Source organism: Malaclemys terrapin, chromosome 3 (genome assembly GCF_027887155.1).
Source record: "Malaclemys terrapin pileata isolate rMalTer1 chromosome 3, rMalTer1.hap1, whole genome shotgun sequence".
Classification (NCBI taxonomy): domain Eukaryota; kingdom Metazoa; phylum Chordata; order Testudines; family Emydidae; genus Malaclemys; species Malaclemys terrapin.
Window position 1 is genome coordinate 60,302,877 of NC_071507.1, and position 974,403 is coordinate 61,277,279.

The 974,403-nt window shown below is 43.4% G+C and overlaps 3 protein-coding genes and 2 long non-coding RNA genes across 7 annotated transcripts; 2 read left to right on the top strand and 3 right to left on the bottom strand.

The window, feature by feature from the left end:
* Positions 1–4,452: 4,452 nt before the first annotated feature.
* DNAH8 (dynein axonemal heavy chain 8) lies at positions 4,453–585,645 on the bottom strand. Its single transcript, XM_054024546.1, has 94 exons — positions 585,345–585,645; positions 572,343–572,596; positions 572,082–572,270; positions 568,442–568,576; positions 564,379–564,463; positions 563,703–563,851; positions 548,678–548,867; positions 548,137–548,300; positions 528,498–528,674; positions 519,025–519,138; positions 501,929–502,036; positions 500,485–500,586; positions 489,153–489,299; positions 484,917–485,114; positions 474,429–474,505; positions 473,781–473,880; positions 460,940–461,059; positions 459,090–459,225; positions 458,164–458,351; positions 448,725–448,805; positions 440,545–440,661; positions 424,457–424,576; positions 413,124–413,265; positions 407,589–407,704; positions 396,931–397,037; positions 391,185–391,287; positions 380,564–380,759; positions 376,689–376,882; positions 357,358–357,484; positions 343,268–343,503; positions 339,534–339,638; positions 338,846–338,959; positions 329,988–330,050; positions 325,584–325,684; positions 316,249–316,386; positions 301,664–301,904; positions 295,536–295,735; positions 295,013–295,166; positions 294,750–294,913; positions 291,638–291,740; positions 291,155–291,259; positions 290,667–290,828; positions 284,572–284,796; positions 274,739–274,911; positions 259,678–259,856; positions 242,702–242,889; positions 235,517–235,603; positions 235,239–235,346; positions 221,207–221,341; positions 210,093–210,254; positions 199,880–200,126; positions 191,826–192,067; positions 191,587–191,727; positions 187,016–187,253; positions 183,118–183,260; positions 177,687–177,821; positions 164,751–164,873; positions 162,975–163,188; positions 159,851–159,960; positions 148,303–148,466; positions 139,642–139,834; positions 135,516–135,638; positions 132,739–132,869; positions 132,172–132,325; positions 131,445–131,609; positions 130,725–130,951; positions 130,109–130,227; positions 126,768–126,871; positions 120,763–120,939; positions 117,994–118,161; positions 112,784–112,996; positions 110,013–110,150; positions 109,318–109,445; positions 101,651–101,822; positions 97,517–97,672; positions 91,270–91,425; positions 89,111–89,293; positions 88,511–88,616; positions 82,612–82,864; positions 82,316–82,506; positions 65,603–65,724; positions 62,019–62,137; positions 58,032–58,234; positions 50,613–50,686; positions 47,493–47,645; positions 46,286–46,441; positions 30,933–31,049; positions 29,325–29,426; positions 28,595–28,755; positions 20,331–20,487; positions 16,435–16,587; positions 16,145–16,334; positions 5,388–5,509; positions 4,453–4,740 (listed from the first exon to the last, which is right to left on the bottom strand). The coding sequence occupies exons 2-94, from the start codon at positions 572,586–572,588 to the stop codon at positions 4,453–4,455; spliced, it is 14,202 nt and encodes a 4,733-aa protein (XP_053880521.1). The 5' UTR covers positions 572,589–572,596; positions 585,345–585,645.
* Positions 585,646–605,373: 19,728 nt separating this feature from the next.
* GLO1 (glyoxalase I) lies at positions 605,374–625,447 on the top strand. The gene is made up of 6 exons (XM_054021850.1): positions 605,374–605,606; positions 608,016–608,098; positions 615,949–616,089; positions 619,273–619,340; positions 620,617–620,706; positions 625,084–625,447. Exons 1-6 carry the CDS (start codon positions 605,460–605,462, stop codon positions 625,170–625,172), a joined length of 618 nt encoding a protein of 205 aa, XP_053877825.1. The 5' UTR covers positions 605,374–605,459; the 3' UTR covers positions 625,173–625,447.
* On the bottom strand, positions 609,038–614,212 carry LOC128833745 (uncharacterized). The gene is made up of 2 exons (XR_008444326.1): positions 613,789–614,212; positions 609,038–611,820 (listed from the first exon to the last, which is right to left on the bottom strand). It is a non-coding gene; the product is annotated as an uncharacterized LOC128833745 (long non-coding RNA).
* A 3,168-nt stretch (positions 625,448–628,615) lies between the features above and the next one.
* LOC128833941 (uncharacterized) lies at positions 628,616–634,690 on the bottom strand. The gene is made up of 2 exons (XR_008444362.1): positions 634,518–634,690; positions 628,616–630,680 (listed from the first exon to the last, which is right to left on the bottom strand). It is a non-coding gene; the product is annotated as an uncharacterized LOC128833941 (long non-coding RNA).
* A 114-nt stretch (positions 634,691–634,804) lies between these two features.
* Positions 634,805–925,075, top strand: BTBD9 (BTB domain containing 9). 3 transcript variants are annotated; one of them, XM_054022241.1, is made up of 11 exons: positions 634,806–634,848; positions 659,861–660,071; positions 664,326–664,689; positions 666,996–667,260; positions 670,295–670,514; positions 672,642–672,761; positions 795,258–795,367; positions 821,713–821,902; positions 834,291–834,398; positions 891,308–891,386; positions 914,933–925,075. In XM_054022241.1, exons 2-11 carry the CDS (start codon positions 659,887–659,889, stop codon positions 915,125–915,127), a joined length of 1,836 nt encoding a protein of 611 aa, XP_053878216.1. In that variant the 5' UTR covers positions 634,806–634,848; positions 659,861–659,886; the 3' UTR covers positions 915,128–925,075. The 3 variants fall into 3 exon arrangements, with proteins under 3 accessions (XP_053878217.1, XP_053878218.1, XP_053878216.1); XM_054022242.1 differs by lacking the exons at positions 891,308–891,386; positions 914,933–925,075 and adding an exon at positions 872,968–873,080 and having other exon boundaries at positions 634,805–634,848; XM_054022243.1 differs by lacking the exons at positions 891,308–891,386; positions 914,933–925,075 and adding an exon at positions 839,587–839,806 and having other exon boundaries at positions 634,805–634,848.
* Positions 925,076–974,403: the final 49,328 nt, after the last annotated feature.

Sequence of the window (974,403 nt, forward strand, 5' to 3'; positions counted from 1 at the left end):
TGCTTCCTACAGCGGGGAAAGTTCTTGCACGAGTTCTGTTGAACCGATTGATCACTCACCTGGAGAAGGGCTTACTGCCAGAATCACAGTGTGGCTTCCGCAAGGGATGTGGGACTATTGACATGATCTTCGCTGTGCATCAGCTACAGGAGAAATGTCAAGAGCAGAATCGTGAACTCTACACAACTTTTGTGGACCTCACGAAAACATTTGACTCTGTTAGTCGTCAGGGCCTGTGGAGGATCATGTCGAAATTTGGCTGTCCAGACAGATTTATATGAATGGTACGTCAATTTCATCACGGTATGATGGCTCGTGTCCTGGATGACGGTGAAACATCTGAGGCCTTCCCAGTCACCAACAGCATCAAGCAAGGGTGTGTTTTAGCACCCACTTTGTTCAGCATGATATTCTCTGCCACTTTGACTGATGCCTTTCAACACTGCACTGAAGGAGTAGGCCTGAAGTATACAACTGACGGGAAACTATTCAATCTGAGGCGACTGCATGCCATCACCAAGGTGAAGGAAACTGTACTTTGAGACTTTCTCTTTGCCAATGATTGTGCTCTGAATGCTAGTACAGAGCCAGAAATCCAAGCCAGTATGGACACGTTTTCAACTGCATGCAAAAACTTTGGTCTCACCATTAACATCAAGAAGACTGAGGTCTTGCACCAGCCAGCTCCCCACGCTCCATACTCAGAACCGTCCATCACTGTAAATGGACAGAGACTTCAGACAGTGGACCACTTCACGTACCTGGGCAGTACCCTTTCCCGAGCAGTGTCAATCGATGATGAAGTAAACTGCAGAATTGCTAAAGCCAGCTCTGCATTTGGCCGATTGCGCTCCAATGTTTGGGAACGTCGAGGGATCAGCCTACCAACGAAACTAAAGGTCTACCGAGCAGTGGTGTTTCCAACTCTGCTGTACACCTGCGAGACGTGGACTGTCTATCGGAGTAATGCATGAAGGCTCAATCACTTCCACATTTCCTGTCTGCGAAAGCTTCTAAAAATCAGATGGCAAGACAAAGTGCCCGATACTGATGTCCTTACTAGAGCCAGTCTGCCGTCACTTCACACATTGCTGATGAGAGCCCAGACCAGGTGGGCCGGACATGTTGTGAGAATGTCAGATGAACACATTCCTAAACAGCTCTTCTACGGAGAACTCACTCAGGGAAAGTGCTCCTTTGGAGGACAAAAGAAGCGGTTCAAGGACACACTAAAGACTCTTTGAAGTCCTTCGAGATCAACACCGCCACCTGGGAAACCTTCGCACTGAACCGTTCAGCATGGCACAGCCTCGTTCACACAGGCAGTAATACCTCTGAGGCGAGGCGTATTGCTGAGGCTGAAGAAAAGCGTGAGCTGCGCAAGTCCAGAGCTGCTCGTACATCATCGACAGTGCCATTACATGTCTGCCCGACATGTGACAGGACCTTCCACACCTGAATCGGACTGATCAGTCATCTTCGGACGCACAGAACCCGGTCATCGAAAGAATGAGTTGTTGAGGTCTTCATCGATAATGATGGACGAACATCACACCCACTTTATAGTAGGTTCATCTAGGCTATAGACATGGGTGCAGACAAACAGACTGCTTTGAATCAGCCTTGTCTTCACAGATAGCAGCCATTAAATTGGAGTGCTTCTTTGATGCCCATAAGTAAGACATGGACTTCAAGCAGGAAGTGATGATGCAAAAATATCTTTGTGCTGTGACAATGTTCAGGATCATTCAAACTTGTGTACTACCTGTATTGCTACATGGATCAGAAACCTGGACCCTTTCTTACAGGGAGACTTGGAGCGGCTAGAGGCATTCCACCGGTGCTGTCAATACCAAATTCTAAGCAGAAAGTGGTTTCACTTTGTGCAAAATTTCAGTCTTGCAGAGATCTGACCTTTCTTCAGTTGCTCATTATACTCAAAAGTGGTGTTACATGCTCTTTGGCCATGTCGCTAAAATAGAGAAGAACACCCTAGTATACTGTGTCCTCAAACTCTACATTGACGTGCAAAGGTTTGCACGCCCTGAACTTACCTGGCACCACTCTCCCAGGTTACCCAGAGATTCATGGATTTGCAGGATTGAGCCAGATCTGGGAACTTCACAGCTTGATGTGTGGTGCAATTGCATCACCTGTGGGTACTGTGGCTAGCACAACAGTCCTCAGTAGACTGTATGTGTTTGATGACAGTTTGATGTTCCAGACATGCTGCCGGTTGTGAAGAGGCAGAGAACCTGATAGTACCGAGAGAAAGTCCCTGTACAGAGAAAACACCCAGCAAACAGCCCTCCTGGGTGGGAAGGCAAAGAAGAAATTATTTAAAATATGATTTTTACATTACTAGCTGAATAAAATCACATAACAGCCCCTTAAGAAGGGGATCCTTGCTTTTGCCTTTTTAGACCTGGAATTTATGGAGTTTTGCAAACTTTATCCCCCAACAGGCTGTGTAGGGTCCTCTCCTTGGGAATCCTGGTTCCTCTGATTCAGCTTTCCCAGCAGAATCATGGCTTTTTTGAGGGACAAGGCTCCAACGTGCCAGTTGGATTCAAAGCCTTATGTCGTGACAAAGCAAAGGTGGCTGACTAGCAGCAGACAGGTCATAGCTCATCCTCAGAAGCTCCTGAAAATCTGCCTTAAAGTAGATAAAGTAGATAGCAGGAAGCAGAAATAATGAGAAAACAACTGCATGTCTTGGATTTGGTTCAGTGCTTGTAGGACTACATTGCCACTGCAGGGATGGGGCATAGGGAGCCTACAAAAGAGGTGCTATACTAGAGAGCACAGAAGATTAGAGTCTCAGTTCTCTGGTGATTCCTCAGCTGAGTGGAGGGAGAGAGAAACCAGAAGCTGAAATGAGATTGCCATTGTCAACCCCCAAAAATTAATATGATAAAACAAACTGGTCCAGAGAAATTGAACTGCTGGAAGATTCCACTACTGCAGGCAGAACTTTTGGTGGCTTGCTATGAGAGGTGGGACTTAGTCCTAGAGCCCCCAGCAATAACAGCGGATTGCCTCTGAATTCTATAGGGAAGAGATATAGCACATTTGTCAAAGATGAATGAAGCTGTGTAAGACAAAATAAAGTCTTACAGGCAAGCACAAATCTGCTTGGGTTATTAAATGGGTTGGTTAGATTGGACATCTTGATTGTCTTTTTGCTCAGTGCTAACTGCACTCATGTATGTACACCAGGCAGTGTAGGGAACACTATGATCTGCACTCCAAGAATTCTGGTCTATGCACCTGCAAAGTGTTAAACTGGGATGGAGGAAGGGCAGTAATAGTAGCTCTACATAATTTGGCCCAGTATTTCAGTTACAGTAGCACTGACACTAAACCAGTCAGCACTCTACTCTGATTCTTCCAGGTTTCTTTCTACACATATCAGGACTCCTTTTTTCTCAACACATATATCAGCTAAACTGAATACAGGACATATTGCTCACCGGGGCGACTCCAGGCACCAGCGCACCAAGTGCATGCCTTGGGCGGCAAGCCGCGGGGGGAGGCCTGCCGGTCGCTGGGAGGGCGGCAGTCAGGCAGCCTTCGGCAGCATGCCTGCGGGAGGTCCGCCGGTCCCGCGGCTTTAGCGGCAATTTGGCGGCGGGTTACGCCGAAGCCGTGGGACCAGCGGACCTCCCGCAGGCATGCCGCCGAATCTGCATTACCAGCAGACCTCCCGCAGGTGTGCCGCCAAAAACCGCCTGACTGCCGTGCTTGGGGTGGCAAAATACATAGAGCCGCCCCTGTTGCTCACCATCCAATGGCTCAAAGGGAAATGCATGGGGATCGCTTACTAACATTCAGAGTGCAGTTTTGCTACATCTACATTGTCTAGCACTGTGCAATGAACCATGAAAGTATGGATCAAGTTCTCTCATGGTTAGACAGAAAAGTGTTATGTTTAATATTCAAATTTACGATTCACTGTCCAGTGTTGCTTTTAAAACTTGTATCTGGAGTAAAATAAAGCTTCATTTTGTAATGTTTTGTATTGCAATCTGTTTTCTTCTAATCTCCCTGAAACCAGATATGAATAGCAGGAAGCAGAAATAATGAGAAAACAACTGCATGTTTTTCTTTTTAATAACATCTTCCACTAATTTTATTATTTAAAACAATCTTTACTTTGCTTTTAAGTATCGTTATGCAAACTCTCAAATGTTACAGTTACTGAGATACTTGACCTTAAAAACATCACCAGTGAAATAAAAATTTCCATTACCAGTACAATAACTTCTTTAGACTGAGGGAGAAAGGAATCATTCTTAGAACTGGCATTTAAATTATTCATATTGAAAAATTTAATATAATGGACAAAGGGCAAAATATTAAACCATTAGAAAAAAGGCAGCTTAGGATATTGATAACTGGTTACATGTGCCATAGTCTATAAAGTTTCTGTCATAGTCTGAAGGACAGGGTTTACTTGATGTCACACAGGAGCGCCACTCCTCTCAGTATCCAGTGATCTGGAGATACGACTGTCCTTAAATAGATCACAGTGATGTAGGTCAGATCCGTCCGCCTGGGTTTCTTGTAAATAGGACAAACATAGAGTTTGGGATCCTTGGGACCAATTGTGTTAACAGCAAATATGTGCACCACAGGGAGTATTGTGAAGAGAATCTTTGGTGTAGGTTCAGTGAGTTTACTATTACGTCTGTCCCAGCCTGCGCCATCCAAGTACAGTCCGTAAATATAAACCCCTTCCTGTGTGAAGAGGGAGCAGATATGTTATGCATATATGGTATCTGGTTTAACTTATAATATGAATAATTAATTTAAGCCTCTCAAAATAAGCCTGTGTATTATAGTTAGAAGGATCTGCAATAAGAAAAAAATTGAATTTATAATTTAACATTAAATAATTTGAAAAATCTTCAGAGAATAATGTGATTGAAATGAGTGGAGATTAGTTAGTTGAGTAAGTGAGTTCACCAAATAGAAGATACTACCTAATATTCATTCTGAAGTACTTTACATAAATGGTAAAAATATATGCCATAATTAGTCCATGGCTGAAGAATGGCTACATTTTGATAGGTGCATCTTTATCCCACTTTTTAGCAAATAGCACAGATATTTTCTATTTCAGTTCAACACAGAACCCAAAAGATAGTATAGCTTAGTGTGAATATCTGAATAGTTCTTTAATACCTTATTTTCATAAGTTGCAAAGGAGAAAGTAAGAATCCTCACATTTTCTGTAATTTGTATTTAACTTCTAAAATGGGTAAAAACTGTGAGGCGAATACAGTGTCAACTTTTCTTCTAGCAATTTGAAATGCCTTAATTATGAAAAAATATATATTAAATACAGAATTTAATATAAAAATATCTTCATATGTCATACATACAGCAGGGGGTGTTGTGATTTCTTCTTTAGATTGCTTTAAAACTTCATTATGTATTGTAACTGTATCTAACGCCCAGCCTTTATGTGCTCGAGTTGCTTCTTGTCTCATTGCTGTCAGGAATCCTGAAAAGTCAAGCCACAGGATTTAGTGTAACTCACTTGAGCAAAAGAACTAACAAAAAGGTAGTGGACACTCCCGAGGCTACTGGACTGGACCCAAATGTGGGGTCTCATCTGCTCTTGGTTTGCTGGGGGTAGGCAGAATTTAGGAACTGGCTCTGGGCCTTTAGGCACACACTTCAGGTACAGGCACTATGTTTGACACCCCTCTTGACAGTGACGCTCTACCTAGGTCCTGAAACTAGTGCCAACTCTCTCAAGCCTCCGCAGTAGCTGTTGCATGTTCGCAGAGTTCCACCAAAGCTATGGACCCTTTGGTTTACTATTTCCCTCTTTGGGGGCTATTGGACAGCATATGCAAATAACATACAGATTCTACAAAGGAATTTCTAAACATGCACAATTTACTCTTAGACAGCACAAGAGCTATACAGATCTATTGAAAAACAACCCGGATTCCTAGAGGTGTTGATAAATGACAAACAGTTAAGAGCAATCATGGGTCATTAACTTGATGGATCTCCTATTCAAATGACAGCATCTTTGGACAGCTTGGATTCTTTAAATCCTTGGCACCTCAGGATGAAAGGAAATGAACAACGAGCCCGATTTCCTTGTGGATTTTGTTACGCTTGATGTAAGTCTTTAGTGCTTTTTTGATATTTAGGGTGCACCACTGCTTTTTGGCTGGGTACTGTTTCCATGGGCAGAATAAAGGAAGTCATAGGGTCAAACGGATGGGTGGTTACAACTTTCAACACCAGTGGTAGGTCCCACTTAGGGAATATCAGTCTGACTAATGGTCTGGCCAGTCTGATTGCTCTGAGAAATCTGGATACCTGAGGATTCTACCAAGAAGCAAAGACCTACACTACTTAGGGCTAATACCTGGTGTGCTACCGTTCTGGACTGAAGGCCTTTATCTGCACCTTCCCGAAGAAAGTCCAGAGTGGCCAGAATTCCAGGATCCCTTGGATCAGTGTTGTTCTCTTGGCATAGGTTTTTAGCATGGAAATTCCCCTGGATGAGAGGAAAATCCTGATCACTTTGGAAGATAGGCCAAGTGCAACTAACACTTTTCTTTCAATAGCCAGACAATCTGAGATTGAATGGAGGAATGGGCCTTGGAAAAAACGTGTCTGGTATCATCATCTAACTGTGGTTCCAGCTTGAATTTTATTGGATAAGAGAACCAGGGTCTCCTTGGCCAGTACAAAGCTAGCACTATCACCCTTGCTTTTTCTCACCTTATATTGGATCATCTTCCCTAGGAGAGGGAAGGGCAGGAAGGCATATAGCAAGCCTTGCAGCCATCTGTGTAACGGAGCATTTGTCCCCATGGGGTTTGTTTCCCAGGTGAAGACTTCTAGCCATTTTGCATTCTTTCAATTGTCAAAGAAGGTTGACAGGGGAGACTGAACATCTGTGAGATCAAAGTAAACACTTCCTGGTTTAGGCATTATGCCAAGTAGTTGACTTTGCATCTGCTGAGCCAGTCTGCCTTTTGTTTCTGCTCTCTCTTTATGTGTCTTGCCTTTAGGGAAGGGAGAGTCTTGTTTACCCATTCCATTGTCTCCATGGTTTCTGCATGTAGAGCTATGCTCTTTGTTCCCCCTTGATTGTTTATATATCCAACCATGGACATGTCTGGTTGGACCAAGATGGGATTGCCCTGTAGGTAGTCAGGAATCTTAGCAGAGCTAGTTTGACAGCTGTGAGCTCCAAGAACTTGATGCTGCAGTTCCCTTCCTGGAGCTCCAGATATTCAACGTTGTTCTTGGTCCCTGAAGTTCTCCCCATTCTTTCAGACTTGTGTACATTGTGACAACCTGCAGACCTGGAACGCATATGGGACATTCTGTGGAACTGTCCGTCATCTTAGGAGATCCAACATCTGGTTGGGAACCAGCACCAGGTGTTGCATGCATTCCAGGGAATGGTCCCTGTGATGGGCTATATAAACCCTACACTGGAATAGAAAGAGTAAAGGAGCAGTTTTGGGCCCATGTGGCTCCACCCCGCCACACTTGCCGAGTTGCTCCAGTTGGAGGAGGAGCTTAAAAGACAGCCAGATAGCTCAGAAGGGGGCAGACAGGATAGGAACTACCTTGGGAGTTCCTGAGAAAGGGCCCAGCTGAAGCCCTGGCTGCAGGAGAGAAGTCTACAGGCAACAGCTACCCCAGCCCCTAGGGGAGAACCAGCCTTTCCCTAAGCCCTAGGGAACCCTTCACTCTGTTGTCTGGTGGATCATTTGCGAGGCTTTCTGACCACAACCTGGACCGGGTGGGTAAGTGGTAGGAAGTGACCAAAGGAGGCAGTTCTGAAGCACTCCTGAGTGTTTGATATTGCTGCCTCTCATAGGGCTCCTGGGTTGGAGCCCAGTTGGAAGGGATGGCCTGGGCTCCCCTACCAATTCACCTCCTGCAAAGGGGGCACAAATCTCTACCCCCTGAACTAAGGGGAATAGAGACATTGTAAGCTCTGAGACAAGGGTGTGCCGCCCCTAGAGCCCTGTATGTAGGCTGAAGGCTGTTTTGTGGGGGATGTTGGACTTACATATTTTGTTGGACTGTTATCCCCCCGCTACCAGAAGAGGGCAGACTCAACTGGTGACCTGGCCAGAGGGCTGAGTTACTGTCTACTGGAAAGGAGACCACCACTGTGTCAGGGCCACCATCCACAGAGGACTCTAGAGATGGAGGAGAATCATGATCCAGCCACCTAATCATGATTTGGTACCACCAGCAAGTGCAGCTCCTCACAGTCCCACACCCTCCAAAGAAAGGCCGGGAGACACATGACATGTGACAAGTAACAGAGGGTCCTGTGGCACCTTTAAGACTAACAGAAGTATTGGGAGTATAAGCTTTCATGGGTAAGAACCTCACTTCTTCAGATGCAAGACATGTCTTAAAGGTGCCACAGGACCCTCTGTTACTTTTTACAGATTCAGACTAACACCTGAGGCTACCCCTCTGATACATGATATGTGACCTTACCCATGGGGAGACTCATATGCACGAGACCGGAAGGACTAATGTCTAAAGATATTGAGCTATGGTTGGCTTCATTCACTTGTCCAGCATTGATATTAGATCCTGGATCTTCTGGAATCTGTCTAGTGATGGGTAGATCTTTGTCACCAAAGTGTCCGTCTCCAGTCCCAGGTGAATTATGTTTGTCAAGCGAATCAGGGAGCTTTTCCTTGTGTTACTGCAAAGCCATGCACATGGAGAGATCCAAAATATGGGTTGTGGCAGTGTGTGCCTTACTGTGACTACTACCAGCCACCTAAGACTCTGGGTGGAGAGGGGAGATCAGAAGATTTATCTAGGTTTCCTTGAAAGCTTCTGCTTCAGATTCCCCCCTCTCCCGCCCAGCCAGGGTACTTAGTCCCTTCTTGGATACCCTGGGTGTTGATAGCAACCAATGGACTGCTGTGATGGCTTTGACAGTGAGAGAGTTGAAGCTTCTCTGTAGTCTCAGCTATTAATTTATCTAATGTATCCATCAATAGCTCTCAGCTCTAAGTCTGGATGCACTATCACGGGTGTAACATGACATCCTTGTAGCTACCAAGTTAGAATCCATTGCTCATCACAAATCATATCAAGGCTCTGACCAAGAAAGGACCTGCAACATCTCACTCCAAGCAAGGATCATACCCTTAGAAGATGAGCTGCTTGTTTACCATTAAGAAGGCTTTCCTATTAAATATATGAAAATACTCTCCGTCTAAACAGGTACGGCTGTGGCTTTGAAATTGCTGTGCAGTGTATCATCATTGTTATGGTCTATGGGCTCTTTTGGAAGGAAGTCCCCTTCTGAAGGTGTGAATATGTCTTTCACTGGTGGAACTACTGCTGCACGAACCTTAGGCTCACAACATTTATGGAATTTCTTTTTTTTATATAAACATTTTACTCAGGTTAATCAGTTTAATCAGGTGTCCTCATCTGGATCTTAAGATGCCCCCAAAGGAAGTATCAACAGGAAAACATGTATCTAATAAAGCTTCAAGAGGAAGATATTTTCTAATATTAATGAGTTTTTTGAAAGCCACCGACTGACATCCTGTTCTGGAAAAGTCCTGTAGTTGGTTGGGTTTTTTTAAATTCATGTGTGGTACTTCTTCTCCTAGCCCTTCATCCTGGCATGGGGTACACACACCTCAACTGTGAAAATAGCTGGTTAGCTGTACCCAGGAGCCTGAAAGGCTTCCTGCCTGCTCTCCCAGGCAGGCCAGCACCCAAGTAAGTGGTATAGGAGCAACCTGGTACCACTTGGAGCTTTACTCAGTAAATCAGGATTATATTGAACACAGGAAGGGATTTTTCTCTTACCCCTCTGTAATCCCAAAATGGTGCAGCTTTTTGGAGAGTGAATCCTCATGTGCCTCTGTTCTTGTCACAGCTACTTGAAGTGCTAAAGGTTTTAATGTGGAGCGGGAAGGGACAGACCCTTTCCTGCCTTTCCCTGGCAGAGCAAGAGTTTGTGGCTGATGTTTTGAAGTCACAATTCCCATTCTGCTGCTGCCTCAAATCTGAGCCCCTTTCCTTGGGCTGAAAGCCAGATAGGCACAAATTCCATTAGGCTGCAGCCTGAGGCATGACTGCCCAAGAGATAGACTTCTCTGCATGCCCATACATGCTGCAGGGTGAGGGATGGGTAGTGAGTTTGGTACAGAGCACTAAGAGATTCTGTGGAGGAGAAAAGCCCCAGCAAACAGTCCCCCGGGGGAGAAGGCAAAAGAGAAGGGTGTCTAATCCCAATTTCCACCCCCACTTGTTTATTAACAATAGTAATCCCTACCTTGCGAAGGGCATATTGGCTTTTACCTTTTGGGACCTGGGGAATCTCTGGGTTTTACAGAATGTATGCCAGAGTATCATGAAAATCCCCCGATACACAGTGCGAGGAAGGGGAGCTTTGTAGGAGCCTTGCTTCTCTCCCCAGGGATTGTAGGACTCACTTTAGGACTTGTGGTGGGGACTGGTAGCACAGAAAAGGACTTATCTTTATGGTCATTTGTTGCTCAAGGACTTACCCCATGAATGGACTTATGAAGTCCTACTCATCCGCAGAGCCGCTCCCTGTTGTGCTCTATGTCTCCTGGTCAGGTTTTTCTGTTGTTGAGTTGCGTCTTTTTGGGTGGAAAGGGACCCAACATGCCTACCTGACTCAGAGCCCTATGCCCTAGCAGAGATAGGGTCAGCAGGCTAGATGTAGGATGGGCATTTTTTACTTTCTACCAAGCCTCAAAAAGCTACCTCATATACAGAAAAAAGAAGAACAGGAGTACTTGTGGCACCTTAGAGACTAACAAATTTATTAGAGCATAAGCTTTCGTGGACTACAGCCCACTTCTTCGGATGCTGTAGTCCACGAAAGCTTATGCTCTAATAAATTTGTTAGTCTCTAAGGTGCCACAAGTACTCCTGTTCTTCTTTTTGCGGATACAGACTAACACGGCTGTTACTCTGAAACTTCTCATATACAGAGCACCTTTTGGATTTTGCCCAGTGCTTGCATGGCTGCTCTGCCTGTTTGAAAGGGGGCAGATAATCTCAGCTAGGAGGTGCTGCAGTGGAGGCTCTGGATAGCTGTGACCAGCATGCTGCTCAGAATCCAGTATTTGCTCTACCATCCCTGAAAGGGGGCAGAGAAGGCCGGAGGCTTCGGACTCTTCAGATCCCAGCCCAGGAGGAGGCTGGGAGGCTTGAAAATAAATACAAACACTTTAACTGCCTGAAAAATGGTTAAAACTAAAAAATCTAAAACAAAAGGATAGGAGTGAAGCAAATCACCACTTGACTGCTGCCCTGGATGCAGAAGATCTGTCAGCAAGCAGGAGGAGAGAGTATGGCTAGCACAAGCTGTGCAGTAGCTTTGAACTACCTCCAGAAACGGCAGACAGGAGGAGAATAGTTCATATGTATCAGAATTGTGGGAGATGTTGGGCAGCAGAAAAGGCTACAAGAGTTGGATATGTCCTGGAGAAAGGGGAGTAAAAAACTATATCAAAATTATTGCCCTGAGTTCCTGAGAGGATGGCAGTGTTGTCAAAGGTTACTAAAAATGGAAGAACAGGGGAAGGTTTGGGAGGAAAGATGAAGAGCTGAGTTTTAGCCATGTTTGGTTTATACTGCCAGCGAGACAACTACATGGAGATGTCATACAGGCAGGCTGAAATGCAGCCAGAATAAAGGAAGAAAAGGTCAACAGTATAGAAAAACAGATTTGTGAATCACTGGCTTAGAGACAGCAGTCAAACCTGTGAGAATGGATAAGATTACCTAGACAGAAGAAAAGGTTACTCACCTTGTGCAATAACTGTGGTTCTTTGAGATGTGTGTCCCTATAGGTGCTCCACTCCAGATGTATTCGCACCCCCTGTGCCTCAGATTGGAGATTTTAGGGAGCAGTATCCATTTGGCCTGCACATGTGCTCTCCCAGTCTCATGCCCTTCATCAAGGCTAGATAGCGCTGTGCAGGCAATCCACCCTGAGTTCCTTCTCTATCACAGATCTCATTGGTAATAACTCTGAAGCAGACGGGAGGAGGGCAGGTAGTGGAGCATGCCTAGGAACACACAATCTGCAAAACCACAGTTACTGCACAAGGTGAGTAACCTTTTCTTCTTCGAGTAGTGTCCCTATGGGTGCTCTCCACTCTAGGGGACTGCAGCAGGGCCCCTAATAGAGAGGTGGGGCTTCAGAATCAAGTCTAGGATTGAGGATAAAACAGTGGAGCCAAATATAGCATCGGAAGCTGAGTTGTGAGTGACTGCATAATGTTCAGCAAATGTATGAGCAGAAGTCCAAGTCACTGTTCTGCATATTTCTGTGACTGGAACGTCCTTGAAAAAGGCTATGAAAGTGGAGAGAGATCTCGTGGAGTGAGTTCAAACTCTAGAGGGAGGTTGAAGGTTGTGAGTGTGATAGCAATGGGTAATGCAGTTTTTGTTTAGAGATTGAGGATCCCTTCGATCTGTCCGCAATGGAGAGAAATAGTCTGGGAGATTTCCTGAAGGGTTTACTCATATCCAAATAGAAGGCTAATGCTCTCCTGACATAGAGTGTGTGTAAAATCACCTCCCTTTTTTCCTGGTGTGGTTTCAGAAAAAAAAAGTCTGAAAGGTGGATAAGCTGATTTATATGGAAGTCTGAAGATATTTTTGGTAGGAACTTGGGGTGCAGTCATAATGTAACCTCGTTTTTGCCATTAGAGCGCCTATCTCTCCCACTCTCTGAGCAGATGTAATGGCCACTAGGAATGCAGTTTTTGTTGAGAGGTGTAGAAGAGAGCAGGTGGCCAGGAGTTCAGAGGGAGGCCTCATAAAACACCTCAGGACAAGGTTGAGGTCCCATGCCAGAGTAGGGCACCAGATCTGTGGGAAGAGGTTACTCATATCCTTGAGAAACCTTCTTGTTGTAGGAGGACCAAAACAGAATAACCATCTATCTTATGATGGAAGGTGGTGATAGCTGTGAGAGGCACTTTTATGGAGTTTAGCAATAATCCTGACCCTTTTAGTTCTAGGATGTAATCTAACACAAGCGGTAATGGAGAGGATGTAGGAGTAATGTGTCTTGAGTCACACCAGAGTTGGGATCTCTTCCACTTTTGAATATACATGTGATAAGTAGTTAGTTTCCTGCTATGTAGCAGCACCATCTTTACATCCTCAGAGCAGATCATTTCCTAGCTTTGGAACTATCGAGGAGCCACACCTTGAGTCGGAGAACCTGCAGCTGGGGTGCTGGATCCAGCCAGCATCCTGAGAGAGGAGATGAGGAACAGGCTGGAGAGTGATTGGTAGGTAAGACACCAGTTGAGCCAAGGTATGGAAACCATGTTTGTCTTGAACATGTGGGAGCTATAGGTATAACCCTGGCTCTTTCTTTTCTTGTCTTGAGCAGGACTTTGGATATTAGAGGAATTGGTGGAAAGACATAGAAGAGACCTGTGTTCCAATGTAGGAAAAAGGCATCTCAAAGAGAGTGATGTCCCAGGCTGGCCCTGAAGCAGAACTGGGAGCACTTCTTGTTTCTGGCTGCAGCAAATAAGTCTACTTTTGAGACTCCCCAACATAGAAATATGCTGTGAAGAATGGAAGGGTCTATTTTCCATTCATGATCCTGGGAAAGTTCCTGCTGAAAGTGTCTACTGTAGTGTTCTCTATGTCCAGGAGGTAAGCTGCTGAGATGTTGCTGTGGTAGCAGATGCACCAATTCCAGAGTTTCACTGCCTCAGCACAAAGGGAAGATGATCTTACTCCTCCCTAGTGGTTTATGTAAAACATACGAAATGTTGTTTGCCATAATCTTTATATGTTGCCCCTGATCAGTGGTAGGAAATGTGTACAGGCATTCCTGACTGCTCTGAGTTCCAGTAAATTGATATGTAGTGTGGATTCAAGTGGGGACCCTTTGCCTTAGATAGCCTGGGTGTCCAGGTGAGCTCCCCATCCCAATAGGGATGTATCTGTTGTCAATATTAACATTGGGGTTGGCTGAGTTAAGGGAACACCTGCAAAGACATTGTGAGGGTCTTTCTGCCAGTCGAGGGAGGTTTTGACTGACAAGAGCATCACTAAAAGTTTAAGCTGTGTGTGCTTGTTCGTACACTGTTCTGAGCCATCCCTGAAGGTAGCGCATGTGGAGTCTTATGTGATTTATTACAAAGGTGCTCATTGCCACGTGTCCCACGTGTCCCCAAGATCTGAGGGCTGGTCTGACCTGTTGAGATTAAGTTGGCTAAGGTACTGAACCTGTGTGATGGAAGGAAAGCTTTGGCCTCTACTGTATCTGGGTAGGCCTCTATGAATGAATGGAGTTAATGTGGACTTTTGGATGTTTAATTGTAGTCCCAGTTGGAGGAAAAGGTCCATAGATTTTTGTGTGGCCCTCAAATCATCATCAAAGGAGCATGCTTTGAGCAGGCAATCGCCTAGATATAGGAATATTGTAATTACTTGTTTGTGAACGTGTTCCATTACTACAGAACACTCTGAGAACACTCTGGGTGCAGATGATGGACAGAATGGGAGCACCTTGTATTGAAAGTGGTCTTGTCTCAGAGTGCTTCTTAGAAACCTTCTGTGGGATGGGTGGATTGTGATATCAAAGTAAGCATCTTGTAAGTCGAGGGCCAAGAACTAGTTCCCCTGGCCTAGAGATGGGATTATTGCTGCCAAAGTAACCATTGTAAAGTAAAGCATTGTATCTTTACAAATCTGTTGAGTGATCTTAGACCCAGAATGGTCCTCCAACCGCTGATCTTTTTCGGTATCAAGAAGTAATTGAAATAGAAGCCCTTCCCTCTCTGTTGAGTGGATATTGGTTCTATAGCACCTAGGTTCAGAAGACAGTTTGTTTCCTGATGTAAAAGGGTCCCTGAAGAGGGACGGGAAGAGGGGTGGGCAGGAGGGAAAGAGATAGGTAAAGTGGATCGAATATCCTGTGGAGATGATGATCTCCAGTACCCACTTGTCTGTGGTTATTTGTTACTCTTTTTCGTCAAAACTGGGAAGGCAGTTAACAAAGGGGTGGAGATGTTTGTGTTGTTGCAGCAAATAAAAGTGCGTGTGGGAACTCAGGGCTCACCCAACACACCAAAATTGGTGTTTAGATGCAGATGGCTGTGATGTGGGGCAGCTGGTATACGCTTTTGTAATCACTGTCTTTTCTGTTGGGGTTCATAATGCCGTGTAAATTCCCAGTGAATGCAAAATGGCTCTGGAATTTTTTTAGTGTAGGGAGGGATTCATCTGTCTTTTCTGCAAAGAATTTGGATGCTTCAAAAGGAAGGTCCTTCACAGTGAACTGGACCTCCCTTGGAAAGCCAGAAAGGTAAAGCCAGGAAGCCCCTGCATCACCGCTGCTGTTGAGATGGAGCGGGCAGCTGTATCAGTGACATCTAGTGAGGCTTGCAACAATGTCCTCGCAAGAAGCTGACCAATAGAGGACAGGATATCAAGATGTATGAAGTGGTTGAAGGTGCCAATAGCCACTGAGAAGTCAAGAAAAAATGTGTCCCTGGTGGAATATTTACATAGTAGGTTTTCATTACTACGGTTTACGTAATATTGCAAATGTATGTGACACTTTACAAATCAGAGAGTATATTAATAAAATATATTACCTGACACAAAGAGTTTACATTGTAAGACTGGTAGCATAGAATGAAAGAGAGAGGGTTCCACCTCCTACCTATAATGAACCAATCTGATCTTGGTTAAAACAAGCCAACAAATAACATCTCTCTACAATGTACAAAACTGGTTCCCACAATGTGCTCATATCTGTTTTTGCTACTGTGCAGTTTCTAAATCACCTGTTGCAGCAGAATGCAACTCTCCAGTACTTGCAACTTGCAGTTTAAAATTAGATGAAAGGTTACAATTCATAAGGAAACCAGGAAATAAAAATATATTTCCTTTAGAAACTATGTTATTAATTTTTGCTACATTAGGTCCATGACCCAGACTCCTGAATTGACGAAAACAACTACTTCTCATTATTTCATCATTTTCATCTACTACATTCAATGACATATATAGTGAAATGCATCAAATTGTGATTAAACATAATACACTGTACTATAAATATTAGCAAAATCCTGCCAGTTCCTACCTTGTGGATTAAAGAATCCAGTCATCCAAAACACATTTGGTCTCCCTTCAAATATCCAGGTATGGAACTGAGTATTTCTTTCCAGGAGTTCAGTAAACCAGAATCCAAGCGTTGAAGAATCCCAAGATACCCTTTTCCACAGTTGAGGAATTCGAGCATCATACATATTATCAAGTGCATCTCTCAAATTCTGAAAAAGTGAAAATAATAATATATGAATTAACTGAAACAGCTGAAATGTGTTAGTTATAAAGTGAGTACTTTTTTATGATAAAGATGCATATACTCACCTCACTCATAATAATGGTTCCTTCTATGGCTAACTTAAGATCATTCAGACTGTTTCGGAGTATTGTAATAACCTTTTGCATTCGGTCAATTTCTTGACGAAGAAAAATATTCATAGAATTAAGGTGTCCCATCTTTATCAAACGGGCTTTCACCTAAAATACAGGAAATGTAGAGAAAACAAGTCAATTAAATTTTGAAGTTTTGCAAGTATTGTCTATATGGTAGTTTAATGCTTTTTTAGTACTGAGAAAAATAAATGATAGGCCTGTGATTTGGGATTGTGGAAACACAACCCAGTGGGATTTTTAGAGGGATGAAGGGGGATTCAAGGGAAGTCAGTAAATATTCTTATTGAATCCATCTTTTTCTAAGAGATTCTGACAAGAAATAATCAAGGATCTTGTAACAGCTCCTTAGATGGCTGAGTTTGCATCAGGATATGGTTTCTTAGATCTGCAAAGCAGGAAGTTAGGCAAAAAGGCTCTGGTGAAGTTTGAGGAAGGGGAATATTTGTGACAGTGAAAGTAAGCAGTGATAGTGAAGCACATGGGTTCATACAATCCAACCACTGAAACCATGACTGAAGAGAAGGTTACTCACCTTGTGCAGTAACTGAGGTTCTTTGAGGTGGTTACCTCTGTGGGTGCTCCACTTTAGCTGGCTTGATGCCTTGCGCTTGTAATTGGAGATTTGTGGTAACAGTGCCACGCTGGATATAACCTGGGGTTTGGACTGAGTCATGACTAGCCAGTCATCCACATAAGGGTAGATCTGCACTCCTAGTCTCCTGAGGAATGCCAATACCACGACCATACGTTTTGTGAACACCCGAATAGCTGCAGACAAGCCGAACGGAAGCACCATGAACTGGTAATGTCAGTGTTTCACTATGAATATGCCCTTGGTATATTGATACTTGAAAGTATGCATCTTTTAAATCATGGGTGGCATATCAGTCTCCAGGATCCGGAGAGGGAATAATGGATGCCAGGGTGACCATGCGAAACTTTATCTTTTTGAGATAGTTGTTGTGCCAACGCAGGTCTAAAATAGATCTGAGACATCCCTTGGCTTTCGGGATTAGGAAATAATGGGAGTAGAAACCTTTCCCTCTTAATGCTGTGGAAACTCCTCTGTGGCTCCTACCTGAAGGAGAGACTGAACCTCCTGGACCTGAAATTCTTCGTGTGAGGTGTCCCTGAAGAGGGACTGGGAAGAAGAGTGGGAAGGAGGGGTAAAAATAAACTGGAGGGTGTATCCTACTTCTACAATGCTTAACATCCAACAGTCTGTGATGATATGGGACCAAGCACTGAGGAAATGGGAAAGGTGGTTTCCAAACAAAAGAAGAATGGGGTTTGGCATCCTTGAGTGTCCCATCAAAATGCCTGCTTGGAACAAACTGGATGTCTAGGAGGGGCAGGCATTGATGCAGAAGTAGAAGCAGGAGGTGGTCTGTGCCTATAACCTCTATTCTTTTTCTGCAGGTCCTTTTGTACAGCTGGAGCAGAATACTGAAGGGGTTGCTGAGCCCTGAATTGCTTCCTGGAAGGGGACGGGGTGTGCAACCCAAGGGACTTTAATATTGCCCTCATGGCCTTTATCCCATGGAGCTTAGCATCAGTCTGCTCTGAAAGGAGCTAGGATCCCTCCAAATGATGGTCCTGACCAGTCTGTTGGACCTTCGCCAGGAGCCTGGAGGACTGTAACTAGGAGCTCCTACACATGGCCACTGTGAAAGCCATAAACCTGGCTGCTGAGCCAACCACACACACAGAAGCTTGTAGTGAGGCCCTTACCACTGATTTTCCCTAATCCACTAGTGAGGAGAACTCCTGCCTAGCATCCTCTTGGGGCATGTTTTTAAATTTTAGCATGGAGTTCAATACGTTAAAGTCATACCTGCCCAAAAGTGCATGCTGGTTTGCACTCCTGAGCTGCAACCCCACAACAGAACAAACTTTCCTATCAAACACATCTAACTTTTTTTAATCTTTTGATTTTAGGGTTGTGCCCAGATGCCCCAGGCTTTTTCTCTCTCATTGGCAGCAGACACTACCAGGGAGAAAGGAGTAAAGGGATGAGAGTAAAGGAACTCATAACTTTGGGCAGGTGCATAATACTTGTGCTCAGCCCTTTTTGAAGTGGGGGAAAGGGTTGCAGGGGTCTGCCATAGACCCTTAACTGGGACCATAATGGCCTCATTGAAAGGCAGGGCCACTTTTGAAGGACCTGCAGTAGCTAAAATATCAACCAGGCAATGAGAGGATTCTTTTACTTCCTCCACCTGTAAGTATAGACTTAAGGAAACTCTCTAACAATTCCTGGTGCACCTTATAGTCAACTGGGGGAGGCGACATGTCCCTCCCTCCCCCGAGACTGCTTCTTTAAGGGAAGAGGAAGAGGAGGCCAGCATTGCCTGTGGATGCTCTTCTTTCATTTCTTGATCTGCAGGGTCCTGTTGAGCTGGCTCTTGATGTCCAGTACTTGGCCTGGTACCAGAGTCAGGAACAGATGCTACCCGGTGGGTAGGTGCACACACCATTCCGATGCCACTGAATAGGAGTGCCTGGAATAGGATCTGGAAATGGGCTCAAAGCCCCCTGAATTCCAAAAGGCCACTGGCTAGGTATAGGCCCCCAGTGACCTCCTGGCCAACCGCTTGATGGTACTCCTGTGACCAGATCCATGAAAGGGTGGAAACTTCTGGAGGAGGGGTAGTGAGCGTGGCTCTGAGGACAGGGAATGTAGGACCTGACCTCTGACTTGGAAGACAATGATTCTCTTTCCACTGGCCCTGGAGGCATTATTCCAGACAGTGCCGGTGACTGAGGGAAATCTGCAGGGAAAGCAGGCATCACAGGTTTTCCCTTTGGTGGTACCAAAGGACGAGCTGTCAGGAGTATGTGAGGCTGACATGGTACTGAGTGCTGTAGTGATTCTGGTGGTTCTTCTGTGTGCACTGGAACCAATAGCATCAACTCTTGTACAGGCACCAACAGGGTCAGGAGGTTCCTGGCAGCCTCAAACGTCTCTAGCATGGTTGGTACTGAGACAGTGTCAGTATGGTGTGATGCCACAGAGGTGGAAGGAGCTCCCTCTGGTTACAGACTCAACAGAACGTCCCTAGGCACTGAAGTCAATGATGCCATCTTCGGTGGTACCAAAGCAGAGGAGTGCTTTACCACCGCAGTCTACTTCTATCCCTGTGCCAGGGATCTCCTCTTTTTGTCAGTCTGCTTTTTATGCCTCTTATTAGGCACTGGGGATGGTGAGCAGTGTTGGGACTCAGGCACTTGGTGCTGAATCTGACCAACCTGGCTCAAATGGAGGGGTCAAGGCCACCTCCATGAGTAGAAACTTTAACCTGGCTTCACGGTTTTCTTTGTGTGAGGTTTAAAGTCCCTGCAAGGTTTGGCAACACTCCCACAGTATGAGTTTCCTTGAGGCACTTCAAGCAACTTGAGTGCAGGTCACTCATGGACATAGCACTAATGCGGGGCTTAAGGCCTGATAACTGAGGCATCCCTTGGCACCAGGAACCAGCTGAAATCCTCAGATGGGGTAAAAACCTAACTAATTAACTAAACAAATACTAAACTATTTACAATAAAATACAGGAGAACACAGTCCACTGAAAGTACTTGCAAAAGCAAGAACAGCAGTTCCAGTGACCGTCACGGGTAGTATGAAGGAACTGAGATGCTTCGGGATTGGTTGGGCCCTTTACACTAGCATCAGCAGCACACAGCAGAAGAGGCACTCAAACCACTCAGACAGGTACCACTGAGAGAAAAATTTCCAGCAACTATGTGCAGGGCATGCACACGCCCAAGAGTGGAATGCACGTGTGCAATCACTTGAAGAAGAAATTAAAAAACCCAGACTAGTTTACCTCATGGGGTACATAATCAGGAGGCAGTTTGTCCAGCATATCTTCAGCTAATCGGTATACAATGGCTTCACGAGTTTCTCCTGCTCCACCTCCACTTTCCTTAGGTTGAATATTGGTAATGGTGTCAAGAACATTGGCTGCGGTGTTACTCTGATATCTGAGAGGAATATTAAATCATTAGGAATATTTCATAAATTACATAGTTTCTTTACAGCTAAACTGTATGCTTTGTAGAATCATGGAAGTCAGAAAATGGAAAACACCTATTTGGTTATCAACTAGATTGTGAACTCCTCAGGGTAGAGATTGTTTCCCAGTGCTGAGCATGCAGTAGGATAAAGGACCTTTGTGTGACCTCCTTAGAGTTCTACTCCAGGAATAGGAGGAAGAGCAGGTTCCACAGGGATATTATTCCATTCTGTTAACAAGAGGGTAAGGAGAGAGCAAAGCCTTGAATCTTCTCCCCCAATGTGCTGGCTTTTGGGGGAGGAGAAAGGAGAGAAATCTGTATTTGTCAAGGAGCTGTAACAAGTTATTTTCCATGAAGAAGAAGAGAAGGATTTGTGGCCAAGAATTACTGTCCTTGGGCTGCTTCTTGGGAGTGAGGGTGGGCAGAGCTATGCATACTGTCCCGATTACACAAGGATAGATGTAAAGGCCCTTATTAAATAGTAAATTCATTCTTTCATAAGGCAGTACAGGATTGATGGTAAAAATTTCTGGATTTACAGCACTGGAGATTTAAATCCCCTATCTACAGAATAAATACAGCCTGGGCAGTGCTAGGGTAAGATTATGCTCTAAGTCAATATAAAGAAGTGAATAAATATATGCTATACTTGACCCCAAAAGAAGGTAGTCAGTGCCAGCCCTACAACACCAGTACAGTCACACAAGTACTTTTGTTATACTGCTACATAGTCATAAGGATGTACAAGAGAGAGTCTGAATAAAACCAGTTTATTACCAAGAGATGTCGATCCTGGTGTTGCAGGGCTGGCGTTGCCTATCCTCCAAGTCAAGTACAGCAAGAACTTGTATACTGACTCAGAGCATAACTTTACATGTCAGTTTTGCCTATCCACCTTCAGATTACACCCATCTCCATCCACTACTTTGTTTCATATATAGTTATATAAGAAATGAAACTAAAGATTGTGCTGGAAGATGGATGCATGTGAGCTCTCAAACAGGGACAGCTCCAGGTTTTTTGCCCCCCCCCCAGCAAAAAAAAAAAGCCAGAGTGCTGCCACTGAAGACAAAAAAAAAAGCCAGAGTGCCGCCCCAAAAAACTGGAATGCCACCCCTTGAAAAGTGCCACCCCAAGCACATGCTTGGAACACTGGTGCCTAGAGCCAGTCCTGCTCTCAAAGCAGTTAAGCTTTAAAAATGATAACATTGGAGCAAACAGCTATAGCAGTTCAGCATAAACAGTTTGTGAATGAAATTAAAAAGACTATAAATCAGAAAAATGAGGAGAAATTACTTGTTATTCTGCTTTTCTGAAGATATCTTCTGACAGAAATATTTACTTTTGTGTCTTAGATTCTTAGTGCAAGGTTTTAAAGAATTCTGACTCCTAAGAGTGGTGGTACAAGGTTAGCGTATGAGTCGGGATGTCATATGTAATTCCTAACAGGTTATAAATACCACTATCCCAAAATTGCAGTCAGTTCCTTTATGTGCAGTTCCTTTATATGATGTCAATTCAAAAAATATTTTAAAAATAATACATTGCAAATATAAAAATATGTCCCCTCCCCAAATCAAAACAAAAGGAGAGGTTACTCACATTGTGCAGTAACTGGAATTCTTAGAGACGTGTTCCCCACGGGTTCTGCACTTCAGGTGTGTATGTGTTCCCATGCGCCATTGATCGACAGCTCCATGTGCCTTTAATCAGAGATTTTTTGTAATAGTGCCTGTTTGGCCTGTGCATGTGCCTTAAACATCCTCATGCACTGTACTGAGGCTAGATAGGGCTGCACAGGTGAACCAACCTCAGTTCCTTCTCTACTGCAAAGTCCTGCAGAGGAAACTTTGAAGCAGAGGGGAAGGAAGTCCAGTAGTAGAGCATCCACAGGGAAACACATCTCATAGAACTCCAGTTACTGTACAATCTTTCTTTCATTAAATAAGGTATGCATGCTCCACTTTAGATGACTCCCAAGTAGTATCCCCACAGGGGGGAGGAAGCTGAAAGGCAGAGTCTAATACTGATGACAGAACTCCATTGCCAACTGCCGCATCTGATCTAAAGACATGAACCAAAGCATAATGCTTGGAAAAAATATGTACTGGAATCCAGGTTGCAGCTCTGCAAATTTCAGCAACTGGGGCATCTTGAGTAATGCCATAAAAGTAGATTGAGACCAACAAGATAACACTCTAGAAGGAGGTTGAATGTTGACAGAGTCATAACATGAAATAATATACCCGGAGGTCCACCTCAAGAGTCTTTGGGTGGAGACTGTGGATACTTTGGATCTGTTCACAACTGAAACAGTCTGAGATACTTTTGGAACAGTTTGGTTCTATACAGATAATGCCTTTCTAATATCCAAGGTATGGAGGGCATTTTCCTGCCTAGTCTCATGTGGTTTCAGGAAAAAACTGAGAGATGACAGTCTAGTTAACATGAAATTCAGAAGACACTTTAGGTAGAAACTTAGGATGTGGTTGTAATGTGACCTTTTCTTTGAAGAACTTTGTAAAACGGGGGATCTGTCATTAAAGCCCCAGTTCTCTGATCTGCCAGGCAGAAGTGATGGCTACCAAGAAAGCTGTTTTCCTGGATAGGTGCAGCAACAAACACGTAGCTAATGGTTCGACAGGATGTTTCTTCAGGCAATTAAGGACAAGTTTTAAGTCCCATATTGGAGTAGTCTTTCTAATCTGTGGAAAAAGATTCATCAGCCCTCAGCCCCCATCCCAAGAGGGATGAATCTGATGTTATAATGATGATAGGAGGAGCCTGAACAAAAGGGACTCCCACACAAACCTTGGAGAGGTCCTTCCACCAACTGAGTGACTCCAGAACCCAACAAGTATACCTGCTTGTCCAGATGGTGTTTGTTCTGTACAAAACCTGTCCTTTGCCATCCCTGGAAGCACTGACAGTATAACTCGCATGTTGGGTTATGAAGGTACAAGCTGTCATATGACCTAATAGTTGAAGACAAATTCTTGCCAAGGTTTGAAAACTTATCTGATTCTTTTCAATGAGATTTTTTTTTAAGGACATGAACCTGTCCGTAGGTAGGTAAACCCTGGTTGTCACGGCATCCAGAGAAGCTCCTGTGAAATTTATCTGCTATACTGGTGTCAAAGTGGACTTTATGACATCGAGTTGGAGGCCTAAACTGTGGAACAGAGACCATGTCATTTGTACTGCCAACAGGACCTCTTGGTAAGACTCATCCCTGAAAAACCAATCATAGAGATAAAGGAAGACAATCATTAGTTGACACAGGTAGGCAGCAATAACCACCATGATCTTTAAGAATATCTTTGGTGCAGAGCAGAGACCAAAGCAAAGCACACGGTACTTGAAGTGATCATGGTCAATTGTAAAATGAAGATGCCTCTTGTGAAAGGGATGAATTGTGACATGAAAATACACGACCTGAAGGTCAAGAGTCATAAACCAATCCCTGGAATCTAGGGAGGGAATTATAGCTGCAAGGGTCATCATCCTGAATTTCTGCTGTTTCATGCAGTTGTTTAGATGTCTGAGTTCTAATATTGGTCTCCATCCCCATTATTTTTGAGGACTAGAAAGTACTTGGAATAGAAACCCTGACCCCTCTGCTGAACTGGAACTGATTCTATGACCCCTAAGAGTGGAAGAAAGCAACTGATTGTGTGAAGGGTCCCTGAAAAAGGGACGTAGGGGGGAGGGGGAAGAATGGCAATGACAAGGATGGAATAACCAGATGTTATGACCTCCAAAAACTATTTGTCAGATGTTATTCTCTCTCCTGGGGGTTGGAAATGGGAAAGATAGTATCCACAGGAAGGAAGGAGGGTGGATAGTGCAGCAGTAGATTCCTGTGGAGTGGATAGTTCAGGCTCTCCACCAAGCCATCAAAACTAGTGGTCCTAACAGGCTCTAGTAAAACCTAATTCACCGGGAGCACCACACGTGCTGAGCTGAAGTACTGTATCTAAAATGTCCAGGAGCTTATGATGAGAGCCCTAGATCTCTTCTAGAGGGATTTGAAATGTATCCATGATACATTTCATCAGCTCCTGAAATTGTCTAAAGTCATCTGCTATGGAAGGTGTTGGTGGAACTACAGCCTCACCTGGAAATACTTGTGTGAGGTGTTACCTCCTTGTCAGCCCTTGCCTCCTGCTTCTCAAAGATCTCCTCCACTGGCTCTTGTTGGCAAATTGGGAGTGAGGGCTCAGAGGAATGGGTCTGCCTATGCACCCTGTGAGAGTGACTTGGCCCTCTTAGGAATTTTTGGTGGTGCATAGCCCAGGGGACCCAATAAGGCCCCTGGGGTGGCCCATAAGGCAAAGGAGGAGGCATCCACTGTTGGTCACCCCAGGTAGGTGGGAGACAAGGTCATCTGTCCTCTATTCCCTCAGAATAAGTAGGAGAATGCTGTCTTGCCTAACAGACAGGAGAACCCTGAACTGAGATCTATAAATCAGAAGATTCATTGTCAACAAATTCTGGGTGTAGGTGGGTGATAACTGTTCACCCTGAATGGTTGACATCAGGGTAGAAGGTTGTTTCAATGAAAAATGCAGTCAGTGACCGAGAAGATCTTGATGCGGAAAGATAGAAGCAGTATATAACGGAAATTATGGCTGATCTGACACAACAAGATCCTTTGAATATCTAAACTCCTGCAGTACCAATTCATGTCCCGTGGAAGTTGGTGAGGAATAGATCTTATACTTGGCCAGTAGATGGGTGTCTCCCAAACCCTGGCAACACCGAGAGTGTCTGTCACTAACCAGGATAGCCTCCTGGTAGGAAAGGACTATATTGTTGTTGTACAGTTGCAGCAATGGAGATATCCCTAGGACATGCAGTATTAGTGACAGCCTTGCCTCTGATTGAGTGAGCCTTAAACTGGCCATTCCTATTTCATGCTGACCAGATCATAACAATGGGAGATACAGTATGACATCTATTTTGACATCTCCCATTGTTTCTTATACACCGATTTGCTGGGCACTGCTGGGATTGCCCAGCAAATCGGTATCATAAGAAACAAAAAATTGGGTGGACTTTCTAAAGACTTTAAACTGCCCCAAAGAGAGCCCCAAGGACCTTTTTATTATGGAAAAGGGTATGCTGGCATAGAACGAAAGCAGGCCAAGTGATAAACTCATTAAGACGGAACTTGAACTTCACCTTGAAGAAAAATCTCAGATTGGTCCACAGCATGACCTTATCCATCTTTATATATTAAATTTTACAAAGTAAGTCACTAGAGCCTGATGCTCACTCACTCTGCTAGTTGGAGTCTCTTTAAGAAATAGATGCACCAAGAGGAGGATAAAAATCAATGCTGGAGAGAAGTGAAAGGTTCCAGAACAGAACTATATGCAACTTAGGTCTCTCTAGGAATCCCTCTAGCAGCGTCAGAGTCAATGCTCATTTTCTGAGTGAGTTCTCTTTAACTCCCCCATTACAACTCCAAAGTAGTTCTCCCCAGGACTTATTTCAGCTCTGGATTGGAGTAAATCAAAACTCATCTTGGTGGACCATTCATCCAGTTGTAGGGGGTCTGAATGCATTGGAGCAGGAATGGAAGAGGAAGATAGCTGCTTTTCTTCCAGCTCCTTTCCTTCTGTAGATGTACCTGGATCAGTGGACTCTAAGGTGGTGTGCCATTCTCCCAGGATTCCTGTGATATTGGTACTATGATATACTATGGTGATAGGTCCATATAAAAATCGCAATAGGGCATATTTGTGCCTTCAGTGACTGCACAAAATGGCTAAGAATCTGCACCTTAAATTTGAGGATAAAGAAATGTGCAAAAACAATGCCCTGAACAAAAATTCTAGACAATAGTGGGTTCATACAACTATATCACATTTGAATACCAGGTGTTTAACACTTCTTAAAAATGCAAATGAAACATTTGATCAGTTTATAACAGTCCTATAAACAATGAGTAAAAAAATCTTGCAAATGACATAATTCATGACAGAATTATAGGAACTGCAGGGAAAAAATGATGATTCATTATATCTTGTTAGAGATCATACAATATTAGTTGAAGAAAATAAAAACCAAGCTATTGCATATATTGTTTGTGAATCAAAAACTGAGTGGGTACTAAGTGATGCCAAAAAGCCACTTTTAAATAATGGAATTGCGGAGATATATAAGAGAGATGGCAACAAAGGTTACTGTTACATCAAAAAGCATATTGTAAAGAAAGTAAAAACAATGAGGAGTACTTGTTGCACCTTAGAGATTAACAAATTTATTTAGGCATAAGCTTTCGTGGGCTAAAACCCACTTGATCAGAAGCATGGAATGGAAAATACAGTAGACAGGTATAAATACACAGTACATGAAAAGATGGGAGTTGCCTTACCAAGTGGGGGGTCAGTGCTAACGAGACAATTCAATTAAGGTGGAAGAGGGTATTCTCAACAGTAGAATACCAAAGGAGGAACAATCACTTTTGTAGTGGTAATGAGGCCAATGTAATCAGGGTGGCCCATTTCAAACAGTTGACAAGAAGGTGTGAGTAACAGTGGGGGAAATTAGAACGCCGCTAGCCGTCACCTTCAGCCCCCAACTAAAACCTCTCCAGCACATCATCAAGAATCTACAACCTATCATGAAGGAAGATCCCTCACTCTCACAGACTTTGGGAGACAGGCCAGTCCCCGCTTACAGGCAGCCCCCCAACCTAAAGCAAATACTCACCGGCAACTACACACTGCACACCAAAAACTAACCCAGGAACCTATCCCTGCAACAAACCCCGTTGCCAACTCCGTCCTCATATCCATTCAAGGAACATCTTCATAGGACCTAACCACATCAGCCACACCATCAAGGGCTCATTCACCTGCACATCTACCAATGTGATATATACCATCATGTGCCAGCAATGCCCCTCTGCCATGTACATTGGCCAAACTGGACAGTCTCTATGCAAAAGAATAAATGGACACAAATCAGATATCAAGAATTATAACATTCAAAAACCAGTCGGAGAACACTTCAATCTCCCTGAACACTCAATAACAGACTTAAAAGTGGTAATTCTTCAACAAAATGAATTCAAAAACAGACTCCAATGAGAAACTGCAGAACTGGAATTAATTTGCAAACTGGACACCATCAAATTAGGCCTGAATAAAGACTGGGAGTGGATGGGTCACTTCAAAAACTAATTTCCCCCTACTGTTACTCACACCTTCTTGTCAACTGTTACAAAAGTGATTTTTTCCTCCCTTGGTATTCTACTGTTGAGAATAGCCCACTTCCACCTTAATTGAATTGTCTCGTTAGCATTGGCCCCCCCACTTGGTAAGGTAACTCCCATCTTTTCATGTATTATGTATTTATACCTGCCTACTGTATTTTCCATTCCATGCATCTGATGAAGTGGGTTTTAGCCCAAGAAAGCTTATGCCCAAATAAATTTGTTAGTCTCTAAGATGCCACAAGTACTCCTCGTTGTTTTTGCTAATACAGACTAACACGGCTACCACTGTAAAACCTGTAAAGAAAGTGTCACCCAAAGAATTATTTGATAAAAATGTGTATAGGAGCAAAAAAAGGTGTATGAATTGGAAGCATGGAGCAGAATGCAAACATTACCAACTTTTTATTGTTGAATTGCATGGTATCTGTCACTGTAAGTGAATGCACATATTAATATAAACATGAATAATTTTACAATACACAAGTTGGCTAATGTTAGCAGAATTCTAAAAAGACTTCTATGGCTTTCCTTCCATTGTTTTTGAAAGTAAGTGATTGCTTTAAAAAAATAAGTAAAATTGTTATCAGAGATACACCGTAAAGCTGCTAGACTACTCTCAGTCTACATGTACATTACCACAGGTTAATATTTTGAAAAAGATGTTTTTAAATTGAAAACTGTGGCTTTCAAAGAGTCCATAAAAGCTTCCTCAAGCAGTGGACTCCACACAGATCCAAGATTTTCCCTGCAAAATGTATGCTTTTACTCAAATATATTTGATAGGGCTCTGTTTTCAAAAATTGAAAGAAAAAATCCTCAGCGTCATAATGTTTGAGAACCACTTACGTGATGTCAGCATTTGGGTGAAGACCAAAGACTTCTGGGCTATCCATGGCAGGGAGGGTCTGAATGTACTCCTGATACTGATCCAGAGTTTTGCATACTGGGATTTTATATCCAGTGTAGAAACAAAATGTGCTCTCAAACATCTTTTCACTGAACCACACCTGTGCAAAATAAAGAAAAGACACACTTAGAAAAATCAAAACTTTGGATAACTTTGCCATTTCACCCAGGGATTTCACCCTTTCATTTATTTTTTTCAGTCTTCTTGGGAAGTTAGAATTCTAGTTGGGCTAAAAACAGTCATTTTACTCTAAAACAAAAATAAGGCTGTGTCATTACAATGATTCCTTCAAAACTTGAGTTCAAGTTGTGAAAACTAATTTTCTTTATTAAAAAGTGTGCATACTCCTATTTTAAGAGGGCTATTCCAGGAGGAGAACCTCATGGGCTAAGAAGGATAATTTGTATACTTTACCCACAAGGCAAGGTTTTTACAAGTAGAGTGTTGAGGAGATAAAAACCCACCAGAAATAAGAGTTCTGACACTCTAGATGATTGTCTTCATATAATATAATTGCAATATTGACTTAAATATTCACTTCATGAAATCTAACTGCAAAATCACAATATTTTTAACAATCACATTATATATCTTAGTAAAAATGAATATTGATACAGTTGTCAGATTTTCTTTATAATGACAAAGAACTGTATTTTCAAGCTCTCTTACCCTTGCAAAACAATTAAGAAGACGCTTATCATAATCATCAGTGACCCGCCCTCCATATTGTACTTCTCCAATCATGTATCGTACTGTGCTCCATGATATACCCTAGATACAAATAAAATAAAATAGTGTAGTTACAATCAATATCCACCTATGGCAGTGGTGTCCAACCAGTAGGTTGGGGGACCCCTGTAGTCTCTGAGGCTCTAAATTGTGACCCTCAAGGATGTCTGTGTTTAGAAGACAAAGTTTGGTCACAGATTTCAAATATATTCCCTGAATCATGTCCTATAATTTTTAAACTCAAGTATTAGAATTGGTCCTGTCATGACATGGAGGCTTTGCCTCCCCAAAAATCTCCCACCACCTCCTTTGCAGTCCCAAAAACAGATTTGATGTGGTTTGGAAGGCCTTTGAACAGCTGCAGTCTCTTCCTCGTTTCTCAGCCACTCTCTCACTGGCCACCTGATGCATTGCAGAATATGGCTATTCCATTACCTACTTCTGTGCACTAGGCCTTGGGAGCCTAAGGAGAACAAGATAGAAGTTTGACTTTGTCAGAACCTAAGGGAATGTTCAGCAAAGGACGTCTTCCCTCCCTGACACAGACACCCACGGCACCCCAAGAGAGGGCAAAATAGGAGAAGTTGAGAAACAATAACCAGTTATGGCTCCTGCATACTCTGCCCCAATCTCATCACAGATTTGAACATCATGAGGATTGCTCTTATTTGTACTGGTTATCTATAGTCCCCAAGAGACTATACACCAATTGGGGATAATCAGAGTTCAGTGTGCTCTAACTATTCCCCCTCCCTATCCAAGAGACTGTGGAGAGGGAGGTGTAGGAAACAAATATACTGGTTCTATGCATGCGAGAGACTCCTCTGTGCTGGGGAAAATCCCTGCAGGGGGCTTGTGGGTGGTTTCACTGACTGAGCATCACAAAAGGAGCAGAGCATAGTAGAGATTCTACCCTGAACTGTTGCCCTTGATCTCTTTGAAACAATAAATTAGGCATTAAGGATGAAAAAGTTGGACACTATGAATCAAAGGAAATATTAGAAATACTCAGCTGATGAAGTCTTAAATGGCCATTTTTAATTTTATTTTTACAAACTGAACCAATTTGACTGAAATGCAAATAATGATAGACATGTAGTTTATCTGTATAGTTTATTTTAGATAGATAGATAGATAGATAGATAGATAGATATACACACATACACTTAAAAACTGAATCAACATTAACCAGTAATTGTTCAAAGGCAGTCATATTTTAGATAGAGTGCTGAAATTGTAAGATCAAATTCTGAAGTCTTTAGCCAGGACTCCTATTGTAGTCCATGGGAATATGGGCTGAGTAAGAACCGCAGAATTTGACCTATAGTGACTGATGAGAAAACACTTAATGCTTTTTCAATTAATTTGTAATTTTTTTTCTTACAGTTTTCATGTGGATAATAGTGTCCATACTAGACTGACTGTCCTTCAGAATTGACATTTTGGCACTATTCGTATGGCTGAAAGAATAAATATTCTTCACAATATAAACAGAACTATGTGAAGTAAGAAGCAATTATAGATAATGTTTACATAAATATTACTCACTTTCTTGATGTCACATTCATCTAAGTGATTCTGTATAAACTGAACACTGGCTGTAAAGTCAGCAGAGTTGAATTCATAGGGAATATTCCAACCCAAAGGGCCAAACTTGCGCCGTTCCTTAAGAATACCATTGAAAATAAATAGTCAGTCTGTTTTCTTTAAATTTACTCACTATGTTGTTTCATTATTATTTCTGGTGAAGTTAAACTGGAATTAAAGATTACAGTGAATAAATGACAGTCCAAATACCCCTTTATGCATTCCTCTGTGGCATTATTAATTAAAAATGGGTTTCAGGTGCGGCATATTGGAACAACATGTGAAAGAAAAACAACAGAAACATTTATCACTACCCATCCTAATCATCTTAATAGCCCTGGGTTTTAAAATCTCCCATGTCTCTATTGCTGGATCAGAATGATAGTTTGTTATGTTAAGGACTATACTTGGCCTAATTTTCAAACGTGATGAGCACTTGCAGTTCCCATTGACTTCAATAGATTCAGCACGTCTGCCACTCAGGATATAATCTTTCTTTTTTTCTACGTATGGTCTATTTGTTAAAAGTAGTTTTAATTTTTCAGTTTCATATTATGACACTGAGTTACTCAAGTGCACTTAGGTTGTCCTTTTTGCCTTAATTCCTTCTCTGATGCCTTTTGATTTATATGCCTTTCAAAATTCTTACCACTTTTACACATGGTAAGGCTGCCCATCTACCTCCCTTATGTTATCTCAGCTCCTTCATTATTAATGTTTCAGGTTAGCATTGTATGCTTCTCTGTAAATGTAAGTGTAAAAAGAAAAATAGTTATATCTAAAATATGGAGAAATAATCCTTAGAATGAAGGCATTATAAAACACTGAACACCCTTATATCCCTCACAACCACATTTTAAACTCCTCATGTGTTGTAAGCCTATGATTTGCTGACAATGTTCTTGATATGACTCCTGGGAATCTCAGATATGTACTAGTCTGTTATTTTTATTCCTCTGTATGAACATGTACATTTGTGTCCTCCTTGTAAATGGCTGTTGCATGCTATTTTGCTCCTTCTAAGAATTGTCAAAATGAAGAAGAAAAGAAATACAAGATAAAGATGGAGTTGTGGAATACTGTACTTACATTTTTTAAAATCAGTTTCAGAGATAGCACATTTATTAGGCATCTCAAACAACAAAACTTGCCAGTTAGCAACAGTAAATGGCTAAAACCCTGGCCACCTTGAAGTCGGTGGACAAAACTCCTATTGACTTCAACATGCCAGTCACCTAATCTGTTGAAGTGTGGTCATGGTCAGAAAAATAACTATGTAAAAATTGGTACCTGACTCAACAGATCTGCTGCCTATGTGTACTGAGCATTATATATACTGACCTAACTCGAATTTTCTCTACCTGTGAAATGGATTTCTGAGAGACCACTAATCCATACTAACGGCTTCTCTTCTCTCTATAGGTGATTGACAGACAAATGACATCAATAAAATGAATTAGAAGAAAATGTTGTTAGTGCACACTGGAACCAAAAGCAATTTTCCTAGAATTAACACACTAATGGAATTGGTTAAAATAATAATCAGGTAGGTGTATGGATTACTAGTGGTAGTGAAAAATTAACTTTTTGGCAGCAAGTAGCCGTAGAGTTCATGGGCTTTGCTTAGATCAGTAGGGTCAAGACCACAAGAAAGCTTCTCTGCAACCATGCAGCTTTGCCTTTTCTCTTGATACTTTTCACAGCATTCTGAGAATGAGGGGGAAAAGAAGGGAAGGCACAGAGAACTCTGCAATTCCAAGGAACAGACTGTGTCTATTCCTAGTTGATCCCTGTTACTGTAGAAGAGAAGTAATTTGCAGTTGTGGCTTGTGTTAAATAAGCCTATTACTATAACTCCATGTATCATGCAAATCAGATGAAATACTTCTGGGATAATGCACACTGGAGTGGCTGAGCCAACCTGCTATGATTTTGAATTTCCCAAAATTCAAATATGGATTGTGCTGGGAACTGAGCATTTCTTTTCCTGTCCATTTAAAGATGGGTATCAGTTTTCTGAGTATGGCTACATTCTCAGTCCCTCATCAGTTATTGAGATAAGACCTCACCTCAAAAGTGTCCAAACAGACTAGAACTGGATTCTGAAAAGTCTGTCTTGAAATGTAAACACGCCAAGTAAACAGCTTCCATTTCCAATATGCTAATATAAAGTCTTTTTTATTCTCTGACCACCTGCCTTGCATAGACCCCCGTCTTAACAATCCTCTGAAACCTTTTCTGATACAAATTCACATAACTCTCCTGTGTACTGAGGTGAGATCCCAAATAGACTAGAATCTTAGATGGTTCTAAAATATTCTTTTGAAGATTCATGATAAACCTCAATGACCAGGACTGGCTCTGGCTTTTTTGCCGCCCCAGGCAAAAAAGCCTCCCACCGCCCCCCGGAGTGCGGCAGGGGAGCCCGGCCGCGGGCCCGCTCTCTCCGACCGGCCGGAGCGCCAGGGGGAGGGTGGCGAGCCCGCCGCGGCTCCGCTCTCCCCGGTGGCCAAAGCACCGGGAGGAGGGCGGAGAGCCTGGCCAGGGCCCCGCTCTCGCCGGCGGCCAGAGCGCCGGGGGGAGGGCGGCGAGCCCGCCGCGGCTCCGCTCTCCCCAGCGGCCAGAGCGCCGGGGGAAGGTGGCGAACCCGCTGCGGCTCCACTCATCCCGGCGACCAGAGCGCCGGGGGAGGGCGGCGAGCCCGGTGCGGCTCCACTCTCCCCGGCGGCCGGAGCGCCGCAGGGAGGGCGGCGAGCCCAGTCGCGGCCCCGTTCTCAGGCTGGAGCGCCGCGCTGCGCCACCCCCCTCCAGGTGCCGCCCCAAGCACATGTTTGGTGGGCTGGTGCCTGGAGCCGGCCCTGTCAATAACTCATTTGTAACCACAATCTGAACCTTTGGAAGAGATTTATCATTCACCAGCCAATCATCTAAATCTAGGAAATTTTTGAGGCTGAAAGGGAGGACAGTGTACTGAAAATTTTGGTTGTTGATCTTAACCATTGGATACTTCTGACAAATGTAGCTGTAATTATATGGAGATACGAGTATTGCACATCTGTAGATACTAAAACTTTTCTTTCCTGTACACCTTCTTTATATACTAAAGAAATTCTGAAAAGACTTCTGTCCCTCTGATATTTATATTTAGTTCCCTTAGCTGCAAATGTTAGATGTCTAATGTTGGTATGACTGTTGGAAAACATACCAGATCTAAGAAAGAAAAAAAAAAGAAAAAGAAAAAGAAGCAAGCAGGGACACTGTCAGATGGCTGAGTAGCAGCATGCGGAAGCAACAGCTGAATCTAGAGGACACACCCAGTGGCTGTGGAAGAGGAAGCAACTGACACAGCAGGTTATACCGTCAGAAATTTGCAGGGAGACAGCATATTTGTGATAAAAAGAAAGTTTATCTGCCTTATTAGATCTTGCTGCTGGCTATGTCTTTGGCTGGAAGTCTGACCCTACACATTTCAGACACATATGAATAAATGGTCACTAACCCTGTTCTGTAATTGTTGTTGTTCAAGGAGTGTCGCACATGTCCATTCCAGTTCATGTATGTGCGTGCCCAGTGCACCAGAGTCAGAGAGTTTTTCCTTAGCAGTACCTCACCCTCTGCTGCCTCATGCTGCTGCACAGTGGTATAAAGGGCAGAGCCACCCGGACCTCCATAGTTCCTACTTACTGGACAGACTGCAATATAGTGGGGAAGGAGGGTGAGTCATGGAATGGATATGGGCAACACACCTGGAAGAACAAAAGGTACAGAACAGATTAGTAACCACTTTTTCTTCTTTTGAGAGATTGCGCATGCACTTCAGGTGCATCACAAGCAGTCCAATCCAGAGGTGGGATCAGATTTTAACTGAACAATGATTGAAGGACTACACATCCAAACCAGGCATCATCTCTAGACTGAGACATGGCATAATGAGATGCAAAGGTATGTACTGATGACCAACTGCAGCTCTACAAATGTCCTACCACTCTGTCAGAGTGGCGTTGGCAACATCGTAGCACAAATATATGCAGGAGGAAATCCATGATGAAATTCTCTGAGTTGAGACGGGAATATCCTTCATCCTGTCCGCGGCTGCCATGAACAATTGTGAGGATGACCTAAACGGGTTAGTCCTGTCCAAGTAAAAAGCTAAGGCTCTCCTGACATCCCAGGTATGGAGCGTCTCCTCATCTTTATGAGCATGGGGCTTAGAAAAGAAAGTTGGTAAGTATATTGCCTGATTGATGTGGAAGTGAGAGACTACTTAAGTCAGAAATTTTGGATGTAGGAATAAATATAAAAAGCAACAGAGGGTCCTGTGGCACCTTTAAGACTAACAGAAGTATTGGGAGCATAAGCTTTCGTTGGTAAGTCCCTTACTTGCATCTGAAGAAGTGAGTTTCTTACCCACGAAAGCTTATGCTCCCAATACTTCTGTTAGTCTTAAAGGTGCCACAGGACCCTCTGTTGCTTTTTACAGATTCAGATTAACACGGCTACCCCTCTGATACGGGAGTAAATATACTTTGTCCTTGTAAAAGATTGTATAATGGGGTCAGCTATCAGGGCTCACAATTCTACTCCTCCTCACAGAGGTGATCACTACCAAAAAGGCTACTTTCATTGAAAGATGAAGCAACTATCAGTTAGCCTGTGGTTCAAAGGGTGGAGCCATCAGCCTTGTTAATACCAGATTTAAGTCCCAAGGGGAGATAGGATCCAATACTTGGGGAAATAACCCCAGACTCCCCAAGAACCTGAGTGATATTGGATTGGAGAGGATTGAGTGATTAGCAATTAGAGGGTGGAAAGTGGAGATAGCTTCTAAATGAATGAAAACTGATGGAACTAAGGGAAGGATGTTGCTATTTCAGGTGGAATAAATAGTTCAGAACATGCTGTATAGAAGACCAGACTGGTGAAACACCTTTTTGATGAGCCCACAAGTTCCAGTTCAATAGTAAGTGTACCTAGTAGAAGGTTTTCTTCTATTCATAAGGACATTTTGTGCATCCCTTGAACAGGCCTCTTTCATGTCCCTCAACCAATTCGGAAACTCTGCTGGATACCAAGGGTGAAAACTCCTCAACAATGGAAAGTGATGCCTCCTATCTCAGGACCGAGACACATATCAGCAATCTCTGATTCTGAAGATGAGCCTGAGTCACTTGACCTGGGATGTGTAGTAATGTTTGGTGCTGAGGACTGCTGTTGAGACTCTAGAGATGACAGTATCAAGGGGAGCACACTGGGTTCACCCCTGGATGGCACTGGGCAAGGAGGTGCAGGAGTATCCAAAGCTGGCTATGGTACCAGAAGATGGCCTCTACCTGTATGTAGATATGATGCAGACTGAGTGTTTGTTGGTACCAGGTGAGATGTCTCTTTTACCGCTGGAGATGCTGATACTCAGAGGCACCCATGCTGCAGCATATGCCTCTGGGGTTGTTGGTACTGAGAGGTCCCCCGTATGCTGCTGTTGTTGCATTAAAAGTGTTGATACTACAGAATGGGTTGGTCTGCTAGCAGTAGTCAGTCTCAATCGAAGAGGCACAGATGCTGGAATTGATGATCCTGCCTGAAATCCAGTGGCACCCAGGAATGGCTCTTCTCTGAAGATACTCTACCCTGCTTCCCAGACTGTTTACTGGTTGACAGTACTAGGGACCTTGATAGCTTAGAGGATGAGTTCTTCAAAGTACCCTGCTATTTCTTTTTGGTACCAGGGAAAGAGAGTGGCAATGCCTGGAGGGGCACTTCTATCTGAAGCAGAAGTGGTCGGTGCCTGCCTCGAGCAGGAAAGATATGATGGTGGACACAAGGCAGCCTCTTGGAGAAGGTGACATAGCCTCAGCTCCCTAGCCTTTTTAGGCCAGGGCTTACAGATTTGGCATCGGTCTTGGACATGATCCTCGCCAAGGCACTTTAGACACTGAGAATGAGGTCACTCACTGGCATGGATTTCCTGCAGCCAGTGCAAGGCTTAAAGCTAGGAAACCAAGGCATTCCCTGGTACCAGGCATTGGCACCCAGAACAAGTGGGAACTGATAGTCCACTAAATTATGAAAAACAACCAAAATTGAAAATTACACTAAGCTATGAACAAGTCCCAAACTATATACAAGAGAAGAACAATGTTACCAAAAGGGAGAACAGTAGCAAAAGCAAGCTACCATGTTCTGACCTCCGACTACAGGTGGTAAGAAGGAACTGAGTGGGTTGGGGTGGTTCTGCCATTTATACATTGCACAGCATCATGAGGCACCACCTTGACAGGTACTGCTAAGGGAAAAATCTCCAACTCTGGTGCACTGGGCATGCAAACACTTGAAGTAGAATGGACATGTGCAATCACTCAAAAAAGAACTTCTGTTTCTTGTAGCTGATCAGTGAAGATAGAGCTGTCAGTAAATGTCTTCATATTTTTCCTCTGATTTTTCAGGGATGGTTTCCTGGCATTTAGGGGAACAGGGAGAAGTAGGTGCGCCTAAAAAGAACTATACATCAATATCTGCTTCTCACTGAAGCATAGTAGAAACTGGTTCTAGTGTGCATTAAATAACACAGACCCCCTGTAGCAGGAGACTTTTCTTTCTTCTGGTTCATGTGTCTGCCTGTAAATTCAAGTGTGGAGTAAAAAGGAGGCCTTAGTATTGATTGCTAGCTACACACGACAAATAAATGTTTATCTCACTTTAATCACATTTACACAGCAAAGCCAAAGTAACTATGGGAGAATTCTTAGGGGAGGGAGGGAACTTCCTCTTCCGCTGCACGGGCTGCACCCAGGGCTGGGTAAGACCCACCTCTTTGAACCTCCCCTGGCTGCGGGAAGCTCTGCAACCTCCCCTCCCCCCGCTTCCTGTTCCCATTGCAGCCGCAGGGGGAGGAATCACTGCCAGAGGAGCTGCGCCCCTATCCGCTCAACCTCTGTGCACCTGGACTGAAAGAAAGGGCACCAAAATACAAGTTCGCCCAGGGCACCATTTTCCCTAAGGCCGGCCCAGCTGCCCAGTGTAGTCAGTATAAAAGAACTAGTCCTAGGGGATTAGATTACAAAGGCAATTTGTTAAGATACATCAAGCTTTCACCTTCATGTCACTAATATGAATTTGACCTTAGAGCACTTGTGACAAAAAGAAGTTAGCCTATGTAACAAACTGGTAGTCTCAGATTAGCTTATAGTGGACAGGTATTCACCCTGCAAAAAACTATGGTCTACATTGTCAACAAGAATGCTGATTTTTGTCAATCTCAGATAGGAAATTATGGATTTTGTCACACTCCTAGAGATGGTCCCTCTGAGGTCAGGGCTGAGATACGCTGCAAAGTGATTTGCATTGCCACTGCTCAAACTGATGTAATGTACATGGTGAGAGGCCTTGATGAAGGTATAAATTACACCAATTTAAACTAATTCTTGTCTCCCTTGGATTTAGATTCACCTCTAAATGTGACTACAGTGATGTTTAGAATAGAAAATTATGTCATAACCTCTGAGGCAAAGTTCCAGGTTCCAAAACAATCAACTCCTCAAACGTGTAAATGAATGAGGATGGGACAGAGAAGAAAATTACAGCAAAGAGAAAGGACAATTCCAGGGTTACAAATCACAAGATTTCAGATTAAGTAGAGTATTGATTTTGAGCAGAACCTAAACAGAGCTCAGTAAGCACTTTCTCTTTCTAACAGTTGAGTCTTTTAGAGTTTAAAGGGAAATAAGACATTTCTTTTCTGCTAGCAATTTCTCTCTGAATTCAATACTCATGGACTAATGCACCCCACCTGTGGAATTCAGAGGTGGCCCAATATTGTGCTGGAGACTCCAGGACTAAGCTCTGCTCTTCAGTTCAGGCCACCAGAAGAGTTCTTCCACAGCTATAGAAACACTCCAGCACCAATTATTAGCATTAAAACAACTTGATATAATGTATTAAATTACCCTTATGATAATTTCTCCCTTTAGAGAAGAACCCCTTTAGAGAAAATTTTCAATTTATAGTCATGTTATTTACAAGACTACCAGAGTGGATTGAATTTGAAGAGAGGCTGCTAACAGAAAGAAAATTATCAGCTAAGGAATTTCTAATTCTGTTACAGTTTCTCTCCTCATTCATTACTCAGGGGAAGTAGTGAGCAGTGAATCCCAGAAGTAGGGAGGAAATGTATAAGCAGAGTTTAATTATTATAGTAGAATAATATGCAGCAATGGAAGTTTCTCCCATATAAAACAAGAGCTTTATAAACTAAGACACTACGTGGGAACCAACCCAGTAGCATTTTCCTACCAAAGGATGCCATTGCAGAGGAATGGAAACTTACTTTGCAAGTATTCCTCAGATGAGGCTCATACACTTTCCCACTAGTGCCTCTGTGAATAGTTTCCCAGATGCCTGGCATACCAACTGGTGCTGGGTTTTTACATCTTGCCTGCAGCAATCTTGAGGCCCTAAGCCCATGCCATTTTGGAATGAGATGAACATATGTACTCCACAAAAAGCACAGGGGTACTTGTGGCACCTTAGAGACTAACAAATTTATTAGAGCATAAGCTTTCATGGGCTACAGCCCACTTCTTCGGATGCATATAGAGTGGAACATATATTGAGGAGATATATATACACACATACAGAGAGCATGAACGGGTGGGAGTTGTCTTACCAACTTTGAGAGGTCAATTAAGTAAGAGATAAAAACTTCTGAAGTGATAATCAAGATAGCCCAGTACAGACAGTTTGATAAGAAGTGTGAGAATACTTACAAGGGGAGATAGATTCAATATTTGTAATGGCTCAGCCATTCCCAGTCCTTATTCAATCCTGAGTTGATTGTATCTAGTTTGCATATCAATTCCAGCTCAGCAGTCTCTCGTTGGAGTCTGTTTTTGAAGTTTTTCTGTTCATATGCTTGAGATATATCTTTAGAGCTCTAGGAATGCCCATTTATGCACAACCTTCCAAGAGTTAGAAAGCAATGATGGGAGAACTATTTCCCAGGAATTGCAGAAAGAGGAACTTATCTTGAACTGAAAGGTTTCTGGAACTACAAGAATAACCTTTTCCACATGACAAAGGCAGTGTTGATGGTTGTATGGACATAAGAACTAATTCCAAAACTTGCCTTTCGGAAGTCATGGTAACCAGAAAGGCCAGCCACAGGGTTGTCTAATTGGTCGATGTGATTAAACTTAACACATGACACTTATATAGAGGATCCAATTTGCCTGGCTACAAAATGCTGCTATGGCTGGTACCCACATTTCTACAGTGCTTGGTTACAGGATTCCAGCCAAACCTCCTGTAGAACTCTAGTGTAGCTGAGATTACCAGACCTTTGGGATTATTATAATATTTCTATCACAATAGTATCTAGAGGTCCCCATTGTGCTGGGCACAGCACAAAGAGGCAGTCTCTGCCCCAAAGACCTTTCTGTTTCCACTCACACTAGAAATGTAAATTTGAACTGATCAGTAAATGAAATTTCCTGGTTGAGTTCTGTCTGGATACCAAACTGTATCAGAGGTTAACGGAGAATCCATGCTGTTAACTGTAGGTGTTCCCGGTCTGATGAAGGAGTCCATGCTCCAAGAGGTCTGGTGTTTTCTGCAGATAATGTGGCATCCTTGGCTATCTAACAAGTACTAAAGGCCATCTGGGCCAGTGAAGGATTAGGAGGACCACCACAAACTCTCCCGTTTACTCTCTTCTGTGTCCTTTCGATGAGCTGTCTTGAAAGGCTGTAAATTCTTCTGTATCCAGGAAATTATTTCCACTGCCATGAGAAGCTTTGACCTCTGGTTACATCCTGGTTTCAGAAGGGATATAAACACTCATGCCTCTGCAAGTACCATAATTGCTCACTACATGGTTTCTTGCACTTTCCATTGATGCAGATGGTACTGGTTACTGTCACAGAGAGGATACTGGACTCAGTGGAACCATTGGTCCAGATCCATATGGCCATGTTTGTGGATTTTGCTTTCTCCCTCTGCTCCCTTAAGATACACCCTGACAGAGGTGTTGAAATGAACTGAAAGGATGTGTACAATGAGATTTTGGAAATTTGTCTTCCATGGATGCTTGCTTCCACAGTGAGTATGCAAGGATCTAGAGTCAAAGTTGGATTTTTTTTAACTTACCTACCTAAAAAGAGGCATTGGATGTTATCCAAGACTGACACATAATTTTGCATTGCATCAAGTTCATGGTTCTACGTCCTCAGAAGTAATTTCAGCAGGTGCATTTTGAGAAACCCACTTGGAGCAGACGAAACTGAAGCATGGCACCAGCAATCCTAGCCACTGGAAATAATTGGCTAGTGATGTCCTCTCAGGAAATGATTGATGTAATGAAGGTTTTGATCTTTGCAAATCTTTATCATAATGGTAAAATTACAGCCAGATCTATGCCTATTTTGATATCTGGGTGAATAATTCTTCATATTGGAATAAAAAACTCTTGATTTTGAAGAAGTGGTGGCTATGAATCCTTTCCAGCAGCTGTTCATTTATGAAGATGTCTTTTTCTCTGGACAGCGTACTGATTGGCATGTTATCTATGCATGGGTGTAGATGTGTAACATGAAACCAGTGCCTTGCTGTGACAACCACCAGCCACTTAAGTTTCTTGGTGCAAAGAGTGGACCAGAAGGCAGACTCTTACACAGCAGTAGGGTGCTCTTCTACACAAATGCTCTTTGTCTTTGTCATGCTGAGGATTTTTTTTGGTTTGGTGGAAAATATACTTATGTTTCTTTGGAAGCATCTGCTCCAGATTTTTCCCTCTGCCAGGGTAACAGTCCCTTCTTGAATTCCTTGAGTGTCGGTAGCAACCAATGGATTGCTGCAGTAGCTTCGACAGTGAGTACCGAGGCCTCTCTGCAATCTCAGCTAGTAATTTCTCTAATGTTTCTCCCAATAGCTCCTCACCTGCAAGTGTGAGTAGGACAATATATAAATTTAAGATGAGTGATGTCTATTCATGGATGTAACCGCTTTCTTGTAGCCACCAAGTTGGAATCCATTGCTCATCACATTTCACATTAAGGGTTTGACCAGGACAGAACATGAAACATGTCACTTCAAGCAAGGATCATACCTCTCTAGACAATGAGCCACTTGTTTGCCATAAAGTAGGTTTTCCTTACTAAATATATGAAAAAAACCCTTTCATCTGAAAGGCTAAAGTTGAGGCTTTGAAACTGCTGTGCAGTGTGTCATCAGTCCTATGGTCTATGGTGTCTTTTGGAATAAAGTCCTTTCTGAAAGTGTGACTATGTCTTTCACTGGTGGAGCTACTGTTGCATGAACCTTAGACTCCCAAAATTTATAAAATTTGTTTTAGTTTAACATTTGGATTAATCAGGTGCCCTTGTTTGGAGCTTATGATGCCCTCAGAGGAAGCATCAACAGGAAATCATGTAGCTGATAATGCTTGACAGGGAATTCCTTGCAAACCATTGACATTCTGTCCTGGAAAAGTCCTGTGGGTTTAATTTTTTTTATTCATATGTGTGGTATTTCTTCCTCTGGCTGTTTACAGGGGGTGAGGTAATGTACTATTCATCCTGGCATGGGGACTACACATTCAGAGGAGGGGTACTGGTACACATACCCGGATTGTGGAAGTATTGTGGTAGATATCCCCAGGAGCCTGAAAGGTTGCCTGCCTGCTCCCACAGGCTGGTTAGCACACATATAAGTACAGTAAGAACAATCTAGTACCACTCAGGGATTTACTCAGTAAATAAGGATCATTTTGAACATGGAAAGGGATTTCTCACTTACCTCCCTGTAATCCCACGATGGTGCTCCTTCATGGGGAGTGGAACCCTCATGTGCCTCTGTTTTGGTCACAGACTGCCTGAAGTGCTCCTAAGGCTTTAATGTGGAGCCAGCCTATGATGTTCAGGAGGGGTGGAGACAGTGATCCTTTCTCACCTTTCAGAGTTTGAGCTCCTTGGCAGAGGGTTTATGGCTGATGATCCAAAGGCAGAACACTCATTCTGCTGCTGCCTCAAATCTGAGCTTTCTCCCTAGCAGAGTGAGGGTCCTCAAACTGAAAGCCAGACAGGCCAAATTTCCAGTAACCTGCAGCCTGAAGCAGACCTCCACAGGAGGAACGGGCTTCTTTGCATGCCCAGACATGTTGTGGAGGCTTGGGGGTGGGGCAGGAACTATGACACACAGCACTGTGAGAGAGATTCTGGAGAATAGCCCCAGCTAATACTGCCTCAGAGGATGGAAGCAGCAAAGAAGAAGGGAACAACCCCCTGAATTTCACTGCCTTGTGATGGACACACTTGCTTTAGCCTTTTTGGGCATCTCTGGGATTTGCAGGCTTTACCCCTCAGTATCATGAAAATCCCCTGATTCATACTGGGAGGAAGGGGAGATGTGTACGATCCCTGCTTCTTTCCCCAGGGACCTGAGGACCCACGCCAGTATCTGTGATGGTGGGCATGGAGTCTCTGTATCCTTTTAGGATCCTCCCTCCCCTCCAGCCCCAAGTCTGTTTTGGGACTTAGCTTCCTCCTCATCCTTTAGACTCCATCCCAAAAGCTCAGAAGCTGATGATAGGGCTTTTCTGTATTGGAGTGATGGCTCTTCAGGGCAGGGTGAGCATTCAACACGCTGGTCGGAATGTGAGCCCCCGTGCCCTGGCAGTGCAAAGGTCAGCTCATTGGCAACAGGCAGGACATTATTCGCCCTCTGTAGAGCCTGTAAGTGCTGCCTCACTTAGGGAACACTGCTTTAAATCAGGTGTTTGCAGGACAGTTCTGCCATGCTAGAGTGGGGGCAGGGGAATCTGGCTGGGAGATGCTGCAGCAGCAGATCCAGGTGGTTGAAACCACCAAGCTGCTATTTACCCTATCCATGGGAGAAAGAGGAGGAAGATTATAAATCACAACTGCACAAAAATGAATACAAGTAAAGATTTAAAAACAAAATGATTGGGAGAAACTGAATCGCCCATTTGTTCCACCACTGGAGGTAGAAAATCTGGTGGCCTGAGCTGAAAGGTGGACAGGGCCAGCTCCAGGCACCAGCGGAGGAAGCACGTGCCTGGGGTGGCACATGCTAAGGGGCGGCATTCCATCCATTCTTGGGGTGGCACAGTCCGAGCGGCTTTTTTTTTTTTTTTTTGCTTGGGGCAGCAAAAATGATAAAGCCAGCCCTGAAGGTGGAGCTTCATCTTGGTGCTTCTAGCAACAGCACTGGACTGCTTCTGAATTCCACAGGTTGGGGGCATTAGCCTGAGAGTAATGAATGAGGAGAGAAACTATGCAACAGAAAAAGAGAGGCCTAAAATTGGAGGACTAAGATACTTGCTCTATGCTTCCATGTGAAAGAGCAAAATATTGAGGAGAAAGAGAACATTGGAAGGTTGATCCCTATTTGCAATGGCTGACAGTTCTTTTTGCCTACTTGCTTCCTAATAGGTGGAGCTATACTGACTGCCAGGATACCTTCTGTTTTAAGATGCAGAAGAGGAAACGTGCACCAGGAAAGCTAAAACACCAAACTGAACTTGTGGGGATGGGGGTTTGATAATCTATTTAAAAATACAGCTGCATTTTCAGCATAATTAGTTATGTAATTGAACAGTCAAGTTTAAGTTATGCTTTTGTTTACTGAGTTATGCTTTATTTAAAAGGACTACTGCTTTTTCTGAATGTCTCAGAAATCACATAATTTGGTGATAGACTTTCATTTGAAATAATCCTATTTATTGAAAAAAAGGACAAGCAAGAAGGCGGCATTTTCTTTTATCCTGATACTTTATATATGTGACTTTCAGAGGTTTCACTTTTAAAAACTTATTTTTAATATTAACAATTAAAGAAGTTTTGTGGAGAAAATGTTCACATTTTAATCTAATCAACATTTGTATTGCAGCCTCACAAAAAGGGTTTCCATAGTTGTTTACAATTCTACTTTCAGTAAATCTAGAATCACTCCATTGACTAGAGTCACTCCAGATTTATGCAGTGTAACTTGGAGCAGAATTTCCCCTGTGTTTTAGGTTGCAGGGACAGGTGTTTGAATTAAGGACTAAAAGAACAGTTAGATACCACTGAAACTGCGAAATAAGCAAATAATCTCAATGAATAATTGGGGATGCAAACAATTTTCTTTCTAGTCTTCTTAAGTCAGATATTATTTAGTATGAGGAAATAAGACAGTATTAACCCTTAATACTTTATGAATGAGTATAATGGTTCTTTGTAAACTTCCCTGAATTACTGAGTACAGTATACTTATCTATGAAACCTTTGTCACCGGGGGGCGGGGATCAGGAGATGGTGAGTTTAAATGCAGACCAGTGCCTATATAAGTATGGTGACTGATACTCTTTAAATACCTCATCTGGATGGATGAATAGCTACAGTATTACCAAAACGTTCCTGCTGGCCGAATAGGCCTGGGACACTCCAGCACTACAAGTACAGTCTCTCCATGAGACAGCATGCAGCATAGCTTTCTCATTCACTATTCATATGAGCTAGAAGAGGAGTGAGGAGCAAATATGTGCATAAACGTGCCTCCCTGTGGGGGACTTTTACAAACTGAGGCCATGTGCCACAGCAAGAATATCAGCAGCTTAGCTGTATTCTACACTACAAACTTATGTTGGTATAACTATGTCTTCCATGGGTGTGGAAAATCCACAACCCTGAAGGATGCAGTTATACCGACAGAACTCCCAGTGTAGACAGCACTATGTCCATGGGAGGGCTTCTCCCTTCAACACAGCTACCGCCTATCAGGGAGGTGGAGTACCTACGCCAATGGGAGGTAGGCAGAGTCTTAACTAAACGCAATAGAGGTGAAGCTGCACCAGAGCAGCTGCACCGCTGCAGCACTGTAAGTGTAGACAAGTCCTCAGAAGGGGCCTGAAGGTTTAATTAATGTTTGTAAAGTGCTTTGAGATCTGTGAATAAAAGAATCTATATTCAGAAAGTGAAAAACATTAGTATATAAATTTCATGACTACTATATCTTCAAATTACATAATGTGGGCCGAGTCCTACTCACACTGAAGTTAGCGGAGGAAAAATGTCCATTGACATTAATACAAGCAAAAAGGTTCTAAAGTCTCAGAATATAAAATTTGCCTGTAACTTAAAAGAGACTAAGTCGGTAAGGTACATCTGAAAAGGAGACCCCAATCCTGCAATATAATGCACATGGAACATGAAATAAGAGACTTTCATATTACAATAAAGATACAAATATCTACTTTTATCAGGAACCCCAGTGAAAAAGACTTCACTTAACATGAAGTTGGATGCAAAACCTATATGAAATACCTGGACCGTGGAATGTAGGAAAGCTACAGTGTAAAGCAGAGGTTTCCACATAGGCATATTGCTGACATCTAGCAGGTCTTGATTAATTCCTGAAAATGTTCTTTTCAAACCTGCACGTACACCCTGGGGAGGTTCATTTGTGAACTTTATAGAAATCTGTCATGTAAAAATGGTGAAACAATTAGATTTACTTTCTTAAAATAAAACAAGGGTCTATCTACAACAGGGGTGGGCAAACTTTTTAGCCCGAGGGCCACATCTGGGTATGGAAATTGTATGGCGGGCCATGAATGCTCACAAAATTGGGGGTTAGGGTGCAGGAGGGCATGAGGGCTCTGGCTGGGGGTGTGGGCTCTGGGGTGGGGCTGGGGATGAGAAGTTGGGGGTGCAGGAGGGTGCTCCAGACTGGGACTGAGGGGTTCGGAGGGCGGGAGGGGGATCAGGGCTGGGGCAGGGGGGTGGGGCACAGGAGAAAGTCGGGGGGCAGACTCCGGGTGGTGCTTACCTCAAGCAGATCCCAGAAACAGTGGCATGTCCCTCCTCCAGCTCCTACGAGGAGGTGTGGCCAGGCGGCTCTGAGTGCTGCCCTGTGCGCAGGCACCGTCCCTGCAGCTCCCATTGGCTGCAGTTCCTGGCCAATGGGAGCTGCGGGGGCGGCACTTGGGGTGGGGGCAGTGTGTGGAGCCCCCTGGCTTCCCCTATGCATAGGAGCCAGTGGGGGGACATGCCACTGCTTCTGGGAGCTGTGCGGAGTGGTGCAAGACCCCGATCCCACTCCCTGGCTGGAGCGCTGGAGCAGGGCAAGCCCCAGACCCCACTTCCCGGCGGGAACTCGAGGGCTGGATTAAAACATCTGGAGGGCCGGATGTGGCCCCGGGGCTGTAGTTTGCCCACCTCTGATCTAAAATATTGCAATTTGTAAATTTACGAGTCATACAATCAAGAGATGTGTAGCTGAAATACAGCTGATCAGAAACTACACAAAACTCATGTATATTGGCACCAGTAAATTAAAGTCCTAGGATATACAGTATTTTTAAAATGTTAACGTGACTTTTGGGAATGCTTCAGATTTTGCAATGTAACTTCCATTCCAGTGCTATATTTTTAGCTTCAAACTTTGTTTTACTAATTATTTCATTTTCATATACCTAATTTATCTAAATTCACTTAATGATATTAGGTCTGACTAAGTATTTGAACAAACCTGTAGCAGTGTAATTGGGAACTTGTCATGTGGCTCAGTGGTTATCCAAACTCGAAAGGTCTCATCAGGAATCTCTGCAGTAACAATTGTTTCCAGTAGTTCATCCATGAAATCCAGGCCTAGGTGACAATTTTGAAGTAACACCCAGCCCCCCTGTATAAAAATAATTTATGAAATAATTTTTATCAGTAAACCATCTTGTGATTTAAAAAAAAAGGAAAAACACCATGTTTATGTTAGAATCAGATTTGGTCACATGCATCTAATTACTCTGAATCTGTGGAGGTTTGGTATGTTTTTTGGCTACATAGTATCATTTCATTTTGATATTGACATAGATATAACAGCTAGCAAAAATAAATTTGAAGTTATTTTCATACACTATAGTTCAGACAGAAAACGAAATAACTGGACACAATATGAAAGTAAAGTAGCAGTGCCATCAAGTGGCAAAAGTAAATAACAGAAAGCCAAACCCGGCATTCCTTAACCCAGGAAAACTTCTATTGACTCAACTGCATTATCAGTTCAAAAAGTCTCCAAAGAGTGAAAATATTCCAGTTGAAACCCAACACACACATCTTTTCTTTTTAATTATTTGTAATTTAAAGAGTCTAATGTCACTGTAGAGAGGATGACGGAAGATTAAACCTTTTCATTGATAACCAACAGTTAATCTCCAATAAGCACATTTGGGTGAAATTCAGCCTTGTGCAGAAGGTTGCCCAAATCCTATGGATCCCTTAAGTACCACATATGCTGTATTTTGAGGGTTGGCCATCTACACTGGAGTGAATTTCTTCTATTTGTGAATTAAAATAATCAGCCTTTTCAGCCTCACCTGTGTTATTGTTAAGATGAAAAAGAAGCCCAATACAAATATTGGAGACGATTAAATTAATTCCAGTGACCTACATGGGTTTTATTGCAATTTATTATATTATAGTTGCTATTTTGTGTTAGTTCATTTACATACAAATGAACATTTGATAAATAAATTTAATTAAAATATTTCTATAACCATTTCATATATTTTGGTCAACTGAAATACAGTGAAAATAATTATATATATTTCTTTTCTTTTAAACAGTCTTTACTAGTTTGGGAGGAAGATGCTTAATTAAACTCTGTCACTGTTCTAAATTATTATTATGTATTTATTATTTGTATTACTGTAGCATCTAGGACCCCTAGTCATGGACCAGGACTTCACTGTGCTAAGCACTATACAAACACACACAAAAAAGATGTGGCACCTTAGAGACTAACAAATTTATTAGAGCATAAGCTTTCGTGGACTACAGCCCACTTCTTCGGATGCATATAGAATGGAACATATAATGAGGAGATATATATACACACATACAGAGAGCATAAACAGGTGGGAGTTGTCTTACCAACTCTGAGAGGCCAATTAATTAAGAGAAGAGAAAAAAAAAAAACTTTTGAAGTGATAATCAAGCTAGCCGACTACAGACAGTGTGATAAGAAGTGTGAGAGTACTTACAAGGGGAGATAGAGTCAACGTTTGTAATGGCTCAGCCATTCCCAGTCCTTATTCAAACCGGAGTTGATTGTGTCTAGTTTTGATCAATACCACCCTATACCGGAAACCTACTGACCGCTACACTTACCTACATGCCTCCAGCTTCCATCCAGGACACACCACACGATCCATTGTCTACAGCCAAGCTCTAAGATATAACCGCATTTGCTCCAATCCCTCGGATAGAGACAAGCACCTACAAGATCTCTATCAAGCATTCTTAAAACTACAATACCCACCTGCTGAAGTGAAAAAACAGATTGACAGAGCCAGACGAGTACCCAGAAGTCACCTCCTACAAGACAGGCCCAACAAAGAAAATAACAGAACACCACTAGCTGTCACCTTCAGCCCCCAACTAAAACCTCTCCAGCGCATCATCAGAGATCTACAACCTATCCTGAAAGATGATCCTTTACTCTCACAGATCTTGGGAGACAGACCTGTCCTCGCTTACAGACAACCCCCCAACCTAAAGCAAATACTCACCAGCAATCACACATCACTGAACAAAACCACTAACCCAGGAACCTATCCTTGTAACAAACCCCGATGCCAACTCTGTCCACATATCTATTCAAGTGACATCATCATAGGACCTAATCACATCAGCCATACCATCAGGGGCTCGTTCACCTGCACATCTACCAATGTGATATATGCCATCATGTGCCAGCAATGCCCCTCTGCCATGTACATTGGCCAAACCGGACAGTCTCTACGCAAAAGAATTAATGGACACAAATCTGACATCAGGAATCAAAATACTCAAAAACCAGTGGGAGAACACTTTAACCTGTCTGGTCATTCAGTGACAGACTTGCGGGTGGCTATATTACAACAGAAAAACTTCAAAAACAGACTCCAAAGAGAGACTGCAGAGCTAGAATTGATATGCAAACTAGACACAATCAACTCCGGTTTGAATAAGGACTGGGAATGGCTGAGCCATTACAAACGTTGACTCTATCTCCCCTTGTAAGTACTCTCACACTTCTTATCACACTGTCTGTAGTTGGCTAGCTTGATTATCACTTCAAAAGTTTTTTTTTTTTCTCTTCTCTTAATTAATTGGCCTCTCAGAGTTGGTAAGACAACTCCCACCTGTTTATGCTCTCTGTATGTGTGTATATATCTCCTCATTATATGTTCCATTCTATATGCATCCGAAGAAGTGGGCTGTAGTCCACGAAAGCTTATGCTCTAATAAATTTGTTAGTCTCTAAGGTGCCACAAGTACTCCTGTTCTTCTTTTTGCGGATACAGACTAACACGGCTGTTACTCTGAAACAAAAAAGATGGTTCCTTCCCTAGATAAAACCGGGTTGATTTTCAGAAGTTTTCTATTGCTATTGCTGATTTTCTGTATCTAGTGCTGCATTGCATTTTCAGCATTGGATATAAATACACTAAACTGATGTGGGACTTTTTATATTTCTGACCTTGAGATGAGCATATAAAACCCAGAGTCAATTTTACACAGAAACTCTAGCTCTAGGATACAAGGGTATGGGTATAACGGGCATAAAAAAACAACACAGAACCTTAACTGGCATTTCAGTGTTCTTTCATACCTGCTGCATTGATGTCTGAGTTAGCTTGCGTGCATGAACTTCTTGTCCCTGACCCATAGAGATAGTCCTACATTCTACAATAGATGGAACACCATGTTGTTAATGAATGTATATATGTTAGCTTCTTCAACTAAGAACAAGTGAAATTAAAATGATTAATTCAAAGTGATATTGAGAAAAAATCCTGAAAGATGTAATGAAGCACTATTTTAATATACAAATATACACATTGTATTCCTATTTATTCAGTTGGTATGCCTTCAATATTTAATTATTTCTCAATATGAGCGTAATTTTCTATAAATATTAAAAGTCTAATGAAGCACTTGAAACTATATATTCAACAGACATACTATGTATTTATAAGGGAATAAATATGGCTCATATTACTGTTGTCAATGGGAATTTGAACACTATAGTTTCTCCTAATTACATGCAAAGCAAGATTTTCAAGAAGTTTAGATGTGCAACTAGCAACCAAATTTGCAGGCAAAATTATAACTGTCCACACAAATCAAGTAACTGCACATTCTAATGTGACTAATTAGCATAAATGTATTTAACCACTTGTGCATGCAACTACTTAATTTGTATGTACAATATCACAAATATTGTAGACACAATATATGCACAAAGTCTAGAATTTTTTTTAAAGTTCCTTTTTGTTACAGAAATAATTTCATAAAAATAAACAAATGATGGCTTATCTTGCTATCTGCAGCAAGAAATATTTAGAATAGTACAATCAAGAGACAGCACTCTCAGCTGTTATGCAAAACTCAAGGGCTTGTCTACATGCAATGTTACTGTGCAGCAAGCCAGGGTGTTAATCTACAGAGCACTAGCTTGCCACACAGTAATGTCCTGTGTAGAAACAGCTATTGCGCACTAAAACTTCTGTACAGCGTGCTTTGATGTACTGCTGTTTGAAATGATAGTACATCAAAGTGCACTACAGAAAAGATGGTTACTCACCTTTGTAACTGTTGTTCTTCGAGATATGTTGCTCATATCCATTCCAATTAGGTGTGCGCGCACCCCATGCACGATCGTCGGAAGATTTTTACCCTAGCAACACTCGGTGGAGTGGCGCCCTTATGGCGCCGGATATATGCCCCTGACGACCCAGCGTCCCCTCAGTTCCTTCTTGCCGGCTACTCCGACAGAGGGGAAGGAGGGCGGGTTTGGAATGGATATGAGCAACACATCTTGAAGAACAACAGTTACAAAGGTGAGTAACCATCTTTTCTTCTTCAAGTGATTGCTCATATCAATTCCAATTAGGAGACTCCCAAGCCTTACCTAGGCAGTGGGGTCGGAGTGAGATGTCGCAGAACGAAGGACCGCTGAACCAAATGCCGCATCATCTCTGGACTGCTGCACTATGGCATAGTGGGAAGCAAAGGTATGTACCGATGACCAAGTCGCTGCCCTACAGGTCTCCTGTATGGGTACATGAGCCAGGAAGGCGGAGGATGAAGCTTGAGCCCGAGTGGAGTGGGCAGTAAGGTGTGTAGTTGGGACACCAGCCAAGTCAGCACGCACGGATGCATGATGTGATTCAGGATGAGATGCACTGGGTGAAGTCCGGAGGCCCTTCATCTGGTCTGCCACAGCTACGAACAGCTGGGTCGTCTTCCTAAAAGGTTTTGTTCGCTCGATGTAAAAGGCGAGGGCCCTGCGAAAATCTAGAGAGTGAAGCTGTTGTTCTTGTCAAGAAGCGTGCGGATTCAGATAGAAGACCGGAAGGAAGATGTCTTGGTTGACATGGAAGACAGACACCACCTTAGGAAGGAAGGTGGGGTGTGGTCGCAGCTGTACCTTGCCCTTATAAAACACCGTATACGGTGGTTCCGATGTGAGTGCCCTGAGCTCAGACACATGCCTCGCCGAGGTGATAGCAACGAGGAAGGCTGTCTTCCAGGAAAGGTACAGGAGCGAGCAGGTAGCCATCGGCTCGAATGGGGCACCCATGAGCCTGGAGAGGACCAGGTTAAGATCCCACATAGGGGCTGGTTGTCTAATTCGTGGGAACAGACACTCCAACCCCCTGAGAAATCTAGTGACCATGGGATTGGAGAAGATAGAACGCCCATTTTCACCCGGGTGGAAAGCTGAAATAGCTGCCAGGTGCACCCAGATGGATGATATTGCCAAGCCCTGCTGGTTTAAGGACAGGAGGTAGGCCAAGATGATAGGCACTGATGCCTGTAGAGGGGCCGTATGACTCTGAGCCCACCAGCAGGAAAAATGCTTCCACTTGGCTCGGTACGTGGACCTGGTAGAGGGCTTCCTGCTACCCAAAAGGACCTGTTGTACCAAGCGAGAGCAGCACAGCTCAGATCGAGTTAGTCATGCAGCATCCACGCTGTGAGGCAGAGAGATTGCAGGTCGGGGTGACAGCCGTCCATGGTCTTGAGTGATCAGGTCTGGCCACAGCGGGAGTGGAATTGGAGTCTCTACTGACAGCTCCAGGAGAGTGTTATACCAGTGCTGTCTGGGCCACGGTGGGGTGACCAGAATCAAACGGGCTCTGTCCCTGCGCAGTTTGAGCAGGACCCTGTGGACTAGCAGGAATGGAGGAAAGGCATAGCACAGGTGAGACTTCCACTGTATTAAAAAGGCATCTGACAGGGAACCAGGGGAGCGTCCTTGGAGAGAGCAGAACACCTGGCATTTCCAGTTCTCGCGAGATGCGAATAGGACTATCAGGGGAAAGCCCCACTTCCGGAAGACGGAGTGGATGACATCCGAACGAACCAACCACTCGTGAGCCAGAAATGATCTGCTAAGGTGGTCCCCTAAGGTGTTCTGGACTCCCGGGAGAAAGGACGCTACCAGATGGATCAAATGGCCTCCTGACAGAGGAGGGACGACCGGGCTCCCCCTTGCTTGTTGATGTAAAACATGGCCATTGTGTTGTCTATGAGGACTGCAACACAACAGCCTTGAATGTGCTCTCGGAATGCCTGACATGCCAGGTGCACTGCTCTGAGTTCCCGTACATTTATGTGCAGGGATAACTCTCCTGCCGACCATAGCCCCTGTGTACGGAGGTTCCCGAGGTGGGCTCCCCATCCCAAGGATTATGCATCCCTGACTAGGGAGGGCTGTTGGGCGTGAAATGGCACCCCTTCGCACACTGGTTTGGGGTCCAACCACCAGCCTAGAGAGGCTAATATCCCTGGCGGAATGGTAATCACCGTGTTCAAGCTGTCCTGACCTGGTCAGTAAACTGTTGATAGCCAGGCTTGGAGTGGACGTAGTCGTAGCCTGGCATGCCTGGTCACATATGTGCAAGAGGCCATGTGCCCCAAGAGGCATAGTCATGTTTTCACGGTGGAGGTCGGGAAGCTTTGCAGGCTGTGGACGATGTTCGCCAGGGATTGGAAGCGTGCCTCCAGCAGAAATGCCTGGGCTAGGCTTGAGTCTAAGACTGCTCCTATGAATTCTATCCTCTGGGTTGGTACCAGAGTGGATTTCGTGACATTGAGCAGGAGGCCTAATTGATTGAACATGTTCATGGTGATCTGAACATGAGACTGCACTTGATCCCTGGAGCGACCCCGAATGAGCCAGTCATCGAGATACGGGAACACTTGGATCCGTTGTCGACAAAGGGAAGCAGCCACAACAGCCAGGCACTTGGTAAAGACCCTGGGGGTTGTAGAGAGGCTGAAAGGGAAGATGGTGAATTGAAAGTCCGTTGATTGACCACAAAGTGAAGGAAGCATCTGTGCGCTGGATGGATCGCAATGTGGAAGTACATGTCCTTCATGTCGAGGGCGGCGTATCAGTTTCCAGGATCTAGGGAAGGAATAATGGTCCCTAGTGAGACCATGCAGAACTTCATCTTTCCCAGGAATTTGATGAGTCCGCGTAGGTCCAGGATGGGCCGGAGCCCGCCCTTGGCCTTGGGAGTAAAATCCCCTGCCCCTGGAGTCTCTTGGAACCTCCTCTATCGCCCCCAGATGTAGGAGTGATTGGACCTCCTGTAAAAGGAGGTGCTTGTGAGAGGAGTCCCTGAAGAGGAACGGGAAAGGGGGGTGGGGGGAGGAAAGCAAATTGGAGGGAGTATCCCCTTTCCACCGTGCGCAAGTCCCAACGGTCTGATGTTATGCGAGACCACGCACGGAGGAAGTGGGAGAGATGGCTTTCGAAAGGAGGGGAAGGATCCTGAGTGGAGACTGGTGCGCCGTCCTCGGGCGCACCTTCAAAAGTTCTGCTTAGGCCCTACTGATGGTTTGGGGGGGCTTTGGCCTTGACTGGCTTGGTGCCCAGTCTGCTTTCTTATACCACCTCGGCCCATCTTCTAAAGAAGTCCTGTCTTGGCCGAGGGGGCAGGTAGGGTCTCTGAGGCTGCGGTCTGAAGGGCCTTCTCTGTGTTACCGGCGTATGCATGCCCAGTGAACGCATGATGGCAAGGTTGTCCTTCAGACTCTGCAGTCTTGAGTCTGTCTTTTCAGAGAATAGGCCCTGGCCCTCGAAGGGTAGGTCCTGGAGGGTCTGTTGTAACTCTGGTGGTAAGCCATGAGATGCGGTGCATGGCTATGCCCGAGGCTAGGGTCCTAGCTGCCGAGTCCGCCACATCCAGAGAGGCCTGTAGGGAGGTTCTGGCCACCTTCTTGCCCTCCTCTACTAGAGCCCCAAACTCCTCTCTGTACTCCTGTGGGACCAACTCTTTGAATTTAGACATAGAGAGCCACGAATTATAGTCATATCGGCTCAGGAGTGCCTGCTGTTTAGCCACCCTGAGCTGCAAGCCTCTGGCCGAGTACACCTTACGCCCAAACAAGTCTAGGCGTCTAGCGTCCTTAGATTTAGGCGCAGGGGCCTGCTGACCGTGCCGTTCCTTCTCGTTGACCGAAGCCATGACAAGGGAGCACGGCTGGGGGTGAGTGTACAGGTACCCATATTCATTTGAGGGAACAAAGTATTTTCTTTCCACCCCTTTGGCCATAGGTGGAATAGAGGCTGGCAATTGCCAGATTGTCTTGGCATTGGCCTGTATTGTCCGTATGACAGGGAGGGCCACTCTGGACTGTGTCTCCGCCAACAGAATGTCTACCACCAGGTCCTTTACCTCCACCACCTCCTCAACCTGGTGGTTCATATTGAGTGCTACCCTGCGGAGCAGCTCCTGGTGGGCACAGAGGTCCATAGGAGGAGGGCCCGAAACCATGGTTCCCGCGACTGCCTCATCAGGCGAGGACGAAGAAGATACCCTAAGGGATCCAGCGTGAGGTCCTCTTGTGGGGGATCTTGTTGTTCCCGGTCCGTCACGCTAGTGGTGTGGGCCTGTAATGGAAGTGGAGCCGTTGCCTCAGAACCCCTGGGGTGGGGGTGGGAGGAAGATACCATGGCTCTGAAGGGGTGGAACGGGAGGCCCCCGAAGGAACCCCTTGGGCCTGATGGTATGCCCAGGGGATCCAAAAGGACCACTGTGGGAGTTCCTGCCCTGGGTCCTGGCCTTCTTTCGGCCACTGGCCTGCATCGCCCTCAGCCTGGTCCTGGGCGTGATAGCCACCTTGTGAGCGAGACGACGCAGAGGCTGAGCAAGACGGCCAAGGCAGTGCCGTACTTGATGGTGCCGAGTGTCCTGGTGCCGTATGGTGCCGTGGTGCCGGGGACCGGTGGCGTGATGCAGGGCGGTACCGAGACAGTGAACGGTGCCTGCGCTCGTATCGGTACCAGGAACCTGATCTGGATCTCGACGGCAACCTTCGGCGAGATCAGCCCTGGGATTGGCTCCGGGACAAGCGCCACTCTGACCGGTACAGGGAGTGGTGCCGAGAGTCCAATCGGTACCAGCTGTAATGCGAATTGGACCTCCGCAAGCTGGAGCGGCGCCGCGAGTACGACTGGTGCCGAGAGCGAGATGGGTGCCAGGACTGCGAGCAATGCCATGAAGGGTGCCAGGACCATGATTGGGACCAGGACCGGTGCTGTCCTGCTTCTCCTGACAACGGCAGTCGCATCAGGGACAGTTTCCCCTTTGACAGCACCGTCCGCACCATAGGTGCTGCTGGCTGCAGAGGAGTCGACTCTGTGAGCGTGATCAAGTCCCGTTGAAAAGGTCTCCGATGTGGAGGGCAGTCTCAGCTCGACCATGGTGTGCACCGGGGAGCTTACATGCACCAGACTTGATGGCCCTGGTGGCGCCGGAGTAGACGGTGCAGGAGCCGTTACTTGTCCTATGTGCTTCGGCAATGGATGCGGCTCCAACTGCAGTGCGGGCAGCGTTGGTGGCTGTCGAACCGACAAACAAGAAGTGGCCTGGACCTGCTTGGGCTGCTTCTTCTTCTGACTCGGCGATAGGGACCAGTGCCGTGGTGGTGGGGGCGCCAGGGAGGTCTGACGTGAGTCTTTAGTAGAGTCCGAACTAGGTGCCGGACCAGTCGGTGCTGCCGGGGCACTCCGCACCGAAGACGACAGGGCTAAGTGCTGCCTCCATAAGGAGCTGTTTCAGTCTAGAGTCCCACTCCTTTCTGGTCCTTGGCTTGAACACTTTGCAAATGCGGCACTTATCCACTTGGTGGGATTCCCCCAGACACCTTAGGCAGGAATCATGGGGGTCTCCTGTAGGCATCGGCTTCAGGCAAGCCGAGCAGGATTTGAAACCCGGGGACCCACCAGGACAGGGGAGAGGGGAGAAGGCCCCGCTCCCCCTCAGTGAGTAATCTAAATCTAACTACACTAAGTAACTACTAACAACTATTAACAACTATTAATCACTAATCAGAACTATTAACAGGTACTAATGCTAGGGAAGGTGGAGATCAGCTAAGCTGTGCTCCACAGTTCCAACGACCATCACGGGCGGTAAGAAGGAACTGAGGGGGCGTTGGGTCGGCAGGAGCATATATCCGGTGCCATAAGGATGCCACTCCAGGGGGCGCCATAGCCGACCCACTGAGTGTTGCTAGGGTAAAAATCTTCCGACGATCGTGCACGCAGCGCGCACACAGCTAATTGGAATCGATATGAGCAAGCACTCGAAAAAGAACTTCTAGTGCACTACAACAGTGTCCACACAGGTTTTTACTGCACTGCAAGCTAATGCAATGTACATTCACACCCTGGTTTGCTGTGCAGTAACATCCTGTGTAGACAAGCTATAAGACAGAGTAGGTATCTATCAGAAATACTTAAAATTATAGAATGAATAACATCATGGATTGGAAGGAAGATAACTAACAAGCAATGTAAATATTGAGAACATATTACTATTGCACTCCCTAAAAGAATGATATTCAGCACCGCAGTATTTATTTAAAGTATTAATTACTTTCTCCATCTCTATGAGAAAGTTTCAGGGACAACTAATGGTAAGGCAGGTTTAATAAAACAGTTTTATAGAATAAAATCCCCAAAGTTATATTTCCTTTTTATGATGAGAATGAATAATTATGTTCATACCCAGTTTAAGTTTCCTCGCCAAGGCATCAATCTGAATAGTTGGGTCAGACCCCATAGACAAGAAACAGATAAGGGGTGTTCGTGTATCGCTTTCTTCCCAAGTCTTCTCTAAATTTAAAATGACTGGTTCTGTATATTTCTCTTCCAGAGAATCAGCAATATACTTTCTGGCTTGGGAAAGGGTGCGATCTGGGCACCAAGACCTGGAAATACAGATATGTAGTGAGTTACAAATTCAGTATCTTTTTCTTTTCTTTTATTTCATTTCATTTCAAGGCTATGGAGGGAAATTTGAGACTGTGAGGTTATATACAAGACAAAACATGTTAAGGAAATATTGACAATAAAATAACTTAAAATATTCTATTCCAAAACATTTTTAACTATTTGTTTTTAATAGACCTTAAAAATGGGTTAAGTTTGCAAACCCAGCCACAGAGGAGTCATTAGTAAAAAAAAATTTTAAACCCCCCCACAATTAAACTTGCGTTTACAATTTCCTCAATGTCCAAGTGGAACAAGAAAATATGATACACTAGAGCACTGCTCTGTTCATAGTAAACAGACTAGATACACTGAAGCCATGTTACTACACGCTCTATCAGTTGGATTGGTTCAGTTATGAAATTAAAGCTGTGTCAAGAACTGGCTAATAATGAGAAATGTAACTTACTTGTGTAGAGACTCATACTACATAATATATAATACCACCCAATCAGGGCCAGCTCCAGGGTTTTGGCTGCCCCAAGCAGCCAAAAAAAAAAAAAAAGCCACGATTGTGATCTTTGGCGGCAATTCAGAGGAAGATCCTTCGCTCCGAGCCAGAGTGAGGGACCATCCGCCAAATTGCCGCCGAATAGCTGGACGTGCCGCCCCTCTCCGGAGTGGCCGCCCCAAGCACCTGCTTGCCAGGCTGGTGCCTGGAGCCGGCCCTGCACCCAATGTATAAATTTTTATACAGGGCACAGCTGGCAGTACTGCTTACACTTATAGTTGTCCAACACTTTCCATTGTAAGACCCTGTTTTCAGTTGCTCATAACTTTGCACATTTTAACTGTTTGGACTGAAATTTTCCATTCTGGGTACCGGCCTCAGGCTGTTTTTTTTTTGAAAGTTTCAGCAAAAACAGTTCAGCCATGTTCAAGAACACAATTAGGGGAAAATAAGTTGTTTTGCTCATATTAAAACAAATCTTAAAATTGTTTGAGAAACTGAAGTGCCTTCATGCTTTGACATTTAGTAGAGCAACTTCCATTTGTGCCAAAGGGGTGCTTTTTACTGTTCTCACAAAAAAAGCATCCTAATCTGGCCAAGTTACAGTAAATCTCAGAGTTATGAACACCAGAGTTACAAATTGACTGGTCAATCACACACCTCATTTGGAACCGGAAGTACGCAGTCAGGCAGCAGCAGAGACAAAAAACGAAAAAAGCACATACAGTACAGTACTGTGTTAAATGTAAACTACTAAAAAATAAAGGGAATGTTTAAAAAAAAGATTTGACAAGGTAAGGAAACTGTTTCTGTGCTTGTTTCATTTAAATTAAGGTGGTTAAAAGCAGCATTTTTCTTCTGCATAGTAATGTTTCAAAGCTGTATTAAGTCAATGTTCAGTTGTAAACTTTTGAAAGAACAACCATAATGTTTTGTTCAGAGTTACGAACATTTCAGAGTTACAAACAACTTCCATTCCCAATGTGTTCATAACTCTGAGGGTCTACTGTATAAGCCTTTGAAAAAAAGTTTGCTTATGCTCAATAGGGACTTGTTAGAGTTTGTTGCCTGTGCAACTTTAATTTGGCCTCTTGTGCACATGCATTATGATATAGTCTTCAATTAGATGATCACATACTATTTTTCCACAGCACCCCTGCCTCCTTCACCACACAGGATGGACTTTCTCTGGGGGTGAATAGAGGTCGTGTAATTAATGACGTTGTTTATAAGATCCCTGCCCCATCTGCTGCAAAAGTTGGAAGGCATGTATTGAATGAGGAAGTGGATTATATGTAGAGAAAGGATGAATTCATTGTTAAAGCACCTGAAATACTGCCCCGGATAAATGGATACTATCCCTCCCTTAGCCACGGAACTCTGATGTACTACAAGACAAGTCACTTAATCCAAACTTTTCACAGGTGGTCAGTAAATGTAAGTTCATTTTCTGGGTGCCCAACTTGAGCACAAGTGCTGAATACTCCCAGCTATAACTGATGCCAATGGGAGTGGTGCTTTGAATAAATAAAGTAGTATATAAAACTTAACAGAATTGGTCACTGAATCCTTCTTTTACTACCACTGTACCTTTCATTTTTTGAGTTGAGTTGCAGTCTTTCCTTTTTAATAGGACGCATACAAATTAATTATTTTAGAAAAACCAGATTTAAAAAAATTAAATCAGTTTTTTAATTTAAATTAAATATGGTTTTATTTTTAAAAACTAAACATACTTAAAATTAAATTTGAAATTGACAAACTATATTAAGGCCTAAACTTATTCTAATATATTAAAATAATTTAAATTAAAATAAAATACTATTAACCAGTACATATTTGCTGCCCAGTTTTAAAGGACCTGGAACCAGTTTGCTGAAGAGCTAAAACCAGCTTTTGTCAACAATAGCCTCTTCTGCAGGTGCAGAGAGTATTTTTTTTTTCATTCAATTTATTCAGCTAGTTCTGTTCAATAATTAGTTCATTCAAAGTTACAAAACCAATTTGGAGTTGAAAAAAAAAACTCAGGAAAGCTTATTTTCCTCTTTCAATCAATGAATCACACTAGGTGTGAGAGGTTGAGATCTACTGTTCTCCTAAAATCTTGAAGGACATGATGACCAGAAACAATTAATTAACAACAGATAATTCTTCCTTTGTTTAATAAATCAGTTAATTTTAAATGTAAAACATGTTTTGATAAATGTTTAGATAAAGTTTTTTCTTGTGAATCCAGCACTTTTAAAGTAGTTTTATAGACTAAAAACAATTAAAATGCTGTTTTTGTGCATTTTAATTTAATTTAATTTTCCATCCAAATAGCTCTTGAAACAGAATACAAATAAAATTTGGTAAATACGAAGTCCACCATTCACCATTCTCTACCATAATAAAAATGTAAAAATTAAGAATCTAAAATGTAAACATTAAGATCCTAATTGCTTAAATAGATGTGTACACATATATTGTATCCCCTTGGTTATCAAAAGAAGGACTAAAATTTAATGTAAATGCTGTGTTTATTTGCATATAACATGTTCTAATACCTACCAACTAATGAGATCAACCTTTCTTTAGAAAAATAACTAAGAAATACAAATATAAAACATGATTAAAATCGATTATTTATATCAAGATTTTCTGCTTGCTGATTTAAATCATGATTAAAATTGGTGATTTCCATTACTTTGATTTAAAGCAATCCACCCTATTTTTAGGGGAGGGGGGTGTTTTGTTTTGTTTTTACATTGGCAGTTTTGATTAATCAATGTAGTCACATAATGGGATATTTAATAACCCCATCTCTTTTTAAAAACAAAAAACCCTTCATTTTTGAAAATTAGTTATTTTGAAAACAAAAAATGAAAATAAAAATTATGATAATTTCCACACAAAAAATAAAAAAAAATCATTTTGAAAATATATAGAATGAAAATGATTTTAACATTTTCAATAATTTTTGGAGGGAGGTTTCTAGAGTTCTCTTCCTATTGCTGTTTAGCATGATGATCCTTCCTTAATATTTAAGGCAAAGTTGAAGAAAATAGTTTTCCAGAAAATACCTAACTACATACTAGATGATTCCAAACATAAAGGGTTTCCTTTTTCAGTGAGTGAATCTTAATAGTTAAATATTACTGCATATCATATATAGAAACTTTATACAGTGCAGATACTATTAATTACAGCACAATGATACACTTCGATATTTACTGCAATAAGTAACTTGTCTCAGTAATAAACAGTGCTCCAAAACCTATGATGATTCTCACCTGATAAGCAAAAGTTTGCGACAAGTATCTAGTGAGTCATTGTATCCATCAGGAATAACTTCTTCTTCAGGAGCATCTTTATCAAACCAACTTTTCCACCCCTTCTCATTGCGGGATATCTAAATTTATTACATGAATAAACACATAAATAAACTTTGCTCATAAGAAAATGTACACAGTCATTTTAGAAAGTTATGTTTTAATAATATCCTTCATACTATTATGCTAAGCAGAATATATGTCACATCATGGGGAGATTCTGTAGCATTTCTGGAGATATATGTTTTGTGATATTAAGATGTTGGTGACAGATCTGTTTGAGCATCCCCTGACTGACCATCCACCAAACTGCTGTGAGGGGAATACAAGCCTCTGGATCCCTGGATCACTAGATGTTTTAAACCTACAAGGCATGAATGGAATCCAGTCACTACCCCTTGCTTGGGGACCCTGGCCACATTCTTGGGGCACAGACCCTTTATCTATCACCCCAGGGTGAGAACTGAAATTTGCTGTCCAGCTGCCTAGCCCCTGGATGCAATGGTGATCCTTTGGAGTCTCCCATATTTAAACACACCCTCTCACAGAACTCCATCTCAAGGTGTGAATTTTCTTGTTTATTGTTTTACTGTCTCAGGAGACTTTTGTAGTAACTGTGAAGCAGATAACACATACACACTTTGCACAGGATTTTAACATAATTCTCTTTTACTTAATCATATAAAGCACAAAAGAATACAGAACATTTAGAAAACACTAAACATCTTAACTGCGGTGCCCTTCACTAGCTCATCCTTCCCTGGAGAGTCCTTGGGAGAGCATCTTGGCTCAGGAAGGAAGGCAGAGTCCCTGTGTTATGTAGGCCCCTATATGCTGCAATGCTTCTCTCTCCTCTTGAATTAGAGACAAAAGGGCCAAAACCTCCAATGCTCCCTGTTCGTGTGTATCTCCCTAGTTTATGTGCCTCCTTCCAACACCTTTTTTTTTTTTTTTTTTTTTTGTAATGGAGATATCCCATCTCCTAGAACTGGAAGGGACCTTGAAAGGTCATTGAGTCCAGCCCCCTGCCTTCACTAGCAGGACCAAGTACTGATTTTGCCCCAGATCCCCAAGTGGCCCCCTCAAGGATTGAACTCACAACTCTGGGTTTAGCAGGCCAATGCTCAAACCACTGAGCTATCCGTCCCCAGTTAAGAGTCATAACTGCTCATGATAATTTCATAATGTCAACCAGAATTCATAAATTGTATAGACAGATTCCCAAATCGTATACTGTAATATTCATGGATTGCAGGGCTAGAAAGAACCACTGTGATAATCTAATATTAAGATATTACAATAAAATTTTGTGATATTAAGGTATAGTCTCCAAATAATTTGCCTTAGAATAGATTACTACCCAAACAGAGAATTATAGTCTATGTAGGAAGCTAGTAAGTTCATCTGTTTGGCAGGATGATTCTACAGGCATGCAGGAAGAAGAGTTTTATAATTGATACGTCTCTCTTAATAATAAAGTACTAAGAGATAATAGCTAAAATGGTCACATGTGCCACTTTGGGCCAAATGGTCAAAGATGCCCAAGTCAAAAATAACAGCTGATGCTAACCTACAGCCATCATATTATGCAGCTTTTGAAATGCCAACTGAGAATAAGTCTGACCAATTGAGAATAAGTCTGACCAGCAGAGTGATCACACCTCTCCTAGAATATCTGTCAAGAGATATGAAAGCTATAGTGAGACCACAATGATGGTCTCTATATAAAAACCTAAAAAACAGAGGCAGAATTGGGACCTGAATGAAGTGATTGAAGGTATGTCTATACTGCATGCTTCTTTTGGCACTGTGTTGTGTACATTTGCGCATAGCCCCCCTCACATGGGTATAAATAGCAGTGTAGCCAGTGAGGCACGGCTTAGGCAAATAGAGTAAAGACACGCCTGAAGGGTGTGGGAATGTACACAAGTGCATACCCTACAGGGCTCTCTACTCAGCTAAGCCATGCCTCCCTGTCTACATTGCTATTTTTAGCAGTAAAGTGTCCTGCTCCTTCCTTGCTGCTGGAGTCTTTCCCAATGCAGGAAAAGACTCAGGCAGTGAGAGGCAGTGGGGAAAAGCTCCGTCAACTGCCCACTGCGAGAGCCCTGTCCCACCACAGGGAAAGACAGCAGTAGCGGGGAAAAGGTCTGGTAAGGGTGGGGGGAAATCCCCGCTGCATCCCAGCTCCCAGAGTCTTTTCTCAATGTAGTGAAAGGCTCCAGCAGCAGGGATCTGATGAAGTCTTTCCCCCTGCTGGAGTCTTTCATGGACATGTGCACACAGCTTGCTTTTCACTGCATCATGTAACTACATATATACTGATACTGGTGTGTAGTGTAGACGTAGCATGAGAAGTAAAGTCTTCTACAGCAAAGATTCTTAGATCAATGCAGGGGAAAGAAGAGGCATGCTAAGACTTGTATATATACTGTATATTAAGAAAGGTCTGGTTGGCTCACTAGGCCTTGGACAGTCTCAAACTTCAGAAGTACTATATCTCCATGAGGCTGGGGGAGCACAGCTTGCTCACTCACAACTCATACAGACAGGAGGAGTGAGGAGCAAATGTGCATAACTCTTCTCCTTATAGGGATCCCTCCCAATCCAGCATTGCCTGGAACTAGAAGTTTAACAACAGCTCACAAATAGCTGTATGTGGAATCTTAGCCTAACTACCAAGTAAACCAGAGAAATGCAGATCTTATAACCAAATAATTGAACTCTGAATTAATCTCTCTCTGTTTGTAATATTAAATATTTGTTTCTGAGCCACATCTAGAAGTAGCAGTAGTGGGGAAAGGATCCCTGCATCCCCTCATCTTGAACTATAGGGCTGGACATCCCCACTAATGGCACCAGACACTATCCTGCCTCAGCATGACATTCTGGGCATGAAGCAAGCCTTCTAGGCACAGCAGGTACTTTCCCAGAAACAAATGTTAGCAGTAGCACCAGGACAGGGAAAGGTCCCCATCTCCACCTCAGATCTTCACAGCCTGAAGACATCAGCGAAGATAGCAGACTGTTTTCTAAAATTTGAATTCTCTACAACATTTTCTGTTTGCCCTAACAACCTTCCACATCTCCCTATAGTCCCTTCACTGCTAGATTCATACTTCTTGCCTCCATGATCCCCTTCCTTCCTCCTCCTCTCTTCTTCTTTCCTCTGACATTCATCCCTTATGTCCCTCCTTCCATTACTTTCTTTACCCCTAATCCCTTGTTCCTATACCCTCTCACTCCATCTTTACACCGCATATACAAAAATATTAAAAATAAATAAAAATAAATGAATATTTTTTGAAAAAGGAAAGACATAGAATCAATGTGCCCATCACCATTCATATCACTTTGCTTCTATGTTGGGCCCCCTTTTCCCAGCCCTCTTCTATTTTTGTCTTTTTAGAAGATAAGTTCTTCAGGGTAGTGATCATGTCTTAGGGGGTCTATACAGCATCTACGACAATGGGACCCCAATCCTGATTGGGACCTTTGGATATTAATACAAGAAAGATAAATAAGTGTAACGACAACAACAACACCTGATTCATAATTTCTGCAAATTGTGGAAGTTTGCTCAGTTCCACCAGATTCAGCCATGTCATGTCAAGAATCCACCGGAATGGTTTGGGAGGGCAAGCTTTTAGATCCAGCGCTGCACCTCCTGGAACAAAATATTGTTGTGATGAAATACACATGAATCATGCTTGATATTTCTGTTCCATTGTGCTGAAATACTATAGGAATGCCAGTAAACAATACAAGCTATGCTTTAGAACTCAGAGAATTATTATGGCAGTGGAGGAGGAAAAAAGGGATAGAGAATTTTTCTGCTCACATCTTCATCTTCTCTGAGGCCTGGTCTACACTAGGAGGTTATGTCGAATTTAGCAGCGTTAACTCAAATTAACCCTGCACCCGTCCACACAACGAAGCTATTTATTTCGACATAGAGGTCTCTTTAAATCGATTTCTGTACTCCTCCCCGATGAGGGGAGTAGCGCTAAATTCGACATGGCCATGTCGAATTAGGGTAGGTGTGGATGTAATTTGACGCTAATAGCTCCAGGAACTATCCCACAGTGCACCACTCTGTTGACGCTCTGGACAGCAGTCCGAGCTCGGATGCTCTGACCAGCCACACAGGAAAAGCCTCGGGAAAAATTGAATTCCTTTTCCTGTCTGGCCAGTTTGAATCTCATTTCCTGTTTGGACATCGTGGCGAGCTCAGCAGCACTGGCAACGATGCAGAGCTCTCCAGCAGAGGTGACCATGCAATCGCAGAATAGAAAGAGGGCCCCAGCATGGACTAATTGGGAAGTCTTGGATCTGATCGCTGTGTGGGGCGATAAGTCCGTGCTTTCGGAGCTGCGATCGGAAAAACGGAATGCGAAGATCTACGAGAAGATCTCCAAAGCCATGATGGAGAGAGGATACAGCCAGGATGCAATGCACTGCCACGTGAAAATCAAGGAGCTGAGACAAGGGTACCAGAAGACCAAAGAGTCAAACGGACTCTCCGAATCCCAGCCCCAGACATGCTGTTTCTATGAAGCACTGCATTCCATTCTAGGTGTGGCCGCCACCACTACCCCACCACTGTCCGTGGACTCTGATGATGGGGTATTGTCCACGGCCGCTTCCTCTGAGATGTTCGCAGACGGGGAAGATGAGGAAGGAGATGAGGAGGACGAGGCAGTCACCAGCGCTTTCAACGCTGATTTCCCCAACAGCCAGGATCTCTTCATCACTCTCACGGAGATCCCCTACCAACCCTCCCAAGGCGGTAACCCAGACTGTGAGTCAGGGGAAACATCAGTAGGTAAGTGTTTTAAACATTTATTTTGAGCAGAATAGGAATGGTATCTTAACAATAGGTTTTTCATGATTAGTATGTCCTAGGCGCTTTAGTTTCTAGTCCTTGCCAGTGCAGCTACTGGAAAAGTTTGTCAACATGTCTGGTTTTTCATGATTAGTTTGCCCTAGGCGCTTTAGTTTTTAGTCCTTGCCAGTGCAGCTACAGTAAAATTCGGTCAATATGTCCGGGGATAGAGCAGAAATCCTCCTGGGACATCTCCACGAAGGTCTCCTGGAGGTATTGTGAAAGCCTTTGCATCAGGTTCCTGGGGACAGCGTCCTTATTGTGTCCTTCATGGTAGGAAACTTTACCGCGCCAGGCTAGCAGCAAGTACTCCGGGATCATTGCCTCGCAAAGCATGGTGGCATACGGCTCTGGTGCTTGCTAGCATTCACGCAGCATGCGGTCTTTCTCGGTCTCCGAAATCCTCATCAGAGTGATATCACTCATGGTTACCTGCTTTGAATTAGGGGAATGTTAGTATTGGGACTGATTGCCTGTTCCTTTATATAACTGTAACCGGCCATTTACAGCCACGTGGTGGAAGCATGACAGGCAGCATGCAGGGATATTTCCCAGGGACAGCCGCGAGGGGGGTGGGACAGGGGCAGAGTTCATGCTGTCCGGATTGCCGGCAGCAGGAACTGGCCAATGCTAGGAGCATTGCTTGGAACGTGAAAGAAGGGCACTGCTATAAATTAAGCTTTAAGCAGCCAAAAGTCTACGGCTTACCATGTCCGCCTGCTAGCCGAATTCCGTTGTCCGGCCCCGCTTGTGTGATCTGTACAGCAAGACCCCAGGCACTCAATGGGAAGGCTGAAAATTCGACCTTGTACTGAGTGCGCATGTGATAGGTGCTGTGCATGGTCTTGTTCACAGAGAAAGACTATATTCATTGTTCGCAAAACTGTATCTTTCTGAGGAATTCACTCCCTTTTTCCCATCCCACAGCTACGAGTGTCTCCCGAGCTACCCCGGCATCCCCCTCCCAGAGGCTGGCGCAGATCAGGTGACAAAAGAAAAGGACACTGGACGAGATGTTCTCAGAACTTATGGGCTGCTCCCAAGCCAAGGCAGCACAGCAGACCCAGTGGAGGGAGAACATGTCGCAATACCAGTGATCACACAGCGAACGGGAGGACAGGTGGCGGCAGGAAGACCAGCAGGCGACTCAAACGCTGCTTGGACTAATGAGGGAGCAAACGGACACGCGCCGGTGTCTTGTAGATGTTCTGCAGGACCGGAGGCAGGAGGACAGAGCCCCACTGCACTCTATCTCTAACCGCCCTCCCCCCCACAAAGTCCCATCCCCCCCTCACCCAAAGTCCCAAGAAGGAGGGGTGGCAGGGACCGTGAAAACAGTCATGCCACCCCTGCAGACTGCTCAAGTAACAGAAGGCTCTCATTCCCAAAGATTTGATAAGTCCTTTCCTTCACTCCAAAAGCACTTCACCCAAGCCCCCGTCCCAGTTTCATCCCCTGTGTTGTTGTTAATAAAAAATACGTTTCTGTTAATTACTGTTTCCGTCATGTTCTTTTAGAAGACAGTGTGTTTGAAGTGGGGGAAGGGGGTTGGTAATTGGAGAGGACGGTCACCTTTACCAGGGTACAGACACGGAGGCAGGTTCAGCAGAAGGTCACACACACATTGCAGTCACTAGGCACCCTGGTCAGTATGGGAGGTGGTTTTCATGTTCTGTGTGGGGGGGCTATTTGAGTTTGTGGCGGGGGAGGGTGGTTACAGATCTTATGCAGCGGTCCTTAGCCTGGATGACACAGCCACGCAGCAGGGGATCTGTAACCGCCCTCCCCCGCCACAAAGTCACATAGCCCCCACACACAGAGTCCTGAAAAAGAGGGGTGGCAGGCTCCGTTGAAACAACCAGTCCACCACTGTGGACCGCTCTAGGAGCAGGAGCCTGTCATTCCTCGAGTTTAGAAGTGTCCGTTCCATCCCATCACTACACCCGCTCCCCACCACAGTCTGCATCCCAGTTTCAACACTTTACCACGAAAGCCTTAATAAAGAAAACGGTGTTAATGAACAAAGTTTCATTTATTTTATTTTTAAAGGTGTGTTGGAAGGGGGGGAAGAGGGTTGGTAACTGGAGAGGATAGTCAACATTAACTGGGTAAAGAAACGGGGGCAACTTCAACTTCTTTAAACAAACTTAATAGTCACAGGTTACCCTGCTCACTCTGGAACCTAGCTTTCAAAGCTTCCCGGATGCACAGCGCGTCCCGCTGGGCTCTTCTAATCGCCCGGCTGTCTGGCTGGGCGTAATCAGCAGCCAGGCGATTTGCCTCAACCTCCCACCCCACCATAAACGTCTCCCCCTTGCTCTCACAGAGATTGTGGAGCACACAGCAAGCTGCAATAACAATGGGGATATTGGTTTCGCTGAGATCAGAGCGAGTCAGTAAGCTTCTCCATCTCCCCTTCAGATGTCCAAAAGCACACTCCACCACCATTCTGCACTTGCTCAGCTGGTAGTTGAAGAGTTCTTTTTCACTGTCCAGGGCGCCTGTATAGGGCTTCATGAGCCAGGGCATTAGCAGGTAGGCTGGGTCCCCAAGGATGACTATAGGCATCTCCACATCCCCAACAATTATTTTGTGGTCCGGGAAGTAAATATCTTCCTGCAGCCGTCTAAACAGACCAGAGTTCCTGAAAACGCGAGCATCATGAACCTTGCCCGGCCATCCGATGTTGATGTTGGTAAAACGTCCCCTATGGTCCACCAGTGCTTGCAGCACCATTGAAAAGTAGCCCTTTCGGTTAATGTACTGGCTGGCCTGGTGGGCTGGTCCCAGGATAGGGATGTGAGTTCCATCTATAGCCCCACCGCAGTTTGGGAATCCCATCGCAGCGAAGCCATCTATGATCACCTGCACATTTCCCAAGGTCACTAACTTTGAGAGCAGTAGCTCAACGATTGCGTTGGCTATTTGCATCACAGCAACACCCACGGTAGATTTGCCCAATCCAAAGTGATTCGCGACTGACCAGTAGCTGTCTGGCGTTGCAAGCTTCCAGAGGGCTATGGCCACTCGCTTCTGGACAGTCAGGGCTCCTCGCATCCGGGTGTCCTTGCGCTTCAGGGCAGGGGACAGCAACTCACAAAGTTCCAGGAACGTTCCCTTACACATCCAAAAGTTTCGCAGCCACTGGGATTCATCCCAGACCTGCAGCACTATGTGGTCCCACCAGTCCGTGCTTGTTTCCCGGGCCCAGAATCGCCGTTCCACAGCATCAACATGACCCATGGCCACCATGATGTCCACGGCGCAGGGTCCCGTGCTTTGTGACAGGTCTGTGCCCCTCTCAGACTTCATGTCCTCACCGCGCTGCCATATCCTCCTCGCCCGATTTCTCAGCATCTGCCTCTGAAAAAGGTGGCTGATAAGGTGCGAGGTGTTGACAACGGCCATAACTGCAGCGATGATCGCAGCAGGCTCCATGCTTGCAGTGCTGTGGCGTCCGTGCTGTCAATCACCAGAATAGTGTGCGAACTGATTGCCCGCTGGCGCTTTCACGGAGGGAGGGCGGGAGTGACGGTTGAATGACGACAGTTACCCAAAACCACCCTCAACACATTTTTTTCCCCAGCAGGCATTGGGGGCTCGACCCAGAATTCCAATGGGCAGCAGGGACTGCGGGAACTGTGGGATAGCTGCCCACAGTGAACTGCTTCCAATGTCGATGCTTGCCCCGTTAGTGTGGACTCACAAAGTCAAATTACTGTCCTTAGTGTGGATATACACGTTCGACTTTGTAATATCGGTTCCACAAATTCGCTTTAAGTAAAATCGAACTACTCTCGTAGTGTAGACATACCCTAAGGCCTTGTCTACACTACGAGAGTAGTTCGATTTTACTTAAATCGAATTTTTGGAATCGATATTGCAAAGTCGAACGTGTGTGTCCACACTAAGGACAGTAATTCGACTTTGTGAGTCCACACTAACGGGGAAAGCGTCGACATTGGAAGCTGTGCACTGTGGGCAGCTATCCCACAGTTCCCGGAGTCCCCGCTGCCCATTGGAATTCTGGGTGGAGCCGCAAATGCCTTCTGGGTAAAAAAAATGTGTCCAGGGTGCTTTTGGGTAACTGTCGTCATCCGTCCATCACTCCCGCCCTCCCTCCCTGAAAGCGCCGGCGGGAAATCAGTTCGCGCACTTTTCTAGTCAGTGACAGCGCGGACGCCACAGCACTGCGAGCATGGAGCACACTGCGACCATCGCTGCAGTTGTGGCCGCTCTCAACGCCTCGCAGCTTATCATACACCTTTCCCTGAGGCAGATGCAGATAAGTCAGGCGAGGAGGCTACGTCACCGCGGTGATGGCCTGAAGTCTGAGAGTAGCACAGACCTCTCAGAAAGCAGGGGACCCAGCGCCGAGGACATCACGGTCGCAATGGGTCATGTTGATGCCGTGGAAAGGAGATTCTGGGCACGGGAAACAAGCACTGAGTGGTGGGACCGCATAGTGCTGCAGGTCTGGGATGAATCCCAGTGGCTGCGAAACTTTCGCATGCGGAAGGGAACTTTCCTGGAACTTTGTGAGTTGCTGTCCCCTGCCCTGAAGCGCAATGACACCCGGATGCGAGTAGCCCTGACTGTCCAGAAGCGAGTGGCCATAGCCCTCTGGAAGCTTGCAACGCCAGACAGCTACCGGTCAGTCGCGAACCAGTTTGGGGTGGGCAAATCTACTGTGGGGGTTGTTGTGATGCAAGTAGCCAAGGCAATCGTTGATGTACTGCTGCCAAAGGTAGTGACCCTGGGAAACGTGGAGGCGATCATAGATGGCTTTGCAGCGATGGGATTCCCAAACTGCGGTGGGGCCATAGATGGAACTCACATCCCTATCCTGGCACCGGACCACCAGGCCAGCCAGTACATTAACAGAAAGGGCTACTTTTCCATGGTGCTGCAAGCACTGGTGGACCACAGGGGACGTTTTACAAACATCTACGTCGGATGGCCGGGCAAGGTTCATGACGCTCGTGTTTTCAGGAACTCTGGTCTGTTTAGACGGCTGCAGCAAGGTATTTACTTCCCGGACCACAAAATAACTGTTGGGGATGTGGAGATGCCTATAGTCAGGTAAGTGGGGAACATGGAGACCGGGGAAATGAGTCGGAAACAAGAGGGAGTGTGGGCTATATTGGCAGAGAGAAAGGAGAGTCAGGAAAAAACTGGGAGGAAAGATCAAACCAGTATTTTAGATGCCTATATACAAATGCGAGAAGTATGGGGAATAAGCAGGAAGAACTGGAAGTACTAATAAATAAATACAACTATGACATTGTTGGCATCACTGAAACTTGGTGGGATAATACACATGATTGGAATGTTGGTGTGGATGGGTACAGCTTGCTCAGGAAGGATAGACAGGGGAAAAAGGGAGGAGGTGTTGCCTTATATATTAAAAATGTACACACTTGGACAGAGGTAGAGATGGACATAGGAGACGGAAGTGTTGAGAGTCTCTGGGTTAGGCTTAAAGGGGCAAAAAACAAGGGAGATGTCATGCTAGGCGTCTACTACAGGCCACCTAACCAGGTGGAAGAGGTGGATGAGGCTTTTTTCAAGCAACTAACAAAATCATCCAAAGCCCAAGACTTGGTGGTGATGGGGGACTTCAACTATCCGGATATATGTTGGGAAAATAACACAGCGGGGAACAGACTATCCAACAAATTCTTGGACTGCATTGGAGACAACTTTTTATTTCAGAAGGTTGAAAAAGCTACTAGGGGGGAAGCTGTTCTAGACTTGATTTTAACAAATAGGGAGGAACTCGTTGAGAATGTGAAAGTAGAAGGCAGCCTGGGTGAAAGTGATCATGAAATCATAGACTTTGCAATTCTAAGGAAGGGTAGAAGGGAGAACAGCAAAATAGAGACAATGGATTTCAGGAAGGCAGATTTTGGGAAGCTCAGAGAGCTGATAGGTAAGGTCCCATGGGAATCAAGACTGAGGGGAAAAACAACTGAGGAGAGTTGGCAGTTTTTCAAAGGGACACTATTAAGGGCCCAAAAGCAAGCTATTCCGCTGGTTAGGAAAGATAGAAAATGTGGCAAAAGACCACCTTGGCTTAACCACGAGATCTTGCACGATCTAAAAAATAAAAAGGAGTCATATAAAAAATGGAAACTAGGACAGATTACAAAGGATGAATATAGGCAAACAACACAGGAATGCAGGGGCAAGATTAGAAAGGCAAAGGCACAAAATGAGCTCAAACTAGCTACGGGAATAAAAGGAAACAAGAAGACTTTTTATCAATACATTAGAAGCAAGAGGAAGACCAAAGACAGGGTAGGCCCACTGCTTAGTGAAGAGGGAGAAACAGTAACAGGAAACTTGGAAATGGCAGAGATGCTTAATGACTTCTTTGTTTCGGTCTTCACCGAGAAGTCTGAAGGAATGCCTAACATAGTGAATGCTAATGGGAAGGGGGTAGGTTTAGCGGATAAAATAAAAAAAGAACAAGTTAAAAATCACTTAGAAAAGTTAGATGCCTGCAAGTCACCCGGGCCTGATGAAATGCATCCTAGAATACTCAAGGAGCTAATAGAGGAGGTATCTGAGCCTCTAGCTATTATCTTTGGAAAGTCATGGGAGACGGGAGAGATTCCAGAAGACTGGAAAAGGGCAAATATAGTGCCCATCTATAAAAAGGGAACTAAAAACAACCCAGGTAACTACAGACCAGTTAGTTTAACTTCTGTGCCAGGGAAGATAATGGAGCAAGTAATTAAGGAAATCATCTGCCAACACTTGGAAGGTGGTAAGGTGATAGGGAATAGCCAGCATGGATTTGTGAAGAACAAATCATGTCAAACCAATCTGATAGCTTTCTTTGATAGGATAACGAGCCTTGTGGATAAGGGTGAAGCGGTGGATGTGGTATACCTAGACTTTAGTAAGGCATTTGATACGGTCTCGCATGATATTCTTATCGATAAACTAGGCAAATACAAATTAGATGGGGCTACTATAAGGTGGGTGCATAACTGGCTGGATAATCGTACTCAGAGAGTTGTTATTAATGGTTCCCAATCCTGCTGGAAAGGCGTAACGAGTGGGGTACCGCAGGGGTCTGTTTTGGGACCGGCTCTGTTCAATATCTTCATCAACGACTTAGATATTGGCATAGAAAGTACGCTTATTAAGTTTGCGGATGATACCAAACTGGGAGGGATTGCAACTACTTTGGAGGACAGGGTCATAATTCAAAATGATCTGGACAAATTGGAGAAATGGTCTGAGTTAAACAGGATGAAGTTTAACAAAGACAAATGCAAAGTGCTCCACTTAGGAAGGAAAAATCAATTTCACACATACAGAATGGGAAAAGACTGTCTAGGAAGGAGTACGGCAGAAAGGGATCTAGGGGTTATAGTGGACCACAAGCTAAATATGAGTCAACAGTGTGATGCTGTTGCAAACAAAGCAAACATGATTCTGGGATGCATTAACAGGTGTGTTGTGAGCAAGACACGAGAAGTCATTCTTCCGCTCTACTCTGCTCTGGTTAGGCCTCAGCTGGAGTATTGTGTCCAGTTCTGGGCGCCGCATTTTAAAAAAGATGTGGAGAAACTGGAAAGGGTCCAAAGAAGAGCAACAAGAATGATTAAAGGTCTTGAGAACATGACCTATGAAGGAAGGCTGAAAGAATTGGGTTTGTTTAGTTTGGAAAAGAGAAGACTGAGAGGGGACATGATAGCAGTTTTCAGGTATATAAAAGGGTGTCATAAGGAGGAGGGAGAGAACTTGTTCACCTTAGCCTCTAAGGATAGAACCAGAAACAATGGGTTTAAACTGCAGCAAGGGAGGTCTAGATTGGACATTAGGAAAAAGTTCCTAACTGTCAGGGTGGTTAAACACTGGAACAAATTGCCTAGGGAGGTTGTGGAATCTCCGTCTCTGGAGATATTTAAGGGTAGGTTAGATAAATGTCTACTAGGGATGGTCTAGGCAGTATTTGGTCCTGCCATGCGGGCAGGGGACTGGACTCGATGACCTCTCGAGGTCCCTTCCAGTCCTAGAATCTATGAATCTATGAATAGTCATCCTCGGGGACCCAGCCTACCCGCTAATGCCCTGGCTCATGAAGCCCTATACTGGCGCCCTGGACAGTGAAAAAGAACTCTTCAACTACCGGCTGAGCAAGTGCAGAATGGTGGTGGAGTGTGCTTTTGGCCGTCTCAAGGGGAGATGGAGAAGCTTGCTGACTCGCTGTGATCTCAGCGAAACCAATATCCCCATTGTTATAGCAGCTTGCTGTGTGCTCCACAATCTCTGTGAGAGCAAGGGGGAGACCTTTATGGCGGGGTGGGAGGTTGAGGAAAATAGCCTGGCTTCTGATTACGCACAGCCAGACAGCCGGGCGATTAGAAGAGACCAGTGGGACGCGCTGTGCATCCGGGAGGCTTTGAAAGCTAAGTTCCTGAGTGAGCAGGGTAACCTGTGACTGTAAAGTTTGTGTACAGAGAAGCCGAACCTGCCCCCGTTTCTTTACCCAGTTAATGTTGACTATCCTCTCCAGTTACATACCCCCTTCTCCCCCCCTTCCAACACACGTTTCGAAATAAAATCAGTTCTACTTTGTTAATGAACACCGTTTTCTTTACTACTGTTTTCGCGGGAATTTTTTAAAACTGGGACGTGGATTGTGGTGCGGAGCGGGTGTAGTGTAGTGACGCAAAGAAAGCTTCTAAACTCAAGGATTGACAGGCTCCGCTGTGGTGGGCTGGTTCTTTCAACGGAGCCTGTCACCCCTCCTGATCGGGACTGTGTGTATGGGGGGGCTATGTGACTTTGTGGCAGGGGGAGGACGGTTACAGATCTCCTGCTGTGTGGCTCTGTGATCCTGCATAAGGACCGCCGCTTAAGATCTGTAACTGCCCTCCCCCGCCACAAAGTCACAGAGCAACCCACCCCCCACTACAGAACATGAAAACCACCTCCCAGACTGACCAGGGCAACTAGTCACTGCACTGTGTATGTGCCCTGCTGCTGTACCTGCCCCCGCCTATGTACCCTGCCAAAGGTGACTGTCCTGTCCAATTACCATCCCCCTTTCCCCCCCTCCTCCAAAAGAACATGATGGAAACATTAGTTAACAGAAACATATTTTTTATTATCAACTACACATGGAACTGGGAGGTGAAACTTGGACGGGGGCTTGTGTCAGGCGGGAAGGAAAGAACTTGTCAAATTTTGGGGAATGAGAGCCTTCTGCTACTAGAGCTCTCTGCAGGGGTGGAGTGAGAGTTGGCGTGGACTCTGCCGCCTCTCCTTCTGTGCACTTTGGGTGAGGGGGGTATGGGACTTGGTGGCGGGGGAGGGCGGTTAGAGATGGACTGCAGTGGGGCTCTGTCCTCCTGCAGAACATCCACAAGGCGCCGGAGCGTGTCCGTTTGCTCCCTCAGTAGTCCAAGCAGGGTTTGAGTCGCCTGCTGGTCTTCCTGCCGCCACCTCTCCTCCCGATCCATGTTTGCTTGCTGCATTTGGGACAAGTTCTCCCGCCACTGGGTCTGCTGTGCTGCCTGGGCTCGGGAGCAGGCCATAAGCTCTGAGAACATGTCCTCCCGTGTCCTCTTCTTCCTATGCCTAATCCTCGCTAGCCTCTGGGAGTGTGATGCCAGGCTAGGTTGTGAGACAGTCACAGATGGGGCTGTGGGAATGGGAAAAAGGGAGTGAATTCCTCAGAAAGATAAATGTAGTTGTGAACAAAGAACATAGTCTTTCTCTGTGAACAAGACCATGCACAGCACCTATCACATGCGCACTCAGCACAAGGTCGAATTCTCGGCCTTCGCATTCAGTGCCTGGGGTCTTGCACAGCACATTTGAGAACCGTGTCAGGACAACGGAATTTCTGTTGCAGGCAGACATGGTAAGCCGTAGACTCGTGGCAGCTTAAAACTTTAATATTAGCAATGGCCTCATTTCACATTGAAATCAATGTCGGTCCCTGCTGCCAGCAATCCGGCAAGCAGGAACTCTGCTCCTGTCCCACACCCTCGCGGCTGTCCCCGGGAACGATCCCTTTCGGCTGCCCCTCTCCCGCCTCCACCGCGTGGCTGCAAACCAGCGGTTACAGTTCTGTAAAGGAACGGTAAAGCAGTCCCAACACTAACATTCCCCTACCTCATTCAAAGCAGGTCACCATGAGCGACATCACCCTCATGAGGATCTCTGACAGCGAGAAAGAGAGAATGCTCCGGGAAAGCCTCCAAAGACCAGGGCCGTATGCCGCCCTGCTGTGCAGAGCAATGATTCCCGAGTACTTGCTTGTCTCGTGGCGCGGCAACGTGTCGTACTACGGAGGACCCAATAAGGCCGCTCTCCCCAGGAACCTAATGCAACGGATTTCCAATTACCTCCAGGAGAGCTTCCTTGAGATGTCACAGGAGGATTTCTGCTCCATCCCCGGACATATAGACCGCATTTTACTCTAGCTGCTGTAGCAGTGACTAAACAGTAGAGCGGCTTGGGCAGGACAATCATGCAAAACTGGACATTGCTAGATTTTTTTTTCAATAGTTGCACTGCCCATGACTGAACCGTTAAGCGCCTAGGGCAAACTAATCATGAGAAACCCATTTTTTTAATTGTTAATATTCCTGTTCTGTTAAAAATAAATGTTTAGATGTTTACAACACTTACTGGCTGATCCTTCCCCAGATTCTGTGTCCGGGGTAACGGCTGGGGACGGTTGGTAGGGGATCTCTGTAAGGGTGATGAAGAGATCCTGGCTGTCGGGGAAACCAGCGTTGTGAGTGCTGTCGACTGCCTCGTCCACCTCTTCTCCTTCCTCATCTTCCCCGTCCGCTAACATGTCCGAGGATCCGGCCGTGGACAATATCCCATCCTCAGAGTCCACGGTCACTGGTGGGGTAGTGGTGGCGGCCGCACCTAGGATGGAATGCAGTGCCTCGTAGAAACGGGATGTCTGGGGATGGGATCCGGAGCGTCCGTTTGCCTCTTTGGTCTTCTGGTAGCCTTGTCTCAGCTCCTTGATTTTCACGCGGCACTGCGTTGCATCCCGGCTGTATCCTCTCTCTGACATGTCTTTAGAGATCTTCTCGTAGATCTTTGCATTCCGTTTCTTGGAGCGCAGCTCGGAAAGCACGGACTCATCACCCCACACAGCGATGAGATCCAAGACTTCCCGATCAGTCCATGCTGGGGCCCTCTTTCTATTCTGAGATTGCACGGCCATCACTGCTGGAGAGCTCTGCATCATTGCCAGTGCTGCTGAGCTCGCCACAATGTCCAGACAGGAAATGAGATTCAAACTGGCCAGACAGGAAAAGGAATTCAAATTCAAATTTTCCCGGGGCTTTTCCTGTGTGGCTGTTCAGAGCATCCGAGCTCGTACTGCTGTCCAGAGCGTCAACAGAGTGGTGCACTGTGGGATAGCTCCCGGAGCTATTAGCGTCGATTTCCATCCACACCTAGCCTAATTCGACATGGCCATGTCGAATTTAGCGCTACTCCCCTCGTCGGGGAGGAGTACAGAAGTCGAATTAAAGAGACCTCTATATCGAACTAAATACCTTCGCGGTGTGGACGGGTGCAGGGTTAATTCGATGTAACAGCGCTAACTTCGACATAAACGCCTAGTGTAGACCAGGCCTAAGATTTCTACATGTTTTAAATGTGAGCAGCTATGTTCACTCCTCCAAGATGCTCACTTGCAGATTAAATTTCTATATCTCATTTTCTGAATGCAGGGACCCCTTTAATACATTCACCAGTTCAGTTTAAAAGTATATGTTGGTAACACAGTATGAAATTATTAAATTTGGAAGCTCTCACCCTTAAATCTGAGAACCTCCTGCTAAGTCCTAAAGAAACATGTACTGTTACTGATGAGTAATCAAAAATGTTATCCTTGTTAAACCTCTTGAATGAGAATATATAGTGGTTGCACTTAAGAAGTTTTCTCTGTTTTGAGATATCACCTATGTTAAGAAAGGGAACTGTTCTTTGAAACAAATAGAATCTTTCAAAATGAAAGAAACTTTTCAAGTGTGACTATTATATACTCACTACAATATAATGTAGCTACTATCACAACCAAAGTGGAGCAGTATGTGTACACAGTCAGAGCTGACACCAGCTGTAAAGACAATTGACTTAGTTTTAAACATTAATTTTGTATAATTAACTTGAAATATTTGTTCATATATAGGACATATTCTTAGATCCATATCACAATCCTTCAGATCTAGAATTTACAATCAGTTTTCTTAATTTTTACAGGAGGGTACCTTGCTGTTTTGAAAATTTATTTTATTACAAAATGATTTATTGCCCTAACATTATTTCCTGATTCTGGATTATTTTAGTGCACAGGAAATTCTTATGAATAAATTAACTTCCCTTTCATCTATGATGATGCAGTGTAGATTATTTTGCATTGACTTGTAAGAAGAGAAAGATTCCTTTATGAAGAACTTCTCTCAAGGCAGTCCTTTTTGCGACTAGTATAGAAGTAACGGTAAAATGGAATCTTGTAATGTCAAAAACAATCCTTCACCAGCAGTGCTTACATGTTCAAAGAACAGTACAAACATTAACCAACTAATCCATCAGAGTTTACTGGAAAACCTGGGAAGGAGGAAGAAATTTGCAAAGGTAGAAGAAAGACCATCCTGAAGAGCCTAATCCTGCATTAAGATCAACATAAGGCCCAGATAGCCAGGAGATACTCGACCCTCCTTATCTGACATGTAACTGAAGGAAAAGTGGTACAACCAATTGTTACAGGTTGGGAGAGGGATCAGGATACAGTATACAATTTCTTACCGTGATTTCCTTTTTGTTAGCAGCTTCTTCCTTGATTTTCCACAAATGTGCAATGCTTTTTCTCTGTAAAATTTGAAGGTATTCCAGTGTTTGTTGCTCAGGGGCTCTAAAACTACTGCCATCCTCCACTTTAGGCCACCAGAAAGGGAAAATTTATGATTACTTACCTGCAAATTTTCCTTTATTTGAAGGGATACATCTGTGGCTTTAGGGGGCAGAATCAAAGCTGACTGAACAGCTGATGAGGGACTAGTCCCCACCTTCTGGAGACCCCCACCTCTTAGTTTTGAGATGCTTCCAAAGCTAGCCCCTCTGGATGTGAAACACAAAATGAATCTCTTGTCCTGCATCAGCACCTTGTAAAAATAAGTTTCACAGATCTCCCTTTTTCAGGGAAGTGCTGGATCTGTGGACTGATCTCTTTGAAGAAGAACTTTTCAGCTAAGAAACCACAAATTCTCCCATTCTCTCTCAGAGCTAGGTCCATGAAGTCTCAGTGTGAGATTTTGTCAGCAAGGAAATGACAAAAATGTCTGTCAGAGAAAGTGACACAGAGTCCTGTGGCACCTTATAGACTAACAGACATATTGGAGCATAAGCTTTCGTGGGTGAATATCCACTTCGTCAGATGCTGCGTCTGACGAAGTGGGTATTCACCCACGAAAGCTTATGCTTCAATACGTCTGTTAGTCTATAAGGTGCCATAGGACTCTTTGTCGCTTTTTACAGATCAAGACTAACACTGCTACCCCTCTGATACTTGTCAGAGAAAAGGATTCCCTTACTCTAAGGAATCATCTCAGTGTGCAAGACCTACTTGCCAAAGGCTGCAGTGGCTGACGACTATCTATCTTGTAAAACTTCATAAACTTATGATCAAGTTGCAGCTTTACAGATTTCTCTGTAAGGGGCCTGCCATTTCTCAGCCCACAATACAACCACTTTTTGTACTGAATGAGCTCTGTAGGATTGAGTTCTTTTGCTCTATACACCTCAGCAATGCATCAACATGTCCAGCGAGAGTCTGATGATTTAGATGCATTAGCACATCTTTTTCTTGGCTGAAATACAACCAGTAAAGCTGCTGTTTTTCTTATGTTCTCTTTTGTTTTCAGATAACACTTTAAAGCTTACCTTACATCCAGTAAATGCCATAGCTGCTTCTTTGGGTGAGAAGGATGTGAACAAAAAGAAGGTAATGAGAATTCTTGTGCTCGATGAAAAATTAAATTTACTTTTGGAATAAAGATGGGATCCATTCTCAAAACTACTTTATCTTTGTGAAAGATGCAGCAGGATGGAACAACTGACAAAGCTCTCAACTCTGACACTTTTCTTGGTGAAGCGATAGCAATCAAAAAGGTAATTTTGATAGTCTAGTAATACAATGAAACTGATTTTACAGGTTCAAAGGGCTCCTGAATTAAGGTGTCAAGCACAATGTTCAAATCCCAAGATGGAGCTCTATGCAATTTAGGAGTACGCAATAGTTTGTCCTTCTGGTTGGAAATGGAAGTTTTTCTGGATATACTCAAAATTGCAAACAGTGCAGAAATATGTACTTTTAAGGTATTAGTCTGCAAACTGATGTCAAAACCATCTTGTAAAAATTCCAGAACATGAGGTACTTTGGCTACAGGATGCTGAATGTCTCTCTCTACAACAAGCTTTGAATTTAGACCAGATCCTTGTGTAAGCCCCGTTTGTTGATTTTAATCCTACATGCTAACGGAGTTTCAATGAGACTAACAGAGTAACCCTTTGGTTCTAGAAACTTCCTCTCAAATCCCAAACTGATAGATTTAACTTGCTTGGATCCTGGTGAAGAATTGGACCCTGGGATAACAATCTGGCCTTGGATTCAGGAACAGTGGTGGCTCCACTGACATATTCACAAGGTCAAGAAATCAAGGAGTCCTGGGCCAGTGTGGGACCACCAAGATCACTTCTGCTTCCTCCTTTCTGATTTTCTATATAACCCTGGCAATGAAAGGCACAGGGGAAAAGCATAAAGGAAGCCCTTTGCTGACTAAGTCACAGGGCAGCTATGCCTAGGGCTCCTGGTCTCTTCAAAAATGGTCTTAAAAATACAGTACCTCGTAGACTTTGCTTGATGCTTGCAGGACTACTATGCTGCTGTAGAGGAAAGCCTCAATGCTTTGGTGATTTCCTATACGAGGGGAGGGACAGAGGAGTCAGAGGTAAAATGAGATTGCTAGTCCCTGAGGAACAAATAAAAACTATACAAGCTGGTTGGGAAGAGCTGAACTGCCATCTTGTTCCAGAGACAACTTCTGATAGCCTAAAATGGAAGATGAAGCTTAATCTTGGAGTTGCTCACAACAGCCGGGAAGCACCTCGAATTCCACAGGGAACAGGCAAATCCCAGTTGTGAAGAATCATGGTAGAAACTGTGCACCTAAAAGCACACTTTGAAATAATGTAAATCAGAAGATAAAAACAAAGTTTACTGTCTACTATTTCTAACTTTAAAAAGCCCAATAACTCACCAAAGGAAATTCAAATAATTATTATTTTAAATACAAACACCTTTTTAATGTTTTACCTTTAATAAGTGCTTGGAACTCTTTGGGTTTGACCTGTCCTCTCTGAAGATCAATTTTTAGTGTCAGAAGAAGGGTAAAAAGAAATTTGTGGTATTCATAAAAGCCTCTGACAGAATATGTAAAAGTTTCAAACGTAAGATACTCAATAATATTTGAGATTCTTTTCTGAGGCAAAGGAGACTTTTCAGATCTAAAGTATGAAAACAAAATAAAAAGCAATAACGTAATTAATATAAATATTAACTGGAATGGAAAGACAAAAATTTCAAAGATAGAGAAATCTATATATTCTTACCTGGCCATGGACTGATCAAATAACTTTAGGAACTGAGCCAGTGAAGTCTGGTACATGTTATTGACCATGCTCATTTCTGTGATAAGAAAATAAAGAATGCTTCCTCGTGTAGCAGCAGGTCGATATTCCTCTTGTGCAGTGTTAATCTTCACTTGAGTTTCTGCTGCCACATATAACTTTTCAGATACTTCAGCAGCTGTCTGCTTAGTTGTTCGCAGTACACCAATCAAAGATTCATCATCTACTAAAGAACCTAAAAGGGCAAATATGAAATATGTTTAGAATAGATTTTAGAATTTCCTGTATGTAGAACTCAAAAATGAAGATTACTGAAGTTATTTACCTCAAACTGAAAAGATTTATTGAGTTTCACAACTTTTAAAAAATGCAGGTCGAGCAAAACAAATACAAAAATCAAAATACCAAATTTTGTATTTAGTATGTAGTTCCACGCTGGTTTGTATAAAGTGGCTTAAGCTACATCCCTTGTGAGTCATAGCACACACAAAGTACTCCCTTTTTGAAATATCTACACAGCACTCTGGGTAGATATTCGAGGATACAGTATTCCATGACTAGGTTTGTTCATTGCTGTGGATTGTGGGATACTTACCAGAACCAACTGGCTTTCTGCAACTTGGGGTCAAACTTCCATGATTCTGTCAATGGTATTCCATAATTCACCTGGTTTTCACTAACCAGTGCTATTTTCAAACTGTTCCAGTTTCGAGCTGCTGTCAGACAGCACAGAGGAATCACTGCAATCCTAACCATCATTAGTACCAACAGGGAGCTCCAGATATATAGGCAGTCATGCAGGCGGGTGGCTGAGTAGAAGATGGAAGACTGATGCTATGTGGATACTGCTAGAGGAAGAGGAGGATGAAACCAGGAAATTATATCTGTATGACATTTTCCTGGACTGACTTCACTTGGTGGAGCGCTGCTTCTGGGCCTGGCCAATGAGAACCAACTGGTGGTACAGGATAGTACTGCAGACCTGGTGTAACTAGTAGTGGCTGCAGAATTTCAGAATGCAGAAGGTCACTTTCATGGAAAGCTGTGCAGAGCTTACCCAAGAGCTTCAGTGTTGAACCAACAACATGCAAGTTCCCCAAAACATGAAGAAACATGTGGCCATTATCCTATCGGGTCTTGCAGTTCATCAACAGAAAGGGGTATTTTTCCACATAAGCCACATTGATCACTCTGGCAAGTTCACTAACATTAACGTGCATAGTCTGGAAAGGTCAATAATCCTGGGATTTTTGGAAATTCACTTATGTTTTATGCAATGAAAAAAGGAACTTTTGCTCCCAAACCACTATGGACATTACTGGGGTGATTCCAGCTGTTGTTCTGGGAGGCCAAGCTTACCCTCTGCTTTCCTGACTTATGAAGCCTTTTATGGGACACTCGTATAAGAGAAAGGAGCTGTTCAACTATACCTGGAGTAGCAGTATAACTACTACAGAGCATGCATTTGGAAGAATGGAAGGAAGGTGGAATCTCATGACAAGGCTGAAGAGTCTTGAGAGATACCTGCCTTATGTTAAAGGTGCTTGTTGTAGTAATATCTATCAGACATGGTGATGTTCAGCCAGTGCCTTGAAGAAAGCTTCTACATCCACCTCAGTAGATACTAATGTGACAGATTATTTTAATGTAGCACTTAATACTTACTGGATGAGGTCCTCTCTGTAATATTGTTAACCTGGCTCTCCAGCTGAGTCTCTAATGGTGTCTGCAGTTGAGTCTCTGACTAGCTGTAGGGAGTGCTGAAGAGATTGTAAGTGTCCAGGGGAATTTTCTCCTGGCTGGGATCCATGGTTGCCTGTGTGGTTTCCAAAGGTGACTGCTTCATTGTGGACCAAACTGTCCAAACATTTACGAGCAGTTTGTTGTGGCCTCTTGGGCAAAAATCTATTCTATTCTATTCTATTCTATTCTAGTTCTTATATTGCACTTATCGTTGTAGTAGCTGAATGCCTTCCACTGGTGCAGTAAGCAATGTGGCGCGTGCGTGCACGCGCACGCACACACACACACACACACACACATACACACACACACAGAGCTATCTACTTATGCTAGAGAAGGCAGGGAAAAAGAAATGGCTCCTGAGAAAGTTCTTGTCTCCTGAACAGACAAGGTTTAACCTTACTGTAGAAAGTTCCATCGTGTCAGAGAAATGAAGTTGTCAACGATAATGTTCATCCCAGAGGTTAAGGCAATCTTTTATATATCCTGGGCCATGCAGCACCTTGAAGATAAGACCCAAGACCTTGAATTTGATTCAATATTCTGAGGAAGCATTTCACAGTATACAAGTGTACTAGGAGCATTGAAGAGGTATGATTTTTGTAATTCTGCCCTAGATCCTTGTCTTTGATGCAGCACCAGCATGCATCCTGGGAATACTCCTTTGCCTGTATTTGCTCTGCTAAACACCTGTAGCTCTTTGTATTCTAATGACTTCTGGAAAGACTGAACTTGGTCCTTATCTGTTTCCAGAGGTCACAGCAGGATCTCCTAACATAAGCACACACAAGCATGATGGCTGTAATGGACTTTGGGTTCTGTGAACTTGTCACAAGCTGGATTTGCAAAGAGATGCACTTAGGTGAGTGCTGGTATTTAAAGAGTGGGGACATCCAGTCAAGTGAACCCCAAGCAGTAGAGAGTGCATAGGTAACCTAATAAGCCAATCAAAATGAGAAGCAATCACAGAATCATAGAAATGTAGGGGTGGAATATACTTCAAGAGCTCCTGTGTTGAGACAGGATCAACCTGTTCTTAAAAACATTCAATGAGAGGACTCCACAATCTCCTTTGGTAACCTATTCAGTACTTACCTATCTTTATAGCTATAACATTTTTCTGAGTAACTAACCTAAATCTCCATTGCTGCAGACTAAGCCAACTACTTCTTGTCCTACCTTCATTGGATGTGGAGCACAATTGATGACTGTCCTCTATAACAGCCCTTAACATATCTGAAAACTGTTATCAGGTCCCTCCTTAGTCTTCTTTTCTCAAGACTAAACATGTCCATTTATTTAAATTTTTCCTCATAAGTCAGCTTTTCTAAGCCCTTTATCTTTTTGTTGCTCTCCTTTGCACTCTTTCTCCAATTTGTCCACATCTTTCTTAAAGTGTGATGCCTAGGCTTGAACACAGTATTCCTGCTGAGGTTTTACCAGTATTGAGTACAGCAGAACAATTATCTCCCACATCTTACAAACACTCCTGTTAATACATTCTAGAATGATATCAGCCTTTTTCACAATTGCATCACATTGTTGGCTCATATTCAATTTGTGATTCAATATAACTCCCAGCTCCTGTTCAGCAGTACTACTGCCTAGCCAGTTATTCCAGTTATATGTATTTATGCATTTTATTTTCCCTTCTTAGGTTTAGAACTTTGTACTAGTCTTTATTGAATTTCATCTTGTTGATTTCAGAACAATTCTCCAATTTATCAAAGTCCTTTTGAATTCTAATCCTGTCTTCTAAAGATCTTGCAACCCACTCACCTTGGTGTCATTTGCCAATTTTATAAGCATAGTCTCCACTGTTATCCAAGCCACCAATGAAAATATTGTAGGGATGGACCCTACATATGTTTTCACAGTTTGATAGTGAACCATTGATAACTATTATCTGAGTGGGTTCTTCAAGAAGTTATGCACCCACCTTATAGTAATTTCATTTAGACCATATTTCCCTATTTTGTTTATGACAATGTAATGTGAGATAGTGTCAAAATCCTTACCAAAAATCAAAATATATTATGTCTACTACTTTCCCCCTATTCATTAGGCAGTAACTCTGTCAAAGCAAATTATGTTGGCTTGGCCTGATTTGTTCTTGGCAAACCCATATTGGACATAAGTTACCACTCAATCTTCTTGGTGCTTACAAACTGATTGTTCAATAATTTGTTCCAGTATCTTTCCAAGTATTGAAGTTAGGCTGACTGGTCTGTAATTCCCCAGGTCCTCAAAGCAATGTGGAAGGGTGGTAGAAGGTGACAGTGGCATAGCTGTTAAGAAATGGTGATGTATCTATATGAAGTTTTCAGCACTATGTCTCATTTAGAACTAGAATCAAGTTGCTTCCATGAAGATTAATTATATTAGGATAAGACACAAGATAATGCAAAATATCATTTGTGTTTGGATGCAAGGCAGTTTATTATTTTTTGCATAATCTAAAGATATACTTAAAAAAAAATCCTTTCCCCTATAGACAAGGCCTCAATGTCCTTTTCTCTTTGTTCTCTTTTTCAGATATCAGGAGAGTGGGACATGCTGCTGGCAACTCCCAGGAGAGTCAGTCCACTAGGGGTAGGTCTTCACTACAGGGGGGGGTCAATTTAAGATACGCAAATTCAGCTACGCGAATAGCGTAGCTGAATTCGACCTATCGGAGCCGACTTACCCCGCTGTGAGGACGGCGGCAAAATCGACCTCTGCGGCTCCCAGCTGACGGCGCTTACTCCCAACTCCGCTGGTGGAGTAAGAGCGTCGATTTGGGGATCGATTGTCACGTCCCGACGAGACGCGATAATTCGATCCCCGAGAGATCGATTTCTACCCGCCGATTTCAGGCGTGTAGTGTAGACCTAGCCTAAGATACATGTGCATAGGGTGACCAGACAGCAAATGTGAAAAAACAGGACGGGGTGAGGGGTAATAGGAGCCTACGTAAGAAAAAGACTCAAAAATCGGGACTGTCCCTATAAAATCGGAACATCTGGTCACCCTACATGTGCATAGTGAGTCTAAAAATGATTTTGGCTTTTATATCCAATCAGGACAGGTATTTTTAAGAAAGCTGCTCCATAATCCTATTTTATTGCACAATGGACTGGTATAAATGTGCCTAGTTGCACTAACTTCTGAGCTACACCAGTTTACAGCAGCTGAGTATCTGGCTGAAGTAGCTATATCTCTCTTCCTACTATAGCTGCACTGTAGGTGTTAAACCCCCACTTCTCTGGCAATTTAAAGGAACCTTAAAAGGCATGTAAGTGATTATACCCCATTTAAGACACCTTTAGACTACCAGAGCAATATAAAGTGCCTGCCTTCAATAGAGGCATTGATATACTAACTAAACATTTTTTTCCTTTGTGGAAGAGATATCTCCCCTCAGAAGAGACATCTATAATAAGCACCACACACACTCCTGATGTTCCTACCAAGTCAGCACTGAGACTTAATTGTATTCTGCATCTACATACAATACTGATGCACAACAGATAAGGAGTCAGGGTTCTGATATGGTGATCCTCTTTTAGCTGTAACACTCCTCCAGATATAAAGAGAGCAGGTCCCACAATAGGACAAAAAGGGAAACTGGTCCCCATATATGGTACACGGAGCCAAAACAGTTTCCACGGACTCATTAATTCATTTGGGTCTTGAGGATCTCCATGGAATGGAGATACAGATATTCCAGGGCCTCTGGGGCAGGATTCAACACCGAAACTATTCCACAGCATCTGCACCAGCTTCAATGGCAGATCTTTGGATTTCTCCTTCTCTGACCTCCCTCATATTCCCTTTCACCAAATCACACCTCTATGAAACTTTAGTCTGTGCAAATGGTAAAGATCCCCTGTGTGACTTCACCAGATCCGGCCTCTCCCCAGTGGAACTATACCAGTTCATGACCATACATACATAGATGAGCATGTCTAGAGGGTTCATCTCAAATGCTAGTCACCTTCTTCCACTTTCTTTAGATGAGCTTCTGATAAAGGGTAAGTGTGGTTTAATATACTATTTCTTGCTTTGTTTATGGTTCACATAAAGGCCCTTCCATATTGACACTGATTAGTTTTATTTTCCCTATAAAAATCCCAGTTTTTACTCATTAATATATAACCTTTAGTTGCGCTTAGTTTATAGAGAAGATTGTCTTCCAATTCTTTCATCTTCCGCTTATTAAAAGTTACATCTTCCATGAGTTTAATTCGCTCTCCTTCCAGCTCCTAATATCAGAAATCAAGAAAACGATACAACTGTTTATTGACTATACCACTGCATCATATTTAAAAAGAACTTATCCATACTGCTGCTTACTAGAGCTTATATTTTATGTCAGTTATATTTTCCCTATTTAAATAAATGTTATTTCTATAACTTTTTTTATTTCTTTGTTTAAGTAGCATGTTTTTCCTGTGTTTATCCAGCTTCAACTATCTTAATAAATGTCAAATTGCAGTATATAATTTCTAATTCTGATACTAGACACTGATACATTGACAGGCCTCTTTTCCACAAGTTCTCACTCTTCAGAGAAAACCCACAACTGTGTATTTTTGTTTAGAAATTTCCTTTCTGAAACTTAATAAAATGTTAAAAGATTGTCAGTTTGCCCATCTCTATTTGCATTTTTCTTCCCACATATTGACGTTAGATAAACAAGTAAGTACCACTATTGCACAAATAGTATTGCAGTTCTTTGTTCATCTTGCTAGCTTACCTGTTTCTCAGTAAGAATTACTCTTTTCAGTAACTGATTCTCAAGTCCCTTCATTGTAACAGTGAAATCAATAACTGATGTTTTAGCATTGATCTCAGGTGTGAAAGCAGGATTGGGTAGTTTTGTAGTAATATACATTTTAAATGTAGTCATTACCTCTACCTCCTTATCACCAACTTTCACCTGAAGAAAAAGTTAACAAGTGTCAAGTGACAGCAAATGAATTTGGTTTTAACCAGTAATGCTAATTGACTGACTGTGTACAAACCACGGAAACATTTACATCTTTGAAAGATCATAAATGAAAATTAGTATATCTGTTTCACAGGTCAAGTTATGAAAAAAAAGCAAGCTCCATCAGTAAAGCTCAAGAAACAAAAAGTGATTAGCAGTTATGATGTGTTATAAAAGTAGTATTAATCTCAAGATACATGCAGGGACTACTTCCAGTGTGGGGCTTCAGTGACTCCAAGGGCATTATCATTATAATCTTGAACTCAAACATAACTAATCACAGCTCAAGACTCAAATCCTGAGAAAATGCTGACCTTTACGGAAATCATGTTTCTTTCACAAACAGAGCAGAGGAAGAAATTAATTAATCAAGCAAGGTAGAATAAATAGTTTTGTCTTATCTTTATTACAAGATGAATTTAAAGTATCTCTGCAAAAATGAGTATCTTATTCAATCACTTTTATAAAGTACTGCATACATCAGTTACATATTCTATCCACACAGCTGTTTTAAACCCACAAATCATTTCCCATATTCCCTAAAAACTGTATGTGTGTGCATTAGTGCAAGGAAGTTTAAGCAGTGGGTAGAGCTCCCTTATCATGCACACATAGGCTTACCTGGGCTACTTCAAACACGACCCCTGGGGAAAGTGGGTAGGGAGGAGGTATCTCCAACTCACCACTATTGCCTACCCTGCTCTAGCAACTCAATCAAAATAGCAAAGAAAAGAATGTTTAAACAGTTTTATAGGAGACAGTTCTCATTACCACCAATAATCTGGACTACAGCCTCTGTCAAGTAGTCTTTAGCTTCCAATATAATTATACATACTTACATTGAAAATTAATAAAGATAAAAATACCCCAAAGACAAATGATTTATGTTGGGTATTTAGGATTAAACAGGATACAGTTATTTTAGTTGGGGATTCTTCAGTTTTTAGTCATTTCATAGTTCATCTAGGTGATTTTCTTGATCTATAGAAAGTCACAGTGGTGGGGAGAATTGCAGAGGAAAAATGGTAGCCATAATGTGTGCTAGAACAAAGTAGATGGACACTTCCCTCATTTCCTCTAGGAAATCAAAATTGTATATGTGTGCTGTTATATCATTAAATTAAGGGGAAAGGAACTGTATGAGTCATTTGAGCACAAGAATAAAAAGACACAAGAGAAGGACAGATATTTCTTATTACCAGTAAAGCACACTCCAAAAAGTTAAAGGTCATGTATCATTATGATCAGCCCACTGAGTTAGATGTCATTTCTTCTGAAGCCTGTTAATTCTATTCTTAGGCTTGGTCTACACTACCCCCCCTAATTCGAACTAAGGTACGCAATTTCAGCTACGTGAATAACGTAGCTGAAGTCGAAGTACCTTAGTTCGAACTTACCTTGGTCCACACGCGGCAGGCAGGCTCCCCCGTCGACTCCGCGGTACTCCTCTCGCCGAGCTGGAGTACCGCAGTCGACGGCAAGCACTTCCGGGTTCGACTTATCGCGTCCAGACTAGACGCGATAAGTCGAACCCAGAACTTCGATTTCCAGCCATCGAACTAGCTGGTAAGTGTAGCCAAGGCCTTAGTGGGGGCTAGCTGGGCATCACTTAAAAAAAAATCAATAGAAAGCACCCCCACCATTCAATAGGATTAATGCAACTGACTGCTGGCTTGGAAGCCTCAGGAGTGACCTCTAATTAAACTCAGATTCCTTACACTCCATCATATTACTTTGCTATTAGATTAACATGTCATCACAAACATCACATTTTATTACTTCAGTTTGCTGTTTTCAATTCATTTGTATTACTCCATAGAAAATAAAATATGTTCCATTTAGTACAGCTTTAGAAAGCTAAATAAAGAATTATCATTCAACACAAAATAAACACTTTATTATAATTCTTCTGTTAGGTAACTAACCTTGAAAGAGGTTCCTGATTTAATGAAATTCTTTTCTAATATATTATCCAGTGCTGGATCCAGCTCTTCACTTATATCCTCAATCACAAGTGATCTTCCCAATGAAAGGCTGTCCTCTAAGTGTGTGCGGAAATACTTGTGGTTCAAAGTTGTCACCTTTGAAAGGAAATAATTCTGTCTTTATAATAATGAACTATGTGTTCAAAGTTCTTTATGAAAACCACAGGATTTACTAGCAAAATTGCTTTGCTTGTTTTTGCATTTAAAAGAAAGCAACGTGTTCATTTGGCTTAGTGTAGCAATCAGAGTTCTTCTGGTAAGAAATATTTTGTCATGTATAAGTGAAATGTATTAACAATACAACTTTGAATTAATGAAGATGATTCAAGAGATTCATTGTAGTGGGATTCGGTGCTTTTCACTAATAGGTCACCAAAGTCTGATGCAGATCATTAAAGAATTGAGTTGTTACCACCTTTCACCCAACCATTTGTTTGTTTTCTACTCTGCTACTGCATCACTAATCTGTGCCCCCTTAAACCCAGGTTCTCTGCTTTAGCCCCCAAGTGCAGCAACAATAAGGATACTCAATAAACTGTAAGAGTTGGATTAATCCTTTTAAAAACACAGGCTTCCCTATCCAAGCTACTTCAGCTAACTTTGCTTAGCTATTCTTTCATATTAAGCTTTGATATAATTGTGATCAACATTACTTTTCATGTTTTTTGATAAATTGACATCTAGCTTGAGGACATACATTTAAATAACTTTGGGCTACCCAGGCACTTCTTTCTTTTTTGTTTGCTCTCTGCTTGTTCCAGTGTCTTTGTTTTTCTTTCAGAGATATTCTGAAAAGAGTAAAGAGACCAAATCTATGTCCAGATAGGTATGTTTGAAAGAAGGAAGCTTACCTGTAAATATATCAGAGGGGTAGCCGTGTTAGTCTGAATCTGTAAAAAGCAACAGAGGGTCCTGTGGCACCTTTAAGACTAACAGAAGTATTGGAGCATAAGAACCTCACTTCTTCAGATGCATCTGAAGAAGTGAGGTTCTTACCCACGAAAGCTTATGCTCCCAATACTTCTGTTAGTCTTAAAGGTGCCACAGGACCCTCTGTTGCTTCTGTAAATATATGTAAATATATGTTCTGTAAAGATATGCATCCTTATAGACTACCACTCTCCATTCCTCCTACCCAGAGAGCTAAGACTTCTGTGATTTGCTCTTTTTACTTTCTCTTTAATTTCCGGATTTTCTGCAGTTATTTCAAACTCCTATTTTAAAATTAACCAGCTTAACTAAATAAGCAGCCTGGACACATCAGCAGGAGCAGCATGTACCAAAACTCTTGAGCACAGGGAGCATCCATTGGGGCTTTGTGAAGTAAAGGGTGGGAAAATCTGTCAGAATAGACATTTTTGTGGGCAACTAATCTTTTTCCTAGTAAACAGGGAGATATTCAGTCTGTATATTTAGAAGCTTAGTTATTTTATCCTGCATTAAATGTTTTAGTATTTATTTAATATTCTATATTGTAGTTCTCAGAAGCCGCATCAGAAATTGACTGTTCTATGTTATGTTCATACGAACACATGTGGAGATACACATCCTGAACATAAGAACAACATAAGAACATAAGAACGGCCATACCGGGTCAGACCAAAGGTCCATCTACCCAGTATCCTGTCTACCGACAGTGGCCAATGCCAGGTGCCCCAAAGGGAGTGGAACTAACAGGCAATGATCAAGTGATCTCTCTCCTGCCATCCAGCTCCATCCTCTGACAAACAGAGGCTAGGGACACCATTCCTTACCCATCCTGGCTAATAGCCATTAATGGACTTAACCACCATGAATTTATCCAGTTCTCTTTTAAACGCTGTTATAGTCCTAGCCTTCACAACCTCCTCAGCCCCAAAGAGCTTACAGTCTAAGGGTATGTTTACACTACGAAATTAGGTCGATTTTATAGAAGTTGATTTTTTAGAAATTGATTTTATATAGTCGATTGTGTGTGTCCCCACTAAGCACATTAAGTCGGCGGAGTGCGTCCACAGTACTAAGGCTAGTGTTGACTTTCGGAGCGTTGCACTGTGGGTAGCTATCCCACAGTTCCCACAGTCTCCGCCACCCATTGACATTCTGGGTTGAGCTCCCAATGTCTGATGGGGCAAAAACATTGTGATTTGGGGTACATGTGGTCAGGTCCCCCTCCCTCCGTGAAAGCAATGGCAAACAATCGTCATCGAATGACCGCTTCCGCTGCCACTCTGCTCTCCTGCAGACGCCATACCATGGCAAGCATGGAGCCCAGTCAGATCCCAGCAGCAGTTATGAGCATTGTAAACACCATGCACATTATCCTGCAGTACATGCAGCACCAGAAACTTCAAAATCAGGCGAGGAGGCGACGGCAGCACGGTGACGAGAGTGATGAGGATATGAACACAGACTCCTCTCAAAGCACAGGGACTTTCAATTTGGACATCATGGTGGTAATGGGGCAGGTTCATGCCATGGAACACCAATTCTGGGCCTGGGAAACAAGCACAGACTGGTGGGACCGCATAGTGTTGCAGGTCTGGGATGATTCCCAGTGGCTGCGAAACTTTCGCATGCATTAGGGCACTTTCATGGAACTTTGTGACTTGCTTTCCCCTGCCCTGAAGTGCAAGAATAACAAGATGAGAGCAGCCCTCACAGTTCACAAGCGAGTGGCAATAGCCCTCTGGAAGCTTGCAACACCAGACAGCTACTGGTCAGTCGGTAATCAATTTGGAGTGGGCAAATCTACTGTGGGGGCTGCTGTGATCCAAGTAGCCAACTTGATCACTGACTTGCTGTTATCAAGGATAGTGACTCTGGGAAATGTGCACGTCATAGTGGATGGCTTTGCTGCGATGGGATTCCCTAATTGTGGTGGGGCAATAGAGGGAACGCATATCCCTATCTTGGGACCGGAGCACCAAGGCAGCCAGTACATAAACCGCAAGGGATACTTTTCAATGGTGCTGCAAGCACTGGTGGATCACAAGGGACATTTCACCAACATCAACGTGGAAAGATACATGACGCTCGCATCTTTAGGAACTCTGGTCTGTGTGAATGGCTGCAGCAAGGGACTTACTTTCCAGACCAGAAAATAACCGCTGGGGATGTTGAAATGCCTATAGTTATCCTTGGGGACCCAACCTACCCCTTAATGCCATGGCTCATGAAGCCATACACAGGTACCCTGGACAGTAGTCAGGAGCTGTTCAAGTATAGGCTGAGCAAGTGCAGAATGGTGGTAGAATGTGCATTTGAATGTTTAAAAATGCGCTGGCACAGTTTACTTACTCAGTTAGACCTCAGTGAAACCAATATTCCCATTGTTATTACTGCTTGCTGTGTGCTACACAATATCTGTGAGAGCAAGGGGGAGGCGTGGTGGTAGGGTGAGTGGTTGAGGCAAATCGCCTGGCTGCTGATTACGCGCAGCCAGACACCAGGGCGGTTAGAAGAGCACAGCAGGGCGCGCTGCGCATCAGAGAAGCTTTGAAAACCAGTTTCATGACTGGCCAGGCTACGGTGTGAAAGTTCTGTTTGTTTCTCCTTGATGAAAACCTGCCCCTTGGTTCACTCTACTTCCCTGTAAGCCAATCGCCCTCCCCTTCTCCCTTTGATCACCACTTGCAGAGGCAATAGTCATTGTTGTTTCAAATTCATGCATTCTTTATTAATTCATCACACAAATGGGGGGATAATTGCCAAGGTAGTCCGGGAGGGGTCGGGGAGGAGGGAAGCACCGGGTGGGGTGGTGGAGGAGGGAAGGACAAGGCCACACTGCACTTCAAAACTTATTGAATGCCAGCTTTCTGTTGCTTGAGCAGTCCTCTGGGGTGGAGTGGTTGAGTGCCCGGAGGCCCTCCACTGCGTTCTTGGGCGTCTGGGTGAGGAGGCTATGGAACTTGGGGAAGAGGGTAGTTGGTTACACAGGGGGCTGCTGCAGTGGTCTGTGCTCCTGCTGCCTTTCCTGCACCTCAACCATACGCCAGAGCATATTGGTTTGATCCTCCAGTAGCCTCAGCATTGCTTCCTGCCTCCTCTCATCACGCTCCCGCCACCTCTCCTCTTGATCCCACCACATCTCCTCTTGCTCCCGTCCCTCCTGTCCTCGCGTTCATTTTGTGCTTTCCTGCACTTTGACATTGTCTGCCTCCACGCATTCTGCTGGGCTCTTTCAGTGTGGGAGGACTGCATGAGCTCAGAGAATATTTCATTGCGAGTGCTTTTTTTTCGTCTTCTAATCTTCGCTTGCCTCTGGGACGGAGATGATACGGGAAGCGTTGAAACATTTGCAGCTGCGGGAGGAAAGAAAGGGAGAGTAGTATTTAAAAAGACACATTGTAGAGAACAATGGGTAGACTCTTTCACGGTGAACCAAGCTGTTAACATTACATAGCATGTGTGCTTTCTTTACAAGGTCGCACTTTGTCTCTTATATTGAGGGCCTGCTGGTTTGGTGTGAGAGATCACACACGCAGGGCCAGCGGGCAACACAATTTGGCTTGCAGGCAGACATGGTAAGCCAGTCTTTTGGCTTCTTTAACCTTCATAACATGTGGGAATGGTTTCAAACAGCAGCACCCTCATGTCCCATACCAAGCACCCGTTGGGTTAGCCATTTAAAAGGAGGGGCTGCGGTTTTTGGGTTAACATGCAGCACAAACCCAACTAACTCCCCCACACACACCCAATTCTCTGAGGTGATCGCTTCACCCCTCCCCCCACCACGTGACTAACAGCGGGGATGATTTCTGTTCAGCCACAGGCAAACAGCCCAGCAGGAACGGCCACCTCTGAATGTCCCCTTAATAAAATTCCCCTATTTCAACCAGGTGATCATGAATGATATCACTCTCCTGAGGATAACACAGAGAGATAAAGAACGGATGTTGCTTGAATGCCAGCAAACACCGGGACCATACGCTGCCATGCTTTGTTATGCAATGATTCCAGACTACATGCTACTGGCCTGGCGTGGTAAAGTGTCCTACCATGGAGGACGGAATAAGGCTGCCCTACCCAGAAACCTTTTGCAAAGGCTTTGGGAGTACATCCAGGAGAGCGTCATTGAGATTTCCCTGGAGGATTTCTGCTCCAGCCCCATACATGTTAAAAGACTTTTCCAGTAACTGTACTGGCCGTGAATGCATCCCAAGTCTTCAGGGCAAATTAATCATTAAACACGCTTGCTTTTAAACCATGTATTATATTTACAAAGGTACACTCACCAGAGATCCCTTCCCTGCCTTCAAGGTCCAGGAGCCCACCTTGGGTGGGTTGGGAGGGTACTAGCTCCAGGGTGATAAACAGTTCCTGGCTGTCGGGGAAAATGGTTTCTCCGCTTGCTTGCTGTGCGCTCCTCCTCATCTTCCTCGTCCCCAAAATCCGCATCCCTGTTGTGTGAGAATCCATTGACGGAGTCCATGCACGGGGGTGGGGTAGTTGTAGAGGTACCCCCTAGAATGGCATACAGCTCATCACAGAAGCGGCATGTCTGGGGCTCTGACCCGGAGAGGCTGTTTGCCTCTCTTGTTCTTTGGTAAGCTTGCCTGAGCTCCTTAAGTTTCACGTGGCACCACTGCGGGTCCCTGTTATAGCCTCTGTCCTTCATGCCCTTGGAGATTTTTTCAAATATTTGGGCATTTTGTCTTTTGGAACAGAGTTCTGATAGCATGGATTCCTCTCCCCATACAGCGATCAGATCCAGTACCTCCCGTTCGGTCCATGCTGGAGCTCTTTTGCGATTCTTGGACTACATGGTCACCTCTGCTGATGAGATCTGCATGGTCACCTCTGAGCTCGCCACGCTGGCCAAACAGGAAATGAAATTCAAAAGTTTGCGGGGCTTTTCCTGGCCAGTGCATCTGAGTTGAGAGTGCTGTCCAGAGCGGTCACAATGGAGCACTCTGGGATAGCTCCCAGAGGCCAATACCGTTGAATTGCATCCACACTACCCCAAATTCGACCCAGCATGGTCGATTTCAGCGCTAATCCCCTCGTCGGGGAGGAGTACAAAAATCGATTTTAAGAGCCTTTTAAGTCGACAAAAATGGCTTCGTCATGTGGATGGGTGCAGGGTTAAATCGATCTAACGCTGCTAAATTCGACCTAAACTGATAGGGTAGACCAGGGCTAAGATGACAAGGATAGAGGGAGAATGATACAATCAATTATATTTATTTAAAACTTTGTTACTTACTTGTAATTCGTTACCCTTTTCTTTTTGTTTAATCCAGGTTTTTCCTTGAGTTTGTGGGTCTATCAAAAGTGGGTATCTGGTTGCCTTAGTAACAATTATACCATTCTGAATTGAGAGTTCATCTCCTGGCAGCCCTTGCAGATTCCATTCACTAATCTAGGTAAAAGAAAATCATCAACATAACGTAATAATTCTGAAACTTTGGGCCAAATGTACAAATATGGAGATAATGGGTTAGCCTGCAGAAATGCCTACAGAGCTGACAAAAATATACATTTCAATGTGCAAACCAGCATCAGCACATGCAAGTTGGGAAACTTTGCACATTAGCTACCATTTTTCACATTTAATTATGCTCTTTAAATGTAAAAAAATGGGGTTTCAAGGCACAGTGAGCATGAGGACATTTTCATAGGAAATCCTTTGCATCCGTCCTTTAAGGACTTCACATGATATCGCTTTACCTGTGGCCAAGAATAATGGACATGGGTCACTTTGAAGCCCAACAGTAATGGATTCCCAACATGGGCAGAGACAATCACACTACTATAAGCAATAATCTCTCCTCCACCTTAAAGTCTGGGCTCTTACACAGTTTTTCTCCCCAAATAACTTTTTAGCTAATTTTTAAACTGTATTTTTGTGCACCGAATTAAGTGAAAATCATTAATAATTATAAAAACATTATACAAATTTGACTTGCACAAACTGACAACAACTATGCAACCTCTTTCTTATGAAATTATGTTGCACCTGTAATGAAAATTCTAGTACAGTAGAACCTCAGAGTTACAAACACCAAAGTTACGAACTGACCAGTCAACCGCACACCTCATTTGGAACCAGAAGTACACCATCAAGCAGCAACAAAGACAAAAAAAAAAAAAAAAAGGCAGCAAATACAGTAAACTTCTGTGTTAAAAATATAAACTACTAAAAAATAAAGGGAAAACACAGGGCCAGATTTACACCTTATATGCCCCTAGGCACAGCATCTTCAGCGTTCCCGCTGCCTACAGCTGACCTTCATGTTTTCCATACAAAATTAAACTTTTAACCCACTTTTAACTTTTAAGCGCCCCTAGAATGCCGGCATCCCTAAGCATGTGCCTACTGTGCCTAATTGGAAATTTGGTCCTGGGAAAGCAGCAGTTTTCTTTGCATAGTAAAGTTTAAAAGCAGTATTACGTCAATGTTCAATTATAAACTTTTGAAAGAAAATCATAACGTTTTGTTCACGGTTATGAACATTTCAGAGTTATGAACAACCTCCATTCCCAAGGCGTTTGTAACTCTGAGATTCTACTGTAAATCAAAAATGACAGTGTGTTGACTTTCAGTACAACATACTTTTTTTTGTAATAAATTTGATCACAGACATGTTATCGCCAGTATTAAATATAGATTTGGGATCAGAAAGCCACACCCAGACAATGTGGTCATGACCAAAATTTACCAATAAAACATAATACTGTAAATACAATGATATTTCTGCTGTGAATTATTCACATCAGAATGATATGGGACTGTGGCAAAGTTGATGCTCCAACATATCCACTGCTGGTTAGCTGTGGCACTGCAACAACTTTTGCTTCAGTTTCCCCTCACTTAGGGTTACTATATTCAAACATTTAAAAAAGAGGACACTCCACGGGGCCCCAGTCCCGGTCACGGCCCCGCCCCAACTCCGCCCCTTCCCCACCCCCGACCCCGCCCCAACCCCACCCCTTCTCCGCCCCCATTCCAACCCCTTCCACAAAGTCCCTGCCCCAACTCTGCCCCCTCCTCTGAGCACCCTGCATTCCCCCTCTTCCCTCCCGCTTTGATCTTGGTTGGGGGTTACTAAGTGCTTCCCTGCTCCCCACTCGCCCTGCAGCCCCTATGCCCTTGCCTGCCCTGCTCCTCCTCACCCTGCAGCCTCTGCACCCCCCCACCCCTGCAGCCTCTGCGCCCCCTGCTCCTCACTCGCCCTGCAGCCTCTGCACCCCCCCACCCCTGCAGCCTCTGCGCCCCCTGCTCCCCACTCGCCCTGCAGCCTCTGCACCCCCCCACCCCTGCAGCCTCTGCACCCCCTGCTCCCCACTCGCCCTGCAGCCTCTGCACTCCCCCACCCCTGCAACCTCTGCGCCCCCTGCTCCCCACTCGCCCTGCAGCCTCTGCACCCCCCACCCCTGCAGCCTCTGCGCCCCCTGCTCCCCACTCGCCCTGCAGCCTCTGCACCCCCCCACCCCTGCAGCCTCTGTGCCCCCTGCTCCCCACTCGCCCTGCAGCCTCTGCACCCCCCTGCCCCTGCAGCCTCTGTGCCCCCTGCTCCCCACTCGCCCTGCAGCCTCTGCACCCCCCCGCCCCTGCAGCCTCTGTGCCCCCTGCTCCCCACTCGCCCTGCAGCCTCTGCACCCCCCCGCCCCTGCAGCCTCTGTGCCCCCTGCTCCCCACTCGCCCTGCAGCCTCTGCACCCCCCCGCCCCTGCAGCCTCTGTGCCCCCTGCTCCCCACTCGCCCTGCAGCCTCTGCACCCCCCCCACCCCTGCAGCCTCTGTGCCCCCTGCTCCCCACTCGCCCTGCAGCCTCTGCACCCCCCCGCCCCTGCAGCCTCTGCACCCCCCCGCCCCTGCAGCCTCAAACACACACCCCCTGCCGCCTGCCCTGCTCCCCCCGCTCACCCGGCAGAGGGAGAACTGCGAGCTCCACATGGAATTAAACACAGCCCCGCTGCTCTGTGGGGGAGGAGGGAGCGGGGGAGGGACTCTGGCTGCTAGAGGCCCTAGTGGCTGCGGGCAGCTTTCAATCAGGCCAGGCGTCCAATCAGCCATGCCGCACAAGGGGAAGGGGGAAATCCCGGACATTTCTACTTAATTAGAAATCCCCCCCGGACAGCCATTTAACACTGAAAAAGCCGGACATGTCCGGGGAAACCCGGACGGATGGTAACCCTACCCTCACTGTCCTTAGTCCTATTCCGGCCATAAAGGTGTTGTAGCCCTCTGGTTAGAACACTTTATAGAGTCCTGCCCCTTTTCGGGCCTCAGAGTCCTTTTCCAAAGTACTAAAAAAATGTGTACAAAAAACAAGCCTTCAGCCAAGCTGACAGCCACTTCATCTGGTGTAAATCTGCTATGGTAGACTGTCCTTCTGTGCTTTAATCCTACCCACAATTCAGGGGCTGGCCGACTCTTCTCCTTACTCATAGGTTCAGGAGACCCCAGTTAGGCTTCTCCAGCTCTGAGCTAGAGGCCTCTCTGGTCTTTTCCCCTTTCTCCTTCTCAACCTTCCTTCAGGCTGCTTCTCAGAGAGAGAAGGAACTGCGCACCCTCTCTCATCTGGGTTTCCTCCTCCCAACTGGGCTCACCCAGCTCTTGATGGAAACAAGCCCTGCTCCCCCCCACCTGGGCTTTATTTCTAATTAGTCCTGGCCCACCTTCCAAATGTGAAAAGGCAGGCTAATTGGTTTCTCAGGCTGTCATCATTCCAGGCTGCCCTGGCATGCCCATTTGCAGGCAGGCATATGTTGCAGATCAGCCCTTACTTGATTTTTATTTCACCCAGGGTACCAACAAGTCCAAACATAATGTTTGATTCTAAAGAGCACATTCTTGTGGAGCATCTCATTTATTAACAGAAAAGCCAATGCAGCCCATAAACAAAACTTTCACCCCAACATTTCACCGGGGTGACTGGGTCATTATTAGTGCATCTATCCCCCACATGAGTCAAGTATTTGTCTCTATCTATCCTCTAGGCTTCCTGCTCAGGCCTCTCCTAGGAGCTCCTCTTCACAGGAGTTTCCAGTCTCACCTTTGGGGTTCCCTCTAATTGAGCTTGGGTAACCTTTATTAGGTCCAGCCTAGATGCTCGTTTACTAATCAGCCACCTGGGGCAGTCAATCACTCTGAGAATAATCTTATTTTTATAGGAGTGTTGGTGTCTGAGCTCTAAGAATATTAAAAAAAAAAAGGTTTAGTGATACCTATATGCTCATTCAGTTCTTATATACTGATAACAATATTGTTCATAACATTTTCTAAAAAAAAAAAAAAATGAATCACGATAATGCTAACTAGCAATAACATACTGAACATTATGAATATGAAATTAAAATTAAACTCACAATAAATCAACAGTGTACAAAGCTTACCGTTGGTTGATCCACCAACATTGAAATCAGGTTCAAGTTTTCAGTAAAAGGGATTTTCCGAACTCTCAGCTCTACTTCCCATAAATCTTTAAGCAAAAGGTTCCTGAAGATCTGATTAAAAGGGCCACAGTATGAAAGGAACCCTGTGCAGAGTAAAACATCCCCCACAAGTCTAGAAAAGGGATAAAACCACAATTATGAGATAATGTACCATTTGTATACCATGCAGTTAAACCACCAAATTTTGAAATGCATATATCAAAAAAAGTTACTTACCAGGAATTTGTTCTTTGAGAACTACCTCTATGCATTCACACTTTTGGGACATGGTTCCCCTGGTACTGAGCTGAGGAACTGCTTTGAAAATACATATCCATTGGAGGGTGCACAAGCAGTCTTCCGTGAGAATGGCATCATCATTCTACACTATATGTGAGTTCACCCCTGACCATCTCAGTTCCTTCAAACTTGACCACAGAATTCTGATATATTAATAAATTCTGAGGCAGAAAAGAAGGCAGATGGGTAGTGTGAATGCACACAGGGAACTCTCAGAGATCAACAGTTACTAGTAGTCAAGTATCAGGGGGTAGCCATGTTAGTCTGTATCCACAAAAACAACAAGGAGTCCGGTGGCACCTTAAAAACTAACAGATTTATTTGGGCAGAAGCTTTCGTGGCTAAAACCCACTTTATCAGACAACCCCCCATCCTGAAGCAAATACTCACCTGCAACTACACACCACACCACAGAAACACCAACCCAGGAACCAATCCCTGTAGCAAACCTCATTGCCTACTCTGTCCCCATCTCTACTCTGGCAACCCCATCAGAGGACCCAACCACATCAGCCACACCATCAAGGGCTCATTCATCTGCACGTCTACTACTGTTATATATGCCATCATGTGCCAGCAATACTCCTCTGCCATGTACATATGGTCCCTACATAAAAGAATAAATGGACACAAATTGGACATCAGGAATGGTAACATACACAAGCCAGTAGGTGAACACTTCAACCTCCCTGGATATTCTATAACAGATTTAAAAGTCACTATTCTTGAACAAAAAAACCTTCAGAAACAGACTTCAAAGAGAAACAGCAGAACTAAAATTCATTTGCAAATTTAACACCATCAATTTGGGCTTGAATAGGGACTGGGAGTGGCTGACTCATTACAGAAGCAGCTTTGCCTCTCCTGGCATTGACACCTCCTCATCTATTATTGGGAGTGGACTACATCCACCCTGATTGAATTGGCCCTGTCAACAATGGCTCTCCACTTGTGAGGTACTCCTTTCTCTTCATGTGTCATTATATAATGCCTGCATCTGTAACTTTCACTCCATGCATCTGAAGAAGTGAGTTTTTTACCCACGAAATCTTATATCCAGATCATAGAATATCAGGGATGGAAGGGACCTCAGGAGGTCATCTAGTCCAACCCCCTGCTCAAAGCAGGACCAATCCCCAGATGGATTTTTGCCCCAGATCCCTAAATGGCCCCCTCAAGGATTGAACTCACAACCCTGGGTTTAGCAGGCCAATGTTCAAACCACTGAGTTATTTTGTTAGTCTTTAAGGCGTCACCAGACTCCTCATTACTAGTAGGTAACCTCTATTTCAGTCACATTTCTGGCTGAAGTTATGGCAATAATGACTGTCATCATAAGAGATAGATAATATAAAGAACTCTCAGCCAAAGGTTCAAAAGGTGGCTTCAAGAGTGCACCTAAACTACATTAAGATCTCAAGGAGGGACAGGATTTCTCAAAGGGGGATTGTGACGGGGATTGTGAGGCTCTGCTGGGCATGCTCCAACTGGAAGTCAGGTATAAAAGCCTGCAGAGCTGCTCAGTCAGGGCTGGCTGCTAAGGAGGAAGGACACTCAGCAGAGGCTTCAATCCGGGAGATGCTACAGCCCTTACCTATGAGAGCTGAAGAGCCAGAAACCTGGAGCAGAGGCCTGTCGCTAACAGAATTCTAGGGAGTGTTGGGTGCTGACGAGCCTGGAGCTGAAGAGCCAGAAACCTGGAGCAGAGGCCTGTCGCTAACAGAATTCTAGGGAGTGTTGGGTGCTGACGAGCCTGGAGCTGAAGAGCCAGAAACCTGGATCAGAGGCCTGCAGCTATTGGAACCCCAGGGAGTGTCTGGTGCTGGGGAACCTGGAGACCCCAACACCATATGGACTAGTGCTGCCAGAGAACCTGTAGAAAGTGACCCAGGGAAGGTAGGGGAGTGGTACCTCCCACTATGATGAGGTCAGCGTGTTTCAGGAGGATTCCCCGCTGACCCCGTGGCGGACCGCTCTGCCACTGGCAGGGCCCTGGGTCAGGGCCTGGTGGAGTCAGGTGGGCCCAGGCCCCCCTACCAGGGGCTGCCGCCCCTTTGCGATGGCCCCCAATTACCTGATACCCTGGTTTGCCTCCAAAGGGGGCAGTGTGGACTCCGGCCATTAGGCCGTGCTATCCCACTAAGGGAGGGAGAATTAGGCGGACTCTGGACATTGGGCCGCCCTGCCCTAGGGGCAAATTGCATGGACTCCGGCTGCTAGGCCGCATTATGCCACTCAGGGGGAGATAATATACAGACCCTGGCCATTGGGCCACACTGTGCTGACTACCGGGGGTGTCTGTAAATACAGGCATAGGCGTAAAGAAGCGGGGTTACCTCTCGCCCCCCCGACTCAAGGGGTCAACAAGATAAAAACCAGCCACAGGGATACATATTAGAGTGCCTTTTCATAAACTTCTTATCTGTATTATGCACAAACAGCATTTTGCCGTCAACTAAAAAATGGCAAGCAGAGATAGCTTCCAAATGAACTTTCAAAGAGGAGTTTAGATAATTCCTCAATTTTTAAGTGTATTAAATATTCTAAAATGCAAGGTATGGAACTGAAACAGGAGAATCAGATTTTCCCCTTTTGCAAGCCATAAATCTGGTCCATTTCAAATTGTACCATCTGGTAGACAGCTTTCTAGAATTAGGCAGTACATTCTGCACCAACGAGGTAGCTTCTCAAACTGAATGGCATAGCCATTTTGTATAATTTCTAGGACCCATTTGTCCAAGGTAAAAGCCTTCATTTGGCTGATAAATGGGCTAGCTTGTCTCCAAGCAGACAAAGGAAGGGCCTTGCTGATTGGTTCTTGACTCTCAATTCTCACATCAAATCTCAAGAGAGGAAGAAGAGAACCACCTTTCTACCTATGTAATCAATCTTCCCCTCTCTGTCTGCAGGGGAAGAATGTGCCTGTCCAGATCCTGATCTGCTGCTGGCAGCAGTCAGTACCAGTGAATCAGGTGTAGGGTGCATATGAACATATGAAAACCCCTCAGAGAGTATCTAAAATAATTTGTCTGCCTTCTTGGCTATAGGCTGATAAGAGGCAGGAGTGGATGAAACAGTCTTAGCACGCTGGAGCAAACTATCAAGGATTGGTAAGGACATCATATTTTTGGAAGTAGCCCCAAAGAATGTCAAACACCAAATGAGATGTCTCCTCCAGGCTCTGAATGCATATCCAAAGTGGACACCATATGATCCACTAAATCATGAAACTGCAGAGTGTTCCCAGAATGGGAGGCGGCAGAAGCCACTCTAACATGCTCATTTGGTGACAAATCGGGATTATAGTCTGCATCAGCATACTCCTATTCGAAAAAAGAGGCGCTATCTTCTCATCCTCTTCTTCAGACAGAGTATCAGGCACCACTATCTGAGATGCAGCTGTAGCTGGTGGAATCGGATGTAGGACTTCGCCACTACTGGATCCTTTACAGATGAAACATCACCTCTCCATCCATACAGAAGACATATGAAAAACTCCTGTGATGACCTCTAATAAGATCATGGAACCCAGTACTGCAAGTCTTCCCAGCAACTGGGATTTGGGAACAAACCTGCAGGACCAGGATCAAAAGAAGGGCTGAACCAGGAGGAAACAGATCTTTTATTCTATCTCTGTCCTCCTCTAGGTATAGATCTGGCCTCAGATCCACGATGGAATGCACCACAGACAACAAATCCAGAGGGAGGGCAGAAACAAAGTGAGAGAAAACTCTTCATGGAGAACCTATGGGAGTCTTAGGAGGAGGAGGTACCAGGAGAAAGGCTAACTATCTCTTCTGATCTTCTTTTCTCAGGCGAAGGAGATGCCAAACTCAGAACTGGCAAAACTTATCTGTTTATCAAGACTCTCTGATTCTCAATCAGCTCCAAGGAATGCCCAGAAGCTGAACAATGCACATCAGCTACAAAAATAAAAGTCTTCTTCAGAACCAGAAGATGGACCCAGAACCAAAGCAAGGATTATGGCCAGAGCCAAAGACTTTGGGTGGCACAGGATCCAATTAAATAACCAAATCCATCTTATTGGCTCCTGAAACTGAGACCAGAACCAACCTTGTTTTTGTGACTGTAAGGTTGTCAGAATTGGATGGAACTGATAAATCTGACATGTGGGATCTGGCACTGCTAACAGTGTTGTCTTTTCCCTAGACTTCTTTGGAACCGAGACAGCCAGAGTTGACAATGTGGCCCTTGGTTCCAACAAAGGCAGCTTCAAAGGCCTGACTGCTGGAGCAGTGGGAACTGCAGCTGGACTTGACAAAAGTTCCGATTTCCTGGAACCCTTAAACTGCTTTGACTTACAAGAAGTCACAGGAGCCGAAACTCCCACAAAAGAGTGGTCCTCTCCCAAGCACTTGAGTCACCTAATGTGGACATCAGATGCCAGGAAGACAGCAGGGTATGAAGCATACCTCTGGAATCCCAGCTTCACATTCTTTGGTTCTTCCATAACCTGGAACTGATCTAACAACCTATACTCATCACTAAAGTACAACCTTATGATGGAAGGAAAAAAAACACGGATCCAAATGGACCAGAGCGGTTCACTTCCGTTTAGACAAGCAGTTGGAAGGAACTGAAGTGGTAGAAGGTGCTGCATCCCCTTATATAGCCTCGCCCTCAGAATGTTCAGAGGTACTGAGTGGAGAGGGGAGAGCGGGGTATGAGAGCACTGTAATGGACACCACATGGAAAAGGTTCTACCATTAGGCACCACTAGACTGTACAATACCCATAAGTGGGAATATGAAGATGTGACTACATTTTTCATGGTTGGAGCTACTGCTGCACCAATCTGAGACTCCCAAAACTCATGAAATCTCTTTATGTTTATCATTTGCTTTTCATCAAAAGTCCTAATTTAATTCGTATGATGTCCTCAAAGGAGATGTGTATGGGAAACCATGTATCTAATAAATATTGAAGGTGAAGTCAGCACTGCATGAAACAAATAAACATTTAAAATATAAAACAAAATGGGAGAAAAAGAACTGTCAATTTGTTCTTCTGTGAGAGGCAGGAAATCTGGTGGTTTAATCCTGGGGCCACCAGCAACAATATTGGACCATCTCTGAATTCCACAGATGGGAGGCACTACACATTAGTGATGAATGAGGAAAGAAGCTGTGCAGCAGCATACTTCAAAACTTTTAGCCGAGAGCCTCTTCCCAATGCATAATAGGCACTTTTCATGCCCATCTACAGCAAGGAACACAGCTGCACAAAAGGAACACTTCTTATATCCTATTTTCAGAGATGAAACCACCACTTTAAGGTAAGGTCCAATGAGACCCCAAAACAGCAAAGTTCAACAAACAACCGAAAAACTCGAAAATTTACTCTAAGATAGAGTATATACTGTACATAAATATCTCAACTAGTTGTGAACTATCTGCAATTGTTTTTATGTAAAATAACATGACAGAGAAAGGAAGGATAATGTCATAAACAAGAATTACATTTTCATTACTCAGTCGAATGATCATATCAAATAAATGGGATAAACCTATTGCTACTCATTAACAGTTTTAATCCTGTGTAGTTATTTGACTACATTTTTACTTCCGTAAGAAATAATTTTCTCCATAGATTCATATCCTTTGGATACCTGTGCCCGACGAAGTATACTGACCAGAAAGACAGCGAGAATTTTAATTTTAATAAAGTTCTAGCATGCACTCTCTTGGCCTCTTCCCGTTATAAGCAAGTCTCCACCACATTTATTTTAAATCTATCTAAGCTTTTCTAATGTACCTATTGCTGTTGTATCTTGGTATCCTATACATAAATTACATCCAAAAAAACTACTTTAAAAGTACATTAAGGTTGCAAAGTCAGCACTCAAAAGTTAAGACATGCCAGAATTAAGGTTGCCTATGCAGACAACATTATGATACAATATTTAATTGCATGGTCATTTACTATTTCAGTCCACTAAACTTCCAGCCTCCCTGGGCTGTTTGGTTCACAGGCTGCCAACCTGCCTTGCTCCCAGGCTTCCCTACACTGAGGCTTTCTGGGCAGCCCCCTGTCTAGAGCAATGGTTCTCAACCAGGGGTACATGTACCCCGTGGGTACGCAGACGCTTTCCAGGGGGTACATCAACTCATCTAGATATTTGCCTAGTTTTACAACCGGCTACATATAAAGCACAGTTCAGCCAGTGCAAACTAAAATTTCATACGGACAATGACTTGTTTATACAGCTCTATATACTATACACTAAATGTAAGTACAATATTTACTGGTATATTCCAGAGGATTTATTTTATAACTATATGGTAAAAATGAAAAATTAAGCAATTTTTCAATAATAGTGTGCTGTGACACTTTTGTATTTTTATGTCTGATTTTGTAAACAAGTCGTTTTTAAGTGAGGTGTAACTTGGGGGTACGCAAGACAAATCAGATTCCTGAAAGGGTCCAGTAGTCTGGAAAGGTTGAGAGCCACTGGTCTATAGCCCAGGAGTTTACCTTGTCACCAGCCATGGGTTTTCCTCCTCCATTCCCCCCCGCCCCACATTCCTATCATCAATGTGGGGCAGGGGTAGGCAACCTATGGCACACGTGCTGAAGGTGGCACGCGAGCTGATTTTCAGTGGCACTCACACTGCCCGGGTCCTGGCCACCTGTCCAGGGGCTCTGCATTTTAATTTAATTTTAAATGAAGCTTCTTAAACATTTTAAAAACCTTATTTATTTTACATACAACAATAGTTTAGTTATATATTATAGACTTATAGAAAGAGACCTTCTAAAAACATTAAATGTATTACTGGCACGCAAAACCTTAAATTAGAGTGAATAAATGAAGACTTGGCACACACTTCTGAAAGGTTGCCGACCCCTGATGTGGGGGGTTTCCCTCCACCCCCATCCTCTTCCTTCATTAACCTAGGAGTTTCCCTCCCACCCCCTTGTCAGCCCAAGGGTTTTTCCTCCTTCTTCCTCCCATCTTATGACATAGGAGGAAAGAGCAGCACTGGGGGACAGGGAGACTGAGATGGGCAGCGGTATTAGTACATTCCTGAAACAGAATATTCCCTTTCATGGGACATTCCAAAGCTTGAGATTTTGCTCTAATTCAGAATGAAAACACCCAAACACCTGGAATTTTCTGTGGGAGAAAACTTCTATTTTCTAGATATGTTGGTATCATTTGTTATGATTTTTCTCAAATTCCATGCAAAATACAGACTATAACAAAGTTTGTGCACTGTAAATTACCTATGGAAGGGTATTTTATTAGCAAATAGTGTCTTTGTATTTTATAGACATCTTGCTCTTTTGTCTAACAGATACTATACCTGTTAATCTGAGTTTTGAACTCCTTACTTTGCTGAGTCCATCTAACTTTCTCACCACTCAATCCATCTATAAGTGCAGAGGCTGCTTGCATCTTTCTTCTGCACACATCTGCATCATTCAACAGGTCCTAAAATTGGACAAGTTTTCCTGTCTCATTAAACTTTCAAATTCTATTATTCAAAGACCTTTACTATATTTACAAAATTTATAAACTATTTTTTATCAAGAATACTTACCTGTTATTGAATACTAGCCCTATGCATGGAGAGACCCAAACAAATTTTTTAAAGGAAAACTGAGGAAGTCAAGAACTGAGACCCCTACTGGAGCTTCAAAAAGCACTAGGCCCTGAATGGATGTGCAGCTTGGTTCCTGGTCCCCATGTTTCACACAAGTGGCTTTTAAAATAAACAATTTTCCTAGCTAAGTTTTAAAACCTTCAGAATTAAACTAAGATAAGCAAAATGCTGTTGCATTAAAAATCACTTTTCTATAAGGGGCAAGTACTCCCTGAGCCATTGCATCATAAAGAAGAGGGGTTAAATGGAACTCATTTGTAGTAATTACACATTATTCTCCAATTTATCTTTCATTGTATTCTGAACAGATTGAACCAGTAAACACAAACTATATAACTCTTTAAAGTTTCAGTGTGCAAACCATTTTTTATATTCATAAAATATTTTTATCTCACCATTTTCTCCTTCATTGCTGCATCAAATTTTGCCTGCACTTTATCCAGTTCAGCTTGTTTCTCATCTAATAATGCCTGAGCTGTGGCTAACTCTGCATTAGCTACTTTCAAACGTCCTTCTTGTTTTGCTAAATTAGACTAAGAATAAAGCATAGTTAGACAATAATGGCATACAACAAAAAAATCTGTTATTTTAAATCTGCTCCATTGTTAGTCAACAGGGACAGAAATACAAATCTGTGCGCCACAATATAATTATTAAATAAACACCATGAAATATGTATTTTAAATTATTTCCTTTTCCAAACAATGTCACTTAAATCCATACTTCTAAATCTGTATTTATGATTTTTGTATTAGCATCATAATGTAAGAAATTGGCTTCCTGCTCCAGGGAGCCAATTTTAAAATAATATTCTGGTCTCGGAAGATGTCAGATGCCTTACTGAGCAAGACAGAGGCATGTTGAAAAGAGCATTACAATCAGGATCCTGGAAAAGAGAACATCCCTTGGGGCTTTGTTGTTCAGCTCTCTGTTTTATTTTATTTATATAATTCATGTGTTCTGCAATGGCAGCTAATCATGAGTTTAGGAGATTTGTCCAGGATCATAACCTGACACTTCTTGAGAATCATAGCCGTAGGCCAATAAGCCACTCAATTGCATCCAAGTAGATATTTTTACTAATGACAGGGAAACTTTTTGGTCATTTTTCTTTAGATTATCAGTCTGCAATATACTGTTGCTCCTGCCAGGTTTGATATTTCTATCAATGTCTACAAGATTACTGCTGAAGTTTTGAAATCACTGTGCAGATTTCCCTCTATATTACATTCTATGGAATTTTTGGGAAAGAAGACCTGTAAGCTGGTAGGCTATCTTACTGGCACAGAAAGGAACCAGTCTCACACCCAAGTCCATTTCAGGTCCTTGCCTCAGGATACAATTGATTTTTCAAACACAAAACTCAAGAGTAACATCAAAATAAAGTAACTCCTCTGACCAACGAGGGCTGCAGCACCAGAGGCTTTCCCCTTGCCTATCTCAACCCCTGGAAAAAAGAACACTCTTTCCTTAAATTCCCTGCTGAGATATATGACAGGCAGGTAGCCCTTAACTCTTTCTGGCTGTTTTACCTTGACCCAAGCAGCCTTCAGTGAAGGAGCTATACCTTTCACTCATAGGGCTACTGCTGTGTTGGCTGTAGGCACACACATTAGTTCCTATAATTTAACAGATTTCCATACATTTTTTTATATAACATGTTAGCTTTATACAGCAGTTTCCATTCAAAACCTATGATGCCTTCCATGCAGAAGACTAAAAGGAAAACCTGTATCTAATTTTGTTTGGAGGAGGACAACTTCCCTTCGTTTTTGAACCTTCTTTCCCCCATTTTGCCTGATTACAATTATTGTCTTGTGTCTCTATTTTTAAAGTATTCAGGTGGAAGATCCTCTTGTGGGTTTCTGGCTCTAGTATTATAGCTGGAACATAGTAAAAACAGGCAATTTTAATTTAATTTACTGAGGTGGTACTTCATATTAAAGCTTTTGGAGCAGAAGTGCTTGATACTGTGTGCCACTGGTTAGAGTGATGAAAGAGGCTTCTAGGGATCAGACTGACTGGAAACCTGGATTGGATCAAGGTTACTAATGATTTTGCTCTGTAAGCTAGACCAAACATTATGCCATTCAGGAAGTCAAATGAGAACCCTATTATGCAAAAGAGATAGAACTGATTCAGCAAACTGATGCTAAATATCAAGGCCATTGATCAAGGAAAGGATCATCCTGAAGTAGTATATTAGTTCAGGATTGCAACTGACACTGACAAGGGCTCTGTACTCTCTGCCAAAAATGTGATATGAATCAAATGACTTCTTTTCCTTTTTCAAATGTTTTTGAAGAAAATCTTGAATCCATGACTAAAACAAGAATAAGGGAAATCGCTCACACAAGTGTCATGCCTAAAGTAACTTTCATAAAGAAGATTTTGAAATTTTTCTCTCAATGCCCTCAAAGCCAAAGGAAATCAACCACTATGGAAGTGTCATGGCATCCCAAACACAAATTGTGTTCTTTGTTAGGGAAATTTTTGTATGCATAAAATGCACCTTTTAAATCCTGATTTCTTATCACGTTCAATTATAATGGTCTGAAGACAAATAAATTTGAAGAAATTAAGATTTCTAAAATAACAAAATTGGCTACTCACTACTAAATTATGTCAAATTAAATTAAGAAACAAACAAGAAAAAGCCTTCCTCCTATTTTGAAGGAAACATGGAGAAAAGAGACAATTTCTTTTGAAAATCCAGCAGTCCCAAGATTCACAGGGTATGTCTACCCAGCAAAGCAAAACCCGCAGCTGGCCCCTGCCAGCTGACTCAGGCTCATGGGTCTCAGGCTGTGGGGCTGTTCCATTGCTGTGTAGACTTCCCGGGCTCATGCTGGAGCCTGGGCTCTAGGACCTTGTGGGATCTTAGAGGTTTTTAACATTTCAGAGACCTCCCTGGCATGCAGCAGATACAATTTCACAAGGGAGGTTAAGATTACTCTGGGTCTTTGATGGAGGAAGAGTGAAAATCCATTTATTCATCACATGACTATTTTCAGCCAATTTTGAAGGTTTTTTTCATATTCATAACAACTCTTGATATGCCATTTTAATGGGCCAACCCTGATAGTATATTTCTGCTACAAAATAAAACAGTATATGTATTTTAATTCACTAATTACAAGTATAAAAAACAAAGATTATATTTTACCTTAAGAGGTAAAACTTCTCTGTTAATACCATAAAATGTTGCCATGGCTTGTGTCCAAGACAGGAGTCCTGCCACATTACCACAGACTTTTTTACCATTCTCAAAAGTATAGTCCTCCATGTTAAAATAAGGCTGTAGTAATTCTACTGTTTCTTCATTGATACTATCCTTAGCAAATTGTTGGAGACTCTGCAGGAATGGACCACTCATAAGCTGCAAAAACAAAACAAAAATCAGCTTTAGTAATTATTTGATATTTTATATTCCAAAGTTCAATCTTTCATGATTGAGTAATTGTTAGAAAATGACCCTAAAGTACAGAAGGAGCAATCTGTTACAGTTAATATGAAGGGGAGAAACTTTATTGTACTAACTCCTCCTACAATTTTATTTAACTAGTCTTTCAACTGTTTTAAAATTAAGAGAGGCTACTTTCCAATACCTGTTCCTCAAGAGTCACCTCTATGCAATCCAGCTTCTGGGATGGTGGCCCCTGGTGATGAGCTCACACGGCTCTCTTCAAAAAGATGGCTTTTGGGAGGTGCATGAGTGAGCCTTCATGGTAGTGAGCCATTGGTACCCACATATATTTAAGTGCAGTGCCTCAACCACCTCAACTCCTTCTCTTGAATCACTGAGACTTGTCTGTATGAAGAACTCCAAGGTTCAGGAGAAGGTTGGTGCAAAATGTGAATGCACAGAAGTAATTCTTGAAGAAATTAAGGTTATTCACCTATAACCAGAGTTCTTTAAGATGACCTCTGCACATTCACACTCTAGGAATGTACTGGTGGTGCAGCTTGGACAATAGAACCTTTTCATAGTAGTGCCTGTTGGACTGCTTGTGTGCTCCAGCTGTCCATCTCCTCATTCTTCCTGAACAAAATAACTAGTTTTAAGATGGAGCTTGATAAGTTTATGAACATGATTATATGATGTGATTGCTTATGAAAGCTTGGGGCTGGACTCAATCACCCAGAAGGTCCCTTCCAATCCTACGTTTCTATGAATGTTCTGAGGGAGAGGCAATAAAAGGAGCTGAAGTGCCCTGGCCATCTCCGTTCCTTCCACCTCCTCCTCAGGTCCACAGTTACAAACAGGACTCTAAGAAAGAAGGCAAGGAGGGCAGGGAGTGTCAATGTGCAGAATCCATCTTGAAGAACTCTGATTAATGGTGAGTAACAGTCATTTCTTCCTCAATGTCTCTGCACATTCCCACTCTTGGAATAGTGTGATAAGCAGTACTCCTGTCTCCAGATAGTGGGACCCTGAGTCTAGCTAAGCAACTACTGTAACAGTGCCTTACTAAACAGAGAGCCAATCTGGATGATAGATTCAGGGAGTAGTGTTTTGTAAAAGCGAGAACTGAGCTTTGTTTCTAACTTTCCTCTATACAAAGCCTAACCCACTTAGACTGACACTGTGATGTAACTGATTGTCCTTTATTATTATCCCCATAAGAGATAAAGCATCTTGATGATTTCCTAAATTCCAGGCATCAATTTAAACAGAAAGCTAAAGCTCTCTTGGCATCTAAGGGTGTAACTTTGTCTCACTTGAATGCGTCTGTAGAAAAATGCTGACAAATTAATGGACTGGTTGAGATGGAATTCTGCTTGGGAATAAATTTAGGGTGTGGGCATAGGACCACTTTATCCATGTGGAAGACTGTAGATGGTGGATCATTTGTAAGAGCTTGTAGCTCGTTCGCTCTTATGAAAGATATAATGGCCACAATTAAAGTGCTCTTCACTGAAAGGTGAAAGAAGAAACATTCTCTCAATGTTCTGAAAGGAATTTCATGATCTTAGTAACTACAAGGTTGAGATCCCATGTTGGTTGATTGGTTGGTTCTTCAACTGGAGGGTATACATTCATTAGCATCTTCACGAATCTCTTAAGTCTGTTATGGGTAAATATAGCCTTGTTATCAGTACAGAGAACACAGAAGTAGCTGCTAAGTGCACTTTTACAAATGATATAGACAGTCCTATGGATTTTAAATAAAGCGGGTACTCCAATATAGAATGGATGGAAACTGATGCTGGATCTATGGTATCTGGAACCAACACAGCTACAACAACACTGCATACATATTATTTGCCCAGACAGAATTTTTTTTCCGTTTACGGTCATAGCATCTGTGTGTTGACTGTTTCTGGCGTTTAGAAGGACATTTCCTGGTCTGTCAGATCCCTATGGCTCATATTGTCATGTGAAGATATTGTGGGTCTGGGTGGGAAATCTGACCATTCTTCGTGATCAGTAAATCTGTGGTTATGGGGCGAGACAGGCTCCTTGTAATAGTTGTAGAAGATCTGGAAATCACAGTCTTCCCATGATGGAGGCACTGCTTTTGAGCTGAGTCACTATATACCTGTCTAATTCAATGCCCCATGCTCTGACAGTGCAAGGGTCAGCATATTATGGTAACAGGACATAGCTCTTGCTATCAAGTCTCATGCCCTGGAAGAGCAAGGATTGGTGGCTTAAGGTAGCAGGGCAAACCTCACACTCTGAAGTTCTTTAAAAGCCACCTATCACACCTATTGGACTTGGCTTGATACTTGCAGGGCTTCCCTGCAAGCAATGGAGGGATAGGGCAGAAGGACCCTGCTTGAGAGGTGCTGTAACAGAGAAACCAAATGGTTAGAGCCTCAATACTCTGCAATTCCTCACCTTGGGAGAGGAACAGAAGAACTAGTTGCTAAAACGAAGTCACTTCTGCATGAAAACTAATACAATTTAAAGTATTAAAATGTATTATCAATTTAAAGTATTAAAATAATCATGAGAATCTGAATTTTGAATTTGGTCGACTGCCAGAGGCAGAAAATTCTGGTGAACTGAGATGAAGGATGGGGCTTAGTCCAGGAACCTCCAGCAACAACACTGTACCACCTTTGAATTCCACAGGTGGGTGGCATTACTCGTGAATAAGGAATGAGATTTGATGCTGTGCAGGAGAATGGGGACATTTAAACAAGGCTCAGGAGAAGTTGCCAGAAGTGGTACCTGCCCTGAGAGAAGAGAGAACAGAAACCTGGGCTCCTAATGATGGCCAAATCAAGAGCTGGGCAGAAGGGAATGAACTGAGTAGCTAAAGCCCAAGACAAAGGGGCGCCAGGGCTCCCAGTCTGGTGCCACTGTCATGGACTTTGCTGTAAGAGACCATTATGCCTACCTTAAAAGGGAAGGGAGCTTCTTGTCAGCCTTGAGAGAGACCAAGGATGAGTTGGACGCATCACAATTTTAGCATCATGAGTCTACCACTGAAAGAATCTGGGCACAGCCATTAGAATTCCAAATGATCTTGATAAATTAGGGAATTGGACTGAAATAAGTAGGATGAAATTCAATAAAAACAACTACAAAATACTACACTTAGGAAGGAAAAATCAAATAACTGGTTAGGCAGCAGAAGTGCAGAAAAGGATTTGGGAATTATAGTAGATCATAAAATGAATATGAGGATGCAGTGTGAGGCAAATATCATTCTAGTATTTATTAGCAGGTATGTCATATGTCATATGAGAGGTAACTGTTCTGTTCTACTCAGCACTGGTGAGGACTGAGCTGGAATATGTCCAGTTTTGTGCATAACACTTTAAGAGAGATTTGAAAAAATTGAAGAGAGTCCAAAGGAGATCAACAAAAGTGATAAGAAGTTTGGAAAACCGGAGGAAAGACATGTTTAGTCTAGAGAAGAAAAGGCTGAGCCAGGACATTACTACAGTCTTCGAATATGTAAAAGGTTGCTATAAGGAGATGGTGATCAATTGTTCTCCATGTACACTGAGGGTAAGTTTATAGCAAGGGAGGTTCAGGTTAGATATTCGGAAAAACTTTCTAACTATAAGGATAGTTAAGCACTGCAACAGGTTTCCTAAAAGAGGATGTGGAATTTCCATCTTTGGAAGTTTTTAAGAACAGGTTAGACAAACACCTTTCAGGGATGGTTTAAGTATATTTAATCCTGCCTCAACCTGGGGAGGATGGACTTGAGGTCCCTTCCAGCCCTACATTTCTATGATTCTATTATCTATGTTACTGTTTGCTTATTGAAATGGTTGACTTCTTCAGGAGGCACCAAGACAAAAGATAAACTGAAGAAAGCATAGAAGTCAGTCTGAGAAGGAGTGCAGCTGGACAAGGAGACAGTATCTTTGAAGCTCATGACTAGCATGTTCAAACAGCCATGAAAAAACCTGTTGGTCCAATGTATTCAATAAGTAGGAGCAGAGTTCAGATCTCTCAGCTCCCAGTTCCATGACTCAACCATAAGGTCAACTATACTGTCCAGTCCCTCCCGCATGCTTTGTGATGTGTAGTTCTTCTAGTAAACCTAATCTTCATCTGGTATAAATTGGCATAGCTCCATGGAAGTCAATAGAGCTACACTGGTTTACACCAGCTTAAACTCCTCCCTGTTCTGTTTTCATTCCTATTTTATACTGTAAGACTTTCAGGACAAGAGTACTGGCCAACATTTCAAATGTAGGTACCTTAGGCCTGGTCAATGCAAAGTTTTTGTACTGATCTGACTATGTTAGTTAGGTTTTTATTAATTTTTTTAACCAAAATAGTTGTACCAATAAAACTCATAATGTGAACACAGTTATACTAACATAAAGGTTTCTTATATTGCTATAGCTTCTTTTCATGTGGGAATAAACTATACCAGTATACACGTGTTTATTCCAGTATAACTGCATCTATAATTGTATTCACTTTAGGAGGGCTGAACCTGTTTAACTATACCTGTACATCTAAAGCAGTTCAACTTTTGTCTATAGACAAGCCCTAAATAAAAATACCCTGATTTTCAGAGGTGCTAAGCACCTACAGTTCCCAATAAAATTAACTAACTGGTTCAATGTCAGACAAAATTAGAGCTACAGAGATTCTTCATTTCCTCACTCATTCTTTCTTGCAGTTTAACTCTGAAGGATTGAACACAGCCCTTTATGTGTCTGTTCACCAAAAGTTTAAGCAACACACTTACCACTAAGGACATAGCATAATTTGTGTTATCAAGCAGATTTTCTTTGCATATTTATGCTGCTCTAAAAGCATATGTTTGCGTTCATGTTTTAAGGATGTATGTCCCTATTTTGAACAAGGATTTAGCACCATAATTCACTGATGTTCATTTTTTTTTTAATGTTTTAGAAAATGTTCAAGACTTGCTGCCTGGAAATTCTACTTACTTTTAGTGACTCTCCCCAGGATGGTTTGCAGCAAGGCTTTTCTGGATCCTGTGTAACTGAGTCTATTTTCTTTTGGAACAGTAACAAACAGCAATCCATAATCCTCATGATTAGATGAGGGGGTTTTGCAAGTTTCCGAACTGTAGCAATATCCACTGGTTTGATAGTCTATATTGGGAGGGGAGAAAAGTGGACTTATTGCTTAGTACCATTTTATAGATTTTTTCATTCAATACTATATTAATTAATTATTAATTATTATTATTATTCCAATTTTCATTTTTGTGCTTGAGGGAAGATTGATTTATGAACATACAGTATATATGAGTTATTGGGATTACTTTACTAAACTTTATAGTTCTATGTCCCTGAAGCTGATTTAAAGAAATATATACTGCACAGCTATATGTTTTCTCCATCCCCATGTGAAAATCAAAATTAAATGCAAGTAATACAGGCATTATGGAATTAAGCTGTTATATTTAATAGTGATGAAAAATTAATTGTAAATTGGTGTTACTTAAAGTGTAATGTTCCTGGCAGAAGAATATACAAGGGCAAGAAAATGGCTTATGTGGGCATTTGGTAAATGGAATCATTGAGAAGGTATTAAAGTACTGTATTGCTGCTCTTTGACTTTCTATTAGTGTCACTTTGAGACCACTGCTTAGATAAATATTTATTCAAATGAGAAACCTATCTGTAAATGAAGCGAAGTGATTAGACAAATATTGTGTCAGCATATCAAAACAGCAGTCTAATTTGTGCCAACAAAATATATGAATGCTGCTATTTGCATAACAAAGAGGTAATTATATCTACAAAATGGAATTTTCAGGATGCATGCAAGAGTTTTTAAAGTCTGGCCCTTCCTATCACCAATGTGGACTTCAATGTTTCTGAGTGGATGATCCTTGATTTTTCTTGCTTGTGATTAACTGAACCCTTCTCTTGGTATAACTATTAGTAATTGGAGCAGGAGATAGACTGAATCCATAAGACATACTGATAGTTTTATCTCTCTATGCCACTGCCCCCTTTCTCCATGGTTCTCTGCTTGACTACTGTTCAGAGTACAGCAGAACAAATCAATTAAGATCTGAAATGCAGTAATGCTTCATCATTTGTTAACTGCTCTCATGATCCCTCTGACCTACTTTGTTCCTTTCTCTTTAGTTCCAGAAAGATATACACAAAATCCATTAATGGGAGAGGAAGCATCCATCCTTCAGACTCCACTCTTGCTAAGGAACTATGGAAAGATGTGTGATCTAACAAGATAATGAAAAGCCATTATTCTCGCACTAAGAGAATACTTTCCAAGTCAGACTGGAAGGAATTCTAGATTCTATTGACACCTTTAAAAATGGTTACTAATCTTCCATAACTGCTGTTCTTTGAAATGTGTTGCACATGTCCATTGCACTCTTGGTGTGTGTGTGCCCCATGCAGAATTGTGGGAAATTTTTCCATCAACAGTAGCCATTGGAGCAGCTTGAGTGCCCTCTGTTGCCGTGCATTACAGCATGACAGTATAAAAGGCCCAGCCACTCACGAGTTCCCTCAGTTCCCTCTTGCTGGACAACTTTGATGCAGAGAAGGGCAGGTCATGGAATAGACATGTGCAACACATCTCAAAGAACAACAATTATGGAAGGTTACTAACAGTTTTTCTTATTCGAGTGATTGCACATGTGCATTCCACTCTCAGTGATTTACAAGTCATAAAGTAGAAGGAAAGATCAGAGAACATGTACACACAGACTGGAGTACAACTCATCCAAATTTAGCATTGTCTCTAGAGTAATGAGTGATGGCATAATGTGATGAAAAGGTGTGAATGGAAGACCAGGTTGCTGCTCTACAAATTTCCTGGATAGGGACATGAGCAACGAAAACCACGGAGGCTGCTTGCTATCTTGTGGAATGTACTGTCACTTTGCTGCCAGATCATAACATACACAAATACAGAAAGTCATCCAAGACTAAATTCTTTGTGTTGAGACCAGGTGACCCTTCAGCCTGTCCACAGTGGCCATGAATAATTTGATTGACAAACAGAACTGGTTAGTCCTGTCTATGTAGAACGCCAAAGGTCTCCTAATATCTTTGGTATGCAGGCATTGTTCCTCCCTATTGGTGTGTGGTTTTGGGTAAAAAGTAGGTAAGTAAATTAACTAGTTAATATGAAAATTTGATACAACGTTGGAGAAGAATCTTGGATGATGGGGAAAGTATACTTTATTCTTAAAGAAGATTGTATAAGATGGTTTGGATGTCAGAACACACAGCTCGGCTATCTTTCTGGCTGAAGTGACAGCTACTAGGAAAGCCACCTTCAGAGTTAGGTGCAGTAAGGATCATGTTGATAGAGGCTCAAAGGGTGAGCTGTCCCAATGGATACCACTGAGGGAAAAAATTCTGACTGTGCGTGGGGCATGCGCACATCAAATGTGCAATGCACATGTGCAATCACTCAAAGAACTTTTGGGAAGATTTACATCTAAGCCTTTGTAATTGTTAAGTGGCTAGATGAAAGCAGGACCTGGAGGGATATTCATTCCTCTCTCTTAAAGCAGAGATATGGATGCACTTGGAAGTAAAATATGGACTCCACAACTATTAACAAAAGGCTTGCGTACTAAAACTGACAAACTCAAATGATGGCTACGAACATGAGGTGAACCCTTGTCTGGCTGATATTAGCCATTCTTTCATCATAGGAGACAACACCTGGAAGACTGATGAAAACCTACAAACTTTACTCACATTCAGTGCAGCTTCTGCTTCTTCTAATGCTGGTCTAGCTGCCTCCAGTTTGGTCTCTGCTATCACTTTTTCTGAATCAATTTCATCTACAATCTTTTGTGCTTTGTCCTTCACACCTTGGACTTCATTTTTTACTTTAGCTGATGCCTCAGCACTTACTGTAACTTCTGCCAGCACCTAGCATTAACAATAAATAAACAAATAACGTAAAAATATGGAAATATGAGAACAAATGAATACATTTGCAAATATAATGAAATCAGAATACAAAAGGGTTGTTTCTTGGTTAATGTTAGCTACACATGGTATGGAATGGAAATTTACTATGGAATGTAAAGTAGCAAAATTTCATGACTAGAGGTGGCAAAAATGGTATTCCCCTGTAATACCTGACTGGGATCCTTCCACCAATTTAATGATAAGAGGACTTCTCAAGGGACCTGCCCTCTCATGTCAATGTGCTGTTCATTTGGAAGGTAAATGGATTTCAACCACCCTTGCATGCAGTGAAGTTGATGTCTGGCATGCTGTGTCACATATGTGCAAGAGACCATGTAATGTTTTAGACCAGAGGTGGCCAACCTGTGGCTCCGGAGTCACATGCAGCTCTTCAGAAGTTAATATGCAGCTCCTTGTATAGGCACCGACTCTGGGGCTGGAGCTACAGGGACCAACTTTCCAATGTGCCGAGGGGTGCTCACTGCTCAACTCCTGACTCTGCCACTGGCCCTGCCCCCACTCCACCCCTTCCCGCCCCCTCCCCTGAGACTGCCATGCCCTTGCTCCTCCCCCCTCCTCCCCAGAGCCTCCTGCACCCCAAGAAACAGCTAATCGGGAGGTGCAGGGAGGGAGGGAGAGGTGCTGATTGGTGGGGCTGCCAGTGGGTGGGATGTGCTGGGAGCAGGGGGGTGGGGGGAGCTGATGGGAGGCTGCTGACTTATTACTGTGGCTCTTTGGCAATGTACAGTGGTAAATTCTGGCTCCTTATCAGGCTCAGATTGGCCATCCCTATTTTAGACACATTCTTACCAGGGTTTGAGAACAGTTTTATAATTCATAACAAGATCTGTCACAACTTTGAAACTATCTTGAGGTAGTATGTTCTTGCTGTAGTAATGTTGTAGAGTCTAGAACTGCCTGTATGAATTCTATCCTCTGGGTTGGCACTAATGATGATTTTTGTTGTTGATGGTGGTGAAAAGCTGACAGATCTGATTAAATGAATCTTTCATCTGCTGAAGTGAACTCCCTCAAATGAGCCAATCATCAAGGTAAGGATAAACTTGTATTCGAATTTAGGTCGAATTTAGCAGCGTTAGATTGAGTTAACCCTGGATCCGTCCACACGACGAAGTCATTTTTGTCGACTTAAAGGGTTCTTAAAATTGATTTCTGTACTCCTCCCCGATGAGGAGATTAGTGCTGAAATCGACATTGCCGAGTCGAATTTGGGGTAGCGTGGACGCAATTCGATGGTATTGGCCTGCGGGAGCTATCCCAGAGTGCTCCATTATGCCTGCTCTCCCTTTTTTTCCTCCTGCAGCTGCAAATGTTTCAACGTTCCCCCTATCATCTCCGTCCCAGAGGCTAGAGAAGATAAGAAGGCGAAAAAAACGCACTCACGATGAAATATTCTCTGAGCTCATGCAGTCCTCCCACACTGAAAGAGCTGAGCAGAATGTGTGGAGGCAAACAGTGTCAGAGTCCAGGAAAGCAGAAAATGAACGCAAGGACAGGAGGGACAAGTGAGATGAGAGGTGATGGGAGCAAGAGGAGAGGTGGCGGGAGCGCGATGAGAGGAGACAGGATGCAATGCTGAGGCTACTGGGGGATCAAACCGATATGCTCTGGCGTCTGGTGGAGCTGCAGGAAATGCAGCAGGAGCACGGACTGCTGCTGCAGCCCCTGTGTAACTGCCCGCCCTCCTCCCCAAGTTCCATAGCCTCCTCACCCAGATGCCCAAGAACGCTACGGGCACCCAACCACTCCACCCCAGAGGACTGCCCAAGCAACAGAAGGCTGGCATTCAATAAGTTTTGAAGTGCAGTGTGGCCTTGTCCTTCCCTCCTACCCTCATCCACCACCCCACCCGGTGATCCCTCCTCACCCACCCCTCCCGGGCTACCTTGGCAGTTACCCCCCTATTTGTGTAATGAATTAATAAAGAATGCATGACTTTGAAACAACAATGACTTTATTGCCTCTGCAAGAGGTGATCAAGGGGGGAGGGCGGCTGGCTTACAGGGAAGTAGAGTGAACCAAGGGGGTGGGTTTTCATCAAGGAGAAACAAACAGAACTTTCACACCATAGCCTGGCCAGTCATGAAATTGGTTTTCAAAGCTTCTCTGATGCGCAGCGCACCCTGCTGGGTTCTTCTAATCGCCCTGGTGTCTGGCTGCGTGTAATCAGCCGCCAGCTGATTTGCCTCAACCTCCCACCCCACCATAAATGTCTCCCCCTTACTCTCAGAGATATTGTGGAGCACCAAGATAGGGATATGCGTTCCATCTATCGTCCCACCACAGTTAGGGAATCCCATTGCAGCAAAGCCATCCACTATGACCTGCACATTTCCCAGAGTCACTACCCTTGATAGCAGCAGCTCAGTGATTGCGCTGGCTACTTGGATCACAGCAGCCCCCACAATAGATTTACCCCGTCCAAATTGATTACCGACTGACCAGTAGCTGTCTGGCGTTGCAAGCTTCCAGAGGGCTATTGCCACTCACTTCTCAACTGTGAGGACTGCTCTCATCTTAGTATTCTCGTGCTTCAGGGCAGGGGAAAGCAAGTCACAAAGTTCCATGAAAGTGCCCTTACGCATGCAAAAGTTTCGCAGCCACTGGGATCATCCAAGACCTGCAACACTATTCAGTCCCACCAGTCTGTGCTTGTTTCCCGGGCTCAGAATCAGCGTTCCATGGCATGAACCTGCCCCATTACCACCATGATGTCCAAATTGCCAGGACCCGTGCTTTGAGCGAAGTCTGGGTCCATGTCCTCATCGCTATCGTGAAACTGCTGTCGTGGCCTCCTTGCCTGCTTTTGCAGGTTCTGGTTCTGCACATACTGCAGGATAATGCGTGAGGTGTTTACAATGCTCACAACAGCAGCAGTGAGCTGAGCATTCTTGCCGTGGTATGGCGTCTGAAGGAGAGCAGAAAAGCAGAGTTGCAGTGGAATCGGTGAATGACAATGGATGCCACGAGAATAGATATTTATACTGAATGACGAGAGGACCTGCGAGATGGATTCATGGCACCAGGAGAGCAGAGTTGCAGCGGAAGCGGCGGAGGACGACGGTTAGCACTGCGCACATTTCCCGAGTACCTAGGAGCCCATGACAGACAACATGGAGAAATTCGCTGTTGAGGCAATATCAGCAGAGCAGAGTTGCAGCAGAAGCATCGTATGACGATGATGGTTTGCAGTCCTACTGCACCGTCTGCTGACAGCAGCACCCAGGACACAACAGCGGCGGTGTCATTGAGCTGAGCTGAGCGGGCTGCATGCTTGCTGTGGTATGGTGTCTGCGCAGAAAAAAGGCGCAAAACGATTGTCTGCCATTGCTTTCACAGAGGGAGGGGTGACTGACGACATGTACCCAAAACCATCCGTGACAATGTTTTTGCCCCATCAGGCACTGGGAGCTTAACCCAGAATTCCAATGGGTGGCGGAGACTGCAGGAACTGTGGGATAGCTACCCACAGTGCACTGCTCCATAAGTCGATGTTAGCCACGGTAGTGAGGATGCACTCTGCCGACTTAATGCGCTTAGTGTGGACATACGCAATCGATTGTATAAAATCGATTTCTAAAAATCAACTTATAATAAGATATGGAGATATATCTATCTCATAGAACTGGAAGGGATCCTGAATCATAGAATATCAGGGTTGGAAGGGACCTCAGGAGGTCATCTAGTCCAACCCCCTGCTCAAAGCAAGACCAATCCCCAGACAGCTTTTTACCCCAGTTCCCTAAGCGGCCCCCTCAAGGATTGAATTTATAACCCTAGGTTTAGCAGGCCAATGCTCAAACCACTGAGCTATCCCTCCCCCTCATTGAGTCCAGCTCCCTGCCTGCACTAGGCAGGACCATGTACTGATTTTGCCCCAGATCCCTAAGTGGCACTCTCAGGGATTGAACTCACAACCCTGGGTTTAGCTAGCCAAAGCTCAAACCAGGAACAGAATCAGACTACACAATGAAATGCCATGTGTTGTAGTTGTGTTGGTCCCAGGATATTAGAGAGCCAAGGTGTGTAAGGTAATATCTTTTATTGGTTCAATAAAAGATTTTACCTCACCCACTGTGTCTCTCTAAGGAAACGAAAGGCATACTGAACTTGTGTTTTTCTTCAGGCAGCTGTTCCAGGGATCTAATCCCAAGTGTAGAAATTGTACTTGGACATTATTGTGTGCTATTATCTTAATTACTTCTATAATGCTTATATATGCAAATCACTTTATAGACAAATAAAAAATGAAGTCTTGGGCTCAAAGAGCTTTGTTTTGTTTTCTGTTTAGTGTTTTTTTGCTTATACACACATATGCCCCATCCCCAACCCCCAGACACGTGCATGGTTAGTTGTGTGGCTAGGAGACAGTGAAGAAAATAAAGCAAGGAGTAAAGAAAGATGACTGCAGAGAGGTAAAAATGGGGCTAATTTGATAAACAGAAGACCATACTGCAGAAGAGTAGTTCTTGTATCTTAGATAGTCAAATCTTCTGGATTTTCTGTCTCCAAATGCTGATCAGAAATATTTCCTTCTTCTGACTTATCTATGACTGCCAATTCCACCAAGGACCAGAGAGCAGGGTGATAAGAAAAGCACTGGAACCCCTGCTCTGTCACTTAATAAAGTCAATCTCTTTGCCATAGCAGGGATCAAAGCCAGACAGAACCAGAGGTCTTTGCTGGCTTAAGTATCCCTTGGTTTGCCAGAAATATTTTGCCATTATATTTGAATTCCAAAATGTCAAACAGTCTGTGCAATTTTTTTCCTGAACTGCCAACACCACAAATCTTATAATTATCTGGGTGTTAAATGGAAGCAATAGAAGCATACTATTGTCTTGTGAGGTGGAGGAAGAGGGCCTAGGCTGTGGAAACAGCCTTAGAATCATCAACATATTCCTCTTCTCCTTTCTCTTTCAGGTCAGTTTCCAAGAGACCATCACCAAGGCTGATGAGTAGTGTGGAGTGTCCTTGAGAAGAGAAGATGCTACATCTGCTATTATACCAGAATAATTTGATTCCCCACAGAAACTTTCATTAATGACAGATCAGGCTCCTCTGTGGTCTCTTTGCTGAGCATCATTTTTAAAATTATGCTTACATGCACAACCCACTGGACCAGCACTGTGCAAGATCACAGGGACACTTTACTTTGTTCCTGCAAAACAAGAGCCACTCAAACTTGATTTTTCTTTCTGGACCTACCATATTAAAGCTGAGAAGAATCACACAATGACACAGAATTGACTAACACTAAAAAGGTCCAGCTATTGAATATTAACAAATTGTCTTAATTTATAACTTAACCAAAATTAACTATTAATAACCCTCAAACCAAGCTGTATTACAAAAAAGAGCACTGAAACAAGCAATGAGACCTACTGCTTATAGAGGAAAGAAACTAGGAAATGCCGGGCCCCGCAATTCTTTATATAGTTTTTCCACCATCTCTCTCCCCAGTGGGTTCCACCATGGCAGCTTTAGTTTCTGTTGGGACTCCTCAGGCGCCTCACTGGCAGGGCTACTGTGGAGCCTGTGCTGAAGTAGCATACACAGTTGCCCTTGGCACATCCCCTCCTTGGACAGGGGCAGGCTGTTTTGGAGTTACACCCATTTCCTGCAAGTTCTTTGATAAAGAGGATGTTGTGGACCTTTTACACTACTACAGTTCCCCCATGCTATTTTTTTTATTTATTTTTTTGCCACCAGGGGACATTGAAGTGAATCTAGATCACAAATATGTTTAGCAACTAAGTACTTACTTTATCTGCCTTTACAGAAGCCAAAGCCAGTTCCTTTTCTTTCACTGCCAGTTCCAGAGAGAGTTTGGCAACAGATTCACTGGCTTCCATCAACTTAGAGAGACCTATCAAATATAAGATAATCATGGCAGTTCAGAAAGGTGAAGAACAATGCTATATTTTTGATAATTCCCAACTCTTTTCCAATCTGTCCCCTCACACCCACCCTCCAATTAGTCCCCTCTCTCATTCACCTGCCCACTAGCTCACAGTCTCCTACCCTGGGCTTCTCATCCAATCTTAGTCTCCTTCCCCTTCCCTCTTCTCAGGGCCTTTGTCCTAGTGCCCCTCTTCCCTGTCTCCTAGTCCATGTCTTCTTGCCCAGCCAATCTCAGCCTCTTTCAACCCCTGGCCCCATTTTTTTGCCCCCTGCCAGATTCCACTTCCAGTCTCTTCTCCCCACTAGGGCCCTTTTCTCAATCTGCTCCTCCCACCTTTCCCCAGTCTGGCTCTTGTCCCCTCTGCATTCAAGTCAGGCACCTTTCTCCTCCATGTTGTATAGATGCCAATGGGGTGACATTGAGAGAACAGAAGAGACACTCTCCCTGCTGTCAGTTCCAATGCCCAGCCTCAGCAGCCATGAGCTGCAATTGCAGGGAAAGTCATGCTCACCCCCAGTAGCCCAGGGATGGCAAATGCACACTTCAGTTACATGCAGGAGCTGAGATAGACTGGAGCATGTTAGTGCAACTGGAATCTTCAGAGATTTTAGCAGCAAAGCTCTAATAAATTCCTATTAAGCATATGCAAACTATGTTTTTTCAAAGTGTTATAACTTGACTGAATTTGGGCAACTTTTCATGGGAACAGCAAAGGGCACATCCCTGATACAAATGTAACTCCACATGTTGAATTTCAAATCCCTACTCCAAAGCACGGGGGACTAGATCTTCTCAATTAAATAGCTGTAAGAATTTTTTTAATATGGAAAAATAATTTATTTTTTCTAATCTCATTCTTGCAAACAGTGGTCCCATTTTGACTATAACTTTTCAAAAAGTTCAATCTGAGTGTCACAGGGCAAGTGCACTCTATCCCTTCTTTGGGGTGGAGGAAGGGGAATTATAGCCCTGCAAATGAGTCTATCAGACCATCCTTTGCCTCAGGACAGTATGGCCTAGTGGCTAGAGTCATTACGGCTGCCCTTCTTCGAAGTGCTGCATGGCCTAATGGCCAGAGTCCTTACAGCTGCCGTTCCTTGCAGGGCTGGATGGCCTAATGACCAGAATCAATATGGCTGCCCCCTCCTGCAGGGCTGGATGGCCAAATGGCCACAGTCAGTATGGCTGCCCTCTCTCACTGGGCTGGGTGGCCTAATGGTCGGGGCATGGTGATGGCTGGGGTAGGTTCCCAGCCTAGGACCCTGTCAGAGGTGAGTGTACTCAAAACTGGGTCAGCAGGGATCCAACCGAAACATGCTGACTTAGTTCCTGATCCTACAACTGGATCAATGACTCGTCCCCCTGGGTTACTTCCTACCCTGTCTTCCAGTGGCATGGTCCACATGTCTCCAGCCTGTGGTGCTTCCGACTGTTCCAACACCTCCTGGGTGTCTGTGGGTAGCTGAGTATCCTCCCAGGTCTCAGCAGGCTTGGGTCCCCTGATCTGGGGCTCCGACAGCTCCTTGGTGGGAGCCTGCATTGTGTGTCCTCTCTTCTTGGCAGTCCCTCCTGACTGAGCTGGGTTACTCCCTTGTATACTAGCTCTCCATTTGGAGCATATCCAGCTGGAGCAAGGGGACATGGCTTTCTCTGTCAGAGTACAGGGTTAACCCCTCTTGTCCAGTCCCATCACACTGATGCAGACACCCAGCATGGAAAATTTCCACCCAAACAGTTAAAGTATGGCAAAGTTATAAGAAACTAAAAACACAGTCTTATAATGGCAAATATCTGGCAACCTTAATAATAGGCAGCACTGCCAATTCTGCCTATAGTAATCGTAGAATCATAGGGTTGAAGGGACCTCAAGGGTCATTTAGTCTAACCTCCAATTGAATGAACTTAGGGCTTTAAAAAAAAATACTACAAGCACTAGCTTCAGACAGAAAAAGCATGTAACCTCCCTCACACTTCTGCCTGTCTCAGCCACTTCTCCAGCAACGTTCAACACTGTAGCTAGAGTAGGAGGCAAAGTGACAGTTTGTGCTGAATTCTCACTGCTAATGCAGAAACTTCAGAGAAAGGATTGGAGTGGTTTTAAGCTGCCTCTTCCACCCCCAAGCCAATCAGTCAGGTGTTCTTTCTAGCCATTTTTAACTTCCCCTTTCTGTTACAAAAGCTAATTTGGGAATATTAAGTATTTATGTTTAACAGGGGGAATGCTCAGATAGATGATTAAACTAGTTTTAATGCTGTATTTGTATCACTCTTATCATACCAAGGGACTTGGCCAATTGATGTTGCTACCTGTAACACAGCATGCACTCACCGACGCAGTGCTTCCTGCTGGTTACCTCGGGAATTAGTTCATCCCAGCTCAGAGCACCTCCTGCTGGCCAGTGCTTGTCTTTCCATTATCAATCTCCACCACCGTAATTCAGGCCCCACGTCCCTCCCGGCCCGCGGTGCCCTTTCTCCTGGGTACTGCCCCGCAGCAGTGCCCACACACTTGGGGTCCTCCTCTCCCCAGGGAACACCAATCCCCTAGGCCCACTTCACCTCAGTGACCCACAGCCAGTCTTCATCTAACCCCTTCCCTCAGGGGCAAACTGCAGTCTGAAATGGCCACTCATCATTGGCAAGGGGATTGGACCGGCTGCTCTTCCTTCCCTGACTGCTTCCCCACAGCCCTAGTACCTCCTCCGGCCCTGACAGCAAGGCTTCTGCCTGGGGGTTTGCCAGGCTGGAGCTCCCCCAGCTCCTCCTGCCCTTCCCCAGCACTGCACTGTCTAAGGTATTCTTTGCTCTTTCAGGCAGCCAGGTCCATCTCTCTCCAAGGCTGGAGAGAGACTCACTACCCCTTCTGGTCTGCCCTCTTTTATACCGGCTTGACCAGCTCTGATTGGAGGCCTTCTGCCTCTTCCTGATTGGCTTTCAGCCCTAACCCTCTCCAAGGGCTAGTTTTTAACCCTTTCGGAGCCGGAGCGGGGTGACTGCCCCGCTACACTACCATATATAGTACTCCGAAGTAACCATAATTTGAGTTACAAGGTTTAACATACACATTTCAGGTTTGGGCTATTTGACGGTGATACAAAAGGCGAATGATCCTAAATGATCTGTGAATTAGAAGCCCAACAATAAAACAGAGGTCATCTGGGACCATATCTAAGATTTATCTTTATTCCCTATTCATCTTACCTATTTGCATGCGTTCAGCTTGTTCATTAATGTTTCCTAGCTTTTCAGAATAAACATCTTTGTAACCATTTATGAAAGAAAGATAAGATTTGGGTGTAACATGAGCTCTTCGTCGATATCTGAAAGGCAGAAATTTAACAAAATTATAATTTAATATATAACTTTCATATAGTATTCATTGGAGATCTAAATAGCCACACTACTGTCCAGGTCTTCAGTTTTAACTGAATTATTTTTTAAAACACAGACAGCAAATATTATATGGAAAGAGAAGCATTTCATGCAGTCAAAATGCAGCATCCCTTCACAATGATAATACTTAATGTCACCTTTTATGTGCAATTACATCTGTCCTTATCCACACAAGCTATATTAAAGATTTTTGTACCATTTTTTATTCTTATCCTACAATGGGAATAAGGTTAATGAAGTTGCCACATACTTGTGATTATTATGGATGACTTTTGAATTTATCAAATACAAACTTCATTTCTGTATTAATAAACTGGAAAAGACAATTATGGTTTCATATATTATAGTGCCATAAACATTATTCCATACATAGTAGTAATATTTTTTGTAGTTGCTCAATTTTTAAATTTGTACAAAATGTTACCTTTGGAAATAATTCTCACAGCTCTCAGAAACCATATCATGAAAGAGGCCCATAGTTTCTACTACTTGTGCTTTAACTTCAGAAGAACAAACAATATTAAATTCTGAAAGGAAGTAACTGGCTACAGCAACAAGGGCTTCTTTAGGCCATCGATTGAACCAGTCCATAGTGCAGCCTGATATCAGACCAGGAAATTTCAAAGAACGTGCACGGAACTTCTCACCAACCTAACAAGAGTAACAGTTTTAAAACAATGCTTAATATAGTATGTGTGATAACATATCTGATTTTATCCAAAACATTAACATGTAGATAAAATCTAAGCAATTTTTTTCTAATTCTTATAACATCATGCATAGTTTTTACCCTATATCTGCATCCTATTCTTTTTTATTATCTTGATATCCTCAATAAAATTAACAAAACAGTAGGAAAAAAACTCATATTAAAGATGAATGCTACTTAGTGTTTTAAAACTTCAGTTAGTTGTACATTAATTTCAACTAAAAGCTTTACATCCACTAACACCTGCTTTGAGGGCCCTTGTTTTTCCGGCAAAGAATCAAGGACTTCAGTAAAACCTAAAATACTGAAAAATTGCATTCAATGCTTGACATATGTCCTGACTCTTCAAATTATAAACCTTGAATGATCACATCATGTTTTATATGGGAATCTACCCACAGAAATAAACAAGATAGTTATAAAAAGAAAACTCACTGGAGAAAAGCAGAGAACAACATGCAAATTCTTCTTTGACCGTGATATAAAATACTCATAAAGATTATCAAATGTAGGAGGAAATCGAGGCAGCTCTTTTTTCATCACAGATATTAATCCTTGTGTAATTTCATCCAACTCATCCCGAGCAAATAAATTGGAAATCTTTATACAAAACCAAAATTGACAGGAAAAGAAATTCCATTAATTTAACTGAATTATAATATATTTTATAATTGTAATCTATCTATCCATCTATCTGTCTCTACAAACACAGACACAATTTAGATGAACTAAGGGCCAAATTCTTCCTGATTTACACCCTATGCAACTTCATTAAAGACAATGAATGTTAGGGAAAAATAAAGCCCTAAACTAGCAAGTTCACCCTTCAGTAATGGTGGCCTTTGAAATGCCCTCCTCACTTATTTTCTCCCTAATGCTTACATAATCTCTCCGAATCAAGTTCACATTGGAGCATGGCTGCATGAGGAAATACTGTACTTTTATGAGCAGAAAAAGGTATTCTTGCAAGATTACTGACCTAAATCCAGAAATTTATATTGAGATTCAGTTTGGGCCCCGAATGTCCCAAATTTGAGATATCTGGGATTTAGATCCTTTCTAGTCCCATTAATTATTAAAAAAAATCAACGGCAATCAGGTATTAAGAGCAAATGTTGAAAATTTGTATTGCTAAAGTATACTGCCATTTTGAGGATCTAACCTCTCCTGAAGATAGCAGATTGTTAAGGTATTCCAGAAATGCTTCATCTTTTATTTCATTATCAGTGAAAATGAAAGTGATGCCTTTTCCTTCTGCACCAGCTACTCTATATAGAAGTTTTAGATCATCTGTTAGATTGGAAACATTATAGGATCTATGAGGAAAAAGAGAAATTACAAATGTGCTTAATACACAATACAGAATCATTGCAATTTTTCAAATTATATTTAATATATAATTTGTAGAACGAATCATGACTATAATATCCACACACTTCAGCAAGGGGAAGATCCATCTCCCCATGAAATCAATTGAAAGACTCAGGCGCAATTCAGGAAAGCACTTAAGAACGTGCTTCAGAGCTATGATGGGTAGCTATAATTTGCTGAATTAGGGTCCTAAGCGAGCAACCAATGATGCATAAATGAATCAGAGTGTAATATTTTTTTTGTTTATTGTTTCTAAAGATAGTGTTTAAAATAAAAATTAAAATATTTACGTTTCCTCAAAAACATCAGCTTCTAGTTTTGGAGAGACAAATAACACAATATTTTTTTCATTTCTTACCTGGTTAAAGTTATCTGAAATATTCTGTATCCAGCTATAAAAGAGGCTAATCTTGAAAGACTCTGTTTTCCAGAACCACCAACTCCTACAAGTAAAGCATTTCCACATGCAGTCCGAATTATTCGTGAAATCTATACAGAAAAAATACAAGTAATCTGTGCTGTGTTTAGCTAGTTATAGAAGATTAGCAGAGTTAAATATCTGTTTTACTCCAAATCTCATTTGGGAGAGTATTTTTTAAGTCTCAAAGATCAGCAGAAGGACATATGTTTTTGTAGAAGACCTTTCCCATAGAGAAAAATAAGGCCCCTTCTTCCAAATAAAGCAACAGTATCTGAAGAGATTCATGTGACCCAGATGAAAGGGCTGCATTTTAAGAACATAGCTTCTAATTTATGAGTTATATGGTGGATTTAAAATAAATATGTTTAGAATTTGCATTTAATTGTAAATTTAAGATTGAAATTTTCCAAGCTTAATCTCTTAATGAGTGGGACTTGTTAAAAAAATATGCACAAAAGCCATTTTTAATTAGCAGAAGAATGAAAAAAAAAAACACTTCTACCCTTATAGAAATGTTTGCAATTTTTTTCTAAAAACACCTCTTGATTAAAAGATAGAGAAATGAAAATAGAGCATGGAAATATCTCTCTCTGCAAAGAAGAGCATTTCAGTGCTTTGATGAAAACTGGTTTTCCTTTGACCAACTTACGAGCTTTCAAGAATTGCACTCTGTCCATACGGGTGTGCGGCAATTCTCCAAAAAGGGCCATATTTTAGAGTTTAATGTACCCACCCTACACACACCCTCATCATATATAATTTGAAATATTATATTATGTACACTTAGATGAGGTATAATATGGAACTGCTAAGAGATGCCTTAAGACAGTAGATGAGGTGAAACAAGGGTACCCAAAATGAGAAGGTGTCTTTTTTTTTGCACAGTTCCAGAAACACTGCAGCATGACCATGACTATAGTTTGTACTGTTTAAGTTAATTTCAATACCTTAATGTGGTGTTTATTGGTCAAAGATAACAAACAACAATGCATTAAAAGATGATTATTGGTTTTGCATAGGCAAGTTTTTTTTTCAGAAATAATGAAATTGTTTAGCATGTGGCAAAAATGGTGAATATCAAAAGTTTGCAATACACCAACATGAAATATTTTTACATCACATATTCTTAATTGTCAAAGTATCTCACAAGTGATTATAATAGTTTTCTATACTGTATTTTCAGTTGAAATTTGCCCAACAGATCAGACTCACACTTAAGATTGTGCACCAGTAGCAGTAGATTGCAGTACAAACTATGTGCAAACTATGTGGGTTGAAATAAATGTCCATGAATTCCTAATGTACTTCTTCTCCATTTGTAAGCTTTTGTACATATAATGTAGCATCTAGTCTGCCTGATAAAAGTTTTTGTGACTGCATCCTAAGGGCATATCTACATAGGGAAATAGCTCAGAATAGGTATTGTAGAATAATTATTTCGCAATAACTATTCCACACTAGCTCCCCATGTGGACACTCTTATTCCACACTAAAGGTACATCCACACTGAATACCACTTTTGGTGGTATGTAGAGTACATACACTATCCACACCCCTAGCATGGGAACAGTGTTGATGGAGAGGCACTGCTTAGAGTAAGGACATCCCTGAATCCTGTGGGTATGTACCAGGGTATGTATCCTACTCATCAAATCAGTGCCTCCCTCATCTGCACTGCTACTTTTAGCAATGTGGTGTCCTCCTGCTTCCCTGCTGCTGAAATCTTTCCCTAAAGCAGTGAAAGGCTCCAGCAGCAGGAAAAGTTCTGGCAGCTCCCTGCAGCATCAACCTTTCCCTTCTACAGGGAAAGACTCCTGCAGTGCGGAGCTGCCAGTAGCTTTCCAGTCATGGGGAAAGGCTTTGGAGGTGGGAGGCAGTGGGGAAAGACTCTGGTGTGCCCCACTGCCAAGCCTTTCCCTGCTGCCTCCCCCCGCCAGTCTTTCACTGACATGGGAAGCTACATACCCAATGTAGACACAGATTGCTTTTCATTGCAGCATATAGCTACACATACCCTACATGGCACTGCCAGTAATGTCCAGTGGAAACGTTGCCTAAGAGTGCCTTTTTGCAGCTTAGCTTTATCCAAAGTGGCACTCTTAGTACTATAGTGTACACATGGGTCATTAGTATGGAATAGCTATTGTGGTTTAAATTCACACTTTAGCTTATTTCACAATAGCTTCCCCATATAGACAAGCCCTAAGACTTGGCAATTTTTGCTGTTAGAAAACAATGAAACCATCCCTCACTGTCATTGTATAATACATCTGCCTTCAAAGCTTCCTTTAATACAGTTATTTTATATATATTGTCTTCTTAATGTATAGTTTTACATTCATTTAAAGGGCTTTCATATTCCATTCTTTACTGATATCTTTATACTGTTCAAATCCTCCTGTATATTCCGCAGATCTTTCTTTATATTAACACCTAACTTTGTATTGTCTTTGCATGGTAATTTTTGAGATTATGCAGCTTTCTCCATCCACCATATAACATGTGCAAATTGAAAAAGACTGTCCCCTTACCAAACCTTCTGAACATCACTCCCTGCTTCCTTCCAAGAACATTTAGCTTTACACACAACTACCCTCTATACCCTACCTGACAATTCCAAATTCAAATTGTCAGTTTAGTTCTACTATTCATGTTATTCATGAGGTCTAGTAACCTAAATTAAATGTATTATTAAATTCTGTAAAAAACAAAACCTTAACAAGATGTGTCATTGCATCTTTAAAAAACACCAAATCGAGAAATGATCCCCTAATAGTTTCATTGTATTGCCTCTGGTACATTTGTAATTTTTCACACAGAAATTCAAAGCTCGGGATCTGAAAGAGAGAGAAAAAAAGGCAAGAAAAATAACAATGTTAATAGATAAGTCCTAGCATATTAGTATAACTACAAAGATAAAAACACTTATCTGAATAAAATTATGTAGACAAACTTTTTGGCAAACTCCTTCACTGAATTACTTCCCAGTAATGCCACAAGTACTCTTGTATCAGAGGGGTAGCCGTGTTAGTCTGAATCTGTAAAAAGCAACAGAGGGTCCTGTGGCACCTTTGAGACTAACAGAAGTACTGGTGATGGTTTTGCACATTTAAAGAAATAATAAAATAAGATCTATTCTGGAAAAATGCAAACTTACTACATCTGGGGAAAATAATCCAATACACAGATCCATGGAGGGAGATCCTTGAAAAACAGTAATGATGAAAGAGATCTGGGTTGACAGTAGACTGCAAATTTACATGTGAGATGCCAAAGTAATTTTGTGCAGTGTATAAAGAAACACCACATCTCAAAGCAGAGGAGGCATTTGTACCTTTCCATGAAAGGCTATTGCAACTGCACCTAAAATATTGTGTTCTATTTTGGCAAACTAATTATCATAAAGTTGAAAAATTTGAATCAATTCAGAAAAGAGCAGTATAAATGTGGGGATTGATTTATGAGGAAAGATTTTTTAAAAATAACATTAGTATACTGTTACTTTAGCCAACAGACAGGGACAGTATAGTTGTGCATAAGTATTTGAAGGTTGTAAACCCCAAGGAAGGAGATTGATTCTTTTGAATCATACAAGGAGATATAATTAGGAATTATAGGTGAAATTAGCAAAGAAAATTTTAGACTGAATTTCTAGCAAATGTCTGATTCCTAACCCTTCTGTAGTGTGAAACATTTGGGTTGTACCTATCTTCCTGAAATTAGTGGACCACTTCTGTGCCAGTGATCTTTCAGCATTCTCCTTATCCTTTGCAATCCTAGCTTTTAATGCTAATGTTGGGACAGCAACAAGAAAATTATTTCCCCTACTCTCTATTCTTCTTTAGGGGCCAACATTTTTGCGCTTTGTTCTTCAAACAAGCAACAGAGGGTCCTGTGGCATCTGAAGAAGTGAGGTTCTTACCCACGAAAGCTTATGCTCCCAGTACTTCTGTTAGTCTCAAAGGTGCCACAGGACCCTCTGTTGCTTTTTACAAGTACTCTTGTTCTTTTCCCAGTAACTGGAGATCAATGAATTCGCTGCATCCATAGACTCTCTCTTTTAGAATTGTGTCTCATTACATAGTCAGGAACTGTTAACAGCATTTAGAACTAAAATGGGCTTGCATGCTCTGACATGGCACATAAACTGCATCTTTACAAGGAATCTGGCCCTCAGCTCCTGCTTTTTTCACTTGTTTTTATATCTAGGACACTGGTGTTCTTATTAGTTCCCTCAGAATTTATTTGCTTGTGGCTTATTTATATTGGGACAGATTCTCAGTTGTGCTGAATTTACACTTTGCACTACTGAGGAAAGTAAGATGAAAAGGTGTCTCAAAGCCACTTTTTCAGCTCCCTTGAATCTCAGACAGTTATGGATTGAAACAGTTCTGCAAGTAATTTAAAACATCTTAGGGGCTCAATTTGCTGAGTCACAGAGTTGAAGAAGACTAACCCATTGTTGTGGAGGAGTCTCCAGAGTGGTCTCAGCTGGTGTGGAGGAATGCAGAGACCAACAACTCATCTAAACTCTCAACCCCCTGTTCTGGCAGACTGATAGCTGGAAATAATGGCAAGCATGAGCTTGGAACAATCATGGCAGTGTTCCCCTTTTCTCGCTTCTGAGAGGGTCTCATTATAGATGGAATAACTCTGAACCTTTGGCTTGATCCATTTGACCTGCTCCACCATGATGGGGGAGGGAGAACACATGGAGAAATATAACTTGTTGGGGGATCTTGTTTGAAGAACGGAGGGGTAGCCGTGTTAGTCTGAATCTGTAAAAAGCAACAGAGGGTCCTGTGGCACCTTTAAGACTAACAGAAGTATTGGGAGCATAAGCTTTCGTGGGTAAGAACCTCACTTCTTCAGATGCCACAGGACCCTCTGTTGCTTGTTTGAAGAACAAAGCGCAAAAATGTTGGCCCCTAAAGAAGAATAGAGAGTAGGGGAAATAATTTTCTTGTTGCTGTCCCAACATTAGCATTAAAAGCTAGGATTGCAAAGGATAAGGAGAATGCTGAAAGATCACTGGCACAGAAGTGGTCCACTAATTTCAGGAAGATAGGTACAACCCAAATGTTTCACACTACAGAAGGGTTAGGAATCAGACATTTGCTAGAAATTCAGTCTAAAATTTTCTTTGCTAATTTCACCTATAATTCCTAATTATATCTCCTTGTATGATTCAAAAGAATCAATCTCCTTCCTTGGGGTTTACAACCTTCAAATACTTATGCACAACTATACTGTCCCTGTCTGTTGGCTAAAGTAACAGTATACTAATGTTATTTTTAAAAAATCTTTCCTCATAAATCAATCCCCACATTTATACTGCTCTTTTCTGAATTGATTCAAATTTTTCAACTTTATGATAATTAGTTTGCCAAAATAGAACACAATATTTTAGGTGCAGTTGCAATAGCCTTTCATGGAAAGGTACAAATGCCTCCTCTGCTTTGAGATGTGGTGTTTCTTTATACACTGCACAAAATTACTTTGGCATCTCACATGTAAATTTGCAGTCTACTGTCAACCCAGATCTCTTTCATCATTACTGTTTTTCAAGGATCTCCCTCCATGGATCTGTGTATTGGATTATTTTCCCCAGATGTAGTAAGTTTGCATTTTTCCAGAATAGATCTTATTTTATTATTTCTTTAAATGTGCAAAACCATCACCTAAGTGTAAGATCACAGTTTCAGCCCATAACTATGTTGAAAATGTATTCGTGCATATAATACATGGTCAATCTCCAGGCCTGCCTGTAATTTTTCTTTCATTTAGGTGTATGATTGGTTTTAAATCACTCTTAAATGCTACTTAATCAAAAAGTTTTAGGATCCAATTGGTATACAATTGCCTATTTTACATGTACATTCAGGCACACTATTTTGAAAACATAGCCTTGTGTGAAAATATTTCCCATTGAGGTTCAAACTGACTTAGATTTCCTAATGGAAGCTACCACAAAAAGTTCTAAGTCAATTTTTTCTAGCGGGGGGAAAATGTCAGCTAGAAAATTTGCTGCCAAACACACACATACTATATTAACAATTAAAATGTACTTAAAATCAACAAAGAAAAGTTACATTTGAACTATAACACATTAAAAAAGCATCAGACACAAGTCGCTCCAAATCATGGGCAAATGGGAAAAAAAATTAAAACTGAGGTAGAAAGGAGACTGAGCATCCTTTTATTTAGAAGGTCTTGCAGTGACTGCTTCAAGGCTTGAGAAGGTACCTATCTCCTCCTGCTTCAACACCAACCGCCTGTTTGGTCTTGACAATGACTTTCTTTACAAATGAAGTAAAACATGTGGCCACTGCTGCTCTTCCTGAATTAGCATTCTCTTGTGTATCATGAAGAAAGAATCTCGAATTGTCTGTACCAACCCCCACAACAAATAGTGATTTTAGATCCTCTATTTATCCTTCAGGATTTAAAATTTCACTGATATTCTCCAGTGCTGTCTTAAAGAGCATGCTGCGGGCCGCACAGGAGCACACAATCCTGTTAGTTCTTAAAACTGTTTCACTGGTTCTGTGTAGCCAGAAATATGTCTTTAAGACTGGAGAATAGTGGAGTGAAGTGGAAGAGAATGAACAGCCTATATTTATATCAGGTGGATTGTTTACCACATTTTAAATCGCTTTTGAAAGATGCAGATTTACATGTAACTGTAAACTAATTTGTGACCAATCTAAAAATGTATTCCCTAAACCAAAACTTGTGCATTTATTTGATAAAACTTTCAATATGATCCCAACAATATAGCACATTTAATAATTTAAAAAACTCTTGAATGCCTAATTTTTGAGGTGGAAAATAAAATACCATTTCATAAATTTTTGGTGCTTCAAATACAAAATCTTCAGGTTCATCACCAGTCGGTTCAGGCATATCCTGTAAAAAATCTACAAAATATGGTTCAGCCTGGAGAATTGATGCTAATTCCGGATCCACATGTTCCTCAATTGCTCTAGAAGTGGCTTTACCAAACCAAGCTACATCTTCATCATTAACAAATCTATAAGACATAGATTAATACAATTTAAAAGAATGGAAACACTTTTTAGCTAAAAAGGAATGAAAATAGTTAATTAAACACTGAAATGACTCAAGTAAAACTTTAGCAAAACACAAATTAGATAATGATAGCCACTGAAATTTAAGTGCCACTATGTTTTACAAGTACAATATTCATATCTCTATAATACAGAATAATTTAACTTTCTGACTTTCACCCAGTTAAGACAGAAAATTGTATTTATTAGTTAAATAAGGGGAAATGATTCACTGATAGCTGTGATTAATCAGAGCCCTATCTTTTCTCCCATTTTACTATGGGATTGAGTACATCTAAAGTCATGATGCCATCTCTCAGACAGCAAGGAAACAAAAAATAGTGAAAAGAAGAAGGGATATACCTGTATAGGCTGATTTCACACCTTGATCCTTCAGACTGCTCTTATTCCAAAATCCACCAAAATAGCAAAGGAAAGACAAACAGAGAAGAAAGAATACAGAGGAGAGGAAGGGAAGAATGCAGGATGGGAGAAAACTGAGAACACTGATATAATTACTGGTGAGGAATTTTCTCTAATTAAGCCTCCTCTTTTGCTTCTATCCTGCTTATGGATTCAAACAAGCTATCAGAATTATGAAGCAGTTCCTTTAGTAGTGGGAGTATGATTTCTTAAGAAACAGCTAGGAACACTCTGTTCATTAGTAGTAGGTAAGAGTGTGCGATGGGGACTACCTCAGGTTCTTGAAAAGGGAAAAGTGGGTAGCTAAGAAGAACTCTGAATCACAGATATTTAAATGTGCGGATATTCATCCTTCTTTTCTCCTCCTTCTCAGTGATGAAATATTGGGGGGTGGAAAGAATGGGACAACCCCAAATCAGACAGCTGTGAGCAAAGCTCTGTGCTTGTGGATGAGGAGGCAAAAATATTGAAGAATTGAGGGGTGGAGTTAGCCTGTATATAACCCCTAAATCTCATTATTAGTCTACTAGCATTCTGATAGATGGTACCATAACACTAGCTGTGCTGAACCCAAAGCAGGGCAGGAGAAGACAATGCATGAACATTATATAAATACAGTCATCTTTCATGTCCCTTTATGTACTTTGGTATTATCCAATCAATGCAGAATGTGAACATATTCAGGAAATTGATATCACATAAATTGCATGCTAAAAATAATATCTTTCGCTTTATAGCTGGCTCTCCCTAAAAGGGTTTTATTTTGAACCTTCATGGCATAATATTTTATGAGTGGATATTGTCCTGACTTCAAATTCAAACTGAGAGTCATCCTTCTTCTTCCATTAAACAGGGCACTAATGTCTGTACAAATATATACTTTTGTTTATGTATACTTTTGTTTCTCATAATGTGCAGCAGTAAGCATAATTTAAGGCACAAAAAATTTATGCACAGATAATGTACTCTACAATTGATTTATGTTGAGTAGTCTTTCTCATACTATTGGGCAATGAGACTGTCTGGCTGGAGCAGGAAACTCTTGTCTTACTTTAATTTATAATCTTGAGAATAAGAAAATGCAAATTGCTGCATAGAATTTTAAATTTTTAAATTTCCTCTATAAACTCCCTTCACTCTGCTGGAATTTCATGCATCCAGAGGAGCTGTAGGAACTAAACAGGGTTTTCCACTAAGTGATTCTTCCCACCCCCTAACAGCTGCTGTGGCACCAGCACTGAGCTCAGGGAAACTGTCTGCCTTCCTCCACTCATAGTTCTCCCTTGCTGACATTCAGCCAGTGTGGAGCTCCCTAGGGAGAAGGGAGAGGCTGCAGCCAATGGATTTAGGGCATTTCTGGCAGAGACAGAGACTGATGGTGAAGCATGCTTGGTAAATAAGGGGCTTTAGATAGAAACGATTAGAGCAGGCTTGCACAACTCATAAAGCGGCGAGGGCCATATTACTCCAAAGAAAACAACTGAGGGCCAAAAACCCCCAGGGGAGCAGGCGGAGGCGAGCTGGGGTGGCGGGGGCACTTTTTTCCCATGCCCCGGAGTCGGCACCTTTGATGGCCGGCGCCAGAATGCCGCCCCTAGAATTGTGCCGCCCCAAGCACCTGCTTGTTTTGCTGGTGCCTGGAGCCGGCCCTGGGAGAGGGGATGGGAGCAAGACCAGATCAGTAGAACAGGTCAGCCACCGACTCACCACTCGCCTCCTCAGCCCGCTTGCCCCGGCTCGCCTACTCACCCCCCGCCACTGCCCACCCACTCGCCTCCTCAGCCCTCCACCCTCCCGGCTCGCCTACTCATTCCCTGCCACTGCCCGCTCGCTCACCTACTCAGTCCCCCTCCCTCACCCGCCGCTTGTCTACTCACCGCCCCCTCCGCCCGCGGGCCGCACAGTGAGCCCATCTACTCAACCCCCGCGGGCCGCACAATGAGCCTACGCAGGCCGCATGTGGCCCCCGGGCCGCATGTTGTGCAGGCCTGGATTAGAGGGATCAGTTCAAGTGAGAACAGGTTCAGAAAATGGGATGGGAGGAGGGATGGGTGTCAGAAGTACAGCCTGGTGGGTGGACTCAAGAGGGACCAGGGGAGAGAAAGGGGACAGGCTCTACGAATAGGGACACAAGGAGAACAGGCTGAGGGAATGGGGGAAAGAGAGGCTCAAGGTGTAACTTTTAACTTTTTTTATGTGTGTTTTAGCTGTCATTATTTGCTGCAGTCTACATGCCGATGTATATCGAGCCTGTTTTTGCTTCATCCATATTATAGGAAGCCTGTGGTCAGTATTTTGGAAAGCTCCAGCTTTTATAACTTTACTGCCTTCTTTATACCAGAAGATTATTGGAATATAAAAATTAGAGCCTGCCTCCACTTGACTACCAGAGGCAAGCATTGTGAAGGAGAGGTTACTCACCTTGTGCAGTAACTGGCATTCTTCGAGATATGCATTCCTGTGGGTGCTCCACTTCAGATACGCATGCACCCTGCACCTTTGATCGGAGATTTTTGGTAGCAATGCCCATTTGACCCACACTTGTACCCTACATATCCTCGTGTCCCGTACCGAGACTATATAGGGATGTGTGGGCAAACCGCCCTCAGTTCCTTCTCTATTGCAAAGTCCCACAGTGGAAACCCTGAAGCAGAGGGGAAGAAAAGCGGGTAGTTGAGCACTCACAGTGACACAAATCTTGAAGAACTCCAGTTTCTGCACAAGATGAGTAATCTCTCCTTTTTCAAGTAGTGTCCCTGTGGATGTTCTACTTCAGGCGACTCCATGGCAGTAACCCCTTAAGAAGGTGAGAGTTTTGGAACAGAGGCTATCACAAAAGAAAGAACTGTGTTGCATACTGCAGCATGTGATCTTGCAGAGTGAACCAAAGCATAATGGGTGGAAAATGTAAGCACTGAGGATTATGTTGCAGACCTGAAGATTTCAGCAACTGAATGTCCTTAAGTAGGGAAATGCTGTAGACTATGCTCTAGTAGAAGGCACAAACACTTGTAGAGGAGGTGGAACCTCAGCCGAACTGTAACAGGCAATAAACGCATCCAGAGATCCAGTGAGAAAATACAGAGTCTAGGAGTCTTCCTGAATGCTGATGACTTCTTAACATGTAGTGCTTGAAAGGCAGATTCCTGTGTAGACTAATGCAGCTTAAGAAAGAAAACTGAAAGGTGAATAGTTTGGTTAATGGCCACTAAAATCCATCTTCAGAGACAGATGGAGCAGCAAGCACATAGTTAATATCCCTAAATTAACCTTGATGGAACTCATAGAACGGCCTGATGTTTTCAATTCCAGCAGCTAATCCAAGATAGTGGAAAAATGACTGGACAGGTGAAAGATGAAGCTGGTTACACCAGAGATTATATCTTCTCCATTTCTGAAAGTAAGTGTGTTTTGTAGATTACTTTCTGCTACTTAAAACTACATTTTGTACTCTTGATGAACAGGCTGCCTTTAATCCTAAGAACCACTGAGGAACCATGCTTGTACTTGCAGAATGTTCAGATTAGGGTGAAGTATCTGACCTGCATCATAAGACAACAGCGGAGGTTTGGTAGGGGAGCTGCCACAGGGTGAGAGGGTGAGGGGTGAGTATGATGAGGTAAGGAAACCAAACTTGTCTTGGTCAAGTTGGTGAAATCAAAATTACCTTGGCTTGGTCCAGTATGATCTTGATGAAGATCTTTAAGGGTATGCATAAAAAAGACTTTTTGTCCATGTAATGAGGAAAGCATCTGCTAGAAAATGGGGATCGAGTTCTTATTTGCAGGTGTTGCCCTAGAGTCCTTTAGGGTATGAAGCAAGTCGTCCAGGAAATCTGTGAAAAGCTTGTGACCCTCAGCAGGTAAATCTTCCACCGTGGATTGCACTTCCAAAGGAAAACCAGACAACTGAAGCCAGGAAACTTCTTTCATTACTCTGGTGGTGAAAATATACCTGGCTGCAGTGTCTGCCACATCAAGTGAAGCCTGCAAAGATATTTTTGCCGATCTTTCTTTATTATGGCACTAAACTGTTCTTGGTATTTCTGTGGCAAATGGTCAATAAAATCATTAAACTCATAGTTCAGGTAGTCATATTTTGACATCAGTGCCTGATGATTAGCTATCCTGAACTGTAATGGCACTGAAGAGTGGCTCTTATGGGGTGACTTTTGGGGTATGTTGCCTGCCTAATTCACATGACCAGAGAATTTGGTGCTGGGTGAGAAAACAAAAAATCAAAATGCCTGGCCAGGATGTAGTATTTTTTTAATCAGCTTGCTTGCATGTAGTGGGGACTGTTGCTGCTGTTTGCCTGATGGTCTTGGCTGTGTCAAGAAGGGCTTTATTAACTGGCAGTGCCACCCAAGCTGAAGCAGAAGCGTGCAATATGCCAGGCAGATTGTGATGGGAATCTTGGACTTCTTCGAAGGGAATTTGCAGGGTGTTAGCAACTTGCTTCATCAAGTACTGGAACTGGCAAAAGTCATCAGCTATTGATGGTGGTGGTGGCAGTACAGCCTCATCAGGTAATGGAGAAGGATATATTTGTAAGGGGGATAACCTCCGTATTCACTCCTGCCTCTTGCTCCTCAAACGTCTCCTCTGCTGACTCACAGTGCAGGGGAGGGATGGAAGATACCAGGTAATGAGGCCTTCTTTATTCCTTATAGGAGTTAATTGGGGCCCAGAGAAATTACTTGCAGTACATTCTCCATGGATTCCAGTAAGGCCAATGAGGAGACTGTAAGGCATGGGGGGAGGTATCCAGAGTTCGTTATCTTAAGTGTTAATAGGGAGGAATCTGATATTCTGCCTTTCTTGCATCTGCATCAGGGAATAATGTCTCCTGGAGTAAACTGGAGAGCCTTGAACAGCAAGTTTTGAGTCTGAACTGGACTATTCCTCCACATATTGTACAGGAGGTGACAATCCCTCTTCCTGGATACTAGATGCTGGGAAAGAGACAGGTCTCACAAAACAGGAGCGACTGGTGATGAAGCAGGCCTTAGTATCAAGAGGTGTCTGGAAGTTGCAGGGAGGGGTTATTCAGGCTCATTAGATACCATAAGGTCGTTCAGGTATGGGAACTCCTGTGGTATTGAGAGCACAACTGAACTTGGTATGGGCACCAATGATGTTCCCAATGCTGTTGTCTGGGGCATTGGTGTCGGTAGCAAGGGGACTGCAGATTCCATTGAAGCCGCTCTCTTGGTAGCAGTAGTCTTCAGTACCGAGCCCTTTACCATTGAGGTACAGGACTTAGTTGAAGTCTTAAAGTGTTTCATAGTACCCAAAGTGCATAGAGTCTCACTAGCACCTCTCTCCAGGCCTGAGGTCTCCAGTGACTGAGTTTTCTTTGAGGAGGAACTCTCTGTTCTGCTCCTCTTATCCCCGTCCTTAGACTTGGAGCGGGAAGCTCTCGGTACTGCTGGTGCAGTTATCAGCCTGACTCATGGAAAGTATCAGAGACCAGAACCTTGCTGCTCTCTTTACCTTGAAAAGTCTTGGTGACCATGATCTTGTCTTCAACAGGGCACTGACTGAAGTGGATGGTCCTTGTAGAGGGGGGGTTCTCTGCACCTGGATCCAAAGCTGGCCTTAGGGCTTGCTACATCATTAAGAGCCTGTATGTTATTTCCCTGTTCTTATGGGATCGCCCCTTAAAAGAAGTGCAAATCTTGAACTTGCTGAGTATATGAGAGTCTCCAAAACAACATATATATTGGGAATGCCCATCACAGCTTCTGGACAGCAAAGCCACCTTTTAAATCCCAGGGAGCTTGGCATTCCAGACAGAAGAAAATTTGTTTGTCACCCTCACAGCCCTATACAGCCTAGCTTCAGGCTACAAGGTTATGTAGGGAGCATGCACAGGTCAAATAGGCACTGGTACCAAAAATCTCTGATCAAAGGCTCAGAGCTCATGTGCACCTGAAATGGAGAACCCACAGGTACACTACTTGAAGAAGAATCTTGTTTTTTGTACATCAGAAACTCTTACACTGCCACAGGCTAAGTGTGTGTGAGAGAGAAATAAATATTTTTTATATACTTTTGGCTTTGCCAGGGTGGAAGTAGATAAGTAGCAGTGTGCGAAATCTATTGTGCTGAATAGTAATGTTTATATACCCAACATTTTAGCATAGATAAATTCATCTTATGAAGATATTATCTGCAAATATGGCTGACAAAAGTACAAAAGAAGATACAGGGCATGTACCACTTCAAGACCTCTGAGTTTAGGACTAATTAGAAAGAAAAATAAGACAGAGTTTATTCTTTATTACACACTGTTTCCTGTTGTATCTATAGCACAGCATTTTTACTACTTTCACTTTGTAATATATACATGAAGAAAAACAATATATATACAACTGTTTGTTTGTAAAAAGTTAACATTTATTCACAGTTACTAACCTATGGTATTTGAAATATGAAAGAATCTCCCTAGGAAATTAGAATACGAAACAGCTGCATTATCTGAGATCTCAGTAGTAATTGTGGGTAAAGGTTGATTTTTAATGGTGATCACTATACTCTAGCTAGAATTTTAGTATGATTCCTGAGTGTAGGCATGTAGGAGTGCATGGCTATCCCTCACTGTCAATCTCCAAGAGAGGCCACACCTCTTTGCTGTCACAAACCAGGAATGGCAGTCTGTACAAGGGGGAAATTAGCTGTCTCTAGGGCTCCAACCCACAGGCAGGGTAGAGCAGTGAACAGTTCAAGGGCCCAGGCCCTTAGGCAGGGGTGAGCACCAAACACAGTCTAGGGCTCAGTCAGTAGACCGACATAGCCTCCTGGTCTATGGGGTGGCAGAGGGTAGGGGGACACAGGCCCACCCGACTCCACCATGTCCCAGCCCAGGGCCCTAACAGTGGCAGAGTGGTCCACGATTGGGTCAGCGGGGATCCACCTGCAACATGCTGAGCTTGTATCTGGCTAGCACTCTTACCAGACGATTGTCTAGTTTCCCTGGGTTACTTCCTACTCTCCCCAGGTTTGGTACTTCAGTGTGGTGAGTGCCTGGTGTCTCCTCAGGGTACACTGCCAGTGGCGACCCCAGCAGTTCCTCAGCGTTGGTCGGGTCTGGCAGCTCTGGTAGCTTGTGTGAGTCCTCAGGGTAACTGAAGTCTTCTGTGGACTCCTGCGTCAGCAGTGGGGAGAACGCATCCATCTCCTTTTGCAGCTGCTGCCCAGCTGAGCTACAGGGCTCGCCTTTTATACTTCCTGTTCCTGTCCTGCCCCTCTGCTTCCGGTATGGTGAGTGTGGCCTTCCTGGTTCTGCCCACAAGGGGGCATCTGGCCATCCCTCACTGTCAATCGCCAAGGGCGGCCACGCATCTTTCCTACACTGAGCTAATGCACCTATTCTTAAAAATAGTGCCATGGTACCTTTAATAACTAGACCTCTGTTTTATGAATCATTTGAACATGCCCAGGGGAAATGGGGCCATTGGTTTATTACAGGGCAGTCAAATTAATTCTGTGGAGTGGACTAAATTATATTTTTAATTATGATCTGTGGGCTAGGGTATAAATTTAGTTCATCATACTACCTTCTTTTCACACCAGCCCTCTCTTTGATTTCAAGGAGAGGTCTGCACTGAGATACAAGTTAGAATATGTCCTTTGGTGTTTTTCCATCCAATTATTGACCTAGCCCATTTAGACCTAAGTTGATATTTGTTCGGATAAAAGCACAAGGCAGGATGGTTGCAGAAAAATAAAACATCTTTAAACTTGGCCCTATACTGCTGATTTTCATCCCTGAAGAAAGAGCAAGAGTATATGACCATAAATATAATGGTCTCCCAATACTACTAAATATTGTAAAACATATAAAATTATGGAATTATTGAATGAACACCAAAGGACATACTCTAACATGGATCTCTGTGCAGACCTCTCCTTGACATCAGATGGAGAGCTTCTGCGAAAAGAATTAATGATCTCCCAAAAGTACTAAATATCATAATACATACAAATATATAGAATTATTGTACCTGTCAGTAATGACTCTATTGCACTCATTTTTAAAAAGTGCCATAAGGGTAGTGATATCCTTACATTCTTCTGCTTTGATAGTTAACATTCCTTGCCAAATTCTGGAAAGGTCTCGAAGATTGAAGATATAATGAAACTTGGATGGTGTAGGCAGCATCTTTACCTAAAGCCGAAAATATGGTTATTGTTCAAACTCAAAGACATCTAAAAGGAAAGAAGAGTAATACACACCGAAAATAATAATGATATTTGCTTTCATATATTGCAACCTGGGCCTCCTCTTTCTCCCAGTGAAATCAGTAGCAAAAATCTCATTGATTTCAGTGGGAGCAGGATTAAGCCCTATATGTAAAATGTCAACACTTAGAACATATAACCAAAAGTTCATATATTTTTCTGATTTTCATTAAATAAAACTGATAACTTACAAAAGACATCTCAATCCCACTTCTAAAATATATTGATTAATATCTTGGTTGTGAATAGTCCTCGCAGATACAGAGCTTTCAGGATGATTTGATGGCAAATGCACCAGTTCCAAAGGCAAACAGATTCCTGGCAGAGAGGGGACAACTGAGTTTCTCCTTGTCTGTTCACATGGATCATCACTGTCATACTGTCTGCCATGATTTGTACTGTCAGTCCTTGTATGCCATGCAGACCAAACAAATCATTCTGAGTTCTGACACGATTATGCAAAGGCATTTTTCAGGTGTCCATAGATCCTAATATTTGATGATGGTCCAGGTAACCTCTCCACCCAAACGTAGACATTCCCTTTACCAAGAGGCTAAGGTTACCACCCTGAACTTGAAGCTGCTGATGAAGGCACTGAACCCCCTCAATTTTAGAATCAGGCACCATCTCCCTTTTTTACTTTGGGAAAATAGTGTGAGTAAAAACCCCTCTCATTGAACTGCAAATGAACATATTCCACTGCTCTGACATGTAGAAGTCTGTCCACCTTTTGGAGTAGGTCTCTTGTGAGAGAGGTATCTGAAGGACAGAGAAGTGGAGTGAAGGTAGGGAGTCTGAAATGTTAAAGAATACCCCACTCTGAAAATCTCTACGACCCAATCATCTGAGGTGACGAGGTCCCAGACTCCCTGAAAATAACAAAGGCATTTTCCAAAAGGGGGCAAAAAAGAATATAGATCTTCTAGATGTTCTACAGAATGGCTCTTGACTGCAGTATCAAAATTGCTGTTTCAAAGTGGATGCAGGCTTTGTAGCGGAAGACATAGAGGCAGAAGGTCTCTGTCTTTGAAATCTTTGTCTCTTCCTTGGTGGCTCTGAGGTTCTCTGCTGAGTGTACTAATATGTAGAGGGACTCTCTGTGGAATAACTCTGAGGCCTGGCTTGCTTTCTTTTAGGCACTGGTATGTAGACTCCCAATGATTGAGACTAGCCCATGGATGTTTCAGGATCTGTGAGCCTAAGGGTATGTCTACACTATGAAATTAGGTCGAATTTATAGAAGCTGGTTTTATAGAAATTGGTTTTATACAGTCGATTGTGTGTGTCCCCACATAAAATGCTCTAAGTGCATTAAGTCGGCCGCGTCCACAGTACCGAGGCTAGCGTCGACTTCCAGAGCGTTGCACTGTGGGTAGCTATCCCACAGTTCCCGCAGTCTCCACCGCTCCGCCGCCCATTGGAATTCTGGGTTGAGATCCCAATGCCTGATGATGCAAAAACAGTGTCGTGGGGGGTTCTGGGTACATGTCGTCAGGTCCCTCCCCCTCCATCAGAGCAACGGCAGACAATCGATTTGCGCCTTTTTACCTGGGTTACCTGTGCAGACAACATACCACGGCAAGCATGGAGCCCGCTTAGCTCAGATCAGCTCACCGTCACCATATGTCATCTGGGTGCCGGCAGACGTGGTACTTCATTGCTACACAGCAGCAGCTAATTGCCTTTTGGCAGTAGATGGTGCAGTATGACTGGTAGCCGTCATCGGCTATCTGGGTGCTGGCAGACATGGGGCTGCATTGCTATACAGCAGCAACTCCTTGCCTTTTGGCAGTAGATGGTGTATTACGACTGGTATCCATCGTTGTCGTATTCCTCAGTGAGTTCGGTCAGAGGCACCTGGGCAGAAATGTTTTGTCTCCTGGAGACTCAGTCCTTCCGGCAGTCCTACTGAACCGTCTTGACGATGATGGCTAGCAGTCGTAATACAGCATTTTCTGCCAAGCACCCAGAAGATGCCGATGGCTATCAGTCATGCTGCATCGTCTGCTGCTAGCCTAAGATGTAAAAGATAGATGGACCAGATTTGTTCTGTATTCATTTGCTTCCCCCTCCCTCCATGAAATCAATGGCCTGCTAAACCCAGGGTTTTGAGTTCAATCTTTGGGGTGGCCATTCTGTGGCCATTCAGTTGTTTGTGTTTCTCCCTGATGCACAGCCACCTTTGTTGATTTTAATTCCCTGTAAGCCATGTTGTCACTCGCCCCTCCCTCCCTCCGTCAGACAATAGTTTCGCGCCTTTTTTCAGCCCAGACGCCATAGCACTGGGATCATGGAGCCCACTCAGATCACTGCGGCAATTATGAGCACTATGAACACCACGCACATTGTCCTGGAGTATATGCAGAGCCAGAACATGCCAAAGCAAAACCAGGCGAGGAGGCGATTGCAGCGATTGCAGCGCGGCGGCGAGAGTGATGAGGAAATTGACATGAAGATAGACCTCTCACAAAGTACAGGCCCCAGCAATGTGCAAATCATGGTGTTACTGGGGGAGGTTCATGGCATGGAACACCGATTCTGGGCCTGGGAAACAAGCACAGACTGGTGGGACCGCATCGTGTTGCAGGTGTGGGATGATTCCCAGTGGCTGCAAAACTTTCGCATGAGTAAGGGCACTTTCATGGAACTTTGTGGCTTGCTTTCCCCTGCCCTGAAGCGCCAGAATACCAGGATGAGAGCAGCCCTCACAGTTGAGAAGCGAGTGGCGATAGCCCTGTGGAAGCTTGCAACACCAGACAGCTACCGGTCAGTCGGGAATCAATTTGGAGTGGGCAAATCTACTGTGGGGGCTGCTGTGATCCAAGTAGCCAACGCAATCAAAGACCTGCTGCTATCAAGGGTAGTGACTCTGGGAAACGTGCAGGTCATAGTGGATGGCTTTGCTGCAATGGGATTCCCAAACTGTGGTGGGGTGATAGACGGAACCCATATTCCTATCTTGTCACCGGAGCACCAAGCCACCGAGTACATAAACCGCAAGGGGTACTTTTCAATGTTACTGCAAGCCCTGGTGGATCACAAGGGACGTTTCACTAACATCAACATGGGATGGCCGGGAAAGGTACATGATGCTCGCATCTTCAGGAACTCTGGTCTGTTTCAAAAGCTGGAGGAAGGGACTTTCTTCCTGGACCAGAAAATAACCGTTGGGGATGTTGAAATGCCTATCGTTATCCTTGGGGACCCAGCCTACCCCTTAATGCCATGGCTCATGAAGCCGTACACAGGCAGCCTGGACAGTAGTCAGGACCTGTTCAACTATAGGCTGAGCAAGTGCCGAATGGTGGTAGAATGTGCATTTGGACGTTTAAAAGCACACTGGCGCAGTTTACTGACTCGGATAGACCTCAGCGAAGCCAATATTCCAATTGTTATTGCTGCTTGCTGTGCGCTCCACAATATCTGTGAGAATAAGGGGGAGACATTTATGGCGGGGTGGGAGGTTGAGGCAAATCGCCTGGCCGCTGATTACACACAGCCAGATACCAAGGCAGATAGAAGAGTACAGCAGGGCGCGGTGCGTATCAGAGAAGCTTTGAAAACCAGTTTTGTGACTGGCCAGGCTACGGTGCTAAACTTCTGTTTGTTTCTCCTTGATGAATCCTCCCCCCTACCCACCCCCGATTCACTCTACTTCCCTGTAAACTAACCATCCTCCCCTCCTCCCTTCGAGCATCGCTTGCAGAGGCAATAAAGTCATTGTTACTTCACATTCATGCATTCTTTATTAATTCATCACACAACTAGGGGAATAATTCCCAAGGTAGCCCAGGAGGGGTGGGAGAGGAGGGAAGGAAAAGGACACACTGCAGTTTAAAACGTTAAAACTTTAACACTTATTGAAGGCCAGCCTTCTGATGCTTGGGCAATCATCTGGGCTGAAGTGGCTGGGTGGCCAGAGGCCCCCCCACCGTGTTCTTGGGCGTTTGGGTGAGGAGGCTATGGAACTTGGGGAGGAGGGCTGTTGATTACACAGGGGCTGTAGCGGCGGTCTCTGCTCCTGCTGCCTTTCCTGCAGCTCAACCATACGCTGGAGCATATCAGTTTGATGCTCCAGCAGCCGGAGCATCGACTCTTGCCTTATGTCAGCAAGCTGATGCCACCTATCCTCTTCAGCCCGCTACTTGCTCTCTTCAGCCCGCAATTCAGCCCGCCACCTCTCCTCTTGTTCATACTGTGCTTTTTTGCACTGTGACATTGACTGCCTCCACGCATTCTGCTGTGGTCTGTCAGCATGGGAGGACATCTGGAGCTCTGAGAACATATCATCCCGAGTCCACTGTTCTAATTTTCACTGGCCTCTGCGACGGAGAAACATTTGCGGCTGGTGGAGGAGAAGGGAGAGGTGGTTAAAAAAGACACATTTTAGAGAACAAGGGGTACACTCTTTCGTGTTAAATTTTGCTGTTCACATTACATAGCACATGTGCTTTTGTTACAAGGTCGCATTTTTCCTATTATATTGAGGGCCTGCCAGTTTGGTGTGAGAGATCATTCACGCAGTGCCAGGCAACAGATTTCGGCTTGCAGGCAGCCATGGTAAGCCACAGTCTTTTGGCTTTTTTAACCTTCATAACATGTGGGAATGGTTTCAAACAGCAGTGCCCTCATTTCCCAAACCAAGCACCTGTTGGGTTGACCATTTAAAATGGGTTTGCAATGTAAAAGGAGGGGCTGTGGTTTCTGGGTTAACATGCAGCACAAACCCAACTACCCCCCCACACACCCAATTCTCTGGGATGATCACTTCACCCCTCCCCCTCACCGCGTGACTAACAGCGGGGAACATTTCTGTTCAGCCAAGCAGAATGTCCTGCACCTCTGTGTCCCCTTAATAAAATCACCCCATTTCAACCAGGTGACCGTGAATGATATCACTCTCCTGAGGATAACAAAGAGAGAGAAGGAATGGATGTTATCTGCATGCCAGCAAACACAGGGACGATACGCTGCCATGCTTTGTTATGCAATGATTCCAGACTACGTTCTACTGGCCTGGCGTGGTAAAGTGTCCTACCATGGTGGACGGGATAAGGCAGCCCTCCCCAGAAACCTTTTGCAAAGGCTTTGGGAGTACATGAAGGAGAGCTTTCTGGAGATGTCCCTGGAGGATTTCCGCTCCATCCCCATACACGTTAACAGACTTTTCCAGTAGCTGTACTGGCCACGATTGCCAGGGCAAATTAATCATTAATCATTAAACATGCTTGCTTTTAAACCATGTGTAATATTTACAAAGGTACACTCACCAGAAGTCCCTTGTGTGCCCTCAGGGTCTGGGAGCATGCCTTGGTGAGTTCGGGGGTTACTGGTTCCAGGTCCAGGGTGATAAACATATCCTGGCTGTTGGGGAAACCGGTTTCTCCGCTTCCTTGCTGTGAGCTATTTTCATTGTCTTCATCATCATCTTCCTTGTACCCTGAATCTGCTACCCTGTTGCGTGATTCTCCATTGATGGAGTCAGAGCATGGTTGGGGTAGTGGTGGTTGCATCCCCTAGCCTGGCATGCAGCTCCGCGTAGAAGCAGCATGTTTGCGGCTCTGCCCCGGATCTTCTGTTTGCCTCTCTGGCTTTGTGGTAGGCTTGCCTTAGTTCCTTAATTTTCACGTGGCACTGCTGTGTGTCCCTGTTATGGCCTCTGTCCTTCATGGCCTTTGAGACTTTTTCTAATATTTTGCCATTTCATTTACTGCTACGGAGTTCAGCTAGCACTGATTCATCTCCCCATATGGCGAGCAGATCCCGTACCTCCTGTTCGGTCCATGCTGGAGCTTTTTTGCGATCCTGGGACTCCATCATGGTTACCTGTGCTGATGAGCTCTGCGTGGTCACCTGTGCTCTCCACGCTGGGCAAACAGGAAATGAAATTCAAAAGTTCACAGGTCTTTTCCTGTCTACCTGGTCAGTGCATCTGAGTTGAGAGTGCTGTCCAGAGCAGTCACAATGAAGCACTGTGGGATAGCTCCCGGAGGCCAATAACGTCGAATTCCATCCACACTACCCCAAATCCGACCCACAAAGGCCAATTTCAGTGCTAATCCTCTTGTCGGAGGTGGACTAAAGAAACCGGTTTAAAGGGCCCTTTAAGTCGAAAAAAAGGGCTTCGCCGTGTGGACGTGTCCAGGCTTAATTCGATTTAACGCTGCTAAATTCGACCTAAACTCGTAGTGTAGACCAGGCCTAAGTCTGTGCATAAAATAACAAGCCCTAGACTCCCTCACAGACCAACAGTGGTAATATGAGTGAGAACTTGGTTAGTGGACAGGGGACACCTCCCTGCTGTGTTCAGAGACTGATGAAGAAAAGGAATATTCCTCCTCCAGGGATGGAGGAGGACTACAGAGTGATCTTGTCAGTGGTGAAGAAGTGCCGGGTACCATGGCAGTGGCTGGTACCATAGGAGGAACCTTTACTACAGAGGACAATATAGTTGGTTCTGTTAGGTCAGTTGGTACCACAAATGACTTCAGTGCCGAGAAGGTCAGAATTGAGAGGAGTGGAAAAGAGATCATCAGCACCAGTGTCATGGGTGAAAAGGTCATCAATACAGAGTGAATCGACATCAGCACCACAGAATTGGTACCAGGCACAGCCTGGAACTTCTCCTGAAATAGTACTGTCAGTCAGCTATCAGTCTTCATCAGGGTATCAGTGGGACACATTCCAGGCCATGAACTACCCTTAGAGAGAGTGAGGTGAAGTAAGCTATTTTTTCTCCACTAAGGCCCAGAAAAGGCAACCTGTACTTATGTTCCACAGAGGAACAGTGCTCCTTCCTACCACCATCAGAAGACTTTGCCAAGGAGGAATTGGCAGTCTTGCTAGACTCTGAAGCCAAGGTTTTCTTAGAAGAAAAGGCCTGGGAACTAGGGCTTGAGTCAGAGCTAACAGGAGCACTCCTAGACAAAGCCTGTTCAGGCCCAGGGAGTTATTTTCTCTGAGATAGGCCTAAAAGAAAAAGTCCAAAAGAAAAAGCCTAAGGTGTGCCTTTCTTGTTTTCTGCATTCTTTTTGAGAAAGAACAGCAGATAGAGCAATGTATGTCCTTCCCCAGAGCAAAAAAAGGCATCTTGAGTGACAGTTATTTAGTGGCATGAATGCCTCACAAGACAAGCGATTCTTGAACCCAGGAGGCCTTGGTTGAGTCACAAGGGCTAACTCCCAGTACCAGGAAAAATTTCCCTAAAACTATGAAGAAACATATAGTTTTTTTTCTTTTGTTAAACCCAATGTGCATACCTACACTATTTACACTAACTAACTAACACTACTCCAACTATATTAAGACCTAATTTACAGAACTATTACTGTATTACCCAACTATTTTGGGTTACGCAGTCTGCAAGAGAAACAGACATTGCTAAGGGTTCTATCTCACAGCTATGGGCCGTAAGAAGAAATAGAGTAATGGTTTGGCACAGAGTAATGGGGGTAGAGGGGGTTGTACTCAGGGTGCAAGCATGGCCCCAAGCATTTCTGGCCAAAAGGATCTGATCTTGCACACATGGAGCACATGCATCAGAAGTGGAATATATATGGACAATCACTCGAAGAACAACCTGAGTTCTGTTCTTGGCTGTCAGAAAGGAGTGTAGTCTAGTGGTTAGAACAGTAGCTATAGACTACATAGAGAAACACATAGGATTGCCAGCTTCTTTCTGAGAGCCAGTGTGGTGTCTGCCATATTAGCAAGCTGGTATCTATTCCCAGTTCTACTATAAATTACTTTGTGCATCCTCTTAGTTAACTTATGTGTCAAATGGAGTAGTTGATATTCGACCTCCTCTTAAGCTATAGGTATGCTCAATAATCAAGGCTGTGAAGTGCACAGAAATATAAACAGCAGTGAGCAGAACAGGTAAGATTTGAACTCATGGTCTCCTGGCTCTCAATACACGGCATGTTTAATTCAGCTGAAGTATATTTTCAGGAGGATTGTTCATTTCACTTTTTCCCCCAACAAGGAACCTGATTCAGTTGAAATACAGTACACTGAAGAGCTCCCCCTGTCCCAGGAATGCATCATTGTACTGGAGTCATGGAGGGCCAATATGGATTTGGTAAGCCCTCCTATACACTTAGCTCCCTTCCATTTCCTCCCCATTCTGCTGTGTCTCTTTTCCTACCTCAAACATCCCCACACTCTCCATATCCTCACACACCTTAGAGAAAGTAGATGGACATCTCTTTCTCAATTTCATGAGCCCCTAAACTTGCTGTATTAAAACTGCAGGAAATCCCATACACAAAAACTGTTTAAAAGGTTTGCGGTTGGAGTGACTTCCTGTGATGGGGCGCCTCGACTCCTATCCTCTTTGTGTCAGACTACTCAGAGACCTTCCATTTCATCAATACCCGCATGCAGTTTATTTATAGCGGTTCACTCTACCACCTTTACATACTAGGGCAGTTGTGATATTTATGTTATCCGGTTTCACTACCCCTTCTCCTGAAAGGGCAGAGGGAGGGGTTAAAAGTATCTCCGCCAAAAGAACGCTTTTTTCTCAGGCACTGGTAACTTTTCTTTCTTTCTTTCTTTCTTTCTGTCTTTCTTTTCTGTTTTCCACCCACCTTTTGCACTGCCTTCCTGTGCTCTTTTATCCAGTTTCCTTGTTAATGAACTAGTTAGCTCATTAACTTCCCAACCCCAATCTGATCAAATAATCATGAATTCATCTCCTTAACCAGGCCCTATCTGGGGCTCAATTGGTTAAACAGTGACCAGAGTGCTGGTTCAGTTGCTGATTCCCAGCACTCTATCACACACCTCCCCATCTTGCCTGATGGAAAGGTGTTTGATTCCCTTCATTCTCCTCACTTTACTGGAGGCATTATTTGGCTTCAATCTTTCTTTGCTCACAGGATAGTCACCTAGAGTCCCCTTGTAAGATGTGTCCATTCTCCACCCACAAAAATCACATTTGGTGGATGGAAATTGCCCTCATAATTCCACTTAAGCCCACAGGTCCTTGCACTGGGAGCAACCTGGGGGGCCAGGTTTTTCATTCTCACCCCTTTTATTTTGTGGAGGGGTCTGCTGGTGCCACTGTTCCTCCTGGCTACCTGTGGTCACTTGTTCCCCCAACAACTCCATACTGCTCTTGGGGTTCCTTCCTTTGTCATTCTAAAGCAGAAGATCTGATAACTGCTTGACCACTGTTAACAAACGGGTTATTTTCATTCCCTGAACCCATTTCCTTGTTTTTCTTTTTTCCTTCTCCCTTAATCTCTCAGGGTACTTCCTGCATTGCTGGCACATGATAGCATGTAAGGCACACCATCAGAGGCTCATTTACTTGCACATCTACTAATGTGATATATGCCATCGTGTGCCAGCAATGCTCCTCTGCCATGTACATTGGCCAAACTGGACAGTCTCTACATAAAAGGGGACACAAATCAGACATCAGGAATGGTAACATACAAAAGCCAGTAGGAGAACACTTCAATCTCCCTGGACACTTAATGACAGATTTAAAAGTAGCCATACTTCAAAAAAAAAACCCTTCAAAAACAGACTTCAAAGAGAAACTGCTGAGCTACAATTCATTTGCAAACTTAACACCATCAATTTGGGCTTGAATAGGGACTGGGAGTGGCTGGCTCACTACAAAAGCAATTTCCCTATCTTGATATTGACACCTCCTCATCAATTATTGGGAGACTACATCCACACTGACTAAATTGGCCTTCAGCGTTGGTTCTCCACATGTAAGGTAACTCCCTTCTCTTTATGTGCCAATATATATTTATGACTGTATCTGTAATTTTTACTCCATGCAGCTGAAGAAGTGGGTTTTTTACCTAAGAAAGCCTATGCCCAAATAAATCTGTTAGTCTTTAAGGTGCCACCGGACTCCTCGTTGTTTTTGTGGATACAGACTAACATGGCTACCCTTCTGATACTTTATATTGATATAACTGTGTCCATACTAGGGGTGTTGTACAGCTTTTACTATGTCAGTATAGTGAAAATGGTACAATTTTTGTGTGTAGAGAAGCCCCAAAAGAAAAAAGAGAAAGGATAAACTTATAAAGAGCTGCATGATCTATTGTGAGTAACAGCTCATTGGCACCATGAGTGAGTGGGCTTGGGGAGTAACACCACTTTCCCCCACCACTTTGCCCTAACCCAAAGAGCCTAGCAGAACCTAGTGGACCCAGCGAGCATTCTTGATCACATTTGGAACATCTGTGTAACCTACTCTGAGTGGCATCTCATGTTGGTTGATCTTTGAAGGGTCAGAATCCATTAGCTATGGATGTAAGATCTTAACTACAGTTTCTGCTAAGAACTTTTCAATATAGGCCCAGAGTCCAGAGCTTGGCTTGGGCTATGGGAGCTGGCTAATATAGAACAATACATAGCTCAGAGGAAGCTGGGGTAAACAGATAACCTTGTGTGTTTCAAGTCAGTGAGTGGAGTCAGCATAACTCCTAATGTAACTGGGCGTCCTTATCGTGAGTTATAGACACATGAAGCGCTGAGAAAGGCCTCACGGTTACTCCCTAATGCAGGGAGGAGATAGTAGTACAATAGCCCTCAGATCCTAGACAAAGTTCGGGGAGAGGCCTAATATGATTGACATGAGTTATGACACCCTCCCCTCACAGATATATGCCAGTCCTAGCCCACAGAAATGCAACGGTAAACTTGTGAAATTGTTAAGTACTAATTACTGCTTTTTCGCTTTAAATCTCTAGGAATGTACCTGTTGGTCAACCGAGAGAGCTGCTACCTCATTCCCCTGGATCCCAAAATTAGGATTCAACCTATACACTTTAATAGACATAGTTTAGGGGTAATTACCTGTGTGTCAGCAATATGTGAATTTGGGCCATGGGTGGAACCATTATGTAATCTTTTAGACCATTGGCTTGTGTGCTTATCTTGTCTTGCTGTTAAAACCTATCCAGGGGTTTGGGAAAACCTGTCCCTTCTCTCCGCCCAATGAGCACCATGTATAATCTATTGTAACTAATTGTTTTGCAGTGTCTCTGAGCCTAATAAGCAAAGTGACACTCTGCCAGCGCTGTGCATAATAAACTCCTGTGCTTGACTCTACCCGGTGTGGATTATTGTTCCTTCAATCTTATTTTTGAGCATAGTTTGGAAGAGAATCACCCATATTTTCCCCCCTCATTGACCCCTGATCACAGTGGGTAACCACTGTGGGTAGTTTTATGAAATATATGTTTTTAAAATTTTGAAATAAGCACCTAACTTATGGTAATAGGCACTCTGTTAATAAACAGTGAATACGGCTCCACTATTTCCTGTATTCTGTACCTTAGTCCATTGCCACAATATTCTGCCAGCTGGAACTAATTTCTTTATCATGTCACATATTTCAGGATTGAATTTTCTGCATGGATGAAAGTATCCACAGCCAATTATTCCTGAAAAATAAGATGCAATATACAACTTCAGAATGATTGCAAGATATAATTAATTATTTCCTAAGAAAGAAAGGTTATTTACCTTACAGTAGCCATGGTTCATTGAGATACATTGTCTACATAGATTACACTTGTGGTCTGGTGCACAGGCCCCCCATGCACGTGAGATTGGATTTTTTTGGCCAGCAGTGTCCATTGGGGATGTACCTGTGCCCTAGATGCCCTTGCAATTACACCCCAGAAGGACATAAAGAGTGGAATGGGCCTAACCATCTTTCAGTTCCTTTACCATTACAGAATTCAAGTGATATAGGACTCTGAACTAGCAGAGAAGGAAGGTGTGTCAGAGAATCAATGGGAACAATGCATCTCAAAGAACTGCAGTTACTGTAAGGTAAGTAACCATTTTTTCTTCTTTGAGTGATTGTCAACATGGATTCTACTTCTAGTGACTAGCAAGCAAGGACCTCATAATCAGGAGGTGGGTGCTTGGAGTCCTATTTTAATAATAGTTGCAAGACAGGTCTGCCTAAGAGGGCGTCAAATCTTGAGGTCTCAACTAAGGAATAGTGCTGGATAAAAGTGTGCACTGATCCTCATGTAACTGCCCCAAAAATTTCTGAAATTGATATGCTTCCCAAAGAAGCTGCAGAAGTTGCCTTAGCCTTGGTGGAGTGGCCCATGATCCACAAAGTAGGAGTGTAGTGTGCAAAGCTGGCTTTATGCTACCTTTGCAGCACCCTAGCTCTGGGGCCCATTCAGCCCTAACTTAATTAGAGCAACTTCAGGACTGTTCTAACCTATGCCCATTTATCTATGACCTCAATGGGCTGTTCAGGCTGCCAAAAACAGCTGAAGTATAAAAATGCTCCAGCTGCAAACCCTCTACCCCTAGCTATACTTGGGGAATAGCACAGTGTTAATATATATAGAGATATACCTATCTCAGAGAACTGGAAAGGACTCTGAAAGATCATTGAGTACAGTCCCCCACCTTCACTAACAAGACCAAGTATTGTCCCTGACAGGTTTCTTTTGTTTTGCCCAGACCTGTCTTGCCTCAGTAGCCCATTGAAGGATTGAACTTATAACCCTGGGTTTAGCAAGCCAATGCTCAAACCACTGACCTATCCCTGCCCCTGCATTCAGAGAGTCCCCCTAGGCTGGAGGATTTCCCAAGTAGCCTGTTAAGCTGGCCTATGTCCCCCTTTGCATCCTAAGAACAAGTTGGGTACACTGTTTTTTTTATACTATTCATGTGAATTATTAGAAATTTATGGGGGCAAAAGGGTAGTTGAAAATCATGACTGTTTGCAAGTCTATTTTCAATAAACAGATTTTGAAAAGTGTAATATAGAGTCCTTCTTGTTAACATGCAATTTTCATTTTTGTAATTCTAAATTCTATTCTGAGATCTGAAATTTATTCTATATCCTACCAAAACAAACTCCACAAATGACACAACCAGATCATACCTGCCAAAACCTAGACAGCTATGAAAAGGGACACTCGGTGAGAATAATAGGTACAGACCCTCTAACTCACCTGACCACATTTGACTGGGCGAAAAATTGGAAAGGAAAAGAGTGGAAAAACAACAGATATTTTGCTAAAAGACACAAAAGCATTGCTCAACTTAAAAATGATATGCTCAGATGTAAAATGAATTATGAGTTAGTGAATTAAAAACTTTAACAATTAAAATCCTGGGTTCAAATTTTATTATTTAGATTAACTTAAAGGGATGTTTACCCGCAAAGTCCTGAGTTCAGGGTTCTGTATTTTTAATTATTTATTTTTTCAATGAGACTTATTGCAAAGCAAGGTATGACTCAAAATAAGCATAAATGGCAGAATCTGGCCCATAATAAATAGTTTAGAACAGTGGCTCTGAACCTTTCAGGAGTCTGATTTGTCTTGCGTACCCCCAAGTTTCACCTCACTTAAAAACTATTTGTTTACAAAAATCAGACATAACAATACGAAAGTGTCACAGCACACTATGACTGAAAAATGGCTTACTTTATCATTTTTACCATATAATTATAAAATAAATTAATTGGAATATAAATATTGTACTTACATTTCAATGTATAGTATATAAAGAAGTATAAACAAGTTGTTTGTATGAAATTTTAGTTTCTTCGCTAGTGCTTTTTACATAGCCTATTGTAAAACTAGGCAAATATCAAGATGAGTTGATGTACCCACTGGAAGACCTGTGTGTATCCTCAGGGGTATGTGTGCCCCTGGTTGAGAACCACTGGTTTAAAACACCAAAGACTGAATTGCATCTCTAATCCTACACAGATCTGCATAGGTGGCTGCGTGGAACACCAGCAAGAACTTAATTCCTTGTGATACTCCTCGCACAGGGTGGAATCACAGACTGTTCCATCTAGTGCACTGGGAGCTAAGATGCCTGTTATGAACAGCACCAGTTCAGGGAGCTATGTTCCTTACATGGCTTTTGATGTTAGCAATATCATCAACTATTTTAGAGGAAATTATATTGGTCATGTATTGTGAAGTCAGAGAGGAAAGCATTAATTAACTGTTAATTTTTCTTAACATATGTTTGTTCATAATTCAGAAGCCTACACTTATATTTTGTTAGGGTGGAATTCACCTAATTTCAGAGGGCCTACACCAGGCCTTCACCAGGGACCTAAGAGGTGAACTGGACCTTGAATGGGCCCTTTGCAATATGACAAATTTCACCCTAAATGATTTGGTAACTGAAAACTTTTAAAAAGATTTATTGTGTATTTAAAATTAGAGGTATTTAATTCACCTTTAAGTCACAAATCAACTGAATCTGACTGTCTCATTCTAATGCAAGGCCCAATTCTCCTCCTACTTGCACAATTTTACCCTAGTACAACTCCAATTATTTCATTGGAGTTTCTCCTGATCTAAAATTGTGTAAGAGGACAATCAGGACTCATGTTTATAAATTTTACATGTATTAGCCTACAGTAAAATAAATCAAAATTACAAAAAAAAATGAATACCAAATATTTTGTCTATGGATGCATTGGATGGTAGTGTGCAATTAAACACAGTAAACTGCCTTTTTAAACGCTGTGGGATGTCATTACGGCCTCCTCCAGGGTGTATCATAGCTGCTACTAACTGTACATCAACAATTGTAGTGAAGTCTCCAGGTTTATCCAAACTGTACATTCCTTCCATTTCCATCATCTGACGAACTATTTCATTTGTTACCTATAAGATTATAAAACAAATATTAATTACTATTTTAAAGGAAGAAAATGGAAATATACTCATCTTCTAATTTTCTTTGTTCTTGCAATCTCTCCTCTAATCCTCAGAGAAATTTGTTTTTATCTTAGTCCAGACACAGACCACAACACCTCCAAGACTTTCAAGATCACTTATAAGGCACTACCTTACCTAAATGGCAAACCACCAGAAATTTTTTTTTAGAGCTTTAAGATATAACTAAATGGTAATAAAAATACTGTCTTACTCATTTTGACCAAATAAAGAAGTATTGCCTTGTGGTTAAGGCACTGAACTGGTACTCAGAGGAGCTGGGTTCAGTTCCTAACTGTGCTGCAGACTTCTGTGTGGCCATGGACAAATCACTTACATCTCTCCATGGCTCAATTTCCCATTTTGAAAAATGGGGAAAATACTGCTACTTGCTTTCTCCCAACCTTTCTCTATCTTGTCTATTTAGATAAGCTCTTCGGGAAAAGACAGCTTCTAAATATATGAATGTACTGTGCTTAATAAGTCTTGTCTGGAGACCTAGGCTCTACCATAATACAAAAAATAATGGTAAAATTGGCACATATACCGCCCATGAAATATCTTCATGCCAATATTTATATCAGTTGGTCCTACCATTTGTTGGGATGTTCTGGTGAAAAGATTAATAGAAGGAAATTATTAGGTGAGTATATTTAGTATTCCCCAGCGTAATTTCTCCATTAATCATTGATAAGGAAATGTATCCATCCAAAAGGTTACTGGTGACCTTGGGAAGTGAGTGTGTCCTAAATCTCCTCAGGAGCTGAGTTTCCTAACACCTATATGTTTCCACAAGGCACTATCTTATGTATCTGGTTATGGAAACTTCCATGACTTCTTTCCTTTGCTTTTTGGGTGGCAAGAGTCATACAAGGCTGTGGGTCTTTCTTATGTGCTGTGTTCAAGGAAAACAGATTCATTGTGCTCTTTGTACATCTATATCTTGCCATCTGTTTTCCGTGGTATGAACTGGCTTTGGATAAGCACAGTAGAATGAGAAGAGTGGAATGGAATATTCTTATTTTAAATAACTCTAGGAGCAATACTAAGAACTACTTTGTCTGTGTACAAGACATGATATGGCTTTTCCACAAATAATACAGAACTCTTTTGCAGAAATGTATGGTTTACTACAACTGACTGGTCCTGTCAATTTAATGTCAGGCTGAACATTTGAATAACATGCTGTTTTAGGGATTATACTGCTTTCATTAGAGCTTTTAAAAAAATGACAAAGTTAAGGATAATATATGAAATATGACTCCTAAGTACAAGATATAGCTTCAAAATATCTATTCTACTCCCTGATGTTTGTTTAATAATTACACCATAATCATATGGATTTTCTATGATTTACAGTTTAATAAAAACACTGCATTGTAAAAAGGAGTAAAATGTTTACTGTATATGAGAAAAAATCTGACTGATAAAATCTGAGATTCAAATATTCTTGTTAAATACTACAGAATATATTTTAGTCATATATTCTTATATGAAGTTTTCTTCTATACCTGATCTCCCCATTCATTAATTATTGGCATATTAATATCATCAATAAACACGGTCATTCTTCTCCCGCCTGGTGGTCCATAAGTACTTCCCATGCGTTTGTCCACATAACTCTCTATTGTCCTCTAAAGAAAAAGAAAAAGTTCTAATTTAGTATCTACAATACCAGCATATTTTTAAAATATTTTATATTTATATTTGGAAAGGATTTTATTAAAAATTTGCTGCTTGTTGCCTTGAGATAATGGAAAATTTCTTATCTGATCATTTTCTTTTTGTCAGCAGTTTCTCATCTCATTCTTCGCAAATAGGCTGTCTCTCTCCCCCATGGAACTCAAAGGTAGTCTGGAATTATTCCTGGAGGATTTGGGACTAAAACCCCTCACCTCATGCCACCAGGAGAATTTTTCCAAAGTTGTAAAAAGACTCCTAACAACTGATTATTAGCATTAAGACGATAACCTCAAATTATATTAATGAACCTTAAGGTGTACTGAAGTCTTCATTTAGAGAAAAAAATCAATTTGTTTTGAATTGTCTTTGGGCCTCAAAGTTGCTGCAAGCAAGATGCTAAAATCCTGTGTCATTTGGCTTACTAGACATCTGGGAAATGTTCCAAAGGGAATCCAAGCACCTTCTAGAAGATCTATAGTGCACTAGAAATAGAAAATGTGTGAGCCTCAGGGAAAATGTGTAGAGTGGCATCATTATCTTCAGAAAATGCATATATCAAACTCTGCAAAGTAAGTTTCCATTCCTCTACATAGACATCCTTTGGGAAGAAGATGCTACATGGGTTCCCAAATAATTCCCTAATTTAAAAAGCCTTTGCTTTATATAGGAGTAATTGTATTTCTTCTTCGAGAGATGTCCCTGTGGGTGCTCCACTGCAGGTCAAGGTGCATCCCTACGCCTTTGCTCAGAGAATTTCCTAGCCTCGGTGCATAGTGAATGGGATCGAACTCCCCCTTGTCTGTTTATGTAAAACATACATGCAATGTTGTTGGTCATCACCCTGATCCTTTGTTTCTTGATGAGTGGGAGAAAGTAGAGACAGGCATTTCGGACAGCTCAGAGCTCTAGAAGATTTATATATAGCGTGGCTTTGGAAGGGGACCATAGGCCCTTAGTCGTGTTATGTCCCAAGTGTGCCTCCCACCCGTTGAGGGAGGTGTCAGTCGTGATTATAAGCGAGGGAGGATCCTGCGAGAACAGGACCCTGGAGCACATGTTGTGTGGTAGAGTCCACCATATTAGTGAGTCCTTGACCTTTGGAGGCATAGTTAGTAGTCTGTTTAGTCTGTGCACATTTGGTTTGTAGACTGTGGCCAACCAACCTTGTAGGCATCACATGTACAGGTGTGTGTTCTTGACGACGAAAGTACGTGCAGCATGTGGCCTAGAAGTTGCAGGCAGTTGGGGGCTGACACCTGTGGGCTGATCCTCAACTGGGCAACAAGATTCTGTATGGTGTAGAATCTATCTGATGGTAGAGATGCGAACCCCATTGTCGAGTCTAGGTATGCACCTATGAATTCCAATTGTTGGGTTGGATGTTGTGTAGATTTGTTTATATTTATTTGCAGGTCAAGACTCTGGAAGCAGTCGATAGTCATCTGCGTGGATCAGATGGCTTCTTCATGGGTGTGCGACTTCAGCAGGCAATCATCCAGGTACAGAAAGATTATTACCCCTTTTTTTCTGAGATGTGTCATTACCACCACAAGAATCTTTGAGAAGACATGGGGTGCTTTGAGAGGCCAAAGGGTAAAACCTTGTACTCATAATGGTCTGAGCCCAGGGCAAATCTGAGAAAGTGTCCGGGGGCACGGTGTATAGTGATGTGAAAATAAGCGTCTTGCATGTCGAGGGCTGAAAACCAATCTTCCAGCTCCAGCACTGGAATTATTGTTGTTAGTGTAACCATCTTGAATTTTTGCTTCTTGATGAACTTGTTTAGTTGTCTGAGGCCGAGACTGGGTCGCCAGCTCCACTTTTCTTTTGTATCAAAAATAGTGGGAGTAAAACCCCTTCCCTCTGTGCTGAGTTGGCACCGTCTCCACAGCACCTAATTGCAGAAGATGTTGAACCTCTTGTCAGAGCAAGTGGTCGTGGGAGGGGTCCCTGAAGAGGGATGGGGGTGGGTAGGGGGTACAGACAGGAAGGGGATGGTATAGCCTGAGCGGATGACCTCTAAGGCCCATCTGTCTGTTGTGATAGCTATCCAGTTGGCATAGAATGGGAGCAGACAGTGCCCAAAGGGGTGGATGGTTGATATGAGCACTGGAGTGGGTTGGAGGTCTTCTATACCTTCAACCAAGGCTTCAAATCCGCTTGTTAGGAGGAGGTTGAGATGCTGCTGGTGTTTGGGGGCTGGCACCATTGGGGTCTATTTCTTTGGCATTGGTGCTGCTGATGGTCGTACAGCCTTTGATGTTTTTGGGTGTATGCTGGATATTGTGGGTGTTGGTAAGCCTGATATCTGTATTGTCTCCTTCTTGTGGCAGGTCTGTGGATGCCCAGAGACCTCAGTGTAGCATGTGAGTCTTTCATGGTGTGCAGCAGTTCATTAGTTTTGGCTGCAAACAGCTTCTCGCCATTGAAAGGGAGATCTTCTATAGTGTTCTATATCTCCTATGGGAATGAGGAGGAGCTCAACCATGAGGCTCGACGCATGACCACAGCCATAGTGGTGGACCTTGTGGCCGTATCAGCAGCATCAAGTGTGGCCTGGAGAGCCATGCGAGATATCATCTGCCCCTCAGAGACCACAGTTTGAATTGATGTTGTTTTTCTTCAGGAATGTCATTAAGAAATTCCATGAATTTTCCATAGTCCCTGTGATCATACTTGGCTAATAGAGTCGCATAATCTGCCACTCTAACTTGTAACGGAGGATGAGTAAACTTTGTGGCCAAATCAGTCCATCCTCTTACTGTCCATATCTGATGCAGTGGACCAAAAATGTTGCTGTTTGTTTCGTTGATTGGCCGCTTCAACTACCAGCGAGTTGGGTGCTGGGTGTGTAAAAAGGAATTCAGATCCCTTAGAAGGGACATAGTATTTACAGTCAGCTCTCTTGCACATTGGGCGTATCATGGCTGGGGTCTGCCATATGGTCTTGGTGGTTTCCAGGATAGCCCCATAGATTGCCAATGCAATCTTGGAAGAAGCAGAGGTTTGTAAAATGTCGGTTAGCTCGTGTTGAGTCTCCGAAACCTTCTCGAGAGCGATTTTTAGCTCGTTAGTGACTCTTTTAAATAAATCTTGGAAATGTGTAAAATCATCTCTCCGTTGTTGGTGGCAGCGGCATAATAGCCTCGTCTGGTGATGAAGATGAATTGTTATTGGGTAGAGTGCAACATCGTCTCCTTATGGAAACATAAGTTCCTCCTGTACAGTCGTAGCAGTGTGTGAAGGTGGAGGAGGAGATCGCGCGTCCTCCCTGCATGGGCTGGGACGACTACTGTAATGTCTTCTGTAAGAACCCCAAGGACTCAAATAGGGCCAGTGTCCCAGGGAGGGCAGAGGTGGCCCCATCCAAGGGTGGCCATACCAAGGTGTAAGTCTCTGGAATATGAGGACTGTGATCTAAGTGGTCCAGCACTAATAGACGTCCTGACTGGGGAAGAGTGGTGTGGGGAAAAAACCCCTTCCACGTCATTGTCTTCATCACTGGAGAAGTGTGAAGAGATTGGGGATAGCTGTCAGTACGGTGCCGACAGCCCCAATGAAACGTTGGTGCCCAGTAGACAAGATTCTGGGCTAGACAAAACAACCAGATCTCTCTGGTGTATAAATTAGGTCAGTGCGGAGATTGACTGGGCCAATTGTTGAGGCACTAAATGTGCCGAAGGCACCGCATGCTGGGTCAGTTCCGATGGGTGAGGCACAAAATGCACGGGCAGCGCTGTGTGCTGGGTTGGTGACAGAGTAACCTGAGTTGGCGCTGTGGGAGCAGTTGTGGTCATCTGTGGCACAGGCCTGGGAGCAGTTGTCGGCACCTCATCCTTTGCTGTGACTGATAGTGCCGCAGTGGAGGAAGGCAACTTAACGCCATCAGCTTCAGCACCTGAGTGGTGGGTACCGGCAGCCGCAGAAGCACAGATGGTGCCGGAGGTGCCAGGAGCATTGTATGTGCTGAGCCACAGTCCAGCCAGCACTGATGAGACCAACCTGGTCGGCAATAATTTCGAGACTATCTGCTCCCTATGAGGCAACGTGGCTGGCCGTTTTTTTGTCGGTTTCTTGTCTTTGGAAGATTTTGGCGGTGGACTCTGCCATGAGGACTGCTGGCCTGGGTCCGAGGTAGGTCTGAGGTAGGATTTCTCCATGAGGTTGAGCTTCAGCCTCAGGTCTTTATCCTTGCATGTCCTGGCCTTCAGTTTGTTACAGTGGGCACACTTTTGGGAAACATGGGATTCCCCCAAACACCGGATACATTGAAAATGGCCACCTGAAATGGGAATGGCCTCTCTGCACGTTGTGCATCTCTTGAAACCTGATGAACCAGGCATTTTATGGGGTCACTAACTCTGAGGTTAAAAAACAAAATCTCCTCTTTTTTAACGGGGAAGGTAAGTATAAGAACTAAAACTTCTCTAACTCAGATAACTAAGTTAATTACTACAAATTTGTCTAAGGTAACTCTCGAAGAAGTGAAGAATGAGCGGGACTGCTGAGCTCCGTCTCAGGCCGGGGATGGTAGAGAGGGAACTGAGGAGTCCGGGCTGCGCATGTGCTATTGAGGCACCGGCAGCGTATGAGGCAGGCACCACGCGTGTACGGCCCAGAGGCACTGCTGTAAAATTCTCTGAGCAAAGGTGTAGGGATGCACCTTGACCTGCAGTGGAGCACCCACAGGGACATCTCTCGAAGAAGAAATACAATTACTCCTATATAAAGCAAAGGCTTTTTAAATTAGGGAATTATTTGGGAACCCATGTAGCATCTTCTTCCCAAAGGATGTCTATGTAGAGGAATGGAAACTTACTTTGCAGAGTTTGATATATGCATTTTCTGAAGATAATGATGCCACTCTACACATTTTCCCTGAGGCTCACACATTTTCTATTTCTAGTGCACTATAGATCTTCTAGAAGGTGCTTGGATTCCCTTTGGAACATTTCCCAGATGTCTAGTAAGCCAAATGACACAGGATTTTAGCATCTTGCTTGCAGCAACTTTGAGGCCCAAAGACCCTGCCATTTTGGACTGAATGAGAAAAAAACGGTTACCCACCTTTTTGTAACTCTTGTTCTTCGAGATGTGTTGTTCATGTCCATTCCAAGCAGGTGTGTGCGCGCCGCGTGCACACCAGCCGGAAGATTTTTCCCCTAGCAGTGTCCATAGGGTCGGCCTCGGCGCCCCCTGGAGTGGCGCCTTCATGGTGCACTATATAGGGGCCTGCCGATCCTCCACCCCCTCAGTTCCTTCTTGCCGGCACTCCAACAGAGGGGTAGGAGGGTGGGTATTGGAATGGACATGAACAACACATCTCGAAGAACAACAATTACAAAAAGGTGGGTAACCGTTTTTTCTTCTTCGAGTGATTGTTCATGTCCATTCCAAGCAGGTGACTCACAACCCTAAACCTAGGCAGTGGGGTCGGAATTCACTGCGGACTGGAGTACCGCACAGTCGAAGGCTGCATCATCTCTGGCCTGGTGCGTGATGGCATAATGCGACGTAAAAGTGTGGACTGAGGACCACGTGGCCGCTCTGCAAATTTTCTGCATCGGGACCTGGGTCAGGAACGCAACGGAGGAGGCCTGTGCTCTTGTGGAGTGGGCCGTGATCAATGGGGCCAGTATGTTAGCCCGACGGTAGCATTCTCAGATGCAGGCCGTGATCCATGAGGAGATTCGCTGTGACGAGACAGGGAGCCCCCTCATCCTGTCAGCCACAGCAACAAAAAGTTGGGTTGATTTCCTGAACGGTTTCGTCCTCTCAATGTAGAATGCCAGGGCTCTGCGTACCTCCAGGGAATGCAGTCTACGCTCCTTAGCGGAGGAGTGTGGCTTCAGATAGAACACTGGGAGAAAGATGTCTTGGCCCATGTGAAATTGGGAGACCACCTTAGGAAGGAACGCTGGATGTGGCCTGAGTTGGACCTTGTCTTTGTGGAAGACAGTGTGTGGAGGCTCGGATGTCAGCGCTCTGAGCTCCGACACTCTCCTGGCTGATGTGATAGCCACTAGGAACACGACATTATATGAGAGATATAACGGAGAGCAGGAAGCCAGCGGCTCGAAGGGGGGCCCTGTGAGGGCGGATAGGACCAAATTGAGGTCCCAAGCCGGGACTTGTCTGTGGGAACAGTCTGTCCAGGCCCTTGAGGAAGCGACCAACCAATGGGTTTGCAAAAACTGTACCACCTTCCTCTCCTGGGTGGAACGCTGAGATGGCCACCAAGTGGACCCGAACCGAAGAGAGGGAAAGTCCTAGCTGTCTCAAATGGAGCAAGTAATCCAGTATGAGAGGGATTGGGGCGAACAATGGAGCCTGTCCCTGCTGTTCGGCCCAGATGGAGAAGCGTTTCCACTTGGCCATGTATGTGGTCCTAGTCGAGGGTTTTCTGCTACGGAGAAGGACCTGCCTGACCTGCTGAGAGCATTGCATCTCCACAGGGTTTAACCATGGAGCATCCAGGCTGTAAGGTGGAGCGACTCTAGGTTCGGGTGACGTAGGCGACCCCGATCCTGTGTAATGAAGTCCGGGAGCAGGGGTAGAGCGATGGGTGCCCGTGAGGACAGGTGCAGGAGCGATGTGTACCAGTGTTGGTGCGGCCACGCCAGCGCTATCAGGATCACACAAGCACGATCCCTGTGGATCTTGAGGATTACCCTGTGAACCATGGGAATCGGAGGGAAGGCATAAAGCAGACCGTCTTCCCAGGAGAGGAGGAAGGCATCCATCAGAGACCCCGGACTGCGTCCCATGAGGGAGCAGAATTGCTGACATTTCCTGTTTTCTCTCGAGGCAAACACGTCTATCGGGATAGCCCCAGAGGTGGAAAACTGAGCGCAGTACATCTCGGCGAATAGACCACTCGTGACCCTGGAATGAGCGGCTGAGGGCGTCTGCCAGACCATTCTGCTTCCCCGGGAGGTAAGATGCTGTCAGGTGAATTGCTTTCCCTACGCAAAAATCCCATAACACAAGGGCTTCCCGGCACAGGGGAGAGAAGCATGCACCACCCTCTTTGTTGATATAGAACATCGCTGGTGTATTGTTCGTAAGGACTGAAACGCACCTGCCTGCCAGCTGGGATTTGAAGGTCAGGCAGGCCAGATGCACTGCTCATAGTTCTCTGACGTTGATGTGTAAGGAAAAGTCCTCTGGTGACCAAAGGTCCTGGGTTCTGAGGTTCCCCAGATGCGCTCCCCACCCCAGATCCAATGGTTCTGTTACCAAGGATAGAGAGGGCTGGGGACTGAGGAAAGGTACTCCCGCGCAGACCTCCTGTGGGTCGAGCCACCACTGGAGGGAATCCAGCACCGGTTGGGGGGACGTCAATACAGAGTCTAGGGAGTCCCTGACCAGCCGGTACATGGTCGCTGACCAGGACTGGAGCGGGCACAGTCTGAGCCTGGCATGGCACACCACATAGGTGCACGCAACCATGTGACCCATTAACTTGAGGCAATTTCTTGCTGTGGTGGTCGGGTAACATTGGAGACCAAAAAGAATGTCAGACATGGTCCGGAATCTGGCCTCTGGTAGGTATGCTCTGGCATGTGTCGAGTCCAGGACTGCCCCTATAAATTCTATTCTTTGGGTTGGACTTGGCCTTGTTCAGCAGGAGGCCGAGTTCGAGGAAGGTCCTTCTGATGAAGACCACCTGAGCCTCCACCTGTTCCTTGGCACGGCCCTTAATGAGCCAATTGTCAAGGTAGGGAAACACCTGAATCCCCTGCTTGCGCAGGAAGGCTGCCATGACTGCCATGCACTTTGTGAAGACCCTTGCTGACAGTCCGAAGGGCAGAACTGTAAATTGAAGATGGGCATTGCCTACGACGAATCTGAGGTAACGCCTGTGCTGAGGGATTATAGTAATATGAAAATACGCGTCCTTTAAGTCGAGGGCGGCATACCAGTCCCCTGGATCCATGGAAGGGATGATAGAGGATAGGGAGATCATGCGGAACTTGAGCTTTTTTACAAACTTGTTTAGACGCCGCAAGTCCAGAATAGGTCTGAGGCCCCCTTTCACTTTCGGTATTAGGAAATAGCGGGAGTAGAAGCCCCTGCCCCTGAGCTCCTGAGGAACTTCCTCCACTGCCCCTGCTGCAAGGAGGGACTGCACTTCCTGAGTTAGAAGTTGCTCGTGAGAGGGGTCCCTGAAGAGGGACGGGGAGTGGGGCTGGTGGGGCGGGAGGGAGGAGAACTGGATAATATCCCCTCTCTACCGTGCGAAGCACCCAACTATCCAATGTGATTCGGGCCCATGCACAATAGAAGGGGGACAGACGTGACAAAAAGGTAGGGTTGGAAGGATCCAGAGTCCTGACCGGTAGGTCGTCCCCGACCGTGCCATCAAAACGAGGGTCTAGGCCCCGATGGTGGCCTTGTTTGGCCAGATGACTGGCCGAAGGGCTGTTGTTGTTGTTGCCTCCTTCTGCCGGTCCTGCCTCGCCTGCGCAAGGCATCGGTGCGGTTTTGAGGCTGGTAAGGCCGTGGGACCGGTGGCAGCCTGAACTGCCTACGTTGGGTGACTGGGGTGTGCAGGCCCAGCGATCGAAGGGTAGCCCTTGAGTCCTTTAGGCTATGGAGCCTCTTGTCCGTCTTTTCAGAGAAGAGCATGGGCCCTTCAAAGGGGAGGTCCTGGATGGTCTGTTGGACCTCATGAGGAAGGCCTGAGACCTGAAGCCAGGCTCCCCACCTCATAACCAGCCCAGTCACCAGTGTGTGTGAGGCTGCATCCGCCACATCCAGGGCTGCCTAGAGGGACGCTCGGGTGATTAACCTCCCTTCTTCAACCAGGACTGAGAACTCTGTTCGCGATTCCTGGGGAAGGAGTTCAGCGAACTTAGGCAATGCCAAGCATGTATTGTGTCCATACCAGCTCACTATAGCCTGTTGGTTGGCTATACACAACTGCAGCCCCCCCGTGGAATACACCTTTCTCCCAAACAGGTCCAACTTTTTGGCCTCCCGGTTTTTAGGTGTAGACCCTTGGATCCCCTGACGCTCCCTTTGGTTGGCCGTGTCCACCACTAGAGAGTCCGGGGGAGGGTGGACATATAGATGTTCATGGCCCTTGGAGGGGACAAAATATTGCCTCTCTGTCCTTTTGGCCATAGGGGCCAATGAGACTGGTGTTTGCCACAACATGCGGGATGTGTCCGCAATCGTTTTTATCAATGGTAGGACCATCCTGGATGGGCCCGAGGGGGCTAAGATGTCCACCACCGGATCGACATCCACTTCGATCTCCTCAGCTTGGATCGCGAGGCTCTGGGCTGCACGTGTAAGCAGCTGCTGGAGGATCCTGTTGTCCTCTAGGGCCGGTGCTGCTGAAGTACCAGTGACCGCCTCATCCAGGGAGGAAGAGGAAGAGATAACCTGGAGCGGGACTTCCTCCGCACCCTTGGTCTCCGCCGGGGCCATCGGCACACGGTACTGCGGTTGCGTGTCTGGTGCGGATGCAGGATGCTGCACCGCGGCCAGTACCGGGGTCGACACCGAACGACGAGGCATGCTGGGCGGTGCCTGAGGCGTCTGAACTATGGTCCCCGCTGGTGCCAGTGTGTGGTTAGGGGGTGCTGGGCTTTGATGCGGCACACCCCTGTCCGACGGCTGTGCCGGTGGAGGCATTTGTGCTGGAGCCGCCAACGTCAATGAGAACGATGCGGACCTGGAGCGAGGGCCGTACGCCTGTCCCACGATTGATGGTAAGCCCAAGGAGTCCAGAACGGCCACTAGCGGGCGGTTGCCTCTGCTGCTGCCACTGCGGCGGGTAAGGTTGTTGGCTTGCCTGCGAGGCCGACCGCCTGCTCCTTGATCTACTGGAGCGGTAGGACTCTGCCTCTGAATAGGAGGACCTAGTGGGAGCAGTATCCACTGTCGCCAGGGAGCGGTGCCGCTGAGCCAGAGAGTGCTCTCTGTGCTCTGGTGCCGCTGGTGTGGCGTGGTGCAGGGACCGAGGCGACAACATGGCTGGCTTGCCCCTTGATTGTAACGGAGGTTGGGCTGAGGCCGGAGGCTCTTTCCACCAGCGCGGCGACGCTGGCACCGGGAGGCTTAGTAAGTCCGAGGCTGCCTCGAACGCCTCCGGCATCGATGGGAGGTGCACTTCCTCAATGAGGTCCGGGGATCTCAACCTGTCCGGACTCAACCGCACCCTCTCCGGGGTGGGAGTCAATGGAGCAACAGGAGGAAGAGTTTGCGGCATGGCCTGTACTGCAGTACTCGTGGACGGCGCTGGCCCTTTAGGGACCTGGTGGGGTGAATGGCCCCTCACCGGCCTCTTCTTTTTAGCGGGGACCGGGGATGGTGAACGGTGCCTTTCAGAAGCCAATTTCCTGTGTACCGACTCTCTCCAGTGCTGGGGCTTGGAGGTTTTGGCCTCCTGTCTTATCACCGGTGCCGGGGCACTGCGCACCAAGGATGAAGTGCTGGGTGCTGCGTCGGCCAGCCCAGGGTCCGAATGTGGCCACAGGGCCGCCTCCATTAGGAGCACTTTGAGTCTTTGCTCTCTATCTTTAAGAGTCTTGGGGCGGAATGCCCTGCATATACTGCACCGGTCTCTTTGGTGGCTCTCTCCGAGGCACCTTAAGCAGGAAGAGTGCGGATCACTTTTCGGCATAAACTCCCGCAGTCCTTACAGAGTTTAAACCCCGGGGACCCGGGCATGCCCCAGCGGGGCGACGAGTATATTGGAGAAACCCCCCCAACAACTATCTATCTACAACTAACTCTATATCTAACTAAACTATATACAAAGAAGAAACGGGACACTGCAAAGGTTGCTTAAGAGCAAGCGAAGTTCCAGCTAGCTGTCACCGGCGGTAAGAAGGAACTGAGGTGGTGGAGGGTCGGTGGGCCCCTATATAGTGCGCCATGAAGACGCCACTCCAGGGGGCGCCGAGGCCGACCCTACGGACGCTGCTAGGGGAAAAATCTTCCGGCTGGCATGCACGTGGCGTGCACACACCTGCTTGGAATGGACATGAACAATCACTCGAAGAAGAACAGGTTATGATCAGCATGTGTACTCCGTATGCTTGAGATATATCTTTAGAGCTCTACAAACATTCAGTTATGCCCCAGTCTTTCCAAAAGATGCTTGGGAATTGGATAAAATGACAGGAGAACTATTTTCCAAGAAGCATAGCAAGAAGAATTTATTTTGGGCCAGAAGGATTTTTAGATCCATAAGGATAAACTTTTCCTCATTAGAAGTGCAACATGAGTTTTTATTTAGATAGAAGTATTAATTCTGAAACCTGTCTTTTGGAGGGGATGGCAGCTAGAAAAAGAGGCCACAGCCTTGTCTAATCTGGCCATTCTGATTAATCTTGATACCTGTGAATATTCAATTGAGGAATCCAACGTGCCTGGACACAGAATGCTGCTAATCTTGGTATATGTACCACTTAGGGCTTTTCCCAGAAAGGAGGAAGAGCAGGAAGGAGACCCTTCACTCCTTTGAGATTCTGAACCCCTGGCTGAGTGAGGGTCCATTATACTACTGCCTGAAATCTGAGCCATTTTCTATGGCAAAGCAAGGGCCATGAGCTGAGAACCTGAGGCAGGACTTCCCAGAAATAACAGCCTTCTCTATATACCCAGACAGACTGCAGGGACACAGAGCCTGATACAGAGTACTGTGAGAGTACCCTGTATGCATTCCTTCAGAATGGGAAAGTAAAGAAGAAAAGGTCTAAACCCTGACTTTTATACCATTTTCTCATTAAAGTTATGAGTTAGGTCTTTAAAAGAGGGTGCTTAATTTTGCCTTTTTGGGACCCAGAGCCCATGGAGTTTGCAAGACTAACCCCTTGAGCAGGCTGTTTGGCATCCCCTTTCGTTCAAGAACCCTTCAAAGGGAAATCCTTGCTCCCATTTGAGGCTTTCCACCATTGTTTCACTGCTTTGAGCAAGGAAACGGAAGCACCAGCTAACTAATTCAACTCTGGCAGTTGCCCTGGCAGTGCAGATGTCGTGGCTTGCCTAGCACTTGCCCTCTTGAGCACCTGAAATGTTCCCTATAGTACCTGTTGAACTTGATTTTATGCTTGCATAGTTTATCTGCAGCTATGGTTGGGAACAAAGGGAGTCTGCTCCCTTTGTTGTGCTGCACCAGAGGACCCAGAGGATTAGAGTCTCAATGCTCTAATGATTCCTCAACTGAGGAAAAGGAGAGAAGAGCTAGAGGCTGAAGTTAGATCATTACTGTAAAAAAAGAAATGAAAGATAAAGTTAGAAAACAAAGTGGTTGGGAGAAACTAAACCATCAAGCTTTTCTATAGGATTTTCTAGTGGTCTGAGGTGAAGTGTGGGTCTTAGTCCTGGAGCCCCTAGTGAAAACAGCAAATGGTTTCAGAGTTCCACAGGAAAGAAGCACAGCCCATTCATGAAGAATGAGGAAACCTGTGCAGCAGAATTAACAATTTACTGTAAAAGTGATTTGGTGTGGAATTGTCTAAAATGCCTAAGTGATTTAGGAGAACGAGACCCAATGACTTTCATAGATTCATAGATTCCCAGGACAGAAGGGACCATTGTGATCATGTAGTCTGACCTACTATATAATACAGGCCGATGAATTTCCCCAAAATAATTCCTACAGCATAAGTCAATGGGACTTGTGTGCCTAAATCATTTAGGAGCTTCTGAAAACCCCAGCCTTTATCATCAGAACTTTAAAGTACATTTTATATATTTATACAGGAAAAAAATACACTAGTACTGTGTAAGATCTATGATTTTACCTGAAACATAAATGGTTCTGTGGCAGAGGAAAAGTTTAAACTTTTTGACAAATGTTCTTCAGGATCATATTTTTTCAAATAACTTTTAATCATTACAGTCTTTGCAGTTCCCTGTTCTCCTGTGAGCAAAACTGCCTGTAATAAAAATTTTAGAAAGACATATTATAAAACTGATAATTAAATGACTTACTGTATAGAAAATTATTTTAAAACAAAGAATATATAAAAATAATAAACTACTGTATTGATTTATTAATGTAATTATGCTGGCGGCCTGTCTGTGCTACCGTAGGAATTGACAAACTATTAGGTTTCTGTCCCTTCCGGTTTCCCTGACACAAATTAACTACTGAAGTTCGAATGTTAGAGGGAAGGAATGAAGTGAAAAGGATACTGGAGAAAGTTTTACAAATTTTATCTAGTAGTGTCAGTTTATCCCGTTTTTCTGACACGATCACCGCCAAAGTCTCCTTAAAATGGGCAGTTCAACCTCCAAGAAATGGCTGTGGGGAGGAGATCACTGGATTAGTCAAAGCAGTCAGGGCCGGCCTTAGGGAAAATGGCACCCTGGGCAAACTTATATTTTGACACCTCTAGCCCCTGTGGGTGCCCCCCCCAGCTCCCCACCCTCCATCTCTTCTGTCCCCCAAAAGTTCCTCAGGTGCCCCACCCCCCCATCACCTCTGGCCCCCATGGCTTCCCACACACACCCATCGCCTCCAGACCCCTCTGCCTCTTCCCAGTGCTTAATTTATATTGAAAGAGTTGCCAGAGCTCAGCCCCAGCACAAATTAAGCACTTCCTGGGCAGACAGTGCTGTCCGGGCACCCAGCTCTGAAGGCAACGCCACCACCAGCAGCAGTGCATTAGTAACGGTAGCATGGTATATGATGTATTGCCACTCTTATTTCTTCACTGCTGCTGAGGCTTGTGATGCCTGGTGCTCAGTCTGCAGCTCAAGGTGGGCTCTGTGCAGTCACATGGGGGCTGCATCTTGCCGGAACCCATGGCCATCCTGCAGCCCTCTGGGTACTCTTGGCTCACCAGGAGCACCATTTCAGATTTTGGTGAGGGGTGCAACTTTAACCTGAAAACTAGACTTTTTTGCAGATAATAATTTAGAAATTAGCTGACAGGAGCACTGCATCTAAGTGCTCTATAAAGAAAGAAAAAATATATCCAAACACCAATTAAAGCCATATATTAAAGTTTAGAACAATCAGGAGATAATACAGCAAGATATTCCCAATCCCATGCCTTGAGGTATCAATTCTGGAGCTTTAACACAGATATCAGAAACTCAAGTTTGATACTTTGTACACTATCTTTAGGAGAAATAAATAAAAATAAATAAAATCTGCTTACTTTCTCTAACAGACACAATCTGTGTTACTGCCACTTTATTTTAGTCAATTGTTTTTCACTCCACTAAAAATGTATTTACTTAATTTTAACATATGCATTTAAGGTTTTATTTTCTCTTTTATTAAGAACAGGAATTTATTTGTCTAATTATGTTGGCATTTATGTTTATTGATCACAATCACGTGTGTGACTCACTAACATTTGACTCCATCATTACTATTACTATCAGACTTGGAACCACATTTATTTTTGTACGAATTTTAAGTTATTTTACAGATATAACTAAAAATACTATTTTAAAATAAGTGGCCTTCATCTGCACAGTGTCTAAAATTATGTGTTTAGCTATATTTTTTTAAACTGGCATTGCTAAGGTAAGTACAAGCAAAATTTACATTCTAAAAGGATACTGTTATTTGATTGTATCACTTTAAATAATGAAAGCACGATATGGCAATAGAAGTAATAATGATAATTACTACAGCAAGGACAGGTTAGGCATTTTAGAACTCACTACTCAAAGAACTAAATTTATGCAAAAGAGAGAAATATAATTATGAAATACACAGACCAGTCAAAAAACTAAAATATCAATACTGTAATCCTTAATGAACTTTGAATGAATAAAATTACAGAAATTATAAATCCCTTGTGCATTTCGACAGGAAGTATCAAGAAGTAACAACAACGTCTGTGTGTGTGTGTGTGAGAGAGTGTGTGTGTATGTGTGTGTGTGTGTGACAAAGTGAGAGATAGTGTTGGGGGGAGCGTGTGTGTGTGTTGAGGGAGTGTGTGTGTGAGAGAGAGAGAGCGTATGTTGGGGAAGTGTGTGTGTGTGTGTGTGTGTGTGTGTGTGTGTGTGTGTGTGAGAGAGAGAGAGAGAGAGAGAGAGCGCGTGTATGTATGTGTTAGGGGGAGTGTGTGTGTGAGAGAGTGTGTGTGTATGTTGGGGGCATGTGTGTGAGTGTGTGTGTGTGTATATGTGTTGGGGAAGTGTGTGTGTGTGTTGGGAGGAGTGTGAGTGTACCTGAGTATGTCAGTGCACTGTCTTTTTAAGCAGAACATTCAGGCGACTCAAAAGCAGCGCCAGCAGCACCCACTCCCAACCCAGAGGCAACAACACAGACACACTCCTCCTGACCCACATCCCAGCTCAGCGGAGACCAGGTACAAGGGTGGGGACAGGGGGACACCCCAACATCAGTGCCTCCATCCCCGGTTTTGCACAGCAAATAGGAGGCAAGCTCCAGGTCACGAGCAGCTTGGCCAGGGGCAGCTCCATTAGCTTCGGAGGAGTTATCTGGCTGGTCCAGCTGCCATCCCCCACCCCCTGCAGCTCGGTCCATCTGCCCTCTCCAGACACTGATAAGAAACAATAACCTTAGTGTCAGCTAGTGAACTATGTTCAATAGGGCTCATCAGGCCCATAAACGTGTAGACATATCCAGCTTCTCGTCCACTGTAATCCCCAGGTCCTTTTCTGCAGAACTGCTGCTTAGCCAGTTGGTCCCCAGCATGTAGCAGTGCATGGGATTCTGCCTTCCTAAGTGCAGGTCTCTGCACTTGTCCTTATCGAACCTCATCAGATTTCTTTTGGCCCAATCCTCCAATTTGTCTAGGTCACTCTGGACCCTATCCCTACCCTTCAGCATATCTACTTCTCCCCCCAGATTAGTGTCATCTGCGAACTTTCTGAGAGTGCAATTCATCCCATCATCCAGATCATTGATAAAGATGTTGAACAAAACCGGCCCCAGGACCGACCCCTGGGGCACTCCGCTTGATACCGGCTGCCAACTAGACATCGAGCCGTTGATCACTACCCATTGAGCCCAATAATCTAGCCAGCTTTCTATCCACCTTATAGTCCATTCATCCAATCCATACTTTTTTAACTTGCTGGCAGGAATACTGTGGAAGACTGTATCAAAAGCTTTGCTAAAGTCAAGATATATCACATCCACCGCTTTCCCCATATTCATAGAGTCAGTTATCTCATCATAAAAGGCAATCAGGTTGGTCAGGCATGACTTGCCCTTGGTGAATCCATGTTCACTGTTCCTGATCACCTTACTCTCCTCCAAGTGCTTCAAAATAGTCTCCTTGAGGACCTGCTCCATGATTTTGCCAGGGACTGAAGTGAGGCTGTAGTTCCGTGGGTTCTCTTTCTTCCCTTTTTAAAATATGGGCACTATATTTGCCTTTTTCCAATCGTCCGGGATCTCCCCCGATCGCCACGAGTTTTCAAAGATAATGGCCAATAGCTCTGCAATCAGATCAGCCAACTCCCTCAGCACCCTTGGATGCATTAGATCTGGACCCATGGACTTGTGCATGTCCAGCTTTTCTAAATAGTCCTTAATCTGTTCTTTCAGCACTGAGGGCTGCTCACCTCCTCCCCATACTGTGTTGCCCAGTGCAGCAGTCTGGGAGCTGACCTTGTCTGTGAAGACCGAGGCAAAAAAAGCATTGAGTACTTCAGCTTTTTCCACATCATCCGTCACTATGTTGCCTTCCCATTCACTAAGGGTCCCACACTTTCCCTGACCTTCTTGTAGCTAACATACCTGTAGAAACCCTTCTTGTTACCCTTCACATCCCTTGCTAGCTGCAACTCCAATTGTGCCTTGGCCTTCCTGATTACAGCCCCGTATACTCTAGCCATATTTTTATACTCCTCCCTAGTCATCTGTCCAAATTTCCACTTCTTGTAAGCTTCCTTTCTGAGTTAAAGCTCAAGATTTCACTGTTAAGCCAACCTGTTCGCCTGCCATATTTGCTATTCTTTCTGCACTTCAGGATGGTTTGTTCCTGCACCCTCAATAAGGCTTCTTTAAAATACAGCCAGCTCTCCTGGACTCCTTGCCCCCTCATATGAGCTTCCCAGGGGATCCTGCCCATCAGTTCCCTAAGGGAGTCAAAGTCTGCTTTTCTGAAGTCCAGGATCCGTATTTTGCTACTCTTCTTTCTTCTTTTTGTGAGGATCCTGAACTCAACCATCTCATGGTCACTGCTGCCTAGGTTGCCACCCACTTCTACTTCTCCTACCAATTCTTCCCTGTTTGTAAACAGCAGGTCAAAAGGAGCATGGCCCCTAGTTGGTTGCTCCAGCACTTGTACCAGGAAGTTGTCCCCAACACTCTCCAAAAACTTCCTGGATTGTCTGTGCATTGCTGTATTGTTCTGTCAGCAGATGTCAGGGTGATTGAAGTCCCCCATTAGTACTAGGGCCTGTGATCTGGAAACTTCAGTTAGTTGTCCAAAGAAAACCTCGTCTACCTCATCCTTCTGATCCGGTGGTCTATAGCACACGCCCACCACGACATCACCCTTGTTGCTCTCACCTGTAAACTTAACCCAAAGACTCTCAACAGTCTTTTGCATGTACTATTTTTTGCAAACCCTCTGGGTGTACGATAAGTGCATTTTACACATTGAAATTAAATAAACCATATTGCTACTCCAAAGATTTGTTATTTATTTCCAGTTGTAGTTCAAGGTATTAATTTTGCTCTTGAAAGTATTTTCTGCTTTAAATCGTTACTAAATGAGAAGCATTCTCTCCCTTTGTACTTTCATGACAGTTGGGATCAGCTATTGCTTTCCCATTGAAAGAACTTCATATAACCAAGGGTGGTGGCAGGCTGTTTTTAGTGGATGTCCCTTGACTCTGAAATCCACCTTCCCAATTCATCTAAGAGAGCATTAGTCTGTTGATACTCAGAAACTGATGGTAAGATCTCCACTAGCCTTTTTCCTGAGAGGAAAAAAGGCAGGGGTTATTTGGATTATATTTAACATGTTTTTTGTGTGTGTATAACTAATTCTATTGATCTTTTACACAATGAGCTTTATTTTAAGTGTTTTATGTGGACAAAGAGACATTTGTGAGGGCAAATTTGTAGATAACGAAAATAATGTAAATACAATTAAATAAATGACCAAATCTGAGTAGAGATAGAGAATATAAAGAGGGATTATCACATCCCTGTTTTATGACAGGAAGCCTCTTTATGTTACACCATATATATTAGCTTTACAATTAAATAAGAAATAGTGTACTTACTTTGTGTTGCTTAGCAATTGTTTCTACCAAAAACTGAGTTCTGACATTGTCTACATTTGGAACCAGAATAGATGAATAATCTGGGATACTTTCTGTTGGATAAACATATTCCTGAACTCTTTTATTCCAGTGTTCCCAGTCACCTAAAAAGAGCAACAAATGGAAAATATAGTACCTAATAATTCTCTGTCTGCATTTAGTAGCTCCACTAGTCAAAATATTGTGTTTTCTCCTCTCTGCAGTAGACCCAAAGACAGCTCATCAACAGGAGTTCAGTAGCAGAAGAAGCTGTCTGGGGAGTGAAGTTGTCAGACTCAAAGAGAAGCCTTTCTCTTCTGTGCCTCCTACCAAGAGGACAAGGAAATGCAGGGTGTGTAGGGAGGCTTCAAACTTATTCCACGTCTCTGCCACAAACCAAAAGAAGATGGTGAGCTAACCAATTCTTTCTTGGTGCAGCAACTTGAAGTTATGATTGGAGAAAGGAATAACTTTTAAAATGCTACATTTTTAAATGTGTACCCTACACTGTTGGAATGGCAGTTTGCATCTGAGGTTGCCTAGCTTCTTGGTTCTTTGATATTTCTATTTGTTGTCAATAGACAGAGCCTCACATAGCCCAACTGGTCTAAAATCTGATAAAATACTTTCTGGTTGAGGAATTATTCCAACAGATCTACTTTTTGTCTGCTTAACCAATTGGACCTCGTGTTCAGATTTCCTTTTGTATTTTTATGCTGGAAGGTGTTAATGGCTGCCATCAAGAGGATCTTTCCACTATAGACAGTCACAACCCCCCCTTAAAAGCCTATGGGTGTGATAACCACCCTCCTTCAGGCTCAATGGATGGAGCAATTAAATCTCCTTCACTATTGGCGGATTAAGATTTATTGGGGCCCTAGGCACAAAGAACATTTGGGCCTTCCAAATCCCCCCTGTCATGGGTCCCCATCCCCTGCACCTCCCCTTCCCCCCATGGCCCTGCCTCCTGGCCTAGCCAGAAGCCAGGTGGTGGTAAGAGCTGCTCAGGGAGCCCAGCCCACTGTCAGGAGCCCTGCACCATCCACCTGCCATGAGTGGTGCACCATGGGGGCAGGGACATGGGCCCCCTGACCCTCCACCCAGGGCAGATGGAAGGTCCCAGCTCCCCACAGCTGCCCGGGCTACCTAGGTGGTTCTTATTACAGCCTAGGGTGATCATACATCCTGCTTTGACCAGGACAGTCCCCTGTTTAAACCCTGTCCCAGACGTCTCGACTTTGTTAGCAAAACTGGGCATTTGTCCATTTGTACTTGCCAGCTGAGTTGGCAAGAGCTAATAGGACAAATGCCCAGTTTTCTGAGGGGGGCTGAGGGAGGTAAGCAGCAGGGTTGGGGGGGCACAGGCTTTGGCCAAGTCTTTGCAGGGGAGGGGTTTGGGACAGGTCCATGGGGGAGAGGGTAGAGGAGAGGGGCTTGGGTCACATCCGCATGTGGGGGGAGAGGGGCTCGGAACCGGCATGTGTGTTGGAGGGGAGCTCAGGCCACATCTACATGAGGAGTGCGTGGGAGAGGGGCTCAGGACCAGGGGCAGAGGCTCAGGCCAGGTCCATGCATGGGGGGAAAGGGGAGGCTGTGGAGATCCAGATCCATGAACGGGGGCGGGCATGGGGGAGAGGGGTTTGGGTGAGCAGCTCGGCCAGCTCCACGCGGGGGAATATGCTCACTCTACTATGGCTGGGCTCTGGGTTCTGGCCTGGCCAGGGCCTCAGAGGAAAGAGTAGGAGCAGGGCGGCGGGCCCCGGGGAAGAGGAGGAGCAGAGTTCTGCCACTCCTGCAGGGGCACCCTTATTGGCCAGGGCCCTGGGCATGGACCCCGGTGGCCCGTGCAGAAATCCACCCCTTCCCTTTAAGTAGTAATAGGAGTACTTTACGTAGTATTGGAAACAATAGGAAGCAACTGCCCAAGACACTGAGCCACATGAAAAAGATATCCAGAGCTGAAATGTGTGGGCTGAGGGTTTTTCCTAGGACTAACTGCAAATGCTGGGGCTGGGGTTTGACTGGTTTCAGCTGTGTGTGTAAGTAGCAGAAAGCAAGTGGAAAGCAAGAAAAGCAGTTGTGAGCTTGGCCCTGGGAGGCAGCTGAGTGACAGAGCTTCTTTTTGGCACAGTACTCAATGGAAAGACACACTTGGATTCTGAGCCTCCCATTGTTTGTTTCTACTGTGTTCAGGGAAATGGGACTTTGTGTACATTCTTTATAAACAGGATTTCACCAAAGAAATACTTGACTCTCCTGCCGGATTAATAAATGGCATCATAGTTCCATAGGACAGTAGGAAGTTACTTCTGTGATGAACAAAAAGTAATGACTAGTTGACCATTATCAACCCCAAATTATAAAGTAATCCACATGGATGGAAATTTAAAATGATACTAAACACCCCAAGAATTTCTAAATATTATAGATGATAATTTCCTAACTCAAAAAGTGTTGCATCCAACATGGAAGAAATCTATATTAGACCTTGTCTTGACAGTTAAATAGGAATTGATCATGGAAAGGAGGATCCAGTAGGGGAGACACAGAAGATGCTTTTCTGACAAGAAGGCCAACAAAGTAGAGGGGACCAACAAGTAAGTGTTCGTTCATCAGTGCTGAAGTAAATTGGACAAGCTGGAATGATGAAGAGGGACCCGGAAATGTGAAGACACCATTCTCAACAGGCCTGAAGAGGCCAGAGTCAACAGCGCTATATCAAATGCAGCCAATGAGTGTCTAGATTTGTGGTGACTCAAATTGATACTGGAGGACTTACTTTAAGTCTTCTTAGAAGATCAAGACTTGGAGCACTTGTCAGCATGGAATGCTTGGAGGAGGCTGATGGTGAAGGCAAAGAGTGACATTTCACACCAGACTTGTTCTTTGAATCACAAACAGTCAAAGGGGCACTATTTGTGGACTCTGAATCTGCCACCTCCAGGACTCAGTTCTGATGGGGAGCACATTACCTCTTTCATATGGTAAACTCTGAGATAGAAATCTCTGTTTTTTGTCTTGGTGGGAAGGAGGTACAAATAGAGCATTTGTCCCCCACATGGTCCTCACAAAAGCAAATCAAGCTGCTCTTATGCCTGTCTGTAACAGGGAAAACAGCCCAATGCATTTCACACAGCTGGAAACCTGGGGATTTTTTCCATAATACCTGGTGGATTTACGTAACTAAATACTATAACCAATTAACCTAACTATACTACACTAAATACTATCTATAACTATGTATGCTATAGGAATTTTGAAATGCTGGTTAATCAAAGCAAATGCTATGGGTGGGCTTCAACCCTTGCCATGGGGGTGAGAAGGAACTGAGAGGCAGTTGGTGAAAATGCACCTTTTATAATCTCATCTCAGTGCATGAGGAAGTGGCACATGCATTGCCTAGTAGTACTGCTGGCAAAAGTCGTTGACTCAAATGTGTTGGATGCACATACACCTGCAGTGGAATGTATATGTGCACAATAAGTCAAAGGAGAACCAATACTGTTTGAGAAAAAATGTGAAAGATAAAGTAAAATTAAGCTAATACAGAAATAACATGCTCAAAAATTACCTATACTGTAGACTAATTAAGGAACCTCAATAGAAAGAATCCATGAAAACTAAATTAAAAACAAGACATATAAAAATGATTACTAATCCAAACAGACCTCAACTCCTCCACTGCTTACCTCCAGATACATAACTTGCATTCAGATTCCATAAGATTAGTGTGCCAATAGGGTCTCAGCAAGAAAGGAAAGCTCTGACCATGTGACCAAATAATATGTAATTATAGAGTACTTTTATATTTCTAACCAACCTTATTTATTTAAAAAATTCCATTAATTATCAAAAAGAATGTCAATGTGTTTTCTCTTACCATAATCAGTAACATGAAACTCATACATTGTTTGATTGGTGTGTTTAGGGATTTCTGGCAAATCTAATTTGCTATCATTTGCTCGAATGAAGGCTTCCAGTTTATCCCTGCTATCCAACTCCAGGAGAGCACCTAAACTCCACATTAATCCAAAAGCAAACAATTTATGAAGATGTGCTGGAGATGAAATACCGCCTTCTTCCTTTGAGGGAATCAAACCCTCCAAAAGATTAATAGACTGGAAATATAAAAAAAAAACAGCATTAAGAAAATACTACAGTCAGTTTTTAGCTCCATATATATTCAGACATTAAAAACACATTTCGAAAACCAGTCAAGGTTGCTAAAGAACAATGTTGAACTCAAAATTATAACAAGGAAATACAGAGTAAAGCCATATATATATAACCATGGGTAAAATTTTCAAAGGAACCTATGTGACTTAGGAGCCTAAGTCTCATTTTCAAAAGTGACTTAAGTATTTAGGAGTCTGTCTCCCTGAAAATTAATGAGCTAGATTTTTAAAGGTATTTATGGGGACTAAATTCACAAAGAAACATTGTCACCTAACTTTTAGGTGACCAGAAAAACACTGGGATTCACAAAGCCTGAGTTTGGCACCTAGGCTCCCTATACAATGTATGAGGAGAGACAGGCATCTCTGAATAGGATTCACAAAAGCCAGCATGCTATGCAGCTCCTCGCCTAAGACAGCCCATGGGAGATTTCAAGCTAAAGGGTGTGTGCTAAGCCTTACCCTTCTCTTGGAGACAGGTACCTAAGGTCGGGCTGCCATGAGGCACCTCCTCTGCTTGGGATTCTCAGCAGCAAACCCTGTCCTGGCTTTAGGCACCTACCCCATTTCAGCAAGAAGCCCAGGAGGACAAGGAGGAGGAGGTAGTAGCTTATAACTTTTAACCCACTGATTAGACTACTCATCTGGGATGTGAGATATTCCTTGTTTAAGTCCCCCCTCTACCTGAGGGGCAGAAGAGAATTAAAGTAGGATCTGCTTCATCTGAGGTGAGTGCCCTAATTACTGTACTATAGGATATTCTGATATAGGGCTCCCTCATTCTTTCCTGTTGAAGCTGTTCCACTGTGGATAAATTATAAAAGAATCATTGGCCCATCATCACCATCATCTAGCCATTTTGTGTAAGCTCACCTATAAGGATTGATCTGGTAGGCAAGGTCTGAGCACACTTACTGTATCAGGTCTCACTGGCAAGTTAGGCAGACATGTGAGGCTGCAGCATGCATGCTCAGAGGCAGTAATATAGGCATCTATGGAACTTTTACAGCAAAAAAAAAAGCACAATGACTGAGTTTAGGTGCCCACATAGGGTTTGGCAGCAGCTGAGTGGAGGTTTTGTGAATCACAGTAGCAGTTAGGTGTCTAAGACCTTTTGTGAACCTAGCTCATAGTCTTTAAATCTACGGCAGAAGACGAAAAAATAATGCTCATCTGTAACAGACATTTTTCTGCCAAAAACAAATCAACACACTATTTGAAAACACTCGGACTCCTTCTATCTTGAAAAGGAAAAATACATGGAAACGTGCCAAAGTACAAGAGAAAAAGTGCCAAATCACCTCAGCGAGAACACAGGTATGCACAAGCGCTAACGCGCACACACAAAAGTTCCAGAAGACTGCATGGCTTATTGATGTCTCTGCGTTCCTCCACACCAACTGAGATGCCTTCAAACATCTTCACAAACTAGGCAGTACTCACCAATCAAGTAGTCTCCAGGTGTAAGTCCAAAACTCACACTGAACCCAGTGTTCCAATCCACCTCAAAAAGGGAAAAGCTCCTAGGTTCCATCCCTTTCTCAAGTATGAAATTTATTTACTTGATGTAGAGCGCATAACCCTCTCACCCTCTGCCCGATGGGCTAGAAACCACAAGGGAACACCAGAGAAGAAAAGAGACTGGTGACCTAACAGGAATGACCACCCTCTTTCCAAAAGGCTAAAAAAAAAAAACCCGGGGTGTTGTCTTGTCTGATTAAAATATAACCATGCAAATCATTATTGCTACCACTGTTATATAATTGCAACGAATCTTATACAAAGTATAACTCATGGCCATAAAGGGTTAAACAGCTTGCAGGCTGGATGACCCAAAGCCAACCTTTAAAATCACACAGAAAGGTATGGAAATGGTAATTAGGGCCATTCATGCTAAACAGGCTAGAACTTTGAAATGCAAACCTATATTGTTAGAAGTTAGAAGTGATATTAATTGTGTGTATCTTAGAGTGTAAACAGACAATTCCTGTCTGTCACTATAGCTACTAATTCAGAGATCAAAAGGGAATATTAACGTTTAGATGAATCTTGGGTAAAATAATGTCATTGTCTATGTGTCTCTTTGACGTTTGTAATAGACTGCCTAATGGATAAATTATCCTATGTTTAATTTGTGTAACTAATTACTGGTGATGTTTAGAAAACAGAAGGTTACATCAAAAGCCTATTGTTTACCCAGGACTATATGGTCAAATGGATGCTAGAAAACTGTATAAAAGACCATTGGGTCCTGATTCTGTCATCTCAGATCTGCTTGAGGCTTCATATAGGGGAAGCTTAAGCCATAAGGACTGAGATCCCAGTCCTAAACTGGAATGCCCTGAAATGATATTGGACATTGAACCATAACCTATGAACTAAATTCTAAAGGAACTCTTTGCAACTACAAAGCTCACCATCTCTGCTATGAATTTGAACCTCAAGAATTAAACTCATGTCTGTATGTATATTGATCTTTTAACCATACTTTCTCTCTTTTGTTTTTTAATAAATTTTAGTTTAGTTAATAAGAATTGGCTGTATGCATGTATTTGGGTAACATCTGAAACATTCATTAACCTGGGAGGTAATGCGTCCGATCCTTTGGGATTGGTAGAACCTTTTCTTTCCTATGATGAAATAAGATTTTCAGAAATCATCATATTTGACTTAGGTACCTGGATGGAGGCCTGAGGCTGGATCACTTTAAGGGAACTGACAGGTTTCAGAGTAACAGCCGTGTTAGTCTGTATCCGCAAAAAGAAGAACAGGAGTACACGGCTGTTACTCTGAAAGGAGTACTTGTGGCACCTTAGAGACTAACAAATTTATTAGAGCATAAGCTTTCGTGGACTACAGCCCACTTCTTCGGATGCATATAGAATGGAACATATATTGAGGAGATATATATACACACATACAGAGAGCATAAACAGGTGGGAGTTGTCTTACCAACTCTGAGAGGCCAATTAATTAAGAGAAAAAAAAACTTTTGAAGTGATAATCAAGCTGTACTGGGCTAGCTTGATTATCACTTCAAAAGTTTTTTTTTCTCTTAATTAATTGGCCTCTCAGAGTTGGTAAGACAACTCCCACCTGTTTATGCTCTCTGTATGTGTGTATATATATCTCCTCAATATATGTTCCATTCTATATGCATCCGAAGAAGTGGGCTGTAGTCCACGAAAGCTTATGCTCTAATAAATTTGTTAGTCTCTAAGGTGCCACAAGTACTCCTGTTCTTCTTTTTAAGGGAACTGTGTTGTTTGGACTTCTGAGTAACCAGTAAGGTATAAACAGAAGCTTTTTATGCTGGTTTGGTAAATCTAAGTACTGGAATATTCACCAGCTTTTTGGGGATTGTCTGCCCCATTTTTTGCAGTTCACCCTAACTGGGACCCCGGTCACACAGGGCAAAAACCCCAAAGCCTTTCCAGGTCTCCATTTTGTTCCAGAGTTCTAGCTTCTCCCCTGAACAAGGGGAACTCTCAGCTTTAGATCATCATAATGCTGAGCCAGAGAGCAGGAAAGGTTATTTCCTCCATGCATGTTTGAATCCATGGAGAAGAATGTAGTGACCACCACTGAAATCATTAGCCAGTATGTCAAACAAAGAGGATAAGCAGGCTAAAGCCAAGGTACCCCAAAAGGAAAGAAAGACTTAAGATAAAAGTATTTTGACTCAGAACATTTAAAAGTTTTAATTTGCTGTGTAGCATGGTGCAACAAATGTAAATAATACTGAAGCTGCCAGCAGGCTGAAGGAACAGGAACTTTTCCCAAAAGAGGGAGTGAAATTTACTTGGTGTGGTCAATAGGTCTGGTCATACATGGTGTAGATGCAGTGCAGAGGAAAACCCATTTCTGGAATGGCAAGCATGGTTATAATAGGGAAAACATTGTTCTAGAACAGTCTTGAGCATCTGAACTTATTGAAGATACAACTCCAATTGACAGAAGAAGCCAGTGTGGGGCTGCCAGGATATATTCCTTTGAAATGAACAGGAGTACTTATGGCACCTTAGAGACTAACACATTTATTTGAGCATAAGTTTTCGTGAGCTACAGCCCACTTCATTGGATGCTGTAGCCCACGAAAACTTATGCTCAAATAAATGTGTTAGTCTCTAAGGTGCCACAAGTACTCCTGTTCTTTTTGTGGATACAGACTAACATGGCTGCTACTCTGAAACCTGTCCTTCGAAATGGAATTTTATTGCCACTTTAATCAGTACTCAAGGAAGTGAATGTATTTAGATGGCAATATCTGTTCTACCTGCATAATGTAGTTACATTCTAAAAGCTCCATTTTTGGATTAAGGTTTAGTTTCATGTATGTATATGCTGCTTCAAAGTTTCTGTCATATAAATTCTGTAAAATTTCAGTTTCTTGAGGCGTACGTTTCTTTAGCCATGCCTGCAAAATAAAATAAAAAAGCATAAAATTTGTCTACATACAAAGTACAACAAAATAAAAATAATAAGTAATACCCTTCCCCTCAGTCTTAATCTTACTTGTAAAATTGGTCTCCAGCTGAGGGCAGAAGAACTGATGTAGACCATGCCCATTCTAGAAACTGTTGCAGGAGAGGCATTCTCAATGTTGTGAACCTCAAATAACAGTTTACACGTAGGAGACATAGGAATTCTGTCACCATTAGCTAGAGTCAGAGTCTTGTTATCATCCAAAACAGAATTTAAATTCTCAATCCAAATTGCATCCACAGGGCCATCTAAAATCAGAAAGATATTCTCACCTGGAAACAATCGAAACAGAAATAATTCACATTTTTACATCAAATGGGAGCAAAATATATTCAAAGGAGGATATTTTAAATAGCTAAGCTATACGTATAAAAGGTGTTACTTACCTACAGTAAAGGAAAGTTATTTACCTATACAGTAACTGGAATTCTTTGTGATATGCTGTCCATATGCATATTTCATTTATGATGTGCAGGCACTGTAGCTCAGTCTTTTGGCCAGCAGTACTTGTTATGGCCACATATATATGGCAAGTGTCCTCATGCCCCACACCAAGGGCATAGAAGAGCAGAATGGGTCAATCACCACACAGTTTCCTCTCTGCTGCAGAATCCTAGTGATATAGAACTCCAAGGTAAAGGGAACAGAAGGCAGGTCATGGAATATTGATATGGACAACACAACTTGAAAAACTCCAGTTACCCAGGTAAGTAACTTTCCTTTCTTTTTTGAGTGATTGTCCATATGCATATTCTACTTATGGTGAGGCTCAGAGTCTTAGGAGAATAGGGATTGTAACAGTCTTACCAAATACAGCATCCGATCTGGAGGTTTCCGTGATTGCATAATGCATTGTAAATGTGTGAATAGAACCTCAGGTGACTGCTTTACATATGTGCATAATCGAAATATTCCTCACAGATGCTGCTGAGACTGCCTGAGCACTGGTGGAGTGAGTTCTGAGAGAAGCAGGAGGGTCCACTTTGGCCACTTCAAAACAGGTTCTCACACAGTACTTTTATTTCTACTAGCAACGTCTGTCACAATTGTGATACACACGGGCTATTCTCCTCCTGTCTACATTTTCCAGAGGCAATTCAAAGCTGTAGCACAGCTTGTGACAGCCATGGCCCCTTCTCCAGCCTGCAGCCAGATGATTCATTCCAAAGCTGTGTAAAAACCCACAGAATATGATTAGTAACATTAATTTCAATGAGAACTATGTACAGTAGGCTATAGACTAAAGCAAAACTATCACAATTAAATACTGTCCTTTGGCTAGGAATCCAGCCAGGGAGGGTAGAATTGTGAGAAATGCTGTTAGCAGAAAGAAAATTAATGGGTAGGAAATTTGCCATTCTGCAGCCCAACATCTCCCACAATTTTGATATGTATGAGAAGTAGTGAGCAGTGAAAAGAAGTAGGAAGGGATAAGAAAAACGGAATGAGATAGGAAAGATCCCCAGAGTTAATTGCCTAAAATGGCAATGCTATTACTAGACCACTGCCTGCAGCACCCTCATGCCAAAGGAGTCCTCTGCAGAGGACAGAAAGTCCACTGTGTAATAAAGATATAAACTGACAACCATGTTGCTGCCCTGCAGGTCTCTGTGGTGGAAGCACAAGCTCTTTCTTCCCACAAAGTTTCCATGGATCTTGTGAAGTTTGCCTTGATGCTGTCTGGAACATGAGCACCTGACACATTTTATGACTCTATGATGCATGGCTTGATCCATTTAGCTACCAATATCTTAGATAACCTGAGCTCTTGGCACTTCAGATGAAAGAGGACAAACAAGGAGACCAATTTTCTGATCAATCAGGTGCACTTGATATAGATCTTTAATGCTCTTCAAACTTCTAAAGTGTGCCACAGCTTTTCTGCCAGGTGCTATGGCTTTGGACAGAATGAAGGGAGGACAATCTCCTGTGAGGAATGGAAAGGTGAATTAATCTTAGGCAAGGACAATTCTGGGATTCTTAGCACCACCCTGTCATCATGGAACACACAGTGGGATTCCTGCATGGATAAAACTGCCAATTCAGAAACTCATCTAGCAGGTGTGAGAGTGACTAGAAAACAATTTTTGATGGATAGGCAGAATGGAGATATTGATGTCAGAGGCTCAAAATGGTTAGGGCTTTTAACAGCAATGGTAGGTCCCACTTAGGAAAGATAGATCTAACCACAAGTTTAGCCAGTCTGACTGCTCTGAGACATCTGGATACCTCAAGGCTCTCTGTCAAGGAAACAGAAGAATCCTGAAAATAGGACACTACTTGTAGCTGACATCTGGTGCTATGAAGCTGGGCTGAAGACCCTGGTCTATGCCTTCCCTGAAGAAAGTTAAAAAAAAAAAAGGATAGCAGGATCCTTAGCAATTTTATTGTGTTCTTGACACTATTAGTTAACTTAGCCCAGATGGAGGAGTAGGCCTGATATTGACCTTTGGTATGACTGCGAATTTCAGGGAGAAGAGTACTAGTGGAGGTACAGAGAAAAACATATCCCCATGATGCTTGATGGTAACATACCATAACCAGCCCTGCATACACCAAAGATGGAGTCTGATATGTGTGCTCTTACAACTTGCATACCTGCTTATTCGTTTTCTCTTCCCAGAGGTTTCACATTCTTCTCTGTTCACATCCTGGAAGGATAAGTGCAGCAGGACAGCTATCTCAGTTGAGAATTTAGAATGCTGGTACTTGCCTTTAGGCTTGTCCTCTACCACCTACTCAGGGTGGATCTGGATTATGGATGCAATCTTTTTGCACCAGGGTTCAAACATTTCTGGAGGGAAAAACTTTTGCTTCATATTTTTTCTTGGCATGCTCAGAGTCTGAATCTGAGAGCTCCCATTCCTCAGTGGAGGAGGAGGCGTTTGAGTCAGAGGACTCAGATTATTTTATACCTTTTAGCACATAAGAAGCACAGGGTCAGACCAATGATCCATATTGCCCAGTATCCTGTCTTCTGACAGAGGCCATTGCCAGGTGCTTCAGAGGGAATGAACAGAACAGGCAATCATCAAATGATCCAAACCCTGTCCTCCAGTCCCAGTTTCTGGCAATCAGAGGCTAGGGATACCCAAAGCATGGGGTTGCATCCCTAATCAGCTTGACTAATAGCCATTGATGGACCTTTCCTCCAGGAACTTATCTAATTCTTTTATTAACCCTGTTATAGTTTTGGCCTTTACAACATCACTTGGCAATGAGTTCTACAGGTTGACTATGCATTGTGTGAAGAAGTACTTCCTTTTGTTTGTTTTAAACTGCTGCCTATTAATTTAATTGGTTGACCCCTAGTTCTTGTGTTATGTGAAAGAGTAAGTGACAGTTTCTTATCACTTTCTCCACACAATTCATGATTTTTTAGACCTCTATCATATTCCCTCTTAGTTGTCTCTTTTCCATGCTGAAAACTCCCAGTCTTTTTCATCTCTCTTCACATGGAATCTGTTCCATACCCTTAATCATTTTGTTGCCCTTCTCTGTATCTTTTTAAATTCTAATATATCTTTTTTGAGATGGGGTGACTAGAACTGCATGCAGTATTCAAGGTGTGGGCAAACCCTAGATTTATATAGTAGTATTATGATATTTTCTGTATATTATCTATCCCTTTCCTAATGATTGCTAACATTCTGTTAGCTTTTCTGACTGCCACTGCACACTCAGTGGATGTTTTCAGCGAACTATACACAGTGACTCCAAGATCTCCTTTTTTGAGTGGTAGCAGCTAATTTAGATCCATCATTTTGTATTTATAGTTGGGATTACATTTTCCAAAGTGCATTACATTGCATTTATCAACACTGAATTTCATCTGCCATTTTGTTGCCCAGTCATCCATTTTTGTGAGATCCTTTTGTAACTCTTTGCAGTCAGGTTTGCACTTAACTATCTTGAGTAATTTTGTATCGTCTGCAAATTTTGCTACCTCACTGTTTACCCCTTTTTCCGGATCATTTATGAGTATGTTGAACAGCACTAGTCCCAGTACAGATACCTGGGGGACACCACTATTTATCTCTCTCCATTCTGAAAACTATTTACTTCTGCCCTTAGTGTCCTGTCTTTTAACCAGTTACTGATCCATGAGAGGACCTTCCCTCTTATCCCATGACTGCTTACTTTGCTTAAGAGCCTCTGGTGAGGGACCTTGTCAAAGGCTTTCTGAAATTTCAAGTCCTCTATATCCACTGGATCATCCTTGTCCACATGCTTGTTGACCCCCTCAGAGAATTCTAATAGTTTGGTGAGGAATGATTTCCCTTTACAAAAGCCATGTTGACTCTTCCCCAACATATCATGTTGATGCATGGGTCTGATAATTCTGTTTTTTACTATAGTTTCAACTAATTTGCCTGGTACTGAAATTAGGCTCACTGGTCTGTAATTGCCAGGATCACCTCTGGAGATTTTTTCAAAAATTGGTGTCACATTAGCTATCTGCCAGTCATATAGTACAGAAACTGATAATTTGCAGTCCCAAACTGTAAACTGGCCGACTAATAAGATTTTTGACTAAAGAAATCTCATTGATTTGGCTCCCAGTCTTTTGGCATGGTTTTGAATTGTTGCCTGGGATTCTCATTTGCAGCTATGACCACAAGGGAACCATGCACCAGGTAGGAATAAAAGAGTTCATCTCTCTTAGAGGGAATGTGATATGTGTCTCATTTTCAGGACATTGAAGCTTCAGAAGTGGGAATCTGCCAAAGAATTTTTGCAGACTCTATAATGGTCTCATGAAACGGAGATGGTCCATCTCCTTTAAGGGTAGTAGAAATAGTAGTACTGGAGCAGGTGCTGAAGGCTTCAGTACTGGAGCAGCAGAAGCAGATAGCACCAGAGCCGGAGTTACAGTAATTGGTAACAAGCTCGGTGAGAAGGAAACATGAGATGACACTGTATTAGACACTGTTTTCGCCTGGTGTTTCAGTGCTGAGGCCACATGGGGCAGCAAAATCTCTCTTGAGGTGGAATGGTGCATTTGAAGCCATTTTCTTTTCTGAGGAGAGACTAATTGGAGAGCTGCCTCTCATATTTTCCTTACCATGCCCCTTCTTCACAGCAGGAACACTATCAGTCTCTCTCAGATTCTGGGCTAAAGAAGCAGTTGATGGGATTCCAGATGTTGTAAACCTTTTGTTCACTGGGGCACTCCTATAACTTATCAGGTCATAAATAGAGGGGTCAAAGGACCCCAGCTCTGAAGATGGTTTCATGGATCTGCCCATTAAAAATATTTGGAGGTGAACCTCCCTAGATTTTTAGTTCCTATGAGTAAAGGACCTATAAATTGTACAGTTGCCATGGATGTGCAATTCTCCCAAACAAAATAAGCACTTTAGATGCCCACTATTCATAAGCATTACTTAAAACTGAGAGACTTAAAAGAGGCCATCTCAGTATCAAGAGTAAAGATAATTTCCTGGTAAAATATAAACCTAGGCTAAATACAAATAACATACCAAATGGGCAACGAGCTAACTACTACTGACTATAAAATTTATATACAAAGATAGAGAAAAAGGTACTGGAGTTCACTGAAGCAACAGACTGAGCAGCTCTGTCTTGAAGCCAGGAGGCGGTGAGAGTAACTGAATAGTGGTTGGCCAGCTCTGATCTTTTATGGTCTCAGTGTGGAGCAACAGGAAACTCAGAGTGGATGCTCAGCCACAACGGGCACTCATGGCCATAAAGACTCCAATGTCAGATGTATGAGATGCATGCACACCCTAAGTGGAATATGCATATGGACAATCAGTAAAAGGAGAATTCTTGTCTTCCAGTAGCATTGACTTGACAAAACCCCACTGTAGGAGTTGAATACCTAGCCAGGGAACCAATTTTGAAGCAGTAGCTGGCAGCTGGGGGGTAGATGCCTGTCTCCTAACCCCACATCCCAAGGCAATTACAAATAACCCACACTTTTAACTGTTTCTCTCTGCCTCTTGAAGCCCAATAGAGTTGGGCTCTGAAGTTAAAGGGAAGGAAAAGCAAGGGTCAGTGTGGCTTCCCAAAGGAATACAATCAGCAAACAAGAGTTACTGTCAGGGCCGGCTCTAGGATTTTTGCCGCCCAAAGCAAAAACAATTTTGGCTGCCCCCCCTTATTTAATTACCCCACCCCTGACCCCGCCTCAACTCCGCCCCTTCCCCAAATCCCCAGCCCTGCCTCCTCCCCCAGGCTCTCAAGCCCAGGAGGGAGGGAGGGGGAGAAGCGGCGCCGCGGCCACTCAGAGTCTCCCCCTCCCTCCCAGGTTTGAGAACCTGGGAGGAAGGGGGAGACTCCGAGTGGCCGCGGCGCGGGCGCCGCTTCTCCCCCTCACTCCCAGGCTCTCAAGCGGGAAACAGCCGTTTCGCGCGCCGCGGCCACTCGGGATCTCCCCCTCCCTCCCTCCCAGGTTTGAGAGCCTGGGAGGGAGGGGGAGACTCCAAGTGGCCGTGGCGCGGGCGCCGCTTCTCCCCCTCCCTCCCAGGTTTGAGAGCCTGGGAGGGCGGGGGAGACCCCGAGCTGCTCCCCCTCCCTCCCAGGCTTGAGAGCCTGAGAGGGAGGGCGAGGAGCGGTGCGCGAATCAGCTGTTTTGGGTGCCATGGCAGCAGCAGCAGAGGTGAGCTAGGGCGGCCGGGGCACATTTTTAGGGGCGGCATTCTGGTGCCAGCCATGCCGCCCCTAAAAATGTGCCGCCCCAAGCACCAGCTTGTTTTGCTGGTGCCTAGAGCCGGCCCTGGTTACTGTAAATAAGAAATTACATTCTCTTCCGCCTGACATTGCCTCCACAGTTCCACTGTAGGAGACTGGATGGCACTGAACTCCCTGAACTTGGCTGAGAAGCACAGCTACTGTAAATCGACAGTGATTTAAACACTTTTCTCCCAAAACCAAGTATCTGCCTTCATACAATATCCTATATAGTTCTAAAGGCCAACATTTTCAAATGTGGGTGCCTAAAATGAGGAAACGATCTTCATTTAGGCAGCTAAATAAAAGTGGCCTGGTTTTTATAGGTATGGATTACTCACAGCTTCCACTGCAGTCAACAAGAGCTGTGGGTGCTCAGCAACTCTAAAAAATCGGACCACTTTTATTTAGGTGAATATATATGGATGTAGATGCTTACTTTTAAGCACCCAAACTTGAAAATGTTGGCCTGTATTTCTGTTTTTGATATTACCGTTATTTCCAAATTTTAAAACAAAAGTTGCAGAAACTAAGATTCCTGTCCGCCACCAAAAATATTTGATAATTTCAATTAGAGATCAAAAAACATATTATTAAGAATAGCAGTTTTGCAACCACAGATCCTATCAAAGCAATTAACATTAAAATAGAAAGTACATTATTTTAAAGCCACTAAAACTAATCCATACAAATCTTGATTATAATTTTACAAAAGCAAAGCATAATTCATATTAACAGTGCTGAACTGGAAAGTTGAAGTGACTAGGCCTCTGAAGCCCTCTGTAGCTCCACTGTCATGACTCTGCTCACTCATACCTATGGCAACAGGGCTGCAGAGGGCTCTTTGTGCTGCTGCAGGAGCCATTCAGCTCATCCTCTTGCAGCTGGTGGGCTCATCCTCTGCCTCCTCACACTGCCAGCTGGAGGCCTCTGCTCTTTTATCCCAACCTTCACATGCCCTCTGCAGCATGGATCTCATGTATCTCATGTTGGGAGACAAGGAAGGGATTTGGATAATGCAAGGCTCAGATAATAGGGTTTCGGATAAACAGAAGTATGCAGTATATAAAAAGCAGAGGTCCTGGGAGTGAGTTGGGAATGAACAGAGCTGCAGTCACTTTTCCAGTCTCCAGATAGGTTTGGTAACTATAGCCTTCCTTTCTGTGTTGTGCTTTATTAATATTTATTAAATCAAAGATTGCTAGTCAAAGACTCATTCAGCCGAATTATTTGACCTCTTATTAATAACAGCCCTGATCTCAAATCCCTCATCATAACTATATTTCTTCATTCAAGAGAGAGTATGTTACCACATTTTCAAATAGATACTTTTTTAGCACAACACATATGAGATATTCTGATTACAACAAATATAATAATTTGCATACCCTTTTTAGCTTTTAGTGTTTTCCTCCACAGTGTAGAAAAGATTCCATCTGTCCAGTCATTAGTTGCAGTATCGAGTTTGCCAAACATTTGAGGAGCAGTAATAGCTTTTGGGTTCATACGCATTTCTCTGTGAGGACGCCCACACTCTGTCATTGCCTTCATCAACATAGTTATAACTGTTGTTTTTCCAGATCCACTGGGTCCAAGTATCATCAAACCATGGCGTACCTTATAAGTTTCATATAACTAATAAGAAAAAAAGTGAACAATTTTGAAAAATATCATGCTTATTTTAAAAAGCTACTTTTGCTCAGGTTTAATCATATGAGCCATAGACAAAATTTATAGAATTACATTTAAAGAGAAGACACCTATTTGATAGCAATTAGAAAGCCTTACAGATGAATTACAAACTTCAAAATTATAACGCTTCAAATATATTTGTAATTGCTACTCTTTGTATAATGCTACTGATTAACCTGTAGCTCCTAAACTGATGAAAACCAAATGTGTTTATTGTGAAACTTAGGCCTGATCTACACTAGCAGGTTATGTCGAATTTAGCAGCGCTAAATCGAATTAACTCTGCACCCGTCCACACAACAAAGCTATTTAGTTCGACATAGAGGTCTCCTAAATTCGACTTCTGTTCTCCTCCCCAACAAGGGGAGTAGCGCTAAATTCGACATGGCCATGTCGAATTAGGGTAGGTGTGGATGGAAATCGACGCTAATAGCTCCTGGAGCTATCCCACAGTGCACCACTCTGTTGACGCTCTGGACAGCAGTCCAAGCTCGGATGCTTTGACCAGACACACAGGAAAAGCCCCGGGAAAATTTGAATTCCTTTTCCTGTCTGGGCAGTTTGAATCTCATTTCCTGTTTGGACATCGTGGCCAGCTCAGCAGCACTGGCAACGATGCAGAGCTCTCCAGCAGAGATGGCCATGCAATCTCAGAATAGAAAGAGGGCCCCGGCATGGACTGATTGGGAAGTCTTGGATCTGATCGCTGTGTGGGGCGATGAGTCCGTGCTCTCGGAACTATGATCGAAAAGACGGAATGCAAAGATCTACGAGAAGATCTCCAAAGCCATGACAGAGAGAGGATACTGCCGGGATGCAACGCAGTGCCGCGTGAAAATCAAGGAGCTGAGACAAGGCTACCAGAAGACCAAAGAGGCAAACGGACGCTCTGGATCCCAGCCGCAGACATGCCGTTTCTACGAGGCACTGCATTCCATCCTAGGTGCGGCCGCCACCACTACCCCACCACTGACCGTTGACTCTGAGGATGGGATATTGTCCACGCCCACTTCCTCTGAGATGGTAGTGGACAGGGAAGATGAGGAAGGAGATGAGGAGGATGAGGCAGTCGACAGCGCTTACAACGCTGATTTCCCAGACAGCCAGGATCTCTTCATCACCCTCACAGAGATCCCGTACCAACCGCCCCCAGGCGTTAACCTGGACCCAGAATCAGGAGAAGGATCAGCCAGTAAGTGGTTTAAACATGTAAACATTTATTTTGAAAAGAATATTAATATTAACTGTGGCTTTTTCATGATTAGATTGTCCTAGGCACTTAAAGTTCTAGTCTTTGGCAGTGCAACTGCTGCAAAAAAATCTAACAATGTCCGGTATATCTTGATTGGTTTGCCCTAGGCACTCTACTGTTTAGCCCTTGCCAGTGCAGCTACAGTAAAATTCGGTCAATATGTCCGGGGATAGAGCAGAAATCCTCAGGGGACATCTCCATGAAGCTCTCCTGGAGGTAATTGGAAAGCCTTTGCATGAGGTTCCTTGGGAGAGCGGCCTTGTTGTGTCCTCCGTAGTATGAAACGTTTCCGCGCCAGGCTACCATCAAGTACTCCGGTATCATTGCCTTGCACAACATGGTGGCATACGGCCCTGGTCTTTGCAGGCTTTCCCGAAGCATGCGTTCTTTGTCGCTGTCTGAAATACGCATCAGAGTGATGTCGCTCATGGTGACCTGCTTTGAATTAGGGGAATGTTAGTATTGGGACTGCTTCCCTGTTCCTTTACAGAACTGTAACCGCCGGTTTACAGCCATGCGGTGGAGGCGGGAGAGGGGCAGCATAGAGGGATCTTTCCCGGGGACAGCCGCAAGGGGGTGGGACAGGGGCAGAGTTCATGCTTGCCGGATTGCTGGCAGCAGGAACTGGCCAACGCTAGAAGCATTGCTTTGAACGTGAAAGTAGGGCAGTGCTATTATTAAAGTTTTAAGCTGCCACAAGTCTACGGCTTACCATGTCAGCCCGCTACCCAAATTCCGCTGTGCTGTTCCGATTCTGTGATCTGCACTGCAAGACCCCAGGGACTGAATGCGAAGGCCGAAAATTCGACCTTGTCCTGAGTGCGCATGTGATAGGTGCTGTGAATGGTCTTTTTCACAGAGAAAGACTATTTTCTTTGTTCACTCAAAAATTTATCTTTCTGAGGAATTCACTCCCTTTTTCCCATCCCACAGCTGTGGCTGTCTCCCGACCTACCCTGTCATCAGACTCCCAGAGGCTGTCGCAGATTAGGCGTAGAAAGAAAAGGACACGGGACGACATGTTCTCAGAACTTATGGGCTGCTCCCGAGCCGAGGGAACCCTGCAGAGTCAGTGGAGGGAGAACATGTCCCAATACCAGCGAGCACACAGTGAACGGGAGGAGAGGTGGCGGCAGGAAGACCAGCAGGCGACTCAAACACTGCTTGGACTAATGAGGGAGCAAACAGACACGCTCCGGCGCCTTGTGGATGTTCTGCAGGACCGGAGGCAGGAGGACAGAGCCTCGCTGCAGTCTATCTGTAACCACCATCCCCCGCCACAAAGTCCCATACCCCCCTCACTGAAAGTACCAAGAAGGAGGGGCTGCAGAGCCCATGAAAACTGTCACTCTACCCCTGCAGACTGCTCAAGTGGCAGAAGGCTGTCATTCCCCAAAATTTGATAAGTCCTTTCCTTCCCGCCTCACCCAAGCCCCCATCCCAGTTTCATCCCCTAACTGTCCATTTGCTAATAAAAAATATGTTTCTGTTAATTGCTGTTTCCATCATGTTTTTTTAGAGGACAGTCTGTTTTAAGGGGGGAAAGGTGGTTGGTACAGACACGGGGGCAGGTTCAGCAGCAGGTCACACACACAGTGCAGTCACTAGGCACCCTGGTCAGTCTGGGAGGTGGTTTTCATTGTCTGTGGGGCGGGGTGGGGGGGGCTATGTGACTTTGTGGCGGGGGAGGGCGGTTACAGATCTTATGCAGCGGTCCTTATCCTGGATCACAGAGCCATGCAGCAGAGAATCTGTAACCGTCCTCCCCCTGCCACAAAGTCACATATCCCCCACACACAGAGTCCCGAACAGGAGGGGTGGCAGGCTCCGTTCAAACAATCAGTCCGCCAGTGCGGACCACTGTAGAAGCAGGAGCCTGGCATTCCTCGAGTTTAGAAGCGTCCTTTGCATCAGTACACTACACCCGCTCCCCACCACAGTCTACGTCCCAGTTTCAACACTTTACCGCGAAAACAGTAATAAAGAAAACGTTGTTCATTAACAAATTTTCAGTGATTTTATTTTTAAACGTGGGTTGGAAGGGGGTGAACGGGGTAAACGGGGTATGAAACTGGAGAGGATAGTGAACAGTCACTGGGTAAAGAAATGGGGGCAGGTTCAGCTTCTCTGTAAACCAACAAAATTGTCACAGGTTACCCTGCTCACTCAGGAACCTAGCTTTCAAAGCCTCCCAGATGCACAGCGCGTCCCGCTGGGCTCTTCTAATCACATGGCTGTCTGGCTGGGCGTAATCAGCAGCCAGGCTATATGCCTCAACCTCCCACCCCGCCATAAAGGTCTCCCCCTTGCTCTCACAGAGATTGTGGAGCACACAGCAAGCTGCAATAACAATGGGGATATTGGTTTCGCTGAGATCGGAGCGAGTCAATAAGCTTCTCCATCTCCCCTTGAGATGTCCAAAAGCACACTCCACCACCATTCTACACTTGCTCAGACGGTAGTTGAAGAGTTCCTTTTCACTGTCCAGAGTGCCTGTATAGGGCTTCATGAGCCATGGCATTAGCGGGTAGGCTGGGTCCCCGAGGATCACTATAGGCATCTCCACATCCCCAACAGTTATTTTGTGGTCCGGGAAGTAAGTACCTTCCTGCAGCCGTCTAAACAGACCAGAGTTCCTGAAAACACGAGCGTCATGAACCTTGCCCGGCCATCCGACGTAGATGTTGGTAAAACATCCCCTGTGGTCCACCAGTGCTTGCAGCACCATGGAAAAGTAGCCCTTTCGATTAATGTACTGGCTGGCCTGGTGGTCCGGTCCCAGGATAGGGATGTGAGTTCCATCTATGGCCCCACCGCAGTTTGGGAATCCCATTGCTGCGAAGCCATCTATGATCACCTCCACGTTTCCCAGGGTCACTACCTTTGACAGCAGTACATCAACGATTGCCTTGGCTACTTGCATCACAACAACCCCCACGGTAGATTTGCCCACGCCAAAGTGGTTCGCGACTAACCGGGTAGCTGTCTGGCGTGGCAAGTTTCCAGAGGGCTATGGCCACTCGCTTCTGGACAGTCAGGGCTGCTCGCATCCGGGTGTCCTTGCGCTTCAGAGCAGGGGACAGCAACTCACAAAGTTCAAGGAAAGTTCCCTTCCGCATGCGAAAGTTTCTCAGCCACTGGGATTCATCCCAGACCTGCAGCACTATGCGGTCCCACCAGTCAGTGCTTGTTTCACGTGCCCAGAATCGCCGTTCCATGGCATCAACATGACCCAGTGCCACCATGATGTCCACGGCGTGGGGTCCCGTGCTTTGTGACAGGTCTGTGCCACTCTCAGACTTCATGTCCTCATCACGCTGCTGTAGCCTCCTCGCCCGATTTCTCACCATCTGCCTCTGGAAAAGGTGGCTGATAAGGTGCGAGGTGTTGACAACGGCCATAACTGCAGCGATGGTCGCAGCGGACTCCATGCTCGCAGTGCTGTGGCGTCCGCGCTGTCACTCAGCAGAAAAGTGCGCAAACTGATTGCCCGCCGGCGCTTTCAGGGAGGGAGGGTGGGAGTGACGGTTGAATGACGACAGTTACCCAAAACCACCCTCGACACATTTTTTTCCCTCAGCAGGCATTAGGGGCTCGACCCAGAATTCCAATGGGCAGTGGGGACTGCGGGAACTGTGGGATAGCTGCCCACAGTGCACGGCTTCCAATGTCGACGCTTGCCCCGTTAGTGTGGACTCACACAGTCGAATTACTGTCCTTAGTGTGGAAACACACGTTCGACTTTGTAATATCGATTCCACATATTCGATTTAAGTGACATCGAAGTACTCTCGTAGTGTAGACATGCCCTTAGTTTCTTGAGGGGATTCCTGTCTGACCTCTTCAGAGCAGCTCAAAAATAATTTTATTATAACATATTTTTAAAAGAAGTTTCATGCGATTCACAGAGAAAAATGAATGTTAATACAAACAAGGTATAGCAAGAGAATGGTTACCCATTGCAGTTCTAAATAATGTGAGTATGTAAAGTACACATAAGCAAAGAATACCTACAGTTTTGTATTGTGATGATCATGGGAATTTCTGTTATCACAGGGAGATTTCAATGTCAAAAACACTTGGATTTAACCAAAGGCTCACCCCCCCACCCTGATTTGGATATACCACATGATGGTAATACTAGCCTTTATATCAACAATATTAACTCAATACTTATTTACCTTTCAATATTCTGTGTGGGGTAGCATTCATTGCTTGAGACTTAATTTTAGCCCTAATCTCTTTAAAATAGGACAATGTGTCATCCATCTTGGAACTAAAATAAGACCCTTTTAAAGACCTAGCCAAAATACTGGCCTGAACTTGAGGGCCAAAGGTCAACTAAATAGCCAGCAAAGGTATTTTATCATAGCCATAGTCACATTGTAAATACTGAATCTGAGACACCATAAACTGCCTGGGACTCAAGTCCTTTTGTCCATTTTCCTTAAGAGGCTACCTAAAAATCTCAAGAAGGAGACTTTCTCTGTAAGGTAGTCTCAGTCATAGCTACCCATAGGAGCCTGAAAAGGGAAAATTACTTATGCTATAATTTACTTTCTAGTGGCAGCATCTCCCACAATTCATTATGAATAGGCTATCCCTTTTCCCTGTGGAATTTGGCAATGGTACAATTTTGCTTCCAAGGGTTCTTGGAGAGTTATTCCCAAGCTGTAGAGATAGTCATATAGCTGTCACTTAAGAAAATTATTCACTTTAAAATTGAACTAACTTTTACCTATATACATAACTCAAACTCAAAAAAAAAAAGAATCAATTACCAGGTTAGACTTAATCATGGGGGATGTTACCACTAGAGAGGAAATTATTGGGTAAGAAACTTTCCACTCTAGCACATAGTATCCCCCACAGTCTGTGACAAATGAAAAGAAGTGGGCAGTTAATTATATGAGTTGGGAAGGAAAGAGACAGTTTGGATATCCAGAGCACTTGGCATATTGGGTAAAAGAAGGCAAAGAAGGAGCCCAATCTTCTCTTCAAGATGGTGTGCTTGAGATAGATCTTTAGGGATCTAAGAACACCCAGATTATGCGATAGCTTTCAGTACAATGCTGTGGCATTTAGACAAAATAAAGGAAGGTCATCCTGACCTCCTGAGAGGCATGGAAAGATGCATTCACTTTCAGCAAGAAAGATCTTGGGGTCCTTATCCCCTTATTATAGAACACATAATGAGGTTCCTGCCTGGATAAAGCTGCCAACTCCTAAACTCATCTAGGAGGCATGATAGCAACCAAGAAATAGTTGTAGGTCCCATTTAGAAAAGCCTGGTCTGACTGGAATCCATCACTGAACAGACACAAGGGGTCAGAGCTCTTGCAAGCTGAGAGAGATGGATTCTTCAACAACAGGGGATGAAGTCTTTGGGAACTGAATATAGGTGAGAAACCGGATAAGGCAAAAATCTTTCACTTAGAAAGACAAGGAAAGCCAGCACATTATACTTCTGCGTAAGTACCTGACTGAGAGAAAGTCAGCCATGGCTAGAAAGAAAAAAAAGACTTTTAAGAAATATATCTAGAACCAAGCTGCAGCTTGGTTAGCCGCTAGAAAGTGTATTTAACTTTTGTTTGCTTGTGACGATTTTGTTTTTATCCCTTGTACTCCCTTAAAGTCCCATCTCTTTTTGTTAATAACCTTTTTTTTACTTTAATCTAAAACAACACAGTGCTGTATTTGAATTGAAGTAATTGTTAACTCCACTTAAAGTGAGCTTTTGTTTCTTTAAAGGATCAATAGTCCGCATTACTCTTCTGAATGTTCCAGGAAAGGGCTGGACATTTCAGGGCAGACAGTTGGGGGGAAATTTGGGACTGGGGGTGTGATGGGGTCACTTGACTAGCAGTAACAAATGCTGGTGGAGACCAGACTTTGGCTGTGGTGTAACAAGCAGGCTGCTGGAATCAGCATTGCTGAACCAGGCTTGCTTAACATACAGACAGTGTATGCTTGTATGCTGGCTGTGAGCATCCAGACAAGGAACTACAGCAGCAAAGCATTTTAAGGAACTCAGGGTTACAGGACAAGCAGTGACACAACATCTCACTTGTTTGAATTGCACCCCAAAACACGACACCTGTGAATTTGGATGAGCACAGGATGTGTGTGTCATGGATGTCTGGTGTAGCCAAATGAGGTAGCTGGCTTCTGAGCTGGATGCTGTGGCCCTGACTGAGAATCTCATTGCATCCTCTGAGGCATCTACTACAAAGGCTGTTGCTAGGGCTACTTTTTTCAGGGTAGGCTAGAAGTCAGGATGGCCCCTGTCTTTCACTGATTTAAGGTCATCCAGCCTGAATTCTGTGGTTCTCTTAAAGCAGGTAATGGCCAGGGATGCTCTAATGGTGGCTGAGGAAGCCTCAGAGTGGCTCTCACTTTTCTGGCAGCTATTTCTTTGAGAAAAAATCCCCCTTTGGATGGGATTGTCATATCTTTTGCTAAAGATATCACTGCAGCATTGACCTGTGGTTTATTCTGTGATGGCTTGTTTGAGCTCTAACATTTAATAGTATCTAAGTCAGGGGTCGGCAACCTTTCAGAAGTGGTGTGCTGAGTCTTCATTTATTCACTCTAATTTAAGGTTTCGCACGCCAGTAATACATTTTACGTTTTTAGAAGGTCTCTTTCTATAAGTCTTTAATATATAACTAAACTATTGTTGTATGTAAAGTAAATAAGGTTTTTAAAATGTTTAAGAAGCTTCATTTAAAATTAAATTAAAATTCAGAGCCCCCCAGACCTGTGGCCAGGACCCGGGCAGTGTGAGTGCCACTGAAAATCAGTTTGCACGTGTGCCATAGGTTGCCTACCCTTGATCTAAGTGTTCATCCCATTAGGTGTTTTTCATTCCTCACTGATTATGCCCACAAAGGCTGGGTGCAGCAAGATGGCTGTATCATGCAGAGATTTGGAAGGCAGGTATTTACCCTTAGGCCTGTCATCATGTGCCTAAATGGCAGATACAACATTTCTGTACATAGTCCCAAACTTATCAAGGAGAAAAAACCCATGCAACTTTTTTTCCATGGCCTGCTCAGAGCCAGAATCTTAGAGTACTCCTTCCTCAGTACAGGAGATAGCTCCAGAGTCAGAGGATAAATAGTGTCTAGATTTGTGTCAATCTCCCCTCCCCCCTTTTTTATTCTTTTTGGGTTTCTTTGGCCTTTTTCACCTACTTTTCAGGAGTTGCCACTGGGCTGTGCCTGCACAGGATCTCTCTTTATTTAGTGTCTTGATCTTTCTGGATATATCTCCAGCTGTGTCCTCCCCCTCAGAGTCCCACTTCCCTGCCTGGGAGTGGGAATCTCATTACTAGAGTCCCCAGATTTGTACTGGTAAGCAGAGGAGCTGTGTAGGAACCCTGCTTTTTTTCCCTAGGGAGCTGAGTACTCACTTTGGTATCTGACAGGGGTGGGAAAGTGGACATGGTGCTCCTTTTAAGCTTATTTTTCTTCCGACTCACCTCTACCCTGGGACATACCCCCTGAGCTGGCCAGATGGTGTCCTCCTCATCCTTGGATTGTCTCTGTGATATGCTCTGTATTTTCTGATTAGGTTTTTCTGCACTGGAGTTGTGGCTCCTGTGGGGAGGCATGGGGGACCTTACAAACCTGACTCTAAGACCCTGCTCTGGCATTGTGAGAGTTGGCTGGCTGTCATCAGGCAGAGTATAATTCACCCTCTGAAGAGCCCATAATTCCTGCCTCACACATGGAACATTGTTTTGATTTAGCCTGGTGTTTGCGGGAGAGCTCTGCCATGCAGGGGGGTAGGGGGCGGGGAGGAGAGAGGGCAAGGAGTTCAGCACGGCGGTCCTGAAGTAATGCATCTGAGTGGCTGATACCACCAGACTGCTATTTATCTAATCCAGGAGAGGAGGAGGAGAAAGGGAGATTAAAGGCTGCACACAACTACTCCAAAACACAATTAAAGTCAAAGCTGGGATAGAAATAGTTGGGAGCAAAGCAAACTATCACTCATGGGCAACGCGTAAGCTGCCATTAGGGGAGGCTATTCCCCGGCCCCACCGCTTCTGCCAGAGGCCCCGCCGACCCTCTGCCTCCTCCCTCGCCCCTTCAGCTCCCCTCCCCAGCTGGAGCTCATCCTCCCCCCCCCCCAGTGGCTGCTGGCCCCGCCGCCCCAGTCCTGGGCTGCCCTGCCCAAGCAACCCCAGCCCCCTGAGCACAGGAGACAGGAGGAGAATAGACCCATACGTCTCAGAACTGTTGGAGATGCTGGGCTGCAGAAAAGGATTTCTTACTTATCTCTGTTTAAACCAATTATGGTATAACTAGATTGAAATGGAGCCCTTCTGTGGTTCTGTTGTGAGTATATACTCCTTGTGCTCAGCTGTCCAGTTAATGAAAATGGGGCAAGACCCCTTCTCACCTCTGAGACACAGATCCCTATTCCCTGGCAGTCTGAGACCCACAGGCTGAGAATCAGAAAGGCACAATTTAGAGTCATCAGAAAGAACTATGGACTACTTCCAAATTCCACAAGGAAGAGGCATATCCTATTCATTATGAACTAAGGAGAATGTGATGCACAAAAATAGATTATTCACATACAGAATTCAAGAGCATCTATTACGATCTATAGTTTGTCTGAAGGCTTTAAGCGATAAGATGCTCTACCTGAATAAGCTTAAGATTCCAAGGTGGATGATTAATCAATCCTGCCTCTTCAACCTGGTTGGCTACTGCAGCCTGTAGTTCAACATATGTACTACTGTCCAACTGTAACCCAGGGAAGAGGTCATTGACGAGACTAAGAAATAAGGGCTCATCTTCATCTACCTGAAAAATGGAAAAAAAATGTTTAAAAGCACAACTATGCATAGTATAGTTTTCTTTTCTCATAAGTCAAAATGAATCATTATGTTACAATAATGAGCATTAAACAATTTAGGAGCTGATTTCAAAATAACATGCTGATTACACTGGTCTACAATTTTTGAGAAGTCATCTGCTTCAGAGATAAAATGTGCTATTTATTATGTATTTTGATGTGCTGAATTCAAATATGACAATTAAAACAACTGATTGGCTACAGTTTCTAAGATATTTAAGTTTTTACATTTTATGTCTATGTATATTGTGTAGATAGTAGAGTTTTAATCATAAATTGTAAACCTAGGTCTTTTCATGTGTTTATGGTTGCTTTACATGATAATATTTTACCTGTCCTGTTTATGTAACACTTTAAAAATCAGCAAAAGGGTTATATAAATCACATTTATTATGAAACAAAAGGCAAAAAACTATTATGTACATAGTTTAGTCCTATTCAGTGTCTACTCGGCGCTTCTTGGCTTGTCTCTTGTATTCATTAAATGGAGCATCTCTTGTCACTGTCCAGCAATAGTCTGCAAACATTGATGGGCTCCATTTGCCCTGATAGCGTTTCTCCATTATTGCAATGTCCTGGTGAAATTGCTCGCCGTGCTCGTTGCTCACTGCTCCGCAGTTTGGTGGAAAAAAATCTAGATGAGAGTGCAAAAACTGTATCTTTAGTGACATGTTGCAACCAAGGCTTTTGTATGCCTTGAGGAGGTTTTCCACCAACAAGAAACGGTTACTCACCTTCTTGTAATGGTTGTTCTTCGAGATGTGTTGTTCATGTCCATTCCAAGCAGGTGTGTGCGCGCCGCGTGCACACCAGCCGGAAGATTCTACTATAGCAGCGTCCATAGGGTTGGCTCCGGCGCCCCCTGGAGTGGCGCCCTCATGGCGCTGTATATAGGGGACAGCCGACCCCCCACCCTGTCAGTTCCTTCTTGCCGATACTCCGACAGAGGGGTAGGAGGGTGGGTATTGGAACGGACATGAACAACACATCTCGAAGAACAACCATTACAAGAAGGTGAGTAACCGTTTCTTCTTCTTCGAGTGATTGTTCATGTCCATTCCAAGCAGGTGACTCACAAGCCCGAGTCTAGGTGGTGGGGTCGGAGGTAACTGCAGACTGGAGGACTGTGCGGCCAAATGCAGCATCCTCCCTGGCTTGGTGCGTGATGGCGTAGTGTGCCGTAAAGGTGTGGATTGAGGACCAGGTGGCCTCTCTACAAATTTCCTGCGTCGGGACGTGGGCCAGGAAGGCAGCTGAAGAGGCCTGCACTCTCGTGGAGTAGGCTGTGATAAGCGGGGCTGGTATATTGGCCTGACTGTAGCACTCCTGGATGCAGGTTCTGATCCAAGCTGAGATCGGCTGTGACATGACCGGGAGCCCTTTCCTACTGTTGGCCACGGCGACGAAAAGTTGGGTCGACTTCCTGAAGGATCTCGTCCTTTCTATATAGAACGCGAGAGCCCTGCGAACATCCAGAGAATGCAGCCTGCGCTCCTTAGCCGAGGAGTGCCGTTTCGGATAAAACACAGGGAGAAAAATGTCTTGACCCATGTGAAATGGGGAAACCACCTTAGGCAGGAACACTGGGTGCGGCCTGAGTTGGACCTTGTCCTTGTGGAAGACGGTGTATGGAGGCTCAGATGTTAGAGCTCTGAGTTCCGATACTCTCCGGGCTGATGTGATAGCCACCAAGAACGCGACCTTATATGAGAGGTATAACAGCGAGCATGAAGCCAGCGGCTCGAATGGGGGCCCCGTGAGGACAGACAGGACCAAATTGAGGTCCCAAGCAGGGACAGGTTGACGGATGTGCAGGAACAATCTGTCAAGGCCCTTAAGGAATCATCCAACGAGTGGGTTCGCAAACACTGAGGTCCCCCCGTCTCCAGGGTGGAACGCGGAGATTGCAGCAAGGTGTACTCGAACCGACGAGAGAGTTAGTCCCAGATGTCTCAGATGTAGTAAATAGTCCAATATGAGAGGGACCGGGGCGAGCAAGGGGGCCTGACCCCGTTGTGTAGCCCAGAGGGAGAAGTGCTTCCACTTGGCCAAGTATGTGGTCCTTGTTGAGGGCTTCCTGCTGCCCAACAGGACCTGTCTGACCTGATGAGAGCATTGTAACTCCACTGGGTTTAGCCATGGAGCATCCAAGCTGTAAGGTGGAGCGACTCCAGGTTCGGGTGAAGGAGGCGACCGCGATCCTGCGTGATCAAGTAGTAGGGGCAACCTGAGTGGAACCCTCGTAGACATGTGTAGGAGAGACGTGTACCAGTGCTGGCGCGGCCACGCAGGAGCTATCAGGATGAGTCGAGCGTGATCCCTGAGGGCCTTGAGGATTACCCTGTGAATCAAGGGAATCGGGGGAAAGGCGTAAAAAAGCCCGTCTGCCCAAGAGAGGAGAAAAGCATCTGCTAGGGACCCCTGACTGCGTCCCATGAGGGAGCAGAATTAACGACACTTCCTGTTCTCATTGGAGGCAAACAAATCCACCTGGGGATGACCCCAGAGTCGGAAAATTGAAAGAACCATATAAATTATAAATTAATGGAGATATCCCATCTCCTAGAACTGGAAGGGACCTTGAAAGGTCATCTAGTCCAGCCCCCTGCCTTCACTAGCAAGACCAAGTACTGATTTTGCCCCAGATCCCCAAGTGGCCCCCTCAAGGATTGAACTCACAACCCTGGGTTTAGCAGGCCAATGCTCAAACCACTGACCACTCGTGGCCCTGGAACGAGTGGCTGAGGGCGTCCGCGAGTGCATTGTGCGTGCCCAGGAGGTAGGATGCTGTCAGGTGAATTACGTTCTGTATGCAAAAGTCCCATAATGCCAGGGCCTCCTGGCAAAGGGGAGAGGAGCGAGCACCACCCTGTTTGTTGATATAAAACATCGTTGGAGTATTGTCTGTGAGGGCAGAAACGCACCTGCCTGCCAGCTAGGACTTGAATGCTATGCATGCAAGGCATACCGCTCGCAATTCCCTGACATTGATGTGCAATGACAGATCCTCCCGCGACCAAAGACCTTGTGTTCTGAGGTGGCCCAGATGAGCACCCCATCCCCGATCCGATGCGTCCATTACCAGGGATAGGGAGGGTTCGGGGTCCTGGAAAGGAACTCCCGCGCAGACCAACCTGCGGGTCTAGCCACCATTGAAGGGAGTCCAACACTGGCGGAGGTAACATCACCACTGATTCTAGGGAGTCCCTGACTGGCCGATAAACCCGTGCCAACCAAGATTGGAGTGGGCGCAGTCTGAGTCTGGCGTGTCTCACCACGTAGGTACATGCTGCCATAGAATCATAGAATCATAGAATATCAGGGTTGGAAGGGACCTCAGGATGACCTCCCCCACTGCAACTTGAGACCATTGCTCCTTGTTCTGTCATCTGCCACCACTGAGAACAGCCGAGATCCATCCTCTTTGGAACCCCCCTTCAGGTAGTTGAAGGCTGCTGTCAAATCCCCCCTCATTCTTCTCTTCTGGAGACTAAACAATCCCAGTTCCCTCAGCCTCTCCTCATAAGTCATGTGCTCCAGACCCCTAATCATTTTTGTTGCCCTCCGCTGGACTCTTTCCAATTTTTCCACATCCTTCTTGTAGTGTGGGGCCCAAAACTGGATCACGTTCCTCGATCTACTGGCAATGCCCCTACTTATACAGCCCAAAATGCCGTTAGCCTTCTTGGCAACAAGGGCACACTGTTGACTCATATCCAGCTTCTTGTCCACTGTGACCCCTAAGTCCTTTTCTGCAGAACTGCTACCTAGCCATTCGGTCCCTAGTCTGTAGCAGTGCATGGGATTCTTCCATCCTAAGTGCAGGACTCTGCACTTGTCCTTGTTGAACCTCATCAGGTTTTTTTTGGCCCAATCCTCTAATTTGTCTAGGTCCCTCTGTATCTGATCCCTACCCTCTAGTGTATCTACCACGCCTCCTAGTTTAGTGTCATCTGCAAACTTGCTGAGAGTGCAGTCCACACCATCTTCCAGATCATTAATAAAGATATTAAACAAAAACGGCTCCAAGACCGACCCTTGGGGCACTCCGCTTGAAACCGGCTGCCAACTAGACATGGAGCCATTGATCACTACCCTTTGAGCCTGACGATCTAGCCAGCTTTCTATCCACTTTACAGTCCATTCATCCAGCCCATACTTCTTTAACTTGCTGGCAAGAATACTGTGGGAGACCGTATCAAAAGCTTTGCTAAAGTCAAGGAATAACACATCCACTGCTTTCCCCTCATCCACAGAGCCAGTTATCTCATCATAGAAGGCAATTAGGTTAGTCAGACATGACTTCCCCTTGGTGAATCCATGCTGACTGTTCCTGATCACTTTCCTCTCCTCTAAGTGCTTCAGAATTGATTCCTTGAGGACCTGCTCCATGATTTTTCCAGGGACTGAGGTGAGGCTGACTGGCCTGTAGTTCCCCGGATCCTCCTTCTTCCCTTTTTTAAAGATGGGCACTACATTAGCTTTTTTCCAGTCATCCGGGACCTCCCCCGATCACCATGAGTTTTCAAAAATAATGGCCAATGGCTCTGCAATCTCATCTGCCAACTCCTTTAGCACCCTTGGATGCAGTGCATCCGGCCCCATGGACTTGTGCACGTCCAGTTTTTCTAAATAGTCCCGAACCACTTCTTTGTCCACAGAGGGCTGGTCACCTTCTCCCCATATTGTGCTGCCCAGTGCAGCAGCCTGGGAGCTGACCTTGTTCGTGAAGACAGAGGCAAAAAAATCACTGAGTACATTAGCTTTTTCCACATCCTAGGTCACTAGGTTGCCTCCCTCATTCAGTAAGGGGCCCACACTATCCTTGACTTTCTTCTTGTTGCTAACATACCCGAAGAAACCCTTCTTGTTATTCTTAACATCTCTTGCTAGCTGCAACTCCAAGTGTGATTTGGCTTTCCTGATTTCACTCCTGCATGCCTGTGTCCTAGTAATTTGAGGCAGCTTCTTACTGTGGTGGTAGGATAACTTTGGAGGCCGAGAATGATGTTGGATATAGTTCGGAATCTGGCCTCTGGGAGATATGCCCTGGCTTGTGTCGAGTCCAGAACTGCTCCTATGAATTCGATTTTTTGAGTTGGAGACAGTGTGGACTTGGCCTCGTTGAGTAAGAAGCCGAGTGAGCGGAAGGTCTGCCTGATGAAGACCAGCTGAGCCTCCACTACTGCCTTGTTTCTGCCCTTGATGAGCCAATCGGCCAGGTAGGGAAATATCTGGATCCCGTGTCTGCGCAGGAAGGCTGCCACGACTGCCATGCACTTCGTGAAAACCCTTGGGGCTGCTGACAGACCAAAGGGCAGAACCGTAAACTGAAGATGAGCGTTGCCCACGAGAAACCTGAGGTAACGCCTGTGCTGAGGGATTATTGCAATATGAAAGTACGCGTCCTTTAAGTCGAGGGTGGCATACCAAGTCTCCTGGATCCATGGAAGGAATGATGGAGGACAGGGAGACCATGCGGAACTTGAGTTTCTTCACAAACTTGTTGAGACGTCGCAAGTCCAGAATAGGTCTGAGGCCCCCTTTCGCTTTCGGAATTAGGAAATATCGAGAGTAGAAGCCCTTGCCCCGTAGCTCCAGCGGAACCTCCTCCACTGCCCCTGAAGCGAGGAGGGGCTGAACTTCTTGAAGTAGAAGTTGCTCGTGAGAGGGGTCCCTGAAGAGGAACGGGGAGGGGGGCTGGTGGGGCGGAAGGGAGGAGAACTGGATAGAATATCCCTCCTCTACCGTGCGCAGCACCCAAGCATCCGATGTGATCTGGGCCCACGCCCGATAGAAGGGGGACAGGCGTGATGAAAAGGTAAGGTTGGATGGATCCATGGTTCTGACTGGGAGGTCGTCCTCAACCAAGCCATCAAAATGGTGGTCTAGGCCCCTGCGTAGGCCTTGGTTGGGCAGATGACTGTCCGAAAGGCTGCTGTTGTTGCCTCCTCCTTCTGTGCGAGGCATCCCCTCGATTTTGAGGCTGGTACGGTCGAGGGGCCTGCGGCAGCCTGAACTGCCTACACTGGATAACAGGGGTGTGTAGACCTAAGGAACGGAGGGTGGTCTGCGAATCCTTTAGGCTATGGAGTCTCTTATCATTCTTTTCTGAGAAGATCGTGGGGCCCTTCAAAGGGCAGGTCCTGGATCATTTGTTGGACCTCGTGAGGGAGGCCGGAAGCTTGAAGCCAGGCCCCACGCCTCATGACCACACCAGTCGCCAATGTGCGTGAGGCTGGATCAGCCGCATCCAAGGCCACTTGGAGTGAAGCACGGGTAATCACTCTTCCCTCATCAACTAGGGCCGAAAACTCGGTTCGTGAGTCATGTGGGAGGAGGTCCATGAACCTAGACAAAGCCGAGCACGTATTGTGTCCATACCGGCTCACTATGGCTTGCTGATTGGCAATGCGCAACTGCACACCCTCCACTGAATATACCTTGCGCCCGAACAGGTCCAGCTTCTTAGCCTCTCTATTTTTAGGAGTAGCCCCCTGGAAACCCTGGTGTTCCCTCTGGTTTGCCGCATCTACCACTAGGGAGTCCGGTGGGGTGGGGGGTGTATAAAGATGTTCATACCCCTTGGTAGGAACAAAATATCGCCTCTCAGTCCTTTTGGCTGTAGGAGCCAATGAGGCTGGAGTTTGCCATAAGGTGCGGGTTGTGTCCGTAATGGTCTTAATGAGAGGGAGGGCTACCCTAGACGGACCTGACGGGGCCAGGATGTCAATCTGTGTCCACCTCGATCTGCTCAGTCTGTATCGAGAGGCTCTGGGCCGCTCGAGTAAGGAACTGTTGGAGGATCCTATTGTCCTCTAGGGCCGGTGCCGCTGAAGTTCCCGCTACTGCCTCGTCCGGAGATGAAGAGGAAGATGTCCCATGCAGCGGCCCTTCATCTACCACATCTCCCTCTGTGAGGGCCTGCGGCACACGGTACTCAGGCTGCGTGGCCGGTGTCGGCTCAAGATGCGGCACCGCGGCCGGTACCGGGGTCGCCACCGAACGACGAGGAGTGCTGGACGGTGCCTGCGCTATTGGGAGCAAAGTCCCCATCAGTGCCATTGTTTGACCAGGGGGTGCCGTGTCCCCTTGTGGCACACTCCTGTCAGACGGCGGTGCCAGTGATGGTGGCATTAGCGGCGGTGCCGCAGATGTTGAGGAAACAGAAGCGGTTCGTGAGCAGGGCCCGTACGCCTGACCCACTGACTGATGGTAGGCTTCCAGAACGGCCACTGTGGGGGCGGTTGCCACTGCTGCTGTTGGTGCCACTGCGGTGGGTACGGTTGGGCACTCGTACGCGAGGACGATCGCCTGTTCCTCGATCTGTTAGAACAGTACGAGTCCGCCTCTGAGTCAGAAGTCACTGAATATGAGGACATCGGAGGCGCGGTACCCACTGTTGCCGGAGGGGGTGCTCGCACCGGTGCCTCTGCCGCAGTGCCACGTGGAGAGCGCGGTGAGCGCATCGCCGGTTTGCCCCTAGAGTGGTAATGGGGCCAAGCGGTAGCCGGAGGTTCTCTGCACTGGTGCAGCGACACCGGCACCGGGAGGCTCAAGCGGTCTGATGCGGCCTCGAACGCCTCCGGCGTCGATGGGAAGCGCACCTCGTCCATCATGTCCGGGGATCTATGCCGTTCCGGACTCGACCTTGCCTTCTCCGGGGCGGGAGTCAACGGGATGGGCCGGATGGGTCTGCGGCGCGAGTTGTCCTGTAACACTCGTGGACGGCGCCGGACCTTTAGAGTCCCGGTGGGGAGATTGTTCTCTCAGCGGCCTGTTCTTTTTAACCGGCACTGGCAATGGAGAGCAGCGTCTTGTAGAAGATGGTTTCTTATGCGCCGACTCTCTCCGGTGCTGGGGTTTCGGGGCCTTGGCCTCACGACTTATCTCCGGTGCCAGGGCACTGCGCACCGAGGATGAAGTGCTGGGTGCCAGCTCGGAAGGCCCGGGATCCAATTGCCGCCGCAGTGCCGCCTCCATTAGGAGGACTTTAAGTCTCTGCTCTCTATCTTTGAGAGTCCTGGGGCGAAAAGCCCTGCAGATAGTGCACCTATCCCTTTGATGGGTCTCTCCGAGGCACCGTAAGCACGAAGAGTGCGGGTCACTCTTCGGCATAAATTTCCCACAGTCCCAACAGAGTTTGAACCCTGGGGACCTGGGCATGCCCCAGCGGGGCAACAAAAAGTTGGGGAAACCCCCCCAACTAATATCTAACTAGCTAACACTAACAACCAACTAACTAATTAACTATTTACAAGAACTACAGAACACTGCTACGATTGCTGAAGAACAAGCGAAGTTCCAGCTAGCCGTCACCGGCGGTAAGAAGGAACTGAGGGGGTGGGGGGTCGGCTGTCCCCTATATACAGCGCCATGAGGGTGCCACTCCAGGAGGCCCCGGAGCCAACCCTACGTACGCTGCTATAGTAAAATCTTCCAGCTGGCGTGCATGCAGCGCACACACACCTGCTTGGAATGGACATGAACAATCACTCGAAGAAGAACCTGTAGTTGTCTACCTTGTTGTTTCTGAGAAAATTTATTGCCACTAACTGGAAGGCTTTCCATGCCGTCTTTTCCTTGCCACGCAGTGCATGGTCAAATGCATCATTTCGAAGAAGTTCACGAATCTGAGGACCGACAAAGACACCTTCCTTTATCTTAGCTTCACTTAACCTTGGAAATTTTCCATGGAGGTACTTGAAAGCTGCTTGTGTTTTGTCAATGGCCTTGACAGAGTTCTTCATCAGACCCAGCTTGATGTGTAAGGGTGGTAACAAAATCTTCCTTGATTCAACAAGTGGTGGATGCTGAACACTTTTCCTCCCAGGCTCCAATGACTGTCGGAGTGGCCAATCTTTCTTGATGTAGTGGGAATCTCTTGCACGACTATCCCATTCGCAGAGAAAACAGCAGTACTTAGTGTATCCAGTCTGCAGACCAAGCAAGAGAGCAACAACCTTCAAATCACCACAAAGCTGCCACTGATGTTGGTCATAGTTTATGCACCTCAAAAGTTGTTTCATGTTGTCATAGGTTTTCTTCATATGGACTGCATGACCAAGTGGAATTGATGGCAAAACATTGCCATTATGCAGTAAACAGCTTTAAGACTCGTCTTCGATGAATCAATGAACAGTCTCCACTCATCTGGATCGTGAACAATGTTGAGGGCTGCCATCACACCATCGATGTTGTTGCAGGCTACAAGATCACCTTCCATGAAGAAGAATGGGACAAGATCCTTTTGACGGTCACGGAACATGGAAACCCTAACATCACCTGCCAGGAGATTCCACCACTGTAGTCTGGAGCCCAACAGCTCTGCCTTACTCTTGGGTAGTTCCAAATTCCTGACAAGGTCATTCAGTTCACTTTGTGTTATGAGGTGTGGTTCAGAGGAGGAGGATGGGAGAAAATGAGGGTCCTGTGACATTGATGGTTCAGGACCAGAAGTTTCATCCTCTTCCTCTTCCTCGTCTGACTCAAGCGAGATTGATTCTGGTGCATCAGGAACCGGCAGTCCTTCTCCGTGGGGTACTGGGCGTATAGCTGATGGAATGTTTGGATAATGCACAGTCCACTTTTTCTTCTTCGACACACCTTTCCCAACTGGAGGCACCATACAGAAGTAACAATTGCTGGTATGATCTGTTGGTTCTCTCCAAATCATTGGCACTGCAAAAGGCATAGATTTCCTTTTCCTGTTCAACCACTGGTGAAGATTTGTTGCACAAGTGTTGCAGCATATGTGTGGGGCCCACCTCTTGTCCTGATCTCCAGTTTTGCAGCCAAAATAAAGGTGATAGGCTTTCTTAACCATAGTGGTTATACTGCGCTTTTGTGATGCAAAAGTCACTTCACCACAAACATAGCAGAAGTTATCTGCACTGTTCACACAAGTACGAGGCATCTCTGCTCACTTTGGCTAAACAGAAATGTGTCCCTTTGCAAAATCAAACACTGACAAACAAGAGAGCACGACCCTGTATGATTTCTAGAACTGATATAGGGCAATTTGTTCAGCAGAGTGATGTAAGCTTCCTTATGATTGCATCATCCATGATTTCTAGGAATAACATGATGCAATTCATATCATGTATGATGCAATACCAGCTTCAGATTGCATCATTCATTGTTTTGCTTAAAAAGCAAGTACTGTCCAAACCCAGTCATAGATTTATTCATAGAGCCAGTCAAAGATGTATTTTAGTCATTTCTGGTTTAAATTGAGATCCCTTCCCTTTATAACTCACTTATCCTCCGCCATTCCCAAGTCAAGGGTTGTATATACTGACCCAATAGCATATCTTGAAAACTAGAGCCAATCAACAATTTTAAGCATCATTTTCGTTCTCAGTGACCCAGAATTAGTAAAGTTTGACTACATTTATTTCAGAAGCATTTTGGCTGTACAGCAGTGTTATGCCCCTAAATTCAGGCCACCAAAAAAGGAGGAACATCATTTAAGAAGATGCACACCAACTTTTGAGTATGCCTAATTATATATATTTTAGATGTGTACCCATGTACACAAGTGTGCATCATTAAGCAGGCTGACTATAAAGAGCAATCTAGTTAAGTGAGCACTCAAGTTAATCTCTTCATTTATACAATGTTCATCACCCTGTGCACACTTAATTTAGTAAGGAAAATAACATACTGCCCATGCACAGCACACTAGTGTTTTGTTTATGACCTCAAACATTTTAAGCATTGTTTTCAAATTTGATAAGCACATTCTGCTCATTGAGCTACTTGCCAGTCTGAATTTTAAAAATGAAGTTTAGAAGTGTTTGAGATTTTTAAAAAAAGCATATAAAAAACTGTAAACTATAAAAAACAGGTAAGACATTCACCCATAGACTACTGAACTCTTAAACTGACAGAGTCTCACCAGTTTAGAGAGGTTCATATCCCTTAGTCCTCTCATAACAGTACTCAATTCACTGTCATCTGGTCTGGCCCTCTTTTGAGCTCCAAGGGTCCTCAATACGGAAAGGATATTCCTCAGACCAAAGTCATAATGAACCTAAAAAAGGAAAAAAAATTTGCTTACATACCAATAATTGGAAGTCTCCAGATTTATTTCCTCAATAGATCTATACTCAGAGTTGTGTGCTAAGCCACGCAGGCCTGGACCTATTAAAAAAGATCAGTCAAACCAGTGTTATCTGACTCAATGAATTCACAAAGACTATAGCATGAGTCTACTCTCACCAATATTAGTGTAAATGAAGAATGATTCCATTTAAATAATTTAAAAAAAAGAGAACTAGGCTTTGTCAGCAAAGTTCTCTTCTGGTGTAAATTTGTGCCGTTTCCATGATTTCACCAGTGTTTATATCCTCTAATGCTAGACTATGGTATTTACACTGTAGCCCTGCCTAGTGGGCAGGGCAGAAGCATGCCATTCAGGAGGAGCACCAGTGAGATTATACTTCAGATGATGCACTGATCTCTCCCCATGGTCTAGTATAGGGGAGTATTGTACTCAAAGAGGGGTTATCAATGGTTTGCTGTCAAATTGGGAGGGCATACCTAGTGGGGTCCTGCAGGGTCATTCCTGGGTCTGGTACTATTAAATGAGTCACTCAACCTTGTGCAGTAACTCAGGTTCTTCGAGATGTGTCCCCCTCTGGGTGCTCCACTTGTAGGTGTGTCAGTACCCCCTGCACCTGAGATTGGAGATCTTCATCAGCTGTGCATGTTGGACAACACATGCACACCTCCCTGCTCTTGCGCAGTGCATGTGACATTTATATAGCACTAAAGAGTCCTGTGGCACCTTATAGACTAACAGACGTATTGGAGCATGAGCTTTCGTGGGTGAATACCCAGTTTGTCGGATGCATGTAGTGGAAATTTCCAGAGGCAGGTATAAATATGCAAGCAAGAGTAAGTCAGGCTAGAGATAACAAGGTTAGTTCAATCAGGGAGGATGAGGCCCACTTCTAGCAGTTGAGGTGTGAACAACAATGGAGGAGAAACTGCTTTTGTAGTTGGCTAGCCATTCACAGTCTTTGTTTAATCCTGATCTGATGGTGTCAAATTTGCAGATGAACTGAAGCTCAGCAGTTTCTCTTTGGAGTCTGGTCCTGAAGTTTTTTTTGCTGCAGGATGGCTGCCTTTAAATCTGCTATTGTATGTCCAGGGAGATTGAAGTGTTCTCCTACAGGTTTTTGTATATTGCCATTCCTAATATCTGATTTGTGTCCATTTATCCTTTTACGTAGGGACTGTCCAGTTTGGCCGATGTACATAGCAGAGGGGCATATCATGGCGTATATTACATTGGTGGACATGCAGGTGAATGAACCGGTGATGGTGTGGCTGATCTGGTTAGGTCCTGTGATGGTGTCTCTGGTGTAGATATGTGGGCAGAATTGGCATTGAGGTTTGTTGCATGGATTGGTTCCTGAGTTAGAGTTACTATGGTGCATTGTGTAGTTACTGGTGAGAATATGCTTCAGTTGGCGGGTTGTCTGTGGGCAAGGACTGGCCTGCCACCCAAGGCCCTGACTCCACCCTTTCCCCACCCCCATTCCAACCCCTCCCCAAAACCCCGCCCCAACTCCGCCCCCTCCCTGCCCCTATTGGATCCCATCCCCAAATCCCCGCCCAGGCCCCGCCTCTTCCCCCAGCGCGCCGAGTTCCCCCTCCTCCCCCCTCCTTCCCTGCCCCGCGAAACAGCTGTTTCGCAGCGCAAGCGCTGGGAGGGAGGGGAGAGAAACAGGACGCGGCAGCGCGCTCGCGGAGGAGGCGAGCTAGAGCAGGGGAGCTTCTCCGTGGGTGCTCAAATTTGCCGCCCCTGCAAATTTGCTGCCCTAGGCCTAGGCCTTGTCGGCCTAGGCGATAATATGCCGCTGAGGAGTGGTGCATCCCACATTATGAGGAATGCGTCTCCCATAGATCAGTGTCCCAGTCCCACTCTGGAACAGAATTGAGGGCAGCAGGTGTTTTGTGCTGTGTGGCAAAGAGGTCTATGGTGGGGTATCCCTATCGGTTAAAGATGTGCTGAAGTGCTCGCATGTCCAGTTCCCACTTGTGATCATGGGAGAACCTCCTGCTCAATGTGTCCGCAGTGGTGTTCTGGTGTCCAGAGAGGTACACTGCTGAAATGGTGCTGATGTGTTGGATATACCTGTTTCACAGTTCCGCCCTGCCTGTTGATGTAATACATGCAGGCAAGATTGTCCATCATGACTCTGATGGTACAGTGTTTGAGCAGAGAGAGGAAATGTCAGCAGGCATTGAGGACTGCTCGTAATTCTAGGAGATTGTTGTGTAGGGCAGATTCGGTTAACAACCATCGGCCCAGCACTATGTGATCATGGAGATGCGCTCCCCAACCTATTAGGGACACATTGGTTGTTAGGATCATGGTCGGTGTTGGTTGGAGGAAAGGAACTCTGACACAGATGTTGTTGGGCTGTGTCCACCAAAGCAGTGAGTCCTTGACTCGCATTGGCCTGGATAACAGCTTGTGGAGGCTGTGTTTCTGGGGGAGATATACTGTACAGAGACATGCCTGAAGACATCACATGTGTAGTTTTGCATGTATGATCATGAAAGTGGCTGCTGCCATGTGGCTTAAAAGTTGAAGACATGTTCTGGCAGAGATCTGGGGGCAGACTTGTATGTTGGATACCAGATGTACTATAGCCGAGAATCTGTGAGGTGGTAGGAAGGCTCTGGCTTGTATGACATCCAACTGTGCACTGATGAATTCTAATTGTTGGCATTAAAAGTGGATTTTTCTAGGTTCACAAGGAGGCCTAGCTTTGTGAACAGATCTATTGTTATGCAGACAGCTCAGAGAGCATCGGTCTAGGATGGGGCCTTGAGGAGACAGTCGTCCAAGTATGGAAAGATGACAACTCCTTGTTTCCTTAGGTAGGCAGCGACTACCTCAAGGATCTTGGAGAACACCCGAGGTTCCATGGACAGTCCAAAAGGTAGTACCTTATACTGGTAGTGGTTGTCACCCATGATGAATCAGATAAATCGCCTGTGAGCAGAGTGTATTGAAACATGAACGTATGCATCTTGGTAGTCGAGGGCCGAGAACCAGTCCCCCTGTATCAGTGCTGGGATAATACTGGAGGGGGTAACCATTTTGAAGTGTTGCAGTTTGACAAACTTGTTTAGATTGCAAAGGTCCAGGTCACCAGCTGCCGGATTTCTTCTGGATCAGGAAACAGGGGTAGTAGAAACCCTGTCCCATGTGCTGGGAAGGAACCAGTGCTATGGCTTCCAGTTGCAGAAGATGATTTATTTCTCCCCATAGAATGGAATCATGAAAGGGGTCCTTGAAGAGGGACAGGAAGAGGGGGTGACAGGGCGGGATGGATAGGAAGGGGATGGAGTATCCTTCCTTGATTATCTCTAGAACCCACCTCTCCGAGGTGATTAGTCTCCAAGATGGGAAAAACAGAGTTAGTCAGTTGCTCAATGGTTGGAATGTCAAAGATGATGGGAATGACTGGAATAGGGGGAGGCTTCTTGGGTCCTTGATCACACCTTCAAAATTGTTACTTCAGTGAGGGGTAAGAGAGGTAGCCCCTTGAGGAGCGGGCTGTCTACGTTTGGTAGGTGGTCTTTGTCTTGGGCACTGAATTTCATAGTGCTAGTAAGGGGTGTACTGCTGTGGTCAGGATTGTGGGGGGAGATAATATTTCCCCAGGCATCTCTTCGGCACAGGTAGGTAAATGCCAAGAGATTGGAGTGTAGAGAATCGTCTGTGTGCTCCAAGAATAGTTTCTGGCCCTCAAAAGGTAAGTCCTCTACTGTGGTTTGTACCTCTTTATGAAAACCTAAGAGGTGGAGCCATGATGCTTGCCTCATGACCACAGCAGTTGTGATGGATTGGGCAGCAATGTCTGCAGAGTCTAACATGGCTTGTAGGGCTATTCGGGCTTGGAGATGTCCTTCCTAGGTTAAAGACTGGAATTGCTCTTTCTTAGCCTTAGGCAGGTCATGGCAGAATTCCTTCAATTTAGAGTAGTTTAGGTAATTATACTTAGCCATGAGAGCTTTGTAGTTGGAGATTCTAAATTGGAGCATTGGTGATGAATATACTGTGTGTTCAAATAAGTCTAGGTGTTTCCAGTCCCTGTTTGGATGACTAGCACAGGATTGGTATTGATGGCCTCTCTCTTCTACTGCATTGACCACCAAAGAATTTGGGCTTGGGTGCAAAAATAGAAATTTCACATCCTTCGCCAGAACATAATATTTTTTGTCACTGCTTTTGCAGGTCGGAGGAATGGATACTGGGGTCTGCCAGAGCAGCTTCACAGGGTCGAAAAGAGCCTCCTTGCTCAGTAGTATGATCTTGGAAGAAGAGGATGTGTGGAGGATATCAAGCAGTTTATGCTTCTGGTCCTTGACTTCCTCCAAAGGAATCTGCAGGGAGTCTGCAATCCTGTGGAGTAAGTCCTGAAAATGCCTGAAGTCGTCAGGAGATGTAGGAGGTGGAGACCTGATAGCCTCCTCAGGAGATGGGGAGGAAAAATGTAGTGTTGGTGGAGCCTGCTCTTGTTCCTCCTCTTCAGTTGGTCCCGATGGGGGACCAATGGAGAAGGGAGAGGTGTAGGTCTCCAGCTTTGCTCCCTGGGAGGGTTCCCAAACTGTGCCCTGTACATGGCCCAAGGGTCCCAATATTGCCATTGTGAGGGAGAGAAACGTGGCTGTATACATGGTAGTCCATGCTAAGATTGTGGACTAGATGTGGATTGTGGATAGTGAGAATGAGCAGGTGTGATTTGCCTGGTAGACAAGGGAGTGATGGGAGCCCTCCTCGTTGCTGGGGAAGGGAGGTACCATCCTTGGTGGAGAAAGGGAGGAGTGTTGTAAGTCTGAAGAGAAGGGCAGAAGTGGGGGGAGGGCACGTCAACTGAGCGGAGACTCAGGAGTGTCAGATATCAACAGGTCTTTAGGGTATCTAAAGTCTTGTGGCAGGGGGGAAAAGCATCATTGGTGCCAGTGTATGACTTGGTATCGAAGGGTGTATTCCCCTGAAGTGTCCATAGGTGGCACCAGAGACTTGGCGGATGCCAATGGCTTGGCTGATGCTGACGGTTTTGTCGGTGTCGGAAAGGGTGCCAATTCTGACATTTTTGTCTGTGCTGTAGCTCCTGAAATTGGCCTGTCTTGTTCCCCAGAGCTGGGAAATGGTGCTGAGGACTGTAGGTCTGCCCAGTTAGGGTCTTTAGACCATTTCTTCGCATCAGTACCAGAGATACTTGGACAGGCCCTGGAGCTGTGTTCCCTGTCAGACGATGCTGAGGCAACAGACCTTGCCGGGGACTGTATTCTGGTGGGCTATGCCTCAAAGTGTGAGGAGGGAGCCCATTTATTTTCATCTGAGCGAGAAAGAGAAGATTTTCTCTTCAAGCAACGTGGGGAGTGAAGATTGGCAGACTACCTGGCAGAATGTGAGGGCCTCTCCATGGAAGAGTCTGGGCCCAGGTCCAATGTCGATTGCAGTGATTTCTCCATGAGGAGAAGTTTTAATCTACTCTTTTCAGGCTCCGGGCATAAGGGTGAAGGGAAAAGCTTCCAGTTGGGAAGGGCGAGAAGCAGGGAAATGGAAACCTAAGCTGTGAAATAACAGTGAAGGTAAAATTAAAACAAAAGAAATATTTTTTTAAGAAAGAAAGAAAGAAAGAAAGAAAGAAAGAAAGAAAGAAAGAAAGAAAGAAAGAAAGAAAGAAAGAAAGAAAGAAAGAAAGAAAGAAAAAGAAACTGCACTAACAGGTAAGGCACTGTCTAGTGAGGGAATAGGAGAAGCAGTCTCTGCTGCAGATTCCATCGTGGACCAAAGGTGGTACAGAAGGAATTGTGGGTGATCGGACTACACAGCACTATATATACGTCCCGTGCACAGCGTGAGATGGGGAGGTGCGCATGTGCGGTCCGATGGGCACTGCTAATGAATATCTCTGATCCCAGGCAGACGGGGCACTGCCGCACCTACAAGGGGAGCACCCATAGGGACATCACTCAAAGAAGAAATTATGGTGAATGACTTGGATAATGGAGTAGAGAGTATGCTTATAAAATTTGAGGATGATACCAACCTGGGAGGGGTTGTGAACACTTTGGAAAACAGGTTTAAAATTCAAAATGACCTTGCCAAATTGGAGAATTGATCTGAATTCAACAAGATGAAATTCAATAGAGACAAGTGCAAAATACTTCACTTAGGAAGGAAAAGTCAAATGCAAAGCTACAAAATGGGGAATAACTGGCTAGGTGGTAGTCCTGCTGAAAAGGATCTGGGAGTTATAGTGGACCACAAACTAAATGTGAGCCTCAATGTGATGCAGCTGCAAAAAAGGCTAATATGATTTTGGGGTGTATTAACAGGAGTGTTGTATGTAAGACATAGGAGGTAATTGTGCTGCTGTACTTGGCACTGGTGAGGCCCCAGCTGGGCACCACAGTTTAGGAAAGATGTGAAAAAAACGGAAAAATGTCCAGAGGAGAGCAACAAAAATGATAAAAGGTTTAGACAACCTGACCTATGAGGAAAGGTTAAAAAACACTGGACATGTTTAGACTTGAGAAGAGAATACCGAGGGGGGCCTGATCAATCTTCCAGTATGTTAAGGGCGGTTATATAGAGGACTGTGATCAATCGTTCTCCATGTCCAGTAAAGGTAGGACAAGAAATAGTGGGCTTAATCTGCAGCAAGGGAGATTTAGATTAGATTTTATGAAAAACTTTCTAACTATAAGGGTAGTTAAGCTCTGGAATAGGCTTCCAAGGGAGGTTGTGAAGTCCCCATCATTGGAAGCTATTAAAAACAAGTTGGACAAAACCTGTCTGGGATGGTGTAGGTTTACTTGGTCCTGTCACAGCACAGGGGGGTTGGACTTGATGACTTCCTGAGGTCCCTTCCAACCTTATGTTTCTATGAGCTCATGTGTGATTCCGAGCTTCTGTAACACATATTTTCACTAGTTTTCAGCGAGCTATCATGAGTATAAATAGTACTGTAGCCATGATAGCATGGGCAGTGGCATTGGAGGCTGGTTAGCTGTCCCAGCTACAAACCCACCTGCAACCAGTGGGTACACATGTGGCATAGCTAAGCCATGCTGTTGCTGTCTGTGCTACTGTGGCTGCACTACTATTTATACTCATGCTAGCTCAATGACAGCTAACCCAAATATGTGTACGCGAGCAAGGAATCACACCCCAAGCTTGTAATGTGCACTAGTGTAGGCAAAGCCTTAGATAGCTCTTGATGGCAGAGACTGTCATTTACTATATATTCACTGACAAACAACTTTGTTAACATAGAATTAAGGTTGCCCAGAGATGTCTCATGCCGTTCCAGAACATCAAGTTCAGCAAAACTTATATCTCTGAAAACAAGGAAATAAAGAGTTAATATATTACAAACATAAACATATGAAAACCAAGAAACACAGAAACATGGCACATATCAGCCCAACCTGTTCATGCTTCACAAAGTTTGCAGGATGAAGTTGCTGACAGAGCCAGTGTGAGAAATCACATACATGGTTTATGTTCAAAATCTTGACAGTTTCATTACATAGTGATTACAGTAACTTGATGTGTGTGAGAAATGATCGGAATGTCTTTCTTCTTTTCCATCCTTTCCCCACCATCCCCTGCAACATACATCTCCCCCTTACACCTTTTCCAGCAAAGCTCCCTCGTCCTGTCACATTAATCCATTAGAACTTCAGAAGCCATTAGCATGTAAAAATGTTGCTCCTTGTCTGGTGCCCTATGCTGGTGCCCTATGCTGCTTCATACACATATCACAGACAGTAACTTACTGCTTACTGGAGGATCACACATTGCTTGGTTAGGTAGTCCAAGTTATGCACTAACCTGGACTTCACACTTCTACTATACCCCCAATAGGCCCCGGCAAAAACACTAGGAGAGGAAGAGGGGCTCAGATTCCTTCCCCTACCAGAGTATTAGGTCCCATGCATTAGCATACACATGGGAAAGTGAATGTGGAGCTCCACCCTAATTGGCACCGGCCCAGTGTCTCACTCCCCTAATCCTCACTCTCCCCTACACCTGAGCACCCTAACCAATCTCTCCATCCTTATCATCCATTCTCCATTTATCCCTCTCCCCATAATAGCTCCTCCCCTTTCCTCCCCTCACCACATCCCCAAACCCCTCTCCCTCTACTCCCTCCACTTTCCTGCCCACAAATCCCCTCTCTTCTCCCAGCAATCATTCATATGAAGCATTGAAGCACTTGGAGGAGAGGAAGGTGATCAGAAACAGTCAACATGGATTTACCAAGGGCATGTCATGCCTGAGCAACCTGATTGCCTTCTATGATGAGATAACCGACTCTGTGGATATGGGGAAAGTGGTGGATGTGATATATCTTGACTTTAGCAAAGGTTTTGATACAGTCTCCCACAGTATTCTTGCCAGCAAGTTAACAAAAGTATGGATTGGATGAATGGACTATAAGGTGGATAGAAAGCTGGCTAGATCATTGGGCTCAATGGGTAGTGATCAATGGCTCGATGTCTAGTTGGCAGCCGGTATCAAGCGGAGTGCCCCAGGGGTCGGTCCTTGGGCTGGTTTTGTTCAACATCTTTATTAATGATCTGGATGATGGGATGAATTGCACTCTCAGCAAGTTCGCAGATGACACTAAGCTGGGGGGAGAGGTAGGTAAGCTGGACGGTACGGATGGGGTCCAGAGTGACCTAGACAAATTGGAGGATTGGGCCAAAAGAAATCTGATGAGGTTCAACAAGGACAAGTGCAGAGTCCTGCACTTAGGAAGTAAGAATCCCATGAACCGCTACAGGCTGTGAACCAACTGGCTAAGCAGCAGTTCTGCAGAAAAGAACCTGAGAATTACAGTGGATGAGAAACTGGATATGAGTCAGCAGTGTGCCCTTGTTGCCAAGAAGGCCAAAGGCATATTGGGCTCTATTAGTAGGAGCATTGCCAGCAGATCGAGGGAAGTGATTATTCCCTTCTGTCAAGGCTGCTTCCCCACTCTGAACTTGAGGGTACAAATGTGGGGGCCTGCATGAAAACTTCTAAGCTTAACTACCAGTTTAGATCTGGTCCGCTGCCATCACTCCCAAATGTGCTAATTCCCTTCCCTGGGTAGCCTTGAGAGACTCTTCACCAATTCTGGTGAATACAGATCCAAACCCCTTGGATCTTAAAACAAGGAGAAATTAACCATCCCCCCTCCTACCTCCCACCAACTCCTGGTGGATCAAGATCCAACCCCCTTGGATCTAAAAACAAGGAAAAATCAATCAGGTTCTTAAAAAGAAGGCTTTTAATTAAAGAAAAAGGTAAAAATCATCTCTGTAAAATCAGGATGGAAACTAACTTTACAGGGTAATCAAACTTAAAGAGCCCAGAGGAATCCCCTCTAGTCTTAGGTTCAAAGTTACAGCAAACAGAGATAAACACTCTAGCAAAAAGGTATATTTACAAGTTGAGAAAACAAAGATAAAAACTAACATGCCTTGCCTGGCTGTTTACTTACAATTTGGAAATATGAGAGACTTGTTCAGAAAGATTTGGAGAACCTGGATTGATGTCTGGTCCCTTTCAGTCCCAAGAGCGAATAACCCCCAAAATAAAGAGCACAAACAAAAGCCTTCCCCCCATCAAGATTTGAAAGTATCTTGTCCCCTTATTGGTCCTTTGGGTCAGGTGTCAGCCAGGTTACCTGAGCTTCTTAACCCTTTACAGGTAAAAGGATTTTGGAGTCTCTGGCCAGGAGGGATTTTATAGTACTGTATACAGGAGGGCTGTTACCCTTTCCTTTATAGTTATGACACGCCCCCCAAATCACAGATAATGTTGGACAGCCGGTTCCACACTGGCTGTGATTTCTTCCCAGAGCTCTAAGAGAAAACAGAGTTAATAAGACACATGCACCTTTAGACATACTACTGATTATATAAAAAACTAACAATATGTTCCACATTCCAAGAACAATGTTTAACAAGTTGATTCTGGGAAACTTTCCCGGGAGAGTGCATCAGCCACTTTGTTAGAAGCTCCTGAAATGTGTTGTATTTCAAAATCGAAATCTTGGAGAGCTAAACTCCGCCGAAGAAGTTTTTTGTTATTCCCTTTGGCAGTATGAAGCCACTGTAGCGCAGCATGGTCTGTTTGTAGTTGGAAACGCCATCCCCAAACATATGGGCGTAGCTTTTCCAGCACGTACACAATGGCGTAGCATTCCTTTTCGCTGATGGACCAGTGGCTTTCCCTCTCAGACAGTTTCTTGCTGAGAAACACAACAGGATGGAATTCTTGATCCGGTCCTTCCTGCATTAAAACTGCTCCCACGCCCCGCATGGATGCATCTGTGGTTACTAGGAACGGTTTGTCAAAGTCTGGGGGCCTTAGCACAGGGTCAGACATGAGTGTCGCCTTAAGCTGGTTAAAGGCCTTTTGACACTCATCAGTTCAATGAACTGTATTTGGCTGTTTCTTTCTGGTTAGGTCTGTCAGCGGGGCGGTGATTTGGCTGTAGTGTGGTACAAATCGCCTATAATATCCAGCCAAGCCTAAGAAGGATTGGACCTGTTTCTTTGACTTTGGAATTGGCCACTTTTGGATAGCATCCACTTTGGCCTGTAGGGGATTTATAGTTCCTTGACCCATCTGGTGCCCCAGGTAAGTCACTCTGTTTTGGCCTATTTGACACTTTTTAGCCTTAACAGTTAGTCCTGCCTGCCTGATGTGCTCGAAGACTTTTCCCAGGTGCTCCAGGTGTTCTGCCCATGAATCAGAAAAAATGGTCACATCATTGAGGTAGGCAACTGCAGATTCTCCCAATCCTGCTAGGAGACCATCTACAAGTCTTTGGAAGGTGGCGGGTGCATTTCGCAGCCCGAAAGGGAGTACATTAAATTCATACACCCCTGCCTGGGTGACGAAGGCTGACCTTTCCTTGGTGGGTTCATCTAGTGGTACTTGCCAGTTCCCCTTGGTTAAGTCTAAGGTAGAGATGAATTGGGCATGTCCCAATTTCTCCAATAGCTCATCTGTGCGTGGCATTGGATAGTTGTCAGGAATAGTTACAGCATTTAGCTTATGGTAGTCCACGCAAAAGCATATTTCCCCATCTGGTTTTGGAACTAGAACCACTGGAGATGCCCATGCACTCTTAGAGGGGTGTATTATACCCATCTGTAGCATGTCCTGGATCTCCCTGTTTATAGCAGTTTGGGCATGAGGTGACTCCCGGTAGGGTGGGGTTCTAATTGGGTGAGCATTACCTATGTCAATGGAGTGGTATGCCCGTTCGGTCTGTCCTGGGGGGGCTGAGAACATTGGTGCAAAGCTAGTGCACAGCTCCTTGATCTGCTGCCGCTGCAGACGTCCAAGGGTCGCCGAGAGGTTCACCTCTTCCACGCCACCATTACTTTTTCCTTCGTAGTAGACACCTTCAGGCCACTCCGCGTTATCTGTTTCCTGGGCTGTAAACTGGGTATCGTAGTTCCACACAAGGAAATAAAGAAACAAATCAACAGAGCCAGACGTGTACCCAGAAGCCTCCTGCTACAAGACAGGCCCAGAAGAGAAACCAACAGAACTCCACTGGCCATCACCTACAGTCCTCAGCTTAAACCTCTCCAAAGCATCATCAGTGATCTACAACCCATCCTGGACAATGATCCCTCACTTTCACAGACCTTGGGAGGCAGGCCAGTCCTCGCCCACAGACAACCTGCCAACCTCAAGCATATTCTCACCAGCAACCATGCACTGCACCATAACAACTCTAACTCAGGAACCAACCCATGCAACAAACCTCGATGCCAACTCTGCCCACATATCTACGCCAGCAACACCATCACAGGACCTAACCACATCAGCTACAACATCACCGGCTCATTCACCTGCACGTCCACCAATGTTATATATGCCATCATATGCCAGCAATGCCCCTCTGCTATGTACATTGGCCAAACTGGACAGTCACTACGCAAGAGGATAAATGGACACAAGTCAGATATCGGGAATGGCAATATACAAAAACCTGTAGGAGAACACTTCAACCTCCCTGGCCACACAATAGCAGATGTAAAGGTAGCCATCTTACAGCAAAAAAACTTCAGGACCAGACTCCAAAGAGAAACTGCTGAGCTCCAGTTCATTTGCAAATTTGACACCATCAGATCAGGATTAAACAAAGACTGTGAATGGCTATCCAACTACAGAAGCAGTTTTTCCTCCCTTGGTGTTCACACCTCAACAGCTAGCAGAGCACCTCACCCTCCCTAATTGAACTAACCTCGTTATCTCCACACTGATTTAGACCTGCCTCTGGAGATTTCCATTACTTGCATCTGAAGAAGTGAGGTTCTTACCCACGAAAGCTTATGCTCCCAATACTGGACCTTCTGTTGCTTTTTACAGATTCAGACTAACACGGCTACCCCTCTGATAGCAAACAGAGATAAACACTCTAGCACATGACTTATGAGGAGAAGATGAGGGAACTGGAGTTATTTAGTCTGCAGAAGAGAAGAGTGAGGGGGGATTTGATAGCAGCCTTCAACTACCTGAAGGGGGGTTCCAAAGAGGATGGAGCTAGGCTGTTCTCAGTGGTGGCATGACAGAACAAGAAGTAATGGTCTCAAGTTGCAGTAGGAGAGGTCTATCAGGAAATACTATTTCACTAGGAGGGTGGTGAAGCACTGGAATGGGTTACCTAGGGACGTGGTGGAATCTCCATCCTTAGAGGTTTTTAAGGCCCAGCTTGACAAAGCCCTGGCTGGGATGATTTAGTTGGTGTTGGTTCTGCTTTGAGCAGGGGATTGGACTAGATGACCTCCTGAGGTCTCTTCCAACCCTAATATTCTATGATATGAGTACATTATTTTTTAAAAAGTTTGAATGAATTTTTGAATTAGCTGCTGTACATTTCCCCAAATAACAACCCTCCTTGACAGAGGCTAATTATAGCAATATGGCTACAGTTTATTATCAGATTTCTTCCGAGAGTAAGTTTCAAACGTAGAGCATCTAGATTTATGGTCAAAACGTGTTCTGGAGCCATCCAGGCCCTGTGAAAATTTAATGGCTGGAAACCCTCTTCACTATTTTCTCTGGACATGTGCATTGCAATCTGTTTGGTGCATGAGTGTTTAACATGGGCTAATCGAGACAGGCTAAGTGCAGGGGACTGGACTAGATGACCTATCGAGGTTCCTTCCTGTTCTATGAAGACAGTTATGGTTTGAGCCCCATGTTTGTGCAAAACAAATTGGTAGAATCTGTGAACTTTATGAAATGCTATTTTTTGGGAAGGCTTTATTTTGGGAACACATTGCTCAATTGATCCCAAATTTAGATCACTAACCCTATCCCATGCCACATAAGGCAGAAATAATTTCAACACAATCTGAGTAAACATGCAGATTTCAGGGCACTTAGAAGATTTGTCCTTTAAACGGGAAGTACTAGACAATTCTAAACATAGCAGAACCGGTGCACCACCATAATACTTGTTTAATGCCTAGCTCATGGGGTTCAACCTAACTGAGGCATTTAGGTGTTACTGCAATATATATGTTAACCTAAAATAGTAATAATTTCTTGTTTGTTCACGCACAGATCCAGCATCAAATCCATGTGTGTGTATCTGTGCAGGAGACTTAAGGAGGGTGAAGAACCAACATTATTACAAATAATTATTTATAAACAATTATTACAAAATATGTATAAATCTATTTAAAAGGGTGAAAAATAAGATTGTTGTTTGCTCAAAGGTAATATATACTTTATAAAGAGATTTTTTTGTTTGAAATATATTTCAACTTTAAAAGAAACATAACACTGATATTCCAATAGAAATGTGCACAGATCAAAACCTAAAGGAAAAATTGTATTGTAAATACCATAAGACTAGGAAACATACCTGTTTAGTGAGCTGCTCCTCGCAAAGTTTGTAGAGAACGAAGAATTTTTGAGCTAAGACCACATTATCAATAAACCCACAGCTTGCAAGCTTAACTCTCATAATTATCTGAAATACAACATAGCATTAAGAATTCCATTAATTTTTCTGAAAATTTTGGAAGGAAAGGAAAAAAAGGAAAATGGACTAATTTTTATTAAAATATGCACATATTTTTAAAAAATGTATCTCAATAAACAAAATATTTGGTTTCTCTTTAATTAAGTAATCATTTTTACCTGTCTATCTGGAACCATCATGGACACAGTTCTAAATTGAATTTTTAGGTTTTCTGGTAGCTCCTGACGGCCGGCATACCCAGGATTCTATAAATGAAAACATATATTGTACAATATTCTTACTTACAGTAGTCTAGAATAATTTTTTTTAGTGTTTAGACCCAGTTACTTAAGGAATGTTAATTATGACTTAAATATTTAAGACCTGATTCTGATCCAGATTACCATTATCTATAGATCAGAATCAGTCATTTGTTTACTGTTTAATTATTAAATATCATGAAAGAAATTTTGAAAAATAGCTACAAATGTAACATTTGTATAGTTATGGTTGAATATGCATTTTCATTATAAACCAGTTTTCAGATGCTTAAAATTTTATGGAATAAAATATCTATTGGGCCAAACTTTTTCTTCATTAGTCTTACTCCAAAAGAGAATATTTTAGTTAAGTTTAATAAAAACCTATCCAATATATGAGCTTTATACATTTTGCAAAGGTGCTTTTTTCCTAATGTAAGAAAATATTAATTTTTTTCATTTGGATAATTGAAAAATGGCTATTTAAGTTGCCAAAAACACAAATGCCTTTACTTGTTTGGAGAAATTCAATTTTCAAAAAGAGAAGTTGAAAGCATTAGAAATTTAAATGGTGTATTTATTTTTCTACTGTCCAGAAGGTACAGTACTAAATTGTGGAGCTCCAAATATATGCAATAAAGCAACATTTGAATTACTAGACATTCATCTAAATTCAGGCAGTCAAACGATTAAACAATAATCACAATTAATCACGAGATTAAAAAAATAGTGATTGTCATTTTAATTGCACTGTTAAACAATACTAGAATACCAATTAAAATGTATTATAAATATTTTGGATCTTTGTCTATATTTTCAAACACATTGTTTTCAACTGCAACACAGAATACCAAGTATACAGTGCTTACTTTATATTATTATTTTTATTACAAATATTTGCACTGTAAAAAAGATAAAAAGAAATAATATTTTTCAATTCACCTCATACAAGTACTGTAGTGCAATTTCTTTGTAGTGCAATTTGGAGCTGGTGACCATGGTCTTGTGAGCAGTGGTAAGCTGATCATTCTGTCCACTGAGAGGTCCAATAAGGTTATGAACAAATTTTGGGTGTAGACAAGCCAGTGCTATGATGATCAGCTGTGCTCAATCCCTCTTGACTTTGAGTAGGGCCTTGTGGATCAGGGATGTAGGAGGAAACGTGTACAGGAGCCTTCCCGTTCAGGGAGGAGAAAGGCATCAGTGAGAGACCCTGGCCTTTTGAGGAACGAAATACTTCCTCTCTGTTCTCTTAGATGTATCGATATAAGAGTTTGCCAAAGATCCTTTATCAGCTCCAGAGTAGCCCCATTCAGGAGTAAGGCAACTCGCACCGGCCCTGAGGGTTCCAATATGTACACGAGGGAGTGAGCAGCCTCAGTGATTTCTTCTGCCTGAATGCCCAAGTTTTGGGCCATCCTGTGCAGAAGCTCCCGATGTGCCCTACATCGGACAAGATGGCCAATGTAGAATGGTGGGTCCTGCACTTTTCTTGGTGGGGGTCTAAGATGCCACCCCTTGCCCCTGCTCTTGGGGCACCAAGGGCCCCACTAGTGGCCCATGAAGGTAGTAAAGGAGGGAAGCAGGAGATGGGTCTGGGTTTGTTCCTTACTCTGAGCCCCAGCCCCTCTCAACCCCTGTGGGTTCTTACCCTCTTCCCCCTTGGGTGGGGTACCTTCGGTCCTTAAACACTGGGGGAGGGAGTCTCCCTCCCCTGCTGAGGCAGGGTCTCCCTTACTCCAGTTTTCTGATCTTCAAAGTCTCACAGCACACCTCCAAGCTCCAGTCCACTCTCCTTCCTCCTTCTCTCTTGACTGCCTGAAGCAGGGAGGTTTAATAGGTTGCTAACAGGGCCTTAATAGACTACAGGTGCTCCAATTAACCTGTAGCAACCCTCCCTAGTCTACAGGGAACCATGCCTTAATTAACCTAGGGCTTATATACTTCCCCTCTACCACTCTCCCACTGCTCCCTGGCCCTCCTGTATCACAGTGGACAGAGTTGGCAATAGGCTTTGTTGCAAGGATAGGTTCCTGGGTTAGTGTTTTTGTTCTGTTGTGTGTGGTTGCTGGTGAGTATTTGCTTCAGGTTGGGGGGCTGTCTGTAAGCGAGGACTGGCATGTCTCCCAAGATCTGTGAGAGTGAGGGATCGTCCTTCAGGATAAGTTGTAGATCCTTGATGATGCACTGGAGAGGTTTTAGTTAGGGGCTGAAGGTGACGGCTAGTGGGGTTCTGTTACTTTATTTGTTGGGCCTGTCCTGTAGTAGGTGACTTGTGGGTACTCTTCTGATTCTGTCAATCTGTTTCTTCACTTCAGCAGGTGGGTATTGTAGTTGTAAGAATGCTTGATAGAGATCTTGTAGGTGTTTGTCTCTGTCTAAGGGGTTGGAGCAAATGCGGTTGTATCTTAGAGCTTGGCTGTAGACAATGGATCGTGTGGTGTGGTCTGGATGAAAGCTGGAGGCTAAGGTGCCACAAGTACTCCTCGTTCTTTTTGCTGATACAGACTAACACGGCTACCACTCTGAAACCTCTCTTGAATGTGTCTCTCCGAGGCACTTTAAGCAACTGTCATGTGGGTCACTCACCAGCATCCGTTTGTGGCATGCAGCACACGGCTTAAAGCCTTGGGATCGAGGCATGTCCCAGAGCCAGGGCAGTTGAGCCCCGCGTGCAGGGAACTAAACCTATACTAACTCAGTTAACTATTGTTCTAACTACGAACTAATGTAATAACTAAATACAATTTTCTATTTACAGAAGGAAGCACTTGCATGGCCAAGAGACCAGTAATGTTCCAGCGACCATCATGGGCGGTAAGAAGGAATTGAAGGGGAAGAGGGCAGGCAGGCCCCTATATACTTTGCCATGAGGGCGTCACTCCAGGGGGCGCAGGAGCTGACCTGATGGATACTACTGAGGGAAAAACTTCTGGCGATGGTGAACATGCATGCGCACACCTACATTGGAATGGACATGAGTAAGCACTCAAAGAACCGTTTTTTCTTCTTTGAATGATCACAAGTGTCCATTTCACTGTAGGTGACCCACAAGCAATTTGAACTAGTCTACCTGAACAAGGAGTGAAGGACAACTTGGCCAAATCTGGCATTGTCCCTTGATTGATGAGAGATGGCATAGTGAGAGGCAAACATATAGAGCAATGACCAGGTAGCTGCATTCCTAATATCCAGAATGGGAATCCTAGCCAGAATGGCAGAAGAAGTTGCTCTCAACCTGTTTGAGTGCACCATCACTCTATTCGGAGGTGTGACATTGGCCAATGAGTAACATAACTGAATGCAGCTGGAAATTCAGGTAGAGATCCTCTGGGTGGAGACCAGTTGGCCCTTTACTCTATCTGAAATGGTTACAAAGAGTTGAGACAAAGACCTGAATGGCTTAGACCAGTCCAGGTAAAAGCCCAACGCTCTTCTAATATCTAGAGCAGTGGTTTTCAAACCTTTTGAGCTGAGCCCCCCTTTAAGTTACAATTTTTGGTTGTGCCCCCCAAACCCAGACAAAAATAGACACACCTGCCCCTTCCCCCTTGGGTTTTCAGGGTGGGGGAAGGTATGTGCCACTGTCTCTGGGGGCAGAGCCAGCAGTGGGCATGAAGGCTGATGGGAGCAGAAATTGGCACAGCCGCAGCAGATGTTGACACTGACCCACAGTTTGTGTGGCCCGCTAAGATGAGTCAGGTGGTGGAGGTGGTGCTCCCTCCCTGAACCCTGCCACACAGTACTCCCAATCAAACCTCAGAGATCAAGAAACTTAATTCCTCTCTAGATTCCTGCTGTAACCATCAGTAAAGTCTGATAGCTTGTGCCCATTGAAGCAGTCATACTTGGAAAGGAGTGCCTGGTAGCTGGCAATTCTAAGCTAGAGACTGGCAGGTGAGTAGTTCTTCCTTCCAAAGAGATCCAGTCACTTGAGTTCCCTTTTCTTAGGTATTGCCTTGAAGCTCTGATGCCTTGTTTGCTTTTGGGCAGTGGTAACCACAAAAGCTCTAGGTGTGAATTAGTATAAAAATACCAAAATCCTGATGATGGTGTCTGGTACCTTTTCTCTTCCATTTTCAAAGGCAGTGAAACAGATGGGGGTTCTGCAACAAGAGCTGTACTGGCTCTAACAGTCCTTCATTGATTAGCATAGCCAGTCTTGCTGGCATTCAGGAGTGCATGGTATCTAACAATTGGAGAGATTTGTCATGCACCACATCAAATGGTTTTTCTGAAGTCCCAGCCCTTCATCAAAGGAGGTCTTGAAACGCCCTGTAGCCATCAGGAGGTGATTGAGTAGATGGGACCACAGCCTCATGAGGTGATGATGAAATGGCAACAAGAGTGAGTTCAGTAGGCAGATGGAATTCCTCATCAGAAATTTGTAATTGCTGAGTATTCACAATTGACACCTGGGATTGTTGTTGTTGAACCCTAAGGGGAGGCAGATCTAGCCCTGGAAAGGACAGAGGAGGTGGGTTTTCTGGCATGTTGAAGATCCTGTGGTGCCCAGTATGGCCAAGCATGGGAGCCAGAAGTGAAATGCACAAGGGACTGTGGTGTAGGATACCTGAGAGGATGTCCCTCTTATATCTCTTGTGTTTACTAGGGTAGCCTCGTGCTCTGGAATCTCTATGAGATGCATTGAGATCTTGGGGAATATGTGGGAGACCTCTCTCCCCCAACTGCAGTCTGAAGCAGATGTGGAAAAGTAATAATTCTCTACCAGTGGAGGATCTGATTTGGTAGGGGCCCCAGGGCCCAATGAAGAATGCTTGCCAGTACCAAGGATTGTATTTGGTACCAAAGACAATAGTGGTGACTCAGGAAGGGTGGATATCACTAGATTTACCCACTACTATGAATCTCAGTTAAGACAGCTGGTACTGTGAACAACATTTTGAGGATGACAGCACTGGGTGGAAGTTGCTGACAATGGTGATACCAATATACCTGGTACTTCTAGAGTGAGCTCTGATGTCAGTATTGAGAGCTGTGGAGCTTGTGCCAGAGACAATGGCTAATATTGATGTACAGCGACTAGAGTCTTTATGAGTGTCTGAATGATCTAATTTAGGCCTTGTACTACCCTTGGCTGAGAAGGAATGAGTCAAACTATGCCTCTTTATTAGAGACCTCTGCTTGTGCTTTAGAAGAAGTATTCTGTGTCCTACCACTAACAGTCAGTGATGAATACTTAACAACAGGAGTAACCAAGGAGCGTGTTTCATGGGAGCAGGAGCAGGGATGGAGAGTTATATGGGCCTATGGTGCCCATGCTCCAGCAATATTCAGGGCACAGGGGCCCAGCTCCACCAATGTTTGGGGCCTGGTCTCTCCCCCAGCCCCACCTGCCACCCCGGCGTGCCTTCCTCGAGCATCCCTGCCTGCGCCCTGGGCACCTGCCCCCTGCAGCTCCACGCTGCGCTCCTTCCTGCTAGCTCCTGGCATCAACGGCCGCAGGGTCCTAGCACCCCTCAATCACTAGTGCCAGGGCAGGCTGACCCAGGCTGACCCTGACCCTGCCTTTCCACCTCGGATGGACCCTTCTTTTTTCCGGTGGGACCCTCCACCAGCACAGGGTACCCCCCATCCGCTGTCACTGCTCCTGTCCCATGTTGGGCAAGGGACAGCCCTACCCCCAGTGAGGCTACAGTGAGGGGCAGCAGCAGGGGAGGAGGTGCCCACGTGATGGCAGCTCCCCCCACACCCACCACAGGGGAGGCAAGGGGGCTTCCTGGACCTAAGAGGGGCCCTAGGAGCTCGTGCAGTGACAGTGGTGTGAGGTGAGTGTGCTGCCAGGAGGTGGGGAGAGAGCTGGGGGGGGGGGGAGTCCTCCTTTCTGGCCCCAGCCAGGGGCAGCCTGCCTGCACCCCAAAGTCCTCATCCCCAGCCCCACCCCAGAGTCCACACCCCCAACCAAAGACCTCACAACCTAACGCTCTGCCCCAGCCCTGAGCCCCCTCCTGCACCATGAACCCTCCTCCCACACCCCAAACCCTTCATCTCCAGCCCCACCCCAGCTTACAAAGCAGGTATGGGGGAGGGCAGGACTTGGACCCGTTCTGGGCACTACCAAAAATTATACAAACCTGCCGCCCCTGAGCAGGAGTCCAAGAGCTGGCTGCAGGGCATTTCAGGAAGATTGCTCAGATATGGGTTTATTCTGTATATCTGGATCTGGATAAACTTTTTTCTCAACAAGTCTAAACGACAACTTATATGACCATCACTGAGGGATACAGCTGCCTCACATGAGGGACATTATTTGAGGTTTTGCTCATCCATAAAGGCTGAAGCCTGGTACCAGCTAACTAGAAAAAATTTACCTGTAACAGAAATTTAATGAACCTATACTAATCCTAACTACTAAAGCTATTCTAAAGTGTTAATTATATACAATGCATTTGTTTTAGATATGCATGTGCACAAGAGAAAGAAACACTGGCTTGCAGTTCCATCTTGCAACCATGGGAGGTAAGAGAGCGCTGAGGGTTGTTTGGCCCCACTCTGACCTTTGTGCCCTCAGTTGTGTGTGTGTGAGCAGAAGAAAGGGACATGAGGGCACTCAAAACACAGGCACAGCCCAACAGACTTTGCTGGCCCAAATATTCCAATCTTGAGTGCTTGGGGATGTATGCATGCCAAAAGCAGAATATATATGGAGAAGCACATCAAGAACATCAAGAATATTTTACTGCAGGGGTTCAGAATTTGCATACTATTAAAAATTAAGACCCCCACCCCCGAGATCTGTGGCAATCTTTTTAGAGGACTAGCCATCACTATCATGAAATAAGGAACAAAACTATTAATACATTCATAGGTAATTCACATTCATGATTCATTATACAGAAGGAAGCAGCATTCATTTAGGCAAAAATATCTGGGCTTTGGTTTTAAAAAAATTCAAAAAACATTTTCAGGAGATAGTGTGGTGGTAAGGTATTGCATACTTATTGTTTCAAAATCATTACTATGTAGATACTACAATGTAATTAACAATATGCATTGTTTTCAAGTTACTATATTATTAATTTATATAATTTGTCTTCTCTTATCAAAGATTACCAAATGACACTCTTCCATTCATATATTTACCATTGTAAGAAAAATTCCGAACTCTGGATTTAAATCTACACAATCTCCATCAGAAAATATGAATTGCTTTTTCCTTTCTTTCCTTGCTGTTAAAATAATATAAATTTGTTGTGCTGCAACTGATAAAACAGGTAATTCAATTCTGTTAAATTCATCGAAGCATCCCCAGGAACCTGACTGTGCAAGACCTGCAATGGGAAAAGGAAAATGTGGCTGATGACATGGAAATGATTCCCCCACAAGCTTAAGCTATTTGGTCTGCACCTCTCTTCCTGCACATATTGCAGGCAGTTCAGTACACAAACTTCTTAACAGTGGAACTCAACCAGAATAAAATTTTTAAATTCGTCAGGGAATTGCCAAGTCTTGGATACAGGTTTTCCTACAGTTGGACCCATAACTCAGTATAAAGATTAGTTTCTTAATTTACAAAAAAATAAATGAGATTTGGGTTCTTTTTATCTGCCTTCTATTTTTTAAGTCTTCGTGGTGCACTTGGGTCACACTTTCAAGCTTTCCTCTGCAACCATGAAGTCTAGAAACTTTTACTACTTTTTTTTTTTAAGTTAAAGCTAAGATTCTTATGTAATCACTTGTCTCCAGCACCTGGGACTTTAAACAGAACACAATCACAAGACTCATGCTAAAATTGTGAGAATAAAAAGGTGGACTATGTAATCAGGATTACTGGTATGTAATCTATCTTTCTAAAATCACTCAGTCACACTTTCTGCATCTTTTTTCAGATCAGAACTTCAGAAACTGAAAAGTACCTTTTTACAGCTACATGGCTTCTCTTTTCCTCAGTATCTACTAGTATTCCTGTCCTCTTACTTTCCCTTTCTGTAAACACAGCTCCCAGATTTCAGACTTTCACCATGAATAACTTCATATAGATTTGTAAATGTAATTTTTTAAAATTGTATGTTATCTATTTATGGATTTTGTATGGCTGCCTATCACTGCAATATCTAAGTACCTTCCACATTAAATTAATACCAATATTGAAATTCCTAGTGGACTTCCTAGAATCTGACTCTTTTCTTTTGGGGGTAAAATCTCTACTTTGGCTATAGCATTTTCATTTTATTGTTTGGTTTATCTGTTTGTTTCAGGGTGTTGGGTGTTTTTTTCCTGTGGGCAGAGTGTTTGGTTAGATGAGGGTGTCAATCTTGTGAATGTCATTCTTGCTAGAGTAGAAATGGCTTTTGGAAGAGGAAAATTTTGCAGTATTTCCTAAAGCTGGCAAGACTTTAGATTCACCTAATCTCCTGTGGAAGTTCATTCCACATCCAGATCCCCTCAGCCAAGAATGCTTTCTCTCCAGCTGTCACACACTTCCTCCTGGCCTTTGCTATTGTACTTAAAAAAACCTAATCTCTCTCTCTACAATATTCATGGAGTTCCAAAAAGGCAGTATCTTGACACTTTTCTATTAAATGACAAGAATCTGACTAGCATCCTAATTATGAAGCTTTTAAAACAAAATTAGTATAGGAAGGGCTGGTAGCACCACCTATTATTAATGTTGCGGACACTATAAAGACCCAGGTTTCAGAGTAGCAGCCGTGTTAGTCTGTATCCGCAAAAAGAACAGGAGTACTTGTGGCACCTTAGAGACTAACAAATTTATTTGAGCATAAGCTTTCGTGGGCTACAGCCTACTTCATCGGATGCATGTAGTGGAAAATACAGTAGTAAGATATATATATATATATACACACAGAGAACATGAAACAATGGGTGTTACTATACACACTATAAGGAGAGTGATCAGGTTTTATCTGGGGGGGGAGAACTGTTTGTAGTGGTAATGAAAATGGCCCATTTCCAGCAATTGACAGGGAGATATGAGGAACTGGGGGGAGGGGAAATAAGCATGGGGAAATAGTTTTACTTTGTGTAATGGCCCATCCACTCCCAGTCTTTGTTCAAACCTAATTTAATGGTGTCCGATTTGCAAATTAATTCCAATTCAGCAGTCTCTCGTTGGAGTCTGTTTTTGAAGTTTTTTTGCTGAAATATTGCAACTTTTAGGTCTGTAATCGAGTGGCCAGGGAGATTGAAGTGTTCTCCAACTGGTTTTTGAATGTTATAATTCTTGACGTCTGATTTGTGTCCATTTATTCTTTTACGTAGAGACTGTTTGGTTTGGCCAATGTACATGGCAGAGGGGCATTGCTGGCACATGATGGCATATATCACATTGGTAGATGTGCAGGTGAACGAGCTCCTGACAGTGTGGCTGATGTGATTAGGTCCTATGATGGTATCCCCTGAATAGATATGTGGACAGAGTTGGCAACGGGCTTTGTTGCAAGGATAGGTTCCTGGATTAGTGTTTTTGTTGTGTGGTGTGTGGTTGCTGGTGAGTATTTGCTTCAGGTTTGGAGGCTGTCTGTAAGCAAGGACTGGCCTGTCTCCCAAGATTTGTGAGAGTGATGGATCGTCCTTCAGGATAGGTTGTAGATCCTTGATGATGCGCTGGAGAGGTTTTAGTTGGGGGCTGAAGGTGATGGCTAGTGGTGTTCTGTTACTTTCTTTGTTGGGCCTGTCCTGTAGTAGGTGACTTCTGGGTACTCTTCTGACTCTGTCAATTTGTTTTTTCACTTCAGCAGGTGGGTATTATAGTTGTAAGAACGCTTGATAGAGATCTTGTAGGTGTTTGTCTCTGTCTGAGGGGTTGGAGCAAATGTGATTGTATCGTAGAGCTTGGCTGTAGACAATGGATCGAGTGGTGTGGTCTGGATGAAAGCTGGAGGCATGTAGGTAAGTATAGCGGTCAGTAGGTTTCTGGTATAGGGTGGTGTTTATGTGGCCATCGTTTATTAGTACTGTAGTGTCCAGGAAGTGGATCTCTTGTGTGGACCGGTCCAGGCTGAGGTTGATGATGGGGTGGAAATTGTTGAAATCATGATGGAATTCCTCAAGGGCTTCTTTTCCATGGGTCCAGATGATGAAGATGTCATCAATGTAGGGCAAGTAGAGTAGGGGCATTAGGGGACGAGAGCTGAGGAAGCGTTGTTCTAAGTCAGCCATAAAAATGTTGGCATACTGTGGGGCCATGCGGCTACCCATAGCAGTGCCGCTGATTTGAAGGTACACATTGTCCCCAAATGTGAAATAGTTATGGTTGAGGACAAAGTTACAAAGTTCAGTCACCAAGTTTGCCGTGACATTATTGGGGATACTGTTCCTGATGGCTTGTAGTCCATCTTTGTGTGGAATGTTGGTGTAGAGGGCTTCTATATCCATAGTGGCTAGGATGGTGTTTTCAGGAAGATCACTAATGGATTGTAGTTTCCTCAGGAAGTCAGTGGTGTCTCGAAGAAAGCTAGGAGTGCCGGTAACGTAGGGCCTGAGGAGGGAGTCTACATAGCCAGACAATCCTGATGTCAGGGTGCCAATGCCTGAGATGATGGGGTGTAAAGACCCAGTTGTTAGTTGCTTACAACTTTGCCACACCTTAGTTGTTTGGGCTGAAATTTTCCAGGCTGGGTGTCTGCCTCAAGTTGACTATTTAAGAAGATTTCAGCCATTTCCAAGAATAAGGTTAAAGGAAAAGAAATGGTTACTCACCTTTTCATAAGTGTTGTTCTTTGAGATGTATTACATATGTTCATTACACTGTACATATGTGCAGGGATGTGCAGGAGAGTTTTCCCTAGCAGTACCTGCAGAGCGGCCAACCCTGTGCCCTGGCATCCCACATCCTCCGAGTCGAAGGGATAAAGGGTGGAGCTGACTAGCCCATCCTTCAGTACCTTTATACCAGAATCTTAGAAATTAGATTCCAATGCATTGGGGAAGGAGGGTGGGTTGGGTAATGGAACACATCTCGAAGAACAGTAGTCACAAAAAGTAACTCTTCTCTTCAAGTGATTGTATATGTCTCTTACCCTGTAGGGGACAGCTAAACGGTTTTCATTGGAGTGGAGACTAGGAGTATCATTGGAAGAGGGACTGCAGGACCACTCAGCCCACATTCACATCTTCCCTTGATGCATCAATAGTTACACAGCATCTAGCTAATATGTGGTCTGAGGACCATGTCTCTGCTCTGCAGATGTCCACGATGGATCTTTCCCCACGAACACTGAGGAGGTGGAACGTGCTCTAGATGAATGCTCTAACACAGAGGTCCCCAAACTGGGGGGGCATGCCCCCCAAGGGGGTGCCGAGGAATGTTCAGGGAGCTCAGCTGGGGCCCAGGCTAGCACCCATGGAGGGTGGGAGCGCCACCCAGCTTCACTCCTGGGCCCGGCTGCTGACTCCACACCCAGGCTCCACTCCTGTCCCCCAGCTGTGGCCCAAGTCTTGGCCCCCTTACCCATGTCCACATCCCCCCCTCCCGGCCCCAGCTTGTGGGGAAAGGGTGCACAGACAGGGATGGGGGGCACGAGGTAAAAAGTTTGGGGACCACTGTTCTAACAGCTTCTTAAGAGCACAATACCCTTGGCAGCATAGCATATGACAACACAGCTAGTGATCCATTTGGCGACAAGATGGCTTCTCATTCATTCTGCACAAAGTAAAAAAAGTTTAGAAGAGAACTGGAAGATCTTTGGTTTATTCAAGTAATAAGCCAGGGCCCAGCAAACATCCAAAGTGTGGTGCTTCTGTTCATCTTTGTGAGCATGTGGCTTTGAAAAGATTACAGATAAGTACATTGACTGATTGAGATGGAAATCAGATGCTACTTTGGAAAGAAACTTAGGGTGTGGGCTAAGCCACACCTTGTCTTTGTAAAAAAAAATGGTAAATGGAGGATTCATTGCCAGGGTACACTGTTCCCCCACTCTCCTTGTAGTGGAGATGGCTATTAAAAAGGCCACCTTTGCTGAGAGGTGTAACAACAAGCAGTAGGCTAAAGGCTCAAAAAGAGGTCCCATAAGAGTTGACAGTACTAAATTCAAATCCCACAGTGGAGTAGGCTCTCTCATGGTGGGAGCAACCTCTCTAGAGCTTTTAGGAAGCTGGTAGTCATAGGGTTAGAGATACAGTCCTGCCCTCAATTTCAGCATTGCATGCCTGTATTGCGATCAGATGCACCTTGATGGAGCTGACTGCCAGACCTTTAAGGTGTAATAAATAATCCAAAATCTTTTGAATTGTAGATTGTGTAGGAGACACACCATGACTAATTGCCCAGTTAGAAGAAACTTCCAATTACTAAGGTAAGTAGATCTCTTGGATGGTTTCCTGCTATTGAGCAGGACATTCTGAACTGCTATCGAACAGTGCGCCCCCTCTGGGTTTAATTGCTGAGGAAGTAGGCCATGAGCTACACCGACTGAGGATTCAGGTGCAACACCTGCCCATGATTCTAGAATATCAGATTTTTTATTAGAAGTAGGTTCTTGAAGGAATGGCTTGTGTAGATCGGAGTACCACAATGTCCTTGGCCAATATGAAACAATTAGGATAATTTTGCCTTGTTCTTGTTTCAGCTTGACAATAACCCTGGGGATAAGACCCACTGGTGGCTACAAGTGGCCCGAGACTTGTCCAATGAAAAGAGGAATGCATCTGAGATGGACTCGGGGCTGTGACCTATACTTGAACAGAATCAGGAACACTTCCAGTTCTGGAGAGTTGCAAGCAAATCAACTGTAGAGACAACCCCTACTTGAAAAACTGATCTTAGAGTAGCCAGCTGGAGAGACCATTTGTGATCCAAACTGAATGACTTGTTCGGGCAGTCTGCTAGGGCATTCTGGACTCCCAGCAGGTGAGATGCTTTGAGGGTTAGTAAATTCCATATGCAGAAATCCACAGCTTGATTGCCTCCTGAAACAAGCTGCCTAATATGGCACCCTCCTGTTTGTACACATAAAAACACTACTGTGGTATTGTCAGTGAGCACCTGGATGATTGATTTGATTCTGTCCTGTATGTGTGGAAGAAACTGACACACTCTGGATATTGCATGTAACTCAAGAACATTTATGTGTAATTGGACCTCGTGAGAGACCACAAGCCATGACCCTTTAGATTGCCCAAATGCACTCCCCACATCGTGGCAGAAGCACCCATCATCTGATCATAGAGGGGAGAGTGGTGAGAATGGACTCTCCTACATGCCATGATTCATCCACCAACCTTTTGCCTGGAATAAACACTAGCTTGTCCAGATGGTGCATATGAGGGCAGTAATTGACCTGGGCTGTGCGTGCAAGCCTGAGATGCAGTCTGGAATAGGGGAGGGGGAGGTCACAAGTCCATGCTACCATAGGTCCTAGGAGCTGAGGAGTTCCTTACTGAGCTTTGGGGACTGCTTCTGAATGGCACACAGGGGTCTCAAAGAAGAAACAACCTGGGTTGGAGCTGAAACCCCCAGGACTGCCCCAATAAATTCTATTCTCTGGAGAGCTTTGAGGATCAATGTCTCTTGTTCACTTCCAGGCCTAGGGATTGGAACAGAGAGAGCATGCAATAGATACTTCCTTCCACTTGTTGACAGGAATGACCCCACACTAACCAATCATCCAGTTTGGACATCCCAATGGTGGAGGCAAGCTGCTACCACCACCATGAATCTAGTGAAAGTCCTCAATGCAGATGATAGGCCAAATGGTAGAACTGTGAACTGCAAGTGATCTCTTCCTATTATGCACCTTAGGAATATTCTGTGGCCTGGGTAGATTGCCATGTGGAAATATGCATCTCACAAATCAAGGTCAGCATACCAATCACTTGGCTCTGATGAAGCTACAAGGGAAACCACAAGGAAAAAAGACGGTTACTCACCGTTGTAACTGTTGTTCTTCGAGATGTGTTGCTCATATCCATTCCATTAGGTGTGCGCGCGCCGCGTGCACGATCGTCGGAGAATTTTCTACCCTAGCAACACCGGCGGGTCGGCTGTGGAGCCCCCTAGAGTGGCGCCTTCATGGCGCTGAATATATACCCCAGCCGACCCGGCGCCCCCTCAGTTCCTTCTTGCCGGCTACTCCGACAGTGGGGAAGGGGGGCGGGTTTGGAATGGATATGAGCAACACATCTCGAAGAACAACAGTTACAACGGTGAGTAACCGTCTTTTCTTCTTCGAGTGCTTGCTCATATCCATTCCATTAGGTGACTCCCAAGCCCAACTTAGGTGGTGGGGTCGGAGTGAGACATTGCTGTGTGCAAAACCGCTGATCCGAATGCAGCATCGTCCCTGGACTGCTGCACTAGTGCATAGTGAGCTGTAAACGTGTGGACTGATGACCAAACCGCCGCTCTACAAATATCCTGGATCGGAACTTGTGCCAGGAAAGCAGTCGAGGAAGCTTGGGCCCTCGTGGAGTGAGCGGTGAGGTGCGGTGCTGAGACACCTGCCAGGTCATAGCAAGTCCGGATGCAAGACGTAATCCAGGAGGATAGGCGTTGTGAGGAGACCGGTGAGCCTTTCATTCGGTCGGCCACTGCAATGAAGAGTTGCGTCGTCTTCCTAAAGTGCCTTGTGCGGTCAATATAGAAAGCCAGGGCCCTGCGTACGTCCAGAGAATGCAAACGTTGATCCTGGCGAGTAGCATGTGGTTTAGGATGAAAGACCGGGAGAAATATATCCTGGTTGATATGAAATGGAGAAACCACCTTAGGGAGAAAGGCAGGATGTGGACGAAGCTGCACTTTATCCTTATGGAAAACTGTATAAGGGGGCTCGGATGTAAGCGCCCTGAGTTCAGAAATGCGCCTTGCTGAGGTGATGGCTACGAGGAAGGCTGTCTTCCAGGATAGGTACAAAAGTGAACAGGTGGCCAGTGGCTCAAATGGAGGACCTGTGAGCTTGGAGAGAACCAGGTTAAGGTCCCACGTCGGGACGGGCTGACGTTGTTGTGGGTACATCCGGTCTAAGCCCTTGAGGAATCTAACGACCATCGGGTTAGAGAATACCGAGGACGCGAGTTCCCCTGGGTGAAAGGCTGATATAGCGGCCAGGTGAACTCTAATTGAAGATATCACCAACCCCTGCTGTTTTAGGGAGAGGAGATATTCCAATATGAGAGGAATAGGTGCCTGTAACGGGGACGTGGCTCGTTGTTCGCACCAACAGGAGAACCGCTTCCACTTGGCCAAATACGTGGCTCGTGTCGAGGGCTTCCTACTGCTCAACATAATCTGTTGGACCGATAGTGAGCATTGTTGTTCTGTCTGGGAGAACCATGGAGCAGCCACGCCGTGAGGTGAAGAGAATGCAGGTCGGGGTGACGCAGTCGGCCGTGGTCCTGAGAGATGAGATCCCGACATAATGGAAGCGGGATCGGTGTCTGAATCGAGAGTTCCAACAGTGTGGTGTACCAATGTTGTCTCGGCCACGCTGGAGCGATCAGAATTACCTGTGCCTGGTCTCTGCGCAATTTGAGCAGTACCTTGTGGACCAGAGGAAACGGAGGGAAGGCATAAAACAGGTGGTCTTTCCAGGGAAGGAGAAACACATCCGAGAGGGAGCCCGGAGCTCGACCTTGTAGGGAGCAGAACACGTGGCACTTCCTGTTGTCTCGAGATGCAAACAGGTCTATCTGGGGAAACCCCCACTTCTGGAAGATGGAATGTATGATGTCCGGACGGATGGACCACTCGTGCGTCTGAAAAGACCTGCTGAGTCGGTCCGCTAAAGTATTCTGGACTCCAGGGAGGAACGATGCCGTAAGATGGATTGAGTGGGCGATGCAGAAGTCCCACGGGTGAATGGCCTCTTGGCATAGAATTGACGAACGTGCTCCTCCTTGCTTGTTGATGTAAAACATGGCCGTGGTGTTGTCGATGAGAACTAACACACAACGGCCACGTAGGAGATTGAGAAATGCCTGGCACGCCAGGCGCACCGCCATCAGTTCCCGAACATTGATGTGCAGGGCTAACTGAGATGCAGTCCACAGGCCCTGAGTATGGTGTTCGTTGAGGTGGGCACCCCAACCCAGAGATGAAGCGTCTGTAACCAGTTGCAGAGAGGGTTGTGGTGCGTGAAATGGCATCCCCTCGCAAACCACATTGTGATCTAGCCACCAGGTGAGAGAGGTCAGGATCGAGTTCGGGATCGTGACCACCATGTTCAGGCTGTCCCGATGTGGGCGGTATATCGATGACACCCAGGTCTGGAGTGGGCGAAGCCGAAGTCTGGCATGCCTGGTTACGTACGTGCAGGAAGCCATGTGACCCAGTAGGGTGAGGCACGACCTCACCGTGGTAGTTGGGAAGGCCCTGAGCCCTTGAATGAGGCTCGTGATGGTACAAAAGCGGTTGTCTGGCAGGATGGCTTGTGCACGTCTGGAGTCTAGGACTGCGCCGATGAATTCTATTCTCTGGGTAGGTTCTAGAGTGGATTTGTCCTTGTTGAGAAGGATGCCCAACTTGTTGAATGTGTGCACTATTATGTGGACATGATCTCGAACTTGCTCTTTGGTACGACCGCGTACCAGCCAGTCGTCTAGATACGGGAACACCTGTATCCCTTGTCGACAAAGGTACGCTGCCACGACAGCCATACATTTCGTGAACACTCTTGGGGCCGAGGATAGGCCGAAGGGAAGGACCGCAAATTGATAGTGCACTCTGCTTACCACGAATCGCAGGAAGCGTCTGTGAGGCGGGTAAATTGCGATATGAAAGTAAGCGTCTTTCATGTCGAGGGCGGCGAACCAGTCTCCAGGATCGAGGGAAGGGATAATGGCCCCCAAAGAGACCATGCGGAACTTCAACTTTACTACGAATTTGTTGAGTCCGCGCAAGTCCAAGATGGGCCGCAGACCTCCTTTGGACTTGGGGATCAGGAAGTAACGGGAATAAAATCCCCTGCCCCTTAACTCTATCGGAACCTCCTCTATGGCCCCCATGCCAAGGAGCGTAGAAACCTCCTGTATAAGAAGTTGCTCGTGAGAAGGGTCCCTGAAGAGGGACGGGGAAGGGGGGTGGGAGGGGGGGATAGAAGAAAACTGGATAGCGTATCCCCTCTCCACCGTGCGGAGGACCCAACGGTCCGAAGTTATAAGGGACCAAGCACGGTGGAAGTGGGAGAGGCGATCCCGAAAAGAGGGGGCTGGATCCTGGGGGATGACTGGGGCGCCGTCCTCGACCGCACCTTCAAAAGTTCTGTCTAGGACCTGAAGGTGGTATTGGTGGCCCCTGGTTCTGGCCGGGTTGAGGGCCAGCCCATCTTCTCCTACCACCTCGCCCTCGCCTTCTGGCAGGGTCCTGTCTCTGACGAGGTGGAGGGGGGTAAAAACGTTGAGGCTAGGGCCTAAATGGTCTGCGCTGGGGACCCGCAACATGCATCCCCAGGGAGCGCATGATTGTCCTGGAGTCCTTGAGGCTCTGCAATCGAGAGTCCGTCTTCTCCGAGAACAACCCCTGTCCTTCAAAGGGCAAATCCTGTAGGATTTGCTGTAATTCAGGGGGCAAACCCGAAACTTGGAGCCAGGAGGTCCTTCGCATAGCGATACCTGCGGCCAGGGTTCTCGCGGCCGAGTCCGCTATGTCCAGGGAGGCCTGTAAGGAGGTCCGAGCCACCTTCTTACCCTCCTCAACCAAGGCCCCAAACTCTTCCCTGGACTCTTGGGGAACCAATTCCTTGAACTTCCCCATAGAGTTCCAGGAATTAAAGTTGTAGCGGCTCAGGAGCGCCTGCTGGTTAGCCGCTCTAAGTTGCAGCCCTCCAGCTGAATAAACTTTACGGCCAAACAAATCGAGTCGCTTAGCCTCCTTTGATTTGGGCGCTGCAGCTTGTTGACCGTGGCGCTCCCTTGCATTCACTGATGACACCACCAGTGAACACGGCTGGGGATGGGTATACAAGTACTCGTAGTCTTTGGAAGGGACAAAGTACTTTCTTTCCACCCCTCTCGCTGTAGGTGGGATAGAGGCAGGGGTTTGCCATATCGTAGTTGCGTTCGCCTGGATCGTGCGGATCAGGGGCAACGCCACTCTTGATGGGACATCCGCTGCGAGGATATTTACAATGGGGTCCTGCACCTCCACTATCTCCTCCGTCTGTAGGTCCATGTTACGGGCCATCCTACGTAACAGGTCCTGATGAGCCCGAAGATCTATTGGGGGTGGACCTGTGCACGACGTGCCCGCCACTGCCTCATCCGGAGAGGAAGAGGAAGATGCCTCTGGTGGTAAGGGATCCAGGGGAGGATCCTGGTCTCCCTGTTCCTGGGTCGGAGCATCACCTGCCCTTGGGTCCGGGACGTCAGGTGGTGCAGATACAGAGGCCTCCATGCCCCCTGGAGGAGGGCGAGAGATGGTGGACTCTGGGGCCCTTGTATCAGAGTGACCCGAGCGAGAGGTTGTTGGAGCCCCTTGCGCCTGGTGGTATGCCCACGGGGTCCAGAACGACCAGTGAGATGGGCCATGGTCAGGGTCCTCTGCTCCCTCTTGCCAATGGCCTAAATCTTGCTCCCCGGTTTGCCCCTGAGGGGGGTATGCCGATCTTGACAAGTCCTCAGAGGAGCGAGACACCGATCTCGATGGCCATGGCGGTGCCGACTGCGCCGAGACGAATCCCGTGGGATACGGTGCCGTACGGTGCCGGTCTAGAGATGTTCTATCTCTACGTGGTGCCGGCGATCGGTGCCGAGATCGCGATCGGTGCCGATGACCTCGCCGGTGCCGGGAGTCGGACCTGGATCGAGACGATGATCTGGAGTAGGCCCGGTGCCGGGAGCGGCCTCTCGACGTCGAACGTCGATCGTACCGGTGCCGAGAACTACGTCTCGACGTTGATCGGTGCCGACGATCATAACGGTGCCGAGATGTAGAGCGGTGCCGCGATGATCTTGGCCGCGAGTACGACCGGTGCCGAGGTGATATCCGGCGCCGGGACTGCGAGCGGCGTGGGGACCTGCTTCGGGACCTGGACTGGTGCCGTGGTTCCAGCCCTTGCGATGGAGGGCGCATCAAGGCAGGTTTTCCCCTAGATTGGACCGGGCGAGTCAACGGTGCCGACGGTGCCGGTGGTTGGGGCGGTGCCGGCTCCGTGAGGGCGATCAAGTCTCTCGCCGTCGCGAAGGTCTACGGTGTCGACGGGAGGCACTGTATCACCGCCAGTCTCGGTGGTGATTCTGTCTGCACCGGACTCAACGGCCTCGGAGCCGGAGTCGACGGTGCTGGAGGCACCTGTTTTCGGTGCTCCACAGGTGGACGCGGCTCTACCCCCGGCACCGGGGGAGCCGGCGTCTTCGGCACTGAGGTCCCCGCCTTATGGGATTTTTTATGTCCCGGGGATAATGAACGGCGCCGAGGCACTTGCTGTGAGTGCGGTGCCGATGAGGTCCGGTGCCGTGGAGGCTTGTCCGACGTGGTCGGCATGGTCGGTGCCGCCGGGGCACTGCGCACCGAGGTGCTAGGTGCCGGGGCCTGACGCGCCGATGGAGCGTCCGGGCTAAGTGCCGCCTCTATAAGGAGTTGCCGGAGTCGAAAGTCCCGCTCCTTCTTGGTCCTCGGTTTGAAGGCCTTACAGATCTTGCACTTATCTGTTTGATGGGACTCTCCCAGGCACTTCAGACACGAGTCGTGCGGATCGCTTGTTGGCATAGGCTTAGCGCAGGAGGCGCACTGTTTGAAGCCGGGAGCCTTGGGCATGAGCCCGGCCACGCGGCCGGGGAAAAAGGGGGAGACAACCCCCTGAATCCCCTTTAACTATATAACAACTATAAACAAGTGAATAACCAACTATATAACTATAAACAACTAGAACTATAACTATAACTGTGAATAACTGGATAAGCTAGGGAGAGTGGAGAACAGCTACGCCGCGCTCCACAGTTCCAACGACCGTCAGGGGCGGTAAGAAGGAACTGAGGGGGCGCCGGGTCGGCTGGGGTATATATTCAGCGCCATGAAGGCGCCACTCTAGGGGGCTCCACAGCCGACCCGCCGGTGTTGCTAGGGTAGAAAATTCTCCGACGATCGTGCACGCGGCGCGCGCACACCTAATGGAATGGATATGAGCAAGCACTCGAAGAAGAACCTCAGATTCTTGATGTATTTGTTCAAGTTCTGAAGGTCTAGAAGTGACCCGAGACTTGTTTTGTTTTGGATATAGGAAGTAGTGGGAGTAGAAACCCCTTTCCTGGTACTGAGGGGTCAATTCCCAAAGAATGAAGAGTTTGCACTTGTCTTAGTACAGACTTGGATATGGGTCCCTGAAAAGGGACAGGGAAGGGGGGCCAAGGAGGGGAAAGAAAGGAACTTCAGGGTATATCCACATTCCACTGTTCTTAGCAGCCACTTGTTTGAGGTGATGGACTGCTACACACATAGGAAGTAGGAGAAACAGAGATTGGATCTGACAAGTAGGCTATCCTTGACAGAGGAGTCAAACAGGCTCCTTTGAGGCCTGCAGCTGTCTGAATGAAAATGACCACAGAGGTAGATGGAATAGGCCTTCTTCTAAGTTGTCTGTGTTTGTACCTGAACTGGTCCAGGTGTCTGTGTAGGTAATACTGCTGTTTCAGCTGAAACTGATGCTGAAACATAGTGCTTTCCCAGGCTGGCATATAAAGACCAGTGACTTTTGCACAGCCCTGGAGACTTTCAGTGTGTGTACTTCCTCGTCAGGCTTAAAGAAAAATAAAGCACAGCCTTCAAAGAGGAGGTCTTCAAGAGTCTGCTGCAACTCTACAGGAATCTCCAGCAACTGAAGCCACTACAAATGGTGCATGTTATGGCTGTCACCATGACCCTTGCAGCTAAGTCTGAAGCATCAAGGAAAGTCTGAAGAGCAGCTTGGAAGATCAAACGACTCTCCATCAGAAGGAACTGAAACTTGTTCCTACAGTCCTCAGGTAGCTTGTTTAGGAATCTGAATATAATAGCCACATTTTAATAGTCGTATCAGGATAAGAAAGTCTGATAGGTAGCTATATGCAGATGTACCACTGCAATTGAATAATACCTTTTATCAAAAAAATATATATAATTTTTGTGTCCTTTTCTTTGAGGGCAGCTTTTGCTCTACCTTGGCAGTGGTCTTTTATTTACTACCTACCATTATCAGAGAGCCTGGCAAGGAAGTGTTGATAGAAGTGTCCATATGTCTGGGACAGAACTTGGCATTTATGTTCTATGCACTTTGCCACAAGCATGACTGATGAAGGGGTTTGCCATTGGGACGTAATGAGCTGCATTATAGCCTTACTTACAGGAAGGGCATCTTTCCCTGATATAGCTGGGGCATAAAATGTCCATGAGATTATGAGGACTCTGCTCCAAGAGCTCCATCTGGATACCAAGTGATGTAGCCATCCTTTCCAGGAGCTTTGGGTACAGCTTAATGTCATCTGGTACCAGACAAGACATAGGGGGAGACATAGGAACCCACTTCAGACTCCACGAGGATCAGAATGCTCCAAAGGCAAGGGTGGTGTGGTACTAGAAGGTGCCATCAGAGATCAGGACAGTGATATATGGCAGGACTGAGATACCAGGGGCAACATCAAGGGCTTCCTAGCTATTGGTACCATGCACTGAGGCAAAGCAGAACCTGTAGTCTGGGTGAAGTCATAAAGGAGACTGAGGACCTCTGGTCACAGTTACTATAACAGACCCCAATGTCAGTGCTGATGTCTGCACTGCATGTGACAGCCCCGACAAGGGTTAGTTTGGATGAGCAGTGAAGTGGTACCAAGAGGAAGAGCAGATCTTTTGCAGCTACATAGGGCTCTGGCAGGGTCAGTACCAATAATGTCCACTGCCCTACCAACAACACTGATGGTGGATCCACTGTTGCCACTGATGAAGTAGCCAGTTTTGATCATCCTGGAATGGGTACAGAAGTCAAAGGCCATGCTCTATGAGAGCCAGTATGGGGCAGTACCAGGGAGTGGCAAGCCAAAAGGTATGCTCTGCCTTTGATATTGGAGTGGCTAATCTCTGGGCAGAAAAATCCCACACTGAGGACTCTGAGAAAGATGAAGCAGTCATTTTTTTTTTGGCTTTGGAGGTCAAGAGTGGTCTGAGCATTTATGCTTTTTAGAGAACTGCCCTAGGAAAGAGTATAAAGTGGTTACTTGCCTGTATTACAACAGTTGTTCTTTGAAATGTGGTTCATTCATGTATTCCACACAGGAATGTGTGCACACCCAGCAAGCTGGAGCCAGAGAGCTTTCTGTTACAGTACCCATCAAGGTGGCACAGGCACTCTGCACCTTCCCATGGCCCTTTCTAAGGCTATATAAGTGCGGTGCCATCCCAACCTTCCCCTCTCCCCTTCCACTCTCAGTTCCTTTACATTGGAAATGTGTCTGAAAACGCCAGTGCAGAGGGGACATAGGGCAGGTGGTGGAATACACATGTGAACCATAATTCGAAGTACTGTTACAATAGAGCTAAGTAATCATATTTTCTTCTTAGAGTGGTTGAGGGGTGCAGCTACAGAAAATACACAAACAATGGGACCAAGGAGCTGAGCAGATGCATATGAAGGTACATATATCACAGAATATCAGGGTTGGAAGGGACCTCAGGAGGTCATCTAGTCCAACCCCCTACTCAAAGCAGGACCAACCCCCAACTAAATCATCCCAGCCAGGGCTTTGTCAAGCCGGGCTTTAAAAACCTCTAATGATGGAGATTCCACCACGTCCCTAGGTAACCCATTCCAGTGCTGCACCACCCTCCTAGTAAAAAAGTTTTTCCTAATATCCAACCTAAACTTCCCCCAACTTGAGACCATTACTCCTTGTTCTGTCATCTGCTACCACTGAGAACAGTCTAGATCCATCCTCTTTGGAACCCCCTTTCAGATAGTTGAAAGCAGCTATCAAATCCCCCCTCATTCTTCTCTTCTGCAGACTAAATAATCCCAGTTCCCTCAGCCTCTCCTCATTTGTCATGTGCTCCAGCCCCCTAATCATTTTTGTTGCCCTCCGCTGCCTTCCAGTCAATGATCAAAGTATGGGTAGATGGCACTCGGGATTAACTGCTCAGGGGGCTAGTGGGAAGGGATTGGAAGATTAACATGTACAGATACTTCGGCTTGGCTGGGACTGCATGTTTTCACTGCAGTTATCTCAGGTCACCAATAACTGGGACAAGCTAACTTTTGATCATGTCATTAAAGAGTACATTGTAATGCGTACTCAAGGAGCTGAACCCAGGCAATTCTGGAATTTCTTAACTTTGATTTCTTGACTTTGCAACTCTGATAATGTTCTTTTAACTTTGTGTGTAATACATCTATTATTGAAAAAGACTAAATGAGTGTACCTCAGGAAAGCATATTTGTATGGATAGGCATTAATATTTAAAATGACTAAGAAAGTGAAAATGAGAATACAAGCATAAGATTGATTCTATAGCCTGACAATTAGAGCAGTCACCCAGGATGTGGCACACCCAGGATCCAATCCCCCTGCTCCAATTATTCTTATCTTATTTACCCACAATGCAACAGCTCCAACAGGAGAGACTGAAGGACTCCCTACATTAGACTTATAGCCCAATGGTTAGAGCAGTCACCTGACAGGTGGTAGATCCTGGTTCAAATCCCTTCTCTCTCTTAGATGGAGAGGGGACTTTCGCACCTCCCAAGTGAGTACCCTAACTACAGGGCTAAAAGTTATGAGGGAGGTCCTGCCCCTCCAGCTATTTTGTGTAAGCTCATCTATTGGGGCCTGATCCAGTAGGCAGGCTCTGAACACATCTATCGGATCTGGCCCCTCAGAAGAGTTAGGTTGCTGAATGCCCATCTTCCCCTCGTTTGTGAATCACTCTGGAGCTTAGGCAGGAGATAGAATTTGGATGCCCACAGGTAGGCAGCAATGCCTATACTCAGAGGCAGTCGCAGGTTAGTAGTGAACTTCTACTCATTTTCAAAAGTGATTTAGGCTCTTAGGCACTTAGGAGTCCTCCTACTTGCTCCTAAGTCACTATTGAAAATGGGGGTTAAGTGCCTGTGAAAATTTTATTCTATGTGGCTATTATGATTTAATAAAAAAGTAATTTGTTCTTTGTTTCTCAGTACATGCAACATGGAAAATCTTACCTTTGAAAATCCTACCCAAGCCTCTGAAGTCCATTTGATCAGAACAGTTAAATACTACTACATATTTTCCCAGAGCCTTTCCCATGTCTTTTGTAGTTTCTGTTTTACCAGTTCCAGCTGGTCCTGCTGGAGCTCCTCCCATGTTCATTCCCAAAGCCTGAGCTAAGGTTATATAGCATCTGTAAATGTTAATTCAAATTTATAATTAACTACAGATGAAAATGAGAAATAAAACCTACATGCATATAATAAAGCAATATTAGCCCCCTCAACATGCCAGCCAGCATATCTGATCCAACACAATTCAGGAGGTATTGTAATTTGTGGCTAGTACAGGACAACAGTAAATTATTATCCTCCTACCCTTCCCCCACCTCCAGGAAAAGGGGGAGCAGGGAGGGAATTGAGCCTCAGAGATATTTCTCTGAGACACAATCCCTCCTGGGGCAACTGCAGTTAAAGACACAATCCAACCTTTCTTTAATAAAAGGCTAACTTGTGACCCTGCTTTGCTTGGTCAAGCTGGACCATCTGGGAGAGTAAGGAGGCCACCCAACCCCCACTGCTTGATTTACCCAGACTTGGGTCTGTTGTAGAGCACAGCCCCTGTTCTCTGGATATTCATCCCAGTGAGACAATGGATGGGAAAGGGTGGAGAGAGACAGAGTGAACAAAGCCTTAGGTCAGAATAGGTGTCCATACCAATGAAATAAATAAGATGCATCTTTTCAAGGGCTGCAGTAATTTACTCAGAGGTCAGGAATGACTGTGCCTCTGAGTCACAATTCCTTTGTAAAGCTACTCCTACGGAGGAGCAGTTAAATATAAGTCATCCTTGCTCAGGGCCAAGTCTAAAGATGTAATCTAACCCCAAGTGAGCAGGATTCCACGAAGTATAAATGAATTCTAGGGTTGTGATAAAGAAAATATAGGACATCTGAACAACTAAAGGACAAAAGTAGGTTACTGGACTGTTAGCCCATGAGCCAGACAACTTTTTAGTACCATCTGGGTGGGCAAATTCCCATTTTTTAATATATTATTTCATTCATATTACAAAAATATGTGGTGGACCATTCTGCATGGTAGCTTAAAAGGTGGAGGTAGGCCTATTTCCATGAATACATCTTCACCCAATTTTGGGTAATTACATTTTTTTACATTACAATAATGAATACTATGAAAAAATGTCTTATTTGCATAACCATTAACATGGCAACTACCAAATACATAATAATGGAGGTCATGCCTCACATGAAAAATGATTTGATTCCACACCGATTTCTAAACTTAAAATCAATTTTTGGTAGTTTTTGTATATAATAAGGTACTGTGACCTACGATTTACATATTTTTTCCTGTGTTTGCTTCAGATTTGACAGTGATGCTATTGTGATTACTGAATGAACAATCGAATCTGATTCAGAGGTTCCCAAAAAGCATTCACGAACTGAGTAAAAGATCTAAAAACATGTGTGTGATATGTGATGTGGAGGCTTCTTTCACAGAACTGACCAAACCAAGAGACATGGAATCATGGAAGAATCTTTTAAGAGACAAGATCCAAAAATGTGCCACCATTATTCACTATAAAGACACCAATGAAGCAACAAACATTTTACCACCTAAACTGCAGAAAGATATTTACACACAAGAAAACTCTGCAACAGCATGAAAAATAGGCAAAATGATCCACCTGTAGTGAAGAAGTTGGCCATAAATCATGCAAATCAATAAGGGGAATGGGAGCATCATCCACCACAATATAAGAAAAAGTCTGTATATTTTATGACAAAAGTAATCATTTATGTGAAAGAGACCAAGTCCTGAGAGCCACCATTGCAAGCAGTAGATCTCAGGTCAAACAGGAATGTATAGAAAAGAGCAGAAGAAAAGAGAAGATGGACAGAAAGATATTGGCTGTTACATAAAGGGAGATGGTAGCAGCAGACGCACACAAATCACAGATCTTGTTAGAGCCTACACAAGACCATCAGAAAAGCAGAAGTTTTGTCAAGGTGAAGATGATGACAGTATATACTTTATGAAAGAAAAAAATGTACAACAGTGCAAATAACTAAATAGCCTAATTTGTTCTCAAAGCCTCATCTTGTATCAGTGGTGAACATGCCAGAGAAATTGGTGGCCAATATGAGCTCTCTGGGTGTTAAAAAAAAAATTCAAGTCACAAACATTTGGAGAACACTGGAAGCAGAATTCAGTAGTAGCCTGGAAATATCAGATAATGGCAAACTTATGGCGATACCAGAAAACCTATCTAAGGCAACGTTAGTCAATGAGAATCCAAGAATGGCCTCTGAACTGGATGCACTTTTGTCAGAAGACTGATCAAGTTTCAAAGCAATGGGCCGATCATGCAGTTAAATGTGAAAGAATCCAAGATTGATCAACCATGGCATCTACAGCCAGAGGGGCTTGATAATTATTACACCCCAATGCCAAAAATCTCTCATGGACTTCCTGCATGTGTTAACAGGGGACACAAAAGAGAGTACACCAGCCTCATGAATTCAAAGATTCATACAGTCTTCCTCTCCCCCCTCCCCAAGATTATATATATGACATTAGTGGAGGTTTGCAGAAACCTCCAAAGCACTTCACTACCCATGTTAACAGGATATCCTCCACAAGCAATATGGAGTTGTTTCAGGCACTCAGCCAACTAGATCATGGATATCTTATAGGCAGCTGGAGGAAATGGACACTGACCTCTGTCTGCAGAAGCTGGCTAATGAGGAGGAATCAGGTGGGTCAATACCATCCAACATTCTGCCTTGCATCTCTACAACTTTGACATATGATAACAGCAACAGACTTGAGACACACTCAGTGATGCAGGGACATCAAAGATTAAATGGTATTGCAGTGCAGCCTCAGATATGAACTACTGGACAAGCCAAGAAGTCTCCACATGCAGAGAAAGTCAAAAACCACAGCATCACTCCTCCACCAGTACTGCTTACTCTTTATAATGCTGGTAACTGAGTTGGCCCTTCTGGATGGAATCAGTGGAGGTACACTATGAAGAGGCCATTCACAATGCTCAAGTTAAGAATGAAGTATGGTCTCTACTCAGGCAAACAGATGTAAATAACCAATCAGCTCCTGGATTGAGTTCAACATCCAAGCATGCGACAAGATCAGTATGACTCAGGACAAGGGTGGGTATTTGCCGATCATGAATGCACCACCAATGGAGATGTCCACAGCCTAAAAAAATCCTTAATCAGACTCTGAAAATATTTGGAAAAAACTCAATTTATGTCTTACAAAGTATGTGTCTTTGACCACGCATTATATGCAGAAATATTGTGGAAGAATGACAAAAAATGATAATATTCCAATCCATAATTATCAGAATGGGAGCATTTCATAAAATATGCAATATGATGTCAATCATTGGGAAAAGATTCCAATGATTTTGGAGTCCAGTATTAATGCTGAAAGTTCCATCGGAGTGTACTGCAGGGACACAATCACCACTGAGCTGTTAGACTACATAAATCAGTCTACGAGGCCCTGCTGATATTAGTCAGGAAGGGCTTTTATACCTGGATGGTGGACCACCATCTGATTGATTTACAAAGCCTCAACGACACAAACTAGATGGAGAAGCTATATGGCAACATAAACCAGTTGAATGATGTCCTCAACCATTCATCCTGTGTTTGGATTTCAGCTTTTTAACATGTACCTGAACCATTTGAGTAATGAAAACAGGGACTTATCAGCATTCTGGATTAATTAAACTGTTACGGTTGTTGTGGTTCCTGGCCTTTTTCTCAAGCACCCAGAAAAGGTGACTGGGCTTCTTCACCTAACCATGACCGGAGTCATGATATCTTAGTGTTCTGGCTTATGACAAGCAAAATTATACTATCTGCTAGTGTTCTTCATACAAATGCCATGGTTGGAGATAGAACATCCTGAGATGTGTGATCATTTCAAAAACAGAGGCTTCTCTGTACAGATGGGGTCACGAAACCCTTTGGAAAAATTCTTGTAGATCAGGCCATTCAGGAGACTGTCAATAAAGACACAGACAGCAGATGGGACCAAAGGATTCAGTCCTGAGGCTGGGGCAGTGAACAGGTATTACCTAACTGCAGAGTGCAGAAATACCTGTTTTTAGGAAACTAAGGCAAATGGTACAGGTCCAGATGCCTGGTATATCTCATGCAGATCTTGAGCCACCCAGATTACAGAGAGATGAAAAAGATGTCAGTCACTGACAGATACATTGGAGAAGACCTGGGTCAATCCATTTGTAGAACTAAATGTCTCTTCACTTGTTCTGTAGCTCCTGAAGATGTTAGCGAGGATCTGTGTGATGGAACTCACTCGCTCTGTACTGGATGGGGAAGTTAACCCTACATTGTGAGCTGAGGAAACCATGCCCCCTTCACTCTACTGGGCATTCTCCAGGTGCACTGGTATAAAAGGGAGCAGCTCACCTCAGTTGGGGCTGACTGCCAGGGAGAAAGGACATAGTCTGCTGGTGCCTGCCAAGGACCAGCTGATGCCCGAGGCCGTGGGGGCTGGAGACATGGTAACCCAGGCAGACACCAAGGTACCCATTGCATCCAGAATCACCAGGAACAACACAGACCAAAGAATCCATTAATAACAGAGATGCCCAGACCAGGACAGTGGGAACTATGGTAGGAAGCAGCCCAGGGGAATTTGATAGGGATGTGATTAGTGAACCAGAATTTTTGAGTCAGTGTGTTTTTGTTGGCCATCCCTCCCCCCAGTGGCACACACCCCTGCCACGACCGGGGCCTTGGGCTGGGGTCTGGTGGAGAGGGAAGGCCCGGACCCCCCCTACTTGGGCCACGACCCCCTTTCCTGTGCGTGGTGACCCCCATTCTGACTGATCCTGGCCTCTAGGCCTTACTGCCCTGCTGACAAGGGTGAATTTACTGACTGGCGACTAGGCCTTATTGCCCTGTCTCCCTGGGGCGAATCTACTGAGTGTACCTGCTAGGCCTTACTGCCCACTAGGAGGGGCAATGCTATAGACTGACCAATAGACCTTACTGCCCGTTAAGATGGGCGAACCTATTGACTTTGGCCATTGGGCCACACTGCCCAGCTATTAGGGGTGAGCACATTGACTGGGGCTTAGGAGGCTGTGTGGGGTGCACTCGTCCCACACTGGATGGGGTTTTCCCACCAACCTTGTCACAATCTGTTACATGCAAAGGAGAAAAACGAAGGTGTATATATAGAATTCAGACATAACAGGCTAGAAACTGTGCAGCCAACCCAGAACTCCTATGATAAGCTGCCAAAGCAAAAACAAAAGACATTCAATAATAAAGAAATCCAGAAAAACAAAAGCCTCAAACAAGGAGATTGTATTAAAGGTGGATCACATATCCCACATGCATCAAATAGGAATCTGGACATAAGGAAAGTACTGCAGCATCCCTTAGGACCACTACCCCAGCCTCTCACCATCTTTGATGGCACCACGAGGAAGACAAATAAAGCAGCCCTGACAAGGAATCTTGAGAAAAAGTTGGTACAATTCCTAGCCCATCTGCTTACACCAGAGGTGGGCAAACTACGGCCCACGGGACCGTCCTGCCTGGCCCCTGAGCTTCCAACTGGGGAGGCTTGCCCCTGGCCCCTCCTTTGCTGTCTCCCCTCCCCCGCAGCCTCAGCGTGCCACGCCACCAGCCCGGCAGCTTGGCTGGCTCCGGCCAGGCGTCGCAGCTCAGGGTGCCCTGGCACGGTCCTCCCAACAACAGGGGGTCCCAGGGCCGGGCACTCAGGCAGCTCAGCACCGGCACACACCCCGTGGGGGGGAGGGGCTGCACTGCAGGGGCAGGGGAGCAGGTGAGCGGTGTAGGTGGCGGGAGCGCAGCGAACGCAGGCGGAGGACTCAGGAGGAGCACCGGGCGGCCGCGCAGCCGGCTGGAGAGAAGCGGCACTTTGAACGGGAAACTGCTGCTTCTCTCCAGCTGCACGGCTGCCCTTGCTCCTCCTGAGTCCTCCGCCCATGTTCCCAGGGCCACATTCTGAAAGGGACTTGGGGGGGGCGGAGTTGGATAGGGGGTGGGGTCCCAGGGGTGGGGATCCCGGGAGGGGGCGGGGATCCCAGGAGGGGGCGGTCAGGGGACAAGGAGTAGGGGGATTGGATGGTTTGGGGGTTCTGAGGGGGGCAGTCAGGGGGCAAGAAGTGGGAGGGGACAGATAGGGGGCGGGGGCCAGACAGTTTGGGGAGGCACAGCCTTCCCTACCAGCCCTCCATACCGATTTGCAACTCTGATGTGGCCCTCAAGCCAAAAAGTTTGCCCACCCCTGGCTTACACCATAGATGGAATGGGTCTTGTACACAAAATAAATATTAAGAACAAAATATATGGTGATCTGTCAGAGAATGTCTAAACCTTGAAGACTGCAACTGACAGTGACAGGATAGATGTGATCTCCAACATGTTCAATGACAACTTTTAGTGGGGTGGTTTGGTCAGCCAGTAGATTTAGTGGTCTGGGCTGCCAACCTCAGTCTCTTTCTCAGTTCAATAAGACTTGGGCCCTGTGGCCTAGGTCCCTGCTGGATCAGCTTCTTTACCTGTAAGCCCTTGCCCTGCCCTTCTTGGGGTGAGGTATAAGGGGTTCTGGCCCAGGGCCCTAAAAGTGTAGCAGCTTGGGATGGCCTGAGATCAGCCCCATAAAATTTGGCCCATTGGCCACATCCTACACACCTTGTGTCTCAGTTTGGCATATGGCTGCAGTCCTTGCCTCGAACCCCCACCATCTAGGACTGATGACTGCAGCCCTCTGGTGCCCTTGCCCCACATTCTACCTCCCTCTTGGGTAGTGCCGGGGGCGGGGGGAGGGAAGACACACAGCCGAACCCCCACAGTAGCGGTTTCTTCTCCTGCTGCTACAGGGTAGTGCTCCTTCAGAAAATGGCTTCTGTATTTTCTCTCCCACACCCCCTGTTCCTGGCTGCCGAAGCTCTCTTTATACTGGTCTTTTCCTCAGAAGCGTGCTCAGCAGTGCCTGAGGGGCTGAGTTTTCCTGGCCCAGTCCTGCTCTGGTCCTTCCCCTGTCTCAGCCTTAGTGTGAAGTCTGTAAACTCTATCACACATCTCCATTAAAAATTCAGAGATGGAAAATAGAAGGGCAGAACCTGAAGTTCTATTGAAGAACATTGGATCTTCTGGCCTGATATAAACAATGGAGGTGTTTTCTTGCATGTTCTACCAGCAAGACTGCTTTCATCAAGTTCTTATGTGAAGAATGGAAAAAGCCTTTTTCCCTGGAGAAATGTATATGGTGAGATAATGTATATGACATTCAGGAGTACTGTATAACAAGCTTGCCAAACTTTCTGAACTTGCCCTCTTCACAAAAATCACACACATGGATAATGTTACATGCAAAGCATGCATCAAAGAACCATGAAATCAATGGTATCTGAGGACACTGATGTGCCAATTCTTACCCTTGATTTCTTCAGACACATTGGCAAAAATCTATGGAAGATCTAGTATCAAAAAATCAAAGAAGATGTAACCAAACTTGGCATCACTTCACTAAGAAAGGAAGTCTGCTCAGCCCTGTTAAGAATGCATGCATTCCCTAGGTGTGATTCTGTTAGCACATTTGCAAGATGTGGGGAAATTACTGGCCTAAAGATAATCACCAGAAAAGAGTACCTTTACTGAGCACTGGCAGAGCTAGGGCAACACAGGGTCTTATCTAAAGACTTTTCGTCACCATCTTCAGGAATTCACCTGTACAATGTATATAGCTAAGTTAAATATCACAGAGGTAAATGAGCTAAGATACCAGAGCTGTTCCAACCTAAGAAGGGAGATGTTGAATCTGGCCTGCTTCCTCTGTACAAAGACTGCCTCTACCTTAATGCTTTGTGCCAATTATGAGGCTGCTATCTGGTGTAGGAGCCTAGAGAAGTATCCCGTCATAACCAGCCATAGCATGGGGCGTGGCTGGGTCATATAGAAAGGTGATCTGACAACAGAATGGATGAAAGGCTGGCCTGCCCCTGAGGTAATCTTGCAGCTGAGAGCTTGTAAATGCATCAAAGAATGTAAATTACCTGATTTTTAGTGCCTTATAAATGGACTCAAATGCTCTCTAGCACATATTTTGCAAATGTGTGAGAACATGGATGAGGAGGATGTGACAGTATGGAGCACAGTTCAGATAATGAAGATGAGGATACAAATGGAGAGGACATTCTAGTCAGCTGCTGAATACTGGATTGTTAGTGGGTTAACAATTTCATATTATTGTGGACTTGATACATCACTCAATGTAGTTATGGCAGAACATACAATAACATTAGTAGCACTGAGAAAGCATTAACAACACGGAAAGAGACATTTCTATTAATTATGTAGTATTTAGATGGCGGAGTAGTATTAATTACATGTTTTGTATATAAAGAGTTGAAATTAATGTCTTTAACGTGATACCAAAATTCTCCTTTTTGCTTACTACTTAACAATGTGTTGAATAACATAATCAAAGTTTGTTTCCTTTCACTTAAGTCATAACCAATTAAAAAAAACGAACAGGCTCAATTCTACCACTAAGTTATTCTTCAGGAAGGTCCACCATAAATCTGTTGACACAAAGCTGTTTAAAATGCAGGAAGAGATTTTTTCCAACCCAAATTGGTACCAATGTGTAATTTTTTTTTTACGGTTTAGTTCATAACTATGTTCCTGGAGTTCCAGGAGAATACTGACTGCAAATTCACAGTCTTTGGAGTGGTACCCTCAGAACCACTTATCAGGAAGGGGCTGTGCAGATGACCTCTCACAGATCTGGATGCTCAAAGTAGGATTACACATAATGGACCTAAGCGCTAACAGGCTTCAGTTTTTTCAACAATTTGAAACATGTATTTCATACCTGATTTCAATACACAGGAGCAGAAAAATCAGCTAAATGAAGATATGGCAAGGGATAATGGAATACCAAGAATTAGAAAACTCTGTGACTAAGGGAAGTGACTTCAATGCTTGTACACGAATGCATGGAGTCTGGGCAATAAAATGGAGGAACTGGAAAAACTAGTGCAGGAGGTCAAAACGGATATTATAGAAACATGGTAGAATAGCAGTCATTAGATGGATGCACAACTGGTTGGAAAAGCATACTCCGAATAGTTATCGATGGGACAGAGTCAAGCTGGAAGGCCACATTGAGTGGGGTCCTACAGCAATCTGTCCTGGGTCTGGTTCTATTCAGTTTCTTCATATATGATTTTAATAATGACATAGAGAGTACACTTATAAAGTTTGCAGATGATACCAAGCTGGAAGAATTGAAAGCACATTGGAAGACAGGATTAGAATTCAGAATGATGGTTGACAAACCAGAGAAACCAGTTAAAATAAATAGGATTAAATTCAATGAGGACAAATGCAAAATACTACACTTAGGAAGGATCAGCTGCACGAACACAAAATGGGAAATGACTGCCTAAGACAGAGTACTGCAGCAAAGGATCTGGAGGTCATAGTGGATCACAAACTAAATGCGTCAACAATGTAATTCTGTTGCAAAAAAAAGCAAGCATTCTGGGATGCATTAGTAGGAGTGTTGTAAGCAAGACATAAGAAGTAATTCTTTCACTCTACTCAGCATTGATAAGGCCTCAACTGCAGTATTGTGCCCAGTTCCAGGCACCACACTTCAGAAAAGCTGTGGACAATTGGAGAAGTCCAAAGGAGAGTAACAAAAATGATTAAAGTCCTAGAAAACATGACCTACGAGGAAAGATTGAAAAAAACTGGGTTTGTTTAGTCTGCAAAATTGACAACTGAGGGAGAATATGACAGTCTCCAAGTACATAAAAGATTGTTATCAAGAAGAGGATGAAAAATTGTTCTCCTTATCCACTGAGGACAGGACAAGAAATAATGGGCTTAAATTGCAGTAAGATTTAGGTTAGACAACAGGAAAAACTTCCTCCTGTAACAGTAGTTAAGCACTGGAACAAAATCACCTAGGAAGATTGTGGAATCTGTCACTGGAGGTTTTCAAGACCAGACAGACAAGCACCAGTTGGGGATGGTCCAGATAATACTTAGTCCTGCCTCCGTGCAAGGGACTGGACTAAATGATCTAACTGTGGTCCTTTCCAGTCCTACATTTATGATTCTTAGGAAAAATCAGAAACTAGCTTTCAGCTGTAGTGAGGGGTTTATATCAATTCACATTGGTTTACATTTTCAAGGTAATCTTCACAAGCGAAAGAGCTGGAAACTTTAACTTAATGGAAGATGTATTTTTTCCTTTAGATTGTTAGGTCCCAGACCCTGTGAAGGAGTGATCAACTCCCGTCAGGCACATCCTTGGGTGGCAGCTAGAGGAACATCCCTGCATATGCCAGACAGTTGAAAAGATCCAAATAAGGAGTCTCAGAACAACTGGAGGCATCTCTCAGCAGGATGTGTTGGGTAGCTGGTGGCATGGCTCCTTCCATAAAATGCCCACATAGGTCCTATGACAAGGACATCAAGGTGATTAAAGACCACCTTAAAACAAGTCTTGCTGGTGCAGATGAGCTCCCTAACCTAGGGAGTGGCAGCTCAGCTAGGAGAAGGGGAAGGTGATCCATAAAGCTTATCCAATAGATATGTTCATATGAACTAATGTCCAGTCAAGTGTACCTCAGAGTGAGCTCTGCAAGTGATGTACAAAAGCCTTGCCCAACCTGTAACCTAGATTATGGCCACTAAGTTTAAAGAAGCGAGGAAGCTGACATACGCAAGTTGGAACATGGAATTGCTGTCTGGAAGAAGCTTGAAGCTATGTGAGGTCTTAGAGAAGAGTAAATCTGACATGTGAACAAGAGACTACATTGAGAGATTGTAAAGTTCAGATGCTGGAGGAGGGTTACAAAAATCTACTATTTAGTGAGTTCAACCTCCTGAAATGGTGTTGGAGTTATTTTGGATGAAACTATACAGAGACATGTGATAGAGGTTACCAGAATGACTGATGAGTGTTGAACTGTGGTGAGAAAAAGTGACTACTCACACAGTAAGTGGGTATGCACTACAGTTAGGAGATGATCAAAAGGTAAGAGGAGTTTTTCAATTAATTGTTGTGCCTTATTGGAAACATACCACCCAACGAGAAGCCACTTATCAGAACAGATCTAAATGCACATGCTGGAACTGAGAAGGCTGTATATGAAACAGTCCATGGAGGGCACATCAGACCCAGAAACTCCAAGAGAAAAATGCCCCTACAAATGTATCTGGCACTGAACTCGGTGATTGCAAACCCACATTTCAGAGGAGGAAAATCCACCTTATAACTTATCCCAGTGGTGGGCACACAAAAATTATAGAATCATGGAATATTAGGGTTGGAAGAGACCTCAGGTCATCTAGTCCCCTGCTCAAAGCAGGACCAACCCCAACTAAATCACCCCAGCCAGGGCTTTGTCAAGCCGGGCCTTAAAAACCTCTAAGGATGGAGATTCCACCACCTCCCCAGGTAACCCATTCCAGTGCTTCACCACCCTCCTAGTGAAATAGTGTTTCCTAATATCCAAACTAGACCTCCCTCACTGCAACTTGAGACCTTTGCTTCTTGTTCTGTCATCTGCCACCACTGAGAACAGCCTAGCACCATCCTCTTTGGAACCCCCCCTTCAGATAGTTAATGGCTGCTATCAAATCCTGCCTCACTCTTCTCTTCTGCAGACTAAATAACCCCAGTTCCCTCAGCTTCTCCTAGTAAGTCATGTGCCCCAGCCCCCTAATCATTTTTGTTGCCCTCTGCTGGACTCTCTCCAAAATGTTCACATCCCTTCTGTAGTGGGGGGACCAAAACTGGACGCAGTACTCCAGGTGTGGCCTCACCGGTCCCAAATTCATTTCTTTTTAAACAAGAGTAAATGATGGATCACAAATCAATTGTAAGGTAATACCCAGTTAGTGTGTTGTGAACCAGCACAGACTTCTACTTATGGACTTCAGAAACATTTGAACCCCTGAACATTGAAAAAGCCTAAGCAGTGAAAACTTAAAGATGGGAATGAAAAAAAATCTTTAAACAAGTAGTAATACCTAGACTTCCTGACTACACACAGGGATGTGTGGAGGATAACTGGTACAAACTAACGTTAACATTGTTGGTAATGGCACATGAAGTCCTAAGAGTGATGAAACCAGTATAAAAAGGTAAGAACGGAGACTTGATGGTGGAATTCTCAAGTTAAAGGATTGGTTGAGAAGAAAAAGGTAACTTTTATAAAATGGCAAAGCAGCTGGCTTTAGCAATGATAACATGGCTTATAGGGAGGCAAAAAGAAGGCCAAAAGAAGTGTTCAACAGCAAAAAAATTGACCTGTGATGAGCTTCCTAACCACCTAACTGGATCTGAAGGAGAAATAACCATCTAGAAATTCATTAAGGCAAGAGAAGAAATGATGAGGGACGTGAACAAGTTTGTTTATATACCATGTTCATTTTTAATATTGCAAATGAATGGTGAGTCAAAGTCTGGAATGATTTTTTTTTTTTAAAGAAAGATGAATGAGAACCCCAGAAAGGAACCAAGAACATGGAAGCAGAACCAGGGGAGGATAGATGGCATATAAGAGGAAGAGACTATAGAGTGACTTAAGAAAAATGAACAAGGAGAAAGCACCTGGGCCAGACTAAGTACCTGTGGCTGTGCTGAAGGGATGGTTTCAAGGATTTTACAAGTCTGTTCAATGATATTAAGAAAAAATGCTGGATGAATGGCATAAAAGCTTTGTGGTAATCATTTTCAAAGATAATGGAGATAGTACACTGTGTGCTAATTATCGTCCAAGTATGCTAACTTTACATGATATGCAACTTTGGGAGAAAATTACTGAAAAGCTTCTGCATCGAACAGTTTAAATTTTGAAGCATCAGTATGGATTTGTGCCAAGAAGAAGTACACTTGATGCCATATTTGCTCTACAAATCCTCATGGAGAAGCACAGAGAAGAGACAGCAACTGGGCATGGTCTTTATGGATTTGGAGAAGGAATACAATTGTGTACCAAAAGAATTAACTTGCTGTGTGTCCATCTGTAGTGGGGCAGCTGCCCCACTCCAGTAAAGAGGAGTTAAAAGCAGCCCTGGAGAGGGCTGCAGCTGGAAAAAGCTAGGTTGATTGAGGAAGCAGCCACAGCTATGGCCAGCTCAATCAGGGCCCAGCTGGCCTTATAAGAGGGCTGGGGCTCAGAAGCTGGGAGAGTCTCCCTCTAGCCCTGGAATGGGAAAGGCTAGCTGCCGTAAAGCAAGGTCCTTGAAGCAGAGCAGTGCTGGGGAAGGGCAAAGGGAGCTGGGGAGCTCCAGCCTGGTAAAACCCCAGGCGGCAGGCCTTGTTGAAGACCTATGAAGGTATAGGGGCTGCAGAGGGGCAGCCTGAGGATAGGCAAAGGCAGCAGGTCCTAACCCCTTGCCAATGATGAGTGGCATTACAGACTGCAGTCTGCTCCAGTGAATGGGGGTTAGATGGTGACTGGCAGTAGCCACTGAGGCAAGGTGGGTTTAGAGTGTTGGGGGATCCCCTGCGAGGGGAGACCCAGAGTGGGGATACTGCTGGGACAGAACCCCAGGATAAGGGGCACCGGGGTCCAGGAGGGACACAGGGCCAGTGGCAGGCGAGACACTGGCCAGCAGAGGGTGCTCTGAAGCTGGTGAAGAGCTAATTCCCTCGACGACCAGCAGGAGGCGCTGCGCCAGTGAGTCATCACATCGCTACACCATCTTATTGAGGATAGGTATAATGGTGACTACTGTAGTCAAAACCAAATGGGGCTACAGCAGAGAATTTCCAGTCAATATTTGCCTGCCCCAGGGGTTAGCATTGTGGTTTTTTGTTTGTAGTTGTCTTAGAAGGGAACCATGGACTATGTTGTTCGCTGATGACTTACTGATGTGCATAGAAGTTTGCTAGACCCTGCAAACCAAATTTGAACAGTGGAAACACAGTTTTCCGTGGACAGGATTTAGGTAAGACTGAGGCTCTGGTAGCTTAGGCAGGAGGACCCATAATAAAAAGGATATTACAGACAGAGAAGTTAGAAAAGTGAAAGAACTGAAATACCTGGGATTAATGGTTGGTGACAGTGGTGTCCTCCTAAGTGATGCCTAGCATTGTTTCAAAGCCACAGTATAAGTGGTGGGAGCTGACCCCAGTTCTCTGTGATAAAGAGATGTCCATGAAAGTACAATAAAACTAATTCAACCCACCCTAATGTATGGAACAGAGACTTGGCCAGCCACAAGAAAAGGAATCATCCACCACAGAAATGAAGATGTTGAGATGGTCAAATGGTTCAATGTTCTGTGATAAGAAATGAAATGAAGACAAGTGAATGAGACTAGGATACATTGGTATAGACATATCCAGTGAAGACCCAAGAGTTATATTGGTAGGATGATCCCTGCAATGATCATGGATGGAAGATGACCAAGGGGGAGGCGAAAGACTCAGTACATGAACCGGATATCAGTGGACCTTAGAGAGAGACCAATTTGCATGACAGCCAGGTGCACAATCATGAGTATTGGAAGAAAGCTACAAAAATTGCTCACTGTGAATAGGGAAGTAACAAAAAGGAAGACGAGGAGATTTCTCGGTCCCCCACATCAAATTCTTGAGCCAAGTCCAGGAGTCTCTTAGGCCTCAAATACCAATTCTACCATCAAGTTATCATTATATAATATAATATTTCCTAAATGATAAAATACTATACTAATATAAATACATTTCTGCTGTTAATTAAATCATTGTTGAGAAGAGGGAAGAGATCATATTTCTGTAGGAGTTATAAAGTATGTAGATTAGTGAGATTCTATTTTATTACATGAAAAAGAGGTGTGGGTGCCTATTCAAACATACAGTTAGACGTTCACTACATGTTCTGGAACATAATGTACAATTTTATATTTACGGCAGTCCAGAGTATTATATAAAAGAAGCCACTCTGCATGTTAAACAGTTTTTTGGCTTCTCCCCCACCCCCAAGAAAAACATTGTTTCTCACCTATCAGTCAGAGGAGTTATAACCAGACGATCAGTGCATCCCAGAAATTCATTCTGGTAAATAAAATCAACATTTGTAATGGATACCCAAACTTGATCCACATCTTCCTTAAAATAAAATCGACTCTGCTTTAACCATTCAAAATCAGTTACTGACTTGATATGCATTTTTACCTTAAACAAAAAGAAAAATAAGCCATATATTACAGATATATCCCAGTATTATGTCTTATATAACGAATAACTGCATTAGAATAATAAAGATAGAACATTTCACTATACTTGCATGATCACCTGTTTCAAGCTTTGGTAGGAGTAAAACTGAATACATTTCTGCACTGCATAAAGAACTTATTTTTAAAGTTTATAATTCAGAAAATATTCTGATAATTTGAATCCATATAAGAAACCTATTTCTCATGTACAGTAAAGCTCCCACTGCTTTAACAAGAACACACAAAACAAGATCATGAGGGACAAACAAAATGCAGATATCGTAAGTCAGCAGCTGATGTGTATAACTGGCTTAAATTCTCATTAGCTCTGTGCATGTCCATTCCCCTTGCACTATTTCAGAACAGTCTGAAGGCCAACCTGCAACTGCTATAAGGGCCAAAACACAGCAGGAGGTCAGTGTGGCATAGGGATGTTTTGAACTACACCTCTTTTTCCCAGAGACCCTTTTTTCCTTCCTTTTGTTATGTGTGCAGTAATAAGAGTAAGGACATGTCTACACTGCAATCCAAGATGTGGTTGCAGCATGCATAGGCATAATTACACAGCGGCTTTACCAAGTGGCATTGGAACAATTTTTATAGTGGGGATGCTGAAAGCCATTGAACAAAACTGTAAATCCTGTGTATGATGGAAATCATTTCAAACCATGGGGTGCTGCTGCATGCAGCACCCCTGACTTTACGTAGGCTAGCATGGATAAAAATAGTAGTGTAGAAGCAGCAGTATGAGCTTCAGTAGTTGCAATCACACCTTGCATTACAGTGCAGAAATACCCTAAATGGTATAAGAGCCCCTACGTCAGCTTCATGGCACTGCAGAATCCCCTCACTAAGTGGGCTGGTTAAAATGGGTTTACAAATCATTCATGCCAGAGGAACAGCATACTTCAGGCTAGCCCACACAGGCACAGAGGACTTGCAGCATATTGTTATGCTGGTGTTGAAGAGGGTTGGACAAAACCTCACTGAAGCTGATAGGTGTAACTGCTGCCTTTTATTCATTTTAAATTAAACAATGAAATTCCTTTATGTAATAGGAGCCATCCCCCAAAACAGACACATGACAAAGTTTGAGTAGAAGCTGAACCATGTGTCCCAAAGCTATTTGCTGGTGACTATATTGCAAACACAGGGGTTGGGGTTTTGATTGATGGAGCTCTGTGCATCAGTATGTGAGACGAGCAGCAGAAACAGAGAGAAGGACACAGAGCAAAGAAGCCCCAGACAGAGCCAGAGAAGTCCCGATAAATTGACACTGAGGAACAAAAGCTAAGAGACTTTTGGGTAAAGTGCTGGCTGAAAAAGGCATGGAAATATGAGCAAAGAAACTATCTCCTGTATGATACCTGCTGTGTTCATGGAAACAGGATTTTGTATATTCTTTATAAATTAACAGGATTGCATCAAAAATACCATCCACAATCAATTTCTCCTAGTGGAAACTGACTAGATCATGAAAATTAGCTAAATGCTTGGGTAAAAAGGGGGTAACAAATTAAAAAAATTTATTAAAGTTAATGTTTAAAATGAAATATACATGAGTTAAGAGGCAAGGTACTGTACATCTGGGGTCAAGCTGGGATTATGGGGGGTTACAGGTATCGTTTGCAAGGATGAAAATATACATACATATCACATAACCTGCATAGACCCAGATTGGGGTGCAAGGGTTTTTAAGGTGTCAGTGGATAAGTGGGCTCGGGTACGCCACCCATGGAATGAATAAGGAGTCCAAGTCAGTATCAGGTGTAGCGGATAAGTACATGCGTGGGGCGCGTCCCTTGGTCCTTCAGGGAAGGAAGTGGGTTATTTCCCTGGTTGGCGGTCTCGGTTACTCAATGCGGTATTGACGGTGTCCTGTGATGTGTTCGGTATAAATGTCTCTGGACCACCTGATGGTGTTGGACACCATGAGCTGTCTCATGAGCCGGGCGTAGCGTCGACCAATTACTATGCTATTCAAGTCTTAGAAGAGAGACTACTTATAAATGGAGTCCTCCAAAATTAACATTCTTAGCAGTGCTATATTATATATACAGGTAAACCACAATTATTGAAGCCTGATTATCTCAATTTTAGATTATCCAACATTTGTTTCTTCATCCCAAGTATTTATTTCATACACTGAAATGGTTATCTAAAGTTTTAAGATATCATATGAGACATTTGGTTAATCAAGATTTATTTTGTGTATACACAGGTGGACTGCAAACTGATACCTATGGTTAAGGTTGTGATTTTTAAACTTTTTTTGTAAATATTACAAGAATGTACAAGTTGCCTAAATATTCTAGTCCAAGTATCGTTTTGTGAAAAGTTTCAGAAAAATTAAACCTCAGTCAATGTTCCAATACTTTGAAAAAAAAAATTGTGCAGGCATTTATGGGTATAAAAATAGAATGTAAAACCCCACAAGATAAAAAACTCAACTTTTGTCATTATAACAAAATGGGTTGTATTCCTTTATTGGACAGTTCTAGGTTCTCAGAAGAAGGGATTAAAAACTTTACATTTGGCATGGCATAGAGATAGTTAAAATGTGTTGTTTTTTTATGGTCTCTGATATAAGCATTTAAAAAATCTCTATTGCAACATTAGCATAGATACAAGAATGATACTTTTTTTTAAATAATTGTATACCAATATTCTATTGACACTGACCTTTGTGTGTGTAAATATTTACACATACTCTGTTTCACACAGCAGACAGATGCATACTGAATGAGATAATGCTCTAATTTCAACTTTCTAACCCCACTCATTTGGTGCTAGCCCTGTTTAAAAATTTTCATTTTTTCCTTCAAATAAGAGACTTATTTCCACTATCCTCATTCTCAAAAAATGAGTATCTAGAATATGTGTGTATGTGTTTCTGTATACCATGTGTATGTGGGCTTACTTTCATATTTCTATGCTTTTGTGTATTTGCATTCAGGAACCATGCATCATTTTGGTAGCCTTATCTGTTCTGAACCAACATTTTGTGTGACTTTCCTCGTTTTTTAAACTGACACTGTCCCCCACAAGCCATGGGATCCTCTGCTTCCCATCTATGCTAACCCCCTAGTCCATGTGGCCCCTGGATTTCCAGTCCACTGTGTTCCCAGTACTCCCTCTCCTCTGAGCCTCCTGTTTTCCCTGCACAGCAATTGGTCCTCATTCAGTCTTGTCCCCATTCCCATGGGCCCCACTGCCCTATGGGTTGGGGGAGTGCTGGAGATCTGAAAAACAGTGGATGGGGAGCCAGAAAACATGTGGCGTAGGAACCCATGAGACTGGCAGTGCCAGAGAGGAGAGCACAAGTGATCAACGCTCTCTGCTGCCCCACCTGCCTGTCCCCCAGCCACACACCACGTCTCTCCCATCACAAAGGAAATTACTTACCTTAAGTAAACAGAGTTCTTTGAGATGTGTTGTTTACATGTGTTCCGCTACTGGTGGGCATACACCTCATGCACTGCAGATCAGAACACTTTAGCCAGCAGTGTCTCTTGGTTGCAGCTGCTCCCTGATGTCCTCGAGCCTCTCCCCCCACAACGGAACAGAGCAACAAACCAATCATCAGGTCCTGTGCAACTATCAAGTCCAGGATATTGGACTCAGCAGATGTGGGGAAAGGATGGCAGATCTTCGAACACATAAACAACACATCTCAAAGAACTCCATTTACCAATGGCATTTTTTTCTTCAAGTGCTTGTTTACACATGTTCTACTTCTGGTGACTCTCCAGCAGAATGTAATAGATAGACTCGCAGTACCCTCCTCTAAATAAACAAAGACTGCAACACAGCACTCCCAAATTGGGCATCTGAATGAGCTGCCTGAACTAGAGAGTAATGGCTAGTGAAGATATGTATTCTACTTCAAGTAGCAGCCCTACATATACTAGCTCTGGGCATTCCCCTAAAACAGGCTGCAGAAGTGGCCTATGCTCTAGTGGCGTGTGACCTAACATGATCTGGGAGTTCTAAACTGGCCACCTCATAACTTTAGAGAATGTGACATCCAATTCAAGATTTTCTGATTTGAAGCTGCCTAACCTTGGATCTCTTCATAGTTAATAGCCTATGGGACTGCCTGAATATATATATATATATATATTTTTTGTCTAGCACAAAACCAATCAGAGAAATGCAGGGCTGGAAGGGACCACCGGAAGTCATCAAGTCCAGCCCCCTGCGCTGTGGCAGGACCAAGTAAATCTAGACAGGTGTTTGTCCAATCTGCTTAAAAGCCTCCAACGTTGAGGATTCCACAACCTCCCTTGGAAGCCTATTCCAGAGCTTAACTGTCCTTATAACGAGGAACTATTTCCTAATATCTAACCTAAATCTCCCTTGCTACGGATTATGCCCATTACTTCTTGCCCTACCTGCGGTGGACATGGAGTACACGGTTGTTCACAATTGCCTTTATAACAGTCTTTAACTTATTTGACAATTGTTATCTGGTCCCCCCTGACTCCCTCAGTCTTCCTTTTACAAGGCTAAACAATGCCCAGTTTTTTTTAACCTTTCCTCATAGTTCTGGTTTTCTAAGCCTTTTCTCATTTTTGTTCTCCTCTGGACTCTCTCCAATTTGTCCACATCTTTCCTAAAGAGTGATGCCCAGAATTGGATACAGTATTCCAGCTGAGGCCTCACCAGTGCCAAGTAGAGTGGGACAATTACCTCCCATGTCTTACATAGGACACTCCTGTTAATACACCCCAGAATATTAGCCTTTTTCACAACTGCAGCATATTGTTCATTCATTCAGAGCTCAGAGAACATTCAGAGTTTGTAACACAGCCTCAGCCTTGGTTGTATGAGTCGTTGGGGAAAAATGCTATGTGAATGGACTGATTTAAATTAAAGTCATAAATTACTTTCAGAAGAAATTTAGGGTATGGCCACACTAACTTTATCCCTGTGAAAATTTGTATGTGAAAGGTTCACATGAGCTTCAAATCACAAACCCTGCATGTCAATGTAATTGCAATAAGGAATGCTGTCTTCATAGACAACTGGAGTAACGGGCATGAGGCTAATGGCTCCAATGGGGGTCCCAACAAATTGGTAAGTACCACATTAAGATTCCAATATGGAGAGGGTAGTCTTATCAGAGGGGGGAAAAAACTTTCAGAAGACCTTTCACAAACATTTTAACATTAAAAAACAAAAACAAAACATTGTGGTCTTTATAACATGGCCAGCTGCATCCTGAGCATCCCCTCAACACTAGAGATTGCTCTGCAGCACTCTGCCTCAATTTCCCCTTCTTCAGGGCCACGTAAGGACACAGTCTCTCACAGCCCTTCTTGGAGTCTATTTTTTATTAACAAAGTTCCAAAAAACAAACAAAAAATTTCACCCAGCCTTAAACTAGGCACCACCCCTCTTCCCAAACGTACTGTCTATTACTGTTCTCTGAGCAGCTAGAGAAGATGCAAAGACCTGGACTGCCTGCCTTCTCCCAGAGAAAGAACAAAACAAACTTTCAGCTGTTTTTGCTTACCCAATCACAACTCCCTTTCTTGGAACCACTGCAGGAGACTCTTTCTCTCTCTCCCTGAAGCTTCACTTCACAGTTCCCCTTCTAACTCTGCCCTCACTCAAACTCCCTTTGACCCTTTATAGCATAGGTGTAGACCCACCCCTTCAATTAGCTCAACTGGGAGAACCTGCTCTAGTACAAGGGAGCTGGATCTATTTTAAACATAGGGCCCAGCCACCCTGTGGCAATCGTGAATTGGTAGATAATGTGCAGAGATTGCACCCATATAAGTACATAATGAACTAAGTGACAAACCACAGGTTACGTATAATAGATATGCAAGCATATGAGGGATTGATGTCTCATGGGGAAAGATTATATTGGCAAATCGAGAAGGAAAAACACTTCCATTTTGCAGTATAAGTTGTCCTTGTAGATGGCTTTCTGCTCTGAATCAATGTCTCAATTGATGTCTGAATCAATTGAAGAACAGTTCTTCAAGTGTGCTAGCCAGACATTTTCCATGCTGTAAGGGTAGTGACAACTCTGGATGAAATGTTGTCCCATTCTTCTGAATATTTTAGTCTGGTAGAAGAGATGTCACTAGGAGATTTTGGAATTCTGCAAATCAATGTTGCATGGAGCAACCTGGGACTATTAGGATGACAGAGGCCCAGAGTCCATGGGATTAAGAAGGCATCTCCTTCAGAACCCAGACTTGATCCTCTCTTGGAACAAAATACTTTCTTGTTCTGTTCAATTGCAAACAGATCTATATGTGGAGCAGCCCACTGATTGAAAATGGACTTTATGACCAAATCCTTTAAGGACCATTCATGATTCTGAAAAAAATGTTGGCTTAGATGGTCTGGCAACGTGTTGTTTAGGCTTGGAAGTTGAACTGCAGTTAGTATTATGTTATGCCAGATACACTAATTCCACAGAAGGACTGTTTCCTTGCACAAGATTGTTGATCTGGTTCCTATCTGTTTACATAAGAACCAACAATACCATCTTTGTTTTATCTTTACACTCTGATCTTTGATATGTGGGTAGAAAGACCATGCAAGTAAGCCATATCAAGCTCCAGGACATTGATATGAAGGCAAGCTTCTCTTTTAAGCTACTGACTCTGTACTGTAAAGGTGCTGAAATGGGCTCCCCAACCCAACCATGCAGCATCAGTCACTACTGCCTTTGGGAGTAGCGCTGAGTAGAACAGAATTCCTTTGCAGACTTGATGTGGATTTCTCCATCAGCTGAGAGAATTCAAAACTTTGAGGTATGACACGCTAAACACTGCATATCACCTGCTCTGGACATGATCCTCTCACCTAACAATTATCAAGATATAGGTAAACCAACACATTTCTCTTTCTCAGGTGTGCTGCTACCAGTGTCAGATATTTAATAAAAGCTGGAATTGAACAGAGTAACCTTTCTGGATTATTGTCAGTACCATCTGTCACTGGTGATACCACTCCATGCTTCCTGAAAATAATGCAAATGGTCCCCAAAAGGGGTAGGGAATGGAGAAAGATCCACCAAGATTTGTTGGCAACTCTTGATATACACATCAAAGTGACTTCTTAGAGCCAGCCTTAGCAGCATTTGAAGTTGATGATGATGTCCATGAAGTCCTTCCAAGGATACATTGTGTCTTAGAGAAATCTGATGTTCTCTGATAAGGATGATAAAATGGAGTAGTGACACACTGTCTCAGCTCAGTATATCATGACTGCTTCTTTTTGTATTGGGAAGTGTAGATGCCTAATGACTGAAATATGGTATGAGAATCTTTCAATGAATGTAATGACTCAGTCTGAGACCTGAACAATTGACTCCCTTCAAAGGGGAGGTGTTCCAGCATAGTTTGAACCACCTTTGGCAACCCAGAAGACTGAAGCAGGACCCATACTGCACAGTAATCACTGCTGCCACTGACCTTGATGCCATATCAGCAGCTTCAATGAAGGTTTGTAGGAAGGTTTTAGCTATTAACTGACCCTCCATAGACAAATATTTCAATTCCTCTTTGAGGTATGGTGGAAATTAAGCAAAATTGGAAGCATAACTACTGAGGCAATCTCGTTTCTGGTTAATTTCTCACACTAATCCAGAGAGGGGCATCTTTTTTGATAAGCTATAGGAATTAAATCACGTGATTCTACCACCAGCCACACTGCAAATCCAGAGAATTTGGGGAGGAAAGGGAAGGATCATTGGGTATTGTGTTAGGTGGGGAGAAAGAAGTGGTGCTGGTGATGTGGGAAAGGCAGGCTGGACTGCACGGAGTCCTGTCTTCCATAGCTATATCTAAGCCACTGGCTCCATGGTTAAAGATTTTTCCTTCATCTGGTTCTTGCCCAGCCCTCAACCCTCTTCGGTTCCTATGCCGTCCAGCTATCTATTCCTCTCTGACCCACCAGCTCTTGTGACCCTTAGCTCTCTGGTCCCCAGTGTCCTTGGTTCTTCATATCACTCAGTCCACTGCCAACTCTCTTCCTTGCTTCTGAGGGCTACCTGTCAGTCTATCCAGACTTATGGGCCCTGTTATTTTGTAGGGCATGGAACACCAAGAGCAAGGGTCCAGCAGCCCAGCCTGCCTTTCTACCTCGCCCAATTTCTCTTCTTCCTCCCTTTCCCTACCACAATCTTGTTTTTATTCCCTATCCCCTCAAAACTTCCACTAGCCTTATAAAGACAAAGTAGCAATCCCACTCGAATAAGTTTCCCATAGTTCATCAAAGAAGAGCTCTCTTCTGGCAAACCAACATACATAAGACCGGGACTGCCACTGACTTCCCTCGTCAGGCCAATAAGAGCCTTATGGGAGTAGGAAGTACAGGAACTGTGATGGAAGGGGTAAAAGCAAAGTAGCCCTTTCTATCTCCCTCCTTCCATCCCCTGGCTCCTCTACTCCTCAGGTTTCTATTCCCTCTCAGCTCACCAGCTCCTTAGATCCTGGTTCACTTGCCCAATCTCTTCCCAGCACTCTCAGCCTATTGCTCCCCTAGCTGTTTCCATCTCCATAAGTCCAAGAACTCTGCTGTTTCATTGGCAGAACACTGCAGGAAGCTGAGAAGCCCTCAGAAGCCAGTGAGCAAGAGAGCCATTGAACTGGGGAGAGGGAGAAGTAACCCATGAGCGATGGAGTGTTGGGGAACCACTGTACCTACCGCCAAGTCTGTCTGAACCCCCTCCCAAACCAACATTTCTCTTTTTCCCTCTCTCCACCCACATCCACTTGAGGGCTCCCACCAGCCTCATAAGGAATGTAAAGCGGCAGTCCTAGTCTGACAAACTTCTTTGTTTGCAGTATTGTAGCCGTTTTGGCCCCAGGATATGAGAGAGACAAGGTAGGTGAGGTAAGACCTTTTATTGGACCAACTTCTGTTGGTGGAAGGCACAAGCCTTCAAGCTACATAGAGCTCTGCTTCAGTTCTGAGGAAGAAAACAAATTGTCTGACTAGTATTTAGCTCAGACACTCCACTTCCTTCTCCAGACTTGAAGAAGAGCTCTGTGTAGCTCGAAAGCTTGTACCTTCCACCAACAGAAGTTAGTCCAATAAAAGGTCTTACATCACCTACCTGGTCTCTCTCAAACTTCCTTTGGTTCACTAAATAAGAATTCTTCCTGTGGTGAATCAAGGGAAGCTGGTCAGAAATACAGACGGAACTATTCTTTTACTATCACCGCACACCCATCCAACCCCCCTTCCCAGATCAGATTTTCTGTCACAAACAAAAGGTGAGAGCATCAGAACCCAATTCCAAAAAGGAACATTTTAAACATGCTTTTGCCAAAATTTCTAAATCTTTTAGAGAAAAATAAGATTCAAATAGTTTAGAAAGAATAAAAATTTGGAGACTAAATTCAATCGTTAGAATGAGTGTAAAACAGATGGATTTTAGTCCTGTATTAAGCAAAAGTCTCACCACAAGTAAAAATCTAAATATAATCTTAACGCTAGAGAGAATAATGATGTTTCCATATTAACACACACACAAATGCAGTTTGGGATCCTGCAGATAAAAGCACTATATAGTCATTAAAAGCACTAGGTTACCATTATGACAAAAACTATATTTGGCTTTCAGAAATTAAAATATGTACTTTACCAAGTCATCAAAAATATCTCTCTGATGCACATGAATGGTAACCAGGGTTTCAAATTTCACCCTGTCGAAGGTGGAAAGATCATGTGTTGTCTGGCTGATAAGTGTATTTAGTATATCCAGAAATTTCTGATTGGTTACTTGCATGATTTTCCTGTCATCTTTTGCATTGTGTAGGGCTTCTTCTGAATCATGTGTCCACAACATCTGAATTCCCAGTAACCCTACCTATAAAATATAACAAGTAAACTGATATATTAATTAATATTTATTGTAAGCCAAGATTTATAAGACTTTGATACCCTACTTTCTAAGTATATTTTAGGTAACTTATTGGAGGGATTCAAAGTGATTTCTCATTAAGGATTTCCCTGTTAAAACAGAAAGAAAATCAGAGGGTTTTAAGGGTGCACTTCTCTATCAAATCATATTTCACAAACATTCAAGGAAACCCAGAAATAAACTTATACATTATTTTACCATAATCTCAGTCACACAGTGAGGTAAACAGGTATATTTGACATGATTCTCAGTTACATTTAAGGTCCTTTTATGCTGCTCTGGCTGTATAAGCATAAATTGGCTTTAAAATGGGTAGAAATGGTGGTGTGACATTATCCCATAGGCAGTGCAGATCTAGTGTAAGGATTTGACATCAAACCTGCTCCCAGCCCCTATTGGAGGGGATGGACTGGGGAGATGTTTGGGTGCATGGCTCAAGCGTACTGCGCTACAATTATTTTCACTTCCCAAGGACCATAAGAGTCCATAGGAAACAGAATATAAATTACAGCCTCAAGGCTGCTCTAATTTACAACAAAGGCTCTTACACAGCCTCAGAATACAAAGGAATTATAGGATTTAAAACCACCTTTAATCCATACCCCAAGTATAAGCAAAATGGAGGTTGGTTACCTGTAACCAGGATTCTTTGGGATGGACTCTGCATATTCACATGCTTGAGGTGTGCCAACCAATGCAGCTTCTGATTGCAGTGCCCATTAGAGCACCCAGGCATTCCTCCTCTCCTTAGCATTTGAGTATGTTTCAGGGCAAGGCTATTGAAGGGGGTGTGGTACTGTCACAGGGTGCATCACTCACTTTCTCCTGGTACTCTGGGGATTAGCTCAAGTCCAGTGCGCCTCCCCATCCATGGTTCACACACTGTCACTCAACTCTGCTGTCCACCTGCAGTTCCCCCTCACAGCCCCAGGAACCGCAGGAGCTAATTAGGGCTCCACAGAAGAGGGGAAGCTGGATGGGGAGTGGAATATGCAGAGTCCATTTCAAAGAACTCTGGTTACAGGTAAGTAACTACCATTTTTTCTTCCGAGTTTCTTCTGTGTATTTCCACTCTTGAGATAGTTTGGCAAGCAGTATTCTTTAGTGGATGGAGGGACTAAGGACCCTAATTAAAAAATGACTGAAGTACTGCTCTCCCAAAATGAGCATCAGATCCCAAATATCTATAGTGTAATGTTTAGTAAAAGTATGACAAACTCCAAGTGGCAGCCCTACAAATTTCAACAAGCAGGACATATCTAAGATATGCTAAAGTCGCAGCCATTGCTCTGATAGAGTGTGGTTTAATTCTAGCAGGAGGAGAACTTGAAGTTTTATAATTCTTCTCTATACGTTGTCAGACCTATGTAGACAATGACTGAGTAGAAATAGCCCAGTCCTTACAATTTTCAGCAGAAGAAATTAACACTTGAGGAGGGATTCTGAAGTCCTTTTTCCTATTCAAGTAGTAGGACAATGCCCTTTTAGCATGCAAACTATGTAATCTAGACTCCCCTTTATGAGCATGTGGTCTAGGAAATTAAAAACAGGTTGGTAGGTCATCTCCTTCTCTTCAACACTCCACCCAAGGGTTTCCAGTCATCCCCTTTAGCACAGGAATTGGAGGGACTGGGCCCTTGAACAGTCAAAATCTTTTCCATCTGGCCTCTCACCCTAAGTGAAGGCTCTTTTTAGAACATCCTTTTGGAGTGGGTAGGGTAACCCAGGTTCACTGTCTTCACTGGGCTCTGGTCCAGGGTCCAATGTTGGGCAGCTCCAATTGCCACATTGGGGTGCTAAGCAGCTGCCTCTGCCTCCAGGACCACTTCCTACCCCAACTTCCTTTAGCTTCCCAAGCAAATCATTTCAGTTTAGTCTCTAACCCGCATGCTCAGTTACCAGCCTCTCCTTTGTATGTTTGTACAGGTCTGTGGTGTTAGGTCTCAGGCAATGAGCTCCTGGGCAGTACTTCCCCTCAGAATGGCCATCTGCTCCCTTCTGCTGCCCCACTCTGAGCTGTCCTCCTCTCCTTTTTAAAGCCCTGCCTCCAGCTTGTGCAGGCTTTGCAAGTGTGGCTGGGCAGGGCTGTCTTAGTCTAGAGCTGTTCCTCAAGCCCTTGCTCCCCAGTGTGGGATTTGTATACCCCATCACGGTCTTTTATAAGATTGAGGTGGCTTTGAGAAAAGTCAACCATCCAAATAATGTGTCATGAGGTGCCAGACCCCATAGTGTCCCAGCTGCTAGATGAAGAGCTGTCTCCTTAGAATGACTGGTGGCCCTGCAACAGACAGTGAGATAAAAAGGCTGTAGGTCAGGAGGGATCCAGGTCTCCCAGGGAATCTGAGAAACCACTGAGAGCAGGATCCTTTCAGCAATAGACTGTCGAGAAGCTGCCGAGGTAGCTGGACCTCCAGATGAAAAGGATCATAGAGCATGAGTTGCAAAATAGCCTACAAGAGAGGCATAGTAGGAAGCAGGAAGGGATAGGGAGTAGTTCCAACTACTTCATACAGGGTTCATGGATTGGAACCCAGAGGAGTGGGTAGGCCTGGGTTCCCCTACTAATCCCAGCAGAGACTATCAACCCTTCACTATGGTTGTCAGCCTCCTGAATCATTGGACTCTTTCCTACCCTAGGAGGGGAGACTATTAATGAAATACCAAAGAAACCTACCACAGTAGCATTTAATTTCAAAAAGGGAAACTTCACAACAACAAGGGGGCTAGTTAAACAGACATTAAAAGGAACAATCACACAAGTGAAATGCCTGAAAATCACATGGAAACTTTTTTAAAACACTATAATAGAGGCTCAAACTAGGTGTATAACCGAATCAAACAAAATTAGTAAGCGAACCAAAAAAAATTTGCCATGGCTAAACAGCAGAGTAAAGGTGGCAGCTAGAGAAAAAAACATGTCCTGTAAAAATTAGAAGTCAAATGCTATGCTATGCTAGAACTCAGGCTAGTCAAATATAATTAGGCAGGCTAAAAAAATAATATGAAGAGGAACTAGCAAAAGGCACAAAAACAATAAGCATTCAAAGACGACAAGGCTACTGCAGAGAAGCTAAATTAATTATTTGCCTTAGTCTTCAATACTGATGATGCGAGGGAGATTCTCACACCTGAGACATTCTTTTATATGACAAATTTGAGGAACTATCCCAGATTGAGGTGTCAATAGAGAAGATTTTGGAACAAATTGATGAATAAAACAGTAATAAGAAGTCACCAGAACAGATGGCATTCACCTAAGCATTCTAAAGGAACTCAAATATGAAATTGCAGAACTGCTAACCAAGATATGTAACCTAGCACTCAAATCAGCCTCTCTACCAGATTATTGGAGGATCGCTAATATAATTCTAATTTTTTAAAAAGCACTCCAGAGGTGATCCTGGCAATTAAATACTGGTAATTCTAAATTCAGTGCCAGGCAAATTGTTTTACACTACAGTAAAGAACAGAATTATCAGACACATACATTAACACTGTATGTTGGAGAAGAATCAACACAGCTTTTGTAAAGAAAAACCATGCCTCACCAATCTATTAGAATTATTTGAGGGTGTCAACAAGCATGTGGACAAGGATGATCCAGTTGATGCAGTGTACTTGGACTTTCAAAATGCATTCAACAAGGTCCCCTCAACAAAGGGTTTTCAGCAAAGAGAAAAGAGGGAAAGTCCTCTCATGGATCAGTAACTGTTTAAAAGACAGGAAACAAAGAGCAGAAATAAATCATCCATTTTCACAATGGAAAGAGGTAAATAGAGGGCTCCCCGAAGGATCTGTACTTTTCAACATATTCATAAACAACGTGGAAAAGGGGGTGAACAGTGAGATCATAACATTTGCAGATGATACAAAATTACTCAAGATAGTTAAGTCCAAAGCTGACTGTGAAGAGTTATAAAAGGATCTTATAAAACTGGGTGATGGGGCAATAAAATAGCAGATGAAATTCTACGTTGATAAGTGAAAAGTAATGCACCTGGGAAGAATAATCCCAATTATACATACAAAATGATGGATCTAAATTAGCTGTTACCACTCATGAAAGACCTTGGAATCATCTTAGATCATTCACTGAAAACATCTGCTCAGTGTGCAGCAACAGTCAAAATAGCTAACAGAATGTTAGGAATCATTAGGAAAGGGATAGAAGATAAGACAGAAAATTTCATAATACCACTATATATATCCATGGTATGCCCACACCTTGAATATTGTGTGCAGTTCTGGTTTCCCAACTCGAAAAAGATATATTAGAATTGGAAAAGGTACAGAAAAGGGCAAATAAAATGTTCAGGGGGTATAAAATAGCTTCCTAGGAGGAGAGATGAAAAAGACTAGGACTGTTCAGCTTCATAAAAAGAGACAGCTTAGTGGAGGGATTGTGATAGAGGTCTATAAAATCATGGATACTGTGGAGAAAGTGAATAAGAAAGTGTTATTTACCCCTTTGCATAACACATGAACCAATGAAATCAATAGGCAGCTGTTTAAAAATATAAAGAAGTACTTCTTCACACAACGAACATTCAATCTGTGGAACTTGTTGCCAGGGGATGTTGTAAAGGGTAAAAGGATAACTGGGTTCAAAAAAGAATTATATAAATTCATGGCGGCTAGATCCATCAATGGGTATTAGCCAAGATGGTCAGGGATGTAACCCCCTGCTCAGGTGTCCTTAAACCTCTGACTGCCAGAACCAGGAATTGGATGACAGAGATCACTTGATAATTGCCCTGCTCTGTTCATTTCCTCTGAAGCATCTGGCACTGACCACTGTTGGAAGATAGGATACTGGGTTAGATGGACCTTTTGAGACTATAAACTTCTGAGGTCAGGGACTATGTTTGTATCACACCAAGAACATTTTCAGGACTATCTGAAACAAATAAATAAAATTGCCAACCACATAAATTGTACAACCTCTGCTTTTCTCAGAAGGCTGCTTGTAATCTATACATATATGCACAGTGGTGAGCTGGAGCTGGTTCGCAAGAACCGGTTGCTAAATTTAGAAACTGGTGTAGAACTGGTTGCTAAAAGGGCTGGCGGGTGGACAAACTCCGGTCCATGGGCCACATCTGGCCTGCCAGACCGTCCTGTCCAGCCCGCCTGAGTTCCCAGCGGGGAAGGCTCCCCTGGCCCCTCCCCCGCTTCCCCCATCGCAGAGCTGCAGCGTGCCGAGCTGCCGGTGCCAGCACAGCTCTGCAGCTCCTGCTGCTTTGAGCGGCATGGTAAGAGGGCCGGTCTGGGGCTGGGAGGAGGGGTCAGGGAGCAGGGGGAGAGGTTGGATGGGGGCAGAGGTTCTGGGGTGGTGGTCAGGGGACGGGAAACTGGGGGGTTGGGTAGGCGAGGGAGTTCTGGGGCTCTGTCGGGGTGGTGGTGGATGGGGTTGGGGCAGTCAGGGGACAGGGAGCGGGGCGAGTTGGGTAGGGGGTGGGGTCCTGGGGGGCTGCTACGGTGGGGGGGCTAGGGAGGGGGTGGTCAGGGGACAAGGAGCGGGGGGGTTGATGGGTTGTGGGTTCTGAGCGGGGGCAGTTTGGGGCAGGCCGTGGGTGGGGTCAGATGGGTGGGTGGGGGGGAGACAGGCACGTGGGGCTTGTACTCACCGCGCGGTTCCCTACCGGGTCTTTGGTGGCGGGTGCCTCTGAAAACCCGGAGCAAGTGAAGGCCCCGTTGCCGCTGCCAAAGTGCCACCGAGGACCTGGTAGGGAACCGGTTCTTAGGATTTTGGGAGCTCATCACTGTATATGCATACATAGACATATATACACCCCTCCCCCCTGCCCCGTTCTTACCTGTGCTGGGAAGTGATAAAGGAAGTTAAGCAGCTGGTATCCTGGGTCACTAATTTGATAATATGCTGCCCTGATTACACAGTGTAATGAAGACTGTTGCATGCGCAACAAATCTAGCAACCAAAGTTCTACAGGTCCTTTTGCATTCACTGGAGTGTCCAACTGAAAAATTAAATAAATTTAAATGTACACAATTATATGTAGCTACCAAATCCCAATTATTTATTACTGTGTTATAAATGTTATATAGTTATTGTTTTGATTTTAAATATCCATAAAAATGTTACCAAATATGTAGAATTTATTCTGATGATTTTTTTTCAAATAAATCATGTAATTAAACATTAATTCATAATTAACTTAATTTAACCATCTACTTGTGTGCATTCAGCAAAAGAATGGCTTCTCATATAATAAAGATACTGAAAAAAATAAACAGTGAAACATTTTAAATTAGTGATAAATAGATAAAAAATTAGCAGTATTACTGGAATTTTCTCTCCTTCTCTTGATATGACTGCCATTATGCGATCATAATCCTTTGGGTGAAACTGCACTTCATTTATATTATCAGATACGGCAGGAAGATGTGGCTAAAAGGATAATTCAGAAAGTAATTCAATGTAAACATTTACTATTAGCAGACATACAAGAAAAATAACTATTGACTTGATCCAGCAAGGAAGTTCACAAATGGAGTTTTATACTGCACAGATTATGTAGCAGGATATTGTCATAATGCACTAAATGTAGAATTTTTAAGTTACTTACTGTAAAAAAACAAACACACAGAAAAATCTAAAGTCTGAGGAGCAGCTGAAAATCTTGCTCTGAATGAGGTTTGCCAGAAGAATTTGTTACATTTACAGTTTATTTTGCCTTTGCTTTTTGCATATTTTATTTATTTAAATATGTCTTTCAAAGCTTTTTTTGTTAGCATACTAACTTTAAAATAGTCACTCAAAACTTACCTGAATGGTGTGTGAATCACTTGCTTGTCCAAGAATTTCAAGAAGGGCAGGATCAGAGATAAAGAAGAATCTGGGAAACAGTAGCCTTTTCTTCTCTAAATATCTTAAATATTGTGGAAGATTTTTATTACAAAATGTATTCTACATGAAATTGTGAATCAGACTGTGAAATATTACATAATTTTAAAAAACACCAGTTTCTTCATCCTTCCTACACCTATCACTTTAACGCTCAATTTACAAAAAGATTTAAGCACATGCTTGAGTACATCTCTATTCAGGAGAGCACTTTAAGCATATGCCTAATTTAAAGCACATAGTTAAGTGCTGTCCTGAATAGGGCAGCTTTCACAAATCAGGGCTTAAAATATCAAAAGCCATAGCTAACTGCCACAGTGCTATGTGCCATGGTGGACTGTTTTAAAGCAAAGTAATTTAAATCACCAATTGTAATCATGATTTAAATTGGCTATCAGGAAACATTGATTTAAATAATTTATTTGAATCCTGTTTCGCATTTGTACTTTTTAGGTATTTTTCTAAAGAAACGATTATTCTTATTGGTTGGTAACCATTAAAACTTATTGATATGCAACTAAATACAGCCTTTGCACTAAATTGGTGCTTCTTTTTTGCTAACCAGGAGGATATTATATTTTTTACACACTTATTTAGCAATTATAGAGTTTAACATAAATTTATTCAGATTCTTAATATTTACAGTTTTTATTATGTTAGAAAATGGCAAATGACACATTTGTTATTTACTAGATTAATTTTTTACTCATGATTTGTGTCAAGTTGCATTTGGATGCAAGCTGAAGTTCCATTAATTTTTTTAAAAACAGCATTTAAAAATGTTTTTATTAGTTGAATAAAACTACCTTAAATGTGCTATATAGATTAGAAAACAGTAAGTTTATCAAAACATGTTTTGTTTTTTAACTGATTTATTAAACAAAGGAAGTATTATCTGTAGTAAGTGAATTGAACTGATTGCTTCTGGTCACCCTGTCATTCAAGACTTTAGAACTAGTAGATCTCATACTCTCACACCTCACTTTCGTGCATAGTTCGGAAGAAAAAAAAAAAAACAGGTTTTCCTGCTTTTTTGACACCCAATCAGTTTCTCATCTTTGAACTGAACTAGTTGAAAAAACTGAAATAAAGAAAATATTCTCTCTGTGCCTACAGAAGAAGCTGCTTCTGTCAAAAGCTGGTTTGACACTTCATCCAACTCTGATTGCAGATGCTAAGTCAGTGATTTCCATTAGTTCAGTGGTCTGACTTTCTTTAAAATTTCAGCAGCTAACCCATACTCCTTGAATATTATTTTTATTTAATGTAAATGATTTAACTATAATCTATTAAGTTTAGGCCTTGATTTAGGTTGCCAATTTCAAATGTAATTTTAAATGATTTTTTTAGAAAGAAAAATCTGTTTCCATTAAAAATAAGATTTTAATTTTTTTCATAATGGAATTTTTTCCACCCTTCTATGTGCTAATGCATAGAAAGAAAGAACTGTAGTTCTCTGAGTAAATACTGTAGTATAGATTCTTGCTCTTGGGCATAACTGGACCATCAGGGTATGTCTACACTGCAGTTAAACACCTGCAGCTGGCCTGGGTCAGCTGATTTGGACTAGTGGGCTCAGGATGTAAAACTGTGCTGTAGATATTTGGACTCAGGCTGGAGCCCAAGCTCTGGGACTTTCACCTCTCAAGGGGTCCCAGAACTTGGGCTCCAGCCTGAGTCCAAATGTCTATACCACAACTTTACAGCCCCACCGCCCAAGCCCTGCGACCCTGGGTCACTGACATAGGTCAGCCAGGGGTGTTTAATTACTATATAGACATATCCTCAGTGTTGAGGTCAGAAACATATGGAAAGTTGTGGCTATGTCCACACTTGGAGCTAGGGGTGTGATTCGCAGCTTGTGTAGATATCCTCAAAGCATAGGCGCTGACTCCATGGATGCTCTGGGACTGGAGCACCCACGGGAGAAAAAATAGTGGGTGCTCTGCACCCACCAGCAGCCAAGCTCCCCTCACCCCCCAGCCCACACCGCCTCACCCACCCCACCCCACCTCCTCCTCCCCCACCTTGAGCGTGCCACGTCCCCGCTCCTCCGTCTACCTCCCAGCATTTCCCACCTGGCCGCTGCCAAATAGCTGTTTGCACGCTCCATGGGGGGAGGAGCGGGAACGTGGTGCACTCAGGGGAGGAGGGGGGAAGAGGCGGGGCCAGGGCAGGGATTTGGGGAAGGGGTTGGAATGTGGGTGGGAAGAGGTGGGACAGGGGTGGGGCCTAGCAAGCGGGGGAAAAAGAGGAAGTCGGTACTTATGCCTCGAAGTAGTTTTCATCAAGTCAGCAAGTTAAAAACAATAGTGCAGCTGTGGCAGAATGGGTGGCAGAGAACAGTGGCACAGGCTAGCCACAAGTATGTACCTACAGCGTCCAGGCAGATTTGCACTCAGAGTGGCTATCCCATGTCACTGCCTGTGATACAGCGGCTGGGCTATTTTTAGTGTGCTAGCTCGATGACAGCTAGCGCGAGGATGTCTATGCAGGTTGGAAATGTCACCTCCAGCTCCAAATATAGACATACCCCAAGACTGTGGAGGTCATACACATGCCTTTCTGGCAACAAAGAATACTTATAACAGGCTCACAGGCCCCAGTTCAGCAAATCATTTAAACTGAATTCAGGACTTCAAGAGCTAACATCCGGTGTTCATTCAGTTCCTTACATCAGAATCTACGTACGATACTTCAAAGTGGGAAGGCAGTTTGGATGTCTAAACCTATCTGAAGAACTATACATACTGTAGTAACACTTTCTCCTTTGAATGTTATTAGTACAGATTCCTATTCTTGAGAGATTATCTAGCCATACCAATTGCCTAAGGAGTTTTGAATAAAATAATAAAATGAAGATTGCAATACTGCTCTCCTAGAGACAAACTACAATATATTACTGTATGTGACAACCGTATAAAAATAACTTCTATTTTTAACATTTTTAGCTGTTTGATTTGTAATTAAAATAAAACATTACTGACTTTATATAAATTAATGACATAATCATGTATTTTAAAAAACTTCTTACCCTGTAAGTGATTTCTGACACACCTCCAACTGTTCATGTAAATGAGGCAGAAGCTGTCCCATAGTTTCATCTCCAACACAGCAGTTAACAACATTAGGATTCTCGTGAGCTCGTTGCATTATTTTTATCCATGATTTGTCAATGTTCTGAAAACGTTTTGCTTCCTAAGCATAATTTAAATCAACATGGTAACACATTCTCTTGTAAACTATTATTTAGTTAAGTTTTTAGAATATAAATATGAATAAGTATTATAGATTTACCTGAGGTAATTGCTTTGCAATATCTCCCCCTACAAAAACAGCTTCAAGATAAACCCATAGGTTTTGCACCACCAACCACTCTTCAATGATATCACTGGAGGTGCTCAGTTTGTATATCCAGTTCTGAATATCTTTTTTAAATGGTGTATTATATCTAAAACCAGGGATGAGAAATAAGAATAGCTTGAAATTAAAGTATAAAGTAAAATATTTATAGAGGGAGTGAAACAAAATATGGATAAATTAGAGAGCAAAAATGATCTCTTGAAAACTTGAATAAACAAATTTAATTTTATTCAAATGTATCAAGAGAATAGATGGCTATACATTTGTGAGCTGAGAGAAGTTATCTGCAGTAACATTATTAATATACCAACATCCACACAAAACAATAACATTTCATCCACATTTATTGCTGATTAAGTGTCAATCTAGTAATATGGTTGCTGATTTAATTATAGTGTGTATATTATCAGTATGTACAAAAATTAGCAAATTCACAAAAAAATCACTTATTAAGTACCTGTTACTAAGTAAAGAGCCCAAGATCATTAAACTGTCCTCCATAAGTGTAATAATTTCTGCTGATTCACTTCCCTTTAACAGTAGCTCTCCTCTTGCTTTAAATGATGAAAAACTCAAATTCTGGCCTCCCCAACTTTCAATTATCTGAGACAATTTAGCTTCAATATCCTTTTCCTTTATAGCAGATATACAGATATCCTGCAAAGTAAAAAAAAATGTTAATCTTCATTATCCAGATGTGAAACCTTTCCTAATACAATAAAAGCTGTGTTATCTGGCACTTTACCAACTGGAAAGCTCTAGAAACCAGCATTTCGGGGTGCCAGATCAGGACAGTTCCCCACAAGTGACAACATGTCCCTGCTGCTCCTAGGTGGAGGAATGGCCACAGGGGCTCCATGCGCTGCCCTGCCCTGAGCGCTGGCTCCGCAGCTCCCATTGGCTGGGATCACAGCCAATGGGAGCTGTGGGGGTGGTGCCTGCGGACAGAGGCAACGTGCAGAGACACCTGGCCATGCCTCCACCTAGGAGCAGCAGGGACATGTCGCTGCTTGCAGGGAGCAGCCCGAGGTGAGCACCGCCCAGATCCGGCACCCTGAAACCCCTCCCACACCCCAACCCTCTGCCCCGAGCCCCCTCACGCACCCAAACTCCCTCCCAGAGCCCATGCCATGCAGCCTCCCATGTCCCAACACCCAGCCATGAGCCCCCTCCCACACCCAAACTCCCTCCCGTCTATTGGTAAGTATAATTTTTAGTTAACCGGAATTTTTGACTTACAGGCACCCCCCCATTCCCCCAACATGCTGGATAACAAAGCTTTTACTGTACTATATATCTAGCTTTTAATTATGATATTTAAAATAATGTATGTATGTGCAATCCAGATTTGAAATTATGCAATGTTTTAAACACATACAGTACAGAGGTGGGACAAGGCATTCTGATAATTTTTAATGCAAACTCATTGATGTTAAATGGTTTTTTTAAATGTAGGGGTATGCAGACCTCAACAAATTTGGCCTGGAAAATATGTAGCTACAGCTGCATGTCTACGGTTGCACTTTTTGGTATTGACAAGACCACAGACTTTCTAAATCTAGATTTCTACATCCTTGACAGACAATAATGTCATGTTCTGATATTTACATGAGCACTCTATCGCTTCGAGTTTAGCTTATGTTTCTGTTCTAGGCTGGTGTAATTGAATTATCTTGTTCAAAGAAAGTATTGGTACAATGGCCCCACTACAAAGCATATTTAACATACGGCACTTCCAAGGCTCCAAGGTTTAAGAATCTGAACTGCCTTCCAAAATCTGAGAAGGATGAGGTGTGGAGCATGCTTCCAGAAGTCTTAAAAGAGCAACACTCTGATGCGGAAACTATAGAACCCGAACCATCAAAAAAGAAAATCAATCTTCTGCTGGTGGCATTTGACTCAGGTGATGAAAATGAACATGCATCAGTCCACACTGCTTTGGATTGTTATCGAGCAGAACCCATCATCAGCTTGGATGCATGTCCTCCCAACCTTCTCCTTTCATTTCCTACTTTAAAGCCCCTCTCATTAATCATGCCAGTCTTGATTCCAGAAGAGTAATACCACAGATACTCAAGTAGAGTCCATCAGTTGAGAAGTATCTTCTTTCTGTAAATACCTCCCAATGGTAGAGCATCCCAAAACCTACCTGATATCACCAATCTTTGAGCCATCAGTTGATCTTCATTCTTTTGTCATGCTTTCACCCACGTTCTCTAGGGACTGAAAGTATTCCACAGCAGATCACTAAGCTTCCACTTCTTTAAGTGTCTTTGTAGCAGGGTGGTTATCCCACTCCTGCCTGGAAGGGCTTAAAATAGCCCTGGCAGAGGGCTGCAGCTCTAAAAGCTGGGTTGATTGGGGAAGTAGCCACAGCTGGGCCATGCCCCAATCAGGCCACAGATGGCCTATATAAAAAGGCTGGGAGCCAGGAGCTCAATCTCTCTCTGCCTTCAGAGGGAGAAGGGCCTGGCTGCAGTGAGCAGACACAGGGTACCTGAGTGGAGCAGGGCTGGGGAGCTCCAGCCTGAATAGCCCCAGGCTGTGCCCTAGTAGGAGGCCAAGGGGTACTGGGGGATGCAGAGGGCAGCCTATGGGTAGGCCAAGGCAGCAGGTCCAAACCCAACCTTACCTGTGATGAGTGGCCTATACTGCAGTCTGCCCCAGGGAGCAGGGGCTAGTTGGTGACTGGCAGTGGCCTTATTCTGAGGTGAGGTAGGGATAGTGGGTGGGGGTTTCCTGGGGAGGGGAAACCCTAGTACTAAGGGGTGTACTGCCAGGGGGCAGCACCCAGATAAAAGGGCACCGGGGTCCGGGAGGGACACAGAGCCAGTAGAGGACAGGCGGACCACTGGCCTGCAGAGGGTGCTCCAGGATGCTGGAAGAGCTAATTCCCAGAAGTCACCAGCAGGAGGCACCACAGGGGTGAGTCCGTTCCTCTACAGTCTTACCCAGCCAAGTGTAGTCATCCTTAATCCATTTCAGTGGGAATCTAGCAGTATCATTCATTCCGATATGCAGCACAATCAATGGATTTCCCCCCACTCCTAGCAGAATTCCTTTCAGCATAATGTCCACATCTCAATCCTTGCTCCTGGCATACACCAGGTGCACAGCAGAAATATTTTCCCTCAGCGGTAGCCATTGGGGCAGCTCGAGTGCCCTCTCCTGCTGCACACTGCTGGCATTGGTATAAATGGTCCAGCCAATCCAAAGCCCCCTCAGTTCCTTCTTTCCAGGAACTCCAATGCAGAGGAATAAGAGGGTGAGTCATAGAATGGACACGTACAACACATCTCACAGATCAACAGTTATGAAAGGTTAGTAGCTGTTTTTTGTCCTTCGAGTGATTGCACATGTGCATTCTACTCTTGGTGACTCCCAAACAGGTAAATAGGCAGAGGGATTGGAGTTCATGTAGAGACAAGCTACAGTACAGCTCAACCAAATCTGGTATCATCTCATGAGTATTGAGTGATGGTGTAATGGGAGGAGAAAGTGTGCATGGATGACCAGGTTACTGCTTTGCAAATGTCCAGGATAGGAATCTGTGCTAGGAATGCCACTGAGGACACTGCCAATCTTATGGAGTTGGCAGTCAGTTTGTCTGGCAGCCTGTCAGATCATAACGTGGATACAAGAAGTTATCCAAGATTAAATTCTCTGTGTGGATTGGAAGACTTTTCATTCTGTCCGCTCAGGCCACAAACAGTTGGGTGGTCTGTTTGGCCCTGTCTATGTAGAACATCAGTGTTTGTCTAACATCCAATGTGTGTAGCTATTGCTCGTCTGTATTTGCAGGTGGTTTGGGGTAAAATACAAGTAAATTGATTGATATGAAAATTTGAAACTTAGAGAGAAACCTTGGATGAGGGTGTAAATACACCTTATCTTTAAAGAAGACTGTGTACAATGGTTCAGATGTGAGGGTGCACAGTTCAGAGACCCTTCTGGTAGAAGTAACAGCAATTAGGAAAACCACCTTCCACAAAAAGTGTAGTAAGGAGCACATTGCTAGAGGCTCAAATGGTGATCCCATAAGTTTAGACAAAATTAAGTTCAAGTCCCAAGGGAAAACGTGCTTCTTTAGTTGAGGGTACAATCTTTCCAGGCAGGGACTGATGAAGCCTACATGTTTAAATGGTTAATCTTACTGAAGGTGTGGAAACATGACCAGGTGGCCACTGCATCTTTCTCTCTCTCTCTCTCTCTGTACGTTATATATTAATCTTCAATTACTTTGAATAAATAAGCACGAATTTTCAAGGGGAAAAAGGGTTTCTACCTTTGAAAGCATCTGAAATGCAGCAATTTAGCCATCTAATAACAAACTGCAATGTTTCTTCTGTTTTTCTTTGCTTGTTTTTCATTTGTTTATGATGGGTATATAGACCAAGAGAAGTGGAGATTTTTCTGAATTGGGTACTACATTCAATGTTGATTTTTAGACCTTTGACATCAAGAGTATGCCAAAAGAGTGGAACTTTTTTGTTTTGTTTTTGTTTTTGTTTGGTTTTTAAAGGGTTGGGGGGGTTTTTGATAGTGGGCAAAAATTATGGGAAAATAATTTTTTGTAACTGGGTTTATTTTGGGAATAAAGAATTAACTCTCAGTACATCTTTGTCCTCATGAAGAGGTGCACAGCTGCTGTTCCCCAATAAGACCTTAACTTCTGAAAACTCTCTTTGCTGAAATGATTGAAAGGAGATAAGCCTTTTAAAAAATCTAAGGGCACTTCTGACAAGGAATCAAAGGGATGCTTCATCTGAGTTTTTAATATAAGATTTTGATCTCAAGTGGGAATTCTCCTCATTGGTGTAGAGATTAGAAGTGAGGCAGCTCCAAGAATTCTTATGTCCGGAAGAAAGGAAAATCCTGCGCCCACTTGCATTTCTAGTGAGCTGGAAATTATGAGGATTTTGGCTCATATTAAGACTTACGATAAGAATTTAAAACAAAATATAGAAAAAAGAAAAAGATTTGCCCTTGCCTTGACTGGATCCTTATATGTTAATGACTTAGCTCTCTCTATATATACAGCTTTACGTATAGACCAGGCCCTAGGAATACTTTCTCCAGGCTAAGGATATGATAAAAGCATCTGAATAACCTATTTTAATTATTACCTCTCAAATCTCATGTAGCTAGATTTAATTTCTTAGGACTCAGCAGAACGTTGGTGCAAGGGACCATCACTGACAGATGTGAGATCGAATGACATTGCACCCTGTGGCCACCAGCTTCTGAATCCTGTTCTCTGATAGAAATAAATGTATGTGGAGATTGATATCTGATTATTCCCAGAAGTAATATTGACCATATGGTGTCATTCTGCTCTTGGTAATGACAAATCCATGTTGCTTCAGAACAGAATCTGAGCTGTGGGATGCAGCTTTGTGAGCGTTTTCCAGGAATGGGGCTCTGAGCAGGGAGTCTCAACATGGGTATATATGACCCTTTTTGCCAGAGGAAAACAGTGTTAACTAGCATTTGGAAGACACTTTGGAAGATAGAGGGGCAGGCAGACCAAGGAAAAGCAGCACACTAACAACATTGTCTGTTGCATGTGAAGCCAAGACATCTCCTATGGGAGGTTCATGCAGTGCATTGGTAGGGGTTCTTCAAATCAAGGCTAGAGAAAAATTTAAAAAATCCTTTTGAGAATAGCTACTACAGTGAAATTTAGGGTCTCCAACTTGAACTGTAGCTTCTAGGAAAAAAAATCTACTTAAGAATTTCAAATTGAGTGCTCCTCAGTTTTTTGAGCCCTTGGGCATCAGGGTGGGAATGGAATACACTCCTAAGCCGCCTTGTTGCCTGCAAAATCAATTACCTCAGTTTGAAGCAGATTATATATTTTAGTCTTCATACTTTTATATTTTGATTGGCTGGAGGATGAAAGAGATGTTTTGGAGTTGCATTTAATTCAAAATAGGACAGGTTGTAGATCTCTGGCTAAGATTTTTTAATTTGTTTTGTGATGTAGTAGTGAACGAACACACTAAAATTTCACTTAGGAAGAAAAAATTAAATGCAGAAATACAAAATGGGAAATAATTGGCTTTGCAGAAAAAGATCTGAGGATTTTACTGGATCACAAACTGAACATGAGTCAACAAGGTGATGCGCTTGTGAAAAAAGCAAATGTCATTCTGGGGTGCATTATCAAGGGCATTATATGTAAGACATAAGAGGTAACTAACTATTCCACTCTACTCAGCACTGGTGAGGCCTCAGCTGGATTAGTATGTCAAATTTTAAGAGTCCAGAGGAGAACATCAAACATGATAAAAAGTTCAGGAAAGGTTTAAAAACCTGGGTATGTTTAGTCAGAGATGATCTAGGTATACCTGGACCTGCTTCAGCAAAGAGGGGATTTGACTAGATGACCTCTTGAGGTCACTTCCAGCCCTACATTTCTATGATTCTATAATGGACAACAACTATTTAACATACCATGCATTGTTTCAGAATAGTGTTTGATTTCATAGTCAAAAAGTCCTTAAATATAACTTTTATACAAGTAATATTTTGTTCTTTCCTGAAAATATAAATTGAAGGATCAAAAGTAATGTGTGTACTTACCTCAATATCATCCTTATGTATAAGAAGTGGTGCTTCCATGATGTTTCGAAGACAAAAAGAATCTGATTCCACATCAAATTGATGTCCTGTTGTTTCAGCAATGCGATTCCAATGTCTCTGCTTCATTGCTTTATTAGTCATCATTTCCAACAGAGGACATGACTCACTAAAATCATCTATTCTTTTCTTGAGGTCTAAAAACGCTTGCCAGTTTTTAAGTCCTTTGGGAAGTTTGCGGCACCTTTAATTCAGTAAATAATAATAATTGATACAGTAGTATACTTCTTATATTGTTGATTTAATATTTTATCAAAAAGGATCTTGAAATATTTTTATGTATATTTGAAAAAAATAGGTGGTTTAAAACCGACACCATTGTTTCACCAAAACTATTTTCTCAGTAACAATGGCTGAAAAATTAGTCTGCTGACATATCAATTTCATTTAAATAGTGTACCAGTGATATCCGTGCAGGGCAGGCTCTAGGGACCAGAGTTCCAAGCATGTGCTTGGGGCGGCACTTTTCAAGGGGCAGCTTTTTTTTCTGTGGCTTCGGCGGCGGCACTCTGGCTTTTTTTTTTTTTTTTTTTTGCTTGGGGTGGCAAAAAACCTGGAGCCGGCCCTCTATCAGTGTCTATCTTTCCTGCAAAAATCATTGTAATCACTGTTCTAAAGAGCATACTGTTATCCCTTCAATCCCACTCTCATACAGGTGGTGGATTAAACAGAACTCCAAGAAAGTAATCTTCTAATGCAAATGCAAGATTTATTATATGATAATTTTCTCTTAGCCATTTCTCCCCTCATTCATTACTAATGGATTAATTTGAAATTTGGAGAGAGATCAATATAATTGCGGAATGCTTCAGAGCGGATAGGGGGCTGCAGACAGGGGAGTTTGAGAGGGAGTTTGACAGAGGGAGGCTTACGATGGTTAGGAAGACCCGCAACACCTGTGCCAGCACTGCTTCTGTCTCCTCCACCTGCACCTGTAGCCAGACAGAGCGCCTGAGCATGGATGCTTCTACCCAGATCCAGGTGTGGTTTTGCAGGGACTGTAACTTGCAATTTCCACTTACTGATATCCAGGCTGGGGGGGCGGGGGCATCCAATGTGAAAGGTGCCTGCTGGTGGAATCTCTCAGGCAGCACGTGGGAAAGCTACAGGAGGAGGTGGCTAGGTTGAGGAGCATCCGAATCCACGAGCAATTCCTGGACAGTGTCCATGTGGAGACAGTGGAGGTAGCTGTCCCAGTACACAGGACTGCTGACACACCACTGGTGGAGGAGGAGATGGCTCAGGGTGGACACTGGCAGCTGGTTACTTCTGGCAGCAGGCAGAGCTCCACCCCTGCTCCGAACCCTCTCGCCGTGGTAATAGGTAACCATTATGCTCTTCTTGATACAGGAGAAAAGGAATCACCCCCTACAGTAAAGGAGGAGAAGCTCCGTACCCCTAAGGCTGGGAGGTCTGCTGCCACCACTGTGAATAGGAAACGTAGGGTAGTGGTGGTCGGAGACTCTCTGCTGAGGGGGACGGAGGCGCCCATCTGTCGCCCTGACATTTCATCTCGGGAGGTATGCTGCTTGCCGGGGGCCCGTATCCAAGATGTTACGGAGGCATTGTTGAGGATTATTCAGCCCTCTGACTACTACCCCATGCTACTCATCCATGTGGGCACAAATGATACTGCGAGGTGTGACACTGATTGGATCAAGAGTGACTACAGGACTCTGGGAGTACAGGTGAAGGAGTTTGGAGCACAGGTGGTATTCTCTTTGATTCTTCCTGTCAAAGGTAGGGGCCTGGGCCGAGACAGATGCATCATGGAGGTGAATGCCTGGCTGCGAAGATGTGTTGCCAGGAGGGCTTTGGCTTCCTCAACCACGGGATGCTATTTGAGGAAGGACTGCTAGGCAGAGATGGCGTTCACCTTTCAAGGAGGGGAAAGACCCTATTTGGCCACAGACTGGCTAACCTAGTGAGGAGGGCTTTCAACTAGGTTCGATGGGGACAGGTGAGCAAAGCCCACAGATAAGTGGGGAAGATGGAGACCTGGGAGGTGGGTCGGAAACAAGAGGGAGGGTGGGCTAGAAAGGAGGGTCAGGGCAAAACTGGGAGGCAAGATCAAACCAATATCTTAGATGCTTATATACAAATGCGAGAAGATGGGTAATAAGCAGGAAGAACTGGAAGTGCTAATAAATAAATACAACTATGACATTGTTGGCATCACTGAAACTTGGTGGGGTAATACACATGATTGGAATGTTGGTGTGGATGGGTACAGCTTGCTCAGGAAGGATAGATGGGAGAAAGGGAGGAGGTGTTGCCTTATATATTAAAAATGTACACACTTGGACTGAGGTGGAGATGGACATAGGAGATGGAAGTGTTGAGAGTCTCTGGGTTAGGCTAAAAGGCGGGGGGGGGGAAGGGAGATGTCATGCTAGGAGTCTACTACAGGCCACCTAACCAGGTAGAAGAGGTGGATGAGGCTTTCTTTAAACAACTAACAAAATCATCCAAAGCCCAAGATTTGGTGGTGATGGGGAACTTCAACTATCCAGATATATGTTGGGAAAATAACACAGCGGGGCACAGACTATCCAATAAGTTCTTGGACTGCATTGCAGACAACTTTTTATTTCAGACGGTTAAAAGAGCTACTGGGGGGAAGCTGTTATAGACTTGATTTTAACAAATAGGGAGGAACTTGTTGAGAATTTGAAAGTAGAAGGCAGCTTGGGTGAAAGTGATCATGAAATCATAGAGTTTGCAATTCTAAGGAAGGGTAGAAGGGAGTACAGCAAAATAGAGACAATGGATTTCAGGAAGGCGGATTTTGGTAAGCTCAGAGAGCTGATAGGTAAGGCCCCGTGGGAATAAAGATTCAGGGGAAAAACAACTGAGGAGAGTTGGCAGTTTTTCAAAGGGACACTATTAAGGGCCCAAAAGCAAGCTATTCCACTGGTTAGGAAAGAGAAAATGTGGCAAAAGACCACCTTGGCTTAACCACGAGATCTTGCATGATCTAAAAAATAAAAAGGAGTCCTATAAAAAAATGGAAACTAGGACAGATTACAAAGGATGAATATAGGCAAACAACACAGGAATGCAGGGGCAAGATTAGAAAGGCAAAGGCACAAAATGAGCTCAAACTAGCTACGGGAATAAAGGGAAACAAAGACTTTTTATCAATACATTAGAAGCAAGAGGAAGACCAAGGACAGGGTAGGTCCACTGCTCAGTGAGGAGGAAGAAACAGTAACAGGAAACTTGGAAATGGCAGAGATGATTAATGACTTCTTTGTTTCAGTCTTCACCGAGAAGTCTGAAGGAATGCCTAACATAGTGAATGCTAATGGGAAGGGGGTAGGTTTAACAGATAAAATAAAAAAAGAACAAGTTAAAAATCACTTAGAAAAGTTAGATGACTGCAAGTCACCAGGGCCTGATGAAATGCATCCTAGAATACTCAAGGAGCTAATAGAGGAGGTATCTGAGCCTCTGGCTATTATCTTTGGAAAAATCATGGGAGACGGGAGAGATTCCAGAAGACTGGAAAAGGGCAAATATAGTGCCCATCTATAAAAAGGGAAATAAAAACAACTCAGGAAACTACAGACCAGTTAGTTTAACTTCTGTGCCAGGGAAGATAATGGAGCAATTAATTAAGGAAATCATCTGCAAACACTTGGAAGGTGGTAAGGTGATAGGGAATAGCCAGCATGGATTTGTAAAGAACAAATCGTGTCAAACCATTCTGATAGCTTTCTTTGATAGGATAACGAGTCTTGTGGATAAGGGAGAAGCGGTGGTATACATAGATTTTAGTAAGGCATTTGATATGGTCTCGCATGATATTCTTATCGATAAACTAGGCAAATACAATTTAGATGGGGCTACTATAAGGTGGGTGCATAACTGGCTGGATAACCGTACTCAGAGAGTAGTTATTAATGATTCCCAATCCTGCTGGAAAGGTATAACAAGTGGGGTTCCGCAGGGGTCTGTTTTGGGACCGGCTCTGTTCAATATCTTCATCAACGACTTAGATATTGGCATAGAAAGTACGCTTATTAAGTTTGCGGATGATACCAAACTGGGAGGGATTGCAACTGCTTTGGAGGACAGGGTCATAATTCAAAATGATCTGGACAAATTGGAGAAATGGTCTGAGGTAAACAGGATGAAGTTTAACAAAGACAAATGCAAAGTGCTCCACTTAGGAAGGAAAAATCAGTTTCACACATACAGAATGGGAAGAGACTGTCTAGGAAGGAGTACGGCAGAAAGAGATCTAGGGGTTATAGTGGACCACAAGCTAAACATGAGTCAACAGTGTGATGCGGTTGCAAAAAAAGCAAATGTGATTCTGGGATGCATTAACAGGTGTGTTGTGAGCAAGGCATGAGAAGTCATTCTTCCGCTCTACTCTGCGCTGGTTAGGCCTCAACTGGAGTATTGTGCCCAGTTCTCGGCACCGCATTTCAAGAAAGATGTGGAGAAATTGGAGAGGGTCCAGAGAAGAGCAACAAGAATGATTAAAGGTCTTGAGAACATGACCTATGAAGGAAGGTTGAAAGAATTGGGTTTGTTTAGTTTGGAAAAGAGAAGACTGAGAGGGGACATGATAGCAGTTTTCAGGTATCTAAAAGGGTGTCATAAGGAGGAGGGAGAAAACTTGTTCACCTTAGCCTCTAAGGATAGAACAAGAAGCAATGGGCTTAAACTGCAGCAAGGGAGGTTTAGGTTGGACATTAGGAAAAAGTTCCTAACTGTCAGGGTGGTTAAATACTGGAATAAATTGCCTAGGGAGGTTGTGGAATCTCCATCTCTGAAGATATTTAAGAGTAGGTTAGATAAATGTCTATCAGGGATGGTCTAGACAGTATTTCCTCCTGCCATGAGGGCAGGGGATTGAACTCAATAACCTCTCGAGGTCCCTTCCAGTCCTAGCATCTATGAATCTATGAATATGAATCTATAATCCTTCAACTCAGTCAATCAGTAATATTCTTCCAAAGCTGTAGAAATATTTCAGCAACTTATTAGTAGCATTAAGACATATACTTGGTATGTTATAGCTAATTGTCAAGCTACTATATGTCTAATTCTCCCTTTAGGGAAAAAAAATCTGTTATGAATTTGTATTCCAGTTGTTTTACCAGATTAGACTGATGAGAAGAGAACAGGGCTGCCCGGGGGGGGAGGGAGGGGACAAGTGGGGCAATTTGCCCCAGGCCCCGGGCCCCGCAAGCCCTGGCCGAGAATCCCTTTCTTCACCCGGCGGTGGTCCGGGTCTTCGGCGGCATTTCGGCAGCAGGGCGGCCCTTCAGTCACTCCACATCTTCAGCAGCACTGAAGGGCCCCCCGCCGCCGAAATGCCGCCACCGCAGACTCGGCATGCCGTCTGGTGAGTACAAGCTCCCCTGCTTTGCCCCAGGCCCCCTGAATCCTCTGGGCAGCCCTGGAAGAGAACCTGCTAGCAGAAAGAAAATTAGGTAAGAGATTTCACATTCTGCAGCACATGTTCTCGCCTGACTAATAGGAAGTAGTGAGCAGTGAATCACATAAGTAGAAAAAAGTAGTTTTAAGTATTAGACTAGTATAATAGATAGAAGTGGAAGTGTCCCCCCATATAAAACCAGAGCTTTGGAATTTAAAGAATTATTTGGGAACCAACCCACTAATACCCTCCTACCAAAGGATGGCCTGTTGAAGAATGGAAACCTACTTTGCAAGTGTTCCTCAAACTATTTCCAACAATGTCAATAGAGACTTGTATATGGAGTCTCAATTTCTTCTCCAGAAATATTTCCCAGATATCTAGCATAGCAACTGGTGCAGGATTTTAACATCTTGCCTAAAGCAATTTGTGGCCCTAAGGCCCTGACATTTTGGATGGAATGATATGTGCAGAGAACAATTAGTGTCTGCACTCTATGTTTGAGATATACTTTTAGCTTTCTAGGGATGTCACTTGTGTCACATTATTGCTGTAGCTGTGTTGTCCCAGGATATGAGGGAGACAAGGTGGGTGAAATAATATCTTTTATTGAACCAACTTCTGTTAGTAGAGAGGACAAACTTTTGAAATTCACAGAGCTCTTCATACCTGGAAAAAGTAATCAGTGTCCAAGCTAAATACAAGGTGGGACAGACTGTTAAGCATCAGGGGTTCACACATGGTGTAGGAGCCCTTTTAAATTGAAGTGCGCAGTTAACACCTCTGCAGTCATAGGACAACGGAGGGTTAGTAGATAGCCAGGTGTGTTATACACATTTTTGTAATGGGTCATAAAACCAGTGTTAACACCTTCCAAGGTGCATGATGAATGTAAGAATTTTTAGTTATATTTTTATGATCCATATGTGCGCCTTAGTTTAGCTGATCACTATGTATTTGTCACAGGGTGGAGCTTCTTCCCACCTTCCAAGCACAAACTGCCACTCCCAATCTCCTTGAGGATGGTTTATTTTCTTAAAACAGGCAAGTAAACAAACAGAAAACAAAAAGAACAGGAGTACTTGTGGCACCTTAGAGACTAACAAATTTATTAGAGCATAAGCTTTCGTGGACTACAGCCCACTTCTTCGGATGCATATCAGAAAACAGAAAACAGTATTTTAACTCTCTCCTTTGTCTCAGACTTCAGGGCCACTCCTTAGAGGGATCTCTGGCGCTCCTCTCCTGACAGCTTCTCAGTTTTAATCAGCTGTTCTCCCTTCGTGGAGCAGCAGCCCCAGGGCTGCTTCCCCAGCCACCTGGCCCCTTCCTCCAGAGACACACCATTGGACTTAGCTCCACTCCACTATGGCTTCTCTTTCACAGGCACAGCCTGTCTCAATCACCCTCTCCTCCTTCATTCCCTGCCCTTTAAAACCTCAGGTATAGCCCAACCACCTTTAATTGTCTAGATTGGGCTCACCTCTTCTAACACAAGGGAGCTTAGTCCAGCTCTACTCACAGGGACCAGGTACTCTGTGACAGTATTTCTATAACACTGAGCATAAAAGGGAGGGAGGCATGACTGGTGTCATGTATGCAATCTGGCGCCACATCTACACTAGAAGTGCTACAGAGGTTCTTCTGATGAAGATGCTCTACACTGACGGGAAGAGCTCTCCCATCAGTTTAATTGCTCCACCTCCCAAAAGAGCTGGTAGCTATGCTGGCAGGAGACGCTTGTTGCAGGCGGATCCCCGCTAAGCGGGCGGCAAGTAGAGCTAGCCGCTATCAGGGCCCTGGGTCGGGGCTCGGTGGAGAGGGCAGGCCCGAGTCCCCCTACCCCCTCACCTTGAACTGTGAGGGATTATATGGACTCTGGCCGTTAGGCTGTGCTACCCCGCCTGTAAAGGGGGATTATATAGACTCTGGCCGCTAGGCTGCGCTACCCCACCTGTAAAGGGGGATTATATGGACTCTGGCCAAGAGGCCATGCTATCCCACCTGCAAAGGGGGACTATATAGACTCTGGACGCTAGGCCGCGCTACTGCGCCTACCGGGGGAGAGAAGAGCGTACGACCGACTGACAGTAACAGACAGCCCGTAGAGAGGCAAACTATGAGACTAGAAAGAGGCGAGGCCCTGATACCTTTCCGGCCCCTGCCACAAAGGGTCACTGCGGTGCCAGGCCCGCTACAATCACTGTCATTGTTTCTCCCGAGGCTGTTGTTAATCTTCCTGATCCCGTCCAACTGCTCTTGCTGACACCCAGGATGTGTAAGCTGTAGCGTCTCATCTCTGCTGTGATCTGAGCTAGCTTCCCTGTTTCATACATTGTCCGTATGTTCCAAAAACCAAGTTTGGTTTTTGTCTTGGTATTGAGTACTTCAGTCTTCATGCCAGTGGCTTCCTTTCGGCTTTCACCACTGGCAGTCGTATGGATCATTGACTCCTGAAGGCTATCACACACAGTAATGGTCGATTTCTCCATTGCTGTTTCCGTAACATATTTTGTGTTTTACGGGACAGGGTTGTTAGCCCTGTGCCTAAAGCCCAATCTGGAGGACCAGGGTGTCTGTTTTGTTGCCCCCCGCCACACACACACACATAGACAGACCAATCCAGCATGGTTGAACCTACCAGGAGCAAAAAGCCCCTGCCAACACAGACTCTGGGGATCGTTAGAGCATGCAAACTGTCCCACCATGACAAGGCACCGACACCAGAGGATGGCTTTATCGGATACCCATAGTAAAAATCTTTTCCATTTTAACTCATAACATTTCCTATTTGATTGTCTTCAAGCATTTAGTACAATATCTTGTGTATCCACCGAGAGGATTTCTGTAACTTGGTCCAAGTCCTATTGCCCGTGCTGTCAGACGCAATGACAATGGATCCGGATGGTACACTTCCCCTGTTGTTGTGTCAGAAAGTCCGTTGACTCTGAGAAGCATCTGAAGTTTGCTTTGGAAAGAAGGAGCAAGCCTGAAAGATGCTGTTACACAGGGCCTGAAAGGGTTACACAAATAGAAGCTAATTGACCCAGATTCAACCTTTAGAAACATATTAAAAGATAATGTTTGTAGTTTTGTGTGTTTACATATATATTGTTAGAGGTTAACAATGTAACCAAACAGTTCCTGTCTATCGCTGTATTGTTAATTCAGAGATCAAAAGAAGATGTTAACATTGCCAGCCTGTTACTGGAATGGACTCCTTGTAGGAGAGGCACCTCTTAAACCTGGGCAAACTAGGCATACCCCTTACTAAAGGCAATCATCAGTTATAGAAGGGGGAAGGAAGGGTAAAGCAAAAACTTTTTTTTTTAAACAGGGGAAAAGAAAAAACAAAAGGAAACTCTAGGAGACTAAGAAGAAAAACACTAAAACTAAATAAGAATGAAGTATCCACGAATGGACTGCTAATTGCTCTGTCTCTACCCAGGGGTGGTTGAGAAGGAACTGAGGGTGTTTCACCCACACACAGCACTAATTAGCCCTGAGGCAGAGGATGAGGATGGGAGAGTGAATGTGCAGACCCAACAGACACTGCTACCATCAGAAGCACAGGGACACACATACACCTACAGTACATTGGAGCACCCATAGGGACACTACTCAAAGAAGAAGTAGAGATGCTGGATACACTTCATGAGAAATCCCAAAGTTTCATTGTCTCCTTGCAAAGCTGCAATGATCAGACTCCTCGCTGGTTGATTACATAGTACATTGTTGTCATATTGCCTGTGGCTCCTTGTATCTAGGGAAGAAAGTATCTGACTCCTAACAGAATTGCTCTTAACCCTAGAATGCTGATGTGTAGATGACACTCCTGCCAATTCCACAGCCCCCTTCTTACAAACTTGTTGAGATCTGCATATCAAGGTATTTTAGAGGAGTCTGTATTAATTATCATAGGGAGGGAGGGAGAACTGAACATCACTCCTGTCAGAACATGTTTCAGATCCATCTACCACCAGGCAAATCTTTGGATTTTCTTTGTAATTATATGTTTTAGTTCCATGCTCTATTCTGCCAGGCTGAAGCTCTTTGCCAAGCAGTGAGGAAGTGGTTTAATCCTTAATTTTGCATAAGGCAAGACATACGTGGATGATGCCATCCACTTAATAATAGAAAAAACTTTACTTTCTGAAATGGACTTTGAAGTAGAGATTAAATGGTTCGTTTTATTTTCAGGAATTTTTCCTCCCGAAGGTAAGCCCTTTTTGGAATCGGCCTGAGATCCTATGAATAGAACATTCTGTGATGGGGTCAATAAGGATTTCTTCTCTTTTATTAATAAACCCAAACTTTGGAACACAGAGCATGTGAATTATGTGACCTTTTTCAGCTTGTCCTCTAAAGCTGCTTTTAAAAGCCAATCGTCTAAATAGGGAAATACAAAAATCCATTGTCTTCTGAGAAAAGCTGCCACTACAGATAGACATTTTGTAAAGACTCAAGATGCTGAGGAAAAGCCAAAGGCCTGTATTGCAAATGGTCCTGCTCTATGGCAAAACTAAGGTGTGTGAGACTGAGAGCAGTAAACCAATTTAGACTGGATATGAAGGAATAATAGAACTTAGAGTTAACATTCTGAAGTGAATCCTTTGAGTGCACTTGTTTATCTTAGATCTGACGAAGACTTCTATCTTTCTTTGGAATTAGGAAATAGTGGGAGTAAAACCCCAGATTCCTGAGATTTACTGGAATCTCCTATATTGATCCCACCATTAGTATATAGTTTATTTCAGTTCTTAACACCAACCTGTAAGAAGTGGTCCTTGAAGAGGGAGGAAGAGGGCAGTTGGTTTGGGGAGAGATTGTCTAACTGGATAATATAACCATTTTTATGATGTCCAAAACCTATTTGTCAGTAGTGATCTTTAGCTATTCAGTGTAACATTGGCCTAAATGGTCTCCAAATGCAAGGGAAACAGACTCCAAGGTTGGTTTGCTGCTCTTGAACATCATATCAAACCTGCAGACTAACTGCTAGTAAAGAAGTGGTGGACAAATTCTTTTGCTTCATCGTGGATCTAAATGGGCATCTGTCATATGACTGAAAAGTAGAGGGTTGTTGTTGCTAGTAGCATTGTCTACCCTTGAAATAAGATGATGATGACAAAGAAGACTAAGGTTGGTAATTCTATCTTTGGTATCTGAAAAGAGGTGCAGGAAATCTCCTTTTAAAAGGAGACCTTAGACTTCATTTCCTAGGGAAGAGAAAAGGAATGTAGCCAGGCATGTCTTCCGAGAGTTATTGTTATTGCTACCAATTTTGAAGATGTGTACGAGACATCAAAGGATGCCCTCAGTGTATGTTTAGCAACAATCTCTCTCTTTAATGAGGGCATTAGCCATTCTGGAGTGGTCATCAGAGGGGTTGTTGGTGAACAGAGAAATTTTATCTGACAGGTGAAACTGGATCGAGTTATAATGGGTTATTAGTTAGAGAAGATGATGAGAATAGCTTCCCTCTCAAAGAATCCAGTATTTTCCCTTCTCTGTCACTGACAGTAGAATGTAAATTTTCCTAATCTTGGGAGTTGTTGAAGCCTCTACCTGAGAATTAGGTGGAGAATGTACATGAAAGAAAGAAAACCCTTCACAGAATCATAGAAGATTAGGGTTGGAAGAGACCTCAGGAGGTCATCTATTCCAACGCACTGCTCAAAGCAGGACCAACCCCAACTAAATCATCCCAGCCAGGGCTCTGTCAAGCCAGGCCTTAAAAACCTCTAAAGATGGAGATTCCACCACCTCCCTTGGTAACCCATTCCAGTGCTTCACCACCCTCCTAGTGAAATAGTTTTTCCTAATATCCAACCTAGATCTTCCCGACTGCAACTTGAGACCACTGCTCTTTGTTCTGTCATCTGCCACCACTGAGAATAGCCTAGCTCCATCCTCTTTGTTCTTGTGCCATCAATATGGCTTCTTTAAAATACAGCCAGCTCTCCTGGACTCCTTTCCCCCTCATATTAGTCTCCCAGGGGATCCGGCCCATCAGTTCCCTGAGGAAGTCAAAGTCTGCTTTTCTGAAGTCCAGGGTCCGTATTCTGCTGCTCTCCCTTCTTCCTTTTGTCAGGATCCTGATCTCAACCTCTCATAGTCACTGGTGCGCAGGTTGCCACCCACTTCTACTTCCCCTAACAATTCTTCTCTATTGGTGAGCAGCAGCTCAAGAGGAGTACGACCCCTAGTTGGTTCCTCCAGCACTTGCACCTGGAAGTTGTGCCCAACACGCTCCAAAAACATCCTGGATTGTCTGTTTGCTGCTGTATTGCTCTCCTTTCCTGGTCCTTTCTTACGGAATGTGGATAAGCTTTACCAGCTTTCTTGCAATTGGCTGTCAAGAAGATGGGGTATTCCATTTTGATTTCCTGATTGCCATAAACCATTCAAAAGGGGCAGAGAAACCTTGTTTGAAGAAGTATTTTCAAGTATGTCAAAAACAGGGTGCAAAGTTTCCTCCAATGAAACTGAAGGCAATTTCAACGTAGAAACCATTCTGCTGACTAATTCTTGGAATTGAATGGCATCTTCAGATGGTGAAGCAGCTTAGGCTATTCAAATGTTTTTGTCTGGAGAGGATATGCCCATAAGGTCCTGGTTGTGCAAAATATTTGTCTGTACAGAAACCTCAACTTCCTCTTCCTCATCATGTAAAACATCTTGAATTAGAGTAGGGGACTTGTCTCTCATTATCAGATCCATTAATGTGAGATCCAAACATCTCCGATCTGAATATTCGTTCAAATCTGGGTGTTTTGAATATGTGTAACTTAGATCTGAATGCTGTGGACCTGCAAAAATATCTCCAGTTTGATGCTGAACCAGAGGGATGACTTTGGAATGGTTGGTATGGAAGGCCCGGAGCTGATCAATAAGGCCAAGGAATCCAGGAAGGCACGTGCCAGTCCTGCCAATTTGCCCAGTCCAGTATTATGTGAGAGTCAGGGGTTACACGTGCTTGTAATAGTCTGTGTCTAGCAAAGATCCTGTCATTGGATCCAGTTCTTCCTCTGAATGTGGATCTGAGGCTGTTCTTAACATTGTATTCTTAACATTGATACAGGAGATATCGTTCTTCTAAAGAGCCAGAAGGTGTCCTGGGAGGTGGAGACAACATTACCAAGGGGTCATCTAACTTCCTCTTCTTGTAAGAAAGAGAGTGTGGAGACGGATCATTATCCAAGTCTTTCTTTGCTGTAGAAATATCAACTGGACCCGAGGAGTACAGTTCTTCAGACACCTGTATGGACCCTACATTACATGCTATTAGTGCTGGTATAACAACTATTAATAGAAGACTGCACCGTTCAACCGCATCAGTCGGTGCATATCCAAAGAGTGGGAATATGCAGAAAACACTTGAAGAAGAAAACCCCTTTCTTCACCTTACCCCTGAAGATCATAAGAATCCTGATTCATCATGGGAGGGAAAAGGCTTTGTAGGAGCCCTGCTTTTTCCTTAGGGAACTAAGTACCCACTTCAGTACCGGGGTGGGGTAAAAATATGACTTTGAATCCTTTCAGGAGGTTTTCTACTCCAGCCCCGTTCTGATGCTGGACTTACTCTCTGGGTTAGACAGATAACATCCTTCTCATCCCTCTTCCTAAAATGTTCAGAACATCCAGGCTTTTCTGTATTGGAGTCACAGCTTCTGGAAGAAGGCGATGTCCTGACATATCCATTCAACTCTGAGACTTGTGCCCTGGCTACGCAAGGTTTGGCTAGCTATGAACAGGCAGGCTATAATTTGCCCTCTGTAGTGCCAGTACATGCTGCCTCACATAGGGAACACCACTTAGATTTAGCCCAATGTTTGTGGGAGAGCAGGGCGGGCAGAGGAATCCCAGAAGGGAGGCACAGCAGTGACAGATCCAGGTGACTGAAACCACCACACTATCAAATACCCAATCCAAGGAAGAAGGAGAACATGGAAGAAAGATTATAAATTACTGCTGCCCAACAACAAATAAAAATTAAAGTTATAAAACAAAGTGCACAGGAGAAACTGAACCACCAATATATTATGCCACCAGAGGCTGTACATCTGGTAGCTTGAACTGAAGGATGAGGCGTAGCCCTGGAGCCTTCAGCAACAACTTTGGATTGCCTCCAAATTCCTTGGGGGGGAGGGTGCATCAACGCCATTAGTGGTGAATGAGAAAAGAAGCTACGCTGAACAAAAAAAATCTACTCTGTCCCATAAACCTAGCCCCCAACCTCCATGCTATATTTCCTCACATAATACTAAAGCTAATTTCTAAAGCACTAAAAATAAAATAAATTAAAAAAATTTGAAAACGTTTTTGTGAGCAAACTATGACTTAATCCTCATTAGACTTCAAAGTATCAAAATATTTTTAATTTTTCAAGAATACTGCAATAGTACACCCACTGATTATATAACAGGAATACTTACTGTAAAAGGTGTTCAGTATCTCAAGTTATTTTAGGTTACCTATATATTTTAAGAATAGTATATAATGTTTCAACAGATTTCCAAATTTTAATCTTACAGTCAATACTGTAAACCAGTGAGCTAGCTCAGTAGTCCAGGTAGGATGAATGTCACACCAGAGTCCATTGTGGGTCCTTGCCTCTGGGCACAGTTTATCGATTAAACAGAAAATTTGGGCAAAATACCCAAATATATAGTTCACCCAACATTGTTTACTGTTCAAAGTGGCTTTTCCCTCATCTCTCTCAGTCCCTCCCCATCCTTTCTCTGACCCAGGGATTTCTGCAGCAGCTTTTCTACTCCCTACAGTTCACTCTCTAAGCCATCTGTCTGGGAATCACCTAAAAACTTGGTTCTTTCCCCTACCCTTTTTCCAACACTAAGCTCCTGCTGGCCTTTATAAAGAACAGGTAATCTTCAGGTTGTCACCTGAACCTAGCCACACAACCTCAGCCAGGAGGCACCTTATTAGTAACAGTTGGGGCTGGGACTCATATCCCCTCAAAGGAGCCAGTCACCCTGTGACAACGCTATTAACAAATGTCCCAAATTTATATATATCAAGATGCTTTAAAGATACTAAGTTATTTGTAACACAGTTATCATTATTTATATTCAAATATAACCTGTTAAAAAGTTCATATTATGAAAAATACCTGTTTTGAAAGTCCAAAAGTTCAGCATTAATTTTTTCAATGTCTACATCTGTCCAAAGTATCTCATAATACCCACTGATATTGTTCATTACAGTATCATATAATCCATATAATTTCTGAAGCAATCCTAGCTCCTTCCTACAAGATAAAAACCATATCAACCATTAGAATCAGCTACTGAAAGATGGTGTAATAATTTCTGCTCATTTATTATGAGTACAGAAGAATAACTAAAATCTTTTTAGAATGCAAGCCTTTGGGGATAGAAAGCTGTGTCTTCTATGTACTCTAGCAAAGAGAACAATAACAGCAATCAAGTAATAAAACAATGTGAAGTACTAGTCCGAATAGCCCAATAATCAAGTTGTTTGATATTAATAACAATATTGCAAAAGTTTCAGGTAGACTAATTAGGGGCTTGTCTATGGGGGAGATGTTGAGGGTTAAACCAGATTGATTTGACGCACATTAGTTCACATGCAAAAGGCAAGCCGCACTAATAGCATGCACACAAGTCAGCTGTGCCCTCTTTCAATTTGTATCATTGTGTTCACATGGTAGCAGCTTGCTGTGTACTAAACACATGGCATTCTCTGAGGATATCCTATGGTCCTTTGCTTCACCACTCAGCATGTGCATTCTGGGATTTTTCTCGCTATGCATTGTGGGATGAATAGCAGAAGCCCAGTGGGTTCACATTTGTAAAAATCACATGCTTCCTTTCTGGGTAGACTAGCACCATTTTCAAATTGCTGTTGGTCAGTATGGACCCAACAATGCTCCACAACACTGTGCTGGCAACTACAAATATGTAAAAGCTCCTTTGGCTGTATTTCAGCTTTTGAAGCTCGATAACTTTGATTTTGGACTTTGCCCAGTACACCACCGAGCAGATGATGTGGCAGCAACAGAAGCTTGAATTTCAGCAGCAGCAGCAGAGGAAGCCAAAAGACGATGAGGAAGAAGAGGATAATGCCAAGCAACTGCTACTCCAGGATATGTGGAGATATGTGCTGAACTAGTACCAGAACTGCAGCAGCACTGTACCAATATGAGATGTCTCTTACCTGTAGAAGAGTGGGTTGCCACTGCCATATGGAAGTTTGCCATCCCTGAATGCTACCAGTCTGTAGCCAACCAAATAGGCATAGGAAGGTGAACTGTTGGGGCCATTGTCACAAAGGCGTGTGATGCAATACATAAGGTTCCATTGCAGTGGTTTACATACCATGGTAATGATCAAGAGATTATTGATGACTTTGCCTGCATGGGGTTCTCGAACTGTAGTAAGGCAATTCATGGCCTTACATGTGCCTATTATTTGCCACACACACACACCAAGGCTCAGAATTAATAAACAGAAAGGTATGGATATTTCTCCATGGTGTTCCAAGGGCTGGTTGACCACCATAGCAGATTTACAAACATAATTTCAAGATGGTCTGGAAGGATGCATGTCACTAGGATCTTTTGAAACTCAGTACTATTTAAATTAATGGAGAAAGGACAATTTGTTCCCTGTGGACATTAATGGTGTGACGATTGCTCTGGTTACCCTGGAAGACCCAGCATATCCTCTGCTGACCTGGTTAATGAAGCTATTGGAAGGCCACTTGTGTAATGGAATGATAAGCTGTATTATACTGTTCGGCCACTAGGTGCCATTGTGGCAACATACCTTTTTTGAGCCATACAGGCAGAACATTAAAGGCTCTTGTACTGAACGTATCTGGTGTGTATCTTGCTCAGAAGACAGTTCTGTAGTCAGTCTATATCTGATACAGGAGCATGACATGGTGTCAGAAGTAAACAAGTGCCAGAGGAGAACAGAAAAAGAGGAAAAAAGCAACAAAGGTTTCAAACAGAAGGGAAAAAAAGCAAAAAAAGATGTCCACTAAGGTATTCTGTACACCCAGCAGGTAGGCTACTGATATAATGATGCTGTGCCGAAAACATCAATTCCACAGTTTCACTGCCTCTGCAGAAAGGAATGGTGATCTCACTCCTCCCTGGTGATTCATGTAGAACATTCATGCTATGTTGTCTGTCATAACCTTTATATGTTCACCATTGATCAATGGTAGGAAATGTGCACAAGCGTTCCTGACCAGTCTGAGCTCCAATAGGTTGCTATGGAGCATTGATTCTATGGGGGGCCATTTGCCCTGAACTGTGTGATTGTCTAGATGAGCTTCTGAGCCCAGTAAAGATGTGTCTGTTGTCAGTTTCAAGGTTGGAGGTGGCTGTGTGTGAAGGGGACCCCTGTGCAGACATTCTGAGGATCTTTCTACCACTCAGAGAGAGTCTTTGAGTGTCGACAGTAGTTTGTTTATTCAATGTGTCTCTGTTTGGTGCGTATACCGTTTTGAGCCATGCCTGAAAGCAATGCATGTGAAATGTTGTATGACTTATAACGAAGGTGCCTGCCACCATGTGCCCAAGTAGTTGGAGGCAATTTCTGGCCGAGATCTGGGAGCTGGTCTGAATGTTGTCTATTAATTAAGACAGTTAGGGTGTTGAACCTGTGTAGTGGGAGGAAGGCTTTGACCTTCACTGCATCGAGATTGACTCCTGGGCACCATTTAGAATTCATAGGAGCCTAAGTCAATTTTTGAGTGTTCAGCTGAAGTCCACATTGTATGAATACATCTGTAGTCTTTTGCATGGCCACTAGGGTGTCATCAAAGGCTCATGCCTTGCGTAAGTAGTCATCTAGATACAGGTACATCATGTTCCTTGATTTGTGAAGGTGGGCCGCTACCACAGATAGGACCTTCAAGAACACGCTGGATGCAGATGACAGGCTAAATGGAAGTACCCTGTATTGAAAATGGTCTTGACCAAAAGTGAACCTGAGGAACCTTCTGTAGGATGGTTGAATCACAATGTGAAAATTAGCATCTTTGTAGGTCGAGGACTGAGAAGAAGTCTCCCTGGTCTAGAGATGGAATTATTGCTGCTAATGTAACCATCTTGAATCTTTGTGCCTTTCCATATTTGTTTAGTGCTCTCAGATTGAGAATGGGTCTCCATCCTCTGTTTTTTTCCGATATTGGGAAGTATTTGGAATAGAAACCCTTCCCTCTGTGTTCATTTGGAACTGGTTCTATAGCACCGAGGTTTAGGAGATGATTTATTTCCTGACTTAACAGGCTCTCGTGAGGAGAGTCCCTGAAGAGGGCAGGGAGGGAGAATGGGTAGGAGGGAGGGAGGTAAAATGGATTAAAAGAACAGGAGTACTTGTGGCACCTTAGAGTGTTAGTCTCTAAACACTCTAAGGTGCCACAAGTACTCCTGTTCTTTTTGTGAATACAGACTAACACGGCTGCTGCTCTGAAAAATGGATTAAATAACCATTGGAGATGATCTCCAGTACCCAGTTGTTTGATGTTATCTTTTCCCAGTTTTGTTGAAAAAGAATAAGGCAGTGTCCAAAGGGTTGTAGATGGTTCGAGTTTTGCAGCAATTGATGATGGCAGTGGTTGCTTGGGGCCTCAACCAATGTATCAAAATTGATGTTTCGACATTGAGGGCTGCACAGTTGAAGTTTGGGGAGCCATAGGCTTTCATTTCTGCACCTGTTGTCTCTTCCGCTGGGGTTTGTATTGTCTCTGAGATGGAGGAAACTGGGCTGGTCGGGATCTTTGTGATGTCTGTGACTTACCGTACTGTCTTTTTTGTGCCGGTGTGTAGATCATAATGTGGCTCTTCAGTCCTTCAGTGTGCATAGTGAGGCATCTGTCTTTTCTCCAAAGAGTTTGGATTCTTTGAATGGAAGGTCCTCCATGGTCATTTAGACTTCTCTTGAGAGAATGGAAAGGTGAAGCCAGGAAGCTCTCTTCATCACTACTGCCATTGATATGGAGCAGGCAGCTGTGTCTCCAGCATCTAATGCTGTCTGTATTGCTGTCCTTGCCAGAAACTGGCTCTCGGCAATCATGGCTTGGAACTGTTCTCTTTGATCATTTGGGAGATGTTTAATAAAGGCATTAAGTTTTCCATAATTGATATAATATTTAACCATAAGGGCCTGATAATTAGCAATCTTAAATTGTAAGGTTTGCTGGTGAATATGACTTCCTGCCAAATAAGGTGAGTCATTACCAGTCCTTGTCATAGGGTGTTGATTTAGCATGGTGCTATTTGCCACGTGTGTTTACAGTGTATACAAGAAGGGAATTTGGGGATGGTTGGGAAAATAAAAAGTCCACAATCATAGAGGGGACATAATATTTTTATCTGCCCTTTTGCATGTGGGAGTTATCATGGCCAGCGTTTGCCAGATGACCTTGCCTAGGTCTAGTCGGGCCTTGTTGATCAGGAATGCAATACGTGCTGGTGAGGATGTATGGAGGATGTCCAACAGCTTGTTTTGCAACTCCTTTATTTCTTCAAGGGGGATCTGAAGTGTGTCTATCACTCTCCTAGTGAGGTCCAAAAATTGCTTAAGGTCATGTGCCGTAGATGGTGGAGGAGGCATCACGGCTTCACCTGGAGTGGAAATGTTTATTGATGGAGTAATTTCTTGATCCAGCCTTGCCTCCTGCTTCTCAAAGTTCTCCTCTTGGGGATCAGGGAGTCTAGAAATGGAAGCTGAGGGAGATCATCTTCCTCTATCCCTATGGGAGATACTCAAGGTCCTAGAGGACTGATGTCTTTAGGCTGCCATGGCTCTCAGTACAGCCACTGGGATGATGTGAAGGGCATGGCTGATGGTACCCAAAAATATCCATACCAAGTGGGTGGGCCTTGTCAGTCCTGTCATGGTTCTAGGTGACTGGTCCCTTGGCATTGCCCTGGGCAACTTTGCACTTAGACCAAAGATAAGTTATCATTGTCCTCTTCATTTTCACTTCATAGAGGTCGAGCAGATAAAGAGGCGGGTGTTGAGTGTCCTAGTACCATAGGGAATTCCAGAGACCAAGATGTGGTCAGTACCACACCACCAGTACCGAGCAGCAGGGATTCCAGTTTCTCTGAAACCAAGAGGTCCTTGGAGAAATGAAATTCCTGTGGTACTGCCGTGGTAATTGGTACCGACAAAGTTTGTCTAGAAAGGCCAATGAATATCAAGGAGTCAGTGGCAGCTGTAGTCTTTTGTCTGATGATCAGCCAGAAGAGGTCTTTCTGATTGAAGTGCTCAGTACTGTGGCTTTCCTTGTCTCCAGAGATGCCATTTAGAAGAGGTATTCTGGTCTCTACCACTTCTCTTGTCAGATGGTACCGACGCTACTTAGCTTTGCCCCTCTGGTTTTTAGGCTTAGTGCTGGTACTGGTACTTGATGAGCCTAATGTCTCATGGGTACTGCGCTGCGGCTCTGTTGGTACCAAGGTCACTGATTTTGCCAGGGATCTCTTTCTCCTGGTCAATTCTTCAATCTGAGAAACTGTAGCCCTCTTTTCTGAGCTTTTGTGAGAGACATCAGTACATTTCCTCTTTGATGCCACCAGAGTTTGATGTCCCATGGACGTTGATGGTTGCATCGGAGATTGTTGCTCTGGGGGAGTCCCAGGACTAGGGTCAGCGGCCGGTCTCAGAGAACTCTCTGTCATCAGGTAAGGTAACTTACCTTTTGTAACTATTGTTCTTCGAGATGGTTGCTCATGTCCATTCCATTCTAGGTGTGTGCGTGCTCACATGCGCGGCCGTCAGAGATTTTTGCCTTAGTGGTACCCATAGGGCCAGCTGTGGTGCCCTCTAGAGTGCCGCACTCATGCTGCAGTATATCAGGCACCACCAGCCAATGCCCTCTTAGTTCCTTCATGCTGACAACTCCAAGAGAGGGGCAGGAGGATGGATAATGGAATGGACATGAGCAACACATCTCAAAGAACAACAGTTATGAAAGGTAGATAACCGTTTTTTCTTCTTTGAAGTGCTTGCTCATGTCAATTCCATTCTAGGTGACTCGCAAGCAGTATCAATGGAGGTAGTCTCAGAGTTCACCATCGTGCAGCTTGCAGCACTGCTCTGCCAAAGCCAGCATCATCTCGAGCCTGCTGGATCAGTGCATAGTGCAAGGCAAAGGTATGAACGGACGACCAGGTGGCGGCCCGACAAATTCTTGGATGGGCACTTGAGCAAGGAAGGCTGCAGAGGATGCCTGTGCTCTAGCGATAAGAAGAAACTGAGAGGGCGTGGGCCAGCGGCGCCTGATATACTGCGGCATGAGGTCACCAGGCAGGACAGATGTGGGGAGGGGAAAGGAACATAGGCAACTAGGTCATGGTGCAGGCTTCAAAATGGTTGATAATCAGGGCTTTAACATGAGACAGGTCAGTTTTCTGGCATGAGCAGCTTCTATTTTGAAAACATGTATTGGCGGGGGGAGGCAAAATGTATGGGGCAAAGGAGGGAGTTGAGGAGGGGGCTGGAGACTCAGAAAGGCTCCTAGTTCATATCTGCCTAAAATGGCTGTGGCCATTAGGCATCCAGAACAGAAGGTAGCATGGCAGTATAGCATAATAATAATACATTTTAAAGACAAATAGATACATGACAAGGTTTCCTCAATAGGATGTGTCTCCTCAATCCTGGCCTGTATTTCAGGCTAGGAATTGGCTAGGCATCATGCTCAGTAACTACATGGCAGGAATCGGGATCACTTTCTACCTGGCAACAAGGTTCTGAGTCCTGAACACATCGTGGCTTGCTGGGGACAGCTTTTCAGTAGGCTCCTCATGTTCATCCTCTGATGACTCTTGCTGCTCATCCTTGGAGTGGGGCAGCAGAGGAGGAGGCAAGTTTCAGTAGTGGTGTGATGCAGGGGTCGGCAACCTTTGGCACGTGGCCCATCATAGTAATCCGCTGGCAGGCTGCAAGACATTTTGTTTACGTTGACCGCCTGCAGGCACAGCCCCTCGCAGCTCCCAGTGGCTGCGGTTCACCATTCCCAGCCAATGGGAGCTGTGGGATGCGGTGGCCAGCACAAAATGTCTCCCAGCCCGCCAGCAAATTACCCTGATGGGCTGCGTGCTGGAGGTTGCCGACTTCTGGTGTAATGGATCAAAATTGTGTCCAGCTCCTTCAAAAATGGATAGATCACATTTCCACTGCTGGACCTTTCCTGGTATCCTTGGCTTTAATGTACATTCTCCTGAGCTGTTTGGTCTTTATTCTGCACTGGTAGGTGATCTGGTTCTGATGCCTCACAGATGTCTGCTTAGCAATGTACACAACATTATCTTTATTCTGGTGCCTGGCCACAAGATCTTCCTGCATTGATGCTTCTTCCCAGATTGTGGATAAGATCAAGAGTCTCAGTACAGCTCCAAGCAGCTGCTCAAGGCATGTTGTAAGGCAATATCGCAGCAATGCAGATATTTTTTAATCAAGGAGCAAATGGGGACATCCAGCCAACTTGACACCAGAGCAGTGGAGGGCACACAGGTAAATGGACAAGTCAGTGATGGTCGCCCACAAAGCAGTGTGGGATAGCAGTTGGAGGACTGCGAAAGTAGTGTGCAGCTGCAATGCATGCACATAAACAATAGACTGAACTAACACAAACTTAGTTCACTTTGAAAGAGGACTCAAGATTTTGATAAATGCAGTTAGTGCATTACAATGAATGGTGTTGTGTGCATGAAAGTGTTTTCAAACTATATTAGTTCAACTCAACCCAGTTTAACCCCCCTGTGTAGACAAGCCCTAGGTTACATTTGTTAATTTGGAGGAAAAAAGGTTATATTAATAAGATCCGTATTGCCCACATATTAGTTTTTATTTGAAGATTTCTTTTAATATTCCCCTCCTGAAATGGTTTAAGAAACTGGAGGAAATGATTAAGTGGTTTGTATAGAAAGGTCAGATAAATGAACTTCTGACCAAAAAGCTGTGGAATATGAGAGACAGGGGGATGTCCAAGACTATCAAATTTTAGAATAATGCTTTAATAGGTATAGCAGAAATGGATTTAGCAGGGGACAACGAGTTTGACATGAATTTGCAAGATTATATTAATAACAATTTCTAATTATTTTTGGGCTGCCTTTGTACAGGCATTGTATCATGGACCAGGATGATTGTTGCTTTCTATACAGCAGAGGTTGGAGAACTGTTGGAATACTGTATATAGTTCTGGCTGTCTCAATACCAGAAAGGTTTCAATAAATTGAATGGAATTCATAGAATATTAACAAAAATTATTAAAAAGCTGGAGGACTGACTTACAAAGAAATATTTATATTTAGTATTTAAATGATATCATACCAATATATTTATCTAGGTAGAGAAACCTAAATAAAAACAAAATACCTTGCTCTCATATTATTCCAATATAAAGGAATGAGTAAATAAAAGACTATACAATACAATATTGTACAAATATCAAACAGGCAAACACAGAGAGAAATGAGTGAGTTCAATATACTATAATTAGAATTCTATGAAAGCCAACTTTTTAGAACAATTGTATGAATAAGGGTAAGGTTTTAAAGTTTCTGGACCTGATCTTTCAAAGGAGCTTTGCTGATTCACACTTGCTGAGGATCTGATCCTCTGGATTTTGATAGAGGGCCAAAGTTAAAGTTGTTTGGGTGTTAAATGCTCTGTGTATATGTACTGAGTGTTAAAAATAGTGGCAGAATTGTTTTTGTGTAACTTTAGTTTTCAATTGCTATGGTTTTTAATACTTTGGGGCTTTACAGATATGTTTAATGGTGTATCTTTTCTTAAATTGTACTATGAAATCCTACCTTCAAGTTAACAAAGATTCTGTGTTGTAATCTCCCTTCGTGGATTGTTTTGGTTTTTTTAATTTAACCTACAGCTGCAAAAACCTCTGTGAGCCATCCAGAGGAAGCTTGAATAGTGTTCTACACTTTCTGTGACAGGCATGCAAAGTTTTTTCCTGGACTAGATGCAATACTTATATCATTTCCCCAGTCATACCAATTCCCCACACCCTCAGACTGTCTCCATCTCTGAATCTCCAGCTAGTCCCTGCTGCCTGGCTCCAGACCCTGGTCATTCCTCACTCCCCAACTGAAACACCACTTCCTGGCTCCAGTCAGTACCACGTTAGAGCCCAATTGCAGTTTTACTTCCAGCCAGTCCCACTCCATGGACAGAGCACACAGGCAGCCATGACTCTGCAGCTCCAACTCCATTCTAATTCCAGACCACAGCTGGTCTTCACCTTCCTTCGGATACCTCAGTTCATGTTCCTCCCTCTGCTAAGAGTTGCAAGAACGCTGCTCTTTTATACCACATAAGGTCTGCCAGAAATGATGGGATAAGTACATATACTTTTGTACAAATGCCCTTTTTCAATTCACTCCAGCATTTCTAAAATACTTAACATGTTCTTGAAGATAGCTCTATTTTCCATTACCTGATTTTATGTAAAACTTCATAGTCTGTGACAGGTAATCCAAACAGCTGTTCACCAGATGAATAAGTGACAAATTTCCTCCAGAGTTCATCAAAATTGGCCTGATCAAATTAAGATTTAAAAATGCAAACAGGATATACATTTGATAACTAAGAGATCCTCTAATTATCATAAACTGCTGTCCAATTATAAAGCTATCTTAAGTCTGCAGTATGTATACAAAGAAATATCTAGTAACATCTTTTGGTCTCCAAAGGACATACATTTGATTTTAAATCCTGTTCAATTTCTACCTACAGTGGGGAGTGTTTTTTCTAGTGTCAACAAGGAATGCCACAATAGGGGCAGACTACAATTTAACAGATTTTTTAAAAACATTGTCTCATTTAATATTACAGATGCTCCAGCTAAACAGAGAAAATGTGCACAACAAAGATCTGAAGAAATATTTTATAAAAAAGGATGTGCACTTAAAGCCACATTATATTATACAGTCAGGAGAAATTAAACATTGTATTAGCTGGTGTGGACACAACTAGAAAAAACCATTAAATAGAGCCAGAATTATATAACTTGTCAAGCAAAGTGTACTGCCAGAAGACTGGTGAAAAGCAAATATAGAATCAATTTTAAAAAAGGAAGGATGAGTGATTCTGGCAATTACCATTCCATAAGTATGGAGAATTGGAAAATATTTGTATTACTTTTTACTACTAACATATGCCTTTCAGTTTACCTTGCCTGAATGCATAGTTAGGTCAAGAGGGGTTGTAGAGAAGGAAAGTAGAAAAGGATAACCAGTAGCCTAGATAAGAAGCATCCCCTCATACACAATAGTTACATTTATAGCCATGAAGAGGGACTTCTCAGTTCCAACCCTGGCAATGTGACTGTTTGCCAAGGCTGAGAATCTGAACATCAAAATACTGATCTATTAAAAGACATGCCCTACAGAAAAGGAGGGGTGGGGGGAGTTTCAGCAGCTGCAGGTTGACCAAGAGACACCGACTGGGAGTGAGGGATCTGCAGCAGACAAACTGTAATTTGGTCCTCAAGAGAACAGCAGACACCAAGGCAAACCCATGTCTACCTAGGGGCTTGAAGGGAATGCCAAGCATAAGTGACACAGTATGCACAGAAGTCTGTTATCTTAAATCTTTTTCTCTGAGTGATGTGAATCTTTTAGCAAATAAACCATACTTTGTTTTGAAGAAACTGCTTCCGTCTCACTGCATATTGTTGCTTTCCACAGGCTCCTGAAGGAAAACTCTTGCAAAGTGCCAGGCCCATTGGATTGCTAATAAATAACACAGTTGGCAATAGAGTCACGAGTCAGATTTTCAGCCAGAATGTCCAGTCAAAAAGGGAACCTGGCAGCGTCCAGTTAGCTGTGCTAAAAGTCTGGTTTCCTGTAGTAACCGGCCTCTTCCACTGAGGGGGCAGGAAGAGCAGCAGCTGCGTCTGGAGCCACGAAGAGCTGCTCTCTGCTCCCAGGCCTGCTTGGATCCAGCAGTGTCTGGAGATACCCAAGTGCCATGACCTGGCTGGGTCACTTGATGGTGAGCCGGGTTCCAGCACTCCAACAAGTGGAGCAGGAAAGGGGGTGGGGGACAATAGTCCAGGCACCCACAAGAGGGGTGGGGACAGCGGCAACAGCCCAAGCAACAGGTGTTCAAGAAGAGAAGGGGCAGGGAGAGGGGCAGCAGCATGCAGGGCAGCAAGGGGGTGAGCAACAGGTGGGGAGGAGCAGCAGTAACAAGCGGGGCAATACATAGGGCAAGGAGGGGGGAACAGGCAAAGTTGCACATGGGGCAAGGAGGCAGCAGAGAGTCTGGGGAAGATGCTCCCGGGCTGCCCAGCCGCTCTTTGCAGTTGGATTGCTTTGTTGCACCCAGCAAGAAAGCCCCGTGGCTCATGGGCCCTACCCCCTCTCACCATATTCCAGGTCATGGGCCACACCACAAAGTGGCCTTGACTCATTTATAGCTCCACAAAGGCCAAGCACGCTTGGCTCCTAAAGCTGGCTGAGCCCTGTACAGGGCCTGTGCTCACCAGGCTGCTTTGTGCCCACACTCAGCGTCCCAGGGACCCAGCCACCAGGCAGGGGAAAGCCCCCTGCAAGGCAGACCCCAGCCCAAGGGAAGCATGTAGACACCTGGCCCCCATGGGAGCTAGGGAATTGATTTCCTGGGGAGCAGGATTGCAGCCTAGGAGAAGGATACTTTGGAAGGGCATAGGTCACATATGTGCTGGAAAAGGAGTTTGGGCCAGTGGTTACAGCAGAGGGACTGAGAGAGAGAACTCCTGGGTTCTATTCCCAGCTCTGTTACAGACTTGCTGGGTGACCCTGAGCAAATCATGTCCCTGCTCTGTGCCTCAGTTTCCCCTCCCATAAGATGGGGATGGCAATATCCACTTCCATTTACAGTGTACTTCGAGATCCTTGGCAGCAAAGCACTAGATCTGTGCTAAGCATGAGTGTGACGAGTGGCTGGATCATGGCTTGGAGCCTGCTTGCTCCATGAAATTTTCCAGTAAGGTTCTGAGCAGACTGGGTGGAGCTCTGAGGGTCCCAATGGGACTGGGAAATGAATAGGAGGGCTCAATCCCATTGCTAGTGAGGCAAAAACTCCCATTGTTATTGCCTCCTAAACCAGCCCCATCCAAGGCAGCCTCAGTGGAGAGGCCAGCATGCAGGGGCCCTCAAGACGAGCGTCCCGCTCAGCCCCAGGGGGCCCCTCCGAGGCAAGGTGGGCAGGGAGCTCTGCCTGCTCTGTGCAGAGAGGTCCCAGCTCCCCCAAATCCAGGAAGCTCAGCCCAGCTCTGACCTCACTCACCTCCCGCCTGGCCCAGACAGAGAACAGGAGCAAGCGGCAACACAGCTCTGTGTACATGCATGAGTCAGGTACCCGGGGCAATTACTGGGTGGTGTTGTGCATGCCCCATCTTTGTCTCACACTCATCTGGTGATGTCCACAAATTTTAAATGTGACACCGAACTGTATATTAAGAAGCACACAAAAAAGAACCTGGTTTTCAGAGGTTTTGTGAGTGCTCAGCACCACTGAAAACCTACTTATCTTTATTAAGATGGCCAATTGAGATGCCCAGTTTTAGGCAGTGAGGTTTGAAAGGCTTTACCTAGGTCATTTAGACTTGATAAATGATTAGGTTTCAATATACCTTTATCAAGTCTGTTCTAATGTCTTTTGTTATGCATGGAAAAACTGTAATTAAACAATTAATTGACAGTATTCATATGGCGACTTCCAAGGCTGAGGAAGCTATCCAGCTAGAAAGGACTGCTGTCATGCGACTGGGGAAGGAGGATAAGGCTTTGGTACAGGGAGGATACTGGCTGCTGGTTACTTCTGGCAGCAGGCAGTGCTCCACCCCTACTCCCAACTCACTCACCATGGTGATGAAGAACTGTTAATGCTGCCCTGGCAACGAGTGATGAGGAATCACCCCGAAAGGTTGAAGAAGAGAAGACATATATCCCCAAGGCTGGGAGGAGCACAGCCACCACTCTCAGGAGGAAATATAGGCTAGTGGTGGTTGGAGACTCTCTTCTGAGGGGGACAGAGGCACCCATCTGTCGCCCTGACATGGCATCCCGGGAGGTATGCTGCATGCCAGGGACCCGTATCCGAGATGCTACGGAGGGACTGTTGAGGATCATCCAGCCCTCTGACTACTACCCCATGCTACTCATCCATGTGGGCACTAATGATACTGCGAGGTATGTCCTGCAGCAGATCAGAAATAACTACAGGGCTCTGGGATTAAGGGTGAGGGAGTTGGGAGCGCAGATGGTGTTCTCTTCAGTCCTTCCAGTCAAGGGTAGGGGCCACAGCAGAGACAGATGAACACTGTTGCATCAAGTGAAAATTGGTTTTAGGAAACTATCAAGCTTGGCAGCAAGTGTCTAATGAGGAAACAAAAACTTTAAGGGAGCTAGAGGTGTTGGTTTTGAAGAAAAGGCATACAGCCATTTGACTGTGACTAACAGAATGAAGCAAAGGTACATATCAACTGTGTATCTTTGCTGCAGAAATCAATCCCTAAAATCCCCTGAGAATTTCTGTTTCTAATGCAGAAAATGTCTGTAGAAAACACACTGAACAAATTAAGTTTTTCTTCTTGTTGTTATTATTTGCATCACAGCAGTGTTTCAAGGTCCCAGTTGAGCACAGGGCCCATAGTGCTAGGTGCTGTATAATCACACAGTAAGAGAAAATTCCTGCTCTGAAGAGTTTATGATCTAAGTAATTTACAGAGTAATGCTCAATATTGTCCATCAATTCCCGTGTTCCAGAGATAGTAATGGATCTTTTTCTAAACTCATTTTGATTCACAACTATGACTCTCAATTTAACATTTCAAAACTAATTTTTTTCTTACCTGGAATATTTGTAACCTATTGCTGGCTTCTTGTGGTGGTGTATTTGGAACCATGGGTCCTTCCTAAAGCAAACAAATTTTAACCAAAGTGAATATTAACTCTTCAAGTGTGTTAAGGCAAATTCTATATTTACAAACCATCAGCATATACAAAACTGTTTAAATAGTCAAGGGATATATGTAAGGGGTATATGAATCATTTAAGTGTGTCCATAAATCCCACTAATGCCAAAAGAGTTACAAAAGTGTATCAAAGGAAAAATATTTTAGATAAAATAGAAATTTCTGTAGTCTAATCAAATTTGCTATTAGTAGATAATATACTTTCATGTTCTGCATATTTTCATACTGTCAAGAATAAAGCAAGAATGCCCAAAAAGTGACTTGAGGCGACTCTTTACTTTTATCAAAGGTATAATCAGAGTTACAGAATATTCAATCTGCCATGTATTGTTTTTATTTCCACAGAGCTTACTTTCACTGGTATGTATTAGAACTGCACAAAATGTCTTGTTAAGTATAACTTGAGGTGTTGGGAGTGGAAGGGAGGAAGATAGAAAGATTAACATACCAGTAACTGTATTTCAAGTATATTGACTCTGTAGATCTGCATTATGGGATGCAAACACATTGTGACACAGAGCTTGGAATCACTTAAAAAAAAGCAGTGCCCATTAGGGCTGTGAAAGCATCCCCCATGACTATTAAAGCAAAGAAACAAAGGGCTCTGGTGACACAACAGCCTTCATTTTTTCCACTGCTTAAATCCCACTTCTCTGAAGAAGTTTGGAAGGAGAACAGAGAAGGCAATATATTCAAAGAGCTAGAATTATATTTCTCCTTTGAGACTCATCCATGAGACCCATGGTAAAATTTTCAAAAGCCTTTACATGAAATCAGTGGGATATAGGCCCCTGAACAGAAATGTGTGAATAACTGACTTTTCAGTTGCTGGTCATACCAAAAAACAAAACAAAAAATTACTTCAGGTTGACCCAAATTAACCTTTTTTTTTTTTTTTTTTACATTTTTCAGTGTTCCAAAATAGTCAAAAAAATTTGTTTTAACACAAGCAAAACATTTTGTTTGACCCAAAATGAAATATTTCATTCTGTTTTTACATTAGTCTACCCTTTTTAAAATAAAATTGAAGTAAATTTCTAAACAAAGGTAGTTTTGTTTCAAAAATCATAATGTTTTGATTTTTTCCAAATTTTCTTTTCCGACCAAAACAATTCAGCAAATTCAACTCAAATTCACAAAGCATTTTTGTTGCAACGAATTTGCATTTTTCAGCTTAGAAAATGTTACTCGCATTTATTCCTAAGTCACTTAGGTGCTTTTGAAAATGTTACCCTCAGTAATATGAGAAAAAATGAGCTGATCATTAAGACCAATCCTTTATAAAAGGTATAGAGTCTGATCTTTAGTTAGTGAAAATCAGGATAGCTTCACAAATGAAGCATAATTGCAGTCTCCACTGAACTTGCTAAAGAAGTCAGTGGGGGGACGGTTGGGAGATGTCCAGTTAATCTCCACGCCAGATTCCAACATTGAAAAGGAAGGTGATGGGATAGGAACAGATATAGCTAGGGGGAAGGGATTGGACATAACAAGGAGAGGGGGGATGGACAGTACGGGGTCGGTACCAAATTGCATAACTAATGGGAGACAGGCTAAACGGCATACATTAAGATGTTTATACACCAATGCGAGAAGCCTATGTAACAAAATGGAGGAATTGGAGCTCCTGGTCCGAGAAATGAAACCAGATATCATAGGAATAACCAAAACATGGTGGAACGGTAGTCATGACTGGAGTACAGGAATGGAAGGGTATGTGCTGTTTAGGAACGACCGGAACAAAGGTAAAGGTGGGGGAGTCGCATTGTATGTCAATAATGAGGTAAACTGTAAAGAAATAATAACTGATGGAATGGGTAAACTTACCTTAGTGAAGTCAGAGAATGTAGAGATAGAGTGAGAAAGGCCAAAGGCCGTGTAGAGTTGGACCTAGCGAGGGGAATTAAAAGCAATAGTAAAAGGTTTTACAGCCATATAAATAGGAAGAAAGCAAAGAAAGAAGAAGTGGGACCGCTGAAGACTATAGCCGGAGAGGAGATTAAAGATAATCTAGGCATGGCGCAATATCTCAATGAATATTTTGCATCGGTGTTTAATGAGGCCAATGAAGGTATTAGGGATACTAGCACCATTACAGAGGGGCATATAGGATGGGGGATTACCGCATCTGAGGTAGAAACAAAACTTGAACGCCTTAATGGGACTAAGTCGGGAGGACCGGACGATCTTCATCCGAGAATATTGAAGGAATTGGCGCGGGAAATAGCAGGCCCATTAGCGATAATATTTAATGAATCTGTAAACTCGGGGGTGGTCCCGTTAGACTGGAGAATAGCCAACGTGGTTCCTATTTTCAAGAAAGGGAAAAAAAGTGATCCGGGTAACTACAGGCCTGTTAGTTTAACATCTGTAGTGTGCAAGGTGCTGGAGAAGATTCTGAAAGAGAAACTAGTTGAGGACCTTGAGGTTAATGGCAATTGCGATAAATTACAGCATGGTTTTACGAAGGGCAGATCGTGCCAAACGAATCTGATCTCCTTCTTTGAGAAAGTAACGGACTTATTAGATAAGGGAAATGCGGTGGACCTAATATACCTGGATTTCAGTAAAGCGTTTGATACTGTACCCCATGAGGAATTATTGGTTAAACTGGAAAACATGGGGATCGATATGAAAATCCAGAGGTGGATAAGGAATTGGTTAATGGGGAGAATGCAGCGGGTCGTATTAAAGGGTGAACTGTCGGGTTGGAGGGAGGTTACTAGTGGAGTGCCTCAAGGTTCGGTTTTGGGACCCATTTTATTTAATCTATTTATAACTGACCTCGGAACCGATTGCAAGAGTGGACTGATAAAGTTTGCGGATGATACGAAGGTGGGAGGAGTTGCAATTTCGGAGGAGGATAGGAATATTCTGCAGGGAGACTTGAATGAGCTTGTGAATTGGAGTATCAGAAATAGGATAAAATTTAATAGTGAAAAGTGTAAGGTGATGCACTTGGGGATGACTAATAACAATTTTAGTTACAAGATGGGGACGCATTGGTTAGAAGTAACGGAAGAGGAGAAGGACTTAGGGGTCCTTGTAGACCGCAGGATGACTATGAGTCGACAATGTGACGTGGCGGTGAAAAAAGCCAATGCGGTCTTGGGATGTATTAGGCGAGGTATATCTAGTAGGGATAAGGAGGTCCTGCTTCCGTTGTATAAGGCGCTGGTGAGACCTCATTTGGAGTACTGTGTGCAGTTCTGGTCTCCCATGTTTAAAAAAGATGAACTCAAACTGGAACGGGTGCAGAGAGGGGCGACTAGGATGATCAGAGGAATGGAAAACCTGTCGTATGAAAAGAGATTAGAGGAGCTTGGGTTGTTTAGTCTGACAAAGCGAAGGCTGAGGGGGGGATATGATTGCTATCTTTAAATATATCAGAGGGATAAATACAAGGGAGGGAGAGGAATTATTCCAGCTTAGTACTAATGTGGACACGAGAACGAATGGATATAAACTGGCCATGGGGAAGTTCAGGCTTGAAATTAGACGAAGGTTTCTGACCGTCAGAGGGGTGAAATATTGGAACGGCCTTCCGAGGGAAACGGTGGGGGCGACGGACCTGTCTGGTTTTAAGATTAAGTTAGATAAATTTATGGAGGGAATGGTTTAATGGTAAAACATAGTAGCCAAGGAAAACCAAGCAATGGTACGTAAATAGCATAATGGCCAACAAGGGTCAGGCTAGAGACTCTTGCCTACATGCTCGGGGTATTACTGATCGCCATATTTGGGGTCGGGAAGGAATTTTCCTCCAGGGTAGATTGGCTGAGCCTCTGGAGATTTTTCGCCTTCCTCCGCAGCATGGGGCAGGGATCACTAGCAGGAGGGTCTCTGCCGATTGAAGTCACTAAAACACAGGATTGGGGACTTCAACGGCAGAGTCCAGGGAAGGGTCTTGTGACCTGCAGTATGCAGGGGGTCAGACCAGATGATCATAATGGTCCCTTCTGACCTTAAAGTCTATGAGTCTATGAGTCTGTCTGGGCAATACTCACACTGGGTAAAAGAACTACTAGAGCCTCCCCTGGGATAGTGCTTGGGGTGTGCTATAGACCGCCGGGATCTAGCCTGGATACGGACAGAGAACTATTTAATGTTTTTAGGGAAGTAAATACTAATAGGAACTGTGTAATCATGGGAGACTTTAACTTCCCGGATATAGATTGGGGAACAAATGCTAGTAACAATAATAGGGCTCAGATGTTCCTAGACGTGTTAGCTGATGAATTCCTTCATCAAGTAGTAGCTGAACCGACGAGGGGGGATGCCATTTTAGATTTGGTTTTGGTGAGTAGTGAGGACCTCGTTGAGGAAATGGTTGTAGGGGACAACCTTGGCTCGAGTGATCATGAGCTAATTCGATTTAAACTAAACTAAAGGATTAACAGAATTAAATCGGAGACTAGGGTTTACAATTTCAAAAAGGCTAATTTTAATAAATTAAGGGGACTGGTTAGGGAAGTGGATTGGGCTAATATATTTATGGACCTAAAGGCGGATGGCGCCTGGGATTATTTTAAATTAAAGTTGCAGGAGCTGTCGGAGGCCTGTATCCCGAGAAAAGGTAACGGTTAGTAGGCAAGAGATTTAGACCGAGCTGGATGAGCGAGCGTCTCAAAGGGGTGATTAAGAAAAAACAGAAAGCGTACAAAGAGTGGAAGAGGGGAGGGATCAGTAAAGAAACCTACCTTATTGAGGTCAGAGCATGTAGAGATGGAGTGAGAAAGCCCAAAAGTCGTGTACAGTTGGACCTTGCTAGGGGAATTAAAACCAATAGTAAGAGGTTTTATAGCCATATAAATAGGAAGAAAACAAAGAAAGAAGAAGTGGGACCGCTGAAGACTGTAGATGGAGTGGAGATTAAGGATAATCTAGGCATGGCACAATATCTAAACAAATATTTTGCATCGGTCTTTAATGAGGCTAATGAAGGGCTTGGGAATAGTGGCAGCGTGACAGAGGGGGGGATCGAAATTACCATATCCGAGGTAGAAGCCAAACTTGAACAGCTTAATGGGACTAAATCGGGCAGACCGGATGATCTTCATCCGAGAATACTGAAGGAACTGGCGCGGGAAATTGCAAGCCCATTAGCGATAATTTTTAATGAATCTATAAACTCGGGGGTGGTACCATTGGACTGGAGAATAGCTAATGTGGTTCCTATTTTCAAGAAAGGGAAAAAAAGTGACCCGGGTAACTACAGGCCTGTTAGTTTAACATCTGTAGTATGCAAGGTCTTGGAAAAAATTTTGAAGGAGAAAGTAGTTAAGGACCTTGAGGTCAATGGCAATTGCGACAAATTACAACATGGTTTTACGAAAGGCAGATAGTGCCAAACCAACCTGATCTCCTTCTTTGAGAAAGTAACAGACTTTTTAGATAAGGGAAATGCGGTGGACCTAATATACCTCGATTTCAGTAAAGCGTTTGATACGGTACCGCACGAGGAATTATTGGTTAAATTGGAAAAGATGGGGATCGATATGAAAATCCAGAGGTGGATAAAGAACTGGTTAAAGGGGAGACTGCAGTGGGTCATACTGAAAGGTGAACTGTCAGGTTGGAGGAAGGTCACCAGTGGAGTTCCTCAAGGTTCGGTTTTGGGTCCGATTTTATTTAATCTATTATTAATGACCTCGGAACCAAATGTAGGAGTGGGCTGATAAAGTTTGCAGATGACACAAAGTTGGGAGGTATTGCCAATTCGGAGAAGGATCGGGATATCCTGCAGGGAGACTTGGATGACCTTGCAAATTGGAGTAATAGAAATAGGATGAAATTTAACAGTGAAAAGTGTAAGGTGATGCATTTAGGGATGACTAACAAGAATTTTAGTTATAAGGTGGGGACGCATCGGTTGGAAGTAACAGAGGGGGAGAAGGACCTCGGAGTCCTGGTTGACCGCAGGATGACTATGAGTCGGCAATGTGATGTCGCCGTGAAAAAAGCTAATGCGGTCTTGGGATGCATTAGGCGGGGTATATCTAGTAGGGGTAAGGAGGTGCTGCTTCCGTTATACAAGGCACTGGTGAGACCTCATTTGGAGTACTGTGTGCAGTTCTGGTCTCCCATGTTTAAAAAGGATGAACTCAAACTGGAACGGGTACAGAGAAGGGCCACTAGGATGATCAGAGGAATGGAAAACCTGTCGTATGAAAGGAGACTTGAGGAGCTCGGTTTGTTTACCCTAACCAAAAGAAGGCTGAGGGGGGATATGATTGCTCTCTTTAAATATATCAGAGGGATAAATACCAGGGAGGGAGAGGAATTATTTCAGCTCAATACTAATGTGGACACGAGAACGAATGGATATAAACTGGCCGTGGGGAAGTTTAGGCTTGAAATTAGACGAAGGCTTCTAACCATCAGAGGGGTGAAATTTTGGAACAGCTTTTCAGAGGGAAACAGTGGGGGCGAAAGACCTCTCTGGCTTTAAGATTAAGCTAGATAAGTTTATGGAGGGAATGGTTTGATGGGATAACGTGATTTTAGTCAATTAGTCAACAACATGCCATCGCTGGTAAACAGTATGAATGGTCAATGAGGGTCTGGCTGGAGAATCTTGCCTGCATGCTTGGGGTTCTACTGATCGCCATATTTGGGGTCGGGAAGGAATTTTCCTCCAGGGTAGATTGGCAGAGGCCCTGGAGGCTTTTTGCCTTCCTCCGCAGCATGGGGCGGGGGTTGCTAGCTGGAGGATTCTCTGCGCCTTGAAGTCTTTAAATCACAGGATTTGGGGTCTTCAACAGCTGAGTTAAGGGAAAGGGGGTGGGTCAGCTTTTGTGGCCTGCATCATGCGGGAGGTCAGACTAGATGATCATAATGGTCCCTTCTGACCTTAAAGTCTATGGCTAGGTCTATACTACCCGCCTGAATCGGCGGGTAGAAATCGACCTCTCGGGGATCGATTTATCGCGTCCCATCGGGACGCGACAATCGATCCCCGAATCGGCGCTCTTACTCCACCAGCGGAGGTGGTAGTAAGCGCCGCCGACAGAAAGCCACAGAGGTCGATTTTGCCGCCGTCCTCACAACGGGGTAAGTCGGCTGCGATACGTCGAATTCAGCTACGCGTATCTTAAATCGACTCCCCCCTGTAGTGTAGATGTAGCCTATGAGTCTATGAGTCTATGAGAAGCATCAGAAAATGCTTGGAGACAATGCTGAGACAATACCCTTAGCGATCATCTCATGTTACTCTGGAAGATGCTCCAATACGGCGTATCTAACTATGTTCTGACTGAATAACGGGTATGCTAAGGAGGATTACCAGAACTGGGAAACCAGTTAGTCTACGTTTGTCTGGGAGAGGGCTTGGAGGCTGGAAAATTCCTAAACATCAGAATTAAGAAGTCAGGTGTTAATGCTAGGATTTATATACCCAGGAGAACTCACAGATCACACTCAGGATTCAGGAAGCTTGGGGCAAGGGGCAGAAGTAAACTGAGCATGCTTTCATAGAATAGAGAACTTTTTTGAGTATGGGACCAGCCAACATCAAAGGAAGCTAACCTGGAGGAGAGACAGAGAGACTCCAGGATTCAGAGAGAAAGCCATGAACTGCCGGAAGTGGATCCTGAACACCCTAGAAACTCTGACCTAAGCCCAGATCATGTTCCACAGTGGTACTGAAAATGAAGTAAGGAAATGCATGTAGGAATTTATTATTTATAACTGGATCTGTATACATTTTTTGCTATCTAAAGCAAGGAGTAATTGTGTTTAGAAACCTTTGTCTGTGTTATATGCTTCACCTATCGTGTCCCTAAAGAGTTAAATTGTAAGCCCAGAATGCCCACAAGGTTGGAGTTCTGGGAGATGGTGTGGTTAAACTACTGGGAGATCTGTGTGGGGAGGAAAGGAGACACAACACTGATCCTGGGACTGAGGCCAGCTGGGCTGTGAAGATACATTTCCAAGAGGGGATAACAGAGAGTCTATGCACAGGAAGTGTGCCATTGAGACCAAGGAAAGAGGCAGTGCTGCAGCATATTCAGACCAATGGAAGCTTAAAGCACACGGTGCCCAGGGATGTGGGACCCAAACACAGCAGCCGGGTGGGTGTCCAGGAACAAGAGCTGTGTGAAAATGCATATTTTGAAGATAAATGCATATAGGCCTTTTTTGTTTTATATCTTTGGGTGAAAGAATAAATAAAACTTTATTTTGAAGAAATTGTTTTTGAGTCACATTAATCAGCTTAAAGAAGCAACAGAGGGTCCTGTGGCACCTTTGAGACTAACAGAAGTACTGGGAGCATAAGCTTTCGTGGGTAAGAACCTCACTTCTTCAGATGCTTTTTACAGATTCAGACTAACATGGCTACCCCTCTGATATTAATCAGCTTGTTGGTCACAGGCTCCCAGAGAAAAGTCTTACAGGTGCTAAACTCAGTTGGGTCTGTCAGATAGACATGGTTGAGAAATAGCAGGGGTGCAGCCCAGAGATGAAGATTAAGAGTGGTAAGACTGCATGGTTCAACCCTTGAGAGATTAATGCAGGCAGGCTTATCATCTGAGGGGTGCACTTAAGAAGGACTAAAAGGGATCTAAAGCATAGCTGACCTAGTAACTAAGACAGAAGGTTGGTTGGGTTACCATGCCCTCAGGAACTCATAGGGACAACTCAGCAGATCAAAAATTTGGTACCCAACTGCTGCAAGCCATATATCCTGAGGAACTGAACCACAAGTCCAATAGATAACTTCCAAACTTAATTACCGTGTCATATGATGTGTCAAAGTTTGCTACATCTTCACGAAAAATTTCAACGGACTCCAATAGATTACTCTTAAATTTTGGCTGAACTTGAACCAACTCATCTTGAACACTGACCTAAAATATAAATGAATGCCCATTTATTAATAAAATATTTAAATAAAGTTATATCTTTAAAAATACTAATAAAGAAAGGGATGTCAATTCTATACAATTAAGTTGATTTGTTACATTAAAAAAACTACAGAAGCATTGGACAAAAAATAGCTTTTTATTCAGACAGCTAAATATGAAAACAGAGATTAAAAAAAAATCAAAACAAAAACTCTAACACCTTCAAAGCATTATTCTCTTACAAGATGCTGTAACTGCCTCATCTTTAAAAAAAATCAGAGTGGTCAAAACAAACTAAACTAACTAACTACAGAACAAAACCTGAACTTCATCCATATTCAGAGATTTTTTTAAAAAGTACTAGGGAAGGACAAAACAAAAGGATAGGATTTAGCTGCATTCTGACTATGGGAAGTAACTTATTTTTCTCACTATCATTGTAAGAGGTGACCAATTCCTATATTGGCTACTCTTGGAGCAGTACAGCTTATGTATTAGTCCCTTACTCTCATATAAGCCTAATGACTCATACTATCTTCTAATGAGTAGTAGAAAAAGTACAGTTTCAGATTCTTACAGCTTTGGTCTGTAATTTGTTAAAAGAATATCTAAGTGTATCAACTCCTTCTGATTCCTCTTTTGTCACCTCAACTTCAAATCTATTTAAAATACTATAGGCTTCCTATAAAAGAAGAAAAAATAATTATGATACAATTCAAATTTATTTGCAGGAATACAAAGTTTGTAAAATATACTTTAAAAGAATACACTCAACTTAGTTTAGGCCCCAAATTTATGTTTTGTTGTTGTTGTTTTTAAAAAGGGGGTTGGATGAAGAAGAGCCAGTCTCTGACTACAACAGATACAACTAATCTTGTAATGAGCAGAGCTGTGTGAAATATTAGAGGCAAATTTAGAAACACTAGACATTGTCTGTGTTAATGTTCACAGAACCGCCTAAAAATGTATTATTATATAACATGTTTTTCATGCTAATTACATTTTTTCAAAGTAGATTATTAATTTGTATACTATATGGATATACATGTACATTTTGAGAAATGTTCCCAACTCTGGATGATTATCAACACCACACTGCATATTTCAGAGGTTTTGTATCACCCTGTTTACAAGGAATGTCACTGCAATATGTTCAGACTGATTTATCAAGTGCTTTCACATATAATAATGCTAGGATGAGACTAACAATGCTTGATTTTTTATGTAGTTTGGTTCTGTTAATGCTGCAGCTTATATATTCTCTAGTTTACTACCCTCATTGTAGAAATAGGGCACAGATTATTTAAAGGAGAAAATGGGATAATTAGTTTAGTTTAAGGTTCATGACCGAGCAGAGAAAAATTATAACCAAGACAAAAGGCTGAGTGAAGTATGTAAGCCACTTGCTTGCTATTGTGTACTTGTAGCGTGCATTCTCTCAGTTTACGACTGCCTATGAATACACAGTTCTTTCTTCCCTGCAATCCTCTATGCTTGGAAACCTCTTCGTATCTCAGCTCAAGCCTATACCATCTCCTCTTCTAAGTATTCCCTTAACCCACACTTCAGTAAGGCTTATGAAGACTTGTCCTCCCCTCAACAAAGCATTAATTAAATCAATGAGGGCGTAAGGGGGACAAAAATCAAACATGAACTAACAAGTAACTTGCTAATTATCATTGCTCTATATCCTAGTTTTTATCACATTCCTGGTTTATATGTTTTCCACTTAGGGCACAATCCTGAAAATATTTATATTTAAAAGTGACGTACTCATGTCAGTAATCCCATTGACGTGAGTGGAACTTACAGGTTAGCAAACTCTATAGTATAGACTGTAAACACTTTGGGTCAGGACCTTATCCTTACACCCCTCTCTAAGTATGTAGGACACATTTGGAGCTATTAAAATAAAATAAATAAATACTCATCAGATTCAGCAACATTTTCCCTACACATTTATAACAACATGAATTGGCTATACTAGAAGACATGTTGAACACTGCTGCTACTATCAGAGTTTATTATTGTACTATAATCATTGTGGTTCACCATCTCTCCCATGATTGTTTGCATACAGCGTACAGGTCACAAGAACTGGTAGAAAACTGGGTGCATGGTAGATTCCCAGTAGGGAACAGGTGGTAGTTTCCTTTTATGGACACCCAGCCAGCCAGTTGGCTATAAAATCCCTCTTGGTGCTGTTCTCTATTTGCTTTACCTGTAAAGGGTTAACAAGCCGACAGGTAAAAGGAAAGGAGTGGGCACCTGACCAAAAGAGCCAATGGGAGGGTTAGAACTTTTTAAAATGGGGACAAAACTTCCCTTTGTCTGTGTGTTGTGGTTCTCCGGGAAAGAGGGAACCAGGGAGCAGTTATGCTCTGAGAAGCTGATGTCCAGATATGAAAATCATCAGATCATATCTAGAACTACTTATTTAACAACCCAGATATGTAAGTAGATCAGGAGTGTTTAGAAAGATGTGATTAGGTTTATTTCTGTTTATTTCTTATTGGCTTGTGGACTCCTCTGTGCTAACCCCAAATGCTTTTTGTTTTGCTTGTAACCTTTAAGCTGGACCTCTAGAAGGTTATTCTTGATGTTTAATTGTTGTAAGTGGGTGTTTTTTAAATCTAGCAAAAGCCTAAGTGCCAGATGTGTTTTTTAATAAAATTTACCTTTTTTTAATAACAGTATTGGATTTTTGGTGTCCAAAGAGGTATGTGCATATGTTGTTTAATTAGCTGGGGGCAACAGCTATTTACTTTGTTTTCTTTCTCAGCTCTTCCCTGGAGGGGGGGTGAAAGGGCTTGAGGGTACCCCACAGGAAGGAATTCCCAAGTGCACCTTCCTGGGTTTCAAGGGGTTTGCATTTGGGTGGTGGCAGCATCTACCCATCCAAGGTCAGAGAAAAGCTGTAACCTTGGGAGGTTGAAGTGGCCAGTATTAATTTTTAGAATCCTTGCGGGCCCCCACCTTCTGCACTCAAAGTGCCAGAGTGGGGAATCAGCCTTAACAGACTTGTATACCTAATTTGAAAAACAGACACTAGAACAGGGCTTGTCAAAATTAGGGAAATTTGCACCAGTGTAACTACATCACTACAGTTACATTGGTGCAAACCCCTAGACACACTGTACTGGTGCAATACTAGGTTTTCACTGTGAACACAATATGCAGTTATACCAGTGCAAATTTCCCTAATATAGAAAGTCCTTATTTGAATTTAACATCAATATCCAGCAAACAAGCACAAGAGAATCTCAACAAATGCACTAAACCAGTGGAAGGACTTTCCTGTTTTATGTATGATCCGGACAGAATACTACTAGAGATATGAAAATGAAACATAACCCCTGACAGGCATACATTATTAATATTATCAGCACTGTGTGGAGTGCTTTATAGATTTGTAGAAAGATATAATTCCTACTTCAAAGTATCTACAAACTAGGCAGACAACATAGAACACAGCAACCAGTTAAAGGAGGTAACAAAAACAGCATAAATGAATGCTGAAATATGATACTTTTTGTTATTTCTATGCTTTTTTATTTTTTTAATAGCAGTTGTGAACCTGTCCATGAACACAGGACTGAGGTTTGTAGGGATATTGAAAATACTCTTATTCTTTAATGTCAGTTACATCCAACATAGAGAAGTATTGACATCAAAGAAAGCAATGAAAGAAAGACTGAGTCTATTTTATCTGACAAAATTAAAGGTGCAACACCAGGTACACATTGAACTTTGTTGTATTGACGTGCTTTTCCTGACTATGCCTTTACATTTGTTCTTTTTGTACTTTTGTAATCATTTGAAATATTTAACCACTATCTTTCTGGTATCATGGTAGTATAACTAGTCTTCAGAATGGAAAATGTTAGCATTTAGCCTTTTCCCTCCTTCCACAAAAGATGGATAATTAAAAAAAAAGAAATTAAAAAACTGGGAAAACTAAAAGAACTTACACTAGAAAAATTATGTATATATCTCTGACAATGTACTGTGACTTCCTAAATGAAAAGTGGCTCTGTGCAGGGAATCTGGAAGGCAGAAAGATAAGATTGCAGGAGGCTCTATCTATGCATACAAAAAAGGGTAGGACTAGGATGGTGAATATCAAGAACAATAAAAGTGTTGCTGCAGGGAGGTAAAAGGGGAGAAATAAGTATTTTGTTTCCCATCCCTCAAAGTGGAGACTGGAGGAACATATACTCATCATTAGGGTTCTCCGAGTTTATTTAAAAAATCCCAAATTCTAAATAAATTATTTTATTCCAAAACAATAAAAATTAAGAAGTGTCTTACTTCAATAGGTCCTAAGGTCATATCCATTTGTATTTCATTATCACGTATGTTAGACAAAGCTTCCATTGCAAATCTGACATCATCTAAGTCACGAATAGGTCGAGATAATTTCTTCAAATATTCAGTTATAAATGATATCATGTCTGTCATTTTCTTCTTATATTCCTCATTTAAGTAACGACAGAGTAGCATCTTCCATGCTTTGGCTTCAATCGACAAAGCGAGTTTCAATGGTGCTGGATTAAAAAACCCAATAGTTTATTGCATCTAAATTTTAATGCTCTGAAGACAACTATACTACTTATACAAAAGAATCATGTGTATATCTTTAAAATATAATTAATGTCAGAAAAATTACTATATAAAGTGAACTGAATTACTTCATTCTATTGTTTCATAATCATTTAAAAGTTATTTCACTTAATTTCTGGTTTATTTGTACATTTTATCAGCTTTAAAGCATCTTTATAAGTTTATCTCAGTAAAAGAAAAAACATATGAGACTACTAACAAAAGGAGAAAATTATTCACTTATACTGCATCATTTCAAATTCACAGACAAAATCATCTTTTCATGTAAAATTAGTATAGCTTCATTAAAGTCAATGAAGCTAAACTGATTTACATCATCTGAGGATTTGGCATCTTGGGCCTATACTCTTTTACATGACTGCATCTGGAATACGCCACAACTAAAAATTTGAATTGTTACATCATATCATAAGCAGATGATACACACACACACAACAGAGAAGCAGAAGAGCCAACGACTGCTTCAGTTACTGATTATTTTTGGAACAAATAAGAATTTCAATAAACAATACTTCTGACCTCTAGCGATAGAACATGAGTAATTGCTAACCTAATATAATCATTATGTTCATAAAACAAGAATTGCACATAAGTTACTTCCTCTTCTATTATGTGTTTGCTAAAATGTTCTCATCCGAGCATTAAACAGCTGAATTTGAAAGAGCATGTTGGTGATTACATTTTTGAACCAAGGATGATGAATGTTCTTGTGGTCCATACATAATACAGGTTTTTCATAATCCTACCAAGCTACTAACTTCAATAATATCTTGTGACAATAAGTTCCTCAGGATCATTGCACAAAAAATATTTTCTTTTATGAGTTCAAATTTGCTATCTTTCTATTTAACTGAATGTTCCTTATTCAAAAAGATGAATTGAAGTGTCCAATCTACCTTCTCTAAACCAACCATTCATTATATCTTTATCCTGTCCTTTCTTGTTCATTTTCTCTTTAAAATAAATAGTTCCACTTTTTCAATTTCTCTGTATATGGAAATTTTTTCCAGGCCGCTAATTCATTATTTTTGCCCCATCATTCACTTCCTCTATTTCTACTATATTATATACATATATGTGTGTGTATAGTGTAGTGTATTTATGGCCGTGTCGGTCCCAGGACCTTAGAATGACAAGGTAGCCCACTGTACCCCAAATGGTCCTTAGACTATGAGCTAAATACTCCTGCTAAACAATCTGCTCCCCCTCGTATTTAGTTGTGATTCTCGAAGTACCTTTCCTAGACCTGAAGAAGAGCACTGTGTAGCTGGAAAGCTTGTCTCTCTCACCAACAGAAGTTGATCTAATAAAAGATATTACCTCATCCACCTCATATATTAAGTAGAGTAACTAGAACTCAAGACCATATTTCAGGTGAGGCCTACCATTGACTTATATATACACCACTGTAAAGTTTTCAGTATTATTTTCGATCCCATTCTTCATGCATGCATGCTGATATTTTATTAGGTTCTTTTTACAGCTGCTGATCATATAAGCAGAGGCATTCATTTGACTGTCCACAATGTCCAGGTCTTTTTCCTGAACATTCTTGTTCAGTCTTCATAAACCTAAATAATTTTCTATTGTCTGCAAACTTTGCCACCTCACTGCTCATCTGTTTCCCAGATTAATAAATATATTTAAAAATATCAGTGCCAATATGGAACCTTGTGGCACTCCACAGAGAATCTTTTGCAATGATGAAAATCAACCATTTATTTCTATTCTTTGTTTTCTGTCTCTTAGCCAGTTTCTGATCCATGTCAGAACTTTACCTCTCACCCTATGAACTCTGGTTAAGTCCTGAAAAGACTACTTGATTTTTAAGCAAGGTTCTTTCCCTACTGAGACGTTCTACTGAATCTTTTTCACAAAGATCTTCATAGCAGAGATGATTGTCATCAGAAGGCTATTTTGAACATTGCAGTCAATAGATCTATGGCTCATTTATACCAGGTGAGGATATGGCCCATGGGTTTAGATATGATTGTGGATCAACATATAGCAGAAACAGTTTATTGCATTGACTCTTCCTTTATGATATGCACACAAGCATAAGGTAAATCTGCTACACGGATAGAGGGGTTAGTTAGTTAATTAGTATCCATTATGCCTCTAGCGTTTAGGGTAGTGACAAAGCTCTTCCACTCCGGTCTGTTTCTGGTAAGCCTTTCAATGATTCCCCAGCTGTGCCCCAGGGTTTTCAGCTCAGCTTCCACAGCTTTTCGCTATGTTGTTTTCAAGCAGCCTCATTTTTATTTGCCTTCAGGCGTCTATCTTATTGCTATTCTGGTGATGGAATCAGTTTCCATCCAAAGAACATGGCCAATTCATCTCCAACGCCTCCTGGTCTTGATTTGAGATTGTTCTGGGGCAAAATATACGGGGCATTTTTCTGAGGCAGTTTGTATGAAATGAAGGCAGTTTGGACATGTCATACTTTGTTATTCCCCAGCATTCTGCACTATAAAATAGTGTTGAAAGCACGCAGCTCTGATAAATCTTGAGTTGGTTTTGGTGTTGTATTTGATGATTTCCAGACTATATTTAAACTCCTGAAGGTGTTCCAGGCTTTATTGATTCTGTTCCAGACGTCCTGGCTTGTTCTACTGTCCTGGCTGATGGTGCTGCCCAAGTATGTGAATGTTTCTACATTGGTGAGAACGTGATCCTCTATCTGTACTGGTGATGGTGATAGTGCATGACATCTGTCTTATTGTGGTTGATTTCCAGTCCAATTTGCTGAGTGAATGTATTGAGTCAGGTATTTTTTTCTTGTTTATGGTGTTGGGTATGTGATAGGGGAGCGAGATCATCTGCAAAGTCCAGGTCTTCAAGGGACAAGAAGGGGTGGAAGTTAATAATTCCAGTCTTAGGCCTGGTCTACCCTAGTCAGTTATTTTGGAATTAGCTGAGTTAATTAAAAAAAAATGAATCTGTCCACACCACCAAACCAGTTTTTTCGATTTAAAGGGCTCTTTAATCTGATTTCTGTACTCCACCTCGGCAAATGGAGTAGTGCTTAAATCAAGATTACAATCCCGGGTTAAAGGTACTGTGGATGCAATTCGACGTTATTGGCCTTCGGGAGCTATCCCAAAATGCTCCCTTGTGACTGCTCTGGACAACACTCTCAACTCCAATGCACTAGCCAGGTGGGCAGGAAAAGCCCCGGGAACTTTTGAATTTCATTTCCTGTTTGGTCACCATCAGCACAGGTGACCATCAGCACAGTCCACCATCACAGGCAACCATGCAGAGTCCACCATCACAAGAGATCACACAGTCCTAGATTCGCAGACGAGCTCCAGCATGGTCCGAACGGGAGGTACTGGATCTCATCGCATGTTGGGGAGATGAATCTGTTATGGCAGAACTACGTTCCAAAAAAAGGAACGCAAATACGTACGCTAAAGTCTCCAGGGCCATGACGGAAAGAGGCTACTCCAGGGACACAGAGCAGTGTTGTACAAAAATCAAGGAACTTAGGCAAGTGTACCAAAAAGCCAGGGAGGCAAATGGGCGATCTGGGTCACAGCCCCATACATGCCGCTTCTACAGTGAGCTGCATGCAATTATGGGGGGTGACGCCACCACTACCCCACCACTGTCCGTGGACACCTGCAAGGGGGGAGTTGCATGTAGCGAGGAGGATGTGTCATTGGAGGACGAAGAGGAGGAGGAGAAGGAGGAGGACAGTGCACAGGTTGCAAGTGGGGAATCCGTTTTCCCTCCTAGCCAGGAACTATTCTTAACACTGGAGCCAATAGCCTCCCCCAACTCCCAAGGCGGGCTCCCGGACCATGACCCTGGAGAAGATACTTCTGGTGAGTGAAAGCCTGATCGGAGCCACGCAGTGGGGGGCTGGGAGGAAGCCCAGTCGCGCTGGGCTTTGTTCGCGTTTAGTTTAAAGGGCTCATCCCAGCTCAGAGCCTCATCAGAACCATGCGGTGGGTGCAGGGGGTGGGGGAGAGGGTGTTGTGTGAAGCGATCATCCCAGAGAGCCTGAAGGCCCTCCTTTTATATGGCAAATCCACCAGGCACTGCTTGCTATGGGAAAGGGGGCCCAGCAATTTGAAAGCATTGAAATTAATGCAGAAGAAGCAGAACCCTGCGTGCCCCTAGGGCTTACCATGGCTGACTGCAAGCAGAATTCTGTTGCCCGGCCGTGTGTGATGGCTTACTCACACCAAGGTGGCAGGCACTTCAGTACAAGAGGCAAAATGCTAACTTGTACCGAAAGAACATTCGTTATTTACTATGAATTGCCTGTTTAACTGAGAAAGAGTGTCCCCTTTGTTCTCTGAAATGTATCTTTTAAAATACTACCCTCCCTTTTTCTCCTCACGCAGGTGCAAATGTTTCAGTGCGGCACCTATCTACTCTGTCCCAGAGCCTGGTCCAGATTAGAAGGTGGAAAAAATGAATTTGGGATGACATGTTTGCTGAGCTCATGCAGTCCTCCTGCACTGATAGGGCCCAGCTGAATGCATAGAGGCAAACAATTGCAGAGTCATAGAATATCAGGGTTGGAAAGGACCTCAGGAGATCATCTAGTCCAACCCCCTGCTCAAAGCAGGACCAATCCCCAGACAGATTTTTTCCCCAGATCCCCCCCTCAAGGATTGAACTCACAACCCTGGGTTTAGCAGGCAAATGCTCAAACCACTGAGCTATCCCTCCCCTGTAAAGCATTACAGGAACACAAAGAGAGGAGGGGCACATGTGATGAGAGCAGGCAGGACACTATGGTCAAGCTCATGGGGGAGCAAACTGACATGCTGCGCTGTATGGTGGATCTAATGCGGGAAAGGCAGCAAGACCACAGACTGCCGCTGCAGCCCCTGTATAACCGCCCTCTCTCCTCCCCAACTTCCATAGCCTCCTCACCCAGATGCCCAAGAACACGAGGGGGGAGGCTACGGGAACCCACACACTCAACACCAGAGGATCGCCCAAGCAGCAGAAAGCTGGCATAAGCAAACTTTTGATTCGGTTTCTGGACTTGTCCTTTCCTCCTCCTCCATCCCCCAACCCAATACCCCCCCCTCCCAGTCTACCTTCTGATTTCTCTCAATGTGTTGTGAAACAAATAATAAAGAATGTTTTTTAAACAATTTTGACTTTATTTCCTTTCATATATATATAGGGGGTGGGTAACTTCAAGAGAAAAAAACACAACTGTCACACCGTACCCTGGCCAGTCATGAAACTGGCTTTCAAACTTCTCTGATGTGCAGCACACCCTGCTGCACTCTTCTAATCGCCCTGTTGTCTGGCTGTGCGAAATTAGCCATCAAGCGAGTTGCCTCAACCTCCCACCCTGCCATAAACATCTCCCACTTATTCTCACAGATATTGTGGAGCACACAACAAGCAACAATTACAATATTGGTTGTGCTGAGATCTAACCGAGTTAGTAAACTACGCCAGCGTGCTTTCAAATGTCCAAAAGCACATTCTACAACCATTCTGCACTTGCTCAGCCTATAGTTGAACTGCTTCTTACTACTGTCCAGGGTGCCTATGTACGGCTTCATGAGCCATGGCATTAAGGGGTAGGCTGGGTCCCAGAGGATAACTATAGGCATGTCAACATCCACAACAGTAATTTTCTGGTCTGGGAAGTAAGTCCCTTCCTGCAGCTGTTCAAACAGACCAGAGTTCCTGAAGATGTGAGTGTCATGCACCTTTCCCGGCCATCCCACGTTGATGTCGATGAAACGTCCCTTGTGATCCACCAGTGCTTGCAGCACCATGGAAAAGTACCTCTTGTGGTTTACATACTGGCCACCCCAGTGTGCATGGATATGCATTCCGTCTATCGCCCCGCCGCAGTTAGGGAACCCCAGCACATTAAAACCATCCACAATGCTCTGCACATTTTCCAAAGTCGCTACCCTTGATAGCAGCTGGTCAATGACTGTGTTGGCTACTTGCAGCACAGCAGCCCCCACAATAGATTTGCCCACTCCAAACTGATTCCCGACTGACCGGTAGCTGTCAGGTGTTGCAAGTTTCCACAGTGCTATGGCCACTCGCTTCTCAACTATGAGGGCTGCTCTCATTTTGGTGTCTTTGTGCTTCAGGGCAGGGGACAGCAAGTCACAAAGTTCCATGAAAGTGGCCCTACACATACAAAAGTTTCGCAGCCACTGGGAATCATCCCAGACCTGCAACACTATGTGGTCCCACCAGTCTGTGCTTGTTTCCCGGGTGCCGAATCAGCGTTCTATGGCATGAACCTGGCCCAACGCCACCATGATCTCCCAATCACCACATGCTGTGCTTCTAGGAATGTCTGTGTCCAGGTCCTCATCAGTATAGTAATCGCACTGTCGTTGCTTCCTCGCCCAGTTTTGCAGGTACTGCACATACTGCTCAATAATGCGCGAGGTATTTACAATGGTCAAAACTGCAGCAGAGATCTGAGCGGGCTCCATGCTTGCCGCGCTATAGCGCCTGCAATGGTAATCCTGGAAAAAGGGCGTGAAACGAGCTGTTCAGTTCTAGATGGCTGATAAAAGGTGGGAAATGGTTGTCTTCTGTACCTTTCACAGAGGCGGGAAGCTCGCTAGAGCTGCAAGAGCGGGAGAGCAGAGTTTGCGGCAGAAGCTGTGCGGCTCAGTTCACGATGGCCGAAAAAAGGTGGGAAATGGTTAGATAAAAGAGTAGATAGAAAGACGAGAGGACATGCGAGGTGGATTCATAGTACCAGGAGACAGGTGGTTCACCGTACTGCGCCGTCTGCTGGCAGTATGAAGTCTGCCTTAGCTTTCACAGAGGGAGGAGCGAGTGATGACACACATCCAGAAACACCCGCGAGAATGTTTTTGCCCCATCATGCGCTGGGAGCTTAACCCAGGCTATTTCTGAAATATCGACTGGAGGACACTGTCATGTATTTCCCATTCGTGTTCCTGGAAATATGTCTGCTTAGCATGTTCTCTGTTATGTTCTGGCACCCAGGGAGGTAAGATGACGAGATGGTTATGTTGTTATGTATGCACCAATTCCATAGTTTCATGGCTTCAATGCATAATGAATGGGAGCAAGCTCATCCTTGGTGATTGATATAGAACACACATGTCGGTCAGTATCTGGATTGATTCATTCCGTATGATCGGAAGGAAGTGTCTGCATGCATTTTATACCACCCAGAGCTCCAGGAGATTAATGTGAAGTTGGGCTTCCATTGGTGACTCCCTGTCTTATACAGTGTGCTGGTCCAGGTGAGCGCCCCAGCCTAGCAATGACGCATCCATCGTAATTATTAGTGATGGTGGATCCTGTTGGAAAGGGATCCCTGTGCAGACGTTTTCTAGTTTTGTCCAGCACTTTAGGGATACAATGACTCTTGATGGTATTGTTACTCTTTTGTTTAGACTGTGTTTGATGGGGCTGTATACTGAGCAAAAAGCTTTTTGGGTGACTAGCTGTCCCTCCGTCATTATGGCTTTGAACTGCAGTCATTTTTCTTCTGGTAAGTCCTCAATAAATTCTTGCAGCTTACCATAATTGTCAAAGTTATATTTGGCTAGGAGAGATGAGTAATTGGCAACTTGGAATGGTAGCATAGCTGATGAGTACACTTTTTGGCTAAAAAGATCTAAACAGTTATGTTCTTTGTCCTGGGGAGTGGATCAATATTGGGGTTGTTTGCCGCAGTGGTTGGTAGCTTCCATAACTAGGGAATTAGGTTGCAGATGTGAAAAAAGGAAGTCCATCCTTTTAGCTGGGACAAAGTATTTTCTGACTGCTCTTTTGCTGGTAGGCGGTATTGTCGAAGGCCTCTGCCAAATGTTCTCCTCCGGTACCATTATTGCATCATTTATTGGTAGTGCTATTTTAGATTATGCAGATGTGTGTAGGATTTCCAGCAGCTTGTGGTGGTTTTCTTGCATCTCCTTCAGTGGTATGTCTTGGCTGGTGGCTACTCTTTTAAAGAGTTCCTGGAATTGTTTCAGGTCATCCACCATGGTTGGAGGCAGTGGCATTACTGCTTCATCGGGGGAAGAGGATGAGTTGTGGGCTGGTGAAATGCTGTCTTGGTCTGTGTCTTCTTCCCTCTCTTCTGATAAGCCCTCTGATGTCTCACGGCTTGGGGATGGTGTAGGTGATCGGATTTCATCCCTGGTTGGAGTTAGGGGTCTGGTGTAGTTAGCCCTATACACCGCCCATGAATCCCAGGGGGACCACTGCATAGGAAAGGGCATCACTGGACAGATCCAGGGTTGCCCATACCATTGCTGCATTCCATGACTCTGACGGGTCTTAGTTTTAATTGCTTCCCATGGAGCTCTATGTTCCGTGGGACAGGAGTGTTAGGAGGAGAAGGGATTCCCATGTAAATCCTCATCATCATCACTGGAGATGGATGAGGGAACAGGTAAGGGGGTATCTGCTCCAATATTCAGCCTGGAGATCTATCAGTGCCAAGCAGGGATGATTGTGACACTGAAGAGACTGTAATGTATCTGTGTTGCAGAAACTGTGGCGGAGCCAATGGTGCCACTGTTGTAGATTTGGTCAGTGCTGTGACTAATTTACATGTAGCCTTCATCAGGACAGTCGGTGCCATTCTCGGTCTGTCAGTCAGTGCTGATGACTCCGTCGGTGCTGGCAGCATTGCCAATGGTATGGGTCTCGGTACTGTGTCAAGCACTGGGGTGGTTCCATAGAGAAGGAGGCGCGTCTGTGACTAGACTCCTTATCGGTGCGGTGCGGTGAGGTTCGGCAGAGGTACGTGAGGAGACAATGCTGGAGGTGCCCAGAGCCTCAAAAGTGCTAACTCTAGCTGAGCTCAGCACCAAGGACAGCAACCTCACTGGGGACCTCTTCTTTTATTGCATGTCCCTGTGAGGGGAGGTCGCGGCTCACTTACTAGAAACTTTGGAAGACTGAGCACTTTCTTTAGCAAAGGTTTTGCCTGGGGAATCATCTGCTGATGTTGGTTTTGGTCTAGTATCAGTAGGCTGAAGGGACTTTTCCATTAGGATCATTTTGAGGTGAAGGTCTCTGTTGCATCGTGTCCTGGCTTTCAGGTTACTACAATGGACACTTTTTGGAGGGAAATGTGTCTCCCCAAATATCGGACACACATAGAGTGGCCATCGGAGACTGGCATTGCCTCACAGCAGGAGTCACATCTTTTAAAGCCTGGAGAATCAGGTATCATTAAGAGTTTGCCATTGGGGAAGGGGGAAATAACAATAAAAAAAGTTTGGTATTTTTTGTTTTTGTTTTGGAAAAGGGTATCTCAACTAAACAAGAGGTACTAAACTACTACTAACTTATTTCTTTCTAGATTTAACAAAGAGGTAGAAAGCCACTGAGCTCTGTCTTCAGTCAAGGACAGTTCAGAAGGAACTGAAAGAGTCGGGTCGTGTGTACACTAGATGAGGCGCCAATGGCACAACGAGACGACTACTGTGCACATACACCGTGACTGAGCTTTGCTACTGAAAATTTCTGATCTATGGCACAGGGATGCACCAACACCTGAAGTGGAGTACCCACAGGGACACTACTCGAAGAACAAAAGCTCCCTCTACAAGTTTTTGTATTAGAAAAACTGATTTAAACAGCTGAGGTAAAGCACTGGTCTTGTTTCTTCTGACCATCTATGAATCACAAAGGGAAGAGAGCTGACTTTTCCTTCTGTTTCCTTTGGAGGGATGTGATGAAGAGCTTTGGAAGGACTCAAGTTAAGGACTTGACAAAATCTGTAAGCATAGCCCCCTTTGACTATAGACATCATTCACAGGACAGAGGTAACTCCTTCCACTCCCTCAAATATAAGCAGAATGTGATCCTCAAAAAGAAAGGAGGGCTTGATTCAGCACTTGTCTTGAACAATAGTATAGACTGAGCAGGATGACTGAATAGTTTGCAAGTTGTGTTGCATCAGAACTCTCCCTTGGGATAATAAGACAACTGAAATTTGAGATGAATTTTGTTTGGAAATCTAAAAAAATGAAAATTTACCATATGAGGTTTTGCTCAAAGCTTCAGATTTTTCTTATTCATCACATGGAAGGGTACCTAAGATCCAGGCTGTAGTAAGATGAGGCCTTGAAACATAAACCCTTGTATCAGAGGCCCGGTATGAGGCCTAAGGCCTGAACTAAGTAATGGTCAAGACTTTGTTAACATAAAGAAAAGTTAAGCTGTGAGCAAGAGGCAGGCCCTGCTCAGAGTCTGGCAAGGACAGGGCTGATGTTGCAAAAATACACATACCTAAAAGGTACTGGACACTAGAGATATAAACATGTGCCAGGATGGTACCAAGAAAACTGGTATTTGCACATTCCACACAGATAGCAAGGAACAGGCTGACCCATCCTAAAGACAGGGGCAAAAGGGTAATATGATGCATAGAGTTGTTTGTTCAAACCAACATGTACAGGGTGAGAGGCGGCGCCCTAACACATAGAGGGTTGTACCTCAATACGTCAGGAGTGATGTGTAACTTGTTTGTACCTGTGTATAAGAATTTACCACTGAGGAGTTGTCTTGGTCTGGCCTAGGGGGCAGCGGAGAATCCCGCCACTGACTGAGCTGGTCCATTGTCATGGGGCACATATTCGGAGTATGTCCTGCAGGGTCCATGGGAAACTATTACTGTGCTTTGCTTGACAATAAACCTGGCCATGTGCCTTCGAACCTTATCGGAGTCTGTGGTCATTGGGGGTTCTCTCGGGGTCTGCTGTGTCAGCTATCTGCAGAGCCCAGGCAGCACACAGAGGGAACACACACACACAGCCGACTATTATCATCAGTGAACAGAGCAGAGCACCACTCCGGTGACGTCTGACAACACAGACTATATCAAAAAAGATGACCACCTTGAAAAGATGAAGCTATCAGCCGGAATTTAGAAACAAAGTCACCCATCCAGGTATTTACCAATAGAAAATAGGAAATTACTTACCTATATACTAACTGAAGCTCTTCCATATGTGCTGTTCATATTCAAATATCACCAACAATTCACATGAGTCTCATGCACTCGAGTTTGGAGTCTTTTAGCCAGCCATGTGTGTATGGTGTGCATATGCCTTGAGAGTATTCATGCTCTATGTCGAGGGCAAATAAGGGTGAAGTGCTTCAATTGCCACTCAGTTTCCTCACAAATGCAGAATCCCAGGTATAAAGGACTCTAAGGTACAGGGGATAGAGGGTAGATTGTGGAATGTGCATATGAACCACTAAGGTTACTGTTTGATCTTTAGGGCTCAAATCAAGCCACATCCTCTACAAGAAGACAGTCTTATCCAACATTCCATTGCCAGAGGCAATCGCCCTCTCTGCAACAAACAAGGACACTGGCAATTCATCTTGAGGAGGTTGCAGTGCCAATGCTGGCAATGCTGATTGTTCTGGCTGAAAGGTGGATGTCAGTGGAGGCATCAATGCCAAGGAAGGACATGGTACTGAGAAAGGCATAGGCGCTGAAGGAGGATATAGTACAAGAAGGGGCATTGGTGCCAATGGTAGTGGCCATGCCAGATTTGTGACTGGATTCAACTTGATAGTGTCCAGCAGAACCTTCATGGACTCCTGAATGTCAGTTCACAACAGGAGATGGAGAGGGTCTTGAATGAGACCCTTTCACAATGTCTGTCTGTATTGTAAGCTCCCATAATGGTGAGCCTTCCATGATCACTTTGAGAGAGAGAGATCATATACTCCAAGGAGATTCTGGAAGACTGGAGTTGCACAGTCATGGAGCAGAAAGGCATTTGGAGGCATAGTGAGCAGCCTTAATGAAGGGCCTCCAATAATGTACAAAGCTGTAGTTGGTGTTGCTGGTATGCACACAAGAGTAATCCGTATTTGACTATGCTGAAATTTCTGGCCCCAGTGGTGTCAGCCAAAGGTGATGCTGGCATCAGCAAAGGAGATCTGTGTGATAAGTTGGAGCACAGAAACCCCCTTGGGAACTGCCAACTGATGTGCCAAGACTACTTCTGCCCCTGCTTTCCCTGCCAGCTTGGGACTCCAGCACCCTGTCTTATTGAGCCAGACCTGCCAGTCTGCTCCTACACAGACCCAGGGTCTGAACCACGTGTCCCAAAGCTGCAGACTTAACTGAAAGCAAGAAGTGTTCCTGTCTTTAACACTCAGATGCCCAACTCCCAATGGGGTCCAAACCCCAAATAAATCCGTTTTACCCTGTATAAAGCTTATACATTGTTCACTATGGATGGATTCCAGTTCAGGTGATATGATCACATGTCACTGTAAGACTTCATTACCCACTTGCCAGCACGCACATATACAGGAAGACTTATAAGTAAAACAGAGCCATCTACAGTCAATTGTCCTGGTTGATGGGAGCCATCAAGATTCCAAACCACCATTAATGGCCCACACTTTGCATAATTACAATAGGCCCACAGAGTTATATTTCATATTTCTAGTTTCTTATACAAAAGTGATAAATTTATACAAATAGGATGACCACACTCAGTAGATTATAAGTTTTGCAATGATACCTTATAAGAAACTTTTTGCATGAAGCATATTCCAGTTACATTATATTCACACTAATTAGCATATTTTTATAAAATCATATAGAGTGCAACGTCACAATCTGAAGCTCACATTCATTGAAGGAGGTGAGGAAAGAAAACAATGTGTCTTTTTCAGCTTATAACCCTGTTACGGACCAGAATGCCTCCTCTTCTGCATCTTCTTGATCCAAGGGGTTTCAGCAGGGAATTTGGAGCCAAAGTCTTGATGCCAGTCAGTACTAATGATGTTGGTGCCAGATGGGTACTCAACTCCGATGAGGGCTTCTTCTGCCTCGCACAGTGCCAAGAAGCCTTTGTCCAGCATTAGTGGTGCTTGGCAGCAGGTTCAACAACAGAGGATGGTCTTGGAGAGCAGATCTCAGATCTGATATGCAGGGAAGTACCAAGATGGACAGGCCTCTTATTGGGAAACCTCACCACAGAGGCTGGCTTACTACTCCCAATGGAACAGCTGCACTAGCCGTTGTTGTAGGCTCTAGAGGCCATGTATACTAAAGGAATCAAAAGTCTCCCTCCAGGCACACTGAGTAAAGGCACAGCAAACTGCACATGAGGACACAGAATGGGTCTCACCTGGGTATATAAGGCATCTAACATAGGAATCCATCTCAGGAATTATCGATGACCCTGATACACAGTTCTTAAAGCTCCTATGGGTAGGGCCCTACCAAATTCACAGTCATGAAAAACGTATCATGAACCATGAAATCTAGTTTCTCCATCATGAAATCTGGTGCTCTTTTATGTGCTTTTACCCTATACTATACAGATTTCACTGGGGAGACCAGCTTTTCTCAAATTGGGGGTCCTGACCCAAAAGGGAGTTGCAAGGGGGTCACAAGGTTATTTTAGGGCGGTCACGGTATTGCTACTCTTACTTCCGCACTGCCTTAAGAGCTGGGTGTCTGGCGGGGCGGCTGTTGGCTGGGCGCCCAGCTATGAAGGTGGCGCCCTACCAGCAGCAGCACAGAAGTAATGGTAGCAGTGCCGCAACCCCTCCTTGAGGACCTCCCCCCCTCCAACTCCTTTTTGGGTCAGGACCCCTTCAATTATAACACCGTGAAATTTCAGATTTAAATAGCTGAAATCATGAAATTTATGATTTTTTAAATCCTATGACTGTGAAATTGACCAAAATGGACCATGAATTTGGTAAGGCCCTAAATATAAATATTAATTATAATTAATTATAATTATATTATATTATGTACAAAGAAATAAGAGAAATTTTCATACCTGTATGTAATTCAATTGGACCTACAAGAATAGTAGGTTTTAAATCCTCAATCTCTTGTTCAAAAGTAGCATAATGAAGAATTTCTGCTCTGATTTCAGTCAGAGAGGGACTGCTAGCCAGAAATTGCTGTGGGTAGTTTAAACTCTCAGTTAATGAATGGTCTTTTTATCTCATCAGTAAAACAAACGTTAATATTATACATCACATTTTGAATGTGTAAAAGTTATGAACCTAAAAGGCCAAATTTTGAACTCCCTGCAGTAATGGGGTGTTCACCCCACATTAGCCCTTAAGGGGTTAAGGTGGTCAAGGAGGGGACACTTAACCTCTACAGTTGCACCTGACAAGAGACTCGGAATTATAAGTACTAATTGCAGATGAAGTCCAGCTGAGGGAGAAGATGGAAAATGATTAGAGGAGGTTTGTAATAGCAGGAGGATGCAGGGAGAGAGTCTGAAGTCATTCTCCAGGAGCAGAGGTCGGGAGGAGGAAACCCATGGGGAAAATAAGCCCTGGGATTTGAGCCTTGGAAGAAGGGTCAACCCCAGAGAAGTTGTGGGGAAACAAACCCTAAGAAAGCAGGATAGAAAGAAGCCCAGGGAAACATCTGCAAGGATGGGGACTGTATAGACTTTGGCAGCTGTTTCCCTGGGCTTTTTCATACTTTACCCCAGGCTTTCCTTCTCCACCCCTTTGGGTAAACCCCCATCCCTCAGGGTCAGGATTCCAGAGCTTCTGCTCCCCCCTGAGATTTCTTCTTGTCTCCTGACTAGGCCCAGAGAGTGACTGCAGACTTCCACATTGCAGCCCTCTTCTGCCCTCACATCCTGGCTTTATACAAGCCTCATCTACTTCTGCCCAGATGGGCTCTATCTTCAATTAGTGCTTGTCTATTAAGCCTAAATTTCCCTCCAGGTGGAGTTTTCTAGTTTAATTGGCCCCTATTGGGCCCCTTTGCTCCTTTAGGGCTGTTAAGAGATAAACACACCATCATAACCACACAATGAAAGAGCTGCATCAAATATATGTGTACGTCCCACAACTGTATGGACAAATTGAGTAATTCCATGCACAAGTATCAGTATGTACATGCAACTATAGGATTTTGCACTGCAATTGTCTATGTGCTTGGTTTTACCATTACACGGGCCTTTGAAAATTTGGCCCTCAGTACATTAAAATAGCAAATTATATATTCATTGTTGTTGTGGATGTATTAATTATCTAGTATTTCTGGGCACGTAATTACTGTTTTGTTAAAAAAAGGGAAAAAAACCAAGGCAGAGCTATAAAATAACTGTGTTAGCCAGTGTACACTATACTGTTATGTCATATTTGAGCACAAAATTCTGCTTGAAAGATTTTACTTTTAGAATCCTGAAGACAAGCATACTCCAACTCTTCTCTTGAAGTGGCCCCAACTCCTTCTCACTGCTGAGTGTTCCACCTTTCCCTCCCCTGTCTTGACTGAGTATTAAGTGATGAAAGCTCCTTCCTCTACTCCCAGTCTCTTATCTGAGTACAAATCAACTTTAGGCTCCATGCCAGCCTCTCTTTCTCAATACATTCTCCATATGTCTGACACCTCTCTTTTGCAGGTTCCTTCCATGAGAATGCATACAGGACAGGCAGTGAGGGGAAGCTGGACATATTGAGAAGGCAAGCTGCATGAACCGGGAATGGTTCCCAACATGATTGAAATGGAGCAAGTTAGGATTGTCTCTAAGCAACAGTCCCAACTGTGCTCCATGTGCCACTGAAAGAAACCCAAACTCATTGTATTTCCTAGTAATAGCTCCCTACAATCTATTCTAGGAAACTGGACAGTCCTAATTATAATTAATAACTTAAAATTGAAAAATGTCATAAGGATACATTTTCTGCAGCAAAGAAAAAGAATGTATCATTTTATTTAAATGGAATATAAATATAACTGCACGTCTGCTTCCATTCTGTTTTCAGTTTTCAAATCAGAATAGTCAATCATAAGTAACAGAGGTGCTGTCTTTTGAATAACAGGTTATTTAATCATAATTGGAGTTTTTTGAGAGTGTTGTCTTTGTACAGTCACAGTTGTGGGATGTGTCCTTGGATGCTGCAGGACTTCAGAAACTTCTAAAAAAGCAGTGTCCATTGAGTGCTACATGAACTCTCTCTCATGTTACCAAATATCCCGGGCTGAAGTTATATGGAAGAGATGCAGTCCCCAACTATCTCATTTCCTTCTGCTGAACCTCAGAGTTCAAATCTCACCTAAGAACTGTCAGGAAGAAGGGGATATGGGTGGGTAGTGTGAATATGTAGAGGCAACAGAGAACTCCAGTTACTGTCAACTAACATTTTCTTCTTCATAGCGCCCTCTGCATGTGCCCACTACTTGTGAGAGTTTAGCTAGCAGTACAAACCACATGAAGAGATGGGTGGAGGAGTACTAGTCGAATAGAGACCAAAGAACTCACCTCCCAAAACGAACATCTATCATGGGTACTAAGGGTATTTCTACACTGTGATACAAAATCCATGGCACTGAGTTTCAGAGCCCAGGTCAGCTGACTTGGGCTCACAGGGCTCAGGCTGCACAGCTATAAAACTGGTGTAGTCCAGAGGTCCCCAAAGTGTGGGGCACGCCTCCCTAGGGGGGCATGGACGAATGTCCAGAGGGGCGCACCAGGGCCGGACAAGCCCCCATGCGGGCGGGAGGGAGCGCCACCCAGCCCCATGCCAGCCCCCAGCCTCGGCTGCTGGTCACGGCTCTGTTCCCAGTCCAGGTCCTAGGCTGAGGACAAAGCTGGGAGTGGAGCCGCACCTGGCCGCAGGCCTGCTGCCGGCCCCCACCGCAGCCTGGCTGTAGCTCCTGTCCTGTGCCCACCCCCAGCCTCTGGCCACGGCACTGTTCCTGGCCCCAGCCTCAGCCCCCTTACCCTTGTCTGCGTCCCCATTCTCCTGAAGCCACAACAACACTCCCAGCCCAACTCTGGGGTAGGCACAGACAGAGGTATGGGGGGGCACAACCCTCAAAAGTTTGGGGACTGCTGGTGTAGACGTTTGGCTCAGGTAGAAGACCAGGCTCTGAGACACTGCCCTTGCGAGGTCTCAGAGCCCAGACTCCAGCCCAAGCCCGAACATCTACACTGCAATTTTATAGCACCACAGCCCAAGCCTCTCAAGCCCAAGTCAGCTGACCTGGGCCAGCTGTGGTCATGCTGTGGGTCTTTTATTGCAATGTCGACATACCCTAAGTCAAAAGAGTGGTGCAGAGTAGAAGTGTGTATTAAACTCAAAATAGCAGCCCTACTTATTTTCAGTAGAGATGTTACAAAGGCAGGCCATGATATCTTTCTTAGCCTTAGTGGAGTGAGCTCTGAGTCCGTGAAAGGAAGATCAGTCAGGAGAGCCTACACTACACTCAAATCTTTTGGCAGATACAATTGCTAGGAGAAAAGCTTTGTTTAGAGACATGTGACACAAAGAAATCTCTCCCAAGGGCTCAAATTATCCCTTCTTCATCCTCATGAGGATTAGACTGAGATTCCAGATCAAAACAGGGACTTTAAATGGAGGAAAAATTGATCAGTTCTTTGAAGAAACTCTATTAACAATGACCCTTACAGCATCAGCCCACAGGGAAACAGAACACAGAAATTGCTGAGAAAAGCACTTGAAATCATGATATGGAAAGGCCCATCAATTTAAGGTAAAGCATATATTCTAGGATTGAAAAATCAGAGCCAGAATATTTTGCATTTTTGCAAGTAGCATTTTAATATAGATGATTTTCCACACTGTAAAATGTAAGCTGTACACTAGCAGAACGAGCAAGGCAGATGAAGTTAGACTCCCATGGTCTAAGTAGCCAATGAAGAGATTGGGCATTGGAATGTTGAATTAGACTAGTCAACAGGAGATACAAGCAGATATAGCCATTTCTCAAGACAGCTTTCGGAGTTCTGTGAACATTGAATGTCTGGCTCAACCTGGTGCAATCAAAGGGTATGTCTACACAACCTGAAGCAGTGAGCCTCCGAGTGCTAAAAACAGGTGTGTAGATATTGCAGCTTAGGCTCTGATGGTTAGAGAGGGGCTTCAGAGTATGAGCTCCAGCCCATGTCACAAATTAAAAGCTCGGTCTACACAGCTATTTTTTGCATTGTAGCACAAGCCTCATGAGTCTGAGTCTGTTGACTTGCCAGCTTGCTGTTGACTTCCAAGCTCACCACTGCAGGCTGCCACAGGCTGTAAAGATGTATCCAAAAGGACTCTTGTTTTATCTTATTTTATTTTCCCAAATACTTGAATAATCAAGGCTTTGTTCCAATTCTAAAGGAAAATTACAGAGAGAAAATGTATGTCCATCATGCCCTTGATCATATTCTTGAACATTTCACATAAATATTGATGACAAACAAATCTGTTTCTGGGTGATTGCATTTCTGTGAGATCCAGTAGACCATTAACTGTTTTAGCAACTGTTTGCATTAATTTGGCTGAGCACAGCTCTGCTTCTTCTCAAGGACATCATCCTTGAGTTGTAGAAATTCCATGCTTGGTGCCCAGGCACCTTTGGGGTCATACAATGTCTGATGTGTCCTTGTGTCCTGTACCATGGGCATAAAGGATGGAGCTGTCCCAACCACCCCCCAATTCCTTTGCTAATACAGAACCTGTGTTACAGGATTTCACATCAGAGAGAAAAGACGACTGGTCGTGGGATATATATTGACATCTAAGAACTACAGTTACTGTAAGGGAAGTAACCATTTCTTCTTCAAGCTTGTCCACATATATTCCATGGTGTCTCATAAGCAGTGACCTGATGCAAGGAGACGGGTGCTCAGAATCTACTTAAAGACGGTAGTACAGGTCTGCCAAAAGAAGCATCAGACCTTGATGATTCTATTATGGAATTTTTTGTTGTTGTTGATTTTCAGGCCTAACTCAACAAAGTGTCAGATAATTTGATGAATGGAATTCTCCAATTGTTGATGTTATTTCCCTCGGATCAGGGTTACTGTTACTCCTCATTTCTGAGATGAGCCACTAACACTGATAAGCATTTGGTGATGCTCAGTGTTGTCAATAGTCTAAAGTGTAGAACCCTGAATTGGTAGTGAGCCTGTCCTTCTTGAAACCTTTGGCATTTTCTATGAGAGGTGTGACTGGAGATATGGAAGTAGGCATCTTGCAAAGCAAGAGTTAGAATCCAGTCCTGTGAATCTAGCAATGGAATTATGGAGCCCTTAGTTAGCACTTTGAAGTTGAAGTGGCAAAAGAAGGCATTGAGACACCTCAAATCCAGAATATGATGCTATCCCCTCCTTTTTGTTTGGTAGTAGAAAATAATTGAAATAATAACCCTTCCCCCTGTACCGAAATGGAAATTCATCTATTGCTCCTAGATCACAAAGGGATTGCACTTATTGAAGTGAGAAAAATGCCTGAATCAGGGCAGGGAAAGGGGGTGAGGAGTAGGGAATGTACACAACTACCCCACCAAGATTATTTCTAGAATCCAGCAATCTGATGTTATAAGGCTTCATGTTCCTTGGAAATAATAAAGGCAGTCCACAAATGGAAGGAAGAAGTGGTAAAGATTGTGTGGACTGATTGTTGGGCGACCATCGACTAACACACCAAAAGGATTGCTTTGAAGTGGTCACAGCATGATAGGTGGCTGATGTAGACGTCAGAAGTCTCCTATTTTGGAAGCACTGCCTCTTGGAGGTTTATAGAGCCATTGATGGTAAAAGGCATTCAAGAATGTTCTCTGCCTAGAATATGACTGTAATCTTCCCTCCTTCCTTTTAGGAGTAGGTGTATATGTTTCTAGAAGGGTCCTTTGACAAATGCAGAATGTTATCCATCTTTCTGCTAAAGAGTTTAGAGCTCTCAAAAGGGAAGTCTTAAATTCTCGTCTTCTCCTCCCTTGGGATGCCTGAATACTGAGGCCAAGATACTCTCTTCATGGTGATCAAGATTGTCATGGACTGAGCCACAGTGCTGGAGGTGTCTAATGAGGCCTAGAGGGCCATCTTGGCTATCAGCTGCCCTTCAGTAATCAAAGATTTGAATATTCCTGCTTGTAAAGCACTTTGAGATCTACTGATTAAAAATGCTATATAAAAGATAGGTACAGTGAAACCCCACTATAACGCGTCCCGCGATAACGCGAATTTGGATATAACACGATCATGAGGTGGCTCCGGCTGCCCCAAGCAAAAAAAAAAAAAGCGGCTGGAGTGCCGCCAAAGCAAAAAAAAAAAAAAAGCCTTCCCCACTGCCTCTTCCCCCCTACCCCCGCTTCTCCTTTTGGCGAGAAGAGCTGTACTCCTCCCCAGCTGCTCCTCGCTCTTCCTCTGCCCCTTGCATGTCTCCCCTGTTCTCCCCAAGTGTTTCCCTCTCTCGCTGCATGGCTGAGAGTCCCCACTGCTGGAGCTGCACCCTTTCAGTTACTGTTATTGGCAGTTCACAAACGCAAGTCGTTTTCTGCCCAAGAGAAATTGACCGGCTTGAAACTGACCGGCTTGAAATGGTAAATTTTTGTAACCCCGCTATACCGCGACCCCGCATTTATCGCAATCGAATTTTTTGGACCCCAATCATCACGTTATAGTGGGGTTTCACTGTATTGTTATTATTGAGGAAGTCTGTTAATTAAGTCTGAGAACTTATGCCAATTTCAGTAATCAGACCTTTCTTACAGTGCTTGATAGTTAGCAAGTCTTAATTTCAGAGTGGCTGTGAATAGTTCTTCCTCACAAAAAAATCCAGCTGTTTGGGCTCCTTGTCCAATGGTGTCATTTTTGTATGTTGTTTGTTCCTCTCCTGTGCTTCTGCAACCACTATGGAACCAAGCATAGGTGTACAGATAGGTATACAAATCCAGTGGACAGTACCTGGTACCTCTTCTCCTCTTTCTCAGAGGTTGGTGCAACTGATGCCAAAGTTTGCCATATGTTTTTTGCCATTAAGAGCTAGCAGTAGCTGACCAGCATGGAAGCATGCAGTATATCAAAGAGATTGTGGGAGCTCTCTTCTAGTACATCCACAGGTATTTCAAGAGACTCCTCAATATGGCAGATTAAGTCCTCAAAGTTCTTAGTCATCCAACTGGATTGGTGTGGATGGAACCACTGCTTGGTCTGGGACAATGATGAGATGCCAGCTGATATAGTGTGTTCCTCCACAGAAGGAAGTTCCTCCTCAGAAATTTTCTCTGTATTCTCAGTCTGATGTATAGGAATCTGAGCTACTTAGCTCCTGGAAAAAGAAAGGGGAGGTGGTCCTAACCCTAGATGGAAGTTCAGAAGAGGGTGTTATCTGGCATTGTGTAAGCCCCAATAGCTTCAAAAAGGTCATGAAGGCATGCGGTAAGGAAAGGGACCTGGAGGTCAAAGTGGAGTGAATCAGGAATTATGTCTTTCCCTGTAAATACTTGATGTATGTTGTGTATAGGAGGCCCTTGATTTCCTCTTGATGCATAAGGCTCCCATGAATGGAGCCTTGGGGAGTATATATAGGACCCTTCCCTGGTATTTCAGAATCAGAAAGGAGGATCTAACCTAGCCAGGATTCCAGGGAGCACCATGGAATACGTCTTGCTTGGTGATGAAGATGTGCTCATGCAGCAGTGGTAGTCAGTGCCATAGCTGAGATTTTCAGCAGAGTGGAGAGTAACAGAGTCTGGCTCTGCTGTTACCTGGGGATCTCCTGGTACCATACATGATTAAAGTATTGAGAAAGATGATGTCATGCAAACTGGTGCGGGGGTTGTCTCAATCCCTGAGACAGTCTTAAGAGTACAGTGCGATGCATTCTCAGGGCTCCTGCAATATCCAATTTGGACTGTGGTGTTCCCACAGTGTGGGAGTGATGAAGCAATTTCAGCCTTCTTTTTGGTCAGGTCTGCAGAAAGGGATCTGACTTTACATTTGCCAGAGGAGTGATGCTCCTTTCTCCCACTGGCAGAAGACTTACGACTGTTTCACAGCCCTACCAGGGTCCATAGTTAGGGGCGGATTAAGATACATTGGGACCCTGGGCTCAAAGAACATTTGAGCCCCCCACAACCTCCCTCCTGCCATGGAGCCCTGCCCCCTGCCTGATCACCAGTTGGCAAGACCCAACAGGACAATGCCCAGTTTTGCCAAAAAGGAGGTTGGGGAGGGGTGAGCAGCGGGGCTTGAGGGTGGTGGTGGTGAGCAGTGGGGCTCAGGCCAGCCCTGCATGGGGGATGGGAGAGGGGGTTGGGCCAGCTCAGGGAGTAAGGGGAAGGGAGAGGGGCTCAGGTGAGCTCTGCCCCTCATGGGGAAGAGGGGCTCGGTGAGTGGGCTCCCTCATGCAGGGGGAGGAGGAAAAGGGGAAAGGGGTTCAGATCAGCTCCATGCCGGGGAGGGAAGGGGGAAAGGAAGAGGGACTGGGGTGAGCTCAGTGCCTCATGGGAGTAAGGGAGAGGGGCTCAGGCGAGTGAGCTCTGTGCCTTCACGGGGGAGAGGGGCTCAGTCCAGCTCCATGTTGGGCCGGGGCTGGGGCTCGGTCCAGCGCAGCATGGGGGAGCCCTGGGTCCATCCCCGCGCCAAGCAGGAGAGGGGGGTTTGGGGCTTGGTCCAGTGAGACACAGGGGCCGGGGCGGGGGAAGCCTTGGTCCAGCGCATCACAGGGACAGACTCGGGCCACCTCAGCTGCTCAGCCAGCACGGCCTGGGGGCAGAGGGTATATGGATTGCTAGCCATTCCACAGGCTGCCAGCTGGGCTGGAGGTGTGGCCTCAGGGGGAAGACAGAGGAGAAGCAGAGCGGGGGGACAGGAGGAGCAGGAGCAGAGTTCTGGCCATTTCTGCAGGCCCCCCAAATTATCCGGGGCCCTTGGGCAAGAACCCATTGGGCCATGCGGTAATCCAGCACTGTCCATAGTCAGGGCTACATCTGTTTATGGAGCTAGCAGCTGATCCAGAGCTCATTAGGGCACTTCTGGACTCAGACTTTCATGTTTGGAAGGAGGTCTTGTTTGGTCAGGTCAGATGAGAGCCACATAGCCCTCTGAGAGAGAAATAATTTGAGACAAGCCTCTCTTGACCTTTTTGAAAAGGACTTGCAAATGGAGCATTTGTTAAGGATATGCTCGTCTCTGAGACAAAAGAGGAATCTTTTGTGATCCTCGTGTGAACATTATAGTTACACCACAGAAGGGGCAGTACTTGAACCCAGGAAACTTTGGTTCAGTCACCCCTACATCCTGGTACCAGGGAAATATATTTCCCCTCAAACAGAAAACAATTAAAAAACAAAAATAATAAGGAGTAAACCTATGTGACTACAGGCAAAACTACACTAATGATACGAATAAGTAAACTGAAACAATTATAGTATTTAAAATTAAATACACAACAACTGATTTAGTGTGTGCATGAAGACAAAAGAAGTCTGCCCTTTACAACCTCAATACAATGCATAAGGTCATATATACGACCCAAAAGATTTTGCTCTCAAGTGTACGCAGCTCATGTGCACCACAAATGGAATATATATGTACAAGCAACTTGAAGAAGACCTGGAGGATTTCTGATATAATTGTCAAGATGACAAGACATTCCACAATGGCTCTGAAGTTCTGAACTAGCAAGTGTTAAAGTGGCCTCATTCAAAGTTGAGAAAAGGATGTCACATGTTTCATGGAAGCCATGAGACCCATCAACTGGAGGCAGAATTTCACTGTCTGACATGAGTTCTGCTTCAACACACAGTATATATCAGGGATCGGCAACCTTTGGCACGCAACCCGCCAGGGTAAACACCCTGGCGGGCCGGGCCAATTTGTTTACCTGCTGCGTCCACAGGTTCGGCCAATCGCGGCTCCCACTGACCGCCGTTCGCTGCTCCAGGCCAATGGGGGCTGTGGGAAGCTGCGAGGGCCAAGGGATGTGCTGCCCGCCGCATCCCGCAGCCCTGGCTTACCCTGGCGGGCCACGGGCCAAAGGTTGCCGATCCCTGATATATATGATCTGAGAGGTTCAAAACTCTTTACTTCAGAAGGAAGGTGTTGGCCTGAATCTAGCCCAGAATGGCTCCAAATAAAGAGATCCTGGGTTGGGACCGTTGAGAATTTTTTTAATGTATGAGGAAACTCACAGATTGAAATAGGTTGCAAGTTCCTTCTGCTGAGGCTTGTAAGACTTTTCAAGATGGCTGAATTCACTGCTCATCTAAGCTGGGGACTGCTATAAAGAGTTCAATGATCAATTGTTCTCTATGTCCACTGAAGGTAGGACAAGAAGTAATGGGTAAAATCTGCAGCAAGGGAGATTTAGTTAGATATTAGGAAAAGCTTTCTAACTATAAGGATAGTAAAGCACTGGAATAGGCTTCCAAGGGAGGTTGTGGAATCCCCATAATAGAAAATTTTAAAGAACAGGTTAGACAAATACCTGTCAGGGATTGTCTAGGTATACTTGGTTTAGCCTCACATACAGGGTCCCTCTCAAGGTCCCTTCCAGACCTACATTTCTATGACTCTATAAAATCTGAGGTACTGAAAGTGGAATAACCTGACTGCAATATGAAACTAAAGATCTTTCAAACTGAAAATCCCAAATCAATCTTACAAGGAGAGTGAACGGATTATGAAAGACAAAGTGAGTATCTGAAACTTAAAACTCTTGATGTATCTGTTAAACTTTCCAAAGTCCATGATTAGGGTAAAGACCACTGTCCTTTTGCAGAAAGAGTACCTTGAATAGATTTCTCCCCCTCTGACTCCTCTGCAAGGTTTTCTGTGGATTCTATCTTCAGCAGGGGAGACACTTGATCTCAACATTTTCTCATTAGAGGGATCCCTGAAAAGAGATATCTTGGGAGGAAGCAGAGAGTGGAACTAGATTGAGTAGCCACACATCATGGTTTCTAGGACCCAACAGCCTGTAATTCCATGTCCTGATGCAAGAAACTAAGATAGACAATCATCATAAGAAGTGCAGGAGCAATGGCTGATTTGAAAGTCTCAAACATCCTGTCAAATCTGTAGCCTTACAAACACTAAGGCTGAAAGGAGAATAAACCAGATAACTGAATACCTATAAGGCATTTGACTTGGTATCATGTGTCATTTTGATTAAAAAACTAGAATGACACAAAATTAATATGGCACACACTGATTGGATTAAAAAGTGGCTAATTGACAGAAATATGCATCCTTCATGTCGAGAGCTGTGAATCACACTCCCTTCTGAAAGGAGGGGATTATAGAGCCCAGAGTAATCATCCTGAATTTCAGCTTTCGGATAAAGATGATGAACTGCTGAAGGTCCAAGAGGGTCTCCACCCTCTGTCTTTTTTGGGGATTAGGAAATATGGGGAATAGAACCCTCTCCCTTGGTACTGAAGTGGGACACTCTCTATCACGCCCGACATTATAGGGATTCCAATTGCTGTTGAAGAATCAGTTGGTGAGAGGGATCCCTGAAGTGGTGTTGGGAAGGTGGTTTGTGAGATGGGAGAGAAAGAAACTCTATAGAGTATCCCTCATGGATAATCTCCAGAACCCAAGTTTCCATGGTGATCTTGTTCCAACTGTTGGCAATAAAGTAAGATGGCCTCAAAAGATGACAGGAGGAGAAGTAGGTGGCATCAGTGGTGGTACGTGGGACTTGATATGCATGCCAAAAAAGGGCCTCTGGCCTGTTGCTGGGAGTACTTGGAGGGTGCAGCAGTGGAGAGAGACAAGAAATGGAACCTCTAAATCCTTTGTCATGTACAAAGAGGTTCAGGTGGATGCTGGTAGTATAGAGTATGTGAAGGGGGGTAGTCTTGGTCTAACGGTCTGTTTCTAGTGTTTCCTCCTGGGGGCAGCAGTGTAAATCCTCAGGGATTGCAGGGTGGATCTTGAGTCCTTTACAGAGTGTAGAAACTCATCGGTCTTTTCATTTAAAAAGTTGAACTCATCAAAGGGGAGGTCTTGTATAGTATTTTGGGCCTCTCTTGGGAAGTCCGATGACTGGAACCACAAGTCATTTCACATGATCCTTTGGCCAAAGATCTGAATGTTGTATCTGTGGCATCTACCACAGACTGAAGAGCCACCTTTGCTACCAATTTCCCCTCATCCAGAGAGGATAGAAACTGGGCTCAGTCTTCCATGGTCAGTTTGTCTTTAAATTCCGCGAGCGTAGTGTAGATGTTAAAATTGTAATTTGCTAATAAAGCATGTTAATTAGCTATATGAAATTGAAGGCCTGTGAAGGAGAACACCTTTCTACCCATGAGATGCAGTCCCTTTGACCCTTTATTTGGCAGGGTAGATTTTTGGTGGTGTGGCCAAGCTCTCTCCATAGCTGCCTGTATCACCAATGACTTAGGGTCAGATGGGAAAACAAAAAGTCAGCACCCTTGGCCAGCACAAAATAGCATCTTTTGGCTCTTTTTGGCATAGAAGCATGAGATTCTGGTGTGTACCAGATGCTCTGAACGGTTCTAATATGGCCTTATTGATTGGAAGGGCCTCCTGGTTGGTCCCTGTGGTTATAAAATGTTCAGGAATCAATGTTGAGGGTCCTGGGACTCCTCTAGCAGGATATGTAGATCATTAGTGACTCCTTGCGACAACTCCTGATATTGCCAGTGGTTAGCCAGTGGAGAGGGTGATGAAGGAGTGATGGCAGTATCCAGAGACTATAAGGAGGCCCCCATCAGAACCGGCAGTACCAGTGGAACCAGGTCTGGTTCTTCCTCCTCATATATTGATGGGACCAGCTGACGAGAGGGGGAGAAGTGGTACGACTCCTGAGAAGTGCCTGCCATAGGGGTCCCCAGGCCCCAAAAAGGCCAGAAGGAAGAATCCAAGGTCATGGTGGCCCCCGCGGGAATCGATACCAAGTGTCCCTGGAGGGGGTCATAACTGGAGGGATAATAATGCCTTGGCTGTCTGTCAGGGCTCTACTGCCTTTGCGAAGATACTGGTGCAGCTATCTCCTCCAGTCCTCTGATTCTGAGGACATTTGCATTGCATTCTTTAATTGGTAGCAACGGTACCGCTGGTACTGAGGAGTTCCTGCCCAATGGATGGAGATCGACCTCTCCTGAGACAACGGCAACAGTTCTTCCTCTGGGGTAAGGACATCTCTCAGGAGAGCAGGGCCCAAAAGGAGCGGAGACTGCGCATAAGGAAGGATGATAACCTCCAGCATTACAAAGGTCTCTGTATGGCCCGGAGTCCAAGGAGTTCCAATACAAATGCCTAAAGGTCCCAGTTCATGTGACAGAGCCAGATAGACTTTGGAATGACGAGATGATACCTGCATTCATAGATAGGACTGGAGAGCATCTGTCTTTCTGCCCCGGTCATCATCAGTCACTGTTGAATCTCTCTTTTCCCACACCTTACCCTCCAGCCTGAGGGTCTCGGCAGAGCTGCTTCCGAGGGTTCCACACACAATGTCTTGCCCAACCTGGACCAGTTCAGAGAGGAAACACATTTCTCCTGGACAGTCCAATGCAGGGATTTGTCCTTATGCTCATGCAAGTGTCTCTTACTCACATGGGGAGTCCTGTGTGACGAGCCCTTGGCTTGCTAAGAGCTCTGCTCCAATGCATGTGCTTGGAGGGGCACTGCTGATCAGCTGAGGTGGATGTACAGGGGGACCTGTGTCAGACCTGTGTCAGAGCAGGGCCTCATAGCCTCTTCCATCAGACTTTTTCAGTCAGAGCTCTCAGGCATCTTTAGTTCTGGGCAAGAAGGAAGACATGTGCCGCACTTAGAGAGTACACGCACCCGTGATGCTCATCACTGATGGAGAAGGAGTGAGGGCAGAAGACACAGTTCTTGAATTCCAGGACCCTGGGCATAATCTTGGGACCAGGGAAGATTTCACCTCAACTGGGGTGGAGGTTAGGAGAGTTTTCTAGTCTATACTAAACTACACTAAATAGAATTCCTAAGGTAAGATATAAACTATTCACAATTAAATTTTACAGATTCTGCAATAACGAAGGAGGGAATGATTCCAACTCAGGCCATCCAGCCGTAAGAAAGAACTAGAGAAGCATTGACCCACACTGCCTCGTATACCCTCGGTTGGGAGCACAAGGAGAGTTACTGACCATGTGCAGATCAAAAGACACGACTATGAAGAAGTTCCAGGCTTGGGCACACAGTGTGCACACTTACCCACATGTAGAATACACACAGCAACAGTAACTCAAAGAAGAAGTTGAAGCTAGAGAAATTCAGACTGGAAATTAGGGAAATAGGAAAGTTTTAACACTGAGGTTAATTAACCACTGGAACAACTTGCCATGGGTTGTGGTGAATTCTCTATCACTGACCATTTTTAAATTAAGTTCGCACATTTCTTCTAAAAGATGTGCTCTAGTCAAACAGGAATTAATTCAGAGAAGTCCTATGGCCTGTATTATTCAGGAGGTCAGATCACAGTGGTCCTTTATGACCTTGTATTCTGTGAATCAAGGAATCCCAGAATACCAAGTAAAAGTTGGGTCATCTCCTGACTAGAGACACACTAAAATCATTCTGCCACCCTAGATATCATCTAGTAAAATTGTTTTTAGTGATCAAATGGAAAAACTGAGAATGTAGCTACATCCTCATCTAGGGATGTTGACGAACTAATATCAGTCAATTATCTGGGACAGGATCAGCACCCATATCTTCCTAATCAGATTTGTCCTCACAGTCAGAATGTTTTCCAAGGGAAGTGACCCATAGTTATTGGGTACTGGATACTCCATTAACAAGAGGACACTATTAGGATGGGTGGAACCAAAGTGAACAATACCAAAGCACACTCCTGCTCCCAATCCCCCTGAAAGCAAAGGAGGTTCAGCACTGGGTCTCTTTAAAGTGAAGCAGTCTTTACTATCAAACATAGACTTTCTTGCTTTCTGAACAAGTCTCAGAGCAATGATCATACCTCCTTTTCAACACCAAGGAAGAAGTAATTAATGCTGAATTCAACTCATATCCATTGCCTCTGGATTTCTTTAATCCTGAAGACTTTTTGGAGTTAGTCTTCAAAATTGTCTTGTTGCTCTAAATTGACCCTAACTCTAAACATATAGGCTTTTCAACGGCAGGTAGTTTCCTTAAAACTTTCTCTAAGGGCTGGTCTACACTACGAGGTTAGGTCAAATTTAGTCGTGGTAGGTCAATTTTATAAACAATGAGGCTACACAACCAACCCCGTTCTGTCGACCTAAAGTGCTCTTAAAATCAACTCTTGTACTCCTCCCTGATGAGGGGAGTAGCGCTAAAATTGACCTTCTTGGGTCGAATTGAGGTAGTGCAGATGCAGCGTTGTATAATTCGACGGTATTGGCCTCCGGGAGCTATCCCTGAGTGCTCCAATGTGACCGCTCTGGACAGCACTTCTAACTCTGATTCACTAGCCAGGTACACAGGAAAAGCCCCGGGAACTTTTGAATTTCATTTCCTGTTTGGTCAGCGTGGTGAGCTCAGCAGCACAGGTGACCATGCAGTCCCAGAATCGCAAATGAGTTCCAACATGGAGCAAACGGGAGACACTGGATCTGATTTCTGTATGGGGAGAAGAATCTGTGCAGGCAGAACTCCGATCCAGCAGAAGAAATGCTAATATATATGCCAAAATCGCATGGGGCATGGTGGAGAGAGGCTACATCAGGGACACACAGCAGTGCCGTGTGAAAGTTAAGGAGCTCAGGCAAGCCTACTACAAGACAAAGGAGGCAAACGGTCATTCCAGGTCAGAGCCCCATACCTGCTGCTTCTATGATCAGCTGCATGCCATTCTAGGGGGGAACCCTACCAGTACCCCACCACTGTCCATGGATACCTGCAAGGGGGGAGTCTCACACTTTTGTGGATGAGGAAGAGGAGGAGAAGGAGGAGAATGCGCAGCAGGCAAGCAGAGAATCCGTTCTCCCCGGCAACCAGGACCTTTTCCTCACCCTAGAGCCAATACCCTCCCAAGGCAGGTTCCTGGACCCCTAAGCTGGAGAAGGCACCTCTGGTGAGTGCACATATGTAACTACACTACAGGGGTTAAAAGCAATTCTGCTTTCTGTTTGATTTGCCCTGAAGAATTGGGACGCATTCACAGCCAGTACAGCTATTGGAAAAGTCTGTTAACGTGTCTGGGGATGGAGTGGGAATCCTCTAGGGACATATCCATGAAGCTCTCCTGGAGGTACTCTGAAAGCCTTTGCAGAAGGTTTCTGGGGAGGGCTGCCTTATTTTGTCCTCCACGGTAGGACACTTTACCACGCCAAGCCAGTAGCAAGTAATCTGGAATCATTGCAGCACAAAGCATGGCAGCGAATGGTCCTGGGTTTTGGTTGCGTTCATGCAACATTTGGTCTTTATCTTTCTGTGTCAGCCTCAGAAGAGTGATATCATTCATGGTCACCTGGTTGAAATAGGGGAATTTTTGTAAGGGAACAGTAAAAGGACCCCATTCATGCTGGGCTGTTTGCACTTGGCTAAAAGGGATCATCCCGGAGAAAAGCCAACGCGGTGGCAGGAGGGGTGTGCACATCCACCCCAAAACCGCAGCCCCTCCTTTTAAATGGCAAACCCAACCAGCATTGCTTGCTATGGGAAAGGAGGGCGTTACAGTTTGAAACCATTCCCACATATTATGAAGGCGGAAGAAGCCAACTCCGCGTACCCTTTGGCTTACCAGGGCTGCCTGGAAACCGAATTCTGTTGCCCAGCTGTGTGTGATGTGTCACCATACCGGCAGGCGCTCAATATAAAAATCAAAATGCAACCTTGTATCTAAAGCACATGTGCTGTCTGCTATGAATTGCTTGATTCACTGTGAAAGACTCTCCCTTTTGTTCTCAGAAATGTATCTTCTTAAATTTTACTCTCCCTTTTTATTCCCCCTGCAGATGCAAATGTTTCTATGCTCCCCATATCAAATCCGTCTATTGCAGATTAGAAGGTGAAAAAAATGCACTCCACGATGACATGTTTTCTGAGCTCATGCAGTCCTCCCGTACTGATAGGGCACAGCTGAATGCATGAAGGCATGTGGTGGCAGAGGCTAGGAAAGCATACAGTGAGCATGATCAGAACATGCAGGAGGAGATGTTGAGGCTAATGGGGGAGCAAAGATTGGAAAAAATGCCTCACAGTGAGAAATGTAAAGGCCTCAATCCATTTAGCTTATCAAAAAGAATTTTGAGAGGTAACTTAATTATGACGTATTATGGTGAAAGTACCTTCACAGGGAGAAAATACTGTATACTAAAGGGCTCTTGAATCTAGCAAATAAAGGCATAACAAGAACCGATGGCTGGAAGCTAAAGCCAAACAAATTCAAATTAGAAATAAAGCACAATTTTTTAAAAGTAAGGGGAATTAACAATTAGAACAAACTGCCAAGACAACTGGTAGATTCTCAATATTTTATATCTTCATATCAAGACTGGATGCCTTTCTGGAAAATATGCTTTAGTCAAATACAAGTTACTCAGCACAATGCAAGGGTAAGGTTTGATAACTTGCGTTATACAGAAGGTTAGACTAGATGATCTAATGATCCTTCTGGCCTTAAAATCTAATGATGTTAATTACATCAATGAACAAACCAAAACTGAAGAACAGGGTTAACAAGCCAGCATATAACAGGGCAGAGAGCCAAAGACAACTGTAGAGACTATGCAACAGTGTGGAACTACCTAAATCTATCTAGCCTACTTATAAAAACAGAGAAAACACAAAAAATAGCTCAGTACAAATGGTTATTTTGGAGATTTTTAAAATGAAAAGCCAAGGAAAGATTGAATGTGAAGACTGGAGCTTCTGACCTTAAATTGACAGAGGTGACAAGGAGCTAAATTACAGCTGGGGCTAGGCACATTCATGGTTCCAGAGGACACTGCACTTCCAAGAGTTCTATCTTAATGCACCTGGAAGCATCTGTCTCCCAAAGTAGGAGCCCATACTTGCAATACATTATTTTATCAAAAAATATATATCCTTCTCTAACATTAAGTATAAATACTCAGAGTAGTTTAATTAATTGCAATATTTGAGGTATTTTTAATTCTAAGTATAATTAATAGAAAATGCAATCGTAAAAGTAAATGTCATGGTAAAAGAATATTATGCTGCAGTAAAGTTCCATTTTTAGTGCTGTTCACTGTAATATCAGAAACTGAACTTCTGGCACCCACATTCCCAATGTGTGGCTGGAGAATTCTCATAATTCTAGCGCTGTAAAGCCATTAAGGGTATATCTACACTGCGATTAAACACTCATGGCTGAATCACGTCAGCTGACTCAGGCTCATGCTACTGGGCTGTAAAATTGCAGTGTAGACTTTTGGGCTTGGGCTGGAGCCAAAGCTTTGGGACCCTGCAAAGGGGGAGAGTCCCAGAGCCTAGGCTACAGCCTGAGCCTGAACGTCTATACTGCAATTTTACAACCCTGCAGCCCAAACCTTGTGAGCCCGAGTCAGCTGACATAAGCCAGTCGTGGGTGTTTAATCACAGTGTAGATATACCCTAACTCACCTCACTTGTGGGGTGCTCCTGCTTAGGAAAAATACAATATATATAGTTTACTCCTGTTGCTGTAAGGTCATAGTGATTTCTTTCAGCTGTTAATCAATGTATTTCCACATCCTTTTCCTCCAATCTTCTTTAGTTGTCTTCGTATTTCAGACGATGAAAAGACTTATAGAGTAGTGGTTCTCAACCTTTACAGACTACTATATTGCTTTCAGAGTCTGATTTGTCTTAGGTACCCCAAGTTTCACCTCACTTAAAAACTATTTGCTTATAAAATCAGACATAAAAATACAAAAGTGTCAAAATACATTATTACTGAAAAATTGCTTACATTCTCATTTTTGCCATATAATTATAAAATAAATCCATTGGAATACAAATATTTTACTTACATTTCAGTGTGATATTGAGTCTGTTTTTCACTTGTGAGCCTTGTCATTCGGTGGCTGGACAGCAGTGGTATCGTTTGGCCCCCCTTATTTCTGCGCTGCTACTGACGGCAGTACTGCCTTCAGAGCTGGGCGGCCAGAAAGCAGTGGCTGCTGGCCGGGGCGTTGAAGTTGTTTGTGGCAGGGGAGGACTATTTTTTAAATCCCGCTTCCATCCCACCCCATAATACCCACTTCCACCTGCTCCCAACTTGTTTGTTGAATTTTTATCCTGCTCCTGGTATTATGGCAGTGGGTCCTGCGATACCTGCGGGACCCCTGTCCCACTGCATGGCTCTAGAAACTGTTGTAAAACTAGGCAAAAATCTCGATGAGTTGACCTCTGTGTACCCCTGTTATAGAAGATACTCCTCTAGAAATGCTCATCAATAAATTTACCTGAACTTTAGCATCTCTGTCTTCCGTCCACAGAACCTTATATTTCTGAAAGTCTTGCAGTGCTTCACTAGCTGCTTTTCTTACGGAATTTACAGACGAGGAGAGGAGCACAACTAGTTTAGAAATATCTTTGTGTTCTGCAACACCTGGATAAAAATTTCTTAGCTTTCTTACAGGAATCTCATCAAGTACTTCTGTAAAATAAACAATTTACATAAAAAGTTAACAAACCATTAAAATCCACCTTCACATATCCAAAAATATAAAACTATAATTGTCTCCCAATATATTTTTAACAAAACAGAAGACAAAAAAGAGTTAAACCAAAAAATGTGGAAGTTTCAAAATCTGTAACCTGTAATTCATTACTGCTTGGGTTGTTGCATCCCATTCCCCTATCCTCTATCTATATGTTGTGTATTTGCATTTTAAATTTTCAGGGACTTTGTCCTCATTCTTCTTGTAAAGTGCATACCTACACAGTTTTGATGTTATTTTATGTAAAGCGATATTTGTTAGGTTTGTCAAAACCATACATTTCAAATATTTAACCATACAAGCTCTCTCAAACAGTATGAGGTACTTTATCGCTTATATGCGACACCCTTGTTATTCGATGAAAGACCCTTTTCTAAGCAAACTGTGCCAAAATATGTAGTTTAAGGAGCCGTAAATGTCACTTGTCACCCAAGAGACACATTTTAACTTCAATTTCTATATGTGAGAGGTTAGTACATATAAGTCCATTAGGGATGTCAAACGATTAAAAAAATCATTACAATTAATTGCACAATTAAAAAAATAGTCAAGATTAATTGCAGTTTTTATTGCACTGTTAAACAATAATAGAATACTAATTTAAATTTATTATAAATATTTTGGATGTTTTTCTACCTTTTCAAATATATTGATTTCAATTACAACACAGAATACAATGTGTATAGTGCTCACCTTATATTATTTTTTATTATAAATATTTGCACTGTAAAAAAGATAAAGAAAATAACAGTATTTTTCAATTTACTTCATACAAACACTGTAGTGCAATCTCTTTGTCGTGAAAGTGCAACTTAGAAATGTAGGCGTTTTTTTACGTAACCCCACTCAAAAAACGAAACAATGTAAAACTTTAGAGCCTGCAAGTCGAAGCATGAAGGAACATATGAATGTTTAGCATATCTGGCATATAAATACCTTGCAACGCCAGTTACATCAGTGCCATGCAAATGCCTGTTCTCACTTTCAGGTGACATTATAATTAAGAAGCAGGCAGCATTATCTCTCATAAATGTAAACAAACTTGTTTGTCTTAGCAATTGGCTGAACAAAGGGGAGGACTGAATGGATATGTAGGCTCTAAAGCTTTACATTGTTTTGTTTTTGAGTGCAATTATGTAAAAAATAATAATTCTGGATGTGTAAGATATTTCATGATAAAAGAGATTACACTACAGTACAAATATTTGTAATAAAAAACAATAAGATAAAGTGAGCACTGTACACTTTTGTATTCTGTGTTGTAATTGAAATTGGTATTTTATTATTAAGAGTATGATTAAAAATGTGATTAATCACAACTACTTTTTAATCTAGTTAATGTGTTTTGCATTAATCACATGCATTAACTGCGATTAATCTGCAGCCCTAATTTACATACAATTGAACACATTTTTAAAAGTGTGATTCCCAATATTTTTGTTGATAATTATTGTTATGCTATTTTCTCATGTTTTCTTCAACAGACTCAAAAATATTTTCATGAAGTAATCAGGGCCGGCCTTAGGGAAAATAGCACCCTGCGCAAACTTGTATTTTGGCGCCCCTGACCCCAGCTGCCTTCCCCAGCTCCCCACCCCACCCCCATTGCCCAAGCCCCCACTGCCTCTTCCCTCACCCCTCATTGTCCCAAACTCCCTTCTATGACCTCGCACTCCAGGCCCACCCTGCTTCTTGCCTCTTAACCATAGCACAGCCCCTGCCCACGTCACCCACGTAGGGCCAATCCTGCCCTGCAGTGACTCACATCTGGATGCCACAGTGATTGGCATCATAGGAAACCCCACAGAAGTCACTTTGACTCCCCCAGCAAGTGTTACAGGGATTCACTCATTTGGTCATTGAGCAAGACAGCCAAGACAATGCAGTAGGCGGTTTTCTGCACTCTCACAGGGTGAGTGGGCTCTGGGGCAGAGTCGTATCTCTCCTGCACCTCCCAAACTCTCCCACTCAGCACAGCATCCAGCTGCTCTGCCAGAGCCCCAAAGGGTTGGTTGCCCAAGAGGAGGTGCAGCTAGGGGCACAGGAAGGGGTCCCTGGGAGCTGGGTGGGCTGGGACCTAGAGGCACAGGGAGGGGTCCCTTGGAAGATGAGGCAGCTGGGAGATGGGGGAACAGGGAGGGGTCCCCTGGGAGCTGCGGGGGACTAGGAGCTGGGGGAACAGGGAAGGGGCCCTCAGGAGCTGGAAGGGCTGGAAGATGGGGGTATAGAGAGGGGGTCCCCTGGCAGCTGTAGGAGGCTGGAACCTGGGGCACAGGGTCAGGACCCCATAAGACTTACTGATCTCTCTGCCCTGCAGTTTTAATTCCCAGTCCCTTCCCTTCCCATCCCAATCTGGAAGAGGCTGGCAACTTCCAGCTCCCATTGGCTGGCCGAGACGCCACACTCACATTCCATTGGGCTGAATGGCTTTCATTCAGGCCGCCCATGGAAAGAGGAACAGCAGGGCTGGGACAATCTGGGGGGGAGAAAGGAGGAAAGGGTCTGGCTCGCAGTCGCAGAGTGCAGAGGCAGAACTTGGAACCAGCTTGGGAAACCATGTGGGGCGGTGAGCAGGTGGCCTCCACTCAGGAGCAGGGAAGCGTATGAAACGCTCCATGCCAGGCTGCACCCTGCAGGCAGTGAGGGGAAGCCCAAGCCCCTGGTCTATGCACCACAGTGCCCTCCTGGCTACAGCGCCCCGGGTGGACACCCACATTGCCCTGCCCTAAGGCCGGCCCTGCAAGTAATGCTTTATGCATCCCTACATTCTCTCATATCATGGCATATTAATTGAACTCTTAAAATTCTGTGCAACATATGCCCCTCATGAATTAAAGGACAATCTACTAGCCTATTTAAGTTACTTATATGGCCACCATCTCCTCAGCATCCAAGCATCCCACAATCTCTAATGTTTTTATCCTTACTACACTCCTGTGAGTTACAGAAGTACTACTATCCTGTATTTACAGATGCATATCTATACAGATGCATATATTACAGATGCGGAATTGAAACACATACAGAAAGCTTGTGGTGGAGCAGGTTACTGAACCCAGGTCTCATAAATCCTACTTAGTGCCCTAACCACCCTTCCTCTCTCTCAATAATGCTGGTAATTATTCTGCATATGTCCACTTTAGGAATGCAGATAATAATGAAATCTTTCAGTTGTAATGTCAGTGACCTGAATCCTAATAACAGCACTGCCTCTCTTTCCCATGTTAACCCTCCCGTGAATGAAGTTTGGATAAAAGAAAAAGTTATGCAATAACATGATGGGCTACATTCTTCGGTACTAAGAAAGTAGGAGCAGTACATAAAGGTAACACTAACAAGTTTATGTTGCTTGAGGTTAAAGGAGAAACTTAGACTGTGACAATATTTATATTATGCAATAGTTTATCTGATTATTGCGTAGTTTCCTACTACTTTCATGAGTTTGGAATAGCCATTTCTGTTAAATACAACTGTCTAAATTAAAGTAAAAATAGCTAAGGTAATCCAAAAGAATACACACTAGGTCCCTTTCAAACCAAGTGAGAATAATCATGAAATATTCAGAAGTAAAGACATTTTATTAGAAGAAAAAAGTTAAAGTAAGCAAAAAACCTTACTGTTTTCTTTTTTGGCTGTTTTCCCTGCTACCATACTGGGTGATGAAGAGACAATAGGTACATTTCTGTTCAGTAATATACTCGATTTTTGTAAGTGTTGCTGTCCCCAATGTGCGACTCCACGACTTACTTCCAGTGTTAATTGGATCATGCGATTAATGGCTTGCTGTATATCATCTAAACTAGGAACCATTACCTGCACAAAATATAAAAAATGTTGTTTAAATAAATGCACCATAACCTAATTTTCCAAAGGCTATATTGAGCCTTTCGTCATAGTCCTTGCTAAGGGTGCTGCATAGCTGTGCCACCCCGTAGGAGCTCAAAACAATTGTGACTCAGAAGCACCCCTCTGAATCACAATTGTGCCAAGCTCCTGTTTTACCCAGGGATGGACATGTTTGACATTGCCCCATTGCCAGCCACAGAATATTACCTTTCTTGTGTCCAACTACTCAGTGCCATTGCTGGTGCTGACTATGGCAGAGCTCCCCCTCCCCCGCCACCAAATTAAAGGATTGCACCGCCTGCCCAGGAATATTTCTGAAGTTGGGTGTCCTCTCCAGCTTCTGAGGGGTGTTTCTGAGTCACAATTGTTTTGCTCCTACGGGGTGGCACAGCTATGCAGCACCCTTAGCAAGGACTATGACGAAAGGCTCAATGTAGCCCTATCTGGAGGAAGCTCATCCCCCCAACCAGTGTGAGATTTGTCAGACCTTCATACCTATGTATTGCAAAGACTGACAGATTAAGCTTCAGACCCTTCTAATTCAGGAGTAGCCAAGAGAGAAGATGAATTATCCTTGAAGGAGCTGACAAAGACAGATACAGGTTCAAAAACCTTCACTTCTGGATTTACAAAGCTGATCTCAACTTCCCCAGCATCAGACCTTTTCTGAAAATGTCCTGTAGTGTCACAATGCAATAATCATATAATTATGATTAAGGCATATTCATGTTTTTGGTCCCAGATTCGATTACATTTATTTTTAAAGACACAGATTTTTCTCCTCCTCCTCCCCACCCACCCCCATTGTATCACTATGATGCAGAGTTAAGGTAGTCTGGGTTCCCTAAATGTGCATTTCCATATCTTAATATGTTTGCATTTCTTTTAAATTTAACATTTATTAAATTTGTTGGATTCATAAAGAGATTATTTACCTTGTAGTAAATGAAGGTTATTTACTTATACCTGGAGTTCTCCAAGATTACTCTGCACATTCACACTTATGGGTTATGTGCTGTCCACTTCAGGCTAATAGTAGAACCTTCTACAAGCAGCACCCATTAGAGCACACGTGTGCCCCCTCCTGTCTCTCTCCTCAGTGTACCTGAACATTCTGAGAGTGAGTCTATATATAGGGGTTATACACTGTCTTCTGCCTCAGTTCCTTCTACTGCCAATTCAGAAAAACCTTAATATAACGCTAAGAAAGAGGGGAAGGTGGGAGGGAAGTGTGAATATGCAGAGTCATCTAGAAGAGCTCTGGTTACAAGTATGTAACCTTCATTTCTTCTTTGAGTGGCTCTTTGAGTGGCTTTGTGGGTAGTATGGCAAGCAGTGCTGAAAATTCAGGATGTGGAACAGAGTCCTAATTAAATAAAGTTTGAAGCATCATCAAATTTAAATTTGCTCTTGAAAGCAAATTCAAAGCATAATATTTATTGAAGACATGGACTGACTTCCAAGGAGCAGATTTACAGATTTCTTCAATAGGAGCATGTTTAAGGCAAGCAAAAGACACTGTAACTGCCCTAGTACAATGAAACCTTACAACAGTTGGCACTACTGCTTACTCATAACATTAAATGATACATTGTTTAACACTCCTGGAAATAGTCTGAGCAGATATACTAAGAATCATAAAGGCTATAGTGTAGGAAACAAATAACCAAAACGACTTCCTAAAACTCATAGTTCTATTGAAATAATATGCTAAAACTACCAGAGGTCTTGTATTTATAGGTAATCTGAGTGAGCTTCCCATCCTTGAATGGAGGCATATCTGTCACTAGATTCTTGGTAGTGTGACAGACCCAGACCAATGGGGTACAGGAGTCTGGTAGAGGGCAAATATACCGGTCACTGGATGAGTAGTTTTCTGTTCCCTGAGTGATCAGAGCAGGGGTTGCACTAGAGTAATCAGGAACCTGCTAGAACCAGTTAAGGCAGGCAGGCTAATTAGGACACCTGGAGCCAATCAAGAAGAAGCTGCTAGAACCAATTAAGGCAGGCTAATCAGGGCACCTGGATTTTAAAAGGAGCTCACTTCAGTTTGTGGTGAGAGTGTGAGGAGCTGGGAGCAAGAGGCGCAAGGAGCTGAGAGTGAGAGGGTGTGCTGCTGGAGGACTGAGGAGCACAAGCATTATCAGACACCAGGAGGAAGGTCCTGCAGTGAGAATAAGGAAGGTGTTTGGAGGAGGCCATGGGGAAGTAGCCCAGGGAGTTGTAGCTGTCATGCAGCTGGTACAGGAGGCACTATAGACAGCTGCAGTTCACAGTGCCCTGGGCTGGAACCCAGAGTAGAGGGCGGGCCCAGGTTCCCCCCAAACCTCCCAATTGACCTGGACTGTGGGTTCTTCCAGAGGGGAAGGTCTCTGGGCTGTTCCCCAACCCACATGGTGAATCTCTGAGGCAAGAAAATCCGCCAATAAGCGCAGGACCCACCAAGATAGAGGAACTTTGTCACAGTAGACAGAAGCCAGGAGAAGTGAACCCCTTTTCCACTTGATGTGGGTCTTTCTACCAGTCTAAAAAACAGTTACTCACCTTTGTAACTGTTGTTCTTTGAGATGTGTTGCTCATATCCATTCCAATTAGGTGTGCGCGTGCCGCGTGTACGATCATCGGAGAATTTTCTACCCTAGCAACACCCGGTGGTTCGGTTGTGGAGCCCCCTGAAGTGGCACCTTCATGGCACTGGATATACACCCCAGCCGACGCAGCGCCCCCTCAGTTCCTTCTTGCCGGCTACTCCGACGGTGGGAAAGGGGGGCGGGTTTGGAATGGATATGAGCAACACATCTCGAAGAACAACAGTTACAAAGGTGAGTAACCGTTTTTTCTTCTTCGAGTGCTTGCTCATATCGATTCCAATTAGGTGACTACCAAGCCTTACCTAGGCGGTGGGGTCGGAGTGAGACATCGCTGAGTGCAAAACCGCTGATCCGAATGCAGCATCATCTCTGGACCGCTGTACAAGCGCATAGTGAGCGGCGAAGGTGTGGACCGATGACCAAACTACCGCTCTACAAATGTCCTGGATCGGGACATGAGCCAGGAAGGCAGTCGAGGTGGCTTGGTCCCTCGTGGAGTGGGCGGTGAGGCGCGGCGGTGGGGCACCGGCCAGGTCATAGCAAGCACAAATGCAGGACATGATCCAAGAGGAGAGACGTTGTGAGGAGACCGGTAAGCCTTTTATCCGGTCGGCCACTGCAACGAAGAGTTGCGTCATCTTCCTAAACAGTTTCGTACATTCAATATAGAAAGCAAGGGCCCTGCATACGTCCAAGGAGTGCATACGCTGGTCTTGGCGCATGGCGTGCAGCTTAGGATGGAAGACCGGGAGGAATATATCCTGGTTCACATGAAAAGCTGATACCACCTTGGGAAGAAAGGCAGGGTGGGGGCGAAGCTGCACCTTGTCTTTATGGAAGACTGTGTACGGAGGCTCAGACGTGAGCACCCTGATTTCAGAAACACGTCTTGCTGAAGTGATGGCTACAAGGAAGGCTGTCTTCCAAGTTAGGTAAAGGAGTGAGCAGGTAGCCAATGGCTCGAACGGGGGCCCTGTGAGCTTGGAGAGAACCAGGTTAAGATCCCACGCTGGAACGGGTTGGTGGTGCTGTGGGTATAGCCAGTCTAAGCCCTTGAGGAATCTGATGACCACTGGGTTAGAGAAGACCGAGGAAGCGTGTTCTCCTGGGTGGAACGCCGATATAGCGGCCAAGTGAACCCTGACCGAGGATATCGCCAAGCCCTGCTGTTTCAGGATAGGAGATATTCAAGTATAAAAGGAATAGACGCCTGCAAGGGGGGCGTGGCCTGCTGCTCGCACCAACAGGAGAACCGTTTCCACTTGGCTAAGTAAGTGGTCCATGTAGTGGGCTTTCTACTTCCCAGCAGAATCTGTTGCACTGGATGTGAGCATCGTAGCTCTGTCCGATTCAGCCATGGAGCATCCACGCTGTAAGGTGGTACAATTGTAGGTCGGGGTGACAGAGTTGGCCGTGGTCCTGAGAGATCCCGTCTGGGCACAAGGGAAGTGTGATCGGAGTTCAAAACGACAGCTCCAGAAGCGTGGTGCTGTCTTGGCCAAGCTGAAGCGACTAGAATCATACGTGCCTTGTCTCTGCGTAGCTTGAGCAGCACCCTGTGGACCAGTGGGAATGGAGGGAAAGCGTAGAACAGCTGGTCTCTCCACGATAGGAGGAAAGCGTCCAACAGGGAGCCCGGAGATCGCCTTTGGAGGGAGCAGAACACGTGGCACTTCCTGTTGGCTCGTGAGGCAAACAGGTCGACCTGGGGAAATCCCCACCTCTGGAAGATGGAATGGATGATATCCGGGCGAATCGACCACTCGTGCATCTGGAAGGATCTGCTGAGACGGTCCGCTAGAGTGTTCTGGACTCCAGGGAGGAACAATGCCATGAGATGTATCGAGTGGGCAATGCAGAACTCCCACAGACGAATGGCCTCTTGGCATAGGAGAGACGACCGGGCTCCTCCTTGCTTGTTAATGTAGAACATGGCCGTGGTGTTGTCTGTGAGGACTGACACGCAACGGCCATGTAGGAGACCGAGAAATGCCTGACAGGCTAGGCGCACCGCCATCAGCTCTCGAACATTGATGTGCAGAGCTAGCTGGGATGCGGTCCACAGGCCCTGGGTATGGTGCTCCCCGAGGTGAGCGCCCCAACCTAGAGACGAAGCGTCTGTGACCAGGTGCAGGGAGGGTTGTGGGGCATGAAATGGCACTCCTGCGCAAACCGCCTTGTGCTCCAGCCACCAGGTGAGGGAGGTCAAGACCGAATTCGGAACCGTGACCACCATGTTCAGGTTGTCCCGATAAGGACGGTACACCGACGATACCCAGGCCTGAAGTGGGCGAAGCTGAAGTCTGGCATGCCTGGTTACATAAGTGCAAGAGGCCATGTGTCCCAACAGGCCAAGGCACGTCCTTATTGTGGTGATTGGGAAGACCTGGAGTCCGTGGATGATGTTTGTGATGGTGTGAAACCGAGCGTCTGGCAGAAGAGCTCAGGCGAGTCTGGAATCTAAAACTGCCCCAATAAACTCTATTCTCTGGGTTGGCTCCAGAGTGGACTTTTCTTTGTTGAGTAGAATGCCTAAGTCATGGAATGTTTGTAGTATTATCTGGACGTGAGCTTGAACGTGAGTCGTCTAGATACGGGAACACCTGTATCCTTTGTCGACAAAGGTATGCTGCCACGACTGCCATGCATTTGGTGAACACTCTCAGAGCCGCAGACAAGCCGAAGGGAAGGATGGCAAATTGGTAGTGCACCTTTACTACAAATCGAAGGAAGCACCTGTGTGGGGGGTAGATTGCTATATGAAAATATGCGTCCTTCATGTCTAGGGCGGCGTACCAGTCTCCAGGATCCAGGGAAGGGATGATGGTTCCAAGGAGACCATGCGGAACTTCAACTTTACTATGAATTTGTTGAGTCCGCGTAAGTCTAAAATGGGTCGCAGACCCCCTTTTGCTTTGGGGATCAGGAAGTAGTGGGAGTAAACCCCCCTGCCCCTTAACTCTGGGAAAAGCTCCTCTATGGCCCCCATAGAGAGGAGCCCAAAAACCTCCTGTGTAAGGAGATGCTCGTGAGAAGGGTCCCTGAAGAGGGACGGGGAGGAGGGTGGGAGGCGGGGTACGAAGAAAACTGGAGAGCGTATCCCCTCTCCACCGTGCGAAGGACCCAACGTTCCGAGGTTATAAGGGACCAAGCACAGTGGAAACGGGAGAGGTGATCCCGAAAGAAAGGAAATGGATCCTGGGTAGTGACTGGCATGCCATCCTCGAGCGCACCTTCAAAAGTTTTGCCTAGGTCCTGAAGGTGGTCTAGGAGGGCCTAGGTTCTGGCCAGGTTGAGGGCCAGTCGACCTGCGCCTACCACCTCGTCCCCGCCTTCTGGGGAAGTCCTGACGCGGACGAGGACGAGGAGGGTAGAACCTTTGTGGCTGGGGCCTAAAGGGCCTGCACTGGGTCCTGGGACATGCATCCCTACGGAGCCCATGATGGTTCTGGAGTCCTTGAGGCTCTGCAACCGAGAATCCGTCTTGTCTGAGAACAACCCTTGGCCCTCGAATGGCAGATCTTGCAGGGTCTGCTGCAGTTCTGGCGGTAACCCCAAAACCTGGAGCCAGGGACACGTCTCATGGCTATCCCAGATGCTAGTATCCTGACGGCAGAGTCCACTATGTCCAGGGAGGCCTGTAAGGAGGTCCTAGCCACCTTTTTACCTTCCTCCACTAGGGCCCTGAACTCTTCCCTCGAGTCCTGGGGAACCAACTCTTTAAATTTACCCATGGAATTCCATGAGTTGTAATTGTACCGACTCAAGAGCGACTGTTGGTTTGTGGGTCTGAGCTGCAGACCCCACCCTGAGTAAACCTTGCGTCCAAACAGATTGAAGTGTTTACCGTCCTTCGATTTGGGCGCTGCCGCCTGCTGACCATGACGCTCTCTGGCCTTCACTGAGGAGACTACCAGTGAACACGGCGGAGGGTGTGTATAGAGGTACTCATGGTCTTTAGAGGGGACAAAGTACTTCCTCTCTACACCTCTGGCAGTGGGAGGGATGGAGGCCAGGGTTTGCCATATGGCATTCGCGTTAGCCTGGATCGTACGAATAATGGGCAACGCCTCCTGGGATGGGCCATCAGCTGAGAGGATGCTCACCGCCGGGTCCTCCACCTCCACTATCTCCTCAGCTTGTAGGTCCGTGTTCCGTGCCACCCTACGCAACGAGTCTTGGTGAGCACGGAGGTCTATTGGAGGTGGGCCTGAGGCTGTTGTACCCACCACCGCCTCATCTGGGGAGGATGAGGAGGACGCCTCAGGGGGTAAAGGATCCATATGAGGGTCCGGCTCCAAGGGTCCCTGATGTGCAGGATCCCCTGCACCGGGGTCTGAGGCCTGCGTGGGTGTCGGCACTGGAGTCTCTATGCCCCCGGGGGAGGACAGGAGATGGAGGGCGTATCAGGGCAGGGCAGGTCCACGCTCGGAGATGGAGGGCTTATCAGGGCAGGTTTGCCCCTGGATTGCACAGTACAAAGGGCATGCGGTGCCGCGGACTGAGATGGCGCTGGCTCCGTGAGGGCGATGAGGTCTTTCACCGTTGCAAAAGTCTCCGGCGTAGAAGGGATACAGGGCTCAACCACAGGACGAGGTGGCAAGCCAGTCCTCACCGGACTCAACGGCCCTACATCAGCTGCTGGAGTTAACGGTGTTGACGATGCCTGCACCCTCTGGCACTCTGAAGCTGGACGCGGCTCTACCACCGGTGCGGGGGGAGCCGGTGCCTGTTGGACGGTAGTGTCCTGGGTCTTGCGGGGTCTTTTATGTCCTGGAGACAGAGAACAGTGCCGAGGGGCTTGCGGCGGACGCGGTGCCGAGGGAGGATGGTGCCGTGGGGCCTTATCCGCATCTGCTCGCGGTGCAGTACCGGAGGGTGCCGCTGGGGCGTTGCGCACTGAGGCGCTCGGTGCCGGAGCTTGGCACGCCAAAGGAGGATCTGGGCTAAGTGCCGCCTCCATGAGGAGCTGCTTAAGTCTAAAGTCCCGCTCCTTTTTGGTCCTTGGTCTGAAAGCCTTGCAGATCTTCCACTTGTCCGTCTGGTGATACTCCCCTAAACACTTCAGACAAGAGTCGTGAGGGTCTCCCGTTGGCATAGGCTTAGCGCACAGCTTAAAGCCAGGAACCTTGGGCATGAGCCCAGCTGCGCGCCGGGGGGGAAAAGGGGGAATAATAGCCCTCTTAACCCCCGCTAACTAGTTATAACTACTCTACAAACTATTAACAACCAACTACTAATCTAAAGAATATAATCAACAACTATCTACAAGAACTAATGGGTAAAGCTAGGGAGAGTGGAGAACAGCTATGCCGCGCTCCACAGTTCCAATGACCGTCACGGGCGGTAGAAGGAACTGAGGGGGGGCTGGGTCGGCTGGGGTATATTTCCAGCGCCATGAAGGCGCCACTCCAGGGGGCTCCACAGCCCACCCACCAGGTGTTGCTAGGGTAGAAAATTCTCCAACGATCGTGCACGCGGCACGCGCACACCTAATTGGAATCGATATGAGCAAGCACTAGAAGAAGAATAAGAAGATAACTTCATTTGCAAGTGTCACTTGCATGTCCACATGATTCTTTCTGGGAAAATACACTGATTTTTAACTACCCCTGTATGGAACATAGGTTAAGTCTAGCAAACTGTGTCATGTAGGTTCAGGAGACCATGTGTCCCAGAGGCTTGAGGCACACCCTTGTTGATGTTTTGGTGAGCCTGTAATTGGGTAATGAAGTCCACTATGATCTGGAATCTTTACCATAGGAAATACACTTTTGCTTTGAATCCAGCAGCATCCCTATGTATTCTATGATAAGGGTTATACTGAATGTAGGCCTTGTTTATTCTGAACTCCAGTGAGAACAGACTGAAGAATGTTTGAACTGTGCTATTTTATGGGTGATTTCTCTCTGATCAACCAGTCATTGAGATATGGGTAAATTTGTGTGCCTCACTTCCTTAAATGTGTTGCCACCACTTCAAGGCCCTTGGTGAATACTCAGTGCCATTCTACAAAGGGTAGAACCTGTACTGGTAATAAGTCTTTCCTACTAGGAATCACATGTACTTCCTGTGAGCCAGCTGTATAGACAGACACAAGACAGAATCTTGGAATCAACGGACACCGCCGGCCAAAAGAATCTGAACTCAGGTGCATTGGGTGCATGCACACCAACAGTGAAATATATATAGTCAAGCACTTGAAGAAGGTGGTCAAGATTTAAAGCCTGGGGACTTAGCTTCTGCCATGAGGCTGAAAGGTCTTGGTGTTGAGAAGACCCTGGGCCTAACTAAAACCTAACAAAAATGTGTGGGTTTTGGCTATATAAAAATAAAACAAAATAAGCATAAATAGTAATAAATACCTAACTACTATACAAAACGCTGAATCTATAATAAAGGATTGTGGGGAAGCAGGTGGACACATCCTAACTTCCGTCTCAGCTGCCATGAGTGATAAAAAAAGAAGTGAGGGACAATTGGGCCCATCCTTTAGGCCCTCAGGGGGTGTATCAGAATATGTAGGGTGCAGGTGCAACCCCAATGGACACCGCTGGTCAAAAAAAACCCCAATCTCATGTTCATGGAGCACACATGCACCTTGAAGTAAGATCTATGTGCAAAAAAAATCTCAAAGAAGAACATTTGGTTTGGGGATAATTACAACATCCCTGTAATGTATTTAACTCCATCTCAACACAGTTTTTGTCAGAAAATGTAAATTTTTTGTTTTAATTACAGTTTTCATATATTAACACTCCATAAGAATGCTACCATGTGACATTTCTAGAGATATTGAGATATGTAGTATCAATCTCAAATCACGTTTTAAATGTATAACTTTCATGGCTAGATTCACCAGTATGCTCCAGCTGCTTTATGCCACTCTAGAGTAGCATAAAACAGCCTGAATATATTGGCCGGTTATGCTGGATTTAAAGTCACTTTGTTTTGCCAGATCACTGCAAAGCAGCTAGAGAGTATACCCCTTCCCTCCTTTCCTCCAATTCCCCCTACTTGTTGCACTTCCCTATACTTCCCTAATACTCATACTCCTGTCTCCACCTCCCTCATGAATCCCTATGTAAACCCACATGCACACTCCCTCGTTTGCTACTCCCATCTACCTTCCCTGTTAAATAGATCTGGTGAAATAGATTACTTTTGAAAAGAAGTATTTAGTATTAATTGCAATTTTTACCATTAATTTTCATAACAAAGTTTATCTGTCAGCACAGGCTGGTGCATAAAATCTTCAGAGAAACCTATGAAGAATTTCTCTTTTTCCAAATGATCACCACTTCCCATTGGTCGCAATACAAGTGAGGTGATGTGCCTTTACAGATGCTGGCCATGACAAAAACACCACCACAACAAAAACAATCAACACAAACAATCACATAACCACACCAAGGGCTGAAGTCATAAAACAGCCAAAGCGTCAATATAAAAAAGAACCAATCTAACATTTCAAACACCAAAAATAAGGGAGAAATTAACAGCCAAATACAACAATCAAAAGAACAGAAATGAACAAATATGAAATTTAGTTGCTGACAAATACCACACTATATAAATGGTTCTGATCCCAGCAGCTGGCCACTGTAAGAGAGAACTGAGGATGTCGGGCTGTGAATACATTTTACCAAGGGGACACCTGCCTTGCCCCAGCAATCACTGTTCTTTTAGATGGCTTCAAGGTCAGCACAGGTATCGCACATCTCGCAAGTGGGGATATGGAAATGTAATTCTTAGATAGCATCTTCTTACTTTGCTAAATATAATATCACAAATTGCTTACCACATTAGGAATAGCAAGATGCACTTCAGCTTTTAGGAAAGAAAGAACCTCTTCAGATTTGCTTGTCTGAGCAAAAAAAGCTGTTCGTCCAAAGGTGCTGGTGCTGAAAATAAAATTGAAATACATTATATATACTTCACCATAAAACTTTTCAATTATAATGCCATCATCATTTGAGTTACTATAAAAGGAAATTACTTGAAATTAGGCATCTCTGAAATCATTTTGGAGAATTCTCACCCCAGGATCTCAGCTCCGTAACACAGGACAGACAGAATGCCCCTAGTTCTAAAAGTTTTTAATGTTGAAGGGTAGTGGTAGCAGCCAAGAGCACCACCATCCCCCCCAAAGATAGTCACATGTCACCCTGGACTGAGCCACTGGCCTTAGAGCCTTCCAGTACATGTTAAGTGTGATGGAAGGCTCCCCAAAATAAAGAAATCTGCTCACCAAGCATTTCAAGCAGGTCCTTCAATAGGGTGGAAAGTGAAATTGCCAGGATGATAAACCAATATAAAATGATCAACACATGATTAAAAACATACCCCAAAGACAAAAAAAATGAAAACAAGTTGCAAGAATCAGGACACGTTAAAACAGACAGTTTCTAAATTCTAAAATGCAATGTGAACCAGAAAAACTACTATGTAATTTCCTACTCTCAAGATTCCATCTGTGCAGGGTGCCTGTGCTGAAATTCTGGCTCCGCTGAAGTAAAAGCCAAAACTCCTATCGACTGCAATGGGGCCAAGATTTCACTTTGTAGCCAAAAGCATGAGTCATGTCCCCCCTCCCAAAAATATGGATAAAGCTGCAATAAGCACAATGATAAGACACCTCTTAAATATCCAACACAAGAAACTAGATATCTTAAAGTATCAGAGGGTAGCCGTGTTAGTCTGTATCTACAAAAACAACAAGGAGTCTGGTGGCACCTTAAAGACTAACAGATTTATTTGGGCATAAGCTTTCATGAGTAAAAACCTCACTTCTTCAGATGTAAGAAGAAGTGAGGCTTTTACCCACGAAAGCTTATGCCCAAATAAATCTGTTAGTCTTTAAGGTGTCACCAGACTCCTTGTTGTTTTTGTAGATATCTTAAAGTCTGTAGGAGGAGACAGCAATTAGAAAGAAAAAAAAATATTGAAAGGAAATTGGCCAAATAAAGAAAAAGCACATCCTGAACATTTTTGTTGTGGTGGCAGTGGTGGTAGGGCTATAGTGGGAATTTGGACTTCCCTACCTTGGAAATAAATTTTGGGTATGGGAAGCCGGAAACTTGAAGCCAAACCCAAGCAATAATATTTTATAAAAATGGGAAGAATAGCTGTTTTATATATGTCTGCAATGGGAAGATCTCTGAAAGTAGGCAGTGACCAGATGTTATGTGTAGGAGTTGGATTACACAACCTTGTCAGCAGGGCCGTCCTTAGGCATACTCAACATAGGCAGCTGCGTAGGGCACCTGAAAATTTGGGGCACCACTGGGTCTTAGTGTCCACCCTTCTGGCTTTCCTATCCCTGTTCTGACCCTTCCTGCAGGCTCCCAAAGCTGGCTGCCTGGTGTCTTCCTCGGGAGGGGATCTAGTAGTTAAAAGTGAAAAAGCTTTCCAGCCTGCCAGACCTATTAGCACAACAGTGAAACTGTTAAAGAGCCATTCAAGGGGTAATGAAGCCATTTAACAGGCATTTGCCAAACCCCAGGTTATACTGTCAGTTTCTGAATTTACTGACAAAAACAGTTGTGCATTACTGTAATAAGGGACAACACCCCTTTCCTTCCAGATAGCTGGACAAAGAGTTTCCCTTTCTTTACTTCTGACTATCTGATGAACTAGTTTTAAGAGAACCCTCCAGCAAAATCAGTACCCTAGTAAGATATAAAATCCTTTGTTATGCCTAAAATCTTTGGAAACATATTTTTTAAAGTTGGTGAAATTTCATAAACATGTCTATTGTTATGGAGATCAGACAAAGTAAATTAGTGTTCCCTTTTTCTAAAAGCAATGAACATTGTTATGAACACACTAAACCTCTGTGACTTAATAATTTAAAATAATGTCTTTGTTTCAGTGAGTTAAATATGTAGTAATCTGGAATGATTACTTTATGAAGGCTTAAGAGTACATTTAAAATATAAAATCAGCTTAGAAATACTGATTAAGAAAACGTAAAACAGAGAAGAGCTGCATCATGCATTCCATAATATTTAATGTTGTATTCAACAAGACAGCTGACTCACCCTTACTACAAAGTTTTTGCAAAAAAAGGTCTGACAAACTTCAGGGCATATAAAAAAAAACTTGTGACTGACATTTTTTATTCCCAAATTTAGTGCTTTTAATTAGGTACCTTCTGCATGTCTATTCTGCATGATGGAGAGGGTACAGGGGTCTCTGCGGGAAACTGTGACTCTCCGTCACCGTGAGGCGGGCTGGGCGTCTTGTTATCCTTTGCTGTCTTCCCGACACACACACACACACGGGCTGTGAGCTTGGGCTACCGTTGGGCATAGGGGCACCAGTTTAATAATACTGCGTAGGGCCCCATAAATCCTAAGGACCACCCTGCTTGTCAGAGAATTTCCAAAATCCATTTGTCTGAGGTTCAACTCCATGCCATTATGAAAAAAATAGTGATTCCTCAAGAAGAAACGGAAGGGAAATTAAAATCTATAAGTTTAGAAAATTCAAGAGTGCCCTTAGATTTGCTTCTTTGAGGAAGATTCAGAAATTGAACCATATAAAGACTTTTTTTTCTGATGTCTAGACCTCTATCTTCTAGTAAACAACTGTCTCATTGAGGAACCTGTGGACCAAGCTATAGTCTACTATTACTGTTGGCCCTTATGTTGAAAATGGAAAAGGGTCTTCCATAGGAAGGTTGGTATACAGACCAGGATTAATCAGGAATCCTTTAATTTCTAGAGTGTTAACTATCTTTTCACTGAACAACTCCAGTCTTTCCAAAGGGATATTTCCCATATTTTGTTGCATGAAATGGGGGAGGACCAATCTCCTAAGCAAGGACAGTTTCCCCAAAGTGTCTGCTGTGATTAAAGAACTGACCCAAATCTCTATGGATAGTTGATGCCATGTCTAGGGGGCATCTGAGATAACTCTAGTCTTGGAATCCTAGACTCTACTCCAAGGATTGCATCTGCAATCCAAGAAAACACTACAAGTGTTCTCCTTTCTCTGGTATCTTTGCTCTGAGTATGACGGAAAGGAGTGACTCTGATTGAGGAAAACTTTTATTCTCTTCTTGGTTTGTTGGCTGAGAGAGGAAGCAACTGTTTGGGTTGGGCCATTGTAAGCCACAATTGTTTCACCATCTTTTCTCAGAAAAGCAGGGATTCTTTGAACTTGGAAGCACAAAATATTTGCTTAGAGTGTTTGTTCGCAATCTATGGATGAAAGACAGGGTAGGCCCACTGCTTAGTGAAGAGGGAGAAACAGTAACAGGAAACTTGGAAATGGCAGAGATGCTTAATGACTTCTTTGTTTCGGTCTTCACCGAGAAGTCTGAAGGAATGCCTAACATAGTGAATGCTAATGGGAAGGGGGTAGGTTTAGCGGATAAAATAAAAAAAGAACAAGTTAAACATCACTTAGAAAAGTTAGATGCCTGCAAGTCACCCGGGCCTGATGAAATGCATCCTAGAATACTCAAGGAGCTAATAGAGGAGGTATCTGAGCCTCTAGCTATTATCTTTGGAAAGTCATGGGAGACAGGAGAGATTCCAGAAGACTGGAAAAGGGCAAATATAGTGCCCATCTATAAAAAGGGAAATAAAAACAACCCAGGTAACTACAGACCAGTTAGTTTAACTTCTGTGCCAGGGAAGATAATGGAGCAAGTAATTAAGGAAATCATCTGCAAACACTTGGAAGGTGGTAAGGTGATAGGGAACAGCCAGCATGGATTTGTGAAGAACAAATCATGTCAAACCAATCTGATAGCTTTCTTTGATAGGATAACGAGCCTTGTGGATAAGGGTGAAGCGGTGGATGTGGTATACCTAGACTTTAGTAAGGCATTTGATACGGTCTCGCATGATATTCTTATCGATAAACTAGGCAAATACAAATTAGATGGGGCTACTATAAGGTGGGTGCATAACTGGCTGGATAACCGTACTCAGAGAGTTGTTATTAATGGTTCCCAATCCTGCTGGAAAGGCGTAACGAGTGGGGTACCGCAGGGGTCTGTTTTGGGACCGGCTCTGTTCAATATCTTCATCAACGACTTAGATATTGGCATAGAAAGTACGCTTATTAAGTTTGCGGATGATACCAAACTGGGAGGGATTGCAACTACTTTGGAGGACAGGGTCATAATTCAAAATGATCTGGACAAATTGGAGAAATGGGCTGAGGTAAACAGGATGAAGTTTAACAAAGACAAATGCAAAGTGCTCCACTTAGGAAGGAAAAATCAATTTCACACATACAGAATGGGAAAAGACTGTCTAGGAAGGAGTACGGCAGAAAGGGATCTAGGGGTTATAGTGGACCACAAGCTAAATATGAGTCAACAGTGTGATGCTGTTGCAAAAAAAGCAAACATGATTCTGGGATGCATTAACAGGTGTGTTGTGAGCAAGACACGAGAAGTCCTTCTTCCGCTCTACTCTGCTCTGGTTAGGCCTCAGCTGGAGTATTGTGTCCAGTTCTGGGCGCCGCATTTTAAAAAAGATGTGGAGAAATTGGAAAGGGTCCAAAGAAGAGCAACAAGAATGATTAAAGGTCTTGAGAACATGACCTATGAAGGAAGGCTGAAAGAACTGGGTTTGTTTAGTTTGGAAAAGAGAAGACTGAGAGGGGACATGATAGCAGTTTTCAGGTATCTAATAGGGTGTCATAAGGAGGAGGGAGAGAACTTGTTCACCTTAGCCTCTAAGGATAGAACCAGAAACAATGGGTTTAAACTGCAGCAAGGGAGGTCTAGGTTGGACATTAGGAAAAAGTTCCTAACTGTCAGGGTGGTTAAACACTGGAACAAATTGCCTAGGGAGGTTGTGGAATCTCCGTCTCTGGAGATATTTAAGAGTAGGTTAGATAAATGTCTATCAGGGATGGTCTAGACAGTATTTGGTCCTGCCATGCGGGCAGGGGACTGGACTCGATGACCTCTCGAGGTCCCTTCCAGTCCTATAATCTATGAATCTATGAATCTATGAATAAGTGAGATCTAGCTCTTGGCTTCAGAGTTAGAGGTCACTGTTCTAAAGTCAAAGCACATGGCATTCACAGATACATCTGCTATGAAAACTGTCACCAGATGACCTTCCTTAGGATTGAAGAAAAATCCTGGTTGAAGGATTGAAGGAAAAAGCCTTTGTTAATCTGTCTGTCCATTGTTAGAATGTGAGCTATGTAAAGCAAGGTTAATTCTTTCTCCAATTTCCGGAAACCACCTAGTGTATTGTGAGTGCCACTAGAAAAAACAAACAAAAAAATAATGAATTTGAAATATGTTACACTGCCAAAACCATTTATTTTGTCTATTGAAAACAGGAAGGTATATTAAAAGGTAGAATGCTTGGTTCATGGAAAAAGGATGTAGCATCTGTTGGTACTAGAAGAAATGAATTACAATCAATTAACATAAATGCATTTTCCCCTTAGTCTTTCATATAAATTCTTGCTAACAAAGATAAAGACACTAAATGGATTTTCATAATACTACCTCAGTATTACTCTCTAAGCTGTTTTATTGAAGTACTACTTCACTTGCAACTTACTTTGAAACAAACATTCTTTTTTTAAGAGTATCCAAAGATAGCCGGGTGGCTTTCAACAGACTGTCTAGTAACTGATGACTGAAATATGCAACTACCTCTTTACATTCCTGCAACAAATAAAAATATTTAGATCCTGTACGCATATAATCAAAAAGAAATGTAAAAGAAGTAAATTGGAGAAGGTAAAATAAAGGAGAGAAAATTATTCTGAGTCACTCAATGAAGTTACATTTAAAAAAACCTCATTTTAATAATCTGAAATAATTTTACCTGCATTTTTAATTTCTTCTGCAATGCCTACACCACAGGAAATGCTACCTCAGCCAGAAATGGGAAATTTAGGACCCCCCCCTTACACCATCTGAGAACCAACAACTAATTATGGGGAGTTAGTCAGGTTTTTAGTTTGATTAGCCAATGCCCAACAAGATCCTCAAAGGTTCTGGACCGACATTGCTTATTGAAAGAAATGTGGTTTGACATCATTTTATTTAAAAATTTAAACAAAAGTAAAATCAATAAAACAATCAAAGCTAAACTGTTAGTAGTAATATTAAACTAAAAATGGAACATTACAACAATCAAATCAATAAATTAGTTTCAATATTGGATTGGAATTTAATCATCAAATTAATTAAATGAAATTAATACCAAAATCAATGCTTATAAATTCTAAAGAGGATTCTAAAAAAGGTGGTTGAACATTTGGTTATAAATCCCAACTAAAGATTTTTACACCAAAGTCTATCAGATATTTGGTTTAAAGCGGGTCAAGAGTTTAATATTGAAAGCAAATAGTTTAATGTCTAAACCGCAACCCGAGAAACCAATTATAATGCTTCCTTCCTAGAATTCTATTCTTATATGATGGCTAACCTTTTCCTCCTTCTCCACAACAGAGATATTATAATACAGATTTTTAATGAAACAGTCTTGAAAAGCAGAAGGTTGGGCAACGCTTATTTACCAGAAATTACAGATAATTTAAAGTCTATCATCAAGACTTTTAAAGATAAAACTATTCATAATGGTGTGCCATATGAGACAATATTTAGGGCTGTTTAAACTTGGGGAGCTTTCCTGTTTTGGTGCCTTCCCCTTGTGGTCTTTATGGTTGCTCAGACACAGATGCATGTACAGGCCTTCTGATGGGGGGAAGGGGGAAATTGCCAAGGGGCCTGGGTGATTTAAAAGGGCCAGAGAGCCCTGGGCCCTTTTAAATTGCCCTGGCAGGCTGCAGAGCTCCTAGGCGCACAAGGGTGGTATCAGCGGTAGCGAAGGCAGCCAGGTGGCTTGGGGAAGCCCTGGCCATGCCAGAAGAGTACCTGTTGATTGTTCTGCCCTCAGGCCCAGAATTGCTATTGGCGGGCCTGTGCATGTACATACTATACTTTTACATCCTAAAATTAAAGAATACACAAAGGCTGGGATGTTTCTCAGCTAATAAAAATAGAAAAAGGAAAATTAAGATACTTAAAATAATAGGGGGTTGCAACCTCTTCAGTTCTCAGTCTTCTGGTCTCTCATACAATAAGAGCTGGAACTGCAGTCAAGAAGCCAGACAGTAATGCTTCTCAAGAAGCTGGCACAGTGCTTCTCACTATCAGACTTTCTTCAGATGCAGGGAGATTGGTCAAAGGCTGGCATAGCCTGTTTGTTGATGTTGTGACCTCCTCTCCTCAAAGTTTTGGAGATTCTGGAACATCAGTCTTCCCTCATGTGACTTATTGACCCAGAAGGCTGGACTTCTCAGTCTAATCCTTGATTATTATAACTGCAAACTTTGCTTCTGCCACCTTGCAGCACCTCCCTCCAAGATATTTGAACTAATCCGGTGCAAGGCTATCTTGGAGCCATGCAAGCTGGTCTAATCTGATTCAAATTAGGTCATCCTTAAACTTGGAAAAGTCCTGCCTAAATCAGCAATTTAAAAATATTTGGTATTTTGCATACCATAGAGACTGATGTCTGTTAACACCAAAAAATATCAAAAATACAGATTCATGAAATCACTTTTGAGAAAACTGGCATTGTTTTATCTGAATGAAAGACTTGAGATGACATTGGGTCACAAGATTACAGAACGTTCATCATAAAAGTCCTACAAAAATAGCTAATTGAAAAAGAAATCTAGCAACAACCAGTCACTCAGCATTCATCCATCAGCAAGATTTAAAATAAGCTTGAATAAATTTATGATCAGTTATTAGTTTCATCACTTCCAGTTCCTTCTCAAAAACAAGGGATTTAGAGTAATTTTTCTATTTGGAAATTGGTCTATAAGTCAAACAGCTTGAAGTCCAGAATCTTCATGTTGATATAAAAAAGTTACTTTAAAGTCCATGAAGATGAAACCCATTTAAAACAAAATAAAAATAAGTTTAATAAGGTTGTATAAGATATACTGTATAAGATATTCCTCTGACAGGCACTCTGGTCCTTTTGCCCAGGACAAAGGGACCAGAGAGAAGGGGTGAAGCTCTCACCCCAGATCTCTTAAGTTTATGCATCCGAAGAAGTGGGCTGTAGTCCACGAAAGCTTATGCTCTAATAAATTTGTTAGTCTCTAAGGTGCCACAAGTACTCCTGTTCTTCTTTTTGCGGATACAGACTAACACGGCTGTTACTCTGAAATTTCTCCAAGCTGTATGCTAGCTTCCCCAGCCTGGACACTTGAGGTACTACAGCCACACTGAGATCCCACACATACTGCCATAGTAAAGAAGAAACAAAAAACTAAGGAATTAAAAACTAAAAATTATCATTAAAAACACCTGTCTAACGAAGAGAAAATGTGTATTTAAATACAAAATTGAAACAGTTTTCTAAAAACATTTTCTCTCACTCACCCTTCAGATTCCATCATACCAAACTAGAAATGTTGCTCCCATGCTCTATCATGGAAGCTTAGAAAAACTTTTGTACATGCACAGGGTGGGTACTCATTTGGAGAATTATAGGTAAAGAAACTAATTTTATCTTCCTCTCATCTGGAAATCTGCTGCTATGTGAGTCCAATACTGATAGTAAATAGAAAACAATAAAATCATCCTCCAAGAAAAGAGAGGGAGGGAATAAAAGAGACACACACCCCAAACAATGAGGGACCAAATTACAAAGGTTTATTTTGCTTTTACTTTTTAGCTTTAACAAATATGAAGGGTCTTTTCTTACAGGATACCAAGAAAGGTTGGAGATCCATTTGTCCAAAAACTACGTGGATGAGGTTAAAGCATCTGTGCTGTACACAGTAAAAAAAAAAAAAATATTAAAGAACAATTCATTTCATGGTATATCTCATTGAAAGATGCTCTGTGCTGCTCTGCCCATGAACAAACCAAGTGATTGACTGAGGAAGTCCTTTTTGCTAAGAGAAGTCTTCACTGGACAATTTGGAAGCCTGAAAAATAGCTTTCCTGTAGAAATAGTGGGTTTTGAAGCTTTACATCTATTTTATGTCGCCATACAAAAACAAAGCATCATGCTTCCTGCACTTCACAGTTTTGTTTCATGCAAACAAAATTTTACTACCCTAGCCACATCCAAAGTATGTTACTTTCTTCAGGTTGTGGAAGGACTTTAGGTCAGTTTTTATGAGCAAATTCATGATTTGGCTTAAGGACTACATTACCAGGGAAAAAAATCAAATATGGCTTTTTGATAAATAATACCTCCATCTCCCTTATTCTTCTAGCAAAACTAATTGGCTTTCCTCTTAGTATCTTGAGGTTGAGAAAATAAAGGGCCATTTCTACCACAGACTCAAAATAGGGCTTGGTGAGCATTTGCAGAATCAAATTGAAGGTTTTATGCTCAAACAGCTTCTTGATTAGAGGTGGCAGTGTCTTTGAGGGGAAGCTGGTTTTGGAAACTGGGAAAGGTGTGGTTGAAGTAATAAGCTGGAAATTGAGGAGATAGGCTGTATAGCTTCTTGGGTTCAGACTTGGATGCACAAGTCAAACAAACACCATATAGTAGGAGGAATTTTAAGAGGTCTTTAGTATAGAGGGGTAAGGGAGTGATCTCTTTCATACACATCAGGAGGAATAAATTACCAAAATCACACTGCATGCGAGAAGTACTGTAACTCCTTGCTTAACGTTGTAGTTATGTTCCTGAAAAATGTGACTTTAAGTGAAATGACATTAAGCGAATCCAATTTTCCCATTAGAATTAATGTAAATGGGGGGGGTTAGGTTCCAGGGAAATTTTTTTCACCAGACAAAAAACTATATTAGATATATATACACACAGTATAAGTTTTAAACAAACAATTTAATACAGTACACAGCAATGATGACTGTGAAGCTTGGTTGAGGTGGTGAAGTTAGAGGGTGAAAGAGGGTGGGATACAACAAATACAACAAATAGTCTTGGTGAGGTCTAACTAATCTAATCTTGGCCATGTAAAAGGACAATGTTCTAACCACATCTAGCGTATGAAGTTTTACTCTGGTCGGGGAAGAATGAGGTCTGGGGGGCAAAGGCTGGTAGATTAATAGATTGATTAAAGTGAAAGTCTGAGACAACCTTAGGCAGGAATTTAGGATGAGACCTCAGGGTGATCTTATCCTTGTGAAAGACTGTATGGAGGGTTCTGCCAGGAGGGCGTGAATTTCCCCTTTTCTCCTGGCCAATGTTACAACCAACAGGAAAGATGTCTTCATGGAAAGGTGACAGTATCTGCAGGGAGCCATTGGGTTGAAGGGAGGAACAATTAAGCAAGTAGGCACTACACTGAGATCCCAGGGAGCAAGGGGTTCTCTGATTGGTGGAAAGGCATAAGTCAGTCCCTTAAGAAATCTCAGTACAATAGACTGAGAGAATAATATGTGGCCCTCTGGCAGGGAGATGACCCTTAATCAAGCTAAAAGACATTCCTGACTGTTTTAGTGAGGAGTAAACAGTTCAATATATTTGGGACCAATGTTTGCAGAAGTGCTGCTGTTCAGACTACATGGAGAAAGGTCTTCTTTGGATTAGTAAATTTGTCTTGTGGAAGGCTTCCAACTCTGAAGTGAGAACTTTAGGATTGCCATTGAGCAATTCCTTTCAGCAGAAGTCAGTCAATCAGCACTCAGGCTGTAACATGTAGAGTCTGGGTCTGAATGGAGGACCTGACAATAGTCCTGAAACAGTAAGTCAAGCAGGGCCAGTTAAGTGATTGTCTTCTAAATCAAAAGCCTCATCAAGTCTGAGTACTAAAGCTGCCTGGCCCAAGATGAGGCTATCAGATTGACAGTCTGAGTCTTATCCAAGCTTCCATAAGGCTTTGGAGGTCATGGATATTGTTAGAAAAACATACATGAGGTCTGCAGTCCAAGGGAAGAGGAAGGCATCTGTGAGGGATCCTGGGCTCTTACCTCCTCTGGAGAAAAACCTCTGGCATCTGTTGTTGTGGCATGTCGTGTATAGATCTATCACCAGGTATCCCCTTCTGTGGAACGCATTTTGGACAATAAAGTTTGAGGGATCATTCAGGGTTTTCTGAGAGGTCTCTACTGAGCCAATCTATCACAGTGTTCTGAAGACCCAGAAGATGGAAAGCTATCAGGGTGATATGAGGCTGAATACTCCAAGTTCACATATGCAAGGTTTCTTTACACTGAGGGGGAAGACAAGGCTCCTCCTCGCCTATTCATGTAATGCATGCCATGTCTGTAGGCACTGGTATGGTAAGTCTCCATAGGAGAGGCAGCCAAAGAGCTCTGAGTTCTAGCATACTGATGTGAAGGAAAGTCTTGGGCATCAACCATTTCCCTTGAACCTGAAGTTGGTGTAGGCATCCATGATTAGGGTCTTTAATGGAAGGGATGAGAAGAACAGAACATCTGTGCATACCTGAGCCAACTGTGTACACTAGCCCTGTTGATCTCAAGACCCAGGGTAACAAAGAGGTTCTAGAGCCTTTTGAATGGAGCCAGTGAACTGCTGCAGGGGTGTACCCCATATCAGCCAGTTGTGCAGGTAAAATAATTTGGATTCCTTGCCTTCTTAGGGTGGGCTTCAATCACAGTGATAACTTTGGTAAGCACCCTTGGAATGGTGGACAGGCTAAAGGGTAGTACTTTGTATTTGCACTCAAATATCTCTACTGTAAACTGTAGCAATGTTCTGTGTGCCAGAACTATAGAGCTGTGAAAACAGGCATCTTGCAGGATGAGAGCCATGAACCAGTTCAAAGGATCCAAGGCGGGGATAACAGAGGCTAAGGCGACCATCCTGAATTTGAAACTATGAATGAAGAGATTAAGACATCAAAGGTCTAGGATGAGTCTACATCCCCTTTTCTTCTTTTGGATTAAGAAATCTGGAAGTAAAAGTCTTTCCATCTGAATTCTTGAGGTACCACCTCTACTGCTCCCAGCTGTAGTAAGGAGTTGACTTCTTGTTGCAAAAATTTTCTCATGAGAAGGGTCCCTGAAGAGAGATTGGGACAGGGGGGAGAGGAGGACATGGGCTCAGTCTGAAACTTGATGGGATACCGCTTGTTCACAAATCTCGAGGTCCCACTGGTCAAAGGTAACAAGCAGTTGCCAAACTGAGTTGAAGGAGACGTATCCATAGATGCTCCAGCTGGGCTCTCGAGAATCACATCAATACTGTTTCTGGGCACTTGCCCTTGTTGTGGGGCTGCTGAGGGGGAGATCAATGAGTGCCTTTAGTGGAATCATTGTCTCTTCTTCAGTGGCTCTCAAAGATGTTCTTGAAACTGTTGAGGCCTGTATCTGAATGAGAACTGAGGCCACTGTTATTGATATTGCTTGTGATTCTGAGCTGGAACATGGAGATCCAGTAAACAGAGGGTCATGCAGGAATTTTTCAGAGAACATAATTCTTCGTTAATGATATTGTTGAGAAGATCATTCCGTTGAAATGCTAAGTCCTTTATAGTCACTTGGACTTCACAAGGGATGCCAGAAATCTGGAACCAAGATGACCGCCTCATTGTCACAGCCATAGCTGTGGTCCTTGTCTCCATATCTGAAACATCAATCACTGTCTGGAGTGTTGTTCTGCTGTTGAGTTGACCCTCAGTCATAGCTGATCTTATCTGCTCTTGATATTCCTTAGGGAACATGTCCATTGGGGTGGGAGTCTGTCCCACAATAGGAAGTCATATTTTGCAAGTGCTTGATCATTAATTATTCTAAGTTGAAGGCTCATGAGAAGTAGACTTTCCAATCCAAGAGGTCCAGTTTCTTTGGAACTTTTTCTCTGGTCTGCTGTTTTTTGGCTCTCATGTATGGCCTGGACAACCCAGGACCTTTGTGAGTGGGGTGTTGTAAAAAATATCCGTAACTCTTAACTGGTACCTGGTATTTCCTGTCTGCACATTTGGAGGTCTCAGAGATAGATACAGAAGTGTGTCATATGGTCTGAGCAACTGTCCTTCATTAATAGATAGGGTCAGTCTACCTGACTGACTGAGTTGTAGAATGTCCAATGCCTTGTGCTGTTTATTCTGGATTATCTCTAATGGGATGTCTGAAGCATCAGATAATCTCATGAGGTCCTGAAAAACCTTCAGATTCTGACTCTTGATCCATGGTTCTGATCTCCAGTTTGTCACCTGCCCCTGACCTCCTGGTATCCTGATCTGGCATGACTTTAGTTACCAATTTGTAGTTTTCCTCTCAAGTTTGTATCCTGACCTGGCTGATTCTTGACTCCTGTACTATGACTGTGGACCCCAGCTCTAATCACTAGGTCTGGCTGCCTACAACTTGGCTGTGACACCAGGACATCAGAGCCATCTGGGGAACCCTGGCCAACTTATATAATAAATGAAAATTCAGTTGGTAGACCAACTTTAGTCAACTTTGGAGAATGTGCAGACGCAGCCTCTCAATGCAATAGTATGTAAGTACATGAGACCATGTGGTCTAAGCGTCTCACACATATGCAGATCATAGTGAAGGACTGGGATTTGAAGGACAAACAGCAGTGGGAAATTATCTGAAACTGCCAGAAACAGCCTTTCTATTGGTGCTAATACCAAAACAGATGACCAATTTGGTGCTAAAGCTGGAGAAACTGGACAAAGCATCAGCACAGAAGTCAAAGTCAGAGACAGTACCAATCTAGTAAACAGTGGTACCGAAGTTGGTGCCAAGGAAGCATTTTTATTGTCTCTCTGTGTGGAAACAAATACTTGGACTGCTGACCAGAGTCTGGTGGACTGCATGTAGAGGTTGCAGAACTGGATGGAACCAGAATGGCTGAAGGCAGATCTTAAGTTATAGTCTTGTGCCATTGGAAAACTTGGGACAGATAGGCCAACCAGGCCAATTGCCACTTGAAAGTCCTGTGGGGTCGGTGGCACCAAAAGGACCAGTGCTGAAGTCAAGTCTATTGGTACAGGACTCACCTGCCATCCCTGTAACAGTGTCGGAGTCAATGGTACAATACTGGTATAGTCCCCTCTTGGAACCAAGGAGACATGGGATGAAGGCCGGGCTCTACCCTGTGCACCAGAGGAATCTTACCAGTGTTCATAGTCTCTCTTTCAGGTAGAGGGAAAGTCTCTTGGATTTGGCACGGCTGCTGTCTAGTTTATGGGCCCTCTTTCATGAACAGCCTGTAGAGGAGGATCGATCCCTTCTCTTCTGTGGAGAGGAGTCTGAGTCAGAGGCCTGTCTGAGACTTGTTACCATTCAGAAGCCAGTTGTGAAGCTGGATGACCAGCCATAGCCCCAGTGCCAAAGAAGATCATATTACCTGCTGCTTGAGGTGCTGTTTGAGGCATAAGTCTCTAGAGATTTGTGTTCTCCTTTTAAAGGAACAACAAATACCGCACCTCTCTCTGATATGCTGCTCACCAAGGCATAAGAGACCGAGCATGTGTGGATCTCTGTTTGGGATAGCTACCACTGGCAATGTTTGAAGCCAGTGACGGCATGCCACCAGGCACTATCCTCTTCTAAAAAACAAAAGTTACCAAACTATCACTAACTACATGCACTACTACAAACTATTACTAAAATAGATAAACTAACAATACTAGCAGATATAGAAAGAGAATTTCTCACTGCATAGTAACCATGAGGTAAACCGCACAGGGAGTTCTGACTCAGGCCACTTGAAGTGAGAAAGAACTGAGAGGGGTCAGAGCAGTGCTGCGCTTAAATAGCCTTGGAAGGGACCACAAGGAAGTGCATGGTGCATTTTACTACAGAAAACTCTCCAGCTCTGGGCATACACTTATCTAAGTGGAATACGTGTGAACCAGTCAAAGAAGAATAGCCCATTTTTACCACAAAAGTGGGAGATGCTGGGCTACAGAAAGCATTAATGTTAGGAATTCCCTTGGTCTTCTGAAAACCTTCCAAAATATCCTCCTCCTTCCGGAACTGCTGATAGGCCAGAGCTAGAAGGAGAGAAATAGTCCACCCCTCCCTCTCCCCCGGCAAAAACAAACAAACACCCACCCGGCTTGGAAGAGGGCACACAGATAAATCCCTGAGAAAATTCAGTTTGCCTTGATAAGAGTAGGCTCTAAATGGATATGTCTACCCAGCACACTGAGCCTGGGCTGTGACTCAGTTTTGAGCCCAAGCCCCCCTTCCATTCACACACAAATCATTCTGACTCTGGTCAGCAAGCACTCACAATGCAGGTACTAGGACTCTGCTGGAGGGGGGGGGGGGTGAGTCAGAACAGAAACTGAGTCCTGCTGTGATTCAAGTCCAAGCACTGTCACTTTGCAGTCTGGACACAGGTCAAGCAGCAGACCTTAGTCAGAAGGTCTGCCTAGCACAGTATGGACACATTAGCACAGCTCTTAGACCTGTGTCCAGCGACTGAAAACACAGTTTACAAAGTAGTTTGGATGCTCATATGCGGGCTTGGAAACACCAAATCCACATGCCAAAGACCTGGGCTTAGTGCGCAGTGTAGACATACCCAATATGATTGTAGTAAGTAGGATGCCAGCAAGAGGAGCCAGCATTCATTTTGGGGATAAAACTCATAAGGATCTTGTGTCAATCTCTGAAGAAAGGAACAAAGACAGGAAAGTCTAACAGTACTGGACTAAAGGAGTTAATAGGAAAATATCATTCAATCCACAGGACCCATGAGCACCATGCACCTGTACACAACCCAGTCACCACTCACCATAACACATTACCACTCACCTGCACCCAGCAGCTCTAACTCCTGCCACTAGCATTAGCACTTAAGTTAGCACTTAAGCTTCAACTCCCTTCACAGTGGGAGATGAAAAAAAGAAGGTGGATGCCTTCCTGCACTGTCTGCCAGAAAAATATAGGGGTAGACTTTCTGAAATGAAGGGGGCAGTGAGGAAATGAAGAGGAGGATAGGTAGCTGGTTGTACTGTCGGAAAGAGGAGAATGCTTGTTAGCCTGCACTAGAGGAAGCCTGTATGTTATGGCCTCTTATTATAGCACAACATCTTGGGCTGGTGCTCAGCCAGTACATCTCTGGCTCCCTTACTGAAAATGTGGTTAATGAAAGCCACGCTGCAGCATATAATACATTCTTTGAAAGATAAGACATTTTTAACTTTATGAACTACACTCAGAAGTTGTGTGTTAGCTTCAGTTACTCAATTAGGAAAAATTAGGCACTTTTTGTTCAGTTCTAAAAATATTTGTTATGAAATTCATAAATTTTCTCTTTTTATAATGAAATACCTTTCTAAACTCATCTTCTTTCTCATTGTCCTCAGCATCCTCACTAAGAATACCTGAAGAACCATCAGTATCTCCCTCCTCTCCATCAGCCCCAAATGCCACATGTTTCCCTTCTACTGTAAATAAAAAACAATTAGAAGACAATACAAACTAAAATAGACTATAGAGTTATAACAAATATTAAATTATATAACTATTTCTTGTAACTTGAAGATTGTATTCTGCTTTAGAGCATGCTGGAGTCAATGGAAATCATTCCATTCACTTTAATGGGAGTTGGAACATGTGTTTGATTTTTCTCTTCACAGCTATGGCACATGGTGCTTTGTTAGCTTAAGGGTAACATATACAAATACATACATATATATACACATGCATATACACTAAGGTGATGCGATGTCCATTTGCTGAATTACAGAGCAATTTCATACATTTCTGATTGCCTCACTGCCGTTGGCCTTCTAAACGTCTTCCTTGGGGCTTATTTTAATATTCCAAATCCCTTCAAACAGCTACCATTTTAAAAAGATTAACCTGCCACCAAAATATTTCCTCCTTCTTCCCTAAAATGTGCCCCTTATTGAAATGAAATACAGAAGGACATAGATTTTAAGGCCAGATGAGACCGCTATGATCATCTACTCTGATCTCCTGCATAACAAAGACTAAGAGGCACCTTTTATTTTTGCAATACATGCAGGCATAGTCAACTACAAAAACCATGACATTCACCCCAAACCACACTTCTACCTGTCCATCAACAAGCCCATTTATAGGCTTCCCCCTGAACCATCCAAATCCTTCTGCTGGAAACAGGGGAAGACCAGGCTCCATGTCATGTGATTCTTATACCCACTTAACAACTTGAGAAGGGGCTATGGATCTTGTTCTCTTAAAGGTGGAGGGGGAAAAAAAGTTTTCAGGGAATTGGATCCCCAGTGATTTCTGACTGGAGATGGCCTTGGCACGCCTCCCTAACTTGAGGAGAACTGTTATGCCCTTGTGGCAGTATCACAGGAGGAGTATCAGCTGGTGTTGGAAGACACAAAGACCTCCACAAATCTCCAGATTCTGAGCTAAGCAAGGGTCCATAGGCTGAGAACAATTGTGACAGAGCTCCCCTATTGGAGCTCCTAAGTTCATCTCCTCACAGATAGAGCACCTTCTCATCTTTTGCTTCCAACAAGGTGCTGAAAATGGAAGAAAGGAACTCCATCTTGTTCAAGTAAAGAACCTTTTTTAAACAATTGCCTCAAGAAAAGGCAAAAGGCAAAGGGAGTGAGGCTGTGTACCATTGCTAGAGTTTGGCTTTAAAAGCTGGAAAATGGAAAGGAAAGGAAGGAGACCACATTTACTGGTCTGGAGGTGGATAATGGTGTGGCCAAGTCCCAAAGCCTTCATAGAGAAGTTTGATCTACTTCCAGAATACGCTGGAACAGAGATATAGCATGGATATGTCTCAAACTGGGAAAGAAGTTAGAATGCAGAAAGCCCAAATACATGTCCTAATACGAAGAAGGAATGCAGACCAGCCTGTAGTGAGGCGGTGTGGCTCCCCGTTGCCCGGAGGGGGAAGAGCCCGTCCGGAGGCTGCAGTGGGCAGAGCCAGGGAGCGCTGAGCCCGCCCCTCAGGGGGTCAGGCGGCGACCCAGAAGCATAAAGGCTGACCCTCAGAACTCAGTCAGGCCCCAGCCGCCGAAGAGACCAGACGTCTCCAGCCTATCTCGGGGCGGGGAAACCTCTGTGGCCCGGGGCGGCCGCCAAGAGCAACCGGGCCTGCCCTGCGCCCGCTACCCAGAGGAGCCGCCGGGCCTGCCCTGAGCCCGCTACTCCGAGGAGCCACTGGGCCTGCCCTGTGCCCGCTACCCAGAGGAGCCGCTGGGCCTGCCCTGCACCCACCACCCAGAGGAGCCACCAAGCCTGCCCTGCACCTACTATCCAGAGGAGCCGCCGGGCTTGCCCTACGCCCACTACTCGGAGGAGTTGCCGGACTTGCCGAACAACGCCTGGCCTGACAAACCCATGGTCCAGGACCCCCCCGAGGCCAACACCAGCCCCAGGTAGGCCCAGAGGGGGAGAGTGGAAGTAGCGCGGGGGCAGCCGACCCCAGACTGCCTGCAGCATTACCAGAGCCTATGTCAGTGTGTTGCAGCCAGGATCCCCACTGACTAAGCAGCGGGCCTTCTGCCGCTGCTAGGGCCCTGGGCTGAGACGCAGTGGAGTGGGAGGGCCTGCGTCCCCCCTGCCACCCAACCTGTGGGTGGCAGTCTCCCTCTCTCCCAGGCCTGTTGAGGCTTAGGTTATACTGTTGCTCAGCCCTGACTAAGGGCCTGAGCGCCTGTCACAGCATTTGTTGCCCTGCCCTGACCTAGGGCCTGGGTCTAAATACTTTGTGCTGTTGCTCAGCCCTGACTGAGGGCCTGTCCTAGTGTTTGTTGCCCCGCCCTGACCAAGAGCCCGGGCTGAAATACCTTTTACTGTTGCTCAGCCCTGACTGAGGGTCTGAGCCCTGACATAACGTTGGGGTCCACCCAAAGCTTGGGTCGGGCTTCTCGTGCCTTTCAGGACAGCAAGGACCGCCGGGGAAACCCTGCAGCCAGACAGAGTGCCTAGCCCCGGTGGGTAGTGAGTCGGTGTGGCTCCCCGTCGCCCCAGAGAGGGTCGAGCCCTGGCAAACTCTTGTACACAGCCCATCTTAGACCTCAGAATATTTAATTCCTTCCTCGTGAAGTTCAGATTCCACACGGAGACTCTTGCATCCATAATTCCCTCCCTGTCCATGCCAGATTGGTTCAACACTCTTGACCTCAAATATGCATATTTTCATACATTGATCATACCCTCACATCACAAATACCTCTGTTTCCTGGTTGGGGAAGATCGCTAACAGTATAGGATGCTCCTCTTTCACCTTTCTACTGCTCGTCAGGTATCAAGATGCCCCTCAGTCACGGCAGAGCATTTAAGATTGCAAGATTCACAGACAAGAACACTGGAACCGTTGTACTGGACCATTACCCAAGGAATATCAGAAGATAGGAAAAGCCTTACAGAGTCTGGCACTGGTTTTCAGCACCAGTGGTTACACAGGAGAATCTGATCTCAATGAAGCAATAACAGAAGCAGGAAAAACATATGAAGAAATTGCCAGTCTCGTGGCAGAACAGCCAAGGAAAGATCTCCATTTTCTGATGGAAACTAATCACGAATACAAGGGATTTCTCGGTTGCTTCCCTGACATTATAGGAGCTCACAAGGGAGCAATAGAAAAAGTGAAGGAAAGCGATAAATTAGTCGCAACCAGTAATATAGCTCTGTGTGGATGACTGGCTAATAGCTTCATCTCATAGAATCATAGGACTGAAAGGGACCTTGAGAGGTTGTATAGTCCAGTCCCCTGCACCCAGGGCAGGACTAAGTATTATCTAGACCATTCTTAACAGGTGTTTGTCTAACCTGCTCTTAAAAATCTCCAATGATGGAGATTCCACAACCTCCCTAGGCAATTTATTCCAGTGCTTAACCACCCTCAGAGATAGGAAGTTTTTCCTAATGTCCAACCTAAATCTCCTTTGCTGAAATTTAAGCCCATTGCTTCTTGTCCTATCCTCAGAGATTAAGAAGAACAATTTTTCTCCCTCCTTCTTGTAACAACCTTTTATGTACTTGAAAATTATAATCATGTCCCCTCTCAGTCTTCTCTTTTCCAGACTAAACAAACCCAGTTTTTTCAATCTTCCCTCAGAGGTCATGTTTTCTAGACCTTTAATCATTTTTGTTGCTCTTCTCTGGACTTTCTCCAATTTGTCCACATCTTTCCTGAAATGTGGTGCCCAGAACTGAACACAATACTCCAGTTGAGGCTTAAACAGTGCAGACTAGAGCGGAAGAGTTCCTTCTCGGGTCTTGATTACAATACTCCTGCTAATACATCCCTGAATGATGTTCGCTTTTTTTGCAACAGTGTTACACTGTTGACTCATATTTAGCTTATGGTCCACTATGACCCCCAGACTCCTTTCTGCAGTACTCCTTCCTAGGCAGTCATTTCCCATTTTGTATGTGTGCAACTGATTATTTCTTCCTAAATTGCAAGAATCCCTGACCATCAACATGGACTGTGCTTTAATTCTTTTTGAGAAACCAGATCTCAGAATAAATTGGAAGAAGTCACATCTCTTCCTACACAGCAGATCCCATTCATTGAAGCAATTTTAGATTACCAAATTGGAAGAGCCTTCCCTCCAGAAGAAAAATTCCTAAAGATTCAGTCTGCCAATGAAACTCCAAGAGACTCAAACGAGATAGTTATGTTCTTCTTCAGACTGATGGGCCTCAGGGCTTCAGCAACGTATGTAACTCTAAACACTCACTTCAGAATGAGATTATTACAGCATTGGCTAGCAAGAAATTACCAGCCAAGTCATTTGCATAAAGCTGTCTCTTCCAAAATAAATGCTCTTTTCATTTAAATGGTGGAATCAGAGAAGCAACATTCTCAGGAGGGTGTCATTCAATCTTCCACTCCACTATCACTTCAGATGTATTCAACTTGGGATGGGGCGCTCAGTTCAGCGAACACAGTCATTGGAACCATTTTGAGAAATATCTACATATCAGCATGATGGGGCAAAGGGCAGTCTAACAAGGTCTCAAATCTTTTCTACCTCACCTACAAGATTAAGCAACTGAAGTAGTAAGTGACAACATGGTAGCTATGTTCTGTATAAACAAACGGGGAGGAGCTCATTCTTTACAGCTCTGCAAGGAGGCTATAATATAATAGGACTGGTGCATTCATCACAGCATTTACCCTATAGCATTCCATCTAGGAGGAAAAGACAATATTTGGCAGATCATCTCTGCAGGGATGGGGAAGAAATACAAGAATGGTCCCTGAAAAAAGACAAAAAATATTTGCTGTCTCAGGGCACCCAGAAATAGATCTTTTCACAAAAAGACACAATGTGAAATGCCCACAGTTCTGCTCTGTGATTCAATGCTTGCTACTTCCCATTAGTGATGAATGAGGAGAGAAGCTGTGCAGACAGAAAATTATCAAGTAAGAAATATCTTACTTATTCTGTTAGCAGCTTCTCTGTTCATTCAACCCACCTTGGTAGTTCGGTACATGATCAGAATACAAATTGAATTTTTTCTCAAAAGGAAGACTTAGACATATAATTGTTTTAAGATTAATTAATATATCACGTTGTTGTCTTAATGCTAATAATAGGCTGCTGGAGTATTTCTGCAGTTTTAAAAGGACTTTTATGAAGGTCTGAACTGAAGGGTGGGGCTTAGTCCTGGAGTCCTAGCAAATATGTTGGACTGCATCTGAATTCAGTAGGTGGGGAGCATTAACCTATTAGTGAGGAATGAGAAGAGAAGCCATGCAACAGAAGAAGGGATTGAAGGCAGAGGTCTAAAACAATCATCTTTTCTGGAAAAAAATCTACTTTGTCAGATACTATCTCTTTTCTCAAAAACTTAGAGTAGAAATTGTTTAACATCAATACACATACTAATAAGTACCTGGCAATGAATACTTTTTTAAAGTTTTCTTAGAATCTTTAATTTCATAAATTGTCTCAAATATAGATATCAGCTCCTGGACAGCATCTTCTATGTGCATACTTTTGTGGTTCAGTATTTCAGCCCATTCTTTGGTGTAAGTCTGTTAAAATATATACAGTAAGTTACCTTAATACAGATTGTCAGTTGGACATATGTTTAGTACACTGAATATGTATTTAATAAGGGTAAAAGAATACACAAAATTAATGATTTTGCTCTCAGATCATCTTTTCTAAAAGGTTCTATTGCAATAGGAAAATATTTAAAAAGTGTATTTACTGCTAATGAATGTTAGCCAACTGAAAGCCTCAGAGATTGGAGACTTTTTCTTTTTTACAAAACAAGAATGTATGAATAGCAGTGCAAGCTTCTCTGACTGTCATGTGCCTTAATCCTGATGGTTTTATGGTTGCAGAAAAAAACTTGAGTGTAAAGGAAGCAGCAATGTGTGCTTGAATTTACAGAGAGCCTGAAATAATAGTTCTGAGGCATGAATGTTAACTTAGATGCCAGTGATAACATTTTAAATGTCAACATTGTTTACTATTTCACTGCTCAAAGCATGTAAGAAAAGAGAGGATGCATTATATTACAAAGACTTAAAATATGGATACGTCATTAAAGCCACATCAGGGCTGAAAGGGGTTGATTGGTTTAATTTTCTCAGCTTTCTAAAGTTTAGAGAACATTGCTGTAAAGATTTTTTTTTCCAGCTCTCAAATCTTTCCTGTGGCTCATCTCTGAACCCTCTCAGGTGTAATCAGACTCCACAATAGCAAGCAAAAAGGTGGTTCGTCTAATATATATGGACAACTCATCTTGAAGAACCACAGTAACTGTAAGGTAAGTAAGTAACAGTTTCTTCTTTGAGTGCTTGCCCAATATATATCCTTTTTTCTATATATATTCCACTGATGGTGAGTCACAAGTAGCAACCTAATTTGATGGAGCTGACATCTCTGATGTATGACAGCCCTGACAAAACAAGTTTCAGATTGCAATATTTCTACTAAGGCTGTGTAAATATATGTATTGAATGCCAAGTAGTCATCCTACATATATTTCTGCTAAGGGCACACTTCTCAAAGAAGTTGTTGTATTAATTTATGTGGAATATAAGGACTCGGAATTAAAGATTTTAACATGACTTTCTTACTGTCCTATATTAAACAGCATTAAACAAGGTTCGGGGTTTGATATACCGAGATCTCAACCTGCTTAGTACCATGGCAAAGATATTAAAAAATATAGGGGAAAAAAGGAAAAAGTTAAAGCATTTGAAATGTAAAGTATTAAGTAAGGCTTTCATTTTAACAGTATCTCTTATTCCCATTCCCTTTAGCTATAGAGAGTCTTTAGAAGGCAAAAATCTCTTATTTAACAGTCTCTTAGATTATATGAATGATGGTCATAGGTGTCCTTTGGGAAGGAAAGAGAAGTTAGTTGAGATGGGCTGGAGCTGTCATCATTGCTGTTGTTGAAGTCTGATCCTATTTTCTAGAAGACAAAACAAGACAAATACACACTAGAGGGAAGAGAAAAGAACAGCAAAGATAGAAAATGCAGCTCCTGTTTCTGGCATTGACTCTTACTTGCAACCTTACTGCTGGAGAAACACAGGCATGGCACATGGTCTTATTAGCCACTCAAACATGGCAAACTTGTTCCATGGGCTGTTTAGGTCATTGCTTTTAGCTGTGTTTCTCTAGTCACAAGCTTACAGGAGTGTTGCAAAATATAAGGCCCTGGCTGGCTAAGACAGACTCTTATTAGACAGAAGGCAAAAGGCGGAGGATAGGAAAGAGAAGATATAAGGTGGGGGGAAAGGACACACTGGGAGTGGAGGGTGAGTTACAAAGTCTCACATCCCAAGTGTTGTTGGACTTGCTGTGGACACAGATCATGGGAAGTTCCACCTCAAAGGTTTGGTGTGGAGCAGCCCCTTGGCCCCTGATTGGCTCCCTGACCTATATAAATCCAAGGGGCATTCCAGGAGCATCCAGACAACAGTATGGAGCTTCTGTAGCTGCCATGATTGTTCCTATTCTATGCTCTTGAATTCCTAGCTTGACCTCAGCTTGTTTTAGACTTCGCTTCCTGACTTGGCCCCTGAAACCTGACTTGGACTCTGACCCTTGGTATAGACGCTGGTCTGGAACTATCTACAAATCCCTCAGCTACTCTTAGCCTCAGGTTTGCCACTGCTTTGACCCTTAGCCCTAACTGCCCTTGTTGGGATCCTGACAGACAGCACTGTGGTAGCCAGCTTTTCCCACAGAGTCTCTTCCTGAGGACCCCAAACAGGGCTGGGTAGGTGGAACAGCCCATTCCCTCATTATTTTGTTCACGAGTTAAGCCTAGTTTCCAACACACCAATTTTGATCCACTGATTACTGGTCTCACCTTTCTCTTGTTTACCAGGCAAGATCTTAACACAGTCCTTGAATTATAGTAGTCCTTTTAATTTAGACTAATTCAGTTCTTTCTGTCTTTCTTTTATATCTTCTCTGATCCACATTTGTTGTTACAGGTTATTGTAGCAGGAGCAACTGAAGGTGCTACAACAGCAGAATATCGCATATCCCAATAGCTCAGTGGTTAGAGCACCTCTTTAGAGGTGGGAGACCTTTGTTCAAATGCATTCTCGCCCTCTGCTGGAGGAGGGATGAAGGTGCAGGGCCGGGAATTGGCATCGCAGCTGGGGGTGGGGCCGGAGTAGAGCTGGGGATGGAGAGGGTCTGGATGGCGCTCCCTCCATGCCCCCTGTAGGGGCTGGGCCAGGACCACCATACCCCCCAAACATTCTTCTGCACCCCCATACAGGGGCATGCCCTGCACAGATCATGGGAAGTTCCATGGCACTGGAAGAAACCAGCTAGGGAAATTGAGTTGAGTAACAGGTTTGCTGCACTGGGGAACAAGAAGGAGAAATGGATAGAAGATGGGGTGATGAGGAAGAAAGGAAAAGAAGCAAGTCCCTGAATAAGAGAGGTGTGACAGGATCCCCAGGGTGCAGCCCAGGACTGGGGGACTGGTGTGCTCCCTTAACTCTCTAGCCTGGGCTGTCTCTCACAATGTTTTGCTAGTGACAAACCCTCCAGGTGCTGTTATCACTCAGCACAACTGCATTTGGAGCCCCACACCCACCTAGATTGCATGAATGCTTCCAGAGCCACTCATGAATCACACAGAGAAAAGCACCAGCCGAATCCCCACAGCTCCCAGCCTTGTATCTCAAACCTTGCATTACTCAAGAAAGGGTCTTGAGCAGTGCAAGTTCATTAATTGGTTCACCACTTCATCACTGGAAAGTGGATATACACCAGCCTTTGTAAACCTGAGCAGATTTACCAAACACTTCAGGCAAACTCACTGGTAAAGATAAACAGTAAAACAAGTTTATTGATTACAAAGGATAGATTTTAAGTGATAGTAAAATAGTCAGAGTGGTTACCAAAATAAAATAGAAGCACACAGTCTAAACTCTCAATCCTATTAGACTGGGCAACATCTAGATTAAGAAGTTTTTCTCACCCCACTGGATATTGCAGTTCATAGTACACAGGTTTCATCCCTGAAACCTGGGCTAGTCCCCTGTAGGAGTCTTCAGTCTTCTGAATGTCCTTGTTGCTTGCAGAGTAGGTGGGGGAAGGAGAAAGGCGAAGCATGGGGCCACTGTGTTCTGTTTTGTACCCTTAATCCATGTGCTTGGAGAACAGAAGTCCAGGCATGTCTGGTGGGCATTGCTGAGTCACCGGGCAAGGGTGAGCAATTCCCCTGGTGTGGCCTTCCACAAGTGAGTCATTGCTTTGTAGCTCCCTCGCTGGACAATGGCTGTTGATGGTTGTTCAACACCCGCATAGGCACTGGTTATCCCCCTGGTTATTGTCTTAGGGGAGCTAGTATCTGGGCGCTTCCCAACTTACAGCATGTTTTAGTGACAACCATACAACACAATCTCATAACTTCATATGCACTAATGATATACATATTAAGATAGAACAATGACTTTCAGCAGATCATAACCTTTCCCGTAATACCTCACATGGCATGCTTTATATGCAATATCACAATTATATACAAATGATGAATATGGAGTTTACAGACACTCCCCTGGAGTGCACAGTGTCACAAGATGAAGAGATGATGGAGACAGCCAGAAACTGGAGCCTAAAGAAAAATGAGGATTATGTGAAGGGGACTGAGAGAGAACATTCGAAGCAAGTGGAAAAACCTTGTAGGGAAAGGCTGGATGAATAATCACCTCCAAAAGTTTATTAGGAGTCAGCAGAGAGCCTATGGGGAATGGAAAAAAAGGGTTGATCAGCAAAAAAATGCTACATTGTGAAGGTTAGAAAACTAGGAATAAAGTGAGAATTGCTGTATAGTCAAGATTAATTTCCTTGGTAAGAGCTAATTCAACATAAATAAGAGGGTTTTTAAGATGTGTAAATAAAAAGAATAAGGTATTATGCAGTTGGGCCTCTATACTGTGTGGATGGGAAGGAGATTAAAGATAATTTAGGTATAGCCTAAAACTAAATGAATACATTGTCTCAGTTTTCAATAAAAATGATAATATGGAATATGTGAATGAAGGAAGAATGGCTAATGGAAATAGTGTCTACAACTGGATATTACCACATCTGAGGCAAAAGTAAAACTAAAAGAGATTAATGTACTCAAACTGGGGGGGGAGGGAGATAATTTCCATCCCAGAAAACTGAAAGAGCCAGCACATGTCACTACTAGACCAATAGCAAGGATTTTTAATAAATCTGTCTATTTGGGGATACTACCATATGTCTCAGGGTGCTCTACTCACCTCTGCATGGTGCTCCATCTTGTCAATTAGCTCCACCTGGTTTAGCACCACCTTTCTGGTCTTCCACCATTGCCGCTCTCCTCCCACTCATGGAGTCGCATTATGGCTGCTTTGTGACTCAGCCCTCTGGCCAGATCACACTGTGTTTTCTCCTTCCAGGGGAGTCTTTCAAAGTCTCTGCACAAACAGTGTTAGGCAGTCCTCACACCCATTGCCCCAGGGCCGGTGCTACCATTTAGGCAAACTAGGCAGTTGCCTAGGGCGCCAAGATATGGGGGTGCCAAAAAGCGGTGCCCCCAATTTTTTTTAATAGCATTCCTGGGCTGGGCTGCCGCACAGTCGCTGCTCTAGTTCTCCCACCTCCCAGGCTTGCAGCACCAATCAGCTGTTTGGCGCCGCAAGCCTGGGAGGGGAGGAGAATTAGAGTGGGGGCGGCGTGCTCGGGGAGGAGGTGGAGCAGAGGTGAGCTGGGGTGGGGAGCTGCCGCACGGCTCCCGGGGGGGGGAGAGTTGCTGGGGTGGGGGAGCTGCCACGGGGGGGGCACCTCAGGGTGGGGGAGGGAGGAGCTGCTGGGGGGGCGCCTCAGGTCAGGGGGGGCAGGGAGCTGCCGCAGGGCTGGGGGGGCGCAAGGTGGAAGTTTCACCTAGGGCGTGAAACTTCCTTGCACCGGCCCTGCATTGCCCTGACTATATCACTCCTGCAGTGACTCAGGCAGTCTGCCCTTCACTGCCTCAAGCAATACCACTCTACAATGGAGGGCAGGAGAACCCAGACCTACCCTCTACTCTCGTTTCCTATCCTTTTTCTCAGGGGTTCCTATCTCCCCTTCTTTCTCCCTTACCTCAGGGAGAGAGACTGCAGGCTTCCTTACCGTTGCCTCCCCCTCTCTTGCCAGCCTCCTGGCTTTACAGAAGTCCCACTTGTACCCTCACATGTGAGCTTCCTTCTAATTAGCACCCTCCACATAGCCTAAATTGCCCCCATTTGCAGTTTAATTATCTGATTGGACCTGCCTGGCCTAATTCAACTCTTTCAGGACTGGTGTGAGGAGTATATCCCATCACATCCTACAACTGAAGATGAACTAAGGTCCTACCTATATTAAAGAAATGGAAAACATGATCTGGGCAATTTCAGACCTGTTACTCTGTCCTCAGTAGTATGCAAGGTTTTAGAACAAATCGTGAAGAAAAGAATAATTACATTGATAGAGGTACAGGGTAAGGGGATATAATGCAACATTGGTTTTCCAAAGGTAGATCCTGACAGACTAACCTGATTTCCTTCTTTGAGAAAATAACTGATTTCTTAAATAAGAGAAGTGCAGTAGATCCAATATGCCTGCACTTCAGTAAAGCATTTGACACGGTGCCAAATGGAAAATTATTAGTTAAATTAATGAGGATGGGGATTAATACAAGCATTGTACAGTGGATAAGGAATTGGCTCAATGGGAGAAGGTAATGGGTTTTGCTGAAATGAGAATCAGATTGCAGAGAGCTTACTTCTGGAGTTCCTCAAAGATCAGTCTTGGGACTAATCTTATTCAATATTTTTATTAATGACCTTGACACAAAAAGCAGGACTGTGCTAACGACATTTGCTGATGATACAAAGCTGTGAAGCATCATTCAACACAGAGGAGGACATTATACAGGAAAATCTGTATGACCTTGAAGACAGGCGTGGCAGAAATGGGATGAAATTCAATAATACAAAGTGCAAGGCAATGCAGATAGGGTCTAATAATAATAATTTCTGCTACAAACTGAGTGCTCATCAGTTGGAAGCGACAGAGGAGGAGATCTAGGTGTTTGGGTCAAACACAGGATGACTATGAACCATCAATGTGATGCGGCTGTGAAATAGGCAAATGCAATCCTAGGATGTATTAGGAAGACATTTTAGTAGATACAGAAGTATTAATCGCATTGTACAAGGCATTGGTATGGTAAGATCTCATTTGGAATACTGCGTACAATTCTGATCATCTATGTTCAAGAAAGATTAATTCAAACTGGAACAGGTGCAAAGAGTTATGAGGATGATCAAGAGAATGAAAGGCCTATCTTATGAGAAGAGACTTGAAGAGCTTGGTAGTTTAGAAAGCTGAGAGGAGATATGATTGCTCTCTACAAATATATTGGGGGGGGGGTAAAAACCAGGGAGGTTGAATGGCTATTTCAGCTAACGGACAATGTTGGCACAAGAACAAATGGGTATAAACTGGCCATGAAAAAATTCAGGCTGGAAATTAGACTTCTAACCATGTGAGGGGTGAGGTTTTAGAACAGCCTCCCAGTAGGAGTTGTGGGTGCAAACAATTAGTTTTAAGAAGGTATTGGACAAAAATATGAGTGAAATTGTATGATGGGGTTGCTTGTGGTGATATGGGACAGGACTCAACAGCCCTGAAGCTCATTTTCAGTTTGTCTTATGTTCCTAAAAGCTCATGCTTTCGGGGTTCAGGCAGCCATGAGCAGGGGTCAGGAAGGGATTTCCCCCCCCCCCCACTGTATACTAGAGGATTTTTTTTATCTTCTTCCTCTGAGGCATCAAGGATTACCAGGGCTGGAGATGGGACATTGGACAGGGAGGGCGGGGCTCTGACGTGGCACCAAGCAATCTCTCTCTCAAGTGCTTGGCTGGCTGGTTCTTGTTCACATGCTCAGAGTCTAACTGAGCATCATATGTGAGGTCGGGAAGGAATTTTCCTCCAAGTCAGATTGGCAGTGATCTGGGAGGTTCGGGGGGTTGCCTCTCTCTGCCGCATGTGGGTGCAGGTTACCTGCCAGGATTATCTGGGATATCTCACTTAATAATTTCCCTGCCACTGCGAGCACCATGGGCACTGGTGCACCTCAGTCCCTCCTATTATCTGCCTATGGCACATAATAGTCTAGTCTCCTGTGGGTTGTAATACTTCGGTCTCATTTCAGTTGTTGAGATTAATACACAGGTACTGGATACTGTTGGTGGCCTGTGATCTACATAAGGTCAGACTAGATGATTTACTGGTCCCTTCTGCCCTTAAAGCATAAGGATATGCCCACACTGAAGAAAGAAAAAAAAAAAAGATCAGGTGGCTGTGAGTCTCAGCACCTGGGTCAACTGACTTGGGCTCACAGGGCTCATGCTACAGGGCTAAAAATACCAGTGTAGACATTCAGGCTCAGGTTAGAGCCCAGGCTCTAAAATCCATCTGCTCGCCAGAGACTAAATCTACTAAGTAATGGAATTTCTCCTGGGGTGGAGGGGGGGGGGTAAGTGTTTGCTGCTGTTGCATCCAGGACTGCTACTATGAAATGTATTGTTTGAGTGGGGGCTAGAATCAATTTTCCCGGTTGACCCTGACTCCCAGGGAGGGAACCATTCTGTTAAAGGGTGTTGACCACCTGTTAAGGAGCCAGTCACCAAGGTATGGATAAACTGACTTCTCACTTTCTCAGGTAGGCTGCTATTACAGGCATTTGTTGAATAATCTCATTGCTATGCACAGTCCAAAAGTTTGTACTGGTAATGGGAATTGCTGACTTGAAACCTCAGATATTTTTTCTGTGGGCAGGACAGAAGTATTACTATGAAAATATAAATCTTGACGATAGAGAACAGAGTACCAGTCCTGTGGATCCAGGGAAGGAATTATTGAAGCCTGAGTTACCTAGACTTGAGTCTGTGGATGAAGACATTCAGCTATCTCAAGTCCAGAATTGGGCACCAGACCCCCTATTTCTTTGGTATCAGAAAACAGGAGTAAAACCATTCCCCTCTAAATTCTGATGGAACTACTTCTACTGCACCAGGAGCTAGAAGCAATTATACTTCCTGATATAGGATGCTTTTGTAGCGAGGATCTCAAAAAGAGATGGGAAAGAGGGTGGGAGATGAGAAAGGTGTGGAACTTCATGGAGTATCCCAGTTCTGTTATCTCCAAAACCCAACAGTCTGTCGTTATGGTAATCCAAACCCCATGAAAATGAAAAAGGCAGGGAAATAATAGGCAGATCTACTCAAAGTTGCACAGAACTCCTGAGTGACAAGTCAAATTTCCTGCCTTGAGGACATAGCTGGATGTGCAGATGACACAGAGAATGCTGATGGGTTTTCTCCTCTGGAACCTCTGAAGCTTTCTTGGAAGGTTAGAAGATCTGTGTTGCAGGTACTAAGATTCACTTGGATAAGAGTGGTGTCAAGCTGGCTTCCTCTTTGAAGCAGGAATATATACTCCCAAGAATCTCAGTCTTGCACAGGAGTCCTTCAAAGAATGTAAGGCCTCATCAGTCTTGGAACAGAATAAATTACATCTCTCAAAAGGCAGGTCTTCTACAAGTAACCTGTATCTCCTAGAAATGCAGGAAGCTTGGAGCCAGATGATCTTACCATGAAGATCAACACTGCTATATCCAACACATCAAGAGCTGCCTGAAGGGAAAGATGTACTACTAGTTGACTTTCTGAAATTAAATATTCTTTCCTGCAGTCCTGTGGGACTTTATCAGTGAATTTGGAGATATTGTCATAGAATAGTCATATTTGCCCAATAATGCCTGCTAATTGGCAATTCTCTTTTGCAGGTTTGGCTGAAAATTCCAGTACTGAAGGCATCAGTACCATGTGTTTCAGTACCATATGACTGGTACCTGGCAATTTTTTACACTCTGAGGAGACCAGTATGAAGGTTCAGTGTCCAGAGCTTGAGTGGGTTGCAGAGGGACCCTTTCTGGGCCTAGTGATATCCTTCTCCAAGGCCAAAGGGGGAGCTCTGTTTTTCTAAGAGTCTTGTGAGAGAGACTTAGGGGATGAGATCTAGATGTCAGAATGTTTCTTTTTTCCCATCCACTGAGAGTCATTACCAATTGAGGAGGAAGCTTATTTTAATGACTTCCTGTCATTTCATCAGTTCAGTCCTCTGATGTGGAGCACTTTTAGATAATTGCTCCAGATTTTCAGCCCCAGTGACTCCAGGGTTTGAGGATGGATGAATTGATTTCTCAATCAAAAACATCTTCTGGTGTGCTTCTCTAGCTTTTGGTGTTGTCTTTGAGAAAGACTTACAAATTGAGCACCTGTCAATGTGGCCTTCTCCTAGACATGGAAGGCACTTAGTGTGCCTATCCTTGAAAGGCATTAATGCCTCATAGAAAGGGGCAATTCTTAAATTTTCATGGGGCTGAGGTATCTAGAGGTAAAATGTAATTATTTTCAACTGCCTTTACTCTGTCCAGGATGGAATGAGGATGTTGCCATATCTCTTTCACCAACCCATCCAGAACAGGTTCAAAGGCACTGCAAATATATTCAGTAGAGGAACTACTTGACAGTGAATAAAGAAAAGCCAGTGACTCTAGTGATCCATTCTAGAAACTGAAGACAGACAGGCTCATTGACCTCTTACCATAAGGATATTTTCTGATCTATGAAGACTTAGTGTCTTCCATATTTAAAAAAAAAAATCAGTTTTAATCATCCCAATTTGAGTGTCTCTCAGTCTCAAGCAGGCCCTCAAGAATGATAGACCAATGTGGAGATAAGAGAGAGCCTTTACTGCTAGAGCTCATGCCAACACCAACCAACTACCCAGAAACCATCATTACAAGTAGCAGCAGCACCAACTTTTTCACAGGCACCAGAATCTGAAGTGTGGGTTCTGCCATTGACACCACTGGCACTATAAATAAAGAAAGAATGGCAACATGAAGTTTAATGCAGTGAACTTCCAGTTAACAACTCAGGGTTCCCCAGATCTAGCAAGGGAATAATCTGTACTGCTAAAAAGCCTGAGCTGTAACTGCCTCATGTTACATTTCTTCTATTATCTGCCTTCTTTTCTTTTCACATCTAGCTACAGAACAGTAAAGAAAAATAAGTAGAAGTAAAATTAGAATTGAGAATTGATAGGGGCTTTGTACTTTCAGAACACAAGTAAAAAGACTAAAAGGAAAGTGGTAAGTCTGGTCTTTTTAAACTTGATTGAAAGACTTTGCACATCTTTGTGTCTCAATAACTGAAATAATAATATTTAATGTAAGGATTCTTCTGTAAGATGGGGAAGACCAGACATATGACAAAAATAATTAAGTTAATGAAGCTATTAGCTGTAGACCTCAATAAAAGATAGGTGTATGCATGCCATCTAGTAGTGATAGTTAAATAAATTCAAGTTCTATGCAATATTGCAATCTCAGTAGATCAAAGACATAAACCAAGGACTATAACTACAAAAAATATATTTACCTTTGCAAAACTGGTAAAGTTATTCAAAATGAAATATTTTAATCACAAAAAAATGCAGGTATGGTTAATACTTTTTAAAAATAAAAATATCATTATTTTGTGTTTCTCCAGAGAGGGAAAAGCCCTCTTCTAGATAAAAAAAGAATAAAATAAAAATGCATGATTTAAACATTATTTTCTAATGTACACAAAACACAAGGATTCAGATTCTAAGATGTAAAATGATGTATACCTCATTGCATGCCAGCATATCCTCCATTTTGATAGGACCATCCTCTGGCAGGACAATTAAAAGAGTATTTGATATGTCTTTCATTATTAAATCAATCTGCATTTCACATAAGTCATTAACCTAAAGAAAAGCAAAATTTAATTAACACTACATTTGTACCTCTAAAGTGTTATGCATCATTATTATTTATACCATGCCATCAGTATACCCTCGGTCTTACAGATAAATACTAATGTCAGTTCCTTGCCCCCATGAATCTATAATGTAAAGGCCTGATCCTACAAGGGGCTGAAACCCCTCTACTCCCATTGGCTTTAATAACAGCCAAAGATACACAGCTTCTCTCAGGAGGTATTCAGCATGTTGCAGGATCAGGCCTTAAATAAGACATAATACAACAAGAGATAATAATAAACTAAGGATAAGAGAAGTATAGACAGCTACAACATTGAAAGATAAATCTATCATGGTCAGTGTGAGGTTTGTAAAAAGCAACAGAGGGTCCTGTGGCACCTTTAAGACTAACAGAAGTACACCAAAGACTGATGTGTAGCAAGAGAAGAATACAATGGGCACAGACCACCGACCCAAACAGATACTTACTCCAACAGCTGGGGTGTATTTGGGGGAGGGTGCTGACATGCCTGATTTTCTAGGGGTGTGACGGGGCACAGCGGCCCCGCACTGGTACCGCAGGGGTTAACCCTTCCTTTCTAGCAGAGGAAGCCATGCCCCGGAAGCTCTGTTGGGCATGCTCCAACTGGAGAACAGGTATAAAAGCCTGCAGAGCTGCTCAGTCTGGGCTGACCACTGGAGGGAAAGGAGGCATGCCACCAACTCCTGAGGAGGGACAGCCTGCACACCAGAGGTTAGCCAAGCCGGGATGCACCCTGATGCCCAGATGGAGTACATCACAGGAGGGGAACAGACTGGAGGACCCCCCCAAAGTGGAGAATCCGGTGTCTATGGTAGGAAGTGACCCAGGGGAACTATAGAGGCAAACAGCATTAGAGCAATACAGACGCTTGGCATGTTGTGGGCGGATCCCTGCCGAGCTGGTGGCAAGGGGAACTTGCCACTAAGAGGGCCCTGGGTTGGGACCTGGTGGAGAGGGTGGGCCTGGGTCCCCCTACCACCACTCCCCAACACCATGAGGATTGTGTGGACTCTGGCCATTAGGCCACACTGCTCCAACATGGGGAGCAATTTATATGGGCCCTGACCATTGGGCCACATTGCCCTGAAACTTCAGGCGAGTTACCTGGACTCCAGCCGCTAGGCCACACTACCCTGCTTGTGAGGGGGGATTGTATGGACTCTGGCCATTAGGCCACAGTGTTCCAATGCAGGAGGCGATTTATATGGACCCTGACCATTGGGCCCAGATGTTTGGGCTGAGTTACCCGGACTCTAGCTGCTAGGCCCACTACCCAGACCAAGGGGTGATTGTGTGGAAGGAGGCCATTAGGCCGCAACCGGCCGCCCACAGAGAGACGGGCGAGTGAACTTGAGAGTGGTGAGGTTCTGACACCCCATCTCACCCCTGCCACAAAGGGGCAAGGCGGTGCCAGGCCTGCCACAAGGGGGTTTAGGGAAAAGTTTCCCCCAGGTGCTCCTGAGGAATGCTTTGAGGTCCACACATAGTGGGCTGATGGTCTGCTGAGGTTGTTGGCCGGGTCATTGCCCAGTTTTGGTAGATAAGAGCTATAGCTGCCATCTATTGTTTCTAAAATCTTGAGGCTTCAGGCAGAAAGGAGCTGACCATGCCCTCGTTTGCTATGTGGCATGATATATGGTAGTGGTGTTGTCTATCAAGATTTGTGGAGAGAGAGGCCCAACATTTGATTTAAAAAAATCTTCTAAATTAGATAGATTTCATGGAGCTCCAGGACATTTTTACAGAGGGATTCTTGGGGATAGAGGTTTTCTGCAGCTCTGTGCCTTTAAGAGTCCCAGATGAGCATCCCACATTACCCACAGTACAGCTAACAGGGACCAAGAAAGGGGATGCAAGACATCATGGAGTGGAATTCGATGGTGTAATCTTGTTTGCTTATTGAGAATCTGGTTGTGATAATCCCTCTCAATGCAGCAAGGAAATAAAGAAAGGTACTTGTAAAAAAAGTAAGAAGGTCCACAGGAGATTCCTTATTAGCCCTTGTCCTAACAGATACAGAAGAAGTGATCACAGAACTAAAAATTAATGGTAGCTTAGGTACAAGGATCATTACTTGATCACATGTGCAAGCAGAATAAAGTCCAGAAAAATAATACATATACTTGGTGTTTTAATAAGGCTAATTTTATAAAGCTGAAAACAATTATGAGCCAAATCACTTGGGAGAAAGAATTTAATCAGAAGAATTGTAATGGTAATTGGGAATCATTTAAGAACACCTTACTAGATGCCCAAAAAGCCACAGTCCTACAACTGAGGAAGAAGGCTACGCTCATAAAAAATCAACCTGGTTTAGAAGGGAAGTGAAGGCAGGGTAAATGAGATGACCTAGGTAATTACAGGCCATCTTAGCTGGATGTTGATCCTAGGCAAGATAATGAAGCTACTGATATGGGACTTCATTAATAAAGAATTAAACAAGGATAATGTAATTAATTCAAATCAACATGCATTTATGGAAAATAGATGTCGCCAAACTAACTTGAATATCTTGATGAGATTACAAGTTTGATTGATAAAGGTAAAGGTGTTGACGTAATATACTTAGACTTCTATAAGGCATTTGACTTGGTGATGCACAACGTTTTGATTAAAAAACTAGAATGAAGTAAAATTAACCTGGCACACATTAAATTGTTTAAAAACAGACTAACTGATAGGTCTCAAAATATAACTGTGAATGGAGAATCATCATTGAGCATGACGGTTTCTCGTGGGGTACCAAAGGGATTGGTTCTTGGCCTTACGCTATTTAACATTTTTATCAATGACATGGAGGAAAACATATCATCAGTGATAAAGTTTGCAAATGACACACAAATTGGAGGAATGGTAAATAATGAAGAGGACAGGACACTGTTCAGAGTGATACAGACTGCTTGGTAAAGTGAGCACAAGCAAACAATATGTATTTTAATATGGTTAAATGTAAATGTATACATCTAGGAACAAAGCATTTGGGCCATACTTACAGGACCAGGGATTCTATCCTCAGAAGCAGTGACTCTGAAAAAGATTTGGGAACCACAGTCCCCTCTTGCCTTAAACAATATGAACCTATAAATACTGTAGATGACTCCAGGACAAGATTGCAGTTCCTTGCACTTTGCACATCTGCCAGAAAGAGGAAGTCTTTTTCTTCAAGTCCAGAAGCTGTACCAAAGATCTAATAAACCACCTAAGAAGACGCCACAATACTCCAGGAAGAGGCTTTCTTTGTCATCTGAATCAGCATCTGCTGCATCAGGAAGGAAGCAGCTAGTTTGATGATCAGGTTAAGAACCATGGACCAGATCTTTCATAGAGTCATAGATTCCAAGATCTGAAGGGACCATTGTGATCATCTTGTCTAACCTGATGTATAACACAGGCCATGTAACTTCCCTAAATAATTCTGAGGACATATCTTTTAGAAAAACATCCAATCTTGATCTGCATATTGTCAGTGATGGAGAATCCACCACAGTCATTGGTAAATTGTTGCAATGATTAATTACACATACTGTCAAAATTATGCCTAAATTTGAGTCTGAATTTGTCTAGCTTCAACTTCCACCTATTTAATCATGTTATATCATGTAGATACTATGGCTTCACAATTCCACTGAAGTCAAGCAATCTTCCTGATGGTATTCTACCCTAAACCACATGCGAACAGAGAGGAACAGTGCTTTCACTCTTTGGATGTTAGACAGGCCCTACCTTTTTATATACAAAGGACCAAACCATTCCGCAGATCTACTCAGCTGTTCATAGTGATAGCAGAGACAATAAAGGGTCTCCCCATCTCCACACAGAGAATCTCATCTTACTTCATGCATCTGAGCACGTTATGAACTCACAAACATCTTGCCCACAGCTAATCTGACAGCTTATTTCACAAGTTCTCAGGCCTCCTCTGCTGCCTTCGTAGTGCAAGTCCCTATTGAGGACATCCTCAGAGCAGCAACCTTGTTATCGGTACACATGCAGTCTTGCAGTCAGCCTGTCCTTGAACTCCAAACCCATCTGCTGTACAATTTCTTGTAAGTCACCTACCTTGGAATGGACATGTGCAAGCACTTGAAGAAGAAAAAATAGTTACTAACCTTTCCATAACTGTTGTTCTTCAAGCTGTGTTGCACATATCCATTCCAAAACCCAGCCTCCGTCCCCTCTTATCAGAGGCAGTCAGTAAGAAGAAACTGAAGGGGAGTGGGGTCAGCTGAGCCCTTTATACCAGCACTATGAACACAAGGCACTAGAGGGCACTGGAGCAGACCTGATGGATACCACTAGGAGAAAAAAATCTGGCAACTGTGCTCAGAGCGCACACACACCTACATTGAAATGCACATGTGCAATACATCTCAAAGAACAACAGTTATGGAAAGGTTATTAACCGTTTCCCCTCTACATTAATGCTGGGTTCCCTTTCTCTTTTAATAAAACTTCTCTTTTGTTATACACAGACACAGTGCTTGTGAGTGGGGAAGTATTGCTTACGAGAGGAACCCAGGGTGGTGGTAAATTTTCCCAGATTACTGGGTAGGGGCTCAAGCCGATTCTGTTTTATACAGTTAAGAGAAAACCCTAGATATTGAACCTGGCCCTCGTTGCTGCCAACTCCACCTGACAGAAGGGTTACACTACTATAGATGTATGTATTAGTGGACAAAATGTGTAACCGATAAGGGATGCCCATAAATGCTCTGTAATTGATTAACTTAATAAATGACAAAATAGACAAGACACATGTGGTATAGCAGGTGTGTTCTATAATCAATATGTCAGCAAAACAATTAGGTATGAATTTAAGTCTAAGCATTAAGACCTAATTGTGGTCACAGATGGTCCTAGTAGTGCTAAATTAGTTTATAAATATCGTTGACTTATTGATTCAAAATAAGATAGAGCATGAGAAAGGATTTTTCTTTGTTTTGAACAATAGGCAGCCAGGAGGATCCAGGGCCGCCCGGGGGGGGGGCAAGTGGGGCAATTTGCCCCAGGCCCTGTAGGGGACCCACGAGCCCTGGCCAAGAATCCCTTTCCTCATCTGGTGGCGGTCGAGGTCTTCAGCAGCATTTCGGCGGCAGGGGGCCCTTCAGTGCTGCCAAAGACACAGAGCAACTGAAGGGCCCCCCGCCACCGAAATGCCGCTGCCACAGACTCGGAGCACCGCCCGGTGAGTACAAGCTCCTCCGCTTTGCCCCAGGCCCCCTGAATCCTCTGGGCGGCCCTGGGAGGATCCTGGGAGGATCAATGCATCATTACAACTGTCACCATGGCCCTGGGAGCAGAGTCCACCATGTCCAGGGAAGCTTGAAATGCTGAACGTGGGTCAAGGCATCTGTCATAAACATACAGCTAAGGGTAGCATAAAATCCCTTTTTACCCTGTAAATGGTTAATTCCTCTTTTACCTGTAAAGGGTTAAGAAGCTCAGGTAACCTAGCTGACACCTGACCAAAAGGACCAATAAGGGGACAAGATACTTTCAAATCTGGGGAGGCGGGGGGGAAGAAAGGCTTTGTCTGTCTGTTCGGTGTGCTTGCCGGAGACAGATCAAGAAAGCAAGCAATCCAACTCCATTAGTATTAGTAAGTACTAGCAAAGGAATGCGTTAGCTTACTTTTATTTTGGCTTGTGATTTCTTTTGTAGGAGGACGGAGGTTTATCCTGGGTTTTGTACTTTAAGGTTTTGCCTAGAGGGGAGATCCTCTATGTTCTTGAGTCTTTTGTTATTCTGTAAAGTACTTACTATCCCGATTTTACAGAGGTGATTCCTTTACCTTTTCTTTAATTAAAATTCTTCTTTTAAGAACCTAATTGATTTTTCATTGTTTTAAGATCCAAGGGTTTGGGTCTGTGTTCATCTGTAACAATTGGTGAGGGGATTATTCTCAAGCCTGCCCAGGAAAAGGGGTGTAGAGGTTTGGGGGAATATTTGGGGAAGGTAGGGCTCCAAGTGGCCCTCCCTAAATAGTTGTTTAAAATAAATCACTTGGTGGTGGCAGTGTTACTTAATCCAAGGTATAAGAAAAAGTTCGTGCCTTGCGGAGTTTTTAACCTAAGCTGGTAGAAATAAGCTTAGGGGGGCTTTATGCAGGTCCCCACAACTGTATCCTAAAGTTCAGAGTGGGAAGGGAACCCTGACACAGTGGTAGCAGTGGGATCATTTTGAACCAGAGATCGTTTTGAACCAAAAGCCCAATAGGATTTTTAAAAGGATCATTTTCCCCCCCTTTTTAGCTGCTTAGAAAGCCAGAGCTGAGGGCAGATAAAGATCTTATCTCTCTTTGCCTGGAGGCAAAAGTATCAGGTCCTTGTAACAAAGGGATATTTTTAAGCTGTGAGAAACTGGAGATTTTTGTCTTGTAACTGAGGGCAGGATAGTTAACTTTCTACAAGAGAATTCACAAGCAGTTTTTCTTCTTCATTCTTACTCTCAGGTAAGCTAGGCAAGCAGGAGCTAGGATGGCAAAACGCAATGTCCAACAGAAACTAGAATTAGCTAAATTTGAAGCTGAGGGGAGACAAAATGAATATGACAGACAGATAGCCTTAAAACGCTTGGAGGCAGAGATGGAGGCGAAATGCTTGGAAGCAGAGGTGGAGAAGAACCGCTTGGAGATGGAAGCAAAGGCAGAGAAGCACCGCTTGAAGGCAGAGGCAAAACGCTTGGCGATGGAGTTAGAGCTGAAGCACGTAGATCTGGAAAGAGCTACGCTGAGTCCACTGGATAACCCTAACAATCCATCCCCAAAAATCCACAAATGGGAGCGACTATGTCCACAGTATGATGAATCCAGTGATATTGCTGAATCTTTCCTCACCTTTGAGAGACTGTGCACACTCCATGCAATTCCTGATGAGCACAAGATGACCACACTGGTAGCAAAATTGACTGGAAGATTTCTGGACATATTCAACAAGATGCCTATTCAGGAGGCGTCTGACTATGGTAAATTTAAGGATTTGGTTTTGAAACAATTTCAAGTTACACCTGAAACTTACAGAGTAAAATTTAGAGCCCTTAAGAGAGAGCCTGGACTAAGTAATGTGGCTTATGTAAACCAGATGAAGGATATGTTAGATAAATGAGTCAACTGCAGGGGTGTAACTAGCTTTAAAGGAATGTGTGATTTGATGACTCAGGAACAATTCCTGAATATGACCAAAGATGATATAAAACAGTGTATATGGGATAAGAAAATGGACTCAGTAGAAAGTCTTGCTTCTTATGCTGATCAATACGAGCAGTCCCAGACTGCCAGAGAGGCGGGGCAAATCAGAACAAAATGGGTGGAGGGAGCAGAGAGGAACAACCCTGGTCGCAGGTTGAGTGGAGACCAGAAGGGACACCCTCGGATCACACCCTACCACCGGGGGCAACCCAAGGCCCCAACTACACCCCAAGGAAAACCCCAGACACCTTATCATTCCACCACACCATTCTCCAGCAACCCACCTCACCCTAGTGACCAGCCAGCTGGGCAATGTGTTAAATGTAATGAGCTGGGGCCTGTAAAGGCCAACTACCCCAAGAACCCCAACAGATTACAGTTCATAGCACCGGGGTCACACCAAAGGTCCTCAGGCCCAGATGCCTCCCAGATACCCTCAGAGCAAAGGGAAACTGTGAGTGTGGGCGGGAAGAAGGTTACAGCGTGGAGGGACACTGGAGCACAAGTGTCGGCTATCCACCAATCCTTAGTCGACCCCAACTTAATCAACCCAGAGGTCCAAGTGACAACTCAACCCTTCAAGTCAAACTCCTTTGACTTGCCTACAGCCAAGTTGCCTTTCCAGTACCAGGGCTGGTCAGGATTGTGGACTTTTGCAGTCTATGATGACTATCCATTCCCATGCTGCTGGGGGAAGACTTGGCCAGTCATGTGAAGCTAGCCAAAAGGGTGGGAATGGTCACCCGCAGCCAGGCTAAGTAAGCTGTCACACCTAGCTCTGTTCCTGAGATTTCTACAAGGGCCCAGACCATGTTACCAGAGACTCAGACTGAGGTGGTGGAACCAGACCCCATGCCAACGTCTGCGTCAGCAGTAGTGGATCCAGTCACAGAGACCCAGCCAGAGACAGTCCCAGAACCGAAATCGGCGGAGCAACCAGCACCAGAACTATTGCCAGCACTGAATCCAGCGCTTGCAACCCTGTCTGCAGCCTCAACACCAGAGGGCACCACCGATCCTGCACTGGCAGCAGCAGATAAACCTACGCAAGAGGCTCAGCCAGAGCCTGAACCCCAACATAGTGCACCAGCGGAGAGCGGTTCACAGTCAACGGAAACAGCCCCATCCCCTACATCGCTTCCAGAGGGATCAAGCCCAAGTCCACAACCCAATGAGGATCTGATGTCTCCAGCATCAAGGGAACAGTTCCAGGCTGAGCAGGGAGCAGATGAAAGCCTCCAGAGAGCTTGGACGGTGGCACAAACCAACCCACCGCCTCTCAGCTCTTCTAATCAATTCAAGTTTGTTGTAGAAAAATGACTTTTATACCAGGAAACTCTTTCTGGTGGACACCAGGAAGACTGGCATCCTCAAAGACAGTTGGTAGTTCCAACTAAGTACCGGGTAAAGCTCTTAAGCTTAGCCCACAATCATCTGAGTGGCCATGCAGAACCAAAGACCATTTGGGGAAGTCCACTGGGAGGGAATGGATGTTTCTGCCTATGTCCGGTCTTGTGAGGTATGCCAAAGAGTGGGAAAACATCAAGACCAGGTCAAAGCCCCTCTCCAGCCTCTCCCCATAATTGAGGTTCCATTTCAGCGAGTAGCTGTGAATATTCTGGGTCCTTTTCCAAAAAAGACACCCAGAGGAAAAGCAGCACATACTGACTTTCATGGATTTTGCCACCCGATGGCCGGAAGCAGTAGCTCTAAGCAACACCAGGGCTAAAAGTGTGTGCCAGGCTTTAACAGACGTTTTTGCCAGGATAGGTTGGCCCTCTGACATCCTTACAGATTCGGGAACTAATTTCCTGGCAGGAACCATGGGAAGCTCATGGGGTGAACCACTTGGTTGCCACCCCTTACCAACATCAAACAAAAGGCCGAGTGGAGAAGTTTAATGGAACTTTGGGGGCCATGATACATAAATTTGTAAATGAGCATTCCGATGATTGGGACCTAGTGTTGCAGCAGTTGCTCTTTGCCTACAGAGCTGTACCACATCCCAGTTTAGGGTTTTCACCATTTGAATTTGTGTATGGCCACGAGGTTAAGGGGCCATTACAGTTGGTGAAGCAGCAATGGGAGGGGTTTACGCCTTCTCCAGGAACTAACATTCTGGACTTTGTAAACAACCTACAAACCACCCTCCAAACCTCTTTAGCCCTTGCTAGAGAAAACCTACAAGATGCTCAGAAAGAGCAAAAAGCCTGGTATGATAAACATGTCAGAGAGCGTTCCTTCAAAGTAGGGGATGGCAATACTAATATTTCCATGTATGTCAAGCAAAGAAGACTTTAAAGGTACACAGCAAAGAAAAAACAGGTTGGGCCTATGCAAGCTGACTCAGGCTTGTCGGGCTCAGGCTGCTGGGGCTGTTTCATTGCAATGTGGACTTCCGGTCTCAGACTAGAGCTTTAGCTCTGGGATCCTCCCACTCTGCAAGGTCTTAGAGCCTGGGTTCCAGTCCCAGTCCAGAAGTCTACACAGCAGTGAATCATCCCTGCAGCCCAAACCCCGCGAGCCTGAGTTGGCTGGGACAGGCCAGCCATGTGTTTTTCTTTGCGGTGTAAACATACCCTAAAGGGTGACACATCCTTAGGAGTGAAGTTAGGCCATGATCTGGCACAGCACTTAAATATATGCATAAAGTCCAGCACCTGAGTAACCCCATTGAAACTAATATTTTACCAGATTGGGGTCTCAGTGACTGGCATGGCTAAGTAATACTCAGCATGTCACTATACAGTCAATGGACTAGAATTGAAATTGTTGCAGACAATAGATTAGAAGGGCAACAGGAGTGGAGAGGGTGGGGCTTGGTGGGGGAGTCTGGGGGAGGTCTGGATGCAGAGGGTGGGGCTTGGCAGGGAACGAGATGTGTGTTGGGGGTGGGGTTGGATGCACGGGTGCTGGGTGGACAGTGGCACAGCTCACTGTACAGTGAACCCTTCCCCCTGTGGCTGGGGAGTGATGGGGACAGAAAGCAGAGGGTGCAAGTGCGGAGCTTCCTGCAGCTGGGGGTGGGTCTGACCCAGCCTCAGGAGGGCCCATGTAAAGGAAGAGGAAGTCCCATCCTCCCCAGCCCATCTGGGACTAGCAGCTGGAGCCTGGCAACAATAGCAGCCACTGGCCAGGTCGTCTTCAGCCCTGAGCCCCCAGACTTCTGGCGCACTGCAATAGTGAGCAAGAGGGACAGAGTCTTACACTCATGCCCAGCCCCACCCGGCCCCAAGTCAGTGATTTACATCTCCCCTGGCAGCTCCCAACACTTGGACCAGATGCGCCTGGTTGAGACCGCTGCCCAGAAGTTATTCTCCCAAGAAAGAGTAAAACCTGTGGGGGACATTAATTCTGCATTTGTGCAGTGGCACAAAGTTTCCCCCAGGAATAATAATTGTCCACCAATGGGTGGCATGTGAGGTCTCTAATGAGAACCAATAAGCCAATGATCATCATAATCACTGTGAAATGTATGTATGGACAATATTTAAGAAATTGTGTATCTATATGAAAAAGTATGTTCTTAAAATATGGGAGGTAAGGCAGATCACCAAGAGGTCACAGACCTCGGACATGTTCCTTTCAGGCAGATGGTAACAGACACTTATCTCTCTGTCTGGCTAGGTGTATATTCTGTACTGTATGCCTTACAATGGATGCCTGATTGCACACTAAGCCAGATACCAGTCAAAAAATTGGGAAATCTACAAGAGAGAAAACCTACAGGAAAAAACACTCAGCTGGGGGGTGTCCTGTTTATGATTAAGATTAGTCTGGTGTATCAGGGAATGCAAAGAAACACACAGGATCCTTCACAAAGCAAGCAAGCTAACAGCATGTTTCTCTTATGAAAAGGGGGTCACAGCCAGCCTTATTGTAAAGCACTGGTGAGCAATTTTTTATTAGACATGAAAGTATCCTGTTAATAAAGTCTAAGCTCTAGAATGTATAATGATTTGATCTGATGGATAACCATTTGTTTCCAATACTTCTATGTGCTATTACTTGAATCTCTATGCTTTGTTAAATACATTTATACTAGATTTCCGCATAAACATATCTAAGTGCTGTGTGTTAAACAGAGTGGTGATCTGGGGTGGAACTGGTCAGCTGGGGTGTACTATTATTTTGGAAGCAGCGTATCTGTGAATAATATGAATGTCCAGTGGAACAGGGGCTGGACCCTCTTGGAAGACGTTCAGAGGTCTCAGCAGTTGTAATCTGCCTGTCACTAACATGTAGAGAGACAGCAGGGCCTGCAAAGGCCTACAGGGTAGTGGTTGTGTTAACCATGGCCAGTGGAGTTGGAAAGCTGACCTCCTGGCAGGCACAGACAAGATTTTTCTCATGCTAAGGGGGAGTGGTATGAATTGCCTTGCAACTCTGGGTACCCCAGGAAACTTCACAGATACCCACACCCTAGACTTCGAGGAACCGAATGCTGACTTCCGTTTGCGCTTTTGAGGGCAGGACTCTGATTCCCTGGGCCTAAAAGAGGACAGTCCCAGAGGCAGGGATTTTCTGAGGCCTCTTTCAGCTGATACATCCAGAGGAACACTTTGGGAAGGAGTTTTCGAAGACCTTCCCTTAGGCCTGGTCTACACTAACCCCCCAATTCTAACTAAGGTACGCAACTTCAGCTACGTTATTCACATAGCTGAAGTCGACGTACCTTAGTTCGAACTTACCACGGTCCAAACACGGCAGGCAGGCTCCCCCGTTGACTCCGCGTACTCCTCTCACCGAGCAGGATTACCAGAGTCAACGGCGAGCACTTCCGGGTTCGATTTATCGCGTCCAGACAAGATGCGATAAATCGAACCCAGAAGTTCGATTGCCTGCCGCCGAACCAGCGCGTAAGTATAGACTCATAGACTCATAGACTTTAAGGTCAGAAGGGACCATTATGATCATCTGGTCTGACCCCCTGCATGCTGCAGGCCGCAAGACCCTTCCCTGGACTCTGCCATTGAAGTCCCCAATCCTGTGTTTTAGTGACTTCAATCGGCTGAGACCCTCCTGCTAGTGATCCCTGCCCCATGCTGCAGAGGAAGGCGAAAAACCTCCAGAGGCTCAGCCAATCTACCCTGGAGGAAAATTCCTTCCCGACCCCAAATATGGCATACCCTTAGATGATTGAAGGGGCTCTGACATTGATCTAAGGGCAGCCTCCATGAGGATATATTAGAGGCACTCCTCCCTCAGCTTCTTAGTTCTAGTCTTGAAACTGCAACAGAGAGAACACCTATAACCTGGCCCTCACCCAAACACTTGCGGCAGTATGAATGAGGGTCACTAACAGACATAGGCTTCCTGCAGCCTACGAAAGGTTTGAACTCTGGGGACCTTGGCATGGGTTTCCCAGTACCAGGCAGGGTCTAGAGACCCACAATACTGGAAAAATCCCAAAAGAAGGGCCAAATAAAAAGAAATAAACATAGAACTATAAAATTAATAAAGAAAAAAATAAAAGTCCAAAGACTTTTGAGCAGCTCTAGGTAGATCAAGTATTTGTTCACAAATGGAAAGAAGGAACTGAAAGATGGACTCAGACCTTTATATTCTCACTTGCAGCACAAGGAGCTTGGCAATGAGCAGTGCTGCCCTTATAGGTACCATCAGAGAAAACTCCCCAGCACTGGTCCTCAAGGCACACACTCACTTACAGTGTAATGGACATATGCAAGCAATCGAAGAACACCCCAATTTAATGATGGCTCCCCAATGTCAATACTTTCTAAAATGTGTGTTAGCCAGTTTTTGATCTATTTAATGTGTGCTTTACTGATATTGTATAGTGCTAAATTTTAATAAGAATGTTGTGCAGTACTAAGTCAAATTCCTTACACAAGTCTAAATATATTACATCTATGCAGTTACCTTTATCAACCAAACTTGTAATCTCATCAAAGAATGAAATCAGGATTATTTGACAAGACTTATTTTCCAAATAATCATGTTGACTGGCAATAATTCTATTCCTAGCCTTTAATTCTTTATCAATTTAATACCACCTCAGCTTTTTTTTTTTTTTTTTATCTAGGACTGATGTCAGTCTACTATGCAGAGAGTCATCAATCTTTAAACTGAAGAATTCATGACCTTCACAAGGCAAGTCTTCCAAAACTGAGATATGTACTTCTCTGAGCAAGCCCAATGGGCAGTTTTGCAGAAGGTCACTGAAACTCTGCAGCACTGATGGGGAGCATCCCACAAGATTAAATACACAGAGACCAACCTAGACCACTGCTTTCTCTGTACATATGGAGGGGGCAGTTGAGTCAAAAGTGCCCTATCACAGCAAGAAACTGTTAATTACCTGTACGATAACTGCTGTTCTTTGAGACGTTAATGCAGATCTGTATTACACTCTGCATGTGGTGCCAATCTCGGTACCAATGGTGATCCCCAGGAAGTCTCAACAACTTTCGAGAACGATACTGAGAGGGCAAGGGAGAAAAGGAAGATGTCTCCAAGCCCAACCCTGAGGAACCTCCAGAGTAGTCCATAGGCAATGAAGGAGACACCCATCCAACAAACATCCAGCCTTATCCAAAGTCTAGCCTACAGGATGCATCGGTACTGACAACGGTAAAGCAGTTGGTGCTTTAACCACTAACATAGGCCTCATACTCACACGCAGTACCGAAGCAGACATTGGTGCCAAAGTCGAAGCTGGCATTGGATCCATAGTTGCAGTGTGCACCGGGATCATCATTGGTATGGAAGATAATAGCTGTGTCCCTCAGTACCGAAAAGGCAGGTGACCTCAACTCTGTACCCTGAATTGGAAGAGGCGCAAAAGAGATTCCAATAATAATGGCAGGTCTGCAACCAATCCAGACAGCACCAAGGACACTGAAGAAGCCTCCACAGTTGAACATTCCTCAATTAGTGGAGGGTCAGGAACAGCCAAACAAAGAAAGTGCGATGCAGCCTGATACACCACTGGTGTGGAAACAATCAATGCTGACACTGAAGTTGTTGGTACTGGACTCAGAGGAAGCCCCATGGATGGTACCTTAGTCAATGGTAGAGTCCAGTTGCTCTCACCTCTGCACTGGAGAGCAAATAGCCCTGCTCTATCGTGCATGCAGGATGAATCATAATGTAGGTCTGCACTCCTCTTGGAAGGGGAGGAGGAATATCTCCCAGCTCTGGAATGGCCCCAGTCCATTTTGTGATAAATTTTTCTAGGAGAACCAGAGGAAGAACTGTCACTTTTTTTTCTGTGGGGGAGAAGAATATGAATTTGGCCTAACAGCCTGTGCCAGCTGAGATGCCCTCTGAGGGGCCTGACAATCTGCAGAGATCGCCAGTGCTGAAACAGGCTTCATGGTCTGCTCCTGAGGGGCTGCTTCAAATATAAGTCTCTGTCCACCTGCATTTTCTTTTTGAATGACTTGCAGATGAAGGACTTTTCTTTAAGGGCCCTTCCCGAAAGCACAATAAACATTGAGTGTGTTAGGGGGGTGGGGGTCATTATCAGAGCTAACTACCCCACATGATGGGCAATGTTTAAATGCTGGCGAGGGCAACACGCCAGGCAAAATCCTATCCAACCATTTTTAATAAACTAAACGTATAGGCACCACTAAACTAACTACAACTAACAACTATATACAAAAAATTCTGTGAAATAGCATAAAGTAAAAATCACACTGAGCATTCCAACTCAAGCCATGGGCAGTGAGGAGAGTTGGGGCAATGCTGCTCTTAAATTGCCAGGGGAGGGGCTATGCGGCCAGAAGGCATGAGTGCCACCCCTACAAGTATTGCTAAGCAAAATTATCTGGCTTCTGTGCATCGGGCTCACACACACCTGAGTGGAATACACATCTGCAACCACTTGAAGAACTGATAGTGTTATGTGATTTTGCACACTCTTCCACTTGAACTGACTTCTTTTCTATAACAGATGCAGGCAAGGCCAATGAATAGAGTTGTTGGAGAGGGGGAAGCTTCAACAGCTGCTGGAATAGAACTGGGACATTCGGGGTTCCCAAGATGTTCTTAATGGCTTAGACAAAAAATTGGAATTCCTGAACCTTAGGCAAGGTTATCAAAGCAATTCTCAGCATGGAGGAAAAGGATTTGGAGAAGAAGTATTCCAGAAGGAGAGCTGAAGATACTTCTCATTCACCAATGGAGGCAATGACTGGAAATAGTGCAGTATTGGCCATGTCCAGCAGGAGGAGCCTAGAAAGGGCAGCGGAGGAGTATGCAGTTGCCTCTGTAGACAGGCACGATTACCCCAGTAGTGGTCTGAGAAATAAGAAATACTTACCTTGCTCTTTAAACCTGAAGGGGAGGGCATTGACAAAAATTAAATACCCGTTATGACAAGCAGAGTGCTAGTCACAAACAATGGTGAGACCTGATACAAACTCAACTGGAAGAAAAGAGGCTAAAATCTAGGCTTTAAGGGTGGTAGCAGGGATGTAAATATGGAGAAACTACTAGGACCTTATCATTCTTCCAAAAGAAATGCATGTGAACAACATTTGCTTTAAAAAATCAGAGACATTTCAATGTTGCAAAAGGTTATCACTAAGTTTTAAGAATTTAATATTAATCTTAACTAATAAGTTTCTTACATACGAATAGAAATCAAATTATTAACTGAGTTTAAAGCACAGGTTATTTTTTTTGCTGTGGAAAAAAAATTCAAAAATCAAATTAAAGTGTATTTGAAACATCTTCAAAAAATGTCATTTTAATTAATTTGGCAAATATGCATACCTTTTTCAAAAGCTGCTTAAACATATTCATAACTTCATCAACTTCTTGAAAAAAACTGTCCAATGTCAGAGATGACCAAGTTAATATAGTAAGTCCTTGTCTCAACACAGATTCCACCTAAACAAACAAACAATAAAACAAAACAAAAATTGTGATAACTAAATATAGAAAAAAATAAATATGTTAGGAATATAACATACAATGGGACTGATGATTATAAAAATGAACAATGGTCCAGTGCTCATTACTGAAAGAAACAGATGCAAACTAACAGAGTCTATGTTTTGTTACTTCAAGGAAAATTGCACAGATTTACTCAATGTTTATTTAGGTTTTTATGTGTACCACAGCCATATTCACTGCTATGCTGACAATTCTCAAATGTACCTGTCCATCATTGACCTCTCTCTTCCTGGCCAGTCTCGCATCTCTTGCTGGTCCTCTAACATCTCCTCATGGATGTTACTTCCTTAAACTAAAACAAAATCTGAACTGTCCATGTTTTCTCCTAAACCCTGTTCTTTGCTGCACTTCTCCATCATTGTGGACAGATTGAGATCACATCTCTGAAGCTCAAATGATTCTTCCCTTTCCTTTTTTATCACATCCACTTTCTCACTAAATCTTGTTGCTGCACTCCCTATACTATTTCTAAAATCCTCGCTTTCCTCACCAGCCACAGCCCTATTTTTTGCCCAAGGTAACCTCAGACTTTCATATCAATCAGGTCATTTAGCTGTCAGTTTTCATTCTAAATTTCATCTGACTAGGGAAGATGCCACTCTTCACACCTGGGATGTCAGGAGAGTGTTGGTTTTCTATTTGGAAAGGACCAAAACCTTGAGGGCTGTTTGTCTCTTTCATGGCCAGAATTAAAGTGGCCCCTGTTTTTACCCAAAGGCTCTCCCCAAATGGGTTTGTGCTTGTATCCTCTCTTGCTACAAGGCTGCTAATGTCCAGCCCCCTCCTATGGTTATAGCTAAGGCTATGTTTTAGTCACGGGTATTTTTAGTAAAAGTCATGGACAGGACACGTGAAAAAAAAATTCACGGACCCGTGACTTGTCCATGACTTTTACTAAAAATACCCGCCGTGACTAAAACTTGGACAAGGGTCGTGGGAGGGTGGTCTGGGGGCACCGCAGGTGCTGGAGGAGGTGACCCGGGACCCCTGCTGGTACTGGGGCAGGGAGGGTTGGTGGGGCTGGCAGGGGTTTCCTACCCGGCTCCGTGTCCCTGCAGTTCCTAGGTGGCAGAGGCAGGAGCCAGGGCAGGAGCTCTTCTGCTGCTCCTGCCATAAATGCTGCCTGCCGCAGCTCCCATTGGCCGGGAAACGCAGTCAATGGGAGCTGCAGGGGCGGGGCTTGCGGGTGCCGGCAGCACGCAGCACAGAGACCCCCCCCGCCCCTCCGCCACCTAGGAGCTGCAGGGGGACCCCCCATGCCAGGTAAGCACACACCCCAAATCCCTGCCCTTAGCCGCCTCCCACACACCCAAACAGCTGCTGCTGAACCAGGGATTGCCTGAGCCAGGCAGCCCCTGGGCCAGCACCAGCCACTGCAGAAGTCATGGAGGTCATGGAAAGGCACGGAATCCGTGACTTCCGTGATGTCCATGATAGACTCACAGCCCTAGTTATAGGGCATTCTACTAAATTACAATCTACTTCCATAGCCCTGATGAAGAATACATCCATTGCAGAAATATGCAAAGCTACCATGTGGGCTTTGGTCCATACCTTCTTACAGCATAATATTTTAGTAGACTCTAAAGGAGTCGCACCCTTTGGTACTGCAGTTCTACAAACAGTTTTAGATGGGGCTCAAAAGCACCCACTTTCGCTGGGGAGTATTGCTTCAAAGTCACCTAAAGTGAAGCACCCATGAGGACATTATTCACAGATTGAGAATTTAATTATCCTGTACAGCAGTGTTTCCCAAACTTTGGATGTTGCTTGTGTAGAGAAAGCCCCTGGCAGGCCGGGCCGGTTTGTTTACCTGCCGCGTCCGCAGGTTCGGCCGATCACGGCTCCCACTGGCCGTGGTTCGCTGCTCCAGGCCAATGGGAGCTGCAGGATGCAGCGCGGGCCAAGGGACGTACTAGCCGCTGCTTCCCGCAGCCCCCATTGGCCAGGAGCAGCGAACCACAGCCACTGGGAGCCGCGATTGGCCGAACCTGCGGACATGGCAGGTAAACAAACCGACCTGGCCCGCCAGGGGCTTTCCCTACACAAGCGGCATCCCAAGTTTGGGAAACACTGCTGTACAGTAACTGGAGTTCTTTGAGACGTTAGTCCCACATAGGGTGTTCCACTATCCATCCTCTTTCCCCTCTGCTTTGGAGTCTTTGCCTTTCTGGACTTCACAGTAGAGAAGGAACTGATTCATCCAACACAATCCTATACATCCTTGTTATAGGGCACAAGTATAGCTAGGGTGCATGTTGGACCAAACAGGCACTGCTACCAAAAATCTGTGATCAACGGTGCATAGAGTACACTTTTACCAGAATAGAGCACCTGTAGGGACATTACTCAAAAAAGAACAAGAATTTCTGATATATGCTGGGACGCTCATCAGTTGGAGGAGAAAGACCTGGAAGTATTAGTTGATCATAGGATGACTATGAACCACCACTGTGATTTGGTCGTGAAAAAAAAAATGCAATCCTAGGATGTATGAGATGAGGTATTTCCAGTAGAAATAGTAAAGTATTAATGTCATTGTACAAGGCACTAGTAAATCCTCATCTGGAATATTGTGTACAATATGGTCACCCATATTCAAGAAAGATGAATTCAATCTAGAATAGGAACAGAGGAGGGCTTCTAGGGTGATCAGGAGAGTGGAGAGATCTATCTTATCATAGGAGACTGAAGGAGCTTGGCTTGTTTAGTCTAGCAAAATGAAGGCAGTGAGGAGATAAAGAAGTTACTCACCTTGTGCAGTAACAATAGTTCCTCGAGATGTGTCCCCCTATGGGTGCTCCAATGTAGGTGTGTCTGTGTGCCTGCGTTGCTGATCAGAGACATTTTGGTAGCAGTGTCCATTGGGCCCGGACATGCACTGTCTTTCCTTGTGCTGCACCACAAGGCTAGCCAGTGCACACAGGCTAACCATCCTCAGTTCCTTCTCTATCGCAGAGTCATAACAAGAACTCCAAAGCAGAGGGGAGGAGGGCGGGTTGTGAAGCACCCATAGGGACACACGTCTCAAAGAAGAAGTTACTCACCTTGTGCAGTAACAATGTTCTTCGAGATGTGTGTCCCTGTGGGTGCCCCACTTTAGGTGTTGGTGTGTCCCTGCACCAGAGATCAGAGATTTTAGGTAGCAGTGCTCGGTTGGGGCATGCACAAGCAGTAGCTGTCTCGCAGTGTCATTGGTGTCTCTTGTACCGCACGCACAACCCGAACCCCTCAGTTCCTTCTCTACCGCGGACCCTGATAGCAAAAACTCCAAAGCAGAGGGGAAGAGGCATGTCACAAGCTGTGTCAGATAAGGGTACTTGGCCAAGTCGGAGCGATCAGATGACATGAGCTCCATCCCTTTTTATTTTTAGCAGAGCCTTTAGCAGAGGAGGAAACAGATGGAAGGCATAAAAACGGTCCAGGGGAGAAGAAGAACATCAGCCAGAGAGTGCTGTTTCATCCCCACCCTGGAGCAGTAGCACAGACACTTCTTGTCCTGGTAAGTGATAAACAGGTCTATGGACAATGTTTCCCATCGTGTGAACAGAGCGTGGAGTACTGATGAGTGCATCTCCCACTCATGGTCATGCAGGAATTTGCGACTGAGGTTATCTGCTATCGAGTTCTGCATTCCCAGGAGGTAAGCTGCTGACAAAATGATGTTGTAAGAGATGCACCAATTCCATAACGTCATTGCTTCCATGCATGTAGAGGGCAACCTCCCACGCCCCCGCGTTTGATGTAGTACATGCAGGCTATGTTGTCTGTTGGGATCTTTGTATGAGATACTGCTATCAGCAGGAAAAAATGGCCATAGGCATTCCTGACCACCGTCAGTTCAAGGAGATTGATATATAGAGATATCTCTGTAAGTGACCATTTGTCTTAGTAGTGAGGCTGTTTAAGTGCATGACCCACGCTATGAGTGTGTGTCCGTAGTAAGGAGCAACAATGGTGACGTGTGCAAGAAGGGGATCCCTTTTCACACATTGGCTGGGTCATTCCACCAGTCTAAGGAGTTGTTGATCCTGGTAGTGACAGAGGTTTCTCCACCCTGTCCCTGTTCAGTCTGTAAACTGAACTGAACAATAGTTGGAGACATTGCATATGGAGTCTGGTATATGGTATCACTGCCGTACCCACTGCCATATGCCCCAACAGTTGGAGGCAACAGAGTCTAGCTGGTATTTGTGGACTATGCTGAACTGTGTCTATGAATGAGACCAGGGATAGGAACATGTGTTGAGGTAGGAAGGCTTTGGCCTGTAGAATATCCAGGTCGCCCCTATAAATTCCAAGTGTGGCATTGGCGTGACAGTTGACTCTAGGTGTTGATCTGAAAGCCCAGTTCTGTAAACAAGTGTATTGTGGTGTTGATGGCTTGATGAGCCAGCTCCTGAAACAGACAGACGTCATCTGCATTGATGGTGGTGAAGCCATGACCACTTTGTCCAGGGAAGAGGAGGATATAGGCTTAGGTGTTATGTCTTCCTCTGTGTCAGCTTCTTGTTCCTCCATTTCTTGAGGTTCTGAGGCCCTAGATGTTGTGGCTGAAGGAGCATGCCAGGAAGGTTGTCAGGTGATGCTTGATCCTCGCAAGGCTGGCTGTCGGTGTGCCATCCAAGGGTCCCAGTATGGGCATTGTGGTGGCATAGGGCTTGGTGGAAATGTTTGTGGGTGGCCATACCAAGATGGTGGTGGTGCCATCGGCAAGTACATTCTTAGACCCTATTGACAGTGGTTCTCATATGAAGCTTGCAAGAAGTACTGTGAGATCTCCTCTGGCTCACTGTCCAACCCCTCACTAGATAGTGGAGGGGCATGGCATGATTGTGGCGATATCCCCCGCGCCTGGCAAAGGCTCAATGCCATGATGTCAGTATGGAGGAGCGAAGACTCGGATGCTTCTAGAATGCAGAGGTCTCTGGTCTGATGGAATTCCACCAGTACCAATCATCCCGGTGTCATTGCCAGAGGGGAGAGGAAACCATCACCGGTCTCTCTGGTGCCAGGTGGACTCCTGTTGCTGACAGTACTGAGGTCGACTCACGTACCGCGAACATCTTCCTAGGGTGTTTGCCCTTATCTTGTGGTGATGACGATTTGGTGCCCATGCCAAAAGGGTCCATTGGTCAGATACTGACTGTCACCATGAGGCGTGGGTGCCAGATGTTCTCAATGTCAGCAGTGCTGAGTATATTGAGTGAGATGGCAATTGCTTACAGCTACCCCTAGGCTTGCTGAGGGGACTTCTCACTCTCTTTTTAGACCTGTGAGAGGAGTCCCAGACCGCTTCCTTGATCCACTGTCCTTCAAGGTTGAAAGTTGTGGGGGAGACTCACGACTGCCAGGAGGTTGAGGTTGAAGAGATGCCTCCATGAAGATAATTTTTTGGCACAGCTCTCTGTCCTTGCGGGATCTCGGTTGGAGCTGCTGACAGAGGGAACAATTTTGTTGGATGTGGCCCTCGCCGAGGTAGCAGATGCACTGAGATTGCTTGTCAGCGACTGGGATCACCTCGCTGCAAGTGCAGCACTTCTTGAAGCCCGGGGAGCTGGGAAATAACCTTGGTCGGGGGGGAGGGGGTGTCCCCCTACACCAAGGGTTGATAAGAGAACAAAGTCCTTTCTTTTTCTCTCTCTTTTTTTTAAGGCATGGCCAAAGGAAAAACAAATGAAGAAAAGAGGCTTTAAGGGAAGTTAAAAATTAGCAACTGTAAAGGAGTTAATGATCTGTGAATGGACAGCTAAAGAAGGAAAGACAGTGCATGTGTGGATCCAATAGACACTGCTACCAAAGTTCTCCAATCATCAGCACAGGAAATCAGACATAACTACAGTGGAGCACCCAGAGGGACACTACTCGAAGAAGAAATAGCTGCTCTCTACAAAAACATTGGAGGGAGGGGGATAAATATCAGGGATGGAGAAAAGCTATTTAAGCTAAAGGACAATGTTGTCACAAGTACAAATGGGTATAAATTTGTCATGAATAAATTTAGGCTGGAAATTAGAATAAGATTCCTAATAATCAGAGGAGTGAACTTCTGAAACAGCCTCCCAATAGGAGTAGTGGGGGTAAACAATTTAACTAATTTTAAGATGGAGCTTGATCAGTTTATAAACTTTATTAATAGGACAGGGTCACCTGCAATGTTCCCTCTAATTTTTTCCATCCATGTGAGGAATGAATTTTGTTATGTGCACCAATATCAAGTTAGTGTGTGAATGTGCGCGACCAGTAGAAACAAAAAACCTAGATATAATACATATTTTTAAAAGTTACCATAGGGATAATTACTCCAGTCAGGACAGGTTAGGCATTTTAGAACTCGCTACTCAAAGAATTAAATTTAAGCATAAGAGAGAAATAAAATTATGAAATGCATAGACAAGTCAAAAAACTAAAATAACAGCCCTCTGAAAGAATAAAATTACAGAGAATATATGTGCATTGGAGGAAGTACCAAGAAGTAACAACAACAACACAAGTATGGGCTGGGAGGTGAGTGTGTCAGAGAGAGAGTGAGTGTGTGTGTGAGAGAGAGAGAGAGACACACACACACAGAGAGACAGTGTGTGTGTGTGCTGGCTCCTGGGGAAGTCTATGACTAGGGCCCTACCAAATTCACGGTCCATTTTCGTCAATTTCACGGTCATAGGATTTTAAAAAACATAAATTTAATGAATTCAACTATTTAAATCTGAAGTTTCACGGTGTTGTAACTGTAGGGGTCCTGGCCCAAAAAGGAGTTGTGGGGCAGTCGCAAGGTTCTTGTAGGGGGATTGCGGTACTGCTACCCTTACTTCTGCGCTGCTGCTGGTGGCAGCTCTGCCTTCAGAGCTGGGCAGCTGGAGAGCGATGGCTGCTGGCTGGGAGCCGAGCTCCAAAGGCAGAGCCACAAGCAGCAGCAGCACAGAAGTAAGGATGGATGGTATGGTATTGCCACCCTTATTTCTGTGCTGCTGCCTACAGTGCTGGGCCCTCAGTCAACAGCCGCCACTCTCCGTCCGCCCAGCTCTGAAGGCAGTGCAGAAGTAAGGATGGCAATACCACGACCCTGCTAAAATAACCTTGTGACCCCCTTGCAACTCCCTTTTGGGTCAGGATCCCTAATTTGAGAAATGCTAGTCTCCCCGGTGAAATCTGTATAGTATAGGGTAAAAGCACATAAAAGACCAGATTTCATGATAGGAAACCAGATTTCACGGTCTGTGACGCACTTTTCATGGCCGTGAATTCGGTAGGGCCCTATCTATGAGCTGTCTCTTTAAGGCACTCACCAGACGGCTCAGACCACAGCACCTGCCAGCAGCTCTCCTGCTCCTAAATCCTATCCTCCCATCTCCCCTCTGTGGAGGTGGGGTACATGGGCAGGGGGGACACCCTGACATCAGCATCCCCCCTCACTCTGCACAGCAAGCAGGAGGGTCCTGGTAGCAGCTGGCCAGGAGCTCCAAGGCAGAGGGCAGGAGCAATATGGCTGCAGAGCAGCGGGGCTGGGGGGGGGTATGGCGAACCCAAACACACGCCACCGTGCACGCCTCTGCTAATCAAGTGTGTGGCACTTGATTCACTCCTGGGCAGCCGTGCGACCATGCAGCTTAGAGGGAACACAGCTCACCTGCAATATAAGGGGACTGGACTCAATGAACCAGGGGGTCCCTTCCAGGCCTATGTTCCTATACTGCACACATACACTGCTTTGGCAGTGTAAACAAGCCTCAAAGTGGGAGTAAGCAATCTTTATACTACTAGAGTGGTATAAAGTGGCCTGACTGTAAATGAGAATCTGGTGCACTGTGTTATTCACTTGCTAAATCACAACATTACATAATCTGCAATGGGTCTCTCAGGCATTAATGTGAATCAGTAAGATTCTGCTGTGCAGAATTGTTTAATTTGGAATCTTAGTGTTAAGAAAATTACAAACAATTCTAAAGCTACACTAACTTCCAGTATATTCAAATTAAAATATATTTAGCATTACCAACCTTTCTCATTTTTGGTGCCATCAAATTTACAAACACTGTTGGTATTTCCTGACACAAATCTTCGTAACATTGCAGAAGATTCTGTTAATATTAAAAAATGACAATTTCATTAGCAATATTTTTTAAATAATTTTCTTTATTGAAGATTTTCATAGAAGCAAACCAGTAAAAATAAAAACAAATCAATACAATGGACATAAGGAAACAGGAAAATGGTACAGGACATATTCCCCCAGAATATTTCTAAATGCAAAACTTGACATGAACACTTACAATATTTATCTAATTGTTATCATCAATGAAAAAGAGTAAGATTGTGTTTTCCTGTATGGGGTGGTTGTGAATGCAAAAGAGAAAGAAATTAAAAAAGGATACTTCCCACCTCACATATCTAGTCCCTATGCACATGTCCCAGTCAAAATACCAGTCCTTGTGATTAGGAAGCACAAAACACCAGTCCTTGCTCAAGACTAGTAGCAGAAGTGACAGTAGCCTCCCCATAGGGAGCAGAGAGAGGCAGGGCCATGCCCTCTCCCACACTGAATTAGAAGCTCTAGTTCTTGTATATAATAGTTAAAGTTAAAACTCTTCCTGCTGTCAATCCAATTTTCAGCACCCTCCCATCCTGTCCCTTATCTTCAACAAAAAACAAACAATCATGAAATTTCACATGCTGCATCTCATCCCAAAGGTAGAAGTTTTCTGGCAAGTTTGGAACAAATCTCACAAGAAGTTAAGGTTTTCCAACATTTAGTTTTCAGAGGTTTTCTGATTGCATTTTTGGCTCATGATATCTCCAAAACAGATTTCCAAAGAATCCCAAACTGCTTCTCCAAAACTCCCTAACAAGTAGAAATGCCTTTGAAAAAGTAAACAAAAAGATTGCAGAGATATTTAAATATCACCAGAATATAAAACACACATATATACACTTAAAAAACCCACAAAAAGTATAGGCAGATGTATTTTATGACATGTATATACTTGTATCTTTTAAATAATATATATAGTAATGCATGCATCTGTTTATTGCATGTTTTGCAAAGTGTGCATTGCATAGATTGGAGGACTGTCAGGTAGGGAACCACTTGTAGTGCTGTCAGATCCAGTCTAGAAGGAGATAAAAAGGGGAAAGTTACATGGGGAATTAGCATGTCTACATGGAAAACAAGAAGAAGGAAGTAAATATGCAGAGATGGGTGGTTGTCTGGGATAGAACAGGGTTCATTTCTGGGAAGCTAGCAAGATCCACCAGGGTCCATGCACACTTACAAGGTCCAATGAAGGTTTGCCAGGTCTGTTGGAGTCCCTAAAAGGCCTGCAGGGCATTCTGACACTACACAACCTTAAACATATTTAAAGAAATTCCCAAGCAAAAATATTCATTAACCCTGAGTTCTGGTTTAAAGAACCAATTGGTTTTTTTTTTTCAGCAAAAAAAATTAAACATTTTAGTTTTCTAAAAACTACCCAAAAATATTAGGAAACTCAGAAATTCCAAAGTAAAGTTCTACTGAACAAAAAAACCCGTAACAAGCACGGACCTGAAAATAACCTGAAATTTAGGACAACTTTATTCATCTATCACACAGGTTAATTAAGATTAAGATATTAGGATCTAATTCAGTATTATGTTACTTCAGTTTTAAATCAGTGCAACTCCATTCTGGATTGTTTTTTAATGGAGTTGGACTGACTTAAATCTGTTGTAATGCAGTACCAAATCTGTGAAAACTAGCCTGGGATATCTGGCCCCAGTATAAAGACGAACTTCTGATGCTGCACAACCAGAATACAGACTCCAGAATTACTCCCCTCATGTCTATTACTAGCACCAGGAGCATGACCAATAAAAAGGGAGAGGAAGAATGATTTTAAGGTACTAGACTGAATTTGGGAGAACTCCATAATGTAAATCAGAACTCTTAACATTAATGTTATATGGAGGCTTGGAAGGATTCAATTTTTATCAGTAAGTGTCGATTTTAAAATATGCATATGAACTGAAAAAAAATTTCCTTTGATAATAATTAAAATATACAGATATACAAAGTAAGAAAAATGCAGCTTGAGAATTTATTAGAGTTTGATGTAAAGTTATTTATTTTGTACATTTTTATGTGATGTCAACAATTTGTGTTTCAATGGATATAAAGTTATAAAGGTTTCACTTTTTTAATTTTAACATCTTCTGTCATTAAATAATTGTCTGTCTCATACTGTTGTCTGACTCCTCCCATAATTTCCCACAACTGTGAAAATTTAAATAGAAAAAAAATGCTTAAAAAGAAGTTATTCAGTTTGTACAGTAACAATGATTCTTCAAGATGTATGTCCCTATAGGTGCTCCACTGTAGGTGTGTCTGCGACCTGTGCTTCTGATCAGAGATCCTTGGTAGCAGCGTCCATTTGGCCCACACATGTACTCTCTCCTCCTTGTGTTCTGTCTCAAGGCTAACTAGCGCTACATCCTCCGTTTCCTCTCTACCGTGGAGCCTCCACATTAAGAACTCTGAAGTAGAGGAGAGGAGCATGGGTCGTGGAGCACCAATAGACAGCGCCTTATGAATCTACGTTAATGAGAACGTGGATGGAATTGCAGAATCAAAACAACAATATGGAATCCAGCCACGGTCCCAGGACTGGAGGAGGCTCTGCCACCCCGCTGCAGCCCCAGGGTCGGAGGGCTCTGCTGCCCTGCCCATGGCCCCAGAACCAGAGGAGCTTTCTACCCTCCGTGGCCAGAGGAGTGCTCTGTCACCCCACTGCAGCCCCAAGTAGCTGTCCTCCCACACACACCCCCGATGTGGCCCCAGGGCTGGAGGAGTGCTCTGTCACCCCACTGAAGCCCCAAGGACAGAGGAGCACTATGCCACCCTGGCCATGGCCCTGGGGCCAGAGGAGCTCTCTGTCCCTGTCCTCCCCCACAACATGGTCCCAGGACTGGAGGAGTGTGCTGTCACTCCACCACAGCCCTGGGGCCAGAGGAGCTCTCTTCCCCCTGCCCCCGCAGCCCTAGGGCCGAGGAGTTCCCTGTTGCTCCACCATGGCCCCAGGGACAGAGGAGAGCTCTGCCATGGTCCTGGCCCTGGGGACGAAGGAGGGCTCTGCCCTGCCCACAACCCTGGGGGAGCTCTCTGTTCTGGCCACAGCCGTAGGACCGAGGTGCTCTCTGGCCTGTCCACAACCATTGGGCTGAGTTGATATCTGCCCTGGCCACGGGGTCAGAGGAGCCCTCTGCTGTAGCCACAGCCCCCGGGCTGGAGGAGCTCTCTGCCCCAGCCCCAGGGGAACTCTCTGCCATGGATTCGGCCATGGGGGCAGCAGAGCAATCTGTCTCAGTCATTGCCACAGGGCCTGAGAAGTGCTCTGCCAGCCCCGGCCACAGTACAGTTTATGTACTCTTTGGCTAGGTGGCCTGGTGATAGGGAGATGCATGCCATCTATGACCTCAATGCAGTTAGAGAACCCCATTGCAGCAAAACCATCCACTATATACTGCATATTACCCAGAGTCACTACCCTTCTTAGCAGAAGTTGATTAATGGCCCTGCACACTTGGATTACAACAGCTCCCACAGTGGATTCACCAACTCTAGATTGATTCCCCACTGACCGGTAGCAGTCTGGCATTGCACACTTCGACAGAGCAATCACCACTCACTTCTCCACTATCATAGCAGGTCTCATTTTACTGTTGCTGTGCTTCAGGGCTGGGGAAAGCTCTTCACAAAGTTCCTGGAAAGTGGCCTTCTGCATTCAAAAGTTCTACCGCCACTGCTCGTCATCCCATACCTGCAGAATTATGCGATCCCACCAGTCAGTGCTTGTTTCCCAGAACCAGAAATGGCGCTCCACCATGTTCAGCTGCTGCACGACTATCAGCAGCGACTGGAAATTGTTTCATTCTATGGCTTGCAGCAGGGCTGCTTGAATGACATTGCAATGTTTCACACAGCATCTCCTGTCTCGGCTCTGGAAATATTGCAGGATAAGGTGCAAGGTGTTTGTAAAGCTCACCACAAGAATGCACAGATGAGCGGGGACCATGCTTCTCGGGCTATGGCATGCACATGGCTAATCCAGGCTTTTGAAAAAAGCATGAGAAAGTATGGGTTGTTTGCCATTGATATCAGGGTAGGGAGACAGGGAGGGAGGAAACTGCATCATGGGAGGCTAAAGCCATGTTCCCATTCCCTCCTGTGATAATATTTTGGTCCCATGAGGCATTGCAAGCCCTTCCTAAAAACCCCTGCAGATAGTTGCACTGTGGGATAGCTACTCATGGTGCACTGCTCTGTGCATCGATGCAAGCACTGCTAGTGAGAACACACCCCACTGACACAATGGGCATGGTGTGGACATGCACAACCAATTTAATTACTGCCGCGGCTGGATGTCGACTTACATTAAGTCAACTTAACTTTGTAGTGTAGACGTGTCTTGTGAGTGTGCATCTGATGTTAGGAAGGCTACAGGGCAGGAAGCACAACACTTAAATCCTGGTCTTTTGATCTTCGGATCAGCCATTGAAGTATCTTCTACATAGGCATTTCCTGGTATTGGTTCCTATCTAAAATCTTAACTATGTAACTATATACAAGGCTAACTAAATCTAGATGTGTTAAAAACTTGGCATTTAGTTAGTCTAAGAAGGATCTGGACCAATGATCCAGAGAGGTTACTAAACAATCACTGACAGCATTTGGAACAAACTGCAACAGGTGGAGCACCACACACCTCTTTTATAGCCTTGCCTGTAGAACTTTCAGGAACAGTGAAGTGAGGGGAACAAGGAGGTGTGCAAGTGTTCCAACTGGCACTGCTAACTAAGTTTCTGCCATTAAAGCTGCACCAGTCAGTGCATCCCATGAGTGAGCCTATGTAGAGGTCACTAAAAGAAGTGAATGTACAATAATTTTACCTTATTGAACAAGTCACGCACAGTAGTCATAAAATTATTACATCTCAGTATTTTCAGATTATTACATAGCATCTCCACATCCATCACAATGATGACGTACACAAAACAAAACAATGGTATGGAGAAGGTTGATGGACATTTCTATGTTCATAGATTCATAGATCTTAAGGTCAGAAGGGACTATTAGATCATCTACTCTGATCTCTTGCATACAACAGGCCATTACATTTCACCCAGTTACCCCAAAACTAAGCCCAATAAATTGTGTTTGACTAACTATATCTTCCAAAAAGGCACCCAATCTTGATTTGATGACATTAAGAGATGGAGAACCCTCCACTTCTCTTGATAGTTTGTTCTAGTGATTAATCAACCCCACTGTTAGAAATTTGTGCCTAATTTTTAATGTTAATTTGTCTGGTGTCATCTTTCACCCACTGGTTCTTGTTATATCTCTCTCTGCTAGATTAAAGAGTCCTTTAGTACCCAGTATTTTCCTCTCATGAAGGAGCTTGCACACTGTAATCAAGTCACCTCTGAATCCTCTTTTTGATAAATTAAACAGATTGAACTCCATAAGTCTTTCACTGTAAGGCATTTTCTCCAGCCTATATATCGTATCTCATAATCTCAGGAACAGAAGGATATTCAATTAAATTGAAAGGCTGCACATTTAAAATGAATAAAATGAGATACTTTTTCACAGTAGTCAATTAGCTAGTGGAACTCATTGCCATAAGATATGTGAAAGTGAAATGAATTATATTAAAGAAATAGAATGAATTAAAGAATGCTGTATGTGCCTTTAAGTAAAAATGAGAAATGCTGTGATCCAGGTGTCAGGAAAGCAGACATTAAGTTAGAACAATTGCTCCACTTAAGGGCGATTGGTGAAGTATTAGCCTTAGATCGATAAGAGTCAGTAAGGAAGTAGGATATGCATGTTGTGCCCCAGGTAAATTTTACAATTTTGCTCTTTGTCCCTTTGTTTAGTTCGCGCCCTTTTATCTGTATAAATAAGACTGTTTGGGTCTTGCATGAGGCTCACATTATCTGAATGTATTAGCAGAGCGCTGTGCTAATAAAACAGAGTGATATGACAAACTGTGAGTCCTGAATCCAGCTTTGACAGATATCATGGAGGCAAAAAAATTAGCAAGATTAAAAGGTTATACATTAATATGGATAATGAGAACAGCCATAATTAAAATAGTAAGGATTAGAAACAAAACAAAAGAAGAATTTTGGAAGGGTTATAAACACACTTGCTTCAGGGCATAAGGAAAACTCTAACCAAAGTCACGAAGAAATTTTCTCTGCGGGCAAGGTTCCTTGAACCTTCTCTGAAGCATCCATTACTAGAAACTATTGGAAACAGCCTTATCCGGGTCTTATCCAGGACGGCAATTCCTATGTTCAGTAAAATCAGCCATCTGGCATCCTCTCCTACTTCTCCACAGTCTTTCATCCTAAGAAAAAGCTCCCTATTATCTCTTCCCTTTTCCTCTATCCTCACCTTAATTCAGGCCTAAAATCTACATGTCTTAATGCTGAAATCTGAATGGACTGTTTCCCTGCTGCAGGCATTCCTCATGGTGTTCTTCATATGTTACTGTACAAATGTTTATAAAGCTTTCCAGATTGTATTGCATAATCCACAGTACAGTAGTGCTCTGAAAATTCAAATAAAGATGCCAAGGGCTAGTGCACCATGGACCAACACTGAAAAAGTTGGGCCCAAGATCGGAATTAAGGTAAGAAAGATCAGGGAGCTGCAACCAAAATAGAGGAGAGAGAGAAAGAGGCTCTGGAAAATTGCAATGAATTAAGATAAATTCCCCCTCCTAATTGTGTGTCCCACCAAATCCATTCTGTCTATATTAAATTATATGATCCCCAATCTTACCACTCACACAAGCAGACAAAACCTTCCAGAAAACCAAATTTCTCCTTAATACAAAAACACCTCAGATGTCAAACTATCTTATTCATCAACCTTTTTCCTGAAAATTGGTGATAACAAATGGGAAACCTTTCTTTGAATTATTTCAAAAAATCTGGCTCCTCTTAATTAACATTACAGTGGAGTTGCATCTTACGTGGGGGTTAGGTTCTAAAGTAGGCGCATAAGGCGAAAATCGTGTATAGTCAAAATTACCCTTGAAAATCCCTTAAATCGCCCATAAAGTACAGTATACTGTACATGGCTTTGTGTATACAACCCGTACAGTAATATGTATAAATGTATAATGCATACAGTAATGTACAGTATATAATAAAGAGTATATATGCAAAATATAATTTTACAGTACTGTATTTTTAATTACAGGCGGTAATTACAGGGGGTCGTCGGGGCTTGATGTCGATCCAGTAGACAGAGGTGACGGAGAGATTGGGTGACGGAGAGCGAGTTGTAGACGAAGTGGTTGGCTCTGGTTCAGCTCGAGAAGTTGATTGCGTAGGTTCATCTGCTGCTGGTTGTTCTTCCTTTAAAAACATGGTGATCGGCAACAGTCGCTGTTGTCTCTTGAGCTGCTCAAACATTTCTTGATACGGTCTCAAATCATCCGTAATACTACATGTGATTTTGAGGCTTCGTTCCATAGAGGAATCGTATTCAGAAATTAAATCATTCAAGTGTTTTGCTGCTTGGAACACTTCAGCAAATTTATGAAGATTCCAACTTGCTGGCTCTTCCTGTTCGTCGTCACCATCTTCATCTTCTGTAGATGTTTTTATCAGTTCCTCTAACTCTTTGTTAGTCAATGTTTCTCTATGGCTCTCAATTAATTCTTCAATTTCTTCCTCAAGGATGTTGACGAAGCCATCACCACCCACTTGCCTGGACACCAGAACAATGCATTTCACTTCTTTGTCAATAGTTGGGAATCCCTTAAAATCATTCACACATTCTTTCCACAGGTTTCGCCAACATGCATTGACTGTTTCAGGCTTGACTGCATCCATTGCCTGTTTAATATAAGTGATGCAATCGGCAATGTTGGAGGACTTCCAACACTCCATCACATTAAGATTGGGATCAGCATCCATAGCGCTACATATCTGTGAGAACATAAGCCTCGTGTACGTGGCCTTGAAACAGCAAATCACACCTTGGTCGAGAGGTTGGAGGATGGAGGTGGTATTAGGAGGGAGAAAGACGACTTCAACGTCGTTATATGCAAACCGGAGTGCCGCAGGGTGGCCAGGAGCATTGTCTATGATCAGCAACAATTTAAAGTCAAGTCCTTTCTCTTCGAGGTACCGCTTGACCTCCGGAATGAAACACTTGTGGGAACCAATCCAGAAATAATGCTGCCGTCATCCAAGCCTTTTTATTTGATTGCCAGAACACAGGCAGGAGATTTTTGTTCTTGCCTTTTAGGGCACAGAGATTTGAAGCCCTGTAGAGCACGCCCAGACGCATTGCCACAAAACAACACAGCCACACGGTCTTTAGCTGCTTTGAAGCCAGGTGCTTGTCTTTCTGATTTCGAAATGTAAGTGCGGTTGGCCATTTTTTTCCAGAAGAGCCCAGTCTCATCAGCATTAAAAACTTGTTCCAGAAGATAGCCCTTTTCTTCTATGATTTTCTTTAATTGTTCGGGGTAGGCTTTTGCTGCCTCTTCATTGGCAGATGCAGCTTCACCAGTAGTCTGCACGTTTTTGAGGTTGAAGCGGTTCCTAAAACTGTTACGCCAATCTTGGCTGGCTTTGAATTCCTTCTCATCAGAAGGCTGTCCCTCTTCAGCAGGAGGTTTGAACAGCGCATAGAGGCTAAGAGCCTTTTCTCGCAACGTGTTGCCATCGACAGGCACACGTTTATGGTTCATGTCTTCCAGCCATAAGTTTAATGCCTTTTGTCTTCACTAAAGTCTTATCATGCACCTGGCACATCACCTTAGCAGTTATTGGAGCACTTGATGCCACGACTTGACAAATTTCTCTCTCTCGAAACTTGATGGCACGGATGCTAGATTTGTTGCAGCCATATTTTCACGCCACGTTGGAGACCGACATACCGTCTCTCAATAAGTCCAACACAGCCAGTTTTTCCTCCAGTGTTGGAACAGATCGCTGTTTCTTCGGTTGAATTAGTTGGCTTGCATTTAGGGGTCATGTTGTACGAAAAATACGTATCTTTAAACACTAGAATCACACTCAGCATGGCGACATGCTCACACTATGAGAGGCACATGGGAACTGAGACCAACTGAGGGAACAGCAGATTCACGTTTCCTATCTCACACTCACTCTGGGGCATACGCTCACTGAGTGGAATGGTGGGTGGAATCACCCGCACTATTTACAGGTATTGTGCTGTTTTTCTATTTTTTTTGCCGAGCACGTATAGTTGAATTCACGTAAGTTGAATGCACGTATGATGCAACTCACCTGTTAGAGTGTCAGGACTCGAAATGTGGTATTAAAAGACCAGTATGAAGAGTGTGGCACTATACTCTAGACAATATTAATTATTTCTTTTTAAAAGAAATGGTGGGTTTTTTGACTTACCTCCAAACACAATTTGTTTGTCTTCAGAGTATTTTCTATTTTTACTACCCTCTTTGCTTGCTCTGGTACTTCAAGACCCATCTTTATCATACACTTAGTCTCTCGGACAATCTCTAGAATTTTGGGATCAAAATTAACAAGCAACTTCCCAGTTTCAGGATGACGTACCAGTAGGGTAGCTTGTAATGCTGCAAGTAAATTAAAGTATATTTTAAAATAAATATTCATAACAAACTATTGATTGTTTCTATTGTACAATGAGTCCTTATTAGATTTCTGAGAAAATGTGAATGATTGGGCATGAAGCAATTATAGGTTCAATCCTGCAAGGATGTGAGCACTTTCAGGAGCTGCTCAATTTCTTGCAGGAACAAGTCCAAGAAGAAGATAATACTGAGACAGAAAGATTAAGGAAAAACAAAGCCAAATAAAACCCAAAATGTAAGGATAGAAAAATGCTATAATCGAATCCTGCAATCAGACCATGCATATGGGCACTTTTTCCCATAAGGAGTTCTGTTGGCTTCTTTTACATATTACTACTTTAGCTAGTTGTACTATAATTCTTATTCAATATAACCTACATAACTGAAAATGTAATGTAATACCAAGGTAATTATGCTTTACAAATAAATCAATCATTGGCCCCACCCTGCAAGTAGTTCCATAATGCAAACCCCTTCACCCACACAGTCATTCAGATGCAGGGGTCTGTGATATCATGAATACTTGCAGGAGCAGGACTATAATTTGCACATTTTAAAGGCTAAAATGTTAAAAATATATTTAAGTTGATTTTCTATAAATCTAGCAGTTGTCAACAACATATAAGAACAAATTGCAATAAAACATTATAACAGACAGAACAAGGCTGATGTGAAAACTTACACACATTTATTAGAAGTCTTACATACCTAACTACTCACCATATTGTAGCTGAGAAATTTCCTTCACCCAAGCCATGTGATAGAGTACCTCAAATTCCACCAATACATAGGAAATTTTATTGAATAATCGAACCACTGCTTTACCTTCTGGACTTGTCAAGATATCTGAATTTTTCTATTAAAACATTGCAAATTAAAATTATAAACATATCAAACAGCGGTTCAACTTGATGTCAAATGAAAATTGTTTAAAATTATTTACTATGAATTTTTGAAGCTTTAAATCTCAAATTAAATTTATATTTAAAGCGTGCTATCAAGTATAGTATGGCCTGCTGAAATCAATAGGAGATTGGCCTAATTAATAAAAAAAACAAAAAAAACTCTGCCTTTTTAAAAATAATACATTAAAAAGTGACAACTTTATTGTGCAAAGGACTTATAACTTCTGTTGAAATGGATGCTCAGCACTACTCAGGATTTGGATTAATCTGAATAAAGGAGATTTTTGAGGCTAAACACACACAAATTTCACTTTTATTATTACTTTAAATAATTACATGCAAAGCAATTACATTATTCAAATTATAAATAATTGGATTACAAAAAATGTCACATACAAAGTTATTAATCAAATATCAAGGTGCTGTGGTATTTTTAATTTGATTGAGAACTTTTATTTATATTATTTGAAAACCAAACAGGATAGCACTTTGCTAGATGATGGGCAGAGCATAAGGCCTTCCTTACTGACTAGTCTCATCCTGCCTCATAGGTGCTATTGTCTGTAATGATGAAATATATCTTCAAATGATACTTCATTCAAAGACCTGAAAACATTTACTCAGTTCTCTGGAAACATCTGCTCAATGTGTAGCAGCAGTCAAAACATTAACCGAATGTTAGGAACTATTATGAAAGGGATAGATAATAAGACATATCATAATGCCATTATATAAATCCATGGTACACCTGCACCTTGAATACTACATGTAGTTCTGGTCACCCCACCTCAAAAAGTTATATTAGAATTGGGAAAAGAACAGAGAAGAACAACAAAAATGGTTGGGGGTATAGAACAACTTCCATATGAGAAGATATAAAAAGACTGGGACTGCACAACTTAGAAAAGAGACAACTAAGGGGGAATATTAGAGGTCTATAAAATCATAAATGGTGTGGAGAAAGTGAATGAGGAAGAGTTATTCACATAACATAAGAACCAGTGGTCACCCAATGAAGTTAACAGGCAGCACATTTAAAACAAACAAAAGGAAGTACTTCTTCACACAATGCATGGTCAACCTGTGGAACTCATTGCCGGGGGATGTTGTGAAGACCAAAAGTATAACTGGGTTAAATAAAGAATTAGACAAGTTCTTGTAGCATAGGCCCATCAATGGCTATTAGCCAAGATGGTCAGGGACGCAACCCAATGCTCTGGCTTTCCCTTAGCCTCTGACTGCCAGAAGCTGGGACTGGATGAAAGGGAATGGATCACTCAATAATTGCCATGCTCTGTTCATTCCCTGTGAAGCATCTGGTACCAGAAAATGTCAGAAGAGAGGATACTAGGCTAGATGGACCACTGGTCTGTCCCAGTATAGCCATTCTTCTGTTCTTATGACTGCATTTCCAATAATTCAATGCCTGCTACCACAATGCTGGAGCACTTGTTTAATACTGAGTCAAATACCACCACTACCTGAATCCCCAGAAGTGCTTCTTGCAGAATCAGTGTTTTCCTAGCAATTTCACATACAAACACTGATGTTGCCTTGCACAAATTCACAGCCAGAGGTGGTCTTGTCACTGGATCACAAGTAAACCAAGTATGGATTGTTTATGAAATCTATAATTTTCCCTCACATCAGTAATGATCAACTTACATAGAAAAAGTTGATTGGTTCACTTATCCGCCGGAAAAGCTGCCTCACCCACAGTATCTTTCCTGCTACAGGGGGCATGTTTCGGGCAAGAGGAGGGTCATCTTTTTGAGCCTGGTAAAGCTAAAATAAATTCACTATTAGTAAATGCAAGGATATAAAATTGTTGAAAAATTAAAATGGTTTCCTCTAATATTTCAGATTAATATCTCTTCCTGGCCAAAATGTAGGAAAATGATGGAGCTGTCAGTAATGCTTTCTTCACTAAAATAATAATATATTCTGAGCAGATATAGCTTCTAAATGGAATTAAATGCCCAAATTGCTAAGATAAATGGCTGGGGGTCTTCCTCCATGGGTTCGCTGGAGTTGGACCCAGCGGGGCCCCTGCTGCTGGCCAAACACATGAAGGTGGGGCCTGAAGATGATCCAGAGGCCTTTCCTGAAACTTTTGAATGGGTGGCAACTTTCCTCTGTAGGGACCCTGCTTTCTATAGCTCAGACTTCACCAAGGAATTCCTCCTACAAATTGATACCTCAGAAGTTGAGTTGGGGGCTGTCTTATCCCAGGTGGTCAATGGCAAGGAACTCTCCCTTAGCCACAAACAGTTCCTAAGAGAGAAGGCTTTCTCCGTTATAGAAAAAGAGAGCTAAGCAGTGAAATGGGCAATACAGCCACTTCAATATTACCTTCTCAGCAGTAAATTAATCCTTGTCACTGATCACACCCCTGTACGGTGGATGCAGGACTACATAAACATATACTAGATACCTTTTAGTTCATGGCAGCAGCATCTACATCGGGGAGTTCGAGCGTGTGGCAAATGGCCAACGCTATTGTGATGGGTCCCGCGCTTTTCCTATTCTTGGGCTCTGTTAGTGCTCTGGAGGGGGAGAGAAGGAGAGCAGGGAAGGGACCCAGGTCTGCCCCTTATTCTGCTTCCAGCCCCTTCAGCTTCACAGGCTTCTTACCCTCTTTCCCCTTGGGCAGGGTTTCTCTCAGTCCTCTGTACTGGGGGAGTCCCTCTGCCCTGCTTGGGCAGGGTCTCCCTTCCCCAGTACTCTGATTCTCTGGTCAACACCAGTACACCTCCAACTACAGTAAGCTCTCCTTCCCTCCTCCTATCTGACTGAAGCAGGGGGGTTTATTAGATCTTGGGCAGGGCCTTAATTGGCTCCAGGTGCTCTAATTAACCTGTAGTAACCTTGCCTTAGTCCACAGGGAAAAAACAGTTACTTACCTCTCGTAACTGTTGTTCTTCGATATGTGTTGCTCATGTCCATTCCAATAGGTGTGTGCACACTGCGTGCACGATTGCCGGAAAGCTTTTCCCCTAGCGGTATCTGTCGGGTCAGCTGTGGAGACCCCTAGAGTGGTGCCTTTATGGCGGTATATATATGTCCCTGCCAACCAAGGGCCACCAAGACCTGTTTAGGAGGGTGGCAGTTAACCTTAACCTCCAGGCAGAGGAGGTTATAGAGGACTCGGATTCGATGGTGGACCTCCTCACTCTCAAGGGTCCTTCTAGAGTGGCCTTGCCCCTCATAAGGACAATTCAGAACACCACGAAGGTGCTCTGGCAAACCCTGGCCTCTATAACACCAAGGGCTAAAGGTTTCAAGAGATGCTACTTTGTGCTGCAAAAGGGCTATGAGCACCTTTTTACCCACCCCCAGCCGGGGATTCTGGTGGTTGATGCGGCAAACCACAAGAAGCGGCAAGGACAGCCACGCCCTGCACCTAAGTCACAGGATGCCAAGAAGCTGGATCTCTTTGGCCGTAAAGTCTATTCAACTGGTGAGCCCCAGCTTCGAGTAGCGAATCAGCAGGCAGTGCTTAGCCGATACGCTTTTAATTCCTGGAGCTCGTTGGCTAAATTCCAGGAGTTAATCCCGGCCGATTCTCGCAAGGAGTTTGGTTCGCTCCTTGAGGAGGGTAGAATGGTTTCTAGGACCGCCCTCCAGGCAGCACTGGATGTGGCAGACTCTGCGGCTTGAACCAGGGCCACTGCCATTGCAATGAGGCACAGTGTGAGGCTCCAGGTTTCGGGTATCCCACCGGAGGTCCAGAACACCAAAAAGGACCTCCCCTTTGACTGCGAGGGCTTGTTCGCTCAAAACAGACACATTTTTCAGACCTCAGCTCCTGTCCCACTTCTACCCTGGGCCTCCTAGACGAGATCCATCAAGGAGAAAGGGCAGGAATAATAAGAGGCGCCCTCTGCAACCCTCCTCGGGCCAACGCCAGGGTTCAGCCAAACAGCCCTCTGGCCCCAAGTCTAACCTCCTCGTCCAGCGAGGAGGAGGAAGAGGTTCCTGGGACGGGGTCTTCCTGCCCCTCTGGTTCTCTGGAGGTTGAGTCAGGTATCTCGGAGCTCCCCGTGACCAGAGGCTCAGGTGCCACCGACGTTAGTGGAGGAGGGGCCTGTGGCAGCTCAGCAGTCCTGGTCTCATACGGGGTCCTCAAGGGCCCTAGGGGTGTAGCAGACCAGCGATGTCACTGATGGAGGGACACTGGGGGCCAACACTACCAATACCGGCCTGGATCCCTGACCCTGGTGGTAGGCCCAAGGCGTCCAAAAGGGCCATTGTACTGGGCCCTGCCACTGGGGTGGCCAAGTGATGGCTGATGTAGGTTGTTCCACTGGCCTATGGTGCCAGGATTGGTCCCAGGACCAGGAGCAGTGGTGGCTGTGTCGGGAGACAGAAGATTCGGCATCTGACTCTGACAAGTATTCTGTACCCGACCACAGTGGAGCGGAGCCCGACGGTGCCGACAAGCAGTACTGGGGAAACGATGATGAATCAACAGCAGTGCTGCCATTGGTGCCACGAAGGATGTCAGAGCCGCCTGCGGTGCTGGGAACGACGCCGCAGTCTGTGCCGTCACTGGCGGTGCCTGAGTTTGCGAAGCCAGGCCCCGCACCTGAGGGGCCGGGTACCGCACCGTCATGGCAATGAGGTCTCGAGCTGCCTCATATGTATCCGGAGTGGAGGGGAGGTCAAGCTCTTCCGCCAAACCATCCCGGGCAGGGCCGGCTTTAGGAAGTGCGGGGCCCAATTCGAACAGTTTCAACGGGGCCCCGGCAGGGATGACTAAACAAAAAACCACGTAAAAAAACACGTGGGGCTTGTACTCACCGGGCGGCGCTCCTAGTCTTCGGCGGTGGGTCCTTCACTCGCTCCGGGTCTTCGGCGGCACTGAAGGACCTGCTGCCGAAGTGCTGCCGAAGACCCGGAGCGAGTGAAGGACCCGCTGCCGAAGTGCCGCCGAAGACCCGGAGCACCACTGGGTGAGTAAAAATTAAAAAGGAGCCTCCAGCCAGGGAAGGGATTCTCGGCCACTTCTTTCTCCCCTCACCCCCAGCGGCCCTGCCACTGGGCGCGGAGCCCTCTTAGTTGCGGGGCCCGATTCGGGGGAATTGGTGGAATTGGCCTAAAGCCGGCCCTGATCCCGGGTAGGGGAGTCCGTTCTCGCCTGACTCAATGGCTCTGCCACTGGGGCCGGAGTCAACGGTGCCAATTCTTGAGGACCAGACCGAGGTTGTCCCGCCGGAGGACGCACCCCACTGGAGTCCCTCCTCGGCTTCTTGCCAGGGGAATGTTCCCTGTCTCGTTTCTTTTTCTTATGCGGCACCGGGGATTGTGAACGGTGCCACCTGGTGGCACTGGCCTTGCGGGCTGGGGAACGGTGCCGGTGCTCCCTGGCGGAGTCCTTCCTCGGTGCCAGGACATCCCGCACCGAGGCCCGTGCCCTGCGCACCAAGGATGCTGGTGTTGGCTCTGGCTGCGGTTGAAGGGCCGACTCCATCAGGAGGCGCTTCAGACGATAGTTCTGCTCCCTCTTAGTCCTAGGTCTGAAGCGCCTGCAAATAGGGCATTTATCTGTCTGATGGTCCTCCCTGAGGCACTTGAGACGGGCGACGTGTGGATCCCTTGTGGGCATAGGTTTCGCACACCTCTCGCACACCTTAAACCCCTGCAACTGAGGCATGCCCTGGCACCGGGGAGAGTAGAACGGGGGAAGCCATCGAAGTAAGCTAAACTGATCTACAACTATTAACAACTAACTAATGACTATTTACACAAAAACAATGGAACCACTAGGTAAGGCACTTGCAGATGCAAGAGACTGAGCTGTTCCAACGACCATCACGGGCAATAAGAAGGAACTGAGCAGGCAGCAGGTTGGCAGGGACATATATACACCGTCAAAAAGGTGCCACTCTAGGGGTCTCCACAGCCGACACGATGGGCACTGCTAAGGGAAAAGCTTTCCGGCGATCGTGCACGTGACGCGCACACACGTATTTGAATGCACATGAGCAATCACTCAAAGAAGAATAAGGCTCTGAACATCCTGGGACTTATACATCTCCCATCTATCACTCTCCTGCTGCCCTCCAGCCCTGCTGTATCACAAGTGCTACACATTACAGCATTATGCAGTTCACACCCCCATGGACTGGTCTGTGGCACCATGTACACAAATCTTTAATCTCATTTTGAATAGGGATTTAGGCACTTAGGCATCTTAATCCCATTGACTGTCAATGGGATTTTGGCTCATAACTGCCTAAATCCCCTTTGAAAGTGAGATTTAGGCTACTAAATCAGATAGGCATTGCAATGCTGAGCACAACACACCTACACGCCTTTAAAAATCTGGGCCTAAATCTAGAATACTACGCTGCCTTAAATTTATCTGGGCCCCTTCTGGAGACCGATCTCAGGGAGAATATTCAGATGATGCATTTCCACTACCCTGAGATTCAAAGAAAGAATATCATATCCCTGACTCTAGAAATGGAGCAGTAATTAAAGAATTAATTTAAAGTTTACCCTAATTTGCAGACAGTGCTAGGGAAGAGAACAGTACTGACAGAGGCATCATGTCTCATCTTGGTACCAAATGCAATCTCCCTGAGAGTAAAGGGGATTCAGTCTCATTATAAACCCTCATTTCCCAGTACCATATACCAAACCAGTACCAGAGTTGGGAGTGTTAGTATCTGTTAGTAAATATTAACTCTTTTAGTCCTTTTCTTTCTGTATATTTGATTCATTTATATATCCACTATTTTCTAGAATCTTTATGATATTAAAAAAGAGTATGTTGAATTCTAAGACCCAGAACACTGGTCCTTGACTGGTAAGTAATCCTATTCAGGAATTCTGTGTGTTAGACTGTATCTAATAATCCGTGGCAACTCCATGTCTATAGACCTGTAGATAGTCTTGTTACTGTACATGTTTCCTATTAGAGAATCAACAGGGAAGAATGATTCTGGGGGAAGAAAATCCCCCTGAAAGATATTATCTTGAAGTCCTCTCAGATGTAAATAATTATGCCTTCACACATAAATCAGGTAAATTGAGAATATATAGAAATTACATCAGAATATATGTATCTTATGGCAAAAAGGTTTTCTTTGTTTAAAAACCCTATATAATGACACTGGTGTTAGAATTAGTTGAGGGATGAAAAAAAGGATTACTCACCTTTGTAACTGTTGTTCTTCGAGATGTGTTGCTCATATCCATTCCAATTAGGTGTGCGCATGCCGCATGCACAATCGTCGGAGAATTTTCTACTATAGCAACACCCAGTGGGTCGGCTGTGGAGCCCCCTGGAGTGGCGCCTTCATGGTGCTGGATATATACCCCGCCCCTTCAGTTCCTTCTTGCCGGCTACTCCAACAGTGGGGAAGGGGGGCGGGTATGGAATGGATATGAGCAACATATCTCGAAGAACAACAGTTACAAAGGTGAGTAACCATTTTTTCTTCTTCGAGTGCTTGCTCATATCGATTCCAATTAGATGACTACCAAGCCTTACCTAGGCGGTGGGGTCGGAGTGAGACATTGCCGTGTGCAAAACCGCTGACCCGAATGCAGCGTCGTCTCTGGACTGCTGTACAAGCACATAGCGAGCGGCGAAGATGTGGACCGATGACCAAACTGCAGCTCTACAAATGTCCTGGATAGAGACTTCAGCCAGGAAGGCAGTCGAGGAGGCTTGGGCCCTCGTGGAGTGGGCGGTGAGGCGAGGTGTCGGGGCTCCGGCCAGGTCGTAGCAAGCACGAATGCAGGACGTGATCCAAGAGGAGAGACGTTGTGAGGAGACCGGTGAACCTTTCATCCGGTCGGCCACTGCAACGAAGAGTTGTGTCGTCTTTCTCAGCGGTTTCGAACGCTGAATATAGAAAGCCAGGGCCCTGCGTACGTCCAAGGAGTGCATACGTTGGTCTTGACGGGTGGCGTGCGGCTTAGGATGGAAGACCGGGAGGAATATATCCTGGTTCACATGAAAAGCTGATACTACCTTGGGAAAGAAGGCAGGGTGGGGGCAAAGCTGCACCTTGTCTTTGTGGAAGACTGTGTACGGAGGCTCAGATGTGAGCGCCCTGAGTTCAGAAACACGCCTTGCTGAAGTGATGGCTACCAGGAAGGCTATCTTCCAAGATAGGTAAAGGAGTGAGCAGGTAGCCAACGGCTCGAATGGGGCCCCTGTGAGCTTGGAGAGAACCAGGTTAAGATCCCACGCCGGAACGGGTTGGTGTTGCTGTGGGTATAGCCGGTCTAAGCCCTTGAGGAATCTGACGACCATTGGGTTAGAGAAGACTGAGGAAGCGTGTTCTCATAGGTGGAACGCCGATATAGCGGCCAGGTGAACCCTGACTGAAGATATCGCCAAGCCCTGCTGTTTCAGGGATAGGAGATATTCGAGAATAAGAGGAATAGATGCCTGCAAGGGGGGCGTGGCCCGCTGTTCGCACCAACAGGAGAACCGTTTCCACTTGGCTAAGTAAGTGGTCCGTGTAGAGGGCTTTCTACTTCCCAGCAGGATCTGTTGCACGGGATGTGAGCATCGTAGCTCTGTCCGATTCAGCCATGGAGCATCCACGCTGTGAGGTGGAGTGATTTCAGGTCGGGGTGACAGAGTCGGCCATGGTCCTGAGAGATCAAGTCTGGGCACAAGGGAAGCATGATTGGAGTTTGCACCGATAGCTCCAGAAGCATGGTGTACCAGTGCTTTCTTGGCTAAGCTGGAGCGACTAGAATCATACGTGCCTTGTCTCTGCGTAACTTGGGCAGCACCCTGTGGACCAGTGGGAATGGAGGGAAAGCGTAGAACAGCTGGTCTCTCCATGATAGGAGGAAAGCGTCCAAAAGGGAGCCCGGAGATCATCCTTGGAGGGAGCAGAACACGTGGCTCATGAGGCGAACAGGTCGACCTGGGGAAATTCCCACCTCTGGAAGATGGAATGGGTGATATCCGGGCGGATCAACCACTCGTGCGTCTGGAAGGATCTGCTGAGACCGTCCGCTAGAGTGTTCTGGACTCCAGGGAGGAACGATGCCATGAGATGTATCGAGTAGGCAATGCAGAACTCCCACAGGCGAATGGCCTCTTGTCATAGGAGAGACGACTGGGCTCTTCCTTGCTTGTTGATGTAGAACATGGCCGTGGTGTTGTCTGTGGGGACTGACACGCAATGGCCATGTAGGAGACCAAGAAATGACTGACACGCTAGGGGCACCGCCATCAGCTCTCGAACATTGATGTGCAGAGCTAGTTGGGATGCGGTCCACAGGCCCTGGGTATGGTGCTCCCCGAGGTGAGCGCCCCACCCTATAGATGAAGCATCTCTGACCAGGTGCAGGGAGAGTTGTGGGGCGTGAAACGGCACTCCAGTGCAAACCGCCTTGTGATCCCGCCACCAGGTGAGGGAGGTCAAGACCGAGTTCGGAACCGTGACCACCATGTTTAGGTTGTCCCAATAAGGACGGTACACCGCCGATACCCAGGCCTGAAGTGGACGAAGACGAAGTCTGGCATGCCTGGTTACATAAGTGCAAGAGGCCATGTGACCCAACAGGCCAAGGCACGTCCTTACTGTGGTAATCGGGAAGATCTGGAGTCCGTGGATGATGTTTGCGATGGTGTGAAACCGAGTGTCTGGCAGAAGAACTCGGGCGAGTCTGGAGTCTTGAACTGCCCTGATAAACTCTATCCTCTGGGTTGCCTCCAGAGTAGACTTTTCTTTGTTGAGTAGAATGCCTATCTCATGGAATATTTGTAGTATTATCTGGACGTGCGCCTGAACTTGCTCCCTGGTTCGGCCGCGCACGAGCCAGTCGTCTAGATATGGGAATACCTGTATCCTTTGTCGACGAAGGTATGCTGCCACGACTGCCATACATTTGGTGAACACTCTCGGAGCCGCAGACAATCCGAAGGGAAGGACGGCAAATTGGTAGTGCACCTTGTTTACTACAAACCGCAGGAAGCGCCTGTGCGGGGGGTAGATTGCTATATGAAAATAAGCGTCCTTCATGTCGAGGGCGGTGTACCAGTCCCCAAGATCCAGGGAAGGGATGATGGTCCCCAAGGAGACCATGCAGAACTTTAACTTTACTATAAATTTGTTGAGTCCGTGTAAATCTAAAATGGGTCGCAGACCCCCTTTTGCTTTGGGGATCAGGAAGTAGCGGGAGTAAAACCCCCTACCCCTTAACTCTGGGGGAACCTCCTCTATGGCCCCCACAGAGAGGAGCCCCAAAACCTCCTGTGTAAGGAGATGCTCGTGAGAAGGGTCCCTGAAGAGGGACGGGGAGGGGGGGTGGGAGGCGGGGTACGAAGAAAACTGGAGAGCGTATCCCCTCTCCACCGTGCGAAGGACCCAACGTTCCGAGGTTATAAGGGACCAAGCACGGTGGAAACGGGAGAGGCAATCCCGAAATAAAGGAAATGGATCCTGGTAGTGGCTGGTGTGCCGTCCTCGGGCGCACCTTCAAAAGTTTTGCCTAGGTCCTGAAGGTGGCCTAGGAGGGCCCTGGTTCTGACCAGGTTGGGGGCCGGTCGACCTCCGTCTACGACCTCATCCCCGCCTTCTGGGGAAGTCCTGACGCGGACGAGGACGAGGAGGGTAGAACCTTTGTGGCTGGGGCCTAAAGGGCCTGCACTGGGGTCCTGGGACATGCATCCCCAGGGAGCGCATGATGGTTCTCGAGTCCTTGAGGCTCTGCAAGTGAGAGTCCGTCTTGTCCGAGAACAACCCTTGGCCCTCGAACGGCAGATCTTGCAGGGTCTGCTGCAGTTCTGGCGGTAACCCCAAAACCTGGAGCCAGGAGACGCGTCGCATGGCTATCCCAGACGCTAGTGTCCTGGCGGCCGAGTCCGCAATGTCCAAGGAGGCCTGTAAGGAGGTCCTAGCCACCTTTTTTCCCTTCCTCCACAAGGGCCCCAAACTCCTCCCTCGAGTCCTGGGGGACCAACTCCTTAAATTTACACATGGAATTCCATGAGTTATAATTGTACCGACTCAGGAGCGCCTGTTGGTTTGCGGCCCTGAGCTGCAGACACCCCGCTGAGTAAACCTTGCGTCCAAACAAATCGAAGCGTTTAGCGTCCTTCGATTTGGGCGCTGCCACCTGCTGGCCATGGCGCTCTCTGGTGTTCACTGAGACTACCAGTGAACACGGCGGAGGGTGTGTATAGAGGTACTCATGGTCTTTAGAAGGGGAGAAAGTACTTCCTCTCTACACCTCTGGCAGTGGGAGGGATGGAAACCGGGGTTTGCCATATGGCATTAGCGTTAGCCTGGATCGTACGGATAATGGGCAATGCCACCCGGGATGGGGCATCAGCTGAGAGAATGCTCACCACCGGGTCCTCCACCTCCACTATCTCCTCAGCCTATAGGTCCATATTTCGTGCCACCCTACGCAACAAGTCTTGGTGGGCACGGAGGTCTATTGGAGATGGGCCTGAGGCTGTTGTACCCACCACTGCCTCATCTGGGGAAGATGAGGAGGACGCCTCAAGGGGTAAAGGATCCATGTGCGGGTCTGTCTCCAAGGGACCCTGATATGCAGGATCCCCTGCACCGGGATCTGGTGCCTGTGTGGGTGTCGGCGCCGGAGCCTCCATGCCCCCTGGGGGAGGACGGGAAACGGTGGCCTCAGGAACCCTGGGCTCAGAGTGTGCCGAGCGAGAGGCCGCTGGTGGAGCCCCTTGGGCTTGGTGATACGCCCATGGGGTCCAGAAAGACCGATGTGCAGGGTCCTGTCTAAGGTCCTCTGCCCCCTCCTGCCAATGACCCATGTCGTCTGCAGCCTGACCCTGAGCAGCGTATGCTGAACGGGAAGCCCCTTCAGACGAGCGAGATGCCGATCTCGAGGGCCAGGGCGGTGCCGAGCGTGGTTGCAGGGACTCGTCCTGCTACGGTGCCGAGCGGTGCCGGTCCACCGGCAAACGGTCTCTGCGCGGTGCCGGTGAACGGTGCCGGGATAGAGAACGGTGCCGATGGCCATGTCGGTACCGGGATCCGGATCTGGATCGGGAAGAGGAAGACCATCTGTAGACTCGGTGTCGGGAGCAGCCTTGCGAATGGGAGCGGTGCTCATACCGGTGCTCATACCGGTGCCGAGAACTGCGTCTGGACTCCGACCGGTACTGATGCTCAGGTCGGTGCTGAGAAGTAGACCGGTGCCGGGAGGAAGATCTGGGCCGCGAGTACGACCAGCGCCGAGATGAAGATCGGTGCCGGGACTGCGAGCGGCGTCGGGACCTGCTCCGAGACCGGGAGCAGTGCCGCGAGTCCACACTCGGAGATGGCGGGCGTATCAGGGTAGGCTTGTCCCTGGATTGCACCGTACGAATGGCATGCGATGCCACGGGTTGAGACGGCGCCGGCTCCGTGAGGGCAATGAGGTCTTTCGTTGTGGCAAACATCTCCGGTGTAGAGGGGAGACAGGGCTCCACCACTGGACGAGGTGGTGAGCCAGTCTGCACCGGACTCAACGGCCCTACACCCGGTGCCGGAGTCAACGGTGCTGATGACACTTGCACCCTCTGGCGCTCCGAAGCCGGATGCGGCTCTACCACTGGTGCGGGGGGAGCCGGTGTCTGTTGGACCCAGCATCCTGGGTCTTGCGGGGCCTTTTATGTCCCGGAGACATGGACCGGCGCCGAGGGGCTTGCGGCGGACGCGGTGCCGAGGGAGGACGGTGCTGTGGGGCCTTATCCGCATCTGCTCACGGTGCAGTACCGGAGGGTGCCGCTGGGGCGCTGCGCACCGAGGCGCTCGGTGCCGGAACTTGGCACGCCGAAGGAGGATCTGGGCTAAGTGCCGCCTCCATGAGGAGCTGCTTAAGTCCCGCTCCTTTTTGGTCCTTGGTCTGAAAGCCTTGCAGATCTTTCACTTGTCCGTCTGGTGAGACTCCCCTAAGCACTTCAGACAAGAGTCGTGGGGGTCTCCCATTGGCATAGGCTTAGCACAGGTCGCACACGGCTTAAAGCCAAGAGCCTTGGGCATGAGCCCGGCTACGTGCCGAGGGGAAAAGGGGGGATAATAGCCCCCTTAACCCCCGCTAACTATTTATAACTATTTATAACTATTAACAACAAACTACTAATCTAAAGTATTACCAACAACTATCTACAAGAACTAACGAGTAAAGCTAGGGAGAGTGGAGAACAGCTATGCTGCGCTCCACAGTTCCAACAACCGTCACGGGCGGTAAGAAGGAACTGAGGGGGCGCTGGGTCGGCTGGGGTATATATCCAGTGCCATGAAGGCGCCACTCCAGGGGGCTCCACAGCTAACCCACCGGGTGTTGCTAGGGTAGAAAATTCTCCGACGATCGTGCACATGGCGCACGCACACCTAATTGGAATTGATATGAGCAAGCACTCGAAGAAGAACTGCGCATCCCTCCGGTTGCAGTGAAGAAGAGACACAGACCCAGTTCTTTATCACATCAAAGGGTGGTAATGTATCTATTCTTTGTATGTTTTGTATAGTGCTGTACTAATCTCTGATTAATAATCTTTGATTAAATAATTCCAATTGAGCCTGTTATTTGACAATCTTGAATCATCATTAACTCAGACAAACAACAGAACAGTACCAGTAGAAAGCATACACTGACCAAATGGGCACTGATAACAAAAATCTCCAATGCCTTTGTACACACCACTTCCAATATTCCTGGTTGTGGGGAGTACTATTCATGCAGTCCATGCTCTCTTTTGTGCCAAAGCAGAGAAGGAAGTCTTGCTCTCTGCATGGCTACATTACAGATAAGTAAAATCTGGTCCTACTTGATCATATTCCATGTTTTCTAGGCTTGCACAAACTAGGGATGGACGTCCCTACCCACAATTCTCTACTGGGAAGCTCTTTTTGATTCATAAATAGTTTGCCTTAAAACAATCAAAGAGCCAACCAGTGACACTAATTTAATAGTTATAACCAGTCTGTGTAGTGGATAATAGTTTACTCAATTAGACACCTACAGCCAGATTCTCATTTGCACTACTTCAGTCATGTAAAGGGGCCAGATGTAAATATAAAGTGAGATGTAAATATAATTAAAGCCCTTTTACACTGTCAGAACAGTATAAAGTGGCCTTGTGTAAACAATAATTAGATTTATAAACATCATGTTATACCTAGGCAAAATATGTTGGACAGCTAATGTGGTCTTGTGTTTTAATAGCTGATGTGTAAAACCAAGATATGGTTATTGCTAAATGATTACATATTTTCATTTTGCCAACCTACGTAATAATAGTATAATGTTTTGGTGTGTTTTAAATTGCAAAATTTTCATGAGGGAGCATTCTCCCAGATGTGCTTAGAAAGGAAAAGTGTGCTCACATTTAGACAGGATGTTTTCTTCAGTAGGATGCAGGAAGAAGTATAATAAATCAAGACTAATAAAATAGGCTAAAAAATAAACTAGGAGCTCTTTAGATTAGAATATATTTAAATATTGGAGATTTTATACTTACACACTATTTGAAATGTCTGATTACACAAAAAAGAATTACCTTTTTAGTAGCTTCAAGTTCTGCTACGTAATGCTGAAGAATAAGTCCAACAGTATGTGCTATTTCCTGCTGAAGACATGGCATATTCAGCTTCTGAAACCTATATTAGATTATAATCAAATACAAGAAATTAGAGTGACTTCCTTTAAATAATGTTTCTGCAGATCTACCTAGGCTGGAACTTTGGGATATATAAAGTTATATGAGCACTATGCAAAAACTAGAGTGTGACAAAAAAAATTGCCCAAAGGATAAATTCTAGCCAAACCTGTCTGACATTATCATTAAACTAAGAAACAGAGGAATGTTTAAAATATGCTAGAAAACCAGTATTCATCCATGGGCTTTCAAAGTTTGCATGGTCCATAAAGACACAAATACATTGTACTAGACTAGGTCATTCATTTTTAAATTAACATTACTACACCTCTACCACGATATAACGTGACCCGATATAACACGAATTTGGATATAACATGGTAAAGCAGTGCTCCGGTGGGGTGGGGCTGCGCACTCTGGTGGATCAAAGCAGGTTCGATATAACGCGGTTTCACCTATAACGCGGTAAGATTTTTTGGCTCCCGAGGACAGTGTTATATCGAGGTAGAGGTGTACTTAAAAATATTTTGTAAGCATAATTGCCATTACCTTTGAAGTAGCTGAACTGAATGCTGTGAAGACAAAATTCTTCCAAAACAAGTATTCATAAATGTCTGTATCTGCACCTAAGACAAATATGAGTATTTCCAGCTATATTAAATTTTATGTGACTAATGACTAGTAATTTACATATTTCTGTATTAATTTACTATAGCTTTCCTAGATGTTTAATAAGAGTATTTTACAAAAAATATACCTTCTTAATGTAATAAAAAGACACAGAAAGACCACTATGACAATCTAGAAAGGGAAAACAAGGAAGATCATGACAAGAAATCACTGCTGTTTCTATGTTGTTTCAAATCATATATATTTGCATGTTCAACATATACATAATTTTCTCTGAATATTTTCTCTGAGTATTTATTGATAGCAGAAATTGTAACAACAGTTATTCCAAAGGTGAGTTATTAATAAAATAGATATCAACTCCTGGGTCCATGTTCCTAAAGGTCCTCAAGGAATCCATTTTGAAACACTTGGTGGAGAGGAAGGTGATTAGGAACAGTCAACATGGATTCACCAAGGGCAAGTCATGCCTGAACAACCTGATTGCCTTCTATGATAAGATAACTGGCTCTGTGAATACAGGGAAAGCAGTGGACATGATATACCTTGACTTTAGCAAAACTTTTGATATGGTCTTCCACAGTATTCTTGACAGCAAGTTAAAAAAGTATGGATTGAATGAATGGACTATAAAGTGGATAGAAAGCTGGCTAGCTCGTCAGCCTCAACAAGTAGTGATCAACGGTTCGATGTCTAGTTGGCAACCAGTATCATGCAGAGTGCCCCAGAGGTCTGTCCTGGGGCTGGTTTTGTTCCACATCTTCATTAATGATCTGGATGATGAGATGGATTGCACCCTCAGCAAGTTCGCAGATGACACTAAGCTGAGGGGAGAGGTAGATACGCTGGTGGGTAGGGATAGTGTCTAGAGTGACCTAGACAAATTGGAGGATTGGGCCAAAAGAAATCTGATGAGATTCAACACGGACAAGTGCAGAGTCCTGCACTTATGATGGAAGAATCCCATGCACTGCTACAGGCTGGGGACTGACTAGCTAAGTGGCAGTACTGCAGAAAAGGACTGGGGATTACAGTGGATGAGAAGCTGGATATGAGGCAACAGTGTGCCCTTATTGCCAAGAAGACTAATGACATATTGGGCCGCATTAGTAGGAGCATTGCCAGCAGATCGAGGGAAGTGATTACTCCCCTCTATTCGGCACTGGTGAGGCCACATCTGGAGTATTGCGTCCAGTTTTGGGGCCCCACTACAGAAAGGATGTGAACAAATTGGAGAGAGTCCAGCAGAGGGCAACGAAAATGATTAGGGGAGTAGGGCACATAATTTATGAGGGAACTGAGCTTATTTAGTCTGCAGAAAAGAAGAGTGAGGGAGGATTTCAACTACTGGAAGGGGGGGTTCCAAAGAGGATGGAGCTACGCTGTTCTCAGTGGCAGCAGATATAAGGAGCAATGGTCTCAAGTTGCAGTGTGAGAGGTCTAGACTGGATTTTAGGAAAAACTATTTCACTAGGAGGGTGGTGAAGCACTGGAATGGGTTACCTAGGGAGGTGGTGGCCATCAAATGAAATTAATAGGCAGCAGGTTTAAAACAAATAAAAGGAAGTTCTTCTTCACACAGCGCACAGTCAGCTTGTGGAACTCCTTGCCTGAGGAGGTTGTGAAGGCTAGGACTCTAACAGGGTTTAAAAGAGACCCAGATAAATTCATGGAGGTGAAGTCCATTAATGGCTATTAGCCAGGATGGGTAAGGAATGGTGTACCTAGCCTCTGTTTGTCAGAGGGTGGTGATGGACGGCAGGAGAGAGATCACTTAATCATTACCGGTTAGGTTCACTCCCTCTGGAGCACCTGGCATTGGCCACTGTCGGTAGACAAGATACTGGGCTGGATGGACCTTAGGTCTGACCCAGTACGGCCATTCTTATGTTCTTATGTGGTGGAATCTCCATTCTTACAGGTTTTTTAAGTCCCGGCTTGACAAAGCCCTGGCTGGGATGATTTAGTTGGTGTTGGTCCTGCTTTGAGCAGGGGGTTGGACTAGTTGACCTCCTGAGGTCTCTTCCAACTCTAATCTTCTATGATGCTATGTGTGATTTCGGAAAACAGTTAGGCAGAAGTATAGTCTGATTAAGGTGGAAATCAGAGACTACCTGACTTAGGAGTTTTAGTTGTGGTCTCATCAAGACGCTTTCTTTACAAACTATACTACTAAATGAACCTTGATGGAACTCAGAAAGGTCTGAAATTTTCAATTCCAACAGGTAATCCAAGATTGTAGAAAGAGACAACTGGATAGTACAATGTCTTGTACTTTTCAACAGCTGAAAGGAATCTACAATTTGTACTTCCATTGAACCGGCAGCTTCTAGTCCCAGGAACCTTAAGGAACCACACTTATAGTTGCAGAAGGTTCAGATTGAGGTGAAGCATCTGACCTGCCTCCTGAGACAACAGTCAAGGTTTGATTGGGAGCCACCATGAAGAGCAAAAGGTGAGTTTGATGTGGTGAGGAAACCAGACTTGTTTTGGCTGTGTTGTTGCAATCAAAATTACTGTGGCTTGGTCCTGTCCGATCTTGATATGAACCTTTAAGAGCAATGGAGTTGGAGGATATGCATAAAAAAGACCTTTTGTCAATGCAATGAAGAAAGCATCTCCCAGAGACTGGGGATCGAGTCCCCCTCTGGATCAGAATTTCATGCACTTTGTGTTGGCTGCCATGGCAAAAAGGTTGACCTCTAGAAATCCCCAAGGTAGGAGTACTTTGTTGAAGACTCAGGAGTCCAACTCCCATTTGTAATTTAGTGTCTGCTGAGGTTGTTTGCCAGGGTGTTTTGTATACCCAAGAGGTAAGATGTTGAGATCACTATCTGATTAACTATGCACCAATTCCCAGTTCCAAAGATGTATCTGCTTTGGTGCAGAGTGAGGGGGAACTTGCTCTGCCCTGACAATTGATATAATATATGAAAACTATGTTGTCTGTCAGGATCTTGATGGTCTTGTTTTTGAGTAGGGAAAGAAAATGAAGCCAAGCATTCTGATCACTCTTAAATCCAATAGATTGATTTCCTGTTGTGACCATTTGCCCTCGACTGCATGAGGACCTAAAAACCTGCTCCCCATCCCAAGTGGGAAGTGTCTGATGTTAACATGACCAAAGGGGGATTCTGGTTGAACTGGAATCCTGCACGAACTTTGGACAAATTACTCCAGCAGGTGAGTGACTGCATGACTCAGGTGCATACAGAGGCCTGTTTGTGCAGATTGTGTTTGTTGGGTACATAAACTGTCCTAAGCCACCCTGGAAACTTTGAAGATGCAACCTGCCATTTTGTGCCACAAAAACTGAAGTGACATGCGTCCCAGCAATTACAGACATGTCCTTAACTGGAACTTGAGGACTGAGCTGCACTCTTTGGATAAGGTCCTTCAGAGCCAGAAGGAGGTAAGGTCTACCCATTATCAAAATCAGAAATGCTTCTATAAACAGAATTTGCTGTGTAGGGAGTAATATCGAATTCTCGAGATTTACACCTGCAGGCCTAGACTTTGACATAATGAAGTTGTTGTTTGAACTACCTCCTGATATAACCAGCCCCTGGGGAGCGAGTCGTCAAGTTAGGGAAAGATAGTTATTCCTAGACAACGGAGGTAGAGGTGTAAGCGGGGGAATGGTCCCGCTATTGTGGGGAACTTTCCTGGCTTCTGCACTACCCCGGTAAAGTGGACTAGCGAAAGGATCTGAGTCCCCGCTCCCACTTCCTTTACCCAGAGGCCTCCCTGCCCTTGAGGGCTCCCCTTCCACTCTCCTGTCTGGCTGAGTCCTCGTAACCCCAACAAGGCTGGGCCCAGGATTTCTGGGGGGCTCGACCCCCAACCCTGCTGTGGTCACCTAGGACAGGGGCTAGGGTGTCCCCACTCCGGGGTACTCTCTCTGCACTGGGCACCTCCCTGACCCACTGATTATTCCATACAATTTAAAGCAAATACAAGTAGTTTAATTAACAATTAATTTTAAAAAAGAATAAGGAAAAATGGGAAAGGTTAAAGGAAAACACATCACCCCGCTCTGTGGCAGGGAACATTACAAACAGTGTCTCTGGAACGTCAGGGCAGTTCAGTCTGTTCCTTGTAGGTCCCAGGCCTGCTTCTCAGGCCCTGTCTGTGCTGCAGGGACGCTGTGGGTTGGACACTTGCTCTGGTGGTGGCCACATGCTCTCAGGCTCTAGGTGGCAGGACCCTTCTTCCCAGCGTCGCCCCCGCCCGGTCGGGGTTATGATCCCCCTGCAAGTTTGGCCTGCAAGGCCTCTTGGCTGAGGCGTCTCCCTGTGCTGGGCCCACTGCCCAGGGTCCCCCTCACTCTCCCCAGCTGCTCACCACACTCGGACTGCACACGGCTCCGGACTGCTCCAGCCCCAGCTCCGGACTGCTCCAGCTCCACTCTGCCTCAGCACGGCTGCTGCTGCTGCTCTGCCTTCAGCTCCCTGGGCTGCTTCTCTGGCCTCCCTGGCTCTGGTTGCTGCAGCTCTGCCCCCAGCACAGCTCTGCTCTGCAGGCTGCTTCTGTGACTCTGCTCCCAGCTCTGACCTGCTTCCTGGCTGCTTGTCTGGCCCCTCTGGCTCTGGTTGCTGCAGCTCTGCTCTCTCTGGGCTGTGCTCTGGCTTTGGGGCTGCAGCTCTGCTCCCCAGCTCAGCTCGGGCCCCTGCTCTCTCCTTAGCTCGGCCCCACTCTGTCTGACTCAGGCCATTCCAGTTCACATGGAGGACGGGACCCCCCCGGCCTCCTGACTCTCTGATTAGCCTGCCCGCCCTGTCAATCAGGCTGATCTGGAGCATTGGCCTCTCCCCATTGTTCCTGGGGACAGTCAGTCTCAGGCTCCTGATTTGCCATCGACCCTTCCCCTTTTAGTGCTGGGAGCTAGCCAACCAAAACACCCCACTGAGTGTTAGTAAGGGGGCAACAGTCCCCTTACAGAGGCTACAACCACCATGATTTTTGAGAACACCTTTGGGATTGAAGAAAGGCTGAAGGGTAGGACCTGATAGTGGTAATTGTGATTGAATGTAAAACAAAGAAATATTTTGTGAGAAGGATGAATCGCTATGTGGATATAGGCATTTTTGATGCTGAGGGTCGCAAACCAGTCTCTGGATTCAGGGAGGGAATTATAGCTGCTAGTTATATACTACCCTGAATTTCAGATGTCTGACATGCTTCTTCAATTGTCTGAAATCTAATATCAGCCTCCAATCCCTGTTTTTCTTGGGTATCAGAAAGTATCTTGAATAGAATCCTTTCCCCCTGTGTTGAAGTGGGACTGGTGTTATGCCTCTTAGACTTAGAAGCGATGAAATCTCCTGTGTCAGCAAATGATTCTGAGAGGGATCCCTAAAGAGGGACAGAGAAGAGGGTTGGAAGGGCATGATGGAGGTAAATTGGACAATACAATCCAAACTAATGGCCTTCAGTGCCCATTTGTCTGATGTTATAGACTCCTATGCTTGATGAAACAGAGAGAGGTAGTGCCCACATGGAGGAAGGGGGGTTGTGCTTTGCAGCAGAGAAAACATGGTCATTGGGTGGTCTGGACTCTTGACTGAACCATCAGAACTGGTGCTTGGACAATGTTGAAGGCTGGAATGACACAATCTAGGTAGTTGCAGGTTTTTTCTTTGAAAATCTCAACCTCTTAGTTGGTGGTTCCAGTGGCCTGCAGAAGATGGAACAGTGAGCAGGGCAGGATCTTTGTGCCAAAAGAGATCTGTTAAACTTCCTCTTATTTGCAGGGGTGTATATCCATAAAGATTTAAGTGTTGCCATAGAGTCCTTCAGGGTATTAAGCGAGTCATTTGTGGAATCTGCGAAAAGCTTTTGGCCATCGAAAAGTAAATCTTACATGGAAACCAGAAAACGGAAAGAAGGAAGCTCACCTCATCACTACTGTGTTGTAAATAGACCTGGCTGCAGTATCTGCAGCATCATTTGAAGCCTGCAGTGAAGTTTTTGCCAAGAGCTGACCCTCCTTTATTATGACACTGAACTGTTCTGGATGTTCCTGTAGCAAATGGTCAATAAATGCATTAAACATCTCATAGTTCAGGTAGTCATATTTTGACATCAGCAGCTGGTGATTATTTTTCCTGAATTGTAATGTTGCTAACGAGTAGTTCTTACAACCAAAAAGGTCTGGAGGTTTCTGGTCCTTATAAGGAATGGCTTTTTGAGTATGTTGCTTGCCCCTTTCATTGACTGGAGCGACAACAAAAGAACTTGGTGCTGGGTGACAGAATCAAGGCCAGGATTTTTTATCAGCTTGCTTGCATGTATGTGGGGGACATTGCTGGGGTTTACCAGATGGACTAAGCTAGCTCAAGGAGGGATTCAGTAATTTGCAGTGCAACCAGTGCTGAGGAAGAGCTGTGCACTATGTCCAGAAGCTTGCGATGGGAAACCCAGAATTCTTCCAGGGGAATGTGCAGGGTGTCAGCAATCCACTCATCAGGTCCTAGAAACGTTTAAAGTCATCAGCTAACAATGGCAGAGGTGGCTTTACTGCCTCATCAGGTGATGACAAAGAGATGTTTGTAAGGAGTGTAACCTCCTTGTCCACCCTTGCCTCTTTCTCCTCAAAGGTCTTCTCAGACTCTTAAAGTGGAGAGAAGGGATAGATAGTACTGGGGAATGAGGTCTTCTGTGTTCCATATGGGACTGAGTTGAGGTCTCTCATAATTACTGGCAGTACATTGCCCATGAATCCCAGTAAGGCCAATAAGGGAGACCATAAGGCACGTGGGGAGATATCCAGTGTTGGTCATACCAAGTCATACCATAGCAGACAGGGGTCTGGTATCCGATCTTTGTTGCAGCTACCTTAGGGAATAACACCTCCTGGAATAAATTGGAGAGTCTTGAACAGAAAGTTCAGACACTGAGTCAGAATGCTCCTCCACATATTGAATCAGAGGTAATAACCCCTTCTCACGGATAGTAGAAGATGGAGAAGAGGTAGGTCTCACAAAAACATGAGCAGTCAGCGACCTTCTTGACTTCAATACCTGGAGGTGTCCTGAGGTTACAAGGAGTGGAGATTCAAGCTCATTTTGGTATCATGAGGTCTTTCAGGTACTGGAATTCCTGCAGTACTGGAGGCACAAAAGAACTTGCTAAAAGCACTGATGATGTTACAGAAGCCATTGTGTAAGGTGCTGATGTTGGTACCAACGGGCTAAAGGATTCCACTGAATCCATTCTCTTGGTCATAGCAGTCTTTCGCACTAAGCCCTTTACTACTGAAGTATGGGATTTAGTTGAAGTCTTAACGTGTTTCACAGTACCCAAAGTGCTCAGAGTCTCACTAGCAATCCTCTCAGGGCCTGAGGTCTCTGGTGACCAGATCTTATTTGATGAGGAAAAGAAGGTTACTCACAATGTACAGTAACAGGTTCTTTGAGATGGGTGTCCCTGTGGGTGCTCCACTTCAGGTGAATGTGCATCCCTGTATCTTTGATTGAAGAACTTCAGCAGCAGTGCTTGTTTGGGTTGCGCATGCGTTGTCCCCGTCTTGTGCTGTTGTTGGCAACTACCTTGTGTATGTGACCAGACCCCCCACAGTTCCTTCTCTACCATAGAGTCCAGAAATTGAACTCCAAAGTAGAGGGGAGATGGGTGGGTAGTGGAGCATCTACAGGGACATTCATCTCAAAAAACCTCAGTTACTGCACAGGGTGAATAACCTTCTCTTCTTTGAAGAGTGTCCCTGTGGGTGATTCACTTCAGATGACTGTTGAACGGTGCCTCTCATTGGACAGAAGGGGTTTCAGCATTGCATGTGTAAGTGATGATAACACTGTAAGACGTAGCAATGTGACCAATCTTAAACCCTCATTGATTGCGGAATGTTTTGTGAACATATGTATGGACATCCAAGTGGCTGCTCTACACATGTCCACGGTCAGTATGTTGTTTAGGAAGGCTACTGAAGTTGATCGGGATCTGGGAAAGTGAGTTCCGATCCCCAGTAGAGGTTGCAGGTCCTTCTGTTGGTAGCAGAGATGAATGCTGTCATAACTATAAAGGGAAGGGTAACAGCCCTCCTGTGTACAATACTATAAAAGCCCTCCTGGCCAGGGACTCCAAAATCCTTTTACCTGTAAAGGGTTAAGAAGCTCAGGTAACCTGGCTGACACCTGACCCAAAGGACCAATAAGGGGACAAGAACTTTCAAATCTTGGTGGGGGGAAGGCTTTTGTTTGTGCTCTTTGTTTTGGGGGAGTTCGCTCTTGGGACTAAGAGGAACCAGACATCAATCCATGCTCTCCAAATCTGTCTGAACAAGTCTCTCATATTTCAAACTTGTAAGTACAGCCAGGCAAGGTGTGTTAGTTTTATCTTTGTTTTCTCAACTTGTAAATGTACCTTTTGCTAGGGTGTTTTCCTCTGTTTGCTGTAACTTTGAACCTAAGGCTAGAGGGGGTTCTTCTGGGCTCTTGATTACCCTGTAAAGCTATTTTCCATCCTGATTTTACAGAGATGATTTTTACCTTTTTCTTTAATTAAAAGCCTTCTTTTTAAGAACCTGATTGATTTTTCCTTGTTCTAAAATCCAAGGGGATTGATCTGGACTCACCAGGAATTGGTGGGGGGAAAGAGAAGGTGGGGGGGATGATTAATTCCTCCTTGTTTTAAGATCCAAGGGGTTTTGGATCAGTGTTCACCAGGGAGTTGGTGGAAGAGTCTCTCAAGGCTACCCAGGGAAGGGAGTTAGCCCATTGGGAGTGGTGGCAGCGGACCAGATCTAAGCTGGTAGTTAAGCTTAGAAGTTTTCATGCAGGCCCCCACATCTGTACCCTAAAGTTCAGAGTGGGGAAGGAGCCTTGATAGATGCACAGAATAGTGGATACTGATTTCAACTGCACTGACAGAGTCAGTAATGGAGTCGACATCACTGGTGAGTCAAGCCTCTCTTGGGATGGTAACAGGGAGCATCAAGCCAAGGCTCACACACTCACCTTGGTACAGTTAACGTCTGAGATGACTTATTTGAGGCACAATAGTCCCCAGGGTCCTTTGTGTAGCTCAAGAAGCCCTTCCTGGGATCTGAAGTAGTCACAGTTTGGGGCATCTTATGAGAAGGTCCTGGTGAAGGGGTGTGCCTCCTCTTCTCCCAGTGGGAAATAGTCTTTTCAGCTTTGTGAAGGGAGTCAGACAAAGCTGTGGGAGCACTCCTTGCTGGCATAAAGTCAAATCTCAGAACTTGTGAGGGGCCAGCATTAGAAGATGCGTGGGGAGACTGCATCAATAGATATGCTGCCCGGGATGTTTGTGTTCTTTTAAGAAAAGAACAAATAATGCTGCATTTTTCTCTGATGTGTCCCTCATCCTGGCATAACAGTCAGCAAGTATGTGGGTTGTTTGTTGGCATTGGCACCTGATTGGAGGGGAAATGTTTAAAGCATGAGGACTTTTGTCTTTTAAAGCCAGTACCAAGCATCTCAGGCCTTGAAAAACAACGATAGGGACAAAAAATGCAAAATAACACAAAACTACTTACTAACTATCCTAATCTAACTATTTACATTAGTGAACTACCATTTGCCAAATAAAAGATGTGAAAAAGCTCACGAGAAAAACCATAAGCAAAGTGCATGAGGACCTCCAACTCTTAGCCATGGAAGATGAGAAGGAACTGAGGGAAGGTCAGGGCAGTTCCAGCCTTTAAACCCACAGCTGAAGGCACCGGTAAGCACAGGGTACTACTAGTGAAAGCTCTCCAACTCAAGTGCACTGGATGTGCACATACCTAAGTAGAACAGACATGTGCAATCACTTGAAGAAGAACCTATCTTTTCTGGCAAGAGATCAACCCGGAAAGAGATCCAACTTCTGCCCATCAGTGGGTGTCAATAATAAGGAATGTTTACAACACCCACATATTTATCTTTATCGCAATGTTTGAAATATTTACCTATATTTAGAATGCTTCCTCAGATACCTTGGTAAATTTAACTACCACAGGGGGTAAATGTGCAGTTTTCAATGGTGTCCACTGTACACAGTATATAGCAAAACTTACATTTGTGAAACATTTTCCCAAAGTTAGAACAGAACTCCTATAATATTAATGGGAGCTATGAGTACACAAGAACTGGAAAACAGATACCTATATCATTGACAAAACTGTAGGCAAGTATATTCCTGCAGTTAATAATCTGTAAATAACCATAAGAAAGGCAAGAAATTTAAGGATCAGGTAAATATAAAAGCCTTTGCACAAGTTGTGAAATTTGTTATTATTTTCCTAACAAACTCTACCATTCACCAAATAAAGCCAAATCATACAGTTCTTTATCAGTCAAAACTCCCATTGAAGTCCAAGGGGTTCTGAATACATAAAAATGATGAGATCTTGCCCTGAACAAATTACAGATAACAGTTACTTACCTCTAAACCTTCAATTTTTGTCATGAAGTCTACAAAATCTACATCAAATTCAGTTTTTCGTGGGTCGAGAATATCATATTGTTTCTTTTGAACACTCTGGTAGATATTTTTGAACTTTATTGCCAAAATATCTATCCCTTCAATTGTAGACATACTAAGTGCAGAAAATGTTTGTACTATAGTAATCATCTCTGTAATCTGAAATAAAGAAATATTTTTCACACTCAAATCAAATTATAAATTTATTTCAATTCATTTAGTTCACTTGTGGTGCTTCTTGTTGACAAAGGAATAATTACATCCTGGGCTAAACAGACTAGACTGAGACCAATGGCCAGTCTGCTCTGATTGGTTATTTCACTCAGAATTCCTCATCAAAATACTCACAACAAAACATTGCTCCCTCAACTTCTTACCCCAATGCTCACCATCACTCAACCTAATCTAAATTGTTTCAATATTTTTCTTGGTATCTTGAGGAAGTTTTATCCATAGTTAACTTTTACATTAAATTACATTTAATATCTGAGTGATAGGGTGGGAAATGGCTCAAAAGTTGAAGTACCAAAGTTTAAGATATATAAATGGAAATTTCCAAGCACAACAGACAGACCACAAGAACTAGTATATGCACTGTATGATTACCAAGGAAAAACACACCAGTGAATCTGAAAACCCCTGAACACTGTTAGTTATATAATGGTATTGTCCAAAGGCACCAGTCTGGATTAAGAGTCCTTTGTGCTAGGAGTCAGACAAATACATGGGTAGATATGGTCCCAGGCCCAAAGAGTTAAAATCAAATTAAAGACAAGATACCACAAATGAACAAAAAACAAACATGAACGAAAGGAAAGGGAGGAAGAGAATAACAGTTATATCATCATACTCTAATATAAGCTTCCTAACAAATGGGCCAATTCGATGGTTCTGAATCACTTACTTTTTTTTTTAATCTTTCTATAGACTATTCGCAATCTCCCCTCTCCTTGGCATTCTTTGTTGTTGTTTTTTAATGTAAACTATATCTGCAATTGATTCAGATTAGTAAATTTTGTGCTGTAAATTACAGGGGATAAAAGGAAAAAGGGTATAATTTTTTCATTGTGGGATGAATCAAAGGAAGTCTTTTGACAAAGCAAGAGGAATTATTTCTTTACTAAAAGAACAGAAATTACAGGTACTAAAAAATAGTCTACATATGAAGACATCGGTAAAATTGTGCTGTTATTTTCAGTTCAGATTGTTTCCAAATAGTATGACATGACATCTTAGACACTGTCTTTGGCAGAAGAGTTTTATAAGCTGTGGTTGCTCCTCTTGATAGCTTTACCAAGGGAACCAAATATTCTATCCTATTTAGGTTTTGTTTGGTTGATTGGTTTTCTACATCACCCATCTTTGTGGTTCCTGAGAGTCATCCAGTGGTGCTGTAAGCAATGTGACAAGCATCTATCATATATGTTTTTTCCCCTCCATTCCTTTTGCCAGGGGACAATTATCTATGATTTTCTCTTACTATAGTTTTATTCTTTTATTCTTTTATTTATTTACAATTTGCAGTGTGCTTTTATTTGGAAACATAAGGCTGAAGAAGTATGCAAAAATTCTTTAACATCCTCTTGGCAGGGGGAGGTTCCCCCTGCCAACCGGTCAGCCTGCTGTCTCCCCCACCCCAGACACACCACTCTCCTCTCTCCCCCCACTTCAGTTGAAAAGCGTCTGACAATCTATTAGGGTGCACATGGAACCGATGGGATTAAGAAACCTGCATCATGTGATGCTGTACCTGTCCCACAAGGCATTGCAAACCCCTCCTAAAGGACTCTGCGGACAGTTGCACAGTGGGATACCTACCACAGCGCACGGCTATCAATGCAAGAGCTGCTAGTGTGGATGCACTCGGCTAACACAAGGAGCATAGTGTAAACATGCAACAGCGGTTTTAATTAAAGCGGCATAACTTTTGCTGACAAAACTTTGTAGTGTAGACAAGCAAAACTTTGTATGTAGACAACTTTTCTTTGTTTTTGGGATAGGCTTCAGTTTCTAGTCTCCAGTCATACTCAGACACTGGGTCAGGGTAGAGAAACATTTTCCACAGAGGTACATATGTCTTAAGTAATAGGAGACACTATTTTATTTAGTTGTTTTCTATTTCCCACATCCCTCTTCCTGTTTCTTGTACCTATGGCCTTGGGTTACACATGTACTGCACTACATGTGTTTATGGAAAGAAAGAAAGAAAGAAAGAAAGAAAGAAAGAAAGAAAGAAAGAAAGAAAGAAAGTCAAAGTTACTCACCCTGCCAGGATTCCCAGGGCATCCTTCGTTCTCTGATTTATTTTTTAGATTGGACTGTCCTCACAGCAGAGACTAGTAATCATTTGTGCTCATCACTAAGCACGTTGTCAGTGCTTAAAAAACAGTACTAACAAAAAGGCTTTGTGACCCTTTAAGTGAAAAGTTTTGAAGAAGTGCTCTAGAATTACCATGCCAATCTCTTCATTTTACAAGATGTTCTAAGACAAGCTATGCCCCAATGATGTCTACCCTCTTTGCAAATGAGAATAGAAATATATCCTCCTTGGTTGCAAGAGGCTTAGATCCAATCACTGCCTAGCTGTTCAACATATTGGGAGCATTTGGGTCTGGAGTCTTTCTTGGTTTAATCAGAGGATCTCAGCAGACATTTGCAGGTAGCAATGATGGTGGAATCATAGGGTTAGAAGGGACTGCAAGGCTCATCTAGTCTAACCCCCACATAAGCTGAGGAAGAGTTCACCAGCTGATCATCTTATACAGGCAGCCCATTCACCAAGATTTTCAAGCTCAGTTGCTTTGCTTTCAAGACACAGAATACCAATTGATCGGAGACTAAGGACCACTTTGATCCACCTGAGGTTACTTCATGACCCTTGGACCCAGTATATGAAAGTCTCCAGCCTGGGTTTCTTAGAGAATTCTTTAAATGCTTCTTTCTGATTTTGTTCTGTGCAAGTGGGATCAATTTGGAGGAACTGATCCTAAATTGATTTTGTAAATGCACTGATTAATGCTGAAGACTCATGCACAAGAGTTTGCCAAAGAGCGCTGAAGATAAAAGATTGTCAAAAGGCCACCTGAATGGAGCTAATCCACCACTCTCCCTTTCCACAACAAATCCCTCTGAAAATCTCACTTCTACAAAACCCACAGGAAGAGAATAACAAAAACAAACAAACAAAACCACACAAACAACCCTCCCTTTGGGTTTCCCAGTCTTCACTTCTCCATTATAATTTTTTTTTTTTAGTTTGTTCCAAAGCCCATTAAATTAACAGGACTCTTTCCATTCACTTTAATGGGGTTTGGATAGATTATAAACTCTTTAGGATATGTGTTATCTTAATTTTTTGTCATGCACAACACAAATAATGCTATGGGAGCTTAATAAATAAACACATTAATAATAAAAAACATCATGTTTTGAAGATTTGAAGTACAAAGTGTAATAATCTTTGGGTAAAAAAAGCCTTATGTATTCTGGCTAAATATAAATCTAGTATTTTTTTTCCACTGTTCATCTAACTTAGGCTTTGTCTACACTAGAACTTGGTCAGCAAAACTTTTGTCATTCAGGGGTGCTAAAAAAACACACACCCCGAATGACAAAAGTTTTACTGACAAAAAGCACGGGTGTGAAAAGCACTTTGTCAGCAGGAGTGATCTCCTGCCAGCAAAGCCACTGCCGCTTGTGCAGGGTGGAAGTTTTTTATTGGCAAGAGAGCTTTCTCCTGATGACAATCAGCAGCTACACTGCGCACCTTTTAGCAGCATGGCTGTAGCGGCACAGTCGTATCACTAAAAGCTGCATAGTGTAGACAAAGTTTTAGGTTCAGATTAATTGATTTTTCTAAACCCTTTTAAAAAATTGAATTTTAGGCTGAGACCAAGCATAGAAAGCCAAACACAGAATTTTTTAATAACTTATGAGCAAATGAAAAAAGTGAGTTGCAACTCTTAACTACAGCTTTCATTATTTATGAAAGTCATAATAATTTGATGGTCTAAGAAATTAAGAGAAATGCTGTATTTATCCAAAAACATCAACTACCTTTAAAAAAAAACTTTCTTCATATTGAAATAAGAATACAGCTCACTAAGCAATTCATTAGTCAATCTACAAAAATTCTCATTAAAGGCATGCACACTTACATTTTTTAATTTTTAAAATAAAAACAGAAATGTTACTTACTTTTTCTAGCCTTTTACAAAATGCTTCAAATTTGCCAAAAATATACATCTCTGATACTTCAAATGTCTTTTCCCCTAGAGCTTCCAAAATCTGTTTCCTTGTTTTATGAAAGCATTTTTGATATTCTTTAAATAAAAAAATGCAGTCCTAAAAAAGTTGAGAAACAAATGCAATAACTATCAGATGAAAAGAAACATGCAATATTTCTTATGCACTAAAAAATCTGTTGTTTCTGTTGGCTGTTCTGTATTTTAGAAAATGGTATTTTTGTTTTAGTCCACATTATTATTTTGATATTGAAACAGAATTTTGCAACCAGACTCGTGGCCTATTCCTTGTGTCCTGCACTAACATGGAGAAATTCCTCTTATTTAGCACTTACTATTCTCATTTCAAAAAGAAGGAAGTGATGAGGAGAAAGTGTGACATATTATGTCTATGTGAAAAACCAAACTAATAATGTTAGATGGATGACCAATAAGGATTTCTGTATTTGTCTTATTTATTTTATGATTAAGAATAATTGACTGAAAACTATCACTACAGGGAGCTAATCCTTACAAAAATCCCATATCAGGGTTACCCTTGAACTTCTCAGATCCTTCGGATATTTTTTCTTACGCTTGCTAGATATGTCTTGTCTTAGGTCTGATCCAGCAAAAATTTACACATGCTTAACTTTCCACACTGAATAGTTCTACTGATTTCTCCTTCCCTCTTGCTGAAGTATTAAGTATTATTCAAGGTCCCTAAAATTAAACATGTGTGTAAGTCTTTGCGGGATCAGGGCCCTAGATTGTAAACCCTTTAGGGAAGAGGCTTTTATCATGTGGTTGTATCGCACCTAACAAAAGGGGGTGCTAAGGATGGTTGGGGGGCCTTGAAGCCCTACTGACCTAATAAAAATAATTAGCAATAATATGTCAACAAGGGGGGAGAGATAGCTCAGTGGTTTGAGAACTGGCCTGCTAAACCCAGGGGTGTGAGCTCAATCCTTGAGGGGGCTACTTAGGGATCAGGGTGAAAATCTGTCTGGGGATTAGTCCTGTTTTGAGCAGGAGGTTGGACTAGATGACCTCCTGAGGTCCCTTCCAACCCTGATGTTCTATGATTCTAAGACAAGAAGTTGTATGAGAAAGATGAAACAAACAATTTTGACACAGGGGCTGTATCAAGAAGAAGCCAAAGCAGAAAACAGTACTTCCTATAAGCATACTATTAGCACTGTGTGGTTAAAACTAGCTATGCCAATATGAGCATTTCCAGTTTAAAATGTAGAGGGAAAAGGTTGAAGATAACTAGGCAGCAGCTCTTTAAAATATTATACCTAATGTAATAACCCTGTCTTGTCTGTCCAGGAGTAGAATTCCACAGAAAAACCACTGAAGTACATGTTGAACTGCAAGCACATGTTTAAGTGGTTTGTTGAATTGGGGCCTTAATTAGTGCACCAGTTCAGCTGATGTAACTAACAAAACAAACCAGCCTTCAATCAAAATGTTCAGGCTTTTATTCTCTAGTATGTTTTATAATAAATGCTTTATGTTAAATCAATACAAACCCTTAAAGCACTCTGTTGGTCATCTCCACCAATTTAAAGAAGCAAAAACAAATTTATCAGTAGCCCTTGCTTAGGGTCTTAAGTGACAGCAGTCAAATCATAGTCTAAAGCCATGTCAACGCTAGCAAGCTTAGAGCGCACAGCTGTACTAATGCAGCTGTGCCACTGTAAGATCACTTGTGTAGCTGCTCTGTGTTGGCAGGAAAGAGCTTTCCTGTCTACATAACAAAACCACGTCCATGAGCGGTGGTAGCTATGTCAGTGGGAGAAGCTTTCCAACCAACATAGTGGTGTCCACACCAGCACATCTCTTTGTGTAACTTATGTCGCTCAAGAGGATGTTCTTTACACACCCCTGAGTGACATAAGTTATACTGACAAAAGTGGTAGTGTAGACATGGCCAAAGTCCCATGTAGTCCAGAATTCCATGGGTTTTGTTATAGAAGTCATGCCTTCTGCAGAAAGCTGCTCCAGGATCTCGGCTTTCATTTTAAAAAACTGTGTTTCTAGGCTTTGTGATTGCAAAGAAAAGCTTGACAATGTGATCCAAATGTAAATCAAAGTACTGATGTCTTCCTGAGTTGTCATACTGCCTGAAAACATAGCTCAGAATGTCTGAAATGCACCATTAAATTAATGTGTTGTTAATGCTGAAACCTAAAGATAACAGTCTGCAGTACACTGAAAATGGGGACGGCAACGTAAAATAAATGGAAATTTAATACTAAAATAAATAACCTAGGAGCTACATTATTTTATTATTCATTTTCATATTTAATTCTCTAAAACATCAATTTTTAAAATTGTTCTTAAGCAGCTGCAGAATTTTCATCATAGTGCTACAGAATATAGGATCTAGCTGCAGAATTTAGGCCAAGCTTGCAAGTCATGGGACCTTCAACACAGCCATTTTGAATTTGTTTTCAATTTAGCTTATGTGAGGGACAATATCATGTTTAAGTCCAGATATTACCACTATGTTCCCTACATCCACTAATGTTATAATTCAATCAAAACATACACTCTGTGATTCGAAGAAATTATTTTATTTCGCATAGTTCCATTATCCTCCAAGTGTTTACAGATGGAAAAATATTTGTGCTTTATTTTCAATCCATTATGTTTACCAATCAGTAATTTCCAGAATCCCTCTTTCACCACTCTTCCGTCCTTTTTTAATTTATTAATAAGACATTTGTGGAGGGGGAGGTTCCCCCAGTTCTTTGGTACACAACATACCCCTTGTTTTCAATACATCCTTGGTTTCCCATTATTTTTAAAAAACTATACAGGTAGTCATTAAGGGACAGATTGCAAGCCATCTTAGCACACGTTGACAGCAAAGCAGATATTTAAACAGGAAGTGGAAATGGTTGGGGCTCCCAGAAGAAAAGACAAATTACCTTTTTTAATTTTCGTGCTCCTCCCAGTCAAAGGAAGAACGTAGACAGTCGCTCACTAGAGCCAAATCAACAGAAAATATGTAAAAACCTGAAAGCAGATTGCTTCATCTCTGCCTGAGGTTTGCATTCTGCTTGAAAAGGCTCTCTGATAAGACTTTTTGATTTCTTGTCTTTGTTTATAAGGTCCAAAAGAAGCCTGCCAGGGTGTCACAGTAAACTTTTTCAGTGACAACAATGTGAGGGAAGCCTGGGTCCATATCCTTAGAAAGAGGCTACAGCATTAAAGGATGTTATAAATGAAGGCTGGAGCCTTTAAAGAGATAATATTATAATTTTCCTTTGTGATATTTATTATCAAGACTGACACTACAGCTTTGTCCCAGATTTGTACACTTAGAATTACAAAATTTGTGGCTGGAGGAAACATAGCAAAATATTTGGGTTTCAGTAAAGCATTTCATGTTTCTTACAAAATGTCACTCACAAAACTAATTTAAACTGACCTGCACATGATCATTGTCATGTGAAAGAAACAGATACGTACTTCTACAATAACCATTGTTCTTCAAGATGTGTTGGACATACATACATTCCACTATAGGTGTATGTGTGTGCCCAAAATACTTGAGTCAGAGACTTTTATAAGCAGTACTGTTGGGGCACTGCATGCACCTATGAAGTCCTTGTGTATGCAGCCAAGGGCACTAAAAAAAAACCTCCTCAGTTCCTTTGCATCAGAAATATGACAACACTTCCAAACTAGAAGAGAAGGAGGGAGGGTCATGGAATGTATGGGCTTGTCTTCTCTACCGGGAGATCGATGCTGCTGCAATCAATGCAGCAGGTATCGATTTAGCAGGTCTAGTGAAGACCTGCTAACTCGATGGCAGAGTGTTCTCCAGTCGATTCCAATACTCCAGCTCCCTGAGAAGGGTAAGGTAAGTCGACTGGAGAGTGTCCCCCATTGATGCAGAGCAGTGAAGACACCAGGGTAAGTCAACCTAAGTTACTGTACTCCAGCTATGTGAAGACAAGCCCTATGTGTGCACAAACATATGCTGAAGAACAGCAGCTACTGTAGAGTTAAGTAACTGTTTTTTCTTCTTTGAATGATTGTGCACATATACATTTCACTGTGGGTTTCTTTACAGAAAATGGGACTTCGGAGCTACTTGAACAAGGAATGAAGTACAGACTTACCAAAGTTCACATCCATTCACAATGCCGGAGTTGATGGCATAATGTCTGGAGAAGGTATGTACTGATGACCATGTAGCCACTTTACAGATATCCACAATCAGTACATTATTTAGAAAGGCTGATGTGGTAACTTGAGCCCTTGTAGAGTGGGTAGTTATCTTTGTTGGAGAAGTTACATTTGCCAATTTGTAACAGGATCTTATGCAAGAAGATATCTGAGCTGAGATTACTTGCCCCTTCACTCTTTTTGTGTAGGGCACAAACAGTCTAGGAGACACTCTAAATGAGTTGCCCCAGGGTGGCTTCCCCCACTCCCAGCAGGGAACGATGGGTGAGAAGCTCCAGGGGATTTCCCCCCACTGCAAGTGGGGAACAGGAAGCAGAGGGGAGCGCAGTCCGCTGGGAACCCAGGAACCTATAGGGCAGCCAGGATCCTGGCAGGAAGCTGCCAGCGGAGCTGAGAGACTGGGCTCTCAGCTCCCATGCTGCTCCTCTTAGGTCAGTGTAAGTGCTCCTGATGAGGATGTGCACCACCAACCCAAGGGGGCTGGTGGCTGTAAGTCGACCTAATATAGGTCAACTTAGGCTTGAAGTGTAGACATACCCTCATCTCCCAAAATGGAACTAGATCTCTGACAGGACAGTATACACAAACAGGCTCTTTAAGAAACCTCACTACCTCCAGGTGTGACAAACTTACAAGCCTTTAATGGAAGGGTGAATGGCCAAGATGGTGGCTAAATGAACTCTAATGGAGCTAACTGAAAAGTCTTGTATACAAGATGTCCTGAATTTCGGCTCCAGTGGGACAAAGATGATGAGAAGCAGCCCAGATAGAAAAATCTCTTCCACTTAGCTAAGTATGTAGATCTCATAGAGTCCTTTCTGTTAATAAGAATGGTTTGGATCTCCTGAGAACAATTTTTTTTCCAAGGAGTCCAACCATATCTCAGCCAGACCATGAGATGCACGTTCTGTAGGCCAGGATGTAGTTTCTGATCTTGATTCTGAGACAAACATCCTTCAACCAATGGCAGTGTTATTGGAGATTGGATTGTGAGCTCTTGATGATCTATGTAGTGATACTGCCCTAGCCAAGCCAGAGCTATCAGTATTAATGTAGCGTGGTCTTATTTTAGTTTCCTTATCACCCTTGGAACCAAAGGAACCAGTGGAAAGCCATAGAGAAGATCCATTGACCAAGGAAGAAGAAGATATCTGCTACTGAATCTGGACTCCAATCACCCTGAAACACACCGCTAACACTTTTTATTGAGTTTTGTTGCAAAGAGATCTACAGCAGGTGGTCTCCATTTCTAGAACATGATGGCCAATATGTCTATCTTCAAGGACCATTCATGGTGATAAATGAAGTTTCTGCTTAAGGAATACACTGTGGTGTTTCTCATCCCAGCAGATGGAAGGCTTTCAGTGTAATATTCTGAACACAAAACTTCAGAGATGAATCGATTCTTCACATAGAATCATAGAATATCAGGGTTGGAAGGGACCTCAGGAGGTCATCTAGTCCAACCACCTGCTCAAAGCTCACATAAGTGACCCAACCTGGCTCTGCCCTGCCTGGTCAGGTAAAACATGGCAGTGGTATTGTCCATAAGTACCTGAGTTGTGTGCCTTTTGATTATGGCTAGGAACGCTTTGCTTGCATGAAATTTGTATTGTATATGTAGTGAAACTCCCCTGGGTGGACACCCCAGGCCTTGGTGGAGGCATCTGTGCCAACTGTCATTGCTGGTTCTGGAGGGGAGAAGGAAACTCCCTCACAGTTGTTTTTGGGGTCCATTCACAAATCTAGGGATGAAAGCACTCATACAAGTACATAAATCAGCATGTCCAGAGAGTGTCTGCTCAGTTGTGGAGTGGAGCCAGGCCTCCATAGGCAGGATTATACCATTGTCCTGGGATTGGCTTTGAAGTTCTTGAAAAGTTGTGTGTGGGAAAATTAAGCTAGCCCTAATGGTCTAGGCTTTTCTGCTTGGCCTGGGCCCGCCCAGCGGCTAACAGGCCCACAAGCCTAAACCAAGCTAAGTGTTGTGCTCCCTGACAGTGGTGGTCAGAGGTTGAGACACAGGGAGGGAAGGGGGGGCTGGAAAGGAGGAGGGTAAAAGGCCCCAGCAACAAGAATAATTTGCAATATGTGCCTACTGCTTTTGAAATATAATAACCACTTGTGTAAAGCAATAAGTGTAAAGCAATCACCTAAAATGAGTAACCATGCCTCCCCCTACCCCATTTGTGTAACCATGCCTCCCCCTACTCCATTTGTATGACTACCCCCATTGAGTAACCGTACCCTGTAAGGGGCAATTGTGTAATAAGCACCCCATAAAAGTTGTAACAGCGTTGGAAACCACCAAAAAGCCCTTAACTCAATTTGCACCCATCCTAGGCAAGGTTGCAAAAAAATGCTGGAAAGTACCAAAAGACCCTAACTCTCTTATTCCTAATAAGATCAACATTACTCAAGTATGTGTAATTTTAATTCCTAATATGGTTATCGTTACTTAACTGTGTGCAATTTGTTTGCGGTTTTAAGCTTTAAAAGTCTGTGTGTGCTTTGAATCGGGGGAGCAGTTCCTAATGGCTGCTACCCACATCGCATTGGTGTGTATTCAATAAACGGGCCTCAGGCTTGAGTCTCTGTATTAAAATCAATGCGGGGTGACTTTTTCCACGACAGTTGACAATGGCCAGAAACCTGTCTCGAAATAAGTAAGCAGTCACTGTGGTAGTATCGAAGATGGCTTTTACAAATTCAGTCTTTTGGACTGGGATTAAAGTTGACTTTTCTGCATTTATTCTCAGTTCCAGATGAGCAAACAATAACTGGATTTGAATAATGCTGCTCACTACTTGCTCTTTTGACTGACCTCAAATCAGCCAGTCATCCAGCTAAGGAAAAACCTGGATACCAGCCTGCTCTGGGAATGAGGAAGTAGTGGGAATAAAACCCTTTCCCCCATGTTGTAGAGGTACTTTCAATATAGTTCCCATACAGAGGAGAGACTGCACTTCCTGAAGCAGTCTTGTGAAAAGGGTCCCTGCGAAGGTTGGTGGAGGAGGGATTGGAACTGCATGACATATCCTTCTTAACCCATTTGTCTGATGTTATGGAGGTGCAGGCACTGAGGAAGAGAGACAAATGGTTCTCAAAGGGAGTTAGTATGAAAGATACATAGTGACGGGTCAATTGTCATTGATGTGCCCATTAAATTGACTGCTTTGAAGAAGCTGACATGTAGTTAGAAGATCCTGCAGCTGCTTGCAACTCGAAGAGTTACTGCATCTCCTACAAGGGTCCATGTGTCTAGGCAGATAAATGGGTTATTTATACTCAAATTAAGATTTACAGTGTCCCTCTTTAGAGACAGAGAGTAGACTTCCAAAGCCCTAGAGTCTTTTAGAGTAAGCAAAGCATTGCAGTTTTTTCTTCAAAAAACAATTTAGATCTTCGAAAAGCAGATTTTCACCTGTGTTTTGAAATTCTCTAGGAATCCCTGAGGCCTGAAGCCAGGAGGAATGGCTTATAGATATGTCTGTGGCCACAGATTTAGAGGCCATGACTGCAGAGTCAATGTGGTTAAGTGACCCTCAGCTATGATGGCAAGAAATTGCTCCTTAAGTTCCTCAGGCAATTTATCTCCAAATTTTGAGATAGAGTTCCAATTAATAAACATATTTGCCAGAAGAGCCTGATAGTTTGAGACTCCCATTTGCTAACTGGCTGTTGTATAGGATTTCATGCCATACAGGTTTAACTTAATCAATTCTTTATCTTTTGGTTAGATTTTTGTCTGTTACTGTTTTGGTATGTTTATTCACAGCCATTAGAGCAGGAGAATACAAGGAAGGATGCATGACAAAACAATAACCCTCTTGGGTGTTCACTTAGTAGCAACTGTCAGCCCTTTTTGATACCAGCAGGAGGGAGGACAGGGTCTGCCATAAAGTCTTAGCAGAATTGAGAAGAGTTTAATTGATAGGAAGAGCCACACCTTTTGGAGCCAAGGTTTAAAGTATTTTCAGGAGTTTATGAGGGTTATCTTAAACAACCTTGGCCCATACCCATAATGTGGATGTCACCCACTTCATCAAATCCTGCAAAGTTTTAAAATCCACCAGAGGCAGCAAGTATGTTTCTGGTGTAATCACCTCATCTGGTGAGGATGATGAGATGAGAGGAAGTTGGTCAGTGGTGTCATCCTGTCTCTCGCCTCTTTCAAGATCTCTAAGTGGGACACCTGCTCAGCAGCCATCGGAGGTGCTTCCTATGTAGCAGAAGGTGGAGCAGAGCATGGTGATTTGGATATGAATCAAGAGGTAGACACCAAGCTCATATCTTGAGAGGCATCCTGTGGCCCAGTAGGGTCAGGATGAGAAGTTATAGGGAATCACAGACCAAGGTGATGAACACCAGGCAGAGAAGTCTCTAGATGAATCTCAGTCTTGTCTGAAGGCACATGGGAGCAGTGGACAAGTATCATGTCCTTGCAGTATATCCTTGTGATGTCTGAGCCGGTGAGTAGCAAGATCTAAATGACATAACATGTGAAACTAGCCTGCTGCTGCTGGAGTTAGATGAAGATATATTACAGTTCTCTGGAAATTTTGGAGCAGTAGCAGTTTGAGTAAAGGGAGGTAGAAATGTGTGGTACCAGAGATGTAGACAGAAATGTTGTCAGCACCATCATCAGTACTGGAGCCAATGTAGCAAGTACTGATGCAGAAGTAGTTGCCAGTACCAATGACTGTTGAGGAGCATGAAATGGTGGGGGAACCATAAAAGGTATAGTGAGACTACATTCGCTGACATCATTACTGCAACCAATACTGACTGCAGTGGCGAGTCTGGTACTCAGAGACATATTAAATCCTTACCAACTAAGAAAGCTTGAAGCATGGCAGGTATAGAGGTAGAATGAAGTGCCGCAAGTCAGAGTAGATGGTATTGGTGCTGAAATACACAATGCTGATCTCGACAGTGCTGAAGAATTAAATAGCAGAATCGACAGCATCATGTGAGATGAAGAAGGTGCCAGTCTCAAAGGCACCAGAGACATTAGTGCCAGATCTGACAGTGCCACCTCTAACAGAACCAGAGGTCATCCTTATTCTTATGTTCCTTCCAAGTCCACCAGAGAACTTATAGTTCTGTCTGATGTCTCACCTTTGAGAGCTGAAAAGGAAAACTTCTTTGGTCTTGAGTCTGACTCAGAGGAAATAGCAAGCATCTTTGGTTTCAAGGAAGCATCAGGGGACAAAGATAACCATCTCTTTTCCCCAGTCTCTCCCTTATATGCAGAAGAGGTAGCTGAAAGGTCATTCTTTACGGAGTGGCAGAAATTTCAACTCTCATGAACAAAGTCATCAGATTCTGAGGAGGGGCACAGTGCCTTCTCTAATAGGTGCTCCATGAGATGAATCTCTCTCATTCTTCGTCTTTGACAGAAAAGACTTACAATTGGAGCACTTATCTTTAACATGTCCCTCTCCTAAAGAAAACAAGCAACTTAATGCCCATCAGTTGCAGGCATTACTTTACAATTTGAAACCTGAAGATCTCTGCATTGTAAATGAGAGACTCCAGGAGCAACACTCAGGAGGAAAAATGAAAATAATAATATAATGAATTAATTAACACTAAACTAATATTAACTATTAACAGTATCTACAACTATATACAATTTCAACATGTAAAGCTGGCTAGAAAAGACAAAGCTCAAAAAGCAGTGGGGATCTCCAGTACTTGCCATGGGCAGTAAGAAAGAATGAGAGAGAGTCAGTGTGGCCCTGCCCTTTATGCCCTCTGCTGCATCACAAGGATATCCAGGGCACATCCACTACCCCAATGGTATTACTAGAAAAAGTCTCTGACTCAAGTGCATTGGGTACACATACACCTAAAATGGAATGTACATGTGCAAAGGCACTCAAAGGAGAGTAAAACCTAGCTGAAGAATTAGAATTATTTAAGTAATGATAAAGAGCAATGCAAATTGAAGTGGAGTGTAGTACTATTATGTCCCACCTCATTAAATATTCATCATTGATCAGGAAAAGGGGATCAACAGAAGATAAGGGGAAATTCTGGTCTTAACCTGCAAACTGGTTTTCTATAAAGGACAAACTTATATTATTACCATGAAACAGGTAGCCCAACCCTCTGGTTGTTAAATTTTTGGTGCCCGGCACAGTCCCTCCACCCCCACACATATGCACACTCCCTCTCTCAACCTTTAAGTTCTTTGACTCTTCCCTTTCCTTCTCTCCTCACCGGGTTCTCACCAAATCCTTTTGCTTCTCCCACTAACATTTCTAAAATGTCTTCTTAGTCTGACAAAACTCTGCTTCATGCTATATAGTTTTCTCATCAAAACCATTGACCATCTCCTCTCCAATCTACCCAACATTCAACAGCAAAAGTAATCTTACTTTCCTGCTGCTCTTACCATGTCATTCACTTTCTAATATACTTTTACTGGCTCCTTGTCTCTTTCTACATAAAATCAGAATTCTTCATCATTTTTAAAACTCTCCCTTTACCTACATCTCATTATCACCTATCACCCCAGCACTCTGCCCATTCTTGCTTCATTCCTCTGTTTGTACACTGCTGTCACTCTCGCCTTTGTGCCTTATCTCGTACTGCTCCTGATTCCTGGAATAACATTCTTCCTCCTGTATGCTATCCTGTCCCTCTAAATCCTCTTGACTGACATGGCTCTGATAGTTACTCATTCTGTGCTACTCTCAACTTCTATTTAAAAATATCAGAATTTCTATGATTAGCTCCCTATGCTGTAATGACTTATTTTTACTTGTTTTAAATATCATCCTTTTTCCTTTGTCTGTTGCTTTCATGTTATTTGACTCACTACCTTAGAGTGAACACTCTAAATAGTGGGACTGTCTCTTTTTTAAATCCTACAGTATTATATGTTTATTTTAATAGTAATAAATCAGCTTTGAATAATGTATTTAATATGAAATCTGAAAAACTTTATAATACAAAGCAATGCATACTTTTATAATAAAAATGATGGACTTTAGGGCAGTCCTACAAGCAGGTGCTTACTAGATTAAATAAAAACCCAGATCAGAAGGTGATCTGAACCAGTGAAAACAACAAAATACCACTATACAAACCTGAATTTTTTTAATTACTACAGGTGTATCCTGGTCCCATACACGAGATAAACCACCATCAGTAATATATGCCTTACATGCTGTAACCATTTGATTTGTAACCTAGTACATATAAATGAAAAACAAACTTTGTTAATGATCTCCAAAATTTTGTTTTTATTACACCTTGAAAAAAACAAATTATATACCTGCAATTGGAACTTTTCAATCACATTTACATAAAATGTCCTAACATATGTGATTTAAGGACAACAGTACAGTATTTTAGATACTTCTAGATCCTGATATAATATTTGAACAAGTCTCAGGCATAAAAGGAAAAGATGTTTGCTCATAATTCTGCTTCTCAAGAGATCACTCTAACAGGATTCTCACTCCTGGATCTTAGTTTCCCACCACGAGACAAGCAGAATTACCAAAGTTCTGAGAATTTTTACCCATGTGGTAGTTGTGGAGTATGTGAGCCAGGACCTCCACTAGAAGTCATAAATCATTCCCACAGGTGAGTTTATCTATCTACACACACCATATCCACACCCACACATATGTGTAAAATATATAGATACTCACAGAATGTCACTAGCAAAAACTCAAGAACAGAAGACACCATGTTTGTTGTATATTTTAAACATACATACACAGAGGCTACCCAGTGTTCCAACTAGAAATGGCTGCATCCATGGGTGCAGGGTGCATCCATGGGTGAAGGGCAATGTCCTGAGAAAACAAATGTGATATCTTCTCTGCTTGAGTTTTGGCTAGTAAAACTCAGAAGTTCTGGATGGAGTGTTCTAGGCCACTACCTGTTTAGAGAGACTAGGAGCCAGGGCTCTGGGTTTCCATAAAGAAAGAGTTTGAGAAAAGTTTTGGAATAACCCTGTGAACGAACCTGGGAAGAGCCCTAGAGAATCTGTAATGTATCCTGACAAGGGGGTATCATTTGGCCAGACATAGACAAGTTCTGAGAGAGAAGTTAGAGGACAGTAGCAGACCTATAGGATAAGAAGTAGAGAGCATTCATGCTTGGACCTGCCACCTATTTTGTCCATCATAGAGTTCTTGGAAAAAAGAGGGTAGGAACTCCACTTTTACTCTGCTTCGGTTCCTTCTCTTTTTGCATGTTGAATAGTATTTGCGGAGCAAGGTACTACTAAATATAAAGATGACATAATCTAGACCTTTATGAGCCTATATAAAATACTATAAGAAACAAATTGCAATTGCAATGCCTGATGTTTTCTTTATGCTTGATTTGTTTTATAGCATGAAAACAGAAGTGTTATATATTTAGTAGTGGGCATCACAGCTTTATAAAATCCTTACCACTTTTCACCAAGATATCCTGCTGATTGAAGTAAAACAAGAGTTTCTGCAATGTCATATTCAGAGCTGTTTGCTTTCATCACACTTGATATAAATGAAGCCTGGATATTAATGTGCTTACCTTTATAAACAATGATGTCATTCTCTCTGAAGTATTGTAATACCTTGAAACACTGTGAATCATTCTTATAGCATTAATTAAATTTTGTATTCCATGTGCCATAGACACCTAAAATAAAGAAATTTTTAAGAAAATTATGTGAGCTTCTTCCCCTTACCAAATTTCCTATTTACAACTTTTAAATTACATCTATCTTCAAATCACATCTATCAGTCTTAAAGAACTTGTCACATATTGCACAGATGTCAGCGTTTAGTACTGCAGGCACGGCATGCTGAAGAATCAGAGAGGGCAGTGCAGAACAGGGTAGAAAATTGGCAGCGTGTGACCTCCAAAAGAAGGAAGAGGAGACCCCATTTACCCCCAGTGCAGATAGAGGTAAGAAACCATTTTCAGGCTCCCTGCACAGGTACTACAGTGGAGAATGGTTTGGAAGAGTCATCTGAGGGAAGGGATCAGAAGAAGGCCCCATCGACCAGAAGGCATGGGATGCATTGTCCTAGGGATGAGGGTTCCACGACCACCACTCCCAAGAGGAGGAGATGGGCGGTGGTGGTCGGGGACTCCCTCCTAAGGGGACAGAGTCATCCATCTGCCATCCGGACCAGGGAACTCAAGAAGTGTGCAGCTTGCCTGGAGCTAGAATTCAGGATGCGATGGACTATCTGCCAAGACTGATCAAGCCCTCAGACTGCTACCCTTGTTACTTCTCCACTTGGGCACCAATGATACTGCCAAGAATGACCTCGAGCAGGTCACTGCACAGTATGTGGCTCTGGGAAGAAAGATAAAGGAGTTTGAGGCACAAGTCATGTTCTCGTCCATCCTCCCTGTTGAAGGAAAAGGCCCAGGTGTTATGATTATAAGAAGCACCCAGGACCCTTTTTCAGAGGAAAAGGCAATATGCCACATCTATTGGAGATACAACAATTAGCATATGCATTCAATATCACACACACACACACACCATCCCGCCAGTCGATGTTATAGTTACCAGTCCAGAGTCTGGAGCAACCTAGTGTCCAGCTAGGCTGATCGCGGGTAGGGAGGAGCCAGGTTCTGTTGGTCACGACACAATGCTCCAGGGAAATCTTGGCAGGACGAACCCAAAGTTTCATGGCAAAGCACCCTGTTCATATAGAGATCTTCCTTCATTGGGACCAATGAGTTTTGCACCCTCATGCTATAATCAATCGCCATTTGACGGGTGCTTGTTTTCTTAAATTGTTCTTCTTATTCTTTATCTTGTTCTTTCATCAGTCTCTCAGGGAGTTACCCCATGCTGGTTTTTATCACAGCTATTTTGTCCCCAATGATAGGTGCCTGCCTTCTCTTTTAGAATCATCAATCTGCCCTCCTCTGACATCTCAATAGTGGCATGTTGCAATCTTCTGGCACCGTTATGCCTGTCCTCAATTCTTCCCTGGAACATCTGGGCCGATGATGGCCTTCACACTTATCTTCTAACACACACATTCCTCATTCACACACAAAACAGGATTGATTTACACAGAACATTTGAACAGGAACATCAAATTGCAATGCAGGAGAAAACAATCATTGCATTCTTTTACTTATTTCAAAATGCTAATATTTAACCTACAACAAAGTGGGGACCCTAAAGGTCTATTACTGCCTTGAAATCAGCTTCAGAAACAAGATTCTGGCTGATGCATCTTTACCAATAGCACACTAGGCCATTCCTTCCCGCTTTCAGAAAGGGTGGCTGGCAGAATACGGTCAAATCATACATCAATACATTTAATACATGCTACATTATTATTCTTTATCCTTCATTCTAATTTATATAAAACACAAACATAAAATCCTACTACTACACAGGTAGGGACCATCAAATTGTGGAAGCAAATGCATGGTTACACAGGTGGTATTGGAGAGAGGGCTTTGGATTCTTCGACCATGGGATGTTGTTCCAGAAAGAGGGATTGCTAGGAAGAGATGGGATCCACCTAACAAAGAGAGGGAAGAGCATCTTCGCAGGCAGGCTTGCTAACCTAGTGAGGAGGGCTTTAAACTAACTTCACCAGGGGATGAAGACCTAATCCCTGAGGTAAGTGGGAAAGTTGGATACTGGAAGGAAACACAAGGAGGAGGGTGCAACAGGGGAGCCTCCTGACTCAAACTGAGAAAGCAGGGCAATTGGCTAGTTATCTTAGGTGCTTGTTCACGAATGCAAGAAGCCTGGGAAACAAGCAGGAAGAATTAGAAGTCCTGGCAGTCAAGGAACTATGATGTGATTGGAATAACAGAGACTTGGTGGGGTAACTCACATGACTAGAGCACTGGCATGCATGGGTATAAACTGTTCAGAAAGGACAGGCCGGGGAGAAAAGGTGGAGCAGTTGCACTATATTTAACAGAGCAGTATGATTGTTCAGAGCTCAAGTATGAAACTGGAGAAAAGCCTGTTGAGAGTCTTTGGGTTAAGTTTAGAGGTGAGAGCAACAAGGGTGATGTCGTGGTGGGCATCCACTATAGACCACCAGACCAGGAGGATGAGATAGAAGAGCCTTTCTTCAGACAACTAACACAAGTTTCCAGATCACAGGCACTGGTTCTCATGGGGGACTTCAATCAGTCTGGCATCTGCTGGGAGAGCAAAACAGCAGTGCACACACAATCCAGGAAGTTTTTGGAGAGTGTTGAGGACAACTTCCTGGTGCAAGTGCTGGAGGAACCAACTAGGGGCCGTGCTCCTCTTGATCTGCTGCTCACAAACAGGGAAGAATTGGTAGAGGAAGTAGAAGTGGGTGGCAACCTGGGCAGCAGTGATCATGAGATGGTTGAGTTTAGGATCCTGACAAAAGAAAGAAAGAAGAGTAGCAGAATATGGATCTTTGGCTTCAGAAAAGCAGACTTTAACTCCCTCAGAGAAATGATGGGCAGGACCCCTGGGAGGCTAATATTAGGGGAAAAGGAGTCCAGGAGAGCTGGCTGTATTTTAAAGAAGCCTTTTTGAGGGTGCAGGAACAAACAATCCCAGTGTGCAGAAAGAACAGCAAATATGGCAGGTGACCAGCTTGGCTTAACAGAGAAATCTTTGGTGAGCTTAAACACAAAAAGGAAGCTTATAAGAAGTGGAAACTTAGACAGATGACTAGGGAGGAATAAAAAAATATTACTTGAGCATGCAGGGGTGTAATAGGAAGGCCAAAGCACAACTGGAGTTGCAGCTAGCAAGGGATGTGAAGGGTAACAAGAAGGATTTCTACAGGTATGTTAGCAACAAGAAGAAGGTCAGGGAAAGTGTGGGACCCTTACTGAATGGGTGAGGCAACCTAGTGACGGACTATGTGGAAAAAGCTGAAGTACTCAATGCTTTTTTTGCCTCGGTCTTCACAGACAAGGTCAGCTCCCAGACTGCTGCACTGGGCAGCACAGAATGTGGAGGAGGTGAGCAGCCCTTAGTGGTGAAAGAAGGTTAAGGACTATTTAGAAAAGCTGGACATGCACAAGTCCATGGGGCCAGATGCAATGCATCCGAGATGCCAAGAGAGTTGGCTGATGTTATTGCGGAGCCATTGGCCATTATCTTTGAAAACTTGTGGTGATCAGGGGAGGTCCCAGATGATTGGAAAAAGGCAAATATAGTGTCCATCTTTAAAAAAGGGAAGAAGGAGAATCCGGGGAACTACAGACCGGTCAGCCTCACCTCAGTCCCCGGGGAAAAAAAAGGAGCAGGTCCTCAAGGAATCAATTTTAAAGCACTTGGAGGAGAAGAAGGTGATTAGGAACAGTCAACATGGATTCACCAAGGGCAACCTGATTGCCTTCTATGATGAGATAATTGGCTCTATGGATATGGGGCAAGCAGTGGACCTGATATACCTTGACTTTAGCAAAGCTTTTGATATGGTCTCCCACAGTATTTTTGACAGCAAGTTAAAAAAGTATGGATTGTATGAATGGACTATAAGGTGGATACAAAGCTGGCTAGATCATCAGGCTCAACGAGTAGTGATCAACAGCTCAATGTCTAGTTGGCAGCCCGTATCAAGCGGAGTGCCCCAGGAGTCGGTCCTGGGGCCGGTTTTGTTCCACATCTTCATTAATTATCTGAATGATGGGATGGATTGCACCCTCAGCAAGTTCGCAGATGACACTAAGCTGAGGGGAGAGGTAGATATGCTGGTGGGTAGGGATAGTGTCCAGAGTGACCTAGACAAATTGGAGGATTGGGCCAAAAGAAATCTGATGAGGTTCAACAAGGACAAGTGCAGAGTCTTGCACTTATGACGGAAGAATCCCATGCACTGCTACAGGCTGGGGACTGACTGGCTAAGCGGCAGTTCTGCAGAAAAGGACTGGGGATTACAGTGGACGAGAAGCTGGATATGAGGCAACAGTGTGCCCTTATTGCCAAGAAGCCTAATGGCATATTGGGCCGCATTAGTAGGAGAATTGCCAGCAGATCGAGGGAAGTGATTATTCCCCTCTAATCGGCACTGGTGAGGCCACATCTGAAGTATTGCGTCCAGTTTTGGGCCCCCCACTACAGAAAGGATGTTGAAAAATTGGAGAGAGTCCAGCAGAGGGCAATGAAAATTATTAGGGGCTGGGGCACATGATTTATGAGGAGAGTCTAAGGGAACTGGGCTTATTTAGTCTGTGGAAAAGAAGAGTGAGGGGGGATTTGATAGCAGCCTTCAACTACTGGAAGCAGGGGGGTTCCAAAGAGGATGGAGCTAGACTGTTCTCAGTGGTGACAGATGACAGAACAAGGAGCAATGGTCTAAAGTTGCAGTGGGAGAGGTCTAGGCTGGATATTAGGAAAAACTATTTCACTAGGAGGGTGATGTAGTACGGGAACGGGTTACCTAGGGAGATGGTGGAATCTCCATCCTTAGAGGTTTTTAAGGCCTAGCTTGAAAAAAGCCCTGGCCGGGATGACTTAGTTGGGGTTGGCCCTGCTTTGAGGAGGGGGTTGGACTAGATGACCCCCTGAGGTCTCTTCCAACTCTAATCTTCTATGATTCTATGAGTTCTGGTACCTGGGATACCTGATGGCTGGGGAAGAACTACAATCCCCATTACTCAATATCAGGGCCCCGGTACTGAGCACATCCTGGTACCTGGAATTGCTCTTGGCACCGGACCATGTGCCACCAATACCCAAGTCAGCGCTGCCCTTACCCAGGGACGAGTTTGACAGTGGCCAGAAGGAGGTCATTCCATGGCCCTCATCACGGCCCATCATCACAATACAAGGGTCCTCCCCAATTCCATCGGGCCAATCTACAATTGTGGTCCGAGCCCCATTGCCATGCCCACCATCTCCCCCAACCCAACCCCCACCCCTCCATGGCCATATTGCAATCCTTGTGCGATGTACAGACACATGTCACGCCCATCCAGTGTCTCTCAGAGAGAGTCCACCAGATGGTCTCCTACAGCCTGGCTATCCAAAGACCCTGAGCCAGGGGAGGAGGAAGCTTTTTCAGAACAGGAAGAAGGGCTCGAAGTGGAAGCTACTCCTCCATCAAACTTCTCCTCATCTCCACCAGATGAGGCTGTACTGCCTCCCCCCCATCACTAAGTGACGATTTTAAGAACTTTCTGGATCTTACCAATCTGAGGTGCAGATTCCCCTACAGGAGGAGGCAGATACATATCACAAGTAGGTAGATATTCTGAACACCTCCTCCTCATCCAGAATTGTCGTCCCAATTAATGAGGCGATTCAAGAGCCTACCAAAGTCATCCGGCAGACACCAGCCTCCATCGCACAGACCACCAACAGAGTCAAAAATTAAAATAATAATAATAAAAAAATACTACATCCCTCCCAAAGAGGCAGACTTCCTATTTCAACATCCGCAACCCATCCCCATCATAGTGGATGTGGTTAATGCACAAAGCAAGCAACATAATGTCAAGTCGACCCCATACGATTGGGCTTGGCAGGATGTCGTATTTGTCAGCGACAATACCATTTTGAGTCATGAATTACCAAACTGTCATGGCCAAATACAATTTTATTAATTATGGGAAACTCAATGCATTTCTGGAACATTTACTGGAGACAGAAAAGGAGCAGTTTCAGGCCATTCTTAGAGAGATCAGTTAATAGCCAGTCTGGTGCTAGAGACAGCACTGGACGTAGATGATACAGTGGCCCACCCAGTCTCCATGACAGTGGTACTGAGGCTGGCTTCTTGGCAAACATTGGACCCCAGTGTTTTAATGGGATTGCCAGGGCTGGCGTTAGACTTTCTGTTTGCCAATTCAGATTACTATCTGTCAATGTGATTACTGTAGTCTGGACACTATGTCACAATGTATAGATTCTTCTTGCTTTCTTCAACACAAAGGTAGCAGAACCAATCAGAGGCTGATTTTAGTGCTCTTTCTGGCCAACTCTACTAACTCTTTAAGGCCTGATCTACACTAAATAAACTTTGTAGTTAACATTTTTGTTTTCTCTCTAGTATGATTATAAAAGATCCTATAGCTACACATAAAATCCTCTCGATTGTTTATCAGTCATGGTACAAGTTGTGCTAAGTAGTCTAGAGGTTTTGGGGGGATTGAAGGGGAACACTCACCGTCAGTGATGCCTATTGGTTTGGATGGGGTGTGGCAGGTTGTCTTTCTCCCAGGCATCCCCTTTCTCACTATAGTCCTGCCTTGTGGTGGTCTGTCCTTAGTGACTCAGCCCTCCATTTGGGTCATACATTCAAGTACACCCCTTTTCGGGTATACATAAAGAGTCCAATAATGTGGAAATCTTCAGAAGTCAGCAAGGGCTTCAAGGCTTCCTCCATGGGTCAGGATCTTGGGGCTCCATCTTGACAAACATGGCACATCCTGTACAGGTCACAACAGCTTATTGCTCGCTATCCATATTGTCTTCTTCTAAGAACCCCTTCAGATGTTGTATTTACTGCTCACAGAAGCCATAGCTCCTCTTGGATAGTTCCCAGGCAAACTCCCTCTGTTGGCCTCTCCTCTGGTCACCGTTCAGTCGGTACCGCAGAAGAGTGTCTATGGTACTTTGTCTGTACTGATGGTTAAGAAGGTGCTGAGCATTCCCTAGATGAGAGTTTTGTTGCACCCAGTACTGAAAGTTTTGTCAATGCCACTCTTTTAGAGATGGTACAGTAATTGTCTTTCCCTGGGTACTGGGACCACAGGTCTCCAGGGTACGAGAACTCATGGGTACCATGGGCTCACTTGGTACTGCAGAGGAGTGTCTGTGGTACACTGTCAGTACCGATGGTTGAGTACCTAGATGGGAGTTTGTCGCACCTGAGACCAAATTTTTCTCTTTGTCACTCTTTTAGAGATGGTATGATAATTGTCTGTCTCCTTAGGGGGCGATACTGTTGCCTCAGAGCCTGACTGCCTGAGCCCCCCGGTTTCTCCATGTAGTGCAGCAGCTGCAGCCGAGATCATAGTGGAGGCCCCTTTCTGGGTACCATGCTTCAGAGCTGCTGGTACCCTCGGTTCCAAGGTGGCTGCACTGGGGAGCCCCTCTGGCTGGCCAATTACTCAGAGCCCATGTGTTTCTGGAGCCATCAGTACCGAGGTGGCCACACTGGGGAACCCCTCTGACTGGCCAATGTCTGGGAGCCCTTTACAGGGGGAGTCTGCTGGGTTGTTGGTTTTTTTCACGACTCTATCCCCTTTGAAGTTAAAGGCTCTGGGGATGATCCAGGGTCAGCACCGGAATCCCCTGGAGACTGAAGTGCCTTCTCCATAAGGAGTTTTAACTTCAACTCCCAGTTCCTACGAGACTGCCATTTTAGCTGTGGCAGGTGAAGCACTTCTGTGAGACTCTCCCAAGTACCTAGGGTGACCAGATAGCAAGGGTGAAAAATCAGGACGGGGGTGAGGGGTAATAGGCACCTATAAAAGAAAAAGCCCCAAATATCAGGACTGTCCCTATAAAGTCAGGACATCTGGTCACCCTACAGGCACTAGATACAGTGAGCATGTCTGGCCATTACAGGAATCAACTTCTTGCAGGAGAGGCATCTCTTGGAGTAGGGAGAACTGGGCATTCCCCTAGTCAGGAACCTATCATCCTCTAACAATGAGGAATGCAGAAGAAAGGTCTTCTTTACTCCTCTTCTCCTTTCCCTCTTTTTTTTTTAAACTGAAAAAACGTAGAGTCTACTAAACATTGTCGGAGGTGGGGGGAATGCCCCCAGACAGGGCAGGAAATGTAAACTAAAGTTCTTTCTTTCTTTGTCTTCTTTTTTTCCCTTTAATCCCAACAGAATAAAAGAAAAGGAAACACTACTATTGAGGAGAACAAAAGAAACAAAAACAACTACTACTTATGCTAATGACACAGATAAGGAAGGGACAAACTCGCTCGTTGGAGACCAAAGGCGGTTGAGAAGGAAGTGAGAGGGGTTCACCAGTGCAGTGCTATATAGCCTTGAGGCAGACCAGAATGAGGGAGAGAACATCACAGCTCAATGGACACTGCTACCAAAAATCTCCGATTAGAGACGCAGGGACACACATACACCTACAGTGGAGCACCCATGGGAACATTACTCAAAGAAGAAACTCCAAGTCTTTAGACGGGACATAATATTTTTATCAGCCCATTTTGAGGTGGACAGTATCATTACTGGGGTGTGCTAGATTATTCTGCAGGATCCAATAGAACCTCATTAATCAGTAGCACAATTCGAGCAGATGATGCTGTATGCAAAATGTCTAGCAGTTTACGTTGTAACTCCTTAACTTCTTCAAGTGGTATTTCTAAGGAATTCTCTGTCCTTTTAATGAAGTCCTGAAACCACTTGAAATTCTCAGTCAACTATGAGGGAGGAGGCATGACTGCTTCATCTGGGGATGAAGAAGAGATGTTAGTTAACAGAGTGACTTCCTTATTTGCTCTAGCCTCCTGTTTCTCAAAAGTCTCCTCTCATGGTTCAGGCCTTTGTGGGAGAGAGAATGGAGGAGATTTTCTACTTTTATTGTGCTGAAGAGTAAGGCTCGGTGTTCTAGAAAATTGTTGATGGTATGCCACCCGGGGGTCCCAATATGGCCATTGCGGGGGCCCATATGGTACAGAAGGAAGCATCCAAATATACTCAGACCATTGGGATGGAGCCTGAGAATGTCTTTTTCAAGTGTGTTCTTTCTTCTTAGAAGTCTCTGGGGAAAATACTCCTCTGATAATGCGGAGGGGAGCCTTGAATAGATATCTAATAAGCCAAAGAAAAATCCCCATCATCTCTCTCTAAAGGTGGAGCACAGTAGAAAATGGGGGAGATTCCATTGGTACCAAGTGAATGTTTGGAGACAGAGGCCCTCAGTACCAAGAACAGATCAGTACCAAAGAAAGGAGAATCAGGCATCTCTGTCATAGTTATGTCCCTTGAAAATCTGAATTCTTGCGGTACTCATATGGTGATTATTACCAAGGTAGCAGCCTGAGCAGAGGTGACTGTAAAAGAGAGAGTGAACATTGCTCTGGAGTTCAAGCACTCTGAGGAATGTACCATGCTAGATGATTGTTTGGTCTTCTGAGGTACTCAGATGTTAAATACTGAGAGCTGGGCTGACTTTACTGGTACTGTACCCCCCAAATTTGACATTTCTGCATGCATCCCAGAATTTGACAGTACTGCAGTCAGTTATCTTGTGTGTTCCGCTACTGCCAGCTAAACATCACACAGCTAGAAATAGAGAGACAAGGCCATGCACCTGAATGTTTGCAGTTTTGCTATCAGAATAGGACGTTGGGACAGGGAGTTAAGGTTCCATGAAAATAGAAGGAATGTTTGGACAGCTTTGGTTTTAGGTGCCTCTGACATGTAAGTTTTATTGTTGTTATTGCTTTATTGTTGTAATGCTTTGCTGATAAGGAGAATAATTAATTGTTAATACCTGTTGCAGAGAAAATTATTAGCCTATTGGGGCTATTATGAATTATGTGCTTTGTTCACAGAAATTTTACAAAAAGTTTAGCTAGAAAGTGTGCTTAGGAGCAGTCTGAGGAAGCTTTCTTTGGGCAAGGATCTGACACCTAAGTTCCTCAGCAGATAGACGGAAAGAAGGGCCCTCCAGAAGCCTGGCTGTTGATTCCTCGATTTCAGACTTGTTGGGTAACTATAAATGTTTGGAATGCTGTGAACCTATTGTTACCATGTGAGAATGTGTGTGTATGTGTGCGTGCGCATCCTTAAGACCTAATAAAAAAAAAGTTTCAGGTAAAAAGCATTTTGGTTTGTATCAATCATATATCAGATGGAGGAACTGTGTCCCCACTGTGTTATTACTGTGTTATTCCTAACACCACCTGGAGAAAACAGTAAAGTTGCCAGTGCTTTGGGTTCTGAAAACTCTGGGTAACAGTACCCTCTTAGAAGAGGAAGTTGTCTTCTTTGTTGCCTTAATCCCCTGATGGTACTGATAACCTTTCAAAGCCAAAATCCTTAGGTTCTCTGGGTTCAGTGGTGCTGGTAGTATCTGAGGAACCTGCAGTCTCATTGGTATCGAATTGGGAACTAGTGGGCGTCAATGCAGCTGTCTCAATCGATGACCAGTATTTCTTTGAAGACATTTCTTGACCTGAGGAACCTTAACTCATTTTCATAGAGTCCTTCTCAAAAAATTCTTGAGTTTTCCTCTTAGAAGTTCTAGGAGAGTGCTGTGCCGAAGTGGATGAGGTGCTCAACTTGCTCACAAACCAGTGTATGTGGGAGAGGGGGTCCCATGGCGTGGGTCAGAAGCAGGATAGCGGGAGCTCTCCATCATGAGGAGATGTGAATTGATCTCCCAGTTTGTTCTGCCTCTCAATTTTAAAAACAGACAAAAGTTACACTTTTGGGGGACATGTGATTCCTCAAGGCAACAGATGCAACAGCAGTGCCCATCATTCACTGGCAAAGCCTCGTGGCATGAAAAGCAACATTTAAACCTCAGAGAGCCAGGCATACACTCCTAGTAACATAATGTTCCCCCAAAGGAAGAAACTGAAAAGACATAGGCTCTTACAAACTTTATTTATTTATTTTATTTACTAACTACTACTATAATTAAACTTAGTAAAACTATGCAAAAAAAAAAGTTAACATAAGTTGAACTGAGACACCATCTCAGGCTGAGGTGGTTGACAAGGAACGGAGGACAGTTCGCTCACACAGCTCTATATAGCCTCAGTGCAGAGCATGAGGCTGTGTTGAATGCATGCATGGGCCGGATGAGCACCTCTACCTAAAATCTATGATTGAATGCACATGGGGCACATTCACACTTGAAGTGGAGCATCCATAGGGACATTACTCAAAAAAATAGAAGTTGTACAGTGGCATTTGTCAGCATCTTGCTGAGATGGGAATACCCAGCACAAGAACTTTATGCAAATTAAAAATGAAATGCCTGAACGTGTCATCTCAGAATGCTAAGGACTGCAACAAAATCTCTGGGACCGTGTTTTAAAAATGCTCTTCTTATGACAAGGTAGACAGGGTGATGAAACATTGTCTTACCACCAAGTCAAATGAAGTATTTGATCATATCAAAGCACCTTATATCATCTAGTTTTCAATTTTTCCAAAGCAGGATTTGCAGAAATCCTTGCAGCAGACTAAAAGACCTAACAGAGTGAATCTCTTTCAAAGACTGCATACTGGACTTAATTTTGATTTTCTTGGGAAAATGAAAGTCTGTCTCCAGATTTGTCAAAATACATTCCCAGGTGATTCATGGAACAAATTAAAGATAAAGAGCTTTTCTTAGAATTAATTTCAAGCCCTACACAATGGAAGTGGTAAAAAACAAAATGTATTATAGATCTGGCTTTCTCCTCTTAGTCAAATCAGCCAGTCTAAGGTCTGGTCTATACTACCCGCCTGAATCGGCGGGTAGAAATCGACCTCTCGGGGATCGATTTATCACGTCCCGTCAGGACGCGACAATCGATCCCCGAATCGGCGCTCTAACTCCACCAGCGGAGGTGGTAGTAAGCGCCGCCGACAAAAAGCGGCAGAAGTCGATTTTGCCGCCGTCCTCACAACGGGGTAAGTCGGCTGCAATATGTCGAATTCAGCTACGCTATTCACGTAGCTGAATTTGCGTATCTTAAATCGACTCCCCACTGTAGTGTAGATGTACCCTAAGATAAGACACTATAACCAGACCTTCTCTCCTTTAGTTCTACAGCTAATACACATCCATTTTAGTGAAAATTCTGTGCCAGACACAGAATAGGAGATGAGAAATCTTAAGGGGGATCCAAAAATACTGCTGGCAACACTCTTCCATTAATACACACACATAAGCATTTTGAAGGACCGCAAATGTCAAGAAGAATACTAGATGGATGATCAAATTTTGTTTTTAATTTCTTTCTGTTGAAGTGCTTTTTGAGGATGAACTGGCTCAGCCATTTCAGATCTAGGATATACCTAAATCCCTTTGGCTTTTTGGATATCATTAAATAAAATAAACACTGAGAAAACAGCTCTGAGATGGGGATAGGGTTGTCTGCTTTTATGTCTTCTTGCAGGTATTTTGTCCTTCACTCTGGAAATTTTCTCTTGAATAGTGGTTAGTTGGTGTAAAAGCTTCCCGAGTACCGAGTTGAAGATATTCAAATTTTGTGTTATTTTTTCTGAATCACTAAGATGTCTCATTTTATTCTAAATAAATGAATCCAATGTTTCTCCAAAGAATGGAAGCAGTTTTCAGAGACGAAGAGAAAGCATTGGGGAGTCCCAAATCAATCTTTATCCTGATCGTTGTTGGGATCACCATTTCTACGATGAGAAACAAAAGGAATAATTGAGGGTATGCTTTCTCCTAAGTATTTTATATCTGGAGGGAGAGCTGTAATGGCGATCCTGCCAGGTGATTTCTCCCAAATACATGCAACTCACCACTCTACAAGAATGACAAACTTCTGAAATATGGGACAGTAAACTAAGAGGAACTAATATTGTAAATAGGGGAAGGAGATTTTTTGGAGAAAGGCCTGGTGGCATAAAAACATTCTTGCTATCACAAAGGCCATTTTAAAGCATGCAATAAACCTCTTCAGATGCCATCAAACTGGAAGGAAGGCCTTAATTTCTTGGTGCAGAATCCTTCATCCTCTAAATATGAATCATGCTCTAGAGAACCAGGTGCTACTGGTTTCATTCCTTTCTTTTCCCTCTTTCTGATAGAAAGGAAACTAGGTTTGGGGCTCATTTAAGGCCCTGATTCAACAAATACTTAAGCACATTCTCAAATTTAAACACAATAGTAATCCCCTATAACTACAACTGGGACTAGTGAATTCTTAAAGGTAAGTATGTGCTTAAGGACTTTGTTGAATCAGGGCCTCGGAATCCTAAACCCTAGCCCTCTGATATTGATATTTGAAAAAAGAAGAACAGGAGTACTTGTGGCACCTTAGAGACTAACAAATTTATTAGAGCATAAGCTTTCGTGGACTACAGCCCACTTCTTCGGATGCATATAGAATGGAACATATATTGAGGAGATATATATACACACCAACTCTGAGAGGCCAATTGGTAAGACAACTCCCACCTGTTTATGCTCTCTGTATGTGTGTATATATATCTCCTCAATATATGTTCCATTCTATATGCATCCGAAGAAGTGGGCTGTAGTCCACGAAAGCTTATGCTCTAATAAATTTGTTAGTCTCTAAGGTGCCATAAGTACTCCTGTTCTTCTTTTTGCGGATACAGACTAACACGGCTGTTACACTGAAACCTGATATTTGAAAGAATTTCTTGAAATTCCTGGTGTGAAATTCCACTTGCTCCTAAATATTTTAAAATCATCTCTTTCCCTGTAATGAATAATCTTTAAGGATATTCCTGTCAAGCATAGCATACCTAATTAAGAAAGGGTAAATTTTAGATTGAATAGCAAGAAGAAAACTGCCTAGCAAAGATTTTAGATAGTGGAACAATCACCCATAGAAGGTGGAAATTGCAGCACATGGGACATCTAAAACTATCATAGACTTACCTAAGAACTACAGTTAATTATTATATAAAAATAAATAAAGATATCCCATCTCCTAGAACTGGAAGGGACCTTGAAAGGTCATTGAGTCCAGCTCCCTGCCTTCACTAGCAGGACCAAGTACTGATTTTGCCCCAGATCCCCAAGTGGCCCCCTCAAGGATTGAACTTACAACGCTGGGTTTAGCAGGCCAATGCTCAAACCACTGAGCTATCCTTCCCCCCTTAATTCTTATTCTTGTCAACTGTTCAGAATAGGCCACTTCCACCTTGATTGAATTGCTACCACTGACCCCACACACACACACTTGGTAGGGCAACTCCCATCTTTTCATGTGCTATACTATATATACTGCTTACTGTATTTTTCACTCCATACATCTGATGAAGTGGGTTCTAGCCCACGAAAGCTTATGCCCAAATAAATTTGTTAGTCTCTAAGGTGCCACAAGGACTCCTCGTTGTTTTTGCTGATACAGACTAACACGGCTATCACTCTGAAATCTACTCTAGAACAGTGTAATGGGGTATACAAAACACCACACTAGGCAATTTAGGGTTAATGAGTTAATGTGGGCTCAGGTGGCCCCACCACACCACACCTATGAGAGATGTCGGACCTGGAGGAAAGAGCTCAAAAGGGGGAAAACCCAGCACATTGGTGGCAGACCAAGGAGGAAAGCAGACCTCCAGTCCTCAGCCCCTGGAGAGAGGGCTGACAAGGCAGGGGCTCCTCTGATGCCTGCTGCCCACTAGCCTCTCTTTGAAAGAAGGGAGGGTCTGATCCTGATTCAGTTTTTGAGGTGACTATTCCTCTATATTTGCCTGTGAACTTAGTTAGGGGCTGCAGCTCAACAAGAGCTCTTTGAAGGAAAAGAATCTTACCACAGTCATGGGATAATTCATTTGTGTTAATTCCCCTTCTTCAGTTCACTGACAACGCTGGAAGGGGTGGACTATCTCAGCCCTCTCGCTGAGCCCCTTCTGAGTGGAACTGGCATGGGAAAACACCCAGCCATCACAGATCAGAGGCCTGAGTGAGTGCTGGGGCCAAGCCCAGGGCCTAAGGGGCACCCTGGGGAAGAAACCCCACTGACAATCTAGATCTCATGTTCACATGTACCTGTGAATTTGAAGGCAAGATACTTGGCACCACTTGGTGATTCTCTGTGGTGCAGAGGGAAGATTGCTCACTGTTAATCCTGTTTGCGGCAGTCCTCATTTGTCCCATTCCATACAGCAAAACCCCTTTATAGTAACACTATGGCTCCACCAAACAGAAGGCAAAGATCTGTCAATCCTAGATAGTATATAAGCCTCAATTCACCCACTTCCTCTCAGTGAAAACTTAAAAAGAAGCAAAACAGCAAGTTACTTAGAAGAAAATACTTAAAGCAACACTCCCTGAAGAGAGGAAGGAGGGATATCACATGAGAGAACAGAGAACTATGATAAACAGGATTAAGAGTGATTTCAGAGTAGCAGCCATGTTTACAAACATTGAATCTATCTCCCCATGTAAGTACTCTCACACCTCTTATCAACCTGTCTGTACTGGGCTATCTTGATTATCACTTCAAATTTTTTTTATTTCTCTCTTACTTAATTGGCCTCTCAGAGATGGTAAGACAACTCCCACCTGTTCATGCTCTGTGTATGTGTGTGTATATATAGCTCCTCAATATATGTTCCATTCTATGCATCTGATGAAGTGGGTTTTAGCCCACGAAAGCTTATGCTCAAATAAATTTGTTAGTCTCTAAGGTGCCACAAGTACTCCTGTTCTTTTTGAGGATTAAGAGTGAGTAACCTTCCCTTGTTGTGCCTCCTTTTCCCATTCTCCCTGGTAACAAGCAGATGGACAAAAACCCCTCTAATGGTGGCATGGAAGAAATTGAATTTTATACATGGACTGACCAGCTTCCATGCTTGCTGTCTGAGGAAGAGGGAAACCAGATGCCACAAACTGTATGAGGAAAGATGACTGGTTAGGGTGCGAGCCTGCAACTTTGGAGACTCAGGTTCAGTTCCCTATTCTGCCAAAAACTTCCTGTGTGACCTCAGACAAGCCGGTTTCCAATCTATACAATGCTGATATTTCCCTACCTCACAGAGGTATTATGAGGTGCTCAAAGATGACAATAATGGACGCTGTACAAATACCTTAGCTGATATATCCTCCCAACTGGAAAATAAAGTCAGAGAGGCAAAGCTGTGAATTTCAATAAAATTGCTTGGGTGTGAGAATCTTATTCATTGCCAGACTAACTGAGGGGACTGAATCAAACATGATGAATATATTTTTTTAGTAGCAGACTTGTGGATCTTCTAGAATCACTTGCTATTACTTTTTTGTCCATGTTAACTGAAATGAGTGTTTCAGGCATGCAGGTTGTTTCTTCTTCTAAACACAGAACTGTGTTAGCTGCCTATAAAGAGTTACTATGAGAAACAAGATTCATTAATCTGCAAAAGTAGAAAGATATCTGGAATTCAAAAGGAACAAAATAGGTATTTTTCAAATTATATTCTTCTGATGATTACATTGTATGTGCTCACATATGAGTTCTCCTCCTCCCTCTTAAATTATACCATCTTGGACCATTTTCTGCCCCTATCTTGCTACTCTTAGGCAGCCTTGCAACATTTGTTAACAAATGAACATATATTTCATGTATTAGAGAAACTGTGGTTTCTTGGATACAATTGTATGGTTATTGTTGGTACATGCTGATTTTTTAATGAAAGCCACTAAATTTAATTATATGATCTTTGTAGTGTACATAAATGTATTTTTTTCTGTTTTAGCTCCTTTAAAAAGTATATACAATTCCAAAAAAGACAAAATGGACCGTCAAAATTGTTAATAAAATACAAGTTTAAAAAATATAGGAATTTAGACTTAATTTCTATGCAAAAAGGTACAGTAATTAATATTTCATTGCATCTAGTCCAATAAAACGATGGTTTAAAAATAACGAGTTACACAAGAATTTAGAAAAATACATTTTCTGAAGTAGAGCATCCCACAAAGAAGATTACTTCTATCCTAAAGTTTACTGTTTTTCTATGCATTCTATATGACTATTTAAACTGTGTACTGAGAATCACAAAAGGTATACTTACAAGATCATAGTTATAAAGCGGTTGACATACTTTTTCAAGTGTGTATAAATATCTCACATTATCTTTTGATTCATTTGCAGTGTCTGTGATTCTGGCATCCAACTCTCGCCACATCTAGAGGGAAAAATACTATGAAGACTTCATACATATCAATATATTATTGCCAATATATAGATGTGCAGAATATACACATTTGTAAAAAATGGTTATCTACCTTTCCATAACTGTTGTTCTTCGAGATGTGTTGCACATGTCCATGCCACTGTAGGTGGATGTGTTCCCTGTGCACAGAAGTTGGAGGTTTTTTCCCTCAGCAGTACCTGTTGGAGTGGCTCGAGTGTTGCCGTGCACTATTGCGTGCTGGTAGAAGAGAGTGGAGCCGCTCCTATCCCCCTCAGTTCTTTTGTATCAGACAGACTCCGATACAGAGGGCACATTGCGTAGGTCATGGAAAGGACACATGCAACACATCTCAAAGAACAACAGTTATGGAAAGGTAGGTAATTGTTTTTTTCTTCAAGTGATTGCACATCAATTCCACTGTAAGTGACTCACAAGCAAACACCCAGGGAGTTGGGTTCAGTTCAGAGTCTATCTGAACAGTTATTGCAAGACACCCCATCTGAAACTGGCATTGTCTCTGGACTGATGGGAATTGGCATAATGAGAAGTGAAAGTGTAGAGTGATGACCAAGTCCCTGCTTTACAAATGTCTAGAATTGGCACTTGTACCAGGAAAGCTGCAGAAGCTGCCTGAGCTCTAGTAGAATGTGCCAACACTGCAGCTGGCTGGATAGTATTAGCCAATTGGTAGCATACACGAATGCACGAAGAGATCCAGGATGAAACTGTCTGAATGGAAACTGGAGGGTCCCTACCTCTCTCTGCAACTGCTATAAAGAGTTGTGTAGATGATCTGTAGAGATTTAGCATGCTCCAGGTAGAAACTTAAAGCCCTTCCTACATCCAAGAAGTGAAGCTTTTCCTCATCTCTAAGTGTATGGGGTTTCAGAAAAAATGTGAGTACACAGATTGCTTGTTTAACACAAAAATTAGAGACTACTTTTGTAAGAAATGTCAGTTGAAGGCAGAGATAAATTTTATCTTTATGGAAAACTGTATACGGGGGGTTCTAACACCAGAACTCTCCACTAACCCACCCTTCTGGCTGAGGTAATTGCCACCAGAAATGCAACCTTCACAGAAGAGAGAACAAGTTGCAAGGGGTTTGAAGGGAGGTACCATCAATTTTGTTAGGACTAAAATCAGATCCCAAGGGCGGGTGGCGTCTCGTATTTGAGGGCACAGTTTGGCCATACCCTTTAAGAATCAGGTGATGCTGGAGCTGGAGAAAAGGAATCTATTATCCACCCATATGTGAAAGGCTGAAATAGCTGCCAGATGCACCCTAACTGAGTTAATAGCCAAACTCTTTTTTAGACCTAGAAGATAGTCCAGTACGAGGTGCAAGGAGCTTACTCTGGAGATGTATCTTTCCTACGAGATCCAATGGAGAAGCACTTACACTTAGTGAGGTAAGTGTTTTTAGCTGAGAGTTTTCTGTTATTCAGAAGCACTTTTTGCACATCCTTCAAGCAGAACTTTTCAAAGGGTGTCAGCCATGAAGCATCCACAGTGTTAGAGACCTTGGAGGTTGGGATGGAGCAGATGCCCATGGTCACAGGAGATTATGTCTGGATCTAATGAGAGAGACAGAGGCTCAACTGACAAGGTTAGTAGGATCGAGTACAAGTGGTGAGGAGCCACACTAGTGCTATAAGGATGTAGCTAGCCTGGTCTCATTTTATTTTGAATAAGACTCTGGGCAGTAAAGGAATCAGAGGGAAGGCTTGCTGAGTCCAGGGGCATATGAGGGTGGCAGATTGAAAGTGCTGCTCGACCCAGCCTGCTCAGGCATGCTCTGTTCTTGTGCGGTGCCCAAGGCATATGAGGGTGACAGCTTGGAGGTGCTGTTCGACCCAGCATAGTGAGTCCAGGGACATATAAGGGGTCAGCTTTGGAGTGCTGATTAACCCGGTCCTCTCGGATGTGCTCTGTAAATATGTGTGTGTGTGTGTGTGTTATTCTGATTCTGGGGCTGAAAGAACCCAGCCCTGGGGAACCTAGGTCTTGCAGGATAGCTCCACTGGGAGGGAACTTGCAGCGAGGAGAAGTAGAGCTCCGTATGAGAACACAAGTGACACAAGTAGTACATTGATAGACGTAAAAAATGCCCACACCCCCAGAAGATAACCCTAATAAATGAGCATACCCCAAAGTAATGGGCAAAGCTGGTAACATGAGGCACAACAGAACATCCTCTATGGCCCCTGCCTGAAGAAAAGATTGGATCTCCTGTTGCAGGGCAATCTCATGAGAGTGGTTCCTGAAGAGGATACAGGGAAGGGGGAGTGGAGAAATGAACTGGATGGCATACCCCCATTCCACCATGCTTAAGATCCACTGATCTGATGTTATGTAGGACCGAGCACTTAGGAAGTAGGATAAGTGAATGGTAAATAAAAGATGGAGAACAGAAGGAACTAAAGTAGGTGGTACACTATCCTCAATTATCCCTTCAAAATGTATGTTTGGAAGTGAAGGCTGAATGGGATGAGCCCATTGATGCTGAAGAGAATGGCAGTGAAGGAAGACTCCTATAACCTCTGCCTTTTTTCCTTGGTGGATCTTGGAATTGAGAAGCTAAATTTTGGTGTCTGAATGGCTGCTGTGTACGAAATTGCTTTCTTTTCATTGATGAAGTATAGATTCCAAGCAATTTGAGTTTCTCTCTGGAATTTGTGAGGCTATGAAGCTTGTCATCCCTTTTCTCTGAAACAAAGAGAAGGGCTTTCAAAAGGGAGGTCTTGGATAGTCTGTTGGACCTCTCAGGTTAACCCAAATAACTGTAACCATAAACACCTTCTCATACGAATGGCTGATTCCAATGTTTCAAGCAGCTAAAACTGTGCTATCCAAACTGTTTTGAAGGGCAGTCCTGGTGACCAACTTACCCTCTTCAGTCTGACTGAAAACTCTTGTCTACAGTGGGAGGCTGTTTCAGAACTTGACTCCTCTGATGATTAGAAAGACTCATCGAATTTCAAGCCCAAATTTGTTGATGGCTAATTCATATCCATTTGTTCTTGTGCCACCATTGTCCCTTAATTTGAGTAACTCCTCTCTCTCACTGGTGTTTACCCTACTGATGTACTTACAGAGAGCAATCATGTCTCCCCTCAGCCTTTGTTTTGTTAGGATAAACAAGTCAAGCTCCTTAAGTCTCCTCTCAAAAGGTACGTTTTCCATTCCTCTGATCATCCTAGTAGTCCTTCTCTACACTTGTTGCAGTTTGAATTCATCTTTCGTAAACATTGGAGACCAAAACTGCACACAGTATTCCAAATGAGTTTTTAACAGGGTCTTGTACAATGGTGGTAACACTTCCCTATTCCTGGGATTGTGTTAGCCTTTTTCATGGCTGCATCACATTGGCAGCTCATAGTCATCCTAAAATCAAGCAGTTGACCCAGGTCTTTCTCCTTCTCTGTCGCTTCCAAATAATAAGACCCCAGGTTATTGTTGTTAGTCCCTAAGTGCATGAGCCTTGCACTTTGAATTATTAAATTTAATCCCATTTCTATCACTCCCATTTTCAAGATCATCCAAATATTCTGATATACTATTCCGATCCTCCTCCTCATTGGCAAAACCTCTCAACTTTGTGTCATCCACAAATTTTATTAACACACTCCCAATTTTACTCCCAAGGTCATCTGTGAAAATGTTTATTAAGACTGATCCCTGAAGAACTCCATTAGTAACCATGCTCCAGCCTGACAGTTCACCTTTCAGTGTGACCCCTTGTAGTCTTCCATTTAATCAGTCCCTTATCCACTTTTGCATTCTCATATTAATCCTCATTTTCTCCAATTTAATAATTCCCCATGTGTAATTGTATCGAATGCTTTACTGAAATCCAGGCAGATTAGATCAACTTCCTTTCCTTTGCCTAAAAAAATCAGTTATCTTCTCAAGGAAAGAGATCTGGTTGGTTGGGCACGATCTACCTTTTGTAAAACAATATTGTGTTTTATCTCAATAACCATTTACTTCTATGTCCTTAACTACTTTCTCTCTCTTTCAAAATTTGTTCCAAGATCTTGCATACAACTGAGGTCAGTAGTTTCCCAGATCATTTTTCCCCCTTTCTTAAAAATAGGTACTATATTAATAATTCTCCAGTCATAGAGTACAACCCTGAATTTATGGATTCATTAAAAATCCGTACTTTTGTCCTTGAAATTTAATGTACTAGCTCCTTTAATATTCTTGAATAGAGATTATCCAGGGCCCCCGACTTGGTCCCATTAAGCTGTTTGAGTTTGGCTTCCATCACAGATACGTTAATTTCTACTCTCACATCCTTGTTTCCATTAGCCCTCCTGCCACTAATCCTAAACTCCTCATTATCCTTATTAAAAACGATGGCAAAGTATCCGTTTAGATATTGGGCCATGCCTGGATTATCTTTGATCTCCACTCCATCCTCAGTGCCTAGCAGTCCCATTTTTTCTTTTCTTATTTTCTTTTCATTTATATGGCTGAAAAACCTTTTACTATTGGTTTTAATTTCCTTTAAGAGGTCCAACTATGCTTGGCTTTTGGCAGTTCACTTTTTCCTTACACTTTCCTCCAAGAGGTAGCTTTCTTTGCTGATCCAACCCATCTTCCATTCCTTAGAGGCTTTCTGCTTTCTCTTAATAACCTGTTTAGATGCTTGTTCATCCAATTTGGTTTGCAACCCTTCCCTATGCATTTTTCCTCTTACTTGAGATGCAGGATCCAGATAGTTTCTGCAACTTGACTTAAAGTAATTCCAAGCCTCGTCATACTCAGATCCTTTAACTCTTCAGTCCAGTCCACTTCCCTAACTAATTCTCTTAAATTATTTAAAGTTTGCCCTTTTGAAATCAAGGACTCTAGATGCAGAACTCTTTTTATTTATCCTTCCATTTAATTTAAACTGAATTAACTCATGATCACTCGAACCAACATTGCCCTCTATAACCAGTTATTCTATGAGGTGCTAACTACTTATCAATACTAAATCTAAAATGGTATCAACTCTTGTTGGTTCGGTGACTATTTGGTGAAGAAATCTGTCAGCTATCACATCCAGGAAAATCTAGGCCCAACCATTTTTAGTAGTACTTGTACTCCAATCTATATCTGGGAAATTTAAGTCTCCTATAATCACACAATTCCTGGTAGTATTTATTTCATCAAAATATTAAAGAGATCTCTATCCATAGCCAAATTGGATCATGGGGGTCTGTAGCAGACCCCAAACACTATTCTAGTGGAGCCTCTGTTACCTTTCTTCCCCAAAATGATTTTGGTCCAAACAGATTCCATTTTACCCTTCCATCACTTCTAATTTCTTTACACTCTACTTCATCATTAATATATAATGCTACTCCTCTACCTTTACCTTGATTGCGGTCTTTCCTGAACAGCACATACCCTTCAATACTTGTACTTCAGTTATGACTACTATTCCACCATGTTTCTGTTATCCCTCTAATACCTGATTTCATTTCCTGCACCAGTAGCTCCAGTTCCTCCATGTTGTTACCCAGGCTCCTTGCAGTAGTATACAGACATCTTGCTTGTTTCTACTTGGCTTCACCCAGATTCCTTGCCCAATTAGGTACAGCCATTTTACTGCCAGCATCACCTGTCTGTTTGTGTCATTGGTACTGGCACTATTTTTCATCTTGATTTCCATTTTCCTACCCTCTGTTGTTCCTTTCTCCATTGCTGTTTTCTCTTTTACTTGATTTTCCTTCCACTCAATGTTAGAATAAGGTGTGACAATTACATGAGCATCTCCCACTTGTCTCTCCCAAATTCCTAGTTTAAAAGCTCTTTTAATTAGTTTTTTTTTAATTAAAATATGGAGATAGGTATATCTCATAGAACTGGAAGGGACCCTGCCTTCACTAGCAGGACCAAGTACTGATTCCCCGCCTAAGTGGCCCCCTCAAAGATTGAACTCACAATACTGGGTTTAGCAGACTAATGCTCAAACCACTGAGCTATCCCTCCGCCAACCTGCATTCCAGAAGTCTATTTCCTTCTCTACTCAGGTGGAGTCTGTCACATGAGAACAGTCCTCTGTCCATGAATGCCTCCCAATGGTCAAACATTCCAAAGCCCTCCTTATAGCACCATTGACTCAGCCATCTGTTGATCATCATAATCTTATCTCACCTTCACTCTCCTCCTCTAGGGACAGATAGAGTTCCACTGAAGATCATCAGAGCCTCCATTTCTTTGAGCATCTTCCCCAGCCAGGAATAGTCTCCCTTGATGCATTCCAGCAAGAATATAGCACTATCACTTGTTCCCACATGAAGGACAATCAGTGGATTCTTTCCTGCCTCTGCTAGAGATCCTCTTCAGCCTCAGGTCCACATCCTGCATCTTAGCTCCTGGCAGACAATACATCCTCCTGTAGTTCTCTGGATCGGCTATGGTGACAGGCATGTCTGTTCTTCTTAATAGGGAGTTCCCAGTCATGTAGACCTGTCGCTTGCTGTTGTTGGTACAATTCTCCAGCCTTTCTCCTTCTGTTCTTTCTGGATGTAAGTCCTCTTGTCTTTTGTTTTCACTTGCAATCTTCTGCGAGTTATCCTCTAACTTCCTGGGGTTCTAAACTCCAGCTACCTCGATTTACTCTTCTCCTCTTCCTGTAGGACTAGCTGCTCTTCTTCCTTGTCCTCCCACCTTCTGTTACTGCCTGCTGAGCCCCTTCATTTTCCAGCTCAGCAAACCTGTTCCTCAGCTCTATTTCTCCTTCACTAGCTGGTCTTTTCCTCTGTCCCTTCTTGTAGTCACATGCTTCCTCTGGCCACTTTTCTCATCCAGCAGTCTACCTTCACAGTTCTTCAGTCCAGGGTGCATCTGCAAGATTTGAGTTTTCCCTTCAGCCTCCTCTCTCCTTCCCTCCATTATCTGTTCAAATCCCCTTCAAAACTCAACCATCATTTCTACTTGCATCTCCAAACCTCGGATCATCTCTTCCATCAGATCTATCAGGCAGCACTTCATACAAAGCATCTTTCAGATACCCATTCTAGGATAATGTACATCCTGCCATTTCCACAACAAGCCATCTTCATTGTCTCTTCCATTTCTTGGGTCACTACCACTGCTACCTCTGTAGCCATCACAGCCTTCCCTCCTAAACTCCCGTTATGGAAAAACAAACCACACATATACAAAACAAAAACAGAATACCACACACTGCTCCCCCCCCCAAAAACTCCTCTTACAAACTCCCACTCAAACTCCCATTTTCAGGTCTGTTTGCTGGCATCTGTGCCTCCTCCCTGAGTCTTTGCTTTTTGGTATGGAAGCTTGTTGTCCCTGTCTTTCCCGCTCATTGGCAGCTGCCATCACAAAAGAACCCAAAGGGGAGAGGTAATAGTAAAAATGTTCATAACTTTTAGAAGAGACAAAGTACCTCTTATTGGCTCATTTTGCTGTGGGGGGCAGGGAGGAGGGTGTCTGCCAAAAAGCCTTGACTGGTTCCATGATGGCTTCACTAGTTGGTAGAGCCTCGCTAGCCAGGATTGCCAACACAAGGATGTCTACCAACTTGTGAGAGTTCTCAGACAACTCTTCTGTCTGAAATTCAAGTACAGAGGCCATTTTTTAAAAAACCTCAATGGGCTCTGTAATCCTCCAGTGAGTAACTTCATGGCTCTATAGCCTCATCTGGTGATGAAGACAAGGATATTCAATTGATATCTGAGGTGGTGGCTAAAGCTGCCCAAGTGAGTTCTGGCTGCTCGGTACTAGTCTTGTTACCGGGTACCAGAGAAGGGTGATCTTGGTGCCTGAAACCGGTCTCAGCACCAGATACTGGGGAATGGTTCTCTAGTTGCTGGTGTCTCTGGTTCACCCTGCATGACTGCATCCAAGAAGGTTAAAAGGAGGACATGGCTGGAGGGGGAATACCCCAATGGTCACCAAAATGGCCACTGACGGTAAGCTGAGGGCCATTGCTGGAGTTGCTGCACAGCCCATGCTCACAACAAATCTAATGGGGGGATGCGCCATCTCCCAGACATAATAGAGAGGACCTCACCTCTGGGTCCGAGGAGGAGGATGCCTCTGACAGAGGAGGGCCCAATCCCAATGGAACAGGTGAGAGATAGTGCAAGATATGAGCACCGACTGCAGACTTTCCACTGCCAGTGATACCAGTACCAAGAGGCTAAGCAAATCTTTTGCAGTTGCACATGCCTCTGATGTTGGTGGGATTGGCACCATCTCTTGGCTCTACAAATGTCCTTCAGGGGACAGACTCAATAGACCTGGAACGAGCTCCATAGGCTGCAATCCTTCCTTGAGAGATGACAAGTGTTCTAGGGATGGCCTCTCTCCCAAATGCTTTGTTGAGTGTCTGCCTCTGTCTTACTTCGATACTGATGCAGAAGTGGAACCTGAGAAGGTCTGAGTCTTTTCTTCAGTATCAGGCAATGGGACCAAAGAGCCGGAGATATCACCAGCGGTGCACACCGTAAAAAAGTAGATATAGTTGGTGTGCTTTCCCCATGTAACAACACCAGTGGGGTTCAAAGTACTGCTTCCATAAGCAAACACTTAAGTCTCGCCACCCTATCTTTTTCTGATCAAGGTTTGAAACCTTTACAAATGTGACATTTGTCATTGATGTGAGATTCTCTGAAACATTTCAGGAAGGTTGGATGCAGGTTGTTGACCGGCATAGGCTTTGTGCAAGTCTGGCAGGACTTAAACCCCAGGAAGTGAGGCATCATTCCGGTATTGGTCCCAATACCGAAAGAGAAAAAAGGTCAAAAGAGGCCAAAAATGGACATCTAGCCCTAAAACTAACTGTAACTACTAATTTACAAATATATACAAAGACGAATGAGGGAAGTTCTTGACTTAATCAAGTCTGGAATTGTTCCAACAACTGTCATTGGCAGTAGGAAGGAACTGAGCGGGAGGAAGGCAGCTCCACTCTCTTATACCAGCACGCAGTGACACGCGGCGAAAGCAAGCACTCAAGCCACCTCAATGGGTACCGTTGAGAGGGGGAAATCTCTGGCATCTGTTCACAGGGAGCACACATGCCTACAGTAGATTTGACATATGCAATCACTCAAACTTGATGATATTCAGAAAAAACAATGTCAAGGCAGGTCCTGAAATTATCTTGAGTTAGCTTCAGTAATTGTAATTTATTTCTACATCCCCTAATATCCCATGCTATTTCTCTCCATATACTATGTACTGTACCTCCTCCCCTATATTTTCCTCTTTCTTCTCCCACTTCTCCTCACAAAGACCCTCTCAATACCATAAAGTAAAATAAATATTGCAAGTCTAGCTTAAAGCAATCAAAGGAGTTTTTAAAAGAACAAAATAAGAATTACCTTTAATAGTTTGGAATGTCCAACATTTAGAACATTTATGACAGCTTTGCAACTTGGTCCTTTGATCTGCTCAATAATAAAATTGAATTTAGCAGACATACGTTTCCAGTGTTCTAGTTCAGTCAATGGCCCTGAATCGTCAGCTTCTTTTCTCATCTGCTCACTCTCGATAAGAACCTGCAATCAATAAAATAACTTTAAATATAAAACAAAGTTTGTATCACTAGTTTAGATATTTCTTACTCTATGTAAAGAAATGTTGCTAATCCTACAGTAACTATGTTTTTTCAAGATGTATGGTTCCCACAGATTCCACTCTTGGTGTGTATGCACCCCATGAACATGAGATTGGATTGTTTGGAATAGCAGCTTCCACTGGAGGTACACCTACACCCTAAGAACCCTTCTGCTTCTCATAGTAGAGGGTATAAAGGGCAGGGAAGGTCATAACCATGCTTAGATCCTTTGCTAATTAGAATCCCTCAGAATGAGGACTTAAATCAGTCAGGATAGAGAGCTGGACATAGAATCACAGAATCATAGAAATATAGTGCTGGAAGAGACCTTGAGAGGTCCTCAAATCCAGTTGCCGGCACTGAGGCAGGACCAAGCATACCTAGACTATCCCTGACAAGTGTTTATCTAACCTGTTCTTAAAAGCCTCCAATGACGGGTGTTCCAGAACCACCCTTGAAAACCTGTGCTTGATTACAGTGCTTGATTATTCTTATAATTGTACAGTTTTCTAACACATAATCTAAATCTCCCTTGATGCAGAGTAAACCCATTATTTCTTGTTCTACCTTCAGTGGACATGAAGAATAATTGATCACCATCATATTTTATAACAGCACTCAACATATTTGAAGGCTGTTATTGGGTCCCTCCTCAGTCTTCTTTTCTCAAGATTAAACAGGCCCAGGTTTTTTAACCTTTTCTCATAGGTAGGCTTGGCAGACTTCAATTTAAATCAACAGATGTTGGTAAACTTCGATTTCAGCTGAAACATTGAAATCGATGAAAAAAACAGCCATAGGTAACAGTAGGCACAAGTGCAGCCTCCCCTTGTACTTGTACTTGCAGGGATCAGGTATCACTGGCCCTGTGGCAGCTCAGAGAGCCCTCTGCAGCATTGTTGTCAAGGAAGGAGAGAGTGAGAGGGCTTCTTGGTCAGTCACAGATTTGATGACACTGGATCCCTGCAGGAGCAAGATGAAATGGAAAGCTGAACGGTATTATAATGTTCAGCCAGTAGGTAGCATTGAGTGTAACATATCTTATTTAAGCTAACCTCAGCCACACCTGGCACTACATTAAAAGATCTTATAGTGGACACATCTCTGTTGTATGACCCTAGGAAGGAAGCTCTGTAGCCAGTCCATATCTGGTACAAAAGCCTGACCTGCAGCACTGTGTACAAGGTGTACATGACATGCTGTCAGAAGTAAAATAGTGCAAGAGGAGAACAGAAACAGAAGGAACACATCAACACAGATTACAGACAGAAGGAAAGAAAAGCAACAAAATTTTCATGATCTCATCAACATGCCACTCTTCAATGCCCCAGAGAACTTCAGTTTTGACAAAACCTTCAGAATACACAGAATACACTGGAAGCAATATTTTGCAAGATTTCACATTGCAACCAAACTCCACAAGGAAACTGGACATATAGCAAGGTATGCTCTTTAATTTATGCTATGGGGAAGCAGGCTGAGCATATCTTTAAATCATTCACCTTTACTGAAGACTGTGACAAAGATGACTATAAAAGAGTTCGGGCAATATTTGACTCATACTTTATTCTGCCGATAAATAAGGATTACGAAAGAGCATGCTTTCACCAGAAAATTCAAGAGCTAGGGGAAAATGTTGAATATTTTATAAGAATTTTGTATGCACTGGCTAGGGTGACCAGTCAGCAAGTGTGAAAAATTGGGACAGGGGGTGGGGCGTAACAGGAGCTGATATAAGAAAAAGACCCAAAAATAGGGACTGTCCCTATAAAATCGTGACATCTGGTCACCCTAGCACTGGCTGAAAACTGTCATTCTATGAATGCAAAACATGTAAATATCAGAGATAGGCTGATTATTGGGTTATCAGACAAAAGCCTTTCACAGCAGCTACAATTAAAAACAGACACTACACACAGAAAAGGGAAAAGCAGTCTGAGCTAGCAAAACAGAAAAACCAAGGGCAACTTCTCAAACTTAAAAAATCTGAAATTAACTTAGAAGCTGTAGATGCTAAAAGTTATTACCAAAAGTCTCCTGAGACTAAGAGGGACAGATTTCAACCAAACTGCAAAAAGCATTTTAGACTAAATACACAAGAAGTAGAAAACTTCACAGCTCAAGATGTGTGTCCAACTAAAGTAAAATATGTAAAACATGCATAGAATATATACATTTTGCAGCTTATTAGAATCAAGAGCCATTGTTTCTGGAATCTATCACCCGTGATGATACAGAGCCTGCCTGGAGAGTGAACTGAAAAGACTATTGACTTTAAAATTGACTCAGGAGCAGATGTGACCATCATCTCAGAAGGGACTTACAATCACTTTCAATACCTCCCAGAGCTGAAATCACGTGACTCAGCCTTGATTAGCCCTGGAGATATTCTGAACTGCACAAGCCAGTTCATCACAGAAACAATTTACAAAGACAAAAAGCTATTTATTCAGATCATATGTGATCAAAAGATCAAAGACCAACAACCTTCCCAGCTGCATCATGGCAGCTATGATGGGCCTAGTGAGAAAGGTGGAAGAACTCAATGGAATATTTGGTGATAGTGAACTTTTAAAAGAAGGCTAAGTACAAATAATCATAAAAGGCAATGCTAAATCATACAGTGTACATACACGACAGGATTCTCATTACTTCATAAAGTGGAAACTGAGTTAAAGAGAATGGAATAGGTTGGAATAATTAAGGAAATCTCTGGGCCAGCACCCTGGTGTGCCCCAATAGTAGCAGTTATAGAGAAAAATGGAAAAATACAAATCTGTGTGGATCTTAAAAGACTAAATGAAGCAGTTGTAACTGAAAAATACATCCTCCCAACACTGCATGACTTTCTTCTCAAAGTGAAAAGAGCTACAGTATTCTCCAAACAAACACTTGTGGCATAGATAGTGTACTGTTGCAACAACATGGATCTGTGTGGAAGCCAGTTGCATTTTGCTCTTGCACACCCACAAAAGCAAAAAAAACTATATGCACAGATTGAAAAGGAGTGCCTAGCAAGTGTATACGTACCTCAAAACTTCTACAGATATCTGTGTGGATTGGATGCTTTTACACTGATAACAGACCATAAATCACTTACAACCTTCATCAATGGAAAAGACCTGGATCAAGCACCTCTAAGATTCCAATGTTTACCAATAAAGTTAATGTAATTTAACCCAATTGCTAAATACATTCCTGGGGGAAAATGTGGTAGTAACAAAAAGACTGTCATGGACCCCAGCATCACACTCAACTACCTATGGACTTGAAAATGACATATAGGCCTATGTGGATGCATAAAGACCAGTGTCAGAAAATAGACTACACTAGTTACAACAAGCAACATCGACAGATACAGTTTCAAGAAGTTCTAAGTTACTTTGGGGTGGGTGGCCTAAGTATCTAAAGGAAATTAAGGAAGTGACAAGAGTACTTTGCAGTACATGGACAAATGAGCCAAGTGGACTCATGATGAAAGGTGACTGCATCTTATTTCCAAATGAAATGAGAGGAGAAATCCTAAACCTCATCCAAGAAGGACATCAAGGACTAACTAAATGCTGTGAACGGACTAATCACTCAATGTAGTGGTAAGGAATCAGCATGTGAAGTGAAGGTGAGGAGAAATGCTGTTTTCACGGATAGGTGTAGGTAAGAGCAGGTTGTCATGGGTTCAAATGGAGAGCTAGTGAGATAGCACAAAACTAGTCCGGGATCCCAAGGTGGGGTGGGGTCTTGGATTTGAGGGTAAAGGTTTTGAGGGCCCTTAAGGAATCTTTTTGTTAATGATTGGGTACATATGGAATGACCTTCTATCTTGGGATGGAATATAGTAATGGCAGCCAGGTGTACACGAATTGAACTTGTGAACAGTCCTGATCTTTTAAGTTCTAGAATGCAGTCTAGAATGAATGGTAAAGGAGTGTTCATTGCTGGGACATAGTTGGTATCGCACCAAGTCCAGAATCTTTTCCATTTATGCAGGTAAGTATAACGAGTTGTAGCACGTCTTCTATTTAAAAGAATCTCCTTTACCTCTTCCAAACAGGTTAGCTCTGGATCCTGAAACCATGAAGGAGCCATGCCTTCAGATGGAAGAGTTCTCAATTCAGATGGAGGATTTGGCCTGCATCCTGCAAGAGGAGGTGTGAAGTCAACTGCAGGGTGATTGGTGGACAGACATTCATGTGCATGAGGTAAGGATACTGTATCTGTCATGGCCGTGATGAGGCTATGAGAATGACTCTGGCTCATTCCATCTGTCTCTTGTGAAGTACTATGAGCAGTAGGGGAAAGGGTGGAATGGTGTTGAGTAAGGGTGCATCCCATGTATGAGGAAAGTATCTCCCACAGATCAGTGACCCAAACCCACTCTTGAGCAGCATTGTGGACAATTGACATTTTCAGGTATGACGAAGAGATATATGCTTAGGAATCCCCAGCAGTTGAATATGTGTTGTAGGGCTCTTGTGTCTAACTCCCACTCGTGGACTTGTGGGGATCTCCTGCTTAATGAGTCTGCCATGGTGTTCTGGTGTCCAGGTAGGTATGCAGCAGAGAGAGAGGAACGGAATGAAATACCCTTTGTTGATTTCCAGAACCCACTTGTCTCAGGTGATTTGTCGCCATGATGGGTAGAAGAGGGTCAAGCGGTAGACAAACTGATAGGTTATTGGAGATGGTTGCAGCGACTGGACCTGGCGAAGGCATCTTGGGGCCTCAACTAAATTTTCAAAATTGTTGTTTGGAGATAGATGGGAGGGGAGTAGTCCCTTGCGCTGGTGTCTGCATGTGGGAGGAGGTCTCTGCCACCTGCATTCTGTCATACTACTGCTGAGGGGTGAAATGTAGAGGTCAAGACCTTAGGGTATGTTGATATCTACCCTGTCTTCTCTTCGGTGCTGGTGCATGTACACCAAGTAAATGCAGCATTACTCTAGAATCTTTTGAAGAATGTAGGAACTCATCCATGCACTCAGAGAAGAGTTTAGATCCTTCAAAGGGAAGATCTTTCACAGTAGTCTGCACCTCTCTGGGGAACCCTGAGAGGTGAAGCCATGAGGCTCATCTAATCATCACCAATGTTGCAATAGAGTGGCCATCATGTCCGCGGCATCCAGAGAGGCTTGCAGCATCATGTGGGCCAGAAGTTGTTCTTCCATCACCAGTGCCTGGAGTTGCTCTTTTTTGTCCTCTGGGAGGTGTTGGCTAAATTTCTGAAACTTGGAATAGTTGATGTGATTATATTTGGCTAGCAGTGCCTCATAATTAGCAATACAGAACTGGAGAGGTGCTGAGGAGTATGCTTTGCGACCAAAGAGATCTAGCTTCTTCCAGTCTCTGTCATAAGGGGTAGTCCTAGAATGGTGTTGTCGCCCCTTCTTTTGCACCACATTGACAATGAAGAAGTTTAGAGTAGGGTGGGAAAAGAGAAATTCCATGTCCTTAGTGGGGACATAGTGCTTCTTGTCTGCTGGCTTGCAGGTGGATGGTATTAATGTTGGGGTCTGCCAGATCACGGTGGCGGGGTCCAACAAGCCATTGTTGATCGGGAGTGTGACCTTTGCCAATGTACAGGCATGCAAGATGTTGAGCAACTTCTGCTGTTGCTCTCTGTCTTCCTCCAGGGGGATCTGGAGGCAATCCGCAATCCTGCAGAACAATTCTTGGAACTGTTTAAAGCCATTTGCTGATGTTGGAGGTGGTGGCATGATGGCCTCATCGGGAGAAGTGGGTTGGTGGTATAAACTCTCCTCCTGCTCCTCTAGTAATTCTGGTTGAGGGTCAGGTAGTCTAGAAACTGAGGACAGAGAGTGTATAGGTCTCTGTCTCTGCTCGTGGTGGGTTGGGAAAGTGTGCCTTATACATGGCCCAAGGGTCCCAATAGGGCCAATGTTGGGGAAGTGGCATATCAGTTTGCATCCATGGGGGGTCCCTACCAGAAACCCAGTTCACTTCTGGTCTCTGGGACTTGGTATTGAGGATGAAAAGATTATTCTTTGTGTGGCTGCCCTTGATATAAGAACATAAGAACGGCCATACTGGGTCAGACCAAAGGTCCATCCAGCCCAGTATCCTGTCTACCGACAGTGGCCAATGCCAGGTGCCCCAGAGCGAGTGAACCTAACAGGTAATGATCAAGTGATCTCTCTCCTGCCATCCATCTCCTCCCTCTGACAAACAGAAGCTAGGAACACAATTCCTTACCCATCCTGGCTAATAGCCATTAATGGACTTGACCTCCATGAATTTATCTAGTTCTCTTTTAAACCCTGTTATAGTCCTAGCCTTCGCAACCTCCTCAGGCAAGGAGTTCCACAGTTGACTGTGTGCTGTGTGAAGAACTTCCTTTTATTTGTTTTAAACCTGCTGCTCATTAATTTCATTTGGTGGCCCCTAGTTCTTATATTATGGGAACAAGTAAATAACTTGTTCTTATTCACTCTCTCCACACCACTCATGATTTTATATACCTCTATCATATCCCCCCTTAGTCTCCTCTTTTCCAAGCTGAAAAGTCCTAGCCTCTTTAATCTCTCCTCATATGGGACCCGTTCCAAACCCCTAATCATTTTAGTTGCCCTTCTCCGAACCTTTTCTAATGCCAGTATATCTTTTGCGAAATGAGGAGACCACATCTGTGTGCAGTATTCAAGATGTGGGCACGGCACACCATGGATTTATATAAGGGCAATAAGATATTCTCCGTCTTATTCTCTATCCCTTTTTTAAGGATTCATAACCTCCTGTTTGCTTTTTTGACTGCCGCTGCATACTGCATGGATGTCTTCAGAGAACTATCCATGATGACTCCAAGATCTCTTTCCTGAGTAGTTGTAGTTAAATTAGCCCCCGTCATATTGTATGTATAGTTGGGGTTATTTTTTCCAATGTGCATTACTTTACATTTATCCACATTAAATTTCATTTGCCATTTTGTTGCCCAATCACTTAGTTTTGTGAGATCTTTTTGAAGTTCTTCACAGTCTGCTTTGGTCTTAACTATCTTGAGCAGTTTAGTATTGTCTGCAAACTTTACCACCTCACTGTTTACCCCTTTCTCCAGATCATTTATGAATAAGTTGAATAGGATTGGTCCTAGGACTGACGCTTGGGGAACACCACTAGTTACCCCACTCCATTCTGAAAATTTACCATTTATTCCTATCCTTTGTTTCCTGTCTTTTAACCACTTCTCAATCCATGAAAGGATCTTCCCTCTTATCCCATGACAACTTAATTTACATAAGAGCCTTTGGTGAGGGGCCTTGTCAAAGGCTTTCTGGAAATCTAAATACACTATGTCCACTGGATCCCCCTTGTCCACATGTTTGTTGACCCCTTCCAAGATCTCTAATAGATTAGTAAGACATGATTTCCCTTTACAGAAACCATGTTGACTTTTGCCCAACAATTTATGTTCTTCTATGTCTCTGACAATTCTATTCTTTACTATTGTTTCAACTAATTTGCCCAGTACTGATGTTGGACTTACCAGTCTGTAATTGCCGGGATCACCTCTAGAGCCATTTTTAAATATTGGCGTTACATTAGCTATCTTCCAGTCATGGGTACAGAAGCTGATTTAAAGGACAGGTTACAAACCATAGTTAATAGTTCCGCAATTTCACATTTGAGTTCTTTCAGAACTCCTGGGTGAATGCCATCTGGTCCCAGTGACTTGTTATTGTTAAGTTTATCAATTAATTCCAAAACCTCCTCTAGTGACACTTAATTTACATAAGTGTCTTATGTAATTTATATAATTTACATAATTTACTTAATTTACAATCTGTGACAATTCCTCAGATTTATCACCTACAAAGGAGGGCTCAGGTTTGGGAATCTCCCTAACATCCTCAGCAGTGAAGACTGAAGCAAAGAATTCATTTAGTTTCTCCACAATGACTTTATCGTCTTTAAATGCTCCTTTTGTATCTCGATTGTCCAGGGGCCCGACTGGTTGTTTAGACGGCTTCCTGCTTCTAATGTACTTAAAAAACATTTTGTTACTACCTTTTGAGTTTTTGGCTAGCTATTCTTCAAACTCCTTTTTGGCTTTTCTTATTACATTTTTACACTTAATTTGGCAGTGTTTATGCTCCTTTCTATTTACCTCACTAGGATCTGACTTCCACTTTTCAAAAGATGCCTTTTTATCTCTCACTGCTTCCTTTACGTGGTTGTTAAGCCACTGTGGCTTAACAACCATGTAAAAGATGGTGGGGTGCGAGGTGCAATGGAGTACTCCACCTCTTCATCCTTGCTAGAAATGGGTTGTGTGGTCCTCGGTGGAGAAGGACAGCGGTGTAGTGTCTCCAGGGAAGAGGTATGAGCCATGGGGAGCTTGGTACAGAGGAGCAGTGACTCTGGAGTGTCAGGGACAATCTGGTCTCTTGGGTATAGAAACTCCTATGGCACCAGTAGGAGCATCATCAGCACCAGTGACTGTGCAGAGATTGAGGACATCGCCGGTGCCAAGAATGAAGTGCATTCTCTCGAGCAAACAGTAGATGGTGCCGAGGGTTGCATCGGTGCTGAGGGCTTGGTTGGTGCTGAAGACTTGGCTGGTGCCGAGGGCTTGGCCAGTGCCAAGGACTTGGTCAGTTCTGATTATTTGGTCAGTGCCAACACACTCAAAGTCATTTTAGTTGAGGCAGTCAGTGCTGATTTCAAAATCTTTAGAACTGTTCTTCTTGATCCCAAGTGACAGTGTTCCTATATGTAGTCCTGCATATTTAGAGTCCTTGGACCTCTCCCTAGTGCTGGTAGCAGAAATGCCTGGGTGGTTGTAGGAGCTAATTCTCGCCCTGGAAGATATCAAGGCTATCGACCTCACAAGGGATGCCTTTCTTTGAGGCGGCTCCCTGATGGGTGAGCTCAGGGCGCCTTTCTTCTCATCTGGGCAAGAGAACATAGATTTTCTGTTAGTGGTGCGCGGCATGTGGGGGTCAACCGATGACTGTGCCAATGGTGACTACCACAGAGAAGAGGTATTGAGACCAGGGTCTGAGGCTGGTTGTAGTGAACTCTCCATTCATAAAAATTTTAGTCTCAGTTCATGGTCCTTTCTGGACAGCACTTTCAATCTGAGGCAGTGGGTGCACTTTTGTGATACATGCCCCTCGCCCAAACAACATACACACCAGGAGTGACTATCTGTTGCTTACGGGGATGGCCTCGCAACATGAGAAGTACCTCTTAAACACGGGGGATCCGGGCATAGCCCCCAAGAAGGGAGAACTTTTTGGTAGGGAAGGGCATAGAAAAAAGGAAACCTACGCTAATCTAAAGAGTAATGGAGAGGAAAGAGGGGGGGAAATTTAAGGGAGAATAAAAGAAAAATAAAGGAAACAGCTAATAACTATGAAGTTACAATGGAAACACTACTATTACTAAAGGTACTATAGAGGTATGAAGGGCTCTTCTCAGGATTTTGTCCAAGACCAAAGGTGGTTGAGAAGGAACTGAGAGTGGCCGGACTGCACAGTGCTATATAGATACTGCTCACGGCGTGAGATGGGGAGGAGCGCATGTGCAGCCCAACAGGCATTGCTACCAAAAATCTCTGATCCCAGGCACAGGGATGCTACTGCACCTACAGTGGAGCACACATAAGGACACTACTTAAAGAACTTCTCCTCCTCATGCTGTTAGATCCATTCTGGAAATCAGGTGGAGGTCCTGCAAGTTGCTGGTGGGCATTTCAGCAGCAGTCTCTGAACTGCCAAATGCATCTCTTGAAGGGGGATGCTGACATGCCAGCTGTGACACAGTTGAAACTGCTCATGCCTGTTGCATTAGCTGCAGATTCTCCCTATATAAACCAGTGCTTCTAGAGCAGGGTTACAAGCACAGATTGATGCGATCTCATTATCATCCAGACCTAGTATGGCCAACAATGGGTACAGAACTTTCACATTAAGAAGCAGACGTTCCTGGAGGTTTGTGAAAAGTTTACTTCAACCATTCTGCACCAAGACACCCACCCATAGAGGGAGTCCATGCTGGTCCAGAAGCAGGTCACTATATCCATCTAGAAGCTGGCTATCCCAGACTGCTACATGTCTGTGGCTAACCAGTTTGAAGTTAGCAATCAACTGTGGGGATTGTTGTGGCAGAGGTTTGTAAATTGATCAGGATTATAATATATCCAAAGGTGCGGGCTTCACAAATGGTCCTGAAATAATTGGTGGCTTTGAGAAAATGGGCTTCCCAAACAGCACCAGAGCCACTAATGAGACTAATGTGCCTATAGTTTGGCTTCTGCAAGACGTGCATAAGTATATAAACCACAAAGGGTTCTACTCCATTGTTAAGCAAGCGCTGGTCAACCACAGAGCAGAATCATGGACACTAACATGAGATGCACTGGCAGGGTGCTCTATAGATCAGGGCTTTATGTTTAAGGACAAGCTAGGATATTATTTCCACTGAATGGTATTGTTATAAATGGAGTTACTGTCCTCACTGTTATTCTAAGGCACCCTGCTTAACTCCTGTTGCCATGGCTTATGAAACTGTATCCTGATTTCAGAAGAACTGGCAAAGAATATTCAGTTATACACTTAGTAGCTGTAGGATGGTGGTGAAATGTGCATTTGGCGGATTGAAATCCCATAGGTGCTGCCTTCAAAACCATTTGGATGCCAGTGTTGCCAGTGCAGTCTGCACAATGTCTGCAAGGACAAGGGGGAATCTTTTAATCAGAAATGGACCCAGGACACTGCTGGATTTCTGAACTGGTACACACAGCCCGATAATGCCCCTCTCATGACTGGTGCTAGATCCACAAGCACAACAAAAATCAAGGATGTTTTGTGCTCCCACATAATGGATTTGCATGGTCCAATGCATGAGGGGAAATGAAATGGTATTTGAGGTTGTGCTGCGGATGGGTGTATGGCAGCTATGGGATTTTTTTTGAATGTATTGGTATTACATATTATGAATTTTGTAAACACTTCCATGAAATGTATGGAGATATGTGTTTTATCAATACTGGCAATGTATTGCAACTCAAAGTTTATGGATTGCTGTGATCACGCTTTGTAAATTTTTATTATGAAATTTATTGAGAATGTACATGTGATGTCACTCATTACAATTTGTGCCACTTTTAAATTACATGTAATAAAACTTGCTATTGTAGCCTTGTGTGCTTTATTTTATATAGATATTTACATATCACTGTAAGAACCAGAAAGGCAGATTGGCTACTAACAACACATACAAACAACAAGCAAACAGTGCCAAAACAGTGAAAGGTGCATGTTCTGAAATGAGATGTCCAGCTATTCCTGGGTCTCCCCTGCCCCCTGTTTTCCTTGATATTTCTCGTGAGTTTTGCATGTGTGGACTGCAACTGGACTGGATTAATTCACAAGGTAAATTTCTCTGTTCTATGTACTACTGTGTTCATTGTCTGTGACATGGTCCAGCACTCCCTGAATTGAGGAAAGGCCGCATAGTCTGCAGGTGCAGGACACAATAGCGTGGAATGGACTCAAGGTGTGGGTCTGTAGCTGAAGGTGGCAGGGCGGCCTGCAGTCTGATAGTTGTGAGCACAAGTAACTGTTCAAAGAGCTCCTTCTGCTGTGCTGTCTTTCTTCCTAAACCTGCAGTCATGCTCCATGAATCTCTCCACGAATCTCTTCTCATGCTGTGCAGTTTCCGTCTCTCTTTCCACCCTCCTTGCACCCTTATCTTTTTGATACTCCATTTGGTCCTTCTGGAATTCAGTCTGCTGATTTATTTTATCTAGATACTCTCCCATCCATTCATCTCAGACTCACTCTCCCTCCATGCCTGCAGTAGGTGGGTCCACTCCTCCAGGCTCCGTGTGTTTGTGTTTGCCTTGCCGAGATGGAAGAGCCTTGAAAGGAAAAATATCATGATAAAAAATTACATTTCCACTCTATAAAAGACTGCTTTAATTCTACATCAAAAGATGATACTTTTTATCAGTGAGCTTTGTTTCATTCATACAAAAAACATTGGCCATTTCAGACATCCTTTGGAGCAGCACTGAAAACCATCACACATCATGGTAAGACACAGATACAAAATTCAGTTGAAATCTACATTTCTACATCCCCTTCATTTATTCTAGGGAGGAGGATGACTTATAAGTGGTCTAGTCACTAGTTATGATTTTTCAACCTTTCAGGAAGGGCAAACTCTAGAGAACACTATCATTCTGGGGGTCCCTAAGTGGAAGAATGAACTACTGCTCCAGGCCAGTGGAAGACAGCCATCCACGTATGCTATGGATATATTTAGGTGTCTAGTGACAGCCAATCTCATCTTGGAATGGAGGGGGCTTATGAGTTACAGGGGTGGCTTAATAAGTATGCCCTGTCCTGGAACGCAACAGATCATCTGGAATTCCTACTCTGAGAAGTTCACATTCATCACCAGTCAGCAATGGATGAAAATTTGTGGTAAAATCAACAAGATGCTGATTCAGCATGGAGACACAGTACAGCCTCCTTACAATCACCTTGTGTCCAGGCACAAACGTGACTGGTTGGCCTGGGGACTCCTAACACAGAAAGACAGCAACCCTCCTCGTAATTTGGACCCATATTTTAAAGCCAGCTTTGGACCAAATATACACAGTATGGTTTTGTTTGGACTCATAACACCCAGGGTTCAGAGTAACAGCCGTGTTAGTCTGTATCCGCAAAAAGAAGAACAGGAGTACTTGTGGCACCTTAGAGACTAACAAATTTATTAGAGCATAAGCTTTCGTGGACTACAGCCCACTTCTTCGGATGCATATAGAATGGAACATATAATGAGGAGATATATATATACACACATACAGAGAGCATAAACAGGTGGGAGTTGTCTTACTAACTCTGAGAGGCCAATTAATTAAGAGAAAAAAAAAAAAAAAAAAAAAAAAAAAAAAAAACTTTTGAAGTGATAATCAAGCTAGCCGAGTACAGACAGTGTGATAAGAAGTGTGAGAATACTTACAAGGGGAGATAGTCAACGTTTGTAATGGCTCAGCCATTCCCAGTCCTTATTCAAACCGGAGTTAATTGTGTCTAGTTTGCATATCAATTCTAGCTCTGCAGTCTCTCTTTGGAGTCTGTTTTTGAAGTTTTTCTGTTGTAATATAGCCACCCGCAGGTCTGTCACTGAATGACCAGACAGGTTAAAGTGATAACACCCAGGGGTTTTTTGGAACTCAGTTTCAAGGCAGTCCAGGGCAGTGCAGGTGTGGCTGATTTATAAGGTGTGCTGTATCACGCGGGTGAGGTATGTGAGGCTATTAATTGTGGAGCCTAACCCATACTTAATCAGCGAGTGTAGCTGAACCCTGGCCTGACCTGAGTAATTAAAACTTGGAAGAAGGCCTCATTGCTTGGAAGATAGACTTAGGCAAACAGATCACTAGGCTGAAATAAATAGGTCAGTAGACTAAAAAGACAGAATGTCTGAGCCAGCTAAGATAACAGGGTGAACATCCAGCGAACCATTTACTAACAGTGGACAAGATAAATTAGGAATGTATTCACAAGGAAAAGAGTAAGTCAAGTGTGGACAATGCATGGACAGAGCATGCTGTACAGGGATTGGTTGCTGCAAAGTAATCAAGACAATTCATAAACGTGTGATACAGAGTACAGTAAACACAATGTAATGTATTCATGTATATAAAAGGAAGAGTTTTTCTAAGTAATGTTGGATGTGTGGCACATCTTACACCCACCCACGCTTGGGTCTGATCAACTGAGCATAGCTTTGCAGTATGTCAAATAAAGGAACCTGAGTGACGAAATCTGGTGTCTGAGTTTTTGGGATCCCAGAGAACTAGATGAAGTGTTCTCCAAGAAGTGGACAAGGTTTCTGGATAAGACAAGTGGAAAAGATCTCGGAAGGAATCCCAACAGTGAGGAACTAGTAAAAATGTTATAACTGCTTAACCTTTTCCTTTCTGTGTTGTCCATTTTGAATTCTACATGGTGTCAGAGGGAAGGGGGGTACTAGCGAATGTCATAGGTTCTACACTGACCAGAAGCACACAAAAAACACGGCTTGTATTAATACTTCATAGGGCCATAAGCCATAAATCATTCCCATTCATATATTAATAAAAACAAACATGGTGGCAGAAACTTACCAAGCTCTTCCTCTGATGCCTGTTCTGAAGTTAGCTGCTCCCCAGCTGTAGCTGTCCCCGCGGCACAGCTTCAACGGTTATCAGCCTCAGCATCAGGGTCACTTCTTGCCCTTCCTCCAGTGATTAGCTCTTCTCCAGCAATGCCTGTGACCAAGGGCAGGGGGGGCTATAAGAGTGCCATCTCTGCTCAGCAGATTGTCATGCACCACTGTGGGCTCAGTGCTCACCACGATTCCCAGAACCCAGCTGAATTCCTCGTAAAAGAGGTAGGAAGACAGGGAGTTCCCAGAGGTGCCATTAGTATCCTTAACTTTGCAGCAGTCTACATTCAGCCGCTTCATTCACTTTCTGCATTGTTCTGCTGTCCAGTTGATCAACATCTCCAGATACTTGGATATAGCTTTGAAGACATGATCCTTTCTTATGTTCTTGTTGACGTCAAATGTCTTGCTCGCCTTCCACCAGAGGTTAACCAGAAACCAGCTGTGTCCCTCTGGCCACCTAGCAGCATGCTTCATTCTTCATCTTTGTGCTGGTCATAGCTAATATATGTTAGGGTTGACTGTGTTTCCAATTGAGCAGTCCATGTGGAAATGAAGAGTTAAACACCAAGCAGCTATATTTGAATCAGGAAGTTGCTTCCAGTTCCTGGGAAGCAAGTGGGAAGTTTTGGGATGGAAGGGCTGGAAAGCACACCAAGGGGATTATGGGATAGTGATGACAGACTCTCTAGAACCGAATTTGCCAACCCGGACTTGAGCTGCATCCATGCTGCAAAATGCCTGGGCTTTGACACATATCACAGAAGAACTTGGGCCCTTGGACCCTGCTGGGGGATTGGTCAGAGACCAAGTACAGAGGGGTTACTGGCCCAAGTCAGGCTGATTCAGGGTGACCAGATAGCAAGTGTGAAAAATCGGGATGCTTTTTTTTCGGGGTGGGCAGGTAATAGCTGCCTATATAAGATAAGGCCCCTAGTATTGGGACAGTCCCAATAATATCAGAACATGTGGTCATCCTAGACTGATTTCTGTGTGGATGGTAGGGGAGGTGAGGGCTTAAACTTGGACCGGGCTTAGTGTGCTGTGTAAACATATCCACAAATTTTGCTCCTACGTGCTTGTACTAATCTCTTATACTCCTCCTTGGCAATTTGTCTGTTTCCACTTTTTGTAGGATTCCTTCTTGATTTTCAGGTTATTGAAGAGCTCCTGGTAGAGCCATATTGGCCTCTTACTATTCTCATTCTCTTTCCTTCACATCAGGATACTATGCCTTTAATATTGTCTCTTTGAGAAACTGTCAGGACTCCTGAACTCCTTTTCCCTAGATTTTCTTAACATGGACCAATGTTGGTAAGGCTGTAAGAAAATTCATCAACTCTAAAATAGCTGCCCCCCTGGCTACCCCCACTACCTTCTGAAACAAGAAATTGTCCCGAATACATTCTAAGAACTTATTGGACATTTTGGGTTTTGCCTTATTATTTTTACTACAGATGCCTAGGTAGTTAAAGTCCCTTAAAACACAGGTCTCATGTTTTGGACATTTCTGTTCTTTGTCCTACAAATGCCTCCTCCTCCTGACTTGCTGATCAATAGTAAACCCCTACCATGACATTGCCCTGTTTTCCCCCCTTTTATCTTCACCCAGATTTTTAACTGGTCTGCCTCCCACCCCCTTCAGGACCTAAGAACAAGTGTATATATTATTGATGTATAATGCAATATCGCCTCTTTTTTTGCTATCTGTCCTTCCTGAACAAGCTATACTTCTCTATACCAATATTCAAGTCATGAGATTTAACCCACCAAGTCTCAGCAATACCAGTTAAATCATAATTTAGCTTGTCTACCTACACTTCCATCTCTCCATCTCTATTCCCCATACTCCTAGCATTTGCGTACAGACATCTAAGTTGTTAATAGATTCCCCCACTGTTTTCCCTCTTGCTGTTCCCATGACTATCAGAATTTTCCATTCCCCCGTCAAACATTTAGCCCTCTTTTAAGTTCTCCTTTTTATACCTACTTGTAGACTTTCGTCACCTGCTCCTCTGAACCTAGTTTAAAGCCCTCCTTACCAGGTTGGCTTGTCAATGTGAGAAGAGGCTCTTCCCCTTTTTGGTCAAGTGGACTCCATCTCTTCCCAGCAGTCCTCCTTCCTGGAACAGCATCCCATAAGAACATGGCCATATTGGGTCAGACCAATGGTCCATCTAACCCAGTATCCTGTCTTCCAACAGTGGCTAATGCTAGATGTTTCAAAGGGAATGAACAGACCAGGCCAATGATCAAGTGATGATTCTTGTTCCAGGAACAGCATCCCTATGATCCAGGAATCCAAAACCATAACATCAAACCCATCTGCACAGCCATGCATTCATCTCCAGGATTTGTGTCCCCCTGCCTGGGCCCTTATCTTCAACCAGGATGATGGACAAGAACACCACCTGCACCACTAACTCCTTCACCCTTGTTCCCAGACCCCTCTAATCACTGCTGATCTGCTCAGGGTCACACCTGGCAGTATCACTAATACCCATATGGATGAGCAGCATGGGGTAATGGTCAGAGGACGGATCAGCAACCTTTCTATAATGTCTCGGATATGTGCTCCAGGCAGGCAGCACACCTCCCAAAACATCAGGTCAGGCTGGCAGATGGATGCCTCCGTCCCCCTTAGAAGGGACTCCCCAACCACCACCACCTTACATCTCCTCTTGGATGTGGTATATTGCAAAAGTGCCAGTGAAGGAGAATTGTGTCCTCACCAATGTCTCTATCGGTGCCCAGATGGGTAGTACAGAATCCTCACTGCAGTTACAGTACTTTGTGTTGTTTTTGGGGCCAAAATGCTTGGTACCATGGCAGTCAGTGCCAAGATCATGGGGCCTCTTTCTGTGCTGATGGCAACATGGTCCTTATGTTTAGAGGAGCCAGTCAGTGCTGACTTTGGTTTGGATACTAAGGACTTGGTATGGAAATCAACCTTAAGACTTCTCAATGCCCAAGTCTTAAGAGAAGCTTTCTGTCCCTGTTCCATGCAAGGGAGTAGGTACTGGCTCTACTCATTAGAGTGATATTCCCATTAGAGTCTACAATATCATCTCCACTGTGGCTGATGCAGAAGACTTGTGTGAGGCAGAACAGGAGCTCAGGATGGCATCACGGCTAATTGGAGTCCTGATCATGTGCAGCAGGCACAGTGTCAGTATTTCTCTGAGGATCTTTCCAGTCAAAGGCCACTTGCATCAAGCATTCCAATAGGCACAGCTTTACCTTCACCCTCTGGCCTTCTGGGTCCTCTTTGAAAAGGACTTACAGATAGAACAGTGTGCCAGAACAATTCCCTTAGCAAGGCACACCAAGTATGGCCTCTTTGACTGAGATGGCGGCATCACAATACAGGAAGATCTTGTAGCCCAGTGACTTAGGATCTACCATTTGAGCTATATACAGGTGGGTAGCGCCCTGTTCAGTGGGAGTATGTGCATGGGGCATGGAGGGGTAGAAATCTCTCATAGAGGGAGGTATGTGCCAAGGAAAGACCCAGAACAGAGTAGAAAACCTACCTCTACTTCTAACTAGGATTAAAAACAACAAACAAACAAACAAACAAAAACCAGTCAAATAGCAAAGAAAATCTAACTACTAAAACTTTAAACTTGAAAAACTTTCTAGTTCCTCGCAAAGAAAGGAATGTGGATACTGTGGGTTTCATCTAGTAGTCAGAAGCAGTAAAAGGGAACTCAGCATGGTTTGCAGCCACTCTGCCTTTTATACCCTCTGCTGCAGGAAGCAGGATGACACAACGGGCACAGGCACTGCTCCAACAGACACTTGTATTCAAACAAATTTGATCTTGCACACATGGGGCATATGTCCATCAAGAGTGAATAGATTCATAGATTCTAGGACTGGAAGGGACCTTGAGAGGTCATCGAGTCCAGTCCCCTGCCATCCATGTGAACAATCACTTGAAGATTAAGCATTATTTATATAGATACTCTAATTCCAAAGTTAAAACTGAAACATTAAAAGCTCTTCTTATATGCATTTGGTTTCTCATAATGGAGATATCCACCAGCTGGTATGAATCACAAACATCACTAGCTGAAGATTATATTTCACACTAATGATTCCTTTAGAGGCCAGATCAGGCATTCCACAAAGCACCACGGCAAACATTCCAAAGATATAAACACTAAAAAAACCACCACACACACTGCTAACGGCAGAAAGACAGTCCTGATTTAAGCAACAGAGAGTCCTGTGGCACCTTTAAGACTAACAGATGTATTGGAGCATAAGCTTTCGTCGGTGAATACCCACTTCGTCAGACGTCTGATACTTGAGTCCTGATTTAGGAAATTATCCCTATTCAGGATAGCACCTAATCATATGTTTGATGTGAAGTCAATAGGACTTAAACAAGTGCTTAAGTGCTGTCCTAAATTAGGATGGACTAAAGCACGTGCTTATGTGGTTTCCTGAATCAGGGACTATGAGTTTTGAAACTAACTGACAATTTATTTTTATTTTTAAGATAAAACAATGAGGAAGAGATTGTTTTAATTAGTAATACTTTTTTGAAAGGTTCTTCTCATCTGGTGGATTTTGGCATTCATGTACCAAGGGAATTCGCAAGCACTGCAGCTTGATGCTCCTGCAAGATCTATTTCACCTACAGTAAGCTGCCAACTAATAACAGCTAAGTAGATAGCTGATATGGACTTCAGGGGGAAGACCTTCAGCTAGTATCATAAAAGAGCTACACTGAAGTCAACGGTGCAATGACAATTTATAACAGCTTAGGATGTGCCCCCTGATATTTATTTCATGTTACCAATATCTTATATAGAGATCTGTTCCTTGATATTTCTCATTTATATAAATATATTAGTAAGATGAGAAAAATATCAGGGGACAGATCCTTAGGGTATAAATTATCAAAGCTGAATCCACTTCCACTACTAGTATTAGATAGATAGATAGATAGATAGATAGATAGATATAGATGTTAAAAGATTTGAAGCCATGCGACTGTAGACATAGCTGGCCTATGTTAACATAATGTCCTCCTTGCTGTTTCTCTTTTCCTACTGTCCTCTCCTTCCTACTGTTGTTACACTCACTGTTGAGAAACTCTTGTTTCTAATTAGATTGTGACAAAGATAGCAAATGCTTGTATAGAAGTTAGTACAAATGAAGCCCGGTCACATCCTTAATTCTATACCAGAGGATAAAATGTTAAAACAACTTACTTGTTCAATCTGTTTATACCATATCATAAGCACTTCCTCTAGTTGATGAACTGTATCAGAATTAGCAGCTGCTGTTGTCACTTCCTCAAAGGACTGAAGTTTAGAAAAGTCAATGTGATCCATCTTTTTTAACTCAACAGTTCCCTCTATGCTTACTCTAGCACCTAAAATAAAGCAATTAAAAATACAGAACATACTCAGACTCCAGCAGTTGTTTCTACCAAGGTGAACCACTTCACTTTGGGAATATAAGACAATAATTCATCTTGCAATATAATAACCATTTTACTGTCTCATACGCAAAAGACCATGTTTTTCTGAAATCTAATTAGACCCCTACATTAAAAATTTCATATAAATAAAACTGAAGTTGTCAAGTATGTAATAAATCCAAATATATTTCTTTTTTACACTTGAGTTTTTTATCATTTTATTCTTCCTTGTAGAATTAAAGAAATGTTTTCCCATATTTATAACAACTCTACTGCTTTTAAAAAGTAATTTTTAAGCAGAATGATTGTTTACTCAATCTGATTCTTACCGTCTAAAAATGAAAGATATCTATTAATGGTTTCTATGAAATTCTGTTTTTCAGTTGTTCCTTGTGAGGTTTGACTTAAAGCACCCCAATTATTTGTTGCAAGGATAGCTGGTAGAAAAATATTTGCTAGCATGTTCCTAGTACCACGTAAAAGTCCTTCAGTTGCATCTAATACACAAAAGTATATGTCCTGTAAATGTAACAACAGAATGATTATTAGCAATGCAATCGATTATACTGAAAACATGACCACATTTTTAGAACATACAAATCTTCCATATAGATCCATTACATTTCTGAGTACAAAAAGAAATGGTTACTCACCCTGTGCATTAACTGTGGTTCTTTGAGCTGTGTCTCCCTACCGGTGCGGCACTCTAGATTTGCTATTGCTCCCTGCATCTTTGATCAAAGATTTCTCTTAGCCATGTCCGTTCAGCCCGTATATTCATGCTAGTCAGCTTCCTTCCCCATGCTGTTATATAACACTGTGCAGGTGAACCACCCTCAGTTCCTCCTCAACCACAAAGCACCATAACAGAGACCTCCGAAGCAGAGGGCAGGTATAGTGGAGCAACTGTACGGACATACATGTCTAAGAACCACAGTTACTGCACAGAGTGAGTAAAAAATGGTTACTCACCCTCTCGTAACTGTTGTTCTTCAAGATGCATTGTTCATGTCCATTCCAATCAGGTGTATGTGCATGCACATGCACAGTAGCTAGAAGATTTTTCCCCTAGCAGCATCCATGAGGTCGGTTGGACACCCCCTGGAGTCGCGTCTTCATGGCGCCCAATGAAGGGCCTTGCCGACTCACCATCCCCTCAGTTCCTTCTTTCTGGCTACTCCGACAGAGGGGTAGGAAGGTGGGTATTGGAATGGACATGAACAACACATCTTGAAGAACAACAGTTATGAGAAGGCAAGTAACCGTTTTTTCCTTCTTCGAGTGCTTGTTCATGTCAGTTCCAATCAGGTGACTCACAAGCCCAAGTTCAGGAGGCGGAGGCAGAGTTGCCCACTGATTGGAGCACTGCTTGTCTGAAGGCCACATCATCTCTGGCCTGCTGGGTAATCGCATAGTGCATGGTGAAAGTATGAATGGAGGACTATGTCACCGCTCTGCAGATTTCCTGAGTGGGAACCTGAGCCAGGAACATTGTTGATGAAGCCTGCACCCTGGTGGAATGCGCAATGATTGGAGGTGCAGGAACCCCCGCCAGGTTGTAGCACTCACAAATGCAGAACGTGATCCATGACAAAATGCGTTGCGAAGACACAGGCAGACTTTTCATTCTGTCTGCCACTGCCACAACTAACTGGACCGATTTTCTGAACAGCTTCGTTCTCTCAATGTAGAAGGCTAGCACCCTACGGACATCCAGTGAGTGAAGTCTCTGCTCCCTGCCACTGGAATTCGGCTTAGGGTAGAATACCATGAGAAAGATGTCCCGGTTGATGTGAAACTGCGATACAACCTTTGGTAGGAAAGCAGGATGAGGTCTGAGCTGAACCTTGTCCTTATAGAACATGGTGTAAGGGGTCTCTGATTTTAGGGCCTTAAGTTCAGACACCCTCCTGGCCGAGGTTATCGCTATCAGGAACGCGATCTTGTAAGAGAGTTAGAGCACGGAGCACGACGCCAAGGGTTCAAAGGGCGGTCCCATGAGTCTAGAAAGGACCAGGTTGTGGTCTGAAGCTGGGACAGGCTGCCGGACATGACGGTATAGCCTGTCAAAACCTTTTAGAAACCGGCTGGCTATCGGGTCAGCAAAGACAGAGCGGCCCTCCATGCCTGGGTGGAAGGCCAAGATGGCGGCCAAGTGAACCCTTATTGATGACATATAAAGCCCCTGCTGCTTCAGATGGAGGAGGTAGTCCAAAATAAGCGGCACTGAGGCTAGCATCAGGAATGAATGGCGCTGTGCCAACCAGATTGAAAATCTCTTCCACTTGGCAAGGTAGGTAGTTCTCGTAGAGGGTTTCCAGGTGCCAAGGAAGACTTGTCTAATCTGGTCTGAACAAGAAAGCTCCACCGGGTTCAACCACAGAGCTTCCACGTCATGAGGTGCAGCGCCCCGGGGTTCAGATGTTGGAGACAACCATGATCTTGTGTCAGAACGTCCAGGAAGAGCAGCAGGGCGACTGGAGCTTCCACGGATATGTCTAGGAGAGATGTGTACCAATGCTGGCAGGGCCAGGCTGGAGCTATCAATATGACCTGAGCTCGTTCCCTCCGGATCTTGACGAGTACCTTGTGAACGAGCGGTATAGGTGGAAAGACGTATATGAGACAACCTCCCCATGGGAGGAGAAATGAGTCCACTCTGGAGCCCGGGCTGTGATTTTGGAAGGAGCAGAACTGCTGGCATTTCCTGTTGCGTTGTGTGACAAATAGGTCTATCTAGGGAAATCCCCACCTCTGGAAGATTGAATTTGTGATTTCCGAGTGAAGGGACCACTCGTGGCCATGAAAGGACCTGCTGAGGTGGTCCACCAGCTCGTTCTGTACCCTGCTTGTAGGCGTATTGAAAGTTCTACACAGACGTCCCACAGCATGAGGTCTTCCTGGCACAGGGGAGAGGAGAGTGCAACCCCTTTTTTGTTGATATAGAACATTGCCATGGTGTTGTCTGTCATAACTGATACACATTGTCCCGTTAAGTATGCCCAGAAAGTCTGGCATGCCAGGTGCACCACTCTCAGCTCTCTGACATTGATGTGGAGAGCCAGATCCGCCTGAGACCAGAGACCCTGAGAACTAGATAAATTCATGGAGGTTAAGTCCATTAATGGCTATTAGCCAGGTTGGGTAAATAATTGTGTCCCTAGCCTCTGTTTGTCAGAGGGTGGAGATGGATGGCAGGAGAGAGATCACTTGATCATTATCTGTTAGGTTCACTCCTTCTGGGGCACCTGGCATTGGCCACTGTGGATAGACAGGGTACTGGGCTGGATGGACCTTTGGTCTGACCCAGTATGGCCATTCTTATGTTCTTATGTCCAAGCTGTATCAGGCTGGTTGATACACCAGTGCTAACCATGACTGCAGCAGTGGGAGCCTGAGTCTGGCATGCTGCACCACGTAGGTACAGGCAGCCATGTGTCCGAGAAGTTTCAGGCAGTTTCTTGCTGTGGTGGTGGGAAACTGTCTGAGACCTCAAATGATCTGGCCAGGGTCTGGAACTGCACTTCCAGCAGGTATGCCCTGGCTTGGGTCAAGTCCAGTAATGACCCTATATACTCTATCCTCTGAACAGGGGACAGAGTCAATTTTGCTTCATTTAGAAGGAGACCCAGGTTGTCGAAGGTGGCCCTAATGAATCTGACTTGAACTTCCACTTGGGTCCTGGAGTGGCCCTTGATCAGCCAGTCGTCAAGGTATGGAAACACCTGTACCTGGTGCCTGCACAGAAATGCAGCGACAATTGCTATGCACTTGGAGAAGACTCGAGGTGCTGCTGACAGGCTGAACGGAAGGGCTGTAAATTGGTAGTGGGTATTGTTCACCACAAACCTGAGGGACTTCCTGTGGGGCTGAGTGATTGCAATATGAAAGCAAGCATCCTTCAAGTCAAGGGAGGCATACCAGTCTGCTGGATCCAGTGAGGGGATGATGGAGGCCAACAAGATCATGTGGAACTTGAGTTTCTTCACAAACTTGTTGAGTTCTTGCAGGTCCAGGATGGGCCTGAGGCCACCTTTGGCTTTCGGTATTAGGAAATACCAGGAATAAAAGCCCTCGCCCCTGTGCTCCTGAGGAACCTTCTCCACTATCTCTAGAGATAAGAGCAACTGCACCTCCTGAATAAGGAGTTGCTCGTGAGAAAGGTCCCTGAAGAGGGACGGGGAAGGAGGGTGGAAGGGTGGGAGGGCACAGACTTGGTTGGAGTATCCCCTCTCTACCATGTGGAGATGATATGGGACCATGCACTGTAGAAGGGGGATAGTCAGGACAAGAAGGTAAGGCAAGGTGGATCCAGCCTTTGGTGTGGTACACCGTCCTTGACCGTGCCTTCAAAAGGCTGGCTAAAGGGTTGACGTGGCCTTCTCCTGCTGGTCCTGTTTCTCCTTCTGGACCCGTCCTGGCGGTTCTAGTGACTGAACCGCTGAGGAGGCTGCGGACAGAAGTGTCTCTGCTGAGTTGATGGTGTATAGAGGCCCAGGACCTGAGGGTGGCTCTAGAGTCCTTTAGGCTGTTTAGCCTCTTGTTCATTTTCTTCGAAAAAAGAGTCTCACGCTAAAAGGCAGGTCTTGTATAGTCTGCTGGACCTCATTGGGGAGACCAGAAACCTGGAGCCATGAACCCTTTCTCATGGCTACTCCTGTGGCCATAACCCTGGTGGCAGCATCTGCCCCGTCAAGTGCCACCTGCAGGGACACCCTGGAGATCAGTCTCCCCTTCTCGACCAAAGCCAAAAATTCAGCACAGAAGTCCGAGGGGAGCAACTCCATGAATTTAGCCATCACCAATCAGGTATTATAGGATGGCCTGCTGATTAGATATTCGGAGTTCTAGTCCCCCCGTTGAGTACAGCTTTCGCCCAAATAGGGCTAGTTTTTTAGCATCCCTATTCTTGGGCGAAGGGCCCTGAAAGCCTTGCCTCTTCCACTGGTTAGCAGCGTCCACCACCATAGAGTCAGACTGGGGGTGGGAATATAAGTGTTCATAACTCCTGGCGGGCACAAAGTACCGGTGTTCATTACGCTTGGCAGTGGGTGGCAGCAAGGCTGTGGTCTGCCACAAGGTCTTAGTCATGTCCGTAATTGTCTTTATAAACGGTAAGGCAATATGAGAAGGGCCAGAGGGGGCCAGAATGTCAACCATAGGGTGTGCATCATCTACCACTTCCTCTGCCTTAATGCCCAGACCCTGGGTGATCTGGCGCAGCAACTGCTGCAACACCCTGGAGTCTTCCAGAGCTGGGGCTACGGAAGTGCCCGCCAGCGCCTCATCTGGTGAAGTAGAGGAGGAGGCCACTACAGGAGGTGGTTGCTCTCTACCATCCCCCCAAGGGATCTCGTGGCCCCAGGGGGCTTGGGCCCGGTCCCAGTGCCGTGAAGGGCGCGGGTATTGGTGCTAATGTCGGGTCCTATGCCGGTGATGGTGTAGGCGCCTGGTGTAGCATCTGCACTGGGGTCTTCAGCGACACTGTCGCAGCCCACGTCAATGATGATGTCGGTGCTGTCGTTGGTGCCAAAGGTGCAGCCGGTACCGTAGCAGCAGTCTGAGCCACTAACGCCTCCAGTGCCAAAGGCATTGTCAAGGGCAGTATCACGGTTGGTGCCGATGTCGGTGACAGTGCTGCGGCTGACAGCATTGATGCCTGAGGTAATGGCTCAGTCACTGGTCGTGGCGGAACAAACATTGCGGATGCCACTGATGCAGCTCCCGAGCAGGATCCTTGGCTCCAACCTTGGCCTTGATAGAAAGCCCACGGAATCCAAAAGAACCACTGAGCTGGGTTCTGTCATCGTGAGGGCCACTGCATCGGGTGGGACCCCCTATTGTGCCTTGAGCTGGATCTTCTGCTCCTGCTATAGTCAGAGTGGTACAAATCCGACTCCAACGCTGATGTTTCAGAATAGGAGGACCAGGGCATCGCTGCACCTCTCGATATAGAGTGTCGGGAGCCTGGGGACTGACTGTGCTCCCTGGATGGAGGTGCTGGTGTCGGGGGGTGCCAAGGTGATGGGGATTGGTGTGAAATCGTCGCCGGCTTTCCCTTTGACTGAACAGGGAGCCAGGATGGAGCCTGTGGTGCCAGCACATCCTCCTGCCTCAGGGATGAGAATGACTCCATGAATCTCAGCAGGTCCTGCGCCACCTCAAAAGCCTCCAGGGTGGATGGGAGCAGCAGGTGCTCCGAGCGGTTCAGCAAGTGTGACGGGCCTGGACTCGACTGCTTCTGGGCAGGAGTCGATGTAGCCCCACTCTGAGCCTTGGAGCCGTGGCCCGACTGAGGTGCAACTGATGGATGGTCCCTGGATTTTGCCGAGGGTCATCGGCCTCTTTCCGTCCTCTTCTTCTGTGCCAGCGATTGGACCACTGTCAAAGCCTGGAGTGCCCCCGAGAAGCTCCGTGACGGTGCCGAGTCTCCTTGGCAGTGTCTTTCTTTGACGCCGGATCTCTCAAAGGTGGTGCTAGAGTGCTCCGCACCGAAGATGTACTGGGAGTGGGATCCCCGGCGCCTGGACCTGATTGAGGTCTTAGAGCTGCCTCCCTGAGGAGGATTTTAAGCCACTGCTCCCTCTCTTTAAGAGAGCTTGGTCAGAATTCCCAATAGATCTTGCAGCGGTCTTTTTGGTGACCCTCGACCAGACACCGTAAACAGGAGTTGTGGGGGTCACTTTTAGGCATGCGCTTTGCGCAGTCCTGGCAAGTCTTGAACCCAGGGGATTGTGGCATGCCCTGGTGACAAATAAGGGGGGAGAAAAATGGGGGGAACCCCCCGTAACCTAAACTTATAAGTGAACTAATTACGCTATACTAACCAACTAGAACTATCTACAGCGAAAACCAAAAGTACTGCTAAGCCACTTGCCGGAGCAAGAGCCAGGGGAAATTCTAGCTACCATCACTGGTGGTAAGAAGGAATTGAGGGAGTGGCAGGTCGGCAGGCCCCTTTACTGGGCACCATGAAGGTGTGACTCTAGAGGGCGCCCAGGCCAACCCCATGGATGCTGCTAGGGGAAAAATCTTCCAGCTACTGTGCACATGTGCACTCACAAACCTGATTGGAATTGACATGAACAAGCACTTGAAGAAGAACCATTTCTTCTTCAAGGAGTGTCCCTATGCGTACTCCACATTAGGTGACTACCAAGCAGTTCACTCTAAGGTGTGTGTGGTGGGAGGTGCTTCAGAGTTGAGTCTAGTACCAAAGAAAGTACAGCCGAGCTGAACAGTATATCAGAAGCAAAGTCATGAGTTATTGAGTAGTGTTCAGCGAATGTATGTATAGATGCCCTTACATATTTCAATAATGGGCATGTTTTTGAGGAATGCTGTAGAGGTGGAAATGGACCTCGTAGAGTAAATACATATGTTCAAAGGTACTTTAATATTAAAAGACCAAGAATTAATGCAGATGGATATCCTCTTGGAAAGAGTTTGATTAGAGACTGCAGACACTTTTAATCTACCTGCAAGCAAGACAAATAATTTGGAGGTCTTTCTATCCAGATAGGCGCTCAGGGCTCTTCTGATGTCAAGGGGGTACAACTGTGCTTCTTGATTATCTAGGAGAGGCTTAGGGTGGAAGAACAGCAGGTGAATGGGTTGGTTAATATGGAACTGGAAGAAATTTTAGGTATAAACATTTTGGATGGGATTGCAGTGTGACCTTGTCCTTAAAAAATACTGTGAAAGGGGAGCACGCCATAAGGGCCCCTACTTAGCCATCACTTGGAGATCAGGAATGCCATTTTCATTGATAAATGGAGTAGTGAGTAGGTAGCCATCTGTTCAAATGGTGGTCTTGTGAGGCATTTAGGTACCAGATTAAGGTTCCAAACAGCAGTAGGGTGCTTGACTGGCAGATCAAGGTTCCTCAGGGAATTTGGAAATCTCTCTGCCATTGGGTGGGCAAAAATGGAATAACCCTCTATTGGAGAATAGAAAGCCCTGATGGCTGCCAGATGGACTCTGATGGAGTTCAGTGAGAGGCCAGAACTTTTTAGTGTTAGGATATAGTCCAGTTTATCTGGCAGTAATGAGGTCATCGGTGGAATATATCTGACGTCACACCAAAAGAGAAATCTTGTCCATTTTTGAGAGTATGTGCAGCGAATAGACACTTTCCACCTGTGTAATAGTACTTTTTGGAAACCCGGAGTGTTGGATCCAGGAAGCCCTTCTCACAACTAACAATGTAGCAATCAAACAGGCAGTAGTATCAGTGGCATCAAGGGAGGCTTGTAGAGATGTTCTGGCAAGTAGTTGTCCCTCCACAATGACTGTCTGGAATTGTTCCCTATGTTCTGCCAGTAGGTGGTCAACAAAATAGTTCAGTTTGGTGTAATTTACATTATTGTATTTTGCCATTAGTGCCTGGTAATTGGAGATTCTAAATTATAAGGAGGTTGACGAATAAGATTTCCTCCCAAGTAGGTCTAGATGGTGGTTTTAGTATGGTGTTGCATTCCATGTTCGTTAACTGTGTTAACTACCAAGGAATTCGGGGAGGATGAGAAAATAAAAATTCTGAGTCGTTTGCAGGAACATAATACTTCTTATCTGCTTTCTTGCATGTAGGTGGGATAGTAGCTGGAGCATGCCAGATGATCTTCACTGGGTCCAGAATGGCATCATTGACAGGCAAAGCTAACTATGCAGGCAGATGCGGGTGAATGAAGGATATTAAGCAGCTTATGATGAGGTTCTTTAACCTCCTTGAGAGGGATCTGCAAGATGTCTCTAATTCTCTTGTCCAGATCCTAGAATTGCTTAAAATTATTTGCCAAGGATGGAGGAGGAGGCATCTGGAGATGAAGAGGAGATGTTGACCATAGGAAAGACCTCTTCATCGACTCAAGCTTCCTTCACCTCAAAAAAATTCTTCTTGATGATCAGGTCTCCTAGAGGGAGTAGGCAATGCAGGTTGCCTCTCTTTATGACGGGTGGTACATGATGCCCTGGAAAACTGTTGGTGATAGGCCGCCCAAGGGTTCCACTATGTCCATGGAGGTGGTGCATAAGGGACAGTAGGAAGCAATCATGGGTCCTCATACCAGCAAGATGGTGGTTGTAATATTGTGCCACAAGTAGCTATAGACTCATCAGAGACTTCTGGAAAGGGGCCTCTATAGGAGTGAAGGGGAGAACCCTGAACTGATATTTGGGACACTGACGCAAGGTCTTCATCAGAATCCTTGACTGCAAACTCACTCTAGAATAGTGCAGCATCTGGAGAAATTTCAGGTGAAACCGTCAGTATCAGGCACATTTCAGGCATTCTCAATGTCCTTGATATGGAAAGTACGTTGGCACCAAGCAGCAAGGAATCGGAAGAGAAAGTTACTCACTTTGCAGTAACTGAAGTTCTTCGAGATGTGTGTCCCTGTGGGTGCTCCACTCCAGGTGATGGTGCATCCCGGCGCTATTGATTGGAAATCTTCGGTAGAGTGCCTGGTCAGGATGTACGCGCTCTGCTGCTATCTCACGGCATCGTTAGGGTCTGCCTGAGCATGTCCCGCACCCCCCTCAGTTCCTTCTCTACCGTAGAGTTGCCTGATTAGTACTCCAAAATAGAAGGGAGGAGGGTGGGTAGTAACTTTCTCTTCTTCTTCGAGTGCTGTCCCTGTGGGTGCTCCACTCCAGGTGAATGTGAAGCAGTACCCACTATGGTTGGTGGGATTTTGGAGTTGCGTAAGGGATAACGGTAGACAGTACCATATGCCCGACTATGGAGTCTGCCATGGTATCCCATGTGATAGCATAATGTTTGGCAAACGTGTGGTCAGATGTCCACGTGGCCACCTTGCATATGTCTGTAATAGGTAGGTTGTGGAGGAAGGCAATGGATGTTGACATTGCTCTAGTAGAATGAGTTCTAACACTCTCTGGTGGTTGAACATTCTGGGTCTAATAGCAGGATCTGATGCAGTCTGAGATCCACTTGGAGAGTCTTTGCTTAGAGATAGCCTCACCCTTTGATCTTTCAGTAGTAGAAACGAATAGCCTATGGGATTTACGAAATGGTTTAGTTCTGTCAAGATAGAATGCAAGAGCCCGTTGGACGTCGAGGGTATGTAACGCCACTTCCTGTGGAGTTGTGTGAGGCTTGGGATGGAATACAGGTAAGTGTATTGGCTGGTTAAGGTGGAAGGGAGACACCACCTTGTGGAGGAATTTGGGGTGGGATCGCATAGTAACCTTGTCTTTAGAGAAAATGATGTAGGGAGGGTAGGCCATCAGGGCGTTTATTTCACCAACCCTTCTTCTTGACGTTATGGCAACCAAGAAAGCTACTCTTGTGGACATGTGGAGCAGGAATGAGGTGGGGGGCTTGAAAGCAGGTTTCATAAGAGCGCGGAGGACTAGGTTGAGACTCCAGGAGGCTACTGGTGAATGAATCTCAGGGTAGAGATTTTGCAGGCCCATGAGGAAAGTGAATAACCGTCCAGAGTGTCATGGAAGGTGGTAAGGGCTGCGAGGTGTACCCTGATAGAACTGAGCAAAAGCCCATCCTGTTTCAGTTTGAAAAGATAATCTAAGATGTCAGGGAGGGTTGCAGTCTGGGGTGTCAGGCATCTGTTGAAGCACGAGATGGAGAAGCATTTCCACTTTTGCAGGTAAGTCTTACGAGTGGAGTCCCTTCTAATGTGCAGGAGGACATATTGGACCTGTTCTGAGCAGGCTAATTCGTGGGATTGAAACCATGAAGGAACCACTTGTTCTTTATGGTGGCAAGAAAGTGAAGGCAAGCATACCTGACGGCTCTGAGTTCTAGAAGATTGATGTGCAGACACATCTCTGAGAGGGACCAGCTGCATCCAGCACAAGAGAATTGGGTTGTAGGTGGGAAAATAAGAAATCGACGCCCTTCGCGAGCACGTAGTATTTACGTTCAGCTTTCTTGCATGTTGGTGGGATGGAAGCAGGGGTCTGCCAGAGAGTATCAGCTGGGTCTAGGAGGGCTTCATTTATGGGTAGTGAGATCTTTGAGGGTGCAGAGGGTTCGAGGATTTTGAGGACTCTATGTTGTGTCTCCTGAACTTCCTCCAAAGGGATGTCCTGGCTGAGTACCAGTCTCTTGAAAAGTTCCTGGAACTGCTTAAAGTCGTCCATGTTTTGTGGAACTGGAGGCATGAGGGCATCCTCTGAGGCTGATGGCGAGGTAGGAGCCAGTAAATCCGGGAAGAGTTCAGAGCCCACTTCTACAAGAGGATGTTCAGGAGCTCTAGATGTTGATGAAGCTGGGGATATAGGCGTAGAATGAGCTTGCGGTCTGGTAGAAGAGGCACAAGGAGGAGCGGTGGCAGGAGCTGACCACGGGTACCACTGAGGCCAGGGCACTGGGTAGGAAAAGTTGGGTCCCAGCCACTAGGGGACAAAGTAGGGAAACTGAGGCTGATTCTTATGATGCGCCATGTCTTGGGGTGTGTATTGCTCCGGTGGAGGGGGAGACTCAGGCGGGGAGAACTCTGCCTGCTGCTGTATGTCGTTCTCACTATCTGTGAAAGTAGCCAGGTCAGGTGGTGAGAATTGCTGTTCAGTGAGTGTTCTGTGTTTAGGAGCGGAGAGTCAGGCTCAGGAGCCATAGAGATAGCCTGCTGATGCAGGAATTGTTGCTACTCCCTAGGCTGGTGTGCTGCAGAGCATGAAGTGTGAGCAGCAGCCCGGAGTGATTTTTGTTTCACTTTTGTAGGAGCCTTGAGACGTTTGTGAAAGCCCTGCAGAGAATCTGCTCCGGGGGTGGCAGGCAGGCTTGGTGCCGACATTCTTGTCGGCACCGGGGTGGAACGCGCTGCCAGCACAGGGTCCATCATCAGTGCTGGCGGAACCAGTGCCGAGGACAGCTTCCCGCTGGGGAAGTCGGGTCCCTGCTTTTGCACCCCGCATGAGTTGTTGCTGAGGTGCTGGGGAGATAAGAGTTGCCTGCTCTCGGCGCTGTCAGCACCAAGGGTAAAGACCTTGTGGGAGATCCTTTATCCTTTTGAGTGTCTCTGAGAGGAGACATTTAGGGCTTCCTGCCTCTTTGTGTGAGAGGGTGAAGCCACGCTCCTGATTGGTTCTGACTTGGCAGGGGAGTGTGAGGGAGAGGGTTTACTGCTTCTCCATAGGCAGCTGTAGAGCTTTCTCCATGAGGAACATTTTTAGCTTCAAGTCTCTGTCAGGCGGGCTCTAGTTTTTAAGTTGGTACAGTGGAGACACTTCGCAGGTCCCTCAGCTTTGAGGTCCGAAGCTGGGTGTAAAGAGCTGTCCATCAGGAGCAGACAAAGTTTTATCTACCTGTTTTTTCTGGCTCTGGATTTCAGCAAAAGACAGAAGTTACACTTCTGTACAATGTGCGATTCCCCAAGGCAACAGATACAGCGGGAGTTCCTGTTGTTTACTGGGATTGGCACGACAGACAACATTTGAAACCAGGAGAACCGGGCATAACCTCCCAGTAGGCAAGAACTATCTTATCTACTAATATCTATCTAAATATCTATGAGAAAATTTTATTTATTTTTAACTATACAGCTAAAGCTACTACTACTTACTAATTACGCTAATACTAAGAACTACAACTAATAGAGTAATAAATGAGAACAAAGTTGAGAAAATCTCAACAGGAACAATTGCCAAAGCTCCGTCTCAGGCTGAGACAGTTGAGAAGGAACTGAGGGCGGTTCGCCCACACAATGCTATATAGCAACGGCATGGGGCATGTGGTTGACTAGCATGCACTTACAGGCCAAATGGACACTGCTATGAGAAATCTCCAATCAAAGGTGCAGGGGGCACTAACACACCTAGACTGGCGCACCCATAGGGAAACAACTTGCAGAACTTTAGTTAAAAAAAGTTGAGAATATTTATAAAATAAAAACACAATGAGAATACTTACTAATGTTACTAAACTTTCTCTCCAACAAAATAGGGTAGTCAAGAAGCCATTATCTAGTGATTCAACATATCTGAAACACTTAATTTAAAGGTTGTAGATTATATTCATGCAATTTCTCTGTCATTCAGAAGATTTGGGAAATGCTACAATACGTGCTGAAGATATTCTCAAAGATGGTGTCTTAAACGATATAATAAACAACATTTATTTCGTGCCATTGACTAGTTTTGAACATTTCATCTGTACCCTGACACTAACCTGTCTGAACTATGACTACTTTTATCACTGTAATTTTTTAAGCAGTTTCAAGCTACCAATTTTTAGAACTTCCCATAAATTTCCTTTTCCCTTCATGAACTCAAAATATGGAATTCCCCCCAAAAATACTAGTCCAAAACTGAGATTACTAACAGTGTTAAGATTCTGTATTTTATATGCCACCAGTGCTTTATTCCTTTTGATATCTGGGAATCTAAACTTACTAACGGTATAAATATTATCACTTTACGAACAAAATTATTACTATTTATTACTCATGTAACTTCATGTGTGTATACTAGTACACTACAACAGAGCAATGACAGATTTCCTATCCTAAGAATTTGAAATCACGATAGATAGATAGATAGATAGATAGATAGATAGATAGATAGATAGATAGATAGATAGGGTATACCTGATTCTCATTTACAGTAAGACTCCTTAATACTGCCAGAGCAGTATAAACGGGCCTTGATGTAAATGAAAATCAGATTTCAGAGTAGCAGCCGTGTTAGTCTGTATCCGCAAAAAGAACAGGAGTACTTGTGGCACCTTAGAGACTAACAAATTTATTATGCTCTAATAAATTTGTTAGTCTCTAAGGTGCCACAAGTACTCCTGTTCTTTTTATGAAAATCAGAGCCATATATCACTAAAATCACTGTAAAACAGAAACAGGCATTCTACTTGAATTACTAAAGGCAAGATTGTGTTTGGTACCTTCATAATTGTGTAAAGCATGCAATGGGCTACACAAACTGTTGAGCCCTCAAGCTCAGAGATTTCAGTGATCCCACTAACATTGCTAATAGCTTAAACCTCTTCAAGAAAAGCAGAGGGGGCAAGGAGATGGTTAGCACAGGGGGAAGAACAATGCTGCCCCACCTTTAAGGATGTTTCATTTGCTGTACTCACCTGAATTCTGAAAGACATACAGTAACTCCTCACTTAAAATCATCCTGGTTAACACTGTTTCATTGTTACGTTGCTGATCAGTTAGAGAACATGCACGTTTAAAGTTGTGCAATGCTCCCTTATAATGTTGTTTGGCAGCCACCTGCTTTGTCCACTGCTTGCAGGAAGAGCAGCCCGTTGCAGTTAGCTGGTGGGGACTTGGAACCAGGGTGGACTGGCAGCCCCCCTATCAGCCCCCCATTCACCTAAGTTCCCTGTGTGACAGCTGCCCAGCAGGCTATTAATTGCCAGCAGTTCAGCTGTCCCTCCCTGTACTGCCATGTGTGCTACAGCCCTCTGCCTTGGAGCTGCTCTCTGGAGCCTCCTGCTTGCTGTGTAAGGGAGGCGAGGAGGGGGGCTAATGTCAGGGTGTCCTCCTCCCCCCAGCTCCTGCACCCCGCTTACCCCATTTCCATAGTGCAGGGGGGACACGACAGGGCTCAGGATGGAGGGAGTTTGCTGGCAGGAGCTGCTGTCTCAACTTGCTGATCTATTTAAAAAGGCAGTGTACTTAGAGTGCGGTCAGCGTACTTAAAGGGGCAATGTGCATCTCTCTTTCTCACACACAAGGTGTGTGTCTCTGTCTGCCATGCTGTCTCCCCTCCCTCCATTCGTGCTGTCTTGTAGAGTGTGAGGTTACTTTAACAACAATGTGTTAACCCTAGAGGACTCAGCCAATTGCTAGTTCATCATTTAGTAGTAAGCATTCCCTGGGAAATATCCTACCCTCTGACTTCACCACCTTAATCGAGCTTCACAATCATCATCACTGTGTATCTGTATTAAATTATTTGTTTTAAAACTTATACTCTGTGTGCGTGTGTGTGTGTGTGTATATATATATAATGCAGTCTTTTGTCTGGTGAAAAACATTTCCCTGGAATCTAACCCCCGCATTTACATTAATTCTTATGGGGAAATTGGATTCGCTTAACATCGTTTCACTTAAAGTCACATTTTTCAGGAACATAACTACAACATTAAGCAAGGAGTTACTGTAGTACATTCCTGAGGCACAATGCCACTTGAAGCTTCATTTGGAGCTATGTAACTGTGCAACGCCCCACAACATCAGGATGGTACAAAGAGGTATGTGCTTCAGTTTAGCACTCAGGAAAACTGATATGAAAGACTAAAATTATAATGTGGCAATAATATGAACCTTTGCAAAACATTAGCGATTTCTTAACTTTTTAATTTTTATTTTGAGTAAAACTAATATAAGCAGCAGGAAAAAATGAGAATACCTCATGTATACTTTTTGCATTTAGAGGGATGTCATTCCTATAACGAACAAAAAATAAACAGAGTCCTTTGAACTTCTCTGGTGCAGTGTCTAAATATAATCTCATAATTTTAGTTCCTTTTACAACTCCTGGAATTGTTCGACCACATTCTGAAAATAAATTTAAGCACATTATTACTTTTAAATATATGTGTATTATAAAATGTTTAAAACTACTACAGTGAAATAAAATAGTTGCAACTCAGTATTTTATTTATTTTTTCCCTTTTGTGCATGTCAGGCACAACCCAGATAGTTTCCTTAATAGTGCTTGTGTATGTAAACATGATTGGTTAAGAGGAACTGTGAAATTACATCATTAAATAGTTTTTTCTATGGCGAAAACTAATGATGTTCATGAATGATTTATGAAGCTATTAGTAACCAAATACAAATTTCAATCCTCTGCAAATATATCACAATCCTCATTGTCAAAAACAATTGAACTGTTTTGACTGATCATTTCCAAAACAATTCAGACTGAGGCAGATACACAATGTTAACCATTTGGGCTGAAATGTTCAAGTTTGGCAAAGTTATAAACTGAAAATAGGGTTTTATAATGGACTACCTTAACAACAGGCAGTGTGCAATAAGCCCCACCTATAACAATACTGTTAAAAATGAATAGCATGTACCTACTCCTGGTGCTTCTCCTTCTTGATATAAGAATTTCAAAGTTCGACTTCCGTCTTTGGCAAAAAAATTATCAAATGCCTGTAACTGTTAAATCAAAAAGTAAGTTACTGTAAATCAAATGCTGTCAAATTACTACATTTTTATTTTTCTTAAAAGAACATATCATAGTGTTTAATTGGAGATCTGTTCAAAGTTTTGGTGATATAATAAATAATTTATACAACACTGGCAGGGAGATGAACTAGGTAACATAATAGGTGTTTTCAGTCTCTAAACTTCAATTGCTGGTATTTTCACAGGAATTATGCCATAGTATCATCTTCAAGTACTAATTTGTTTTACTTATTGAGTGACTTGCAAAGCACTAATCACTACAGCAACTAGTCAATAATACATACGAATAGTAGACAAGAAGGAGAAAAAATGGTTACCTACCTTTCCTAACAGTTATTCTTTGAGATGAGTTGCTCATGTCCATTCCATTCTAGGTGTGCACGTGCCCATGTGTGCGACCATCGGAGATTTTTGCCTTAGCGGTACCCGTAGGGCCAGCTGTGGTGCCCTCTGCAGTGCCATGCTCATATCACAGTATATCAGGCACCGCTGGCCCTACGCCCTCTCTTTTTCTTCTTGCTGACAACTCTGATGGAAGGGCAGGAGGGCGAGCAACGGAATGGACATGAGCAACACATCTTGAAGAACAACAGTTATGAAAGGTGGGTAACCATTTTTTCTTCGAGTGCTTGCTCATTTCGATTCCATTCTAGGTGACTCACAAGCAGAATCAACGGAGGTGGGCTCGAAGTTCACAGTATTGCAGCTTGCAGCACTGGTCTGACAAAGCCAGCATCGTCTTGAGCCTGCTGGGTCAGCGTGTAGTGTGTAGTGTGACATGAATGTATGGACGGACAACCAAGTTGTGGCCCAACAGATCTCTTGGATCAGCACTAGTGCCAGGAAGGCTGCTGATGACACCTGTGCCCTAGTTGCATGAGTCTTAACGATCGCCGGCGGGAGCACCTTTGTCAGCTCATAGCAGTAGTGGATGCAGGCCATGATCCAAGACGAGATTCTCTGGGCTGACGCTGAACAACCTTTCATCCTGTCAGTGATGGCAACGAACAACTGTGTTGACTTACAGAATGGCTTTGTTCTATCAATGTAGAAGGCCAGCACCCATCTGATGTCCAGGGTATGCAGCCTGCGCTCCTCATCTGTTGCATGAGGCTTTGGAACTCGGAGACGACCTTTGGCAGAAAGGCCAGGTGTGGACACAGCTGGATCTTGTCCTTATAGAAGACAGTATAGGGTGTCTCTGATGTGAGCGCCCTGATCTCGGATACCCTACAGGCCAAAGTTATAGCGACCAAGAAGGAGACCTTCCAGGAGAGAAGCAGGAGGAAGCAGGAAGCCAAGGGTTCAAAGGGGGGACCCATGAGCCTCGATAGCACAAGATTCAGGTCCCAAAGGGGGACCAGGTCCTGGACACGCAAGTAAAGGCACTCCAAACCTTTCAGGAAGCACGCCATCATGGGATGGGCGAAGACCAACCAGCCTTGAAACAGGGGGTGGAACATCAAAATGGCTGTCTGGTGTACCTTGATCAAAGATAGTGCCAGATCGTGGTGCTTAAGGGGCAGTAAATAGTCCAAGATGTCCTGCAGTGGGGCTTCTTCCGCACAAAAGTATCGGTCCGAGGCCCAACACATGAACTGCTTCCACTTTGCCATAGATGCATGCAGCCCTGGTGGATAGTTCCTGCTGCCCATCAGGACCTGTTAGAGATCAGTAGAGCACTCCCATTCGTCCATATTCAGCCACACAGCAGCCAAGCCGTCAAGTGCAGCAAAGCCAGGTTCAGCTTCTCTACCTCCTGAACAAGGAGTTGCTCGTAAGAAGGGTCCCTGAAAAGGGATGGGAAAATGTGGGGGTGGGGGCGGGAAGAAGGGGCGGCTAAGAACTTCAGGATATAGCCCGAGCTACTATGTCCAGGACCCAGTGGTCCAATGTAACCCGTGACCAAGCCAAGCAGAATGGAGAGAGGCAGTTGAGGAAAAGGTGGGTGGGATCCGGTCGACTGACTAGGGCATCGCTCTCAGGCACACCCTCAAAATGTTCACTTCTGGCCCCCTAGGTGTTTGGCAGCCCTAGGCTGGGCTGGCAAGTGGGAGGAAGAAGGGCAACAATGACCAAAACTAGTATCCCTTCTTCTTGTAGATTCCTGACGAGGTTGCTAGGTTCTTGGTGGCGGTGGTGGTGGCCCGAAGGGCTTTCTGTCTGACTGCGGTGAGTGCATGCCCAACGAGTGAAGAGTAGCCCTACTGTCCTTCAACCTGTGCAGCCTGGTGTCTGTCTGATCTGAGAACAGACTAAGTCCATCAAAAGGGAGATCCTGGATTGAGACCTGCATCTCCTGGGAGAGGCCCACCATCTGGAGCCAGAAGCTGCGTCGCATAACCACCACCGTTGCGACCACCCTTGCCGCTGAGTCCACCGTGTCCCATACCATCTGCAGTACCTTCCTCCACCAGAGTGCCAAACCCTTGGGCCAAACCCTGAGGGAGGAATTCCTGGAACTTTTTGAGACCGTCCCAGAGATTAAAATTGTACTGACCCAGCAGGGCCTTATGGTTCGCCGCCCAAAATTGCAGGTTTGCAGTTGAATAAATTTTTCTCCAAAATAAATTGAGTTTCTTAGCCTCTTTGTTTTTGGGCGTTGAGGAGGTGGGGACCTACTTGTCTTTTTTGTTGGCCACAGATTCAACCAGCAAGCCCGGGGGCGGGTGGGTATAAAGGTATTCAAAACCTTTGGCCGGCACAAAGTACTTTTTCTCAGCCCGTTTCGAGGTGAGCGGGATGGAGGAGGGGGTCTGCCAAAGGCCGTGGTTATCTTGAGGATCCTCTCATGTACAGGCAGGGTGATCTGGGCGGGTGTAAAGGCTAAGAGGACGTTAAAGAGGATGTCTTCCTGCTCTGCCATCTCCTGTACCTCAAGCCCCAAGTTCTTGACCACGCACCAGAGAAGGGTTTGATGTTCCATAAAGTCATCCAGCAGGTTAGCTCTGGAAGGTCCCGCAACTGCCTCGTCTGGGGGTGACAAGGAAGACTGGGCCGCCGGTGGGGGTGCTAGAGTCTCGACCATCGTTGGAGAAAGAGGTTTGTGGTCAGCACAGGTTCCTCCACCCCGACCTCAGAACAGGCTTCCGGTATTGGGCCCAGTGCTGGTGGGGCCACCGCCCAATGCTCCACTGTGAACACCGAGGAGTGCTGAGAAGGAGGCATTGTCACAACTGGTACACCCCACATGCTCCTATAAGGCCACTGCACTGGTCACTGGCCGTGTTGCCATTGCGGTGCCACAGCTGTGGGAGAGGGCTCTGGTGCCCAATCACACCAATAAGACATTGGCGATGGGCTAAACTGGCCCTCCATACCAGAGGAAACACCTTCTGGTGACCAAGGAGGAGCTGTCGATGCCTGTGTTTGTTTACTGGTCGTGGCTACCGGTGACTGTTTCCCGGGCGTAACTGATCGGTAACTGTAGCGTGTAGTGGTACCAGTGCGACCGGGACTGGGGAGACCAGTACTGGGATGGGGAATGTTCCCACTGTGCCGGTGATTGGGACTGATGCCTAGAGGATGACCGTTGAGAGAGTGAGCGGTGCCAGGAATAGTAAGGGGAGCGTCAACCCCATGCCGGAGAGTAGTGCCAAGGGGATCTGGTGAACTATGTACAATGGCCTTAAGGCGCAAAATTCAGAATGGTAGAAACCACTAGCTCTTGCTAAGCAAGAAAGGCACTCCAACTGACCACCCTTGGTGGTAAAAGGAACTGAGAGGGCCTGGGGCCAGCGGCACTTGATATACCACGGTATGAGCACGGCACTCCAGAGGGTGCCACAGGCAAAACTCTCCAACGGCTGCACACATGGGCACGTGCACACCTAGAATGGAATCGACATGAGCAAGCACTCAAAGAAGAAAAAAAGTTACTTATGAATTAGGTAACAATATATAACTACATTAACAATAACAAACAAAAAATGTTTAAATCAGACTTACTGAAGGGCCATCCAAGATCATATCTTCCACAGTTGTTGTATCTAAACCAAGTTTGTCCCCTAGGACTTCAAATATGTATCTATATGAAGCACCAATTTTCATTTTTCGACCTTCCCTTGCATCTCTATATCGTGCCTAAAACATAAAAAAAGTTTAAAAGAACTAAAAACTGCAAAGTGTTTGCAAAATTATTTGTTAACCTAACCCATAACTTGAAACTAATATTATAGTTTGCTGTTTATGTGAAACTCCTCGAATTACTCTTTAAAAATAAACTATATTTTCATAGGTTAAAAGACGGGGAGGTTACTCAGCTTGTGTAGTAACTGGAGTCAGTGGTGCCGGAATGGGGGGGCAGAGGGCCATGGCCCTCCCACTTTTTAAAAGTGTATAGGCTTGGCCCATCCACTTTTTGGCAGGGATCCGCCCCTCCTCTTCCCCAAGGCCTCCCCATGACCCGGAGCTGGACCAGGTTGCCCAGGGAGCTGGACCAGGGAGCCCGTGTAGCTGGGAGTCGCCATGCCACAGACCCTCCACCTGCCTGGGTTGGGGGGGGTTGAGAGCAGCCCCTGACCCATGTCCCTGCCCCCGAGACGCCCCGCCCAGGACAGGAGGGTCCGCGGCTCCCACAGCTGCCCACGCGCCCCATGTGGCTCTTACCTGGACCCGGCTCCGGCTGGAGGGCTGCAGCCCAGCCATGGTAAGAGTCTTGCAGGCAGCTGTGGGGAGCCACAGACCCTCTTGCCCTGGGTGGGAGGCTGTGGGGTGGGGACACAGACAGTGCTGCTTTTGACCCATCCACCCCAGGCAGGTGGAGGGTCCACAGCTCCCGGCCCACTCTGGCTTCTGGCATGGCCAGGGGCGGGGCCTTGGGGGAAGAGGAGGGGTGGGGGGCCCTGGCTCTGCCTCCCCACCCACTTTGGGGCAGGCTCTGCCACCCTTGACTGGAGTTCTCCAAGATGTGTGTCCCTCTGGGTGCTCCACTTCAGGTGACTCCTGAGAAGTATCTCCCAGGATGGAAGGAGCTTAGATGCAGAGTCTAATACTGCACACAGAACTGCATTGCCAGCTGCAGCATCTAAGCAAAAGACATGACCCAAAGCATAGTGCTTGGAGAAAGTATGTACTGAAGTCCAGGTTGCAGCTCTGTGCCCAAACCCTGTCCCCATCCCTCCCACAACCCAGTGGAACTATCAGCTGGAGCCCACCACATGGTAGGAGCCACCGGCCGGGGCACCCCCAGCCCTGCCCCTCCCTGGATGCACTGCAATAGCAAGTGAAAGGAACAGAGGGAGCCCAGCCCTGCCTCCTGAGGCAGTGATTTACATTTCTCCCAGCTGCTCCCGATGCCTGAACCAGACGCTCTACCCCTGGACCACAGCCCAGCAGGGGCACGTGATTCAATTTATCTGTGGGGAAAGAGTAAAATCTGTGGGGGATATTAATTCTGCACTTGCACAGTGGTGCAGAATTCCCACAGGAGTATCCTGTGGAGGCCAGCATCAGTACCAACGCACAGATCTGTCCAGAAAGTGTCAGTGCTGTTGACACTGAATGCTTTGAATAAGTACATCCATAGTCAGGCTCAGGTGGTACTGACGTTGCAGTGTGGGATACCAGTGTTGGTACCAAAGGTATAGAAAAGTCTGCTAGTTCAGAGTTTTTTCAAGAGGAATGTCTACTAAAAAAGACATGACCACCTGATGCCAGCAAAGTCTTTGGTACTGAATTCAACTTAGTGGAAGAGTGACTTTTATAGAAGCCTTGGACAGTCTCATAGTATCAGAACCACCTGGAGTCTCAATAGCACTCCCACTAGGACCTGAGGTCTTCAGAACATTCTTTTCAGTTGGTGACCAAGATTTCTTAATAGCAGACCTACCACTCCTGCTCCTTTTGTCAGTACCCAGTCTTACTGTACAGCGCTCTTGGTACCACTGTATCCCTCAATGTTTTTGGTGACTGAGACCCAGAGACAGATGGGGTACCTGAAGCTGTATTCCTCAAGGCTCTCGGTGACCAGGACCCACACACAAAACAAGGCACTAAGTATGCTCAGAGGCCAGTCCACAGGGGGGTTCTGAGAACCTGAATTGGAGACTAGACTTAGGGTTTGCTCCACCATTAACATATTTAAATGTTATGGTCCCAGTTTTTACAAGATCTTCTCTTGACGGAGGAAATCTTGCACTTGGTTGGTATATGGGTGTCTCCCAAACAACAAAGGCACTGAGAGTGTCCACCATTAACCAGGATAGCTTTCCAGCAGGAAAGACAGTGCTTAAAACCTGGGGATCCCAGCATAACCCAGAAGCATCAAAGTCCAGAACTCTTCAGACAGGAAAACAAACAAACCCGCAAACTAAATACTATGACTAAACTGAGCTAAGAAAACAACTAAGGAAACTACGTTTAGCTAACTAACTGCCTATGTCTAAATGAAGTTGATATGCTCGACTTCCCAACTCAGGCCAAAGGCAGTTGAGACGGAATTAAGGGTAGTTCACCCATGCAGCTCTTGGTACAGGGCCTGAGGATCTGTAGAATGCATGCATGGGCCCAAATGGGAACCACAGAAAATCAAAGGCACACTGGGATGCATGCATGCCTGAAGTGGAGCACCTACAGTGCCATAACTTGCAAAACAAAATAAAAATAACCACTGAAATACACAAGTCAACTTTGAGGGAATGTCAAGGATGAGCAAACACAATATATCTGTATACAGGATCCAAGAAGGGATCAAAACCAAACCAACAAAAAAAAAATTATGTCCTCTTTAAGAAGGCCTCCAAACGAACCCCAGCTTGCAGAGTTCCTAGTTTTCTTATTGTTGCGAGAGGTAGGCTGGCTTTCTCCCTTTTCTTTAGGCATCATGTTAGTGAAGGAGAACTTAACCAAGTTCATAAGGCCTTTACCTCAGAGCAACCAAACTTAGGGCTTATCTACACAGTGGGTTAATGCGCTGTACAGGGGGTGTGATTTCTAAAGTTCACTAGCATGTTCCATATTTATTAATTCTTGTAGATCCTGCTGGTGTGCACTCAAGGTTCCCTAGTGCACTTTAACATACTATTGTTTCAAACAGTACTACATTAAAGGGTACCAGCAGGATCTAATCAGACCAATTAATGCACAACATGTTAGTGTGCTTTGGAAATCACACTCCTGTAAAGCACATTACCCCATTGTGTAAACAAGTCCTCAATCAGAAAATAAGTCTCTAGAGGCCTAGGCCAAGCTAGTGTCCTGGTGCCTGAGTGAGCCTACAACCTGTAGCCACCACCATTGCTTCTTGTCCCCCCTTCCTTACTCAGCTTCCTTTTCCTTTTTATATAGCCCAGCTCCAAGAGCAGGCAGGGTGCTCCTTGACTGCACCCAGGCTGATAGGTCTGTAAGAGCCAAACTGTCCCTGCAATTATATATCTGTATACATTATTTGTGAATGTTTTTTGCACTTTTTATTCATTACTTTAAAATTAAAAAAAGAAAATATTGCAAAAAACTATTTCAAGAGAAAGTCAACCACATTCTAATAGGCAGATCTTCCTAACAAAAACTGATATAATAAATTGAGAAAAGAAACAGATAGTTGAGAGAGAAAACTACATTGTTATAGATGTAATATTTGATACTAAACCTGTTTTTCTTTTAAAGTTTCTTGTAGGGATTGAACTCCACTAGTGCTCCGGCGAAATTTAGACATCCTGCGGTTACTCAGAGAAGGGCTAAAAGACTCTAGCGAAGAGCGGAGAGATGTCACTTGTCGAGAACGAGCAACAGGACCGGGCCCAGCTTCCTCTGGCGAAAGGGGACCGGGCCCAGCTTCCTCTGGAGGAACGGGACCGGGCCCAGCTTCCTCTGGCGGAACGGGGCCGGGCCCAGCTTCCTCTGGCGGAACGGAGCCGGGCCCAGCTTCCTCTGGCGGAACAGAGCCGGGCCCAGCTTCCTCTGGCGGAACGGGGCCGGGCCCAGCTTCCTCTGGCGGAACGGGGCCGGGCCCAGCTTCCTCTGGCGGAACGGCGCCGGGCCCAGCTTCCTCTGGCGGAACGGCGCCGGGCCCAACTTCCTCTGGTGGAACGGGGCCGGGCCCAGCTTCCTCTCTAGTGTTTGGGCTTTCCATCTGATCCCCTGGCACCTCCTCCATCTCGAAGCCTGCAATTTACAAACAATTCACTTACTGTAACAATGCTTTAGAAACTCCTTTAATTATATCCTCAAGTGAGAGTAGGGGAAAAAAGTAGTAGGCCTCTAAACTCATTCACCAAATGCACAATCCTAATATTTCTATCAAGTTCTCTCAAAGTTGTTAAAGATAACCTATTATGGAACTTATATAAATTTCTTCAACACAAACATTACATGAATCTGATTACTGACAATTTTAAAAAGTATTTTCCAACTATTTATATTTATTTTTCAGTAATGTTTTACTATGTATTTTAAACAATTTGGAATTGATTAAAATATAATATTATAGCCTTTTATTCTACCCTGTATCAGATTACCTGTAAATATCAGGGTGAATAAAAATTAATGATTTTTTAAAAAAATTAAATAAACTTTTTAAAATTTATATTGGATACTTTAATTTGTAAATTAAAGGCACCTTTGCTGCCTAAGATCCATCTGCAACATCAAGTGGCAGGACCCAGCACTTAAGTCCTTGAGAGGTGCCAAATTCCTGGCATCAAGAGTATGCTCATCAGAGCTTAACTTCGCTGGGTCAGACATTTGGTCCACATAGAGACTTCCCATATATCAAAAGTGGTGTTCTACAGCCAACTGAGCATGGGAATCCACTCTAAAGTCAACCAATCCTCAGATACAAAAACACCTTGAAGGCCAACCTCAGAGTATGCAAGATGGACATTAAAACCTGGTTAATAAATTGCTCTGGACAGATCCATATGAAGAGATCTGTAACATGAGGCCATGTCCATGTTTGAGGAGTAGTGTGTAAGGTCTTTGCAGAAGAAGAGAGAATGTCTTAAGGACAATGCCTCAAACCCTTCTCTCAGTAAGACTACACTTGCAAGACATGTAACTGCATCTGCAAATCCAGGATTGGCTGAGCTTCCCATGTGAGAAGCCATAAAAACAAATAAATCCAGAACTTAAGTTAATACTGGCTGAACACTCATCCATCAAAGCAACGGGATCCATCAGTTTATAACACACACATACACACACACACCAAAGACTCCCATTGACTTCAATTGGCTTTTGGACCAAGCCCTAAGGGCCTCCGCCCACAAGCATTTATGCATGTCAGTAACTTTATGTAAGAGTAGCTCCACTGTAGTCAATAGGAGTACTCACATACATAAGTGCTTGCAAGGTCAGGGCAGAGCTAGGAATAAGTTACTTTTTATATACATTTTTGCAGAAAAAAGTTTAATTTTTACAATTTTATTATATAAAGTTATAGTACTAGATATTTAGTGTGAAAATGGACAATGTCTCCTGGTTGCAACAAGGATCTCATCTGGAAATATTCTGAAGAAACTCTTTAGCGTTGCCAATGTTAAGAAAGGATTACATGCATGATGTAAAAAGTGCGACAAAGATGTGGTGGCAAGTCTAAAATAACATTCTGAAAATTGTGCTGCTGATACTAAGAATGAAATTGAAGATGCTGTTTCAGTCAGTCATTCTGAATATTCTGGATCTTTTAGTAAGAAATGCTAAACTTTTCACTGAATTTGGAAAAATATTTAACCTTAAAAAGTTATAATTGTTCATAAATGCTGCTGTTACTGCCTTTCATTTTTGAGTTACAATGAAAATCAGAGCAGTTTAATTATTTCATTTGAATTTGTCTATTTTTAAATGCTTATGAAAATTAGAAGTTTTTCATTAATAATGTATCAACTATTGCAGAGTGACTGAGTTTCAAAATTTATGTAGAGCTGTCCAGAGAATATTGATTGATAGCCCTTTTACACCAATTTGGGTGCTAAGCTTTTAACTTGACAGTTGCATTCATTCTGTCTTGGGAGGTAAAGAATTTAATGTATTCATTTGAATTGTATGGCTCTATTCTAATTCGTGGGGTTATTGTAGTATTTCTTGTTACATTTTTAATTCATTTGTAGAGATGCTCAGACTATAAGATAAGCACCTTTTTCATTTTAATATCTCAAATAAAGTAAAATTAATTTGAGCTAGTATAGCTGGACAAATGAAGTAAAGTAACAAGCAAGCAAGTTGGCTTACTCTAATTAAAATGTATTTTTGTCATTTTTCAAATTACTTTTTTACTTGTGAACCGAATTCCCTTATGTTAAAGGTCTTGACCAGGGATCGGCAACCTTTGGCATGCGGCCCATCAGGGAAATCCACTGTCAGGCCAGGACATTCCGTTTATCTGCAGCGTCCACAGATTCAGCCAATCGTAGCTCCCACTGGCTGTGGTCCGCCGTTCCAGGACAATAGGTGCTGCGGAAAGCGGCACGGGACAAAGGATGTGCTGGCCGCCGCTTCCCACAGCCCCCATTGGCCTGGAACAGTGAACCACAGCCAGTGGGAGCTGCGATTGGCAGAAACTGTGGACGCTGCAGGTAAACAGACCGGCCCGGCCCAACAGCGGATTTCCCTGACGGGCCACGTGCCAAAGGTTGCTGATCCCTGGTCTTGACTCTATAACAGATTATATGAAATCAGTGAATATTTAAACACTATTGTTTTCATTTTATAAATATGACATGTATCTTTATGGGCTTGTTAGTAGTGACTGCATTCTTCCTTAAATGGATAAAATAAAGAATGCTTTCTACAGAAACTACTGAAAATGGGGGATAATGAATGCAAATCTCCAGTACTGAAACAATACAGTAAATGACCCAACCTACTCTAACGTTTTGATTCTTTGTTAGTGAACCAAAGTCCCAATATGCCTTGTGTTCATAATTCTTTGTATTTAAGATTAACCTAAAATGAACTTTAGTTAACTCTAGTGCTTTGTGTTAAACTAGTGTTCATGAAAATGTCTGTAACCAGTAGGACTGTACTTAATTATCCACTTTGTTTTTCACTCTGACTTAGCTGACTTAGACCAAATGGCCAGAAAGGGACCAGTTGTAACTGATATGGAACAGGTGTTTTCTTTGATTAATAAAACAAAAATCTATCAAAAGGTGCTTTTAGCATATCAAATAAATAAAGCAGATACTATGAAAAAAGCTTCATGGGGCAATAGGTCATTTTTTAAAATCTCTTTTCTGTAAACACACATAGCATATAAAGGAATGCCTGTTACACTGGTCTACAATTAAAACAACTGATTGGCTACTGTTTCTAAGATATTGAAGTTTTTACATTTTATGTCTATGTATATTGTGTAGATAGTAGAGTTTTAATCATAAATTGTAAACCTAGGTCTTTTCATGTGTTTCTGGTTGCTTTACATGATAATATTTCACCTGTCCTGTTTATGTAACACTTTAAAAATCAGCAAAGCGGTTATATAAATAAAATTTATTGTGAAACAAAAGGCAAAAAACTATTATGTACATAGTTTAGTCCTATTCAGTGTCTACTCGGCGCTTCTTGGCTTGTTTCTTGTATTCATTAAATGAAGCATCTCTTGTCACTGTCCAGCAATAGTCTGCAAGCATTGACGAGCTCCATTTGCCCTGATAGCGTTTCTCCATTGTTGCAATGTCCTGGTGAAATCGCTTGCCGTGCTCGTCACTCACGGCTCCGCAGTTCGGTGGAAAAAAATCTAGATGAGAGTGCAAAAAATGTATCTTTAGTGACATGTTGCAACCAAGGCTTTTGTATGCCTTGAGGAGGTTTTCCACCAACAACCTGTAGTTGTCTGCCTTGTTGTTTCCGAGAAAATTTATTGCCACTAACAGGAAGGCTTTCCATGCCGTCTTTTCCTTGCCACACAGTGCTTGGTCAAATGCATCATCTCGAAGAAGTTCACGAATCTGAGGACCAACAAAGACACCTTCCTTTATCTTAGCTTCACTTAACCTTGGAAATTTTCCATGGAGGTACTTGAAAACTGCTTGTGTTTTGTCAATGGCCTTGACAAAGTTCTTCATCAGACCCAGCTTGATGTGTAAGGGTGGTAACAAAATCTTCCTTGATTCAACAAGCGGTGGATGCTGAACACTTTTCCTCCCAGGCTCCAATGACTGTCGGAGTGGCCAATCTTTCTTGATGTAGTGGGAATCTCTTGCACGACTATCCCATTCGCAGAGAAAACAGCAGTACTTTGTGTATCCAGTCTGCAGACCAAGCAAGAGAGCAACAACCTTCAAATCGACACAAAGCTGCCACTGATGTTGGTCATAGTTTATGCACCTCAAAAGTTGTTTTATGTTGTCATAGGTTTCCTTCATATGGACTGCATGACCAACTGGAATTGATGGCAAAACATTGCCATTATGCAGTAAAACAGCTTTAAGACTCGTCTTTGATGAATCAATGAACAGTGTCCACTCATCTGGATCGTGAACGACGTTGAGGGCTGCCATCACACCATCGATGTTGTTGCAGGCTACAAGATCACCTTCCATGAAGAAGAATGGGACAAGATCCTTTTGACGGTCACGGAACATGGAAACCCTAACATCACCTGCCAGGAGATTCCACTGCTGTAGTCTGGAGCCCAACAGCTCTGCCTTACTCTTGGGTAGTTCCAAATCCCTGACAAGGTCATTCAGTTCACCTTGTGTTATGAGGTGTGGTTCAGAGGAGGAGGATGGGAGAAAATGTGGGTCCTGTGACATTGATGGTTCAGGACCAGAAGTTTCATCCTCTTCCTCGTCTGACTCAAGTGAGAATGATTCTGGTGCATCAGGAACCGGCAGTCCTCCTCCGTGGGGTACTGGGCGTATAGCTGATGGAATGTTTGGATAATGCACAGTCCACTTTTTCTTCTTTGACACACCTTTCCCAACTGGAGGCACCATGCAGAAGTAACAATTGCTGGTATGATCTGTTGGCTCTCTCCAAATCATTGGCACTTCAAAAGGCATAGATTTCCTTTTCCTGTTCAACCACTGGCCAAGATTTGTTGCACAAGTGTTGCAGCATGTGTGTGGGGCCCACCTCTTGTCCTGATCTCTAATTTTGCAGCCAAAATAAAGGTGATAGGCTTTCTTAACCATAGTGGTTATACTGCGCTTTTGTGATGCAAAAGTCACTTCACCACAAACATAGCAGAAGTTATCTGCACTGTTCACACAAGTACGAGGCATCTCTGCTCACTTTGGCTAAACAGAAATGTGTCCCTTTGCAAAATCAAACACTGACAAATAAGAGAGCACAACACTGTATGATTTCTGATATAGAGCTGATATAGGGCAATTTGCTCAGCAGAGTGATGTATGCATCATCCATGACTTCTAGGAATAACATGATGCAATTCATATCATATATGACGCAATACCAGCTTCAGATTGCATCACTCATTGTTTTGCCTAAAAGGCAAGTACTGTCCAAACCCAGTTATAGATTTATTCATAGATCCAGTCAAAGATGTATTTTAGTTATTTCTGGTTCAAATTGAGATCTCTTCCCTTTATAACTCACTTATCCTCCGCCATTCCCAAGTCAAGGGTCGTATATACTGACCCAATAGCATATCTTGAAAACTAGAGCCAATCAACAATTTTAAGCATCATTTTCATTCTTAGTGACCCAGAATTAGTAAAGTTTGACTACATTTATTTCAGAAGCATTTTGGCTGTAGAGCAGTGTTATAGATGTATGCTGTAATGGACAAAATGGTGTAATTGATAAGGGATACTCATAACTACACTGTAACTGATAAAATTAGTAATTGACCAAATGGACAAGGAATATTTGATAAAGCAGATGTGTTCTGTAATCAATGTAACAGGAAACCACTGATTAATGTCTAAGTCATTAACAGCTAAAAATGGTTACAGATGTCATTTATTGATTAGCACCAGCAAAACAGAATTCAAAATAAACTAATGTCAGCAAAACCACTCTGCAAAAATAGCATGAGAAAGGGTTTTCTGTGTTCTAAACTAGTATATAAAGAGCTTGGTAAGTTTGGAGTGAACTGAAATAAGCTCCCATCACTTCTCCAATACAGAGAGTAGGGAACGTGTTTTCCTTTCTGTATAGCACTGTATTAACTACTGATAGACTGTCATACTTAAATAAAACTTCAGCTGAGTTAGTTATTTGACATCATGCCTTATTATATTCAAACATACAATAGAAGTTTCACCCCCTTAGGAAAAAGCAGAAAAGAAACTTAAAATTTTATAAAAATAACAGCCCTGATCCAGGGGGAGAGACCATCTAGAACTGACAGGCATGAGACTGTGATCAACAGAAACAGGCTCTGTGGGAAGACCTCAAGTATTTTAGCCCTACCAGGATCTCCAGGAGGAAGATGGGTGAACACCTGATAAGCTAAGGATGCCTATAAATGTTTGGGTTTTTTTCTGAAACACTTTTTTTGAATAAATAATAGTTTGCTTTATGAAAGCGGACTGATCACTGGATAACCCTGTCATTACCCTGAGAGATCAGAACTGTAGGCAAAATCATAACGAATTGCAGAGATCTGCAACCTAAGGCCCTGGTCTGAGACAGTTGATGTCTGGAGGCCTGAGACCTAGGTGGGGTGCCCTGGAGGAGACCATGAGGATCAGAGTTGCAGCTAATTTGGGGATTTTGACAACCTAATTGACAACTATCTTGCAAACAACTTATGTTTTACTTAACTTTAAGCATGTGAGTAGTCCCATGGGCTGCACTGGGTCTACTCTTGTGCTTAAAATAAAGTATGTGCACATTTACTGAAAGATTGCTGGATTCAGTCTATGATGAGATTAAACAGCATGTGCACTATTCCTGGAGGAGAAAACTCTTACTGAGTCTTGATTGTTGGAGCAATATTCACAATGTCCATTAATCATGGAAATCATGTGAAATCAAAATATAGGGTTGTGTAGCGAGCGGGCGTTGCCTCCCTCCCTGATGGACGGGGAGAGAGCTGCAACCGCCCCCTGCTGGGCAGAACTGGGATACCCGCGGCCATCCTGTCGGAAGCACAGTGGCTGGGCAGGAAGAGGAACTATAAAAGGCTGGCCCTCTAGCTTATTGGGGCAGAGTGGCCAGAGGAGCAGAATGTCTTTCCCCTGCTGCTAGAGCCCAGACCTGATGAAAGCTAGTACAGTGCCAGAGACCCGGAAGGATGACCAGAACTGCCAGACACCAAGGAGCTATTCGGGCTGCCATCTGCTGTTTACCCAAGCGAGACCGACGACAACCCCGGAACTCAGTTACCTGTCCTGAACTGAAAGTGTTGGAAGGAGCCCAGGGAAGCCGAATAGGGTTTGGCTGTGTGACCGACAGCAAGCTGGCCAGCATGTTGTGGTCAGATTTTCCCACTGACCCAGGGGCAGACCACTCTGCCACTGTTAGGGCCCTGGGCTAGGACACAGTGGAGTGGGAGGGACTGTGTCCCCCTGCCACTTCACCATCAGGGTGGAATCCTCCCCACTTTGTGGTGAGGCGGCCTGCATTAGTCTGGCTCCCCCCTGAACTAGGATGGCAGATGGTTTGCTGACTCTCACACCAGAGAGCTAATCTCCCCACTGTTGCTCTGCCTGACTGCAGGCCAGAGCCCCTTACCTGAACGGAGTGCTGCCCTGCCCTGATTGAGGGCCTGCAGGAATAGACTCTATATTGCTCTCCCTGATTCACTGTAGGTCAGAGCCCCTACTGGATTACTGCCCTGCCCTGATTTAGGGTCTGGGCAGATAGACTCGTTGCTGCTCTCCCAGACCACAAGCCAGAGCTATTAACTGTGTGTCGCCTCGCCCTGATTCAGGGCTCTGGGCCTATAAACTTATCACTGCTCAGTCTGACTGCAGGCCTGGGACACTAACTGTGATCTAATTTTCCCCTGAACCGAAGGAGTCCAGAATTGTCGTAGCAAAGAGGGTGTGGTCTCTCCCCCTGATGGATGGGGAGAGAGCCGCGACTACCTTACAGGTTGTATGTTTGGAATAAACATTTTTGACACATAAATGCTGAGTCTTCACTGATCAGTATTTGACAGAATTAGCAATAAAACCTATAACTGAATAAAAACTCAAATGACACATGGACAACTTAGTCACAAAGCTGCAAATGTGACGAAGAGGAAGAAAAAAATCTCATATCAAAATCTGGAACTCATTACACGTGCTGCAGTACTCATGTATCCTTCACTCAAAAAATTAGATACTCCAGGAATAATGGAAAACATTGCTGAAACTGTAAAATACTTAAGTTATAACCACTTTGCCTCATTTTCACCTAAGAGAGGAGGTTCAACACTATCTCTTCCATAAGATATACAATAACCAAACTATCCTAATGACAACTGGTAAAGCAGATTGTGACAAAACTGATTTAAATCAGTGTCTTTTTTTTTAAATTAAGTTAAGGCCTTGTAAAACTAATTTGAAAATGTGTGCCACTGCAAATTTAGATTAAAATGTATAATTTACTAAATTATAATTGCTGGATTTTAAAAACACTCCACTACTGGTAGGATATCTTATTTTAATTATACAAAACTGCTATAGGCAAAAAACAATATTGAAAATTAAGGACCTGATCCTGCACACATTTAAGGAGGTCCATGACTTTACAGCACTCAAATTAAGCATGTGCATAGGAGATTGCAATATCAGAAAATAAAACTATATTTTTATTTAAAACTTCTCTTAGGGTGTGACGAGGTTTATAGACCCCACACAAAGGCTAACAAGTAAATGGGCAGTACAGGGCCAAGAGGCCCCTTCCCTAACTGGCTGTGGGGCATGCTCCAAATGGAAGATCTGCTTAAAAGGGGACTCTATCAATCAAGCAGAGAGAGAGTGAAGGAGAGGCTGTCTTGATTGGGAGGAAGCCAGTTTGCAGTTTCTGGGACAGAGTGATCTACAGGTAAAGGATCTGGGCTGGCTACGGTAAGACCCAACTGGGAGGCCAGGGGTCTCAACCTTTTCCCTGCAAAGGAGGAATAACTGCACACTGAGAAGTGGGCTGGGGAATACCCATGTGATTATCTGAACTACTGAGCCCTATTAGGAACTCTCCACTGGGAGGGCAAGAGCACTGCAAACTGAAAGATAGGGGAGGTAGGAAGCAGTCCAGGGAAGGCTAGTCTGGTGTATCGGGAAAAGGTAATTGAGACACTCCTCACCCCTTCCCTACAGGCTGGGACTTGGGGATTTGGGCCCTCTCTCTCCACAATCTCCCTCACCACTCCCCTCCAGCCAGGAGAACTCATGGAGCACCGGGGTATGAAGACAGTAGCGCAAATGCCGGGCCAACAGACCACACAGCAAAGCCATTCCAGGATGGTGAGGACTGCTGAACCATGGACTGCCCACCAGGCCTCCTGACCTCTGGGTGAAGCCTGCTACAAGGGGACAAAATCTTTGTCACTTCAAGACATCATTGCTCCAGTGTTAACAATGAAAACGTACTTAAGCTTTCAATACATTGACAAAGTTATTGTCAACTTTTATATCAAAATTTTCTAGGCCAAATCTTTCAAAAACAGGAAACTAAAGTTAGGCTCTGATGCCCATATATAGGCACCTTACAGTGGGATTTTTGCAAAGTACCTAAGTGATCGGAGGCCTGTATCCCAAAAAAGGGAAAACGGTTAGTAAGCAAGAGATTTAGACCGAGCTGGATGAGCGACCGTCTCAAAGGGGCGATTAGGAAAAAACAGAAAGCGTACAAAGAGTGGAAGAGGGGAGGGATCAGTAAGGAAACTTACCTTATTGAGGTCAGAGCATGTAGAGATGGAGTGAGAAAGGCCAAAAGCCGTGTAGAGTTGGACCTTGAGAGGGGAATTAAAAGCAATAGTAAGAGGTTTTATAGTCATATAAATAGGAAGAAAGCAAAGAAAGAAGAAGTGGGACCGCTGAAGACTGTAGCTGGAGTGGAGATTAAGGATAATCTAGGCATGGCACAATATCTAAACAAATATTTTGCATCGGTGTTCAATGAGGCCAATGAAGGGATTAGGAATATTGGCAGCGTGACAGAGAGGGATACAGGAGGGGGGATTACCATATCCGAGGTAGAAACCAAACTTGGACACCTTAACGGGACTAAGTCGGGCGGACCAGATGATCTTCATCCAAGAATATTGAAGGAACTGGCGCGAGAAATAGCAGGCCCCTTAGCGATAATTTTTAATGAATCTTTAAACTGGGGGGTGGTACCGTTGGACTGGAGAATAGCTAATGTGGTTCCTATTTTCAAGAAAGGGAAAAAAAGTGACCCGGGTAACTACAGGCCTGTCAGTTTAACATCTGTAGTGTGCAAGGTCCTGGAGAAAATTCTGAAGGAGAAAGTAGTTAAGGACCTTGAGGTCAATGGCAATTGCGACAAATTACAACATGGTTTTACCAAGGGCAGATCGTGCCAAACCAATCTGATCTCCTTCGTTGAGAAAGTAACAGACTTATTAGATAAGGGAAATGCGGTGGACCTAATATACCTTGATTTCAGTAAAGCGTTTGATACTGTACCGCACGAGCAATTATTGGTTAAATTGGAAAAGATGGGGATCGATATGAAAATCCAGAGGTGGATAAGGAACTGGTTCATGGGGAGACTGCAGCGGGTCGTACTGAAAGGGGAACTGTCAGATTGGAGGGAGGTCACCAGTGGAGTTCCTCAAGGTTCGGTTTTGGGACCCATTTTATTTAATCTATTTATTACTGACCTCGGAACCAATTGTAAGAGTGGGCTGATAAAGTTTGCTGATGACACAAAGTTGGGAGGTATTGCCAATTCGGAGGAGGATCGGGATATTCTGCAGGGAGACTTGGATGACCTTGAAAATTGGAGTAACAGAAATAGGATGAAATTTAATAGTGAAAAGTGTAAGGTGATGCACTTAGGGATGACTAACAACAATTTTAGTTACAAGCTGGGGACGCATCGGTTAGAAGTAACGGAGGAGGAGAAAGACCTTGGAGTCCTGGTAGACCGCAGGATGACTATGAGTCGACAATGTGACGTGGCGGTGAAAAAAGCCAATGCGGTCTTGGGATGCATTAGGCGAGGTATATCTAGTAGGGATAAGGAGGTGCTGCTTCCATTGTACAAGGCACTGGTGAGACCTCATTTGGAGTACTGTGTGCAGTTCTGGTCTCCCATGTTTAAAAAAGATGAACTCAAACTGGAAAGGGTACAGAGAAGGGCCACTAGGATGATCAGAGGAATGGAAAACCTGTCGTATGAAAGGAGACTCGAGGAGCTCGGGTTATTTAGCCTAACCAAACGAAGGCTGAGGGGGGATATGATTGCTCTCTTTAAATATATTAGAGGAATAAATACCAGGGAGGGAGAGGAATTATTTCAGCTCAGTACTAATGTGGACACGAGAACGAATGGATACAAACTGGCCGTGGGGAAGTTTAGGCTTGAAATTAGACGAAGGTTTTTGACCATCAGAGGAATGAAATATTGGAACAGCCTTCCGAGGGAAACGGTGGGGGCGAAGGACCTGTCTGGTTTTAAGATTAAGCTAGATAAGTTTATGGAGGGAATGGTTTAATGGGATAACATGATTTTAGTCAAACGAACAGTGTGCCATCGCTGGTAAATAGTATCAATGGCCAATGAGGGTCAGGCTGGAGAATCTTGCCTACATGCTCGGGGTTCTACTGATCCTCATATTTGGGGTTGGGAAGGAATTTTCCTCCAGGGAAGATTGGCAGAGGCCCTGGAGGTTTTTCGCCTTCCTCCACAGCATGGGGCAGGAGTCACTAGCTGGAGGATTCTCTGCTACTTGAAGTCTCTAAACCAGGATTTGGGGACTTCAACAGCAGAGTCAAGGGAAAGGGTTAGGATGGCTTTGTGGCCTGCATCATGCAGGAGGTCAGACTAGATGATCATAATGGTCCCTTCTGACCTTAAAGTCTATGAGTCTATGATTTAGGAGCATAAGTCCCATTGACTTCAAACTACAAAGTTTGACCAGAGTAGACTGGTACAAGCATTACACTTTTGTCCTACAGTCATCAGTATGGCCCATATGCACATTACTCCTAGAGGAATTCTGCATCAATGTGTGGGCACAGCATTCATATCCTCCACAGATTTCTTTGCTTTCCTGCAGAAAAATGACTTCTGAGGGGAATCAAAGGGAAGCTGCAAGAGTGGTCATGTGCCTCTGCCCGGCTGCCAAGAGCAGCTGGCACAGATGTAAATCAGTGCAGGGTGGGGGCTGTACATGCATGGGGAGATGTTAATCACCACTGTGGGGCATGTGTGCAAGCAAGATAGACACTATACCTCTCATTCGCTATTGCAGCAGGCCCAGTGTGGAGGGGGAGGGCTTTGGGATGTTTGGAAGTAGGCACGAGGCATGCTCTGTCCCCTCAGGTAGAGCATAATGTAGCAGCCTGCCTACTTAGTTGTTCCCATTGATCTTAGTGACTTGTTCCCATTCTTAGTGAATTCCCTCAGGAGCATAAAACAGGTGTAAAAGAGTTAAGGCTCCTTTACATTGCCAGAGTGAGGTAGAGAAGCCTGATTATAAATGATAGTATGGCCTTATAAATGCTTATGATGCTTTAGTGATCAGAATTGGTCTAAATTTTTGGACTGAAATTTTCCTATCAAAATGCACTCCCTGAACTATTTACTATTGACATTTCTGCAGATGGTCAGTAGCCAATATAAACTGTTTCAAAGTAGCAGCCGTGTTAGTCTGTATCCGCAAAAAGAACAGGAGTACTTGTGGCATCTTAGAGACTAACAAATTTATTTGAGCATAAGCTTTCGTGGGCTGCAGCTCACTTCTTCAGATGCATAGAGTGGAACACACAGACAGAAGATATTTATACATACAGAGAACATGAAAAGGTGGAAGTACGCATACCAATTGTAAGAGGCCAATCAATTGAGATGAGCTATCAGTAGCAGCAGAAGAAAAAACTTTGAAGTGATAATCGAGATGACCCATAGAAGGTGTGAGGAGAACTTAACATGGGGGGAAAAAAATTCAATTAGTGTAATGACCCAACCATTCCCAGTCTCTGTTTAGGCCTAAGTTAATTGTATCTAATTTGCATATTAATTCGAGTTCAGCAGTCTCTCTTTGGAGTCTGTTTTTGAAGTTTTTTTGTTGCAAAACTGACACCTTCAAGTCTGTCACTGAGTGATTAGAGAGGTTGAAGTGTTCTCCCACTGTTTTTTGAATGTTATGATTCCTGATGTCAGATTTGTGTCCATTTATTCTTTTGCGTAGAGACTGTCCAGTTTGGCCAATGTACATGCAATGTACAATAAATAAACTGCGAGTTTGATTCTCCAACCCTCACTCTTCAGTTGCCTGTGATGTAATATTGAACATATGGGTGCATATTTTTGTTGACTAGTAATTAGAAATAAAGGGTCAAACATAATTACATTATTAGACAAAGAGATTTGGGGATTGCCTCCAATGCTCCCCACTCCTATTCTCCATCCAGCTCAGCAGTCCACCTGAATCCCTGTCTGTTATTTCACCCTGTTCACCATCAAAGAACAGCAGAGATTATCCTGAGGCACTTTTGCTGATAGCTTAGCTTTATTGACCTTTAGAGTGGTACAAGTAATCATTTTGATTTAAAATTATCAGTACCTTTATTTATGGCTGGTTAAGAAGTACAAGGATGGAGGCTGTTACCCCAAAATATGCCAGCTAGTGGGTGCCCAGGGGGTCATCTTCACCCGGGGATAGCAAAAGTGTAGCATGTTCTGACCATGCTCCTTTCCCCACCCCTCCTTGTTTCCTATATAGGGATTGGCATAGGTCAGGACATTTCCATACCAAGGGAATTCTCAGCTAGGAAAATCTGCGTTTTCTTGCTTTTCTCCAGTGCTAGAGTGGCATAAAAGGGTTAGATTACAGCTCAGGATCTATTTTACTTACCCATTTAAAAAAAAAAAAGACTGAGGGCAAATAAAACATTTATCAAGCAGTCAATAAAATGTCAGGACAGTCAGAACCAAGCACTTCCCAAAATAGCTAGCCAGATCCAGATGAAGTTAACAAATGGCAAAAATAAAAATTTTGCACAACCTGAACGGCCTTACATCATGCATCAAAAATGGCTGCATCAGCTTCTCTTGCTCAAGAATCCCCTACAAAACTGCATGCGGATGGGGACAATTTATTTTGCAATGTTGTTCTCAATCATGACCAACTGTCTGTAATTGTGAATCATTGTGCATAAAAAAAACAAACAAAAAAAAACAAAAACCCACCACAAACTGAAGGAAGATGAGACTCAAGAGGAAGGCAGAAACCAACATCAGAAGACTATTACAAGTTGTGACGAACTGGGCCTGTTCTCACGGTGGTCTGTGAATGCTGACAGGGGAGTGTGCTGGGATAGTCTGCATTGCAGGATGGGATCTGCCCGAGGGCGCATACCTGAGTGTGTAACATGAGAACCCAGGAGGGGGTTGAAGGGGAGGCGACTCCTTAGCCCGGGAAACGGAACAAAGGCTGTGGGAGGGGTCGCTGAAAGCAGAGTGCTGGAAGCAGGCAGGGAGAGAGGGCTGGGGGGCATAGATGGCTCTGACCTCCCAAGGGGGGCTGGGCTTGGATGCCCGGGGACCCCAAGATGGACCTAACTGAGGGGGTCCCTGTTGTCTGTGCCTGCAAGACCTGTCTTGGACTGTATTCCTGTCATCCAAATAAACCTTCTGCTTTACTGGCTGGCTGAGAGTCATGGTGAATCGCAGGAAGCCGGGGGTGCAGGGCCCTGAGTCCCCCAATACTCCGTGACAACTGGTGGCAGTGGCGGGATCTACTGCACCCCGTGGACGGCGCTTCCTGCAGTAAGTGACTGGGGAGCAGTAAAACGAAGGGGGATTGACGGGGACCAGGCGTGCTGAAGAGTGAGAGAGAGACGGTTATTACCCCTGGGAGTGTGTGACCAGCGAGAAGGACTTTTGCAGTAACAGGGTCCCCCGGGGGGATCGCAGCGAGTGGTCCCAGGGGCGGAGGAGTCTGCAGCTCGACCCTGGCAGAGAGGCGGTGACCTCGAGAAGGGCTGGCACACTAGGGGGGCCCCCTGGGAACTGTGGGGAGCTGTGAGCACACAGGCCGGTGAGTGGCCAGCAGGAAGATGTATGCCAAGCGGCTTAAGAGCGACCTGGTGGAGCTGTGCAAGCAGAGGCGGCTGCGCATTGGGAGGCTCACCAAAGAACAGCTCATTGCCCAGCTGGAGGCGGAAGATCGCGCGAATGAACTGATCCCTGTGTCTCAGGGAAGCAGCCTGGCAAATGCAGCGCAGGCACCAGTGTCTGTCCCAGCTGGGAGTGGTCAGCCGGCTGCTGAGGGCTTCCCGAGACCCCTCCTTCCTATGCCTAGGGGAAGGGTGGGGAGGAGCCCAGCAAATACCGAAGGCGCCGTGAACCCCCCGGCCAGCAGGGGGTCCCCCCGGCGAAGCCCACCGGCCAGCAGAGGATCCTCCCGGCGACGTTCGGCATCCGGGGAGCGGAATTGGCTGGAATGGGAGAAAGAGCTAAAACTGAGAGAGCTGGAGGATCGTGAACAACAGAGACAGCATGAAGAGAGACAGCGTCAGCATGAACGGGAGGAGAAAGAGAGACAGCATCAGCGTGAACGGGAGGAGAAAGAGAGACAGCATCAGCGTGAAGAGAGACAGCGTCAGCATGAACGGGAGGAGAAAGAGAGACAGCATCAGCGTGAACGGGAGGAGAATGAGAGACAGCGTCAGCATGAAGAGAGACAGAGACAGGAGAATGAGAGACAGCGTCAGCATGACCTGGAACTGGCGAGATTGAAGGGCAGCGAACCCCCGGCTGCGGTGAGTGAGGGTGGACCCAGGACTGCACGGAGCTTTGATAAGTGCATCATGGCCCCATACAAGGAGGGGGAGGACATGGATGACTTCCTGGAGGCCTTTGAGACGGCCTGCGAGCTGCACCGTGTGGACCCCGCGGACAGACTCCGGGTCCTTACCCCCTTACTGGACCCCAAATCCGTGGCATTGTACCGCCAACTGGGAGAGGCAGAGAAAGGGGACTACGAACTATTCAAAAGGGCCCTGCTACGAGAGTTTGGGCTGACTCCTGAGATGTACCGGGAAAGGTTCCGGAGTCAAGATAAAACCCCTGAGATCTCATATCTGCAACTAGCCGTCCGCATGGAAAGATACGCCAGCAAGTGGGCTGGTGGGGCCCAGACGAAGGAGGACCTGATTAAACTGCTGGTACTGGAGCAACTGTATGAGCGGTGCCCATCCGACCTGAGGCTGTGGTTGGTGGACAGAAAGCCAGAGAACCCGCGACAGGCAGGCCGGCTGGCCGATGAGTTCGTAAAGAGCCGGTCAGGAGATAAAAGGGAGGAGTCCCAAAGGAGCAATCCCACCACAACGCAGAGAGAGAGTCACCATGGGACCTCCCCGTGGGAAAATACAGAAAAACCCCATCAGAGGGGAACATCCGGCATCAGGACCATCCGACCCACTCAAGGGGACCCACGGGACATGGGCTGCTACCACTGTGGCCAAAAGGGCCACATACGGGCCCAGTGCCCCAGGCTCAGGGACAGACTGAGCAGGCCGAACCCACAGAGGGTTGACTGGGTAGAAACCCAGCCCGGCGAGAGGCAGCATTCCCAGGGAAGGGGGGCTGGCAGAGTACCACCTGCTAAGGAGGGAGGAGAGCCCCAGGCTAGCTTCTCTGGGGGGCCAGATGCTCCGGATTCAAAGTTCTCCGTTTACAGGGTTGGCGCGGGGCTGTCCCTGCGGAGCGAGTGCCTTGTTCCCCTGGAGGTGGAGGGGAAGAAAGTTTATGGTTACTGGGACACGGGCGCAGAGGTGACACTGGCCCGGCCCGAGGTGGTGGCCCCAGATCGGGTGGTGCCCAACACCTTCCTGACCCTGACCGGGGTGGGCGGGACCCCATTCAAGGTTCCCGTAGCGAGGGTACACCTGAAATGGGGGGCCAAGGAGGGCCCCAAGGACGTGGGAGTGCACCACCATTTGCCCACCGAGGTGTTGATGGGGGGGGACCTAGAGGACTGGCCAAGCAGCCCCCAGACCGCCTTAGTTGTGACCCGCGGTCAGAGCCGGCAAGGGGCACTGCCCCCTGGCCTTGGGGGGGGTGCTTTGCCTGAGGCGCGGGACCCTAAGCTGGTGGGGAGGGAACGCCCAGGGACGCGGCTCAGGGAGGCTGCAGCTTCGGACCCAGCGGGCGAGAAAGAGCAGGTGGCCATCCCTGTCCCAGCTGCTGAGTTCCAGGCCGAGTTACAGAGAGATCCCTCCTTGCGGAAGATAAGGGACCTAGCCGACCTCAATGCGGTACAGACCATGGGACGAGGTGGCCGGAAAAGGTTCCTGTGGGAGAAGGGGTTCCTGTACCGAGAATGGGCTCCCCCAGGGAAAATGGAGTCGGGGGGATCAGGAGGCAGCTGGTGGTACCCCAGAAGTATCGCCGCCAGCTGCTGTGCCGGGCCCATGACATTCCCCTCGCAGGGCACCAGGGAACCTGGCGTACCCAGCAGAGGCTGCTACGGAGCTTTTACTGGCCTGGGGTCTTTGTTACTGTCCGACAGTACTGCGGATCCTGTGACCCCTGTCAGAGGGGGAGGAAGGCCTGGGACAAGGGGAAAACAGCTTTAGGACCCTTGCCCAGCATAAAGGATTCTTTCCAGAGGGTGGCCAAGGTTAAAAGGGCGGCTCTGAACCAAGAGAGCCCAAAGCACAGACCTCCAGACTGGAGCGCTGGGAGAAGACCACAGCCCAGTTGGAACCCCAGAGGTATGGGGGTGGGAAAAGGGCGCAGGCCGCATAAACCTTCCCACATGCGAACTGCGAGTGCCATCAAGCACCCCCGACCTAAGGGGGGGCGTGAAACTGGAGGGGCCTGGTGTAATTCTCACCAAGGAATGGGAGGGATGCGGGGGCATCCATGGGAACGGGGGTAGGTTCGAACTTCCCCGGGTCACTGGCTAAAGTGACCCTGCTCAGTTCGGTCTCGAAGGGGGGAGAGATGTGACGAACTGGGCCTGTTCTCACGGTGGTCTGTGAATGCTGACAGGGGAGTGTGCTGGGATAGTCTGCATTGCAGGATGGGATCTGCCCGAGGGCGCCCGAGGGCGCATACCTGAGTGTGTAACATGAGAACCCAGGAGGGGGTTGAAGGGGAGGCGACTCCTTAGCCCGGAAAACGGAACAAAGGCTGTGGGAGGGGTCGCTGAAAGCAGAGTGCTGGAAGCAGGCAGGGAGAGAGGGCTGGGGGGCATAGATGGCTCTGACCTCCCAAGGGGGGCTGGGCTTGGATGCCCGGGGACCCCAAGATGGACCTAACTGAGGGGGTCCCTGTTGTCTGTGCCTGCAAGACCTGTCTTGGACTGTATTCCTGTCATCCAAATAAACCTTCTGCTTTACTGGCTGGCTGAGAGTCATGGTGAATCGCAGGAAGCCGGGGGTGCAGGGCCCTGAGTCCCCCAATACTCCGTGACACAAGTACACTGAAAAACAAAACCCAGGCGCAGAAAGAACATGTGGAAGCGAATGGAAATACAAGAAAATGTTCTTATGCTGAAATATAAGATAAGTAGCTTAGAAGAGCTATAGCGATGGGGGTCTCTTCACTTGCTCTAAGATCTTGAATATACAGTTGGTTTTGAACTTTTTAAAGTAATGACTATGGTCAGTTTTCTGTTAATAATAAATAATACACTCTACACTAACTTGCATTTTCATGTGATATTTTACAGCTGATTCATTTAATAATAAATAATTTCTTGACAGTAGGGTCTGGAATGGGGTGTGCGATTCCTGGACACAACTGACTGAGACATGCTTACCTGAAGTGTACCTCAAAGAAAAGGAAAACTGAAACTTAAAGACAAGAAAATCGCTGTTATTTTTGAATGTTGTGATGATGAGGCAAAATCAGTTCTGAATGTACTGCTTGCACCATTAGAACCTGATTGCAGTGGGCATGTTTACTCTTTTTTTTTTGTTGGTGGATACAGTGTTTTTTAGATGCTGTTAGTCACTCAACTGTTTCACAGGCTGTAGTCAAATCTGTAAACGAATACCAGATTGATCATGAAAATGTTGTTGTAATCGATACTGACAACACTACTTACATGAAAAAGGCATTTGATTCTGTGTTTTTCTTAGAAAACACTGTTTCCGAATTCTGGGCATATCATCTGTTTGGCACATATTGTTAACTTAATTGATGAATCATTTAGAAAGTCTTTTCAGCTGGTTGATACATTTATAAGGTGCTTCAAAAACATGTTCTATAATTCCTGTAGTACGAAGTGAGGTACCTCCGTTTCATGAACCAGAAACTACAAGAGTCTTCAGATGCCAAAGCATCCATGCCTCCTAGCCCAGATGGAACATACTGGAACAGCTGGTTTCATGCTGTTCAGTATCACTCTAAGAACTTTCAGTTCTACAAAGAGTTTTTTAATGAAGAGTGCAACAGCAGCTCCCCAATTTCTGTGTAAACAGTTCAGAAAATGCTGAATGACCCAACTAAGTATGCATTATTGAAAATACAGATCATTTTTCTAGCACAGAAATGTTAACAAATTTTCAGTTTAAATCTGATATTTGAGAGCAGGAAGCCTTGCAGTGTTAACTTATTTGACCTTCTGGAAGAACTACAGATATATTTCAGTTCACATCTAGAGCTCCCTTTCTTCAGAAAGCACCTCAGAGTTCTTTAAATTTAGAGAGGCAGAAAACATATCTCTGTTGAAAAACTTGCCTGTCTCTCTTTAAAGAGGCCATGAAGCTTCTCAAAAGCTTGACAAATATTTCTCATTTGGACAAGAAGATCTGAATTTTCTGAGGCTATTAGATTATTTGATCCTCATTGTGTTTATATCCTGCCAGACTACTATATTTTTAAGCAATACCTGGGTTTTTCTGAGATACCTGAACAGGAGCTAAAATTGTACAAGGAAAAGATTGTGCCTGAAGCTATTCAAAGTCAAGTTATTTTTGTAGCCCTCCAAGTGTTTTGGCTTTCAGAGAAAGACAAAATTCCAAACTGCATAAATGCTGGCCTGGAATTGCATAAATGCTGTCTCAAACTCTGCAGATGCAGAGTTTTTCACTGTATAATTTGGTCCTTTCTGCCAGAAGGAAATCACTACGTGAGAAAAACTTAAAGGCTCTTTGTTTTCTGTACTATAATTTAAATTAAAATATTGGATTGTACTAAAATGCAGGACAATGATTAGCAAAAATGTATGACTTTCAAAGTCTAAGCAATTTAAAATGACATTCTATTTTATTTTTATTTTGCTGCTTGGTGTTCTGTAATGTAATTTAAATGAAAATCCAGATTATAAAGCTGGATTGCAGAGTACTGGTTACCAAGTATTATTAACTTTTTTGTATTTAGGAAATGCTGAATAGTTATTGTGACTTCCCCTCCCCCCCACCCCCGGGTATTGTAGTTTAATAAATTACCAAAATAATTGAAACTGGCATGGTTATATTTTGACAAACAAAATGTGTAGAATATTGCAGAATTTTTATATTTTTGGTGCACAATTTTCCCAGAAGTAGCACATATTTAACTCAATGCACATGAGTAGTCCTATTGACTCCAATGAGATTACTCATAAATAAAGTTGTGTATGTTTGTAGAATTGAGATCTAAATCTGAACCACTGAACCGATAGAAAATACATGTGTACATAGTTGACATAAGCAATAAACCAGCTTTTTTCCTTCTGAAATATTTAGTGCAGGTACAGGAAACATTTTCTAAACTTTGACTACTCGTTCTAATTTAAGAAAATGACTAGGTGTAAACACCTAGTCCTTATTTTTGCTAATCAATACACAAAATCAAGTGCAGATGAAGATATATTCTAGAAATGTTCTCTGTTTAGTTTCTCTCATGTATTCTATAATAATAATAAATGGAGATACCCCATCTCCTAGAGCTGGAAGGGACCTTGAAAGGTCATTGAGTCCAGCCCCCTGCCTTCACTAGAAGGACCAAGTACTGATTTTGCCCTAGACCCCCCAGTGGCCCCCTCAAGGATTGAACTCACAACCCTGGGTTTAGCAGGCCAATGCTCAAACCACTGAGCTATCCCTCCCTCCCATTCAGTTTACTTAAACTTATTTAACCCTTACCTACTGTATATTTTTATTATATAGCACTTAAGCAAGTTTGCTTTCAATGCACAGCTTTTGTTTTGTTTTTTCAGCAGCTCAGAAGAATACTGTGGAGAATGAAGAACCAGCAACCAGTATTAACATGAGTGAGACTTAGTCATAGTTCTTTATGGGATAAAAACTATTAGTCACTATAAAAAAATCCATACAATTGTTGCATAACATATAAATGCAATAAAGCAAAAACATTTAAAACATGTTGGTTTCAGTTTGGCAAATTATTCTAACAGTCTATCTTACATATACCATAATTTAATGTAAAAGTTAATTTCTAGTAAATCAGAAATAGTACATTCACCAATTTTTACTTACAAAATTAAGCCTCTGAAGAAATATATTTTGTATAATTTAGAATGAAGGATAAAGAATAAGGTAATAATGTAGCATGTATTAAAGGTACTCATGTATGATTTGACCATATCCTGCCAGCCACCCTTTTTGAATAGCAGAAAGGAATGGCCTAACAGTCATTCGTAGAGAGGCATCAGCCAGAATTTCTCTGTGTCTGGACTGATTTCAAGGCAGTAACAGACCTTTGAGGGTCACCACTTTGTTGTAGACTTAGCATTTTAAAATAAGTAAAAGAATGCCATAATTGTTTTTCTTCTGCATTGCAATTTAATGTTCCTGTTCAAAATGTTCTGTGTAAATTAATTCTGTTTCGTGTGTGAATGAGGAATGGGTGTGAGGTAAGTGTGAAGGCCATCACTGAACCAGATGTTCTAAGGAGCACTGGAGACAGACGTAAGGGCGCCAGGAGGCTGCAACACACCCCCCTGAGAGACTTGATAAAGGATGAGAAGGATAAGTTAAGAAAACAAGCACTCATCAAACAACAATTGATTCCCGTGTAACCGTGCAAAACTCATTGGTCCCAATGAAGGAAAATCACTATATAAACAGGGTGCCTTGCCATGAAACTTTGGGTTCGTCCAGCCAAGACTTCCACCAGAGCATCGTGTCGTGACCGACAGAACCTAGCTCCTACCTACCCTTGATCAACTTAACTGGCCACTAGATTGATCTAGACTCTGGACTGGTAACTATAACATCAACTGACGGGAGTGAGTGTGTGTGTGTGTGTGTGTGTGACTGAATGCATATGCTAATTGTAGTATCTTCAATAAATGTGGCGTATTGCCTTTTCCCCTGAAAAAAGATCCCGTGTGCTTCTTATAAGCATAACACTACTCTTGCCAACACTTATGCAACTGCTTAACTATAAGCACACAAATAATCTCATTTGACTTTTGTAACAACTAGGCAGACTAGAACCCAGAAACACAGGAATTGTTGGTTGCTGACTTTTTTTTTTAATAACCACTAGAAGCTTAGGCTAGCTTGCCACTGAAGAACCCTATGAATCTAGGCTCTGCAGGACATACTTCCCAAGGCCTGAAGGGCAGCCCCTCACAGCTCACTAATTGGCTGTTGCTAGTATTTAAACCAGGAAGCCATCATGAGGAGTTGTCCAATGATTAGGGCACTAGTTTATGACTTGAAAGATACGAGTTCAATTCTCTGCTCCAATACAGACTTTGTGTGTGATCTTGGTCACTTAAGGCCCAGAACCTCAAATGTATTTAGGCACTTAACTCCCACTGATCAACTGGAGTTAGGCACCTAAATACCTTAGCCTGTTTCCTATCTAAAAATAGGGAATTACTATTACCCCCAGCTCACAAGGATGTTGAGGGATAGATATGCGACAAATATTGCAGTTCCCTGCAATATCTTTGAATAAATTTATTGTATTAACTTTCTTTGGCGTTCACTGTATTAAAGGCAAAAAAGCTATATATTATTATTGTATTATTGTGGGCCAGGACTATTTGTCCCCTCTTTCTAGAGAGGAGATATGATGTGAACCCTAGGAAGTGTTATATGCTTCAAAGGACTATACTGAACAATGTGCCAGATGAGAATGGACTTTTTGGACAAACAGTATCCAGTGGTTTGCCTGGGGAACCTCTAGAGGGACATGAATACTGCAAATTCCTTACATCCAGTTATGCAAAAACCCAGCCTTCTGAAGCTATGCCCTGAGGAGAGGATCACTGTCTGCTAATTACCTGTTCCCAGAGTTTCAAGATCAAAGACCCAAGCTGTAGAAAACAAAAACTAATCTGTTCCTGGGGATGGGGGGGGACTCGTTCGGAGCTGGAGTTGACCACAGAAAAAACCCTTGGTGAGGTTTGAAGGACTGTCTCCTACCAGAGCCCTTGTTGGAGCTGGTGGGGCAGGGTTGATCTCTGGTAAGTTTTATTAGCATCTTTGTAGGTTCTTTTATTGTTTAATATATTTTTTCTGTAATGCTTTTACCTTAAGAACAAATGTGCTTGCTTACAAAGAGCTGTATGGTAACTTGTGACTGTTGGCAATTTCAGCTGTTTGCAGCCACCGCAAAGCAAAGCACAGACACTAGCCTATTTAGGCAATCTGGCTTGCTGGTGATATCAGTGTAAGCAGGGAACTATGCAGCCTGGCAAAACCCCACTGGGGTAGGGGGGAGAGATACAGGTCTCTATGCAAGAGAGGTGCTAGCTGGAGCCTAAAGTGAAGAGACCACAGTGGGGGAATACAGATGCAGTTGTGACAAAATAAAGATTGTGAAGCATTTAAATACTATAATGATGGGGGCTATAGACAGTAGCAAAAACTTGTGAAGAATGCCGTTCTACAGAGATTAATTTGAAAACAAAGATCTTGACACAGCAGTCCTTGAGAGGTTCTATGGAATCTAGCATACAGTCACCTCCTCCAGAAGCAAAGTTGTTTTTCTTTGTTGAAAGAGAAATCCTGAGATGGGAAAGTTTAAAAAAAATCCTGATGCAGAAACATCAGAAGGGAGAAGTCCCAACTCCATGATTATAGTTCAGCTCCTTGCCCCACACCCAATCTTTATCCTTATGTTTCAGATAATGTATCCTTTTCTGTTTTTCCCCCGGTTAAGGATGGGAGTACACCTCATTTGTATCTAGGGTGACCAGATGTCCCAATTTTATAGGGACAGTCCCGATTTTGGAGGCTTTTTCTTATATAGGCTCCTATTACCCCCTACCCCCTGTCCCGATTTTTTACAGTTGCTATCTGGTCACCCTATTTGTATCTGAGGGGAATGGCTCAGTGATCTTTCTCGGTTTAAGGCTGGTAGTTGGATAAGAGTTAAATCTTTCTCACCTGAACCTGACACTGGACTGTATTGGCTTATTTATTTCTCTCTCTATCCCCTGCCCATGAAGCTGAAGAACTCAGATAGTGTGTTCTCCTAGTCCCCAGATGTGTATGAGGGGGTTGGTCTCTCTCATCACTCCCCTTGGAACCAAAGGATCAGCCTCTCTCCCACTGGGGCCCAGATCAGCTGTTTGGTCTCTTCTACACACATTCACTCTCTTCCCCATCCCTCTCCAAGAGCTGAAGTATCTATCTCCCTCCTCCACACCCTATATTAGGGAGGAGGAGTGGCAGTCTCTCTCTGACTTGGGCAAGGACTGGAGGGTAACCTCATTTGATCTCTTTTCTCCTGTAGATGGGAGAGAGATTGATGGATCTCTCCCCACCCCCAACAGGGTGCAGGGGAGATGATCACTCCTCTGCATTGCTCCCCTGAGCTAGGAGGAAGGAGCACAGAGGCACTTTTTTTCTCTTCTCCTGCAATTGTCTCATTGTCTGTCCCTGATGCCAGGGTCATCAGTATTCCTCTTTCTCTTTGAGGCTAGGGTTGAGACTGGTCAGACTGTCTATACTCTAGAATCAGGAGGGTAGGACTATTTCCCCTTATTGCTGAAGGGGAGTATTTATATCTCTTTCACTACAGGGCCATCATGGGTGTGCTCTCTACATATAGGGTCTGAGTGGAAGCAGGAGAGCTAGAACTGGTGGTGCACTAACACCTCCTGGCTTGAAGTAATAATAGCAACCCAACGCATGATGGCTTCCATCATATACAGGATGTACAGTTTTCTACAATGGCTTTCAGCACTCCCACTAAAAAAACTGTTCCAGCACCCTGAATGGAAATTTTTACTCCTCTCCTGAGGGTGGGTGTGCAATTATATGCCCCTTCTATGCTGCCTGGAGGAAGGGATAGGTGCAAACATTCTCTTCCTTCTTCAGGAGTTAAGGTCAGTCTCTTTTTAGGGACCACAGGATGGTCTCTTCCTTAGGGAATAGGGGGTCAGGATTTCTTTTCCATGACAGTGGGGAGGCTGAGTCCAGTCCCAAACTTTATTTCTTCCTCTTCTGCTATAATGCAGGGGTGGGCAAACTATGGCCCACGGGCCGGATTCGGCCTATCAGGGCTTTGGCTCCGGCCCATGGGATTGCCATCCTCATGGCACCGCGGGCTCTGCACCGCTCCCGGAAGCAGCCGGCACCATGTCCCTGCAGCCCTTGGGGGACAGGGATGGGCAGAGGGCTCTGTGCACTGCCCTCGCCTGCAGGCACCGACCCCTGCAGCTCCCATTGGCCAGGAATGGGGAACTGCGGCTAATGGGACCTTCGGGGGAGGTACCCGCCGGCGAGGGCAGCGCATGGAGCCCTCTGCTCCCCTTTCCCCAAGGGCCGCAGGGACATGGTGCCAGCCGCTTCCAGGAGCGGCATGGGGCCAGAGCAGGTAGGGAGCCTGTCTTAGCCCCACTGCGTGTGACTGCCACCCCAGAGCTGCTCCAGGTAAGCGGCACCAGGCCATAGCCCACACCCCAAACCCCTCCTGCACCCTGCACCCCCTGCCCTGAGCCCCCACTCCCTGCCCTGAGCCCCCAGCTGCACCCCAACTCCCTGCCCTAAGCTCCCCTCCCACACCCTACACTCCCTCCTGCACCCCAACCCCCTGCCCAAACCCTACATTCATGGCCCTCCATGCAATTTCCCCACCCAGATGTGGCCCTCGGGCTAAAAATTTGCCCACCCCTGCTATAAGGCCAGGTCTTCCCACCCATGAATTCTTCCCACCCAGAACATGCACAGTCTTGCAGCATCTGGCATAAGGGTGTGCCAGAGGAGGGAGGAAGAGATCTCTTGATATTCTCGGCTGTCGGGCAGTTACCTGGGGGTTCTGTTGCAGCCTGAATATCAATTAGACCAGTACTGGTATATGTCGCAGCCAAACCAGCCACTAGCAGACTCCAAATCCCAGAGGTGCTAAGATGGCAAAAAAGCCACATTTGCCTTCTATCTTACTGAGGTTGGAGTCAGTCTCTTCAACTTCCTCTCCCCCCTTTTAGGGACTGGAAGGTATCAATCTCTCTTTTCTTCCACCTGCAATGGTAGCTGGGGTAATTGTAGGGCTCTCCGTTGCTATTCGGGGACTCACTCTCTCCGGCTGGTTCGGTAAGTCTCCCTCTAGATTCAGGGCGTTAGTGGCCTCTCTCCCCAAAGGGCTGGGGAAGTTGGTGAAATCTTGGCCAACTGATGTCAGTGGCAAAACCCCGACGACTTCAATAGAGACAGGGTTTCATCCCGTCTCTCCCACCCTAGAGCTAGAGGGAGTGGCGGCTCCTCTATTGCTAGGGAGATGAATGCGTTGGGTTCTCTCCTCCCCATCCCTTGGAGGCTCCCTCTCGTCAATGGGGGAGTCGGCTTCTCCCTTTTCCCTCATCCCTGCAGCTCGGTTGGGCTCTCTCTAGTTTTTCGCACCGCTCGGGACTCACTTGTGGGGAGCGGAAGCGCTCGCCCCCTTCCCCCGAGAGAGGTTCGCGGCGCTGTCTTGCCCGAAAATTAGAAGCGGGCGGGCGCCTCAGCCTTTTCCACCACGCCCAGAGCGGGTCTGTGTTTGTGTTTGGGAATAATGTGTACGGCCAACGGCGTCTCCTTCCCCCAGGCCAGCGTCTCTTGCTGCCGCCCGATGTCAGTTTCACCCTCCCTCCGGGGCCGGGCACCGAGGGCGGCCGGTTTCGGGAGGGAGGGTATGTCTGGTTCTTAACTTTCTCTCCCTTTGCTTTCAGGGGGGTCCGATCTCTTTCTCCTCCTTTTGGAGGAGCAGGTGGGTGACTGTCTCTCCCCCACCGCAGGCCGCTCCCTTCACTGACCTGGCTCGGCCCTGTATCGAGCAGCTCGCCGGGACACTCACCTCCGTCCTCAGGCAAGCGTCGACGGTTTCCCTCCCAAGACTAGAGGGAAATAAGTTCCTCCAGATCCCTCCACCTGCCGAAATACAGAGGTGTCACCGCTGCTCCCAGGCTCGAGTGCCGGGACTAGGCAGCGCTGCGGAAGGATACATGGAAGGGGAGAATCCAATCCCTGACCAGACCGTTATGGAGAGAATTGTTGGCGCGCGCCCCAGCCGGAGCAGTCTTCGCGCGCCCCGTCCCCAGCTTGTGGGGTGGGAGCCGCGCTGCAGGCGCGTGCGGCTGCTCTGCTGTCTCGGATCCCACCCCGCTTGGGGATCCACAGCGACCTAAATTCCCGCACCAGGGCCTGGTACCTGCTCTGTCTCTGAACGCTGACTTTCTGCCACTGACCCCTTCCCACAACTCTGCCCCAGGCAGGTCACTGTCCGTCCCTGTAACGTGCTCCCTAACCATGACCCCGTGGCCCCTGTAGCCTCAGATGCCCTCTGTCCCCATGAGGGAAGCTCTTGCTACTCCTGAAGGTGCACCACTGACTCTGGGTTAGATCCAGGGCCAACTCTCGGCACCAGCAAACCAAGCAGGTGCTTGGGGCAGCATTCTGGGTGGTTGGGGTGGCATTCTGGGTTGTTGTTGGGTTTTTTTGCTTTGGCAGATGTGCTCTGGGAGGTTGTTTTTTTTTTTGCTTCGGCAGTTGAGCTCTTGGAGATTGGTTGTTTTTTTGTTTTTTTGCTTGGGGGCGGCAAAAAGCCTAGAGCCGGCCCTGGTTAGATCCCCTGTTGCACATGCCCAGGGCCAGGTTTCATTATCCAACCAATTTTCTGACTTGTTCTGTTGTCAGGTTGAATGATCCCTCTTTAATTAACCACCAGAAGTGCGCATATTTGGTAGGCCAAATTCTGCCCAACCTCGGTAAATGCTCAGGTGCAACTTTCACAGCCATTGCAAAAACAGCATTCCCGCTTTCCTATATTGTGACCTACAATACTCCACAGTCTCTCCCTGTTTCGTGTTTCTTCCCACAGAGGGAACAGGGCATGTGGTGTGAGCTATATCCCCAGGCAATATCATACACAACATGCTTCTTTAGACCCCACTTACAGTTCTTCTATGGTGGGGTTTGCAGAGATGCTTTCCCTAACTTTAGGAAGGAAGCAGAATCAGGGCAGTAAGCTTTAATCATATGCTTCCTCCGCCTGCAATTTTTAAGTGGGCACCAACGGGCAGCACATTCCTACTATCCTTTTATTATATAGGGTCCACCCTCTCCACATCCCCTCTAGGGGATGGTGTGGCCCAATAACAATAATTTAATTAAAAATAAGAATATTTATGGACTGCTTCCTACCCAAAGATGAGAAGGTGATGTGCAAATATCAAAGGTAACAGTGCTTAATAAATAAATCAAAAATATTCTAACAATAGCCATACATTTTGTCCCAAGCATGAAGTCAAACAAACAGTGGTCCCTAAACAACATTAAAGGACCATTGTCAACTTTAAATCAATTTTAAAATATTAGTCAAAAGTACTTTCAAGTAATATACTTTCTCATGAGTTCCCAGTCAGTTTTTGTGGATTTAAAATCACATTTTCCTATTTTAATCATATTTTTCTTTCCTTGACTGCTATATGAAACAAAAAGGGAAACTAACCATGGCTTCACACCTGCAATCAAATCTGTGCAAGCAGCAGCATATAGTGTAATAGGGATCTCTCAGCTCATGCCCACATTATCCACATGGGGGGAGTTACAGTACAGCACTTTGGTGCACACTGCTATTCACACCCTGCACTGCGTGACAGTATAGATATGCCCAGTTTCTGAAGTGGTGGCAACCACATTAAGGCTGTCCCCTATGCAAGTATACTTAGACAGGAGAGACAAAGTTCCTGCTGCTCTTGCCTCTTTCTGACACACCTGCACAGAATGGCCTCTTTTAGCACACCTATATGTTGTGTAAATTTTAAAATTGCAATTTAAAACATTTTAAAATAAAGTAGCTGAAAATCAGTTTTGCTGTTACTTACCTGCCAAAACCTGTGATCAGGGGATTGTGTTTCTCCAGCAAGTATTGATGACACACACTACTAAACATCTAAAATCAGATAAGATTCTTAAACACCCTCTAAAGCCTGTCAGAGAAACAGGGCAACTGTCTAAAGCAAAGTAGGAAAATATGGTGCCCATCTAATACACAGCATGGAATGCTCGGGATCAGGGCTGGATTAACCTTTTGTGGGCCTGCTGCCAAACATATTTGTGGGCCCCCATGGTGGCAATGTAGCATGGGGCAGGGGGTTCAGTCCCCGGAGTGAGGGGCCAGCAAGGGGCAATGGGGCATGGCATGGCAGGGGTGGCCCTGCTCCGTCCAGCCCAGTGTGAGGGCATTATTTACAAACCAGCAGTTGCCAGATGTACGATGGCCTGCCCGGTCCTGTGCTGCCAGCATGCCCCTTCCCCTTGGCAGTGGGCCCATGTTGTACCACACAGACCCCTCCCCCAATACCGGAACACACACACCCATTCTCTATAGCCAAAGCCCCCCCAGACCCACTATGCCCAGCACCCCCCAGACCCTGTCACTAATGGTCTCAAGTTGCAGTGGGGGAGGTTTAGGTTGGATATTAGGAAACACTAGTTCACTAGGAGGGTGGTGAAGCACTGGAAGGGGTTACCTAGGGAGGTGGTGGAATCTCCTTCCTTAGAGGTTTTTAAGGCCCGGCTTGACAAAGCCCTGGCTGGGATGATTTCGTTGGGAATTGGTCCTGCTTTGAGCAGGGGGTTTGACTAGATGACCTCCTGAGGTCCCTTCCAACCCTGAGATTCTATGAAATGCACAGTGCCCTGCACAACACCACAACTGGCCAGCATCCCACACAGAACCCTCACTCCCTAGTGCGTCAACACACAGAGATCTTCCCTGCTCCCTCATAGTCCAGCACACACACACACACCAGGCCCTCCAGAGACCCACTCCCCCATGCCCTGCCTCCTGACCCCACTCACTGGCCTTGCTGGGAGGCGATTGTGTCTGCCAGGATGAGCCGCCAGTGTCCTGGGGCGGGGAATCACTCTGGATCCTCGGGAGTGGTGTGATCAGCCAGGCCAGGGCCTGCCCCACCCGGGCTCCCTCAGGACCCACTTGCCTGGAAGGGCCCTGTCAAGCCCCCGACACTGTTACCCCTCCAACCCCCCCCCATCCACAACTGTCTGGGGCTGGCCAGGTTTCTGCATCAGTCTCAGCTCTAGGAGACAGTGGGGCCCCACAGGTGGTGGGAAGCAGAGACTGCCTGGAGCCGGAGGTGCACTGGGGTCTGGACAGGAGGCAGAGAGAAGCCGGTGGGTGAGGCCAGGGAGTGGAGAGCAGCCCTCGGCCGGCTGGCGGGCAGGCTGAGAAGAGCAAGTGGTGGGCGGGGGGAGGAGCCAGCAGGCTGGTGGGGTCTCCGGGCACAGTGCAAGCAAAGCATGCCCGGCTCCATGGGGTCACTGGCACCATTGTAAACCCAGCATTGCTTGGGATACCTTAACAGTACTTTCCAATTTTTGTATCTGTTTATTTTTAAATTTTGCCTCAACTTGACATTTCCTAGGTTTCAATTTTTTTTAATACAGTTTCATTTTATTTTTCCTCTTTAATTTATATATATTTGCAAACTGTACCATAACAAATTATTTTGTCTTTCAATTTAGCTCTTATGGTCTTAATTTTTTTAAATTCACTTATCTGTTTTGAATAATATTCTTTGCATTGCCAATAATTAAGAAAGGCAAGGAAACAGGGCCATTCCTCCCACTTATTTAATAACAAGATAAAACAAGTGAACTATACTCTGCAGCCCCAATCCAGCAAATGCTTACACACATGCTTAACTTTATTACCCTGAATAGTCTCATAGACGTCAAAGGAATTTTTCTTGGTAGTAAAGTTAAACTCATGCATGAGTGTTTGCAGGATTGGGGCCTACGTTCATATGCAGGACTAAATTAGGACATTTTTAAGTGATATTCAAACTTCGTGTTTTATAAAGATTGTAATTTTTCTTCATTCTTTGCATATATTCTGTAACACTCAGACAGTAAAAGGATTGTACCACTGGACGGTAGCTCTCTTGTGACTTGGAAACTCCTGCAATAAAAATATAAATACATTACAAATTTACACTCTGTGAGCTTTAATTATTCTGTTACAATATTTTGCAGGAAGATACATGATAATCCATTTTTTTTGTTTGTTTTTTAAGGGAGCAACATTTATAATTTCAACTGATTATCAGTATGCCTTTGTTCTACCTGCTAGTGCAATATTTGGCTTTCCTTTTGTTCTCTGTCAGTTTGAAAAAAAAGTTGTGGTTGTTCCTCTCTTCTTTCTCTTCACTTCATTAATATTTAACTTCACCCAAATCCACAATCTAGGGCAAGACAAAACTAGAGTTTCCCATAGGTTAAATATGATTCATCGAGTTCTAAAATGCAACCCACTTTGTATTATTTTTAACCATTTTCAGATTCCATTAAATATCCTTTTCAAATATGTGATGACATTTTGACTCAATATGATGACATTTTAGCACAACAATTTATGTTGCATCTTGATATGCTGATAAATCATGATTCCTCAAGTTAACTATTTAATGAGAAACAAGTTTGTTGTTTCTAACAACTGTGGTAACTCTAGTCACAAATTCTAGGCCACACTATGTTCCGTCACGCTGGAATCTATCATTTCCAAATCAAATGTTTATTGTCATAACAAGCTACTATATATAGGCACTGACCTGCGAAAAGAAATCTGAGAGTTGCCTTTCAGAGATATATACAACACACAAAACACTTTTCTGGGAAAGGGTCTTGCATTATTGCTTGGAATTTTGTATCGTGTCACTTTTGTAATATTGTCCAATTCTTATTTGGTGGTAGGTCACTAAATAGCATAATGCTTCATATGCTCTCCTTCCTCCCAGAGTTGCTTTAGATGCTTCTTGCTTTTTAGATTATGAGGCCCTTGAGTAGCATTCAGTGGCCACATTGATGGCATTGGTCTTGCTGAAGCACTTAACAGGGAGAACCACATGAAAATTGCTGTCTTTCTCCCTGAATTAAATGTAGATTGATTTCTTCCTTATTAGAGAAACAATAATTTATAGTATCCAGGGGTCAGCAACACCATGTTGTGCGACGGACACTTGACAAAATTAGCATATTTAGTGATGGATATTGGAGGGGGTTATGCCATTCAGTCACTCAATATTTTGAAAAATTACCATGGATCTCAAAATTTTTACCATGGACACTTGTGTCTGTGTACAGACACGTTGCTGACCCCTGATAGTTATCTGACAGTTTGAGGACATATCTTTCTCAAGCTCCTTGATATCTTGGACTGTGACAAGTATCTTGATTTCACTTTGTCTTCTGCCATAAAAGTTGTGCAGCTCTTCCACATATGTATTGTGCAATATATAAATAGACTCCATTCAGTGGAGCATTGCATATCACGGTTCGCTATTAGCTACACCACTACGAAGCACTGAATGGTGAGACTTGCAGTTTTGTTTAAGTGGCCTGCTTCAGGTGGTTTAATCGCAAATTAAGCATTGCATGCTGGGAATTGTAGTAAGAGAGAGCGTCAGAGACACCAGTGATGGAAATATTACATCATCCTGGCGTGCCCTAATTTGCAATGGTTGCAGTGACTGGCTGGGACGCTCCTGTATTTCTTACTCTGGGGGAGGTAGCTGATGAGAAAACGCCCCGAGCGTTGTGTTAGCGCTCCCGAGTGCCTGCTCAGCAGTTCCAATTTCAACATGTCGGAACAGCCGGAGCTCAGCGGCCTCAGCGATGAAGCAGCTTACACCGTCTGCGCCAACCCGGATCCCAGTACCAAGGTAAGCGGGCGACTGGGGGACGAAGCTGCTGATGAAAGAGGCAATCTGGGGAGATGAGGGATTGGAAAGAACGTGGTGACGAGGAAGGTGAGGCGATAGGGGAGTGGGGAACGTGCAGTGAGCGACACAGAGAGTCTGGCCTCTAGGGAGCAGGGGGAGACTGAACATTCCTGTGGCGCCCCTACGTAAAGGGGCAAGGAGGAGGATCTCCTTATGCAGCCCTAATGGTGGTTTCCCCTTTCACCTGGATTTCTTTGTAGTTGACTAACTAAGTCTGCATACAGTTGGACGGCATCTCCCGCACATGTGCTCACTGCATTTGATAAGGCTGGTGTAAACTTTACTCGGGGTTGGATCGGAGCCATGTGACACACAGAGAAATCTATCCAATTTTAATCTTTTTTAAAACTTTATTTTTTTCTCTTTTTAAATATGGGTCCTGTCACTTTTCTTGTCTCAAGCACAGTGCAGAAAGGACCAGCCTCACATTTTAAAGTTTATAATTGCAGCCAAAAAAAAAAAACAGTTCTGATAGCAAATCAACAGGATCGACTGTAGAAAGGCTCAAAGATTGTTAGTGTGCTGCATTTGAATCACACGGAGGGGAGGGGAGGACCTTGAGTAAAAGTTAAGACTCAAACTCCATTTTTTTATCTGTGTTGCAGTTTAGTACAGTACTTCACAGGATCTTTTATTCTGAAAAAGGATTGGCAGGGGAAAACTCCATAGACTAGTTTTATGTGATTGCCTCGTTTTGGAGGGGACTATGCAATAATATATTTGAACCATTCTTGATATGGAATTTTATCTTGTAAATTGTTTGTTAGGGCTAGACTCCCGAGGACAGTTTCCATTTTACATCAAAAACTGAATTCTTACGGCCATGAAGTAACTTAAATTTCCCTGTGGCCTGATGAGAACACACTTAAAAGAATGCATGCAGTTGTGGGGCACAAAGCATTGGCAAATTAGAAGAAATTGAGAGGGGAAAAAAAGCAATCTACTCAGGATCATTTAAGAGGCAAGAAGGGAGTCTGAGGGAGACAGAAAAATGCAGGATTTGGGTGTTGCTATATATGTGTAGGTTATCCAGACATCAAAGCTCATGCTTCAGAGCTTTGATTAGTCACCTGCAGAGATCAGGAAGGATTTCCCCCCCCAGTGTACAGTTGGCTAGATGTATTTTGATCCTCATTGACACCTTTCCCTGAAGCATCAGAGGCCTTGGCTACACTCGGGACTTCCCAGTGCTGCCGTGGCAGCGCTGCCGCAGAAGCACAAGTGTAGTCACGCCGCCAGCGCCGCGAGAGCTCTCTTGCAGTGCTGTATGTACTCCACCTCTCCGAGGGGAGTAGCTTGCAGCGTTGTGAGTGAGCGTGCAGCGCTGCAGGCTCTGATTACACTGGTGCTTTACAGCGCTGTACTCGCTGCGCTCGGGGGGGGGGGGGGGGGGGGGGCGTTTTCACACCCCTGAGCACAGCAAGTTGCAGCGCTGTACAGCGCCAGTGTAGCCAAGGCCAGAGATTGGTCACAGTTGGAGACATGATGGGATAGAATGGACCAGGGCACTGAAGTGGTACAGAGAATCCTCTTTCTAGGTGCCTGGCTTGTGTGTCTTGATCACATCTCAGGAAAAAAAAAAAAAAAAAATCACCAGATTTGGGGTCAGGAAGAAATTTTCTCCCAGGTCAGATTGGCAGGTACTTGGTTTGTTCGTTTTTTGCCTTCCTCTGTAACATGGGTCGTGGTTCATCTGGTAGGATCATCTGGGCATATCTCACCTAATCAATTCGCTGCCAGATGGCACCTTAGCCTCCCTTGTTCTGTGTCTGGGGCATGCAACAGTTTAATCTCCTGTGGACTGAAATGTTTTGGTCTAACTGAAGTCTTAGAGCATAATATAGGATTATCAGTGTGAAATGTAATACGCTCTGTTCAAAGATGATCTGATGGTCCCTTCTGGTCTGACATTCTGTTTAAAAGAGGCATACATCTAGAGGTGTAGTTTGACCCCCAAAAGTGGTTCAAATGGAGTAACTATGAGTAAAGGAATGGAAACCAGGATGAAGTATGTTAGCTTTTTTTGATTTTTAACTTAAGAAACAAAATACCAAAGCATTTATCATTGGTGAGGGAAAACAATTTATTTACAGAGCACTGTAAATTTGCATAGCATTTTACAGAATCATATCTTTTATTAATAATTATAGGTGTTTGCAGGGTCAGGGCAATAGACTTGCAGACATAGACATACCATGTATGTATTTATGTTTATAACTTTTTGGTCCTACTGACCTTGACAATATCATTCTAAATTATTGATTCACAATAAAAGCCCAACTTCATGTATTTGTATCGGCATCTTAATGTGCTTTCCTGAGTAGCATAACTACTATAATTTTTCTCTAGGATTTTCTGTTGCAGCAGACAATGTTACGAATAAAAGATCCTAAGAAGTCACTGGATTTTTATACAAGAGTTCTTGGAATGACGTGAGTAAAAATTGCATGAGATAAGATTTGTCTTAAATATATTTTGTATATTTTAATGATCCATTCTTCTGAAAAGCAAACCTTGGCATTTAAGACTGATTAACATGAACCAGGCTGAATCATCAGCTAGTGCCCAGTTTGGTGACTCACTTGACTTAATCTTCATGATTGAGGCTTTCTACAGTACTCTTACATTTTCAGTTGCAAACGGTGAAATCGGACTAGTTTTAAATCAAATGTTATACTGGGAAAATTATCAGCTTTTTGTGGCTAGTTTTGCTAAGTAAGCAAACAACTTTGGCAATTATAGGCTTGGAAGGATTAGATTTTTGTTGGTAAATGTCGATTTCACTGTACACTCTCAAACTGAGGGAAAATTTTTTTCCATCTGTGTTAATAGAAACTTAGATACGCAAAGTAAGAAAAATTTTGCTTGAAAACTTTTATTAGAGTTTGATTTAAGGATTTGTTTTTGTTTGTATATTTGGACATGTGATGTTGACTATTTTAATGATTAAACCAGATTTAACTTTTTTGAATCTCAACATGAACTATCATTAATTATTATATGACCCTGTCATTTTGTGATTCTGCCCTATTAGATCCCACAACTCTGAACATTTAAATCTATAAATATAGGGGGGAAAACTTTCAAACAAACGTTGATATTATCCACCAAAATTATTTTTAAAAAGTAAAAATTGAATTCTGCTAAGTCTGCTTATATAAAAGCTTACACGCTTTCTCATTTCTGATCCTGCAGTTAAATAATCATACAGAAATTGTGATATTGCAATAATTTTCGTAGTAATAAAATTCTGTCCTAAGCACGATACTCTGACTTAATTGCAGTATAAACAAGAAGCTGAACTCTTAGGACTGTTAAAAGGTTTCTAGGGCTGTGGTGACAACGCAGGAAAGGAAACAGAACGCCAGGTCTGTGGTAGCCGAAAAGCCCCTCTACCTCCAGGAACTTTTCCTGGGGCTTTTATTCTTTACACTTCCCTGCTTACAACGCTTCTCATTGGTACAAATCTTGCGCATAGAAAAGCCAGGCAGTATACATGCACATAAGATAACGAACCCATCTCTTGAGCGCGTGAACACCAGCTGCGAGGGTACAATCAAATCAGCCAAATAAGTTTCCCAAACACAAACGCTGGATTGAAGGTCACTCCTGCCTCGTAGCCATGGGAGCAGTTTGCCGCGCCTGTGGGCTGGCGATTCGGGAGCTATGCGTCCCTACATCCCCCCCTGTTTTATTTTATAGATGCGGTGTTTAAACAAAACACTCTCGCAGGGTAGCATACACAATGTCACTAGATTGGGTAAACATTAAACAAAGCAGCAAAGTAAAACATCAAACATCAAAACTAGGACCCCATACTATAAAAGGGTCTTCATCCACTCTAAGGGTGGCTATAACTAGATATAATCTCACCAAGGAGGAAAAACGTCTTGGCGGATGGCTTAAGCATAGCATTTCAGCATATCAATTTACTATTACATGCAAAACTATTATCAGTAAGCTTAAAACAGCACATTTCTTTCACTGTCTCACATCCCAGATGTTGCTGGGTGGTTTACAGACAGGAACAAGGCAGGTACTTAACAGACCTTGCATTTATACTTTTCATTACAGAAATAATGAGGGACAGCTGCATTTTGTTATACATAGGCCATCTTGATATCTTAATTCCTTACTTGTTTTGACTCTTGCCAACATACAATATTTTCTAGACCTTATCTACACAAGGTCACAATAACTTCTCACACAGTACTTTCTCACCCGCCTCACACAATCCTCGCTTCTACAAATCTCGCGTTATCAGGGTTACAGTTAGCCTGACTCTTACTAACAAACTGTCATGCATAGCAGTTCTTTTCTGACAGTTCTTTCCCTGCTTCCACGACCCCTCCCCCCCCCCTTTTTTTATTTTATTTTCCTAGTACAACAAACATTCTTAAATCTCTATTTGCATTAAGCCCTGGACTTCAAATTCTACATCAGATGCTTCAATCTTAGGGGTTCTGATTGGATGTAATGACAATGCATGATTAGCATAAACATGAAAGGTATTACTATTATTATGTCTTTTACAACAATGATAACATAATCCTAAGCTAACTAATAGCAACACAAGCAATAACATTCCCATAACAATAATATAATGGGGCTGTTGTACAATCTTAATCATAAAGCACAATACATCCTACTTAGTACATAAAATGGATACTCTATAAGCTGTCTGGAAAGCATACTTTTCAACTTAATATATATTATAAAGCATGTGAATTTGCCCTTGTACTTCAGAGATTTTCGGAATCTCTGGTAACAGTGAAAACAAATTCTGAAATCAGATACTAAACTAGTCCAATTAAAGGGTATCTGGAACCTAAGGGCTACTTGAAAAACTCTATCTGCAGGCCAGTAAATGATATGATTGCCTGCAGTGGTAATGAGATTAAAATGTATGTCTTGCAATGTGGAGGCTTTAACATACACACAGCTATCATTAGCTTAAAAGAGTAAGCGTCCTGTCAGGTGTAATCCCAGGAGCACTGACTAAAATTAACTGGGCATACCAGGTAGTCTAATTTCCCAGATGTCTTGGTGAATTACTCAATCCCACATGCATCCTCCCCATGGACCCAGCAGGATTCGGTATGTGAGAGGCCACACCCCTTCAACCGGTCCATATGCTTGGAAGGAGCATTGAGAACGTTTGCACTTTTACCCAGAAAGTCTCTAAGTATGTCTCCATGGCCGCAGATCAGATGGTACTCCTGATGTGTCTGTAAGGGCAGTGGGCCAAGCCTGATGCTCTAGATCATTCCGAATGGCCATTAGCTAGTCATTCAGGAAATCCTGAATTTCTGAACATGCTAGATCCCACTGCAATGCCTTCCCAGCCTCAGTGATATTCAATACCATCTCTGTCAGCAACTTCTGGGTCATTGTCTGTATTTGGATGTGTTACAGGGGTAATAGTGTAATAGAGGAGATGGCAGGGGCAATGGCAACAAGGTGCCTTTGGTACTTATCATTTAAAATCCAATTAGGGAGGGCAATACATGCTGAAGGACTTATCCAAAACACAGGGCGCAGCCTGTAAGATAAACCTTAAAATCTAATCAATACCACGTTCCCAAGCATGGGTCCCACAAGTTTCTTTCTGCTAGGGTATAATTCTTTGCTTCTTCACCAGGGCCAATTCTTAATGTCTTTTGTAGTCAGGAATTCCTGGACTTTATGGTTTCAATTAAGCAAGTGTTCCTTCTTCTCTTTTCCTGAAACAGTGTGGTTTAGCATCATGTAGGGGAGAGGTTACTAGCACATCACCCTGTAATGGTTTTGCTTCTTCTAGAAAAATTCAAAGCAACAGTAGGTCTGTCAGTGGACAAGGGAGAGGTTACTAGCACTTCACCTTGTTCTCTTTCCCTGCTGTCCAGGAGGCACAGCAGAGCTAGCAGGAGAAATAGGCTGATTAGCAGCTGGAGAATCCTCTCCAGGTGGAGGGGTCTTTTTGCAGTGAGAAGCATGGGTCCAGGTGGGCAGTCCTTGGCACTTCACAGCAGTGTTGGTGGTTAACAGGACTTGGAAAGGGCCTTTCCAGTGTGGAGCCAAAGCAGTCTTTCGTTGATGGACTTTACATAGACTCCGTTTCCTTGTTTCAATAAACGGCAGGGCTGCTAGGGTCTTTGGGTAGCACTTCTTTTATCTGTGAGAAAAAAAACCTAACACATTTCATTAGTGCCTGGCATTGTTTTACAAATCTCAGTTGTTTGGGCACATTCAGGCCCCCCCTTTTTCGTGGCTGTCAGCCAGGTCTTATCTTTGGACTGAGCTTGCTAGCTATTTTTTCCTCAGTTAACTCATTCCGTGCTTTTTCCTTTTCTCCCTTTCTCGGCTTCTTTTAACCTACAAAGGAAACTTTCACTCTTCACTTATACACTTTTTTCCAACAATGAACGCATACACATTGCCATTATACAGTACATTAGTCTTATTATTCAATGTATGCCATGTACACTCTTCCAGTAAAATAACTTTATTACAGAGCTTTGGAGCAACAAACCGGGACAAGCACACCCACTTTTGAGGAGTGCACTCGGTACAACCTCAGGTGTCTAATTGCTTTCCTCCCTCCCCAGCCCTCTGGCTAGAAATCTGAGGTAGCCAGAAGGATCCCATGGGCAATATGGGGAGTGGGTTAACCTTCCATGTCCTTGTTTCCAAAGACTGTTGGTATGCAAATTTTAACAACAATTTTGCAATTAAAAATCTGGCCAATGAAGTTTCTTTTTCTTACTTAAGCAAATATATCAGACTTTAGTATATCACATTTTCCTGATTTATCCAAACACTTTGTATTTCAAGATGAATAAAACAAGTATCTGCTTTTTGATTTAACCCTTCTATTTAAATTTGAGCTAGACTGTCCTATGAAAATATTAAATCCAACAATTCTGGCCACAAGACAAACATCACAAGACAGGACAAAGAACACAAAAATAATTCCTATTGTACCAGTAAATGCATGGTACATCGAATGCTATTCAGCTGGCATCCGTTTTCTCTGATGATCTGAAAGACAAAAGAACCGAGGTCTACCCCTTCTGGGCAGTCAGTCATTACTTAAAATATTTCCTTTACATACACATACTCTTGTTGATTTTAGGCAAAACAGAGAAATCACCACATATTTCCTTGTATTTGTTTCATATGCAGCCCAGGTTTCAGTGGCTACTACCTTATTAGTTAGAAAATTGCATTAATACAGATGCTTTCTGGCTTGCTTCCAGATCCAAAGCTATCCACGGCTTAAAGATTCTTACTTAAAAAGGGACACAATTAACTTTCCCGGACTTTTGATTGCCTTTTACTTCTTTACAGTGATCTGAACAAGACAACACAACCTATATTGGTAGGTTTGCATTTCTTATACCTCTTCTACAATATATACTGCACGTGTTTTCCACAATTCAATTTCCACAACACTAGCCACATCAATTTCTACACAAGGTGTAACTATTTCTTTTTAAACACCGGGTAAAGGCCATTTACTTAACATATAATTCAAAGAGCTGTCCTTAGAGGGTTTTACCAGAGAGTGTCTCCTTATCCTATTAGGACTCACCTTATCAGAGCACGAACCCCAGGGGCTGCGGTGAAGCAGAGAAAAGGGGTGAAACACCCCGTTGGCGCCGTTCCCAGTTCGCCGCAGCTGTCCGGAGTCCAATGTCCGAGCCAGGAGAGTCCCGGCGGAGTCACCAGAAACTGTTACCGAAATATCGGGTCCACCTGGCTGAGAGCCAATAACAGCCAGACAGGGATAAGGAGGAGTTGCTTTATTCTGCAGAATAAAGGAGAGCTTTGCACCTTGGTACAAAAACTCTGTCTCATACACATTTTACCGTTCCAGTTATCATCCTGGGGATTTGAAATCCCCATGCCTATAATTACTTACTCCTTTCCTTCCTCTATGCCCTCAAAGTTTCCAACCTGTTTTCCAGTCAAGAAGCCATACCGACCTGCAGTCCGGATACCAGGGGCACTGGCGGTCTATTTCCCTTAGGGGGTCCTCAATATGAGCGACCGGGACAACGATGCATGATCGCTGCCGTGTAATCTTGAACTCTCTTGTGTGCTCCTTCTGGGCACTATAAAGTTCGACCCCCATACTCACGAATAAGGGGCGGCAAACAGCCGCGGGCGCGCTCGGCATATCCAGCCGGTGAGTAGAGGGGTATCACGTCGGGGTCACCAGCTGTGGTGACAACGCAGGAAAGGAAACAGAACGCCAGGTCTGTGGTAGCCGAAAAGCCCCTCTACCTCCAGGAACTTTTCCTGGGGCTTTTATTCTTTACACTTCCCTGCTTACAACGCTTCTCATTGGTACAAATCTTGCGCATAGAAAAGCCAGGCAGTATACATGCACATAAGATAACGAACCCATCTCTTGAGCGCGTGAACACCAGCTGCGAGGGTACAATCAAATCAGCCAAATAAGTTTCCCAAACACAAACGCTGGATTGAAGGTCACTCCTGCCTCGTAGCCATGGGAGCAGTTTGCCGCGCCTGTGGGCTGGCGATTCGGGAGCTATGCGTCCCTACATAGGGCTGCCCTAGCTTCCTAGTGTTCTCGGCTCTTAGGTGTCTGCCCCAGAAGGTGGTTGGTAGGCATCCCAGTCCACTTGTGTGGGGAATGACGCGGGGAGGCTAGTGCCCTGCAGTGGCATTTTGTTTGTGCTAAAATTCATTTCAAACATCAAGCACAGCAGAAGGGCTCTGAAACAAAGTTCTGGCAGATTTGAAACATTCTGACATATGAAAGAGCCCCATCTAAAGTTAATAAGGAAAATATTTTCCAGATATTTTCACACGAGTGAAAGGTTCAAGAAGCAGTGGGTATAATGAGAAGTGAATGAATATCTCTGACTGAGCTATTTCATATAAATGGTATTTGTTACTTAGTGAGAAAAGTGATTGAAACAGAGTATATATTAGTCTGAGTGACCTAGGTCTCTTTGGAGGAGATTTAGGGTGAAAAAGATTGAATCAACAGACGTTAATAGGCATACCGAGTCGGGTATTTCCTATGCTGTTTTTTATGTTGTATGAAAAGTGAGACATTAAAACATCTTTATTGCTGGAAGGAAGATGGAATTGAGGACGGATTCTCTGAGTACAAACCTTGATTTATTTTCTTGAAGCTAATGGATTTTCACAGGAAATGCCATACCAGATAAGTCTAGTAGTCTATATCTAGTACAGTATCTGTGTCTGACAGTAGCTAATACCAATGCCTCAGAGGACAGTGCATAAATATCTGTAACTGCCAATAAAGAAACAAAACTTCCCTTATGGGCAGGCTTTCCTAACCCAAGGCATCTAGCAGCTGGCTTATGCCAGGAAATATGAAGGTTTTGTAGCCTGTTCTTTTCTATCCTATCTAATGTAACTGTGAATGTTCTCATCTATCTAAATGTATGTTATTGTTGGGTTGTGGGGTTTTTTTTTGTTTTTTGTTTTTAAATTCTCCTAAGCACAGCCTCAGTGCTATCTTGTGGCAATGAGTTCAACAGATTAATTGTATTGAGGTTTTAAAAAATGGATCCTCTTACTAGTTTACTGCCTGTTAAGTCTTTGGTGAAAAAATAAATAAATAAGGGAGATGGACATAGGCACCCTTCTGGAAACTCCCATGCACAAGGCGTTGAATACCAGTCTCAGCCCTGGTCTACACTGTGTGGGGGGAATCGATCTGAGTTATACAACTTCAGCTACATGAATAATGTAGCTGAAGTCGACGTACTTAGATCGACTTACCGTGATGTCATCACCGCGGTGAGTTGACTGCTGCCACTCCCCCGTCGACTGCCTGTGCCTCTCGCTGAGCTGGAGTACAGGAGTCGATGGGAGAGTGCTGGGGGGGTGTGTCAATTTATCACGTCTAAACTAAATGCCATAAATCGATTCCCCGCTGGATCGATTGCTGCCCGCCAATCCGGCGGGTAGTGAAGGCATACCCCCAGACTTGAGATTTTTACTCTATTGTACCTACAGTTACTAGTTTTCAGATGTTCGTAAGTTGTTTTTTTTTTTTTAATTGATTATTTTCCAAATGTGTTCATAGATGTAGCTCTCAAGAATATTTCCATGACACAAATTTGAAAATTGAACTACATTTGAGGTATTGGGGGGAGGACTGGGCGGGGCAGGGAAGAGTGTAGTCATAATTCTCTAAAGTGAGGAGAAAGTGTGTTTTGTTTTGTTGCAGTCTTGTAGCAACTTTAAAAACGCCATCAATTATGACTTTTTTTTAAATAAAATTGTTGCCTTTTAGATTGCTCCAAAAATGTGACTTTCCTGCTATGAAATTCTCACTTTATTTCTTGGCTTATGAAGATAAAAATGATATCCCAAAAGATACAAAAGAAAGAACAGCTTGGACTTTCTCTAGAAAGGCTACACTTGAACTAACACAGTAAGTGTTAACTCCAGCTTTTTACAGTTCACTTCTGTTTACATTTAATGGACATTAGTTACAACTGTGTGCTTTGCAGTAGGTTATATTATTGCACTTGTGTTTTTATCTGGTCATGGGTTGTGTACAATTAATGTAATGTGGAAAAATACTTTCTCTTATCTCATAAAAAGTATGACTTGGATGCTGGATACCTGAACAAGTAGAACTGTGCTTTTTCTCAATATTCATTAGCCCTAACATAGTAAAGAGGAGAGGGGAACTGCTTCCGGAGGAAAAAAACTAATTAAAGGAGAGCAGTGAAAAGGAAGATGAAGGGGTCCAGTGTACTAGGAAAGGAATTTTAGAAAACAGCTCTGAGGTGGTTGTGGTGCACTGGATTGAGGACACTGTTGGGAGTCAGATCTGGATTCTGTCCCCATTGCTTCTGTTAACTCACTGTGTGACCTTAGAAAAGTCATTTAAGCTTTCACTGTATAGAGTACTTTGAGATAGATGGATTAAAAGTGGTACAGAAGAGGGAATAAAATTATTTTCTTTGCTTTTGAGTGCATGTGGCTCTTTTAATGTCACTTTATCATGTAATACTACAGTGGATGTGAGAAGTTTGCTTGAGGTCTCAATTGTTACACAAAATGACTAACTATTTTGTCAGTGTGCCACCATGTGTTTTGACATGGAAATAAAATGTATACTAAATGTTTTGATAGCTGGTAATGATAGGTGCTGTGGTAACTTATGTAGAGACATAGAGAACCTGCCAAATAGACCAGTACACAAACTACTTAAAACAAATTTGTACTCCCCCATAGTACTATTTCAGGTCCCTCTGCCCTCCACACCCAGTGAACAGTTGAGTGCTGACCCTTGCAACACCCCCTCCTCCTAATCTATATGAGGTTAGAGCCCATCCTAACCCTTCCAGAGTTGAGCCTGAATCCTTGAGAGGAGCAGAGAGTCTAGGCACTGCTACAGCCACAGCAGTAGTGAGGAAGCAAGCTTGACTCTGCCTGCCTGCCTTCTGGTGTAGGGAATATACCTTCAAGGTCCCAGAACTGTTACTGCCAACTTATGACGTGACTAACAATTTGCAAACGTGCTAGGGAAGGGATTTTATTGTGGGAGTGGATTGTAATGACCCTGGAATAGTGGCTGAGGGTAGCCTAGGGTTGAATGGTGGAGAGAGGGCAGGGCAAAGGGATTTAATGTATTTAAGTGTACTTGGCGGGGGGTGGGTGTGGGGAGGTGTCTCATAACAGTGAAAGATGAGCAATGCAGTAATAAGAAGCAATCAGGAATTCAGTTTCAATGAGAAGAAAGAAAATTTAGTGAAAGGTAAACACTTATAAAACATCCTACAGCTCATACTTGTATTGAGCCACAAGATTTGCAAATGAAAGAGCTGAATAATTGTATGACCTTTTATACTATTAAAACAACGAGTCCGGTGGCACCTTAAAGACTATTTTATTTGGGTATAAGCTTTCATGGGTAAAAAACCCACTTCTTCAGATGCATCTGCATATTTAATATACATAATGGGGTCCCAACTCTGGAGTCTTCAGGCACAACTGTAATTAAATTAATATAGTACTATTTGATATGAGTGTAGTAAATTTGTACATGTGAGTCCATATATTGCACAAACGCCAACAACATTATCTTAGGGCATGTCTTCACTAGCAATGTTAAAGCGTTGCCGTGGCAGCGCTTTAACATGGCTGTGTAGTCGTGGCACCAGCACTGGGAAAGCTGTATAAAAAAACCCACCTCCATGAGGAGAATAGCTCTGGGAGCACAGCCTACATTGCCACTGTACAGTGCTGAAACTTGCAGCATTCGGGGGGTGTTTTTTCACACACCTGAGCAAGAACGTTGCAGCGCTGTAAAGTGGCAGTGTAGATAAGTTCTTAAATATTGAATGACACTTTAAATTTTAATATCTGAAAACCATCTAAGTCTAACAAAGCATTGTGAAATTGGAATGCATGACCGTGATTGCCAGGAGAATGATATAAATAAGTCCTCTGATATAAGGCTCCCATCTCCACAGCAAGTGCCTAGATCAGGGAAGGGCAAACTTTTTGGCCTGAGGGCCACATCGGGATGCGAAACTGTATGGAGGGCCGGGTAGGGAAGGCTGTGCTCCCCAAACATCCTGACCCCTGCCTCCTATCTGACCCCTCTCACTTTCCGCCCCCTGACTGCCCCCCACCCATCCAACACCCCCCCCCCCCCCGCTCCCTGTCCCCTGACTGCCCCATCCCCTATCCACACCCCTGCCCCCTGACAGGCCCCCCGGGACCCCACCCCCATCCAATTCCCCCTGTTCCCTGTCCCCTGTCTCCCCTGAATCTCTACCCCTTCCAACCGCCCCTTGACTTCCCCCAGGACTCCCTGCCCCATATCCAACTCCCTGGCCCCTTTACCATGCTGCTCAAGCAGCATGTCTGGAGCCGTGCCTCCCCGCCGGAGCCAGACATGCTACCACACTGCCCGGAATGAGGGCGCAGCCCTGCCGCCTAGAGTGCTGCCGGCGTGGCTGCTGGGGAGGGGGGACAGCGAGGGAGGGGCCAGGGGCTAGCCTCCCCTGCTGGAAGCTCAGAGCCGGGCAGGACATAGTTTGCCTGCCTCTGGCCTAGATAGTTAAATTTGATTTTTAAAGAAGTATTTATCTGAAATTTGTCTTGTAGATGAGGCAAAAGAGAACATTTTAAAAAACCAATTCAAAACATGGAGAATTGCATACAGAATTCTATCTGTAGGTGCATTTTGAATTCATCCATATCTGTAGTATCTGAGTGCTGTAACTTTGGGAGACTATGATTCGGGGGAGGGATAGCTCAGTGGTTTGAGCATTGGCCTGCTAAACTCAGGGTTGTGAGTTCAATCCTTGAGGGGGGCCATTTAGGGATCTGGGGCAAAAAAAAAATAGTTGGGGATTGGTACTTCCTGGAGCAGCAGGTTGGACTAGATGACCTTCTGAGGTCCCTTCCAACTCTGATATTCTATGAATGAGGACAACTGTCCCTGAACTGTAGGGATCTAGGTTGTAATGTATCCTTTGCTCTGAGTAATTCCATATATTTCTAAATATTTTTTGATTCCTCTCAGATTTTTTTTTTTTAAATAGCATGCTGCTCTTCATTTTATATTAATTATGTTTTTCCCTTTCTCTTGTAGTAATTGGGGCACTGAAAATGATGAGAATCAGTCTTACCACAATGGCAATTCAGATCCTCGGGGATTTGGTATGTTTTAGAGAAAGTTACGCGCTGCAGTCATTTTTTCTTCTTTTCAGTCTTAGATTTTTTTTATGTCTTTAGACAATTTAAATTGAGAAAATGTTCATATGTAAAATAGAGCAATAAGTTAAGTGTACAGGTTATTGGAACAGTTCTACCACTTTGTGTTTTGATAACCGTACAATAAAAATGCTAATAATGTATGTAGATAAAGTGACTTAGCATTATGGATTAGTTTAAATAAAAAAGTACTCATTTTGGAGACTTGAAGAGATTTTGAAATCTGGAATTTTACCTCTGTTTTTCTGGTATACAGACCCTTGAAAATTAGGAATAAGAACTTGTGGGTAAATATATTGTCTTAAGAATAATGAGCCACAGTTGTAGTTTGTACATAAAATTGACTCTTAAAGCAAGTTTATCATTGTTTCTGGTAGACATTTTAACATTAAGATTTTAGTAAAAGATATTAAAAATAATATTTTATCTCTGGTTGCTCCCAGTGTTGAGACTTCGTTAAAGAACATGAACTTGGATCTTGGTTGGAACTCAGTGTGTAATTAGTAGAACATTCAATTTTTTAAAATATAAGATTGCGTTTTGCTCAGATATATGGGTGAGAGCAGGATTTGGCCCTGATGTGCAGAGGAATTCTGTGACTTAATATTTTGAATGTCTGAAAGGTCACTGGTATGATTTATCAAATACATGTTTTAGACTAGACTATACTTGATTTGATATTTTGAGTTTCTGAACTGATCCCTGAACTTGGGAACAAGTGATTAGTATTCTTGCCTTTATAAACCCAATATTAGTGTTTTAAATTCTTAACCTATTTTGTAAATACAGAAAACTTCCTGGTACTTGGACGTACTGTTTTTATGAACACTTTCTCTTTTGCCTTTACCTTTCAATTTCATTTTTCTTCTACTCTGATTCTATTGTGTATATCACTGTGTCACTAGAGTATTCTGCAAAACATTTTAACTTTTGAGACCCTGTAAAACAGCTAGCTCACTAGGAGAAGAAAACGCCAAAAATCATAGTATCCTTAATACATTTTTCCCTCTCTCCCCCTTCCCCACCCCTCCCCCCGAAACTAAAACAGGGCTTTCCTTGAGTAAGTTATTTTAACACATTTAGATACATTTTAGGTGAACTAACTTGGAAGCTCTTTGCATAGGGTAAAGTGCCTGTCATATTTTGGTGCTGTAACAACAATCCATTTGTTGTAATTTTTGCTCATTTATGCACTATGTCCTCTGCTTACTCTATTGCACAGGTCACATTGGAATTGCAGTCCCTGATGTAGCTGCAGCTTGTAAGAGGTTTGAAGAGCTGGGAGTGAAATTTGTGAAGAGACCAGATGATGGTAAGTCTTCACCAAGACATCTTATCAATATGATTTGAGTCTTGATTTATTTATTTTTTTCCCCCTAGTAAACTGTGAATTCGTCTTTCTTTCATGTATTGTTAGGGGAGGAGGCTAGGTGATATGGGTTTTTAATAGCTGCTGTGCGTTCTGGAATTCATTCATCATCCTCGGGTTTTGCTAGAACCAATCAAAGTTTCTCTCTTTTATACACTAGGAAAAACTTACATTTGGTCTGCCCCAGGGTAACTTCTGGAAATCTGGTCAGCTATCTATGGCTAAAGTTTGTGCACTTTTGTTGCTACTTCAATTGACCATGTTGTGTTATCTCCTCTATTCCATATAGAATTTTATATGGCAGCAATCCTATGATTGGGAAAGTTTTGCCCTATGTGCCAAATTCACATGTAACATCTGTGTTGCCTCATTTTAACATCCTAGAAGCCTAATGAAATACTCTATTCATCAAAACTGGGAACGTTCCACAGCTTGTCATACACTGCAACCCTAACAGTCCCCTCTTAATTGTCTTTTCTTTCAAAGTATACAGATGTTCTATCTCTGTCCTTTTTTTTTTTTTTAAATACAAAACTCTAGTCCTTGTATCATTCTGGTTACTTTCTGCTGTTTAGATTCTAGATAATTAAGGCCAGGGCTGGCTCCAGGCACCAGTGTAGGAAGCTGGTGCTTGCGGCGGCCAATTCAAAGGGGCGGTACTCCATCCGATATCAGGGCGGCACATCCGGGTCTTTGGCGGGAATTCTGCGGTGGGTCCCTCATTCCCTTTCTTCCTCTTTGAGCTGCCACTGAAGTGCCACCACTCATCATTTTTGCTGCTTGGGGCGGCAGAAAAGCTGGAGCCGGCCCTGATTAGGGCCCTACCAAATTCATGGTCCATTTTGGTCAATAACGGTCATAGGATTTTTAAAATAGTCAATTTCATGGTTTCAGGTGTTTACATCTGAAATTTCATGGTGGTGTAACCGTGAGGGTTCCAACCCAAAAGGGAGTTGTAAAGCTGTTGTAGGAGGGTGGCAAGATTGCCACACTTACTTCTGTGTTGCCTTCAGAGCTGGGCTGAGAAGGCTGCAGCCAGGGGAGGTACCTGGAGTTGGGTCTGATCTCCCCCGAAGAGCAGCCTTGTAGGGGAAGTGGATTGTAATGACTCTGGAAGAGAGTCTCAGCAGAAGCAGGCCAGCTCATGCTGCCTGCGTGCCCCAGCGCAGACCTGACTGGCTCCGTCCATCACTTCCCACCACCCCACAGAGACCCACAAAATCCTGAGGGCCCCCCCCCCTTTGTGCCTCCAGAGACCACTCTCCTCCCCTCTGCTCATGAACTCCCTATAATCCCCTCCTTTGCCTCCCCGCACTTAAGTCCATTGGCTGGGAGGCTCCCAGTCTATTGGCCAAGGGGAAGCCACAGGTGAGCCAGCCCCAGTCATCATCATCACAGGCACAGCAATTGTTCGGGTATTTAATTTCACTGAGGTAAGTAATTTAATCTACTCTTCCTTTCCACACAGTTTGTGGCTTTTCCTGTAAGAAAATTTACAACTTCTTTGCAAAGAAGTCCATTTATAGTTTTTCACTTGAGAAATATATTTTCTTGTTAACTCAGTTTCATAGGCAATTTAAAAAGTCACTTGAATTGTACCTGTTTGTTTGTTTGTTTGTTTTTCATTGATCCAAAAACACATGGAAGATATGCAGATTTTTATTGCTGTGGGCCAAACCACCCTATGTGGAAATGTAAGGGTATGTCTACACAGCCGCCCAGCGCTGTAATAAAACCACCTCCGCAAGAGGAATAGCTACCAGCACTGGGAGCGCGGGTACCAATGCTGTAGCACTGTCTACACTGCCACTTTACAGCGCTGAAACGTGCATTGCTCGTGGGGGTGTTTTTTCACACCCCCAAGCGAAGAAAGTTTCAGCGCTGTAAGTGGCAGTGTAGACCAGGCCTAAATGTCCAAGCTAGAAAAGCTCTGCAAGGGTAAGGGTCCCCTCAGGAAATTGTCCTCAAGTGATTCATTCTTCTGGGCATTCCATTCTATTGTTACCTCCTATAGTGATGATATTGATCAGCGTTTCCACCCACAGGGGAGATGCAGAAGACTGGGTCAACCCTGCAGCGACTCTGCCTCTACCCTTGTTCTGTCCGCTCCCTCTACCAGCCCCTTTGGCCTCCCTAGGATTCCCCCTGCCATTACTCCCTCTGGGTCTTCTTTCTCTGGAGCTTCTCATAAAGTAAAGCCTGTCACTCCAGGTTCTTATCTCTGTAATGTATTTATTGTTAATTAATCCACTATGGGAGTCCCTCAACTCCCCCTTCAGCCATCTGTATAAATTGATCCCCTCCTTTACATATGTTCTGCCCATAGGGGTTTCTGTAGCCCTAGGGCAGCAATATCCCCTGTGCCTTTGCAACAGAGTGAGGGAAGGAGACCACGAGTTCCCTATTTATGTGATTTGCAAGAAGTATTATCATTACTCAGGGTAAAATTATGTTTAAATGATATAAGTGCCTTGTAAAATCCCAAAGCAAGCTCATTTTCATTTCTCATGTAATAATCTCATACTGTATACACATATTTTTTCATTAATTATTAGTTGAATTTATTATTATTTATTAGCTAGCTAGGTTACTGTATATTTTCAGCGTGGAAAATTGTGTGCCATTTTATGGGTTGAATGACATAACCCCACCCCCACCCCTCCCAAATGTCTGAGTCCGGTAATTTTGTCAAGTGTCTGTCGTGCAACATGGTGGTGCCTACCCCTGCTTATTAATGTAACCAAAACTGCAGATTGAACCAAATTGGCTTAACTGTATTCCCTTTTTTTTTTTGCCTTTTACTACTGTTAAATCCTCTGAAAACTTGTTTTTATCCATTACTAACCTAATCAGTCTTCTAGTTATAGTGGTATAGAATAGGAATATTGAGGGTTATTTTTTTTCCTTTTAATTGTATAATCTTTTATATTTCATGCAGTGGAGAGTGTTAAAATATTCCTCTGAGGTCTATATTGAAAGAGAATATCATTGCATAATCTGCTTTTAAAAAAAAAAATCTGGCAGGGAATCAAGAAAAATCTGTATTATCAAATCCTTTCCTATATGAAGGGACCTCACAGCTCCAAGACAGACCTCACTTTCCCTTTTTAACTCTCTTCTATGAATTGCTCTTGTCAGTAACTGCCTTTCATGAAAAACTTTGTCATGATAGCATCCTTCCAACAGGGAATGAAAATAGCTCTCCTTTTGGAGCACTGATTCCTACTTGAATTGGAGTGTAACATCACGGAGCACACAATTCGCTCTATGATACCCCCACTTTCTGTTCACCATAGGAAGAAATAGACCCTCTACCTGCACTAGAGATCTTTTGAAATCACACATAGTAATGTAACTGAAGCCCTATGTTTCTTTGGCTGGAACTAGCATTGGTATGTGTGACCCTAGTGCAGAGGCTGGGAATCAACTTTTTAAATACCCTGATGGATAGTATAGACCTTGTATAACCTTTTTTCTAGTTCATCGTCAATTTCTCTGTCAAAGCAAATGGCAATTAAATGTCTTTGCTGATAAACTTAAATTTAAAAAAAATCATGAAGTAGGTAACATGCTGGCAGTATTTACCTGAAACTTCCCACCTCGTTAGCAGGTGTTGATGCTGCTAGGAAAGGGTTAAGTGAGTGCTGTTGACTTTGAGATAGATGACTCAATACCATTACCTGGGCAGAAAGAAACGGGGGAAGGGAGAATCTAGATGTGAGCTGAATAGTCCTCAGGGAGGAACCCTAGGATGAGCCATGCCTGGGGAAAAGGTGTGAGTTGAGTTTTGGCTATAACAAACAAACATACAAAAATACAACACCCACCAGGAAGAGCTGGTGTTTGGACTTCACGTTCATTGTTTGTATAGGTGGTTGGAAAAGGCATCTGATGACATAGTGCAGCAAAAAGCAATTTTAAAATGGCAATTTTATAACATTGGTTCCAACTTTTGTAGTTAGGCTGAACTAGAACATGACAGGGTTATAGTGTCACTTCAGTTATGTCAAGTATGATATGATAACGCGCAAACTTGCAGATATACTATCTGTCCCATAGTTTTAAAGCGCAAGTTAATCATACAAACTGCTTCCCTGATTGTCTTTAAAAGTCTGAACTGGATCCTTGGGGTCGGTGATGAACTGTGATCTTGAACACATTATTTAAACTTCCTACTCTGTCTGCCACGCAAAGACAATAGGAAATCTTGAAACCATAAATCTGTGTCGTTCTTGTCAGTGTAAAATATGAATCTCAATGTTTGAAGACTATTAAGATTGTTTTTAACTATATCTGAAAATATGTATCTTTTTATTGTAGGTAAAATGAAAGGACTTGCATTTATTCAGGATCCTGATGGCTACTGGATTGAAATTTTGAATCCTAACCACATGGTGACCCTCATCTAGTTTTAAAGTAACATACTATACAATAGGTACAAGTCTTTTCCAGGAGGCTGAAAACATATAACACACTCTACTATTTATGAGACATATACTTGATTGAGAGGAATTAACCTCACTCACAAATAGTTCTTTACCAATCCTGTTAGAATCTCATCTTGCTTGGATTCCCCTTTGTATTCTTTTGTTTTCTTTTTTGTGATGCCACTGCTTCCTGTTTCTAATTAGGAGAGCATAATACCATCTGTGTTTTGAAAATGCACTCATGCACATTCACCATTTTTGCAAAAAAATAGGATATTCTCCCCTTCGGGGCTGATTTGAGTTAGTGAAATTTTGGCTGCTGTGTTTGAACCAGTCTGAGAATTGGTATATTGGGGGTGGGATATGTGAGTAGGAAGATTGCTGTATCTTATGTCGTGTAGGTCTAGCACCAGCGACAGGTTTTTTGTTTGTTAAACTTGGGGAGGGGATAAAACACTTTAAGCTAGACTTTTGGGCTACATCTTGCTTACACTGAAGTCAATGGCAAAATTCCTTTGGTCTTCAATGGAAGCAGGATTGAGACCTTTGTGTGTACAGTTATGTCAGTAGACATTCAGGAGCAACTTGTAGGTATTCAAGCTGCTTGAGACTAGAAACTTAATGGCAGTGGCACATCGAGTCCAACAGAGAGAGAGTTCAGTCTGCATTGCATTTGAGCAGCTATGACTGTTGACTGCAAATAAGCAGAGGAGGTCAGCAGACTTGCCACTTGCTCTCAACAGTGGGCATTTAAGAGGACAGAATCTGAACATCTATTCTGAAAATCAAGGGCTATACAGCAATTAGCTTACAACTAAGAAGAAAATGCCATGATTCCTTATTCAGTGGCTGAGAGCTGGCAGACATACTTATCCCTTATCTAATGACAAGTTTCAGAGTAACAGCCGTGTTAGTCTGTATCCGCAAAAAGAAGAACAGGAGTACTTGTGGCACCTTAGAGACTAACAAATTTATTAGAGCATAAGCTTTCGTGGACTACAGCCCACTTCTTCGGATGCATATAGAATGGAACATATAATGAGGAGATATATATACACACATACAGAGAGCATAAACAGGTGGGAGTTGTCTTACCAACTCTGAGAGGCCAATTAATTAAGAGGAAAAAAAAAAAAAAAAAAAAACTTTTGAAGTGATAATCAAGCTAGCCGAGTACAGACAGTGTGATAAGAAGTGTGAGAGTACTTACAAGGGGAGATAGTCACTATCTCCCCTTGTAAGTACTCTCACACTTCTTATCACACTGTCTGTACTCGGCTAGCTTGATTATCACTTCAAAAGTTTTTTTTTTTTTTTTTTTTTTTCCTCTTAATTAATTGGCCTCTCAGAGTTGGTAAGACAACTCCCACCTGTTTATGCTCTCTGTATGTGTGTATATATATCTCCTCATTATATGTTCCATTCTATATGCATCCGAAGAAGTGGGCTGTAGTCCACGAAAGCTTATGCTCTAATAAATTTGTTAGTCTCTAAGGTGCCACAAGTACTCCTGTTCTTCTTTTATCCCTTATCTGTGATTGTGTGTGATGTCTGGGCTTCTGCTAAATATAGTGCATTTAAACCATATCTTTTATATCAAGCTACAATTTGATACAGGAGTTTGGTTAACTAAAATCCTAGTAATTTGTGAAACCTTGACTACCTGCTGTTATGACAACTTTTTATCTGCCTTTTTAAAAATATAAAAAGTAGTAGTTGCAGTTACACTGAAGTTGTACATGTGAACCAGTTTCATGTTAAAGTGTTTCAGTAGCACTGAAATACTCACTTTACCATCCCCCCGCCTCCACCAAAAAAACAAAACCCATAACAAAACCATCTTGGTATTTAGTGCGTTTCTAGAAGCACTTTATAATTCCTGTTGGGACTGAACAGTGCTGAGTGATGTGACTGTTATACTGGATAGCCCTGTGGCATCAAATAAAAGTATTTATTTCCAAATAAAGTGTCTGCAAAACCTTGAAAATTCTTCTCTAAAGCTGTATGACCTACAGTACTTTACTACCCACTAAGGCCATGTCTACACTACAAAGTTAAGTCGACAAGTTACATCAGTGATCATCCACCGCTGTAATTAAACCACTTTTGCGCATCCACACAGTGCTTCTTGTGATGGCGGATCGCGTCCACATTTGGTGCTCTTACATTGACACAGCAGTGCACCATGGGTACCTATCCCACTGTGCAACTTGCCACCATCTGCTGGTGTGTGTTCTGAGAGGGGCTTGCAGTGCCTCCTGGGGATGGGCTCACTGTCCCATGATGCAGTTTTCTCTGTCCCATCATTTCATGGGCTTCTGAATACGTTTCATGGTGCTTTTCAACAACCCCTGTAAACTGTGCCCACCATCGGTCTCAAAATATGGATTTTGCACTGCTTTCCAGTATCACGATGAGCATTATGAACACAATGCAGCTGATCCTGCAGTTATTTTATGAGCTGAGAATCAGATAATGACTGTCGTATCTGCCTTGCTGCATGCCAGGAAAGAAACAATTCAGGGTTACTTTTGGCATTCACAGAGCAGCTGCACACAGGGGATCATCAGTTCTGGGCATGGGAAACAAGCACTGAGTGGCAGGATTGCATTGTTATGCAGGTATGGGATGATGAGCAATGACTACAGAACTTTTAGATGTGCAAAGCCACCTTCCTGGAACTGTGTGTGGAGCTCGCTTCTGCCCTCTGGCACAAGGACACTGAAATGAGAGCTGCCCTAGCGGTGGAGAAGGGAGTGGCGATCGTTGTGTGGAAGCTGGCAACTCCGAACTACTACTGATCAGTTGCGAATCAGTTTGGAGTTGGGAAGCCCACTGTGGGGGTTGTAGTGATGTAAGTGTGCAGGGCCATTAATCGTCTCCTGCTTCAAAGGACTATGATTCTGGGCAATGTGCGGGAAATAGTGGAGGGTTTGTAGCAATGGGATTCTGTGATGGGATCCCCAGGGTACAACCTGAAACTGTGGGACTATTATGCCCCCTTAACTTTCCAGCCTGGGCTGTCTCTCACAGTGCTTTGCCTGTGATAAGCAGCAAACCCCACCAGGCACTGTTATCACTTAGCCACCAGCATGCAGAGGCATACCCTGCTGAGTTGCATGAATACTCTTCAAGTCACTCATGAACTACACACAGGGAAACACCAGTAAATCTCCCACATCCCCAACCTTGCATTCCAGAAATATACCATCTTACACTGCTCAAGACCTCTTGAACTGTACAAGCTTATTAATTAGTTCATTGCGTCATCAAAGGAAGGTGGACATTCACCAGCCTTTGTAACCTGAGCAGATTTCCCAAGCACTTTAGATAAACTCACTGGTAACAAAAAAGCATTAAAGTAAGCTTATTAACTACAGAAAGATATATTTTTTTTTAAAGTGATTATAAATGGTAGGCATAAATATCAGAGAGGTTTACTTTTTATTTTCTCAAAGTAACTAGGCATTCTAAAGCCTAAACTTTTAGACTAAGCACGAGTTGAATCAAATAGCTTTTCTCACCCTGCCGGATGTTGCAGGTAGATTATAGTTCTTAATACACAGGCTGAATTTCCTCCTCAGCCTGGGACCAGTCTCCTCAGTTCAAGTCTTTATCTTCCCAGTGTTCTTTCAGTCCATGTCCCTGGAAAGGTCCTGGTGTGTACATGTCCTTGCAGAGTCACAGGTTGAGTAATCCCTATTGTGTGGTGCTTACATAACTGAGTCAGAGTTGAGCAATTTTCATTGTGTGGGGCTGGTGCAACTATCTTATTGAATTGTAGATCTCTTGTTTATAATTTCCTCTGGTCAATGGTCATAACCCACTCTGCCTGGGTGCGGGTTACCTCCGTTGTTGTCACTGGAGAACTAGCACTGGATCACTCCCAAACTCACAACATAATTCAGTAACAACCATATAGCAAAATGTCATAACTTCATACACACTAATGATATGCATATTTTGATAAAATGATGGGTTTCAGCAGATCATGACCTTTCATATAGTATCTTACATGGCATGCTTTATGAAATATCATAACCATATACAAATGATGAATATGGGGGTTACAGGGTGCTACACTGTGCCTCAAAGTGTCACAGATTCCCAAGCTACAGTGAGGCAACAGATGGCATGCAGATCCCCATTTTGGCCCCACATCACCTTGCGAAGGAGTACATCAACAGAAAAGGCTACTTTTCTAGGGTATTGCAAGCTCTGGTGGATCGCTGGGATTGTTTCACTGACAGCAAGGCAGGGTGGTCAGGGAAGGTGGATGACACATGCATCTTCAGGAACACTGGCCTGTACAGAAAGCTGCAAGCTGGGACTTTCTTTCCAGACCAAATGCCAATGGAGATCCTTGGAGGCCCAGCCTACCCCTTGCTCCTGTGGCTCATGAAGCCTTACACTGGGAACCCTGACTGCAGCAAGGAGCGCTTCAACAACAGGCTCAGAAGGTGCAGAATGACTGTTGAATGTGTCTTTGGCCAATTAAAGGGTCACTGGTGCTGCCTTTTTGGCAAGTGAGACATCAATGAGGAAAATATTCCCATGGTCATAGCAGCATGGTGTGCTCTGCATAACATTTGTGAAGCTAACAGAGAAATTTCCTCAGGGGTAGTGTGTTGACGTGGATTGGCTGACTGCTGATTTTGAGCAGCCACATACCAAGGCTGATAGAGGGGCCAATGGAGTGGGGAGGGGGGAGGATATTTGAATCAGGGAGGCTTTGAAGGAGCATTTTGACAGTAAGCCCCAGTAATGTGTCTGTAATGCATTTAGCCAGGCATTGTTTTCTTGCCCCGTAGTATGAACCTTGTAATGATTGCTGTGAGCGCGTTAATTTTACACTGCAAATGCACTGATTGCCCCTGTGTATGAATTTCAGTAGCAATCACCCTTTGTAGGGGAGAAATAAAGATTCCTTATCTTTCTATATGGACACTTCTATTCAATAGTGATAGACACATTACTATGTTCTGCAAGGGGTATGAATATTAAGAGCACATTTTCACATGAGGCTCTCACAAGGGGGGTATACGTCCAGCTGTCATTGTGATACATGTCCCTTGGGGTGAGGTGCATGGGGTACTGAGACAGCTTGAGAACATGCAAGGAATGTGGAGGGCAGGAAGTGAGGAGGGCATGAAAGGCAGTTCTGTATGGGCTGCAGGGGGAGGCAAGCATGGATGTGTTCCGTCTGCAGTTCAATCAGGGACCTCAGCATGTCTGTTTGGTCCTGTAGCAGCTGTATCATCCACTCCTGCCTCTGTTTCCACTCCTGCCTCTGTTTCCACTCCTGGCTATTCATACACCATTTCTCATTGATAGCCTCTCTCCGTACTCTCTGCTCGCAATTGGAAGCATCAGAGGATTGCATCACCTCCCAGAACATGTCTTCCTTACTCCTCCTGTTTCGTCTCCTTATCTGCCAGAGCTGCTCAGCTGGTGTGCGGGAGAAGGCCATCAAGAGCACATCTGCAGAAGCTAAAGAAACAATAGACAGAGGCACTATTGTGAGTGCACTCACAGCCTTGATTCAAACAAATTAGAAACACCACTTTCTCACTTCTCCTTGGCAGGCACACAGCGGGAGTCCCAGTTGTGGTGAGTTCAGCCCTGGGGGGAAAGGGGTAAAATGGAACTAAGGGGAGGAAAGTTCAGAGGGGTATCACTGCAATGCTTAGAACCACTATTCTGAATAGTGGCACTGTTTTCCACAGGCAGGGGTGATAGCAGCGGATATCTCACCTAGGGTGACCAGACGTCCCAATTTTGTCGGGACTGTCCCGATATTTGCTCGTTTGTCCCGCGTCCCGACCAATGTTTGGTCGGGACACTGGACAAACAAGCAATTTTTGCCCTCTGCTCTGGCTCGCGCCCCCTCCCTCGCCCCAACTCCGCCCCCTCCTTCCCCCATTGGATAGCTCCCCAAATCCTCGCCCTGGCCCCACCCCCTCAACTGCCCCATTGGATCCCTCCCCAAATCCCCGCCTCTTTCCGAAGCACGCCGCATTCCTCCTCCCTCCCAGGCAAGCGCTGGAGGGAGGAGGCCCGGGGGACAGCGGGGTGAGTCCAGCCTGGCCCTGGCCCAATCGCAGGCAGGAGGGCAGGAGGTACCTGCAGGGGGGCAGCCCCGGGTCCAGCCTGGGGAACTGGCTCCCTACGCGCCCATGGGTGGGGGGGCAGCAGCCGTCCGCGTGGGGACTCTGGTTCCTCGGGGCTTCACCTCCGCCACGTGCGCCCCGGCCCCGGAGGGGTGTAGTTGGCGCTGGGTGCCAGGCACATGCCTCTGCCTGACATGCGGCGAGGGAGAGGCGGAGGAGCGGCTGGAAGGGCCGGTCGGGCGGCGGCTCCGCCGCGGTGCCGGGCGGAGAGAGCAGTGCGTGCCTGGCTGGGTGTGCGACCCTAGGTGAGGCGATCCCGTCCCGCGATGCTTGGGTGAGTCCCGGCCTGGAGGCCGCGGCAAGGTCCCGCTTCTCCAGCGGGGTGTAGCCCAGTGGCGTGAAGGTCGCTACAGCTTCGCACTCCCGGGCCCGCGGGGAGCTGAAGCCTGCCAGGGAAGTCTCCGCGCAGGGACTTGGCAGGGGTGCTCCCCCTGTCTGTGCCCATCTCCGCAGCATCGGGCTCCGGGCGGGGGTTGTTGCATCGCGGGACCCGGGGGCCGCTGTTTACATCTGCGTGTGGCCGGCACCAGCCTAGGCGCTTCCCGCTTGTTCGTGCTTTTTTTTTTCTCCCTACCGGCTTTTTTATTTTTTGGCTCCGCCCCCTTCCCTCCCGCCTCCCCCCCCGCGTCCCGATATTTCGCCTCTGTGATCTGGTCACCCTAATCTCACCTCTGCTTGTAACCCTTAGCAGTTATCTTTGAGAACTAATGGAGGAGTACTCGGAGAAAGGCAATCAAAGTACCTATTTTTAAAAATGAGAAGAAAGAGGAATTACAGACCAGCCAACCTAACTTTAATATCTAGAAAGAAACTGGAAACAAATTATTAAACAATCAATCTGTAAGCACCTAGAGGATAATAGGGTTACAACGAATAGCTAGTATGGATTTATAGAGAAGATTCATGCCAAACCAACCTAATCTGCTTCTTTGACAGGCTTACTGGTTTAGCAGATGAGGGGGAAGTGCTAGACATGATATATTGTGATTTTAGTAAGGCTTTTGGCACAGTGATCCATGATGTTTTCATAAGCAAACTAGGGAAATCTGGTCTGGATGAAATTACTATAAAGTGAATATGTAAGTGGTTGAAAGAACATACTCAAAGAGTAATTTCAGAGTACCAGTCGTGTTAGTCTGTATTTGCAAAAAGAACAGGAGTACTTCTGGCACCTTAGAGAGTAACAAATTGATTTGAGTATAAGCTTTTGTGGGCTACAGACCACTTCTTCGGATGCATAGAATGGAAAGCTTATGCTCAAATAAATTTGTTAGTCTCTAAGGTGCCACAAGTACTCAAAGAGTAGTTACCCATCACTTGCTGTCAAACTGAGAATTTATCTAGTGGGGTCCTGCAGGCAACTGTCCTGGGTCCAGAAGTATTCAACATTTTCATTAATGACTTGGATAATGGAGTGGAGAGTATGCTTATAATATCTGCAGATGACACCACGCTGGGAGGGATTGCAAGCTCTTTGGTGGACTGTATTAGAATTCAAATTGATCTTGACAAATTGGAGAATTGAAATCAGTAGGATGAAATTCAGTGAAAACAAGTGCAAAGTACTACATTTAGGGAGAAAAAATTAAATGCACAACTATAGAATGGGGACTAACTGGCTAGATGGTAGGCGGGGGTTGAGGGTTATAATGAATCACAAATTGAATGAGAGACAACAAAGTGATGCGATTGAGAAAAAGGCTAATATGTGGGGTATATGAACAGGAGTGTCCTATGTAAGATGCTCCTCTACTTTGTCCTTCTCTACTCAGCACTGGTGAGGCATCAGGTGGAGTCTGACCTCTGTGTCCAATTCTGAGTGCCACTGTTTAGGAATGATGTGGACAAACTGGAGTGAGTCCAAAGGACAGCAACAAAAATTATAAAAGGTTTAAAAAATTTGATCTAGGAGGAAAAGATTTAAAAACTTGGCATGTTTAGTTTTGAGAAAGAAGACTGAGAGCGGAACTGATAACAGTCGTCAAATTTGTTAAGGGATGTTATAAAAGAGGATGGGGGTTGATTCTTCTTCATGTTCACTGAAGGTAGGATAAAGAGTAATGGGTATAATCTGCAGCAAGGGAGATTTAGGTTAGGTATTAGCAAACAGTTTCTAACTCTAAGGTAGTTAAACTCTTGAATAGTGTGGAAGAGTGAAATTGCAGAATCCACATCACTGGACATTTTAAAGAACAGGCTAGATAAATACCTATCATGGACAACCTAGGTTTACTTGGCCTTGCCTCAGCACTGGAGGACGGACTAGATGACCTCTTGAGGTGCCTTGCAGCCCCACATTTCTGTGATACTAGGCCACAGACATTCCCCAGAAATGACTGTCATTTTTGTTGCTACCTCACAACAATTTACCCAGCCCGATAACTGTCCTTCTGGTACTCCCCTGAAAACGGGTAGGATTGGGGTTATCTTGGAACCTTGGGAAGGGTGGGACAACGAGGGAAGCAGTGGGAGGCACCTCAGGTGCTTATACAGCCTGCCCCTAAGCACCACGTAGGGGGTCACCGGGAGAGCCCTGACCCCACAGGAGTGAGTTCCTACCCAGCTGGGGGGTCGGGGCTGAGAAGAAGGCCCCACTGTCTCCACAGTCTCACTCATTACGCCCCTGCCCCACGTGGGTTGGGTACCAGGGAGCGACGGGTGCTCAGCCATTTCCACGTGCTGCACGGCTCCAGGATAAATCACGCAGATTGTTACTGACTCCAGCGGGCCACCAGGACCGATGGGAACGGGCCCGCAGCGCTTGCACACAGCTCCCAAGGCTGGGACGTCCGGAGGCCGTGACTACAGAGCAGAGGTGGGCAAACTTTTTGGCCCGAGGGCCACATTGGGGGTTGCAAAACTGTATGGAGGGAAGGCTGTGCCTCCCCAAACAGCCTGGCCCTGCCAGTTCCCACTTCCCACTCCCTGACTGCCCCCCTCAGAACCCCCGACCCATCCAACCCCTCCCCTGACTGCCCTACCCCCTATCCACACCCACGCCCCTGACAGGCCCCCCCGGGGACTCCCACGCTTATCCCCCCCCGTTCCCCATCCCCTGCCTCCCCCGAACCTCTGCCCCATCCAACCGCCCCCTGTCCTCTGACTGCCCCCGGGATCCCCTACCCCTTATCCAACCTCCCAGCCCTGGCCCCCTTACCTTGCCGCTCAGAGCGGATGTCTGGCCGCCCGGCCGGAGCCAGGAGCGCGCAGCCTTGTCGCCTAGAGCGCTGGCGGCGTGGCTGCGGGGGAGGGGCCCGGGACTAGCCTCCCCGGCCGGGAGCTCAAGAACCGGGCAAGACGGTCCCGCAGTCGGTAGTTTGCCCACCTCTGCTATAGAGCCAGCCACCCCGCCCCCTTGTTGCTATGTACGTCAGCACGTAGAGGCACGTCTGTCGTTGCTAGGGGAGCTCAACGTGCAGGGAGGATGACGTAGTGACGCCGCGGTGCTGAGCAGAGGAAGGGGGAGGGCGCTGCTGTCGCTCCGGCCGGTGAGTCCTGGGGGGCTGTTGCTGACCCGGCGCAGCATCAGCCGGGGTTGTCCTCTGCCCCCACCCGCCATGGGGGTGTCGAGCCCCGGCAAGGGGGGGTGACGGGGCGCGCACCTCTCCCCGAGTGTGAGGGGGGCGGGCTCCTTCCCCGCGGGGCCCGTCGCGCTCCGCCGCCCCCTGAGGGCTCACGTGCGTCCTTTGGGGGATTTCGGGATCCCGTTCCGCGCTAGGGCCGGGTCCAGTGCTTGGGTGCCCGTGCGAAGCCCGACGTCGGGCGGCCGCTCTCCCGTGTGTCAAAGGTTGCACGCCGCGCTGGGTGTCCAGGCTGCTCCGTCCCGACCGGCCCTTGGCCGAGCCGCTGCCTCTCCTCCCCTCCCCTCCGGCCGCGGTTGACACCCACCCGCCGCCATGTCAGGGCCGGTGAATGCCGCCGGTGCAGAACAGAGACCCCGGTCCCCAGCACAGCGCTGTGAGGCGCTAATTCGTGGTCCCCAGCACTGGGGAGCACAAACGGGCCAGCTGCAGAAACCCGGGTATTGTGCGAGGGAGGGAGTGCACCTGAAATGGCTTGTAGTGGGGAGCAGGAAACGGGGTGGCGGAAGCAATATCCGTAGTATGACACTTGTTTTGGTGCCCCGGCAGTGCCACTATAGTTAAAGTTGTTTTATGACTTCTGTTTGACCTCTCCAAATACCCTCAAATTGACGGATTTAGCTGGATTTTTTTGGAATTTGCTGTGCTTGAGGAGAGTGCAGGGTAGCGTTAGTGACTCAAATTTTGGGGGTCAGCTGAAGTAGGGGTTGTGGCCATATAAGCCTAGAAAAAGGTAACTGTTTTTCAGAGTTTCTAAGTGGCTTTTTTTTTTCTTTTGGTCTTGGAGCTAGAGATGAAACTATTGATGCGATGCAGCTCAAAATGGTCTCAATCTACTGAGTTTTCCCCAAGTTAGTGCATGGTATCTACTAAGTCTGTGGGGAACCCAAATTGAGGACAGTGTGGATGCATCAATACAGAAAAATGGCACAATTTACAAGCATTGAGTTTTACAGCATATAAAGTGGTCTGAAATCCTACAGGTTACTCATATTTCTTTGAAATTTGATGCCCCTCATGGGGGTGCAAAGTAGCATTATTAATCCAAATTTGGGATCATTTGGGCAAGGGTTACAATTGTTACAACCCCCCTCCCCTGATTTATTTTGCCTTGTACTGTTAAATCGAGAGTTACTAATGACTGAATGAATCACAGATCTCTTTGAGACTGGCTGTGAACTAACTCTTCAATTAACATAACTAAGGATAACTTCCTTTGCAGTGATGTTGTAGTTGTGTAGGTCCCAGGATATTAGAAAGACAAGGTGGGTGAGGTAATATCTTTGATTAGACCAACTTCTGTTGGTGAGAGAGACAAGCTTTTGAGCTCTTCCTCAGACTTCTGTGTAGCTTGAAAGTTTGTCTCTCACCAACAGAAGTCGAGCAAATCAAAGATACTACTTCACCCACCTTATCTAATAACAGGATAAGTTAATCACAAGTCCCCGTGTAAGGTAAAAGGAGTGTATGGGTTAAGTGGTTGAAGGTTGGTGTAACTTGTGAGTGGTATAATTGTGGTGGCAATTTCATTTGGGGGGTATAATCAAAGTCTTTAGGAGGAAAAAAATAGCCACGAATGCTTCCTGGGAGGGGTATTAGGGGATGGAGGAGTGAGGGAATAGGGGAAAAGAGGTTTGGATCTCTAGCAAATGGAGGGGGATAAATAGTGGTGAGTAGTAGAGGAGCAGTGAGGGAGGCTTGGGGATTATGGGATTTGGAGGGATGGAATACTGGGAAGGGGGACATGGGGATGAGTGTCAGCAGGATTGGTGTAGAATAGAGGCTGGGGTACCTGTCAGCCCCACATTCTCCCCTTCTGTGTTTGTGCCTATATCTGGAGAGCTCTTGCACCTCTGTGGGGGTCTGAGCCACCCGTCCTGCCCCCTCATATAAGCTGGGATATAGGGGGCTTGCTCCTCTTGGGGTGACTGAGCCCCTTTCTTTGCTGTCTATGTATGCCAAGATCTGCAGGGCCCATGCCCATATACAGAGGTTGGACACCCCCCTCCCTATCCTGCTCCATGTGAGCCAGTTTTGGGGGATGGGGGGAGCTTGACTTTTTGGGAGAATCTGATCTCTTTCCTGCCCCCATGTGAGCTAGGATATAGGGAAATCCTTGCTCTTTGTGTTGGGAGCTGAGAATGGGCATACTCAATGCATATCACAGGCTCTGAAACACTTAGGAGGGACATGCGAACCTATACTTTCATGAACCACTGGGATAAATGGTGTGGTTCTCATGTCTGAGGCTGTCTACACTATGCAGATTTTAGCAACACGGCTGTGCCACTGAAAGGTGTGCAGTGTAGCTGCTGTTTGTTGGCAGGAGCGAGCTCTCCTGCCGACAGAAAAATTCCACCCCCTATGAGCAGCAGCCACTTTGTGCATGCTGTTCACACTGGTGCTTTTCGTCGATAAAACTTTCGTCGTTCAGGGGTGTTAAAAAAAACACCCCACCCAAACGACAAAAAGTTTTGCTGACGAAGTTCCAGTGTTGACAAAGCCTGAGTTATTGGTTCAGGTTGTATTCATCTCCATGGCGTTCTTATTCACACCTTTCAAACCCTTGTATGCTGCAGATCGATGTGTGGAGGATGACACTTCTAAGTGCTTTGGATCTGGAGCAATCACATTTTTGAATTGTTCCGCTCCGGCACCAATAGTGACTTCTCTGGCTCCGCTCCAGCTCCGGGCAGAAACCTGCAGCTCCACTGCTCCATGCTCCAGGCTCCGCTCCAAAGCCCTGTTTTCATGGCTTTTTTTTTTCTTTAATTTGCTAGGCCTCATGGGAATACAGAGTAGGATTAGTGACCCAAATCGGAGGTCATTTGAGCCAAGGTTTCTGGAGATATAATCCCTGAATAAAATAGCTGTTTGGTTGGGGTTTTTTTTTTGTTTTTTGTTTGTGCAGAGCTAGAGATCAAACTGTTGCTGTGATGTGGGTCAAAATGGTCAGTCAATTTTTACCTTTGGTCATGCATGGCACTTACTAAGTTTTTGGTGGCCCAAATTGTGAAGAATATTTAAGAAGAATTTCAACAGTTGGTGAAGAGCATGTATGTTTCAGCTTCTTACAACCCATTCACTCTCACTCACAGGATTCCATCTAACACTGTTAAAGGATAAAAAGGGAGTGGGGGAGAAAGGTTGCCCGTGCCACCTTCCCTCTACTGTCTTCAAGCAGTGCCTCAGAATGCATATAGACACAAGTAGCATTAGCCCTTCGGACTAGAAAGGCTTTCTTCACCTAGGCCTTGGCTACACTTGCAGCTGTACAGCGCTGTGAGGTAAACCTGTCTTCGTACAGCTGAGTAGGGAAAAGCACTGCAGTCTGTCCACACTGACAGCTGACAGCGCAGTGGTGTGGCCACACTTGCAACATTTGCAGCTGTGTTGGGAGCGGTGCATTATGGGCAGCTATCCCAGCATTCATGTGGCTGCAACGTGCTTTTCAAAACAGGGGCGTGGGTTGGATTGTGACAGGGAGTGTGGGGGGAGAGAGTGCTTTTTGGAGAATGTCAGCTCTCTATTTTGCAAGTTCCGAACTCCCGGCCCCCTGCTCATTCATTTACTCACTCAAAGCAAGCTGCAAACTGTTTGCTTTTCTCTGTGGTACAAGCTTTGAAACCGGCACTTCTGCATTCCTGCAGCCAGTCATAACAATGGAGAGGATTGGCCACTCTGCTGCAGCTGTTATTCCTCTCGGAGATGTGGAGTACCTGCAGTGGTGTACCCAGGGAGATACAGCACTGTAAGTGCCCTGCCAGTGTGGACGGGGAGTGAGTTACAGCGCTGGGGGAGGCTTTACAGCGCTGTAACTTGCAAGTGTAGGTCAGTATAACGACGTTGCTCAGGGATGTAGATTTTTCACACCCCTGAGTGGTATAGTTATACCAATATAGGTGTGTAGCGTAGAGCTTGTTTAAGATTCAGGATGTTCCAGATCTAGACCTCACACAGACACTTAACCAACTCCGCAGAAAGAATACCACACGTGTACAATTTAAGAACAACCTCACAGCCTTTTGCAACCTCCTTACACTTATTCACAGGATACCTTCTCAACCTACACTTTCACTATACCATCATAACATTAAAATCTTCTCATATTCCACCTCACTGCTGACAACAATTCTTGTAATAAAAACCCTATGCCTTGCTACTGACAAACCTACATAATTCTGCATTTAAAGGATGCATAGTGGATCCCAAAGGTGCACATGCAGCTCTTCTCTTTGCTCATATACACTGAAGGGTACAAAACAGAGATCTCCTCAGAGCATAATCACAGCTCTGTCACACACCTCAAGATAGTCCACACATGTCCTTATATCACAAATACACCTTTACCAACAGGGCCCAACTACTGCCTTCACCCTTTAGTGAAGGTACACCTAATGCTTGACCCACTGATTGTACCTGGAGTGTATGCAAATAATTCCCATTGGCTACTGCCATTTCCAGGGGACCAGAGAGGATGTGGCAGGGGCAACCTTTATTTTTTTTCTTGTTAGTTTTTTGTCCTTTAAAAGTGTTAGATGGAATCCTGTGGGTGAGAGTGAATTGGTTGTAAGAGGAGGTGAAGTGCTTGTACATTTCAGCAACTATGGCACTGGCAGAGCAAAGATGTGTGTGTTAACGAGACCTACTGGGGCATTGCTGCAAGAAGGAAGAGTTAAGGTTCCATGGGCAGCCTTAACTGTGCATTTCCTTGGTTTCAGAAATTTGAGTTTTGCTCAGCTGAGCATTTCTGCAGGGGGACAACATAAGAATGGCCATAATGGGTCAGACCCATGGTCCAACTAGCCTAATATCCGGTCTTCCTACAGTAGCTAATGCCAGGTGCTTCAGAGAGAATGAACAGAACAGGCAATCATTGAGTGATCCATCCCCTGTCGTCCACTCTCAGCTTCTGGCAAACGATGGCTAGGGACGCTCAGTACATGGTGTTGCATCCCTACTCATCCTGGCTAATAGGCATTGATGGACCTCTCCTTCAGGAACTTCTCATTCTTTTGTGAACCCTGTTATAGTTTTGGCCTTCACAACATCTCCTGGCAAAAAGTTTCACAGGTTGATTGTGCATTGTGTGAAGAACTACTTTGTTTTGTTTGTTTTAAACCAGGTGATTATTAATTTCATTTGGTGACCCCGAGTTCATGTGTTATGTGAAGGAGTAAATAACACTTCCTGAATCACTTTCTCCACACCAGTCAAGATTTTATAGACCTCGATCATATCTCCCTTTACTTGTCTCTTTTCCAAGCTGAAAAGTCCCAGTCTTCTTAAGCTCTCATTATATGGAAGCTGTTCCATATCACAACCTTTTTTCTTGCCCTAACATGTACCTTTTTCAATTCCAATGTATTTTTTTTTAAATAGGGTGACCAGGTCTGCATGCAGTATTCCAGATGGGGTTGTACCATGGATTTATATAGTGGCATTATGATATTTTCTGTCTTACTATCTATCCCTTTCCTAATGGTTCCTAACATTGTTAGCTTTTTTTGACCGCTTCTGCACTTTGAGCGGATGTTTCAGAGAACTATCCACAATGACTCCAAGATCTGTTTCTTGAGTTGTAACAGTGAATTTAGACGCCCATCATTTTGTATGTATAGTTGGGATTATGTTTTCCAATGTGCATTACTTTGCATTTATCAACATATTACCAAGCAACCTCAACTTTATGTTAATGTAGTTTTTTGCCTTTGAATTGTATAGATATAATTACTATAGTGTCTAAAGATTATGGAACTCAAGGGAGACTTGAGTTCAGTTCCTGGCACTTAATCTCCGTGTCTCAGTTGTCCAACTTCTGCTTACATGTTGCGTTCCTTTCTCCTGCACTTTGTCTGCTTTGTCTGTTTAGAATGGAAACTCTTCAGGCAGGGACTGCTGCTTACTGAGAGTCAGTACAGTGCCTAGCACAGTGGAGCCCTAACATTGGTTGGAATCTCTTAAGTAATTCTGGAATATAAATAACAATGTGTATATATAATATTAACAGGTGCTTTCAGGGTCTAAGTATCTATTACAGAGGTGGGCAAACTACGGCCCGCGGGTCACATCTGGCTCATGGGATTGTCCTGCCCGGCCTCCGAGCTCCTGGCCCGGGAGGCTTGCCTCCAGCCCCTCCCCTGCTGTTCCCCCTTCCCCGTAGCCTCAGCTCGCTTGCTCCGCCATCCGTGCAATGCTCTGGGTGGTGGGGTTGTGAGCTCCTGGGGCAGTGCAGGTGCAGAGCCCAGCCTGACCTGGTCTCTATGTTGTGTGGGGGCATTGGCGGCGTGGCCTGGCTCCAGCCGGGCGGCGTGGCTGTAGCGTCACCAGCAGGTGTGGCTCCAGGCACCAGCGCAGCAAGTGCATGCCTGGGGCGGCAAGCCGTGGGGGGCGGCTTGCCGGTTGCTGTGAGGGCGGCTGTCAGGCTGCCTTCGGCGGCATGCCTGCGGGAGGTCCACCAGTCCCGCGGCTTTGGTGGTAATTTGGCGGCGGGGACGCTGAAGGCGCGGCACCGACGGACCTCCCGCAGGCATGCTGCTGAATCCGCGTGGCCAGTGGACTGCCCACAGGCGTGCCACCGAAAGCCACCTGACTGCTGTGCTTGGGATGGCAAAAACCATAGAGCCACCCCTGGCCACCGGTGCTCCAGGCCGCGTGGTAAGGGGGCATGGAGCAGGGGGGGTTGGAGTGGGGGTGAGGGTGTGGATAGGGGTCAGGGCGGTCGGGGGGGGGGAGCAGGGTGTTGAATGGGGGCAGGGGTTCCAGAGGCAGTTAAGGGACAGGGAGAAAGGGTGGTTGGATGGGGCAGGGGTACCGGGGGTGGTGGTGTCAGGAATGAGAGGAGGGGTTGGATGGGGTGGCAGGAATCCAGGGGGCAGTCGGGGACAGGGAGTGGGGGTGTGTGGATGGGGCAGGAGTCCGGGGGCGGGGAGGGGGGATAGGAGGTGGGGGCCAGGCCACGACCCCCTCCCCTAACCGGCCCTCCATACAATTTACGAAACCCGATGCGGCCCTCAGGCCAAAAACTTAGCTGCCCCTGATCTATTACCACTGTACGTTGTGGAATAGCTGCTACTCAGAAAAAGGTGCTCTGGACTTATCTATGTGGGAAAGTTAGTGCAGAATAACTAGTGCACATTAATTCCCCATGTGGACACTTGGGCCTTGTCTACACTACACAGTTTTGTCAGCAAAAGGTAGCCTAGTGGAGAGAGAATAGTGAGCTAATCCCGTTTTTTTCCTTTAATTTCCCCCTCCCACAAGAAGGGAGTAGGGGGCAAGGCAAACTAAAACATTTTTTTTTTTTTATTGTAACACTGTTACATTAATTTTCAGAATCAGGAGATTTCAGAATATCTTAACTTCTGTGATGTACATACTGGTATGGATTACTTTGAGTTACTACTTGTCATTAGCTAGAGCCAGTTACACCCTCAGTTATGCACACACAGCTCCAATTGACCTTAATGGTAATTGCAGGGATGTATCATGATAAAATTAATTGCTGTTCCTGCAGAATGGAGAGACATAATCTGATCTGTTTTTACACCTTGTTTGTTGATTACAATTATAATGATACTGTGATGGGTTGGACTCCCCCTTTCAATGCGCCATCTGATGTATTGGGGTTTCACTGAGCCAGCCTGCTACATTAGTCTGGGCTCCCTCTCCCTGTTTTTCTGAATCAGGTTCTTCGGCCTTTGGCAGCACACAGACACAGGTAAGGACACACCAGCTGTAGAATCACACAGAGTCTGCAAAGCAGCTCTCTATGGGAAGATTCAGCTAGGAAATTGCTCAACACTCAATGTGGAGAGAGATGTGGAGAACTTCTTGCCCCCTCCCCCCGCCCCCCGACATGAATGGCACAAACTGGGTTATGTTATAAACAAGAAATAAGTTTATTAACTACAGACGTTAAATTTTAAGTGATCATAAGGGATAGCAAACAGAACAAAGCAGATTACTGAGCAAATAAAACAAAACATGCAAACTAAGCTTAATACACTCAAGAAACAGGTAACATGTAATTTCTCACCCTAAATGTTGTTTTAGGCAAGTTGCAGAGTTTCTGTAGCTTAGAGTTCCAGTTATTTCTCTTTACAGACTAGACTCCTGTCCTAGGCCTTGGCTACACTTGCAGATGTACAGCGCTGTGAGTTAAACCTGACTTCGTGCAGCTGAGTAGGGAAAGTGCTGCAGTCTGTCCACACTGACAGCTGCCCAGCGCACTGTCGTGGCCACATTTGCGGCAATTGCAGCGCTATTGAGAGCGGTGCTTATGGGCAGCTATCCCACAGAGCATCTTTTCCCATTCTGGCGCCATGGGTTGTGGGAAGGGGGCGTGGGTGCGGGGCATTCTGGGTCCTGTCCCAATGCCCCGTGATGCATCGCTTCGCATCCCAGAAATCCCTTTGTTTCCGTTCACCTTTGGCGCCATCTTTCAACGGTTTCTGTGCAGCGCGATCTGTGTGCGGGAAATAGAGCCCGAACTGCTGAGGCATATGCTGACTTATCTCGCCAGCACGTCATGTTTGGTTGTCGAACTATTCCTTAAGATCCAAAGTGAGAGTGAGGAGTCCGACGATGATATCAAGCCGCATAACGCGTACGACACGAAATTGCTTGTGGCATTCACGGACATGCTCAGCACCGTGGAACGCCGCTTTTGGGCTCGGGAAACAAGCACCGAGTGGTGGGATCACATCGTCTTGGAAGTCTGGGATGACGAGCAGTGGTTGCAGAACTTTCGGATGAGAAAAGCTTTCGGGTGGGACTGTGTGAGGAGCTCGCCCCCACCCTGCGGCGCAAGGACATGAGATTGAGAGCTGCCCTGCCAGTTGAGAAGCGGGTGGCTATTGCAATCTGGAAGTTGGCAACTCCAGACAGCTACCGGTCAGTCGCAAACCAGTTTGGAGTGGGAAAGTCGACCGTTGGAATCGTGTTGATGCAAGTTTGCAAGGCCATTAATTGCATCCTACTCAGAAGAACCGTGACTCTGGGTAACGTGCAGGAAATAGTGGATGGCTTTGCACAAATGGGGTTCCCTAACTGCGGAGGGGCGATAGATGGGACGCACATTCCTATTCTGGCACCACCCCACCTAGGATCAGAGTACGTTAATCGGAAGGGGTATTTCTCTATGGTTTTCCCAGGCGCTTGTGGATCACTGTGGGCATTTCATTGACATTAACTCAGGCTGGCCTGGAAAGGTGCATGACGCACGCATCTTTCGGAACACTTGGCTGTTCAGGAAGATGCAGGCCGGGACTTTTTTCCCAGAGCGGAAGATCACGGTAGGGGAAGTTGAAATGCCCATTGTGATCCTTGGAGATCCCGTTAATGCCCTGGCTCATGAAACCCTACACAGGGAGCCTTGACAGCAGCAAGGAACGGTTCAACTACAGGCTGAGCCGGTGCCGAATGACTGTGGAGTGTGCCTTTGGCCGTTTAAAGAGCCGCTGGCGATCTCTGTATAGGAAGCTGGACTTGGCCAAAAACAACATCCCTGCGGTTATATCCGCGTGCTGTGCCCTCCATAATATTTGTGAAGGGAGGGGTGAAAGCTTCACTCAGGCATGGACCTCTGAGGTTCAACACCTGGAGGCTGAATTTGCACAGCCAGAGAGCAGGGCTATTACATGGGCCCAGCGCGGGACTGCAAGGATTAGGGATGCCTTGAGGGAGCAATTTGAGGCTGAAAACCAGCAGTGATATCTGGTGCCCTGCACGGGAGTGAAGTACAGTAGTTCCAATCTTTAGGAATCAGTGTTTGCTAAGCAGACAAGCAGACTTGCAGTGCCTGTTTATTTCCTGGGCTAAGGAGTCTTTTACTTTATGCAATAATAAAGAATGTTTTCAAAGCCAAAGAATCCATTTATTGAAAAGAAAAAAAATATTTATTGAAAAGAAACAAGGGGGTGGAGTGGGGAACGGTACAATCACAGATTCACATATGTCCTGTCTGGTGTGCTGTGCAGTGAGTGCTGCACTTCAGGACAGCTATACTGCATGGTGATGGGGGTTGAGTGCAGAGGGTAAGGGTCGTGGTTTTCAGAGCTGGGTGGTGAAGATACTGGTGTTGGCGGCAGTGGATGGCGTGAAGAACACGGAAGTTGGGGAAAGTGGGTTGGAGGTGACAGTGGGGCACAATGGAAAGAGTTTTGGGACAAGGGCTGTTGGGGGGGGTTGGGGTTTGCGGTACTGCTCCTCTTTCTGCATGGCTACGAGCTCCTGGATAGTGTCTGCTTGGCGGTCCAGGATGCTTATGAGCCGATCCATGCTTTGCCGCCGGTGCGCTGCGTTTTCCTGCCGGATCCTGCTTTCCCTCTCCCTCCAGTCCTGTGCTTTCTCATTCTCTTTAATAGATTGCCGCCTCACTTCTTGCAACATGTCTTCTTTGCTTTTTCACAGTCTCTTCCTGAGTCTTTGCAGTCTCTGAGCAGGCGATAAGAGGGACGGCTGAGGTCTCAAGGTTGATGCTGCTGTATAGGCAAAATGCAACATTTAACAGAGGCAGCATTGTTTATACCAGACAGAGTAATGATTCCCCCCGCACTTAAGGAGTAGAAAACACACAGGGTCTACGCAATAGCATAATTTTCCCGTCCGAAACAGAGCACACATATCCCACGGGAACTTCAAAATGGTGAGTAAGGGGAACTGATTGTTTCAGGGCTGCACTGTCCTCTGGGTTTCTGTGCCTTGGGGAGAGCCAACCGCTTCAGGGAGCACCTACACTGAACACTGTCCCAACATTTTCCACAGGAGTTCGTCCTGGACGATATCTCACTGCTGAAGGTGACCTGGGAAGCAAGGGAGGGTCTTCTACTGCAATGCGGCTTCCGCCCTGGCCCATATGCAGCTTGCCTGTGTGCAGCAATGGTCCCCTCGCGGCACAGTGGCGCGGACACATTAGCCTGGCTGGGACAAGGACCACGGTGGCTCTCCAGATAAACCTGCGCAAGCGCATTGCACACGTTCTGGATGAGACATTCGAGGAGATTACCGAGGCCGATTATCGCGATGTGATGAACCACATCAATGGACTATTCCTCATATAGGCATGCATGCCTAACCCTCCTCTCCCAAAGAGCCCGCACCGAAAAAATTCCTTCCCGAAAAAAAAAAAAAAAAAAAACGCTTACTGGGAACCTGCTCTTCTGTTTGTCCTCCACCAAGTACCGGTACCAAGTACCAAGCCGCTGCGACTGGCTACCTTCCTCCTGGCTTGAGAAGAGCTCCTGGCTGCATGGCTCCAGGGATTCCGGGGTATCTCCATCCGTCCCACCACCATCACTCCCGTTTTCCTCCTCCTCCTCCTCCTCTTCCTCTACCCCCCCGCCACCAGCTCTGAAGTGTCCATGGTGGTGCTCGGAGTGGAGGTGGGGTCAACCCCAAGTATCGCATCCAGCTCTTTGTAGAATCGGTAGGTCGCGGGGGGAGCACCCGAGCAGCCGTTTGCGTCGCAGGCTTTGCGGTAGGCACTCCGCAGCTCCTTCACTTTAATCCTGCACTGCAGGGTGTCCCGGTCATGGCCCCTTTCCATCATGTCCTTTGATACCTTCCTGAAGGTATCGTAATTCCTATGGCTGGAGCGAAGCTGGGACTGTACAGCTTCCTCCCCCCAAACACCGATGAGGTCCAGCAACTCGCCATTGCTCCATGCTGGGGCTCACTTGGCGCATGGAGGCATGCTCACCTGGAAAGATTCGCTGATAGCACTCCACGCCACGCCGGGCTGAGCAAACAGGAAGGGGATTTTTAAAATTCCCGGGAAATGTAAAGGGTGGGTCACATGGTTGGTTACCTGAGGCCAGGGCAGTAGAGTTTGAACTGATGACCAGAGTGGCTAGAACAGGCATTGTGGGATACTGCCGAATAATTCTGGAGGCCATTCATAGCGCATTGGGCGGCCATACTGGCGCCACAGCGCTGCAGCGGCAGCGCAATATCGCTATTCCTCTCGGGGAGGTGGAGTACATGCAGCGCTGCAACCACAGCGATACAGTGCAGCAAATGCCTTGCCAGTGTGGACGGGGAGTGATTTACAGCACTAGGGGCAGCTTTACAGCGCTGTAACTCGCAAGTGTAGCCAAGGCCTTAGTCTGGACTCAGCCCTTGCCTTTCCCACAGCTCAGTTCCTTTGTCTCTTCAGGTACTTTCAGCAGTCTTTCTTTTCTTCTCCATTGCCTTCCTGCCCAAGTCCTGTTTGCCTAGCCTAAATAGAATTTACATAAGGCAGGAAGCCATTGTTTCTACTGGAAAAATACCAGCAGTGTCCAAGGTGGTACTTTGTACCAGGTGACATTATCACCTGACCTTGCAGCATCAATGCAACCATGAAACCAGGTTTATTTGCAATGTCCACAGGAAAGAATTCCTGGAAGATGGGAGAGCCATATCTTCAAAGAGTTTTTCTAATGGCCCATCAAAGCTGATTGCTTACTGTCTGGTGGGTGTCTGCAAGTATAACCACAGTTGTAATTGTTACATAGTCAATATTCCTAACTCCAGATACAGAAATGATTCATATATACAAATTGGATAATCACAGTCACTAAATCATAACCTTTCCAATGATATCTTACATGAGCCATCTTGCATAAAATATCTTAGTTATGCCATATTTATATCATACGCATATTTCTATAAATAATATGGAGCATCATGTCACGCATACCAACACAATATTTTTGTTATATTCATAGTAAGGTTTTCATACAGACTGCAGATGATACCAGTGATATCTTCTATAGTAGAGGGATAAGAGACATATCTCCTGTGGGGACCATTGTGTATTGTAAGTGATACAATAGGATTGTATTAGCATTCTAAGTCAAATGCTAATGAAGAGCTGGGAGAAACTTCAGAAGAAAACTAACAGAAAAAGTAAACAGCAGGGAGGGGGAGAATGGTACCTTTTTTGACGTAAACATCAAAGATCTGTTCTGGTATATTTGGGGGTGAAAAAATATACCCTGGTATCCTTCACCTACTAAGTAAACTGATAGTGAGTTTGCTTCATGAAAAGGGGATCTCAGCAAGGCTTGATTGAAAGTGCTGGAGAGTACTTTGGATGAGAGAAACTTCTTTAGACAGTTTCCTTAGGTTGAGATACAACGCTAACTTGTTAGTTTAGTCTTTACAATGTGTGTTATGATGTTTTATATGTAATCATTTGTTCCCACCACTCACACTGGTTTTTATCTGAATCTCTATTCTTTCTTAAATAAATATGCTTTTGGTTTATAATTGAACTCAAGTGTTGTGTGTGATACAGGAGCAGTGGTCTAAGGTAAAACTGGTAAACTGTGGTACACTGTACCTTTGGGATGAGATAATCTGGGATTTCTGTCAGTATTCAGTGATCAGGGGCTGGACACCACAAAGGTACACTTTGAAGGAACTTGGGGGCTAGGGTGAATCTATTGTCAACCTGCCAGGCAAAGACAGAGCTGGTGTAACCCAGAGAAGAGTGCTTGAGTGGCTGCCAGCCAACAGCCAGCTAACACAGACAAGGCTCCCTAGCACTGGAGGCAGTTGGTGACAAGGTGACTCACCGCCTTGAATACCCCAAGAAGCATCATATTTACCAACCACTGGGAATCAACTTTTCTGTAGGAATATAACTAAAAAGTGTGAATGCAAAGTTAGATCAGAAGTAATGATTTAAATCAAGGTTTCCTACTTGCTGGTTTAAGTAACAATTAAAATTGGGGGTTTAAATTTAATTTAAATCAGTCTATCCTGGTTACCAATACTCAGCCAGAGCACAATACATTTATTTTAGGACAAACACATTACTGAAAAAATATGTAGTAAAACAATCTACATGCTAGTTTACCAGGTGCTCTCCATCTTCCACATGGAAACACAGCAAGTTTTTCATTCCTTCAAACCCTTCCATCTGGATTTTGCTCTCTTGGTTACAACCTCATGTCAGTTTTTGAACCAAAATGAAGGAAATTTGTCAATTCAGGCTAGCCCTTTATATCACACGCTCATTCTTTGTTTCTGGGCCTCTTGAACTCAGTCTGAACCAGTATATGTGATTCACCCCAGGAGGTAGTACTTCTCTGAAGTTGTTTACCTGTTCCTGGGTCTACAGTATTTACTTACCACTGGTTTTAATTGCTGGAGCAAACTCTGTAACCTTCTACCCTGGAGCTAGAATGCAGTCCCTGGCTCTCAAAAATAGAGATTTCACTTATAAAGTGAATACAATACTTTCAAGATATGGCATGTGTCCATATCTGTCACATTCACTAATTGTCAAGCCACATGAAGCAATTTTGTCATTGCAGTAAAACTATGGTATAAACATTTGCTATGTAGTTAGACTACAGTAACAGAAAGTAGCTTTATGTTTGAAGAATTTAACAATGTTCTGTTTTGTGCTTCGTAAAACTTATTTGGTCTCTCAAACAGCAAAATACTTTGCCAGTAAAAATAGAACTCGCCCAAATCCTTCTCTCACTGACTCTTCGCCCCCAATTTTCACTTACTTAGACATAACTCCCTTTTCTAAGAAAAGGTGGTAGTAAGGGATGGGGGATAATTGAATTTAAGAAAAATCCTTGTTTGTAACACATAGAAAACTAAGTATAATCTGATAAAGACAAGATCACAGCCAGCATTCACTTCTCTGATTATAAATCAGACTTGGTTTAGACATAATTCTGTTTTGTGCTTTGGGGTTATTCAGTTTACTTGCTAATTGAGTTTTCTTAAACTTATCATCATTCACAAAGGACTTCATATATGGGCATCAATAAGCCAAAATTTAGTACTGAATTAATATTAACTTAAAAATATCCACAAATCCCTCATCTTCATGCCACTCCAAGAAGATGGCATGTAAGCAACCATTCTGTCTTACGGCTGGTCTACACTTACAGCTGTGTCTATACCACGCTATGTTGACGCAAGACGCTGTCCCGCTGACTTATCTTCTGCCTTTCGGGGAGATGGAGTACAGACGTTGCAGGAGAGCGCTGTGCCATCTACTTAGCTTGTCTTCCCCAGACCCACTAAATCAACACCACTGCATCGATTGCAGCACTGCTGATTTAGCCAGAAGTATAGACAAGTCCTTAGTAAAAGCAGCATTATTTTTCAGACATCTTCTATTGACTCTCTCTGCTGGTATTCTGAATAGGGAAAAAGGGATTTGTGATTGACCTTTTTTCTTGTTCCTGTTTGAGAGTTGTTTGGTGAAAATTCTGCAGATCATGATTTTGGTTTTGTGCATTGCATTCCTACTTCGTATTTCTGCTCAGCATAATTTATTCTGGGTAAATGCTCAAAAATGCTACATAGTTTGCTGAACTTTATTTAAGTTCTTTATTTTTTTCCCTTTTCCAGCCATGGCATAAACAGTACTAATACATTGTGTAACCAATACTTGACTTTATTTTTCACGGATCCTTAGATGAAAGAGGTATCCACCCAGAAATGTGTATGCCCTTTTTTTTTAGTATTGGAGGGGAAAAGTGATTGAGGGCATTTCTGGTTTAACAAATTGGTATTCGAAATTGTGTAGGTGATACAATATTGATATGTCCTTAAGTTTACTGAACAGAACAAAATTTTAGTTAAATGTCTGTGGAGTACCCACTACTATGGCATCTTGGTTGTTGAAGGTACAGTTAAACCAATCAAATCTTTGGAAGACCAGATGGAATAAATTGTAGGTCTATCATGATGTTTGTAAACAAGACCTTGTAATCTGATAGACCTTGCTTTTTGTGCTAAAGCTTGCTAACCTCAGGGAACGGCTACACAAGAGAGTTTACAGTGGTACAGCTGCACCATTGTAAGCTCTCTAATGTAACTGCTCTAAACCAACGGGAGAAAAGCTCTCCTGCTGACATAGTGCTGTACACACTGGGGCTTATGTCGCTTGGGTTGTGATTTATTTACCTTCCTGAGTGACATAAATTATGCTGACATAAGCTGTAGTGTAGACAAACTGCTAGTCTCTGGTGAACCACCAACACATGCAAGTTATAGTCTTAATGCCCTACCACTGTTCTTGGCAATAAAACTACAAGAACAATCAGAAAGAGCTATCCAGCAGATATTTCCCACCATGATGGGATACAGACAGGTGAACTCTTCCAGATCTCAGGCTATTTCAGGATTTATAGATCACCTTAAATTGCATCCAGAGTTAAGTATTTAGCAAGTGCAGAGCACCACTGTAATGGGTTTTTAGTAGTTTCACACATTTTTAAGGTAAACTACTTCCAAGTCACTTCAAAGATAACCTGAATTAAAGCCATTCCAGTAATCTAGCCTAAAAGTTATAAAAACATAGATCACTATAGATTTTGTGTCCAAGGGGAGAGGCCACCATTGCCTAACCAACCTTGGATAAAAAACTGATGCTATGAATGAATGCCACTTTGTGGGAATCCCAAAGTAGCAATTGAAAGAGTATGAATTCTAAACAGATACCAGGGCCAGAAATACATATTCTGCCCTCATCCACCCATTTCTCCTTTTCATGTTTATTCCTATTAACACGTTTGATTCATTAGTATCTTTGTTAATTTACTTTTGGAGTTTGGCACCAAAGAAGTGTACATTTGAGTATTGTGTGCAAGTTGGTGGTGGTATAATTGCTAATGTTTCTTGCTTTCATTCAGTGGCCATAAACAGATAGTGAACAACAGAATCTTGCATATGAGAACCAGTGAAAAGAAGGAATAATTACAATTGCTAAGTACGTCCATCTGTCTCCTATGAAAGAAGAAAGCATGAACACATCAAAAGGCAGTTCCACTATTGCTTGCGTAGTACTATAGATGATCCAGAAAAATTGTATACACCAAATTAAAAAGAATAGTAAGAGGACCAAAAAATGCTATCATGGTTAAACAGAGTAAAAGAAACAGAGGTAAACAGGCATCCTTTAAAAATTGGAAGTCAAATCCTAATGAGGAAAATAAAAAGGAGCATAAACTCTGGCTAGGCAAGTGTAAACGTATAATTAGGCAGGCCAAAAAAAGAATTTGAAGAGCAACTCGCAAATATTCAAAAACTAACAGGAACATTTTTTTCTATAAGTACATCAGAAGCAACATGCCTGCCAAACAACCAGTGGGGCCACTGGACAGTCGAGGTGCTAAAGGAGCACTCAAGGAAGACAAGGCCATTGCATAGAAGCTAAGTTAATTCTTTGCATCAGTTTTCACTGCAGAGAATATGAGAGAGATTCCCACACTTGAGCCATTTTTTTTTAGGTGACAAATCTGAGGAAGTGTACCAGATTGAGGTGTCAGTAGAGGTGGTTTTGGAACAAATTGATAAATTAAACATTAATAAGTCACCAGGACCACATGGTGTTCACCCAAGGGTTATAAAGGAATTCAGATATGAAATTGCAGAGTTACTAGCTGTGGTATGTAACCCTTTGCTTAACTTAGCCTCTGTATAAGATGAACTGGAGGGCTAATATAAATCTGATTTTTAAAAAAGGTTCCAGAGGCAATCTTGGCATTTACAGATTGGTAAACCTAACTTCAGTACCAGGCAAACTGGTTGAAAATATAGTAAACAGAATGATCAGACACATGGATGAGCATGATTTGTTGGAGAAGATTCAACTCGACTTTTGTAAAGGGAAATCATGCCTCACCAAGCTATTAGAATTCTTTGACAGTGTCAACAAACATGTGGCCAAGGGTGACCCAGTGGATATAGTATAGTTGGACTTTCAGAAAGCCTTTGAACAAGGTCCCTTACCGGAGGCTCTTAAGCAAAGTAAGCAGTCATGGAATAAATGGGGGAAGGTCTTCTTATGGTTCATTAACTGGTTAAGAGACAGGAAATAAAGGGAAGGAATAAATGGTGAGTTTTCAGAATGGAGAGAGGTAAATAGCAGTGTTCCCTAGGGATATGTCGTGGGATCAGTGCTGTTCAACGTTCATAAATGATCTGAAAAAAGGAGTAAACAGTGAGGTAGCAAAATTTGCTGATGATACAAAATTACTCAAGATAGTTAAGTCCAAAGCAAAAGAGTGAAGAGTTACAAAGGGATCTCCCAAAACTGGGTGACTGGGCAACAAAATAGCAGATGAATTTCAATGTTGATAAATTCAAAGTAATGCACACTGGAAAACATAATCCCAACTATACATACAAAGTGATGGGATCTAAATTAGCTATTACCACTCAAGAAAGAGATCTTGGAGTCATTCTGGTTAATTCTTTGAAAACATCCGCTCAGTGTGCAGCAGCAGTCAATAAAGCTAACAGGGTCAGGAACCATTAGGAAAGGGATAGATGATAAGACAGTAAATATCATAACGCCATTGTATAAATCTATGGTATGCCCACACGTTGAATACTGCGTACAATTCTGGTCGTCCCGTCCCAAAGATATATTAGAATTGGAAAAAGGTACATAGTAGGGCAACAAAAATTATTAGGGTTATGGAACAGCTTCCGTATGATGAGATATTAAAAAGACTGAGACTGTTCAGCTTGGAAAAGAGATGACTGGGGGCAGCAGTGGGTGGTGGTGGTGATGATGGGGGGATATGATAGAGGTCTATGAAATTGTGAACGGTGTGGAGAAAGTGAATAAGGAAGTGTTGTTTAGCCTTTTATATAACAGAAGAATCAGAGGTCACCATTAATAGGCAGCAGGCATAAAACAAATAAAAGGACGTTCACACTGTGCACAGTCAACCTGTGGAACTTGTTGCCAGGGAGTATTGTGAAGGCCAAAACTATAACTAGATTCAAAGGAGAATTAGGTAAGTTCATGGAGGATAGGTCCATCAGTGGCTATTAGCCAAGATGGTCAGGGATGCAACCTCATGCTCTGGATGTTCCTCAGCCTCTGACTGGCAGATGCTGGGAGTGGATGGACAGGGAATGGATCACTTGATGATTGTCCTGTTCTATTCATTCTCTTTGAAGTATCTGACACTGGCCATGGTAGGAAGAGAGGATACTTTGCTAGATGGACCATTGGTCTAACCAGTATGATCATTCTTATGTTCTTAGTTTCCAAAGCAATTCTGAATATCAAATTAAAAGTGTGCTGACCGATACAGCTTGTGCCTGAAACTGCTTTGGGTACTCTTGTAGCTGTTGTGCAAGTGGTAAGATTGCAAAATTGCATACGAGTCATCCTTGGTAGTAACATCACCTAAGACTGTTAGTTTTGATGGCTGTAATGCAAAGCTGAATCATCTTGAGAAAAATTTTAGCGTTGTAAGGTGGCCTGTATATCACCTTGATATCTAGATTAATTTAATACTAAGGTGTATTCAAATTCATTTTCAAGGGTGAATCACTTCCTGCGCTGCATCTTAAAATTAAAAAGTATGGGCACACACCGTCACTGACCCTGCCTGGATTTATATGTAATGAAGTAACAGCAGGGCAGAGATCAGCCAATATAGCGTCATAGGCAACTTCCTGCAATGTCTCTGCAATGCAGGCATGATCAGGCAGTGCCATTTATGATTAAATAATATCTGTACTTGGCCTAATTCCAAACAGATTATTCACTGAATGTGACCAGAACCTCTATTTCAAACCAGCTTTAGTATCTTACAGTGCCCTACTCGAGCTTGAAAGGTAAATTCTAAACCCCCAACACTTGATCTATATCAAGTTATCAGTCATCTCAATCCTTTGTTGCTACAGAATTTGAAAAGCTCCCACACCAGTAGCCAATCCATTTCTTGGAACTCTACATCTCCAGCAATCAGCATAGTTGTAATCCATACTCTTGACTAGCACAACATTGTGCCTTTCAGAGGGCAAATCCCATCTATTGGCTAAATGGCGAAGCCTCCCAGAAATGTTTCCCAAACCAGATTATACCTATCATCCTATACACCCGTGATACTCAGACTTCAGTCATTCAGGAGCCAAATTAGCAGTCAGTATTACCCAAAAGAGCCACAGTAGTGTGAATTCACCATTGCATTTACTATAGTACTATATATTCATATTTAAACAGTATGATGGGAAATATTTAGTTCGTTTTTATATATAAAATTCTCACAGCAAAATGACCAAGTATTATTTTATCAACTGTAATTGGTTAATAACATAGCAAAAGCATCCTGATTGGTTAATAACTTGGATTGGATAATAATTAAATTGCACACTGTTTTAATATGTGCTAAACATTGCTGCAGGAGACACATTAAAAGGCCACTTGCGGATCGTGAGTCTCAGTCTGAGTATCACTGCTATACATTGATTCTTGGGGGAATACAAACTACCACTTGCTAATCCAGAGGCTTTTCACCTATTTTGACTTGAGATGAAGGCTATTCGTCTTTAACCCACTCAGTTACCAGTGTAGGCAGCATCTACAGCTGTTGGAAATAAAGTTAGTGTACAGCCAGATGAATCTTTTCTGTCAACTTGATTTCAAACACACCTAGAAAAATTAACCCATTGTGTTTGTTTGGTCACATCCCTCCACACACTCATCTCAAAAGGAAAGAAGGATGTAATAGAGTGTAGGGCAGATAAATGGAAGTAAACAGATTAGGGAAAAAAAGCTAATATCCTGCTGCACCATAAACTGCCATTTATGAACCTCCTAGCTTCCGATGATGATGAGAAAGTAGCAGGAAGATCTATACCAGTTCTGGTGAGATTCGTCTGGCTCTACTCTTAAGAGTAATAATTCAAATGAACAGCAGGGACTCCTTGAAATGTAGGATGTGGAAATCCTGATGGGTATATAGATTCTAGATCTGCCACCATTATAATTAGGGCTGTCAAGCGATTTAAAAAATAATCACGATTAATCGCACTGTTAAACAATAATAGAATATCCTTTAAATATTTTTGGATGTTTTTTACATTTTCAAATATATTGATTTCAGTTACAACACAGAACACAAAGAGTACAGGACTCACTTTATTTTTTATTACAAATATTTGTGCTGTAAAAAAAACAAAAAAATATTTTTCAATTCACTTCATACAAGTACTGTAATGAAATCTCTTTATCATGAAAGTTGAACTTACACATATAGAATAATGTACAAAAAATAACTGCATTCAAAAATAAAACAATGTAAAACTTTAGAGCCTACAAGTCCACTCAATTCTAATTTTTGTTCAGCTAGTCACCCAGACAAACAAGTTTGTTTACATTTCCGGGAGATAATGCTGCCTACTTCTAGTTTACAATGTCACCTGAAAGCGAGAACAGGCATTCGCATTTCATTGTGGTACCCGGTATCTCAAGATATTCACGTGCCAGATGCGCTAAAGATTCACATGTCCCTTCATGCTTCAACCATCATTCCAGAGGACATATGTCCATGCAGATGACGGGTTCTGCTCAATAACGATCCAAAGCAGTGCAGACTGACGCATGTTCACTTTCATCATCTGAGTCAGATGTCACCAGCAGAAGGTTGATTTTCTTTTTTGGTGGTTCAGGTTCTTTCGTTTCCACATCGGAGTGTTGCTCTTTAAGACTTCTGAAAGCATGCTCCACACCTCGTCCCTCTCAGATTTTGGAAGGCACTTCAGATTCTTAACCCTTGGGTTGAGTGCTGCAGCTATCTTTAGAAATCTCACATTGGTACCTTCTTTGCATTTTGTCAAATCTGCAGTGAAAGTGTTCTTAAAATGAACAACATGTGCTGGGTCATCATCCAAGACTGCTATAACCTGAATTACATGGCAGAATGCAGGTAAAACAGGCAGGAGACATACTATTCTTCTTTCCTTCCCCTCTCCCCTGTCCCCCCCCCCCCCAGGAGCTCAGTCAAAATTTAATTAACACATTATTTTTTTTAACGAGTGTCATCAGCATGGAAGCCTGTCCTCTAGAATGGTGCTGAAGCATGAAGGGACATATGAATGTTTAGCATATCTGGCATGTAAATGCCTTGCAATGCTGGCTACAAAAGTGCCATGCGAATGCTTGTTCTCACTTTCAGGTGACATTGTAAATAAGAAGCCGGCAGCATTATCTCCTGTAAATTTAAACGATCTTGTTTGTCTTAGCAATTGGCTGAACAAGAGTGGCCTTGTAGGCTCTAAAGTTTTACATTGTTTTTCTGAGTGCAGTTATGTAACCAAAAAAAAAAGAGATTGCACTACAGTACTTGTATGAGGTGAATTGAAAAATACTATTTCTTTTGTTTCTAATGTTTACAGTGCAAGTATTTGTAATAAAAATACAAAGTGAGACTGTACACTTTGTATTCTGTGTTGTAATTGAAATCAATATATTTTAAAATGTAGAAAAACATCCAAAAATATTTAATAAATTTCAATTGGTATTCTGTTGTCTAACAGTGTGATTAAAACTAGATTAATCGTTATTAATTTTTTTGAGTAAATTGCGTGAGTTAACTGCGATTAATTGACAGCCCTAATTATAATTTATATATTTTTATTTGTTCTTTTGGTGAGAAGGTTTTACATGATAAAATGCATCTGATTTTTCCTAAAGACTAATTTGTCTACAAAGTTTCAGCAGATATAGGTATGTTAATTGATACTATGGTAAAGTCTACTATATAGAAAATAGTTTTTTGTGTGTTTGATTTATTATTCTTGAAAGTACCACGGCCTCTTAGATGTATCATGGAGGGGACCTATAGGATCACACATTTAAGTAAAGGATCGGAATCCCAAATTCATCATTTGCATAAGTGGGTGCGATTTGTTTGGCTTCAGTGGAGTTGTTTCAGCTTATACTAGCAGTGAGTTTGACCAAGAATGTCTACCTAATTTAAGTACTAGTCAGAATGGAGAGACCTGGGTTCTGTTTCCCTCACTACCCTGACCTGTTGCACCAGTCACCTCTTCTCTCTTCTTCTTTGTCCTCTCTGACCTTTTCTGTCTTGTCTATATTTAAGCTTTTGGGTGCAGGTGACTCTTTCTTTGTACAGTATCTACCACAGTGAGGCCCTGTTCTCAGAGCTTCTAGATGGTGCTGAAATAGAAATATTATTATTTAAACTCGATTGTATTTTTCGTTGTGCACACTTACTAGTATGTGCACATAAAGCATACAAAGCTAGGCGAATGCAATGAAATAGTATGAAATGTATGCAGTATGTGAATTTAATTACTTCTAATATTTCTGCCTTCATGGAGGATTGCACACATACCCAATTTAACATTTTAAATAAAGCTGGTTACTAGAGCACAAAAAGTGTCTGAAAATATTTTTGAAGTGTAAAATCTGCATTATTAATGTCAGACAGTTGAACTGACTTTCTTTTAAAAGTGCACTGCAATGTAAGAATAAATACTTAAACCCCAATAGTTTGCATTGCATGTCCCCAGAAGCTGGACTGCACAGAAATAAACTTTAACTACTTTTAAAATTTCCTTGTCCCCTCTGTAAAATCATTTTAGTACTTCCTGGTTCACAGAAGGTATCCCAGAATATATCAATCTGTGTTATCACAAATATTGCGGCTTGTGTTTTGGTGCCGCTTTCTTGGATACATTCAGCGAACAAGGACATTCCAAAAGGATATCAAAGAGGGAAAATAACTTAAAAAAAATTAGTCAAAAATTTCTGAACTGAATGCCTCCTGAAGCCTGATGGTTGAGGACACTCAACACACAAATCTAATAAGTTTTGCTCCCCCACGTTTTTTGGGGAAGTTATAGGAGACTAACAGTCGAGGCTTAGAATGGAATGGCCATTACCGCCTTAATTTATGGTATAATATTGAAATTTCCTATAATAATGTTAATGAAGTCAAGGACATATCACCCTTTATGACTATCTGCATGTTCAGTTTAAGCTTGTGGATTTCCAGAGGTAAAGTATATGGCCAGAGAATCAAGTGGGGTAGGTTTCTGGTCTGTTAGGTGAGAAGAAATTATTCAGAGGTATATTTTCTGTTTAAATGTAGACAGAATGTTATTTTTCTCCCCAAGTGATATTTGAAGTTTAAGGAATGCTATTTCAAATTATACACCACATGGGTACACAAACTGAGTGAAATAAATAGCTAAACCATATGCCTTGTAAATGCCATTTCTCCCCTCAAGAGATCTTTTAGACTCTGCAATTGAAGAGCAGGTCTTTTTTCTCATAAAGCCTCTTCAGTCTGAAAATACACTTAGTGGAGAAGGCTTCCCAGTGGAGTCCTCTAAGTCTTTCAAGGATTTACTGGAATCTCTGCCTGCTAGAACTTTGCTATCGGAACAGTCTTCATATGGTAGTCATTAAGAATCACTAATTATTTCAGTTCTAGAAAGTTAATCTAGTTCCAGTCAGAATATGTCATGAACACCCATAATCTGGCTAATTACTGATGAAAACACTTTAGCATAGATTTCAGTATACCTCTACCCCGATATAACGTGACCTGATATAACACAAATTCGGATATAACGTGGTAAAGCAGTGCTCTTTGGGGGCGAGGCTGCGCACTCCAGTGGATCAAAGCAAGTTCAATATAACCCGATTTCACCTATAACGTGGTAAGATTTTTTGGCTCCCGAGGACAGTGTTATATCAAGGTAGAGGTGTATTTAGACTAAGCCTGTTTACTCAGATAATGATTTCTCTCTCTTTGGTCAGTCAACTAATTTTAATATATAGAGAGTTTTGTCTTTTGTGAATCATTTAGAAGTGCAGAAGCTTTACAGCCCATTCAGTTACTTTGATTTGATTGATGGCATCTTGTTGATTTAGAACAGATGCATTGGCAGAATAAAAGTATGGTGGAGATATCTGAAATCAAACTGAAATATAATTTTTGAAGCAAGTTGGGTGGGTTTCCATTGTAACTGATTTAGCAAAATCCTCACTAAATAATTGTTATCCCTTGTAATTGTCTAAATTCCATCTATATTAGCTTTTTTGTAATTGTAACTTGTTCTCTGAGGTAGTTTCAGTATCCAGTTTTAAAAATGCTTATAGTTCTTTTTTTTCTTCCTATAGGCTGTCAATACCATCACTTCATCAAGATGAGTAATAGTCACCCACTCCGTCCTTACACAGCTGTGGGGGAAATTGACCATGTTCACATTTTGTCAGAGAATGTTGGCGGTCTGATGAATGGGGAGGAGTATAGTGATGTTACCTTTATTGTAGAAAAGAAACGTTTTCCTGCACATAGAGTGATTCTGGCTGCTAGATGTCATTATTTCAGGTGATGTATTTCTTCTTGTCCAGCTTACAGGAAACTTTGTGTATGAAATATACCCTGGGAAGTTCAGAGAAATACTCCCATAATCCGCTATTTACTGAACATGACCTTTCTTGTGTGAATGCTTCCCAGTGCATCAAAGCATTGTGGCCAACTGTAAAAAGCTGGAAAATACCATGACATCATAATGTTTTTGACTTTCATTAAATTGAGCTCTCAATTTACAGATTAAAAAGAAATAAACTTCAGAACACAAATGGGATGATGTAAATATGATGTTAGTTTCCTCTGTAAAGTAAAAGTGTAAATACAGGTAATGTGCTTGAATCATAGGACTGGAAGGGACCTCAAGAGGTCATCTAGTCCAGTCCGCTGCACTCATGGCAGGACTAAGTATTATCTAGACCATCCCTGATGGGTATTTGTCTAATATGCTCTTAAAAATCTCCAATGATGGTGGTTCCACAACCTCCTTAGCCAATTTATTCCAGTGTTTAACCACCCTGACAGGTAGGAAATTTTTCCTAATGACCAACCCTAAACCTCCCTTGCTGCAATTTAAGCCCATTGCTTCTTGTCCTCTCCTCAGAGGTTAAGAAGAACAATTTTTCTCCCTCCTCCTTGTAATAACTTTATGTATTTGAAAACTGTTATCATGTTCCCTCTCAATCTTCTCTTTTCCAGACTAAACAAACCCAATTTTTTCAATCTTCCCTCATAGGTCATATTTTCTAGACCTTTAATCATTTTTGTTGCTCTTCTCTGGACTTTCTCCAATTTATCCACATCTTTCCTGAAATGTGCACCCAGAACTATACACAGTACTCCAGTTGAGATCTAATTAGCATGGAGTAGAAGAATTAGTTCTGGTGTCATGCTGTAACAATTCTGGTTCTGGCGGGACCCAACTGAGAGAGTCAATTCAGGACAAATTGCTTAAAGCAGGGCAGTTACAGCCCAAGGCTGGGGTTTCTGTGCACACCAAGGTACACCAAACCAGCCAAACAGAGAAGAGTTTGGTTTTACCCCACTGGTTAACCACAAGTCACACAAGCAATTCCCTTAGACACTCCAGTTTCCCAGTATCACCACCAGTGCCACTCATTATGGGGACAAATGGTATGAAAACCAATACCCCAGTAAAAGAAAAGAGGTTCTCTCAATCCCAAAGGACCAAGCCCCACACCCAGGTCAATATACAAATCAGATCTTGCCCACAAATAACGCTGTTGCCAATCCTTTAGAATCTAAAATCTAAAGGTTTATTCATAAAAGGAAAAAGATATAGATGAGAGCTAGAATTGGTTAAATGGAATCAATTACATACAGTAATGGCGAAGTTCTTGGTTCAGACTTGTAGCAATGATGGAATAAGCTGCAGGTTCAAATCAAGTCTCTGGAGTACATCTCTGGGTCATCAGTCCTTTGTGTAGAGCTTCCGTTTGTAGCAAAGTCCCTCCAGAGGTGAGAAGCAGGATTGAAGACAAGATGGAGGAGCTGCAGCAACTTTTTATAGTCTCTTGCTATGTGATCTCTGCTTTTTGTCCCAAAGACAAGCTGTCCATCACATGGCATGGAAAACCTCAGAGTTCTGTCAATAGGCATGTCCCTCCATACCTTGCTGAGTCACAAGCTGTGTCTGCCTTCTTTCAATGGGTCAGTTGTATAGCTGATGGTCCTTAATGGGTCATCAAGCAGGCTAGGCAGAGCTGACACCAACTTGTCGGGGTGGGGGGAGGTCACCCAGAAGCATAGCATAAGTTTGAAATACAGGCAGTATAGAGCCAATGTTCATAACTTCAACTACAAAATGATGCACATATACAGATAGCATAATTATAACCAGCCAGTCATAACCTTCCCATGGACACCTCACACGACAACCTTTGTACAATATTTGCTGCAAATATATAACAGTGGTTACCACAGTGATCTATACAGTTACAGATTTTGTCAATAACGTCACACATGCTTACAACACTCCTGCTAATACATCCTATAATGATGTTTGCTTTTTTTACAAAAGTGTTACACTGCTGATTCGTATTTAGCTTGTGGTCCACTATGAGCCCCAGACCTGTTTCCGCAGTACTCCTTTCTAGGCAGTCATGTGCCATTTTGTATACAACTTATTTATTAAAAATGTTTAGTTTTAGCCTGTCTTGCTGAAATTGTTCATTTAAAAGGCTCTGTGTGCTGCAATATGACCTAGGAAAATACTGCATGTTTTAAAAATTGGGTTGAAACTCATGACTCATTTTAACACAGCAGATCTACTTCCCATTCTTAAACTGTACATGGTAAAATTTCAAGATAATTCTTCTCTCATATGAATGCCAGAGAGGCTAGTGATTAAACTAAGATGTATGTGTACAGAGTGCACAAATTACCTATCATCTAGAGCAGGGGTCTCAAACTCAAATGATCACTAGGGCCGCATGAGGACTAGTGCATTGGCCCGAGGGCCGCATCACTGACACCCACCCCTTGCTGCCCCCGCCCCCATTCCACCCCTTCCATGAGGCCCCACCCCTGCCCCCATTCCAACCCCTTCCCCGAAGTCCTCACCCCAACTCTGCCCCCTCTCTGCCCCCAGGTGGTGCAGGAGGGGTGCGGGGTGTGATGGAGGCGCAGGGCAGGGAGTTGAGGTGCAGGTGGTGTGTAGGGTATGGCGGGAACTCAGGGCAGGGAATTGGGGTGTGGGGTGCAGGAGGGATGAGTGGTGCAGCAAGGAGTTGGGGTGCGGGAGGGTGTGGGATGTGGTAGGGGCTCCAGACAGGGGGTTAGGGTGCAAGAGGAGTGCGGGGTGTGTTTGGGAGCTCAGGGCAGGGAGTTGAGGTGCAGGAGGTGTGCAGCAGGGGGCTCAGGGCAGGGAATTGGGGTGTGGGGTGCGGCAGGGGGTCTGGGTGCAGGGTGCGGCAGGGGGCTCAGGGCAGGGAGTTGGGGTGCAGGAGAAGTGAGAGGTGCAGCAGGGGATTTGGGGTGCAGGGTGTGGCAGGGGGCTCAGGGCAGGGAGTTGGGGTGCAGGAGAGGTGAGAGGTGCAGCAGGGGGTTGGGGTGCAGGGTGTGGCAGGGGGCTCCGGACAGGGGGTTGGGGTGCAGGGTGCAGGTTCTGGCCTGGTGCCGCTTACCTAGAGCAACTCCAGGGTGGCAGCACCTCACTGAAGAGAGAGGCTCAGGACTAGGGCAGAAGGGCAGCCTGTCCTGGCCCTAGTGAAGAGGGACACTAGGACCTGCTGGAAGCCGGCAACCTGCAGAGCAGAGCTGATTCAATGTGTGCTGCAGGCTTCTGAGTCACCTTGTGCTGCAGGCTCCCGGGCAGTGAGGAGGCAGCAAGTGGGTGCTGGGAGACACTCCGGCGGGGGGGGGCGCATGGGGGTGGCAGGTGCCCCAAACATTGGGGAGCAGCGCACGGGGAGCTTAACAGGCACAGAAAATAACTCGGGGGGCATGGGTGAGGGGAGTTTGGCAGCGACAGGAAGTAAGGGGGGCGGGCGTGGGGAGCTCCACGGGCCGCAGGGAAGAGCTCTGTGGGCTGCGTGTTTAAGACCCCTGATCTGGAGAAAACATATTGCAAACTTTTTGATTCTTCACAAGTCTCATCACCTAGGACTCCAAGACTGTCCTATGCTACAGTTAATGGCTAGAGCAAGGAAATGGGCATTTACACTCCTGGGTTCTGTTGCCAGTTCTGCTATTCTTTCATGATATGAGCGTCAGCAAGTCATTTCACCTGTCTGTACTTCTGCTTCCCCAACTTGCAGTGGGGCTGTGCAGATGTCACTAAGGATATAATTTGGTCTGAAAGTTCATTATTGCTGGTGGTGATATGTAAGTAGAAAGGGAACCTAACTTAACTGTCAGATACCAGGCTAAATTTTCAGAGCTGAAATTAAAAAACAAAACAAAAAACCTCACATCCCATTCTTTTTACCTGTAAACTGACTAAACTTGATGTAGAATAATTGAGATAATGATGAAGAGACCCCACAGTGCTACTCCTACGTAGACACTATCAGAGTAGAGCTGAATTTTAAGCTGTCCACATAGCTTCCATTTCAAATTTTCAAAACGATTCTTTTTCATTTTATGTGGCCTCTTCTGAGGAGTCATTGCAAATATATCTTCATTTATTCTTTCACCTGGCGTTTGGTTGCACTCTAGGCCGCTTGATTTATTTACTTTACTGTTTAAATATATATAATAAGGCACCCATTATTAGGGTGCAAGTTTCTCACATTTTCTTTCTGTTTCTAGAGCATTATTATATGGTGGAATGAGAGAATCTCAGCCTGAAGCAGAAATCCCTCTTCAGGATACCACTGCAGAAGCATTTACAATGCTGCTGAAATATATATACACAGGCCGTGCTACATTAAGAGATGAGAAGGAAGAGGTACTCCTGGATTTCCTGAGCCTGGCTCACAAATATGGATTCCCAGAATTGGAGGATTCCACCTCTGAGTATCTTTGCACCATACTTAATATTCAGAATGTTTGTATGACCTTTGATGTTGCCAGTCTCTACTCACTCCCTAAACTGACTTGTATGTGCTGTATGTTTATGGATAGAAATGCTCAAGAGGTGCTCTCCAGTGAAGGCTTTCTGTCACTTTCTAAGGTGAGTCTTTGTAAGTTCTTTTAGACATGTTGGTTGTGGTCTATAAAAAATACTATGATAAAATGCTAATAGTGGTCTGAAACGAAGAAAAGAGAAGTATAGGCCAAGTAATAGGAAACTTTAATAGTAAGGTCAGTTAGCAGTGAAATTGCATTGCTGGAGTTACTCAAGTCAAGATGAGTTGAATAACTAATACTTTGTAGTATTCTATAAACATTGTGGTAATAAAGAGAACCTAAAGATCATTCCTAAATGTAATATCTATTGAGCTAGTCAACTGCGACCAATTACAAAAGTTAAACATGACTCTTAACAGGACATTGTCAAGGGTAGGAGCAAAATATTTACCTTCTTTTCTTATGTATGTTTTCTTACATATTTGTAAAGTCTGCACTGTCCGTTAAACAGTATAGTCTGGCATTTGAAGCCTGGCCAAAGTGTACGCAGTAAAGGTTTGGAGGAGGGAGTTGCAAAGCTGGCATAAAACTCCAGTTTATGTTCATTCTCCTGATCCTAGGGCTCCTACATGAAGGATCATTCTCCCAGCATAAGTTGGAGCAACCTTTGGGCTGCTGCAATTTACACCAGCTGCTAACTGTCCCAACGGGCTGAAACCACAATTGTGGATCAGTGCAGTGTAGGGGTATTCTAGTTATGTCCCATTCTCTGGTCACACACCCTACATTGTACTAGAGGTAGTATATGAATGTGCATAGGAATCTCTGTGGTAGCTGTGTGCCACTGGAGTTCTCCCATGCGCTAGTTCTCCCATGCTTGAACCTTCTGGGCTGGATACATCAATGGTACAGTGCCAAGTGGCTACACTGCACCAGAGGATTTAGTCCTAGATGTGGTTTTTTTGTTTTTTTGTTTTTTTTTTAAAGCACTAAATGCTCCCATATTGTTTCATTTGCCTCAAAACTCAGTATCGGTAACCCAGAACTCAAACCAGGGTGCATGTGAAATAGCAGAATTTTTTTTGTAAGAATGCAAATTTCAGTTTCAAGCTTTCAATGAGTGGTTATAAAGGGATATTAAAACGTGTATGAAAAATATTTCAAGTCCATTTTACTGTAAAAAAATACACTGATGTTTTTGGCAGGTTTAATGAGAACATCTATTCTATGAATAGGGACCAGAGACTTTACAGAGCTAACTAACTCGGTATCTGGTTATAGAGGAAATTATAATTGCTCCCCCACCCTTTTGACACTGAAGTCCTCACTGTTCACTACTTGATGCCAGATATAATATGTCAACTAAGAATGCATTGGAGATAACATCAGTGTAGAATGGAACAAACAGCAGACTCCTTGACCAGGAAACATGCTACCTCCTTTACAGTAGCTGGAGTTTGTGGGAAAACCAGTGCTGCAGGAGGACTTCCTTGTTCTAAGGCTCATTCCTACTTGTACTGTCTGCAAAGTGAAAATGCAAAAAGTTGTTCAATTCTGGTTGATTTCATTTTGCAATCAGTGCGTGTTTGTGCTTCTGTCCAGGAGATAGAGCTATGTGAATTTTTTGTGCAGCTCGGCCCCAAAAAAGAAAGGAGGGAAAGAGCTTGGAGTGGGTGATATAAAACCTGCATCTAATTTTCACACCAGTGATCATATAGCTAAGTTCAAAGGTGTGCTACCAAAATTTTACGTTAGCAGCCCACTATACTGCCAAATCCAAAAATCACCTTTATTTACTCCTTGACCCATCAGCACTGAGAGTTTAAAGTACATTGGGATACAATTAATTTGAGAGGCTTGACACACTTACACACTCTAAGCCTTGTTCTGGTGGTGGTGGTACAATCATAACCTATTCTGTAAGTAGAAAATCTAGAATTCTTGCATAAGTGATTAAAATGAGTAAAAGCAAGTAAGCTATAACTGAATACAATACTCAAAATAAAAACCGAAAGGCCAGGGAGGTTGCTCAGTAAGAATATCATAGTGAGACAGTAGTGGTTTCGCCTCTGACCAAGAAGGTTAGGATTCAAGTATGAGGACTTTGCCTTCTACTTTGCTCTGACAGTGCAGGGCATTCACTCCTTTGGGGATGTTGCTCTGTTAGAGGTGCCATCTGCTGGATAGGCATTAAACCAAGGTCCTGACCAAAATTCCTTTTCTCAGTAAAATACTTTTTAATGCCCTGGCTACATCTGAGCTAGTTAATGGCTATAATGTTTGTCTACAGAGTCACTGTCCCACTAGTATAATCAAGTTTTGAAAGAGCTTTTATAGTTTTACCAGTTAAAGATCTGTTCATTTTTGCTATGTTTTAGACATGAATTTTCTTGGATGTTCTCTATTTAGGCTGCTCTTCTAAATGTTGTCCTGAGGGATTCATTTGCAGCACCTGAGAAGGATATTTTCCAGGCTTTGATGAACTGGTGTAAACATAACCCCAAGGAGAATCATGCTGAAATCATGCAGGCAGTACGCTTACCCCTGATGAGTCTGACAGAACTACTAAATGTTGTAAGACCTTCTGGATTGCTGTCGCCTGATGCCATTCTGGATGCCATTAAAGTTCGTTCTGAAAGTCGGGACATGGACCTCAACTACAGGGGCATGCTAAGTGAGCATCAGTATTTTTTAAACTTGTTGGGGATGGACTTTCAAAATACAACTGTTCTATGGCGAAGGCCCTGCCATATCAACAGCCATGAAAAAATGTGTCACGGACTGTGAAATCTGGTCTCCCCCTGTGAAATCAGGTCTTTTGTGTAGCTTTTACCATACACTCTACAGATTTCACGGGTGAGACCAGTGTTTGTCAAATTGGGGGTCCTGACCCAAAAGGGAGTTGCAGGGCATCACAAGGTTATTTTAGGGGGGTTGCGGTATTGCCACCCTTGATTCTGCGCTGCCTTCAGAGCTGGGTGGCTGGAGAGCGGTGGTTGTTGGCCAGGCACCCAGCTCTGAAGGCAGTGCCCTGCCAACAGCAGCAGCACAGAAGTAAGGGTGGCAATACCATACCATGCCATCCTCACTTCTGCACTGCTGCTGGCAGTGGCTCTGCCTTAAGGGCTGGGCTCCCAGCCAGCAGCCATTGCTCTCCAGCTGCCCAGCGCTCAAGGCAGCGCCACCACCAGCAGTAGTGCAGAGGTAAGGATAGCAGTACTGCAACCACTCCTACAATAACGTTGCGATTTCTTCCCCCTTGCAACTCCTTTTTGAGTTAGGATCCCTACAATTATAACACCATGACATTTCAGATTTAAATAGCTGAAATCATGAAATTTATGATTTTTAAAATCCTATGACTGTGAAATTGACCAAAATGGACCATGAATTTGGTAGGGCCTTATGTATGGATTTGTAATTTATCGGTAGAAATGAGTGGTATATTACTAATTGGAAAATACCTATATAATTAAAATGCTTAAATCCAACACCTTGGGAACACTTGATAATATCTGAAATTGCTTTAAAGTGAGAGTGAATTTTTTATCTGGCCCTGGAGGCAGAAAGAGTAATGAAAAATATAGCTGGAATAGTTTCCTAACTTCCATTTGCTCTTTTTCTGAAGAATTGCAATGGCAGGGATGACAAACATTAAATAGGAAAATATATTAACTTCTCATAGTCTAGATGTTGCTTTAGCATGTAAATTACAGCAGAGTGCATTTTTATCAAAATGCTTAATTTTTCCTCAAGGAAAACAATTTGTAGAACCTTTATATCTAAAAAGTAATCAAACTTTAATGCAGGCATCTGTCAGATTTTTAATGCTAATTTTGTAATAAAAATAATAGTTTTGCTGTTTAGTTTCAAAATATTCTGTATCTGATTTTTTTCTCTTCTCCTTTACATTGTTTGCTCACATAATGTGTAAAATGAAAATCAGTCCCTGCACCAGAGAGCTTACATTCTACGTATGAAAAGAGAGGAAAGCATTTCCCTTGTGATCGCTGTAATAGGAACCTGTCTCCACCATTGTACTAGATTATTTGTATTATTTGTGAATCAGGTTTTAACCTTTTACAGTTGGCAAAGTGTTTTATAAAAACATTTGTGTGCTACAAAGTAACAGTTACGTAGCACAGAATATTTACCCTGCAATTGAGAATAATATTGAATACTCTTAGAGAATATTCTGTATTGTGGTCTCTTAAATCATGCGGGAATGAGCTTTCCATTATGGAAAACTGCTTTATTTAGCAGCTGTCCCTTCAGGTTTTTCACTTTGGAAACTACAGGCTTTACTGATCCTCTGCATTCATGTTGGGATTTTTTTCAATTTTGTCATAAAGTGGCATTCTTTTTATAGTACTATGAAATGGAAGTTTACAAAGCCTGGATGTTGCCTGCTGATTTCCTTTTCTTTATAGTCACTTGGCCATTGATAGCAGGCACCGAAGCTCATGATTTCTCACCCTGTCAGTAATGTAGCTATTTTAAGAATTGAATTCCTGTGGCTTTTCCTTAAGTACTAAGTTCAAATTAAACTGTAAACTATCATCAGAAAACTATTCACTTCAAAGTATTAAATAATGCATCATGAAATGTCTATAGAGTTAGCCCACTTAATTATTACTACTTTCAGAGAATAGGCAGATTTCCAGAAACTTCACAAACAGTTCAGGATAGAAAGACGATTGTAACAAATCCATGTACATTCTCTCAAAGTGGAGGCTGCTTTGTTCTGCACAAGCCTTCCTCCTGTCATTAAATACCTATGTTTCAGCCTTATGGCCTGAGACACCACGTACTCAATAGCAAGCTGGACCTAAATTTTGCAGCAAGCTCCATGGATTCTGCAGCAGCTTCATTTAAATCTTAAGTTTGAAAAATTAAATATGAACTTAAGTAATACTGGAAACAGTAGCCTGTTATATTAAGTTCAATTTATTTTTATGCTGTCCTCTCATGTTTAGTCTTCAATATGCTTGTAAATATTTGTATTGACAATACAAATGCATTGTACAAAATTAGTGTGGGGTGGATGCAGCTGGAGGTTGTGACAGGTGGATAAAAGACAGGTAGGACTTTTGGCATTTGTGGAAGCAACAGAGGCTGTTTGTAATTATGGGGGCAGCATCTTAGCTGGGTGTTTCTGCTAACAGGTTGGTCAACGTTGACATTTTAAACTACATTATCTAGGTTTTAGACCTAAAACCACATTGAGATGAATGGGAAAATGTACACCCAAAAGCTATTGTCAGCCTGTCTGTAGAGTCAGGAAGACAACACAGTATTTTGCATTCAGATCATGTTTTCAGCATTTTCTTTACAATTATGAGGGATAGAAACTTTTTTTTTTAAAGCAACAATACTTTATCTCAATGTTTTTCAACCATATATCTCAGTATTTTGCAAATGAAGTTAAGGATCATTATCGCCAACTATTTTGATAAGACTAGATTTTGTTGCGCAATTCTGTGGCAATGGTTGGATTTTGCTGCTTTGGCAGACAAGGGGCCCAACTTGTTGGCCCTGATTCAAAGACCATTGAGCCAATAAATTCTCATTAACTTCATTGGCCTTTGAATTAGGCTCACACAACCCTGAAGCAACCTGAAGGGTTGTGTAGCCACCAAATCATCTCTGCTAATTTGTTTGTGCTGTAAAATCATAACTGGTAAGCAACTCTTTCTTTCTCCTTTTAGTACCAGGTGAGAACATTGCAACTATGAAATATGGAGCGCAGGTTGTAAAAGGGGAGCTGAAGTCTGCTTTGCTAGATGGGGACACACAGAATTACGACTTGGATCATGGTTTTTCCCGACACCCGATTGATGATGACTGCCGTTCTGGCATTGAAATTAAACTAGGTCAGCCATCGATAATCAACCACATAAGAATACTACTCTGGGACAGAGATAGCCGGTATGTGACAAGTCACCCTGATTTAAGAGAAATTAAAACTGAGTATACCCCACCTGCCTCAATGATAAAATATTGAATTATTAACTTTTATTAAATGCCTATAAATTGCACAGTTTCAATAACATATCATGGTTGGGATAGCATTGACAACTTGAATTTAAATGTTTAATATTTGAATAGGCTTATGAGGGTTTTTTGCTTCATATTTGTTACTTATGTAACAAGTCACTTTCTACATTGAAATGCTTCTGTCAACCTAGTGTTGTCTGCATAGGACTTAGGTCAATTTAACTACATTGCTCAGATGTGTGGATTTTTCACACCCTGAGCGATGTAGTTGGTTTGATATTATTTTCTAGTGTAGACTTATGTAACAAGTCACTTTCACTTTGCAGTGTTAAAATGACTATTTTACCATCTGCATGCTTTAGTTAAATATATAAAACTCCTTTTACTAATAACTGCTTAAATTATTAACATAATTTTAAACAAGCTGTTGATTTCTCTCCATTTATGCTGTCTATGTTTCCCATTTGCACTTAGATAATGACACTGGGCTGGTCAGTTTCACTTTCAGGTTCTCCTGCAGTGACATGATATTCTTGTGTTTCGGTTCACAACACTGCAAGAGAATTTTAAAATGAATTCTTTTGGTTAAAATAATATCATTTTAATGAAAAACCTTTCGGTTTGTGTTAGGTTTGTGACGGTAACGTATGTGTGGTAAAATTGCCCAGATTGGTGATTACCAAGTTAAGAATATAGTTCTTAAAGACCTGTTTAAGGAGACTTGTGAAACTTGAATTATCACTGCCCACGTAACTAATATAACTCCCTACCTCATTTTATTCTTGCTGCTTCATGTTCTTAAATCAAATTGCACACAAGTTTAACAGTTGGGTCACACCGTAACTTCGGAAATTCCAAGCCTTATTTTCTATTAGCAAAAATATATCAATTTAATACTAGCTATCAGGAAGGGTTTTTTTTATTTTATTAATAGTTCTCTAAATCATACAGCTGTTTGCAAATATCTTTATTCTGTTAAGCAAGAGGAAAGTTGCCTTTTGCCTTTTGTTTTTCACGGAGTATCACATTTAGTATACAACAATGATGAGCTTCTACATTGAAATGCTTCTGTCAACCTAGTGTTGTCTGCATAGGACTTAGGTCAATTTAACTACATTGCTCAGATGTGTGGATTTTTCACACCCTGAGCGATGTAGTTGGTTTGATATTATTTTCTAGTGTAGACCATCCTTGTGTTAAACTAATCCCAGGTCTTTAACAATATACAGTCAGTAAATTGTCACCCTGCCACTGGATTTTTGTAACCAACTCTCATTATTTTAGAATAGAAAATATTAACATTACTAATTCTTTCAAATAAACTCACTTATAATCTCAAGTGCAGTTATTGTTCTTTCAGAATAACATATACTGATTTTAAGACGTGACCTGTTAGTTTAAAAGCTTAACTTTTATTGTTGAGCAAAAGTTCCATCAACTCAGGACTACTGGAATTTGGTTTCTGGTTTTTTCTTTCTTCCTTGGAAACACTGAAAGGCAACAGATTTAAAGCTTCTAAAGAAATACTTTTTAGTCAATGCATAAATAACCTATTGAATTAATTGTGACACGATATGAACCAACTAAGTAAAAAACTTTGTTGAATTCAAAAAAGGATTAGATAATTACATGGATAGAGGGGCAACAGTACCTAACTAGTTCAAGACTGATAAAGAAAATCAATGAAAAATATGTTATCACACAAAATAAACTTGCATTTTCCAATCAGGCTGACATTTATGATCTGCTAAATTTTCTCTGATATCTTTGTTAATATTTCAGCAGAAATAATTGCAGTGCTGGTTTTAAATTTAGCTCATCTTATTACTGAGAATTATTATTTTGGTCATTTTATGTAGTTCTGAAAATATCTTTTAACATATGATTACATTAAAATTTATTTTTAAAGCGATTTGTAATGCAACCTCTTTACAGAAGTCTGGATATGGGTCCCTTTTGTGAAACTATATTTTTACATAGACACCAACTTCCAGAAAGCAGGTTATTTCTCAAATATTGAATGCTTCTATTCTAATTATTATTTTTGGCAATCCACAGGTCTTATTCCTACTACATTGAGGTGTCCATGGACGAGTTAGACTGGATCCGCGTGATCGATCACTCTAAATATCTTTGTCGGTCCTGGCAGAAGCTGTATTTTCCTGCCCGTGTCTGCAGGTTAGTTTATATGCATAATACTATATGTGTATCTCTCCAATTCTTAGGCACCTAAATAAGTAGCTTGATTTTCACAGGTGTTGAGCACCCACATCAAATAGTAATTTCAATGAAAGTTGTGGATGTCACTTATCTACAAAAATCAGACTAGCTCTGTAGATGCATAAATATGAATTTAGTTGCTGAACTTTAGGGAACCCTGTTTGAAAACTTTGGTGCTCTTCTCTCTCTCTAAATATATTTACAGCAGAGTTGAACAATAGTTTGTGTATTCTTTTCTCTCTTCTTCTAGTTATAGTCCAATGAGGTAAGACTGTTAGTGTTTTTTCATTCAATAAAAGTAGCACTCAGCAGCTGTAATTTAGGCCTCTCTATCGTGACCAGTTCTATGGGTTCTTTTTGTAAGTGTGCCCATCAAGATGAGCCTCTTCTCCAGGCAGCCTCCATTATCAAGAAGGCTGAAGTTTCTCCTTGAAGTTAAGAGCTAACGAGGAAGTATCTCCTTCCAACAAATCCTAGTAATCTCTACATGAAGTTATCATACCCTCTCCATGATCCTACGCAGTTGAATTTAAAGTTTTTCAGGACTTGATGAAGAGTATAGCCAAGACCTTACAGGTTCACTTGGAGGAAATACAGGAGCTCCAATGCTCCCAAGTGGATATCCTCCCCCCCACATCTCAGGGCAAACTAGCACTGCCTGTCAATGATGCTGTCTTATAATCAGCCCATAACATTTGGCAGATTCCTGTCACCATTGCACCCATGTGTATGAAGACTAATTAAAAGAAAGAAAAATTCCAGCCAAGGGCTCCAAATACCTTTTTATCTCACCCTACTCCCAACTCCTTGGTGGTTGACTTAGTCAACATAACATTCACTTGAAGAAGAGAATGATTTCTTCCCTGCTGATCAGAGTCCTACTTCTATGGGAGTCTTATCAATGAAGGAACAGAATGCGTGGCTTGTGTTCACCTTGCCTTTTTGCACTCCAGAGCTGAGAGCATAGAGGGCATTCAGGGTGCAGACGTGGCCCCAATGAACACTGATTTTTCAAAAGAATCTGATCTTGCATGCACAGGATGCGTGAACTCCAAGAATGGGATCTCTGTGGACAACACATTACAAACCACAGTTCCTGTAAGGTACGTAACTGTTCTCTTTGTTTTGTTTGATATATGTGTAAAGGGAGAAGAAAAGGAAAACTTAAGCTAAATATCGGGGTAAAATTCATGACATTCTCTTGGAAGTCCAGTTGTTTGAGACCTTTTTAAAACAGTTTGGATGCTATACTAGTAAATTTACTGTATGAAGGGAGCAATCCTGCATTGGCAGGCAGAGGGAGCAAATTATTCCTTTTCCATGTAATTTCGGCACTTCTGTGATGATATGACAGATAAGGCCTTGCTCATCTTTTTTTCCACATTTTAAATTCTGTTTTTAAACCAATTCTCCATACAACCAGAGCAATGCAGTAAACATACATGCACAAGAAATCCTCAGCTATAAATAAGTTCTTTGGCATCTGAATGAGCTGTGGCCAACAGTGTCCTTCATTACAGACTTAAAATATGGACAGAGAGAACCTCTTTTGATCATATAAGGTTACTGTCTAAGTCTGAGTATATTCTCCCTTCACAGCACATGATACTCATTTTTGTTAATAAGAATTATGCATGTCTGTCAAAAGGCAGATGTACTGCTTTAAATGGACTGTGTGGTTTATCCATCAAAGAAGCTGCCTCTGTCAACAGGTGGATAAGAATAATTGGTTTTGTATAAAGGTATGAAAGAACTTTTTCAAAGCAAAACTGTGATGTAATAGAGAAGAACTTTGCTAATTAGCACACACTGTCCAACTGTTGTATACAAAACAACAATCTCCCCACACTGCTCAATAATGATTTAACAGCCAGCACGCTTTTAGTGAGGCCTTATATAAAAAATACTACATTTCCTATTGTCTTATGATCTATTAATATTTAAAGCTAAACTTCAGTTGTCTGATGAACTAAGTACATTTTGTGATGAGGTATCTTAGTTTTTTTGTTTGTTCACTTGCTATTTAGCAAGATCAAGTAACGTATTGGGTCTCCTAGTCATTGGTGAGGTTATGCTGTTTAAAATATATTGTAATCTCTGCATCTAATTGCAAACAATAAATAATGTTTAAAGCTTAACACTATTTATATTATATGTTCATAATTAAACATCAGTGATACCTTTCTAAAGAAAATATAGAGAACAAAAACCAAAAAATCCCATCACAATTGGGAAGCTTGTCAGACACAGTCCTCTAAATATATTAGGACAAAGAACAATCTGAGAAACAGCTAGATAGTTTACCAGCATAGGAACTGGGTAATTATCATAAACATGGTTGGTATATAAATGTCCAGCTTATAAAGCAGATAAAGCACTACTGTAAAAGTGCTTTATTTTTTTCTAATTTAGAACTATATAGAATAGGATGAAATAAAAACTTCATCTGAAATATATGTATTCTCTGTCAGATATTTTTTTCTTTAATTGTTCACACAATTGTTCTTTAATTGTTCACAGATATTTGTATCATATTCAAAGAAAATAATAATTTTCCCATTTGGCATTCTCCCACAATTTAGTAGGGAACACCACAGAGGCAATGATACTGAAAGAGAGGAACTCAGATCTTAAAAGCATAATTTCTTCCTCCTCTGAATCTTTGTCACTCTTGCTATAGCAGGAAGTACATGGGTCTTTCCCCTCGGTATTTCAGGTTTGCAAAATGCACCCATGACTATCCTTGTATGATGCAGATGAAAAAAGTTTGAAAAGTACAGAAGAGTAATAAAACCTGAAAATTTAGTTTTGAGAGGTGTTCAGGAAGGATCACAAGTCTCTTTTGGGAGCAGGGTATTTTATCCCCCTCTTCTCTGATGTCCCTTTGGGGAGGGGGGGGGAGAGGGAGGAGTTGAGCCAGAAAGCAACAGTAGCTTCAAAAACATTACAATGAAAGGAGGAACTCAGTGCTTAAAAGATAAATAGATGATGCAGCACTGAGTGCAGTTTATTCTTCTTCCTCCCTTTCTCACTCGCTAGTTACAGTTTAAAATGGAAGCATAGTAAGAGACCAAATCATTCATCAAGTAGGGAAGTGCCATTTTGACTGTCTCATTTAGGATAAGCAACAGGAAATACAGCTTGCTATTTGAATGCATTAGAAAACAAGAAACTCAAGCTTGGTGCAAGCTGACTTTTTATAAAAATAATTATATAATTTTTAAACCATTGTTTAAAACTTCAACCTGTGTTTCTGTGTTACCCGCATACAATTCTCTATTACACACACTCTAGGGCACCCACCTTACCCTTCTGTGGGCTCAAGGCATAACTCTGTTAATCTAGGCACGCCCACCCTTTCCCAGTTCCTGGGGCTCCGGGTATAAGGCATCCAGCTTCACTCTAACTTTGTTGCCCGCACATTCTAGGATATGCCGCCTCTGCCTAGTTCCTAGAGCTCAAGGTTTCCACCTCTACCTAGTTCCTAGGGCTCAAGGCGCAACCCAGTTGATTTAAGCATCCCCATCCTTTCCCAGTTACTAGAGCTCCAGGAGAAAGAGATCTAACTTTACCCCTCTGTGGGCTCCGGGCTCGGGACTCTACTCCTCCGTGGGCTCCGGGTAAACACCAATTCCCTATGGACTCAGAACAAACACCCATTCCTTATGGACTCAGGGCCTCAGGGCCTTAATCTTTTTCAGGTTTACGGGGTCTTCTACCAGTGAAAGAGCCTTACATGGTAATAGCCTACTTAACCTCTATTTGTGAACAATCACCAAAACAGAATGCACACACTAAGCATACAATGCTCACCACTCCCAATAAGACAGATGAACTTTTCCTGCTGGCCAGTCAGGATCAGGTCATCTGGGGGACTCCAGCTTCTGCATGGTGCGAGATCTGGCAGCTCTGATCTTGGGGCTGTGTTCTGGAATTGATTCCCAAAAACTTTCTTTTGGACTCCAGTTTGTATAGTGAACCTTGAGTCTTGCTTAGCTGTATCTTAACCAATCATTTTACTGAAATATTACTAAATTTTCTAACTAATCCTAACATATTGTAAAACAATTCTTTAACCAATTATACTTCAACACCATGGTTGATTTACAACTAGTAAAATTATTTATGCAATAGATAGAAAGAATCAAAGAACTAGACAGCAACCATACAGGTAAACAACAGAGAAGTAGGGACTATCAAGGCAAAACAATAGAAATATAGACCTTACAATCACAACTGTTAAGTGATTTCTTGCCAGACAGAATGCTAGAATGCTATCAAACAACATTTTCTTTAATCATCTTAAGATCTGTTTCTTTATCTGGTGATGGTGTTACTGTTAGGACAGGATTCCCTTCTTAACAGCCCAATATTACATTATTTTAATGTAATTTAGATGGAATGTGAGGATGTGACTTTTTGCTTCTTGGCTATTGGCTGCTGCTCTCCTAATATGGCTGCAGACAAAGGTCTTACAATATGGCTACAGGAAAAAGCCTTATCCTTGCATATATGGAAGGTGGAGTTTAAAAAAGTATCTGTCTTTCCTGTGCACTCCAATGGTGAGCTGCATTTTCTCACCTCTTAACACATACTTTCAGCATGGGATCCAGTCTGATGATGTATTGGTAAAATAAACTCACTCTCAGGCACTAGGAGGATTTATATTTTCTGAAATGTTTAAAAACTGGCATGTTCAGAAACTGTGTTGGAAATTCATTTCTTAATGTGCAGTATATTTAGAGCTAGATTATGTCCTTGTTTTTCACAGCCAAGCAAGGGAGGAAGGCCCTTCCCTCTGCTCAGCAAGTAAGACTTCCCCAGAATGTGGGTATGAGTCTGGTACAGAGTACAGCCCCTGCTCTCTAGATATTCCCCTTTTCAAGCAAGTGGACAGGAAAGAGTTTAAAAGGGTCAGGGGAAGTGCTCTGCTCCTCCCTATTGAATTGTTAGAGTAGTTTCCTGCAGAGGGGAGTACCTGGGTGGGCAATGAGTAAGTACTGCAGTAATGTATTCTGCCCCTGCCCACACTGTTCTAGTTGCAGTTGGTTCCCAGGGCTATTCCTAGGCAGCACAGCTATTCACTGCTCCCAACTGAGAGTGGAACCTAAATGCTCAGTCTGTTCCTTAATTAAGTATGTATCTAAAGGCCTGCAGTTTTTCTTCAATGCAATCTGCTTCTGCTGGATGTTCCTGATGTATTAAATGGTGCTACCTAAAAATCTCAGTAGTTAGACTTGGTATTCTTTTGTGTTAAAGTGAAAAAAAAAATCAATCTCGGGCCCCAACAGAAGGGATTAAAGTTCAATTGCACAAGGTCTCCAATAATTACTTTTTTATTAATATAGTCTTGAAATGGGTTTTTAAAAAAAGAGAATTTGGATCGAGACTCTTCATAACACTATTGCCTAAGAATGCTTTGTGATGGATAGAGAAGAGCACAAGTGGAGAGTGGGGTTATGTTTTCTTTGGGTACAGTAATTATGGTTTTACTCTTCTTAAAAAATACAGAAATAAAAAAAATTGAACAAGACAGATACCATACTTGATGTTGAAGGACATTGTTTGTATCTAATACACCAGTGAAATTGTTCAAATATAGCTTATAAAGAAAATATTAACCCTGTAATACTGGCCAGGTTAGTTGTCTGTCTGAGTTATCTGTCACATAAATATCAGTCATGCAAGGTGAGAGCTCTTCAAGGCTAGACTACCAAACACCCAAGTTTTAAGAAAATATACAAAGTCTTTCATTATGTATAAACGTTGTTTGAATAACTTCTCCATTCACATAAATGCAGTTTTCTTCATTCTGTGCTCACTTTTCATCATCAATCTGCATCTGTTCACTCATGAACCTATGTTTGTTAGTATCAATGCCAGTTTCCTATGAGCTTAATTAGAAAAGCAGGGTGTGTGTTCCATCCCGCAAATTCTGGTTAGAGTAATATTTAAATGTAAAGTTTTTCACAAAAAACATAGACTAATTCAATCAGCCTCATCAGTCATTCATTACATAACTTACAATGTATTGTAGCCTCTATTAAAGCCTGAAATTGTTTTTGTATAGCACTTTAAAATATCAAAATTAACTTGTGAACTAAGGGTGCTGTTGTACTTCCATGCGTAATACCTCTCAGTTGGCAGTACACTGAGCTGTCCAAACTGGTTAGTTATACTTTGACATCTTAGTAACTTAATATGGCCAGTGATACTTTTCTGATTCAACACTAACTGCTTATGTTTTCCCTCAAACATGTATGGTAGGTGTTTTCTAGGTCTGTAAGAATTTTGCTTGTCCTGCCGATAGGCTCGATTATCATACTAAAAATAAAACGATGGTGAACAAACTCTCTAGTTTCAGAGTAGCAGCAGTGATAGTCTGTATCCACAAAAAGAACAGGAGTACTTGTGGCACCTTAGAGACTAACAAGTCTCTAGTGTGACTCTTCTTGACGTTACAATGGGAAACTTGCTTATGCTTTCACAGAGACAATGTTATGTTTTACTCTTGCTTTATGGGATATGATCACCATCTTAGATGTTTACGTTCATTTAATGTACAGAGAAGATCATCATAGTCTTTTTAGTAGGGGAAGCTTCTATATATATGTGACAGTCTATACTGTTACGTTCACCACTTTTACAAGACTATGATAAATTTTGTACAAAGTATGCCTTGTGAGGTATTGTTTGAAAAGTCATAAACTGCTGAATATCATTGTCCTATTGAAATATGTGTAATCTCTTCCTTTCCTCCCTGGGTTACTTGGGAGCAAGCAACACTCACCCGTGTGCCTGGATGCCTGATGTTGTTGGCAGTAAAGGAGATCTTGAGTATCCCAGTGATAATGTTGGATAGGTGGGAATCCTCTATCCACCCCTCTGCTGCAGTCCTTTTACTTGTAAAGGACATTTAAATGAGCGGTGCTTCCACCTGGCTGGCCCTGTACACTCTCACTGGCATGCCTTCGGAGCCTCCAGGAATAAACCTAAACTAATCTGTGCAATGGGTCTAACTCTAAAATACCAATTATAAACAATATATGCCCAATAAACACTTAGATTACAGTTAACACACATTTACTTAATAATTTAAGGAAACATGGCATAATAGACTGAGATTAAATGTCGCTACTAATTTAGATCAGCAGGGGGCAGTTAGATAAATCAATTAACAAACGTATCTAAATTGCATTTACACTGTCACTGTTCACCCCACCTCTGAGTGTACACTTCTCTAGATTTCAGAGTTTTAAATGCTTGTGTGAGTGCGCTTGAAGATTGTGAAGCTGGGGACAGCATTCTATTGGTTCAGTAAATCAGTCCAGCCAAGGCAACAAGGGGCAGAACAATTCTAATTTGGAATCATTCCAAGCTGCACAACCCCTCTGAAGATTGGAGTTATTTTAGCCAGATGTCAGTAACCTTGATTCTGGTTTGATGACAAGACCTCTTTCCCTCTTCTGAGACTCAGATAACCCCTTAAAGTTTCTTTTCTGTTCCCGCTCCCCTTGCAAGTACTTTCCCAGACAAAGGTGGTGGTTACCCATACTGCCTTCATTTGCAGGACCATCTCAGTCAGCAACCGTCTCTGCCCTGGCTCCAGTGAAGCCCATCAACAGCCTCCGAGGCTCCCTGCTTGATCAAAGCCCCAGAAGACTCTAAGCACCAGCTTCTGGCTTTCTAGCAGCAGTTTAGCAGCTGCTCCTGGTTTGGACAGAGCTTCATAAAGCAATCTCAGCTCCTCTCCAAAATGGAGCCCATCGCATGGTCTCCCTGCATTCCCTAATAAAGGAGGTCTCTCGCTCTCTTCCCCAAGGCAACAAGGGAGTTGTAGCCTCGAAGGCTGGATTGTAGCATTAAGGATCTTCCCAGTTGAACACTCCCAGTTAAGTTCAGAGAATCCCCTAGTAAACGATGCCTGCATATGTGTAGCAACACTATATGTGAAGGTATGAGATTCTACTGTATGATTGTTACTGAAATATGCTGTAATTCTGGATAACACCCACAAACCAGTTTTTCAGAGGCAAAGACACACTGGCCCCAACCAGGTGTTAAAGGGCTATCACTTGCTTAAGTGACCATTCTCCAGCAAGGGGACGGTGTGAATAAGAAACTTACATTTCATCACAGGGACAGTGTGACATCACCCAGGGTACAAGATGGACTTTTGAACAACAGGCAGTTCACAGTTCCTAGTACACAAGCTGGATCCTTTCCCAACTTGGGACCAATCTCCCCAGTTCAAAGGCTTTCAAGCAATCTTGTTTCAGTACAGATGGTGGAGGAGAGAGGTGGTCAGAGACCCTTCCCTCCCCCACTTTTGTACTCTGAGCCTTTGTACTGGAAAAGCCTCTACTGGGTCATGGGAGTCGGGCAGTTCCATGGCATATGTGAGTTGCCAAGTTTCCTTCATATGAACTGCAAATTCTTGCTTGCACTTTTTGTGTACGTGTTAGTTGAGGCATCTCTGGGGATGACCTGCAAGTCCTTTGTTTATAGTTCCTTTGTTATTTCTAAGGAGCTAGTCTGTGGGTGTTTCCCAGACTCACAGCATGTTTCAGTAACAAATATGTAGCAAAATTTCATAACTTCATATGCAATAATAATACACACATTTTAACAGAACATTGCTGATTAGCAAAACATGACTTTTCCAATGATACTTCACAAGGCATACTTTGTACAAAACATATAATCGTATTACAGTGGTGACTATGTGGGTACAGAGGGTTACATGGGGCACAGTATGTCACAGATGATTTAAATCTCACATCCACAAGAAACTGCTTGTTGATTGCATCCCAGCTTGGTGTAATCTCAAAGAGGGGAGAGTGGCATAAGAATGAGAGACAGTGGTTTCCAACTCACCTCTCTTCCTTCATCTGTGCTCATGACCTTAATGAGACTCAAAGAACTGAAGTAAAGGGGAAGGGTTCCAGGCTGAAAGGGACCCAGCCTGTGAAATTTACTGCAGAGTGTGGTGAGGAAAACCTTTTGCTTTTAAGTTCACTTAGCTTATTAGGTTAGGTATTAGCTTGCGTTTTACTCTTTTTAATTTCTTTTGTAACCAATCCTGACTTTTATGCATTTCCACTTGTAATCACTTAAAATCCATCTTTCTGTAGTTCTTGTTTTATCTTAACCAGTGTGTTTGGTCTAAAGTATGTGGGAAACTGTATCTGGGATAACAAGGATGGTGCATTATCATTTTCCTTTGATGAAATGAACTTCCTATAAGCTTGTACAATTCAGAAGGGTACTGAGCAGTTCAAAATGCACATTTCTGGGGGGACAAGGCTAGGACTAAGAATTTGATCCCTGTATGTAATTCATGAGTGACCTGTCAGAGTTCTCAGCATTTTGCTGAGAGTTAATTTGCATTCTAAAGGCTGCGTGAACAGGCCAGGAGTGGATGTTCTGACAGCAAAGCAGTGTAAAGGCACCACAGGCTAGAGAATTAAGGGGACACAACTATTCAACTATCCAGATTGTGCACTGGGGAAATGTCACAATGTACAAAGCTTTCTTTTTTAACTACACAAAATAGTATTTTTTAGAGGTTGTTTACTATCGTTGAGGTTTTTTTCATTTTGCCATAATTAAATTTTTCCTGACCCCTTAACTGCTACTTGTTCAATCCCCTTCACTTAAGTGGTATAGATGTACCATTTACTGCACGGAAAAAGCAAATAAGAATGAAAATACACTACAGGGATATTCGTTTTAAAGAATCTGTCTCCTTATCCCTGAGAACAAGCAATCTCTGTCTCCATTTCATAATAATACTTTGCATTTACATTACCATTTTTATCTACAGATCTGGGAGGTCTTTACAGAGACAGGGAAATGAAAAACAGGTTAAGTGACTTGTTCAGTTATATAGCAGAATCAATGGCAGAGTTAGGAATAGAACCCAGATATCCTGTTTCACAGTTCCCTCCACTACAGTTAAAGAATGCAGAAATCCCAGGGTATGAAGACTTGTGCAGTGGGTATATTTTTTGTAATCCATTCTTTGTGCTTGAGAAATTAATGTTTCTATTATCTCCTACATATTTCTTCTCAAAATACTTTTTACTACACACCTTCTTACTAATTCAACACGCTAAACAATGCTGCCATTCACATAACAGGAATTCTGTTTTGGTTCTATTGGAAGCTCCTTGGGGCAAGGTCCTTGTCTGATCCATGTTCTTGGCAATGCTCAGTTCATATGTCATCTCCACAAATTGTTACAACATTCATAGAGAGGATCTATATTGAGGGTATTCTTGGTGGCTTGAGGCCAATAAGCCAAACACAGGGCCAAGAGCAATGACTTTCTTACAAAAATGTAGGGCCGTCTCACTGTCAGTAGTTATGGAAGTAATGATGCCCTCAGGGCCAGCACCTTTTGATTCTGACCCAGTGCTCTTCCTGTGTGGAAAAAGAGAGTAGAGGTGACCTGTAACCCCTACAAAGAAACTGTCAATATATCCTTTAAAGAAAACCTGCTACCCATGCTGCAAGGTACAGTGATTGACCAGTATTAAAGAAACTATAACTTGATGCCAGAGAACTCTCAAACTACTACGCATTGCCTAATCATCTTTTTCTAAGCTAATTGTGAAGCTAGCAAAAAAAAGTATCCAGTGCCACATGTCAGTGGCCAGTATCCTGGATCCTTCTCAGTAAGGCTTCAGGCCAGGATAAAGTACAGGGAGGATATTTATTGATTTGGTGGGTAATCATCTCCTAGTTATAGATACGGTAAATAATAAAAGATACAGACAGAACACTAATGTACTTTCACTTTCTTCTATAATCCCCTATATAGTGGTCTAAATTTTTTGGGAATTAGAGTTTGGATAGAAGATTTGACTAAAACAGAGCGACTCACTTCACCTTTGAGATACTGCATTTTCTTCAATCTGTCTCTATTTTTGTTTTGTAAGCAAGTTTTTTTTAGTTTGTTCTGTCACACAAATTTGCAAGAAATTTGGTTGGGGTTTAGATCTTTAAAAGACAGTGCTAAATGTACTGAGAGTAATGTCCCAAAATAATATAGAGCAAAATGTAGCCACATGGTGTCACTATGGTATACCTTTTCTTTCACTTGTAGTTTGCTTTTTACTGTTTTTGATGAGAAACCTTTGAAATGTATTATATGTAGTAGTGTATTTAAACTATTGTGTGTATATGGTTCTTCCTTGCTAGACTTCAGAGCCTTCTATTTTTGTCATCTTGCTTTGGAAATTAGAAAGGGCTGAGACAGAAGATTAGAGCATCACGGAATCCTCAGAAGTATTTATCAGACCCTTCTCTTAACATAATACAACACTAATTTGGAGATTTTAATAACGTTTACACTGGGAAAAAATGTAGAAAAAAAGTAATTGTCCTAATCATCGAACTTACACAATAGAAAATAGTGTAATTGGTGTAGAAATTCTGGACTCTGCAAAAAGGTTTGTGTTAAGTAGAAAGATGTCTCCCTGCCCTCCCCCATCATGTTGCTATTTTATTGCTTTATTCATATAATAGTCATTTTTGTATTGAGCATTTTTCTGATTTTTTTTTTAAACATGGCTCAACATCATAAATTGAAAGTAAATATTCTTTCTTTATTTCTGTATAGGTATTGTCTTATAACTAAAGCCCTTATCAAACAAAACTGAACGATGGCATGCAGACAGTTGCGGAAAATAATGTGATTGTAGAAAATAGTTTTAAATGTGCTTTTCTTGTTTCATATTTTGACAACTTATTTAGATTTTGAGCTTTTAATATTGCTATTTTTTCTTTTGAAACGTCAGATGGTTTGGAGATGTCATATGATTAAGTACTCCTTAATTTATTTTTCTTATTAAGGTACTTAGCTTCTGTGGCAGTGAGTGCAGTGCAAATGACCTGACAAAATGTTGAATTTTAAAATATTGAAATTTTAAAAATTAGAATCCATCCATCCATGAACAGGAAAGTCCTTTCCTTTCTTATTATGAGACAAATGGGCCAACGAGAACTAAGAATGTTTTGTCTCATGCCTTCACAGCTTATTCCCCAATAATCATTTTATGCCCCAGCCTTGCAACAGATGAGTTAAGTGGGAGACTATGTTCTATCTCCCCTTGGCCTTGAAAAGACAGATAAGAGAGAGCAAAATAGAAAGGGATGCAAATACTTATGTTGCAACACAGATAACTGTTGGGATGCCAGGTAATTGTTCCTTATCTACTGTGCAGACCCTCCAGTGAAAAGCTGTGGGTTTTATGTATGGACCAAAAAGGAAGTGTAATTTTTTTCCCCATTCTTTATCTGTTTCTTGGACAAACAACCTCAGAGAAGGTTCTGAAACTACTGCAGTGAAGTGCAGTCATTTTTCTTTCTACTTACGGGAGCCAGTGCAAAGCAATTATTATTCAAAAAGCTATGTTTCACTTTCAAGCTTATCTCTAGGGTTCTCGTACTCTTTAAGTATAACTAACATAATTTTAGTACAATGATCCTATGCCTAGTGGATAATCAGAGTGGTAATAATTTGTATACAGGCATTAAGAAAATGGTTCAAATTAAGTATATGTTGAGGGATGCTAATAATTCCACAGGACTAGAGAACCTTTTACAAGCATTTAAAAACAAACCTGGTATTTGGGGAGGAAGGCAGTGACTACAAAATGACGTAGCACTAGTTACCTTCAGCAAGTGATTTGTTTCTGTAGAAGGTGGTGGTTACTTGAAAAATGTATGCAGCACTCCAAAAGAGATTTGATTTAATTTATAATACCTCTCTAGAACACTTGTATTCTGATTGAAAAATATGCGAAAGGAGTTGCTGGCAAGGAGCTTTCTCTAAGACCTCAAAACAGCCCAAAGACATTTTAAAAGCCGTATGATAAAGGCTTGTCATTAATGTCCGTAGGCCTTTTGCCCCCCAAGTTAATTCAGTAGCAATAAGAATAAGTACCCTGATATCAGCTGACTAACTGCCTTCATCTTCCAGTTGCCTTAGTCTTTCCAGCCACTGGAATCCTGTGTACTTTTTTCCAAAGGCTTACCAAAGTTGACTTTCTTCCACTGACTCACCTTGGGGCCTTGGGCAGGTGGCAGTACATCTTTGACTCAGTATCTCCATCTGTGAAATGGGAATTACTTGTTAAACATGGGTGTTAGGAAGACTAATTCGTGTTTTGTTTAGTGCTTTGGATGAGTTGACTACTATGTAAGTACTTTATTATTTTTCATCCTGCTATCTCCGCCTTAAGAAAGCAAAAACTAATTTGAAAAACAGAGGTGATGACTAAGGCTACAATTTAGTCATGGGTATTTTTAGTAAAAGTAATGGACAGGTCACTGGCAAGAAACAAAAATTGCTTGGGGGGAGCACTGCTTGAGTGAAACAGCGGGGGGGGGGGCTGTTTGGGGGAGGCGTGAAGCCAGTGGCACCAACTGCCACGGACCGTCAAGCAGCGGCAGCTCTGACTGCCCCCGGGACTGCTGCTCGGCAGTCCGCTGGGCCAGCTGCACTGTCCATTGCTTGGGTGGTCCTGGGGCCAGCTGCCCGGGGCCATCTGAGCAGCAGTCGGTGCGGCTGGCTGTGGGACCGCCCGAGGGGCTGACTCCAGTAGCAGCCGGTGTGGCTGTCTCCAGGGCCACCTGAGCAGCTGGGCTAGGAGCCAGCTGCTTGGGAGGCCCTGAGATCAGCCACACTGGCCACTGCAGAAGTTTGGAGGTCGCGGAAAGTCACGGAATCATTACTTCTGCAACCTCAATGACAGACATGGAGCCCTAGTGATGACATAGCCTCAGTCCTCAAGATAGTATAGTGTCTCCCTGCAAATACCCGCAAGCTCAGGCAAGTTGACTGACAGCCTAGAAAAGTATTCACTGATTACAAGATCTTCATTCATCTGACTTCTTGTGTACATTTGATCTTTGGCTTCGTCTTTCAATTTGTGCTCCAAATGAGTTGCTTCTACCTCACTGGTATCAAAAGAAGATTTCTCTAAAGCCTATGATCATAATTAATAAAACAGTCACCAAGAACTTTCTTGAAGGTTTCTTTGTCCGGTCCCTTATCAACCAACATCATAACATGTGCTGATACTTTAGTAAAGGGAGCCCTTATTGACACATGGTCAGCTTGGGGGAGGAGCAAAAACCCAGTTTGCCTATTGATCATCAAAAGCTCTAGTCAATGTACCAGGCTGTACGCGTTCTGAAAATTTTAATCTTTCAATGTGAAAATAAGACTGTCTGTGAACAGATTTGCTGGTGTGAAAATACTTGACTTCAGTTGGCCCAGGTATCATATTAAAACCAGCCAGAGTTCTTGGTGAGTCTTATCTAGCAAAGAAATCTAGTTTGGACTATTTTCTGTTATGTCTTATGTTGTTTCAGGTTATACTTTCATGAGTTATAATTATTCTTATAAATGATGTAGGCCATACATATTTTGCTTGATGAAAAACTGTGAGTTTCATTTCTAATATTCATAGGAACTGTGTGCATTCATTGGGAATCTTATCAAAATGTAGCATCTGCTGTTAGACCTTTTCAGCCAGAAAAGAAATGATATGGACCAAAACGATCAGGTTATATAGTAACCTCTAGTTGCCCAGTGAATTAATTTACATATTGTAGATATTAATAATTTTACAGTATGTCACAGGTTTTGATGTTTCTGTGCAAATCTAATTTTTTTACAGGAAAAATGTTATAAAGGAAATCTATTTTGCTGGATTCATAAGTATTCTAGCTTACTTCAGTTAGCTGATCAGTGAGGGCCATCTGTTGAATTTGTTTGTCAGTGTCTAAAGCAAACATACTTTTCCTTATTTCTAAACAGATGATGGGTATGGTTTGTTGTTTATCTAAAACAAACTATACAACACTTAAAAATCACACTTGAAGTGCAAAGCAGCTAATGATTCCATTTCTGGATTGTTATGAATATTCAAATTTTACGTGTAAAAACAGAGGCATACATTGATGTGGATTTACTCTTCAGTTTCAGGATCCAGGTTTTTTAAAGCCAGCTGTCAACTAACATTGAGCCAGAGTCATCTTTGGTGTAATTCAGTTGAAGTTAACTATATAATTACTAGGAGTAAATTTGGCCCATTGTGTTTAAACTTGGTTCCCTGTTGGGAAGGTTCAGGGCACATTCTGTGTATAAACATATTCCTTTCTTTGTTTTTAAGATAGAACCAATATGGTGAATAGGAGTGTCACATTAAATGCATTGTAACACACAACAGAACTTTTTCCTCCCAGGAAACTTAAATTTGACTGTTTATTTTCCCCTTGAATAGAAAATCCGCTGCATTTTAAAATCATATTATAGTGGTTTAAGTTGGAAAAGTGCTATTTACAGGATTATTAGTTTATTATCTTGCTACAGATTTTGAAGCAGAACCTTCTAAGGATTTCGTTAGTGTCATTTGTGTGAAATCTAATCCTGATATGACAAACTACAGTTGCTCTTAATTTCTCCGTTCAGATTAGGTAGTGCTATCTGGTTTAGCACAGTCTCAAGTCACTTTCTTTCATGTCCACTTGTAGAATAGTGTAGTGGTTAGACTTAGTGGTTCTCAGACTTTTTTGTATTGCTGACCCCTTTCACACAGCAAGCCTCTGAGTGTGACATCCCTTATAAATTAAAAACAGGGGGAAGGGAGGTTTAATTGAAATTTTATTTAATTTAACGGGAGCTTGGGGCTGTCAACTCTGTTCAAGGCTGGGCTCGGGGCTGTCCAGCTTGTGATCCCCATGTAAACAGCTTGCAATCCCCTGAGGAGTTGACACCCCCCCTGTTTGCGGGCTATCTCCACTTTATACAAGACCATATGATTGTCTAAGGTTGCTTTATTGAGAGGATATAAAAACTCGTTGCTGCAGTTCCCTCTCACTGGCTCTTCTGCCATATCCTCCTTGCAGCTCCCTAAGTTACTGCCACACCTTTCTTCTCCACTCTTAGGTTATGTCTATACTACGAAATTAGGTTGAATTTATAGAAGTCGATTTTTAGGAAGCAATTTTATACAGTTGATTGTGTGTGTCCCCACTAAGCGCATTAAGTTGGCAGAGTGCGTCCACAGTACCATGGCTAGCGTCTACTTTCAGAGCGTTGCACGGTGGGTAACTATCCCACAGTTCCCGCAGTCTCTGCTGCCTATTGGAATTCTGGGTTGAGCTCCCAATGCCTGATGGGGCAGAAACATTGTTGTGGGTGGTTTGGGTACATGTCGTCAGTCGCCCCTTCCTCCGTGAAAGCAATGGCAGACAATTGTTTCGCGCCTTTTTTCCATGCAGACGCCATACTGCTTTCAGCAGAAGGTGCAGTAGTACTGCTAACTATCGTCATCCAACCATCGCTTCCGCTGCAACTCTACTCTCCTGCTCTCCTGGTACCATGAATCCGCCTCGCAGGTCCTCTCGTTTTTCTTTATAAATATCTATTCTCGTGGCATCCATCGTCCTCCACCGCTTCCACTGCAACTCTGCTCTCCTGCTTGTGTCTCGCTAGCGAATTTCTCCATGTTGTCTGTCATGGGCTCCCAGAAACGTGTGTTCTTCCTCAGGAAATGTGCGTGGTGCTAACCGTCATCCTCCACCGCTTCTGCTGCAACTCTGCTCTCCTCATGCCGTGAATCCACCTTGCAGGTCCTCTCGTCGTTCGGTATAAATATCTATTCTCGTGGCATCCGTCGTCCTCCACTGCTTCTGCTGCAACTCTGCTCTTCTGCTCTCCTTCAGACGCCATACCACGGCAAGCATGGAACCTGCTCAGCTCACCGCTGCTGTTGTGAGCATTGTAAAAACCTTGTGCATTATCCTGCAATTTGAACATCATGGTGATAATGGGGCAGGTTCATGCCATGGAATGACAATTCTGGGCCCGGGAAACAAGCAGACTGGTGGGACCACATAGTGTTGCAGGTCTGGGATGATTCCCAGTGGCTGCAAAACTTTCGCATGTGTAAAGGCACTTTCATGGAACTCTTTGAAGTTGCTTTGCCCTTCCCTGATGCGCAAGAATACCAAGATGAGAGCAGCCCTCACAGTTGAGAAGCAAGTGGCAATAACCTTCTGGAAGCTTGCAACTCCAGACAGCTACCGGTCAGTCAGGAATCAATTTGGAGTGGGTAAATCTACTGTGGGAGCTGCTGTGATCCAAGTAGCCAATGCAATCACTGAGCTGCTGCTATTAGGGGTAGTGACTCTGGGAAATGTGCAGGTCATAGTGGATAGCTTTGCTGCAATGGGATTCCCAAAATCCTCATCCCTGTTGTATGAGACTCCTCCCTTGCAGGTGTCCACGGACAGGGGTTGGGTAGTGGTAGGGGTCCCCCCTAGAATTGCATGCAGCTCATCATAGAAGCAGCATGTTTGGGGCTCTGACCTGGAGTGGCCGTTTGCCTCTTTGGTTTTTTAGTAGGCTTGCCTGAGCTCCTTAATTTTCACGCGGCACTACTGCAGGTCCCTGTTGTAGCCTCTGTCCATCATGCCCTTGGAGATTTTTTCAAATATTTTGGCAGGGATTTGGAGCAATCAAATTTTTGAATTGTTCTGCTCCGGCTCCGCTCCCAGCTGCGGGCAAAAACCTACTGGTCCACGCTCCAGCTCTGGGCTCTGCTCCAAAGTCCTGTGTTTTGGCATTTCATCTTTTGGAACGGAGTTCTGATAGCACGGATTTGTCTCCCCAAACAGCGATCAGATCCGGTACCTCCCATTTGGTCCATGCTGGAGCTCTTTTGTGATTCTGGGACTGCATGGTCACCTGTGCTGATGAGCTCACCAGACTAGCCAAACAGGAAATTAAATTCAAAAGTTCCTGGGTCTCTTGCTGTGTACCTGGCTAGTGCATCTGAGTTGAAAGTGCTGTCCAGAGCAGTCACAATGGAGCTCTCTGGGATAGCTCCCGGAGGCCAATACCATCGAATTGCGTCCACGCTACCCCAAATCCGACCCAGCCATGTCGATTTCAGCGCTAATCCCGTCATCGGGGAGGAGTACAGAAATGGATTTTAAGAGCCCTTTAAGTCGACAAAAATGGCTTTGTCGTGTGGACGGGTGCAGGATTAAATTGATCTAACGCTGCTAAGTTCGACCTAAACTCGTAGTGTAGACCAGGGCTCAGTCCTGGCAGAACCTATGCTGAGCATGTAAATGAGGCTGGCTCACTCTTTCTTGTCTCAGACTAAACCAGGTATAGCAGGCTGAACTAATCAGGCCACCTGGCTTGCAAACTGAACTGAATGTCTCTGCACTCTAGATGTAGAAGGAGGATTCACCTTTTGTTGTGAAGATGGGGGTGAAGGAATACATGTGTGGGTGTCCCCTGTGGCAAGGACAATGAGTGCGAGTGGAATGATGTAGAGGAAGAAAAAGGAGGTGGGATTGAGAGGCAAGATGATAAAGAAGAATGGTGAAATTTAAGGGGAGAAGAGAAATGGAAAGAACACCAAAAAAGTCAGAGAAAGGAGCAAGTTCGAAAGATACAGAAATAAAAATAGAAAAAACAATAAAACTTTCCTTTCTACAGTGTATAGGAAATGGGGAAAAAAGGGATGAAAAATATATTGGGGTATATAGCTAATGGAAGAAAACTAGTGAAAGAAAGGAAAATGGAAGGGAAGGAAGAACATAAAGGAAACATAGCAAGTCTTTAAAAAAAAAAAAAAGCTCTGCATAATCAAGGAGGCAGTGTGGGGTGTATTTTCTGGGACTTAATACTGTACTTATAAAGAAATTATTTCTGAAAACTCCATTCTTACCACAGAAGTAAATATTTTTCTAAGCAACACATGGCAAATACTTTAACAAAAATAATCAGTTATGACTAGGGTTTGGGCAAGTGCCTCTCCTAGGCTAGCTTGAAACATACCTTTTCAGTTACAGAGAATTGCTAAAAGGAAAAGAATATTAAAGATGGCGGTGGGTGGGTTGAGGGGTTAACAAGTTGAAATTTGCCTTGCAGAGTTTATCATTTTCTCATGCTACCACTGGAAACAACTTGTTTGGTACTTTCAATATCCTGCTAAGGAGTGGAAGGATGACCTTTGGTTAAATCACTGGATCCAGACTTAAGAAATCTGGGTTCAGTTTCTGTTTCTGCCACACTTCCTGTGTGACCTTCAAGTCACTTAATCTTTGTGTCTGTTTCTCCATCTGTAAAGTGAGGTTAATAATTCCTTACTTCATAAAGATGTTGTGAGGATAAATTCATTAATTTTTATAAGGCATTTCATTATTATGGCAAACACTTAAACCAGTGACCTTAACAAATTTTCACTGTACACTATTCTTAATTGTTCACATGAGAGAATAACTGTACATAAAGTCAAGGGCGGCAGAGCCTGCCCAAAAGTGGGGGCAGGGTCAGGGGTCATGGCTCCCCACCCCTCCTCTTCTGCCTGAGGCCCCACCTCCGGCCAAGCTGGAAGCCGCAGCGGGCTGGGAGCCACAGACCCTCCACCTGCCCAGGGTGGGGGTCCAAGAACAGCCCCCAGCCCTTGTCCCCGGACCCCTTGCCCAGGGCAGGAGGATCTGCGACTCTCCACAGCTGTTCGTGGCTCTTACCCTGACCTGGCTCCAGCTGGGTGCTCCAGCCCAGCCATGGTAAGAGCCATGTCGCGGACCCTCCACTTCCCCAGGGTGAAGGGGGGTTGAGAGCAGTCCCTGGCCTGTGTCCCCACCCCGGGCAGGTGGAGGGTCCACGGCGTGACTCCCCACAGCTGCCCGTGCGGCTCTTACCATGGCTGAGCTGCAGCCCCCTAGCCAGTACCGGGTCCAGGTAAAAGCTGCGCATGGGCAGAATTGGGGAGCCATGGACCCTCCTGCCCTGGGCGGGGGCAGGGACATGGGCTGGGGGCTGCTCTCCACTCCCCGACGCCGGTCAAGTGGAGGGTCCGTGGCGTGGCACCCCACAGCTGCCTGGGCTCCAGCTGCCGGCCTGGCCAGGGGAGCAGGGCTTTTGGGGGGAAAGGGATGGGGCCCTGGTGCCCCTGCATACAGTATGTGCATTAAATATTGATTTTTAAAGTCTGTATTCCATTCAGGAGTATTACACTCTTTTCATACAGAGCTTCAGTGCTGATCAAGCTTTGTGCAGATTTACGTTTGAAAGATCCCTTGCACAAATCTCATCACTTCCATAGTTGTATACACTCACATTGTGGCCTACTTTTGCATTTGAAAGCCTTTAGAACTGATAAGAATAGAACCCACCCCCATGCCCTGCTGGCTGTATTCAGTTATGTTGTGAAATTGACTCTGCTCTTTCTTTTGGCAGATGTTAATGTATTGATTTCTTTTCACACCCTCTTCTGTAGTGTGGAGAACATACAAAAGCTGAAGTGGTGTCAGAGGTTTTCCAACTTACTGTACTGTGTGTTTGTGGTTCTAAAAGCTCTGCATAATCAAGAGGGCAGTGTGTGGTGTATTTTCTGGGACTTAAAACATAAAGAAATTATTTTTGGAAGCTCCATTCTTACCTCAGAAGTAAATATTTTTCTAAGCATCACATGGCAAAAACTTCAACAAAAAGAATTTATTACTAGGATTGTGCCTCTCCTACTGGGTAACCGGACTGTTAGTGTTTGGGCTGCTGGGACAGGGTCTGAAGCGGAACTGGGGGCAGAGTGGGTTTGGGTGGCACTCTCTCCCCGCCTCCCAGGAAGCTGGCCTGGGCCCACTGTGCCCCCGGACATCCTTCTGTGCCCTGCTATGGGGCAGGCCCACAGTTTGGGGACCACTGTATTATACTCATTTTACAAATGGGAGACTGAGATACAAAGATTTACTTACCCAAGATCACACCAGGAAATCTGTGGCTCATGGTAAATTGAATTCAGGTCTTTTGAATCCCAGTCTAGTGCCCTAATCATTGGACAATCCTTCTTCCTCATCTGACATGTCCTCTGACAGGTGTAGAATTCCCATGGTGTAGCTTGCAGGATTTTATGGAATTCATGTTTTCTGTGGAGCGAAAGCATGTTGTGAAGTTTGTGTTCTCAGTTGCTATATTCTATTCTTTGTTCTAAATCAGTGATTCTCAACCAGGGGTCCTTGTACCCCTGAGGGTATATAGAGGTCTTCCAGGGGGTACATCAACTCATCTAGAAACTTGCCTGGTTTTACAACAGACTACATTGAAGGCAGTACAAACTAAAATTTCATACAATGACTCGTTTATACTGCCCTATATACCGCTCAATGAAATGTAAGTACAGTAATTATATTCCAATTGATTTATAATTATATGGTAAAAATGAGAAAGTAAGCAAATTTTCAGTAATAGAGTGCTGTGACCCTTTTGTATTTTTATGTCTGATTTTGTAAGCAAGTAATTTAAGTGAGGTGAAACTGGGGTATGCAAGATAAATCAGACTCCTGAAAGGGGCACAGTAGTCTAGAAAGGTTGAGAACCAGTGGTCTAAATAGCTAGTCTTGGAAGGATTAGATTTTTACTGATAAATGTTGGTAAACATGGATTTCACCATGTAGCAAGTTTCACTTGGAGGCCAGCAAGTCTAGTGGTCATGCTGTGGTCAAACAATCTTTCCAAGCCTGGAGACGGCTCATTGGGCCAGTCTGGGGGTCAAGCACCCAAGCCACAGTTCATTTCCCTGCCACAGAGTCCTCTGGGATCTCTCAGGAGGATGAGGGAAGGATAGGGGGAAGCCGGCCCTCCCTCTCCACTGGATCCTGGCCCAGGACCCAAAGAGAGATAAGTGAGGGGTGGCTCAGTCCCTTCTGGCTGCCACTTCAGTTCAGTCTCCCCTGGACTGCTTCCTACGTTCCCTGTTTCTCTTTAGTTTGGGGCATGGCCCCAGTCTTCTGTTTACACAGTCTCAGTAGTTCAGGGCTTCAGCTGGGGTTGGTGGGAGGGGAAAGAATGTTTCCCAGCTCATTCTCAGAGTCCACAGTCAGGGGAAAGAGGGATCCTGCCCGAATCTTACTCCCAGTCCTTCCCCTGTAGATTACTCTGCCCCAGCAGCAGCAGCATGCCTGCCTACCTGAAGCTAATCAACTTCATGCTTCCCCCCCTTGCCCGACTGCTGCATCTCCCCTTTAAGCAGGTCCTTCATAGGGACCATGGCTGGCAGCTGCTGAGGGGCGGGGCCTTCTTGGCCCAGTACTGTTCCATCACTCCTTTTACCTTAGTGTGGGGGTTTATAAACCCAACCAACGAAAAAATATTTCCATCAATGATCAACAATATTTACAGATAGGCAAAGTGAGGAAAATTGATACTTTTGAATGTATTAGAATTTGATTTAAGGATCCTTACTTTGTGTATTTTGACATGATGTTGAGAATTTGTGTTTTAACAGTTAAAAAGGTTTAATTCTTCTTTGAGTGCTTGTTCATGTCGATTCCCATGAGGTTTGTGCACGGTCGTCGGAAAGTTTTCCATTAGCAGTTCCCATTGTGTTGGCTGTGGAGCCCCCTAGAGTGGTGCCTTAATGGCGCTCAATATATGACCCTGCCAACCTGACACCCCCCCCCCCCCTTCAGTTCCTTCTTACCATCCGTGACGGCTGTTGGAACAGCGTTCGCTTGTTCAGCAAGGGCTTTCCTTAGTGTTTCTCCCTAGTTCGTTGTTTTAGTTACTCGTTTTAGTTTACATAGTAGATAATTGAATAGTTCAGATAGTAAAGTTTGGGAGTGGGATTTCTCCCCTATCCCTAACCCTTCCTCAGGTTCCAGGGCATGCCGCGAGCCCAGGGCTTTAAGCCCTGTGTTGCTTTCAACAAGCCTATGCCCATTAGTGAGCCCCATGACTCTTGCTTAAAGTGCCTGGGGGAAGCACCCCAGATGGAGAGGTGCAAAATTTGCAGGGCTTTTCGTCTGAGAACCAAAAAGGAGCAAGATTTCCTCCTCAAGCAACTTCTCATGGAATCTGCTCTGCGTCCCCAGCCTGCTGCGGACTGCCAGGACCCGGCACTGAGCGTGTCCGTACGGAGTGCTCCGGCACTGGTACGTGACGCGGTGCCGAGGAAGGACTCTAGTACAAGAGACCCTCGGCTCTGGTACTCCCCTGGTACCACTCGACTTCACCAGTGCCGCACAAATGGCATAGGAAGACCGAAAGGGGGCGCTCACTGGCTCCAAAAGCCGCTGGACCATCGGGGATGCACAGGTGCACCCCAGAATGGACTCAGCACGAAAACAGCACTAGTCGGTGCCATTGACTTCGATGCCCCAGAGGAGATCATTAAGTTTGTTATGCAGCGACTCTCCACAAGGGCAGTGCCAGGTGGGGGAGTTAGAACCACCCTCCACCCCAGACACTTTTGAAGCCACCAGAGACTTAATCGAAATGATGGCTTCACAACCCCCAGTTCTGAGGGACAAGCCTCTGGTACTGATACGTCTGGTACCATCTAGAGGAAAGACAGCTATGATGCGGTGCTCACAGTCCCCGGCTCGGCTCTATCCGCAGCACCACTCCCAGTTACTATCGCGGTGGCACCGGGCTCTGGCACAGAGCTCCGTAAGAGCATCTCCGGCACCAGCGTGATGCTCCCCCCTCCAGCAGCAAGGGCAGACTGGCACTGATCCCCGACTCCGAGAGAGGACTGGCACCGACCCATCGCACCGGGCTCTCATCCTCGATCACTGCTACCAGGTACTCAGCACCAATCTCCGATGCCGGATTCCTGGCACCGGTCTCCAGCGAGGTCAAACCGGCACTGGTCCCCTGCCTCATCGGCTTGACACTGGTCTCCTGCGCATGGCCCTTTGGTGCCACCTTGGTCATCGCAATCAGGATCCGCTTCCTCAGACTCAGACAGTGACTCATATTATTCCCGGCACAGTCAGCATAGGTCCAGGGGGCGCAGCTGACCTGGCAGCCGCAGTGGCAGCCCCCGGCGCAATGGCCCTTTTGGACTTTCTGTGCTTACCATCAGGCCCAGGGCTCCCTTTCACGGTCGGTTCTCTTGGAACACCAACTGCCTCACTCTGCCAGGGACAGGCCTACACCTTGGGGATCCGTGGCCACCCTGACACAGCTATCTCCTCAGGCTCAGGCGGCTGCTGAGGCGACTCCAGCAGAGGACCAGCCGCAAGGTCAGGCTATAGTCACTTTGGCTATAGCCACCACAGGGGCAGGCACTGTCCAAGAGGAAGTCAGGGAGCGAGAGGGACAAGAGGACCCAGTACCTTGTCTGGCCACTTCGTCTTCATCCCCTGACGAGGCTGTGGCAGGGGCTTCGGCTCCTCCTCCGATTGACCACAGGGCACATCAGAACCGTCTGAGGCGGATTGCCTGCAACAAGGGGTTGCAAGCAGAGGAAGTGGTTGAGGCCGAGGACCCCATGGTGGACATTCTTACTCCTGAAGGTCCATCGTGGGTAGCTCTGCCATTAATCAAGACAATTCAGAGTAACATGAAGACTCTGTGGCAGGCCCTGGCCTCAATTCTGCCGACCACCAGGGGTGGGATCGCAAATACTTCATCCCTTCCAAGGGCTACGAATATCTGTTCTCACACCTGCAGCCATTCTCTCTGGTTGTGTTGGCGGTTAATGAGAAAGAGTGACAGGGACAGCAAGGGTCGGCCCCCAAATCTAAGAAGGCAAAAAGGATGGACCTTTTCGATAGGAAGTTCTATGCCATTGGGGGCCTTCAGCTGAGGATAGCTAACCAGCAAGCTGTCCTCAGTAGATATAACTTCAACTCATGGGCCTCTATGTTGAAGTTTAAAGAGCTGACTCTAGGCCGAATTCTCCATCATTATCGAGGAAGGGAAGGCGGTGGTGCAGAACTCGCTGCAGGAGCCCCTAGACTCTACGGACTTGTCCTCCTGTACCCTCTCCTCGGGCATAGCCATGAAGAGGACATCATGGTTTCAGGCGTCCATGCTACCCCCAGAGGTGCAGCAAACCCTGCAGGACCTTCCCTTTGAGGGCACGGAGCTGTTCTCCGAGCAGACAGACTCCAACCTGCACAGCTTGAAAGACCCCAGGGCTACCATGAAGTCGGGAATGCACACGCTGGCGACCCAATGCAAGCACTTCAAGCCCCAAATGCAACAACAGCGCCCATATCTTCCTTAGCCGAGGTAGGATTTCTATACACGAAGAGGCAGGATTGGCAGATGCAAGCCTTCCAACTCTGCTTCGGGGCAAGGTCGAGGCTAGCACAAACCTTCATCAGCTCTAAACAGGCCTTTTGACGATGCGCCCGAGGACGGCACACCTGTCTCTCCACCGGATCCTTATCCATGTTTTCTGAACCGTCTGTTCCACTTCTACTGTGCTTGGTCCCACATAACATTGGACCACTGGGTTCTTCATGTGGTAGAAGTGGGATATTCTTTCCAATTCTGCTCCTCCCTTCCCTTCAACCCCCCTTCCCTGTCCCTCTTCAGGGACCCTTCTCACGAACAACTCCTTATCCGGGAGGTGCAGTTACTCCTTGCCATAGGGGCAGTGGAGGAGGTTCCTTGGGAGCTAAGGGGCAAGGGATTCTACTCCTGCTATTTCCTCGCCCCCAAGGTAAAGGGAGGTGTCTCACCCATTTTAGACCTGCGAGGTCTCAACCAGTTCATGGTAAAGTTGATGTTACGCATGGTCTCCCTGAGCTCTATTATCCCGTCCTTGGATCCTGGAGACTGGTACGCCGCCCTCAACGTGAAAGACACGTACTTTCATGTAGCCATTCGGCCTGCACACAGACTATTTCTGCGGTTTGCAGTTGACCACAAACACCATCAGTTTGCGGTCCTTCCCTTCGGTCTGTTCTAAGCCTCACAACAGTACCCAAGAGCAGAGGCTCCAGTCATTGGATGTTCAGTGGGCGATAGCATTCTATATCAAACTCACGAAGCCATTCAGGAAGTCCAACCAACTATTCGTGGTGGTGGCAGACTGGATGAAAGGTCTCCCGGTCTCATTTAAAAGAATAACTTCCTGGATTACAGCCTGTATCCGCACTTATGAGCTGGCCCAGGTCCCAGCCCTGGCTATTAAGGCACATTCCACAAGGGTACAAGCCTCAGCAGCAGTGTTTCTGGCCCAAGTACCAATACAAGAGATCTGCAGGGCAGCAACATGGTCATCGGTGCATACGTTTACCTCTCACTACGCGATCACCCAACACGCCCGAGATGATGCAGCATTTGGTAGAGCGGTGCTCCAGTCAGCTATTCCTTAACTCAACTCCACCTCTGGTGTGGAGCGTGGGAGTCACCTGATTGGAATTGACGTGAACAAGCACTTGAAGAAGAAGAAACGGTTATTCACCTTCTTGTAACTGTTGTTCACGTCCATTCCAATACCCTCCCTCCTTCCCCTCTGTTGGAGTAGCCAGCAAGAAGGAACTGAAGGGGGGTTGGATCGGCAGGGTTATATATCGAGCGCCATGAAGATGCCACTCCAGGGGGCTCCTCAGCTGACCCAATGGGAGCTGTGAAGGGAAAACTTTCCGATGACCGTGCACGTGATGCACACACACCTGATTGGAATGGGTGTGAACAACACATCTCAAAGAACAACAGTTACGAGAAGCTGAGTAACCATTTCTTTCTTGAATCTCAAGATCGACTGTAATTACAGTGGTGGTGGGGTTCAGACAATTTCTTGCAACTGTAAAAATTTAACTAGATAAAAATGCTTAAAACCCATAATTCTGTGCAATGGTGAAAATTTAAATCAGTACAAATAAAAATGCTTAAAAAATAAGCATCAATATCAGTCAAAATTGTTAAAAAAAAGAAAATAAAAAAGTAAAATCCCAAAGCATAAATATCAGTTAAAATTATAGAAAATGATTTTTTTTTTTTTTTTGCCAAGCCTATAAATAACACATAGGAGTTGGTTGAGGTAACAACTAGAACTGAGCCAGTAAATAAATTCAAGATTCTCAAGAGAGGAATTATATCAAAGTCTAGCACTGTGACATTAAATTTTAGAAAAGGGGAGTTGAAAATATTACGAAGCCTGTCAAAAATTCTCTTATTTATATAGCCCCGTATTATCTGAGCACGTCACAGTCTTTTTAGTAATTTATCCTGCAACACACTTATGCTGTACTATAATCCTAAATTTGCAGATGGAGAATTGAGGCAAAGAGAGGCAGTGAATTGGTCACGGTCAAATAAGTTTGTGGCAGAGCAGAGTCTTGAACCCCTGTCTATCAAGTTCCAGACTGATCTAGGGGTTAGCACACTAATGTTCCTCTGTCAAGACTTAACAGTCAAAAGTAAGGATATTTAAAAATCATGAGGTTATAGAAGCTATTTTAATATATGATGAGTCACACAAAGTATACATACACCTAAACTAGTGGAAAGCCACAGAGGATGTTGGGAGATTGTTATTCTAAACTCTTTTCAGGTAATAAAGATTAGGCACTGTCGAGACTGAGGTGTCTAATGTGAGGTGCTGGAACAAAGTGATAAATTAAAGAGTAACAGGCCACAAGGTCTGGGTGGTACATCCAAGAATTGTGAAGAAACTTAAGAAGGCCAGTAGCTAAGGTGCTAGCAAAAATATACAATCTCTCATTAAAATCAGCTACTATTCCAGAGGACTGGAGTCCCACAAAATTGTACCTGTCTTTTAAAAGGGCACGAGGAACGATCCTGAGAAAAAGAAACTAGAGAACCTTATTTCAATATGGGGAAAACAAGCTGAAGCAATAGAATTATGAAATATCATAGATTCCCATTTATCTGACCCTGCCTTAACTGATTCTCTGCATTTACTGAACAACCAGGACTCCAGGGCCAGAGCGGGTGATCTCTCCTGTGGCTGCTAGATGGCACTGCAGCATTGCATTTTCCCAATCTCCGGTTTATCCGGGGTTTTGATTACAGATGGGCTGGGATCACAGAGTCTTAATATGGGAGTCTCCATGTTAGCCACGAAGGATTACCATAGGGAGAGAACATGTCTTTTCTCCTCCCATTTGATGGACGCTGGGAAAGCCTGAGACTATTAGTACATCTAGCATTTTGAGTTTGTGCTCTTGTTTTGGGCTTTTGTTTGAAAATAAGACCAGCCCTGAAGAAAGGGTCTTGAATTAGATGCGATGCCAACTCTTGTGTTTTTTGTGAGGAGTCTCATGATATTTGGTGTTTTTCTTAAAACACTGACTTCTGGAATACTATTGCATGATTTCAGCTTTCAAAAAATGTATGTATATATGATTCTAGCCTTTGTGGTTGCAGAGAAAAGCTTGAATATGTGACCCAAGTCTGTAATAAAAATTCAAAACTAAAGGCAAATATAAAGAACCCAAATTTGTTATTTATAAAAATATGATTTTTAATCCAGTCTCCACTCTTTTTGGGGGGCCTGAAACATGATTTTTTTGAATGCTTGGGATTGTCAATGCTGGAGAGGTTGTTGGGAGCTATATTCTACTTTCCCAACCAGTGGGCTTCTGCCTTCTTGCTTCCGTGTACAAAATAATGAAAGACATGAAGATAAATCAGTGCTCCAGTTGTGATGTTTCAGAATATGAGTTCAAGACAACATTCAGCTAACTAAATGGCAATAAGATTAACTGATTAAAAAAATACATTGCATAATAACCTGTGGAACTCAGGGCCATAGATATCATTGAGGATATAAGAGGGTAATAATTCAGAAAAGTATTTGACTTTAATGCAGTTGTGGATGGTGTTATTCATATAAGGTAATGGGTAAATAAACATTTTTAAAAGGAGGAATCTAAACCATCATGTTTCAAGGATGTAAGCTACCACTAAGACTTCAGGAAGAAAGTTTGTTGATATGGAGAGTTCTAGAATAACCTACCTAAGTGGGTTCTTGCACCTTCCTTTGAAGCATCTGGCACCTGCCACTGCTAAAAACAGGATACTGGGCTAAACAGAACCACTGGTCTGATCTAAGCCATTCCTATGTTCTTAGTTAACCAATATTTCCACTAGGTGGCAATGTGTGTCACTGGTCTCTTATTTTACTGTAGATCATGAAAGATTTTTTTTTTTACCAGTCACTGGCATTAAAATCTCTGTTTCATTCAAGAGGCATGTTTAAAAAAATAAAACAAAAAAAACCCCTGAAATATTCAATTTGTACATTGGAATTTTATCATGTTGTAAGATGGAGAGGTTAATTAACTTTTGAACTCTTTATTGATGTAAGATTTAGAATATATTTTCCCTTTAAAATATTTAATCGGTTAGAAGGAAGACCTATACAATGCTATCTTAATATATTCAATTTGCTATAATGTAAATATCTTTATTCCTGTTCTGTGTGTGCTTGTAGAAACTCAATTAAAAACACAGCTCTCACAAATTGATTCTAATGTTGAAATATTTCTTAAATGATACATAAAAAAAGCAACTGGACGGCCATTTTTAAAACCCAGTGCTTTTTTTATGAGCTGCCTTAAAGAGATCTTTCCCTAGCTACTTAGAAGCAAGATCTATAGCATCTTTGCAGACCTAATGACATTTTTCTTCTGGCACTAATGATGCTCTATAAACTGAAGAATTGCTTTGGCTGTTGAAGTTTCTTAGGTGGTCATGTGACCTACAAGAGACTGGAAGCCTTAGCACAACTCTTACCACGTTTAACTTTAAAAAGCAGGATTTGGGAGTATTTCTTTGGGATAAATTCAGCGCACTGTTTATAAAGGTAGATGCTCTGGAGTTCTTTACAAAGCTGTGATTTATTGATTTTTATTTTTTCTACAACCTCAGTCTGTTAAGATGATCCATATATCCTCTTACGTTAAGATGATCCATATATCCTCTTACGTTATGTAACGATGTCTTTAAAAACCTGAGCTGTACATTTTGTATGCTTTTTTAATTAGCAAGGGAGACAGTAGATCACTTAAAAATTAATGGAATATTCTGAAGTTCAAGTTATTATTTTCTTTCAAATCCTGTGTATTTATTATCCTTTCATCTGAAGACTGGGAAAGCTTTTTCTTGGTTATTTGTAACCAGTCATGTGGAGAGCTCTATCATGGATAAATAGAAATCTGCAGGAACTTTTGACAGCATATTTGAGGATTTCTCTGCAGACTCAGAGGAATTTTTGTAGCATTTCATTCTCCAAATCTTCAGGATTTTTGTACATGGGGGAAGTTATTTTAACTTCCTAATCAACTTGGTCCTATTTTTATATGCTCAGATAACCAAAAATAAAACAAAACCTTGCTTTAAATGGAGTTAAGATTGAGAGTATATATGAGTAACATGCAGGTTAAAAAATAAATTACAGGGATGTTTTAATTATCTCAAAACAAGTGTTACAAATAGTAGAAATTCAGAGTTACTGTTGAAATTTTAAATATCCAAACATGTTAAGGTGTGCCAATGTAGTATTAAGGCACCCAAACAACTGTAGCTGTGCTCTGTGGTGGTGTCAGGCAATAACTAATTATGCTTTAATGCGTATTAGTATGTTTGTTACCAGGTAAAACTAACTTTTAAAGACCCATTTGGATTTTATTTAATAACCTTATTCCCCTTGTAGCATCATTAGAAGACCAAGTTTGTTTGGCAACTGAGTGTGTGGGCATTATAATGTCGGCCTGGGGAGGGGGCATATAAACTGACCTTTTTTTGCATGCTAATTTAGTGTAGTGTCAATGTGGGGACTTCCTTGGTGGCTCCCCACCTCCCCCCATATTGATAAAAATGCATTTGAGTATTCTTAATTAGTTAATGCACACTAGGGAACTTTAAGATGACACCAGCAGGGTCTACACAGGCCAGTGAGTGTGGAACACATTGGTGCACTTTAGAATTCATGCTGCTCTAGTGCGCATTTGCTATACCATGTAGACAAGCCTTACGTTTACCTCGGGGGTGGGAGGTTGTATATACGTGTACACACAAGCACCACTTTCTATTCAGATTTCATTTTTCTTATAAAGAGCAGAAAAAAAGATTTATAATATATTTTGGTAAAATCTGATTAGAAAACCTCAATAGAAACAAATATAATAGAGTGAAGGACGAGAAGAAATTATTGCTGATGATTTCAACTTCTAATAAATTACAAAGCATACATAACAGGCTGTAAAGAGAGATGTTTTCCAACGCCATACTTCATTCCACCTTCACAGGTAAGTGTGTGAATGAAGGTGAAACAAATTGTTGCAATACAGCAAATTTATACTATTTTGGGGGTGAAAATGAATGAAATTCAAATAATTCACTCTTGGCTGAAACTATAAATGTATTTTATCCTTTACTCTGGATTGACATACTATATATTAATAATAAGAGAACATTGTATCATCAACAGTAGGCAAGAATATATTCATGAGTTCTGAATTACAGGCAAGAATGGGAATGCACAACAGTTTCATGTATTTTTTCAGGGAAAAGTGAAGTATTAATCATTTTCACAGAAACTACTGTTTTGCTACTAAAAAACCTTATTTTTCCAGACTTCTTAAACCACGTTATCCCATCGTATAATGGGAAATTACATAACAAGACATTTCTGGTCACCTTATAAGTCCTTCTGGATCATCTGAGTAGTACAAAGGTATTAGAGTGTGTTTGCAACTCTTTGGCTTGGAATTCCTCCAACATGGGGATTCCATAATGGGTAAAGAGCCAACTCCTATATAAGCCTTCCCACCGCCCTCTGGTGCAGGAAATATGTCATGGCAAGGAGGTTTGGGCTGAGCAGCATGCCTGGAGCACAATACACTTCAGCAATCCTCAGCTGGTGAATAGTTCCTTGGAACCTGACAGAGAATCAGGGAGCTGTAAATGGCAGCAATTGCATCATCCTGTCCCAATTTAGAATGTATGAGTTGGGCTTCTGATACTTAAAGTAATTATATTTTTTCCTCTACCTTGAGGGGTCCTTGTTTGTGTGCTAAACTCTGCCAGCTACATGATTTTCATATCCACTATATAGTGGCAGACAGGACTGAGTGGAGCTATCTTTGCTGGTGATTTAGGGGACAATTTTCAGATGTTTGGACTCTTCAGTCTCTGTATTAGGCATGGGGAGACCAGGTAGAAAGAGACCATCTTCTAGACAGGTCATAATATTTCTCAGTTCTAGTTGTTTTGCTTTTAGAGTCCAAGGCATTAACTGTCAAGGACCATAATCAGCAATTCATACTATTTAGAGCAAGGCTGGTTAACCCTATTAACAGTTATCCATAACTTACACATCATCCTGAATATTTGTATTATTAGAAATTTAGAAGACTCCTTTTTTAGCCATCTTTCCTCAGTTGGGTGGTTTGTTCACCATGAGTAGAAAGAAGGCTAGGGAATTGAGGATGCTCACTTGAATTTGCATTTGATATCATATGTGGTGCTCCACACAAAGCTATAGTCAATGTGTTTAACCTCTATCTGGTTCCAAAGGGCAAATTTGGGACCACTACCATCACCCATCTACCTCTGCAGATAGATGTCCTACACTTCCTGGATAAAGTCAGTTTAACTTAGACTGGGTTGGCAGAGCTATTTCTAGAGGAAGCAAATGCAATATTGGCCTGTGTCAGGGTTTTGTTCACGGAGGTTCTGATAATGTTTTATATCCATCACCCACCTATTAAAATTTTTAAACCAGCACCTGTGTGCTTTCTTCCATGTTGCCCTTCATGCTTGTGAAGAACTACCTGTAATCATCTGCAGAGCTACCTAATTATCCTTCTTCAAATCTCTTTTTAAAATACTTTTGCCATGATGCCTACAAAAAACTTTTAAATGGTTAAGTTGCTGACACGCTAATACCACGGCCTATTATGCTGACCTGTACTGTCTCATTGTTTCCTTGCCTCCTCCCCCCCCCCACCCCTGTCTGTGTCTGTTGTCTTTGCCTTCTACTTAGATTGTAAGCTCTTTGAGTCAGGGGCCATCTTTGTTTGTTTGTACAGTACCTAGCACAATGAGGTCCCAATCTATGACTGAGTGCCCTAGGCACTGTGGTAATACATGAGTTGAAAAGAGGGGAGTTTGGAGGAGGGTATATGTGTGTTTTTGTTTTTGTTTTTTGTTTTTTTTTCTGTTTTGGGTGGGGTTTTTTGTTTTTTCCTTCTTAATGGGAGCTTAGGAGGGAAGGCTGTGACAGCTACAGAGGCAGAAGTGATAGTGACCCAAAGAATGGAAGAGCCAGTGAAGATGACTGGATGTGGAAGGCCTGGGATGTACATAATTCCGGACAGGGTACCTGAAAGGTGCTTCAGGTGCATGATGTGCTGTCTGATAGATCTGATGGACAAGAAGATCCGTGGTTTGGAAACACAGATAGAAACTATGGATAGGTTTCGAAGGGGATTTGAGCAGATGATGGAGGAAAGAAGAGAAGAGGCTAAAGGGAAACCCCAACACTTGCAGATGCATGCTGGACCAGAGAACTGTGAAGGTAGACTGCTGGATGAGGAAATGGGCCAGTGGAAGCATGTGACTATGAGACCATGGCAGAGGAAAAGACCAGTTAGGGAAGGAGAAATAGAGCTGAAAAACAGGTTTGCTGAGTTTGAAAATGAAGGGGAAAGGCAGGCAGTAACAGAAGATGGGGAGAGCAAGGAAGAAGAGAAGAGTAGCTTCCTAAAAGTAGAGGGAAGACACATGGAGATGGTCAGAGTTTGGAGCTCCAGGAGGATAGAAGATGACTCACAGAAGATTGCAAGTGAGAACAAAAGGCAAGAAGACTTGCAATTAGAAAAACAACAGAAGAGGGAAGGCCGAAGAATGACACAACTATTAAGAAGAGGCAGGTCTCCGTGACTGGGGGCTCCCTAGTAAGAAGAACAGACATGCCTGTCACTAGAGCTGATCTGGAGTATTGAATGTTGTGTTGTCTGTTGGGAACTAAGATATGGGATGTGGACCTGAGGCTGAAGAGGATTGTAATGGGACCAGGAAAGAATCCTCTTGATTGTCCTTCACATAAGAACAAATGATAATGCTATATTCTTGCTGGGACACATCAAGGAAGACTATGTTAAGCTGGGGAAAATGCTTTAAGAAATAGAAATTCAGGTGAAATTCAGTATGAGTCTACCTGTTCCTGGAGGAAGAGAGCGAAGGTGAGACAAGATTATGATGGCCAAGAGATGGCTCAGACAATGGGACTGTAAGGAGGGCTTTGGAATGTTGGTCAAACATTGCCTGGGAGGCATTCACAGATAGAAGTGTCCTCATGGGATGGACTGCACCTGAGTAGGGAGGGAAATAAACTTCTGGAATGGAGGTTGGCACAACTGATTAGGATACAGCAATGGAGAAAGGAACAACAGAGGGTAGGAGAATGAACAACAAGAGGAAAGATATTGTCAGTATAGTTGATAGTGACAGTCAGGTAGGCGACGCTGCCAGTAAAATGACTGTACCTAATCAAGTGAAGAATCTGGGTGAAGCCAAGCAGAAACAATTAAGATGTCTGTACACCAATGCAAGGAGCCTGGGTAACAAAGTGGAGGAACTAGAATTACTAGTGCAAGAAGTGAAAATATATATTATAGGGATAACAAAAAATGGTGGCATATTAGTCATGACTGGAATACAGCTATTGAAGGTATGTACTGTTCAGGAAAGACAGAAATAAAGGTATAGGTGGTGGAACAGCATTGTATATTAATAACAAGGTAGAGTGTAAAGAAATTAGAACCGATGGGATGGCTAAAACGGAATCTGTTTGGGTCAAAATCACTTTGGGGAAGAAGGGTAACAGAGGCTCCAGTGGGATAGTGCTTGGGGTCTTCTGCACAACCCCAGGATCCCATTTGGATATGGATAGAGATTTCTTTAATATTTTAATGCAATAAATTCTGCTGGGAGTTATGTGACTGTGGAAAACTTTAATTTCCCAGATATAGATTGTAGGGTAAAGGCTACTAATGGTGGTAGGGCCCAGATATTTCTGGATGTGACAGCTGACGGATTTTTTTCCACCAAATAGTCACTGAACCAACAAGAGGTGAAAGCCACTTTAGATTTATTATTATTATTATTAAGTGAGAACCTCATAGAAGAATTGGTTGAAGAGGACAATCCTTGGTTTGAATGATGAGTTAATTCAGTTTAAACTAAATGGAAGGATAAATGAAAATAAGTCTGCAACTGAGGTCCTTGATTTCAAAAGGACAAACTTTAAAATATTAAGGAAATTAGTTAGGGAAGTGGGCTGGTCAGACAACCTCTTTAATGTCATACCCTCCTCCACCCTGTCCCGGGGTCCTAAAAATTGCTAAGTCTGTGTGGCAGACCCCCTCTTCCATTCCACCTACCTCCAAGAAGGTGGAAAAGAAGAAGTACTATGTGCCGGCAAAGGGATTTGAGTACCTGTTTACTCATCCTCCAGCAAGATCCCAGGTTGTGTCTGCTGTCAACGAAAGGGCCAGGCGAGCGGCACACCGAAAAATAAAGATGCCAAGAGGCTGGACTTGTTTGGCTGAAAAATTTATTCGACAGCCAGCCTGCAATTTCAGATGTCTAACCATCAGGTCCAGCTAGGCAGTTACAACTTCAACCTGTGGGACTCCATCAGCAAGTTCAAGGAGGTCTTCCACAGGACCGAGCCCAGTAGTTTGCCACCTTGGTGTAAGAGGGCAAAGCGATGGTGAGAGGGACCCTCCAGAAGGCCTGGGATGCTATAGACTCTGCATCCAGGGTGGTCATGAGGCACAGCTCCTGATTACAGCCCTCCGGGCTGTCCCAGGAGGTACAGACTACCCTTCAGGACTTCCTGTTTGAGGGAGCAGGGGTCTTTTTTTGGAGCTGACCGATGCACGGCTTGACGGCCTTAAAGACTCCCATGCCACCCTCCGTTCCTTGGACCTACACACCCATAAGCAGGCTAAAAAGCCATTCCATTCCCCTCCATCTCCATCAAGGTCCTGGAGTGTCCCCCGGTCCAGCTCCTACAGGAAGAAGGACAGAGACAAAGGATTTAAATGACGTCACCCTTCATCTTCCTGTTCATCTGCCCAGCTTAGTTCCCGGAGGGGGCTCCCGAGGATGGCGCCCCAGTTACTTCCTAGGATCCACTTCCCCTGCTTTTCTTCAACTGCCTTGCATCCCTTCTGGTCAGCCTGGTTGTGTCTGACCTTGGACCGTTGGGTTCTCGACATAATATCTGCAAGCTACACCCTGCAGTTCATGGTCGACCCTCCCTCTCACCCTCTTCCCCTGTCCCTCTTCAGGGACCCTTCTCATGAGCAACTATTCATTCAAAAGGTCAAGAACCTCCTATGCCTGTGGTAGAGGAGGTCCCTCCAGATTTGAAGGGGAAAGGGTTCTACTCCCACTATTTCCTAATCCCAAAAGCAAAAGGGGGCCTCTGACCCATTCTGGACCTGCGCCGCCACAACAAGTCTCTGAAAAAGTTGACGTTTTGCATGGTCTCTCTGGCCTCCATTATTCCTTCCCTGGATCTGGGAGACTGGTACGCTGCCCTCGACTTAAAGGATGCATATTTCCATTTTCCCCAGGCAGAAGCATTTCCTCTGTTTTGTTTTGGGCCACTGCCATTTCCAATTCACGTCTCTGCCCTTCGGTCTCTTGTCAGCCCCAAGAGTGTTTATGACGTGCATAGCACCAGTGGCCGCTTATCTGAGATGCTGAGGAGTGTCCGTCCGCACAACCCATTACGCACTTACCCAGCAGGCCCGGGACGATGCTGGCTTTGGTAGAGCTGGGGTGCAAGCTGCTCGGCTGTGAACTCTGAGCCCGCTTTCAGAGATCCTGCCTATGAGTCACCTAGAATGGAATCAACATGAGTAAGCACTTGAAGAAAAAATGGTTACCTACCTTTTTGTAACTATTGTTCGAGATGTGTTGCTCATGTTCATTCCATTACCCGCCCTCCTACCCGTCTGTCTGAGTTGTTGGCAAGAAGGAACTGAGAGGGCATAGGGTCAGCAGCGCCTAATATACCAGCGCATGAGCACGGCACTCAAGGGAGCGCCATAACCGACCCTAGGGATACCGCTAAGGCAAAAATCTTCAATGACTGTGCATGTGGGCGTGCACACACCTAGAATGGAATGGACATGAGCAACACATCTCGAAGAACAACAGTTACGAAAAGGTATGTAACTGATTTTTATCCCCATTTTGCAGATGGGAAAAATGGAGGTACAAAGATATCGACTTGCTTGAGACTAAGGTAAAGCAAGTCAAAACAAGGAGACTCTCACTTTTAGTGCTCAAATAAACGAAGGCTAAAAAACTATGTAATAAATAGAAGAGTGATAAGTATGGGTTGCTAGATTGCGTAAGTAGGAAACAAAGGTGAAGCAAGACAGAAAAAATGAAATGAAGATGTGGAAGTAGAGAACTGAGAAATATCAATGATTTTGTTTCTGTAGCATGTAAGGAACAAACAGTTATGAAATCTGGTGTCAGATGATGTTCTACAGAAGGTTATCCTCTACCTCATGTTGGGACAGAATGTTCTACAGTCTCTGCCTTTGGTCTATGACACCTTTTGTTAATCCCAAATTAATCCAAGATCTAGCATCACTTGGCTGTGCATGGAATAACAGGAATGATTGATGAACCTGCAAAGATATAGTTTCTTTTTGAACAGTTAGTCCATACAGGTTATAGTTTTTATGGGACTGGAAACTTGCCGAAAGCATATTGCAGTGAGAGAGTTAATAGTCAGCTAAAAAGAAGTGGGATAGTGGTAATAGTGCAAGGGGAGGAGTGAGAAATTAAATGGTATCTTTTTAGAAGTCTGCCTTATTGCTGACTGCATTGCTCCTTTGGGATTTTTCTACTGAGTGCAAGAAAATCAGCAAGCGCTTTTTGAAAAACCTAGATGAAATTACTGCCATAAATTTTGATTTTTCTCATGGTGTAAAAACTTAATTTAGGTGGGAAGGGTTTATTACCAATGTTTTCTTGGCATGGCTAAGTTCAATTAATTTCAGATGACATGCTCCAGGGTTCTCTAGCTCTAATTTTTTCTTTCCTTTTTTCCCCCCACTATGTAGAAAGTACAATTTGTTATTGGTTTGCCTTTGGCTCTGGAGACCTCATTAAGGGCTCGGGAAAGGGTTTCTATCTCTTTTCTTTGACACCTTTCTGTTTTCTGCTGAACTTGGGCCATTTGCGTTGTCACATGGAAAGGAGTATAGGGGGTAAGACTATAAAAGCTGTTGTGTTTATACCGCTTGCTTATTGATTAGAAATGAGTATGGCAAATTAAAAAATTGCTACTCTTTCAGTGTTATACTAAAATATGCATCACTGTCACATCATGCTTGCATTCCCATTTTAGAGCTGTTTAGACATAACTGATGCAGTTTTTGTTGTTCTGACAGTTCATATGTAACATATCCATTTGTTTGATAGTAGGGAAAAGATGTGTGAGTAAATATTATATTATGTTGACTTCTGAGACATCACATACTGCTATTTCAAGTTCTTGTTCCTATTAAAATACTTTAAGAGCATCTCTGCAAGCAGAAGTAATCTGTGGAATTTTTTAGACTACTACGGAAGAGTCACAAGACTTGTTACGGTTTGTAAATTGTGTACGCATACACTGAATTTCTGCAGCAAAAGTGAATGTGTATGTGATAATAATTTACTTGCTAATAAGATTAAAATGAATAAATAAAGGTATGACTGAACCCTTAAAGGCATAGACTTGCATTTGTGACTGCCTATAAATGTCTCAATAGGAGATTTAGGAACCATTGTGCTGCAAGAACACTGAAAAAATGTTTCCTGGATCTGTAGGGCGCTTCACTAGCTGATGAGGTGGGAAGCAGTAGGGTTAACCATCTTGCCTCTCTCTTTTTCACTCACTTCAGTCTCTGTTGGGGGTAACATCCATATAGTTAGGGTCCTACCAAATTCCGGCCATGAAAAATGCGTCACAGACCATGAAATCCAGTCTTCCCCCATGAAATCTGTTTTTATGTGTGCTTTTACCCTATACTATACAGATTTCATGGGTGAGACCAGCATTTCTCAAATTGGGGGTCCTGACCCAAAAGGAAGTTGCAGGGGGGTTGCAAGGTTATTTCAGGGGGAGTCATGGTATTGCCATCCATACTTCTGAACTGTCTGGAGAGCTGGGCAGCTGGAGAGCAGTGGCTGTTCACCGGGTGCCCAGCTCTGAAGGCAGTGCCCCGCCAGCAGCAGTACAGAAGTAAGAGTGTCAATACCATACCATACCACCCTTCTGCACTGCTGCCTTCAGAGCTGGGTGATGGGAAAGTGGTGGCTGCTGACTCAGGACCCAGCTCTGCAGGCAGCAACACAGAAGTAAGGGTGGCAATACCATTCTATGCCATCCTTAGTTCTGCGCCTCTGTGGGCGGCGGCTCTGCCTTTAGAACTGGGCTCCTGGCCAGCAGCCGCCGCTTTCCAGCTGCCCAGCTCTGAAGGCAGCGCTGCCGCCTGCAGCAGCACAGAAGTAAGGGTAGCAGTATCACAACCCCCCCCCCCCCCCCCAATAACCTTGCGACCTCCCAACAACTCCTTTTGGATCAGGATCCCTACAGTTACAACACCGTGATATTTCAGATTTAAATAGCTGAAATCATTAAACTTACTATTTTAAAAATCCCATGTCTGTGGTGAAATTGACCAAAATGGACCATGAATTTTGTAGGGCCCTACATATAGTCCTTGTAATCCTGAGAGCAAGGACTGTGTCGGTCCCTGGCCTTTTGTTATGATGCAAGGGAACAGAAGGCTGCACCTGCACAGGGCCAAGCGTACGTTCACTCGAAGGTATTTTGGAAGATAAATGGAATAAAAATGTTATTTATTCCATTTATAAAACTACTGTAGAATATCAATTTGTGAAATATAAATGGTTACTTCTCTCATTGATAAGCAGACAAATGGAGTTAAATGCGTCGTGCATTGACTGGTTGCTGGCCCATGTAGTGTGGTTTAGTCTAGTAGCGAGGTTTAAACCAATGTTCCTATTCCAAAGGCAACATATCGTGTTTTACATGCAGTTGCTCTTAACCTTTCCAGACTACTGTACCCTTTTCAGGAGTCTGATTTACCTTGCGTACCCCCAAGTTTCACCTCACTTAAAAACTACTTGCTTTCAAAATCAGGCATAAACCTACAAAAGTGTCGGAGCACATTAATACTGAAAAATTGCTTACTTTCTCATTTTTACCATATAATTATAAAATAAATCAATTGGAATATAAATATTGTGCTTACATTTAAGTGTATAGTATATAGAGCAGCATAAACAAGTCATTGTATGAAATTTTAGTTTTTACTGACTTTGCTAGTGCTTTTTATATAGCCTGTTGTAAAATGAGGCAAATATCTTGATGAGTTGATATACCCCCTGGAAGACCTCTGTGTACCCCCAGGGGTATGTGTACCCCTGGTTGAGAACCACTGTTTTACAGAAAAGATGATACAGTTAAAATATCCCAAGATTTTGGCATAAATGATTGATTCTTTTTCTTGACAACCCCCTCCCCCCCAGTTGTTTCTGGCAAGAGAGAGTGATTTTTATGGTGAATGCAGAATAGTCTATATGTATGAGCAATATGTACAGTGAGAGCATAATGAATGTATAAGGCTTTCGATATATTCTCAGGAAGACTAAACAAAGGCCCTTTAGAAGTGAAATGAATAATTTGTTTTACCCGTTACAGTACGTTAATCTAAAACACTTCCCAAAAAGTCTACTTAACAAAATTAAGAAAAAATTGAGAATGTTGAGAATTTAATTAATCAGGTACCACATACACTAACCCTTTAAAAATATCTATTTTGATAATGCAAGTTATAGAGATAGCTATTTCATGCGAACTTCATCCCAGTGTATACGCAGTTAATATCTGTATTAGAAAAGATAAAAGATCAAGTAATAAAGATGAATGTTAAGTCTCTTTGAAAAGTGAGGCTTCAGACAGGAAGGAAGACTCATAAATTGCATGTTAAGACCATTTGAAAGTACAATAGAATACAAAATCATAACAGTTAATAAGGAGGGGAAAGGATGTTGAAAAAGTTTGTTTAGAAGAGATCCACTATCTTGAGAAATTCAATATTTCAGCATAATATCTGTAAAATAATTGCTAATAAAGATAAGTACATTACAAAGCCTACTATTTTTCCAGAAAGGATTGTCAGATGCTTAGTTTTTATTTTGTCAAAAGAATATATTCCTAAACATTGTGATAATCAAAAGGTGGATGGTGCTAGTAACAATTTAGAATTGCTGAGTCGTTGAATCTGTAGTGCTTTCAAGTCTTCTGATATTAAAGTCTGTGTGTGGGGGGGGGGGGGGAGGTTGGAGGATATTTTTAACTGACAAAATTAAGATCAAATGTTGAAATTATCACAGTCAAAAAACCTTAATCTCAAAATAGTTTCCAGCAAATTCTGCCAGTCTCCTGAACATTAAAATGCATTCTACAAAACTTGCTGCTTTGACCTTTAGTTGGGTGCATGCTGTAGACAACATTTGTTTAAGAATTAAAATGCACCTCCAGAACCATAGTGAGCTGTGATTTTTTACATAATAATCTTGAATGCTGTGCACAAGATAGTTGCTCAGCATCCTAGATGTCCATTAGCAACTGATATACTCCATTGTCTGCTGTCAGTTTATTGTTTAGTCTATTTATTTTCTTATATAAGGAATGAGAACTCTGAAGCACAGGAGAATCCACATTCTCCACTATGGAAATAGAGGGAAGCAAAAAAATCATAGAATAATACAATCATAGGAATGAAGGGCTAGAAAGGACCTCGAGAGGTTATCGAGTCGACCCCCTGCATTGACGCAGGACCACATATATTTAGGCCTTCTAACTTGTTCTTAAAACCCTCCAATGACAGAGATTCCACCATCTCCTGTGGAATCCTATTCCAGAGCTTAACTATCTTTATAGCTAGGAAGTTTTTCATAGTATCTAACCTACATCTTCCTTGCTGCAGATTAAGCCCATTCCTTCTTGTCCTAACATGGGTGGACATCAAAAACAATCGATCACCATGTTCTTTATAACCGCTTTTAACATATTTTGAAGTCTGTTATTAGGTCCCCACCACTGCTGTCTTTTCTCAAGACTAAACATGTCCGTTTTTTTTTTTAAACTTATGCATAGATCAGGTTTTCTAAACCTTTTATTATTTTTGTTGCTTTCTTCTGGACTCTCTTCAGTTTACCTACACCTTTCCTAAAGTATGGTCCCCAGAACTGGACACAGTACTCCAGCTGAGGCCTTACCAGTGCCTAGTAGAGCGGGACCATTACCTTCCATGTCCTACATATGACAATCCTGTTAATACACCCCAGAATGATACTAGCCTTCCTCGCAGCTGGATCACATTGTTGACTCATATTCAGTTCGTGATTCACTATAATTCACAGATTTTTTTTCAGCAGTACTACCACCTAGCCAGTTATTCCCCATTTTGTAGTTGTGCGTTTGATTTTGCCTTCCTAAGTGAAGTACTTTAAACTTTCTGTTGTTGAATTTCATTTTGTTGATTTCAGACCAATTCTCCAATTTGTCAAGATCATTTAGGGTTACCAGACAGCAAGTATGAAAAATCGGGACTGGGTGGGAGGTAATAGCAGCCTATATACGAAAAAGCCCCAAATATCGTGACTGTCCCTACACAATCGGGATATCTGGTCACCCTAAGATCATTTTGAATTCTAATCCTGCCCTCCAAAGTGCTTGCAACTCCTCCCAGTCCAGGTATAAAATCTACTTCCCCCCTCTTACACTATGGTCATAATAAAAACTAATATTTTGTTTGCCCGTCAGAAAAGTTGCTTTGTTCAGCCAAGTACAATTTTGCAGTGTTGAGCTAAAATTATACCATAAATGAGAACTTTTGACCCATGAACTTTAATCAAATTAACAGATTTGGGTTGTGATTTAATAAATTAGCGCAGAATATAATAGACTGGTGATGTGTGTTCTGTTTTGTGTAGGTATATTAGACTTATTTTCAAGAGCAGTAGAATTAAAGACTGAAAGAAACAAGACTTAATTTATTTCATAATTGTGCCACTGAGGTTTGGTCTTGCATATAAAACCACATGTGGGGTTTTATCAGTATGGCCCTGATCTTTAATGGGGAAGCTTCATGACAGAGATGAGGCACACCTGTTGAAAATCTATCTTTTAAAAAAAAAAAAAAAAAAAAAAAAAGAGGCAAGGCTTTATTTGAAGATAAATAGATACCTCTCTTGGACTCTTGCAGAAATTAGAAAATGCACTTTTTTTTCTTCCAGTGTCATATCTCTCTGTTGCCAAATGAGGCAAACAATTGTTGTGTATCATGTGTGTACAGCAACAATAGCATGATTTTTTTTTAATAAAGAAAAATTATAATCTTTAAAACAAATTGAATTTGTTTTATAATTAAACTTCTTTCCATAGCTCAAAGCGTTTTCAAGCAGATTAATGGAAATAACTATTTTATATATGTATATAGGTACAGAATATCATGCATCATATTACAAGGCTGAAGTTGGTTATCTATTTGTGTCCAATTCCTTATTCACCGCCTCTAAGCTCATTCATAGTGCTGTGTGTGTGGGTCAGAAGGAAACATACCATTTCATAATCTTGGCTGTCTTCACGTGGTTCAGTGAGGTTTTTGTACATGTGCTTTGTGCTTTATGAAGAAAAGGAACGTGAACTCTAATAACACAAATCCTTTCTACTCCGCCATTTATGCTGAGTTTGAAAAGAAGCTGTACTCACCCTGGTAGAAAATAGCAAAAATGGTTTAAAATATATTTTTAAAAATTAGTAAACCACCACCAACAAAAAAAAGCTGATGTTGAGAATTTGGTATTGAAATGGTTAGAAAAGGTGCATTGCAGGGAGGGTATCTTCCTGTCTGTTTGAAAAGCACCTAGCACATTTGGGGTACTACTTTAATAGAAATAATAAAATATTTTCACAGTCTGAATGTGAACAAATTATGAATTTTACTTCAGAGATCTTCATTATTTTGAATACCTTTGGCCACTAGAGTGTGCTGTGCAACTGCAAACCTCTTCTCACTCAAGAACAGAAATTCTCTCTTCATTCCATGTTCTCACTAAGCAGATAAAGGATTTATATTCTTGTAATGCCAAATCAGTTCATACAAAACATGCGGCCTTTAACTGTGGAAACTTATTTGAATGACAGTAATGGCTTCATTGCAAGTTACTTAAATGTTTAATGTTGTATAATTTACTGAACTGTGTATAATCCTTTATTTAACTAGATCAAAATAATACACTGTTAGCATTGTTTTTAGCATTAAGTAATGTGGTTAATTAAACTTAAAATGCTATAGCCAATCTCGGTGGTTTAGTTCTGTATTCATTCTTAATGAGAGGTTATTTGGGTAAAAAGTTTGAAGTTAAACATGTTTTTGAAGATTTTTTTTTTAAATAAGCTTTTTCTGATTGAATAAATTATTCTCTTCCTTCCCCCTTCACTTTTCCCAAGGCCTTGCTATGTTGCTAACTAATTCTGTTTCGGTGGACTGTCAGGTGCCATTTCAGGAAGAGGTTGATTAACTGCAGATTCCCTTCCTCCCTTCTAGCTAAATTTTAGTTTTGCAAAGCAGTATTGTAGACATAAAATCTTTGCTTCTGTAGCTAACTCAGTCGTCTTCACCTTCATTTTCCTGTTGGTTCATAATCTGGAAAAGAAAAACAAGCTTTCCTGCTTTTTCAGGTCCCAAATGATTTCTCAATTTGGAATGAATTAGTCCAAAGGAAGAAGATATTCTTTCTACACTGGCAGAAGAAGCTACTGCTGTTTAAAAGTGAGATTATCACTTCAGCAGTCTCTGAATCCAAGTGTTTAAGTTACTTCCACTAGTTCACTGGTGTGACTTTCTTTAAAACATCATCAGCAAACATATATTTCTTGAATGGTTCACCCTTAGCTCTGAAGTTTATTATAGTTGGCATTATGGAGTGATGATTGCTGGATGTCCATGTCACAGCCAACTCCTCTTCTTCAGCAGTTCAGGTTTGACCCTGGTACCGAGTATTGAGAATATTTTTTAATGCTTTAATGCTTGTAATTAATTTAACTCTGTTATTGCATATTTATCTTTTTAAGATCTCACTCAGTTCCTTCCAGATTTCAACAGCGTCAGCAATAAAATAGCTGTTTCCCTGCATTTTGTTCAAGGCTATAGAAATAGGCTTCAAGGCACACAGAATGTGTTCAACATTTCTTTTAAGCTCAATGTTGAGAACTTTGGCTGTGACAGTGCCATCTATTTTTTCACAATTTTGTTCACAAACTGTCATCAGATTAGGCCAGTTCTTGATATAGTGCTCAAAACAGTCCACTACTGAGTTCCATCGCACGTCTTGTGGGAGAATTAGTTTGGTTCCTCCCACTTTTTTCAGAGCAGTTGCTGCAAAGTGGTTGTTATGGAAGTATTTTGCAATTTCAGCAACATTAGCCTTTATTTCTGGAACACTGAAGTCTTTGGCTAGGAGGTGCATCAAATGAGCACTGCAACCATATGTTATTAGCTTGGGATTCTCTTCACTCTCTCCTAAATTTCTTCTCATCTTGGATACATTTGCAGCATTGTCTGTGACCAAGCTGCGTACTAGACATTTGAATTTTTTTTCACGGTTTGTTATAGCTTTTACTGCTACTTCTTGTAAGTATTCTTCTTTGTGTGCATTTCCTGATGTATCAATTGTTTCTGTAAGGAAGACATTCCCTCCTTCTGTTGTCACAGAAGCACATACAACAGGAACATTGTGGACATTGCTCCACCCATCAAGACTCAGGTTAACAATTTTACCGTCTAGACCTTTTGCACACTCTTCAACTTCTTTCATACACTTTATCCAGCAATTTGTCTGTGACATCTGCTCTGTTGGGTGGACTGTATCTTGGTCTTAATGACTAAACCATGTTAATGAAGTGTGGGTTCTCAATCATACGGAAAGGAGAGTTTGTTGCATAAGCAAACCGGGCAATTTTTTCATCAATTACCTCCTTTTGTAATCTGCTGGTTCTTATCACAAATTTATCTATGGTTGTTTCTGGATGATGGAGATTTTTTTTTTTCTTTTTGCTACAGGTGATATACTGTGGCTATGTGACATACATGATGTGACTGAAACACTGTCAGTGGCAGATAACTCTGAAACTATAGAAAATTATGGTGATCTTGAAGGTGGATAGTCTTCAGAATCCTATATGTTGAGGATGGATTCTTCTAAACAAAATTAGTCAATGCAGTTATTTAATTATTATTACCATACTGATCATTTAGTATTACTCATTGCTTTCACTGACACTCAGTTCTATTTTAAAAGTGAAATTGTAAAAGGAAGATCTGCCTATTTCAGCTATTTATTTTTTTATCACAACTGCATCTAAAATGATAGTACCATAGAATAACAACTATATTTTTGGCTCAAATATGAGAATTCAAGAATAGTCCAGAAGGAAGACAGGTAGTCCTTAAGAAAGAAGTACGAAATAAAAAAGTTTACCAACCTGAAAATCCAGCATGTTCAGACATGTTCCTTTCATTATCTTCAAAGCAGCTTCCTCCTGAGAAGGAACACTTCTCATGATGTTGTTTCATTCGGGAAACCAGGCCTTGCATTTCTTGGTTGCACTGTTTGCATTTTGCACACATGCGTGCTTTACCCACAGGTAGAGGAACTTCATTAAAATATTCCAAAACTGGGTCTCTTTTACGGCTTGCTGCCATTATAGGTTTTCCTTTCTAGTCAGAGAATGATATGGTACATCTCAAATCAATGAGGGCTACACTCAGAAAGATCTCAAGACTTCTGGAATATGCTGCTCAAACAGTTTAACTTTTGTTTCTGCTGCCTGTCCCTTCCTTCTCACATTTATCTCCAGACTTCTTCTCCTTGTCCAGATCTATTCCGCCCACAACAATCTTCTATTCATTGAACTTTTTGAAACTTTGCACTTGTAGAGAGAGGCAAGGTACTGACTATGTGTACACAAATTTGCAGAGGGACAGTAAGGTTGAGGTCTGTTATTTCTCACCTCTATATATTATTTATTTATTTAAAATATTTTTGCTCTTAACAAGCATGTTATTTCTGGAGACACAAATCCACAGTTTGAGAACTGCAAAACTAAGCATCTCTGATGGTATCTTCTAGACCAGGGGCAGATAAACTTTTTGGCCTGAGGGCTGTATCGGGTTTCGGAAATTGTATGGAGGGCCGGTTAGGGGAGGCTATGCCTTCCCAAACGGCCAGGCTTGGCCCAGCCCCCGTCTCCTATCCAAACCTCCCTGCATCTTGTCCCCTGACAGCCCCCGCTCCCCCCCCCACCGGATTCCTGCCCCATCCAACCCCTCCATCCCCTGACCACCCCTGGAATCTCCATCCCTGACTGCCCCCCGCCGCCCCATTCAACCCCTCCTCTCATTCCTGACTGCCCTCTGAGACCCCTGCCCCATCGAACCACCCCTTCTCCCTGTCCCCTACTGCCCCTGACTGCCCCCCGCCGCCCCATCCAACCCCCCCTCTCCTTCCTGACTGCCCCCTGGGGACTCCTGCCCCCATTCAATCACCCTGTTCCCCACCCTCTGACTGCCCCGCCCCTATCCACACTCCTGCCCCCTGACCACCACCCTCAGAACTCCCCAGCCCTCTATCCAAACCCACTGCTCCCTGCCCCCTTACCGCGCTTCCTGGAGCACTGGTGGCTGGCGGTGCTACAGCTGCGCTGCCCAGAGCACCGGGACAGGCCGCAGCTCTGCAGCCCCGCCACCCAGATCATTGTGCCGGTGGCGCAGGGGAGGGGCCGGGGGCTAAGGTCCTGCAGGCCGGATGTGGCCTGTGGGCCATAGTTTGTCCACCTCTGTTCTAGACTGAGCACTGAGTCCCATTGGGTAGATAGAAAAATTAACCTAAATAATCTATACAGAAGCCCCTGGAACCCCAGAAGATTGGGTCCCTAATCCATGAACTATTGGGTCTCATCTACAAAACTTTTCTTAAACATTATATGAAGATATTATCTCATACTATAGAATTAGAATTTATAATCCCTATTCCATGATGAGACATTATAGCTCAAAGATATATATCTTAATTAAAACTATCTTTAGATAGGTTTTTTCCCTCAAAAAAGCATTTTATGAAATAAATCCAATTTAAATAAAAATAATCCGATGTTTTTTATTTAAAAAAAAATGATTTTTATCTACCCTGTTGTGTGGGCTAACTGCATGCTCTCCTTCATGAAGGTAAAAATAATACTACTTTTTGTAAGTTTAAAGAAATTACTTACAGTAACTTGCTCCCCAACATAAATCTTCTTAAAGGTCCAAGTACATATGCTCTTTCCCCTGCTATCCTCTAGCCTCTCCAGCCAATCTTTGATCTCCAAACTACATATTAGTTTCCAAATGAGGTTATTTAATCTGTGCTCTATGGCTTTATTATCCCATTTGCTGAAACCTTTGGCATGACCTCACCCATACCAGTAGATGTCTTTCCTCTCCCCATCAGAATTCTCAGGGACTCCTCATTTGCCCTACTCTCAAGACCCCAGATGGTAACCATCATCTGTTTTTCAAGTTCTCCTTTACTGAAACTCCCTTTGGAGCCAATCAATGTCACTCTTTAATTTACTGCAGGGGGTCATTGTTTAGCAATGAAGGTGCAGCCTCCTCACCCATCAAGGAGTTCAGGGCACTGCAGCATGACCTTTTGTGTTTCTTTTCCCTTATGTTAAAAGAATGCTAAGCAGAATCAGGAGAGAAAACAATAAAAGCAAAGGTAAGAGTGAAACTTGCCATATGTCCTCCCATATGTAGGCACAAGGGAACATCACTATAATGGTTCTCTTAAGGCAACCCATTGTGATTAGGTTTTGGGAGGATGTATGATGTATTTCTTCCTTAACTGTAAATTTCCTTGCTTTTACAATCATCTGTCAGAAGTGTAAGGTTCCTTTTAATGTGGTTTTTGGTGTGTGATAATAGATAAGATTGTTCTGTTTAAGAGATGCAGTGTTAGCAGTGTTTGACCGATAAGACTAAATTAAGCGGTAAATTAGGACGTAAAATGTCCTAAAGACATTTTTATGTTTTAATCAGGACTGAAATGATATAGGATACACAGGTACTGAAGTGGTAACAAGAAAGGAAAACTAGCAGGTGGTGGTAGTTTTTGGTAAGGGATAATATTACGTTTAAGTATTGTTTCTATGTTTAATTGTTCATTCTGAAAAACGCTGTGCTTGAAATGTACAAGCATTCAAGCCGCTCTGAATGTATACATTAAAAAAATTACAAGACAATCGTCAATTGTATCTTCACATACTGTTCTTAAATAATACAATATAACTTCATGTATGTTTTCTTCAGCTTTAAGTACATTTGTGTAGTATTTTGTAATGTCTGTCTGTTTTCATTATTTAATTATATTACATTCATTATTATAATGCTGTAGTATACGTTTATTGACATAGTCATTTTACATGATAAGTTCTCTTATCTGTCTGGTATTATAATAGTTCAGTCAGCATTCATCTATTTACTGTATGTTTTCTTTTCAACCAGCAGTGCCCCTGCAGTATTCCAGTTCAGGGCCTAAGGAAGTTAATGTTTCAAGCTAATTTAGCTCTGAACTAGCCTATGTAAGCCACCAAGTTTTCACTGCTATTTTGTTTTGTTTGTCTATCATGTTGTATAAGTATGGTTTAGTACAGCATTTCCCAAAGTGTGGGATGCACCCTTTTGGGGGGCGAGGGGAAATGCAGAAGATCTATAAATTAATAAGAGTAGGCCTTCAATGCATAAAGGGACTGTAGGGGGACATGACTGATATAATTTCCTTTGAGTGGGGCTTCACTCCCAAAACTTTGGGTAATGAAATTTACTTTGTACTTCTTATTACGGAGGCACTGAGCACAACTCCAGGTTTAAGATTGAGCTCTAATTTGCACTTAAAGCAGTGATACAACCTCTTATTTGTATGAAAAATACTGTATTCCTGCCCATACTTACAACACTTACACTGGGTACAGAATGAATTGTCTGAGATTTTACAAGTAAATTTGTTAGTCCCTAAGTAATCATTTAGTTAAAATTGTCCTTTAAGTAATTTAGCATCTGTCAGTCTTTTCTTTGGTCCAAATGATCTTAAAACAATAAGGCAGAGTCTTAAAACTTTCCATATAGTTAATGTTAATTGAAATTGTACACATAGGCTATATTTGAAAAAATTTGGTTGTAATTAAACTAAGTTATTAATTGTTGTTGTATATAATTGCTTTGGTTATATAGGCTACAGACTGGTTCAAGTAACTCTTAAATGGGACCATTATGACATCAGAGGTAATGATCACCACCCTTTCAGTACAATTAATGTGTGTGCAACATTTCTATTGGTTGTAATGAATCAGTCATATGAGGAAAATTGGACACGTATCAAGACTACTCACTGGTAGATTACTTGGCCCAACTGGCTCTGCCATTTAAAGATTCGGAGTCCACGTACTAATTTGACTATCAGTGCTTGGAAGGCTCTCTGTGGTCCTACTACCTTGGCTCCAGGGCCGGCTTTAGGCCGATTCCCCCGATTCCCCTGAAACGGGCCCCGCGCCTAAGAGAGCCCCACGCCCAGTGGTGAGCTGGGGCTGGTTCCCAAGCTCCGGCAGCTGTCCGCCCCACCCCTGGCCCCAGCTCATCTCCCCTTTCTCCCTTGAACGCTCCGCCCCCCTTCTCTTCCCCATCCCCTGCTTCCCGCGAATCAGATGTGCGCGTGAGAAGCCTGGAAACAAGCAGCGGCAGGTAATCTGGGGCGGGGGTGTGTGAGGAGGGCTCCAGGGAGGCGTGGCACGGCCCAGTCTGGCTCTGGCCGAGCGGCTCCCTCCAGCCCTGTCCCCGGCCAAGCAGCTCCAGACCCACGGCGCGGCTCCGGCGCGGCCCCAACTCTGGCTGGGCGGCGCAGCTCCGGGTGGCACGGCTCCGGCCCCGGACGGGTGGTGCAGCCTGGGCTCTGGCTGGGGGGGGACAGGGGGTGGGCAGAGGGGAGTTTGGATAAGGCAGGGCAGGGAGTCCCGGGGACAGGGAGCGGGTGGTGGGGGGTTGGATCGGGCAGAGGTTCTGGGGGGGGGTGGTCAGGGGGCGGGGAAGAGGGGGGGATTGCGTAGGCGTGGGAGTTCCGGGGGTCTGTCGGGATGGTGGTGGATGGGGTTGGGGCAGTCAGGGAACAGGGAGCAGGGCGAGTTGGGGAGGGGGTGGGGTCCTGGGGGGCAGTTAGGGTGGGGGGGTCTTGAGAAGGGGTGGTCAGGGGACCAGGAGCGGGGGCGGGGGGGGGTTGATGGGTTGCAGTTTCTGAGGGGGGCAGTCGGGGGCAGGACATGGGTGGGGGTCGGATGCGGGGGGAGATGTACTCACGGGTGGTTCCCTACTGGGTCTTCGGCAGCGGGTCCTTCAGTGCCGCGGAAGACCCAGAGCGAAGACCTGGAGTGCCGCCAAGTGAGTCATCCCTGCTGGGGCCCCGTCGAATTGCGCCCTGCACTTCCTAAAGCCGGCCCTGCTTGGCTCCACTGTGCATTGAGATGGCAGTGGTGGGGGAGCTGGGACAGATGTGCAGGGGAAACCCATAAAGAACAAACATATTGGGGATTGGGTTCTCTCTTCACATTGTGCCAATTAACATGGCCATTTATAGCTATAAGTAAATTAATATTAAGGGCCACATTTGCCAGATGCTTCAGCTGCCTTCCACAGCACTGACAATGCAAAGCAGCTGTAAATCCAGTTTATCTGGCTGAGACACTCTGGCAACTTTGCAGTGCTTCATTGAATCTGCTGTTTAAAGCTCGAAAAAAATATTTAAGGGTGATACTACATATCATCCTATTACTAAAAATATTGCATGGTAACATTCTCTTTCAGTTTCTTGTTTGGTGTTCATGTAAGATATTTTAAATTATTTTTTAAAAACTAAGGAAATTCCCACTATTCATATAGGGATACTATAAGAGCTAAAATATGGGGGTTGAGGGGTCTGGGCTATAAGCATTATTATACCTTAATCCAATGGTTCTCAACCTGTGGCCCACAGGCTGCATGAGGCCCAATTAGCACACAGCTATATGCTAAAGGGTGGCAGGGTCCAGGGCCGGGGTTGCCACACAGCAGGGCCCGGGGTCAGGGCTGCCGCCGGCCCCCCACCACAGGGTCAGGATGAGAGCTGCTGCACGGCAGAGTCTGGGGTCAGGGCTGTCACCCGGCCCCACGCACCAAGGTCCGGGGTCGGGGACAGGGCTGCCGCCGGGCCCCACACAGCAGCTGTCAGGGTTGGTGGTGGTATCAGGTCAGGGCTGTCGTCCGGCCCCCACACAGCAAGATCCAGAGGTGGGGCTGCTTCCTGGCCCCACTCAGTGGGCGTCAGGATCGGGTTTGGCGTCAGCGTCAGGTCGGGGCTGCCGCCCGTCCTTGCACAATGGGTTCTGGGGTCCCTGCCATCCAGCCACGCCACCAGGGCTCTGCTCCTGGCCCGACTCTGTGGAGGGGGTCTCTGGGCTGGGGTCTCTGGGCATAGTGGTGTGGGGTGGGGAGGTATGGAGGTGTGCTGTGATTCTCAACCTGCAGCCCAGGTAACACATTGTGGGCTGCATATGCGGCTCACAATTATTAATAACTTGAGAACTACTGCCTTAATCATAATTGCATAGTTATTGCATGACATTAATACAGGACAGAGTTTAATGTTGTTTGGGTGCCTTAATTCTTCATTTCTATTAAGTATAACCTTCATTCTGAATTTCCTGAATTTGTAATGCTTGATTTTGGAATGACTAAAACATACCTGTAATGTATTTAACCCTTAAGTTATTGATACAAACTTTCAACTTTAACATATTTTTTCTCTATGGGAATAAGAAGTACTTTCATGGCATATGCTACTCATTTATATCTAAAAAGTTTTTGATATGATTCGCACTTGAGAAACCATATGGAATCATGTAATTAAAGGCTCTATTGTAATGTATACACAAAAGGAGGTGGAGTTAAGGTAGATCATGCAAACTTAACTTGTACATTTTATTTCTTTTGAATGCTTAGCAGTTTTTTATGGAATTTCCTACTTATAAAAAGAAAGAAAAATGAAAAGGGCATCTAAATGTACATTTAAAGAAAGGGCGTGAGTGTCCAAGACTTTGATGTTCAGTTGGCTTTCAGAAAATAGCAAACAGCATAAATAAATTCCGTTAGTTGGAACTATCTGCCTAGACACTGCTTGAACACAGTCCTTTCCTCCATACCCTTTAGGAGGATGTTAGCAGTGGCCTGCCCACCTTAGCACTTCTGCAACTGGAGACTGTTATGGGCATTTTTCAGTGATTTTCCACTCTACAGCAGTAGAGACTCTTCTACTAGATCTTAGGAGCTCTGCCAGCCAGGTAGTTTCCCTGTAAAGCTCCTAAGGTGATCCCACAAGTATTTCCATCTCTACAGGTCTGCAGGAGCCACTTCCTTAGTTACAATTTTCCCTACCAAACAGAAGCAATTTAGAAGACTAATCAGTTCACAGTAAATGCATGTATGGCACATCCACCTCTAGATTTAGGTAAGGGTAGGTTGACTCTTATCTCCTCTAAGCTGCTACTTGACACCTCTAGATTTAGGTAAGGGTAGGTTGACTCTTATCTCCTCTAAGCTGCTACTTGACACCTCTAGATTTAGGTAAGGGTAGGTTGACTCTTATCTCCTCTAAGCTGCTACTTGATTGATGGATTGACAGCATACCTTGAACCTCTCCATTTCCCAACTTGTCCCCTTTGGAAAAAGGAATTGGGAAAGGGACTATCCAGTTGGTGTCCCGCAGAAGAGCCTAGGAGAGATTAGTGCGCTTTAAATACCACAGAAAATGGACACAGTATTAGAAATTGAGTAGAATAGTTAAAAAATAAAAATCTGGACAATGGTTCTGGATCCAGCATGTGTGATTGAAAGACACACCCTTTCCCCTGAAGTTCAAGGAAATTCTCCCTTTGTATTTAGATCTATTTGTTGTTGTTTCAAGTGTTTGATGTTATTTGAAAAGGTACCTTATTATTGTGTAGCCAGTAGAGTAGAATCCATAGTGCAACAAATGAGTTTACATCATAATTGGCATTTAACTATTTTATTCTGATCCTTAATCTATCAGATGACTAGGTCATCATATTTAGTGCTATCTGCACTCTTGATTTCTTTTCTGAAATCAGTGATAGATTTTTCAGATCTTTAAATGAAACAGTTACACTGCAGGACACCAGAAGCCTAGAGAGAGAAAATACCTCATTTAGTTTATGTTCCTGTGTAATTTGTGTTACAAATATAGATAAAAGGCACAAAATTATTACAGTGGAAATTTTAAAGTTCTGTTTCATCACATGTCCCAAGACCTCGTGTCTTGACATATCAAAGTTCTATGTCAAGTTTTCTTATTGTAGAAATGAGAAGAGATTTTTAAATGCTGGAAAGAGTTGTTGGTAGACAATGAATTTATTCCAAAGTGAATTATGGCTGAAAAGAATTCCTGAATTTTGGATACAGAAGGTTTTGTAAACTAGTAGCTGAAGACATCTTGCCAGTCATGAACTTTAAAACAGATCAAAGCTAGATCAAGGAAAATAAAAAGGACCACTGGTAATGTAAGTGTTTACTGAAGAAGAAAGGATATCTAAAGTTGATGGTATAGAACAATAGTATGTTGCACTGTCATGCAGGAGATCTGGGTTCAACTTCATGGCTACCATTTTCCAGCCTGCTATATATAAACTATGGTGTGAAAACGACTTACACCCTGTCCCTCCTGGTCTGTAGAGAGGCACTGACAGTGGTTTCAAAGCTGGCTTAGAGAAAAAGTTTCACAATGAAGGGACTGAGTTAAAGGGTAGCCTACAGAAAAGGGGGCCCTTGAATGTACAAGTATCCAATAGCTCTCTCCAACAGATAACTGTGTGCATGGAGTCTGCCATAACATTAAAAAAATGTAAGTTTTTCTCTCAACATTATACTAGATGCCCCACATGAAAAAATATGCTTGCAGTTAAAAGCAGCCCTTGGCATACAGAACTGTTAGAGCATCATCCCAGCCTGCACATTGAAATTAATGTTCCACAGTAGCTGGAGGTTTGTGCATAAGGTATATCAAAATCAAAGGTTCTTTTAACTGCCTCCATTAAGTATTATATGAAAAACCCTATCAGGAAAAACACAGGTAAAGGGCTTTTTAATTCTTTAATAACTCTTTAACCCAGAGACATTACCATTGTTATGATTTTCCACCTTTCTCATAGACCCATAGACTTCAAGCCCAGAAGGTGACCATCATGATCATTTAATATGACCTTCTGCACATTGCAGGCCCCAAAACCTTACTCACCCACTACTGTAATAGACTCATAACCTCTGGGTGAGTTACTGAAGCCCTCAAATCATGATTTAAAGACATGATTTACAGAGAATCTACCATTTACACTAGTTTAAACCTGCAAATGACCCATGACCCATGTTGCAGAGGAAGGTGAACATCCCCCAGGGTCTCTGCCAATCTGACCCGGGGGAAATTCCTTCCCAACCTCACATACACCAGTGAGGTGAACCCTGAGCATTTCGGCAAGACCCAAAAGCCAAACACCTGGGAAAGAATTATCTGTGGTAATTGAGAGCATTCTCCATCTAGTGTCCCATCACTGGCCATTGGGGAAATATTCACTACTAGCAGCTACAGATTGGCCACATCTGTCTGTGACATTCCCCTCTGGTGTTATCTGGACCAGTGATCTTCTAGGTCACTCCAATCCTTGACTCTGGGAGCCAGCCTTACCTTGATCTGCTGTGAGAACCCCCACTTCTGGGCTGTTCACACACAGCCTCTGGCATGTAAGCTGCTCCTGGCTACTTGAAGCCAAATGACACTAGCCAATATCTCCTGTCTAAGACACAGCCCTGGGAACCTCCATCTTGCAGTGTCCAGTTATGCCCGCTGGACACTGCAAGCTTATATGAGTTCGTCAATTCAATTCAATTCAAATCAAAGAAATTGATATGTACCAGGCTTGGTATCCCAAGGAGAGTCTCTGTCACGCTTCAAACCAAACGTACCGCTTCAGGGAGAATAAACAAAAAGATTTATTAACTATAAAGATAGTTTTTAAGTGATTATAAGAACAAAGCATAACAAGTCAGATTTGGTCAAATGAAATAAAAGCAAAACACATTCTAAGCTGATCTTAACACTTTCAATGGCCTTGCAAACTTAGATGCTTCTCACCACAGGCTGGCAGGTTGCTCTTCAGCCAGGCTCTCCCCTTTCATCAGCACTTCAGTCACTTGGTGGTGGTGGTGGTGTCTGTAGATGTAGGTGGAAGAGGGAGAGAGCATGGCAAATGTCTTTCCATTTTATCATGTCCTTTCTGCTCTCTTGGCTTTGCCTCCCCCCCCTTCAGAGTCAGGTGAGCATTACCTCATTGCAGTTCCAAAGTGACCAAAGGAAGAGGGGTGACTCCCTCGAGAGTCTAGTGACCAAAGGAAGAGGGGTGACTCCCTCGAGAGTCTAACAGATTCTTTTGTTGCTGCCTAGGCTTGCGTCTTTTGTTCCTGTGAGCCTGGGCTGAGTTTGTCCCATATCTGCCCTGATGAGGGGTGAACTATCTCTCTGCTCTTGGAGAGTTTTTGCCTGAGCTTATTTTAAGCCATGAGGATACGTTTTCGGCCTCATAACTACATACATGAAATTATAACCGATAACATTATTGTAACAATTACTATAACAACAATGCTCGGTGCTTCATGAGCCTTCGAAAGACATCCAACATGACAAACTTTGCATTAGATACCACACAATCATTTTATAAAGATGAACTTGGGGGTGTAGGGTGTTCCCCCGAGGTACAGAGCATCACACTGTCTAATCATACCACCTCTCCATAAACTTATCAAGCTCAGTCTTGAAGCCAGTTAGGTTTTCTGCCCCCACTGCTCCCCTTGGAAGGCTGTTCCAGAACCTCACTCCTCTTCATCTACTTTCAAGCCTAAACTTGTTGATGGCCAGTTTATATATATATTTGTTCTTGTGCCAATACTGGCCCTTAACTAAAATAACTCCTCTCCCTCCCTGGTGTTTATCCCTCTGATGTATTTATGTACAGCAATCTTCTCTCCCGTCAGCCTTCTTTTAGTTAGGCTAAACAAGCCAAGCTCTTTGTCTCCTCTCATAAGGGAGGTTTTCCATTCCTCTGATCATCCTATAGCCATTGTCTGCACCTGTTCCAGTTTGAATTCCTTATTCTTAAACATAGGAGACCAGAATTGCACACAGTATTCCAGATGAAGTCTCACCAGTGCCTTGTATAATGGTACTAACATTTCCTTGTCTCTATTGGAAATACCTCGCCTGATGCATCCTAGGATTGCATTAGCCTTTTTCATGACCACGCCAGATTGGCGGCCGCTCTCTTGCTGCTGTCTCCCCCCTTCCCCACTGAGTCTACCTGAACATTCATGATATGATTCACATCTACTCTCTAGTCTTCTCTATTAGGATTAACTCCCAGGCCTATTCATTATACGGTATGACTTTTCCAGTTCTTTCTGTGACTAACTGGTGACTAATGTGGTGCTTTTCCATGCTGAAAGTGTCTTTGGATTGCAGTTCTGCCTCCTCCCCACAAGACACAACCAAATTAGTTTAGCTTCTTTGGATTCTTTTTGTCTAGAGAATAAGCATTGACCTGTAGCTGTTGAAGCACTTCACCAATTACTCTCTTTCTCTAGATATATGAATTATATGTCTAAAGGGGCGGAGGGAGGGAGGGGTAAGGTAAGTATATGTCCATCATCCAGTTTTCCCTGCTTTTAATTAAAGGTATACAATCAACTAAACAAAAAAAATCACATTTCCATCTGAAAACTTTGCACCTGCCTGTTGTTACAAATAAACCTTATGAAGTGAAATAGATGTGAACAGTTTTATTTTTTCTTTCATCATTTTGTTTACTTTGTGTATTTGCTAGTCCTTTGCGAATATCCACTTTCACCATTTTGTAGATAATGCACATCTTTCCCCAAGCCCTGAAGGAGGATGTTCACTGGAAACAGCAGCAGCAGAGCTGAAACTAAACAAGCAGCACAGGTAGTTGTGTGCAGAGGAAAAAGGGAAGGGAGAGAAGGTGGGCCTTAAATATGTTGTTTTGTGTTTCTCTTATGCTTGCCCAAAGAGCCTTCTAAACAAGGAATAGGGGTACAAAAAAACCCTTAACTTAAAAATGCACATGCATGTGCTCTCTCTCTCTCACTCTGTGTCCCGGTATGCTATCTATTTAAAATATGTCAATTTTTTTATATAACCATTTTTTAAAACTCAGATTAACTGTCCTTTTTTAATGATAGCAAACTTTTCTCCAATGGATGGCAACCCCATTAAATTTTTATGTTCTAACTCCTCTCCCTCATTGTGATATAGAGGCTGTATGTAAGTTCATATGAAGAATTTGACTTGCTGATGCTTCTGAAGGTGGTGTGGTGTGTTGTTGTTGTTTTTTTTTTATTATTTTTTGTCCAGTTGCACTGGAAAAGCTAGCCCAGATTTTCAATAGCAACATAAAATTTGGGATGAAATCTGTGGAGCCTTGTTATCAAAGGAAATGGAAATTCCTCTAATTGGCTTTTCTATAAACCCTTCTGTTAAAGAGGCTGGCGGAGTACCTCTATTTTCTCTTTCTTCCCTCCCTTGCATCAGAACTTGATAATGATGGAGTTTGGTGAGAGAAATGAGTCTCTAGTACCATCTCCTGAAGTCATCATAGTCTTGCTGCCACTATTTCCTCTCCTGACTTTGGGGTTGAGTGGGAGAGATTGTAATTGTTGTTCAACCCAAAACATTAGAGCAGCAGAGGAACATCTTCCTCAAGATGGGTTGGCATTTCCCCAGAGAGACACATTCCATAGTTTAAAAATAGTGCTTTGCTACATTGACTGCAACTGAGTCCCAAGGGTATGCCATGAGCAGTGTAACTGTTTTTGAGGGTCTGAAAAGTTGTCACAGCTTGATTTAACCTCATGTCTTGTCCTTAATGCCAAATCTTTTAAAAACACTTCTGCTTGTCCACAAAGTAGCTTCTCAGAATCAATTAGGGAAAAATTCTATTAAAAAGGCTGGAAGAAGAATTAAAGTACAGTAATAACATTTTCATATTAGTTGCTATATTGGCATTGATGCAGAGAAATCTGTTAGAAACACTGTTTGCTCTTTTCCCATGTGTCCACGCTGAATAACTGCAGAGTTGGGTATGCTGTCTTTTTTTCTAAAAGCTGTCATATGCTTTAATAACTGGCTTGACACTTATTATCTTTTTTTAATGCAAAGAGGAAATTGTCAGAGTTTGCAGCAGTAAAATGGCTCCTTTGTTACTTTCATTATTTTCAGCATGAAGTCTTCCTCTTTCCCCCTCACCCACCCCACACTTTTACTCGGTAAAGACGTTGGCAAGACATGAAGTGCAAGTAATCTGGACAGTATCAGGGCAAATAGGATTCAAATAACTTACCAGTTGCTGTTCTTTTATTTTAATATAAAGGAGCAAAACCGTATGATCAAAGCCTAGCTTAACTCTTTCGAGTGCAGTGTAACTATCTGTAGGCAATTTTATTCTAATAAAATTGTCCTGTATTGTCTTAAAAGTGGTGATGGGTTATTGTCTGTTTCACAGGAACCTCATAGTTGCTTCCCCATGACAATTGTCTGTCTAGTTAGATATCCTGTCTCTGGCAGTGACCTATAGAATGCACATCAGAAGACAGCATAAACGTCATACATAGTTTCTCATTTTACAATAATCTATGGGGATAATTTCTTCTTGACTCCAGTTGGTGTTTAGTGTATGCTCCCAAGTATGAATAGCCCTTTGATTTCTATCCCATCTACTCTCATGGCTGTCTATTATTTGCACGAACATTTTTACTAAGATTTTTTAAAAATAATCTTATTTGCCTTAATATCCTGCAGAAGTTTATTTAAAGTAGTTGATTTTTAAAAATTATGATTCTGTATTTAAATCAGATTTTATAAATCTATTTTAAAAAAATTTAAATTGAATTTTATATTTTCATGTTATTTCTCTGCTTGCCATTTTATAGTCTCAGACTGATTATATGGATGTTTTGTATTTATTTCTTGAATTAGTTTTCTAATTCTTCATAGAATTTCAGATTTTATGTAGGTTTTCTTAACTGCTGAGAAGTTTTGCACATAAAATGTTCATCTTTGTTGAAAAAACACAAATACAGGCCCTCTTTAGCATCCTTATTATGAGAAAAACACAGACTCTCTTAACAAAAAAATTTGATAAGCATATAGCCCATCCTGCATTTGCAACCACCACCTTCCTATGTATTAAAATCCCACAAGTGAAGAAATGTGTGATGTGTTCACCAGGCTATACACCAGCATCAGGGTATGCAGTTTCAAAACAGTGGGACATATGCTCCTGAGTCACATAGGTACCCTTGTAAATCCCACTCTTAGGTGCCTAAAAATGGACTGAGGGGCCTAATTTTCAGCTCCTGTTTTTAAAAATGTTGTTCTGTTTAAAAATGTTCACAGTAATTTTGTTCATGTATTGAAATTCTAACATTTCATTATTAACAGTAAAGCATTTTTGTTTTGGGGTGACCTATTTTATGCCTCTGAGAGAAGTTTTAAAAAAATAAATAAATACAGTTTTAGCCCATGATGCTGCAAACATTTATATACATAAGTAGTCTCACTGAACTCAATGGGAGTATTCACAGGAATAAAGTTAAATACCTGCTTAAGAGTTTGCAGGATCAGGACCTTAATTGTTGATGGTTTTTTACTTATCTTTAGCCGTTTTGTAAAATTCAAATAAAATACCCTACCAGTAGCAGCATCTAAAAAACAAAAAAATCAAGATTTATACTTTAGTTTTTGGTAATTTTGAATCTAAATCTGTAATAACACAAATTTTTGAAGTAAGTTTTACAAAGTTTTGTAAATCAGTTTTATTTGTTTTGCACTATATCCTGTAAAAACAGAGGGACCTTACTGAAGTTACAAAGGAAGCATCTCTTACTGTATGATCTTTCTCATTCATTTATTTATTTAGATTTAGAGAAAGAACAGCCAGGATCCTACTCAAGGCTCTAGGCCTCCCTGCTATAAATTAGAAAAACAAACTGCCCTCAGAACACACAATTCTGATTTCTCTCAAAAGCCCAGATTTCCAGCAGCCCATGTAAATAGGATTTTGGTGTACACTGGGTGGTCGATAGACTTGTGCTATTTCATAAGGTGGGGAAGCCTGTTCCAGAGCTGATGACCCCTCATATATGTAATAAATCAGAAATGTACATGCACGATCCTGGATTTCATTCATGAGGTTATTTCTCCCATCCATTTGTGTATGACCTTTTAGGCTATCCAGAATGACGTGGACACATGTGTCTTAGCTCCTGCATGCAAAGACCTGTGTTTTAAGTGGGGCTGCTAGCACCATCTGTTATTAAGGTTGCCCAACACTTCCCATTATAAGGGCTTGTTTTCAGTTGCTTATAACTTTGAAAATTAACTATTTGGGGTAAAATATTCCATATTAGGTGTCTGCCTCAGGCTAAATATTTGGAGAATTTCTGCCAAAATGGTTCAGTCATTTCTGAGAACAAGTTTAGGAAAAAATGTTTTCCTCATGTTAAAATATCTATTCTGGTAATCTTTGTTTGAGAAGCTCTAGAGCTCCCATGCTTTGGAGCAGAGACTTGCAATTTTTCGAGAGGTGGCCTTTGTGTCAGCGATATGCTTTTTGTCATTCTCATGAAAATCTGCCCAAGTTTGACCAAATTATCAACCTTTGAAAAAAAGTGCAGTCCACCCGTACTTAGTAGAGACTTGCTAGAACTTTGCAGCTAAATTCACTGAAGCTTCTGTCTACACTAGGCATGTTCCAGCCCAAGGCTGAGCAGGACTTTCCATGCAATTGCAGCTATGGGTTGCTACTGCCCATGCTGGGTCTGGGTGTCTGAACTGAATGTGTGGGACTCAGACAGTGAAGAAAACATAGGAAAAAGCTGCCTGGTTTGAATTTAGAGGTGACAGGAGACAGATCTGCTGTGGGTCAGGGAAGATGATCAGGACAAGGAGTCTATCGGGCACGGAGAAAAACTGAGACTGAAAGTTAAGGGTGTGGGGACACTGGGTCCTAGGGTGGGGGAGGCTGGGACTGGCTGGGCAAGGAGACTGAGTGGAAGAGAGGGAAACTGAATGGAGGAGATTGGAAGCCAGTAGGTTGGAGGGAAGCTGAGATCAGATGGGGGAAGAAGGTAAGTAGGGCTGGACACAGGTTTGAAGAGGAGCCAGGTATGAGGTGGAGAACTGGAACTGGCTATGCAAAGAGACGGGGACAAGAGCCAGGGTCAAGTAGGGAGACACTGAGACAGAACAAAGAGCACGGAGAGGTAGACTGGGACTGGGAGCAAGTGTGGATGAGGAATGTGGGTGACTGGAGGCCAGAATGAATGGGAAAAATAAATCAGATCAAGAGCCAGTGCAGGGAGGAACTGGGACTAGTAGTGATTTAGACAGGGGATAAGGAATGAGGGACTGGGGGGTAACTAGAGGTGGTCAGGTAAGGAAATTGGGGGCAAGGAGATGTGAGGGGTTACAAGGAAACTGTGAATGATTTGAGAAGGAGACTGGAACTGGGAGTGGGAGGCAGGTTGGGATGGGAGTCCAAAGGGGGTGAAACAAGGACTTGATGGGACTGGAATGAGAAGCCTGAGGGGTGAAGACTGGGATTGGCTAGGTGAAAAAAGTAAGACAGGACAAGGAGCCAAGGTGGGAAAGAGACTAAGATTGGGATAAAGACAGGGTGGAGTGGATTGGGCAGAAGAGGTCATGCTTAATGGAAATGAGCAGATGTGACATTTCCCTTCAGAGCTTGGAGTGGAACTCGAGATCCCAAAGTCTCTCAATTCCTCTGCACTTGGCAAATATCTGGGAAACTCACTGGCATCCCCAGTGCCATCCGCTTCTAGAGCTGGTCCACATAGATGATGATAACCTACAGCTGCTATCAGTTAATCCATTAGCTCAAGCGGCAGAGTGCTGTGCAATGGATCTAAAGGTTCCAGTCCTGCTGATGACCCATGTGAGTGTCCGTATGATGCCACATGATGGAACTTGATTTTTTCAGTTAGATTTTTTTTTTTTAAACTTAGTAAATTATGGACACATGAACTGTGTTAAAAGAAAATTAGTAAAGTCAGAAACAGTCAGAAGTTGGGAAATGTCAGAATGAAGGTTGCTTGTGAAACCTTAATTTTAATGTCTTGCTCATATATATTATGACGCAGTGTGTAAATAAATGATCCCATACTGTGCATGATACTTGACAAATTTAAGATTCCTTGCGTAGGGTGTTCAACATACGTAACCCATTAGACCTACAACCTCAGGTACAAACTTCCAGGAGGCACCGGAGAACACACATTTTCATATGAATCCATTTTATTTTTATTTTTTTTTAACATTTAATGCACTAAACCCTTTCTCTTGTTCATAATTGTTTTTAAAGATAGTTCAGTGCTAGAAAGTATGCTAATGCCAAAGTGAAGTTGAGAATTTAAATACCCAAAAATTAGTGTTGGCTCAGCTACATTATAGTTCTATGCAGAATAAATAAATAGAGATATCCCATCTCCTAGAACTGGAAGGGACCTTGAAAGGTCATCACATCCAGCCCCCTGTCTTCACTAGCAGGACCAAGTACTGGTTTTGCCCCAGATTCCTCAGCAGCCCCCTCAAGGATTGAACTCACAACCCTGGGTTTAGCAGGCCAATGCTCAAACCACTGAGCTATCTCCCCCCCCTAGAACCCACTTAGATTGATACTATATGCAACGGGATGAGTTATGATTGCTGTGGGGACCATACATTAAAAGTTCCAGACTTCATTATGTTTAAACTTTCAACCTTAACATTTTATTAATACAGTTTTTTTTTTTTAATTTTAAATCTATAATACAGAAATTTGAAGTCCTAAAGCTGACATCCACACAGCTGGTTTCCAGTTAAACATTTATAACAATGAAAGATAAATCTGTTTTGTAATATTCTTGCAAGTTTCAATAGTAGTAAAATGCCATAGAAATAATGAATTTTTCTTGTTGACACAAAGCTTAAAAAGAAAATAATTTTAATGGAACAGACTGTAGAAAATGTTTTCTAATTTATTGCCTTCTTCATTGCATGTTAAAGAAGAAGCAGTGAATCATATAATTAAATGTGATTGTAATACTTCTCTGCTGTGGATTTCAAATTGTTACCCACTGGCATTTTAGTTAGTCTTTTTGAGGCAGGAGCTTTTCAGAAGAGCTACCATTCTGAAAAGAAAAAGAAAAAAAAAAAAAAAAAAAAAAGAGGGAGAATCATTTTAGCACGGTTTGATGCTTTTTTATAATGGAGATATACCTATCTCATAGAACTAGAAGGGACCCTGAAAAGTCATCAAGTCCAGCCCCCCTGCCTTCACTAGGCAGGACTAAGTACTGATTTTGCCCCAGATCTCTGGGTGACCCCCTCAAGGATTGAACTCACAACCCTGGGTTTAATAGGCTACTGCTCAAACCATTGAGCTATCCTTAATATTGGCTTGACTTTGACCCTACATTAGTACAATTATTTGTACAGAATCACCCATAGCTCCATCCTGTTTGATGAATTTTTCTGTGTAATATTGAAAGTGCACAAACTAAAACAGGAACTACTGTCTTCTGTGTTCTGGACAAAATAGTAAGACACCAGGTCTTTTCCAATCTTTGTGGCCATCCTTAAAGAATAGCGTAGCTACAAACTGTTTTCAACTATTTTGAGCATTAATTCCTTTTCTGTGCATTTTGAAGTTGTTTTTACTTCTGAAAGAGTAAGAAATGGGAAGGGTCTGCTCTGGGCTGTAAACATGGTGAGTGGTAGTACTTGGTTGAGCTTGCGAGGCCTTACACTCAACTTGATGGCATTTCTCTGGGTGTAATGTTATAACTTCAGAATGCTGTATCCCATCAATTCAAAAATTTTGGGGCTCATTCTAGATATCAGTGGGCAGAACCATATTGATTTTGGGAAAAGCCAAGAGGGGGAAAAAAGAGAATGCATGAAGCCCGTGGCATCTGGTTAGCAGAGCTATCTTCTTCAGCCATCTCTGTAATTGTCTGTAGATCGAAGAACTGGTTGATGGCAGTTATTAACACATTCTGGCATAACAATATCTCTTATTTTAGTTACCTCCATTGCGAGTTTTAAAATGACACCCTGAAAGAGAGAGAAATTGAGAATAAGAATGGTGGGGTAAATGGGGAAATTGGAGATGCACACATAGTGATTCTGGCATGGGGTGGGGGAGAATGGGAGATCCTGGCAGGTATGTTATGGGGTGTGCACTGCCCCGGGCTTGGGGAGATGGGGAGCAACTGGGGTGCACACAGTCCCTGGCATGCATGAGGGAAAGAATGATGGAGCTCTGATGGAGGGCACTCATGATGGAGAGGAGAATGGGTTACCCTGGTATGGGGGAAAGTCAGGGCTGGATTAACCTTTTTTGGGCCTGGCACCAAGCATATTTGTGGGCTCCCATTGCTGAGGGGCCAGCTGGAAGCAATGGGACATGGCGCCGGGGGGGCGGTCCCGAGAGCAAAGGGCCAGTCAGGGACAATAGGGCATGGGGGGTGGGAATTGTGAGTGGGGGTCTGTATGGGGGTGAGGACTGGGGGGGTCTCTTGTGTGGGGCTAGGAGTGGTGGGTCTCTCTGGGGCTATGCTGTGCTAGGGAGTTGTTTGAAGGGGGGACGGGGGCTGGGGGGCAGTGGATCTCTGTGGGGCTGGGTTCTGGGAAGCTGTGTGGGGAAGTCCGGGGTGGGGAGCGCTCTCGCTCTCTCTCTCTCTCCATGGGGCCAGCTGAGGCCCTGTCTGTGGATGGAAGCAGCTGGGCCTGGCCACCCCCAAGACGCTGGGGTTGGAGCTGTGTTGTTATGGGCCCCTTCCAAATGTGGGGGTCCGCCTGGCGCGTTGGTGCCATGGTAAACCCGGTAACATGGGGGGCTGAATGGGGACCAGGGAAAGGGGGAGGCACACAGAGCACCTGGAATGTGTGAGGGGAGGGGCAGGATTGCAGGGACTCCCTGAAATAGAAGGGGATGGGGTGGTGGCGCACAGGGAGCTTATGGAGGAGAATGAAGTGATGAAGGAACACCTGGTGTATGAAAGGAGCTCTGCCTAAAGTAGCAACAAAGTGTGTGACTCCGTAGTGGACCCAATTCTGCCACATTAGTCACCCTTGCTTGCAGAATAAGGGGATTTGAAGTGTAAGAGTAGCAGAAACAGGCCTTCTAGCAGCATGGTGGGGTGGGATAGCTCAGTGGTTTGAGCATTGGCTCTCTAAACCCAGGCTTGTGAGTTCAATCCTTCAGGGGGCTGTTTAAGGTTTTGGGGCAAAAATCTGTCTGGGGATTGGTCCTGCTTTGAGAAGGGGGTTGGACTAGATGACCTCCTGAGGTCCCTTCCAACCCTGATATTCTATGATTAAAGCAGTGATGCTTAAAGTTTTCCCAACCAAGGGTGTCACTGATATTTGCCAAAATTGCAGCTAACTTGTATAAAACAGCAGATTACTTACAATAGGACTGCAGGTCCCTACTTGCAGAGCAGCCTAAAATGGAGATTACATTGCTATGATTTTAGTCTTTATTGTGTAGATTTCAATGTGAATGGTGGAGGAGTATGGGTAGCATTTTGGAATTCCAGGGGCCATGCTTTGGTCAACTTTTCTGTACAGAGATAATCAAGAGAGAGCCCTTGGCTATTGGATAATATCAAGATAAGTGTTTAAATTATATTGTGGCTCGCAGCAAGGTTCTTCTCTTTGTCATTTGTCATGCATAAAGTACAACAACCAGTTTGTTTTTGATAATCCAGCTAAAGACTCCTTGTAGACTCTCCTGGCAGCAAGTATGCAGAGGCAATGCATTCTTGTATGGGGGGGCAGGGTGGGGAGGAGCAGGGGGCAACACAGTTCTCATAATTAGTGTTAGTTCTCTCTGGCATTAAGAAGAACAGGTGTTACATGCAGGTAATGTATAAAAGTTTACACTTGCAGCAAATGGTATAGCAAAGGAGATTCTGTGAGGAAGGGCTATTTCCACTTTGTGAAGAGCTGTGGCCACAAAGATCAAAGAAGAAATACTTCTCTTAAGGAATTTCTTTGTGAGCAGTGTGAAGAAGTGATAGATTTTCTTTAACACCTACCACATACCTTGTTACTCATACTCATGAATAATAACTCTTTGCTTCAATTTTAGGATTATGACATTAAGAGGTCAGAAATAGATGAAATATCTTAAAAATAAAAAAAGCAAAGATCATAATTCAGTGAACTGGGTGATCCCTCCCTCTGTATGTTACACACTACCATATTATTTCTGCTTTCTATGTACATTTTCTTACAGAGAATTCAGCATAACCCATATAATGAGGCAGATTTTCTTAGGATCAACAATAGTCTGCAGATCCATTGAATACAAGTGACAAAGATACTGGAACAAATTATTAAACAATCAGTTTGAAAGCACCTTGAAGATAACAGGGTTATAAGGAATAGCCAGTATGGATTTATCAAGAACAAATATTACCTAACCAACTTAATTTTCTTTTGTGACAGGGTTACTGGCCTAGTATATAGGGGAGAAGCACTAGATGTGATATATCTTGATTTTTAGTAAGGCTTTTGACACAGTTCCACATGACATGCTCATCAGTGAACTAGAGAAATGTGGTCTAGATGAAATTGCTATAAGGTGGGTGCACAATCAGTTGAAAAGCCATACACAAAGAGTAGTTATCCATGTTTCGCTGTCAAACTGGGAGGGCATATCTAGTCGGGTCTTGCAGGGGTTAGTCCTGGGTTTGGTACTATTCAATATTTTCATTAATGACTTGGATAATGGAGTGGAGTTGTATGCGTTTAAAATTTGCAGATGATACCAAGCTGGGAAGGGTTGCAAGCATTTTGGAGGGCAGGACTAGAATTCAAAATGACCTTAACAGATTGGAGAATTTGTGTGAATTCAACAAAATGAAATTAATTGAAGACATGTGCAGCGTAGTTCACTTAGGAAGAAAAAATCAAATGCACAACTACAAAATAAGGAATGACTGGCTAGCTGGTAGTACTGCCAAAAAGGATCTGGGCGTTCTAGTGGATCACAAATTGTATATGAGTCAACAATGCAATGCAGCTGTGACAAAGGCAAATATCCTTCAGGTGTGTATTAACAGGCGTGTCATAAGTAAGACACGGCGGAACTTGTCCCACTCTACTGAGCACTGGTAAGGCCTCAGCTCTAGGTCTTTGTCCAATTCTGGGCACCTCACTTAAGAAAGATGTGGACAAACTGGAGAGATTTCAGAGGAGAGTAACAAAAATGATAAAAGGTTTAGAAAACCTGACCTATGTGGTAAAGTTTAAAAAAGTTTAAAAACCAGAGATGTTTAGTCTTGAGAAAAGAAGACCTGGGGCGGGGGGACAGGGACAAGGGAAGGGACCAAATATGTTAAAGACTGTTATAAAGAGGATGGCAATCGATTGTTCTCCATGTTCACTGAAGGTAGGACAAGAAGTAATTGGCTTAATCTGCAGAAAGGGAGATTTTGAATAGATATTAGGGAAAACTTTCTAAGAATGAGGATAGCTAAGTTCTGGAATTGACTCCTAGGAAGGTTGTGGAATCCCCATCAGTTTTTAAAAACAAGTTGGACAAACCCCTGTCAGGGATGGTCTAGGTTTACTGGGTTCTGCCACAGCGCAGAGGGGTGGACTTGATGACTTCTCGATGTCCCTCCCAGTCCTACATTTCTATGATTCTGTGACAACAAACTATATTTTTTAAAAATACGGAATTTCTCCACAGACTTTCCAATTAACCTCACATCATTCTGGTGGTACATAGTATTTTTTTAAATATCCTGATGAATATGAGTGCTGCATTGAAATTAGATTTTTTTTATATATATATCCTGCAGAAAATAAACCAGTTTAGTTTAACAATTAGAAATTCTTTTTTTTTTCTTATTTTAACATGTAAGTCTCAAGTAAGTATTTAATCTCTTGTTTAGTGTGCAAGCTCCACAAAAGTTTCATGGCTATAACTGTAAATCAGTATAGCAGCAATGTGGATGCACCCTTTGTTTGTCTTGTGCATCCCTATGTTGCTTTTAGCCTCTCGTAAAAGGGCCTGATTCTGTGAGGAGCTGAGCACTTTCTGAATGGTACTGAGTCTCCCTTCTCTCAGTTAAGTCAATACTGTTTGAGGGTGGTCCAGCAACTTCCATTATGTCAGCAGCTCCTCACAGAATTGGGGGGTTTATGGTAAGGGCAAAATGACATACACAAAACGGTCATAAATTTGAAGGTGATTGTTTTTTGGGGGTGGAAATCTCTTGTGAAATGCACATAAAAATTCTTAAAGATATATGCTATAATGAAGCTACAAATAAATTTAGTTTGGGACATAACACTAAGAAGGATCAAAGATCCATCACCAGGAAGATGGGAGGGATCAGCAAGGAAAGCTACCTTATTGAGGTCAAAACATGTAGGGATAAAGTGAGAAAGGCCAAAAGTCATGTAGAGTTGGACCTTGCAAAGGGAATTAAAACCAATAGTAAAAGGTTCTATAGCCATATAAATAAGAAGAAAACAAAGAAAAAAGAAGTGGAACCGCTAAAAACTGAGGATGGAGTGGCAGTTAAGGATAATCTAGGCATGGCCCAATATCTAAACAAATACTTTGCCTCAATCTTTAATGAGGCTAATGAGGGGCATAGGGATAATGGTAAGATGACAAATGGGAATGAGGATATGGAGGTAGATATTACAACATCCGAGGTAGAAGCCAAACTCGAACAGCTTAATGGGACAAAATCGGAAGGCCCAGATAATCTTCATCCAAGAATATTAAAGGAACTGGCACATGAAATTGCAAGCCCAGTAGCAAGATTTTTTAATGAATCTGTAAACTCAGGGGTTGTACCGTATGACTGGAGAATTGCTAACATAGTTCCTATTTTTAAGAAAGGAAAAAAAGGTGATCCGGGTAACTACAGGCCTGTTAGTTTGACATCTGTAGTATGCAAGGTCTTGGAAAAAATGTTGAAGGAAAAAGTAGTCAAAGACATTGAGGTCAGTGGTAATTGGGACAAAATACAACATAGTTTTACAAAAGGTAGATCATGCCAAACCAACCTGATCTTCTTTGAGAAGGTAACAGATTTTTTAGACAAAGGAAACGCAGTGGATCTAATTTACCTCGATTTCAGTACGGCATTTGATACGGTTCCACATGGGGAATTATTAGCTAAATTGGAAAAGATGGGGATCAATATGAAAAGTGAAAGGTGGATAAGGAATTGGTTAAAGGGGAGACTACAACGGGTCATACTGAAAGGTGAACTGTCAGGCTGGAGGGAGGTTACTAATGGAGTTTGTCAGGGATCAGTCTTGGGACCAATCTTATTTAATCTTTTTATTACTGACCTTGGCACAAAAAGTGCTAATAAAGTTTGCGGATGACGCAAAGCTAGGAGATATTGCCAATACAGAGAAGGACTGGGATATCATACAGGAAGATCTGGATGACCTTGTAAACTGGAGTAAAAGTAATAGGATGAAATTTAATAGTGAAAAGTACAAGGTCATGCATTTAGGGATTAATAAAAAATTTTTGTTATAAGCTGAGGACGCGTCAGTTGGAAGTAACAGAGGAGGAGAAGGACCTCGGAGTATTGGTTGATCACAGGATGACTATGAGTTGCCAGTGTGATGTGGCGTGCAAAAAGCTAATGTGGTCTTGGGATGCATCAGGCGACGTATTTCCAGTAGAGATAAGGAGGAGTTAGTACCATTATAGAAGGCACTGGTGAGACCTCATCTGGAATACTGTGTGCAGTTCTGGTCTCCCATGTTTAAGAAGGATGAATTCAAACTAGAACAGGTACAGAGAAGGGCTACTAGGATGATCCAAGGAATGGAAAACCTGTCTTATGAAAGGAGACTCAAAGAGCTTGGCTTGTTTAGCCTAACCAAAAGAAGGTTATGGGGAAATATGATTGCTCTCTATAAATAAATATCAGAGGGAAGGAGAGGAATTATTTAAGCTAAGTACCAGTGTGGACACAAGAACAAATGGATATAAACTGGCCATCAGGAAGTTTAGACTTGATATTAGGTGAAGGTTTCTAACCATCAGAGGAGTGAAGTTCTGGAACAGCCTTCCAAGGGGAACAGTGGAGGCAAAAGACATATCTGGCTTCAAGACTAAGCTTGATAAGTTTATGGAGGGGATGGTATGATGGGATAGCCTAATTTTGGCAATTAATTGATCTTTGACTATTAGCGGTAAATATGCCCAATCGCCTGTGATGGGATGTTAGATGGAGTGGGATCTGAGTTACTACAGAGAATTCTTTCCTGGGTGTCTGGCTGGTGAGTATTGCCCATATGTTCAGGGTTTAGGTGATTACCATATTTGGGGTCGGGAAGGAATTTTCCTCCAGGGCAGATTGGCGAAACCTGGGGGTTTTTCGCCTTCCTCTGCAGCGTGGGGCACGGATCACCTGCTGGAGGATTCTCTGCACCTTGCAGTCTTTAAACCATGATTTGAGGACTTCAGTAGCTCAGACATAAGTTAGGGGTTTGTTACAGGAGTGGATGGGTGAATTTCTGTGTTCTGCGTTGTGCAAGAGATCGGACCAGACAATCATAATGGTCCCTTCTGACCTTAAAGTTTATGATTCTATGATCAGCTTCACATATACAGAAGTATTTGGGGAAAAAAACAATGCAATCCCCCTCTCTTTTCTCCCTCCCTGGAAAGAACATTTAAAAAGGAAACTCTTAAAGTATTGTTTCTGGAATTCAGGAAATGGGAACTATTGCTGAAAGTTGTGTGATGAACTTTGTATTAACACTTTGGTTTATCTCTGTCTAGGCATCAGTAGTAAGGTGATATTTTGATGGACATTACAAAGACACCATTAAGATAGGTACAGACCAGAGAAATTAATTGGTGATTTATCTTTTAGCACATCAAAACCATAGACTGTATTCCAAATTAAAAAGGCAATACTATTACTAGCAAAACCCAATACTGGATATACTATTAATGAATTTGTTCAGTTTCCCTGTTTGGTGCAGGGGAAAAAGAAATGACCAGTAGATGATGTATTAATTTGGTATTGTTTCCAAGTTATTTGCTAGGTAATTTTCTTCATTTTAGCACTGACATTGAACTCTCATAAAGTTTTTTCAGAATTTCATGTAGTGAACGGACTTATTATATTATTTAATTCAATAGTCTGGACTTAGTTGGTGTCACTAATAGTTCCTTAAAATGTCAAAGCATCTCTAGAGATTTTCCTTTTTAAACTTTTTTGTCAAGCAGATTATTTGAAAGTGTCTCTCTAAGGTATTAATTTGTTACTTAATATTTTTTATTTTATAAAATGTTACAGTTGGTGTATTATTCAGTGTCCCTTCAGTTGATGTGATACGTGAAAAGGAGCGAAGTTTGACTATGAAATGTGTAGAGAATGCTTAGTGGTAAAATGTGTTCAGGCGTGTCCTGTTATGAAATTCTCAAGAGAAATCTTGTGTGTGTTCAGAGAGAAAAAAAGTGGCATGTGTTGTTGAATTATCTCGTTTCCCCATAAAACAAAATGACTGAAGGAAAGATGCAGGGGAGGGATTGTGTACTGCTGACAGGTTCATTGCAGGTTCTTTTCTAATAATTTACATAAAATCTTCATGAGCTTTTGTTGCTTTAAATCAAAGGAAAAAGGAGTCTGAGGTGGCCGCATCGTTGACAGGCAGGGTCCTTCTAAGTTTTCCAGAATTTCAGGAAGATTGAGTGTCTCTACATTTGATGACTTTAGTCTCGAAAGTCTCTCTCACTTTAGCTCCGTCAGCTGGCTTGTCAACTAGTAAACTCTGATAAAAGGAAAGAGTTCATCATTTCACCGAGAAACAGCTAGCTGGGAATAAAATATAATAAAAAGGCCATCTGAGAAGTTTCTCAAGGCTATCTGAGAAGTAAGAACCAGCTGTTCCCCACCTGCAAAAGTGTACTCTGATCTGATGCTGGTGTGCCATAATTAACTTCCTCCATCATGCTAGAGCTGAGTATTCATCACTAAAATATTTCCTGCTATGGTGAATGATCTATATATCTAGAAAAATGATCAGGTATCAGTGGTGACCAGCAGATCCATCATATTCAAGAATCTTCATTATTCAACTGAAACATATATTTATCTAATCTAGTGATGATATTTCTAGGGTGCCCATCATCACTTCAGCATCTAAGCCCCAATATAATGCGTGTATTGCTGTGAACTGCTATATTTCATTTATACAGAGATATGTAGGAGTTCCATGTCTGACTCAATGCCCTGTTTTCTCTTGGCCTGATATAAGTCCCAAGTTCTCATTAGCGAATATAGCATTTTTTTTCTTTTCCTCTAGTAGTGATATCATTGTTGCATTTTCTTTCTGGCTGAGACAGTGGTGAGTGGCCAGAGCTGTTGGATGGATCAGCCGAGAGGGTTCTAAAAATTTAATGGCAACCCTTCATACAGAAAAATGAGTTACCACCTTTATGAACAGGTTACATGACCGAGAGTGCCTAGCTGTTCCAACTACCTCCACATCAGGTCACTTCTAGAAAATCTACTATTTAAAAGCATTGAACCTGTGATAGAATAGAATAGCATTTTAAATGTTTATCTTGCTTTGCATTACCATTGGTTTTGTTATTTTAATGAATGCTGTATGGGAATCAGCAGTTAATCATATCAGTACCCCATGAAATATACAATTAATTTTGGAACAGAATAATTAGGTCGGTAGATAAAGAGGGTTGTTTCAGTTGAATTCATAATAATGGAGAGGTTGCCCAGAAAGCCATATTAAAAGTAAAACCCACATTTTGAAAATAAAACAAAGAAAAACATCTTGCAGGAGAAAACTATAATGAAACCCATAATAGTTGAAAAAGGTATGATAAATTCTGAAGAGAGCTTTCCATTTTCAGTTCCTTTTAAAATTCTAGTACTATACTCTATTAGTAGTCTACATAAAATAATGAGAGATTCAACCCAGCTGGTATAGAACTATTACTAATCTGTTACTTTACATACATTTGTACTTCAAAGATTGTCTGAGGACTTCTCAGTAAAGACCTGTTACACTGTTTCCAACTAAACAGATGAGACCTATTACTCATTTTTGAATGGTTCAAACTGGAATTTGCAGACTTCACATTTCTGAAAGTAGAGTAAAACATATTGGTAGAGAGAGACAAATAATTTTTTCCATTTAGAAATCAAATATACCCATATCAAATTAGAATACTGTAATTATCTCTAGTTTTAAACCATTTTATGTAATTTCTTTTACTAGGACCAGATGTTGGGAGAAGAGGGAATAGATTTTTTGTCAGTTTTTTGCAATATAATTAACACAAATAGTTTCTGACCACTAGTGGTTTTAGTTTTTGTGACTGGTCTTGCTGGCTGCCCTTCTTTACCTTGATGACCTTCTGTGGTAGGACCCAAAATCTCTTTGTTGCCTATCTCACATTCAGTTGCAGAGTTCTAATTCATAATGGAGCTTGGACTGCTTTTTCTGATTGCAATATGGAAGTGTAGAATCTCACTGTGGGCTACAACACTTAGAATTAGAAGCAGCAAGAACTGGCTTGCTGGCTGGTACAAGCAAGGTTTTAGTCTAGTAAGTTAATAGTTGCCTGAAAAGGTTCGGAACTTTTGTAATAAAAGATGTTGAAGTCTATGCTTGGTCAAATTTGTTACAGTGAACAAAATGCAAACTCTGATCCTTGTAAACAGATCAGGAGTCAATAAGAGAAAAGAGAGATTATTTGTTTCTTTCTGTTTGCTTGCTCAGTTTCATTATCTGTAACTGTGTAAACCTTGAAGGTGCTAATTGTCCGTGTTTCCTGTGCTTAGAATTCACTTTCATAGTAAATGGTCTAGATAGAAGCAGCTAACTCCATGCGAATAATACTGTAAATGTAAGTAACTTGAGTTCTGTAGAAGATTATATGAAATAAACATAGAATATGGTAACCTTAAAATTCAGAGCTGATGAACTAAAGTTACGTGAAGCCCATCTGAGCTTCAGTATGCTTTGTGCTGGGCTTTATGTGCTGTACTTCTTTCTTGGCTTTTGTAGTTGACAGAATTTTACATTATACCCTCAGTAGAATTGGAATATTAAGAATCTCACCTCAATGTGAGATTTTTTCAGAATGATGCCCCCCTGAGGAGAGTTTCTCATTTTCTCAGTATTGTTTTGCATGGTGTTTTTTCCTTCATCCTGTTACTTTGGCCCCTCAGAAAAGATGCCAAGCTGTCAGAGATGGTGCCAGAGTGGAGTTATATTGTAAGTAATCTGTACTGAAAGTTGTCCTTGACTTTTTCCTTCCTCGCTCCCTCAGCACTGTACTAACTTGTCCCTGTCCATTACATCATTTGTTTATTCTTCCTCTGGTGCCTTTTCACTGGCATAAGGATACCACTGGACTTTCAAACAGCTCAGACACAATTTCAAAATACAACTTTTAAGTTTTTTCCTCTTGGTTGGAATTATTTGTTTCTTATGCCTTTTGGTGCTTGCTATAGTTTTGATTGAGAAGTCCATTGAGCCTAGTCTTGGCAATTTGATCCAGCTACTAGTAGCTGAGCTGAAGCAATACGCTGTATAGACTGGCTCAAATTCTACACCAGGGGTTGGCGACCTCTGGCACGCGGCTTGTCAGGATAAGCACCCTGGTGGGCCGGGCCAGTTTGTTTACCTGCCGCGTCCGCGGGTTCGCCCGATTGCGGCTCCCACTGGCCGCGGTTCGCCGCTCCAGGCCAATGGAGGCGGCGGGAAGCAGTGTGGGCTGAGGCAGGTAAACAAACTGGCCCGGCCCGCCAGGGTGCTTACCCTGGCAAGCCGCGTGCCAGAGGTTGCCGACCCCTGTTCTACACCATTAGTTAATGGGATGTATTTCGCTGACTTGTTTAACTATCAGCAGAACTCTTTCTGTGGCATCACTTTGGTGCAGTTTATTAACTAAAAATATTGATTGGCTTTTGCCTAAGACATTTGGTTTACAGTGTTTAATCTTGTTCCTTCCACTTACTATTATAAGAATCATTGACAGAAGTTCCTAGCAATGACCACTCTTGAGTCAGTTATGTTAAAACTCTGTCAACGGTAACTTAATTTTTGTAATTTACTTTTTAAAACCAGAGTTTTTTGGATTATCAGGTTTAGCTTGATAATAAAGCAGGTGATGAACAGTTTTGTCTGCATGATTTAATTTGTGCAGAATTTTTGTTTTAGTTTTGAGTAGTGCACTGTATCCTGATGGAACCTACAAGATATTCTTCTCTTATTCTCATTTTAAATTCCCCACCCTACATCAGTGTGTGTTTCACCTACAATCCTTCCCTCTGAAGCGTACTAGACAGGCTACCCTTCAAAATTACTCCTCAGTCACATTTTTGGAGATGCTGATGTAAAGATTTACCTCTTCCCAAGGGCTAAACACCATGTCTCTATGGCAGTCTTGGTCTTCAGTGCAAGAAAAACAAACTCAGATCTCCTGCATTATAGTATAGGTCACAGCTAATAGGCTATCAGATCAAACAAGTATTTTTATGTTTAAACATTTTTTGTACTGCTCTGAATTTTTGAAATAGCATTTTATTGTGTTGGGTAGATTCATGCACCAGATAGAGAAGTGGGAGAGAACACGAAAGAATAGGATTATGGAATGACTGAAACCTTTTTTAAATAAGAGAAGCATTGACTACTCATCCTGTTGGAAGGAATTAATTCAATAAAACATTGATATTTCTTTTACTGTCTGACTATTGTTATCAATATACAGTGTGTAATTTGTAAATAAGACTTACTAATGAGTACTCAGTCATTTTTTAAGGAATGTAAGAAAAGATGAGATCTCTTAGCCTGTGAATTTTTTTATATATTGCTATTTGTGACGTATGTTATTTCCAGTAAGCATACAGTATGTCATGTCTGAAGTTCTAGACATTAGAGTCTCACATTACACATGCATGCATCTGATGAAGTGGGTTTTAGCCCACAAAAATTTGTGCTCAAATAAATTTGTTAGTCTCTAAAGTGCCACAAGTACTCCTCGTTCTTTTTGCTGATACAGACTAACATGGCTACCACCCTGAAACATTACATACAGAAGAGTGTTTGGTTAAATGTATGAACAATTAGGTATACTTTTATTGTTTCTCTTAAAATCTTACATATTTGGTTGTTTGGGTCTTTCTTACACTTGTGGTGGTTTTGGGTCAAGAATATCTCATACAGGTTTTTTTTTTATTAACCTAGGGATTCTTGGGTGCAAATGTCAAAGAGCCAGTCAAGCACCCCTTCTGGCTGCTCACCAGACTGCTGTGAGGGGATTCCCTCTGCTGGATCCTGTGTGTTTTAAGCCCCCAGAGTCTGAATGGAGTCGACTCACTCCCACTGTCTTTTGGGCCTCGGGGCACACTCTTGGAGTGCAGAACCTCTGTCTGGTACCCCCTGCAGAGAGCTGTGACCACACAGCCCCATATCCAGTGCTAGCACTTATGCTGAGTCCTCAGGTGTCTTCCCTTCCCCCCCCCCCCCCAAATAGCTTAAACTAGGGTGACCAGATGTCCCGATTTTATAGGGACAGTCCCGATTTTTGGATCTTTTTCTTATATAGACTCCTATTACCCCCCCACCCCTGTCCCAATTTTTCACATTTGCTGACTGGTAACCCTAGCTTAAACACATGCTTTCTCAGAACTCCAGCCATGTGGTGTTCTGGGTCTACAGTTTACTTCTTCAAGGAGCATGTGAATAATGAACACATGAAATGCACAGGCACTTCACACAGAATTCTACAACAATATTTCTCTTGCTTTAATAGCACAAGAAATATACAGTTCTGTTCAAAAATATTAAACCCTACATGCATCATCCTTGCCTCAGTTTCCTCACCACTCCACCACATTCTTTGGGCTGGGATCAGAGTCATCTGGAGCCATCCAGGATCCTTCAGCTGCAGTGTGTGGCTTTTATGAAACATGGAGCCTTCTCTAGCCCAGCTCACTTTCTCTGATCTTGACTGGTCCATCCCCTTCTCTCCTGCTTAATGTTTTTTGTGTGTCCCTGAGCCTTTCCCTAGTGAACCCTTTTTAAACCCCTCCTTTGTCACCACTATCTGTTTGTCCTATTTCTGGTAACTTTCCATTTACTCCTTTCCCTCTCCCTCTTCCTGCAGACAAGTGGGAAATCGCCCAGTTCCAGCAAACATCTTTAGCATATCTATTGACAGGTCAAAGTAAAATACTCTCCATTGTCCCTAGTCTGGTGAATACATGCTAGGTCCTGTCAGCCCATGGTGGATTCACATAGACAGAGGGCATTACATGATCCAGCAGTTTTCACAGCAATAACTTCATAATAGCAGCTAGAATTCATAAATCATACACAGGTTCCCCAAATCATCAACACAAATAACTTTATAATTCTAACATGGAATTCTTATTTATCATAGTAACAAAAAATGTTCTGCTCAAAAAAGTAATTAATCAGTAATTACACTTTAATATTTAAGCTTCCTAAAAATATTTGATTTACTTTGTGAATATGTTCAGATATAAAATTAGGATATCAGCCTGCTCAATACAAAATAGTTGGTCTGATCCTATGTGAAAACTGACAAACTTACAACTCGAAGTTCATGTTGCACTCTAATTACTCCTGTTATGTTCCTGCTTATTTGTTTCTTCCCACATTATAGGCTATCCACACACATTAGTTTCTTAAAAAATATTATAGCCTTTGCTTTCCAGATGTAGATAACCTATCTACAAAAAATACAGTATTTCTTTGCAGAAGTTGCATAATAAATCTTGTGTATCTATTATAACAATATTAAAGATAGTTACATTATAAATGACAATGAAAAAGAGTTTCTTGCTACTGTAATTTCCTTTTTGTGTCTGCTGTTTCTTAGGGTACGTCTATATTTACCTCCGGGTTCGGCGGTAAGCAATCGATCTTCTGGGATTGATTTATCACGTCTTGTCTAGACGCGATAAATCGATCACAGAAATGCTCGCCGTCGACGCCAGTACTCCTGCTCCGCAAGAGGAGTACGTGGAGTCAACGGGGGAGCCTGCCTGCCGCGTGTGGACCCGCGGTAAGTACCTTGTAGTTCGAACTAAGGTACTTCGACTTCAGCTACGTTATTCATGTAGCTGAAGTTGCGTATCTTAGTTCGAACTGGGGGGTTAGTGTGGACCAGCCCTTAGAAATGTTGATGGACATTCTGCAGACACAAAGCATATGACATGTTCATGCTTAAGTCTAACTTTAAATAGAAAAATTAAGTTGACTTCATTCAAATGCAGACTTTGTGTGTATATACTTTAATTTGTGTGATATTCTGTTATTTTTATCAGTATTTAAGGGATTTTGAGGATGATCCTATGTTTTAGGACATGAGTCAGACTATTTTTGCATTGAAATAAGTTAATGAATAGAGAACATACACTCTATGCTTCCATAAATCATATGCAACCTTTTTAATACCTAACATTTGGATGTTTTTCTGTTTCCACATATGTTTGAAAATGGATTATTGGTAGGGCTCCATGCCTGTCAGGGAGGTCGCGGAAGTCACGGATTCCATGACTGTCTACAACCTCTGTGACTTTTGCAGCAGCCAGTGTGGCTGAGCCCAGGGCCCCCACGCATCTGGCCTCGGGGACAACTGTTCAGGCAGCCCCAGGGACAGCCACACTGGCCACTGCTGGAGCGGCTCTGCATCTAGCCACTCGGACAGCCCCGCACCGAGATGGACTGGCTGCTGCTGGAGCTGCCCCGGGGCCAGCTGCCCCGGCCTCTACTTGGGCAGCCCCAGGCAGCTGACCCTGGGGACCGCCTGAGTGGCGGCCAGGGCAGCTGGTCCCGGGACCGTCTAAGCAGCGGTCCCAGGGGCGGCAGGAGCAGTGGCAGGTGGGCAACATGGGGGCAGCCAAAGCAGCTGTTGCTTGGTGGGCACCAGCAGCTGGTCTGCTGTTCCCCCCTTCTCTCCCCCCCCCCCGACCTTTCCCAGAGCAGCTTCCCCCCAAGGGCACCTCCAAGTAATGGGCCCCCTGAGCGGTGGCTCCCCCTGGGGCTTGCCCCCGGACCCCCCAGCAGCGGCCCCCCAACTAAGATTTAGTCAAGAGTATTTATAGTACAAGTCATGGACAGGTCACAGGCCGTGAATTTTTGTTTATTGTCCACGACCTGTCCATGCTTTTATTAGAAATACCTATGACTAAATTGTAGCCTTAATTATTAGAAATCATCCCATACTCCTTCCCAAATGTTACATATGTGTTAACATGAAATGAGTACAGCTATATATTTGTATGTCTTGGATGTACTTTAATTTAAGAGTCAATTTGCTGGTACTCAATAGTTGTTGTGCATTCTGGTTTTAAATGTGTTTTTACACGGCACCAATAAAAGTGAAGCATCCCACTATTCTTGCTTGCAAAGCATAGAAAAAGGAATGATTGCTTATACCAGCACAGCCCAAGGATTTGGGTTCATTCCTTACAATTGGGCCCCTGAATTTTGAAATTGCAGCGAGAAGAACATGAGGGTATTTGCATGAGGCAAATGAACACAACAAAGTATCTTTGCCTCTTTTTTCCCTTCCGAACCCTGCTATAATATGTGGCTTTTCCAAGAGGAACAGTTTCCCCAGACCATAATTTATTTGGTTTCTTTTACAATGAATCAGGGTTACATGGCTAAATGGTTTCACTGTGGGTACTGCATGTTTGATATTACTCTCCAACACCCAAATTCCTCTTTTTTAATAACACCCTTTAATAAGTATTATTATTATAAGCTTTTTATCATGTGCCATACAACACCATCGTGCAAAGTGTGAAATGACTATTTGAAATACAGTACAGCTTTCGATAGCCCTAAAATTAAGTCTGTAGGCAGAAAACAGGAACTCTGTCATGAATGATGGATAAACTTTACAAATATATTTTCATGTAGGCCAACAGGTCGTCTGTGGAGTTTTCCAGAGCTTTCAGTTAACCTACATTGTTGCTGAATATGATTGTAATTGACTGTTCTGTATAGTCCATGCCAGTGTGGTGGACTTTCAGGATTGGGTTATTTTTGCTTATTTGTGTTTTTAAAATGATTAGTTAACTGCTACAGGCAGAAATTTATTCTTGGTATTTATAGTTGAGTGCTCTGCGTCTTTTTGTGGGGAGGAATATTTCCCTAGAAGGCATATTTTGAAGGCAGTATGTAGTTTTCAGTTAAAGTCCTCTCCCCTTCATCCACCTCCCCCTTCAGTTTTTAATTTGGGTTGCACTTAAATTTTTTGTCACAAACCAGTCTTGCACATTGAGGTCAGGGTCTCAGGTTGATCTAGAATAGATCTGTCCTTTGCTCTCGCCTTTGGCTCATACAGCCACCTTTTACTACCACAGGTTGAAGAAGATTCTCACTGAAACGTCTCCTTTACAATAGTGAGTGCTTCAAGTCACTCTTAAAAAGAAATGTAGTCCACAATGCTACTTTATGTATTCTTCTTGGTATCTGTTCTATACCTGTTTGTGCCTTCTAGATTGTAATCTTCAGGGCATAGCCTTTCTCATTTGTTTTGAAATGTGTGTACTTTTTCTACTGTCAATCTCTGATCCTAAATAATACTAATTTACATTTTTAGCATTTACTTGAACAAAGAGGGATTCATGATTTACTTGCAACTGATATTAAATTATTTTTCTAGATAGTATAATGTAAAATTTAAAAATTACTAATTCTGAATAATTTCTATAAACATCTTACTATTAAGTAACAAAGAACTGTAGATGGTAGAGATGGGAGGGGCATGGGAGCGGAAATGTGTAAGCCACCAATTTCTTGCAAGCAAAAATAGTAATTAAAAAATACATAGTTATAGAGCTGGGTCCCAGGAAATTAAACAGCATCTGGTCTAATATTTAGATATAATAGCAACTAGTTTGGACCATAAAAATAAATAGATATAATATCTTACAATAGATTGTCTCCAGAGCTTTTTGACGTGAGGTTGATAATTGATAATTTCTGGTAACAGCATGCTGAAGAACAATCATTGTGTCAGTAAACACTGTATCCTGAATCTCCTCTTCCTTAAAACCTATTCTGATGCACCTCTTTTCTACACCCTCTCAGCTTCACATCACGAGTTACCAATGTACATTGCCAAAGAGCCATGGTAATACGTCAGCAGCTCTCCCCCTCCCCAGCGCCTCCCACCCACCGGCAGCCCCACTAATCAGCGCCTCCCCCTCTCTCCCAACACCACCCGATCAGCTATTTTGTGGCGTGCTGGAGGCTCTTGCGGGGGAGGGAGGAGGAGCGACGGTACGGCAGGCTCAGGCGAGGGGGCGGGAAGGGGTGGAGTGGGGGCAGGGCTTGTGGCAGAGCCAGGGGTTGAGCAGTGAGCACCCCCCCCCCGGCACATTGGAAAGTTGGTGCCTATAGCTCCAGCCCCAGAGTAGGTGCCTATACAAGGAGCCGCATATTAACTTCTGAAGAGCCGCATGTGGCTCCGGAGCCACAGGTTGGCCACCCCTGCCCTAAGGAGTTCCTCCTTGGTGTTTATACCCTGCAAGATACTTGTTGATTGTTTCTATATTCTTCCTTAAAAATCTGTATAACTCCTGGCCCGTTTCAAAGTGGGCAGTAATGTAGTGCTAACAGCCGTAGTGTAAAGTACTGACAAATACTGACAACTCCAGGAAATTGGGCTTTTTAGGTTTTAATTTATTTAATGAAAAATATCCCTAACAAGTGCTGGCATTTCTACACAATGAAATGTGTCCTAATTATCTCATGACAGTGACTTTCCTCCGTACTAAACTCTGGCCTGAAATCACAGCTGCAATTCTTTAATAAAAAATAAATAACCAACTGCTAAATTAAAAATGCAGGCTCCAGATGGAAGATTTCGTGACTGAGCTGCATTTTTGTTATGATATGCAGAAGATGGGGTCTCTGAGTAAGGCTGTTGTCCTTTCAGAAGTCTTGTATGTGCTAATGGATTGAGGAGAGTTACTACAACAATTACTCATGGGTTAAAATAAATAATCAGGACCTATAATTGATTTTCACCACTGAAGCTTCCTGTATTTGCTGTTTTTGAATATGTTTATTATTTTTTATTTTAGTCTTCTGCTGTGAGGTTTATTGAACTGGGAGCAAGTACTAACACTTTCTAGAATCAGTTCAGATCTCCATCTCCAGCAATTTCATTTTACTTTGTAATTAATAGATGTGATAGTAAATGGATATAAATAGGAAATAAGAGAAAATTTCATTGAACTGAAATAATAATGAAATAATGGTTCCAATATTCATGTCTATTATGCAGAAAACAAAAACATGGATATGTACTCATGTTTGCTGTATTCCATGACTCCTGTGTGTTCAGTTCATGCTGAAATAATTATCAGTATTAGTTTGTTCTTTTCTTCTCTTGAGAGACAATAACCATATTTGGGGGATATGGCCATTTATAAAGAGCTACAACTGAAGTAATTATGCCACCAGGTTCTGCTGCTCCATTTGCTCTCATTTTGCCCCCTTTCTTAAGTCTTCTGTTGACTGAGACAATTCCCAAGTCTTCTCCACTTGGACTAAGGAGTTAAACCTCTTTACTAGAGCTGGTTGAAATTTTTAGCACAAAATGATTTATTGAAAAATGGCTTCTTTAAGAAAATGAAAATTTTAATGAAAATAGTCGTTATCAAAATTTTCTGTTTCACAAAGCTATCTGCAGCATCTGCATTAAAATTTTATCAATCATTTTCTAAATTGTTATTAAAATTTTTAATTTACTAAAAAATGCATTTTCTTAGCAAAAACCAGGTTTTTGCTAAATGTTATATTTTGTAAAATATAAATACAGATATTAAAAAATAATGACAAACAGAAAAAGAATAAATTCAAATGCAGTGGAACAGAAACAACTATTGGTACTAAAATTTTCCACAAAATTGTTTTCCTACCAGCTGTGCTACCTTTTCATTCCCTGCTCTCATGTGGTGATGAATGAAGGTGACCTTTTATTTATTTATTTACTTTTAAGATCTATCAGTTTTCTGTAGTACTGTTTACTATGGACCTAGCGGTATTGCTGATCTGCATATGAGTTGTAGATGGAGTCAAGAGTGGTTCCATTCCTTTTATGAGAGAGAGCCCACGGGCAATTGTTCATTTGCCCTGGGTGGGGTATCATTCAGGTTACCATTCTGTTGCTCCTCCCTCAACATGTATAGTATCCTAGCATGGCGAGAAGAGGCTCTGGACTACCCCTTCTGCTCCAGTTCTGGTCCTGCCCCTTCCGTTCCTCGCCCGAGCCAGCTGCTGGGAGGTGGGGGGGCACTTGACCCGGTTTGCCCCCCTCCCAACACATTGCCTCTGCTAAACTGAATGGCAATAGTCCTCTCTCTCCTTGTGTTTAGAAAATGTAACTTACTCTCTGTTCAAACAAAATATTGAGAGTTAGTTGGAGCAGTCAGTTCTCTTTTCATGCTTAGAAATCTGTCACATTCATTGCACTGTTATGTTTCAGTGAATCACATGAGTCACAATGGGAGGAATTAAACTTATTTAAACATAATGTTATATCACAGGTTCACTAATAGGTTTAAAAGACCAAAACAAAGGAGTATACATCGCATTAAAAATAAGTGAGTGGGGACAGAACTGAAGTAGGTAGTATCAGGCAGGCAGGCCCATTATGTGAAAGACTATACAGACTAAGAAATTATTGCATTTAGATGTATACTGTAGAAGAGTGTTGTGGTTTTGTTTTTGTTTGGGTTGGGGTTTTTTTTTGCGGGGGGGAGGAGAGGGGATTTAATGTAGTGTTTGTCCACAAATACGCTTAGACTTAGATATAAGCAATTTTCCATATGCAAGCCCAAAATGGCAAGGATCAATGACATAATACCAAGCAAGCATTACAAAAAGTGAAAGGAAATCATTGCACACTAGTTAATATGTGAAGATTCATCTTTTTCTAACTTTTCCATTTTAGGACAATTCCCCTCATCCCCTCTCTTCTCTCTCATTTTCTTTCTATAAAGTGGATATATCCTTGGAGAGGTCTCTAAGGCACATTTCATAATGTTTGGTGCATTACGAGGATGTGTTAGGAAAAAACAAGGCAAATCAAAATAGTAATAAAGAAACATGACTGTGTATGGATACCAGTTTTGTGCTTGTTTCCAGATATCAGCTGCCTGCTCCCAGAAATCAGTCAGATGTTCAGCATTCAGAGTGCTTGGAGGCTTTGAAATTGTAAATAGCTTGATTTCATCATGAACTTTCAATAATTTTAGCAAGGGCCTGTTGTTCTCTCTTGTGTTTTGCTTCCATTGCAGAAAAGAGAACTTTGCAGACATGTGACGTAAACCATTCTTGTGTTTGTCAGGGCTTAAAATTCAGGAAGGAAAGTTTTATATACCCAGTAAATCTAGTTACAGGCTGAACAGTAGGGACAGATGTTTGACAACATAATTTCACCTCCAGGATCCCCAAAATTAATGGAGTTATGTGGGTAGCATTCCAGAGACTGACAATGGAATATAACCATTAACATTATAAGCAAAAATATTTTTGTTACCCTACATGGTTTGTGTCTCCTTCCTCTCTCTCTCTCTCTCTCATTTTTTTTATTTATAATTTTTCTTTTCCATATCTGTTTCTTCCCTTCTGTCCTACAGATTCCCACTTGACCTGGGGATGGGGTAGAGTGTGACGAACAGGTGTCAGGGAGTTGTGACCACCTGTCCTTCCTATTTACTAAATTGGACGACTGTCGTGGATAGATTCTGGCTAAATAGGGCAGGAGTTCTGGTGTGGAAAGGGAGAAAAAATTGAGAACCACTGCCTTATTCCATTTATTCTTCTGGTTTTATTTACTCATTCCTCCTCCTCTTTCTATATTCCCCAGTCCAGTCACTCTCAATTTCTTTCACTGGACATTTTTTATAATCCAAAGCAGCACTCCTTTTCTGTGGTGGTCTTACTCCATTTTTCCTTGTTATCTGTTGTCTGTTCTGACCTTTATTCTCCCCATACTCTCTTCTCCTTTCCTTACTCTGCTTTTTGTTTCCTTGGTTTTCTGTCTTCCTGATTCCTTTACTTCCAGTTGTACAATCTTATGCTTACTCTCCTTGTTTTCCCCTCCTCATGGTCTTGGTGGTATGAATATGAATTGAGAATCAGATAAAATGCATATGCATGGCACTTTAGGGAATGTACGAAAGGGACAAAACACTGCAGACTTTAAAGTTTGATGTAAAGAAGACAAATTATGGGACAACAGCTTAGGTAAAGGTGTGTGTGGAGCTTTAAATGGTGAAGATCCCAGTGTAGGTAAAAATTATGGAAGAAATGTGCTTTTAAGGAGTGACTTGAACAATTAGAGAGCATTTAGCAGATAAAATGCAGGGAACTGTTCTAAGCATGGGGCCAACATAAATGAAGACATGGAGCTAGGAGGAGGAGAAGAAGAACAAGGGGGTAGTGATGAGAGATAATTGGAGATGAGTATTAGGGAGCAAGTAGGAGTGTAAGGAATATGAAAGCAGAGGTGTAGATAGAAGTGAGATTGTGCAGAGCCTTGCAGGTGAGCATTGGGTGCTTGAATTTGATCTGCTAAGGCAGTGTTTCTCAACCTTTTTGTGCTGTTGACCCCCTTTGGACTTAAAAAAAAATTGTGCCCCCTGCACACGCACTAAGAGTTGAAAAAATTGAGATGCCATACCTTAATTATCATTAAGTAAATTTTGGGTAATATTCAGGGCCAGTCTTAGGGCTGGCAGGCAAGCCAATTGCCCGGGGACCCTGCAAAGCTAAGTTACATGCTTCAGCCCTGGGTGGTGGGAGGGGCTTGGGCTTCAGCCCAGGGCAGCAGGGGAAGGTCGGGCTTTGTTTCAGCTGGCGGGCAGCTCAGACTTTGGCTTCAGCTATAGGCAGCAAGGGGCCTTTGATCTGGGGCCCGGGGAAGTTGCCCTGCTGCTTGCCATTCCCTAATTCGGGTCCTTCACTTGCGACACCCCTAAACCCATCCTTTGCCCCCCCCGGGGGGCTCACAACCCCCAGGTGGAGAAACACTGAGCTAAGGAATAGTGTAGCCAGTGATGAGTTTGGGGGTTAGTGGAGGAATATTCTCTCTTGCCTTTCCCCATTTGGTTCTCTCCCTGATTGAATTGAATTCTTCAGTATACAGAAGATTTCAAATTAGGTGTCCTGCTCCAAAAATCCTGTTTTAGGGCAACTAACTGATAAGGATGTATTCTGAGTGCTACATTGAGCTTACATTTGGGCTTTGTTAAAGGATGTAGCATTTAGACTTCTCTCTCTTTAAAAAATATGTGGAAGGGGACAGGCTGCAAAGATAGAATTGGGATACCCCAAATATTCTTTACTTCAGTGACATGTTAAAATCATTCTGTGTCAGAAGTGATGAATAGTTTTTCTGGGTTCTGAGCAGCTTCCTGATCGATTGGCTCCTAGTTAATGAGGGAGAAGCAGGGTAAAAGAAGATGAAGTCCAGCTGCCTGTGCAAGAGCCCACCTGCCTTTTCTCTTTACTTCATTTTCTCTCTAATGAAAGAGCCAATTGGTTTAGAGAGATCAATGCTGACCTGTTAGGATCAGACACTGTTCTGGCAATTAAATTCAGCAATGCAAAGAATTTTTTTTTTTTTTTTTGAAAGCCAGAGACTTTGAATTGAATAAGAACTACACTGATTTTGAAGATAGGGTTAAAAAAAGTGTAGTTGAAAAGAATCAATCATTATCATGTTCTCTGTTCATGAGATCAGGAATCAGAAGATCATTGCCATTTTCCCTTAGATTTGAAAATCACTGGGTCCTGCTTCTAGGACAGGGGTTTCCCATGTATTGCTATATACTGTTGGAGGAGTTGAGTCTGCTTTAAATTTTTACATTAGTTTTTTCAGAACACTCAGTGTACACTATTAAAGTCTTACTCACTGTCCAGCTGCACCACACAGTTCATTGTTAGGCATCTAACCGAAAAAGAAATCCTAATAAACAGTCCTTAAATTGACTCACTCTAAAGTGATATGTTCAGAAAGTAGTGAGTTTTCACTTCAGATGTGAGTGGGAGTGAAGAAAGACAAAGAGCTTGAGTATCTGGAAACTTTTCTATTAGTTTTGATGCTCTTTTTAAAGGGAGAGATCCCTCTCCTCTGGGATTTCAGTCTAGGCGAAACATGTTTTGGGGAAGATGGAGTTAACATATGTGAAATTCAAGGTGATTGATTACTCCGAATTCCGGTACATCATCTACCCTTTCAGAATTTATTGAACTTGGACATTAGCTAGCAATAACATTTATATCACAATATCAAATATCATACTTCTAACTATCTTAGATATTTCTTGACTGTCTCTGACTGTAATATCTGATCAACAATATAAAATTTTGTATTTCACAACTATGATGTCACCAGATGATTTTGTGTCATTAGAGACACTGGAGAAAATTATAGTCTTGTTCCCCCCAGGGCCTCAGAGCTATGCAGTAGGATTTTTTTTTTGTACGTGTCCAATGTCCTTTAGTGTACATATGGTCTTCAGAAAGATTAAGACCCCAATGTCATTTTTTAAGCTCTTTTTGATTAGGGATATGGAACCGCTTCCATATGAGGAACGATTAAAAAGATTAGGACTTTTCAGCTTGGAAATAATATTTCATTTAAAACACCAGCCTTTTTTGATGTTTATTAGAAAGGATATCTGAGAAAGGGACAAGTACATAAACTCAAGATGATATGGACCATAAGTATTTTAAAATGAAAGCTGTGCTTCTGGGCATTGAGACTTTTGGAATGCTGTGGACGTCCATTACACCAAATTGTTCACTCTGCTTGTTTCGCTCCTTTCCTCCCCCCTTTGTCTATTTAGATAGTAAGCGCTTTGGGGCAAGGACTGTCTATCCGCTTTGTTTTTGTACAGTAACTAGTGAAAAGGGGGCCCCATTCTTGGTTGACCTTTAGGCACTTCCATAACAAACATGATTAGTATCAAAGCTTAGTCTTGGGGGATTTTCATTTTTTACTTTTTCTGACACTTCCCAGTAGTGCTCACTCCTTCTTCAGTTGTATTCTGTATCCTTGTTTTGAATTTGGAAGACAGGTACCTTCCCTGATATTTGAATAGATAAGTCACTAGTTCTTTAGTTACTTACATGCAGCAGAATGGATAATGCTTTTTCCCAGCTTCTTACATACAGATAAACCCCTTTAAATAAAATCTGATTTAATGTAACGTTTTCATTTAGTAGTTGCTGTATAAATGATAATTGAAATAATTACAGAAGATAGAAATCATACTTTGGGTAAATGATTGTTACTATTCCAGTTATACAAAGGTACTGGCCTTGAAATTTGTCCAGATCTAGCTACACAAGTAATTCTTGAGTCTCCTTCTTGAAAAACCAACTACTGTTGAATTCACAAGCAGACTACATAATTTTACAAGCTATGCAATGACATATGCCCTTCAGATATGGATCAGTCTTTTAGAGTCTTTGCTTGAGACCAGATTTAAATTGTTTCCATAAACAATTCAGATAGAAGAATATAAATCCTCTAGGGACAATAAAATGAATTTATGTTCAGGATCTTCTTCTACAGGAAAAGTTAGATCAAGTAAGTACTATAAGGTTATACCTTTAAATTGGATGAGATCACAGCCATTTCACACTTTAAAAACTCTCTAACCACATTTTAATTCATCAGCAAAGAGAAACTCTAGTATCATCACTTATAAAGAATTAGTTACTTGGAAAAGAATGATTGTTCAATACTAGATAGAATTTCTAGTGAAGACATAATAGAACAGTTTGTGAAGGGCCATGGGCTTGCAGAAAACATAAAAGTGAATTTATATTTGACAGCAATCTTTATCTTTTTTAATATTATTTTATTGAATTCTTCATAACAAGGAACTGTTCATTGAGGCAGAAGATACAAAATGTGGAACCTAGGAGTTCAGCATACTAGAAGTTAAATACATTAGAAGAGTAGTAAAAATATTATGCAGTACAATGCTTTTTGTTTGTGTATAGGTTAATATCTTAGATGTTTGCAGAGAGACTCAGTTGCAAACTAAAGGGAATAGAAAGATGTTAATGTGACATTTTAAAGAGGTAAATTGGTTCATTTGGGGCAGAGAATTGTGTAGCATCTCCAAACACATGTTATTGTACAATTGAGAGTGACCCTAATGTGGAACATTATGGGGAGGTGACAGAGGGTGACAAAATTAGAAGCATGGATGAAGGGAATTGGGAAGTGAGAGTTGATGGATATAATCTCAGAGGGATTTGGTGGAGATTGAGAGAATTCTATGATTAGGTAATTGAGGAGGAGGTAGGTACAGTAGAAACATACAGTTGTGAACACTAGCCTGGTTTGGTTTCACAGGAAGAAGAAACTGCTGAATTTGGAGGCAATGTCTCTAGTAAATGTTTTAGTGAAGGCACACAAATAAATCATTAACTTCAGACTGACCTCAAAATGTAATATAAGATGATGATGTGAGATATTCATTCTGACCATATCATCTAAGCTTGATACTTGATAACTCTGCTTGATTGTTACTTTACACCTGACCTTCTGGGAAGGGAGGGTGGAGATTGTAGGAGATAAGTGAATAGCCAAGGGTAGAGGAAGTGGATATGAGCTCAGAGGAGTAGAGTAGATTGAGTCAGAGTTCAGAAAATGAAAACTGAAATTTTGAGCTGGTGCTGAGATAGATAGGAAGCCAGGGAAGCTGATGGAGCAAGAGAGGGGAGCATTCAGCACAACGTCTGTTGGCTGAAAGCCTCCTGCTGGTGCAGAGGGCAAAGAGAGGCTCCCAGTGCCGGTAGCAACAGTGGCAGCATTAGCAGTTAGGAGAAGGGGTCTGAGGAAGAGACCAGTATGTCTCATCTTTATAATGGAATGATTTTTACCAAATGCTAAGTCTGTATGTAGCAAACATTCAGCTGAAGAAGATGATGATTGTAATAAAGTTAACCAGAAAAGATGAAAAGTAGACAAAAAAATTATAGCTACATTATGTTTGGATTTTTGTGTTTTGAGATTACAGCAGAAATTCCACATCCACAAGGTGTAATTTGTTTTCAGGTGTTAGTAAATTAAAGTGTGAAGCCAGGTAATCTACAGAGACAATTAGAAACCGAACACCCAGAATTCATAAACAAAAGCCACAATTTTTTCCTTCAGAAACAAGAATTATAAGAGCAAAAAAAAAAAAAAAAAGTCATACCTAGAGAACCAGCTTGTTCCTCAAAAAGCCTTAGGCCTTGGCTACACTTGGCAATTCACAGAGCCGCCAGTGCTGCGAGAGCTCTCTCGCAGTGCTGTATGTACTCCACCTCTCCGAGGGGAGTAGCTTGCAGCGTTGTGAGTGAGCGTGCAGCACTGCAGGCTCTGATTACACTGGTGCTTTACAGCGCTGTACTCGCTGCGCTCGGGGGGGGGGGGGGGGGGCGTTTTCACACCCCTGAGCACAGCAAGTTGCAGCGCTGTACAGCGCCAGTGTAGCCAAGGCCTTAGAAGCATTTTAGGTTGTAGCCATGTGAATTCCAAAATGCAGGTGAGCACTCACCATTGGCAAGACCCTTCTACTTCTAGCAGCAGTGAACGTATAGAATTATGATTGGGGAAACAAGTAACCATGGCACTGAAAACCATTCCTATGTCAAATAATACCATCTGTTAATGCACTGATGACCTTGCAGACAACGCCCTGGACCAGTTGATAGACAAGTTAGGAAAAGTCAGTATTTTGTAGCGCAGCTTGATGAGTCCAGAGATGTAGCCGACATAGCTCAGTTTCTGTGTTATGTGAGATTTTTCAAAGAAGGTACAATAGTTGAAGAACTCTTATTTTGCAAAGAAATCCCAACCCAAAGAACTGTGAGGAAATATCCAAATCCTTGATAGCTTCATGACAGATGAAGGGCTAAACTGGGCTACATGTGTGGGGCTGTGCACTGATGGGACAGCAGACATGACCAGAAAGAACAGTGGGGTTGCATCACAAGTAAAAAAATGGCATCAGTAGCAATTTGGACACACTGTATGAGTAATCGCTAATTTTTGGCATTGAAGAAGTTGCATCCTGAAGTGCATGAGGCCCTCTACATAGTTATTAAAATTGTTAATTTTATAAATTCTCAGGCAGTGAAAATACATAGCTTTAGCATGCTGCACAATCAGATGGGCTCTGACCAAACTCAGCTTCTGTTTCTCAATGAAGTCAGGCAAAAGTTATCTAGTGGGAAAGTGTTACAGTGCATCTTTGTATTGTATGATGAAATCAGAATTTATTTCTGGAGGAAATAGATCTTGCAGATTACATGTGTAATGTGGAGTTCTTCTTCAAGTGCTGTCCCTGTGGGTGCTCCACTCCAGGTGACGGTGCGTCCCGGCGCCGTTGATCGGAGATCTTCGCTAGCAGTGCCTGGTCGGGACACACGTGCTCAGCTGCAGTCTCGTGGTCTTGTTAGAGTCTGCCTGAGCGCGCGCGTCCCATGCCCCCCTCAGTTCCTTCTCAACAGTCCTCAGCTGAAGACAGGACTCGGGGCAGTGCTGATCGTCTTCCCTGGTTTCTGAAGGAAACAATTACAAAGAACATAGAAATAGTTAGTTAGTAACATCCCAGTTGTTTCCCTTACTTTAGAATAGTTACTTAAAAAAAACCAAAAACAACAAAAAAAAAAAAAAACCCACCTTTTTTCTTCAAGTTTATCTCCCGCTGAGACACTCTCCCCTGGCATTCCTAGTGCAATAATGCCAGGGGCTTCAGGATTCAAGAAATGTGCTTCCTGTCAGGACTCTATGCCAAGGTCCAATGGACACTGACGTTGTGTGAAGTGCCTCAACGAGACACATGTCCCTGCCAAGTGTGTCCATGGCACGAGCCTCAAAACCAGGGCTTGTCATGACAGGGACCTGCGGCTGAAAATGCTTCTCGTGCAGAAATCCTTGCAGCCACCTCTGGAGATGGGCAATGGCAAACTCTCTCCCTCACGCTCCCCGGCCAGGTCCAAACCAATTGGGAGCATGGCTTAACTCTCTCAGGTGAAGAGGCAGGAAGCCCAACTGTGTCTGCTCAGAGACTTTCACAAGGGTAAAGGATCTCCTGCGAGATCCTTACCCTCAGAGCTGACAGCGCCGAAGGCAGGCGCCTCCCACCGTCCCAGCACCTCAGCCATGGATCCCGCGGAGCGCAGAGGCAGGGGCCTGACCTCCCATACCAGGAAGGTCTCAGCACAGGTCCCCTCAGCACCGAAAATAGACCTGGTGCTGACAACACGCTCTGCCCCTGTGCCGAAAAGAACGTCTGCACCAAGCCTGCCTGACACTCAGATAGCAACAGCGGACCTCCCGCAGGGTGCCTACAAGCAACCCGTGGCACTGGGAAAAGTCAAACAAAAGTCTGTGCACGCCTGTGAGCACAGATCACGTGCAGCGGAATCACACCCCAGGGAGCAGCAACAACAGTTCCTCAGTCAGGATGACCTCTCAGTAGCACCTGAGCCTAACTCTCCGTTTCTGGACACAGTGCTCACTCTTTGACCAGCTGCTCTCCCCACCTGATCTAGCTACCTTTACTGACAGCGAGCCTGGTATGCAGCAGCAGGCAGAGTTCTCCCCACCTGCCTCTCCTTCTCCACCAGAACCTTTTGCACCTCAGGTCACAGTTCTCAACCACCAGCCTCAGTTTCCCTACTTTGTCCGCCTCCCTCCTCCCCCCCCCCATAGGCGTCACCTAACTTTTCTTATCCGATGCCTTGGCAGCTCCTACTGCCACTCGCCCTCATGCTTCTTCCACCAGACCACACGCTCCTTCTGCGCTTCTATCTCCAGCTCCATCTACTTCTAGAGCGCCTGAACCCTCCTCTGAAGAGGTGGGCTATGGACCATACCCTGATTCACCGACTCCTAACTCTCCATCAGCTCCAGACGGAGCCCTCATGCCTCTGCCTCCATAGAATGTGGACGACTTTAAACAAGTGGAGTCTCCTTCCTTGGAGGTTTTTAAGGCCCGGCTTGACAAAGCCCTGGCTGGGATGATTTAGTTGGGAATTGGTCCTGCTTTGAGCAGGGGTTTGGACTAGATGACCTCTTGAGGTCCCTTCCAACCCTGATATTCTATGATTCAATTCCAGGAACTTTTCAAGAGGGTGGCATTCAGCCAAGACATCCCTTTAGAGGAGGTCCAGGAGTCACAACACAGACTCTTCAAAATCCTCCATCCCTCTGCGCCCTCAAAGATCGTGCTTCCCATAAATGAAGCACTCCTAGAACCAGCTGACACTCTCTGGCAGACCCCAGCCTCTGTCTTACCAACTTGCAAAAAGGGTGAACGTAAATATTATGTTCCTGCTAAGGATGTAGACTTCTTATTCTCTCATCCATAGCCAAATTCTCTTGTAGTGGATGCAGCGACACACAGGACGTAACGGCCCACCCCGCAAGACAGGTACCTCAAACGCCTTGACATCTTGGGCCACAAGGTTTATACCTCCTCCACTCTGCAATTCAGAATTGCAAACTATTCCACCCTACTTGCAAGCTATGACTGTGACAACTACAACAAGCTCTTTGATTTTACTTCCCATATTCCAGAGGACAGGAGAGTAGATTTTAAGTCAGCCCTTTTCGAGGGCCAGTTGGTCTCCAGAACGGCCCTACAAGCATCTCTAGACATGGCAGACACACCAGTCTTTACTACTGCAACTGCTGTGGTTATGCGCAGATCTTCCTGGCTTTCTGCATCCGGTATTCCCAAAGACCTGCAGACCAAAATGGAGGACCTCCCCTTTGATAAGGATAAACTCTTTTCCAAGAAAACGGACAAAGTCCTTCACACCATGAAAGACTCTGGAGCGACCCTGCACACCCTGGGCATCAACCCATCCCTTCCCAGGAGACAAAGGTATCAACCTTATCAGAGGCCACACACACAACAGTATCACTGGCCTCAGCCCAGACCATATGATATGCCCAGGAATCACCCTAGACCTCCTAGGTGCAGACAAAACCAAGTGCAAACAGTTACCTCCTACCCATCGGGAAATAAATAACAATTTTGAAGTGTTGGTCGAGGGTCTGCACGACCATCCCTTGACTCCGCCACCCACTTGCCCATTTGGCCACCGCCTACAGGTTTTCCACCATGCCTGGCAGCAGATTACACAGGACCGTTGAGTCCTGGAAATAATTCAGTCCGGTTACTCTCTCCCTTTTATATCCTATCCTCCTACCCTTCTCCCTTCCCCGTCCCTCTTCAGGGACCCCTCTCACAAGCACCTACTTTGCATAGAAGTGGCTTATCTTCTACAGCTAGGTGCAGTGGAACCTATGCCGACAGAACATCGGGGGAAAAGGTTCTACTCCCACTACTTTCTGACCTAGAAAAAGACCGGGGGATGGAGGCCTCTACTAGACCTATGCCGACTGAACAAATTCGTAAGGGTACAGAAATTCAAGATGGTAACGCTGGGCACAATAATACCTGTGCTGGAACAGGGGGACTGGTTCACAGCCCTCGACCTACAGGATGCCTATTTTCATATAGCCATTCATCCATAGATGCTTCCTACGATTCACAATCAGACATGACCATTTCCAATACAGTGTACTCCCTTTCGGACTCTCCACAGCTCCGAGAGTATTCTCCAAGACCCTAGCCGTAGTCGTGGCCCACCTCTGCAGAAACGGGATCATATTTTTCCCCTACCTAGACAATTTCCTCATCAAAGGCAACTCATACAACGAGATGCTACAAGCTACTCATTTTGCCATTTCCCTTTTCCACAGCTTAGGCCTGCAAATAAATGTCCAAAAATCCACCCTGACACCTAAACAGCAGAGCTCACCTGGACTCAATTCGAACCAGAGCCTCACTCCCACACAACAAAGTCCTTGCTATCATACATCTCATACTCACGCTCTCTGTTCGTCCCAGGATACAGGCAAAAATATGCCTACAGCTCCTTGGCCACATGGCAGCCACCACCTTCGTGGTCAAGTACGCCAGGCTGCACATGAGATGTCTTCAGGGCTGGCTCAACTACAACTACAAACCCATCAGGCACAGCCTCTGCATGCTGCTAACTCCTCCAGCAAATGTACTAACTTCCCTACAATGGTGGACAAGACCAGAGAACCTCTGCCTGGGCGTTCCCTTCCAACAACACTCCTCGGCACTCATGCTCACCACGGACGCTTCCCTGATCAGTTGGGGAGCGCATCTAGGGGGACGCACAGCACAAGGCCGCTGGTCCGCGCCAGAGACGCATCTACACAAAAATCTTCTTGACAAGCCTGCCTTCACTTTTTCCCCTCATAAAGAACAAATCTATCCCGGTCCTAATGGACAATATAGCATATATAGCATGTATGTTTTACATCAACAGACGGGGGGGGGGGGAGGGGGGATACGATCACACTCCCTATGCCTGGAGGCCATCTGGTTGTGAAATTGGTGCATATAACACCACATACAAATTATTGCTTTGTACCTACCCGGCTGTCACAACACTATCACCGACGCACTCAGCAGACACTTCTCCACAGAACACGAATGGGAATTGCACCCCGCAATACTGCAACAGCTCTTCTTCCACTGGGGCATAGCCCTCTTTGCCACAACCCAGAATCGCAAATGTTACCTATTTTGCTCCAGAGCAGGATTTGGGACTGCATTTCTAGGAGACGCATTCCTCATCCTGTGGAACAACTCACTCATGTATGCCTTTCCACCAATCCCTCTGATACACAGGGTCCTGCACAAGATCAGAGACAACAAGGCCTGAGTCATACTTATTGCCCTGGCTTGGCCGAGACAGATGTGATATCCTTACCTGCTCCACGTGTCCGCCTGTCCTCCATGGACTCTCCCTAACAGACCAGATCTGCTTTCTCAGGACAACGGACGGATTCTTCACCCTCAGCTCCAGAAACTCCACCTGACAGCGTGGTTCCTTCATGGTTCCAGACCCACGAACTAGCCTGTTCTGAGCAAGTCTGATATGTCCTCCTGCATAGTAGAAAAGACTCCATTCGTAAAACTTACCTGCAGAAGTGGAAGCACTTCTCCCTGTAGTGCTCAAATAAACACTTAACACCCCATACTGTGACCGTCCCTAACATCCTAGACTGTTTTGAAACTAAAACAGGACAGACTCTCGCTCAGCTCCATCAGAGTACATCTCATGGTCCTCACCACCTTCCATGATTCGCTAGACGGCTATTCACTCTTTACCCACCCCACCATAAAACGCTTTCTCATGGGCCTACAAAATCTCTACCCTGAGATTTATCCATTGGCAGCTGCATGGAATCTCAACCTCATTCTTTGCGGTCTTATGAAACCCATTCGAACCTTTAGCTACCTCTTCTCTTCTTCACATGTCCATGAAGGTAGCTTTCTTGGTTGCTATAACATCAGCAAGGAGAGTAGGGGAAATAAGTTCCCCGATGGCCTACCCTCCCTACACAACCTTTTCTAAAGACAAAGTTACCCTGTGACCACATCTTAAATTTCTCCCTAAAGTGGTGTCCACCTTTCACCTTAACCAACCAATAAACTTACCTACATTCCGCACAAGGCAACGCTGCATACCCTCGATGTCAGATGAGCAACTACCTTCTATTTAGACAGGACTAAATCATTTTGTAAGTCCTTGCGACTATTTGTCTCTCTACCAAGAGATCAAAGGGTGCGGCTATCTCTAAGCAACGCCTTTCCAAGTGGATCTCTGACTGCATCAGATTCTGTTACCGCATTCAGAATGACCAACCACCCGAAGTCATCAGAACTCATTCTACTCGAGCTGTGTCAACATCCGTTGGTTTCCTCCATAACGTACCTATTCCTGATATCTAAGTGGTCATCTGAACACACATTTACCAAACACTATGCTATCACGCAGGATACCACGGCAGACGCCATAGTAGGCCATACAGTACTGTCTACAGTACTCACTGCCGCAACTCCAAAGTCCCACCAGCCATAGTGGGTACTGCTCCACATTCACCTGGAGTGGAGCACCCACAGGGATAGCATTCGAAGAAGAAAAGAAAGTTACTCACCTTGCAGTAACTGAGGTTCTTCGAGATGTGTGTCCCTGTGGGTGCCCACTCCCTGCCCTCCTCCCCTCTGCTTTGGAATACTATTCTGACTTCTCCACGGTAGAGAAGGAACTGAGAGGGGTGCGGGAAATCGCATGCTGAAGACCAAGTTTTCAAATCTAACAAACCAGGAATTCTGGATTTCTGTTAAAGAAGAATACAAAGAACTCTGTGATGATGCTATGAAAGTGCTTCTTCCATTTATCTCTGTGTCTTGGTTTTCAATAATGATTTTTGAACTGTAAACAGACATCGTTTAAACTTGGGAAACAACTTGCATGTGGTGCTGTCAGAGATTCAACCAAACATTGCACAATTATGCAGTTTGAAACAGGCCCATTCTTGTCACTAAAATCTTTGGCTGTGTCTGAACATGCCAAAAAATCCTTATTTTCAAATGATAGTTTTAAAAACCCGGAATACATTGGGTTGTATAATTTAAAAAAACTGTATGTAGTTGCATAAAGTTGCAAAACCATCCAGACTCTGGTGTTCTGAACTCTTGAATCTAATGTTGTGAGTTGGTTAAAAACAAAACAAACAAATAAAAACCCCAGCATTTGGTTGTGGGGAGCCACCAAGTTTGAAAATAGCTGTTAGAGAGCCACAGTACTAAAATGTTTGGGAACCATTGGTGTAAGTGGCAAATTACTGCATTTGTCCCAAAGGAGTTACATTCTTTTCTGATAACATGGGTGATAATTTGTGACACTCTTTAAGCCAGCCACTTTTACAGGGAACAAGGTTATACTGTAACTTCTGAAATGTCAGACTTCTCAATTTTCCAATGGAAATGAGTGCTGTATAGGGACACTATCAAACAGAAATTCTGTTGTTTAATGCCTAGAGACAGTGAAGGGGGAATTTGTTCATTCGGCTCCCTTTTCTAAGTACATTTGGTAACAGATGGGCTTATAGGGATTGAGTTGCATACATTATCAGAGTTAGTAAAAGCTTTTTGGTAAATATTTGAAGGAGGCTACGTTAATGTGGCGTTACATGTGAAATTTTAATTTATTTCACTGATGCTTTATTGCACCTATGGGTAAAGATGCTCAGTCTTGCTTCACCTGAGTTGTGGCCAACAACAGATTTGTACCAAATAGAAGCATGTGATTAGCTTAAAAATAAGAGATGCCAACCAAGGACACAGACAAGGGCAAACTGACTTCCAAAAATATGTATTCCATTAATTTTCATAATTTTGATAGAAACCTAACAGCTTCTGCTCTTCTGATTCATAGTACATGTTTTTAACAAAATGAAACTGTCTGGCTAATTCTCAATACCAATTTAGTTAGATAATGACTGGGTGATGTTAATCTACATTTGAAGTGGGGCAACCTGAGTGTAATTATTCTGCAGGTGAAGAAATCATAGAACGATTAGAAAACTAAGAAATTTATTTATTTCCTATTACATACAAAGCAGGAGTGTTCTGATCAAAAATCCTTTCTCTCTTTTTTTCAGTGATTAATAGTCCTTTAGGGCTTTCCCTTCCTTCACAATGAAGTGAATATTGGTGGCATTATATTAAAAACATTTTCTTAAAATATTTGGTCATGTGAAGTTGGTAGTTAATATTGGTGTGGCTTGTAGAGAGAGCAGATGATCTTTTGCTTAAGGCACTGCTCTAGGACTCAGGAGATCTGGGTTTAATTCCTGGTTCTTGCATAGACTTCCAACATGATATTGAGGAACAGCGATATTAGGTAAATTGCCCTATGTGTAAAACCAGGATAATACTAACTTTTCCCCCACCCCTTGGTGGTTTTGTCTATTTAGATTAGTAGCTCCTTGGGACAGGGGTTGTCTGTTGTGATGTATACAACACCTATCACAATATGGGGTTCCAATCTCAGTCTGGCATCTAGGTGCAACTGTAATACAAACAGATTATGATAGGAGGTGCTTCCTGAACTTGAGTCAGCTACCTCTGTGCTTGCATGTTTTACTGCTATATGTTGTTAGAATGGTTTAATGCTAGAATATTTTAGGGTTGTAGAGACACAGAGTTGAATTTTAGCAAAAGAAAATTCTCTCGTGTACAGCGCACAAAACACTAAACTACTTTAGCCTGATGAGTAACCCCTCAATGAATGGATACCCACTGTAATCCATTAAGTTGGTGAGGTGCTGCCAATTGTTCCCGTTGTGGATTCATCAACTTAGTTTTTTTGCTGACCCTTTATTCAGTCAGCAAGAGAAATGTGATGAGCTGTAGATGATAAACATGATTTTGTTCTACAGCTAAATAGGATCACAGCAGAGAAAGAAAGATATTTGAGTTGAGAAAAATAAATAGCAAAGACAAGGACCTTTTATTTTAAGTAATTGTTATTCCTGAATATGTGCTCTGAAGAATACACCTCTACTTCGATATAACGCTGTCCTCGAGAGCCAAAAAATCTTACCGCATTATAGGTGAAACCGCGTTATATCGAACTTGCTTTGATCCGCCGGAGTGCGCAGCCCTGCCCCCCCGGAACGCTGCTTTACCGCGTTATATCCAAATTCATATTATATTGGGTCGCGTTGTATCGGGGTAGAGGTGTACTTTAATACATGTACATATGTACGTGTGTGTGTATCTCTCTCTCTCTCTCTAAAAATACATATATATATAGAGAGAGAGAATTTATCTATAAATAAATAAATACACACTCTCTCTAAATAAATAAATAAATACACTTATATATATATATATAAAATACACACACTTGTTCACATATGTGTTCGTGTGTAATAATACACACACACACACACACACACACATGAACACACACAACTTGTTTTCCAGGAGCTGGATTTTGGAAGGATTTTATATAGCTCTTCACAAACTGTTAAGATGTAGCCACCATCCTCCTCTACCATCTTTCAGGTTGGGAAGAAACTGTTCTTGCTGAGGTAACTGGAAATGTATGTTGCAGTTTAATATAGACCTACTGTTCATGTGAATTTATTGTGCTCTTTTGCCATGCCACCTTTATTATTTCCAGTAAAATACAATTTGATTTAAAAATAACTGGTCTTATGACACTTTCAAGGTTGAATCCAATGGACTGTCTGCATCTGATGAATAACCCCCTAAATAATTTATTCCTTTTGTCATTTGTGCGCTGCTTTTTTCAGACCTGCAGTAATTAGCAGCTAGTTCTTGAGTGTACTGGAAAAGTAATGTAGACTAGAAAACAGTTACTGATTAACTGGAATAGACAACAGTAAAAACTACAGACAGGCAATGTTTTTACTAATTGGTATAATGGCAAATTTCTTTCATAAGACACAGAAGTTCAAAGCTATAGAAAGAATTAATTGATATTTTCTTTTATATACTTTGAAGGACTTCTGGTTTAAAGATAGGTTGGCTTATCTGAAAAGGATGCTTTTTAGGGCTTATAATGAGTTTTGCCTCCATTTTATACAGTGCATAATGTATACGTCCATATATATTTGAGTCCTCTGTTAATCCTTTTCTAAACTACTTGTGTTAAAAAAAGAAGTCAGATTTACCAAGTTTGGTTAATCTGGTTAGTATGGGTTTTTTAATAGATCATTTTATGTTTTAAAAACCCAAACCTTCAGTGAGAGTTTAACCTGTAAGGCGCAAGTTCTACAAAGGTGAAAGCAAGATCAGCATTTCCAGCCACTGTAGCTCATTAAGTCTGAAATTATTTGTCTGTATTAAATTCATCTGAAAAAGTTTTAATATATCTGTACAAGATTTATGATCATTTACAGGAAAGTTCACAAAACCAAAGCAATAATCTATTGAGAAAAATCTTAGATGATTATCGACCCTGTAAACTTCCAGAGATCTTTACCATTGTTACTGTAAATGGCCATACAAAATATCTAGACTGTTTGTTTATTAACCACAAACTGGGATAGGATACTCTCTCATAGAACTTTGAAGGAAAGATTACTCTGGTTAAAAACACATCAGAAATGAAAATTTTAAATTTAAAACTGCATGTAGAATGAAAGGCTATTTTGAGACAAAATGAAATCTTTGTATTACAATGACTCTGCTTTTTATTTCTATTTATTTATTTATTTATTTACTCATTCATGTACTCCCCACATGGAAAACTAGGCCAACCTTGCTCTATCAATGAGTTCATCTCAGGTAGTTTAGAAGCAAGAAACACTTCAGTCAGACTCTCTTAAAAGTTCTTCTTACAGGGTAATAAGCATAATTGCTGGTGGAAACATACCACAAGCACTTGCATTATAGACATCTTCCGTGAACGAAAATGTCACCATATTGGCTTGTAAATCAGTCTTTTAAGGCAGGACGTAGTCTTCAGCACAGTTCTTTTGGTCTAGGAAATCTCAAAGTTGGGATTGTGCTCCCTGGTCTCATCCAAGAAACACAGGATGCAGTATTACGTATTTGACACACTTCTGGGCAGGGCCGGCTCCAGGCACCAGCCCAGCAAGCAGGTGCTTGGGGCAGCCAACGGAGAGAGGCGGCATGTCCGGCTCTTCTGTGGCAATTCGGCGGCGGGTCCCTCACTCCCTCTGGGAGCAAAGGACCCGCCGCCGAATTACCGCCGAAGACTGAAGCGGCGGCGGTAGAGCAGATGGTGATCGCGGCTTTTTTTTTTTTTTTCTCTCACTTTTTTTCTTTTTTGCTGCTTGGGGCAGCAAAAATCCTGGAGCTGGCCCTGCTTCTGGGACAAAATTTCTCTTCACATCCTGCTTGTGTCAATAAGGCTGTTAACTGCAGTGCTGTGGACTGAAGAGGTTCCTTAGTGGCTCCATGTTGCTGTCAGCTTTCACCTGCAAATGTGAAAAGGTCTTTGAAGGAGAGCTGTATTAAACTACATATTTCTTGCATGAAACTGCTAAAATCCAATCTGATCACAATAAAAGAAGCCAGTTTATAAACAAAAAATATCATTTCATTCTCTCAAGATGTTAGCTATCAAATTTCATGCTCTTTCTATTTTTTAAGTTTTAAAAAATCATAATCAGTCCCACCATCAGAACAGGTCCACCATTAAATGAATGAAACCCCTCCATGTGTTGACTTAATAGATATAAACCTCCATGCTTCAGAGTATAAGACAGCCGCAAACTGACCAGTATTGGAAAGAACTTCCCCGGGACCTGAGTACTCCAGAATTGCCCATTACACTGTTTTTTTACTTTTTTCTGTTGCACGTGTTACTGGCCTCTGTCTGAGACGTCTTGTTTCACCATTGGTCTGATCCAATAACAAATTTTTTGTCACTGTGATTTTATTATTATTTTATTATTTATTCAGGCAGCTCCCAAAGGACCCATTCAAGATTGGGTAATGATTGTGCTGGGTGCTGTACAAACACAAAGTGTGCTGGGTGCTGTACAAATCCACACAGGTGGATACAGTTCTTGTCCTGACGCAAACTAAGGCCCTAGTCTTAAAATCAGATCCATGCAGGAAGACCTTTGTACTCATGCGGAGTCCTGTTGACTTCAATGATGTGGCTCTCTACAGGCATAGGAGTCTACCCAAGCAGATTCAGTTACAGCACTGGGGCTTTTAAAAAAAAAAAAAATTACTAAGAGATAGTGGCCATCAAGCAGGGCACTTACTGGCAGTTATTGGAGGAGTTGAAGACTTTAGTTCAATCTCTTAAAGATAGCAATACGAAATAGAAACAAACAAAGAGTTAAATTACACAGTATCACAGAGATGGTGTACGGCAGAGGTAGGCAACCTATGGCACGCGTGCCAAAGGCGGCACACTAGCTGATTTTCAGTGGCACTCACATTGGCCGGGTCCTGGCTGCCGGTCCAGAGGGCTCTGCATTTTAATTTAATTTTAAATGAAGCTTCTTAAACATTTTAAAAACCTTATTTACTTTAAATACAACAATAGTTTAGTTATATATTATAGACCTATATAAAGAGACCTTCTAAAAATGTTAAAATGTATTACTGGCATGCAAAACCTTAAATTAGAGTGAATAAATGAAGACTCGGCACACTGCTTCTGAAAAGTTGCCGACCCCTGGTGTACAGTAACCAATAGGAAAGGAGGACTTTCAGGTTTTTAATATTTGTATTACATTTTTATAAATAACTTGGAGAAAATAAGGCTCAGGTAAAAGATAAAAGCAAATCTAAAATAAATTATATATAGCTAATTTTGTGTGTGTATGTGTATACATAAGCCCTCAATTACTGTTTTTGTTTTCTTAGCATAGACAGTTTTGGGGAGGGATTATGAAAATACAGAGCTCTGGACATGAGTTCTTTATAAAATTAGAAAATAAATAAGCAATATACTTTATGAACAGTTATATAACTCATACACATTCAATAAAGAGACAAGGTGGGTGAGGTAATATCATTTAGAGGACCAACTTATGTTGGTGAGAGAGACAAGCTTTTGATCCACACACAGCTCTTCTTTAGGTCTCTCGCGCCAACAGACGTTGGTCCAATAAAAGATATTACCTCACCCACCTTGTATATCCCGGGACCAACACAGCTACAACTACACTGCATACAGTAAATTAATAACATTTTGAAAAGTTTATAGAGATAAAGGTATAGGTTGTATTTAGTGGAAATTCAGATTATTCTATCAAAGAGCATGGACTTAATTTTCAACTGTCTATTCTAAATTCTGGGTTTTGTAAATTTAGAGTGTGACTTCATAGCATGTGTTTGGCTAAACCTTATTTTTGTTACCCCAAGTCCATAGTAAGACTTGGCCCATCTTTAGCTGGTACAGTTGATAACTGTAGTCACTTAAAAGTATGGTACTGTTTCCTGAGATTTTATATTGCCTACTCAATATAATTTGTAATAAACTGAGTCTTTTGCAGTCATAATAGGGCCAGTGTGAAGTGACGCCTAATTTTAGAGAACCTAATACCAATTTCATCATTAAGATTGTATTTAAAACTAGGCTTAAAATAGGGTACAATCTCTTGGGTGGGTTTTTTTTTGGTTGGGGGGGGGAGTTTGTTTCTTTTAGGAGGGGTTGGAGTTTTTTTGGTTGGTTGCTTCCTCTCCCTGCACCCCTCTCTCTTCTAACATGGTGGGGAGGGATAGTTCAGTGGTTTGAGCGTTGGCCTGCTAAACCAAGGGTTGTGAGTTCAATCCTTGAGGGGGCCACCTAAGGGTCTGGGGCAAAATCAGTACTTGGTCCTGCTAGTGAAGGCAGGGGGGTGGACTCAATGACTTTTCAAGGTCCCTTCCAGTTCTAGAAAATAGGATATCTCGTATTATTATATTAACACTAGCCGGCCAATCAGTGTGAAATTTCACACAATTAATTTTTGTACCCTTTGAATTTTTTGTAGGTTTAATTTAATTACTTTCATAATTTTAATGGGATTTTTTTAAAATTGGGCTCTGGCTGAAATATGTCCTTGGCAATCCAACCTTTCATTTTGACTGATACCTTAAAAAAATGTCTAATTAGAAAAAATTTAGTGGAGAGGTGTTTCCTCAGTAGATCTGGTGCAACATGTAGGGGGGGTTTAATGTCTGAATTTTGGGTCATTTAAGCCATTATTTGTCGTAACTGAAAATTTATGTGCCAGCTGTTACCAGCAGAGAAATTTTATGTGCTGTATGTCATGCACATAAACTTCTTATGCATCAATTTTATTTGTAGTGTGCATACACTTTGTGTACGTGAACTTTGTGCTGGTGCACACATAAAACCTTCTAACTTATATATATCTTCTGTATGCATTTGTGTTAGATTTCATCCTGTCATGGAGGTTTTATATGTAGATTAGCTTTGAACTAGTGCTGAACCAGGACTCTGATTCAAGTACAGATTAGATGGCATCAAAACCTCATTAGCCACTTTTACAAGATTTCTGTACTGAAATGGCAGAAGTCATATGAGATCAGCTGATATTACAGCACTTCTGTTTCTTTGGTCCACATCCAGAGGTTACCAGGAGAACAGGTCCATTCCATTTTGGGATTTCACCTGAAACTAAAATGCCAGAGACAGGTTCAGATCTGAGGGTTTGAATGTCAACACATATACTCTCACACACAGTTTGGAAGTTCAGATTTGAGCAAGTTGCATGATTTGGGCTTCTCTCTTGTATTTGGCAGGTTTATTCCTTTCTATTTAGAAAATTAATCTAAAGTTAGAAATGAAGAATTATTTTAAAATTTTTACTTCCTTGCAAGCTCATCATTCTGACTTGAAAATGGAAAACTCACCACTATGTCATGCCACTCTCAGTCCCTTAACTATGCTTCTGTCTGTACAGATGCTCAGTTGTTTAAATATCTCCAGAATCATATCTGTTGCACAGCTTGGCGACTGTTAAATACAGTGTGTAGTCGCTTGTGCAACTACACACTGTATGTAACCATCACACAACTGCATGAATGTTTTCATTCCTTTAACTGATCCAGGCAAAAGCAGCAATATGAAAGGTTGGGGTAAACAGTTTAGTGAATCTATTAGGAGAAATGCATTAGGTTAATGAAACTACCTATTACATTGCTGCTTGTATCTGAATCAGTTGCATAGATTAAAATATATTTGCTCCTGTGCAACGTTTACAGGTTTAGATATGTTTTGCCTGCAAGTGTTAAATGGTTGAGTTTTATGTAAGCATTTTATGTGGTTCACTGCCATTATGAGCTATTTCATATCTTTGTAGCAGTGATTTCCAGTCAGGTAAAATGGACTTAGGTGTATTTTTTAAGGAGATTTTCTGTTCCAAGTGTATTGTTTTCACATTTGTTCTGGCTTCATACCTTTTTAAGGTATGATGTGCCCATTTTGCACGTTGTTTAAAGCTAGTAAGCCCCCCCCCCATTCTTTTATCTTTTTTGCCATGAGTCTATTGGTTCAGCTGTGTGAGTTTCAAGGATTGTGCATTTGACAGAGTTGCCAAGAAAAAGAAGCGTGGATGATTGTGAATGACACTGTTTCCTTTTCTAGTGAGAAACAAACACACAATGACCTTTGAATGCCCTTGTCTGCTGGGCTGTACATGATATAAGCGGAAGAGCACCTCTGAAGCAGGAGCTTTGTAAGATAAGGAAGGTAATGATCAGATGTGAATGCTACTTGTTTCTAAATAGTTATAAGGGATATGAGCTAGGTAGTACTGGTAGTGGCATTCTTCCATAAATTGTCCGACCCAAAATTGGAAAAGGAAACCCAAAATTGGCTTGGACCTATTTTTTATATGTATCAAATTTATTTTTCTTTGGCATTAACCTACTTTGTCAAAGGCAAACAAAACTTTATCTGGTCTTTGTGCACTAGCTAGTAAGTTAGAAAGGATATCGATGCAAGCTACTCCTCATTCACACCTTCTCCACTTTTTAGATTGTCTTCTTGTTCACTGTTTTTAGGGGATTAGAATTTATGCCCAAGCAAAACTAGCGTTTGTCTCCATTTTATTGCTGCTGTTACAACTCTACGGATTAAAGTGCATCTACAATCGGTACATTTTTGTGCTTTGGCACACATGTTCCAAATACTGTTCTGAGGCAGCTGACTGAAGTGTGGCATTAGAAGTCCTCCAGGGTATCTACAGCTGAATTAATCTGTGGTGTACTCAGCAGCAGCTGTTATGGGAATCAAATAGGTCAACTGTACAAATGAAAGCAGCAGAAGTAAGATGCAGTGCAGTTGTTTAGGAAAATATCAGAAGCATTTGTATCTGTAATAAAGTGTGCAAGTCATGATAGTTGCATGTGCAGTTAGATGACTTTTTGGGTGAGAGGTAAAAATTGAGGGGATTGTCCTCCTAGAGCTGTAGTCCATTCAGTTGTTTATGGATACATATTCTACCAAGTGGCCATCAGACCACTTTAATTGTTCCGTTCAATTAAAATAAATACCTTATTTATTGTATTCACATTAACATGAAACAAATGTTTTATTAACATAAGGAAAGTTTTAACAGCAGACCTCCATGGCATTGCTGTCATGGCAATTGGTGGGCAAAATGGAACATGACCAACTAGGAGTAGAGGAGTCTGAAAAAAATACAAGCAAAACCTTTATAACTTATAGGCAGATAGAAGTATCCATTATTCTCAAACAGGATCAAACCGCAAAATTAAATGTTTTGTCAAATGGCAAAGATTTAGTGCTTCAGTACAGTTCCTTTCACTACAGAAACATCTTTTAAATGCCAAAGTGATAAGGGTTTCCTTTTATAAAGAAGTATTTTTTTCTTTGTATTTGCGGTGGGGTGGAAGTGGGGGTGTCAGTTGACAGGAGAACTAATACAGTCCTTGAACTGTAGTTCTTTTCCCCTTTAACCACAGGAAGATTTATAGAAATTATGTGCTGTATGTAACTGCTGCATTTCTGACAGGAAGGTGAACAGTTTCTAATTTCATTGGGAAGACTGTCTGTAGTGTTTTTAGTGTCTGTACTCCTCGTTTGTGTGTCATTGCTCTGAAAGAGAGAGACATGTCATTAAAATTCACAGTTTAGCCCCAGGTTTTTGGCTGTACACTCCATTCTTTACCATTCCTGTCTCGTAGACCAAATCAGTTATGCCCAAGTTTACATGACTCTCTAACACACAAGTACATAGTGTAAGGCTTCCCCCCCCCCCTCTAGTTGGGAATCAGACCTTTTAAAGGAACTGTACAAGTTAGTCTACGCAAGGATCTTGTGTACAAAGAGAAAAACTTTTGTTAACCAGTGATACACATCACACATGCGGAATGGCAGAAGAATGAGTTTGCCTGGATACAGGTGATAATTAATACACCTATTAATTTATGTTGATTTAAGCAGGATAAAAGATACCTGTCCCAGACTTCTGGCACCATGCCATCAATTAAAAATATAGTCTTTGTGTTTTTTATAGTCCAAAACTCTACAACAAATGCAAACACATATCTGATAAGCTGGGGGAAGGCTACCCCGTTTAAAGCTGAACCTATTTGTTGTTCTGAATACTTAAGTTGGTGAAAGTGTAATTAATAATAATAAAAAACCCAAATACTGAACTTTTTACATTTTACTTTTAGTCTTCAAAATAGGTAAGATTGTTTCAAACATATTTTGAACAATAAAAAAAGGTTTAATGTATTCCCACATGGGTAGATTTGTTGTCCATAGCACAGAATGGATACAGAAAAGGGAGCAGTTATTGGTTCCTAAAACTCCCACCCTGCTTATTCGTCACCTATTGTTTCCAAGCTCCATGCAGAAAAAAACCAAAATAAACAAAAGAGAAAATAAATGAAATACCTAAAATAAACACTAAGTTAAGCAAAAAGAAACTTTCTTTCCAAGATAGTGTATTTGAATGTTAGGTCGTATACCTTATATGTATATCACATACAAAAAAACTACATTAAAAGAAACTTTAAGGTTGCAAAGTCAAGCTCTCAGAAGTTAATAAATGTCAGAATTAAAGTTGCCTGTGCAACCTAAATTGGGCCGTTTTGAGAGTATGCGTTTTGATATTTGTTGTGTGTATATATGTTTTGATGAGGGATACAGAACTAGAGGACACCAGTAAAAAATTTGATTTAAATAATTTGCCCAGCATCACATAAGAACCTGTGGCAGAAGCAAGGATAGAATCCAGTTCTCCAGGATGGCATTCCAGTGTTTTAACCACAAGTTTCCATTCCTAAAGTTCCTTGCCCCATTAACCACACACTTTCCAATTTACAGACAACAGCCTCCTTCACAACACAACCCTGATTTCATTCTCGGAGCAACATCCATTCTGTGTACTGAATGAAGCAGGAATTCTGTGAAAAAATGATATATGATCATATCATTAAAGACTGTATCATAATGCATATACACAAGGGCGGGGGCAATTAAATTGTACAGGCAACCTTAATTCTTCCATTTCTTAACCTGAATGTTTGACTTTGCAAACCTATTAATATTCTTATAATATAGGAAATTATATAAAGAAAACACCTAGATAAAAACAAACAAACAAACAAACAAGCTGACCCGTCCTCTGAAATTCTATGGTGGGGATTATCAGCCTGGTTGGAGCCTTTAGATCTACAATACAGATCTCTGCCACTTGAGCTATTGGAGTATTTGGTAGCAGGTTGCCACCCTCTGTGTGGAGCAGCCACTAGTGGGAGATAAGAGACACAATTTTCCGGTGGGTTTCACAGCTATGTGCTGAGAGGAGTGGATTGTTGAGACTCAAAAATTCTCAATTCAGTTCCACATCCTGGAGGGGAGTGTTCTCTCTAGCAGTTATAGATCGTTCTGCCCCTGTTCCCTAAACCTGTCTCTGATTGCTTGCAAACACCAAAGACTAATTAGGAGGACTGGTCTGGCTTTTGGGTTGACCAGCTGGCTCCAGGCTCTTAATTTCACTATGTTGCTTGTTGAAAGAAATGTAACTCAGTATCTCTTTTATAACTTTTATTAAAACACACAAAAATAAAATCAAGAAAACATATCACCGAAGCTTGTTTATTGATGATGTGGCTTCTTCCCCACAAGGTGGCTAGTCTTAGAGGTTCAAAAAGGTCAATCTTCCCCCAGATGGCTCACTGACCCAGTAGGTGAGGTTTCTTGGCCTTACCCTTGATCCTTATAGTTTGCAAACTTAATTGACTGTGCCATCAGGGCTGGATTTACACCTTATGCACCCCTAGGCACAGCATCTTCAGGGCACCCCATGCCTATAGCTGACCTTCGTGTTGCACACAGTTTTAGAGAGAGGTAAGGTGCCCCTAGAATGCTGGCACCCCTATCTGTGACCTCCCAAAAAATGAAAAATCCAGATACATGCGACCAGTTTTAAAGAAGCTAGTATGGTCTTATCGGGGTGAAAGGTCTTAAGATAATGTTATGTTGCCAGTTTATGAAAAGTTCAATATTAAAATCCTATAAAAATAGCTAATTGGAAAAAACCCTAGTACATCCAATCACTCAATATTCATTCATCAATTAAATTAAAAATAAGTTCAAACTTATGATCAGTGTCATCACCTCCAGTTTCTTATTCTTGGAAACAAAGCAATTACAGTAACCTTTCTATCTTATCTTCTGACATCTACATCTTGATAAAGTTACTTTAAAGCTTATCAAGATGAAACTATATCATATGAAATATCAAATTTAAAAATTATATATTGGGTCTCCATCCTTTTAAGCTATTCTTTTCACACCCTTCTGCTATTATACCTCCTTCCATCCCAGTTCCTGTCCCTATCCCCCACTTGAAGCTTTACTGCTTGAGCTAAAGGACCAAAACCACCACTGTGTTAGCGTGGGTTACAAGTGCATCTTTTCAAGTCCTATAGAAAAAGAACTGTGACATTCTGTCATCATAACTTACGTTGTCAGTACCATATGTCTCAACTTCAGTTCTGATTATGTATGTCAAGAGCAATCAACATGTGACAAATGATCAAAATGTGAAACCTCTGTATTTTCTTGCCTTGCAGCATAATTTACTGATGATAATGTTTTTAACTGTAAATTGTGATTTAAATAGATTTTAGAGAATTTAATTTTCCTTCTTAAAATGGAAATCTTGCTGAAACCTTAGCTATGGTTGCATTACCACACCATCATTGATACATTTCTGAACCATCTCTCCAGTGTTTAGGCAATTGTTTACAATTATTTACATGAAAGCAAATTTCTTCAGTGTAACTGTTGAACAGTGTTCATAGGAGGCTTTTGAACCTATCTGCTTATTGAATATAGCTGTGTATTGCTGGTATTTATCATTCAGACATAGTTAGTTTGTCCATTACCAAGATGTACCAGACATTCTGAATGCATTCTGCTTTGCTTGGAGGGAGATCATGTTTCCAGTGTCAGGGAATGACATTTTTTTGCCATTTGGATCAAATGAAACACAGACTTTAATTTATACCCCTGGGCTGAAAATATGATTTTAAAAATCAGGGTGCTAGAGTAAATTGTTAAAGCTGTGCATTTAATGATTTTATATCTAGAATAAATTCTTACCACATGGAAGAATGCAAGATTAAGGCAGGAAACAGTGCTGCTTTTTAACCTAATGAGAAACCCGAGGGGAACAAAATACAGGATTTATTGGGAGAAAGACTGGGTTCTTATATTATTAATTCCTTATTGTAGTAATACCACAGTAAGTACCTTTTGTGATAATAGTATTTAAATAATCTAACTATGAAGATTAACATAGAAATATATAACCATTAGCTGATGGAATAGGTTTTATTATAGATGATCACTAGTGTGAAATACTCTTAGCTATTATTCAAGATAAGATACGTTCTTTGGTGTGTAATTATAACATATGTTCCTATCTCTTGTCAAATGAAAACACTGCAAACCATTTATTTTATGTTATATAGAATATTCTTGGGTCATATTAAAGCTGCTGCTGCTGCTATCTCAAACTCTTTAAAGTTGTTGGCATGACATTGTATGATGTTCTCTTGCTTACTTGGCTGATATTTAAATAAAGGGCAAGAAAATTTCTCTGTTTTTTCCTTTCTTTGCCAGGTTTGATGAATGGCATCGCTTGATAAATATTATACAGCACAAAATTAAAACACAATAAGAATTTTCATGCTTATGTCAAGCAGTATCTAATGTCAGTGTAATCTTTTTCTCTTATTTTAGTTTATTTTTCTTCCTTTCCCAGATTTCTTAAAACAGAAGAGCAGAATCTGTGGTTTCTGATTATCCCAATTAGTAATGCTCTGTTGATTAGCCTAGAGAGGACTCTGTACAAGCCTTATTTCTTGCCTGTTGCCACATTCTTCCTACAGACAGTGTTGGATGTAGCTACAATCTCCATTTGGCTTAGGGACAAGAGTTTCAAGGTCACTCCCTGGACCTAGATCTTTGGATGGGTAGTATGCTGCATTACTCCCCCTCCGTGAGCTAAATGGAAAATGTGACAATTTTGAATTGCATTTTAGTAGGTACAGTTATTTTCACTTCAGGATTGCAGGTTATAAGGTGACATTGCTGAGACTAAGTGTTTGATTAAATAGTGCACTTCAACCACATCAAAGCCATAATACTGCTGAACTCTACGTTGGGTGCTCAGTGAATACAGAACACTTAAATTATTATAGGCAGTCATTTTCATGAGTAACTGTCCTTATATTGCCTGTGTAAAGGGGTGTGTCAGTATTTGTGAACTGAGAGAGAAACTGATTTGCAACATTGTACAAAATAACAAGCACCTGTAATTCCCAAAGGAGAGGCTCAAGCTAACATGCAGAAATGTAACACAGCCCCCAGAGCTAAACATTCCTCCAGACTACAGGGGAGCTTACTACTGAGTGCAGAATAGGGCAGACACATTTTAATTATAACCTTTGCATTAGGACTTGCATGTTGGACTCACAAAGAGATGCCTCTAGTCTAGGCCTCGCAGTGCTTAGATCAGGGGGTCTTAAGATTTTCCAGTATCTGTACGAGTGCCCACTGCTTTCCATTCACTTGTGCACAATCTGAACTGTAATGAAGTATGAGCTGCTCCAAACCACAGTCTCCATCCCAGATAAGCAAAGCTATATTTTATGTTAGAGGTTAAACTAATGAATGGAGGAGGCAGGGACTGGAGGTACAAAAGGGCACACCATAGATAGAGGCTTTTTGTTAAGGGAGGGAAGGTGCAGTCTCTACTATAGCTGCTAGAAGTATAAATACATGTATCTTTGGATGATTGACCTCTGATTTAGATACTCCCAACTTTCACTTTGTTCTGCCTCTCATAATTTAAACTAGCTTGAAAGTTCAAGTACTCTCCAACCTTTTCCTGTTTGTCTACTCTGAACTGTATTCCTTTCCTGCCCTAATCTTCATGTGTGCACTGAACCCAGTTATTGTGTAGAATTAGTTAAAGAAGAGGAAGATAAAGATGGAATTCTGGATAGCTAGATAAGGATTTATGCCTTTAGCATTCATTTGCATCAGAGGTGGTCAGTTTGTTGCATATGTATCTTCCCTATCCTGATTTAAGTTTTAATTATCTTCCATCTGGCTAAGCTTTTGCAGAGGGCCTTAGAGATACTGAGGAACATCCATTCCATTTTTCCAGCAGTGTCCCTCTACAGACTTGACAAAGTCAGTTGTCTGCAGAGCCCTTATTATGAGCTTAAATCTCAGCCTCTTGTGTATTTGAGAAATGACATTGAAAGGGGAAGAGAAACAAGTAAAACCTCCAGCTTTCATTCAAAAATAATTGTCTAGAAAGTGTGTTATCTGTTGTCATTGTTCCTGTGCCTTGACCTAGAAAGCTTTGAAAAGAAAGCTTTGAAAAAATTCATTCTTTTTACTGTAAATTGTCTAATAAGAATAAATGCAGACCATTTTATTGATTGCTGTAAGTTACCTATGGGTTTATTTCAGGGGTAAATGGATGATGAGACTTAGGTTTTGATGAAGGCTTGGGATCTGGCATGAATTTTGCATCTCAGATGCTGAGCTGTATAGACTGGCTATATTTCAGTGGGGATGCTATTGATCTTTTATGGAGATGATAAAAAGCAGCAAAGAGTCCTGTGGCACCTTATAGACTAACAGACGTATTGGAGCATAAGCAGACTGATTCTTGCTTGCATATTTATACCTGCCTCTGGAAATTTCCACTACATGCATCTGACGAAGTGGGTATTCACCCACAAAAGCTTATGCTCCAATACGTCTGTTAGTCTGTAAGGTGCCACAGGACTGTTTGTCGCTTTTTACAGATCCAGACTAACACGGCTACCCCTCTGATATGGAGATGATGTTTTTCATGTAGCACCTCCTGCTGGCCAAGTTACAAAACATTCTTTCCATTTGGTCAGTTCGACTGGTAAAGGATTGATGATGTATTTATCTGTTTTTAAGGAGGAAGTTATTTTTAAATACATCATACATTTTGTGAATTTTACATTTTAAATTTCCTGAGATTACAGTGAATGTTAAAGGTGAATAATTAAATCTGTACCAGCATAGGTATTGTATTCACAAGGTAGGTGAGTATAGTGGTAAGATTATGCATTTAAGGTATTATATTTAAATATCTTTCATTTATCTATCTCGTTACATTTTGAAGTATTCTCAAGTGCTTTCCAAATTTTGTATAATATATTGTACGTATTCTGGAGGCACTGGTTGTGACTTCATAATTAAGGTTGAGTTCTGTTTTGCATTTAAAGCAGGGATTCAGCTTTTTTATGTATGAAAAATACTCTGTGTGTGTGTGTATTTTTCATACATAATAATAGTGTGTGTGTGTGTGTGTGTATATATATATATATATATATATATATATATATATATAATAAAAATAATATGACACACAGTATTTTTCATACAAAAACAAACACTATTTCGCACTGAAATAAAAAGTTTCCAAACTTTCCACTTGGTTAAAATTAATTTAAATCCTGTGCATAGGCTATATTTGAAGAAATTTAGTTGTAATTAAGCTATGTTATTGATGATTTTTTATCTCAATGCTTTTAAGTAAGCTTCAGAAAGGGTAAGGTGAACAGCTTAAGTAGCTTTTAAGTGCGATCTTTGTGGCATGAGAGGTAGCTCAACCAATCACCACCCTTCATCTTCAGCTAATTTGCACACAGCAGTTCTCTTGGTTGTAATTAGAAAGTGGTCTGAGAGAGACTGGACAGCTGAGAAGAGTTCTCGCTTGTAAATTACTTGCCCAACTGTCATTGCTCTTTAAAGATTCCTTCACCACATGGTAACTTGGGCATCAGTGCTGGGAGGTTCCCCATGGCCCAGCTAGTTTGGCTCCACTGCCAGCACAAATGAGCCAGGAGAGCAGGGAGACATTACCCCTTAAAGCACAGAGACATTAGGCCCCAGGGACGAGGCACCGAGCAACCTTCCTTTCACACAGCATCAGTGTCTGTAATACAGCTCTCTAAAACATTTAGTCAGTTGCAAATTAAGGGCCAGATTCACCAGTAGATTTCAGTAGCTTTGTGTCTCTCTAGAGATGCGAAGCAGCTATAAACCCAGCTTAATTAGTTTGGTTTCATTGCAGTGCTCTGGTATACCAATGAATTTGCCCTTTGAAAATTAAAATTTTAAAAAATGATTCAAGGTTGATACTACATATCATCAATCTATTAGAAATATTGTATATAAATATTATCTTTGGGTTTCTTATTTAGTATTCATGTATGAAACTTAATAACTTAAAAAAAACCAAGGAAATTCAGGCAAAACTGTGATGAAATGGAGTTAAGCTTGAAAGTAAATGCTAGAAATTTAGGGGTGAAAAAATATTAAATGTTGCAATGATCCCAAAACCAGGTATTTCAAACCCAGAAACTTCAGACCTAAGATTACACTTAAAAGAAATCTAGACATGTTAAAGTTTGGAAATGCAGAGTGAAGGCATCCAAAAAACCTTAACTTTGTCCTGTAAATACATCAGGAGGTAATTTTTATATACATATATATATATATATATATATATATAGAGAGAGAGAGAGAGAGAGAGAGAGAGAGAGAGAGAGAGAGAGAGAGAGAGAGAGAGAGGAGAACGATCTTTAAAAATCAGTTTAATCTGGAATCAAAAACTAAAATGTTCATTGCGTGGCATCACTAGGAGGCACGCAATGAACATTTTAGTTTTTGATTCTAAATTAAACTGATTTTTAAAGATTGTTCTCCCCCTCAATGCAGCTGTATCTCTGAATTTCCTGGGGTTCTAATGCTTGGTTTTCGGGATAATGGCAACATCTCTATCATGTATTTTACTCTTAAGTTACTTTTATAGACCCTCAACCTTACCACCATTTCAGCATAGTTTGTCTTAGAATATATATACACAAGATATATATAATCACTTGAGCAGCTTTTGGTGTAGAATGCAATGACTATTTAAAAGTGCACACCATTAGTACTGAACTGTGTAGTTCAGGAAGTGAAGAAAAATACCATATCCAGCTGAAACTGTTGGGGGAATTTAAGGAGGTAGAATTTAATTGCCTGTGTTGGAATTTGATCATGATGCACAAGTTAACACCCTTGCTCTTGGAATATTTCCATGGGATCTTTTAATAATTGTAAAAAGCAACAGAGGGTCCTGTGGCACCTTTAAAACTAACAGAGGTATTGGGAGCATAAGCTTTCGTGGGTAAGAACCTCACTTCTTCAGATGCAAATAATGGAAATTTCCAGAGGCAGGTATAAATCAGTATGGAGATAACAAGGTTAGTTCAATCAGGGAGGGTGAGGTGCTCTGCTAGCAGTTGAGGTGTGAACACCAAGGGAGGAGAAACTGCTTCTGTAGTTGGATAGCCATTCACAGTCTTTGTTTAATCCTGATCTGATGGTGTCAAATTTGCAAATGAACTGGAGCTCAGCAGTTTCTCTTTGGAGTCTGGTCCTGAAGTTTTTTTGCTGTAAGATGGCTACCTTTACATCTGCTATTGTGTGGCCAGGGAGGTTGAAGTGTTCTCCTACAGGTTTTTGTATATTGCCATTCCTGATATCTGACTTGTGTCCATTTATCCTCTTGCGTAGTCACTGTCCAGTTTGGCCAATGTACATAGCAGAGGGGCATTGCTGGCACATGATGGCATATATAACATTGGTGGACATGCAGGTGAATGAGCCGGTGATGTTGTAGCTGATCTGGTTAGGTCCTGTGATGGTGTTGCTGGTGTAGATATGTGGGCAGAGTTGGCATCGAGGTTTGTTGCCTGGGTTGGTTCCTGAGTTAGAGTTGTTATGGTGCGATGTGTGGTTGCTGGTGAGAATATGCTTAAGGTTGGCAGGTTGTCTGTGGGCGAGGACTGGCCTGCCTCCCAAGGTCTGTGAAAGTGAGGGATCATTGTCCAGGATGGGTTGTAGATCATGTGTTGGATGCGTTGGAGAGGTTTAAGCTGAGGACTGTAGGTGATGGCCAGTGGAGTTCTGTTGGTTTCTTTTTTGGGCCTGTCTTGTAGCAGGAGGTTTCTGGGTACACGTCTGGCTCTGTTGATTTGTTTCTTTATTTCCTTGTGTGGGTATCGTAGTTTTGAGAATGCTTGGTGAAGATCTTCTAGGTGTTGGTCTGTGGTTACAACCGCATCTGCTCCAACCCCTGAAACAGAGACCAGCAACTACAAGATCTTCACCAAGCATTCTCAAAACAGGATATTAGCCCCAAAATCATGAGATGGAAATAAAAATAATAATAAAATAATGTTTTTGGCCTATCTTCTTATTTTTGAACCCCCCCTCACCAACCACCAATATGTGTCTGACAATTACAATGTTGTCAACTGTTGCAACTGTACAGTGAGTTATGCAGTGTTGACCCCCACTGCAGGAGCTTTTACAAGGACTCAGCTGAGATTAGGGGAAGGAAGCAGAGTGGGTTGTGCTGAATGGCCAGGAGCATTGACCGTCCTGCCACAGATCACAGGGTCCTATCTTCAGCTCCCCATTCACAGAGTCTCTGCTGGTTTCCTGCACAGAGTAGCCTAACTGCCAATTGATGGCTGCTGCACCTGCACCACTGGAGAACGAGATGGGCAGAAAGCCTGGTCTGGCAGTAGAGACCACCCACAAAGAGCCCATCTGCTTCCTCTGCCAGACAGCACCCACTCCTGACCCCACCCCTTCAGTTTGGCTCCGGGAAGTGGACAGGGCTGTGCCAAAGGGCTGGGATCAGCAGCGGGCGCAGTCTATGGGTGGGCAAACAGTACTCATGGACTGCAGCCTTCCGTTACCCTCCTGACCCTGGCCCTTCAGCATAGCCATGTGTGTTTCCTCCGCAGAATATTTATGGGTCCCAAAAAAGCCAAAATTTGGGTGAAAAATCAGTAAAACCCAAATACTGGCTTTTTCAAAACCCACAATTTTTTTCGAGAAAATCAGTAAATACCAACAGCGAAGGGCTTTGTTCATTAGCAATGTCCTGATACATTCAGTCCCCCATAAGTTTTCATGTTACATTTTAAATAATAATGCTTGCCTTCTGAAAGATAGGTTTATTATAAGTTCTGAAATTTTTGGAGTTTGAACGGGCAGGTTCTTCCCCTCTCTGGACTCACTAGCAAAATCTCTTGCCCCTTGTTCTCAATCTGAAAGACTCTACAGAAGAGTGTCGCACCCTATCCTTAAAGCGAAAGATATAAACACCAGAAATACAACAATAATACAACCACCAAATTCACTTCTAAATACAATGTTTTGCAATATAAAATCATGCCAACAGTTACTCCAGGGTTGTTTCACTAACTTTTATACATATATGTATATGATTTTTCACCCCACATGGGTTATAAGCAGAGTTTAACAATCTTCAGATTCACAGCACTGACCTTTCCTCCTATACCGGTACTTTAGAAGTAACTGTTGGAGGAAAAGAGCATGTTGTTATTCTCTATGTGGACCAGCCTATACAGGGAGACAACACACACTTTGCAATTTTTTTTGAGACTGCAGTAGAATTCTGAGCATCACTATTTTGGTTACTGGCTCTGGGAGCAGTGTGATCTGAGAGTTATCATCAGCAAAGTCAAATGTAACAATGCCTCTGGGTAATCTGAGAGGACCAGACCTGGGACTGCTAGATGTAAAAGCATGAACTTCTACCACTTAAACTAAAGAACTAGAGCTCTTTGTGTAGAAGCAAGTAGCAGTCATATGCTTTTACATATGATCTAGCCACTAGAGGGTGAAACCGAGCCACACTGTGTTAGCATTAAGAGTGGTTCAACAAAAAAAACTTCAAAAACAGACTCCAACGAGAAACTACAGAACTGGAATTAATTTGCAAAATGGATACCATCAAATTAGGCTTGAATAAAGACTGGGAGTGGATGAGTCATTAGACAAACTAAAAACTATTTCTCCATGCTAATTTTCCCCCTACTGTTACTCACACCTTCTTGTCAGCTATTTGAAATGGGCGATCCTGATTATCACTACAAAAGTTTTTTTCCCCTGCTGATAATAGCATACCTTAGTCGATTAATCTCATTGGAGTTGGTATGGCAACCCCCATTTTTTCATGTTCTCTGTGTGTATATCTTCCTACTGTATTTTCCACTGTATGCATCTGATGAAGTGGGCTTTAGCCCACAAAAGCTTATGCTCAAATAAATTTGTTAGTCTCTAAGGTGCCACAAGTACTCCTCGTTCTTTTTACTGTGTTAGCATAGTTTACTAAGCACCTGATTTGACTTATTCCTTCTGAAACGCTGTGTGGCAAAGTGTATAATATTTGGCTCTGTTATGTTCTGTTCCCAGCCTGAAATGACCGTGTGTGTACTCTCAGGTATCTATCTGTGAAATGGGTGACTGATAGTTACCCCCAACATAGTGGCATGAAGTCTTGATTCATTATAAGGATTGTGAAGGGGTCACAAATATTAACAGCGGTCATTGAAAGAACTGGGACTAGAACTTTGGTCTCTAGGCATGCAGTGTAGTATATCACCCCTGTATAAAGGAGTTTCTTTTTGTTTCCCTCAAAAATCACATGACTGCCTGCAGCAAGGGCCAAAGTTGTGCTACTCACAAGAGTTAACATTGCATGTCTTGCATCATGTGTAGGGCAGATAGAGGCTTACAGCTCCCTGTTGGAGAAAGTTCATAAATTCAATATGGTTTAGCATGTCACATAAGTTGGCCAAAAAGTGTATTTAGTAATAACTTTGAAGTAAGTGACCAGTTTGAAATTGTCAGCAGATAAAGTAAATAAATCTATTTGCTGGCTGCCTAAAGATAGATGAAAATTCTGTCTGCAACATAAAATAACAATGTTAGGAAATTTATTTTAAAAGTTGATCTTTCAAATGTTTTCGGCTTACATAGGTTAGCCAACTTTGTGGATGGAGTAAACATTTCATAAAAACACTTATTTAAAATCATTTTAAAGAATTCTGATATACCTACAATAATTAAAAATACATATTAGTTGAAACATTTATCTACAGTGTTTTTTAAGAATTGTTCCTCTGACACAATCATTTTGTTATGTAGATGGGACCTAAATAAAACTAGAAGGGAAAATAGCTCTAAGTACAAAAAGCTTTCTTAGTTAAGGGCTAAAAAGAAATAATCATTTACTTTACCTAGTTAACTTGGAGTGATTAAGAACGTGAGACAATCTTACTGTATTAGCGAACAGCCATTAGGTTAGAACTAAAATTACATTAGATAAATGAAAGGTTATTTTACACAGCAGAGGGAAAGATATTGCTAAAGTCTTACAGATTCTACTTTCTCTTAATTGAAATCTGTTCATTTAATATGCACCTTCCTTCAGTGTGGATAATTCATAATTGGAGAAATGCTATCATCTATTCAAGTCATTTTCGTGGTTGTTTTTTTAGATCCACCAAGAAAGCATATAGTATCCCATTTGGGATTTTCCAGAACTCATCATAATGACTTCAGCTGTTCATTAACCTCTGAACTGTCAGATCCCTTTGGAAAATGAGGGGAGCAGATTGATTCAAGGTTAATACTTGTTTGTAGAAGGTGAAGCCTCCAAGGTAATGCAAAGGGTGGATAGGCCACTTTGTTCAAGAGCCGCTGCCTGTGACTTTGCGTTAACGTTCAGAAGTTCAAGCTATGCAACCAAGAGTGAAACCCAGAGGCAGCTTTGTCTAACAAAGCCTGACTATTCAAATAACTTTTCTGTAATTAATAAAAGGAAGTTGGTGTCTGATGTGTCAAGAGTTAATTTAGCAATATGGAATTAGAAGCAGCATTATAGTAAAAGAATTTATGGCTTCTGTAGGGAAGCAACACTGATTTATCGAGTTTGTTTTTAGTGTATGAAATCTTTCATGGTGGTGGAAAGTTGTTGATCAGTCTCCATAGCCATTAGTAGAATCAGGAAGCTATTTGTAGTTCTCAAATGTGGTTGTATTATGGACAAACAGTTGTACGAACAGCCAGTGTTCGAGCTGGATGATGTCTTGTTTTGATTTTCTTGATAAATCTAAACCAAAGCCTGTAAAATTCTGATAAATTTCACAGCTCTTAAATTTGCTGTAATTCTCCTAAATTCTGTTGGAGCCAGCACTTCTGAGTAGGTGCAATATCTGTAGTTAAATCCATAATCATCTTTACAATTCTCCGGTTCTTGTAGCTCGGCAAAATGTTTTGCTAGGGCAAGAGCACTGACAGCGTCCTAATGAATCATTGGTAACTTGGGAAGAGAGTCTTTATTGTCTTTAACTTGTTTTTTCTCTATTTTCTCTTAGGTACATCCGAATAGTTGGCACCCACAACACAGTGAACAAAGTTTTCCATATTGTGGCATTTGAATGCATGTTTACCAACAAAACCTTCACTCTTGAGAAAGGTCTTATAGGTAAGAAATACAACTGTTTTTTAATTCTATAGTTATCTCTACTGTCTATAAATTACCAAAGACACTTTTGTTCTCAGTCATTTCAGGTTTATTGCCTGAACTCATCTTGTCTTTGCAAGCCTAGGTTTCCACTCATACCAGTAGAAGCAAAGCCCATTTGTTTGTAAGAATATTCCTGTGCTGGTTTCCATTGTAGATTGGCTAAATGACTTTAAAGATGTCTGCACTACAGAGCCTATGGTGTCACAGCAATGCCTTCATAGTCACCTAGTGTAGACACAGCATACATTGACAGAAGGAATTTTTCTGTAATATAGGAATATGACCTCCGCAAAGAACGTTGTCTGTGCTTACAGAAGCACTTTTCTGTCTGTGTCTACACTGGGAGTTTTGTCGCCATAATTATGTCAGTCGGGGTGTGTGTTTTTTTCATATCTCTGCCCGACATAGTTATGCTCACTCAAGTTTTGAGTATAGGCCAAGCCTAAAAGATTTACTGTCACTGTCTGCTGGAATTCTCAGCATTGTGAGTTACTATGTTATCCCTCTCAAGCCTCAGCAAATGCTACAGGTAAGCTGTGTGACAACTCCCTAACACACCAGCTTGTCTGCCTTGCCAGCAAATTCTTCAGGACTCTGCCAGTCCAAACCTTACCTTGCAGGTAACAAACAAATTCTGAATTCTTCAGAGCTCCAAATTCTGAATTCTTCAGAGATGTCTCTCTGCAGTGTCCAGCTCTCTCACTGAATCCTTACTGAAGTTAATTTTGTTGCTCCTTTAAAGAAGTAATATACGGTAGCTCATTAATTTAACTGGGGTTTGACAAAAGCTCTCATTTCAATCACAGTACTGATTTGGTTTATAGTAAAATAAAACAAGTTTATTTTAACAAAAGGACATAAGATTAAGTGATGCCTAATGTAAGGAAAAAGAGAGAAAGAGTTACAAGGAAACAAAAGTAAAAATACTTTTCTACCACTAAACTTAATTTCAGCAAGTTACAATCTTTGCCTAAGCAGGTTTCTCACCTAAACTCAGTTCCCATAGACTTCAACCCCTTTGGCTGAAGGATTCAACATTCTATGATTTCAGGAACCCTGGCCCCTTTAATCCCCCAAGTGATGGATACCACAATGGCTTTCTGTTTCTGCTTATACCTTCCAAAGTTCATTGACCCTGTTACAAGAGACAGCTACCTACTATTCTTCCCTTCCTGTTGACTTCCCATCCCCCTGCTGATTCATACGTAAATAGGGGTTCCATTGTTTTGATTCCATAATGCTTAATTTACACTGGAAACAGGTAGATAGCTACCTTCCCTGTGTTTGACCATAGACTTTAAAGCATAATATCAGCTAGTATCCATAATTCCTCATATAGTGTTAACGCATACATTTCACAATATTATTCACTTGTGTGACAGGCTTTCATAAAAGATCTTACTCAATACACTTTTATAATACAGTAATATTATATACAATCAGTTGATTCAATTACTTATGATTTGCGTTTCAGAACCCCTGTATTTATTGCTCAATAAACCTTTGAAATTTATTCTTCTGAAGTGTATCCCTAGATGAAGGATCTCTCTCCTCATGGGATGTAGATGCCATGCTGCCTTCTCCCATGCTTATTAGCTCGATAGTTTTGTTTACTTTATATGTAAATATACTTTCATTGTCTGGCTGATGACCAGGCTAGTCAGACAAGCAAATACCTGTTCCTTTGTTTAAAGGGCAAACTGTGCTTATGCATCGCTTGCCAAACACATTTTAGGAACGTAATTCTAGCACATATTTATAACTCTTTGTACACACCCCATACATACATCATGCAAGAATATTAATGATTAGTGAGTTATTAGTTTTCCAATGATATATTACATGCCATCTTCTGGGTATATATCATGATAACACTATGTTAAGTGTAGTGAGTATGTCAGACCTGACATACAGTAATGAATCACCAATATGCCTCTGTGTCACACTTACTATGCTTAATGACTACAGTAACTTTTACAAAATAATCTTTTATAAAGATTTTTTGAGACTACCTGTAGCTGCTGTGAGACAGCATTTGAAGAATTGTCTTGTACGCTCCAACCCAGACAGGTAGCACCATTTCTTGCAGTATATTTCATTGCCTCTTAGGATAGTAAGATCCAGAATTCAGAGGAGGCCTTTCAGGATTCACAGAATTTTTAAATTTTATGTATGCTGCAGTGAAGTTGGAGGAAAAACAGTTTTCAAAAAGGGGGAAAAAATTCTAGTGGGACATTTCTCTCCTAAGTTTCTTTTGTGAGATTTGACTGTGGAGAGCTAGTCTCTGAGTCTTCCAGTCCTCCATTTAGACATGTACTGTGGAGAAACGAGGTAATTTCACAATCACTCTTCAGCATTTCATGAGACTTACCATAAAATCTCTTTTAAAATCTCCTTTTAGGCTTATAAGTATGTGAGAAGGCAGCCCCCGCCTGTGGAGCCCTCCTGCGGCAGGCTGCAGCAGAACAAGTATGCCTGTCTCAGTTTCCCCTTGGTCTAGCCATAAGAGCATAGTTCCTCTCACTGTCCAATTCAGAGTCCCACCTGTGGGCACATTGTAGTCATATATACCTGCAATAATCCATAGAATCCTCATGCTAAACCGTTCTGTCAATTCTCACAGTAATACATAGAAAGGTATAGCAATTTTCCATTCCCCTTTCCAGGGAGATTACTTCTAGATCATCCACCTGTGAGTCCACCAGCGCTCAGTTCCCAGTTCTTTTCTGCTCTTATTCCAGAGCCCCAGTCTCCTGGCCATCCACCTGAGAGTGACCAGTTTCATAACACTTCTGCCCAAACACAATCCAACTACTGAGCCCTTTTCAGCCTCCTGTCACTGGCTTTCCGGCTCAGGAAGGTCAGCAGGCTAGCCTTTCCACTTGTCTCCTAGCCAATTCCTCCCTATTTCCAAGTAATGCCTGCAGAAACTTTCTGTCTCTCCCAGGCAGCTATCCCTTGCCTCTTTCCTTACTCCTCCCAGGTAGCTCTCACTTGCTATTCTCTATGTATTTCTCAGGCAGTTCCTTCCTACATCTTTCCTTGCTTCTCCCAGGCAGCTCTCCCCTTCCTCTTCCTGTCTTCCCTCTCCTCAGGCCCATGTGCTTTGACTTAATTAAACCCAACTGGGTAGCAGCTAATCAGTTGCAGGTGCTCTGGACACCCACTCTTTCTTAAAGGGGCTATTCACACTGTGACAAAGATATATGAAAGATCAGGTTAAGTCTTTCTAAATTTTATTTGACGTGGGTCAAGAGTGTGCAAGACTCCCTCATAATACAGATAAAAAGACCTTATCTGTGCCCTGAGGAGTTCACAAAATAATATCATATCTGATGTCAGCAAGGCAGGGTATCCAGGCAGTGTAGGAAGGAATTGCATTTAAAGAAAAAGTGCAATATCAATAAGAGTATGCAGTTACTCAACAGAGGATAGTACCCAGCATGATGGAGTAAATACTTTTTAAATAAATACGGTCTTACCTAATTTAAGGTGCAGAAATCTTGTGCTCACTCATGTAAAGCCATATTATTACTGTGTGCAAATCAGTAACATATACATGTGTATTGTAGTATTAACAGAGCTGGCATTTTAAGAATTACTTATGGTGCTGTTTTGGGTATTTAATCTACAGTTTAGGGCACATGTAACACTGTTTGCTTTCAACTTGTGAAGTGAGAGCTGTATTATTTAAAGGCTACTTTGTCAGGCCAATAAATAAAAGCAGGGGCGGGCAAACTTTTTGGCCTGAGGGCCACACTGGGTTTCCAATATTGTATGGCGGGCCGGTAAGGGGAGGCCGTGCCTCTCCAAAGAGCCAGACGTGGCCCGGCCAACACCCCCTATCCGACCTCTCCCCCCCACCCTGCTTCTCGCCCCCTGATGGGCCCCCTGGGACTCCTGCCCCATCCAACCCTCCCCGTCCCTGACAGTCCCCCTGGGACTCCTGCCCCATCCATGCACACACACACCCTGCTCCCGGTTCCCTGACCGCCCCCCGGATCTCCTGCCCTACTGCCCCCCGCTGCCCCATCCAACCTCTCCTCTCATTCCTGACTGCCCCCTGGGACCTCTGCCCCATCCAACCACCCCTTATCCCTGACCACCCCCGGAACCCCTGCCCCTGACTGCCCTCTGCCGCCCCATCCAACCCACCCTCTCTTTCCTGGCTGCCCTTCCCAGGACCCCTGCCCCCATGCTCCCTGCCCTCTGACCGCGCCAACCCCTATCCACATCCCCACCCCCTGACCACCACCCCGAACTCCCCTGCCCTCTATCCAATCTCCTCTGACCCCTTACCGTGCTGCTTGGCTGGCGGCACTACTGCCGCGCTGCCCAGAGCACCAGGACAGGCAGCCGTGCCACCCGGCTGGAGCCAGCCACAACACCGCGCAGCGCAGAGCACTGGGTCAGGCCGCGGCTCTGCAGCTGCCTGCCCAAGGAGCTCACAGCCCGCCACCCAGAGCATTGCGCCGGCAGCGCATTGAGCTGAGGCTGTGGGGGAGAGGGGAACAGCAGGGGAGGGGCCGGGGTTTAGCCTTCTGGGCCAGGAGCTGAGGGGCTGGGCAGGAGGGTCCCGCAGGTCAGATGCGGCCTGCAGGCCATAATTTGCCCACCTCTTAATAAGAGGGTCAATGTGTGGGGGTATATGTGTGAGCTTAGATCCTAATTCACTGGTCTTTCAGATAATATCTCTCTGACACTTGGTTTGGTTTTGGCAGAGTTTTGGTGTAACGTTGCTGCTTTCTTTGTCTGTTTTAGTAGTTGCAATGGATGCCTTATAAAAGCAGTTGCATTTCAGTTTCAATCTAGTGGTGGAGACTCTTGGTTTTGCTCAATCTCTGTTGCTAAAGGTTGTAAAGACTTAAATATCTTTTTTTATAGCAACATTAAATGGTAAGTTACCCTGTTAAAGTTACAGTTAGATTTTAGCAAAGAATAACAGTATATTGAAAGCATGCCATTATCTGTGATACAATTAGCATATAAATGGCATAGAATTCTGCCAGGAAATTATTTGAATTCTAGCCTGATGATAACAGGAATAACTAGCCTGATCTTTATTGACTTCGTTTTCCATGTTACTGTTGTAAGACAAAACTGAAAGTGCAATAAATTGAATTGTAAATGTTTATATTGACCATAGGAAGCCTGAGATTTTTTCTAATGTTTTGCAAATTTCCATGGAACCTCTTAGGGTTGTTGAAATGCATTATATTACAAAAAATTGAAAGATGTTAAAGTTTCAATCAGAAATATTTAAATCGTATTTGAATACTTTTTCTTCTAATCTTTGTTGGAACAGTAGGGACATGTTCTCACTCTAACTTCAGTTGTGTGTTTTGATAGAGCTGGGTGACTTAATGCAATTTGATGTTTTTTATTTGTGCATCTTATTAATAATTAAATTTAACACAGAACTCAAGATGGCTAGATTTTCAGTAAGATCTCAGTCAGAAGGCTCTGCAGATGATACATCTCCCCTGCATCCATTGGGACAGGCTTAGACTCCTGCTCCTTTATGCTTTCCCAATCATGTGTCCTCTGCTTCTCATTACAGAAATCACAGGCCAGATTTTATGAAGTTTTTGGATTGTGTTTTCCAGTCCTTTGAAATGAAGCAGAGGAAGAGGAAACTAGACAGTTTTCTTTGCCCCTGCAGCTGCCGCACTCCCCCTCTGCCTGGGGAACAGACCATAGATTATGTCATCGCAGAATTAAAAGCCTGTCTCTGGTCCTGTCCATGATCTCCCAGGCACAGAAGGGTCAGGGGCCCCATGCTCAGAGGATCAGGCCTCATTCAGTATCTTGCCAGAGGAGGAAGGGATGGTTCCCACTGTATAACTCTTAGCCCAGTGGTCAAAGCACTCACCTAGGATGTGGGAAACCCAGATTCAATTCCCCCTCTGCTTGAGGTAAGGAGAAACTGTTTGAACAGGGCCTCCCACGTACCTCAGGAGAATGCTCTGACCGTTGAGCTATGAGATATTCTGATATGGGTCTTTCTCAGTATCTCCTATTGAAGCTGTTCCACTTTTGATAAATAAAGAATGATTGGAGCAGAGGGACTGGACCTTGGGTCTTGCACCTTGCAGGTGGCTGCCCTAATCACAAGGCTAGAGAGCCATTCTATTTCTCTCTCTCTGGCCCAATGACTATTTAGGTATTTATCCACAGTGCAACTGCTTTCACAGACTGAGAAACACCCTTATCAAATTATCCCATAGTTTCAGAAGTTAGAGCTAGAGCCCTGCGCGGATACAAAAATGTGGATCCACATCCGCCAATATCAACCTGCGATCCGCTAGCCGTCTTTTACCTGTCTCCGCACCCGCAAAAGCAAGCCATCTCAGAAGGGCTAATGAGTGGGGGGTGGGGTCTTGCAGGAAGAGACAGCGTGAGGGTGAGGACTGGGGATAAGGGAAAGCGCAAGGGCGGGGTCTTGAGGAAGCGGCGTAGCGAGTGGGTGCTGGACAGCCCCGACTCTGACCTGCCCTCTGGCCACTGGCCCCAAGCGTCCCCTGGGCTGCCCAAGCCAGATGCCACAGGCCAGGCGCCACTGGTGAGTAGAGCCCTGCATGGTTGTATCTGCATCCGATCCACTATCTGCAAAAATGGTCTGCAGATATGAAGCGGATATCCATGGATATGAAGCAGATATACGCAGATTTGCAGGGCTCTAGTTAGAGCACTCTCTTGAGAGAGAGGAGATATCTGTTCAAATCCTTTCACCTCCTCTTGTCCTATCAAGCCGAAGGGGTGGAAATTCAATCTGGTTCTCACTCTTTTCAGTTCTAATCACTGGACTAGAAGTTGTAAGGAGGTTGCTGCTGCTGCCTCCAGTGTTTTGTGTGAAGTTAGGCATGTGCCTAACTCATTCTCACAAGAAACTGCTTAGCTGCCTAAGCTGCCAGACTCCAGAAGAGGGGTTCCTGGTTGTGGATCACTAGCGAGATAGGCATCATCCTGCAGCCTGCAGCTAGGTGCCTAATTCTGTTAGAGGGGAGGGGCTTAGGACACATCTCTCTTGTTGGCAGCTCGTTGGATAAGGGGCAGGCAGTCCCCGGGGGCAGTCAGGGGACACGGAGCAGGGGGCGGTTGGATTGGGGGGAGGTTCTGGCAGGGGGTCAGGGAGCTGGGGGCAGCTGGATAGGTGTGGGAGTCCTAGGGGGCCTGTCAGGGGGCGGGGGTGTGGATGGGGTCAGGGCAGTCAGGGGACGGGGAATGGGGGGTTGGATAGGGGGAGGGTCTCGGGGGCCAGTTAGGAGCGGGGGTCCCTGGAGGGGGAAGTCAGGGGACAAGGAGCAGGGGCAGTTGGATAGGTCGGGAGTTCTGAGGGGGCAGTCAGTGGGCGGAAAGTGGGAGGGAGTGGATGGGGGCGGGGGCCAGGCTGTTTGGGAAGGTACAGCCTTCCCTACCTGGCCCTCCATATAGTTTCGCAACTCTGATGTGGCCCTTGGGCCAAAAAGTTTGCCCACCCCTGGTCTAGGCAATCTGGGGTGTAAATATACAGTGCATTAGCCTGCCGTTCACTAACTGTCTGTGTGGATCCTGCCATCATGTTAGGTTTCCTAGTGCACACTGACCTCCTGTTTCAATGTGGAGTAGCTCAAAGTGCACTAGGGAACTTTTAGGGCACGATAGCAGTGTCTACATGGACAATTAGTGTGTGGCAGGCTAGTGCACTGTGGATTTACACTCCAGCTTGCTGTGTACTGTTTATTTAGACTAGCTATTAGATACAGTTACTGCATTGTCTACTGTGTAGACAGTGTGGCAGCCATTAAATACTAAACAAGATATTACAATGTAGTCATTATAAGAGCCTGTTTTACTAAGAAAATCCATGTTGGCTAGTCCATCAGGGGGTCACAGCCATTTTAGGAAGAGCTGTGTGACCTTTAACAACTTCCTGGACAATTGCCAGGGATGATACAAAAGGGTCTTCTTATTTAAAGCATCAATCAAAGGAATAACAAAAAATTGGATCAGTGAGAGAGGCTTTTGAGGGGTTCTCATGCAACTGCATATAGTCTATGTTATTTAATCTCTTTATTGGACTTATTCAATTGGATCAGGTAGCTATCCATACAGGGAGGAACATTTGTCAGACATATTATTTTCAAGTGTGTAGCGTCTACATAATGGCCATCGCTGTAAAGTGGAGATTAGGAGCCTGGCAAACAAGTAATAAAAGTGAAGTGTAATTTCATGTAGTAGATTGATAATAGCAATTTTATGTCACTGTGTTTTACATACAATATTTTCATGTCAAAACCATTAGCTCCCAAGGTATGACATTTAAAAGTTAATGTGAGAAGAGAGATGTAAAACAGGTACTGTAAGCAGTACCCAAAAAGCTTTAATGGCAGTTGTCTAGCAGTTTTAAGGGAAAGCTAGATGGAATTGCTCTTTCTAGTACTGCTTGTTTTAGTGCCAATTTACAATTCATTGTCCTGATAAACAAGATAAGTGATATAAATGAATGAGATCCTGTGAAATTGTTCCCCTATGCAGATGTTTGGGCAGAGCTTTAATTTTCCTTATAGCACATTGTTAGTCTGTAAATGCATACATTTGTTAAACAGCCCTACATACATCCTTATAGAATTGACATAAATATTTTGCTTAACAAGGACATAAAATTTTAAAAAGAGACACAGTGATTACTTTAATGAATTTCACCATCAAAAATTTTGAACAGCATTAAGTCTGAGACTTTATTTAGAAATTTAAAACAAAATATACCAGTGTCTTAGCAAATGACAGAGCTATTAGTTTGGATGCAGAGTCAGGACCCTGGGATGTGAAGACCTTGCTAGAGCTCTTTAACTACCCAGTGACCAGGGTCTACTACAAAGGGTCAGGAGCTCCCTTATACATTTGTTGTCTTTTCTTGTCTTGGAGCTTGCTTTTGCCCTTCTCTGCTTTGGAGTGAAGAGAATTTGATTACCTAAGCTCAGTTCCAGGCGACAATAGTCAGTGTCTAGTACAGCAGGGATATTATGACACATAGACTTTAAGGCCAGAAGGGACCATCATGATCATCTAGTCTGACTTCCTGCACACTGCAGGCCACAGAACCATGCCCACCCACTGCTGTAACAGATCCCTAACCTCTGGCCGAGTTACTGAAATCCTCAAATCTGGCACTATTGGCATCTTCTGCTTAGGGAATGTCAAGGACTATGCAAGCATGGGGGTATGAGCAACCTCTCACCTTACCTTAAGGTCTGGTCCAGGTCATTGGGAGTACAATCTGAAAAATCTATATTATATGTTGTTGTACTTATCTCTGGCTTTTCAGGTCTGTCTCAATTTATCGGCCTATCTTTCTACTTCTACATAACATACCAGGGGAAAACAGTGAATAATGGGTAAAGAGCAGGAGATGGATATTAAAAAATAGAATGCCCTTGGTTACCCTCTGGGGAAAGCTATTCAGAACTTATGAATCATTGCGAACCCTCATTTGCAGACCATCCTGTACCTTATGAGAAATTGTTTGAAAGAAAAAAGGAAGGAAAGAAAGAAACGGAATAAATAATCATTCACTTGTCTTTTGCTCAATGGCAGTTATTTAAAAAATAATTTAAGCATATAGCAAAGGGAAAACAGCCAAATCAATTTCCTAGTAATGCAGTTCAGCTTTGTGAAATATTACTCTCTCCCCCATTGTGAAGCAGTGAGAGGTGCTGTTTTCTTGACCAGTTTAATGTCAAATCTACACAAAGCTGTCGTATCTTGTTCCCGCTCCGCTTTTAAAGGTTACCTTTTTTTCAAAGTTGAACAGGTTTTCCCAGCAACATCTGTCAGCTTTGCACTAAGCATACCCTTAGGAAATTATGAAAATTTTAAGATTATCTAAATACTGCTGGGAATTTTTTTCCCTCTACAGTAAAGAACAGCCACATGCCCAGTTTTATTTACTCCTGTCCATTTCTCTGTAGATCTAAAGATCTATTCCCGTGGTTTAGGTTTTCTTTCTTCCCTGTTTCCTGTGCTGCAGCAAACAATGCTCATTTCCTAAGTTTTTCTGAAGCAATTGCTGTTTCTGAAAGCAGGCTGCAGGTAGGCCCTCATGTTTAATGAAAGAGCTCTATAGCCCCTATGGTATTAGTTAAAAGTCTGTTTCGTTCTAATGACTTGAATAATCTTGATCTGATTCGTTGGGTCAGAAACAGCAAGCCCCAGCAGATATTGACCAGATTCTAAACCAGCCAATTGCATGCAACACTAGCAAGTGTTACTAGTTTCTCTCAGATCAGTAGAAACCTTATTGATTCTAACTTTCTCCCTCTTTTCTTCCAGGTAGCAAATTCTACTACATAGGAGTGTATGCGAAAATTCACATTCCTATGTAATACCCAGGGTGCTGACTGGCTTGTCTAACTACTAATGGTGGTAAACATAAAAATTGCCATCTACAGCAAATAATTTGTCGACCTTGGGTTTTCAATCTTTAAAGGTGGGAAGGACAGTTATCAATTTAAAAAGTCAGTATTATTTAGTGGCTTGAGCACAGGACTGGGAGCCAGGATCTCCTGAATTCTAATCCCAATTCTGCCATTTACTCACTGAGTGACGTTAGGGAAATATCTTAATCTTTCTGTGTCTTTCTTCATGTGAAATGGGGCAAATAACACTGTAGAGGGGTTTGGCTGGGGCTCGTCCCTCTCTGGGGCGGCGGGGAACCACACTGCCTCGCTATTTCCTTTCAGTTGTGACGGGAAATTAGCCTGGCTGTGGGGGTCTCGTGCCACAGCAGTAGTAGAGGCAAAACATAACAGTTATTCACACCCGGTCGGCAGGCAGGAGTGAGTCACGGGCTCAGGTCCTCAGACGGGGCTGAGCAAACAGGTAAATAGCAGGCCCAGGCTCCTGGCTCCGAAGGGCCTGCGAGATGGGGAGACTGCCACCCACGAGTTGGGTAGCTGGGGGGACGCAGGCCCACCCACTCCACTGCATCCCAGCCCAGGGCCCTGCAGCGGCAGAAGGCCTTGCTGCTGTGTCAGTGGGGATCCTGGCTGCAACACACTGACATAGGCTCAGGCAGTGCTGCAGCCAGACTAGGGTCGGCTGCCCCGGGCTACTTCCTAACTCCCCCTCTAGAGGTACCTGGGTATGAACAGTGTCCTCCAAGGGGTCAAGCACCATGGGCTCCTCAGGGTAACCAGCGAGCGATAGGCTTGGCAGTTCTGCTGGGTAACTTCTGAGTGACAGGCTTGACAGCTTCTCCAGGCTCTGGTCGGCATCGGCTGGTCTGGTCAGTCTTTGGGTCGGCTGCCGATTGCTGGGGTCTCCCAACCAGGAGCTAGGCCACAGGCGTCTGGCCTCTCCGGCGGCTTTTCTTCTAGTGAGCTCTGGGTTGGGCTTTTATACTTCCTGTCCTGCGCCGTGACCTCTGCGGGGCTGGCGCAGGATTCACTGGCTCCTCCCACTTTGGTGTCCGGAGAGGCTTGTCCCTCTCCGGGGCAGCGGGGAATTACAGCGCCTCGCTACAAACACATACCTATCTCAAAGGATGTTGAGGATTTATGTTACATATATGCTAAGTATTAATAAACACTTCTAATATAATAATTAGCACTTAATACGGAATTCAAAGAGCTTTATGTAGGTGGTTAAATATCATTTTACGGTTGAGGAAACAGAAGCTCAAAGAAGTAAGTGTCTCGCCCATGGTCACACAGTGAATCACTGGCACATTGGGGGTTTAAAATCCACGTCTCCTGACACCGAGTATGGTCTTTTATCCACAAAATGAAACTGCCTTTTATCAAGTGCAATGTAAGGTTTTGGGGAGAGATTTATTAAGGAATAAATGGGAATTAAGCATCTAACTCCCACTGAAAGTCAATGGGAATCAGATACTTGGCCCTAAACTCCCATTTGTGCCTTCTGGAAATTTCCCTCTTTATCGATACTCTAGAGGAAACTAGGTTTCAGTAATAATGGATGCTTCTGAAGAAAGGATGTGTCTTATAATAGTCTCATTGAGCTCTTAATTGGTGTGATCGAATTCAGTGGTTCTCAAAGCTGGTCCACCGCTTGTTCGGGGAGAGCCCCTGGCGGGCCGGGTCGGTTTGTTTACGTGCTGCATCCGTAGGTTTGGCTGATCACGGCTCCCACTGGCCGCTCCAGGCCAATGGGGGCTGCGGGAAGGGCGGCCAGCACATCCCTTAGCCCGCGCTGCTTCCTGCAGCCCCCATTGGCCTGGAGTGGTGAACTGCGGCCAGTTGGAGCCACGATTGGCTGAACCTGTGGACGCGGCAGGTAAACAGATCAGCCCGGCCCGCCAGGGGCTTTCCCTGAACAAGCAGCGGACCACCTTTGAGAACCACTGATCTAGTTTACATAGATATAGACTCAGACATAAAGGGCAGAAGGGACCACCATGATCATCTAGTCCAGGGGTTTCAAACTCCTGGCCGGCAGGCCATCTGCGGCCTGCGAGCCTCCCCAATGTGGCCTGCGGGGCTCCAGCAGTTTTGGGGCCAGGTCTCTCCCTTGGCCCCACCTGCTGCTCCCGGGCACTCCCCCCTCAGGGGCCCCAGCAGCGCAGTGGAGCTGAGCGGGCGTCTGCCTGTTCGCTCCAGTGGCTGCCGGCCCCTCCCTGCAGTCTAGGGGCTGGGCTGTGCCTCCATGCGCTGCCCCCACTCCGAGCGCCCCTGCAGCCAATGGGATGCTGCGGGGGCAGTGCCTGGGGGCAGAAAGGCGTGGAGGCCCCCCGGCCTGTCCCGCCTTGGAGCCCCAGGTAAGCACCGCACCCACGACCCCCTCCCAGAGCCTGCACCCCCACCCCCTCCCCACATACCCCCTTCTAGCCCCAAACTCCCTCCCAGAGCCTATACCCTCTTCCCATACACCTCCCACCCCCAAACTCCCTCCCAGAGCCTGCACCTCCTCCCCACACACCCCCAGCCTCCAATCTCCCACCCAGAGCCTGCACCCCAGACCTCCTCCCCCACGAAAACTCCCTCCCAGAGCCTGCACCCCAATCTCCTACCCCAGGCCTCCTTCTCCACCCAAACTCCGTCCCAGAGCCTTAGGCAGGTGGGGGATGGAGTTTTTTGGGGGGCGGAGTTTTTGGGGCGCGGGTTCTGGGCAGCATAAGTGACATTGGCCCGCTGGGAGGATTTGAGGACTGGCACTGGCCCTAAGGTAAATTGAGTTTGAGACTCCTGATTTAGTCCGACCTCCTGGACATTGTAGGCGACAGAACTTCACCCACCCACTCCTATAATAGACTCCTAACCTCTGGCTGAGTTACTGAAGTCCTCAAATAATCATTTAAAGACTTCCAGTTACAGAGAATCCATCATTTACTCTAGTTTAAACCTGCCAAGTGATGCATGCCACAGAGGAAGGCGAAAACCGCCCAGGGTCTTTGCCAATCTGACCTGAGGGAACATTCCTTCCAGACTCGAAATATGGCTGCCAGTTGGACCCTGAGCATGTTGGCAAACCCAACATTCTTTGTAGTAGTTCTTTGTAGTAACTCAGAACCCTCCACATGTAGTATCCCAGCACCGGCCGTTGGGAATATTTGCTACTAGCAGTCGCAGCTCAGCTACATGCCATTCTAGGCAGTCTCATAATACCATCTCCTCCACGAACTTATCAAACTCAGTCTTGAAGCCAGTTAGGTTTTTTGTTTCCACTGCTTCTATTGGAAGGCTGTTCCAGAACTTCACTCCTCTGATGGGTATAAACCTTTATCTAATTTCAAGCCTAAACTCGTTGGCCGGTTTAAATCCATTTGTTCTTGTGTCAACATTGGCCCTCAACGTAAATAACTCCTCTCCCTCCCTGGTATTTATCCCTCTGTTGTATTTATAGAGAGCAATCATATCTCCCTTCAGCCTTTGTTTAGGCTAAACAAGCCAAGCCCTTTGAGTCTCTTCTCATAAGGTTGGTTCTTCATTCCTCTGATCATCCTAGTAGCCCATCTCTGCACGTGCTCCAGTTTGAATTCATCTTTCTTAAACACGGACGAGCAGAATTGCCCACAGTATTCCAGATGAGGTCTCACCAGTGCCTTATATAATGGTACTAACACTTCCCTCTCTTTACTGGAAATACCTCACCTGATGCATCCTAGGACTGAATTAGCCTTTTTTCTTGGCTGCATCATATTGGCGACGCATAGTCATCCTGTGATCAACCAATATACCCAAGTATTTCTCATCCTCTGTCACTTCCAACTAAGTCCCCAGCTTATAGAAAAAAAATTGTTGTTAGTTCCTAAGTGCACCTTGCAATTTGCCCTATTAAATTTCATCCAATTTTTGTTACTCCAGTTTTCAAGGTCATCAATATCTTCTTGTATGAAATTTCAGTCCTCCTCCATATTGGCAGTATCTCCCAACTTTGAGTCCACACATTTTATTAGCACACTGCCACTTTTTGTGCCAAGGTTATTAATGAAAACGTTGAATAAGATTGGTCCCAAGACTGATCCCTGATGAACTCCATTAGTAACCTCCCTCCAGCCTGACAGTTCACCTTTCAGTATGACCTGTTGTAGTCTCCCCTTTAACCAGTTCCTTATCCACCTTCTAATTCTCATATTAATCCCCATCTTCTCCAATTTAACTAATAATTTCCCATGTGAAACTGTATCAAATGCCTTACTTAGATCCAGGTAGATTAGATCTACTGCATTTCCTTTGTCTAAACAATCAGTTATCTTCTCAGAGAAAGAGATCAGGTTGATCTGGCATGATCTGCCTCTTATAAAACCATGTTGTATTTTATCCCAGTTACCATTGACCTCTATGTTGTATCTACTTATTTTATTAACTACATTATGTTTTTATTACTCCTGTTAGTCCAATAGAAAAATCAGGTGAATTCTGTCTATTCCTTCCTGTTCATCAACAAAATTGTTTGCTAATTACCAATCACTTACACCCATGCTAGCCAGTTGAAGGCATTGAAGGTGCACTAGTTTCACTGAGGGTAGAATTTGGCCTGAACAGACTATTATTACTGGTGGTGATGCCTGCTATGGAAAGAACCCACCTTTAGACTCAGCTATGGAAGTCACTGAGATATAAATATGGAAATCCACAGTGTTGCTTTTGCAAAGTGACTTTTCAGAGTAGAACTGTACCTTAGGGACCATTTTTTCCTACAGAAAACACTGAGTGTTAAAAATAGTTATTTAAAAAAAGAATACCTCCTAATAAAAAAGAAGGGAAAATATACGTATCTGACTGACGTTTTTCTTCACCACTTTCTCTCATAGGTGGAAGGTAGTTAAATAACGTGTCAGTCTTATCTTTAAACATAGCTGGTATAGGTGGCCCTCAGCTCATGTCCTGGAAATAACACTGCCCTTTAATATACTGGCAAGCTATTGGCTACTCCATGCTACAGCATAAGAATGGGGAACAGTAAAATCATTTTTAGATAAGTATTTTCTTCCTGTTATCCACTGCCACAGTCATTTTTTACTTTGCTTACTGAATGTGCACACTTTGTTAACATGCATTCTTTGCATTCCATAACAGCAAATTAAATTTGTCTGAGCAAAATTGCTATGTGCACAGAAGGTGAAAAAAGTAATTCCCTTCCATGTAGTCATTCCTCTTTTGCTTTCTCTTGCAGCTTGGGTTACTGTAATAGTTGGATAGCTGAAGCATAGAAAAAGAAAAACAGAAATAGATAGAAACTAGACTGTTGTTTTTGGCAGTGCATTTTTGTAAACAAAATGACACAAATTGAGGCAGAAATTCCAGTGGGAAAAAGGAAGAGAGACGGAAGACTGAAAATACCGCACAGAGCAGAGTCCCATCCAGATGGTGTTTTTAATAAATTTATCAGGCGGGTATGAAAGATGATAATGAACATTCAAAATGGGGAGTGGCAGACTCCCCTTGGGAGCAAAAACAGTATGGCACCTTCTGTGTGTTGCAGTTAGAATCACTGTTTAATTTACCACTGTAAAAAGGAGACAGTATTGCATTCAATGTGTAATGAAACAGGTTTCTGGGCAATTATTGGGAAGTCCAGCTAGGCAAGGTAATAGTTTTTTTTTAGGAGTTAGGCGGTTGTGGAGTAGATCAAAAATCATTCAGTGTAACAGAGGGAGGGCAGGGCTTGGTGTGTGCAAGTAAATTTTTGAATAGAGCTGAGGTGTGCAGTGCTAAATTAATATCTTGCACCATTTACAAAGGATCTAGAAATGGGATATAAAGCCTCAAACCACAAACTGAACGCATTATTGTTACACTGGCATTGCCCCTTTTCTAACCCAAAGGTCAGTAGTTTTCCCCCTTAAACTGAAAGCAGCAGTCTATATGTTTTCTTTATTCCAAGGAAGTCTCCTCTGTCTGCAAGGCAAGGAGGGGAGAGAAGAGCCAAACAACATTCTTTTTTGGTGCCAGCACTTGCAGTTTTTACTGTCAGGGGAAGGGCAATTTCATGTTTATCCACAGTAACACGTCGAGTCCTTCCTTTTGAAACATTTCCAGTGTTTGCCACAATTTTATTTATTTTACTTATAAATCAGAAATTTGGTGAATGAAAGTTTTCAGGCATGAAGGACCATGTATGGTCATTTGGTAGCTTTTGATATGGCACATGAAGAGATGGTACTTGGTAGCTTTCTGTCATGGACTCTAGGGTTAGTGCAGTGGATTTCTGGCATAGGGATTGATTTTATCTCAACAGCATATGGGGGGTAGTCTCAGCAATAAGAAAAGCCATATTCCCACTCCTTTTTACGAAAGCCATGAGCAGCATTGTAAAAATAGGATTCTAGGGATGCTCTTCATTTAAAATTGATCTCTATGATTTTTTAGAGCTGTAGAGTTTCATGAGTAGTTCTCAAGTTTCACATGACTGTGTTTCAAACAATGCAGTAGTTTAAAAGCACATTATAGAAGCAGCAGTTGCAACTCTATAAGTATTTGTGTTCTGACATAGTCTTAAAATAGAGCATAAAATTCCTGTTTTTATCTCCTTATAGATGGTCTTTCCATGTGAAATTAGTTTGTTATGCCCTAAGAATTTTCTGAGTAGTTCTGCTTTGGTTTCTTTTCATAATTTTTTAATATGAATTGTTTGAAATTAGTCTCCAGGAGAAATTTATTTTTGACCATTAGTCTTTTAGACAACTGATATCTTGGAAGAACAACAACAAAAAAATGCTATTAGCTACACAAAATTGGTAAAGTAATGAATAAACTAGTGCAGTGGGTAATTTCAGAAAATAAATATTTAGCATTAAAGATAATATTTTGCCCTTACTCTTCATCAATGAAAGTTTGTCCTTCATCAGGGGCTGGCACATAAAATCTTCTATTTCAGATAAATTAATCATAGAAGATTAGGGTTGGAAGAGACCTCAGGAGGTCATTTAGTCCAATCCCCTGCTCAAAGCAGGATCAACCCCAACTAAATGAGCCAAGCCTTAAAAATCTCTAAGGAGATTCCACCATTTCCCTAGGTAACTCATTCCAGTGCTTCACCACCCTCCTAGTGAAATAGTTTTTCCTAATATCCAACCTACACCTCCCACACTGCAACTTGAGACCATTGCTTCTTGTTCTGTCATCTGCCACCACTGAGAACAGTGTAGCTCCATCTTCTTTGGAACCCTCCTTTAGGTAGTTGAAGGCTGCTATCAAATCCCGCCTCACTCTTCTCTTTTGCAGACTAAATAAGCCCAGTTCCCTCAACCTCTCCTAATAAGTCATGTGTCCCAGCCCCCTAATAATTTCCGTTGCCCTACGCTGGACTCTCTCCAATTTGTCCACTTCCTTTCTGTAGTGGGGGGCCCAAAACTGGATGCAAACCTCCAGATGTAGCATCACCAGTGCCGATTAGAAGGGAATAATCACTTCTCTCAATCTGCTGGCAGTGCTCCTACTAATGCAGCCCAATATGCTATTAGCCTTCTTGGCAACAAGGGCACACTGTTGACTCATATCCAGCTTCTCGTCCACTGTAATCCCCAGATCCTTTTCTGCAGAACTGCCACTTAGTCAGTTGGTCCCCAGCCTGTAGCAGTGCATGGGATTCTTCCGTCCTAAGTGCACGACTCTGCACTTGTCCTTGTTGAACCTCAGATTTCTTTTGGCCCAGTCCTCCAATTTGTCTAGGTCACTCTGGACCCTATCCCTACCCTCCAGCATATCTTCCTCTCCCCCAAGCTTAGTGTCATCCGCGAACTTGCTGAGGGTGCAGTCCATCCCGATCATTAATGAAGATGTTGTACAAAACTGGCCCCAGGACCAACTCCTGGGACACTCTGCTTGATACTGGCTGCCAACTAGATATCAAGCTGTTGATCACTACCCATTGAGCCCAACAATCTAGCCAGCTTTCTATCCACCTGATAGTCCATTCATCCAATCCATACTTTTTTAATTTGCTGGCAAGAATACTGTGGGAGACCATATCAAAAGCTTTGATAAAGTCAAGGTATATCAGATCCACGGCTTTCCCCATATTCACAGAGCCAGTATCTCATCATAGAAGGCAATCAGGTTGGTCAGGGATGACTTGCCCTTGGTGAATCCATGTTGACTGTTCCTGATCACCTTCCTCTCCTCCAAGTGCTTCAAAATGGATTCCTTGAGGACCTGCTCCATGATTTTTCCAGGGACTGAGGTCAGGATGACCGGTCTGTAGTTCCCTGGATTCTCCTTCTTCCCTTTTTTAAAGATGGGCACTATATTTGCCTTTTTCCAATCGTCCAGGACCTCCCCCGATCGCCATGAGTTTTCAAAGATAATGGCCAATGGCTCTGCAATCACATCAACCAACTCCCTCAGCACCCTCGGATGCATTAGATTTTGGACCCAGGGACTTGTGCATGTCCAGCTTTTCTAAAAAGTCCTTTACCTGTTCTTTCACCTCCTCCCCACACTGTGCTGCCCAGTGCAGCAGTCTGGGAGCTGGCCTTGTCTGTGAAGACCAAGGCAAAAAAAGCATTGAGTATTTCAGCTTTTTCTTCATCATCTGTCACTAAGTTGCCTCCCACATTCAGTAAGGGTCCCACACTTTCCCTGACCACCTTCTTGTTGCTAACATACCTGTAGAAACCCTTCTTGTTACCCTTCACATCCCTTGCTAGCTGCAATTCTAATTGTGCTTTGGCCTTCCTGATTACGCTCCCGACATGCTTGAGCAATATTTTTATACTCCTCCCTAGTCATCTGTCCAAGTTTCCACTTCTTGTAAGTTTCCTTTTTGTGTTTAAGCTCACCGAAGATTTCTCTGTTAAGCCAAGCTGGTCGCTTGCCATATTTGCTATTCTTTCTTCACATCGGATTGGTTTGTTCCTGCGCCCCCAGTAAGGCTTCCTTAAAATACAGCAAGCTCTCCTGGACTACTTTCCCCCTCATATTAGCTTCCCAGAGGATCCAGCTCATCAGTTCCCCGAGGGAGTCAAAGTCTGCTTTTCTGAAGTCCTCGGTCCGTATTCTGCTGCTTTCCTTTTTTCTTTTTGTCAGGATCCTGAAGTTGACCATCTCATGGTCACTGATGCCCCGGTTGCCACCCACTTCTACTTCCCCTACCAATTCTTACCTGTTTGTGAGCAGCAGGTCAAGAGGATCATGGCTCCAACTTGGTTCCTCCAGCACTTGTACCAGGAAGTTGTCCCCAACACTCTCCAAAAACTTCCTGGATTGTGTGTGTACTGCTGTATTGCTCTCCCAATAGATGTCAGGGTGATTGAAGTCCCCCATGAGAACCAGAGCCTGTAATCTGAAAACTTCTGTTAGTTGTCCAAAGAAAGCCTCGTCTACCTCATCTTCCTGGTCTGGTGGTCTATAGCAGATGCCCACCACAACACCACCCTTGTTGCTCTCGCCTCTAAACTTAACTCAAAGACTCTCAACAGGCTTTTCTCCAGTTTCTGGAGCTCTGAGCAATCATACTGATCTCTTACATACCGTTTAATTCCTCCACCTTTTCTCTCCCGCCTGTCCTTCCTGAACGGTTCATATCCATCCATGACAGTGCTCCAGTCATGTGAGTTACCCCACCAAGTCTCTGTTATTCCTATCACAGTTCCTTGACTATGCCAGGACTTCCAGTTCTTCCTACTTGTTTCCCAAGCTTCTTGCGTTCAGGTACCTAAGATAACTAGTCGATTGCCCTAGTTTCTCAGTATGAATCAGGAGGCCGCCCCTGTTGCACCCTCCTCCTTGTGTTTCCTCCCAGTATCCCACTTCCTCACTTACCTTTGGGCTTAGGTCACCGTCCCCTGGCGAACCTAGTTTAAAGTCCTCCTCGCCAGGTTAGCAAGCCTGCCTTTGAAGAAGCTCTTCCCTCTCTTCATTAGGTGGACCTGTGACGGGTTGGGACTCACCACCTGGCGCCTCCTGCTGGTTGTCTCCAGGAATTAGCTCAGTCCACTGGAGCGCCCCCTCCTGGTGGTGTCCCATCCATCATCTTGCCCTTGGTTGGCGTGTGGACCCACGTTGCTCCCAACTCGCAGCGTCCTCTTCCAGACCACTGCTCTCCGGCAGTGCCCCTTAGTCCATCCACACCCCCTTATGGGGGGGGGGGGAAGAGAGTTGATCAGCAGTCTCTCTACGCCCCAGCCACCATGTAAAACCACACACCCCAAAGTCTAATCCCTCTTGTCAGGGATCTGGCGTAGTCTATAAGGGACGCTCCCTACGGCCAATGGCTGGGTGTACTGCAAGGGGAAAAGGGGGGGACCCAGGGACCCTCTGGCAGCAGTCTCGCTGTCCTCCTTCTCTCCCCTCGTCTGTCCGCTTCCCTAGGCCGCTTCCCCTACGGCCCCTTGCACCCGCTAGGCCCTTCCCTTCAGGGCCTGCAGCCTGGCAGGGTGCTGGCTAGAGCTCCCATTTGCTCCCAGAGCCTGGCCAGCACTGCACTGTCCGCGGGGCTAGTCTCCCACCTCTGGAGACTGACCTTCCCCTGTTGAAGGCCTGGGAAAGACTGACTCTCCTCTCCCTGAACAGCCTTTTTATAGGGCTGAGCCGGGTCCTGATTGGCTGCCTCCAATCTGGGCCCCGATTGGCTCCCACTAAGCCCTTCTCTCATTGGCTGCCTGTCTGCACAGGCGCACTGGCCTGCTGCAGCCCACACTCTCAGGGAGTGGGGCAGTCCGCCCCACTACAGACCCCATCTCTTCCTAACAGTCCTTCTTCCTGGAACAACATCCCATGGTCAAAGAATCCAAAGCCCTCTCTCCAACACCACCTGCGTAACCACACACTTACCTCCACAATTTGATGGTCCCTACCTTGGCCTTTTCCTTCAACAGGGAGGATGGACAAGAACACGACTTGCACCTCAAACTCCTTTAGCCTTCTTCCCAGAGCCACGTAGTCTGCAGTGACCCACTCCAAGTCATTCTTGGCAGTATCATTGGTGCCCATGTGGAGAAGTAGGAAGGGGTATCGGTCCAAGGGCTTGATCAGTCTCGGCAGACACTCTGTTGCATCCTGAATTCTAGCTCCAGGCAAGCAGCACACTTCTTAGGAGGGAGTCCCGACCACCACCACCACCTGTCTCCTCTTGAGAGTGGCAGTCATGAACCCCTATCCCTAGGACAAGGAGTGAATCCAACTTGCACCTCTGAAGAGTAAATGAATATTAGAAGGCAGAAGGGAAATGTGGAAGACGAGATTATGGGAGATCATGGTGAGGGCATATGAGTGGGATAGAAGACTAGATAAACTAGGGAGAAAGACAGAAAGGTGTGGGCAGGGAGGACCAGGTGAAAGGGAGACAGTTATAGGGGCAGGGAATGTAGAAGGACAGAATTAGAAGACAGTAAATTGAATCCCCCTTCCAGTAGCCAACAGGGAGGATTGTGTTAATGCATTTAAACTTGGCTTTTGAGCTTGAAATGATCCCACACTCATTGGCAGTGGGTACTTCTTGCTATAGGATATGTCTTCTGTGCAGAGTTTTTACTTCGGTTTTGCACTGACCCCTCCCCTCCTGTCCACACACCAAACCCTCTCAGCCAAGTTTGGTGGTGTTTTCAACCTGGGCTTGGTGGCTCATCTGAGGCTATAAGTTAAAGCCCAAGTGAGGCTTTCACTCAGGCTGGTAACATGCCCACCTTGCAGAGAGGATGCAGGCTAAATTATTTGAATGCTGATAGTCATCCACTGACTTCCCTTAATTCCCCTCATGTGCCCAGAAAAACAAACAAGTCTCCCACAATTCATTGGGAAAGTATCATAGAGAAGCTGAGCTTGCAGCAGCGCAAAGTGCCATGGCATATGCCCCCCAAATATCCTAGCAATATACATATGTGTACACAGCACCAGTGAGGACACAGTAACTCAGTTGTGGCTTTGTAGCATGGGTACTTAGGACCAGGGGCTGACCATCAGGGTTAACACTGCAGTGAAGACATAGCCCTAGACTCAAAAAGAGGAAACAAACAAACAATGTGATTTAAAAAAAAATACATATACATCTAGCAGTTTAATCCAGTCTCGTGAGTTTTGCGGGATCTGTTTCATGGTGTTTAAATGCTTGCATTTAGCAATACTGGGGGTGCCCTTCCTCATACCCCCAACCACAATCCACACTTACCACTTTGGTCTCTCCAAGTCCTGTTCATTGTTAAACAGTTGCTACATACATAATATACCCTTCAAAAACCACAAAAGCAAGAAAATGAAAAGATAGTCAACCTCTACTTCTCCACCCCAAGCTCACATCTTAGTATCACACAGCTAAAATATGCTACAGATCACAAGCCACAATCTTAACTCTGTCTCCTTAGGGACACCAACCTTCCAGTATGCCCTATACAAAACACCCACAACTAATAATATTTAGAGCTGATAGTTTAGTGAAAGAAGTGTGCTGAAGGGAAAGTTGAGGGGAGTGGTCTGACTGCGGTTGGAGGGGATAATTTGGAAAAGGTAGTGCTGAACAGGTGGCATTCCTAGTGGAGGGAGTTAAAGTTGTGGGGTTATAATAGTTACACTAGTGGTCCAATTCTAAAGGATCTTTTTCATTTGCTCATAACTTTGTTAAATTTTTACTCTTTGGGCTGAAATTTTGCACATTTGTTCTTAGTTTTAGTGTGAGGAATGGGGATAGGTTGGGTTGAATTTTTGTTTTGAAGGCCTGAGCAAAAATGGTTCAACTGTTTTCAAGAATGAAGAAGTACTGTACACTTTGCCATTATAAAATATTTCACCCCTCTCCACCTTTTTAAATAGGTATAGTACTTCAGCATGAGCTGGTTAAAAAAAATAGGAACCTGAATGGGACAATAGGTCACGGATGTGCCGTTTAGAGGTCTGAGAAAAGTCAGTTTTGCTTTGCTTTAGTTGTAAGAGTTAACAAAGTGTATTTTGTGTATGTGCACGTCCTTTTGATTATATATTATTGGCACTGTACATACATATAAATAGATTAGAAATTTTCAGGCAGTACATGATCGCTGAACAACTATTGGTTCTGCACAGGAATATGTAAAAGTGTCAGGTGAAGATATTTTATTTTAAATGTGTATGTACATGTGGAATACGATTTGTGAGGGTACTTGTGGAATGAGGCAGGGATGTGAAGAAGCCCAGCATTTTTCCATACAATGGGTTTGTCTTCACTGTGTTGCCCCCTAAGCTGACTCCTCTTCACATACAAAAATCTCTAACTTGAGGTAAGTGGTGCTTTAAACTTGAGCTAGCTGGCTCCTCAGGAGGTGTGGTTTAAAGCTGAGAGCTGCTGACAATTGCTCTGTTCTGCTAATCTAAATACTCTGTGCAGCTTGAGTGCTGTTTTGTAGTGTGACCACTCTCAGTTGAGCTAGATTAATTCAAGAGGAGTTCATTCAAGTGTTGATAAGTAGAGCTAATGCTACAGTGAAGACAGGACTAAAATATGAAGATGAATATGGAAAGAGGCATGCCTCATGCTGTATAATAATTGAAGATGCTTATGAAAGGATGCAAGATTATGGTGGCTCACAGAACATGTTAAATTATGTGTAGCAAAACAGGTAAAGGGCCATATAGCATGCATAAATAAGGCCATCACCTGTTATAGTGAGGCTATATATATATAACTGAACAGCTGCTTTATTCACTTAGGCTTGGTCTACACTACCCCCCCTAATTCGAACTAAGGTACGCAACTTCAGCTACGTGAATAACGTAGCTGAAGTCGAAGTACCTTAGTTCGAACTTACTTTGGTCCACACGCGGCAGGCAGGCTCCCCCGTCGACTCCGCGGTACTCCTCTCGCCGAGCTGGAGTACCGCAGTCGACGGCAAGCACTTCCGGGTTCGACTTATCGCGTCCAGACTAGACGCGATAAGTCGAACCCAGAACTTCGATTTCCAGCCGTCGAACTTGCTGGTAAGTGTAGCCAAGGCCTTAGTAATATCTCATCTGCATACCAAAGGAGGCAGTGGCCCTGTCAAAAATAATATATTAGGTCAAGGTTACAGTTCAACAAGCAAGTTTAATTTTTGCATTTCCAAACTTGAGAGCTTCCTTTTGCAATCCAGGCATTCCTTTAACATAGTTTTTTTTGCATTTGCAGTGGTGTTAGATAAAAATCTGAAAGGTTTAGCTGAAGAAAGAAGGACTATCTTAAGACTCGTGTCCACTGTTAAGAGGGTGCTGGACTTGAATAGTATATCTTTAATGAAGGGATTTCTGCCATTTTTATAAATGTAAAAGTGTATGTATTTGTCTCTTTACTGTCAAGATGAAGTTTGAAAACTTGACAGCAGCTTTTAGGCCAAATGAATTATAGAAAGGAACTAGTTAAGAAAGCACTATACCTGCTTAAATGTTGCTTGAGGTAAATACTGGGGAATTCAAGAAATAAGAACTTTTTGTGAAAGCACTTCATAAAACACAGTGTAGAAAAAAGCACTCCGTGCACACACAAGTCCACCCCATCCTTTCAACATGCTCCGAGAGAAGTTAAAAGCCTTCATATTATTATTATTTTGATCTTTGGAGAAATTGCTTAAAAGGTCTCTACCCATAAATAAACTATTACTGTAATGGAGATATCCCATCTCCTAGAACTGGAAGGGACCTTGAAAGGTCATTGAGTCCAGCCCCCTGCCTTCACTAGCAGGACCAAGTACTGATTTTGCCCCAGATTCCCAAGTGGCCCCCTCAAGGATTGAACTCACAACCCTGGGTTTAGCAGGCCAATGCTCAAACCACTGAGCTATCCCTCCCCCCATAATGATTTGTGTTTGCTTTGGAAAGATGGGGAAGCTGTTTCAGGAGGATGAAACAGATTGGAGTCCACTGAGCATGCAGTCCTAAACAGAACAGAATGAGTAGGAAAAGAACCAGTCCATGCAAAGGAACAATCTCTTCTAAGAAGATGTCTTTCCTAAATCAGAGGAAAATGCCCCTAATACTCAAACGTTGTTTTATTTTGGCTTCCTAAACCTCTAAAAACATTACAGAAAATATTTTAATTCTAGCTTTTAGTTTGTTATAGAATTGCAGTCTAACCTTGATTATTTGAAACTCTCTGTTGTCATATCAGTCATCCATTCATTACATTGAAGGTTCCCTCAATTTTCTGAACTTATTCATGGTTGCTGTGACATTCAAATAATTGCAGTTCTACTACATAAGAGATAGGTATTTTATTAATAATTATAATTATTCTCTTTTACTTTGTGACAGCCGTGGTGCAGTGGCATTTTTGCAGTCAAATATAAATGGACACATGATCCAAAATGAGTTTTGGATAAAAATCCATGTGAAAAGGAAAACAAAAATCTCATAATACTGCAACACTACCCCTAGGAGGGAAAATAGCATCTTCTCTCTTTTCCTCCACTCCCATTAAGTTAAAGTCTATATGATCTCTTTTTTCCTCTCCTTGCCAAGAGACATAACTTCTTCTATGCAGGATTTGATTTTTACTCCTACCTGCCTCTGCTTGATTGGTTGGGGAATGCTCCTGTTATTAACATTCCACTCACACTGCCTGAGCCTGGCATGCTTGTCTAGGGGAAACTATCAACAGGTCCTTTCACACCAACAGGAAAGGAAGCAGCATGTTACTGTCCGAACTGTGATATCCCAAATGTTAGTTATCCCTGAATGTTAGTTATCAATACTTATTTTGTCACATGACTACGCTGGAATCAGTGCTGTAAAAATTGTACTGCTTCAGTTCAGAAAGCGCAATTGTTTTTAATTTATGCCATGAAACAGATCCATAGCTTCCTGTGTTAGCAATAATTCTATGCTTGTTTTTTATTCTTCACCATAAATAAAAATTGTTAAAACTGGAGAACTCCTTTGCTGTCCATTTGATCACATTTGCTCTCTTTGTGTTTTAATTCATAGTTCCCACTGAAAATGTTGCAACAATTGCAGACTGTGCCAGTGTGATTGAGGGTGTAAGTCGAAGTCGCAATGCCTTGTTGAATGGAGATACAAAGAATTATGACTGGGATTCCGGGTACACATGTCATCAGCTAGGCAGTGGTGCTATTGTGGTACAGCTAGCACAGCCATTCATGATTGGATCAATACGGTAAGGGGATTCTTCTTTAAAGAACCAGTAGCAATGAGGCTTCAGCAGCCTTACAGATAAAATTGCTTTCTTGTAAATCGACTCTGAAACGTGCAGAATTTCCTGGTCAGTAATTGTATCATTGGAGATATTTTAGTATTTATCCATTTGTTTTTTATTTTTGTTCCAATATAACATAGTATGTTTAATTTCTCAACATCTATCAAATTTTATATCAAAATACAGTAATACAATATCAGAACAAAAGTAAAACTTAGATGATGTCAAATGACTGCCTTGTACATCTGTATGGATAGCACCAAATACAAAAGTAAGATTTAAAAAAAGTTTTAAAAAAAAGTCTACTGTATTAAAACAGAAAATTAGTTTCAGCCTTAACTATGGAGCAGCTAGATGCTCTGTAATACACGTTATTAGATAAAAATGAGAGCAGCAACTGAAGAAAGGAAAGAGTCATCTTAAGATATGTCCACTCTTAGGTTATGTCTTCCCTGCAGAGTTAGGTTGGGTTCTGATGCCCTAGGCTAGAGAGCCTGAGCTCCAGTTCAAGCCACTATGTCCACACTGCTATTTTTAGCACGCTAGCTCAAACCCCACTAGCATGACTCTGCCTTCCTGGGCTGGGAGGCTCACCATTACCTGCAATGTAGACTTATCGCATTGAACTGATTGTTTTCACACTAAGGGATTGTCTACATGTGAAAGTTAATTTGGATTAAAATAGAGTGGGAATTTAAAGTGCAATAGTTATTCCTGAATAACTCCATTATTTTGGAATAAGAGTGCTTGTTCCTGTTTCTTATTCCACTTTCAAAGTGGATTATGCTGAACTAGAACAAGGCTTTCTTATTCTGGAATAAGAGTGTATGCACATGGAGCTATCCCAGAATAGCTATTTGGAATAATTCAATATATAGACAAGCCCTAAGAAAATAAGGTAATGTTCTTGTATGTTGTCAGGAACTGCATTTGTATCTTATGTGACATGATGAAAAAGAAGAGAGGTTTCTGAATTTTCAATGCTTGTGGATGAAGCTGGAAATCTTGGCACCCTCAGAGGTTAGCAATAGCTGATCTACAAAGGCAGACATGTATTGCTAGAAACTAGATCTGTGCCCTCTCCCTATTAAGACAGGTACCTCGCTGATTAGCCAGTGAAATTCAAACTCCTTGCGACAATTGATTCTTTTTTTCTGTCTTTTTTTAATTAAAACCAAATTTGAGACATTGATCCAACCTGAAGGAAAATATCAATACAGGCACAAGGAAAAGGTCTGAGACTTCAGGATTTTCTCTTGTGTCCTGTCCTCCTCTTATTCACATTATACACTAACTGTCTGTACATTTGCATTTTCTAGAAGTGAGCTATTTTTGGATGAGTGCAGAATTGGTGAACCACTTAGTTTAGTACTCCTGCACCTTATAAATTTCAGGAAATATTTATTGTTCTCCTGATAAATTTGTGTTTTATAGCTTCAACTTGTAACAAAGTATTATGGCAGTTATAAAACTGAAGTTATCTGTGTAGGGGTTAGACACCCTGACAGATTCTTAACCATAACATTAGCAATTACGATAATACTGCTATAGAAATTACACTGAATTTGAGTCCAGAGATGCTGCTGGTGAACATTCAATGAGCAATGATATTAAAGTCAGTACCTTTGTGCAGTGAACAGTTCACACTCTTCAGTTTGGACTTTTATATCCTCAACCAACTATCACAGCTTACACAGAAAAAGGAAAAAATACAGTACTCAGAATGTCTTGAAGTTGGTGATTGAGAAGTAATTACATCATTTTCTTACCAATTTAAAAACATTAAAATTTAAGAATAAAATATCTGCAGAGGCCTGACAATATAAAAGATTAGGGAACTAATCACTAATTTATATAATTTCTCGGTTTATAGTTCCTTTGCCTATCATCTTTCAGTTGTCTAATTATTATATCCTTTTCAGTATTTTCAGTTTAGTGCAAGAAATTGACTATTTTCTGTAATTAAGCTCTGTGCCACCCTCTATTGTCTTCCAGCAGAACTAATTTTAATAATCCTCATTATTAAACAGTTTTAAATGAATGGTAGCTTTTGGGACCAGAAAGTGATGGTTATATAATTGGGTTTGTGTAATAGCATAAATTAAAATATAAACTATATTATTCCATATTATAAAATTAATAGTCAGTTGTAATGAAAGTGAACTGTGAAAACGTGGGGTCAGTTTCTCAACTCGGACTCTGCCAGCTTTTTGGTGCTGCAACAGAATAAACCAGATGGAAAGCTACTCTAAAGGGGCATCCAGGAATTCCTCTGAGAGAGGCAAATCCTCGAGTAGTGTAGAGTTAAAGAAGTAGTGCTACACCACCTATATCCCCTCCCATCTTCCCACCCCTTTTAAAAGACAAAAGAAACCACACTGCCTCCTCATAGACCAAACTAAAACCAGATACATATGGGTTTAGCTTATGTAATTGCATTTGCTACTGCAGGAAAATTCACCAGCCCTAACAGCAGCCTCCAATGAAATGTCCATTTAGTCACTCTGGACAGCAGCATTTATTTCACAGTTCATAAACCTCTTAACCTCTTGATGCATGTCCAGCATTTAACCTAACATCAGACTTTTTAAAACAAGTGTGAAAAAAATTACTCTCTCCCAAAGTAGTGCAAGGCAACCACAGACAAATGTTCAGTCTCAAATGCTGAAGAAGCAAAACACTGCCTTGGTCACGAGTGAAGGTGTCTTGTCCCTGAATAGTATGACTATAAATATAGACTGTGGAGGGCCTTCTTTTGTCACCATTCTGCTACATCAACATTACACTATTGCGGTCCGTTTTCATATTGTTTAGCTGCTATTGCTGTCCAGTAGCTTCCCATAGTGTGAATCCTGAAAGGTCAGAGGTGCTGCTATTATCAGGAGTCCCAGAATGAGAAACCAGAATTGAGTTAAACTGAATTTAGTACAAAAATTCAGTCAGTTATGTTTCCCCTTCATATAAACCTGATTTTTTAGAAAGATGGAGGATCCTCCACAATCTTTGTCTATTCTTCTTTAGCTACCTCCCTCAAGGCACTTTGAGTGATCCCATTTTTCCAACTGGGAGAGGAGAATCCTTCCAAAGTCCAGCAGCACTTCTCTTAGCTAGGCTATAGAGAGTCAATATAGAGTGAATTACTCCTCCCTTGAGAAGCTGAGTTTGTTACTAGACCAATGGGCTGGGCCCTAAACTATTGATTAGCAATGAAAACATGTTTTGAGTTTCATAATCATTACTATATTCAGATTACATGGTAAATGAGATCAAGAACAGCGATTCTTTAAAAAGGTGGGTAGTAGATGCTTGTAGTCTACAGAAACTGGAAGGAACTCTATTAAAGTCATATTTCAGGGTTAGAAAGTATTACCATGGCAACTAAATTGTGTGTCTATGAAAACAAAAGGACTGTTGAAACTCATATGCATTGGAAATGCAGAAGGTTAAACCTTTAGGAACCTGTTTTGTGCTTGTGATTTACTGCAGATTTAATTTATTTGTCTCCTTCAAATGATTGTTTATAAACTGAGAAGCACTTGACTCCCAGATATAAATATTTAGCAAGAAATTCTAACGAATATTACAAGCTTAGAAATATTTTCATAGTAATCAGCCATTGCAACAAAAGACCTGTAAACATTTTGAATTTTTTTTAAAGAAGAAAATGAGTTTATTTGTATCTTTTAATTTTGTATTTCCTATCCAAAATCTATCATTTATGAAGTTTATCTAATAAAAAGTTAAGTCTCACACATGTGGCAGATAATAATATACTTGAAACAGATAGCTGATGCAGAACATAAAACATCCCTTTAGCCAGTTTCTCATATGCTGTTTTCTACTTGGACTGAAGATGTCTTTCACATTTTCCTCTCTGGTTGATCCTTATCAATAACAAAAAAAAGTTATCCCACGAGGAGCCGAAATGTGGTAAATTGTATATTTAACATGGCAAACACAATACAAGTGCCTTTCTATTTAGCGGCTAAAATTGTTTTTAGTAATGAAAGCGCTGCAGTATCAAAATCAGCTGAGTAGCTGAAACTCTCTTCTAGCAATCCTTGAACTGGAGGTTTTAATGATATTATAGTTCCATATTTGGCTGATAACCCTATAGATTTTTTCTACAGGTCTCCCAAAGGGAAAGAAGGGACAACCCACAAGTACATAATTTGTAACAGTGTATATGGTATTTGCCTGCATCTTAATTTCTTTCTCATGTTAAAATAAATAGGCTTATTTTATACCTCTGTAAACATATATTAACTATTTGTCCCTCTTTAATAATAGTAATAGGCACATAGATGGTGCTTTTCATCTTCAAAGTACCTTCTAACATTAAAGGTTCTTGTATTAATTTGTTAATGTTTTCTCTGTATTTCATCATCCCAAACACCTATTATATTTCCAATTATCCCATGCAATTTTTGCTAATTATCATTTTCTTCCCTTACTGCTAATCTTCTATGCTTTCCTGATCCTGCAATGAAGTCATAACTCTAAATAACTGATGATATAAGCACAAAACAAGTGTGCAGGATTATGGCTTCTCTGCAGGATCCAGCAAAGGGACCTGGCTAGCTGCAAGAAAACCTATTCAAACACAAATAAATGCATTAACAGAAAGGGAGATTACAGAAACTGTAGGTAATTGTCTTTCCATAAAAATATTCTGTTTATTAAAGCTTGCCCATTAAATCTTCCTTTAAGAGTGTTGTTACCTTGTGCTTGAATATTTTCTGACCCACAGCTGGTTTTCTAGCAAACTGCACATACTGTATGGACATATTACAGTCTGGTATCTGTGTGTCATGAACTGCCTTTAATGTATTCAAGAAGGGGATACGTTCTTGTAAGGTGCATAATTATTAAGTATTTTCTCAGCTCCTTGTGTGTACACATTTATTTACTGTACTTTGTTCAGGAAACAAAAATCCTTCCCCAGAAAGCTGACAGATTGAGAATATAGAACCATAGAATTATGGGGCTGCTCAGGATCTTGAAAGGTTTGCTAATCCAGCCCCCTGCACTGAGGTAGAACCAAGTATATCTAGAACATCACTGACAGTTTTGTCTAACCAGTTCCTAAAAACCTCCCTTGGAAGCCTAGTCCAGTGCTTAACTATCTTTATAGTTAGAAAACTTTTTCTAATATTTAACCTAAATCTCGCTTGCTGCAGCTTAAGCCCATTACTTGTCCTACCCTTGGTGGACACGGAGAGCAATTAATCACCATCCCCTTTATAACAGCCCTTAACATATTTGAAGACTGTTATCTGGTCTCCCACCAGTCATTTCCTCTCAAGACTAAACATGCCAAGTTTTTTAATCTGAGCAGCAGCAATGTAATACTGGCATAAAGGCAGTACAAATAATCACAGAGGTAGCATATGACACTTTTAGCTGTTTTGAAAAAAAGTATTGTTGCCTCTTTTGGCCTGAATGGTTAGCCAATATTTGGGGCCTTGCACGTTTGTTCCATTAGGAGGAGAAATTGATGATACAAGTCGGTTATTTCTTTGGTGGAATCCTGTTTATTTACTAAGAGTGTACCCAAATCTTGTTTTCCTGAACACAGTAGAAACAAACAGCAGGTAAAAAGCAACAGAGGGTCCTGTGGCACCTTTAAGACTAACAGTACTACTTGCATCTGAAGAAGTGAGGTTCTTACCCACGAAAGCTTATGCTCCCAATACTTCTGTTAGTCTTAAAGGTGCCACAGGACCCTCTGTTGCTTTTTACAGATTCAGACTAACACGGCTACCCCTCTGATACTAAACAGCAGGTAGACTCCCTTCTCAGAAATTCCAAAGCCTGCCTTTCCAGCAAGTTCCATGCCCAAGGAGATATTTGTCTCTGCTCCCTCTCAAAGCTCACAACTGCTTCTCTCACTGTGTGCTGGTATTTTTTCTCCTGTCTTTTTACTTCTCTCACACATGTCTTGCCAAATAATCCCCTAGTCTCTACAATTGCAATCATGGAACCCTTTAGTAGGGTTAGCTTCTGATCAGGCCATAACATAGGACCCATTGCCTTGAGTGGCAGCTTCTACTGTTTCCAGCTATGTCACTACATAAATGGGCTTAATTGCTCTTTTTATGGATCCTGACAGAAGGGTGCTTAGCATATCTATCAGCTTTAACTAGGTCTGTGATTGTCTGTAGATCAAAAACCTGTTTGGTGGCAGCCATTAACACCTTCCAGCATAACTATATTTACAATATATATTTCTTGAGCTAGAGGACAAGATATAGCTGCCCGATGCCATTTGCTGAGGGCATGGCTACACTTGCAGATGTAGAGCACTTTGAGTTAAACCAGCCTTCATAGAGCGCAGTAGGGAAAGTGCTGCAGTCTGTCCACACTGACAGCTTCAAGCGCACTGGCATGGCCACATTTGCGGCACTTGCAGCGGCATTGGGAGTGGTGCATTATGGGCAGCTATCCCAGCATGCAAGTGACTGCACTGTGCTTTTCAAATGGGGGGAGGGGTGGAGTGTGACAGGGAGTGTGTTGTGTGTATGTGGGAGTAGAGAGAGGGGGTTTTTGGGAGGCTGAGAGCATGTCAGCATGCTGTCTTGTAAGTTCAGACAGCAGCAGACCTCCTCCTCCCCCCGTGCCTCTGTCTCTCACTCACAGCATTCCACACTAATGGTTGCTTTGTCTTGGGGCAGATAAACAGAAACGGAGTTTTCAGAGGGCATATCCATATTCATGGTGCGATTCAAAACAAAGACAAGAGTGGCCACTTGACTTAAGGGGATTATGGGACATTTCCGGAGGTCGATCAGAGCGCAGTAATGCAACACCCTGTTCACACTGGCGCCACAGCACTCCAGCGGGGGCGTAGCAAACGTTATTACACTCCCCGAGGTGGAGTACCAGCAGCGCTGTAGCCGCGGAGTCAGAGCGCTCTACGTGCCTTGCCTGTGTGGACGGGTAGTGCGCTCGGGGCTCCTTTATTGCACTGTAACTCGCAAGTGTAGCCAAGCCCTAAGACACCCAATAGTGAATGTTGCATATACCTGTATGAGAATATCAAGGATACTGAATGTGATAGGCAACACGGTTACTCTATGCCCGAGGCTAGGAAAGAGGACACTTGGATTCTAGGCCAGGCTTTGACCTGGTTTTGTTGTATGGACTAGGACAAATCACTTAATATGTGTGTGCCTCAGTTCCCCCACCTCTAACATGGAAATATTTACCTGCATTTTAAATGCACTTTATAAGGTGCAGTGTGTTATCAAATTTGTAATCTAAATAAACACTACCTGGTTAAGTGAATAATAGGGGAAGCTGTGGGCTTCTGGAAATGTTGATATAAGAGAAACAAGTGTTTAATGCCCCTGATATTGCAGGGAATGAGCTTCAAGGACCTTCAATTCACTCAGCATTTCTCTCTCAGCCCACAGGGCAAGATTTACTAATGAAAGCTAATGTAACATTTTATTCTAATATGGGAAGCCCCAGTAGCATCAGCAGCTTTGCCCACGACTGATGTAGTCCTGTGGTGTACACAACTCTGCCTTCTGTAGTTAGACATTCTCCTTTCAGCCATCCCATATTCATCACAGCAAAGCACAGCTTCTCTACAGAAGTTTACCCTAGTAGCTTGCCTGGCATACGTTTGAAGGATTAGTACATGTGGCATGAAAAGTGGCCCTTGTGCCCAGTGTGCACTGGTGAATATTCATGCAAGTGTCTGGCAGGCTTTTGCTTTTTTTCTCTGAAAAGGCAGCTCTTGCAGAATAAATTCCAAACAGGGTGTATATTTCTTCTCTCTTTGTTCTTAAAAAAAAAGTGTGGCAGCAAAGGCCGAACTCTTATTTTGCATCTTCACAAATCCCAAAGGAGGAAGTGTCTATTTTTATCATTCATGTTAAGTCTCTTTGGGAGTGGCTTAAATTAATACACTGTTTGTTAATGATAACCCAAAGCCAGATCCTCTTTCGAGCAGTTTAACCTGGGCCAAGCACTGCTGAGATGAGAGCAACTCATCTCCTCACAAAAAAAGAGATCTGTCCATTTAGTCGTTTGCACTGAATACACACCACTTGTGTTTTAATTAGAGCATTTAGCGGTTAGAATAATTATAATTACCAGTGTGCTATTGGAAATATTTGAATTTTAAACTCCTAATCATAGCTTTGAAGACCTGGCACAAGGAAACTCCATTGGCCCAATAATGAAAGAATTCAATTGAAAAACATAATTAACTAATTTTTTACAGCCTTTTTAAAAGAAAACAATTTACATATGTTTTTGCCTTTTTCCCTCTTTATAATGCTTCAGAAGATTTAGCCTACGATTAGAAATTGTTAAATAGATTCAGTATCTGTTGTTTATAAGTACTTGTCACATCTAGGATTCAACCCTTACATTGTCAGACTTTTAACAAGAAAGTCTGCTACAGTCTGTCTTGCCTTGAGCAGCCAAATGACCTTAACAGCTGTAGAAAAGTAGGATGGGTGAGGATCTGAGGAAGCAGAATTTCTAATAGCTGAATCTTTCTTCTGACCAAGTCCTGAAAAGATGCCTCTGGGAATTTGACAGAATCAGCTCTGAATTTTTAATTTTCAGATAGACAGCACTAATGAGAGCTAAAAGGCTTCTTTTGGAAGCCTTTTATTTTAGCTTCTTAAATTATTATTTATTAATAATATTAACTGCCTGAGATTGAGTTGAGAGATTCTGAAGTCTCTTTATAAAATCTGTTTGTCCAGCCTACCTGAGCCCAAATTTTTTGAGATTCAGAAATAGGAAATACAATGCTAAATCTAAAGTTTTACCAGGTTCTGATTTGCACAGGATCATGGAAGTACAAGGCCTTAGCACCATTCTTGGGTACGGGATTAGACCCATATATTCCTAGTAAATTAATTCCTAAAGCAAGTGAGGTTCAGCTATGGACAGCATTTTCCCATAAGGAAAAGGGCTCCATGTTCAGCTCCCATCTAGGTCATTTTCACCTCTCTACCAGCAGCGTTGTTTAACTCTGAAGAGTGGAATAATTTTTGAACAATATTTGTCACAGCAGAGGTAGCAGCTGAAAGCAAGAAAGATTGCCTCACTGGGGAGAAGTGAAATTATATGAGACTTAAGCACTCTGGTAAGAGATCCTTAAAGACACACAAGCTTGATAGTTTGCTACTGGAAAAGTATTTAAATGTGACCAAGTTTATTTTCTTTTAGAATCTAACTGGCTCAACTTGGATGTTTCTTGATATTTTCAGTGATAGGCAATAATCCCTACCCACTGTAGTTTGAAAAGGGTTTGCTGTGCATAGTTGAGGAAAGAACCCTGACTAGCCCCTTTTGTTAATTGTGCTAACTAGATTCCACAGTTTTCTTTTTACTTGTGTGTATAGCTCTACTTATAGTGATTTAGATAGTCAATGTAGTTCTAGCTATTTTGATTGGTTAGTTGTGCTCTGATTACTGTGGTGCGAACAGATCCCATTGGATTCCATAGCAATCAGCAGGTGCAATCAAAATATACCAAGTGTTCGTTACAGTTACGGCTTGTCTGCACTTACACCAGTGCAGCTGTGACACTATAGTGCTTAGTGAAGACACTAACTGTGCCAACAGGAGAGCTTCTCCCTTCGGTATAGGTACCTCACCTCCCAGAGAGGCAGTAGCTATGTTAACAGGAGAAGCGGTCTCATCAACATAGCACTGTCTACACCAGGGATTATGTCAGTATAACTGTGTTGCTCAGGAGTATGGATTTTCCACATAGTTATACCGACATAAGTTCCTACTGTGCATCAAGCCTTAGTGTTAGCAACATTTGCTGACAAGAATCTGCTGGCCAAATTATCACAAAGGCTGAAATATTTACACGAGTGTATTGCACAAATTCGGGCATGTTGCATAAACAATATGGAGCAGGCATTTTCTATAAGCTTTTAAAGGGCACCCAGTTCAGTGAATGAGCAAACGACTTCAATCTTTGTAACTCTTAATCTGATAGAAAATAAATCCCTTAAGGAAATGAATAGAAGATTAGAAAAAAAAAAACAAAAAAAACACATTCAGCACAACATAGTTTGACATAACATGCATAATGCAGGCTTTCCAATTAGAATGTTACAATTTAAAAACTTGGTTCACAGACTGATGAGAGAGCAATTATTTTGAAGAAGGGGAAGTGCAGTTTGTTGAGTTTGTCTACAGTCACTCCTAATTCAAACGGCAAAGATAAGAGTTTTGAGAACATATTTGCTATTGAGTTTGTATCAAAATAACAGCAAAGAAAGCAATTAGTTGTAAACCAAACCCCTGTTAATTAATGGTATGTAGCCAGCCCAGGCATTTATGTAAGATATAAACAAAATCACATCTAATAATCAATTTTTAAAAATGCTTCACTGCTTCTAAAGAATTCCACCACCCCCAAGCCTCTGGCCTGATCTACACTTAAAATTTAGGTTAACATAGTTACAGTACTTGGGGTGTGGGGGAAAAAAGCACACTCCAAGGGCCAGAGCTATGCCGATCTAACCCCCAGTGCAGATGCAGGTAGGTCAATGAAAGAATGCTTTCATCAATCTCAGTTCCTTTTTTTGGGGAGGTAGTGTTCCTACAGCAATGGAAAAACCCTTTCCATCACTGTACCTGCATCTACACTACAGAGTTATGTTGACATTGCTACAGCACCATAGCTATGGTGTTCTAGTCCCTGTAGCATAGACTCAGCCTCAGAACTGGGAAAATTTTGTCTGGACTATTAGGGGAAGGAAAACCCTTGACCCCTTCAAGGATTGCACACACACCCTCTGCTCCTCTGGGCTTGAAGAGGGAAGGAGGTGGAGCTCTGTGGTTCATTGGTTGGACAAGGGTTCAGTATAAGCCTACTGACTCCCATGCACCCACAAGGAAAGTCTATAAACCTTTCCTCCTGTCTGAGGGTACCATTTTGCAGTGTGTGTGTGTGGTGGGGTCCTACTCCACACACCTCTCCCGCCTCCCCGCCCCTTCCCCCCCCCAGCATTATGGTAGGACTGTGCTTGTGGACCTTGTTGTGGACATCATGCTAGTTGCCTTTTTAGTGCTGGGAAAGAATTTATCTCATTGCCAGATTGGGTTGAGATGGGTGTGGTTTCATCTTCCTGTCAGCAGCCCAGGGACTCTGTGGGTAGGTTAGATTGTAAAATTCATTTTTTTTTCATAGGTGCCCAGTGCAGGTAAGTGTTGAGCAGGGGTTCAGTTACCTAAAAAACCAGAACTAGAAGAGAAATAGGGGAAGCCATCTCTCATAAAGAAGGTGGGAAATGAGGATGGGGCTTCTAATGTTTGGTACAGTGAGGAGATGACCCTCTCTTTCCCACTCCTTTAAACCTCATATTGGGAGGGAAGGGCAGTGGAGTCCCAGAAATGGTGCTGAGACAGGTTAACGGAAGCTGACAACAGCCCTACAGCAGATGGAACAGAGGAGTAGGGGCTGAAAGCCACCTCCCTCCAGGTGGCAGAGGTTACAATGGAAGGATGACCTGCACTGGACAAGCTATTGCTGGATAGTTCCCAGATGTGTCTCACTTGATAGAGTTGGAGCTTAGTTAAACCATATTCCTGGTGCCTTGTTTTCCTGCAGTGTCCAGGACACCAAGATAAGGCGAAAGGAGCTCCTTAACAATGCATTTAATGTGTTTCCTGAAGGACAGCACACTCATTGGGTAGTGTGAGTAGAAGAAAGGATCCTTCTTAAGAGCTGACCTGACCCGAATAGGCCAGTTTTACTTTTTCTTTTTTTGCCAATTTGATCCAAGGCTCCTCATTTTATGAAGCATAGAGATGAGGAATTCCCATTTCATATGCAGGCCTTGAGTTCTCTGTTAGTGAGTAATCCTTGTGTGTTTTCCACAATAAGAGAATATGTGCAAGAGGACAGTATTCCACAAAATCAGGGTCTGCTTTATTTTTCTTCTGGCCCTTGAGCTGTGCTTTCTGTATACAGCCACATTATCCAAACAGATCTTCAAGTCAGTGATACACTGGCAGTTTCACTTGGCAATTGAAATAGAGTATATATAGATTTGTCAATAAATTAAAAATAAACTGGATGAATGTTGTGGAATGACTATAGGGAATATATTATAGATTTTTGTTGGAGTTAACATAAAGTAGTGTAAATAGTTGGGACTTGGAGGAACACCCAAAATAATGTATGAAAGGAAAAGGGTATCAACAGGGAACACTGAGCATTAGAAGCACATCGTAGAACAAACAATTTAGCTAAATAAGGATTAAAGAGAAGATAGAAAAAACTGAAAAAAAATAATGAGCAGCTTGGTTTAGTGGTAATTTTACTGATCACTTCTGTATTCTATTTATCCCTGTCCAGGTTACTTCTCTGGGACTGCGATGATCGGAGCTATAGTTACTACATTGAGGTTTCCACTAATCAGCAGCAATGGACCATGGTGGCTGATAGAACAAAAGTTTCCTGCAAGTGAGTTTAATTTTTTCCACTTATTTGCCCAAGGGAGAAACTAAGAAAACTATTCTCCCATTGATCTGTGTGAGATTTACATGGTTACTTCTCACTAACACTGTTTGGAATTATACCATTGTAACTTGCAAATAACTGAGACTAGACCCCTACAAATGTGATTTTGGGGAGTGGAGACTTCAAGTGTACCTCAAGAGCCATCCTTTCAAACCAAAACCAACTTTTGAGGATGTTGCCGATCAAGCCAGTTCCACATTTTTCCACACTGGTTTGCCAATGTAATATTTATTAGCAAACAAAAACAATGTTTAGTTACAGTTAAGGTTGCAGTAGGACACACCCTATCTACCCAAAACCTGACAAGCATGGTGTCACAACCTGGCCCAGGCTACCTTTCTGGATGGACACCAATCTGTTGTAATGGGTCCCAAATTCTGGGCCCTTATGTTTCTAAGAGCCCTTTATCAGGGTAGTGACTGATCACTGTTCTAGCTCTGGGTCTCTCCAGCACACTCCCACAAACAGACCCAGTGTCTGACAATACTCCCAAGCTCCCACTTGATTAGATGCTTTCCCCGCAGTCCTTCAGGCTGTGGGAGTTCTGATTTCTGAGTTAGCTCTTCAGGTACAGGAAAGCAAGGAACCAAAGGCCTAGCAAAAGAATTTCTTAACCACTTGCTTCTTAATAAAGTACATGCTAGAGAGTTACAGATCTTTGAAAAACAACAAAATCCTGAGCACACTCCCCTAGCCTGACCTTACACCCTCCTATAAGTCTGAGGCTTGGTCTGCATCCTTAGGCTTGGCAACTCTTTCTGCTCTCCTTAGCCCAGTGATCTTGCCTGTCAAGGTGGTCTGGCCTCTGGCTTAGAAAAACACCCCTTTAAAACAGCCTGTATCCTCCGTTTACCCATGTGCTTCTTCCTAGGAAAGTTTCAGGCTCCATGTCCCCCATCAGCTTCTGGGCTGAGAGTCATTCAGATTCAAAGGTCCTACCCATAGAAAACCCAGTAGGGAATAGTCATTCAATGTTGTTGGCCCATGATTGTTCTGTCATAGCTTCTCAGACACAGGTCTCAAGCCCCTGTGTTGCTTGGAGGGCCACACAGCCTAGCAGGTAGTGCCATTGGCCCTCCAGCCCCTTGCATCTCTTTCAGGATAGTAGAGGTGCCTGGTTCCTGACCCTAATCTGAACCCTCCTGGTTTCCACCCACATCTGGGCAACAAATCTTAAAGTGGTGTGGTAGGGGGATCCAGACCCAGGCCCTCCCACTCCAGTGGGTGCCAGACCAGGATCCTCCCTGCAGCAAGTCTAAGTCCACTGCCCTCGACTACTTCCTGCCTGTATGTCCCTTCAGTTTGGGCAGGGCCCCTAGAGTCCAAACAGTCAATCAGTTAACAAAAGAGACCAAAGGAGCAGGGCTCCGCAGGACCTCAAAGGGAGTGGTGGTTGGAGAAGGCACTATCTGTGTGCCCTCTCAGGCAGTCTTTTGTCTGGCTTCCCAGAGGAGTCATCTCTCCTGCAGCTCATCCCATCACCATTTGCGTGGGCTTCTCAGATCCTTTCAACCCACTTCTCCAGTAGGAGCATGCTCAGCAGGCCTGGAGGAGCAAGTCTATTGGACCCAGTATTGCCTTTTAACCCCTTCAGGCCCATTGTGGGGTTTGTAAACTCCATTACATCTGGCTACAAAATGGATACACAAAGGAGGATATGGTACAGAGTAGAGCCTCTGAACCAAAATGAGATACACAAAACAAAATGAAGTTTACAAGTTGACAGCTATATCCACAATCTGTCACACATGGAAATAAGAAAGGGATAGACTGGTACATTCCTTTCTACCTTATTGCCTACACACTGTCAATAATACACTCTAATGTTCCGTAGGCTTTCATTTCTAGCTGCAACGGATACACATACTCAATACCCAGCTTAATCAAACTTGCCCTATAATGCAAAACCTTAATAGTGACTTCATATGTTTTTATAACAATTATATCAACAGATCAGCACATCTGACTTTCCCATAATCCATGCATTTGGGAAATTATTTTGCCTTAATGTCGCTCCAGTCACTGTTATGGTTCTTAATTACAACACCTGTTTGAAAGTGGCCTTTTTACTGTGTGAATCACATGCAACCATACCATCCTGCCACATAGATCAGCAGTAGGGTTTGAACTCCTTGACCTGCACATCCTTATCTTAGGCTCTTAGGGTATGTCTACACTACGGGATTAATCCGAATTTATATAATTCGAATTTTGGAAACAGATTGTATAAAGTCGAATGTATGCGGCCACACTAAGCACATTAATTCAGCGGTGTGCATCCATGTACCGTGGCCAGCGTCGATTTCCGGAGCGTTGCATTGTGGGTAGTTATCCCATAGCTATCCCATAATTCCCGCAGTCTCCTCCGCCCATTGGAATTCTGGGTTGAGATCCCAGTGCCTGTTGGGGCAAAAAACATTGTCGCAGGTGGTTCTGGGTACAGGCTCATCCCTCCCTCCATGAAAGCAACGGCAGACAACCATTTCGCGCCTTTTTTCCTGGGTGAACACTGCAGACTCCATACCACGGCAAGCATGGAGCCCGCTCAGCTCAAGACAGCAGTCATGAACATTGTAAACACCTCGCGCGTTCTTGTGCAGTTTATGCTGAGCCAGGACCAGAAAAACGAGAAGAGGAGGAGGCGGCAACATCAGCGCAGCGACAAGAGTGATGAGGACATGGACATGGACACAGAATTCTCTCAAACTGCGGGCCCCGGTGCTTTGGATATCATGTTGTTAATGGGGCAGATTCTCTCCGTGGAACGCCGATTCTGGGCCCGGAAAACAAGCACAGACTGGTTGGACCGCATAGTGTTGCAGGTGTGGGACGATTCCCAGTGGCTGCGAAACTTTCGCATGCGTAAGGGCACTTTCATGGAACTTTGTGACTTGCTTTCCCCTGCCCTGAAGCACCAGAATACCAAGATGAGAGCAGCCCTCACAGTAGAGAAGCGAGTGGCGATAGCCCTGCGGAAGCTTGCAACGCCAGACAGCTACCGGTCAATCGGGAATCAATTTGGAGTGGGCAAATCTACTGTGGGGGCTGCTGTGATGCAAGTAGCCAAAGCAATCACTGAGCTGCTGCTACGAAAGGTAGTGACTCTTGGAAATGTGCAGGTCATAGTGGATGGCTTTGCTGCAATGGGATTCCCTAACTGTGGTGGGGTGATAGATGGAACCCATATCCCTATGTTGGCACCGGAGCACCAGGGTACCCAGTACATAAACCGCACGGGGTACTTTTCAATGGTGCTGCAAGCACTTGTGGATCACAAGGGACGTTTCACCAACATCAACGTGGGCTGGCCGGGGAGGGTTCATGACGCTCGCATCTTCAGGAACACTAATCTGTTTAAACGGCTGCAGCAAGGGACTTACTTCCTGGACCAGAAAATAACCGTTGGGGATGTTGAAATGCCAATAGTTATCCTTGGGGACCCAGCCTACCCCTTAATGCCATGGCTCATGAAGCCATACACAGGCAGCCTGGACAGGAGTCAGGAGTTGTTCAACTACAGGCTGAGCAAGTGCAGAATGGTGGTAGAATGTGCATTTGGCCGTTTAAAAGGTTGCTGGCGATCGTTACTGACTCACTCAGACTTCAGCCAAACCAATATCCCCATTGTTATTGCTGCTTGCTGTGTGCTCCAGAATCTCTGTGAAAGTAAGGGGGAGACCTTTATGGCGGGGTGGGAGGCTGAGGCAAATCGCCTGGCTGCTGATTATGCGCAGCCAGACACCAGGGCGATTAGAAGAGCACACCAGGAAGCGCTGTGCATCAGAGAAGCTTTGAAAACCAGTTTCATGACTGGCCAGGCTACAGTGTGAAATTTCTGTTTGTTTCTCCTTCATGAAAACCCGCCCCCTTTATTGACTCATTCTCTGTAAGGAACCCACCCTCCCCCTTCGATCACAGCTTGCTTTCAAAGGAAATAAAGTCACTATCGTTTAAAAATCATTTATTCTTTAGTAACTGATTATAAAAAGAGGGAGAGAACCCGGGTGGGGTTTGGGAAGAGGATCGGCGGGAAGGAGAAGGCTACTAAAAAAAGGTAAAAAAATGACAGCCTTTTGCTTGGGCTGTCCACTGGGGTGGAATGGGAGGGTGTACGGAGCCTCCCCCCACCGCGTTCTTACACGTCTGGGTGAGGAGGCTATGGAACATGGTGAGGGGGGGTTATACAGGGTCTGTAGCGGCACTCTGTTATCCTGCTGCCGTTCCTGAAGCTCCACCAGACGCCGGAGCATGTCTGTTTGCTCACGCAGCAGCCCCAGCGTTGCATCTTGCTTCTCTGATCTTCCTGCCGCCACCTCTCATCTCAAGCGTCTCTCCTCTTCTCACATTGGTCCCTCCTGTCCTCACGTTGGTCCCTCCTGTCCTCACGTTCACTGGCTTCTTTCCTATACTTTGAAACCGTGTCCTTCCACTCATTCAGATGAGCTCTTTCACTGCGGGTGGATTCCATGATTTCCGCGAACATCTCGTCTCGCGTCTTCTTTTTCCAACGCCTTATCTGAGATAGCCTTCGGGACGGAGGAGGGAGGCTTGAAAAATTTGCAGCTGCTGGAGGGAGGGGAAAAAGGAGAGAATTTTTTCAAAAGATACATTTTGCAGAACAATGCTTATATTCTTTCACGGTGACCAACACTATTCACATTACATAGCACATGTGATTTCTGTGCAAGGTCGCATTTTGCCTCTTAATATTGAGTGCCTGTGGCTTTGCTGCTAGAGATCACCGAAGCAGGTCCGGGCAACAGAATTCGGTTTGCATACGGCCATGGTAAGCCATTGTCTTTCGGCTTCTGCGCCCTCCTTTCCCACATACCAAGCAAAGCCCATTGAGTGCTGCAGTTTTCCTGTTAACCTTCAGCAGCAGAAAACAAACTAACCCCCCCCCCCCTCCAATTCTCTGGACGATCGTTTTATCCCTCCCCCCACCGCGTGACTGGTATCAGGGAAGATGCCTGCTAGCCAAATGCGAAAAGCTCAGGGCCAATTCCCGCCCCCTCCTCCCCCTCCCGCGCTTGGCTAACTGCAGGGAAGGATTTCTTTTGAGCCACAGGCAAACAACCCAGTAGGAACGGCCACCTCTGTCCCCTTAATTAAATTCCCGTATTTCAACCAGGTTACCATGAGCGATATCACTCTCCTGAGCATTACACAGCGAGATAAAGAACGGATGTTGCTTGAATGCCAGCAAACACCAGGACCATACTCTGCCAGACTTTGTCATGCAATGATACCAGATTACTTGCTGCAAGCATGGCGTGGTCAAGTGTCCTACCATGGAGGACGGAATAAGGCTGCACTGCCCAGAAACCTTGTGGCAAGGCTTTTGGAGTACCTCCAGGAGAGCTTCATGGAGATGTCCCTGAAGGATTTCCGCTCCATCCCCAGACACGTTAACAGACTTTTCCAGTAGCTGTACTGGCCGCGAATGCATCCCAAGTCCTCAGGGCACAGTAATCATTAAAAACGCTTGCTTTTAGAACAAGTTTTATATTTTAAAAGGTAAACTCACCTGAGGTCCCTTCCATGGGGTCATGGTCTTGGGTACTGGGTTGGGAGGGTACTTCAGTCAGGCTCAGAAAAAGATCCTGGCTGTTGGGGAGAACGGAGTGCTGTGTGCTCTCCGCAAGCTCCTCCTCCTCCTCCTCCTCCTCCTCTTCCCCGTCCACAGAATCCTCAGGTGTGGCTGATGAGATTACCCCCGCCTCGGAATCCACAGTCAGAGGTTGGGTAGTGGTGGTGGCCCCCCCTAGAATTGCATGCAGCTCAGCGTAGAAGCGGCATGTCTGCGGCTCTGACCCGGAGCGACCGTTTGCCTCCTTTGTTTTTTGATAGGCTTGTCTGAGCTCCTTGACTTTCACGCGGCACTGATTTAAGTCCCTATTGTGGCCTCTCTCCATCATGCCCTTGGAGATTTTTTCAAAAGTTTTAGCATTTTGTCTTTTCGAACGAAGTTCTGCTAGCACTGAATCCTCTCCCCATATAGCGATCAGATCCAGTACCTCCTGTACAGTCCATGCTGGTGCTCTTTTTTGATTATCGGCCTGCATGGTTACCTGTGGTGATGAGCTCTCTGTGGTCACCTGTGCTCGCCACGCTGGGCAAACAGGAAATGAAATTCAAAAGTTCGCGGGGCTTTTCCTGTCTACCTGGCCAGTGCATCCGAGTTCAGACTGCTGTCCAGAGCGGTCACAATGGTGCACTGTGGGATAGCTCCCGGAGGCCAATACCATCGAATTGCGGCCACACTAAGCCTAATTCGAAATGACAATATCGATTTTGGCGCTACTCCGCTCGTCTGGGTGTAGTACAGAAATCGATTTTAAGAACCCTTTATTTCGAAATAAATGGCTTCATTGTGTGGACGGGTGCTGGGTTAATTTGATTTAACGCTGCTAAATCCAAATTAAAGTCATAGTGTAGACCAGGCCTTACTGTTTGAGCTACACAGGTAATTGCTAGACCCTTTCTAGACCTAACATGGTAGGGGGACTTGACACACACTTTTACAGTGAGTTACATAACTATTTACTAGTCAACAGAAGAATATTGGTGATCAGGAATTCTGGAGTCTATGCTTGGCTCTGGAATAGAGGATATGATTTATAATGTTTAGTGAAAGAATAACTAGAACTGGTATAGTCCCTCTAAAAGTCAGTGTAGTGTAGTGGATAAGATTGGTTACTGTCATTTTAAGAGACCTGGATTTTCTGCCTGCAGTGCTCTTGCATGTCTTTGCTAATTTATTTTTGAAAAAGGGTGTGGTAGGGAGATCAGCATCTCTTCCCTAACTGTCTTCTAGAATGGGGTTTATGGCTGTAGTCAGTAATAAGGGTAGTGAATTGCATGAGAAAATAAAATAGCATTTAGAAGAAATGAAATTTGAACTCCTGGTCTTCTCTTTTGTAGCTCAGGAAACTTTTTTTTAGGTTACAGGGATATTTGATGAAAGGGTGTGAGGGTGTGTCACTCAGTGAGTGACAGCATTCATGCTACAGACTTGCATCTGAAGAAGTGAGGTTCTTACCCACGAAAGCTTATGCTCCCAATACTTCTGTTAGTCTTAAAGGTGCCACAGGACCCTCTCTTGCTTTTTACAGATTCAGACTAACACTGCTACCCCTCTGATGCTACAGCAAATTTGTCATCAAATTAAAATTTGGTAGATTGACCTTGGCTCACATATTTTCTTTGATAGGTAAAAGTGTATAAATGATATTTTTGGAATCAGCACATGAGGAGCAATATAGTGGCCAAAGGATGGGTCCCGGTGTGTATTGTTTCTTGTAAACCAGTGAAAAAATTGCCCAAAAGGGTGATTTTTGAACTCTTATTCTTTCTATATCAATTCATTTTTCATGAAACCACCATAAAAAATTAAAATAGTTCTCAAAGTTTATATTCTGTTATGGTTTTTGTCATTTCACTGCAATTTTTATTAAATAAAGATTGAAAATTCCTATTAAATCTGAACTCTGTAGCACATCTTTAACTATAGTGTAGCTACTGTTTTACAGAAATTACATTTTAAAAACTACATTGAAAGAATATTAAGGTTGCTAGGTCAAGCTCTTGCAACTTTAATTTTCTCCCCTTGTGTATATGCATTATGATCGTCTTTAATTACATGATCGCATACTGTTTTTCCATTTGTTTTTCTTAAACGATTAAAGTCTGTCCCTCTCCCAGGCCTGTGTCCTGCCCCTTGCTCCTCATTCCAGTTTTCACCTCTTGTACCCAGCCACTCCCCGTCAGTCTCATCCAATCCCCCCAGTTCTGCATCTGATTTCAGTCTCCTCCCCCCCCACCCATAACTCCCAGTTCCCTGCTGACTCTCAGTCCCAGTTTCCTTGCCTAGCCAGTCCCAGTCTCCCTATCCCCCCTCCCCCATTCCTTCTCCAGGTACCTCATCACAATCTACTCCCTCTGCTACCAGCCTATTGCTCCCAGGTAGGGTTGCCAACCCTCCAGGATTAATTAAAGATTATATCATGTGATGAACCTCCAGGAATACATCCAACCAAATTGCCAACCTTACTCCCAGGCCTGGCTTTTGTCCCCTCTGCATTCATGATAGGCTGCATCATCCTCCATGCTGCTTGGTCATCATCAGGGGAAGCATTGAGAGACTGAGAGCACAGAAGAAATAGTCTCTCTGCTCTCGTTCTCTGTGCCTGCCACGACGCAGCCCTACAGCAGCCAGAAAGAGCAATTGCAAGCAAAGAACTACTCAGCTCCTGCAGCCCTGTCCAAGAGCATGGCCAGCGCAAGCAGAATCTTCAGATATTTTAGCTACCATACTCTTAACAAAGTTTCTAGTGAACATGTTTGAAGTGAGGTTTTTAAAAAGTGTATAGCTTGGCCAAATTTGGATTTTTTTTTTAACATGGGAATAGCAAATGGCACTTCCGTGATGCCCCTCCCACCCAATTTCAAGCTCTAAGTCCAAAGCATAGAAGTGCTAGAAGTTCTCAAAGAAATGGATTTATTGTTTTAATATGGGCTAAATTTTAACATGGGCTAAACAGTGTATTTTTCACTACTCTCATGCTGAGAAACTGCTAAACCTTTTTTGCTGAAAGTTTCCAAAAGAAATAATCAACCTGAAGCCGATACCTGGCATGGAAAATATCAGCCTGAACAATTTAAGTTTGGCAATGGTGTAATCAACTAAAAAAAGGTCATGTAATGGGAAGTGTTGGGCATTAAGTATAGACAGTTCTATCAGCTCCCCTGATAATGATCTGTGCTAAACAAATAAAGGTCTCTGCCCTGAAGCTCAGACTTACAAAAGCACAGTGGATACAAAAACAGTACAATCCAATGGAGTTAATAACGTTTAAAGGAACACCGTCAACTTGAAAAATCTCCTTTCTGTCTGAAATTTTTGTACCTACTATAGTTACAAATAACTTCTAACATCAATATACATGAAAAAAGCTAAATGCGGGGGAAGGGGCAATATATTTTCTGGGTTTTTTTTCCCGATTAATTTATTTTGTATTTGACTTTGTGTACAATCATGTTCACTATCTTTCCTGCATACTCAGTCATTTAGTCAGGTTCTCTTTTGCAAACAGTCACCGGAGAGCTGAAAAACCCTTGAATTATCTTTAAAGTAATTTTAAAAAAACAGTGGGATTTTTCAAAAGTACCTAGCTGATTTAGAAGCAGAAATGACTTCCATTGAAATGTGTGTGCCTAAGGCCTTGGCTACACTCGTGGATTCACAGCGAGTGTAGTCGCGCCGCCAGCGCTGTGAGAGCTCTCTCGCAGCGCTGCAAGTACTCCACCTCTCCGAGGGGAATAGCTTGCAGTGCTGCGAGCGAGCGTGCAGCAGGCGCTGATTACACTGGCGCTTTACAGCGCTGCACTCGCTGCGCTCAGGGGTGTGTTTTTTCACACCTCTGAGCGCAGCAAGTGCAGCGCTGTGAATTGCCAATGCAGCCAAGGCCTAAGTAACTTAGCTACTCCTGGAAATCCCACTTTGAGGGCATAGATCTTAAGCTTAAAATACACAAGACTAAACATGCCCAGTTTCTTAACTTTTCCTCATAGGTCAGGTTTTCTAAATGTTTATTATCGTTTTTGTTGCTCTTCTCTGGACTCTCCAATTTGTCCACATCTTACTGAAAGTGTGGTGCCTAGAATTGGACACAGTACTCCAACTAAGGCCTCACTAGTGCCAAGTAGAGCAGAACAATTACATCCCATATCTTACATATGACACTTCTGTTAATACACCCCAGAAAGCTATTAGTATGTTAGTATTGTATTCAGAGAATTTCACTGAATTAGTTTATATCTGATAATTGCTAATAATTTCATTGAATGCAGAATAGTGTTTTTGAGAGAATACCCAGTCATTTAGTTATGCACTGAATAGTGACATGCTGTCCTCATTGAAAATTAATTTGGACAGGGTGTTAGTGTTTGATGAGGGAAAGAAATCTTAACAAAGAAAGAAAATGAACTAGTCAATGGTGTACAAGTTAAAATGGTATACGTTTGCACTCCTTTGTTAAGGAAAATAAGAGAGACTTGTCACCAGATGGGGAATGTTGGGGCTGTGTATATTATTCCAGGGCCTGTTAGCAGATGACCATTAAGATATAGTACACACTGTCTATAATGCCTTTCATAATTATGAACCTTCGGCTATAACAATCCTGGTCCCTGGATCCCAACTACAGTATTATAAACAAACAAACAAATAAATAAATAACCAAAGGATGTTGCACATACCTGCACAATTTTTATCCAGTGCCATATGTTCATGCTGTGCTTCCAAAACGGAAGTGTCATGAAAGTCACATTGTACCTCTGAAACAAAAGTGTAACTAAAGTATGAGCCATGCCTCCAAAAGCGAAAATCAATTTCTCTTGCAATAAAGCTAGAAATTATTGATCATTTGAAAAAAGGAGGAATGCAGGCAGATCTCTGATGTGAATATGGTCTGTCAAAAAGCACAATTGAAACATTTAAAAAAAAACAGAAAAATCTCCAAGCATTTGTCCATAAAGTCGACATTGATGAAGGACTGTCACAAAAGAAATTAAGAAAATCTGATGCCGATGCACTAAATGAAGCAGTCTTGTGGTTCTAGCAGTGCAGAAGTAATGATAATCCTGTATCTGGACTGATCATTTGCAAAAAAGCAAATCATAGAATATCAGTGTTGGAAGGGATCTCAGGAGGTCATCTAGTCCAACTCCCTGCTCAAAGCAGGACCTAATCCCCAACTAAATCATCCCAGCCAGGGCTTTGTCAAGCATGACCTTAAAAACCTCTAAGGAAGGAGATTCTACCACCTCCCTAGGTAACCCATTCCAGTGCTTCACCACCCTCCCAGTGAATTTTTTTTTTTTCCTAATATCCAACCTAAACCTCCCCCACTGCAACTTGAGACCATTACTCCTTGTTCTGTCATCTGGTACCACTGAGAACAGTCTAGATCCATCCTCTTTGGAACCCCCTTTAGGTAGTTGAAAGCAGCTATCAAATCCCACCTCATTCTTCTCTTCTGCAGACTAAATAATCCCAGTTCCCTCAGCCTCTCCTCATAAATCATGTGCTCCAGCTCCCTAATCATTTTTGTTGCCCTCCGCTGGACTCTTTCCAATTTTTCCACATCCCTGTAGTGTGGGGCCCAAAACTGGACACAGTACTCCAGATGAGGCCTCACCAATGCTGAAGAGAGGGGAATGATCACGTCCCTCAATCTGCTGGCAATGCTCCTACTTATACAGCCCAAAATGCCATTAGCCTTCTTGGCAACAAGGGCACACCGTTGACTAATATCCAGCTTCTCGTCCACTGTAACCCCTCGGTCCTTTTCTGCAGAACTGATGCCTAGCCATTCGGTCCCTAGTTTGTAGCAGTGCTTGGGATTCTTCCTTCCTAAGTGCATGACTCTGCACTTGTCCTTGTTGAACCTCATCAGATTTCTTTTGGCCCAATCCTCTAATTTGTCTAGGTCCCTCTGTATCCTATCCCTACCCTCCAGCGTAGCTACCATTCCTCCCAGTTTAGTGTCATCTGCAAACTTGCTGAGGGTGCAATCCATGCCATCCTCCAGATAATTAATGAAGATATTGAACAAAACTGGCCCCAGGACTGACCCTTGGCAAACATCCTGGCAAAGCAAATTAATCCTGAAACAACATTCAAAGCATCTGGTGGATAATTGTGGGGATTTCAAAAAAGGCATGGCATTCAGGAACTGAAAATTGTTGGTGAGTACCGTTCATGTGATGATGAGGCTGTAAACAACTTTCTTACAAAGCTTAAACAACTTTTGTTAGAAGGAGGTTATACGCTTGAGCAGATATACAGTGCCGATGAAACAGGGTTGTTTTGGAAATGTGTGCCTGACCAGACATTGTCCCAGAGAGCAGATATGGTGAAGGAATATAAAATGCTGAAGGAAAGGGTGACGTTTCTGTTTTGTACAAATGCAAGTGGAAGTTCCAGAATTATCCCACTTTGCATTGGAAAGAAATGACAGCCATGATGCTTTCATCATGTTAATATGAAGTCACTTCTAGTGAGTTTCAAGAACTCCAGAAAAGCCTGGATGACAGGGGAAATTTTTAACCCATGGTATATTGAGGACTGTGTCCCTACTGTTAAGACACATCAAAGTTGAGTGTATTAAGATGGAAGAGCCCTGTTACTCCTGGACAACTGCCCAGCACACTCCCTGCACACCAGTTAGTGACATCTGCCGGAAAAATTAAAGTTGTCTACTTACCTAAAAACACAACGTCAAAAATCCTGCTGATGGGTGGTGGGATAATTGCAGCATTCAAGTAGCAGTACAGAAAAAGGCTACTGAGGGAAATCCTAGTCACAAGGAATACAGGCTATATGACTTTTTTGACACTCTGAAAGAGTTGATATATCTTGCAGCTGACGCGTAGTCCGGTATTCATTCAGGAAATGTCAGAAACATTTGGAACAAGACATTAGGACCGTCCCTGCCAACTGTCAATCATGATGCAGAAGTGCTCCAACTGGAAAATAACAACAATGAGCAACTTCTGTCAGATGTCCAGACGCTTTATTTGCCAAATGGAGTAGAGGATCCTGAAGCTGTAGTGAATGACTGGCTTCACATGGATGATGAGTGTGCAGTGACCATCATGCTGACAGATGAAGACATCATTAACAAAGTGTTGGGGAGGTCAAATGCCCAAGAAAATGAAATCCATGAGGCAGACGAACCAGTATCCTCTGCCCCACTTGCATCTGAGGCAGTAATGGGGTTAGAGATTGCTATTGCATTGATGTAAACACAGGATGTTGAGGCAAAAAAAATCCTGCAACTCCATCAAATACTGATGTTGGCTTGTACCTCTTCCATGCAACCGGCGCAGCAAAGCAAAATTGATGAATTTTTTTAGAACTGAGATTTAAATCAACATTTGGCATTCTTATTTTTGAATTGAAACAGAACTGAAAATGTGTTGATGCGCTTTTAAATTTTTCATGTTTGACTGGTTTTGAGTGTTCCATTTCAATTTGAGATTTGAGTTTTTTTTGTGCTGTGTTCTTCAGTGAATTAACGCAAAATACTGTCTGTATGCATGTCACAAATGGTGGTGGTTATCATTAATAATTACTTAATTTAGCTAACACCTTTATCCAAGGCAACTTCATTAACTTATTCCAGCAATTTATCATTCGTTTTGATTGTTTTTTTTCAGTATAATGAATCTCTGGCTATAACGAACAAAATACTTAGATTCCAACAGACGTTATAGCGAGGGTGTATTATATTATTAACCACATGTAAATATTTACTCTCAGTTGAAACTTGGCATATCAATTCTCATTCTGAAAGAGCATTTATATTTAAAAATAAATAAATCCCTGTAGCACAGCGTGGCAGGGCCTCCTTGGCTTGTGCCTCTGCTAGCTTCACAGAGTCACTCAGAAACCCTGGGTTTAGTAACCACTGGTGCACTTTATTCTCAGGCTTGTTCCCAGCACCGTTTCACCATGTACAAGTCATCCTTCACCATCTGCAGGCAGGAGGGAGGGGAGAGCTACCTTCCCGCTTTCATTCCCTGCCTTTTCCCTTTCCTCCTGCTCGCCCCAATTAGGGCCAGATTATCTCCAGCCCACTCTAATTTCTTCCCCTAATAAGGAGCAGGTGTGACAGAGGGCTGAATCTGCAACCATTTGCCCCAGAGCGTGCAAAATCCAGGTTTTTCTTTGAGTGCTTGCATGTGTCCATTCCAGTGTAGCTGTATGTGCACCCCAAGGACAGTTGCCGGAATTTTTTCCCCTAGTGGTATCCATTGGGTTGACTCTAGCGCCCTCTGGTACTACATGTTCATAATGCTTGTATAAAGGGGCCTGCCTCAGTTCCTTCTTAGCACCTGTGACCATTGCTGGAACTTCTCATTGCTCAGGCAATTTCTTCTAGTGACTTTTTCCTACCTCTTAGTGTAAATAGTTATTGTAGTTTGGTAGTAGTTAATTGTAATAGTTAGATAGTTTTGAATGCCTGTGCACTTAGTCAGCAAGGCTGTTCATCTTCCGGTGCCGGGTCATGTCTTGGTTGCCAGGCTTCAAGCCCTGCGCTTCCTGTGGCAAGTCAATACCACTGAGTGACCCGCACTTGAATTGTCTCAGGTGCTTAGGGGAATCTCACAGAAAAGACCACTGCCAGGTTGGCAGGGACTTCAAACCCTGCACCAAGAAGGTCTGAGGAGTGGGGTGAAGGTGCTTCTCATGGAGGCAGCTCTAAGACTTGCTTTAGAGCCATGCTCAGACTCAGCCTCAAGCACCTCAGCTTCGGTGTGGAGCGCTCTTCTCACCAGTTGAGAGTCCGGGCACCAATCTTCTTCTCCATTGCCTAAGAAGAAACACAAAAAGTACCAGGAGAAGAGCCGATCCCCGGTGCCAAAGACAAGCAGGGATAGAGCGAGACCCACATCGGATAGCTCCAGGGATTTCCCTACACGCCCCCCTGAATTTCCCCAACACCACCACCCCAGTTTTGTGTACTAGTTACATGCAGTGTTGCCAATTTAGTGATTGTTTGGACATTTGAATTGAAATTGAAACATTAATACACACTTTAAAAGCCTATAAAGTGTATGATAAAATATGTGTATCTGAAAAAGTATAATAGATTTGAAAAGTATGAACATAGACTAGTTTCCTTATACAGTTGTTGTTTTTTACGACAATATTAGTGCATTCATTTCGGTGATGTTGGCCAGCCTAATAATTTCAAATTATGTGTAAGCAAAGTCTAAATAAGCTCTCCTTGACAGCTGGTGATGGGCTGGGGGAAAGGCTTCAGGACCAGATTGTATTTACATTCACACCTAATCTACCTAGGTATCCAGACAACAGAGCTGTGTTGCCCAAGTGATAGATTTTGGCTGGGATTGGGTTACAAATCCATTGAATGGGGTTGGGGGGAGTAATGAAATGTTGTTATTCTTACTGTATGAGTAAAGGGCAGTAGAACTGTACTTAGCCTGTGCTGATTGAGGGCATCAAGAGAGAGGGTGGGGACAGGTGTTTTGCTTAATGGTCTGCCTGACTCACAAGTGCTATTTGACCTGCCCCTCTCCACTGTTTAAAGACAGAGCTGATTAGGCTCCATAGATAGCCTTTTGTTTTGTTAAGTGACCACTACAGCTGAAATCACTGATAATCAGATCTAAGTGCTTAGACTTGCTGTGGGACAGTGTTTCTGTGGAAGAGACAGCTCAGTCTGCACTAGCAGCAAGGTTCCCCACTGCGAGCTCAGCTGAAATCACTGAGAGCTGGTGGAACCTCAAGAGACCAACTCTCAAAGGTCACAGTGGCAAGTGGCAGCAGAAGGTGACGGCACAGGGCCATTGACAACAGAGTGGTGGAGTGAACGGTGGCACAATGAACAACAGTGGCCAGAGCGAACAGTGAGCAGCTGGAGGAACGACCAAGGTGCCTTCTTGCCCCCCACCTGGGAGGTGAACTCATGTGAAAGCACCTCTGAACTCTGAGTCTCCACTGACCAAGGACAACACTGGTGAATGTTAATGAGGCTGTTAAGAATGCTGGAGACACGACACAGTTCATGCAAACAAACATGGCTGTGGCATACTTTCTATTTAAGCAAGAGATACCACACACTACAAACTGGAGGCCAATGTTAAGTGCACAGTCACTTGTTCATCCTGAAGTTGAACACTGGTTCCGAACAAGACCAGCAAATGCTCACTAGCTTTCTGCAAGAAACTCAGCTGACTGGCTAGAAGCATGTGGTACAACAGTGAAAGACTCAACAGTTGAAAAAGTGAAGAACTCTCTCACCAAATTCAAAAAATTTGCACACACGGCTGATGAATGCACCAATGCAAATGGGCATCAAGTATTAAGTCGCTGCGTACGTTATCTTGATGTCAGTGGTAGGCCAGTAGATGCATTTCTAGATGTTCAAGATATAGAAGACACATCGGCTACATCTGTGACAACCCACATCTTAGAAGAGTTAAATGCTTGTCAGTTGGACCCCAGACAGATGGCTGCTTGTGCATTTGATGGAGCTGCAAACTTCTCTGGAAGACATGATGGAGTACAAGCTTTGCTCAGAGAAAAGTGTAACCCTACTGTCTCCTATATACACTGCAGAGGCCATCTACTCCAACTAGCGCTAGTACGAGCTGCAGACTCTTCAAAAGACATTTAAAAAGCTATAAATTTAATGTCTTCATTATATTCTTTTTTTAGCAAGAGTCCAAAAAGACTGAATATCTTGAAAATACACTGGGACTGAAGTTCAAATTAGTCCAACCTGGGAAAACCCTCTGGCTTTCTCATGAGTGATCTTTGACTGTTGTCTTAAAATTACTCCAGCCGTTATTACTGGCTTTGGAAAGTATCTACCAAGATGGGATGGATCCAAGTAGTGAGGCTGGTGGATTACTTTTGCTACTATGTTCAGAGAAGATTATTGCCATTCTCTCTTGTAAGTCTCCTGTTGAAACCACTTGGGTCATTAAACAATGCCATCTAGGCATCTGCTACAACAGTAGTAGATCTTTGTTCAGCAATAGAAGCTACATTTGGATCAATCAGAGAGCTATCCATTGAAAAAGTACTGGAAGAAGCAAAGACTTCAGTCCAGAAGTTGACTAATGAAGGCATTTATATTGAATCCTTAAGTAAAGAGGACAAGAAGTGTTTGTTAAGACAACTGAAAAAGTACACAGACTTGATTCTTAAAAATCTACAACAGCGACTTCTAGATTCTACTGAACCTCTACGTAGCTTTTACAGATCTCTGTCCTATAAAACACCGACAGTTGAGTGGAGTGAGGCACTACCAGCAATGGGGCTGCCATGTGCTCAGGACAGAATAGAGAATTTGAACACAGAGTGGAATATCATACGACGAATGAATGAAGATTTGACTTCAACTTCTTTTTTATCATCACTAGTGGCTCGACCCAATCTTTATGCTATTTCTTGGGATGAAAGAAGTAGGAATTCATCTCTTGCTACTCCCAGTCACAACAGCTACAGTTGAGTGTTCTTTTTCATCATTGAATAGAATTTTGTGTTCTGAAAGAAGTCGCCTTCTGCCTGATCATGTGAATGAACTAAAGAGCATATCAATTGAAGGAATGGAAGTACCGGACACACGAGAAGTCACCGAAGGTGAACGCATTGCATTCAAGAAGTTCATTAACAGAGTTGTGCAAAATTATAACAAGAAACCAAGAAGGATGTAGATGTAGTGCTTCATAGAAGACTTGAGTAGCCAACTTTAATTTGATGATTTTAAAACATGAGTTAAATCCAATAAAATGGTCATGAAACATTTTGAAGTTTTTACTATGGTACCATACAGCTGATCTTCACCCTCATGGTCTCATCCCTCATCAGCCCTGACACCCCGCGCCCCCAATTTCAATTCCTAGGGAAAACACTGGACCGCTCTTCCTCCCCGCCATCGGAACAACAGGTACCTTCAGCTTCTGTACCACTGCAAGCTCCACTGATGCCGGCACCTTCCTCATGCAGACAATATTCTGGCCAGTTCACGGTACTGTCAACTCCGTAGGTATTTGCAGTGGCCATGGACCTACTTTCCCTACTGGTACCTGTGTCCCTGGATGTTCAAGACTCAGCACTGCGAGTACCGCTGAGCAGCTAGAGAGCCATCTCCTGGACTTTACCCTGTACTGGGACCACCCTCTAGGGGAAACCTCTTTTGGCAACCCCTGCACAACCTTCTCTGTGATGCCGATCACTGGCACTGAAAAGAATGGCACCGCCTTGGTCTCCTCGCTGCAGTTCATCCTCTTTATCAGAGTCCAAACTGGAGTCTTACTTTCCCTGTCGTCACAGCCACATACACTGCTCCCCAGGCCAATCCTATACTACTGTGGCCCCAAGTACAGGGGTGCCGCCAAACCCTTGGCCACCAAGTCCATGGGCACTGGTGCCTATGCGATGGCCATTTTGGAACCCATGGGGGTTTCCCCCGGCCCAGGACACCTTCTCAAGGCAATCATAATCTGTGGCTTCAGAGAGCAGGGCACCCCAGAACTGCGTCAAGAGACCCCTAACCCGGACTCCAGTACCAAATCCACCACCAAGCCTCAGGAAGAAGTCCTGCAGGCCTTGGCTGACACTGAGGAAGTAACGGAGGCTCCTGAACCAGTCATAGCCTCTTCCTCCTCCTTCCCAGATGAGGCAGTGGTGGCAGCAGGGGTTTCCCCGACACAAGATGAACACAAGGCATATCAGGACTTGTTAAAGCCATGAGCCTCAAACTTGGGTATATAAGCAGAGGTGGTCAAGGAAACAATACACAGACTCCTAGATATGTTGTCAGCGGTGAGTCCCTCTAGGGTGGCTCTACCACTCAACAAGACCATTATGGACCCAGTCAGGGCACTGTGGCAAACCTCTGTCTCCCTCCCTCCTACAGCAAAGCATACAGAGCGCATATACTTTGTACTAGTTAAAGCAGGGGTGGGTAAACTTTTTGGCCTGAGGGCCACATCTGGGAATAGAAATTGTATGGCAGGCCATGAATGCTCACAAAATTGAGGTTAGGGTATGGGAGGGGTTGCATGCTCTAGTTGGGGGTGTGGGCTCCAGGATGGGGCCAGAAATGAGGAGTTCAGGATGCGGGAGGGGGCTCCGGGCTGGGGTGAGGGAGTGCGGGGGGGGTGAGGGCTCCACTGCGGGGGGCGGGCTCTGGGGGAGGGCTGTGGAGGAGAAGTTTGGGGTGTAGAAGGATCAAGGGGTTCAGAGGGCAGGAGGGGGATCAGGGTAGGGGGTTCGAGTGCGGGAAGGGGTGCAGGCTCTGGTTGGGGGTGTGAGCTCTGGGGTGGGGCTAGGGATGAGGGGTTTGGGGTGCAGGAACATGCTCTGGGCTGGGATCAAGGGGTTCGGAGGGCGGGAGGGGGATCAGGGAAGAGTGTTGGGGCATGGGGAGAGGCTCAGGGGTGCAAGCTCCGGGCAGCACTTACTTCAAGCAGCTCCCGGAAGCAGAGGCCTGTCCCTTTTCTGGCTCCTATGCACCAACCCTGCAGCTCCCATCCGAACTTTAGCTCTCTTCATCTGATGGCCTGGAAACTCCATGGCTGAATCATGAGAAGCAAGTCCGTAGAATCCTACTGGGCTGTAGAAAACCCTCCACCACGGCCACCAACCTTGCAAAATGGAAGTGGTTCTCCATCTGGTCCTACCAACAGGGAATTCAGTTATGCAGTCCTCACTGCAGCTCATTTTGGAGTTCCTTCTGCTTCTGAAACAACGAAGTCTGTCCCTCTCTTCAGTCAAGGTTCACTTAGCGGTCATTTCAGCCTTCCATTCCAAGGTCAACAACTGATCCATTTTTTTTGCACAAGATGGTTATCTGTTTTCTTAAAGACCTGGAGAGGATAACCCCCCAGGTTAGAAAACCCATTCCTTCCTGGGATCTAAACATCCTGTCAAAACTCACTGGTCCACGGTTTGAGCCACTAGCAACGTGCTCATTGTTATACCTCTCCTGGAAAGTGGCTTTCTTAGTAGCCATCACTCAGGCCTGAAGGGTTTCAGAGATCTGGGCCCTTCCATCGGAACCACCATATATGATCTTCTTCAAGGATAAGAGTCAGCTGAATCCACACTTGTCATTCCTCTCAAAGGTTGTTTCGCAATTCCACTGCAGTCAAGCAATCTTCCTGCAGGTATTCTACCCTAAACTGCATGTGAACAGAGAGGAACAGTGCCTACACTCTTAGAATGTTAGACGGGCTCTGGCTTTCTATATCTAAACTACCAAACCATTCCACAGATTGACTCATTTGTTCATAGCATTAGCAGAGATAATGAAGGGTCTTCCCATCTCCTCCCAGAGAATTTCATCCTGGATTACTTCATGCATCTGGGCGTGTTACAAACTCACAGGCATCTTGCCCCCAGCTAACATGACTGCTCATTTCACAAGATCGCAGGCCCCCTTGGCCACTTTCCTAGTGCAAGTTCCTATTCAGGACATCTGCAGAGCAGCAACATGGTTGTCGATGCACACATTCTCAATGCACTATGCCATCACCCAGCAAGCTAGAGGCGATGCCAACTTCAGCCACACAGTCTTGCAGTCAGCCTGTCCTTGAACTTCAAGCCCACCTCCTGTACAACTGCTTGTGAGTCACTGACATTAGAATGGACATGTGCAAGCACTTAAAGAGGAAAAAATGGTTATTAAGCTTTCTGTAACTGTTGTTCTTTGAGATACATTGCACATGTCCATTCCAAAACCCAACCTCCAACCCCTGTTATCTGAGTCAGTTGGTAAGAAGAAACTGAGGATGAACAGGTCAGCAGGGCCCTTTATACCAGCGTTATTCGTGTGCAGCACCAGAGGACGCTGGAGCTGACCCGACGGATACCACTAGGGTAAAAAATTCTGGCAGCTGTGCTCAGGGTGCACTTATACCTACATTGGAATGGACATGTGCAACACATCTCGAAGAACAACAGTTACAGAAAGCTTTATATAATATAACGGTTTTATGTTCATGGTTGTCTGAAATTCTCCAATTACTGTCTTTAGCACAAGTTCTACAGCTAATACGATTCTCTATAGAACCGTAGAAAAATGAGTGATGTCTCTTACAATGCAGCATATATTGCAATAGCAAAAGAAAATGGGGAGAATTAGGGATGAAATTTCAGCTTGAGAGAGAGAGAGAGACTCATAGTGTAACAGAGTTGGAAAAAAGGTGAACATTTAAACCAAAACAATTTACTTTGCTAGAGATATTCTGTATTCCCTTTGCTGTTCTTAAAGATGTGCTTGGATAAGAGCTTTTTCCCTTGCAGCCTGGCTTGTCTGTCTGCCTAATCCTGTACTGAAATTCTAATCCTTTGTAGACTGTTGCCTTGAAAGTGATTGTGAGGTCCCCAAACCAGCCTGCTGGATTCCCAGCAGGAGGAATAGAACAAACTATAAAGGTAGCAAACTCAAACTTCAACAAACATCTTTGATGATCAGTAAGAATGTCAAAGAAAATAATAAGAAACAAAAGGAAAGTAAATTGAATTTTGTTTAAGTAGCATATACTGTATTTGATAGTCTACCCAAGTGTGAAAGTTCCTTTTAAACTCTGAATGTGTTGCCTTTGGTCAGCGTAATGGTATTTTAATGTAGTATTTTGCCTGAATTAATAATTCAGTGCTCAAAGCCTCCAGTGACAGGCTATTCCTAACCTCCTCTTCTCTCTCACTCAGTCTCAAAAGGCTGAGGACAGAAGCCAGGGTGTTGTTATCTTCACAGGGAAAGCTTGCTGTCCTTAAATAGGAGCCAATTAATGCACAGTGATTGTGTAATTGTCATTTTAAAGATGCTCCATGTAGGTTAATTTTTTTCCCTTTTCAAACTAAACCCTGTTTTTCTCTACGCAGTATGACAGTAATGAAAACCAGTCAGGTTCTGTTTTGTTTTGTTTTTTAAAGGGCAGACATTTGTGACAAGTTTGCCTGAGTTTGTTAGTTTTGAACAGTGGAGACATGTACTTGTTAGAAGAATTTACCGACAAGAAGTCTAGAATTTATATTAAAAACAAAAGAAACCAAAGGCCAGAAAGAATCATTCCTTGGGGTTAATGATTCTTACTTTTGATAAATAAGTACCATGATTAAAAAAACACCAACAACAGACTATCACCAAGATTAATACCCACTGAAATATTGATCTTAGAAGTTCTCTCTTGTATTGTTATTGTGAAATGGATTCTAATCTTTGGTAGGTATTTTATAGTGCTCAGTTTCCCAGTGGAAAATTCTATCCATGGAATTATTTAGTAGCTAAGACCAAATGTATGGCTTTTGCATATGCAATTCCTAGAAATTTGACACCAATTATCGATGTAACTATTTCAGTCCAGTTTTATCTTTTTCATAATGGAAGGTACTGTTTCATTATTGCAAAACTAATGGCACATTGTCTTTATTTACCTTTTTTTCCCACTTGACTTTTGTTTATCTTCCACACTACAGTGCTTTGTTGTGGTATATGTTTAAAAGTTTCCAGACCTCTTTATTGTTGCAACATGCCCATTCTGCTTACTGTGGCTATTCCACTTCCCAAATTCTGAGCTCATCTCCCAGCATTCATTTCCTATGTAGATGCCATTTGTACTGCCACCATTAGGACTGAATCAGTGAATCCCATGTAAAAATCCATTGGGAGGAGACTTCATAAGTCCAATTATTTTTGTAGTTTACATTTTCTGAATGGGATTTAAGTATACTTTTCCAAATGAAGTTATCTGTCCATCTACAGTGTTCCACTTTTCTGTCCTTTTCCCCATATATAGTGATAGTAAATCATCGTGTGTCAAGAAATGCAGAAAGGTCAGTGGCTAAAAGCCATAATTTTTAACCATATTTCAAAAAACATGGTTTGGCCTTTTTCAGATTGTTCAAGTACTTAGAAGAAGAAAATACTTACTAGTTACATATCTTTCGTTGCAAACTGGATTTTGCATTTAATTTCTGAACATAAATTTGCCAAGCATTTATAATCTATAACTTGGTGTGATGAATTCTGTTGTTCTACAGAGAAAAGGGAGACAAACAGCCCAGATATCCATGTTTCAGAGTCATGTGTTGCATGTGTGTTATATATTCTCATATATGGCTTATAGTCCAATGGAGCAGGAGAGAAGGAACTGCCCTTTACCTCTGGAGTCAAACATTGTAGGTTTTGACCATAATTATCTCTTTTTTGCATTGAATTATCCTCACCCCAGTATTGTGTACTCCCGAATGTATTGCCCAAGTTTCTGAAGATTCACTGTTAGCCTTGTTTGTTGACTGAAAAAAAAATAGCACAAATTGTCCCATTGCTTAGCTTACGTTCAAGTCTCACTTGACAAGAATAAACAAAGTCTTCTCATTAATCTGTTCATTACACCGCTGGCAGTGTTTGTGTTGGAACAAGTCAGATAGGCATAAAGGGGTCACTTTGTTTAATTATTGAACATAAGATCCTTGAACAATAGAGTACTGAACTATATATCTGTTCCTTGTGCTAATGTGTTCACACTGTAAAGAATTCTCAGGGAAGCAAAGGGATAGAAAATGAGTACCAGCCTCAAGTACCTGGTATATTAAAGGGAGAGGGTATTCTACAATAAGGTTTCACAGATAGAAAATAGACCTGTATTACATTTCAGTATTTAAGGTGGCACCCAGAATTCTGAATATTCTATGTTTAAAGTTGCATTTGATAGCTTTTATTTTAACCAATTCTGGTTAATATCTAGCATATTTTTCTCTCTGTCTCCTAACGGTGACCCAGAGAGGATAAGGAAAAGGTTTTCCAGTCCCTGGTCAGTCTCAGATGCTATTTTCTTCTTCATTGCTGCTGTTCAGCTACAAAAATCTTGTGGATTTTCTGCAGACGCAGTATAAAGAGGCAACATAGAGGTGAAAAGTATTGCCATTAAAAGTAGTCAGGTCCTTGGTTTTATATCTCTTCTGAAAGACAGCATAGTAACCCTAGCACCATGCTGGGTATTGGTTCAGTATTGTCTCCGAGAAAAGACGGCCCTTGACTGAATCAGAAATACAATTTCCTGCAGGTATTAGATTTTACTCTCACCCAAACACTGACCTGGGCTTACCCTTACAAGCTTGTAAAATCTGACAAGATCACAGCTGAAAGTGGGCTGGATGCATATTTTTTTTAATGTTTCATGATAAGGAATATGCATGAACTGAAATTCACAGAATTATTTATTCTTAGAAGGAATCCATTTTGATGACGAAAAGCAAACTTTTAATTAGTTAATATCCCAGAGGAAAGGAGAATGTAACTTATTTACCCAGGACAGCGTTACTGAAAAAAGATGATGCGGTGAGTGCATCCGTACTGGCTGGGGAAAATTATATTTGTTCCTCCTCTGGACCCACAAGAGTGAAACCCCGAGGGTCCCTCCAAAAGCTCAATGTTCTGTGGTAACAGGCAACATTGCTTTTACAGTACTGAATCAATCCACAGGCCATTATTGTTACTTTTGTTGTTTCAAAAATAACCTTAGCCACATGAATCTGGAATAACTGAATATGTTTTAGTCCTGCAACAGGATAAGTGGGATGTTCAGTTTGTAATACTGCAGAATAATTGGTAGTTTTCCACTTGCCTTTGATAAGAAGAGGTTTGTACTTGCTTTCCATGGTGGTAAATAGATCAGTTTTTTATGCTTTTTTTCATCTAATAGTTTGAATTTTTAAATCTATTTTTTTGCAAAATTGATGAGAAATTGCAAAGTTTAAATATGTCCAGCATGTCTAATGCTTAATTTCGCACTTAAAAACAAAGTAAAAATATTCAGGGGGGAGATGTTTTAATTAAGTCATTTTATACATTCTTAAACCAGCTTTAACTTTCTCTAGTGGCTTTGACTTTCTGCCTCTCATGGGATATGAATCTTGAAGATCTGCTCAACAGCTACTGTGATAAAACTGCCAACTCTTAAGTCATTGTTTTTATTTTACTACAAGAGATTATATCTTAAATACAAACTAGCTCCCTCTCTCCACGATTAGCTCCTGCTGAGGGCTTATCTACACTTAAAATGCTGCAGTGGTGCAGCTGCTGCTGCATCGCTGCTGCATTGCTTCAGTGAAGACATCCACAGACGGGGGAAGGGTTCTCCCATCGGTGTAGGTAATCCTTCTCCCCAAGAGACGATAGCTCGGTCAACAGGAGAATTCTTCCGTCCACCTAGCACAGTCTACACTGAGGGTTAGGTCAGTTTAAATGCATCATTCTGGGGTATGGATTTTTCACACCCCTAAGAGACATAGTTATACTGACCTAATTGCATTGCTCATACACAAATGCATTCTCTCTTCCTCTCCCTCATTCTTCTCTTTTTTAACTTCCTATTAAACATTGGCTCATAAAGCATAATAATGCTTTGGTTTGAGTAGTGAGGAATTTCTTTTTAATGTTTTGAATATGCATGGGTTTGTTTCTCTTGCTCTCTTTGGTATCTGTCTGCAGTACTTATAGATATATACTCTTTGTGATGATCGAAGTACAGACATCCCAAAGGGAGAACAGAAGGGTTAGGCCCCAAAAATAAGCAACTGAAGCAATTGATTGAATGCTGTATTATTGTACTATGGAAGTATATCAAGTAAGGTCTTTTATGAAAGCTTGTAATGTTCTGAACTTCAAGGTCATTTTGAGTCATGTATACATACTGTGGTTATGAATTTTTGTATTTGTGTATTTAGAGAACTGTATCCATAAACTTTGGCTCCAGTTCATCGCAGGCAGGGCAATGAGTGCCCAGACAGGGAGAGGCACTTCCCATGCCATGTATTTACACAAAACTGCACTCTAGTAACAATCCGTTGTACAACCCAGAAGAAGACAATGGTGGGCCATTAAAGTTAATGGGAGGACATTGAGAAATCCTGGCTATAAACTCAAGAGGGAATTTATCCCACTCTGAATAACCTTGAGTCACCATACATGGAGAAGAAAAAAATGTGGGTGCAAGTGGAGAAAGCTTATTAAAAAGGAGGCTTGAAAGTGAAGTTTTCATCCAGAAACAGAGGGACAGCCTCTAAGGCTTTGTCTACACTGGAACTTCGTTGGCAAAACTTTGTCATTCGGGGTGTTAAAAAAACAACACCACCACACCCCCAAACGACAAAAGTTTTACCAATGAAAAACGCTTTGTCGTCAGGAGCGCTCTCCTGTTGACAAAGCTGCTGCCGTTTGTGGCGAGGTGGAAGTTTCTCCTGCCAACAAACAGCAGCTACAGTGCACGCCTTTTAGCGGCACGGCTGTAGCAGCACAGTCATGTTGCTTAAAGCTGCGTGGTGTAGACAAAGCCTTAATGGGAGGCTGCCTGTGAACACTGGATCCAGCCCTATAGCTAGTGGGTACAATGGGGAACTGTTTTAAGGCAATAAGTAACTTGTATTAGAAAAGAGATTTTATCTAATATGAAAGTGGTAACGCCTGAAGTTGAGTCTTTGTTTATTTTCTGTGTAACTTGTATATATTTGCTTTCCCTCACTATTTCACCTTAGATCTGTGTTTTTTTCTGTTAAATAAACTTTTTGTTTATTTTTATGTGAAGCAGGTCTCTGGTGTGCAGACTTCACGTTGTATGTGTATGTGACACAAAGTGAATTCATAACTGGGGAACTGGTTTCGTCCTGTCAGGAGTGACGAACCAGAAGGGAATGGTCCAAGTGTCTGGTAGTTAAGAACTCTGGGAGGATGGATTTAGGAAGACTCGGGACTGGAACGGCTGTTGGTGTTACCTTGCAAGGAATAACTAGGCTGGTGGAAGCCAGGGTGAGACCTTGTGCTTGTAGACAGGCTGCTGATGTCAGGGTGTTGAACTGTAGCCTCCTGGCACTAAGGAACTCCGAAGTTACAGGGCAGGCTGTATGAAAACCCATTCCCAGTCTGAGTGATCTCCAAAATGTCAGAGTGGCATAGTCACTATAGGAGTTGCACACCAATATCAGCCTACTGAGGTTCACACTCCAAACACTTGCTAAGCAGACCCTAATGGATTCAAAAATGAAGAAGCGAACTACAAATTTATGGCTTATTATTTTCTTTTGTTTATTTTGGGTTAAGGGAAATACAACACAGAAAGAGGGAAATGAGTCAGATTCCTTGGACTCAATGGATAAAAAGCAGCTTGTGAGCTAATGTTTGAAATATGGTTTACCTCAGCAAGAGAGATCAGCGGAGGATTTGAGAACCTTGTTCATCCAGTATTCTGAGCAGCAGCAGGAGTTGGAAGAGGAAGGTGACCGAGGGTTGGGAAACCAGCCAGATACTAAACCCCTGCAGGAGACAGCCACACAGGTAGAGCTGGCCAAATTGCAGCTCCACAGAGGCCTGAGTGCACCAGGTGCAGATGGCAAAGCTGACAATCCGAGAGATGACTGCATGAGCTGCAGCACAAAAAAGAAAAGCTGCAGTGGTAGCAGAAGCTCACCAACAGTGCTTAGAGATGATCAAGACAGCCAAAGCAAACACTGAGGCAGTGGAGCGGGCTCACCAGTTACGAATGGAGGCGACCTAGGCAGCCAAGGCCAAATAGAAGGGAGAGGACAAATGGCAGCAATCAAAGTAGAAGAGAGAACATGCAAGCGGCAAATGGAGACACAGGAAATGCAGATCTGAGTACTAGAGCAGCAGAAAGGTATTCCCCAGCCTGTGGGTAATCCATCCGAGAACTCACCCAGCTGGGACAGACTGTGCCCACCTTTTAAAGACTCAAACTGTATAGAACAATATTTAACTCCTTTCAAAATAATATACCAGGCCAGTGGCATCCCTATGGACAAATGAATGTCTGTACTGGTCCCCAAAATTTCAGGTTGAACCTTTCCAAGCCTACTGGCATGGAGTGGGGGAAGCCATGAGCTATGATAAATATAAGGAAACTGTGTTGCTAAGGTTTCAAATTACCCCAGAATCATACGCTTTGAAGTTTAGAAGTCTAAAGGATCATGACAGTATCAGTCATGAGGTGTTTATGCATAAAGTATGTGATTATATGAAAAAATGGGTAAAAGGTAAAGGGGAGAAGGGGACTGTGGGAAATTTTGATTTGTTTTCTGAAGAATACTTTATTCTTGCTCAGATGAAATCAGAACTGCCATGTAGGAAAAGTCTCCTGACATAGTGCAGATGACTGCTTGGGCTACTGATTTGCATGTGCAGGCCAGAATGGGTATTGAAAGAAAGCCCCAAAGGGAAGGGCGGATGCCTCTTGTAAAAGGGGTCCCAGCTTTGTTCATGGGAAGAAGGAGGGAGAAGGCAAGGCCAAATATATCCTAAACAAGTACCCTCTAAGTAATACAGTTACAAACTCCCAGGCCAGGACGAGGGTCCAAGAAAATTCTTTGTGCATGACTCTGCTGAGCACGTAATGAGGTATTGCCCCAAACTTAAACCCATCTAAGTTCAGGGCAGAGTTAAAATCTGTTGAGTTAAAATGAGTTAAAATGGAGCTGGTACAGCATAATCTGCCAAGAGGCATAAAAACCGCAAACTGTACAAAAAGCATGGTATGTCAAAAAGGAATGTGAAAAAGCCTTTGATATAGGTCAGTGGTTCTCAACCAGGGGTACGCGTACCCCTGGGTGTATGCAAAGGTCTTCCAGGGGGTACATCAGCTCATCTAGATCACTCACCAGATCGGTGTTTCTCAATCAGGGGGTTGCAACCCCCTGAAGGGTCCTGGGATGGGTTGGGGGGCGGTCACAAGTGCAGGGAGCATTACAGGGAGGCAAGCAGGGCAATTTCCCAGGTTCCCATGTCACAGGGGGCCCCCCAAAGCTAAGTTACATGCTTCAGCCCCAGGCAGCGGGGCTTCAGCCTCACTGCCTGGAGCTCAGGCTTCAGACATGGTTCACAAGTGAAAAACAGGCTCAAGTATCACACTGAAATGTAAGTACAATATTTATATTCCAATTTATTTATTTTATAATTATATGGTAAAAATTAGAAAGTAAGCAAGTTTTCAGTACTAGTGTGCTGTGACACTTGTATTTTGATGTCTGATTTTGTAAGTAAGTAGTTTTGAAGTGAGGTGAAACTTGAGGAACACAAGACAAATCAGACTCCTGAAAGGAGTACAGTAGTATGGAAAGGTTGAGAGCCACTGATACAGGTGATTTGTTTCTGGTATTAGTCCCTGTAAAAGAGCAGAACTCATGGGAGTATCCTTTGAGTGATAAAGAGACTAAATTAAGTGCATGAACAGAAACCTACCATCAGGGCTTACCCCAAACTGCTCATATTAACATATTGAAAATATAACAGAGAGGCTATAGTAAACATGATATGCTGTGCAGATGAGGGTTGCAGAGTATTGCCTCTCTTAGGACTGGTCTATACTGGCAGTGCTAAAGCGCTACTGCGGCAGCGCTTTAATGTGCCTTGTGTGGTCGTGGCGCAGCGCAGCTCTCCCAGCGCTCTTAAAAAAACCCATCTCCATGAGGGACGTAGCTACCAGCGCTGGGAGCCCGGCACCCAGTACTGGTTCACTGGCGCTTTACAGCGCTGAAACTTGCTGCGTTCCGAGGGGTGTTTTTTCACACCCCTGAGCCAGAAAGTTGCAGTGCTGTAAATTGTCAGTGTAGACAAGCCCTTAGACTTAATGTCTGAGAGTAAGGGGGGGAGACCCCATTAGAGAGTGTTAATTGAAGTGAAAGGATAACCCTACTAGAAAAGAGAGAAGTAGGGTGTGTTACAAATCCAGAAAGGGGTGTTTTCTAACAAATCTAGCCTGACTCACATGAGAGAACATCACATTAACACCAACAAAGCACACCCAATAACCAGTAGGGCTTACAGGATAACAGGGACAATGAGGGAACAGATCAAGGGGGAGATGTAGAGCATGCCAGACATGGGAATTGTAGCAGTCTCAGACAGCCCTCTGGGCTTTCTTAGTTATCCTAGTGTCCCACAGAAAGATGGTACAGTAAGGTTTTGTATGGATTATAGAAAACTTAATGCTGTTACAGTCCCAGATGCTTGTGTGGAAGATACGTTAGATATACTTAGCTAAATATTTAACTGCTGTGGATTTAACCAAGGTATCCTGGCAAGGTCCCTTGGATACTGAGTCAAAGAAAATGTCTGCATTCATTACTGATTTTGGACTTCTGGAGTTTAAGATACTACCCTTTGGATTAACTGATGCAGGGGACACATTCCAAAGGCAGTTAATCAGATATTATGAGGGTTCTAGGACTTTACTATAAACTACATAGATGATATTACTATATTTAGCAACACCATAGAGGAACACAAAACACATGTGGGGAAAGATATTGAGAAACCTCGAGGAGGCAGGCCTCATAGTGAAGGTGTCAGAATGTATGGGGGGCAGCAAAGATCTCTTAACCAGGGTCATTGGGTGCGTGGAGGCCAAATCTACCCAGATCTCCTGAATGTGGAAGCTATTGTGAATTGGCCCAAAACTAAAAAACGGGTTCAATCTTTCATAGATCTGTTATCAAAAATTTGAGAGAGGTTTCACTAACATCATTGGTCCTATCACAAACCTATGCCAGAATACAAAGACAGAAAAAATTATTTGATTAGACATCTGTCAAAAGGGTTTTGATGCAGTGAAACAAATTCGATCAAAGACACCCATTTTGGCCAGTCCAGATTTTAAGAAAATTTTGAATTGTGTTCTTATGCACCCAGTACATATCTTGGAGCTGTAATGATGCAAACCAGGGAGGATAACAAGAAACACCCCTTTGCATTTCTGAGCAAAAAACTGTCTCCCACTGAACAGAATTATTCTGTAATAGAAAAGGAATGTTATGTCTTTGTGTAAGCTGTAAAACAACTCAGACCCTCCGACATATTCAGGGGTTGGAGAACAAGATAGCCACACTCTGCATTAGCCATTCATTCACATATATATATTCATCTTTGCAACTATTTATCCCTATTGGGTTTGAACAAGGCCAGCTGCTGCCAGAATTGTTGATTTTGTGCTACCTTGTAAGTCTTGTAAATCATGATGATGAGATGCCATGGCGCTTTCATCACAAGCCATTGCTGTCGTTTATCTGTCTTGTACATGGCCCTCCTGTAGATTTCTTGCCTGCCGTTTTGATGCCTGTGACTTTTTAAAAGTATTATGCCAACATGCAGTTGATCCATTGAATTTGTATGAGTTGGCCATGTTCTGCTGATAACCTTTTAAAGCAAAATCATGGATTATAAAGTCAAACGTGTTCCTTCTATTATTTCTTTGTATATGGCTCATTATCTTCCTTTCAGACTTAGTGACTTTTCTCAATCACTGTCCACAGAAGTGAGGATTAAATACTTTCTCTCAAACTCATAATTTAGCAGAAAGTTCTGCTTTGACCACCTGAATTCAGATGCTTTTAAAGAACAGCTTTTTTTGTTAGTTTTATGAGACTTATGATTTCTCTTCTATTTTCTTGAATAAGGTAAGCAATTTGCATGTATTTTAAACTACTTCACCAATTGTATTTCTTATACCTTTGATTTTATACAAGTAGACTTGTTTATAGCTGAGAGATACCAGCCATATTGTAGGCTTCTCGCTATATTGCCCACATCTGCATTAGTCAAATTTATATACTCTTCTCTTTCTATGTTGCTTCAGGATGTCCACCTTCTTCCTCACTCTATTTTCTTTCTACTTTCTCATAAGGTGTATTGATTTAAATAATCAATTTTAATCTTGTTTTGCATTTGTAGTTTTTAGTTATTTTCCTAAAGAAAGATTGATTCTTACTGGTTGATAACCATTAAAACATGTTGATTTGCAACTAAATATAGGCTTTACACTAAATTTGGTACTTCTTTTTGCGAACCAGGAGGATTCATGATATCTATACACATTTATTTAAGCAATGATATAACTGAACATATATTCATTCAGAGTCTTGATTTTTACATTTTTATTATATTAGAAAATGTTGAATGATGCATTGCTTATTAGATTTTTTTTATCATGATTTGTGTCAAGCTGCATTTGGATGGAAATTTGAATTCAATTAAAATGCACAAAAACAGAATTTTAAACTTGTTTTTAATTAAATAAGTAAAACTAAATTACATATGTGTGATACATGAGGGGGAAAAGCAAGTTTATCAAAACATGATTTGCTTTTAAAACTAGCTGATTTATTAAACAAAAGAAGTGTTATCAGTAGATAGTGAATTGAACTGATTATTTCTAGTCACCATGTCCTCCAAGATTTTAGAATTAGTAGATTGCATCCTATCACACCTCATTTTTATTCAGAGACGGAAGGAGGAGAACAAGCTTTCTTGCCTAGTTCCAATTGGTTTCTCAACTATGAACTGAAATGAAAAAGATATTCTCTCTGCACCTGTAAAAGTAGCTACTGTTGTCAAAACCTGGTTTATCTCTTCAACAAACTCTGGTTCCAGGTGCTTAGACAGTGACTTCCTCCAGCACAGTGGTTTGACTTTCTTTAAAACTTCAGCAATGAACATGTACTACTTGAATCTTGTATATTTATTCAATTTAAATAATTGTAATAGACTGAGGTAAGATTATGCCTTAACATAGATTGTCATAATTTCATATTAAATTTTAAATGGGTTTACTTTTACAAAGAAAATGTGTTTAACTTAAATCTAAAAAATCCTATTTAAATTTTTTAAAGCTTTCCCCCACTTAAAAAAAGTCATTGGGTTTTATCCAGCCTGCTTTCTGATGCTGTCTGTTTGAGAGAAGACTTTTCAGCATTTTAGATCATTTCACTAATTCTGTGATAGCTTTGATTTATGCAATGGCTGAAATAAGAAATGCAAATGTGAAAGGCTGAGAGTCCAAGATGTTGAGTCATTCAGATCTCAGATACAGACACCAATAAAATAAATCTAAATAAATAAATAATATATGGTGAAAAATAAAATATGTTCAGTGCAGGCACTGAGAGCAGAACAGGTGTCCATTTTCAACAAATATGGAGCCTGATTCTCCAATCTTTACTCAGGCAAAATGCTCATTAAAGTCTGAAATGTTGTATGAGTAGACACTGCAGGGTTAGGACCATGATTTTTAACCTGTGTCAGTACTACCATCTTTATATGGTCAAAACTCTTGAATTCTGTGGGAGCTTGACTCAGTAAAGGACTGTTGGATTTGGTCCAAGTGAAAGAGCCAAAGCCTTCTATGGAGGAAGTGAGAATCTTGATGCAGCCAGGCAACATTTTCCCTTTATCACAAAGAAAATGGATCATTTAATCTACAAACTGTAATTTTGGGAAAAATTTAGATATAACAAGAAATCTCAAACTTGAAGGTCTCATTTCCTTTAAAGAGCAATAGGTTCTCAAACATGAGGCTAATAAAGATCGTTCACTGAAAAAGGACAAAGAGGTTAATCTTTCACTGTATAAAATGATGAGTTTCATTCACTAATTGGTCCCTAACAAAAGTGGTATCTAGGACAGTCTTCCTGCATATTTTTAAAATTATATTTATTCCCTCTAAAAATTATGTTTTATGTTATTACTGGCTTTATCTGACCTGAAATAAGTTTGGATGTTTATTAATGAACTAAGTATATTGTCATCAGTTTTTATTGAAAGATAGCTATTTGACTGTTGTAGCCTTTCATATCAATGTGATTTTATTTTTTAAATATGTTGAAAACAATTCAGAAATTCTTGGCTATATCTCAAGTATATAGAATAGTCATACTTTTCTGTTAGCCTAAAGAACATGACCCAATATTTGGTGCTCAGATACATATGCAACATTGGATTTTTCAAAAAATAGATGAAGAAAACTTAACACAGAGAGTTGCATCCTGATCACTGCTCTTCTCTCACTAGAACACAGTACTTGCCCATTTCTACCACCTTCCATCTGAAGACCTCAAATTACTTTACAGTTGTTAAATGACTTAAGCTTCACAGAACCATTGTTAGATATGTAAATATTATCATCTCCATTTTATAGATGGGAATACCGAAGTACCCTGAGGGTTGTGACATACCCCATTTCTCACAGAAAATCTGTGATCATCTCTTTCCTAGTCCTGTGCTTCAACCACAGGTTTATCTTTGGCTTCTCCTGTTTCCACTTGTTTTACAGCTTGGTGTCTGCTTTGCTCAATCAAGTGTCTCTGTGACTAAAAGGAAAATCAGTACAATGTGAAAACCTGATTTTATTGATTCAGAGACAGATGTGTTAATTACAGGGATATCAAAACGTAAACAGTGCCCCCGAACCAAATCAACTTTTAACTTTTCCTATTTATCAAGTATAGTTTGCCAAATTTCTGTCTATGAAGCTTGTTCTCCTGAAAGTTGAAATAACCCAATGTTTGACTACCCTCTTAGCCAAAAAAAAAAAAAGTCTCCTCCTGATTATCCTTACTACATACCATAATGAGTAAAACATTTTCAAAATAATTTCAGAATCAAATGTCTCCCTCGGTAAACTCATTTGTAGGTGATGGAGAACAAACTTTTACCAAGAGTGCTTTTAAATAAATCATAATTATGTATTCAGAAGCCTCAACTAAATTTGGGTACTCAATGATTAATCACAGTTGGGAAAGGTTGAAATATGTAATTTGTTTAAATAGACAGTCCCCAGCCACTCCTCCCCACACGTATTTTTGCTTTCTTCTTTTGGGTTACAGTAGTTTTACTACTAAATGTCACCTGGAGAGAATTAAAAGCACTCCTAAATGCAACTTGCACACATCCGTTTAAAGGTGTAATTGATGCTTTTACATTTGCAACATGAGCAGATCTTTTGGAAAATATAGCCTCCAACCTTTTATCTTCTGTTTTGTTCTTTTGATATTTGTAAATGTTAAGCAATGTAAATTATGGGGCTTGTGAAATTGAAATATCCACAGAGAAGATCAAAATGTTAAAAAGCCTTTCAAGGGGTATAATATCTCTTCATACCGTTTTTTTTTTTTTTTTTTTTTTTTTTCATTTCTTGATTTAACCTGTTTTCTCTTTAGATTATTATAGCATATGTAACAGCAGCAGCCGTAGTTAAGATTGTATAAGCATATACATTGTAACTGTAAATTATTAAAATGCATACTGTAGAGAGAAGAGAATTTAAAGTGTAACTCAGTAAAGATACACTGAACCATTATGGCAATGAAAGTAAAGTATGCAAGAATGAACGGTATTACAAGATGCTACTCATGTATGTCTTAGGTTGTAGGAAATACTTCAGGAGGATATATGGCTTTATTTGAGCTTTCTGTATAAAAAAGCTTTTCTACAAAGCTGAGAAACAATGCCTGACTTGAAAGTACTGGTACCAGGGGAGAGTGGGCCAGTTATAGTCAGTTTGCTCTCTAATTAAGTTAGAAAAGTTAGAATAGCTAGTTAACCGTGAGTATGCCATGATTCTCCCACTCTTTGAAGCTCTCAATTTGGTTTAAGATGCGGATTATTAGCAATGGCAAGGGAAAAGAGCATATCTGTGATTATGTGACTAATGTCTGTATTATAATGCAGCTGAAGAATAGGGCATGGTTAGAGTTGCAAATATAACCTTACCTTTGACATTTCTTGACATTTGAGTGCTTAATCATGCAGTCTTAACATCCTGTTTACATAGCTTTTGGATGCAGTTTTTCTTTAAGTGTTACAGATCAAGTTTTTGAGTGAGTGACCCATGAAAGAACTCTTTCATAACTCCACCAAGCTGTTGAGCTTGTTGATCATATCAAACAATCTCAGTTATACATGTAAAGCTTCCAGAGCTTTGGAAGATGGTGAAAGTGGTCTAATTTCAGCTGAAAATATTGGCTGCTCTGAAACGATATAAAAACACATATGTTTATTTACTGATTAAATCTGTTTCTGTAATTCGGTAACATTACAATAGCACATTTAATTACAAATATATCCCCTTTACAGACCCATTAAATAGGGGGGACTAGCTGTTCCAAATGTTCTATGGTACTAACAAGCCAGCTAGCTCTAAGCAGTAGTGGAATGGGAATGCGCTAACCCAGCCGAACACTGGGCCTTCTTAGAACAAGAAAATTGTGTCTGTAAATATTGCTGTGCTATCATGGATTCATAAAAAAATCATGCCCACCAGAAATTTACACACATCCTTTAACAAAGGCTACTCTGTAGGTTTGGGATAGAAATAAGATCAGTTCTTTTCCTTCGCCAATGACACCTACTGTTAATAATCCACATCTTAACCCATATCACAAACCAGAGAGCTTCAAAGATTGAGAGAATCATGGGCATTCATGGTTTACTAGCTATTCAGCAGAGAAACTTTTCCAACTTAATTAGAGAGTCAAACTAACTATAACTGGCCCAGTCTCCCTGGTTCCAGTACTTTTGAGTCAGGCATTATATTTCTCAGCTTTCTAGAATACCTTTTTTATACATAAAGGTAACTTTAATAGGTAGCATAATAAAAGAATAAGATTCTGATTCAGTGGTACCTCATACCAGTTAGGTTAAAAATATATAGAGAGATTGAATGGGAATGCATGTTGGAGAAATTGTGGTGAAAGAGGAGAATTAATGCATATATAGTGGACATGTCCAGTCATTAGAGAACTCTGGGATGCAATCCATAACCAAATATCACAAATTGTTGGATATTTATTACCGAATGATCCTTTGGTAACCTTCCTTGGGCTTACTAGTGGAAATGGTGACAAGAGGAAATGAAGAATTACTCTCATCGGTTAGTTGCCACTCAGCTATTGGTAGCCTCTCATAGGAAAAAGAAAAATAGTCCAAATATAGAGGAATGGTTCAAAAAATATGGGAGGTTGTGGTTATGGAAAAATTAACACACTAACTATGTTCTGAGCAAAACAGACATTGATACTTAAATATTTGGTTACTTTTATTCAATACTCAGACATAGTACATTCACCTTAAAAAACCCAACACACTTGTCAATTTTTTTTTAATAATAATATTTGGTTGTTAAATATATGTATATTGAGATTTCACTCAATAAAATCCTAGAAGCGACATATTATATGTGTCATAATGATGCTCACTTTGTAATGTGGTAACACCCCGTTAAATAGAAAGATCTGATGACTGTAGCCCTATATAATGTTTCTGTAAACAAAAACAACTGTTATAATGATTGTTTTGTTTTTGATATTTACATGGCAAGAATTTGTAAACTTGTTAAAAAATCCTAAATAAATAAATAGTTTATATATATATATAAAATCTACTTTAACTATTAAACAAATTCTAAAATTACACACACACACACACACACACACTTTTAGAATTTGTTTAATAGTTAAAGTAGATTTTTTTCTGAATTAAAATTTAGATTATACAAAAACTTAAGCCAGAAGCTATTGAAGAAATAAAGAAATATCCTGATGTTTTAATCAGTCAATATTTGACTGATTCTTATGTAGTTCAAATTCGGCAGAAATGGATATAGTGTTCCCACAGTGGTGTCCATTGGAGCTATAGATGTCCCATTGTTGCCAGACAGCTTCCCACTTTATAAATATAACCTAAGAGTTAGAACTCTATGAAAGCAGAAATGACTTGTGCTGACACACAAGAGATCATGGCCAGTGGCATGCACAGTTCATTAGAGAAGGGAAGACTAATGCACTGACTGCCAGATGTACAGCTGATCTGTCATTAAACAGAGAGATTCTGACTTAGTTGTTAGCAGTCTCTCAGGCTTTTCAAAACATTATATATTCTGTGCAACAAATACTGGAGTAGGGAACTGATCTATTTTAGAATACTTTTAACTTATTGTAGTCATCATTTTCTTTTTTTACTGTATGAGCTCTCACTGCAATTATTTAGATCTTCCCTGGTTATGAAGATAAAATGAATGAGATTTAAAAAAAACAACACTTTCCCCTCAATATTTAATCCTCTCAATTTTGCTTCTTAATCAGCTAATGAGGGCAAAAGACTCACCCTCCCAGCTGAATGTGTTGCTGCACTCAACCTCTTCTGGCTTACAGTATTAGATTAATTCTTTATCACTCTCGGGATTGCTCATTGCACAGTTCTGGGCCATTAGAGAATAGTCTTATATTTAAAATCAACATTCTGTAGATGTTACTCAGAGGTTTAATGTAGTTAAGACCTTAATGTCTAGTTTGGAAAAGACATTTAATGATATTGAAGAAATGGTGCAAAGCAGAGAAATTTATGGCCATTTCTGCAGATATTAAAGAATTAAGATGTTGAGAAACTGATATGGCCACCTGGACAGACTTCTCCTGTGGAGAAATATGAAATTCATAGAGGTGTACTTTGTGATCTGGAGGTGGAAGGAATTGTACATTTCTTGAAAATTGCATCATGAATACATGTCTTTCCCTTTTAAATTGGCCTGTAGCCAGTCTAATATTTGGGAAACCGAGTCAGGTGGAGCTTTACATATTTTTTTGTGGGCTACGTAACTCTTTTTGGCACATATAGCTCAGTATTTTGAAGATGACAATAAATTACGAATACATATTCCAAGTCTCATAGGTATTGTGCTAGCCAGATTAGACTCATAGGTCACTTTATGAGCGGGCAACAATTATGTTTTTCAAAACTATTAAAGAGTAGGTTAGATATGTAGCTGTACATGTCTATCAGGGATGGTCTAGACAGTATTTGGTCCTGCCATGCGGGCAGGGGACTGGACTCGATGACCTCTCGAGGTCCCTTCCAGTCCTATAATCTATGAAAACTGAACTAAAACCAGAATATGGCCCAGGATTTTGCACTGATTTGTCTTTCAAGATGTAGAATTATTTTCAGTGGCCAACTTACTTTAAATGTGTTTAAGTGTTGGTATTTTCATTAATACTCATTAAGAGACTTTTCTACCATCTAATACATTTTGCCTTCAGTAAGTTTTTTACTTTCTTAACTTCATCCCATTACTTCTAGTTATACTCCCATATATCATACTAAATAATATCTCCTCTCTCTTTCAGATATTTGTAGCGGTTACCATGTTCCACCCTTGAGTCATCTCTGACAGGCTATGCATATTTAAATCTTTCCTCAAAAATCTAACCCTCCAGCTCCACATTTTTGTTGCTCTTCTGTAAGCATTCTCCAATTTGCCAGTATCTCTTTATTTACAAGGTGTCCAGAGTGAGTGCAATATTCAAAGTGTGCGGTGTGGAGCCATTATATGATGTGATCTCTTTATATGCTACCAACACATGGATTGGAATTGCAGCCAAATCATTTTCAAGAGCAAAGAAATGCTTCTGCCTAGTAACTTGCTGTAGACAAGCCCCTGGTTTTCTTTTGGTATCACTTCTCCCAACCTGTTCCTTCCCAGGAAACATATATGTGCAGCATTATTTTTTCCATAGATGTATTATATTGATCATCACTGGTATTGGCATCTCCTCCCAAACTGATGTAATCTGTGAGCTTCCTTAACATTAATTTTTAGGAGTAATATATCAGAAATCTGAGTGAATAATTGCTATAGAAAAAATATAAAATGAATTTTGTCTCTTCATTTTGTAAATTGCCCATAAACAGATTATGATTTTCCATTAATCATTTTTCAAAAATATTCACTGAATAATTCTGGAGAATAATTCTTGTTTTATAGAGTGTTTATGAACAATACTCTGTGTGGACTCAATGAACTGAAATGTCAAATTCTAGCCGTTTTAATTGGACACTTAGGCCCAAATACCGAGTTGTGGCCAAGGAGCACTTGGCACAGCTTGAGAGATTTGGACAATGGTGGTTTTAAGCCACTGGTGCCACCTGCCTCTATTTGGGAGACTTTTTGGCACTAGGATGCTGCCTGACATAAAATGGGGCAACCTACATCAGCTGTCAGTGGCCCCAACAGACCATTTCAACACCCGGAAATCATTTGGGAAAAAGGGGGGCTTGCCCACACCCATTACCCTTGTTTACTGAAGACAGAAGATAGAATCCTGGAGAGTAATTACCAGAATCAGTCTCCTGTCTTTTTTTTTTTTGAAGATTAGAACTAGATTTGCTTTTCTCCAATTTCTTAGTACTTCCCAATAGTTTTCAAAACTAATTTCCAGTAGTGTATAGTAAGTTTATTTGCTAACTTGCTTAATAGCTTAGGATATAGACTACCCAGACTTTTATGGATCTGATTCTCACTAACTGTCAGTGAGATGTAAAAGGGGCCTTAGTGTAAATTAATCAGTTCCATATGTGTTCAAACTTTCTACATATTTCCTAATTGCATTTTATTACTAGCTATTTTTATAATGTCTAATCACTTCCTCGTTGTCAATCATCTTTTCTTTATTTGTGTTATGGAAGATTTTTTTTTTTTTTGTAAGGAAGTTAGTATGTCAGACATTTTAAAGTCATTAATTTCTGTGGTTATTCCAATGGTGGCTGTCTCTGACTAAAAGCCATAAGATTCTTGACTCATTTATTCTGGCTAAATTGGCTTTAAGTACTTGTTGCTTTTTTTTTCCTACTGAGAAAGAGTATCCTGTTTATTCAGTGTATCTGATTCTGCTGTGCCTCTGCCTTTAACTTTACTCACAAAATTAGAAAACTTGGACACAGACCTGGACCCTAGATTTTTCCCTTTTTATACTTCCATATCTTTCCTGGTTTAGTCTGCTTGTTGGCCGTCTCCTGAATATTATCAGATTTTATCCTCACTCAGACCTGACAAGAAATCTATATTCATGCCTTAATTACCTCTCCTTTCAACTATTACAATTACCTCATTATGTTTTTTTAAGTCTCTACTTTTTCAACTTCAGGAATGCCACAGTGCGACAGCCAGATTATTTTGTTACTTGAAACAAGATATTTTTGCCATCTTCCATCATTGTTGATGACTCCTTACCCAAAGTCAATTCAAAACTATACTCTTGGTTTTCATAACTTAGTTGACTTGTTAACATAACTCTGTGACTTTCCACTATTGTGGTGTTGTCCTTTCACTTAAGCTACCCTTTCCTCTTATGTGGGACTCACATGATCTATTTTTCTGAACTCAGAATCAAAGTTTTCCTTTTCTCTATAGTTAGTGATTGACAGTCTCCAGCTTGATCAAACATTTGTAATATTCTTACAATAAATTGTGTGTAAAAAGAAAATAAATGGAATTGTACATTAGTCCAGGATTTCTTCTTTGTAGTTATGGTGCAAATAATATTTCTTTATAGAATTTTTTTTTCGATTAGGGCTTGCTTTGTAGAGGGCACAGGTGTCCATGTATTTAATATTCCACCATGCTATGTTTTTTGCACTTGCCTTAATGTTTAATACAGGCATAGGACCAAATCTAGAGATAGTGGATACGGTACTGTAAAGAAGCCTAAGGGGCCTATACCTTCTTCTGGCCTGTCATGAGGTTACTCACCACACTGGCGCCTCCTGCTGGCCATTTCGGGAATTAGCTCTGGTCAGCAGGTATGCCCTCCAGTGGTGGTGGCTCTCCTGTCCTCATCTCTTCCTGCAGATCCACTGCAGTTCCAGTCTCACTGCCTCTGCTTTGTGGCACAGCCCTCCGGCCATGTCACAATCCGGGTTCTCCCCTTCCAGGGGACTCCTTCTGCAACAGTCTAACCTCTCCTCACACTGGCTTGGCAGTCTATAGCCTGGCCGCTTCTTCAGAGGCAGCGGGGGAGGGGGGGAGATGAGACCCAGGCCCACCCACTACTCTGGGTCCCAACAGTTTCCCGCTGCCCCTCCTTTCTTTCTCCACCAGTCTGTCTCAATTCTCTGGGCCACTTCACCGTAGCCCCATCACCTTCGGCTCCTACACCCTCCTCCCAGAGCCTCGGGCCTGCAAGCCCTAGCAGCCCTGTTCATGGTGCTAGTCTCTGCAGCCCTATAGGAAGCCAGTCTCCCTCCCTTGTGCTTCCTGCTGGAGACTCACTTGTTCTGGCCTGCAGCTTCCTTTTATATGGATCAGCTGGGCCCTGATTGGCTGGTCCAGCCGCCCCCCTAATTGGCTGTTTCCTTGCAGCCTTTCAGGCTGGGTTTTAACCCTATCAGGGACAGTGGAGGGCAGGTGCCCTATCAAATGGCCTCTAAGTATGTACATTACAATAACTTAGACTCATGGACTTATCATGACATCATATTGGAGATTCAGGGAACTTCTATGGCCTGTGCTATACAGTAGATCAGACTAAATGATCACAGTGGACCCTTCTGGCCTTAAAGTCTATGAATATATGAATCTTACTGACTTGTATGTTTCACCTTTAACACATCACATTTCAATTTGGCTCCCAGCCTTGAGCAGCTCTGGAGATGTCTGCTAAACCTTGTGCAACTATTGCCAACTCTGGTGAACCTAACAAATACTAATAGGTTGCTAAACTAATATGTGTTACTGAAACCTGTACCCCTGAAACCTGAACATACCATTTCCACTAATCCAGCTTCCCATCCCCTTGTCAAGGGCACACTCACAGTTGGTGGAATAGGGGTTGCAGAGTACTGGTGACTGCCTGCCCATATTTGAATAATTGGGAAAGTACTGAATGGAGTTACTGCTCTTATATCCTCAAAACTACACTGGACAAAACACTAGAAAATATAATAGAAACAATCCTGCATTGATCCCTGGGACAATGGCCTAGATGGGACCTAAAAAGTCTTTTTATATCATTGGCTTTTTTCATGAATATGCTTTTTATTTGCTAATTTCTTTATTTCTTTTCTTCTTCCATTTGATGGTTGCATATTTTAAATAATGACATTTTGGCTAAATTTGGATCTGTACGGCATCTCATGGCCAACCATATCTTGAGAGACAGCTTTTGCTGATCTGTGGTATTCTGAAAATAAATATTTTTCATCCTGAATATAAATAAATACACATACCCCCAAAACCAATGCCATTGTGATTAATTGTTACCACAAAATAATAATCCAAACATCAGGCATTCCCTATGAGAGAGGGCTGATTACCCTTTGGCTTAAGGGAAGGGCTGTCTAATGTTGGAATTTTTATTTGGTGGTAGCGTTTATTTGCTGTGGATAGAAACTGTCTGAATGTTCACAAACTAGGTGATAGGTTGCTCCTCCAAAGCCTGGTGCCCCTAGTGTTTGCAGCTGCCCTTTGTTACACAAGTGGCCATTAAACCACAGTGGCTGTTAGAATCACGTGTACAGACACGAACCCAGTCAAATGTTAATGTATCTTGTGCTAAAGGTGGCATTTCTGTTCTCTTCCCAAAAGATTTGTCCTAATTAGATTGCTGACATGCAGGATCTAATTTCATTACACCCTTGAAAATCACAATTTTGCCTTGGCTGACCAAATCACGTGTAGTTATTGTAGCATTGTAAACACCACCTGGCTGGCACAAAATGCTATAACGCATACACAGTATTAAACTATTGATTCATTCCAGGTAAAGTTTGTATCAGTACAAATTAAATACATGAATCATAGAAATCAGAGATGGAGCAGAATTATTAAGTCTTCAGATTCATCCCTTGGGGACTGCTGCAGGATTGTTCCCTACAGTGTAATTTGCTAGCGTTATATTCAGTCAGTACAATTTCATATGACTCAAGTGATGGAGCTTTCACCCCTTTCCGATAGTAACTACTCCCCAATTTACTAGATTTCTACCATTAATAATCTTTCCTGATATTCAGTCTGAATGTGTCTATCTAATTTCACTTAATTGCTTCCCCTATATCACACTAAACAATTACTCTCCCTTCTTGAATTTCACACTCTTCAAATAGCATATTTATAGACAGTCATTCTGTCCCTCCCACCACCTAAGTTGTTACTTAATCAAGTTTAGCTAATGTTTAGTTTTTAATATTTCTTCATAAGTCAATCCCTCCAGCCTCTAAATCATTTTTGTCATCTTCTCTGAACTCCCTCTAGTTTGTGTATATCTTTTTGGTATTGAGATGCAGGGAATTGAATGAGTATTCAAAGTTTAGTCTCACCAGAATCATACGGAGATAACCTATCATCTCCCTGCTCTCTGACATGATGCAAACCAAAAACTGCACTCATTTTTTTGGGCTGCCATATTTCATGTCTAAAATAGTTCAAATTTGAATCACTATGAACTTGGGTCAGTGTTTTTGCTGTTCAAATTGCACAAGACTGAATTACAAGCTGAGTGGCCTTGTTTCCCAAGCTCAGGTTAATAGCTAATTCAGTGTGGTGAGAATAGTGGAAGAAGAATTTTCTCCCTTGATTAGCAATCTCTAGCATGTTTGTATGTTGTTACAGAGAGACAGATGCTGATTTACCTTTTTACCAGTTTATTTTTTTCTTTGAGGTGGTGCTACAATTTACTACATTCCTTGGAGTTTGACATGTCAATTAGATGTTATCGACAGTAATAGAGGGTCAGTTCCTGTAAATGTGAAGTTTTTATGGGTAGGCCATGAAATGACACCCCAAAGGAGTGTGTGAGAGTAGAGTGATAAATATCATGTTACCCTGCACACCACAAAGGAACTGATTAATAGGGAACATGATTTTAACTCTCACACCAAAATGTTATTTATTTAATTTTCTGTCAATCAACTTTTCTGTTCTAGTTATCTGAAAAGTTAAATAATCGAGATTTTGGGGATTGGGGGTTGGAAGTGGGGATTGGATAAAAATCTGCTCTAAGTCATAAGCAGCACCCTGTTCATTCATTGTGTTATTGCATATATTATGATCTTATTAGAGCCCTTCATTACCTTTTGATGGTTACATGAACAACCATTGGCTACAGGTACACAATCCATCAAAAATAGTGGAAATAAATATACACAACAAAATGTTCAATATGGAATCTGCTTATCCTCCAAAATTGTGCTTACAAATCTTCTGCCTTGCAAGAATTTGTGTGCACCAGGGGTGTGCCAATCAGATGGACACTCACTCTCTCTCTCTCTCTGTTGGTGTTTGCAGACACCCAAGTGGGTGTATATGTACATTTTGTGTGCATATGTTTTGAGGCAATATTGGAAAATTTGACTCCCAGTGTTTTGTTTAACAAAGGTACCAAATCAGGAACAGTAGGTTTTAGGGCCAGATTTTCAAAGGTATTTAGGTGTCTAAAGATGCAGATGGACACCAGGCTAGATTTTTAAATGCTCCTAAGCAGGTTAGGTGCCGAACTCTCATTGGCACTTTTGAAAAATCCCACTAGGCATCTATCAGCATCTTTAGGTGTCTGAATATCTCTGAAAATCTGGCCCCTAGTGACTTGGTTCTATTTTACTATTGCTCTATTTTGACTATTTTATAAAATTTTCTTTCTTGCATTTAAAAATATATATTTTATTGTAATAGTTATTATTTTATTGTATATTACACTGAAGTTGTGAAAGGAGAGATTACGTTAAAAAGATTTTTTTTTCATTAGCTACTTTTTAAAGATGTCAGGGAGTCAGTATAGACGTCATTAAATCGCTTTCCTAAGTCAGTCTTTTTATTGTAATAAATATGCATTATCAAGTCTGTGTTTTATGTCTACAATAAATCACACATTGTAAAACTTTATATCAGTTCATTAAAAGATCCCTTGTTGAAAGTTGGTGTTTTTTTGGTTTGGTTTGGTTTTTTTTAATCCAAGCAGGAGTTATAGCTTCAAATCCGTGTGCAAATGCTTACAGGATTGCATATCTTCCACGTGGGAAAAATATTCACAATAAAAACCTTTTTGGGGATTGTCAGAAGCTTTTCTCCATAAGGAAATGATAATAACTTAATCTTAGAAAGCCCAGCATAAAGCCCAGTTCATATTGGACCGAATGCCAAAATTAGGTTGTCTGTTTTGTGATTACCCTTTGGTTTTGAAGCCTCAAATGTAAATAATGTAGCACACAGCACTTGTATCCTGGGATCCAGTAAGTCTATGTGCAGAAAAGTAAAATATGAAGAAGTGTGGGTCCAGTATTGTCAGTTTTTTAGACCAGGTCCAGGGTTCATTAACATCTCATCCCACATCATTCTCTACTCCTGGGGGAATTCTGCATCACTGCGCATGCACAGAATTCATGGCCCCCACAGTTTTCTGTGCTTCGCAGAAAAATTACTTCTGATGGGGAAGCAAAGGGAAGCCACAAGAGCAGTCATGCACCGCTTCCCCGGGAGTGCAGGTAGGTCATTTTGGGCACCCAGAGCAGCTGGTAAAGACATAAATCACCACATTGGGGGTGGGAGCTGGGCAGTCATATGTGTGTGTGTGTGTGAGAGAGAGAGAGATTCTTGCTTACTAGTGCAGCATGCTCAGCATGGAGGGGCAGGGCTTGGGAGTGTTTCTGAAGAGGTAGGCATGGGACAGGCTCTGTTCCCTCAGACAGAGCAGAATGTAGCAGCCTGCCTGCTTAGTGAATTGTTCCCATTGTTTTTGTGAATTCCCCCAGAAGTATAAAACAGGTGTACAAATTTTAAGGCTTCTTTACATTGCCAGAGTGGTGTAAAGGATGGTATGGCCTTATAAATGCTTATGGTGCTTTAGTGATTAGAACTGGTCTAAATTTTTGGACTGAAAAAATTTCCTATCAAAATGTGCTCCATGAACTGTTTGCTACTAACCTTTTTGGAGATGGTCAGTAACCAGTATAAATTGTGAGTTTGAGTCCCCAGCCCTCATTTGCACTTCAGTTGCCTATGATATGATCTAACACTGAGCATATGGCTGCATATATTTGTTGACTAATGACTAGAAGTAAAGGGTCAATACTAGTTTCATTACTACTAGACAAAGGTAGTTTGGGGATTTCATCCGGTGCTCCCCAGTCCCATTCTCCATCCATTGTATTGTAGTTTAAATAAATTACCAAAATAATTGAAACCAACTTGATTATATTGGTTATTTTGACCAAAAAATATGCAGAATTTTGCAGAATTTTAAAATATTGTGCATAGAATTTTTAATTTTTTGGTGCAGAGTTTCCCCCAGGAGTAATTCTCATTCACTTCACAATGTCATAGTGAACTCTGGATGAAAAGATACTCCAGTGATAATCAGTGGTCTGCTTTTATATTTTGTTCGTTTATAAATAAAGTAGTTTCCTGTGTTGTTTGTCAGAGTATTTTAAACACAGACAGCTGCTCAATACATGAGTCTGATAAAGTGTATTAAAAATAAATTAGCCAAAGAGAGGCTAATTGGTAACTCTTTAGGGAATGTAGATCTTTGGTATCCTGGATGGAGTGCCACTGAGGAATGATGTATAATGTTTACTGGAATGCCAGTCTTGTTGGTGTTTTTAATTAATTTGTATTTATGTATTTTAAAGTTAAGGTACTGTACTTCTTCAAAAAAGGATAACATGTTTATTTGTTAATACATACTGCAGTTATGTAACAGATATTGCCATGACTAATGTGTAGTGCTTATTCTTCTTGCATTTACTTCAGAGATTTCATGATATCTTTCTTCAAAGACTTCTATTACCATTTCAAGTCCTCTTGTAACCAAGATGCACAATTAGATGTCTTTTAGCTTTGTCTCTACTAAAATAAATTAGCCAAAAAGAAGCTAAGAAAAGAGAGTTACAAAAGAAGCTAAGAAAAGAGAGTCAACAACTACTTGAACTGGCATCCTTATTGCTCTTTTAGAAGTACTACGTTTGACAGTCCTCTTTTTGTGGAAGAATTTTGCCAACCTCTTTGGAAAACTGTAACCATGACATCACAAATGGGTGTATTCTGAGCTGAAGCTCTCGTAGTCCTCAACTGAGGGAGGTGAGGAGAAAAGGGATGCTGAGTCTTACTTTCATTTAAAAAAAATTTTTTTTTAAATGGCCTTAGCTTTTATTATGAGGGTCCCTTTACAATATAATTTTCTCCCTTCCCTATGCCCCATCCCAGTCCCTGCTGGTCCCCTAGAGAAGAGGACTGAGCTGGTTCCTTAACTTGGGTGTCTTATGTGGTCGTGCAGCTGTTGGCTGGATATCCCCAGTTCTTAGGTTAAAGTGCTAAATTAGAGAGTTCCCAGAGTGGGCAGATTGGGGGTTATTTTATTTTATTTTTTTTGGCACCACTATACCTGAAAATGAGCTTTCTTTTTAAATTGGAAATTTACAGGCAATTTGTCTATAAAGCGGATTAGTCTCTTTTGGTATTTAAGAAAGGAAAAGGAAAACTGCCAACTTATTAACATTTGAAAATTGGCTGCTGTTGAACTGAAATGACTGTTTTCATAGCATTTTTAGTATACGTATCCATGTTAATTTTGTAGTTGTGCCATAGTAGAAATTGATATAATATTGATTATAATACAGGAGGAATATTACTTGTACAGAACATGCTGCAATGCTTGCTGTAGACACAGTGGGCTTGCCTTTTGTGTGGTACACACATTTTTGTGTGTACAAATGGCAGTTTGCACATACTAGTTGGGTGCTTGATGACCCATTTTATGTTGATACAATTATCAGATTTATGTGTGCATAGACAGGAGGCCATTTAAATTTTTACTCATCCTATTGTCCATTTTTACTATTAAGTCTCCTTATCACCACAACTCCAGTAGGAGCTACTTGTACATACCTCAGCCACAACCATTGATTCATTCATCAAATTTTTGAGGCTGGTTCCCTGTGACCCCAGAGACCATCTAGAAGAGCATATGAAACTGACATCCCACTACTGCTACCTAGCCTGGGACTGGCACTTCTGCTTCTGTCCTGCCTCACTGAGAATAAGTAGAATTTGGATCTCCAGTTTAGCACCGTCGATTGCAAATAGGCTGGACCCATGAAAGAACTCCATGTTTGATGTAAACTCAATTTGTGTTCATTCATGTTTTAAAGGGGAATTTGTGCTAGTGGATATCAGTAGAAATTAGGGGCATTAATGCTGTTGCGTGGACCCTGTCTGTGTTATGGAAAGGTAGCATATTGCTAGACTTCATTACAACATGGTAGTATCTTACACAGTTAAAATAGGTTTGGTCTTGCAGTGTAGCAAGAACCAAACCATATTTTAAGTGTTCTTGTCTCATGCTAAACTCTTGGAATTAGCCCAGTTGGAGCATAATTCTGAAGTATGGTTCAGTCCTTTCTACACTATGAGAATGAATTGGGTTTTAACCACATCCAGCGCTACTGTGTTGTAAGTAGATCCTGCAATATAATAGCATTTCCTAGTATCAGTGGATCCTTAGAAAACCTCAGTAACAGATATGTTTCTCCCTCTTTCTTAATTTGCTTCCTTCTGGAGGGAAACACAAAAAGGGGAAAGGTCATTATTTGAATTCCTCTGTGTAATAAATCATATTAGAAAGACTGCAACTTTTAGATGACTTACCAGGCAAGAGTTTAAACCAGTGAGAAAAGCCATTACACCGTGTAAGAGGTAAAGTGCCATAATGGAGATACAGGCTATAATTTGTCTGGATAGTAATGCCTCTTCCATTCTTCTTCTCCCACCTGCCCCAGTAAATAAAGAAGTAGGAAGAAGCATGAAGATTTTTTTCCCTCGAATCGATTGTTGGATGCGCAAAGCCATTGAGTTTTCTAGTGACAGCTGTTGCTGTTGGAGAGATGAAAGCATTTGGCCCGAGAGTCTGTTTGTGTTTGAGCAGAGAAAGCAATTTTTGTTGCAAAAAGCTTTAAGTGAGACAGACAGAGTAAGAGAATAAGAGAGTGAGAGATAATTATCTAAATTATGTTCGGGCTATTATCGAAGACGAATATAGTTAAAATGTAATTAAATATGACTGGCTCACAGGATGCAAGCTTGGCTTTCGAATGCTAATTATCAATTACTGCATCTCCTTAGGGGAGTCAGGCAGTAGGAGAGAGTTGGGGGTGTGTGGCTGAGGTGAGATGTAGAGTATTAAATAAAACACCCTAGGGCTGTAACAAAGCTAATTTCTTTTTAAAAATGAAGCTGTGGTACCAGGGGAATTCCGCAGGCCAAGCAGCTTGCACTGCTGCCTTTCAGCTTGAGGACCCTAGTGTAAGTCAGTGTATGCTGATGGTCCCTAGTCTTTTCTTCAAGATGCAGACCTCAGCTGGAGGTAATGATTATGTCTACTGTTAAAGTGATGACCAGAGCTACCTCAGCTTGAGCAGCAAATCTAAAATGAATCAACCAGTCAGACACTGTGTGAGGGTAAAAAAAGATCAACACTTCCATAAAGTTTAAAAAACAAGGAGGAAAGACACCAAGGTGGCATGCTCAGCAGATTTTTATATCAGTTCTGGAAATGTTTGCTGCTGAGTGATTGCACTGTATTAGTAACTTACCTTGGAGGAATCCTTATCCCAGCCCTCCTAGTTATAACACTGCTCTACAGCCAAAATGCTTCTGAAATAAATGTAGTCAAACTTTACTAATTCTGGGTCACTGAGAACGAAAATGATGCTTAAAATTGTTGATTGGCTCTAGTTTTCAAGATATGCTATTGGGTCAGTATATACGACCCTTGACTTGGGAATGGCGGAGGATAAGTGAGTTATAAAGGGAAGGGATCTCAATTTAAACCAGAAATGACTAAAATACATCTTTGACTGGATCTATGAATAAATCTATGACTGGGTTTGGACAGTACTTGCTTTTTAGGCAAAACAATGAATGATGCAATCTGAAGCTGGTATTGCGTTATACATGATATGAATTCATCATGTTATTCCTAGAAGTCATGGATGATGCAGTCGTAACGAACCTTACATCACTCTGCTGAACAAATTGCCCTATATCAGCTCTAGAAATCATACAGTGTCGTGCTCTCTTATTTGTCAGTGTTTGATTTTGCAAAGGGACACATTTCCGTTGAGCCAAAGTGAGCAGAGATGCCTTGTACTTGTGTGAACAGTGCAGATAACTTCTGCTATGTTTGTGGTGAAGTGACTTTTGCATCACAAAAGCGCAGTATAACCACTATGGTTAAGAAAGCCTATCACCTTTATTTTGGCGGCAAAATTGGAGATCAGGCCAAGAGGTGGGCCCCACATATATGCTGCAACACTTGTGCAACAAATCTTCGCCAGTGGTTGAACAGGAAAAGGAAATCTATGCCTTTTGCAGTGCCAATGATTTGGAGAGAACCAACAGATCATACCAGCAATTGTTACTTCTGCATGGTGCCTCCAGTTGGGAAAGGTGTGTCAAAGAAGAAAAAGTGGACTGTGCATTATCCAAACATTCCATCAGTACCCCACGGAGAAGGACTGCCGGTTCCTGATGCACCAGAATCATTCTCACTTGAGTCAGATGAGGAAGAGGAAGAGGATGAAACTTCTGGTCCTGAACCATCAATTTTACAGGACCCACATTTTCTCCCATCCTCCTCCTCTGAACCACACCTCATAACACAAGGTGAACTGAATGACCTTGTCAGGGATTTGGAACTACCCAAGAGTAAGGCAGAGCTGTTGGGCTCCAGACTACAGCAGTGGAATCTCCTGGCAGGTGATGTTAGGGTTTCCATGTTCCGTGCCCGTCAAAAGGATCTTGTCCCATTCTTCTTCATGGAAGGTGATCTTGTAGCCTGCAACAACATCGATGGTGTGATGGCAGCCCTCAACATCGTTCACGATCCAGATGAGTGGAGACTGTTCATTGATTCATCGAAGACGAGTCTTAAAGCTGTTTTACTGCATAATGGCAATGTTTTGCCATCAATCCAGTTGGTCATGCAGTCCATATGAAGGAAACCTATGACAACATAAAACAACTTTTGAGGTGCATAAACTATGACCAACATCAGTGGCAGCTTTGTGGCGATTTGAAGGTTGTTGCTCTCTTGCTTGGTCTGCAGACTGGATACACAAAGTACTGCTGTTTTCTCTGCGAATGGGATAGTCGTGCAAGAGATTCCCACTACATCAAGAAAGATTGGCCACTCCGACAGTCATTGGAGCCTGGGAGGAAAAGTGTTCAGCATCCACCACTTGTTGAATCAAGGAAGATTTTGTTACCACCCTTACACATCAAGCTGGGTCTGATGAAGAACTTTGTCAAGGCCATTGACAAAACACAAGCGGCTTTCAAGTACCTCCATGGAAAATTTCCAAGGTTAAGTGAAGCTAAGATAAAGGAAGGTGTCTTTGTCGGTCCTCAGATTTGTGAACTTCTTCGAGATGATGCATTTGACCATGCACTGCGTGGCAAGGAAAAGACGGCATGGAAAGCCTTCCAGTTAGTGGCAATAAATTTTCTTGGAAACAACAAGGCAGACAACTATAGGTTGTTGGTGGAAAACCGCCTCAAGGCATACAAAAGCCTTGGTTGCAACATGTCACTAAAGATACATTTTTTGCACTCTCATCTAGATTTTTTTCCACCGAACTGCGGAGCAGTGAGCGACGAGCATGGCGAGCGATTTCACCAGGACATTGCAACAATGGAGAAACGCTATCAGGGCAAATGGAGCCCATCAATGCTTGCAGACTATTGCTGGACAGTGACAAGAGATGTTCCATTTAATGAATACAAGAGACAAGCCAAGAAGCGCCGAGTAGACACTGAATAGGAATAAACTATGTACATAATAGTTTTTTGCCTTTTGTTTCATAATAAATTTTATTTATATAACCCTTTTGCTGATTTTTAAAGTGTTACATAAACAGGACAGGTGAAATATTATCATGTAAAGCAACCATAAACACATGAAAAGACCTAGGTTTACAATTTATGATTAAAACTCTACTATCTACACAATATACATAGACATAAAATGTAAAAACTTCAATATCTTAGAAACAGTAGCCAATCAGTTGTTTTAATTGTCATATTTGAATTCAGCACATCAAAATACATAATAAATAGCACATTTTATCTCTGAAGCAGACGACTTCTCAAAAATTGTAGACAGTGAATTAGCCACTCAGTGTTAGAACGTATCAGTAGGTTAGGGGGAAAATGGTGGTGGATACTGGGAGGTGGTTTGATAACTATGAAATTTATTTTCTAATGTTGTAAATAAGTGTTGAACCAGCATGGAAATAGGTGTTGTATGTACCAAAAAATAGTAAGATGCTCTGGACCAACTTTAATAAAAAGTTAAAACCCCCGTCTCCCCTCAAATCCTCAAGAAAATCTTCAGATTTGTTACATCATCTTTCAATATGCTTAAAGAAGTGATTGTGGTATTTTTCCAGTCACAGCACTGTGGCAGCCAATAAGGATTCCCCTACCTGCCAGTGATGGCAGCAGTTGTGAGGTCACTGCAGGAAGCAATCACATAAAATGTAGTTGAAAGGATCTTCAGTGGACTTCTACCACTTGTTCAATGCCTTTTGATATCAGTCACATTCCACTGCTGCATGACTGGGTGGATGCGTCTGCCCCATTGTCCCCACTTCATCTGAGAGATGACAGTCTTTGTTACTTATTCCCATTTTGGGGGGAGTCTGCATTGAAGGATGGCACTATTATTTGACCTGTGCTCAGAATGACTATAAATAGATATATTTCTACTTACATTGTATACTAGGATCCCTGAACTGACTTTTTCCTGGTCCCATAACTACATGTTTCCTAACTTGGGAAGCCACAAAGGCATAGCCCCTTCCTAATAACTTTTCTTAGCATTTTACACTCCTTCACATAGCATAATTTTAGACTATTTTCCAGATCACTGGAGAGAGGCAGATTTAGCCTTTCCATATTGCTTTTTCTTCTCTTAGTGTTCAATCTGTAAAAAGAAATATTTATTTTTCAGTACATGAATTGCATATACATATATGTGCAAGCACATGCATTAATGCAAACTGAAGTGATGATGGAATATTACTAGTAAGAGTGCCACAACTCTCCAAAATAAAACAGAAACTCGACTTTGGCAGTTTGCACCTCATACAAAAGCATAAGTGAATACGAAGGACTTGCAATAGGCCCTGAACATTAATTGACTCAGGCGCTGTCAGACTAATAAGGGAAGCAACTCAAGAAGCAAGGTTACCCCACTGAGAACATACTTGCACTCCCACAGACGTACAAAGATAGGGATAGTCAGTGAAAGAGTCCTATCTGATTTCATGTTTCATTTAGAGCATGAAGAGACAAACAGATCTCTATAATAGGAGGGACCCAAACCACATAAGGAATACAAATAAACAATATATTATGTGCAGGCCATGAGTGCAGATAGATGCTGTACTTTGGGAGGGTGGGGGGGCAGATTCATATCTCACTTACGTAAATCACAAATAACTCCACTGAAGTCAATGCAGTAAAACTGGCATAAGAACAGATTGAGATTCATAGTCTCCTTTAAATTAATACAACCTCATGATAATAAAACTAGTAAAACCTAGACACAGTAATACCATCTTTGTGAAGAAGAGATCGATAGTTTACTATCAGGATCAAATTCTAGTTCAAGTCAAATGGCCCTGTGAACAGCAAAGCTGTTATAACAGACTGTCTCTGATGTGCCTGTCACTTTTTCTGTTGCAAACTTGTTTCTTCTATTAACAACATTTGAAGTTATTCTGAATAAATTCAGGAAAATGTCTGATTTTTTTTCTCTTCAGGAAGTTCATCAGATTGCATTAATTACTTTTTTATCATTCAAATCCCTTTGTAATGGTGGTTTTAATGAAGGTTAATTTTGTATCTAGCATTCAGGTTGTATTATTGACAATAAATTCTAATGCAATTAAGTGTTAATCCAGTATAATGTTTGCAGTGTTGCTGAGCTGAAGAAGAGTTCTGTGTAGCTCGAAAACTTCTTTCACCAACAGAAGTTGGTCCAATAAAAGATATTACCTCACTCACCTTGTTTCTCTAAAATCCAGTACACCTCTACCCCGATATAACGCGACCCGATATAACACGAATTCGGATATAACGCGGTAAAGCAGTGCTCCAGGGGGCCGGGGCTGCACACTCCGGTGGATCAGAGCAAGTTCAATATAATGCGGTTTCACGTATAACACGGTAAGATTTTTTGGCTTCCAAGGACAGCATTATATCGGGGTAGAGGTGTATAATGGAAGATTGCTCTTAAACTGAGACCTTCAGATCGTATTATTCTTTCCTGTTCCTCCTCCTTCACTTTTAGCATGATATGTGAGCTTGAGTGAATGGTGGGACACAAAGTGCTTTGCATATTGTTTATTGGGGTAATCCTGCTCTATATTATTAGGAGGGAGAGATTTCACAATCCCATGCAAAGTCTGCTACACAACATTACGACCCCCACAATGTTTGCATATCAAATATTCCTGTTCAAGAAAAGGATAATGATGTAAAAGTCAGACTCCAAGGCAGTAAGTTGAGGAAGCAATTTTCTTTTTAAAAATCACAATGCAGGGATGATTTTACAGTATATCATAAAAATTGAAACAAGCTTTCTTTCCTTATGGGAGCTGATTTGTCCTATTGCATGCAATTTTTTCTTTATTAATTGCTGTAAGTAAACCAGGTGGAGTACAGGAAAGAGTGAGGACAAAATATAAATTGACTGCAGTTTCAGTTTACACAATTGGCTGCATATAAAACCGTTTACATAAAACTAAGGCAACTGTATCTCTCTGGGATTCTGTAATGAGTGGGATCCCTAAAAGTGAGATGAGAGTAACTTGTTTCCATTGACTGCCATGGCGTCACTTCTATTCTAACTCGAGATAGCTCTGATATAACTAGATCAAAGCTAGCGTTGGTATGTGTGAGTGTGCTTCAGTCACACTTCTCAACTGCAGTTTAGATATACCCTATGATTTTCTACCGCTTGCCTTTCTTAATAGCTGATATATTTCCCTTTGTTATAATGAAGAATAAGTACTAAGTTAACGTGTTGAATAAGTGGTCTTCTTTCTTTAAAATTGCTTTATATTGCTATATCCTTTATATAGGGTTCAGTAAAGAGTCCAAAGAACAATGAACTTTGCACCTGACATAAATCTAAATATAAATAATTTTTGATCGTTCATTTGTAATTAGCAATAATCACTGAAAAACGTGTCTGCAACTATCTGATGTGGAAGGAAGAAATCTAATTATGAACTGCAAATCTTTTAGATAAAAATACTGTGTGATTTTTACAGTTGTGGGTGCCAGCAAACTGATTAGAAATATGCTGTGTAAACTGCAATAATCATGATACTAATCAAGGATTTATGGGACCAAGGTACCATGGTCATGGATGCACTAAAAATGACAGACAAATGACTGAAGCTTTCAAGAACCAAGCAAGCAAGCAAAGCGTAACTAAGGGTTTATCTATACTGCAGTTAAAACCCCGGGGCTGACTTGAGCTAAGAGGTTGTTTAACTGTGGTGTAGACATTCGGGCTCAGGCTGGTGCCTAGGCTCTAGGATACTACGAGGTGGGAGGGTCCCATAGCTTGGGCTGCAGCCCGAATACCTACACTGCAATTAAACAGCCCCTTAGCCTGAGCTCTGCCTGCTTGTGTCTGCTGGCACAGGCCAGCCACAGGTGTCTAATTGCAGTGTAGACATACCCTAGAAGACTTGGGTGGTTCCCAGGGCCAGATAAAGGCATAGGTACTAAAGACCAATATTAGAGCCCCAGCACCTTGAATCATGTGATCACTTCAGAAGAATGTTTCTAGCCCTTATAGTTGCAGAGAGCCTGTGCATCTCAGTGGGGTTTTAATTTCTAAGATCCACTTCTCTGTGGGACCCCACTAATACTCTTCTTCCCTAACCCCCAAAACAGGGGACTGTGTGTGTGGCAAGAGAAGAGTACAGTGGACTCAGTCTTGCCCCATCTACCCAATGTTTACACCCCAGCTCCTGCCCCAGTGAGGGGATAAGGGTGGGGGGGGGCTGCTGTTCCCAGCGGGAGGGGCTGCTCCTGCCACTCCTGGCTGAATGAAGGGGACCCCATATCGTTGCCTTTAGAAAGGGAGGGTGGCATCACTGCCATTTGAAGTGGGGAATGAGGACACAGCACTGGGGTGAGGCCATGGGGTGGAGCCATGCAGGGGTGGGGAGTTCATGTCATCATGTGCCTACAACTCAGATTTGCCTTAATCCTGCCCTCGTGATTCCTTTGGTCTCTACAGGTAGTTAATGCTAACATCCATTTCCTCCTGTATATTTCTATTAGTAATACTGTCAGAAATTAATACAAAGGAACTTCAGAATTCTGACCAATACTTTTTCTATTACCATTTTTCTTAAAGGTCTTTAACAATAGTTAGAGCTTAACTGTATTAATTTTTGTACTGAATTTTGTGTGGAATACACCTAAGTAGAGTCAAGGCACTTAAAAAATCTAACCCAAACAAAGACTGCTGGAAATTCAGGCCATGAAAAGTGTGTCCCCTTCTGGGCCCATTAAATTACAGCCTGTTTTGTCACTTCAATGGATTCTTTCTGTATTTCACTGCAACCTGTGGTGACTCTGCTTAATACTGTATGTCCCTCTGCTTTCTTTTGTAGATCTTGGCAAGCGATAACTTTTGACAGACAACCTGCATCGTTCATCAGAATAGTTGGAACTCACAACACAGCTAATGAGGTATGGGACAGTTTTTAAGAGAGGAAAAACTATTATATTCTTGCTGGATATACAGATTTAATTCTATTTCCATAGTAAACTGCTAATTCTGCCTAAAATGTACCTATGTTTATTGCTGCTCTAGCAGTCTAGTAATGAAGAAAGAGTATTTTCGTCACTTTGTCATTATCTTTCCAGACTCTACAGGTTTCTTCACAGCCAAATGTAAAAACCATTGTAGCACTCCGAGAGGTGGTAGTTAGGTTGACGGAAGAATTCTCCTATCGACCTAGCGATGTCTACACTGGGACTTAGGTCATCTTAATTACATCACAACAGGGCGTGAACTTTTTCACAGCCCTGAGTGATGGAGCTAAGCTGACCTAACTTTGTAGTGAGATCAGCTGAAAACGTTTGTCTGGCATTCATCATGGCATTGTTGAACATTGCTGTAGGTTAGGAGAAATACTTAGCATACAAATATTTATTTTTAGGAATGATCACGATTATAAATGCACTGGGGAAGCAACATAGACTCTGATTGCTTGTTTTTTATCACACAATATTAAGATGCCCTATAAATAAAAAATCTCATTTTCCAGAAGAAGATCAAGTATAAATAGGATTATTCTACTTATAAATCAGTGATCCGAGCAATCAGTCAGCTATGAGTATGCTGTGTGGTAATCAGGATAGCTGATTTTATTTATTCATTTATTTTGAATTCAGAATATTTAGAAACATCAACTTGTGCACTACTTAACCTGCAGTATGTAACCATGTGATCTCTCTGTTGTTACCCTGCTCCTCCCTCCTCTCCACTAGTTTGAGACTCTCATTACAAATTTCTCAAATCAGGCGCTGATTCTGCAATTAACTTGGGGTGGGGGGGCACTCAGAATGTGTAAAGTTAAGTGAGTACATGTGTACATCTTAGCAGAATTGGGGTCTTAGATTGTAAGCTGTTTGGGGCAGGAACCATGTCTTCCTATGTGTTTGCAGAGCAACACAATGTGGTTCTGATTGTGTTTGTGGCCCTTTCAGCACTATTATAATACAATTATAATACAGACACTGCCTCTGCCCTCTCTTACAGAAGATTTTTACACTCCCTGGATCAGACTGTGGTGAGGGTATTGGTCTTCTCTTCCATTCATGCCACTTCCAACACCTCCTTTTCCCACCTTTTTGCCTCTTCTGAGCAACACTGCATCCGACACTATTCTCCTGTCCCCCTCCATGTTGCTGTCATCTACCGTCCACCCAAATCCTTCCCATCAGCCACACTCTCTGATTTCAACTCCTAGCACTCTCTCTCTTTCTTTCCTCTCAGTCTCCGACAATCCACATTGATGACTTCAGCTTCCATGTTGACGATCCTTCCGGCACCTTAGCTACACATTTCCACACCCTCAAGTCTTCATTTGACTTGCAGCACCTGTTCAGTTGCCCCACTCATGAAAATGGCCATTCATTTTACTTGATCTTGCCCAAGCACCGCTGTCTCTTTGATCTTCTGTTGCTGTGTTCCCCTTCTCCGACCATTGTCTGATCTCTTTCAGCATCACCCCATCAGTCCCCCTACTCCCCACATCCTGTCACTCAGTCTTTCTGTGACTTCCAGGCCATCAGTGTGGATAACTTCTCATCTGCTCTCAGCCCTCTTTCCTTTCTTCCTTTGATGGGGTTTTTTATTCTCTCCATGCTTCACTCTCCTCCACCCTTGACTGTTTTGCCCCTTTCTCCGATCACAAGCTCTCCTCTGTCAACTCCCAGCCCACCCCCAATATCCACTTCCTGTGCTCACACTGCAGAGCATCTCTGGTGGAAATCCTGTGACCAGGCTGACTTCCTCCCTTGCAAATTAGTTCTCTCCTCCTTTAGTTCTGCCATCTTCCTAGTAAACAATTTCAACTTAAGTGAATCTCACACGCACACTCTCAGCTGCCTTTCTGCCACCTTTGACTCATTCCTGAAACCCTCCCCTCCTCCTGCCTTCATTTCTGTCTCTGCACAGGATCTTGCTGATTTCTCTCCAGAGAAAATACAATGTGACCTTCCCCCTACCCTCAGCTTCCCTTTCCTAGTACAACTCTCCTCCTTCCCTGTCACAGATGCAGCTCTCTAGCTCCTACCCCTCTATTTGTCCCAGGAACCCATCCCACACCATTTCCTGATCACTCTCATGCCCACTCTCATCCTCTCCTTTAATCTTCTCCTTAACCTCTCACTTTTTTCTAGTTCTTTACAAGCATGTTTTAATCTCTCCCATCTTAAAAAATAACCAATCTTGACCACACTTCCATCTCCAGCTACCTCTTCCCCATTCTTCTTTAAGCTCATTAAATATGCTGTCTACAATCACTGTTTGGAGTTCCTTTCCAATTCCATCCTCAATTCTCTCCAATCTGGCTTCTGCCCACTGCATTCCACTGAAACCGCTCTCACCAAAGTCTCGAATTATCTTTTTCTAGACAAGTCTCAGAATCAGTACTCCATCCTCATCCTCCTTGGCCTGTCAGCTGTCTTCAGCGCTAACGATGTGGGGTTCATTAAATAACAAACCAGTGAATGAGAAAGAAATAAAACTTTAGTAAAACAAACTGGAGAGCGTCTCGGATAAACTGCTGCACACAGCCATGCATTGTTCCCAATCCCCACCTCCAGGGCACATGTCCAAATTCCTATGTTCATAATCTTGTCACTTACGAGGGAACGTCTCTAAATTATAGTCTTCTACAAATGTATTTCTACATCTTCCATCTTAAAGAAAAACAAATTAACTCTTATATACGTATATATAAACAGCTACAACTATCTAATAACACATGCATTACATTTTCTACCCATGTTGTGCATTTCCGTAAACTCAATGTGTCAACTACCTAGAGAGGAGAGGTTACAAGCACATCACTCTGGAGTGTCTTTACCACTCAGTTTCCTCAAATACCCCTTCTCCAGGCAGGTTAGCAAGTGTCTATGAGTCTTTCAGGATGCTTAATCTCCACTCTGATCTTCTCAGTATCACCCTTTCAGTAGAGTCTGACTGGAGTCTTGTTCCTTGACAATTTCTCCTTTGTGTGTTGATAATAAAGGATCAGTCAGATGGGAAATAGATTCATAGATTCTAGGACTGGAAGGGACCTCGAGAGGTCATCGAGTCCAGTCCCCTGCCCGCATGGCAGGACCAAATACTGCCTAGACCATCCCTAATAGACATTTATCTAACCTACTCTTAAATATCTCCAGAGACGGAGATTCCACAACCTCCCTAGGCAATTTGTTCCAGTGTTTAACCACCCTGACAGTTAGGAACTTTTTCCTAATGTCCAATCTAGACCTCCCTTGCTGCAGTTTAAACCCATTGTTTCTGGTTCTATCCTTAGAGGCTAAGGTGAACAAGTTCTCTCCCTCCTCCTTATGACACCCTTTTAGATACCTGAAAACTGCTATCATGTCCCCTCTCAGTCTTCTCTTTTCCAAACTAAACAAACCCAATTCTTTCAGCCTTCCTTCATAGGTCATGTTCTCAAGACCTTTAATCATTCTTGTTGCTCTTCTTTGGACCCTTTCCAGTTTCTCCACATCTTTTTTAAAATGCGGCGCCCAGAACTGGACACAATACTCCAGCTGAGGCCTAACCAGAGCAGAGTAGAGCGGAAGAATGACTTCTCGTGTCTTGCTCACAACACACCTGTTAATGCATCCCAGAATCATGTTTGCTTTTTTTGCAACAGCATCACACTGTTGACTCATATTTAGCTTGTGGTCCACTATAACCCCTAGATCCCTTTCTGCCGTACTCCTTCCTAGACAGTCTTTTCCCATTCTGTATGTGTGAAATTGATTTTTCCTTCCTAAGTGGAGCACTTTGCATTTGTCTTTGTTAAACTTCATCCTGTTTAACTCAGACCATTTCTCCAATTTGTCCAGATCATTTTGAATTATGACCCTGTCCTCCAAAGTAGTTGCAATCCCTCCCAGTTTGGTATCATCCGCGAACTTAATAAGCGTACTTTCTATGCCAATATCTAAGTCGTTGATGAAGATATTGAACAGAGCCGGTCCCAAAACAGACCCCTGCGGTACCCCACTCGTTACGCCTTTCCAGCAGGATTGGGAACCATTAATAACAACTCTCTGAGTACGATTATCCAGCCAGTTATGGACCCACCTTATAGTAGCCCCATCTAATTTGTATTTGCCTAGTTTATCGATAAGAATATCATGCGAGACCGTATCAAATGCCTTACTAAAGTCCAGGTACACCACATCCACCGCTTCACCCCTATCCACAAGGCTCGTTATCCTATCAAAGAAAGCTATCAGATTGGTTTGACATGATTTGTTCTTCACAAATCCATGCTGGCTATTCCCTATCACCTTACCACCTTCCAAGTGTTGGCAGACGATTTCCTTAATTACTTGCTCCATTATCTTCCCTGGCACAGAAGTTAAACTAACTGGTCTGTAGTTACCTGGGTTGTTTTTATTTCCCTTTTTATAGATGGGCACTATATTTGCCCTTTTCCAGTCTTCTGGAATCTCTCCCGTCTCCCATGACTTTCCAAAGATAATAGCTAGAGGCTCAGATACCTCCTCTATTAGCTCCTTGAGTATTCTAGGATGCATTTCATCAGGCCCGGGTGACTTGCAGGCATCTAACTTTGCTAAGTGATGTTTAACTTGTTCTTTTTTTATTTTATCCGCTAAACCTACCCCCTTCCCATTAGCATTCACTATGTTAGGCATTCCTTCAGCCTTCTCGGTGAAGACCGAAACAAAGAAGTCATTAAGCATCTCTGCCATTTCCAAGTTTCCTGTTACTGTTTCTCCCTCTTCACTAAGCAGTGGGCCTACCCTGTCTTTGGTCTTCCTCTTGCTTCTAATGTATTGATAAAAAGTCTTCTTGTTTCCTTTTATTCCCGTAGCTAGTTTGAGCTCATTTTGTGCCTTTGCCTTTCTAATCTTGCCCCTGCATTCCTGTGTTGTTTGCCTATATTCATCCTTTGTAATCTGTCCTAGTTTCCATTTTTTATATGACTCCTTTTTATTTTTTAGATCGTGCAAGATCTCGTGGTTAAGCCAAGGTGGTCTTTTGCCACATTTTCTATCTTTCCTAACCAGCGGAATAGCTTGCTTTTGGGCCCTTAATAGTGTCCCTTTGAAAAACTGCCAACTCTCCTCAGTTGTTTTTCCCCTCAGTCTTGATTCCCATGGGACCTTACCTATCAGCTCTCTGAGCTTCCCAAAATCTGCCTTCCTGAAATCCATTGTCTCTATTTTGCTGTTCTCCCTTCTACCCTTCCTTAGAATTGCAAAGTCTATGATTTCATGATCACTTTCACCCAGGCTGCCTTCTACTTTCACATTCTCAACGAGTTCCTCCCTATTTGTTAAAATCAAGTCTAGAACAGCTTCCCCCCTAGTAGCTTTTTCAACCTTCTGAAATAAAAAGTTGTCTCCAATGCAGTCCAAGAATTTGTTGGATAGTCTGTTCCCCGCTGTGTTATTTTCCCAACATATATCCGGATAGTTGAAGTCCCCCATCACCACCAAATCTTGGGCTTTGGATGATTTTGTTAGTTGCTTGAAAAAAGCCTCATCCACCTCTTCCACCTGGTTAGGTGGCCTGTAGTAGACGCCTAGCATGACATCTCCCTTGTTTTTTGCCCCTTTAAGCCTAACCCAGAGACTCTCAACACTTCCGTCTCCTATGTCCATCTCTACCTCAGTCCAAGTGTGTACATTTTTAATATATAAGGCAACACCTCCTCCCTTTTTCCCCTGTCTATCCTTCCTGAGCAAGCTGTACCCATCCACACCAACATTCCAATCATGTGTATTATCCCACCAAGTTTCAGTGATGCCAACAATGTCATAGTTGTATTTATTTATTAGCACTTCCAGTTCTTCCTGCTTATTCCCCATACTTCTCGCATTTGTATATAGGCATCTAAGATACTGGTTTGATCTTTCCTCCCAGTTTTTTCCTGACTCTCCTTTCTCTCTGCCAATATAGCCCACACTCCCTCTTGTTTCCGACTCATTTCCCCGGTCTCCATGTTCCCCACTTACCTGTGGGCTTTGCTCACCTGTCCCCGTCGAACCTAGTTTAAAGCCCTCCTCACTAGGTTAGCCAGTCTGTGTCCGAATAGGGTCTTCCCTCTCCTCGAAAGGTGAACGCCATCTCTGCCTAGCAGTCCTTCCTCGAATAGCATCCCGTGGTCTAGGAAGCCAAAGCCCTCCTGGCGACACCATCTTCGCAGCCAGGCATTCACCTCCATGATGCATCTGTCTCTGCCCGGGCCCCTACCTTTAACAGGAAGAATTGAAGAGAATACCACCTGTGCTCCAAACTCCTTCACCCGTGCTCCCAGAGCCCTGTAGTCACTCTTGATCCGCTCAGTGTCACATCGCGCAGTATCATTTGTGCCCACATGGATGAGTAGCATGGGGTAGTAGTCAGAGGGCCGGATAATCCTCGACAATGCCTCCGTAACGTCTCGGATACGGGCCCCCGGCAGGCAGCATACCTCCCAAGATGAAATGTCAGGGCGACAGATGGGCGCCTCCGTCCCCCTCAGCAGAGAGTCTCCGACCACCACTACCCTACGTTTCCTATTCGCAGTGGTGGCAGCAGACTCTCCAGCCTTAGGGGTACGAGGCTTCTCCTCCTTTACTGTAGGGAGTGATTCCTTCTTTCCTGTATCAAGAAGAGCATAACGGTTACCTATAACCACGGCAGGAGGGTTCGGAGCAAGGGTGGAGCACTGCCTGCTGCCAGAAGTAACCAGCTGCCAGCGTCCACCCTGAGCCATCTCCTCCTCCACCAGTGGTGTATCAGCAGTCCTGTGTACTGGGACAGCTACCTCAGCTGTCTCCACATGGACACTGTCGAGGAATTGCTCGTGGATACGGATGCTCCTCAACCTAGCCACCTCCTCCTGTAGCTCTCCCACCTGCTGCCTGAGAGATTCCACCAGCAGGCACCTTTCACATTGGATGGTCCCCCCAGCCTGGATATCAGTAAGTGGAAATTGCAAGTTCCAGTCTTTGCAAAACCACACCAGGATCTGGGTAGAGGCATCCATGCTTAGGCACTCTGTCTGGCTACAGGCACAGGTGGAGGAGACAGTAGCAGTGCTGGCACAGGTGTTGCGGGTCTTCCTAACCATCGTAAGCCTCCCTCTGTCAAACTCCCGTCTGCAGCCCCCTGTCAGCTGAAAGGGTTGTTTAAGCAAACAGTTAGAATGTAGTTGCTTTATAGGTATTAAGGGGAATCAAGAGAAAACAGATGGAACCGGCAAGGGACCCTCGCCCCCTTCCTGCTCCCTTCCAAACTCCCTTGCGAAACTCCCTGTTAGCAGCCCCTGGTCGCTTGTGCGCTGCTTTATAAAGCCCTGGCCTGTATGAATGCCCCGCCCACTGATTAAGGCTCAGCCACTTACCAGAGGCTTCTAGCTTTCAAACCTTCCTTTGAAGCTCACAGCTTCCAACTGCCAGCCACAGCACACGGTCCTTCAAACAACCAAAACAAACAAACAGACTGACAAACACAAGCTCAGCACACAGCAAGTAACCCTCAAACACAAACAAACACACACTACAGACAGTCACTTACCCCAAAAGGTTGCTGTATTGCTCCTCCTTCACCTGGAGAACTCCCTTGCGAAACTCCCTGTTAGCAGCCCCTGTTCGCAAAGCTCAAATACCAGAGTCCACAGGTACTGTCAATATGTTGGATTTCTAGGATTACTCAGAGATCCCTTATATTACATCGAAATGTGTCCCCCGTTCTGTCTGGACTACATACGACCTTGGATACAGCTGTTCTTTAATGGTACCCATTTGGCCCCAAATATTAGATGTGTGATTCCTCAGGCACACTCTGTCACCTGGGTTAAGAGATGGGAGATCACAGGTCCTTTTGTCAAAATAATATTTCTGCTTCCACTTCTGATTTTCTTTCATCTTCCATATAGTTTCATTGTTATGAGATTTCAGCAAGTTATCAGTAATTGGTAAATTAGATTTGATCCCTCTTCCCATTAACAGCTGCACTTGAGAAAAGTCATTCTCCGGGGTTGCACTTCGGTAAACCAGTAACACTTTCTACAAATCACCCCCGCTGTCAAAAGTCTTTTTCATAAGGTTCTTTACTGTCCATATAGACCTTTCCACAAATCCATTTGATTAGGGAGCAATTTGGGCTTGATGTTTGTGATGAATATCCCAATCTATTGCAAATTGCCTAAAATCTGCACTGGAAAATTGTGCCCCATTATCAGTAAAGACTTCATCTGGAATTCCATGTGTGGAGAAGATACCCTTCACACTAGCTGTCGCTTACTTACTATTAGTACTGTGCAGTGTGCAAATCTCTGGATACAGAGAATAATAATCTGTGACTATTAAATAATCCTTTGATTGCCAGGTGAATAAGTCAGTGCCTGCCTTTACATAAGGCCTTTGTGGAACTGGATGGAGTCTCTGTGGCTCTGCTTCTTGGCATGGCTTGTATTTCAAGCATGAAAAGCAGTTTCCTACCATATTAGCGATGTCGTGATTGATCTGCAGCCAATACAGCACCTCTCGTGCTTGTTGTTTACACTGTCTTCTTCTATCCAAATTAAAATCTCAGCCCATCTCTCTAACATCTGCTCATGGATGTCTAGCCATTAGCTAAAATACTGTGGAAATGGATCTGGGGGTCATAGTGGATCACAAGATAAATATGAGTCAACAGTGTAACTCAGTTGCAAAAAAAAAAAAGCAAACATCATTTTGGGATGTATTAGCAGGTGTATTGTAAGCAAGACACGAGAAATAATTCCGCTGATTAGGCCTCAATTGGAGTATTGTGTCCAGTTCTGGGTGCCACATTTCAGGAAAGATGTGGACAAATTGAAGAAAGTCCAGAGAAGAGCAACAAAAATGATTAAAGGTCTAGAAAACATGACCTATGAGGGAAGTTTGAAAAAATTGGGTTTGTTTTAGTCTGGAGAAGAGACGACTGAGAGGGGACATAACAGTTTTCAAGTACATAAAAGATTGTTACAAGGAGGAGGGAGAAAAATTGTTCTTCTTAACCTCTGAGGATAGGACAAGAAGCAATGGGCTTAAATTGCAGCAAGGGCGGTTTAGATTGGACATTAGGAAAAACTTCATAACTGTCAGAGTGGTTAAGCACTGGAATAAATTGCATAGGGAGGTAGTGGAATCTCCATCACTGGCAATTTTTAAGAGCAGGTTGGACGAACACCTGTCAGGGCTGGTCTAGGTAAGACTTAGTCCTGCCTTGAGTGCCGGGGACTAGACTAGATGACCTCTCGAGGTCCCTTCCAGTTCTATGATTCTAATATGGTGGAGGACCTCCCTTTTGCTAGGTCTAAATTGTTTGTGGACAGCACGGTTGAAACTCTGTGAATATTAAAGGACTCTAGGGCTACCCGACATTCTCTTGGTATCTATAGATCTGCCTACAAGAGAAAGCTCAGCAAGTCCCAGATGGCTCAGCAATCCCCTCTTGCTTAATCCCTGACCTTCCAGATGTCATATGAACTTCATCAGAAGAGACAGAGATTCCAGAGAAGGAAACCATCCACCTCTCAGCCTTCCACCTCTCTACTTTCCACCTTCAAGCAGCAATTTTGACAGGCTAGTTGAGGGCCTGAATTACCATCCTTCTCCTTGCCGGCTACACCAATTCACCTGCCTTCCTTCATTTGGCGATCACCTTTACTGCTTCAGGTGGGCTGGGGAGTTAATCACTACAGAGAAATGGGTTTTGGAGATTATTTCCACAGGGTATACCATCCATTTTACTATGCTTCCACCAACAAACCCCCCCTCCCATCCCTCTTCAGGGACCCCTCTCTCAAGAGCTTGCTTCGTCAAGAAATAGATTCTCTCCTATGCTTGGGGGCTATAGAACCAGTGCCCATGCAACACAGATGAAAGGGATTTTATTCTGGGTATTTTCTGGTACCAACAAAGAATGGCATTTGGAGTCTCATCCTAGATTTGAGGCTACTAATTCCATCACTAGAGCAAGGAGATCGCTTCTCAGCCCTTGACCTTTGGGATGCATATTTCCGCATTCTGATCCATCCATCCCACAAACAATTCCTATGTTTCACTGTCAGTCAGGACCACTTTCAGTACTGGGTGCTCCACTTTGGTCTTTCATCTGCCCTGAGGGTCTTTTCGAAAGTCATGTCAGTAGTAGCAGCACAGCTCTGCAAGAAATGTATTTTAGTATTCCCTTACCTGAATGTCACAGGCAACTTCCAAAGCCATAAATCTCTTCCTCAAATTGGCCCTGCAGTTCAACATTCAAAAATCCACTTTGACCCCTGTGCAAAACTTAGAATTAATTGGGGCTCATCTCAATTCATTAACAGGAAGTGCCTATTTTCCTCTGCATAGGTTTGTGGCCCTTTCCAACATAGCCAGTACAATGCAACTCAGTTCCCAAACTCCAGTCAAGAACTGCCTTTAGGGGTGGCTCAGGCTGTTTATTCACCAAACAAACGCAGTTAAAATGTGCTTCTTTCTATACCCACCTGAGTAAAATAATCCCTCGACTGGTGGAAAGATTATAACAATGTGTGTGCAGGAGTCCCATTTGCATGTCCTCTCCCAGTGGTCATCATAATGAAGATGCCTCTCTACTAGGGTGGGGAGTGCATCTAGAAGCTTGCACAGCCCTGGGCAAATAGATGTCGCAAGAGACCATGCTACACATCAACCTCCTGGAATTCAGAGCAATCAGATATGCGTCTCCAATTTTTACCACTAATCAGGGGCAAACACATAAAGATCATGATGGACAACTGCGCAAAGGATGTCAAGCTTTGAAATTGGTGCATACGCATCCAGGACATCATGACAGCAGCCTATCTCCTGGAGGTTCAAAATGTGACTGTGGATGCACTTAGCAGGCACTTCTTCTAAGATCATGAGTGGGAAATAGACCCCAGCTTATTACACCACATATTCCATCAATGGAGCACTCCTCAGATTTGTTCACCACAGAGTTAAGCAAGAAATGTACCCAGTTTTGCTTGAGAGACGTACTGGGTCACCGATCCTTGAGGGATGTTATTCACCTTCATTGGTTGTCGGATCTCCTGTATGCATTCCTACAGACTCCTCTAATAGCCAATGTTCTCCTCAAAATAAAAAGAGACAAAGTCAGAGTCATCTTAATAGTTCTGACCTGGCCCAGCAAACATGTATTCCTTACCTAATATAATTGGCCGTTTGCTCCCCAATCACACTTCATGCCGCTCCTCATCTCCTCTCCCAGGAAGGCAGGAAGATCCTTCACTCCAGTTTCACAGTGTTTTGTCTCAAAGCATGATTGGTCGATGGTTCACGGGATTAGAGACTACCTGATCAGAGGAAGTAAAAAAAGTGCTATTACACAGGTAGAAAGTGTATATTCGCTGCACATACTCTCAAAAATGGACCAGATTTCTCTCTTGGTGTGACCTCACATATATTCCATCGATGACCTCATCACTGCCAGATATACTGGACTATATCCTAACACTAAAAAGTTCTGGACTCTGCTGAACTCTGTCAGAGTCCATCTGGGAGCCATCAGGGCTTTCCACTCTCCAATAGAGGATTATTCCATTTTTGCCCACCCAATGACAGAGAGATTTCCGAGTTCCCTGAGGAACCTTTATCTGCCAGTCAAGCATCCTACTGCTGTTTGGATCCTTAATATAGTACGTAAATGCCTCACAAGACCACCATTTGAACAGCTGGCTACATGCTCACTGCTCCATTTATCAATGAAAATGACATTCCTGATCTCCAAGTGATGGCTAAAGTAGGGGCCTTTATGGCGTGCCCCCCTTTCACAGTATTTTTTAAGGACAGGTCATGCTGTGACCCCATCCAAAATGTTTATACCTAAAATTTCTTCCAGTTCCATATTAACCAATCCATTCTCCTGCCATTCTTCCACCCTAAGACTCCCCTAGATAATCAAGAAGCACAGTTGTACAACCTTGACATCAGAAGAGCCCTGGCCGCCTATCTGGATAGAAAGACCCCCAAATTGTTTGTCTTGCTTGCAGGTAGATTAAAAGTCCCTGTAATCTCTAATCAAAGTCTTTCCAAGAGGATATCCATCTGCATTAATTCTTGCTACGAGTCTTGTAATATTCAAATACCTTTGAACATATGTATTTACTCTACGAGGTCCATTTCCACCTTTACAGCATTCCTCAAAAATATGACCATTATTGAAATATGTAAGGGCCTCTATACATACATTTACTGAACACTACTCAATAACTCATGACTTTGCTTCTGATGGAGTGTTCAACTCGGTTGTGTTTCTTTGCTACTGGACTCAACTCTGAAGCACCCCCCCCACCACACACGCTTTAGAGCAAACTGCTTGGTAGTCATCTAATGTGGAGCACCCATAGGGACACTCCTTGAAGAAGTAATGGTTCTTCTTCGAGTGCTTGTTCATGTCAATTCCAATCAGGTGTGTGCGCGCGCACGTGCACAGTAGCTGGAAGATTTTTCCCCTAGCATCTGTGGGGTCGGCTTGGGCACTCCTGGAGTCGTGCCTTCATGGCACACAATAAAGGGCTTTGCCGACCCATCACCCCCTCAGTTCCTTCTTACCGCCAGTGACGGTAGCTGGAACTTCCCTTTACTCTGCTTCGGCAAGCGGCTTAGCAGGACTTTTGGTTTGCACTGTAGATAGTTCTAGTTGGTTAGTATAGCGTAGTTAGTTCACTTATAAATTACGGAGGTTCCGCCCCCTCCCCCCATCTTTCTCCCCACCTTATTTGTCACCGGGGCATGCCGCGATCCCCGGGCTCCAAGACTTGCTATTCACGTAACTCAAATTGCATAGCTTAGATCGACTTTTCCCTTTAGTGTAGACAAGGCCTAAGTCTTTCAGATGCTTTTGGTATAACATTTGTAAGATACAACCTTTCCTATCCATCCACAGAGCTTAAGCTCTCATCCAGGCTCTCATCATCTTGTGTCTCTGTTACTGCAACATCCTGTTCTTTGGACTTGACAGATGCTCTCTTGTAGCACTCCTAACCATTCAGAATGCTGCTGCAAAGATTGTTTTCCTATTCCATCATTGTGACCATCTCACCCGTCTCTTTAAATCCCTTCACTGACTCCCTGTTCTTTATTGTATCAAACATAAGCTGTTTGTCTTCACTTTCAAGGCCCTTCACAGTCTCTCCCCACCCTTCCTATCATCTCTCATTTAGTATTGTAAGGTTGACTCCTGCCTCCAATCAGTCCAAGATGTCAGCCACTGTCGCTTACACCTCTACCTCGATATAACATTGTCCTCGGGAGCCAAAAAATCTTACCGCGTTATAGGTGAAACCACGTTATATTGAACTTGCTTTGATCCACCAGAGTGCGCAGCCCCGCGCACCCCCCCCCCCCCCCCCCCCGGAGCGCTGCTTTACCGCGTTATATCTGAATTTGTGTTATATTGAGTCACATTATATCGAGGTAGCGGTGTACTTCTTAAATTTTCGAACAAGCACTTTCAGGCTTTCTCCCATACTGCCACTCATGCTTGGGATGAGCTCCCTGTAAACATCTGCAAAGTCACTTCATTATCCTCCTTCAAATCCCTCCTTCCAACTCTCCTTTGCAGTTGCCTTCAAAAAAATTGACAATGATTAGGCTGCTGGTGTGCTGAGACCACTGCCTATCATGCTGACCAATATTGTCTTGTTCTCCCATGCCAATTATCTGTATCCATCTGTTGCCTCTTGTCCGATGTTTAGATTGTAAGCTCTTTGGGTCTTTTTTGTTCTGTATTTGTACAGTGCCAAGCATAATAGAGTCCTGGTCCATGATGGGCTCCTAGGGTGATACAAATAAGAATGATAAGTAATCAGTAAAGTGTATTAAGTGACTATCAGGTGGACTCTCTTAACTGTAGTGGTACTAGAAGTCAAGATTTCTGATTTTATTTACTATATGGGAATGTTTGTCCTAGGCAAGACAACGCTAGGAATATAGAGTGAAAATTGCCAAGTCAAATCAATACAAATTGCTGAGGCAATGGTTGCTATCATGCATACCTTTTGGAATCAGCAGTCAACACTGCCAACACTCAGCAGAAGTTTGGAAAAAGAATGAGCAAGAGACTGAAATGGGAAGAAATACACCATTGGAACAAAGATAAAAAATATTCTAAACACTAAAAATGATTTTAAAATCTACATCTTGTTGTGAAGCTCAGTTTTCATTAGTGAATTCTCAGAAATTTGGAGCCAGGATATCTTCCTGCCTCCCGTGGATTTGTTGAAAGCACACCATGAAAGCTTATTCCATTTCTGCTTTATGTAGACTGTCGTATTTACACTCATCAGTCTCTTTTGGTTATCATCTCTTTACTAAAGATCACTAATATAGATTTATTCCTGTAAAATGTGAATAATTTTAAACCACAAATAAATAATGAATAGCATCAGTAAGCAAAAGCTACAAATGGAAGCAAATAAATTATTCAGCTTTTTAAAATGTCTGTACATTTTTCAAAATAGGGAACCAAAGCAGGGCTTTAACCTGATGAATTCTTTTATGCAAGCAGCTGAATATCTCTAAAACCAATAGTCTTGTAGGTTCCTATTCATATACTTATAACATTAGAATTCTGGGGACATTATAAATGGGACACTACGTTGGTCTTGGAGACTGCACCTGAAATGGTGATAAAAGTTAAATCAATTCCCCTTCCCTCCAAAATCCATCTGTACTAGCTCCTGTGACAAAGCAATAGATGAGCTACAGATACAGAATTTACTTTAAAGCTGTGAATCAACTCTGTGATTATGTCCTCGTTTTTGGGCTGAATATCAATGAAAGAATATTTCATAAGTTTGGATGATCATTTCCAACACCTGTTTCTTGTTTTTATTTCTAACTGATTTCACTTTCAGCACTGAATACTTTGTCCAGTTATACAAAGCTGTTCAATGAAAGGCACAGTATACTGCCTACAGGGAAAACTGCATCTTAAACCCTTTTTTCCTCATGGAGTGCACCCTTTAGGTGACAGGCCTGGCTTCTTGCACCTCACTCTGGGAGGAACAATGCAGTCCACCCATTCTTTGACTGGATTTCTGGTCTGGAATCTCCTTGGTTCCCAATCGTGTTAGTGACACAGGTCCAACTTGGTGTTGTACCTGTAAGAATTTTCCTTCAGGGGCATATGTGATAGTGTATGTTTGTACGTTCGCAGAAATAGCACCTTCAAACAAGACATTATTTATTCATTCCTTTTAAGGTACAAAGCAAGAAGAGCAAAAGGCTAAAAACAATAAAAGGCCTACACAAATGGATCTGTCTTACACCTTCAGCTTTCCTTGCCATCTTTTTCTGAATTCCTCTTAGGCCACCTAACTCTTTCTCTGGCAGGGAAAGCAGCCAATCCTGCAGCAGCAGGCTATGTATCTGTGTGCCTCAGTCAATCTGTCAGCTTTCACTGATACAACCTGGGTAACCACTCCTTTCTTTTCTAACATTTGTGAGGTTTAGAATCCCCTCTGATCCTAGGCCCAGCCTTGGGAAGAGAAAACCATTCTAGTCTGGATGGAGACAGACGGGATATTCTCCAGTTTATAATTCCCCCTATTGTTTCCTCAAGGAGCCTTCTCTTTGCCATTGTTTTGTTTCCTGTGGGTTTCATTCTTTACAGACTCCTTTGATTTAATTCCTGACGTTTAGACAGGTTAATATCAAGCAGATAACTCTCATTCTCCACAAACCATAAATGAAGTTTGCAGCAATTTAGGAACATGGGAGCTGCCGTACTGGATCAAACCAGAGATCAGTTTAGGTGGTATCCTGTCACCAACAGTATCCAGTATCAGAAGCTTCAGAGGAAGTCCAAGAAAGCGTGCAGTAGGCATTTATGGGATATTCTGCCCATAGGATAAGTTTACTCCTGACCCCCAATAGCTAAAAGTTGGTTAAGACCTGAAGCTGAGGGGGCTTATTAGTGCAATTCTCTGTAGAAATTGGTACTATTTCTAAGGAACTGTATAGTAGTTTATGTAGAGCACATTGCCTGTGGTGAAAATTCCTTCTGTATGTGCAAATTCATTGCACATTCTAGCTCTCCACACTGTAGCTTGTTTTATAGATACAGGTTGGAAAGAGATGATGGTGCCCATTTAGGTCATTCCCTCTTTTGGCATTAAGAACTGTATTCCAAAGTAAACTTCGTTCAAAATAATTATTTTATTTCTGTTAAACTCTAGAAGAGCAATATTATATGCATTGCACCTATCACTCCACTTGGTTGTTTTGCTGTATATTAAGTAACTGCTCAGAAGAATCCCATCTAAATTCAGTATTGCCTGCCTCTTCACTCGTATTAAGTTGTGATTCCCCCCCCCTTTTTTTTTAAATAGTAAAATGGCCAGAATATTGCATAGTATTCCAAAGGTAGCCTCAACAGTATCTTCAATAAAAACCAAGCCATTTCCTCTGATTTATATAGTGTTTGATCCCTCTGTTTTGTATTTTGTAAAGCCATATGCAACAGGATCTACAGTGTTATTGTCTACTACCCCACATCCTCAGTGATCATTGAGGTTGTAATCTTTTTTGGTTTTCTCCTGAGTTTCATATCTTAAATTTCTCTGCATTTACTGAAATGCAATGAATTGTCTAAGTCATAGATAGTGTGCAAAATTATTCCTCTAACCCAGTAGCCTCCTCTATCTACCTTGCACTGTCTCCATTTGGATATACCTTAATTGTTGGCACTTAATGTTAATTTACACTACAACTCTATTACACTGCTCTGACAGTGTAAAGTGGCCCTAAAGTGGGAGTAAATTATATTTAAGACCAAGTTTAAGACCATTTACATCCATTTTATGGCCACTTTATGCTTCCAGACCAATATAAATGGGCCTTAGTGTAAATGAGAATCAGGTCCTTTTTCTTTTATTTTAACCTCTTAGTTCATAAAAGCCACTAGCGTCCTGTGTTTTACATATTGTTACAAATCAGGAAAGAAAATGTTAAGCACTCACATTCTGAACTTTTCTTCCTAAACTGGCTCTTTCATGTTGCACCATATCAGAAACTTTTCTTCAAGACCAAAACCATTATTATCACTGCTTGCCTTTCCCCCCATCAGCTATTTCGTTTCTTCAAAACAATATAGTATTTGTCTGACATGATCTTCTTTCTGTGAATGCATGCACACTTCATTAATTCACACCTTTCCAGGTGTTCTCATTCTGTTTCTGATTCACATTTCCACTATTCTTCCCCACTGTGAAGATTAATATTGCAAATCTATAGTTCCTAGATTTTCCTAGATTGTTAGTAGGGCTGGTTTAAGGTTTTCAACAGCATGTTGCTGCACATGAGACCGTCAGAACTGGCAGTCATACTCCATGTTACTGGAAAACATGTAAAAATGGCAAAATGATTATATTTTATGGTGTTGAAGTAGATATACAAGACTAATGCAACAAACTAAGGAAGCAGAATGACCTAGTAGAATGAACAAAGGACTGGGAACTGTTAGGGACAAGATGTGGGCCGTCTGGCCTATAGGCTGGAGCAGGGGTAGTGTCAAATGGTTGGAGCGGGAATCAGGCCAGGAATCAAAGCTGAGGGTCAAAGCTGGGTTAGCTGGAATGAAGCAAGGCTAGGAACAGGGCTGGAACAAGTCTGAGAACAAGCAAGTGTAGGCGCTATCGCCGCTGTGGGCAAATGTTTGAACAGCCAGCACCCTGCTACTGGTCTTAAGAGTAGGTCTGGTGATTGCCTCAGCCAATCAGGCAGTTTGGCCAATAGGGCAGCTCACTTGGGGCCCAGCTGTGCTCATTAAACGCCCTGAGGGTTAAGCTAGCAGGTAAACAGGCTACCTGCAGGACCTTAATCCTGACAGTATCCCCTCCTTGAAGGGTGTTTCCCAGGGGCACCAGAGCCAGACTTGTCAGGAAAGGTTTTGTAAAACTCCGACAAGCTGGCCCAAGGCATGAATATTTTCCACTTGTTCCCAGGATCGTTCGTCCAGACCATAACCCTCCCTGTCCACTAAGTACTGGAATTTCCCTCTAATGTGTCGGGAGTCAAGGATCTGTCAAACCAAATATTTTTCCTTCCCCTGGACAGTGATAGGTGGAGGTGGTGAGGTGTACCGGGGCAGAAACGGGTTTTCAGTATAAGGCTTCAGGAAGGAGACATGGAACACTGGGTGGATCCAGAGGGACTCAGGCAATTGTAACCTGAATGTGATTGGATTGACCTGTTCCAGAATCTTAACTGGACCCAGATACTAGTGGTCTAATTTAGCCAACAGGCACATTGACTTAAGTTTCCAAGTGGGTAGCCAAACCTTGTAGTGTATGGCAAGAGTGGGGGTAGCCTGGCAATCCTGGTTGGCGTGGGTTTAAGCCTCCTTAGCAGCTGTCAGGTGTTCCTTCGATTCTTGGTGTATTAGGCGTACGTGAGAAGTTAAATCTGCAGCAGGAGGTACCAGAGACTTCGCAGGGATATCTGGGTGAAAACAAAGATGAAACTCATCGTTGGCAAAGAAGGGACTTCATTGGGTGGAGGCATTATCATACACAAATTCAGCATAGAGAAGAAGGGAAACCCAGTCGTCTTGATGATAATTCAAAAGCAGCAAAGGTATTGTTCAAGGATCTGATTGACCCGTTCTATTTGCTAGTTGGTGTGCAGATGGTATATAGATGAGATGAGAGATTCTATGCCCAGAAGCATTAGAAGCTCCCGCCAGAAACCAGAGATTAACTGAGGGCCCTGGTCTTGTCAATCTGTGGTAATGAAAAACTCTCTCCAAGAAAAAGCAAGCCATTTCTGGGGCAATGAGGATGGCACAAAACGGGATTATTTGTGCCATCTTGATGAAAAGATCAACCACCACCAAGATCGTTGTGTACCCCTGAGAGCAAGGCAACTCCACTATGAAGTCCATGGACATGGTGATCCACAGTGGATATGATGAGGCTGGAGAAGAGCAAGTGGTTTCAAGCATAGGCTCTTGGTTCAGGCACCGAGACTGCAGGATGTTTTATCATTTTTTGACAGAGGTGTGCATGCCCAGCCACCAGAAAGTCCTTGACACCAAGTTCCAGGTCTTGAAGTGGCCAAAGTGACCAACAAGTGGTCATTCATGGCTTAAAGCCTAAGCTGTCCCACCAGAACATGAATACAGCCTTTCTGGAAGAGGTCATCATCCTGTAATCTAAACTCTGCAACAGGTTGGGTACTGGCATCATCAAGGGATGGGTAGATCTAAGCTGTGAATGAGTCATTGGGCTGCAAGAAATAGATGGAGGGCATCAGGTTGCTGTCTATTGTCCCATTAACAAAATTGGACACCTTAAGAACTGTTGAAGGAGTTCCTCTGCCAGAATCAAGGTACTCATCCTTGCAGGACAGGTTTTTTGGCACTGGATGACAGGTAATTATGAAATTGAGCCAGGCAAACAAGAGGGACCAGCAAACCTCTCATTGGTTAAGGTGCCTGACTGTCCAGAAGAATAACAAGGAGTCCAATGGCACCTTAAAGACTAACAGATTTATTTGGGCATGGGTTTTTTACCCACAAAAGCTTATGCCCAAATAAATCTGTTAGTCTTTAAGGTGCCACCAGACTCCTTGTTGTTTTTGTGGATACAGACTAACACGGCTATCCCCTGATACTTGACTGTCCAGAGGTATTCCAGGTTCTTGTGATCTTTGAGGATCTGCACAGGGAACCTGGCCCCTTCTAGAAGATGGTGCCATTCCTCGAAGGCGGCTTTTATGGCTATCAGCTCCTTTTCCCATATATCATAGTTTCTCTCCACATGAATTAGTTTATGTGAATACAACGTACAGGGGTGCAGTCATCTGCTGGCTTGGACAACACTGCATCCAGAGCGAAGTTTGACATGTTGGCCTCTACTGTAAATGGTTTTGTGGGGTCAGATGGGTGCCATAGTGAAACTCTCTTTTAGTTGCTTGAAGGTGGATTGGGCTTCTGGGGATCAAGTGAACCAGGCTCCCTTACAGGGCAACCATAGGATGATGAAACTAGGAAAGCCCTTGATAAATTTCCTGTGAAAATTGGCAAAGCCCACAAATTGCTGTACCCCATGAAAGTCCTTTAGTGAGGCCCAGTTGTACATGGCCACACCTTTCTTTAGTCCATGATTATCCCTTTGGGACAGATGATATACCTGAGGAATTCAATTGTATTTATTCTGCTCCTTTCCTTTTATTCCTTTCCTTCAGGATTTTTTATCTCAGTTACATAGGAAATTAATCTGGGCACATGCTTTGAAATTAATCTGGGCACATGCCGCTTGTGTATGATTCTTTTTCAGATGATCAGATTTATTTGCCCATAAATAATAGACTTCTTGATTGAAACAGTGTAATTTTAAATAAAATGGGCCTGTTCTCAATGAAGAGTCCTCAACTCTAGGATGTACTTCCCTACTTGGTCTGTCAGAGCCTGGATTTTATGACTTTTAGAGCATAATCTGTGTTTTTTCCACACTTTTCTCAGGATGGCAGTGGATGGTTGAGTGTTTTTTGTAGTTGGGAGAGTCTTTTGACATTGAGTCATTTTGTAAATGTTTTTATTTAATTATTATAAACTCTTCTGTCCATTCCTCTGTTTTCCATTTGTTGACAGAATTGAAGGCCATAGGTTTCAGATGAAATATTGGTTTTTTATATATATTTCAGTGCAAAAAAGTTTTCATTGGCTTTTTTCCTTGTACTTGTCAGTCCTTCTATTTTTTTATAAATAAGAAAAAATATTTGTTCTCCTCAGGTCTTTTTGTCATTGGTTTATTGCGACTGACAATTTTGGATGATGTCCCTGATAGACAAGTGCCATTTGAATCTTCTTTTTTCCCCTTCAGCTTTAGTGGTCATAGAAAGGTGCTTCAAAGTCTTTCTGCGGGGGGAGGCCTCAAACAAATGTAGAGGGGGTTTGGCTCTCCTTGTTTGGATGCCAGAACTTCATCAAATTTCCCAAGAGAAGCAGAAGAAATCCTCAGATCAGAGGATAATACTGAGTTCTTGGTTCCTGCTTTTATAAAGAAGCACATGCATCATTGTTTGTTTTACTTTAGCTGTGGTTACATATATAAACCAAATACTGAGTGGAATTGATACATCCAGGACTGTTCTTCTGAATCCTCCCTCCCTTTCAGCAGCACCGCTCTGTATATGTTAAAGTGAAACAATGATAAAACACCTCTTGAGTCCACAGTAGTGTCAATGTCACACCTTCTGTGAACATTATAGCCTGGTATGAAAAAGAAATGGTAACAATGAAAGGTATAATTTAGGAGTCAAGTTTTTCTGATTTTATACACTGATATCAGCTAATGGTTAGTAATAGCTACTGTATAAAAAGATGCATCACTATATAAATATAAGATGACATTTTAGATGAGAAACACTATTTGTGTAGGACATTGTGGGAGCATGGAGTGTCTTGATTTCCAGACTTGTGCCCTACCCATTTTGACCACACCACCTTGCTAAGAAAGCAGTGTACTATAAAGATGCATTGAACAGCTATAGTCCATTTCTTTAAATCCTGATACTTATAATGGAAGCTGGAAATATGACAGTGGCTGTTACCTTCAAAACTGTAAAGCCTAGCAAGTAATCACAGTCTTTGAGGAATCTATTTAATGAAAGACAGCACAGCAACACAATTGCAAATGCAGAGATTAGTTGACTCTACAAAAGAAGCTAACATGTTATATATATCACACCTAGAAATGGAGAGAAAATAACAGAGGAGACTACATAAAAAATTGCAAGAATTCTGGCATCAAGAAAGACACAAGAAATTATAATAGGAGAGCTACAAAGAACATGACTGTGAATAAAGCTATGTTGGTTTCATACACGCTGTTGGGTTCTAAATTAGCTAGCAACTCTCAGGAAAAAGATCTAGGGGTTACTATAGACAGTTCAATGAAGATGTCTGCTCAATGTGCAGTCACAGTGAAAAAGACTAATAGGATTCTAGGTTGTATTAAAGAGAGGATAGAAAATAATAGATAATATTATAATGGTCTTGTATAAATCAATGATCTGTCCACACTTTGTGTGGTTTGGTTTTGGTCATCTGACCTCAAAAAGGATGTTGCTGAACTTAAAAGGCCTGGGAAACAGGGCCAGCTCCAGGCACCAGCTTCTCAAGCAGGTGCTTGGGACGGCTGCTCCGGAGAGGGGCGGCAGGTCCAGGTATTCGGCGGCAATTCGGCGGACGGTCCCTCACTCCGCCTGGGAGTGAAGGACCTCCTGCCGAATTGCCGCTGCAGATCGCAATCGCGGCTTTTTTTAGATCGCGATCGCGGCTTTTTTTGTTTGTTTGTTTGTTTTGGCTGCTTGGGGCGGCCAAAACCCTGGAGCCGGCCCTACTGGGAAAGGACAACTAAGATTCGAAGAGGTTTCAATAGGTTTATGTGGATATGAGATGAGATGTAAAAGTTTTGGACTGTTTAAGAGGAGAATATGAAGAAACATGATAGCATACAAAATAATGAATGGATTAGTAAAAACTGAGCAGGCGTCCCTCTTCAGCTAGTGCCATGACAGAAGAACAAGAGGACACTCAATGAAATTGGTTGGCAGCAAATTTAAAATTAATAGAAGGAAAGATTTCTTTACACAGTTGGTGGTAAATCTGTGGAATTCACTGCCATGGGAAAATCATTGAAGCAAACAGTTTAGGACCCATTTTTAAGGACCCACTGAATAGCTACATGAACAGGTGTCATATAAGCAGCTATACTAACCTAGGAAATATGGTGGAAAATGTTTAAAGGGAAATCCTCCTGTTTCAGGACCTAAGCTAATCACCTGCAGGGTTTGGAAGGAGTTCCCGTATGCACTGCTTGCACAATGATCCAGATGCATTTTGAAACATCAAATGTTGACTGGTACTTGAAGCAGATACTGCATTTGATGAAGCAATGGTCTCCTTGGACCTGGCAAATCCTATATTTCTGTGTACTGCAAAATATTGCATCTGCTGAGGTGTTACTTAATACAGAAGAGGGCAGTCATGAGATAGCATCATCTGCATTACCATTTAACTTTAATTCATAAATAACGTGGATGTTCAGCCTTTCTGGAGTTTAATTAAGTCATTTTCATTGTCATTTGATGGCTTTTAGATTATAGATATGCTGCTTTGCAAACTCAAGGATTTTTCCAAATTACCAAAATGTCCCCATATGCTTCAGAACTATCTATCTGAATTCAGGCTCAGCACCTCAGACTAAAGGCTACCAGACATAAAGGCTTATCCACTAAGGCCTTCTCCCCCTACACAGCTGTTACTTGCATTTGTTTCAACCCTAGCAGTTGTGGGTTCTGAACACAGGCTGTTAACCCCATGATGAAACATTCCAGCTTGGATCAGCCCTTTGGCCCTGGCACATTGCCTGCAAGCCAAGGTGTTATTTAATTCTGTTCACATTTTCGCTACTTTTAATTTTTTTGCTTTATCTCTTCATTTTTTTTTCCAGGTGTTTCACTGTGTGCATTTTGAGTGTCCAGCACAAAACAATGCCCACAAGGAAGAGGGTAATGAGGAAGTGGCGACAACAGAACTGGGCACTGGCACACAACAGATTGTTTCTCGCCCAGTTCGAGCCTCAAGCACCAGTTCTCTGCACTCCCTCACTGGATCCACCTCACGTACACATGCTCACCAACCATAAAGGAGAGGGGAACGGAGCTTTTGCAGTCTCCATGATGCTATATGAAATTATTCACAACCTTCTTGTACAGGCACCTTTTTTCTTGTTCTCTCAGTGAACAAAGGGGACCATGCCTGGCAGCTGGAAATGTTGAAATGGAAAAGGCTTTCCAAGGACACAAAGGGGCTGCTTCACTCTCTTCAATTTGTTCAAATCAGGCTTTGTCTCCGGGGGGATAAAATAGGTCTTCAATCTATATCAAGTCCCCCATTAACACCCTACCTCTCTAATCTAACCAAGGAAAGGAGAATGGAAAGAAATAAAAGGCAGAGTCACATTGGAATACAAAAATGGCATATGAACAGTAGACTGGAAGGAATATAAATTAATTATTTGTTACCTGAAGGCACCTATTAGGAAATAGAATGTTTATCTTTATGGCATCACTATGGAAAATAGATTGTTTTTATTTTTTTAAATTATTCTTAATCCATATTAATTGGTAAATTATAAGCTGTTTTCTAAATCATTTTGACTCAGTGTCTGACTTTTCCCTTATTTCTGGCTGTAGATACATACAGTACAATAGTTTAGGGAAGTAACAGACATGTATATCACCTGGTATGACAAGGAAAAAACCCTCATGATAAAAACAAATCAATTTATGGATCCTGTATTTAATTCTGACTTTACTTGAATTGTTGAGTTACAAAATTGTCATTTTTTATCTATGTTCCAAGTTGCAAATTCCTAGTCAAGCTTCCAACTTGACAAGCAGATAACTGTCTGCTTAATTTAAAGATGATTCTTCAAGTTTTACTTAAATTTCTACAAAAATTATTGTAATTTTTCAAATTTGTTGTTTGTGTTTAGAAAAGCAGAATTACAGCTGACGGTTGACATGCTGCTGGTCAGACTCAGCAATACAAAAATGAGAATTTGCAGTCAAAAAATTTTTAAAGAAAATAATAGACTACAGTGTTCAACTAGGGATTTAAAAGCCACTGATAAGCTTTTCTCATAATCTTCATGGAAAAAAATTAATTTAACTATTGTGGTTTGATCTGACTCTTTATTGGTTCTTGCTTTAGTAACTTACATCTCAGTGTTAACTCTCCTTTGTAACTTGATCAGATTATCTGCTTTTTTTCTTATCTAGAGCATTTTCACATTGTGATCATCAGGATTCTCTAATCTCCAGTACATGTGATTTAGCAAAAGCTCCGCATCTCACTGAGCTTGCCAGTGTGGGAAGAAGAGGTTCTGTTTTTACACACAATATTGATGTCATTTGGCAAAAATAAATAGGAAAGATTGATATTTCTCCTGAAGTACCTGACCTTTGGAGCATCTACTGTCCAAGTTTATCGACCTGGAATTTTTTTTCTGTTGGTCTAACATACCTTTGCCAGAGCAAAACAAGATGACAAGTCAGAGTTAGTCAAGTCAAATATGATTTTCCTCTGCTTGAACATAATGATATAATGAGTTATATATCAATCTATAACACTGCTTAACCTGAAAGAATTTCTTTCTGAATACCAGTTGGGCTAAAAGCATGAAGGAACAGATAGCATGGTGGCTACAAAACAGCAGAGACTTGACAGAGAAGAAAAGAAACGCTTCCTCTTTCTGATATATTTCCTGTAAAGTTGAATAACTTTGGCAATCTTATCTTTTTTCCCTTATCACCAGACCCATCTTCAGTCTTTCTCATGTTAGCCCCTGTATTCCCTCCCCAAACCTTTTGCCCCCATTGCCTGAATCAAGCTGGTTGTCATTGGAGATGCATGGACATTACATGATACATTTTATTAGGTGTCATGGCTACCCCTCACAGTGCTTAGTAGAGGTTCTCTGCATACAGAATGTTTCTCGTGAGCCATCAACTAGCACTGTCTGCTGATTACCACGTTTGTTTAGCAACTCTTAGCATAGTGGAAGTCAGACTAAGTATTGGGTACAGAGCCCTTAGATTAACTTTAAGTACAGAGGTAGAAAATTTTAGACTAAACTTTTCTTTAAAAAGAAACAAACAAAAACCCCATGACAATTGTAATCTTTGCTGGATCTTTTGAGTTCCATGGAGCCTCTCTTGTCTTTCTTGGGTTGATCCTTCAGCATCAGGGTTGGTGAGAGACTACAAATAAATTTACAACTAATTTCACCATTCTCAGACTGCAAATAAACAAATTACATCATTTTCCAGTTTTGTTAGCTCTAATTGCCACCATTGTAGGGAGTGTTGTAACATAAGAATGAAATAGATCTGTATCAATTGTCCCTCGGTTTAGACTCTCTCAGGCAAAGTGCAGGATTTTGAATGTATACTTCCCAGACATGGACAATTATTTTGTAGAATACAGCTGAGCCAAAAAAAAGACTCTTTAGAAGCCATCAGTCTACACCCCTCCTTCTGTCATTCTCTCTGATCTTGCCCTCTAAGGCTTCATAGATCAAAGACATCTATATAGTCTAGATTTCTTATTACATCTACTAGCCATCCAGGCCTCTATTCACCCCAGTTCTGGGACATGAAGAATTTAAAAGATTAACCTATAGCAGAGTACATGTGAGAGATTCTCAAAGCACAGAGCAACAGGACCTGTAGAACTTCAAACATCCAAGAAAAGTATATGTCAGCCACAGCTGAGGTAAATTATCATATCCTTCCTCACAAACAAATAGGAATTTTTTAACATTATGATTCCCAGTCACATCATGCCTCTTTCACACACCTGTTAGTCACCTCTCTGACAATTATTTGTGCTTTGAACCTGTTTCTGAAGTAAGTCATTGTGTCTGTGTTGGCACAGAATTTTCAAACCTTTATAAGCCAAAATAACCCCATTTTCCATTTTGTGGTTTGAATCTTTTAGTCTTGTATAACAAGAATAATGTTAATGCTTTGGGAGTCGTATGTTATTGATCATCTCATTTTTGCTCAGTTTTAAAACCCCCATAAAATCTACTTATTGCCTGGTATGCTCTTCTGCCATGAAGGTTCTCTTTTAATATAATGTGCCAGTGGTGAGGTAGGAGGAGGGCATCACACAGAATTAATTTATATTTTGGTATAAATGTCCTCAGCTTTTTCCAGATTTTTTTTTTTATATTTAGTTTTTATATATAGTTTAGTTTTTCTTCATTATGGGATTGCTGCTTAATTGAATTCTGGTTATTCATGTATGATTTTTGTCAACCCTGCTCTGAGTTTTTAGCTTGTTTCCCGATGGAAATAACTAAAAGCATAGTTGAGCTGCCAAGATGTACCATTAAAAAGTGTGTCACTTCAGGATGATGGGATATATACAGTTACTCTGAACTTTATAGCATACATGTATGTTTTATCTGTGACTGAGATAAAACAGGACTGACCAGATATTCTCTTGTCTCCTGTCAGACTATAAGAGTTTTGTTGATATATTTCTATGCTAATAGCATTCGTTTATATTCTCATTATAGAGACATTGTTTCTATTTAGCACTTAAATGGACTTTGACATTAAAAATGATAAACTCCACCCTCAGATTTTCCCTATTCTTTTTCATTTCCTCTGTTTTCTCCTAATGCTAGCTTCAGTTTAGACTAGCGTCAAGCTCATGTGGTGCTCAGCAGAGTCACCTTTAAAGTTTCCTTTTTTAATTAAGTGTCTCTTTCTTCCAAATATATTAAAAACACTTTTATTCCCAGAAATGTCTGGCATCAAACCAAACCATATTTTCAGCAAAAGTAGGCTGTATTTGTAAAACTGATTTCTCTGGGAAAATGAGTTTTTGAATTGAGCAAAAATTGCTCAGCTCTGTGTTCCAAACCATTGTCAAGCAATCCTACAAACAAGCTCCTGAAAGATCAGTTTAGACTTTCTTTAATTTAAAAAGCAACAAAAATATAATTTTGTCTTTCTCTAGCAAAGGAAACTAGTGTACCACTGAAATAAGCAAGTATTTTTATTTTTCCATGGAGGGACATTTGATAATGCAGAGGCACAGTTTCCCATTTCATGAGACTTCATTTAAGAAGTTCCTTTTGACAATGAAGCAATGTGGTAAAAAGCAAAGAAAATTAAATTTGTTTTCTTCGAGGAATTTGAAGTGTGTACTTTTTATTTTTATGTTATCTTCTGCAAAAGTGACATGTTCAGTTTGAACTATAACAAAACAAGTGAATCCAAGGCCGATGTGAGACGTTTAGCAGAGAGGTGAAATTAGCCTTTTTCATGTAGAGGTAACTTGGTGCTTCAGTGCAGTTGGCTTCCTCTGGAGCTCCATTTATTTCTCTTTCTTTAGAAATCAATTCTGCAGGTTTGTCCTGACTACAACTCCCACTGGAGTTCAGTGCTTATTAGTGCTGTGTAAAATTCTAATGCAATTAATGTATCTTCACCTTAATGTATTTTGATTATTATAACATTAAATTCGAGAATTTTCTGTATGGTATCTGCCTTGATAAGATGGTAGTTTCTTCTGATAGAAGAAGAAGGGGAAAGGTCATGATTAAGGCACTACTTGACTTGTGGGATGATTGTCATATAATTGTGGTTGAGTTGTGGACAAGACATGGGAAATTGCGGAAAAGTAATAATGGACCTGTATTATTTGTGGTAATTTGGAAAACCTGCTCCCTCTATGATCCAGGCATGGGATTGACAGTGGAAGCTCCCACTGTCAGCCACCTGGCTAATGGATGGGGCTCCCAGTGTCAGCCGTAGGTGGGACTGAGGGATGGGGCTCCCACTGTCAGCCACTCTTCTGACGGCCGAGGCTCCTGCTGTCAGCCATGCATGGGGCTGAGGGCCAGGGCTCCCGCTGTCAGCGCTCATCTGATGGCCAGGTTCCACTGTCAGACCCGCACATGGCTAGGCTCCTGCTGTCAGCTGTCATACTGACAAAATTGCAGTGGAAGCCTAATATTGCAGAATCCACAATTTCTGCAATATCGCAAGTTAAGTAGGGCCTTAGTCATGATGTTGGTAATTCAATACTGTAGGTATATGAAACTGATTTTTCAGGATTTCTTCAATTGACAAAATATGAAGTTTTACTATCTACAGCTCATTTAACAATATTATGCATAGCCAGAGTCAATGAAGAGACTAGAAGGTAAAGTTACTAGAGTTTATTATTGCATTGTTAGATAGAGCTACTAGTTCTGTTTGACCAAAATGTATGGTATGCCCACTTTAGAATATGGAATCAGAGACTAGACTAACTCAGTTATTGAGCTTTTCTGGCAAATGGGACTTTTGTAATTATTTTCCTTTTAGGAAGTATTTGTTGTCTTTATATAAGTTTTGCAAGGTGCTCTGATACCATTGGGGTAAAAATACACTTTTAGGTAGATATAGTAGTGATTGTGGTAGCCTTTGGGAAACATCAAAGCCAATAAAAACAACAGTCTTGTGCATTCATGAAGTCAAATTAGCTGCGATGGTGCAAGGACATATTTTAGAAATATTAATTTACAGGTTCCAGAGTCTAGGGCCTGATTACCCACTGCCTCCCAATTGTGTATCTTTTAATGATTTATTTAAGCTACAGTCTTGATCTTGTAGGTTAATTGATTGCCTGCTCATTTGAGTTAACTAATAGAATTGTAAAGTGCAGTGGTGGTGTAGCCATGGTAGTCCTGGGATATTAGAGAGACAAGATGAATGCGGTAATATCTTTTACTGGACCAACTTCTGTTGGTGAAAGAGACAAGTTTTTGAGCTACACAGAGCTCTACGTGAAGAAGAGTGCTGTGAAGCTCGAAAGCTTGTCTCTTTCACCAACAGAAGTTGGTCCAGTAAAAGATATTACCTCACCCACTTTGTCTAGACAATTGTAAAAGTTAATCTAGACACTCCAAAAACCTGTGTTCTAAGAGACAAATGCTTGTTTCTGGTCCTGATCTCTGTGTATCCTAAAGTGGGGGGGATGGACACAATAGACAAGCATTAAAATTTTGTTAGTGAACTTAGGCTAATAAGTAAATTGATGAACGTGAATTACAACAGGATCAGGTACTCTGGTCTAGACGAGGCCTTGCACCTGTGCAAGTGGGCATAAAATGATACTATTGTGATTTGATAGCATATTACACCCTTTTTATGGTCACTTAAAACTGATGTACACAAGGTGTGAAACAATGAACATTCAGTCCCGGGGTGTTCATGCTGTGCCCAGTTGAGGGATGTTTGTAATTTGGCTGTAAGTAACATGCATAAAATAGGTCAAATTGCATATATCCATCTTCAAGACAATAGTGCAGTCCACAGAGACTGCAGGTCCCACTTGGCTCCCTTGTATGCTGTGACCTGTTGTGTCCCTGGAGTGAACATCCATATTAAAAATTTGGGTGTTTGTGGAAGTGTGCAGGCTGTACTTTAGCCAGCTCTCCTACACATGATTTTTGTGAGTGCCATTTGGAAATCCACAAGCACTCATTAGAAAGCTTTGACTGATGAGAGTAGGAGCTGTTCCCACATCTCACGGCAAAATTGGGTCCTTTGTTTTAGATTTAAGATCCTTCAGTAGCAGTTTAAACTTTTGAAATTGCCATGTAGCTTATCTTAGACAAAGGAAATCCAAGATTGCAACTGTGATAAATGGCATTCTCATGGGGGAAACTGAAAATTCCTGCCATTTTCCCATAGGATGGCTACAATTTACAGCTGATGGAAGTTCAGTTACACATCACTTATGTTTAGTTACTCATGCATTTTATTACTGTAACATATATGAATGGTGGCAGTAACTGCATAACAAACCTTACTCAGAGTAATAATACCCTGCTGGCATTAGTCATTATTAGCAAAAACAGAGAATTATCTCTTCCCCCACCTCCTCACCCCCAGTCTAATAGAATGATAATTATAATTTTTTTCAGAGCATTGAGCTGTATCCCTTACACAAGTGTGCTGGGAATTGCAGTTCAGACTGCATCAGGTAAACCACTAAAATCCTAATATAGGGAGTAAACAGGAGCTCCCCCGCACTGTTACTACAGGCCCTGAACTGTAGTAGAGGCAATGGAAGTGCTGTGGGATTGCGTTGTTGGTACAATATATAAACTAACAATGTATCCCCAGAACTTTTACTAGAACTATTTCCTTATTGATCACCTCAGCCCATCCATTATTTGTGTGCAATCCCAGTGAATCAAACCCCAGTTAACAGAAGGTAAGCTTGTTTCCCAGGATTTTCAGTGCTGTCCAGTGAGTAATGAAAGCTTGCAGAAACATCAACAACACTCTATGGTATGTTTCTGTGAGGGTTCTGGGGCATATACAGAACTGACTTAAATATCCTATCAAACAAAATGCTGTTTATCTGAAGGTGTCAAATGTCTCCTGAAACCTTTGGATAAGTGGGGTTGTACTGTACTTATTCAGACCAGTGCCTACACCTTGAGGCCATGTGCTATGTAATCTGATGCTATAACAATTATTGCAGTTTCCCCCTGAACAAACACTAGTAAACTTACACACCTACAAGGAAATGCAGTAGTTATTTTTCTTGGTAATATTTTGAGACTACACAAATACCTGTAGTCTCTGTGTGATGCAGGTGATTTATGATAAATACCTAGCATGTACATACCTTTATGTGTATAGATAGATGGTATAAAGAGTTCCCCTTCAATTAATATTCTCCTTTTATGAAAACATTTTGATATTGTGCTTCCCTTGAAGTACAGTCAGCCGCTAGAACTGTTGTCTGGCACCTTCTACATATGTTTATTGCTCTTTGTTTAATTCAGCTGCTAAATTCGTCACAGGAATTTCTCATAGGAATTTGACACGTAGAAACTACACTTTCAGAGGAATCACAAATGGCTTCATTACTATGGTGTTGAAGCAGGTTCCTTCTGCTTTCTACTTTTTGGGACGATGTGGTGCAAGAGGAAAATATAGATGTGACCTGGAAAAAATAGGATTATTATTAAAAGTGGGCAGAGATGCAGCCTAGGGTGCAAAGGGAGCTTCCAGTAACAGAGTAAAGCTAGATGCTGGTAGGAGGACTCAGAAATCCAAAACTTGGTAATCTGATACAGAGAGTTGATAAAATTCTGCTTTGACATTTGTGTTTGTCCACTTGTACTCATTATATAACAAAGACTTTATTAACATTTCCTAATTTGGGACTATTGTACAGATAAAATGCAATTTATAGGCATTAGAAGGTAAACATTTTAAATGTTACGAAGAGATACTATATCACAAGAGTATGGGGTTTAACCTGGTTAAGAGTTAATCTTATATTAGAGAGTGCTCTCATAATGAGCCATCTGATGATGAGATTGTAGTCTAGTTGCAGACATGCACATATATACTTTCTATAGCTTAGAAAGTGTATGTAGATGTTTCATAAGTCCATGTCACCACAATCCTGAAATTCATTTCAGAGTCTGGTTTTTACATATATTCTTGTTCATATTCTTTTCTTTTAATTTCAAGAATCTTATTATCAAGATTTTGTTGCAGAAAGGATTGTAACAAAAGTGAACATAAAGCCATGGAGAATACACTGTAAGGAACAATGCAGAAATAGTTTCTAGGGAAAAGGTTCAGTGGGGATGCCCCAGGCCTACCAGCTCCTCTTTTTTTCTCTACTCACTGCTCCTGTTCGTTTTCTCGTTTCTGCACCTAACATATATTTTTCTGGATGATGAACTAAAGGGACTTAGCTTTTCACCTCTCTGCCCCATACCTGAGTAAAGTATACAAATCCCAATTCATTAGAATCCAAACTTAGAATGGTGGTTTTGTGCATCCTTCCTTTGCCATCTTTCCCCCATTACCAGATTTCTTGAGAATAGGCTTCCATAGCTTGGTTCTAAACTACCTCACACCCTGTTGTGAACAGAGATGCGCTGAAGCTAAAATACTTGCTCTGTGATGGAGCTGTTGGGTGCTCTTAAAATGCCCATATAGATGTAGCTATACGAGCCTAACATGCAGTGATTTCATTTTTGGGAATACTGCCCCCAGAAAGAGGTATTTACTGGATGAACTCAGAGCCACACCCATTCAGTCCCATACTTGTCCCTCATTCCAAGTGGAACCTTTAAGGACATCGCTTCTGACAATGGAACATGCAAAGCAAAACACTTGCCATATCAAATCTCCTCTCTGTGTTTGAAGGAACATGACATTTTCTATTGTAGCCCATCTTTAACTGTAAAACCCTTATAAAAATTGCTGCATCAGCCCTTGATGTCTGGCTGTGAGAAGGAGCTGTGCAATTGTGGTGATCTGTGCTGATCATGTAAGAGTAATTCCATCCACAGCATGCTTTGATGACCTTGGTGACATTTTATACTGCAATTTATGTGCATTGCTAACCATTTTGACTAATTAGATTTGAGGTAGAGCCCCAGTCCCAGATTGTACTGCAGTTTATGCAATCAATAACTTTGGGAATCGTCTGGTCTTGTAAGTTATGCATTGATCAAGGCAGCAAACTTCTTTAGTACTGATTTCCTTGCTTCTTTGGGAACTCTTCACCAGCAGATATGTACGTTACCAAACAAACATTTTGTAACGTGGAATTTTCTGTGAACATTTACATCCTTGTTCTTTGTCTCCCAGAAAGTGTGTGTATTAGTAATGAAGGAGTTTAGAATTGTAAAACTGGTATAAGACAATCCAAGCATGCTCCAGAATGTCTTGTATTGAAAGAGGATGAAAAAGCTGATTACCTGAGGATTTTGGAGAGCTAGCTCTGGATTTCTTTCTTTTTTTTTTTTTTAAGAGTTTCAAAGAGGAGCAAAACTTCTCAGAGTGAATGCCAGACCAGACAATGCTCAAAGCAAATGTAAAGTTGAAACTGTTATGCTTTGTATTTATTTTTTAGTTTGTTTCCTTTAAAATATATATGTTAAACAAGAAAAAATATATATATTTACAGTGTTGAAAACTAGAAGTGCACCTCTACAAGGTGATGTGAATGTGATTTTAGGAATAAAGTGATCTTTTGTGCTTAATCTCTCGTCTGGAGTTTTCGTGAAAATAATGACCAGTTTTGACAAATAGCGTCTGGTGCTATTACATGTTGTGTCTGTAAATGGAGGTAGTCAGGCAGAGATGGGCAGAATTCCAAATTAATGGCAAGGCCCATTTTGGCATATAACACAAAATACAAGTATTCTGTTATCGAAGTGTGAATCTCTGCAGCCAATGGGAATGCTGAGTTCAACAGCTGTAGTACACAGTCTTAGTGCACTTTTGCTTTTGCTACCTGAACATTCCATTGTAGTCTCTGGAGGGAAAATGTGTGAGAACAATGCAGAAGAAATTGGGATTATGTTCTACATCTTATGAAAGAATATTCTATATTTTACCAAAAAAGCGAACCTTTTCAAATATGGGTACCTAAATGTTGGACCTAAATAAAAATGGTTTGCTTTTTCAGAGATGACAATTATCCTGGAACTCCGTGAAAGTTGTTGGGTTTTCAGAACTTCTGAAAAATCAGGCCAGTTTAATCTGCAGCCCTAAACAGGGCTTTAAATGCCTAACTTTAGCAACCCCAGGTATAAAAATTCTGGTTTGTGTGCTTTGAATGGATTTCAAAGAGCCCTTCGTCTGATAGCAACTAATGCTCTAGCATCAGTGATTAATTCCATGTAACTTACAACTGTGGTGGCTCTCTGTGTATGAGAACTCAGAGTTTTACTGGTTGTGGGGTGCTTTGCTAGTTTTTGTCTTCTCTTCTCATCCACAAATATGCAAACCCTGTTGCCTAGATAGTGCAGGGCTCAGATTGAGGGGAAAAAATAAGTGATGTTACTCTCCCAAAATCTGCACCCAACCAGGGCTCCACCAACTTACGACACCAAATTGAGACCCAACAGTAAATAGTGTAAATCCATGGTATGATCAGCACTCTTCTTGATATTTACATTGTTAGGTTTTAAATTCAGAGTAAACACAACATGGACATTAGTAGGGCCAGTTCACACCTCTCAGATGTATTGTTGCAGGAAGATATAATTGCATCTGCTTTCATTTTATTTTGTTTGTGTTTTTTGTTTGTTTGTTTTTTTTTAAGATCAGTTTTGCAATCTCATGTGCTTCTTTTAAAGGTGAAAGCTTATATTTTGGCGCACAAGATACCAGTTACCCGACTCACTGAACTGTGGCAAACTGACCTATTTTGATTCCTGGCACACTGATGTTATAACACTTGACTGCTGGAATGGTATTTGTCTAATGCAGGATTGGCTAAATGCAGGCCACAGAGTTCCACCATATGATCTGAATCACATCCCAATGCAATCAAGAGGGAGCATTGCATGCTGGGCAATTAGTTTGCACAGGCTACACCTACATATTTAGGAAAAGATAACTTCATTCTGCTCCATCTTGGCAAATCAGGGGTAACTTTTGAGGCTTCTGGGAAATTCCCAGTGCAGCTTTAAGGCAAATTGGATATTCTTGATATCGTTACCCCTTTTTGACCTGAGTGGCTATTCAGAGTTCTTGGGGATGTTCCAGTTGGGAGTAGAAATTGATGATGGAGTCTGGTATTTTCTTTGGTGCAGTCTTGTTTATTTATAAGGAATGTATGAAGTCTTGCTTCTCCAAACGCAGCAGAATGCAATGGCAAAAGGAGTAGTTTCTTAACTTACAGGCCCATACTTCTTTTCAGCCAGCATCTTGACTTGGGTGGGAGATTTGGATTAATTAATCTCTACAGTTATGTTTATTGAAGTCTGTGTTCACACCCATCAATCTCAACGTTTTAATGCAACCCATAACAAGGTTTCACCCAGCTCATACAATATAATGCTGCCCATCACAAGTATCGCATACATGAGTATGAGCAGGCAGAGTAGCAAAAATATCCTTCAGTATGAAAGGAGGAAGAAACCTAAAGAAGGACAGTGCTGAGGAGAATGTACTCAATTTCTCACTGCTCAGGGAAGATCCCAGCTTGCTCTAGTAGTCTCAGCAAGGTCTTTATACTGGTAAAATCACCATCTACTGGTAGGGATCCAAAGAGAAAATACAGGGGAAATGCTGCTAAGTTACCAAATGACAGCAGAGTGGAGTGGTCAGCTTTGAAACTCTAGCCTGGAGCCTTCTTCCAAAGTTTGATTGTAATATTTTATTTTCATTAATAGATGGTTACCAGGAAACATTTACTAAAGGTGAAATCTGCTACAATGTGTAAGTGTCTCATAAAGGAAGAGGCGTAAGCTCCATTATGGCCATTTAAAACTGTGTGGGACAAGGCAACAAAAGGAACAATCCTGCACTAGTTTCTCAGGACAGGAGACTAGAAGATTGGGCCACATTCTAGCCTGGTTCCATGTAAAGAATCAATAAGAGTCTGTCACAAATGTCCAAGTTAGACTATGGTCTTACTTGTATTTCCCTGCTTATTAGTATCAGTATTAAATAATAGCCCCAGCTATATAATATGAAAACGGAAATGAATACTTTTGTTGCTGGTACATAAGTTTTCTCCAGATGAAATCCACTAAGAGGATGCTGTGGCAGTGGCATTGGCTTGCTCACTCTATATATGTAATGTTAGCTAGTTTTTCCAAAGGGAATAATTTTATTCACCTGTCTCCTGCTCAACCATGTCCCCACTTTCTTTCCCCTTCTCTTCTGCAGGCACATGACTGGAGTGCAGCACAGACACTGTTAACAAAAAGAGATCCTTTGTGCAATGGATTTTTTTTAATCATGAAAGCTAAAATATTTAGGTTTTTAGCTCACTTAATCATTTTGACAGATGACAATACTAAGTACCATCACCAGACAGATGACACTAGACAGATGACAATACTAATCCTACAGCAACTTCTCAAGGGAGAGTCTTATTGTAAAAATTGACACATATTGTACCACGGTGCACATAATGCATTTAAAGCGCTGCAGTTTGCTGCTTCACAGTTTGGTACATCTCTAGGTCTTTATTACTCTTGTGTCAGAGTTTCTGCTAATCTCTGCCATCTCCAAGTTTGGGTTCTGGTAAAATTGGCAGATCCTTTATGTCAGCCCTCACTATTGGGGCTGTTGAGATGGTGATTGATAGGGAAGAGCACAGATGTTTGCTTAATGGTTATTTTCCCAGGGGCTTCTGTCAGAGCTGCTAGCAGGGGGCGGAGGGAGAATTGCCTTGGATATTGCCAATTCATTTTCTCTGGGTGATAGGCAGGTAAAGCAATGTCATTGCAAAGTCAAGGTTGTGTAACTTGTCTCCACTAACCCATTTTACATCATCCACGAAGCTGTTGTCTATTGCTAACACACACCCTTGTCTAACTCTTGTCACAGTTTTGAACTACTCACCCAGGCCTGTATCCAATCTTACTGTACATCTTCTTCCACCATCTAAATACCTTGGTATGTTGATCAGATACATCAGAGGTAGAACAGGAAGCAGCAAAAATTGGATTGAGAGTAAATGCAGAGAAAACCAAAATTATGAAAGTAGGAAACTGGACAACAGGTGCAAAGGCATACATGGATAGAAAAAAAATCAAACAGGTAGAAGAGTTTTCTGCTATCTGGGGAGTGTGATGACATCTGAAGTTGCTGCAATAAAGATATTCATACGAGATTAAGGAAAGCAAACACCACTTCTGGAAAGATGAACATCATCTGGTCAAGCAAAGGTCTGCATACCAAACTAACAGTCAGATTACACTATGTGACTGTAGTGAGCACACTACTGTTTGGAGGTAACACCTGGTCGATGACTGTGGCTAACAGAAAGTGATTGGAGGCTGCCCATCACAGATGCTGAGGAAGATATTACACATTTAATTAAAAGACAAAATGTGAGAGTAAGGGAGTTGACAGAGCAGAACATGTTAGAAAGTATCATCAAAGAAAGAAGGCTCAGGTAGTTGGGACACGTATGTTGTATGGAACATGGGAGAACATGCTAAGCATGTATTGAATTGGGTACCAGAGGGAGGAAAGAGAAAGTGAGGAAGGCCAAGAAAAAACTGGCAGAAGACAGTGAGAAGGGGGTATAGCGTGTGTTAGCATCACCTGGAAAGGATTAGCACAACTAGCAAGTGATCATAATAAATGGAAAAAATGGACTGCCAGATGTTTCAGTGGCACAGGAAGGACTAAGATTGAAGTAAGTTAGATAGGTTGGTGCATCACAGAGCAAATTGTGTGAGTTGTTAAACTTACAGAACTGCATCCAGAAAGAAAAGAGCAGAGTTGCTGACACATAGGAGCATAGGATTTGTGCAACCACATCGAGCCATTGGTCTATCCAGTCTGGTATTTTGACTCTGGCAATGACCAATGCCTGATGCTTCAGAAGAAAGTGAAAGATTCCTGTAACATACCTGGCCTATTGTCCATTACTGCCGATGAGCGGGAGGGATGTCAGGGGCAATCCCCTACAGAATAGGGGAAGGAAAGAGAGATTTATGTTTACACTTAAAAATATATCTTAAGATACATAGATATCATGGTGATGGGCATAGTATAAGAATATTAGATAAGCAGAAATGCCTCTTTTAACCTCCTTGGGGATCAACTGATGCTCTGAAGCATGAGGTCTGCTGACTCTTTTCTTAGCATGCTTAACTGCAATTATTAGTGGTCATAAAACTGGGTTGCAGCTTGAGAAATCTAGGTGACTGTGCTCCTGTGGTTTCACTTGGGGAACAGGGGCATCAGTCTGGACTATAATGGGCTGTTCGTTGTGTTTCATGGATTACTTGTTGTGGCCACATGTTGAGTTGCTTTTACCTCTCGTGCAAACTTTGATCTTCCATTTATTTGTTTTTTTCCTGGCATTAAGATTTATTCTGTGACCTGTGAAAGAAGCACACAGCCCTAGCTGGGAACTGCCTGAGCCTTGCTGATTCCTGCCATATGTTGACTTATTCTGAGATATATTTTTTTTCTTGATTTCTCTGATATATTCAACATCACAATCCCCATATGGTATTTTGTAGCTGCTGCTTTGAGTATTCCAGCAGGAGTTTATCTTTTGCTTTTCAAAGGTTTTTCACAGGGACTATCCTTAGCAGATCAGTGTTGTGTGCCTGGTTCATTTAATTATCCTCCCTAGTTATAAATGCATTGGGGTGCTGTGTTAAATTGCTGAGAGTTTTTAAAGTTGAATATTTGAACACTGAGAAGCTGTGGAAACATCAAAGAGTGAATAGAAGGCATCAAACACTGAACAGGAGCGTTCTAAACTGAAGTTATCCCAAACAGACTTCGTAGTCCTCCCATTAATACAGCTGTCTGTGAGGCTAGCAGACCAGGTGCCAGCTCATGCCCCTGACCCACGTCTCAACTGAACACTGACAAATGCATCTCTGGAAACAGTCTGGCTCACCTGTGTGTTAGTATCATTAAAATAGGTGTTAGGATTATAAAAATGCGTTTAGGGTTTAGTCTTTATTAAATGCTTGCATAAAATCACTTGCAACATCTATATCCCATGTTATAAGATAATATTTGAGCATTTATATTGTAAGCCTCTGTAACTATGTAAATGGCCAGACAGGAAAGAGACATTGGCTGTGTGAAATGCGGTCTCCAACAGATGGTGTTATGTCCTGCCCAACAGGGAAGACCCATCAACACCAGACAAAGTATTGTGGAGCATTAAAGAGGGCAAAAGACTTTGTTGACTACTCTCCCCTCCCCACCATGAAAACAAGTCAAGCAAGTGAATCACTCCCATCAGCTGAGTTTGCAGCTCAAAGCACACAGCGGGAAGGGAATAAAACCCCCTAACAAGAAGGAATTGCATCTCTATGCTGCTTGGACTGGGGGGGGAGGGGAGAGAAGGTTTTCTAGGCATAAGCAAGGACATATAGAGATTGCTTATTATAGAAGCTTCTGTTACCTTTTGAAATTTAAGATCATAAGTCCATTTGTGTGTGCATGTTCACCTGCTTAAAACTTGTAATTGATTCTCTTATTTTCTTTTCCTATATAGTACATCTTTAGATAGTTTATTATAGGCATTGTCTTGGTGTGAGATCTCAAGTGCAATTGACCGGGGGTAAGTGACTGGTCCTTTGGGACTGGGAATAACGTGAATATTGCTGTGATCCTTTGTGTAAGGGACCATCTATCACAAAGGTAAGCTTACCTGAGTGGCAAAACAGATCGGAGTAGCCAGTGGGACTGTCTGTGACTCCACGTTATGGCTGCTATAGTGCATGGGGAGTTGATAATTGCTTGGTGAAATCTAAGTATAGCACTCCCAACCAATCTGGGGCTTCTGTCCTGGTACTTAACAGTCCGCCCTGAGGTTGATACTCATGCTCTTGAGCCACTACAGGACAGCTTGTCACTGCCATGCACAGATTTCCTCAGCAAAACTTGGGGAATCATAGTAAAGAGGCTCCCCAGCAAAGTGACTAGCAAGTCTTTTAGTTTAGGATATTTACAGCATGATACAAGCTTAAGAATAGTGCGCAGATATTCCATAATGGAGACCTTAGCAATACCTAAGAGAGATTGATTTACAGTGCCACCCACACAAGATGAAAATAAAGGGGTCTCTGAACTACACTGTCAAATCTAAGAGCTTAAAAGATTTTTAATAAAGGAAAACATCATTTCAAATATAATTCCTTGTAATATGGTAATAAAAAATTCTCTTCACAAACCTGGGCATTTGCCTGCTGGCTCACTGATTCCATCCTGAAGAACACATGGTTCTTCGCTAGGTCGTGCTGTAACAACATGACCTAATGCCATTTATTCTGATAGAGGAGGGAGCATACACAGGCCTGCTTAAAGCTGATCCAGCAGCATACAGCAGCATCCTATAAAGGCAGCAATTCATACTGACGACGAGTTCCAAGACAAAGGCATTCAAGGAAATATAGACCAATTAAGGCACTTGGGATGGGAAGGGAGCTTTGAGATAGTGCAATGACATTTCACTGCTAGAGAACAGGGTTTAAGCCAACTTAGACCAAAATGAAAAATCAGTTTGCTGGTTCATCCAAATACACCTCTACCTCGATATAACGCTGTCCTCGGCAGCCAAAAAATCTTACCGCGTTATAGGTGAAACCGCGTTATATTGAACTTGCTTTGATCCGCCGGAGTGTGCAGCCTCCCCCCTCCCCCCCCTCCCCCCCCGGAGCACTGCTTTACCGTGTTATATTGGGGCAGAGGTGTAATTAATAGACATATCACAATACAGCATGGTATGGTTTGAGGTATCTGCTCAGGATGGGAATTACAGGGGCATATGGTTGCCAGCTTAAGGACTAGAAAATTTCTCCTGTTTTTTCAAGTTATTAAAGGAATACATTTGATGCCTTATATAATGGCATCACTGATGTCAACAAACAGCACCATGAGGGACGTCACCATGTAGGTTGTCAGGCAATACAGTACGGTGTATCAGCAATGATAAAACATTGTAAAAAAGAAATGACAGCATGAGAAAAATTGTTTTGCATCATTGTACGTTGTTTTCTAGGCAGTCCTGGAATGGGATAGCATCCAAATAAACCAGGAGCCTCCTGCAGAAATTGGGAATGTTGGGTATACAGATGTTGCAGGTGAGGAATGAGGTTTAGCCTCAGAGCTAGGCTACTTGCATAGTTCCAGCCCATACTTTCTCCGTCAGTCCTTCCATTTTCTAAAACGCCACATGAATAAAAGAACAAAAGAGAAACAAGGGTCTAGTAAAAGATGGTATCGGAGGGTCTCTTCTGGAATAGTTGGTTGGTTATAGGTATTGCACTTGTCACCACTGTTATACAAGCTTATACAAATGGAACATTTCACACACCTTTCTTGACAAGTAGGGATACAGCTGTATGAATAAATTAATTTATGGGGAGAGGGCTTTGTATGAGTCAGCTCCCCAAGTCTCATAGATGACTGGCAAAATCTCTATCACAGATGTAACAAGGCAGCTCAAACCAGCAGAGACCGTACTTTATATTTACCCACAATTCCTCCCCCCATATAAATCACAGAGTTTGGTGGTGAAGTTGCATAAATGTGATCTATTGTAAATCCTGAGTTTTATACTGAAGTTACACAGTAAGCTCCACTGTATTACACACTAAATCATGGAGTTTTATCAAAGAAGTTGCAAAATCAGCCGCTTGCCTGCATTGTTTGTATTTATGGGGAGCATCCATCAGTGATAGATAAGGTCAGCTCGCTGTTGCTGCCGCCACTGCCCAGAAATGGAGAGGGCAGTGATTGCTCAGAATTTCTCCCCCACGCTCTTTGTTTCCCCGTGTCATGCAGGAAACTAACCCTGGCAAAAGTGATGAGAGGAGCAGAACAGTCATTGAGAAGTCCCAGGGGCGTTTGAGGGAAGCTTCTGATCTCATTGTAACTGCATATTCCATTTAATCTTAGTGAAACCTGTTACGCGGTTTACTGTCAAGACACTCAGATGGAGATGAATATGCCATTGATGCCTAGCTGGATTTGATAGGTGGGATAAGGGTGCAACTTAAAAGGATATGAAGTAATCAACACAGTCTAGAAATGTCTATAGTTTAGAAATAAACAAAATATTTGAAAATAAAGACCACTGTAACAAGGGAGGAAATGCCAGCATTCTAACAAAAGGCACAACTACGCTGTTCCAGGGCTGCCTGAGAGGTGTAGATATAGCAGAGTATGTACAGTTTATAGAAAAGGTCTCAGATCCTAGGAGCGGTGGGTAGAGATCCACTTGCAAGCCTTTACCCATGGGGTGGGTATTTAAAGTAATTAAGACCAAAAAAACACTAGGAAGAGACTCTGGTGCTCAATATCCATGACTCAAGCTGAGCTTATTATACTCAGTCACCTGGGGAGTTAATCTTTACGGGTGGGTGACAGAGGTGGCTGCTTAGCAGATGCCATGAAAGCAGGAGAGATAACATAGTCTTCTACCTTTCCCAGTTCTTTCAGTAAAAAATACTGATATATATACCATCTGTATAGCACCTCCTTTCCTTCCCCCGCCAATTGGCATGGGGTCCTGTACTAATATTATAAAATATAATTAAAACTTGGCATAAACAAACAATGCATTAAAAATACTTTAAAAGCTCAACACTGTGGCTTAAAAATATGGTCTTCATTGCTAACCGTTTAACCACTTACAGCCTAGCACCTTTAATTCCAAGACATGTCCCAAAACGCTTTGTACCAGAAGCAAACCACTGTAGAAACATTAATTAATGAAACCCTGTGATATTCTGTAAATCCGTATAATTTCCCCATCTTCTTCTTCTTCTTCATCATCTTATTATTATTATTTTATTTTAAATCACCCAAAAGTGTACTGAGTACCTGGACAGTGACAATCAGATTACATGTCCCCGCCTCAAAGAGTTTGCCATCTAATCTCAGTCATGAGGTCATAGAGGAGTAACAAAGTAGTAGGTAAGTGCTAGGGAAGGAAGGATTGTGGGAACCAGTAAGATTACATAGTTAGTCAACAAGTATTAATAATGAAAAATAAATGTATGTCTTTGAGGCTATGTTACAGACCTGGTCACTGAGTTGTACAAAAATGAAATGACTTACTGAAAGATCTCTTAGGCGACAACAGGAATCACAAAAAACACCAGTTCCCTTCATAATATCCTGATATGATTTCAGTTTTAAATCTAAGGAAAGCAGCCAGTCCTCACAGTGCTGGGTTTGCCCTGCATACAGATTTGCTTCAGCTTACTGACAATTTAGTTTACTTAGCTGGGATGTTGATTTTTTTTCATTCATATCTAGAGGCAAAACAGATTATGATGGCTGCCTTTCAAATAATATGTCTGTGGTTCAATTTCTGTTTCTTCTGGATGTCCCTTATAAAAGGATTTAGAGTCACTACAACAGGACTTTGGCTCTACTAAGGAAACAATGAAGATGTTTAAAGTAAAGCTGTGTCGCCAGTGAAATGCTCAGCCTGGGATTATGCTTCCCCAGAAAACAGCCCAAATCTGTCCTGTTTAGGAGATGGGAACTGAAAGCCAACAGCAAGGCTGGTAAGGGATGTCTGTGGTGTTGTGTGACCCTGCTGAGGTAGAGGGTGGCAGGGAGGGTGTTGCTGCTCAGAGCAGGGTATTTACTGTATGTATATTCCTACCATCTCCTCTTCCACCCCCACCCCCACCCCACACTCCTGGCCCTTTCCATTGCTCTCCTGGGTGATCCTTTTATTGCACACACAACCACTGTATCTATTGAACTGTTCCGTTGGCAGAGCGTACGCCGACACTAGGTTCTCCCAGGAAAATGGCTGCCGTTTGATTTATCCAGGAGAAATGAATATTGGTATCCCAAGATGGGGGCAAAGTATTTTCCCGTGAGCAGCATTGCTCAGTTTGCCCAGTGAATCTTGACTGACCAGGTCTTTAGGACTGTAATCACCAAATTCATGACTGCCTGAGCCTGTGCAAGAAGATTCATAGCTGGCAAATGTGCTCATTCATTCATTACAAGAAAGAGTGAGCTCAGCACAGTAAAACTGTCATCACAGCTAGGATGGGATGGCAACTGCTAGTGTTATTAACAACTGGTAAAAATATGGACTTGTAATAACTGCAGTGAGGCTAGTGTTCATTAATGCCTGAAGCTAGAAAAACCAAGAACATAACACCACCCTTTTGTATTTCTTTCATCTTCTGTTAGGTTGACTAACCTACCAACCAACATAAGGACCTATAGGTGGAAGTATCTGGACTTTGAGAAAGAGGAAGCAAGGTCTGATAGTCTAAACCAAGAAACTGGAGCCAGGAAGTTCTGAATCCTAATCTCACTTTTGCCATTGACTAACACTGCACGGGTGTAGGCAGGTTACTGATGCTCTTTATGAGTTAAATTTTCAAAAGGTTTGAACCCAGGCTTCCCCTCTGGTAGGGGAAGCACCTGCAAAGAGAACTGAAGGAGCAAAGCAACATATTTGCATGTCTAACTACAGACTGGTACTTGCAATAGGGTAGTTAGAGGGTCAAGTACAATTTGTGGGTGCCATATAATTGCAGATGCAAAAATACCAGCTTATATTTTGCAGATACAAATTATACTTGTCAAAGGGAGGGAACCATTTGGAAAATTTGGCCCCATACCTGAATTTTGCCATCTGTGAAAGGCAGTCTGTCTGTCTATCTTGGTTTTCTAAGCTGTCAGTCATTTAAACATCACTGGTAGGGCAGCTATTTAAAGACTGGTTAAAAAGGTCAGTCCAATGTCTTGAGATCATTGCTTTGGGCAGTTAGCAAAGTCATAGTGCAGCAGATCATGGAGTTGACCCCACCATCATGGAGTTGACCCCACCTGTGAACAAAAGCTCCTTTATAAGTCTGGCTGTGTCCTTCCACAGGCATTCTTTAGTCTCTTTTGTGGCAAGTGACCATCATAGGTGGCATGGAGAGGGACTTGTGCTACTCAGCCAGTGATTGGGATAGAGGGAGAAGAGTGTTTTTCACTCCAAACATGGCTAGATGGAGGATTCTTCATTCTGAACATGTTTGTGGGGTAAGGGTTTCTTAGGGCATGCTGTGGGCCTGGCTGGAGAATTAGGAAGGGAGGGGGAGAAGAAAGGAGAGGATAGAGGAGGAAGAGGAGGAGAAGGACAAAGGGAAATATGCAAGAAGGAGATATACTATGGTGAGGGGGAGCAGTATAGACCCCTAATATGGAGAGAGGAGAAGAGATCTGGAGAGAAGTAAATAGGGAAAATGGCAACTGGAAGTTAACTAGAAAACCAGTTTTATCATCCAGCTCTTGCAAAAAGTGGATTTTTAATGAGCACAAGCAGTCAGGATCTTGATTTTTTGTGGCATTTGAAATAAAGAGAAAAATGAGAATCTGCAGCAAAAAGTAAACGCAGACAAGCAAAAAGCAAAGAAGCCCAATTTGGCAAATATAAAAAAGTATGAGAGAAAGTGAACGTAAAAGTGAATTAAAAAACAAAATAAGTTAGAGGAAAACTACACACAGCAAAAGAGACAGCCTGTTTCAGAAACAAGGGTGATGGAGTAAATATGGAGAAACTAGAGATTTAGAGTAAGTTACTTTTAAAAAATTATTTTATGGACATTTCCTTCCAAAGTATTATGCTTCCTTTATATGTATGTGATTTGCAGTCCTCCTTCAGGCAACTGTCTCCTTGAGTCATTGAGTTAGGATCCAAAGTATATGAAATGCATTTTCATTATAAACTGTAGTTAATGATTTTAACCTTCCCTGGATGGACCTGGCCCATTTCCCTCTATGTCAGGTTGGCCTCCCTGGTAGCTTTCTCAGTGCTGGCTCTTTGCCTGCTCACTTCCAAGCTGCTCAGAAATGTTAAACCAATGTTGTCACCACTCCAAAAGTGGAACTGTCTGTCTCATTTGCATGTAGCTAAGTGAAGCACCAGAGATGACAAATGTGCAGAGAACAAAGCTAAGTTTGATAGGTCCATGTCTTGTAAGGTTCATGATTCATCATGAGTTGAGGTTACAGAGGATTTTTTTCCATCTTGAAAGTCACCTAGTGGTTTTTCCGGGTTTTCCCAGACATTGCCTCTTTTTTGATCCTCTGTCCGAGCAGATTTTTCAAATAAGAGGCAATGTCTGGGTTTTTTCTGGAGCAGATGTTGCAGCTCAGAAACAGCCCCGATTGGTCCTTCCCCTGCTTCCTCATCTGCATCCTGTGTCTGTGCCAGCCACTGTGAGAGGGAGCAACAGTGCCCCCCGCACCTCAAGAGTGAGGTCTCAGGTATCCCCTCCAACACCACCCAGGTACCTGCCCCCAGTACACACATGCCTCTCCAGTACACCAACTGTACCCCTCCTCCCGGTCCCCTCTGGCAGTGTCCTCTTTTGGGGTACCTGAAACATCATAACCCTTCCTAGTGGGAAAGGTAGCCAATTAAGTGTGAAGAAAGTTTGATATGTCTCTGTAGTTACATTCTTTGGGCAAAATTCTCAGATCTCATTTCCCATATTCTGCTCTACCCCTGCACAGAAATCCTGTTGGGCAGAGGATGTGAGAGAGCCAGTCTACATAGCATCATCCCCCGGCATACTCATTTGGAAACAACCAAGGGATTAATTTCTGTGGATTCCAGCTCTGCAGAGATGGGGGAGATTATCCTCTGAGGGAGCTGTGCTCCAAATGTGTCCTCGAATGTAGCACTGAAGTGCAGGCCTTCAACAGATATCCCATAGTTCCATCGAACTTGGTACATTGATGCAGTTGAAGTGCCTGTCCCCAACCCCATGTGTGGGTCCACCAACCTGCCCCACTTGCAGCATTTCCTATGTAAATCTGTCCCTCCATTGGGATTTTCTATGGGAGGGTATGATATACCCCTTAGACGTTACACTAACATATGTATCCTGGATTAGAGGCAACAAAATGAAAAAGCATGAGACAGAAAACCAAGGTATTCAAATATTTAGAGAGAACCAAGCTAAATTGAATTTGCTCCAGGATACATTTCTTTCCGTGAGAGAACATAGCAAACTACAGGGACAACAGTGTTCTGAATAGTTTCCCTCCTCCGCTAACACAAACACTAACAGGGAACTTGTTCTGCAGAAGGAAGCGAAAAGCCATTAAAATTAATAAGTAATCAATCTCTAAAACAGCTGCTTTGTCATTCTACATATTGCCAGGGAAAGCAAAGTTTTCACTCCAGCAGTGCTAACAGACCATCCATGTTCTCTGAGAGCTAAGGGAGAGTTGTCTCATTTTCAGGTGGGAACTGGAACTCAGTACCCTTGTGTTTTATTCCCCCTACCGCTCCCCCAGCAGAATTGTTTCATTTCTCTGTGCCTCATTTTCCCTTTCTGTACAAATAGAGATAATACTGGTTTACCTTACAGAGAGACTATCAGGCATAATTCACTAATAGTTTAAAGATTCTCATATGGAAGACTTTTTAATGAAGGGCAGAGGAATATTGTTTGTACTCATCACCTTGAAAAATTTCTCTCTTATAGGCAAAGCTAAACTACTCAAAATTAAATGAGTCTAGACATCAGTGGATATGCCATGGCGAAATGTATATAGGGAGACGCTGTAGCTAGAACTTCTCCTCCTGTGTAGAACTTCATTGCTCTGTTTTTGTTGGTTTCCTCTTTTTATGTATACAGTGTCAAATCCTGTCATTTTCCCTTCCCTATGAGATTCAGGATAGAATGGGCTAACTCTCCAAACTACCATAGTTCCTCAGTACCAGTGGTCTGAGACTACTGAATATTAAACTGGGGGCCTTCTGGAAGGCTGAACCACTTTTCACCACGAAGCCTGAGTACAAATCCAGCCTCAAACGCACAAAGTCATTAGTTCAGATGGCTGTTTGGTGGCTTATGTGAAATGACTTGGTGAATCTCAGTTGCAGTCCCAGTGGGCAGGTATCCACATCACAATAAACACCATCCCATTCAACACTAATTGTTTTTTAAAAAAACAAGGTAAGTCCCTGCAATTCAGAGCTGAGGCCAATTGATGGTGATAGTATGTGGATAGAGTTTATACTGCTTCAAAGGACTTTAGCATCCAGGATTATTTGTCTATCATTTTCACCAAAAGAATATTCACTTAAAAATAAAAGTACCTTTTTTTTTTCCAGGAAGAGAATGGTTTCTCCAGACACCACTAGAAACTCATTTAGAAACTGCTCTACCAGGTTTGTTAAACTTTATTACTGTCATTGTGGCTCATCTAAGTGTATTAGCAAAAACTTGCTCTGCTGATTCAAATTCTTGAATTTTTGGAATCTGAATCCAGCACTAAGCAAAATATAATCCATGGAAAGAAGGACAGTCTTGTAGTGAAGGCACAGACAGGAATTCGGGATACCTGAGTAATTTACAGTTATGTTTTTAAACACCAGGTGAACATGATATGACAAGGACAAATCAGAGTGGCCTCTGTAAAGGAAAATGATACCTCTCTAATCTAGAATTTTTGAGAATGTCAAGAAAATAATGGATGAAGGAGAAACTTTACGTGGACTTTCAAAAAGGCTTTGATAATGAGAACATCCACAGCTAGACTGAACAGGGTAAATAACGACTTTAGTTGGGATATTGGGATGGATATAGAGCTCCCTGTGATAATTTGTGAATATTGTGTGTTGGCCTCCATACTGAGATGGTGTTTACTGTATGGATATAATAATTTAACTTAGTAGGTGCCTGGATACAGGCAGAAAGGAAAAGAATGGCTTAAGATAGCCATCTATCAGCAATCACTTAAGAGTTGGTAAGGGACAATGCCAGAACTATTAGCTTTGATGGTTCTTTCTATGGACACACTACAAAACTGTCTTGACCAGAAATGGCCAAGAAGACCCACCAGACACAGGAGAACAAAAGGGGGAGGGAGATCTATAACAGGAACTTGTGTCAGATACAGGAACCCCTAAGGGTGTCTTGAGAAACTAGGCCTGCCTAGGTCATCAACATGGGATGGTATGACTTAAGGAGAAACACATATGTAGACTGTTGTTTTAAAATCCTTTTCCCCTAAAGTTTTGTTCCTATTGCTTTTGTTTTAAGAAGACTGTTGGTCACTATATATCATTGGTTGCTGACTTTCAAAGGGATGAACTGCAGGTGCCTGAACCCAGTTGGGCCTGCAGGGTAATAAGCAGTTGGCATAGATGTGGTGTTGTACTGAGTCTCAGAGTGGCAGAACTGTGAAATGCCTTAAAGGCAGGTGGACCAATATCTGAGGGGGTACATTCAGGGAGATCAGAGGTGCACTTAGCCCTGTAGCTATGACAGATAGAAACTCTCATACTTTAGGACATAAACGAATCATTAACTGAAGGGGGCATGGAAGAAGCTGCCCATGAGAGCAGGTTATTCCATAATAGCCCATAGTGGAGTTTCTTACATCTGTCTCTGAAGCACTTCATGATGACCACTGTCAGAGAGACAGGATACCGGACTAGGGCCTTGATTCTTCAGCATTAAAGTCAACGGGAGCTTTACTGTTGAATTCAATGAGTGTAGGATCAAGCTTTGTTGGACCAGTCTGATCCGGTATGGCAATTCCTATATTCTTGTTTTCTGTTCCTGCTTCTCCCACTGACTCACTGTGTGTGTCACTTCCCTTCTCTGTGCCTCAGTTTTCTTCTCTGTAAAATGGGACTAATGGCTCTGCCCTATCTCATAGAGGTTTGTCAGGCTGAATTAATGAATATTTGATAAGTGCATTGAGATTATTGCCTGGAAATGCCAAGCATTACTCTCAATTTTCAACTTGACTTTTAACCACAGAATTGGGCAGCTCAGCTCATGCACATTCTGCTGCCCTGCTTCAGAGAAACATGAGGGAGAAAAGCAGGTCAGACCTGATATCAGAAATGCTTGGTTGCTGTTACACAAAGAATGAGGCAGAGGCACACACTTTCTGATCACTTTGGTAAACACATCCTGCAGCACTATTGTTTGTTAGAGATTAGGATTGAGATTGATACCTCTGTATCAGTGCAACTTCTGTGAAGAATCAATTATTGTATATATGTGAAACAATGAATAGAAAGAGCCCTCCTTCCCCCCAGTTACTTCACTCTGATGGGTAAGGTTTTAGAATGAATGTTAACAGGCAGGCAATAGCTAAATATCCTCCATCTCACTGAATAGCTATCTGCTCTATTATGTTTATGAGAAAAAGCAAAATCCAAGAGCCAGAGTATGAGTGTGGGTTTTCCTCAGAGGATGTAAGAGAATGGGAGCCTTGAGGAAGGGTGGGTGTGCGTCATGGGTGTCAGAGATGAGACCCCCGCTGATCAGCATCTACCCCTTTTTGCCTTGAGGGCTGGTGGAAGTTTCAGCTTTTGCCTACAATAGTCAGTGGAGGAGGTTCTCCCTTTTCTTTCTCAGTAATCACCTCTGCCGGGCAGGTGGCAGCCCTCTCAGCAAGGATCTGTGTACAGGGCTCAGTCAAGCACAGTAGGCGGGAGAGAAGAAGCAGGCACTGGGGCTTTGAATCTACCAGGATCTAAAAATGAAGTCTTGCAAAAGGCTAGTGCTTGTTTAATTTGGGGAGTGATATGTAGTGTACAGAACTATTTAGCAGTTCTTTCTCCCTCCTGCATCTGAGCTGCAGCTCCTTTCAGACACCCCAACAAGAATCAGTCTTGTCCTGGCCCCCAGGGGATGTAGTATATGACTTAATACTGATCTTTTCCATCTTTAACTTCCAGGGTTTATATATTGGCCTCCCTTTTCCTCCCAGCTGCCTCTCTGCCCCTTCTCTTGGTTAAGCACATCAAACTCAATCAGTGCTGTAGCACTGAACCACAAACCAGCCAGAACTGAGGACATTTTTACATTTCAGTCTCCGATACTTGCATTAGTGTGTTTTACAGCAGACATTTCCTGTTGCCAAGTCACCTTGACTTTTAATGAGTCATATTTAAAACTACCTGCCAGCATTGAAATCCCTTGTTGTTATTTCAGCTGCGACTCTGAGATAAGGCAGGTGGTAAACAGATCCAGCCGGACAGCGGATTTGTTTATAAATACATGTGCTTGTTCTTTTGGAAATGTAGAGTGTTTGGCTTGCCCTTTTGTTCTATTATCGCTCCCTGTTTCCTGCTCCTAGGTCCATGTCTTATATCTGAATCAGTTGACAAGGCACTGCATTAACTTTCTCTGTACCAAGGACACTGAACCTTCTGCTTCTGCTGCATCTTGATCTGCTGTAGGTGTCTTTACAGGTGTATTCTGTGGATACCCAGGAGGGTGATGTTAGCTGTTCCAGCCTGACGTATTAGAGCTGGCCAAAGTATTTGCAGCAAATTATTTATCCACTGAGTTTAGTCCTGTCTTCTGTTTGTAAATTCTTTGCAAATGGGTCATAGTGAGTCTGCTGTTTGAAATTACTCCTCAAATGTTTTGTGTGAATATATTTCAGTCTGGGGATTGCTCACAAACTGTGGTTGTGAGTGTTGCAATATCTACTACTGTATTTGGAATTCAGGCTTATTTGTTTAGGTACGTAAGTCACATGATAGGTCACAATAGGTCATGTGATTGTTGGGACACAGCTAGTGTCTAATCTGTACTTGTGAAATCCCCATCAGAACAGCATCTGGGCATACAGATAAGTTCCCTCCCGGGGTGCTGGGGTCTTTTCACACCAAGGTGATGCAGTTAGCTAACAATAACCACACACCCTGCCATGTGCCATCTGCATGTGGTGTTGTGGCCTGGGATCTTGAAACCGCATGTTTTTTCTATCCTATTCTTTTAAACTAGACATTTATAGCAAATAATGAGAGAATAACCCCTTAGTCTTATGATTAGGATAGAAAGAGGCACTTTGTATGTGGTTATGCTGTATAATTTAACAGAATGTGTCTGAAGACACTCACCTTCCTACCTGCTGCCTCACTATTACTATCATTATTATGGTGGGAGTCACCAAATGGTGCTGTTACACATCATTTTACAAGTTCTTTTTCTTAGTGTGCAAGTAATGTGCAGTCTTGGAAGAGACGCTGCATTGTTACTTTTGTGATGTTGTTTCTTGTTGGGGGAGCTATTGGAAGCAGCAGGAGAGTTTGTTGTCTGCCTTAATCTCTCTAACTAGAGTCAGTTCTTGAAACTGAGATGTTTCCTGGGAACTGGGCATTGTTGTTTGTGCTGAGATTTCTGAAAGAAGGGATTGCCCTGGAGGGTGTTCAAAGACCGGTATATAGGGCAAATAAAACAAATCTCCCATTTTGTTCATTTTATGTTGTTATATATTTAACTTTTCCTTCCCTTTCGAAGACTTTCTGTTCGTGTTCTGTTTTTAACTCTAGCCTATTTATAATCCTATAAGAGATAATAGAGAAATTATCAGATCCAACCATGTCTTATTGCTTAGCCAGTCAAGGGTTGGGAATCCTTCATCAGTGTTCACCTCCTCCCGACAAAAAGATGATGACCAAAGGAGAAGAACTGTTAGAATTCAGTCCATTACACCTCCATTGTGTTTTTATATACAAAGGAATTATTCTGTATGGCTAACTCATAGCTCTGGATAACAGTGATGATGATTTATTAATCAATCACATATCTGCCCATTGTCATGGCCTCTTTGTGTAATACACATGTGAAAAATCCAGCCTCAGTCAGTGTTGCCTTGTTGCATTGATCAGCAATATTACCCTGTCTCTTATCAAGCACCAGATGGTAAAAAATACTCTGTAGTCTGAGCCCTAGGTAAAGCAAATGCTTGGCTAAAAGGTGAACCTTGTACCGTGCAATGACAGTCAACAAATTCAGGCAGCAAGAGGGAGTGAGTTCCACAGCTGAGAATGTCCTACTCCCAGTTCTCAAGAGTACAAATTTAGGGACAAGAGTGCCTCCGTTGATTTCTGCTTTTGTGGTAGTGTACAGTGTATAGGGAAAGTGGTGATCTCATGGATAGCCAGGTCTCAGACCATACAGAGCTTTACAGATAAAACAACTCTGTGAATTGCACCTGGGAAATCACTATTCGGTGTTCTTCAAGAGTAGCTCCAGAAGCAGCACACTACAGTCATTCAACCATTAGGTGACAAAGGCGTGAATAACCATGGGGAGGTTCATAAGGAAAGACAGAATCCTCTTTGCTATCTGCAGCTGTAAAAATGGTCCGAGTCAGCATTGATAGCTGGGAATCCAGGAGCAGTCAGGTTTCCATAAGGATTATGGGCTAGGGCCAATGAATCAGCTTTCTTGTTGTGCATCCTGTGAGTTCCTGATTCATACCAGGCAAACTGATGACCCAACCAGCGGACTGCATGCAAAGCTCTTTACAGAGCTGAATATTGGTAACTTGCCAGCCAACAACCCTGTTGCAATTCCACCTTCCAACGTTTGAGCCATCAGGCTAGACCTGAGAATAATGCAGCTCAACACTGAGGGACTGTCAGCAGCCAAAAGAAACAGTTATGGGGTCTCTAAAAGGAATCACAGTAACAATCCTGTAATTCTGAGGGACAAGACTTATGGGCTTCCTCCATTCATTGTAGTGTAGAGTGCTCCTGACAGAAGACTCACCTCTTCCCCCTAGCCATGAGCTTCTAATTCAGACTGTGAGCCTGGCCCTGAAAGCTGATCTTGCATGTGGAAAGCTGATGGTTAAAGTTTATTGGCAAATGGTTCCACCGCGTCTGTACGAGTATACCCACTGCGAAAAGTTCCAGAGCTGGCAGTAGCCTATTTCTCAAAAAAATGAATGAGTTAGATAAAAACAAAATGTTACCTCTTCTAGGACTCTAAGTAAATTATTTAAACATGCAACCTGTTTATATCCTCTCCATATGAAAAATTAATGCACCATGGGCTCTTTTGTGTTTTCATGGTAAAATAAATCTATGCATAGGCTTTTCCCTCTTGAGGAATAGAGAAAAGGGCTTTCCACTGCCAGTGTCAGAATTTTCAACTATCAATCGTCCCCCTGCACAGAAAAGGGACAGTTCTATTAATGAGCAGCGAGGTATTAACATAACAGAACAGCCCCATTAATTTCCAGAGCACCTTGTGGTGCTGACAAAGACGAACTGAGATAAAGCATTGTTGCTGTTAGCATTAGTGGGGAAATGAGTGAGGATTTTCTTCACATGCCACCTGAAACTTGTGTTGTGTATCATACTGATGCATTTTAAAAATCCAGGTCAAACTTGGGTGCCTAAAGTTCTATCTCCATAGTTAGGCACCCAAATAAAAATGCCCTTATTAATTCAGTGGACGTTGAGAATTCTCAGCACCTCTGAAAATCAGATCACTTTGATTTAGTTGCCTATCTTTAAGGTGGCCATGTTTGAAAACTTTGGCCCTAGTATGACAGTTCTTGGGGTACCCGGGACTGTGAATCACCTTGTTGCTCCCTTGCCTCCAGTGAGAGGGAGAATTGTGCTTAACTGGGTGTCAGCTCCCTAACACCTCTGGTTTGTTAGCCACCCAAACAATCTCCCAAGCGCAATGCCAGCCCTCACTTTGTCCTGCAGGTTAAAAATAGATGCACCCCATCCCCGAGCCCCTTTAAATAGTTCCCCTGTAGTGTTCAGCCCCTTTTCCACTGAACACTCACAGTAGTACCAGGTTTGCTATATCCAAGGGGACAGTGTACCCATGAGTGTGTTTGATTCAACTGAGGATCAACTCCTATAAAACATCACAGCACAGAGATATATCTGTATTTATTGTGAAAACAATCATAAGTTTATTATCAAAGATTAAGATTTAAGAGAAGTGAAAAAGGCTAATGATGGAAACAGAAATGGTTACATATAAAACAAAATCATAAAACCCAACCCTGGTTTACACTTATAGGTTCCTTTTCCTGTATAATAAAGTAGATTCTTCCCCCAAGCTTCAGTCTTTTGCAGAGCTAGCTGGTTTCAGACAACCCAGGATCCAAGTGTTCAAGAAGCACACCAGGGGTTTTCCTCAGTGAAAGGGTAACAAAATGTCTCCTTGCATTCTTTGTATATTCTTTAAAGGTTCTTTTTTTGCCCCCAGAGACAGGACAGTATCCTGTGGTTTAGTCTCCAGTTTCTTCCCATCCCTTTCTTGACTTCATATGTAAATTGGGCTGCCACTGAGTTGGTTTACATTGCTTAATATTAATGGGAACTGAGAAAAACAGTTGAAGATATGTTGTTTGTCTTTCAAGAACCTGTTTGTCAACCCTGCTTTGATTCAGACTTTAAAACATATTATCCAGTATATATACATCACTCTTTACATAGTGTCAGTACATACATGTCACTGTAATATTAATACCAGTGTGATCCTGGTTTTCCTATGTTCTTCCATGACATTCTTTATAGATAAACACTATGAAAGCAGTGTGCTAGTGCAATGAGTTTGTCAGGCCTGTTAGGAGTTGCTGGTACAGAACAGGGAACCCTTTGCCAGCTGGGACCAATGGACCTCTGTATCACACCTAGTTCCTCTTTCAAAATATTAAGCCAAATAATGGAGCTAAACTGATTTATACCAGCTGAGGATCTAGCCCAGAGGTGGGCAAACTACGGCATGGGACTGTCCTGCCTGGCCCCCGAGCTCCTGGCCTGAGAGGCTCACCCCCGACCCTCCCCTGCTATCCTCCCTCCCCCGCAGCCTCAGCTTGCTTGCTTTGCCGCCGGTGCAATGCTCTGGGTGGCAGGGCTGTGAGCCCCTGGGGGCAGCACAGCTGCAGAGCCCGGCCTGACCCGATGCTCCAGCGGGGTGGCACAGCTGTAGTGCCGCCAGCCACCGGTGCTCCAGGCAGTGCAGTAAGGGGACACGGAGCCGGGGGTGTATGGATAGAGGGCAGGGGAGTTTGGGGTGGTGGTCAGGGGGCGGGGGAGTGGATAGGGGTTGCGGCAGTCGGGGCAGGAATAAGGGGTTGAGTGGAGGCGGAGGGGGTAGTCAGGAAGGAGCGGGGGTTGGATGGGCAGGGGTTCTGGGGGCAGTCAGGGGACAGGGAGAAGGGGTGGTTGAATGGGGCAGGGGTCCCAGGGGGGCTGTCAGGAATGAGAGGAAGGGTTGGATGGGGCAGGAGTCCCAGGGAGGGGAGGGGCAGATAGAAGATGGGGGCTGGGCCCCAACCAGCCCTCCATACAATTTACGAAACTCGATGCGGCCCTCAGGCGAAAAAATTTGCCCCCCCCCACTCCCGATCTAGCCCAATGTCTCAGTAACTAAATGAAGTACAGCTTTCTACAATAATGCTCCCAATCAATGAAATTGAACCTGCAGGATATTGTATGACTACCAGGACTGGCTCCTGCAGTGCTTTCAAACCTAGTCACATGCATGCCCCCAGTTTAGATTAAAACACCATGATGTTTCCTGGTTGTAGTCTGGTGCTGTATGGTGTTGTGGATGAGCTCCTTCATGGAGACCAGGGTCACTACACTGGCTGAATCTGTCACAAATCCTGCTTCTCCTGTTCATTTCTTCCCACAAACATACTCATAGTTCTGGACACGTTAGTCTTCACTCTCCCATTATAGGTCTAAACCCCTAGCTTGTTACAGGAGTCTGAGGGCTGGGGAGGTGGGGGGGAGCAAGGTTGGGCTAATGTCACATAGTGAATCTCAGACCTTGCAACCAGGGGATCTAATCTAATATCTTTGCAGGGGGCTCAGGTTTGCTTGAATTGGTGCTAGTGATCATTGGACAATGTGGTATTTTTTTTATAAGGCTAAAAATCTGAGTTTAATCTATCTGTGTAGGGCAGTCAAATGATGCTTATCACTGTAGTGTCTTGAAACTGATTCTCTTTCCCCAGTGTAGACATTAAGATTTGTTGTCTTAGAACTGATTGCGGCTAGACTTTAGTTTGGTGCCTTATTGCCCCCGCCCTGAAAGTAGCAGATTTCTATTCCACGTTCTTGCTACAAAGTGGTAGCCTCTCCCTTCCTTATGAGACAACTCTCTGGGCGTTCTCCACGTCTTTGTGAGCACGTCTTCCCGAGCTCTCCGCTTCCTCTCGTTACTTATTTATTGCATTTAGCAGCTTATTCAGCTGACTCTGCACTTTCTGTCCTCATACACCTTGTCCCCTTCAATGTGCCTCATACATTTTAAAGACAATTTTATTAAAAAATAAAGGAGGTGAGTTAAATAACCTTTGTCCGGCCGAGAACTCAAAGGGAGATTTAAGTGAACTGCAGACTTCACACTGCTAAGGAAGTCAAAGTAGAAAATGTTTATTTTTCTTTCTTTCATATAATTTATTGCAGAACATCACAAACAAATGCAGACCCAGTGCAGTGCAAGCAAAGAGTGGGAAACAAACCCTGCCAATTATTTAACTATCTCTGCTTTCTGATCTTTATCCTCTCTGCCAGACAAACGACAAGGTGATATATTGAGGTTGTCATTGTTAGCTCAATATGACATGCTTAAGGTTATTTTTTTGCTCTCTGATCCTCAATGAAACAAGGTGAAGGAACCTGATCAGAGCTCCTTGTGGCCCAGAATGAGTCTCCTATAAAATGTGCTTTGGTCAAGTTCTCTTTCTCCCCAGTGGTGGCTGATGTACTAAGGACAGTTAATTTCCTTCCTTGCTATTACTTATGTCAGGCTTATACTGAGTACTGGTTTGTGAGAAATCCTTTGGTATTTGTGTTAAATCTTACCCTTTGGTTATCACTTTCCACACAGCAGCTAGTGTCTTGTCAGCACCAGTGTGGTGTGATTTGTACAGGCAGAATTAAAAAAGAAAACAAATTATTTTATTCAACGGGACAGATGTTCAAATACAAGATACGAGTATTTGTAAAAAGAATGGTGATGTATCTATCCTGGGAGAAGGTGCCATTCTTATAAGATTACCAAGCTCATGAGCACATCAGAAATATCGATGTAGATTAGATTAATATCACCAAGCAATTGCAGGGCAAATCAAAAGGTAGCTACCTGAAGGAAGGGCGAGAGAAGTGAGATGGTGGGAAGGGGTAGGAGCAGGCATCCAAATCAACAGCACAAAATTTCCTTTCCTGAATATTTTTCTTCTGAGAGCGAATCAGCTGTGTGTCGTCCCACGGCTGCTCACTGAAATGTCTGGAAAGTCCCTAGCACATCATGGTCACTATAATAAACAAACACATAATAATAAATAATGTCTCTAGATCTATTGATTTGTCAGTAAGGCAAGCTGGCTTTGGCCCCTTGCTAGTTGTTCCTTTCCAATACCAACCTTCATTCTATCCCTATCTTCTGGTATGTTTGTAATGTGTGTTAGGGCAAAATGGGAGAAGAATCTATCTGGAACAGGTTTCTAGGCTCTCTGTCCTTTCAAATAGGGTTTCCAGGCATCCGGTTTTTGAACGGAACACCTGGTCAAAAAGGAACCCTGGTGGCTCCGGTCGTTAAATGTCCAGTTGGCGGGGCTGGCAGGCTCCCTACCTGACTCCGTGCGGCTCCCTCTGGCAACATGTCCCTCTGACTCCTAGGCACAGGGACAGCCTGGGAGGCTCTGTGCACCGCCTTGCCCCGCCCTGAGCGCTGGCTCTGCAGCTCCCATTGGCCAGGAATGTGGCCAATGGGAGCTGCGGGAGCAGCGTCTGCGGCCAGGAGCAGCGCGCAGAGCCCCTGGCTGCCCCAGCATCTGGGAGCCGAAGGGACATGTTGCTGCTTCCAGGAGCCACCTGAGGTGAGTGCTGCCCGGAGCTCAAACTCTCTCCTGCACCCGACCCCCTGCCCCAGCCCCTTCCCGCATCCATACTCTGTCCCGGAACCTGCACCGCCTCTGTACCCTGACGCCCCAGCCTGGAGCCCCCTCCCACACTCTGAATTCCTCAGCCCCAGCCCAGAGTCCCTCCTGCATCCCAAATCTCTCAACCCCACCCCAGAGCCCACGCCTCCAGCTGGAGCCCTCACCCCCTCTTGCATCCCAACCCCCTGCCACAGCCTGGTGACAATGAGCAAGTGATGGAGGGGAGGGGATGGAGGGGAGGGCAGGGCCTCGGAGAACAGGCAGGGCAGGGGGTGGGGCAGGGTGTTCAGTTTTCTGCAAATAGAAAGTTGGAACCCTACTTTCAAACCCCATTTCCATTCCCCTCACTAAGTCTTCTTTCTGGCCCATGACTATAGATCTCTTCTCTAATAAAGTGATCAAACGCTGCTGCCTCAGCCTCCCCACATTTCCTGCCCAAGTGTTCATTTTGTGTTTCATCATTCTATGCATAACCCCTCTCGGAGCATGCCCACCTATTGCCTTGTATCCAGCATCACTCCAGCCCTATCATAACCATACAGCCCTCTTACCAATACCAAAAGTATATTTTTTTCCCTCAGAGCTAGGGGTGGAGAAACCCAGCAACCTGCTCTACCTTCCTGCAGAGTGGATCATCTGTTGTAACAATAGTCACTGATCACAAAATAATTTTGACTTGTTTAAGTGCCAGGGCTCCAGCAAGTAGTTTTGTAACAATGTTCCCCTGCTGTCTGAGTTGGGGCCCTGCTCTGGTATAGAATATACCCCACTGGTGTGAATACTGGGGAGCGGAGGGGTGAATTTACAGTTTCTGTTCCATGAGCATTCAGGCGAGTAGGCCTTCATTTCTTGAGTTTTCACAGAAAAGTGTGAGCATGGCCAAAGCAAAATCAGTTGTCAAGTTTGTGTGAATCCTTTGCAGGGTTTTTGTTGTGTGATTTGCTCTATTCTGATGAATGAAATGCCAGGGGTGTATTAGGTAGATCGCTGTGGTTCTTTAAACGCTCACTGAATTAACTGGGACTGTTCACTTGAGTAAAGCCAGGAGTGAGCTACCAGCGATTGCCTGGGTGCAGAGGGGCTGAGCTACTACTCTCGCGCATGTCTAGAGAGTGCAAGACACGGCTCCGGCTGGCCGTGCCTGAGTGAAAGGTGCGCGCCGCCTCCACCTAGTGGCCGCTGCCGTTCATTGCAGCCTGGGCCTGCGGCCGGCTCCGTCCCGCAGCGCCGCGGAACAACTGGCCGGGGGTGGACAAAAGACGCCAGCCCGCCCCCAGCCCAGCCGGGTTGTGAGCAAGGGGAAGGCGCGTGCAGTCAGGCGAGGCCTGTTCCTGGGCCCGCGGGGAGCTGGGGAAGGAGCGGCTGGAAGGGGGCTGCTGGGTGGGAGCGGGAAGGAAGCTCAGCCCTGGCCAGGAGGGGGTATCTGGGGGCAGGAAAGAGCAGCCTGGTCTTGTGGGGCGCTAGAGCGAGGGGGTGGCGAGGGAGCAAGAGCTGGCCAGGGCTGTGGGGCAGAGGAACTGGGGGAGAATGAGCCCGAGGGGGAAGATGTTATGGGACAGATGGCAACAGAGGAATTGAGGCAGGACCTTGAGTTTGTGTGGGGTGTTTTTAATTGCCCAGGTGGCCGCAGAGAGCTTGGGGAGGAAGTGGGGAACCTTTCCAGCCAAGCAACCTCCCTGATATTACACTTCAGTCGTAGCTTCGCAGGCCGTGGCCAGTGGTTGGACCCACAGCATGGAAGGTTTGAGAACCAAGGATCGCTGGGATTTGGAAAAGGTAAGACATTAATTGGGTGGTTGGGTTTGTGAGATGGGAAAGATGAGGGACTTGGAAGAGGTTGGGGAGATGGTCTCTGGGTTGGTCTCTCTTTTGAAATGGCCTGCATAATGAGTCAGATGGGCACCCCAGAGGATCTGGTAGCCCCTGGGTATATTGGTCCCTCACATGATGAACCTTGTGAACATTTTTCTCTCCTGTTCCATATTAATGGCTCTATGACCAAGCACTGACCAAGGACAGTTTAGTTTAGTGACTCTTAAAATAGTCTTTAGTGTGGAAGTAAGAAATGTGGGCCTTATGGCTTGGTGAGGGTTTGCGTGTATCTTGTTATTTGTACCTTGAAAGAATATAAGGAAAATTTATCACCATAAATATGTTCATTTTTTGTAGATGGATGAAGGGGCAGATAGGTGTTTTAGGCTCCAAAGGGTTTCCTTGTTAGACTAATAATTTTTAAGATGGTCAAATTTTGGAATAAGTAGAAGCCCTGTCATTCCCTCATCGGTCTGGTCTACACTAACTATGTCAGGGGAGTGACTTTTTTTTTAACTGACATTGTTATACTGGTACAGCTCCTTGTGGGGACATAGTGATATTGGTATAAAGGTGTCTTATACTGGTGTAGCTTATTTCCCTTCCCATATGGGAATAAGCTATACCAGTGTAAGCACTTTCATACTAGCATAACTGTGTCCCCACACCTGCAGGTTGTACTGCTTTGACTATGCTGGTATAGTTAAAGCATTACAACTTTCATGTGTAAGTCAGCCCTTAGTGTAACACCTTTTCTGTAAGCTCATGGTGTATTTTCTTGTTCTGTTGTTGAGGGTGTCTATGGATATGTCTATACTTCAATGTAAGCCCAGGGTTAGTGAGACTTGAGTCACCCTACCGCAGGTCAGTTATCCTAGGCTTGAGTGTCTAAATTGTATCTAAACCCTAAATTAAGATTTAACTTTGCTCGAACTCAGGGCTATGGCTTCCACACTGTAGTCTGCAGACCCCAAGTCAAAGAAGTTTGAACAGCCCACCAAACCCATTGCAAACTCAGGAGGCTCTCTGACTGTGTGCTTGCAGATTGGTGATCAAAAGAGAATGGGTTAACACTGACCTGAGCTGCTACTGTTCTCCAAGGGAGTCTTCTATTTTCAACAGAGTGGAGTGCAGATTGTTGGGATTGAGAGGAGTAAGGAAGTTGTCCCATGGAATTGTGGGATACTTCTGGATGACTCCTAGGACCTGAGTCAAGCAGGGCTGCAGCTACTCTGCAAAGCAGTAGAGTTTGGACCCTGGGTCCTGGCTTCACTTGAGCTTGGACCCTCCAGCCCTGCAGGGTTCTGGGACCCTGGGTCTGAGCCCTGGGTTAGTGCAATTGCAGTGTAGATGCAAGGGGGGTTAGACTTGAGCCTGGGCTCAAACACAGGCTTATGCTGCAGTGTAGACATCATCTTTGAGGGCATTCCCCTGGCTTGTTACTCTGGGTGACTCTCTGGCTCTTGTTGATTGGCAGGCACCTCCTGTGCAGAAGACAGATAGTGGGTTTTGGCTTATGCTGGTTGCAGAAGGATGATGAGGTGTGCCTATTGGATAAGGAAGTGCTTAGTATGCTGGAGATTTCCTCTTCTTGTTTCTCATCTCATTCTGAGTGATCAATTGGGCTGCTTTGGAACTGCTGTTTACAACCTGTAATTTGTATAATTTGATTTGACAGTAATTCCATTGTCGTTACATTTATTTACAAGACATTCCCTGTGATTTGTTCATTTCTTATCTGTTATCTTTGCTTCTCTAATCATGACTTTTCATAACAGTTGATCATTTTTTTTAAAAAAGTGTTTGTTTTAATTCTGAGGGATTGCAATGTTTTGCTGGCTGCAAAGATGGTGTTTAGCTGTTCACTTTAACATCTAATGAAGAGCCATGAACTATGGTACCTCTCTGTCTTTGCTTGCAAAAGACATGATAGACTGAATTACCCGTTTATAGTCTGGTGTAGCAGATACTTTTGGACTTTGGGCTAGATCCACAAAGGGACTTCAGTGGCTTACTGCCACTATAGGCACCTAAGTCCAACATTTAGGCATAACTGAGATCCTCAGGCACCTGCTTAGCTGCCACCTAATGCTGTGTGCACTTGCATTTCTACTGGTGGGCAAGTGCAAAATCACCTAAGTCCTGATGCCATCAAACAGCTGAGTGCCCTAGCTCATGTGTAAGCCCCACTGGACTTCTGAAATTAGGCATTCCACTACTTTTCTTGCCTGATCCAGTAGACATGCTCTGAACCCACCTACTGAATCAGGCCCCATGCAAATGACACGTGTGTCTATGTCCATATGTGTCCATCCAGTAGCGCAGTGGTTAGAGCATGCACCTGGAATGTGAGAGACTCAGATTTGCATCCTCTTTCCCTTATTTGGAGCAGGGAAATGAACCCAGGTCTCCCTCATCTGAGGTGAGTGCACTGACATTATGGCGTGAGTCTCTCTTTTTGGAGCAATTATACAAAATGAAATTAACTAAATATTCATTGGAGCAGAAACTTGAACCTGACTGTCCCACATCCCAGGTGAGTGTCCTAACCACTTGGGTATATAGTCAGGCCTTGTCTACACTGCCACTTCCAGCGCTGAAACTTTCTTCGCTCAGGGGTGTGAAAAAACATCCCCCTGAGCGATGCAAGTTTCAGCGCTGTAAAGTGCCAGTGTAGACAGTGCACCAACGCTGGGAGAGCTAGTGGAGGTGGTTTTATTACAGCACGCTTTAACAGGAGGAATTGAAAAAAGCCCACCCGAGAATATTCCTTAGCCCAGGTAAGGGCACTTTCCTGCAATGTGGGAGACCTGGGTTCAAATCCCAGCTCCAAACTGGGTAGGTAGAAAAGGACTTTAAAACTATTCTCCTGCAACTTGGGTGAGTGCCTTAGCCATGGGGCCATTGGCTATAAGGGTGCATGTGTTTGGGGGGAGGGGTTGTCTCCTCTCTCCCCCCCCCCATGCCTTTTCTTCTTTCTCTCTTCCCCATGAGAAAAGGCTAACCTGGATTAGGTACCTAACTCCAGGGGAAGATTCACAGGTGTGAATTCTGACTGAAGATAGGCATCTCCCTTCATTCAGTTGTCTCTGTCCTTTTGTGGATCTGGGCATTAAGTCCTGCCACCTTCCTCTGCATTTCACTCCTGGCTAGCTTAGGCAGCTCCATGCTTTGCTTCTGATTTCTGTGAATCCATTTCTTAGACATCTAACTCTCCCCATACATTGTATTGGGAATCTCAGGGGTGTGAATTCCATTGGATAGCAAGGCTCCCAGGAGTTAGGGGTTGCAATGCTAAGTATTGTGATGCCAAAATCCCCTTGTGGATCTAGCTCTTAGTTGTCTTCTGCCATTTTTCATTTTTTGCCTTTTGCTCAGACTTGACTCCCTACAACATACATGGTTTAACTATAGGGTGCCTGTTAATTTGGGGGGTAGTGGATAGGAACTAAACTATTGGGGCTCTTCTTAAGACTTATTCCATCTGCTACATTATCTTTCACTTAGGATTTGTACAAGTAGGCAAGCAATGCCCTTCTCTAATGTATGTGTTGCCTGTGGGTATAAATGATTCTGACCCACAGTTTAAATGGCTAGCTGACTTTTTCTCACAATACAACTTGCAGCATTCTCAGTCAGTAAAGACAGGTAAACTTGTGTTCATGCTGACTTTCATTACACTTACTAATGTTAGTGTAAGTTTAAGGGCTGCATTTTTAAAGCTACTGTGCAAAGATTTCAGACCCACAAATGTACATGCACTAGGTGTGCCTTCAATACCTTGTATCCACATTTGTAAGCGACATTTGCATGTATCAACTGGGTAATGGTGTACACAACAGGCAGTTAGGCAAGCAATTAATAAATAATAATGATTTGCACTTGGTAACTGCAATGTATGAGATTGTGATGCCTTGAATAAAATTGTAAAGATTTCAAATACAATTGATAAGTACCATAGAAATGACTATAAAAATAAGTTTAAATTAATGTAGCCTCTGTCAAACAAGCCTAGTAAAATATCTTTAAACAGGTGTCTGAACATTAGTATCTCCATTCTGTAGATGGGAAAACTGAGGTAGAAGAGTTAATCACATGTCCCGGATCACCTAGGAAGTCAGGAGAAGAGCCAGGAATGGCACTCCGGAGTCCTCCCTCCAAATCCCCTGTGCCAACCTGTAGACTGCAGAAATTCTATAAAAACTTCGTCTTTATTGTTTACAAATGCTATATAAAGTGATTTAATCATGTTTGTGCTCATTCAGATATTGTCTGCCAGTGTTTACACCTCCTGTGTGACTCACTTGTTTCCATGCATATTATAGGTTACAAGAAATCCGTTTTTATGCAGTGTTCTTCCTTGCAATTTGAATTATTTTTCCATGTATTTAGAATTGTCCTGGCTATGTGACTTCCTGCATCATTGGCTAACATTACTGCTGTGCTGAGTCTGGGGTTCAGATCTATCTCTGTTCTTCTGAAGTACTGAGGTGATTATCTGCGGATCGCAAGTGTCTCAGCTCCTGTTTTTGGGATTTGTGAAGAAGTAGAGGAGTGAGACTTCTGTCTCTTTAGAAGTGAGAGATCACCAGTTGGCTTTTGTTCCCTGGAATACATTTGAATGTGGCTTACTGCTTTGAAGCAGTGTTCATGTTTTTAGGATTTACATTAAAGTTTATTGCTTCATCTTAAATACACCCACAGTGTATTGAAATTTGCCTTTCTGTAGTCTTCTGTTTTCTTCTCTAGACCTATTTTCAGGCAACGAGTGGCAATCTTCCTCAATAGGGAAGTGACATCCTACTTACAAGTGAGTCAAGTGCTGGTCCAATTAGAACTGTTGTTCCTTTCTGCATTTTAGTGGCTGTTACAGCTGGACGTAGCATTAAGACTTTTATGCTGCAAAAGGTTCAATTTTCTGAACGTTCTTGTTGCATTGCAATGTCAGACTTTAAAGGAGGCATGTGTGCTGTGAGAGAAGACAAAAGTACAGTGGGGTGGTCTCATTGAAGTCTCTGTTTGATCGTGTAACATCGGCCTGTTCCAGAGAAGCCCCAGGTTGAAAGAGCATGGATGCTGCTAGTCAGAATTATTGGACTACAAGTGAATTAGCAGTGATATAGTTGTGGAGTATAGCAAGTTGGTACTGAGGTGCAATGCTGTGCTCTTAAGAAGGGTCCAAGACTTCAGGAGAACAGGGGCTGCTATAGGTCAGCACTGAAGGTGCATTGTTGGGGGAATCTAGAAGAGAAGTAACAGTGTTGAGGTGGTTGGCCAGAATTGACATGCATTGGCAGTGGTGCATAGAGGCTTGGAATTGGAATAGCTGCTTAATGTTTTGAGAGCTAGGAATTGGTTTATGCTCTGGGTGCTGTTTTCCTCTCCCCACCCCCTCCCACCAAGACTAAGCTCCTAATTAAAAGGAGGTTGGGAGGAGCAGGAGGGCAATGCAACTGATGGACATTTTACTGCTACTCCTTTGTTGTGTAAATTAAGTACCTAATGATCTGCATCACAGTACTGTTTTTTGTGTGTTTCAGTGCAGATTATTACAGACTGCATCTCTCTCTCATGAACAAGCATATTCACATGTGACTTGACCCATTTCCAGGGAAGCCCTGCCAAGCACAGGAATCTATCTTACAATGATATACCAGTCAAAGGATGCAGGAGGTCACATAGGGCCCTTATTCTGTTATATGAGAGGAGCTTACCCCTGTCTTACTCATCATAAGAGAGGTGGGTCGGAGCTTGGGCTTAAAGGGCACCACACCATATTTTTTTGTATAAGGGTGGGGGGAACCAGGGTTGAAACAGATCCTCAGAATAGAGGAGAGGTGTCTTCAATATGGGGGAAGGGAAAGATGATTTCAACAGAAACCTGTGTCTTCACATGCCTCCCTGCCCTGCCTTTATTTTTTTTGTCTTTTGATCAAACTTGTGAATTTCCTTCAATGCCAGACTCCTGTGTAGCAAGTTTTGATTGTCACTGAGCCTGGAAGCTCAAGTTGCTCAGTGATGACTCCATCTAGGTTGATCTTCTGGAAGGACAGACATTCCACTTCCTTCCTCTCCCATAGGAAAGCTGTTACTGTGCATTCCAGCCCTATCCGTCTATCCAGGGGCCAGTTAAAGCAGGTCAGGAAAATGGTTTTCCTGTTTCTTGAAGATTCTCAAGATTTTCCTGTTTTGCATTGGGATGAAACAAGAGTGGCACCCAGTTTCAAGTCCTTGTTCCAATAAATAGGAGAGATTGAGGAAAAACCCACCCAGAATAGCTAATAGCGTGGTGGTGCCTGAGTCAGACCAAGGACTTGAACCTCGGTCTCCCACATCCTACCTGAGTTCCCTAACCACCAGACTATACTGTGGTGAATAAATCTTTGTCTCTGGTTTTGACCAGGACGTCCACCTTGGATGTGAGCAAATTTTTGTCAAAACTGGTATGTTCCCATGAAAAGGCCACATGGCTACCACAATCCTGAATACAACCTGTGAAGTGTCATTTTTGCTTAATCAACATTTTCCAACAAAAAACTGTTCTGTTGAAAATTTCTTTACCAGCTCTAGTGTCAAGGCGGAAGCGTTTTCTATTTTAATTTTCAGGTGTTTTGTTCAGTCTAGTTTTGAAAATCTCTTCATCTTTTTGACAAGGAGCTGAATGGTGTCTACCCCCCTTGTTCTACTTACTTCCAAATTGGGTCCTCTGAAAAGAATAACACACAATATGAGTGGTAGCTGGTTTCACACACACCCTTCCCTCAAGCTGGGTTCCTGGAGGGAATCTGTCCCTATGAGAGGGCAGTGAAGAGTGACTGCTGCATTTAGATCTTGGCAACTGGAAGAAACAGGCTGAATTCAATGCTATCAATCATTTGAGGGGCCAGATTTGGGAGATGACAGACAGGAGAGATAATGACTGTGGACTTGTGATCAACACAAATACAGACACTGGTATCCGGGAACTAGTGTAGCTGCATTGATAGAAACCTGTAACATAGACAAGCAAAGCTGTGATTTTTTTTTTTTTTTTTTCCAGCAGTAGCATTTATCCTAATGCCAGACAGGAGTATGCTCAGCCAGTGCAAATCGTAGCTATTCTTGTTTCTACCTGGCTTTTCACCAGTGTAGCTATGCCGATTGCCAGCCACTGATGGCTGCATTACAGACAAGGATGCCTACATGAGATTAAGTATCAGAGGGGTAGCCGTGTTAGTCTGAATCTGAAAAAGCAACAGAGGGTCCTGTGGCACCTTTGAGACTAACAGAAGTACTGGGAGCATAAGCTTTCGTGGGTCAGAACCTCACTTCTTCAGATGCATGAGATTAGACAATAAAACACCCACTTACTGGATACAACCTCCCCCCACCACCACACTGTGCACTAACCCTTTCTGAGTAAGCCCATTCTGGCTGATGGCATATATCTTCCCTGCTCTAGCCCCACACCTCATGTCTAATCTAGTTTGCAAACTCCTCAGGGCAGTTTGGGGAAGTGTTTGGTGTCACTAGAGATAAATAATAGGGAAGCAGTTGCTCAGCCTCCTCTGAAATTGGCGGAGTCATCAGGGGAAAAGTTTTGTTCTGATAGAAGAAAAAAATCTAGCCCATGGCTCCAAACCATAAATGGACCAAGGAACCATATCCCTCTTCAGTGGTTTAAAATATAAAGGATGCAATGACTCTGCCCTGTCCGGTGGTTTAGTCCCTGTTCTGGGCCACACGTCACACTTAGGGTACGTCAAGACTACCCATCGAATCGGCGAGTAGTAATCGATCTATTGGGGATCGATATATCACGGCTCGTCTAGACGCGATATATCGATCCCCGAACGCACGCCCGTCGATTCCGGAACTCCACCAGGGCGAGCGGCGATAGCGGAGTCGACGGGGGAGCCGCGGCCGTCGATCCCAGGATGGGAGGTAAGTCGAAATAAGATATGGCGACTTCAGCTACGTTATTCCCGTAGCTGAAGTTGCGTATCTTACATCGACCCCCCCCTCCCCCACTAGTGTAGACCAGCCCTTAGAGGTAGAGGCTCAGCTGGCTTTCTGACTGGCAGGTGCCTGCTGAATGTTCACTACGTATGGGATTTCCTCTGTCCTCATGTTCTGATGCTGAATAATCCAACCTGTTGGCACTTTGAATTCCCTAGCCCAGCTCCACTCCCTGTTCATTCAGGTGCATGTGAGCCCCCACTGCAGCTTGGATGCTGTGAAATGGGGAGCTTTGACAAGACATGGGTGCATCTGTCAAAACCAGTCTGGGCAAGGAGACAATCTATCCCAGTCAGTCAGGGGGGGCTTATAGCTTCTCTCGGCAGCTGCCAATAGGGAGGGAGGGTAAGAGGGAGATTGTTTCATGGGCTCATGAGATACAAGAAATGTCTTTCCTTGTCTTTTCACCTCCCATCAAAGATTGTTCCACCAAAAATGGAATGCAGCACTGTGCACCATCTGACCTGGTGAATTAGGGAAAGGGGAAATAATTTCCAGGTGATTTCTAGCCCCTCCAGGCCACTCTCCACAGCTTCACCATCTCAGCACAGAAAAGATCGTTCAGATCATAAGGCAGAGAAGAGAGAAATGGTGGTGGGGGGAGTTGCATAGGGTAGGAAAGTCTTGCAATAACAATGAAACCTTCACGTTGGCACAAACAATTATGATTTTCTCCTGCCTGTTTCATTTCTTCATAAACATCCTGATCCCTGAACTGTGTATTCTCTGGACAGCATGTCACTTAATTATTTTTTTGCAGGATGAAAAAACTGTAATTCCACTAAATTAAAAATAGAACTGCAAATGGGTCTGGTTTGATCTCTGTGGCGTCTACAGCAGAGGAACAAGAGTAATTCCAGCAATTAGATGTTAATTGATGTCTGAGCGTATCTATTCCTAGAAACAGCAAGACCATGTATGGCATAACTAGCATCATTAAACAGCATCATTTCCCCTCTGTGCTCTGCTAGCTAGAGTGGAGAAACTCACCCAAGGACTCTCTTCTAGGCGGGAGAGCAGTGGTGGATGATTCAGGAGGAGAGATTCGTACAAGAATTGACCTCATCTTAATAATGGCAGATGATGGGGAAAGGGAATGGGACTAATTTTTCTTTGGCTGATTAAGTTAGAGGAGGTTAAATGCAGAGAATGTCACAGGCTTCCTCGTGTTTTTATTTAGTTTTTTTTTAAAACCCTGTGGTGCACGTTGCCAGTGCTGGTTAGGTCTGCACAGGACCCGCACTATAATGGACTACACAGTTTTGATGCAAGCCGCTCAAACGTAGAGTAGAGAAAAAGAGAAATTTGCTTTAGCCTCTGGAGGCCAGTTACTAATTACTTTCATTAAATGGAATAAGAGATCACTGAATTTGGTATTTTTTTTTCTATTGTACATAACTTCAGATACAGCCATTTCAGTAATGTGATCCTGTTTCTGAGCTGCTTGTGCCTTCACAATAAAGCACAAAGTGCTGTTTGTTTCACTTTGTTTTTCATTTTACAATACAATAAAAATCTTTTTCAACTAGAAAAAATGCTAACCTTGGATTCTGAACTGAAGCACAGCACAGAATAATAAATCCTGTGCATCAGCAAAGTGGCTTTCATCTGTGGGTCTTAAAGAGCTTTGTAAACATCAATTAATCCTCCCAACATCCCTGTCACGTAGAGGAGGAGTATTAGCTCCTTTCTGCAGTTATTGTTATGAATTTGTATTGTAATAGCACGTAAAAGACCCAATTGAGATCAAGATCCCATTGTATGTGTTACTGCGTACACACAATAAGTCCCTGCCCCAAAGAGTTTACATGGCTATAAGACCAGGATCTCAAACTCAAATCACCATGAGTGCCACATGAGGACTAGTACATTGCCCCGAGGGCCACATCACTGACACCTTTTCATACAAAGATACAAAAGCCCCCTCCACCCCTACTCCATCCCTTCCATGAGGCCCCACCCTTGCCCGCCCCCATTCCAACCCCTTCCCCAAAGTCCCTGCCCCAACTCTGCCCCCTCCCTGCCCCTATTCCAACACCTTCCCCAAATCCCTGCCCCAGTCCCACCTCTTCTCCGCCTCCTCCCCTGAGTGCCCTGTGTCCCCACTCCTCCCCCCTCCCTCCTGGAAAGTCCTAAGCTCTGCCAAACAGGTGTTTATTAGCAGGAAGCACTGGGAGGTAGGTGGAGCAGGGGGGACACAGCGCGCTCGGGGAGGCGGGGCTGAGGGGAGCTTGGCTGCCGGTGGAGTCGTCGCCTATGGTGGGGCGCAGGAAAGGGCTGCATGTTTGAGACCCTTGCTATAAGAGAAGAGAGAGAGGGGATAAAGTCAGCACACTAGCTGCCCAGCTATTGTCACATGTTTTGTAGACAGTGTAGCAGAGGTGAGGAGGAATCTGGAGTTAGAGTATAAGGCTTTTCATGGCACTGCTCCCATGTATAAGAGGGAGTATAGGAAAAAGCATGAAGGTGTTTGAGGGACATTTGGACTAATGCAGGGGTGGGCAAACTACGGCCCACGGGCTGTGTCTGGCCCATCAGATGTTTTAATCTGGCCCTTGACCGCCCACCAGGGAGTGGGGTCGGGGGCTTGTCCCACTCCGTGTGTGCCGTGGCTCCTGGAAACAGCGGCATATTTCCCCTCTGGCTCCTAAGTGTAGGGGCAGCCAGGGGGTCTGCATGCTGCCCTCGCCCCAAGTGCCGGAAAGCACTGCCAATGGGAGCTGTAGAGGTGGCGTCTGTGGACAGGGCAGCCCATAGAGCTACCTGGCCGCACGTCTGCATAGGACCCGGAGAGGGGACATGCCGACTAATTCCGGGAGCTACGTGACACGTAAGCGCCACCCGGAGCCTGCACCCGACCCCCTGCCATGCCTCAACCCCTTGGCCCAGCCCTGCTTCCCCTCCTGCTCTCCAAACTCCTTGATCCCAGCCCGGAGCACCCTCCTGCACCCCAAACCCCTCATCCCCAGCTCCACCCCAGAGTCTGCACACCCAGCCTGAGCCCTCACCCCACCCTTCTGCCCCAGCCAGAGCCCCTTCCTGCACTCTGGACACCTCAGCCCCAGCCCGGAGCCCCCTCCCGCACCCTGAACTCCTAATTTCTGGCCCCACCCCCGAGCCTGCACCCCCAGATGGAGCCCACACCCCAACCACAATTTCGTGAGCATTCATGGCCGCCCTACAATTTCCATACTTGGATGTGGCCCTCGGGCCAAAAAGTTTGCCCACCCTTGAACTAATGAATGTTGAAGACTGGTGTCATTGGCAGAGTGAAGGAAGGTTGATGGCTCAGCGTGGTAGGGGCTAAACTATGAAGAGTCTTAAAAATGAAGACAAGTACATTGTGTTTGTGGTGGTGAAGGGGGTGCCAGTGCTTGGGTGTAAGAGGGGTGGCACAGTCCGCACTTAGAGTATGGCTACACTGCAATCAGGAGGTGCGATTTGCAGCATGTGTAGACATGTGGCTTGGTTTACCGAAGCTAGCTTTGCTTTTGTAACAATAGTTTGAGAACAGTAGCCATGGTAGCGACACCGCTTGAGTAGGTACCCCGATCCTGGGTGGGTAGGGCTGCCCCTTGCCACTGTGGCTTCACTGTTATTGTTATTGGAGCTAGCTCCTTGGGTACGTCTCTCAGTTAAGAGGCCACTTGAAACCTGTCTGAGGGGAGCCTATTATTGTGCAACGTAGACAGGTGTTCTGCCCAGGAAAGGTGCATGACACCTTATTGAAGGTACTTTCATCGTTTAAAACTTTTGTTGCTCAAGGGTGTGAAAAAACACACCCCTGAACTGCAAAAGTTTTACTGACGAAAAGCACCAGTGTGGACAGCGCTTTGTCAGCAGGAGACACTCTTCTGGAGACAAAGCTCACCCGCAACGAGGGGCGGTAGGTTTTATTTTGTCGCCGGGAGAGCTCTTTCCCAGTGACAGAGTGGCTACACTGCATACCTTACAGCTAGGGTGACCAGACAGCAAGTGTGAAAAATCGGGATGGCGGGTTGGGGGTAATAGGCGCCTATATAAGAAAAAGAACCAAAAATTGGGACTGTCCCTATAAAATCAGGACATCTGGTCACCCTACTTACAACAGCACAGCTGTAGTGGCACAGCCGCGCCGTTGTAAGATGGGTAACGTCGACATAGCCTCAGGCTGAAAGACAGTCGAGTGTGGCTAGAGAATACTGACTGACTCTACAAATTAGAGCAGAATTTTACTTGGGCGCGGCTACCCTGGAGAGCTTGCAGTGACACTTTTGCGGTGTTGCAGCTGCACCACTGTACACTAATGTAGCCACTTCAAGCCAATAGGAGACATAGCGCTGTGCACCCCAGAGCTTATGACGGTGTAATTTATGTCACTCGGGGGTGATTTATTCACCTCCCCCCCCCGGAGCGATTTAAGTTATGCAGACATAAGCAGTAGTGTTAGAGAGAGCCTTGGCCTGCAGGCCTACCACTTTGGGCTGTAATCTTGTCAGATCCCATAAGTTAAGCAGGATCAAGCCTGATCAGGACTTAGGGCAGGTCTTACCTATCGGAGCCGACTTACCCCGCTGTGAGGACGGCGGCAAAATCGACCTCCACGGCTCCCCGTCGACGGCGCTTACTCCCATCTCCGCTGGTGGAATAAGAGCGTCGATTCGGGGATTGATTGTCGCGTCCCGACAAGACGTGATAATTCGATCCCCGAGAGATCGATTTCTACCTGCCGATTCAGGTGGGTAGTGTAGACCTAGCCTTAGAGGGGGAGAGCTCTTAGGAAAATCCAGGTGCAGCAGGTGAGGCAACTTGCTCTAAGTACAGTGCCACTACCCCTGCCTGGAGAGGTTCTGTGCTTCTGGAGAGGCCATGTTTCATATGAGAAGTGAAACTTACATCTCATCCATGTATTGTTATTAAAGATCCCAGGGCACTCTTCCCTGAATGGTGCCTGCCGTTTCATTTAGACAGGGTTTGCTTTTTCCTATTTCAAACTGAGGTGTAGTGTTGCTTTGTGCTGTGAAACAGCTGCTGTGTTCCATGATTCATCTATGTGTAATGCATAAATGGGGCTTCTGATTTTCAGTTCTAATCAATAAACACTAACACACACACACTATATATGTGTTTATCCAATAAACACCAAAAATAGTTACTTGTATGTAAGGGGCTTGTCTACCCAGAGCCATTATGTGGACTAGCAGGGTGTGATTTTTCTAAAGTGCACTAACATATTGTGCATGAATTGGTCCATGTGGACCTTGCTGGTGGGCAGTAAAGGTTCCCTAGTGTACTTTAGCGTAGTGCTGTTTGAAACACTACTACGTTAAAGTTCACTAAGGTACCTTTGAGAGAGTGCTGAAAAAAAAAACAATTTTTGGACATCTATGTAAAACTAAAAAAAAATGCTAAAAATAAACCCTGAAAAACAGAATCCCCATGCATAAAGCATTTGGGGATTTTTCTACATGAAAAGGTGTTTGGTTTTTTTTTTTTTTTTTTTTTAACTCTGATAAACTTGGGTCTGTACAAGCTACCCAGCAAGACAGCTCTACCTAAAGGAATTATAATCCTCAGAAAAGCCTCTGTAGATGGTGCTGTACAGATGTAAATTATTTACATTTTGACTTTGTAGAAATCGAGCCAGGTTATGAGAAGAGGATTGTATTTAGAGAAATAGCTGGCTATGAGAAACATGACATGTGAGTGAAGATAAGTCTTGAACTAATGTCCCAGTGGTGGGCTGATCATCTGGGGATATTCTCAGTGTACAGCAGGGGTCTCAAACACGGGGCCCACAGGCCGCATGCGGCCCACGGAGCTCTTCTCTGCGGCCCGCCAAGCTCCCTGTGCCCCCCCCCCCAGTTACTTCCTGTCGCCGTCAAACTCCCCTCACCCCCAACCCCCTCACCCCGAGTTATTTTATGTGGCAGCTAAGTTCCCCGTGCTCTGCTCCCCAATGTTTGGGGCCGGGTCTCTGCCCCCGCGCCTCCCCAGAGCGTCCCCCGGCCTCACTTGCTGCCCCTTCACTGCCCCGAGCCTGCAGTTCAGGCACTGCTCTGCCGGCTTCTGGCATCACTTGCTGCCGCAGGGTCCTAGTGCCCCCCACTACTATGGTCAGGGCAGGCTGCACTTCCCCTGCCCTAGTCCTGAGCCTCTCCAATGCCCCAAGCTATTTTAATGTCCAGTATCAACCAGACTAGGCTTTATAAAGAAGTTGCAAGCATTTCAGGACTTGCCCAAAGAAAGAAACAGAGGATTCCCGCTGGGCTCAGCTTGATGGAGCTTTACTTTAACAGTATCTTCTAGACTAGAGCAATGCTTCTCAACTTTTTGATACTGTGGACCAGCTTGCTGCCTTCCTAAACTGTGTCAGGGAGATCTCGGGGACTGTCACTGGTCCATGAACCGGTTGTTGGGAAACACTGCTCTAGACCAGCAAGGAGAGTCCTCTTTCTTCTAATGCTGAGTCTCTTCCTTTGCCACAGTGCTGATTCCTCATATACTTCTGAAAGGAAGAGTTTGCAATGCAGACTAGGCCATTCAGAACAGGAGCACTAGAAGGAAAGTCTCACACACACACACACACAAAACAGTCAATATAACTTTCTCTGTGAAGTCCACCATGACTGAAAATAATGCAGGCTTAATCATAGGCACTACGATGCTGTAAATTACAGGCAATTCTCCTTCAGCTCAGATGAATTGGACCTTTGCTGGAGCAGAAGATCCTTCTGCAATCTGTTTGCAGCAGCGTGACACTCAAGAAGTTCTAGGTGGCCACAGCCTTGTTTCATTGTTAACTGAGTATCTTCAAGTCATAAAACCAGTTTAGCTTTGGGTAGAGTTTGCAGCCAAGTTTTTGGTCACTTTTCATTAATATTTTTACCCAGCAGGAAAACCAGCAGTTGGACATTGGTTTAGGTGGAAATGTACCACTTCCCCACTGCTTTCCCCTGCAAAAAATATTAGTGTTTGTAAATGTATTTGTGTTTACATAAAATGGAATTGGCTGCTGGCTGTGTAGGTTGGTTTGATTAGAAATGTATGGATTGACTTCAGTTACAGTACAGTCTTTTGGAGAAACAGTGTTCAGACTTGATGAATGTGCTGCAGTTTAGAGAGATGAAGAATGGATGCCTGAGATTAGCTGGCATGCTTAGCTCAGCTCTGGAAATCACAGACCCTTCTGGGTGCATGTGTTACAAAGGGAGTCAATTAAATGTTTCCAGTTGTGGAAAAAGCAGCCTCCTCAAAATACATTAGCTCTCTCAAATATCCAATAAACAAAAAGGGGGGATGGGGTGGGGGAAGGGTTTGATTGCAATTTACAATAATCTATTCCCTTAGTTCAAAATACCCTCCTTTCACTTGTGTGTGCTTGGTTCAGCATCTCAGTTTGATTAGATCTATGCAGTTTGAGTCTGTATATGGTGTATTGATCTCACTAGAAGTATATTGGTGAAGACAAAAGTGGAACGGTTGGGGCACCAAGCCCTGAATTTTTATTTATTTATTTTTTTTAAACACCCTCACAAGTGCTCTGCTAAACCAGACATCCTTGAAGAGTCTAATGGCCTATAGAAATGAAACATGTTTGCAGCTGGCAAAGGAAGTGCAAAAAGACTTGGCTTTTTTTAAATTTTCTTTTTATTACAGGTTCACGCAAATCTTGGTACAAGGAAAAAAGAGTATTCTACAAACCCTACCCCTCCCATTCCTGCACAGCTTTGTAGATGTTCCCTATTTACATACCACTGCAGAGAGCAGCCATACAGAGCGAGCACAGGTTTTAAGGCCATCTGGTACACACCACTCAACTGTCCATCATTTGAGACCCAGTGCTACCTCTGCGCTCAGAGAGACCTGCTGTTATCTCAGTTTCTCGATTACTGTCATTTGTTGACATCAAGAAATGCAGGTTATGGAAAATGTTGTTTGTGAATAAAACAAATGCCACCTAATTGGCAGCTGCCGTCTGTCTAGTTCCCTTGTTTTGGGGGAGGATGTGTGTGTGTAATTCTCTGTGGTCTTGTTGTAAATTGAGTGTGACAGACCTGATCACAAAACCAAGCTTTTAGCCATTTTGGCTTAAATGCTAGGCTAGTGTTCCTGATCTTTTTGTTAATGATAATAGCTCTTTCTTAATTTCCTGCAGACCATGGGAAACTAATCATGATGGATTTACTATGGTAAAATGACTTCAGAGATTCTAGTTTAGTTTTACTAGGAACATTATTTTTGAGTTTTCACTGAATAATTGCAAAGTGAGGATAAGTACAATTGTATGAGTGCAACAGCAATGAAAAATGCAGGTAGAGGGCATGAATTCATCGAATTATAGAAATGTAGGGCTGGAAGGGATCTCAAGAGGTCATCTTATCCAGCCCCCTCATGCTGAGGCAGGATTAAGTATACCTAGACCATCCCTGACAGGTGTTTGAAGGTTTTTAAGAACCGGTTAGACAATGACAGATTCCACAATCTCCCTAGGTGACCTGTTTCAGTGCTGAACTATCTTTTTAGTTACAAAATTTTTCTTGAGATCTCATCTAAATCTCCTTTGCTGCAGAACTAGCCAATTACTACATGTACTAGAGTCAGTGGACGTGAAACACAATCAATTGTCATTCTCTCCATAACAGCCCATAACATATTTGAAGACTTATTGCCCCCTCCACCCCCAGCCTTCTTGTCTTTAGTTCTTTCAACTTTCCACATAGGTCATGTTTTGCAAGCTTCTTAACATTTTTGTTCTTTTCTGGACTCACTTCAGTTTGTTCACATCTTTCTTAAAGCAGGGCACCCTACGGTGGACACAGTACTCCAGGTGAGCCACACCAGCACTGCATAGAGCAGGACAGTTATCTCCCATGTCTTACTTACGACCCTCTGGTTAATACATCCCAGAATGTCTTTTTTAGCATCGCACTATTGACTCATGTTCAATTTGTGATCCACTGTAACCCCCAGATGCTTTTCTGCAGCACTGCTGCCTAGCCTATTATTTCCCACTTCTCATTTGTGAATTTGATTTTTTCCTTTCTAAGTGCAGTACTTTTGCACTTGTCTTTATTGAATTTCATCCTTATTGTACAAGGGGAGACAAAAGCTTTAATCGGACATTCTAAAAATAAGATAAAAGGCACGTAAAGTGGACTAAGTCCATTAAAATGACAATATCCCTGGATAGAAGCAATAGACTTAATAAGTAGGGCTAGCATAGCTTGGTTAAATACATAAATGTATTGTTACAGCACCATAAGCCTACATGGGGTGCGTTACAGGCAAAGCCAATGATAACACACACTGACTGCAGGCTAGAAGGCTAAAATGGCTGCACTGTTTGTCAGAAAATCAGAAGACAAGTCTTAGGCCTTGTCTACGCTACGGTGGGAGATCAAGCTAAGTTACGCAATTTCAGCTGTGTGAATAACGTAGCTGAAGTCAACATACTTAGATCTACTTATTGATTTATTTTATCATTTTTATTATTATTTACTTACCATGCAGGAGCGGCAAGTTGCATGGGTGTGTGGTGTCCATGCTCCACCAATATGAGAGCATGGGGGCCTGGCTCCACCAAAGTTCAGAGCCGGGTCTCTCCCCTGGTCCCGCCCCTGGCTATGCCTGCCGCCCCCCAGGTAATTTTAAAAGGGCCTGGAGCCCCCGCCACCACCACCAGCACTGCAACAGGGCTAAGGCAGCTTCCTGCCCGCTCTGCTTCCGGAAGTGGCCGGCGCGTCCCTGCAGCCCCTGTGGGGGCGCGTATCTCTGTGCACTGCCCCCACCCGGAGCTGCAGCCAATGGGAGCTGTGGGGGTGGTGCCTGTGGGCAGCAGCGCATGGAGACCCCTCTGGCCTCCCACCTAAGAGCTGCTGCCAGAGGGAGGTGCGGGTCACTTCCGGGAGCCACCTGAGGTAAGCACTGCACCCCACCCTAGCCTAGCCCAGACCCTGCACTCAAACTCCCTCCCAGAGCCTGACCCCCACATCCTCTCCTCCACCCTAATCCTCTGCCCCAGCTCACACCCAGATGCACACCCCGCCCCCCCACAGCCCCTCCTGCACCCCTGCCCCAGCCCAGAGCCCAACCCCTCCCCCACCTAAACTCCCTCCCAGAGCCTTAGACCAGCGGGAGGGAGTGGAACTTGGATGCCTTCTGGGCACCACCAAAAATTATACAGACCTGCCGCCCCTGTTACAGGGTCCACACTACACTATGTTGACAGGAGAGCGATCTGTGGTCTATTTAGTAGGTCTTCACTAGACCTGCTAAATCGACCACCGATGCATCAGTCACCACGGGTTGATCCCCTGGTAAGTGTAGACAGGCATGCATTTTAGGTTAACTTCCAACCTGAAATGCTCACAAACCCTTTTCGTGGTGCTCAAGCCCCAGTTGTCTGTTTGTACAATACCAAGTACTCCTGAGTGCCACTCGCCAGCTGCAAACCTGCCTCAAAAACACATTACTTTGGACTAGATGTGTGAGCCCGAGAGAGTGACTGTCATCTTCCAAACAAGTTCAGTCACTAAAGTCACTCTTTGTGCTGTTATGCTTCATTAACATACCCAGCATACTAAATAGGCACCTTTAAGCTGGTGAAGAGAACTCAGGATTGGGAAACAGAGACCCTAGCTTCTGTTCCTAATTATGTTTGTCTCTCACAGTGTGCCCATGGCTCTATTACCCCCCCGTAAAAGCAATATGAAAAAATTACATTTAAAATGGGACTCATGCTGCTTTCCCCATCTTTATAAACAGCTTTGAGATCAATGGCTGTGAAAGTGCTGAGGAAGTACAGAGTCTTGTTAGTTGTCACAGGAACATTTGGTAGCGTGAGGTGGTGATGGCAATTGCGGTTTTAAATCCCTCAGAAACTGCATGACCCAGTGTCCATGCTAGCCCTCAGTCTGGCTTATGCCAACAGACCAAAGACCAATTACACAGGAGTTATTTTATTTTTTATTTTTTTTTTTTTTTGTTTAAGCTGCACCAGAACTGTGGGACCTGAGAGAAATCTGTTAGTGCTCTTGCTGACCTTACAAAACAGATAAGGAGCCTTAGGGCTAGGGGCCTCATTAGAGCATCCCACAGTCACGTGTCTTCACAGAACCTTCTTGGTATTGTCTGTCATGGGAGATAGGTTTGATTTCACCATTTCTTTGAAGACCTTGATATTCACGCAGCTCACAGTGGTGAGCTTGCACAATTTCAATTGCCTCCAGTGGCTGATGGGGGTGCTTAGTACCTTTTTAGGATTAGGGTCTCATTGGGAATGTGTGTGTTTGGCTGTGTTGGTGTGTTCATGCATTATACAATTTAGGCATTGCACATATTGCAACAGGGAAGTTACTCTTTGCTTAACTAGAGATATTCAGAATGAATAAAAAAAATGAACAAACCTCAATTTCATACCGTTTCATTTAGTTTGAATTTTAGCACATCTGTAAAAATGTTTGTCTGAATTACTTGTATAGTAACAATTAACACCCTGAAACTGATGTCCTAGGTCATATTGCAAGTCTATGGATAATGACAGTGGTAGCCTGAGAAGGTGTAACTATTTTTTTATTACACTAGTGTGAAAAGCTCACATTATGCTGGATTCTGTACAAACGTAGGAAGAACCTAAAAAGGTACTAAGCACCCCCATCAGCCCCAGTGAGTCTATGTTCTAATACAAGATGCAGCAAATAAGTTTAACAATAAGTTAGGGTGAAGAAAGGAGGGCAAGAGTTACAGCAATAGGATCACCTGCATATATAAACTGCTGTGTGCATAGTTGCATATAATTGTTCAACTAGAATCTCCAAACACAGTCAGCCATATACCTGGCCTGGGACTGTCTTCTGTGCCTTTATTTAGCTGGATAGATTACATTGACATAGACTGGACTCCAGTTGCTAGGGATGGCTTTTCTCTAAGGAGCCTTACTGTACTCCAGATTGTTTACAGACAGTAGTAACTTGCTATGAAGAAACTTGCTTCTGCCTGAAGTGAAATTAGCAAGAAGACAGGCTGAAAACTAGGTGCATTTATGTTTTACAAGTTTTGAAAAAAATGAATTCATGCTTTCAAGTTAAGTAATTGATCCCCCACATCAATTAAAATATTTATTTTAAACCCAGAAAGTTATTAAGAAATTTGCAATCTATCAAAAGGTAAATTGCCCAAAGGAGCCTGTGCAAACACTTCCTGCATGGTTTACAGCACTGGGTTGTGCATAAAGAGGTAAATTTACTATCATTCCACTGTGAAGTTACTGCTGTTAAAGTCATCATATATCCTAATACATTCAGAACTAGACTGCAGTGATTACACTACAGCCTCAAATTGCATTTCCTGACTAATTCATTTAAAACATAGTATTCACACCATAAAATCAACATTAAGGATGTGAAGGGAATCCATAGCCAGCAAAGAAACAGATAAAGTCAAAAGTCTGTTATTATCCAGTATTTTGTACTGCAGTGATCCTGATTTTGTTCATTATGTCATTAAATCCTCCAATTTACCTGTTTAACTGAAATCCTCAAGGAATGCTATGATGTACTCCAACATACAGTACCATGCTAGAGGTGCTTTTTGCCCAGCATGCCCGGTATAGTAGGCAGCAAATTGTTTAATCCTCAGTAATAAATACTTAGCACCATATAGTGCTTTCCACCTCCAAAATGCTGTAAAAATGCTAATTAATCAGTCCTTGTCCTGGACCCTGTGAGGTGGTGTAAGCTTATTATATGGACAGGGATACTGAGGCCCAGAAAGGCTAAGTGACTCACTTAGGATTCCACACATTGCAAGTAAATGATGGATTGCGTTAGACGGGATTTAACGGTACCTTGCTCAGGATATGTAGTTTGCATAGATATAGCGTCATTTAAGTTTCATTTCGTGATAGCTGAAATAAGTTGTGCAGGAACGCTGTATCCATGAATGAGCAATTGTGGTGTATTCTCAGAAGTGTTATAGACAATTTAATTTCCTTGTTCCCTCCTCCTTTCAGCCAGATAGCATTTTGTCAGGGGAAAGGTATTGCAGCAGATAGGTTCCTTCCTAGGCCCTTCACAGATCAGGGTTGTACTGCTTAAGGTGATTAATACATTTTACCTCTTTATGCACAATCCAGTGTTTCACACAACAAATATTTTGACACTTCTTACTGTGCCTATTTGCAGTTTCTAACTAAAATATAAAAGGACTAAAGCTTCCAAACCCAGTGCTTTATATTTGCTAAGAAAACTGTAACTCCTAGATGAGGGGGCTGCCCTTGAGATCTCTGGGACATAGGGTACAAAGAGGTGAGCACCAGCCCCTCTGCTAACACCAAGCACACCAAAAGCTAAAACATTATAAAAAGTTAAGGGGCCAGATTGAGCTCAGTCTGGATTTTCATAAATTCAATGAAGTATATTTATTAATGTAGTTCTGAAAATGGGGCAAACATAGATTCATAGGCCAGAAGGGACCATTACATCATCCTTTAAAGAGCAGCAGCTAAGTAATTTAGCATTTAAGAATTAAGATCTTCATTTACAAGTTGACGGAGATTGATTGGCAATAAAAGTCTTGTTGCTGTGATATTAATGGACTTGATTGACTGCTCTAAGGACTGACTGACTGTATATCACCATGCCCTCAGCTATAGTTTACAATGAAAGTGATCGTGCATAGTAAGAGATGGATTTGGGGAGCACCAAGAAAAGTTGTTAAGCTCTGAAGGTGACTGGTGAGTTGCTAGCGGCACTGTAACTTTAAAACAGGCATAGCATTTTCTAGTATAGGTGCAGGCCTGGATGAGTAAGTGGAGACAGTAAAAGCTCAGACAGGAGCTTCCAGTAAGTGAGGTCAATAGTAGTAGGTAAGAGGCCACATGAGAAGCCACAGGCCATAAGTAAGCAGAAAAATGAGGGAAGACACAGGAATCATTGGCAGGCCACTTTCCACCTGAAAATCTGTTGACACAAGATGTGTCTCAAGATGTGGATGTGTGAATATAATGAATTTATGTTTTCCTTCCAAACAGGGTAGGTCCTGCTTCACTCAGGCCTCTACTTTACAAGGAAACAAATATTTCTTAGCCTAACCAAGGCACACAAGGAATGCCCCTTTGAAACTTCCTGGAGCAAAGTCAGTAGCGATCCAGGATCAGAAAGAAACCGTATGCACACTGATTGGTGGCTGTGAACATAAATTTGGGTAAGCAATTAATTAATGCTTAACTAATTAGGATTTCATCCAAACATCTCCAAATGTGGGTTTCCCCCTTCATTACCTTTCTGTATATTCATCATACACAAACTGTACATGTGTGGAGATGTATTCTGGGCCAACTCAGAGGTAAGAACCTCACGGGGCTTGTCTAGACTAGAGTAAAAGGTGCATTAGCTAAAAAATTTTT

Excerpts from the sequence above, each read along its gene's own strand:
- DNAH8 (XM_054024546.1), bottom strand. The coding sequence starts at position 572,588 with ATGGAGGAGGTGCCAGGGGATCAGATGGAAAGCCCAAACACTAGAGAG. Across the intron at positions 130,952-131,444 it reads TTGTTCTCTGCTTTTCTCCA|GTTGGTGAGAAGTTCCGTGC; the intron begins GTGAGTTTTCTT and ends TACTCTTGTTAG. Across the intron at positions 20,488-28,594 it reads CACCCAAATGCTGACATCAC|ATATCAGAGTAACACCGCAG; the intron begins GTAAGTGGTTCT and ends TATTCCTCTCAG.
- GLO1 (XM_054021850.1), top strand. The coding sequence starts at position 605,460 with ATGAGAAAACGCCCCGAGCGTTGTGTTAGCGCTCCCGAGTGCCTGCTC. Across the intron at positions 608,099-615,948 it reads ACAAGAGTTCTTGGAATGAC|ATTGCTCCAAAAATGTGACT; the intron begins GTGAGTAAAAAT and ends GTTGCCTTTTAG. Across the intron at positions 616,090-619,272 it reads GCTACACTTGAACTAACACA|TAATTGGGGCACTGAAAATG; the intron begins GTAAGTGTTAAC and ends TTTCTCTTGTAG.
- BTBD9 (XM_054022241.1), top strand. The coding sequence starts at position 659,887 with ATGAGTAATAGTCACCCACTCCGTCCTTACACAGCTGTGGGGGAAATT. Across the intron at positions 795,368-821,712 it reads TCTTGAGAAAGGTCTTATAG|TTCCCACTGAAAATGTTGCA; the intron begins GTAAGAAATACA and ends TTTAATTCATAG. Across the intron at positions 834,399-891,307 it reads AGAACAAAAGTTTCCTGCAA|ATCTTGGCAAGCGATAACTT; the intron begins GTGAGTTTAATT and ends TTTCTTTTGTAG.